Source organism: Stegodyphus dumicola, chromosome 7, assembly GCF_044657685.1.
Source record: "Stegodyphus dumicola isolate Sdum_Otavi_A_Nest chromosome 7, ASM4465768v1".
Taxonomy (NCBI): domain Eukaryota; kingdom Metazoa; phylum Arthropoda; class Arachnida; order Araneae; family Eresidae; genus Stegodyphus; species Stegodyphus dumicola.
Window position 1 is genome coordinate 67,318,743 of NC_140774.1, and position 1,153,433 is coordinate 68,472,175.

Genomic DNA, 1,153,433 nt, shown 5'->3' on the forward strand with positions numbered 1-1,153,433 from the left:
AATTAGGTACTTTTACCTTTCAAAGTGGAATTTTTGCGGTTTTCCCTGTGCATAATGTGGGCGCGAGTAAGTTTTTCTTAGAATGTCCTCCACGGAATCCTCCCTTTATGCAGATAGCTCTCGCGTGCTTTGAAGGAAAAATAAAGCAAACCAAAACAAAAGCTTCAAAATTGGTGTTTAACATTTTTTTGGGGGTTCAAATACGCAAATTACTTAGAGATCTCAATTCACATTATCAAATGTTATTATTTAAATAAATAAAAGCAAGCTGAGGATTTCTATTTAAATTGTTTGTTTTAAAATAAAAAATAAGAACAGTAAGTTTTGAATAAATCTTGTCAACATCAAGCAGGGATAGGAACATGCCAATGTAAAATTTAATATTAGGCCAAAAAGAAACGCTTTGACGTAGATTTTGGATAAAACTTAACCAAATTCGCAGGTAGTCAGAGACAGGCATTTCTTCAGTAGAGAGAAAAAAATGTTTGTGAAGTATTTGTGTATTTATTACATAAATGTTTTATGCTTCCATAGCACTGCTAATCGAAAAAAATTTATTTGATGAAAAGTAGGAAGTTTTCTTTTAAAATTCCGATTTTTCAACCGTTTTCAGTGCCATATGTGGCATCGAAAAACACGTCTGGCCAGGAGGCAGATTAATGGCTGAAAAATTCTTAGAATTTAAAGAGGCATCGAACAAGAAAATTTAGGAATGACGAAATTCTAAGAATTTGGAACTTGACAACAAAAATTTATTGGACGGCAAAAGTTTTAGAATGTAGAGAGCTACAGAATTAATGCAGGGCAAAATATTTTAAATTTATAGAACATCGGTCAATAGAATTTAAGATCCCACAGCGATTGCACTGAGAAGCAAAATGTCTAGCATCGACCTGCTTCTCGATTATGCGGATAGACGCAGATTAACTTGCGAAAGCTCAGTGAAACAAGAGCTATACATAATGCAGCTATTTACGATTTCTGCTATAATAAACTGAAATTTAATATAATAATTTAACACTATATATCAGTTTATGAAAACATGATGATACTTTTGAGAAATTTTCTTTAATTCCCCAGTAAACTAAAATATATATATATATATATTATATAATGATATTACTAAGAAAATGATGCCGATGACGCACTAAATAAATATGTCATTGAGTTTTCCATAACTTATAGTTTTGCAAATTAAAAATGTTCAATAATATAATATGTGATTATGGTATTATTGGTACGGTACTATTCAATTAAGGCAAAGCAAACGAGGGTTATCTGCCTAAAGGGAGGGATGCCTTCGTGGAGGACTTTCTAAGGGAAACTGGCTCGTATACATGTACACATGGGGAAAACCACGAAAAGGACCATGCAGCCAGCCCGTTCGCGGGATTCGAACCTCGGACCGAATTACCCGTGTTCAGCGTCTTTACCGCTCGGCCGCTGGTGGGTAATATGTGATTATGAAAGCTGTGTAAAAGAAGAAAAATTCTTGCACATTCGTCAGGCAGCATACGATGGGTACCTGTTGAGGAAAAGGATGCGTTTGTAGATGACTTTTTCAGGGAAACTGGTTTGGTATATTCAACTTAAAATTCACCAAAATACCAAGCAATGAACGCATTCGCCGGAATTCAAACTTAAGCAAAACTACCAGTGTTCAGTTGCAAAAGAGAATTGCATCCATACACAGGCAACATGTCTGAAATTAGAATTTATTGCATCCAACAGTGATATGATTTTCTGATATAATTTAATGGAATATCACTGTAAAAGAATGGGAATCTTTTTTTTTTCCTTTTGTAAGGAGATTTTTTTCCGCTTTGTTTTCAAAATTTGGTTGAAATGCAAATTAAATAAATATTTACAAATGCAGAATATTGGATAGCTATTGATGATTTCGAGATTCAGTTTCTGAAATCCATTTCATGTGTCATTTCCTTAAAAAGGTGATACTAAAACCAACTTTCGAGGAGTAAAATGATTACTAGAAAAGAGTTTCCGATTTCTTTCATTCTTTTATTCCCATTATAAATTTATCTCGTAATTCTTAGAACATTTTTCTATCCGTAAGTGATGATTTGCTTTCCGAGAAAATTTTCTGAAAGGAATAAATTACTTAGTCTTCAAACCATGGGAAAATCTTGCCATCGCCGGTACTTAATTCCCTTCATTTACTGAGATCGCCTGCTTTGTTATAAGTATGGTACTTGTTTTCTGATTTTTACTGAATTTGCATGCTCAAAGCTATCTAAATAAAGAAACGCTATTGTGAATATCAGGGTATGAGTACATAAATGAAAGGGTTATATATTTTTCAGAATTCCCCTATGAGCTGTTTATTCTTAGGGCAGAAAGAGGAAAAAGCTTGCATACATCGCCATTCCCGGAAACTAGACAGTACCGAAAACATTACTAGGCAGTCCGGTTTACCAAACAATAGAGTTTATCTGATTCCTAGTTGTAAAAGCTGGCATTTATAAATTGTTATGTTCACGGCGACCTTCAGAAGGCGTCAAATTACTTCAAAAGTTCCGTTGCTATACATTTTCAGACTGCAATTTTGTTCCTTTAAATTTTCGAAAATACCTATTTTTTAAGTATATTTCGTTACTTATATTAATATTGATAAACATAATATAGAAAGCACCAAATGTAGCTATGATGTGTTTCAATTTGTCCTTAGTATTTTCTCACATATAGTATTAACACTTTGTCTACACGTTTCTAATGTTTCACCATTGTAAGCCTTCTCTTTCCGAATGTATTCAGTTTCTTTTCGCTTTTGTTTTCTGCTTCTTCTTTTTCTAAAATTTTATTTATTTAATGTTACCATATCCTGAGTTTTACTCTAGCTACTAGCTAGCATTCATTATAGTACAAAAACTAATATAGCTTGTCAATATCAACACATTTTTATCTTCAATAAAATCCACTAATTCGATTGATGCTGTAAAAATTACAATTTAATACTTTAGCCAATTATTCTGATTATAGTGATTTAAATTCGATTTTAGGAAACATATGCATTCTTTCAGAAAACGCGATATATTGAGCACCGCTGTTACAAGTAAATACGGTACATTCAACCATTTCATAATACTTAAATGTAGCACAACTTCTTTTCGAGTGCTTGCACTGAGAGTCTCCTTCAAGTAAACCTTAATGGAACTTTATTTCATGAAAATTTAGAAGTATTATAAAAGCCTCAGAATTATTTCCATTGTAAACATTTAGGAATTATGCAGAAAAATATATAAGAAAAACATCAATGAGAAAATATTATCGAATATAAATTTCATGACAGTAGTAAAACATTTTTTCAGTACCGACGGTATTAAAAAGCTCAATATTGTGATAAGCTAAATAAAATAAAACGGTATTAAAAGTTTAATATTGTGATAAGTAAAAGTATACTAATCTATAACACTCATTTGATATTTTTGCCATTAGAACTATAATGTAATTCTAACCGTTAAAGTAACAGTGTATTTGTATTAAATAGAATTATAATTGTAATTTCAATTAAATTTATCAGTACTCGTTGTTTCCTGCACCTTGAGGGAGACGCATTATCTTTTTTTTCTATTATATAAAATACTGTCCTCGGAAAAAAATGTCTCTAGACATGATTCTGTCTCCAAAATTAATGGATGAGATGAACAGAAATAATCTTGGAACAGCCTTTGGGCAAGTGCTGCGAGTATGCGAAATGTAAGACTAATTAAACTTCGACCATCCTGGAGACTACACTTTCTTAGAATATTGCCATTCGACTAATTATAAGACCTTCCATTTATCTTTAAAGTTTAAGCTATCTGTTATTGACTGAGAAAAGCTGGTAATTCATTGTAGTTACTTTGTAGTTAAAACTACAACTAATGCAGTTATAATTGTAATTTTGCCGCCCAGATGGTATAGTGGTTAGGGAAGCCTGACTGCGATACCGAAGGGCCTGTGTTCGAATCTCAGAGAAGGCATGGTTATAACTGATCGTCCTTTCATAGGAGGCGATAGTAGCCCACATATTAGGTGCCTCCATAATAAAGAGACCACCCCATCTGGCCTTGTATAGACTGTAATGGACTGTGTTACACTGTAACTGTTCACAATCTGCCATTGGGAAAAAAATTTAAAAAAAAATTGTAATACAATGATTGTTCGAATTACAATATAACTTTAAAAGCAATTACATTTTTCGCTCAGCAGAGTAATAAGTCGGCTTTTGAATACTACTAGTTCAAATCGGATGCCAATTTTGGCAAACAATCTAAATGTTTAGGTAGCTCAGTGGATTTCCTTATGTGTAACATGAATACAAATCATTTTATTTTAGAAAGTTCTCTATGAGTACATCATTCTTCTTAAAAGTTTCGTTGCATTCAATTAAATAAAGATCTTTTCCTGCTTTTATTAACGCGTGATGTGAACATGAGCCAGTTTCTCTTAGAAAGTCCTCCACAGACGCATCTTTGCAGTCTTTACCGTAATCCAAATAATATAACAATCACAGGTGCATAAGAAAATTATACTTTTATTTGTTCTTATGTGAAACAATTATGAAAAATAGTTCATGCAAGCACTTGTAACTGAATAATGCATTTTAACTATTTATGGAAAATGTGCGTTATGTTGAATAAAAGACCAATTCGTAATTTTTTTTTCCAATGTCAGGTCGTAGCCGTTTATAGACATTGATCACTACTAAGGCCGGTCATGTTATTAAGGAGGGAACTATTACGTGGGCCACCGTTGCCACCTATGAAGAGAACGAAAAAATTGCATTCATGCCCTATCCGGGATTCGAACTCAGGCTCTTCGGAACGGCAACCAGAGTCACGAACCACTTTACTGTCTGGGCGGTAATTCATAATAAATGGATTTAGTAAAATGTCTAGTACACACAGCAATTAAGCATACTGATTGCCGATCAGAATCCCTTTTTACCAGCTAAAGCAATAGGTTGGATAAAATGAGACTTAGTTTAGTCCTTGATGATCTCCTTTTTGAAAAGAAAAGGATAAATGTAATTTTTATGATTTATTTCTTGTGTAATGTAAACAAGACAAGCGTCCCGTAACAAATCCTTTGCGAAAACATCCCTTTGCACTGGCATAAACTCTTTGCTTGCTTTCTCTTAATCTTGTAATTTAAGTTCACATGTACTATATCGAAGATCATAAGCATGCATATTTGCTTACTAATGTTATGTGCATTTCGGTCTATATAAAATATTTCCTTTAAATAAACTCCGGTACCACAAACTACAATATATGTAAGATGATTCAGAAGACATGACAGAAAATATTAATATTTTTCTTATAAGTGATTATCCCGTTGTATTATATAAAAACTCATTATCCAAAATGCAGAAACATTTCGAATATAATATTATTAACTGTAATTTTCAAATATTATCACGATTTCCTTACCCTATGTCACTGAAGTTATACAGTTTATTCAATTAGATTTCACAATTAAAATGCAATTATAATTAAAATGCATTTGCGTAAATTGTATATGTAATTAAAAATTGTTACATTGTAATTACAAGATAATTGCATAATATTATTCCAATTACTATGTGTTTTCAATTGCATTCTGCAATTACATTTGCAATTAAGATCATGATTTTTCTGGGCTACGTAACTGCTTTTATCAGAAACAATTGCTATCCTAATTACATCATTATAATTACTTACTGGAGTTACAATGACAGTGTAATTGAAATTAGATTATATGATTGCAGTTGCATTGAATATGAAATTGGATTTCACAAATATAGAGTAATTGTAATTTAAATGAAATTACGTAAATTGTAATTTTAATTAAAAAAACAGCTACTTTTTAACCATAACTACTTAGTAATTGCATAATTTTATTACAATTGCATACTACACTTAGAATTACAATTATCATCATAATTTCACTATGTTAAGTAATTCTAATTATCAGAGGCAATTACTTTCCTAATTACGTAGTTATAATTACCTACTGCAATTGCAGTTAAAATTACGTTGTAATTAGCTAATATTACCGTATTTGTGATTACAATTTGTAATTGTAATTAGATTATATAATTATAATGTTTGTGATTATCATTGCATTGTAATTGTAAGACTTAAGAATTAAAATGCAATTACATACATTATTGTTGCATTTAAAAAGTACTTACTTTCTAATTGTAATTGCAAAGTAATTGCGAAGCTAATTACGATTGCAATAGAATTGAAATCACATATTTCAAAATATTGTTGCAGTTTCTTGCAATTTTAATTTTAATTCCAATTACATTTTGCCAAACTACATCTAAAATTTGGAGAATAATTAGGCTGGAAAATGAAAATTCTCTTTACGAACATAAACATTTAAGTTTACTATAGCTGGTATAAGCACAGAACAGCTGGAAGTTTTGAACGAGCTATTTATTCCGAGTTGTTATTCAAAACCTAACGATAAAACCCATTTGCCCATAGCGAATAAATAGTTTCCTCTCCTCAGTTACCTCTCGCAGAGAAAAATTATCACCTGTCAGTTTACATTAAGAGCAGAGAGGGGAGGGCACTTTGAGACAGGCCGTATATATGCTGCTTTGCCGTTTCGTGCCAAAATTTAAGTTTACGTATATATGCTGCCTTGCCGCCATGAGGACCAAAATATTTGGACGCATATATGCTGCCTTGCCGCTATGAGAGCCATTATTTTCGAATGCATATATACGGCCTTGCCGCCTGGAGGGTTAAATATAGCTCGCTATTTTTCTGAAACTTATTATTTAAAAATTGTAAACGCTGTTTCGCGATTTCATATTTGTTATTTAAACCTTCAACACCCTCTTTCCACAATAATCGAGTTTCATACCTTTTATTCTTGTAAGTTGTATTTCGTTCAAATGACTCTAAAATTTCTTTATCTGATAGAGATATTTCTTTATCCGAACTTATCCCAATTGCTTCTAATTCCCATAATTTTTTAACTCTTTCATAATCTAAGTCCTCATTTACAACGGTTATATGATTAATTCTTGCGTCCTTATATACTTTGATCCTTCGTCCTTGCCTTGAATCACAAAACCGAAAGTGCTTTCTGTTGCGACTAATTTTTTACAAATCTTCACGTTTCGTTCTCCTAAAATTTCCCAAATATAATCCGAACCTATTAATACTTGAATTTCGTCACTCGTACCAACATCTGCTAATTCTATTCCCTTCTCAAACGCCATCTTTCGTATCCACCGAGAAGGAACTTTTACTTGCCCTAGTGTTATAGAATCAATGACTATTGCGTTAATTTTTATCTTTTTATTGGGATGGTTTACATTTTGCAATACGATTTCTACGATATCATACAAGCGCTCTTTTGCATCTTTGCATCCATATGTGAAAATAATAAGCGCTTCTTTATTAATAATTTTCAACCCCAGTGAATCCACCACTTCTCGTAAGATGAATGACTTTGTTGACCCTGAATCTAGCATACAACGTAATACCTTTTCGTTCCCCCCTTTACACCTAACTGTTGCCGAAAACGTCTGTAAAAGAACGGAAGTCGGTGGTTTAATTTTTTTATTATTTTCATTACATAAGAGCGAAAGAGAAGCTTCAGGGATTGGCGTTTGTTTTGTCTGATTGGAAGTATCCGTCTCTAAACCTTTCGATGCGGCGTCACTTATTAACGAATTATGTAAACCTTGGACATTCCATAGTCTGCATTTTTCATCTTTATGAGCACAGAAACGCCTTGGATGCCCTTTCGAAAAGCAAATAAAACATAAACCTCGATCCATTAATGCCTTTCTGCGAGCCTTTAAATCAAGTGCGCAATCATGATTCATATGACAAGCAGATAAACAAAATATGCAGACATTTTGATTCTCTTTCTTAGGCGGGGTAGAGAACTTTCGATTTGGATTAAAATGTGATTTTTGAAAGTATCTAGAGGGAGTTTCGCTTTGACTAGTTAATACTGAAGCACCTTGCTTATTCGTACTGTAAATATTTCTTTTAGAATGCATGTAAGATTTATTTTGATAACCTTGATGGGAACTTTTGTTTCGTATTGATGTTTCATTTACATCAAAATTCTTAGAACGCGCTAACATCATTGATGTTTCCCTACATTCCACTTCCGTTTTCGAGAACGTTAGTAGTTCATTAACATCGAAATTTTGTTTATCACTTCTTTTCCTAGTGAATTCTAGAGTTAAATTCTCGGGTATTAACTTTAACAAAATAGGGGATAATAAATGTCCATAAGAACCACTAGTAACATTTAAAGAATTTAAATTCCTTATTTGTATTTCTATATCGTCATAAAGCTTCCTCAAAGAAGCCGTATTTCCGGAATATTTTACAGGTTCTAAACTCAACAATTTATTCATATGCACATTAATTAGCAGGTCATCTCTGCCGAAACGGTTTTTTAGTATATCAACAGCCACCGTATAGTTTTCACTAGTAAATGTTAATCCACTAATAGCATTTAAAGCTAAACCTCCCAAAAGCGATTTTAAATAACAAAACTTGTCAACCGAACTGAGACTTTCATTTTGGTGAATGGAATTATTAAACTGATTCCAGAATTCAAGCCAAGAACAAGGATCACCGTAATATTTTGTAATCGTTAATTTTGGCAATTTTAAAGTATTAACTTCACAAGTTTTCAACTTCGGAGATATAGTTTCCTCACTAGAATTTCTAGATTCAACTTTACACGCGTTTTTTCTTAATTTTTCCTGAATTTTACATTTAAAACTTATAATTCTTTCCTGATATTCCTGCACTGAAATTACTTCTGTTTCCAACTCCTGTTCCGTAATTATAAGTTTTCAATCTCAGAATCGTATTGTTTCAACAACTGCGATTTTTCAAGTAACATTTCCAGTAATTCTTTTAATTTCTCATCCGCGGTTTCACCCTCTTCTAACAATGCAGAATCTATTTTACTCATCAACTTGGTAGTTAAGCTACGCGTCACCGTACGCAACTTCTTTGCCTTATTCATAGCCTCCATTTTACCATTAGATTCTATCAACTATAATAATCACCAAGATTTTTATTCAACAATTCTATTCAAAACTGGAAAATGAAAAAGGGCCTACCTCGAATTTCTTCGCGTTAAATCCTGGCTTTTCAGTCATGAACTCACTAATTTTCTTCGTCCATTCTTCATCTCCACAAATCAAGTCCGGTGTCACCAAAAAAAAATGTGTAGGTATCCAAATGATCAGAAGGTTGTTGATGCGTGTTCCTTGATCTATTGCACCAAGATATTTTACTGTACATTTATTTACAATTTATTTACAAGTCGTATGTCACCTGGCATATTTACAAGCGTTATGCCTCCTGGCATGTACATAATAGACATATTCTGCCACCTGGCATGTGAATTGATACATCATACTAGTTTTCTGCCACCTGACAGATACGATGCAATTACCTCAATTAGCGGTAATACGCCCGACATTTTGGCGTGTCCGCTTCCCTTACGTTCTGTAACACAACTAACTTTTTGTGCGGTGCGCCCTCTGGGCACAAATCACCGCAATCACCGAGGAGGCCAAAACAATATCATCAAAATAAACTTCCACACCCTCAATATCACCAAATAATTTTTGGTTTCTTTTCTGAAATATTTCTGGGGCGGAGGATATTCCAAATGGCATTTTATTAAATTTATATCTTCCATAAGGAGTATTAAATGTACATAGTTTAGAACTAGCTTCATCTAGTGGTACATGCCAAAATCCATCTTTTAAATCTACAACTGAAAATACTTTTTTACCTTCTAACCTACTAATTATGTCATCTGGAGAAGGAATTTGATAGTGTTCCCTTTTAATTACTTTATTTAGATCTGTAGGATCCAAGCATAATCTCAGACTCCCATTAGGTTTTTCAACTATAACCAAACTTTGAACCCAATCAGTTGGTTTATTTACTTTCGATACTATCCCTTCTCTTTCAAGTTTATCTAAAGTATCTTTTAATTTAGGCTGTAAAGCCTGAGGAACACGTCTTGGGGGGTGTATTACTGGTATTGCATCATCTTTAAGGGTTATATGATATGGTTCGTCAGGAAATTGCCCTGTGCCTGTAAATACATCTTTATACTGAGCAATTAAATCATTTTTATTAATGATATTGCACTTTAAAGAATCAATCCTTTCAATTAACTTTAATGCAGAACAAGCTGTTAACCCTAATATAGGCTTAGATCTTACATCAAAAACATAAAATTGTAAAGGTACATTCTTAAGCCTTTCAGTTGAACAATTAATTATAAGAGTACCTTCTGGTTTTAACTTAAAATTACCATATGCAGTTAAGAACAAATCAGTTTCATTAAGTTTAGGCTTAAGTTTAAGATTATTTAAAACATACAAAGGCAAAATATTTACTTCTGCACCAGTATCTAACTTAAAACCAACATTGAAATACTTATTATTTACATACATTGTAATACTTTTCACCCATGTTTCACTTACCTTGTGAATATCCTTATTTACTTCATCAGTATAATTATCATCTTTCATGTTCCGGAGTTGCTCTTTGCTTGTTTCAGCGGCACGGACTATTTCTATAGCTTTTTCTAATCCTAGGTTAGATTTTCGAAGCAAACGTTCGGTCAGACTCCTATCCCGAATGCCTAGTACAATATGGTCGCGAATCAATCCATTTTCTTGCTCAGCAAACTCACAAGTTGACGCTAAAATCTTTAACTGAATGACATAACATTCAATTGTTTGTACTTCTTGCTGGCTACAAGAAAAGAATTTGTAACGTTCATATACGACATTCTGCCGTGGTGAACAATAATCTTCAAAAGACTTCAAGACCTCTTCGTATTTCTCCTTATTCTCAGGTGGCTCAAATCGAAACGTGTTATAAATTTCGAGTTCTTCAGTACAGAGTAAATTCAAAAGGATTGCAATTTTAGTCTTATCTGGCTTGTCATCTTTTTCTGTTGCAATAAATAGTTTTCTAGCTCTTGCTTTCATTTTTTCCATTTTTCTTTAACATTTCCAACGGAGAATATTAGGGGAGCAGGTGGTCTGAAATCCATTTTGCTCCTGACACCATGTAACTTCTTGTGTAGTTTGTTGAATTTAATTACTTCTGTACTTTAAAAGAAGACTCAACTAATGAGTATATCTCAAGAATTCAAAACTTTTATTATTACAATTTTAAGCAGTTCACATGACATTCAGCTAGCACAGTAACACGTGCATCACAACAACGGAATCTCATAGCATGAGCGCCATTAAAGTTATTTTAAATATACAACACAGGAATTTCATATACAGAAGAAGATAAAGCTAAATCTTTTGCGGACTATATGGAAGATACATTCACTCTTAATCCCACTCCGTACGACAATAACCATATTCAACGGGTCAACCAGGAGGTCAATAACTTCCTTAATACCCCTGCTCTGTACAACTTCACTTTCCTGACTACCCCAACAATCGTTGCGAACACCATCAGTGCCTTACAAACGAAGAAAGCCCCAGGGCACGATGTCATCTCGACGAAAGCACTGAAGCATCTTCCGATCAATGCGCTTACCTGCCTAACTAAGATAATCAACAACCTTATCAAATTCGCTCATTTTCCTAACTCATGGAAGCAAGCTATAATAATTGTTTTTGCTAAACCGCAACAAAATCCAACGCTACCACAGAACTATTGCCCTATTAGTTTACTTAGCCATCTGTCTAAAGTTACTGAGAAAATCCTACTTTTCCACATCCAAAAAATTCATCCATCCATGAATTTTCTCACAGAAGAACAATTCGGTTTCCGTAATCATCATAGCACTTGCCACCAACTTCTTAGAGTTATCAACATTATCACTGAAGGCTACAACTGCAAGCTTCCGACCGGTGCTATATTCCTCGATATCGCGAAAGCTTTTGACAGGGTATGGCATCGAGGCCTTATTTACAAACTAATCACTCTCAATTTTCCAGATCATTTTATTCGCTTAATAGCCTCTTTTCTTTGCAATAGAACATTCAGAATCAAAATCGGTACTGCTTACTCTACCACCAGAGTAATCAATGCTGGTGCCCCACAGGGGTCGGCACTTTCGCCGTACCTTTTTAATATTTATACACAAGACATCCCTAAAGACCCTTCTGTTCATCTTGCACTCTTTGCCCATGGCACCGCCATACTTACTAAAGCCTGCACAGTTATCGCCGTAAGAAACCAACTCCAAAGCTATCTTATGAAATTGGAAAAATGGCTTACCCTTTGGAGGATTAAAATTAATACTGATAAAACTAAGGCAATAATTTTCCGTAAAGGAAACATGAAATACTATCCTCCACTCCCTGAAATATTTGACGAAGAAATAGACTGGATTAATGAAACCAAATACCTTGGAGTCACCCTTGACCAAAAACTTACCTTCAGAACCCATTTCCGGTCCGTAGTACAAAAATTTAAAATCACCACAGCTACTATGCGACCTCTTCTTGGTAGAAAAAGCAACTTATCTACTACAAACAAATTAATTCTATATCGCTCCATACTGCGTCCAGCTCTCTTTTATGCAGCACCGATCTGGGGACATGCAGCTAAAACCAATATTAAACAATTACAAATTCTACAAAATAAAATTCTACGAGAAATTATCAATGCTCCTTAGTAAAATCCCAGCATCTATATTCCCAGAGACCTTCGAATCGAACTTATTCAGGAGTATATTAAAAGATTAGCGGTCAACTTCTTTTATTCAGTACAAACCCACAGTAATAGCCTTATTAGCACTCTCAGACACTCCCCGCATCCTAGAGAAAAACATGGTTACCCATGTGACATCCTTCCCACATAAGAATCACAACCTTAATTGACTCATTCACGCTAAACTGACTCTGCGGTTTTACCACCCGCGGCTACATCTTACAACGACACTGAACATGACACCCCCTCCCTTGTTTCGCCGCCGCTACTGTGGACCTCACTCTATTTCATCCGCCTCCCACACTCCTTTCCTCCTACTCTTTCTGCCCCCACCCGATCCTTATCAGAAGTCGAGTAAAAAGATGTTTCTACATCTTGACACTCGAGAAGAAAATACGATCTCTCTGTGTGTGTGTGAAATGAGCTGGCCATGCCACTATTCCTGAGATAAAAATTATACAACATTTATTGACCACACCTCTCTCTTAAAATACTTGCTTAGGTAAATATTCATAGCACTAAACTTTAATTTAGAAGTAAAATATTCTTTATGGTTTTATTTCATTCATAACTGAATACATTTCTCAAAAGCTAGGAAACGCGGGTTGCGTTTCCTAGGGAGGAAATAAAAATACGCTTCGGGTGTGTTCGCGACGTGAGCGCCTTCTTTGTTAAGCTTTACAGAGGTTCTTTATTTCTTTGCGCGATAGTCCCTCGGTTGGAGACTGGCAGAAAGATCAGAAATTAAACTGCTCAACTTTTTCTTTCCCTTCAATGATGTTGACATATTCCAGTTAGAATATTAATCATTTCATTTGGAAACATTTATATTTACATAATGAACTTAAAATTCGTACACTTTTAATCATAATAATGTGAATTTTTTTATTGAATAGTAAACATGAAAATTTGGATGTATATGTTTTCTGATATTAATAATTCTCTTTTTCCCTAACTGTTCTGCTTCCTGAAGTTTTAATATAGTTGGGTTATAATATGTCAGAAAACAGCAGGAAATATGAATTACATGAATCCGTCTTTAAAAATGATGTTAGAAAAGTTGCATCTACTCTTAGGACGCATAATGTTGGCCAAAAGGATATGCATGGTGAGTTAGACACTAACATTTCAGAATTCGAGTCTGTACATATAGTTATGAACACGTTTTTCATAATTTAAGTGAATTTAATTTAGATAATAAATCTTGTTTCTACACGTATGATATAAATATTAATTTCTGAAAGAATATTAAAGTAATTGGAAGTATACATATGAAATTTTAAGACTTTCAAATTTTTAAATACAGTAAAATCCCAGTTTATGGCTGTTAGGTTTTTTTTTTTTTTTTTTTTTTTTTTTTTTAATGAGAATTAAGCAATGCAAAATATTAAAAGGATGTGTTTATGAGGCCCTTAGTGTTAATTATGTGGTACAGGTTACCTTAAAATACCTTTGAAAATCATATGTTACTAATTAGATTGTTTGTAAGACACCATTTGTCATCTGAGGCAATTTTCTTGTTTAGGTAATTTGTGATTTTAGATTCCACTGTAATATGCCATGGGCATTTATGTTCATATTACAGGATTCTTCACTGTTGTAACTTGCCCTATATTATTCTAAGTTTTCATGTTTGAGAAGAAAAAGCGTTTTTCTTCATGCTTCCTTATTATTATGGTGTCTGTTTTGTAAATAGCATCAAGATTATCAAGGATTCGCCAATGCAAATCATCTTCAAATGACCAGCAATCCTAATAATGATCATTTATAGCTTGCTCTTTATGAAAAGAGCACTAGCACACATAGTTTATTCAGTGCTCTTTATGAACAAAGCACTGAATAAACTATGTGTATTGTAATGTTTTCATCTAAATATTAACAGTTTATGATAGTTCATAATTCTCTAATTATGAGAAGAGTTGTGTGTATTCTATGTGCTAATGTATTTTCTTTCTCAAAAAATGTTAAAATATTTGATTTTTCAAGAAGATGGTAGATCTTTCTTCTAAGAAAAATGCATTTTACCTTCCCTCTAAATATTCAAAAATAGCCTTAAATAATATTAAACATCAATGAAAGCATTTGAAGATGCAATATGAAAAGTTGCAAGGGAAGGAAAAGAATATATTTTGACTACTGGTTCAATGGTTTCAACAGTTTGTAACAACAGAGTAATTTATTTAGTTTGGGGCCGGAAAACTGGTATCAGTTAAGTAATGAGAGCCTCAGGCTTTATGAATATATAACTACAGTACAAAGTCTGAAATCCAGAATCGTCAGGACTTTGGAGATTCTAGCAGTTTATATCTAGTAAGATGACCTGCAGATGGGGCAACACTGGGACTTATTATTTAGATCAAATAGGAGAATGCTACTTCTTACTCACAACAGAGATGGTGCCAGAACTGATTGGGTTACATTCTGTGGAAATTTTAATTTAGAGAAGCACCGAGCAGCAAAAATTAGAGGTGGCAAAATTTTTAGATTAATATTTAGTAGGAGAAGCATTGGGTGGCAAAATTTAGAAAGAAAAATGTTTTAACTTGGAGAGGTACTGGGTAGCAACATTTAGGACTCACAGAGATTGCAATGAGTGGGGAAAATGCATGGTGTTGTCCTATTTCTTTATCCTAAAAAAAACCATTCAAGTGCTGAAAGTGTGATCCTAGACAATAACAAATACAGTGTCAATCTGTATTTTTACTGGCCACGGTTGCCTCTTCTGCTTAGTTGTGGTTAGCGATGCTAACTGCCATACCAATAGGATTTGGTTTGAATCTCTAGAGAAGGCATGGATGTGTGTAAACATATTGTGTGTATGCTACAAGGTACTCAAAATACATGATGAATCAAAAGTTCTCTAGAGAGGTTGGTAATATGGTGGGAGACCCTCGAATATCCTACTGGTATTCTCCTTGGTTAAGCAATATATTAGAAACCCTCTCAATGGTATATGAGTGTTCTCTCTCAAAATTGTAGTGGAAACTTAACAGGCAGCTATGCTTGACAAGTTGCCTATGGTACTACAGGGGTACCGCCCTAACTTCTATCTGTACTTATTATTATTGGCCATTCTATGACTTCCTAGGAAGCAGCCATTTGAAAGTGACATGTAGGAATCTCAAGTCTGGAAAAAAATTGCATTTATAGCACAGCTGCTTCCTTTTGTTAATCTTTATATTCTCCATTCCGAGATTTTGTAAGAATGTGGAAATTTCTTTGTCATTTTAATTAATTAATTAATAAATTTTTTGCTGGTGGTGTGGAGGTTTGGATATAAGATAATTCCAGATATTGGATGTCTGGATTTCAAACTGTGTACTACATTGACTGGACAAATTTTGTAAGAAGATGTATTTTCTGTATCAAATTTGACAACCAATTGCAGAAACATGGCAGCCACGAAGTGTGTGCTAGATGTAGACATGAATGTGGTAATCCGAGTGCCAATATAATGTTTAAAAACCTGGTCATAATAATATGCACCTTTTTCTTTGGCTAACTATGCCCAAGTTTTAGAATTTATGATAATTATATTCTCCATTCCGAGGAAATATGAATTACATGAATCCGTCTTTAAAAATGATGTTAGAAAAGTTGCATCTACTCTTAGGACGTATGATGTTGGCCAAAAGGATATGCATGGTGAGTTAGACACTAACATTTCAGAATTCGAGTCTGTACATATAGTTATGAACACGTTTTTCATAATTTAAGTGAATTTAATTTAGATAATAAATCTTGTAATCTTCTTGAAAGGTATTTGTAAACATTTTAAACATTACCTATTAATTTTTTTTAACTTCTGTGAATTATATGCATAAAATTAATTTTAATATTTTAGGTAACACACCTCTTCATATAGCTGTGATGAAAGGGCACAAAGGTAAGAGAATTTTTTTATTTTAACTTTATAATTTGTATTCTGTGTTTTGAATCAGTTTTTTTATCTTTGTGTAGAATCATTAGGGTAATTCCTGGTCATAATTTTTTTTCCATACTAAAAAAAAAATAAAATCATTGCACTTTTTAAATGTCTTAAAGATGGCTCAGGACATTTATTCTACAATAAGTAGAATTTATCATGAAAAAAGATATGGGTTGTATCATTATTCGGTACTATTTGGTTTCGAAGGCCGTAAAAAATTGCCAAACTATTGTTGATGCCAGTGCTGCCAAAAGTAATTGCGGCAACCCTAACGCTAGAAAAGAAGTTAAATAGTAAATAACTATCTAAATATTGATGTTTTAATTTAGATGAAAGGTTAATTTCATATAATATTTCGCTACCGAGTTATCGCTAAAACATCTCGTTGGTTGTTCAAACATAGTTTTTTATAATGAATGATGCCTTTTCTTTGAAAGCATTTTCGGTAAATTGCAAAATCGCCCGCTTATTTCTTTGCCACTTTTTACAAGGGTAAAAACAATTGGAATTTTGTCAATTTTCTTTTACTTTTTAAGTTACAATAGGTCGATGTGTATATAGATAAAGTCAAGGGTTGTGCGCAGTGCCATTTTTGTGCAATTCTGGGATTTTTTTTTAAGTAAAAATAAGTCGATGTGTACATGGACACCGAGTATGTGCAATTCTTAAAAACGCATCAAGCAGTGGGTGATTCTGCACTTACCCAAAATTCTATCGCAGACTTTTCATCATAGGCAATTCCCAAATTGTTAAATCCATAGTATATCAAAAAAGAAATTAAAAATTAAAATAGTATTTCAATGGCGTCGTAAGAAACATAGAACTATATAAACTTACGCAATCTGAAATCAGCGCGTACGTGAGATTTGGAGCGCTGTTAAATGGGCGTGTTTGCTAGATCTGGTGCATTCGCGCATATATTTTCGCTGCAATTTTTTTTACGGCCCTTGAAACCGAATAGTCCCATTATTCTTATCTAGTTAATGAATTTTTTTTGTCTATATGTATATTAACTGGCTATTTAATCTATTTTGTCTTCTTATTTCTTATCTTCATGTGCAGTGTTCAAATTAAAACTACTCAATAATTACAGTATGCACTGATGCATTTAGAGTGATTAAATTAAATAAATGAAATGTGTTTTAAATTCAGTAACCATTTATACCAGAATATGCAGCATATTCTGGCATATAACATGCACCTGTAATTTCAAACTACATTAAAAAATGTTATCTATGTTCATTGTATAACGATCATCCTTTTCTTTATGAAGGAACCTGAAAGATACATGCATGATGCTGTCATCCTTAAAGTCTTTGATTCAAAGACTTTTCAGCCTTTCTAACAATGGTATACTGAATTGTCAAGCAATAAGGGGAACAATATGTGTGTGGGGGGGAAATGCTTGAGGGAGTAAATAATTCTGCAGAAAGGGTCAGTTGTATTCAATGCAGCTGTGCACGAGCCATTTGAAGCCATGTTTTTTAAGTCAACATCGAAGGCTATAGTAAATCCAATTTGCTTCAGTTGAAGTATGGCTTATCTAGTGTTCCTCTTAGTAGCAAATATGATTTCTGCCAAACGAAAAACCCGATGCTGGTTTCAAATGTTCATTCATTCAGTTTGTGAAAGAAAATGGAAATCGTGCTACTGCAAGGATGTTTGGTTCTATTGAAAGCTCCATACCTGAGTGGAATAATATACATAAAAAAAAGGTCACAAAAAATCTCACCTCAGTGTAATTTTTTCCTGCTTGGTGTGCAGTACAAAATTTAAACCCATGGTTTTAAAAGAAAGATGATGAAGTGTGATTTTCTGAATTGTGTTTTCATTCACGTTTGCAAAAAAGAATGGATGGATGAAAAATGTGTGAAATTATGGATAAGAAACATTTGGCGAAAGCGTCGTGTTGCCTTAAAGAATCCAGAAAGCATTTCGTGGTTTGGGACATGTTCAGATCTCATTTTGGGTAATATGAAGAAATTTTTTAAAGAGTTTAATACAGGCATGGCAGTTATTCCAGGCAGATTGACGTCATTAGTTCAACCGTTGGATGTGATGTGTGTATCAATAAATCATTAAAAAGAAAATTTAAAATGACAGTGGAATATGTGGATGTTAGAAGGTGAAAAACATTTACAAAAGGAGTCTGAATGCATATTATGCTAGTAGAGTGTGAATAATAAAAGCATGAAATGAATTAAACTCGATATAATTCAAAAGTCATTAAAATGCAGTATATTGAGCAATCTAAATGGAATGGAAGATGTTTAATTATTTATGGATCAGAGTATCAGTAACGGTGAAGATGAAATAGAATTTGATGGAGTGTCTGAAGATATAATGAATGGAACATGAATGAAATTTCATGTTACCTGATAATGAAAATTTTTAAGTTCATGAGGTATGTCATTTCTTTTAAATAAACACCATTTAGATACATGTAGAAATCTAATTTTTGTATGCTTATCTTTTAAAATATTTAAATCTATGATTTTTATATCTCGCGTATAACTTGCACCCGTAAATTTCGATCTTATTTTTTGCATTAAAAATGCATGTTATATGCTGGAATATATGGTGTACTGAGTAAGTATAAATTTTATGCTGTCATATAATTGAATATTTGAATTGTGATCGGTGGTAAAGGTGAGATTTTTATATTGTGCATATTTTGAGTCTTGGAATCAAATTGGATATAGCCTGTTTTTCACTGAATTTTCTCTTGATATTCCCCCCACCACCACCACAATAACTGCCAAAGAAACCAGGAAATCAGCATTTCATAACCATAAAGCTTCATTTGGACTCTTTATCTTGTAATGATATCTGGAAGTAAATTAGTTCCAGATAGAAATCCTGATTTATTTTTTACCTCAATATAGATTGAAGGAGGGAGAACTTTTACCATGATGTCAATAATTCAATATATTGTGTTGTGGTATTTCCATTATGAGTTATTATTTTTCAATGATTATGACATCATTATTTCGTAAGTATTTTTCTTCGATATTTCGTTCTTCGTGTTGCGGTTTCCAGAACTTATAAATTGAACGTATATACTATTTTGAGACGCAATGCGGATTTCAGGTCGCCGGATTTTTGGTATTTGACTGTACTACTACATGGCAAAATACCGAAACTGCATTAAAATATCTGTAATACTGTATACTGTCATAAAGCTTTCTTTTAGATTTGGAAGATCACTAAAGTAGAGGGCAGTAAAATTTGTACAAAATTTCTACGAGGAGGTAGCAGAAACTTGCACAGGCCTAAATGAGCCAGGACCTAGTAGTAGTTGAGTGGGGTTAAGATCTCTGAACACCGGGTATACTAAAAAGAAATCGTAGAACATTTTTCATAAGTTTGCATTCCCCCTTTTTTTTTTTTTAATTTTATTTTTTTATTTTTTAGGCAATTCCGTAAAAAAAATTATGCCTTTTCAATGCAAATCATAACTTCAGTTTTTTTTTTAATTAAAAAAATCTTAATATTTTAAAATTTTCCGAAAAATTAGTAGAGGTATATTTTCCATTCAATTAGCAGAGTAAAATAATAAGATTTTTACTTTTCATACCTGCCAGTTCTGCTAGTTTTATAGTAGTTCACTGAATCTACCAGTCTTTTATTTTTAGCTGAGGAAAATGTTTTTAAGCAATAAAAGAAATTTATTGAATTAATGAAACTTAAAATATACAAATTCTATTCCTTGACAGCTGTTGCTGCATAATTTTTAAAATTAAATTTTGTTTCACTTTCATTGTCTTTATCTACTATATTTACATAAATGGAACTATGGTTAGCCTATATTTAACTACTTAGACTAGAAGAGAAACACACCAATGCGACAATTAAAATTGCATTAACAACCTTGTTTTTAGCGTACATATGTTAAAACACTCAATCGATTTCAAGGGCAACTAAAGGTCCCTCTTCATCAGGAGAACGAAATTACTAGAAAGGGGAAAAAGAAGAAAAATAAAGCGTTGGCAAAAGAGTCTCAGAAACACGTGGTTGTTATCAGCAAACACGTGGTCGTAACCGGATTTTGAATCAGATTTACACTGGCCACCTACTTTTACTGAGCCAGGCTATCTGATCAAACATATAACACATAGACTAAAATGCAAAGAAATCAAGGAAGTCAAAAAATAGGGAGCGAGGGGCAACTGCACCTTCACGCACCAAGCCTGAACCTCGAATAAAGGCAACGGAACCTCTGTAACGGCTTTTTATACCCTCCAGTAGTACCACGTGTAACGCCATGGAGGTAGTGCCATCTATTGGCAACAATAATAAAGAATTATGATAATAGAAATTTAAAGGCATTAGGGAGGATTGGATTGGACTTAAAATCATTCACTAAACATGTTAAATCCTTGTGAATATGAAAAGCCTCAAGAAAATACAATTCACCAATGGAAGAAGCCCTTTAGATAATTTTTGTTAACCAAAAACAAAATTATGATTAAATTTCCGACTAACTTGTTAATTTTGCCTTTTTGGACATAGGATTCATGTTTCTTGATGTGAAACTTTAACACTCTTTTTTTTTCGCCAATATATCTCAATCCACCTGACACGATATACTTTAAATTCTCCAAGAATTAAAGTCAGAAACGCAATCTTTTAGAATCGAACCATGAATTTTATTGATAGGGGAGTATATGACTTGAAAATTTAATTTCGGGAGAATCCGTGCAACTTTATAACTAACAGAAGGATAAAATGGAAGCACAATAAGGTCATTAATATTATTCCTAACAGTAGAATGTCTTCTTTGATGGGAATCTGAAAATTTTTTAACAGCTTTATTAATGATCACGGGAGAAAATCCTCGGTCAATAGCAACTGCTCTAATAATTACGTTCATTGGTAAGCAAAGGTTCTGAAGAGCAAACTTTGAGTGCACAAAATACATAATATTAAAAAGAAGCCGCCTTTTTGCTTAACAGGGTGGCATGACTTAGCATGGGGCGGTAAACAAACTGCAAAGTGTTTACGGTACACAGTAGTGCTAAAAATCAATTTCGTTGCGGATTATAAGAATATCGAGGAAGGGGAGGGAATTCTTAAATTCAATTTCAAAAGTGAATTGGATGGCTGAATCAATTGAATTTATAATAGATAAAATCTCAGATAAATCATCTTTATTACCATCAAAAAGTGCGAAAGTGTCGTTTGCATACCGAATCCAGAGACGAAAAGATAGTTTATCAAATAATTTCACCTCAAAGTAGTGCATATTAATGTCAGCAAGTACAGGACTGAGAGGATTACCCATAGCCAATCCTTCAATTTGACGAAAATATTGATTTTGGAAAACAAAGTGGGTTTGACTCAGAGAGACTTAAGCGAAACCAACTCATCAATTTCAGTATGTGTGAAATGGAATTCTCGAAGCCTGGTATCAAGACATTTTAGTGCTCCTTTGACCGGAACATTAGTAAAGAGTGATTTGACATCAAATGAAACCATAATGGAACACAGTGGAGAAATATCTTTAAGTTTATCGATGACTTCAAAAGAATTTTTTATGGTGCGAGTATTGTTAGCGAGTAGAGGAGAAAATCTGGAAACTAAATATTTGGCCAAAGGATATGAAGCTGTACCTATGTTGGAAACAATTGGTCAAAAAGGAATACCAGTTTTGTCGACTTTTGGGAGAGCATAAAGGTAATGATCTCAGTCCATATTTCGCTGTCCATATTCGCCTCTCAGTCAGTATTTCACTATGGGTAATCCTCTCAGTCCTGTACTTGCTGACATTTATATGCATTATTTTGAAGTGAAATTATTTGATAAACTATCTTTTCATCTCTGGATTCGATATGTAGACGACACTTTCGTGCTTTTTGATGGTAACAAAGATGATTTATCCTAGATTTTATCTATTATAAATTCAATTGATTCAGCCATCCAATTCAATCTCTTGAAATTGAATTTAACAATTCCCTCCTCTTCCTTGATATTCTCATAATCCACAATGAAATTGATTTTAGCACTACTGTGTGCCGTAAACGCTTTGCAATTTGTTTACCACCCCATGCTAAGTCATGCCACCCTGTTAAGCAAAAAGTGTCTTCTTTTTAATATTATGTATTTCGTGCGCTCAAAGTTTGCTCTTCAGAATCTTTGCTTACCAGTGAACGTAATTATTTGAGAGCAGTTGCTATTGAACGAGGATTTTCTCCCATGATCATTGATAAAGCTGTTAAAAAATTTTCAGATTCCCATCAAAGAAGACATTCCACCGTTAGAAATAATATTAATGACCTTGTTGTGCTTCCATTTTATCCTTCTGTTAGTTATAAAGTTGCACGGATTCTCCCAAAATTCAATTTTCAAGTCATATACTCCCTTATCAATAAAATTCATGGTTCGATTCTAAAAGATTGCGTTTCTGACTTTAATTCTTGGAGAATATATAGTATATCATGTCAGTGTGGATTGAGATATATTGGCAAAAAAAAAAGAGTTTAAAAGTTTCATATCAAGGAACATGAATCCTATGTTTAAAATGACGAAATTAACAAGTCTTCAATAGCATATCATAGTTGGAAATTTAATCATAATTTTGACTTTATTTTTGGCAAAAATTATCCAAAGGGCTTCTTCCGTTGGTGAATTCTATTTTATTGAGGCTTTTCATATTCACAAGGATTTAACATGTTTAGTGAATGATTTTAAGTCCAATCCAGTCCTCCCTAATGCCTTTAAATTTCTATTATCATAATTCTTTTATTTTTGCCAATAGATGGCATTGCCTCCATGGTGTTGCATGTGGTACTACTGGAGGGTATAAAAAGCCGTTACAGAGGTTGCGTTGCCTTTTTTTCGATGTTCAGGCTTGGTGCGTGAAGGTGCAGTTGCCCCTCGCTCCCTATTTTTTGACTTCCTTGATTTGTTAGCATTTTAGTCTATGTGTTATATGTTTGATCAGATAGCCTGGCTCAGTAAAAGTAGGCGGCCAGTGTAAATCTGATTCAAAATCCGGTTACGACCACATGTTTGCTGATAACGACCACGTGTTTCTGAGATTCTTTTGCCAACGCTTTATTTTTCTTCTTTTTCCCCTTTCTAGTAATTTTGTTCTCCTGATGTAGAGGGACCTTTAGTTGCCTTCGAAATTGAGTGTTTTAACATATGTATGCTAAATACAAGGTTGTTATTGCGATTTTAATTTAACTACTTGCCTGATTATCCCGAGTTATCTCGGGTTCATATATATTGCAGTTAATTATTATTCCATGAAAACTCAGGCGAAGCAGAATTTGTTAGTACGATTTGTTTTATCATGGTTATACTCGGCTTGGTTTGTTGGTTGCGCTGTTCTTTTGGAGGGACTGGTCATGTGTTTCCGAATTGTATAGTATATTTCGGCTTGTGGATTAGTAATGTATAAAGAAGGATACATGCATTGAAAAAATAAAATAAAGGCAATGGTGCAAAATAGCGAAAGTGATGATTTCGAATAGTGATTATGAAGAAGTGGAAAAATTTTTTTTAAAAAAATCAAATCTAACAAGACAGTGTACTCTGTGCTCCGGTGCAAGAGATTCCAGTGGTAAGCCAGTAAGAAAAGACACCAGATACCAGTGTAGAATGTCAGGTATCACTTTGTATTGTCCCTTGTTTCAAAAACTATTATACAAAGATTAATATTTTACTTTTTGGGGGGGGCCCACTAGCGGCAATTTATATAGTATGGGCAATAGCATAAGAAAAAATGTCGTTTGCTCTGCAAAAATTATCCAAAAGGCTTCTTTCCATAAGTGAATTGGATTTTCTTGAGGCTTTTCATATTTGCAAAGATTTAGCAGGTTTAGTTAATGATTTGAAGTCCAATCCAGTCCTTCCTAATGCCTTTAAAATTCTACTATAATTCAGTTATTTTTGCCGATAGATGGCGTTACCTCCTCGTGTTTGGTACTACCAGAGAGTATAAAAAATCCGTTCAGTGGTTGATTTCCATTATTCGAAGTTCAGATTTTGAGCGTAAAGGAGCAGTTGCGCCTCGCTCCCTAATTTTAACTTCACTAATTTTTCTTCTCCTTTCTGTTACATGTTTGATCAGATAGCCTGGCTCAGTAAAAGTAGGCGGCCAGTGTAACTCTGATTAAAAATCTGGTTATAACCACGTGCAGTGCTGATAAGGACCATGTGTTTCTGAGACTTCTTCCCCTTTATTTTTCTTCTTTCTATGTATTTCTTTCTCCTGATGAGGAGGGACCTTTAGCTGCCCTCGAAATGGATTGAGTGTTTCGATATAATTACGCTAAATACAAGGTTGTTTTTACGATTTTGAATTCTCCTACAGTTGGAAATTAGAAATAAGAAGAGGGAGGAGGGGATGTTAAAGTCAGCTCAATGAAGCATCAAGAGAAAATTTTACTCTTGATATTTACAGAGGAAATTCCATTTCTTTATCCCAATGACTTTCAAATAATGTAACTTCATCAAGACAAAACAAAAAAATCATACTTTGAAAAGTACCACGGGATTTGTTGAAAAAGATTAATACTGACACAAGTGTTGCATGTATACCTTTCCAACGTCTTCCAACTGCAAAGTCCCCTGATATTTCACATGTGTACTACGGCTTTGGTGTCTTGAAAAGAGCTCTTTCTAAGTGGAAACCCACCATGAATGATGGACTGTTAATAAGTAGTGGAAGAGAAATAGAAATCAGTACTTCTGAAAATTTTACAAAAAGCCCTTTTATCATGAAAATCATGGTGCAGATGTACAGAATAAAAAAGCTGTTAGAAGTAACGTTTAAAATAAGTGCTCCTTACATTTTAGACATTAATGAAATGGGCCTGAAATTATTCTAAAAATGTGTAAACACACTTTTGTATGTTCATTAATTATTGAATTTTTTTATAGTATTTAAAAATTCTTTGATGAGCAAAAGGATTTGTTTCATATTCAGAATTTTCTCAGGATAAAAGTGTAAAAGAATGAAATTAGCCAAGGAACATAAAATTTAAAATATAAAAAATAATATATTTTACATCAGAATCATATTGTAAATAGTGAAATAACATAACTCTTGCATTATAAAGTAAATATTAAGTCAACTTGGAATTATTTTGAAATGGCATTTCCAAGCAGTGCAAAGCACCCTCAGAAGAAAATCTCAGTTTTCATTTGAGAGCCTCTGGGTCTTTCACATTTCAGTGTTGATAACTATGACTTTTCCTCACCCTGTTATATTGATTGCCTTTAAAAGCTGAGTTTTTTGCAAACATAAGATGAAAAAAAAAGCATCACCATTAAAAAGTACCTTTATCTCTGTAGCAAAAAATGTTTGCACACCATGAAATCACAATGGAACATAAATGTCATTTGACATGAAGCTTCCTCAAACGCAGTAGTATGCATGCACCTAATACGTGTACAGTGTGTTAGAATGAAGTAAGTCAAATGATACTGAAAGTCCAGTGCATGATGACCTTATAAATTTGGACCAGTTTCCATAGTAATTCTGTTGGCTGTAGTTAAGGATAATGCCTGAAAGACCCACCTAATGAAGTCACATGCAACTAAGTAAATTCCAGGGAGGATGCATCAGTGCCATCTGAGAAGCAAGGTGATCATGTCACTGAATTAGCTGACATGAAGGTTGGAATGACAAAACAGTGAGACATTATTATCAACGGTAGTTCCAGCATTCATTTATCAGTAAATGGAAGGCAACAGCAGACCGCAGATCTCAACTGTGTGTTGAGCCATCCAGTGTGGCGCCTTAAACTTATTAATGGCTGTAGTTTCCATTATTCAATGGAAGCTATTCACATAAAGAGGCAGTATTTTATTTGGTTATCTGGAAAGTTTGTGCCAATTTTGAAGGAATATTGAAAAGCAGGAGATTTAAATTTTAGTACACATTTATTAAATTATATAGGTGCCACTCTGTTCTACAACCTTTCTCAATCTTTCAGGCAGCTTGAAAATTCCATCCTGCCTGAATCTGTAAATTTTTTTCAGCGAAAACCTTTTGTATGGGATTTTTTTATCTTGACCAAAGAGTTGAAATTTTTTCCATTAACAGAATTTTTTAATGACCGAAATAGGTGGAAATCAAAATGTGCAAGGTCTAGTGAATATGGGAATAGGATAAATCATCCCAACTGTACTCCAACAGCTTTGCCAAGTTATCAAAGACACGTGAGGCTGCATGTTGTTCTGATAAATTAAGAAGCCTTTCCGAATCACTATTTCTATACTTTTTTGTTTGATTGCTGTCCTTAAATCATCTAATTGGGAATAATACTTCTCTGAATTTATGGTTGCGTTATTTAATAAAATCTTGTATTACAGGATCTGTTTCCAAATGCCATCAGAGTCAGAGCGTGACCTTCTTTGGATGAAGACCAGCTTTTTAGGTGACTAAATGTAGAATATTTCTTTTCCCCCAGGATCTTTTACACTCAGCAGTATTATAAATGGTTCATTTTTAATCTCCCATCTCTACCTTCTTAAAAATGGTGTCTCCTTATTTTGTTTGTAGAGTGAGTCACAAATGGAAATGTGATCCATCAAATTTTTCTCCATTAAATCATGGGGAACTTATACATCAAAGTGCTTTATAGCCAAGCATCACACAATGCTCCCGGATGGTGGATTTTGATGTGATGTAATCTGATATTTATTTGCATTTGAAGAGTTTACCTGAGCGTTCTTGGTCTTTAAGGTTGAAATCAACAGCTTTAAACCTAGCAAACTACTTCCGTATAGTTCTTTGAACTACAGCAACTTTTTACATATCTTGTTTGCCACTAGTGTGGCATTTTTGCCTTTCTGGGACAAGAAAAGTATTAAATACCTAAAATACACTTTATTTTCTTCCATATTCAAAGGCATATAAAACTGACATAAATTAACATATCGTAACCAAATTTTTGTTCAAATATACCTAACTTTTCAAACAACCCAATAGGATTACCCATACATCAGTATATACTTCAAGAAAACATTCATTCATAAGAAAGCAGTAGATAAAAGGGAGGACATATCATTGGCTGCAAGTAAGACGAAAGAGTTTTTCTCTGGTAAAACGCATTTATTGTTTGAGCATTGTCTTATCTCTGTTGGTTTTAGTAGGTTTTATATTAAGAAATGCTGAAGTGTTTTGAATCTTATTTGTATGTCTGTTATTGAGGAGTATTCAGGTTACTTTTTGACTCTCTCTTTATATATCATGTTGTTTTTTCATTAATTTTTTAATTTTATATTGCTTAAGTCTTTGTTATATACTAGTCTCAACATTTGCCTGTAGCTTTTTAATACTGTGATTTCACTTTAGCAGAAAAATTTTAAATTATATTTATTCTTTTAATTTTTTAATAGAATGCGTACAACTACTACTTGCACACAATGCACCAGTTAAAATAAAAAATAAGCTGGGATGGAGTCCTATAGCTGAAGCAATAAGTTATGGAGACAGACAAACTAGTAAGCAATTTTTTTTTAATTATAAGTAGTTATACAAGGTGAGGCTGTGAAAAAGTAACTCATCACTGAGAATAATATAACTGGAGGAATAAGCAGGTGGGTTGTTTACTTTGCCTATGAGTTACAACAGTTGCTGAAAGTAGTCACTGTTCATCTGTATGCACATTGGAGCATGATGGCTGATATTACTTGCATCTCTTAACAATGATACTGTGGTTATTCATCCATGGTGTGTGGATTATTGGCATACACATTTTCTTTTGAATTTCGCTACAGATAAAAATCAGTCAGGAAGATGGTGACAGTAACCTTTTCCTTACAATGCCGTCTACCATAAACAGTTTATGAACCCATGCCAGCAAGTCATGTGAGGTGTGTCATATTGCCCCATCTTGGTGGAAGAGCAGAACAGTTTTTTGTTGTTAGTAGGTCACAAAATTTGTTTACCAATATCGAGGTAAGCTATAGTATTCACAATTAATTCGATAAAAATTGGACCCACTATTTGTATTTCTGTCACCTTGTATCAAATGCCAGTTTCATGGTCCTGACGTGGGTTTTTCTAAGTAAGACCATAACTCTGTATTCTGAGAATTTTCATGACTTGACTAGTGAAACCCAGCCATATGAAATGAGGGAGGCCTGGATTTCTTTATGTTTGTGACAGAGTTGGTTTGATTCTATTTCTGAACCAGACTGATACAGCACTTAATTGGTTATTTTATTCCTGTGTACTTGATGCCAAAGTTGTCTTATGTTTCCTTAATCTATCCACTTCACTAATAACCTTGCAGACATATGCTATTTGTTATTCTAATGAGGAAATTGTCTATCTGAAGCAGTGTGCAAAAGAACTATTTATTTTTACACAGGAATTCTTCTTCACATAAATAAATGAGGGTGCGTAACTCTTTAATTGGGCTTAGAAGTTCAGCAGGCTTAGGTGCTTGTTGAGAATCACTGAGAACTTCAAGTTTATGCATATGTATATATAAAGAGTACTTCTTTATATATATATATAAAGAAGTACTCGTTTTTTTTTTTCGAAGAAAATTTGAGACTGAGTCTTATAATCATTTGCAGCTCATGTTAGATTGATGCCAAAATGTTATTTAGAACATATGCTAAGCATTGATTTACATTTTCTTAAAGTTACCATGCAGAACTGAATATAAAAGCAAAATAAAGCCAGAGCACAGCTTTATTTGGTAACTAAGTTGGCAAATAATTGCTAGAGAGCAAGGGTATGCAATCTTCTTGTAAGGGTGTGGCACTAGTACTAAAGGCAAGCTACGTTTTCATTGGCCAACCCTGTATAATGAAAGTATATACTAATACTTTTTAATTAAAATTTACATCTATTTTTAATATTTGGGTATTAGGTGTTACCTGCTAACACATCACCAACAATCTGTTGTTCAACAATCATTTAATATATTCCTGATGTCATCATATTGGTGAAACAAGTTTTTGATTTTCCATGATTATTGGTTACAATAAAATTTACAGAATCACATCAGACTGTTATTTACCACAGCTGTCTCTACCTGTGTATGAACTCTCTTAAGTGACTTCTCTTGAACTAGTTCCCAATTCTTATTGTAGGACTTGTTTGTTAGCTGTTGTTGACATCACATTTTATTACATTTCATCAGATACTTGCAGGATAACTGAAATGACTCACAATATTTTGGCAAAATACCACGTGCATGAAAATAATGACAGATTGCTTCTGCTTAATTTCTTGACAAATCTAGTAAACACTTAATACATGAGTAAAAAATAATGAGACAATCATCCCAGGAAATTTCATTATTAAAAAAAGTTACCAAGAAAAAGACTATGTGCTTGCTTGACCGTTTTGAAGTTTAAATAAATAAATTAATTAAAAAAAATAATAAATAAAAATGAAAAAAATCCCCACTTTCTCCTAACCTTAAAAAAAAAAAAAAAAAAAAAAAAAAAGAAAAAAGAAAGAAGAGAGAGAGAGTGAGAGAGAGAAGAAGAAGAAGAAAGAAAAATAAATGCAAAATTGTAACTTTCTTAAAAGGATTTGGAACCACTTCACTGGTTGCTGAATGACCAGAGGAATCAGAGTCGGGTGGTACTTCATGCAAGACATCGGCAGGTATTTTTTTTAGTTAATACTCTAGAACTATATTTACTTTTAACTGAAATTTTCAAAAATTATAATTAAATATGAAATAAGGAATATTTCAAATAACATACGTTACAAAAAATGTACTAAATTTATTGGTTATATATTCTATTTAATTGATATGTAAAAGGTGTGTAGAAGAAAAAATAGTAAAGTGCAATATTTATGATAAAGGTAGCCTTAGAATACTATTTCTTGACTTTTGCTTGTTATTCAAAAATGCTGTGTAGCAATAATGTAAAGGGGTTTAAGTCTTCTAATTAACTTGAACTTAATTAGTTAATAATCATAAAGTATTTCATAAAGTAATATGCAATGCACAGGAAAGCTATTGGTGTTCACGTCTTAAAATGAATTTTGCATTGGTAGCCAATAAATAATTAAAAATGTAATCATATAAATTTAACTAGTATGTTTGATATAGTTGGATGTATAGATAATCATTTAAGAGAAAACAAAAGTATTTTGTTTTCTCTTAAATTACATGAAAATTACAAAATTGTCTTACATGAAAATTACAAAAATTTTCATGCAAGACAATTTTTTTTAAAAAAAATTTCTTGTTTTTTCTTTTACCACTATTCATATTGAGCTTAACTAAGTGCAACACATAAAAAAAAAAAAAAAAAAAAAAAGATGAGGAAAAAAAGCCCTTAAATGTTTTAGCAATTCCAGAGTTTTTAAAGAAAATCGAGACATGTAAGTGTTATAATTCAGATAGTGTTTTATGACAAAGTATTGTAAAATAAGTACATATGTTTATCAAAGGAATTTCATGTAAATTGTATTGCAGTTTCTTCTCTTATACGAAAAATGAAGATGCAGTCCAGGGAATCCATGGAAGTAAGAAGGCCAGATCTAATTTTAGCTTTAAGTCAGATGGGTGACTTCTTCATGGAATTAAAATGGGATTTCCAAAGTTGGGGTATGGAAATGTATAAATTTTTTTGTGTTAAAATTGCTTAGATTATTAATTTAGTTTTTTGTGCTGTGGCATTGGTATTATAAAAGTGTTTGTTATTTAATAAATTAGTGTTATTATTGTTTTGTAGTTCCACTGGTGTCTAGAATACTGCCTTCAGATATTTGTCGTATTCATAAAAAGGGATCAAATATCCGGTAAATCTTTGTATAATCTTTTTATATTTTCTGAAATATTTGTTGTAAATGTAAGATTTTTAAACTTTAATTTTTCTAAATCTGAGTGTGAAATTGTGAGTACTGTTCAATTAGGAATGTCAGTAAAAATAGCTCATCAGTATTGTCATTACCCACATTATAGTAGTAGAGTAAAATATAATGTGAAATATTATATGCTGTATTGTTATTGAAATTTTATGCAAAGAATCTATAAATATCTTTAAATATCTGCCCCTTCCAAAATATAATAAATGTCCAATTATCTGGATTCTCTGTGTTTGGAAATCCATTTATCTGGACTATTTCCTTTTAAACAAGAAAAATTAAACTTGCTGTTAATTTATTAATGTGTTTTTACTGATTTTGACCTTTTTATAGCAAAGTTATTTTTACACATGACTATTTTTTCCTCCTTCTGTTTTACAGTGTGTTCAGATTATATGTGGTGCAAATGTAATTAAATAAGTTTTTTTTTTTTTTTTTTTAAGAGCAATGAGATGAATCATAATGCTAATGCAAATAAACATTGTGCCTTTAAAATTTTTAAAATGTTTTGATGTGCACTTATGTATTAATGTAACCACTTTGGTGCAATTCGGCGATTTTTTTACAGATGCAAAAGAATGGTATAAATCATCATTAATTTACTTATTACTTTCATAATTATTTATTGTGTGTCTATATATATATATATATTATATTTTAATAAGGTATTATTTTCAAAAGGTGTATCAAAAGCTGCTTGCAAACTGTTTATTTCTTTTGTTCTGGTGGAAATTTTATGGCAATGGCTTTAATATCAGATTCAAAGTAGTTCTCCCCATTAGTGATATTACAGCAAAACATCGTATTTCTGAAGAAATTTTGCTGCAGTTTCTGCCACTGCTGAGAAATTCCACAAGCGCATATTTTAAAATTGAATTAAAGGCAAAAAAATATGATGATTTGCTTTTAAAAACCATTTGAACTTTGAACATTACAAAAGTGGTGACGTTGCTTAACTGAAGAATTTTATGACTCTATGGTTGCATGAAAAACTGTTATATGCATGGTTGCCAGAGTTTGTCACATACTGAAAATTCACTGACATCTACTAAGGAGAGTGTGCTAATATGAAAGTACTGGGACATTTATGATCCATTGGTAGTGAAAGTATTAAATAATATACAATTAACTCTAAAAGTGTTTCTGAGAATATAAATAAATCTATTCCTACGCTGAAAATGTTTGCTGTAAATGCCTTTAGAGTTCTTTGAAATTTTAGAAAAAAATGCTATTTGAATTAAAGAAAAAAAAAAAAAAAAAAAAGAAAGAAAAAGAAAAGTCTCATCTTAAGCATAACATCCCTAATCTGCACTCCTGATATTATTAGATATACTGGTAGTTGTGATATCTGTCATACACTGGTCATTGCCTCATTTTCACTAGCTCAAATGGTGTGAAAATTTTGACCTTGTAAAAACATCTTGATAAGATATTATCAGAAATCAAACAAATGAACTGATTATTGCATGATAGAGATCTGCTCCTGATTAAAGACACTGAAGGCTAGTTGCTGAAAATGGAATAAGCACAATGCTGAGTGGTATAAAGATGTTTCAACTCTACGTGACACAAATACCTCTGTCTCAGACATTGTCACTTCATACTTTCCACAGTAACTTCCTTCATTATTAAATGACACTGACATTTATATGCTTTAGTAAAGTGTTTGCATATTAAGTTCCTCCTTGAGGCAACATGTAATGGTTAAAGTGGATTTGGATTCTGTCTTCATATCCTAACAGAGCAGCACTGAACATCAGTTTTTGCACATGGTGCTAGCTATCGCCAAGCAACATTCTGCAATAACAGTGTGTTCTTTTTAGCAAATGGCATTACAGCAAAACATAATTATTGCAAATTTCATGAAGGAACATGATTTTTATGTGAACTTTTTTAATAGAGAAGTGCAGGGCATAAAATAATGGTTGCCATCTTACCATTGGTGACTAAGAAATTGCAACTGGCAAGTGAGATGTGATAAACTTGGAAATACATGGTTAAAACTTCCCACAATTTATTTTCAAGATTTTATTTTATTTCTGTTTATTTTTTTGTAACAGATTATAATTTTTTTCATACTCAGGCCACACCTCCTATCCCAAATATAAAATATATTTCAATATGACAGAATTCATGTTTCATCACCACATAAAATATTTAAGCAACGAGTTCGTGGTTGAAGCTTTGCCTGCGAGATATTTAAAGTGCATTTAAATTGTGACTTCTCGCTGCAGGGAATTGTTGGAAACACGAGAAAAAAGGTCATTTTGCCATTTGCATTCGATTGCAAAATTGCCAGTTTTTTTATCTGATTTTGGTAGGAGACTTCCAATTTTCAACACGTTTCTTCCAACTCTCTTATTCTTAAAATTTCTCATGATTTTTATGTAGCTTGCCGTACCACTGTGTTATTTGCACCCAGAAAAGAGATTTTTATCTTCTAAAAGCAGTTGGTTTTTCTCTAGAAAGAAAAGAAAATCAAAGTCGTTTCATCGGTGAGATATGCTGTCCTTCTGCTTTGTGTGTGAGAGTCCAAAAATGTCATGTTCCAGTTCTCAATAGTTGTTATTTTGTTCGTCCTGCCAGTGAGCGCTGTGAGTTTCATGTGCTTCTGAGAAATAATTTTAAGAAATTTCGATCTTTTATTTTCGTTATGTCTGTAAAAAAGGTAATATGCACATTTATTTTTCAGAAATTATTCACAGATTACTTTTCTTTTATTAATTCACCAAAGAAATGTAATATATTTGCAATATATACCATTTGTCATTGCAATACTTTGATTTCGCACAGTGGAAGGGCCCGATGTTCTTAACCCTTTGAATTTTATGACCGGCTTTATCCGGTCAACAGAAGTTTTGCTACTTGGCATATATTAACTTATAATTTAAGATATTTTGTTTTCTTACTTTCTTTAATAATGTAATATCATCTTAATGAATGTAAGTTTATGAAAATGCAGACTAAAATAAGTAATTATACAAATTCAATTAATAAATCTTGTTTAAATACTGGTCTTCATGCTGGATCTAAAATCCTTTGCCACTCAGAAGGTTAAACATAGGCATGCACAAGGACAACGAGACTTGTACTGAAAAAGAAATCTGCAGAAGCAAAAGACCAAAAAATTATTTGTGCAGAATGCCTGTTCTCTGCCTTTGTGCTGGAGCACAACCACCACTGAATGCATTGGATCATGTTGCAGCTGTATATAGAAAAATGTTTCCATCAGTAAAATCACTAAGAGATACTCAAAAGTGCAGGCATAGAAGAAAATGGATTCAAGGAATAGGTATATATATATTAAAAAAAATCAGATATTGATTGCATTAAAACACCTTCATTCTGTCTCTCTACAGAAGCAATAATATTGATTCAAAACTGTACTCAGTTGTTTCTTTTTTCTTTTCTTTTTAAATCCAGATATTTAGAAATTGAATGTAGTTTACTTCCTGTCTCCATGTTAGAAGGAGATTCAACAGGGTTTAATATAAGCTAATTATTTAAACAGTTTTCAGCTAATTATGAAAACTTTAAAAGAAAATGCAATTCTTCAAGATAAGCAATGCACCAGGAATGGTAGGCTTGAAGACTGGTGTTGCAGGCATTTTAAGAAAAGAAATTTCAGATTTGCAAATTATGAGGTGCACCTCTCGCCTCTTAAATTTAGTAGTTGAAAAAGGTGGCAGCTGCTTTACTAATAAGTATAGATGAATACATTGTTGGTATTTATTATTTTCTTAAAAAGAGTTCTAAAAGGAAGGAAAAATTGAAACATTTCCAAAAGCTGCATAATACTAAAGAAAAAATTTGAAATATGGATGTACACACTGGTTATCTTTAAAGAAATGTTTATCTAGAATCTCCGACTAATGGAACTCATTCATACATTTTTAAGAACAAAGTAACTACCTCTAGAGTTAATATAAAAGGCTGTGTAGAAAAATTACAAAATGCCTAAAGTAAATGGTGATAGAGTTATGATTTCCACTATTAAAAATACGTGCGAGAAAACTTTATTTCTGCACCTGCACGCAATATAATTGACAATTCTCAAAAGACTGCTATAAAATATAAGCAGAAAGCTCTCCCAAAATTTAATAAATAAATAAATGCTCCACAAGGAACACATTTTCCAATTATTGTAAGTTTATTTTTTGAAGAACGAATATTTATGTTTAAGACCTTAACAAAGCTTTTTGCTCTCTCTGTGCTGCCATTGTTCAATGTTCTTAATGCAGTTCTACGTTACAGAATTCCATCAAGTCATTTTTGCAATTAATGATTAGTGATCTGGTTAAAGTATTATTTAATGATTAGTAAAACTGATTAAAGTATTTTTCTATTAAAAGGTACAAATAATAAAAATGTTTTTTTTTACATATAAGTATTTTTGTATTATTTGCATTTACAATTTAGTAATTGAAGTTTCAGATATTAATTAGTTACTATTTAAAGTTAATTCATTATTAAAAAAATATATATTTTTATTATATAAAAAAATCTTTTTTCATTGAGAAAATTCTTCTGATTTTTAAAAAAATTTCAGGAACTACTAAAATATCTTGCCAAATCTTGTGGTAGCCATTTATTGAAAATACGTTGTAGGATTCAAAAGTTCCCAGATTGAGTCTGTAATGTACAATTTTTTTGCAGTAGTGCAACTACGAGAACATTTTTGTGGTACTACGCTCTCTCCCTTTTCTAAAAGTGGTTTGTCCCAAATCACATGGTCAAAAGCTGGCGGTGGCAGCATGTTTTGTAGGCAGGTGCATTTAGTAACCGGCTGTAGAAAGAAATATTGTCAGTTCAGCAGAGAACAATATCAAATTTTGTGTTTGCTTGGGAAAGAGTGCTACGGAGACTTTTGAAATGTTGAAGCATGTGTATGGAAGAAAAATGTTACCAAGAACACAAGCTTTTGAGTGGCATCGTCAATTCAGAGAAGGCAGGGAAATTGCCGAAGACGCCAAACGCTGTTGCCGTCTTGTGGCTTCGCACACCGATGAAAACATCAAAAAAGTGTCTGCGGCGGTATGTGCGAACAGGCAGCAAACAATTTGCCAAATAGTAGAACCAGTTGGGATATCTGAGGCCACATGTCACAGTGGATACTGGCCAAGGTTTCTAAAATATCCTAAAGGTTTGTGCATTCGGGTAGCTCAGCAGTCATTGGCTGCCTGTTTGTGACGTAGCTCGTAGACCCGTCGTACTGTTGTTTATGTCATGTTTGCTATATATGCCAGTATCCTATTGATATTTTGGAATGTAGAATGCTTTATGAAACATTATTTTTTAATTATGTTATATGCTATTAAAACAAAACAACATTTTATTGTGTTTATACTTTCAAGTTGCGAAAAATATATGAAATAATCATTGTTCACGCAGTTGAATTAAACTAAACTGGCAAGTCATTAAATATACTATTTTTTACGAATGTATTTCAGTTACTGTGTAAAACAGTGTGTTTAAGTATGTTTATAATTTATTGAGCTTTGTTTCAGTTTTCGCCGCATCACATAAACTGTAACAAATTAGTAAAGAAATTTATAATGTTGCATATTTTAGTTTTGTAATTATTTAGGAGTGTGTTTTTTTTTTTTTTTTCCCCCAGAAAATTTCACCTTCTATCATAATTTTGGGTGAAATTTGTCGAATCCAGAGATGTTTGATTAGAATATTTTCTTTGTATACACTAAGTTATAATTTTCTGTAAAATATGATTATATAAAAGCAACAGGAATACCTTTGTTTTTAGTAAATTAAGGTACTTGAGAAAATTTTTGCTTCTTTTCAAATGTAGATTAGTTTATACTTGCCTTCAGTTCAAAACATATTCTTGTTTGTCTGAAATTTTCTTAAAAATTCCATTTCTCCAGGTGTCTTAAGAGAAATAAATACAATGTGAATGTGAATGTAAATTTAAATTCAGTATGTTTATTTCTTTTATGGAAATCAGAATTTTTATCCATAATTTGAAAGGCAAAACCTTACCTTCACAAGCAAAAGCATTTTTGATGGTTGATCAACCATTACCCTAAGATGGCCATTTCTAAAATTGATAAGTATTTCTGAGAATATAAGTATTGATACAGAGCATCACTTCTTTAAAATGACCATCTTCATATAAGAATCAATTAATCTGGAATTACAGGCTGTTACCTTAGAAGTTATTCACTATGATTATGCTTGACTGAAACACTATTCGATAAACTTCATGATTTATTTTGTAATGTGTGAGAAATATTTTAAGTGATGTTGAAATTGTGCATATTTAGACTAATAAGACTAATTTTACTAAACAGAATTTTTTTTATTTAATGACATGTTAGTGGAGTTTCCATTATTAAAGATAAGTAAAACATATGGGATAAAATATATGTCAATAATAATCAAAAGAATTAAGTTTCAAGGTACACTTAAGCCAAATCAAAATCTGTTTTGAAATAATTTTACTTTTCCCAATATAGCACACTATTTACATTTCCATTGATCAATTCTTAATGCAATATGGAACACTTTACATATTTATAGACAATTCTGTTATCTTAATACACACAGATGATATAAAGTGTGGTTACTATAACATTAAGTACAGAATTTAAGTATGCGAAATAAGTTTGCATTTATCACTACTAAAATAAGATACACATATAGAGGCAGATAGTAAATCTGTAAGCTAAAAATTTGTTAAGCATGCTAAAAATTTGAAATTTCGAAAGTTCTGCTTTCAAATTTCTCTCAAAATCATTGGCTGTAAAATGAATGGAACAAATATGTGCAGCATTTGGATTCCATTTCCCAGCTTGCCTACAGCATTGAATCCAAATACTTCTTGATTTGAGGGAAATTTATGATATGTTATATCCTTAGTATCTGGATTACATTTTGTTTTTATGTAACTATTATTGCACACAGCTACAGTACATCGTGTTCCAGGCATTTTTAATCACACATTTAAACCAACACCGCGCACATACAGCAGAACAGCATCGGCGGGAAGGAATTTGGGTCTACGAGTGACGTCATAGAGCATGCGCAGTAGCTATCGCTTTAAAAAATGCACCAACCTTATAAGAAAGTATTTTACTGATCTTGATACTGGCTAAGGATCTTACCATGCATTGGGTGCGTTAACACATTATTCCCTGCAGGTTAAAAATAGACCAAAAAGGAGTTCGAATGGAAATGGTGGGAGACTTAATCTCGGCTGTTGACAAAAATCCTTCTCTACTTGGCAGAATTGTTTTTGGAGATGAGAAATGGTGTTTTTTGTACGACCCACAAACCAAGAGAGCATTGGCAACGTTGAAATCATAACAATCTCCATGGAAGCAGAAATTCTGCCAAGGTCGCTCTAAAGGAAAGTTCGTGCTAGAGGTATTCTTCGATATCCAGGGCATTGTGCATCTGGAATTTATCCCTGAAGGATGCCCTGGGAACAAAACTCTATGTCAAAATCCTGCATGGTTTGCATGAGTCGATGCAGAAGAAAAGACCAAAAATGTGGGCTGACAAGTCATGGGGGCTGTTGCATGACAACGCTCCTGCTCACCGATCCTTACTCGTCAATGACTTTCTTGTGAAAACGAAACAACTGTTTTGCCTCATTCTCCTTACTCACCTGATTTCGCACCCTGTGGTTTCTATTTTCTAAACTGGCAAGATGCTTGCTGCAGAGTCATCGATTTCAATCTTCAGATAAAATTAAATGTGCATCGTAGTCTAAATTAAAAGGACATGGCCAAAAATTGGATTTCAGACATGCTTTGATGAACTTTATAGGCGCTGGTAAAAGTGTGTTGTTGCACAAGGGTCTTATTTTGAGGAGGATGTGTTTCTTCAATTTAATTCATAATATGTTTTACATTGTAGCCTCAACCCGAACTATTGAATCCTACCTCGTATGATTGTTTTATTTTGCTGCATGAAACAGATGCTGAAATATATATAAAAGTGTAATACTTTCGACATGGTCATTGTGACTAGCGTAAAATGTGGTACTTCACTGATTAAGTTGTGATAAATGTATGATTGAGCTGTGCAAAGCTGTGTTCATGCAAATTTTTTCTCTCAATGATCATGGCCTCAAGAAATCTAAAAAGTGTCTTTTTATTTTTCAAGAAAAGGGATTTGTGAGTCTTCTGTGCAGTGTGGCCATGAGCATTCTTAGCAGGCTATGCTAAGTGAACAAAGTGGTGGTATTGATTTGATGGTGATAAAAAGAGTGAATTCAAAAGACTGTTCAGGAAATGGTGGGGCACACTTGGTGCAGAGTGTATTCAAAGTATCCAGAAATTGCAGACAAAAACTTGTAGGTTGTGCAAGGCTTCATCGGGTCATTCAAATTACACAATCGATCAAAAAATGCACAGATTGCTTATTGAAAGTGATAGCTGTAAAAAAATCCTGAGTCCACATCATTAGCAGCATGCCAAAGAAAAATGGATGAAAGACTATTTCAGCACTTAGAAAAACTATTTAACACAGTTTATTATGGCAAAGCACAATAAGCCATTTCTGACTTTAAACATTTGGTTAAACTGCTTAATAAATTTGAAGTAGGGGATGCTATCAGTGAATACTGAGACAATATACATTGCAATGTAGAATTGTATTAAGAGTTTATTTTTCGTATATTTAGAGTTTATTTGCCATATTGCTGCTGTTATCCATAAGGAGGTAACTGCAAAAATTTTTTTTATCTCAGTTGTGTTCTTCTTTTAGATTTGCAACTGATATACAAAGGGAGAACTAATAATATTGTTATGTTTTTTTGTATTGATTTATTTCATTTTCTATTTTTAATAAAATTGTTATTAAATTGTTTCATTTCCCTGTGCAGTTCTGCACTGACTTATTTGAAGAGAAAGGTATGCCATAAAAATTAAAAATACTGGAGCACATACATTTAATAAATACATATCTCATAATTGCATGCTTTTGCTTTACGGAAAAAATCGAGAAAATACCAGAATGTACTTGTGCATGATTTAAAAAGCTTATGAAAGGAGGAAAAGAATTTAGAAAACTGTTGTTGTTTACTGTAGCGAATTTGTGGTGAAATTGGACTTTTTCTATTTTGAATTAGTTCTCTTGAGCGTTTTTAGTAGTTTAAAAGATAACTACTGTGAGATATCTGTATATTGGACACTTGAAAACATTAATTTCTTTTTTGAATTCAAACCTAGGCTCAATGATACGGTAGCCAGCATCGCTAAGTACTGTTCAAATTAGGGCCGTTGCAACAATCAGACATCACACATCTGTCCATTTTTACTATTTAAGGCATGAGGAAAGAGAATGTATTATTGGAACTAGAACATTAGTTTTCGTATGTTTCATATTATGAACAATATAGTTACATCACATGCCCTTTAGCAAATGACGCTTTTCCAGAGAAGATGTGAAAGAAGTGAACACAGAAAATCTTAATAATAAAAAGACAAAAATAAAAGTTTTGTAAAGCCATCTTACTAAGAAAACAGAACATTGATTTGATAAACTGAGAAAAGACTGGAAGACATATGCTAACACTTAATGCAGCATCAAGAATTCTAAATGCATACTGCTATGCTGCTTTTAAAATTTTTGTTGAACTGTATATGATATAGTTGCGAAGGAAATTATATATAATAGTAAAGCTAAAAAGGGGAGGGAAAAAAAAAAACTTAATAGGAGTGAGTGTAACAGCTGACTGGTGAATTGACTGCGAGGTCTGTGAGAGCGTAAAAAAACTTTTGGGTGACATCTGAAAACTTTCAGATTTTAAAAATTTTATTTAATTTTTTGAGTGGCAGTGGAGCCCCTAAGGCTCTGTGGAGAACAGTTTGGAAACGCTGGTCTGCTCTGTTTGCTCAATGTGTAGTGTATAAACATGCAAGATCAATTCCATTTTATATGCAGATTTAATTTTTGTTTTTAGTCTATAAATCATTGCTTAGTCATAAGCACTTCATTCCATAAAATAGATTAAATAAATATAATGACGTCTAAATTCATTTAGGTTTCAGAAAAATTTTTTTGCCTAGTATTACATGGGATGATTGCAATAAGTTGATTTTTTATTCAGTCTGTAGTTAAATACTTCCTCCCTTTTTTTTTAATTTTTTTTCTATGATGACTAGAAAATGAGACCCTTTTTTATTGTATTCATTAAATATAAAAATTGCAAGTATTAAGTGCAGATATTTAATGTTTTGTATTGTTAATTTTTTCCCCATTATTTTACATCTGTGGAAGTTCTCAGTTTTAGTTAAATATAATTAGCTATTTTATACAAATAGATAATTCCTTTTCTAAATTTTTAGTAAAAATAAAGACAGATTATATATTTAATTTTAAAGCTTACATGAGAAAAATCAGTTTCGTTTGTTTTAGAAGAAATAAGTATGGGTTGTATGTTCAGGCAAATAAAATAGAAATAATTTTATTGCTTAATTTTTGAGAGGGGAAAAAAAAAAGAGGAATTTTATTTTATGAAAACCAATATGTATAATTTTTTTAATCATATAATATATGTTAAAATCAAGCATGACAGGAAAGGGGTGTTTTTCATTTATGGTGCAACGAATATCTATTTGGCTACTAAAAAAGAAAAACATATATTTTACATGGATTTTTCAAATATCTGAATAGGGTGTAGTTTATTGCCAAGGTTCTAGGTGTTTATTAGCATTATAAGAATTTTGCTTCACATAAGGAAGAAAATGTGTAGAATTTATTATTCTTATTTGTAAACAGATTTTGTTTGCTAGTATTATAAAGAGTGTAAATAATTGTGAAAATTAAGTTTATGTGATGGATACACATTTATGTAAAAAAACTCTTGAAATGAATCTTGACAAATACTGAGTACAAGAGATATGTGTAGTTTGAAATTTAATCAATTTACACCTTAAAAGAATTCAGCTTAATTTTGTTATATAAAAGTTAGGGAAACAGATATGTGAGTTATAACAAAAGGTAAAAATATAAACATTGCCAGGTGAATAAAAACATATAAAAGTATTAAAACAAGAAACAAAAGTTGAAATAACATTTAAACATAGAATTTTTTTTAAAGCAGTCTTTGTTACTAAATTTTAGCATGCACAAAAAATATCTAGAAAAATCATTGGAAAATATTATTTATAATCTCACTATTACGTATTAATTCTCTTTGTTTCTACTAATCATTGTACTTGAGGATTTATTTTTTAAGTATATTAAGTTGCTTTATTACTTCTGCTTGCTTTCTAAGATAATTTAGTTTAAAATATTTGTTCTAGTGACAGTGTTTTGATCTGTATGTGCCACATATATTTACTTTTTTTTTTGTCCACCTATAATTATTTTATAAAATGGATTCTCTCTAATGTAAAGAATTATATAAATAATCTGTGATGATAGTCTTCTAAGCAGTACATATAATAGAAAGAACAAAATTCTATGTTTCATCTGGGGGGAGCATTTTTTTTTTAGATGAGAAAATATAAGCTGCTGCCTATTTTTATAATTTGTTATTCATAATTTTCTGCTTTTCTTCTTTTTTGAAGGTTAGATACAACTTTGGTAGACTTCAGTGATATGAAATGGGAGCGAGGAGATATCAGTTTTTTATTCATTGGTGATGCCAAACCATCACAATCATTAGTTGTCTTGGATAATAAACTCAAAGTTTTTCAAAAAATGCGTTATGAGGTAATCATCAAGCAATACTTTTTTACTTTTTATTTTCTTAATTCAATTTCATAATTTGTGTAAAATGCTGCTAACATATTTTTAAATATTAATTTGAATATAAATATTATTAACAATCTAGTTTATGTAAGGGTATGCTGAGGGTTTTTTTTTTTTTTTTTTTTTTTTTCATTTTATAATTTAAAATTTTCAAAGCAATTTCATAATATATGTAATGATGTACATTCATGTGCAAAATTAAGAGAAGTTGCAAATTATGTCTATTTTTATGTGAATTATTAAACAAAAGTATTAATTATGCAAATATTCAGAGTCAAATACTTAGGCATACATATGCATGTCTGCAGAGCTGTGATTGGGGAGAGGATATAAGCACATGAGGGGGTTTTAGCTGATTTATACGCTCGTATTCCATCATGTCATTTGCCATGCCTCTCACTAGAGTTGGATAAATTTTATAAGGTATTTAAAATGAGTATCCACAAATATATGGATGATGGAATAAGATGGAGAATAATCAATAGATTGGTGACAGGCCAGTCACAAGCACAGTGGTTACAGAGGTCAGTGTAATGCCCAGTACCATCTGCAATTTGCAGAAATTGTTTCAGGACCCTGCATCCATTTTGCAAAGGCGTGGACAAGCTTGACCAAAATCCTTAACGATGAATGAGGCTTGTTGTTTTGCACTTTTAGCGCATTGATGCAGGTCTGCTACAGCTTCACAGCTTTCACGTTGTAAGGATCCTAAGTTTTACTAACGTTTATTTTATTTTAAAATTGTACGATCACTTCTTATTTTGTACTTCTGGCCAGAATTAAACACTTTAACTTGTTTATGCAAATTGTCTTGCTAACGCCCAAGTACTTAAAGTTGTGGCTTTTTGCCAAGAGAGAGAGAGAGAAGGAGTTATAGGAAGCAAGCCGCTTGCCACTGTAGTTTTATGAGTTTTGACTCTGTTGCTGGTTGCCTTTAAGGCCAGAGGTTTAGCCCTCTTGATATTTGCAGACGTATCGTAGTTTTGGCAGCTCGGCGTACTACATGCGTACCTTTTTTAAATAAACGCCAGTCTTAGTGCTAGGCATTTGTATACTAATTCAAAGTTAGTTTTTAGTTATAGTTAGTATTTTTTTTATATTCTTACGTTCAGACCACAAGTGGTTGGTCTTTGTATTCCGAAGTTTGGAAATACCTGTAAAGCATTGAAATAAAGGGTTTCGTATACCCTTCCTGCTTGTGTTGTCTACTTCTCACCTTCTTGAACATAGCTTGAGTAAGCTCCCTGTTCCTATTCAGGACCATTCATGTTTCCAACGCAAATCAATAGAAACACAAGTCCTGACAACGTGAGCTCAGTTTTTCAAGCTAAATTCCGAATTAGCCAAGTTCCAAATTAACTATGTCATCATTGTTAAAGTCATATTGTATGGAAACGATGCAATGCAAAAAAATAAATAAATAAATAAATAAATAAATAAATAAAAAATAAAAAAAATAATTAAAATGAAGAATTAAGAAGCTATTGCTGCTTTAAGGTATAATTTTGATTTACACATATTTTGTCTTATATATCCCCCCTTTAAAGAGAAAAGTGTTTGTTTACAGAGAAACCTTTTTGAGAAGAAAAGCATTAGCAAATGAAGAGAAATGTAATCTGAAATATACAAATAGTAAAATTTTAACCCAAATTATTCAGGGTTGCCACGCTACCTGGAAAACCGGAAAATGTCAGGGAATTCGAAAATTGGCCAAAATAGTCAGGGAATTTTAGTCAAAATCTGGAAAAATCGGAAAATTTCATACAGCAATTAAAAAAAAAAAAAAAAAAAAAAAGCAAGTTTTGTGCCAATGTTAGAAGCAATCACTTTCTTGGGAAATTATGCATCGCGTGAGCATCATTCAGGCAGCTGGCATAGAGCCAATTTTCGCAGCTCAAATCAGATTGTCTTTTAGAAAGGGAAAGCAAGTTTATAGCAACTTTTGGTTTCCAGTAACCTCGAGAATCTAGAGACTCGCAATCGCACGTGCAGTGCATATTGAACTATAGAAAATATCTTCCCAGTCTCGTATAAAATAAAATTGGTTTAATCCTAGCATAGGATACTATGGAGGTTAGAATAGCCTCCATATACTACTCTGTTCTAACCTCCTTGTACGGTACACACAGGATTTGGCGACATCATGATGGTTGCTGACAATTTTCAAAATCCTGCCGTGGCCATAGCGTATACTAGGATTTTACTGCAAAATCTTTTGAACTTTTTTTTAATAAATCCCTTATTTGTCATTTTGCAGTAAAATAATAATAAAAAAATCAGTATCTAGGCTAACCATTTAATATAACTATATTTGCCAAATTTCCATTGATTATTGTAATTCAGTTTTTAAGTAATTAACTTTATATTAATGTTATTTGTAGCATGTAATTTTGCTTCTTCCCTCTAAATTTAGTTGTTATTAGTTAATAATACTTTCAAATTTCAGACAGTTTTCTCTAGCATAATCCTGGCATTAATTCTAGCAGTATGATGACATATTATCATGAAATTTAATGTACACTGCTCAAAAAAAAAAAAAAAAAAAAAGGACAGTCCTATATCTCCCGATCTACTGGGCCGATTGACAAAATTCAAATAGCGTTCTTCATGTCTCGAAAGCGCGACTTAGGATATATATTAGATTTATATACAGCGCTATTCTAACATAGGTATTTTGACACAAAATCGAACGTTTTCTGAAATAACATACCAATTTTTTTACATATTTCGATTCTACGACTCAAATTACGCCTAAATATGAAATTTTGTAAAATTTGGAGCGAAATTTACAGAGAAATTCACAAATTTATGTTGCCACTTTTTTGTCAGTTTGCACCAAGAATACTTCACTTGGCGAACTTCTTAATAAATGGCAACCTAGTTTCCTTTCCCGTGAGAGGAAAAAAAATCACCATCGTTCCTTTTTTCCAAATAATATTCTTTATATTATATTTTTAAATAATAACTTATTATTTTAAGTAATTTTTTCTTTTTTGAATTTCATTTTAATTGTTTAAGTTGCACTTTTTTTTTTCGAATAACTCTTTTAAAAATTTCTATTTACCTATTCGAACTGCGTAAATAAAGGCGCAGCGTTTATTTATTTATTTTTTTTTCAAATAGTTTTCTTTATATATATTTTTCGTCATAGTTATTATTTTAGGTAATTTTTAAATTTTTATACTTTTATTTTAATTGTTGTGTTGCATTGTCTCTTCAGATAATTGTTTTAAAATTTTCTATTTATTCCTTCGAACTGAGCATTTTAAATATATTTATTAATATCAATTTTCCAGAATTTGATTTTATTTATTTGAACTACGTTTCTTTCAGAAGAATACTTTGTAACCCAGACTACGATGAGTTTGAAAACTGCATACTATATTAAAAGAGAAACTACAGTAAAGCACAGTTTTACACGCCTTTCAATGTTCCGTTCAGAAAAGATATATATAAATAAGAGAGATGTATAACCGACATTTTAACTTAGGATGACTTGCATACACTGCTTTAAACAGTTTTATCATTGTGCCCATTGCTTTACACAGTTTTATCCTACATTTGGTTTCTTAAAATGTTATTCATATTTTAGTCAAATATTTTATTTTTGAAATAGCAAGAATCAAATATCATAACATTGAAAAGTTTTTAAATTAAAAAAAATACAAATACTGAATTTTACGAAAAAATTTATTTTTCTTCTCTTTTTCTTTAAGCATTCTGAAAGTATATTAAAAAGTATCCAACTTTTCGAAACATTTTGGTATTTCTGACAATCATTTTAAATAAAGTTATCGCCTTCCATTTCATAAAAGCCCACAAACGGCCGAGCGGTAAAGACGCTGATCACTGGTAGTTCAGTCCGAGGTTCGAATCCCGCGAACGGGCTGGTTGCATGGGTGTTTTCGTGGTTTTCCCGATGTGTAACGTGTATACGAGGCCAGTTTCCCTTAGAAAGTCCTCCACGAAGGCATCCATTTAGGCAGATAGCCCTCGTGTGCTTTGCCATAATTAAATAATCCAATCCAATCCTTAATTAAATATAATTGATTTGTAACTTCTACTAGAACTGACGTTAAGTATTGAAGTGCAAATAAATAATATCGTGTGCAATCTTGATTAATATAAAATTAAAAATATTTGCATTCAGACAGAAAGTTTTTTGAAATATTTGAAATTACTTTATAAGAAGGATTTATTAATAACCATAATAATTACTTATTATATTACTGATGATTAGGAATCAGTTCTTGACAATTACATTCTAAATTAGAATTTTTAGAATTTTAAATTAGAATAATGAAAATGTGCTACGCACAAAAATACATTTTAGGATAAAAAATGAGTTGATTTTTTATGTTTTAAAACTTCTTGAATTCATATAATAAACATCGTATCCTCGTTGTTAATTGAATTCAGAATGTTGGGTGTTGTTTATATAATTATTCTTACTTGTCCACAAAATCTGCTGACTTATCCAGCAATTAAGTAGCTGCAGATCATTTCTACATAACCATTGAACTTCCATTAATTCAGTCTCTAGAGGGTTGTATATTTATATCATAATTTGACTTTTATAAAAATGATTATTATAAATCTTATGTTTCTATAAAAATATACTGTGCTTTAAAAATATGGATGATAGTACCAGCCGCTCTTTCAGCCACTTCAAAAGCATCAGTTTGTTTAGAAATAAATTGTGCAGTTAATGTCATAAAATTCAAATAAACATCAAATGAAAATTCTCAGTTTTAGACAATTCGATTTAAACGAAGTAAAGTAGCAGACGATAAAACGCCGAAGGTAAAAATTTACTCTTATTTAAAAAAAAAAAAAATTAAAAAATTTATTTAAAAAATAGCTTTTCATATAGTATTAATAAATATTTATTACGCATCATTGAGGGAAAAAATGTCATATAATTAATTCTCCGTAAAATTTTACTTGAAATTTAGGGTTAAAAATAGCTGTGGCAATACAGTGTAACAAAAATCCATAGACCACATTTGGTGTTATTATCGCTCAAAAAAAAGATGCCAAATTTCAAAACGTGAAAATATGTAAATTCGTGTATATCTTAGAAAATTTTGAATAAAAAAGTCTAATTTTTTGCAGATATGCTTAAAAATATACCTACTTTAAGATGATGGTAAAAATTTTATAGGTTATAATTCAAAATTTTTTTCGAAAAATTTACAAAAATTATTTAAAAATAGAAATTTAAAAAATAAAACACAAAAAATGGGTAAATTTTATTTGGAATGAACCTAAATTTCGAAATGTGAGAGAAAAAATTGAAAAAGTTTAATAAAAAAAGAGATATAAATAAATATTTGCCAAATTCAATTAACATTGAGGAGCTAAAATTTTGAGAGCTAATATTTCAAAAACTACTCGTACGATTTTTACAAAACTTGGTATTCTGGCATAATTTGAGTCGTAGAATCGAAATATGTAAAAAAATTGCTATGTTATTTCAGAAAAAGTCCGATTTTGTGTCAAAATACCTATGTTAGAATAGTGCTATATATATATCTAATATATATCCTAAGTCGCGCTTTCGAGACATGAAGAACGCAATTTGCATTTCGTGAATCGCCCCAGTAGAACGGGAGATATAAGATTTCTTTCTTTCGTCTAGCTGCAAAATGTCTGAAAAAAAAAAAAAAAAAAGACATTTTTAAATCCAGGTTGGGAAGATTCTAATCTCAGTCCTAGTGGGAGGAAAGAACTCCTATTATTATAATAGTATATTGCTGATATGGAAAAAAAGAACACACAAAAAAGAAACTTAAACTGTCATTATAACTGCAATTTCACTCTTTGGCCATCTCATTCTCCAGATATTAATCCATGTGATTTTTGGCTGTGGGGTTACTTAAAAAAATCTTGTTTTTTTCCGACGTCTGGTAACTTTGGCAGATTTGAAAGACAGTACCACTCTGCATGTGAGAAGCATCTCAATTGACCAATTACGATCTGCAGTTGAACAAGCTGTCCACAGACTGGAGATTTTACATCTTGAAAAAGGGAACCATATTGAGCAGCTTCCCTTGCATCGATAAGGTCTTTGTGATAAGAATGTTTGGTATGTTCGAATAAAATGTGTTATAAAGTGTATTTTGTGTCTTTTCAGCATAAGTTCTACAGTGCCACCTATTGATACTTTTGAAACTAATTTTTTTTTTATGTAATCCATTTCCTTATGTCTTGAATAGTATGTTTACCAATTTTGGAGCCTTTACACTCAGTAGTTCGATGTATTGAGAACTCAGAGTAGGGGTGTTTTAATTTATATACAGTGGTGGCCAAAATTTGGAAATTTTTATGTTTTTGAAATTTGTATGCGTATGGAAAACGTTACGTTTCACAAAATGCAAACTTGTATATATCATTTTTAAAGAGAATTTATTACTGAATTCAATACAAAACACAAAATTCAATTATTTGCAATACAAAAAAAGTTAAACGATAATAGTTATCGATATACATTAGATAGGGATGATTGCAGTGAGTTATCAGTACTTAGTAGGGTACCCTTTATTTTTAATTACAGCTTCACATCAACGTTTCATTGAGCTGACAAGAGTTTTAAGCTCTTCTTTTGTTATTACATGATGCCAGGAAACAATTAGAGCCTCAATTAGTTCCTTTTTATTTGATGGGCGCCTCATTCAGACAAGAGTTTTCAAACGGTGCCACAAATTTTCGATAGGATTGAGGTCAGGACTGTTTCCTGGCCATGACAACAATTTAATGCTCTTTGTACGAAACCACTCTTTCGATATTTTGGCCGTGTGGCAAGGAGCAGAATCCTGCTGAAAAATAAACAAAGCATTGTTGGGAAAGAGATCTCTGATGGAAGGTAGAAGTTTTGGTTCTAGAATAGTGTCAATGTATTTTCTGGCATTCAGTGTCCCATCGATGACATGAAGGCGACCAATGCCATCTGCTGACATGCATGACCAAATCATAACACTAACTGGGTTCTTCACAGTTGCTTGAATGCAGTCAGGCTGTAGCTGTTTTCCTATTCTACGTCTTACATATTTTCGCTCATCACTACTGAATAACGATATCTTAATTTCAGCATTCCATATAACTTGTGACCACTGATTATTTGTCCAATTAATGTGTTCCTTTGCCCACTGTAGTCTTTTTTTTCGTTGCTGAAAATTAAGATAAGGCTTTTTTCGTGGAATTCTACCTCTCAGTCCAACATCTGTTAATCTTCTCCTGATTTTTCTTGAACTGACAGAAACACCAGCATCATTCAGATCACTTCTGATGGCCGCTGATGACTTTTTCTATCTTGGAGACATAGTCTTTCTATTCTTCTGTCATCAATAGATGTGGTGCACCTTTTTTGCCCTTTTCCTTCTTTGTTTTTTATTGAATTTGTCTCCTGATATCGTAAACAAAACTTTCGGTTTCCAGATGTAGTCAATGAACCACCGCCTGTCTTGCAATTTCAGCATAGGAAAGACCACTTTCTCGTAACACAATAATATTACACCTCTTTCTAGGTGTCCAATCAACTCTTTTATTTGATGTCATTGCTTCTTGACTAAATATTAAAAATTTTTACAAAAATTCCTACTTGTAATTGCAGTGTATAAGAAACAGGTCCTTCTTCTACAGAACAAAGCAAAATAATGAATTGTTTTCAAGTGCAAACATGATGTCAGCTTCTACTGGCAGTTACTAACATTTGATTGGTTCTCAGAACAAGAACTGTGATTGGCCAGGAAAGGTAGAGATTACAAACCACTTCATATCTGTGTTTTTTATTTATATTAAAGTATGTATAACTTTTTTTTTTTTTTTTTTTGTATTGCAAATAATTGAATTTTGTGTTTTGTATTGAATTCAGTAATAAATTCTCTTTAAAATGATATATACAAGTTTGCATTTTGCGAAACGTAACATTTTCTGTAAGCATACAAAGTTCAAAAACATAAAAATTTTCAAAAGTGTCCACAATTTTGGCCACCACTGTATATATATATATATATATACAGTTTATGAAATATATATATATATATATTTCATAAAAGTTTATAATAAGAAATCTTTTCATATACCATCTCCAAGGAACACAAATTAAATTTAAAGCCATGAATGATTTTTTTTTTTTTTTTGGTAATGTAAACAAATGTATTTCATTTTACAAGATTCTTATGGCTTATGGACTATGGACTAATGCCTTTATTTGAATTGAGTATTAGTATTAATTGACTTATGGTATTGAGTATGAGTTGTACTTATGGTTTGAATCTAGCAAATAATTTGATGCTTACATGGAAGTAAAATGAAACACTCTCTTAATTTAGTTGCTGTTAATTGATGGTAGATTGGTTTATCTCCTTGATAAGTCGATTAATCTGCGATCAATGACAATAGCTGCTTATTCAATATTTAAAATTTACTTTTGGTTTTGGATGTTTGCGGTTTAAGACTTTTCTTAGCTGATTTATAAACAAGAGTGGAAATTACTATTTAAAATGCTATCCCCCCCCAAATTTTTTGTTTGAGTGTACATAATCTTTTGCTAAGGAAACACTGAGGTAGACATGCCGTTATGCCGCCATTGAAGCCATTATCAGCAGCTGTTTGAGTTTGAGAGGAGAAGTATCATCGGGATGATGGAAGCTGGGTGGTCAACTCAGCGAGTAGCTTGACAGGTAAGCCATTCTGATTTTACTGTGAGGAGGTGTTGGAACCAGTGGACAGAAGAAATGCCATTTACATGGCGACCAGGCTTAGGATGCCCTTGACAGATCAGTCGTCGAGAAGACCTTCACATCATACGACATGCACGCGTAGAGCCAACTGCCTGATTGGACGCCATCCAAACACAGGAAGCAGCCTCATTACGGGCCCTTGTGTCTTCCCAAACCATTGTAAGGCACCTGGTTGAAAGACAACTGGTATCACGGCACGCATTACGTGTACTACCAATGACACCCACCCACCGATACCTCTGTTTGGAGTGATATTGCATATATACAGCAGGATTGGACTTTAACGGAAGGGAACGAGGTCATCTTCAGCGACGAATTTAAATCCAATTTGACCAGTGATGACAATCATGTTCGTGTATGGAGGCCCCGTGATGAATGTCTCAATCCTGCCTTCACTTTACAGCGACACACCGTTCACACAGTTGGTGTGATATGGGGTGCCATTGCTTACGATACATGGTCACCCCTAATAGAGATCCATGGCATAATGACAGGCCAGCGGTACGTCCATGACATCCTTCAGTCACATGTGTTGCCACTCATGGCAGGGCTCCCAAGAGCCAATTTTCAACAAGACTGCTTGGCCACACACAGCACGGATCACAGAAAACTGCCTCTGCCACATTAACACCCTTACCTGGTCTGCTTGATCCCCAGATTTGTCACAATCGAGATTATCTGGGATCATTTGGGACGGCAAGTTGGACAGCCTACAAGATTAGCAGAACTAGAGGCACGTTTACAGCAACTGTGGAACGAGATGTCTCAGGACACTATATGGAACTTCTATGCCTTAGTGCCCGCTCATATCGCATAGTGTATTTGCACTAGAGGTGGTCCAACAGAGTACTAAAACTTCCATTCATGTGTACTTTTTTCTGCAATAAATGATCCTTTTTTTACAATTTTCTAATTACTTACTTATATCAAAGTAGTACTTACATATGCAAAATTTCGTTTCATTCTGACAACTCTTTCTTGGTGCGCAAATTTTTATGGCAGTGAGTGTATCTTGTATTTAAAATTCAACTGGTTTGTATGTAATTATATGTGTGAATGTTTGTATAAAATTATTAATACAATATTAGTAATATGACATCCTTTTTTTCTTTGATTGATTTGATTTACTTCTAATGAAATTTTTTCATTATTGGATCCAGTAAGAGTGAAACAGGTGTCCAATCACAAAGATTACACTTTCTTTTTCTCTAATTTTTCTTTAAGGAAACATTTAAAAACTTTGATATATAACTGATACTAAGATAGGTTAAGGCTACTAAAACATTCTACAAAAAGCACGTTTGTTTTTTAATGCTGATTGAAAAAGGAAAGTGCAAGGGATAAACTCTGTAGAGAAAGTATCAGCCAAGAGACATTTTCTCTTTTCACCCAAGAAATTGGATATTGTTTTATATGCAGAACACCTGACAATTTCTTAGATTAAACTTACTGATGTCCAGTAAAAACATTTTACATGATCCTTTATTGCATTCAAATTAGTTTGACTGATTTATTTGTCCCCCCCCCCAAAAAAAAAATCAAGAAAGTGGTACTTAGGATCTTAGGATATTAATAATTTTACAGTTTTCTCAGGAAGGAAGAGTACATCAAAAACTAAGAATGATGAACAATAAAGAGAAAGGCATTTTGAATGCCAAGATGGATATTTGAACTTCATGTCAGCTGAGTTATGAATGCGAAAGAAATTGCCTTGGAAGAAATCAAAAATGCTACACTACTCCAGGAGACATACAAACCAAAAAAGATGGTGAAAGAGCCTTACTGCTATGCAGACTGCTATATACATAAACACATTTGTTGTATATCTTGGGAAACATATCATTGTGATATTTTCTTCTATAGTGGCATGGAAATGAATCCATAATAACTTCAAAGTTTAAAGTTCTTCTCAGGAAAGAGAGATTTTTTAGTTGTTTTACTAACTTTTTATTAACTATTACTAGTAGCTGTTTTTCAGAAGTCATTACTTAGATGCATTAGTATTTTCAAAGGGGGAGGTAATGGGAAAATTGCTCACCACTACAAAATCAAGTAAAACATATGTTCTGATGTTGAGACACATATAGTACATGTACTTTTATATACATACAATACTGTATTTTATAATCCACTGGTAAATCTCCTCGGTTAAGTTTATTCGTGTAATTATTTGTTTTCATTGTTTGGCCTCCCATTCCCCCTCCATTCTCCTGCCATACAAAGATATAAAATGACTGACTATTCACCTGTTACAGTGAATAAAATTTATATTTATTAGTGTACACGGGGCATAAATTAATTTGATGCATAATAATGGCATGTTGTGCCATATCTTATGATCATGGCTCTGCTTAATGCAGTACATTCTTACTCTAACATGTAAAATAATTTTACATGCTATTTTATTGATATTTTAATAGTACTGTTAAAAGAATATATTTTAACACATGAAATAGTAAAACAACATGTGATTTTTTTAATCAGAGGCGATACAGAATTAATACTTATTCTTTTCTTTGTAAATTTCCATTATTGCATCTTTTATGTTCTAAAATGATCTATGAAAATAGTTTTTTTCCTCCCATATCCCTTCTCTTTTTTTTTTTCTTTTTTTTTTTTCTTTCTTTTGTAGAATAATTTGCGTGTAAAGGGTATAGCAATTACAGGTGTCTTTAACTGCTTAATTACACTACTTCTACCTAACTGCTTGCCTTTAGAAAACACCTTTTCACTTTTCGGCAAGTTATTGTCCCTCTTTAATACTTACTGTGGCCACTAGATCTAATTCAAAAGGTAAAAATTAGCAAACTTTTTGCTCACCAATTGTGGGTCTTTCATTTAATATGAAACAAGTGTTTCAACTTTTTGTTGACGTGTACTCACTGGAGCTGTACTGTATATTAGCTGGGTTCAACTTCAGCAGCACTACATGAAGCCATAACTCTAATTAGGTCTGACAGAAAAGTGCAATTAACTTTCAACACTCTCAACTCTGACAAAGTCAGCCATTCTATTTTACTGGAATAAGTTGCTATCTGGACAAGCAGCAGCACAAGCGATCAAACTTCTGTTCAGAAACTGCCGATCATATTTCCTTTTCATTCTGATGTAGGCTGTTTGCCATAAAATTTGCATAGACCTCTGCACTGAATATGGGACAAAGCTAGTCATAAAGAAAAGAATTAACACAAAACTGTTAATGAAACTTAAATGTCACAGTGTGAAAAGATACAGTTGTTATATCAGCTCACATGATATTTTATCATGAAACATTCTTAGGTAAATTGTTCATGTATATTCATAATTTGTTTCCAGGAAACAGAAGCTGAAATTGAAGATGAAGTTGACATCCTGATGAGTAGTGATGTTGTAGCAGCTCAAATATCCACCAAGTTGATCACATTTTCCCGAGCTCAGTGTGGTTGGTTGTTCAGAGAAGATAGAACAGTAAGTTAAATTTTAATTTTTATCCTGTTATTTAATGGTTTATACTGCTAGATATTGCCTTCTAAAATAAATACAAATGCTGATATAAAATTTAAACAATGCATAAAAATGTTTTTAATTAAAAAGTTTACTTAAGTACTCTTAAGTATGTCATTCAAAATGAAGTGTTTGTTGTGAGAGAATGCATGCATTGGATATGTAAAAATTGCTTCCTTCTTTGTATTTTATCAAACCTATTTGTTTTTAAAGAATGTCATTTTCTAACATACAACCTGAGTGATCTATTAAATATTAAATTTGCAGAAATAAAAATAAAGGATCAGTCTTAAGGTGGTCTAATTCTATGCATTTCAGCTTTCATGTGCTTAGTTTCATTAGATTTTAAACTAAAGATTGGTAATTAGTTGTTTCTTTAAACAAAGAGATATATTATTTAGGTAGATGAAAAAAAAAAAAAAATTTGTCGAAATCATCAGTGGTGATAAGTTTGACATTGAAGTCTGTGTTACAGAAATTGATATGCCAGAGCAATCAAAGATGATACTAATCATTTTGATGGCATTTAATATTATATCAGTATTAAGAAAAGATTAAAATTTCTGTAATATAGTCATTCCGAAAGAGTACAGACAGATCTGTTAATAAATGAGAATTACATTCAGTAACTGGCATTTACAAAATTTATTGTTGTGAATAATGAAACAGTGCTGGAAAAAAATTGTCTTCAAGAGCCATTCATAATTTTTGTACTCAAGAAAAAATCAGGAGTGTGAAAAGTACAAGAATATACACTGTATGATCAGAAGCATCCAGACACCCGTTGCAACAGAGGATTCTGCCAGTGACTTTGAGCTTATGATTTCTAGGGAAGTTCGCAGTCATTATTTCAAAGCTAGGAAAGTACATTGGAAAGAAAATATGAACTAAATCATTTTGAATGCAGGGAAGTTATTGGTTGTCATTGCTGTGGAAACACTGCTCCAGAAATTTCTGCAATTTTAGGAGTGTCCCATTTTAGTTGGGATGTTATTGTGAGATGGAAATATGCAAGGGCTACAAATGTGCAACGAAAATCTGGTAGGATATGTTATCTTGTGGGCAGGGACCATGAGCGTTGTGAAAGTCAAACAAATGGATTAAGTAGAAAAAAATTTGTTGGGAATAACAAGAAATCTTTGGATGCAACATCAGCACAATGACAGTTCATCGTGAACTTCGAACTTTTGATTTCACACCAAAGCTGCTGCTTATAAACCAAACATTATCGCTACTAATGCCAAACATCACTTAACAGTGGTACAAACATTGATAACACTGGAACCTTTAGTAATGATGTCACATGTTATGAAGTGATGAATCAAAGCATACTATCTGGCAACTTGCTGGTTACCTTTGATTGACTAATTTCTTTCATAATTAATTCCTTTTTTTAATTAAACTTTATATTTTTTGTATTGTTGAGTAGTCATCAGTAATTCCTGTCTCATTGTTAAGTTTCATAATTATTTTTAGTGAAAATCAGTGTCATAAATTATATTTAGTTTAAACTGTGAAATTTTATTGGATTGTAATTTTAATAGGTCTTTTTTAACCCCAACTTGGTGTTATGTGAATGTTGGATTTTTTTTAACCCTCTGAGGAGCCTGGTTTTTTTTTTTTTTTTTTTTTTTTCCTGCCGTGAAGACCTGTATTTAAAGAGCCTGTATTAGCTAAATATGTATATTTATCTATTTTAGTTTTTATTTTCATAAACTTAATTCATCAAGATGGCATTTATATTATTAATAAAAGAAAGAAAGCAAAATATCTTAAATAATAAGCTAATATATAACAAATGTAAAAAAAATCAAAGACTTAGACAGTTTTTAAATTGAGGTTTTTGGAGTATAAGACAGAGTGTGTTTCTGACCTTCGCTTGCTAACTGCATTAGTTCCTACCAGCTCTGATAGTTTGTAATTATTTGTCTTTGCATGATCACTGATGATATTTGAATTTCTTATGATAGAGTTAGTGAGCCAGCTTTAAATTAAAATGAAATTGTGTAGTCTTTGACATTTTTAGTTAGAATTTGACACTACTTTTTTAATTACGTCAGTAGGAGCTTTAATTGATTCTGTAAGAACATAAGATTTGATAAGAACATACCTTTATGTTCTAAGTTCTTTTTAAATAAGGACTCATTTAAACCTTTGTCTGAGTTTGTAGTTACTTTTAGACATACCAGTAATTTACAGTCCATCCCCCCCCCAATCTGTCGAGGGGTGGGGGTAGACTATTTAACTTTTACCAGATCAAGTTAACCCTCATTAGTACATTGTGGAGAGGTTGACAAGTTAGGAGATAAAGTGCACAGAAACCAGTGAGAACACTGGTTTGCATATTGAGATAAATTTCTAATTGTTAAAAAAAGATTCTTAAAGAGAAGGAAATCAATATAAATTAACCGAATTATCTGGGTAGACTTCAAATAAAAAAGATACGTAAATATTTTGTTGTGTGTTGTTGCTATGAAACATAAATGTTTGGTAGCTTTTAATGTGTAATTATCCTAATATTGTTTAAGAATCAGTGTCATAAATTATATGTAGTTTAAACTGTGAAATTTTATTAGATTGTAAATTTAATAGGGCTTTTTTTAACAAATATTGCTAAAAAGTAAATAAAATTTCATAGTGGCCATGTAAATCCATAATGACTAAGGTTATCTAACTACCTAATTCAATTATTTATAACTAACTGCTTACCCTTAAAAATTATCTCTGCATATTAAAGCAAGTTATTGCTTTTCATTAATCCTTACAGTGGTCATCATGCTGATTGTGATTTTACTTCTCATTTTAACCTGTGCCACTTGACATAAAATCTACCTCCTATTTACTAAACCTCTAGACTGAGCAAGTATGTAACAAAACTAGACATAAAAAAATATTCAGCATGAAACTAACTGTTAGTAAAATGTAAAAATATATATATATATATATATATATATCACTTATCTTCTTTAAATATGTTCAACTATTACAAGTCTAAAATATTAATGCTACTTGATAAATTTCATAAATCTTATTTTATTCTCAAACTTATTAATAATTGTGTTTAGTAATAATGCATCTTGTTTACGAATCTATTTTATTTTTAGGATGATATTACAAAAGTGAAGTTCAGGTATAAATAATATTTTTAATTGAATTTCAATTCCCATTTGCTTATAGGTCATTAATTTTTTTTCATTCATGGCCTTAGAAGTCCTTAAAAGTGCTTAATTTCCATGTACAGAAATGTGTACAAACCCTGTCTGTTCTCTATGAGAAGAGACTTGACTGTGCTCATCATGTGCTGTTGGAAGATTCCAGTTTCTTGTTTTAGAGGACTAATAGCGCATGCTTTGTAACAATAAAATTTGGTTTCATCCTTTTGCAGCATTGAATGGGTTTTCTGCATCTCTCCTTGCAATGAAGTGAATCCCTATAATGCAGATGAAATGTGGTAATCCCTTTTGAAAATTGTTACATAGATTGCAGATATAAGTACCATTTCTATGGTTATATTTACTGTGAAAGTTTTTTTTTGGTTAATATGTATTTGCTTTTTATACTGAGAAAGGTCTGCTGCAGGGAGACTCACTTTTTTGTCTGTTTAACTTGGCAATGCGGGACTCTCAACTAAACACAAGTGGAACTATTCTACAAAGAGCAACTCAACTGTTCAACTGCTACCTTTTGCCAATGATATCATTGGACAATCTAAATGGGCTATTGTGGAGGCATGCAGCATGTAAGATGAGTCTAACCATCATTGAGGATAAAACAAAATTTATGATGGTAGCAAAAAAAAAAGTCATGGACCTTATCCCCTTTAAGGGTCAACAGTTATACTTTTGAGGCTTAAACAAATTAAATATCTGGGTACAATGATTTCAAGCTGCATGACATTAAAATTAAAATTAAGAACAGGATATCTATGACCAACAGATGTTTTTATAGACTTTTAAATCAAAATTAATTAGCATAAAAACCAAAATATGTTTGTATAAGACTTTGATAAGACTTATGGCCCTGTATGAAAGCAAATGCTGGATATTTAACGAGGCAGAGGAAGATCTACTGCTAATATTTGAAAGAAAAATTCTAAGAAAGATTTTTGGATCAGTGAAGCAAAATGAACTGTGGAGAATAGTATATAACCATGAAATCTAATGAAAATATATAGTGAACCTATAGCTTGTCAAAATTGTACAAGCATCTCATATTAAATGTCTATGCCATATTTATAGATATGATGATGCATTTCCTACTGAAAAGATAACCTGAAAAATAGATGCAAAGTGACAGAAAGGAAGACCACCCACTAAATGGCTGGATAGTGTGGAAAAGAATTTGGAATTGATAGGAGTAAACTGTTGGAAAGCTGTGTTGCTAGATAGGATCAGATGAAGAAAACTTGGAGAGTCACTCTTGGCCTGTAGCATGCTGTAGGTTCTCAAGAGGAATGTATATGTGTACGTAAGTTTATATTTAAGTTGTTGACTGTGCAGACCACTGATGCCAAAAAGCCAGAATCTGTTGCATTATAATTAATACCAGGTGTATCAATGTAAGCATTGCAGCTGTAAATCTTTTAGTGTACGAGACCAGTTGCCACGTACGGATAGAGCAGATGTTGAGGCAAAAGAATGCAATTATGAATCTTATAAGTTATCCATATTAGAATCAGATAATTCACTGCCACTGACATTTACTCAACTATTCAAATCTTCTCGTAATAAAGCTGTATACTTATAAGGTATTTCTCCCGCCTTCCTAGCTTGCCTTCGCGGTTTAGTGGTTCTGCACGCTGGGCCAGTATTCCAGAGGTCCGTAGTTTGATTCCCGGCGAAGACGATTGCTCATTTTTCATCTTGCCTTCTTCCAAAAAATACCTAATGTCTCTACATACTCAGTTTCCGATATATATCACTTTCATTTTTGATATCTTAATGGGGGGATGAAATTACGTTCACACATAAGAACGAACATCATACTCTACATACAAAAAGAAACTAAGTAAAACTGCACTAAGGCAAAATGGGCATCCCTAGAAAGAAAGAAAAAAACACATATTCCAGCACGCTTGTTTTTACATTACTGAATCCCATTCTCTATGCTTTCGAATCCAATAAAACAGTCCAAGGTCAAAGTTCAGCCATCATAATTCCCATTTATCTTGGTACCATGGACCTAGGAAGCCATGTGTTAGAATTAAAAATATTTACATTTCATTCCTGTGATTATCACATATACCACTGAAGTCTGAAATCTGTATGTCCATTATCTGGAATGATCTAAAAGCCTGAACTCAAAGCCACAAACATTTTTTTTTGGGGGGGGGGGTTATGCTTTATGCATGCACATTTGATTTTTCCTTCCATAATAAAACATGTGAAAATTTTCACTTAAAAATTCCGAATCTTAATTTCATTTAGGCACTTAATAAAATACCTCATTACAGAAAAACAGTTATGTTAGCATAAATTTGTGAGATTAATAATTTGGCTCCATAGCTGAGTATCTGCTTGGCATACATCTCAAACATTCCGTTCCATTTACCACTGTTCGCCCCGCTTACTGAAACATTCACCTATTTTATATCTCTGACGCCGACCTGGCGAGTCAATATTTATTATATTTTGCTTTCATCACTGCATGTTTGTCAATTCTTGACAGCTTCAGTAATAACTCATGCAGTGATGTCTAAACTTTTTTTTATGTATTAGTAATTGAATAACAAGAGTATGGCAAACTTTTATGCTAAAATTACGCTTGGCGATGATTATAGATTTTTAAATGCTCTAAGAAATGTTGACGAGGAAAAATTCAACAAAAATTTCTTTTCGTATGCTAAAAATAGATTTTGTTAATGAAACTCATAGGCCAAAAGATTACATTTAGTGCTATTTAAGAATAACTGATATGTTATTCTGCATAAACCCAGAAGCGGCAACAGAATATGTCGGCACTAGACGGCAGAATTTAGGGAAGACGAAATTTTTGGAATTTGGTTAAGCACCGAGTGGCAAAATTATGGGATGAGAAGTTTTTTAATGATTTAGGGAAAGCACCTGGGATCCAAAGTTTAAGCGCGGTGAAAATTTAGAACTTAGGAAGGCGTTTTGTAGCAGAATTTAGGACCCATAGAGACCGCACCATGTCGCATTTAGTGCCGGCCCTACATAAAGCATTAATTATATGTGGGAGTTTATTTATTCAGGACTCGGATTAGTTTTAAGTGCAAGAAATAAACGTAGGTATAGTAAATAATGAAACTAATACAATTCAGTCTTAATTCAATACGCAATAGGAGCAAGACAAAATTTAGCGAAACAATTTAGCTTTCGTCGCCAATCTTGTGATACACAGCCAATACTGTATCATGGACGCTATTAAGCTAAGCTAAAATTATCTTTACTGATTCTAAAGCATTTCAGTTAGTGTAGTGGATTGCACTGCTCCCTAATCTTTTAGTTTGATCCAGCTTATTATTTTTTGCAGACTGTTATTATTATGGCAATTTTATAAAAACTGAGCTTCAACTTTCGATTATGTCGAAAAGAGTTTCCAGTTCTGGAGTTGCCAAAGGATCTACAAAGTGAAACCATGTTTCAATGTCCATTAAACAAAAAGTGAATTTGCTGAAAAAAATGGATAAAGGCATATCCATCTCAAAATTATGTGAGGAGTATGGCATTGGAAAGTCAACTGTATATGACATAAGAAAAAGGAACTTTTTGAATTTTTTGTCGAAGCAACTTAAACAACTTACATTGAAAGAAATCTTTAATAAAGTAAACAAATAAATATTAAGCCTTTTTTTTTTTTTTTTTTTTTTTTGTAAATTTTGATACCCTTTAAATCATAATTGTTCTTTATTTCGTAAATTAAGATTTCATATTTTTAATTGTGTAAGTTCTACATGCCATCTTACCAGATTTAAATCGATGATCTAATATCCAAAAAAATCCCAAATCCGGAATCACCGAAGTCTCGATGAGTCTGGATTTCGGACTTTGTACTGTATATTACAACAGTGTTAACTAGGCGCTATGCTGTGACCTATATGACACACTGGTATGGAATGCGTTAATTTACACGTAAAAAATATATATTCTGTGTATAATCTAATTAGAGATTATATTATATAAAAAAATTTTAAAGCATAGGAAACATTTAATGTAGGAAAAAATTGATTTTAATGTTGAATATTTTTTTTTAAAAAAAAAACCAAGTCCACATGATTCTTTTACACATCTTATGATTCACATAAAGTGCCTGCATGGTAAAACAGGCAGATCTTGTTAGTTCATGATTCTAAATGGTTAGGCTGCCATTGTACCTGGCATTGTAAAATAGCTCAGTGTTTTTAGAATTTTCTTCATTTTTTAACATTTGCACATCCAGAAAAGAGGTATTTGCATATTAAATAGTGAAAAATTATATAATTTTCATCCCCATTTTTGTCACAATGTATTTCAGTAGTTTATTACAGAAATATGTTCTATGTTTTGGTTTTATGTTTTCATATGGAGTTACTATTGAACAATTTTGCAGACTCATCCTTTTCCTTACTTATCTTGATTTTATTTCAGAAATGTTTGCTACACTTTATTTTACGTTTCAGTTTCTTCAGAGAGCATTTTTAAAAACGTTTTTGTAAATATTAAATATTTCTCACAGAGGAGGGTAAATTAAAGTTGTTAAATGTTTGAAGTAAAAGGAAGGGAAATGTGTTACTTGTTCCACCGTGATATTATTTACTTTATTATAATAATAGCTTTGTGTTTTATTATCTTTCCATGTTTTTAATAGGAAATGATTGGCCATTTTCTTGCTGATGTATATGTGATTAATGGATTACTTTTGGAATCCAGAAAAAGGTAATTTCATTTCTATGGTATTTTCCGTTTCTTATTTTATTGAACTGAATACCTACAGCAGTGGTCGGCACCTTTTTTTTTAGTAAGGCCACAGAAAAATTTTAGAAGCTTCTGAAAGCACATAGTTTAATTTTTTTTTTTTTTTTTTTTTTGGTTAGGGGGGCAGAAAACTGAAAGCTTGCAGATTTTATGTTACGCCCAATGGGACTTATTTAACATTTCGTGTGTTACCTTTAGTTATTAAATGTCATGTTCTTTGCACTTAAACCACATAAAATTCAGTTCAAGAGAATTACCACAAAATACTTAAAACAGCATATTTTTAGAATTTCCTATAGCAGCGCTAAAAATAAATTTCCCCCTCCCTTCCATACAGTGTTGCTGTTGCTCGCTTTAAAATCATTGAGTTTATTAATTAATAATTCATTAAAGTTTTACAAAATGTGAAATAGATAATAAAACAAATTCAAAATTTGGGGTTCCAGGTGCTCATGTTTGGATGGATGATTATGTTATTCAAAATTTGATGGCTCTAGGTAGCATCGTTTTTTCAAAATGCGAGAAACATACATACACTCATGCCGATTCTTCATTATTTAATTTCTTTAAATGTAATACAGGGTGATAATATTTGGTGGCAACAATTTAAAAAGTGATTAACCGTTTATAGTGAAAGTGCGCAAAATGCTGTTTTTAGACTAATAGCCCTTCTGGACTACTGCCTCTTTGGGTTAAAATTTACTAAATTAATTTTATAATCACAATATTGTAATAATAAATAAATTATTGAATTTTAAAATATTTATATTTTTACAAAATAAAAATTATGCGTGCAAGTAGTAACTAAAAATTTGATTCTTTTGTGTTGATGCATTGCCACTTACACCAAGCTTAATATTAGCATGAAATCTAACTAGATGGTGGCAGTACTAATAATACATACAGATTCATGTAAAGAATAACAATTTTATATGTAATGAATAGTTTATATCTAATTTGATGTGTATGTACATTGCCAAATTTGTGCAGTTCTTCGTTTTTTTTTTTAAACGAAAATAGGTCTTACTGTGTACATGGGAAGAAAATTTGTTCTTCCCATGAACATAGCAATCGGTTTTTGCTTTAAAAAAATTATAATTTCATAAATTCAGCTTTGGACACTATTTTTTCAAAGAATATATATCTTTACTTTAGCACAAAAGTAGTTGAAAATATAGGGTAGAAAATTACAGGATTGATGTTCATTCTTCACACTTATTTGCAATAATGCTGTTACTGACACTGTATAAATAAGCTACCACAAATTCTGCTTTGATGCACAACAGGCAACTGCAACCACATTGACAGAAAAGCACCAAAAATTCAAAACTAAAATAATGTATGTGAAACAATATGGAATCAAATTACCATAATTTCGTGCGTATAGTCCGCGGACTATCTGTGTTTAAAATGCAAATTTTTGAAGCTGCGGACTATCCGCCAGTGCGTATAATACGCTGGTTGTTCACGGTTAAAATCGTTGAAATTTAAAAAATACGCTGTCGTGAACTGCCAATGATCAAATATAAAAAAAGCGCAAGATTCCAAGGAAACATTCGTATGTATCGTATCGATAGTAAACCATAGAGCATAGTGCAGAACGAATGAGTAGTAGCAAGTAGAGCTCCTAAAATCCAGGCTGGCACATCAAGTGATGCCGGATATGAGCACTCAGCGCAACCAGAGTCTTGTATCCCAGTATCCTTCGCACTGCTTTAGTGCAACTGCCGGGAGGGGGAAAAGTAGTTGATGCGTAAGCTCGATTTTTAGGAGCCTTAGTAGCAAGTACCTGGAGTACGAAAAAAAACTTGATTCGTTTACTTATAGCGTGGTTTGGCAACACCGAGTGAGTGGGGTCAAAGGTCACATTTCATTACCACTTATCACGAGGATACCACGTTGTGCAGTATTTTGTTTTCGTATTTTGTCTTTCATCTTCGAAGACGTTGATGAAACATCGCCGGAGTTTTACTGCCGAGTTAAACTCAAGGTAGTCGAGAAAGCTGAAAAAGATGGAAATAGAGAAGCGGGCCGTTATTTTGAAGTGGACGAGAAAGCGGTGAGAAATTGGTGCAAACAAAAGGATGTGTTAAAAAGCATGGGAAGAAAGCAATCCAATCGGCACGGAAAAGTAAAATAGACAGCTTTAGAGGAAAATTTACTGAGATGGGTTCTCGACCAAAGAAATGCCGGACGCTCCATTTCAACAGTTAAAATCTGTCTTCGAGCGAAGTCCATGGCAGAAGAGATGCAGATAACGGATTTCAAGGAAGGGATAAATTGGGTTTACCGCTTCATGCGTCGTAAAAACTTGAGAGTTCACAGCAGAACGACAATGTGTCAGGCTGTTTCAGACGACGTAGATGAAAAAAAAGCTTTTTTCCTTCAGTTTACAAGGAAAATTATTGCAGAAGGGAAGTATTCCCTAAAAAATATTATAAATATGGACAAAGTTCCATTAACATTTGATTGCCCACCGAATCGCACCGTCGATACTTGTGGAGTGAAAACAATATCAATAACAACAACTGGTCAAGAAAAGACCCAATTCACAGTGATGCTTGCCTGCTGTGCTGACGGCACAAAGTTGAAGCCGCTCTTAATCTTTAAGAGAAAAACAATTCCCAAGGAAAATTTTCCTCGAAGCGTCATAATACGGTGCAATAAAAAGGGTTGGTGCAACAAGGACATTTTGCTCGATTGGTTTCAAGAAGTTTGGAAGAAGAGAGAAGGTGCCTTTTTCAATTCCAAAGGAGTACTAATTATGGATTCCATGAGGGCGCACATAAAAGACAGTGTAAAGGCGGAAGCTAAAAAAAAAAAACATCGGTGCTGAACTTAGCGTTATTCCAGGAGGTTTAACAAAAATCCTGCAACCTCTGGATATTAGCGTGAACAAAAGTTTCAAGTCCCACGTACGTGCTTGCTGGGAGATCTGGATGTCGGAAAGTTTACATACTTTCACAAAAGGAGGAAATATGAGACGCGCTTCATACAGTGAAGTTGCCGAATGGGTCGATAAATCCTGGAAAAGTGTTAAAGTGTCAACCATCCGTTCGGGATTTATAAAAGCCAGGATTGTTAGTGAAAGCGAGGAAATTACTGACAGTGAAGATAGTGATACTGAAAGTGAACTTTCGGACACTCTTCCCGAAAATATATTAGAACTGTTTAATTCTGATACCGATGAATCGGACTTTGAAGGTTTTCCTGAATGTGGTAGAATGTGTGATTAATTAACATATGATTAATTAGTAAGCACTGTTTTTATTTGTATTTAGCGTTTTATTTCTGAAGGTATATTAGTAAGCAAGTACTTTTTTCTATTTATACTTAGTTCTTTGTTTCTAAAATACATTAATATCACCGTATTAAAAAAACGTAATTTCGGACATATAGTCCGCGGACTATCTGACGATTTTTGAAATTTTTTTATATAAAATCGTCTCTGGGGACTATACGTGTGAAATTACGGTAAATAAAATTACAAGTAATTGTTATTCTATGCATAAATTTAATGCAATATTTGACCTTATAAATCTGTTAATTTACTGTAATCATGTAGCATATCTCAATAAATTTCCTTTGTTTCTCCGAGGGCAAGAAAATTATAAACCTTTCATAATTTAACCATTAGAAGTCAGGGATTTGAGTCTTGTAAGATCATTAAAAGATGGGGATTTTCAATTTTCATACTGTATGTTTTCCCCCTTTTAAGAAGTCCCTTGCTATTGTCAATAATGGCACTTTCAGGTAGTTTGGTTCATTCTGAAAGAAAGGCTTTCTTTTACAAAAGGAAGGGAAGTGTATTGATTCTTATCTAAACTGTTTAGATGGTTTTTCATGTGAAGGGGTTAAAGGTGCAGTTTACAAATCAGGCTACTCAGTGATACCATAGAAGGGAATGTATTTGTATACATACACATGCATATATATATATAATAAGACTGCCATTATTGTAATAAGATGACTTCGTGAGAGAAAGTTGCAATGGATAGACGATGGTTCTCTGCATTATAACTTGAAGAAGATTCTCTGCATTATAACTTGAAGAAGATTCTCTGAATTGCAACTTGAAGAGGCTTTACTGAGTAATTAGAAAAATGACACTAGAAGACAGACATGTACTAGAAACAAATTTAATAAGCAGCAGGAATTTTGATGACGTAGAAATGTTGATCCATAATGAATAAGAGACTGGCAGCCGAGCCACATTATATCTTTATTTTATTTTCAGTAAACATATTGCAGCCATGAACAACTTGGCACATTATTTGTGCTGATTTTAAGAAGTTCACATTTTTTATAACCTTGCAGCAAGAAGGAAGCAGCAGACAGCAATCCAGGTAGGCTGAAGCATAGCAAGCTTGTTATGTTCAGGGTGAAATCTTAATTCAGACTGAATTAGTTTTGGTTCTCAATGCACTTTGATTAGATAATTAGTGCTGCTGTAAAATTATTATTGGCTGTTTGAGTTTTAGTTCAATTTACATAATCAGAATTATTTAAGAGTTGTATGACATGGATTAATCTCGAAATAATGCAGTGCAAATAGAGATTACTGTTTTTAGAATAAAGATGGGAAATTAATTTACATTGCTAATTTAAATCGTGATAATAAATATATAAACATATGTTAAAGTAAAAGTCATAAATTCGGTGATTATATAAAATTACCAGTGATTATACATAATCAACCACTAAATTTAGTAAATATGACAAATTATTTCATATTTATTAAATTTACCAGTTAGTTTATAAAATCACCAACTCATAATGGGGAACGTGATAAAAGTTTCTAACTTTATGAAAATTCTATTTCATATTTATCAAAATTACCGGTTAGTTTATAAAATCCCCAACTCATAATGGGGAATGTGATAAAAGTCCCTAACTTTATGAAAATTCGTTCAGTTTGCGCAATTGGTTGGCTTCTTTCAACACATGACAACCACGCGATTTCAGTAGTTCTCATTTCGTTGCATGTAGACGTTTTTTTGCTACCCTCTTGTCAAGAATAAAACATTGAATAATGGCTGGTATGCTTAAGCGTTTTAATTCCAAATTACTTAATATTATGGATACTAAGAAAACAAACAGTGGTTTTCTGACGAAAGAAAGATATGATGATTTGTTTAAAAAAAGTGAATGATAGTAAAAGCAAAAGTAGTGGGGAAAAACCGGAAGATTATCAGAGACTAGAAAGATATGATGTAATGAAAGTATTCAATGTTGAAAAACTTATCTTTCCCAGTGAAGACAGCTCCAGTGTTAGATTTTATGTGTACTTTGAAGAAATTTTTACCATAGTTCATGAGGTACACTTATCAATAGGCCATGGTGGTAGAAACAGGATGTTAAAAGAACTTCAAAAAAAGTACGAAAACATTACTACCAAAGTCATGATTTACTTAAACTTGTGGGAAAATTGTCGGGGGGGGGGAAACAATGTTCCTAAGAAAGGACTTGTTGTTAGGCCAGTGGTCTTTGAAGAGATGAACTCAAGATGCCAGGTGCTCCTAATTGACATGCAGTTGCAACCAGATAATGACTTTAAATTTGTATTTGTCTATCAAGACCACTTTACGAAGTTCGTACAGTTGCGTGCCCTAAAAAAGCAAACGTGTAGAAGAGGTTGCATGTCATCTAATTGATATTTTTACTATATTTGGAGCCCCAAGTGTACTGCAAAGTGACAGTGATGAGTTTACTGCAAAGTGACAACGGTCATGAGTTTAGTAACAAAATCGTAGAAGAAGCTTGTGCAATGTGGCCGGATCTGAAAATTGTGCACGAAAAACCTAGGCACAACCAGACTCAAGGTTCGGTTGAACCTGCAAACCAGGATGTTGAAAATATGCTAAGTTCTTGGTTGGAAAGCAATCACACCAGTAAATGGTCTGAAGGGTTATGTTTTGTGCAACTTATGAAAAATAGAGAATTTCATGGAGGCATCAAGTGTTTTCCTTATGAAGCAATGTTTGGGACGCCTGCAAAATTTGGCTTGAAAACGTCTTCATTCCCGAATGACTCTATCGAACACCTTAGCACTGAAGAAGAGCTTCAGGCATTAATCGAGACAGTTAATAATGCTTCTGAAAACACCAATAGCAAAATAGAAAATGTTTCTAATATGGACAATAACGATCTATCTCAAAATGACCCTCCATCTGAAATTAATTTTAAGACTCAGAGAATGAAGCAGCGGTTGCTCTAATCAGACAGATATTTTATGCAGGCAAGAGCAAGGAAGGAAACATAGAATGAGTGCTAAAGAAGGTTTAAAATTACAAGCAAAGAAAGTGTTGAAGGTTTCAAATCTTAAATTTCCTGCTGGTAAAGTTGGTGACACAGTGAAACTACGAATATCAGACGTTGACAGAGCAAGAAGTGATCCCCAAAATTTGTTAGTGGTGATATTAGAAGTTCAAAATGAAGAGTTTTATCAATTAGGAACGACATAAGGAAGCCTTTCACAATTGTATACCAGAAATAAATTCACAATTTGTGAAGAAAAATTTATTTTGCGTGACGATGTTCCAGATCTAGCAATATCACTTTGAGAATGCGTTAGGAAAGACATCTCTATCTGGAGGTCATTGATATCAGCAATATGTTTGTAAGGGACAATGCGAGTTTGATAAGTGCAAATGTAAAAAATCTGGCAAACTTTGTAATTCTAAATGTCATAATAGTCTAATATGCTTAAATAAGTAAACTTAAAATATTTAGTAATTTGCAGTAATAGCATTTAACATTATTTGAAAAAATGTTCCCCCTCCCCTCTAGAATGTGGGCTTAGTTTGTATTATTATATGTAACTGCAGGTTTTTTTATTTATTTATTTATTTTATTTTTTATTGTATATATATATGTGTGTATGTGCAGCTGTTTTGTACAAGCTCATGTAAATTGCATTTTTTCGTTTCACAACACCTGTCAGGCCCTTATTCAAATTTCGTTCAGGCTAAATAAATGTATGTGACCTAAAATAACCATTTATTGACTTTTTAATTGTAAAATATAAAATATTGTAATTTGTGGTCTCTTACGCCATATTGTCCAACCAAAAAATATCTTTCTGAGTAGTAACTACTAAAAAAAAAACCTGCACTCTATTCTGCTGGCCCAATAAGTCATGATATTTATCACATTTACCATTACGAGTTGGATATTTCCCAAATTTAGTGGTAATTATGATGATAAGTGCAAATGTAAAAAATCTGGCAAGCTTTGTAATTCTAAGACAGTCTAATACGTCTAAAGAAGTAAATTTACATGTAAATGCAAATAAATGATCCCCCCCCCATAGAATATGGGTTTGGTTTGTTTCCACAAAATAATCTGAGTTTATTACCTTCCCCATTACTAGTTGGGGATTTTATTAACTAACCAGTGAATTTCATAAATATGAAGTAATTTATCATAATTACCAAATTCAGTGGTGATTATGTATAATCATCAGTAATTTTATATAATCACCAATGTATCATTTTTACTGTAACTTATGTTTATACATACAAAATAAAGTAATTAAAAAGCATATGAATTGTGTTAAAGCTGCAAGATAATAAACCAATAATTCATAATAATTTATAAGAAAACTTTCCATATTCCAGCTTTAAGGAATATAAATTTAGCTTAAAACCATGAATAAAAAAAATTTTAGCCAGAATTTAAATTAGTATTTTAAATAGAAATTTCAATCTCCTTGTTTAAAACCATAAAAATCTGTTAAGAAAAATCTTTAATCTTAAAAATACCAAAAGTAAATATTTAAGTATTGAAAAAGAAGCTATTGTCATTGATTGCAGATTAATTTACTTAACAAGGGGATAAACCAACAACTAAATTCATAAAGAATGTTTCATCTTACTTCCAAGTAAGCATCAAATTATTTGCTTGATCCGAACCATAAGTCACAATTAATACTCAATCCAAATAAAGACATTAGTCCATTTAAGCCAAAAGAAGCCTGTTAAACAAAATAGCAAATAATCTTAAAATTAAAGTTTCTCATTAAGAACACAATTAATCTGAATGAAATGCTTACTTTAGAAGACATATCCCTACACTCTCATTTTCAAATTCAAAAACAGAAGTAAACATATTAGAACAGTAAAAGTTAATTCAAAATCATAAGAAGATCAAAAATGGGTCTCCATCTAATTCTTGAATGCAAACTTTATAAAGTGATAAAAAAATTAATTATAATATATTTTGAAGTTATATTGTAAAGTTACTCAATATCTGCTACTGTATAGATATTTTCTTTATTTATCATGCCTCCATCTAATTTTTTAATGCATCTAAATTTTTTCTATAGATTTCATAAACATATTTTCTTAAATTTATAAACAGTCTTGGTTTTGTAAGCAAAGAAACATCGTGCAAATGTTACAGTAAAATCTTATTTACTGTCATATTTCCTTGTACTGTTTAATTTTGTTTTCAGTATATTTTATTGAAATTATCAAAATTCTTTAAAATTTTGTCCATGGAAGAAATAGTTAAAAAAGTAAAAGGTCATTGCTACATAAATAATTGAAAACTTAAACTGTATGGAAATGTTTAAATTGCAGAAAAATTAAAATTTTAAGTCTAAATAAGTGTTAAACATTTGTGTGAAAGCGTAATGCTTAAGAGTGAAAACTCACAATTTAAAATATGCAGTGTTTTGTTCAGATATGGCTTGTACATATATTACATTGTTCATATATTTCGTACTGCAAATTTTTTTAGTAAAAAGCTTTCAAATTGGAAGGAGAAGTTTGTTCGGTGTATATAGTTTTCAAAAGAATGGAAAGAATTTACTAGGTAATTATAGATGGGGTTATCTTTGAATTCTGAAGTTGCAAGAATGAAAAGGGAATTTTAGGGAAAACTGGATCTTTAAAACAAAGGCCTTTGAAAGAGATTAGTGGTTAAGACTCCAGGGAGATCAAACTTGACTCCCACCATTGCATCTTGGTAAAAAGAGAAAAAGACGTCACCACTAAAGTGGGCATCCCTCTCCTCAATGAATACTAAGGCCAATATAATGGCCCTCTATCCCCAAAAGATTTAAAAAATGAATACAGTACAATAATATAATCGTTAGTATAATCGTTTCTCCTTGACTGTTTTGACAGCATTAACACTAGAATTACGGAAGGGTCATTTTAACACCTAGTGAACTTTTATCTCTGACAACTCTTCTTTTTTTTTTTTTTTTTTCCAAATATCTTAATCTTTTCTCGACTTTTCCTAAATCATTGTGATTTACGAAATAGTAAAGATTTCAAGAAAATCATATTTTTTATTTTAGCCCTAACAAATGATTATACCTAGAAATACGGCAGGTGTCATTTTGACCCCTTTGAGAGAAAAGAAATGTGAATACATTTAATTGTATTATCTGAACACTGTTACTTCTGTAAACTACTTTTATTTGCCCCTGCTAAACAAAATACAAACAAAGGAAAAGAATATGGTGGGTCTGCGTAGTTTCACATCTGCCAGTCACATGATATGAGCAATACTTTCCTTTGTGGAATGAAATCAGAAAAAAGAGATTATTACGAGCTGAACATTTGTAGATTTTCATAGATATTTTGTTTATTATTCATAACAAGTTTTAGTGAAAAATTTTATTCTATTTATATGAATTTATTATAGTGACATACTAATAGCGCGTAGAAAAGGACTACGCATGGAAGAAATCTTGAAACTGATGCAAGAACTATCTGATGCCGATTCCGGTTCTGAAATCGAAAATAATTCTGCAGATAAAGATGGAGATGAAACATCTTGTGATTCTGAATTTATTATAGAGAGTAATCAGGCAATATCATCCTCTAGCTCAAGTGAAAGTACAAATGGATTTGTTTCTACGAGTTCAAATTCTGCTGTACCTAAGAATGCCAAACCAGGAACTAGTAGGTGCTCAAAAGGGAATATGAAATTCAACGTAATTCAGACTAACACTTGCAAAGAAATTGCTAGTGATGGAACTGTATTGAAAGTAGAAAATATTTCAAATATTTTTGGTCCGTGACCCTGAAATTCAGGGTAGATGTTTTGGATCAAATGGCAAGAAAGTACTCCGTGAAAGCACCATCATGCTGTTGGCCAGTACATGTATTCTGCAATATGTTGGACTTAGCAGGCATAAATGCGTGGATTCTGTGTAAGGAAGTTACAAAAGAAAATATCAGCAGAAGGGATTTTCTATTGTGTTTGGCAGAACTAAGAGAAGAATATATATCTAGTAAAAACAAATTTGTTCTCTCTTCAAGTGGCTTTGTGGGTGGACAAGATTCAGTAAAATAAAAATTTAAAAAAAAAAAAAAATAATAAATAAATAAATAAATAAAGGAGAAATGTCAAGTAAGGAAATGCAAAGGTAACAAAACTTCTAATATTTGCGACAACTGTAATAAATATGTATGCGGATATTGTACGCAAAAAATCAGAAAGATAAACGTGCGTGCTAATTGCTGCGCTGACTAATATATTATCTGTGAATAAAATATCTTACGAGAAAATGCAGGACCAACATCCTATGCTAAACCTCACATTTGTTCTGGTAAAGCTCTTAGTGCATGTAAGTTAATAATAAATGAAAAAATTTTACGCGTCATAAAGAAGTGTACTGATGCTGAAGCCAAGCGTAAACTTCATAATGATTCTTTCACTATTTTATTAGCAGAACTGGAAGCATTCATAGTGTTGTTGTACGTAAGGCGGACATTAGCTGCCAAGGGCTTACCAATTCTTAGTTTGTGGTCCAAGACTTGGGAACCAAAGGTTTTTCATGAAACTATGAAAAACGAGAAATTCCCTCTAGTTTCAAAAATGTAAGAAACGGAGTTTTTTCTTCAGTTGTGATGAAACAGGACTATATAACACTTATATCATATCAAGGTAAAAGGAACAAAAACATAATTTTGTTAAGTACACTCCATTCATCAGTTGAATTTGAATCTAATGAAAAGAAAGTTCTTGATGTAATAAAGTTTTACAATTCTACAAAATTCAGGGTAGATGTTTTGGATCAAATGGCAAGAAAGTACTCCGTGAAAGCACCATCATGCTGTTGGCCAGTACATGTATTCTACAATATGTTGGACTTAGCAGGCATAAATGCGTGGATTCTGTATAAGGAAGTTACAAAAGAAAATATCAGCAGAAGGGATTTTCTATTGTGTTTGGCAGAACTAAGAGAAGAATATATATCTAGTAAAAACAAATTTGTTCTCTCTTCAAGTGGCTTTGTGGGTGGACAAGATTCAGTAAAATAAAAATTTAAAAAAATAATAAATAAATAAATAAATAAAGGAGAAATGTCAAGTAAGGAAATGCAAAGGTAACAAAACTTCTAATATTTGCGACAACTGTAATAAATATGTATGCGGATATTGTACGCAAAAAATCAGAAAGATAAACGTGCATGCTAATTGCTGCGCTGACTAATATATTATCTGTGAATAAAATATTTCTATTTCTATGTACTCTTTATAGCAAAATGTTTGTTTTAAAATACTTTAATATTTGGATTAAAGGCCACTTTTTTTGGAAAAATTTTCGTAAATGTTTATACATTTTATTTTCTGTGTTTCTGAAATGTAAGCTATCGGGGGGAGGGGGGAATACATTTTCCAATGGAAATATTTAAATGCTTGTTCATTATTTGACTACATACCTGCAAAGTCTCTATATTCTTTAAAAAAAAACTGTAGTTGTCATGATTTGCATTATTTTAATTTCTTTTTCACAAATATATTATATCATATAGAGAAATATGCAGATATCTTATCAAGGGATCAAAATGACACCCTCCGTAATTCTAGGTATGCGAAGACCACCGTAATTCTAGTGTTAAATAATGAGAAAAAATATTCTTTAAAATAGCAATGAAATGGAACCAATTTAATATAGATATAACTAAAAACATATAAATAGGAGCTTTCACAGCATTTTAATTAGAAAAATGCAGAAGTTTGGTAATGAACTGTTCATAGTTTTTCTGGAAGTTATTCGACTTATGCTGTTCATACTTAACATGCATTTATAGGAAATTCACTGATTTCATCTTTTTCTTAAAAAGTTTGCCACTGAATATGCATCAGAAAGTAACTGGCAAATTTCTTCTTCTGTCATTAGTACTGAAACTTTATATTTTTCATCAATATCTACTCAAGCATCATATTCCTTGAAATTCAGGCTCTGTGAAGACACTTTTTTTTTACCCTTCAGCTTCCTGTATTTCATCATTTAGTAAAAGGTTGGCATGCTAGTTCTTTAATGTCTTTTCCAAGATGCGGTTCCAAGACATGTTAAGTAAATGCAGCCCTCAAGAAGGTTAGTTTTCCTAATTCATTTGCATTTATATCCATATTATATTATAAAGTATTTAAATATGCATCTCATTGTGATCATATTCTTTCATCATTGTAATAACCGCATGATTAAATTATGACTGCAGTATTTCCTAGTAAATATATAATTTCAGTATGCTTAAGAGAGATATTTATGTTACACATTGTGTAATGTGTAACATAAATATCTCTCTTCAAAAGAGAAGAAAGATACCATTCTTCAGTTCATTATCCCACTTTAAAAAACATTCATTATAAATCACTGGCATTATCTGTGCCTTGAATTACATATGTTGTCAGTTGATAAAACTCTACTCTTTTGAAGCATTAGGTATTTTTTCTTGTATCAGTTACTAACAGTTTCCATTTTACCACTCATGGTAATGCATCCAAAAATGGTCAATCAAATCTTTCAATATTTTACGTATTTTTCAACTTTCAGTTTAAAATAAATCGGGGAAATGTACAATAAGACTTGTTTCATCTACTTTCTACAGCTTTCTGTCACATCTTTTTCAGGAACTTTTGTAAGCCAAACCTTGAGTACTTTTTTAATACTGTGACTTATCTAATATCTCCATACCATGTTTTCATTTTGCTTTGTATGTTTCCATGTTTCAGTTTGATTGGCAACAGCATCCTCACTATTATTTAAATCATACATAAGAGGGGTTGATAAATGTTTCATTTAAGAGGGCTACTCTGTTGTCTGATTTTTGGGAGCAGGTAATAACAGTTGACTTTAGACTGAAATCATTGCATCTGACTAAATCGTTACATTACAAGCAGTGCTTTTAGTGTGGATAATAATCACCACCCAAATCTATGATTTGCTCCCTATGTTTTGGTAGTTTTTCAAAGCCTTGGTAGCCACGAGTCCAAAAACAGGTCAACCTCATTTTATACGTCCTGTGCAGAATGGAAGATAGCACCAGCAAGATGTAACTGCAAGTGTGAAAAAAGTAGAAGTTCGAAGGAGCGATGTCGGGGATATATGGTGGGTGTTGCAAAAGATCCCATTCAAGACTGTACAGAGTCCAGTCTGTGAATGCAGTCACTTGAAGTCTTGCATTATCTTGATGGAACATTGCCTTTTTGTGCCGGAACTCAGTACAGCATTTTTCCTTGATAGCAGCATCAACATAGACTAACACAAAGACGTTGTCCACCTTACTGACAAGGATTTTACCTTTTTCCAGATACTCTTTGTGGATGATACCAAGGCAATCACACCAGATACAAAGCATGATCTTTTTGCCAGTCAAATTGCACTTTGTGATGCTGCTGACAGGCTCACTGGGCGCAGACCAACCCCATCTTCGGCCTGCATTGTTGAAGTATATCCACTTTTCATCGCAAGTGACAATCCTGTCCAGAATTTTATCCTTGTGTTGATATTCAAACAGATTAGTGTAGGCCCAGACAAATCTTCTTGAGTCAGCTCATAAGGCACCCAACGACTAAACTTGTACGTCAAGTTCATGTGATGCATAGCACGACTAATGGATGTGGCACTAATGTGTAAATCTTCAGCAAACTCTTGAGTGCTTGCATGCTGATCTTCTTCTATAAGTTCTTACTGGCGGACCTCATCAACATAAGTAGGCCAGCCAGAGCACTCTGCTTCTTGAATATCATAGTCCTTGTTTTTGTACTTTTGGTACTAAACCTTCACAGTGTCATATGATACAACATTAGTACCTAAAGCTGCACACATGATTTGGTAACATTCTGTAGCTGACCTTTTGCAACTGAAATGGAAGTAAATGATGGTCTAATCTGGCAATGTGATAGTTCCATTTCAGACGCCTTGTACCTAATGGTAACGATATATTTTTACAAATTTCACAACACAATGTCTAAAGCAAGCCTCTTTCAAATGCCAAAAATCGTTTGACCAAAATATGATTAAACACACCAACATGAACTCTTTGTGCAGATGATATTTGCGGTGACAGGGAAACTTTCTTTAAAACCCAATACATATATATATTGCAGTCGATATTTTGGCAGTGGAGCACGTGAGTGACAAAGCTTGCCATCAGAGTCCGGGCATTGTTTGGCTGAGTGGAATACAGCAGAAATGATGACACAGAAGGATTTCACTTTTTACTATTCCATATCTTTATTTCAATTTTCACCACAGATCATTTTTACTTTAGATGAAATTCTCCAAATTACATATTCAATAGTGATTTAAATTAAGTATGATTAATTTTAGACTTTCTGCATCATAACTATTCTAACAAAGGAAGGATGTGTTAAGCAGCAGCAAAGTGTTGTAGCACAGGAGGAGATCAGATTATCACAGTTTATTAAATATATATATATATATCTGAAGGATAAAACTGTTCCATTAGATGTAAAAAACTGCGATATCATAATAACACTGTGTTATTACTGTAATAAAATGACTTGGTGAGAGTTGGAACAGATTGGCGTTGGAGAGGACTTCATCATAACTTAAAGACTTTGCTGTGTAGTTAGAAAGGTGACACTTGAAGAACACACATAACGGTAAATTTTACACATAATTTTATTCTTGGATAATTCACATTATCACTGTGGGTGCACTATGCACCTCCCAATTTTTTAACAGCTTACATCTTAATTTAGAAAAATTAACTCTACGAGGCTAGTGGCAATGCAAAGCAGTGACACAAAGCAAGATTGGGAGTTGTGACGTAATTAACCTTTTCATACAAAATTCCATTTCAGATCACATGGCACTTTAATGTGCAGGATTTTGGGTTCAGATTTCATTGATAAGTGCACATCAGAACTGCAGGGAGACAAATTTATTGCTGTTATTTTTAGAATGAAATGGAAGTTAAAGTGCTATTAATTTATTATTTGAAAGCTAGATTTTATATTTTACATATTCCTCTTCTCCTTTTAAGAAGAAAAGCGCTGGGTGAGAGAAAAAGTTTTTTTAGAGAGAAAGCATGAAAGCATTAGCAAATAAAAAGAAATAATTTGAAAAATACATATCCTCAAATTTTGATCAAATAATTACTTACATAATTGCAAAATATAAACTTGGATAATATTTTAGAGTCCTATTAAATATTTTCAGTCCAAAAGTCTTTGCATTTTAGAGTCCACATAATTATATTTTTTCAGGGAAGGATTTGCAAAGCTTTGTATTGAAAATCACAGTTGTAAAAATTTTGCAAACACAGTACTTAGTTTGAATAATCACAATAAATTTCAGAATGTTCAAAACATAATTAATTTTCATTATTATAACTTATATTTTAACATCATTGCTAAAATTATGGTTTTTACTCTTATTGTTACATTTCTAATTTTCTTATTTTGAAAAATAAAAAATATGAAAGCAAACTTCTAAAATTTAATCGGCTATAACCTTTTTTATATTTAGTTAATTTGGGGACTTCCTCTCTCTATCTAAAAATAGTGCCATGAGTTTAAACTGCGTCATTCACATTAACATACTATCTTATGTAATGCTTAATGCAGATATCTCTTGCCCAATCATAATAATTGCAAACCAAGACTCCCTTCCTTCTTCCTCTGCATTACTACTGGGACATTCTTTCACTTTCGCTTACGCTTTTCATCCTATTAAAATGCTGCAGCAAACTTCTATGTTTGCTTCTATCACAATAGTATCAAATTGTAAATGTTCTGGAAATCGGCACAATTGCAGTGCCAAGTGAATTGTGGTCACAAATGAGAATTTAAATAAATATGGAATTTAATCCGGCTCGACTGCTTCTTCTTCAGAATGGATGGACGTTTTAAGCATCCTTCGCAGTCAGCATTTCTATGTATCTACATCTGAGTAGTCTTGCATTCAGTGCTTCCAAATTTGTGCTATTATTACATATATATATATATATATATATATATAATATTTAAAGATGAAAGAAAGTTTGAAACCTAGTAAAAGTCATTAAAAACATTTGTTGTTTCCTATCAGAATTTCAGAAACACCATGTAATATGAGTGATAAAGTAAATTTAAAAAAACCTATCCAAACTACAGAAAATGTGTACAAAAATTTTTTTGTTAATCCTCTCTGTTCAAAGTTTTAAACAGAATTTGTCAAGGGAATAGTATTTGAAGCCTCCAACCAAGTTGATTAACTAGATATGCAAACATGTTTTGTCTGACAAATCCATTGAGACTTCAAATGATATTAACCGAACTCCAATTTCTGTACAAATTTAAACTAACAAAAGTCTCACTAGATTTGCCCCTTTTCCCAACATGTTTGCATGTTACAAAGTATATATATGTGTGTGTGTGTGTGTAAAATATAAGAAATACAATGGCTTACATCAAAAACATCAAAAAGGTGTCCACAGCAATTTATGCGAACAGACAGCAAACAATTTGCCAAATAGCAGAATCAGTTTGGACATCAGAGGCCACATAGCAGTGAATAATGATTAAGGATCTTAACATGCATAGGGTGTGTCAACATATCGTTCCCCACATGTTAAACGTAGACCAAGAGGAAATTTGAATGGAAATGGCGAGAGACTTCAGCTGTTGACAAAGATAGATCCTTCTCTACTTGGCAGAATTGTTACTGGAGATGAGAAATGGTGCTTTTGGTATGACCCGCAAACCAAGAGAGCTTTGGCAACGTGGAAATCTCAACAGAAGCAGAAATTCCGCCATGATCGCTCTAAAGGAAAGGTCATGCTAGAGGTATTCTTCGATATCCAGGGCACTGTGCATCTGGAATTTATCCCTCAAGGATGCACCGTGAACAAAGCACTCTATGTCGAAATCCTGCGTCATTTGCGTGAATCGATGCAGAAGAAGAGACCAAACATTTGTGATGAGAAGTCATGGATGCTGTTGCATGACAACACTCTTGCTCACCAATTGTACTCGTCAATGAGTTTCTTGTAAAACCGAAAACTGTTTTGCTTCATCCTCCTTACTCACCTGATCTCGCATCTTGTGATTTCTTCCTATTTCCTGGAATGCCAAGACTCTTGCATAGTCATCGATTTCAATCTTCAGATGAAATTAAATGTGCATCGCAGGCTGAATTAAAAGGACACTGTCAAAAATGGATTCCAGACGTGCTTCAGTGGCATGCTGGCAAAAGTATGTTGTTGCACAGGGGTCTTATTTCAAAAGAGGATGTGTTTCTGCAATTTAATTCATAATTTTTTTTTTTTTTATGTTATAGAATCAGTCTGGAAACTTTTGAATCCTACCTCGTATGTATAAAGTGTTCAATAAACTCATAGAAAATTGTTTTACAGTTCTGTTTCAGATGTAAAAAAAAAAAAAAAAAAAAAAAAAAAAAAAAAAAAAAAAAAAAAAAAATTTTTTTTTTTAGTCACCTTGAAAGTAACATCAATTGGAGTACAAATGACTGTTCTAATTTTCTTGAGATTTCTAAATGCGCCAGTAAAACACTTTTTGAATCTGTGGAACTGGTCAATGTGTCATTTTGGACACTTTGAATAATTTGAAAAAACTGACCTTGTTGATAAAAGAACAATGGAGCTAGAGGATACATAATCAGTTAAAGTAAGGTTCTTGTAGCATGACACGGATCTACTCAAAATGTAACATTACATCCATTGGGGGGGGGAATCGTTAATTTTCCCTGCATTAGAAAAAAATATGCTATGCCACATGATATCATTTCATATTTTCTCTGATAGAGAGAGTTGCCTAAGAGCTAAATTCAAGCGTTGCGAGTTTCATGCATGTGACATGACTTTTCTGGAATCTTGCTTAATGTAGAGGTATCTCATGAGAGTATAAAATGGTTTTGGGAATTAAGTTCACTGTGCTTTATTTATATATCCCTTCATGCCTTACCTAAGTGCATGTAATATAATGTATTATAACATGTAACATATGATTTAGATTTTCTAATTGATTCATTCATAATTGGCACAGATTCAAAAATTACTGTTGTTCAACAGTATAAAATATGGGGTTGGGTATTAAATTTTATTACTTTTCTGAATTTTTTTTTCTAGAACTGTGTGTTAGTCATTTTTTTAATAAACTAATAACCTTTTATTATGTGAAATTCAATTTGATTAAATCATTAACTTTGATTCTATGTATTTCAGACGGGAACATTTAACAGATGAAGATCTGCACAAAAATAAAGCTATATTTGAAAGTTTCACAAAAAGTGGGAACTTTTTGCTTGACAATACTGAGGTAATACATTTTTCGCATCTGTCTCATTTAGGTATTTTTAGTGCATCCATAAAAGGTATTTGAGAGGAAATGCTAAATTCTGATTATCTAATTTTTATGATTATTTGGTATGGTTTAATGTCATCATTACTATTATTATCTGACCAAAGACATTGCAGTGTTCTGTATGTTTAAAGGGTGGAAAAAGGAAGTACTTCCTTTACTGACTTTATTTAATATCCATCTGTCCAGTTTGGTAAACACTTCACCATAAGTTGTGCGTATAGTTATGGCTACATGAGAATAATATTTACTTTAGCAGGTGACGAAAGATAGAAGCACCTAGCTACTAACAGCGGTAAGCAGGTCTATGTCCCTCATCCTACACTAGCCAGAGTTTATTGAAGAATTTAAATAAGTCATATGGCCATACATAGTTAGATGGTGATATAATAGGAACTTTTTTCGAGACAAAATACAAGAAACATATAATATGTAAGAATACCAGAACATATATATATAGGTAAGAATACCAGAATATGAAATAAGCAACATAAAACATGGAATGTAAATATAAATGTAAGTAAAATACATATAAAGTACATATAAAACATGAGTTATAAAATACATATACGATGCACGTAAGATACATAAACAATACTGAGCAACTGCATATGGAAGACCCAAGTTTGCTGATAATTCAATACAATTTCTGCATTAAACATATTTGTCAGAGTTCATCAGTTGTGCTTCGCTGAGTCATACACAGTGTGATACTGTGCACTGGGAAGATGGTAACTAGATGAGACATGCAAGTTTTATGCAGAGGAATGCCTAATTCATGTCTTGTCATAGACCTTATAGTGAATTCAGAACTTTGCAGATTTTAGTGATTGCTGCCCAATTGGTAACCAGGATATGTTTATATGCTGTTATGTCTTTTGGGTTTTGTGGAGGTGGCCATAGATGCAAAGATATGGTAAGAGAACTAGAGTACATGTAATGCTCAGCCTATCCTGTGGGCTGCCAACAGAGACATTATCAGTATTGATGATGCCATGCTTTTTGAAATAAGTTAGAAAAGGGCCATCGCTGGTGATAAAATGCGTGAGCTGTGGAATGGGAATTTGGCCTTCGTTGCAGACGTTTGGAATGAAGGAGTGAGTTTAACCCCCATGTCACTTATTTCATTCTTGCAGCCAGATTATTAATGCTTCGCAGTGGAGATGATGTTTAAGGTGGGATGAGGATGCTGAGATATGCCACTGTCGTGCATCAATGTCGTACGCTGCCACTTTGGCCAGATGATCAGCTGGTTCATTGCCTTGGGGTTTATCATGTGCTTTTACTTACACAAGTTTAAAGCTCATATGTCTGTTATTGTATAATTGCTCTTTGTCACTGAACATGAAATTATGTCTGTTTATAGAATTAAAGAGAAAGTATTAGCACAAAAAAAAAACAAAGCAACTTAAACAACTTACATTGAAAGAAATTTTTTTTAATAAGGTAAACGAATAAATGTTTTTTTTTCGGTAAATTTTGATACCATTAGATCATAAATACTTATTATTTCATAAGTTTTCAACCAGTTGGCATGGTAAGCTATCTCATTTAGTAGCACATAGCCACTTTACTAATACCTAGACACCAATTTTATGAATAAAATTCCGGGTGGTACCGGAATTCAGTGGGCACCCTGTATATACTGAGTTTGCAGTACTAAAAAAAGGAACAAATATGGTTTTTATAATACCTGGTCAGTATTCTTGACATGACCGTAGCCATGTTTCCACACAAACTTACTAGGTGGTAGGCATAAGATTTTACATGAAGATTTAGGGAAACAGAAACGTAATGCACGAATCATTCCTCACTCACTAAGGGAAGAACAGAAAGAGGGAAGATGAAGTATTTCTACTAAACTATTGGAAAGATTCAGATGTGATCCCACATTTGTGTCAAAGATTATTGCAATTTTTTCTTGTTTTCATGAGTGAAAAGGTAACTGAAAGCTTCATCAAGATTATTGCAGGCATCCAACAAGCTGTGACAAATGAGCTTGCAAGTATCACAGTTGGAAATTTCCCTGCTTGCTTCCAAGACCTTCAGAAATATTGACAGTTGTGTATAGATAGCCAAGGGGACAATTTTGATAGCAGCTAGTTTCATTACTTGGTAAATGCAATTTTCTATTTTTTACAACCTTTATCGTGGAACTTCTCTGACAAAGGATGTATATATATATATAGATATAGATATACGCACATATACTCATATTAATGATTCACTTACTAGTAATAACTTAAATCTAATATTTTAGCTAGAGATAAAATAGTTATTTAAAAAGTTTTGAACAAAGTTAATACCTAAAATATTACCTAATAAAAATACAAGCAACATTGCCTTTTGAACTCAAACTGTGTCTATATCAGTACAGTTTATGAAAATGTTTATCAGGCATATTGTTATAATGCATTACTAACTTTTCTGAAGGTTGTGTAAAGGTGTAAACTTTTCTGAAGGTTGATTTTGTTGGTGAGTTATATTTCATAAATGTAAATCCCAAGACTTGGAACATAGAGTGAAATATAGGTGTTCACTGGTATTGTATTATTTGGCTGTTGGTAGGTATTCTGTGAAGGTTAGATGCTTAAAAGTCAACCAAGAAGTAGACAACAGCTGCTTTTGGTCATTAGTTGAGACCACCTTTATTTAATATGTAATAAAACGCCTTTTATCTCTCATATAGTAAGAAACTACATTGAAAACATTTCATGTAATTCAAATATCTCATGTAAAGTAAGAAGTTTGTATAAGTAGGTTCTTTACAATTTATCATAGTTCAGCAAAATACAACAGTGCCAGGAACAAATGTTGGTATTTTATTTCTCAGTTTGTAAAGGTGTAGCATGCTGCTTTTGGAGTGGGAGGAACAGTGCTGTGCACCATAACTTGTTGGATTCATATTTCTATTCTTTTAATTAGATGATTAAGAAATTAAAAATGTTTCTATCTTGGCTCGATCCATTGAGTCACTCAAATAATTTCCTATTAAGTTTTTCTTCCTAAATTAATTTATTTACTGCAATTCTATTTTAATCTTATTATCTAATTCAAATTAGTGAACTGCAGATTTTCTTACCTTCAAATTTTGTGTATGATTTTTCTTACTATAATTTACTGATGAAAAACACCTTTTGTCATATTGCAACAGCAGCTTTCATTATTTCACTGTAAGAGACTGATTTGTCCAAAATGGCATGCAACCTACCATTAAAGTAAAACGTCCAAAATGGTGGTAAAAGTCCGAAATTCAGACGTCCAAAAAATAAAATAATCAACCCCCATTTTCCATGCTAGGAATAGAGAATATGATAACAAAAGGAAACAGGTCTGCTGTTAATATAATTTTTCTCCAAACTGAGATTCTGCAATGTTATTGTTAATGTTGAGATTCTGCAATTTCAAACACTTACTAGCTAGGGAGTGACAACATGGCAATTAACAATGCATTGATTGATGTAGGCAAGGATCATGCTTTTGCCCTTCAGTGGTTGTGACAAGTAAACAAAGTCAATCTAATTCTGACACCCGGTGCAACTACACCATTTGCACCTGCTTTGGGGTCAGGCCTCTGGTGATTTAACATTTTCCTGCCTGCCCTAAACAATAAATGATACTCCAATGTTGTCATGTTTGTATGCAATCTTACTACTGGTATAGTGGTTAGCAATACTGTCTGCCATACTGATAGATCTAGGTTTGAATCCCAGGAAAGGGATGGATCAGGGTTGCCACGCTACCTGGAAAACCGGGAGAACCGGGAAAAGTCAGGGAATTCGAAAATTGACCAAAATATTCAGGGAAAAGTCAGGGAAGTTCATACAATGATCCCGCCAAAAAAAGCGATTTTTGTGCCGACGTCGCAAGAGATAACTTTTTTGGCGAATTATGTATCACGTGAGTGTCATTCGGGTAGCTGGCATAGAGCCAATTTTCACAGCTCCAATTTGATTGTCTTTTAGAAAGGCAAAGCAACTTTCCCGCAACTTTTGGTTTCCAGTATTCTCAAGAATAGCATGTGCAGTGCATGAACTAAAGAAAGTACCTGTTCTTGTATAAAACAAAATGGGTTTAATCCTAGTATACAGTACCATGGAGGTTAGAATCAAAGAATATGTATTGTAAAGAAGGAAAACCTCTCTGCAACAGACGTGGCTCCATTCCATCATAGAGGGAAACACCTGTGCATGTCTGATATATCTGTCGCCAAAGCTCGAAACCAGTGTCGAAGTTCGAAGGTCACGTTATCAAGAGTTCATAAAATGAATATCGTTAAAAATTTCTTTAACCACTTGCGCTAAAAAGACGTGCCACGCACGTCAAGATGCTTTTGTCTCAAACTGCGAGCGACGTGAATACCACGTCGCTCACGTTCACATCGCATCGCTCACGTCGCACGCATTTTTGCAATAAGCATTTATCGCAAAAATTAAAATAACCTGGTGCACACGTCGCCTAACAACAACATTGTTTGTTTCTCGAGTTACAGCTCTGGATTGCACTCGCAGATGCGGAGCGGCGTAAATGAGACACTTTACCGCTTAGTGCACGGCACCGCAACCGTGAAGTTTAGTCTTAGCGCAAGTGGTTAAACTCTAAAGGAAAAGAAAATATTTTTTGGCTCAAGTAAATTAATTCATGGATTAGTTATTTTCAGGGAAAAAAAAAACTACGAAAATCCGTTTTTAAAATTATTGCGAAAATTCAAGAAAAAATGTCCTTTGATAAAACGTTTCTTCTTGGATTTTTCGCAATAATTTAAAAACGGATTTTCGTAGTTTTCTTTTTTTCAAAGAGCGTTTCTTCTTAACACGTGTTTCTCAATTTCCTGGAGAGGAAAATTCTGGCCGCCAGGTTCCATCGCCAAATCCCTTGGCAAATTTTCCCTCCGCATTCTAGCAGCATAATAGCATTTTACTTGTATGGAACCTTTTCTTCTTTACATAGACGTTCTTTGGTTAGAATAATAATGGGATTTGGCGACATCATGATACGCAGTAAATGGGTCATTTTGGTCTTGGCAACAATTTTCAAAATCGTGCCAAAGCCTTACCGTATACTAGAATTTTACCGCAAAATCTTTTTAAACCTTTTTTTTTTTTTTTTTTTTTTTTTCATAAATACCTTGACATTTTGCAGTAAAATAAAAAAATAGTAATCAGTCATCTAGGCTAGCCATGTAACTATATTTGCTAAAATATCGTTGATTATTCTAATTCAATTTTTAAGTAATTATCTTTATTTTTATGTTATTCATATAATTTAATGTTGCTTCTTCCCTCTAAATTTATTTATTATTAGTAAATAATATTTCCAAATTTCAGGAAATTTTCTCTGGCATAATCCTGAAATTAATTATAGCAGTATGATGACATACCATCACGAAATTTAATGCACATATTTTTTCCTTATGTATGCTGCGAAATAAATATAAAATACCTCAATTTATTAAAATAGATTTCTTTCTTTCGTTTAGCTGCAGAATGTCTGCAAAAAAAGCCTTATTTTATTCCAGATTGGGAAGATTCTAATCTCAATCTTCAGTGGAGAAAACAACAACTATTATAATTATATTTGTGTTTTCAAGTCTTAAGGTGCCTTTTAAGAACATACCTCACGCAAATTAAATTTACCTAAAATCTAGCCTAACTATTTAGCATTGCGTTGTGATTTATAAGGACCGGATTAGCCTCGTGTTGAACTGGTGATGATCATGAGTAATAATTAAATAAAACATACATTTGTTATCCAATGTATATATTTTAAATTTTATTAAGTTAAGTGGAAAACTAAACAAAATTATCAAACAAAGTATACCAAGAATAATTAAGAATAAATGTCCTCTGGGATTTATTGAATAATTAAGTGAATTTGCTACACAATACAAGTAATACCATAATTAATTTACCTCTTAGCACAGCCAACATACATTATGCGGATAGACTAGAATTTTCTTGAAACACACCTGGAAAACCTGGAAAAGTCAGGGAATTTCATTCTCCTGTTTGAGTGGCAAGCCTGATGGATGTTTCTAAGTGTATAATATCTGTTTGGCAAGAAGGCACTTGAAATACAGGGTAAGTTGAAAGTCTTGAAAAGTTGATGGTAGGTGAAACAGAATAGGAGATTTTCAGTCCTTTCCATGGGGTTGTCTTCTCAAAATTGTGACAGAACTCCACAGTTACTGCAAGAGGACTATACCTGTATGATCAATGGTGAAATTCTGGTGTTCCGCCCACCTCTACCTATAGAATTAAACTGATGATCTGAAATCCAGAATCTTATACATCTCAAACTTTGTACTGTATGGCTTTTAAAGACTTGCAAAGGAATTTGAACATTTTTAATTGTAAATAAGAGGGGGTGGGCTATATAGTGGTACTTTTTATGATATTAGAATATCAGCAAAATATGGATTGTAATCAAAGCTGTTTTCTTGAATTTTTTTTTTGGGGGGGGCACATAAGGTACCTATACAACTTTCTGATATAAATATGTGAAAAAAATTTCATGGCCTGATACTTTTAGTGACCACATTACTCCATGTTGTTTAAAAATCAAAAACAAACACATTGTCATTCTCACTCTTTTATCATGGTCCTCTTTATTGTATTTATTATTTTTTAAACTTATGTTTAGTGAAAGCAAAAATTAATTACTTTTATTAAAATTCATTCAAAAGTCTTAATTTTTAAATGTATTTTAAAATTTGGCAAACTTTATATTTTATTAGATCCAAAGAAGAAAGTCTTTACCACCACCTAAAGTGCGACAGATATCATGGGAAGAGTACATTAATTCTAATGACAAATATATTCATCTCGGGAGACCTATGGTGTATAAAGAAACTAAAAAACATTTTAAGGCTACTTTGGCCATGGTAATTATATAAATTCATTTCTATTTAATTTGCTTGCTTTTTTTAATATATTGTACTGGTAATAATTCAAAAACAAATTTCAACAAACCTTAAATCTTTATAACATCATTAAGACAACTAAGGTGAGACAATTTTTTAACTATGGTGAGACATTTGCATGCTAAAGCTTTTATTATTAGAATAAATAGAGCCTCAATTAAACTTGAATACAACCAAAAGTGGGTTTGAAAAATCAGTTTACTAAAGCAATCGATTTTTATATTAGAAATGTTTCAGTTAAATCATTTTTATTGGGTATTATTTATTTTAGTAGAGAGAAATTTATTTTCAAGTATTTTATTTATGCATTAAATTGCATTTTGATATGCATTGCTGCTTCATGCTTTTTATAAGCTAATGATTATTGTAAGCCAATTGTGTCAAGTCAATGCCCATAATTCTTTTACATTTAGTAGTCATAACAAAGAATAAGACTCTCATAAAACAGGTTTTCATTATTCAAGCTTCAAGAAGTGGAGCAATTTGAAAAAAAAGTCTACAATATGAGAGACTGAGTAAAAGTAGGACAAACGAATGTGAAAAGACCAACTACAAAATTATATTAGAAGGTTCAAAGACTAAATTATATAGTACTAGGACGAGAATGTCAATTCACTATACTTGTGTCTCATTTCCAAGCTTCTCCCAAAATCCTCAGGATCTGTTCAAACAAGTTTATTAAGTTCAGATTACTATTTTTACTGGTAATTAAAACTGTATTGCATGATCAACTAATAACTTTAAGATATTTTTGTGATACATCTCTGAAAAAAGTATTGTTTAGTAAAAATTTACTAATAATTTAATGTTTCAAAATTGTTTTTCCTTCTGTGCCATAAACAGTCACACATGTAAAGCAGTTTAAAAATTGAAACCTCTGCAGAACAATTAAGAAAAGTTGCATTCCTTCTACAGCATTATTGAAAAGTTTATTCCTAAAGTTAAAAGAGTTAAAAGAGTATCTAATAAACTAAAAAATTCTGAAAGGTTCTAAAAGACCTAATTCTAAAAGAAGTAAAGCTCATATATCTATCTAAGTAAATGTTGCTAAATATGTTATGATAATCTTGTATTAAGATTTGCCTAAAGCAGGGTTTCTTAAAATTTTTCAGTTGCAACCTTTTTTTATCATGGAGATTGTTTAGCGAGCTCAGGACCCCATAATATGTAAAAGTATTTTAATCAGTTAAATTTTATTTCTCTACATCATTTTGCAGTAAAAACTGTGCTGTCCAGAACAAACTGAAATAAAATAAAGTTTGGAAATATTTAACCAAAAGTTTATTTATTACTAATACTAAAGTCATTAGATTTACAAGATCAAATAAAAATTTATTTAAATGTTCGTAATTGTTGATAATAACTTAAAACGAATCTAATAAATCTGAATGCTAATAAAGTCATTGCAAATTCACTGGACCGAACCAAAATCTTTATATGTTAAAATTAGACAAGATGTATTTATAAATTTCAATTTAGCTGTTCTCATAAAGAGGTGATATTTAAAGATGGCTCTTGCACTAAAAATTAATCAACAAACTTCTTTGTGACTGAATAGCTCTTACCAGAGAAAAATGTAATCCTGAAAGGAGGAGTACTAGTTTAGATCAGTAGCAGGTTATCATGTAAACTCAGCTAGCATGCTTAGTTACTCTCTAGATAGCAAGAACAATGGACGAACAGTGACAAAGCAATTACCAATCATGTCAGCAATGTTTTCCAAGTTGTTTTTGATTTCTTGTTTTTGCAAAGCAAGGTTTCAATTGATTTCATATTTTCGCATTTCACATTGTTGAAAGAAAGCTCAAATTTGAGGGACAGGAATTATTTTAATGCTCATTTTTTATACAATATTGAAAATGACATTTTAACATTTAAAGAAAAGCTGAGCGTAGAATAACTGAAAGAGTAAAGTTTAATTGCTTGAAAATATTTTCATTTTGTCCATATAATGTCCTGTTTTTTTCATTTATGCTATAACTGATTTTTTTTTAAATCCAAAACTTACAAATAATCCTTTATTATACTACTTAAGTAGCAAGACTTTTTGAATCTGCTCATGAAGAGCTGTATTTAAACAGCATTAATTAGCTAGATCAGTGTGTTTGTATACTTTACTTTTCGTTTAAAGAACTTAATTAAGGTAAACTTAGTCATACCACTTATTTAAAATTTCTTTCATCCTTAAGTTCAGAATTTAACCCTCTGACAAAATTGCTTCAAAAACTGCATATTTTTTTATTGCAAATGTATGATTATGTAATAAGCAACAACAGTCCCATCTTTTGAACAAAATGCAATACTGATGCTTAAAAAAATTGAAACAGCATGATACACCTATAATAAGGTTATAGCCGAAAACATCGCGGACGAAAACGTTGTGGAGAAAACAATGCAAGGTGAAAACATCGCAAAGAGAAAACATCGTGGTACAAAATATCATCGTTGAAAATAAAGCGGTTAAAAAACTTTGCAGTTTAAAAACATCGCCGTCGAAAATATTGTGGTACAAAATAAAGTATCTACAAATCATTGCATGACGATAACGTCGCAGACACGCTTTTTTCAAGCTTTAATAATTGTAAATGGATACTCCCATAATGATTTGTGAGCGCAATTTTTACTTTCATATTTTTTGTTAACTAATAAAGTTTTGCTGATAAAGTAAGAAGGAAACTTAAGCATAGAAAATTAATGCAACTTACAGCACTTAATAGAATTTTAAACCGACATAGCTAACTAACAAAGGTCATTAATAAATCATTTTTTATAAAGTTTTTACTGGAATTTTTCATGAAAAATTTAATCTAAAAGGATTAGAAAAAGGAAGGTAAGTAACTGCATGACCTTATCTATAAAAAAAATTGCTAATTTAATTATGAGATTATTTTCTTCACGTTTGTTAATCTAATAATCTTATAGTGAAAATTATTTCTTATTTTGTTTCAGTTTGTTCTTAAAGTGTTATTTAAATTTGCATGCACAGCATGCAGTCAGTTCCTTGAATGTCGATTTGTTAGTTATGACGAAAGTCAGCTATATAATATTTCAGTAGAGTGTGGATTTATTAGATTATGCCAAAGCACACTATGGCTATCTGCTTTAGGGGTGGGATTCCTTTGTGGAGTATATTCTCAGGAACTGGTTCATATGCACATTATACTTTAGGAAAATCACGAAAATCTTCACGCAGCTTTTTTTTATTTATTTATTTATTTTATTATTATTATTTTAATTATCAAAAATAACATAAAGAATGCGATTAAGTTTCAGAATAATTCGGACCTGACCGAAAGCTAATGTATTTATCGGACGTGACAGAAAGCTATACTTCATTTTAACCAGTAAGAATGCGATTAGAAATATCTCAACAATTTTCATGCACAGTGTGCAGTCAGTTCCTTGGATGGATTATGGATTATTAAATTATGGCAAAGCACACGAGGGCTATATGCCTAAAGGGAGGGATGCCTTCGGGCAGGACTTTCTAAGGGAAACTGGCTCGTATACACGTTACACATGGGGAAAACCACGAAAACGCCCATGCAGCCAGCCCGTTCGCAGGATTCGAACCTCAGACTGAACTACCAGTGTTCAGCATCTTTTACCGCTCGGCTACTGGTGGGCTGTCAGTTCCTTGAATGTTGATTTGTTATGATAAAAGTCAGCTATATAGTATTTCAGTAGGGTTTGAATTTATTAGATTATGCCAAAGCACACTACAGCTATCTGCTTAAGGGGCGGGATTCCTCTGTGGAGTACATTCTCAGGAACTGGTTCATATGCACAGTATACTTTAGGAAAATCACGAAAATCTTCATGCACCTTTTTTTTGTATATTTGCAGTGAACCTTCTTGGTGACTATCTCCCTAAGACGAACAGTGTTTTTGAGCTCAATAAACATAGAGGTTTTGATCATTACACAAGTTCACCACATCCACACAAGATTAAAAAATATGGAATTTTGAGTGGTAGCTTTAAATTAGGTTGCTTACATTTACTTTTAGATTTAGTTATTTCTTATTAGCACTTTGAAAGTATTATTTAATTTTTCATATACATTTTATTCGAAAAATTTGTAGTTACTTATTGAACTTACAGTGACCAACATCTTAAGACAATTTTAGTGTTTTTCTTCGGTGTTTCTTAATTTTCAGAATATCTTAATTTGTGCGCTCCAGAAATCTGTAGCAAAATTAAAATTTATATTTCTGAGCGAGATTCTATTTTGCGGTGATTCTTTGTCATCCGAATTCTTTGCCTAGCAACTTTGAAGCGACTAATTTTTCTTGTAAATTTTTAATTAAAGATAAAATTTATGAAATAAAAATTTAATTAAATTTCCCTTAAATAATTTTCAAGGATAAAAACTGCACATATTTTACATTGACACTGATTTTCAATGACTGAAGCGTTTTAAGTACAATTTTTTTTTTTTTTTTTTTTTTTATTTAAATGACAAACTGTTTGAATGAGAAAATGTAATATTTTTAGGTATTATTTTAAATGCTGTAGAAACATATGATTTTGAATATCAATCAAAACTAAATTTTAAAATCCGGGTTTGCTTCGTTGCATGATTATTTTTTAATTAAAACCAGAAAAAGAATATTTTTTCGATAAAATGAAAGTATTTAGTGCTTCTATGCATTAAACTATTGGGAAAAGATATCTTAAAAGAAGGCATATTAATTTCCATGGTTTACGTTTTAAATCAAACAAAAGTATCTTTTCATTTTAATAATTTTACAAATCTTATAGTTCTCCCCCATCTGTAATTAACTGTAGTTTCGCAGTTCATAATAATAAACAAAGATACTGCAAATTAGCTAAATCAATGAGGGGTGTGTTATTAGTAAATATAGAATTCAGTGTATACATGTACACCACTGTAAATAACAAATATACTAATTGCTCATCTGATTTCTTTTGATGATTGAACTGGAAAAAAACCACAGAATTTTAAAGCATTATATCAATTTCATTTACTTGTAAAGCACTTATATTTTTTTATTTCTTTTTATTTATATTCTTCTCTTTATTTACATAAAGTTTTATGCCTTAAATACATTAAATCGTAAAAGCAAATTTTGTAATTTTTGCATGTAAAGACTGAACTATAAATTTTTAACATTATTTTGACAGATTAAAACATGTTTTGGGAAAATCCGTGTATTTTCTTATTGGTCTGAAGAAGTATTTAATAATAAAAAAATAATAAAAAGAGAAAGAAATACATATTGCACAGTTCTGAAAACACACTGCTTAAAATTTAAATGATTAAAAAAAATTTATTTTTGAAAATCTTGTTCAGCAACAAAATTTGAATTTATGATGATTTTATCATATGTATAATCAGGAAGTTTCGCCTCCTTAATCGAACTACATGAATAAGTAATTTTATTGGAAAAAGATTAAAGTGTTGTATTATTCATTATTCGTATTGCTGAAGTTTGGCCATGAAAGAAAGGAAGAGAAAAAATGTCAATTAAATCTATATTTTAATGTAATTCTTTGATGTAATTATATATTAATTAAATAAATCTGTATGTATGAATACATATATACAAAAGAGGCAAAGGGCTTTATCAAAAACAAAACTTTTTTGGGTTTTCTTTTTAAACTGCATGGCAGCTGTAAAACATACAAATACTAATAAGATAAGAAATGCTATTTCTGTATGTACATGGGGCATTATCAGTAATGACTGAAATTTTCAGCTGTCTTTTATTAACCAAATAGCCTTAAGTGCCCAGACGGGACAGATCCCCAGGAGTTAAGCTTGATCGAAACAGCCTTTCTAATGGTTGATTATTCCCCAACAGTATAAAAGCTGTAATTTGTCCCCCCCCCCCCCCGAGTTCAGATGCTTAGCTTGTTTCTCAACGCAATACTCAAAACTAAGAGCTTCAAGTGTTAGTTTCCCGAAAAGTTCCTAATTGCTTTCATCTTGCATACAGATTGCTACAGTTTCCAGCCAAACCCTGATTCTCACTTCTCTTTTGAAATAAATATATACTACTACTAATAAAAGAAAAAATTTCATTTTATGAATAAAATAACTAAATATAAAATGTGAAACTAAATCATTTATTAAAAAATGAATTTTTGTAAAAAACTCATAAATCAGTGTACTGAAATGTTTAAGTGTGGTGAAATACAACATTTAATTTATTCCCTTAACCCTTTCAGTCCCAATGGATTATAGAAGTCCCATTAGATGTTTAAAGAAATTACATGGATCAATTTACTAGTTGATGTCCCATTGGTAGTAAGCATCATTTCTAACATCCCCACTAAAAAATTGTTGAGCGCCTCTTATAGAGGAGGCTTAGTGACAGGCTGTCAGTTTCATTTGTGTCATTTGTGATAATTACCAAGAATACATAAAAAAAATCCAGTCAGTTGAAACAAACAAATAAATTGGGACTGAGAGGGTTAAACAATTTAAGATTTTTTTTTAAATTTTCAGTATTTAGTTATTCAGATTTCAAGCATCAAAATCATCTTCTCCAAATGCCATTTGTTAAATTTGTTTAACTCCTCAAAAAAGTATTTTTCCTTTCATTTAAAGATTTTATTATTTTGACAACTTGTACATCTTTGTTTTTGATATTCTGCACTATATCACTGGTAAAATTATAAATTTTTGCTCATCAAAATTCATAGATTCATGAGTAAATTTGATTTAATTGTGTTTAATATGTTGAAGACTTATATTAATAGAGATATATAATATATTTTCAGTGGGAAATATGCACTAACATATAGCATGCATTAAAATAATTGAGTTGCAGGATCAGTAAGAAACCATGGTTATTACCAAAACATATAAGCACAATGTACAATATAATAAAGACTACAAAAATTGATGAGGACAATATTTCACATAAATAAGGACTATATACAACTTCTCACACTCCCACACCATCGCCACTATATAAAAATGAAACATGTTGCAACAATAAAATTAACAAAAAAGAGCAAAGCAATACTCCCCCCCCCCAAAAAAAAATGATTCGAGTATATACAAGTATTAATATATAGTATGAACCACAACTAACATACTTTAAGCCTTGCATTAACCTATTAACCGCCAAAACTACAAGGAATGTTTCTTTTCTCATGAAAATAATAACAAATATTAAATTAAGCATTTATAACATAAATTTACATTAAAAATAAAAAAAAATAAAAATGCTCTTACCTGTGGAAAAAGAGAGTGTTGCGTTCGCGCAACGTCAGCGGAATAAGACTACAGATGTTTAGTGAGTAGGATTGTACTCGTGTGATGTTTCTTTTGAGTGGAGGGCAGGATAACTTTTTAGCTGTATAACATTTTATAAATCTACAAATCACTTTACTTGTAATTAATTTAATATTAAAATATACATTGTATTTCTTTTACAAATACAGATTATTTCATTTGAAAGATTCAAGCATGAAAAGCTTGATTACAATCATGATGTAAAACTACATTACATACTTTGCATCTGTAAACAGTCTGGCTATGGTACTCTTTACAACAGTCTTTTTTTATCAACGGACTTTTCGATAAAATGTCTACCATCTCCATGCAATGGTTTTTGAATGCTGAATTTACTAGGTCTTCCTGTTGCTGATCTATTTCTGGCTAATTCTACACTCTCAATAGGAGTTTGTAAAAGGAATAATGCATTCTCGCGTCTGAACTCTAAAAGAGACTTTATATTTCCAGTAGTAAAATGTGGTGATATTTAGTAAGTTTAGATACGATCTCACCTCGTATAATTTATCAGTATTGTCAATTTGACTATTGTCAAATGCAAATTCTGCTTCATATTCCTGTGCTGCAAACGTGATATCAATTCTCATACAACAGGAACAGATATGTCCTTATCAAAATACCAATAAATTTTTTTCTTGAGGTAAAGAATGATATCCTGTAAGCAATAATATTCCAATAAATCTTCTCATATAGGCTTCAGATGCAATAAAATCTGCCTTTTTTTTTTTTTTTTTTTTTTTTTTTTTTTTTTTTTTTTTTTTGTAACTGAGCATATATGTTTGTCTGTTCAATGAGAAGAGAGTAAATGTCTAAACCAAAAAGAAAATCGAAAATCTGTGCACTAGTTTTACCTTGTGTTTTGTCTTTTATAATTTCTCTTCTATCTCTTTCTTCATGTTCTTCCTGAGACATAACTAACAGTTCCTTTCTTATCCACTTCAAGATTTCAGTCTTCTGCTTTTGAAACTTTTTAGTATGACTATAACTGCTTTTAGAAGGCTGAAACTTACTTCTTACGTGAATTTCAACTTCCTTAGCAGTATCATTTGGTAAAATATCATTATTATTATTTAAAACTTTGCCATTCCTTTCTTCTTCGTCACTAGTCTCTGCAATTTCTGGGGGAACAACAACAATATCAGCTTCATTCTGGTCATTATTAACATTATCATCATCTGTTTCTTCATCAAAAAATCTTTGAAGGGCTTCTTCTAATGTAACATACCTCATTCTAGGCATTTTTAAACAACCAGAACATCGAAAGGAATGAGTGAAAAAGGAGATTGACTACCCGTTTCCTGCTGATGTTGCGTCAACGCAACACCTGTTTTTCCTTGCTTCCCAACACAAATATAAACATCTGACTGATGTAATGTTCTGATAAACGGTGACCTTGACTAAAAATAGATCACTCATAGAGATGGCGATTCTTTCGTTAAATATTTTTATCAAAAATATCCAATCGAAAATTTTGCTTAAAGTATGAGATTAATTATTATAAACAAAATGATTGTTGAAGGCAAATATTTTTTTTACAGAAATAATCTTCCTAATATTCCCTACACAAAATCATCTGCTGGTATATAATGGTAGTTATATTTATATACGCATTTATTTTGGCCGTTGCGTCAACGCAACACCAGTGGCTAATAGGGTTAATTAAAGAGAACGTATGTCAAAGTATAACAAATGGCTAACTATAAAGATGAAAAAGATATTTTTGTTTGATTTAAAACGTAAACTATGGAAAAAATGTCTTTAAAGATATCTTTTTCCAAAATGTGTTAGATGCTTTTAGTTTAATGTGAAGAATACTAAATGCTTTAATTTTATTTAAAAAATATTCTTTCTGATTAATTAAAAAATAATCATGCATGAAGTGAACTCAGATTTTAAAATTTAGTTATGGTTGCATTCAAAATCATATGTTTATAAAACATTTAAAATAATACATAAAAAAGTTACATTTTCTTATTCCAAACAATTTGTCATTTAAGTACAAAAAAATTGTACTTGAAATGTTTCAGTCACTAAAAATAAAAGTCAGTGTAAAATGTGTGCAATTTTTATCCTTGAAAACAATTTAAGGGAAATTTAATTAAGTTTCTGTTTCATTAAATTTGATCTTTAATTAAAAATTTACAAGAAAAATTGGTCACTTCAAAGTTGCTTGGTAAAGAATTCCGAGGACAAAGAATCGATGCAAAATAGAATCTCACTCAGAAACATTAATTTTAATTTCGCTACAGATTTCTGAAGGCAAAAATTAAGATATTCTGAAAAAATAAGAAACACAGAAAAAAAACATTAAAATTGTCTTAGGAAGTTGGTCACTGTAAGTTCAATGAGTAATTACAAAATTTTCGAGTAAAATGTATATGAAAAGTTAAACAAAATACTTTTAAGTTCTTATTAAGAAATGTCTAAATCTAAAAGTTTTTTTGTACCAATGGCGGGCCCTCAGCCGACTTCAGCTTGGCCACTAGTAAGGCCAGAAGTGATGATCACTTTGTTACGGAGGCACCAAATAGGTGGGTCACCTTTGCCTTCTATGAAGGGACAGACAGTTACAACCATGCCTCCTCCGAGATTCGAACCCGGGACCTATGGCATCGCAGCCTGGCTCCCCAAACCACTATACAGTCTAGGCGGCCTAAATCTAAAAATAATAGTAAGTAATCCAATTTAAAGCGACCACTCAAAATTCCATATCTTTTTAATCTTGTGTGGATGTGGTGAACTTGCATAATGATCAAAACCTATGTTTGTTGTTCTCAAAAACACTGTTCGTCTTAGGGAGATAGTCACCAAGAAGGTTCATTGAAAGTATACATTATTTTTAAGAAACAAAAAAGCTCAACAAATGAATCCCGCTCCTTAAGCAGATAGCCGTAGTGTGCTTTGGCATAATCTAACAAATCCAAACCCTACTGAATTATTATATAGCTGACTTTCTTCATAACTAACAAATCAACATTCAAGGAACTGACTGCATGCTGTGCATACAAATTTTAATAATACTTTAAGAATAAACTGAAACAAAACAAGAAATAATTTTCACTATAAGACTATTAGATTAACAAAAGTGAAGAAAATAATCTCAATTAAATTAGCAATTTTTTTTATAGATAAGGTCATGCAGTTACTTACCTTCCTTTTTCTAATCTGTTTTAGATTATACTTTTCATAAAAAATTACCAGTAAAAACTTTATAAAAAATTATTTATTAATGACCTTTCTTAGTTAGCTATGTAGGTTAAAAATTCTATTAAGTGCTATAAGTTGCATTAATTTTCTATGCTTAAGTTTCCTTCTTACTTTATCAGCAAAAATTTATTATTTGAAAAATATGTATATAAGGAAGAATTATCCTTTTTTCCATCTTGAGTTCACAAATCCTTATGGAAGTATCCATTTACAATTATTAAAGCCTGAAAAAAGCATGTCTGTGATATTATCGTCACGTGATGATTTGTAGGTACTTTATTTTTTACTACGATGTTTTGAAACTGCAAAGTTTTTTAACCGCTTTATTTTCGACGACGATATTTTGTACCACGATGTTTTAGAACTGCAATGTTTTCTCCTATGATGTTTTGTAGCACGTCATACGCCCTGTAATAGAGGTAACAAATGCACGCCCGTAGATACTGTGGATGGAGCAATATTGCCTGTGGAAATCATGCATTTAAGCAGTCAGAGGGTTAAGCTGAACAATATATTATTTGTATGGTTACAATTTTTATTTGTTTAATTACTGGAAATTTTAAATATTTCAGTCTGAAGATTTCCCATTGTCTGTAGAATCGTGAGTAAATTTTTATTTTTTCTTTATTCTTAAGAGCATTCATGTTCTAACTCATACTCTTGTATTTTGGAAATGCTTTGCTATGTAACTATTATTTTTCAAGTGTAATAGAATTTTAGAAAGCGTCACTATCTCACAAAAGAAAATTAAAACTTGTAATGATGCTTAATTTTTTTTTTCAAGAATAACACATATTTTCAAGTGCCAGAGTTCTCATTACCCCACCAGTGGTCAAATGAATGCTGATAGTTTGACCTGGGTTCGAACCTAGGCAAAAGGCTGACTGCGTGGTTGATTTTCACGGTTTTTCCCATGTTAAACATGAATACAACCCAATTTCCTTTAGCAAGTCTTAAATTAAGTCATCCCTTCTCTTAGGCAGAGAGCCGTGGCTATATTTGAATAGCCTAAATTAATCAATGTTCCAAATATCTGAAAATAATTGCTAATGTCATTTTGTCACTGGAATCAAATCTTTCCAAATCGTTATTATAAACTCTAAATAGTATAACTATTTTCCATATTAGTTAAATTATAAATTTTATGAAATGTTGGGAAATAAATGTTTTCATAAAAATATTTTAGATCATTATGTTTAATTGATACAATAGTAAGCATTGGCATTTTACAAAAGATGTGAAAATGTATTACTCATTTAGGGGAAAGGAATTATACAGGATGTATCAGTACAGTGGTGACAAAATTTCAGGAGAGATAGAGTACAACACATAGACGATGGGAAATCTCATAGCAATGCATGATCGGAAATGCTTTCCTAGCGCGTTAGTGATGACACAAAAATCAAGAAGAAAAGACACGAATGGAGTAAGTAAACATGTTTATTATTCAAAATACAACAAAAACAAGGAAAAAACAGCATAACGAGACATCGATCAAAGTTGGTGTTTGAAATTATGACCCCGGTCCATGATGCAGGCCTCACATCTCTGGTGCATTTACAAACGTTAGCATAAATACCTCACGTGTCTTGGTCATCCCCAGCAGCTGCCATGATGTGTGAAATAAGTTCTTCAGCACTGTTAATGGGAGTTTCGTACACCAGTGCCTTAAGATTCCCCAGAAGAAGTAATCAAGGCAAGTGAGGTCTGGAAATTGATGTGTGCACCATCCAACAGCTGGGGCAATACCTGCTGAAGGAAGAGTAGATAGTTTGCACCTGTCAGACTTTGGGGCAACAAATATGGCCCGACGAGGTGGTCTGTTACAATGCTGGCCCACACATTTACGGAAAATTATTTCTGGGCTGCATGGGTTCTTGTTGCATGTGCATTCTCCTCTGACCACACATGGGTGTTATGTGAATTGAAGATTCCTTTGTACATGAAGGTTACCTTATCGGTGAAAAAAACAGTGTCTGGGAAACAGATATCTCCTACAAGCATCTCAACATACCAGGGGGCAAAAGCCAATCAAGAAAGAAAATTGCGTTGGCCCAGTAACTGCACACGCTAGATGTGATAGGGCTTCATGTTAGTATGCAGGATCCACCAGACGATCATATGGGAAATCCCGACCTGACGAGCGATACTAGTACCAAGGTTGTTTTGTACCAGATTCAGCACTGTCTCATCATTGCTTGGCATCCTTACTCTTTGCTCATGTTGCTGTGTGTCCACAATGAAGAAGCATCTACTTTCGAAAAATCTCTGGTGCAAAAGTGCAAAGAAAGTGCAACTGGGAGTTTGCCTCCTTGGGTAACGTTAGACGTACAACCGCTGTGCAGCTCATCCATTGTAATCAGCTGCCCCATATGCATATTAGCAAGCTCAACAGTTGTGTAGCATTCCATCCTACTACAACTCTGTCGGCAGCCGAAATGAAGTTTCACAGTTAATGTGCCAGCAACAACCTTGTGTGTGCACCATCATCTGATACTTCAGTTTAAGTAGCAACATCTGTTGCATATGCCAGCCAAAGACTTAGCAGCATTGTTGCTGTACTCCAAATAAACATGTCTTCTCACCCTGTTTGTGTCCTTTCTTTCTTGATTTTTGTGTCATCACTACTATGCCAGGAACGTGTTTCCAACCATGCATTGCTATGTAATTTCACCATCATCTAGGTGTACTCTATCTCTCCTGAAAGTTTGTCACTGCTATACTGATAAACCCTGATAAAAATATGCTAATACAGTACAAAGTCCGAAATCCGAATGTCCATTATCCAGAATGATCTAAAATCCAACCCTCAAAGCCACAAATATCTTTTTTTTTTTTATTTTTATTTTATTTTATTTTATTTTATTTTTTTTTTGTGTGTGTGTGTGTGTGAGATTAACCCCATAAGGCACACATTAATTTCTAATTTTCGGTCAAAAAATCACCTATTTTTTTTCTTGCATAATCATGCCAGGGTTAGCTTCAAATCGAAATCTCGGTGGTGCAACGTTTGGTTGATTTATACTAATTTGATATCAATTCCTTGCTATATCCAAAATCTTGTTGTCATTATCTTCCGATTCACTTCCATCACTCAAGAAATCATCACTCTCATCGCTGAAACTGTCTGAGAAATTGGCATATTCAAAATTGTCATCGTCAGAGTCGCTCATTATCAGATAACTTTTTTTAAATTACAAAAACACTTAGTAATATAATTTGCAGTTAACTGCTTACTTTTATTATATTTACGTAATAAAAATGGATATATTACCTTTTCCGCACCAAACGACTACTTTATAGCAAAAAATTCCTAGCAAACTTATAGCTAATCATCAAAATGCGCCACGTGGTTTACACAAGAAAAATGCTGAATAGTGGTGCCATCTATGTCAAATAAGTTTAATTATAATCTAGCCTATTTATTTTTACTGGAACAGATCTCAGACAAGCATTAGAAATAAAATAACGCGAGATACAAGGGCGCCCGTGTGAGACACGGGCATGTGCAAATTTGCCGGAAACTTTCGCCCGTGTGAGACACTGGCAAATGCGTTAAGGGGTTAATAATTTGGCTCCGTAGCTGAGTGTCTGCTTGGCATACATCTCAAACTGAAACATTCATCTATTTTATATCCCTGATGCCAAATTGGCGAGTCATTATTTATTATATTTTGCTTTCATCACTGCATGTTTGTCAATACATGACAGCTTCAGTAATAACTCATGCAATGGTGTCTAAGCTTTTTTTATTGAATAACAAGAGTGTGGCAAACTTTTATGCTAACATTACGCTTGGCGATGATTATAGATTTTTAAATGCTCTAAGAAATGTTGGCAAGGAAAAATTCAACAAAAATTTCTTTTCATATGCTAAAAATAGATTTCGTTAATGAAACTCATAGGCCAAAAACTTACATTTAGTGCTATTTTAATTCAGAATAACTGATTTGTTATTCACCATAAACCCAGAAGCGGCGGCAGAAGTGGTCGCACTGGACGGCAGAATTTATTGAAGACAAAATTTGTGGAATTTAGAGAAGCACCAGTTAACTAAGAGATGAGAAGTTTTGTATAATTTAGCTAAAGCACTGAGATTCAAAGTTTAGGCGTGACGAAAATTTAGAACTTCGAAAGGTGCTTTGTAGCAGAATTTAGGACCCACAGAGACTGCACTGAGCGGTATCTAGCACCGGGCTTGGTAAAGCCTAAGTATATGTGGGAGTTTATATGTTTAGGACTCAGATTAGTTTTAAGCTTGTGCAAGAAGTAAACTTAGGTATAGTAAATAACTATTATAATTTAGGCTTAATACAGTATGCAGTAGGAGCAAGACAAATTTTAACGGAACAACTTGGCATTCATCTCCAATATTCTGTTACACAGTCAATAATATATAATGGATGCTATTAAGCTAGGCTAAAATTATCTTTACTGATTCTAAAGCATTTCAGTCTCACCATGCTCATTGTGGAATTATCTCATTTTTATAGGGAAGTGCTGCAAAATCAGTAGAAACCGTGTATAATTACTTGTGTATCAAAGTATAAAGAATTTCAGTTAATGCAGCAGACTGTGCTGCTCCTTAATCTTCTAATTTGATCCAGCTTATTATTTTTTGCAGACTGTTATTATTAGAAGAATTTTATTAAGCTTGAACTTTCGATTATGTCGAAAAGAGTTTCAGTTCTGGAGCTGCTAAAGAATCTACAAAGCGAAAGCATGTTTCGATGACCATTACACAAAAAGTGGAATTGCTGCAAAAAATTGATAAAGGCATATCCGTCTAAAAATTATGCGAGGAGTAGGGCATGAACTGTACATTGCATAAGAAAAAAGGAACTTTTTGAATTTTTTGTGGATTCCAACACACCACTTACAATGAATAACAGAAAAAGTTTTCGTTATGCTAAAAGTGACTATCATGTCAATGTAATGGTTGAGTGGATCAGACAGTGCTGCAGCAAGTGCATGCCATTGATGGGTCCAATACTAATGGTTCAAGCCAAAATATTTCATGAAGAAATGAACTTGAACACTGAGTGGACATATTCGGCAGGTTGGTTAACCAAATTTAAAAATCGCCATGGTATAAGACAATTCAAAATTTAAGGTGGAAAAGCTTCAGTTGATACTAAAGCTGCTGAACAATTTGCAGATGAATTCATTGGAATTCATTACTAGTGAACAATTATCTACAGAACAAATTTACAATGCTGGTGAAACTGGTCTTTTCTGGCAATATGTACCACGAAATACCTTGGCAACCTCTACGGAAAAGGCTCCAACTGGTGTCAAAGATTCTAAAGTGATACTAACAATTTTAGCATGTGCAAATGCTGCAGGAATACACAAGTATAAACTTTTCATAATCGGAAAACATGCACGACCTCGAGCATCTAAAGGAGTAACGATTTTCCCCGTTATATATCGCGCAGATAAAAGAGCATGGATGACACAAGCATTGATGAATGATTGGTTAGAAAATCATTTTATTTTCGAGGCTTGGCAACATTTGAATTCAGTTGGTTTACCTGACGACTCAAACATAGTCCTAATTGTTGACAACTGTTTGGCGTATACTTCACTTAAAGTTTTAGTGAAAGATAATGTATCCATATTATTCTTCCCTCCAAATTATACATCTATCATTCAGCCTATGGATATTGTAATAGTGTGCACACTGAAATGCAAATGTAAAGTAGCAGTTTTAAAATTTATGTTAATTTTCTTGAACAATGGCAAGATTATTCAAGAATTTTTGAAATATTTTAGCATAAAATCTGCCGTGTGGAGCATAGCAAGATCATGGGAGGATGTGTTTCCAGATACGTTAAAAAATGCTTGGCATAATTTATGGCTTGCTACCATATTTCATGGTGAGGACGATGAAGATGATAGCCGTGAACAGGGTTCGTAGCGGTCCTTACAAGTGCTTATAAGTCCTTATATTTGAAAATAAAATATAAGGGCCCTCCTTATAGGTGCTTACTTTTTCTTTAAAGCCCTTATTATTTTGTTTTTAGTGCTTTTTTTTTTTTTTTTTTTTTAATGAACGTGCATCCCCCCCCCCGGTACCAAAGCCGAAACTAAATAAACAACTTTTCTTCCTTATATGGAACGTCAGATGGTGAATCATACACCCGGAAATAGCTTTTCCCCCCTTCTCTGCATTAACGTAACCTATGTTGCGTGCCAGAGTACAGACAGGTGCACGTCGTTCTATAGGTCAAAGAATTGCGAAAACCGTAGAAAAGTCCGGTACATTCGGTATTCTTTTCCTTCCACCCAAATACTACACACGTTTGGATTTCTATCAAGATTTTAATAATTTGCATTCTCGTTCCGCGTGGTCAGTTCATATTCGTGTTTATTATGATCGTTATGCTTATATTATGAGCATATGTATGAATATTTATAATAATATAGTTGCAGTAGCTGCTGAAGTGTAAATAAACTTCCAAAAATGGTTGTACTTTTACACAGATTGGCTTTCTAAGGAATAATATTCGGAATGGCTTAAATAAAAGGAAAGTAATCGAATAGTCAATTTTTTCCCCCAATACATTATACAGTACGGAGGTTGGGGGTTCTTCCCTTTCTCTGCAAAATCTCGAATATTGGAACCATTAAAGTTCACAGCAAAGTAAGCACCGGACTTTTTATTTATTTATTTTATTTTTTGGTCGTTTTCCAAGCTGGATTGAATAGGACTAAATGTTCATCGGTCTACCAACCCAAGCGAAGAATGATTCTATTTCAGAAATTTAACAAAGTCTGTTCAAAATTAGAATGAAAAACATCCCAGATTGGTAAATCTCTTTATTAATCAATATGAGTAATATCCCCTTTCTCCGCAAAATCTCTAATATTGAAGCAGCGGACTTCTTCTTCTTCTTCTTCTTTTTTTTTTTTTTTTTTTTTTTTTTTTTTTTTTGTCATTGTCCAATCCGGATTGAATAAGACTAAAAATTTTGCGGTCTACCTAACCCAAGCGAAGAATGATTCTATTCTGGAAATTTAACGCAGTCTTTTCAAAATTAGAATCAAAATCACCCCCAGATTAGTAAGTCTCTTTCTTTTCCTGTATTTAGTTCTTTATTCTCCGAGTACCGGCAGCTGTTGATTCCGATTGCGTAATATCACGTATGGAAGAATTACGCCGCGCGTATTGCGCAATAACGTTTGCGGTATTTTGCAGAGATAATTAATTTTGATGTTCAGTCTGAGATTTATTTATGAACATTTTTTTCTGAGTTTTACTGTGCTTTCTAAGCAGAATATTTCTCAGTTCCGTTGGTCTATTTTTATATAATGCACATATCGAAATGTCAAAATCATTTATTTAGCCGAGAAATCTAAAGAACGGCTACAATCCCCCTCTCCTCTTTTTCCAGTTACGCTCGTCTATACGGAATATTCGGCAATTTCCGAATATGCGGCTTAGTTAAGCTTTTACTGTTAAAGGATGACTGCATGAAGCAATTTCCCATCTCCTGATTTCAGAAATGTTCCTCTTTTTTACTTAAATTACTTTGCTTGGAATATTTGTTAAGGGAAAATTGTTATGCAATGAAAATTTAGAAAATGTTCAGAATTTTGATTTAAATTATTTAAATATTATTATGAGTGGAAAAATAAATTGTATTTATTATTAGGTACCAAGCGAAATACAACTAATATAGATTATTATTATTTATTTTCTATATTTTGAACTGAAATTTCATCATTAGATCTTGTAATATAGTTTAGTTCTGCATAGTTTTTTTTTCCTCTCTCATTGTAAACTAATTCTGTAAATTGAAGTGTCATTTAAAATTAAAAAAAAAAAAAAAAAGTTAATTGTTTTCCATGGTTGAGGTAATGCTTATTCTCTTAATAAATATTGCATTGCTCATATTTTAAATTGCAAGTCTAATTTTACTTTTAAGGTTATGCAGTTGTGTATAATGACAGGTGCTTATTTTTTTCTTAAAATGTGCTTAAAAAGTGCTTATATGTGCTTATTTTTTTAACTAAAATGTGGCTACGAACCTTGGTGAATCATCGCAAACTAAAGGTGAAATTTTCCAGTTATTGGATTTTGTAAAGAAATGTGGAGAAGCGGGTATAAATGAAGATGATATAATAAAAGTTTTTCATTGTGACAAAAATGCCCCAATCATCAATCAGTTAATGGACGGAAAAATCTGTAGTATGGTTCTAGATCCGGAAAATATCGCTAGCGATAGTGAAGAAAGTGACAGATAGGTTACTGAAAACGAAAAAATTTTGATTGACAAGTTAGTCGGTATTCTCGACGCAGCAATTACAGTACTTGAACAGTGGAACTTTGTAACTGAACAAGAAATTATTTCTGGTTATAGAATTAAAGAGAAAGTATTAGCACACACACACACACAAAAAAAAAAAAAAAAAGAAAGAAAGAAAGAAAGAAAAAAGAAAAAAAAAAAGAAAGAAAGAAAAGAAAAGAAAAAGCAAGTTAAACAACTTAGATTGAAAGAAATGTTTAATAAAGTAAACAAATAAATATTAAGCTGCTTTTTTTTTTTTTTTTTTTTTTTTGTGTGTGTGTGTGTGTGTAAATTTCAATACCCTTTAGATCATAATTGCTCTTTATTTCATAAATTACGGTTTCAGATTTTTAATTGTATAATTTCTGCATTCTGTCTTACCAGATTTAAATTGATGATCTATAATCCGGAAAAATCCGGAATCGCTGAAGTCCCGACAAGTCCGGATTTCGGACTTTGTACTGTAGTAATTTATTGAATTTGTATAAATACTTTATGACCAGTGGTCTCAAAGTGGCAACCTATGAGCCCCATACGACCCCTGAAGCAATTTTATGCTGCCCACAAATACATTTTTCACTGAGTAATTACCATTATTGTGACATTATTTATTATGGTAAGAATCTGAAGAAAGGTTTAAAATTTTATTGATTTTATTGAAGCCGATTTCATTAATATTAAAAAAACGAGTAATGCCCATAAAAACCTACAAAAGTAGCTAATTAATTTATACTGTGACATAAACCTTATTCAAAGATTTTAACATTCAGACTTTTTCATACTTGTAAAACAATAAATACCCCTGAATGTTTGCAATAAGAATAATCACTTTGTTTGGGAATACATGTGAACAATTTTTACTATTTAGGTGTCAGTTTCTTTGAATTGCAAAGTGTAACCAACAAAAACTTTTTGTTCATTCAGAAAATATGTATAAATTGAAATTTTTATTTTGAACCATTATTATTATTGTTTACTCATGCTTTTTGATAAATATTTTGTAAGTAAAATTTTTAGTTAAAAAAAAAAAGTTTCATCTTTTTAAACACAAAAAATTGGCCTGTCAGCTGCTTCAGATCATGCATTTGGCGCACTTGTAGTTTGAGTTCACTGCCTTATAGGGCTTTTCCATCAATTCCTTGTACAATATGTGGATTAAATGTACCAAATAGAACAGAATTGTGTAATGTTTTTGTATAAAAATGCCACTAGAAATATTTAAATGTTGTTTAAACATACTCCATGAGAAATTTATGGTATGAGAAATGAGATATAGAGATACTGATGTAGATATGAGAGAGAAGCTTAAATAATTCAATGAAAGACAAATTAAGTTCAAAATCAAAATGTAAATTTTGTGTCATAGCCAACATTAAGTGGCCAAATTTATTAAACTCAAAAAGCATAAATTAAGCAAATTCCAATATCATAATCAGTTCTAGAATAATGAATTGGCACATTAAAAATATGCTAATGCTAAGATATATTTTAAATAATGTTCTAGAACTTAAGTATTTCAGTATCTCCAGACAAGCCAAGTAATGCCCATAAAGTCTGGACATTGCTACATCTTCACCAGGAAATTTATGTATACTTTATAAATTGCTACATCTTCATCAGGAAGTTTATGTATACTTTATACCTAGTTTTTTAAAATATTCTGTAGCAAATAGTATTCTAGAATACAAAATAGATGTTTTGTGTCAAAAAATAAATCTGAGAGATTTCAGATTTTAATGGTAGCCTAAAAGGGTTTGTTAATTTTTTTTACACTCTTGCTTGAGCTCGCAGTATACTTAATCAGTTGTTTTACTCACTCCTGCTAACCCAGTTGTTTTGTCTTTTAATTTCATTATTAAGCATCATTTTCTTCACACTTATGCCATATACAGTTCAACAGCAAAATCAAAAAATTTTTAATTAAACAAAACTTCGACTTTCCAATGCAGTGTTAAGTGTTGGTATACATTTTTATATTTGTTCTCAATTCATCATATCAGTTTTTGGTTTTCCTAGTAAGATGGTTAGAAAAGTGTTTTTTGTCTTTTTATTATTAATGTTTCAAGTGTTAACTTTATTAAATATCATGATTTTCACACTTATGCCACATAAAATTCAATTCAACAAACAGCAAAGTCACAATATGTTTAACATTTTTTCGATAGACAGTCTTGCACGCTAATAATAAAAAGGTTTTATTCTGTATAGTGTTGCCACAGCTTGCTTTTAAATCATCAAGTTTGTTAAGTAAAATTTGTTAAAGTTTTACAAAATGTGAAATAGATAATACAGTACAAAGTCTTTAATCCGGACGTCCATAATCCGGAATGATCTATAATTCGGACATCAAAGCTACAAACTTTCTGCGCATGCATAGCATTTATGCATGTGCATAATACCTTTACGCATGCGCATATGCATTTATGCATCCGTATAATATGTTTACGCATGCGTGTTTAATGTATAATGGATAGTATAAGCTAGGCTAAAATTATCTAATTATCTATTTCAGTTAATGTTAATGATTGCGTTGTTCCTTAATCTTCTAATTGGATCCAGCTTATTAATTTTTGCAGACTGTTAGAGCAATTTTATAAAAAGTAAGCTTGAACTTTCAATTATGTCAAAAAGAGTTTCCGATTCTGGAGCTGCCAAAGAAAGGATTTACAAAGCAAAAGCATGTTTCGATGACCATCAAACAAAAAGTGGAATTGCTGCAAAAAATGGATAAAGGCATGAAGAAAAGTGACAGAGAGGTTAGCGAAAATGAAAAAATTTCGATTGACGAGTTACTCGGTATTCTCGGCACAGCAATTACAGGACTTGAACAGCGGAACTTTGTAACTGAACAAGAAATTATGTCTGTTTATAGAATTAAAGAGAAAGTATTAGCACATAAAACGAAGTAACTTAAACAACTTACATAGAAAGAAATATTTAATAAAGTAAACAAATAAATATATAAGCTTTTTTTTGTTGAAAATTTTGATACCCTTTAGATCATAATTGCTCTTTATTTCATAAATTACGGTTTCATATTTTTAATTTTATAAGTTCTGCATGCCATCTTACCAGATTTAAATTGATGATCTATAATCCGGAATCGCCAAAGTCCCGACGAGTTCGGATTAAAGACTTTGTACTGTAAAACAAATTCAAAATTCAGACTTCCAGATGCCAATGTTTGGGTGGAGGATTGCATTATTTAAAATTTGATGGCTGTAGGTACCATCGTTTTTTCAAAATGCGAGAAGTATACATACATTCATGCAGATTCTTAAGTATTTAGTTTCCTCAAATATAATGTGTAATATTTGGTAGCATCATTTGAAAAATGAAACGCCATTTACAGTGATTCAACACAAAATCCCATTTCGAGACTAATAGCCCTTTTGGGCCTAATAAAGAGTCATATATATAGTTTTTCCTTTGTTTTAGCTTTTGTTATTGTACAATTACGAAAGTATTTAGCCATTTACTGTTCTGTTCCACTCATTGGATATTGGGGTTGGAAGCTAATTCTCAATTTAATTTAAGAATTTATTATTTAAATATTTTTAAATTATTTGGCCTTGTTCAATAATTCATCAATTAGTCAAAAACAGGCTATTATTTTTACATTTATTTCTCTGCATGAGAAATGGAAAATCCTTTTTCATGTGTTGGTTTTTATAAGTTTTCTGTAAATTATTACTTTCTCTGCAGTAGTTTATTCATTCTTTTTAAATCTTATTTTGCTGTGTTTATGTACTATGATTAAGAATGTTTCCTATTTATCATCTTTTTGTGTTGAAACGCCATTTACAGTGATTCAACACAAAATCACATTTCGAGACTAATTAGTTTATTTGTCCAAACAGGTAGTCCCTCAAGAACAAGGCCTGTTTGGTCTGTTAATAGTAAATATACTGATATGTCTAGACGACTTCTTGAAAAGTAGCAATATTTTACTTTGATTATGTTAATTGCAGATGCTGCACCTACCATATTCATCATTTACATTGTTTGAACTTTGTGCTTTTTACAAGTTAAATTTTATGCAAATTAAATTGTTTATCTTGCATGTTTTTTGCAGTCCCCTTTTTTTTCCCCACAGACTTTTGAATGTACTGGAAGTAATTGCTCCTTTTAAACATTTCAAGAAATTAAGAGATTTTGTAAAAATGAAGTTACCAGTTGGATTTCCTGTAAAAATAGGTAAGTTATTGTAAATTATTATGTCAAATATAAATAATTTAACACCTGTAATGAAAATGCTATTAATTTCATTTTTAAGTTAGAGAAATTTGAAAACTTATCAGTTGTTTTTAGGTACCTTTGAAAATTTCAACGATCTAAGCATCACAGCAGTATTCAAGAACCTTCGAAACAGATATAATAATCATTCAGTTTTGAATCTACTCTTTTTAAAGTTGGGAAGGCTGTGCATGTAAGACACATAATATATATGTGTGTGTGTCTTACAAATTTTGAGTCATACATAGATGATGATGAACATCTGGATGATTATAATGAAAGTGTAATATTGGATGAATAACACGCCTTTATTCTTAACACAGTTCAGTTGCCTTGGCCTGAACTGTTCTGCCTAAATGCTTAAGAGTTATTTAGGAGGGGTGTTAATTATAGAACGTCATAGATGAGGGCTTTCCATTGAAAAAACAATTTATTAACAGGTGGTTTATACTTCCTTTAGATACTTTTCACACTTTTAATTGATATTAATAGAAATAAAGGCTTAAGATTCATATTTGTCCACAACCAGGAGCATAGAATGTTGAAACAGTTTTACAAGAATAATATAATCAGGCTATAACAGCACACCAAACAAGTATTAATTTAGAAGTCCAACAACAAAAATCAGCGTTATAATTTTAAATTTTCACAGGACTATTTCGATGGTTTTACCGAATCATCATCCTCAGCTGCAAAAGCGCAAATGAACAAGATAAGATATAGTGATTAGATAAGATAAGAAAGACTGGACAGGTGTCAAGCTACTGGCACCATCTGTTGATGAAACCAGAACTAAAACATAATTTCTTTAAAGGCAAAGATGGGTTGGAATTAGAGTTGTTAACTAGAACAGAATTTTTTTTTTTTTTTTTTTTTTTTTTTTTTTTTTTTTTTTTTTTAGTTTTGGCTGCAGAAAAATTGAAAGTTTGATTTTCGGACCAACAATGCTGGGCAACAGAAGACTTCTGTGTTTCCATTTTTCTAAAATACACCTCATGTTCCTTGGTGTGAAATTTTAAGGCTCTCTTAGTTTGACCAATGTAAATTAAACCACACAGGCAAGGAATCCTGTGAATACCCCAAGAATTCATATCTGGAATGGGGTCCTTGAGTATAGAACTCGGAATTTTATTAATGGGAGAATAATACTCGAAAGTTAAATTTCTGTAAAATACCTGCAACTTTATAGCTAATTGATGGAAAGAAGGGAATGACAACATAGTTTTTATAATCTCCTGGGTGTGTTGAGATGAGAATTTTTTAACAGAGAATTTTTTAGCAGTTAAAAAATTCTCATCTCAACACACCCAGGAGATTATAAAAACTATGTTGTCATTCCCTTCTTTCCATCAATTAGCTATAAAGTTGCAGGTATTTTACAGAAATTTAACTTTCGAGTCAATTATTTTCCCATTAATAAAATTCCGAGTTAATAATAATGTTGGGTGAAAAACTCCTGTCAATAGCTACTGCTTTTAAATAATTTAGTTCTTCATCAAGAGATGATTTTTCATCAAGAGATGATTTGGAGAAACAAGCTTGAAGAGTACGGAAAACATAGGAATAAAATGAAGCTAACTTTTGTCGAGTAGGATGGCATGATTTGAAATGTGGTGGATGGCAAACTAATGAAGGTTTATAGTAAACCATAGTACTGAAGTTAGATGTGTTACATGTGACCATAATGCCAAGAAACAAAAGAGAATTGCAAGTCTCAAGTTCAAAAGTGAACTGAAAGCAGGATCAATTGAATTCATTGTTGAAAGAACTTTATTTAAATCATCTTTATTACCTTCAAACAGGGTAAAAGATCGTCTACGTAGCGGAACCATACTGGGAAATTAATAATGCATGTAGATATCAGCCAGGATGGGACTCAAGGGGCTTCCCATGGCTAATCCCTCAGTTTGCTGTAATATTTATTTTGGAAAACAAAATGCATTTGTTTCAAACAGAGTTGAGTGAGGGAAATCAGCTCATCAATTTCAATGCAAGAGAAATGAAATTCGCAAAGTCTGGTGTCTAGACATCTTAATGCACCCTCCACTGGAACATTGGTGAATAATGATTTTATATCAAAAGAAACCATGAGTAAATTTCTAGGAGAAATGCTTTAACTTTTTTTACGAACTCTGGTGAATTTTTTATGGTGTAAATGTTATCACCATAAAAATCTAATAGAGTTGAAAATCTAGAAACTAAATATTTAGCTAACAGATACGAGACAGTGTCTAAATTTGATACAATAGGGCAGAAAGGAATACAACTTTTATGGATTTGGGAAAGAGTGTATAATCTGGCACAAATCGCAACAGTTGGAATAGGCGACCGTTTTAAGTTGCTCGAAAGAGTATGTGAAGATTTGATCGCAGTTTTTATTTTTGAGAGATCCGAAGGTGAAGGGTCATTCGGGATCAGAATATATGGTCCTTCGTTTAAAAGTTTAGTGATACTATCAATGTAAGTGTTCTTATCCATGATGACTATCCGGCCACCTTTGTCTGCCTTTGAAATGATAATATCCGGGTTAGAATGAATTCCATGCATTGTAGCTCTTTCTCTCGCGTTTAGATTTGGTTTCAAAGCCTTATTATTGAATTTCACATTATGAGTGATAAGATGCCTAATCATTTCTTTCTGTAACTTTCTGAACTTGAAAGCTTTTTCGATAGGAGCCAGAATCTTTGGAATCGAGAGTTTAGAGGTTTGTGAGAAGTTAAAATTATATTTTAGAATTCTCTCTTGTTCTTCTGATAAACTAACACTAGAAATATTAACTATTAGCTTAATGTTTACAATGGGAAGATTTTTTTGAACTACTTAAATTGAAAGACTGTAAAAGATGTTTTTCGAATTTAACTGCAAGGGTGTTTTTATGATGGTTAACTGCATTCTCAGTTCTAGACCAAGACTTTTGTTCAATGACAGGGAATTCTGGATATGAATTAGAGAGTTCCAGATGAAGCTTATAGAGCTTATGTTCAATTTTGGATAACTGTTGACGTGTATCCTTTATGATGGACCAAAGTAAGGCTAGCTTGCAGTTTAACAGAATTCTTGAAACACGACAGGGCTGGCGCTAGGAATTTTCCGAGCTGGTGCAATCTCTTTGGATCCTGAATTCTGTTGCTTAGTGCCTTTCTAAATTCTGCTTCCAATGCCTGCTCTAAATTCTAAAAGTTTAACCATTTCTAGATTTTGTTGCTCAGTGTGTCACTAAATTCTAAAAATTCTGTCATTCTAGCTCTGTAACTGGCATATTTTTTCTGAATGTTCATATTACCAAAGAAATAAAATTAGCAGTTTTTTCTAAAACTAAATGCATTCAGTGTTTTAGAATAACAGAAATCTTTAATTAAATTCTAAAATGAAAAGGAAACCTGTTGAAGAAAGAAACTGAATATGTAAAGAGAAAGAAAATTATTCATCAAAGATATGTTCAGTTATTATTATATGAATTAACCAGTTGTTTATAATTTCAGCATTTACTATAATTTCCCATTTCTATTTCCTTACCAGAATGCAAATCACTTAGTTTTTAAACTGAGGTTTTTGGAGTGTAAGACAGAGTGTGTCACTGCGTTGGTTCCTGCCAGTTCTGATAATTTATAATTATTCATCTTTGCATTATCGCTGCTAACATTTGAATTTCTTATGATGATAGAGTTACTAAGCCAGCTTAAATAAAAATTAAATTAGATAGTCTTTGACCACTATTCCATATTATTAGTTTGAATTTGACTCTTCTTAATTACGTCACTAGGAGCTGTAATTAATTTTGTTAGCATAAAAACATGCCTTTATGTTCTAAGGTCTTTTTAAATAAGAGGCTTGTTTAAGTCTTAGTTACTTTCAGACATAGCGATAATTTGCTTCACGTCTGTCAGGGAGGAACTATTTAATTTTGATCAGATCAAGTAAAGCCTCATAAGTACATTGTGGAGAGGTTGTCAAGTTAGGAGATAAAGCAGAAACTAGTGAGAACATTGGTTGCATATTGAGACAAATTTCTAATGATTAGAAAGTATGCTTAAAGAGAAGGAAATCGATATAAATTAGCCAAAATGTTTGGGAAGGCTTCAAATTAAAAAGATGCATAAATATTTTGTTGTACAAAATATAAATATTTTATAGCTTTTAATGTGTAATTATTCTAATATTGGTAAAGAATCAGTGTTATAAATTACATGTATTTTACACTCTGAAATTTTATTAGATTGTGATTTAAATAGGGCTTCTTTAACAAATATTGTTAAAATTAAATAAAATGTAATAGTGGCCATGTAAATCCATAATGACTGAGGTTATCTAACTACTTAATTTAATTATTTATAACTAACTGTTTACCCTTAAAAATTATCTCTGCATATTAAAGCGAGTTATTGTCTTTCATTAATCCTTACTGTGGTCACAAGATAAAACACAAAAATATAAAAATTCATGTAAAGTGTATTCTTCGCATCTAGTGAGACTTAAAATAATACAAAACAACTTATCACTCTGATGCTTTAGTGGCTTATTAGAACCTTAAAGTATATTAGCTGGGTTACAACCTTAGAGCTTTCGAGATGCAGTTACCTATACTGAGCATGCAAAAAGGAAAACTGTCACTGCCATGGATGTCGTAAACTGTAGAAGCTGTCCACTTATTACTAAGGTATTTAATTTATATACAAATCTCATTGCGTCTAATAAAATATAGGTCCAAATCATAATTTTTTTATAACCATAAATTATGAGTTTGCAAAAAGGTTATATTTGACTTTTTTTTTTTTTTTTTTTTTCTTTAATCTTCCAGTCTGTGAAATGAAAATATGTAAGCCTTTTGTGCCCAAAAATCATTGCTGCTATAGAAAAAACTTTGAAGTTCCGCAAAATTTCAGAAACTGAGATAGGAATAATCTATCTTTTTCAATGTTATTCGAAAAGAATAAAGCTAATAAAATTAATTTTTTAATTTTTCGTAAAGAACTAAACTAATTACATTATTATATTTTTAAGCTGAGATACTCCTTTTCACTTTGTAATCGAGCTTATGTGATATTTTTTATTGACTTCTGCTCCTACTTTTATAAGTGTAAAATATTTAATTCTACTTGATAAATTTTATAAAGTTTATTTTATTCTCAAGCTTATTAATAATTATGTTAATTAAGTTAAGTTTAATAATAATGCATCCTACTTATGGATCTATTTTATTTTTAGGATGATATTACAAAAATGAGATTCAGGCATAGATAATATTTTTAATTGAATTTATTGTTCCCATTTGCTCATAGGTCCGTAATTTTTTTTTCATTAATTGTCCTTAAAAGTACTTAATTTCTGTGTCCAGAAATGTGTAAAAACGCAGTCTATTCTCCATGAGAAGAGACTTGGCCGTGCCCATCATGTGGTGTTGGAAGATTCTAGTTTCTTATTTTAGATAAAGCAGGACTAAATAAATAAACTTGTTTATATAACCTTAAACTTATTTAGACTTATTTTAGATAAAGCAAAAATGTGTGCAAACCTGGTATAATACCTATTTCAGTACTTGCTTTTAAAAATGAAACCACTAAAAATCCTGGAGCTATATTTTTTAACAAAAGTATTATTTTTATAGTAATAATAAATTTATTGTAATATAATTATATAGTAATAATAGAGTAATCAAATAATTATAATGATAAATATAAAAATTGGATGATATTGATATTATAATGACAATTAAATATATATTTACTATAATATAATGATAGTAATTTATTACACTTATGCATATATAGCAAAATTAAATTTGAAGGACATTAATTTGTTTACCAATGCATAAAATTAAACACAGTGTAATCAAACATTTAATTATAAATTATCATAATCAGCACATGATATTAGATTGCTATAAAAGAATTTTCTGTCCCCTTAACTTTTTGCTCTTTGAATGCTGGGTGAAAATAAATAGAAAAAAAAAAAAAAAGAATAGCAAATAGCCCTACTGCATGATTCATTCATATCCATCCATTTTATTTCATACTTGACTCAGTCCGAATTGCACATTTGTATTTGTACATACCTGTAATGTTCAAACTATGTAGAGCCAGTTTATTAAGTACTTTCAGCCTTCCTTTAAAATTGCATTTTCTATAGCATTGTTCAGCTTGTTTATTTAAAAAAAATTTAGGCAGAGTTAAGAAGTATATTTTGTCTACTAACAATTTTCAAATTTATACAGTTTATTTATACAGTACAGCCAAATAAAGTACAAGAGCAGTAAAAAAGTGTAATGCAGCATTTATATTACATTAATTAATATGTGTAATATTTTCTGTTATAAAATGATTTTACAGTGATTTGTAAAACAAATCTAAAATATCTAGCATATTTTCACTAAATGCAAAATTTCACTAAATGCAGTGCTTTACTAGTTTTTAAAATGTATAAAAAATAAGCATACTGTGGTTTATTATATTTTACAGCTACTTTTTTTTTACAGTACTGTGTCATAAACATTCACTTAAAAGTATATAGTTCAGATTTTTTTTAAATTATATTTATCATTTTTCATAAAAGTTGTTTTGTGTCCTTACGGTTTCATTTCGTTACATAAAAATAACACAATATTTTGTTTTACTTTTTGACTTTTGTAATTCTTTCCTCCATTACTCACTGAAATCTTCATATTTCTCCTTTTTTGTGCACTGACTACCCTAATTAATATGTGGCAGTACCCAGTGAGTGTCTCTCTTCTGTTAGAAGAATCTTATTCTTCATGCATTAGAAATTGTCAATAGCTTTTTATTAGGTTATAGAAGTTAGATAGTTAGCTGAGTTACGGGTGCTGACATCCACAAACAAATACTTAGTTCAACTGATATATATTTGGGAAAATATATCCCAGACTCACTACTTCTTAAGTATAGTGAAACACTGTTACCCAGCAGTTGATAATTTGTTGTAATCTGCAGAATGGAACTTTTCTGATGTGCATACATCTCCTGAATTGTATTTGGTATCCTTAGAGCATCTGCAGTTTTTTTACAATTGGTATTCAGATCTTTCTTACTTTTTAGGAAATTCTTAATATTTCAGATAGCACTGAATATATCCTGGCAATGATTTAATTTTTCAGATCTTCCTCTCGAGTGTACAAAGATTATAATATTGATAATAGATTAATAATTAAGAAGTGGTTGCACTTAATTAGAAAATAGATAAAATACAGTTAGTCTTAAATTACAAGAGGAATTGATTTAGAAATATCTATCTCCAAATGCTATATATTTTGCATTTTTTTAGGGTTTAAATTACCTCAGCATGATATTTCAGGGTGCTCATTATATAATCCCTGCTCAAAAATAAGCTTCAGTTAAGATATCAGCTAAATGGACACCAGACATAATGATCAGTCGGAGTACAGACACAACAGACATGCATACTTCATAAAGATAGGCATGGTTGTGAATAATTTTAATTTTTAATTCAATATGCTGTGTTAAAAACAGATATACTTATTGCACATATGAAGAAATGTTTTCTAAATTTTGCTTGTGTAGTTTTTGTCACTTTTTTATGAACCATTATTCTTAATATTTATTGTTGCCATGCATATCTCATTAATAAATATTCAGTTAGTACATGATATAATAAAAGATTTAAAAGGAATAATAAGGCCCACCAGCGGCCGAGCGGTAACGTCGCTGAACACTGTTAGTTCGGTCTGAGGTTCGGATTCCTCGAACGGGCTGGCTGCATGGGCATTTTCATGGTTTTCCCCATGTGTAACATGTATATGAGCCAGTTTTCCTCAGAAAGTCCTCCATGAAGGCATCCCTTCCCTTAGACAGATAGCCCTCAAGGCTTTGCCATAATGACACACACACACACATAACTGTTAAAAGGAATAATATTATGATATCTAAATAAGATAATGCAAAAGGATAATCTTTTCCACTGAATACAAGAATGGAATTAATTGTAAGACAAAAATCTTGTGTTTGTTTATGTTATTCGAAAGAGAAGTTGGATTCGTGAATGATCCAAAAATATAATTCGAAGTATAGTAACCCAAGTGTATGAAAGGAATGTCAAGAAGAAAAAGTGTGAATCAACTCAAATTAGTAACCGAATTGGATAATATCTTATGTGAGTAAATTGCTAACTAAAAAACAAAGGTTGTTTTTATATATATATATATATATATATATATATATATATATATTCAGATCATCAACAGAAAATACTGAAGTTATGAAATATGCATTTGCATTCAGTTTAGTTGATGGCATTGACTTTTCTGAATGCTAACTCTCCTATATATTTGCAGTGGAAAACGCTGTATATTCCTTAACAGTGTACTTTGCTTCCATAAGGTACAGAAGTGCATCTGTTACCTGTATTTTGAAAATTCTTCCAGATAAAAAGAATGTCCTGCTTCTAATCATCAGTAAAGGTGAGGTTCAAAAAAGGTTGAACATGTTTCAGGCATTTCTATTTCTGAAACCAAAATAGGCCTGGTGCAGACAAGCAGCTATAAGGAGGTGATTTGATTTAATGCTACTGCTTGCTTTGGGATGTGGTCTGATAATCTAGCAGTACTCACCACACCAAAGATATGAAAAAAATCCTTGTAGGAAGAAGAAAATAGATCAAATAATCATAACTGCAGGTGTGACTGCCTATGTCCAGACTCTTGGTGTTGAAATAAACAAGTCATTCAAGAATCGTTCATGCATGGAAATCAAAACTGAAGTGCCAAAATACTATAGTGAAAATAGAGCGGATAAAAGTCAGCATGAAAATTTGTGAAGCCTAAGCTTGAAAATGGTTATGACAATGATGAATTAATAATAGCTGTGTTGCCAATGCATTATGAGTAGGCTGCATGGACAAGATGTGCTCATTACTGAGAGATCTATTGCTGAACATGAGAGTGATTCTACAGGAAATGGACTCACAAAAAATTCACCCGGAATTGGAGCTTTATAACGATGTTCCTGAAGATGATGACATGAATATGTCAATAAATGTAGTTTGTTATAAATGGGTCAGTATTAAATACCCTGCATGAAAAAATAAGATAGCCTCTGAAAAAAAGCACTAGTGCATCATTTGAGCAAAAATTTGTATGACCAACTTCTATTTTAAGAGAAATGTGATATTTATGTATGTGTCCAAACCATTAAAGAGGTATTTTTAAAGAAAGAGATTAAGTACAAATTGGCAGAGGTATTTCTGAGTTATAATCAAGAAAGCACTTTCTCATGACTTTGGGAGGAAATTTAGGATTAAAAAGCCAATCTTCCATTGCTTTCAGGATTAATATATATGAGATTTTGTTCTTAAAAATAAAACACATAATAACAATAAGAATGTTCATAATATTAACTAGTAGCTCACATGGCTAGCCCCTGAAATAGTAATTACAGTAGGCTCCTCTCAGTATAGTATAATTGCTTGTGATAATGTGGTCCCATACCTATTTTAATAATATTAAGTGATGAAAAAATATAAATGAAATTTAGCTAATATTATTAGACTTTAACAGAATTTTAATTAGGGAAAATTGATTAACAGTTGATTATCTGGAACTCTTACTCAAAAGTTCATTTTTGAACTGTTCATACTGTCACTGGAAATACTTTTGTCTTAATAATTCATAGGGCATTCCTTACTTAGCATTTGTAGGATATGCAATTTCATCATCATCTTCAGAGAGTTTATCACATGATGTGTGGGATTATTTTCAAAAAGCTATAAGCAAATATCTTGTGTCATTAAAGCTGACAGAAGAAGATAACCTGCTACAGTTTAAGGTTTTTTTATCAGTGTCTATCCAAGGGCTGAATTCCTTGCAATCTATGTTAGTTGGAGACATTTTTAATTCATCTTTCATTTTATCATTTATTAAAAGACTGGCATGCTTTTCATTTATTAAAAGATTGGCATGCTTATCATCAGATCATTGTTGGTTATTCTAAGACAGGGATCCAAGGCTAATGTTGCCTTAAATTAAAATCAGAGTATAGCTGGTGACTTAATCCTTTACTTTGATATTACTTTAGTTTAAAAAATTCATTCTGTAATACTTTGATAACAATAACTGGCAGTTAATCTTTGGATTATGGTAACTTGGTGAACATTTGGCAACCAACCCTGCTACAGCAACCTGCTAGTTTTTGTTTGGATGCCATTTTGTTTTCACAAAGTAAAGGCATGTTCCTTTTTTTTTTTTTTTTTTTACTCATCATTTTTTTCCAACAATCTGCTAGCCGAATTACGTTTATGCTAGAACTTTTATGAAACAAAAGTGCTTAATCATGATGAAGATTAGTGCGAAATTGGGACAAAATGCAGAATCGCCCACTGCTTGCCGCGTTTTTAAGAATTACACATACACGGTATCATCCATGTACACATCGACCTATTTTCACTTAAAAAAACATCACAGAATTGCACAAAAATGACATTCCGCACACTCTTGACTTTATCCATGTACACTGCTAAAGTCCTAGCTAGTAACCTTTATCGCCTTACCAAAATGTCGCCAAACTACGTGTTACCATATTCCAAAGATTAGCCTAACTGACTTGTTGATTACAATAAATGTTTATCTCACATTTTGTATGCAAATGTGCAAGACTTAAGCAGTTCGATAAAAATATCCAAATGACAACATTAATCACTATCACATTAAGTAGCACCCATTGTATAAAAAAGAAAATATAGATATAGTAATTTTAGCAAGTCTTAAGTGTAATTCCTAAAAGATATTTAAAATTTGTAATTAGATATATCATGATTTAAAGGCCTTTTAACTTATGTGAACCATATTTAAAGAGTGAAAAAAATATTCCTAAAAACTGCATCTATTGCTTTTTAAATAGCTTGGTTTGTTAATAACAAACATATTAAATTTAAAAGTATCTTATGTGTTGCTGAATGGCAAACATAAGCACATGGAAGATAAAAGTATTTTATTTTAGGCAATGGCAACACATTGCTTTTAAATAGATTAGTGTATTGATTGAAAGTGAATGATAAATATCTTACATTTTCCTGAATGGAATCAATCTAGTTTGGTGGAGATAAAAATATTGTATTTTGCAATGTTGTCACTGCGTGCTTTTAAATTACTGTGCATGTAACAAAAATTCCTTAAATTCATATAAAATATGAAATAATTATTAAAAAAGAAATTCAAAATTTTTGCTGCAAGGTGCACATTCCACTTGCGAACTGATTCAAAAAAGGGATTTACTTTTGAGTGAACAAATGGTGATACCTCAAAAATTAAGCAATAGCTCTTCCTGGAAGCATGCCAGGAAAGTTTGATTCTTTTTTTAGAAAAGGAGGGAATGATTCTCCTGAAAAATGGGAATGAATTATTTTTTATAATTACCCAACTTTTTAACTCTTTTTATTTCAGAATTTTATAGTTAATTCTGTGTATGAAAAAAGGTTTCAGGAATTTTAAAACTATAATGCAAAGAAATCTATCCAGGGAGTTAGCAGTTTGATTGAGTTAATTCTTTTGATCCCACTCCTAATTCAATTCTTTTCACTCATCACTTCATTCTTGTATGCTACTCTTAATTCACTCCTCATTCCCCATCTAATTCATCAAGACTACTATTAGTGAGTGGTGAATAGTAAAAAAGAAGTGATTCAGTTCAATAGGTAAAGATTTTGATCTCATCCCATAAAGGAGCAGTTCTGCCCACTTTTAGTGCACTTGTTCATGTGGAGGACTATGCATATTCAGAATTTGATGACTTTAGGTACTTTTAATTTTCTACAGTGCAGGGAATACCCTTTTTATAGGAACTTATCTATTTCCTATTAAACACAGGGTACATTTACAAATAAGATTACCATAACAAATTTAAGCAATGATTCTTTACTTGGTAATGATAAAATGACAAAATATGCTCTAAATTTCATGCACTCAAATGACTATGACAATAGATTCTTTGTTATTTAATAATAAGGATTAAATAATGCTTAACATTTCACCAGGGAATATAAAAACATGAAAGGACATAGGACCTTTTCTACTTAGCATATTTTCATTTAACTGAACAATATTTTAACAAAATGCCACCCCCCCCCGTTTGTAATTTTAGGCATATTTAAGTCTTAAAATGTTTAAGTGTTCTTGAATAATTGTATAAAAGGTGTTTAAACTAGAATATCCAAACTGAAAGTGATAGATAGCACTAGTAATGTTATTGTATTATAGTTTTCACAGATAAAAATCTTATTTTTATTTACTTATTTATTCTTTTTTTTTTTTTTTTTTCTCTCTCTCTCTCTCTCTCTTCTAGATATCCCAATATTACCTACTGTGACTGCATGTATCACATTCCAGGATTTTCAGTTTAATGTGGAAATCCCCGATTCATATTTTGAAATCCCCTCAGATTATCAGGAAGACCCTATGCGTTTTCCAGATTTATGATTATCGTATTCACTGTCTTTTCCAGTCTGGTTTGAACTTGCACTAATGTTAATGTAAAAGAATTTTTTCTTTCTTTCATGATTTCTCTGTATTGTTTTTAAGCAGTACCTTTGCCTGATTGCAGTCAGGTTCTGCTCAGTCTTAAAAAAAAAGAAGAAGAAATGATTGTTTTTAAGCAGTATCTTCGGCTGATTGCAGTCAGGCTGTGCTCAATCTTAGGAGAAAGAAAAAAAAAAAAAAAAAAAAAAAGCTCAGAAACAATCTGTTTTATATTTAGGTCATCCTATGACTGAATCACTAAGTCATTTAACAAGTTTTAAGAATTTTATTTTTCAGTGATGTGGACTACTTGTGAAATAAATTGACAGTTTTAAAACTGTATATTTTCAGCAATAGCACAGTCTTTTTTAAGAATTGCTGAAGCAGTTCTATGCCATATATCAGCTGTAAAGAGTGAATGTCACCTGTAATCATATGCTTCCAATTGATATAAATTTTATATGTGTTTGAACCCACCAAGACAACCTGAATGCTTATTTTTTCTTGCTGTTGTTTCTATTCCAGTCCCACCACTTCTATAGAATGAATTGCACCTGCATAATATTCACTTTTAGACAGAGATCACTTCCAAGTTGTCTAAAGCAATTGTTGAGTCTATGTTTTTGTTAGTCATGTTGTAATCCCTGTAATTTGTGTATATAGAATGTGAGATCACAAATTGTTTGTTTAAGATTTGAGTAAAAAAGTGTATAATTTTATATTTGTGCAAGTTTTTAACTTAAATGTTGAAGATTGTTAAGAAATTCCCTAATGTGTTGCTTTTAAGTTCCTTATCTGCACGTTTTGAGCAGATATCTATTATAGTGTAAAAATTTTCTGTAGTTTTTATTACCTGATTTAAAGGATATGTTGAATAGTGTTAAAGTTTTGATTGAAAATATTTGCTTGAGATTGTGTTCAAATGTTGTCTTGCGTTATAAGTCTTAAGATTTAAATAAAGTATTTTAACTTTTTTTTTAATAAACCTCTTTTGATTGTTTAGTTTTTGTAATGAATTTAAAGCATACCCTGTACATATATATTTGAATTTAACAAACATTCTCTATTCGTAAAAAGCAAATTTAAAGTTAATTAAATTTTAATTAAATTTAATGCAAACAAATAAATGATTAATTATTCCTGCGAACTAATCTAAAATATCATTTAAATTCTGAGAGCATATGTAAATCAAGTGCAAGTATCAAAATCCATGAATAAATATAATATTTATCCTATTATTCACTTATGCATTTTTATAAATTTTTTAGGATTAATAAATTTTTGGAATTATATATTTGTATTGAATATAATATTTATATTGAATATAATGTTTATCCTACATAATGTTTACATGAATACATAATACATAATGTTATAATGTTTACATGAATAAATATAATATTTATCCTATTATTCACTTATGCATTTTTATAACTTTTTTAGGATTAATAAATTTTTGGAATTATATATTTATTCATAGAATTTGATACTTGCACTTGATTTGCATATGCTCTCAGAATTTAAATGATTTTGTAGATTAGTTTGCAGCAATAATTAATCATTTATTTGTTTGCATTAAATTTAATTTAAATTTAATTAACTTTAAATTTGCTTTTTACGAATAGAGAATGTTTATTAAATTCAAATTTCATTCCTTGCAGCAATGGTGCAATAGAATTATTTAAATTTAATTTAACTTTAGTATTTATTCTTTTGAAACCTTGTACATATATAAATTTTTTTCGTTTCACTTTTATGTGAATGTACATACGTGTGCTCAGACTTTGGGATGTTTACGGCTCTAAACTTTCATTATCAATTAACATGAGACGGTATTAATGCTCTAAAAATTTTTTTAACAAAAAATTACTATAATAATCGCTTTTAAATTCAGTCCTCTCCAGCAGAAGCGCAGGAATTAATTAATTAAATATTTCCATTTTCCTTAACTAATATGTGTAACGTATAAAGAAAAAAAGCTAATTTTTTTAACTTCTTCTATAAAAAAAGATATGAATTAAAAATAATATTTTATGGATTATGCATAAAATATAACTGCCCATAGTGCATTTTAACAAACAAGATTTCTAATAAATTGCCCAGCTATGACCCTGAAGTCAGCGGTATACAAGCATAACAAATTTTGTGTAAATATTGTGAACCTTTCTTTACAATTGTTCTGTATTTTTAAAGAACCAACTATTTTTTAATTCATTTTTTAACTTTTTTATTTTATTTATTTATTTTTTCAGTAACAGTGCATTTTAGTTTTAATAATATATATATTATTTCATTTGTATTTAAGGCTTCTAGAAATGCAAATAAATTTTTAAAATTTACTTCAGCTTCTATGCAATTAGTGATGTTTATAATATGCTTTATAATCTTACTTATCTAAAAATTGCTAGTGTACTTTACTTTCGCAGTTCATAAGCAGAAATAAAAATTTCCAGTAACATGGAATTTAGTAAACAAAACTTTTCTGCGTACTGCATCAGGATCCATATAAAACAAACAATACTCGCTTAAGCGGGAAAAATTCAGATGTTCAGCATCATAACTCGCGAATTGGTTGTTTGGTGCCAAAATATTACAGTGACACCTAGTGGCGGAAAATGAAAATAATCTACGTCTTCAACTGACACAACGCATTCGTACGCAGTAGTGGAAACGGGCCGTAGTACGTAGAATCCGTTTTTTTCGATTGGGTTCAAATGAGGGAATTTCACAACTCAATGCGCATGCGTGGTTAATGTTGGTGCAAATAGCTTAAGCGGCTAACCACACCACTGGTGCGAATAGCATTGGCCGTTTAAAGCAGGGTTTCTTAAATTGTGGGTCGCAGCAGTTTTGATATTTCATTAACTTACTATAATGGTTTTACAATTATCAAATACCTTTACACAATGTATCTGAAGACAGTACAGACCCCCCTCCCCCCCAAAAAAAATCGTTTGGACGTATTTTTTACTTCCTTGTACGAAGTGAAAAGGAAGTATTGTAATCGCGAAAAGCTTCAGGCAGCATATTTCATAAAATATCCATTTTGACCGCTATCAAATGCAATTTAACGATGTTTTTGCATGATATCTCTATGTAAGGAAAGAATAAAATACTCTTTTCCACCAAAAAAAAAATTATAAAACTGCTTTAAAATGAATTCTGAAGAGAATTTTTCGTGCCATCTGTACAAACGTATGTACGTATCTCACATAACTCAAAAACGAGTAGCCTCAGAACGTTGAAATTTTGTATATAGGACTGATATAACATGTAGATGTGCATCTCGTATTTTGGTTGCAATCGACCGCACCAAACGTATATAAATATATTTATATGTATACCCACTCTGTTACCCGGCTCAGTGATCTCAGTTTCTTTACTCTTATATGTTTGTAAATTGTACATTTTTTTCTTTAAAAATGATTGAATTATGTTGTTCTTATCTTCTGGTTAAGCATTTTATGCCTTTAGTAAATATGTATGCAATATTTTTAGAATTATCAACAATTTTAAAGTTGTTTAAGTGCCGCTAAGCCTAATAATTTTTTTGATGGCGGCCATTGCTTGTTTACATTTGAAATAGCAGGATAGTGGATTTGTTGCCACTTAGCTTCACAACAACAAAGATAACGCATTCATTTATTATTGCCAATTAAATCATGCTTAATCCTTTCTGGAATTTTTTCGAGGAAATAAGTGTTTAAGATTTAATTCGTAATTTTTAATACAGATATTTTGAGTTTTTATGTATTTTTGCCTTGTCGCGAAGTGAGAACTGAATTAATTGAATGAGAAATACTCAATCATCAATGAAAAACTGTTTCTTTTTTGTTTTGTTTGCTTAATTTCTTTTATACATTGTTCTAGCTTTATTATAGTATTTGAATAGAGCATGTGGCAACGATTAGATAATTCTTTAAATGATATCAATTTTGTGCATTCTGAGTTATAATATGAACGAAATTACTGTTAAGTGAACCTAGCGCCAGAGTGTCGCTTTGGTAAATAAACAGAGTGAATTTTAAAGAATGCATTTATTCTATTGTGGTTCATGCGCTATCGGCGAAGTAGATTTAATTGAATCCAATAAGTTTAAATGAAATGCAAGAAAAAATGCATATAATTTAATATTCCGTACAAGGAAGTCATGTGATGTACACATCAGATTTTTTTATAATAGTAAACGTTCATTTTCCTTGCTCTGCACGTCAAGCTGTCATTTCATCTGTTACTTATTTAAAATTATCACATTGTTCTATGTCTTAAAATTAGAAATTAAAGTTAATGACCTAAAACTGAAATAGTATATTACAGTACAAGTGAACAAATCGACAGTTTCACTGACGCATGTGTCGGATTTGCACAATACTTATGGCGTCGTGACTGAAAAAAGTTTAAGAAACCCTGGTTTAAAGCAACAATAAGCTTTAACAAGTTTTCAAAATTAGATCTGCATCGAAAGCAGCTTGTGTATATAATGAACATACGGCCTATCATTACATATGCTTCGCCTGCCTGGAATATGGCCAAAAAGTACCTGCACAAACTGCAAGTAATTCAGAATAGAATACTTAAAACGTTCATTACTACGTCAACAATGCCACTCTACACAGAGACTTGAAACTTAGTACAACTGAGCAGCATCAGCACAAACTTAATTTCTTAATGAAAGCTCTCAACTGTGCCCATTTCTCTAATTTAAATACACTAAATTATACAATTCTAGAAGCGGACTGTGAAATTCGACCACTAGCGGCCCACCTGGCAAATGAGTCTTACTTTCCTTCTTAACGATTAGTAGTGTGCAATATCTGGTATATATTTTTTCTCTTTCTGTGTTTGTACTGTATTGTAATTTTAAGACACTGCGCTTTTCCTCTGCTTACCGACCGCGCGATGCCTCGGTTCCCTTTTTTCCTCACCTCCTCCGCTTCCTCTAGAATACCACGGGCAGATAGTATCATGTGATGCGCCCATGTGCCAAATTTGATTGAGCCAGACAAACTGCACTCTATGTGGTAGTCCGGCAATAAATTAATCAGTCATTCTGTCACCAAGAATTAATTAAAGAATACAAAGATAGAAAATGTCTCGCTAAAGACTGTGTTATGATGAACTATGCTTAACAGTCGCCTTCTGGTGATGGATGCAATTGCGTCCTTAATTATAAAATACCGTGAATGTCCTAATATGCAAATTTAGAATGAATTGGTAAGAATTCTTTGAAATTGTATACCAGTAGAGATGTGAGGTAACTCCCACCTTCGTTGTGAACATACGCATATTCGAGAGGTCAGAGTCTCGGGGAGGGCATTGCTCAATTTTCATAACTCCTGCTTCCAATTAACCTCATGTCTCTACAACAGCAAATGGTGAAATAAAATTACATTTAAAAAGCAGGGCAGTTTAAAACGACAGTCTTTTGCCATCAACTGGTCCAAATTTAAAATTATTACAAAGTTTAAGACAAAATTTGAAAGATGGGTATTCAAATAAAATGTTACGAACTATTAAAAAAATATTGCATTTTGCAGAAAAGGTTTCACTCTCTGCTTAATGATAATAATCAGTCAGGCAACTGTGAGGAGTTCCGAAACGAGTTAAAAAAATTGATTTAAAGTTCACTCTCAACATTCTATTCAGGGTTTTACAGTTATTATTTAATTGCACACCCTAGAGTAACCAATATTTATTAAGAATTTTGTCCTCAATTACTGCTTCGATATTATAAATTGTTAAGTGGTAAGGTTAAGTCAAAGAAAATTTTGCCTTTGGATTATTTTTTTATTAAAAAAAAATGGGAGAGTGGTGAGTAAATACTAAATCAGCAAGCATGTGGGTGGTCATAATTATACAGTCAAAAGTCGTTAATTCGGACACCCATAATCCGGAATGATCTATAATCTGGACCTCAAAGCTACAAACTTTCTGCGCATGCGTCAATTCGACGCATGCGCAGAAAGGCGTTTACGTGTGCGCGTAAGACTTTCACGGCTGCGAATGTGCGTGTGTGCATGCGCATAAAACGCTTACGCATGCGCTTTTAATGTATAACGGACGGTATAAGCTAAGCTAAAATTATCTAATTCAGTTAATGTTGCAGATTGCGTTGTTCCTTAGTCTTCGAATTGGATCCGGCTTATTATTTTTTGCAGACTGTCAGAGCAATTTTATAAAAGTAAGCTTGAACTTTCGATTATATCAAATAGAATTTCCGATATATATTTGCTAATATGTAAAGGATCTAAAGCGAAAGTATGTTTCGAAATCCGAAATCTGTTTATCAATTTCACGCTGCTCGGGGAGAGGGCGCTGCAGCGTGCAATTAATTGGAAGTTGATCTGTCAGCACTATCCTTATCTTCAGGGCAGATGTTGTTATTTTATTTGGCTTATAATTCCTTACTAAATGTAGTATTTCATCTCGATGTGCTCCGTCTTCGATATGATTTAAAACAAGTTCCTCGTCATTATAATTCGCTTCCGGTAGTAAAGAAAGAGACACAGAGGTTATTGAAAATGAAAAAATTTCGATTGACAAATTAGTCGGTATTCTCGACACAGCAGTTATAGGACTTGAACAGAGGAACTTTGTAACTAAACAAGAAATTATGTCTGTTTAATAGAATTAAAGAGAAAATATTATCACATGAAACGAAGCAACTTAAACAACTTACATTGAAAGAAATGTTTAATAAAGTAAACAAATAAATATTAAGCTTTTTCTTTTTGTAAATTTTGATACCTTTTAGATCATAATTGTTCTTTATTTCATAAATTACGGTTTCATATTTTTAATTTTGTAATTTCTGCATGCCATCTTACCAGATTTAAACTGATGATCTATAATCCGGAAAAATCGATAATCCGGAATCGCCGAAGTCCCGACGAGTCCGGATTAATGACTTTTGACTGTACTTGTATGTCATTCTGAGGGTTATTTAAACTATCAAGTTATTGACTCGATTTTTCAGCTTTTTCTTTTTCATAAGCTTGTTTGATGTTGTCTCAAGTCAACTTTGAATACGTTTCCCAATTTTTAATTATGAATCTTGTGTAATTTCTTGTTATATAATAAATGAAAAAACAATAAGACAAAGAATTTTCATTTATAATGGGCATAACAATAAGAATCTTTAATGTATATTCAAAGCATGGCTGTTCACCATGATTCAGCAGCTCATAAATGGTAATAGGATTACTACACATAATGGCATACAATAAAATTTCTATATAAAAAAACAGCAGTATGAGATCACTTTTGTCGAATTGCAACATTGTTTAATTAGAAAACATCACAAATGATTAAAAAGGAATGCAGAATGTTTAAATAATTATTGAAGCTCCATGTAATGTCCTCATTCACGTTATTAAATAGACCCATTAATTGAATACATCACTTAAGTCTAGAATTTTCACTTGTTTTACTCACCTGGAATAACACCATATTCTCCTAAAATTGAATTATGCAATTTGCATTTTCATCTTTTTACACAGGTAGAGGATTTTATGAGCTGATACAATATTTATGTACGTATGTTTGAGATATGGTATATAGTCAAAAGATACTAAACACACACCAGGCACAATTAAATACATAAATGTGGGAAATCATACCGTCCAATGCTGAATGAGAATTGCCCGTTATGACGTCATCAGTATAGCATCACCCAGCGCAGTAAGAATCATCCCAGACAGCGCTGAGACCTGGTCGAGAGTGGAGGGCAGACGTGAGCAGACGGCTCACACGTCTTCAAGATTTTATGAACTTAGATTGTGCTTTCGATGTTATGCCTTTACATCATTATGTTAATCCTGCATACCGTTAACTTCATCTTTATATACTTTTCTTAATTACTTTTATTTCTTCCTATTAAATAAACCATTTAAATATTACTTTGTGCTCTCATGCTGTGAATCAAGTCAAATTCTACAAAAAAATATGGCGACCAACCGTGCGGCCTCGAATTCCAAAATGTGCGAGTAGTAGAACTGTCCTTTGAACTACTGAGTGAAAGTTATTCGATTTATTGGATTACTCGTATAAAGTGTGGATTACCCAATTGACGACGATCATCTGTCGGGTGAGTACAAAACTTTCTTTCCAATATGAAGTTAGTAGAAATTCCAGAATTGGAAGCAGCTTTAAAGAACCGTAAAAGTTCTGATATCAAAAGTTTGCATAAGCTTATTTTTAATACTGATGGAGATCGAAATAACCGAAAAAGATTATGTGAATTTTCTGGCTTTATATTTAAACCAGATTCTGAAGAATTTAATAAGAAAATAGGTACGGTGCAGAATAGTTTTACTTTGAATGAGTTAATTAAAGTTTGCAATGTATTGTGCATAAATTCAGAAGGTTCAAAAACGGAAGTCGTAACCCGAATTGTCTCTTTACTATGTGATTTATCTGTACTATTTGAAAATATTTTGCATGAAGAAAATAATGATATTGAAGATGAAACTATTAATAAAATGGTCTGGTTTTAACGAGTCTCAAGTAAATAACAGTATGCAGCTTCCAATTCAAGGTCATTTTAAACCTCATCTTAGTTTTTCTGATATTGAAAGTATTGTTAATCCTTTTTCTGGTAATGCATATGAAAATGTTGATAAATGGATTGATGAATTTGAAGACGTTATAAACTCTTTGAAATTGAGTGATTTGCATAAATTAGTTTTTGCTAAAAGATCATTAAAAGGTAAAGCGAAACTATTTATTCAGAGTGAACCTAAAGTTAATGACTGGTGTAAGTTAAAAAAGCTTTTGAAATCTGAATATGGTAAAGCTTTTAATTCTGCTGAATTGCATGAAATGTTATGTAAACGTAAATTAATGCCTAATGAATCTTTAGATGAGTATTTTTTGAAAATGAAAGAAATGTGTTCGCGAGGTAACATTGAAGATGCTTCATTAATTAAATATGTTATTGATGGTATTCCCGATTCTGTAGTGAGGAAAACTATACTATATGGTTGCGAAACAATATCTGAATTTAAACAAAGGCTTAAAATTTATGATAGAATGAGATCGGACAATGATAAGTTTAAAAATCCGAAACCGAAAGTAGACACTCAAATTAAAGATAGAAGTAAGCTTTCCTCATCTAACCGAAATCAATCTAACGTTAATAAGGTCAAATGTTTTAATTGCCAGGAATTTGGGCATTATTCTAAGCATTGTGTAAACAAATCAAAGGGTGTGAAATGTATAAAATCTAAGAAGTTCGGGCATTATTCAACGAACTGTCCAGAGCAGACCCCCGAGACACAACAAGCAGCTTTATTACAACGAATTTGTGACAAGGATAGAATTATGAAGACTGTAGAAATAAATAATCATTTAGTTGATAGTTTACTTGACACTGGTTCAGATGTAACGATATGCAGCGTAGAGTTACACAAGCAGATTGGTTCTCCTAATTTAAATTGTAGCGATATCACATTAAACGGAATTGAATCAAAGCAAACGTACCCCATCGGCTTTTTCATTTCTGATATTTCAAGTGATAGTTTTTCACTTCGTACGAAAATTTATGTTGTTAAGTCATTATGTAATCAAATTGTATTAGGTTTGGGTGTATTGAGTCAGTTTAACGTCTCTTATACCGAGAATGGTCTCATCGGAATAAAAGTAATGTAAACCTGATAACTGCTGAGTCATGTCGAAATTCTAACGTTCGTTGCGTTATGGGAAATTTGAATATTGCTGTCTCATTGAAGAATGCTCATGATCCTTCGCGATCGTCTGGGGTCTCTGTTAATGTAAACAAAAGTCCCGAAAGCGGAAGTGGATCGACGTTTAATTACCTTTCACATCTGGTGAATGCTATTTATGTCAACGAGATTGATTTATCGCATATTTCGAATGCAGAACATAAAGACTGTGTAATTTAATTAATTCGTACCAGCCTCGGAAAAATAGACAATCTGACTTCAAGATGCAAATAAATTTATGCGATGATATTCCTGTCTCTCAAAATAGAAGATACATGTCTTTCGCGGAACAAAAAGTTGTTGATGATCAAATTAAGGAATGGTTGAAAGAGGGCATAATAAAGTCTAGCAATTCTAATTATTCGGCGCTTATTGTTTTGTGTAACAAGCGTAATAATTCGAAACGTTTATGTATAGATTATCGGAAATTAAATAAGAAGATTATTAAAGACAAATTTCCACTGCCTTTAATTCCGGAAGTACTTGATCGCTTAGAACAATCAAAAGTTTTCACGACACTACATTTGAAAAATGGCTTTTTCCATGTAGACATAGATGAAAATTGCACCAAATATACCGCATTTGAAACACATAATGGTATCTACGAATTTCTTAAAGCTCCTTTTGGTTTATGTATTAGTCCAAATGTTTTTCAAAGATATATTTATTCAGTATTTCGTGACTTGCTAAATGAAGGTGTACTAATTATTTATATGGATGATATAGTCATACCGGCTATTGATGAAGTTGAATGTTTAGACAAATTAGAAAGAGTACTCAAAACTGCTTCGGAGTATGGGTTACAAATAAATTTCAAAAAGTGCCAATTCTTAAAACGTAAAATTGAATTTTTGGGACATGTAATTGAAAACGGAACTATTCGACCATCGCCTTCCAAAACTGTTGCTATTCGAAACTTTCCACAACCGCGTAACTGTAAACAACTACAAAGCTTTTTAGGACTAACGGGATATTTTCGTAAATTCATTCCTCAGTATGCTAAAATAGCTAAACCTCTTAGTGACTTGCTTAGAAGACGTATTGGTTTTAAGTTCGATTCCGAACAGGAAGCTTTTTGCAGATTAAAAGAAATTCTCTCTCAGGCACCTGTTCTACGCATATTTAGGCAAGGATATCCATTAGAACTCCATACTGATGCTAGTAGTCAAAGTTTTGGTGCGGTATTACTCCAATTGTCTGATGATGGTAATTATCACCCAATCCAGTATATGAGTAAGAAGACTTCACCGCAGCAAGAGAAACTCTGTAGTTACAAATTAGAAGCCCTTGCAGTAATAGAATCTCTGAAGAAGTTTAGAAACTATTTGTTAGGCTCTAAATTCAAAATTGTAACTGATTGTAGTGCTTTTCAGAAAACTTTAGATAAGAAAGATTTAACTTCTAAGAGTGCGAGATGGGCAATGTTTATAGAAGAATTCGATTACGAAATTGTACATCGTTCAGTAAGCCAAATGAAACATGCTGATGCTCTAAGTAGAAACGCTCTAATTTTAACATCATACACATCCGATGTAACTGAGAAGATTCGGTTAGTACAAGAACAGAGTGAAGATGAACATGTGAAATTAATCAAGAATTTAGTTGAGAAGGGAGAAGAAAATGGATTCTTCGTGAGAAGTGATATTTTGTACAAATTTGAAAATGGTAAAGATCTTCTAGTAGTGCCAGAATCCTTACAGAATGAAATCATACAGAAGGTACATAAAAAAGGTCACTTTGCTGTAGATAAAACTGTGAATGCTGTAGAGCAAGAATTCTATATTCCCAGACTGAAATGCAAAGTTGAAAAAGTAATTGCTAACTGTATAGAATGTATACTGTACAACAAGAAGCAAGGAAAAGCAGAAGGATTTCTTCATCCTGTACCGAAAGAAAACGTTTCCTTGAGTACGTATCATATCGACTTTATTGGACCTCTTCCATCGACGAACAAGAGATACCAACACATTCTAACTGTTGTCGACGCTTTTACGAAATTTACTTGGTTCTATCCAGTGAAATCACCAACTACACAAGAAGTTATTTCAAAATTGAAGCAACAACAGACTGTATTTGGAAATCCAGCCAGAATCATTTCAGATCGAGGTAGTGCCTTTACATCGAAAGAATTTTCAGCTTATTGTACTGAAGAAGGAATAGAACATGTCAAAATTACTACCGGTATTCCAAGAGGTAACGGACAAATTGAGCGAATTCATAGAATTTTGATTCCTGTTTTGTCAAAATTATCACATGAAGATTCAACGAAATGGTTTAAGTATGTTCCAGATGTTCAGAGAATAATCAACAGTACGACTACGAGAAGTACGAAATATTCACCGTTTGAGCTTCTCATAGGCACGAAAATGAAGAATAAAGAAGATTTGAGAATTAGTGAGATATTGAATGAAGAATATCTAAAACAATTGATGCAAGAACGTGATGAAATGAGAGAAGATGCGAAAAACAACATTTTGAAGATACAAGAAGAGAATCGAAAACAATTCAACAAGAAACGTAAAAAACCGAAACTATACAAGATTGGTGACTTGGTAGCCATTCAGAAAACTCAATATGGGACTGGTTTGAAACTACGACTTAAATTTACCGTATAAAATCATAGCTGTTCAATCAAATGACAGATATGAAGTCGAGAAAGTAGGATGCCATGAAGGACCAAATTTGACATCTACTGCGGCTGACCATATGAAGCCATGGTCAAATTGATTTGATGTGTGTATCAGCTCAAAACCTAAGGACCTGATACTCTTTTTTTTTTTTTTAATTTTATTATCTTTGCAGGTACATGATAGTGATGTCCATTCAACAGACATCGAGGACGATGCCTCTTCAGGCTGGCCGAAGCTGTGGGAAATCATACCGTCCAATGCTGAATGAGAATTGCCCGTTATGACGTCATCAGTATAGTATCACCCAGCGCAGTAAGAATCATCCCAGACAGCGCTGAGACCTGGTCGAGAGTATAGGGCAGACGTGAGCAGACGGCTCACACGTCTTCAAGATTTTATGAACTTAGATTGTGCTTTCGATGTTATGCCTTTACATCATTATGTTAATCCTGCATACCGTTAACTTCATCTTTATATACTTTTCTTAATTACTTTTATTTCTTCCTATTAAATAAACCATTTAAATATTACTTCGTGCTCTCATGCTGTGAATCAAGTCAAATTCTACATAAATAATGTAAATTTCAAACTGAAGAGTCCCCCCCAACTGTTTTGAAGCACTGTAATCAAGGCTTCTTTCTGCTACAATGTACACTGCTCAAAAAAAAAAAAAAAAAAAAAGTCATATCTCCCGTTTTACTGGGCCGATTGACAAAATTCAAATTGCGTTCTTCATGTCTCGAAAGCGCGACTTAGGATATATATTAGATTTATATATAGCTCTATTCTAACATAGGTATTTTGACACAAAATCGGACTTTTACTGAAATAACATACCAATGTTTTTACATATTTCGATTCTGCAACTCAAATTACGCCTAAATATGAAATTTTAGAAACGGAGAAATTCACAAATTTATGTAGCCATTTTTTTTTCAGTTTGCACCAAGTATAGTTCACTTGGCGAACTTCTTAATATATGGCAACCTAGTTTCCTTTCCCGTAAGAGGAAAAAAGTCACCATCCTTCCTTTTTCCAAATAATATTCTTTATATTATATTTTTAATTATAACTTATTATTTTAAGTAATTTTTCCTTTTTCGAATTTCATTTTAAGTGTTTAAGTTGCATGGTTTTTTTCAATTAACTGTTTTAAAAATTTCTATTTACCTATTCGAACTGCATAAATAAAAGTGCAGCATTTATTTTTTTTTCAAATATTTTTCTTTATATATATTTTTTGTCATGGTTATTATTTTAGGTAATTTTTAAATTTTTATACTTTTATTTTAATAGTTTGTGTTGCATTGTCTCTTCAGATAATTGTTTTAAAATTTTCTATTTATTCCTTCGAACTGAGCATTTTAAATATATTTATTAATATAAATTTTCCAGAATTTGATTTTATTTCTTTCGGAAGAATATTTTGTAACTCAGACTACAATGCGTTTGAAAACTGCATATATTAAAAGAGAAAATACAGTAAAGCACAGTTAACACGCCTTTCAATGTTCCGTTCAGAAAAGATATATATAAATAAGAGAGATGTATAACCGAAATTTTAACTTAGGATGACTTGCAACAGTTTTATCATTGTGCCCATTGCTTTACACTGTTTTATCGTACATTTGGTTTCTTAACATGTTATTCATATTTTATTCAAACATTTTATTTTTGAAATCGCAAGAATCAAATATCATAAGATTAAAAGGTTTTAAATAAAAAAAAAAAAATACAAATACTAAATTTTACCCCCAAATTTTTTTTTTTTTTTCTTCTCTTTTTCTTCAGACATTCTACTTTATTCTTGCTTTTTTTTTTCTTTAGGCATTCTGCAAGTAGATTAAAAAGCATCCAACTTTACGAAATATCTTGATATTTCTGACAATCATTTTAAATAAAGTTATCGCCTTCTTTTTCATAAAGGCCCACAAACGGCCGAGCGTTAAAGTCGCTGAACACTAGTTCACTCCGGGGTTCGAATCCCGGTAAACGGGCTGGTTGCATGGGTGTTTTCGTGGATTTTCTCATGTGTACCGTGTATGCCAGCTGGTTTACCTTAGAAAGTTCTTTACGAAGTATTTGGTCAGAGCCTTTATCAGTCTTTAGAGGCTAAACGTTTTGAAGCTATGAGATGAAAGGAAAGACTGGTTTCATCAAGAGGTTTTGATTTATTTAATTATGACAAAGTACACTAGGGCTATCTGTCTAAGGGGAGGGATGCCTTCGTGGAGGACTTTCTAAGGGAAACTGGCTCGCATACGTTACACATGGGGAAAACCACGAAAACGCCCATGCAGCCAGCCCGTGCGCAGGATTCGAACTTCGGACCGAACTACTAGTGTTCAGCGACTTAACCGCTCGGCCGCTCTTTCATCAGGAGGGAAAAAAAACATCTTTAGGTGACATCCACATACATCACTGGATAAACTCTTAAATCTTCAAATAATTCGACTGAGAAAATCATGTGATTCTCCATTTATGATATGATGTTCTACAGGGGTGTTTGTGCTCCGGGGATTTTGAACTTCGATACCCGGAAATTCCGGGGATCGTCGTTCAAAAGGAAGTAGGAATAATAATGAATTATTTATTTTGATCTGGGTAATTTTGTTTGCTTTGAAAGCAGAAAACGCAAGGTCAGTGTGTGTGGTGAAAACTTTTCCTTTCTTTCTCCAAAGGCAGTGATAATGCGTGAAAAGGGGGAAAAAACTTCTTTTTTGTTCTTTCCTTATTGCGAGTTATGACTCATTCCCCCGGTTCTCGGACATTCTCTTCTGGATTCTTTTCGGCAAGTAGGCGCGGCAGAAAAACAAGGAAGAGACTTCGTTCGACCAGATGTGCGATCACGTGACTCTGAGTTCGAAGGTCTTATCTCTCCTGGCGTGGCGCCAATAAGTAGAGAAGGGGGATTTTTCGCCGTATTAGCTATTTGTCATTGATCGCTTCTCAACTTTTTTTTTCTCCGCTGTGTAAAATTTTCGTTTCATTTATTGATGCACGTGTAAATTTTTCGTTTCGTTTATTGAAATATTTTTTTATTTATGTACGCAAGAAAATTTCACTATGAAATTTCTCGATATAAATAGTGATCTTATACAATTAGAAGAAGGTGTCCGGAATGCATTTAGGTGGAATTGGATTGAACGGAGAGATGGTAATGGGGATACCATCAGCACATGGTGCAAGAAAATAAATTGCTGAACAAGCAAGCATATTGTGTTTTTTGTAACTCACTGCTGAAGTATGGTGGGGAAGGATTCAAGGCTTTCACAAATCATTCTAAAACCGTGACGCACATAAAATATTCAAAGTGCATTAGACAACCATGACTTTAAGTGATTATGCTAATTCAAAAAATACTGATGATTTACTGGACTTGTGATGACTTCGTGGTTTAACAAGGCACCATTTAGCCAGACGAAACAAACAATTATTAAATATATGATTCAAAGCATAATATAATAGTTACTCAGAGCAGTACGTCGCTCCTACTGCATAGTACAATATACAACCTTCCTCTTCCGAGGCTAACATGCAACTCCTAATAAATACATTAACCCTTCTCGGAAAAGAGCTACCTGCGCCAAGCACGCTCTGTTGATCGCCAAACAGTCGCCATATATCACACCCCCGTCGTAAGATTGTTGTTGATATTATTTACAAATCAATCAGCAATCTGGAAACTAAAATTTAGCAACTGTTTGCGATCAACGTGAAAAAGAGAAAAAACTACATATACTTTTATACATTTTATCCTACTTTTCAAATCTCAATTACTATAGACATTTGCAATATAATACCTCCAATTGCACCTCAATTTACTACATAAACATATATAAACATAAATAACACATTTTTATATATAAACATAGATAACTCATTTTTAACTTCACTTGTTCCGAACCTTATTATCATTGTAACAATTTATCAATTCTTAATTCAAAGAAACCAAGTTCATATTTTCTTTTACAAACATGTTTAAATATACCCTAGTATTATTCCAATGATGACAGTAAAATTATTAAGTTTTATATATATATATATATATAATTATATTCTTAACATTCTTTTTAATTAATGATGCTGCAGCATAATTTAAATCCTTGGGAGACAATATCTAAATTTACCACTTACCTCGAATATTTGTTATCCAATAATTTCTCTATTTCAAATTACATAAACATCTTATTTGCACAAAATTGTGAAATGATTATGAAAAGCAAGGAAAATCTATCTAATTATTAACTATACAAAATGTTCGTGAAGATGAACAGTAAATTAATGTTCAAAGTTCACAAGTGGGAAGTCTGGATAATGCATCCGCGTTTGACAGTTTTTTTCCAGGGCAATGTTCTATTTCAAGATTATATTTCTGCAAAGCTATGGCCCATCGTTGTAATTTGGACGATTGCGGAGCATTTCTCACTACAAAGGCTAGAGGATTATGATCAGTCACAATTTTCACTGATGAACCGAATATCCAAGGTTCAAACTTCTTCAATGCCCATACTACAGCATAAGCTTCACGCTCTATAGTCGGCCAGCTCTGTTGGAGTTTCGATAATTTCTTGCTCGCGTAGCAGATGGGAAATTGCTTCTCTTCCCTTTGCTGTGATAAACATGCACCTATTCCGATTTGGGATGCATCAGAATGAATGACAAACGGATCCTGCAGTGTTGGGGTGATCAACTCCGTTGACATCGCTAATCGTTCCTTCAGTTGTTGAAATGTTGACTCATGAACTTCTTTCCATTCGAGTATTTCCGGTTGTTTATTTTTCGTGAGTTCTGTGAGTGGGTAGGCGATCTCTGCATACCTTGGGATATAATCGCGATAATAATTACATAATCCTAACAGACTTTTAAGATCTCTTTTCGTTTTCGGCGTTTCCAGCTTCTTGATTGCCTCTATTTTCTCGGGATCTGGTTGATGTTTTCCTGATCCAATAATGTGTCCTAAATATTTAATTTCAGGTTTAGCAAACGAACATTTCTTCGAATTGATAGTAAATCCAAGTGACTCTAATTTGGTGAAAACTTTATCCAGATGTTGGAGATGAGTGTCGAAATCCGTGGAAAATATAGCTATGTCATCAATATAGGCTCTTGAAAATTGTTGAAATTCTTTCAGCGTGTTATTCATTACTCTCTGAAAAGTTGCTGCTGCGTTCCTTAATCCAAAGGGTAGCACTTTAAACTGATATTGACCTCGATGAGTTTTGAAGGATGTGTACTCTTTACTTTGTTCCTCCATGGGAATTGCCCAATATCCTTTCAGCAAATCTAAAGTTGTTATGACGTTGGCTCTTCCTATACTGTACGTTAAATCAATGGCGTTTTGCATAGGAAAGTCATGGCGTTTTGCATAGGAGGCTTCGTTACTGCATTCAAAGCTCGATAATCTGAGCACAATCTGATATCTCCATTTTTTTTTTTTTTTTTTTTTTTTTTGCTTACACAAACTACTGGATGAGCTATATCTGCATTACTTTCTTCTATTAGTCCCGATTTCAACAACTCTTCTACTTCTTCATCGACCTTGGGTTTCAATGCTTCAGGAATCCTATAAATGTAAGGTTTCTTCCTCTCCATATTGGGTATTAATCTAATTTTATGAGCTTTAGCTATTTTCAGCTTTCCGGTGAATAGTGCTCGGTGTTTGTTGATAAGAGCTATCAATTTTCTTCTCTGCTGCGGATTCAAATTTTCTAAATTCAGATTTGCATCTATTTTAAAATCTTCCAGGGGGTTCGAGAGATCTTTTCCTGGTAAAGTTATAATTTCTCCAAATTCTTCTTCATTTTCAAATATCACTCCAACTGCATTGACACTAGCTTGGAATTTTCTAATTTTATTTGCATGAACATGTTTGATCTTTCCATCAGGTAGTTTTACTTTATAGGAATGAGGTGGGCAATGATTCACGATTTCTCCTGGACCAGTCCATCGTGCATAGAGTTTGTTATTTGAATCTGGTATGAGTAAATAAACTTGTTCTCCGATTTTGAAATTTTTTGGTATTGATCTCCGATTAAAGTAGTCAGCATATTTTTGTTGTTTATCACTTGCAATTAAATTGGCTTATTCGGCTGCTTGTTCTAACCTTATTTTTAAAAGCTGTAAGTAATCCACTGCCGATTCACTTAGATTAGGTGGTATAGGTATTTCTCCTGACCATGAAGACTTCAGTACTGCTAAAGGACCTCTTGGTTGTCTTCCATACATCAGCTGAAATGGTGAGACACCCGTGGTGCAGTTTGGTACTTATCTGTATGCAAAGAGCAGGTATGGGATGTGCTTATCCCAATTCGAAGGATCAGTCCTGATGACATGATGTAACATTTGCTTGAAGGACTTGTTCCATCTTTCTATTAATCCATTTGAAGCACTGTAAGCAGGTGTAGAGAACCTAGGGTGAGAACCTAGTCTTTTCTGGAATTCTTTAGTTAATTTTGAAACAAAGTTACTTCCGTTGTCACTAGCTATTGTATTAGGGATTCCTGTTCTCATGAAAATCTCTAAAAGCTCGTCACAAGTGGCTTTTGCTGTCAAACTTCTCATTGGAATGGCTTCTGGCCATCGGGAATGTTGATCTACCAGACATAACACATATTTATGTTTCCTAGCAGAGGGAGGTTCAATGGGTCCAATAATGTCGATGTTAACTGTTTCGAAAGGTAATCCTGGCCTACTGACCGGTGTGATGAGAATCTTGTCAGATCGCTTTTCTGGACTTTTCAACTGACAATCTTTGCACGTTTTACAAAAGGTTTCAACATCTTGTGCTAATCCAGGCCAATAAAATGAATATCGTATTCGCTCCTTTGTTTTTCTTATTCCAAGATGTGCACCGAAAATGGAACTTTGTGCTAATTCCAACACTTTCGCTCTTCTACTAAGTGGAAGCACTAACTGAAAAACAGTCTGTCCTAATATTTTTTCTTGGTGATGTAAAAGATGATCAATAAATAAATTTCCTTTTTTTTCTATTGCTAGCTTCCATGCTTCTCTCAGCGACGGACAGTTAGCTTGCTCTTCGCGAAGGCGTTCAGCAGACGATAAGTCTGTGTTTACATAAACACTCGCCTTCTCCCCTTCCTCCTCTTCGTTTTTCTCCTCCATAAGCGTTAGTGGGGGGGGAATCGACGCTGTCGTTTGACTGTGCATTGGCGAATAAACTTCGAGCGTTTTCGCTTCCGTAATTATTTCTTTCTGCGTTTGGTTCTTCTGCCGCAGGATTAATTAAGAGTTCGTATATTTCTGGAGTTATTAGGCAAGGTACATTTAGCTTATCAGTCACTGCAATTAATGTATCCACAAAATTAAATATATTGCTTCCATGATCTTTATGGTAAATAGGTACACGGCAAACTTTTGCTTCAATTGGTTGTCCGAAAGCAGGTGTTAGCAATATTTTACCTCCTTCTCTCTCCTCTAAATTTGGAATGAGCGATGAATGTACGATCGTTATCTGCGTTCCAGAGTCTACGATAGCTTCGATTTTCTCAGAGTTAATAAAAATATCTACTTTTTGCAGTGGTTGAACGATGCGTTCTGCGAATTCGGATCGTAGATGGGATGAGTCTACTTTAGCTACGATGAGTTCTTCTTTTGATGGTCTGTTTGAATTTTTTTTGAGTTTTGGAATCATCCTTTCCCTTCTTATTTACTGCAGCTTCGTTCTTTCTTCTTTTGTCTGGGCAATCTCTTGCGATGTGTTGATAATTTCCACAAATATAACATTCTTTTCTTCTCGCGTGAGATCTTTCGTGTTTTGGATATTCTTTTCTCATGGATGGCGGAATATATTTTTCTTGTGCACATGTTGTATCCAGGAATCTCGGTGATCGCTTAATTCCATTTCGAACTTCGTCGAAAGATTTTCCTTTGGCCGTGAAATAAATATCACATTCTGTAGCTAATTCTTGAGGCTTCAGCCATTTATTTCCTTGGCGTATTGCGACGTGTGCAGCTGTTTCTTCATCTAAAGCTTGGAATAATTTATCCGAAATAATTAACTCCTTGAGTGTTTCGAAATCCTTTACTTCTCTTGACTTGCAGTAATAGTCCCATGTAGCTGTTAGTCTTGAAGCGAACTGGATATGCGTTTCGCCGGAATAACGTTTAGTTCTTCTGAAGTTTTCTAAACAGGTTTGAGGAGTAGGTTGGTATTCCTTCAGAACAAGAGTTTTCACTTTTTCGTAATTTTGCAGATCTTCCTCCTTTATATAAACAAGAACATTTGAAGCTTTTTCTCCAATTAATTTCAATAATATTTCTGATTTGTATTCTTCGGGAACCTTCTTGTGCTTAAATGCTCTTTCGATAGAATCGAAAAATATATTCCATACTTCTGCTCTCTTCGGTACTGGTATAGTCAGTGTTTCTACTCCTTTGATCAGCTTGTCCAGGGAAATTTCGGTTTCTCGTTCTGTGTTTTGGATTAAAGGTGTTGGACTTCTACTTCCTTCATTTTGAGTTGCTCGAATCTTCGCTAGTTCTATTTCGTGTTCTCTTTCTGTTCTTATTCTTTCTTCTTCCATTTGCATTCTTTCCATTTCTACTTTTCTTTTTCTATTCTCCACTGTAGTAATCAGAATTTCTTTCACGAAATCAGCATCTTCGATGTATTCCTTGCTATTCTGGAGTTTGTGTTTCAGTTCCACCAGCTTCAAATCTGGGGATGCTTCTTCTCCAATTTCCAATAGAACTGTTACTAAATCCTCTTTCTTTGCGTTTTTGAACATTTTCTTCTATTTTCCTTTAGAATCAAGCCTTTCAAACTCTCGATTAAATAATTCTCACGTTTCTACTCCCTTTTGCAAATGCACACTTCTTTCGTTAGTTAGGCTTAACTTTACACCTCTTCCGTTTTCAACGCTCTAAGCTTCTAACCTCTCTGGTTATTCTCGTAAGAGAGCGTGTTGTGATGACTTCGTGGTTTAACAAGGCACCATTTAGCAAGACAAAACAAACATTTATTAAATATATGATTCAAAGCATAATATAATAGTTACTCAGAGCAGTACGTCGCTCCTACCGCATAGTACAATATACTACCTTCCTCTTCCGAGGCTAACATGCAACTCCTAATAAATACATTAACCCTTCTCGGAAAAGAGCTACCTGCGCCAAGCACGCTCTGTTGTTCGCCAAACAGTCGCCAGATATCACAAGACTGATGCTCGGCCATTGGATATAGTGACAAGAAAAGCACGCCAAGAAGTATTAATAACTTACTTTATCGCCTAGAATTCTCTTTCTTTCAATGTAGCTCCCAATTTAATTGAACTCTGCAAACAGTTGAGCCGCGATTAGACGGAACTAAACTCGTTGGAAATGTCCAGGACTACTGCATGTTATAAGATGAAATATGGGCTCGCAGAAACTATTAAGGAAAATATCATTAAAACTTCTAAAGGAGACTCCATTTTCTCTAAATTTGGATGAAAATACTAGCAATGCTCAAGAAAGTATACCGGCAATATTGGTGCAGTTTTATGACAACAATCAAAATGAAGTTGTAGTTCATCATTTTGCATCTCTAAAGATGGAATCTTGCAATTCAGAAGCTGTTTTTAAAGCAGTTGTTAATACTATTGAAGATAATAATATTCCATGGGCAAACTTAATTAGTGTATTAATGGACTCATGTAACACCATGCGTGGAAAAAAAAGGGTGTTGAAACCAGACTACGATCAAACAAAGCACCCCACTTATTAGATATTGATGGTGACACATGTCACACAGCTAATAACTGTGCAAAAAAATTTGCTTCATGTTTTGATAGATACTTAGAAGATTTGTTTGATGACATTGTAACGTCAGGACACCCGTGTCGGGTGAAAGAAAGACAGGTTTTCTTTTAAATTATTTATTTGATAAACTAAAATAGATTTCTTGATTAAAACATAAAAATAAACTGATCATTACAGCCCTAAATCATACAATATCCGCTAACGCAGATTGGACGCATAAGAGCGTCCTTTTTACTGTAGTTACAGCATAAAAAAACTATTGTTCTATAGAAACCACTGGCGTGGTTTAGAACGTAAAAGATGCGTCCTGTCACCTCAAAATCACATGAAGAACTCTTACACAAAGATTTCACTCGTTTTGTTATCTGCGAAGAGAAACATAATTAGTTCTTTGTGTCCGGAAACTCCCAGAGGGTTTCATCTGCAGTCCTGCTTTTTGCAGGTATGGTCCATTTCGTCCGCGAACAAAACAGGAAGTTATAATTCAGCACCTGTGCCCGCGGGGTTGCTAGTAGCTGTAACGTCACAACCCCTTTTCTCCCCGGGGGGCGGGGGTTTTCAGAACTCCAATTCCCGGTAGCTACCACAGCAAGTTTTCAAAGTAAACTAATTAGCAGTTATTAGCATTAATACATTTACAACAACACTGGGCGAAGTATCAAGGATAATATAACAAGAACTATATTGAGGCCAGTAAAAAAAAACATATAATCAACATAATACTGAGAAATAAATTTAATTATACACATACAAATAAAGAACGTATATTTTCTGAAAAATGTAATATACAACATGCAATATACATTCCAACTTTAACATTAATTATGTTTTTAGCCAGGCTGAAAAGGGAAACCTTGCAGATTTTTAATTTTCCGTTTGTGATAAACTATCAATGGTAACCCAACACCTGGATGAGAACTACTACATTTGACCTCAGAATAAACATGTACATTTAATTTGACTTTAAAATCAGGAAAAAGTACCTCATTACAAGTTGGATTTACATCATTCATGAAGTAGCTATATTTAATCCCCTATGACCGTTCAGTATCAGGCACTAGTATAGATAAATGATAAACTGGGGATTCTTCTACTTTCCTTGGTAAATTTACACTACTAGGTGTCTTGGGCAATTCTCCTACGGAATTTCTAAGCATTCGCAAACCTCCTGAGTCTGGTTGGTACGAAACGTCATTTAGCTTATCTACAGTTTCTTGTTCGTGCCGAACCGAAAAGGTAATTCTTAACTTGTACACCTTTCCCAAAGAGTTACTGTGATCGTTTAACGCGACTAAGTCACAAGATGGCTTTACAACGTCACTTTTCTTTTGTAAGTCCGCTATAAAAGAATATTTTATTGTAGGCAGTGATAGTTAATTCACTTTCGTTTCAGGCAGAAAGAAATTGGTTTTCTCTATCCTTTGTGTTTGAGACAAGACTTTACCCCTTTCTATAATGAGGGGAGAAACTTCGCTTGAGGGTTCGAAATCGCCGCGTTCAGACTCCAGTGGACAACTTTTCCCCATTTCATTCTTTGATTGACTCGGAGCTCGAATACCTGTTTTCACCTGAAAGAAAAGTTTATCGTGTTGATCTACTGCTAATTTTTCGGCGGTTTTGTTTCCTAACAGATAATGTTCCAATTCATTTCGAATGACCGCTGCTTTTGTTGTTACTTGGCCAAAAGTTCCTTCTATTGTAACGTTTGCTAAGGGTACACAAATTGGGGCCTCATCAAACGGGTGTTTTACCCAAACAGTCTCGCCCGTCAACATTGAAGGAGTGAGATATTTCTTGCAAATTACGTCAATGCATGACCCGGTATCTCTCAAAACTGGAAGATCAAAACCGTTCGCTTTAGCCATCGTTAGATACGGGGCTAAACAATCTTCTTCAATCTCCTGGACTCTATTTACAATAAACGGAGTTTTGAGATCCTTTTTAATTTCCGGACATTGAGGCCTTAAGTGTTGGGTTGAACCACAAGAATAACACTTAAGTGGTCTTCTCATATCAAATTGACGCTCATCCTGATTCCGGAGATGTTCCTTTCTGTCAGAGGCATATCTATCTTCCCCTCCAGACTGGTGATATTTTTGCGAATCTCTTGAATTTAAATGATTTTTATTTCCCCGTTGTGACTCAGAACTCTGAATAGGAGATATCTTCCGGGTTTCACGTACGTTTTCATACTCTTCTAGCATTTCCGCTAATTTCTCTGGAGTCCTTATCTTCGACCATTCGTCAATAAAATGTTGCCGCACTTCGGCATTTACACGACGCTTCATTTGGTCCGTTATCCTGAGATCCAAATGGATTGCAGGTTTGGAAGTTCAAAATCCGTAACTTCCAAATCTGCAATCCATTCTTCAAAATAATTCCTTAATTCAAGGGCAAAATCTCTCCAAGTGGTTTGGGGGTGTTTCTGAGATTGCACGAATTTGATGCGAAATTTTTCTGGACTAAGTTTGAACCTTTTAAGCAGTATCCCTTTTATATAAACGTAATCATAAACCTGCTGTTCTGGTTCTCGCATAATCAGCTGAACTATGTCAGTTGGCAAAATTGTCAATAAAACCGAAACCCATTCTGATTGGGGAAGATTCGCACGCTTTGCTTGGCGCTCAAACATGACTAGATACAAACTGATATCGTTCTCTTCACGATCAAATTTTGGCATCATTTTTTTTAGATCGTATCGGCTTTTTTTAGTCCATTTTCTTCATTCCCACCATTTCCAGAGTCATTTCCGTTAGCGGCTAGTAAACGTAACTTGGATAATTCAAATTCCATTTCTTCTCTTCTAATTCTATCCTGCCTTTCTTCTTCTTCTCTCCTAATTCTTCTTTGACCCTCTTCTTCTTCCTTCCTAATTCTCTCCTGCTCCTTTTTTTTTTCTCTCTCAAGCCTCGTTGAAGTGATATTTTCTAACAGGCCTTTCACTAGTTCCTTCTCATAGGATTCATTTCCCATAATCAGCTGTCTTAAATCCAATATCCTAAGTTCAGGGCTAAATTTTTTCCCCTAACTCTTCAGCCAAGGATTTAAGATCCTCTTTCCTAACTTTTGCTAAGAATGCCATGATATAACCAAAATTATGATCTTAACAATTTTAGCTCCCTCACACTACAGATACATACAATTGATTTAAACAGATATCATTTTCACAAGAGAGAGTAAAAATTAAACTTTTATAATTTTTTTCACAACCTATTTTACAGATGTTAGACAAAAACAAGACAGTTTAACACTATAATATGCACATTATGCATTTAAAAATAAAAACAAAAATTGTCTACTTGAGGACGTATGAAACTACAAATAATATTATCCTCTGAAAAGCTTTAAGTTCAGTTGCGTAAAACACACTTGCTTATGATAATACAATATACTTTCCTCAAAATTTGGGATATGTTAAAAATATGCATTCAGAAATACAATAAATTACACAATACCTATCCATATGCTAGTAATTAACATTAATATGACAACAGTTAAAAGGAAAGATACTGGGGGTTTTATCATTCCCTTTTTACTCCTTCAATAGAAAAAAAAAATTTCTCAGTTCTTGCACAAATAAAAGTTTGACACACCTTAACTGAAATTCTAATATTTATAACATTCAAAACGTCTTAGAAATGATATGTCAGAATGCCACCTAACATTAAAACCTTCAAGTTACAGTAATTCTACTCCTTTACACAATCCAATATATAAGTTTAATTTAAGCACAACACATTAACATTTCAGATATTAAAAAAAAAATCTATTAACACAGGTTTAAATTCTAAATTTTATACTTTCTTATTGTAACATAAAACCCAAAAAGCACATTTCTTTAAGCTTTACAGGAACAAGTTGACTTAAAACAGTTATGTGAACTTACATACTGATTTACAGAAATAAATTAAATTACTTTACTGCCTCAATATAAAAATCCAAGGTACTTACCCGTCTGGATTGGAGAGTTGAAATGGTTGCGATGCAAAACCGGATGCCGTCACAACTTCGCTTTCTCACAATTTAAGATTTTATGGACACTGATGATCCAGGCACCTATATCACACACACACAAGATCTGATGATCTAAATTTTCTCGATCACAAGGGTGATCACCCACATATCACTTTTTCAATACTCTACACATCACAATGATCTGATGATCTTCGGACAATGATTGTCCCACACGCTCACTGCGGTAAATTTTCTCGAACACAAAAGATGAACGCACAAGTAGCACCTTTATCACCGCGCTTAAAGATGAGCTTATGTCAGGAAACTGTCGTTCCTCTTTTTCTGGACTGATGTCTGTAACTTCTTCGTGGATTCTATTCCCCACTTCGAAGAGCTGTAAATCACTTTTCGAACGGATGTTCGTAAATTCGTGCTGCACTTCAGAGCCTGGCGATCTGTACTATCTGCAAACACTGATGATGTTCGGATCAAGCGTCAGTACGTCAGTACATTGCATTCAGGTGCCCGCGCGTGGTGCGCTACCCTAGATTATCATTCTAGACGATTTTCGAGCACATAAAGTTCCTAAGTTGGAGCAGGTACGAATAAATGCATGAAGTGGATGTGAAGTTCATGGTGATAATCCAATGTGATCCTAAGAGACTGAGCCACCGCAGTGGCTAACACGCCCCATCGGGCGAGGGCAAGAGCGGAGTAGAAAAAGAAATGCCAGTTGCAACCGAGTCCAAAAAAGTCCAGTGTAACACTCATAGATATTGATATACATACGGAGACAACACACAAATATACAAGCAATAATAGGAATTTGAGTAAATCAATGCAGAAGTGAAAAATTAATATAATATATTATACATGGGTGACAATTTGTGAGGTTACATAACAACAATTGCAAACCAGAGACATTACATTTAATAAGAAAACATATCAATAAGTTAATTGAGATGTATGAGCACGGCCCGAGGCCTTTTTTGAAGGCCTGGCTATTGTAATCGTAATCCTGTACAGGAATAGTAGGGTTACAGACTTTAGGAATTTTTTTGTAGAATCTGAGGGCCAGAGTGCCCATATATTCTTTCAGATATGGTATATTAAATTCGCGGTGGATTGCCGCGTTTCTAATAAACCACGGACAACCCGCCGCTTGCCTAAGCACAATATTTTGCAGAACTTGTAGTTTTTGTACATGGGTATCATAAGTATACCCCTAGACAGGGCAGGCATAGGTAATGATGGAACGTAACATGGCTTTATAAATGAGTAATTTGTTATCAATAGAGAGAACGCTGTTCCGGGCAATTAAGGGGGCAAGTGTAGCTTTACGAACCCGGAACTTTTTAATAAGTTTTGTAATGTGTGGGGTCCATGTGAGAGTTTGATCCAATCTAACACCTAAGTATTGGGCCTGCTTGGTCCAGGGGATGGGCGTGCCATACATTTTAATGTGGATTTCGTAGTCAATGTTCTTTTTTCTCGTGAAGAGGATGGCATCTGATTTTTCCACATTAATGCTAATTTTCCAAGCCGTTAGCCAGGACTCCAGTGTGTGGATGTGGTTTTGTAAGTGTTGTATGACTGAGCCGTGAGATGCATTTTGAGATAGAATTGCCGTATCATCCGCATGCATTGCTAGGGTGGTGTGTTGTGTGTGTGGGATATCGTTCGTGTAAATATTGAAGTAAAGCGGGCCCAAAATGGACCCTTGTGGGACCCCAGCCCTGATATGCCTGGGGGTAGAGATAGTGTTGTTAACACGAACGACAAAGTGTCGACCCATAAGGTAAGAATGTGTGATGTGTGAGATGTAATCTGGGAAGCCCAGGTTTATGATTTTGTATATGAGGCCCTCCAGCCAGACTCTGTCAAAGGCCTTGGAAACATCAAGAAAAATCGCTCCTGTGATGGACTTGTCCTGTAGGACTTGGGAGTTCTAGTTCAGTAACTCTGTAGTGTTGGTGGTTCGTCGAGTGTAACTTCCTGAAACCATGCTGTTCGTTAATGAGCAGACTGTTGTCATCCAGGTGCTGAAGTAGACGTTGCTGTATGAAAAATTCAGCTACTTTGCTTGTCGAGGATAGTAGACTGATTGGCCTGTATGACACAGGGTCTGTGATAGGTTTTCCAGGCTTGAGAATTGGTGATATTACAACAGTCTTCCATGGCGAAGGAAAGTGCCCCAGGTGCAGCATACTATTGATAATTTTTGTAAGGTTTAAGATCATGAGGATTCCCATATTTTTGAGCATCTTGTTACTTACAGAGTCGAGTCCAAGACTTTTCTTGGTCTTGAGCTTTGTAATGTATTCAAAGACCTCTGAAGGCTTGACAGGAGGAGTGTTGGTTGTGTGTGGTTTTGAGAGGAACTTTGTTAGTGTTTGTGAAACAAGGTGTTCTGTTTGAGAGTGGGATATGTTGTTAGTGCAGAACTGAGTAGCATAGTGATCAGCAAGTGACTCAGCTTTCTCAGTATCGGTGTAGGCAATTCCTTGAGGGCCGGTAAGGGGCGGAATGTTTGTGTGGCATCTCAGAAGCTGGTTAGGGGCTTTTCAAATAGTATCTTCATCAGAGGAGAGTGATGAAAGGTAAACGGCCCAGTCGTGGTCTGTTTGTTTACGTGTAATGCTGTTATCACATCTATAGACGCGCGCGCTTACCCGGGACAATTCTGAGAAACGAGATTCTAGTAGTACGGCTTTAAGCGGCAGGCTTCCGAGAAATGTTTCGTCTAGCTAGGAGGAACGTGTCCCGGCTACGAGCAACATTTTAAAACTTTTCCCAAAATGTTCCGGCTGGAGACGTGTTCCTCGAACGTTCAACCAATCAGACGAAAGGTCAGCTTCTGAAGGATCACGAGTAACTTTCAATATGGCGATGGCTCTCACTGTGAAGTGATGGACGGTGGAAATAGAGGCCGATTTAATTATTGCTGTTTTGTTGTAATACAACTGCCTGAGTCATTTTTTAAATGTGTATATATTCATTAAATATATAATCGTGCAAATTTCAGAGTTGACAGTATTTTACGACGTTTTTGCATTTCGGATTTGTTTACAAATTGTTCGTAGCCAAAAGTTCGCCAAATTTGTCGTATTTCGTGCTGATCGTGTATTATAACACTGTTATATAATAGAATTTTATTTCTTAAATTTGAATAATTTTTTAAAATCCGTTTGTATATGCGCGGCTTTTCTCCTAATTACTTATCTTTTAAATTGTTAACTGCATAATCAGTGACACATTTTAAACAGCATAAAAGATGCATAAAAAAAGAAAAGCATAGCTTATGTAATAATGAGAATACTCATTAAATTTGTCTATTATTTTCATGTTATTAATGAAATACTTTTTGAATTATAAATACATTAGAAACTATACTTTTATTGTAAATGCTACATATTGAAACATTGAAAATTTATGGATTTATTATTATGCATGATGAAAAACATTTGTATATACATTCATTAATATAAATCTTATTCATTACATTAATACTAATAAATATATACTAACAACTTCTAAAACATTGCATCTCTCTATCTGTATGTAAATATATGACTTATTAGATGTGTATATATATATGTATGTATGAATACAAAAATGAACATTGCCAAGAAGTTTATTTGAAGTTACTTTTAATTCAGATAACGATTATGTAATTGGCAGCAACTATAGTTATCAGCTCTTTGCAAATTATTATGGGTATGTAATAATCAGTTGAAAAATAATTGATGAGTATTTGAGTACTAAAGAGTGTACACATTTTGTTATTGGGTTAATTCATAATTATATCATACGTATGATCTACGTAATAAAAACATGACTAATAAATAATAAGAAATGTAACAGCTGTGCATTTATAACATTTGATTACTTAAAACAGCGCCCAACTGATTATCACCTTCATGTCTGTTTACATAATGAATTGCACTTTCCAATTAAGTGCACGGGCCTACTAGTGGCCGAAGCGTCGTTGAACACTGGTAGTTCTGTCTCAGGTTAGAATGCCGCGAACGGGCTGGCTACATGACGTTTCCTTGGTTTGCCCTATTTGTAACTGGTATACGAGCCAGTTTTAAAAAAATCTTCTACAAAGGGATCCTTCCTGTTGTTATCCCTCGAGGCTTTGTTTTAATCACATAAAACCAACTGAGCCCACCAGCGGCCGAGCGGTAAAGTCGCTGAACACTGGTAGTTCGGTCCGAGGTTCGAATCCCGCGAACGGGCTGGCTGCATGGACGCTTTCGTGGTTTTCCCCATGTGTAACGTGTATACGAGCCAGTTTCCCTTAGAAAGTCCTCCCCGAAGGCATCCCTTCTCTTAGGCAGATAGCCCTAGTATGCTTTGCTGTAATCTCAATAAACCAAACCATAAAACAAACTCATGATGTGAACACCTAATTTCTAGAGTTGGTATAATTAATGTGTTGTAGGTATATTACCGAGTGTTCTATCGGACAGTAAACAACTCGCACATGTTTGATTGCTCATGTATTCATATGCTTTATTTGATCTTCATTTTGCTGAATAGTATCTGCTGGCTGTGAGGAGGTAAATATCAGCCATATAGATTTGTGTCATTTGAATGGACAGAACAGTAATTATGAGCCATAAAGTTAGTCAGAAAATGCTTTCACCAGGTCACAAATTTTCCAGTGAGCCATCAAATTTTCATTGAAATGCAGACAACAGAAAATACACATAAGCGATGTGTGATAAATAGACTTATCCAGCACATGTTTTTAAACTATTCTTAGGTGTATACAGAATTTGGCTATTACTGATGTAATTGATTGCTATAACCAGAAGTGTGTTTATCTGTTACATGAAGTGCCAGAGTGGAGATCAAAGAGATTAACTTGATAGCAATCACCTTTCTATTATCTTCCATTACTAACAATAAAGTTTAAAACGAAAAGCGTGTGAGCGATTCAAAACAACACGAAGAAGCGAATGTCACTTGAAAGGAAACGTCACTTTCGCCAATCTGAGCGATAACTGATTCTTGTTTGGCTTTCAGCCTGTTTGCCAAGTGAAGATGGTAACCCTATTTCGCCAAAGGCCGTTTCTCAGAACTGTTGCTACAAACGTTTTGTCCCGGCAACAAACAGCTAATGTGATAACGGCTTAAGGGCCCTGACCTGGCGGTTAAGCTGGTTGAGTAGTGCTCTATCGGGAGGGTATCTTGATCGCTGCCATTCTCTCCTTCGTTAAATGAGTTGCTTGATTTCATTGTTGGTTTTGATTTTACCACTGTCACATGCAGGTTTGCTGTTGGCTTTCAGAGCATTCTGAAGCTGCAGGGTGAAGTCATTGACTATAGCATCTAACTCATCACCTGTTTGTGCTGTTGGAATGTGTATTGTGGTGTTGTTTAAGGCTTTGGTATATCCAGACCAGTTAGTAATAAAGGCCTTTTTGTGTGGTGTGTTACAGACGGTGAGGTCAAGATCTATCAGGACTGGATTATGGTCCGATGACAGTTTATTCAAACTGTCAACGGATTTATAAGTACAACCCTTGAGCAAGAAAAAGTCAAGGATTGAGGCAGACCTTTCGTCGTAACGTGTTGGGGTTTGTGGAGCTGCAATTGTGATACCGGCCTTAGTAACGAAGCGGTGTATCACGTTTCCAAGGAATGCGTTGTGGGTGCAGTTCCACGCGCGGTGTTTTGCATTAAGATTTCCGCCTATAATGACTTTACTGTTTAGTAAGTGCGTCAAAATCTTGCACAATGTTTACATGTGATCTGCTGTTTGATGGGACATAGGCAGAGATAAAAGTGACTGGTCGTGTGGTTAGTGGTGTGACTGTGATAGCTAGGGCCTCCAGGGCTAAAAGCTGTGGCAGTGTTGTTTGGTAATGGGCGATGGAGCGCTTAATTAGGATAATTAGCCCCCCTCCAGGGTGACGGTTGATTCTCCTGCGATCAAGACGATAGAGCACATAATTAGCAATTTCAAATGACACTGCAGGACCAAGCTTGTGTTCCTGTAGGAGTAGAATATCAGGGCTATACTCATTTATAAACAGACGTAATTCATCAATTTTGTGGGTTAAGCCATTTGCGTTCCATGTTATGACACGAAATCCACAGTCCATAATTATTTCAATTTGTTAACCCGTGAATTTCCTCAAAAATCATGTGTAGCACTTGCATTTTATCCAATAGGTTGGTATATTTTCTTAATTCGAGTAACTTATTTTTATATATGCTTATGATACGACCCAGGCTATAGCCAAAGAGGTCTTGAACTTCCTTCATGATTTTAAATAATTCTGAAATGTCAGAAGTATTGCTATTTACATAATTTTTAACATTATGACTACTTTGATTATAATTATTATTTACATGTTGTTTAATATTTTCATTAGCATTCTGACTTGCAACAGGTGCAGCAGCAGGCGGTTTTACAATGGTTGGGGTAACAGCATCATTAACAGTAGAAATTGGGGTCTTTGATACTTCCGTATTAACCACATTGCTTAGAGCCTGAGCATAGCTCTTGCCGGGTTTTGTGGTAGAATTACTGTTTCTCTTGATAGTAGGAAACTTAGGACAACCTCTATAAGAGGCGACATGAGGTCCTGGACAATTTGCACACTTAGGGTGTTCTATGCGGCCCTGATGGTCACAATTGCCAGTTCGATGATATCCTGCACATTTTACACAACGAGGTGCCACATGACAGTTTTCTGACGAATGATGCCACTTCTGGCAATTGTGACATTGGGGTACTTGATTTTTTGCAATATATTTAACTTTCAACTTTTACACCAAAATACATTAGATAGGTTACATTATAAATTTCGTCAATATTTTTATCTGGTATAATCTGGGCCTGGAAAAGAGGCATTGGTTGTTTAGTTTTCCATCTGGTTAATTGTACAACCCTATGAACATTAAAGTTGTACTTTGCAAGGGATTCTTTGATAGTTTCTACATCGGCATCAATTGGTAGACCCCTGATGACAACTTTAACCGGTTTTTTATTTGCCGGGTTAATAACATAGTGTTCAATACTATTATCAAGAAAGTACTGACTAATGATTCTATGGTCGTTATCCGTGGCCGGTTCAACTTTGAGATACTCGCCGCTGACGCGACCACAGAAGGTACAATCAGATAATACATGTTGCAAATTTTTAAGAAAATCATAATACTTCAAATTCTCCGGAGGCCGAACCATAATTGGTGGGGCTCGGGAGGGGGTTAACCGCTGCTGCTGCGGAATGCCTGTCTGGGGAGTATCAGTAGCAGTAACATTATCATTCAAAGAATTATCAGAAACAACATTCACAGAATTCAAAGTATCCATACTCATATCATTGCATATAGAAATATTATCACTACAAGTATCATCTACATTAAGGCTAGCAAATCTGTTGTGTAAATTAACATTCACATCATTATTAGGTTTAATTAACTTTGACTTTGCAGTCTTAGTTGGTTTCTTAAATTTATCAATTTCATTACAATCCATATCAGAAACATCATTTTTTCTTTTACTGCTTAAGTTACCTTTAATAGAAAATTTATTTCTAAGTTTAGAAAGAGTTCCGCACTTACCCTGTAAATTATCCGCAACCTGCTTGTACAATCCAATCGATTTGAATATCTCCTGGCGGGCACTTATATCATCTTGAAATCTGGTATACACACGCTTAGCGGCTTTTTGAATAGCATCCGCTTCGATATTAATTTTTTTCGCACACGAGGTAACACATTTGATCAACTGATCAACACTTGCACGATTCTTGAATGATAATTTATCCACGTCAAGATCAAATAAAATTTTAACACATTTTTCATCTTCGATATCCAGGTTGTCGATAAAATTAATCAATTCGGGCATATCCGGTAATACATGAACAGATGGAGTCTGATTATTTTCAACACTATGAGCACACACAACGCTGGCCGAGCACGAGGTAGGCGAACACGAGGTAGGCTTAGCATCACGATCAGCCCATGCGGTCGGGGTATCCACAGACGAGTTTTCACCGATCACCGTAGCTAAATCCTCCGATTTGCTGGAATTCATATTCAGAATAATGTTGGTAGCGGCCGAAGAACAAGAAACTTCACTCATCTCAAAAACACGAAAAGCAGCTAAAAAGGCGAACACCTCCGAATAAGCATAGCAGTTTATTCTGATGTTCGGACAATGGCTGTCCTACAAACTCGAGATGAATTTCAGACTCGGACGGTCTGCAATCTCTGCATGGATTTTATTATCTCACCGCCTCGGAGAGCTGTAATCACTTTTTCGAACTGATGTTCGTAATTTTCGTGTTGCACTTCAGAACCTGACGGTCTGTAATATCTGCAAAACACTGTTAATATCCGGACAATGACTGTCCCACAATCTTGAGATGAATTTTTAGAGCCTGACGGTCTGTAATTTCTGCATGGATTTTCTCATCCCACCGCTGCCACCATTTATTATAGCTGTAACGTCAGGACACCCGTGTCGGGTGAAAGAAAGACAGGTTGTCTTTTAAATTATTTATTTGATAAACTAAAATAGATTTCTTGATTAAAACATAAAAATAAACTGATCATTACAGCCCTAAATCATACAATATCCGCTAACGCAGATTGGACGCATAAGAGCGTCCTTTTTACTGTAGTTACAGCATAAAAAAAACTATTGTTCTATAGAAACCACTAGCGTGGTTTAGAACGTAAAAGATGCGTCCTGTCACCTCAAAATCACATGAAGAACTCTTACACAAAGATTTCACTCGTTTTGTTATCTGCGAAGAGAAACATAATTAGTTCCTTGTGTCCGGAAACTCCCAGAGGGTTTCATCTGCAGTCCTGCTTTTTGCAGGTATGGTCCATTTCGTCCGCGAACAAAACAGGAAGTTATAATTCAGCACCTGTGCCCGCGGGGGTGCTAGTAGCTGTAACGTCACAACACCTGTTTTGATATGAAAAGCTGCAGTAAAACAGAAAATTTTTTCAAAATCTGTGAATCCCTTGCCATTAAAAAACTTAAGCCCTTGAAGAGACCAGACCATAGGTGGGTGTACATTTTATGTGTTTTAGAAAGAATCAAAGATCTGTGGCATGCTCTTATTGCATTTTATTTTCACTACTTGGATAAAACTGATAAAGGGGATTATTTTTCTTATGTTGAAACTGTATACAATAAAAGAAATATTTCTACAGCTCAGAAAAAAATTGTTGAAGGGGTGTATTCTTGCTTGCATTCCCAACAACTCACAAAGGATGCTTTAGCTCGGAAAAAAAGAATACTAAATGGGTTATTTGTTATGCAAAACAAAACTTTATTGCATATGGCATTATATTCAGCAGTATTACCAGAGTTCAACACATATATTAAATTATTTGAAACAAAAAAACCAATGCTTCATTTAATACATTCCAGTATTTATAAATTGATGGTAAAATTTTTCTTTTTTTATGAAGCCAGAAAATATAGAGTGCACATCTTATAATGATTTCTTAAAGGTTGATGTCACAAATCCAGAATTCCATCTACCTAGCAAAGTAATATTTACTGGTGCAGAAGCTTCCACTTTCCTGAAGAAATTATCAAAAAATCATCCAATAGCAAAAGAATTCCAAATTTCTCTGATGAAAGCTTATACTAATACAGCACAGCATATGAAACAGAAATTACCCCTTAAAAATTCATATCTAATTAGTTTTACAGCATTAGATCCAGAGCTAAGAGGTAAAACCAGTACAATATTAGCTTTTGAAAAATTATCATCTTTTATGTCCCATATTTTTAGTGATAATGAAAAGTCAAAAGTAGAAGCTGAAATAAGGTTATACCAGAGTGATATTGATATCACCAAAGAAATGCTCTACACATCTGATGAAAGTGGAAATCAAGTCAAGTGTACAATTGATAAATATTGGTCTAAAGTTTTTAATTTAAAAGATGATTTCACAAATGATTATAAGTATCCTACATTGGCTAAATTGGTCAAAGCCTGCCTTAGCTGCTTCCATGGCCCATTAGTGGACAGTGCATTCAACTTAATGGATACACTTGTCACTGACTATAGAACCTCTCTTAAGATTGATTCCCTAGATGCAGTGCAGACTATTAAATATGATTTAATGGCTTCTAAAGAAACCTCATGTGAAAAATATGACTCAGAAAATCCAATGACTGATCCAATTCACAAAGATCTCTTACTGAATATGAACAGAAGTTGGAAAACATATCAAGAGAACTTTAAAACATGTATTTCAGATGAGTCACCTATAAAAGTCTCTGAAAAACCTTCTACATTAGCAGAAAAGCAAACTGCTTCTACCTCTGCAGTTCTCGAGGAAATTTCCTCAACTGTAAATGAGGAAAATAAAAGTCAACCTTCCTGCAATTATGAAGTTCACCACAAAAGAAACACAAGCCCACAAACATCAGAAAATAAAAAAGCAGCAGAAATTAGATAATTTTTTTAAAGAATTAATTCAGGTAATTTAAAATATTTACATAAAATGTAGTAGTTAATATGTTTGAAAATTTATGGTTATTAATTTTGCGAAAAAAGTAATTCATTGAACTTTTATAATTAGGTCATTCAATACTTCATAATTGTAATTTTTCATTTCTCTCCCCCCCCCTTCTCGAAACTCCAAAATGTCGGTAGTAAGTCCGTAAAAGTTTCAGGGGATTTTTTGAGGTCCCACAAACACACCTAGTTCTATAACGTAATTTAAATTTATACAACCATATAGTCTAAAACCAGTCGCTCTTCACTTTAATCTGCAATGATATCGTTTTTGTCTTTTCTGTTAACACAAGCTAAATTGATGGTATTTGCTGGTGTACACATCCAAGTGTTTTCTCTTTGAACACCTAAATTTTTTGAAGTATCCTGAAAGTATATTCAAAAGCGTCCAACATTTTGAAACATCTTCGTATGTCTGACAGCCAAATTTCCCTGCAAATTTTTGCTTACTTTTCTCCCTAATTTTCTTCTTTCCTTCTACAGTTATTTTCAGTGCTCACACAAGAAAATTAAGATTTTTTGATTGCTAGACTTCCATAAATTTTGCATTCTTGTCAATTTTTTAAATATCAATTATATGAATTGCGTTTCAGCTGAAGAAGACAGCTTTTCATTTTCTAGTCGTTTTAACTATAAATAAAGTTTAAAGCGAAGTCCAAAGGATAAATATTTTAATTAAAAGATTTTTGCTAAATGACAAAGAAATAAAACAGTCCAGCAGGGTTTATTCTGTACCACCGAACGACCCGATTCTTATATCGACTGAAACAATCTAAATCATATTAAAGATCATGTTTTTTTTTTTTTTTTTTTTTTTTATTATTATTATTTTATATACATATATATACACAATCTACAACGCGAGAGAAACATTAGCTTCTTAAAACATTCTTTCTAAGAGGATTAATATAAAAGATTATATTTATATATATTTTTTTAAAACTGGAACTTGAACCAAAAAATATACCATTATGGTGGTAGTTTTTTTTAGTACATTCAGATTCGTATAATTTTCGTAAAAATAACGTGTGGAAAATAACGATAAAGAGTCAACAGTAACTTCAGCCTTTTTCATTCGTATAAATTTCGTAAAAGTAATGTGCAAAAAAATACCATACCCTTATTTCACCAAAATTATACGTATATTTTTGGAGACGTGCTGCCTGGGTTATAGCCTTGTCATCTAATTTACCTCTGTTGACACTTGGTACATGTACAAATGCAGCTGATCCAAAAACTCGAATTCTGTTGATTGCCGGCTTGCGTCCAAACCATTCCTCAAACGGAGATTTTTCCGAAGTCTTACTTGGTCCAGTACGATTAAGAATGTAGACAGCTGTAGATGCTGCTTCTGCCCATAGGAACTGCGGCAAGCCTGAATCCTTCCTTGATCATAGTGCGAACTGCATTCATTATTGTACGATTCTCCCTTTCCACTAATCCGTTTTGTTCTGGTGTATATGTCATAAGCCCCGTTCACAATGGCAGATTCGACCGGTAGCGAAAACCGGTTCTTCCAACGTGTCCCATCAACACCTCCTAGAACTAACTCAAAACCACGGCGCGCAGTTCGTGACGTCACTGCAGTAGGGATACTTTCGTCCTCGCCAACTTTAAGGGTGCCTTCTTAAATATCCATTTGACAGGCTTATATAAAAACTGAAATTTTTATATTTAATTCTCATCGTTTATAAATCTGGAAAATACCTTGCTTTCATTAGAATGTGAAGAACCGAGATTTTTATTTTTAGAATGTTTTCGATACGAATAACTAGAATTTTTAATTCCATTAAAAGTTATTACTGATACTACTAAATTTAATCGCTGAGAAACTCTTGTTAACGAAAGAAACTTCACACTTAATGAATCGGAATTTTATTTGTACGCAATAATTAAACAGAAAGACAATTTAAGACATGAAGGCAGGATATAGATCCTAAAAAATTGAGATAAATTCTAACTGATTTAAATTATGAAGCTAATTTACCTGGAATCATGTAGCAACATAAAATCATTAGTTGAAAACAAATATAATTAATCAGAGATGTTTATTGGTCAAGGGTCGTATTAATTATACTTACAACAATTTATGCCTTGACTAATAAACATCTTTGATAAGTATAAGTAATATATCTTATTTTTGACATATGTTGGCGAATAATAATAAATACTCATGTTTGAAACAAATAACGCTAAGCTTGCAACGATTTAAATAAGTTTTTATAATTATTTGAGACATTAGGTGCACAGAGAGAATTGCATATTATTTTGCATTTTAAATGGCAGATCTAGCAGTATTGTGTGGAAGGCAAATGTAACAAATCCTAAACTGGGATATTGAACAACAACAAATGAAAAACACAATTATCATTGCATTATTACTGCCGAATTAAATTACTAACATATAATGCCCTTAGGATGCACTAAATTATACATTACAATTCGAAACAATTTATACAGAAATACTTTAGATAACATGTATATGCTTATTTTCAATCAGTCAACTAAAAAGAGGAAGGATTGTTCCAATAGAGGAAAAGAAGAAAATCATCGAAATTGTCTTTGCAGTCAATTCAGAATTATTCAAAACTGTCTGTAAACGGGGAACGATAAATATTGCTTTTTTTTTTTTTTTTTTTTTTTTTTTTTTTTTTTTTTTTTTATCACAGACTGCATTTCATCAAATAAAAATGTATGGCATAATATTTCATAAGGACTACATTTCTATCTTTAGAAAGAATTTAAATTGTAGTCTTTATGAAATATCATGTCATACATTTTTATTTCCATACGTATGTATATGCATGCGTATATATGTATGACAATATATTCGATTTCTTTGGAAAAAAAAAAAAATTGCTTCGACATACTGCTATACAAAATATACAATTTAAAATAATATATTTGGGGTGAAGAAAGAGAATTTTAGGATTTTTAACATATATATATATATATATATATATGAAGTAATTAAATTTAAAAATCAAAATACAAAAAAAAAATTTCATGAACTTTAACATATACACATATAAAAGTTGCATTGATATTGCACTATACAAGTAAATGAAGAGGGAATACATAATGAATACCTTTGACAAAAAATAAATGAAACTCAGAATTTCGTAAATTTTAATGCGTGCAAATATATAGAAATGCATACATTCCCTGTAGCAGGTAAAAATTCATATTTTGGTTTGAATAGTTTGTATTTTGCGCCTTTTAACTATAGGCTTAGGCAAATCATTCATTTTTTGCAATAATTATTCAATAAAGAATTTGCTGCTGCCATTACTAAATATTTTATTATAATATCAGCTGAATGACCGATTTCACATGCATCCATAAATACATCACAGTCTTTCAAATTTTGTAAAGTTGATTTGACTGTTATTTGTCTCTGAATTTTGCTTTTTAAAAATTTTTGTTCATTGTTCACTGATAGAAGTTTTTGAACTGTTACGTAATTATACATAATTACAGTAACAACATCCGCTCGAGGGCATAACAAACCTCCTCGGCTCATATTTTTAATTAAGGAATAATTTTGATTATTTTCCAATACTTTATCTGTAACTAAAAGTTTAAAACAGGAATTGCATTTAAGTTTTTTCAGAGCAGCTCTAGCACAATAACCTGACAGGTATGTTAATACTGGTAAAAAAGTTTCAGCATCTTCAAAATCCTTTTCTGTAATACTTATGTCAAATTCTGTAAACTCTTCTTCAATTTCATCCACTTCGATTCTGTTGTCAGTGCTGCTAATTTTTATTTTTCCATATGTGCTCGAATTGAGAGTAAGGGGTAAAACGTTCTGGAGACGTAATTCTGTTTCTGCTTCATAGACTTGTCTTACAGATATTAAATATTGTGATCCGGCTAAAGACCTGTATTTCCCAAATCTGGCTTCCAGGGTATCAGTTTGAATTTTTCCTGGAAGAAAGTACTTAAATTTCAGCTCATGAAGGCAATATTTTGACATCTCCATTATACCATGAGTTGTATGACTGATAGCCAATAGTGTATCCTTTGTAAGAGTGCCTGTTGAAGAATTTTTTTCCAGTAATCGAGCCAAAGGAGAAATTTTTCTAGAAACTCGGAATTTATATGACACTTATCAGAAATAGGTCTCTGAAATTCATCTAGGAAACGATCTCCTTTGAAAGGCGTTTTCACGTTCATGATGCACCACCATTTGTATATAATGTCAATAAAATTCGCTGTGGATTTATAATTTTTTAGTTGGTGTTCATTGCCTAATTTCAAAAGTGCTTGAATCACATATGGATTAAATATATCCAATACAAGTTTAACATTCTGTCTTTCAAAATTTGATGGACACAATGCTTTCAAATTCAATCCATAAGCATATTTGACTAAATTTATGCTTTCTATGCTATGAAGTTGTCTTAAAGTAGAAAAGGATGCCATTAAGAAATTTGAATTTAAAGTTTCGAAATCTGGATAATAAAATGTCTGATCTGCACTTTTTTGATTGAGCCAATTGTTCCGTATGCATTTAAATATATGAACAGAATCAATAATAAAGAATAGTGGCCGAGTGGCATCCGATGGACGTGGATACACTATGCTTAATTTTGGAGGAGATGTAAAAAAAGACATAGTTTTCCTATTAATGGCATTATTGTCACTGACAACACAGATAACTGAGAAACCAAGTTTTTCTAAACTTAAGATTGCTCTACGCACGAAATTAAAAAGAATTTCAGCAGTTATATTTTTTACAGGAATTATCTGAATGACTTCTTTAAAATTAGACAGCAGACTCTGAATCATGAAAACAAGTGCAGTTGTAGCTATGTTTTCAGAATTGTAAGCCATGCCTACAATGTTGCCAGCTTTATAGTCGACATATGGTTTTATGTGAATTTCATCGATCATCATTGTAACTATGCGATCGCATTCTTGAAGTAAAGGACTTTTTTGTTTTAAGTGTTTTAAAAAGTCCTCTTCGCATTGTTCATTCTGAGGATTAGCTACCAAAGATGAGCATAACCTTTGAATTGTCCGAGGGTGAGGAGCCAAAATACACCCAGAACTCCTTAAAAATTTATAAGCATGGGGTGAAATTGTACATAAAATACTGAATAGTATCATACTCTCTGGAGAATACCGTAAGTTTTCTTTGGATGTATTAATTAATGTTAATTGCTCCCTAATGAATTGTATGGCTTTCTGCTTATTTTCATCGTATTTGTTCTTAAATATTTTCTAAAGTTTCACAAACAGAATTTATTCTTAAATTCTGCACATCACTTTTAAATTCATACGACAACAAAGCGTTTAAAATAGAAATTACCTCATCTACATTGCCAACAGATGCTGGCAAAGTTAAATTATTAAATTTTTTAAGTTCAGTTTTCCCAATGTAAACTGAAATTTCAAGTTTTTCGTTTATTAATGCTGAAATATTTATTTCAGGGCACGGTGTTAGCTCAATAATTAAAAAGATAGCTTCCCGTGCTCTTTTAATACAGTTCCACGAGCCAGGTAGCTTTTCTTTTCCCATCTTATCTAAAAATTCAGAAAATGAAGAAAAGGATTTTTCTTTTTCATTCGTCTGAAACTGGGATATACTTTCAGTTACAGCCCACTGAAGATTTTTATTTTCTAGCCTTTGACGACGTTCATCTGGGCTTTCTCTCACGATAAATTCCCTTGAAATATATTTTGGGCAGTTTGGAAAAATACTAGGAATCGCAAAACGTTTTAATTTGTACCTCGATAAGGGAGCAGTCACCTTCCTTCCAGTCCTTTCATCAACGAATTCTGTACATTTTGAAATGTCCTCAGGGTGAAAATGAAGGGCACAAACCTATCAGCAAGAATTTTTTATACATTAAGTTTTCCGGCTTTAAACTGAGTATACATTATTAAATTTCATTAAAATTTGTAGCATAAAATAATACAGGTTAGGTTATTTTAATTATGGCAAAGCCTCGAGAGCTATCTGCCTAAGGGGAGGGATGCCTTCGTGGAGGACTTTCTAAGGGAAACTGGCTCGTATATACGTTACACATGGGGAAAACCCCAAAAACACCCATGCAGCCAGCCCGTTGGCGGGATTCGAACCTCGGACCGAACTACCAGTGTTCAGCGACTTAACCGCTCGGCCGCTGGTTGGCCACTAAAGTAATATAAGTTAATGTTTATTCACGATTAATAGAAAGAAAATCATACTTGTCTATTAATTGTATAAAGTGAAACAAGTACTAGTTTTGAAGAATAATGTCTAATTAGATAGAAAAATCTTTTGTAAAATAAAGTGTTGCATAAATTTAATTATTTACTTACAAAAAATACGAAACACTTGCATGCAAAGATTGTTATAATCGGATTTAATTATCTAAACTAGAATTAAATACAAGATTTTGTAAAACTTCATATTTAATGATTTATGTTATATTAAGTGAATTTTAAGAATATCAGGCATGAGCTCACAAAAATTTAAATAGCGTATTTTTTCGCATTAACATCAGAAACAAAATTGGTATTAGTTACAGAGATATTATCAAGATTTTTCAAGGTCTTCGGATTTTAATAAATACGCTGTTCCTGTGACAAATGTATCGAGATATTTAAATGCGAGCATTTTGCAACATACAAAATGTATTTACAATTTTGAATTTTTATTAATCCTACATTTAATCTAATCCTACTTTTAAGTCACACATTTGTTTAATTTACTTAACTTGGTAAATGAATGCTACTTACTACAAATTGACTAGCATGACGATAAAGAATGCCATCTGCTAGAGATTGAACGATTAGCATGATGATAAACAGTACTATCTGCTATAAATTAAATTAATAGTATGATTAAGTCATCATACTTATATAATCACTATTAGATTTACAATAAGATTAAATATGTTTACTTTCTATAAATGTATGTACTCGCTTTAGTTTATGATAATTATAACATGCTTAACACAGAAGCACTTTTTAAAGCACAGATAAGTATAAACTTATTCATTAGAAAAAAAAAAAAAAACGCAACTTACCTTCGAAAATTTTGTTGGCTTGAAATTGCTTCTATGAATCGCCTTTATCCATTTCTTTAAGAATTCTTTCTCTTTCGGAAAAGAGAAAACCTGTACTTTTGGACCATTTGGATAGTTCCCTTTACAGTTAGGTACACAGCATGTGTAAACCATATCAAAAATTTGAAAAACAAATAATAAAGTGGAATACTTATAATATAGAAATATCTGAAAAAAGAAAGAAAATGTCGACTGTTCTTATGGACGATTTCTGACCAAGTGACCGTCAAAACTCCGGAAATCCACCCACCACAGTCCTGGGTGGGGAGAGTTAAATGAAATACAATCCCTACTGACACTGACGTCACACCTCCTCCTGGCAAACGCGCCGTGGCCTTGAGTTAGTTCTAGGAGGTGTTGGTCCCATTCACATGGGACAAGCATTAACTACCTCGCCCAATTGGAGGTAGAACTTGGTTGAATGTTCCTTACCTCTTGGGAGCAGGGCAAATGGGAAGAATTCCCGTACTATACTGCGCGGTTCACTTAATTTTAGTTACTGCTCGCTGGACTGTCAGCGAAATAATCGCGCTGATAGATGTCTGGGGATGTGATAGCATCCCCCCAAAATTAGATAGAACTGTACAAGATACGGAAATTATAGACAAATACAGACAAGATTATCTGATGCTAGGTATTCCAGAAATATCGTTCAAATTAAAACTAAAGTTAAGACAAGTGCATATCGGCTTCAACGCGACAAGGGACTCGGTACCTTTTGAATGATTTTTTTTTTTTTAATTTAAGCATTTTCATCTACTTTTTATGAATATTATTAAATGGTTTTGTGAGACAAAATAATTTTAAGCTGAAAAAAGTTTTTGCTAGTAATTTTTTTAATTTAAATTTTTGAAGAAAAATTGTACAATTAAAATGTCTTTCTTCTCTTAAAATTTTCAATGTCTCCCCCCCCAGTTTTTTTATTGTATTTATTAGAGTGTTTTTAATAACTTCAAGGAATGATTTTTGCAATTAATGAATTAGTTTCTGAGAAAAAAAATAAAAATACACTTTTATCTAAGATCTTTAAAACAGATATGTACATTTTCATCTCAAATAATTTTTCCTTTCAGTATTTTGCAAAACCCATCCTTGTTTCTATAAAGTTTATAATTTTAAATAAGCAGTAAAAATAATAAAAAAAATTAGTCCATACCTGTACATGTTTTAGGACTTTAAGTAAAAGGATTTATTGAAAAAAATGCAAAAGGTTTCTCAGTTTGCATTTGCAGTTTAAAGAATACAGACTGTCTAAATAGACATTTAATCATTTCAAATCTTTAAAATTTTATTACTGAATTTCAATACACACACACACACACACACACACACACATATATATATATATATATCAAATCTAGTGCTATTTATTCAATTCGTAAATATAAACATAAATTACAAACCTATTTTTAAAACCTTATGTGGCCAGAAAAATTGCAAAAACTCATAAAACGCAAGCAGAATTTTTCTTTACCTGTTTTTGTTTTGTAAAACACGTTCAAAGCAATTTTAATGCATTAATTAATTATAATATTGTTGTGTGCGTACGGGTTTGTAATAGATTGATAATAGTTCGTAAATGATTGTCATTGCACTCAAATCCGATAATAGCTTAATTAAATTAATTTTATCAACAGAAACACTTCAATGTTCTGGAATTTTCCACAGAAATACTCGTGCAAGTGTTTAGAATATCACTAAAGCCGTTATCACATTAGCTGTTTGTTGCCGGGACAAAACGTTTGTAGCAACAGTTCTGAGAAACGGCCTTTGGCGAAATAGGGTTACAATCTTCACTTGGCAAACAGGCTGAAAGCCAAACAAGAATCAGTTATCGCTCAGATTGGTGAAAGTGACGTTTCCTTTCAAGTGACATTCGCTTCTTCGTGTTGTTTTGAATCGCTCACACGCTTTTCGTTTTAAACTTTATTGTTAGTAATGGAAGATAATAGAAAGGTGATTGCTATCAAGTTAATCACTTTGATCTCCACACTGGCACTTCATGTAACAGATAAACACACTTCTGGTTATAGCAATCAATTACATCAGTAATAGCCAAATTCTGTATACACTCTCAGAATAGTTTAAAAACATGTGCTGGATAAGTCTATTTATCACACATCGCTTATGTGTATTTTCTGTTGTCTGCATTTCAATGAAAATTTGATGGCTCACTGGAAAATTTGTGACCTGGTGAAAGCATTTTCTGACTAACTTTATGGCTCATAATTACTGTTCTGTCCATTCAAATGACACAAATCTATATGGCTGATATTTACCTCCTCACAGCCAGCAGATACTATTCAGCAAAATGAAGATCAAATAAAGCATATGAATACATGAGCAATCAAACATGTGCGAGTTGTTTACTGTCCCATAGAACACTCGGTAATATACCTAAAACACATTAATTATACCAACTCTAGAAATTAGGTGTTCACATCATGAGTTTGTTTTATGGTTTGATTTATTGAGATTACAGCAAAGCACACTAGGGCTATCTGCCTAAGGGAAGGGATGCCTTCGGGGAGGACTTTCTAAGGGAAACTGGCTCGTATACACGTTACACATGGGGAAAACCACGAAAGCGTCCATGCAGCCAGCCCGTTCGCGGGATTCGAACCTCGGACCGAACTACCAGTGTTCAGCGACTTTACCGCTCGGCCGCTGGTGGGCTCAGTTGGTTTTATGTGATTAAAGCAAAGCCTCGAGGGATAACAACAGGAAGGATCCCTTTGTAGAAGATTTTTTTTAAAACTGGCTCGTATACCAGTTACAAATAGGGCAAACCAAGGAAACGTCATGTAGCCAGCCCGTTCGCGGCATTCTAACCTGAGACAGAACTACCAGTGTTCAACGACGCTTCGGCCACTAGTAGGCCCGTGCACTTAATTGGAAAGTGCAATTCATTATGTAAACAGACATGAAGGTGATAATCAGTTGGGCGCTGTTTTAAGTAATCAAATGTTATAAATGCACAGCTGTTACATTTCTTATTATTTATTAGTCATGTTTTTATTACGTAGATCATACGTATGATATAATTATGAATTAACCCAATAACAAAATGTGTACACTCTTTAGTACTCAAATACTCATCAATTATTTTTCAACTGATTATTACATACCCATAATAATTTGCAAAGAACTGATAACTATAGTTGCTGCCAATTACATAATCGTTATCTGAATTAAAAGTAACTTCAAATAAACTTCTTGGCAATGTTCATTTTTGTATTCATACATACATATATATATATACACATCTAATAAGTCATATATTTACATACAGATAAAGAGATGCGATGTTTTAGAAGTTGTTAATATATATTTATTAGTATTAATGTAATGAATAAGATTTATATTAATGAATGTATATACAAATGTTTTTCATCATGCATAATAATAAATCCATAAATTTTCAATGTTTCAATATGTAGCATTTACAATAAAAGTATAGTTTCTAATGTATTTATAATTCAAAAAGTATTTCATTAATAACATGAAAATAATAGACAAATTTAATGAGTATTCTCATTATTACATAAGCTATGCTTTTCTTTTTTTATGCATCTTTTATGCTGTTTAAAATGTGTCACTGATTATGCAGTTAACAATTTAAAAGATAAGTAATTAGGAGAAAAGCCGCGCATATACAAACGGATTTTAAAAATTTATTCAACTTAAATTTAAAAAATAAAATTCTATTATATAAGAGTGTTATAATACACGATCAGCACGAAATACGACAAATTTGGCGAACTTTTGGCTACGAACAATTTGTAAACAAATCCGAAATGCAAGAACGTCGTAAAATAATGTCAACTCTGAAATTTCCACGATTATATATTTAATGAATATATACACATTTAAAAAATGGGTTTTCATCCGCAGAGAACCCGTTGGCGCCGTTGCATTTTTACTCGCCAAGCTCGCGGTTCATCGGCGATGAGCCGAGCCGCAAACGTGATATTTTGTAAACGTGATTTTTAGTGCATGTAAATTCAAGTTAGCAGACAAAACAATATATTAAGCATATGGTAGTAAAAATTCACAGATAATAAGCATGTAGATGTAAAACTAACCTGTTAAACGTGATATACGAAAATTATATTAAATTCAATTTAGCACAGAAAAGAATATATTAAGTACAAGACAATATATAAGCATTTATAACGGAAATAAAAATTCATTTGAAAAATATAAATTAGTATTAATGTGCTGAAATTAACCTGTTAAACGTGATAAACAAAAAAAAAAAAAAAAAAAATTGTCTTAAATTCCAGTTAACACAGAAAACAATATATTCCTTACACCAGCAGTGGTTTGCTAATTTTGATGACCATGGTGATGCATCAAACTATTCTGTCATGCTAGATAATGAATAATCTTTTTTATTTCAACTCAATCATCTATTTATGTCACACTTGCCATCCTCTGAAAGGTTATTGTTGGAAAAGCATAATTCAATGGGTTTTCATCCGCAGAGAACCCGTTGGCGCGTCGGGAAAGAACCCGTTGGCGCCGTTGCATTTTTACTCGCCAAGCTCGCGGTTCATCGGCGATGAGCCGATCCGTAAACGTGATATTTTGTAAACGTGATTTTTAGTGCATGTAAATTCAAATTAGGAGACAAAACAATATATTAAGCATATGGTAGTAAAAATTCACAGATAATAAGCATGTAGATGTAAAACTAACCGGTTAACGTGATATACGAAAATAAATGTGTATTAAACTCAAGTTAGCACAGAAAAGAATATATTAAGCATAAGACAATATATAAGGATTTATAACGGAAATAAAAATTTATTTAAAAAATATAAATTAGTATTAATATACTGAAATTAACCAGTTAACCGTGATATACGAAAAAAATTTGTCTTAAATTCCAGTTAACACAGAAAACAATATATTCCTTACACCAGCAGTGGTTTGCTAATTTTGATGACCATGGTGATGCATCGAACTATTCTGACATCTTAGATAATCAATATTTTTTATTTCAATTTAATCATCTATTTATGTCACACCTGCCATCCTCTGAAAGGTTATTGTTAGAAAAGCATTAACAATATGTTATGTTGTTGAAATTTTACGCCATAAAAATTGATTTATTCTCATAATTTTAGATGACAATAACCAATAATAAAAATAAAAGCATTACTTAATTATTTAAAATGCACATGCACATTTTTGCGGTCTACGAAATCAAATTATTTTAGACTTTGGAAACCTCATGGTTCTTAGAGCTGTTAATAATTAAGAACACAACGTGAACAGCCGTGTTACAAATTAGCTTCACCCCTCCCGCCGTATTTTCTTCCTTTCATCCCGAACCGAGAACCGGCATCTGTCTACGAAAATATTTCTATCTATTCGTTGTTAAAAAATTCAGAAAAAATAATAATAAGTAAGAGAAGAATAATATAAATCTGCAAATGCGAACAACGATAGTGATAATTCAACAAAATGAACGCAAGAGGAATGGTTGCAAACTTCGAACAAGCGAATAGGATAAATCCGCTGGGTTACCAGGTTTGAACTATTATCGCCAAAGTTGGCGATGTTTACATTTACCGGGTTCTCTGCGGAAGTGCTTCCTAAAAAATGACTCAGGCAGTTGTATTACAACAAAACAGCAATAATTAAATCGGCCTCTATTTCCACCGTCCATCACTTCACAGTGAGAGCCATCGCCATATTGAAAGTTACCTAGATCCTTCAGAAGCTGACCTTTCGTCTGATTGGTTGAACGTTCGAGGAACACGTCTCCAGCCGGAACATTTTGGGAAAAGTTTTAAAATGTTGCTCGTAGCCGGGACACGTTCTTCCTAGCTAGACGAAACATTTCTCGGAAGCCTGCCGCTGAAAGCCGTGCTACTAGAATCTCGTTTCTCGGAATTGTCCCGGGTAAGCGCGCGCGTCTATAGATGTGATAACAGCATAAGTATAATCAGTAATTATGCTTCAATCTAATAAGAACGTTAAACACAACGGAATGTAAAACGCATCTTAAGAGAAAGTTAACTCAGAAATATCTCCAATCTCCCGCTGAATTAACAACTGGCAGCAATAACAACTTATATAGCATAAATAATGTCATAAAAATAGTGTGGCATAATGAGATTATTACTTTGAAACCGATGTTTCGAATTGATGCCCAAGAAGAACCAATATTTCCGATTCTGCTTCATTGCATATCTTTCAAAAAAATAAAAAAAAATCATCCAATTAATTTCCTTTATCATTTTTTTATATGCGAAATGTTTGTTTTACAAGCAGTGAAAATGTCGAAGGTTTGTAACTGATATATTTTTAGGTATGGAATTTTAAAATTAATGGGCGTTAAAGTCTAAAAATATGAACGGTTTTCAAAAATTCTCACAAAATATTTTTTTTTTTTAAAAATTACGCTAAAAATTTCATTTAATTTTTTTCCCTTCACATGTTATGGTGCAAACTATAATATTATGAGACTCTCACTTTATTTGTTAATATTTGCAAAAAATTGTTTCAACTTTAAATTTGAAAAAAATCTAATCCTCTAAAAATCAAAAGCGTGACACCACATCCACAAGCAGTGTATGCACAAAGTTTGAGTTCTATATCTTATCGGGAAGCAGTTTAAAAATCCATGATCATCTTTTAACCATAGCGACAAGCTCCAAGTTTTGAAATAAATAACAGCTTATAAAATAATAATAATAATAATTAAAAAGCATATATTTTTCACAGGGTTCGTACACATTTCCTTACATGAAAATTAAGGACTTTTAAGGACCATCAAAGAAAAAATTAAGGACCTATCAGCAAACAAAACACACACACACACACACACACACAAAAAAAAAAAAAAAAAAAAAAAAAAAAAAAAAAAACGAACAGAATAAAGCAATTATCCATACAAATGACTTCATGCTTGTAATTTCACTTTAAGAAACTAACAGAAGTGTGTATTATGCACTATTATTAAATTCAATTTAATACTTACCATAAAACAATTTTGAAAATTAAACTAACTCCCTACAAGTTATGAAGTAGATAACATTAAATTAGGAACATAATTTCTTAAAAAACATGTATAAGTGTATTTTATACTAATAACAGTCACTATTTTAGAGATTTAATGATTATTATTTAACTTATTTGATATTTATTTAAACACGGTCAACTACTATTATAATCACAATGTAAGAATATTTTGCAAATTAAAATAACTGATTTGTAAACATACAATTTATTTCCTTGGTTTTTGAAAGATACTAGAATAATAAACTGTACAATAAAAGATACAAAACATTTGTGCTTTTTTTTAAATCTGAAATCTTTTCAGCTATTTTAACATCTAATTTATTTATGTCTATTTCCTTTTCTTTAACTATTCTTCTAAGTTTATTTGCTTTGATAAACAAATCAATGTTCCTGCTGGTCTCAGCTTCATCTGCTAAAGCATCTACTTCTTCATTAATGTCCCTATGAAGAAATTTTTTCTTCTGCTTCATATAATCAATTTCTTCCTCAATAATATTTCTTTTCCTCTTTGAATTTTCAGATTTAGTTAAAGATTTTTGTTCTTCTAAATACTGTATATATTTAGACCTTGCAGAAGCTGCTGCTGATCTCATTTCTTTATTAATTTCGATATTAAGAACACCTCCATAAAATTTTATGTAATCAAATACTGGGCATTGAAAAATGTATGATGAGTCACTTAAATTTTCAATTTCAATTGCTTTATTTACAGAGAAGCCCCTTTCCACAGAGGCCTGTCCATGTGACAAGATAAGAATCATTTTCACTATTTTCCATACTTTTGAATAGTGAAAATCATGAAAATAAGAATTGAGAAATGTGTCAAGAGAAAGATTTTGAGGATCAAAAGTAGAAAATTCATGTAAATTTGTCTTAACTACTTTGTCTCGAAACTCTCCAAACTGCAGCAGAATTTCATCACAATCATCTTGTAAAACAAGTTTATTCCGCATTAATACCGTTAGAACTATTTTCATTTTGTTCTGGGCTTTTTCTGGACTTTTAACCATTAATCGCGGGTCTATACAAGATGCATTTCGAATAAGAGAATAATTCATTGGACATTTAGACATTAAGTGTTGTACCATTGTTAAGACACATTGTTGACCTTCTTGTTTCAATGCAAAACTTTCACCTTCTTGCGGCATCTATCATTCATTAACTGCTTAGCAATGAATCCCAAATAAACTTTACTTTTATCATTATAACAATTTGGATCATTAAAATTAAATTTATAAAGATTTTCTGCTTTAGTTACTTTTGAATATTCTAGTTTCAAAATTTTAAAGTGCTGAAGGAAATCATTTACAAGTTTTAAGATATCTTCAGCAAAAAAGGGAATAAGTGGCTTATCACTTTGATAATATTCAAGGAAAGGCAATAATATTTTCAACAGAGAGAGAAAAAAATTTAATTTTATAAGAAATGTTTTATCTTTAGTTGCCTCCAAAATACTTGAGAAGGATTTCGATGAATTTTTTTTAAACTTCCCCATTTCAACTTTTTTAATGTACAGTAGCAAGTAATCCCATATTTCAATGGCTCTTTCAACTGCTGGGACATTTTGTAACCATCGGTAAAAGCAGAACTTCACAGGTAGCTTTTTTAAGCCAGATATACTTAAAAAATTTTCACGTCTTGCAGGAGAATCTTTAAAAATGCAATATAAGGAGGATAAGAATGATGGAATGTCTCAGCCAGTGGATGACATCCCATGCTTGAAAGCATTGTTAAGAATGTGTAAACCGCATGTCCCTAATGTCAAGCATTGAATATTATATTCCTTTGTCAAGTCCTGTTGCAATAAATCATAAAATTTCCAGTTTACTGCAGGACCATCCATCGATATTTGTGAGAGTTATGACAAGTCTAGTTTTTCAACACATTCATAATATTTGGATAAAATAATTTCACTTGTTGCATGCCCTATAAATGCAGAAGTAAGGTACTGAGTTTTGACCTTATTTTCGTGATGCCAGTACCTCACATGAATATCTAGTTGCTTATTTTGATTTGTCAGATTAAGAGTCTCATCAAATAGTAATGTAAAAAACTCAGCATTTTTACAATGCTTTAGTAACAAAGTTTTAAAATAAGGGCCAAGACCAAAATAACAGATATAAGCACATTTCTTTTCACCACATGAAAACTGTTTTGCAATGGAACTATCCGGGAACATTTTAGTGAATAACGGCCCAATATCATCGCACGATAAAGAATAGTGGCTTTTGATGCACTTAAAAGCCCACAATATTTCTACATTTGTAACTTCAGATTTGAAAAGAAAAGAATCGATTTTATTATTTTCTACACTTATTGATGTTGAATTAGCAGTTACATCTTTTCCTGAAGTAGATGGTTCTTCTAACTTGACAAAATTCATGATATTGTTTAGAAGAAACTCTGCAGTTGAGAAGGGAGAGATGTTTTGCACCTAAAAGGGGCATTACATGCAAGGCATTAGTAAAATTAAGTATCGTATATATATGTATATAATGTATGTATATATATATATGTAAGATAAAAATGTATGAATCAGAATTATAATATAACTATAAACATTAATTCTTCCTCTCTATTCTAAAATCGTAATAACTTATCTGCATTGCGTCATTCAAATTAATCATGCGATCTTATGTAACCGTTAATACCAGATGCCTCTTGACGACCAATCACCGAATTGTAAACCAAAACTTTTCTCTTCGCGTGCTTCCATCTTTCATAACGACGCACTTCAGCTTTTGCTCTCTACTGTGCTAAGATGTAATTTCGCTGGCTTGCTTTCTATCCCAACAATAACAAAAATGTAAATCTTCTGTGGAAAGGCATGACTAGAGTGCCAAGTGATTGTGGCCACAAATATCAGCTGGAAATAAAAATGGAATTAAAACAGCCTCGACCACCAAGCTTTTTAAATACTACGCAATCAAAATTCTTCTTCAGTATGAGTCTAATCACGCATCTACAGTGTTCCGTCTTTTCCTTTGCTTTCATTATGACAATTAAGCCGGTAGGATAGTTTCCTGCAGCCTGAAACCTCAATGGAAAATTTAATTCAGCTCTTCAAATCATCGTTTTGTAATAATCCAAGATAATGTGAAAGAAGTGAATAATCAAATTTGTTTTTTCAGTGTTTAAAAAATAGCAGATTATTCTTCTACTGTGGTGCAAGTGCTTCAAAAAAAAATAATCACGCGTAGTGTTTACAATTGAAAGTGATCTCTCGATAAATTGAGAAGTTCGAATACCTAGTGAAAAGGAAATCATCAGTGAATTACCGTTTAGGAATTAAGCATGACAGCGGGTTCAAGGTCGATCTGAGTTAGTGTTTGCAAGTATGTGCGACAGAAAATTATTTTCACTTCCGCTTTTTCAACAGCTCAAAAATTATTACATTCATGTGAATCCAGCTCAGGAACTAAATTATTTAATGTGCTGCGAATTCTATAGTTTTCATTTCAACATTGGTTAAAATTTCTGCAATTTGTTTTGAGAAAATCTCAAATTTTTGTTCATTAATTTTTCTAATTTTTCATAAGTATGTGTAAGCAAATTAAGTAAAGAATTTTCAGCTATTTAAATTATTCATAGGGAAGGATATTAAGATAAGTTATTACGATTTTAGAATAGAGAGGAAGAATTAATGTTTATAGTTATATTATAATTCTGATTCATACATTTTTATCTTACATATATATATAATAAGAAATGTATACTGAAAATATACATTTTTTACTATATATATATACTGTACAAAGTCCGAGATCCGGACATCCAATATCCAGAATGATCTAAAATCCGGACCTCAAAGCCACCACCAACCAAATTTTTAGGGCTTTTTTGGAGGGAAGGGGTATGCTTTACGCATGCGGATTAGATTTTTTCCCTCATCATAAAAAAACATGCCGGAAATCCCGATTCTTAATCTCAGTTTAGCGCTAAATAAAATATCTCATTATTGAAGAAATAATTATTTTAGCATAAATTTGTGTGATTAGTAACTTGGCTCCATAGCTGCGTATCTGCTTGGCATAATCTCAAACCGAAACATTTGTTTACACCAACTAATAATTAATTTAATTGACACCAACTAATATTTTATATCCTTGATGCCGAAATCGCGAATCATTATTTATTGTATTTTGCTTTCATCACCGCATGCTTATCAACGGATGACAACTTGAGTGATGACTCATGCAGCGACGCCAAATAATAGAGTATTATCCGATTACAGATTTAAGTTTAAAGCGCTAAAATGTTGACAAGGGGAGATTTAACAGAAATTTCTTTCCTTATGCTAAAAATAGATTTTGTTAATGATACTCATAGGACAAACGATTATATTTAGTGCTATTTGAATTAAGAATAACTGATTTGTTATTCACATAAAGCCAGAACCAGCGCCAGAGCTCGCATGGCCGCACCAGGCGGCAGAATTTAGGGAAGTTAAACAGAAGTTTTTCATTGCGATGACAATGCCCCAATCATCAATCAATTAACGGAGGGCGAAATCTGTAGTATGGTTCTAAATCCAGAAAATACAGCTACCGATAGTGAAGAAAGTAACAGAGAGGTTACTGAACGAGAAAAAATTTTGATTGACAAGTTATTCGGAATTCTCAACACAGCAATTACAGGACTTGAACAATGGAACTTAATAACTGAACAAGAAATTATATGTCTATAGTATTAGTCTAAAGTATTAGCAGAGAAAACAAATCAAACAACTCACATTGAAAGAAATGTTTAATAAAGTAAACATATAAATATTAAGCTCTTTTCTTTTGTAAATTTTGATACCCTTTAAATCATAAATGCTTCATTATTTCATAAATCACGATTTCATATTTTCAATTTTATAATTTCTACGTGCCATCTTAGTAGATTTAAAATGATCTAATATCCGGAAAAATCTCAAATCTGGGATCGCAAAGTCCCGATGAGTCCAGACCTCGGACTTTGTACTGTATAAATATATATATATATATATTCCGTATTATATACCGGGTGATCAAAAAGTCAGTATAAATTTGAAAACTTAATAAATCACGGAATAATGTAGATAGAGAGGTAAAAATTGACACACATACTTAGAATGACATGGGGTTTTATTAGAACCAAAAAAAAAAAAAAAGTTGAAAAAATGTCCGACAGATTACTGTTATCGGGCCTTTTTTCTTCAAGGAAATGCGTGATTCTGGTTTTGTAACTGCTACCGTGACGGGTGAGAGGTACGCCGATAGAGTTACAGAATCACATCGTCCCCAGCCTGGCTGATAAACACCTGCTGGAACGTACGTTTTTATGCAGGATGGCGCTCCACCCCATATTGCTAGACGCGTGAAAGATCTCTTGCGTGCGTCGTTTGGTGATGATCGTGTGCTCAGCCGCCACTTTCATCATGCTTGGCCTCCCAGGTCCCCAGACCTCAGCCCGTGCGATTATTAGCTTTGGGGTTACCTGAAGTCGCAAGTGTATCGTGATCGACCGACATCTCTAGGGATGCTGAAAGACAACATCCGATGCCAATGCCTCACCATAACTCCGGACATGCTTTACAGTGCTGTTCACAACATTATTCCTCGACTACAGCTATTGTTGAGGAATGATGTTGAACATATTGAGCATTTCCTGTAAAGAACATCATCTTTGCTTTGGCTTAATTTGTTATGCTAATTATTGCTTTTCTGATCAGATTATTGCTTTTCTAATAAAACCCCATGTCATTCTAAGTATGTGTGTCAATTTTTACCTCTCTATCTACATTATTCCGTGATTTATTAAGTTTTCAAATTTATACTGACTTTTTGATCACCCGGTATATATATATAATATATATAAAATACGGAATGTATATTTTCAGTTAAACTTCTACCCGATAACTTTAGTAATTCATGAAAGTTAATTTTGCGTCTAGTTAATTCAGGAAAATTAGTTTCAATTAGTTGTTTTCAGCTTTAAAAATATTAAAAATTTTTTAATTAGTTAGTTGTTTTCAACTAATAATTGTATCACCATTAGCAAAAATAATGCATTACTATTAACAACATAGGATTAAACCAAATGCTTAATTGTCTATTGATGGTGTTGGTGTATTTAATTATGGCAAAGCACACGAGAGCTATCTGCCTAAGAGGAGCGATGCCTTCGTGGAGGACTTTCTAAGGGAACTAGCTCGTATACACATTACACATGGGTAAAACCACGAAAACGCCCATGCAGCCAGCCCGTTCGCGGAATTCGAACCTCGGACTGAACTACCAGTGTTCAGCGACTTTACCGCTCGGCCGCTGGTGGGCCTAATTGTCTATTGAAGCTTCAAAACGTATTTCCAAACTTCACTTTTTCTCGGCTAGCGTTACCGAATTTGCCCTTGGCGACCTAAAATCGAAATGGAGCCAACAGATTTCCCGCGAAATACCATCTGCAGAAATAAACTCATAATCCCGATATCCCATACATATAGTATGTGCAAAAAGAGAATAAACTCCGTAGAAGGTGATAAAAAAATTATGGCTTAATTGAAACAAACACAGAAATTAAGCTAAGCAAAACCGTGTAAAAACAAATTGAAATGATAAAACGAAACTTAATTTTCATGTGAATTTTCAGCGCTGACTCCATTCTAGAAATTTCAATTTGTTTCAGACAAAGACCACATATAGCTTTATAAGGATTGTCATCCATCAATATCCAGTCTTTGTAGTCAGCTTGATGAGGCCACAGTTTATTGAAAATGCACTTTCCAGGCAGGACTTAAAAGAGAAGGGCTAGCTCATAGAGCTTTTTCCACTGAAACAGGCAGCGGGGAGTGATGACGTAGCCATAATGACACTGAACGCGGAGATGCAATTGAAAACATAGAAATTAGTGTTTTAAATTTGAAGAATCAGCGTTTAAAATGAGCTGTGTGTGAAAGACAGTTATCATTTAGAAGAGACAATGTTACTGTAGTATGCGTTTTACACTGAACATTAAAAAATTTTAATTTAACAAATTTTAAAATAACAAATAAAATACGCTACTCTTAACATAAAGTTCCTTTTTTTTTAATTTGCAGGGATTTTTTTTTTAAATGCCTGTTTATTTCTAATCATTTCTTTATCTGAGATTTAATTAAAAGAATACTACTGCTTCTAAGATAACTATAATAACAACTATTTAAAATTAATCAAAAAGCAACCTTAAATTGGCATAGTTTTCAAAATTTCTGCTAATCTGAGTTTCAGCCTAATTGTAAATTTTACATTGGTATATTTCCTGATTCAATATAATAACATATGTATTTTTAATAATTTTGTAACTTAGGCTTACATCAATATTACATTTAAATAAATACATGTAAGATTGTTATTTTAATTTAGACAAAACAACTTTACTCACAGTACCTAAAAAAAAATTACTTAATTTTTCAAAAGTGGGGGTTAAGGAGGCAGGTCTTCTTATGTCAATTACTTTAATTTTATATTATTATATTTTATCTAGAATGCTAAGCTAGCACAACATTTAATCAATAATAACATAGGATACAATAAAAACAACTTTAACAATAACTTAACAAAATTAGTTCTCATTTGAAATATGCTTTACGCTATTAACTTCTAAAATGTCATCTACAAATACTTCAAATCAAAACATATTATATATGCTTTCTTGTACAGTCAGAATGCTACTACAACTTTTTGAAATATTATTTATTGGCTACCACATTCGAAGCAATCCACTTTTTGTCTTTAGGGCTGCTTTTCTTTGAGAAAAATCATATGCATTTCTATTTAAGAAACTTATTCTAATAAAAGTTCGCAAAATAAACGAATTGCTTCTCTGTTAACTTCAGGATAATGTTTCTCCAGTTTATTAATTAAAGAGCCAATTACATGCTTCCCTTTATAGTAACCTGTACCATGAACTGCACAAAATATATTTTCGAACTCGTAAACTGTATTCATCTATGAATGGGAAGGTGTAGTCAAACCTCCAATCTATTAATAAGTCCAATATTTTAATTAAGAATGAATAATTTAATCCATTCTGAATTAAAATATTGGTTCATCAGCACTATTTTTAGATATTGTTCCCGTTCTTTGTTTCGCACACGGTAGGCAATATAACCTGCAACATATGTTAATGCTTCTTTTCGGCGGTCGAAAATTGTCTGGCGGAATTCAATTCAAATTCCCAAGATATAGGAGAAAGTTCCATAGGAAAAAGTGAAAGCCATAAGAAAAAGCGGTTTCTCAGTAATTTGAAGCAGTGCGCTAAATCTGCAAAAACCCATATTTTTTTTCGTTTGCAATACTGTATTTGGAAACTGAGAACTATTAATCGAAATCTGTAACTCTTTCCACAAAGTACTAGATCATCCTAATTCAGACACTATTGCTTTCCCTTCTACTCCAGATGATTGTCTTTGCGTGTGTGATTATGGCAAAGCCTCGAGGGCTATCTGCCTAAGGGGAGGGATGCCTTCGTGGAGGACTTTCTAAGGGAAACTGGCTCGTATACACGTTACACATGGGGAAAACCACGAAAACGCCCATGCAGCCAGCCCGTTCGCGGGATTCGAACCTCGGACCGAACTACCAGTGTTCAGCGACTTTTCCGCCCGGCCGCTGGTGAGCCCAGATGATTGAATATGTCTTTTTCATTCGAGTGTTAAAATCAAAAAATATTGGTTGTTTCCACTGCGAAATGAAACCTCTGATTAAACCAAACTGCATTTTTTGAAAAGGACCAAGAATTTGGTCCAGTTTAGAGTCATAGCTAAGTTTAGAATCTATATGCATTTCGTCGAAACCGAGAACGCATATTTTTTCTACAGAGTTTATAAATATTCGCATCGTTCCTTCATTACAGGAAGAACATCACTCTGAATTCTTGAACTACATGAAAATTTAGCGCACCATCTCCTTAATATGTTAGTGCTAGGTAAAGGAATTCCTATTTTTTCTTACCAAAAACGTTGCTTATCGATGACAGAGCTCTTATGACAATGCAACGTGAAATATCTTCACTAGTCCACCTGATTTTTTCCTTCTTTTCTAGCAATGCGTTAATCTGCGTCTTTGTAAAAATATGCTTTAGACCGTTTTTCCTAATTCTCCGATCCGTGCTATTTTTTCCTAAATTTCGCTGTTTGGGATTTTAATTTCTAAATTTCCGATACAAATTTCTTTCTAGATGTCGTCCACCTTCTTTGTCGCTGAGCAAACATTCTAAAATTTTTCTTTTCTCTATTTTTCAATATTTTATTACAATTTTCTAAGGATATTATTTTGTTCTTCAAATTATCAATACATTCTTGTTTATCTTTACACTTAGGGCATTCAGGGATATTGTCACTTAGGACATTGTCACTTGTGAATTTTATTTCAAAATCATTGACATTTGATTTATTATTGTCAGCTTCAATTTCGTTCTCAGCTTCAAAATAAATTTTCTTTGGTATTAATTCATGTAGTTTTTCAAAACCACTCTGCCACTTTCAAACTCACTACTTTTCTTTTCAAATGTCTCCGATTTCTTGGTGTTGTTTCGTTTATTGCATACGATAAATTTACTTTCGGCACAGTATTGCATTTCAACAGTTTCTTTTGCGGCAATCCAAGCAAGCGATTTCTTATGTCATCTTCATAATCACTGCACAGAAAATGTTCGCCATAAATTCTTGCGTTTTTCACATTAATAGAATCCTGTCTTCGACATTCATGCATCCATTCTTTCGTCAAAAGCAAATTGTCCTTTGGGGAAGCATGAAATACAATATCTCTTCCTTTCGTATTTCTATAAGCGTTACGGCACGTTGCTACAGCACAAGAAGCCATATTACATAAAGGATACTTTAAATATAGAATTTAAAAGGAAAGCTGACTAAAACTATATCTATATATATACAAATTATTAAATATTTGCATTATTAGAAAACAAATATGTATGATTAAAATTAATTTGGTATATGCGACCTCCAGAAAATAGTTTCGCAAGTGAATGAAAGTACAGTTTTAAACGCGCGAAATCAGAGCAGGTACAACACAGACACGTCAGATTACTTCCAATTGATCCCCTCCATGAGGCTCGCGTCGGCGAGGAGTCGAACAAAGAAATGACCTATCCGTTCTATTTATCCCTGCTTTCCAGGTATCTCGTTCCTATTGGCGTCGGAAGAGTTGTGGCCTTCAGAATCCCCCCCCCCTTTTTTTTATCGTTTGCTACGCAAATCCACCAACAGATTGGTTAAGAGCCGTGTAATTTTAATTCCATATTCATGAGAAATCGCAATTCACACTGAGAATAACAATCATTAGAAATGATAAGAAATGTCAAATGAACAAAATTAAGGACCGTTTATTCATTTTGGCCAAAATTAAGGACTTTTAAGGACCAAAAATCATTTTTGAAAAAATTAAGTACTTTTAAGGACTTTACGAACCCTGTTTTCAGGAACCATTACGAAAGTTCAGGAACTAGTTGCGAAAGTACAGATTACAAAATTAACAACAGTAAATGACGTTAAAAATGTGTAAACAGTATTAGAAATCTGCCAATTCGGAGACGGGATTGTTCACAGAGGCTTAGGTGTAAAGGGAAGGAAGACGGTGGTTTTCTGAACGGGTCCTAAAGACGAAACTCTTTCATGTCTCCTTTTTCTCCTCTTGCTAACGGCAGCTGTGCGAAGGAGCGTTGCATGTGAACGGGGCTATAGTGATTCGAAGCTTGATGCCTGTATCATCAGTCAGTTTCACCAATTTATCATTGTCAAACTCACGACCACCGTCTGTGACCAGTTCTTTTACATTTATACCATCTTTGTTGGTTCGAACAAGAAACTGATTTTATCCACAGCCTCATCTTTTATGTCTCAGAAATTCTACATGTCGAAACTTAGAGTAATCGTGCTTAATCACTAACATGTACTTCTTTCCACCTCTTGATAAGACTGGCGATTCGAGTAAGTCTGCATGTATTATCTCACCAGACTTTTGTGTTTTGAATCGTTTTGGTTTAAATGTTCGTCAACTTTGTTTACCATACGCATATGACTCACAAAAATAGCCCATCGTCGCAGTGGCGTAGCTAGCATAATTGGCGCCCGGGGCACGATACCTTTCTGGCGCCCCCCTTAAAAAAATATAGTAATGTAATATATAGAATATACTTATAATAAGAATATAAGATAAAAGTAAAAGGTTACAGTACCTAACTTAAAATATTCTATAATATATTACGAATAGTCACTGCAAGTACTCTTCTACAAAATACTGCTCTGTTTTTCGAGATATATAGGATTCACAGGCTCAGGTTAGGCTTGAGATAATTTAGCCAAAAGCAATTTAAATTTGAGGCAAAAGAATCTTGTTAAAAAACCAAGACTGGAATTGGATTCGGAAATCTGTCTGTCGGTAGAAAAATCGGACATACGGTCATCTAGAATAAGTTAAAGATGTTAATTACTTAACATACTTAATTAATTTTTAAAAAAAGTACAATTTTCAAACAATTTAAAAGTTAATATATATAAGGTCGCTATATTTAATAATAATATAGTGTTATATTATAATAATTGATACTACTAGCAATTGATACTGAAATAGTAAGGAGTATTTGCAGAGCGACTCTCAGGTTTGGAAAAACATCTTCTCCATACGATATTATAAAGGTAAGAAGCTGTAATGGAGTTTTTAGGTTAACTTTTTCTACTGGTGAGTAACATCTTGCAATCACATATTTCGACATAGAAGTTCTGTTCTATTAAAATCTGTATTATAAAATTCACCCAAATTTTTACAATTCTTTTCAAGACCGTTATCAACATTATCCTTGTTTAATAAATTTTCAACATCCAGTAAAAATCCAAATTTGGAGTTAAGATCACTTAGGTCGCTTATTTATTTCCTGCTGCAGACGATCAAGAACGCTTCTCTAAAATTCAATTTAGGATCTTGTAATCTTAAGCTGCACACGATCATTTCTCCTCATGATTTTATGCCAGAAATGGACTAAAGTTATGAAACTAAAATTCAGCATATTTTGCAATAAAAATGCAGCTTCACTTCTGGTGTCACTTGTAGTAGTAGAAGTATCCTCTGCTAATTTTTCTAATAATTCTACTAATTCTTCCAGTTCTCCAACAATAACGCTAACCGCTTCTGCTCTGGCGCTCTATCGTGCTTTAGATTTATGTTTAACAGTATTCTTTAAAGCATTTTTTAATAATTCCCATCGTAATGTTGAACGTGAGAAAAAGAGATATATGTTTTCAATTATTCCAAAGCATGTTATAACGATTGGATCTTACTTAGCTGCAGTGACTCCTACTAAATTTAATGAGTGGTTATCACAATTTACAAATAATGCTTTATTATTTTTTCCATAATTCTTTGTTGAACACCAGATATGTGACCTGACATCACTGCAGCATTATCATAACATTGTAATCTACAGTTTGTTAATGAAATCTGATCGGAATTTAATTTTTCTAAAATTGTATTTTCAATTGAGGCTGCATCTTTAGTATGTATTTCAATAAATCTTTGATTCAATCGAATAATCACTTCAGCGCGAAGATGGTTCGATATTATTGGAAGATTATTAGAGAATTTTAAAAAAGCAACGTCATTGAACTCCAGAATTTCCGGAATTGCAGTGAGTGTTTCTGTTGCATTTTCTGTACTTATTAGTAATGGACATGGATTTGGGACTTCTGATGTACTTGAGCCCCCAACTTCATCATCTTTAGAGTATTTTATTTGTTGTGATGTGTTATTGAATCTGATTTTAGTTCTTCATCCTTCTTAACTTCCCCCCCTTTTTTTTTTCTTTTTTTTTTTTTTTCGATTTGTTTATTAAATATAATTCCATTCTTATTCTGGAGTTCTGAGCTTCTTTTTCTTGCCCTAGTTTTCTTTTCCGATTCTGAGAACCGCTAAGTTTTTTCCTTGGCATTGATATGGTCTAAATAAAAAATAATTTGTGAAAGTTGCGGAAAGAGAAGTTATTGAAGAAATAAAAAGACATTAAAGGCAATTACATGCAATTAAAAATGGAAAATCTCTGCAACTATTAGTGATAGGTAGTGCTGGATTTAAACTTGATGAGACCCTAAGCTATTTGAAAACTGGGGCTCTTTATAAGTCTGTTATGCCATATTTTAAATTTTGGGGGGCCCTAAACTATAGCTTGTGTAGCTTATATGTAAATCCTGCACTGGTGATAGGGAAATGGAAGTTCCATTTTTGTATAAAGCTTGTAGGATTCTCTACTGCGTAATTGTAAGTTAACGTTGAAAGTGAAGAATCTTGCGGTTTTGCAGCTGAGGATGGTGGTTCGGTAAAACCATCGAAACTAGTCCTGGGAAAATTTTGAAAATTAACGCTGATTTTTGTTGTTTGACTTCTGAATTAATCCCTTATTATTCAAATAAGATTTAACAGAACTCCGTCTTGGAGTTGTACAATAAAGCCGACACTTGGTCGTGAACTTAAGAAACTAAGAATTAAACTAAACTTATCTTAACTAAAGAGATGTAGCCGAAGCTATTAAGATTGTAATTTAGTTGGCCCCTTAACGCTAATTGACTGCGAAGTTATCAAGGGCCTAAAGTACGGCCGAGCGTAACTATAGCTTAAGAGAGAGTAGCCTAAAAAGGCGGATGTGTGCTAACCAGAATCTCTGATATCTTTCTCCCTCAGACAGTAAAACTTCGCGGTTATATACCGGTCTTCCTCATTATTGTATTGAGACGTGATTCTAATACTACGTTCTGGCCGGAAGTGCTAAGTTGAAGTTAAGAAGCGATAGGAAAGGAAGTTTAACTCAAAATTTAACTATTAATAAAATTAACATAATCCTTACAAGTTAGCTACTGCGGAAATTTGGGGGCTCTAGACTTGAAATAGAAATTTCTCTAAGCCTACAGCTTCTTTTCTGACGCTGTGTGCGGCCATGGTTCACTCATTCCGCTCCTGCTCAAATGTCGAGGTATTCGCCGATAAGACCAACCGGCTTCTTTGCGCCCAACTACATGACCTCTCTCAAATTCTGACATCTGCGCATATAGTTCGCGCACCTCTATGCGAAGCATAGTTACTGTCTACCAGAGTACACGGAATGAAATTCGTCAAGAATTTATAACCTGGAATCGTAATTTCTCCTCTTAAATATCCTGTCAGTTGAGCAGATCAGATGCTCTGTAGCGACAACCGTTCATTCATTGGCAGCCAAAATGTAAAATTTTGCATTTCCCGTCGAAACCTGTATGCATATCAATTTGTGTCCAATTTGCTTTATATCTTCTCGGTGCGTCGTGGTACGTCGTTTTTTTTTTTTTTTGTCTAAGAATATAGTTCAAGGTCGAAGGGTTATAATATGAGACTGGACCGTTTGTTATCGTTTTAAAATAAAAAGCGAGAGCTATACATGCATTTCGTTTAAAAAAATAAAACATATCTCTATTTTAGAAAAATAAAGAGGTCAGAAAAAAAGTTTTGTATACGGAGATGTTTGATTGATGTACTGCAAGCATAAACATTTATTACACACTTTATCAGACAAATCAAGAAAATAAATGATTAGTTATATTACAATAATTATTAATTTTAAATACATTTTTCAGAAATTGATCAAAATATAAACTGAATTTTTTTGGAAAATCTTGTTTGGAGACAATTTGGCGCCCCTCTGCGAGCGGCGCCCGGGGTATCATACACCCCCTTGTCCCCTGTTGTATCTTATGATCTTTTTTCTTATTCTTATTATTTACATTTAACAACATCGATAAGTGAAATTTTGCTTACCTTTCTTAATGAATATCCACAGGAACGCTTGGAATTCCTTTTCATTTTTATCACACAGAAGCTTTATTTACATCTATGTACAAGAATTCTATGCTTACATTAGAACATTCATCATGTTTTTTTGGTTGCCACTACATCTATCTCAAAAATCCGCAATGCGGTAAGAAAAATATAACAAGCTAAAAGTAAAAAACGCTGCGCCCTCTCGTGGCCAGCTACATAAACTGTAACATCGTCCCCCTCGATGAACTCTTGGTTCATCAAAGGATTGGATTCTGAAGTTATCTTAAACACTAAATGTTTTTAATGTTCTACAAGTTTAAGTGTTCATAGATGCAGTGTTCGCAATTTAAGTTCATTGTATTGAGTTCAAAGAGTTCAAGTCATTTCTAATGGGTACAATAACTGCACAGGACGACGAAGATGAGTTCCATTAGCTAAACGGACAGTGCAAGCCCTTATTTTCCCATCTCGTCCTGGATGACACTCCTGCACAACTCCCATCTTCCATAATAATCTTGGTAATTTTTCTTCATGTACTAGAACTACAGAGCCTTTCAAAAGATCTGTTACGGCATTACCTCTCTGAATTTGTTTTACGTTTCTAATTTCAAGTAAGTATTCTCTTTTCCATCTTTTCCAAAACTCTTCTAATAACCTTAGCCGGTATTTATATCGCCTTTAGTTGAATCAGGTTCAAGAATTTTGCCAGATGGTAAGGATGTCAGTCTTCGTCCAACTAGAAAATGAGCTGGCGTCAGCGGTTCTGGTTCTCCAACTTCACTATAAACATACGTCAGTGGACGGGAATTCAATGTCGCCTCAATTTCAATTAAAACTGTTTCCAGTTCTTCAAATTTAAGTGAAGCCTTCATGAGTATTTTCTTCAAACATGACTTGATAGATCTAACAAGCCTTTCCCAGAAACCGCCCCACCAAGCCGCCTTCTCCACATCGAATTTCCACTCAATACGTTTATTATCAAAATAATTTTGAACTTTTGTGTCGTTGATGGTATTCCATAGTTTTTGTAAATCCTTGTCTGCTCTTTTGAAGGTTTTTGCATTGTCTGAATATATTATTCGACATACTCCTCTTCTTGAAATAAATCTTCTAAAGGATAGAAGAAAATTGTTTGCTGTTTGGCTAGATACAAGTTCCAAATGCACTGCTCTGGTTACAGCGCATGTATACAGAGCAATATAAGCTTTCCCAGTTTCATCCTTTGTACTCATAGGACCAGCAAAATCAAGTCCTACAACTTCGAAGGGATTTGCCTCTGTTATTCTTTCGATTGGTAAAGGAGCGATATCCTGACTTAGTGGCTTAGCTTTAAATCTGTAGCAAATCACACACTTGTTAATATTACTCTTTACACGCTGTCGAGCCTTAAGTGTCCAAAATTTTTCCCTAATTTGAGTTAAAGTTTCAGCTACACCAGCGTGTGCTTGCATTTCGTGACAATCTTTAATGATATGATCTGTGAAATGAGACTTCTCAGGTAGTATTGCTGGGTATGTTTGATTATAGCTTAACCCAGCATTTTGAAGCCTTCCTCCTACTCTGAGTATTCCATTTGAGTCTACAAATGGATTTAATGTAAATATTTTCGAACTATCTATGCTTTGTTTCATCTTTAATTTCCTTATTTCTTCTCTAAAATTTTCTTCCTGAGTTTTCTTGATACAGAAATTCTCTGCTTCATTCATCTCTTCAGCCTTAACAGGTCCAATGCTTCTTAGTTTTGGGTTTTTCAAATTATTGATAAATCTGAAAACATAAGATGTTATTCTATATACCTTTTTTATGTCACTAAAGTTCTCGATAGGAATGATATTTTCAACAATACAGTTTGCTGTTAAAATTTCTTGCTTCTTTCCTTTTCGTTTCTCAGAATTTGTTATTTTATCATCTTCCTTAAAATTTCTCGAAGATCTGGGCTAAACGCTGTTATCTTTGACAAGCCAAGGTGGGCCATACCACCACAGTTCATTTTTTTGAAAGGGTTTCTACCTTCTGTCCTCTCGTCAATAAGTCCGAAGGATTCTCATGGCTGGGACAATAATTCCACCAATCTGGATCAGTTTTCTCTTGGATTTCTAGACACCTATTTCGTACAAATTGTTTCCATTTTGTCGGATCAGCCTTGACCCAATGTAATACAATTTCTGAATCTGTCCACATATAAATCTTCATTTCTATGTTTTTCAACGAATGTCGGATGTATGTGATGAGTCGAGCTCCTATGACTGCTCCTAAAAGCTCCAGTCGAGGTAACGTAACCCTTTTTATAGGAGCAACTCTTGCTTTGGACATAACAAATGATGTTTTTGTTAACTCATTTTCATTGTATCTCAAATATACAACGGCACCATATCCCTTTTCGCTACTATCTGTAAAACAGTGCAATTGAATATTCCACAGATTTCCTTTTGACAGATTGTTGAAATAATGTCTTGGAATTTCAACATTTTTTAATTTAGGAATTTCATTATACCAGGTTTTAAATTGATTCTGCAATTCTTGATCAAGTGGTGCATCCCATTGGTAACCACTTTGCCAACATTCTTGCATCATCATTTTATTTGCAACAACAAAGGGAGATACCGATAGGATCGTAGAGTTCGCCCGCAACTTGAAGAATCTTCCGTTTTGTTATTTCCTCAGCCGAATCCTTGAGTAATTCATCTTTGATTCGAAATTTCAGTTTATCTGCTTCATGATTCCAAATATATCCTAACAAAGTGCTATTCATTCCGTCTCCATTAAACTTCGTATTTTCAGCTGCATTCCAAATCGCATGTAACTGGGCGTTATTGCTCCTCCATTTTCTCATATTGAAACTAGCAAGCATCATAATTCTTTTCACATCTTCATAAATTTCTGCAGCTTCTTCTTCATCATCTGTACCATGAATCAAATCATCTACGTAAAAATTTTCTTCAAGAAGCTGACAGATCTTCGAATATTGTGCTTTCAACTTTCTTGCGTGATGCTTTATAGTTGCTGCTAGTAAAAAGGGGCTGCAGTCCGAATATTACACGCGTCATTCTTAAAATCGTCGGTTCTCCTTTTCCTTTGAAGTCCAAAGAAATCTTACTGCATTTCTGTCCTCAGGCTTCAACAGAATTTGTAGAAAAGCAGCTTCGATATCTGCAGCAAATGCTATTTTGTGTTGACGAAATTTAATTAGCAAATCTAATAATTCAGGGTTTAAATTTGGTCCTGAATGTAAACAATCATTTAAAGATAGACTGTCATGAGTATGCGAGGAAGCATCAAATACGACCCTTAATTTCGAAGAATCGTGATCTTCTCTGATTACACAATGGTGTGGCAAATAATAGATGTTTTCTTCAGAATTCTTCGGAGCCTTTTCAGCTATTCCTTTATTTATTATTTAGATAATCTTCAATTACCCTTGAATACTTGTCATAAATTTCAGGATTTTTCTTAAACCTTCTAAGTAAACTGCTTCATCTGTTTAAGGCGATGTTATAATTACTACCCATTTTGTTTATATTGTCCTTCCAAGGTAATGAAACTTCATAACGATTGGTTTTATATTCAATAATTTCTTCAAATCTACGCATAACTTCAGTGTCATTTTCATTTGCTGAATAGTCATGTATTCCAATTGCATCTAAATCCCATATCCTTTTTAGAGCTGCACTAATTTCCAAATCATGTGCATGTTAAGTATTCTCAACAACATTCATTACCGTAATTCCGAAGTGTAGAAACATTACTTAATGCTTCAGTTCCGCTTATAGTGTAACCAAATAAGGTTTCAGAGGCAACAAGACCTTTGATAATCTTTTAACCTTCCCAGTAATAATCATTACCAATTAATACTAATATTTGAGAGTTATGGACACCTATATCTGTAGCATCAGCAAGTCTTATCGAATTTTCCTTACAATAATTAAGGATTTCCTTTCCTGGCATACCAATAACAGCTTGATTAATTTCTGGAGTTTCAAGAGCTTCAATTATTATTTTCCCAGGTCCACATATATCTTTAAGAATAACCTTAACCTTTTTTAGCCTTTTAACTGTAGGCTCAGTAGAGCCGAAGGTGTAAATCTGAAGTTCTTCCCCCACAACACTTAATTTTAATTGTTTTGATACTTCTGTCAGGATGAAAGATTTATGAGAGGCAGAATCGAAAATGAGTCTTACATTTTTTCTTCTATTCTGACCTAAAGCTATTGCATTTGCAGTTTGTAAATAAACCCTATTTTTGTTATCTCTTTCCGAAACTGACGCCACCACTGTGTCTGTTTTAAGATCACCTTTATTTTCCCGTTTATTTTCAAATTTATTATCATGTAAAATAGTATTATGCCTTAATGAACATAAATCACAGCGTATATCCGAGCTGCAACGGGCAGATGTATGAGACTTACGAAAGCATAAATAGCATCTGTTAGCCAATTTTATTTTTTTTCTTTTTTCCTCAATTGGAATTGCGCAATTTGAAGTAGAATGTTTCAAAGATTCATTTTCTATCTTCCCACAAAATATACAATCGGCTGTTGATGTATTCGTATTCAAAGACGCAACTGCTGGAACAAAATGTTTGATTTTGAAGGCAGTATGATATTTCTCACTTTTAATAAGGTCTCGCGATTAATGTTTATGTTGTTCGGTTCTAATGTTAAACTCGGAATAGTTTGGCGATGTTTGGAAAAACGTACGCTCTCTGCTTTCAACTTCCTTCTTCAGAAATTCCAAAATGTTAGTCACTGTGGTTTCTGTTTCAGGGGTTAAAGATCGATTAAACTCTAAAACCAATTCGCTAGGAAGTATCCTCATTAACAGTGGGCATAACAAATAGCTGTAAGAATTCGAAGTAACGTTAAGGGAATCAAGGCTTCTAATTTCAATTTCTAAGCTATCATATAAGTTACGTAATGTTTTAATATCATCTATTTTTTTAACTGGCTTTAAATTCAGCAGACGATTCATATGTGCATTTATTAAAATGTCCTTTCTACCAAACCTTTCTTTCAGAATATTTATTGCCTTAGCATAATTTTCGGCAACTAACGGTAATCCCTTTATTGACATTAAAGTTGTGTCCGTTAGTAAAGATGTGAGGTAATTAAATTTGTCTATATCCTTTAAAGCAGAGTTATTATGTATAGCAGATTCGTATTGAGCCCAAATCGGGGAATACTTTGAAATTCACATATTTCGCCTTTAAATTTATGGTACTTTTCCGTTTCGCCGGCGCAAATCTCGCCAAGCAGACGTTATTGGCGACAACATACAGTATACAAATAAAAAATGTTAACAAATGTTAGTTCTAAGAATTTTTTATTTTGAAGGCATAAATATTTTAATAGAGCTTAAAATTTTGTAAAAAGCCAATAAATAAAAACAATACATTTGTAAAAAAGACATTAATTTAAAAATTTACTATGCTTTCATTGTTCAACATCCTGATTCACCGGTTCGTATCACGTAACCCCAAAAGATCTCATCTCACGTAAACTATATTACCAAAATCTAATTCTCTCAATAATTATCTACATTAATTTCAAGTTAAATCTTGTTTACAAATCTTAGAATACAAGTTTAAATGCAAGAATTGTTTCAATTCGTACGAATAGCTTACTCAGAAATTATGTAAAACCGCAGTGCTTTACTTCGCTGGTGCATTAGAATTGCTGACTTTAATTCTTGACTTTGCCTTTACTATATTTTCGTCTTCGGTGAGCGGTGTGATTGCTTCCTAATTGACTTAATTACCGAGAATGGTCTTAGGTCATAAAATTGAAGTGTCTGGTAAATATTCTATGTAATTTTATGCCAGTATTGGAAAAAAAAATTAATCTGATAAGAAATGGCTGCGACTTGTTTTGAAAATGAGGCGTAAAAGGTTACCAGCGAGGATATTCCGTTTGGCATTAGTTGTACCATTACTGGCGACTTTATCGCCTGCGCCGGCAAAACGGAAAAGTACCAAATTTATTTATGGTTAGTTTCGGAAGTTTAGCGCCATTTGTATTTGTGTTCTCTACCGTATCTATAGTAGCAGAATTAGATGGCAACTCATTTAATTTAACACATTTTCTATTTCTAAATATTCTACTGATCTTCGATTTACACAAGGTAATTTTATTTTTATATTCCAAGCTATCCTGTATTTCAGTTTCGTACTCTTTTTCATTTGTTAGGATAGATTCGATTTCAGTGTTCAATATTAGTATATCGTTTTCATTTTCATTTAAGATGGATAAATCATCTTCTAATAAATCAAATTTAATATTATCCGATTCTATTTCCTTTTCCATTTTAGCTATCAGTCTTGTTACTGATGCTCTTAACATTCCTCGCTTCTTTTTTAGTGCTTTTAACTTATCCATCTTAATAATCAATATTCAATCACTAATCGAACAATAATAAATACTTAAATCACAATATATCTAAAGATCACTGTTATCTCGGAATTTCGGCACCATGTTGCAACTTATGATCTTTTTTCTTATTCTTATTATTTACATTTAACAACATCGATAAGTGAAATTTTGCTTACCTTTCTTAATGAATATCCACAGGAACGCTTGGAATTCCTTTTCATTTTTATAACACAGAAGCTTTATTTACATCTATGTACAAGAATTGTATGCTTACATTAGAACATTCATCATGTTTTTTTGGTTGCCACTACATCTATCTCAAAAATCCGCAATGCGGTAAGAAAAATATAACAAGCTAAAAGTAAAAAACGCTGCGCCCTCTCGTGGCCAGCTACATAAACTGTAACACCTCCCCGTCGCTACGCCACTGCATCGTCGATAAAATCTATACCATTTTGGCGGAAGTAATGTTTCACGTACTGTATTCCTTGATGCCCAAGTCGCCGATGCCAAAGTGATAATGGCAATTTTGTCGTCATCTTCATTGCCGTCTTAGGAAAAGGAGTCGTCATTTCGTTGTCAATCAAGTAGGCTGCAGGAGCAGAACCCCTTGTGCCTTGACTGGTTTTGCACGTAGTTCAAAGAGTCCATTTGATGAACATGGGGCTTCTAAAATTATATTATCTGGGGGTCTCCTTGAGAAAGAAACGACAAATCATATCGTCGTCTGAATCACCAAAGTTCGAGATTCCTCGCTTCATTGCCTTTGAGGCTGATAACAAATTTTTGCCAATTTCTGGTGCATACAGTACATCAGTCAGTTCAATAGATTTTTGTACGTTTCCATCCATCGAGCACATGTCAATGTCCCCACAGCCATATGATGTCAAGTCTTGAAATACTTGGCTGAATTTGTAATGTTTTAAAATTTGTAATAATTTGTAATGTAGCTCCATCGTCTTTAAGCCACACATTTCGGCCACAATCATCTTCTTGACAAGCAAACGCACTGCATTGAGTATTTGCAAAGAAGGTCTCCGTTTTGCTATTCGTCGTGGTTGGAATGTCAGGGAAAACTGGACAAAATTTACCAATGTGCGCGGGTTTATTACAACGAAAAAAGATGCCATTGAAACCTTTCACGCCATCACTGGTCTTACTAAGTTTGTTCATCGTTTTGGCATTATTTGTTGTCAATGGTTGGGATTGGCTGACCATCTGAGGTTTATTCCAGCCATTTGTATTCAGTATGTCTATATCAAAACCAAGTGGTAGTAAAATTAAACGAAAAATCGCTGACGAACATAGAATATTCCAAGTAAAATGGGAATTAGAATATTTTTGCTGTGAAATAAAAGATAAAATAATCTGCTTCATATATAATAATACTATTAATGTACCAAAGTTATATAATATTAAGCGTCATTACGAACAACACAAATCGAAATATAACAATTACGAAGGATTAATGAGAGAAGAAAAGTTGAAAGGGCTCAAGTTAGGAGTGAATATGCAACAGTCCATATTTAGTAAAGTATTGCAAGAAAGTGAAGCGGCGGTACATGCAAGCTACGTCTTGTCCTAGTTGATAGCTAAACATTCGAAGCCTTTTACTGACGGTGATTTCATCAAGGAATGCCTAATGAAAGCTGGAGAAATTGTTTGTCCTGGAAATGTGAAGGCTTTTCAATCAATTTCATTGTTTCGAAATACAGTTTCGGAAAGAGTTACTGATTTAGCCGCGAATTTAAGTGATCAGATCAAAGCAAAATCATCTAGTTTCGAAAGTTTCTCCATTGCCTGTGACAAGAGCATGGACATTAGTGGCAAAGCTCAATTAGCAGTGTTTCTTCGTTCTTGTGACAAGAATTTTAACATTTTTGAGGAATTACTGGAACTAATACCGATGCCTGGTACTACCACAGGAGAAGATATATTTACTTGTGTTTTTGGACTTCTGCAGAAATACAATCTACCTTTGGAATCTTTCTGTAGCTACAGATGGCGCTCCATCAATGACCGGGAAGAACAAGGGCTTCGTAGCATTACTAAGAAGAAAACTTAGTGAAATTCACGGTTCAAACATTCATCATATGCATTGTATTATACATCAAGAAGTTCTATGCACAAAAGTAATAAATATGGAGAATGTTTTGTCATATATAAAAAAAGTTATAAATTTTATAAGATCTCGAGGTTTAAATCAGCGTCAATTCACTGCTTTCTTAAGTGAATTAGATAGTGAATGTTCGGGTTTGTCCTACTATGCCGAGGTACGTTGGTTATCTTGCTTCAAGATTCTCAAACAATTCTGGGATTTGAAAGAAGAAATATGTCAGTTTTTAAAAACAAAAAATCAAAACGTAAGTTTGTTTTGCGATCCAATATGGATACAAGATTTATCTTTCTTGGTTGATATAACCAAACACTTAACCGATTTAAATTTATCGTTACAAGGAAAAGATCATATCATTACGAACATGTTTGACATAAAGCATTCAAATGTCAACTAGTTCTTTGGGAAAAGCAACTTAAAAATGAAGATTTGACGCACTTCCCAACGTGCAGCATGAACAAATCAAGTTTAGATGATATTTGTTCGTATCAAAAATACGCAGAAAAAATTGCAAATTTAACAACTGCATTTGAAACAAGGTTTAATGATTTTAGTTCCCTCGAAGACAAATTATTTTTGTTTTCTTCGATTTTCTCAATAAGTATTGACTCAGTACCCAGCCATATGCAAATGGAGGTTATCGAGATTCAATGCAACTCAAATTTGAAATCAAAATTCATTGAAGTGGCCGTGCCTGAATTTTACAAATATTTACCAGCCAGGTTTGAAAATACTCGAAAATTCGCATATGAAATTATTTCCATGTTTGGTAGCACTTATCGGTGCGAGCAGTTATTTTCAGTCATGAAAGGTATCAGTCATGAAAGGTATCTCCTATTAGAAACCGTATTAATGATGCTCAGCTTGGGTCAGCGTTGAAAGTTATCACTGCAAACAAAATTTCTGCCGAAATAGGAAAGATAATAGCAGAGAAGAGATGTCAAGTATCAGGACGTAAACATTAAATTTTTCTTGTTCTTTTCTATATAAATATATATATATGTTTATTATTGTATTATTCGAAATAAATCTAAGTTTCTATAAATATTGATTTTTTTTTTTTTTTTTTTTTTTTTTTTGCGGCCCGCCTAAAGTTAAACTTTGTTTGTTTGGCCCAAGTGTACCTATGAGTTTCACATCCCTGCTCTACAGTGTCGCCTGAACTAAAGGTGTTGAGCGATCATTCGTCACCAACATGATTTGGCGAACGGCTTCCCTAATCCCTAGATCGTCTTTAAAAGGGAAATATACAGTCAAAAGTCTTTAATCCGGACTTCGAAGAGTGCGGATTATAGATCATCCATTTAAATCTGGTAAGATGGCATGCAGAAATTATAAAATTAAAAATATGAAACCGTAATTTATGAAATAAAGAGCAATTATGATGTAAAGGGTATCAAAATTTACAAATATATATATATATATTTGTTTACTTTATTAAACATTTCTTTCAACGCGCGCATGCGTAAAGCATACATTACGCATAGTCGAAATTAGAAAATTTGCAACCAGAAAACTATTTGATGTGTATTCATGATATTTATAATGACGAGGAATTTGATTTAAATCATATCAAAAATGGAGTACATCAAGATAAAATACTACATTTAGTAAGGAATTATAAGCTGGATAAAATAAAAACATCTGCCCTGAAGATAAGGATAGTGCTGACAGATCAACTTCCAGTTCATTGTGCGCCGCGATGTTCCCCTCACCCCGCAGAACAGCGTGAAAATGATAAACAGATTTCGGAATGGTTAGAAAACAAAGGATATGCCTTTATCCATTTTTTTTTTTCTTTTTTTTTCAATAATTCCACTTTTTGCTTGATGGGCATCGAAACATGCTTTCGCTTAGTAGATCTTTTGGCAGCTACAGAATCGGAAATTCTTTTTGACATAATCGAAAGTTTAAGCTTACTTTTATAAAATTGCTTCAACAGTCTGCAAAAAATAATAAGCCGGATCCAATTCAAAGATTAAGGAACAACGTAATCTGCAACATTAACTGAAATAGATAACATATCAAAAGGATCAAAAAAGGGAAAGCATGTTTCGATGTCCATCAAACATAAAGTAGAATTCCTGCAAAAAATGGATAAAGGCTAATTTGTTTTCCTAACCATTCTGAAATCTGTTTATCAATTTCACGCTGCTATATGCGAGGGGGGAGGAACGTCGCGGCACGCAATGAACTGGAAGTTGATTGTCAGCACTATCCTTATCTTCAAGGCAGATGTTTTTATTTTATTCGGCTTACAATTTCTTACTAAATGTAGTATTTCATCTCGATGTACTCCGTCTTTGATATGATTTAAATCAAATTCCTCGTCATTATAAATATCACGAATACAAATCAAATAGTTTTCTGGTTGCAATTTTCTAATTTCGACTATGCGTAATGTATGCTTTACGCATGCGCGCGTTGAAAGAAATGTTTAATAAAGTAAACAAATAAATATTAAGCTTTTTTTTTTTGTAAATTTTGATACCCTTTAGATCATAATTACTCTTTATTTCATAAATTACGGTTTCATATTTTTAATTTTATAATTTCTGCAAGCCATCTTATCAGATTTAAACTGATGATCTATAATATGGAAAAATCGATAATCCGGAATCGCCGAAGTCCCGACGATTCCGGATTAAAGACTTTTGACTGTACTACATAAATAATTTCCGATAAATGGTAAAATGCAATTAATAAAAAAGTTGAGTACATCTCGATAAAATATGATGCATTGTTCCATTAAAATACACTTTTTTTTATTAAAATTTATGCCAAAGGAGGTTAAATTTGTCATTTTTTATACTGAATTTATAATATGTAACGATTTTTGATTAGCAGATTGTCCAAATATGAGCATTTCTGTGCATAAAGTTAACATGCCGACTGAAAATTAAATTAAGGAAAAAAATGAGTATGTGTGATGCCGCATTTTTAGAAAGCTTAATTAAATTAATAAATACTGCATATAAAATAATCTGCATACTTTCGTAGTTTATTCCACAAATAAATAATATGAACCGAATTTGAGAAAATTTCCCTTAAAAGGTACAAAACTTGATAGGTTTGGTTTTAAGTTACTAAATGAATTGACTGCATGCAGTTTTTTCAATTTTTTCCCTCCATTTTTTAACATAAATATAAATAAAATTTTCGTTAAAAAGAACTCCATGAAAGAATCTCTCTGCTTAGACAGATAGTCCTCCAAAGTGCTTTGCCATAATTATTGGTCAATCATCCTGCATAAATTATTTTCCTGCAGTTAATCCAAATCATTAATGACATTAAGTCATATAAAGATTTTGAATAACTTTGACAAACCAATGATAGCTAACAGGCAGATAACTGAATGGGGGGGAAAAAAAAAAAAATTCTGAAAGATTCAGATTTTAATGTCACACCAGCATATTTTGCAAGGTTTTCTATGCTCTTATTGAGCTCACAGTTTATCTATGTGCTCATGAATTCACTCCAACTGACATGCCTTTTTAACTTTATTTTTTCCCATTATGCCACATAAAATTCAACAGCAAAATCACAAAACTTTTTAAAAACAGCACATCTTTAGAATTCCCAATATTGTGACTACAATGTTAAATGATGTAATTCCTTTTTTAGCCCAAAAAGGCATTATTCTTGAACTTTACTTTTCTTGTCTTTTTCACTTTCCAAATAATTAGCTGCCAGTGTGGCCAAAAATAATTGCTATGAAAATGAAAAGAAATATACTTAATACTTTTATTAAACCAGTTATTGTCGTTTCACGGGCCCAGTGGGTAATTAATCAAAGAGATAAAGAACTGCGTTTGTTGCTTTTAAATTGCTTTGTTTATTCATCAGTAACATGCAGATTAAAATTAAAAGCAAAATTAAATAGCTTATGCATCATCAAATTGCAACAAATTGGTGCCCTAAAGTTAAAAATAATCTTTATTATAAATTTAATTCCCAACAAAGTGTTAAATATCACCATACTTTTTTTTCCCTTATATTCACTATATTATTTCTTTAAAAATAATACATGGCGGTAATATTTGGTGGCAACATCTTTTTATTTGTTTTGCCATACATTTTGTTTTCTATTCATTGCATTATTTCTTTAAAAATAATAGAGAAAGATAAGATTTGGTGGCAACATCCTTTTATTTATTTTGCTTATATTTGTTATAATATTTCTTTAAAAATAATACAGGACAATAGCATTTGATGGCAACCTGAAAAGTAATAGGAACACAAAAGTGCTGGAAAGCAAGAAACGGCTATGTTTCTTGAGGGAATTTCTGAAGCATTATTTATGCTGTAAGGGGGGAACAAACTAAAGAATATCAAATGCAGTAAGGTGATTTATCCATATGCTACTGAAAAATCAAATTTAACAAGGAACTATCACTGCCAAAGTTCTTATCCAATTAGCGGCTTAGTGATTTATATTTTTAATGTTACTGTGTTGCATATTTCAAATGTATAATATATAGTATATCATTATTACACACACACTCTCTCTATATAGGAAAGATGATAAAGGAGTGATATATAACAAAGCAAAGGTAGCAACTTCTGTAATACAATGCATGCCAAGTACTTTGCCACATTTAGGGTGTATGCCAATTATTCGGTCACTGCTGTGATGCATATATTAAAATGGGTTTATCATTCATTTGAACAGTTCATGAAAATATCAAAAATTATTTCTTGTGAATATCTAGGATTAAAATACTTTTCATTTTTTCAAGTTCTTCATACTTACTGTATTTCTGCATCCACATTCTATCGCACATTTATTATAAAAATTATTACTTTTACCTTATTCTAATATCCCTTAAAGTTGTTACCATCTTTCCTGTTTACATATATATTTTATATGTCTGGCACAAAATCTTTAAAGAAACTAAAGTGCCTTTTAAATTAATTTACAATTTAATGTAATTTTGATTTTAATAAAGCAAGTACCTTAAAATCTGAAAATAACATTTTACATCAACTCTTATTATAATTATGAGGCACATTATTTAATATATTTATGGTAAACACTGTAAAAACATTTTCTCAGTTATTAATTGTTTATTTAGAACAAATTTTGACTGTGAAACTCATGAACTGAAAAAACATTCAGAGCAATAAAAATGCAAATTATTTCACAAAATTTAATGAAAAATGTATGAATAAATGATGAAAAAGTTAAAAAAAATTATGAGGCAGGGAAAGCAAAATTAAAAATAAGTATGTGGTTTCCATTAATCAATTTTATGTAATTTTATTTACTGATTTTTAACGGACTTCTTTTAAATAGATACCTTTTCTTCACAATATGTTCAAAAATAATATTCATTTTATCATTGATTCTGATTCTATTGATACACATTATTACAGCAAATTTTATTCAACAATAATCAGAACAATAAATTTAACAAACATATTTTTAAAGTATGAACACAGATTTAGAAATTCATACATAAAATTTTTTTAAAAGCATTAGAACATTATTCAATATCTTTGCTTTATAATTGTTAAACAATAGAATATTGAATAAACAGATTTTGATATTTAGCAAGTGAGTCAGGCATAATATTCTAACATTAAAATTTACCATATAATAGTGATTTGAGTTATAAACACAGCTTATAAGGAAGGATGCCATATTCCTATTTAATACCAAATTAAAAATCTTATTATTATTTAATACAATGCTAGTTAGTCATTTAAAAATACCTTCAAGGACAAATAACTATTGCAAATGCAATAAATATTCATTAAAAAGAAGAAAATTTAATTATTTTTAAAAGGCTGCTCATATTCTAATTAAAAAAGAAAGGTATAATATATACTAGATGCAAAACTAGCAAATGCTTATGAAATAAGTGAGGCACTGGGTGGCAGAATTTAGGTAAACCACAAAGATTACACCGACTAGCAAAAAGCCTAGCGCTATTCCAGACCCTAAGCAACCTGTGTGCCTATATACAAGAAGCTTCATTAGTTGCTAATCTGTTATATAAATAACTCATTAATCGGCAATGCTAATATCACCACATTTTATGTGCATGCGCAAAGGCCTGAAGGAAACCTGATACTCAATCCAAGACCATGTTTTTCTAGCAAATCTTTTCATCTTTGTGACCAAAGTCTTGCCAAACACTTAAGAAGTGATTCAGTGGCTTTAAAAATAGATCTGCTAAGCACAATATCTGCATTAACCCTCCAAGCGTTACAGTTTCGGGGCTGAAGTTTCAATATTACCCAAAATATCATGAATAAATTTTACTTTCTTTATTATAATTCTAAAATGACCCCTCTTACTTTATGCCACAACTTCTTCCAATTATATATCCAACCCGAAATCAGATACATTAGAAGATGGCAAAAATACTTGTGTGAAACAAATTAGAAAACCATCCTTCTATATGGAATTTTATCTCCCTAACCCGTAGAAAGTTAACTGGTAAGTTTGAATGAATAGGTTCAGTAGCCAATGGAAAAATGGGCATGCAGACCAAACAAAAGGCAGCAAGAATGCCCCAAACTATCATCACTGCCAAAAAAAAAAAAAAAAAAAAAAAAAAAAAAAAAGAAGGAAGGGTTAGCAATATCTATTCGACACCTAGGTTAACGACTTGATGTCAGTCCAGCCGTAGCATGAATAATCTGCAAGGAATTTGACATTTTCCCTCACAAAATCCAGTCAAGAGAACCTCTCAAGCCTTATGCATCTGGAAAAACACTGGATTCTAGTGACATCATGTGCCATGATGAATACTGGTTTCAACCCTGGTAAATAATGCTCACAGTATAAATGCCCTTAGGAAAAAAGCCCACACAGAAAAAAGCTCACATGTAAAAATGCTCACTTAGAAATATGTTCACACGGAAAAAAGCTCACATAGATATATGCTCACATGGAAATAAGCCCACTGATAAATAAAATACGTAGAAATATCCTTACATTAATGAATCAATAATTAATCAATTTGAACATCGTATACCTACTTGAATTTTACCTACTTGAATTGAAAGAAAATTTTTATTACGAATTTAATTTTCATTAGGGATGATCCTTTCAATTTTACATTTTTACATTAATCCATATACTTTTATAGAACTTACTTTTAGTTCTTTCAGTGGCTTAAAACATTACATGCTTAAAAAGAGAGTGCAATATATACAAACTCTCTGAAATAATAATGAAAAAAATTATGAGCTATTTTTAATTTACATACATTCTGATTTAATATAAATCACTGACTTTTAAATTTAACTTAGTTTATATGGTAGTCCATATAGCCTTAGACTGACAGAGGTTTTTAGCAAAAACCCTTATCAATTTTGACAACAATATGACCTATACCAGTCTAAGGTTGTTTTTCTGCTTAAATTTTTCATTGCTGCATTTCTCTTCAAATTAGATATCTCAGATAAATTTTAACATAATGCCAAAGTTATTGCTTGGCATTATGTTAAAATTTATCTGAGAGAGAAATGAGAAAAAAGGACTATAAATTCTTCATGCTGAAAATGAGTACACATTGCAAAAGTGAAATAACAAGAAATGACTTTTACAAATATAAATTTTTTCATATATATTGATATTACTTATAGCTCTTGTGAAATTCTCTCTTAATATAAATATATTAAATGCATCCTATTAAACTGGTAAATGCTTCAGGAATGTTCAGTACCAGACTCAATAATATCACTCACTTACTATTAATCTATTTTATAAGGAAATATGCCAAATTGTCATTTTTTAAATGTGTATTTGGAATCTATAACAGCTAACATTCTTAGTATACACTTTTGATTATCCATATAGTGCAATTAAATTATTTCAAACAAAACTTATGAATCAAAGAATGTTGAGCAATTCATTTAACATCAACTGTTATTTAAAAAAAAAAATGGTCTTATATAGAATAGAAACTTTATTTCTTCTTTATTATCAGCAGCTACACATATGGTAGAGATGAGGAGAAGAAAGAGTTGGTTCTTTCAGCTGAGAAAAAATTACCAATTACACTTTTTCGTAGAGTTATTATAATAGCAAATTCTTATTTCATTTTTGGAAGAAAAATTACTCTTTTTTAACATGTAAAATATAATTATAAAGCATTATAAAATGAATTGAACATTATTAATAAGAGAGTTAAATCATCCAATAAACAGCTTCAATTTTATTTTTTATAATACAATTTACTAATAATACAGTTCGTTTTTATAATATATATATATATATAATACATATTGGCTCTTACCAAGTCCCATTAAATTTTCAAACTTGTAAATATAAACTTAAAAAAATCTATTTTTCAAAAATTTGAAAAGATATACAAAATTCAAATTAGTTAATAGTAATTTTCTCCACAAAAAGATTTTCAGTTTAGAAATTTTATTATTCTTTATTTAAATAATAATAAACTTCTTAGATACAAGACTGAGTATTTTCTTAGAGAATAAATGCAAGCCCGCTCTTAATAGAGAAAAATCTTAAACACAAAGCTTACTGCAACTGTACAGAACCATCAAATTTATTTTTTACAAGCAAACATTTAAGTGAAACATTAATACAAACAAATGATAAATGTCAGTATATCATTGAGCTTCATATATATACATATTTTCATTATAAAAAAAGGTAATATGATTCTAATTACATAATAATAATTGGAATTAGGTAATTCAAATTTTAATTTTTTAGACATACATCACAGAAGTACTGACATGCTTTTAAAATTAAAATGGCAGAAGATGGGATTAAAATACAAAAAGCTGATCTGAAGGCCAGGGAAATTCTACACATGCAATTTTTCAATACAAGAAAAAGTGTGAATATATATGTATATATAACATGCACATAAATTAATAACTTACTTGTGCAAAAGGAGGGGGATCAAATGCAATTCTGTATTTAAAATGATCTGATATCCACAGTGATCTGATAGCCAAATACATATGAAAATTATGAATAGGGCAGCCAGCTTAATTCATTTTAACTTAAATAACTAATTCCCTGCAGTTCAGAACACTAAAAACATTTTGATATACAGTAGAACCCCACTAATTCAATACACTATCCCAGAAAAACCAAGAAGCATAAAAAAATTAATTTTATTATTATATGCCGAATTTTTTAGTGAATATTGAACCAAATGTACAGAAGATCCATATGATTTCTCCTTCAAGCTAACTGACCATAAGATGTGCAAATATCACTGATAAAAACAGCTTCAATTTTACTTCAATTTTACAAATAGAATCCAGGATTAACTGGATTAGAAGATATAAAAAGTTATCTTCTAATCCAGTTAATCCTGGATTCTATTTGCGAGCATGAATGGTCCAGTTGCATGAGGTTATTTGTGTGATACAAATATGAGTCGGTTTATACTGCAGTATGCTTTGTAGTAATAAAAAAAAATCCAGCTGACTTTTGATTAAAGTGGTCTAATGTCACCGAAACAGCACTTTTTCAGATTGGATAGCTGCAAGATTATGCCTGCTCACATATCAATACCAACATGATTCTGAAGTATTTAGCTAAGACATAAAAGGACATTTTTGAGAAAGCTTAAAATGATAAAATGTATTAAAGAATGATTATTTAGTGTTTTTTACTGTCCCCCCCTTAAAGTACACCAAAGCACTCAAATTAAAATATAATTTGTGACAGGATTAATGCTCCATATCTTGGATGGCCTGAGGTTCTACAATATTTTATATTAATAGTTATCATTAAATAAAGCCTTTTCAGTAAAATGGAGCAGCAGAAAACTCGAATGCAATAAAGAATAACTTTTAACCTTAAAATTAGCAGTTATTCTGATGGGAAGAACTTATTAAAATAAACCTACGAATAATTTGCTTTGGTTCTTAAATACAAAAGCTTCTCAAATTATGTATGGAATGGAAAAGTTTAAATCAAATCATGAAAGTTTATAAACCCCCAAGAAAATTGCTTTCCGAGAGCTAGTTTATTGGCAAACTATATTGCCTTGATTATTTTTATTCTGTATATATAAATTGTATTTACATTTTTATATATGCATTTTGATCATTTTATTTTCCTTACATTTGTTATTTGGAACATATTTTGTGAAGATTCTTTGTTAAGCTACATGGCAGATATTTCACACTTAAGAAACTTTTCAAACATGTGATTTCACCCTACTTCTATTATTTATGTCCCAGCTCAAAATATGTTGACATGTTCGATCTTTTGAAATCCATGTCTTTTCTTTGCTCCTTTCTCCTTCATTCTCTGATGTTTCATGTGAGGTACCCCAGGCACTTTACGAGGTAAGTGAGCCAGACATATCGGATGTTGTGATGTTAATATTACTATGTATTCTTATTGGAATGTAGGTTTCTTTTAAAGAAATAATACTGTGATAGTTCTCAATAATTTATCCATGACTTTGTTATGTTCTTTGTTACATTCTTCAGATTTTAAATTAAAAATCATGAAAATCTCCGAGAAAAATAATGCACATACTGAATTTTATGTTAAGCTTTGTATAGCATATATTTAAGAAACAGAAATGTTTACAAATTCATTTTATTTACTATATCTGAATTTTAAAAGCAAGTATATACATGTGTCAATAAACAGGGACACATTTGCCTTGAAATTTTCCATTAATACTTTTGCATACATGCCCCCTTCCCCACTGTTGACTGGACAACTCACATGCTATTTGAATATATGCTTAAAAAACCGTGAAAATCTGAAGACTGAATAGGGACAATCTATCACAAAAAGTTCACTTGTTGGAAAAAAGAAATTTATGACTATCCCAAATTCTTTGGCTTAGTGTTTAAAACTTATCAAATACTCAAAAGTCATGTAGTTTACACATTATTTACATTTGTAATCATGTTGGTAAATTATGGGCACTATTTTTTTATACATACGTACATATATTTATTTAAATAAAATTAAAATGATGAAAACATATTCATTAAATTATTTGACAAAATGAGGATTCATTACACGACATACTATATGCTAAGAAAAAATAAAAAACACTGCTACCAGCATTGATATATACAAAGGCTGTACACTTAATTAATACTGAATGCATGACTTATAGCTGCTGTCATTTGAAATTATAAGAAATTTACCCTGGACATTTAGGGAAAAAAAAATAGTCTCACTTGGTGGGAGATTTCAGACTAGTCTTTATACCTTACAACAGCAAAGATACGGGATTGTCCCGGGTCTGTTAAATGCCATGGAATGCAGTCTTTAATACAACATGCTGTGAAACCTTACAAAATATTTCCAATTGATTGTTTATATATGTATATACACATATGTATTTTATCAGGTTCAAAATATTCTCTTTTGCACACATTTACAAAATATGTCTCAGCAACTTGCTGCTTTCTTTCTTCTAACACAAGAAAATAGTTTCATTGTTCCTTAAAGACTATTGTGCTAATGAGAATTTTTCCCATTTTTTGAATTTTTACACTTTAGGCTACGCTGACGTGTCAGCTGATTACTAGAACCATGTCTTATTCGTGAAGACCCTTCACTGACTAGTGAGCAATATTCTACAGCTGGTTCTTTTTCAGTTGGAGAACCTAATGTTAAGCTAGACATAGATGAGGATAAGTTCATGGTAGATGAAACACTCAATGTACTTGGATACTGAGATAGATCATGAAGTTCACCATCTTCAATAGGTAGGCATGTCTCAACCATTGCCTCCAGACAATTCACAAACAATTCTGCATTATCCAAATTGGTTGGCGACTAAAAGTAAAAAAATGTTAGAAAAATACATTTTTAGTATGATATTAATAAATTATTTGAAATTATAAGTTTACTTTATTTGGCTCAGCTTCAATATTTAAAAAGACATACAGTCAAAAGTCGTTAATCCGGACCTCAAATTTACAAACTTTCTGCTCATGCGTATATGCGTGTACGACTGCGCATAATACATTTACTCATGGTGCGTTTAATGTATAACGGACTAAAATTATCTAATTATCTATTTCAGTTAATGTTGCAGATTGTGTTGTTCCTTAATCTTCGAATTGGATCCGGCTTATTATTTTTTGCAGACTGTTACAGGAATTTTATAAAAGTAAGTTAGAACTTTCGATTATGTCAAATAGAATTTACGATGCTGGATGCTAAGGGAAAGCATGTTTTGAAGTCCATCAAACAAAAAGTGGAATTGCTGCAAAAAATGGATAAAGGCTCCTTTGTTTCTGTAACCATTCTGAAATCTGTTTATCAATTTCACGCTACTCTGTGCGGGGGAAGGGGGGGACGGCACGGTGCGCAATGAACTGGAAGTTGATCTGTCAACACTATCCTTATCTTCAGGGCAGATGTTTTTATTTTATTCAGCTTATAATTCCTTACTAAATGTAGTATTTCATCTCGATGTATTCTGTCTTTAATATGATTTAAATCGAATTCCTCGTCATTATAAATATCACGAATACAAATCAAATAGTTTTCTGGTTGCAATGTTCTAATTTCGACTATGCGTAATGTATGCTTTACGCATGCGCGCGTTGAAAGAAATGTTTAATAATTAATGTTTAATAATAATAATGCTTTATAATAAAAATAATTTTAATAATAATAAAAATGTTTAATAATAATAATGTTTAATAAAGTATTAAGCTAAGTAAGCTTAAGTAAATATTAAGCTTTTTTTTTTTTTTTTTTTTTTTTTTTTTGTAAATTTTGATACCCTTTAGATCATAATTGTTCTTTATTTCATAAATTACGTTTTGATATTTTTAATTTTATAATTTCTGCATGCCATCTTACCAGATTTAAACTGATGATCTATAATCCGGAAAAATCGATAATCCGGAATTGCTGAAGTCCCGACGAGTCCGGATAAAAGACTTTTGACTGTATAAAATTTTATCAACATAAATCACTTCACATACCAGGGTACATTAATGCAGCATTTCATGAATGGATCTAAATAAATGTTACACTCTGAGGAAAAATTTTAAAATGTTCATAAATGGCAATGGCAATAACGATTTGCCATTTATGATCATTTGATTATGAATCATTACTGCATTACAAAAATCAACAGACGAAAGGAAGGATAAATAATAGAAGCAAAGTCCTGATATAAATACACTCTGCTACATAAAAAGCAATGCACCAAGAAGAAATTATCAAAATGGGTTGAAACTGCGTATATCTATAACTTATGATAGAATATGCAAATGATTAACTTTCGTTGCTAATGACTGACTACCTGCAGCTCCAGTGCCTTGCAGTAGAGCATGTGGATGGTGAATGCAATAGGACATTCCAAAGCCAAGGCATAGCTTCCATGCGAAAGTGATTCCATTGATCCATGTGGACTGTACCACTGGTTTGCAAATGGGTTTGTGAAAGATATCAGCAAATGCCACCATCTGAGAGAGGATGTGCAATTGGACTGAAGGAAACAGGGTGGTCAAATCGCATGATTGCTAGGCATCTGGGTCGAAACAACTACTATTTGATGATATTGGCAGGAATAGGTGAACCATGGCTGTACAAAGCATCAAGAAGGTAGTAGTTAACTGAGAGCAACATCAGAACATGAGGACAGAGCAATTACCTGATGGGCATTCACAGCTCCAAAGTATTCTTATCAATGATCTAATGTGAAACCGGACACCAGTGACTTTAATGGACCTTGATATGCAACTTAGCATATGAGAGCTGAAGTCACAGAGGTTATTGTACCTACTGCCCCTCACCATTGCACAAGGCCAGGCACATTTCACTTGGATCATATGGAATGGAAAGGAACAGTTTTCAGTGATGATTCCAGCTTCAAATTGAGCTCTGATGACCAGAGAAAACATGCCTGCAGACATTCAGGACAATGGTGGGATACTTACCTGACTGTCATCCATCACACAACCTGACAACCTGGAGGAGTTACAGAGGAGATGCAATTTCATTTAACAGTCACACATCTTTGGTTGCCATAAGTAACACCCTTAAAGCATGTGGTAATTGATAAGATTCTAAAATATTGCCCTTTCTTTCACAGACTTTTGGGCTTATATTTCAACAAGTTAATGCCCAAAACAATCTGAAAAGGCCTTCGCTGTGAGTTGAGTGCCTCATTATGTTTTGTATACACAATCTATGCTCATGCCATTACCATTTCACAATCCTTTACGATTTTAAAAAGTGATGCATATACATGATGTATGCAACTTTATGATAAGCTTTATGATTTCAACTGACACAGGAATGCCTCAGACAGTCCATCTATGACTGGAAATATCACAAGCCTGAGCTCCATTTTTTACGCCTTATTCTGGGGGCTGTGAGTCATTGCAAAATGTCACATGTTGTACTTGTTTTGTTTACATGTTTGCATACCTTTGAAAGTTTCGTAGTGAACATTAATGGTAGATCCAATAGCGTCCCTTATTACAAGTTGTCCAACGTTAACACGCTCACTCAATCCACAAGGTCATAGATTTTAAGCTATTGAATAAACAGGTAGAAAAGCTCTTGCTATAAAAATAGTCTCAGTACATTCATAATTTCATTAAAGATGATAATGAATTAAAAGAACTCCATATGACGTCATGTTAAACTGATGTTCATTCTATACTTGGAAGGAGGAAGATAGCATTTATTTTTTTGGGGGGAGCGGGAACTTTCTTTTAATGAGGTTTTAATTAATATTACTTAAAACATTTATAAAAAAATCCAAGTAAAATCAACATTCAAGTTACAGTCACAGACTTTTTTCCAATGGATATAATTTTTTACTTCCTTGTACGAAGTAAAAAGGAAGTATTGTAATCGCGAAAAGTTTCAGGTAGCATATTTCAACGAAAATATCCATTTTGACCACTATCGAATGCAATTTAACGATGTTTTCGCTTGCTATTTGTACGTAAGGACAGAATAAAAGACTCGTTTCCTCCAAAAAAATTATAAAACTGCTTTAAAATTAATTCTGAAGAGAATTTTTCATGGCGTCTGTACGAACGTGCATATGTACGCACGTATCTTGCATAACTCAAAAACGAGTAGCCTCAGACCACCATCCTCAGCTGCAAAAGGCAGCTTTTATAGGATTCAGCAGCAGCTTTTATAGGATTCCTTGCCAGTATGGTTTAATTTACATTGTCCAAACTTAGAGAGCCTTAAAATTTCACGTCAAGGAACATGAGGAATATGTTACAAAAAAGGAAACACAGAAGTCTTCTGTTGCTCAACATTGTTGGTCCAAAAATCACACTTTCAATTTTTCTGCTGCCAAAATTATTCAAAAAACATCTTCCATTGGAGAACTGGATTTTCTAGATGCATTTCACATTCAAAAAAATGTTTCTGTTCTTGTTAACGATCCTAATTCCAATCCATCTTTGCCTTTGGCCTTTAAAGAAATGATGTTTTAGTTCTGGTTTCACCAACAGATGGCGCCACTTGCTTATTCTTGTCCAGGCTTTTTTATCTTATCTAATCATTTTCCTATCTTGTTCATTTGCGGTTTTGCAGCTGAGGATGGTGGTTCGGTAAAAGCATCGAAACTAGTCATGTGAAAATTTTGAAAATTAACGCTGATTTTTGTTGTTTGACTTCTGAATTAGTACTTATTCGGCATGTTATTGTGTCTTAATTTTAAAGTTGTTTAAGTGCCACTAAGCCCTTTTTTATGGTGGCCATTGATTGTTTACATTTGAAACAGCAGACTAGTGGATTTGTTGCCAATCTAGAGAAACTTAGCTTCGCAACAACAAAGATAATGCCTTCATTTATTATTGCCAATGAAATCATGCTTAATCCTTTCTGTAATTTTTTCGAAGAAATGAGTGTTTAAGATTACTTCGTAATTTTTAATATAGATCTTTTGAGTTTTTATGTATTTTTGCCTTCTTGTGAAGTGAGAACTGAATTAATTGAATGAGAAATACTCAATCGTCTATGAAAAACCGTTTCTTTTTTGTTTTATTTCTTTTATACATCATTCTAGCTTTATTATTTATTATAGTATTTGAATAGAACATGTGGCAATGATTAGATAATTCTGTTCTTTAAATGATATAAATTTTGTGCATTATGAGTTATAATATGAACAAAATATAATATTTTTAAGTGAATCTAGCGCCAGAGTGTCGCTATGGTAAACAAATAGTAGTGTGAATTTTAAAAATGCATTTATTCTATTGTGGGGTATGAGCTGTCGGCGAAGTAGATTTAATTCAATCCAATAAGTTTAAATGAAATGCAAGAAAAAATGCGTATAATTTAATATTCTGTACAAGGAAGTCATGTGGTGTACACATCAGATTTTTTTAAATGGATAATTAGACAGCTAGAGTTTTTTAATCAATAAAAATAATATTAGTTACTTATGAAATGGATGCATTTTGTGAAATTTTTTAAGATTATTCCCTAATTTTTTTAAAAGTTACTTTTTTATGTGCATGTAATTAGTGTAAAAAATGTTTTACAGTTTTGAGAAAAAAATCTTACCATATTGCAATTTAAAAAAATTACATTTCTGTGTATATGAGATGATCGCAAAAATTTTCATTTCATCGAAAGGACTCGTGAAAGAAAAAAGTTGCAAATTCTTATAAATATTTGATTCCTAACACTTATAACAAAAGAGATTTTTTTTTTTCACTTCAATCAGTAATAATTAGAATTTTCAATAAATGTACCACTCTTTAAATATACAGCCTTTCACACAGATATATTAAAATAATTTTAACCATTTACACCATAACTGAGAGAGAAAAACTATACATGAATACATGTTTCATGTTGCATGATATATCAATTAAATCTATGCAGATAATGACTTAAAAGATTTTTGTACTTACACAGAATGTTGAAGAAGCACAAGTAGTAGTTTGCTGAAAAATTTGAATATTTAAAATGAATGACAGTAATCTTCAAAAATAAAATTAATGAAACTAAAATATTCAAGTATTTGGAATTTTTGAACATATTTTAATTATATCTGTATCAAAAGACCAAAGGTTTTTTTTTAATTAAAAAATACAAGAAATTAAAGTAACCTTTTGAAATTTTCAACATTTGGTATTAAAATGATAAAAAGGAATAAAATTCTACATTAACGCTGTGAGCATTATATGTTTAGCCCCTGAAATTTCTAAGTTCCTCAAAATGTCGTGAATAAATGGTATTTTCTTGATTATAATTGAAAAATGACTCTAATTTTGCAATTTGATCCCTTTTCTTCCAAAATTCATCCAACCGGAAACTAGATACATTAAAAGCTTGTAGAAATTTTCATGTATAATGACTTACGAAAGCGACCCTTCCATATAGAATTTATGTTCATAACACTGGGAGAGTTAAAAAAATTCTCTTATTCTATTAAATAAGGAAAAATTTAGAAAATTTAAGTAAAACAAAAGTACAAAATTATTAGATAAACAGTCTACAAACATTTAAGTTAACTTTTATAATAATTAATTTTATACTACTGTTAAAAAAGGAGGGAATTACTTTTGTAAATGGCCCAGCAAATCTCCACAGACCTCCAAATCCAAAAGCTAAAAAAAAAAAAAAAAAAAAAAAAAAAATATATATATATATATATGTATTATATATATATATATATATATATACACACTCTATTTCAGCTGGGATTTTGCAAGCCAAAACAATGATTCAGTAAATATTTTGAGAAAAGTGCATTTAAAGTTTTAACAAAAGCTTGCTATCAAGAAAAATTAAGTTACAACTATAATAACTTCATAATCATTTTCAAATATAAATTATCTTACATAATACGCATTTCCCATTTTTAACATCGTAAAATTTTTTGAAAAAATATAGAAAATTCAAGTAAGTGAAAGCAGCAAAAAATGCAGAATTGTAGTTTTGGCCTATGCTGACAACATACGAATGCAGAAATTTAATTTAGCAATTGCTAGCTATGATTTGATTGATTTCTGTATTACCACATAATGTCAATGCATAAAGACTTATGGATAAAGCTTAACATAGTTCAACTCTATCCATTCTTAACCCTCTCGCTGTGCATCCCGCGATTTCCACGGGCAACATAGAAGTAGCACAATTTGCGCGACCCGCGTTTTTCGCGGGGATGAATTTTTGCCATCTATTTAACTGTGCAACCCGCTCTTTCCCCGTTCAAAGTTTCCTTTCAGCTTTTTTGTGATGTTTAATTGCTTATTTAGATGTGGGCTAACAGATGGCATTAGTTGTCCACATTTCTGCCAAACATACAAGAATATGTATTGTAGCATTTTGCACGCACTTTTCAGAGCTCAAAGACGTCTGGCAGGAAGGTTTCGCGAGTGATGTAACCTATATTCCTGTCGATATTTCCGACGCTGATAATAGTTTTGACTCTGATTTCAAGTATATTGAAGATAGCTATAGCAAAACTGATGAGAATTTCTCGGATTCCTCTGCAGAAAGTGATGAATCTGAAAATTCAGTTTCTATTGAAAATGTTCGACAGTGGTGCAAAATTGATATGCAAAATATTACATTGTGCAAATATTTTCATTAGCATATATGTTTTACCTTTGTATTTTTATAAAATAAATCATAATTTAACCAATATTAATTTTCAAATTTTCCTCTTATATCATTATTCTTCAATTTCAGTATTCTGACAACCTTTTTCTATGATCTAATTCTATATTGAAAAAAACTCTTTTACAAAAATCTTTTGTATATTTTAACTCTAAAAGATATGTAGGCTTGAAATATGTAATACAAAAATACACAATTTTTGAGCTTATTTTGATAAAAAAAAAGTACACAGTGAGAGGGTTAATCTGGTCATCAAAGGCCTAGCAAATCAGAACTGTCAATCACAGTTAATTCTCTCACTAATTAGAAAACTTAACAGGCACTGTAACTACATATCAGTAGAAATAAATGAGAAAAAGTGCACTGACTTAATACCGAGTAGAAAAAAGTGCAATAATAATGGCTTTCTGTTCCAGCTTGGCTTGAAATAAATAATTATGATGAAAATATTTATACATAAGACACTTCATATATACTAATAAAGTTCCATAATTAGATTGACTGACAAATATTTTATGCTTAGATTGCTTAAATATGTTTCTACGGCTGGACTGATTAATTATGGCCACAAGGCAAAGGGAAGAAAGCCTTTGTTTGTAGTACCTAACAGAAATCGAGCCATATTATACAAAAGAAAGACTGTTGAAACTAAATGCAAACATCCTAATTCTTATTATCAGCCAGATACCAATGTTTCTGAAATTTAGCCATTCAGCCACTGTTAGGTTCATGATCTCTCACACTAATCTACTAGTAAAAAGTACTATTACATGCAAATAAATAGATATGAATTGCATTTATTTGTTGCTGATCTACATGACTGCCTTTGATCAATCAGAAAACTCAAGAGAAATTAATTTATAAATTTTATATCTATACTGAACAGAAATTTAACCCTCCAAGCAGCCAAACTCCTAAATTTCCCCAAGAGACCACAAGTAAAATGCATTCCTTTTATTTTATAATTCCAAAAGAATGTTCACAATTTGTACATAGACTATTTGCCTTCCAATATATATGCTACTTTAATTGTCAGGACATGTTCCAAGATGCATGTCTGTGTACTTAAAAATATCAAGACTACTATTTTTGAATGTATGTATATGGCGTGGCTGCTAAGAGAATTAATAACCAGTATTAGTAGAAATTCATACTTTGCAAATAATGAAGTTGCTGTTGGCTACTATCTTCACAAGCAATCATATTCTGGATAATGCTCTGTACAGCTGACAAAATGACTTGGTCATGACATAGTGACAGCACACTAGTAATCTTTGAATCCAAAAGACTATGTCTATAATAATAATAACTATAATAAATGAATTTTCAAAACTAGATAATAATACTGACACTAAAATTGACAAAAACATAATTATTAGAATTAGATTATAACTGCATATTAAAAAGTTCAAGAATATTTTGAACAGATTAAAGTTACAGTTTAGTTTCAAATATACATAAAAAATTAAATCAGTTCATTTCAAATAATTATATGCTTACTGAGCAGTCAATAAGTAATAGTTTAGTAATGCAACACTGAAGCTTTCCTGAAATTATTGATAAGGCTACTTGCAAAGTTAAATTAATTAAATTGAAAAAGGATTCTAATTTAAAACTATGAACACTTAAATCTTGCAAATCGTTGCATTTTCAAATACACAATTATCTTCTGATATAACTTCAGTTGCATGAGAGAAAAAGAATTTCTAGTTAAAATGATTTCAAAATTTTCATTTGAGACAAATACTAAAGAGAAAACTATGCAAACACTTTTATAATTATTATGTATACTTAACAGTTTCAATCAAAAAATATTCTGACAATATTTTATGCAAATTGCAAATTACATAATGCAAAATTAAAAGTTTCACAGTGTAACAAAATGTATATAGTCTTAATAATGTTCATACATACATCACTGGGAAAACACGAGCAAACACAACAGAAGCTTCAGCTAAGTATTCATATAAAATCTGCATTTCATTTTCATCAGTGGTATTCCTGACTAATGTTGCCTATGGTACAAAACACACAAGGTTAATTTATTTTTAAATATATCAATTTTAAAAAGAAAAGGAATAATGACAAATTTAATCTACAATTTTAAAATTAAGTATTGTGAAAAAACTATTTTTAAATAATTTTAAATAAAATGACAGTAGATAAGGGAAAGAAAGGAAAAAAAATTAAAAGAGGAGCAGTCATACAAAACATAGTGCTGCCATTAAATGCAACGTGAAATAATAATAACAACTCTAACAATACATTCAAAATGCAGTGTGGTTAAAAAATATAATTAAATATAATTATATATGAATATGTGAGAAAAAATGTAAAGTGGATAATTCACAATCCTTTCTTTTCTTGATGGCAGTACTATTTTGGTTCTGTGTAAGCATTAAAACTTCTACTAATTGTTATTATGACAGTAGATAAGGGATAAGGTTATTATGACAGTAGACAGTTCCATTCTGTGATTATTTGAATAAAGATTTTCACTATGAATAATTCATTTCTCCTAATATAATTTAACAATATATTTTTCATTGTTTGGCAGGTGCCAAAATGAAAATTTATCAGTTCCTTTTCTAAAAACATCAATAATGAGGCAAAATCTTATATAAGAAACATGGCTTTTTCAGAAAAAAAAAAAAAAAAAAAAAAAAAAAAAGATTAGTTACAAAGTTTGATACAATTCCTTTGATAAGACTGGCATTATTGGTGTATCTGTATGCATTTTGCAAAAATTTAATTTTACAAAATAGTTTCATTACAGAATTTTGTAAAAACTCAATTTTAGACCAACACTGATTTTTATAGAATAACATTAAATTATAAAAATAATAAACAGTGCCAAATTCAGTTTTTAATTAACAGAAATTCCATTTTTAAACGAAACTGAAAAATCCAAAATAACTTGCACAAGAACACAGTAAAATTTTAATTTCATAAAGTAATTTTATTAAGGTTAGGTTATTTAATTACGGCAAAGCCTCCAGGGCTATCTGCCTAAGGGGAGAGATGCCTTCGTGGAGGACTTTCTAAGGGAAACTGGCTCGTATACACGTTAAACACCCATGCGGCCAGCCCGTTTGCGGGATTCGAACCTCGGACCGAAGTACCAGTGAATTTCATTAAGGAATTTTGAAAAATTAACTTCAGACTGGCACTGTTATTATGGAAGAATTCTAATTCTCTGCATTTTGAAAGCAATTTGAATAGAATCTCTCTTTTTTTTCCAAGGAGCAAAAATATTCAACAGAATATTTACAAGGAATACATATTTTAATACATTAATTTATGAAAATAATGAATACATTAATTTATAAAAATAATATTTGAAGAAAAGATATTCTTGGATATTTTTGCCCTTCAGAGGAAAGCTTAAGAAATTATATTGAAAATTTAAATTTCATAACATACCAAAACAGTGAGAACTAATGCTTGAGTTGGGAAATCAACAAGAACTTCTGGATCTAACAGAACATTGTCTTCATTGGAAACTCTGGATGCGTTTTCTTTGTGAGTTGTAGAGTTATCATCTTGGTCATCTAAGCCAGGAGATATTCTTCCTCCATCTTCACTCTTTTGAGCCTTAGGTGTCGGCATAGAACTACTACGTTGTGTTTTAAACCGAGGACGCATATTTTGTGCATCAATATCTAAGCTACGCCAGAACTTATTTTCTTTTGGTTGAGGCTATAATAAAGAGAAATATTTATGCTATATGTGCAGATTATTAAATAACATATGCAAGATCTGTTTCAAAAATTTACTTAACACAATCATAAAAAGGTTGCTATTCATACTTAATTCACAAGACAGCTATTTAACAGAGAAAATAATTCACACTTTCTGTGTATCCCAAAAGACCCTGCAATCCTAGTTCTATAGACTATGTTATAGAATATTCAAAAGTAAATAAACTACTTGATATAATTAATGAAAAATCCTTATTTTATTGAAGAACTTAACACAATTTATACAATGATTTAGTTATCATCTTATCAGTTCAGAGCTTAATTTTTTCGAAATCTTGTGTTCAAAATGACAATAACTATTTGCAGACCCATGGACAATCAATTTGGCGAGATCATCATGTTAAAGTGGTTTTTATATATAAAAATTCAATTTAGATATTAAGAAATATATTCAATTCAGCTCCCCCCTTTATTAAAATCATTTTCTCTATGTATGATATTATCAAAAAAGCATTTAAATATGCAGTTAATAAATTAGTTTTTTTCTATTAATAGGTATTATATAATAGACTACAGAATAAGATTTTTATGTGATATACTTTCTTCTTAATAATAATATTACATGATTTGTTCCTTTACTGTATTGTAATTTTGTAATGGTTTGTTTTTTATATTATATTTTTTATTTCTAATGTTATAAATTATAATTCTACTGCTCTTATTAATAATATTTGATTACAACATTTGTTCCTTTATTTTATATTTGTATATAACAAAATTGTTTATATTTTTATAGTTTGTGCATATTTTGTATGAAAATAATAAATACTGAACAGAAACAACTGTGTTTTTGTACATTTTTTGAAAAATTCCAAACACTGATACTCTGGTGCAATGTTTAAAAAAATACTGAATATTGATAATGTCTTTTTGGTCTGGTATTGCAATCAAACATTGTAAAAAAGGTGGAAACAAACCTCAAAAACACAGCAGCAGGTCATTCTTATATATACAATTGATCAACTTTTATTCGTCTTTTAAGGGACCATTCACAAACAACGTATGAATGAGAAAGATGTATATTTTAGCCTCACAATTTTAACACCAATAATATAAAATTAATATTTAAATAAATATTTAATTTATATTTTAAACAATTTAAACTTTTTATAATTAATATTTTAAACAATATTAATACAAATTTAGTATTTTTAATATCTTAAGAATGCAAATTTTTATAAATGAAATTATGGACACACAAAAGAAATTTTTTAAAATAAATATGACTAAATCGGAACTAAGATGAAATGACGTATAAATGCTAAAGATATATAAATGAGAAACATATAAATGGCACTCCACTGCATAGATTCATAAATATATATATTTTTTAATTCACATTTTCTGGAGACATTAAGAAAGTGCTTTTATGTTGTTTTTAAAATTGTGAAATTCATTTAAGAAAAACAAAACTGATTACTTAAACAATGTCATAACCAGAACATAACACATCTTGCAATTAAAGTAAAGACATTTGCTATTATAACACCAGATAAAAGATAGAACCAATAAATTATTCGTTTTATGTCTTTTTTTATTGTAGTTTTTATATGCAGTTTCTTCATAAAATTTTCATCATTGTATCCTTACTCATCATCAAAATGAACACTGTCTGCAATGCTATGTACCTACAGTCATATTTTTAATTTCACATCTTCCCACAATTTACCACTGCATGCTACTATTGCACGTTTTAGTGTCACCACATTTGATCTGATGAGCAAATCTACTTACAGCAGTCATTAATTTCTCATTTGATATAATTGCAAGTATGAAATGCATTTTTTGTAAACAGCTAAATGTATTAATTTGCTTGCAGAAATATTGAAGCCTATTTACAGTTTTGATATGACAGTCTAGTCACATTAATGTGACCACCTATCAAAGCCAGAATAACCATCTTTTGCAGAGTGAACCACTGCGAGACATGCAGGAAGAGATAAAAGATATAACTTTTATCTGGTTCTATCTTTCATCTGGTGTTAGGTTCTTGAAGGTGGTCACTGGGATGTTGAGCCATGCCGAATCCAGTACAGTGGCCAGCTGCACTAGGTTATGTGGATGAGGAACCCTCCCACGAACAACTGATCGAGGTGGTCCCACAGATTCTCGATTGGCTTTAAGTGATGGGAGTTTGCTTGCTAGGGGAGTGCGGTAAACTCATCCTGGTGCTCTTCAAACCAAGCATGAACACTGTGAGCTGTATGACACTTGGCATTGTCCTGCTAGTAGATGCTATCATTCTGAGGAAAAACAATTCGCATGTAGGGTTGGACATGGTCCGCAAAGACAGATGCATATTTATGTTGATCCATTATGCTTTCCACAATGATGAATGCCCCAAGCAAATGCCATGAAAACATTCCCCAGACCATAATGTTCCCTCCTCTAGCTTGGACCCTTATGACAATTGTTGTAGGGTGTTTCTCATGTTTCACATTGTATACACCATCAGACATCAGTCTAATGGAGCATAAAACACGATTCATTGGGAAAAGCCACCTATCACCACTCAGTGGACATCTAGTTGCGGTATTAGCATGCAAATTCAAGCCTTTGTCATTGATGAACTGCAGTAAGCATAGGCGCTTTCATTAGGCATCTGCTATGGAGGCCCATACGCAGTAACATTTACCGAACTCTTGTTGAGGAGAGACTGCTGAGTAATCTGGGCTGTTAGCTGCATGGCTATTCACCTGAACGCATCTCTGCAGCAGTCATTCGCTTTTGTTATCTATGTCCCGTGGTGCACAACATTTGCCACATCGCTGATTTTGGATAGTGCCATTTTGCCATGCGCAGTATACTTTTACAACAGTGATATATGAACAGTTTACAAAATTAGCCATTTTGGAAATGCTTCCAGCCTTGGCCCAAAAGCCAATAATCATGCCCTTTTTGGACATCAAATAAATTGCTCCATTTCTGCATTATGCCAACGCCTGCAATGTCTTGTGATTCTGTTGGGCAGCCTTTATATACGCACCACTGTATTGTGCTGCTGCATTCTGTGACTGGTTATTTCCTTTTGAAATCGAAAGGAGGTGGCATATTAATGCGACTGCACTGTATATATATATATATATATGTGTGGAGATCATCGATGACCGATGCTGACTTAGCGAATTACCAGCAATGAAATCATACCAGCATAGCTCAGTGCGATGCATTCCAGACAGTGCCAGATAGCGTCCAGATGTGGACGAGAGTGGAGCCAAGCAGATGGCTTGCTTTTCTTCAAGAGTTAAAGAAGACAGACGGTCTTCTTTGGTGCCTTTGTTACTTAATACAAGCTGATCATATTATTTAAAGCTAGCTGAGGAAGTTAAAATAATAATGTATTTTATCAACGCTGGAAGAACTAATATTGTCTGTGATTGTTCATCATTACATGAATCCTGCAACATTAATTTTTACTTAACCTTTATTATATTTATCTATTTCTTATTAGTAAAATAAAAGCATTTAAAATGCAATATTCGTGCTCTATTGTTTTGAAATTAAAACCTACAAACTTTGGTGACCAACCGTCAGGCAACGAGCTCATCAACGAACTTCAAATCGAAAGTACTGTGTATTCAATTGACTGAGTGAACTATTCTTACAAGTTATTGGATTTATTAGATTACTGTTTAAGTGTGTGGATTACCCCAATTGAAGACGATCATCTGTCGGGTGAGTACAAAACTTTCTTTCCAATATGAAGTTAGTAGAAATTCCACAATTGGAAGCAGCTTTAAAGAAGAGTAAAAGTTCTGAAATCAAAAGTTTGCATAAGCTTATTTTTAATACTTATGGAGATTGCAATAACCGGAAAAGATTACGTGAATTTTCTGGCTTTATATTTAAACCAGATTCTGAAGAATTTAATAAGAAAATAGATACAGTGCAGAATAGTTTTACTTTGAACTAGTTAATTAAAGTTTGCAATGTACTATGTATAAATTCAGAAGGTTTAAAATCAGAAGTAGTTACCCAAATTGTCTCTTTCCTATGTGATTTATCTGTATTATTTGAAAATATTTTGCATGAAGAAAATAGTGATATTGAAGATGAAACTGTTAATAAAATTTCTGAAATGATGCTTGATGATAATCAAAGAGACAATCCTGGTTTTAATGAGTCTCAAGTAAATAACAGTATGCAGCTTCCAATTCATGATCATTTTAAACCTCATCTTAGTTTTTCGGATATTGAAAGTATTAAGACACAATAACACGCCGAATAAATACTAATCTTCTGTGTTAATCCTTTTTCTGGTAATGCATATGAAAATGTTGATAAATGAATTGATGAATTTGAAGATGTTATAAATTCTTTGAAATTGAGTGATTTACATAAATTAGTTTTTGCTAAAAGATCATTAAAAGGTAAAGCCAAACTATTTATTCAGAGTGAACCTAAAGTTAATGACTGGTATAAGTTAAAAAAGCTTTTGAAATCTGAATTTAGTAAAGCTTTTAATTCAGCTGAATTGCATGAAATGTTATGTAAGCGTAAATTAATGCCTAATGAATCTTTAGATGAGTATTTTTTGAAAATGAAAGAAATGTGTTTGTGAGGTAACATTGAAGATGCTTCATTAATTAAATATGTTATTGATGGTATTCCCGATTCTGTGGTGAGGAAAACTATACTATATGGTTGCGAAACAGTATCTGAATTTAAACAAAGGCTAAAAAATGTATGATAGAATGAGATCGGACAATGATAAGTTTAAAAATCCGAAACCGAAAGTAGACACCCAAGTTAAAGATAGAAGTAAGCTTGCGTCATCAAACCGAAATCAATCTAACGTTAATAAGGTCAAATGTTTTAATTGCCAGAAATTTGGGCATAAGTCAAATCACTGTGTAAACAAATCGAAGGGTATAAAATGTTTTAATTGTAAAAGGTTTGGGCATAACTCAACTTATTGTCAAGATCAGCCCGAGAAACAAGCTTTAATACAACGAATTTCTGATAAGGATAGAATTATGAAGACTGTAGAAATAAATAATCATTTAGTTGATAGTCTAGTTGACACTGGTTCAGATGTCACGATATGCAGCATGGAGTTACACAAGCAGATTGGTTCTCCTAATTTAAATTGTAGCGATATCACATTAAACGGAATTGAATCAAAGCAAACGTATCCCATCGGCTTTTTCATTTCTGATATTTCAATTGATGGTTTTTCACTTCGTACGAAAATTTATGTGGTCAAGTCATTATGTAATCAAATTGTATTAGGTTTGGATGTAATGAATCAGTTTAACTTCTCTTTTACCGAGAATGGCCTTCAAATAATTTCTCATCGGATTAAAAGTAATGTAAACTTGATAACTGCTTAGTCATATCGAAATGCTAACGTTCGTTGCGTTATGCGAAATTTGAATATTGCTGTGTCATTGAAGAATTTTATGATCTTTCTCAATCGCCTGTCGTCTCTGTTAATGTAAACAAAAACCCTGAAAGCGGAAGTGGCTTGAAAATTAATTACCTTTCACATCTGGTGAATGCTATTTCTGTCAACGAGATTGATTTTTCGCACCTTTCATATGTGGAACATAAAGAAAGACTGTGTAATTTAATTAATTCGTACCAGCCTCGGAAAAATAGACAATCTAATTTTAAGATGCAAATAAATTTATGCGATGAAATTCCTGTCTGTCAAAATAGAAGATATATGTCTTTCGCGGAACAAAAAGTTGTTGATGATCAAATTAAGGAATGGTTGAAAGAGGGCATAATAAAGCCTAGCAATTCTAATTATTTGGCGCTTATTGTTTTGTGTAACAAGCGTAATAATTCGAAACATTTATGTATAGATTATCGGAAATTAAATAAGAAGATTATTAAAGACAAATTTCCACTGCCTTTAATTCCGGAAGTACTTGATCGCTTAGAACAATCAAAAGTTTTCACGACACTACATTTGAAAAATGGCTTTTTCCATGTAGACATAGATGAAAATTGCACCAAATATACCGCATTTGAAACACATAATGGTATCTACGAATTTCTTAAAGCTCCTTTTGGTTTATGTATTAGTCCAAATGTTTTTCAAAGATATATTTATTCAGTATTTCGTGACTTGCTAAATGAAGGTGTACTAATTATTTATATGGATGATATAGTCATACCGGCTATTGATGAAGTTGAATGTTTAGACAAATTAGAAAGAGTACTCAAAACTGCTTCGGAGTATGGGTTACAAATAAATTTCAAAAAGTGCCAATTCTTAAAACGTAAAATTGAATTTTTGGGACATGTAATTGAAAACGGAACTATTCGACCATCGCCTTCCAAAACTGTTGCTGTTCGAAACTTTCCACAACCGCGTAACTGTAAACAACTACAAAGCTTTTTAGGACTAACAGGTTATTTTCGTAAATTCATTCCTCATTATGCTAAAATAGCTAAACCTCTTAGTGACTTACTTAGAAAGGGTATTGGTTTTAAGTTCGATTCCGAACAACAAGAAGCTTTTGCAGATTAAAAAAAAATTCTTTCTCAAGCACCTGTTCTACACATATTTAGACAAGGATATCCATTAGAAGTTCATACTGATGCTAGTAGCCAAGGCTTTGGTGCGGTATTACTCCAATTATCTGACGATGATAATTATCACCCAATCCAGTATATGAATAAGAAGACTTCATTGCAGCAAGAGAAACTCTGTAGTTATGAATTAGAAGCCCTTGCAGTTATAGAAGCTCTGAAGAAGTTTAGAAACTATTTGTTAGGCTCTAAATTCAAAATTGTAACTGATTGTAGTGCTTTTCAGAAAACTTTAGATAAGAAAGATTTAACTTCTAAGAGTGCGAGATGGGCAATGTTTATAGAAGAATTCGATTACGAAATTGTACATCGTTCAGGAAGCCAAATGAAACATGCTGATGCTCTAAGTAGAAATGCTTTAATTTTAACATCATACACGTCCGATGTAACTGAGAAGATACGGTTAGCACAACAACAGAATGAAGATGAACATGTGAAATTGATAAAGAATTTAGTTCAGAAGGGAGAAGAAAATGGATTCTTCGTGAGAAATGATATTTTGTACAAATTTGAAAAAGGTAAAGATCTGCTAGTAGTGCCAGAGTCCTTACAGGATGAAGTCATACAGAAGGTACATAAAAAAGGTCACTTTGCTGTAGATAAAACCGTGAATGTTGTAGAGCAAGAATTCTATATTCCCAGACTGAAATGCAAAGTTGAAAAAGTAATTGCTAACTGTATAGAATGTATACTGTACAACAAGAAGCAAGGAAAAGCAGAAGGATTTCTTCATCCTGTACCGAAAGAAAACGTTCCCTTGAATACATATCATATCAACTTTATTGGACCTCTTCCATCGACGAACAAGAGATACCAACACATTCTAACTGTGGTCGATGCTTTTACGAAATTTACTTGGTTCTGTCCAGTAAAATCACCAACTACGCAAGAAGTCATTTCAAAATTGAAGCAACAACAGACTGTATTTGGAAATCCAGCCAGAATCATTTCAGATCGAGGTAGTGCCTTTACGTCGAAAGAATTTTCAGCTTATTGTACAGAAGAAGGCATAGAACATGTCAAAATTACTACCGGTATTCCAAGAGGTAACGGACAGATTGAGCGAGAATTTTGATTTCTGTTTTTTTGAAATTATCACATGAGGATTCAACGAAATGGTTTAAGTATGTTCCAGATGTCCAGAGAATAATCAACAGCACAACTACAAGAAATACAAAATATTCACCGTTTGAGCTTCTCATAGGCCCGAAAATGAAGAACGAGGAAGATCTGAGAATTAGTGAGATATTGAAAGAAGAATATCTAAAGCAATTGATGCAAGAACGTGATGAAATGAGAGAAGATGCGAAAAACAATATTTTGAAGATACAAGAAGAGAATCGTAAATAATTTAACAAAAGACGTAAGAAACCAAAACTGTATGAGATTAGCGTCTTGGTAGCCATTCAGAGAATTCAGTATGGGACTGGTTTGAAACTACGACCTAAGTTTCATGGACCATATAAAATCATAGTTGTTAGATCAAATGACAGATATGAAGTCGAAAAAGTAGGATGCCATGAAGGACCGAATTTGACATCTACTGCGGCTGACCATATGAAGCCATGGTCAAATTGATTGATGTTTATATCAGCTCAAAACCTAAGGACCTGATACTCTCTTTTCTTTTTTATTATCTTTGCAGGTAGATGATATCGACATCCATTCAACAGACATCGAGGACGATGCCCCTTCAGGCTGGCCGAAGCTGTGGAGACCATCGACGACCGATGCTGACTTAGTGAATTACCAGCATAGCTCAGTGCGAAGCATTCCAGACAGCGCCAGATAGCATCCAGACTTGGACGAGAGTGGAGCCAAGCAGATGGCTTGCTTTTCTTCAAGAGTTAAAGAAGACAGACGGTCTTCTTTGGTGCCTTTGTTACTTAATACAAGCTGATCATACTATTTAAAGCTAGCTGAGGAAGTTAAAATAATAATGTATTTTATCAACGCCGGAAGAACTAATATTGTCTGTGATTGTTCATCATTACATGAATCCTGCAACATTAATTTTTACTTAACCTTTATTATTTTTATCTATTTCTTATTAGTAAAATAAAAGCATTTAAAATGCAATATTCGTGCTCTATCGTTTTGAAATTAAAACCTATATATATATGTATGATTAAAAATTATAAAAATCATGAAACTAATCTGTGCTATGTGGTGCAACCTTCAAGTGTACATTTTTTATTCTGTTTTTGTAATTTTCTTTCATTTGCATTCTACCAGTTTATAATGTAACCCAGAGAAATGAGGTTGGACCTTCAAATTTTCAGTATGGAATTTTATTATTTTTTGTTCCGACATTTAAAAATTTTTTTGATCTACTAGTCCGAGATCCGGATGTTCAATATCCGAAATGATCTAAAATGTGGACCACAAAACTGCCATGAATTTTTTTGGTTTTGTTTTCTATACACCTTTACGCATGCGCATTTGATCCTCCCAATAGATAAAACATGTGGAGTGTCCTGATTCTTAATTTCTCTTTAGCACTAAATAAACACCTCATTATTGAAGAAACAATAATTTAACATAAATTTGTGTGAGCAATAATTTGGCTCCGTAGCTGCCATCTCAAACCAAAACATTCTACATAGAAATATCGTTAATTTTACTCCTTCTAATGTTTTATATCCCTGATGCCAACCTGGTGAATCATTAGTTATTATATTTTGCTATCATCACCACATGTCTATCAACACATGACAACTTGAGTTAATGACTCATGCTACGATGCCCAAACAATTGTTTTTATATTAGTACAAAGAATATGGTAAACTTTTTAGTTGACATTCTTATGCTTGGCAATGATTGCAGATTTAAGTTAAACGCGCTAAGAAATATTGACAAGGTGAAATTTTCTTTCCATATGGTAAAAGTTTCCATATGGTTTTGTTGATGATATTCATAGACCGAAAGATAACATCTAGTGCTATTTGAATTAATAATAACTGATTTGTTTTTCATGTAAACCCAGAACTGGCACCAGAGCTTGCATGGCCGCATCAGGCGGCAGAATTGACCGAAGACAAGATTTTTGGAATTTAGAGAAGCATGGAGCAACAAAATTAAAGGATAAAAATATTTTTAGAATTTAGGAAAGGCACTGTGATTTAAAATTTAAAGGCCGCAAAAATTTAGAAATTAAGGTGCTTGTTAGCAAAATTTAGGACCCGCAGAGAATGCATCAGGTGGTAAGATATCTAGTGCCAGCCCTCAAAAAGCCTTAAGTGCATGTGGGAATTTATTTATTCAAGATTCGGATAAGGCTTAAGCATGTGCAAGAAATAAACGCAAGTATAATAAATAACTAAACTAATATAATGTCTTAATTGCCTCATTGTGTGACAGAAGCAAGACAAAATTTAACGGAACAAGCTGTCTTTCATCCCCAATCTCTTGACACATAGCCAATAATGTATAGTGGGTGATATGAGCTAAAATATGAGCTAGGCTAAAATTATACTTTACCGATTCCAATTAATTTACTTTACCTGTTGCTAAAATTATACTTTACCTGTTCCTTAACTTTCTGATTTCATCCAGCTTAATTAATTTTTGCAGGCTGCTTTTATTACAAGAATTTTATGAAAACTAAAGTTTGAACTCTTATATCAATAAGAGTTTCTAATTCTGAAGTTAAAACAGGATCTACAAAGAAAGAGCATGTTTCGACGTCCATTATACAAAATAAGGAATTACTGCAAAAAATGGATGAACGTATGTCCATCTCAAAATTATGTGAGGAGTCTGCATATGACATATGATAACAGAAAAAGGAGCTTTCTGAATTCTTTGTGGATTCTGACACCCCACTCGCAATGAATAACAGAAAAATTATTCGTTATGCTATAAGTGATATATTAAGATCATGACAAAGTGATAATTGAATGGGTCAGACAGTGTTGCAGCGAGGTCGTACCATTGACAGGTCAAATACTAATGACGCAAGCTAAAATATTTCACTAAGAAATGAAATTAAAAAACTGAGTGCACATATTGGACCAAAGGTTGGTTAACCAAATTAAAAAATTGCCAAGTCAATTAAGAATTTCAGGGAAATGAGCTTCAGCTGATACTGAAGCTGCTGAATTATTTGCAGATGAATTCATTGAACTCATTAATAGTTTTAATAGTTAAAAGTTTTCTCCAGAACAAATTTACAACACTGATGAAACTGGTCTTTTAAGGCAATATGTACTGCAAAATACCTTGGTAACCTCTACAGAAAAGGGCCCAACTCGTGTCAAAGATTCCAAAGCAACATTAGCAATTTCAGCATGTGCAAATGCGGCAGGAAAGGTACATGTGTAAACGTTTCGTAATTGGAAAAAATGCACGACTTCGAGCATGTAAAGGAGTAAAAAGTTTCCCGTTATATATCATGCAAATAAAAGAACATGGATGACACAAACCTTAATGAATCATTGGTTTGAAAATCATTTCATACCCGAGGCTGGGCGGTATTTTGCTGGTTTACCCGATGACGCAAAAATTATCCTGATTGCAAATAACTGTTTGGCTCATACTTCACTTAAAGTTTTAGTCAAAGCTAATGTATGCGTATTATTCTTTCCTCTAAATTATGTTCATCATTCAGCCTATGGATATCGGAATAGTGCGCATGCTGAAATGCAAAAATAAAGTAAAATATTTAAAACCCATGCTAAATTTCTTGAATAATTAAGCAAGACTATTCAAGAATATTTGAAATATTTTAGTGTAAAATCTGCTTTGTGGAGCATCGCAAGATCGTGGGAAGAAATGTCTCCAGATACTTTAAAAAATGCTTGGCATAATTTATGGCCAGCTAGCATATTTCATGGTGAGGTTGATGAATATGATAGCTACGAATGTGAAGGTTTTTGGATATCACAATCCAAAATTTCCCAATTAATGGAATGTTTAAAGAAATGTTGAGAAGCGGTAATAAATGAAGATGATATAACAGAAGCTTTTCATTGCGATGACAATGCCCCAATCTTCAGTCAATTAACGGACTGTGAAATCTATAGTATGGTTCTAGATCCAGAAAATACCGCTGGAAAGAAACAGAGTAACAGAAAGGTTATTAAAAATGAAAAGATTTTGGTTGACAAGTTAGTCAGAATTTTTGACACATCAATTACAGGACTTGAAGAGTAGAACTTTCAACAAGAAATTATGTCTGCTTATAGAATTAAAGAGAAAGTATTAGCACAAAACACAAAGTAATTTAAACAACTTACATTGAAAGAAATGTTTAATAAAGTAAACAAATAAATATCAAGCTTTTTTTTTTTTGGAAATTTGGATAACCTTTAGATCATAAATGCTTCATTATTTCATAAATCACGATTTCATATTTTTAATTTTATAATTTCTACATGCCATCTTACAGTTCGTTTGATTGTAAATTGGTGATCTAATATACGGAAAAATCCCAAATCCGGAACCGCCGAAGTCTCGACGAGTCTGTATCTCAGACTTTGAACTGTATATACAAGGTGTGGCTATTAATTTCCAGGACTGCTCTAATAACACCAGAACAGATGATGCCAAAAATGTAACCTTTTAATATGTTTTGAAGTAATTCCCTTCTGCTGTAATACACTTCTGTGCTCAGGTGTATAAGTTGTGGAAACAACTTTTAAAGTCCTCTTTTGGAATGCTCTTTTATGTCGATGTCACATTCTTCTTGATGTCTTCAAGATCCACAAAGCGTGTTCCTTTGATCGCAGTTTTGAGTTTGGGAATGTTCGGTCATACACTCTTGACTTAGTCCCCGCAGACTTCTTTTTATTTCCCAAACTCAAAACTATGATCAAAGGAAAACGCTTTGTGGATGTTGAAGACATCAAGAAGAACGTGACATCGACATTGAAGAGCCTTCCAAATGAGGACTTTACAAGTTGTTTCCACAACTTATACACCCGAGCACAAGTGTGTTATGGCCAATGGGGATTACTTTGAAACATATTAAAAGGTTAAGTTTTTCTCATCATCTGTTCTGGTGTTATTAGAGCAGTCCTGAAAATTAATAGCCACACCTTGTATATATATATATATATATACAGACACACACACATAAAAGTTGCATTCATAAGAACTATTGCAATCTTTTTAAATTTTAAGCTTTGTCAGGTTTCACCAATAAAACATAAGGATTTTCAATTACATTATAATTCCCATTTGGCATTATTTTGAGACAGAAAAGTGTAAACATGTTTCAAGAAAGCTAGAGCAACTATACTAAGTTATATTTGCTCTTGGGGGGGACATCATAAATTGTGACTCAAAAAGGCAATTATATTATTCACTTAACCCCTTTGCGCCGGGTAGCGCAAACACGCGCTTATCGTGGAGGCCGGCAGTGTCTTACGTGAGTGTCTGTCCAGGGCCGGGGGGCTTTTTTGCTATTAAGCCTAAATCCATGAAATTTCCGAAGTATCAACGCATTGTTTAATAATGCTCTATAGAGTATTTAAATGGCTTATGCTTTATAGGTATTTTTATATATACTTTAATTACCTTATTTCTTGTTTAAATGCATATTTTACACATTTTATTTTCATTACTCACCATTTTATGACTTTTAACATTATACATCTGAAAACTAAATATATTACTACAATGCTACAATGTGCACATCGTCTACGCGTATCCTTCACTGGTATGTGTTCAACATTACTGTAGCGTTTTCCCCCGGAAACCTTTACTTTAAGCCTGGGAGTATCTTCAGGTCTTGAAGGAAGTCGCCTCTTCAAAATCATCTCTGACGCTTTCATGGCACAGAGGGAGCACAGCAAATTTAAACGGAAATCTTTGGGCTGTAATCCGAGGGTAATTCATGAAACACTTTTAGCGCTTCGGAAAGAGTTAGACCTCTCCTCGCCATTTATGGAAAATTAATAATAAAAAAATTAACTACGATTAATATTAACAATAAAGAAAAATAAGCCTATAATATATACATACACGAAAAATACCTACACAATTAATGAAAATAAAGGGGAATGAGACTAAAAAGCGACAGCAAAAAATTCGCGCAGGTCTAAGTAAAAATGTGTCAAGCTACTAATAAAATTCCCGCCTAAAAACAACTCCTAAAAAATTCGAGATGCCAATATTAGGGCTTTCATAACAGAAAACACACCTCACCCCTCAATACTGCTTTGTTTGAATTCATCCACCCCAAACAGAAAACGTAAACAATGGATGTTCTCTCCTAAGCACGTTCTGATTCGTAACAGCATGAGATTGCTTAAGGCACAGTATTCCCGCTAATTGGAACACCCGGTTTCATTCAATGATTCTGCGTATGGTTTTTGTGTGAAAGATTAAAAAAATATAGAACAAATAATTTGGAGTACAGCCAGAAAAATTATGCCTAATTCTTTTTCCAAATAAAATTTTTTACATCATTAAAAAATAGAGAAAATTGCTTGAAAAAAGTGGATTTTAATAACACATAATAAATGAAAATTCTGTGTCTCCTTGTGATATGCTGCTATCTACTGTTTAAAAAGAAAAGTTCAAAGTATATTATAAAGGCATTTTTATCTATTTACGGTTGAATCTAAAGGTTTCAGAAGCGATTCAATTTGGGTGTTCCATGTAGTAGAACACTGAGCCGCAAAGGGTTAAGCAAAGAAATATCAGTTCACAGTGCATATACACTGGTGTGCAAAAATTAAGGATGAAGTCGAAAAATTAGCATATCAGCTGAACGAAGAGGCAGAGCGGACAGAAAGACCAATCAGGAGATTAAGTAAGGTGATGTATGCTAACACATGCGCAGATATGCAGGTAGACATAATGGAGGAGTGTCTGAGTAGTATAAAGCATGTTGTCGGTGTAAGATCAGTATTTCTGGCAAAGAGATTGCACGCCGTATAGCAGTTAAAATCACACCGAGTTGCTGCCTCAGCGAGAAATGGCGAATAATCAATCTGTTAGACGACATCTGGATGCTTTTACCCGAGGTCGAATCATTGGGAAGTTGGAGGAAGGCCGCAGTATGACAAGTGTGGCTGCAGAGTTCGGAATTGCTCACAGCATCGTTTCACGACTTTGGAGACAATTTCAAACTACAGGAACAGCTATCCGGGGGTTTAGTAGTGGACGTCCACGAGGAACCACACCCGCAGATGATCAGTATATTGCCTTACAGGCCAGAAGAAACAGGCGGCAGACAGCGGGAGAAATCGCTAGACACACGACACAGGCGACTGGACGACCGATATCGCGTTTTACTGTGGCCAGAAGACTGCAGGGTGGTGGTCTGTTTGCACGACGCCCTGTATGGTGTGTACCTCTAATGCCTGCTCATCGGAGAAGACGTTCTCCGTGGTGCCGGGAACACTGGAATTGGAGAGACAATGAATGGGGACGAGTACTATTTACAGATGAGAGCAGATTCAGTCTGAGTAGCGATTCTCATCGCATACTCATCTGGAGAGAGCGGGGAAGCCGCAATCATCCCTCGAACATCATTGAAAGGGACAGGTATGGAGGTGGCGGTGTTCTCGTTTGGGGAGGCATCATGCTTGGTAGTCGTACAGACCTTCACATCTTCGACGCAGGTTCAGTCAACGGGACCCGTTATTGTAACGAGATTCTTCTTCCATATATGCGTCTTTTTAGAGGCGCTATGGGTCCGCAGTTCCTTTTCATGGACGACAATGCACCATGTCATCGCACAGTAGCTGCCGAACAGCTCTTAGAGAGTGAGGATATTGAACGTATGGATTGGCCGGTACGATCTCCGGATCTCAATCCCATCGAGCATGTGTGGGATTTTCTAGGCAGACGCTTGGCAGCTCGTACCTTACCACCAGTAACGATTCCGGAGCTTCGATTAGCGCTGCAAGACGAATGGGCAGCAATGTCTCAACAACTCATTGACACCCTCATTCTCAGCATGGGCAGACGCTGTGAAACCTGCCTAGCAGTCAGGGGAGATCATATCCCTTATTAAAGACCGGATGTTTCTTGCTGGACACCCATCACAGGGATGTTTCGGCCTTCAGTCGCATTGCGCTCCATGCTACTTTTTCAATAAAGCTTCTTTTTATCCCTCTGATTTCTCTTTTAGTAAGTGTTGCTTACATTACTCATGTCCTTACGTAGTGGGGATCTTACGGTATTAAATGTGTTGATTTGGAAAGCTTTTGTACAAAGTTATATTGAAAAAAACCATCTCGTCCTTAATTTTTGCACACCAGTGTATATATTCGCATTCATGATCTGAACTGTTGTGGAAAGCAGACACTGAGTGTGTTTGAATGCTGTTCACAATGGTTTTTGGTCAAACCTTAGTTTGGCATACATTTTTTAATTTTCTGAACTGTTTACCATTTTAATTGCAAAACTTTTTCTAAAAATACATTAACTGCTGACAACTAAATCAATTAAATAATAACTAATGGACACAGATCAAGACCATAAATCAAAAGTTAATTATAAATAACTGAAATCATGGTATACAGAACCAGTAAGTATAGGGACTTAATTACATACTAAAACAAAGCACATTTATCCATGGGATTTTTAATCAGTACATGCAGGAGCACAAATGTATACAAAAATTAACTGCACATAAAGTAGAATTATGCAATACAGAGTCAGTGGATATTGATTCATGACTCTATATCAAAAGAAGCAATTTTCGGAGAAATTTTCTATTTGGAATTTTTTGCAGTATTTTCTGTTAGAGAAATTATATCTTCCTTTGGAGAAGGTGAAGAAAGAGGAAGAAAAAATAATAAGCTTTACCTGTTTGTTTTGCTTTGCTTGAAACAAGGCATTCTGGTCCAGTGTGTCCCATGATTTATGCCTCCTATTTACTGGAGTTACAGGTAGTGTGCTCTGAATACCATTATTAGAAGGCTGACCATGAGGGGAAGTCTGTGCAGAATTAGAAGATGGGGATGGAGTTGGAGGACTGGGATTACTTGGAGACGTCGACACTTGAGGAGAAACAGCGGGATGGAGTTCCGTGACAAATGCTTCTGCACTTGGGGACTCAGACACAACTCGAGTGATTCTGTGTTTCAAATGGCACCTGCTACGCACTTCTTCAGATACAGAGACAAGTGCTATGTTTAGAGAAAAGATAATAAATCAGCAAAGCCAAAAATGACAGATAAACAAAAGACTCCAATTTTCTAGATTGTCTGCTCTTCTATCCAACTAATTAAGTTTCTCAATAATTTATTTCATGCTTTTGATTTCTTTCTTGATGAAGATAAGATTGAAGAATAATAAAAAAAGTACAGTACATAATTTTTTAATAAAATATTAAATTCATTAGTATGAATGAGCATTATTTATTACTTTTTTGTATGAAGCAAAGGAAATACTGCAACTGGGAAAAATTTCAAGTATCAACAGAAATATTCATTTTGAGCATTCCTGAATCCATCTGTGTGAAGAGAATAAAGGACTGTTTTTTCCCAGACTGTAAAATGGGCTTTTTCTGATGTTCGTACGTCTGCGTGTATGTATCTTGCATAATTCAAAAGTGATTAGCAGTAGAATTCCAAATTTTGTATATGGGACTGCTATAACACCTAGATATGTACTTCCCTTTTTTATTGCAATTCACAGAACCAAATGTGTGTGTATATATACATATCTTCAGAGTTAATCACAAAGTTTTTGGTTTTATGAGATCACTGCAAAAGCTCGTGGGCTATCTGACTAAGGGGAGAGATGCCTTCATGGAGGACTTTCAAAGAGAACTGGCTCATATACACATTACACATGGGGAAAATCAAGGAAAGGGCCACGCAGCCAGCCAGTTCACAGGATTTGAACCTCATCTGAACTACCATAATCGAGACTTTTACTACTCGGCCACTGGTGGGATGTAACTGAGTAGGTAAATGAGGGACTGCCCATTTTTAGAGTATTGTTTATATGACTACAGTAAAAAATCCAAGATCTGGACATCCAATATCCAGAATGATCTAAAATCCGAACCTCAAAGCCACCACCAATGCAGACTTTTATTCAGTAAAACTATTTTTAGTGATGCATCTTATCACGAAAATTTTAAAAGAGTACTTTTCTAATACTAAATTATCATATCCTAACCAGCCTATAAAACACAGCACTGTTCATTACATCATAACTATAGGTCCACCTGTGGTTGCTTAAATATAGGAAAACAAGAATTTAGAACGATGATGTAACTGGGGTATTTGAGACCTCCGAGAAGCAATTATGCATCCCCAATTCGCTTGGTTTAAAAAAAAAAGGAACTTTAGAATGGGGACCTGTAAGAGATTATCATGTGTTGAATGCCCAAACGATTTAAAAGATAAATACTTTACTCCATGCTTAGTTGATTTTACTGCTGCACTGTATGGTACTAAATTTTTCAGTCCTGTCAACCTGATTAAAGCTTACCATATACGAACTTTGCATAAATGTTTCAAAAGGCACCTTTGGTCAAACATCTATTGATTTCTTATGTTTTCACCTAAGTGAAAACGGAACTGAGCCTCTCCCTGACAAAGTCAAATGTATATTAGACTTCCCTCAACCTACCACTCTTACTCAGCTTTGCCGATGTTTAGGCACGTTTAACTTTTACAGATGTTTCATATAGCTAAAGCAGCACACATTCTTGCTCATTTAATTAAGTAGTTAGTAGGGCATATCAATAAAAAGAAAAGTAGTTCTCATGTGCAGGATTCATCCTCATTGTTAAATTGGAACGAGAATGCTGAACAAACCTTCATTGCTGCCAAAAATGCTATTGCTCAGGCTACCCTTTTGAGACACCCTATTCCCGAAACCCAGTTAAGCACCCGGGTAGATACTTCGGATGTCACAATAGGAGGTACTCTTATACAGTTGTCTCAACAAACATGGGAGTCCATAGCATTTTTCTCTATGAAACTGAACAAAAGTCAACAGAAATGGTCCTTGTAAGATATGGAATTATTTTCAATTTATTCTTCAATTAAGAAGTCCCCACACGTGCTAGAGGGCAGAAATTTTCAAATTTATATGGATCAGAAACAGTTAATGTATGCTTTTAAGCAGAAACCCCACAAATGTTCACCTTGGCAAGTATGACATTTAGATTTTATTTCTCAATATTCTACTGACATTAGGCATATGCAAGGTTCTAAAAATGTCGTTGCTGGCCCTCTTCTGAGAACTGAAATTGATTCCATTACAAAATCTCCATTTTGGGATTTAAAAAAAATTTCCAAAGTTCAAGTTTCCAAAGCTCTGCCAGCCATACTCTCTGCACAAGGTTCTCAACTGACAAAACTTTCACAAATGAAATAAATGGCCTTAAATCTACTGTGTCCATAGACCATGTAAAACCAGCTTATTTGCTTTCGGACTCCGATTTGCATCAACTGAAATGAAACAGAGACTTAAGGACAGTTCAACTAAATAAATCTGCTTCCAAACTCTCAAAAACACAAACTGTCATAAGATCAGGAAGGCATGTTCACTTCCTATTTTTTGACAAAATCAACAATAAAAGACTTGTTTACATCACATTTGCTACTATTAACGTTCTATTACAGATATTAAAATAATTGCTTGTTTTAGATACAATAAAACCACTGGTAATCATTTGCTGAACCACAACCAAGCTATAACAAAAAATTCCATTTCATACTTTCAAAATTGGATCCTTTTCACCAATACATAGTTACAGGTAATTTTGTAATTGCAGAAAAAAGTACATGGCTAAAGGCACCAAATTCAGTCCTGTTCATTGAATTTCCAAAGCTAACTGCAATAACAGAATCATCTGTAACACCAATGAATATATTATTAAAAATAGCAACTGAAACAGTTTGCCTGTTGAAATATATCTTGAAATGAAGGATAAATTCAAAAAATTAAAAATATCATCAATGAAATCAAAATTACTAAAAAACAGATTTTCGCAATCTGAAAAGCATAATTTAAGAATTAAAAGATTAGGGCAGTTTGACTTTTATTATTTGCCTTTCTTAAAAATCACATTCCCCCTCCCCATTTTTACCGTGTCTTGAACAATTTCAGAAATATTAACTTAATTATTAACAACTTAACACATTTTTCTCCTTTGAGAAAGCATGTTTAACACATTTCCTCCTTTGAGAAAGCGTGTTTAAAGCAATCTTTATCTATAATCTCATTACCTTTTAAAGTTATTTTGTTTGATTTATATTTATTAGTTTTTTTGGAAAAATTTGTAACAGTTTTTTTTTTTTTTTTTTTTTTTTAAGTTTCATATAATAATAAAATCTGAAAAGTTTCAGATTTTAACGGCCACCCAAAGGGTTTGTTAATGTTTTTTATGCTCTAAATAAGCTCACAGTCTACCAGTCTGCTGTTACACACACTCTTACTAACCCCACTTTTTTGTCTTTTTAGCTTTAATTTCTTATTTTCTTTGCACTTATGCCACACACAATTCAATGGCAAAATTACAAAAATTTTAAAAGTGGCATAGCGACACACATTTAGAATTCCGAATACAATGTTAAGTGTTGGCATACATTTTTCTATTTTTCAGTCTTCTGTCAGATCATCATATCAATGACACACAAAGCATTTTTTTTGTCTTTTTATTAATGTTTTGTGTGTTTACTTTATTTATTAAATATCACATTCTTGGCACTTATGCCACAGAAAATGCGATTCAGCAGCAAAATTACAAAATATTTAAAAATGGCATATCTTTAGAATTTCTTATAGACAGTCTAACATGCTGGAGATAAAATGCTTTTTCCTGTACAGTGTTGCCATTGCTCACTTCAAAATTATTGAGTTTGTTAATCAAAAATTAGTTAAAAATTTACGAAAACAAAATAGATAATAAAACAAATTCCAAATTTGGGCTATCAGGTACGCATGTTTGGGTGGAAGACTGCGTTACTCAAAATTTGATAGCTCTAGGAACTGTTGTTTTTTCACAATGAGAGAAACATGCATACATTCATGCAGATTCTTTATTAATTTCTTTAAATATAATATATGGCGATAACATTTGGTGACAACAATTTGAAAAGTGATATGCCATTCCCAGTGATCAACGCAAAATGCTGTTTTGAGACTAATATCCCATTTGGGACTAACATCCCTTTTCAGCTAATAATATAGAACAGCTGTTTGCATAAATGTTGATCCATACACAGTAATATTTGAATCCATGCAGATGCAATAAGAGGCAATTATAGTAGGCTTAATATTGCCTTTTATTTCTCACTGACACACATATGAAAGGCGACAAAATAACTTTTAAGAACTAAATCGGTACCTGTAATATGTGGTGATTGTTTGCTGATCAAAAAGGTGCACTTGCAGTGTTTTGCTTCTTCTCCTGAGAGGCTGCTAGATTTAAGTGAAATTAATATTTGCCCCAGAAAAGTCAGGTACTTATTATTAACTGTATGTTTTTGGAGTGATATTCTGCTCAGTAAAATTATATGCTTTGATTTTTATTTATATTCTTATTTTTATTTATATTTTTTTTATAAATATTCCGTTTTGTTTTGTCAAATGGTGCCTTTTTAACAACAAAGCCAATACAACACACTTTTAAAGATCGAACCACAGCTCAGAGCAGTGAAAATGGAAATAGGATCACACATTAGAAGAAGTTCGTATTTCTGAGTCGGAACAAGAAGCACAAGAATTATTAAATTCTGAAGTTGGATAAGTTTAAAAGAAAAGAAAATGTTTAGAAACATGAAGAAAGAGGATTTGGTAACTGTGTTATAGGAAACTAGTGAAGAAACAACCACAAATTTAAAACTTGCAGAACTGAAACACAAATTCCTGAATAGCAAGAATATATTGAAGATGCTGATTTGGTGAAAGAAATTCTGATTACTACATTGAAGAACAGAATAACAAAAGATGAAATCAAAAGAATACAAATGGAAGAAAAGAGATTTAGAATAGAAAGAGAACAAAAAATTGAATTAGCAAACATTTGAGCAACTCAAATAGAGGAAGTAGAAGTCTGACACCTTCAATTCCGAACACTGGTGGAGGAATAAAAATTTTCTTTGAGAAGCTAATCAAAGAAGTAGAAACATTGACTATACCAGTATCAAAGAGACTGTAAGTACATTTTGACTCTATTGAAAGAGCATGCACAAGAAAGTTCCAGAAAAATTCAAAGTAGAAATACTATTGAAACTAGAGAAAAAGATTCATAATGTCCTTGTCTACACAAAGGAAGAAGATCTGCAAAATTAAGAAGAGTGAAAACTCTCATCCTAAAGGAATATCAATCCACTCCTCAGGCCTGCTTAGGAAACTATAGAAGAGATAAATGCTGTTTCAATAAAATGCATATTAAACTTGCTTCATCAGCAGCCAAGTGGGACTATTATTGTAAATCAAGAAATGTAGTAGATTTCAAAACACTCAAGGAATTAATTCTTTCTGATAAATTAGACAGAGAAACAGCAGCACACATTGCAATACATCAAGGAAATAAATGGTTGAAGTCGCAAGAATTAACTGACGAATGTGATATCTATTTCACAGTTAAATGAAACTCTTTCGACGAAGTCTGAAATTAAACTAAACGATCGCCAAAATTCATGAATACAACATGTATACAAGATAAATACATTCCCCCACACATGAGAAGAGAATAAATACTCAGGAAGAAAAGAATGTTATATTTGCAGAAGCTACCAACACATTACAAGAGATTGTACAGACAAAAGAAGAGAGGAAGAAACTACGGTAAAGATAAATGAAAAGAATGATCCCAGAACTTATAGAAATTCATACAGAACACCAAGAGAAGAAGCCACAGTAGCTAAAGTAGACTCACCTATCTATGAACTGAATTCGAAGAAAGTGTTATCCAACCAAAAACTCTAAGAAAATCGAACCTTTTAGACTCTGGAACATAGATAATGATCACATATTCCTCACTCATTCCAGATTTAGAAAACAGAAAAGAGAGTGAAATCATACTAACACCTGCTTTCGGACAGCTGATTGAAGCAAAAGTGTGCTGTGTAGCTATATATTATAAGAATTATGGAAATAATTTATTTAATTTTGTGGACACATTAATTGCAGTGACTGATAAGCTAAATAAACCTTGTTTAATAACTCTATAAATACACAAACTACTGATTAATCCTGCAGAAGAATCAAATATCAACATTTTAGAAGGATAAATAATTCTGAAGAGGAAAACTTTGTTTGTCTGTTTGCTAAAATGCAAACAAAGGAGAAAAAAAGGATCCTTCTGCCAATGCTTTTGGAGGATAAAACCAAAGAGAAGAGAGGGAACAAGGCAAGCACCAATTGAATCACAGATTTATCAGCAGCTGAAAACCTACAAAGAGTGTAACGGAACTGTCCGTCACTCATATGGACATAGAAGTTAGTTGAAGAGGAAAAGGAGAGCTATTTATTTATTGATCACCTTTTACACAAGAAAAAATATTATGGCAGACTGTTTTTCAATTGGTAATTCCTATTAGTAGAAGAATATAGGTGTTGGAATTAGCCCTAATTCCATTTTTGGACCACATCTTAGAATCAGTAAACAGAGAAGAGGATCCAATATTGACTTTTTTTGGGTGGGAGCCCAGATTAGTGCAAGACTTCAAAACTTTTTCAAAACAGTTCAAAAATTGTCAGTTGAAGAGTTCCAAAAAAGCAATCAGACAAGATTCCTATCACACCTATTAGAAGACCAGAATTACCTTTCAAAGTTTTGAATATTGATATACTTGGACCTATTGAACCTCCTTCTGCTAGAAAACACAAATACATCTTATGCTTGGTAGATCAACATTCCCTATGGCTAGAAGCATCCCAATGAAAAGTTTGACAGCAAAAGCAGCTTGCAATGGAATTCTGAAGATATTTATAAGAACAGGAATTCCTAATACAATAACAAGTGACAACAGAAGCAGTTCTGTTTCAAAATTAACTACAGAATTTCAGAAAAGACTAGGTTCTCACCCTAGATTCTCCACACCTACTTACAGCATTTCAAATGGATTAGTGGAAAGATGGAACAAATTCCTCAAGCAAATGTTACAACATGTCATCAGAACTGAAGGCCCATTTCCATTACTGTGTATGCTTTGCGGTGTGTATGCATTTCTCCAATCAGTGAATGAATTCACTTTGATTGACATCTGCAATCTAGTTGATGTGCGGTGATGGATGGATGAAGTTCAACTATGTTGAACTTCTATCCGTATATCTGTGGATGCATTGGGATCACATGGTAAAAAAGGAGCAATCATGTTTGTCACTAAAAACTAATGGTGGCAGAAGTAGCAATCAACGCTGGCGGCTTAGTGAAAGAATGTTTTGTTAAAAATACTTATTTTTAATTAATATTATAGTGAGAAATCTGCATAGTGAAAAAGACAGCAATCAGCTGAAGTTAATTTTAAAAAAGGTAAGAAAAATAAGATAACTGCAACTACAGTACTAGTTTGCAGAGAGCAGTGATTGCTGTCAAGAAAACCAGGCACAAAAAATATCATTTCAAGTCTATGAAATAGTAAAATTTGTCCTGACAATTATTTTCTAGTTTTGCATACACATTTACCTTTAATAAAAATGAACGTCTGACTATATCAAACTGCTATAGCAAATCAGATGTGGCATTAAAAGATTTGTTACTTTTTTCTTTTGAAACAGGTAAAAACTAAAAATATTAATTATAAATTAAATTTGATAGCCTTTTAAATATTCTAATGCATTAAAGGGTATGTTAAATTTGTATTTCTCTATTTATAAATATTATCTTTTTGGATAACATATATTTGCAAGCATACGGAATATATTGTTAGAAAACCATTTAACTTCAATCAGAACTGCACTTTAAAAAATAATGTTTTTTGTAAGAAATTTCCTAGAAGCTGAAGAACAAACTCTGGTGAATTTTTTAGATGATAGCACACTGAAATAAGACCAAAAAATTTAGTTTTAGAATTCACTTACTCCATGATCTATATAAGCGAAAATTGCAAATCACATTAGTGTGGTTATAGCATAGTGGTAAAGCTGAAGGTAATGAAGTTTGACTTTTGGGATCATGAGTTTGGATCTCGCACTCTTTGCAACTTTCTTAGCTCCGTGTTCCAATTTGATTTATATTTGTGTTTTAAAATTTATTTCTACTATTACATATGCTTTATTTATGTGTATTAAATATGCTTTATTTATGCTCTTATTTATTTTAAATTTTCCCCTCAAGAATTTATTTTGAAAGTTATAATATGAATTTAAAGTATATTCCCTGTATATATATATATATATATATCAAGCAAAGCAGTAATAACAATTTTTGAAAAACCAATTTTGGTCAAGAAAACATCTTGCGCAATATGCTGCACAATAAGTAAAAAATAAAAATTGTAGAAAGCTCGCCTAAAAGTTACCAAGAGCTGCTGCTCCAAAAGGTTTAAGACGTTTTCAAAAATTAATACACATGAAAAGCAAATCATTAGACATGTAAAACATAAATACAATAAAATTAAAAAACAGAAAAAGTTAAAAAGTAAGCGGAAAATGGTAAATTAGCCCAATTCGACATCCAAACAGGCTTTTCAAGGGAAATTTCATTTATTTGAACGTCGAATCAAGCTAACCTCATTACGCGTGTCGCCGAAACAGACAATTGAAACTTTTTCGCTACAAATTTTTTTTGACAAAGTGTCTTGGAAATTTTAATAGTCTCAATTCTCTGTTCCAATTTCCTGACGCGTCCGCTCAGAATGACACATTAAGGTGTTAAAATATGTTAATCAAAATCAAACTTTCTAAATCTAGTCTAAAATTAAAATCAAAACGAAATAAATAGCGATGAGCTATTAGTCCTAAAAATACAAATACTTTCGGGCTGGGCCTGCAAGCTTAAAGATTAACAATTTTATTTTTAAAAAATAGATTTTATAAAACTGTAAGAAAACCTGTAGTTAATAATCAATATAAAATAAAAAATTGAGAAAAGAACAACTCAGTGAGTCTTGCTAAGACCAAGAAAAAGTTGTAACAAAAGAAACAAAAAACTGACCTTTGGCGATGTAAAGCTGTCCCTCTGAAAACATGCAGAAAAATGGCTGCTAACTTCTAGCGTCTTATTTTGGATGACGTACGTAGGGGGGAGCGAAGTGTTGTGGGCGTTTAGCCAATGTGAAGTGATTTTCGTTATCTGTAACTCGTCTCCTATTATCGGAGGGGGCCGGAAACCTCGGAACCTGTGTGAAGAGCTGAAAAAATGGCGCTGGGCTTGTAGTAGGATGGAAAAAATTTTTTCGAAGTGAAAATGGCAAATTCAGCTAAAACTATAAAAACTTGGCCATTAAAGCATGAGAAAAAGGAAAAAACAGTAATTTGTTAAAAAAGTCGTAATTCTTCAAGCTAGCGGGCGATCAAGCTACTATGAAAAATGAAAAAAGCCCGATTTGTTAATAAAAGCAGTAAAATTGGCCACTAAAGAAATTTAAATTTAAAAATATGTACATAATAGTATTTAAGATTAAAGTGCCAAAATTTTTTTGGAGGAAAGGGAATGAATAAACAAGAATTTTCTGTACATTTTTACAATAGATTCTCTGAATTAGTCATCCTTCTTAAACCGTCCGTAGCTTTAGGTATAAAAAATCATTATCTAACTCAAAAAATCTATAATTAGGTAAGGTTAATGCCAGCTTTGGTAAGGGAATTTTTAATTATTTTATGTGGTATTTGGTTACTTTTTAAAATAGTTATGAAGTATAGTATTTCTTCTTGTAAGTGTTCCGCAGTATTGCAAATTCTTTTCATTCTAAGTAGCTGTGAATAAATTGTGTTGATTATTACTCTTTTGGAAATATTTGAACTCCAGTTAGTGAGTTTAAGTGTGGAAAAATTAAATTCTCTTCTTTTATCGTAAACTTTAATAAAACAGTAATCAATAATATGTAAATCAAGGTAGACTACATCATGCTGTTCTGTATTGGTTTTATTAAGTTTTAAGCAAGCAGGGTAGATATTAGCATTTTCTATTTTGTTGTAGTTATTAAATGCTATGACATCATCAATATATCTATAGATGTGTTGGAAAAAGAGACTTTCTTCCGTTCTGAGTGAACGTACATAGGTTAGTTCTTTAGTGAACAGGAATAATTCACAAACTGAAGTTGAAAAATTCCCGCCCATAGGTATTCCCTGAACTTGTTTATAGATGTAATTGTCAAATTGAATAAAATTATTGAAGAGAACGCTGGTAAGGAATAGCTGCCATTTTTCGTTGCTGAGAATGGTAGAAATTTGTGGAAATAAATCTGGAAGAGCAAGTAAACTTGTAAAAATTTCTTCGAGTGGTAGAGATGTATAAAGGTTTTCAAAGTCGTAGCATTGGATATGTTCTATTTGAAGTGAATTCAGAGTTTTAAGAACTTGTTCATTACTAGAGATCATCCAGTTGCAATGCAAACCTTTAAAATCATAGTTATTGATTAGTTCACGAATCATACGAAGTTTTTGCGCAAAGAGATAATCTATTTCTTTGAGATAACTTTTAGTACTATTAGCTATGAACCTGAATTTAATTGGAGACTTATGAAATTTCGGTAAGGCATAGAGATTTGCAAACCTGTTGTTATATTTCTGGGGTTGTATTTTAAGTCTTTTATGTAGTGCTTTAAATTTATTTAGAAGAATCTGAGTACTGGAAGTTATTTTTTGGTAAGTGCAAGTGTTATTTAACTCTTTATGCAGAAGGTTGTAGTAGAAGTGTTGTCAAATAATACTAAAATTGTTGCTTGCTTTGTCAATCTTCGTGATGATAAAGTTATGTTGCAATTTTTGAATGAGATCCTCCAGGCGTTTTTTATTGTGTAAAGAGTTGAAATTAGGCGCCTTGAATAGCAAACATTGAAATTCTTTTATAAGTGCAGCTTTCCATTCAAGAAAAGTTGTAGTGGGTAAATTGGATATATATATATATATATTTTTCCATTTAACTTTTATGTGAATGTATGTACGTACATGTGATGAGACTTTGGGATGTTTCCAACTCTAAACTTTCAATACCAATCAACATGAGACAGTATTAATGCACTGAATATTTTTAATAAAACATTTTTTAAAAACTTATAATAATTGCTTTAAAATTCAGTCCTCTCCAGCTGAAGCACAGGAATTAATTAATTAAATAAATATTTCCATTTTATTTACCTTAGGTATGTATACATATATAAAGACAAAAAAGCTTATCTTTATTTCTATAAAAAGCTATGAATTTAAAATTTATAAATTAAAAATAATATTTTATGGATTATGCATAAAATATAACTGTGCACAGTGCATTTTAAAACAAACTTAGATTTCTAATAAATTATCCAGCTATGACACTGAAGAAATTGATGCTAAAATTTTATATACTATCTGTTTTGTCACCAAATTTGTGCATATTTTAAAAATATACAATCTCACAAAGCAGTCAACGGTATACAAGCATAGCAAATTTTGTTTAAATATTGTGAACCTTTCTTTACAGCTGCTCTGTATATTTTAGGTACCAGCTATTTTTAAATGTGTTTAATCTTTTTTTATTTGTTTTGCAGTAACAGTACATTTTAGTTTTAATTATATATTATTTCGTTAATATTTAAGGCTTCTAGAAACACTAAGAAATTTTTAAAATTTACTCCAGCTTCTATGCAATTAGAGATGTTCATAATAATATGCATTATAACATTACTTGTCTAAAAGTTGCTAACTTGCTTTACTTTCACAGCTTATAAACAGAACTAAAATTTTGCAATAACATTGAATTTAAGCATTTTAAGTGTCCGAATCTCATAAGTTAAATCAGACATCTGGTGGCAATGAATGCAACTGACCATCGAACTTTCATAAGTGTAATGCAATAGTGTAAACTGTTGTCCATTTGTGTAATGTGTTTCTCCCAATATGCTACATGTCGGTAACGCACTAATGGAAACGAGGCTTGACCCTTTGAAATCAGATAAGCATATCCCATACTTACTCTTAGCTTACTGGGAAGAACCAAACTTCACCACCAGAATTTTACCATTTCAGCTGATGTACAGAAGACAACTAAGAAGTCCTTTAGCAGCACTGAAGTCTTAATGGTCGGGAGAAATACCAATACCACTTAATTTAAGTGAACTGGTAGTGGATTACTTAGAGCAATGTTTCCCAACCTTTTCTGTGCTATGGCCCACCTAATCCTCTCTAAAATTTTTATGCTTTCCCTAGCATAATTTTTAATATTCAAAAACCAAAATGTTCATGAAAGAAACTTTGTAGAGACACTGGGAATTTTTTGGATGGAAGAAAGATGAAAACTCTGCAACGCCTTCGCCGCCTCGCTAAGAAGGTGGGAGAAATATCTTATATACCTCCCCTTTTAAAGGCAACTGGAGTTTTTTAGGGGACCCAATCGCCAAATCCTGAGTGAGGAGAATCATCATCCAACACTCTTTTAGTTCGGGCGCCACTGTACACTGTAGAGACACTAAGATTTTTTTGGAAGCAAGAAAAATGAAAATTTTGCAATGCCTTCACCAGAAATTGAACCATGGACCTCTCAATTATGTACAGACCACTATACCACGAAGCTTCGTTAAGAAGGCACGAGAAATACCTTATAACTTGAATCATAGATCTTAGGAAGAAGTAGCTAAGCATTTAAATGTCCATGACTACAGCGAAAACTCTTTATAAAATATTTAGAACACACTGCAATTTAAAAACTTTTTGGAGAAAAGATTTTCCAACCCCATAGAAGATTTAAAAATAGATAAGAATCTGAACTTTGAAAATTTAAATTCCCAGCAAAGAAGAAAATTAATTTCTCTTATTAATCAACATCAAGCATTATTCTGTGGAAAGCTGAAAATAGCCAAAGCTCACAGAATTAGTCTAATACCAAATATGGAGAGAGAGGGGGGGGAAACTTACAACCACAGGATTCCCGAAGACTTTTGTTAGCAAGAAAAATGGAAACACAAGACTGTGTGTAGACTATAGATCATTGAATGCAGTCATAAAGCCAGATAGTTTTCCGATGGAAAATGGCATTGTTTTGATGCACACTACAGAAAGAGCAAATGCCTCAACGACATTGGATTTACTCAAAGGATATTGGGCTATACTGGTGGAAGAACAAAGCAAAGACTACACATCCTTCAAAACTCATCAAGGTAAATATCAGTACCAACTTTTGTTCTTTGATGTGAAGCAGCAACATTCCAGAGAGAATGAATAAGTCACTGAAAGAATTTCAATAATTTTCAAGAGCCTGCATTGATGACATTGCTATAGTTTCTACCAATTTTAACACTCATCTCGAAGGTCTGGATAAAGTCTTCACTAATCGCTTGGATTAACTATCAATTAAAAAAAATAAATAAATAAATAAAATAAAATAATTTTTTTTTTTTTTTGCATAATTTTAACAAATATTTAGGACACAATATCAGGTCAGGGAAACATCAATCATATCCCAAGAAATTAAAGACAATCAAGAAACTGGAAATGCCGAAACAGAAGACCCATCTCGAAAGTCTTTTAGGATTGTGTAATTACTATCACAATTATATCTCAGGGTGTGCAGAGATTACTTACCCATTCATGGAACTCATGAAAAAGAAGCAACCAGAAATACTCAAATGGAGAGAAATTCATTAGTCAGAAAGGAGCGATGATCACTCCAGGATCTGTTTGTCATTCATTTGGATGCATCGCATGGTGGAGCAGGTGCACAGCAAAGGAGAAAAGAAAGAAAAAAAAAAAAAAAAAAAAAAAATTCCATGTGTTACGCGAGTAAAAAACTATCAAAATAAGGAGGCTGAATATAGAGCATGAAGTTTATGCTACAGTATAAGAATAGAAAAAGTTTGAACCATGGATATTTGGTTTAGTGTGAAAATTGTGAACGATCATAATCTAATAGCACTTATAGTGAGAAATGCTTCACACTCATCCGGACTGCAATGATGGGTCACAGCACTGCAGAAGTATAATTTATAAATGGAACACTGCTCCAGAAGAAATGTACCTAATGAAGATTCCAGCCAAAAAAATTTGAATGTTACTTACATCACCAAGCATTTAGTATAATTAGTTATTAAACAATTTATCTTTTTTTAATAATTTTACAATTTTGTGCAAATAAGGTATTTATATAATTTGAAATAAAAGGGAAATTTTTTTGTGTAGAATAAAATTATATACCTGTTTAAGTAGTGTGGAGAAAAATTTTGAAAACATTTTCATTAATGATCTTTATAGTAGCAAGCTCAATTTTATTTTCTTCATTGGTTAATATTTGCATGGGTATATTTTAACATATTTATAGAGGATATCAACTTGTTTTCTTTTGTTAAGAAGTAAGATATTGTTATAAGAAATTTGGAATCATTAGGTGAAGTGAAGGAAAAATGCGTGCATCTATGTTTACCTAGCAAAATGATGTACAACTGTAGGTATTTCATTGCAAATATTTATATTAACTGTGACAGGAATTTTAGAGTAAAATGTTTAAATGTATGTAGACTTTTTTTCCTTTTCTCATAGATCACAAACAGCTACTCGATTTTGGTTTCCAGATTGGTGTTTGATTTATGAATAGAATCAAGCTTGTGATGGAAGAGTTGTATCTGGCGATCAACAAGCCGTGCTTAGCATGTTTTGCCTCTTCTACTGCAAGGTCATTAGATTTAAGTTAGCTGAATGTTTGCTGCGGAAGGGTGAGGTGCTCACTAATTGTATTTGTAGGAGTGATATTCTGCTCTGAGTTAAATTATATGTTTTAATGTTATTAAATTAAATATGCTGTTTCATTTTGTCAAATGGAACCTTTTTAAATGCAAAGCCATTACCACTTAAAATATAATTTTGAAGAGAGCAGAAGTGAAATGTGTCCTCATCCAAGATGGATGCCTGTTTGAGAAGGAAAGAGGCTTTGGTTGCAAATTTAAACTTTCAGTTCTAAATTAACTGCATCTTTTAGCATTAGAAAAGGGGAACTATCCAAATGAAATTAAGGGACCATTACAGATTAAAATTAGAATTTTGATTTAGATACTTTTTATCTCTCTCTCACACATACTTTTACACATACTTCTCTCATACATATATTTAAGTACAATGATTTCAATGCAGAAGACACAGATAATTTCAATCACTACTGAGTTTAGGATGATGATGGCATAACTACGTAGTTACATACTCTTTATCTGGACTATACAACTCTTGAGAAGAACATCTTGATTATGAGTGCAATCTGTGCACTCATTTTAATCACATTTGTAACTTTTTTACATCTCATGGCAAATACTCTAGATGAAAGACGGAGGTGAATGGTAACAAGTTAGCTCGACAAGATGGCACAGCACAATGTAGGAGTGTGTAGGGATACTTTAAAAAAAAGTGGGAGAGAAATAAAGATGTTATGGTCCTCAGAATGGTTTTGGTTTGCCTTTTCATGACTGACTAAAGTGTTTAAGGTTTAAGTAGGTGCTTACATGAGTAGAAGTATGCAAGATCATATGACAAGGATTAATTTGGAAATCATGCAGTATAGAGAGATTCATGTACTAATTTTATGGCAGAAAAGAGAATTAGACATATTAAATTGGAGAGTCAAGGGCCAAATTAAAATTAGAATTTCATTTTACATTATAATTTTGCTCTTACATACTTACTCCTCCTCCCAAAAAGTGCTCAGTTAATTACTAGATTTTCTGAACGTCAGAATAATTGTGATTATAATCATTCAGGATGTTTGAAGTCCTACTATATGTACAAAATGTAACCTTAATATTTATAACATTATTACAATACACTACAAAAATATTTAATTGTAGCAACTACAAAATATAAAAGTACACTTTTCCCTTTTGTAAGCACAAAGTATACAATTATTAAAAAGTAACTGGATAATTAATTTGGAAGCTTTTTTGTCCTTATAAAAGAATGCTTCAACTAGTAAAATAATCTCTAGTGATACATGAACACCATTCAGAACTTCAACGAAATACATAATTTCATCTGTTAGTAATGGTTTAAATATGAAGATAGTTAATACATTACTAGTAAAATAAAATCTAATCTGATACATAAATAAAATGAAATGATCTTTATTTAAAAGTTTCATGGGAAAATGGCAATCACAACTAAATGTAGTGCAAAAATTCCAGATACAAACGTTCAGAATCTTTCTAACAGATTTGATGACTACAATTCAAGTAACGAAAATTGCAAAGCACTTCATAAATAAGATAAGCTAATTTGAATAACTGGTTTTGAATTTAAGCTAGAATGCTCATTTTAAGCAAAAAAGAAGAAAAGTGACTTTATCACTCTGTATATCATTTCTACTACTGCCAATAAATGTTTATTTTACATATATGAAAAAATAAATTTAGAAACAGAATAAAATATAAATAACATAGTTGATAATTGGATTTATAATATTCATTCATCATAAAAAATAATTAACCCATCACTCTAGAAATAGCACACAATTTAATTTAAATTATCACTAATAAGTTTAATAAGTATTCATTTCAGAGACAGCAAATAATGCAATTCATACTGTTAAATAGATTTAGGATAAAATATTCATTTTAAGTAAAAGAAGTTTAACCAAATGAGTTAAGTCTTGAATTCCAAGCAGAATCATTGAACAAATCAGATCTCAAGAAGAAAACAATTCCTCCCCCCAAAAAAAATCATACAGTTCAATTAATCAAAAATGCAATTAAATGAAAACAGATGTCAAAGTTAGAATTTTCTTGATTATTAGAACCAATAGCATAGCTCAAGCTTTTGCTGACCTTAAAACACACCAAAAGTTTTATAAAATGTCAAAACAACAAATAGGGAAATAAAGTTATGTATTAATTCTAAAAATAAAGTCTTGATTCCAATATTTAAAGACTCATTTGTTTGTTTTCTGTAAGCAAAATTGTTGATAACGTTTTAGAAGGGTTCTTTTTTATTAATCCAATGGCTATTCTGGAGAAAGTATAGTGAGATTTTTTAAACATAAGATTTTCATTCATTTTAAAGTTTTTAAATGCTTTTCAATAGATTTGTATCTACGAAAATTCCTCTCAGAAGAATTATCCCTCACAGTAATTGTGAGGAAATGCAATATTTGGAACTGCATATTTTAGAATAAATTGCGAAAACTCAAAGTTCTCTTTCATCTTTCACAGGAGTAATAGAAATAAAACTTAGAAGTATTCCTCTTTCAATGAGGAATTCTTCCTCATATACATCACTGTGCTCATAATTTAACTAACATTCATATTTTTCATCAAAAAAAAAAATTGGTGGAACAAGGAACTGTTGAAATCATATTGAGACTTCTTTAAATATTCTGCCTAGTAGTTAAAAAAAAAAAAAAAAAAATCAACTCAATTTTGTATGGGAATTCAGCATTTTGTAATTCTGAACCTTTCTCGGGGATTGAATGGATAAGACTATGAACATTGGTAATCTGACGCAGAATCAAATCCCAAAGAACAGGCTGGCCACACAAGCGTTTTCATGATTTACCTTACATGTGTAATGAGAATACAAATTAGTGTCCCTTTTGTAACACGAATATTGAGCAAGTTCTCCCTTTTGACCCCTTAATGCGGAACTTTAGTCATTCACAAAGGCCTCTCCACAGGTGGACAACCATAGTAAGTATTATCGTAACACAAAAAATTCCATTCCTTTATTCTGCTTTAGATGATTATTATAATATGTTTCACATGAAAAATAATGTCTCAAAATGTGCTGCTCTGGAAGCACTGCTCCTTCTAGCTAAGCCATTGACTAGAACTCTTGGAAAACAAGAAAATACCTCTTATGATAAAATAAGCCAAAGAAAGTATAGCAGATTTAGTTAATGCTCACAAATAAGGGGGAAAAAATCAGTGCATTATAGCTTATAACAAATCCCTTATATTAATATTTTGAAACTTTTTTACTATAACATGTTAATTAAAGAGATGAATCAATTATCATGACCTAAAATAAACATCCCATCATACATTAAATTCATTAAAATAATAACAAAAGTTCCACACAATTAGTGACATGTTATTTAAAAGGCAGTATACTGATTCAAGAGCTGCCACTGACTCTCTAGATACAGTTCCAACGTACAATCTCATTGATTATTAACTACAGGCCTAATCTTTAGTTTCTATTTTGCAGTTTGAAAGCTGTTTTATGGATTGAACATTACATTTTATAAAAATAAAAATACTTTACTTTTGAATTGCATAATTTATTGAAATAAGACATTGTAAAAGAAAATAGAAAATTCTGTCAACTGCATTATGATAAAAATATATATCATCACGTGCAAAAATATTATGTACCTACTCCTCCCCAAAAGTGCCCAATAGCATTGGATTTTTTGATTTTCAGAATATTTTGGGTTATAACCATTCAAGATGTCTAAAGTCCTACTATACATACAAAATGAAACCTTAATAATTATATCCCTTAAAATACATTAAAAATATTTAATACATATTTAATTTTAACAACTATAAAGTACAAAAATACACTTTTCTTTCCTGTAAGCAAAAAGTATACAATTATTATACAGTACTTGTTTGCCATACTTAATAACAATTTTTGTAAAATAAAAATTATTAAAATATGGTAGGAAATTAATTTATTCAATTTTCTTTGTTTTCAGCCTAAATGGGCACTAGCTTAGAAAGGCTGTTAGTCTCAAAACGGCACTTTGTGCTGAATCACTAAAAGCGTAGCATCACTTTTCAAATTGTTGCCACCATACATTATCACCCTGTATTATAATAAAAGAAATTAAATATGAAGAATCTACATGATGTATGTTTCTTGTACTGTGAAAAAACAACAGTACCTACAGCCATCAAATTTTGAATAATATACTTCTCCAAACGAATATGAGCACCTGGAATTCCAAATTTGTATTATTGGCCATTTCATATTTTTTAAAGCTTTAACAATTTTTTTATTAACAGACTCAACCATTTCTAAGCAAGCAATGACAACACTAAATTGGGGGGGGGGGATTTATCTCCAGCATACTAGACTGTCTAACGAAGATTCTGAAGACATGCTGTTTTTTTATTATTTTTAGTCCAAAAAGACATTAGCACAAATGCTCTCGAAATGCGTATGTAAATGGGGGATGGGGGAACCTTTGGGCATGATATAAAAATTTGAAGGCTTTTTTTTTTTTTTTTTAAACACTTTGCCAGCAAACGATGTAAATGTTTAAGGGGGGGGGAAATACCGCCTTCCGGGCATAATAATAAAATCTGAAAGCTTTCAGATTTTTTTTAAAACCATATGCAGCATATAATGTAAAAAATTTTTAAACTCACCTGCTAAATAAGCAACGCTTTCAGGGGTGACTTCAAATTTGTCCCTGAAATAAAAATGGAATATATATTAAAAATTAACAGATTAAAAAGGTTGTATGACATTCACTGGTTTATAATATTTCAGTCATAACAGCATGTTATATTAAAAAACTATTTAAAAACTTCTTAAATTTATGAATTTACAACTAAATAATTAATGAATGTTATTTGAATAAACATTAAAATATTATGAAACAAACTATTCTGACATAATAACTAGCACCTCTCACTAACATAAGATTCAGATTTTCTTTAATGACTGCTGGTTAAACTATTAATTTCTCAGAAGTTTTAAAAATATATCTTATTTTAAAACAAAATTATCCCATTACTACTTCCGTTCAATATGCTGCCAAAAAATTGATCAGTTACAGATAAAAAGTAAGCAATTTAGATGTGAAGCAAAAAGATGTGAAAGAAATGAAATTCAAAACTAGTAAAACCCAAAATTCCCTATAAATATGTAAAAAAATCTCGACCACTGTCTCCAAACCAGAAGAATTACTGTAAACTACAAATTCAAAATACAAAAAATATACAGAAAGAGGAATGCGATGAAATCTAATTCAACATTATCAAGAGGAGTAAGGTCAGATTTAACTGAATCTTTCCCTCCAAAGGACTACTGCACTTCTGTTCATCCAAAATTAGCTGATGAACCATCTTAAATTATTTAATTATAACAGTTCACCCGAAAATTCCGACTGCCTTCTCTATGCAGAGGAATTCCAAAAATGAAATAGAAATATACAAAAACAAGTCCATATATAAATTCAGTGTACAATAAAAAAGAAGAAGAAAAATAATCAGATACATTTTACTGAAATTAAAATGTAGTAATACAAAATAATTAACAGAGAACTTGATTTCAAAACTTAGCATTCAGCGAATAAAGACAAAAGACATACATTCAAAAATAGATGCCAATGCTGAAATCTCCAAAAAAGGTGAATTAAAAACAGGAAATTTTCAATTTTTTAGAATAGGAAAGCAACGTAAGGGGGGGGGAAAAGTAAGAAAAAGGGGTAAAAAAAAGTTAGAAAAGAATAAAGTCTTCACATTATGGGCTTGTCATGACGAATTAGAATAGAGTAGGCCCTCTACCAATAGCAGTGCAGTAAAAAAAAAAAAAAAAAAAAAAAAAAAAAATAGTGTGAAGTAATACAAATATATTATAAAAATAACTTAAAACATCCTTCTCTATTTAAGCTTTCAGATAAAAAGTTCATTACTTTAAGAAATTTCATAGGCTGTAGACTACACTAGCTTTTTTTAGAAGACTGTTTATGAAGTTAATTGGAATTTCATTTCCTTATAAAATTTTAGTAAAAAGTAATCCTTGTTGTTATTGTTTGATTTCTGTGCATACTTTTTTAATTCTGATAATTTGGTTAAAAATGTATTTGCTAAAACTTTCTAGAGATGTTGGTGTTCTGATTTATAAGTTTAATTGTTAAAAAATTGAATTCTCTTTCTTTTATCAAATAGTCTTACTTCTTTCAAACGCTAAAGATCCAGTTAATCTACAATTGATTGGTTTTTATTTAAACAGTTGGGGTAGATGTTGCTAATTTCAATAAGATTATTATTGTTGAACTTAACAATATCATCAATATATTTCAATGTGTGTTCAAATTTAGTGTAGAAACTTATATTCTTTAGAATATAGAGGTTACATAAGAGAGTTAAATAAGAACTTCTCACTGGAATACCTTTTGTTTGTAGGTAAAGAATGTTTGCATGGTTGATAAAGCTATTGATAAGTGAGAAATAGAGATAATCTTTTCATTTTTGCATATCCAGGAAAAAATTTGGTAGCTCAAGAAGACATTCACAAATTTCATTAAGAGGGAGAGACGTGTATGAATTTCCAAAGTCACAGCAGTTGATATTGTAAATTTTTAGATTTTTAATTTTTTTCAATTTTTTGCAAATTGCTTTTAAGATTCTAACATTAGTTTTTATAAGCTTTATCAAAAACAAAATTACATATTTATTTAAGCAGATTTGTTAAAATATAATCAAAATTCTTTTTGTATTTATTTGTACTATTTGCAATAAATTTAAATTTGAGAGGATTTTTGTGAAATTTTGGAAATGCATATAAATTGGCAAATCTATTGTTTGCATTTTTTGGGGAAAAGCATACATTTTGTTACTACAGACCTTTCTTTATTTTTTGAAATACAATATAGTATTGAATTAGCAGCCCTTTTCAATAACAGAATTGCTAAATTTTTTTCTTAAAATACAATTTTTTCATGCTTTTTTTAAATATTGGTAAATTGCTATTTTAATTGCAAAAATCTCTGAAGAAAATTTTAATCTGATTAATTAATAAGGGTTTTCAGTTATAGATACTCTGTTTTGGAATATACTTCTTAGTAGTTGGCCATGACAAAATTTGTCAAACAGGAAAAATACATTTGTAATTTATTGCAAAATATTTTCAATAATTAATGTCCTATATATAACTACAATGCCCAATATTTAAACCTTTGGCAGCTTTGCAATTTAATAGAAAGTAAAAAGTATTGTGCTATATTAAAAGTATTGTACTTTATTCTTAATTAATAAAAATTTCAGCTAACAGGAAAAAAAGTTTTATAATATAATATTATACAAAACAATTTTTTTAAACAAAATATAAACATGCCTAGTATTTTCCTGCTTTAAGCTGCTTAAAATTATCATTAAAGACATAAAGTAAGAAATTTAATATTTCACAAAGACCAAAAATTTTTGAAATTCATAATTAATAAATTTCAAATAATCTTATACATGCAACAACAAATTTAATAAATGTAAAAACCAAAAGTTTTAAACAACCAATACCCAAATTCAAAAATATTTTAATTAAATTTTAAGAAAAAAGAGCATAAAAGAAAAGGAATTTAATTAACTTCAATGCCAATGCATCAGGGATAAGGAACATTGAAATCAATTGAAATCTCTTTTCTACAGAAATCCTTTCTTTTCTGTATCCAGAATTAGCTGATGAACTATTTCAATGTATTTTAATTATAATAGTCCACCAAAAATTCTGGCCATTCCCCAAAGAAAAAAAAAACAAAGTAAATTCTAATTAGATTCTTGTACCTTAAATAAAGAGTAAAAATTAAAATACTTCAGGGAAAAATATAAATCAAAATTTTACCTTTAAACATATATTATATAATCCAAAGAATCTAAACTTTAGAGAAATTATAAAACTTAATTAAAACTCATAATAAGTAATTAAAAACCTTGAGCACTTTCATTAGATATCAATCGAAGCTAGGAATAGAATATCACGCCTGTAGTGACTTTCAGGCTTGCCATTGGCGAAAGTAAAAAACCTTGGCGAGAAAGTAAACGCTGAAAAGGCTAAAATTTGGAACAAAAGATGGAATTTTGAAACCAAAAGAAAAACTTTGAAATACTTCAATGAAAATTTTTTAATTTTGACAAAGAAAAAGATTAGTATATTAATTGAAAGAAATTAAAGTAAGTTCTGACTCTTTTAAAACAAAAATGGGAATAAAGAACATCATTCAGTTTAAAACTTTAATTAAATTTTAGAATCAATTACTCTTTAAAAATATCAGACTCAAAAAGGTGTTTAAAAAGTGGACAAAAAGTTTTTAATAATTGTTCTGTAGATTTGAGTAGAAAAATCCATAAAGTTAAATTTTAATATTGTAATTTAAAATTACAGGAAAAGGTACAAAAAGGAAGTAAAGGAACTACTGTTAGAAAAGTAAAAAGTCTTTACATCATGAGGTTATCATGACGACATTGAAAATACATAAGACCCTTGTTTAGTAACAGAATAGTAATTAAAAGAAAAAATAGAAACCTATAAACCCTTTAAAACATCCTTCTTTATCCCTCTTTTATGGAGCTTTCACATAAAAATTTCATACTTTTAAAAAGTATTATAGACAAAAATTTTAACTTTTGTTTTAAAATTGTGTAAAAGAAAACAAACATGTTTAAAAAAGAAATTTATTTTGAAACTTCAAAAAATCTTACAAGAACAAAATAAAAAATTTCTTAATTACTTTAACCTAAATTGTCACCTAAATAACCTAAATTGTCAATCTTTATCTGTTCATTTAAAAATGAAATCCATTCTTCTTGTTTTAATTTGTGCAAAAAAATCAATAATTTTCTATTTGATATCTGGATGACAACTGAAAAAAATTTTCTCTATTGAAAGCACTGCAAGCGCATTTAGTCTTTCCAAATTAATAGTGCTTCTTAGAAAAATTTTCATTCTTTTCAATGTTGAAGAGCAGCGTTCTGCCTCTGATGCAGTCATGGGAACTGTCAAGAGAGTTTTTATCAGTTTCGTAATTTCACTAAGAACATCATATAGATCAGGCGTTCTCAACCGGTTGTACGCGTACCACTGGTGGTATGCAAGAGAAAAATAGGTGGTACATAAAGAAGCAAAGTATTTTTAACTATTTAATTCAAAAATTAAAACCCCAACATCCTGATTAAGTTTCCTTTCTAACACTCGTAAATTTATGCGATCCGAGCTTTGTTCGAGGTCAATAGCTGCCTACGGACTTTAACAAGAGGCGAATGATCTGTCTGCATGGCAGTTATCATGGCTCTTCCATCTTGTACGCTTCACTTAAATATTCTTTTAGCCTAGGACATAACAAAATTTGCCATAAATGATGTTTTTAAAAAGAAGTTAAAATACCACATAGTGATAGAAATGGATGCTGTATTTAACAGGAAATAAGAATAAGTTCCTATAAAAAAGATAATAGTATCTCGTTAATTCTCTTAGAGTTTACCGATTTATTAGCATGTCAGTACTTTATGTCACCATTTCCAGGTCCATGTTGCTCCACTTTCAATGAGAAAAATTTTTTACATCTGTTTGCTGTTTCTAACAGCAGGTATTTTGTCTTCTTGTTGCTTTGTATTCCCTACTTTTCTACACGATTTGAGAATATCGTATCGTTGTCCGTTTCTGAAGAACTCGCAATATATTGTGCATTTAAATATTTGTGAAAAAATAATAAAACAAACCTAGATTTTCAAAATGGAAAAATGTCTAATAGTGACAAAGCGGAAAAGTGATGATTCCCAAGTCATGGATGCAGGACAATCTACTAGCACTAAGAATACACAGAAGAAAAATTGTTTATAGAAAATATAATGAAAGTTATTTATCATTTGAGTTTACTTAGAATAGAGATGAACGGACTCTCAACCTGAATGTGTGACGTGAACTGTTATCGAGTCAAAGTATGAAACTATCGTTTCTAAAAAGACATCTCGATTCATTCTAATTTAAAAGATAAATCTGTAGAATATTTTAAGAGGAAATTTTGGGAGTTCAAAAATAGACAAGTAATAAAAGGTTTTGTTACTTCAAGTGAAAAAGCTTTGGAAGCTAGTTATGTGGTAAGCCTAATAATTGATAAGACTGGGTAGGCCCATACTATTAAAGAACACCTTTCATTACCAGATAAAGATATCGTTTTAACATTATACAACGAAAAAGCGACTAATGAACTTAATAATATTTCATTATCAAATGATACAGTAAGTCGACGAATTCATGAAATGGCAAATTTCATAGAAGAGACACTTACTCAAAAAATAAAACACAGTGAGTATTTCGCATAATGAACTTTGTTCAATTCAGATTTTCTTTCTTTCTTTCTAGCTCAAAGGGCATTAGCCCAGAACATCTTAACTTCATCTTGGCATTTTGCGTTGAAAACTTAAATGACCTTTTCACTTTTCAAATTGTTGCCACCAAATATTATCACCCTGTGTTGTATTTAAAGTAACTAAATAGTGAACAAACTGCATAAATGTATGTATGTTTCTTGCACTGTGATAAAACAATGGTATCTATCAAATTTTGAATAACGTAGTCCTCCATAAGAATATGGGCACCTGGAAGCCCTAATTTGGAATTTGTTTTATTATCGATTTCATATTTTATAACCCTTTAACGTTTTTTTTTAATTAAGAAACTCAGCAATTTCAGAGCGAGAAACGGCAACATTGTATGGAAAAAAAATTAATTTCATCGTGCAAGAATGCGTATCAGAAATTCTAAAGATATGCTTTTTTAAATATTTTGTGATATTGCTGTTGAATTAAATTTTATGGTTTAAGTGAGAAGAACATGATATTTAACAAATAAAGGTAACACACAAAACCGCTGATCTAGATTATTTTCCAAGATAAATTTCAGTAGCTCTATTAATTTGCAGTACCTCTGAATATCAGACCTACACAGAATACTTCAGTTTCAAGTTTTTCTTTGACAATCATTGGATATGCTTCAGTGGTCAGTACTATTTCTTCTGTAGGATGTTCATTCCTAAACCTAGCGAAGCATTTCTTGTTGAACAATTTAGCAGCTGCTACGTGTTTAGTGGAAGAATATCTGCCTATTATATCAATATATATGAAGTCACATATTTCCTTAGCTTCTGCCATCAGTGTCTTTGAAGAATTCTCACAGTACTTTGAGTTTCTTAATTCTAAAATAGCAGTTTTGAAATTTGATATACATATTAATTAACTTTAAACACACTAATTACTCTGGATTGCATTTGGTTGTATATTATTTTAACAAGAGGCATAAATCTAATAAAAAAGCTCTAACCAAAACTTGAAATTATCATCATTTAGGTATTTTAAAATTCCTGTTGCTTCTGCAATAGTTTGATTTGTATTTAATGGTGACTGAATTTCAGTAAGATAATTTTTTAAAGGTTGTAAATTTTCATGAACTCTGTTATGGTTCGTATGTTGAAGTTCCACCTTGTGGAGGAAGGATGTGGAATGCTAATGTCCATATGCTTCTTTAGAATGGACATATGTTGCGGTGATCTTGAGAAAAATGTTGGAATAGTCAGAATGTTAGAAAAAAATATTTTCACATTTCGGGAAATATTTGCTGCATTTTTCATTATTAAATTAAGTTGATGTGCATAACAGTGAATGAAATGTGCATTAGTATAAACTGCTTTTATTTTTGCTTGAACTCCTGCTTTTTTTGCCTTACATGACATTTGCACCATCAAATGTCTGAGCTATCAATTTTTGTTGATTTCCTTGAAGGATTATGTCCAATTGTTCTAAAATACATTTTGATATGCCATCTGCAGTTTGGTTATCAGTAATAAAGAATCCCCTGAAACGCTCAAATATTTCTCCATTCAATACATACCATAGAATAGAACAGAGACCATTTGAGTGTGTTCCGAAACATCTGTTGTGTCATCAGCCTTTAAAACTACAGAAATTTTTCTAATTTCCGTCTTTATCTTCCCATGGTAGATTTGAAATAGCCAGTCAAGCATCTCATTTTGAATGGTATCAGAAACACATTTGAGGACTGCACTAGTTTCTAAGAGATTCTTCAAATCTGAATCTAATTTAGATTCAAAATTTACTGGTATTCTAAATACGCCTGGATTTACTGAATTGTCTTTTTCATCATGTCCATGTAAGGGAGTTTTAAAATTTTCACAAAAGAAAATGCAGTTTATTATTTTGCACAAAATTTCAGGGTTCTTTTTAACCTTTATGTTATGCTCATTGACTGAAATTCTGTATCCCTCACTAAGTTACTCCTTAATATTAATGGTTCCTAAAACTGACAGTGAAACTACATTATTAATGTGCTTCTTTGACTCCTCATGCTTTTCAGTTTATTCTTTCATTTTCTGAAACCATCTTTTGTCCACGTTACATCACCTCCAAACATAAAGCAAAACAGAGCATTTTTTTATCTCACAACCGCAAAGCCAACTTTTCTGTTGGTACTGTAGTTCAGGAGGAGTGGCACTGCAGTCACTCTTCCACACTCTCCTTCCCTAATTTTTGAAATACTTATGTTCGACTCTTTGCTCAGAAACTCCAGTATCCCACCCTTTATATTAGAAATAAGAACAAATTATAACCCATGAACCCATTCAAAAGATAATTATATTTGTCAGTGAATCACCAAAAATATCCCTCCAAAATGTTAATTCCCACTCAAAACAGCAGGCGTAAAAACAAGACAAATTTCAGATGATCAAAATTAAGAATGTTCTGATGATTTTGGACAAAATTAAGGACTTTTAAGGACCAGAAACTGATTCCAAAACACCTAAGGACTTTTAAGGAGTCTTAAGGACTGTATGAACCCTGCTTATAGGCTTTCACTGCATGTATGTAATGTGTAATTTTCATTGCTCATAAAATATTGAATAAAATTTAATTTTATATCTTTAAAATTTTGCATTATGATCAATCCTTAATAAAGTACATACATGCATGATTTTCCTCCATACAAATTTCAATGCATTTATTTTAGAGAGATGTAGAGAAGAATTAATTAGTACAGAAGGCATATATACACAATTAAAACCTACACTGGAATAAAAATTTTACGAATGCAAAATAGTTTAATCTGTGAAAGATCCCTATAAAATAATATTATTTTAGATCATAATTTACCTTTTATGGGGTTTAGCTACAATCCCTAACAAAGTGTTTAAAACTCTAGTTGTCCTAGAAACTGTAGTTGGAGTAGGATGTCGGAAACCTAGAATAAAAAGCTATAATATGACATATTTAAAAATTTCAACATATGTTAAAAAAATTATATTTCACATTGCTAGCTATCTAAAATGCAACACCATGAAAGAAATAAGGCTTGAAATAGCACCATGCATAGCTGTGTAAATTTGCATTGCAGTGCATGTGTAAATCATATGCAGTAGTAAAGTCATTTAGATGCACTGTGAAAAAGAAAAACAGCAGGCATTTTCAGCACTGGAGCTGAGTGTTGTCTCAATGCTTCTTTGTGTCAGAATCTTTAGTATGCACTATAAAAAAATGGCAGTTATTTGAGCTAGATCTAGAGTTTGACGGAGAAAAAACTGAGATTTATAAATACTGAGGATTATCTTTTCGATAAATCAGTGCTCATATTAGATGAAATCAAGCCACACTGATACAAATATTGAATTGGTGAATGCAAAAAGGATAGGCAGAGCAACAAAAGTGATAGCATCAGCTTCATTACATCATCAAATGATAGGACAGGTATGCTGTGCATATGACAAAGACATATCACATAGTAATATTAAGAACCCTAATGTAAGGATTTAAGGTCTGCTGTATAACAAACTATGTCAGTATGTACACTACGAAAAAAAACTGGGACAGATCTCTATTTCCAGTTCTACTGAGTTGATTAACGAAATTCAACTTGCGTTCTTCCCATCTCGAAAGTGCGACTTAAGATATGTATTAGATTTATATATAGCGTTGGTCCAATATAGGTATTTTAACACAAAAATCAGACTTTTTTGGAAATAACATGCCAGTTTTCTTCAATAAAGTACAAAGTCCGAAATCCGGACTCGTTGGGACTTCAACGATTCTGGGTTTTTCCGGATATTAGGTCATCAGTTTAAATCTAGTAAGAAAGCATGCAGAAATTATACAATTAAAAATATGATACCTTGATTTATGAAATATGATCTAAACCGTATTAAAATTTACAAAAAGGAAAGCTTAATATTTATTTGTTTACCTTATTAAACATTTCTTTCAATGTAAGTTGTTTAAGTTGCTTCGTTTTTGGTGCTTATGCTTTCTCTTTAATTCTGTAGACAGACATAATCTCTTGTTCAGTTACGTTATTGAAGTCCTGTAACTGCTCTTTGGAAAATTCCGACTAACTTGTCAATCGAAATTTTCTCGTTTTCAGTAACTTCTCTGTCACTTTTTTGTCTTCTATCAGTAGTGGTATTTTCTGAATCTAGAACCATACTACAGATCGCGATATTCATTACTTTGACTGATGATTGAAAAGCATTGTCATCACAGTGAAAAACTTCTTTTACATTTATTATTTATCTTTATTTATTACCGCTTTTCCACACTTCTTTTCAAAACCTGTGAACTGAAAATTTCACCTTTGTTTTGCAATATCCGAAAACTGTCAAAATTTGCGGTTATCATCATCAAATTTAGCTATCCTTCACTATATATATTTGGCTATGAATCGTGAGCTAGGCAACTAACGACAAGTTCTAATTTAGAAGTCAAACAACAAAAATCAGTGCTATATTTTCAAATTTTCACAGGACTAGTTTCTATGGTTTTACCAAACCATCATCATCAGCTGCAAAAGCGCAAATGAACAAAATAAGATATAGTGATTAGATAGGAAAGACTGGACATGTGTCAAGCTACTGGCGCCATCTGTTGATGAAACCAGAACTAAAACATAATTTCTTTAAAGGCAAAGATGGATTGGAATTAGGGTTGTTAACTAGAACAAAAAGTTTTTTTTTTTTCTTAGTTTGACCAATGTAAATTAAACCACACTGGCAAAGAATCCTGTAAACACCCCAGGAATTCCAATCCGGAGTGGGGTCCTTGAGTATGGAACTCGGAATTTGATTGATGAGAACAACCGACCCAAAAATTAAATTTCTGTACAATACGTGCAACTTTATAGCTAATTGATGGAAAGAAGGGAATGACAACAGAATTTTTATAATCTCCTAAAACAAGAGTGTGCCTTTTGGTGTGTTGAGATAAGAATTTTTTACCTGTTAAAAAGCAGTAACACAGTTTCTCCCCCTTCTCTTCTTTGATTTTGAAGTAATTTATCATAAAGTAATACAGTCAAAAGTCATTAATTTGGACACCAATAATCCGGAATGATCTATAATCCAGATCCTCAAAGCTACAAACTTTCTGCGCATGCGTCTCTTTGACGCATGCGCGTAAGACCTTTACGGCTGCGAATTTGCGTGCGTGCGTGTGCAAAATACGTTTACAAATGCGCATTTAATGTATAACGGATGGTATAAGCTAAGCTAAAATTATCTAATTATCTATTTCAGTTATTGTTGCAGATTGCGTTGTTCCTTAATCTTCGAATTGGATCTGGCTTATTATTTTTTGCAGACTGTTAGAGCAATTTTATAAAAGTAAGCTTGAACTTTCGATTATGTCGAATAGAATTTCCGATATATATTTACTAATATGTAAAGGATCTACAAAGCGAAAGTATGTTTCGGAGTCCATTAAAAAAAAAGTGTAATTGCTGCAAAAAATAGATAAAGGCATATCCTTTGTTTATCTTTAACGCCGCAGCGCGCAATGAATTGGAAGTTGATCTATCAGCACTATCCTTATCTTCAGGGCAGATGTTTTTATTTTATTTGGCTTATAATTGCTTGCTGAATGTATTATTTCATCTCGATATACTCCGTCTTTGATATGATTTAAATCAAACACCTCGTCATTATAATTCGCTTCCGATAGCGAAGAAAGTGACAGAGGTTATTGAAAACGAAAAAATTTCGATTGACAAATTAGTCGGTATTCTCGACACATCAATTATAGGACTTGAACAGCGGAACTTTGTAACTGAAAAAGAAATTATGTCTGTTTACAGAATTAAAGAGAATGTATTATCACATAAAAAATGAAGCAACTTAACTTACATTGAAAGAAATGTTTAATAAAGTAAACAAATAAATATTTTCTTTTTGTAAATTTTGATACACTTTAGATCATAATTGTTCTTTATTTCGTAAATTACGGTTTCATATTTTTAATTTTATAATTTCTGGCTGCCTTTTTACCAGATTTAAACTGATGATCTATAATCCGGAAAAATCGATAATCCGGAATCGCCGAAGTCCCGATGAGTCCGGATTAACGACTTTTGACTGTATATGCATTAAATAACGCAAAGTGTCATTCAGTAATATAATTTATTTTTACCGATATTTTTATATTTCTTGTCTGAGTTTTCTTTGGGTGTTAGCAAGAGGAGAAGATTGTAATGTTTTAATTAAGAAAATAATTAAAACATTACAGTTTTTTAACTAACACAATTACAGTAATGTTTATTGAAGCAATCAGTACTGTGTAATCACCAGTGATTGAATAATGTTAAAATACATTGTTTATACGGAAATTTGCTTTATCTTTGTGTTATAGTTTTTATTTTAACACAAACTGAAATTTGAATTATTTCCTGAATCATTAGTCAGGTGAATATTCTAACATACAAATTTTCATAGAAAATTATTTCTTCGAGTATATTATAAAGAGCTCATTTAAATTTATTATTTGTACAAATTTTAGTCAAATGTAGCATGTCTCAGCTAATGATTTATCAAAGCCTACTCGTTACCTGTGGTAATAAATAAGTGTGAAAGATATTGTCACATTAGCGAACATGACTATCATTGATGCTTAGTTCAGTAATTTCATAATATACTGAGAAATGCTGGGAACTTTCAGAAGTGGGCATCTTAAAAAATGATGGGCTTCATAAGAAATTTACATGGTTTTTATTATTTATTTATTTTTTAGTTAAGAATGAAAAATTGATTTTTAGATTTTCATGTGAAAGAATTCTGTTTAATTATAAAGTTAGACACTTAAAAAATCGAATCAATAGTATGCAATTATCTTTTTATTACACATATTACTATATATTTCTAATGCACTATGTAAATGTCAGTGTTAAACAATTGAGATACTATTGTTAGGGCAATCTTTTCTTGTACATGAAAAATTTTGATACTTTCTGATAATCCGTATCACAGCTTCAACTTATGCTAAAATTGCAAGAGTTATACACACGATAATAGCAAACTATAACTATGCATACTACACACATGCATTTACATGCTTTATATTTAATCTTCATTTCTGAATACTATTCTGTTGGATGAAAAATATGTGAATATTGACCCCATATACAGTCAAAAGTCGTTAATTCGGACACCCATAATCCGGAATGATCTATAATCCAGATCTCAAAGCTAAAAACTTTCTGCGCATGCGTGGCGTTCACGCATGCGTATAGGCATTTACGCGCGCGTAAGACCTTTACGGTTGCGAATATACATGTGCACATGCGCATAATATGTTTACGCATGTGCGTTTAATGTATAACGGACGGTATAAGCTAAAACTATCTAATTATTTATGTCGGTTAATGTTGCAGATTGCGTTGTTCCTTAATCTTCGAATTGGATCCAGCTTATTATTTTTTGCAGACTGTTAGAGCAATTTTATAAAAGTAAGCTTGAACTTCCGATATGTCAAATAGAATTTCCGATTTATATTTACTAATACGTAAAGGATCTACAAAGCGAAAGTATTTTTCGAAATCCATTAAACAGAAAGTTGAATTGCTGCAAAAAATGAATAAAGGCATATATCCTCTGATTATCTAATCATTTCGAAATATGTTTATCAATTTCACACTGCTTTGCGGGGGGAGAGAAACGACACGGCGCTCAATGAATTGGAGGTTGATCTGTCAGCACTATCCTTATCTTCAGAGCAGATGTTTTTATTTTATTTGGCTTATAATTCTTTACTAAATGTAGTATTTCATCTCGATGTATTCTGTCTTTGATATGATTTAAATCAAGTTCCTTGTCATTATAATTCGCTTCCGATAGTGAAGAAAGTGACTCAGAGGTTATTGAAAACGAAAAAATTTTGATTGACAAATTAGTCGGTACTCTCGACACAGCAATTATAGGACTTGAACAGCGGAACTTTGTAACTAAGCAAGAAATTATGTCTGTTTAATAGAATTAAAGCGAAAGTATTATCACATGAAATGGAGCAAATTAAACAACTTACATTGAAAGAAATGCTTAATAAAGTAAACAAATAAATATTTAGCTTTTTCTTTTTGTAAATTTTGATACCCTTTAGATCATAATTGCTCTTTATTTCATAAATCACGTTTTGATATTTTTAATTTTATAATTTCTGCATGCCATCTTACCAGATTTAAATTGATGATCTATAATCCAGAAAAATCGATTATCCGGAATCGCCGAAATCCTAACGAGTCCGGATTAACGACTTTTGACTGTATATATATATTTTGTGTGTGTCCTAAAATTTCTTGTTTCTTATAAAATGCTTATTTGAATTACTACTTGTGAACAGAGCAGTAAATCTGAACCATAAATTAACCAAACAAACATTTTGCCAATTTTCACAGGTTTGCAGAAAGCACCAATTTTTAATAATGTTAAGTTTAAATGATATTCTATATTTTTGTATTAATTTTTCTATTCTATTTTGTTATTTCTATTATTGTGCTATCAAATTTTTTTGTAGGGATTTCAACTGGTTAGTACGTTATCATCATGCAGAAAAGAAGCTTAAAAAACAATTTTTTTAAGCGTTTTCAAGCTTAAAAAAATTGCAGCTGAAGGATTTCATGGAAGGTCAGTCAAACTGGTTTTACTTAATTATAATTTAATTTTGGATGAAGAAGCCTCAAATTTATTTATCAGAAGTGTCTAAAAGTCTTCTAAATTAAACGTTGCTTGTTTTTGAAATATTTCATGACATTCATTCTTTGAATTTTTTTTTTTTTTTTTTAATTTACTAACTTACGTCCATGCACATAATTTTGCATTTAATGCCAAATCTTAAATATAGTAAAATGTTAAAATAGTACATTTCACTTAAAAATGTGGTTGTGGCAGTAAATTTTCTGTTACATTTAATCATATCTATAAACACTGGTATACATCATTTTTCAATGATCTATTTATTATTTTGCGTATTTCTTTTGCAACCAAGATCTGGCATAGGACTTGCTTTTCAAACTGATAACATAGTGTGATAACGAAATCTATCTAATAGTTAAAACTTACTATGAAACATGTCACATTTAATAAATTATTCTTTGATATAAATTTATTCATGTGTTCAGTATGTCTCATCTCTTAAAACTGCTAAAGTAAATTTTATGTACTTGCATTTAGGAATTTTGACTGTATCAGTGTAATTTTGTTAATCAGTTATTTTAACATGCAAGGGGAAAAATTCATACATAGCTCTATATTTAAAATTAGTGAATTAAATTCCCTAAGAAAGAGGGAAGTTTTGTTGTTATACAAGTCAATTGAGTTTAATTTTAAAATATGCCACATTAAGGTTACTTTTGGACCTAATTTAAAATTTTCATTTCTTTAACATTTCCAATAATTGTTATTCAGAAAGTTATTTTAATTCAGATATTGCGTACTTTTCCGTTTAAATAGCGCAAATCTCACCAAACAGACTTTATTGGCGACAACATACAGTATACACATAAAAAATGTTAGATCTAAGAATTTTTTATTTTGAAGGCATAAACATTTTAATATCATTTAAAATTTTATAAAAAGCCAGTAAATAAAGACCATAAATTTGTAAAAAGACATTAATTTAAGAATTTACTATGCTTTCATGGTTCAACATCCTGATTCGGAAGTTCACATCACGTGACTTTAAGTGATCTCATCTTGTGTAAACTACACTACAAAATCTAATTCTCTTCGTAATTATCTACATTAATTTGAAGTTAAATCTTAATTTGGAATGCAAGAATTATTTCAATTCGTACGAATAACTTACTCACAAATTATGTAAAACCATAGTGCTTTACTTTGCTAATGCATTCTCATTCTAATTGATGAATTTAACTTTTGACTTTGCCTTTTCTATATTTTCGCCTTCGGGTGAGCGGTGTGATTGCATCCTAATTGACTTAATTACCGCAAATAGCCTTAGAGCCTGTCTGATAAAAATTCTATGTAATTGTATGCCAGTATTGAAAGAAACAAACAATCTGAAAAGAAATGGCTGCGACTTGTTTTGAAAATTAGGCATAAAAGGTTATCAGCCAGGATATTCCGTTTGGCATCGGTTGTGCCATTTTTGGCGAATTTATCGCCTGCACCGGCAAAATGGAAAAGTACTGAAATTAGAAATTTACTTAAGGTTTAAAATATCTTTTACTAAAATTAAGAGATCTAACTAAATGGTAAATATTTGTGAGTGTTACTTTAGCTTTAATATAGGCAAATTAGTTAAGAACAATTAAACGTAAGCAAGATTTAGTACTTAAGAAAATTTTAAACATAAGGTTTAGCACAATTTTGATTTCAGTTAAATAAATACTGGATTAAAAATATGATTTTTAAAAGTTTCATCTTGTTATTGATTTCTTAAAATTACATTTTATGAATAATTCATTAAATATTTTATATAGAGTAGCACATTTTGCATAGTGTAACAAAGCCATAAATCTGAAAGTTTGATGCTTGAGTATTCTTAAACTGTATTTCTTGTTCTTGTCGCCATCCAAATTGTGCAATATTGAAATATTGAAATTCTTAATTTGTAAAATTGTAAAATCTTTGTTGACCTTTCTTATTCTTTCTCAGATTATCATCTCAATTTTTTTTTTTAAAAATGTTTGGATAAAATCACTAAATACTAATTTAGAATTCTCTGCTTTCAACCAAATGGACTGACCGGCTAGTTTTCTGGATTTTGGACTGTAAATGGTTACCTTGTTGCATTTAAAAAAAAATTTCAATGAAAATATCCACTCTAAAACAAATATTCATTTCGTAATTTGTTGAGCTTTACTGTCTAAATATCCTTAATAAATTTTCTGAACAAAGTTGCAGCATCATATGCTGATCTGTTTCCATAATAATAATTATATAACAATAGGAAAATTTCTAATTGATCCAAAACAATATTTGTACAAGGAGTACACTTATTCATTTCTTGAAAGAGAAAACTATTCTAGAAACTAGTCTAGAAAAATCTATTAAGTATACACAGTGAATCTCAGATACGAGGCTTTAGCTGTATTATGAACAAATTCGGCTTTTTAAATAAATAAATGAATAAACAATTAAAATTTATAATAAGACATACACAATTTTGTCAGTTTTGCTTAATAATCTTTTAGATAATCGCTCAGAACCAAAATACAGATAATTAAATCGAGATTAAACTTAAAACTCTTCTACACCTTCTCTTTTCAAAAATCTGAAGAAAATTTTTAAAAAATGCTATGTAATTGTATGCCAGTATTGAAAGAAACAATCAATCTGATAAGAAATGGCTGCAATTTGTTTTGATAATGACGCATAAAAGATTACCAGCAAGGATATTCCATTTGGTATCAGTTGCACCATTATTGGCGACTTTATCGCTTGTGCCGGCAAAACGGAAAAGTACCAAATATTGTAATGATATCAAAATTTCTTACTTTCTGAAAGGTAATCCAAACATGAAACAAGAAAGGAAAAAATTAAAATCTAGAAGTATATTTATTTGATAGCTCTACGAAATAAAAAATCTGATGTGTACACCACGACTTCCTTATACGGAATATTAAATTATACGCATTTTTATTGCATTTCATTTAAACTTACTGGATGAATTATATTTATTTTGTCGATAGTGCATAAACCACAATAGAATAAATACACTCTTTAACATTCACTATATTTGATTACCATAGTGACACTCTGGCCCTAGGTTCACTTGACAGCATTACATTTCATTCGTATTTTGCTCAGAATGCACAAAATTTATATCATCTTAAGAATTATCTAATCGTTGCTACATATTCTATTCAAATCTAAAACGATGTATAAAAGAAATTAAGCAAACAACAACAATAAAAAAGAAAAAGAAAGAAAGAAACAGTTTTTTACAGACAATTCAGTATTTCTCATTCAATTAATTCAGTTTTCACTTCACGACAAGGCAAAAATACATAAAAACTCAAAATATCTGTATTGAAAATTATGAAGTAAATCTTAAAAACTTATTTCCTTGAATAAATTCCAGAATGAATTAAGCATGATTTAAATCTTAATAATAAAAGAAGCCGTGATCTTTGTTTTTGCAAAGCTTACTTTCTCTAAATTGGCAACAAATCTACTATTCTGCTGTTTCAAACGTAAACAAATATTGCCGACTTTGTACTGTACTTCGAAACTACGACTCGAATTATTCCAAACTGCCAAGTTTTGTAAAAAATCGCACTAGTAGTATTTTAAAAATTAACTCTCAAAATTTTAGCCCCTCAATGTTAATTGAATTTTGAATATATATTCCTCTTTTTTTTATTAAACTTATTTGGTTCTTCCTGGCACATTTCGAAATTTAGAATCATTCCAAATAAAATTTGCCCATTTTTTATGATTTATTTTTTAAAATTTGTATTTTATGTAATTTTTTTGAAAAAATGTTGAATTATAATCTACAATATTTTTATATTCATCTTAAAATAGATCTATTTCTAAGCATACCTGCAAAAAATTAAGAGTTTTTTTATTCAAAATTTCCGAGGATATACGTGAATTAATATATTGGCGCATTTTGAAATTTGGCATATTTGAGGAAAGGGAAAATAACATCAGATGTGGTTTAGGCACTTTGTCAAAATGACTGAAAGTATGAACGATGTGTCTTTTTTTCCAATCATGCACAATGTAAAAAGGGAAAGGAAAATAGGTTGCCTTATATTAAGAAGTTTGCCAAGTGAATTATTCTTGTCGCAAACTTGAAAAAAATGCACCAAGCTAAATTTGAGTCATTGAATCTAAATATGGAAAAAATTGGCATGTCATGTCAGAAAGAATCCGACTTTGTATCAAAATACCTATATTAGAACAATGCTATATATTAAATCCTAAGTCGCGTTTTCGTCACCTCCAAAGCGTAATTTGAATTTCGGTAATTGGCCCAGTAGAATGGAAGATATAGAATTGTCCTCTCTTTTTTAGTCCAAACGAGCTTTTTGTCCCTGAAGGACTATTGTTTTCATTTTGTGAATTTGCGTTGGAACACTATAAATGGTATATCCCTTTTCAAATCATTGCCACCAAATACTATCATTCTGTATTATATTTGAAAACATTAAATAATGAAGAATCTGCATAAATGTATGTGTTTCTCACATTGTGATAAAACAATGGTACTTAGAAGAGCAAGCCAACTTTCATTGACGTAATTCTACTGCGAATATGGGCATCTGAAAGCCCCAATTTGAAATTTCGAATTTGTTTAATTATCGATTTCATATTTTGTAAAACTTGAACAAATTTTTGATTAACAAACTCAGCGATTTAAAAGCAAGCAACGGCAACAGTCTACGGAGAAAAGAAACCTTTTCATCTCCAGCGCGCGGAACTGTGTATCGGAAATTCTAAAGATATGCTCATTTTAAAATTATTCTGCGAAATTATTGTTGAACTGAATTTTATGGTTTAAATGCAAAAGAACATGATATTTAATATATAAAGGTAACACACAAAACGTTAAAGAAACGGCCCTTTGGACATAATTTAAAGTCTGAAACTTTTCAGAAATCTCCCCCCCCCCACACGCTGTGTTGTCTACAGAAGAGCAAGGCATACATTGTTATGATTCTTATTGTACAGGCATGCAGCTGCAGTGGTGCACTGAATGCCAGACATGGACAAGAAAAACCAACATTGTCTTTTCAAAAAGGACCAAAAAGGACCAACATTGTCTTTTCAGATGAATCTTGAGTCTTGAATAAGATAACATTGGTTTTTATCCAAGTTTGGTGGAATTACAGTAACCAGCATTATACACTGTCATACCAGTCCATCACTTGGAGTCAAGATTTGGGGTGCCATTGCAATTTACTCCTATACCAGCCTAAAATGCATCAACTATTATCTTTAATATTTGTTACCTACATTTCTAAAGTTTTAAAATCTATTGTCCTCAAGTCATTTAACTGGAAGACTTGCCTGTTGCCAAGTTTCAGCATGGTAAATGCACAATTTCACATGGCATGCAAAATATATTAATAACTCTTCATTGAGCATCAGGTCAATATTACAATCTTGTCTTTTTTCTCCTGACGACACCCACAGAGAATGTCTGAATAAGGACAGGCAAATGAAGGGCCTAGCATTCTCCAACTACATCTATGGCAGATAAACATTGGCAACATGTGAAATGATGTAACCCATGAATATATCCAAAGCCTTTTTCTTTTATTGTTACGGCATATCAAAAGTTATTGCTATCCATAGCAGTTACACAAATACTGATTTCTTTGCATTCTGTTAGTTGAATTATTTTAAACAACTAACCCTTATAGCATTTGGCTTGGACACCTCTTTTGCTCTTCATGGTGTTGCATGAAGTGGCAACATATTTCTAATTTTATTTCAATTATTAGTTCAAATTTATTTACAGTACTTTAGATGTCAAATGCTTCATGTATCAACAGATTAATTTTATATAAAAAAATTAGAAACATCATTGTATCTACCTTTGATCAAATGTCCAACTAGAGCAAAATGAAAGTTTGATTTGAAACTCAGCCCAACTGAGTGATCCAGCTGCTTAAAATGCCACTCTAAAGGTTCTCTGCTGGACATCATAATATATTCCAGTGTCTAAAAATTTAAAAATCAAACATTATATTCATAAATTTTATTCACAAAAATTGAAAACATTCATGAAATAATATACATAACTGGGCCATGGAAATCATCTCTTTTTATATGGATGATGATAGCGAATGAAATTTAAATTATGTATGAAAAAATAGTACACAAATCTATCTGGACTATGCAAATCAGCCCTTATTTATATAATAAAAATAGTGGCTCAGTTTTCAGATAATATAAATTTCCTGATATTTATGTTTCAGAAATTTTAAATACATGACTTAATACTGCAATTATATACTTTTTATTGATTTGAGTAGCATTATCAGCTGTCTTATATTATAAGGTATTTCTCCCACTTTCCTAGCGTGCCTTCGTGGTGTAGTGGTCAGCACACTGAACCGGTATTTCAGATATCTGTGGTTTGATTCCCGGGCAAAGATGATTACTATTTTTCCTCTTGCCGGTTTTTTCAAAAAATCCTAATGTCTCTACAATATATTTAACTGGTTTTAAGCAAATGTGTACACATTTGATTATGGAAAAAAACAAAACAAATTCTGTCTGAGGAAGATATCACTGCACAGAACTTAGAGAATAATTGTTTTTATTTAGTTTAATAAGTTTTTAATTTATGACAAGTAAAACCAGCCTTTTTATTGGAATCTTAATATTTTCATGGTGAATGTTTTTTCATTTGCCCCTCTCGCTGCATAATTTTTTGTTAATAGGTTCAACAATTGCATATTTTTATTACATATCTTAAACCTACATATATTTTAGAGCTAAAATATGCAAAAATTTTTTGTGAAAGAGATTTTTTTAATATATATAAAAAATAAAACAGACACACACACACACACACACACACACACAAAAAAAAAAAAAAAAAAAAAAAAAAGGAATTTCTGCGAAATCATGGGTTGCACAAATTTTGCTACTTCTTTGTTGCCTGTGGAAATTTGGATTTATGCAGCAAGAGAGTTAATCGTAAAGCTTTTAGTACATGTGAATATTTGATGTTTAAAGATTAAAAAAAAAAAATCTACTTTTTCTTCACTTTTCAAGCCTTCCTCTCACAAGAAAAACATTATTTACAGATGTGCCAACCAAACAAAATGAAGAATCAGAGATTTTTTTTTCCATGACAAAAATAATTTTAACACAGTAAAAATATACAAAAGGAAATTTTTTAATAAAAACTATAAATACTTTCAATTTGCACATGCAACTGAAATCAACATGTTCTAAAGGTAATATGAACAGAAATACTCATGTATTAAAAAGTACTTTTATTATTGGAAGTAGCATATTCTGTTTTCTTTGAGAATCATAATCATAATCTTATGGAAACTGCAACATAGGCCTGTTTCTGCTATAAAATGGTTTTCAAGTATGTCAGCATTCAGACTAGATCTAAATTTACTTTTAGTAATTCAAACTTAATTAGTTTGTTTTAATATTGTTACGAAATGTCCAGGCATGGTAAGATGGCTTCCCCGCAAAGCAGTTTTAGGGTTGCCAGATTTTCACATAATTACACACAATTATTACTATAATTTAATAATAAGACAAAACAAAGTTTAGTTTTACAAAATTTAGGGAAAAAAAAAGAAAGAGGTTAGTTTTACAAATTATGTCTTTAAACAAATTACTAACACTGAATGAAATACATAAAATAATGGAATTCTTTGTTTCAGAACTATACTAGGAATGAATCATGGCACAGTAGAAAGTATAAAAGATAGCAGTAAAAAGAAACAGAGAAAAGCAGCAAAAAGTAGTAAAAAGCTCTAGTTTGAAGATGGAAACATACATAATAATTCATGAGAAAAACTTATAATAACTGGCAATATGTTTCTCTTGTTGAATATTTAAAAAAAATATTTTAACTTTTAATTCTGAGAGACCTCTAAAGCAGCTCTATGTACTTTTTGTTGCATTTTTCTGAGACCTGCTAATTAAACTCTTTACTATTGACGAAGTTACTTTATTATTCTCAGACTTATTTTTAACAATAGAAGTAGGAGCCATATCTTAATTTACTTTAGGTATTTTATGAATTTCTATAGAACCTTTAACCCTAGAAACACTTCTTCTTCAAAAACTATAAGAAGTGGGCTTCATTACTAAATGAATAAATACTTCTGAAAAGATAACCAATTCATACATACGTTTCAAAATTTTCTTATTTCAGTATTATGAAGTTGTTAGAATTGTTTCAATCTTTTACTGATTTCAAAACTCTTTTGATCATAGTATTAAACAATCACAACAAATTCCTTTATATTTATTGGTTAAGGAGTTTCATCTGCAAATCTGAGACTTCTTTTCTCAAGACATTTGTAGCACAAGTCTTGGAGCCTTGTCTGCATCCAGAGATAAAACAGTTCAGTCAGAGAAATTTCATTTTGCATTAAAGTTTTAATAATCAGCTCTGTTAAAGGCTGTCAGATATCCTTCCAAAGTGGGGTCACGAAGTAAATAACACTTAACTGCTGAAGCCACAGAATTTAGGGCAACAGGCACTGGATACAGTTTTTTGCTTCTGTATCTAGTATCATTACATCCATCCACAAAAAGATGCTATTTTAATGCAATTAGCAAATGAAGAATTATTTGTTGATGAAACACTTTCACATCTGAAAATTTTTAAATAATGAAAATAGCCAAATATTAAGGCAAACTTTTAAAAATCACCAGAAATTATAGGATTAAGAGAAACCTGGGCGAAATAAATCAAGTTGGTGGGAGTGGTATTAAAAATCAGGAATCTTTTGCCTAAATCAGAACTGGCATGCCTGTATTAATAGTCCTTATCACAATCATTTTCATAGTTATTCAGTACAGATGCAAATTTATCCACAGAATTTGGCAAATTTAAGAAATGAATTAAATTACAAATTGATAACACCCCCACTCTCCCCCCAAAAAAGGCGTGAAGGACATTTAATAAAATTTTTTCTCCCTTCCCAACTTTCTTACAAAATGGAAAAATAACAGCAGAAAATGAAGCATATTTAAAATTATTTTTATTCTCTAGATTCATAATCAAAGTAAAAAGAAAAAGTTTTAGCTTTATTTAGCAAATCTGCCAAAAACAATAACTTACCTTATTTCATAATGATTTACTAAATTTCATAAATAAAAAAATAATTTGAGGAAAATTAATTCTTTCAATAAAGGCTAAAATATTTCAAATCCTGATGTTAGAAAACTCATGAAAACATTAAAAAAAACCCAAGAAATATTAATCTGGCTGTTTAAACCATTTGCCACTGGATAGTCAAATTTTCTTTTGGGGGAGGATCATAAGTACCATTCTTTAGACATAATTAATCAAGGTTGATAGAACTCAAAAATGCCTTTATTAACAACAAAAATTAACCCTCTGAGCGCCATGAATGGCTTTATCCAGTTATCAGTTTTTTTTTTTTTTTTGGCCACTTGGCATATATTAGTTTATACACTGGTCATAAAAATTAAAGGATAATGAAAAAAGTATGCTTTTTATGTTAATGTTGCAACCGATGGCCAAAACTTAATCATTTATGTTAATTAAATAGAATTGAACCCAAAACTGCAATTCCGTGTACACATTAGTGATGAAAATTCAGCAATTGACAATATGGTGCGCAATGGACGCATGTTGAAATTCCGGTCTGTAGTGTTATTTAAAAGGGATGTGGTTTCTGAGAGTAATCAGTATTCAGTAGTTATGGCTCAAAGTCTTCATTTAAGTGAAGGTCAAAAGTAGTGAATAATTGGTAGAATCGAGAGAGATTAAACATAAATGGAGGTGGCTCAAGATTTGAATATCCTTCAAGGTGTCATATCAAAAGCTGGAGCCACTTTTTAAGCACTGGATCAGTTGACAGATAGCTTGGTCAAGGGCAACAGCTACATCGGAAGATCATTTTCTGTCATTGCTGGTTTGAAGAAACCATTAAGTGATTACAAGAGATTTGCTTTTAGACCTTTAGGCAGCCATGGAACTCAAATTTGTTGTTCTAATGCTGTACAAAGGCTAAATGAGCAAGGAAACCAATGAATTTCAACCCACTCACTCCAGCTTCCAGAGGGGCCCGTTTACACTGGTGCCATTATCATATTCAATGGAGCCAAGACAAGTGGGCCTAAGTATTGTTTATTGATGAGCCCAGATATAGTCTTAACAGTGATTGTAGACGTGTTTCGATCTGGAGAGAGGAAGGAGCATGCAACTCACCTTCCCTTGTCCATGAAATATTCCATTTCTGTGACCACAGTTTAATGTTTTGGGGATAAATCATGACAAATGCTCACATCCAGCTGCATATCTTACAAAGAAGTTCTGTAACCACTTGGAGATATCTAGACAAAGTACTGGAACCCCAAGTTAGAATATTTAGAGGAGTTGTTAGCCCAGAGTATTTTGTAATGGCTGACAATGCTTTGCCTCATCAAGCATATGTGGAATTAGAATGCTTGCAAACAGAAGATACCACTAGAAAGGACTGGCCAGCTTACTCACCTGACTGAGCATGTGTGGAATACCTTAGGGTTCCGAATTTCAGCCAGCAAAATTCCTCCCTGGATCCTTCAGGAGCTGAAAAAGGCATTCTTAGAAGAATGGTGTGCAATGCCACAAGACTTGATTAACACTTTGATAAAATCTATGAAATCAACATGTGAGGTATACATATCTGTCCAAGGTGACCATACAACATATTAACCTTTTCGTCGTCCATAATGAGTCTAGTGCGTTCAAATGAAACTTCTGCAGGGCGGCCATAATGCACTTCAACCATTTTTCTACATTTTAAAAGTTTTAAACGTTTAAGACGCTTTGTAAATGTTTACTTGTTTGAGTTTTTATTTTTGTTTATTCTAATACCTCCTAGAGGGCAGCACTAATCAAGCATTCTATTTCAAATTTAATTTCCACCAGATTTTATGAATATTTGGTCAATTTTGCATAAGATACATGACAGTGGAAGACGGCTTCAATGTCTACTTGGCAGAAAAATAGAAGAAATGAGGAGTTATGTCTTTTAGATTATAATGATGGTGATTTATCAGATTCAGATAATGATGAATTTTCAATTACATCACCAGAAAATGAAAATGAACAATATAATCTAGCTGATGCTAGAACAGGGACTGGATTTTGAATACGATGTCTTCTCCACCTAGATTTTCCTTCCTTGGAAAATCCACAATAACTCAAAATGTTCTACAAAATGATCCTTCAATGCCTGGTTTTTTAAAATTATATTTCGATAAGAATCTGATAAATATTATCATCGAAGAAACAAATTATCACAATCAGCAGTTTATTAGCAGCAACATTCTAAAAGAAAATTCTCATGTACACAAGTGGAAGGATACAGATGGAGGAAGAAATAAGGGTATTTTTGAGTTTGATTTTATTACAAGGCATTGTACAAAAACCTGCAGTTAAAAGTGGTACTAGTCCAAAATACAATTTATTGAGACATCAGTTATCTCCAAATAGTACAGAGGAAACAACACTGTATGCAGCCAAAAAAAGAGGACCACTGGAGAGAAATTTTTGTGGACAAGAGAGGACAGCGAAAGGGTTAAAGAAAAAAAATTCAATGAGAGGTGACTTAGAGGGTTAAATGAAACCTTAGACCTCTTCAACCCTTTAAAATTTGCTAAATAACAAATGTTATACTTACATTATTCTCAAAAATTCCCTGAGAATCAAGGGTGTGTAAATTTTGTTCTAACAGTGCCAAACCTGCAGCATACAAAGCCATATCATCTAACTGCAATACAGATATAGATACCCAAAAGAGAGCTCTGTGTATGGGCGATTCCTTGGAGAGGAAAACATACATTAGTATATTTCAATTAAAATAAAATACAAGTGTTAAGATTCTTTATAAAATATCATAGAAATATTAAAATCATATAAACATAGAATGAATAACGAACACACTTCACAGTAATGTAAAAATCAATCTTCACTCTTATAATTCAACAACATAGCTAATGACTACTGTAAAATAATTACGTGTGATTGGAATTCTTTTCATATATTCTCAGTTACCACAAAGTTATCTCAATTTCAATTTAGGTATTTAATTACGGAAAAGATATATACAAGACATCAAATACAAACTAATTAAAAATTTTGCAATAGACCTTTTATTTCACACTTTAATTTGGGCCCTTCCCTTTTCTTCAATTTCTGTTCAAAAAATAATAACTACAGTCAAAAGTCGTTAATCCGGACTCGTTGGGACTTCGGCGATTCCGGATTATCGATTTTTCCGGATTATAGATCATCAGTTTAAATCTCGTAAGATGGCATGCAGAAATTCTAAAATTAAAAATATGAAACCGTAATTTAAGAAATAAAAAACAATTATGATCTAAAGAGTACCAAAATTTACAAAAAACAAAAAACAAAAAAAAAAAAAAAAAAAAAAAAAAAAAAAGCTTCATATTTATTTGTTCACTTTATTAAACATTTCTTTCAATGTAAGTTGTTTAAGTTGCTTCATTTTATGTGATAATACTTTCTCTTTAATTCTATAAACAGACATAATTTCTTGTTCAGTTACAAAGTTCAGCTGTTCAAGTCCCGTTAATTGCTGTGCCTAGAATACCGACTAACTTGTCAATCGAAATTTTTTCGTTTTCACTAACCTCTCTGTCACATTCTTCATGTCTTTATCCATTTTTTGCAGTAATTCCACTTTTTGTTTGTTGGACATTGAAACATACTTTCGTTTTGTAGATCCTTTGAAAGTTCCAGCATCGGAAATTCTATTTGACATAATCGAAAGTTCAAGTTTACTTTTATAAAATTGCTCTTATAGTCTGCAAAAAATAATAAGCAGGATCCAATTCGAAGATTAAGGAACAACGCAATCATTAACATTAACTGAAATAGATAATTAGATAATTCTAGCTTACACCGTCCGTTATACATTAAACGCGCAGGCGAAAACGTATTCTGCGCTTGCGCACACACATATGAGCAGTAGTCAAGGTCTTACGCACACGCGTAAAACGCCTGTGCGCATGTGCCAGAACGGCGCATGCGCAGAAAGTTTTTAGCTTTGAAGTCCGGATTATAGATCATTCCGGATTATGGGTGTCCGAATTAATGACTTTTGACTGTATTTATAACACATTAATCTAAACTGCGTCATTTCAAAAGTAACCCCTGCGATGCAGACACCTATTATCTAATCATAGATCAATCTTTATAACAGATCAATTTATTAAGAGCTAAAATGCTTTGACTCTCCCGTGCTTCTGCTGAATGTGCAGTCACTTTCCTTGCTAACAAGTTTCCTTCCTAGCTTCTGACTATCATCCACTGTCTTAAGATAAGCCTTCAAAGAATTACGGGGTGTATGTTGCATCCTTAATGATGTGCAAATAAGATTATCCGTCAAAAGAATAGTATTATCAAGAAATAAAATTATGTGTATTTACGGCTACATATGTCTACAAGTGCAATTATTCTGTCTATGCAATAAACCACCTCCAACGTATTACAGCTATCTACCAAGTCTATTACATACATGCCTTAAAAGCAAAGCTTTTAAGAAAGATTTTATAAAGTAGTCAATTAGCATTTATATCACATGCAGCGAAAACCATGAAAATATCTAGGCAAACAGTCCAGTAGACTGCCAGACATAAAAGCTAGGTTGATGTGGCCAATGTTCTGCAATTTTACTTCTTCTGCCCTAGGTGGAACCTTTATTCACCCAGGGCTCAATAACAGCGAAGCTTACAAGAGCATTATGCCTATGGGGAGTTTTACAAGCATTCTCTAAATGAAAGTTACCCCATACATGATAAGCAGCTCATACACTTAGCTTTTGTATCTACTACAGTCAAAAGTCGTTAATTCGGACACCCATAATTCGGAATGATCTATAATCCGGACATCAAAACTAAAAACTTTCTGCGCATAACGTGCGCGTAAGAACTTTTACGACTGTGCATATGAGTGTGCGCAAGTGCAGAATACATTTTCGCGTGTGTATTTTATGTATAATGGACGTATAAGCTAAAATGATCTAATTATCTATTTCAGGTAATGTTGATGATTGCGTTGTTCCTTAATTTTCGAATTGCATTCGGCTTATTATTTTTTGCAGACTGTAAGAGCAATTTTATAAAAGTAAGCTTAAACTTTCGATTATATCAAATAGAATTTCCGATATATATTTGTTAATATGTAAAGGATCTAAAGCGAAAGTATGTTTTGAAATCCGAAATCTGTTTATCAATTTCACGCTGCTCGGCGGCGGGCGCCTAATGAATTGGAAGTTGATTTGTCAGCACTATCCTTATCTTCAGCGCAGATGTTTTTATTTTATTTGGCTTATAATTCCTTACCAAATGTAGTATTTCATCTCGATATGCTCCGTCTTTGATATGATTTAAAACAAGTTCCTCGTCATTATAATTCGCTTCCAATAGCGAAGAAAAGTGACAGAGGTTATTGAAAACAAAAAAATTTCGATTCACAAATTAGTTGGTGTTCTTGACACAGCAATTATAGGACTTGAACGGCGGAACTTTGTAACTGAACAAGAAATTATGTCTGTTTAATAGAATTAAAGAGAAAGTATTATCACATGAAACGAAGCAAAACGTAAACAACTTACATTGAAAGAAATGTTTAATAAAGTAAACAAATAAATATTAAGCTTTTTCTTTTTGCAAATTTTGATACCCTTTAGATCATAATTGTTCTTTATTTCATAAATTACGGTTTCATATTTTTTATTTTAGAATTTCTGCATGCCATCTTACGAGATTTAAACTGATGATCTATAATCCGGAAAAATCGATAATCCGGAATCGCCGAAGTCCCGACGAGTCCGGATTAACGACTTTTGACTGTATATGGTAAATTACTATTGTTTTAAAGATCTAAACACTTAGGCGCAGGTTAGTCTCAACACCGTATAATAAAACTACTAGTACACTGTTTTTAATAATTTAGATGTGGCTGGGGTTATGTATGTTAAATAACGTATTAAATCTCAGTTATCCTCTGAAACATAAAGCATATATTTCCCCAGAGAAAACTGCTTATAAAGAGTGTTCAATTACTTTTATATCTCATTTATGTTAACATTTTAAATTGAACTAAAAGAAAGACCATGAATTCATTAACATTCACAGAGTACTTTTAAATCAAATATTCAAACCTTTGGAATTCATGAAGAAATGTTTTTAATCCAGACAAATATCAGATATAATCCAAACATATTTTTCTTGGCACATAAAATATGTATCATAATGCATCACCAATATCTGTATGTCTTTTGTCATAAAACTTGCAGCTTAAATAATAACCTAATAACCAAATCCAACTCATAACTTATCAGAATTCCCTAAGGACATCTGTACATCTTTTTTAAACTTCTGATATCATTTACACAAAGCACTACCACTTATACAGGCTCTTTTCCAAACATTAAAGTATTTGCAATAAATTTCAGCTGCATTCTGACAAATTTGAACAAATCTAATAACAGAATGAACATTGGAACTGGCTAAACTACTGATTTTAGTAGAAATCTTCACACACATGCTATACAAAACAGGAATGGGTGAAATGCAGAACTCCTATAACAAACAGCATTAAGGCAATACGTAACAGCCTTTTCTATATTAACTTTTCCTTCATTCCAATCGTTATTTACAAGTTCTTTGGAATTTTATTAAAACATACCCCTTCAACCTTTGAATTAAATCATAACAACATAATAAGTATTTTGACAGTGGTAAGCTGTAATTTCGGTGATACTTTGTAATGTCTTTTAGTTTTTAAATTAAAAAGTTTTTTTTTTTTCTTTTGAGAGGGGGGTTTATGCATTGTATTTTCTGCTTTTGCAAAAGTAAAATATTAAATTAGAATTTAATATTTTGTCTTTATAAAATTTTTATAAGATTGCACGAGCAATTTATTCTCCAAAATAAATGCATGTGGAGAAAAATTGACCCGTAATTCAAGCTTTATCAAATGAAACAGAGTGGTTATTTATAGGGGCAAAAATCTTTCTATGCATAAATATGATAGTAAATTCAAATTCAGGAAACATATATGTGTATATTCAGGAAACATATAGCTGGCTGTTATAATCTTTGACACGGATCAAAATTCTGGAGAAGATACGGATATTTGTATATATATATATTGTTTCTTTGTGGCATGACAGCACTTAATATTATCCACAACGGGATGCACATACGCATTCCCACTACAAACACACAGGCATTCTGTAAGCTCATGGTCAAACAGAAGCACCTCTGCCGGCAGCTCATCAAAATTATGGAGAAGCTAGCCAGTCTTGGCACGAACCTCTGCACAGCAGAATAAATGACCCTGGAGTGACCATTACAGCAGGAAGTATCCTCTTTTAATGGCAACAACTGGAATACTAATCGTTAGCACTTTACAGACTATCACTACATCTTTGTCTTTAACTTGTTATTTACGCAAATACAACAATTTTACTGCCAAGGTATACCACAATTGTTTGTAATCAATCATTCATTTTCAATAATATACTCACGTATTTGAATTAGTGTTGTCTTAAGGGTTCTCTAGATCATGGTGGACGTGGTGCTATACTAATTAACCGTATGATAGAGGCATAGTGCCCATGTCCCCCATTCCTTATCCTTATCCTTATCCTTAATATTATCCAGCCAAAAGTGCTCCTGAGAGGTTGGATGAAAAGAAGAGCGATAAGAGACAATGGGATGTCTAACCACAGAATTCTCTTTCAAAATTAGAATGGAACTGAGCAAATTTGTCCTGTCATCTTCCTTGGCTACAATAAAATTTGTGGACTTGATCTCATGTCACTTTCAAACAAATAAGATAGTCACAACACATAGAAATATGATTTAACATCTCAAATGCTCCTGCAGATTAATTTTCCTTCGATCTGATTAAAATTAAATCCTGTTCCTTTTTTACATAAGAAATAATCATGATATTAATATTACGTTGTAACACAAGTTTAAAATCAGGCTGTAATATCTCAATATCACCATTTCCTTACTTAGTTAAAAATTTTATAGATTAGGTCAATGATGGCTAGTTGGTATCCCAGGCCATATGTATCCAAATAGTTACTTTTCTGTAGCTTTTGCCAAGTCTAACAAAATTTATATTAACAATGGTTTTCTAAACGAGTTTACATTTTTCATATTTTTAATCACCTTAAAACATATTTATAATAATGCATCACTAATATCTACATATCTTTTGCCTGAAACTTGTTGCCTAAATAATGAACAACTAACCCACAACTTATAGGGAATCAACATGGATATTTTCCTCTTTCTTGAAACTCCTGGTATTATTTACACACAGCACTATCACTCATGTGAGCTTTCCCTCAAATATTATATTATCTGTAATAAATTTCAGCTGCATTTTGGCCAATTTAAGAGGGGGACTAATAAACAGAATGAACCTTGCACTTGACAAAAGCACACTAGAAAACAAATATTAATAATGTCACAGAAAACTTCCTACTATAAATTTCATATAAGAAAAACCCATTCATAACATTTTTATTAATTCATATTATATTTTCAACTTTAAGCTTTTTGAGTAAATATTTTTCCAGAAAAGTATATCCAAATGGCATTTTAAATTTCTTTGCACGATATGGTCTTAAGCATTTATGTTGTTTTATCTAAAAACTGGTTAAAAATATTATTGAAATTACAAAGAATTTAAAAATAATAACATTTACTTTTCCAACCCACATTCCTAAGTAACTTCCATAACAAAGCCAAAATCCAGACATCCAATATCCGGATCCTCACCAAATATATATATATATATATATATATATATATTTATTTATATTGTTAGCTTTAATCTCCGTTATTAATCTTGGGACAGCTAGGGGACAGCTAGGGCTTTCACTTTTCATTCAATCGGGAGAATTACATTTTATAAATGATTTATTATTACAGTAAATATATACATATCTACATATCATTACGGAACATTCTTAACCTTAATCACATTCTCTCACTTTCCGATTCTCAATTGCCATCGTGCATGCACCCTCTATTGCAGGCTTTTCTTACAATGCTATCTACCGGCTGATAACATTTGGTCTTTCTGATCTGACAATCATCCCGATTGTTCTGAGTACAAATCAATTTTATAATTAATACAATTTTCTACTTCAAATCGTATACACATTATTTAACATACATATTACTAATACGCAACGAAGAATACACATTATACTAAAATTTGATATGATAATAAACTTACTAAAATATTTTCACTTGCATAAATTCACATATTTTTTAATACATTAGTATAATAATCGAAAATTTTCTGTAAATCATAACTAAATATGTGATATATATGAAATAACTCAATTTTTTATCAGTGCTCAAATGATTCAAAACAAATGGACTAAAGTCTTTCAGCTAATGTTCAAAAGTTCAAAGTTTCTAAAGTTTTCTATCGGCAAACATACGTAGATAAACTCACACACACACATACAAAAGGAAAGATCTCACCTTAATCATAGGGGAGAGCACTTCCATCAGTCCTTACGAACAGATCTGATTAGATTCTGTCGAGGAATTAAGCTTGATAGCTGGTCAGTATCTTGATCGTCGCCGTCATCATCATCAGAACCGGGATCACACCTCCATTCAGCTGGCTCACATGAGCAGTGGTAGTGAAGTAGCGACCTCAATTCTTCACTTCTAGTTAAGTTATTCTGTAGGTATTGCTAGGTAATATTTCCGTTATTATAAAAGACCCTCGATATTTCGGCTGTGTTTTGGTAGGTTGACCTTTAGTCTTAGGAGCACATCTCATCACAACTATTTCTCCTTGCTCAAATATTAGTGTACGACACCTCTTCCCATCGAATCTCTCTTTCATTTTCACTTGCTGTTCCTCAATTCTTCCTCGCGGGTCTTTCCATGCATCTGAATCTTCATCTGCTAACTTCCTAAGTATTCCATCATTAAATCTGGAAGAATACTCATATAGCATTTCAAATGGAGTCTTATTTGCAGTTTTGTTTACCATGCTGTCAAGATTTCTTTCCATCTCTTTTATTTTTTAATCCCAATCTCTGTGTCGTTTATCCGTCAAACTTGTCATTATCGTTCCTAAAATTGTTCTGATGATGCGCTCTACCATACCATTGGCTTGAGGGTGTTTGGTAGAATTCAAAGTATGATGTATTCTGTTATCTGTACAATACTGCTTAAATTGGTGAGAAGTAAAACAAGATCCTCTATCACTTATTATTTTTTCCGGTAGTTCACAATCATTAACAAAATTTTCAAAAACTGTAAAACATTTTTTGCACTAGTATTCTTAACTGCAAAAATTCTCACGAACCTAGCCATGTTATCAATTACAGTTCTTGATTACCTCTTGAACTCTTTATGAAAGGACCCAAGTGATCCATGTGAACAATAGCAAACGGTCTTTTACCATTTTTTTTTTTTTCGTTTTATGGGATGTAACAGTTCTTGTTGCTTTCTACCTGTTGCTTTATTCATAAGGCACTCAATACATGCCGATATGTGTCTTCGTACGTATCGTTTCATGCTTGGGAACCCATATAATTCCTTAATTTTCTTAACTGTTCTGTCCACAGAAAAGTGACCAAATAAATCATGGAATTTCACCACTACACTCTTCCTTATGCTTTTAGGAATCACATAGAGTAGTCTCTCCTTTCCATCCACTATGGTTTCCCAAAACAGTCTATTATTCTTAAACACGTAATTCCTAATTATTTTTTTCTCCTCAGCAGTTCGTTCCTCGCATTTCTTGAAAATTTCAATAATTCTTTTCAGGTCTTGGTCAGCATTGTATCATTAGTATTTGCTCTTCTTCAGTTAGGGACTGGCAAACTTTAAAATTCAGCTATTCTCGTCATTGTATCATCAGCTTCTGATAAAGGACCTCTGCTCAAAGCATCAATATGAGACAGTCTTTTTCCTGACCTATGCTTTATCTCAAAATCGTATTCTTGAATCAAACTACACCAACGGGCTATTTGAGGATTTGTAGTCTTCTTCGCATTCATATATATAAGAGCTTGACAATCAGTAATAATTGTAAATCTTATGCCAATTAAGAACTGTCTTAATCTGTCCAACGTCCATACAATGGCCATTAATTCCAATTTGCTGGAATGATACTTTCTCTCTGCTTCTGTTGTTTTCTTGCTGACGCAATAAACAAGACGCCATTTTCCATCTTCATCATGTTGCATAAGCATTAAACTCAAACCTTCTGCACTTGCATCACAATGGCCTTCAGTATCTGCATGCGGTTGATAGTGAGCTAATATGGACTTATCAGTTGGTTGTTTCTTCAATAGTTCGAACGACTTCTTTTGTTCTTGCTTCCACTCGAAGTCTCAATTCTTCTAGTCAATGGTTCGCTTTTTAACGCATACTTCGGCACAAATCGCCTGAAAAATCCTGTCAGGCCCAAAAATCTTCACACTTCGTCCACATTTTTTGGTTCTGGAATTGTGCTCAGAATTATTGCAAAAAATGCAAATTTTCTGAAATGTGCTCAGTGCGGTAGTGTTAGGAATCGACTCTTGCTGCTTACATTTAAACTTCTGAAATCTTTCCTTTTTCCGAAAATTTATTAAGTGACAATTTATAGTCTACGCTTTTAACCGATTCATTATTTTCCCTTGTTTGTCCAAACAAAAATGTTCATTCTCGTGTTTCTATTTCTCTTCTAAGAAATTTTAATAATTCAGTTACATTCCAAGAATCGTCTTTTTCATGCTGTCTATGAAAATCTAGCACAATGGAATCTAGAATAAGTTTGGTTAGTAGTGGAAACAACAAACTTAAATATGAATTCAGTTCGACACCAAGAGTTTGTAAACCCCGCACTTGGATTTCTATCGTATCGTATAACTCCCTTCACTGTTTCAAATACGAAGCTGATTTTACTGCATTTAAATTTAACAAATAGTTAATATGAGATCTTACAATAATTTCTTTTTTCCTGTACCTTTCTTTAAGCAATTCAATTGCTAAATCATAATTATTTTCCGATACCAATAGTCCTTGAATACTAATTAAGGCTGGGTTTTTCAAAAAAGCTTTAAGATAATTATATTTATCTACTTTAGATAAGCATATGTTACTGTGAATCGCATTATCAAACTGTGACCAAAATTCCTGAAACTTTTCTAAATTACCCTTAAATGGTTCTACATGAAGTTTCGGCAAATTTATTCTCGGTTTTGTCTGGTTCACTATTCGAAATAAGTGAAGAGTTATTCTTGAACGACAAATCTGTCTTATTTCTATTTGAATTCTGAAGATAATTCTTAACTTTCGATTTCGCATAGATCATACGTTCTCTGTATTCCTGATTATTCTCGACTTCTGTTTCCAGATCAGATACTTCAGGAATTAAATTCTCAATCTCTAGATCTAACTTAAATATCTGATCTGCTTTTTCTTGTAGATTCATCTCACATTCTTCTAATGATTTTGCATCTACAATATCCTGTTCCAATAATTCAGATAGTCTGTTAATTACTTGGTTGTTAACCTTCTTAAAGTTTTATGTTTCATTTTTGCTTTATCTAAAGCTTTCTTTGTATTCTCATCCATAATATTATCTAATAATATAATTCTATACTTCTAAATTCAGTTAGAATTATTCTACAGTCCACATACATTCAAATCTTTAAAAACGAAACTTACCCCTTCTTCTACTTTCTTGGTACACGAGATATTCTATGCGTGCTTGCATCAATCATCCCGCTTCCGAAATGTTAGCTTTAATCTCCGTTATTAATCTCAGGATGGCTAGGGGTAAGTTGGGCTTTCTCTTTTGATTCAATTGCGATAACTCTTGCAATTTATAAATTCTTTATTATTACAGTAAATATATACATATATACAAATCATTACAGAACATTCTTAACCTTAATCATATTCTCTCGCTTTCCGATTCTCGATTGCCATCGTGTGCCCCTATCGGCAGCTTTTCTTACAATGCCATCTATCGGCTGATAACATTATATATATATATATATCTATATATTATGAAATTTTCTGAGAAAAGGGAGAAAGAATTAGATTCTGACAGTTGCATCTTGCTTCAGCCCATGCTTAATGCATGTGTAGTAAACATTTTTTCATAATAAAGTATGTGGATAAATAAGCTTGATTCTTAATTCCACATTGGCACTAAATAAATAGCTCCATGTTGAAGAAATATAGTCATTTATTAACATAAATCAATATGATCAATATTTTGCTCCATAGCTACCTTTTTCATTTGGCATATATCTCAAACCGAAACATTCTACCAAAACTTCATCGTTGATTTTATGTCTACTGAATTATAACCCTGATGCCAACTTTACAAATAATTTTATTATCATTTTTTGTTTATATCATCATGAATATCAACTCATGGTAGCTAGACAAAAACAAATGCAGCAATATCGAAAATGTTTTAAATTATTAATTAATAATTGAACAGCAAACAGCATGATAAATTTTTATGTGAACATTATGCTTGGTGACGATTACAGATATCAGCCAACTGTGCTGTGAAGTGTTGAATATGTTTGTGCCAGCTGTATTAAGAATAAATTATTTGTTGTTCACATACTCAGTATAAACAGGAATTTATTTATTGGAGACTTAGATAAGCCTTAAGCATATATGAGAAATAGATATAAGTATAAACTTCCTTTGCGTATAAACTTCCTCTGCATGTTATAAAAAGCAAAACAAAATTTAGCAGAAGAGCCCATTTTTAGTAGCCAATCTCATGATACATCTTCAATAGTGTACAGTGGATGATAGTTAAACTTTATGATAATGCAGCCGAATTTGAAGGTTTTTGGACATCGTAAACAATAGCAAAATTTTCACATTAATTGAATTTGTGAAGAAATATGGAGAAGTAACAATAAATGAAGATGATATAACAAAAATTTTCCATTGCAATGACAATGCTCCTATCATCAATTACCTCAAGGATAGCAAAATCTGTAGTATGGTTCTAAATTGAGAAAATATTGTACAGTCAAAAGTCTTTAATCCAGACTCATCGGGACTTCGGTGATTCCGGATTATAAATCATCAGTTTAAATCTGGTAACATGGCATGCAGAAATTATAAAATTAAAAATATGAAACCGTAATTTATAAAATAATGAGCAATTATGATCTAAAGGGTATCAAAATTTACAAAAAAATAAGCTTAATATTTATTTGTTTACTTTATTAAAAATTTTTTTCAACGCCTGAAATTAAAAAATTGCAACCAGAAAACTATTTGATTTATATTCGTGATATTTATAATGATGAGGAATTTGATTTAAATCATATCAAAGACGAAGTACATTTAGTAAGGAATTATAAGCCAAATAAAATAAAAACATCTGCTCTGAAGATAACGATAGTGCTGACAGATCAACTTCCAGTTCATTGCGCACCACGACGCCCCCCCCCTGCGCAGAGCAGCGTGAAATTGATAAACAGATTTTGGAACGGTTAGATAAACAAAGGATATGCCTTTATCCATTTTTTGTAGCAATTCCACTTTTTGTTTGATGGACATCGAAACATACTTTCGTTTTGTAGAACCTTTGGGAGCTCCTGCATCGGAAATTCTATTTTACATAATCGAAAGTTCAAGCTTACTTTTATAAAATTGCTCTTACAGTCTGCAAAAAATAATAAGCCAGATCCAATTCGAAGATTAAGGAACAACACAATCATCAACATTAACTGAAATAGATAAATAGATAATTTTAACTTATACCATCCGTTATACATTAAACGTGCACACGAAAACGTATTCTGCAGACGCATATGCGCAGTCGTAAAGGTCTTGCGCACACACGTAAACACCTATGCGCATGCGTCCCGCAGAAAGATTTTAGCTTTGAGGTTCGGATTATAGATCATTCCGGATTATGGGTGTCCGAATTAATGACTTTTGACTGTATTGAACAAAAAATCGAAATAATACTCATAGTGAAGAAAGTAACAGAGCATTTGCTAAGAACAAAGAAGTTTAGATTGATAATTTAGTGGGAATTCTTGACATGCCAATTACTAGAGGCCCTGAACAGTGGAACAACGTAACTGAATAAGAATTTATGTCTATGTACAAAATTAAAGAGATAGTATTAGCAAAAAAATGAAGTAACTTATAGTACATTATTATTATAAGAAAAGTTTGATAAATCAAATAAATAAATATTGAACTTTCTTTTGTAAACTTTGATTTTCTTAAGGTCATCAACGCTTCATTATTTCATACTTTTTATGTTATAATTTCTACATGTGATCTTACTAGATTTAAAATGATCATACTTTCTCTCGCACATGCACGCACATATCAAAAGTAAGCCTTATCCCCCCCCCAAAAAAAGAGAGAGGGTATTAAACATCTGCTCTGAAGATAACGATAGTGCTGACAGATCAACTTCCAGTTCATTGCGCACCACGACGCCCCCCCCCTGCGCAGAGCAGCGTGAAATTGATAAACAGATTTTGGAACGGTTAGATAAACAAAGGATATGCCTTTATCCATTTTTTGTAGCAATTCCACTTTTTGTTTGATGGACATCGAAACATACTTTCGTTTTGTAGAACCTTTGGGAGCTCCTGCATCGGAAATTCTATTTTACATAATCGAAAGTTCAAGCTTACTTTTATAAAATTGCTCTTACAGTCTGCAAAAAATAATAAGCCAGATCCAATTCGAAGATTAAGGAACAACACAATCATCAACATTAACTGAAATAGATAAATAGATAATTTTAACTTATACCATCCGTTATACATTAAACGTGCACACGAAAACGTATTCTGCAGACGCATATGCGCAGTCGTAAAGGTCTTGCGCACACACGTAAACACCTATGCGCATGCGTCCCGCAGAAAGATTTTAGCTTTGAGGTTCGGATTATAGATCATTCCGGATTATGGGTGTCCGAATTAATGACTTTTGACTGTATTGAACAAAAAATCGAAATAATACTCATAGTGAAGAAAGTAACAGAGCATTTGCTAAGAACAAAGAAGTTTAGATTGATAATTTAGTGGGAATTCTTGACATGCCAATTACTAGAGGCCCTGAACAGTGGAACAACGTAACTGAATAAGAATTTATGTCTATGTACAAAATTAAAGAGATAGTATTAGCAAAAAAATGAAGTAACTTATAGTACATTATTATTATAAGAAAAGTTTGATAAATCAAATAAATAAATATTGAACTTTCTTTTGTAAACTTTGATTTTCTTAAGGTCATCAACGCTTCATTATTTCATACTTTTTATGTTATAATTTCTACATGTGATCTTACTAGATTTAAAATGATCATACTTTCTCTCGCACATGCACGCACATATCAAAAGTAAGCCTTATCCCCCCCCCCCCAAAAAAAGAGAGAGGGTATTAAAAATGCAACAAGGTATTTTGCACTAAAAATTAATATTTTGCAAAATCCATATTGCTGTTGCATTGAATTATTAAAAAATACTAAAAGCATACTTACTTATGACGCAGAAATGACCTTTGCAAACTTTAAGCATAAATTATTGAAATTATAACTGTTGCTTATTTTGAAAGAGAAGTCAAAACTTACAGGCCTTAACAAAGGATGCAACCGTGTAAGACACATAATAATAGCTTCTATTAGCTGCAAATCTTGGAATGATTCTAATGCCCGCACAAGAATTCTGAGGAGCTGCTTAACATCTAAATCACGCACTGTTTTGCTAATGCAACCAAATACTATGAGTGCTCTTGGCTGGAGGGCAGGATTATATCGAAAAGCAAAGCTGAAAATAAATACAACCAATAATATATTTGAAAACAGTTTTTTCCCCTCAATCTATTGTTAAGTTTTACAAAGTACAATTGCAATTCTTTAAGGCTATCTTGTGGCAAAGTCATACAAAATAATAAAATAAAGAAGGGGTGAACACTATTTTCTTTATACCTTTTAATGTACATATGCTTTAGCACCAAGTTTCAAGTACAAAGCTTTCCATAAAAAATTCTAAATTTATAAATAACTAAATTTATAATATGAATGAAGAAAACAGAATCATCTTCTGTAGAGATGAAAGATGTATGCATGCAGAAACAGAAACTAGGAAATAAAAATCAATACTCTACATTAATTAGGCACTGCTATTCTATATAGCATTACAATAACATATTAGAGATATACCTTTTAGCAAGAGAAGTCCACTGTTGTAACCAATCACAATTATTTATATTTTTCATACATGCCTAGAATATAATAAAAACACAAATGAAACATTTATAATAAAATGCCAGACTTTATAATGCATACATTCCCATTTAATAATAAAAAAAATATACAAAAAAAGAATTTTTTACCTCCATTATTTCTAAAATAGCATCTGTGATTATTTCTAAAGAGGCTAATGGCATGGGTTCATTATCAGAAGTAGAGCAGCCAAACGATCGATCCACATGACGGCAATTAGAACGAAAAGCTGTCACTGCAGCTGACTTGACTTTGCTTATACCAAACAGCAAATAAAATTTTGGAAGAGAAAATTCATCCAAACTTAGCCTAAGAACTCGCTGTGTTTCTACATAAGAAGTAAAATAAAAGATGAAATATAACACAATAGTAAAATTGGATGCTGATTAATATACCAAATAAGTGACCTTAAATTACAATAGAGGATGAGCTAACAAAGGAAATTATGATTGGAATTAAAGATGGATATTCTTGCATTATTCACCATACAATTTTTCATTTAGAAAATATTTAAAACTAATTTTAAACCCATACTAAAGAAATAAATCTAAAAGTTAAATGTATAAATTTTTCACTCCTGTAAAAAATACTGATAGATTCTTTTCTGTATGTACCTTACTTCAAAACTATGAAAAAAGGTGAAATTATTTTACAGTACAGTCTTTAATCCTGACTCGTCGGGACTTCGGCGAGTTAGGATTAGGTTTTTTTCCGGATTATAGATCATCAATTTAAATCTGGTAAGATGGCATGTAGAAATTATAAAATTAAAAATATAAAACCGTAATTTATGAAATAAAGAGCAATTATGATCAAAAGGGTATCAAAATTTACGGAAAAAAAAAAAAAAAAAAAAGCTTAATATTTATTTCTTTACTTTATTAAACATTTCTTTTAATGTAAGTTGTTTATCTTGCTTCGTTTTATGTGCTAATACTTTCTCTTTAATTCTATAAACAGACATAATTTCTTGTTCAGTTACAAAGTTCCGCTGTTCAAGTCCTGTAATTGCTGTGCCGAGAATACTGACTAACTTGTCAATCGAAATTTTTTCGTTTTCACTAACCTCTCTTTCACTTTCTTCATGCCTTTATCCATTTTTTGCAGCAATTCCACTTTTTGTTTGATGGACATCGAAACATGCTTTTGCATTGTAGATCCTTTGGCAGCTCCAGAATTGGAAACTCTTTTTGACATAATCGAAATTTCAAGCTTACTTTTTATAAAATTGCTCTGTCTGCAAAAAATAATAAGCCGGATCCAATTTAAAAGATTAAGAAACAACGCAATCTGCAACATTAACTAAAATAGATAATTAGATAATTTTAGCCTAGCTTATACCATCAGTTATACATTAAACGTGCATGCGTAAAGGTATTATGCCTTTACGCACACGCAGAAAGTTTGTAGCTTTGAGGTCCGGATTGTAGATCATTCCGTGTTATGGACGTGCGGATTAAAGACTTTGTACCATATAAAATATCAATATAAGAATTTCTTAAAAGTTTGAAAAAAAGTTTCTTTACTAATGTACAAAAAATTAGCTAAACTTCAAGAATTTTAGCTGAGAGATGATTTTTTACAAACAAAAATAGCTGCACATGACTAAATTTCTATTTCTTAGATCAACCTATTAATTTTACATACTGTTGTGTTCTACAGGTTCATGGATTTGGAGTGACTGACGACAACACTTGACGAAGAATCATAACACGATTTACTAGCCAGTATTACACTGGAGAGTTCTAAAGACACGTTTACAATTGTCAAAAAACTACAATAAACATATTGAAATGATCAGCAACAGGCTACAATGGTGAAGCCAGCCTTACGGCAAAGCACTAAACTCTCGACTCAGTTCGGTCACTCTCAAGCTAATCTCTGAACTCAACATACTCTTGATATTCTCATAGATGACTATGCTTACAAGTCAGGTATATATAGCTTTTGACCTGCCTTCGAGAACATTCTTGGAGAAAATGGTAAGAATTTATTCTAGAATGTTCTTGCTCCATCTATGTAATATTGCCAATTTTGTCACCAAATAGCCAATTTCATAATAAATCTGGCTACCCTACCCAACTTTGCAGGGAAACTTATCTTAGAGCAGAAGGGCATTTCGTTACAATATTAATAAATAATTTTAATCAATAATTCTGTTCATTTTAGTTTTAAACATTTTTCTGTCAGTTGAAAATACCAACCACTCAATAAAATATTTTGAAAGAATCCTAGTTTCACACTTTTCATATTAAACTTCCTATTAATTATTAATTCACAATATCAAAGAAAATTTCATACCAGATTTGGCAATCATGAACACTACAATTCTTAAGCTAAAACAGTTTTTTGACTTAATTTAGTATAAAGATTGCAAAATGGCACAATATCACCCTATTTCTTTCTCTCCGTCTTCACCTAACTTAATAGTACTTATCAGTTACAACAAAGTATCCATACATTTCTTTCTTTATGGTGATTTTGAATAGAATGTTACTGTTGGTTTAAGGATATTGGTGCATCTCTGATGAGATGAGCTGAAATTGCATGTGTCAGTGAAAAAGTGATATCAGCAAGTTTTTTATAGGAAAATCATCATTAAAAAAAGAAAAAAATTGTCAAAGAAGAGGTTTCTTGCAAGAAAGGGGCTTCAAATATTAATGAATTCTTAGAAAGATAAAGTAAATAATTCTGTGAAATTTTTAATACCAGTCAAAAGAAATCGATTTCAATCAGACTTGGATATCTGAAAGCCTAAAAAATTAGGTTTTGGTCATTTTATAATGTATTTTTCCCACTTCTTAAAATGCCTTCATTATGTAGTAGTTGGCACACTCAGCGTGTATTCGGGAGGTCCAGGTTCGAGTCCTGCCAAGGGCATTGCTCGTTTTTATCTCTCCTGCTTCGAAATAACTTAATATTTCTACAGTGGCGCCTGAACTAAAAGGGGGTGGATGATGATTCTCCACCACCAGGATTTGGTGAGTGGGCTCCCTAATCCCCAGTCAGTATTTGAAAGGGACAATACATAAGGTATTTTTCCCGTTTCCTAGCATGCCTTCATGGTGTAATGGTTAGCATGCTCGGCACATATTTGAGAGGTCCAAGGTTCGAGTCCCGGGGAGGGCATTGCTCATTCTTCACATCTTCTGCTTAAAATAACCTAATGTCTCTACAACTTTAATCAACATATTTAGTTATGTCCAGTCGTAAAACTTCAGAGATCTATACAACAATCACTGGATATTTTATGATTCCATAAAATGCTGTCCATTCTTTTTGCCACAATATTTGAATATGTATATAGAAATAGAATGTCAGAGCATTTGTTTCCCACTATGAAAAACTTCAGATTTCTGATATTGCCTGGAATGATTTGATTTCATTAATTGAACTGGAAGGAAAGTACAAAGCTGCATGTTCTCTTTCGGTCATACTTCAGTATCATCATTGAATGCTGATACACCTTTTTTTTTTTTTTTTTTCCCCCCACCCAAATTATCTGAAAGGTACCATCATGAAATAATGTCATCTATATGGACATATTTTTCAAGTTTCACCAGATGTGGAAATGGGAAAGAGAGGGAAAAAAATGTTATGCTAAAGCTTTATTCAAATATTCACAATCCTGCATTTTATCAATTTTAGGATAGTTTGGAAGTTTTTCTACAGAGGCAAATTCAATTTTCTATTTGGTAAATGTTACATATTTATACTATCATTACATTTTGCAAATATCAGGGTCAATTCTTAGTTTTTTAATAAAATATTACTTTTAATAATACATTAAAGCTTATCTGGGTCTTGAATAAATAAATTCCCACATATACTTAAGGCTTATTGAGGGCCAGTGTTAGATGTGTTAATGCCTGATGCAGTCTTCTATGGGTCCTAAATTCTGCTACCAAGTGCCTCCATTTGTCTTCCCTAAATTCTGCCGCTTTCTGCGGCCATATGAGCTCTGGCTCTGGTTCTGGGTTTATGTGAATAACAAATCAGTTATTCTTAAATCAAATAGCACTAAATGTAATCTTTTGGCCTATGATATCATTAAGAAAATCTATATTTAGCATATGGAAATAAATTTTTATTAAATTTTTTCTCATCAACATTTCTTGCGCATTTAACTTAAATCTGTAATCATCGCTAAGCATAATGTCAACATAAAAGGTTACCATACTCTTTATTATTCAATTACTAACATAAAAAAATTTTTTAGACATCACTACGTGTGTCATTACTCAAATTGTCATGTGTTGATAAACATGTGGTGATGAAAGCAAAATATAATAAAAATAATGATTCACCAAGTTGGTGTCCAGGATATAAAATATTAGTAGGTGTAAAATCAATGACGTATCTATATAAAATGTTTCGGTTTCAGATGTATACCGAGCAGATACTGATTGGAGACAAATTCTCAATAATACAAATTTACACTAAAATGATTGTTTCTTTAATAACGAGGCATTTTATTTAGTGCCAAAGTGAAATTATGATTTGGAACTCTCCACCTGTTTTATTATGCATGGGGGAAGGAATCGAATGTGCATGCATAAAGCATACACACTCACACACACACACACACACAAAAAAAAAAAAAAAAAGGTTGGTGATGGAACCAAGGTCTAGATTTTAGATCATTCCAGATATTGGACATCTGAATCTGGGACTTGGTACTTATAATGATTTGAGTCACCTAAGCTCAATATCAAAAGCTGTAAGCCTGATCACAAAATAAAATTTAATTTAAGATGCATCACAGAAATTATTTCCTAAGAATATCGAGATTCTTATTTTCTTCATGTGCTAATATTAAGCATTTATTAAGGCATTCTATAGCAATTTATTAAGGCACTAAAACTTACTAAAGTATCTCAAAAACATTTTAATTTCTACAAAACAGAATGTAACACCATATTACTTATACATAATTCACAGAATACATGTTTAAAGAGAATTTACAGCAAACATGTAAAATATGGTAATACGTGACAAATTCACTTAAATAAAATACCAACCTCCAAAAGATGGCTTTGTACAGGTGCAAAGGGAATGAATAATGTTTATGACTAAACCATGAATAGAAGCTCGTAGGGACACGGGTCCAGTATGAACCAGTAAGGTTACAATGTGAAATAAATAAGGTAGATGGCTTGCAACTGTAAACAGAAAATATAAACTATGATGAAATAACAGATTACCATGACAAACAAAAAATATAAACTATGATGAAAGGACTATATCTTTCACTCAAAGATGAATTACAAGATGATTTACTGTGTTTTTTTACCTTCAACATTTTAATGTAATTGATACCAAAATGATTTATTAATTTCTACATGTTCATATGGACAAAAACAACATCACCTACAGCTGACGTTAAAATTACATTCATCTAAGAATACTAAATTTATCTAACAAATAAACAGTACCTCAAGTTAACTTCCACAATTATATTTCTCGCACAAAATCAATACAAACTGTTGTAGTGACAGAGTTTTAACTTCAAAATAATATAACAAATTAATTTGTTAGAATTTGAATTGATTTCTAAATGAGTTTTGTCTTCCCAGTTTCATTTTCTCTTCTATTCATAAATATCTTGAAACAATGGATATAAAAAATTTCTAGTTATAACATTACTTAATATGCTACAGTTTTGGATACTGTTTGAGTATAATTTTCAAATATATGCATATAATGAGACAATGAAATAACATGCTTAGTGACAAAACAAATCAAATTATTGTAAAGAAATTTTACACTGAAGTAAATTTTGAACAAGAACATGGGGTGGGGGGGGAGGAAGGGAGCTATTTTAGACGAATTAAAAATTGTAAAACACCTCAAAGCAATGGTTAATTCATTAAAATTTTTCAATTATTAAAAGTCAAAATTATAAATTTCTTATTAGAAAACACTGCTGTGAGAAAATTACAGGAAAAAAGCACAACATGTAAATATTTCTAGTAATAATTCAGAGTCCTTTCTAACATACGAATCAATGTGTCATTTTCCTTTACAATTTAATATAATAATTTTAGAATTTTTCCCCTCTACAAATATTTAATTTCTTAAGTCATAAATATTTCCCTAAGGGGGGAAGCATTTTTCAAAAACTGATTTTAAGCATGCTTATTTACAAATAAAAGTACACCCTGAGACTCAAAAATTGCTAATAATAAACACACAGAAGGGATTATAAGTGTATGAGATTAATGTTCGGGCTAAATGCAGCATCGACAATCTGGCAATGTAACATAGATGGACTATTCTAAGGAATGGAAGAGTTTCATGGATGATGTGTGAATAACAGGATCCGATGATGAGGCACATTTAAATACTTTAAAAAATTTCTTCGAGAAATGCAAAACTTGTGGACTGAAATTAAATTTAGAGAAAAGTAAATTTTTTCAGGATGAGATACAATTTTTATGACATAAAATTGATGCTAATGGTGTACATAAGACTGATGAAAAAATATCAGCGATTGCAAAGGCCCCAAAACCTAGAAATGTCCAGGAAATTCAAAATTTTTTTGGATTGGTTAACTTTTACGGAAAATTTTACTCTAAATTAGGGACAATCGCAAATCCCTTATACCAACTAACTAAGAAAAACTCAAAATGGGTTTGGATGAAGGATTGTCAGGAGGCTTTTCTAAACATTAAAAAAGAATTGTATTCACAAAATGTTTTGATGCATTATGATTCAAAATTGCCCTTAACGTTGGCTACTGATGCATCACCAGTGGGGTTAAGTGTTGTACTTTCTCACAAACTTCCAGATGGAACAGAAAATTCAAATGCATATGCTTCTAGAACACTGACTGAAACGGAGAAAAAATATACTCAAACCGATAAAGAAGCCTTGTCAATCATTTGGGGAACTAAAAGTTTTTTTCTGTACTTAAAAAAGGGAGGAAATTTACGTTAATTACAGACCATAAACCTCTTGTTGCAGTTTTCGGTTCAAAGAACGGCATGCCAGTTTTGGCAGCAACAAGACTCCTGCACTATGCTTTGGTTTACAGTCATTCCAATTTGATATTATTTACTGTAAAACAAACGAGCATGGTAACGCTGACTTTCTATCATGATTATTGACAAACTCAGACCAACTGTCTATACAGGATGATGTAACTATTTTTCAATAACAACAGATTGAAACTCTTCCAATCACTGGTCAAATATATTTTTTCAATTCTAAACTTTTGTTGCTGTAATATATTTTTTCATTTCAATAATTTTAAAGGTCTAATGTTACAGATTTTAAGAACTAACTCTTCTTTTTATTTATTTTTTATTTTTATTCTATCAAATTCTCATAAGTTGGATTACTTGAGTTTTACATGTTTTAGGACTCAGTTTGCTTACATTGAAAATTCTTAACCATTTTCTTTGCTTGTTTATGATTTTGGTGCTACAGCTTTTTAAAAAAGGATTTTAACCCAACCTTTGGGGGGTTTGAAAAAAATTTATATATATTTTTGTCTTTGTATATTATTATTATTTGCAGGTTTTGTTTTAGCATTCAGTTACTCAAAATGATATTTTTATGCTTACTTTAAATTTGTTTATATTTCTGAAATGTTTTTTTACATTGTTTACTTTGGGTTCTGCTTAGGGGTTAGACAAATAAAGACACAGATCACATTATTTTTTAAAGATTGACTATGTTTTAACCTTTAATTTGCATCGTTATTGGTTCCGAAACAGGCTGATTTATTTACTTTTTTCAGTGCACTAACTCCCTGATGACAACACAGCGAAAGACGTAAATTTCTCATTTTATTTCTGTTCTTTGCATGTTTTACTCCTTCTTCTTGCAGTTTACCACTCTCCTTCTAGTTTTTGGTTTTGTATTTTTTTTTTATATGTTTATTCCAACCTAAATATGGGATGTATCTTAAATGTATTATATTTAAATTTAATTCTATTATTACCATCATTTGTTGCTGCTTTCAGCATGCAAATGGATTTAGTTTGAACTTTGTATTTTTTCATTATATACGTATGTGTGAGTATATAATGAAGAGGTGTGTGTAAGGTAAAAGAAAAACTCAAAATTACTAATTTGAATTTGACTAAGTACTCTTCCTGAAATATAAACTGAATCGTATCTGAAACTAATCCACATGTTCTCATCCAATAGCACAGCTCAAAATTAAAAAAAGCAACTGAATATTTAAATATGACTGCTATTAACTGTAACCCTTTTTTTTAATTCCCATTTATCCTGCTGCTTAGATACATGCTTGCCACTCTGCTTTGTCCTCATTGTCTGAGAATATGAGCTTGAAAATTGTATGAATGCATATCACACCCATAGTAAAAAAATATGTGAACTGTGTCTCTGAAATGCTGCATCCAGCAATAAAATCATGCAAAATTCGGCCACAACTATCTCATCATGTCATTCTTGCCTCCACATTATCTTCAAGTCATTATCACACACACATATACAGAAACACATGCACATTTATGCCTTTTACATCTATGGTTCACAAGGAAACCTCACTAAAAATGCTGTTTAAGTATTAAAACAAAAGCCAGAGAGAATCAGTCATTGATTTCTTCCCACACCAACTATGACCATACACTGCATTCACATTCTTGACCAATGTAACCAAATATGGGAAGAAGATAAAAATAGCCTGTATGGAATTATGTATCCATTTCCCTATTACAAGTAACTCCACAGATATTCTGCTTAGGCTACAACTTTGTTGGACGAGTGAAATGTAACAAATAGTTGCCACATGACTATCCATGGAGAGACTATCACCTAACTCAACGTTTCCTTATACAGTACAAAGTTCGTAATCCCGACGTCCATTATCCGGAATGATCTATAATTCGAATCAATGCCACAAACTTTTTTTTGTGTGCTTTATGCATGCGTGTTTAATGTATAACGGACGGTATAAGCTAGGCTAAAATTATCTTTACTGATTCTAAGGCATTTCAATTAATGTTGCAGATTACGCTGTCCCTTAATCTTCTAATTGGATCCGACTTATTATTTTATGTAGACTGTCAGAGCAATTTTATAAAAATTAAGCTTGAACTTTCGATTATGTCAAAAAGAGTTCCCCATTCTCAAGCTGCCAAAGGATCAAAAAAGCGAAAGCATGTTTCGATGTGCATCAAACAAAAAGTGGAATTGCTGCATAAAATGGATAAAGGCATATCCATCTCAAAATTATATGAGGAGTATGACATTGGAAAGTCAACTGTATAGGACATAAGCAAAAAGAAAAAGGAGCATTTTGAATTTTTTGTGGATTCCAACACCCCACTTGCAATGAATAACAGAAAAAGGATTCGTTGTGCTAAAAGTGACGATTATGACAAAGTGATGATTGAATGGGTCAGAAAGCATCACAACGAAGGCGTGCCATTAATGGGTCCAATGCTAATGGCTCAAGCCAAAATATTTCATGAAAAAATGAACTTAAACACTGAGTGCACATATTCAACAGTTGGTTAACCAAATTAAAAAATCATCATGGAATGAAATTATTAAGAAAATTAAAAATTTCAGGTGAAAAAGCTTTAGCTAATACTGAAGCTGCTGAACAATTTACAGATGAATTCATTGAAATCATTACTAGTGAACAATTATCTCCAGAACAAATTTACAATGCTGATGAAACTGGTCTTTTCTGGCAATATGTACCGCGAAATACCTTGGCAACCTCTACAGAAAAGGTTGCAACTGGTGTCAAAGATTCCAAAGCGATACTAACAATTTTAGCATGTGCAAATGCTGCAGGAATGCACAAGTGCAAACTTTTCATAATAGGAAAACATGCAGGACTTCAAGCATATCAAGGAGTAATGATTTTCCCCGTAATATATCATGCAAATAAAAGAGCATGGATGACACAAGCATTGATGAATGATTGGTTTGAAAATCATTTTATACCTGAAGCTTGGCGACATTTGGATTCGTTTGGTTTATCTGATCACTCAAAAATAGTCCTGATTGTAGACAACTGTTCGGCTCATACTTCACTTAAAGTTTTAGTGAAAGATAATGTATCCATATTATTCTTCCCTCCAAATTGTATGTCTATCATTCAGCCTATGGGTATGGGAATAGCGCATGAGCTGAAATGCAAATATAAAGTAACATTTTTAAAATCTATGTTAAATTTCTTGAACAATGGCAAGACTATTCAAAACTTTTTGAAAATTTTAGCATAAAATCTGCTGTGTGGAGCATTGCAAGATCACTGGAGGATGTGTCTTCCAGATATGTTAAAAAGTGCTTGGCATAATTTATGGCCAGCCACCATATTTCATGGTGAGGACGATGAAGATCATAGCCATGAATTTGAAGGTTTTCGGACATCGCAAACTAAAGGTGAAACTTTCCAGTATTGGATTTTATAAAGAAATGTGGAGAAGCAGTAATAAATGAAGTTAACATACCATAAGTTTTTCGTAGCGACAACAATGCAACAATCATCAATCAATTAACGGACGGCAAAATTTGTAGTATGGTTCTAGATCCAGAAAATACCACTTCCAATAGTGAAGAAAATGACAGAGAGGTTATTGAAAACGAAAAAATTCTGATTGACAAGTTAATCAGTATTCTTGACACAGCAATTACAGGACTTGAACAGTAGAACTTTGTAACTTAACAAGACATTATGTCTGTTTATAGAATTAAAGAGAAAGTATTAGCACAAAAAATGAAGCAACTTAAACAAATAAATATTAAGTTTTTTTGTTTTTTTTTTTAATTTTGATACTTTTTAAATCATAATTGCTCTTTATTTCATAAATTACTGTTTCATATTTTTAATTGTATAATTCCTGCATGCCATCTTACCAGATTTAAATTGATGATCTATAACCTGGAAAACCCTCTAATCCGGCATCTCCGAAGTCCCGACGAGTCCGGATTACGGACTTTGTACTGTATATGCATATTGAATAAAGAACTGTCTTCATTTCTAGCATCCTTTGAAATGATATACAGTACAAAGTCTGTAATCCGGACTCGTCGGGACTTCGGCGATTCCAGATTAGGGGTTTTTCGGGTTATAGATCATCAATTTAAATCTGGTAAGATGGCATGCAGGAATTATACAATTAAAAATATAAAATCGTAATTTATGAAATAAAGAGCAATTATGATCTAAAGGGTATCAAATTTTACACACACACACACACCCAAAAAAAAAAAAAGCCTTATATTTATTTGTTTATTTTATTAAACACTTCTTTCAACGTGTCCTTGCATAATGTATGCGTGCACATTCTTTAGGCACATGCGTAAAGCATACAAAAAAAAAAGTTTGTGGCCTTTGAGGTCCAGATTATAGATCATTCCGGATTACAGACTTTGTACTGTATAACAGTGCTCCGCAACCGGTGTGCCGCGGCACACTGGTGTGCCATGAGTAGGATAAAGGTGTGCCGCAATCAAATACTTGTATTTGACATTTTGCAATTTTTTATCATGTATTTAATACACAATGACAATTTTTTTCCTTAATAATGTCTATTTTAAATGTTTTTATATATTTCACTGTTGTGTGGTTGTGTGTGTGATTGTAAGTGTGTCAGCATTTTAATTTTTTTGGCACTTCCTTGATAACTCAGAACTCTTTGGTGTGCCACGAAATTCCAGAAAGTTTTTTGTGCGTCGCAGGTGAGAAAAGGTTGCGGAGCACTGCTGTATAAGGAAGTATAGAAAGTTGATTTTTTCAATTGTTGAGGATTATGCTATAATGTGAAGAATCCTTTCCTTTCATATTACAAGACATGAAAAAAGAAAAAATGCATTATAAAGCTCAATATACTTTGCACTACTCAAATTCGTGATACAGTTTGTAATATCGGAGATGAAAACCCAGGGAAGAAATTTACACTATAAAAGCCAGAGGGAAAAAGGACAGGAATACCACAAACGAGGTGGGCAGACAATTAGGAAAAGTGGTTAAAAAAAGTTGGTGTAAATAGGTGGAGGACTGTGACGTTGGATGGGTCAAGATGGCAGAAGTTGACTGAGACAGCCATAGCCATAAAGAATAATAACAGGAAGAAGTTTGTAATGTAGTATATACAGCACTTTATCACTATTTTATTTTTACAATACTTAGCCCAATTTGCATTACTCTAGTTAATGTAAATATGTAACCTATTTTTACAGATGTCATAAAAATATCATGTTTAATATGTATAATAATGTTAGCTGCATAGTCTTCTATATCAGTAGCAGATGTTGAATGTATTTTTGACAAATTTAGTGCCTTTATTACAATATTTTTTCTATACACAACTTATCAATTTACAATATTTCAAATCACATGAAAATAATCTAGTAATTACATTCAGATGATTTAATGCCTTGATTTGCATATTAGAAACCACCTGATCACTTTTGATTGGGAAATGCTAGGATTGTCATTCATACATTCTCTGTGAAAATGGGTTAAATTGATTGGGTATTTTATGGAATATCATTACTTTTGTGTATGCAAAGATAAATTTATAAACAAATGTATTTAATTTTGTCTAATAAAACATTTTACACTGCTTTCTGTAGGGAGCTACTTCCAGTGTCTCTTTTTTAGTTCTTCCAGGCAACACTTCCAATCATGTTTTCTTATGTTAATATGGCTCTTATTGGTGTTTTCTACTTGTCTTCAAAGTTTGTTCACAAAGTTTTAAAACACTCTCTGTAATGTAAAACAAACCAGCCATGTTGTTAGATACTTCACCCCAACCATGAATTCCAAGTACTTCAAATTCAAAACATTAATAAAATGCTTTGCAAAATATTTCTAATGTTAGATTTGTCTATAATCAACTCTCACTTTTCCTATCTTACAATGCTTTTTATATTACACTGCTTTCTGCTACCATAATGTTAATCACTCCCAAAGTCTGGCCAATTCTTATAGATGTAATCAATCTATTTCATGGCAAAAGACCTTTAATCTAACTTTTCTAACTTTTTAATTAAAAAAAATATACTGCATACAGTGCATATGAATGTGTAATTTTAAAACAATATATATACATTTTAATACACTTTTACAATTATTTTTATTTTTAATAACATATTTACCCAATGTAATTTATAAAGTACTTATGTGATAAATTTTATACACACTGGCATAATTAATACAGAACACAAAAGAGGTTTCTGTTGCCACACTAAAAATTCAGAATAAATTTCTGCTCCTCCCAGATATAATAAACATAAAATCTCTTTCAGAGAGAAAGATTAAAAGAGATAAATTTAAATGTATTTAAATATATAACTAATACAGCAAGACCAAAAAATATAAATCTATCATATTTATGCTCTTAACAGACCATCCAAGGAATTGTTGAAAGATAACATAAGAAGATATCGAGCCAATATAGCAATGTCATCCCACATTAAATGCTGCTCTAAAGTTGGTGTTGGTGATGTGCAGGTTTTTTCAATAACCTAAGAGAAGCAAAAATATTTATCAGTGTTATTTTCCTAGTTGTTTTATCATAAACTAAAATAGTACACACAGCAGCTTAAGTATGTACTTACACGACACAATCTGCTAATGACTTTTAGAGCAACTAATTGAACATTTGATGAAGCCAAAGCAACTGCAGTATCAGCCATAATTTCAGATTGAGCTGATCCTAAACCACCTGTGACACTTCGCTAAGAAAAAAATAAAATTACATTTTGTAGCAGAAATACATAAAGATGATAAAACACATTTTAGCAGAAATATAAATTTACACAGATGATTCACAAGAGAATATTAAAAAAATGTTATTTATTGTTATATTAATCACTTAACCTGTTCACAACGGGCACCTCTATTACCGAAGCGTTCTCTTGGGATGGCACGTTAATCGGATACGTCATATTGTGGGGACGGGCAATTTGCGCTGCTAAGCCTAACTTTGGAAAAAAATTCGTATAAATTGAATTTGTCATCCAATTGTTCCAATTTTTGGTACATTATGAGAAGAACATTCAGGTAGTTGTCAGAATTAATTTTAAACCTTTATTGTTATATTTTCCTTAAAAATTTTATGAAATACTCATTCTGGAATAATATAATTTTTCCTTTATCCCACAATTAAATACATATGGAAAAATATTTAAACAATCACAGACTTAATTTAACACAACACATAATTAAAATTAAAAAATATTAAAACTGTCTTTCATAAAAATTCATTGTGCAAACAACGAATACGAAGCAATATTTCAAAAAAGAGTCAGTGTATGATATTTTTTGAAACATGGGTGTATGCAAAGTCCAACGTATCATGTTTAATATGTATAATAATGTTAGCTGCATAGTCTTCTATATCAGTAGCAGATGTTGAATGTATTTTTGACAAATTTAGTGCCTTTATTACAATATTTTTTCTATACACAACTTATCAATTTACAATATTTCAAATCACATGAAAATAATCTAGTAATTACATTCAGATGATTTAATGCCTTGATTTGCATATTAGAAACCACCTGATCACTTTTGATTGGGAAATGCTAGGATTGTCATTCCTACATTCTCTGTGAAAATGGGTTAAATTGATTGGGTATTTTATGGAATATCATTACTTTTGTGTATGCAAAGATAAATTTATAAACAAATGTATTTAATTTTGTCTAATAAAACATTTTACACTGCTTTCTGTAGGGAGCTACTTCCAGTGTCTCTTTTTTAGTTCTTCCAGGCAACACTTCCAATCATGTTTTCTTATGTTAATATGGCTCTTATTGGTGTTTTCTACTTGTCTTCAAAGTTTGTTCACAAAGTTTTAAAACACTCTCTGTAATGTAAAACAAACCAGCCATGTTGTTAGATACTTCACCCCAACCATGAATTCCAAGTACTTCAAATTCAAAACATTAATAAAATGCTTTGCAAAATATTTCTAATGTTAGATTTGTCTATAATCAACTCTCACTTTTCCTATCTCACTTTTCCTATGACAAATTTAGTTAATAAAATGTCACAGGAATAGAATATCAGCAAATTTGACTCATTTAGCATTTGTGTATGTTTTACGGTCAGATAGCGCTTTCATTTTTCCATTAAAAAAAAAAAAACACCAGCAATAGAACGTTAAAAAAAAAAAAAAAATCGCTAAGCCATACAAAATATTCGTCTCAATGCCGGAAAAATCTAAGAATAATAAAAAAGTCTCTAATGATAGAACACCTACTCCACTATGCGGTGATAAAAAAATAAAATAAAAACAAAATAAATAAATTAAATTAAGAAGTATTCCAGAGCATCAAGAACATGTTCATTTCTTTATATGAAATGATGCAGTAAGAGCTACAACACTAACGAATTAGCATTTGTGTATATTCTTCTAAACTCGGATACCTATATCGCAAAAATAAAAAGTACCTCAAAGAATCAAAAAGACGTGCATTTGTTTATATCAAATGAATGACGCAGTTAAAGAGACATTACATTGCTCGACACCAACCCACGAATCTCCCTCTCATTCCGAAATAAAATACCAAAAATAAAAAACGTTGCATAGGAATGAAGGTACACATACTTAACTTTCGATATATTTCCCCATAACAGACAAACAGCTACATCTAGCGGCAACAAAAAATATTAATTAAACGTTCTACCTAAAAAGTCAAATGTGGTACGCCCGCCCATGGAGTGAATTAAATGGCAATTCAAATATGACACACCCAGCCGTGAGCTAATGTTTGCTGTTGATGCACATATGACATGCCCATACCAAACGAGTTAAGACCATACAGTACCATACAGTTCCATTATAAGTAATTTAATATCAGTCTTCTGTAACTAATTGACATTTTAATTTGAAACTAAATAAAACTTAAATATATAGATAAAACCACAAATAAGTATGCATTAACAACAAATTACATCCTTTCTAATTATTGCACATGAAGATAAAATTAGAACAAAAATTCAGCATGTTTTGAAAAAACAGATTTCCCCATTTTTTCTACATTTTGTTTGTTAACAATTAATAGCTATGTTAATAACTTTGAATAAATTTTTCTAAACTAACTAAAAATTCAGGTGAAAGTATTGTGTCTTTTTTTCTACACTTAAAAGAAAAACAATTTGAAAACAAAACTGACAAAAATTTTTGAGCAAAGTCGTGAGTGGTTTTTTCACTTTATAAAAATGCTCAGAGATTCATAAGGTTTGCACTGTGTGTGAAAGTGTAAGTGCAGGTAAAGAAGCAGTATCAAAATTTCCAGAAGAAATAAAACAAGTTATTGATGAAGGAAGCTACCTTAATGGACACATTTTTAACATGGACAAAAGAAGGTTACACTGAAAGAAGCGGCCTTTTAGAATTAAGAATAACCAATTAACAGTGTAAAGTGAGGTATACCTGTACTGCCAAAAAGTCATAGATAACATTTCCCTCCCAAAAATGTATTAATACTACTGCTCATAATATAAACCGTTCATCCACAGGCCTGCTATTACATTATATAAGATCATATACTTTTACAATAAACCACAGAAAAGAAAATTCTACGAAGAAAGTAACGAAAGTAACGCATATGTATACTACTGAATCGCATCTACTGACAGCTAAGTTTACCTGTGTTTATCTTTCATGCCTTTCTTTCTATATCAGTATTGTCTCATGTAATATAAACTGACCAGTTGCTACATATAACATTACTATTCATAACAAATTCAATGTTTTTGGAATGGATATACTTATATTTTATGGTAGTTATTGACATCATATGTGTGGGAATCATGCCTCAACGAAGCACCAGATGTCGCTATCTATCTCTACTCTGTAGGAACTCTCCAGGTAAACACATCTTCTCTTGGTTCGAGAAGTCCGACAGAAGCGGTCTAACAGAATGCTAGCGAAGGAGCTACAACTAGACGCTTACTGGTCGTGCGTAGGCGATCAGCCTTGGAACTTATCTAAAGTGACCGCACGTAGGTGTGACTTTTACATCTCCATACTGGAACCAGTGTTGATTACTCTCCTAAACATATTTAATCCATTTGTACATAATCATTCCGTTTATCTTTTCTTCTATGAACCAAGAATAAAAAACCTGATACTTTGAATCGTGAGTGTGATCTCTGTTTGATGATAAGACATCACCCTCACAACTATGGGGTCTCCAAGCCAGCGAACTTCAAAAAAGGTACTGTGAAAACTTTTCCTTCTTTAAGATAGTGATACTTGTGCTTCGTTTTAAAATGAGTTTCTTAAATAATTCAAACAAGAGTGATTTAAAATTAATTGCCGAAAGAATTGGAGAGAATGTTCCAGAAAATTCTAAAAAAGCTGACATTAGAAAAATTATAGAAAATTCTGATGTCTTCAAAACGAACATTGAATTTGTTCGTGATGTCGTCAAATCGATCGTCGAGGATCAGACGCCTAAGACAAGTAATGAACACTATCTGTTAGAAATTGAATGTCTTAAATTAGCCCAAATTGAGCTAGAAAACTTAAAATCACAATCATTATCGGATGATAGAAGAAACGCACAGACTAGTGTTGAAAATTTACTGAAAAGTGTTAAAATGCTTACAATCTCTGTTCCTGAGTGGCCAGAGGCACTGCATCTGTTTTTCATTTCATTGGAAAAAGCTTTTGCCACCAAAGAAGTTCCCAAAGACTTACAAGCTGAGATACTAATTAATTTGCTAGGGGTTAAAGCGAATAATGTTTTAACATATGCAACTGAAGAAGAATTGTCGAATTACGAAAAACTAAAAGAGTTGTTTTTAGCTGAATTTCAGCCGACACCAAGAGAGATTCTGAACACCTTTAAACATGCTCAATGTGCAGCAAACGAGTCACATGTTCAATTTGCATCATGATTGACCGCAGCATTTGAATACTACTGTCAGGTTAGGGAGACACAAAAGGATTTTAAAAAGTCATTTAATTGTTGCAGATAAATTGTATGAAACTTTGGATTTCAAAACAAAAGAATACATAGGTGTTCGCTAGGGCAGAACATGGTTTAATCCAACACAGTTAGGACGAGAATGAGATTTATATTTTTCATCCCGAGGAAAATCATTGTCTGAAATACATAACCCTTAAGTTCAGTCTAATGAATCGAAAGTACCAAGTGTTCAAAACCAAAGTATTAAGAATGACTCATTCCGTCGTAGCAAACCTAAAAACAAACCGGATGTCATTTCGTCGACGCCAGAGAGATCATGTTACGTCTGCGGGGAAAAGGGTGAAAATTTTCATTTCACTAGGGATTGCGCAAAATGTAAACAAAGCGAATCGCATAAGGAAACAGAAAGAAAAACAAAACAAGTGTTAATAACGTCAGATTTATTCACGAGTTGCAATATGCTGATATTTTCGCAGAAAATAAAAAAATAAAAGCACTTAACGATTCAGGCGCTCAAGTTCTGGTCATAAATTCTTCATTCATTCAAATAAAGACACTGCTGGACGGTAAAATAATACTTAGCTCATGTTTTGACGAAAAAAAGAGGCAGATATCGCTAGAGTAGGATTACCTTTAAATAGCAATTCACCAAGGTTAGAAATCATTGTTGCAGCCGTAAATAAATTATCTGTTCCTTTAATTTTAACACCAAACATTTATTCTTAACTTCTAGAAGTAAGTTGGGAAGAAAAAAACGAAACATCTAATCCTGATACCGAAAATGATTTTAAAAGTGAATCATCATTACAAGTTTTTTATTAAATTTTGCAAATGTGATTGACGAATGTGATGTGGATTTCTTGCATGTTACTGATGTGAACATTTGTAAGGATTTATCATTATTGATTCATAATTATAAACCAAATAAAACTAAAGATACAAATTTAAAAATGAATATTGTGTTAAAAGATGATATTCCAGTATCGCAATGGTCTCGGAGATTACAGTTTGCTGAGCAAAAAATTGTTGATAAACAGATAGACGAGTGATTGCAAAAGGGGATAATTAAACCATCTTGTTCGGAATACGCATCTCCAATTCTGTTATGTAAGAAACGTGATAAAACACATAGATTATGCATAGACTTCAGACAGTTAAATAAAAAAGTAGAGAAAGATTCTTTTCCTATGGCCCAGGTAGAGGAAGTACTTGATCATTTGGGGAAAGCGAAAGTTTTTTCAACTTTGGATTTGAAAAATGGTTTTTTCCATGTTCCAGTCGATGAAAGATGTACCAAATATTTAGCATTCATTTGTCATGCAGGTTTATTTGAACTTTTAAGAGCACCGTTTGGTTTGATCACAAGTTTTAGTGTATTTTTAAGATTTATCTATAATGTATTCCAGGAATTAATAAGGGATAATACAGTTGTAATTTACATGGATGATTTTATCATACCTTCCCGTGATGAAAAAGAGGGATTAGAAAGACTTAACGAGTTTTAAAAGTACCTTCAGAATATGGACTAGAAATTAATTTTAAAAAATGGCAATTCTTAAAAGAAAAATTGAATTTCTCGGTTATTTAATCGAAGAAGGTACAATTCATCCATCTCCAAATAAGACCCTCACAGTTAAAAATTTTCCTCAACCTAAGAACGTTAAGCAATTGCAAAGCTTCCTAGGTCTCGCAGGCTATTTTAGAAAATTTGTACCTGGCTATTCGAAAATAGCCAAAACATTGAGTGATATGCTTCGCAATGGTGTAGAATTTGAATTTGGGCCAAGACAGAAGCAGGCATTTGACCACCTTAAAGGACTTTTGAGCAAAAGTCCTGTACTTAACATCTTTCAGCAGGGAAAACCTTTGGAATTACACAGGGATGCTAGTAGTCACGGTCTCGGTGCAGTTTTGCTTCAACGCTCAGATGATGGACAGCTGCATCCAATCCATTACATGAGCAAGAAAACATCACCTCAACAAGAAGCCCTGAAAAAATTTTGAAGTTATCTCATAGGCACAAAAATCAAAATAGTCACAGACTGCGATACATTTCAGAAGACAATGCAGAAAAAAGATCTGACACCAAAGATAGCTAGATGGGCACTGCTACTCGAAGAGTTCAAATATGAAGTTATCCACAGACTCAATCAACAGATGAGACATGTCAACGCATTAAGTGGGCATGCTGTGTGCATGGTCACTCGTTCGCAAAGTGAAATCACTACCAAGATCGCACAGCGCAACAGGCTGATGAGCGTCTTCAATTATTGAAAACTCTGGTCGAGAAAGCACTTAGAGATGACTATCTGCTAAAAGATAATGTGTTGTATCTGCAGGAGAGAGGTTGAGAACTCATCGTCGTACCGGAAGCGATGGAATTCGAGATCCGTGGCATACATAACAAAGGACACTTTGCTGTACAAAAGACAGAAGATCTGTTGATAAGAGATTTTCATATTTCGAATGCTACAAAGAAAATAGAGCGCGTTATAATGAGTGTCGAGTGCATCCTCTGTAATAAAAAGTGAGGCAAAGCAGAAGGTCTATTGAACCCAATCCCAAAGGACAATATTCCATTAAGCACATATCACATAGATTTTGTAGGACCCCTTACATCTACAGATAAGAGATACTGACATATATTTACAGTGATAGATGGTTTTACAAAATTTGTCTGGTTTTACTCAGTTAAGACAACATCAACGGCAGAAGCTGTACAGAAACTAAAAATCCATCAAGCTGTCTTCGGAAATCCTTCAAGAATTATCTGAAAAGGGATCTGCTTTCACTTCAAAGGACTTTGAGGAATACTGTAAAAATGAAGGAATTCAGCACATACAAATCACAACAGGCGTTCCAAGAGCCAATGGCCAGATCGAAAGAATTTATGGAACCCTTATCCCAGTGCTTGCAAAACTGTCAGTAGATGATCCTGCCAAATGGTTCAAATTTGTGCCTGACGTCCAAAGAATCATCAACAGCACCGTCAGTAGATCAGCGAAATTCACTCCTTTCGAGCTGATGACAGGCGTGAAAATGAGAAATAAGGCAGACCAAAGAATGAAAGAAATTCTCGATGAAGAATTCCTGAACTCCACCATCCAGGAGAAAGAGTCTATTCGTGAGGAGGCTAAAGCGAATATCTTAAAACTGCAGGAGGAGAACCGACGACAATACAATCGACGTCGTAGAACCGCTCCACTCTACAAAGTCAACGACCTAGTAGCCATTAAAAGAACCCAGTCAGAAGGTAGTCTCAAGCTCAGACCTAAATTCTTCGGACCTTATAAAGTGATCAAGATTAAGCCACATGATCGATACGATGTAGCCAAAGTAGGATCTCATGAAGGACTTGAAGACTCTTCCACTTCGGCAGACCACACGAAGCTTTGGTCTGATGACATCGCAACTTGAGATCATTTTGCAAACTATTTTTCAAATGCTTCTTTTTTTTTTCTTTTTCTTTTTTTTTTGTGTGTTTTACAGATGTATTCCAGTGTTCGGAGGTCCTCGCCTGTCGATGGCCGAGCATGTGGGAATCGTGCCTCAACGAAGCGCCAGATGTCGCTATCTATCTCTACTCTGTAGGAACTCTCCAGGTAAACACATCTTCTCTTGGTTCGAGAAGTCCGACAGAAGCGGTCTAACAGAATGCTAGCGAAGGAGCTACAACTAGACGCTTACTGGTCGTGCGTAGGCGATCAGCCTTGGAACTTATCTAAAGTGACCGCACGTAGGTGTGACTTTTACATCTCCATACTGGAACCAGTGTTGATTACTCTCCTAAACATATTTAATCCATTTGTACATAATCATTCCGTTTATCTTTTCTTCTATGAACCAAGAATAAAAAACCTGATACTTTGAATCGTGAGTGTGATCTCTGTTTGATGATAAGACGTCACCCTCACATATGCTAATATCTACATCTATTTCACAATTTTCATGAAATAACTGCTTCCTTTAAAGGCTTTATTTAAATTAACCAATTATTTTTATGTAATTCTGTTCTATCTTCCCTGTTTTGTATTAGCTGAGGAATGCTTGGCGCCAGAGCGGAATTTTGGCTAATGGCCCATGCGCCGTCGGAATCGGCACTGAAATGTATTCTGTGAAAAAACTTGATTTTTTAGTACATTGGAAGTTGTGATTAATATGTTATGCTGTAAGGTGAAACCTAGCGCCAGCGAGTAGCTATGGAAAATAAATGTATTGAAACTGTGTAATGTGTGTGGTCTTATTTTATTATGATATATAGCTATCGACGGAAAATAGAATAAGTCATTTTCAGGTTTTGTGGCCGATCAGAGCCGGAACAGCTAATGAAATTTATGACACTGTGAGTTTACTTTCGATTTTGTGAAATGAAGAATTACATAGGATACTTCAAGATTGAAGTTCTGTAGAAACAAAAGGGTAAGTACCCTCCTCCTTTTTGAAGCTCTTTATTTGTTTATTGACTTCTGCTAATTAAAATGTCACTAAAGGAGGTATTAGCGAAAAAACATACATTGAAAACACAGTTAACAAAGTTAAAACAAAAAATTGTGGACAAAAATGTCCAAGGAAGTGACTTGGAAGTACTAAAGGATAAATTTAAAGTGTTTGAGACAGAGATAAATTCTAATTTCGAATCTTTGTTCGGGTTATGAACGGAAGAAAGTATTGATGCTTATGTAAAAGAGAAAGAAGAGATTGACGATATTCTCTTAGATGTAGAAGTCTTAAATCGTAAATTAGCTAAACTTTCTAAAGAAATTAAATTGGAGCCTTCGGTTTGCACAAATACTGAGAACAATGTTAAATTACCCAAAATTAATTTGCCAACATTTTCAGGTAACTTACATGAGTGGCTTTCATTTAAAGATATCTTTTTAGTCAGTGTTGATTCAAATCCTAATTTAACAGATGCAGTCAAATTACAGTACTTAAAATCTGTGCTAAGAGGAGATGCTTATCGTATTGTGCAGTCAATATCCATAGTTGACTCGAATTATAAATTAGCCTTTTCATTATTAGAAGAAAGGTTTTCTAAACACTGTGAACAAGTGTATGCTCATCTGAGACGATTTATGAATATGCATCCTATGCAAAATGAGTCTGCGTCAGCAATATTAAACTTAATTGACATTACAAATGAATGCGTGAGATCATTAGAAGTTTTAAATCAGAGTGTTAACGGTTTTTCTTCCAATGTATTTGCATACATTTTAGGGCAAAAATTAGATCTTAACCCCAAAATATGATGGGAAAGAAAATTAGAGAAAAAGAATTTGCCTAATTTAACAGATCTTATAGAATTTCTTAAAGATCATGCAAGAACTCTCAACACTTCAAATAGTGTGACTAACACAAAAAAAGTTAGACATACAGTTACCGCTGTTGTTTCTAATGAGAATGAAAAACATATGCAGAATTCGTGTAGGTTATGTAATTTGAGCAACCACAAGCTTTTTAATTGTCCTAAATTTCAGAAATTAAGTGTAAAAGAAAGGGTAGAATTTGTGAAAAAACATAATTTATGTTTTTGTTGTTTTAATTTGCACAGTGTGAGAAATTGCCGTTCTAATTACTTGTGCAAGAAGTGTAAGAAAAAACATAGCTTGTGTTATCAAAACGAAAATAATTCCATTGGCACCACAGTAGAAAGAGCAGACACTTCAGATCAGGAGTTGGGTGATCAAAAGAGCAATGCGTTTAACGTACACGCACCTGCATTTCAAGCTAAAACTCAAAGCGAAACATTTACAGCCACTACGGGTACTAACAGTGGGAAAAACGTGATTTTATCTACTGCCTTTGTATTCATTGAGACTAATTATGGAACTTTAATCAAGGTGAAAGCGTTATGTGATAGTGGAAGTGTTTCTTGTTTTTGTACCACTGAATTAGTAGACATACTTAATTTAAAAAGGGAAAAGACAAATATTTTGGTTTGAAGTATATCAGGTATTTCAACTACGATAAAAAGAAAAGCAGTTGCCCTTATCTGTAATCAGGAACAAACGTATAAAAGGAAACAAGAGGTTTTGGTAATTCCAAAAATAGCAGGTTTAACTCTCGAAAAGTTTACCTATGTTAGTAACCTTGCGATTCCTGAGAAGGTGAAATTAGCAGATTCGGAATTTTATATACCAGACAAAGTAAACGTGTTGCTCGGTGCACAAGTTGTTTATGATATGTTATGAGCTGGTAAAATCCATGTTCCTAACACAGGCTTGATATTACAAAATAGTGTGTTTGGATATATAGTTAGTGGAAATGTAAATGATTCATGGAGAAATAATTTACCATATTGTGGGTTAATAAATGATAATTCAGAGAGTGAATTGAAAATGTTTTTCGAACTAGAATCATTAGGAATTAAAGATGATCCTTATTGTCATGAGGAAGACAAAGCATTGGAAATATTTAATAAGACAGTTTGTTTTAAAGCTGGTCGCTACGAGGTTACTTTACCTTGGAAAAGGGACTGGAGGGAATTAGCTGATAATTACCGAGTAGCGGAAATTAGATAAAAAACTTTTGCAAAGCAAATGAATTATGACAAAACACTGTTTTCTACATATAGTGAAATATTAGATGATTATCTCAAGCAAGGTATCATTGAAAGAGTGTCAGATGGAAATATACCTATCGGTAAACCAGTGTTTTACCTACCACAAAAAACCAGTATTTAGAGAAACCAGTGCTTCAAAGAAGACTAGAATAGTGTTTGATGGCAGTTCACATGAGTTTGGGCAGCTATCACTGAACGATTGTCTATGGACCGGGACAAATTTAAATCCTAATATGTTCCACCTGCTAATTAATTTTCGATTAAAGTTGCAATTTCAGCGGATGCAGAAAAAGCATTTTTGCAGATTGCTTTGGCAGAAAAGGATCAACACGCAGTGCAATTCCTGTTTGTGGAAAACACACAATTAAATGATCTAAAACTAACGACATATAGATTCAAGCGCGTAAATTTTTGGTTTAAGTCAAGTCCGTTTTTGTTGGCTGCAACAATTAAAGAACACATTAGATAATATCGAGATGAGCAGCTAGATGTATTTGAAATATTGAATTCTTGTGTTTATGTTGATGATTTTATTACTGCATAGGACAGTATAGACGAGGCTCTAAGCTTATCGCGTAAAGCTAAACAAATTATGAGTGCAGCAAATATGAACTTACGTAAATGGGTATCCAATGATCCTCAGCTGATGAGAAAATGGGAAAAAGAAGAGTTCAAGATCCATCCACAAAATCAATGACTCAAATGAGACACTTAAGATCTTGGGAATATTTTGGGATACTAATGAAGGCAGTCTGAGTATAGACACAAACAGTTTGATGAATTCCTTAAGAATAGGCGTAATACGAAACGGTTCATCTTGAAAACTGCAGGGAAGATTTTTGATCCCTTTGGGTTAATAACTCCATTTACTGTTAGATTTAAATTCTTGCTACAAGAACTTTGGGTTCGAAAATTTACATGGGATGATGAACTACCTACAGATATCTGTCAAGAGTGGGCAAAGTGGTGCTGTGAGTGTCATCATCTAAGTAAAATTGCAGTTCCAAGATTCATTTTGAAACCCGAAGCCGATTCCATAGAGATCCATTGCTTTTCAGATGCTATCAGAGGGCGTACGGCACTGTTGTCTACGTAAAACTGCGTAAACAAGAAGAAATTTCTGCGAGTTTCGTCGCATCAAAATGTCGTGTTGCACCTGTGAAAAGAATTACGTTAAATCGTCTTGAATTACTTGGTGCATTACTAACAGCGCGTTTAGGTTCTGGAGTGAAAAAATTGCTCGATCAAAAGAAATCCTCGAGAATATTTTATTGGACTGATGCCAAAATAGTGCTATGCTGGATTAAAGGTACCAGTACCAAATGGAAATCTTTCATCGCCAACACAGTTAACAAGATTAGGAAGTTAACACAGCCGACGGAGTGGTTCTATTGCTCAACAAAAGAGAACCCAGCAGATGTTATGATGCGTGGTTTCAAATTGACTTTCTTGTGAACCGTTCCAAATGGTGGTCATGCTGTGACTTTCTAACATGCTCACAGATTCCTCATCAGGACTTATCAATCGAGGTAGTTGAAGAAGTGTGTCCAAATGAACTTAAAAAGGACAATGAACTGCATAACGATTCTAACTTAGTTTTAATTGCATGTAATGAACCAAACCTCTTTAATGATATTCTTAATTTGTCTTCTAATTATACTAAACTTATTCGTATTGTAAGTTTCATTTTTAGGTTTATCCATAATCTTAAGAACCCTCAGGAAAGGAGGTACAGAGTACTTACTTTAGAAGAGATAAAGGAAGCTGAGGTGTATATTTTATTAGAGGCCCAAAAAAGTGAGTTTAAAGACAAAATAAATCAATTAAAAAGAGGTAAGTGTGTAAACCTCAAAAGTAAATTAGCATCGCTCAATGTATTTCTTGATAACATGGGGCTAATTACAGTGGGCGGACAATTGTCCTATTCAGACCTACCCACTAATAGTAAACACCCTATAGTTTTACCTAGTAAACATCGTTTAACTACTATTATTTAAAGCATTTTCATTTGAAGTACTTTCATTTAGGATCACAATCACTGTTACATCAGGTAAGACAAAGGTTCTGGCCACTCAATGGCAGAAATAATTGTAGAAAGATCATCTACAGATGTGTGACATGTTTTAATAACAAACCCATCACAGTTCAACAAATAATGGCCAAGTTGCCCAAAGAGAGTGTCACAACATCATACCCATTTAACATAACTGGTGTAGATTTCTGCGACCCATTTGCAATAAAGTTTAAGAATCAACGTAAGGGAGTTTTGAACAAAATTTATGTCGTAGTATATGTATGTATGAGTACAAAAGCCATACACTTAAGACTTTGTGACAGACCAAACTAGCCAATGTTTTATTTCGAGCTTAAAACATTTTTTCTCTAGAAGGGGAAAATGTACTGGAATAATGAGTGATAATTCTAAAACCTTTATTGGTATTAGTGTAGAACTAAAAAAAAAATGCAAAAATTGGTTGAGTGTCCAGATGAAAATTTAGTGAGTTTTTATACCACTGAAGGTATAGAGTGGAAATTTATTCCTCCAAAGTCGCCAAATTTTGTCGGAATTTGGGAGGCCGGAATTAAATCATTTAAGAGTCATTTGAAGAGAGTTATTGGTAATCAGTGTTTAACTTTAGAAGAATTTTTAACTGTTTTAACTGAAATTGAAGGAGTATTGAACTCAACACCTCTTACTCCAATTTCAGCTGATGACAATAATTTTGATACTTTGACCCCAGGTCACTTTTTGGTTGGTAGACCTATCACAACTCTAGCTGATCCAGATTTATCCAACATAAATGAAAACAGACTTTCTAAATGGCAAAGAATCACTAAGTATACACAAAAAATTTAGAAATTATGGAAACGTGATTATCTTAATAATTTACAAGAATGTCACAAGTGGAAATTTTTAAAGGATGACGTTCAGGTGGGAACTCTTGTATTAATAAAAGATGAAAATTTGCCTTCAACCAAATGGTTAGTGGGGAGAATAGCTGAGGTTTTTCATGGTAGGGATAAGAAAATAAGAGTAGTAACTGTAAGATTGCCTAATTAGCAGTTGCTGAAACGGAATGTTCGAGATATACGTATACTTCCTGTAGAATGATGGTTTATTTCTATTATAAACTAGTATTTGTTGTAATAATTTGAATGTATATTTTTCAATATTGTGATCTGTTATTGTGAAGTAATTTATTGTAGTGCCTTTATATTTACATTTATTGAAATAATAGTTTGAAATTGTTAATTTCAACACCGGGAGTGTTTTGTATTAGCTGAGGAATGCTTGGCGCCAGAGTGGAATTTTGGCTAATGGCGCATGCGCTGCTGGAATTGGCACTGAAATGTGTTCAGTGAAAAAACTTGATTTTTGTGGTACATTGGAAGTTGCGATTCATATGTTACACTGTACGGTGAAACCTAGCGCCAGAGAGTCACTATGGAAAATAAATGTATTGAAACTGGGTAATGTGTCTGGTCTTATTTTATTATGATATATAGCTATCAACGGGGAATAGAATAAGTCAATACATTCCTATTTTTCCATCAATCTCCATCAGAATTAAAAATATATATGTATATATGTGAGCTATTCAAAGCTGCATTTTTAGGTGGTCAACTGTGTATTTATATTTATAATCTGAAAAATTCACAAAACACGATATAAGAAGAAATAATTCCAATTATCAGAAATTAAATGAATATTTTTTACTTAGATGCTTATGGAAAAAAGTCACTAAAATATGTTGCATATGCTTTGATACTTCTAACTTGCCACAGCTGAGCTATGTTATGACTGGAGATAATGATAGGTGATGACATTCTTCACTGGAATCAATAATGAAATCCCATGTTGAGGGATGAAAGTTTTAAAGCTGACAATTTCAATAACAAAGAGCTTCTAAAATGCTAATGATAAAGCTCATGATTCAGATGTTGAACACCTTATCTATCATGCTGAGACTAGGACTTCTGCTGCAGATTGTTTTCTGCTTGGTTTTGGGATTCCCCAGTATTAGTATTGTTAAGGATGTTTTCTAACTTCAATTAGACTTTTTTAACAGAAATTCTACCTATTTTTGTTTCTCTGAATGTAACTCTTTCAAAGAGTTTATGTTTTCCCTTTCATATTTCAAATTGTTTTAATTCTTAAAGGATATCTCCTATGGATACAGTGTCATGAGATGTTCTTCATTTCTAAATAGAATCATTTGTCTTTTTTACTATTTTTTTCACACTTCACAGTTCAATGCATGCAAAAGCTCCAGACCTCTTATATACTGATCACAGCCACAATTACTTTGGTACTGTATCTTAGTCATCCACCTCCTTTCTATAGCCACACCAGTGGCCAAGTGGTTAAGACCGACGACAGTAATTTGATTTGGGTTCAAACCCAGGAGAACAGGTTGATTATATGATTGATTTTTGCTGTTTTCTCCCTAAGTAATGTAACTATGAGCCAGATTCCCTTAGAAAATCCTTCCTGAAGGCATCCCCCTTAGGCAGATAGTGCTCAGGTGTTTTGCTATATTTGAATACCTACTCTAATCTACTTTTTTATATATGGTATGAGGTGTTTAGTAAAGCCATTTAATATTTCACAAACAATGCCATTTAGAAATTACTTTCATAAATTAAATAGGGCTGAAAAAGCCATATGTCACATACTCACTGTTCCAAGTAATGTTTATTTTAAAAGAGATTGCTCTGATTGAGCATTCTTTCAGCTAATGAAAATAAAAATCTTTAATTTTGATCAAGACAGTATTTTTCATCTTTTCACAAAATGAAGAGAAAGGTATATCAGTACATACCTTTCTCTTCATTTTGTGAAAGAGATTCTCTCTATATATAGAGAGAAAGATGAAATAAAAAAGGAAATGCATGCCTCTCAATATTAAGAAACATCACATAATACTTACTTTTATAAAACTATCAAGAACAGTATCCAAAAGATCAGATACCTGTCCGATATTACCCCAAATCTTTGCTTGTATAGAAGGATACATCTAAAAACAACCAATCGTAAATAATAGGAAAGTAGAAAACACAATTAAAAAAATTTAATACCGAAATTTTTCATATAAAAACATAATTGTGTACACAATATGGATCTCATCCATGAAATCATACCTCAACTTCTTCTATTGTAAGAGTTATTAATTTATCCAAAATAGTAGCTACCCGCTGACGTTTACTGTCATCATTGTGCTTACAAAACCTAACAAAAAATCTAAATATGAGTATATGAATAACTGCTTTCATTTAGCATCATCAGCAGCATCAATAAAACAAAATAAATTAATATGATTATTTAGCATTTCACATATGAGGAAATAACATACAGTACAACTCCAATTATCCAAACTCTGACTATCCGAATCACTTTCAGACTTTAAGAAGAGAGAGGAAAGAGACAGAAAAAGATGAGGATGACGTGCCACTTGAGGAATTAAGAAACATTCCTTTGAAAATTCCTGAATGTTCAGAAAGTTAGCATTGAGAATACAGCAGAATGAATGGTATGTGATTCGTCAGTCTGTGGGTTTCAAATTCTAAATGATGATGAATTTATTGAAAGTGTGAGAGAAGAAAGTTTCGAGAAAGAAGATGACCTTAATGTCGAAGTTGAAGCAGACACGGGACCATTAACTAGTGCCACTAACTTCGCCAGCCTTGAAACTGCGTTGAAGTGGATAGAGCATCAGTCCGAATGTGACCACATGCAACTTCTCTTCCCCCCTCCAACTTTCAACATACAGTAATTAATTAAAATGTATGTAGACCTTTTCTTCGGAAAAAAATCCTATTAACCAAATGGGGTCCGGTCCTAATTGATTCGGATAATTGGAGTTCTACTGTACACTACTCACACTCATTTTAGATAAACTGTATCTTAACAATGCATCAGTAGTAAACTATTTGCAAGTAACTATTAAAAATTTGACACATTAGTCAATACAACTATACTATTATTAATCCAGACGGGGGCTATTAGTCTTGAAATGAGAGTATGCATTGGTTCACTATAAATGGTGTATCACTTTTCAAACTGTTGCCATAAAATATTAGTGCCCCATATTATTTTTAAAGAAATTAAATAATGAAGAATTTGCATGAATATATGCATATTCCTCGCACTGTAAAAAAATGACAGTACTTACAGCAATCAAATTTTGAATAATGTAGTCCTCCCCCATGACACATTTTCCCTGTGCACCTAGAAATCTGAATCTTGAGTTTGTTTTATTATTTACTTCATATTTTGTAAAACTTTAATGAATTTTAATTAACAAACTCAACACTTTGAAAGCGAGCAGTGCCACTTCAAAATAAAGCAATTTTAACTCCAGCATACGAGACTGTTGTTAGTAAAAAAGATGTGAGATCTTTCAGTTTTAATTAATAAACTCTGCTTTATGAAAGCAATGTGTTGCTATGGCCAGAAATAAAATACTTTACCTTCTACATGCTAATGTGTTGCCATTCAGTAAAGGCCTAAGATAATTTTAAATTTAATCTGGAATGTTACTGATTAATAAACGAAATAATTTAAAAGCAAGAAACACAGTTCTTAAGAAGAATTCCCCCCCCCCCATACTTTTTAATGTGATTGATTTAAATACACATGTATTACAATCATGAGACGTCTAATTAGAAATACTCAACATTTTTATGAAATTACACTAGATGAACTCATTAAAATCGTTACAAATTTTTTCTTTTTTATGATAACTATTTCAGGTGGCTGGTCACGAGAGGCTATTTTTTAAAGAAATATTATAGAGAATATAAAAATACGTATGCCAACCTCTAACGTTCTAACGGAAATTCTAAAGATATGCTGTTTTTAAATGTTTTGTGATACTGCTGTTGAATTAAATTTTATGTGGCATAAGTGCTAAGAATGTGATATTTAATAGTATAAAAAAGTTAATAATAAAAAGAGATACACACACACACACACACACACACACACAAAAAAAAAAAAAGTTTTATTTTTGTATTATTTATTCATTTATTTATTGTTAGCCATCTTATTAAGAAAACTGAGTACTGATATGATGAACTGAAAAAAGACTACGGAGGGGATGCATGGCACAACTTGATATTGCATTAGGAATTCTATACATATGCTGTTATGGAGCTTTTAAAAGTTCTGTGATTTTGTTGTTGAAGTGTTGATGTAAGTGTGAAGAAAACGATACTAATAAAGCTAAAAAGATTTTTTAAAAAAAGTTAGTAGGAGTCAGTGTAACAGCTGATTGGTAGACTGCGAGCTCAGCAATAGTGTATAAAACCTTAGCAAACTCTTTTAGGTGATATTTAAAAGCTGAAACCTTTCAGAGCCTTTTGCACTTTACATCATGTGAATAATTCATTAAATTCTAGCACTTCCAAAATCCTCAATCAGTTTATTGTAAATTTTTAATTTATAACATACTGATTGATAAACGAATGCATATTAAAACTGCATGGATATTAAAAAAGCATATCATATATTTTTTACATATTATTACAGTAATCTCTCTTAGTTTTGAGCAATGTTAGAGTACTTTAGAGAAAAGATACATTTATCTGTAATATACAGACAACTAAGTGATATATTTTAACCCACTTTTAAATTTTAGCAAAATGGGCTAGCCTTCTCAAATAATTTTCCTCACATATGTGCAATAATTCTACTTAAGCAATTCACCAAAAACAGTTATCACGTCTCCCATTAAAAAATAATGACTTTATCACTAAAATAAGTTAAATTATTTGAACAGTACAACAAAATAACTTACATCAACTTATATAAAACAAAATCATAATTGATGGGTATGATAATCAAAATATTGAAGTAAATTATTTACTATCTTAACAAGTTACTTACCGTGTCAAATTGGGTAACCATGGTGTCATATATTCTAAGCATAAATGTTTTAGCTCTATGGTTGAAGAACGGAACCCCTGAATACATTCTTCCAAAAATTCCAGAGTCAAGTGAGAGGCATTCTGTGCTAATTTCTCACTGATCTGTTTGATGAATATTGTGTTGTTGGATGGTATGCATAATCCTGTAGAATATAAATTAAATTTTACAAAAAGAGTAATCATGCAGTTAATTTTATAATAAAGAACATTAATACAATGCAATGAAGATATAGCAGACTTCTAATTTATTCCATCATTTGTAGCCTTTACAATGCAAGGAGAAATAAATGAAAAAAGAATATGTCCTCTGAAGATTTCAGATTTTCTTCAAAGATTATCAGTAACTTGTCTGTATCCTTGAAAAAAAAAAAAATTAGTTTTTGGATTTAATTCAGCATTATGATATTTTAAATATGACAAAGCATGACTACTTGCCTTTAGAAGAATGTTCTCACGTAAGATTCTCCAAAGGATAATCACTTATATTTACATAACCACAGCCAATTAGTTCAATTATGAAAGTTTGAATTACCAGTTTATGGGCTTATCCATTTGACTGGTGGTTCGGTTCTGTCATAAAGCAATAAGTGGTACTATAGTTGATTATTGGGTAAATTTTCGCTAATTTCAAATTCACTAAATGGACAAGATTACAGCTAAAAAATATATAGTGTGGGAATGAAGTTCCATTTTACAACGATCCCATTAATATAATTAATTATTGATCTGCTATACTGAAGTTTATAACAGACTAATTCTAATAAACATTGAATAAAATAGCTTAAATTTGCATTGTTTTAATAAACCAATGGAACCAACAAACCTGCAGTCTCTAAAAGCTGCCCTTCAATTTTAAGATCAAATGTACCAGTAAGAGCACATAGTAGGTTATAAGCAGTAGTCCTCAGATTTGGATCAGAACTACCAAGATTCAGCAAAGCCATATTTAGAAGCGTACCAGGTACATCCTTTGGCCTGATCTTTGTGTGGACAGTCACAGAATCCTTTCAATATATAAAGCAATGAAATGTTTCAGCAATTAAAAGTTTAGAAAATGAACATACATATACAAATATATAAACTCTTAAGAAAACTAAACATAGTAATGAACTGAAATATTTTTATAAATATAAAAAAGTAAAATGTTTATGAATGTTTGACATGCTGAATATTAGATGAATTTATCATGATTAAACAGCTAGGATAATATGAATGTCATATATAAAATATTAATCATATTATAAAGACCTTAAAGATAGATATTAATGAAGCTGACACACAAAAAATTTGCATTTGCATACAGCACAAGCCATTTTTCAACTGAAGAGAGTTAGCAGGTTTCTTTTGCATATGACCATGTAATCTGTGATTCCTTCAATTAATATTAATTTGTTTATTTGACAACTGTGATCTCAGTTCACAAATATTTAAGTCTTCAGCGGCATAATTAGAAATGGTAGAAATTAGTGGTATAATTAGAAATTATTAATAACTTGGGTAACAAAATTTTATTTTCTAAGTTTTATAAATTAACACAAGTACCATTTAAATTCATAATGAAACTCCACTTTCCGGGTGGTAATTATAACAATCTATTGCCAATACACTTAATCATATATACAAAAATGTAAAATGTGCTAAGGGCTAAATATTTCTGAAGCCACAACAATTCACTTTTTTTTTTTTTTTTTTTTTTTTTGTCATGTCTTCCTTACATGATTCTCTTTCAAAAAGGGAAATGGCTGCTACATTTGATCACTAAAAGAGATAATATTTATTTGTACTTCTGTATTTTTCTGTCAGCCAATTTTAGCAAACAAAAACTATCATAAAACAAAGTAATTTAATGCTAATAATGGGCAAAATACATTCATAAGTATTTTGCCCATTTTAGTATTTTGCCCTGAAGACTCAAAATACATTCATAAGATTGGTTTCATGTAACCTCATATAAGCCTCGATTAGTCACTTTATCTTATGATTATCTAACTGAATAAAGAAGATCTGTTACATCCAAAATTTTGCCAGAATGACTGCCGTAAGTCTAAGCTCATGTTTATTTAAGTTTTTTTTAAATATATATATATATTTATTTATACTATATCTGTAATTTGTAGCTATTGTTCAATCACTGTTTAATTATTAAACGGTGATCTGCTTCTGCAAACAGACTGAACCAGCAGCCAAATAGTAAAGTTGCTGAATATTGACAGTTCAGTCTAGGGTTTATATCTCATTGAATGGGCAGCCTGCATGGAAGTTTTTACAATTTTTCCCACGTGTAATGTAGATATGAGCCATTTTCCCTTAAAAAGTCCTCCCAGAAGGCATCCCCCTCCTTCCAAACAAAATTTCTTCAAACGTCCATCTTGCTGACTGGAATAAGTTTAGCGAGGCTTTCACCAATTTTGTGGTGAACAGGAAAATATGCAAATACATGCAATAAAATGAGATTGTTTTTTAAATTTTCTCTCTAGTTATTATTTTTTTGAGAAGGGGCAATTTTATTTAAAATACTAAAACACTACTTTCTTGGTTTAATTTTACTTCATATACGCAATTCTTTTAAACATGTCCACTTTACAAGATTTCCATAATAATGGATACATCTTCTCTCAAAATTTAGTCTGTTAATCAAGATATTACTGCACATTATTTTTCAGAACAATTTTTTTAAAATTAAAATAATAATAAAAAAATTAAACTTACAGGCTGTGATAATTCCCACCGAGTTCGGATATGAATAATTGCTTGAACAATGCTATCACAATCATTGTGGATAAAGGACAAAGGGCCACTTTCATTCGCAATAGTTAATGTAAATTGATTGTCATCTACAAGACAAACCTAGGAAGAACAAAAGTCCACTTTACTGTTATAAAAGTTGAACTTTAGAGAAAGGGAGGGGTGTCATTTAAATCTATACTTAAATCAGATTATAAAGTCTTAAAATTTAAGGGAGGATGAAAATCATAACTTGTAAATATATTTAAAAGAATTCACAATTTTGTAAAGGCAAAAAAACTCTATAGCTTAATTTATTAAGTATAATGATGTAAAAGAAAATGTTTGGTTTAGAAAATTATAACTAGTAAACACATTTGAGAACATCATTGACTTTGTGAATGTATAAAAATTCAATCTAATGATAGAACTATAACGCACATAAATAAGACAGCTATGTTTTAATTCTGTGAAATATAATCACAAATTTCCTTTAATATTTAAATGAAAATAATAAATGGAAAAAATAGATAAAGTTAATAGCTTTCGAACTAATATTTTTAATAAAGGAAAATTAATTTCCATTACTCGCTTAAGCTAAAATACACTATTTGAAATAGAAAACCATGAAAAATTATAACTGAAAAAATAATGGATTTCACACTATAACTGAAACTACTTAAAGTTATATTAAAGATATTCTGATGACAAAAATAAATCATATCCTTTACACTCTGAAAAGAAATAGGAGTTAAAATAAGTTACAAATTTACACTTCTCTGCCACAGCCTTTCAACTTGCAAAATCAAGTAAGTTAATACAATAATACTGAGGGGGGGGGCATGTTTCTTCTTACTAAATAAATTATTGATATGATCTTTCTCACTATTGACAAATTAGACAAACTTATATTTCCTTCTCAAAACTTTTAAACAATACCCAATATAGAAGATAAAATAGTTTAATTGCTACTATTACTATTTATTACTAATTTAATTTTGTAAAGTATTTGATATAAAATTTGTACCACAAATGGCTCTACTCCTTTACTTCTTAAATTACAATAATAATATTCTTAAATAAAAGATCTCCATTATCAAGTAGAAACAAAAATAATCTATCCTATATCGATATACTAAGGATAAAAGTAAACAAAATTTACTACAGATATTTTCATATTTGTCGTTTTTTTAAACTTAAAGAATTTCCATTACTTTCTTAAATCCAATACATAATAAATAAGCCCAACTAATCATAGTAATACTGGAAATAAAATCCACCATTAATTAAAAAAAATAGTTAACCTGATGGGAATTAAAAAACACAAGAAAGAAAATTAGCCCATATTACAATTAACTGAGAAACATTCATTATAAACAATTTAATTGGATTTTCAATCAATTAAGTCTTAAATTAAAATCTGGATTAAAATTCTAAACAAAAAGAACACAAAAACAACAAAGTAAATAGGGAAAATTAAACATGACTAGAAATGAAGAATCTAAATATAAATATGGTAATAAAGGTTATAAATGGTAATAAAGAACAGTATTTGCAAGAGAAGTTGACCTATGTTAAAGAGTTCAAACTCATATTAAAAAAAAAGGTCAGTGACAACTTTATACACTCATTCAGTGACAGACATAATCTACAATCACTGCTGTTATTCCTTGAATTCTGCTCTTCCTTTCTGTATTTTATATATACAATTTGCTCTATAGTATGGATGGTCAAACTATTTGCCGGTCTGAGGCAAATCAAAAGAAATATATATTTATATATTATATATCCCTCTCCTTCTCTACTTTGTCTAAATATTCCCCCCCCCCCAAAGACTGATGATAATTTTACTTTCTCTATTTTTGTTCTACAAAATGTAAATCGACGGAAAAAGCAAGCACAGACATCATTCAATCGGTAAAGTGTTAAAAGCGGAAGTTCTTTGTTATAGCTGTAGATTGGCATTAACAAGCATTATCTCTTTCTCGAGTAGCAGACATACGGGAATCCAAAATAGGTGAATTAGACCTCACATGTGGCAGACTGCACATTTTAAACTCCAGCCAGCGGCCTTTTTCTTTTGGCACAAGTTCTAATATCATTGATTGTGTATGGAAAGTTTGCAAACATATAGCATCATTGTGAATAGTGTTGAAATTACTAAAAGTATAGCATTTGTTTGGATTATTCAGAAAATATTTCAATCCCAAAATGGCTACTAAAAATGTAAAGTAATTGAGAGTGTCATGCTTTTAATGATGAATGGACCAAGAAATATTTTTTTAAAATTGTAAAAGATAAACCAATGTGTTTCATCCGCAATGAAGCTGTAGCAGTCTTCAAAGAATATAACATTTCCTGTCATTTCCCATCTAAGCATAAGAATTGCAATTACGAAGCAATGTCTGAAATGAAAACAAAATGCAGAAAGTCTGTAAAATATTATCAGGCCAACAAAATTTTTTCAAGAACGTAAACAGTATCCAAGAAGCAGCTACACATGTAAGTTACATTGTAGCATACAATATTGCTAAAAATAATAAAGCTCTCAGTGATGGGGAGTTCATGCTCCAAGTATGTGATGTTTTATGTCCAGACAAGAAAAATAATTTTGAGACTATAAGCTTATCTCGAAAAACGGTGACTTCCAGAATCGAAGACATCGATAAAAATTTGACATCACAATTAGAGTCAAAGATTGACCAGTTTAAATTTTGCTCCCTAGCTATGGATAAAGGACTGATATAAATGATACTGCTCAATTAGTATTATTTATAAGAGGTGTTGATGAGAACTTTGAAATTACTGAGGAACTGGCGTGCATGCGTTCTTTAATGGGAATTACAATGGGATGTGATATTTTTCATGAATTTCAGGAAGGGCTTTTAACTTTGAACGTGCCTATAACAAACATATGTAATATTACAACTGATGGAGCACCAAATATGACAGGGAAAAAAATCTGGATTTCTGGGATTCCTTAATCAAAATTACTCTGGAAACAAAGTTGTTTTTCTACACTGTGTTATACATCAAGATGTTCTGTGTAAATCTGCATTGAATATGAAACTAGGGCAGTTGTGAAACTTATAAATACTATTCGATATTGTGGACTTTCTCACGGCCAATTTCAAGATTTTTTTCAGTCCATGCAATCTGAATACTCTGACGTACTGCATTACACGAAAGTTAAATGGTTTGGTGCAGGGTGTGTTTTCGAGCGAGTTTGGCAGCTGAAAGATGACATTGTGTCATTCTTCCATGAGAAATGGTGTTATGTGGAGTGCAAAATGTTAGAAGATAAGGAATGGCTTTTGGACTTCGCATTTTTCACAGATCTTCTTTGCCATATGAGCAACTTCAATGTCAAGATGCAAAGGAAAAATCAATTTATCGACGACATCCGGGCTTATCTCAAAGTTTTAAACCAAAACTTAATCTGTTTGCTGGGCAACTAGCTAAGAATGACTTGCCTCATTTCCCAAGGTTAAATTCAATACTCTCAGCAAATGAAGAGAAGCTTAAGAATTATGAAAATGGCTTGAATAAACTGCATTTTTAGTTCGAATGCAGATTTCAAGATTATCAAACAGAATTGGATATTTTTACCATGCCTTTCAACGTAAATTGTGAAGCAGTGAGATCAGATTTGCAGCTTGAATTAATTGAGTTGCAATCTAATAATTATCACAAGCAGCTCTTTCTAAATATGTCAAAGTTAGAGTTTTACAAATAATTATCAAAAGTAAGTTTCCCGAATTTAATACCTCACGCCAAGAAAATGTGCTACATTTGTTTCAAATTATATATATATGAACAAGTGTTTTCACCTATGAACCTTAGAAAGAATTATATCAGAAGTAGACTGACAGATGAGTATTTAGCCTCATTCATTAGAATCGGTACATCTCACTTCGAACCTCAACACAGTCAAAAGTCGTTAATCCGGACTCGGCGGGACTTCAGCGATTCTGGATTATCGATTTTTCCGGATTATAGATCATCAGTTTAAATCTGGTAAGATGGCATGCAGAAATTATAAAATTAAAAATACGAAATCGTAATTTATGAAATAAAGAACAATTATGATCTAAGGGTATCAAAATTTACAAAAAAAAAAAAAAAAAAAAAAAAACGCTTAATATTTATTTGTTTACTTTCTTAAACATTTCTTTCAATGTAAGTTGTTTAAGTTGCTTCATTTTATGTGATAATACTTTCTCTTTAATTCTATAAACAGACATAATTTCTTCTTCAGTTACAAAGTTCCGCTGTTAAAGTCCTATAATTGCTGTGTCGAGAATACTGACTAATTTGTCAATTACCGACTAATTTGACTAATTTGATTTAAATCATATCAAAGATGGAAAACAACGAGATGAAATACTACATTTAGCAAGGAATTATAGGCCAAATAAAATAAAAATATCTGCCCTGAAGATAAGGATAGTGCTTACAGATCAATTCGTTGCGTGGCGCGGCGTTTTTGCCCCCCCCCCACCGCAGAGCAGCGTGAAATTGATAAACAGATTTTGGAATGGTTAGAGAAGCAAAGGATATGAATTATTCAAATCCATTTTTTGCAGGAATTCCACTTTTTGTTTAATGGACTTCGAAACATACTTTCGCTTTGTAGATCCTTTACATATTAGTAAATATATATCGGAAATTCTATTTGACATAATCAAAAGTTCAAGCTTACTTTTATAAAATTGCTCTAACAGTCTGCAAAAAATAATAAGCCAGATCTAATTCGAAGATTAAGGAACAACGCATTCTGCAACATTAACTGAATTAGATAATTTTAGCTTAGCTTATACCGTCCATTATACATTAAACTCGCATGCGTAAACTTATTATGCGCATGCGCACACGCATATTCGCAGCCGTAAAGGTCTTATACGCATGCGTCAACGCGACGCATGGGCAGAAAGTTTGTAGCTTTGAGGTCCGGATTATAGATCATTCTGGATTATGGGTGTCCGAATTAACGACTTTTGACTGTATAAGAAACTTTAAGAAAATAAATCGCAATTTCATTCACCTCATTAACATATTTAAATTGTAATACTTGTATATTGTTTTTAAAATTTTAGAAAAATTAATCTTGGCCGACCAAACTTTTTATTCTTTCGATTTTTGCCTGCGACCGAAAAAGTTTGCCCATCCTTGCTCTATAGGATATTTGTTTTATGGTTTGCAAAAACAATTTCCTCAACATTGTACAATAAGCAAACTTTTTCTCCCTTAAGGAGTGTTGGGACACCAAAATCTTCAAAAAATTGTGATTTCGGATTTTTGCATTTTCAAATTCTCTACACTTTTCTAAATCTTTATGAAAATTAGAACTGTAAAAAATCTAGTTTTAATTTGTCATCGACTTCTTTGATTAAAGAGGATTTTTGCATAAAAACGTGTTTTTCTTCAAACGTAATTTGTTTTTATACTCGATGTACCTTTTCTCAGGAACTACTGCTCACAGGTATCTAAAATTTTTATGTCTTATTTATTAAGTTTCCTAATATTTACTGAAATGAGCTTTTTGTGATAAACTTGGGAAAAAAATGTTTTTAATTTTTTTGTGTGGTAAAAGTGCTAAATTTTACTATGCCTAACAAAATATTCTGTAAATTACTCTAAAATTCAAAATGTTTCAAAAGCTCATTTCAGTAAAATCAGATAGGTATACTTTAATTACACAAAAAATTTCAAGGGTGTATCTAAAGCAGATTTTGAGAAAAGGTATATCGAAAATGGCCAATTTAACATTATCGGTATAGAGGTTACTGATACTCCTTAATCCTCTGACACGGCTTTCCAGATTTGCTTATAAAAACTTTATTTAAACATAATTTATTAGCTAAATTTGTATAATTAATTATTCTAATCACTGTTTTTATAAATTTTCCTTTATTAAGATAATATTTAAATCATTAAAGTAAATAAGGAAAAAAATATTTTAAATAATATGGTAATATATACCAAATGATAAAAAGTCTCATGACTCAATAGAGGCAATTATGCCACTCAAGGGATTATGAAAGGACTTGATTAACTCATCCTCAGTTAGTTGGAAGTTGACTACGTAACACAACATGCAAGAAAATTTTATATGTTAAAGATTTTGCAGTTTTATTTAAAGTTTAAAACATAAATTTCTGTTTACATTTAACATTTAAAATTAAAGTACATACTTCTTCAATTTCTGATGCATAATATACATCATTTAGAAGTACCGAATGACCAATAACTTTTGTTTTCTCAGCTGAAGTTACTTGAATAGCAGTGGGACCCACCTAACAAAAAAATTTAAAAAAAGCGTCTGTATAATCATAATTAATGACTAAGTATATTATATCCTTAATAAAATGCTCATCAAAATTAAAGGATAATCTGAACAAAAAAATTGCTCACAGGTCAGGTTTTCAGTTAATGTATTTATCAGACTTATTTTTTAAACAAAATAAAAAATGTTCAATAACAAAATAAAAAATATTTTAAATAAATTTTAAATTTCCCTAAATATTTACCAAAACACATGTATACAATAATAATACTGCAAAGAAACAAAAATTCAAATTTATAATTATTTTCTATCAGAAATCTATAGTTTGGTACATGCAAGATATCATTGTTGTTTATGTTTATTAATTAAAATATACTGACAGGTAAATATTTAATTTTCAGATTGACATTTATTTCAAGTAATATAGTTAATTAATAGTGATATCCTTGTCTTTTTTCTCTTAATTCAACTTTCTTTGACAAATAAATAAAAATACATATGTTTCTAAACAATTAAAAATTCCTTTATTTATTACTACAGCTTAACATTTTATAGCATTCAAATTCCGATAAAGTTTGTAACCTTAGACAGAAATTCCTAGAAATTATCTTCAGAATGCCTTCTAAACACTCATTGTTCAACTCAATTCTTTAGTTACTCTTTCAACTGTGTGCTTGGGGGAGGGGCAGGACTCTTCACATTACTGCACAAATTTGCAACTGAGTGCATTTACTTTTTGATAAGTAGAAATAAAAGTTAATAAAAATCTGTATCTTCAAATTTTTGAAAAAGTTATATCAGACTTGAAATCTTTGCACCACAACTGCAACAAATTGAAAAGTATTCGTGGACTACGTAAAATTGCTTCAGGTACAGCCAATCTGAGACCACTAAAGTGATTTAAGCTCTTAAGTGATTCGACCACTCCTAAGTGATTTAAGCAATAAATCACTTAGGAGACAGCTTGGTCAGGGGCACTCAAGAGCAACAAATGCATTCGAAGACCCTTATCTGGTATTGTCAGCTCAAAGAAACCATGAAGCAACTTAAAAAAAAAAGGTTAATTTTAGGGCTTCATGATGCCACAAGAACATGAATCAGATATTCTACTGCTGCATAAAGCTTTCACAAGGTTAGATTTTAAGCAAGAAAACAAACAGTTTACGTCCATCTTCCAAAGGAGCCCGTTTAAGATATGTCATGATCACTTTTAATGGCATCAAAAGGCATGGGATCAGAGTGTTTACTGACAAGTCTAAATACAGCCTGAAGTGTAAATATAAATTTCAGACTTATTTTGACATAAAGGGAGCAATGAATACTCAAATTTGTTCATAAAAGATCCTGTTTTCACAGAAGAAGTTTCATGCTTTGAGGTGAAATCATAAAAAATGGCTTCATTAACCTGCACATCTTTAATTAAGGTTCTGTAAAAGATCATAGACACATGTATGAAATCTTGAAACTTAACATAAGGCTTTTGCCGAAATTTGTGGCATGCTATTCCATAAGATTTGATACCAGTTAAGTAAATTTTATGAATTAAAGAAAGTATGGTTTGATGGAAAATCAAACTATATTATATACCATAGTAAAGAAAAATTTGTTATAAAACAAGGGATATATTTTTTTATTACCTTTAAAATTTTAATAAATTTGACTTTTCAAATTTTATATTTAATTTTTTTTACATTATATTTATTTTATTTTATAAAAAATAATAAATATATTTATATAAAATATAAATATTTATATTATTTTTTATAATTTAATTTAATTTATTTTATATTTAATTTGATTTTCAAATTTTAATTTAGTTTAATGGAAAATCAAACTATATTATATACCATAATAAAGAATTAATTAAAGGTGATAATATTCATCACCTTTAAAATTTTCATAAAATTGACTTTTCAAATTTTATATTTATAAATTCAATATCTATAGATTGATAAACATGGAAATTTATGGAAAACAATGCTTGCTTTTTTAACAGTTTTTAAATCATTTTCAATAAGTAAACATATAGTTCTATGTCTATCAATATCCTTTAGTTTTATTGAGCAGTACATATACATAATAAAAGACTAATATAACATATAACAAACAGTTCCATTGTTCAAAAGAAAACCTAATTCATAACTGAATTAAACACTTCACATCCTGAGTAAGAAAACAAATTTTTTCATCAGAGATCAAATTATACTTTTACCAATCTTTGGGGATTACCATTTTCTAAAATTATTTTTCACATCATCAATTAGTTAAAAATGTATTTTTCCAATTACTTATTTAAACTTCTTTCAACAGTTATAACATAACACTAACATTTGTGAAAACTGCAATACCATGAAGGAATTATGCAAATTGAACCAAACTTATATGAAATGTAAAGTGAGGTAAGACATGCAAATGATTAGAATTACAAATGAATTGTGCATGTGTGGAATGAGAACCAGCTGCTTGTTTCATGTATAAAAAACTTAAAGTTGTGTTGAAATCTGTTTATTTTCCTGTCTGTTGTGAACATTTTAATTAGTGGTCAATATGTCTCAACAAAAGAAGAGAGTGACACATCAATAAGTACAGAGTTTGAATAATGCTGCATCGTTAGTATGCGAGACGACAGACATTTGTATTGAGCATTTGCAGACTGAATGCAGCTTAATGCCACAACAGTGATGCGTGTTGGAAGAAATGGACAGAAGAGAACCAAACAAGGTGAAATCCTGGCAACGGGGCGCATAATGGCACTGGACGACAGACACCTCATATGCATGGCTATGATGGATCATACAGCATCCTCTCAAGTGTTAGCACAATGTTTGAGCAACGCTACAAGTGTTGTGTTGTCTAGCTTTACAGTTCGTCACCATCTGCTGCAGCATGAATTATGTGCAAGGGTTCCTGTATGCAGGTTTCCCCTGCCGCTGAATCACAGACTCTTTCAACTTCAATGGGCATGGCAAAACAGCGCGTGGTGTGGCGACAAGCTGTTTCCTCTGATCGATTTGGCTGAAATCTGAAGTACAATGATGTAAGAGTATGCGTCAGACATTATAGAGAATAATGTCTGCTCCTGCAGAGTATTATCCAACATTATACCACACAAATGCTTGCCATTACAGTATGAGGAGATATTGGGTATAATTAGTAATTACATCTAGTGCAGATTGCCGGGAACCTCAACAGCAATCGCTACATAAGGGAAATTCTGGAGCCACTTCATTCTTCGACGCCTTGCGGGCACTGGATTTTAGCAGGATAATGCCTGTGCATATGTTTCTCAGACTGCACAAGCCTTCTTTAGGGCACAGCAGGTTTCGCTTCTTCCCTGGATATGTTGTCCATTCAGCATCTCTTGGATTTGATTGGTCAGTGACTCACTAGTAAAGCTGGTGAAACACACACTAAGACTGAATTTTGGCATCAAGTTGAAGTCATATGAAATGCCATTCCCCAGGATTACATTCAGAACCTGTATGATTCAATGCCACAACATGTACAGGCTATTGCCACTCAGGATGCAGACACACAAAACTTCTGATGTTAGTTTTTTTTTCGGGAGGGGGAGGAAAGGGGTCTTGCAAATTTGATTATTTATTTGTACCACTCTCAGTAATATATGGAATAAATTTCATTCATTTCTGACAAATTCTTCATGGAGTTGCATTTTTCACAAACATTAGTGTATATTACTCACACTATCTCAAGAATTAAGACATCTAAAGAATCACTATTAAAAACGTAACATAATTAAATGCACATCATGGTCACAGGTAAGCACATAGACTCAAAAGCAATAACAGAAATGCCCATTATTTAACACAATCTTCTCAGATAAAAATCAAGTAACCAGCAAAGAATATCTGATGCACATGCTAATGAACTTCATAAAATTATCTACTTTATAATTTTACACAAAAATTTTATTAAATTAAATTATAATATAATAAAAGCAAAATTTTTTTTATGCACCACTTCCATAAAAATAATTTAAGATGAATCATCTTAAATTATTAAATCACTTTAGTATCTTAAATCACTTTAAGTATATGTGAATAATTATTTAGATAAATAAAAATAGACAAAAAGAAGTATTTTGAATCATTTGCTTAATTATTAATCATGACCACATAACTAAATTTAAATAAAATTTTTATTTAACAAAATGTTTTAATCAATTTACTGATGCTGAGGTAGGAATTTTAAAATAAATCAAAGCCCTTTCCTTGAAAAAGTTGGAAATGTTTTTAGGTATCGGAATAGTTAGTTCAGCATTTCTGCTGCAACATTTTTATACTTGATAGTCTTCATGCAAATCTTTCTCATTGCACTACCTTTTCTTAGGTTATTAAAAAACTATAAAACTTATACTGTTACACAGCTTCTAAAGAGCTGAAACAGTGTAATATCAATTTTGAAATTACACATCAAAATATACAGCCACATACCTAATGACTCAACTTTTTAGATAACTTTTACCTTTATAGCAACTTTAGTGTCTTTGTGAGATAACTTCAAAGCATTATTGAACACTTTTAAATCTTCATCTAAAGAAAGTGTTGCACCCGGAAGACGTTGATGCTCAACATCAATGTAATCATTAAGCCTCTGTGGTGTGTCCAAAAAAATAAGCTTTCGACAACCCTGAAATAAGATTTTAACCGATATTTGATTAACAGCTTCTACATAAATATATTGCTGAACAGATATACTTTCAAAATTACTAATATGACACCAGTGAAACACTAATTTTTATACATCTACTACAAATGTTTTTTAATGATTTTCAGTCTGATATATCTAAGATATGTATGGAAAAAGCAAGACAACAAACTGCTTACAGATAATGACATTTAGATCTAAGTATGTAAATTCCTTTTTATCATTTACAAAACACTCTGTTCCATAGGCTGGCATATAATGATAATACTGGGGAGAAGAAACATTGTCTTGCTATCACTATCTTGAAGCTCCTCTGCATAAAGATGTATTGGAGTATTATCTAGCAATAAATCAGCTTTTCTGAATACATTATTTTCTTTCAAAAACTTCTATGCAGAAAGAATGAATTCCTTAAAGAACCACTGCTCATACATTTGCTTTTCTGGCTACAGTATTTTACAGGAAGTACTTTTTTTTTTAACTGTTTTAAAGGCTCAAGAATTTTGGGACTTTCCAATCATTACAAGGTCCACTTTGATGTTTGCTGTACCACTACTGCATGTTAAAATTATCAGTCTTTCTTTACTGTTTACAGTATACAGTACAAGAGAAAACAAATGTAATAATTTCATATTCTCTCTGATAAAATTAAAATAATTTTATGAACACATAAAGCAATGATTTATTACTAAATGGTCATTATTAAGCAAAAATTAGTAATTCATCACCTTACAGTTACATACTGTACATGGCGCATAGCATTTAAACACTTTAATGACCAGAAATGTCAAACAGTGTTGAAAACTGTTGGGCTATTTGGAACGTTTTGCAGGTTTTCTAAATAAAAGCATGTATCTCTCTATTATTATTTTTTTTTTCCTTACTGCTGATAAGAAGTACTCCTCACTTGGCCTCTTTAAAAAGATTCCTGCTCATATACAGTTTTACATGTAACATTATTTCTGTTCACTGCAATGTTAAAATTAAAGGCTCAACACATTCATTTTCATTATATTATGCTCTTGTATTTTAAAAAGGAGTAAAATTCTAATCAGATAGATCATAAAATTTACAGTTTCCGATAATAGTTGGTTTAAGAAGTTTAATGATGGAAATTCAGCCTCAGAGTTTACAACCTTCTCTTAATGTTCTTTCTCTGTAAATAAGAAAGAATGCACAGTGCTAATAAACAGTCTCGCTAAATATCCTCAATATACAGGTAAAGAATTAGAGGATGGGCTAAATGTTCTGGAAGAAACACCATGCTATAGTTTAGAGATGCTTGATTAAATAAGATGCTGTGATGAGTGGGCACCCCAAACACAGACAGAGTTGTATTTTTTATGCTTGCTTGAATTTTGGCAAGTGATTTTTTTAAGCAAAATGAAAAATGGTTCATACATGGATGTGAGAAGTGGATCCTATACAATATGTTATCCCCTCTGAAAAAATTGTAAGATATGTCAAATGTTAGATTTTTAAGTGACCTCCCCAAAATAAATAAATAAAAAACAACCCCCCCCCAAGAAAACTGAAAAAAGATTGCATCATCCTTATACTAAAACAGCAATATTTTCTCTTATGGTGGGACTATAATTTATTGTTGCCACTTAATCAGATTACCAAGTCTGCAAATTGCAGATCTGCAAGCAGTATTTTGGAAATTGATATGAAACATACAGAACAGGCCAATCATCATAGCACTGTGTTTTATCATAGCAATGCTTCGTCCCATATTTTAATGAATGTTCTAAACAGAATTCTTGAGTATGGGCTAGTTTGCTTTGGTTCACCCCTTCCCAATATTTACTTAACCTTTCCTCATCAAATTTTCATTTCTTCAGATTTCAAAATTTCTTGAATGGGGGGGGGGATTTTGAAATTTCTAGGAAGGTAGTAAAAAAGATCTTGATAATTTTTTTACAAACAAAATTTGAGAACCACTTTGACAGGGAAACTTTGTAGCTAGTACAGAAATAGAGAAAGGTCATAAAACAAAATTGTACTTGAGTTACTCAAATTCGCTATTGTTTCCACACTGCTTCATAAACATTCACCATTAAAAGAAAGGGGAAAAAAAAAAAAAAAAAAAAAAAACTACTTTTCAGATGATCCACCATATTATTTGTTTAGAGTTAATATATATTTATCAGTAAGAAATTCACATGAAAAGGACATTAATTTTTTTTAAAGAATTTTTCTAACATCTATCAGTTTTGTAGTTATAATAAAGTATTTCCCGTACATATTTTTTCCTCAGTGAGATTTTTTTCACGTTCCCCAGGTTATGTCATATTTTCCTACAAAAATTTAAAGAATTCCATATTTGACAGATCCTAAGAATCCAGTTTCTCTTCCAGATATAAGTGATGATCAATAAATTAAGCCTTGTCAATTATTTTCTTTACACTATTCTTCGTTTATTAATTCATTAATAACAGGGATTTCAAAAAATAATGTTTCTAAATGGTTTAGTTTCTATAGTGCAAGTAAAAATGCACTAGTTTATCAACATTGTTCAAATATAGTATTTATTAATAGCTGGGATTTCAAAGAATAATGTTTCTAAATGCTTCATCTCTATAGTGCAAATAAAATATAGTGCAAATAAATATATAATAAATCTCTATAGTGCAAATAAAAATGCACTAGTTTAGTTTTGTTCAAACATAGTACAAAGTGACAAAGCAAGCACACGGAATGAATCCAAAAGCCTAAAAAGCTAGTTTTACTTGAATGAGAGGTTTGTGAGAAGTTGAATCATTTTTAATAAAAGGGGAGTTATATTGTTTTCTTTTGAAACATCCTGGTATGTTTCAATCAGCATGCATTATGATAAGGAATTCCATTTACTTCTTTTTATATCTTTCTAAACAATCATTGGTTGACCTAATCTTCTACTACCATCCCTGAAGCAGGACAGTCTCAATCATGAGCAATGTTAATAGGAGCTCTAGATGCCTCATGGAAATTCTTGTTTTAATTATGTGGCAGAATAAAGAGTTTTCAAGACATAATTTCTCAAATGTGAGCAGACGTACAACTACATCACAACCAAAAGATGTATCTAATTTCACCTAATTTTCAATTGCTCAGTCTGGGATTTAACAGAAAATGACCAGATTTGCTCCTTAGAAAATAAAATGGAATTATGTTGCTTCATACCAATTTTTCCCTGCCATTGGACACCTTGAAAAAAAGGTGACGCTTTTAAAGACATCTAGCAGTGATATGAATTCTTTCATTTAATACTTATCTGCAAAAATTTTAGATACAACAGAAAATGCATGCATATAAGGTATACATAACATATCTACAAAAATAAAGATAACAATAATTATGCTCCATAAACAATTTATGTAAAAATCAAACAATACAAATCCTAATCATTATGCAGAAGTATAATACTAACCAATGTATTAAACAAATCACATTCTCGAGTATTTTTAAATTGCTTAATACATTAAAAACATAGAAATGCAACATTCTGGTTAAACTTACTTTTAGAGGAGTCAAAACTCTATCATGAAATTTAGTATACTCTCTAACCCATGAATTACAATTATATATGTATGCTGCTTGTGTTTTCTCATAAGCAACTTCTGGCAGGACTACAAACCACTTCTGAAGGAACTCTGTCTGAAAATTACAGGAGCATTTCAAATATGGGAAAAACATTTTTAAGTTAAAATGCAGCTATAATCAAAACTTTCAAAATATAATCAATATTTATAATTCAACACATGTAACAGTACTAAACAAAATTAAAGTTACTTTTTAAAATCAAGTTTTGAAAAGCTAATTAGTTATTAAAAGCTGATTTCTATATTCAGTAACTGCTTTATTAAACATGCTAATCTAATATCATATCATAATAGCAAAATTCTACAAGTAAAACAAGTTGGATTTGTCAAGGTATGGATTCTGCAAGTTTTTGGAATCATTCTACAAATATGTTATGCAATCTACAACAGCACCATACAGATACTGCTTATTACTCTGGGCAAGAAGAAACTTTTTAACATAATCCCAAATATGTTTTATCCAGTTAAGGTTAAAGACTGCATCAAATTTAATCCTCTGAGTGGTACAACTGGTTTTTTTTTTTTTTTTTCCTTTTTAAATCTGATAATGAAATCTGTTACCCCTCTGTATACATATTTTATTGCTAACAATATTCATTAAAATATTTTGATTCTAGTTTTCTTTAAGATCTAAAAATTATGAAAATGAGCAATAAAATTATCATACAAAACATGATAATAAATGACACATATATTCAAATACACTAAAATGTACTGCTCAGAGAGTTTCTTGGTTTAGAGGGAAAATAATGCTCTTGAAAAGACATATCTGATCAGCAAATTATGATTCCATAAAAGAGTGTCATTAGATATTATTCTAGCAGAAATGTGTTAAAAATTTCCTATTTGACGTTCATATAAGACTAATCCATGTAATTCATTTTATGTTCTGACTCTTCTATCTGCATGATACAATCTGAACTGAGTTTTAGTTGATCATGCAACAATTTTTACATTCCATCAATAGCCCAAATCTAAGGACTAAACTCATTAAAAATGCAACTTGCTACAGCATAGCAAGTCCCACAAGTGATGCATTCAGAGATGCTTTTGCATCATATTTAATGCACTTTTATTCACTGATATATAAGAACAGTTTTGTTTATTTTTCATCAATGCCTGTAATTAATGAGCTATTTTAAGTCTCAGATCTGATTTCAAGCTGTTTGGATGTTCCTTATATGCTCACATGGGCACACATTCAATATTCCCACTTTAAGAATATTATACAAAGGATGATAAATCCTTTGATACTCAGGCAACAGCATTTCTAAAGCATTGTACCTTCCAAATCCTTGAATTTAATTATCCTGACAAAGACAGACAAATGAAAATAGGCTTGCCAAATAAATAATATCCAAATTGTACAATTTTACTTTATGTATAGGTATTAGAGAAATTCACTTTACAATAAATTGTGTAAATAAAGTGGAAATTAAAAATATATAACAAAGCAATAAAACTGCACAGCAAAAACAGAAAATATATTACATTCACATTTTTTACAGAACAGATATCTTACTCTGAATCTGTTTTCAGTACTGGTGTGAGTAAAGTCCACAACAAGTTCAAAAGGTTTATGACAGAAAGGTTTCAAAGTTAGAATCACATGATAAATTAGAAGATCACCATTTGTCTCTCCAATTCTAAAAATATGAAGAACTTTATTTAATTTCCTTTACTAAATTACAATAGTATTTAATATTAAATGTATATAAAAGAACAAAAAATAAATGGAACAAAATATATCACTTACTTATAACGCCTAGCTATAAAATAAAATACTGGATGACCACTTTTAGAAGTTCCAGCCTGATAAAATATATTAAGAGATTTTATCGATTTGAATTCATCTTTTTCATGCATATTGTGTTTGGACATGATTTCTTCAAACTTTGTGCTAGTCATGTCCATGCTACTCCACCTAAAAAAATACACACAATTCAAAAAAGGCTAGAATCATGATAAATAAAATAATTAAACATATATATACAAAGATTTCATAAAATTTGATGCTAGGCTATATATTTTATTGAATACTGATAATGCTGGTTATCAAATGCGAGGACAAAATTCCAATTAATGAGTTTCTCAAAATATTTTATAAGAAAGTTTGTAATTAAAAGTTTTTTTTATTAAAACAGTATCAACACTGGGTAGAGTTCTGCAAATATATAACATAAAATATTCATTATGTTCCAATAAGTTAATACTAAAAACTCTATACATTCACAGGCAAATTTCACACACATATTCAAGAATGAATTCACTAATTTATATCAGTTTTTAATGTTTCTTTGCAATCAAAAACATATTAAATTTACTCATTAATATGTAAAATATTTTATGAATATTATTTTTTGTAACTGAGGGTTTTAAAAATTAAACATTCTCCAAAAAATGATGCATTAAAAAAAACACAACAAGAATATTTTAATCATATGTCTAAATTCATAGTTTTAGTTCACTTCAAGAAGCAAAATAGTTTCTTTCTATGCAAAGCATGTTCCACAAAATATATTTTTATATGGATTGAAAAACTTTGATTGAAAAAGCACACACCGTACACATAAATATATGATTCAAAAAACAATAATTAATAAAACAGATTTTTATAGAACATGCATAAATATTACAAATTAAAATTTTAAAAAACTCGAGAAAATGCTGAAAATTGAAAGTTACATGCTGCAAGCAATTCCCATCCCCAATAAATGCATTTAAGTTAAAAAGAATGGGAAGGAGAGGTTTAAAGTTTAAAAGAATACCCCCTCAACCAATAGGGGGGAGAGTTTCTTACATTATTCGACAATACATTCTGCTGCTAAAAAATAAATGCACCCAGAAAAAATTGAACCACAATTACGAAACGTAGCATGCAAATGTGGTTTGGCAAGTTGTGTAAATGATTAAACCTGCAACATCAATTAGCATTGTGGAGCAATATAACATGCATCTGAAGTGAGCAGCTGGTAGAATGTAAAAGGGCAAGTGACAAACATTTAAAACCACACTGACAGCTTGGATACATGACATAGTAATGTAGGATACCTTTAAGAAGTACTTAATGGCATTACAAACAGTTTTCAGACTTTGAGAGAGGTTGTATCATACTGCTAAAAGATGCCAGTTGGTCAAACAGGCAGATCGACCAATATACTGGTCAAAGTAAATATGGTCATTGCCGTTGTTGGAATCAGTGACACAATGAAGGCATAGTGAGCCACCATAGTGGCTAGTGGACATACCAATGACATCAATGCATAAGATGATTGTGCAGTTGGAAGAATAGCTCCATTCTCACCAACAGTTATGCTATCACTGATTCAAAGCCATTTGACAATTCTCAGGAATCCCGGGATATCCAGAAATACAATTCACAGAAGACCAGGTGATGCTGGGATCAGATGTTGATGTTGATTAAGATGCTTGCCATTGTCACTCTGTGATAAGCAGTGTTGTCTTGCATGGTGCTGCTATCACTAAAGCTGAACAGTTTGGAGAAATGTGATCTTCAGCAAAGAATCATGCTTTTCTCTCAAAGCTGATGACCACTGTATACATGTCTGAAGACATAAAGGTGAGCAGTCCAACGTACCATTTGTTATTGAGTTGCTCACAGCCAGAACACAAGGTGCAATAGTTTAAAGAGCAATCAGATGGGACAGCCCTTTTTGATTAGTCATGCTGTGAGATAATGTTGACAACATTCTGTAGCCAATTGTACTGCCTATGCTATAGCAGGACATCCAGGTATTGTTTTCCAGCAGGAAAATGTTTGGCCACATATAGCACACAATGTATTCTCAACAATGTCTACAAGGTTTTAATGTTCTAAACTGGCCTGTGAAATCTCCAGACCTGTCACCTATCAAACATGTTTGGGACATCTCGGGCAGGCAAATTCAGCCCTGTTCGAAATTGTCTTAACTCAATTACCATTTGCTCCATTTATGGCACAGCCTACCACAAAGGGACATCGGCAGCTTAGCAGACTCAGTGCCCAATCAAGTATCGACCTGTATATCAGCCAGAGGTACCTTTACCATCTACTGATTCTCACATTCTTTGTATTGCTACTTGTAAATAAAATGCTTTCCCCCCAGTTTTTGATCATTTGTTAACAAACTTAAATACTTATATACTACTATCAAGTTTCAAAGTTGTAGCTTAATTCTTTCTGGGTGCATATATTTTTTTGCAACAGCGTGCATAATAAACATCAGATTATATCTGATTCTCTTAATGAATGACAATTTACTTCAATGAAAAAATATTTATAGTATTTAAAAACATTTATAATAATTATACAGATTACCTTTATATATTTTCAGAGCAAAGAATATTAATATTGAAAAGTTTTTTTTGTGTTTGTCAGTGTACATGAACTGAATACATACTGTGAATCGACAGGTTTATGTTCTGGAGGACCTAAATAAGCTAACAAAGTAGCCATTTTATCAAAAGGTCGACGTCCAACTGCTTTATGGTCACGTGAGCTGGAAAGATAATCTCCAATCTTTTCTTGGTGGTTCCACAGAAGTCGATGAAGAGCATGAACATTGGCATCACTAATGAAAGACATGCTGTGACTAGTTTGATCCATGGATTCCAAATCTGAAGTGATCTGTACCACCCACCTATTAAAAAAATTAATAAAAAATAAAAATATAATTATAACAGGGAGGGGAAAAACATGTTCTATTCTCTACTTACACTTGACACAAAACTGTATTTAAAACTTGGCAGTTTGTCTTACTAGCAAACAATCCCCTTAGCATATGCCATTTCTTAAATTTTATGAATTATGTGAATTATTATTTAAATTATATAGCTATATTTACCACTAAAAGTTGAGATACTTTTTGTTACTTTAAGAACATAAATATGAAAGAATGCATTGTAAATATTATATTCAAGAATGGATATTGTATCTAGGCTGGATTGGTAGAAAAATACTTTCTCACAAATTATTGGTTCATAATATTCGCTCAAATATATATATATATATTTCCTGTAAAAGAAAAATAACAAGAGATAAGAGTTTTCCATTTATCAGTAATAATGTTTTTAAAAGGGCAAACATCTTGAAAATTATTGATGAAGTTAAAAATCTTAAAATTTACAATATTAACTGCTATGACTTTGAAAACCTATGACTTGACTCTGAAAAACATCTGTACCACTCAAAGAAATCTATGAAAGTCTTTTGAAAACGACAAAATATTTTCTTTAAATACTTAATAGTCTAGATTTGCAAAAAAGGAAAAAAACTTTTATGTTTCTCGCTGTACAATAACTATAGTATACATCTCCAATTTCTTTACCTGCAAACATAAGGAATTCCAATGGGAAGATAATATTCAATTCATCTTTGTAATTCTAACTTCTAAAGAATTTAAATTCCTCAAAAGCCTTTCTGATATTGATTTCAGTAAATTTGAACACACTTTTAGATACACTGATGACATTATAACTTCCAACAACTATAATCTCATAGAAAATAGCAACATCTACCCAAGCTGTCAAAAACTTAGTATTTATAATCTTAAAGAAATTAGACTTTTTGATAAAAGAAAAGAATTAAATTTTTCTACAATTAAACTTAGCAACTGCAACTCCAAAATATCTAACAAGTTATTGCAAATACTATTATTAACCAAATTAGCAGAATTAAAAAAATTTACACTGAAATAGAAACACAAAAAGAAGAAATTCTAACTCTCGCCAAAATTTTAAAAGAAAATAAAATTTCTATAAAATTTATTAACAGTAATTGAAATCAAATGAAATCTCTCTTCTACAAAAATCCTTGCTTTTCTGTATCTAGAATCAGCCGATGAACCATTTCAATGTATTTTAATTAGAATAGTTCACTTAAAAATTCTGGGCCTTCCCCAAAGCAAGGGAAAAAATGAAGTAAATTATAATTAGAACAACCTTAAATAAAAAGAATTCTATTTTATAAAAAAAATTGAAAACAAATGTGAAAAAACAAAATATTTCAGTGAGATTTTTAAATCAAAATTTTTACCTTTAAACAGATAATCCAATAAATTAAGATGTGAATGAATTTATAAAACATAGTTGAAAAAAACCTAATTAGAACACACAAGAATTAATTAAGAACTTCGAGTACTCACATAATTTCTTTCAAGTAGACCATCCGCAAATTTCTCCTCTCCTTCAACTTTTTTTTTTTTTTTTTTGTCATAAATAACCATTTTTAGTGCTATCTCAGGCAAGGAGTTTCTTTGTTCTGCAGGGCTTAATGCTTTATGCATGCATAGTGATATGCTTCACTAGTGTAATAGACTGGCATCTGCTATACACTATTGGCAATGTATCATAAGATTGGCAATTAAAGACACATTGTTCCGCTAAATATTGTCACGCTACGAAATTAACCCTGACTTACCAGTTAACATGAGTCTTCTATATAGTGTGATTATTATTATGGAAGCAAATTTTTTAAGTTTGTCATGTCCGAAGTTTTATTCATTCGGACAAAATCTATGGGTGCATATTATTAAGTGCCATCCTTTGAAATTAGAGGAATTAGCTTCTACATTAAGAACTGCTCGCAAATTTACATGTGATGATTCTGAGGAAGTTTTTTCAAAACAAAACCTGCTTGGTGTACATGAAGGCAAAGGACATGGTAAAAATGATGCGCCTGAAAATATAAGTTTTATATTAGAAAATAATGGAACTATTAATATCAATATAACCCTACACGAATTTACAACCTTTTTGATTGACGTCTTTCTTATATTAAGCTATGGGAAAACAGTTTTGGTGAGGTCAGGTGTCTTTTATTTGAAAACAACAGTAAATTAAAATGGTCTGAATTTGATGCTTTAAATGAAAAAATTAATTACACTGTAAAAATTCTACAACATATACGGATCAAGTTTTTGATGAATTAATGATTTCAAAAGGTTTGGTCAGCTAATTATAAAATTTAGAAAAATTAAAATTGTAAAAAAAATGCATACGAAATTTAAGTCATTTCAAAGAAAAACACATTTTATTGCACCGTGCCATTTAAATGCTAGAATACATTTTCAAGCATGCGAGACACACTGGCAGCAATCAAAAAAATATTCCCAATTATAAGCATCATATAAAAATGGTTTGAAGAAAGAGGTAAACTGGCTGAATCGACAGTAAAAGCTTTACTAAGCAGCAAAATCAATAGTCAATTAAATTGCAGTGAATTTTTCGATACTATTAAAAATAACAAAGAATTTTTAAACAAAGTTCACACTAGTGATAAAAACACTACTGTGAACAATAGACACTAATGATAAATACTAATGAATAATATATTCAGTTACAAAAAACTTATTTTAACTCATTGTAGTTTTTTTTTAACAACTTCTTTGCCCACCAGCGGCCGAGCGGTAAAGTCGCTGAACACTGGTAGTTCGGTCCAAGGTTCGAATCCCGCGAACGGGCTGGCTGCATGGGTTTTTCATGGTTTTCCCCATGTGTAACATGTATACGAGCCAGTTTCCTTAGAAAGTCCCCCACAAAGGCATCCCTCCCCTTAGGCAGATAGCCCTAGTGTGCTTTGCCATAATTAAATACACACACACACTTAACATCTTCTTAGCTTTTAAATCCCTTTATTTTCATTTTTTTCTTAGTAGTTGCTTTTTTAGGTTTTATTTTCTGTGCAAGTATTTTTTGAAAATTCCTCCGGTTTCAGCCAAAAAAATACGGTAAGCCTAGTCATTAAAGGATCGATTACAAGATATATTATGACTGATTACGATTAGAGAGGACATTGGTTCACAGCACATCTTTGCTTTGATTCTGACTTTTATGGTTCTAGATGGTGTGTTCATTCAGGCCCTAAATGATCTGTACAGCAGACTTTATCCCTATGTACTGGAATTGGCTGCTTTGAGTGAGTTGTTACCTGACTAGCTCTAGGACACTTATAATTATCAAACGTACACAATGTTTATTCCTGCTGTGCTATTAAAGGCTATCCATGTTAATCAATAGTAACAGGAATACTTTAAGAACATATTCACAACAGAAAATTAATTAAGGTTACACATACTAAAATTTAGGTTAATTAAAAAAAACTTAAGAGTTATCTGCCTAGGGGAAAATATGCCTTCAAGAAGAGGTTTTTTTTTTTTTTTTTTTTTTTTTTTAAATGGAGAATTAGTTTATGTCCACTGAAAATAATCATGCACCCAGCCTGTTTGCTGGTATTTGAACCCATGTCAAACTACCAGCATTCAGACACTTGTAGCTGTGGGCATCCTACTACCTTTGTTTAAAAATCCAAATTAAAAAAAAGTTGTTAAAAAAAACAGAGAGAGAAAGAGAGAAAGAAAGAAAGAAAGAAATTTTTAATAACTCATCTGGACATACTTTACTATTAAAAAGTTCCAATTTAGAAGTTAAACAACAAAAATCAGCATTATATTTTCAAAGGACTAGTTTCGATGGTTTCATAGAAACATCATCCTCAGCTGCAAAAGAACAAGATAAGATATAGTGATTAGATAAGATAGGATAGGAGTTAAGCTACTGGTGCCATCTGTTGATGAAACCAGAACTAAAATAGAATTTCCTTAAAGGCTGGAGGAAAAGATGGATTGGAATTAGGGTCGTTAACTATAACAAAAATATTTTTTTTTTAAATGTGAAACACCTCTAGAAAATCTAATTCACCAACAGAAGATGATTTTAAAATAATTTTGGCTGCAGAAAAATTGAAACTGTAATTTTCGGACAAACAATGCTGGGCAACAGAAGACTTCTGTGTTTCCTTGTTTCTAACATATGTCTTATATGTTCCTAATGCAAAATTTTAAGTCTCTCTTACTTAGACCAATGCAAATCAAACCACACTGGCAAGGAATCCTGTAAATACCTCAGGAATTCATATCTGAGATGGGGTCCTTGAGTATGGAACCCGGAATTTTACTGATGGGAGAATAGACGACTCGAAAGTTAAATTTCTGTAAAATATGCACAATTTTATAGCTAAGTGATGGAAAGAGGGGAATGACAACAGAATTCTTATAATCTCTTAAAACAAGAGTGTTTCTTTTGGCGTGTTGAGATGAGAATTTTTTAACTGTTTGATTAATAATATTGGATGAAAAGCCCCTGTCAATAGCTACGGTTTTTAAATAATTTAGTTCTTCATCAACAGTTGTCCAGCACTGATGGTCCAAAAATCCCACTTTCAGTTTTTTTTTTTTTTTTTTTTTTAAGCCAAAACTATTCAAAAAACATCTTCCATTGGTGAATTAGATTTTCTAGAGGCATTTCACATTCAAAAAAATCTTTCTGTTCCAGTTAACGACTTTAATTCCAATCCATCTTTGCATTCAGCCTTTAAGAAAATTATGTTTTAATTCTCGTTTCATCAACAGATGTCACCAGTAGCTTAACTCCTTCCAGTCTTTCTTATCTTATCTTATCTAATCACTATATCTTATCTCATTCATTTGCGCTTTTGCAGCTGAGAATGATGTATCAGTAAAACCATTCAAAACTAGTCCTGTGAAAATTTGAAAATATAACGCTGACTTTTGTTGTTTAACTTTTAAATTGGTTATTGTATCTTAATTATTAAAATGTTATCAGCATTTATCAGTAATGTCAACTTTCTTTACAAAACTGTATTTTCAATGGCATAAAAAAAATTCACCGCAATTCAATTCACTGATAATTTTGCAACTTGCTACAGTGTAGTTTATTTAGCCATTCTATGTCTTTTTCAGAACATATGATATTCATTATTGAGAATATTCTTTCAACTAGCACATATATATATATATATAGAGATTTAACTTGATGAAAATGTATTCGATTTTTGGAACAATGTAGGGCAATGAATTTTCCTTTTTTTTTAAAAACACTGAAAAGTTATATCATTTTTTTTCACAACTTTTCATTTTGCAAATTTCATAACGACTGATCAAAAAGTTTTTGTAGTCACTACTTCATCAAAAGTTGATCCATGGTTATTGTATTATTTGTAACTGTTTCATTAATTTTTTTCACCTGAAGCTTCAATTTTTGAACCACGTAAATTCACTGTGGTTTACCCAAATAAAAGATTTTGCTCCACGAAAACTGTCTTCCCATAGCTCAGTGTAAGAAAGATACCTGACATAAAAAGATGTAAACAGTTGTAAGACTCCATTGATAGTTCCACCACTTCCTATTCTAAAACTCCCCCCCCCATCTTCTTAAGGCAGAAATTTATTATCACGGTTTTCCTCAAGGTTTGTTTTTAATTTTCTAATTTCACTGGCAATATCAGTTGCACTAACCTTTACACTTTCCATAATCCAGATAGCTTTCTTAAATAATAAGAGTTGGCCCTGTACAAATACAACAAATATTTAATTGCTAAATAAACATTTTACCCGAGATTGCACTATTTTTACTTCTTGTACATTCTGTACTTTTAAAATTTCACCAAATAACCAGACAAAATGACAAACTGACTGGAACATCATCAAATTGGAGAAATCCTGTCCAAAGCAGAAAGTCTGATAAACTTAATTAAATCTAAACATGTCTGTAATTATATGCATAGACATCAGAAGTTGGATTACCTCAACGAATGATAATCGAGTGGCAAATTCACACTCATAGAATGCTACTGTCAAATACTTGGAGTTCTTTTGAAATGGAGGATTTTTTGGACAAAGAAATTTGCAATGCTATGATTTGGTGAGCATTCTGATTCACAGTAAGAAGAACAAGTAATTAAAAAAAAAAAAAAAAAAAAAAAAAAACTATCAAAAATCATGTTTTGAATGTATGTTATGTGTTTTGCATGTTTTATCAGACTACCTAAGCTGTATCATAAGAATAAAAATTGTTTACATTCATTTCAGACCTGGATATAGTGACTGCACATCGATTTAAGTTGGCAAGCTAAGAATATAATTAATGTTTAAAATGAACATATTTAATTAATGTTCAAGTCAAATATGTTCACAGATTGTTTTCTCCCCCCCCCATTTGTGATAATTACAAGCTTTATTTTATAATATTAAACTATAAGGGATTTTAGACTACATCATATCCAGATAATTTATTAAATATACATATGTGGCTCGAAATAAAAATTGAGTATAGGGAAGTTAGAGGTTAAAGCAACATATTTAAATAAGACCTGGATTTTTCCTGTTAAATGACAGCACGGAAATAAAACTTTTATAAATATCTGAAATAGGTCTCTTAGGTTAATTATTTCAATAAACAACTAAAATAGAATGGATTACACATTTTAAAAACTTTTTATTGTCAATCCTTTCTTTCCAAACAGGTATATTACAAGAGATAAGAACAGTATATTAAATTTAAAGGTGGCTAATAGACAACACTTTTGCACTGACTAAGATATGTTCAAATGAGTTTTTGTCCTTTTTCCAGCATATTTACTTGAACTCACATTAGAAAATCAAATAAAGTACAACTAGTACAACAAAACATGCATCTTTCTGTAGAAAACTATTTAACATGAGCTGTTCTATGACGGAAAAAATTCTAAGTATGTAAAATTGCTAGTTTACTTTACAGAATCTAAAACTTCATAAGACAGATCTTTAATGATGCATTAAACTCACCTTCTTCCATGTTCAAAATTGGCACGTAAAAAGTCATTAAATGGAAGCATATGTTGTTCTTTGCTGAATTCTACATGATTTGCAATATTCTGCAATATTTTGGACATTAGCATCAATCCTCTTTTTGTGCGACCAGATGGCTGTTTGTCAACTATTCCCATTTCAAATGGAGAAACTAAATTCAAATGAGAAAGGAAAAACAAGTTCTAATCATATAATTTTTATTTTAAAAATACTTTTATAGGTACTATTTTAATTAAGCAGTCTACTGAATATTTATATTAAAAGTATTAAGTAGAGCAAACTTACCAATTGCAGGATTAATAAAACGAAGAAATATCACAGTTCCTACAGCACTGATATTATGAGGAAAATTCGGAAATCTTTTATTTAGCACTTGATATAAACAATGGCACATGCTCCTCAACTGTAATGGAAACCTGCAATGCCGATGAAAATTTACTTTTAAAAATCAGTCATTAAATTTACACAGTTAGTATTCGTTATCTCATATTCTTGAAACAAAAAAAATATCAAGTAGATTACACAAGTGATTTCAATACATAATTCAGTATAATGAACTCTATTCTAAATTACATTTATTAAACAAATTTTCATATCTTTAGAAATTATATTTTTGATGTCACTGCTTTTCTGATTCTTTACTTTATTCCTCCACTTTTTTGCTGGCTTCTACCAAGCACTGAAAAAATTAATATGTTTTTTTATAAATTCTTAAATATGTGCTTCTCTAAATTCTAAGCATACATACAGTGTCTCACAAAAGTGATGGGACACTTGTGCTTTACAAAAGGAAACTGTAGTAAAATAAATTTAAAAAACATGTAAAAATTTTTTGTGGGTGTGTTTCATATTTTAATTTAGTAACAATTATTACATAAAATGCATTTTCTAAAAATATTAATTTAATAAAAATACAATTGTTTAGAACTGAGCAAAAAATGACTCGCATAAGTGATGGGATACTTACTTTTTCATCAAATATTTATCCAAAAATTTTACTTTTTAAAAGGTTTTAATATTTTGTTGGATTTCCTTTTACTTTTAAAATATGATTTAATCTTCTTAGGATGGATTCGACTAATTTTTTCTGGAGTGGATAAGTGATTTCTGGAGTGATTTTACCCCATTCTTCTTGAAGCACCGATTTTAATTGTTGTTTTGAAGAAATGGTGTGTTTACGAATTCTTGATTCCAATTCTTGCCAAATATTCTCTATGGGATTTAAGTCTGGAGATTGTAGTGGTGTTTTTATTATTTCAGGACAGTTATACAGCAGCCAGAGTCTAACATTCAAAGTAGTGTGCTTGGGGTCATTGTTCTGGTAGAATTTAAAATCGTTATGAAGGGTCAATTTTTGTGCTGAAGATTTCAAATTTTGATTTAAAATGTCAATATACTTGTACTGATCCATTATACTGTCAATAAAAACAAGATTACCAACTCCAGCGGACGACATACACCCCCATACCATAACACCTCCTCCACCATGTTTTACTGTTGGCACCAAGTTCTGTTTGTAAAATTCTTCCCTGGGTTTTCTCCACGCCAAGATCCTACCGTCAGAACCAAATATATTAAATTTACTCTCATCAGCAAATATAACTTCATTCCAGTAATCAGAATTCTTATTTATGTTGGATTTTGCGAAAGCCAGTCTGAGTTTTCCATTCTTTTCACTTACGAAGATCGAATTACTCTTCTAATAGACTCAGGATGAACGATTACTCCATATAATACACGTCAATCAGCAGCAACTTTAGGAGCACTCATTCTTGGATTTATTTTAATATTTCGAACGATAATTCGCTTTATTCCATTGGATAGCTTTGATGGTCGGCCAGGTCTTCTTTTATCCTGAATCATATGATTCTTTTTATATTGTTTAATGATATTGAAAACTGTTGAATGACTCAAGTTAACTGTTTCAGCAGTTTCTCTAATAGATTTTCTACGTTCAATATGCAAATTAATAACTGATTTTCGAATTTCAGGCAGTTTCTTTTCGTTTAGCATTCATGGCTGCACAGAGCTAAAAAATACAAAAATTCCAAAACAAACTGGAGAGAAATACTGCAGACGATTTTATAAATTATTGTCCATTGCTTTTGAGTAAAAATAACAGCCCCCCCCCCAAATTTTTTTTTTTTATTGTAGTACGTAGTAGTATCTAATGGTGTCCCATCACTTATGTGAGCCATTTTTTCCTCCGTTCTAAACGACTGTATTTTTATTAAATTAATATTTTAATATTTTGAGAAAATGTATGCTATGTAATAATTGTTACTAAATTTAAGTATGAAGCACACCCACAAAAAAATTTTTACATGTTTTTTTAATTTATTTTATTACAGTTTCCTTTTGTAAAGCACATGTGTCCCATCACTTTTGTGAGACACTGTATGAAAACCAAATTATTAGTTTAATCAATTGCGCCTATCCTAAAAATAGGACTATGGTATAATCCACTGCTAATCATTCTTACTTAGGTGGAATGGGAGAAAGCATCTTAACACTTGCATAGACATTAGATATTTCTTTGGAAACTGGAAGGATGGAAAATTAGCAACCTCTTTGTCGGGAATCGAACCACGGACCTCTGGAATACCAGCTCAACGTGCAGAACTGCTACCATGAAGGCACACTAAGAAGGTGGGAGAAATACCTTATATACTCCCCACTTTTAAAGGGCGACTCGGGTTTTTTAGGGGACCCAATCTCCAAATCCTGGGTGTGGAGAATCCTCATCTAACACCCTTTTAGTTCAGGTGCCACTGTAGAGACATTTGGATTTTTGGTAGCAGACAAGATGAAAAATTAGCAATCGCCTTCACCGGGAATCGAACCACGGACCTCTGGAATACCGGCCCAGCGTGCAGAACCACTACACCACGAAGGCACACTAAGAAGGGGGGAGAAATACCTTATACACTTTACCAACCGATCGCCTATTAATCGCTTTTTTCTCAGGGCTACCTAAAAATAGCCTATCAATCAGTAGCCATGGCGATAAACAATTGCCAACAATTGCTATATCATCTGCATTTTATTATTAGTATTGAGGTACATTGCTCATTTGTGTTAAAAGCGTTGCTTCATAAACTCCCACATTTTCACATCATTAAAAAAAAAAAATTACCATTCACAATGAGCGGAAAAAGGTACTGGAGAGTTTTATTTAGACAATTTATCAAATTGTCCTGACAGTTATTCAGGACAGAGAGAATCTGCGGCTGAGTGGCTAGTAAGATGCGCATATGCTGTTGAACCATTAGCGGTTGGTAAAGTGTTACACATAGTCTACAGATATTTTTACAGATAGTTGTTGGTTTTGCTGCGCAGGTTTTTAGCTAGCATTTTCTTTGCCTATTTTTGGGGTTCTTCACAACATGTTCATTTTGAAGCTATAAAAAATCTTCATTAACCTGTTAAACAGCCCGTTTTCTGCAATATGGTTTTCATGGACAGGGTTCGTACACATTTCCTTACATGAAAATTAAGGACTTTTAAGTACTTTTAAGGACCATCAAAGAAAAAATTAAGGACCTATCAGGGAAAAAAAAAGAAAAAGAAAAAAACACGAATAGAATAAAGCAATTATCCATTTAAGAAACTAACAGAAATGTGTATTATGCACTATTATTAAATTCAATTTAATACTTAACATAAAAGAATTTTGAAAATTAAACTAACTCCCTACAAGTTATGAAGTAGATAACATTAAATTAAGAACATAATTTCTTGAAAAACTTGTATAAGTGTATTTCACACTAATAACAGCCTCAGATATTTTAGAGATTTACATTATTATTATTTAACTTATTTGATATTTATTTAAACACAGTCAACTACTATTATAATTGCAATAAAAGGATATTTTGCAGATTAAAATTACAGATTGTAAACATACAATTGATTTCTTTGGTTTTTTGAAAGATATTAGAATAATAAACTATGCAATAAAAGATACAAAACATTTATGCTTTTTTAAAATCTGAAATTTTTTCAGATATTTTAACATCTAATTTATTTATGTCTATTTCCTTTTCTTTACCTATTCTTCTAAGTTCATTTGTTTTGATAAACAAATCAAGGTTCCTGCTGGTCTCGGCTTCATCTGCTAAAAGCATCTATCGAAGCTGCTGCTGATCTTATTTCTTTATTAATTTCGATATTAAGAATACCTCCAGAAAATTTTATGTAATCAAATACTGTGCCTTGAGAAATGTATGATGAGTCACTTAAATTTTCAATTTCAACTGCTTTATTTACAGAGAAGCCCCTTTCCACAAAGGCCTGTCCATGTGGCGAGATAAGAATCATTTTCACTATTTTCCATACTTTAGAATAGTGAAAATCATGAAAATAAGAAGTGAGAAATGTGTCAAGAGAAAGATTTTGAGAACTAAAAGTAGAAAATTCATGTAAATTTGTCTTAACTACTTTGTCGAGAATCTCTCCAAACTGCAGCAGAATTTCATTACAATTATCTTGTAAAACACGTTTATTCCGCGTTAATACGGTTAGAACTACTTTCATTTTGTTCTGGGTTTTTTCTGGACTTTTAGCCATCAACTGTGGGTCTATATAAGAGGGATTTCGAATAAGAGAATAATTTATTGGACATTTAGCCATAAAGTGTAGTACCATTGTTAAGACACGTTGTTGACCTTGTTTCAATGCAAAACTTGCAGCTTGTGAAATGTCCTTCTTGCGGCATTTATCATTCATTAACTGCTCAGTAATGAATCCCAATTAAACTTTACTTTTATCATTATAACAATTTGGATCATTAAAATTAAATTTATAAAGATTTTCGGTACTATTTGGTTTCGAGGGCCGTAAAAAAATTGCAGCGAAAATGTACGCGCAAAAGCACCAAATCTAGCAAACGCGCCCATTTAACAGCGCGCCAAATCTAGCGTACGCGCTGATTTCAGATTGCGCAAGTTTATATAGTTCTATATTTCTTAAGACGCCATTGAAATACTAGTTTAATTTTTAAATTATTTTTTGATTTTAAATCCTTTTTTGATATCCTATGGATTTCACAATTTGGGAATTGCCCATGAAGAAAAGTCAACAATAGAATTTTGGGTAAAGTGCAGAATCACCCACTGCTTGACGCGTTTTTAAGAATTGCAAATACTCCGTATCCATGTGCACATCGACCTATTTTTACTTTAAAAAAATCCTAGAATTGCACAAAAATGGCACTGCGCACACCCTTGACTTTATCTATGTACACATCGACCTATTTTCACTTAAAAAGTAAAAAGAAAATTGACAAAAATCTAATTGTTAACTCCGGAATCGTTACTGGTGGTAAGGTACGAGCTGCCAAGCGTCTGCCTAGAAAATCCCATACATGCTCGATGGGATTGAGATCTGGAGATCGTGCCGGCCAATCCATACGTTCAATATCCTCACTTTCTAAGAGCTGTTCGGCAGCTACTATGCGATGACATGGTACATTGTCATCCATGAAAAAGAACTGCGGACCCATAGCGCCTCTAAAAAGATGCACATATGGAGGAATCTCGTTACAATAACGAGTCCCGTTGACTGAACCTGCGTCGAAGATGTGAAGGTCTGTACGACTACCAAGCATGATGCCTCCCCAAATAAGAACACCGCCACCTCCATACCTGTCCCTTTCAATGATGCTCGAGGGATGATTGCGGCCTCCCCGCTCTCTCCAGATGAGTATGCGATGAGAAACGCTACTCAGACTGAATCTGCTCTCATCTGTAAAGAGTACTCGTCCCCATCATTGTCTCTCCAATTCCGGTGTTCCTGGCACCACGGAGAACGTCTTCTCCGATGAGCAGGCATTAGAGGTACACACCGTACAGGGCGTCGTGCAAACAGACCACCACCCTGCAGTCTTCTGGCCACAGTAAAACGCGATATCGGTCGTCCAGTCGCCTGTGTCGTGTGTCTAGCGATTTCTCCCGCTGTCTGCCGCCTGTTTCTTCTGGCCTATAAGGCAATATACCGGTCATCTGCAGGTGTGGTTCCTCGTGGGCGACCACTACTAAGCCTCCGGATAGCTGTTCCTGTAGTTTGAAATTGTCTCCAAAGTCGTAAAACGATGCTGTGAGCAATTCCGAACTCTGCAGCCACACTTGTCACACTGCGGCCTTCCTCCAACTTCCCAATGATTTGACCTCGGGTAAAAGCATCCAGATGTCATCTAACAGATTGATTATTCACCATTTCTCGCTGAGGCAGCAACTCGGTGTGATTTTAACTGCTATACGGCGTGCAATCTCTTTGCCAGAAATACTGATCTTACACCGACAACATGCTTTATACTACTCAGACACTCCCCCATTACGTCTACCTGCATATCTGCGAATGTGTTACCGCACATTACCTTACTTAATCTCCTGATTGGTCTTTCTGTCCGCTCTGCCTCTTCATTCAGCTGATATGCTAATTTTTCGACTTCGTCCTTAATTTTTGCACACCAGTGTAGTTATTTACTCTTATGCTTCCATTCAATCATGGTTAACCTTTTTCATATAAATTATAATAATAAAAAAGTATTATATGAAATTAACCTTTCATCTGAATTAAAACATCAATCTTAAATAGTTACTTACTGTTATACTTCCTTTCTTGCCGCAATTATTTTTGGCAGCATTGGCATCAACGATAGTTTGGCGATTTTTTACGGCCCTCGAAACCGAATAGTACCAGATTTTCTGCTTTAGTTATTTTTGAATATTCTAGTTTCAAAATTTTAAAGTGCTAAAAGCAATCATTTACAAGTTTTCAGATATCTTCAGCAAAAATGGGAATAAGTGGTTTATTGCTTTGATAATATTCAAGGAAAGGCAATAATATTTTCGACAGAGAGAGAAAAGAATTTAATTTTATAAGAAATGTTTTATCCTTAGTTGCCTCCAAAATATTTGAGAAGGATTTCAATGAATTTTTTTTTAAACTGCTCCATTTCAACTTTTTTAACGTATAGTAGCAAGTCATCCAATATTTAAATGGCTCTTTCAACTGCTGGGACATTTTGCAACCATCGGTAACTGCAGAACTTCACAGAAGAAAATTTTAATTAAAACATTATTTCTTTATCTATCAGATGATGGAGCTAAGATAAAAATTCTGCAATAATTGGTTTTATTGTTAAACAAAAATGTATGAATTTTTCTTACGCATTATATTTTAACACTTAAAAAATGTACTATATCGATAAAAAATTGCGACATCGCGAAATATTCTAGGCAAGCATTCCTGCAGAGATTCCGTTACATCGCTAAAATTGCCATAAGAATGCTATATTGGCAATACCATGAACACATTTTCTCCGTGTAGCAGCCATTCCGTTTATCGGTCATTTTCTTTTAATTTATTAATCTTCCGTTTCTTTTATTTTTTCCTTATCATTTCAACACTGACTTTTTATTCAGGATTTAGCTTTTATTTTAATTTCTAGTTATAAATAAGTGAAATTAGCTTAATAACAAAAGATAATTTCAATCATTATCACAATGAAATTTTATATCGACCAACTATTTGGATAACTGATGCGATATTAAAATTCAATAACATTCTTCTGAAAGCAGTATTCCTTTTATAAAAATACTTAATAAAAATTCTAGTATACGGTGGAGCCTTGGTGCAATTTTGAAAATTATCGGCAGCACCAAACTGACCCGTTTAACTACTCATCGTATATGTCCCGTTTACTGCTCATCATAAAGTTGCCAAAAGTAGCCAAATCCCTTATGCAACGGATACCTTGTGCATAGGATTAAACCAAATATTTAATTGTCTATTGAAGCTTCAAAATGTATTTCCGAACTTCACTTTTTTTCGGCTAGAGTTACCGAATTTGCCCTTGGCGACCTAAAATCGAAATGGAGCCAATAGATTTCTCGCGAAATCGATAACAGACCCTCTGCAGAAATAAACTCATAATCCCGATATCCCCTACATACATATGCAAAAGAGAATAAACTCCGTAGAAGGTGATAAAAAATTAATTTATGGCTTAATTCAAACAAACACAGAAATTAAGGTAAGCAAAACCGTGTAAAAACAAATTGAAACAATAAAACAAAACTTAGCTTTCATTTGAATTTTCAGCGCTGACTGTCTCATTCTAGAAATTTCAATTTGTTTCAGACAAAGACCACATTTAGCTTTATAAGGATTGTCATCCATCAATATCCAGTCTTTGTAGTCAGCTTGATGAAGCCACAGTTTATTGAAAATGCATTTTCCAGGCATCTCGTTCTTATTGGGCGTCGAAGAGGTTGTGGCCTTCCAGGTTGGGATTGTTCTAATTTTGGCAAATATTTTCAGAATCCACACCCCCCTTTTTTTTTTTCCTCGAGCACCTTCATCATCACTTTCGCCTCTTAAAGAACTTCCGGTTTCACGCTTTCATCACAATCTGCATAAATTTATGGATAACACCTGTTTCGAAAGATTGAGTGAATAGCCAATCAGACACCCGATACTTTAGTCTTAGGGTAGCTAATTGTTTTTTTTATCGTTTGCAACGCAAATTCGCCAACACAGTGCTTAAGATTCGTGTAATTTTAATTCCATATTCACGAGAAATCGCATTTCACACTTATAATGGCAATCATTAGAAATGATAAGAAATGTCAAATGAGTAAAATTAAGGACCGTTTATTCATTTTGACCAAAATTAAGAACTTTTAAGGACCAAAAATCATTTTTGAAAAATTTAAGGACTTTTAAGGACCGTACGAACCTTGTTGGAATTGAAATTTCCGAACAGGCTACTGTTATGTGTCTTTGAAAATCAAGCAGACTCAGATTATCATCACTAAATAACCGACTGAGCTTCCATGAAGCAACAAATGCATTTCAAACACATTAACAAATAAAGGCCAGTACCATTTCTTTCCTTGAATTGAAGTAACATAAGCTGCTGCATTATTACAGATAGGTCATCTCCGTTTTTATACTCATTCTAGGATATACAGTCAAAAGTCGTTAATTCGGACACCCATAATCCGGACCTAAAAGCTACAAACTTTCGGCGCATGCGTCGCGTTCACGCATGCGCACAGGCGTTTACGAGTGCGCGTAAGACATTTACGGCTGCGAATATGTTTTTGCGCATGCACGTTTAATGTGTAACGAACGGTATAATCTAAGCAAAAATTATTTAATTCAGTTAATGTTGCAGATTGCGTTGTTCCTTAATCTTCGAATTGGATCCGGCTTATTATTTTTTGCGGACTGTTAGAGCAATTTCATAAAAGTAAGCTTGAACTTTCGATTATGTCAAATAGAATTTCCGATATATATTTACTAATATGTAATTTGTATCTACAAAGCGAAAGTATGTTTTGAAATCCGAAATCTGTTTATCAATTTCACGCTGCGGATTGGAAGTTGATCTGTCAGCACTATCCTTATCTTCAAGGCAGATGTTTCTATTTTATTTGGCTTATAATTCCTTACTAAGTGTAGTATTTCATCTTGATGTACTCCATCTTTGATATGATTTAAATCAAGTTTCTCATCATTATAATTCGCTTCCGATAGTGAAGAAAGTGACCCACAGGTTATTGAAAACGAAAACATTTCGATTGACAAATTAGTCGGTATTCTCAACACAGCAATTATAGGACTTGAACAGCGGAACTTTGTAACTAAACAAGAAATTATGTCTGTTTAATAGAATTAAAGAGAAAGTATTATCACATGAAACGAAGCAACTTACATTGAAAGAAATGTTTAATAAAGTAAACAAATAAATATTAAGCTTTTTCTTTTTGTAAATTTCGATACCCTTTAGATCATAATTGTTCTTTATTTCATAAATTACGGTTTCATATTTTTAATTTGGTAATTTCTGCATGCCATCTTACCAGATTTAAACTGATGATCTATAATCTGGAAAAATCGAAAATCCGGAATCGCCGAAGTCCCTACGAGTCGGGATTAACGACTTTTGACTGTAATGCACATTGGTATCTTTACCAGTTTTCTGCCACTTAATACTCTTCTTTCTACGGTTAATACATGCTTTATTCAAAGTTGGACATTACTGAAACAACACAATTGTCATTCCACTGAATTTCGGCAATTATTATTTTTTTTTTAAATCAAAACTGCTATCTGATGAGTCAGGTTCAATTTTTGACATTGTTTTAGAGGATCTAAGTGGGCATTTAGACATTCTATGTTCTCTAACAGTACCCACAGTAAAGAAGTTTTAATTTTCAAGAAAGGATAATAATTCACGAGGAGTAAAGAAATTATCGATATAAATTTTACGTACCTCAGGGTTTGTAATTATTGACAGCAAATTCTAGACAACTGTATGAGCTAATGGCTCTTTCTCGATTTTTCTAGTTGGTTTCTTCTTTTTGTGTCTTTGTCTCATTTTTATTCTTCTACATATTTGGAGTTCCTTGGTTTGGTTTTTAGATGCTGCTTTTAATGGCATGCTATCAATAGCCCCGGTTTCTGTTTTAGTTTGCTTTGCACCTCGGTAAGGTATAATAATGTTACAAAATACCCAGCCGTGGTAAGACAGCTTCCCTGCAAAGCGGGTTTGGGGTTGCCAGATTTAGAATGAAATTGCCCATTTGGCGACATGCCACAGACAGAGCGAAAATATTCTAGAATGAATTCTTACTGGTTTGCCCCAGAATTTCCTCGAAGGCATGCCAAAAGCTATATAAACCCTGCTTGTATGTGGAGTAGTAGAGCATTGTCGAGTGGCTCTTGAGTTTTATCTTGAAGAAAATGAATGTGTTGAGTTACGAGAGCGATCGACCAAGTTGGGAGGAGTTTTGCCGTGAAGCTGTCTTCACTGACAGTCTGAAGTCTGTGTTGCTGATTGTTTGAGCATGCTTGTCATAGTTTTTCGATGACTGTAACACGTCTTTGGAACTGTCTTCTTAATTTTGATGAATAAATCGTGTTTTGATTCTTCATCAAGTGCTGTCATCAATCACTCCAAATCCACAAACCTGCAGAATGCAAGAACTGGTTCTGAAGTGAGATTTGTGAGTGAATGCCAGTGACCCACTTGCAGGAGAAAGCCATGGCAGAAGAAATAAAGCTGACAGACTTTTTAGCAGCTGTAAAAGCTGGACTGGAAGAGATGAAAGTCAGAAAAAAAAAAAAAAAGAGTTGAAAGCTGGATATGAAGAGATGAAAGCAGGACTGCAGGAGATGAAAGCTGTATTGAGAGGAGATGACAGCCGAATATAAAGAAATGAAAGTTGGACAAGAAAAGTTAGTGAGAGAAATAAAAACAGGCCAAGAAAAGTTGTGACAGCTTCTCCAACAGATAAACACTGGCTTTTTTATTTACTGTATATACTGCTACTTTCTTTACATTTTAAAATTTAGAGTATGCATTTCCGAAGAAGTTAATTTTTAAACTTTCCAGCATTAAAAGTAATCTGGTAATCTGACTTGATTTAGCCTTACCTATAACAATTATTAATACTGAACCCCACTAGTGAAAAATTTTCAAGTGCTACATTTTACAATGTACTCCCAAACAACAACCAGTTTGCATGGTCTCCAGCTAAGTTTACAAATATGCCTTTCAATTATTAATATTTCTTTCTACAATTTTATTAATTGTAGAAATAAAATTTCTATAATTTTATTAATTTATAATTGTTACAGGCAAATTTTCTTGCTTTTACTTAAAAAAAGGGGCTTTTTAGTTACAAAGACATTTTGTACCCCAATTACGTGAAGACTTTTATGTTTTTTTAACACATTTTCCCTTTTCCTTAACTTTGAGCCAGTACTACTTTCACATTTTAAGATTTTACAGAAGACAGCATCTTTTAGATTTCTTAATGCCAATATTTTGAATGCTGACGATCATCCTTTCCTGTGGTAATAATTTTCAGGACCGCAGCACATTTGACACCCCCGCACACAAAGTTTAACAGGATAGGATTTTTTGAACAACTGTTTAAATACTTTGTTATGCTAGTGGACACTTTGAAACTTATCGAATACGTTTTCCAAGAACTACCATTTTCGACTTCTTCAGAGCCACTATGAATTTTACAAGAAACTCAGTTTGGTCATCTGAAGAATTAGGAAAACTTTCATTGTAAAAGATGTCATATGATTTCAGTAAGTTTGCGTTTTTCCAATTTTGTATTTCATAGGGTCTTTCAATTTTATACTTTATAGGTTCCTTTAATTTTGCATTTCATAGGTACTTTCAATTTTGTTTTGATTATACTTTAGCCGAAATAAGCTCTGTTTTGATTTTATTATTTAAGCAATCTCTATGAAAAGTTACTTGTTTTCTTGAAATGTATGTGTGTGTGTGTGTTATTATGGCAAAGCCTCGAGGGCTATCTGCCTAAAGGGAGGGATGCCTTTCGTGGAGGACTTTCTAAGGGAAACTGGCTCATATACACGTTACACATGGGGAAAACCACGAAAACGCCCATGCAGCCAGCCCGTTCGCGGGATTCGAACCTCGGACCGAACTACCAGTGTTCAGCGACTTTACCGCTCGGCCGCTGGTGGGCTTGTTTTCTTGAAATGAAAAGTTTACTTAAACATAATCGGGGAAAGCCCATTTTTAGAATATTGTTTAAATGGCTATTTGGTTTAAAGTATACTTATATTGTGATCTATCTTTATATTTAAATTCGAATTTCGGATTTACATATAATGTTTTTAGACCAATTTGGGTTTTTTTTTTTTTTTTCGAATGGTCATTTTACAATATGTAATGTTTTTTTTTTTTTTTTTTTTTTTTTTTTTTTGTAGTCAATTTGAAACAATGTTATATTTTATTCTTTTTACCAAGTGTTTCGAAGACGTGTAGGGTAACTCCTGGTATATTTGAGATTCAATTTTTTCAGTTTTTGATCTCAAATTTACCGGGAGAACGAAACATGTTTTGGAAGCATATTAATTACCGTAATTTCGCGCGTATAGTCCGCGGACTATCTGTGTTTAAAATGCGAATTTTTGAAGCTGCGGACTATCCACCAGTGCGGATAATATGCTGGTTGTTAAAATCGTTGAAATTTAAAAAACACGCTGTCGTGAACTGCCGATGATCAAATATAAAAAAAGCATGAGATTCCAAGAAAACATTCGTATGTATCGTATTGATAGTAAACCATAGAGCATAGTGCAGAACAAATCAGTAGTAGCAAGTAGAGCTCCTAAAATCCAGGTTGGCGCATCAAGCGATGCCGGGATATGAGCCAAAGAAAGTCTTGTATGAGCACTCATTTAGCGCAACAGAGTCTTGTATCCAGGGTTCATAGTCACATTTTAGTTAAAAAAATAAGCACCTATAAGCACTTTTCAAGCACATTTTAAGGAAAAAATAAGCACCTGTCTAATTACATTATACACAACTGCATAAACTTAAAAGAAAAATTAGACTTGTAATTTAAAATATGAGCAATGCAATATTTATGAAGAGAATGAGCATTACCTCAACAATGGAAAACAATTAACATTCTTTTTTTTTAATTTTAAATTACAGTTTAATTTTCAGAATTAGTTTACAATGAGAGGAAAAGAAACTATGCAGAACTAAACTATATTACAAGATTTAATGATGATATTTCAGTTGAAAATATAGAAAATAAATAATAATAAGCCATATTAATTGTATTTATTTGGCACCTAATAATAAATACAATTTATTTTTCCACTCATATTAATATTTAAATAATTTAACTTAAATGAAAATTCTGAACATTTTCTAAATTTTCATTGCTTAACAGTTTTCCCTTAACATATATTCCAAGCAAAGTAATTTAAGTAAAAAAGAGGCACATTTCTGAAATCAGAACACGGGAAATTGCTTCATTCAGTCATCCTTTAACAGTAAAAGCTTAAATAACCCGCATACTCGGAAATTCCCGAATATTCCGGATAGTAACTGGAAAAAGAGGAGCGGGGGAGATTGTAGCTGTTCTTTAGATTTAAATTTAGGCTATATAAATGATTTTGACATTTCGATATGTGCATCATATAAAAATAGACCAATGGAACTGAGAAATATTCTGCTTAGAAAGTACAGTAAAACTCATTTAAGTGTTCATAAACAAATCTCAGACTGAGCATCAAAATTAATTATCTCTGCAAAATACCGCAAACGTTATTGCGAAATACATGCGCCGTAATTCTTCCATATGTGATATTACACAATCGGAATCAACACCTGCCGGTATTTGGAGAATAAAGAACTAAATAAAGGAAAAGAAAAAGAATTTAATTTTCAACAGACTGTATTAAATTTCCGGAATAGAATCAATCTTCGCTTGAGTTGGGTAGACCGCAAAAACTTTTAGTCCTATTCAATCCAGATTGGACAGTGACAAAAAAAAAGTCCACTGCTTCAATATCAGAGATTTTGCGGAGAAACTCCCAACCTCCGTACTGTATAATGTATTAGCAAAGAAAATGAAATTATTTTGACTATTCAATTACTTTCCTTTTATTTAAGCCATTCCGAATATTATTCCTTAGAAAGCTAATCTGTGTAAAAACACACCCATTTTTGGAAATTTATCTATACTTTAGCAGTTACTGCAACTATATTATTACAAATTATTAAAATCATGAAGAAATTCAAACGTGTGTAGTATTTGGGTGGGAGGAAAAGAATACCGAATGTACCGGAATTTTCTACCATTTTCGCAATTCTTTGCGCCTGTCTGTACTCTCCCGCACACTATAGGTTACGTTAATGCAGAGGAAGGGGGGAATAAGAATTTCCGGGAGTATGATTCACCATCTGACTTTGCATATAAGGAAGAAAAGTTGTTTATTTAGTTTCGGCTTTGGTACGGGGAAAAATGCGCGTTCATTAAAAACAAAGGATTAAAAAAAAGCTTTAAAAATAAAAATATACGGGATTTAAAGAAAACGTAAGCACTTATAAGGGCCTTTATATTTTGTTTTCAAATATAAAGACTTATAAGCACTTGTAAGGACCGCTACGAACCCTGTGTATCCCAGTATCCTTCGCACTGCTTTATCGCAACTGCCGGGAGGGGGAAAAGTAATTCATGCGTCAGCTCGGTTTTTAGGAGCCATAGTAGCAAGTACCTGGAGTACGAAAAAAAAAAAAGCGTGTTTCGTTTACTTATAAAAGCGTGGTTTGGCAACACCGAGTGAGTGGGGTCGAAGGTCACATTTCATTACAACTTATCACGAGTATAGCACGTTGCACAGTATTTTGTTTTTGAATTTTGTTCTTCATCTTCGATAACGTTGATGAAACATTGCCGGGAAAAAGATGGAAATAGAGAAGCAGGCCGTTATTGGTTTAATCCTAGTATTCGGTGCACACGGGATTTGGCTACTTTTGGTGACTTTATGATGAGCAGTGAAAATGGGACATATACGATGAGTAGTTAACGGGTCATTCAAAGAAAATATATAGTTAAACATAGTATATATACTATGTGTGTATATACATATACTATGTGTGTATAGTATATATATATATATATATATATATATATATATATAGACGTTCTTTGGATCATTTTTGGTGTTGGTGATAATTTTCAAAGTCGCGCCAAGGCTGCACCGTATACTAGGATTTTACCCTGTTATTTTGAAGTGGACGAGAAAGCGGTGAGAAATTGGCGCAAACAAAGGAATTCATAATGGATATCGAGTATCTGCAAGTCCAGTGCTAACGTCAGTGAAAACGAAGTGTACAGCCATCTCTTAAATGTTCAGGAAAAAAAAAAAAAAAAAAAAAAAAAAAAAAGGCGTTTTACATCATTAAAGTGTGCCTGTGCTTCACAGAAATGAAATTGTGGCTACGATTGTGAAAGCAAATTAGTTAATTAATGCCTTCATGTTCTAATCTTCAATATATTTACGGCTCCCGTCAATCTGTGTGTGCAACCTGGTATCAGCATGTCAACTACACTGAATCGTTCCAAAACAAGTGTATTTAATGTCAAAATCCATTCTTCAAAATTTAATCTAGCATATACGTTGATTTAATAAGTGCAACGTCGTAATTGAACACCTATATGAAAATGTGGAAAAAAAAAAGAATCGAATCATAGACTTGCTAAGAGTGCTTAAAAATAAAATCTAGTGTCCGCCTTTCAAAATTAATTTGCCGTTTGTTTATAGTAAAATGACGAATGTTTTCTGAGTGCTAATGTTTCAAATCATTCCAGTTCTTTCAAGGTCATCGAACTGCATATCTTGATTCGGCTCTTATTCGAACAAATTAGGATGTTCTTTTGCAGTTATAGGATTAAATTTACAATTGAAGTAGGTGCCAGAACTTTTTTTTCACTTCTGCATTTGCTTAATTGAATCTACATTGGGAACTGATATTTTTTTCCTTAATAAATTGGATATTAAAAAATGCAACACTGTGATATGAAAAAAATATAATTTAATGATATTAGAAATTTGAATTCTTATAATTTAGGAAAATAATTCTTAGATTTTTAATTATTTTTAGGGAAGGCTATTAAGATATTTTTTTATATTTTTGAAATTTTGTTGAAAATTTTGAATATGAATTTTATAATTATTCTAAATATGAAGTGTATATAAAAATAAGTGAAATTATTATAGAAACATAATATGAAATTATGGCAAATGCATGTTAAACTTTATGGGTGACTGTATGTTAAGTATAGAGTATGTCGAAGGAGTACTGGGTTCCTAAACAGAAGCTTGTAATTACCTCTGTACAGTTGCCCTTTTTACCCTCTTCATGTAAGATGATGTTGGAGGCTCTCATTTTATGTGTGTAATTTTTTTTTATATTATACTTTTTTTTTATTGTGGAATGCATTAGTGCAGTTCTCAAAGGCCAGTTACCTTATGCAAGGAAAGGAGGCCTTTTTAAGTAACTGCCTTGGCACCCTGGGCCACCAGTACAGAGAACACACTGGTTAGCTCAAGAGGACAGCCCTATTGATGGATATGTTTGTTTAGAAGTACTGAAAGGCCTTCCAGTTTGGTAAAATCAGGAATTGTAAATGAGAGATAATAATGGTGAAACCATAATTTCTGAAACTGTTACTCCTATTATATTTATGGTGTTAAAATATAATTTATAAGTATAGAAATTAATATCAAAAATACTTATGTGCATTACATATAATTATAAGTAATGATTATATAAAAGTTTATTTTGTGATATTCTGTGATAACAAGAACCTTACCTGAAGAATTATGATTATGTGAAACCTCAAACAAAAAGACTTTTGGACTGAATTGCTGAAAAATTCAATGGGACTCTAAAAATTAAGATTTATTTAAAAAATTGATATTTTTAAATTATACTTTACAGAATCAAAATTTTATGATTCATGTTCTTTTTTTCCTTCTTTTCCCCCCCCCCATTTGCTAGTGCTTTAACGCTTTTTCTTTAAAAAGGCTTCTCTGTTGCTACACCTTTTGCTTCTTGAAAGGGGGTAAATGTAAGAAAAATAAAGAATATGCAAGAGATTAAATTAGCAGCATAAATTAATTTCCCTTCTCAGTTCTAAAAATAGTAACCCCTCTCTGCACTGCATCATTTCGATACTAGTCTATGTCCCATATGACTCTTACATAATTATGATGATGTAAATGGAACTAAACCAGCCAATAGTAATTTTACAGCAATATTAACTGTTCAATCAAAATGCTTTGAAAACCAAAACTAATTCTCTGACTTGAGATTTCATCCTGAACATTACGCACTTGTTTTCCAAGCTCTGGCCTAGGTACACTGCTGTCTATCTGTTGCTGCTTTCTTGCTACAAAGTTATCAAAAATTTAAGCCTTTTGGAACAGTCACATTTAATGTACTGACTTGTGTGTAGCTGCAATATGTTGCTGAAAATAAAACTGAAGATTTAATCTGTCTACGTCATCCAAATTCCTGCTCCTAGTCACTATGGATCAACATTTCTATGCCATCAAAAATTCCTGCTCCTGAATATATTACATATATATATATATATGCAATGGTTATCATAAATTAAGGAAAAATAACAAAAATAGCAATAACCCCTCAAAAATAAGCCAAACCGTTTAAAATTTGAATATGTTGCCAAGTAAGAGTAGCTGAGTAAAACTGCGATATGCAAATTAGTGGCGCTGCTTTCGGAATGCGTCATCTGCGAGGAGCATAAAAGTCCATGTTTGAGAGCAAGCCCACATATTTCACTGTGACAGTGACATCAGAAATCTGAGATAGCCAATTCGTAACAATGACCTCCAGGCAACATTTGCCTGCAGAACTACGATGGAGAGCCACTGGGAGACTAGAGGCAGGACAAAGTCAAATAGAAGTGGCCAGATGGCTAAATGTAAGTCCTTCTGTGGTTCATAGTCTTTGGAGGCAATTTCAAACCACAGATTCGGCATTGAGGAGGTTCAGCCAAGGACGGCCAACTGCTACGACAAGCACCGATGACCGATATTTGACATTATGTGCATGCAGGAATAGAACCGCTATTCCGACTCTTCTTAGATCCTCCCTTGCTGCAGCCATCGGAAAGTTCGTGATACCGTCAACTTTGCGTAGAAGGCTTCATGAAGGTGGTCTGTATGCGAGGTGCACGCCATAGGAGGGACCGTTTTCAGTGGGCACGACAACATGTCCACTGGATGCCTAATCAATGGAGGGTGGTTCTCTTTACGGATGAGTCCACGTTTAGTCTAGAAAGCGATAGTAGACGTTATTTGATATGGAGAGAACCTAGAACCCGTTATCATCTGTCAAACATATGTGAAAGAGATGCATACGGAAGGGCAGTGTCTGTGTTTGGGGTGGCATCTCTTTGGGTGGACGTACAGACCTTCATGTCTTTCCAAGGGGAACCGTGAATGCTCAGATTTATAGAGATGACATCCTTGATGTTTATGTGTGCCCATACGCCGGGGCGATAGGTGATGCTTTCCTGTTACAGGACGACAACGCAAGACCACACAGATGCGCATGGAGTGGCCAGCTCGATCCCTGGACTTGAATCCTATCGAGCACATTTGGGATGCTTTAGGGAGATGTCTAGCTGCTCTCAATCCGCCCCCTCAGACCCTTGTCATGCTTGCAACTGCTTTGCAAGAGCAATGGCTCTCGCTTCCTATGGAACTGATAGACCGCATAATTGAAAGCATCACATATCGCTGTATGTACTGTACTGTATTGAGGCAATCATAATCCATACTGAAGGTACTTTTCCTATAGCAAACTGACACCTTCAATTTGTTCATTTTATACATGTGCTAATTTCTATACTACTATATTTGTCTGGTAATTTCTTTTTATGTTATTCGTTACCTTACTATGTGTTGTATATTGTGGGTAAGTTTCATTAAATTCTACATGTAGCTTTTTCAGTAATTGTGATTTTTGTGATTTTTCCTTAATTTACGATAACCAATGTACACACAAACACTGAAGAGCCATTGCATTATGACCACCCTTCATCTATAACAATGGGCTCACTCAGGAACAAAACCGCTGTGCATGCGCGGCTGATGTTGGAGTATATAAAGTGGCTATACATAGTCTTTTCAAACACAGCATGATTAGTGACATAAAGCTGCTAATTTATCAGAACACCACTATCAGAAACGGTGCGTTTAGTGGGCTGTTCATGTGCAAGTGTTGTCAACACATATCAAAAGTGATGGATGATGAAACGACAAGTCGCCAGCCAACAGCGTGTTGTCGACGATGCACTGATTCCAGGGAAGAGCGGAAATTGCTAAGCATTGTTCGTCATGACTGAAGAGCTACAACAGCCAAAATAAACAGTGGCGACTCAGACAGTATTTCTATACACATTGTGCAGCATATATTACTACGTATGGGCCTACACAGCCAGAGGCTGAAGCACGTCCCTGCACTGATGGCACGTCATCGCCAGCTGCAGTTGCAACGGGCCAAGAAAAATCAGAATTGGACATTAGAAGAATGGAAGAAAGTTGCATGGTCCGATGAATAATGTTTTCCAGTCCATCACATCAATGGGCATGTGCTAATATGTCAATTTCAAAAAGAAACCCCCGACTCCTGGATGTACAGTTGGATGAAGACAAACCGTGGCAGAGGTATTATAGTGTGGCAATGTTTTCATGGAGCACATTAGGACCTATACTCCCCATAGAACAATCTCTGAGGTCTGTGTGCTACGTGAATATTGCTGCAGATCAGGTTCGCACATTCTATGACAACAGTAATTCCAGCAGGGGATGGCATTTACCAACAGGATAATGCACCATGTCATAAGGGTCGAATCGTCAAGGAGTGGTTCGAGGAATATTCCAATGACTTTCAAGTCACGTCTTAGCCTGCAAATTCACCTGACACTAATCCAATAGAGCATTCGTGGTCCTGCCTGGAAAATCAAATTTGTGCTGCCATGCAACCCTCTCACAATGTCCGGGAATTGCAGGATCAGTTCGCGAGCACATGGTACCAGATACCTCAGACTACCAATCAGCATCTTGTAGAGTCAATGCCACATTTGGTGCTGGCAGTTTTAAGGGCTAAAGGTGGTCCTACATGTTGTTAACAGGGTGGTCATAATGTAATGGTCATTCGGATTATTTATTTATTTAAAACTGGTTGTCACCCAGACAGTATAGTGAAGCCTACTATGGGTACTGAAGGGCCCGGGTTCGAATTCCAGAGAAGACATGGATGTTTGTACATGTATATTGTTGATGCGGCATAGGGGCACTCTAAATATGCAACTAGCCAAAAGTGGTTTTGTCGATTGGTGGGAGACCCCTGGATCCCCCTTGGGTGCTCTTCCTCAAAATTGGGAGTGGAAAATAAAAGTCCAAACTCTCTTCGGAGTAGGCACTGTCCATCTCAAACTGGTTTAACAAGTTTCAGATTTCCTACAGGAATACACACCATTAATTTTGATGTAAAATTAAGGCTATTCTTATGACTTTTAGTAACTGCACATGCATTAACACAAATCCAGCAAAGCTCCAGCACTATCTCAGATTCATGATTTGCTCTCTATGTTAAATCCTTGGACCTTGCACTGCAAGCAATCTCAATGAAATTAAACGTTAAAGTAGGTTAACAAGGGTCTCAGTCCACTGCGGTATATATGGAAACAAACTGGCTGATTTCTTGTTGAAAAAAAAAAAAATTGTTACCTTTCTTGACAGACAGCATGTTTTCTACCTTTATAATTCTGTCAGATTTCTAATTCATAGAAGGAGGTATAGTATGCTGAAAAGAAGAGATACAGGCCTGCTGCATAGTGAGAAACATATTTTTCCCTATTTTCCTCCTTCCGGAGCAGAAGTACATTTTACACTTTTGACAGGATATGACAGTACTTTATGAACTCTGCTGTAATGAACCCCTGGATATAATGAACTAAACTTTTGGTCCATCCAACTTCCAACTTTATATTATTTTATGCAGCTTTAGTTAACTTCCAAAAGTATGAAAAATCAGATTCAATGAACTACACAGACAAATTTAATTTTTTTTGTACTTTTTTCCATAATTTCTGTAGAGTTTTAAAGAAAAAAATTACTAAACCTTTAAAAATCATCCACATTTAGAATATTACAATCCACATTCCCTCTATGATGGAGAACACTGATATATTGCTTCTATGGTCAACCCCACTTTCCTCCACATTCTAAACAAAGACTACTGAAACACGTGTCACATCTCATTTAGAAGAACGAGGGACAATAAGCAAATCTTATGATACCATATGGTGATTTATGGATATGATGTATGTGACAATTAAGCAAAGCATATAAGAGGATTCTTTGATTCCATTCAAATTTTTTGACCAAGTTGTCAGACACAGGTCTATTCAAGTCTGATAATGTGATTAAAATTTTGAAATTTTCCCTATTCAAGTAAAAAGGAAGTTTTGAATCTTATGGCTTTGGGTTCTATTAAATTATTTGTCCTTTAGGGATTCAATTTTTTATCCTTATCATGTTTAGGGAGTATAAATGCTATCTTTATAAAAGTTACTGAATTTTTCCTTTGCAACCATACACATTTGAATCCTCCAAGTGTCCAGGCGTTTCATTATGCATTCCTAAATTTCCCCCCTCCCAAAGACCACAGATATATTTTCTTGATTATAATTCCAAAGTGACCCTCTCAGTTTCTACCTTAAGGTAGATAGGTCAATAGATATGCTACTTTACTTATCAGCATACATTTCAATTTGCATGTCTGTGTACTAAAAAATATAGACTCCCAATTTTTTAACATATATACGTGGTTTGAGTACTATAGGATTAAACACTTAAAGGTAAATTTCTCAAAATTTTTGTTATTAATTTTCATACAAATATAAAAATACCATTTTTATATATTTCTGATATAATTTTCTTTTATTGCTGGACCTACCAAACTAAACTTCCCGTCCTTTGAAGTTTCTTATATTGTGATTTGACTGTTATTCATTCTCCTCTCTGTAATTCATACATATCCAGACCAAATTTTAATGTTAAACATTTAATGTTAACATGTGCACTCCCTTCAGAATTAAAATGGCACTAATCAAAAGTTCAAAAAAATCTAAAAGCTAACTACATAATAATAAAAGGTTCAGCATTTGTAAACAACATATTAAACTGTCAAGAATTAAGATCTCTGTTTTGGCCTCCTCCGATTGCAGTGATTTTTACCAGAGGGTGCACTGCGCAAAGAGTTAGTTGCATACAACGTTAAGAAAGCGGACACGTGAAGATGTCGGGAGTCGGACTGCTAATGATATAATGTATTGTATCTACCAGGTGGCAGAAAACTAGTATGCTGTATCATGTACATGCCAGGTGGCAAAATGCCTGTAAATAAATGTACAGTAATTATCTCAGTGAAATTAATCAAGTAGAACGCAACAATAATTGAGAGCAGACTACTACATTTTTTCTTGTATACCCGAACGTTATGAATGGAAGTAAAGAATGGTGGTAGAAAGTAAGTGGAAGGCTCGGATTTAATGCGAAGGAATTTGGAATGCGAAGGAGGTAGGCCTTTTTTCATTTATCCAGTCAATAGAAATGAATTTTTGAATAAAAAATTTATTACTTATTGATCATTATAATTGACAGAATTTAATGGTAAAATGGAGGCTATGGATAAGGGAAAGAAGTTGCATACAATGTCCCGGTAGCTTAACTACTAAGTTGATCAGTAAAACACAATCTGCAATGTTAGAAGAGGGTAAATCCATAGATAAAAAGCTAAAGAAATTACTTTAAATATTACTTGAAAAATTGTAGTTGTTGAAACAACATGATTTTGAGATTGAAAAACTCAGAGTTACAGAACAGCAGTTAGAAACGGAAGTAATTTATGCGCAGGAATATCAGGAAAGAATTATAAGTTTTGAATGTAAAATTCAAGAAAAATTTAATGTAGTTAAATCTAAAAATTCTAGTGAGGAAAATGTATTAGCAAAGTTGAAATCTTCTGAAGTGAATACTTTAAAACTGCCAAAATTAATGATTACAAAACATTATGGTGATTCTTGTTCTTGGCTTGAATTCAGGAATCAGTTTATTAATTCCATACATCAAAACAAAAGTCTCAGCTCGATTGACGAATTTTGTTATTTAACCTTTTGAAGATGGGATGGCCATTATAGTGGCCATAGAGTCCTCTCTTTGAAAAGAAGGGGTTGTCCACTTTAGTGGCCATGTCTTTTCCCCTCATTTTCCAGGCTGAAAAGTGGGGTGAAATGTCAAATTTGACGTCCCTAGGGTTTTAACCACTTACCTCTTTCAAAGGTCTTCCTTTTGCAACATAGATGCACTCCTCTGAGAATCAATTAAACTACACACAAGAATCTTTGTTGCAAATAGGAGGTGATTTCTTAAAGGGAGGAATGCATTCAGTGCAAGATTTCCCGTCCTTTGGTAACTTTTACTGCTACCAAAGCACCGCCCTCAAAACGTTAAAATCGCATTTGGGAGATTTAGCTTTAAATGCTATCAGTGTATTACCATTTACTGATGAAAACTAGACAGAGGCTCTTGATATACTAAAAAACCGTTTTGGCAGAGATGACCTGCTAATTAATGCGTATATGAATACATTGTTTAGCTTAGAACCTGTAAAATGTTCTGGAAATACGGCTACTTTCAGGAAGCTTTATGACAATATAGAAATACAAACAAGAAATCTAAATTCTTTAAATGTTACTAGTGGTTCTTATGGACATTTATTATCCCCTATTTTGTTACAGTTAATACCTGAGAATTTAACTTTAGAATTCACTAGAAAAAGAAGTGACAAACAAAATTTCGATGTTAATGAGCTACTAACTTTCTTGAGAACAGAAGTAGAATGCAGTGAAGCATCAATGATGATGGCACGTTCTAGAAATTTTGATGTGAACGAGCCATCATTCTAAAAGAGAAGTTCCCATCAAGGTTATCAAAATTAATCTTATATGCATTCTAAGAGGAATGTTTACTCTACAAATAAGCAAGGTACTTTAGTTTTTACTAGTCAGAGTGAAATTCCCTCTAATTAATGGCAAAAATCGTATTTTAATCAAAACCGAAAGTTTTCTAAGCACGCCAAAGATGGAGAATCAAAATGTCAACATTTTTTTTTAATCTTCTTGTCACGACTCATGATCGCGCACTTGATGTAAAGGCTCGTCAAAAGGCATTAATAGATTGAGGTTCATATTTTATTTGCTTTTCAAAAGGCATTTAAGGCATTTCTGTGATCCTAAAGATGAAAAATGCAGGTTGTGCAATGTTCAAGGAATACATAATTTGTTAATATGTGATCCCACATTGAAAGACTTAAAGGAGGATACCTCCAATCAGACAAAATAAATGCCAATCTCTGAAGCTTTTCTTTCACTCTTATATATTGAAAATAATAACATTAAACCTCCGACTTCCATTCTTTTGCAGACGTTTTTGGTGACAGCTAGTTGTAAAGGGGGGAGAGAAATTACATTGTATGCTAGATTCAGGATCAACAAAGTCATTCGAGATGAGAAGTGGTTGATTCACTGGGGTTGAAAATTATTAATCCTCTGAGAGGCTTGGATATTTGGATCTGTCATGAAGACCTATATTTAAAGAGCCTTTATTAGCTAAATTTGTATATTTACTTACTTTATTTTTATAAACTTATATTCATTAAGATGACATTTATATTATTGAAGAAAGTAAGAAAGCAAAATATCGCAAATTATGAGCTAATATATACCAAATGACAAAGAATTTCATGACCGGATAAAGCTGGCCATGGCACTCAGACGGTTAATATGAAAGCACCGATTATTTTCACATTTGGATGCAAAGATGCACAAGAGTGCTTGTATGATATCATAGAAATAGTATTGCAGAATGTAAACAGTCCCCACAAAAGGATAAAAATTAATGCAACAGTTATCGATTCTATAACACTAGGGCAAGTAAAAATTCCCTCTTGATGGATACGAAAGATGGCCTTTGATAAGGGAATAGAATAAGCAGCTATTGGTGCAAATAATGCAATTCAAGTTTCAATAGGTGTGGATTATATACTGAAAACTTTAGTATAATGAAACGTGAAAATTTGTAAAAATTTAGTCACAACATAAAGCACGTTCAGTTGTGTATTTCAAGGCAAGGACAAAGGATCAAATTGTAAGAAGGCAAGAGTTAATCATATAATCGTTGTAAATGAGGACTTAGATTATGAACGAGTTAAAAAAATTGTGGGAAGTTTGGACAAAGAAATCTTTTGATCTGATAAAGAAATCTTAGAGTCATTCGAACAAAATATAACGTATGACAATAAAAGGTACGAGACTCGATTATTGTGGAAGGAGGGTCTTTCTTGAAGGTTTAAATAATAATTATGAAATTGCGAAATAGCATTTGCTAGGTTTAAATAACAAGTTTCAGAAAAATAGAGAGCTCTATTTAAAATACAATGATATAATTAATGAACATTTAAGAGATGGTACAGTGGAATGAGCAAATACGTATTTGAATGGTACCTCATCATGTTGTAGTTTGCAAGGAGAAGAATTCTACAAAAGTGTGAATAGTTTTTGATGCTTCTTATTAAAGGAAAGGTTATCACTTAATGGTTGTTTTAGTGGACCAAATTTAAATCCCAACTTGCTGAAGATTACCATTATATTCAGGATACATTCAATCATGTTTTGTGTTGAAATTCAACGCACATTTTTAGAGGTAGGCGTAGCTAAAGAAGATAGGGATTTTTTAAAGATTCTGTGGATAAATGAAGAAGGGTCAAATCTCACAGCAATCCCAACTTTAACATAATTGAGACCCTTTTGGGGTCAAGTGCTCACCTCATAAAAAAAGTATGAAGATCCCTACGAAAAGGCATGCAGTATGTTAAAAGAGCGTAGCAGAGGCTATTAAAAATAAAATGATCAGTCAGCGTGATTTGCAGTCATTTAAATTCTTTCCTGGCAGGTGTTGCAGTAACTGTTTATAAAAGAAATCTGTAGAATTCTGTAACGGATATTTTACTTACTAGGCTAGCTTATTATTTCCTTTTTCTAGGATTAATTACGCTTCGATTTTTTCAGTCTAATATGTTCTTGTATGTGATGTGAATAAAAATAAGAAAAGCTGGACAACATGTTCTTCATTTAAGAATCTCATTCAATTTTCTAGTGATATTATTTTTTCTCAAAAACCTTATATTGAAGTAAAGACATGATCTTCATTCAGTGAGGGCAGCATGAATTTACGTAGATGGGTTTCAAACTCATCTCGGCTGAATGAACTATGGAAACTTAATGAAGTTGACTGTTGTGAGATATCTGAAGACTCTTTAACACCATTGAAGATTTTAGGTCTTATCTGGGACAATGTCAAAGATAATTTAAAAATAAATATCTCTCAATTTGTGAAGTTACAAAATCATTTCCCAATAACTAAACGCACCATTTTAACAGCATGTGGTATGCTGTTTCATCCCTTAAGGACAATGAATCCGTTTATGGTTAACTCTTAATGCAAAACTATGTGGCAAAAGGGTATTCAATGGGACAAGAGTGTTCCTCTTGATACAGAATTTATATTTTAAGAATGGTTAAGAGAAGTTGAAAAAATTAAGTTTTTCGAAATTCCCAGGCAATACTTCAGTAATATGTGTTGGAAGTTTTTAGAAGTTCACATATTTTCTGATGTGTTATGACAAGTGTTATGGCACTTAGGCATATTTTTAGATCTGAGAAGAAAAACAAATGTTAAACATGTTTCATAATGTCAAAATCCCCTTTAGCTCCATTAAAAAAGGTAACATTTTCTAGGCTTGAACTTTTGAGAACATTAATTTCTACATGATTAGGTTCGTATCTGCAGTCGATATTTCCATTATTGGATAACGAAAATATATTTTACCGGATTGATTACCAACTTTGCATTGACTGGACACAGGGACCTGTCACTGAGGTGGAAACAATTTGTTAGAAATTGTGTGGTAGAGATCAAGGAGAAAACTAATTTAAACAACTGGTACTTTTGGAGTGGGAAAAACATCCCCGCTGACAAATTCATGAGGGGGGATGAATGCTAATTAATGACAGTGTTTGGTTTTCTGAGCCGCCTTGGCTTTCAGAAGTAGATATTCGATGTCACATAACCAAAATGAATACCGAAGCTGAATTTCAAAACATTAGTGAAGAACCAAAATGTATCACTTTGAAAACACTTTTGAAATCTACAAAACCATTACTAAACCTTGAACTGTACCAAAATGTAAACAAAGTTCTGGGAATAATGGCATACGTTCTGTGTTTCATGAACAATTGTATATCGGCTCGTTAAAAGAAATCTGGTATGTTTACCACCTATGAATTAAGGAAAGCTTCAGAATTTATTATAAAAAATATTCAGCTTAACAAATTTGAAGATGAAATCAAAGCTTTAAAGACAGGACAATCGATTAAAACTAAAAGTAAAATTATTTCACTTGATCCATTTCTAATTGAGAATGAAATTTTAAGAGTAGGTTAAGAAATGTAGAAATTACCAGTGAAAGCAAATATCCCATTACATTGTGAAGTAATATTCATTTTCCTAAATTAATAACATAACATTATCATGAAAAACATTTACACACAGGACTGCACTTATTGTTATCTGCAATAAAACAAAAATACTGGATAATAAATGCAAAATATGAAATTAAAAAACACATCTGGAAATGTATAAAATGCTGCAGAGTACGAGCAGAAACATCTACTCAGTTAGTGGGAGAACTGTCTGAAAGTAGAGGGATTCCAAGTAGAAGCTTTTCTAACGGTTGGTAGATATTATACCGCCCATTTGCTGTGCAAATGAAAAGGGGGAGAGGTATAACACCAATTAAGTGTTATGCCTGTATTTTCATTTGTTTAGCTACAAAGGCTACCATTTAAAGATTGTCAGTGACTTATATAGTAAAGCATTCGTAGCTGCTCTAAAAAGATTTGCTTCAAAGAGAGGAAAACTTCAAGAAATAAGAACTGACTATGGAATTAATTTTATAGGTTTGAATAAAATCCTCAAGGAAGCAGTTTCTTCTATCCAGTCAAATTCAGAATTTCAGAGGTGGCTATCAAATGAAAACATTAGGTCTATATTCAACCTGGCAGCTACTCCACATCATTGTAGTATACGGGAGGTAGCTGTTAGATCCATGAGGCTGCATTTACAGAAATGTGTTGGAATTCAAATTTTGACTTACAGATAGTTCCTAACTCTAATTGCACAAATTGAGGCATGTTTAAATTTGAGGCCAATAACACAAGTCTCCAGCAATCTCAATGACTTGATAGTTCTGACTCCTGGATACTTTATTATAAGGACTCCTTTGATAGCTATTTCAGAAGAAGATTTAACCGAACTACGAGTCTCTCCTTTGCAGAGATGGCCACTAACACAGCAGATGTTTCAAGGGTTTTAGAAGGGGTGGTCTAAAGACTACCTGTGCCAACTACAGCAGGGCAGCAAATGGAGACAGCTTAGCAAAAATATGCTCTAAAACATTTATTTCTCGTTAAAGAAGATAATATAGGTTCACTACATTGGAAACTCGGGCGAGTAATAGAAGTGTTTCCTGGAAGAGACAACATTATCTGAGTAGTAAGACTAAAAACTGTGCACGGGGACCTTAAAACATTCTATTACTAAATTATGTCTTTTGCCAATTAATGAAGAAGAACATTAGTTTTTAAAAGTGCCAGATTTATACTGAATATGTTTTATTATTTTTTATATTGCTTATTGTATTAATATTTTTATTTGTTAGTTTTAGCTTAACCCTTATAGTTAATTCTTCAATATAGTATGCTATAAAACGTTTAGTTGTTTTACTAGTAGACTGGTAAATGTAATATGTAATTTTCTACTTTTTGAGGATTTTTGTATACTCATTTCTATTTTTCATTCACTTCCTTGCATACACTGAAGACTGTATTGAGATGAAAGTAATTCATCGGGAGGTGGGGGGATTGGCCTAATCCGACTGCAGTGATTTTTACCAGAAGGCAAATTTTGCAAAGAGATAGTTGCATTACAGAATGTTAAGAAAGCAGACGCACAAAGATGTCGGGTGTCATACCGCTAACGAGATAATGTGTTGTATCTGCCAGGTGGTAGAAAACTAGTATGTTGTATCATGAATGTGCCAAGTGGCATTAGGCTTGTAAATAACTGTAAATAAATGTACAGTAAATAATCTCGGTAAAATTAATTAAAGGACATGCAACAATACAGATCAGTTGGATGCTACAGTCTCTTTTATGAAAATTGTCTTCCTAACTGACTCTCAGACCACTATTCTGCTTCTTTGTTCTTACCGGCAAAATGATTTCTTCCATTATCGAAGGTTGGATCATTTGTTATTGATACTATCCACTTTGACTGGAATATTGCTTATCAACTGAATCCAAACCACTGTAATATTCCTGTTACTGAAGGAAGTCGCCCCATAGCTGCACAAACATGAAAGCTCTGTTAGCCACCTCTTCCTGTTTCTTATGAGCTTGTCATCACCTTGTTACATGTACAAGTCCTACTAGCCGCCTTTTCATCTCTTTCATAATCTTATTAGATTTATGTGTTAAAAAATATTGTAGATTTATCAATTATTAACCAGATTGGGGGATGTGAACCAGATGCTTTCTGCCCCTATACTGAAGGATATGCCTAACCAAATCTTTAAAGTAAGTTTTAGATTTTTTACTTTACATTTAAAAAAATGCCTACCTACAGAGGTATTGCAGTTTCTCTAAAATCATTCTAATGTATCACTAAAGAGACTTCATCATTTTATTACAACTAGTTCAAAAAGGCTGATTATAAGAAGCATTTATCATGGAAAGTTTCAACTTGTAGGATAATGGGTACAGAAGAGATGATTATTATTTCACTGTGAAAATAAAATTCCATTACTTCATTAAGAATTTTAAATAATCATACAAACAAAAAGCCAAAAAAAAAAAAAAAAAGTGTTTATGCAGAGCATTTGAATACCACTCAGATAAACATTTCCTAAAGCGTATGCAATACATTTTTCTAAAAATATTTTATAAATAATACAAAGTATTTTTCAAAGTAAATCTTTCTAATGGAAAAGGATGAAACTCTAAGTAAATGGTTAATTAATAATATTGCACCAAAAATATTACATATTTTAACTAGAATACATAAGGTTCATAAAACAGCTTCTCTGAAAAATAATAATTAAAAAAATAATAGACAAAACTACAGAAAGAAAGTCTTTTAAGATAAATATAATATATTCACCTGTCAGCTGATGAGACTATGGCATTAAACACTTTTTGAGTGATTGATAATAAATTTCGTCTATTTTCTTCAACATCTTCACCTTCTTCAAGACTGTGTTGTAGAAGAAGAAAATACGTTTAAATTATGGTTATATAAATCATATTTTATGCAAAAAAGTAAAAGTTAATAAAAAATCTGGAGGATATTTTCAGTTTCAAGATTTTTGCAGATTAGTCTTACCATTTAAACCATTATCTCTAATTTATGAAAATGTCTGGAGGAGGGAAAATCTTTTACTCAACACAAGAAAATTACAAAAAATTCAATAAAATTATATATATTTTTGGTGTTAAAATTAATTTCTGCAATTGCAATTTTTTCCTTATAACATAAAACTTTAAAGTACCAAGAATTAAAAGAAAGAAGAATGTGGTGGTGGTGGATAACTGGATGCTACTAATGATAAAATCCAATAAAGTTGCATTCAGAACAATGTTGCTCTATAAACAGCATATCAAATACTTCATTCTTTTTGCATTTCAATTCCACCTCTCCAATAGTTCTCTTAGCACTAAATAAAGTTCTTAAGGCTTGGTATCAGCCAAAACAATATCCTACTACTTGTACAAAGAGAACATTTTAAAGAATTGTCATGAAGCTTAACATGCAATCACATATTTCTTACTTAACTACACGCATTTTCATGTCTAAAAAATGAATATGAAGCAGTTTTACCCAGGAGAATAAAAAAGCATAAAGTCAATCCTTATGCAAACTATTCATGTTCTTTATTTTAATAATACTACTTATATATCAATTGCCATCTACTGAAACACTACTGTAAAACTATATCATTATTCAGCTTTCAGCACTGTTGTTCGATACAATAACACTACATCACTTGATAACTCAATCAGCATTACATAAGCATAAACACTATCACTTGTGACTTTAATTTTTAAAAAACAGACTAAAAATCATTAGATGCTTACCGTGCGGGATCAACCTCGTAACTTATATTGGGTTGGTCCAGTAATGGACTTATCAATGGGTCCAGTAAACTTAACAAATAGCTTGCTCCATATATTTTAAAACAAAATGCCATAATTTTGCTTCCTAGACTATTTCCACGAAAGAGGGTTTGCATACAATCTGTAACTTCAACCTATAATAGTGAATTACTTTACCAAATATATAAAAAATATAAAATCAAATGCAAACAACGATTCAAACTAGAAGAAATATTAGAAAGTGTGTTAGGAAATAAAACTTCAGTTATGAAAAAAAAATTATGCAATATTATAAATATTCACTTGAATTATAACACCACAAGCTTTTAATTTTTTTCCCTTTTTAAACAAATGATATACCATTGAAGCCAGAAGAATATCAGTAATTTTTCAATCAGATGACTGAAACTGATTAAATAATGCTTCTAATTAATTTTTAAAAATGACTTATTATAATCAAAATGTACATTCAAAAATTGCCCATTTGGCATTGTTTAATAGCTAGTAAAGAGGACAATGTTACACAACTTTTAAAAATATATATGTATAAATTATTATTAGAAAAGGTATCATCTCCAAGGAAAAGAAATTTAATTAAAGTTATGAATTACTAGAAAAAACTTTAGTAAGTATTTTTAAGTAGCTTTTTAAGTCAGTATCCAAAGTTATATAGATCTACTACTGTAGTAAAAATGATTTAAAATCTGTATTAGTAAAAATTATTTAATATCTATAATGAAAAATCCTTTGACTAAAAATTCCAAATATTAAATTTAAAACCCAAAATACTGAAAAAGTAGCTATTGTTATTGATTACAGATTGACTTGCCAAGAGGGGGGTGGGGGAAATCAATCTACTATCATTTAACAATAGCCAAATTATGTGAGGGTGTTTCACCTTTTTTCAAGTAAGAACCAAATTAGTTATTTTGTTAGAGTTTATAAGCTAAGAACAATACTCAATTATTAAAAAGATACAGGTCTACTTAAGCCAGTTCTTTTTTATCATAAATAAAAACTAAAATACAAATGAGTAAGAAATGTTTCTTAATTTAAGGTACATGTTAAGAACCGAATTATACAAGATTCTTATTTTAGAAAAAATATTCCCCAACATCCTCACAGTATTGTAAAAATAATAAAAAAAATGATCAATATTTGTACAAATCAATATATAAGAAGACATTAATAGAAAAATTTATAAATGAATATATTATAATACATCAAAACTTTCTTTTATAATCAAATTCAAAATCAAAAGTAAAAATAAAATTTATATATTCCTTAATATTATAATGTTAACTTCAAAATCAAAAGTAAAATTAGTATATTATTTTAGATTAAAACAGTCTTTTATAATCAAACTCAAAATTGAAAGTAAAAATAAAATTTATTGTTTCTGATAGATTAAGATATAATTTCAAAATAAAAATTAATATATTCTTTTATATTAATAAATTAACTTAAAGTAGCTATTTACACACAAATTAAGAACAATGCCAGGAAGGAAATTAAAATTAACTTGCTTGTCTGCAAAATTTAAAATGCAATGGCTGGAAATGTAAATGTACTATTTAGTGCTGGAATGTAATAGGGTTGCCGTAATAAGTGGTTGGCGAAGTGTTGTTTTCTATGAAATATGATAGCATTAAATTGGCAAGAAAATCTTAATGTTAGTGAAGTTGTAATCAGAGAGTAGTTTTTTTGGCAAAAATTTATTTAATTAAACAGAAGTTAATTAATTCTTTTCTGGCATAGGTCTAAAAAAGGAAGGAAGTATCTTCACTGGGCTGTTTACCAGACTGAGAAAAACATGAAATAGGCTCATTAATTAGTAAGAGAATAGAATGACAGAAAAAGTTTTTGTAATTTAAATTATTTATAAAAATTATTTATGAAATTTACAAATCTTTAACTAAAAGATATCCAACTTATTCTGGCTTTTGAAGGTTCAGAATAAATTATCATAATCCTCTTAGTTAACAGTTATATTAGTTTTATATACATTTTAAAGTAAAGTATAAAGGACAAACGATAAAAGACTTATGTGGTCAAAAATTTTGCGCATTGTGCTGCAAAATTAAGGAAATTAGAAGATAAATTTTAGTACGCACGCTAAAAAGTTGCTAAAAAGCTGTTGCTCCGCTAAAACTTCAACATAAGCAAATTTAGTTGCAATGAATAGTGTTAAAAGAGAAATATACATTTGAATATTTACAAGTAAAAATTAACAAAAATAGTAAGCTATATAATCATTGGTTTTTATCTCATCATTGGTACAGGGCAGATAAAGAACTGTGTAAAAGTGTTAGAAAGTCTTTAGAAAGAACATAAAATATTCTGCAAAATGTCAAAAAATTCTGCCATCAGATACTCAACAAAATGTCAAGAAAGACATGGAGACACATATATACCACAATGGAACACATACAGAGCCACTGGATACATAGTTCCTATATACCAGGGTTTCCTATATTGTGGGTCGCGACTTGCAACAGGAGTTCGCCAAAAATTTTAACAGTTTTGATATTTCTTTAACTTATTACAATAATTTTACAATTACCAAATATTTTTACACAATATGTCTAAAAATAGATAAAGATAAGACAATACAGACAAAGAAAAAAACGAGAACGTTTTGACACATTATTCTTATAATATAAATGTTCATTTTCCATGCTTTGCACGAAACGCTGCCATTTCGTCTGTTACTTATTTAAATTTTCATATTGTTCTGTGTCTTAAAATTAGAAATTAAAGTTAATGACTTAAAACTGCAATAGCATATTACAGTACAAGTAAAAAAATTGACAGTTTCACTCACGCGCATGTTGGATTTGAGCAATACTTATGGGGGTCTCACAAAATTTTTGTAAATATTATGGGGTCCACTGTGGACGTTTTATCACTGTCCACAGTGATAAAAAGGGGTCGCGACTGAGAAAAGTTTAAGAAAACCTACTATATACTAAATAAAACAGCAATACTCAAACCTGGAGGTATAAGGTCTTCCCACACATTCTATACATGTCATATAAATTTTATATTATTTATTTTTTTATATTATTTGATTCACTGGGCAAAAGATAAATAAGTAAAAATACATAAGTAATTTAAAAAGCTTAATTTTACTTAAATACCAGAATAAGAGATAACAGAGTTTGAAACATGTGAAAAAAAAATAATTAAGTGTTCCACCACACTACACATTTAAAATATTGTTCTCTTAAAAAAAAGCGAAAGTTTTAGATTTTCTATTAAGCCCGAACGCCCCCCTCATTTAGACACATATACATTCTGACAGCATTTGGGCTAGTGACACTTTGGGTTAAAAATATTTAAACACAGCATATCTTTAGAATTTCTGATATACAGTCTCGTGCACTGGAAATAAAACTATTTTATTCTGTACAGTGTGTTGCCACTGCTCGCTTTGAAATCGTTGACTTTCTTTCTTAAAAATTCATTAAAGTTCAGGAAGTATAAAATAGATAATAAAACAAATTCAAAATTCAAGATTCGGGCTTCCAGGTGCCCATATTCGGGTGGAGGACTATATTATTTAAAAATTTGATGGCTCTAGGTATCGCTGTTTTTTCACAATGCAAGAAACATACATTCTTAATTTCTTTAAAGATATTTGATGGAAACAATTTGAAAACGGATTTGATGCAAAATGCCTTTTCGAGATTAATAACTTTTCTAGTCTAATGGCCCTATGGGCTAAAAAAAATCACCACATGACTTCCTTATACAGAATATTAAATTATACGCATTTTTGCTTGCATTTTATTTAAACTTATTAGATTGAATTAAACCTACTTCATCGACAGCGCAAAAACCACGATAGAATAAATGCATTCTTTAAAATTCACTTTGTTTACCATAGCGACACTCTGGCGCTAGGTTTACTTAACAGTATTATATTTCATTCATATTATAACTCAGAATGCACAAAACGTATATCATTTAAAGAATTATCTAATCGTTGCCACATGTTCTATTCAAATACTATAATAAAGTTAGAACTATGTATAAAAGAAATTAAGCAAACAAAACAAAACAGAAACAGTTTTTCACAGACGATTGAGTATTTCTCATTTAATTAATTCAGTTCTCACTTCGCGAGAAGGCAAAAATACATAAAAACTCAAAATATCTATATTAAAAATTACGAAGTAAATCTCAAACACTTATTTCCTCGAAAAAATTCCAGAAAGAATTAAGCATGATTTAATTGGCAATAATAAATGAATGCGTTATCTTCATCGTTGTGAAACTAAGCTTCTCTAGATTGGCACCAAATCCACTAGTCTCCTGTTTCAAATGTAAACATCAATGGCCGCCATTAAAAAAAGGCTTAGCGGCAATTAAACTACTTTAAAATTGCTGATAATTCTAAAAATATTGCACACAAATTTACTAAAGGCATAAAATCCTTAACCGGAAGATAAAAACAACATAATTTAATCATTTTTAGAGCAAAAAATGTACAATTTACAAACATATAAGAGTAAAGAAACTGAGATCACAGAGCCAGGTAATAGGGTGGATATATATATAAATATATTTATATACGTTTGGTGCGGCCGATTGTAAAAAAAATACGAGGTGCACATCTACATGTTATAGCAGTCCTATATACAAAATTTCAACGTTCTGACGTTACTCGTTTTTGAGTTATGCGAGGCACGAACGTACGTACATACGTTCGTACAGACGCCATGAAAATTTTCTTCAGAATTAAAGCAGTTTTATAATTTTTTTGAAGGAAAAGAGTATTTTATTCTGTCCTTACGTACAGATATGACGCAAAAACATCGTTAAATTGCATTCGATAGCGGTCAAAATGGATATTTTCGTTGAAATATGCTGCCTGAAACTTTTCGCGATTACAATACTTCCTTTTTACTTCGTACAAGGAAGTAAAAAGAAAGAAATTCAAGGAAATTTTTTTTTAAAAAAAAAAAGGTTTGTATTTTATTAAAGGAATTAAAAATGCTAAATAACGAGTTAACAAAAAAGATTTTCAAAATATTTTCATGGGAAAAAGGAGGACTCCCCCCCTTTTTTTTAATATATAAATCTAAAAGACATACATAAATTACAAGCAACAGATAATTTATAAAAATATTAAGACAAAATCACACAATTTTGTACGAAAAAATAGATCAATAGCAAAAGTACCTCTTTATAAAACATATTCCAAAGTAATGGAGCCAATAAATGCTTAGCATCAAAAAGTGTAACAAAAACCCTCGCTAGTTCATCCTGAAACATCAAGTTTATGAACTTAGAAACATTCTGCAGAAAAGGAAACATGCAAATGCATTTTTTTTAAAATTTTATACTTACGTTTATTATGGCTGTACAAACATAAAATGCTACATAAAAAAATACAGTATTAAACAATAGAACTAGAAATTATAATATCCATTTCAATTCATTAAAACCTTATTCATAACTTATTTCTGCTTAATTATTATTTTTATGTAAATTCCCTTAAAACTAATAAATGAATAAATATGAAATCTGACAAATTAAAAATAAGGAAGTTTTACATATTTCTCCCTAAACTTTATCTACACTTTACATATTTACCTATAATAAAGAAATCATTTCCTCATTTTTTAATTTCCATTCCCATTTTTTTAAGTTTCCCACCCCTGATGAAAGATAAAATACAATATCTATAATTATTAATAGAATAAAAATTAAATAATTTGAAAGTGTGCATTCTAAAAATGATACCAAATTCAAGTAATTAAATACAAAGCACATGTACCGTTTTGAAATTGAAAACCAGCGAAAAGTATAAATTTGATGTTAGTTTAATTTAGCCTACTGACAGTGAAGGCGTCTGAAAAATACAATAACTAAAAATGGCCTATTTGAAAGTTTTTAGGCATGACTACCATGAAGATGCGGAACAGTCTGCATAGAAAGAATATTTTATGGCAAATGGTAATATATGCATCTCCTTTAACATCATATTTCAGATAGAAACAGTTCTCACCATTAAAAAAAAAAAATGAAAATTATTTCCCACTTTGATGATTTAGACTGTTTGAATGATGACAGTCCCAAATTATTAAATTCAACACACTATATTTTAATCTGCAGGATACTTCTACGCAGATCATATTCAGTCTTAATCTCTTTTTGTTTTTCATCTAATTTCTATCCATTTAAAACTTCTCTTTGATATATTTCCTAAAATCAGATAACCTCAGAGTTTGTAACACAAATTAACGAATCAATCAATTTTAAAATCACAATTAATTTATCATTTTCCTTCTATATTACTGGCTAAATGAAAAACAATAATTAAATAAAAGGTATTAGATTTTTTTTTTTAAATATTAGATATTCAATATTATGCTACAAAAAATTTAAATACTGAAAATGCTAATAATTGCAATTCCCATATCTGAATAAACGTTACTAATAAAGAAAGAAAGTTAAGTAAATTCTATAAATAGGTATTAAAATTAGCACAGCATTAACTGATGAAATGAAATATTCATTATCAAATTACATGCTCAGTTTTTGGGCAACTACTTACCATGTATTTTTTATATAGAAATAATGTAATGTATGAACAATAGATTATGAATTTACATTTTATAATGCAGCCTATGATAAAAAAAGTACATTTCAGTTTATAAACTATGTGAAAATATACAGATAAAACTACAAAATAAAATCTGATACAATAAGTTGAACATTTAAATATCCTAAATTTCATTTAAATTCGCTTGGATAGGTGTCAATGAAGTTGAAAAAATTCTTCAAAATCTTCTAATAGCTCTTTCATAAGTAATTTAATTTTTGGATAGCTATGATTTGCATAATTCTTCTTCTTCTAGTAATTTACTCTATTTAACTTATTTCAGAATTTCTTTTATTCAGCTTGTTTGTATGAGAGTCTGGATAAACACATCTGCTTTGCAGATATATCATTCTTGTTAATTGTATCTATAATCAAAAGAACTGTGCTTTCAATAAGAGAAAAGTTAACAATTTTAAAAGAAGAGTAACAGCAAGTGCTATAGCTACAGATTAAAATGAGGGAAATTGATAATTAAAATCACTTGTTATATGTACTACATATTTTCTTCATCTTCGCTTTGATAAAAAATATGATTTAATATAAAAATACTTAATTTTTTAAAATAAATATAAATCAATTATTTGGTCCTCAACAGGTAGCTGAGGCTCCATTCTATAAAGATGAAAGCATATGTTTATTAGTTTAAACATAAAAAAGTAACATGTACCATTTGTGGACTCATAACAACACTAGCCAATGCCATTGCTATTGGTAGCTCTCCTTTATCCCCAATCATAGTAACAAGTTGAACCAACTGCTCATATCTGTCAGCTAATACAGTTTCAGCAAGCATATCAAATTCTGTACCTTGTTGGAGAATTTTTGTCAAAACTTCCATAAATGCTGCTCTTGTTTGAAGATCTTTATGATATCCTAAACCTAGAATAAAACATATTCAAAGATCTAAGCAGATAAAAAGTTAAACTATTTAACTAAAAGTTAAATAGAAGTTAAACTATTTGATGCACAAACAATCAAATGCTACTCTAAGACCAGCCTTAAATTCTTGATTTTTTATTATGATGTACGTCATTATACAACCCTTCGTCAATAACTTAAAACCCTATACTTCCTATACTTAAGAAAGTAAAAAATCATTATCTGTTGCTTTAAGAAAGTAAAAGACTGAATTCTGATAAACACTGCCAAAAAATCTAATTCTCAGAACAAAATCATTTTATTGTTTTCTCCAACTTTACACGCAGATCTATTGTTGACTGTTCTATAAATTAGTATATTTAACAAATATGTATTCAAGTCCTTAAAATACTTATTCCCAATTAATACTACTATGTGATATTAATTTTTAATATCTGGTTAAAAGCTCTGGTTATGCTCTAATTTATTAAAAAAATAAAACTTTACATGAAAATTGCAGGAGTTTTCTGCTGATGGCATTGTTGTGGCCTAAAATGGCCATTCTTGCAGTAATTTGTCATTCAGCCACAAAGAAAAAGATAATCACACATAGTGAAAAATTAATACTATCATCAAGAATTACTGGCATAATGAATCAGAGCAATGTAAACAAAAGCCATAAAATTATGTAACTAAGAAGTCAGGATCTCTGGATAAACACCACAATTAAGCCAAAAATAACAAAGATGTGAAGCATCATGTATCAGAAAGAACATAGTGTATTGCCAAGAAAAAGACAGGCATATTCTACACTTAATATTATTAAGCTATGATCCCTTATTAACCTCTCATTTAAGCTATTTGGTAGTTTAATTATTAAATAAAAAGAATAACAGCAGGACACTCTGCAAAACCCTTAAATGCACTGCTGACCTTTATAATTTCTACTCATGACGAAAGTGCATAACAAACCTGAAATCTGCAAGAAAGGTAGAATATGCTCAGATATACAAAATAATTAGCATTTCACTGCAAGTACACATTGTAGGCAAGAGTTACAGCAGCCTGAAGCAGTATTAAAAAAAAAGCAGTTGTCCATTTTCTTTTGAAAACTGCATCTACTCATTAATGTGTGTGTTGGAGGTTTCATTTTGCCTATGTAGGAGGGAGAAGAAACTCATCCTAGCACATCTCAGAAATCAATCATGTGAGATTTCTGAGAAACTAAACCTGTGAATTTCTGTATCATGCAAAAGGTATAGAACCACTAATATTGGTACAGAACAATATTAGTACAGAACTAACAATGCTATGGAACAAATGACTGTTACAAGTATTTCCAATCAAAGATTCCCAGCTGGCCACATAGAGCAATATTTCGGATGCCTGATATGACAGATATATTGTCAGTATTACTGTTAAAGATCCGGTAGCCACATCACATATCCTTGGCTAGGAAATTGTACATCTTGCACAGCACCATATACCCATATTTATAGTGCAAGGATGTATGTAACACAAAGTAAAGTCAATAAGGTGAGTCACTGCTTGATTTAGATGCTACAGCACACGAATCAGTGCTCTCAGTGATGCATTCTGTAATGCACATAGACACAAAAATGGAGTGATATGTTCTTTATTGACAAATCTCGCATTTACTTACCCCATCATAACTACTGCATCCCTATAAGAAGGCACCAAGGGGAACAAATATTGGAAGTCAACATTCCTCATCGCATACCTGCCAACCTCTAAAGATAAAAATTCAGAAGATTTCTAACCCAAATCCAGAAGATTTCTCCAAAATTCAGAAGAACACGAAGAATTAATATCATGCTTTGATATTAAAAAAATAACAATTTATACAAATAGAAAAAAGAAAATGGTACTTACATTAGTAAATCTCAATTAAGTAGGAACTAAAAAATTTATTAGGACACATAAAACAAGAACTTAATGTTACACAAAAAAATTATTGCAATGAATTTAGAGTGCATTTTTTGGCTTTAGCCAAAAATTCTTTGGAAAATTTCATGTCATAACAATTAGTTTCCTCGTAACATTTAGCAATTAAAATGTTTTCTAGAGTTTTTGGTGAAATTGAAGAACGAAACATAGTTTTGTTTTTCTTCACAACACTGAAGACTCTCTCGCACTCAGCATTACTGTGTGGAATTACGAGAATAGCACATAAAACTCTTGCTAGTCTATCATATTTTTGGTGTTCCATCAGCTCTTTTTATTCTTTTTAAGGTACCAACGAGGACATCAAGTCTATCTTCTCCAGAACTGGCAAAGTCTTCAAACTGTGCAGCTGAAAATTGGTTCTGTAGTTCATCTAAAGCATCATTATGGCATTCATTTTCTTTGTTAACAAAAATGGAAATTTATCAAAAAAAAAAAAAAAAAAAAAAAAAAAAAAAAAAAAAAAAAACGAATCTTTTCAAAAGATGAATTTTCAATTTGTTTCAAATTTGCCACTTCAGCATTTAAAAGAACTTCATTTTGCAAAGGAAACTTCCTTACTATGTAATCACAGGCTGAGGAAAAGTACTTTCTAACACATTGAAAAAATTCTTTTTTCTCATGATCTTTCAAAGAATTTACAAGTTCCCTGGTTTGATTTCCAATTATAAGATCATTGTCATCCTTTTGATTTGCCAAACTATTATAGGCAACACGAATCAACACACTGTTTTTCACAACGGACGGTTTTACAAACTTAGTATAAAGTTCTTTCAAAAGATCATTAAGAATTTGGATAAGCAGGGGAGATTTTGGTGAAGCTGACTGTAGAAGGGTATTTACACTTTCAAAAATCTTAATGGTACTTAACACAAAACTACAATATGCTTTGTTCAAATCCGAAGAAAGAAGATAGAAAATCCTTTCCTCCCGGCTAATAGAAGAATTTCTTCTTCCCTTCAACTTCTTTAACAAAGTTGACCTTTGAGGAGTCTTCTAAGCATTTTCTTTTTAAAGGGTTTGATTCTGTGTGTTGGCTTCTCCCTTTTAAAGCATTTTTATTAGAAGCAAAGTTGGTTTTCGGAATCTTATATGCCGACAAATTTGATGGGATCTGTGGTTTCGTTTTGGTCTCTTCGTGGAAATATTTTAGCAATGCATCCCACTGTTCAATAAACCTTCCTAGCGCTCTGCCTAAGGATAACCATCTCGTGCATACATGTTTCAGAATTTTTCTTGTTTTACCAGAGCACAGTTCTTGGAAATTCTTTAGAAATATGTTTCCATTTTACACTTTTTTCCAGATAGAAAAACACATCAATCAGAAGCTGGTCAATATTTAATGGTAAAGCAGCTGCAGCTTTTTCTGCTGCCAAATTAATTAAGTGGCATGGGCATCCAATAACAATTAACTCATTTTGTTCTTTTTTGAGGAAAGAGGCTACACCCTTTTTGTCACCCACCCTGACATGAGCATTATCTGCACCAAATGAAATGCAGTTTGATATTGGAATGTTGTTTCAACTCATTAATTACCAAGGAGGCAATATTTTCCCCCGTAGCGTCTCCATTTAACAATGGAAGATGCAAAAGATGAGTTTCCATTTCATTAGAAACATCACAGAAATATGTGACAACGATGGGGTAAAGCTTCCAATCGCTGTCGTTGCTGCCATCGATTGACACCGAAAATGCTGAATTCTGGAGTGCAGCTATCGTTTTACTTTGTGCATCGCAAGCAATTTCGTTCACAATAGAAGATGTTTTCGTGCGAGCACAAGCATATTTCTGAGCAATCTTGGAGTCCGGAAACATCCGTCTTGACCGGCGTGATTGGCAGCGCTTAGCGGCACATTGCGTTCGATGAGGAATGCAGTAAACAAACACTCTGCCAAAATGGCATCGGCATCCGAATTCGTAGCCGAATTTGAAAAAAAATCATCCACTTTCTTTGATGTTGTCGAAGCCGAAGCATTAACTTTATGCTTTTTAGACTTAACATGCTTCACAATGTCAGTGACTTATTATGAAGTCACACATGCACATGTTACAAAATGCATAGTTATTTCCTTTGAAGGATTCTTTAATTGTTGGAAATTCGGCTTTGTAGGCAGGCCGAAAATATTGAGAATACGGTTTCTTTTTAACTCATTTCGTAAATTCGCAGCACATGCAAACAAACAAAAAAAAAAAAAAAAAAAGAATGCGACAATCCACGCTCGCTGAGTCCGAGCTGAGTAATTCCCTTGCTGCTGAAGCGAACACGAAAAAAAAAAAATAATCTGGCACCCACAAAGAAAAGAGTGGGAGAAACAAGTTCAGCGCATTGGATTGACTGGTTATGCAGCGAGTTGGGAGAAACCGCAGGTTACTGGATTCGAAGTAGTCGGTAGTTGGCGGTAAAACACGATGCAACTGGCGAAAATTCTAAAATTTCGACAAAAATCACTAAAAACACTTGAAAAAGGAAAAAAATCGTAAAAAATGGATTACGATCATAAAATCGTAAGGACAAACGCATTTTCATAAAAATTACGAAAAATTCGTAAAAGTTGGCAGGTATGTCATCGTAATATCAGCCCAGTACATCTGCTGATGATATGAGGTGCCAGAGTACACATTCAGTTTATCTTTAGTTCTCATTTGTACATCCAGTACTTTGACCAGCCACAATTACATTACTGTGTTTTTAATTCCTATGTCTGTGCCATATTTTCAGTATTTCTGTTATAGCAGCTTATAGCAGAACAATTGAAAGACCATATGTTGCTCACATTGTCTTACATTTCTTCAATACTCAGAATGTTTGACTTCAAGCTTGAACGACACCTTTCCAAATTTCTCACTTATTAAAAACTGGTCAATGGCTGCAAAGTGAATGGCATTAACAACAATTGCCAGCCCGAATGACAGATGAACTCTACTATAGAACTGAAGTCACATGGACTGCAAAATCCCAAAATGTCATCCAAAGTCTTTTCAACACTATGGTCAGCAATATAACAATCGCAACTGCAGTTGGATGAGGATGTTCAGAGGACTGATTGCTGCATGTTCTGTGCCAAGAATTACCTGAAATTTTCATCATTTTATTCTTCTATAATAATGCATTTGTAAAATCAGTACGATTCTGCTCACTAAGGATGTAGCAATTTTAATATCTGGTAGTATAGTAATAATGGGAAGACACAAAACATGCATTCTTATATTTCATTAACAACTTAGGAAAAATAAAAAATAAATAAAAACATTTACTTATGGAATGCATCAATCCACTATCAACATTGGCACTCAAAAGATTAGACATTGCTTGAATAGTGCATGTTCTCAGCTCACTTAACCTGGACACATGGACCCTGTGGCGTGAAACATCTTTTTCTTCAGTTGAATCACCACATTCATTTAACAAGTTCATGAACAGAGAGAAATACCTAAAATGAATACAATATTATATATTTAAAAATAAAGCTGAAAGTTTCCATAAAGGTCAGGGATTTCTCAGCCTAAGCAGTTAACACGCTTTTATCAGTACAAGGTCTGGTAAGGTAAAGTCTGTATAAGGTAGTGTTCAATAACATTATATAAATAATGCTTTAAATAAATACCACCAATTTATTTAACTCACAGAAGAATTCCAGTTATTATGCAAACTGAAAACAGAAATGCAGAATTCAAAATTCAAGTTCATCTTGATATGTAAAATTAGAAGACAAAACAAAAGCTGGTTTTACAAACTTTCATAAAGTGCCCTTATGAAATCACTGATTCCAAAACATAAATTAATGTAAATCTACACTGTAGAATTGTGTTAAGAATATTGAATGATTGTAAAATGGAGCATACAAAAAAAAAAAAAAAAATAATAATAATAATAATAATAATAATAATAATAATAATAAAAAGTTAGGGTTCAAAGACATAAATATTCATTCTTCAAGAGATAAACTTACTGTAATCGGAAAATGTTTCACTTGTTAAACAATTTTTTATTTTAAGAGGACTTTGTAGCATCTTTATCCCTATATTTAGTAGCATTATTTTGAAAATTGCCAATTAATATGCTCACAGGTGCAAAAATTACTTTATTATTATTTTTTTTTTATATCTATTTCTAACAGTGAAAGTAGCAATTACATCTCCATTTACTTTATTTTATAACTTTCAATAAAGTCTTTACCTTAGCTTTAGAAGCATTTACCTCTTCCTTAACAAAGTAAAAAGTGAGCTCTATTGATTGAGTATTCTAGATAAACATTTCTTTAAAGATAACCACCATGTACATACAAGTTTCAAAATTTTGGTTATTTCAGTAATATGCAGCTGTTGGAATTGCTTCAAATTTTCCTTCCTTTTAGCAAGATAGTAATAAATATCAATAAGATGTTCATTCACACTTATTGGTAACTGCTGTTCTCAGCTGCTAAATTTTAGAGGTGACAGGTGCAATTCATAATTTGCAAATCTGAATTCCCCCCTTTCTTTTTAAGATGACTGTAATATCAGTCTTCATGCCTACCATTACTTTACATTATCATCACCAAATGCTAAGCAGTTACCCAGAAGAACTGCATTTCCTTTTGAAGTTTTAATAATTAGCTGTGCTATATCAAAGAGTGTTAAATCTCTTTTTAAAGTGAGGACAGAAAGTAACTACACTCAATTTCTGAAGACTCTGGATTAAGAAAAGAAACAATAATTGTATACAATTTTGAATTGGTATTATTACTTCCATTCGAAGAGAGACAGAGTGAAGCTGTTTTAATGCAATCAATAAGAAAAGATTTATTTTTTATACACATTTCTTTTAACAATTTCTGCCATTTTTGTCATTGCATTTAAGTATTTCTTAGCTATATCACTAATGGGAAACATTTTCAAAAGAAATCTGCAGCATGATCTGATGCAGCTTGTGCTCCACTAAAAAGGGTGGAGAAAAGAAATTCTGCATTAAAAACTTTTTGGTCCTTTGCTTCCCCAGTAAATTTAAGTGGGTTAAAAAAAAAAAAAAAAAAAAAAAAAAAAAAAATACAACTCACATTGTCCTAGTGTTTTTGTGTACACACATGTTTAAAAAAATTGGTCCTTCATCCATCGAAGTCCACAAATCAAGGTGACAAATGGTTCACACTGCAAATATATTGCATTTCCTTGATTAAATAATAGAACTCATCTGTATATGAATTTTGAAAAGTACATGAGTATTTTACCGTTTTAGCAGATATAACTAACACAAAAGATTTAAATTTCTTAAACTATATCTCATAAGTAAGAGAAACTCACAGCTCAGCAGGAGACCAACAAAGCAACAACCTTGACCTTGTTTGTGCTCATTGGCTAACATATGCCAGTTGACCCACAGTGATGCTTGAAGCTCACCGAAGAACTGGGAAATGATGCTTTCACACCTGTTCTCTCACACACAAAGCAAAAGTGTGCCATAGTTTCACTAATGAAATACTTCTGTTTTCTTTCATATGTAATCTAAACCCAAACTAAGCATTTTTCAAAAAGCCAAAAATCCCTTTCCTGGGTGCAACTAATGAAGTATAATACCAAACTACATAAAAATCGCGAGAAATTTAAAGAGTAAGAGAAATTTGAGAGAAATATTGTGTAAAACAGGTTGGCAGGAGTAAAGTCAGGAACCTGGAGTTTCCGAATTAAACTGGGAGACTTAGCAACTCTGTTGCATGTAAACAAGTTGTTGATAGAAAAATAAGTTTTAATGCTTTCCAAAGAAAAATATTTCTATTCCATGATTCAAAAATGTAGTGAAATCCACGGTATTAAACTTTTTTAACTCCAAAATAAGGAACATTTTTAACTGGAAAGGGGAAAAACTCAATAATTACTTTCACTTGGAAAGAAGACTATAAATGAATACCCAAAAAATGTGCATACTGTTTCTAAGTTAAATCAGTGGTAGCAAGAGAATATATGCAGAAGCAGAAATCAATTGCAAAGACTTTAAATGCATCTGTAGCAACAACAAATAAAAGAATAAACAGATGTTTACAACTTAAAAAAAAAAAAAAAAGCAATGTTCATCAAAATCCATTGAATGCACCTCAACAGAGAACAATTTGTAGGACTCTGTATGAAAACTACTTAGTAGGAGATAAACGGAAATGAAGCATGGGTTTACTATAATGACTGTAGTAAAAAAACAAAAAAAGGTCTTATAGCAAATAAAGAGGGGAAAAAATATACAAGCCTGGTTCCATGAAAGCAAAGAAAATTTCAATAAGCAGTGATTGTTGCAAGATTTTCTTACAATGAGAAATTACAAGTAACAGGAGTGGGAAAAAATATTAAAATTAACATATTATTAAAAGGAAATTTCATGTCTGATATTTACAAAAATTCTATTTGTTTATCCCAATGACTTTTAAAGAGTGAAACTTTATCACGATAAAGCAACAAGTCACTCTTCACAAAGTATCACTGCATTCTTTGAAAATTGAAAACTGATAAATGTTTTGCAAATACACATTTTCAACAAATTCCAGTGAAGTCACCTGTCATTATGAACTACTGCACCTTTGATCTCTTGAAAAGAGCTCATTATAAACACAAACCCACTATGACTGATGGATTTTGGAAAGCAGTGGCAGAGAAATGGGAATCAATATCCCTCAAAATTTTATGAAAAGCCTTTCTATCATGGACAATGATGCAGACTTATAGCCCAGAAGAAAGGACTTACATTTTAGACATTAATTACATAGCCCCGAAATCATTCTAAAAATGTGCCAACATTCTCTGTATATGTAGTCTATTCGGAAAGTTTGTGGACTAATCTTATTTCTCTATATTTGATAACACTTATCTGATGACATAAGGTGGAAGGCATGAATGGAGTGACCTTCGCTTTCTTAATATAGGATAAGGTTGCGTAAGGTCATACTCCCAAAGTAAAAAGGGTATAAATCATAGGATCTATGAATAAAATAAAAGTTATGTGAGATAATAATATATTGTATTGCCATTGATGATATCAATTACATTAAAATTCTATACAATCTACTCTCTTGGATGAAGTTAATAAAATTTATAACATGAACTTAATACAACTTATGCAGTTGACTTAGGCAACCAGTATTCTAAGTCGTACCACCTAAAATTATGATATAATTTTTATTTTCTCAATTAAGTTAAGTATACAATTAACTACAACAATGACCACAAAGATATTTTTTAACTTCTTGTCAACTCGAGTACATAAGTCATGTAACCATCCTTTGCATTTTAGGCACTGAATCATATTCTCTTCATGGTCTTCCTCACAAATATTACAGAGAGACAAAGATGATGTGAAACAACACGACTGACTAGGGAGCAATTTGTTTTGCCTGTTATATTATGTCTAATATTTAAAAGGTACGACTTGCTCAGCCTTACCCTACATGTTACAAGGGGAAACAACTTTATAATAAAATTGCATAGATAATTAATAGAAATGTTAATAAAATTGCATAGAATAGTCAATAAATAGGTTATAAATGGCTTCATAAATAAAAATGGAACATGTACCTGTATAATGATCAGTTTTATCTTTCCATGTAATCCATACCTATATTGAAACACTAATCATGTATAAAAGCCAAAATATTTGTTGTACAAATGTCTTAGGGTTGATGCTGCAGCTACAAAGGAAACTTTAGGCCCATATATATACGTATACATATATATATATATATATATCAAATATGAAACATACAAACCAAAGTGAGCTTTAAAGGGCCTAAAATGTCATTTACAGCTGAATTCAGACCATATGAAGGCTGTTAAAAAAAGCTGATATCTTCATGGCAGTGTCAAGACGCCCTATGCAGCTGAAACTATATGTAACAACTTGATAGGCTGATCTATTTTTATTGAACAGTAACCCAAAATTGCAACTATACATCATTGTATGACCCAGCAGTGATGTAATGTACTTTCACTCCTCAAATCTACTAATAAATAATGACGAATTTGCACATGCATACGTCTGTATGTTCCTCACATTGTGAAGCCTATAGCCATCAGAATTTGAAAACACACAGTCCTCCACCCAAACATGAACATCTCAAAGCTGGAATTAGAAATATGATTTCTATTTATTTCATATTTAGTGTGAATTTAAGTAATTTTTAATTAAAAACTCAGAGATTTTATAAGGTTTGTAATGCCATTTTGCAAAGTGTAAGATATTTATGTTTCAAATTTAATTAGAAAACTCAGTGACATAAAAGAAATGTGTTGCCCCTGAGCAAACTGGAATATATTAATATATTTGTCTTTTGAATTCAATCGCATTGTAGCACTTAGAACCACCAAATTTTGAATACACATAATCCTCCACCCAACCATGTACACTTTAAAGACCGAATTTTGAATTTATTTTATATCTTGTTCAAAATTTAATAGAAACTTTTGAATAAAAACTCAGTAATATAAAAGTTTTGTGCAGGCTGCAGGGCCAAGGTGTTTTATGTCTTGCTGTTTCTGAGCTTTCAGTGTTTTCAGCAAATTCTTACTTGTAGTGACATCTAGGGCTCAAACCAAAAGTGCAATGCAAGAGGCTGCTTCACCTTCAGGACAGAATCTGAACTTGTTTAATGCCAGTGTAATTCTTTACCTTGCCATGAAAGAACTTTTGTGATGAATTCAAGTAATTCAACTCTTTCAAATTTGTAAGCATAGGCTCGCTCTGCAGGTTGCTATAGCTTTATACCGTCAGTGGCAAAATGTACGATATTTATGTTTTAAATTTAACCAGAAAACTCAACAATATGAAAAAAGTGTCAGGCCACTCAGTAAAAGATACAATATTTGTCTTTCAAATTTGTTCTACTATAACACACTAAGCAATTTAAAAGCAATAAATACAGATTTGTTCAGTTATTATTAATTACTAGCTGGATCCATGAAACTGCATTAGCTTAATTTGTTAAAATCACTGCATTCCCCCCCCCCTGTGAAAAATAAGGATATTTAGCAAAGAAATACATCAAGTGACCATGTGAATGTTGACATTTATCAGAGAATGTAAACATTCTCCAGGTTTCGGTCTTTCATGGTAATATACATATTTCCCCCTTTACAGTGCAACAGATTATATTTTTCCCAATTTCCTATAAGTATTTCTCCATCACACACACACACACATATATATATATTTGGTCAATTAATAATACATAGACATCCGAGAAGAGTAATCGATTTATGTATGTAGTGTTGCTTCAGTTCCGTCAAGTTTCTAATTAAATTTAGTGAAAGCAGAATGGCAACACTTTCTAGTCTCCGCGACAAAGAAATTAAAGCAATAAGTGCGTCTGTCGCCAAGGTAAGCGTTAAAGTTCCTCCTTTTTGGAAGCCAGATCCTAAAATATGGTTTATTCAACTAGAAGCACAATTTAGAAATGCAAAAATTAGTGCAGATCAAGCAAAATATGATTATGTTATAAGTTCCATTGCACCCGATATTTTGTCACAGGTATCTGATATTTCGCTAAGTCCACCACAAGATAATAAATATGAGGCAATTAAAAATAGACTAATTTCATTATATGCTGATTCAGAGACTCAAAAAACCCAAAAATTACTGAGTGAAATAGAACTGGGTGACAAAAAGCCATCTCAATTGCTGTGTGAGATGCGTAATTTGGCGGGTGATAAAGTAACAGATACTTTCCTAAAAACATTATGGCTACAACGTTTATCCGTTAATTTGTGCAGCATTATATCTGTTAGTAGTGAAGATTTGTCAAAAGTGGCTACAATGGCTGATAAGATTTGGGAATTAAACCCTGTTACTCCCCAAATAGCTGCTGCTTCATCCATAACGGTAAAAATGGAAGCGATTGAAAGTTTACAAAAACAGGTTAGTGAACTTAGCTTACAAGTTTCTGCTTTAAACAAGCAACGCCACAGCCGTCCCTATCGCCGTAACCGATCCAAATCAAGAGATAGGAGTTACAGTGGTAACAGATCTAGTGATATTTGTTACTATAATAAAAAATTTGGTGATAAGTCATTTAAGTGTAAACAACCCTGCAACTACTCATCAAAATCACAGACAAATAGTCCGGAAAACCAGCTCCCCATCTCTCAGTGACGACGGAGGGACAAGGGGTGCAGATGAGTCGTCTTTTTATCAGTGACAAAGAATCGGCTACCCAATTTTTAATAGATACTGGGGCAGAAATTTCTGTCACTCCTCCCTTACCTGCAGATAAAAAAAAATCTCAAAATTAGAACTCTTTGCTGCAAATGACGAAAATTAAAACACATGGCCAAAAATTACTCAAGCTTGATCTTGGACTCAGATGATCATTCACATGGCCTTTTGTAATTGCGGAGGTAAACAAACTGACAATAGGCATGGATTTTCTTGCCAATTTTAACCTTTTGGTAGATTCTAAAAATCGCAAGTTGATTGATGGTACTACATTCTTAACAACCAATGGAACTCCTTGTTTTCAAAATAACAATAATAATATTTTAATTTTAAATGCCGTAAATGATCCATATAAATGTATCATTAACGATTTTCCAGATTTGTTAAAACTCAATGTAGTTAATAATAAAGTTAAAAATCATAACATCGAACATTATATCGAAACCAGAGGTCCACCAGTTTACGGTAAAGCCAGGAGACTATCAGCTGAGAAACTCAAAGCGGCTAAAAATGAGTTTGAATTTATGCAGGCCATCCAAAAGTAACTGGTCGAGGCCACTACATCTCGCTATGAAGAAATCAAGTGATTGGAGACCTTGTGGAGACTATCGAACGTTAAACAACGTCACTATTCCTGATAGATACCCTCTCCCATTTTTAACACATTGAAGTTCCATTTTAGCTGGAAAAAGAGTTTTCTCATCCATAGACCTCATTAGAGCGTACCAACAAATTCCAGTTCGCGAAGAAGATATACCGAAAACGGCCATTCTCACTCCCTTTGGCTTATTCTCACGTATTCCTATACAACATTAACTCTTTAACTGTCGAGTTATTTTGTTGATTTGGGTACACAAATTGTCAAATTTTTTCATTGGAAAAATCAAATGTTTAGTACAAAATAAAATATACTTAAGTAGTTAAAAATTGATATTTTGAAGTACATGGGTAAAATTTTTTAAGTTTTGTAGCCACTGCGTATTTTCTTGAGGCAGCTGCTACTCAATATGGCAGTTGTAAAGTTCGCTTTTAGCGGAGCATTATTTTCTAAAAATGAAACAAATTATTTTCTAAAAAACAAATAAATGAAAAAAAAAATAAAAGTGAATACCTATTCGAAGTTCAGTAATTCAGTCTTGTGTGGTACACTTTTCCAAGCACAAACCAACTCCACATTCACTACACCAGAATCATGTTTCCTTCCTTATCTTTTTCCCATTTTTATCCTTTTTCGAACAACACACTTTGCACTGTCTTGTAGGCTCATGTTTCACAGGAGTAGGAGGAATATAGAAAATAAAATGTCGTTCAGTAAGACGGGCAGGGTTATCTGCCAACATTCTTTTGTCTGTAGTCATTCATTTGTAGGTGGTCTGCCAACATTCTTTTGTCCAGAAGCTGCATCATCATATTTATGTAAAAGCTCTTCTACAACTTGGATTCGAAATTCTAAAAATGTAATACGTTTCCCAACTACATTTTTATAGAGTAAATATGACTTCCAAAGTATCTTGTCTAGTAAATGTAAAAATATCTTTTTATAATATTTTTATGACGTTTTCGGATTGTTGGATGAAAGGATATTTCCTAATCACAGCGATCTACACCACCCATAGTTAGACTGTAGTCAGAAACAATCTTCAGCTTGAGTATATCTTCATTTTTTTTTTTATTTTTTATTTTTGAGGCTGACCGTGGAAGTATCATGAATACTGCTCATCAGACACACATCCTTCATCTTCGGTTGAAGAATCTAAATCATCTATATAACGTTTCAAAGAGCTGGACGCCATTTTACAACAAAAAGATCCCGTGCACTTTGAACCAAAGAACTTATAACCTCTAACCTTTGAAATCTTCAGTAAAGTGCTGTTATCTATTGAATTGAGCGCACATTAACTTTTCCCGAGATACAGTCGGGTTTGACAAAGAAATGAAGCCAAAATAAACGTCTCCCGATATATATTCGGGTATAACAATACGATGCACTCAAAAAAAATTACCCCGAGTAATACTCGGGCGTGACATTTTCGAACACCAATGCTGTGCCTGAGATAATCTCGGGCATGACAGTTAAAAGGTTAATAATTCGTCACTACAGCCTGTCTATCTTAGACCGTATCCTGTAAGAGCAAGAAAGGATAAGTACTTCGATATTGAAATCCAAGGAAAAGTTAAAAGAGTTTCAATAGACAGACTAAAGCCATGTTTCCTAGTGCAAGATTCTGATACTCCTTTTCAAAACTACCATTCCAAGAAAGCGGAACTTGGGGAAACATCTGCACTCAAGAACACTGAAGAAAATTCAGAAACTCATCATGAAACCAAGACTACTAGAACCGGCAGACATGTAAAGTTTCCCAGTCACTTTAAAGACTATCTTCCATAATCGCTGTCATTAGGAAGGGGGTGTGTAGTGTCGCTTCAGTTCCGTCAAGTTTCTAATTAAATTTAGTTAAAGAGGAATGGCAACACTTTCCAGTCTCCGCGAAGAACGAAGTAAACAAACTTTGGTTTTCTGTAACGCGATTCTACGTGCATGTAAAATGTAAATAAATCTTATGAATAAGAATCTATAACTTCGTAAGGAATAAAATATTGGTTCCATTGGAGTCAGAGAAGTGTTATTTTCCTATATTTGCACACCAGACACTTCAATGTAAAAACAGATTAAGTTAATTTAAAAGTATAATAATGAAATACAGTCAAAAGTTGTTAATCTGGACTTGTCGGGACTTCGGCGATTCCGGATTATAGATCACCAGTTTAAATCTGGTAAGATGGCATGCAGAAATTATAAAATTAAAAATATGAAACCTTAATTTATGAAATAAAGAACAATTATGATCTATAGGGTATCAAAATTTACAAAAAAAAAAAAAAGCTTAATATTTATTTGTTTACTTAATTAAACATTTCTTTCAATGTAAGTTGTTTAAGTTGCTTCGTTTTTTATGTGATAATACATTCTCTTTAATTCTATAAACAGACATAATTTCTTGTTTAGTTACATAGTTCCGCTGTTCAAGTCCTATAATTGCTCTCTCGAGAATACCGACTAATTTGTTAATCAAAATTTTTTTGTTTTCAATAACCTCTGTCACTTTCTTCGCTTTCGGAAGCGAATTATAATGATGACGAACTTGATTTAAATCATATCAAAGACGGAGTACATCGAGATGAAATACTACATTTAATAAGGAATTATAAGCCAAATAAAATAAAAACATCTGCCCTGAAGATAAGGATAGTGCTGACAGATCAACTTCCAATTCATTGCGCACCGCCGCAGCGTTAAAGTTTAGATAAACAAAGGATATGCCTTTATCCATTTTTTGCAGCAGTTCCACTTTTTGTTTAATGGACTTCGAAACATACTTTCGCTTTGTAGATTCTTTACATATTAGTAAATATATATCAGAAATTCTATTTGACATAATCGAAAGTTCAAGCTTACTTTTATAAAATTGCTCTAACAGTCTGCAAAAAATAATAAGCGGAATCCAATTCGAAGATTAAGGAACAACGCAATCTGCAACATTAACTGAATTAGATAATTTTAGCTTAGCTTATACCATCCGTTATACATTAAACGCACATTCGTAAACGTATTTTGCGCACGTGCACACGCATATTCATAGCCGTTAAGGTCTTACGCATCTGCGTCAATGCGACGCATTCGCAGAAAGTTTGTAGCCTTGAGGTCCGGATTATGGGTATCCGAATTAACGACTTTTGACTGTACTTTACAAACAATACTACAAATCCAATAAGGAATATTTTTCATTATTAAGTGAAATTCACTAATGAAAAATAAAAAATTAAAAAAGAAGAAGAAGAATGGGGTATATAAAGCTGCAAAATATCAAATTTTTGTTATTATGATACTTTTACAAGTTATTCTTATTTGCATATTTTTGCTATGATTTAAAATTAATTACTGGCATTTAATATATTTTATTTTAAATAAAATTTGTATGTCACAAGTTTAAATTAAAGCTCTCTGTAATTTTTGTGGGGGGCGCCTTATTGGTTCACTATACAAATGAATTGTCACTGTGTCTTTGAAACACATTCATTATTTTAACAACAAAAATAATTAATGTATTAATAAATTACTAAATGATTAAAATTTTAAATGCTGAAAGAGGCATGAGTTTTTAAAACCTAATGTGATAATCTGGCATATAATAAATGAGATTTATTAATAATAATGAATCGTAATAGAATACATGTAAATTCCAAGCTTTCTGAATGAATCATTTGATTCAAATCATATCTGCCTACAAAATGTCCTTTATGTATAATTTATAACTGTGCAACTTACTGTTAGGTACTTAGATTTTTTGCAAGATAATATTGCATTACCATTATTATTACTACTATATTACATTATAGGCTATCAATATTATAAGACTGAGGATGTCTTAAAGAAGTAGTATTTTTTAATCTATTAGTATCAAAAAATAATAATTGCTTACCTGCAAACTTTACAAAAACTTAAGAATTAATTGTTTATAGCATAGTTACGTTTTACATTATAAAACAGGTGTTATTTGTTATTACAATTTCCTATTGTATTGTTAGATGTATACATATACAAAAATATATATATGACATTTTAATATGTCAAAATAATAAAATGCTAATTGCACATTTTATCCTTTTTTACAAGGTGCAGATTATCTCATATTTTTTATATAATATTAATTTGAATCACATGAATAAATGATATGTCAACTGATATGCTGATGTCTTTATAATTCATTTGCATAGCCTGAGAAAAATTTTAGTGGAATTCAGTAATTAATTATTGGTCGGCTAATATTTTTGTCTTGAAAATAATGTGGCCTAATTTTTCTTTTAGTGTTAATTTCATAAAGATTATTCAAAAACATAACTAACCATGTATATAAGTAACCATAAAAATATTTTAAGTACATATATCGGATAATAAAAATTAAAAATAAATATTCACATTAATTATACAGACAGTATCATGTGTGACTCTTAGCACTGTACATGCATGCATGCACACACACACATGCTTATTTACTATACAAGAACCATTTTTCAGACCAAGAAACAGGAAAATTCAACCATTACCTTGCCAGGACTTGAACCATAGATTTTCTAATCACTGTTATGTTAAATACTTACACACTGAGAGGATGCACAGGGAAATTTGGTAATTCTTTACACTCATTCTCTATTTTATGGGGTGACTGGGTAAAGCCATTAGCTCTATTCAACCAAACCGGACTTATATTTTAGTTCAGTTGGTACCATTAAATTATATATTTTTTTCATATATGTACTGAGAGGAATCAAAGGGCAGCTTAAGATGGGATTAACCCTTTGTGTCGAACAATAATGTATTGTAGAGACATTAGGTTAATTGGAAAACCTGGAGAGATGAAAAATGAGCAACCGCCTTCGCAGGAATTTGAACCATGGACTTCTGGAATACCGGACCAGCATGCAGAACCACGAAGGCTCGCCAAGAAGGTGGAAGAACTACCTTATAGTATCACTGTTTGCAATATTTGCAAAATGCGGCGACAACAATATATATCGTTGCATATTTGATGGCGTCTTACTATTTGCATTGCAAGAGAACTCTATCTAAAAATAAATTTATAAAATGTTATAGATATTCTAATTTCAGCAAAAGAATTAAAAAATTGTTTTGGTGTTTTTTAGAATGTTTTAAAATTGATATTACTTGTAGTATGATTTTCAATAAATATTGATATACAATTGGCATTACCTTATTCTTTCTTCATTTCGTAATATGCTGCTTTTTGAATTTTGTAAATATCATTCTTAGATTGGTTTTTATGAGCTTTTTCCCAAACCTTAGTGTATTTATCAAATCAATTTAGTATTTTTCACATAGGTACAACACTTTCGCTTGGCATTAAAAGGGGCACTTATCTTTCACTAAATACTTATCTTTTAGTTCCCAGCTGGATATGAAAACTGCTTATACCATGAATAGGAATATATCACACAAAAAAATTTCTTGAAGTAACTTATGTATAATAAGCCAGTTCCATATATTATCGACTTAAATTCATAGGGTTTATAAGATCCTTGATACTTTAAATACATCAAAAATGACAGATTAATGTCAGAATTTCTAATTTTATAAACCATTACATAAGTTATGAATAGGTGTCAATTTCATGTGCTTTGTGTTGTTTTCTGCTTATCACACAAGCAATCCTTAACAAATGAATTCTATTCAGCTAGCCCAGTGATCGGCAAACTGCGGCTCCAGAGCCGCATGTGGCTCTTTAGCTCCTTAAGTGCGGCTCTGGTACAAATATCCACGGAAGGTGCAATAATATTTTCATTAAAAAAAAAATTTACATCTTATTATGTAAGAAAAAAATTACATCTTATTATGATAAATTAAAATTCTTCTATAAATCGAGAACATGTATAATTTTTTGTTCGAGTCAAAAGATAGATAGGTAATTAAAATTTTATATTGTTGTAAAAATACGTAACGAACATCGAGTTTAATTTTATTAGTTTTCGTAAACGTAAACATAAACCATGTATAAGCTACCGGCATGTGCGTGCATACATTTTATAAAGTAGTTAAGGTACAAATTGGCATCACAGAGCAACAGTTGCAGTGTGAACAGTTTTGTCTTATCTACCTTGTCTGCCATTGTCCTGTCTTATTAAAAAGTTGTTGTACTTTTTAATCTAGCTGCACATCTTACCGGTATTTTTATACGATTTTATTACACCTGCTATGTATGTTTGTGGTTCCGGTACAAAATTTGTAATCGATTTTTCGATAACTTCTATTTGTCCAAATGTTGGAAGTTTTCTTCCATTTTCGATCATCTTAAAAGTTTTGTTATTCTGATGATGGAAAAAATTATTTTTTTCTTTTTATTGCAGTTACATATATTAATAAAATTGTATTATTTAAAAAGATTTTTTAAATTTTTATTTTCATTAATTTAATAATGATAATAATTTTGTACTGGTGTCTTTAGAAAAAATATATTTGGAATATTTTTATAGGCACCCCAATTAACTTGGCTACCAAAAAAAAGCAAAGAAAAACGGAAGATGAAAACTGCGAATTTAAAGTTGAGTGGACCGAGAATTTTGCGTTTATTCAAAACTTGAATGGACTTCCGACACGTCTTATTTGTAAGGAGAAATTCGCGCATAACAATAAGTCAAATTTAGAGAGACACCTTACAAGAAAGTACGCGTCATTTAGCACTAAATATCCTACCACCGGTGACACAAAGGAAGAAAGCAGTTGAGGAACTTCAGAGGAGTCGTCAACTTCTGTGTTTAATAACTGGATGCAATCTTCCAGCAATATTAATATGGCAAGTTTTGTTTGTAGCCAAGAGATTGCTAAGAGAGGAAAACTGTACATAGATGACAAATACATAAAAATTGTTTTATAAATGCATTCGAAAAGCTATTTCGGCATTTTAAGAAAAAAGCAGATATTCTGAAAAGAATTAAAGAGTTACCATTGTCTGAAAAAACCATTAAAGATAGAACAATTAAAATGTGTTCGAATATAACCACCCAGCATATCGAAGATCTGAAATTGGTTTCAGCTTTATCAATAGCAGATGACGAGTCTTGTGACATAAATGATACAGCGCAAGTTTCACTTTTTGTAAGATTTATGTCTCATTCAGGCCCTAAAGAAGAACTTTTAAGGATTATTGCCACTCAAAGGTCAGATGCGTGGAGAAGATATTGCCAATGCTGTAATTGAGTGTTATAAATAAGCACCATATTCCCCTCGAATTGTCGATTTCAATAGATGGGGCCAAAAGTATGAACGGCGTAAGAAAAGGGGTTGTTGCTATTTTGAAAGAAAAAAATTAATCACGAGATACTTGTTTACCATTGTATCATTCACCAAGAAGCGCTTTGTGCACAAACATTTCCGGAAGAAATTTGTAAAGTTATGGAATTAGTGATTACCATTATTAACTCCATTTTAGCTGAAGCTCTTAATCATCGTCTTAATAATCTCTCCATTTCAAATTTTTATTTGAAATGGAGAGTGAGTATGCTGATCTTCTGCTTCATAACAAAGTACGTTGGTTATCAAGAGGGAATGCTTTTAAACGTTTTGCGTCCATTTTTCCCGGAAATTAAAGCATTTCTCCTTGAGAAGGGCGTTTACTATCCAGAACTAACAGACGATCAGTGGATCCAAAACTTTTATTTCATGGTAGACATTACGTCTCATCTAAATCAGCTTAATTGTAAATGACAAGGGAAAGGAAACAATTTTTTTTTTTTTTTTTTTATGATAGAAGAAGTAATAACATTTGAAAAAAAATTATACATTTTTGCACAGGATTTTGAAAGGGAAACACTGTTTCACTTTCCGAGCCTGCTGAAGCATCGCCAATAAAATAATTCTTCTATTGATAAACATCATTTTAAAACAATAATTTTAAATATGAGGGAAGCATTTCTCAGCAGGTTTCAAGAATTTAAAAACAGCAGAGCAATTTTAGCATTTGTCAAAAATCCTCTTAATGTTACGATAATCGAGTTGAAATCTTCTCCTTTTGAAATTGACATTGGTAGCTTTGAAATACAATTGCTGAATTAAAAAAACAAGGAGATATGGTGCTCTAAATTCAAACATCTTTGTCTTGAACTGGAAATATTGGACAAGAAAAATGTGATCTTAGTTCACAACACAAGTGGTCTGCTTTGAATGACCTGGAGAAGGAAGACATGATCATTTTCAATGCTTGAAATAGTATTCCTGACTCTCACGATCAGCTGAAAAAGCTTGCATTTGTTGTTCTTTCCCTTTTCGGTTCTACATATATATGCGAACAATCTTTTTCAAGCATGAACATTATCAAGAGTAAACTGAGAAGTCGTCTTATTGATGATAACTTGGAATCATGCCTAAAATTAAAAACAACGTACAAACCTGACTTACTCAAACTTTCCAAGGAGATGCAAGCACATTGTTCGCATTAATAAATATTTATTAAGTATTAAATTTAGTTTTATTTAGTGTAGTAAAAAATTACTAAACAAGCAGATTTGGCTCCCAATTTTTTTAAAAAATTGTTGTAATGTTCATATTTGGCTCTTTGTCTAATAAGTTTGCCGACCACTGAGCTAGCCGAACAGTTGCTGGTATTAATAGAAAAAATGCATGTTTAACCAGCTGTATAATTTATAATAATACCATGCTCTATAGTTCAGGTTCTCTAAACTAACTATAACACTATTATCTTTTTTTCTCTAAATTTAATCTTTCAGTGTCAAATGAACAAGTTTCTAAAACACTGCCATTATTTGTGATAAAATAGATCAGCTGTATGGATTACATTTAAAGTTTTCTTCTTATAAATATGTGAATGTTAAAGCATTTTTCTCACTGCAGGATATTACAAAATAAAATAATATTAATTTCCTGTAAAAAGGAATTTTTAAAATTAACCCAAACTTCTTAATATACCATAAAATAATGTATTAAAAAAACTTTGAAATTTAAATTTTAAGGAGATGAGTCGTACTGCTTTTTTCCTTCACTTAATATTAGATATAATTAATATTAGGTTTTACGGATCAAAGTTGAATTTTCACGTCAGGTTCAGTATCAGTCTGAATATCAGTATGGTATTTATTTTTCTCAACAAATAAGCTGAGTGGTAAAAGTGTTGACATGGACCTGTGTGATAGTTGACGTTATTCATCTTTCAAACTGCACCAAAATTCCACTGACAGCACTAATTAAAATGTTCTTTCAAAGATGACAAATATTTCAAGAAAATATTGAATATGATTTTAAGGCCAAAAAAATACAGAGACAGCTACCTTTTAAAACCAAATAAAGTTCAAATGGTTATTTATGTTGGTCATATTGTTAACAGTTGAATATAAAACAAAAATTATGAATAAACTTTCTAGGTTTTTAAAATTTTAGCCTTTAAAACCTGCCTCCATCAGTCAGGATCACATGCTACTTAAAGTAAACGATGATTCATCAAGCGAATTTTAATATCTTTTGAGGATCATGTGATATGACAATACTTCAGTTGGCAGATGCACAGGATAGAATGCAGCATGAATTTTGATTCTCCTTGTATTTGTGTGTGTAATCTTCTAAAAATAAGTGCTTGTTATCTGGTTGGATTTCCTCATAATTTACAAGATAGCCCCAAGATGTGTGTTTTTATTTCTAATCTTGTAGAACAGTATGTGTGATGAGATGTTATAGGAATCAACAAAGTTCATCAATAAGTAAAAGCTTAACATCATAACATGACTTTAGGCTGTCGCATTTGCATTGATTATTAAGTGAAAGCAAAGGCTTATTCTTATTCCCCCCTTTTTTTTTAATTTCGTACAGGAGTTATTTACTTATTTTTTTAAATTTTGTACAGGAGTTACTTATTTATTCACTTATTTATGTTCAAGTTACTTTTTGAATGTTCTAAAGGTAAAAATGCATTCTCAGAACCCTTGAATGGTCTCTGTGAATCCCTTTCGTCAAACCATTGAATGATCTCCATGGAATCCCACAGTTTCATTGAATACTGTTTACGAAATATTGATCAAGAGTGAAAGGAAAACAAGAATTAGTGTCATCTACTGAGGAAACAGGAAAATTGAAAAAACTAATATTCTTTCTATCACAAGCATCAAAGGTATTGTCGACTTTTTAAAATATATATTCATCTTAGATTTCATTTATTACAAACACGGATGCAACAAAATTATTTCTTTTAATTCAAAATTTTCACTTTGAAAACAGTTTGTATTGTAAGTTAGTCATAAATTATTAGTTTCAATTTAAACACTATCCTCATCAATGATTTGAGGTATCTATTCACACAAAAAACCATCATGACTTGCAAAATAGCACTTACTTCAGGAATAATTGTGATTTAGCTTCCATTAAATCTCCTCTATCACTCTCCTCTGGCTGCAGTGGTAAGCCTCTCAATAAAGCTGCAACAGCTTGCATACAAGATTGATCTAGGTCTCTTGTTAAAGTCGTTACATCACCAGAATTCGGTGGAGCAAGCTGATGGCTATTACCCATTACCCAATCTGTCAAATATTCTACAAGTTTATTACGGAATTTCATTTCTTGACGGAAGGCTAAATCATCTCTTCGCACCATCATAGCTTCAACAAGTTGGCATAGTTTTGTTTTGATCTGAATGGCATGAACTGTGGTATCCAAGTGTCGTACATATCTGTGATGACATAAAAGGAAAAATATATATATATATATATATATATTTAATTACATGGTTTATAACTACTTAAGGAACAAAAATAAAATTAATATAAAAACAATACCTTACAATAGCTAACATCATTCCCTCAATACTGCTAACACCAAGATGTTCTGCAGTATGATCGACTTTATTCTCGAGTACACTTTTCAGAATAAAAATTATATGTTCTATAAATTGTGTGTTTGGTTCAGTAACAACAACCTAAAATAAATAAATAAGAGTTATGCTGTTTTATAGTTTATTAATAAAAATCACAATTTTTTTCTATATTAGATTCATTAGTATAAGAATTATTCTTCAAAACATTTGTTTGACAAGATACACTAAGACAGCCACGTTAAACTCAGCAATTCAAGTGGGCCAAACACTCATCAGTATACAAAAGAGTGAGTTGCAATGAAGAAAAGTCACTCTCATGCTTAATAATACATTTAAAAAGTATACATAATCTTAACTAATACAATAGTTCTTAACCCTCTGAGTGGCATGGGTTTTTGGATCTGTCATGAAGACATGTATTCAAAGATACTTTATTAGCTAAATTTGTATATTTACTTACTTTAGGCTCTATTTTCATAAACTTATGTTTATTAAGATGATATTTATATTATTAAAGAAAGTAAGAAAGCAAAATATCATGAATTATAAGCTAATATATAACAAATGACCAAAATCTCATGACTGGACAAAGCCGGCCATAACGCTTAGAGGGTTAAAGTAATAGAAGGAATATAAAGAAATTTGGGCATGATTATTTCTTCTCCGACATGTGGCATCTTTTTCCCGCAACCAGGTTTCAAATGGCTGGAGATATGTTGCTCACTCTAATAATTTTTCAGAACAAAGATTAGATGAATGACTGTTAATCTGGCAAGATCCAAGTTAACAGTCATTCATCTGTTCAGTCTGAAGATTTGTTCCTTTTAGTGAATGAAAAAACATGTTCGCAATGATACCTACTACCTAACATGGAATAACATATAATGCAAATTTTTGACTTTCTAAGAACCACACAGGCAAGTATTCACGAAATTTAGGTACACACAACTGAATTTTTGCTTTAAAGCCAAGTCACACAGAATTTCTATTAATTAGACCTGCGGGTTAGCACTTTTCTCAGCATTGGCTGAAAAGGGGGGTAGTTATCTTCAATACCTCTGACATCACGGAATCTTTCTTTGAATTTAGAGTTTAAACACTGATGCTTTTGGCACAAAATAGGCTCCAATTTGTTGTTTCATAACAGCCCCAACCTTTTCTATTTTCTCGAAGTCAACCTAGGACTACATACAGTATTTTAACTAATAATTTGGAATTAACTTCGAAGTTAATATATTTTATTAGCCCACATTATTATACATTATCAAATACACAGCTTAATAAGTGTTGAAATTCAACAAGAATCTTATGTTGAACTACCAAATGAATGAAAGAACAAATTTCATCTATAACATTACTTACAAGCATTTTATTATCATTTTTTATAATCATTATTATATTTAAGGAATTCAGTGGTACAAACATGATAAGACTCAAGCCATATAAGTTTAACTCAAAAAGGAAAGAGGAAAGTTCACTAAAAAATTTTATTGTTACAAAGAATGAATAAAGAATGTTCATAGAGTATAATTTAAAGATTCTACATATTTGTATACAAGTGCATGTATAACAAAGGATTATAAACACTATGAAGATTTCACTTTTTAACCTCGAGATTACTAATTCCTCAAAACCACTAATAACGAAAAATTTCTTCATTAAAGAGGTTTTTTCGAACCCAGAATCAAGTGAAATTGTTGACGAGGTTGATGATGAAACTGTGATTATGGGTGAGGAAAACTGGAAACTACTGGGGTTATGCGTAACAGTGGACAAATATGTAAACTGTGGTACCAATATAATGGTGTCAGACTTATGCACAGTTGAAGAACTGATTGAAAACAGTTTACCAAATGAACATTTAAGTAGCATGAATGAAGAAGAAAATGAAGAAATCATCCCACACAGAAAGCTGGTATTATTAACTTCTTTTCAAAGTGTTATCTACAGCACTAACTCTTCTGTGTGTAATAATACCAGCTCGAAACTATTTTGATTCACAGCACTTTGTTTAAGATTCAGAATCAAAAGACACGTCAGACAACAATGAAAATGAAATACTTTGAAAAATCATAGCTCCACAAAAAAATAAGATTAACGAGGATAGGCCTATTTAACATTGATGTAAATGGCTATCTTGCCAAAATGCCAGCTGGCCAAGACAGCGCCAAGTTGGCTATGATTTTGTTGAGTAGTTTTTCTTGCCAAATTTGGTAACATTTTGGTTTGATCCCTATACAACTGTACTCGGTCTGATTCTTATAGGTAACCGTAACTGCATCTGCCCCATGTGTAACTGTACATGTACTTCCAGTAATTTCAAGAAATGGAAGGTGCTGAAAATTTCTCATTCGCCGATGGCAAAATTATGCAAGACCTGAGCAGAGCATTAGTTCTCAGCTTTTAGTTCAGCATAGGCTTTAGAGTACTGAGAGATCTCCCTGTCAGATTTGTTTTTTGCATTGCATTTAACATTCTTATAGTTAGAAGCAATAACTACTGACTGTGCTCTGTCATACTGAGAAGAGGAGTAAAAGTACTTTGGAAAGTGTTGCACAAATGTAAAGTGTTTCTTTTTGGAAAATAAAATTTATAAAGCTATTATCAACTCTGCGTGCATTCTATCCATTACAAACCAGTACGCACATAACACTATCAATTCTGAAATAGTTTGGATTCTTCATTAAGTTTCACTTTACAGCCATTTTCTCATTAATGAGTAAATTTTTCATTCAATTTTTAAAGGTATCATCTTTGAGTTTAATTCTTGTGCAATTTTAGCCAGGTCTCAATCTTTAATTTTAATTCTTGTGTAATTTTAGCCAGGACTCATCTTCGATTTTAATTCTTCTGCAATTTTAGCCTATCATGGTAGTGTGGTTTGACATTTATCAGCTAAACTAAAACAGCACTGAAATTTCTCGTCAGGGAATATGAATCACGTTTGAAAGGAGAAATAAATAAATTTTTTATAGCTAATCACAACTGGATATTTAATCATATGTTTGATTTTTTATGTAAAAAACTATTGATACAGCTTCTTTACTTAATAAACCAGATTTCTTTGAATCTTTTTTACTTTAATAAAAAAACTTCTTTAAATAATGACATTAATTTTTCAATTATTTCATACTTCTAACATCTTATCTTTTCCACATTTCTTTATTATTTTCTTTGATAGATCAAATTGCATTTGTTTTTACTTTTCTGCACTGATTTCTTTCCACATAAATGATTCCACTTCTTCAACAGCTGAATTTTTTTTTTTTTTTTTTCAAAAGAGACACTTTATAAGATATTTCTCCCACCTTCCTAGCGTGCCTTCATGGTGTAGTGGTTCTGCACGGTGGGCCGGTATTTCAGAGGTACGTGGTTCGAATCTCGGCGAAGGCAATTGCTAATTTTTCCTCTTGTCTGCTTTCAAAAATCCTAATGTCTCTACAGTGGTGCCCAAACTAAAAGGCTGTTGGATGAGGATTCTCCACACCCAGGATTTGGAGACTGGGACCCCTATAAACCCCAGTCGCCCTCTAAATAGGTACTCCATTTTAGTCACAGCCCCATATGTAAAATGCGTATCCAAGTGTTACATGAGCATATCCGAAATCTGCATGGGGAATGAATATTTACATGAGCAAAACATTTTTACCTGAAACTCAACACAGTACCCTATACCATAATGAATTATTTTTGAACACATTCCATTACACAATCTACTTACTAAGATTCAGTCTTGCTCCTTTGGTAATATTTCTATCATATTTCTTTTATCTCCTTTCCTATGCATCTTGGCTGCTTTAGAGCTAGATTTTAGTTTTGACAGACCTAAATTTCATCTATAATTGCAATTTTATATTATACACACACACATACACACAAGGGTTATTCTAAAAGTAAGTTCAAGAATAAATTCCTGCACCTGAGAGATGTCACTAATCAACCTATGTGGTATTGCTTCTTCAAAGATTAAAGAATGCATCATAGTAGCAAGGCTGACATGGTGAAACGCTGACATGTGCTAAAGATGTTTAAGACTATAGAATGTCTTGTCAACAGTGAAATTCATTATGTAATTCGTTTTTTGAATGCAAGTAGTATGTGACTCTCCAAAGTCCATATGCAAAGACATATGTGGCGATATAACCAGGAATGAGGGAATGATTAGTAGGAGGGTTTGACTGATCAGTTCAGGCAGAATGAACATGCATGATAAAGCTAGAAATAGCTAACCATCTGCTGTGAATGATGAACTAGTTAATCAAGTTGATGTGAAAATTCATGCAAATAGATGTTTCACAAACTCCAGATTTTTGTTAGTGTTTCCTGAAGTCTCACCTACCGTTCTGTATGAAACTGAAAACTTGGGTTACCCATAAGTGTGTGCATGGTGAGTACCAAAACTGCTTATACAGAAGCATAAAAATATATGTTCTGCGGCTGTTTTCACCTTTCTCAACTAATACAAAGCCAGGGGGTTAACTATTAAACCCCACAGTCACTGTAATGAGAAATGAATTTGTCACATCATCCCGTCATTGAAACAAAGATCAATGGAAAGAAAACACGTAGTTTCATTAACTCGACAGAAGTTCAAATGGACCATTTCCAAACGCAAAATCATGTGCACCACTTTCTGGGACATAAAAGATGTCATATTGATGGATTTAACACACAAAAAACCTAGTGTTGCAACACTGAAAAACTTGTGATGTGCCTTTCAAAAGCAAGAGATGCAACTTATTTAGTTACGGTGCCATTTTATTGTAAGACAATGCCAGACCACATTTTGCCCATGTGATTCAAGTTCTTTGGTTAAGAACAAATGAATCATATGCTATATAGCCCTGACTTGACACCAAGTGACTTCACCTACTCTTGCACTTGAAGTGATTCCTCAGTGGCTAGCATTTTGATGACGATGATGAACATCTTGGCATAACATCTTGGCTAACCTCACAGGCAGTGACCTTCTATGATATTGGCATACAAAACTTTATTTATTGATAGAATAAATGGCTTAATGTGCTCGGTGACTATGTACAAAAGTAGCGTAATATTTCTGAATCATTATTAAATATGTATATTTGTCTACATCTATCTTCATTTCCTTTTATGCAGTAATGGAACTCACTTTCTGAAGAATTGTTGCATATATATCTAAAATATGTATATGCACCCACACTCATATGTACGTCATAATTTAATGCATAGAAGAAAGCAATGGAACTTTCAACAGCTTTCAATAGCCATCATGGCTGAGGGTTGAATGTGTATTGATGAAAAAAACAAAACAGGATTTCAACAAACCACCAGTCTTTATTTTTGCACATATCAAATCATTTTTAATAGATAAGATACTTCTATATCATAAGCAATTACAATAATTTTTATATACACAGGTAAAGGAATACGTCATTTTAAGCAAGTGGGCATAGCAGCGTGCAGATGTTGAAAGGCGGAAGCTAGAGAAAGAACAAAAGAATGGCATAGTTTAACTTATTAACATATTTATACTGAGTATATGCAGAAAGTACTCTTAAGCTATGATTGATTAATTTTTAGTTTTAGTTACTTTCTTCAAGCAGCATTATGCAACATGGAAAGATCTCGAATTTGGGAGAACAGATGAATTTAGGGGGGAGAGCATATAATATAGAATAGTTAATTTTGAGGTCGCCAATTATTCTTAAAGCAGCCATCGTACATATCTCCCTTCAAAAGGGAGATATGTACATCTACATACATCTTACATATCCCCCTTCAAAAGAAAGATTGAGAGCGCAGCATGAAAGAAAAAGGATTAGTGAATTAGCAAAGCAAGAAACTTTATCGTACGAGGAAGTATCAACAACATAGTCTGCAGGTTTTCCTATGAACCGTCATTGTTCATGACCTTTCTCATATATAGATATGAAATACTTGAGCATATAATTGGCAACTACTACAAAAACAATATAATCTCTAAATAAAACTAAATGATAAATTAACCCAAATATAATTTTTAAGTCTTGAAGTTGTTAAAATGTCCAATATAAATTTTGTAAAGTCTCTTGACAAAAATAGTTCCACATTGCAAATGTTCAAATGTCTTCACAAAGTAAATGTTCAACAATTATAAATGTTCAATAAATTTCGTTGATGAAAATATTTCCATTATAATACAGATTGAGCAGCCAACATTCATGTGGACATATAATATTCAAGTTATGATTAAATGAATAAGTTCTTATTGTGGATATGCACTTTTAATACAGTAAAAAATTCAGTATAAAAACATAATAAGATAATGAAATACTGAAAAACAGAATAATACTTAAATGATTAATTGGCATGACTACTCTAACAAAATCAGCATACCAGCTTCCTGATGGCTGGGGGATGCTTAAGTACAATATATTAAAAAAAAACCTCCGTTCCTTGCGAAAAGGTAAATGGTTTCAGGCATTGCATATTTGTCAGTTTTTTCTTTCAAAAATCTTTCATATTAATTAATAAAAATACAACATTATACAAAATTAAGATTGAAATTTAATAATTCATATAATCAAGTTGAAGTCTTTTAAATTTTGCAAAATATAATTGAAGGTTAACCCTACAATAAGAAGAAAGGAAAAAAATTGTTTTAAAATTATGTAAAATGTGTTTGTCTATGTGTGTGGTAGCATTTTTGCGATAAACTATGGTCAGAGGATCGCGACTGGTAAAGAAAATAGAAATAACCCAAGTCAGTTTTATAACCAGAATCTCCTAACAAATAAAACAATAAAATTTCGGAGGGTATTACAAGTGTTCCTAGGGGAACAGCACGCATGTGCTATCATTTCTTGTATCTTCCCTAAAGAGAGGATGGAAGGAGTAATAACACACATAGTGTGAAAACTCATGTTGGAAAAAAAATAAATAAAAACATATCGTCTTTGAATGAGAATCTGGTATTAAATCCAGATTTTCAAAATGTGGTATTAGAGTTTTCCTTTTCTCATCTTCTGGGCTATGAGGGACTTACACAAAAAATTTTGAATGGAAAAATTCTGGGAAGAAGGAAAGCAGGATAGGAAAGAAGCCAGACTGGAAAAGGTCAATATCAGGAAAAATAAACTGCCATAATTAGGTTTCAAAGTCTTAATCAGGTGTTAAAATGTCATAATTGGGGAAAAATATTTTTAATGCAGAATTTGGAAAACTAAAATTAATTTTGCACCGAAACAGGTATTCTACTAGCTAGATTAAAAGGTTTGAGTCAGGTGTTGAATGAACAACTTTTGATTTCTTTTTAGTTAGAGGATTAGGTTTATCAATTTCAAAAGTAACTTCAGAATATTGTTTTAAAATTTTGTATTGGTCTGAAAAAGGAGAAGAGAGTTCACAGGTATTGGGATATTGAAGTTCTTCCTACATTACTAAATCACCTATTTTAAAATTACTGGGTTTATAATACGTATCATATCTTTTTTGATTTACATTGCATTATGATAATCATCAGACCTTTTTTGAGTAATTTTTTTTTTTTTTAGCTTCTTCAATAGGCGCATATACTTCTTGATTTTCAAGTAGAGGATCATAAGGTAATTTTCCACACATTTAATACGAGGGCCATCCAGGAAGTAGATTACGTTTCCGTCTGTGTCCGCTAGGGGCGGGGCTAGCGCGGCCATCTTGGGGTCAGAGCGTTGCGCAGCTCAGTCTGCATCTAGCCGTGCTAGTGAGAGGTTCGTGCTGTGCTCCGTTCAGATACTGTGACGGTTTGAAATGTCTGCGTTAATTGAAAATCCCGCGAGCTGCGAGGTGCGCTCAGTAATAAGGTTTCTGACTGCAAAAAACTGTAAACCGATAGAAATCTATCGGCAGCTTCGTGAAGTGTATGGGGACAACATTATCACTGAAGGTGGAGTGCGTCAGTGGGTCATAAGATTTCAAAATGGCCGAACCAATGTTCACGACGAAGATCGAAGTGGGAGACCCAGCATAGTGACCGCCGAACTTCTCGAAAAAGTCGATGCTAAAGTCCGTGAAAATCGAAATTTCACAATAACGGAACTTTCTTTGAGTTTTCCACAAATTTCGCGAAGTTTGTTGCATGAAATCATCAGCGAAAAGCTTGGTTACCACAAGTTTTGTGCAAGATGGATTCCAAAAATCTTGACAGAGGACCACAAAAATCAGCGAATGGCTGCAGCGTTGAACTTTTTGGACGCTTACCATAAGGATGGTGACTCTTTACTCGATCGCATCGTTACTGGTGACGAAACATGGGTGAAACATGTGAACTGTGAAACGAAATTGCAATCAATGCAGTGGGGGCACACAAGTTCTTCCCAAAAACCCAAGAAATGCATGCAAACAATGTCGGCAAGGAAGATGATGGCGACTGTTTTTTGGGACAGAAAAGGTGTAATTTTGGTGGACTTCCTGGAAAGAGGCACTACAATAAACTCTCAAAGGTATTGCCAAACTCTCCAAAAACTCAGAAGAGCAATTCAAAACAAGCGCAGAGGAATGTTGAGCTCTAAGATCTTGTTGATTCACGACAACGCCCGGCCCCACACGGCAAATGTCACTCGTAAAGTTCTTGAATCTTTTAAGTGGGAGTTGTTTCCTCATCCGCCGTACAGTCCCGACCTGGCACCGAGCGACTTCCACCTATTCCCAGCAATGAAGAAGTGGCTGGCTATGCAGCGTTTTGATGACGACGCACAGCTGCAAGAAGAGGTAACGAAGTGGTTGAAGGCGCAGGCGGCCGAATTTTTCGACGAAGGAATTTCCAAGCTCGTACATCGCTACGATAAATGCCTTAATTTGTATAGTGACTATGTAGAAAAGTAGTATTTGAGTGTGGCTTTCATCTGTATATAATAAAATTTGTTTCCTATACTTTGTTTATTTTTTTATTCTAAAACGTAATCTACTTTCTGGATAGCCCTCGTATGATGGTGAGAATTTTGTTACAGAACGAGATGTATTATTATACTCTTCAGTAATCTGAGGTAACAATTTTGTCCATGCAATATTACCTTGATTAGAATTTAATTTACACTTTAGCCTAGTTATAATTGTCTGATTCGTTCAACTTTACCATTAGTTTGAGGTCTATTAGCAGTAGTTAAAAACTGTTTTACATTATGATTTCTCAAAAAGTGCTTATATTTTGAAGAAGCAGCATTTTTGTAACTAAAATTTTCTTTGGTCCTTGAATTTTAAAAATCTCTCTTAAACAATTTATATAAGTATCAGTAGTTACACTTTTACAAGCAAAAAAAGCATACATAATGAGTAGCATGATCAATAATTACGTGAATATATTTCTTAGAACAGGTTCATACACATTTCTGCACAGGGAAATTAAATACTTTTAAGGACTTTTAAGACCCCTTAATGAAAAAATTAAGGACCTATGAGCAAATTGGAACTGAATAAATTTTATTAAAAATATTATCTGTGTTTGATCTTCATTTTGTAATACCATCCTAAAATAACATAGATCCATAAGTAGGATGCATTATTATTAAACATGAATTAATTAACATAATTATTGATAAGTCTGAGAATAAAATAAACTTTATGAAATTTATCAAGTAGCATTTAATGATTTACACTTATAATAGCTGGACATATTTGAAAGAAGATAAGTAGCATTGTGCTTACGTTTTACCAACAGTTAGCTTTATGTTGTTGTTTTTTTATGTCTCATTTTGTCACATACTTGCTCAATCTAGAGGTTTAGTAAATAGCAGATAGATTTTATGTCAAGCAGTTAGATTAAAATGAGAAGTAAGGTTATAATCAGCATGATTCATAATAAAAGACTGGATGTTGTCATCACCACTGTTTACCTAAAATGGCTGTGTAGGCACGGTTGGCAAGTGTTGAAAGTGTTGAAAGTTGGGCTCTGTCTGATGCAGTTAGTGTCATAGCTGTGTGTAGAGTTCTAGAGGTTGTAACCCAGATAATACTGTTCCAATAAGCCACTAAAGCATCAGAGGTAATAAGTTGTTTTGTATTATTTGAAGTCTCACTAGACACAAAGAATAAGTTTTACATGAATTTTTAAATTTTTGTGTTTTATCTTGTGACCACGATAAGGATTAATGAAAGGCAATAACTGGCTTCAATATGCAGAGATAATTTTTAAGGGTAAACAGTTAGTTATAAATAATTAAGTAGTTAGATAATCTTAGTCATTATGGATTTACATGGCCACTATTACATTTTATTTAATTTTAACAATATTTGTTAAAAAAGCCCTATTTAAATCACAATCTAATAAAATTTCAGAGTTTAAAATACATGTAATTTATAACACTGATTCTTTACCAATATTAGAATAATTACACATTAAAAGCTATAAAATATTTATATTTTGTACAACAAAATATTTATGCATCTTTTTAATTTGAAGCCTTCCCAAACATTTTGGCTAATTTATATCGATTTCCTTCTCTTTAAGCATACTTTCTAATCGTTAGAAATTTGTCTCAATATGCAAACCAATGTTCTCACTAGTTTCTGCTTTATCTCCTAACTTGACAACCTCTCCACAATGTACTTATGAGGCTTTACTTGATCTGATCAAAATTAAATAGTTCCTCCCTGACAGACGTGAAGCAAATTATTGCTATGTCTGAAAGTAACTAAGACTTAAACAAGCCTCTTATTTAAAAAGACCTTAGAACATAAAGGCATGTTTTTATGCTAACAAAATTAATTACAGCTCCTAGTGATGTAATTAAGAAGAGTCAAATTCAAACTAATAATATGGAATAGTGGTCAAAGACTATCTAATTTAATTTTTATTTAAGCTGGCTCAGTAACTCTATCATCATAAGAAATTCAAATGTTGGCAGAGATAATGCAAAGATGAATAATTATAAATTATCAGAACTGGCAGGAACTAACGCAGTGAGCAAGCATAGGTCAGAACACACTCTGTCTTACACTCCAAAAACCTCAGTTTAAAAACTAAGTGATTTGCATTCTGGTAAGGAAATAGAAATGGGAAATTATAGTAAATGCTGAAATTATAAACAACTGGTTAATTCATATAATGATAACTGAACATATCTTTGATGAATAATTTTCTTTCTCTTTACAAATTCAGTTTCTTTCTTCAACAGGTTTCCTTTTCATTTTAGAATTTAATTAAAGATTTCTGTTATTCTAAAACACTGAATGCATTTAGTTTTAGAAAAAACTGCTAATTTTATTTCTTTGGTAATATGAACATTCAGAAAAAATATGCCAGTTACAGAGCTAGAATGACAGAATTTTTAGAATTTAGTGACACACTGAGCAACAAAATCTAGAAATGGTTAAACTTTTAGAATTTAGAGCAGGCATTGGAAGCAGAATTTAAAAAGGCACTAAGCAACAGAATTCAGGATCCAAAGAGATTGCACCAGATCGGAAAATTCCTAGCGCCAGCCCTGTCGCGTTTCAAGAATTCTGTTAAACTGCAAGCTAGCCTTACTTTGGTCCATCATAAAGGATACACGTCAACAGTTATCCAAAATTGAACATAAGCTCTATAAGCTTCATCTGGAACTCTCTAATTCATATCCAGAATTCACTGTCATTGAACAAAAGTCTTGGTCTAGAACTGAGAATGCAGTTAAATTCGAAAAACATCTTTTACAGTCTTTCAATTTAAGTAGTTCAAAAAAATCTTCCCATTGTAAACATTAAGCTAATAGTTAATATTTCTAGTGTTAGTTTATCATAAGAACAAGAGAGAATTCTAAAATATAATTTTAACTTCTCACAAACCTCTAAACTCTCGATTCCAAAGATTCTGGCTCCTATTGAAAAAGCTTTCAAGTTCAGAAAGTTACAGAAAGAAATGATTAGGCATCTTATCACTCATAATGTGAAATTCAATAACAAGGCTTTGAAACCAAATCTAAACGCGAGAGAAAGAGCTACAATGCATGGAATTCATTCTAACCCGGATATTATCATTTCAAAGGCAGACAAAGGTGGCCAGATAGTCATCATGGATAAGAACACTTACATTGATAGTATCACTAAACTTTTAAATGAAGGACCATATATTCTGATCCCGAAAGACCCTTCACCTTCGGATCTCTCAAAAATAAAAACTGCGATCTAATCTTCACAAACTCTTTCGAGCAACTTAAAACGGTCGCCTATTCCAACTGTTGCGATTTGTGCCAGATTATACACTCTTTCCCAAATCCATAAAAGTTGTATTCCTTTCTGCCCTATTGTATCAAATTTAGGCACTGTCTCGTATCCGTTAGCTAAATATTTAGTTTCTAGATTTTCAACTCTATTAGATTTTTATGGTGATAACATTTACACCATAAAAAATTCACCAGAGTTCGTAAAAAAAGTTAAAGCATTTCTCCTAGAAATTTACTCATGGTTTCTTTTGATATAAAATCATTATTCACAAATGTTCCAGTGGAGGGTGCATTAAGATGTCTAGACACCAGACTTTGCGAATTTCATTTCTCTTGCATTGAAATTGATGAGCTGATTTCCCTCACTCAACTCTGTTTGAAACTCTGTTCTGATTATTTGTCACATAATTCTGGAATCTTCTAGAATCGTGGGTTCAAATCCTTCTAAGCTTTCCAAGCTGCAATGTCTAAAATCCTAAGGAAAAATTATCCCAACCAACAGCAAAAAGCCAGACATATTTAAAAAGTAAAAAACAGCAAAACGTCAGAAATATTTAAAAAGTAAAAAATTAATTTTTTAAACAGAAAACTGTTGCATATTCTGAAAATTCTGCGAGACTATTTACATGGGAAAAACTCTTACTATGAAAAAATTTTAAAAAAGGCATTTTTATTTAATTACATAGTTAATTTTGCTTTTTCTAAGAACTGTTTTGTAAATTGTGCTTTATAGCATTACACCTTGTTTATTTTTCAGATTCAAAATATTGTATAATATGTTGTCAAAATGGAACTTTATAATATGACAGCGAAAAATAAAAATGTTTTATTTTAATGCTATTTTTTAAATATAATTTTAATGTATTACTTTTACTTTAATGAAATTTATCAGTGTTACAATGTTTTAAAAAAATATCGTCAAAACGTTTCCAGATCTCGGAATTAAAAATTTCCTGAATATATCACCAAATATATTAATAGTTTATATAATATACAAAATATATTATAGAAACTGATCTTAAAATCACCAAAAAAGTGATAAGTCGCCAAACTGAGAACCATTTAATAAAAGAATTCACATCCCCCAAAGCGAAAAGTTGCTTAATATAGCCTCATTAGAAAAAATGAATTTCGAAATGCTTAGGTTTCACTTTGCTTAGAAACTCGAGTATCCCACCATTTATATTAGAAATAGGAACAAATTATAACCCATTCATCCATTCAAAAAATAACCATATATGTCACTGAATCATGAAAAATATTCCTCCAAAATGCTAATTCACACTCAAAATGGCAATCGTAAAAACAGACAGAAATTTAAGATGATTAAAATTAAGGATCTTCTGCCCTTCTGGGCCAAAATTAAGGACTTTTTAGGACCAAAAACTGATTCCGAAAAACCTAAGGACTCTTAAGGATCGTACGAACCCTGTAGTAAAATTATAATAATTCAAACCACAAACAGTATCAATAGACAATATTTCAAAAGGTTCTATGCATTTAACCCTCAGCCATGACAGATATTGAAAGCTGTTAAAAGTTCCAGTGTTTTCGTCTACACATTAAATTACGACATCTTGATAGTCGACAAGATTCAAACCTGTGCGGGGAAAACCCCGATGGATTTTAACAAATTAATAACCCTTATTTTTGCACATATCAAATCATTTCTTAATAAGACAATTCTAGATGACAAGCAATTACAATAGTTTATATATACGCAGGTAAAGAAATACAATGACGTTTTAAGCAAGAGGACATAGAAGCGTGCAGATGTTAGAAAGTGGAAGCTAGGGAAAAGAAGAATAATGCAGTTAACTTGTGAGTGGTATTTATACCAAATATATGCAGAAAGCACTCTAAGCTATGATTGGTTAATTTTTAGTTTTAGTTACCTTTTTCAAACAGCATTATGTAACATGGTAAGGTCTTGAATTTAAGAGAACAGATGAATTTCGGGGAAGCGCATAAAATCTAGAATAGTTAATTTTGAAATCACCAAATATTCTTAAAGCACCCATTGTATTTTGTCATATCTTACATATATATACATACACACACACACATATATATATATATATGTGTGTAAGATAAGAAATATAAAACCAAACTTCTAATTTTTATTGGCTATAACCTCTTTTATATTTTATTAAATTTGGGGACTTTATCCTAAAAATAGTGCTAAAAGTCTAAACTGCATCATTCAAACTAATCATGTGATTCTATGCAATGCTTAATGGGGATACCTCTTGCTCAATGAAATAAATGTAAATGAAAACGTTTTAACTTAAAACTGAAACTTTCAACTCCTTCCTTTCTACCTCTGAACTGCTACATCCTTTTTTGCTTGGCAAGACGCTCTTCATCCATGCTGCTGCGTATTTGCCCAAGATCGCGTCATACTTTAAAACTGAAGTACACAGAAATTACTGTATTCAACTACGATTGAAAAATATCTTATCTACAGAAAGATGATATGATTTGAATTATCCCACAATAAAATCATGTTTCGAAATACTATATCTGGAACTTTTCGGTTTATACATTCATCCTTCCAACTATGTAATAAAGTGTCTTTGGAGGCCAGAAATTAAACTGCCGGTTTCCTTCGTCTACACATTATAAAATTAAATATATACATATACACGTAAAAGTAAAAAAGTATCAAATTACAAAAACGTAAGACATAGTCGGTCAAAATTGCACATTAAGCTGCATATTTTAAAATTGATTTATAAGAAAAAGAAAACCAAGCTAGGGCTGTAAAGAACATTTGAACATCCTATCTAATTTCTGATACTGCATGTAAAACAATGCCAATCATCTAAATCAAAGTTAAATAATAAAAAAAATGTATGCGAAAAAAACCTATCCAATCTACATAAAATAGAAAATTTGTACAATTAAATCAAAAAATGAATGAAAAAAATAACTATTCAATCTACATAAAATAGAAAAATTCTACATATAAAAACATGGTCAATCTTCTCTGTTCAAAGCTTCAAACAGAACTTATCAAGGGAAAGTGCTTGAAGCCCTCAACTAAGTTGATTAACCCACAAAAACATGCAAACACATTTTGTCGAACAAACATATCGAGACTGAAAACGGCTTTCCTTGTAATTAATTTTCTTATTCATCTACTACTAAGGAAGTCTCAATACATTTGCCTCTTTTCCAGACATGTTTGCGTGTCTTAAAACATCAAAGTAAAACTTTAAAACATCAACACAATAAATTTTAAAATCTAAAGAAGTACTTGCTTTCTTAAAAAGAAAAATAATTTAAAAGATGTAAGAAAAATCTTATACAAAGTGGCCTGGTAAGGCTAATGTACAATTGAATTATTCAGTGTTAATCCTGAAAGTTTCTATAAACATCAATTTAAGAGGCAGGCCCCTAAGCGTAAAAAATAGGAACTTTATTCTAATGAAAAAATCTTTACTAAGAGGAGTCCTGTTAAGACTAAAAGTAATCCATGAAGAAATGAAACTTAAAAAATCTGCAAACATAAATGCGTCCAACTCAAGTTCTTTCTAAAATTAAACTGAGTTAAAAACATGGAAAAAAGGTTGCCAGAAAGTGATGAAGACCTAATGAGTGTTACCAGAATTAAAAAGCAGTCAAATTCCACCTACTGGAGGACAGTATGAAACAGAAGCAAGTTAACGTATTGTTGTAGAAGCCAACGGTATTGTCTGGCATGAGGGGACAAAACTGCTAGGGAGGTGAGGAGTCGAGGAAGGAGGCAACTCATTCAAAATGGCATTGTGTTTAAGAAATTGCTGTTTCTAAAAGTGACAAACTAAACAAAATGGGGTAACAATGCAAATGCTAAACTGGCCAAAAGCAAGTTGAAATGGAAAAAAGAAGAAATATATTATTAAAAATTTCATTTTTCATAATAACGGGCTATTATAACACGTGCGCAGAAAAACACACATATATATATAGATCGATTCAAGGACAGGCAGATAGATGTGGGTGTTTATATATACATATTTTATTTGTGCATGAGCTGAGTGTATATAAACGTATTTAAACATATGTTAACCCTTTGACGTGCGGTGGTCGTGCTCTGAAACCACTAATTTTCAAATTTTTTTCTCCTCTTCTTTCCAAGAGCTTTGAAACCACAGAATTATTTTACTACTAAACAATACATGCACCTGCCCAATAAAAAGGTCTTTCTTTTCCAGAGACTCTTCTCTGACCTCAACGCACTTGCTCCCCAAGCTAGTATTGTGATTTTATAATTATTTCGTGTGGTTTAAATTTAATGTAAATTTACTTTGCTACAATCAAAAACGGAAATTGTGTAAAGTTTTATTTAAATTTAAAATATTTTCTGAATATTTTGGGATGAAATATGAATAAAATAAGTATGAATGGGAAACAAATGATACGTACCAAAGCCAAAAAGATTAAGCGCCCCCCCCCATTAACATATAAAAAACCCACAAATTTCTTGTGCCAGATGGAAAGAAACTAAATAACACTGGACATATACCAGTGAAATTTAGCTCCAGGCAGTGTACATTTTGTAGCACAAGGAAGAAACCTCATAGAATAAGATACATGTGTGAAACATGCAAAGTGGGTCTATACATGTACCAAAAAGACAAAACATGCTTTCAACAGTGTCACAAAAAAAAATTCTTCTTTGAAATAATAATAATAATTAATAATAATAATAATAAACCCATTGAGTTTTTTCAATCCTATTTTGCTGAGTTTTTTAATCCATTTATCTGAATGCCCTTATTATGTAGGTACTTATAATAGTTTCACTGCTATAGAAAAATTACATAAATGTTTATTTTTTAATTTTTTTCTGACTTTGTAAAATAATGTAAAAAAATTATATATAATGAAATCCTTACATACATTTTTCTTTTAATTCATAAATTTTGTCATTTAATGGAAATGCGCATGGAAAAAGGTAATTTTCCCCCCATACTACCTCAGTAAATTTCAAAGTCCTAAACACGCGGTAGTTTCACAGTGTCACCACCACCCACAGAACAATGGACATGAGATTTTTTTAATTCATATATTATTTGTCTCTAGGATCATAATATTCAATTTCTAAAGTTTTTAGTTACAGAAAGACATTATAAAAATAATATCGTGCACGTCAAAGGGTTAAATAATTTTCAAGAAATTACCAGTGAACATATTCGTAATTCTGCACATGTATTATATTCCAGCATCCTTTGGATACATAACGCCCTTAAGTCTAATTAATCACTCTCTGATCACCAAAAGAAAAAAAGTGACATTGCCAAAGTTTAACTACGAGTATCAGAACTTTGAAGTGCATGAGTGATGGTAAAATTTTTAAATGGGTACGACTGTTTACAAAAGATAAGAAGCACATTTATCATACTTAGATCAGCCTTCTGTAACTGGAAACAAATTTAAGTATTCAGTAGAAACAATTATTAGCAAAAAGAGATGTTTCACTAATTCCACATTAACAATGAATTTCTTCCAAGTTTTATGATACAAATTACACATTTTATTACAAACTGTGTCAAAAATTTTACAGTACAGATAGTCATGCAGTCAGTGGGTTTCAAGGATGGTTCCAAAGGATACAAAACACAGAGATTAGGTACAGGTTAGAACTACAGAGAGGGAGATGAGGAAGTGTTCAGTCACATTATCACATGGAATAAGACATAGATGTCTCCTTTGACCGTTGAATTTAAGCAGTGGAGTGGCAACACAAATAATTTCTGATAGTGAAATTTTAACAGATAATATAAATTTTCAGGGTTATGTTTAAAGATAGATGTTACTGCATATTATGAAATTCAGAAGAAACTTTGCAGGGAAATCAAGAATACATGCTATAGCATGCATACTTGTCAACCTACTATACTAAAAAATCAGGAGAATTTCCTCAACGACAAAAAGATTTTTTAAATAATAAAAATATATAGAAAGAAAATATATTTTTAATAATAAACTTTAAATAGTAACTAATCCATATCTGAAAGTTCAATTATTAGTTCTTAAATGCAAATAATACTTACACGTTAAAAAAACTATTTTATTACTTGTACCTTCTAATAATAGAAAAATAACCAGTTTCCTTAATCATTAAATAGTACTTTAACCAGATCACTAATCACTGATTGCAAAACATGAACTAATGTAATTCTGCACTATGGAATAGTGTTAATAACATCGAATGATGGCAAAATGGAGCACACAAAAAAAGCAAAAAGCTTTATTAAAGCCCAAAGATGAAAACATAAATATTCCTTTTTCACAAAAAAACTTACACTAATCAGAAAATGTGTTCCTTGTCAAGAGTTTTTTTTTTTTTTTTTTTTCTTTGGAGGGTGGGGAGAAGAGCTTTACACTTACATTTTGTAGTATTACTTTGAGAATAGCCAATTAAATTTCTCACAGATGCAGAAATCACTCAATTTTTCTGACACCTTTTTTTAAACAATGGAAGTAATAGCTGCATTTCCATTTACTTAAGGTATTTTATAACTTTCAACACAGCCTTTTATCTTAATTCTAAAAGCATTTACTTCTTCCTTAAAAAACATAAAAAGTGGTTTCCACTGGTCGAGGATTCTAGTTGAACATTCTCTAACGATAACCAGTGTGTGCATACATATTTCATATTTTACCTTATTTCAGTATTATGCAATTGTTTCAATTTTTCCTTCCTTTTAGCAATCTTTCAGACAATAATAAATATCAACAATGTGTTCAACCACACTTAAAATTCGATTTTCTTTTTTTTAAGGTGCTTGCAACATCAATCTTCAAGCCTACAATTCCTGTTGCATTCCTGGTACAGCACTAAGTGCTAAGCAATTATCATGAAGAATTGACTGAATTGAAAAACTTTCTTTTAAAATTTCAATAATTAACTGTGCTACATATCTGTTGAATCTCTTCTAAAGTGGGAACAGAAAGTAAACTACACTCAATTTTTGAAGAATCTGGATTAAAAAAAAGAAACAACATTTGGATACAGTTTTGCATCGGTATAATTGCTTCCATTTGTAAGGAGGCAGAATGGAGCTTTTAATGCAATCAACAACTAAAGATTTATATTTCATTCCAATTTCTTGAAAAATTACAGACGTTTTTGCCCATGCAGCTGAGTATTTCTTAGAAATTTTACTGCCGGGAAAACATTCTATTAAAAAATCTTCAGCATGATCCAATGCCTTCAGTAGTATGTTATGCTCCAATAAAAAGGCAGAGAATACAGAATCTGCATTAATAACTTTTTGGTCCTTTGTTTGAACAATTTCCCCCCCCCCAGTAAATTGCATGCTGTCCTTGCGCATGCCCATGTTTAAGAACATTGGCCCTTCCACCATACAAAATCAAAAAATTGCAATGACAAACAATACACATTTCCATATTACATTATTCTGTATACAATTTCTGAAAAAGTACATAAATATTTTATGTTTTTTACAGATATAACCAAGGCAAACGATTGCAGCTTCTTAAACTGTTTCTGGGAAGCACATGAAACTTATGCAAGACGAACAAAATAAACACCCTCGATCTTGTTTTGTTCTCATTAGCTAATGTATGCCAGATGACCTGCAGCAGCTCTTGATTCTCATTGGAGAACTGGAACATGACATTTTTGGACACATGTTTCAGACTCTCATGCACAAAGCAGAAGTGCACCATATCTCAGGGGTGAAAAAAAAATTTTTTTTTTTTTGTTTCTTTTTAATATGCATCTAGAACAAACAAGCGCTTTCACATGCCAAAAATCACTTTTTTGGGGGGGGGCAAATAACAAAGTAGCTACATAAAAGCCGTGAGAAATTTTAAGTATGAGAGAAAGTCTGGGAAAATAAGCTACAAATTGGGTTGGCGGGAGTATGGTCAGAAATCAGGAGAATTGGCAAGTCTAAACATGGTATCAGTTGGAGTTCTGAGTCTTCACAACAATGCATGGCCTCATACTTATACTCAAATACTAGCTCTAGTTGATTCTTTTGGCTTGTAGCATATGGGCTACCCTTCACACAACCTAGACCTAAAGCAAACAAACTACTTTTTTTTTTTCCTTCTCTCCTGTATTTAAGAAGTTTCCTCTCATCAGCAAGCATTTCAAACCAACAAAAAAGTGAAACAGTTCAGAAAGAGTTATCCTTGCACACAACACATTCCAACAACATGGGTGTACAAAAACTAGTTTTATACTTAAAAAAAATGCAAAAATGGTAAGGGATGGCAAGAAGAATCTCAAAAACAAAGTACCTTAAATATTTAGCAATTAATTTTTTACTGTATAAGAGTCGTTCTTTAAATAAAAAATATAATTATTGAAGGCAAATTAGAAATTTTGATAAACTCTTTTAAAAAATTTAGGATTAGAAACATATCTTCAATAAGAAACTGCAAAAATCACTTAATGAAAGAAGAGTATTAATATATATATATATATATATATATACTTTTAAGTCTGACAATTATTTCACTTGATTATGAAAGATGAATAAACGATATACAAAACTTACTTGTCCTTGAGAATCAAAGAATTTTTCCACAATAGCTTTTATTTGGTCAAATAAAATTGGATAAAGTGTAGGACTCATTTCGTGGGCTACTAATTCCTTAACATGTTTCTGAATCTGAGTACCAAATTTTTCATTGTGGCATACCAATAAACGTAGGAGCTGACCAACAAACCTGCATTAAATAATCTGTTTTACAGCAAAGAAATGATTTTAAAAATAAAAGATCAATTCAAAATTCTGTTTATAAAAACAAAGTTCACAAAATGTAACTTTTGATATAATAGAAAAAACTCAGCAACATTGATAAATCACAATTCTTTATTATCATCAGTTTCATTTCTCAGTTAAAGCACATAATGTCTTGTATTAGTTTCAAAAAGGAAATTCTATAAAATATTTTTAGATAGTTATGGTCATTTAATATTTTTCATAGTGCACATGAGACAAGTACTAACAAGAACAAGAATGCGTTAATTTTTTTTTAAAGATAAAACTATAATTTCTCTTTTTCTGATAGTAATAATGTATAAAAACTGATTTTTTATGTCATTAAATTATCAAAACCTAAAAACTGAAAAAAATTTATGTTCATACTTTAATCAAAACTGTTTTTTCAAAATGGTTTACATAATAGCAGCATTAAAATATGAATATGAACTTAAGTTGCAGCAAACCTAGCCTGAAAGTTATATGCTAAAGAAATATTTATTTAATCTCTCCTATACCACGCTAAATACCAAACATTATTTTAGGGTGTACCACCTAAGAGCAGTTGTAATTGTCCATTTAGAAGTGAATAACATATTTTTTTTAATATTTGAAAACTTTATTTCAAAAATCAAAATTTTTTCTTTGGGTGAGAAAGTTTTTCTAGCTTTCAAAATCCCCAAAAATTTCTTAAAAAGTTGCATGTTATTTGGCACTAAAATTACACAGATGGAGTGAAGAATGATTTTTAATATTAGAAAAGAGTTTTCTATACTAGAAAATAACCAGAATGTGCCTCAAAAAAGATTATTTTCCTCCTCTATTCTAAAATTTCATAAACATTCTTATATAATTTGTAATGAGGCAAACTTTTCTCTTATGTTTTCCAGTATCAAAACTAACATTTTGTAGAGCCATAAGGTTATTTTGAAGCAGGAGTGCAGTGGCCCTCACCGGGACTCGAACATTGAACCTCTCAATAGATGTGCAGTATGCTTCCAATTATACCACGAAGGCATACAGAAAGGGATGAGAAAATATCTTACATATTTCTCCATTGAAAGCGAGACTGCAGATTAGGGAACCCAGTCGTCAGATCCTGGTGGCAATGAATTATCATCTACCACATTTTAGTCTGGGCACCACTTGTAGAGGCATTATTTTATTTTGAAGCAGGGACATGAAAAATGTGCTGTGCCCTCCCTGGGACTCTGGAACTCTCGATACACATTGAGTATGCTTCTAATTACATCACAAAGGCATGCAAAAAGGGAGGAGAAGATACCTTATAACTGTTGACAAATTTCATTGTTAAATATATACCAAAATTAATGTTTTATCTTGAAAAGAAAAAGTTGTTAATTTAATTACAATACAAAAATAAATATTAAAAAATATGTATAATACAGTCAACTACCAATTAATCAAGATAATACTGGAGGTGACATACACAATTAACTCAAAACTGCATTTAATCTGAGGACAGATAAAAACACATGAAAGAAGAATAATCTACATTATGATCATGACGGGCAAGTTTCTTCCATAGTGGAAAAAATTGGAAAAGCTAGATTGGAAAAGCTAGATTTCCACTAAAATAGAAAAACTAATTATGGAACCTATATTGATTTATATTATTATATCTAACTTTCACTCACATGTAGCACTGTTATATCACTATTTTAAATACCTTCAATTTTTATGTAATTAAGCTAGTCTTATTTGTATGCTTGAAATATCTTTTTTGGTTCTAACTTTGTTAGTATATGTGTATATAAAAAGGCTCATTGCTATAAAAATTTGCCTTCAAGAAAGAGTTGTCAGAATCAAACAAAATTTTATATATGTTCACTACAGTATTGATATTAGTGATTACAAAATCAAAGCAAATGATAATTTATTAGAGGAAAAACTATGAATGGAGGTTCTACTACCCAATTTGGCTTCCTCTGGCATCAATACATGATACAATATAGGTGGGCACTGATGTATACAGGTCCAGTTTTCTGCTTTGCTTCATCTGTGATCGCTGATCACATTGTCTTTGATGGCCATGTACGTGCATCTCTAGTAAAATGTGTCCTCTGCATAAGTGCAGCAAAATGCCTCTGCATAACTTTTTTATGCACTAGGCAGAACAGAGTTCACTGCCCTCTGAAGGCATTATGCAATGCACAGTCATGTCACATTTTCAATCAGCTTCCCATCTAGTACAGTGGTTAGCGATGCTAACTTCCATTCCAGCGGGCCCAAGTTTGAATCCTGGAGAAGGCATGGATGCTTGTAAGCATATGATGCCTGTGTGACAATGGAGCACTGGCTGAGCTGGAAGTTTTCTTGAAAGATTGGTAGTAAGCAAGGAGGGGATATAGATCCTCAGACCACCACCTGGGGTGTTCTCCCTCAAAACTGGGCTGGAACTTCATAATTAGGGTGTGGCAGGACTACACTTGCATGACCAATGGAGAATTTCTGGTGTCCTACTTTGATTTGGACCTGTACCTATATTTCTAATCACCTGCATATCTGCCTGATACATACCTTCATGCCAAGTTTTGTTATGAACTGAAAATTACTTCTTGGCGCACAGATTTAAATGATGATGAGCACATGCATGGACAGACACACACACTAAAAATTTTTTAAAATTAAATAACAGTAATAAATTGAAATAAAACTTTAAACTAAACAGCAAGCTAAAATTTGCAGTAAATTTTACAGCAATGATAATTATCTCTTTGTGAAAGTGGTCCCATAAGATAATGTAATAGGATAACCATGTTTCTGAACTTACACAGTAAACAATTAAACAAAACCAAATATTTTTATTAATAAACTTTTTTTATAATTTAAGCAAAATAAAACAGTTAAATTGCTCTTTAAAACGCATAATTCATTAACGGGGTTGGACACCTCAATTATACAGAGGCTGTTCACACAATTTTTAGATGATGTATATTGTATTCACAAAACTAAATTACATAAAATTCTTGTGTTTTAAATGTTCTATTTGACATCCCTTATTCTGAACTATCTTTCTACACCGCAATTTCCAGGATAATAATGCCTTTTGAAGTGGCAGAAGAGGTATTCTATCCCATTCCTCCCAAACAGCTTTTCAGCGTCCTGTTAGGGTTTTGGAACAACGTCCGAAAGCACAAAAATCCATAGGTGACACATCAGGAGATTTAGTAGAGATATCAGTGAAGGGTATGGCCTTGATACCAGTTTTTTGTTCCATTTCTTTTAGGAAATTTACAGTGGATTTTGATATGTGACTGCTAGATTTGTCCTGATGGAGTCTCACAGATTGATGTCACTGTGGGTAAAGCGATGGTAATTCATTCAGAAAAATTGGGGATAAAATATGTTCCTGATAGTATTTGGAGTTAATCTGGACATTTTTTTGCACTCTTTATTTTTAACTTGCCATTATAAGAAAAACCAGCAACAATCATGAATCCCTTAGAAAAACTTTCTTTCGATTCTTTGAACCATGTACTTAAATTTTTTTCTCCCCTTTTATGATAATAAATGGCTCTTTTTTTTTTTTTTTTTTTGTTACAATCATTTAAATACACCCATGCTTCATCTATTGTGACAATTGTTTTCGATTTCTCTTTGGATTAAGTGTTTCTCATATAGAATTCTGCAGTGTGTCCTGTGTTGAGCGATATGCTTTAGAAGAAGACGATGCACATTGCGTTTTTCGCTTTCTTAAGAGTTAAATCAACGTTTATCATTTTTTTTACAGTGGACACCAAGCATTTTAATGATTTTGCAACTGTCCTTTGACTAGGGGATTTTCTTTTAACATTAAACAACGTACCTTTGCAATAGACGAAGATGTCCGTTTTTTCCTTGGATACTTGTTTGGAATTTTTGTCCCACTTGAGGCTCCAATTTGACGTTTTTTTTTTTCCTTTCTTGTTGATAATATTACCTATCAACACTTTAGATATCACAAAACCATGACTATCACATCGTTTTTGGATAACGGAGTATGCATATTTCTCTTCGGAAAGAGCGTAAATGTAACTTTCGAACCACTGCTTTGTTAAATTCACCATTTTGAATAAAAACAAAACTTTCAAGCCACAGACGATAATTTTGACTTTTAAAAGCATAATACAATTGCAATTACTTCTTTTGCAGCAAAGGATTTTTTATTACCGCTTACCAAAATCGTCTAAAAAATGTGCGAACAAACAGACTCTGTACAAATTTTAAATAACATTAAACATGTGGATTAAAATAATCAATATTTTAATATTAAATTGTAAGGATCATTTTCTTATTGGGTACACAAGTTTGAGAGCAAATAATTCAATGAAAATCAATTCATCCGTAAAGAAAAAATTCTACCACATTTTGATCCCCCCTTAAACAGGGGAGAAAATTTAATTACTTTGAAATTTATTGCAAAAATAATTTTTTTAAATTCTTTTTAAATAAATCAAACTGTTATTACTAAATTTGTTCTCTTTAGCAGCCCAATGGATGCATCATTATTCACACTTCCCTTTCTTTAATGGTCTTTTGCAATTTCTTCCATTATCCCAGAAGGTACCCTACCATGGTATCTTCTGGAACAGTGGACTAATAAATAACATACTTGCCAACCTATGACACTCAAAAATCAGGAGATTTTTTTAAGAAATCAGGAGATTTTTATAATGTTAAAAAGACTTTTTAAATGATAAAAATATAGTTTTTAATAATGAATGAACTTTAAGTAGTAACTAATTCTTAAATGCAAGCAACACAAAAATACCTTACACATAAAAAAATTTTTACTACACGCATCGTTTAAGAAAAGAAAAAAAAAAAAAAAAAAAGACACTTTAATCAGTTTTCGTACAAATGTTATAAACAGTGGCAGATTTTGCTTTCTTTAAGAAAGAAACCTCATCATTGTGTTCACAGCAATTGCCACGTAGGCCTGCTTTCGCTAATAAAAGTTTTTCTAATGTGCATCTCTAATACTAGATCTAAATTTAGTCCTTGTTTTCGCAACAACACTGAGGATCCTCTCACACTCAGCATTACTATAGGGAACTGTCAAGATGGCCAACACAATTCTAGACACTTCACTATATTTTAAAATTCCATCAGCACCTTTCAGTTTTGCAATTAAACTCCACTGGGTGTCAATCGTAGCTGATTTTATAACTTCATCCAAGTTTTCTAATTGTAAACCTGCTGTTATGCAGCTGTTGGAACTGTTTCAATTTTTCCTTCCTTTTAGAACTCCTTTCAAGATAATAATAAATATCAACAATGTGTTCATCCACATTTATTGGTAAAGAAGTTGCCCTTTTTTCAGCTGCTAAATTTAAGAGGTGACAGGTGCACCTCATAATCTGAATTTTCCTTTCTTAAGATGCCTGCAACACCAGCCTTCCAAGCCTACCAATACTGGTGCATTATCGGCACCAAGTGCTAAGCAATTATCCAGAGTGCCTGCAGTTTTCTTTTAAAGTTTTAATAATTAACTGTGCTATATTAAAGCCTGTCAAATGTCCTTCTAAAGTGGGAACATAAAGTAAACTGCACTCAATTTCTGAAGACTCTGGATCAAAAAAAGAAACAACAATTGGATACAGTTTTGAATCGGTATTATTGCTTCCATCAGTAGAGAGGCAGGCCGGAGCTGTTTTAATGCAATCAATAACTGAAGATTTATTTTTCAAACCCATTTCTTTAACAATTGCACCTGTTTTGATTCTTGCACCTTGAGTATTTCTTAGCGATTTCACTATCGAGAAACATTTTTCTAAATAAAGCTGCAGCGTGATCCGATGCATTCAGTGGCAGGTTGTGCTCCAGTAAAAAGGCAGAGAACAGACATTCTGCATTAATAACTTTTTGGTCCTTTGTTTCCGAAGGAAAATTTAATTTTTCGTTTTTTTCAAAACAACTCATGTTATCCTTGTGTTTTTGTGTACGCACATGTTTGAGAACATTCGCCCTTCCAACATACAAAATCGAAAAATCGCAACGACAGGCGGTACACATCGCAAATTTATTACATTTCCTTGAGGAAATAATGGAAGGAAAGTCAACTGTGTACGATTTTTGAAACGTACACAAGTATTTCACCTTTCTCGCAGACGTAACAAAAGATGAGAATTTCTAAAACTATTTCCCTAAGGCACGTGTACTCACACAACTCAGGACAAAATGAATGAAATAACTAAAAAGAACGTCCAAATAACAACTTGCTTTGTCCTCATTGGCTAATATATGCCAGCTGACACGCAGTGGAGCTCGAAGCCCATTGGAGAACTGGAGAATGACGTTTCTGGATACGTATAATGCTCTCACTCACAAAGCAGAAGCTATCTGATTCGCAAGGTTTTGTTTTGGATATAATGTAGAGAAAATTCAGTTGCTTTCAGACGTCCAAAAGCACTTTTTTTATACATATAACAAAGTATTAAGCCAAGTTGCATAAAAATCGTGAGAAATTTTAAGAAAAAGAAAAAGTCGGGAGAAATACATTGTAAATCGGGTTGGCGGGAGAGCGGTCGAAAATCGGAAGTCTCCTGCCTAAATCGGGAGAGTTGGCAACTCTGAAATAACATAAAATTTATCTGTATTTTCAGGTGATTTAATTAAGAGAAAAAATTAACTTGGTTCCATAATTAAGTTTTGAACTGATCCACTGAAAATGCACATTCTTTCTTCTACCTTTTCCTTCCTCCTTTAAACATGGTGCTTTTGTTTACATAACTATCATTATTTCAATAGAAGTCAGAAACAGATTGGCTGTATATTTGATTTATTTTTAAGACAAAGCAATTTAATTTTAACAGATGACATAACAATATATTTGCATATTTTCACAAACTACTACTTATGAACTACTGTTTGTCTACCAGAAGAAGCGCTCTAACCACTATATCTCATTTGTGGTGGTCGCTAAAGCAGCAGGGCTAGTATACTTTAAGTAGGGTTGACCTAAGTAAATGCTTTGTTTTTGGTGAATGCTGGCTGCACGAAAGAGAAAGTTTACATTTTATTTTCTTGGTTTCGCCAAAGTTGCATGCATCTTCTTTCTACACCTTTATATTACTTTTAATTATTTTTGCTCTCACCATTATTTCTTTTGTTATTGGTATATGTTTCTACTTATCCTTGCTTTTGCAGTGCTTTGACAATCATCAATTTTTAAAAATACCCTTTCAGTTTAAGAAAGCACAATTCTTAAAATCTTGTGATACTGATTTAAATGACTTTTTAAACAATTAAAGCTCTGTAAACACATATAATGCAACCCATTTTTGTATTTTTAAAGTGAATAATATTGCTAAACCTGAATTGCAATTCTATTTGGCTCAAATCCTAGCAAATGAGCTGGCTGCAAAGGCATTTTTGTGGTTTTTTTCCACGTGTAATGTGGATGTGAAACAGATTTCCTTAGAAAGTCCTCTATGAAGTTATAGTCCTCTTAAACTTTCTTTTATAGTCCTCTTTCTTTAAAAACTTATACTCCTCTTAAATTTATAGTCCTCACTATGCTTTATCATAATATATAAACCAAATCAAATCTCTGTTATTAGAAGACTTGAGAAAAGTATTCAGATTGAGGCTGCTGAAAACTTCACGGATAATATTTCTATGTTCAAAATTTCTTTCACCACAATATAAATGAAAGACTACCCAAAGTGGGCAACTGTGAGCCTTTGGCAGAAGTGCTATTTCCCTAATGGATAATAAATAAGAAACACTATATGGTTGTTTTATCTCCCGTTATTGTGTTCTTGGGGACCCACAAGCCAAAAAGGAATTTTTAATCTTTAGTGAAAATTAAAATGTTTCATTTCATTACAAAAATATTAACTCAAAAATATGTTAATGCAATAAAGCTAACTGTAACTATATAACCAAGTTTTATATAATCATACATCTCTAACACACATTTTTAAATAAAAAATCTGAAAATGAATGATTTTAAAAATCTTACTTTTTTTTTTTTTATTTTAACAGTTTATTACGTTGCTTGCTATTACAGTGTCTTTAAAAATGTGCATGATACTTAAAATGAAAATCTTGGTAATTAGAACGAAAGCAGTTTTGACTTTAGTTCAAATACACAGCGTAATCGTATGATACGAAATTGAATGATAAAGTGTATTAATACAGTGGATCAACAAAATACAGTGTGAAATGTTGTCTGTCACATTGACAGTACAAAAAAACATCCTTTGATTTCTTTTTACACTACTATTTTTTTAACACTGGAAATTCCTAAGTTTTTGCAAAATATTTCCTTTTCCCTGTTAAAAGCAAAATAATTATAATGCTGCTGGAAGAGATGATGAACAGATGAGCTACTGCAAACAAAAATAAGTACTTCCTGCTTCACAAAGTTCTTTTTATTTCACTTTCATGAAATATTTTACACTAGTACATACTTTTATTTAATTAAAGAAATCTAAAGTAGGTTTAAAAGTAGAAGAAGGAAGAAAATCAGAATAGTTCTCAGAGCTTGTTTAGAAAAATGACTGCATGAAAATATAACTTTAGTTTTAAACATACAGTAGATTTACTATGAAATCTTCAATGAAATTGTAAGATTCCAAGTTTCTATGAAGAACTGTATGTTACAAAAATATTTAAGTATAAACTATACTACAGTATCAAGCCATCCACATCAGCCAAAGTAAATGATAGTCGAGATATTAATTTAGAAGTCAAACAACAAAAAATCAGCGTTATGTTTTTAAATTTTCCACAGTAATTTCACAGTGACTGTGAAAATTTGAAAACATAATGCTGATTTTTGTTGTTTGACTTCTAAATTAATAAACGACAGTCCTTCATCTTCAACACAATGACAAAAGTTTTAGACATTAACGGCTTGTCAATCCTAACAGAATCAAATGATGATGGCAATCCTATTCTTCTCCTACAGCTCCATCTCGCATACTCCCCCCGACCCCAACCTCTGGGAATGGAGTTAATGGAGTCAATTGGAGTTACACAACACACTTATCACAACAAGTATTTCTGATCCTTTTATAAGGTATTTTCTCCCTCCCTTCTGCATGTCTTTGTGGTGTAATTGGAATCATATTTGAGAAGTCCAGGGTTGGAGTCCCAGTGAGAACACTGCATATTTTTCACATTGCCCGCTTCAAAATAACCTGATAACTTTACAATAAAACCCCCCAAGGCTTTTAAAAAATAAAAAAGGTAGTGGACTATAATTCGTCACCACTAGGATTTCACGATTGGGTCCATTAATCCAGTCACCCTTTAAAAGGGGGAGTATATAAGGTATTTACTCCCTCCTTTCCTCATGCCTTTACAGTGTGATTAGAAGCATATTCAATGTGTATTGTGAGATCCAGGATTCGAGTCCAAGTGAGGGAATTACACATTTTTCATGTTGCCAGCTTCAAAGTAACCTAATGACTCTATGACTTTAAATATAGCCATTTGTTCCTCATTTTGGAAATGTACATACCCAACATACACATTATTTGTACCTTAACAGCATGTTTACTGCACTGCCCTGAGTTTCTTTTGGCAATGATTTGGTAAGCTGTCTTGTAAATGAGCTTTGAAAAGTCAAAATCATTCTCCAAACAAATAAATGTTAACACCCTTTGACTACTAATGGGACATTACGTTCCATAAAAGTTTAAAAACTACTGCTGGGTTAAAAAGAAGTAAGAATGTCCTGAATGTTGGGGATCATCTTTCAATAGCTGGAAAATCAAGATGCCGTTGTACTCACTCTACACAAATGAACATAGAGAAAAGAAAGAATATAAGTTGGCCAATGTGTAACATTGGGTTATGCAAAGAACACTTTACTTTGTACCATACCATGTAAATCCATTTCATATAATAAAGTTTTCCAGAATAATAGGTGTACTTATAGTAAGTCGATTGCTACATGTGAGACATATGGATCCCACTATTGACTACGTCTGGATGAAAACCGTTTCTCAAATAAATAAATAAATAAAACTCAAATGCTAAATTTACCTTATTTATAACATATTTTGTTTACTTGGATAGAAAACTGGGTTGAAAAAAATTAAACTCATAGTCAAAGGGTTAAGTTGCTAACTGTAAAGCAGCACATGCAAACTGCAACTGCTTCTTTGCCTTATTCCATTTTGGCTACCTTGACAGAAACTAATCTGTTATGTTACTATTATCTTATATTCTATATTAGATTAATAAGCAATGACTGAAGTTTTTTAAAAAAAAGGGGGAACAAACATATGTTCTTACTGTGTAACAGGACAATACTGCATATCTTGTCCAGGGGTCAGCATACTACCTTTACGAGCATCTAAGGGTAATGAAGCAGTACAGCCTGGCATATTGGACAAACTACTAGAAAATACAAAAAATATACAGCTATGTCAATATAATTAATCTCTCTAAATTATTTCAGAAAAAAAAAAAAAAAAAAAAAAAAGAAATTATATAATTATATGCTACCACAGAGAGTTCTGCTGTTACAGTTTTTCAATATAAGAACTTTCAATTGTTATAGTAAACATAGAGTGAAAAGCTTAATAAATTCTGCAGCTCTGACATAATTGTGAATACACAAAAGTTACTATTCTACTAATGGGACACCAATTTTCAAATGTGCAGCCTGTTTATATTGTTTCATGAATAACTATGAAATTGCATTGTTATGAATAAGCTGAAAGAATGAACATCAATCCATAATTTTTTTCTTGCAGATTTTTAGTTGCTTAAGTAGTTGAAATGACAGCTGCCAGATATGAACACCTTCAAGTTAACGGCAAATACACTGTTACTGATCCTGATATGGGATGCTGTGTGCAAAATGATGAAATGATCATCAGCACAGCATTGGCTACTACCATCTTATATTCCTAACTCTTAGAAAACAGGTGGCAGAGACTGCACAAAGAGACATAAAGGTTCCTGGCAATGTTTTATGAAATAAGCAGTTTTATACTTTCTCTACTAATCAGAAAAATAACACTCAGAAATAATATATTAATCTGGTAAAATCTATTTTGTATTTTTTCATTTGTGTTTATTTTTTATATTTATTCTCGATTTAATAAAACACTTTTTTGCCCCCCCTATGAAGTTTTATAGTATATTATTAAGGTTATCTAGTTAAGATTTCACACCAACATTTATATTTTGCTATTAAGTAACCCACGTTAATGCACAAATACAATACCACGATACGTTCATTTTTGCACACTTATTTCCTTACATATAACTGTTAAAATATTAACAACATTTACTTGGCACAGAAGTAACAACTTAAGTTTTTTAATCTTCTACTAGAAAGAAACATTAATAAAATATAAGAAAATCTAGATCCTTAAAAAGAAAAATATGATGCCAACAGCTACTTTTACAGAAAATTTCATTTACAAAATTTATATAGCAAATTACATAAATGTATCAGAATTTTTCAGCATTCAAACACAATAAAATTAAAAGCAATAATAATTATTTTTATGAATTAAGAGATACAACAGAATAATTACTAATATAGCTTAATGTTAATGAAAGGATGTACAGTACAAAGTCTGAGATCTGGACGCCCAATATCCTGAATGGTCTAAAACCCAGACCTCAAATCTACAAATAAGTATGCTCTACGCATGTGCATTTGATTTTTTCACCCATAATAAAACGTGTGGAGAGGTCTTAATTTCACTTCGGTGTTACATAAAATAACTCGTTATTCAAGAAACATTCATTTTAGCATAAATTTGTGTGATCAATAATTTGGCTACGTAGCTGCGTATAGCTCGGTTGCTTGGAATATATCTCTAATGCAACATTCTACATACAAACATAATTGATTTTATGCTACTAATATTTTATATCCCTGACCTGTTAAATCATTATTATATTTTGCTTTCATCACTGCATGTTTATCAACACATGATAACTTGAGTAACAACTCATGCAGCATTGCCTAAATTATTTTTTTATATTAGTAATTGAATAGCAAAAAGTATGGTAATTTTCTATGTTGACATTACACTTGGCAATGATTACAGATTTAAGTTAAATGCGCTAAGAAATGTTGACGGGGGAAAATTTAACAAAACTTTCTTTCTATATGCAAAAAAAAGATTTTCTTAATGATACTCATAGCCCAAAAGATTACATTTAGTGCTACTTGAATTAAGAATAACTAACTGATTTATTATTCACATAAACAAGGAACTGGCACCAGAGTTTGTATGATCACACCGGGAGACAGAAATTAGGAAAGAAAAAATTTTGGGATTTTAGGGAAGCACGAAGCAGCACAATTAAGAGATGACAACATTTTCAGAATTTAGGGACATCACTGGGATCCAAAATTAAGGGGCGGCAAAAATTTAGAACTCAGGAAGGCACTGAGTTGCAGAATTTAGGACCCTTAGAGACTGCATCGGGGAGTAAGATATCTCGTGCCGGTCCTCGGCAAGTCTCAAGTACATGTGCAAATTTATTCACTCAGGACTCAGATAAGCTTAGGTATGTACAAAAATTAGACGTAAGTATAATAAATAACTAAATTAATATAATTCAAAGCTTAACTGCTCCAGTGCATGCTAGAAGCAAGGCAACATTTAGAGGAAGAACTCATATTTCGTCGACAATCTCATGACACATAGCCAATAATGTAAAGCAGACATTATTAAGCTAGGTTAAAACTATATTTTATTTAAAATTATAGTTATATTACAATTATACTGATTCCAAGGAATTTCAGTTGATATAGCAGATTACCCTGTTCCTTAACTTTCTGATTTGACCCAGCTTAATTATTTTCTGCAGGCTGTTATTATTGCAGCAGTTTTATGAAAATTAAAGTTTGAAATTTCAATTATGTTGAAAAAAGTGTCTAATTCTGGAGCTGCAAACAGATTTACAAAGCGAAAGTATGTTTCGATTTCCATTACACAAAAAGTGGAATTCCTACAAGAAATGGATAAAGTGTAGGCGTCTCAAAATTATGCGAGGAATATGACATTGGAAAGTCAACAACATAAGGAAACAGAAAAAGGAATTTTTTTTAATTTTTGGTTATTCCGACACCACATTTGCAATGAATAACAGGAAAATTATTCGTTATGCTATAATTTATGATCATGACAAAATAATGATTGAATGAGTCAGACAGCATCACAGCAACGACAGGGTTCGTAGCCACATTTTAGTTAAAAAAATAAGCACCTATACGCACTTTTGAAGCATATTTTAAGAAAAAAATAAACACCTGTCTAATTACATTATACACAACTACATAACCTTAAAAGAAAAATTTGACTTGTAATTTAAAATATGAGAAATTCAGTATTTATTAAGAGAGAATGAGCATTAATCAATCATGGAAAACAATTACACTCTTTTTTTTTTTTTTTAATTTTAAATAACAGTTCAATTTACAGAACTAGTTTACAATGAGAGTAAAAAAACTATGCAGAACTAAATTATATTACAAGATTTAATGATGAAATTTCAGTTCAAAATAGTGAAAATACACAATAATAAGCCATATTTATTATATTCACTTGGCACCTAAAAATAAGTATAATTTATTTTTCCACTCATATTAATATTTAAATAATTTAAATCAAAATTCTGAACATATTCTAAATTTTCACTGTATAACAGTTTTTCCACAACATATATTGCATGCAAAGTAATTTAAGTAAAAAAAGGAACTTTTCTGAAATCAGAAGATAGGAAATTGCTTCATGCAGTCATCCTTTAACAGTAAAGATTAACTAACTGGCATACTCGGAAATTGCCGAACATCTGAAAATTCCGGATAGTCGAGCGTAACTGGTAAAAGTGGAAGGGGGCAGATTGTAGCCGTTCTTTAGATTTTTCAGCTAAATATTGCTTTTGACATTTCGATATGTGCATCATATAAAAAATAGCCAATGGAACTGAAAAATAATCTGCTTAGCAAGCACAGTGATACTCTTATCTCTACGAAATATCGCAAACATTATTGTGCAATATGTGCGCCTTAATTCTTCCGCACGCAATATTACGGAATTGGAATCAACAGCTGTCGGTATTCAGAGAATAAATAACAAAATAAAGGAAAAGCACCTTTGCTTCATCCAGTTTTCACCGTCATGCACCCATGTGGCATATTTATCATTGAGCAGGACACATCGCGCTCTGCGTGATATCCCTCCCATACTCATATTGATTAATAAAGAGATTTACCAATCTGGGATGTTTTTCATTCTAATTTTGAACAGACTTTGTTAAATTTCTGAAATAGAATCATTCTTCGCTTGGGTTGGTAGACCGATGAACATTTAGTCCTATTCAATCCAGATTGGAAAACGACCAAAAAATAAAATAAATAAATAAAAAGTCCGGTGCTTACTTTGCTGTGAACTGTAATGGTTCTAATATTCGAGATTTTGCAGAGAAAGGGAAGAACCCCCAACTTCTGTACTCTATAATGCATTGGGAAAAAAACATTTTGACTATTTGATTACTTTCACTTTATTTATGCCATTCCGAATATTATTCCTTAGAAAACTAATCTGTGTTAAAACACACTTACCCATTTTTGAAGTTTATATATACTTCTGCAAATATATTATTATAAATATTCATACATATGCTCATAATATAAGCATAGCGATCATAATAAACACGAATATGAACTGACCACGCGGAACAAGAATGTAAATTATTAAAAAATCTTGATAGAAATTCAAACATGTTTAGTATTGGGTGTGAGCAAAAGAATATGGAAATGCATACTTGCCAACCTATGACACTCAAAAATCAGGAGATTTTTTAAAGAAATCAGGAGATTTTTCACAATGTTAAAAAGACTTTTTAAATGATAAAAATATAGTTTTTAACAATGAATTAACTTTAAATAGTTACTAAGTCTTAAATGCAAGCAAAACAAAAATACCTTAGACATAAAAAAACATTTTTATTACTTTCATCGTTTAAAAAAAAAAAAAAAAAAAAAAAAAAAAGGCACTTTAATCAGTTTTCATACAAATGTTATGGACAGTGGCAGATTTTGCTCTCGTTAAGAAAGAAACTTCATAATATTGTTCATAGCAATTGCCACATAGGCCTGCTTTCGCTAATAAAAGTTTTTCTAATGTGTCATCACTAATATTAGATCTAAATTTAGTCCTCGTTTTCGCAACAACACTGAAAATCCTCTCACACTCTGCATTACTATGGGGAACTGTCAAGATGGCCAACATAATTCTAGAGAGTTCACTATATTTTAAAATTCCATCAGCACCTTTCAATTTTCCAATTAACCTCCACTGGGTGTCAATCCTAGCTGATTTTATAACTTCATCCAAGTTTTCTAATTGTAAACTGCAAAATTGCGACTGCAGTATATCAGTAGCAACATAAATATCATCATCTTTCATGACTAAACGAAGTAACACAGGAAATCTGTTCAAAAAGTACCTTATATCAAAAAAAGATGCATTTGCTACAGCAGAAACATCAGCAACTTTAGCATGCAAACTCACTTCATCGTTGACTGGAAATTTATGTAGTGTGTAATCACATACTCGACAGAAGTAACTTCTAACATGAAGATAAAACTCATTTTTGTCTTCTTCTGAAAGTTCTTCCACTACTTTTGTAGTTACAGCTCCTATTACCAAATCTTCATCTTCCTTCTGATTTTCTGTTTCGCCATAAATCACATCATATATAGAATTACAAGACAAAACACAGACTGGTTTTACAAACTTTGATAAAATGTCTTTAAACAGATCATAAATCATTGATTGCAAAACATGAATTAATGGAATTCTGCTTTGTAGAATTTGTAGATTTGTGTTCAGAACATCGAATGATGGCAAAATGAATTGTAAAAAAAAAAAGCAAAAAGCTTTGTTAAGGTCCGAAGAAAAAAACATAAATATTCGTTCTTCACAAGATAAACTTACAGTAATCAAAAAATGTTTCGTGTGTTGAGCAAATTTTTTTTTTTTTTATTTTTTATTTTGAGAGAAATTTGTATCAGCTTTACGCTTATATTTTGCAGTATTATTTTGAGAACTGCCAGTTGAATTGCTGAATGATGCAGAAATTACAAAAAATCAAAATTTTTCTCATTTCAGTATTATGCAGCTGTTGGAACTGTTTCAATTTTTCCTTTCTTTGTTGGAACTGTTTCAATTTTTCATTTTTTTTCTTTTCTTTCAAGATAATAATAAATATCAACAATGTGTTCCTCCACATTTAATGGTAAAGAAGCTGCCCCTTTTTCAGCTGCTAAATTTAAGAGGTGACAGGTGCACCTCATAATCTGCAAATCTGAATTTGCCTTTCTTAAGATGCCTGCAACACCAGCCTTCAAGCCTACCATTACTGGTGCATTATCGGCACCAAGCGCTAAGCAATTATCCAGAGGGACTGCATTTTATTTTAAAGTTTTAATAATTAGCTGTGCTATATTAAAGCCTGTCAAATGTCCTTCTAAAGTGGGGACAGAAAGTAAACTGCACTTAATTTCTGAAGACTCTGGATCAAAAAAAGAAACAACAATTGGATACAGTTTTGAATTGGTATTATTGCTTCCATCCGTAGAAAGGCAGAATGGAGCTGTTTTAATGAAATCAATAACTTAAGATTTATTTTTCAAACCCATTTCTTTAACAATTGCACCTGTTTTGGTCCTTGCACTTGAGTATTTCTTAGCGATTTCACTATCGGGAAACATTTTTCTAAATAAAGCTGCAGCGTGATCCGATGCATTCAGTGGCAGGTTGTGCTCCAGTAAAAAGGCAGAGAACAGACATTCTGCATTAATCACTTTTTGGTCTTTTGTTTCCGAAGAAAAATTTAATTTTTCATTTTTTCAAAATAACTCATGTTGTCCTTGTGTTTTTGTGTACGCACGTGTTTGAGAACATCTGCCCTTCCACCAAGCGAAATCGAAAAATCGCAACGACAGATGGTACACCTCGCAAATTTATTACATTTCCTTGAAGAAATAATGGAAGGAAAGTCAACTGTGTACGATTTTTGAAACGTGCACGAGCATTTCACCTTTCTCGCAGACATATCAAAAGACGATAATTTCTAAAACTATTTCCTAAAGGCACGTGTACTCACACAACTCAGGACAAGATGAACGAAATAGCGAAAGAACATCCAAAGAACGGCCAATGGCCTAGAGCTTGCTTTGTGCTCATTGGCTAATATATGCCAGATGACACGCAGTGGAGCTCGATGCCCATTGGACAACTGGAGAACGAAGTTTCTGGATACGTATGCTGTCGATCACAAAGCAGAAATTCTCATCTGATTCGCAAGGTTTCATTTTAGATATAATCTAGAGAAAATTCAGTTGCTTTCAGACGTCCAAAATCAATTTTTTTTTTTTTTTTTTTTTGTTCATATAACGAAGTATTAAGCCGAGTTCCATAAAAATCATGAGAAATATTAAGAATAAGAAAAAGTTGGGAGAAATATATTGTAAATCGGGTTGGCGGGAGAGCGGTCGAAAATCGGGAGTCTCCCGCCTAAATCGGGAGAGTTGGCAACTCTGGAAATGTATAAGAATTTCCTACCGTTTTCGCAATTCTTTGACCTATAGAACAATGTGCACCTGTCAGTACTCGCACGAACCAAAGGTTATGTTAATGCAGAGAACTGCTATTTCTGGGAGTATGATTCACCATCTGACATTCCATATAAGGAATAAAAGTTGTTTTTCTAGTTTCAACTTTGGTACGGGGAAAAAATCTGCATTTGTTAAAAAAAAAAAAAAAAAAAAAAAAAAAAAGCCCTAAAAACAAAAAAATAAGCACTAAAAACAAACAAACAAACACACAAAAGTGCTTTAGAGAAAAAGTAAGCACTTATAAGAGCTTTTATATTTTATTTTCAAATATAAGAACTTGTAAGCACATTTTAGGACCGTTACGAACCCTGAAAGACATGCCATTGACGGATACAGTGCTAACGGCTAGTGAAAAGTTATCTCCAGAACGAATTTACAAAGCTGATGAAACTGGTTTTTTCTGGTAATATGTACCAGGAAATACCTTGCAACATCTACAGAAAAGTCATCAACTGGTGTCAAAGATTCCAAAGCAAGACTAACAATTTTAGCATGCAAACATACTGCAGGAACGCACAAGTATAAACTTTTGGTTATCGCAAAAAATACACAACCTCGAGCATTTAAAGGAGTAAAGATTTCCCCCATTATACATTGTGCAAATAAAAGGACATGGATGATACAAGTGTTAATGAATGATTGGTTTGAAAATCATTTCATACCCGAAGCTCAGCAACATTTGAATTTGGTTGGTTTACCTGATGACACAAAAATTGTCCTAACTGTAGACAACTGCTAGGCTCATACTTCACTTAAAGTTTCAGGGAAAGATAATGTATCTGTATTATTCTTTCCTCCAAATTCTACATCCATCATTCAGCCTATGTATATGGGAATGGTGTGCAGTCTGAATTGCAAATATAAAGTAGCATTTTAAAACACATGTTAAATTTAATAATTTTTTAAATATTTTTGCACAAAATCTGCTGTGTGGAGCATCGCAAGATTGTGAGAGGATGTGTTTCCAGATGTTTTAAAAACTGCTTGGCATAATTTATGGCCAGCTACCATATTTAATGGTAAGGATGATGATGATAGCCGCAAATTTGAAGGTTTTCAGATATTGCAAACCAAAGATGAAATTTTCCAGTTAATAGATTTTGTAAAGAAATGTGGAGAAGCAGTAACAAATGAAGATTATAGAACAGAAGTTTTTCATTACAATGACAATGCCCCAATCATCAATCAATTAACACAACGCAAAATCTATAGTATATTTCTAGATCCAAAAAATGCCATTGGCGTCTTCATAGTGAAAAAAGTTACTGAAAACAAAAACATTTCGATTGACAAGTTAGTCAGAATTCTTGACAGAGCAGTTACAGAATTTGAAGAATGGAACTTTATGACTGAACAAGAAATTATGTCTTTGTACTGAATGAAAGAGAAAGCATTAGCATACAAAGAAGCAACTTAAATAACTTACATTGAAAGAAATGTTTAATAAAGTAAAGAAATAAATATTAAGCTTTTTTTCGTAAATTTTGATTACTTTAGATCATAAATGCTTCATTATTTCACTTATCATAAATGCTTCATTATTTCATTGATCATAAACGCTTCATTATTTCATTGATCATAAATGCTTCATTATTTTAATTTTATAATTTCTACATGTCATCTTACTAGGTTTAAACTGATGATATAATATCCGGAAAAATCCCAAATCCGGAATCGCCAAAGTCCCGACGAGTCTGGATCTTGGACTTTGTACTGTATTACAATATACACTGACTGCAATATTGCAATATGATAGTTTAAAAATTTCAAACTCACATTACTGTAAAAAAGAATATTTAAAACATTTTGGTCTATTTTTTACACTAAAGACACTAATCTTTACCTCAAAAGACTCTCTAAGATAAATTAGTTAATATCTATGCTAAGTATTGGCGGGGGAACTAAGGAAAATATTTAGGCAATCAAACCAAGGAGGGAATGATCAGCATTAGGTGTTATTCGTTTAGCCAGTGATGGGGTATATGAATACTAAAATTGGAAGAAATTACTATTATGATAAACTATCACAAAGTAATTTATTAATTCAGATGATTATGACAATGCCTAAAGAATTAAAATATTATGAATAATAAAAATTCAGTTTTGAAGTAATTGAATATTTTAATAAATAAGTATATTCATTATTAAGAAGAGAGAAGAGCAATATCAACTTCTTAAAACAGCAGTTCTTGATATTGTAGTGAAAGACAAATCTTAAATAATGATACTTCTGGAACAGAAGAATGAAAACAATACCTTGTCCTCGATGGAGATTTTCTAAGTAAACACACACCACCCATTGCACAACAAAAGCCTGTCATATTTGCCCATTCATTGAGCTGATCCTAAATATTTTTAAAAACAATAAAAATTTACAATATATTTCATTGTTTTCTAGACAAACAGAATGGTAAATATTAATTTCTTACCTCTAACTCATGTTCTGTGCTTTGGTGAGAGGCTCTCCTCTTGCCAATAGTTCGGTGGAAACCTTCACAAATTTGAGCTTCTTCTAATTTTGTTTTAGGGTAACTAACAAGCAATTTTGTTGCTGCTTCCCAGTTCATGAAAGTGTCTTCCCATGCCTAAACATGAAGCATGGAGGGAAAAATAAATTAACAAGAAAATAAAAAAAAAAAAAAAAAAAAAAAAAAAAACGATTTTTACAAGTAACTATTAACTACTATGATAACAACCAAATAATTTGTATATATTAAATGGCCTGGCATATCTTTTACTATAATGTGTGTTATATATAATAGTATAAACACTCTTGGCATTAGTAAGAGACAGGAATAGTTTCAAATACATATTAAAGATCACAATTACTATTTAGATTTTAATGGAGGGATTTAAAAGCATTCATAAAGCTGATTGATTTATAAAATTAAATTCAAAAGCAGCATAAATATGCCAAGATAAATCCAGCATTACAAGAAAAATAAATAAAACAAATTTAAGAATGATAATGAAGTTTTCTCCCAATTTCCATTCTTTATTAAATCTAAATGCTAAAATAGGCACACAATGTATACTAAATGAAGTAAAAGTATTCATGATTATTACAAGTAAAAGTATTCATAAAGCAGTGCTATAGTAACTATACAGCTCATAGAGGAAAGTATAACAAACAGTACATTGAATGTAAGAACATTATTCATAAAGGATAGAAACAGTTCGGAATCTCTTTAACTATCTCATATATACTACTTTTCAAGGCACCTAATAGTTAAGAAGATAAAGTGCTAACAAAATGTTTTAGAAATTACAATACAGCAGTAGCCTTCAATGTTGACACAGAACACCCATCACTTTTTTTTTTTTTTTTTGCATGTGTACGTGTGAAATCCCATTCTCCAGAAATTTAAAAAAAAAAAAAAAAAGAGAGAGAGAGAGAGAGAGAGAGAAGACAGAGAGAGAATTAAAAATATCAAATTTGAGTCCACTTTGGGTGAAAAAACAAACAAAAAGAAAACTATTATTTCATTAAACACTTTATTCAAACTGAACACAAGTTTTGTAAGTATACTTATTTTTTTTTTTTTGCGAATCATTACTACATTATAAAAAATTAATGTGTGAGATGTGCTGCCTTTTTTTTTTTTTTTCCAAATATATCAAGGTCTACTCATGTTTCTGCAAATATGTTCCACACCGAGTGTTTAGCTTATTTCTGCATCTTGTTTCTGGTTTTACACGAGTTGAAAAGAATTGCTCACTGAAATACATTGTGATGAAAAATATTACAAATTTTGTGCCTTTATTAAAAAATTTGGGATATTCTACATGGATCAAAAAATCAAATTATTTTTATTCCTGAAATTTAATGTCAAGTCTGCAGTGATACAATTCAATTGCTTTCTTCATCTTCTTTTTCCCCCCCTCCCATTGATAATGATTTAGTGTAATTCTAAAACGGATTTTTTATCCAATCACATTGCTAATATTTTTCTGAGTAATATTTCATACTTTAACAATACTCACACAGTATTAAAAAAAAAAGCTGAGAAATATTTATTCATATTTAATTACTTTTCCATCTGAAAACTAGCCAGTTTTTAAAACACTAAACAAAACTTTTCTCTAGTTGGATGGCAGCTACACATTTTCAAGAAGCAGCTGCATTTATGTAAGAAAAAGTGGCATTTCAAATTTGCTTTAGTCGAAAGATTGTGATAATTTGAATTGCCAAGAATGTTGAGCAGTTGGTGCGCACACATCTTCTGTTCTGTAGAACCTACGAGTTACATGAAACTCCAGGGCTCTTTGAAACAAAATTTAAAGACTACTGCAATGGAGTTAAATTACACAGTAATACAAGTTAGAAGACGTATTTTTAACAAGTTACTTAAACATTAACTAGAATAAATTTTTTAGATATTTAAATCTCGATTCCTATATAAATTGAAAATTAGTGCTTACCTGAGAACAACCTTGTGTGCAATGTTCAATTTTTCTTAGCAAACCCATGATACGTTTTTGAAGTGCAGCACGCCCTGAAAAAAATAAATAATTTACCCCTAAAAAAATTCATAAAATAAGTACATCAGCTTTGAAATTCTTTATGTACAGATCTAGCCTGAAAATCTTTTAGCATATCTACTGAAAATAAAAATAAAAATATATTTTATCTTATAATGTATCCAAATTAAATCTTTTAGACATTATACCATGAACTACAAGACGAATCCAAACTCTTTGACCTTTTTTAAAATTAATAAATAAATAAATAAATAATAATGACCCCTATGACAGTAAATCATATTCTGCAAGTGTGTGATCATGCCTTCATCAATGCACTGAGCAAGATTGCAAATTTATATCACAGCAGAAAAAATATGTATGAAAAACCAACAGGAAGAATTAAGTTTTTTCCACTAAAATAAAAGAAACTAATTTTTGAATTTATTTCATCTTCATATTATTTTATCTATATTTTATTCAAATTAATATTTACACCAATAATATACTAAATATTTTCTTCTCCATATAATTTAAGATGCCCCATTTGTATGCTTAAGATAAGCCTTTTACATGTATGTTAATATTCGTTTTCGCATACTCACTACGAGATCGCTTCCATATCTATGAATTTAGACAAATTATGAAACCAAATTCCTATTCATATGAATAACAAAAGTAGAATAACTATTTAAATAGAATAGAAAACAAAAATTGAAATAAAAATGACAAAAGTGACTTTACAATATCATAAAAACAGTGTAACAAAACAGAACATTGTTCTGCTATCGCAATCAATAACCTATTTTGAAATTTTGAATAAATTCCATCCTTCGGAAAGTTTATCTCAATTACATTATACAATTAATGCAAAATTACATAAATGACACATTCCTTTCAATCATACAAGATTTTATGCACTGCAGATAGCATGAGGGTAATGTAAAATTTCTTAGCAATTTTAATGCCGGGAAACACTTTTCTAAAAAAAGCTGCAGCATGATCCGATGCCTTCAGTGGCAAGTTGTGCTCCAGTAAAAAGGCAGAGAACACGTATTATGCATTAATAACTTTTTGATCCTTTGTTTCGACAGAAAATTTTTATTTTTTCACAGTATTTTACGTTGTCCTTGTGCACACACATACTTAAGAACATCAGCCCTTCCACCAAACAAAATCGAAAAATTGCAATTACAAACATTACACATATTGCAGTTCCTTGAAGAAATTAATGGCAGGAAAGTCATCTGTGTACGATTTTTGAAAAGTACATGAGTATTATACATTTTTCATAGACATAAGTAAGACAAAAGATTGCAGCTTCTTTAACTGTTTCTGGAAAGCATGTGAAACTTATCCTGCTTACTGGCAAGATGAACAAAAAAAAAAAAAAAGAAAAAAAAAAAAAAAAAAAAAAGAAAGAAATTTAAATAAAAAAAAAAAAAAAAAACCTTGATCTTGCTTTGTGATCATTTATTAATATATGCCAGATGAGCTGCAGCAGTACTTGATTCTCATTGAACTGGAACATGATATTTTTGGACACATAGTTCGGACTTTCATATACAAAGTAGAAACACACCACTGATGAAACGACTTTGGTTCTTTTTATACGCATTCAGAGAAAAACAAGTGCTTTCAGATGCCAAAAATCACTTCTTTCAGAGGGAAATATCGAAGCATTCAGCCAAGCTACATAAAAATCATGAGAAATTTTAAGATGGTCAGAAATCAGGAGAGTTGGCAACTCTGTCAACACAAGGACAAAATTCTAGACCGGATCCTCGCATGTGATGAAAAGCGAATTCACTTCAATAATACAGGCTGAAAAGGGGTTGGTCTATGCTCGTTGGACCTATCAGCAGTGTCGCAAAGTGCAATTTGGCTAATAAAAAGATAATGCTTTGAATCATAGATTTGGGTGGTGATTACCACCTGCAATAAAGGTACTGCTTTCATGTCTCCCCTAACGTCATTAAGAACATTTTTTGGCAGAAAACTTCCATTGCAACCAGATATTATTCAAAGTTAAACAGTTATAAGTGAATTCCTTCTCCTAAAGAAGGCTAACATTTGGGCATGAGCAGCTCAGTTGCTAAATGCTAAATTCTCTTATGAGGAAATGCTTTGTAATAGGTACGAAGATAAACTACTTTGTTTAAATGGGGCACTCTCTAAAAGATTTTATTTTTGTAAAGATGGAACCTTTTACATGTTACATTTTTAAATAACAGTGTCCTGTTATAAACATATTTTGTCTGTTTCTTGTTACACATAGCTCTTAAAAATAAAAAAATGAACTATCAATATCAGATGTCACTAAACTATTGATAACAGATGTCACTACACCACATGATGACTTAATATTAATTCCTCTATGTATACATGAGAATTACCTTTTGACCATATTTGATAACTAGAGATATTAAAACTTTTATGACCCCCAAAAATGTGTTTCACCTATCCAATGGATCATTAAAATCTATAGGGTTTTAATGAAAGTTTCTCGTCACTGCAAATACCATCTGTGCAAACAGTTCGTGTTGTCGTGTTTAATTGTATAGCGCCAATTTTTTTTTTTTTTTATTTGAAAGAAAGAGACTTACTTTATAACACTGTCTGCAAAATTTGTTAAAAAATATTGTTATCATTAAGTACAAGGTCTCAGAAATGGAACTATCATGCTACCAGATTAGAACCATCATTTACTTCCAGTTCTGTTGCAAAAATTCAGCAAATCATGCATACAGCTTTAAGTACTAACGTTGTATTATATGACACAGTGAAGGTTTGGTACCGAAAATTTAAAAACAAAGACTATGACATTCAAGAAGCAGAGCGCTCTGGCCGGCCTACTGATATTAATAAGGTCTGCTTGCGAGAACTTGTGAAAGAAGATCAGTACACAACCACCTGAGAACTTGCTAAGGAGTTAGAAATCACTCCCATGTCCATTACTTGCATGGCATAAACTTCATGTAGAAGTTTATTTGCTAGGTATCAAATGAGCTGACTCAAGCAGATAAGGGCAGACGTGTTCGAACCTGGATTTAATCTGTTGAAATATCAAAGCAAGGACAAAATTTTGGACTGGGTCATCACTTGTGATGACAAATGGATTAACCTCAACAGCACATGCCGAAAAGAGGATTAGCGTGCGCCCGGTGTGCCCATCGGCAGCATCACAAAGTGCAATTTGACTAACGAAAAGATCATGCTTTGTATCAGGGAAAAGGTAAAACTCTCGGCTGTAAGGTACAATGAGATGTACAATGAGATGCTAGTCCTTGTTGGCATTGCTATTAAGGAAAAATGATGAACTGAGTTCCAGCACAAAAAAGTAATGCTGCATCAAGATAATGCAAGACCATGTGTGTCTGCATTTACCGGTTGGACTTTGTATGGACTTGAATGGGATCTTTTGCCACTCTCATCATATAGCCCCAATATCACTCCTTCGAATTCCTATCATTTTTGACACCTGCGGCTATATCTTGCTGGTGCTATCTTTCACTTTGTAGAGGACATCCAAAATGAAGTTAAGCTGTTTTTGGACTTGCGGCCACCAAGTTTCTAAGCTGAAGGCTTTGAAAAACTACCAAAATTGCTGCCAGAAAATCATAGATTTGGGTGGTGATTATTACCTGCACTAAGGTTACTGCTTTCTTTTCTTTCTTTCTTTTTTTTTTTTTTTTTCTTTTTTTTTTTTCTTTAAGAATGTTTTTTGGTGGAAAAACTTTTGTTACAATCAGATATTATGGATCACAAGAAAAGCTTTTAAATGCTTATTTTGCAAATTCTTTCTGTTTGTGGATATGACTTATTAGGAGCTGATGCAAAAATTGTTAATATACAGATATATTTGCAACACACCATGCAAGATCTATAATACCGACCAATTTGGTGAAGTCATGATTCTTCATATTTTCTGACCACTGTTACACCACTCCGACTATGCAACTAGTCTTCATTTCAGCAATCACATGGTTGCACAGAACTTTGTCAATGGCTAGGTCAAATTTCTAATTTCTTTGAAACATCACACAAGAATTTTTACTGCTTTTAGTGCTCTCGTAGTCACTAAATCTCAAAATGTCCCCATTTGTCTCTGAGTATGAAACTATACTAAATCTAAAAAAAGCTGATTTCAAGTTTAGGTGAAATTTTTTTACCAATAATGCTTTTATATACCAAATTCAACACTTACAAAAACTCATCATTAATCTGAACATAAATCTGGAAAAAAACTGAAGTTTTGCAGATGGACAGTTTCTTTCAGAGCTAATCTCATACCTAAGCTTTCTACAGCACAATGCCATCTAACTCTGCAATTTAAACTTTTTTTAATTGCCTGAAAAAAAAATCCAAATTTAAGGAATGAATGATGCTCATCACATCCTTTTACAATGAAATGATAAACATTTTATGAATTTTTAAATGCTCTAGTGACTTTTCACACTATCTATTAATTACATCTTAATTTAGATAAAATTCATGAAAATTTAAACTCACCAGTAGTTAATATAGTACTAGCTGCTGATAATTCCTGATATACATGATAATTTGGTAACATATATGTAACAGTGAGATCATCTTGCCCACATCTAATATCCGCTTCTTCACAGAGCAATGAGAAGCAAGACATAGATACTAAAACAGCATCAATATCTACACTCCATAAATACATGAAGAAAACAACCTATACAAATTTAAATTTTTTTAAAAAAATTAATTAAATAAATAAATAAAGTCTAAAAATTTTACAAATTAATTCACAAAAGAATTTACTCTCATAGCTTCTCATAATCATGTCAATACTAATATTTACAATAAAAATTCAGTAAAAAAAAAAAAAAACAAGATCACTTGATCCTGATAATTTTGGACAAATATGACTACAATTTCTTTTAATGACTTATTTCATATCATACTTCCTATTTTATACCATATTCTTCTTGGGATACTTAATCACTATATTTGAATCTTTTTTAATCATACATCTTAACGGAGATACCAGCTTATCAGATTTAAAAAAAAAAGGTGAAGGGAGATCATTTTTCAAGATACTAGGAAAATTTTCTCAGTGAGATAATTACAGAAAGTAATTACTTTTTTAAATAATCTTTAAAATATTATCAAATTAATATCTGAAAATGCGGTCACTAAATCTTAATTATAAATGATGCAAACAAACAAACAAAAAAAACATTAAAAAGTATTATTTGCACATTTTAATAAAACACTTTAATCAATTTCAATCACTAACAACAGTAGCAGATTTTACTTTCTTTAGAAAGTGAGAATTATAATTCTGTTTGTAGCAATTGCTACATAGGCATATTTTTTTTTTTTTTTTTCTTGTTTTGTTTATACATACACACATTTAAAAATGTCAGCCATTCCACTGAGTGAAATAAAAAAAAAGAAAGAAAAGAGAAGCATACACTACACATCGTAAATGTATTACATCTGCCAGAGGAAAATAATATATTAAAAACAAATCAGTGTACAGTTTTCATAAATTACATGAGCATTTTATTTATTTTTTCAGATATAACTATGAAAAAAAGTTTGCCATTTTTACACCATTTCTCTAAGTACACGAAAATCAAACCAGAGGGGTAATGAAAGAACACAAAGAATAACTCTGATCATTCCTCACATAATACATAAGACAAGCAATTACATAATGCACCAAAAGAAAGCTGATATTTTAAAACATTAGCTAGCTAGAGCTATGCAAATAATTTGCGTGGAAATGATTTAGCCCCTTTAAGCAGTCTGCCTAGTCTAACTTACAGCATTATGTTACCATTAAACTTCCTTTTTGTAATGTTGAAAGAGTAAAAGCAGAAAATTGTAATGATTGTTATTAATAATATTTAATCATAATTAAAATTTCTTTCAATATAAATACTTTAAAACTATTTCCGAGTTACTAGATATCTTTAAACATAAAACAATGGAAGTTGCAAACCAGCAACCAACATTTTTTGTAACTGACGTCAAATACCAACTTTTCCATCCTTAAAAAGACATTCAGTTAGTAGTGACCAGTGATTTTCAGTTAGTAGTGACCAGTGATTTAAAGTCTAGTCATAAAAAATGATTGAAACAGTTAATGTGTCTCCTCTCAAATGCCACTTGAAATGCAGCAATGCATTGAGAAATGACTGAACAATGACTTTAAAGTTCAAATGGTTAAAAATCCATTGATAAATGGAAAGCAAATAATTTTTCCATGCCAAATTAATATATGATGTCAGAAACATCTTTTACTGATTATAATTGTAGTGTAAATGCTTACAGATATCCATAATTAGATAGATTCATTAGATCATCATAACATTTCATTATGTAAATAAATTACAAATTACATCAATTATAAAGTTATATAAAAAGTATATACATTACCTTCAAATATCTCAACTCATTAAGAAATTAAAAGTTCCAATTGGAAACGAACTGTCTGGCCCCATGCCAGTTGATTTAGACTGCTATATAAATGCTGATTAATTGCTACTGCCATATTTAAATTTGAAATCTTCAATTATTATAAAATTGGACATTTTTATGCAATAGAATTAACAATCATGAGGTTTATCTATTTATTTTTATCATTTTAAGTTTCCTATTACTCTCTTTTCACCCATTCTTTTCATGCCAGAATGTAAATGAGATAGCGAGAGTTTATTCAGATTAAGGTAGAATGAAGTGCTATTTAAGCAAAAGCTTAATTGGTTTTAGAGTGTCTGCCTATTCCAGGACACGCTGTGCTATGATTATAACCAAACTTGCATTAGAAGCATTGATGTGTTCTCGCCTTTAGGCTTTTCTCACTGGTTACTACACACCAGAGCTCTTCCTGCATATCAAAGTATTCTGTGAGTCGTTCAGCTAACCTACCACACCTTGAAATTATTATTTGTTACATACTTCTGTAAAGCCAGAAATGTTGGCTTCCTGTAACCCAAGTTGGATCAGTTGTTAATTTTATGCTCAAATAACAAGTTTTTCAAAAGTCCTTTTACAAGTTTTTGTTCCCAAAGCGCCAAAAACTTTATACAGTCATCAGTCACCAATTAAAAAAGAAAGCTTTTTTAATGGTAACATGCTTAAATTTCATTGTGGAAACAAAGAGATAAAGGTATTTACATAAATATTTATGATGCTTAACACATCATCTTTTTTTTTTTTTTTTTTCATTGTAGCTTTTTACTACAAATAGAAAGGTAAAGCTACTTCAGTAACACTGATTTTTAGAAATTCTCTAATTTGGGTAATTCCATCTTCCAATGTTTCTTTGAGCAGGATTAAATAAAAATGACAACTGGAAGATATAATAGAACTCTGACTAAATGGAGTCACACTTCCATTATATCTTCACATTTATTTATTTTTCTTCTTAATTTCTTTAATAATTGATTATAAAGTATAGCTGAAGAACATAGCATGCTGAGACCTGATGATCTTCACATAATGTAATTTATCATGTTAATATATTGCTTCTAAGATACTAGGTTGGAAGCAAACAGAACTCATTTTTCTTCTGAGGTATACTATTAAAAGTTTCCCATTATATCCAAAACTTTAATCAAGATAAAGTCCCTTCAGAAACTTACTTTCTCTGCAGTACTATTTAGGAAATTCACCTTCTCTTTTTAACAATGGAAAAAGGCTTTTCCTTTTATAATTGGACAACTGAATCTACACTTCCCCTTACATAATTTTTCTATTTTTATAGTTGTGTGCAAAAGTTTAAGACTATTCATGGAAAAATCAGATTTATTGGAATTCCACACCAAAAACATATGTTATAAATGAAAAAATAGACTTACAGGTTTTTGAAGTATAGTTCTCCTTTACTTTTTATCATTGCTGCTATCCTTTTAAGCATGCTGTGAACAAGAGACTGACAGTAAGCTTGAGAAATCTCTGTACACCACACATGCTTTATTGCTTCAACAAGTTATGTAGCACTGGATGGTTGGTTTTCCGCAACTTTATTTTTCACAATAAACCACAGATTCTGTATGAGATTTGAATCTGGGCTGTTACATGGCCAATCAAGCACTTGAATTAGAGTAGCCCTCAGATAGTCCTTAACATTCCTTGCCCTGTGACATGGAGACTCATCACGGATGAAAATCGAACATCTGTGAACATCCAAATGAAGCTTCAACTTGTCACATAACAAATTAAGATGCCGACTGCCACTCATTGTGGTTTTAGGTAGCAGGAAATATACATCAGCAGTACCAGGTGCAGACACTGTGCCTATATCATCTTGCTTGGAGGGTGTCTCACTGTCGGAATCGTATATCTGTCATCATATCTTTTTCCAAATGGGTGGCGAATACATTTAGCATGTACAGAAAATTACTGCACACTTGACTCATCAGAAAATAACACTGTACTTCCCTGTTGTTTGGTCCAATTCTGATATTGTCTGCCAAAAGTCAGTTGTTCCTTTTTCATACTTAGTGTAAGTCAAGGTTTCCTTGCAGGTTTATAGGAAAATAAACCATAATCTTTAGTCAAACATCTTGAAATAGTACTTGGACAGACGTTGGTACCCTGTGCAGCCATAGCAGCTCTAATTTTATCGCAAGAGGTTGTTGGACATCAAGTGGACATGCTTCTTATCACACGTTCATCATGTATACATGTTTTTCTTGGGCGGCCGCTTCTCTTAAGATCCATATAATTTCCCGAAATTTTGAATTTACTCATAGATTGATGCACATCTGACTTGCCGACATTTACCTTCAAATTTATTTCACATTCAGAAAAACCAACGTCATGCAGGACCACTATTTTTGCCCATTTTTCAATAGCAAGTGAAGGCTTTTTACCCATTACAAACATTATACATGCTTTTTACCTATTACAAACATTGTACACAAAATCCAATAATGAACTAGTGATAAATGAGACCATGTTATACATTTAGCATTACAAAGAGTTTGATGCAATCATGAGGGAAAATGGTGCAATCTGTTAAAATACAGGAAAACAGCTACTTGGTCTTAAAATGACTGTAATAGCTCAAAATATTTTGAAAAATCATAAGTTTATCTTCTTTACAAGTCGGAGTATAGTTCTCTCATCATCATCAGCATCATCATAATAATAACAATAAAGAGCTTAGGAAGGTTATTTCAAAGAAAAAATTTTTACCATTTATTTTAAATAACTGTTTATATTTGTCATGTGCCTGTGCATCGAAACATTCTTTTTAACCCTCTGAACGGCTTGGGTTTTTGGACCTGTCATGAAGACCTGTATTTAGAGAGCCTTTATTAGCTAAGTTTGTATTTTACTTACTTTAGGCTCTATTTTCATAAATTTAGATTTATTAAGATTATATTTATATTATTAAAGAAAGTATGCAAAATATTGTAAATTATATATATATATATATTTTTTTGTCACTTGGTATATATATATATATATACCAAGTGACAAAAAAATCTCATGACCAGATAAAGCCGGGCATGGCGCTCAGAGGGTTAAGAGTCATCTGATGAACATTTCGAATGCTTACCTGATAAGACATCTTCCTTTAGAGTCAGTTTGATCATCTTTTTTCTTTTTAAACATGACAAGTTTGATTTTTTGGATGATGTCTCAAACGCAGAATTTATACACAATTTACATATGATGCAACTAAAATTAATTATCATATTAATAAAATAATTATTAAAATTATCAATTAAAATTTTATTTACTGATTTTATCATATCTTTGACAGTACATCTGATTTACATATGAAAAAGCTATACCAAGAAAAATTGAATGTTTTTTTAAAATACAAAATACTAGGAGGATACTAGCAGTCACATAAAATAAAAAAGCTTAGTTAAATTCATTATTACAAACATTAATGTTATAAGCCTTCAATATAATGCATTTTATTTTTACAGTGTGTATTTTTTGCCACACTTGTTATGTTATAAAACAATTAAAACTGAAAGAGAAACTTTCTTCATTATAAGTATTTTCCATGACTTAAGTCAATTAAAATAGGCTTCCCACTCTCGCTCCCATATTTATAAGATTAAATCCAATATAAAAGAAAGAGAAGAGCATTATTGCATAATAATAGCTTACAGAAAAAAGAATTTAAATGAAATGACATACATTAACCCCTTCGAGCCGGGTAGCGAAAACGCGCGCTTATCGCTGAGGCTGGCAGTGTCTTACGCGAGTGTCTCTCCAGGGCCGGAGGCTTTTTTGCTACTAAGCCTAAATCCATGAAATTTCCGAAGGATCAACGCATTGTTTAATAATGCTCTATAGAGTATTTAAACGGTTTATGCTTTATAAATATTTATATATATATACTTTAATTACCTTATTTCTTGTTTAAATGCATATTTTACACATTTTATTTTAATTACTCACCATTTTATGAATTTTAACATTATACATCTGAAAACTAAATATATTACTTAAAATTCTCTTTTCGTATGAAAAATTTGAAAACGGGGATCTACACACAGTCCTACGTTACATTTCTTGCACTCGTAATAACTCATTTGCCGTTTTGGAGGATTTTTCCGGGAATGTGAACAAACGAAGCATCGTCGTCTCATTTTCTTATCAGTCTCTTCTGAACAAAGTTTTGGAAAATGTCTTTCAGTTAATCTTTCAGAATCAATATCAGAATATCAGAATTTCAGAATCAATATCTGATATATTTTGCATTATTTCTTCTATTTCATGCTCTGTTAAACATTTTCGACGCTTCGACATTGCAACGGTAAAAACAAAGAATTCACGTCTAACAAGATCTAATTATTTTCTAAAAACTGAACTGCAAACCGAAATACCCAACGCTTTAGAGCAAATAAAACTTCTCTACTTACAGTAAACAACTACCACATGCGAATAAAGTGCGATTTAAAGAGATGTCATAAATCACGCCATTCGGAAACATTTATTTCCCCGTTTGTTTATATAATCAAAAACATGTGTATGTGAGTCATGCTTCTCTCATTTCAAGTAGAAGGTCTAATTTACATGTATCTGAAACCATATGGACATACAGTGCCATCTTGTGGCAGAAATTATAGTTTGAAAAACGTTCCAAAGTACTGGCACAAATACGTGACAGTCAGTAGAGAATGAAAGAATCCTCTGGCACGCCTGCGTGTCGGCCGGTAGGTAAGTGCGTTCGTTGCTGGCACGTATACGTGACAGGGGTTAAGCAAATCATCCCACAGCAACAAATCAGACATAGTTTACTTTTTATCTATCCTTTCCTAACCCGAAAACTGCAAAAAATAACACATATACAAAATTGCATTTTATGAACTACATGTGGATAACTAACTAACCTCAAGTTTGATGTGTGCTTGTTTGCAAATAGCAATGTGGCTTCCCAAGTTGGCGTACTCTTTATGTTTTTGCAGAAATGCATTTCGACACTTCAAAATCTCCCTAACCCATTTTAATATTTCTGTGTAATTCATAATCTGGTGCTGAATGAGTTTCTGAGAAATTGAAAACAGCACCTGGGAGCTGAAAAAAAAAAATATAATTACAGATATATGAAAAGAAATAGAAGCATAAGCTTTAAAAAATAGTTTAATTACAGTAAAAATTATGGTAAAGCATTACAAGAAATCCCCTGGTAAATCCCCCTCTACTCTGCAATAAAATTTCTTGCTTAATATAAAATATGCAATATATATCAGCAGAAATAAAAATGATTGGTAGCATTTTATTCTTCATGTGAATTTTCAAAAGAGTTTACTTTCAAATTTGAGTGAATATCATCTTAAACGAAATAAAATACCAAGTAATTTCAGACCTAAATTTTTTTATAACAAGAAAAACAACAGTTCCTTGATAAAAGCACATTGGATGAACGTGCATATGACAAAAGCACCCCCCCCAGGAAAGCACTATGATTGCCCATGCAACAAATATCTATATAAATAAAAGCTCCATTTTTAATCAATATAAATTGTACTTATGATTGCACTTACAATAAATGGATTATTTGAGTCTGATTTTTGATGTCTCTAATATATGTCAATATTTATCACTACTTTATTTATTTCATTAGCTCAAAAACAAACTTTTCAGCTTTCTGCTTAAGTAGTTATGTAATGATTTAACAATAAATCTGAAAATGTATTTATTTATGAATGTGTGAAAATGGAAACTATCACTGTGAATTTTCTCAAAAGCTATTTTTAAAATTATATGACTAATTACATATATGTTTCAGTATTAAAAATGGGGGAGATGTTAATAATCAAAGAAGAGAATATATTATTTGCATAATTATAATGGAATACTTTTTAATCTTCTTTTAGTTCTTGATTTTAAATGCAATGCAATATTACTGCGCTGAAAGAGAGTTTTCAAGAAACTGAGTCGGTACAAAATGGTTTTCTCGGTTTCTCGGGGCTAGAATCATTTACAGTAACACTAGTGTTTTCCAACAACCATTACAACTTTACTAGAAACACACAATCAATAACGTTAACCATATTTTTTTCCATATCTCAAGAGCGACTCACATTCGGATATTAGCTGAAAAATTTAGCTTTAGTAGCCAGCACTGGATTCCATCTTTCTAGAATTTCTTACCTACCTTTAATAAATAAGATAAAATAATAAATTAATAAATATTTTTTTTCCTTCTTTGAAGGAAGCTTATATATTAAGGATGTCTTTTTTTTTAATTATTTGCCAAGTATCAGAAAGTTACTTTCCAGAAATAGTCAATGTTTAAGTAATGCAATAAAAATGAGGCAGAATTATCAGCAGTAATATATGTCTTAAAGCGTAAAGTATTTTTTACATAAACAGTTTCTTTCAGTGTTAATTTAAATTTGTGGAAAATTATTCTGATATTAATTATAACTGAAAATAATTAACATAAAAAAAATTGAAGCACGGCAATATTGCATTAAAAACAAAGCAAAGAATATGAGACTTGTTCAATTTTAAATCATAGGCATTATTTTTAAATTACTAATGCAAATAGGAATTTTACATGCATCACAAGTGCGCAAAGTAAATTATTGAAGCATAAAAAATCACAATCTTAATGTTTTAACTGCTTTTATTATATTTATATGAGTAATAGTTTGTTTTGACCTTTGTATTTTGTTAGAACTGATGATAATTCAAAATTATATGTAATTTAAAATTATAATAAGAAATAAGTTGCAGAAGTTAGTCTAAATACATACTACCATTTTTTTATAATTTTAACCATAATTACACCCGTATTTTTTTCCTAATATTGTTAGATATTAATTTTAAAGTGTTTCTTTCCCTCACTAGATGGCTCTGGGGGTTTCACCAGTGACAGAAAATTTAACCTTGGTTTTATATGTATATATATATATTGTAATATCTTGTTATTTAATAAATAAATATAATTATTGTTGAAGTGGCAACGCCATATTTGTATTAAACCGTTACTCAGCATTGTGAAATATTGTTTTAAAAAAATTAGAATTCTGAAGATTTTACCAGCTAGGAGTAGTATGAAAATTTTGCCACTTAAGAAATGTATAAAATTTGTATATCACCATGAACTAGAAATAAAATTTATGTTCTACTAAGAAGATTGTCTGTTTTGTAAATTACTGCAAAATACATTACAGTCTTAATTAATTGGAGGTTCCACCGAGATACGGGAAATTAGGAGTGCGATTATCAATTTCGATGGTGCTTGTCTCCTAATCCCAGAAATTTACTGAATTTTTTTAGAACAAGTTTGCTAATACCAATTGCCAAGCTTGTTTATTTCAAGGAGAAATGGAAAGTCTGCCATTTTAAAGCCAGATTTGAAGCGGATCATTCAAAGGTTATCTTCTGTGCTTCTGTAACTTGCATCCGAGCAAAAACTGTCAAAAATAGGATATTGCTGATCTCTGAAGATAAGATTAACTTTTGGTTTTCTTAAAAAATATTTTATTGAATTTTAATACTTTGTTTCAGAATTATAGTTTATCGTTTAAGATTTTGTTTAAAATAACTGACACTAAAAATATTCAATTTATAAACTGATATTTGTGGTAAAGAAGTATTTTAAAATTATTATTTATGCTTTACTTTTATTTGTATTGAAATTTTATGTTGATAATTGATATGTGTAAGCCATCCCGGCATTTATAAAAAAAAGAACTGCTAGCTTAGTTTTGAATTTGTTGCCAAGCAGGCATGTGAAAAATAAGTAATAACGTCAAACTGACGTAGTGTGATTTGATTATACTGCTGAATTGGCAAAGATTTTTTCTTAGTTCTCGCCATCCAGGCGTGTGGTAGATAGTAACGTCATCCTGACGTATTACGTATAGACGTAAAGTCGTATAGATAGTAAAGTCGTCAAACTGACGTGGGTAAAATTCCATTGTATTGCCTAACTGGCAAAGGTGTTTATATAGTTATAGCTAACCAGACTTGTGAATAGTGAGTTAAAACGTCAACCCGATGTAGTATTTAGTATTTTGGGCCAACCTGGCAAAGTTGTTTGAATAATTCTCTCCAATTGGTTAGTGTGAATTTCGTATTTGAGAAATTAAGTCTTGCCACAAATTATACATTTTTAGTAAAAGTACAATCTTTTAGATTCAATTTCAAAAGGAAGCCTAATAAAGGTAACTTGTGTCAACATGTCGTTCTTAGCTAGGATTAAAAAACAGGATTTAAAAGTACTAGCAGAAGAGTTAGGTTTAACCGTGAAACCTGAATTTAAGATTGCTCAGTTGCATAAACTGATTACTGAAAGTCACGATTATGATGAGGAGTTTACTCGAGAACTACCGGCTGCAATTAGAGAAGAAAGGGAAAGAAAAGAAGAATGCGAAAGAGAAGAAAGAGAAAAAGAAAAGGAATGCGAAAGAGGAGAAAGAGGAAAAAGAGAAAGAGAAAAAGAATGCGAACGAGAAGAAAGAGAAAGAGAAAAAGAACGCGGAAGAGAAGAACGCGAAAGGTAAGAAAGAGAAAAGGAACACGAAAGAGAAGAAAGAGAAAGAAGAGAAGAGCGTGAAAGAGAAGAGCAAATTAGAGCCTTTGAGCTACAGAAACTTCAGTTGGAAGCAATGGCTGCAACAGCACAGCTGGTAGAAACTACGCAGTTACCTGAGCAGCCTTTAAAAATCAGAATTCACGATGTCATGCCACGTTTCAACCATAAAGAAGATGAAATAAGTTTATTTCTGGTGTTATTTGAGCGTCAAGCTAAAATAATGAATATACCTGCTGAAAATCAAGTGACTCAACTTATTTCATTGCTGCCTCCTGACATTGTTCAGCTTATTGCTAGAGAACCAGAAGAGGACGCGGAAAAGTATGAATATGTAAAAACTTTACTGTTACAACGATTTAAATTGAGTGCGGAAAAATTTCGACAACTATTTAATAAACACCAAAAATCTGCTGAAAGTACTTGGTATGATTTCTACTATGAATTAAAGAATTATTTAAAAGGATGGCTTAACGGATTAAACATTAAAACTTTTGAACAGCTAAAAGATCTCATGCTGGTTGATCAAATAAAAAAGCGTACTTCTCCTGATTTCAAAGAACATTTTATGGATCAATGGACAACCATCATTTCACCTACTGAAATGGTTAAGAAAATTGAAGATTTTGAAGATGTGAGAAAAACAATAAAATCGAAATTTTCTGCCAATCAGACTGAGAAAATTAACAAAGGATCATTTAAACCACGTTATGATAATTCTGTGAAAAAAATAGAGCATCCGCCTCATTTTAAGCATTCTGATAGATGGGATGATTCAAAATACAAGAAAGATCATCAGCAAAGGAATCAGTTCCAAAACAAAAACCAAAAAAAATTATATGACAAAAGATATCGACCACGTTGTTTTGAGTGTGGATCATACGAACATTTTAAGCCTCAGTGTCCTCGCTTAAAACCAAATGAAAAGGTAAATTGCGTATCTCCGAATGATGATTTGTTAGAGACATATGCAATTAACGGTTTAGTGAATGGGTATGAAATGCCTATTCTTCGAGACACAGGAGCCACTGTTGATGTTATTTCTCAAAAATACATTGATAACGCAAAAATGACTGGAGAACATGTCTGGGTACAATATCTTTTAAATGACCATTTAGTGTGTCTACCGTTAGCGGAAGTTGACTCACCTTATTTACCTGGTGATTCATCTACTATGGATAATGTGTGTGATTATTCCTCTACAAGTTTCCCAGTTCCTACTTCTCCAAAAAGCAAAGATGTGTTTGACAGTTTGTTAACAGCAGATCAAAGAACTTCTGATAAAAGAACTCATGAAGGTGCTTCTAAAGCTAAGAAATTAAAAATACGTTCAGGATCTATGCACGCATCAGAAAACTTAGCAAAGAGGCACAAACATGATGAAGGATACTCAAAGTTGCCACATTCAATGAGAGTGCAAGTAGCAGATAAGAACAAAGATTCATCTCGCAAAGAACAAAAATTATCTGAGAAGAAAGAATTGACAAAATTAAACGATTCTCGGTTACAAGTTCCAGATGAATTGCTAAGTTCTGGAGTTGAAATGCAAGTCAAGGAGAAGTTTTTAAAGAAACTAAACAGACAAGAGCGAGTTGTTGAAGAAGCAAAACTGCCACAAAAGCCTTTGGCACACTCACCTGATTTCAATAAAGAGTTTATTTTGCAAATTGATGTTTCAGACTCTGGTATGGGTGTCATTTTAGCTCAAAAAGATTAACGAGACAATGAACATCCAGTATTATACCACAGTAAGAAGTTTACAGAAACTGAAAAAAAGTATTCTACCACAGAAAAGGGATGCGCTGCCATAATATTTGCTATAAAGAAACTTCAATGTTATTTAGAGGGGCATACTAAATTCCTCATCATGACTGATCATAATCCCTTAGTTTGGCAAAAAAAATAATGTGAGTCTAAATCCATGACTTATGAGATAGGCACTAGTACTACAACCCTACAATTACACGATTGTTCATTGAAGTGGTAAAAATCATAAAGATGTAGACACATTAAGTTGTACTCCCTGGCCTGATTAAATAATTTGTTTCTCTATATAGATAAAAAAAATATATTTTGTTCCTTCCTCTCTTCCTCAGTGTATGTTATTATGTTATATCCTGTATTTCAATTCTGTATTGTGCTGATATTGTTGTTTTGGAAAAAAAAAAAAGAAAAAGAGAAAAAAACCGTAAACTTTAATTTATAAAAATATAAATTAAAGTTTATCTGAAGGGGGGAAAGGTTGTAATATCTTGTTATGTAATAAATAAATATAATTATTATTGAAGTGGCAACGCCATATTTGTATTAAACCGTTACTCAGCAACGTGAGATATTGTTTTAAAAAGATTAGAATTCTGAAGATTTTACCACTGTTTTGTAAATTACTGCAAAATACATTACAGTATATAGATAGATATATATATAGATAGATAGATAGGCAGATAGAAATATTGATTATATTACCTTTTAAGATTAATTTTAGTAAAATTATCTTAAAAGAGTGAATACATAGTAAGTTCAATTCCGAAAATTGTTTTAAAGTAATTTGAATGTAATTTGTTAAAAATGTTTAATGGGGACTTGAAATAAATCATGAATAAAAAAATTTCAATTGTAAAAGGAAATGAATTAAAAGCAAGTATCGTATTTGAAGGCATATAAGACGCACTCTTATTTAGAAGGCGACACCCAAGGGAAAAGTTTCAATAATACTCACGACAGCGCAGTACCACAATAACTTAAAATGTGGTTTCTTTTAGTTCTCACGTTTCGTAAAAGCCAAATAAACAATCACTGAATGCAATTACCAAACATAGTTTTTTAAGGAAAATTAACAAACGGCAAGCTATTTTGAACATGATATGTAAATTTCAATAATGAATAAATGTATGAACGGTAAGCAATCAAACATAATACAAAATAAAGCAGAAACAACAAAAAACACAGATTCAAGGAAAATGTTGCCTATCATGATGTAAGAACTTTGTTAAAGCTTCGAACTAAGCGTGACACACATCGTGAACAAACTTTAAATTTAGTAGAAAAAATAAACAAATATTTGAATGAATCGCATATCAACATAGATGTATGTGATTCATATTTAGAACAGTTGAATAGTAAAATTGAAATTATTAACATACTAAATAGATTGATGAATTGTTGAAAGAAGAACAAGAAATTAAGGATGAAATTAACACAGTAGATGAATATAACGAAAAAATAATACCAGTTAAAGTAAAGTTGCAAAACAAAATTAAATCAATTGGAAAGGTTCCATGTCAGTCAGGTGAACAAACAGTAAAGAAGAACAAGAAATTAAGGATGAAATTAACACAGTAGATGAATATAACAAAAAATAATACCAGTTAAAGTAAAGTTGCAAAACAAAATTAAATCAATTGGAAAGGTTCCATGTCAGTCAGGTAAACAAACGGTAAATCCAGAAAATGTTCACGTAGAAAATAAAACTTTGCATTTAGAAAACAGAACTAAACTTCCTAAACTTTCGCTTCCTCAGTTCTACGGTGAGCCTTCAGAATATTTAGATTTTTGGAATCAGTTTGAGAATTCTGTGCATAATAATTCTAATTTAACTGAAGTTGACAAATTTTGCTATTTAAAGTCATTATTAGATGGTAAAGCCCTAGCTAGCAGTAAAGGATTCTCAATTACTCCAGAGAACTATAAACAGGCTGTTAAATTAATTTCTGAAACATTTGGCCAAAGAGACATTTTAATAAATGCTCACTTGTCAAATTTATTAAATCTGGCACCTATAAAAAATGCTTCTAACATCCAGGCTCTTCGTCACCTTTATTTTGAAGCCCAAACTCAAATTAGATGTTTAGAGGAATTAAATGTCAAATCGGGAACATACACAAATATACTGACTAACATAATACTAAGAAATCTGCCAGGAGAATTGACTTTTGAATTTTCTAAGCAAAATATAAATAATTGTCATAATGTACAGGAATTGATGAAGTTTTAACATAATGCTTTTAGTGCAAGAGAAAAAGCATTCCGTATTAATTCTAATAATGTATCATCATATAATAATTAATTTTCATTCTAACCAACACAAACAAAACGATTTTCGAAATCAGAAACGAAACTTCCCTCCGAGTAATAATAATCAACATGCGTCAGTAACAGAATTTATGGCGAAAACTTCCCAAGTTTGTTTCTTCTGCGGTCAAGGTCACTGTAAGGCTGAATGCAAAAACATGACTGTACAACAAAAAAAGGGATAAATTAATTAAAGAAAGGAGATGTCTGTTGTGTTGTAACATAAACTGCTTTGTGAAAAAATGTAATGCTAAAAAGCGTTCATTCTGCTTTGGTAGACATGCCAAAGCTATTTGTTTTAAATTTGAAAATTCTAGCAAGTGTAAATCTAATTCAAAACCGGAAGAAGAAAAACCAAAGGAAATGGAAATTCAGCCTACTATTTTGAATTCAGTTGTAAATGATAGGAATGCGATTTTATTGCAGTGTGTTAGGTCAGAAATTGTTGGTTGTAAATCGTCAGGTATAGTTATTGCAATGTTTGATAACAGTAGTGAAAAGAGTTTTATTAAAAGAAATGTATCTTTGAAGTTGGGATTAAAATGTCTAGGGTCAGAAACATTAAAGATTTATTCATTTGCAGCAAAGGATCTTTGGTTGCAAACATGTCGCAGAGCTGAAGTGAGATTGCGAAACATTTTAGATGGAAAAGAAGTCGTAATACGGGCGTTGGAAACAGATGAAATTTTGAAGGCTGTGATTAATTTGCCAAATAAGAGTACAAGAGCTGAAATGGAAGCCAAGGGATTATCTTTAACGTGGGGATATAATCAAGCATCAGATGATAATGAAATTTCCTTGTTAATAGGTATAGATTTTTATTGGAATTTGACAAAAGGTTTTGAAAGGTTAAATACGTCTTTGGTAGCTGTAAACACAAAACTTGGATGGTCCTTGAATTGTGGTGATACAAGTAAAACAGCTGCTGTAAACTTAGTTTTGGGTGATCAAAGCACTGTGTCAGCTGAACTCAGGCGTTTCTGGGAACAGGAAAGTTTAGGTATTGAAAACAAGGAAGCGGAGTGTTTGACTTTAGTGGAACAGGAAATACTTGATGAATTTAATAATTCTGTTGGGTTCGTAGATGGAAGGTATTGTGTAAAGTTGCCGTGGAAACCAGGCATGCAGGAGAAATTAGTAAAAAATAGAGAAGTGGCTCCGAAACGTTTCGATGGTCTGCTTAGGAGATTTAGAAATAATACAGATTTTTTTTAGGATTATAAAAAGGTAATTGATGATTATCGTAAGGAAGGTATCATTGAGAATTCGTCCTCAGATATTGAAGTGTCATATTCTGAGCATTCATTCTACTTACCCCACCACACGGTCATTCGCAAGGACAAATCTGCTAGTTGACTTGTTTAATGGTTCTTGAATCATGTTTAATGGTTCTTCTCATGAAGGAGGACAACTTTCGATTAATGACTGTTTATTTAAAGGACTAAACTTGGATCCAAACCTATTTGAAATGATTTTAAAGTTTCGACAAAATACAATCGCCTTCACAGCGGATATAAAGCAAGCATATCTACAAATTTTGATCGATCCATGTGATAGAAAATTTACTAGATTCTTCTGGACTGATGATATCGGTTCCAATTCATATCAAGAAATGAACTTCAGTTTTATTTGGACTAAAACCAAGTCCATATTTATTAGCTGCAACTCTGAAATATCATTTTGATAAATATAAACAAGAATTTCCTGATACTTGCAAATTACTGTCAGAATGGTTTTATGTCGACGATTTGATTGGAGGCGAAGAAGACTTGCAAACGGCTTTGAAAATTACAACTGAAAGTGTAGAAATTCTTAAAAGAGGTAACATGATATTATGAAAATGGAAAACCAATTTCACGGAACTGTGGAAAGATGCTGAGTTCGACATCGATGAGGAAACGAGCTCAAGTATGGGACTTGACTCACCATCCAAGGTGTTGGGTCTAGTTTGGAATCCAGATGCGGACAGTCTATCTTTCAACGTGAAAGAACTATCAAAGTTTGTCAAGAATGGAACTGCTTTGAAAAGGTTTATTCTTCGAGATCCTATCGGATTTCTTGGACCTTTCATCATAAAGCTGAAGTGCATTCTACAAGAACTGTGGAGTCATGACATGGACTGGGATGACAAACTTCCATCGTCACTGGATCACAAGTGGCAGTTGTGGTGCACTGAAGTCGAACACTTAGAAGATCTCCAAATTCCTAGATGTTCTTTTTCAAATTTGAACTGTAAATTTATTTCATTTGAAATTCATTCTTTTACAGATTCACCTCTTTTAGCCTATGGAACTGTGTTGTATTTAAGAACTATATCTGAAGATGGAAGGATAAGTATTACTTTTATTTGTTCTAAAAGTCATGTAGCTCCTCTGAAAAGTCTTACATTACAAAGACTGGAATTAATGGGAGCTTTATTGCCTGCAAGATTAGTATATCAAGTAAGTAAATGTCTTAAATTTAATACTTCTAGTTATTTTTGGACCGACTCAGTGGTTACGTTATGTTGGATTAAGGGACAATCTTATAAATACAAAACTTTCATAAAAATTAGAATAGAAGAAATTCAATTTTTATCAGATACCAATAATTGGGCTCATTGCCCTAGTAAGGATAATCCTGCAGATATCTTGTCCAGAGGAATTTCTGCAGCAAATTTAGCTACAAACCAGTTTTGGTCCACCCTGGCTAAGGCAATCACATGAATACTGGCCTACTGAAAGAGAAAACTTAAAATCTACAGACATAGACTTAGAGCTAAAAAAAGAATTTGAAAGTACAGTGCAAAATAAGTGTTTGGTAGAAAATTCGAAATTTATTTTACATTTAAGGAAATATAGTTGTTTGTTAAAAATACTAAGAGTAACTGCACTAGTTAAATGGTTTGTTAATAAACTTCAAAAACAACAAACGACTGCAGGTCCCTTCACAGAAGAACAACTTCAAAATGCTGAAATAGTCTGGATAAAACATGAGCAAAACATAGAGTTCAACTTAGAATTACAGAACCTTAAAAATGAAAAGTCAATTCCTAAAAACTCTCCACTTTCAAATTTAGCCCCATTTCTTGACAGTTGTGGTGTATTGCGCATAAAAGGAAGATTAGAAGAAGGAGCATTTACAAAGGATGAAGCTTACCCTATGCTTCTTCCTAAGCAGTCTAAGTTTACATTTCAATTTAAAATTATCATTCAAGAACATAATAAATTTTTTTTTGGTGGAGTTACATTTACGCTAGCCAAAATTAGGTCTAGATTTTGGATTCCACGATGTAGACAAATTATAAAAAGAATATTAGGTAACTGCCTAATTTGTCAAAAGTATAAGTTGAAACCAGCTAAGCAAATAACTAGTCAACTACCTAAAAGTAGAATTACTGAAAAACCCTCCTTTTACTGTAACTGGCATAGATTTCACTAGCCTAGTTTTAATAAAATCAGGAAAGGATATGCCTCAAAAGGCTTATATAACATTATTTACATGCAGTGTTACTAGAGCTGTACACATAGAATTAATCACAAATATGTCAACAAAAAATTTTATTTTGTCATTAAGGAGATTTTTAGCTAGGAGAGGAAATTGTAAAGTTATCATTTCCGACAATGCTAAGAGCTTTAGAGCCACTAATGAAATTCTTAAAGAATTTGCAAAAATTATAATAGATTCAAAAATTGAAAGATTTCATATCATTGCGCCTCACACGCCTTGGTGGGGTGGTTTTTATCAAAGATTCTTTGAGAAAGATTCTCAGAAGGGCTCTTCTTAACTTTGAAGAAATGATGACTATTCTATCAGAAATTGAGTTAGTTCTAAATCATAGACCTCTTACTGATGTCCACAATGAAATAAAAGAGCCACAAGCTCTCACACCTGCTCATTTCTTGTTTCCAGGGCAAGAAAATATTTCTTATCCTATACATTTCGCCGACCTTTTCAGGAATGAACCATTGAACAGGCAGACTTTGACTAAAATAAAAGTGTATCAAACTAATCTTTTGAAACAAATTTGGAAAAAGTGGAAGGAGAATTATCTTCTCAAATTACAGTCTGCGCACACTTTTCTAAATCCATCTCCTGAAAAGAATCTTAAAAAGGGTGAGGTTGTATTGCTGGAGGGGTCGACGAAATAAAAATTTTTATGGCCTATTGGAATTATAGAAGAAGTTTATAAAGGTAGAAATGGGTATGTGCATCCATGTTTGATTCGTACTTTTCAAGGACTTTATCGAAGACCCGTCCAACTGATCTATCCTTTTGAATTAAAGTTATATATATGTTTGTGTCATGTATTGTGAATTAAAGTTATATATATGTTTGTGTCATGTATTGTATTAATTTGCAATGTAGTTTTCAGTATTGATTTGTGATTATATCTACATATATTATAGATGTGTACTCTTAACAGAGCACAGGTGGGGTGTGTAAAAACTTTTCATAGTATAGAGGGCGCTGTTGCACCGAAAGATTGCTTCTGTGTGTTTACATTATGTAACTGTAGGTTCGCCATTGCAATGTGTCTGTATTACTGTGATATTTTTTGGCATTTCATTAAATGTAAATGAAAGATATCATCATGTACTTTTGTATACCAAATAAAGATAAAATTTAGACTGATGCAAACTCGTTGAAACAAAAATAGTGTTCGAACAAAAATCGTCAATCGTTATACTCGCTTTTCGAACTTCGCATTCGTATCATTGATTGCTTTGTAATACATGAAATTAGACTTTAATCACTTTCAAAACCACAAAAATCCTTTTCACTATCATCATCATCGAAAACGAGAATATCGTCATCACTAATATCACCTTCTTAGAATAATGCGTCATCTTCTGTTCCGTCAAGAACATTACTGATTCCGCACTTCTGAAGGGACTTAACAATTACTTCAGCCTTTACATCCTCCCAAGATCTTTTTACTCACTCGCACACTTGTGAAATAAGAGTGCCGCTTCATTCTACCTGAGGGTGTGATGTGGCTCTCCTATCCACTTGTTCCATCGTTCTCACACTTTTTCCTTAAATGGCTTATTCACCGATACATCTAAAGGCTGCAATTGGCTAGTCAGTCCACCAGGAATGACAGCTATCTGGGTTTTTAATTCTCTCGCTTTATTCTTTATGGTCTCAGTTCTATGGGCACTAAACTGATCCAAAACCAAAAGAGAGGGTTTTCTTAAGAGTCCATCAGGTCGCCTCGTCCATACGTTCTGTAACCACAGTTTCATTCCAGCTTCGTCCATCCAGCCTTTCAGATGAACATGAACAATTACACATGTTGAAAGTTTTTCTTTCGGAGGTGTTTTTCTTTTGAATATGAAAAACGGTGGTAGTTTTGTGCCATCAGTACAACATGTTAGAACTACTGTATATCGGGTTTTTCATGACCTGTGGTTTTTATGATTATTGATTTAGAACCTATGATACTCACAGTCTTGTTGGATGGTACATCAAATGTGAGTGGAATTTCATCCATTTCCTATTTGACCGAGCTCAAAAGAAGTTTTCTTGCGTGCATTTTCTGTGCAATAGTTGTTTATGTGTGCATTGATAAGCCTTGCCTTTTCATGAACCTGAAGTACCAGTCCTCAGACCCTGAAAAGTTCTGATTCCTATGTTTTTCTGCAAATCCTTTGGCCTCATTGATTATCATTTTGGTTGAAACACTTATCCTAGATTTCCTCTTATCTATCACCCACATTTTTACGGCATTTTCAAGTTCAGGCCAAGATGGAGCTGAGCATCAAAGGTTATGTTTTTGTTTTTTAGAACTTAAGTTAGTTTTTAGCTTATTTGGATTAAATTTAAATCAATTGTATTTATATTGAAATGATCTGCAGATATTAAAACTTATTTTAATTATGGATTTAAAAATTACAAAGCCATCAAATATAAAGAGAATGACATAAAAGTAATGATCCTGATGGCACTGTGGGAAAACTAACTTTATACCTATCTTCAGACCAGGTAACGACCATCAGAACAAGTGCCTGTCTCTGCCATAAGGATATTCTATTCACATTACGTTTTCTACAGGTCTTCTGCTGTGCCACAATAATGCAGCATTGGAATTTTGAACATTATTGTGCCATCTACTGTGTATGCATTGCACAATGTTCATGCATGCATGTGTGTGTGTGAATATGCAATCTTGTAATTTCAACGGAAGATGGCAAAACCATCAGAATTAACAATGTCAATACTCCTCCTTTTATACAATTTGGAAACACTGCTAAATTTTCTTATTCAAAAAGTTTTTTAAAACTACATTGTTTATCAAAGAATATCAAATATTTGTTAATGGTACAATCTCTAGTTCCATCAAATACTGGACATGTAAACTTATCTTTATCTGAACAATATATGAAACATTTTCAGATTGGTACACCTTAGATTGAAATCGTGTTTCCATCTAAAATTTTGTCAAAATCAATAAATCCTTTACTTAAACCACATTAAAACATTACAAACAAATAAAAAACATTAGAATTACTTACTTTATTAATTACTTACTTTATAGAAATGTAAAAATTCTAAAAGCACATTATTAACAAAAACCTTTTTCAAGAAAATATTAGTAAGTTTTTCATTTCATTAATGAAAATTTTTATGTTTCTTAAAAAAAAAATAATAATAATTCCCGATGTACACTGTAACTTTTTTTTATTTTTTAATGCTGGGGGGGGGGAATAGAAACCAAATTTATTTCACTTTTTATCAAGCAAGTGATTTTTGAAAAAGATGAATACTTTTTATAACACACTGAAATCAACACATTTTATAATGCACTAAAATTAAACAATTGATACTTTTCAACTGGTGAAGTGGAGCACAGAACTCACTTTTTTTATCACTGAAGGAATTTTGATATCATACACTTACTGAAATCACTACACGGAAAAAATGAAATAGAGGACATGACTTTTAAAAGACACACTTTTGACAATATACTCGACCACAAATGCACTGCATAATTATTCATGCACTGACCTCGACCCATTTTCATAGCAGTACATTCACTGGATTGCTGATAGTAAATGCCAATTAAAGCTGCTGCTTCCTAATCAATCTATGAGTCATTCTTTTCTTTTGAAATCTTTTTATGGATCACTGAAATCAAAATATTTTAGATATTTACCATTTGTAATGTAATCTACGAGTCATTCTTTCCTTTTGAAATCTTTTTATGACACACTGAAATCAAAATATTTTAGATGATATTTACCATCTGTAACATTGTTGATTTTGAATTTCCATGATGAATTTTTCACTCGTATACCTGCATTTACAACATCCTGTTGACCTTCTGTGATATACTGTAGTTTTTGCAGAAGATGAAAGCAATTCACTTTTTAGTCTGGGCCAAAAAAAGTGCTCCATAGATCTGACTGCAGTGAAAAATCACAACTGGCTTGATGGTTACAATGGTTAAAACATCATTTCTATTTTGAACAGGAACTTATTCAGAAATACAGTTTTGCTTAATTTGGTACAATCCTATGGGTGCTAAATGTGCTCGACAATTTCTATATATGCAGTTTACACTTTAGACAACAGAAAAAGAAGCTTAGCAGAGTCATATGACCTTCCTTATCAGAGCAAGCAGCAAAAGAGTGATGTATCATAACTGAAGTAGTATTTATAAGCTCCGAACGTCTTTGTTTTAATCCTAAGCAGTGACTGGACAAAAGATTTTGCACTGTGATTACTGCAAGGTAAAGCATGATGTAAAATGGTGCAATATGGAACTATGAAGGGGATGTGTAAAATTAAGAATTTGATGTACCATTCCAATAGAGTTTAATATAGTAATACATTTTTCTTCATATTTTGATATCTTACACAGATATACATACATATATAGACATTAAGAAAACCAGTGCCAAATTTTCCAGTACCAAAGGGCATCAAAGCCAGGAAACAACTTTCCAATAAAGCAAAGTACAACAAATGCTGAAATCAAATGAAGGTTGATTTGCCTTTTTAACAGATAAGGGATATTCATTCTTTATGTCTCAAAGACAAACAACAAATGAACATTACTATCACAAGGTCCTCAAAGTGAACTTAGTTACTTAAAAACAAAGTAGGCATTTAGTAGTTCCACTACTTTTCTAATCTTTATATTGAGTCCACATGAAAAAAAATTCCACATATTTATAACTCATGAATGCACTCTATGCTTCATAAAACCAGTCTCATTACTTTTCTGCCATACATTGTAATTCATAGTCAACATTATGTTCCACAGTTGAAGTGTGTCTGCTACATATTTATTGCTAATTCTACAGAAAAATATTTTAATAAAATTTCTAGCTTCTGACTTATATAAGAAAAAGTTTCATTCCCAGTTAAAATTTTATTTATTTATAATAGCAAAATAATCTGTCTGCTTGTATCTCTAACATAATATGCAGCACAACATAACACAACATTATTGTGAAAGATCAAAGGAAAATCACAACAAAACAAACCTGACATCCCAGAAAGTATTAATAGGAGACTCTGGATTCCACATCTCAATATTTGATGGATCATGTAAAACAAGTAAAGCTTCCATTGCCTCTTGGGCTACATCAGGCATGGAGGGTTGATGAATCAAAGATACAAGACCATTTATCAACTCTAAGGTGCTGCTCTGGATTTCATGCCCAGCTTTCCCTTGATTCTGAAATTAAAATGCCATACGAGGAGCAAAAATATACACAAAATCTTATTAGCATTCTAAAATTTGATTGAGATTCACACTAATTCACAAATTATACAAGGAGATTCTGCTTGAACACTTTCATTTAAACTAAGATTGGATTCAGATGTAAAAGAAGAGTTAAAATAGTTAGCCTAACAATTAAACTCTTCCAAAAAATAGTTCAACTTTGCATAAATATTATCATTCTAAAAATCATAAACACAAATTTCATATGCTGCAAGTATAATAATTATATGTCAGCTATTTTATGCATAATTCATTTTATAAAATGATTAAAATACTACACAAACTCTGCCAAATGAACAAAACTCTAAATTCAAATTAAACTATATTTATTTCCATAATAAAATTATGAAAAAAAAATAGAAAAGAAAGAACGTAATTTAAAGGAAGGAATTTGAAGAATTATCTTTAAAATGCAGTGAAACCTCTCTATCAAGAAGACAACAGGTCAAGGTGAGTTTGGCCTTTTGTAAATGTGGTTGCCTTAGATACCTAACTACAGTAAAAGATCCGTAATCTGGACGTCCATTATCCAGAGTGATCTATAATCCGGACCTAAAAGCCACAAACCTTTTTCTTTGTATGCTTTACGCATGCGTGTAATGCATTTAAGCATGCGCATGCACACTGGGAGGATGTCTCCAGATACATTAAAAAATGCTTGGCATAATTTATGGCCAGCTACTATATTTCATGGTGAGGATGATGAAGATGATAGCCATGAATTTGAAGGTTTTCGGACATCGCAAACTAAAGGTGAAATTTTATAGTAATTAAATTTTGTAAAGAAATGTGAAGCGGTAATAAATGAAGATGATATAACAGAAGTTTTTCATTGCAAAAACAATGCCCCAATCATCAATCAATTAACGGACGGCAATATCTGTAGTATGGTTCTAGATCCAGAAAATACCGCTTCCAATAGGTGGAACTTTGTAACTGAACAAGAAATTATGTATGTTTATAGAATTAAAGAGAAAGTATTAGTACAAAAAACGAAGAAACTTAAACAACTTATATTGAAAGAAATGTTTAATACAGTGAACAAATTAATATTAAGCTTTTTTTTTTTTTTTTTTTTTTTGTAAATTTTGATACCCTTTAGGTCATAATTGCTCTTTATTTCATAAATTACGGTTTCATTTTTTTAATTGTATAATTTCTGCATGCCATCTCACCAGATTTAAAGTGATGATCTCTAATCCGGAAAAACCCCTAATCTGGAATTATTACTAATCTGGAATAATCCTAATCTGGAATCCAGATTACGGACTTTGTACTGTATTAATGACTTTAATGGTAAATATCTGAGACTATTAAATTGTTATTTTATGTAATGTTATAATGTTAGATATAGTTTTTATTTACTTGTTTATTTGATGTATTGGGTCATATAAAAAGTTGCCCGTGGATTTTTGCCACTAGATGATGTTGATGCCTATATATCCAGCAACACTCACCCAATTGTCTCAAACAAACATGTGCTTAAAAAGATGACATTCAGCTTCCACTGTTTGTGAAGACAGTTTTCTAAATCATTGCTTGTGTGAATAGTTATATTGATTTGAAAATGAGTGAAATATCTGAAGAAACGTGCTATGTGATGCTTTTTTACTATATATATATAAAAAAAAAAAAGGAAAAAAAGGAAAAAATAATACAAAAACATGCCAGAAAATTTGTGAAGCATGCGGTGAAAATGTTGTGAGTGAACGAAGGACCCAAGAGTGGTTTGTTCGATTCCATTCTGGAAACTTTGATGCCAAAGAATTTGGAATTGTTCATTGTGAGCTGCTGCAACCTGGCAAAACCATCAATTCGCCCCTGTACTGTGCACAACTCAACCATTTGAACAAAGCAATCCAAAAAGAGTAACAAGAATTGGTACCCAGAAAGGGAGTTGTGTTCCATCATGACAATGTGCGGCTACACATATCTTTGATGACTCTGAACAAATTGAAGGAACTTGGTTTGGGAGTTTTGATGCATCTACCGAATAGCTCGGACCTTGCACCGTCTGACTACCTTTTGTTTCGGTCTCTGCAAAATTCTGTTGATGGTAAAAAACTGGCTGACCGAAGCGCCACTGAAAATCACTTGGCCAAGTTTATCGACGATAAACCGCAGAAGTGCTATACCAATGGAATTATGAAGTTACCAGAAAAATGCCGAAAGGTCGTAGATAATAATGGTCAATATGTACTTGATTAAAACTGATTTTCAATAAAGAAAATTTTTATCCAAAAATGTACCATAAAACTGTGGAGACTATATGGCCTAATATTTTATCTAATAATAATTGAAGAAATTTCTTTAATTAAAAAGGGAGAAAAAGAAAATTTCAGAGAAAAAAAGTTCTATGGAAGTTCTGGATAATAAATAGATCATTCTCGTTACTGGATGTTCAAATTTTGGACTTAAGACAGTATCTAAATTTTAGAATACCTAAATAGAAAATCAGATACCCAGAAGACATGACAGACTAGTTTAGAAGTTTAGCAGTCTATCTAAAATTGGATATTGATATGTGAAGACATTTTTATGTCAATTATAAAAACTAAACGACTTTCATTAGAAAAAACAATTACATGACGCTTTATTACATAAAATAAAGAACAATTCATTTACCATAATCAACATTCAAGCATTTTATAATTTGGGACTTATTTACTTTCTCATTGATCATAAAAGTGGTAAAACTCCTACCAAATTTGTGCCAACTATTCCAGCAGAAGTTTGATGGAAGAGACTGCTCTTTATTCAATTACATAACCTACAGACACAAATCTCAAATCTATATATATATAAAGAAGAAAGTCTGTGTGTGTATGTTTGTTCGCTAATAACTCCATCACTACTATAGCTATCGTCACCAAACTTTTTACAATTCTATTCTGGGTCCTAGAAAAGGTCGACATCAACTTCTTCTTTTTTTCCTTTTAAAGCAGCTCTTTTCGAGTGCCAACAGTCTCGCAAGCTGGAGATGAAAATCCGCTTTATTTTGAAAATTGTTGCCATTGCTCATTTTCAAACCCTAGAGTTTGTTAATAAAAAACTTCTAAGTTTTAATGCATTGCCACACATTAAATACATTTTTCCCGATTCTAAAAATACATGGAAAGCCATTTTGACTATTCCCATCTTTGTACGACTTTAATCAGCCGAAATATTAATTAAAAACTCTGAAAATGCTAATTTTCGCACTCATTTTTCTGAGAGATAACAGTCTCACATGTTAGAGATTAAAAAAATGCTTTATTTCAAAAAGTGTTGCTACTGCTCACTTTCAAATTGTAGAGTTTGTTAAACAAAAATTTCTAAATTTTACAAAACCTCTAAAGAATGTCTGTGTGTATGTGTGTTTGTTCGTATTTTTGATTTTTGATCCATTATGCTAAATTTTTTGCCACATTCAATCGACTAAAATTGAATATAGGTGAAATATTGGATGGAACTTGAGCTTTTACGACCATTTGATTAGAAAGACGAAAATCACTAAAAACTGTGTGCCATTGTTGCTGATATAATGAGAGAGAATAAGCTTATTTTTCTATCAAATTTTTTTATGTGGGTTCCATATTGCATCAGACTGAAAAATGACTATGAATCGCATTTTTTGCATTGTTATTACAGAAGGATTACAGTAGCATCATTCTCTCTGCTGTTAGATGCATTACTCTCAATCTAACTTAACTGGCATCGGGTACTTCAGCTAGTATAGGATAATAAAAGCATAATTGAAAAAAATTGCACAAAAAAACATATATAAATAAAGAGCTTAAACTTGCACCAATTATATATATATATATAGCTCAGAGGAAGTTTGGAAGGAACAGCTTAATAGCTTACATCCTTTTCTACAAAAACTAAACTGCCTCATCTAGGATTAATTGAAGTTGCATAAAGGCGAGATGCAGCTTTTTTGAGTGTGTTGAGACATCATAATCATCTGCTACTAGTGTCAAACAAGTGTACTTAAGTACCTATAATTGTGTGCTTAAGTACCTATAAAGTACCTATAAATTCATTAAACTTACTTAGTGCTTAAGTACCTATAAATTAGTGCTTAAGTACCTATAAATTCATTAAACTTACATTCAGCATAAGAACTGGATCCGCATGAATGAGTCTGACCATCCACAAAAGAAGATTTTTATAACTAAGAGATTCTTCTGACTTTTCTTTAAATTTCAGAGTACTCACTTTTTCTTTAAGGGTTAAACTCTAAAAAGGAAAAAGGAAATAAATAAATAACTCATGCTAATTAAAAAGAAAGATGCACAATAATCCAGACCAGTCTTCTTCTGTATGGCTGAAAATATTTATTCAAAGAAAATTTAGCCTTTTTATTTGAAATTAATTTTAAACAATAGTATATATTTATTAAATCTACCGCTATATTATTCCAATTTAAACATACATCTTTCCTTGTTTGTATTTTGATGCACACTGCATTACTATATACTAGTATTTATTTACATATTTTTTTTCCTTTTCTGCATCATTTTGCTGTAATACTGAACACATTTATTGTAAATGTTTCATTACTTCTAATTTGCTAGTTATAATTTTATTTGCATTTGCTTAACTGCTTCATTATTTTCAAGAATTTGTAGCTTTCAAGAGACTAAAACAAATTTTTCTAGAATGCTTTGATAGTGCATCGCTCACCTTTAGTGTCAGTTTAAATATATAATTGAAGTTAATAAGATACATCTCAGAGTTTAGTCTAACTTATCTGCAGAAAGAAGTGTTATTTAGTTTATTATTTATAGAAGTTAGTTGTTCAATTTTTATCTATGCTGTGTGAATTTTTGATTGCAATGATATTGTATATCTAGGAATAACCAGCTAACATTCATTCCTGCATTAGGCTAATTTTAGATGTGTTCTCTCTTTTCTAAAAAAATTGTAAATAGCAACAAAACAACTTCAGCCAATTTAGGAGATCTCTACAAATCATTAACATACAACAATATACATTACAAACATGCATTTTTATATGTATGTTTGTGATGTCCTCATCAGTCAATCAGTGAAACTTCATATGACGTTTCATAGCATTACATCAAATGATGCTACAACTGAGTACAGTTGTAGCATCATAAGAATTGGTGTTAGAAGTGGGGAGTGGTAACCATTTTTGTTGTCATGATATGCAATGCACAGTTTCTTCAAAAATAACAATTGTTTTCAAACAATGACAATCCAATCAACATTTCCATGTTAGTCGTCATAGCTGTGTTCCTCCTCTCATAATAAGATTTTTTTCAGTTGATGGGGAATTTTGGAACATGATAAGATAAATACACTGCTGGTCATTAAAATTGCAACACCAGGAAGGAATGATATCACGAACATCAAAATCACATGAACAGAAGAAGAGGTTGGGATATGCAAATATATTTCAGCCCATTTAGATGATGCAGGAGGAAAAAACGTCATCTGAAGACCTGCATAAAAGAAAAGTTGTGCAATGGATTTTTCATTGGAAAGCACTTTGTAAGGTAGGAGTTTGCTCGGAATATTGTGTTATGTCTCAAATAAGATGAAGAACTGCTTACCAGCAAGTGTTGGAATGCATACTGCTTACTGAGCTGCTTACTGAGAGTGTGGATTATCGCTCCATGATATCACCCGTTGCACTGGTCAACATCTAACCACTGTCATGTGCATATAGAATCAATGGATTGTTCAGGGTCATATATTGAATAGCATGCAGGATCTCAATGCCCTCCCATGAATAATGCCAGAGAGGACAGACATATTGTGAGGTCAGCCCTGCAAAACCGTAGAACCACATCATATTAAGGAAATTACCATGTTTGCAGCACACCTAGTATCTGCTGTATGGTGCATCAATGTTTGCAGCCACGAGGACTATCAACACAATGACCATTACTTCGGCTTCACTTGACAATGCAGCATAGAGAGAGACAGCGACTCTGGTGCACTGAATGACAAAGCTGGATACAGGAGTGGCGCAACGTTGTCTTTTCAAACGAGTTCCAGTTCTTTGTGCAGTATTCCGATGGCTCTATGCATGTCTTGAGGCCCTGAAGAGACCACACGTTGTCTACTTGCATTCAATATCAGCATAGGGGCCCTGTACCTGGTGTAATGGTTTGAGAGGCCATTGGGTGCACAATACGTACATCTCTAGTTCAGACTGATGGTAATTTGAATGCAGGCTGGTACATTTCTGACATCTTACATACAGTGGTTGTGGCCTACCTTCAAGGCTTGGCAAACACCATCTTCCAATAACATAATGCAAGACCACATGTTCTGACCTTTCTTAATACACAGGGTATTTGATTGCTGCCCTGGCATATGGTTGATGAAGCATGGCATAGACTTAAAGCAACATGGAATGAGTTGCCAGTTTCTGTCATCCAAGCCCAGTTCGTATGCATACCTAACCTGGTAAGGGCTGTTTTACATGCCAAGGGTGGTAACTGCTTCTACTAATTTAGATCCTTGTAAACCCCCAAACTGCTTACAAATTTAATCATTTTATCTTCATGCCATACTGTTTACGTAGAATAATTATCTTTTTTTGCATTTGCTTTCCTTCATGGTTTTGCAATTTTAATGGCCAACACTGTACGCACACAAAAACCAGCAGAAATCAAACACTTGAGCATACTGAACAAGCAATGAAATCTAGTCCCTTCCTGTTCTACTACTCAACTTGCATTTTCACGACTTGAAAATTTTCGGCTGTGCACAAATTGACATCATGATTGGCAATCTTTACGTTAAAGCTTTTTACACATATGACAAAGAAAATCACAACCGTTAATACTGAAATTATCATGTGTAATGAAGTTCATTTCTATCTCTCAGAATTTGTCAATAAATAAAATTTTCAGTACTGTTCCAAAACAGCTTCATGGAGATTCATTAATAGTCCCAATGGGTTGTATTTTGATGCACCGTGTCAAAGTTTAGGGTGACCGACCCATATTTCTTTGAGGATAATGATCAGACAATAAGACTAAATGCAGAATGATACATTTTATTGATACAAAACTTCCTTACTCCAATATTTAGCTGAAGTCAAATCAGTCTGCGATTTCAAAAGATGTGGAAACTGCACACATGAAAGTGTTAATGACATTATTTCTAGAGCGTTTGCGATGTGGATATATTGTGGGGCAATTTTGAAAACATGATCTTTGAGATACAAATTCTACCTATAGAAATACTTAAAATTTAAAATGCAGATCAATAAAACTAAAGGCAGTCAGCTAAAATAAATTCCACAAAACAACATGAAATGTTTCACTTATCAACTTCTACGCTGTGCAGACAGAGGACGATGATGTTTGCAAGATTTCATTTTCAGAAGTTAATATTGGTGTCATTTTTATTTTTTCCAATAGCAGTTGTAAAGTTACTTAATTTTATCAAATTACAACATGAAGAAAAATGGGTGCGTTATATTTACCAAGTTATATAATTCCAAAAAATATCAAGTTTTTCTGCCGCACCCTTTAAATACATTTATACATTTTAAAGTTCCCACTACCATCTTTTGAAAATACTTTTAATTATTTTGTAGTTATATTACAAGTATTTTGTATAATACAATATAAAATATAATCTGATATGAAAAATGTGAGACAGATTATTTTAAAAACACTTATAACATTATTCATTAACATATACTTTAAATTCATTGCTTACATTTATCAAATATAATGGATAGGTGTAATACCACTTTCTATTTTCATATGAGTGATATTGCTTAGGGTACTTGCACACTGAATAGCACAAAACTCAGCTTCATAAATCATAGGATGCTTCACACCTTATTGGGAAAATTAACCCTCTGTGTACGGCGTCTGCGATTTCCACAGGATATGAAGTACGTCTAATACAGGTCGCGTGGAAATAGCTTGCTAAGTTTATTTCTGTTATTTTCAATACGGATCCCGCTTTTTCTCCGTGTAGACTAAGAATATTGTAATACAGTCAAAAGTCGTTAATTCGGACACCCATAATCCGGAATAATCTATAATCCGGGCCTCAAAGCTAAAAACTTTCTGCGCATGCGCCGCATTGACACATGCGCATAGGCGTTTACGCGTGCGCGTAAGACCTTTACGACTGCGCATATGCGTGTGCGCAGGCGCAGAATACGTTTTTTCGTGTTCGTTTAATCTATAACGGACGCTATAAGCTAAAATTATCTAATTATCTATTTCAGTTAATGTTGATGATTGTGTTGTTCCATAATCTTCGAATTGGATGCGGCTTATTACTTTTTGCAGACTGTAAAAGCAATTTTATAAAAGTAAACTTGAACTTTCGATTATGTCAAATAGAATTTCCGATGCTGGAGCTCCCAAAGTATCTACAAAACGAAAGTATGTTTCGATGTCCGTCAAACAAAAAGTGGAATTGCTGCAAAAAATGGATAAAGACATGAAGAAGGTGACAGAGAGGTTAGTGAAAATGAAAACATTTCGATTGACAAGTTAGTCGGTATTCTCGGCACAACAATTACGGGACTTGAACAGCGGAACTTTGTAACTGAACAAGAAATTATGTCTGTTTATAGAATTAAAGAGAAAGTATTATCACATAAAACGAAGCAACTTAAACAACTTACATTGAAAGAAATGTTTAATAAAGTAAACAAATAAATATTAAGCTTTTTTTTTTTTTTTTTTGTAAATTTTGATACCCTTTAGATCATAATTGTTCGTTATTTCATAAATTAAGGTTTCATATTTTTAATTTTAGAATTTCTTGTAAGATGCCATCTTACAAGATTTAAACTGATGATCTATAATCCAGAAAAATCGATAATCCGGAATCGCCGAAGTCCTGACGAGTCCGGATTAACGACTTTTGACTGTACAGTAGAAGTCCAGAAATCTGCAAAGCTTGGGACCAGAGGTTGTGTGGATTTTAGGATTTTGCAGATTTCAGGACAGAAAAGATAAATCATAATATTCAGACTAAAAGTGCAAAATAAATAAGGTGTATTAGATACATTTAATTAAATTATTACATACATTATTGCAATAACTTATTATATGCATTAAATTATTATTACATATATAAATTGGTTATATTATTCATTGCATTATATATACACAGCATTGAGGTTTGCCGATTCATGCAAAGATTTTCAGTATTTAAACAGCTTTTCTTTGTTTTTCCGTTTTTCAACATTGCAAGCAGTAAAATCATGAGTGCGTTTCTTATCTGTTATTGTATTGAAAAGGGCTGAAATTTAAAATATTCTTAATTTATTCACAAAATATATGGATTAAAAAAAAAGGCAGCACTAAATAATCTCGTGAAATAACAAAGCTCAGAAAATACAACAATGTGAATCGTGAACTTGAAGAGTTGATTGAACTGTCTGCTTTTTTACCTCGATGCAGATTAGAGGGGAAAAAACTTTTATCATGATGGCAATAATTTGGTATTTCCGTTATGACTCATTATTATTTGGTAATTATGACGACATTATTTGGTAAGTATTTTTTCTTCGATATTTCGTACTCAATGTTGCGGTTTAGGGAACCTATAAACTGAATGTTTATGTTTTGAGACACAACGCAGATTTCAGGAGTTGGCGGATTTCAGGTCGGCGGATTTTCGTTAATTGACTGTATTCATATTTTACGTTTTGTTTTGCATCTAGACAACACTACAGGTTTATAGCATAGTAAGGGAATACTATTGTTTGCATTTTTATATTTTTATTTCATGCATGCGCCGTAAATGTATGTTTTTTAAAATTAAAAAAAACTATTAAAATTTTTGCATTACTCTAATTTCTTATAAATATGTGAATTATGAAACATGTCTTCGTCATGAAAATAGAAAATTTATTAAAAAAAAAAAAAAAAAAAAAAAAAAACCACCATCCCATATTTCAGAAATAGAATATATCTAAATCACACCGTATAAGGAGGGTTGATAAACAGCTGGCACTAGCCTGTATATGATTTTAATTGCATATTCACTTAGAAATTGAATAACCGTTGAATTCCTTCAACAAAAAATTGGACTTTTTTATAATAGTCTCTGATAAACTAAACAATCTCATCAGAGTTAATGGTAATCTAAAGTGAAAGTATCATTACTGGGTTCTTGAATGAAAAGGTTATAAAAATTAGAGATAGCCTTCTAATTAAAATTTATTTCTTAGCACTAAACATAAAAATTAAAATATCAATTATATATAGAGCTAACAAAGAACAATGTTCAAACCATTGAATTCTCACTAACCTGACATAACTGAGATTGAAGAAGGAAGCATGAAAATAGATTTTAAATACATTTTAGCCACAGAGAATCAAAGACAGCATCATACTCTCAGGGGAATAAAGTAATTCACTGACATATAATATAAATTTTAAGTTGCACAGATATAAAAACACTACTTTAACGATAATGCATTAACTGATTTGAAAAGTATAGCTTTGTTCTTTTGCTACCTTAACACATCATAACTCAGTATTTTAGTAGAAACATTTAACCCTCCAAGGGTTACAGACATAAAATTCGATACACAAAGATGGCTTGCCAATTCATTACACAAGAAAATTTCTCCCAGCTCTTGATCTATGTTTTTCAGATTATGTGCATATTAGAAGAAAAGGAGTCAAGGTACAAAGTTCATGGGTCATTTTGGAATTAAAATCAAAAAAATATTAATTATTCATGATATTTTGAGGAATTTTGAAATTTCAGAAACAAACTTGTAATGCTTGGAGGGTTAAAAAAATATTTGCTTAATAAACTCACTTATTTTCCTATTCAACTAATTAATCCCATTTTTTCTAGTTAATTACTTAGATTTCGAACATATAATTTAATAACAGCTTTTCAAACTCTCAAAAATTTATACATATAATGATATTTTGATCTATAGTACAATATGGTGATATTCTTTTTTCTGCAATACAATGAAATCACATTCAGTAAATTGATATACTGATCTTCATATCAAAAGTATTAACTTTTTAGCAGACGAAGACAAGAATTTTATCAATAAATAGTCACAAAAATGTTAAATCTCCTAAAAATATTGCACTTCCCCCAAACTTACTTTTAGGCATCCCTTTTCATAAACCATTATTAATTATTATTATGTTACACCAAACTCCCAAATTTCAATCTGCCAATCTTAACTTATAGGCCTGCTTTGTCTCAAAACCAAAAAGATTTTAAACTTCGAAAATAAAAACTTTTGCTACATACATAAAACAAACGCAAAGTATGGTGTAGTTTCAAAAATTAATAGTTGTTTGCTCACTTGCATTTGCACACTCCACGCTATCAGCAGTAAAAACTGTCCATGTTTTTCATACAGTAATTACAGTTCACATCCCATACTTACACCCTAACTAGTTTTTCAAGGAAGGCATTGCAGCACAAGAAAACGTATTACTATGTTTTCCTTTCAGGTGATTATAATTCAGCATTAGCTTTGTGTAAGCTTTAAAAAGGCATAGCATGTATAAGAATAACATAACTAAGCAGTACCAATAATTTACACTATCAGGTGGTTTAGAAGGAAATTAGATCTTGCATAAAAATATGAGTCCTGATAAACTTTGTGTTTCTGATGCATGATTTCTTTGTGTTTCACTTAAAGCATACATGAATCATTTCAGCAAAATAAGTTAAAGGCTATAGCTTGGAAGGAATTACGGATTGCTAAATGGTCATGTTCACAGTTCATTTAGAAATGATGCTGTAGGATGTTTTGCATAAATAGCTGTGTTTTAAACCACATAAGAGACAACTGGTCCAGACAGATTAGCAGACAAACGTTGTACAGTCATTAGGAATTTTGATGCTGAAGATGTGAGAAATGAGCAATGCCCTCGCCAGGACTCGAACTTAGACCTCTCGAATATGTGCTGAGTGTGCTACCATTACACCATGAAGACAAGATGTTGGAAATGGAAGGAAAGATTATACAGAAGGACTCACCATCCCCCAAAAAGAAGACATTCCACAAAAGTGGTAAAGTAAACAGACACAATGTCTGCATGCAGAAAATCAACAATTGCATGCACATAGCCAGCATTTCTGTGCAACATTCTATGAGAAAGTCAGCGCATGCTGGAAAACTAGCTGTTGTCTCAGTTAAATACAATGATGATAATTAACACAACTGGATGAAGCTCCTCTCATTTTCACAAGAAGATGTATGATTTATCCTTAGTATCCAAGTAGATAGTTATCATCTCAACTTAGTAGCACTGGACTGGACATGTTGCAAATAAAAACAACTTTCTCCTTTGGCCAGCCTGTTCACCAGCCTTTACCTCAGGCAAATTTTTCCTCTCAGGATTCATAAAAGATTACACTTCATCGTACATATCCATTCAGAAACTGTAATTGGATAATGTATGAAATGAAAGCCATTACAACAGGTATGCTGGAAAATTTAATATGGATATGTATCAAGTTTACATTACATGTTACAAACATGTTATCATGTTTTCATGTACATTATGGATATGTATCATGCTTAGGTTAAGTTAGATTACTTGATTATAACAAAGCACATATAGGTGACTTTCTAAGGAAAATTGGCTTGTGTTATGGATACGGGGAAAAGCTAATCTGTTCATTGAGTTTGGACGCAAATCAAATTATCAGTTTTAGTTACTATGTGTTTCATATGTGCACACATTCTGAAGGATTATAATTAACAAATCAGAAAACTTGGCTATTTGCCACTGCTGACAGTGTACATACCCTACATGATGAGAAACAAATTTTTTCTTCACTTCTGAAATCCCACAATTCATTTTTGTACATCCTGTATTTCTATGTTAACTATTACAGTCAAAAGTCGTTAATTCGGACACCCCTAATCCGGAATGATCTATAATGCGGACCTCAAAGCTAAAATCTTTCTGCGCATGCGCCGCGAGGCGTTTACGCGTGCGCGCAAGACCTTTACGACTGCGCATATGCGTCTTCGCAAGCGCAGAATACTTTTTCGCGTGCGCGTTTATTGTATAACGGACGGTATAAGTTAACATTATCTAATTATCTATTTCAGTTAATGTTGATGATTGCATTGTTCCTTAATCTTTGAATTGGATCCGGCTTATTATTTTTTGCAGACTGTAAGAGCAATTTTATAAAAGTAAGCTTGAACTTTCGATTATGTCAAATAGAATTTCCGATGCAGGAGCTCCCAAAGGATCTACAAAACGAAAGTATGTTTCGATGTCCATCAAACAAAAAGTGGAATTGCTACAAAAAAAGGGATAAAGACATATCCTTTGTTTATCTAATCGTACCGAAATCTGTTTATCAATTTCATGCAGCTCTGCACGCGGGGGGGGGGGGGGCGTCGCGGCGCGCAATGAACTGGAAGTTGATCTGTCAGCACTATCGTTATCTTCAGGGCAGATGTTTTTATTTTATTCGGCTTATAATTCATTACTAAATGTAGTACTTTATCTCGATGTACTCCGTCTTTAATATGATTTAAATCAAATTCCTCATCATTATAAATATCACGAATACAAATCAAATAGTTTTCTGGTTGCAATTTTCTAATTTTGGCTATGCGTAATGTATGCTTTACGCATGCGCGCGTTGAAAGAAATGTTTAATAAAGTAAACAAATAAATATTAAGCTTCTTTTTTGTAAATTTTGATACCCTTTAGATCCTAATTGCTCATTATTTTATAAATTACGGTTTCATATTTTTAATTTTACAATTTCTGCATGCCATCTTACCAGATTTAAACTGATGATCTATAATCCGGAATCACCGAAGTCCCGACGAGTCCGGATTAAAGACTTTTGACTGTATTTTCTATTTTATAAGACACACCTTGATTTTGGGGCATGAAAATTTTAAAAATAATTAATTAATTGGTTAACAGACTGACTTTTATTAGTATGCTTCATTACAATTTCATTACAATTTGAAAATACTTCATCTCGACGAGTCTGGATTAAAGACTTTTGATTGTAATTATTATGTATTAATTATAAAGATTTAATTTATTAAAATAACAATGTGTTTAGTATTGTGTACCAACTGTATTTGCTGCTTTGCTACCTCTTAGAACTAAACAATTTTTTCTCAGAAATTTATCATTTTAATAATTACTTTCAATAGGAATTTCATGAACATTCAACACACATACAAAACACTGACTATAATTATTGATAAGTATTGAAACCTATATATATATATATAATAGATTCTGTAGTAGAACACAGGCAGATGAATCTATAATGAACAGTGAGAATTTTGATATCGTAGAATACTGAAATGCAGATCCACAATGAGTAAGAAATTTGGCAGTCAAGGAATATTTAATTCAACATTTATTTCAGCAAACATGTTGCAGCCACAAGCAAGTTGGCACAAGAATTGTGCCTATTCCAAGAGGTTTACATTTTTGAAAACTTTGCAGCAAGAAGGAAGCAGCAGACAGACAGCACTCCAGATAGGTCAAAGCGTTGAAAGCAAGTGTGTTATTTCAGGGTGAAATCTTAATTCAGACTGAGTTAGTTTTGCTTCACAATACATTTTGAGTGAATAGTTGATACTGCTGTAAAATTACTATTGGCTGCTTGAGTTTTAGTTCCATTTAGATCACCAGAATTACATAAGAGTCATTATGACATGGATTTATCTAGTTATGCAGTGCAGAGAGAGGTTACTATTTTTAGAATTGAGATGGGAAATTTACATTGCTAATTTAATCTTTTACATATTCTTTTTCCCCCTTTTTTCCCCTTACATATATATATATAAACCACAAACTCAGTTACAATTTGTTTTAACAAAATTAAAGTTAAAAGATTATTTTTTAAGAAAGAAAATTTTTTAATAAAAATTTCTAAAAAGGAAACACTACTACTATTTCACAACTGTTTAAAACAGACCAAAAAAAAAAAAAAAAAAAAAAAAAAAAAAAAAAAAAAACTCTAATTTAATAAATGTTGATTCCCAGTTTCAAAATCACAATTATATTAGTTCAAATTGATATTCAGAATTCACCAAAATGCTTGAATTAAATTACATTATTGAAAGCATAATAGTATTAACTTATTGCAAAATTTCCCTTTCAGCCTAAATCTTATTTATAACATTAAATTTACTTTACAAACACACACCTAGTTCTCAATATGTATGATGTATTTACATAGGAAACTGCATAATGGACATTACAACACAGATAAATCTTTATGAATAATATGAAAGTAAAAAAAATAAGTTGTAGCAATTTCCAAATTTTAAATTTAACTGCCACTTTCTGATTATCTGTATCTCCCCTTCTTGAAAAACTGCTAACCACTGGTGAAAATGCATGCACAATAGCGTATTTGCTAATGCTATAAATATTTTTTGGCATCACATAATACATAAAAGTCTAAAATAAGTTATCTGACAAAAAAATGTTTAACTTCACCATATGCATAATTTATATATTAAACAGACCTATATAAAATTACCAATTACATTAACAAGCTATTTGAAAATTTTCACAAACAAATAAATAAGTCAAAATGTGCCTGTGACATGGAATTACACAGTGATCATATTAAAACTTAGGCCACCTGCTCAGCCAACTGAAGGGAAATTTCAGTTATTGTTATTTCAAGGTATGCACTAAAGATTGTGATTATTTAAAATAAGAGAGCTCTCATGGTTATGGTTACAGAGAACAAATTTCAAAATTTTCTAATGCCTAATTTTCTAATTCTAGCATCCACTCTTTCCATGAGAAAATTGATCAGTATATTGGAAAACCATAAATCGTGCTGGAATGATACATGATAAAATACGTGGAATGATACATGATGGAACACGTATGACAAAAATTTCCAACATAAAACATTTGAAAAGAACAGCATTGTAAAGCACCAATGATAATGCACAGAGGAAGTGCACTGACACTCTTTGCATAATTCACAGGGATAGACAGTAGAAGTAAAAACCACAGAATACTATGTGCAAAGATTTGCTTGTGAAAAACCTTTAACAAGCAGTGTGGGAAGATTGTTTCTTCAATCAGGTGTTCGAACATGCTAATAAGGTGACACTTGCAAGGACACAACAAGGTGAATTCATAAAGGTATTTTTTTTGTGCAAGGAAAATGCTTCTGAAGCAATGCGAGTTTATTAGCCAAATCATAAGCGAAGATGAGTCCAATGTTCCATAAAAATTGTATGTGATCTGGAAAACAAATTGAAAGAAATTGGACACACATGTGATAGGCCTTAAACCTATTGGTTATTGTAGAAGTGGATAATATGATTACTGCAGATCCTTTAAATACTGCAAGAAGTGCTGCTTACAGTTTGGATTTACTGAAATCCACAGTCCTCAAGCTTCTGCACTTTGTCCTGCAGGTGCTTTCTTATTGATTCCAGCACGTTCAGATGTTGCAACATGAAAATGAGCATCAACATATCAACTTTGCAAATTTTTTTTTCTCAGCAGATGTAATGAAATTAGCAGATGGCTGCAACGGATATTATGGATACATAAGGTGTTTTTTTCCTCAACTGGGATTGCAATCTCCCCAAACTGCATTCACTGAGCTGAAGAAAATTTTCACAAAGTAGTATCAGCACTTTTACACAAAACTATCAGCACTAACACAAAACTGCACGGGGCAGCATTGCAAGCATATTTGTTCCGGACCATACTTCTTCAAAGAAGTCACTTCTACAGGTATCCATCACAAGTACTTGATAAACAACAATGTTGCAGAAATATGTAATTCCAGAATTGCAGCAGTGAAATATAATTAAGGACACTGTATGGATGAAAGTTAATGCTCCTCCACCCATCACCATATGTGTTCGTCAAGTGCTGCAACAGCATCATGGCCACCATGATAGCCGACCTCACTGCGATGCATTTCTAATTATAGGGTTATCTAAAATCTAAAAAGAAAGTTATACAGATTTTCTGCTGCGATGTTACGTTTATCAAAGTAGTCAATATCCTGTATGCAAGGCATAATCATCTGCGAAGGAAGGCACATTAAAAACGTCTAAAATTCCAATAAAATCCCCCCTGTGTTATCAGTGACCCTTTACAATGCTTTCTTTGCAAATGTTTTATGCCAGCAATTTTTGTCATACATGAATTGGTCCAAGCCACTTATGGTTTTTACTGATCTACGCTCATGTTCATAAATATGCAGATAATGCCAGCTCCAGCAAATAAAGGATCCAAAACAAAACAAACATGACTTATTCATAAAGTCCATTTATCAAACTAAACATAAAGAACAAAAAAGATGGTATAGATATGATATCATTCATACAAACTATGATTTTTGTTCCCGAGAGAAATTACAAAAAATATCTCCCTTACTAAAACTTAGCATTACATGATTGGTATGATGGTTAATACAGTGTATGCCTCCCAGACGATGAAATACAGTCCGTACAATGCCTAGGCATGCTGAGTATCAATTATTGAGCTGATTATTGCTGAGTGGGGAAGATTCTTACACTCAGCAAGCAATGCTTTCCGAAGTTCTGTAAATGTAAGAGGTGCTTGACGAGCTGCAATTCTTTGGCAAAGCATATCTAAAACATGCTCTATCGGATTCAAATCAGGTGAGAATGCTGGCCATTCAATACAAATGATATCCTCAAATTTAAGGCAATCCTTTACAATACGTGCATGGTGAGGATGGACGTTGTCATAAATAAACACAAATTCTGCACAAATGGCACCCCTAAACAAATGTACATGTTATTCCAGAATGATGTCCCATTAAATTTGGCTTGTCATGGTTCTGATCTGAACATGAAGAGCTGTTCTGGAACCCAGTATAATTCCACCCCAAACGAGCAATCCTGCACCAACATAACAGTGTCGTTCAATGATTTTATCTTGGTGGTAGCGGGTATCTGGAGTTCTCTATGTGAAAATCTGACTTGAATTAGAACGCGAGCTAAACTTGGACTCGTCGGAAAACATCACACAAGCTCACTGATGATGTTGGCATTGTATGTTCTATACTCCAGGCTAACTGCTGGCGACAGCGAGTTGCCGTGAGCAGAACAAATCTGACAGGCTTGTGAGCATATAGACCAACCTGTCCCAAACATCTGTACATGGTTCGTCTTAAAACTGCTGTACCCGTGAAAAAAGACAGCTGACAAGACAGGTCTGATGCTGTACTCCGTCTGCCTCTTTTGGCAGTTACTGCCAAATACTGGTCGTCAATTGGTGTTGCAACTCGAAGGCGAAATGTACTGTAACATCTACTGACATTTCTATCATTCTGGAATCATTGCCCAAATCTAGAGATGACACTTTGGGCTAATCCTACAAGTTCCTCAGATTCTTCCTTCCGAGTACGCCCACATTCCAGACGGCCGATAATTCTACCACGTAAAAAATTATCCACATTCATCCTCTCTATCATAACTATTCGGTTGCAGTACAGGGCGGCTTACAGAATGCTTGTGAACAATTTTACTTATTTGCTATCATTCTTTATATACACTTCTCTTATATTCTCATCATTGTGATGTACCATCATCATCATCTGATAGCTTCCTGTAATTTGCATATTATTCTTGAAGGTGTATGCGATAATTCTAAAGGTGAAATTTTCACTTTAGAGTTGATTTCCGTGTGATTCTGAATTATCCTTAATTTATAGACATGAGTGTTATTCCACGAGAAAAAAAGAAGGATTTTGCCTTTCAAAATGTTTTTCACTGTCATTCTATTGTTTTAAATCATCAAATAACAATATCTGAAAATTTATTTTGATTGGTTGAGTTGATATGGGGGGAGGGTTTTTTTTTTTTTATATAAGCCCCCTGTATAAAGCAAAAAATGGTTTATCAAAAAAATTTTGTGTTAACCATACAAATTTTAAAATATACATGGTGTATCGGCAAAATTTCAAGACTAATAAAAAAACTAAAACTCTTCAAATGTTTCAGTATTTTATGAATTCTGAAATTGATAATTGCAAAACAAACTTAATATCTCGACTTCTACTAATACTGTACATCTCTTGATATATTCTAAAAACTTCCAGAGGAATTTTGTAGAAGCTAACTTATTAGAATACTTTTTCACTCTTACTAACATTTTCATATTATCTAAAATGCTATCAAACTTACATCTTTTAATGTGAAGTTTAACTTCAAGGAACAGAAAGCACAAATAGCAAAAAGGAAAATGTTCATTCACATGACAATGGTTAATAAAAGCAATATTTTTATTTGCAATAAAATGCTTAATGATAACTATATTCTGCAAAAGGGCAACAAATTTCAGTATCTTGATCAAGCTTCTTGTGTACTAATCCAATGAATTCTTTTCAGAAATTATAATATTTATCGCAGAATAAGTTAATGACGAATTCTTTTCAGAAGACTTCTTTCCGGAAGGCATTATATGTTTTCATCATCTTTAAGCAAAAATGCCCCATAAATTACTCTCTACTAATTAAAGAAAAAGTCTTCACTTGAAGTTTCTAAATGAAAAGCTCTTTTGTTCAAAGCAAATTTTCTATACCCATGCAGATAGTTGTCATTTTGTTATGAATGAAACATCATCTTTCATCACTAGTAATAAAACATTGACAATAAAATCAGAGTTACCACCTGTCATTCTATTAAATCTTCACTACTTTTTGTTTTTCAGACTTTGGATAGGTTATTAGCTGAATAAACTCAAACAAAAAGTTTCAATTTAGCAGTCTTTCTGTAAAGAAATGATATTGTTAAGAAAAAGTAGACGTGTTAGTAACCACTGCCACTAGTTATTGTTTGGCAGATCCATAGAAATGAAAAATTCAATGTTAAAACCATGCAGATGCACTATGTATGTATAGTATGGACCAGAGAACTGTTTTAAGGAGGAAAACATAATTAACAAGATTAAAAACAATAAACTACAATGGGACCAACATATACCTGGATCATTCGAAGAGGAGCATGGCTGATACAGCCTTGAGTTACTTTTGTCAGTGTGTCTGTAAACATATTGCGCAGCTCATGAGCTTTGCTATACACAATATCTATCTGTGGCCACCATGGCAGTCTGGGTTGAGTGATGATGCGATAGAGAGAACACACTAAAACAAAGTGGTAAGTAGAAGGAGAATTGAGATTGAGGCACACCTTCAAAGCTTCATTATTATGAGGATTGATGCGAAAGCATGACACAAAACAGTCAATCATTAAGTCTATATCCTGATTGATGGTGGCCTGGCTACGACAAAATGGCTTGGATGGATTGAAGAGCAACAGCTAAAAATATATTTAAAAACTATGTCAAAAATGGTAGCTACATAGAATAGCTTACAAAATATGCATATATAAAATCATCAGTATACTTATTAAATAACATATTTTTCACTAAATTAATAAGCACATTTATACAGATGCAAAATAGCACATGCAGAAGTGAAGTCACCTAATATAGATTGGAAAAATATTACACAATATTCTAAAACGAACAAAACTTTAACGGTTCTCTTTCTAAAATTATGTACAAATTAAGAATGAATAAACATGTATAAAGCATTCAATATTTAGGTAGAGGTATATTCATATTTATTTTTTTAATTTTTCTGTGAGTGGTGAATTTTTAAGATATGTTTTTAAAGTGAATTATAAAGTGCAGCTTTTAATTAAATAATCATCAATTTAAATTAACTTTAGTTGAAGAATAGTTATTAAGATGCATATAAGTTTTTCAAGTAAGATTAAATATAATAAAACTTAAAAGTAATAATAGCATATTCCTCTAATTGCTTAACATATAATTTAACATAGCCTTTCTAAGTTGTCAGAATAAATTTGACATAACTTTTCCAAGTTGTAATGACAGAATAAATTCTGTAAGCATACAAAACTGATAATGTCGATGACTAACATTTTGCAGTTAGCCATCAAGATTCCCTGAAAATAGTCAACCTTTGTAAATATTAAGTAAAATTATTATTTTTCTCATATCCACAGATACCTTAGTGATTTCTGTCCTATAATCATTATTATTCTTTTCAAATTGCCATGCATGCAGGCATATGCAAGTTTTACTCTAAATAATTCCTCTAGCACACAGCTTTATCTTGATTTTTGAGTACTAACTAAACGAAAACATCAAAGTAAAAAAATTTCGGATCAACAGATTTTATTCCCTATGGACAGTTTAGTTAAAATAATTAATAATACAATAATAGAATTTGAATAGCAGTAGAATAAAATTATTAAAACTGCAATAAAAACTTTAATGCATACAATACCTTTAGGTCATTAATAACAGATTGTACCAAGGAGAAAACAACATTGTTGCTATCCAGAATATTTATATATGTTGATGTTTTACATAAACGGACACACGTCACAGCTGCAGCTTCACACAATTGTTTACTTGCAGCATGAGGAACAAGAGCTTTCTTGACACTATCAACAAACTGTCTCTAAAATAAAAAGACAGCACAGTTATTATAAATACTTATTACTTCAATTTATTTAAAATCTCCGCTAAATAAAATAAATAGTTTGATAATACACAACATACAACAAATTCTTCTTTCAAAATTAAGCATTACATAATCTTCAATTAAATGGAAAACAGTACATTTCATTTGGTTAGTCTCAGAATCAATGCCCAAGATTATATTAATCTATGTGTATTGTAATGCAGCAAATTTATAATGAGCATTTTATCATTAAATATCATAGCCGCTAACCTTGAAATATGAAAAACTGGAAGGTTCTCAAGCCCAAAAATTGTGTTTCTTGGAATGTGCTGTGCAGCAATACCATTTCAGAAGAATGCTAAATTGACGTAAATTCATGTGATATTAATATTTAATTAGGTTTCTAAATTTTGTTCTTTGGTACTGAAAAGATCCACAGTAAAGAAGGAAAGATTAATAAAAAATAAAATTAATAATTTATATATGCATTACTGTATGTATAAAAAAATGTAGTGATTAAAACATTAAATAGAAATAGTAGTACCACTGGTTGAATCTTCATAAAATTTTCAACTAATATCGACATTAGATTAAGACAACCAGATCATATAAAATTTCATAGCAAATTATGCTGAAAATGATTATGGTTGGAAGAATGAAATTTGCACAAGCTAAGTTTAATTAATTCATTAAATTTTGTTTATTACTGAAAAACCACTTCTCTTAGTAAAGGCTCTAAATTAAAACTGGGAGTCTTCCAGTAAAAACCATAAAAGTTCACAACTATGTAATAGAGAAACATAATGGCAATAATTAAAGACGTCTTAAAGCATTTACAACATGCCTAAAAACAGCATACACAGATTGAGTAAGAATAAAAAAAGTTATTTGGCACCCGAGCACCTTTCCCCCACCACCTTCATTTTTCACAGAAGCACATTTAGCAGTTGTTTTCTTTAGCCACATCTCAAGAAGATTAAGATAGATAATATACACAGGGAATATACAATGTGCCAAACAGAAAGCATGTATAGTCGTTCTATTCTACTCTCTATAAAATATAATTTCTCAAAATTGGCAAACAATAAGGTAAAAACATAGGTAACCCATAAGGTAAAAATCATGGTACTTTTGAAGGTCTAAATTAATACCTGAAATTTAGGACTATGAGATAAAAGATATGTAATGACTTACATAGTTCCCATTACATGGGAAATATTTGTATTATGTTTCTGCCATTCATCACAGCAAGCTTTATCTATCCAATGAAACAAGGAGTTATCCAGAATATAAACTACCGACTGTATTTCATGTGTTACTATGTGAACTTTGAAATTAGTGATTATGATTTTCAAAAACAATTCACACTGAGAGATGCCATATTTACTTTGTCTCTTGCTTGGAAAGGTGCAAAGTGATGTAAAGGTACTTTACATCACTTAAATTGTGACATATGACCTTATTTGGCGACAATTAATCAAGTGATGAAGATTCTCTTGGTTTTTAAAACATGAATGGCGCTAACTGTTGATATCCTGGATTTAGTTAGAGAGAAGAGATTCATAATATTTCGTTTAATTTGTAACTTTCATGTAATATATGATAATTTTAAAATGTTATTTAATTCTGCTTTTCTGAAATATAATATCATATGCACCTGCTTTAATTTTAAATAATCTGTTTAATTTTGAGTACCAATTATTTACTGACAAAACTTGAAAACACAACCAGATAAGTTCAAGAAATATATATACAAAGAATCAGGGAAAATCTCTTGTCCAGAATCAGTGAGGTCTCATTGCTGACAGTTAAGACAGATTCTACAGCATTATCATACTTTCTGTAGAAAACACTGGTTAATATACTGAGAATTTTGGCACATACCTGTAAAATTTTCATTAGATTACTGAGGGCTATAACTGCATTTGTATAGATTACACTGATTGGATTTCATTAGTCCGCAAATTCAGTAAATGTGTACATATCTATGACATTTACCTTAAATGTTTCAAGTCATACTTACAGCCACACTTTGGTTGGATATTTTAGGACATGAACAAAATTCGATGAAATTCATGAACATATCATATAGATTTTGAGCTAAATATGCTATATAACTTTTCAATTATTTGAATTTCCATCTTTCACTGCTAGGAAATAGTTAAATGGAGATCAGCATACTATGGGTACACTTTTTTAAATTTAGAGTGTTTTTTGGGGAAGGGGTTGTGTATATAGTCATTTGATTAGAAGTACACTATTGCACTTGGTCGGTTTAGCCACTCATGTGTTAGGTGATATTTAATCACTCAAAACACTTCTCCCAGAATAAAAAAAAATGACATAAAAAATCATGCTTTATTTACATTCAGTTTTACTAGATATAATATCATTTTTCCCCTCATGTACAAATGCTTGCCATAGTATTCAAAGTAATATGATATATTGAAAGAGCATGTTCTTTGCATGTACTGAATATCACTGAACACATGGCCAGTTTTTAAGCATTTTAGACAAATAATTTGTAATTTATGTACCAGTGGAATTAAAAAAAAAAGCACCTATGTGTAACTTGCATGTATATGTACGTGAAGGGTCAATAAAGAAGAAAACTGGGGGGAAACAATAATAAATTACTACATTCTGTTTTGAATACCTTTATGAACCCAAAATTATTTCCTCACATTTAATTTCTATATAAAGTCAGAGTAAATTTTGTAACTGACAATTTTTTAATAATGTTTACTACTTTTACTATTTTTACTACTATTTTTAATAATTTTTACCTATACTAATATCCCTATTTTTTCATAAAATGAGCTATTTTTATATAAAAAGAATTTCCGTTAGTATTCCTTCTTGAAAATGGAATATGGATTAGCATTATCATTAAAAGGGAAATATTATTAGAAGAAAAAATATAATAATGTTAATATTGCAATTGCTTGAATAAAGTTATTAAACATAGATGAAATAACTGATAATATTCAGAATAATCCGAAAAACTAAACACATTAAGATTATACAGAACACAGGAGGAATAACAATTTAATACATGTAGGCATGTATCCCACTAAACAGCTAATAAAAAATGAAAATTCTGTTTGAAGATTCTCACTCTCAATAACAGCTGCTGCACAAAACAGATACAAAGCTTTCTCACAGTATTTAAATGAGGACTAATGTTTATTAGAAAATTATTATTAAATAGAACCTCTTCCAAAAAGCTGTCCACTAACTAACAAAGGAAAAAATCCCATTAATGAATGATGAAGTACAGCTTACTTGCTTCTATAAAAATGTAAGAAACAGCCAAAAAAAAAAAAAAAAAAAAAAAAAAAAGCTGAAATTCAATTGTAAAACTATCAACTTTTCAAGCAAACAATTATTAACATTAGCAAGCTCATTGCTACAAATTAGAATTCTGCAACAACAGTATAAATATACTTACAAGCTATACTTCTTCTTTAATTCTCCTAAATATATACTTCATTTGTATATAAGGGTTTGTTTCATATTACAGATGGTTACTGTGGCTACTAAACAAGACTTACTTAAGTATACTTCATATATAAAAAAGCATGAATGCTTAAAATTGCAAATTCGAGTTAAGTTTATAATGAAAGCACCAACAGAAATTTAGGCAAATCATTCAACCAGTACATCTCAATCTTTAGATTGGCTGTGACTTAAAGAGATTTATTTTATGTGTGCAAAACTAGCATACACTTTGCTGATTCCATTCTTATGTGATAGGTTTTGCTGCTTGTTAACGGGTGATGATCACCACACCTAAAAGTTACATTTTAAATGGTGGCATATTGAGTAAATCTCCTGCCAGAACTACAACTGCAAATTTGCTTAATCCTTATCATACAGACAATTTTATGAAATATGGTATGAACTGGCTGCCATCTATTCAGAAACCAATACAAATAACAGTTGAACTTTTTTTTTTTTTTTTTTTTTTTTTTTAAATGAAACTACTCATAAATGATGTTTATATACTAAATCAGCACAGATGTATTACTTCATACTGCAAGCTAACTCCAAGAATCTTATCAAATCTTAGGAAGTTATTATGAAATAAAATTTTCTTTGCAGTTTAGCAAACTAATTTGAATTCTATCATACTTTGTAGTAAAATTAAAATAAACTTTGAAAACATACTTTTCTTATTTATAATTAAAATATCATTGTTTATTTTATACAAAAATACATGTCTGTAAAGTCTTTAAGATGTTCTGACGGTTTAGATTTCTGTAAACTGGAATAGAATCTTTTCCTAAACACAAAAGACATCACAAAATTTGCTATTTTGATATCTGCAAAGCTATGCAACATTACAAGAAAAAGAAAATATGTGAAGAAATTTATGCATCACATAGACTTCCTGCACACTTTACAAAAAGAACCCTATCATCCTGCATCCCCAATAAAAATAATTTTATGCTTCTGCGAAAATAACTCAAAACAATGTCTACTTTATGCTAACACCACATACCCAATTAGCAAAAAATCTGAATAAATTTAAATGGGAAGGGGAAAACTTTTGAAATTACCTTGCGAAAATGTTCTGGAGACAGAGGAGCACCAGAGTCGGCATTAACAATCTCTTCCAATATTTTCTACAGAAAAAATAGAAATTTTCAGTTTATTAAGTTTTGAAAAGTCATTTTAAACCCTTAAACATAGTATTGTAATTTTAAAAAAGTACTCACAGCACATAAAACAAGCAGCATCATTTGCAGTGGCCAAGTGGCCATTCTTCTTTTATTGTTATTTTCAGCAAAATTATCTAACAGATCAAATAGACGATCACAACAATCTAGAAATGAATAGTATTTCAATTTAACAGAAGCTTAAGATTATATTTTCTACACAATATACTATATGAAAAATATTAAATTTTATATTTCACATTTATTTACCTATCCTAATAAGAGTATATGCACACTAAATTACATTGCTATTTATCTAATAAACAGTCATATGTAATCCATGCCATAATGCCTAGTACAGTCCAAATAAGCAAAACAAAACTATAAGCACAAACATACATATGTGATTCACAGATTCATGAGAAAGAGTGTGGTGCATTTTGAAGAACGTTTTTACATCTGTTTTTCCTATGTTATGCAGTTTTTTCAGAACAAGAGATGAAAAATGCTGCTTTTTATTATTGTACATTGAAATGCTCATTATGTATATCATTTTACATAGCAGTACAATGTTCCATTACATTGCATTTTCTTAAATTTGTGCACATTTCACTGTTAAAAATGTGAATGCTCTCAATAAAATATGTTAGTCCTTCATATAATCTAAAATAATGAAAATAATAATAAAATGGAATGAGGTTTCCAAAATATTTCAAAACAGTTCATTAAGGTTAAAAATTTATTCTGAAATAGAATACCAATGAATTTTAACTGCAATAAATAAATATTCTTCTAATACTTCCTTTGAAAAAAATAATAATATTTCCATTTTGAACTGCTCTTTTCACCCTGTGATGATTATCTTACATCTGTTTTCTATTAGCAGTGAATTTTAATTGCTCTTCAAGACTATCCCATATACTTCAATAATTTACAGATGCAAATTTACAGTTTTTTCCCAATAATTTTAGAATGCTGGTTATAAGTTTCAGTTTCTACATTTAAAGTAAAGATACCAAATAATAAAATGTAACTGAAATTATAAGAAATTGCATGCATTTAATAGTCAATGCATTCAGTATCTTTCACAAGTCACAGAAACCAACCACTAACATCCATGGGTGGAGCCTACTTAAACATTGCATATTCATTCCTCCATACTTCAGCCATTTGCTTTCCAGCTGCCTGCAATAAAGGAAGCTTCCCCTACCAGCTCTTACTTTACTTCATTTATTTGCTCACAAGTGACTGCTTCTTACAACATATTGATATCGGCAACCTACTAGAAGAACTAGTCTACTCGAAGAAGGTTCGGATGAATTCTCTACTTTTCAACTGACTTTAAATGCTACATCAAATTGCTATGAACTCACACCATCAAATATATTTGCTTATCAATGCTACCACCTGATCAAAAATCAATCAACTACTACGCTGGGTGAGGGCCATGTCCAGGTACCTACATCTGAATGCCTGATTAATTGACACTTCGATACCTTACATTATTTTGAAAAGTAGTTTATAGCCATAATATATAAAAACAAAATCATTTTGTGAAATATATCATTAAAATTAACATTAATTAATAAAAGTATTCATAAATTAAAATACCATCATAGTGCTTAAAAAGTGAAATATATTATATATAGATTTTTTTATATAAAATAAAAATCATATACAAACTGACTGCACTACCTGATTTTTTTCACAGAAATCTGAGAAAAATGGTATCAGTAATGGTATTTAATTTAATTAATAATTTTATTTTAAGATAATATCCAATTCATGTGAAATATATTTTTCACTTTTAAATAATTACACAAAATAAATAAATTCAATTTAAACTGAAATAGAAAATGCAGGATGACAGACCAACACTGAATTAAATTTACAAGTACTTCTTTCAAAGATAATAAAAACAAATATAAATTATTTAAATTTTTACTGCTCATTAACCAGATTGAATATAAGGGACAGCAATGTGAGGTGTCTAAATGTAGTCAAAAAATGAGTTAAACAGGATGGTGATTGCATTTGAATAATTAAGTAAAAAACTGTGAGAGCTTTAACATGCTCTAAATTTTCAAGATAACCTTCTATTGTGTTTCTCCTAGTCAACAACTCTACAAAACAATTCTAAGTGTCTTACAGTATTGCACTTAAAATGGTTAAATTGAGAATCACTATAGAATTAAACATATTACCAGCTAATTCATCATTTGTTTTCCTTTGAAGTTCCATAAATTCATGGGGATAGGTATCCATCCAATTCCACACAGCCTAAAGAAACAAAAGTTTCACAGCTTGAACTTAACATTAAATAATAAAATAATAATAAAAAAAAGAAGACATGGTGCAAAGAAATTTTACATTACCTTCTCTAAACTGTTCATCAAAACTACATACACATTTTTCTTTAAACTTTTAAATTTTTGGTTAATTTCTGAAAAATATAAAATGTCAATATCCAGAAATAATAACAAACAATGCAAAATGCAAAAATGTCAGAAATACAGATTTTGACTAATTTTCAGAACACAATATATTAGCAAGCTGAGCATGGGCATAGCCAGGTACATTTGCAACCTCCTAAACAAGTACAATCCACCCCCCACCCCCCACTCAGATATTAAACAGGAAAAGCTTACAAAAAAATTATTCTCTTCCTTATTATTCTGTTAAATTTTTTCAGTGCAAAAAAATTCAAAGACCCATGGACCAAAAATCTTTCCTGAACTCGCAGTTTATCATGCAAACAACCAGCAGTCGGCCTGTCATTTGATACTGGGATAGCCTTTTAGCTATGCTCCTTTTAAAAAATACAAATGAGTAGCAGGTAATTAGTTGTTATTTCAAGACGTTCTTTCTGTAGACAGTAGTGGTTTTTTGTTATACTAATTCACAAATGAGCAAACCATTTCCTCGATGAGAACATTTGGGGGAGAGGCGTCAACAAAAGCTTTTCTTTGGAAAAAATTTGGGTCTATGCCATTTGAGAGTCTCAGATTTCTTTGTTGGGTTATTGGAAGGGGACAAGAAATTGTTACAATCTCATTTTTAATTTCATTTCTAATGACAATCTGATCGAGTGACAAAGCATTTAGCATTACTGTAGTGACAAAGCATTAAACAATCATAAAAAAAGCACATACTATAGAGCAGTGTTTCTCATAAATACACAAATTTAAAGAAATTACACAGGAGAGAATAAAGAGACATTTAAAGGAGATACATTACTTGATACTAATAAGATTAATCACCTGCCATATAAAAGTGTAAAAGAAATCTGTTGAGCTATGAACTTGAAACCTGAGTCTCCATTGTGGATTGAGCTAGAAGTAAAATTTCAAGTTTCTGCCAACAGCACCACATACTCACATGAAATCACTTTTTCAGCTTTAACATGATTAAATCTTAATGTCATTCAATGCTGAAAAACACTGAAGATGCTTTACATTATTAGGTATTTCTCCCACCTTCCTAGCATGGCTTCGTGGTGTAGTGGTCAACACGCTGAGCCGGTATTCCAGAGGTCCGTGGTTCGATTCAAGGCAAAGGCGGTTGCTCATTTTTCATCTCTCCAGCTTTTCCAATTAACCTAATGTCTCTACAGTGGCACCCGAACTAAAAGGGTGGTGGATGATGATTTCTCTCCACCCAGGATTTGCCAATTGGGTCCCCTAAGGCCCACATCACACAGCGTTTGTTTAACACTAACAACTGTTTCGGACAATTTTTCTACCTGGTTTACTATTGAAAAAAAGACGTGTGACTTTTTCCTTCCTTTCCAAAAAAATTGCAGGTTGTTCGTTTTCAACCAATGAGCTTTCAGCTTTGAATGCTATCAGCTTGTTTGTAATGGGAAGCCAGGTTCTCCTGTGTTAACCCCAAAGCGATCTATGGTGATTGGCTGTTGTGACAAAGCAGAAAAATTGTTCCAAACAGTTGTTCTTCCGAAACAAACCGACGTGTGATAGCAGCCTTAAAAAAAAAAAAAAAAAAAAACAGTCGCGCTTTAAAAGTGGGAGTATATGAGGTATTTCTCCCACCTTCCTAGCGTGCCTTCGTGGCGTAGTGGTCTGCACGCTGGGCCGGTATTCGAGAGATCCATGGTTCGATTCCCTGCGAAAGCGGTTGTTCATTTTTTATCTCTCCAGCTTTTCCAATTAACCTAATGTCTCTACAACATCAAGCAGCATCAAATATTGTACAAAGATCTAATTTGTTATGGAACAAATAACAAGCCCATTCATATCATTAAAACGTGATTTTCTTTCATTTATTTTTGTATATTTGAAACAAATCCTAAAACTACTATTTTTCGTATGTATACTATTTATCAAAGAAATATGTTATTTACCATAAAATATTTATTTTCACATTTTATTCCATATCTAATATGTGAAGCTACAAAAAATATGAATACTGAAAAGAGGTCAAGGAAAAAAATTTAAGAAGTGCTACAGTAGACTATAATAGCTCATTGAATCTATCAAAAAGCACTTCCGTGTAGAGCTCAAAGACTTTCATCAATGAATTGCAATATAAGAATGGTAGGAAATGCCATGCAAGTCACTGATCTAGCCATGATTCACAGCTCTCCATTCGTATTTTTTTTAAAATTTTTTAAAAATTTTCTTTGTCTCTAAGCCATCAGCTTTAACATTATGATGTCATTGAGATCATCAACAACCTTTTCAATTTGAATAGTTACTGAAAGTTTTAATGTATGCATCATAAATGTTCAGCGTTTCAAATTCTTCAAGCATGGGTCTGATACCAATGTTTTCTGTATCATGTTTATATTACAATCTGCTAATACTTTACTATCAAAAAATGTGAATATGGACTACATTAAATGATTTCTAATACTTGTGAGAGAACACGAGAAAGCAACATGTTTTATGTCAAGATATTCTGTCGTCTGCCAGTGTCAATGAACTGAAAATACTGAAGATTATAAGTGCAACGACATCTTTGAAATGCTCTAAAATCTAAAATTAAGGAATTTTAGAAAAAAATCTCCAATAATTTTATATCTGAATTTTTTATAATATCACTGCAGGGCAGAAGATTTTCCAGCATTAGTTTATAAGCACTTTTTAACTGTTAACTATGATCTACGTTAAAAACAACAGACAAAACATTTAACAAAAAGAGGCAGTTGTCCGTGCCTTATGTAAATTTTGATTTGCTCTCTGCAAGAGGGCGCGCCTGTGAGCACCTAACTACCTGTATATCTATCGTACGAACTTGTTCTTCTCTAGGCCGATAAACGCAATAACGAACGTTTGTGTCTACTTTCCATCCACTAACATGGTCCTTAGCAGCCGGAGTAAGATGGCCCGTCGTAAACCAGCGCAATTCTTTGGATGATGTGTCAAGACATTTTTAACGTTCTGATATAGAAGGATATTTCGTGCAAGGAAAACGGATTTATTTTTGTCTGGATTGTGAGAATAGCAGATGGAATATGGAGTCGATTTTAAAGCAAAAGCGAATCATTAACGGTAAGTTGACTCGTTTAATTTCACAAATAAATAGTTTACAAAATCAACAAAATTCTTTTTCTGCCATTGAAGTGTACGAAAATGATGCTGGTGCATTGAGTGTTGAAGTGAACTGTTTAAACGATAACATTCTTGGTACTCGTTCTGACATAGAGTTTAATAGGTATGAAATAGAAATGAATGTTTTCTAAATTGGCTGTATTAAAAATTACTTTAAAGGAAGAATCAAGAAAAGTTAGTAATTCAGGCAAAGATATAATGAATGCTAATGCAAACAGCTTGAAACTTCCTAGAAACTTTCGTAGAGCTACCAGTGTTTACTTACGTTGACTGGATATCATTTATGGATTTATTTCTTGCCAGTGTTGGAAATAATAGTACATTATATGAAAATCAGAAATTGCAATATCTTAAGCTTCCTGTAAAAGGTGAAGCTGCTGTTTTACTACCATCAGTTCAAATTTCAAACGCGAATTATGAAAAGCACTTACTGAACGTTATGAAAACAAAACAAAACAAAAACAAATAATAATAAACGCAGCGTTAAATAAATTAACTTCACAGCCTGTTCTAAAACAAGAATCAGCTTCAGGTTTGCGGAGATTAATTGATACAACACAACAGTGAATTGATACATTAAAAATCCTTACACAGCCAGTAGAGCATTGAAATACAAGATTATTTTTCTGTTAAAAGAAAAACTTGATCATGAAACACTAAAAGCATGGATGTTAGAGCATGAAAACAAAAAAATTTCTGCTTTCGCTGAATTCAAGCACTTTATTTTAAACAAAGCAATTGCTATTGCCTCTTTGGCGAGGTGCCAGAGGAAGAAGGCTGTTCTGAAACTAAAACTCGCAGTTCTCAAATGGTAAATACGCTTTTTCGTCCTAACTTGTGGCTAATGTGTGCGTTCATTGTAAGAGTAGTTCTCATTTTCAGTTATTTAAATGTGATAGCTTTTTAAAACTCCCTATCAAAGAAAAATGGGATATTATTAAAAATATCCCATTTTATAAATATCGTGCAGGCATGTGTAAATCTTGTTCAAAGCCACATAATACAGTGTTATGCTTGAAAAATTCAAATGATAAAAAATGTCATGCACCCATGGAACACGGAACTTCTGCTATTAGTAGCAATAACGCCACGGTGCCTGTCATGCAAGCAGTTTTGTTGCCTACTGCGGTTGTTTATGTTAAAGATATTAATGGCGATTTACAAAAATGCAGGATACTAATTGATTCAGGTAGCCAGGGCTCATTTATTCGGGAACACTGTGTAAATTTATTGCAGTTAAAGCATACTAGTGCAAACATAAGTGTGAATGGCCTCAGCTTGCAAAAAATTGGAAAGGTTTCAGGTTCAGTTCAATTACGAGTAACATCTCCATTTTATAAAAACGCAAGTATTTCAGTTAATGCATTAATTATACCCAAGATCACATGTGACCTTCCTCAATATCAAGTTGATAGGTCTGTTTTGACAGATTTCAAACTCTTCTGGTTGGCAGATACAAATTGCTTTCAGCCTGGCCCAATAGATCTTTTAGGCGCAGATGTATTTGGCGAGATAATGTTTCATGGACATTTAACTGTTCCGGGTCATTCGTTAACAGCCTTGGAATCAATATTTGGCTGGGTCATTATCGGCAAGACTAAAAGTGTATCACAAACAATTGTATCTAATCATGCTTGTTGTACCAATGTTCAGTTCCAGCTTGAAAAATTTTGGAAATTGGAAGAAATTTCAGAGATAAAGAAAGCATTACACAGAAGAAGAAATTAAATGAGAAAATCACTTCAAGTGGAATTTTTCTCGTGATTCGGCAGGTAGATTTGTTGTTAAGTTTCCATTTCGTAGATCTAGCAACAAACTTGGGTCATCAAGGGATGTTGCTATACATCGTTTACAAAGCCCTGAACGTCAATTTATTAAGAATAAATCTCTTTCCAGTCAATATCACAAATTTATGGAGGACTATCAACAACTTGGTCATATGGAATTGATTCCAGAAAATGAAATTGATGTTCCAGCTAATTCTAGTTTTTACCTTCCGCACTATTCAGTTCCAGATAAAAATGGTGATAAATTTCGAGTTGTATTTGATGGTTCTGCAAAATCTTCTAGCGGTATTTCTCTTAATGAGAAATTAATGGTTGGTCCACAGTTACAGACTGATCTGACAACATTAATTATTCGTTTTAGAATTCACAGAATAGCTATAACTGCAGACATAAAGAAAATATACAGACAAATTATACAAGATGCAGACTTTCAAGGAATAGTCTGGCACGATTCATCTTATAAACCAACTCAGGATTTTCGATTAACTAGGATTGCTTACAGTACTGCATTAGCACCGTACCTTGCAGTAAAATGTTTACAGCAGTTAGCAATAAATGAACCAACTAATTTTCCTTTGGCTTCCAAGACATGTCTTAGGGACGTCTACGTTATGATTTGATGTCCGGAGCCAGTTCAGTTACTGAAGCTACAGAATTACAAATGGAATTGAATCAGATGTTGTCACGTGCAGGATTTGTTCTAAGAAAATGGGCTTCTAATAGCAAAAGTCTTCAATTTAATTAATCCAGATTTGTGCTTATCAAATGTTTCTTTAAACATAGACAATGATGATACCGTAAAAACATTAGGTATCCTGTGGCATCCAACTTCAGATATGTTTTTATTCAAAGTCAATTCATCATATCCTGAAATCTTAACCAAACGAACATTACTTTCAATAATCGCAAAGACCTTTGACCCTCTTGGATGGTTGGCACCGATCATGGTTCGGTATCAATTGATCATGCAAAGATTGTGGAAACATCAGTTACAGTGGGATGAAAAGGTTCCTCCAGATACTGAATGTGAATGGAAACAACTTACAGAAGAGATGTTATTTATTAAAAGTATCAAAATTTCACGATTCTTGTTGGTTGAATCAGATAACCAGTTTCAACTGCACGGGTTTTGTGACACCTCAGAGAACGTGTACGCTGCTGCTATTTATTATCGTTCTGTGTTAGATACTGGACAAATTATGTTCAGTTGGTGACAAGAGTTGCTCCATTAAAAATCATATCACTTCCCCGATTGGAACTTTGTGGAGTATTCCTGTTGACTAAATGGATGGACTTCACCTGTAAAGCTTTGAATATTCCTATCTCATGCAAGCTGATGGAAGACTTTCATCGCCAACAGAGTAGCAAAAATTCAGACTTTATCTGCTCCTGTCCAGTGGCATTATGTGAGTGGAAATACTAATCCTGCTTGATCTTGCAACTGGTGGTGTGTCATCATCTTCATTGGTTACTTCATTGTGGCTACATGGTCCAGATTTATTGTATAATTTATTTCCCTTTCAGCCAGCATTATCCACATCACTACTGAATGATTCTGTGCCAGAGCAAAGAAGTGCTTTACAGTCAACAACTGCTGCCAGTCACCTGACAGACGCTCATGATTTATTTTATAAATATTCTTCTGTCACCAAACTTAAACGTGTTATAGTATTATGTCTGAAGTTTGTAAATAACTGTAGAAATTCAGAAGATCAGGTAAATGGATTTTTAAGAACTAGTGAATTAACTAATGTATTAATTAAATAAATGCAATATGTTGAATTTAAGAATGAAATTAACACTAAGCAGAAATCAATCATTATCTTGTACAAGCAAAATTTTATCTTTAAATCCATTTTTAGATAATTCAGGTATTCTTAGGGTGGGCGGTCGCTTGCGACATGCAAACCTTGCATTTGGCTTTAGGCATCCAATTTTGCTTCCAAAGAGGCACATTTTAACTCATCTCATTGTTAGACATTACCACGAAATACTTTTGCATGCAATCTTGCATTCAAGAACAATATTGGATCATAAGTGGTAGAGCTGTTATTAGAGATTTAGTTAGAAAATGTATAAAGCTTTGCAAAATTAGAGTACCTTTCACTAATCAATCGATGAGCGATTTGCCATCTAGTCGCGTTTCCCCTTGTCCTGCTTTTTTGAGCTGTGGAGTGGATTACGCAGGTCCTTTTCAAATTAAAGGAAATAAGGGTCGAGGTTCTAGGTCATTCAAGGGATATATAGCTCTATTTGTTTGTTTTACGACAAGCACTATTCACTTAGAATTGGTGACTGATCTTTCAACAGATGCTTTTATTGCAGCTCTTAAGAGGTTCATTTCCTGCAGAGGCAAAAGCAATGATATATGTAGTGATTGCGGTTCCAATTTTGTTGGAGCAAAACGCAAACTCATGGAATTTGAAAGGCTTGCTAGATCTGCAACTTATAACCAAAACGTTAGCAGATATTTGTTTGATAATGGCATTACATGGCATTTAAACATTCCAGGTGTGCCACATATGGGTGGACTCTGGGATAAAATCAACAAAATACCATTTAAAACGAGTAGTTGGCGAGGCGAGACTGACATATGAAGAATTTGAAACATTTCTCACTTAAATAGAAGCTTGTCTTAACTCGTGACCTTTAACAAGTTTATCTAATGATCCAAATGACTTATCAGCATCGACGCCTGGTCATTTTCTAATTGGTAGATCATTAACAAGCATTCCTGAACCAAATTACATTGAAGTTTCCCATTTCACTAGATGGCAACATATTCAAAAAATGGTTCAACAATTTTGGAAGCGTTGGCACAAAGAATATCTGTGTCGATTACAACAAAGACCAAAATGGCTTTTGCCAACTAAAAATCTTCAAGTTAATGATCTGTGTCTCCATAAAGGAGGATAACTTACCTCCAACTAAATGGAAAATGGGTAGAATTACTCAGTTACATCTTGGTCTTGATATTATTGTTAGGGTTGTGACTATTAAGACTTCAGATGGCATGGTCAAAAGAAATATTACAAAATTATGTCCATTACGAATTTGAGTTTTAATTCATGCATTATAAATTAAGTATTATATAATGATTTTAATATTGTATTGTGTTTTAAAATTTGTTGAATTTTTAACCACTGAATGTTGAAATAGTATGTCAAGGTGGGCGGCATGTTCGCGCCTTATGTAAATTTTGATTTGTTCTCTGCAAGAGGGCGCCTGAGAGCACCAAACTACCTGTATATCTATTGTACGAATTTGTTCTTCTCACGGCCAATAAACGCAATAACGAACATTTGTGTCTACTTTCCATCCACTAACATAAATATAAAGCAGCAGTTTATATGCTAAATATAAAGCAACAGTTTATAAGCACTTTTTAACTGTTAGCTATGATCTACGTTAAAAACAACGGACAAAACGTTTAACAAAAAGAGGCAGTGTTTCATGATTTTTATATTTTGGAAAATTTTGAAAGTAAGACAGAACACTGGCATAATTTTTGGATATGATAAGTAAAGGCCGAAAACATGAATATGCTAATACTTTTATGTTTTCAGTCAATAAGCGTTTTCAGAGACTTTCCTGGAAGACTGTAAAAAGCAATATAGTTTACAAAAACGCACACACACACAAAAAAAAAAAAAAAAAAAAAAAAAAAAAAAACTTCAGTTAACCGGGTCTAATCTAAAAAAAAATTTTCAGTATGTTTATTACAGAACAATGGGAAAATTCCTATCACAAAACATTAAAAATACATAAAACTATCTAATGAAACTACAAAAAGGAAAGCAAAAGGAACTGGAATAATAGTGGTAGTAAATGATTTCTGCTATGACATCTGGCCAAAATTTCTTTTGTAGACATTGTAAAGGAGCGACAACCGTTTTTCTTTCTCAAACAAAACATGTTGTTCTTATTTCTTTGTCTGAACCATGTACTATGGGTGTTGAATGCCTTGAACTGAATAAAAATTTGATTGCGTTTAACAGTGACGAATGATCATTTGGATAACTACATTTACATACATATATGTTCCATGTTTATCGAAAGCTAGGTCAAGAAAGAAAAATTGAAATATGGAAGAAGTCCTAAAGAGATTTATCTCATACAAAATTAAAATTATCGTAATATAAGTTAAAATATGAAAAAAAAGTTTAAGGACTCTCATTGTTCCCCTTTTCCAAACTTCAACAGTCTGCTTACTTGTGTATCCAAGGTCCATTACTCATTTACTCATTTATTCAGTTAGGGTAAAACATGCAATTATTCGATTACAGCTATCTGCCTAAGAGAAGGGAGGGTTCTATGGAGGATTTTCTAGTCGAAACTGTCTCGAATTCATCTTGCGTGGGTATTTTCAAAAAATCATGAAAATGCTCATGCAGCTAGCAATTCCACAATGAATCAAAATCTTGAGCCATATTACTGATGCTCAGCTATCTTTCTACTCGACCAGTGGCAGGTGTGTTCCAGTCTAATTTAATTTCGGAATCTAAAGTTATTTGCTTGCACCTTTCTGGGAAACTGGCTATGCACATGAAATTGAGGAATCCGCTACAAAACATATAAAACAATATTGGTTGCAAAATTAACATCACTTTTTTCTCATAGATCACAATAAGTATCTAGTATAAACCATACTTTTTACTGTTTTCTGGTATCAAACATTGAGATGCTCATGCACATAATATGAAAAAAAAACAGTTTAGGATATTAGTAAATGTATGTGATTTGGATAGCTTTACCAAATGTGGACATGCACTGATTAACTTTGCAGATTCTTCAAGACTGATGCTCTGAGAAATGTCATTATCTTTGAGTAAAAAAAAAATCTGATGTGTACACCACATGACTTCCTTGCACAGAATATTAAAATATACGCATTTTTTCTTGCATTTCATTAAAACATATTGGATTGAATTAAATCTACTTCGTCAAAATCGCATAAGTCACAATAGAATAAATGCACTCTTTAAAATTCACTATATTTCTTTACCACAGTGACACTGGCACTAGGTTCACTAAATAGCATTACATTTCGTTCATATTGCAAATCAGAATGCATATAAATTTATATCATTTGAAGAATTATCTAATCATTGCCACACTTCAATTCAAATACTTTAATAAATCTAAAATGATGCATAAAAGAAATTAAGCAAACAAAACAAAAAAGAAACACTTTTTTTACAAACAATTCAGTATTTCTCATTCAATTAATTCAGCTGTCACTTATTGACAAGGCAAAAATACATAAAGCATCTGTATTACAAATTACGAAGTAAATCTTAAATACTTATTTCCTCGACTAAATCCCAGAATGGATTAAACATGATTTAATTCGCAATAATAAAAGAAGGCATTATCTTTGTTGTTGTGAAGCTTAATTTCTCTAGATTGGTAACAAATCTACTATTTTGCCAAGTTTAAAATGTAACCAAACATGCTTGCCATCGCAAAATTCACTAGGCTTAGCTGCACTTAAACAACTTTTAAATTGCTGATAACTCCACAAATATTACATGCAGATTTACTAAAGGCATAAAAACCTTAACTGGAAGATAAGAACAACATAATTCAATAAATTTTAAAGCAAAAAATGCACAACTTACAAGAATATAAGAGTAAAGATACTGAGATCACTGAGCCGGTTAACAAAGTGGATATATACATACATATATTTATATATGTTTGGTGCGGCCGAATGCAACCAAAATATGATGTGCATATCTATATGTTATAGCAGCAATATATACAAAATTTCAACGTTCTGAGGCTACTCGTTTTTGAGTTATGCAAGATACGTACGTACGTATGCACGTGCGTACATACGTTCGTACAGACGCCACGAAAAATTCTCTTCAGAATTAATTTTAAATCAGTTTTGTAATTTTTTGGGGGGAAAAGAGTCTTTTATTCTGTCCTTACATACAGATGTCCCGCAAAAACATTGTTAAATTGCATTCGATAGAGGTCAAACTGGATATTTTCATTAAAATATAATGCCTGGAAATTTATTACAATACTTCCTTTTTACTTCGTACAAGGAAGTAAAAATAGAGGCATTTTTGAAAGAGAAATGCTGGAAAAAAAATTGATTAAATTATCTACTAATTTCAGTGGTACCAGCTAAAAAATAAATTATTAAGCAGGTTCATTGCATACATCAATAATAATTGCATCATGTATATTCTGCACAAAAATAAATGGGCAATGTTTCTATATCTCCTGTTTTGCTACGACAAATGATGATATTTAACTTGAGTTTTTTTATATCTTAAAAAAATGATTTAGGATATATATTACATATATATATAGCATTGTTCAAACTTAGGTATTCTGACGCAAAATCAAACTTTTCCTGAAATGTCATGCCAATTTTTTTACCATATTTCGATTCTATGACTCAAATTATGCCTAAATATTACTTTGGAAAATTAGATGAGAAATTTACTGAGAAATTTAAAAATTTATCTTCATGCATTTTTCCCCATAATTCGTTTCTAGAACTCAAACTATGCCAAAGCGCTAAATTTTGTAAAAATTGCACCAGTAGTTTTTAAAAATTAGCTGCAGTATGCCATCCCATTTTAGAAAGAACAAACATCACATTTTTCCATTCTCGCAGAAACAAGCCTCCTGTTAACTTTTCAGATTGTAGCTTTTTTGTAGCCATATAAAGTGTAGAAAGAATAGTTTCCAACTCTGCAAGATGATTCCACATACTTTCTGTTAGTGAAAAATTAGGAATCATTGGTAAGCGAATGAAATTATTGAGGTAGTAACTGGGGAAAAAGACAAAGGAGTACATTACTTGCCACAGACCTGTAATAAAGGAGTCTAGTTAAACTACAAAAATACGACTCGTTTTTAATGCATCTGCATGTTCTAAAAATTCACCCTCTCTCAATGACTACTTAAGTAAGGGACTAAATTTAATAGAAATTATCATAAGTATATTAAATCATTTTCAAAACTATTGCGTAGGAGTGTCATCTGACATCGAAAAGGCCTTATGTCAAATAAAAATAGAAAAAATGATAGAGATTTTTTACGATTTCTATGGTTCGATAATCAACATAATTTGAAAATTTACCGACATAAGCAAGTTGTTTATGGACTCAAATCAAGTCTGTTTCTACTAGCTGCAACACTTATGATGCAAAGAATAAGTTTTACTTGAATTTTTACATTTTTATGTTTTATCTGCTGACCACAAATACTGTTTAATACACAGAGAGTATTAATGAAAGGCAATAACTCGCTTTAATATGTAGAGATCATTTTCAAGGGTACACAGTTAGTTATAAATAATTAAATTAGGTAGTTAGATAACCTTAGTAATTATGGATTTACATGGCCAGTATTCAATTTTATTTTTTAACAATATTTGTTAAAAAAGTCCTATTAAAATCAAAATCTAATAAAATTTCCAGTTTAAAATACATATAATTTATGACATTGATTCTTAAGTGATATTAAGCTAATTAAAGCATTAAAAGCTACAAAACATTTATGTTTTGTAACAACAACACTCATTATTTATTCATCATTTTAATTTGAATCCTTCCCAAACATTTTGGCTAGTTTATATTTATTTCCTTCTCTTTAAGCATCTTTTCTAAAAATTAGAGATTTGTCTCAATAATGCAAACTAGTGCTCTCACTAGTTTCTGTGTGCTTTATCTCCTAACTTGTCAACCTCTCCACAATGTACCTATGAGGGTTTACTTGATGAAGCAAATTATCGCTATGTCTAATATCAGACAAAGGTTTAAATAAGCCTCTTAATTAAAAAGAACTTAAAACATAAAGGCATGTTTTGATGCTAACAAAATCAATTACAGCTCACAGTGACGTAATTAAACAAGAACAGTCAAATTCAAACTAAAAATGTAGACTAATGGTCAAAGATTATACAATTTAATTTTAATTTAATCTGGCTCAGTAACTCTATCATATGAGGAAATAGAAATGGGAAATTATAGTAAAGGCTGAAATCATAAACTTGGGTAATTTACATAATAATAACTGCACATATCTTTGAAGAATAATTTTCTTTATGAATTCAGTTTCTTTCTTCAACAAGTTTCCTTTTCATTTTAGAATTTTTAGATTTAGTTAACGATTTCTTTTATTCTAAAAAACACTATTTATTTAGTAATATGAACATTCAGAAGAAATATGAAATACACTCATGTCCATAAATTAAGGATAATGCAAAATCAGGCAAAGGAAGGGTTAGAAGCAAAACAAATTTGACTTATTTGTAAAGCTTATTTATTAAACAAAAGGTAAAGAGCAAAAAAAGATGCTATATGTTTGATATTATTAAAAAAATTAGCAATTTTTTCTCCCTGGAGCAAATTACAAAAAAAAAAAAAACTATTTACAAAAAACCAATATTACATGGTTGGTATGATTTTTAATACATTGTATGTCTCCCAGATGATGCAATACAGTCCGTACAATGCCTAAGCATGCTGAATATAAAATTATCGATCTGATCTTGGGGGATGTTACGACACTCAAAAAGCAATGCTATCCGAAGTTCCGGTAGACATGTAGGAGGAGGTTGATGGGCTGCAACTCGTCGGCCAAGCATGTTCCACATGTGCTCTGCTGGATGTTTGATATTATTAAGAAAATTAGCGATTTTTTTCTCCCTGGAGCAAATTAAAAATATATATATATATATATATATATATTTACAAAAAACCAATATTACGTGGTTGGTATGATTGTTAATACATTGTATGTCTCCCAGACGATGCAATACAGTCCGTACAACACCTAGGCATGCTGAGTATCAAATTGTCGGTCTGATCTTGGGGGATATTACACCACTCAAAAAGCAATGCTCTCTGAAGTTCCGGTAGACATGTAGGAGGAGGTTGACGGGCTGCAACTCATCGGCCAGGCATGTCCCACGTATGCTCTACTGGATTCAAGTCCCGTGAGAATGCTGGCCAGTCCATACGGGTGATATCTTCTGATTGAAGGCATTCGCTTACGATGTTTGCACGGTAAGGACGGGCGTTATCATCCATAAACAAAAATTGTGCGCCCATGGCGCCCTGAAACAAACGTACATGTTGTTCCAGAATGACGTCCCGTTAGATTTGGCTTGTCATGGTTCCGATTTGAACATGCAGGTCAGTTCTCAAACCCAGAATAATTCCACCCCAAACGAGCACTCTTGCACCACCGTAACGGTGTCGTTCAATGATGTTTTCTTGGTTGTAACGGGTACCTGGAGCTCTCCATATGAAAGTCCAGCGAGAATCAGACTGCAAGCTAAACCTAGACTCTTCGGAAAACATCACACAAGCCCACTGTTGCGGTGTCCACAGTGCATGCTCTCTACTCCAGGCGAACCGCAGGCAACAGTGAGTTGCAGTAAGTGGAACGCATCTGACAAGTCTACGAGCATATAGACCAATCTGCCCTAAGCGTCTATACACGGTCTGCCTTGAAATTGTCGTACCAGTGGCTGAAGAGAGCTGACAAGACAGGTCTGAGGCTGTGCTCCGCCTGTTTCTTTTGGCAGTAACTTCCAAATACCGGTCCTCATTTGGCGTTGTAACTCTGGGGCGACCTGTGCTGTAACATCTACTCACCATCATCTTGGAATCGTTAACAAAGCCTGGAGATGACACTCTGGGCAATTCCAAGTTCGTCTGACACTTCCAGTTGGGTACACCCACATTCCAGACGATCGATAATTCTACCACGTAAAAAATCATCCAAATGAGTCCTTTGTATCATAACTATTCGGTTATTGCACTGAAATGCTTATAAAGTGTCTGCGAGCAATTTTACTTCTTCACCTGTATTCCTTATATATCACTCTCTTACACTCTCGTCATTGGGACGTACCATCGGTGTCATCTGGTTACTTCCTGAAATTTGCATATGATTCTTGAAGATGTGTGTAGTGATTTTACAGGTGATATATTTATTTTAGAGTTTGATTTCCGCGTGACTCCGAATTATCCTTAATTTATAGACATGAGTGTATATATGGTACAGGCTGGTTACAGAGCTGGTGTGGCAGAATTTTTAGAATTTAGTAACACACCGAACAACAAAATCTAGAAATGGCAAGACTTTTAGAATTTAGAGCAGGGATTGGAAGCAGAATTTAGGACCCACAGAGATTGCATCATGTGGGAAAATGCCTAGTGCCAGCTCTGTGTATGATGCATTAAGATGAATCTTTTAAATTGTAAGTTTTCAATTTCTTTATTAATAAAAAAAATCCTTTTCTATTAATGCCTGCCCACGTGATAAGATTTGATATTTTTGATATTTAATATGCTTGTGTCTAGTGAAAAGTAGAGAAATTAAGGGAAGATAAATATGTTAAGACAAAGATTCTAGTATCAAAATAAACATTCAAATGCCGAAAACCCGCCGACCTGAAATCCGCGTTGCCTCTCAAAATATAAACATTCAGTTCATAGTCTCGGGAAACCGCAACATGGAGTATGAAATATCGAAGAAAAAATACTTACCAAATAATGACGTCATAATTACCGAATAATAATGAGTCATAATGGAAATATCAAATTATTGACATCATGATAAAAGTTTTTTCCTCTCCATTCTGCATCAAGGTAATAAAGCAGAAAATTCATTCAACTCTTCTTTCAAGTTCACGATTCACGTTCTTGTATTTTCTGAGCTTTGTTATTTCACAAGATTGTTTAGTGCTGCCCACCCTTTTCTAGATAATTTGTGGACAAATTATGAATATTTTAAATTTCAGCACTTTTAATACATTGACAGATAAGAAATGCACTCGTGGTTTTACTGCTTGAAACGTTGCAAAACGTAAACACGTTGCATTGACGGTACTGCAAAAAGTGGAAATTCTGCAAAAGATAGATGCAGGTGCTACTCCTCGGTTTATAGCAGAATCGTATGGAATTGCGACATGGACTGTGCATGATATATAGAAAAATAAAAAAAAAGCTGTTGAAATTTTACAGCAACAGTGATTCTAACACTGGAATCCGAAACCGGAAATCTTATCATGGGGCGAAATCAGCAAACCTTGATGCTGTCTTGTACGAGTGATTCTGGCAGCGGTGGAGTGATAGGGTACCAATTTCAGGACCGCTCCTAAGAGAAAATTTATTTTGCATTTTTAGTCTGAATATTATGATTTATCTTTTCTGTCCTGAAATCCACAAAATCCTAAAATCTGCACAACCTCTGGTCCCAAGCTTTGCGGATTTCTGGACTTTTACTGTATTATGTTTCCATTGTTCTTCCAGACATTCTCCAAAAAGTAAGAAATTCATTGCAAACTTTCTGTAAAATACTCCATTATGTGTTGATACTATGGAGACATTTTTCATTTTGTCACATAGTTCTCGAATGTTCTAGAATCATGGATCTATAAATCTTGCTTTCAAATCCTTCTAAACTTTCCAAACTGCAATGTCTAAAATCCTAAAGAAAAATTATCCCTACCAATTCTGTAACAACAAAAAGCCAGAAATATTTTGGAAACAAAAAAGGAGGGAAAAAGTGTAAAATTAATTTTATAGAGAAAACTGAAAACTCTTACTATGAAAAAATTAAAAAGGAAAACACTTTTAATTAATTACATAGCTAATTTTGCTTTTGATAACAGCTGTTTCATAAATTGTGCTTTATAGTATTATACCTTGTTTATTTTTCAGATTCAAAATATTGTATAAGTTGCCAAAATGAAACTTTATAATATGACAGCAAAATATCAAAATGTTTTATTTTAATGTTATTTTTTAAATATAATTTCAACGTATTACCATTACTTTAATGAAATTTATTAGTGTTACAATGTTTTAAAAAAAAATCGTCAAAAAGTTTCCAGATCTCGGAATTAAAAATTTCCTATAGAAACTGATCTTAAAATCATCAAAACAGTGATAAGTCGCCAAACTGAGAACTGTTTAATAAAAGAATTAACATCCCCAAAGCAAAAAGTTGTTTAATAGCTCTCTATTGGAAAAAATGAATTTCGAAATGCTCGTTTCACTTCTTGCTTAGAAACTTGAGTATCCCATCATTTATATTAGAAATAGAAACAAATTATAACTCATGAACCCATACGAAAAATAACATATATGTCAGTGAATCGCCAAAAATAGTCCTCCATAATGCTAATTCACACTCAAAACGGCAGTCGTATAAACAGACAGAAATTTCAGATGATTTAAATTAAGGACCTTCTGCTGATTTTGGCCAAAATTAAGGACTTAAGGACCAAAAATCGATTCCAAAAAATCTAAGGACTTTTAAGGACTCTTAAGAACCGTACAAACCCTGGATGTAAATTCAGCACCCAAAGACATACGTTATAAACTTGTTCAACAATTTTAACACTTAACAATGCACAATTGCTGAATACATCAAAATAACAACAAACACAAAACCAGAAATTCATTAACACAAATTATTATGTCCACACCTTACACATCAACTCAAAATAATGACCATTACACCATTAGTGGTGCCACCACACCGAAACTTTCAAAACCGTATACGTAAACAGCATGTATCAAATTGGTTACACTATGCAGTAAGCTACAATTTGTGTTTTGATTTGATTTGCATTACTTAATATGAGTTCGTTGCCAAATGGGAACTACATGCATTTATGTTATTTAATTTGAATTATTTATTACATTTATTTCTGTTAGCATAAATTTAGGTATTTTGCATAATGAAACTCGAAAACAATTTATGCGAATTTTGATCTGGTTGCAATAATACGTAAGTACCGTCTGTTTCATATTTTGTAAAATTTGTAGAGACATTAGGTATTTATTTGGAAGCAGGAAAGATGAATGTTAGCAAAAATTTAGGTATTTTGCATAATGAAACTCAAAAGGCATACGAAACGAACATGCGCCAAGATATATATTGGCGAGAAAAAGTAAAGTTTGTACAATGCAGTATATTCGATTTTCACCCTAGCTACTTGTACCTGGCCAAAGGTCTAATCCAGTAGTACTTTCTTCTCTTTCAGGTACGATGGCAAAGTATGTTCCTGTTTATTTTTCTTATTGCCTAATATAGGTAAGCCTGATGATATTTAGTACTGATGATGATTCTATGTAAGTCATTCTTTTGAATACTTCAATTTTAATATCTGTGAAGATTATTACTTTATTGTTATGCTTAAGTTAAGCAGAATTCTCCTATTTTATTAAATAAAGATTTCGTAGTTAAAATTTTTGACTTATGATTCTTTAATTCTGTGCTTGAGGAAACGTACTCATTATGCCTTCAGTGCTAATGCACAACCAACAAAAGATTATGAGACTGATAAATTGAAATTTTGTAATGTTGTAAGAATCCAGGGGCATAAAGTGTTAAAACTCTTTGTTGAAAAAAAAAAAACTAGTTACAAAGTTTATAAGAATAACTGTAACAAATAATAATGTCTATTCTAAAAGAATCAATTTGTATAGAAAAGTTAACAGATGAAAATTATTCAGTGTGGAAATTTAAAATAGAACAAATTCTAATAAAAGAAGGTTTAGATGATGTTGTATTCGAAGAAAAACCGGAAACTGTTACTGATATTTGGTTAAAGAATGATTGTAAAGCTAAAGCTTTAATATGTCTAAACATTTCGGATTCGCAATTTATCCATGTTTTGCATAGTAAATCTGCAAAAGAAGTTTGGCAGAAGTTAAAATGTGTCCATGAACGTGTAAATTTAACAAATAAGTTATTTCTTCTTAGAAAACTATATTCCATTAGATATAATGAAAGTTCTAAAATGCAGGAACATATCAAAGGAGTACTAGAATTGGCTGAAAAGCTGCGTAGTATAGGTGAAGAAATTAAAGAAAATAACTTAATAGCAGTATTATTATGTTCTTTACCAAATTCATACAACTCCTTAATAACTGCAATAGAAAGTAAATCGGAAGCTGAATTGTCGCTAGAATATGTTAAAAACAAACTTATAGATGAGTATTGTAGACGTGTGGAAACTAAGAAAGTTAAAAAATACGATTCAGTTGCTTTAAAAAGTAAAACCGAAAATAAATCACGATATTGTACTTATTGTAAGAGAAATAACCATACGATAAATGACTGTTTTCATTTAAAACGTAACGCTAGAACTTCCCCGAAAACAGATGTAAATAACAGTAAAGTAAGAAATTATTCTCAAAATTATAAAAGTAATGCATGCCAAATAGCAAATACGCAAAGTGTACAAAACATAACAAAACTTAAAGAAAATAAGTATCTTAAAAGTATTGAAACTGAAAATTCGCAGATTCAGTTTAATCAAGTTCTAAAAGTGGAAAATAAACATGAAAACACGCAAACACAAGAATGGGTTATTGACTCGGGAGCCTCAACTCATATGACGAGTGATAAGAATTTTTTTCCATCAGTTAAATGACTCTAATAAACAAATAGTAACTGTAGCCAATGGTACTAAATTAAATTCTTATGGTATTGGTGAAGGCTATTTTAAAGTTCGAAACTTAAAGGGTCAGGTTACACAAATAAAATTAGAAAATGTATTGTATGTACCAGGTTTAGATAGTAATTTACTTTCTGTTCAATCTGTTACGAATAAAGGTTGCATTGTTACATTTGATAGTAATAAGTGTTACATAAAGCATAACAATATACTCGTAGCCGACGGCAACGCTCAGCAAGGTTTATATAAATTGACCGTAAACTCAATTGACGAGAAAGCATACTTAGCTAATGATGTTTCATGTTCTAATACGAACTGTATACTAAAATGGCATCAAAGATTACGCCACAGAAATATAGATGCCATAAAAACACTTAAGAAAAATGATTTGGCAGACGGCATTAAACTTGGCAAATGCACTCATAGTGTGGAATGTTCTACTTGTGTAAAAGCGAAACTAACCGAAAAAACCTTATCTCAAAACTAGTTTTAGATCTAAAAATCCACTGGATTTAGTGTTAGATATTTCGTAACTTTCATTGATGACTATTCGCGTTATACTCAAATTTATTTTATTACTTCAAAAGATGAAGTATTCGACAAACTTAAACAGTATGTTGCATCGACAACAAATAAATTTAGAAAGAAAATAAAGGTTCTCAGATCCGACAACGGTACAGAATACCGTAACAAAATTACTGAAAATTATTTAAAGAAAATTGGTATTTTTCATGAAACTTCGGTTCCTTATTGTCCAGCACAGAACGGCGTCGCAGAAAGGAAAAATTGCTCTTTAATAGAAATGACAAAAGCTATGCTAATAAACTCTAAATTACCGAAAGGATTCTGGGCTGAAGCAGCAGCTACTGCCGCATATCTTCAAAATAGGTTACCAACTAAAGCCACAGATAGAACACCATATGAATTGTGGAATGGTAGGAAACCAAACTTAAGTCACGAGTATTTGGCTGTAAAGCATTTTACTACGTGAAAAAACAAAAACGGCGTAAATTCGACAACAGAGCTGAAGAAAGAATATTCGTAGGATACGATTTACGAAGTAAGGGATACAGGATTTATGTAGGTGGAAGGAAAATAATAGTAAGTAGAAATGTTAAATTTTCAGAAAACGCGTCTTTATCTGACAAACATGCAGAAAATAATGCTGAAGATTTAGAATTAATTCACTTCAATAACTCGCAAGAAGATGAAGAAAATAATGAAGAAACATCTCTGGGCGATGATTTTACAGAAAATTCAGAAAGTTTTGAAGAGTTAATTAAACGTGAAGAAAATGTAGAAAGAAGGGTTTCTAGCAGATCAACCAAAGGGGTCCCACCGGAAAGATTCTCTTATAAAGCAGAAGACGAAGAATCAATCTTACCTAAAAATAAAGATTCAGAAAGCCTTGAAGAAATTCTAAACTTACCAAAACGTGAACAAGAAGCTTGGATCAAGGCTATGCAAGAAGAAATACATTCTCTAAAAGAAAATGAAACCTATAAACTTACAGAATTACCACTAGGAAAGCATGCAGTAGGCAGCAAATGGGTGTTTAAGACAAAATATGATGAAACTGGTAAAAAATATAAAATACAAAGCATGCTTAGTAGCCAAAGGATTTACTCAAAAATACGGCAGTGATTATGATGAAACGTTTTCACCAGTAGTGAAACACACTATGATAAGAGTTTTCTTAGCATGGGCAGCGTATAATAATGCCAAGGTACATCAACTAGATGTTAAAACAGGTTTTTTGTATGGCAACTTAAATGAAGAAATATATATGGAACAACCAGAAGGATTCGTGGTTCCGGAAGAAAGACATGAAGTTTGTAAATTACAGAAGTTGATTTATGGTCTCAAACAAGCAGCTAGGTGCTGGAATGCAGAAATTGAAAATACATTGAAGAATCTTGGGTTCAGTCAAAGCAAAGCAGATCCGTGTCTTTTCACAAAAGTGGTTCGTGATAAAAGAATTAATTTAATAGTGTATGTTGATGACATCCTAATAAGTTCTACAGAAGAAGGACTAATTCTTCAAGCAATTAATGATTTAAAGAAACGTTACCAAATAACGCATCTTGGTGAAGCTAAATATTTCTTAGGCATGGAAATAAATCGCAAGCAAGATGGAAGTTATCTCTTATCACAGAAAAATAAAATAAATCAAGTTGTCAAGCAATTTCAACTTGAAGAAGCGAAACCCACTAGCACACCAATGGAAACAAACTATTATAACCTAAGCAAGGAAGAAAATCTCCTAACTTCAAATGATAAATTTCGCCAAGCTATTGGAAGTCTCTTGTATATATCGTCTATCACAAGACCAGATATCACAGCTTCAACTCACATACTCAGCAGAAGGTGTAATAATCCACGTCAAAAGGACTGGAATGCTGTTAAAAGAATCATTAGATACTTAAATATGACAAAGAATCTATCCTTAGAAATTTCGTCGAGTGAAGAACCTAATATTACAGTTTATTCAGATGCTCATTGGGGACAAGATATTGAAGATAGAAAATCTACATCAGGAAGTGTTATTTTATTAGGAAAAAACTGTATTTCGTGGTTTTCAAGAAAACAAACTTGTGTTTCTTTATCCTCAGCAGAAGCTGAATATGTTGCACTATCGCAAGCTTTGCAAGAACTATTATGGCTATTAAAATTAACAGAAGATTTCAATCTACCCCAAAATCTACCGATAAAGGTATTTGAAGATAATCAGTCTACTATAAGACTTGTAGAATCTGAAAAATTCAGTTCGTGCACAAAACATATTGATACAAAAGTTCATCATATACGCGACTTGAATAACAAAGCAATAGTAAAACTTGCTTATCTTTCAACAGAGCAAATGGTTGCTGATATTATGACTAAACCAATTCCTAAAGCTAAATTTCAGTTTTGCAGGAATGAATTACAATTGGTATGAGTTTCATTAGCAAAACAGGGTCAATGTTAGCATAAATTTAGGTATTTTGCATAATGAAACTCGAAAGGCATACAAAACGAACATGCACCAAGATATATATTGGCGAGAAAAAGTAAAGTTTGTGTGCAATGCAGTATATTTGATTTTCACCCTAGCTACTTGTACCTGGCCAAAGGTCTAATCCAGTAGTACTTTCTCTTTTCAGGTACGGTGTTAAAGTATGTTGCTGTTTCTTTTTCTTATTGCCTAAAATAGGTAAGCCTGATGATATTTAGGACTGATGATGATTCTATGTAAGTTATCTCCTTTTCGATAATTCAGTGTTTTAATGTCTGTGAAGATTATTACTTTTTGTTATGCTTAAGTTAAGCAAAATTATCCTATTTTATTAAATAAAGATTTTGTAGTTAATCTTTTTGACTTATGATTCTTTAATGAAAACTGTGCTTGAGGAAACGCTTCGCCTTCAGTGCTAATGCACAAATCCAACAATTTCTAATGTATTATTTTATTATTAATTATTTAATTTGAATTACATGTTAATTTAATTTGAACTACACCTAATACTCTTTTTGCATAGAAAGTTAATTTTGCAAAACGCAACTTTGTAGTGCTTGTAATGTATTAATGATATAGTCCTCATATTCGGCTACAGTTTACTGTACATTGACTCAAAAAAAGAAGGGAGGACAATTACATATTTCCTGTTCTACACAACCGATTAACAAAATTCAGCTTGTGTTTCAAATGTGTTTTCATATCTCGAAAGCATAGCTTAGGATATATATTAGATTTACAAAAAGTGTTCTTTCTAACTTATGTATTTTGACACAAAATTGACCTTTTTGTGAAAATGATGTCCCCACCCCTCATATTTTCATTCTACAACTCAAATTCTGCCTAAAAACCAAAATTTTTAAAATGTGGTGAGAAATATAACGATTAATTCCAAAATACAGTTTGGTGTACTTTTTTTACTTTCTGCCAAGAGCAATTCACTTAGCAAACTTCTAATCTTATGTTAAGCTTTCCCCTTCTCATTCTCATTCTGAACATGCAAAAAAAAAAAAGTGTCAGCATTGTTGTTCTTGTTATTGAAGATAGATCTTCACCTTTAACTTGTCCTATAGGGCCAGTCATTGAAGTTCATCCTGGCAAAGAGGGATTGGTTCACAAAGCAACAGTCAAAACTACGATAGGTTTCAAAAACCTATAACCAAACTTTCACTTCTGCCTTTGTATCAAGACTGAAGCTGATAAGGCAGGAATATGTTTATTTTCTTGCCTCTCATTATTAATTTACGTTTATTCACTTGCTCAGCATTGACAACATGATATAGCATTGTGATTTCCATGGATTTCAGAACATAGCTGACTTACAACTGTTTGGATGTGAACTTTTAAGTGGATTATTTATTGATTGGATTGTATTTAGCAGTAGTAGTTTAAATTTACTAAAGTTGTAAAAAAATAAATTTTTCAGTTATTTTTCAGGACTAAATAGGTAAGCAACCAATAAAAGCATAGTATTAATAAATATTATACATCATTAATAAAATAGAGTGAATAATTCCATATGATTAGTTCTCTATAAAAATTTATTTGGATATCTAAGATTCAAAATAACTGCTGCAATTCAATTAAAATTGGGGAAAAAAAGACATAAACAAGTTTTGCCATTATTATTGCTTATAACAAATATGCCAGATTTCAAAACGCACCAATACACTGATTCACTCACATATATTTTCGGAAATTTTGAATAAAAAAGCTCTAATTATTTGCAAGTTTGCTCAGAAATACATCTACTATGATGATAAAAATGTTACACGTATTAAAAATTTTTTTATAAAAAGTTATAAATATTATTTAAAAATACAAATTTTTAAGGTACTTTTCTGTTTCACCCTCGCAAATCTCGTCAAGCAGACTTTATTGGCAACAGCATACAGTAGTATATGCATAAAAACTGTTAACAAATGTTAGTTCTAAATAAGCATTTTAATATCATTTAAAATTTTGTAAAAAGCCAATGAGTAAAGAAAATAAATTTGTAAAAAGACATTAATTTAAGAGTTTACTATGCTTTCATGGTTCAACATTATAATTTGCCAGTTCATATCAGTGATCCCCAAGTGATCTCATCTCACGTAAACTACGCTGTTGACCCCAAGTGATCTCATCTACGTTTCGAATTAAATCTTAATTTGAAATACAAGGTTAAATGCAAGAATTATTTCAATTCGCACAATTAGCTTACTCAGTCAGAAGTTATGTAAAACTGCAGTGCTTTACTTAGCTATTGCATTCTCATTAGATTTGATCAATTTAACCCTTGACTTTGCCTTTTCTATATTTTCGCCCTAGGGTGAACGGTGTGAATTCATCCTAATTGACTTAATTACCGCGAATGGCCTTATGGCAGAAAACTGAACTATCTGGTAAAAAATTCTGTGTAATTAGTTGTATGCCAGTATTGAAAGAAACAATCAATCTGATAAGAAATGGCTGCGACTTGTTGTGAAAATGAAGCGTAAAAGGTTACCAGCGAGGATATCCCATTTGGCAACAGTTGTACCATCATTGGAGACTTTACCGCCTGCGCTGGCAAAACGAAAAAGTACCAGTTTTAAAATAAATCAGAAAAAAGGTATCAGTTTAATCAAAATTTCAAACTATGAAAGAAATTAAGTAAGTTTAATTTGACGGTCAATATATGGGCAATTTAATTAACACTGCATGATTAAAATGTTAATTGCTAATTTAAAAAAAATACTGGTGCAATTTTTACAAAATTTTGAACTTTGGCATAATCTGATACACAGAATTGAAATATAGGGGGGAAGTTGCATTTCAGAAACCAATTTTGTGTCAAAATACGTACAGCAAATCAGTTACAAACTTTCAGGAGAGTTAGAATACACCTAGACAATGGAAAATCATATAGCACTGCATAGTCAGAAATGCTTTTCTGAAACAGTAGTGAAGACACAAAACACAAGATCAGGCTGAGAAAATATGTTTATTATGGTTTCAGCATGAGGGGATCCCCTTACATTACAGCCTTGATGTGATTTTCCACTTGCAAGCAATGTATCCTCAATACTGGATCGGCAGAAATTGTTTGGTGCATTGGCCAGCAAGACTGCCAAACCTCATTTGCATTGACTATTTCCTCTTGGGGGAGGTGTCAAGACACTGGTGTACAAAATCCCCGTTAACAGTGCTGAAGAATTTGTTATATGCATTACGGCAGCTGCTATGGAAGTCTGTGACATGCCTGATGTTTTCCAAGAATATTAGATCTCCCTAACACCAGAGATGTCAGGCCTGCATCACGAGCCGGGGTTATAATGTCAAACACCTTCTTTGATGATGATTATTGTCTGTTTTTGTTCTTATTTCTTGGTTTCTGCTGTATTAAGCATAATAAACATATTTTTACTCCCTGTTTGTGCTCTTTGTTTCTTGTGTTTTGAGCTGTCCCTACTGCGCCAGGAAAGCATTTCCGACCATGCACCACTATGTGATTTTCCATCATATAGATGCCTTTTACCTTTTTATCTTTCCTGAAAGTTTGTAATCGATTTGCTGAAACACCCTGTATATTAGAATAATGCTATATATAAATCTAACATATATCTTAAGTTGTGCTTTCAAGACACAAAAAACAGAAGCTGAATTTTGGCAATCAGCCTAGAAGAATAGGAGAAATGGAGCTGTCCCTTCCCCCTTTTTTCCCCCTTGAGTCAATTTTAAAACTCAATTGCTTATAAAATTTTATAATTTAAAACATTTTTCTATGAAACTTTTGATGGATAATTAACCAGATATTCTGTATGAAACTCTTAACATATCACTAAAGATTAAATTATTTCTTAGACAGAAAAAACATAAAATACCATTTAATAATTTAATCAAACGATTAACATCCCAATTTATATGCTGAATAAGTTCAATGTCAATGAAGTCCGGATTTTCTTCATTGCTATTGGATAATTCTTGCATCCTAAAAAGAGAGAGAGAGAAAAGAAAAATATAAATAGCTTTCAAATGCATTTAAACTCTGCAAATGTGCATGGTTTCAATGCATGCAAGCAGTCATAAACACACAGAAAAATATATTTTCACATCAAATTAAAATATCTGTTGAATTTCAAGATTCTGGAAAGATAAATACGCATAAAAATAGCCCAGTTTTAATAACACAGCAGGATTTCATAATGTTTACAATTCTCTTAAAACCAATATTCTTTATAGCAATCATTCCATTATTTAATAACTGGTAAAAAAATCTTAAATGTTTTCACATTTGTAATATTGTTAATTTTTTGTAAACATTTGTAGCTGTTTACATTTTTTCTATATTTTTATTATAATGCACTTATTTTTCTATATTTTAGTAAATTTGGTGATTTTATGGTTGCTTATTGGATGATGCACACTAACTGCAAGTCACCTAGCACAGAAATGTATTTGATGAAAAGATGTCTTTTGAACTTTATCTAGTGACACTGCTCACATAAGTCTATTACAACAACACAACAAAGGGAGCCATCAGTCTATTAAATGGCCTGTACCTTTCATTTGCCAAACAAGACGAAATCAGAAAGCCGCTGAAGGAAATGAGTAAGAAACATATTACTGAAAGCTCTTCTCATCTTATTTCATAATATTTGTCTCCTATGTGACTTATTCTTCAGATGATCACTCAGCATGCCTTTTATGCATGAACAGTTCAATACTTAAAAGAATTGCAAAGTATTTAGAAGATGTCCACTAGGTTTGCTAAAGGAAAGATTAACTGAGAACTGTGTGTTAAATCCCAAATGTTACTGAGGAATGTCCCCTAAATGTAGAAACTATAGTAAGCAGCTGAGACCCTTTCTCTAGACCAGGGGACTCCAAACTACGGCCCGCCAGTGCCATCAATCTGATGCATGGCAGCTAATGGCTTATTGTTGCTTTGATAAGTTAGATAAAATAACACAGAATAATAACTCGGTTTTATTTACTTGCTAAGTAAAGTTTAACGACAAGTGTCCACTTGTAAAAAATACTAATGAGATTTAAGTAATTCTAATTTTCCACTGACAACAGTTTGTAGTTCGGAGAAAGTTTTCTCACACAAGTAAAGTAGTACCAAAAACAGAAAAGAGCTCACGAGCAAATTTATGCAAATTATGAAATTGTACGAGAGGAAGACTCTTATAAAATTCCAACAAAGATGAGTTTTGATATTTGTTCTTAATTATCAATGCACTTTAAATCAATAATTTCCATTTGAAGTTCCAGGCTAGGGTTTCAATGTCAGTATCAAAAGGATTTTGAAAAATCTTAATTTCATTCACAATGACATCAAAGTCTGAGAAACAAATATCACAATTTATCTTTACAGTAAATTCAGTCTTAGTAGTGTGCCTGAATATTTTGCATGCTTTTAAATCTGTGAAATATTTTTTATGTAATTGTGATTGAAAAAATTTTATTTTCTGCTGGAACAATTTGATATTAGTTATAAATCAGGAAGAAGCTGGTTTTTTCCTTATGGTCTCAAATTCAGTTCATTCATATGTTTTGTCAAATCAACATAGAATGCTAACTTAAACAGCCATTCACTATTTTGTAATTCAGTAAAAGGGCGATGCTTTTCATTCCAAAAATTTTTCATCACTACTCGAAGTTCAAAAAAGCACTGGAGGACTTTTCTGCAACTATGCCGGCGCACGACAGTAAAATATGGTAAGTCATTTTCTCCAATATCTCTAAAATCACGGAATTGTCGGTGACTCAGCCTGATGGATTTAATGAAATTAACAACTAATATGACTGGTTTTAGAACTTCAGACACATCCAAAAATTTCATGCATAAGGACTGTTGATGAATAATACAATGCAAGATGACTAAGGAATGAATAATACAATGCAAGACTGGTTTTAGAACTTCCGACACATCCAAAAATTTCACACATAAGGACTGTTAATGAATAATACAATGCACGACTAATGGTTTTGAACTACCATCATTTTCTACAGCTTTATTTACAAGAGCCATTATGTACAAGGGCAACCACACCTGTATTTTTTAATCACACATTTCTGCCTCCATCAGTTGTAATAGATTTCAAGTTTTTCCATGGAGGGTTCTTTTTGGTATGGCATTTTCAACTCCCTTCAAAATATCCTTCCCAGTAGTCACACCGTGGAATACTATCAATATCTATCTTCTGAGCCACAGTGTTTGCTGACAAACTGACAGTTTTGAATAAATTTACCTTTTCGGGGCACATTTCTTCAGTTACTGAAATCACACATTCTTTGATCGTTTCTCCATCGGTGAATGATTTTCCATGTTTTGCAATTTCAAGAGCCACACAAAAGCTGGTACAAGTGGCAGCCTCTTCTTTAGTATTGACTTTTGTAAACAAACATAGCTGTGATAGCAATCCACACTGGAAAGCTTCAAGATTTTCAGTCCACAAACTTCCTGTATATTTTGAATAATTTTGAAAAATGTTTCGTTTCATGATGACATTTAATGTTATATTCTTTGAGAACAGCCATGGTTTCAAATCAAACACAGCAACTTATTACTGAACTGAATCACGAAATATTGAAAGTTTCATTGATCTTTGAATGTTCTGCATTTAGTGTCTATTTTTCACTTCTTGTCCACACTGGATGTAAGATCTCAAAAATGTGCCCATCTGCATTCAAATTACCATTGATCCAAACTAGATATGTGCATCTTGTGTACCCAATGGCTGCCCAAACCATCACACCAGGTGCAGGGCCCCTATGCCGATATCGATTGCAAGCAGGTGGCGTGCGATTTCCTTAGACACTCCAGACACTTATATGGCCATCAGAATACTGCATGTAGAACCAAGACTCGTTTGAAAAAGTGACATAGTGCAACTCCTGTACCAAGCTTTGTCGTTTGGCGTACTACAGTTGCCGTCTCTCTCTATGCTGCATTGTTAAGGGAAGCCAAAGTAATGGTCACCCTGCTGATAGTGCACACTGCTGCAAACGTCGACACACCTTACGAGGTGATACTAGACATGCTGAAAACATGCCCATTTCCTGACTCATGGTCCATGATGTGGTCATACAGTTTTGCAGGTTGACCTCACAATATGCTTGTCCTTCCGAACGTTAGTCTTGGGAGGGCATTGAGATCCTGCATACCATTCAGTATGACCCTCAGCAATTCATTGATTCCATATTCGCATGACAGTGGTTGGATGTCAACCACTGCGATTGGCGAAATCAGAAAACAATAATCTACACTTTCGATAGGCATCGATCCTGTCTCCTTTGAATTTCGAAACTTGCTGATAAGTATTTCCTCTTCTTATTCGAGTCATAAAATGATATTCTGAGCAAACTTAACCCTACAAAGCACTTTCTGAGTGAAAAATCCACTACACAACTTTTCTTTTTATGCAATGCTTCAGATGTCGTTTCGACCGCTCATGTCATCTAAATACGCTGAAACACTAATCATTTGCATATCCCAACTTCTTTCTTTCTTTCATATGATTTTGACATTCGTCAGATCATTCCTTCCTGGTGTTGCAATTTTAAGGGCCAGCAGTGCATACCATGATGTGTGCTATAAAATGATCTTCTTTTATAAATTTAATAACATTCTTAACAAATAATTTTTTATAATAAATCCAAGTTGATGCTGCAGTATAAACTAATATATTTAATATTAATATATTTGTAGTACATAACAGATTTTTTAAATCAAAATAAGAAAACATGTAAGGTAACAAAACATGTAAGGTAACAAAACATATAAGGTAAATAAAGAAAATACTTTACTCTTACCTTGCTGAAATTCTACTGAAAACAGCATTGAAGTTATTTAAACTTAAAGAGAACAGAACTTTTGAAGCTAGATTTTTGAGTTGAACTACCATATGATTCTCACTTGGAACATCAATAAACTAAAAATAAGTACATAAAAATAAAATTCAAATAATGTATGATAACCAGAAAAAAAAAAAAAAAATTAACCAGCAATTAAAAAAGGAATAGAAAAACACTACCTGGCATAACTCCCGCAATAATGATTTTACATTCATAGCTTCATCATACCTGGATGTCTCTTTTGGTTGCTGCAGAAAAAATTTCATAACTGAATTAATGTAATTTATAACTAAATTAATGTAAGATGTCACTAATATATTTTGCTATAAGTTTTACAAAGCACATATGCATTTATAATTTGCATTTTGTATATCATTTTACAGAATGTAAAACAGAAGTCATACTATTTATTTTTTCTTTTAATTAATAGCTGCCAAAAAATGTAACTGGATATACCTTTAGAAAACGTTTTGCTGTTATATTTAGTATTTTTTACAAGCCAACAATCATATAGTATCAAATATAAAATTGTCAAGTTACCTCTGTATTACATTATATATAAAGCACATATGCATTTATAATTTGCATTTTGTATATCATTTTACAGAATGTAAAACAGAAGTCATACTATTTATTTTTTCTTTTAATTAATAGCTGCCAAAAAATGTAACTGGATATACCTTTAGAAAACGTTTTGCTGTTATATTTAGTATTTTTTACAAGCCAACAATCATATAGTATCAAATATAAAATTGTCAAGTTACCTCTGTATTACATTATATTTACTCTTAATTAAGATGACCACACGTCCCGATTTTGGCGGGACTGTCCCGCTTTTTGGAGGACTGTCCAGTGTCCCGCCAATTTTTAAAAATGTCCCACTTTTTAGAAAATATCTGCATTTTTTATTTTAAATGTACTGTAAAAATATATTACCTATTATTTATTAATTATTATAGCAAATATAAAGAAATAAAAAATACATAATTAAAAAACACATAAAATTGTTGCACAGTAAACTAAATTAGGCAACGTAACGAGTTAGATTTACTCGGTGGTGTCCTATCATTTTCTTTACGTCTCGTCAAGGAATATGTATTGTTAATGGAGGAACAGCTAGCCTTAGCTGAAGGGCTATTTGCTTTCCACACCATAAACGACAATCAAAGTTTCAGATCAAGTGACTGTACATCGCAAATGATCAAAACATTGTATGACAAAAATTTTGCATGTGCAAGGACAAAAGTTGAAGCAATTATTTGTAATGTTTTTCACTATATTCGTTTTCACAATTACTGAAAGAATTAGATAAATGCACATTTATATCCATATATTATGATGGTTTCAAGCACAAAGATTTAAAATTATTTCCCACAATTGTTACACTTTTTGATGCAGAAACAGGAATTAAAATTGGAATATTAGATTTTGTTTCATTGCTGGGTGAAACTTCATAAATAATTTTTGATTCAATAAGTTATATTTTATAAAAGAGTAATTTGAACAATAAACTTATTGCCTATTATGAGGATAACACTAACACAAATTTTGGTGGAAAAGCTAGAAGAGGCCTCAATAACGTTTTTACGAAACTTAACGAACATTTGAACAAAAAAATTATTGGAGTAGGTTGTGCAGCACATATTCTACACAGTATTATTCAAACAGCATCTGACTTACTTCCAGTGTATCTTGGAAAATATTATTGCAAAAATTTATTCCTATGTATATATATATATATATATATATATATATATATATATATATATATATATATATATACCTATTATGTTATACATAGGAATAATTTTTTGCAATACTGTGACTGTGCGTGTTGAAAGTTTGAAGGATTTTTGTGAAAGCGCAGAAATCGAATGTATGTGGTTGCTTGCTAAGTTCTTTTTATAATAATTTAAATAGCAAAAATCAAAAGCAAGAATCAATTTTTTTCCATATATAACATCTTTATTATTCTTTTAGCCCTCACTAACTCCCTACTGATTTCAAGCATGACAACACTTAGAAACTAAACTGAAACTCTAGGTGAAGTGAAAGTAGTAGTTATTATCTAGTAGAAGTAGTTGTAGTTATTATGACCAATAATAATTGTTGCCTACATCACTCCCCTACCAGTAACAAAGTTACGTTACTCTGAAAACATGGTGGGAGAGAAGATACAAATATCTATACAAATAACACTGATACAAATATATATATTGAAATTATGTACACAAAGAAAAACATAATTAAGTTTTAAATTAATATGAAAGAGTTATAAGTTCAAGAAGAGTCAATAACATCATTGAAACGAACTGGAAGTTTTACTTGTCTTCCACATCGTGTAAATTTTTTAGGTTGTTCTAGTTGCTGACTTGGCACTGATGTTTGCTTACTTGGCACAGATGTATGATCACTTTTTGAAGTTGGAGACAAAAGTTCATTAGGTTGTAACACATAAGCTGGTTTTAACCTATCCGCAGAGATACTAACTTGTTTATTTTTAATTGATAGAAGAAAATATTTTGGGGTTCTTTGCAGTACCAAAAAGTGTCCTTCATATGGGGGCTCCAAAGGTTTTCTCACTCTGTCAACCCGCAGAAACACATGCAAGCATGTGTACAAATCTTTTGGGATGAAAATCTTTTGTTTACATTTGGATTTGGATTGATAGGGCTTTAACCTCTCGAAGCCGGCTGGTACAGCAGTTGTACCAGGAAAATGACTTTCTCAGACGCCGGCATTGGTACAACTGTCGTACCATCCATGCCCTCCCCATTTTAGAGAATCGCCTATCTGTAGATCTTTGGGTGGTCCATTGTCGCTGCTCCAGAGTAGCCGCTGGCTACACATTATTTCCCTCTTCTTATCAGTTTGGCTACATTTTGGCAAAAACCGCAGGTTTCGTCTCGCGCCAATATACTTGAAAATTAAATAGAGACCATCTCTTTCTCAATCTGTCTCATAATTTTAATGCTAATTTTTTTAGTACTGACTTTCGCTATAATTAAAACGTCAGCAATTTTGCACGCTCTTTAAGCTTACCATATTTAATGTTTTTTAATCATAACAAATAAGAATAGATTAATATTTTAGATTTAATGCCTTTCTAGAAAATAGGTAAAACCGCTTTATCGTTTACTTCCTTTTCATACTTATGAATAATAAGATTTTATTTTGACATTTTTTTGTGGAGTGCATAAAACCCTTAAAAACTGTTAACTCTTTCAAAGTGCTTCTATTATGCAGGCAATTTTGTATGATTTATCAGGAGATAAATAAGAGACAATTGTATGCATAATAGTTTTTGTGATTTTCATTCATTCAGTGATTGCTTTCAATAATTTTCATTGATTGTAAATTAAATAAAATCAATTTATCTTTAGACCCTCTTTTAGGATGAGATCTGCCAAAAAGTATTTAAATATCAGTAAAGCTCGCATTACTTCTAAATTGAATCAAAACATCAGTTACATTTTATAAAATTTCGGCCAGTTTTATTTGCTGAAATTCTTATACTCAGGGAATTCAGACAAGTTGATAAAAAAATATCTTTAAAAAAGGTTGTTATTTTGTCTGTAATAAGGTGTATGTCAACTTACTATTAAATGTATGAAAATTAGGATTGGATTACGGAAAAGCACGTGAACGCTATCTGCTTAAGGGGATGGATGCTTTCGTGTAAACCTTTTTAAGAGAAAATTGCTCGCATTTACGTTCCTGGTGGAAAACCCGTTCTTCGGTATTGATTGGATTAATTTTCGCTTACTGAATTACATCAAAGCACACAACAATTACCTATATAAGGGGAGGGATGCCTTCGTGGAGGACTTTCTAAGAGAAGCTGGCTTGCATTTACGTTACACAAAAACCATGAATCCAACTATTTATCCGGGATTCAAACCCAAGCAAGCTACAAGTGTTCAGCCACCTTTACCGCTCTACTGAAGAGCCCATAAAAATATTGATAAAGGAAAAGTATTGAAATAAACGGTTTAATTTACTAACCTATATTTCTCAATCGACAGTACATAAATTACGCATATGAGGGGGATTATTTGTGAATAAATAAAACTGTATTGCACTTTTCTCCACTATTTCATATTACGATGGAATTATTGCATTTCAAAGTTATTTCTCATGAATTAATTTTGCTCTTCATGATTTTTGATATTTTCAAAGAGAAAATTCCACACTTTAAATAAAAAAATACACGTGAAGATACTTTATGCAAAATTTGGCGTAAACGGTTTTCTTAATTTTGCTTTGAAAATATTCCAGGGTAATCATTTTCATTACTGGAAGAAATATGAAAAACAGATTTACTACATTGTGTCAACACCCAATATTTCCTTATTCTTTTGAAAACGTGAAAGATTACTCTTTCTAAAATAAATTAGAAAATATATTATGTGCAAATAGAACATTCGTTGAAAATGAAATAGACTTCAACTTTTGGATATAATGATAGTTTTAGACGAAATTTCTACCTATGAAAAGAAATTGACATATAATTAATTCTTCATAAACATTTAAAACTGTTCTCAAAATTCTTTTGATGATTGCATGTATAAGTCATGGATTTTTTTCTCTTCTAACATAAACAAAAGCCAATTTTACAAAGAAAAATTCTCGTTAAGATATACTTTCTTTGCCTGATAGTCCAATGTAATATTTGTTAAAGTTAAATGATTAAACGCAACCAATGTATCTCGGATTTTTATTTTTATATTATAATAACAAAATTATCGAAAAAAGCAGATTTAAATCTCTGTTATTCTTATGTAAAGCTTTATTATTGCTGTAAGTTCATCTCAAAATCTAATTGTATTGAATCTCATTCTAATCATCTAATGGTAATAAATATTATTATTATTATTTCATTAAATTAGTCATTACCATTATTTTATTAATGAAAATATGTTATTAAAAATCGCATTCCAGCCTGCAGACTTACAAATCTAGTCCGTATTTACTATATTTTGTTAAATTTTGTTCTCGCTTTCTAATTTCTAATACGAAAATACGCGAATATAAATGAAGAGTGAAAACAAAGTTAAAAAATTCACAAATTATTTACGAGACTGATTTAGAAATAGTGAGTGAAATATAAACATTGCATACATTTTGTTCTAAATAAAGTGTGCACTGGATATGCATCCAGTACTACATATTTATTTATGCACTATTTATTTAGTACTTCATTTAAATGAAAGCAAAATAATCATCAAAAAAATTGCAAATCTATCAACCCCTCTACTATGGGACGTAAGTGTCCGACAAACATGTAAATTTTACTTCATCCATGGAGGGGAACTAACGACTTTTCTCATTAAGAAAATGTCAAAGAGGGGACAAAACTGTTTCGGATCGCGCCGGTCTGAAGGCTATATTATGAGAATTTCGGCTCAGTTTTAGAAGGTTAAGAGGGCCATCTGATTTCAAAGATTACTTACAAAATTATCATTAGATATTGGCATGTTTGATTCTTCAAAGAATTCGCCAGGTAATTTAATAGTTTTGCCATAAACCATTTCGGTTATTGTATACTTACAGTCCTCATGTAAAGCAGCTCGCAAACCCATAAGAACTGTTGGTAATGTTTCTGTCCAATGAAGAGAATTATGACATCTAATAGCTGTTTTTAAAGTATGGTGTAGACGCTCAATTTTCCCATTACTCTGAGGATGGTAAGAAGTTGTATGATTTACTTTTACTCCACATAGCGAAGAAAATTTCGAAACAGTTGTGAAATGAATGGAGTTCCTCTGTCAGTAATAACACAAGATGGTACACCAAAACGTGTTATCCAATGTTCTTAAAAGGCTCTTGCTATATTTTCTGCTGTGATATTTGATAACAGTACCACTTCCTTCCAAGAAGTAAACCGATCAATACACGTCAAACAATAAGTGTATCCATTAGAAGGTGAATAAGGCCCAATTAAATCAATGTGCACAACACTAAATCTGTCGTCTGGTGCTTGATATTGAGAATATTCTGATTTTGTATGTTTAGTTACTTTATTTTTCTGACAATCAATACAAGTTTGAGCCCACTGTTTAACATCTTTTTTTATATCCGGCCAAATGAATCTTTTAGTAATCTCTTTTACAGTACTTCGGATTCCAGGGTGAGCTAAACCATGAATTGCATTAAATATTTTCATCCGAAAAGTTTTAGGTATGAATGGTCTGATATTAGAAGTACAGGTATCGCAATATAAGAGTTTTCCTGATGGTAATTGGTGCTGTTTAATATGCAATGATTTGGAATGTAATTTCAACTGTTTCAGTTCATCATCATTAATTTGTGCATCTGCTATCAGGTCAAAATCAACAACAGGTGAATCAATGTCCTCAATTCTAGATAGGCTGTCTGCAACCACATTGTTTTGACCACTTATATGGCGTAGGTTAGTAGAGAATTGTGAGATACAGGGGTTGGACAAAAATATGGAAACACCTTTAAAAAAACATGTTTCTTTGCTTAATATGGTGTAGGAAACCCGTTGGCATCCAAAACAGCTTGCAGTCTTCTCGGAATGGATAAATACAGTTCCTGTATGTTTGCCAAGGGAATATTATACCATTCTTCCCGCAAAACGGTGGCAAGTTCAGATAACGATGTTGGCGGTGGATAACGAGAACGCACTTTCCGTTCCAATGTAGACCACAAAGGTTCGATAATATTCAGGTCTGGTGACTGTGGTGGCCAGGGGAGATGGGACAACTCATCCTCGTGCTCAGAAAACCAGTCCTGGACAATGTGAGCTGTGTGAACAGGGGCTTTATCGTCTTGGAAGACACCATCACCATCGGGGAACAAAGTTTGTACCATGGGATGAATTTGATCGGCCAAAAATGTTCACATAACTCTTGGCAGTCATGTGCCCTGACACAGTTATCATGGGGCTAGCAGAGAACTACTATCGTGGCTGCCCAAACCATAACAGAACCCCCGCCATGTTTCACTCTTGGCAACAAGCAGTCTGTATTATAAGGCTTGAGATGGCGTTCTCCAGACGTAAACTCGGCCAGAAGTGGGAAACAATGTGAAAGAAGACTCGTCAGACCATATTACTAGCTTCCACTGCTCTACAGTCTAGGCTTTATGACTTAAACACCACCTTTTCCTGTTACAGGCATTAGCATCACTGATGAGTGGCTTCTCAATTACAGCACGGCCAGCAATTCCCTGTTTATGAAGCTCCCTTCTAATTGTTTTTGTACTCACAGGGTTCGGTAACACAACATTCATTTCAGCAGTAACTTTTGCAGCTGTGGTCTTCTTATTTTTCGTAACAATTGCCCTTAATGATCGTCTGTCACGATCACTCAGTACACACTTTCGTCTGCGCTGTGATTTAGCAGATGATGTTTTTCCGCTTTTCAAATATGCGGAATAAATCTTCGATACAGTACCTCTTGAAACACTAAACATCTCGGCTACCTTGCTTACGGAAGCACCTACCATACGTGCTCCAACAATTTGCCCACGTTCAAAGTCTGTTAACTCTGACATGATGCAATGACAACCTCACATAACAGTACTCCGACAACAACTGAACTGTTTAGCACATTTACGAAGTTGTATAGGTGGCGTCAGTAGTCAAAAACGCCAGCGCTGTTTTCATTAAAATCAATCTTTATTTTCAAACATGCATTTCGCAAGGTGTTTCCATATTTTTGTTCATCCACTGTATATTGTAGCTGTCTTAGTTGTCTGGGAGATGCTTTGTTATTATTCTGCTTAAAAGCAAACGTTAAGGGCTTATGATCCGTATAAATAGTAAAATCGTGGTCTTCAAGTAAATGTTTAAAGTGTTTAATGGATAAATATATACCCAAAAGCTCGTGATCGTAAGCGCTATAATTTTTCTGGGCATCATTAAGCTTTTTTGAAAAAAATGCAATAGGTTTCCATCCATTTGGTTCTTTTTGTTGAATAACTGACCCAATAGCAAAATCGGATGCATCTGTGAGAAGTGCCAGAGGGTAATAAGAATTGGGGTAGGCCATCAACGCTACTTGAGCAATATCTTCTTTACATTTTTCAAAACTTTTCCTGGTTTTATTGGTCCATAGTATTTTGCGTCAATCTTTTTTTGTAGATCCTTTCAAAAGTCCATGAAGAGGAGCTTGAGTTTCTGCAGCATTTTTGATGTAATTACGATTGAAATTGATCATTCCTAAGAAGGAACGAAGTTGGTGTATAGTTTCCAGCAATGGATATTCTATGATAGCTTTAATTTTTTGTGGTAGAGGTTTTGAACCTTCAGCAGATATTTGATAGCCCAAAAAGTCCATTACAGGTACTCCCAAAACTGATTTGCTAATATTAATTCGGAGACCATACTTATCTAAACGCTGGAAAACTGTTTTAAGATGTAAACGATGTTCTTCCTCGCAAGAAGAGGCAATCAACACATCATCCAAATATGGAAACACAAAGTCTAGGCCATAAAAAACTTCATTGATGAACCTCTGAAAGGTCGCGGGGGCATTTTTGAGACCAAAACTCATGACATTGAATTGGTAAAGACCAAAAGGTGTGATGATGGCAGTTTTTTCTTTATCTTCATCTGCTACTGGAATGTGAAAATACACTTTAAAGAGATCAATTTTAGAAAATATAGTTTTATGAGTTAAAATATGTTGAAAATCTTGAATTCGAGGAATGGGATAACGATCAGGTGCAGTTAAATCATTCAGTCTTCTGTAATCCCCACATGGGCGGAAAGAACCGTCTTTCTTTGTCACTATGTGTAGGGGACTTGCCCATTCTGAACTGGATGGACTAATGATGTTATTGTCCAGCATATATTTGAATTCTCTTTTAGCTATTTCCAACCGTTTACGGTCTAATGGTCTTGCTTTACAACTTACAGGTTGTCCTTTAGTTAAAATATGATGTTTCACATTATGCTTTACAGTAGAAATAAGAAAATTTGGTTTTGTGATACTAGGATACATAGCAAATAAATCAGAATATTTACATAAGCTGCCCGTTGTATTTATAGTTGCATTAATAGAGATGGGTGCGATGTCACCATAAACTGCAAGGTTCATCACACCATCAATTAGCCTTTTATGCTTTATATCAATCAATAAATTGAACTTATTTAAAAAATCTGCATCTAATATGGGTTTACTAATTTTTGCTACAATAAATGGGAATTGAAATTCTCGGCGTAAACCAAGATCAAGAATTAAAACTTCTGTACCAAAAGTATCAATTTCTGTATTATTTGCAGCATATAATTTATAGTCACTAATAAGTTTGTGTTTAGAAGTAACAGGAATAAGGCTTACCTCTGCTTCACTGCCAACCAGAAAATGTAAACCTGTTTTTTTGTTCGTGAAAAATAAGCAGAATTTACGGCAATTTTCTTTATTTACAGCAGCAGAGTCTGCCGCTAATTCTACTGCTGATTTTCGTTTTCCGGGGAGTTGTTTTCTCATGCACAGGGTGGTTTGCATCTATCAGGAAAACACTTTTCTCGAAAACGAAAGTGGAAATAACAGTACTTGCCATTAGGGTTATAACGGCTCCGAGACTTACTTCAATTATTAGATGATCGACTGCTATTTCTTGAGCGAGGACGAGAATTCCTTGTCACAGTTAGTTTTTCGAATTTATTATCCAAAGCTGCAATTTGTTGTCGTAATTCAGCAATAGCATCTGTTCCTGGAGAAACAACACTGCTGGCACAGTATAGTTCTTGTTTTGGTTGCATTTCGATGATACGATCCGCCATCAGAGCTAGTTTTTCGATATCTTCATCACTAACGATTAAAATATTGCGCACAATATCTGGCATTTTCTGCAGAAATAGTGTTTTAAGAACTTTATCCGAAATGCCATCGGTAGCAAGATTTCGCATTTTTTGTAAAAGTTGACTAGGTTTACTGTCTCCCAAGTCTATGCCTGTTAGCAGTCGCTGTAAACGTTTATTTTCACTTTCTTTAAAAGTGTTCAAGAGACGTTCTTTAGCAGCAGTATATTTGGTTTTGCTATTGTCACTTATAATATCCCATAAACTTTCAACAAATTTTGCTTCCAATTGCGAAACTAAGTAGTTGAATTTAGTTTCCTCGGCAGTTATTCCACAAATAGAAAACTGTGCTTCTACTTGATAAAACCATATCCCATATATATATATATATTTTGGCTTTTCAGCCCAAAAGGGAGGTATTTTAATACTTACCCCTGCTATTTCTTCTTTAATCGCGGATTCTTCACTTTCTGACATCTTTATCAATAATTCCGAGGTCACCAAGTATGTGGTTGCTTGCTAAGTTCGGTAAAATCCTAGTATACAGTGCGGCCTTGGCGCGATTTTTAAAATTGTCGCCAACACTAAAATGATGCGTTTACGTTTGTCGCCAAATTTTTGGCAACCTCAAAGTAAAGCGTCACTACAAGTTTGAGTTGGCAAAAAAAGTAAACAAAATGATAATTATAATATAATAAGCATATGGTGAGACACAAGAAAAAAAGCAAGCATTTAGAAATTGAAAATAATTTTTAGCAGACTTTATAACAAATAAAAATATAATTTTGAACATGCATAGCAACAAATACAAAACATTCACATATCAAATATAATAAATTAAATACCATGACTCAGTGTCACATACGTTTTAGGGTCTATATCATAACTCAAATGCCATGGCCCTCAAACTCGGGTGGCGGATATATTGCTTTTATAGATAATATAAAGTCTTTCATTTTTTTGGATGACGATTTATTATTTTTCAGGCGCCGGCACATATATTCCACCAAATAAGAGTCAAACTCTTCGCTTACCTTTTTCGTCCCCTTCATCCCACGCTTAACAGCACTCCACGTTCCTTCCAAATCCTAGTATATGGCGCGGCCATGGTGCGATTTTTAAAATTCGGCAGCAATCCGGCATCTACTGCCCATTGAATTACAGCAAGCTTTCCTTCCAGTTCTAACTTCCAAAAAAATTTCGTGTTTAAATATTCGCAATTCATAGCACTGCACATCATAATCGAAAAGTAACGTTATCCAACTGTAGAACAAAATACGTTTGCAAATAGAACTGTAGAACAAAATACGTTAGCAACTCGAACTGTAGAATAAAAGACGTTATCAAACTAAAATCATATTCAGTATCTGACCAAAAACTGATTAATTAAAAAATATTAACCAATCAGAAACTCGGCAGAACCACTACTATTATTTTAAAAAATACAAAAAATAAAAGATAAATAAATTTTACCTGAACATACGTTATCCTTTCTCATTCAGTTCAGCCGAAGACCGAAGATTAACAGAACTTCAAACAATGGTTTGAAATAATTCTTCTCTTCCATCTGCACCAATCAAAACTTCTCAATTTAAAATATTTAATGAGCATGCACGAAAATGCTCCCAAATGCACTCTCCTCCAGAGTGTCCAAAATCGGCTTGGTTACCACAATTGGTGCGCTTATTAGTCTCTTAAACCCGAATTTCGCCAACTCTCATGTGCACCGTATACTAGGATTAAGCCCTAAGTTCTTTTTATAATAATTTAAATAGCAAAAATCAAAAGCAAGAATAAATTTTTTTCCATATATAACATCTTTATTATTCTTTTAGCCCTCACTAACTCCCTACTGATTTCAGGCATGACAACACCTAGACACTAAACTGAAACTCTAGGTGAAGTGAAAGTAGTAGTTATTATCTAGTAGAAGTAGTTGTAGTTATTATGACCAATAATAATTGTTGCCTACATGTAAAAGAATTATTGGTTACAGCAAAACACGATGACTAGCTCTTTTACCAGCTGTATAAAATATTTCAAACATATACGAACCATTAAAATCATACTCTTTATCACAAGATAAATGTCCAGGAATATTGCAGCTCTTTTTTGAAAATGACACATCACAAATTTGGCTTCAGTTCATCCACAACCAAGCTACATTATTTCACAATGCTGTGAAAATTATTGAAGGGGACAAAATTTCAATTACGGAAGTGTCAAATGAAATCAATAATTTAAAAAGAAAATTGCGAGAAAGAATTGTAGTTATTCAAAAGGACATCACTAGGTTGGAAGAACAAGGTGCATTAAACGACCTGATTTTCTGAAAAAAGTCAAAAATTTTTATAATAACTGTTTGGAATATCTTGAAGAACGGACAGTTCAATTCGAGGATATTAATAATTTTCATTGGGTGACATTAAAAAAGGAGATTTTATGGAAATATGTGGAAAAATATTTTTAATATATTAGTAGTCATCTTTCAAAAAATAATATTTGCAAAAATGACCTTTATGATGAGGTGTCATTGGTAAAAAGATACGGTGCTGAAGAAAAAATTTAATGTTGGTTGTCTGCAAATGTGGAAACACACAAAAAATGGACGGAGTTATTCCTTCATTTTAAAAAGAATAATATTCCTTATGAAATATTTTTTAAATTGTAGAACATGCACTCTCCCTTCCAGGAACAAATGCAGCAACAGAATGTGTTTTTTCTAGTATCAATGAAATATGGACTATAGAAAAAATGCAGTTGAACATTAAAACTTTAAAATCTGTATTAAGCGTAAAATATAATTTGACCAATTCATAAGAGAAATTTCACGCCATTTTAATAAATCATCCAAATCTATTGCAAAGTATTCACTTGGATAAAAAAATATGACCATGAAAGAAAATCATAATTTTTTAATAAAATTTTAAATTAATTAAAAAACATAATATTCAAATTACAGTTTTTACAAATATTTTTTTAGTTACCAATGGTTAATAAATAAATATATTTTGTATATTTATAGACAAATATATGAATGTATACAATAAAATATATTTTTTGAATTATTGGTTTGCTTTCATAACTAAATTACAATTTTCATTTCATTCCATTTGTCCTGCTTTGTCTCAAAAAAATTGGGTTACTACTCTTAATGCACTTTTCTAACATGCTGAGTTACTATTACTATCTTTTAAAAACAGAATGAGGAAGTTAACAAAATTTTGATATATGAAAGACAAACTTTAAATATTAACTACTTTAAAAAAAATTAGTTCCTTATTTACTTGTAATTTAATATTTCGCTTTGGAGAAGATAGTGTGGACTATTTAAAAGTACATTAAAAAAATGTACTACAGTTAAAAAATAAGAAGTAATTATCACTAAAAAAAATCAGTATCATTAAAAAAAAAATGTGCTACAATTCAAAAATAAGAAGTTATATATTTTCTTCAATATATAATGATTCATTGCTCTTGTCTTTTGCAATGACTTTGGCAAGAATGCTGACTTGCTATACTTCTGCAATGGCAAGAAACGAATGATTATCGATCAGCACACATGTGTTTCTTCTATTGTTACTTTTAAAACATAATGGTTTTCTATATGTGTTCATAATTCATGTTTTTCTGGCCAGTTAAAATTTTCACTTTTAAAATATAGCAGTTTACATTGCAAATATTTCTTATACTTACTGTTTTCAATCTTCCCAAGAAAAATTCATTTTACCAAAATATTTGGTGGCAACAGTTTGAAATGTAGAAAGAGGAGAATTTCTGAAAATAAGTACTGGGAAAGAAACTATTTAGTGATGTAATATTCAGGCTATAACCATGATAACGTATTTAAGGTACTGTTAGTAGCAACTGCTGAATTGTGGCCACCAGAATGAGTTTACAAAAAAGGAATTTTTTGTATGCTTAAGCACAGTATTTTTTTAATAAATAGCTAACAAAATTATATTAAATAAAATAAAAACAGAATTTTACAATTTATTTAATATTATAATAGATTATAAAATGATTATACTATAATAAATATGTTTACTGCAGTCAATTTCATTTTCACGCTTATAAAATTTGGTAACAAATTGCTCTTTCTGAAGTCTGAATTGCAACATTGCCATTACGTCTCAGTTCTGTAGCAGCCTTCATTACATAACAGAAGTACTGATTTATTTACTTAGAATATACTACTTTCCTTCACTTAGAATTGACTGGAAAAAAATGTGATTAATCTCAAGGGATACTTTGCAATATTGCAATAAAATTATGAATTAATGCTCTACCTCAGATGTCTGATGTATTAGAATTTTTATAATTTTAAAACTTACGATTTACATGTGCGAATGCTCAAGATAATGCCAATTTAAATTTTCAAATATGTAAGCATACACAATAAAAATTTAAAGGTTAAATCAGATTTAAATCTTTGCAAGTGCAAAAACTTTACAAAATGGTGACTACAAAGAAAAGTTTTTACAAATCAGTTCTGATTCTTATTCGTGAAAGTAAAATTTTTCTCATAGTTTTAAAGTTATAGAAGTCAGTTTAGTTATTATAAAATCATCTAGCACACATTTAAATGCCAACTTTGGGACAAAATAGAAGGAAAAAAGGTGTCATTAAAAAATGCTAAATTTCATATGAAAGGAAACTGTAGGTTTCATCTAAAAATGAAGTTTTTGCTTAATTCCCCAGATTTACATTAATTGTTGCATTAAAAAAACAAACTACTGTTCTGTGTGTATATGGGTTCGTAATGGATTGAATGGACACAAAATCAATAACAGCCTGATAGAATTTATTTTTCCAAAAGAAACACTTTAAAGCTCTGGAACTTTCAAAAGAAGTATTTGCAAAGTAGTTCTCAGTAATAAAGAACACAATCAGTAGTTAACACTTCAAACAACTATGTTAAACACATGCAATGTAAAGTGCATCTTAGAAATTTGTTACCAGTTAGAAACTGAATAGAAAAGGAATTAAGAATTTCTGTTTTAGAGTTATAATTAAGAAATAAAAAATTAAAAAGATTATTTATTTATTTTTATTTATAACTCATAAAATGGATTAATAAATTAAACAGATAAAAGTAATTTAGATACTATTCTGCTATTGGGAGAGATTCAAGAATGCATGTATACACATATGTATGTTTCTGTGTGCATATATGTGTAAACACATACATATGTTCGCACATATTTACACGCATACATGAACACATACATCTATATATACTACATGCATAGGTAAATACATTTTTAAATCCTTTTCCGATAACAAAAGAGTACCATAATTTATTAAGTAGATCAATATGAAAAAGCAATTAATTAATATTCTTTACTAAATTCATCTACAAATTTATATCATGAATAATAAAGGTGTTGGTGTATTTAATTATGGCAAAGCACACTACGGCTATCTGCCTAAGAGGCAGCCTCCGTGGAGGACTTTCTAAGGGAAACTTGCTCGTATACACATTACACATGGGGGAAAAAACGAAAACACCCATGCAGCCAGCCCGTTCGCGACATTCAAACCTCAGACCAAACTACCAGTGTTCAGCGACTTTACCGCTCAGCCGCTGGTGGGCCTTCATGAATAATAAAGAAGCTGGCGCCACTGATACATTTATAAAGGCTTATATTTCTGACACTGCTATTCGACTACTTTATTTCATTATGTAAGTGCCTACATTTTTATCATAAATTGTACAATAATATTGTAATGAGGCTTAATTAATATCTTGCTCCCAATAAAATATGTTATACTTTGCTTTCGCCTTATTAAGAATTTCATGAGTTTTGAATAAAAGCTTATTTTATATAAAGTTTAAAAAATTTTTATCTGTTAGTCTTAATAACAGATAAATGAAATTTTCAAGTTGAAAAATCAATGAAGCCAATTTCAATTTTAAGTGAAATGTAATTAAATGAAATATATATAAATTCAATGAAATTTTTAAGTTGAAAAATCATTTTTCAACAATGAGTAATCTTTTTTTTTTTTTTTTTTTTTTTTTTTTTTTTTTAACTTTCAATAATTCTCTCATCTCCAATAGTCGAAAACATTTTCTGACTTTAATAATTTGCCCTGAAATCAGAAGTTACTTAAAAAATTTCATACAAATTTTATTTAAAAGAGTGTTCTATGCTGGGAAAACATTAAAGTTTTAAGATTTTTGTACTTTGTATTGTAAACGAAAATATGTGCAAAAAATCATATTAACATTTTAAAAAACTTTAATGGAATTTCATAAACTCGATTTACCATATTGTAGTATCATCCGCAATCAATATATTTACAAAATTTGAACTCGATAGCTTATCAGGAAGTAGTTTAAAAATTTTTGACGACCTTCTATTCATAGCGACAAATACCATGAATGAACTAAATATGTGCTACTTGTATGCAGTATGCTACTTGTATTATTCCCTTTCAAACAGTTCATCAGAAGAACTTTCACATATTTTTAATTATTTGAGTTGTATATAACTACTTATACTCGCTTATCAGATTTACTGTCATTTTGTAAAATTGTCTTCTTCAAAATATTATTTCGCCACTCCCACACTTAATGATGTTATCACATTCTGATAAATAGAAGGTTGTGAAAGCCAAACATTGAGTAGGTACTCATAAATCTACTAATAAATGCTATGAAAATACAATTCTTCATATCCGAGAATTTTTTAGTTCCTGATGGAAAGAAATTTGTGTTAGATTGCTCTGGTAATCAGTAGAGTTTTATATCACTTTTTTTTCCAGTTGTTCATGTGTGCATTTAAAACTTTTGCTGCTTAAAATGTTAATAGCTTAAAAATATTCTCAGTCATACTTGACATTTTACATAAAAGATAGATAAAAACATAATAAAGAATAAAGATAAAAACATAACAAAGAATAAAGATAAAAACCTAACAAAGATAAGATAAAAAATCATTTACATGTTTTTACCTTAAGAATTCTTTAAAGAGATAGAATTATAATTGTATTCAATACAGATGGATTTAATGTACTTGAACTATGGCGAAGCATGTGATTGTTTATCTGCTCATGAGGAAGCAAGCTTTCTAAGAGGATCTGGCTAGCATTCATGTTGCACTTTTAAAAAAGCCAAAAAAAAAACCTATTCAACCAGCTAATTCGCAAGGATTTGAACATGCGTCGAGCTACCTGTGCTCAGCACTTTTAGCTGCTTGAAATCTTCTGTTCTGATTTAGTGTGACAAAAGTCTTACTATGAGAGTTACAATTATATGAATATAGTTTTTGGCACACAAGAGTTTTTGGCTTTCATGGGGGCCATTCTGTGGGAAATTGGGTCATGTTACACATGGAGGAAATCGCAAAAACCAAACAGGTAGGTATCCCGTTCGTTTGTTTGGTTTCGATCCAAGTCGAACTGACAGTATTCAACGGTCTTAACCATTTAACCACTGCTGAGACTGAAAGGGAAAAATAAATATTATCGCAACGTTCTGTATATCTAATTATCTACTTTCTATCCTGGCTTATGGTCACACACAGGCATTCACACACCTGCAACGCTACAACTAACAGCAGTTCACCGGAACAAAGCTTTACATACTTCAAGCTAATCGTCGGCATACAGCAGCATTTGGAACATGATGTCTAACTAATAAGTAAAAAATATTTCATTTCTGAAATAATCCTGAACTCATATTAAGGGTTTTTTATGCTAATTATTTATACAACTATGCATCAGTCTTCATTTTTTTCAAACAACTTTTTGCACTGAAACAAGCAAACGAACTTGAAATAAATTTAAATTGTATTTAGAACCTAAAAAGGGCAGTTAATTTAGGTTTTTGAAAAAAATTATTTATTTTCCGAAACTATTAACTATATTAATGTTTATTGCTTATTATTAATTCAAATATATAAAGAAGTTTCCTATTATTTTAGGTGTATCCTATGTATGTAACGATTACTAATCTCTAGGCTAATTGACGCATCCATATTTTAAAACACACTGCCTTATGTGTAGCGTGAATATAAGACCGTTTTCCTTAGAAATTTTTCCATGGAAATATCTCTTTCATTAGGAAGCGTTCCAAACATCAGTTTGCAGGATTTTACTATTTATTAATCACCTGACATTATTCGTAACACTATTCAGAGAAGAACTAAGAGCACCCGTAGTAGAATAATATAAAGCCTAACTCAGATGTACGGGGAATTTCTTAGCTGCATATCTACGATTTCAATTAATTTGAAAACATGACAATTCAGTGGCATCTAATCAACGCACCATAGACAATTTAATGATGATGAATTCAGTGAAAAGTGTTCCAGTATAGTAGAAAATAAATAAATGTTCAGCTTGTCCGGATATTGGTACTATTCCACAAATTGCGCAGTGCATTTTAATTTTTAAAGATAACTATACGGAACTGAAAACCGAATTTATGTGCAAATGGGTATTGCCTTTATAAGTACATTTCAAGTATATCGGTTAATGTTAATTCTTGTTTATACATATACTAGAAAGCCCGGCGGTCATACGAAATGACTGCCGTTCTAGATATTATAAATTGTAATTAAAATGATTTGTGCAAAGGCGTCTGCTAATTTAAACTGAATTACCCAGGGCAGGCAGCGAGGACGCCCCTTTGCTTACTGCCCCATGGGGTTTCCCCTTTCTACTTGCTTAATTGCTTAAAGTAGAGTGTAATGAAGGAAACCACTGGCGGTACATTTCTTAAGAGTCACCGCTAGCTCAATAAATAAAGGTGATTTAAATAATAAAATGTTAATTCACATGTCAAAGATCTCTTTGTACAAAAAATTTTTTGTGTAGATCTTTTCATCATTTTTAAGCTCGCCTTGCAGAGGACCCATCCATTATTTTTAATTTTACGTCTGTTCTTTCACAAAGTCTTGAGCAGACAACATAAAGTTGACCATGTCCAAATGCAGGCTCAGGTAAAAAAAATGCCAACATGCTTAAGCGTTTGGCCCTGAGACTTACTGATGGTCATAGCAAAGGCAAGTTTTACAGGAAATTGTCTACATCTCAATTCAAACGACAACCCTGTCCCATAGGAAATTCATCCCATTGGCTAGTACAGTCACGCAAGCAACCAATAAACTATCATCGACAAACAGACGCTTATACCGCATATATATATATATAGGGTGAAGTAACATCATCTCCTCCAAAACGGCTGGTTCCCGGGTTTAGCAAAGCACACTGTTGGATTGGGACTTGAATTAACTGAGATATTAATTAAAAACTAATTTTCCATAAATTTCCCACTTTCTTTCTTGGGTTTTCCCTATTAGAGGGATTTGGTTACGTGCCAATTTCTTTTTTTCTCGAATATCTGCGGAATGGCACTGAGTTAAAATTCAAAACGCATATCCTCGGATTCCAAAAAATTCTCCGAATCCATCGATACCGTTCTCATCTTTGTACTACTATAATCGACCGAGATATTAATTAAAAACTGTGGAAACGTTAATTTCTGCACTCACTTTTCGAATGGCAACAATAAACTATGGGCGACACACACTTTAGCCGCTTATATATATAAAGATATGTGTACACTGTTAATTGAATTGTGTTAGTGAGGTTTTATATATATATATATATATTTTTTTTTTATTTCTCTTGCATTCTAAAAATTGTATTAGTATACTTCTATTTTCAAAATTTAGATTAACAAATATTTTTTTAATATGATGAAGTGAAAATATTTAGTAATGCAGAAAAACTGATCTCTGGGGAATAAATAATAATTCCTCTTTGTGTCTCTATATTCATACTACTGTTTCCCTCAGATCTATGTTTATGACCTGAAGAAGGAAAAAAATGTTTTTATCAATATTAAGAAAACTAAACAAAGTACTTCAATGTTTGACATTTACAAACGACTTTGCTACCTTAAACTCTTAATTGCCACACAGACCAGCAGGCAGTTGTCTTCATATTTTTATTAGATTTCAAAAAGAAATGCAAAACGTAGGTCTTTTTAAGGGGGGGGGGGAAGCATGCAGATATTTTCTCGTTTGAATAGCATTTATGTAGTAATTTAAGAAACTAATTTGCGAAAACTTCTGAAACATTTCTTGAAATTAATTCCATTTGGATTTGCAAGCTATTTTATGCTAAAATTAGACTTCCTAGACCGTATTTTACTCAGTGGGAATAGAGGCTTTTTGGAGCCTGTGGATTCCGTTCGTCCTTTGCCGGCACTGACACCTAATCGTTCACTGAAAAGATCAACCTGCGGGCGACAAAAATCCTGAATGTAAATTCTTTAGTAATGGGCAAAAGCTTTGAATGAGGGAGAAAGTAAGTTTGTTTTCTTTCCCCCTATTTTTTTTGTGTGTATGAGTGCGTAAACATCTTGTCATTCTGTTTTTATGAAAATTCAAACGTTAAAAAGATACATTCACTGAGATATTAAATTTTATTACTCTTATTTACATATATACATATGTAATAAGATAATTAAAAAAAAAAACCTAGCAGCAAAAGGATGAAACAATTCAAATTATAATGCAAATACCCCATTTATTTAAAAAAAAAGGATTTCCTCTTTATCCCTTCTGTATTTGAAAGATTATTAGATTACAAGACAATAAGTAAATAAATAATTGGGATAAAAATAAAATATTTAAAAAAGTAAAGGAAAAGAATAGAAATAGTTAATATAATCAGTATAAAAGCAATTTCAAATGTAACATTACTTTTTCCTGCTAATTCCTAAGCTTAAGATGGTAGACAGATATAGGCATATTATTTCATCTGTCATCATGCAGTAATGAAGAAACAATGCCAGAAAAAGTAAGATTTAAAAATTTGCGAGAATAGGAATAATTTTGAAAGCTGCATAAATAGGAAGATACCATGCAAAAACATTAGGTTCCCCCCCCCGAACCAAAAAATGTGAAAATTCAGCGATACCCTCACTGTGATTCGAACCACTGGATCTTCCAAATGCTAGATGGATAGGCTTCCATTTATACCAATAGAGCACATATGTGGGAGTATCATAATTACTTTTATTCTCTTCCACTTTAAGGGCGATTGAGAAAAGGCATGATACCCAGGTGACCTAGTTCATATGAATTATCGACCACCACGCTTTAGCTTGGGTTCACTATAAACATTTAAGGTTTTTTTTAGCAGTAAATATATAAAAATAAGTTCTCCATGTAACTCAAACTTTTGATTGCCGGTTTGCAAACATTAGTGTTACTAGAGCACCCAAGGAGGAATTTTATAATTTGCTGTTATTAAAATATTGCATATTGAATGGATAATTCTAAACTTTCAATAGCTTATAAGCTATGTTAGTACTGGGAAGACGGTTCTGAGGGTCTCCCACTCCTCTTTCCCTACCACTAACCTCTCGAGAGGACTTTCGGCTCACTGCATATTAAGACACACACTATACATTTACAAACAGATATGCCTTCTCCGAGATTTGAATCCGGACCCACTTGTATCGCAATAGGCTTCCCTAACCACTATACCATCTCAACGAAAATTGAAAGCCTTTAGTACCATCACTACAAAGTACCACTACAACCACCACTCTTGTACAAAGCTCAGATCACATACATTTACGAATGTTAGAGGAAAACTCAATCAGGATATTGGGGTTTTCATTTTTGAATTTAACAGATGAAAATACTTTGCTTCTTTGCGTACCACCTTTTTCTCTTGCGTACCACCAGTGGTATGCATACCATCAGTTGAGAACCCCTGGTTTAGGCAGTTTAAGTGAGAATGTTTGTCAGTATATAAAAAGATTCAAGTATAAATGCTGTTAAGAAGGCACGGCTCACCCATTCTCAGTTAATATCATACATATCTGAACACTTGGATATGAAATCTTAAAGAGTTGCAATTAATTATGCTACAGTCAAAAGTCATTAATCCGGACTCGTCGGGACTTCGGCGATTCCGGATTATCGATCATCAGTTTAAATCTGGTAAGATGGCATGCAGAAATCACACAATTAAAAATATGAAACCGTAATTTATGAAATAAAGAAAAATTATGATCTAAAGGGTATCAAAATTTACAAAAAGAAAAAGCTTAATATTTATTTGTTTACTTTATTAAACATTTCTTTCAATGTAAGTTGCTTCGTTTCATGTCATAATACTTTCTCTTTAATTCTATTAAACAGACATAATTTCTTGTTTAGTTACAAAGTTCCGCTGTTCAAGTCCTATAATTGCTGTGTTGAGAATACCGACTAATTTGTCAATCGAAACGTTTTCATTTTCAATAACCTCTGGGTCACTTTCTTCAACTATCCGAAGCGAATTATAATGACGAGGAACTTGATTTAAATCATATCAAAGACCGAGTACATCGACATGAAATACTACACTTAGTGAGGAATTATAAGCCAAATAAAATAAAAACATCTGCCCTGAAGATAAGGATAGTGCTGACAGATCAACTTCCAATCCGCGGCGTGAAATTGATAAACAGATTTCAGATTCCAAAACATACTTTCGCTTTGTAGATACAAATTACATATTAGTAAATATACATCAGAAATTCTATTTGACATAATCAAAAGTTCAAGCTTACATTTATGAAATTGCTCTAACAGTCTGCAAAAAATAATAAGCCGGATCCAATTCGAAGATTAAGGAACAACGCAATCTGCAACATTAACTGAATTAGATAATTTTAGCTTAGCTTATACCTCTGTTACACATTAAACGTTCATGCGCACAAACATATTCGCAGCCGTAAAGGTTTTACGCGCACTCTTAAATGCCTGTGTGCATGCCTGAACGCGACGCATGCGCAGAAAGTTTGTAGCTTTGAGGTCCGGATTATAGATTATTCCGGATTATGGGTGTCCGAATTAACGACTTTTGACTAAGGTATTTCTCCCACCTTCTTGGCATGCCTTCATGGTGTGGTGGTCTGCACACTGAGCACGTATTTCAGAGGTCTGCGGTTCAATTTCCAGTGAAGGCGTTTGCTCATTTTTCATCTTGACTACTTCCAAAAAAATACCTAATATCTGCACAGTGGCGCCCGAACTAAAAGGGTGGTGGATGATGATTCTCCACACCCAGGATTTGGCGATTGGGTCCCCTAAAAACCCCAGTAGCCCTTTAAAAGAAAAGGTATATTAGGTATTTCTCCCGGCTTCTTGGCATGCCTTCATGGTGTGGTAGTCTGCACGCTGGGTGCATATTCCAGAGGTCCGTGGTTCGATTTCTGGCGAAGGCGTTTGCTCATTTTTCATCTTGTTTGAAAGGCGAAGGCGTTTGCTTATTTTTCATCTTCCAAAAAATACTTAATATCTTTACAATGCAAAGCATAGAAAATTTATTTAAATTGTCTTGGATAAGAGTTACCTTACCTAAAGAAAAATTCTTACCCTTTCAAGAATAATTCCTTTTTCTAGCACATCTCTCTGAAAGTATAACGAATTTGAGAGTATTTTTTCTCGTATGGAACTTAAAGTAGCTAAAATTTTAAATGAAAATTGGCAAAGAGAAATTTATTTAAATTGTCTCTAATCATTCTTATATTCTATGTCATTTGAGTATACTAATTTCAATTGTTCCTTGAGAGTAATGCCGTAATATGAATTGTGAGTTCTTTATTTTCAAACTGAGTCATGTACGAGCAGATATAATTCCTTTAACTGTAAGAATTAAAAAGGATTTTCATGTTTTATTTTATACATTTAATCTGTAAAACGTGGAAAAGGGAGAAAATTCTGTCTTTGAACACTGATAAATAGTTCTTTATAGTCCGGCTTAAGATTGCACCAAATTTTCATTTGATTTAGAAATGCAGTCTCAAATCAACTCAAATATTAATTTAAATTCCATATTGCTAGCAAATGCACAATAGCTGAAATTACGGATGTATTTTTGGAAAACCACCAAAATTCTACAAATTGCTTTAAAATTCAGAAAAATTTACGCTAGAAAAATTATTATTTGATCAGTTCCATTATCAAAAGATCAAGCATTTATGAGGATTAGTTTGACTATTAGCGAACAATATGTGAAAAAAAAATTCAGAGCTAAATATAAATAAATATAACACATTTTGAAAAATTTCTGATGCATATTGTATTATTGTTCCAAATACATATGAACTTATAAAAATGGGTCAGCAAAATGGGGTTAAAATTTAATTTCCCAAAATAAAATGGTTTCTCAATTAACAAATACAAAAATAAAACTAAATTAAAAAGTGAAAAAATAAATATGTAAAACACATCGACTAATAGAGAATTTACAAAAATGCAAGCTAAAATGCATCAGGAAGATTTTGGGATGCGAAACTAACAGAAAAAGTACTTGCTGCTATTCATTACCGGGGAGGTCTTTTATGGCTAATCTAGCACTCAGAGGGGAAGCAAACATACCGCTCTAGGCAATGACCAATCTTAACAGTGTCTTGTGAAAGCAAAACAGACCTTTCTGGAGGGAGTTGTTAGACAAAAATACAGCCGTTTTCAAAGCATTTTGTTCTGAAAGATCAGCTTGTTAAATGGGTTAATGTCAGAGTCTTGGCTTCTTGGCTCCATGGGTCTCGATCAGCCAATGTTGAATTGTAGCTTGACATGCAACCAGATTAACCAGTTCATATTTCATTTAGACACAGGAACAATATCAGCAGCTCCCTGAGCAGGGACTTCTAGACAAGGATTTAGCATTTCGATGCAATGATCTTTTCCGATGACAGATAGCAATGTTATATTCCTGGAGACTCTGCATCATTATAGCAATTAGGCTTCGGGACTCTTGAAATTTAATAGCAGGTCAATGATGTATGATCTATGTGGATAAGAAATTTTCTGCCACAGACATAATGATGGAAATGTTCTATAGGTTTAACTATAGTAAGCAACTCTTTTCTGGTGACATATTCCTCTCCAGATTAGATAGACACTTGCTCCAGTATCCCATACCATGTTCTTGGCAGTTTATTTCTCCAGACAAAACAGCACCGACAATCCATTCCTCACATCTGTGTCAAGAAGAAAACGGTTTGTCAAGTTGAGGACACATAAAGTTTGTTGCAGATGTTAAAGCCTCCTTCAGTTTACTAAATGCATCCTCACATTCTTTCGTTCTCAGGAAATTTTGCTTTCTCACTATCAGTTTGTGAAGGGGTCTTGCTACGGAAGAAAAGTCCTTCATAGATCTTCTATAGTAGATGCAAAAGACCAAGGCTGATAGACATTTTGGGGAATTTCTAATCATTAATTGCCAACACTTTTTCAGGATCCATATACACACTTTCGGCAGAGATGACTAATCCGAGCTAAATCACTTCCTGTCTGAACAATTTACATTTGTTAGGATTTATATTAGTTTCCTTAAATTTCTGAAACAACTTTCTAATATTTTCCAAATGTTCTGCAAAACTTGTCCCGTCAATGATGTCATCCAGTTATATCAGACAGGCTTTGTAGGAAAAAACCTCTCAGCGCAGTCTCTATGGGCATTTAAATGTTGCTGGCCCATTACATATTTCAAACATCATCACCTTGAACTGCCAAAGTCCTTCCAGTAGTAAAGTTGTCAATTCTAGAAAGTGGGTAGATGTCTTTCTTGATGTCAACAGGCGACAGTCAATGCATAATTTAGTTGAACCATCATTTATCTGACCAGGACAATAGCAGAGACCCAAGATCTTGCTGAAGGCTGAATAATGTAGCTTTCTTGCATGTCCTTTTAAAGTTTTCCTACCTCATCCTGTCAAGCAAATAGTAGATGATCCCCTGTATTAATTCTATGTTGTATCAAACTTGTTCGACCTACGTCAGAAGAAAAACAGGAGAAAATATAACATTTCACTTAATTCATAACTTAATTATGCATTCTGCAATTAATCCTATGTTAGGCTTTCCAAAGACACAGACTCTGGAGGACGACTGGTTCATTTAACACAAGTCACTTGAATGCATGCTATGTTAGGCTTTCCAAAGACACAGACTCTGGAGGACGACTGGTTCATTTAACACAAGTCACTTGAATGCATGCTGCAAACACTTTGCCTTTCCTAATGATTTTCTTCTTATTACCTATATTGGCAACTCTTAATCAGAACGATGGTCCTCAATACATCGATGAGCACCAAAGCTACTAGTACTCATTTCAGCTGTTACAGTTCTTGCGATACTCCATCCTGCCATACCAGAAATTTCTGTTTTTAGCTATGTATCCTGGAAGGGTTTTTTCCCCACCCTTCCACATCAATTGGCAGACATTTAGCTGGCTTAAGCTTGGCAACTACTGAAGCTGGAAATGATAGCCATTTTACATGTGGAAGCACCTAATGGGTGGGCCACCATTACCTGCTACGATGGGATGGACAATTACAGCCATACCTTCTCCGAGTTTCAAACCTGGGGGCCTTCGATACTGCAGTAGGCTCCCATAACCATCATAACGTCTAAGTGGAGGATCCTAGAAGTAGAAACCCTGTTCTCGCTGGTACTTTGACATCATCTTGAGGTAAAGATTTAATGGACAGATTTAGCTCCTTCATTTTTAATTCCAAGCAGAATTATGCCCTCAAATGCAGAATGCAGTTCATTATCTTTAAAGTCCATGGAAAAATAGTACTTCCGTAGAAATTCTGAGTATGCAAGGGACTATAATATTTGCTACATATGCCGTGTCATGGTACGTAGCATTTAGAAACATGATATTAATGTTTAATTTCCTGTTGAGGTCTATTTTATCCCTGGACACAGTCCACAGTATAATGCAGGGCAACATCCAGGTGAGTGTACCTTCCAAATGTAGAACCAAATCTTTTCAGATGATAGTAACATTAGCTCTTCTATCAATCTCATAGTCTATCAGTGGTCTCATAGACTATCAATGGTCATATTGCACGAACTTCACTGATACATCCCATGATGAAGAGTCCACTACTGCCTCCACTCATTGCAGAAATTGGAAATGTTTTAAAATAGGGCTTCTAATATATGGCAAACTCTGCTGCATGAGATGGCCATTAATTAGTTTTCCTTCCCCTTTGTTGGAAGCACTCTTAGCTCCCATGCCTAAGGGTACTCTGTGGTTCCTTCGCTCCCTCAATTCCAGCACTTTAGGGTCAGTTTGTTGCCAATCCTATTCTGCTTCCAAGCACTGACTTGCCTCGTTTAATCATATAGATGAGCAATCATTCAATCCATTGGCTACTTGACTTCAGCAGCTCTGATTGAGCAGCAGACTCGATGCAGGACTGAATCCTATCTAACAAGTACTGCAGGGACCACACTTCCATTGTTGTTGGGCAATTCAAAAAGACGAGAAAGCTATTAAATTGGCTAACATTGCAAACAAAATTAAATCAAATACGAAACAATGATCAGAGAGTTTAGAATGTGTTAAAAAATCGCTTTTGATTTGAATAGCTGAAAAACATTTCTGTACAGTATCACCTGTAGTGTTTCATTATATACAGCATGAACAGCATAAATTTCACCCACTGATTTTGTATTTTAGAATTAACAAATATCATAATAATGACAATATTTTTTAATAGGAGTAGATTAATTTTTTCTTTTATTTCTTACTGCATAAGTTTGATGTATTCCAGTTTAATACACTTCCAAAGATCAGGAAGGGATTAATGACATATACCAAGGTACCACTATACTTCAATCATTGTCCAAAAATTTAGTATACGAGCAAAACAATCGTATGATATAGGCTGAATTTTTTTTCTATTAATTTTCTTATTTTTGCACTATTGGCTACAAAACTACAAGCTTTGCATTTAATTTTTTTATTTTTAGAGTTTTTTAATGTCATCAACAAGAAGTAATGCTGAGATTCATTTGGGCTTTTGCGGCTGAGGATGATGGTTCAGTAAAATCATTGAAACTAGTCCTGTGAAATTTGAAAACATAACTCTGATTTTTGTTGTTTGACTTCTAAATTAATACTTGTTCGGCATTTTATTGTACAGTCAAAAGTCTTTAATCCAGACATCCATAATCCAGAATGATCTATAATCTGGACCTCAAAGCTACAAACCTTCTGCACATGCGTCAACACATGCGCATAATACCTTTACGCATGCGCATATGCATCTACGCATGCGCGTTTAATGTATAACGGACGGTATAAGCTAATCTAAAATTATCTAATTATGTATTTCAGTTAATGTCGCAGATTGCGTTGTTCCTTAATCTTCGAATTGGATCTGGCTTATTATTTTTTGCAGACTGTTAGAGCAATTTTATAAAAGCAAGCTTGAACTGTCAATTATGTCAAAAAGAATTTCCGATTCTGGAGCTAGCAAAGGATCTACAAAGCGAAAGCATGTTTCGATGTCCATCAAACAAAAAGTGGAATTGCTTCAAAAAATGGATAAAGGCATATCCTTTGATTCTCTAACCATTCCGAAATATGTTTATCAATTTCACGCTGCTCTGCACTGGGGGGGGGGGAGGGGGGCTATGAACTTGAAGTTGATCTGTCAGCACTATCCTTATCTTCGGGGCAGATGTTTATACCTTATTCGGCTTAGAATTTCTTACTAAATGTAGTATTTCATCTCGATGTGCTCCGTCTTTGATATGATTTTAATCAAATTCCTCGTCATTATAAATATCATGAATACACATCAAATAGTTTTCTGGTTGCAATTTTCTAATTTTGACTATGCGTAATGTATGCTTTACACATGTGCGCATTGAAAGAAGTGTTTAATAACGTAAACAAATAAATATTAAGCTTTTTTTTTTTTTTTTTTTTTTTTTTTTTTTGTAAATTTTGATACCCTTTAGATCATAATTGCTCTTTATTTCATAAATTACGGTTTCATATTTTTAATTCTATAATTTCTACATGCCATCTTACCAGATTTAAACTGATGATCTATAATCCGGAAAAACCGATAAACCGGAATCGTGGAAGTCCCGACGAGTCGGGATTAAAGACTTTTGACTGTATCTTAATTAAGAGGTAAATTTTCACATATGTGTTACATTAATGTCTCAATATTCCATTAAATGTAGTTCCATTTATTGTACAAACATTATACGTAAAATATTAGTTGAATGTAAATACTAGACCAACTATCTAGCACCTTATTTAATCAAACATTACTGCATTTTTCTACTTGTTTTACACATATATCATTTAACCCTTTTGTGCCGAGTGTCACATGTGTGCCAGCATAAAACAGTATTTCCTGGCTGGCACACCGGTGTGGCAGAGTTTTTCTTGTTTGCCCCTGCCCATCATGCATTTGTGTCAGAGGTTTGGAATGTTTACATACAATTAATATTTTACTTATTTAAAAAAAAAAAGTGTTATACGTCTACAAGATTTGAGATACATGTAGATTTGGCCTTCTACTCGAAATAAGACAAATATGACTCATACACACTTGGATTTTGATAAACATAAGGCAACAGGCATGTTTCTCAACTCGAAGGCTTCCTGACGGCTCTTAACATGCACATTTGATATTGACTGATAACTGTAATTTGTTTTTTCAATAGAACCTCTGTGCAAAAACTTTACATATACCAAATGTCACTATGACTGAAATAAAACTTATTATTTTTCTCAAATTTTAAGCATTCAGTCATGGGCAAGTTAAAGAACTTTTTAAAAGACTTTGAAAGTGAATATGGTGATGCAATTTATAACACATATATACTGGGTTGAGCAGAGGTGGTATGCTAAATAGCATCTATGCAGAAATGAAAGAATATCCATTTTCCCAATCCAACATTAAAAAATGGATGCGTGATTTTGCCTTTCTTGTCGATATAACTCAGTATCTGAATGGCTTAACTTCAAGGAAAAAGCCAGTTCATATATAGCATGGTTGATAAAATTAAAGCTTCCGAAAGCAAAATCAAAATTTCAAACATCTTTTGTAAAACAACACATCACATTTTCCATACTTCAGAAAGGAAACTAGTTCAAGAAGACAGAAATATACTCAGAAAATACAAATATTAAATAACAGAATTTGAATCAAAATTTTAAAAATTTATGTTGGAAAAAACTGTTCTTAGCTTTCATGTTTTGCACATTATCCCATTAAAGAATTCCATTGTACTTGCATATTATCCCACTGACTGTGAAAGAATTGCCAAGCAATGTGATTTAATGCCAATTACATGCAAGCATGAAAAAATAACACCTTTATAACATTCCACTCTTGTTCTTGGTTGATTCTTGATAAGCCACACTTTGTTTACATGAACAAGGATAGAGTCAATACTGCTGTATTTCTTCACTTGCATTTTGAAAGAAAATAAAAATTATGTTTTCAGACTTGTTTTCTACTATACAGCAAGCAGAGGATTATTTTTGGTTAAAAGAGCCTACAATCAAAAAAGTATGCTACTATCAAAAGTCTTTAATCCGGACTCGTCGGGACTTCAGCGATTCCGGATTATCGTTTTTTCCAGATTATCAATCACCAGTTTAAATCTGGTAAGATGGCATGCAGAAATTATAAAATTAAAAATATAAAACCATAATTTATGAAATAAAGAGCAATTATGATCTAAAGGGTATCAAAATTTACAAAAAAAAAGTTTAATATTTATTTGTTTACGTTATTAAACATTTCTTTTAACGCGCGCATATATTATGCGTAGTCGAAATTAGAAAATTGTAACCAGAAAACTATTTGATGTGTATTCGTGATATTTATAAACGACGATCATCAAATCAAAGACAGAGCACATCGAGATGAAATACTACATTTAGTAAGGAATTATAAGCCAAATAAAATAAAAACATCTGCCCTGAAGATAAGGATAGTGCTGACAGATCAACTTCCAGTTCATTGCGCATCCCGACTCTCCCCCCCCCTTCCTCGCAGAGCAGCGTGAAATTGATCAAAATTGTGATTTAAATCCCTGACACTCCACTATTCACAAAACCCACAAATGAGCTACTTTCTATAATATAAATTAATTCAATTTTTTAAAATTACTTGTATTCAAATATTTTTATTTTAAAGTACATGTTCAACTTATAAGCATATATACAAATAAGCTTTAAACTTACTCCACTTAGACATCTTTCCAATGTATCCAGTACAATAAGCTGAGATTCATAAAAATTCTTCTCAAATTCTAGTTGAAACTGACTATGCTGGCGCTGAAAGAAATAAATACTGAAATATAATAATCTCCCAAGTTTCCTCACTTACTGAAGCCAATATAACAAAAAGTACTTACTAGCTATATATTAATTATATCTGATACAAATTAGTAATATAGACATCCCTTGCTTTCTAGTGTTATTTTTCATATTTATTTAATATTATTTATAATTATAATACAATAATTATTTCATTTTATTTAATAAGCATTCCAGAGAGTTAAATAGTTAAATTTTTTAATTTGCTCACCAGTTTCAACCAATATATCTAGATCAGTATGAAATTGACTCAATGTTTAGGTTTTTTCCTAAAAGTTCTGAAAGGACAAAAGCTTGCAACATGATGTCATTTGTTACAGGTGAAATTCTGACTGAAACTGATTCAGCAAAGACTACCTTATGTTGCTCGAAAATCCATAGGGTAGAAAAAGGAGAGCTGCCAAAACTGTACAAGTTCCTACAAGTGCATAAAAATTGAAGAAAATGGAAATACCTATTTGGATTCTTTTCCAGCTAAATTAATGGACTTGAGAGCTAATCTCTCATGACTATTATTGATGTAGGGTTAGTATGAAAGATGATATATGTAATTATATATCATTATTATATTTGTGCTTCTCTGTGCATCATCTTACTCATCTCTTTTTAGATAACATATATGTAATAATTTAAATGAGAAAATTCAGATCCCTGCAATCACGATCAATTAAATACATTTTTCTTTATTCATGAGAAACATATCCTTAAAACTGAATTACATATCATAATGCGTGCGATAAGTGCCTGTTTTTGAAGAACAAAATCAGTAAAGTTCACAATTCTGAAATATGTCTGAAGCAGCAGCTCTAACTATCAACAGAAATAGCATGCAAGTGCAATGAGTTTAAAATGAAATCTTCAAAATGACAATACATATACAGTCAAAAGTCGTTAATCCGGACTCATCGGGACTTTGGCGATTCCGGATTATCGATTTTTCCGGATTATAGATCATCAGTTTAAATCTGGTAAGATGGCATGCAGAAATTACAAAATTAAAAATATGAAACCGTAATTTATGAAATAAAGAACAATTATGATCTAAAGGGTATCAAAATTTAAAAAAAGAAAAAGCTTAATATTTATTTGTTTACTTTATTAAACATTTCTTTCAATGTAAGTTGCTTCGTTTCATGTGATAATACTTTCTCTTTAATTCTATTAAACAGACATAATTTCTTGTTTAGTTACAAAGTTCCGCTGTTCAAGTCCTATAATTGCTGTGTTGAGAATACCGACTAATTTGTCAATCGAAATGTTTTCGTTTTCAATAACCTCTGGGTCACTTTCTTCACTATCGGAAGCAAATTATAATGACGAGGAACTTGATTTAAATCATATCAAACACGGAGTACATCGACATGAAATACTACACTTAGTAAGGAATTATAAGCCAAATAAAATAAAAACATCTGCCCTGAAGATAAGGATAGTGCTGACAGATCAACTTCCAATCCGCGGAGCTTACTTTTATAAAATTGCTCTAACAGTCTGCAAAAAATAATAAGCCGGATCCAATTCGAAGATTAAGGAACAATGTGATGTGCAACATTAATTGAATTAGATAATTTTAGCTTAACTTATACCTCTGTTACACATTAAACGCGCATGTGCACAAACATATTCGCAGCCGTAAAGGTCTTATGTGCACTCTTAAATGCCTGTGCGCATGCGTGAACGCGACGCATGTGCAGAAAGTTTGTAGCTTTGAGTTCCGGATTATAGATCATTCCGGATAATGGGTGTCCGAATTAATGACTTTTGACTGTATATATATATAGATAGATAGATAGATAGATAGATACATAATCTAAAAAGAGAGAAGTAAGAAAGGGCTAAGGAGAGTGGAGCAAATATATACCGACCTTACTATGTGAAAGACCAAAAGATGCAAAAATGCGATATGAAAAACATTTCTGTTACAGAGAGTTAAACACATCCTGCACAGCAATTATTAAAGTATGTTGCTAAAGTTTAGTTGGAGCACGGCTGGAATTACTAGAACAATACACACCAAATGGACGTAGTTAACAATGCTTATAAATAGGGCTTTGCAGCAGTTACGGGCATAGTATTTGTAAGCAAAATTTACCAATAAGGTAAAATATGTTGACTAATATATTGCACACAGTAGTACCACTGGAAAAATCTGCATGGAAAGAAAATAAAATAATTTTCTTGAGAAATCTGAGTATCTCTGGAACTAGGTACTGTTATTCTTAAGTTTTTTATTACAAAATAAATCTGGTAATTTTTTTGATAATACAGACAAAATAACAGAAGTTATTGGTCTTATCTGTAAAATTGTTAATTATTTTGCAATGTAACACAGAATTATTACACTCGCAAACATCTTAATATGATAATGACCTTGGGGTTTGATCCCGTGTCTGTTATGCGGCAGTCAAATATCATAAAGTGCAGCAGCACATGAGTTTCGCATGAACTTGAAGATGATAATGACCTTGGGATTCGATCCCAGGTCTCTTATGTGGCAGTCGAATATAACACCACTGTTGCAAAAGAGCTAATGTGCAACAGATTCTGATATTTAAACTGCTTTGCAATGTGAGTATTTTGATTAGCTCTCGAGATCACTACAGTAGTAACTTCATCAAATCACAGCCATTACCCATTAGACAGTTATCCAAAGATACTCTAGACACTAGTTATAAGAAATGTAAAAATATCAGCCTATGCCACACCAAGAAAACACTTTCCATGGGAGAAGATTGCCATGCTTGATATTCCATGCTTAATTTTTACTTAAAGTGTCCATAGACTGAACTGATGCACATATCAGAGGTACACGTCATGACAGTACAAGCAGTATTTTAAACCCTTTGTGACGGCATGTTGATGAACTAAGAAATCCCCTGCAGACAGGTGTGTCAAATATACATAGACCCAAATGACACTAGCAGCCAGATGGTGCACTGGTGCATCGATGCTTGCAATTGATCTTCCAGATGGGTGTGTCATATATGCACTTTCAAACATACACGTTCTTTGAGAATTTATTTTAATAATAGCAAATTAAGAAGCAATAAAATACACTCACGTTTGTGAAAATTGCAACACCAAGAAGGAATCGTCATAATTGAATGCAATTTAATACACAGTTGAGTGGTAGTGGTACAAATAAATGATTAAATGTTCAAAGCAAACAAACAAGAACAAGAGATCAGAATCAGTATTTTGTGTGGCCACCACGCGCCGCAATAAGTGCTGCTACACGACGTGGCATGGAGTCAAACAAAGTTTGAATGTCTGACTGAGGAAGAGCATTCCATATCGTTTGTACGCGTACCCAAAGTTCGTCTGCAGACGCAACAGGACGAGGATCACGAGCAAGACGCCGACCAATGACATCCCACACATGTTCAATTGGCGACATATCCGGGGAACACGCAGGCCAAGAAAGAAGCTGTACCTGCTGCGCTGCAAAGAAGGATTTAACAATCCGAGCAGTATGAGGGCGGGCATTGTCCTGTTGAAATACAGCGCCTGGCAAGCTTTGAAGGAAGGGAACAGCTTCGGGCTGTAGAACTTCACGGATATACCGGTTGCTGTTCAGATTGCCCACAATTCGTAGCAATTGAGATCGTCTATGATATGCTATGGCGCCCCAGACCATAACTCCGGGTGTTCGTCCACTGTGGCGTTCGATAATGCACTCCGGAAGGTGCCGTTCACCGGCATAGCGTCTGACATGAATGCGGCCACGATGGTACCACAAATTAAAGCGGGATTCGTCAGAAAACACGACATGCTGCCAATCAGCACGCCAGTCTCTATGCTGATTGGCCCATTGTAGCCGCAGGCGGCGATAGTCGTGCGTTAGGGGGATCCTGTATAAAGGAGTCCGTGCGCGCAGTCCACACTGCAGCAGACGTCTACGAATTGATGAAGCACACAATGAAACACCTGTAGCTATTGACCACAGTGCTGCCAATTGTCTAGAGGAAGCTGTACGGTCCGTCCGCGCCATGCGGACCAGGTGTCTATCATCGCGAGCTGACGTCACATTTCGGGGTCCACTCCCGGATTTCCGAGTTGTCCGACACTCGTCCATCCACTGCTTCCAAACGCGCATCACTGTGCTGCTGTTACGCTGCACACGAGAGGCTACTGCACGATACGACAATCCAGCTTCACGAAGGCCGATGATTCTCCCTCGTTCAAACTCTGTAAGTTGTTCAAATCTCGCTCTCTTTCGTCGACGAGGCATAAGTACAGATTGAGTTAACGTTTACCACTAGCAGATAACGACCGATAACCATACACGCCTCGCTACAGCCGTCTATTTATTCGGATCCATCAGCCATTCAGAGGGTGCTGCTCAGCATACGCATGCGCTACGGATTTGCAATTCTAATCATTTGCATATCATGCGCTACTTTGCATTTCCTGAAAATTTCAGCTCACTTGCGTAAGTCCTTCATGGTGTTGCAATTTTCACAAACGTGAGTGTAGTATTTCTTTAGAAGAAAGTGAAAATTTCTTCATTCTTGTGAAGAAAGAAAACATGACCTGAAAAATAGAATGATTTTCCTTTAATCTGAACTCTAAATCAAATACTCCAACTCAACAAAAGAGTGCTCTGCAGCGAAGCCTTATTCAGTATATGAAATTTATTTAAAATAAGCTGTCAGCTTTTAGTAGAGCTTTTGCACAAACAAATAATAATTTAGTTTTTGAAGGTTAGTTTCAAAATTTTCTCTCTATGCCAACCAGCATACAGAGCTTACCCTCAATCATTCTCAATTAATTCATTAAATGCAGATTGGAACATCAGATATGTTTTGCTTCTTCCATTAACTACTAGATGGAGTACAGCTATTCAATTTAAACTATATCATCAACATTATCTTTTGCTAATGTATTTGTCCTTTAAAGTTCTTTATCTGTTGTACAAACAGTACCACAGCAGTTGAAGAAATGATGTACAATCTGAAATTACTTAACATTTCTGTATATATAATTTTGAAAAGTAAAACTCTTTAAAATCCATATCGTTTAACGATTTCTGTTCCGTTTGGAATAATCTTTCAAAAATAAAACTCGTGTATGTTACAACCCAAGCTGTATTTAACGGGACAAAGAGCTGTAGTCTGGTAATGCACGCATTATACACATTGACTTTCCGCTACCTTAATAAAAACCATTAGGATACTTCATAATGGTCATTATAAACTGCCTTTACCTCTACGGAAATATGATTAATAACACAGAATATATGCTTGTAACGCCTTAACAATTTTATTAAGATGCCAATTTTTAGCTCATATACAAATCATGAATTCTCTAGCTAAATTCCATTTTTATACAGGGTGGGGCAAATAAAAATGGCTCGGTGAACAGAGATACAGATTACAAAGAAACACAGCACAGGAAAGTAAATAAAAGTGGCCCGGACAAGTGGATGCAATTGGACGTGAATGTATGCATATAATCACACCATGTGATGTACACATTATCCAAACCATCTTAGAGCGAGTTGAGCAGTGCAAAGATGGTACTCACAGTGCAGCAGAAGAAAGTCATGTTGCAACAAAATTGTGGAAAGAGTGTAGTCAGTTGTTTGCTCATAAGTTGAATGGCACCACAGTGCCAGCAAAGTGTGCTGTGCAATTATTAGCCAGAAAATGGCGTCAGACAGGATCTGCTTTCAACATGTCAAAAAATCTGATGCGTACACCGCACGACTTCCTTGTACGGAATATTAAATAATACACAATTTTCCTGCATTTTATTTAAACATTTTGAATTAACAGTTAATGAATTTTGAATTAAATCTACCTCCTTGCTAGCGAATAAACCATAATAGAATAAATGGACTCTTTAAAGTTCACAGCGACACTCTGGCACTAGGTTCACTTAACAGAGTTACATCTCTTTCATTTTATAACTCAGAGTGCACAAAAATTATATCATCTGAAGAATTACCACATGTTCTATTCAAATACTATAATAAATCTAAAACGATATATAAAAGCAATTAAACAAATAAAAATGAAACAGTTTTTCACAGATGATTCAGCCTCCGCTCACCTAATGCATATACGCATTGAAAGATATAAAAAAACATAAAACACCAAGTACAGTTAAAACAACTAAAAAAACAATTTTTAATATTAAAATTACAGTTTCTATGCAAAAACAAGTTAATAACTTAAATGATAATTCCAGAATGAATCAAGCATAGTTTAATTCGTATTAATGAAAGAAGACGTTACATTGTTGCTGTGAAGCTTAGTTTCTCAAGATTGGCAACAAATCAACTATTCTGCCAAGTTTCAAATGTAAACAAATATGGCTGCCATGTAAACCGAAATTAGGCATAGCCGCACTTAAAAGAACTTTCAAATTTTTGATAATTCCACAATTATTCCATGCATGTTAACTAAAAAGCATAAAAATCTTAACCAGAAAATAAGAACAACATAATTCAATCATTTTTAAAGCAAAAAAAAAAATCCACAATTTACAAACATATAACTATAAAGAAACTAAGCTCACTGAGCTGAGTAACAGAGTGGAGATATGTATATATATATTTATATAGTTTTGGTGTGGCCGATTGCAACCAAAATAGGAGGTGCACATCTACATGTTACAGCAACGAATACAAAATTTCAATGTTCTGAGTCTACTCGTTTTTTAGTTATGCGAGATACGTACAGATGCCACAAAAAAAATCTCATCAAAATTCATTTTGAATCAGTTTTATAATTTTTTTTGGGGGAAAAAAAAAGAGTCTTTTATTCTGTCCTTATCTACAGATGTCCCGCAAAAACATTGTTAAATTGTATTTGATAGTGGTCAAAATGGATATTTTCATTGAAATATGATACCTGAAATTTTTTGCTATTACAATACTTCCTTTTTACTTCGGACAAGGAAGTAAATATATTCCAAATACCAGAAAATGTGGCTGCAATTCAATAGAAAATGCTTCAGAGTCCTACCAAATTAATCAGATGCCTGTCACAAGAGAACGAAATATCAAGTCAATTATGTGAATGAATACTTTAGCTGGACCTAAAAATGCATCCCAGCAAAGTATCTGTTGTTATTCGGTCGCGGATACTTAACCGACAACCACTTAGCCGATGGGACACTTAACTGACACCAGTTAGCCGACAAGACATTTAGCCGACAAGGACACTTAGCCGACGTTGACACTTAGCAGACACAGACACTTAGTCGACAGAACGTTTAACCGACACGGACACTCAGCCGACAGGACATTTAGCCGACACAGACACTTAACCGACAGGTCATTTACCCGACACGGACACTTGACCGACAGGTCATTTAGCCGAACACGGATAGTTAGCCGACAAGGATGCGTGGCTGACAGGACATTTACCCGACACGGACAGTTAGCCGACAGGACATTTAGCCGACATGGAGAGTTAGCCGTCAGGACATTTAGCTACGGGACACTTAACTGTCAAGACATTTAGTCAACACTAAGCCGACAGTGAAGTTTAGCTGACACTTACCCAATAATTATTCAAACTTACTATGGATTACAAAATTTCTCGACTTCTCCATAAATTCAATACTTAAGTTATTTTTTTCACTATCAGTAAAATTCAGTTTTTGATTCTTAAAGATCTCATATGTCCTTTTAATTATTGTGTTAATTTAGCATTGCTTGATATGTATCGTGCTGTTTGGTGTATATTGGCCAAATTGAAAAAGCGCTGAAATTTCTCGTCAGGGAATATGAATTAAATTTCAAAAGGAAAAAAGAATTTTTTTAGCTAAGTACAACGGTCGCTTAATTACATTTTAATATAGGATCTTCAAAAATTATCCGTAATCCTTCTTCATTTAATCAACTGGTTTCTTTTGAACACTTTCACATGATTACTAATTTCCCTTGTTTAATTGTTCCTTGATAATAATTTTCCAATCTCGCTCTTTCAAATGCTTTCAAATTTCTAATATCTTTACGTTTCATTAATATTTTACTCATCACATCATGTTACATTCTTTCCCTTATAAAATCGTTTGGCTCCTCTCACTAATGAAATTTATTTTCCTTGTACTATGAAGCGACACAGTCGCAGTTCAAGGTATCCAAGCATTGCCTTATCCTGTATATAGCAAGTGAAACTGATTAAATATAGCAAGTGAAAAAGATTACTGAGCATAACTTTTTCTGTGCTAGCATTAAGTTCAGGAGATTTGAATGCGAAGCATTCAGATACCACTTTAGCAAAATAGGAGGTGATGAGCAATTATATTCGTAGGGAGCAATTATAGTTATTTATCAAATAGTGTTTAGGCATAACTTGGTTGTAGGAATATCGTGCCAGAATCCGCAATGAGGTGGGATCATTCATTTCTTGTTGCGAAGCGCAGTTACTCGAGACATCATAGGCTAGACTTAACTAGCTGCTGTCCTCAGCGTAGTAGGAGTAGACCGTTCTGAAAAATCTGAATAATGCAATAAAAATTATTGTTATTCTTGAATTATATTTTATACAGAAACATATGGTGGTGAGGGTTAGTTTAGCAAATATATTTTATTGTGTTATTAGAAACAATTACAAAAAGTGAATCTGTAAACAAGCAAAGGTATAAATTATTTGTGACTATAATCTGCAGTTCATGTTACCATTCTTGAAATAAAAATATTGTGACACTTTTTTAACATGCCTGTCACTTAAAATACTTAATTAGGTTAATGTTTATTGCCCTAAACTAGTGCATAATGTTTAATTTAGAAGTAAAATATTTTTTAAGGTTTTGTTTTATTCATAGCTGAAGCTGCAGAAGGAAGGGCCACAAAGTAGGGCGGAGCAAAGCGACACATCGTAAAAAGTCACCGTAATGTAGTGCCATCTAACGATGCTAGATTTAACTATATCTGTCATGTAAATAGATAATATTATTTACTATGTTTTGAAAGTCACAATGTATAATTGGCAATATGTTATATTAATGTTTTTCTTATAAAATATAAATTTTCTCAATATCTGATAAAAATGTATAAATTTTCATTTCATTTTTCATTCATTTTATTTTTTTTTCCTCATTCATTCCTTCTCTTTCTCGTTTTTGGTTTAGCGGCCACCTAACAGAAGTAAGTTTGGTTTATATAATTACGGCAAAGCCAGAGGGCTATTTGCCTAAGGGGAGGGATGCCTTCGTGGAGGACTTTATAAGGAAAACTACCTTGTATACATTTTACACATGGGAAAAACCACGAAAACAGCCTGTCTGTTAGCGGGATTCAAATTTGGACCGAACTGCCAGTGTTCAGTGACTTTACCGCTCGGCAGCTTCTTGAGTCTAACAGAAATAGAGTAACCGTTTTACTTAATATATAACCAGTTTCTTCCAATGAAAATTGTCTTTTCAGGCTAGAACTTTATTAATACATTCATGTCGGCTTAGTGTCCTGTTGACTAAATGTCTTGACAGTTAACTGTCCTGCAGCTAAATGCCCGGACGGCAAATTCTGTGTATCGGCTAAATGTCATGCCGGTTAAGTGTCCTGTCGGCTAAGTGTCCGTGTCGGCTTACTGTCCGTGTTGGCTAACTGTCCGTGTCGGCTAAATGACCTGTCGGCTAAGTGTCCTTGTCGGCTAAATGTCCTGTCGTCTAAGTGTCCGTGTCAGCTAAGTGTCCGTGTAGGCTAAATGTCCTGTTGGCTAACTGGTGTCGGTTAAGTGGTTGTCGGCTAAGTGTCACGGACCCGTTGTTATTATCATGCACTAAAACCAGCATATGCTCCTCAGCAACTCCAGTTTTGTGAGTGGCTGTTCCCTGAGATGAATGGCATGGACATGGTTAATTTCTTTATTTCTGATGAACACTGGTTTCACCTGTATGGTTATGTCAACTTACAGAATCACAGGTTCCGGTCAGTGGAGGATCCGCATACCTTCCACCCAACACCATATGATCAGAAGGTTGGGGTTTGTTGTGCAATGTCTGCACACCACATTATTAGTACCATCTTCTTTCATCAGACACTGAATTCAGAGCATTACATTTCCAACATTTTTAATCAATTTGTAGCAGCATTAACTGAGAAGGAAAAGGCCTACAGTTACTTCTAACAGGATGAAGCAACTGTCCATACAGACGACCGCAACTTGGATCACATTTACACAATCATCATGTCTGACAGAGCTGTTAGCAGAGGTCAGTCTGGTCTTGGTCTTAGCTGGCCACCCAGTTTACCTCACCTATCAGTGTGCAATTACTTTTTGTACAGAAATCCTCAAGTCTAAGGTATATCACAACTACTTTCATAGTCTTCTTGAACTGCAACAGACCATTTCAGATGAGATTGCAGTAATTCCTGCGACCCAGCTTCGATCTGCCTTCAGCAATTTGCTGACCAGGGCCCAAAAGATGAATGGTGGTCAGTTTCCACATCTGCTATAGTCAGTTAACTACTATATTTCCTTTCCTTTGCTGTGTTCCTTTGTAACCTGGAATTAAGTTCTACATGCTACATTTATTTCTCTCACCCTGTATAAACAGATGCCTAATGCATAAAATGAAACAGTTGAATTTAATGTTTATCTTTTTCCAAAATTTAATTCCTTTAAATATAATTTTTAGCACTAAACAATATTCTGATAAGTTATAATAGGTTATAAAAAATATTACAAATAATAATTTATATCCTAACATATGTCACTCGAAATAGAATTGGAAAACTCATTCAAATCAGTCATCATATCTAAATCAGAAAATGTCCAAATATATTTGGAAAATTAGTATTTATTTAACTGAATGGACAGAGGCTAAGGATACTTACATACTATCGCAACCATTTTGGAGCAATTTGGCGGTTTTTTAAGGATGAAAATACAGTCAAAAGTCTTTAATCCGGAAATGATCTATAATCCGGACCTCAAAGCTACAAACTTTCTGTGCATGCATCAACGCATGCACATAATACCTCTACGCATGCGCATTTAATGTACAATGGACGGTATAAGCTAAGCTAAAATTATCTAGTTATCTATTTCAGTTAATGTTGCAGATTGTGTTTTTCCTTAATCTTCTAACTGGATCCCGCTTATTATTTTTTGCAGACTGTTAGAGCAATTTTATAAAAGTAAGCTTAAACTTTTGATTATGTCAAAAAGAATTTCCAATTTTGGAACTGCCAAAGGACAAAGCAAAAACATGTTTTGATGTCCATCAAACAAAAAGTAAAATTGCTGCAAAAAATGGATAAAGGCATATCCTTTGTTTCTCTAACCATTCTGAAATATGTTCATCAATTTCACGCTGCTCTGCCGGGGGGGAGTCGCAACGACACACAATGAACTGGAAGTTGATCTGTCAGCACTATCCTTATCTTCAGGGCAGATGTTTTTATTTTATTCGGCTTATAATTCATTACTAAATGTAGTGTTTCATCTCAATGTACTCAGTCTTTGATATGATTTAAATCAAATTCCTCGTCATTTTAAATATCACGAATACAATCAAATAGTTTTCTGGTTGCAATTTGCTAATTTCGGCTATGCATAATGTATGCTTTATGCATGCGCACGTTGAAAAAAATTTTTAATAAAGTAAACAAATAAATATTAAGCTTTTTTTGTAAATTTTGATAGTCTTTAGATCATAATTGCTCTTTATTTTATAAATTACGGTTTCATATTTTTAATTTTATAATTTTTGCATGCCATCTTACCAGATTTAAACTGATGATCGATAATCCGGAATCGCCGAAGTCCCGACGAGTCCGGATTAAATACTTTTGACTGTGTAAAAGTTACTTAACATGTGCAAGTTTGTGGTTTTCACACCTTCTTTCTTTAGAAATATTCGCATACTATCAATATGTATAATAAGTGTGCTAAACAATAACAACACAGGAAAAGAAAGCATACTCTAGTAATTTAAAACACAAATCTGAGTTATTAATGAAGGATTATGTAATACATTAAAAAAATAAAACACATTCCTCTTCAAATCCCTCACACACACACACACACACACTTTTTTTTTTTTTTAAATTTTTTCCCAAAGTACACAGTGATTTGTTTTCACTTACAAAAATATAACAGAATTGCAGAGACTTGCCTTCGTGAAACCGTCAGCAACAGTGACTATCAAGAAAATACTTTCCCCCATTGTTCTCTTTAAAATATTTTCAGCAAAATTCTGCATTACTGCTGAAATTTTAATGTAGTTCTTTGCAGTGCTGGCAAATTCCACAAGCTCTTGTGGAAAAAAAAAATCACGATTTAGGGCCAAAAATATCACGATTTGTGCGTAAAAACTGTTGGATCTTGGAATAAAACAAAACAGAGCGCATATGAAAATGGTGGCATTGCTTGACTGAAAAGAATGTTATGAAAGAAGAATGGTTATGTGCATGATTGCCAGAGTTTGGCAAAATGTTTTCTGAAAATGTATCTATTTCTACTAAGATGACTGCGATAGTACATAAGTAACAGGTTAAGTATTTCGTTTAACATTATTATTATTATTTTTTTAAATGTTTAATATAGATAAAATTAAAACACAATCACAAGTTTACTTTTACAGATTACATAAAAATTAATTCAATATTTTAACTCAGATGAAAATAATTGCATATGTATCCAAATCCAAGAAAGAAAAAAAACATTGAGTATGTTTCGTATTTTGTTTGAAATATTTTTCTCCCCATTTGTATAATTTCTGCAGGGAAAAGCCTGCCTTTACTTACATTACAATAAACACTTAGGCAGGAGAGGGGGAAGCAGATTACAGATATCTGAATGATTTCTGATCTCATTTAGAACATACACTTGGAAATCTTTCCACAAGAATTTTTAATGAAACACCTACGGTATTTAGAACAGAAATCAAACATACCATTTCATTGACACTATGAAGAATTTTAGTAAGACCAGCGATGACCAATGAAAATCTATATTTGCTAATGTTTATAAGACTTTCTTTGTTTTGTTCCACATTGATTCTGGAATGAGTAGTCTGTGGGCCACTACGACAGGGCAACTAAAAGTAAATACAAAGAATATACAAAATGCAATACAATTTCACATTCACTTTTAAAATACAAATGCTTTATAATCAGATACTTAAGAAGCAACAAACTTGAATACATTAAATAACACATATATAAAATATGAGCTTAGTACAAAAAATGTGCAACATTAAATCTTTCATGCCTTTATCTTTCTACTGGTGCTATTAGAAAGCTAAGGAAAATTTGGTGTAGTATAAAGTTCGATGCTTTTAAAAAAGTTCAGAATATGACCAAAATTCTTGAAAAGGAACCATGAAAAGGAACTGCGGACCCATAGCGCCTCTAAAAAGACGCACATATGGAAGAAGAATCTCTTTACAATAACGGGTCCCGTTGACCGAACCTGCGTCGAAGATGTGAAGGTCTGTACGACTACCAAGCATGATGCCTCCCCAAACGAGAACACCGCCACCTCCATACCTGTCCCTTTCAATGATGTTCGAGGGATGATTGCGGCTTCCCCGCTCTCTCCAGATGAGTATGCGATGAGAATCGCAACTCAGACTGAATGTGCTCTCATCTGTAAGGAGTACTCGTCCCCATTCATTGTCTCTCCAATTCCGGTGTTCCCGGCACCACAGAGAACGCCTTCTCCAATGGGCAGGCGTTAGAGGTACACACCGTACAGGGCGTCGTGCAAACAGACCACCACCGTGCAGTCTTCTGGCCACGGTAAAACAAGATATCGGTCGTCCAGTCACCTGTGTCGTGTGTCTAGCGATTTCTCCCACTGTCTGCCGCCTGTTTCTCCTGGCCTGTAAGGCAATATAACGGTCATCTGCGGGTGTGGTTCCTCGTGGATGACCACTACTAAACCCCCAGATAGCTGTTCCTGTAGTTTGAAATTGTCTCCAAAGTCGTGAAACGATGCTGTGAGCAATTCCGAACCCTGCAGCCACACTTGTCACACTGCGGCCTTCCTCCAACTTCCCAATGATTCGACCTCGTGTAAAAGCATCCAGATGTCATCTAACAGATTGATTATTCGCCATTTCTCGCTGAGGCAGCAACTCGGTGTGATTTTAACTGCTATAACAGCGTGCAATCGCTTTGCCAGAAATACTGATCTTACACCGACAACATGCTTTATACTACTCAGACACTCCCCCATTACGTCTACTTGCGTATCTGCGCATGTGCTACCGTACATCACCTTACTTAATCTCCTGATTGGTCTTTCTGTCCGCTCTGGCTCTTCGTTCAGCTGATATGCTAATTTTTCGACTTCGTCCTTAATTTTTGCACACCAGTGTATATGGAACTAAAAGAAATTCACAGCTAATGAATGATGTCAGATTTTAATGTAAGACATTTCTAACAAATTTTAATACGAAAAAATTTGGTACTTACGTATTAACGCAACCAGACCAAAATTCGCATAAATCGCCAAATTTTGCGACCCTAAGTGTTATACGTAGTTTTATAAAAAGAATTTATTTGTAAAAAGAAAAAATAACACTGGGCGTGTACTACCATAGCAACGGGTTTTCGGCGGAATTTGCCAAGAAAAGAAAGAGACTTTTTTAGTTATTGTACCTAACAGAACCGCCGTTACCCTCATTGAAAAAATTTGCGAAAATATCAAGGAAGGAAGCATCATTTATTCGGATTGCTGGAAAGGATATAATACAAGTGATTTCAAAAATGCTGGATTTCTGCATGGAACTGTTAATCACAAATATAACTTTGTGAATCCCAACACGGGCGTTCACACAGAACATGTAGAGCGCACGTGGGGCTCAGCCAAATGGCGCAACAAAAAACAGAGAGGAACAGCCTGTCATCATCTTGACTCCTACCTTATCGAATTTATATGGCGCCAAGCTCAAGCTGTTAATGGCGAAGACGGTTTTCAATCAGTGCTAAAACCAATAGCCAAAAGATTTCCGCCGAAAAAATAATTCTGCAACTTATTCAAATTCGAAACCGGAAGGGTTTAATTGCTATTTTATATTTTAAAACAAAATAATATAAAAAACTGTATTAAAAATTATATTAATTAATAAATGTACATTTTCTTTCTATTCATACTTTTTTACTCAAACTTACAAATCGCGCCAACCTGGACGCCTATTCTATGATCACTGGATCTGTCTACAACTTGAGTGAACAATATTGACTCAAAAAAACCGGTATGGACAACCCATCACAACTTATCGGAGAAAGCAATTCTGTGGTCCTCAGTTAGTGGGCGGGTGGGTCCATTTGACTTTACTGAAAGGGGACAAGGCTTCAAGAAGCTTTAGACCAATCGCAGTACAGACGAGTGACGAAATTTATAGCGCGCGCTGGCTGAAGTTCTAGGAATATTCTCCTATTATTTCACTAACTCACACGCTGCATTTGTAGTTTGAAAAAAATGGCACAAAGCAGTATTATGACCAACACGCAGCAAAATATGCTGCTATGTTATCCGTTTTTTAAGGATCCCGTTTTTTAAGAGGAAAGTTATATATGCAGGAATTTAGGACTAAGAAATATAGAGTGATATGGTATACCATGAAAGCAACGGTAAATAGATAAGAGTAAATGAATTAAGTTTACTTCAAATCTTTTTAGAAATAAACAATTTTATTCATTTAAATTTATAATATGATTAACTTGCATTACAATCTAAATGCAAACTAAGTTCCTTTTTTTTTTTTTTTTTTTATATGCTTACATTAAGCTGTTTTCACGCATTTTATTTTACAGTTAATAGTAGAAAAATATTTCTTTAAGTAAGAAATTAAAAAGAAAATATTTCTTCCTTTTTTTCTTTTCTTTTCTATGAAAATTATTTCTTTTAGGAAAAGGACTAAAATTCATTCGCTATTACAGTACGACCGATTGCTGCTGCATTCAGCTATCACACACGCATCAAAATGTTTCATTTCAAATAATTTATTCTATAATTAACATGAAAGAAAATATTTTTCAATATAAAATATATACCAAAATTATACTAATCTATCCTGTATGTGTGATTAATTCGTATTTTAATTTTTGTCACACATATTAATTTCTTATATATATATATATATAAACTACTTATTTAAAATATTCTTCCTCCTCTAAAGATTTTATTCTGTGAAAATAATTAGAAGATAGTAATATTATTTTCACAATGCAAGTACCAAAGTAAAAGTAATCAATGTACGACGTATATAGGAAATTGAAGAACAGGGTTTAAGATGAATCGTTCTTTGACAAAATGTTTCTTTGACTTTTCGCGATAATTTAAACTCGGATTTTCGTGCTTTTTTTTTTTGCTCAAAATAAATAATCCATTAATTAATTTAGCGCGAAAAAATATTTTCTTTACCTTTACACAAAACGATATTCGCGTTAATAATATTGTAACTGAATGCACTTAGATAATTTCATATAAGAAAATCTTTTATATTAATTCAGATTATTTTATAAATTTATCAGTGTTTTTTAAATATACTGAAGATGATTTTTTTCCAGATTCGCACTGTTTCTTTAAATATTTTTCTGCAGTTGAAGTCCTTGTCATACCAGCGTTTCGACACATTAAATAGAAAACTAATAATAATCAATATCTCTTTTACAATACAAAAATGAGAACTCTGCTATGAACAGTATCTTTTTTTTAAGTTTGCAAAGAAATAATGATTTTTTAATACTAATGGATTACAAAAGTACTATTCCATGAACAAAAAAGAGGGGGAAAAAAACATTTTCGTCTCTAGCGCGCGAAACTTTGTATTGAAAATTCTAAAGGTATGCCTCAGTCTTATAGCATTGTTACTTTATAGCATAATAAAATAATAATACAGTATAATCCTGCTAATAAGCCAACCAGTGGCCGAGCGGTAGAGTCGCTGAACGCAGGTAGTTTGGTCCGAGGTTCGAATCCCACAAAGGAGCTGCCCGCATCGGCGTTTTCGTGGCTTTCCCCATATGTAATGTGTATACAAGCCAGTTTCCCTCAGAAAGTCCTCCCTTAGAAACCAATTTTAAAGCATAATAAAATTACACACACACACAAAAAAAAAAAAAAAAAATCTGAAAGCATTCAGATTTTATATTACTCACAAAAGGCCGGTTTTTTAAAATTTTTTGCGTGTTATCTTTATTTATTAAATATCATGTTCTTCGCATTTAAACCATAAAATTCAATTCAATAGCAAAATCATATGATTTAAAAAGCGCGTATCTTTAGAATTTCCGATACATAGTTTCGCGCGTTAGAGATGAAAATTTTTTTTCTGTACAATGTTGCCATTGCTCGCTTTTAAATCATTCAGTTTCTTAATCAAACACTCATAAATGCTTTACAAAATATGAAATAGATAATAAAACAAATTCCCAGTTCCAAATTTTGGCCTCCAAGATGCCTATATTAGGATGGAGGATTACGTTATTCAAAATTTCATGGCTCTAGGTACCGTTGTTTTATCACAGTGCGAGAAACATTCATACATTTATGCAGATTTCTCATTATTTAATTTCTTTAAATATAATACAGTGCGATGATATTTAGTGGCAACGATTTGAAAAGTGAAACGCTACAAAAATGGCAAATCGAAGTTAATAGCCCTTCTGAGCTAAAACTTATTTTTAAAACTATCGCACTAGTAGTAGTACTGCTACTGAAAATATATTATAAAGCTATTTTATAGTTTTATAATTGTTTTTTAAATTTTTATTTTACAGTAGTGTGAATTTCGCGTAATAATGAACGACATTCCTTTTTGTGTACAGTATTGTTCGTAAGGTATTCAACTGTTAGATTTTAAAATAAACATAATTCTTGCTGTACATAAATGGAGTAGAAGCTTATCGGATGTCTATATGTGCTTAATAAACTTATTATCTTCTACATTTTTAAAGCATATAATTACAATTTATATCTATAATTTCAGGAATAGTATAAATAACCTTTCTTTCAGTAGAAACTGCGTTCTTGTTTTCTGAATGTGGCTCCAAATACTCTATCAGTTCATCGCAAATTAAAATAACTATAAATTTTGGCAATCTGAAATACGCAATGAAAACATCTTCTGGCAAAGCAAAAGCATCAACATATTTTCTATAAATTCGCCACCAATTCAGAGATCTACGACCATATTCTTCGTTTAAATATGAAAAAAATCAGCGGCGAAAACATATACAAAGCCATTGTCTACTTAGTACGTCAATTGCACAACCCTGATTGACGACGCGGCAACACTTTTTTGCGCGCTTTCTACAACTTCCGTACTCAGAGAATATAGGATGTCAGGCAGACCTGTTTTTCACTAGCAGCGACATTTGGCGGCCCACAACTTGCTGTCGACTCTCGTAGCGTAGAATAACCGTCCTGGTTGCGATAATACGTAAGTACCAAAAATTTAAGTCTACACAATGTTTATTGCATCAAAAACTGAATGTAAAAGTCTAAAAGTATAAACAGATAGAAAATGTAACAGTGCAAAAATATTTTGAAAAATTGTGAAAACTTTTTTAAAAAATTCTTCATATCTGGTGGTCAACAGATTTTAACATAAAATGCATCATATCTTATGAATGCATTTATTTACAGATAGATTATAATCAGATAATAGCACTAAATAGAAAGGAGCAATAATTAACTAAATTTCCTACTGTACAGATAAGGATAAAAACAACTAAATTTCCTATTGTACAGATAAGAATAATCAGATGCTTTCTCTCTAAAAGAAAATTTTCAAACATAAAAAAAAATCAGCTCAACAAGCAACTTCTTCAGTATTAGAAAGGGCTAAAACTAAATCTTTAGAAAACTAAAGACAACAACATTTTTCAAAATGAAAAGGAAATCATCAAAATATTTAAAACAAGATACCAAGTAGTTATAAAGAATAATATGTTTCATGATTCTGCGGCAGAAATTAATGTGTAAAGCTGAATGGAATTAATTGTGGGTTGTATTTAATACTCGAACAATGCATGCATTATTATTGTGAACTATAATATGACGAAAATTTTAAAAATGACTCAGAACTTGGAAATTATATGTGCTGCGTGGATCTTCCATGTCAATCTTTCACCAAGTAAAACACCTAAGCATTTGACCAGCTTGGCCCATGGGACAAAAGTATCATACATTTTGATATTTAGGTCAATGACTTATCTATTAATTTGAATTTCCCATTTCTGAAACCAGTGCTGGACTTTTTGCAAGGATTGCAATATCATCTGCATTGATCGCAAGTGTGGTGTAAGGTGCTTGTGAGATGTCACATGGATAAATAAAATGTTCTTCAATAATTAGCAAAACTTCTGCAAGCATGTGAATATTACAATTTACTTTGCTCTTAGATATTAATCAATCAAATAAAATTATTTAATGAAGGGCAAATAGGACATTACATTGAGTCAATTAAATAAAATGTTGGTACAACTCTGATATACGCCCTAATTTCAACAAATGTGGCGATATGTGTTCTGCACTGGTTTATGACGCGATTGCGTGTTGTATGGCAACCCTGTGAAGTTGAAAAATCTTTTGCTGGAGCTCGTTGGTTCACGTCTGTGTCTTAGAAGATAGGTGGAAAGATAAAATGGTGGAAGTTATTGAATTGAAGTTCAGCAAAAGGAAATATCATTGTGGCCATCCTGTTGAGGGGCCGTGGGTATTTGAAGGGGAGGAAAGAGGGTTTGGGAGATTATTTTTAGTAGCTGTGCATGATAGAAGTAGGGATTTGTGATTATATTTATTTGTGAACCATAGTACGAATTTTCTGGATAGTGTGTCTGGCTGTCATATAAATACAATAGTGATACGTGGCGACATGTTAAAATCGGTATGAAATTGGTATTTCTGCTGTTCGAAAAAGCATTAATTGATGGTAAGTGCAGTTTATTTTATTCTTATTTTGTAGAATGCTATGTTCATTGTTTTTTTTAGTATGAATTTCTGTCGTTATTGTTGTTTTTTTTAACTGTTTGAAATTTATGTTAGTTAGTTTATTTTGTTGATTAGTGCGTAGTGTCTAGATTGTGCAATTCGTAGATGTTTTTTAAAGTTGAAACATAACACTGTGTACATTGTATTCTTTGAAATTTATTGTTCTTATGTTAATTTATTAAAGCGAGGTGCGAGTAGTTCATAGATTCATTTGTTGCCCAAATTGTGCAATTCATAGATTTTTTTTTAAAGTTTAAACAGGATGCTGTGTACATGGTATTCTTTGGAATTTATTGTTATGTTCATTTATTAAAGCGAGGTGTGCGTAGTTAGCAGATTCCTTCGCTGCCTATATTTTGCAATTCGTAGATTTTTTTTAAAGTTAAAACATATCCCTGTGTACATGGATTCTTGTCAAATAGTTTTGGTTAGAAACTTTACGTTTTTGCTATCTAAATTTTTTGTTTTCGTTTCGGATTTTTAGCTTAAATTAAGTGTTTAAAATGTGGTTTTTGCATTTGCAAAAACCGCGTTTTTGGAAACATTTTAGGCTTAACGTTTGAAATGTAGACAAAAAATTTAGATAGTAATATGGCAGTGTGGAGTTTCTCGCCAAAAGGAGACTTAAGGGCGCATATCAGAGTAGTTCCAAAATGTTCTTCAATAATTAGCAAAACTTCTGCAAGCATGTTTTATTACAATTTACTTTGCTCTTAGAAATTAATCAATCAAAATTATTTAATGAAAGACAAACAGAACATTACGTATTCAATTAAATTTCACTGCAGTCTGAAACACTAGATAAAATACTGACTGATGAGAAGATGCTAAAATTTTACAATGGACCCTGCTCCTTTTAAATGCAACAAGAATGTTCCAATTTAAACAGGGAACACAAATATAGCTTCTGGATGAATTTAAAAAAGACTCCAACAACAGTTTCATCGCATTTAAGTATTGTAGTAAATTTGATGCATATAAAATTATTAAGCACTCCTTCGAGTTCAAGCCTTTAGTACATGTAAACATTTTACGGAAAGGCATCATCTTGTAGTGGACACCAAATGTTTGAAATGTTTATTTGAAAATTTATTTTTAAGCATAAAAAAAAATCAGCTCAACAACAACTTCTTCAGTATTAGAAAGGGCTAAAACTAAATCTTTGGAAAACTTAAGACAACATGCTGACAAATTTGAAAAATTTTAGTGAATGCAATCTCATATTATTTAAGTTATTGTGAACTGTAAGGGATAATGTGTATTCTTGGGAAGGGGAGCAAACTGTTCATTGATTGCATATGTATTCTTCTGATTTGAACTCTAAAGTGGCGATTTCGTGAATCAAATTCACAATAGCACTAATTTTTTTAAACAAAATAAAGAACTCTAATTGAAATAAAAACTGTATTGATTAGCTGATTGATTACTGACATTAACTTAGCATATAAAGATGCATATAAAATATAAAGATACATATAAAATATTATAATTAGTCAAATATTTTTCAAAATCTATAGCTTAAGTTATTTCTTTTTGATATTTATATAAAATTCAAAAGAAATAAATAAAAACATCTGGAATATTAAATACTTAAAAGCAAAATTAATTTATTCATTCAGATTTCCCACACACACTTACAACTAGCACAATCAAAATATGGACATTATCACTATTACATGCATTGGCGTAGCTAGAGTTTCCAGCGCCCGGGGACAATTGAAGAATTTGTGCCCCTTTCTGTGTGCCAAGAATATAAAACGTTTCATTAAAAAATTTCGTAGCATGAATTCGGTGCCCCTTGGACGCTGCGCCCGGGGACAGATGTCCCCCCTTGCTCCACCCTAGCTACGCCACTGATTACATGACCCATATTAATATCTGCATATTCTTTTAAAATATACTAATTATTCCCAGAAATTAGAAGTAAATTTATTATATCAGAAAGCTTACTCAATATCTTGAAAATATTGAAGGTATTCAGATACAGAAGATATTTCTCCAGACAAGTACAAAATTTTTACGTAAAATGTGACATTTGCTCATGCTGCATCAATCAGCAATTTAATCGTTCAGGTAATCTACTTTCTTTATTATTCCTCATCTTCCTAGCGACAGATCTATACACTTGCAATTATTCAAAGACTTAACATACTTGTTTTAAAATCTGAACCAAGTCTGTAAGTAGACTCTCCAAATCTTCACCAATACAAATATACCATCTGAAATTGCTACCAGTTGTACATTCTCATATGATCAATATATATTAAAATAAAAAAAAATAAAAATCACTATCTGTCTTGTCTGTAGTATAAAAATTCTCTGGCATACTTTCTAATAATAATAATAATGTGAAACTTTTTTGAGTTTCAACTGTCAACAGCAAAAGTTGCATTGAAACTGATCACAAATGTTATATTAAAAAGAATTTTAAATATCAAAAATAAAGTGAACTATATGTACATAAATAAAATGTATATCTATCGAAAATAATAATTTTTGCTAATTAGAAAATATTAAATCACAATCTGAAAATCTTTATTTTCCTAATAATAACAGCCCTTCTTATTCATAAGATCAAGAAAGGAAATCAAACGAAAAATGTGTTTAACAATTTACAAAAATTTGTAATTTTATGTATATCTTAATGTTAAACTTTCAAAATGAATTTATTTATAGGTATCAGAGGTTTTCAAGTACGTGAAAATATAATATTATCACAGAACTGTAGAAATACTACAATTTCAGACAAAATTTAATTTGAAATGTAGTCTTCGGGCATTATATGTTTAATCCACCTGTTACTAAAACTGATGTTTGAATGCAACTTTAAGAGCTATGTGAAACATACAGAAGTTATTTAAATAAAATAATATTTTTTCAAATAAATGTAATACAAATTGTAGAGAAATGTAACAAACAAACATGATAAACATGATTTTATGTGTTTGACACTTCCCGGGCAGCCGGAATTAAAGACCGCCAAAATAAATTTTACAGGGTGGAAGTATAATTACTTGTTCCTCAAATCGTGTCATCAAGGAGTTAACCCATTCAACTGGCTTTTGGGTAGCCATTGTCTTTGTATTTATGTGACATACACATTAACGTTATTTAACTTTCGAGCACACCATCTTTTCGGCAACAGATCCTTACAGCCGCGCGTGCTCAGTACTATCTCCACAAGCATAGCTTTTGGGCTTATATTGCCACTTCTGTAAAACGTAAAGTGCCAGGGAAAAAAAAATATATATTTTTCTCATTATTATAATTTCTTTCTAATTTATTTAAGTGTAAAGCATACCTAATTAGTCTTAGACTTCTATATCAATAATTTTAAATTTCACTAATATAATTCTCAGTAGTTTAGCTTGAGCATCAAATATGAAAAATATATTTCATTATAAGAGCAAATTTGCAACATATCTATTAATAAACAGTAGTCCGTCACAATTATGTACAGACAAACGCCAAATGTGTAGTGTCATGGACCTTATAAGAAATACACTAACCCAGTGGGCATGGCGCGCGTCACCCACATGTCCGCAAGAAAGGGCGGATGCTATTCGCACCAGCGGTACGATTAGCCGCTTAAGCTATTCGCACCAGCGGTACGATTCAGGTTCCGTAGAAAGAACAGGTTAGCTCACTTGGAGTAAACAAACGAAAAGCCAGCGACTCGTTCGGCTGTGACGTCAGTTCGCTGTAGCATCTCCTAATAGTAGTTTCGTATTTCCTTTTGAAATATTTCCTGTTTTTCATCGGAAAAGTAAAAATTCTAATATTTGGAGTTGAAACTTAACTACCCCAAATATTGTTTACTGTATAGAATAAGTTTTAATTACGAAAAGTTCCCTCAGTAATTTATTGTTTCACCAAAAATCTTCCAAACTTCCTTACAGAATTTGCTATTCAAGATTCAGCTGTTTATACCGTTACTCATTTTAGCTTCAACAGACTGAAAACCCACATTTCACAAGAACTGGAAAATATGTAGTGTAGTCAGAGCTTAAATTGTGCCGGCTCCGGTACTTTTCAGTTCATGTCATAAATGATAATTCTAGCCGGAACGCATCGGAGCCCTACATAAGAAGGCTCCGGCACTTCTTTTATGTAATTAACGGAACTACAATTTCAGTAGAAATTTAATCTCAAAAATTTTATTTTTAGCAGCAATAAAATTATATTAAAAATCCCTTATTAAATGCTAATTTACCTCTTTGCATTTTATTGAATTATTTTAATAAATAATAATCAATTATTAATTAATGGTTAGATAATAATTGATAAATATTAATTGCTAATATTAATTAAATAATTATTTATTAATTTGATAATAATTAACTATTTAATTTTTAAATGATAAATGATTTTAATAGTCATTTTATTTATTTATTTACTCTTGTTCCTCTTTACTAACGGGCTTCCATAGGGTTCCGGCACTTCTAATTTTAGAAATTAAGCCCTGAGTGTAGCGATATAGAAGAAATTCAAATTAAGAATATTTATTCTATAAAGCTGTACAAACTTGTCCCTAATGTTTGGAATCTAATTTGGCTGAAATTTAAATTAATTTTTTGTTAAAGCCTACTTTCGGTCTAATTTTTCTGCAGTACTTGTTTCATTTAGAAATCTTAGTTTACTTGTGGCTTTTTTTTTTTTTTTTTTTTTTTTTTTTTTTTTTTTTTTTTTTTTAGATTCTAAAACTTGTTTGTAATTTCTTGATGTAAAGCAGCAACAAGAAACATAAACAAATGACCTATTCAAGCTATAACTGAAAGGAAGTGTAATACTTAATCAGCAGACTCTTTAAAATCAGCAGCAGCATTATGTAATTCTATATAAAAATTGAGACTTAATTTTAATTTAAATCTTAATTCTTTGAATTTTACTTTTTAGCAAAAATAAAAAATAAAAATTTCCAAAAGTATTCAGATAGAAGATGTTAACTTTTTATATAAAATAATGAGTAAAAGATATTAAAAGAATAGTTGCATATCCTCTATTATGTTTTGTTATTAATATTGTATATTTAGAATTTTATCTTTTAGGTTTCTATATTTATTTCACTTATGTATTGTTTAATTTATAAAAATTATAACGAAATGAAACATGAAGTCATTTTCCGGATTGTCATCATCATTTTTTATTTCAAAGAAGTAAATCCTAGATATTAATAGGTGTGGTGTGTGTGATTATGGCAAATCCTCGAGGGCTATGCGCCTGAAGGGAGGGATGCCTTCGTGAAGGAAACTGGCTCGTATACACGTCACACATGGGGAAAACCACGAAAACTCCCATGCAGCCAGCCCGTTCGCGGGATTTGAACCTCGGACCGAACTACCAGTGTTCAGCGACTTTACCGCTCGGCCGCTGGTGGGCGAATATTAATAGGACTGAATGCTGTATATGTTTGTTTTGGTATCAAAAAAGAAATATGTTTATATAATAACTCGAATATTACATTTCATTTAGCATATTCAGTTTAACCATTCTATGAATAAAAAAAAATTAGAGTTATGAGTTTAGTTGTGGAAAAATATTATTCATACACAGATAAATGCACTCATAAAAACATTATGCAGTTTATCTTAATGTCATTTGACTGTCATCGTACTTTCTGTGAACACATGGAAAAAGGGTGGATGTTTATTTAATATGATGACCTGTGTACAATATCCCCACAGACATAATGATTACATTCGTAGATACTAGCAAAATATAATTCTGCAGGTAAATTTATATAATTAAATGCAAAAGTCAAAATTGGTACTAAATGAAGATTAAAAGGATATTACTTTGATTCATCAATTGTAAAAGTATCTGAAAGGCGTGGCTTTAATTATAATAAATACTATAACATAGATGTATTAAAAATAATAAAACAATCTATTCTGCCCCATGCATCTCTTTCGCCATTGCTAGAAAATCCTTCCCCCCTCTCCAACTCAAAGTAACATATTTTTCAAATCAAGTTGAATGTTTACCTCACAAAAGCATTCAAAGGATGGCTGCTATGAAATATATACCTGGCTAAAGGGTTTTTTCTAAGGATTATTAATATGTATGTATGTTAATTTTTTTCACCACTGGGAAGTGAATGTTTTACCAAGTGAAGTATATTTTGAAAAATATTTTAGCTAATGGAGATCAATTTCATAAAATATTTAGAAAGTTTCAATTAGGCATTAGCAGTTGTTACCTGTTATATACAGTGATGAAATTATATTACCGGATATTCAATAATGATTATTAACTTGTTTAATTATGAGTACACTTTCAGTGTATGTGATACCATACCATAAATACTGGATCAAAGTATCACTAATAACAATCATGGTAATACAGTAAATTTTAACTTCTCTTGAAATCAATAACCTATATTTGTGACATGTAATACATTGTAGCATTTAATGGTGTTAAAATTAACCAGCTCTATTTTCTAAGTACTATAATGATGTTGGTACCGTTATAAAGGACTCGATTTAAAATATTGGAGGCCATCTGATGTTTTGAATGTGCCAGATGTCACTAATGCATTTTAATGATATTATTCGTGTAAATAATGTACAGTACATTTGCATATAAAGTATTTTGCGAAATAGCCTTATATTATTTAACAATTTTAATTTGTTGTTATTTAAGGAAAAAAATATGTTACCTTTTTGAATGTTTTGTTTTTATGGTTTCAGTTTATTATCTGCTGAATTAAATATACACTTACACATTTTTAACACAGTTTTTTTTTTTTTTTTTTTTTTTTTTTAATCTGAAATAAACAGAAAATGTGAAGTACTTTAAAATACATACAGAATTTGTGCTAAACTTTTATCAAGTTACAGATATGTGACAGTTTAATGCAATTAAATTGTTTATCAATTCAACAATGAAGTCTAGGAATAAAATATAAAATTAAAAAACTTTTTTTTTCAACTGTGAAAGAAACAATTTTGTCTAATGAATCTTTCATTGGTATTTATATATTAAAACCGTCTTAAAAATTAATTTTGAATTGCTTAAGAAATCATGTTATTTTGCTTTTCATAATTTATTATATAAAAGTTTAAATGAATGAGATGGCAGTTCTTTTTATATTTTATATCTCTATAATTAAATAGTCATCAATTAAAATTTTAAAAAATGCTTAAGTAAGTAGAATATTAAACAAAAATGGTCAGTTGAAAAAGGAACATTAATACAGTTTTGATTAGTCTTTATACAAAAATATCACTGGCCTGTAAGAGTATGAGATAAAAATACAAATTCTGATAAAAGGCTGAAATACAAATTTTGACTTTTCATATCTACTTCTTGTAGTTTTTCTAAGTAGCCCACCGGGGACCAAGTGAATAATAAAGCTGAATATTGTTAGTTTGACTCGTGTTCAAATCCCAATGAGCAGGCTGACTGCATGAGTGTTTGGATGGCTTTCCATATGAAACATAAATACAAACCAGTTTCCTCTAGAAAGTCTTCCATGAAGAGATATGTCTCGAGCAGATATTCTCATGTGATTTGCTTTAATAAATTAATCTGACCTAACCCTGATTATCAGTATATCAGTATACCCCTATAGAGACTGAAATCTCAAGCATGCCTGAATTCTGTAGATATTTGTGTCTTCCATACTATAAACAAACATCCACCAGTGGCGAAAACCCTAAATATGGATGCTTCAAATCCTTGTAAATGGGCTGGCAGCATAAGAGTTTTTGTGGTTTTAGACATGTTTAACGTAATACAAGCCAGCTCACCTTAAGAAAGTTCTCCACAAAAGTACCCCCTCCTCCTGCATATAACTCTCATGTGCTGTGCAATATAAATAATCTAACCTAATTTAGTAAAACAATATCTATTAACAACAGTTTTGCCATATAACTGTGGCTCAAGTCTATGGTATTAATAAGGAATTATCACCTTTTTTTTTTTTTTTTTTTTTTTTTTTTTTTTTTTTTTTTTTATTCAGAATTAAAACTTCTGCCTCCTTTAACTATTGCCTGTATGTGTGTGTGTGTCATGCCTTCAGACATAACATGAACATTTTTATTTTGTATCCTATCACATGCAGAATAACAAAGTTCTTTAATATTATCAAAATACATTGAAAATCTTGTGTCATTACCAAACTAAATTAGTGACAGTTTTCACACAAATTGAAAAATTTTTGTTATTACCAGGTAGATTCTTTAAACAATCTCTGAAAACAATACATTGTCACTTATGAAATGTGGTGTTACATAGTTTACTGCCATATGAATTTTTTTTCGGAATTTTGTATAATCTTTATTTTCTTATATAACAGCATTAGTGCTATGAATTGAACAATTTTTATTGCTTTCATATTGAAATCTTGCTTTCATGTTTGAAATCCTACACACTGGAAAGGAATGGAATATAGGGAACACACTGAGATGGCATAAAATCCATAAATGTGATTAACAACTGTATCTGTAATATATACAGTGTACCGTGGAATCTGGTGGGTAAGACTGCTGAACATTGATAGTTAGACAAACTCCAGATTATGGTGAACAAATTCGCTCCATGGATGCTTCTGTGGTTTTCCCTATATATAACATGAACAGAGGCAGTTCTTCCTAGAAAGTTATCCATGAAGGCATCTTTTTTCCTTCACAGCCCAGCAGGTAAGACAGCTGAACACTGATAGTTTAGTCCAAGTTCAATTCCCAGGGAACAGATTGGCTGCATGCATGTTTTCAAAGATTCTCCCTTAACATGAGTACATGACAGTTTCCGTCAGAAAGCCCTCCTTAACAGCATTATTCCATCAAGGAATATACATTAGCATACTTTTCCATAACTTAATAAATCCAAATCTCTGTAGGCAGACAGTTTGTGTCTGAAATCTGAACTATAGATATTAAAGTCTTTTTCTGCATATATATTTAAAAAATAGCTCAGAAAATAGAATATTAATTTTTTAATGTTTCTTGTATATTGTTAAGTGTATATCTAGAGATTGATAGATAAAAACTATGTAAATCAAGATTCTAATTTAAAATTTGTTTTGCCCTTAAATCATAATTTTAATTTAGGTATTTTCAGTTTCTGTACTAAAAATAGTAACTGCTTATAATAACCTCTCTGGACTGCGTCATTCCTCTATTAATCCATGTCAAGTGACTTCCTACATACACATTTCTAGTAATGTCTGTCTAGTCTGTCTATATAATGCTGGTGATGTTTTGTAATATGAAACTTAACCAGCCAATATTATTTTAAGAGCGCTATTTATCAATCAGTCAAACAACGTCGAAACTAATTCACTCGGAATTAAAATATATAAATCATTTTGGATTCTCTCCCCCCCCCACTGTACATTTATTTATGTTGCTCTTAATTTTTAGCTTTGAAAACTTCCTGTACTAACAGCATTTATAAGAATTTTTGGGAATACAGGAGAGGTTGTAAATAAATTTATGTATATCTCACTATATTTCCGTTAATAACCATTTTTAATATTATTTGAGGACTATTAAGTTTAAAAACACTTTAATTTTATGGAAATAAATCTTTTCACATATTCTATCATATAGAAGTTTCATTCATAACATCCCAACTGGAAAAGGCAGTTGTAGGTTAAGTGAATTGGTAAGCACCCGTGCATTCCCGAAAGTACATTGTGTATTGCTGAGTCTTGTTAACTAGTACGCTGCATCTCAGCTTTTAATGGAAGATGGCCCTGCGGGTGTTCCGAGGGTCTCCCAACTTTTATTCCTCTACTATCAGCTTCTCGGGAGAATTTCGGCTGGCCTTGTATTTTGAGTGCTCGCTTGCTTCACGCAAAAGCATGGATGATTGTAAATTTATAATAGCTTCATTATAAGCTGACAAACATCCATGCACATGGTGGCTTATAATGTGAAGATATTATAAGTTTACCAATAGCTACGCCTTCTTCGGGATTCGAACCCAGACCCTTCACTACGGCATTCAGCGTCATTAACCATTATACCGCCTGGGCAGCCCTATACATACCAACAGCATAGAAAACCAAATTCATATATAACCAAGTGTTTGGATTTTATTCCTTAAAATACACTATAGGTCGAACTAGGGATCTGGTGGCCTTTTTGCATGCACGCACTGCGCACTTAACAGAACTGGACCTGAATATGAGATAGATTCTGATATAAAGATGCAAATATCGACGGTTCAAAAAATTAGATTGTAGTACAGATTCATAAGAAGATAACAAATACGGTGCTGTTCATTAAAATTTCTATACCAGGAAGCAAAGCAAATAACAGAATCATATTTATCGAATGTATTGTATTTATTAATATAATGAGAGGAAGATATGATTAAATTAACAAGTGGTTTGGCGTTCATAACATGCGGAATTCAGTACACAAAGCTGGCACATCTGGCAGCCAGTAACATCTGTAATCCGGTTGAACATGTAATTAAACTAAGCTGATACAGGTACTTCATTCCATGCAGCTTTAGTTCTATTTTCTGGCGAGTGATGGCAAGGTAATCTTCAGGCAACCCATGATAAGATGCTCTCAATGAGTGAGAGGCCTGGAGAATGTGCTGATCAGGGCAACACTCGGAAACATTCTGTCTCAAAGAACTTCAGAGCAGCATAAGTTCGTGCATCATCTTATTGAAAAATGTCGTCAAGCAGGCCTTGAAGACAGGGCACGGGCATTAAGACATCGCAAATATAACGACATTTGCCCGCATTACCGGTTATGGGAACATGAGGTGACCAGGATGAGGTAGAATGGCACCTCATGCCAACAAGCCAGGTGCTGAGCCCGTATAAATTTCACGAATGCAAGCTGGCTACGTTCATTCTCCTCTATGCCTCCACACACGGATGCGTTCGTTCTCATGCTGTACGCAGAATAGGTTTCGTTTGAAACACGATATGGTGCACTCCTGTGCCCAGTGTCGTCGATGACGTCCATTGTAGGTGCACTTATCTCTGGTGTAGCGTCATGGGAAGCAGCAACAATGGTCACTGTCCGTGGTGCTGCAGACGTCGTATTTATTAATGTAAGTAAGTAAGAGAGGAAGTCGTATTTATTAATGTAAGTAAGTAAGAGAGGAAGTCGTATTTATTAATGTAACTAGTAAGAGAGGAAGATGTGATTAAATTAACAAATGGTATGGGTTTAATAACATGCGCAATTCAGTACATAAAGCTAACACCTCTGGCAGCAGCAACATTTTTAATCCGGCCGAGCATCTAATCGAACTGCCGCCCAACCGGTATCGTGGTTAGCGTTACTGACTGCCGTGCCGAAGGGTCCGGCTTCGAATCCCGGAGAAGGCATGGATGTTTGTAAATATTTAATAAAAAGTTATAAAAACGTTTGTTGTTAATTTCAATATTAACCCTCACGGATTGGAGGAAACGGCGTTCGCCAAAGTCCTCATCTTCTTTCTTCTTGCTTAAAAAGCAAGATTGATACAGATCTAATCGAACTAAGCTCGAACGGCAAACACAGGTACTTCATTCCATGCAGCTTCGATTCTATTTTCTGGCCAGTGATGGCATGGCAATCTCCTGGCAACCCATGATAAGATGAGTGAGAGATCTAGAAAATGTGCTGATCAGGCCAACACTCGAACACATTCTGTCTCAAGGAACTTCAGGACAGCACAGACAACATAAGGTCGTGTATCATCTTGTTGAAAGAGGGCGTCACGCAAGCCTTGAATACAGGGCACAGCTATGGGCATTAACACATCAAATGTAAAGACGTTTGCCCACATTACCGGTTATGGCAACAAGACGTAACCAGGATGAAGGCGGAATGGCACCTCATACCAGCACAACAGGTGCTGGGCTCGTGATTTTCACGAATAGAAGTTGGCAACGTCATTCTTCTCTGTGCCTCCGCAAACAAATGCATTCGTATCATGCTGTACGCAGAATGTGTTTCGTCTGAATCACGACATGGTGCGCTCCTGTTCCCAGTGTCGTCGATGACGTCCACTGTAGGTGCACCTGTTTCTGTTGTAGCGTCATGGGAAGCAGCAACAGTGGTCACCGTGCTGACTGTCCGTGGTGCTGCAGACGTCATCTCACTGCCCGTAACGTTCTCTCGGGTTTTAATGCCCCAAGGCCGCTGAGATTTTGCACGACCTTCAATATGGACCCATTAATCTCGTATTCGCCTTACAATTGTGGGATCCCGACCAACACGGGCAGCAATGTCGCGGAAGAAGGAATCGTAGTCCAAAGAGTCCACGACCTTGCCGTGGTCGAATTCCAACGCATACTATAAGAGTTTTTTCTTTTTATAGGGGGCGTAATATAATCTTAATCCGAGCAACTAACGCTTAAATACGATTTCTGAATGAAAAACCCGTTGTTCAATTTTTCCCCCATTTATATGCAATGCAGATGGTATTACTCATACATGCTTTGCGCACATGCGCTGAAATGCTAATTGTTCTTATATCCAGGATGCAGTACTTGAGGTTCATGCAAATTTGACCTTTATTGCATGTCGCCTTCATGATGTTGCAATTTTAATAGGCAGTAGCGTAATGTTATCAGCTGACAAATAAGTACTGCTGCAAATTAATTGAAATCTATCGTACGTACATACGGGTTTACATACAGCCTATATTATAGAAATCGACTCATTGAGAAGTTATCCAAATAGGTAGAAATTGCGTTTGGCTATAACTTACGACGAAATATGGAAGTGATTAACATTTAGTGTTGAATGATTGACAAGCTATGGAGCTCCAGCGGAGCATCCAGATGAAATGGATAGCTGTGTCAATACGCGTATTTCCAAACCCTACCCCACTTTTCGAATTTTTGACGTCACGGAAATATCGACTAGTTTTACCTGGAAAGACGCCTACCCCACTTTTGACTACTACGGCGCGCTTTCGAAAGAATTGTGCTGCTGAATAGTGTGTTTAGGTGCTAATTGTGAGATTTTGCAATTTAAATTATTATGAGTGGGAATTTACGCAAAATCTTTAGTGAATGGTTATTGTTTATTGCCGTAGTGTATTTGAGGAAAGAGGAGAATAATTCGAAAAGTCTGAAAGGTTATACTCGGCAATAAATGTGCTGCATTTCATCACAAAAATTCAGCGACGCCAGAAAAACAAACGAAAGTGTTCGAAAAACTTATCCACATCTGAAGCTACTATACAAAAATTGTATGTGTGCCAATACAGCAATTTGAATAATAATAAAAAAAATTGCAGAAAATCAAGGAATTGCAGCAGATCAAGGAATAAGAAAGAATTACAGTACCTCTATGTGCTTAAAAACTACGAAGCATTCTGCAGACTTTCGTGCCAAAATCAAGGTTGACAAATAGATTAATACATTTTATTGTTTCTTTTAGTGTATATATTTCAAAATTATTAAAATAACTTGAACAGTTGTTTAATTTCTTAAAACAGCAATAAAGTTCATTTATAAAGATATACAATTATTGTTGAACTGCGGTGCTTAACCACCAGGGTGCCTGGGCGCCATAGCCCTACCCCGCATCGAATAACATGATAAAAGTTTCGAATTATGAGAAATATAACTGAATGTGCTAAATAATTAAATGAGCAAGAGTTTAAATTCATAATTGCTAATAGTTAAATACATATTTTTTCCTTAAGTACCTAATTACTAATCCATACATAATTAACTATTTTTTAACAACTATTTCACAGAAGAATACGTGTACACACAAGAGAAACAAAATACGAAGTGCGACGCCTTAGTGCCACTAGTAAAACGAAAAGCAATCAGGAGGAAAAGAGAACAATATACAATAAGGAATCTGAGCAACAATTTGCATAACACATATACAAAATTACACATTACTAACATTTAGGATCGCCCTTGGGCGCTTACTGAAATTGGGGTCCTTAGTATCATAACAATAGTTAACAACCACAGGATTGTCCAGAAGTTCCTGTTTATCATAAAATGCCCTAGATAGGCGGCAATAAAAATCACAAAGATCCTCTATTCTTAACTCTTTACGAATTTGGCTATTCCAAATGTACCAGGGGGCATTACATATCATACGCAATACCCCGTTTTGGGCAGCTTGTAACTGCCTTCTCAAACTTTTGCACGAGCATGCCCAGACGGGGCATGCATAACTAAGAATTGGACGCAACATGGTTTTGTAAATGAGCAACTTATTATCAATAGATAGAACACTGTTTCGAGCAATTAAGGGGAAGAGTGAAGCTTTACTAGCTCGAAACTTCCTGAGAATATGTGTAACGTGTGGGTTCCATGTAAGAGATTTACTGAGGATCACCCCAAGATAAGGGACCTGCTTGACCCAGGGAATGTCCACACCATACATTTGCAGGTGAGTCGGGAAATTCTTCTTAGTAGTAAACAGTATGGCATGTGTCTTGTCGACATTCACTTTGACTTTCCATTTGGTCAGCCAAGTCTCCAGCAAATGGATGTGGTGCTGTAGCTGTTGTATTGCTGAACTAACAAATGCACTTTGCGTAAGGATCGCTGTGTCGTCTGCATACATGGCTAGTGTTGTGTTGTGTGTAGTGGGGATGTCGTTCACGTAAATATTGAATAGGGTAGGGCCCAGAAGGGATCCCTGTGGAACACCAGCCAGTATAGGCCTGTTTGTGGATAATGAACCAGAAACATGAACGACAAAGTGTCTACCGGTTAGGTAGGATTTAATTATGTTTGTGATGTAACCTGGGAGTCCCAGGTTGTGTAATTTGTATATGAGGGCATCCAGCCATACTCTATCGAAGGCTTTGGCGACATCTAAGAAAAGTCCACCAGTGACACGATGTTGTTGCATCCCACTGCTTATTAACTCAACACCTCTGTAGAGGGTATGAGGATCTTCTGCTCATCCAGGAAGATGTTTAGTCTATGTAGAATAACTGCTTCCACGATTTTGCTAATTGAGCTTAGCAAACTGATTGGTCGGTAACTCTCAGGAGCAGTCGCAGGCTTGTTGGGCTTTAGTAGAGGGACAATCTTGGCAGTTTTCCAACAAGTTGGGAAGTATTGCCATCGTAGTATGATATTCACTAACTTGGTGAAGTAGAGTATTATCTTGACAGGGAAGTGCTTGATCATCTCATTTGTGACACCGTCTACTCCAGGGCTCTTCCTTTTCGCAATTCGCATGATATAGAGACAGACCTCCGATGGCATGGCTGAGATAATGTTGTCTGTGCATGGCTGTGTTGTAAAATTGGAGTGGAAGTCAGCAATAAGCTGTTCAGTGTCTGAGTCTGAAATGTTGTTAATGCAGAACTGAGATTCCAGATGCTGAGCTAAAAGTTCTGCTTTCTCAGTTCCGGTGTAATGGATCCGTTGAGGGCCGTGAAGGGGCGGAATGGCGTTATAGCATTTTTTGTACCTCTTCACTGCTTTCCATAAGGAGTTATCCTCTGCAGAAAGAGATCTGAGGTAGTTAGTCCAGCGATCTTGTGAGAGTTTATTTGTGAGAAACTTGACCGCCTCGCACAGGCGATTGAAGTTCCTTTTATCATCACGGTGTCTGGTGTGTTGATACGCTCGTCTTGCAGCATTTCTCTCTTTAATCAATAATCTGAGCTCTTGAGGCTTGTGTTTCATACCAGGTTAACTTCAACTTGTGCTTTCGCATAAGCATTTTGTATATTTTCAGTGAGGTCCTTGACCAAACTATCAATGTCACTCCCCTTGTGTATCGTGGGTAAAGTGTACTGGGTGTTGGAGAGGGCTTTGGCAAAGACCTACCAGTCTGTACGAAAGGCCCTGGTGTCTGATGTAGCATATCTGCTGAGGTCCAGAATAATCCTAACAGGATTGTGATCACTTGAAAGTTCGTCCAGTACGGAAATATCCAGTGGAGAACTGGTGTTCCGCAACAAGAAAAAATCAATAATTGCGGTGGACCCAGCAGCATACCGTGTTGGGGTACTTGGAACTGCCAATTTAAACCGTGCCGACGCGGCCAAGGAATAAATCAGTCTGCCTGTTGCATTAGAAGTGTAGCAGTTCCATGCGCGGTGTCTTGCGTTCAAGTCTCCACCAATAATAACATGTGTACCAAGTGTGAGTAGAATTTCAAGGTCTGTCTGAACGACAGCCACAGGTCTCATGGGAGGAATGTAGGTGGAGACAAAAGTGTATGGAGTGTTAGTGTCTGTTGTGATGCAGATAGCTGTGGCCTCTACGGCTGAGAGCTGTGGAATGTTCACGTGATAATGGGGAATGCAGCGTTTGACAAGAAGTGCAGGGCCACCTCCACGTGGGCGAGGAGCGGTAGTACTTCTGTGCGACTTGTAGGTATAGTAATTTGCCACACACAATGGTATTTTAGGGTCAAGCTTGTGTTCTTGTAGGAAAAATAAGTCGGGACTGTGCTCACTTGCAAAATCCCGCAATTCATTAATCTTACGGAACAAACTATTTGCGTTCCAAGTAATAATACTTAAGTACCTATTGTTTACACTATACATAATTATTCAACATTGGAAAAAACACTGTCAAAAACATTAAATAATATAAACAACTTATCGATTGAATGCTCCGCAACCCGCAATTCAGGCATGGCTGCCGAGATTTTTTGAAAAACATTCATAACTGTGGTGCCTTTAAAAACATCACACACCTCTTTCATTATTTTGAGAAAGTCCATAAACATACCCGAACCAACAGTAGCACTAGCAGCACCACCACTGCTGACAGTCTGTTTATGCATATCAACATTAAAATTATTAACAGTATTTACAGATCTTTGAACGTCACCCTTGGCTACACTAGCATAACTGCGCCCGGAGGCAACAGCAGAATAACTCAAATTTGCATTAGAAGTACTAGGCATTTTAACACCATTATTTACATTTTCTGAGTTTGCACTATTATTCACAGTTTTATTTCCGACTATGCGTCGGGGGAATTTCGGACATCCGCGATAATTGGCGGTGTGTCCTTCTTGCAGACAATTACAACAAATAGGAGAGTCTAATTTTCAAAAAACATCACATTTATCAGTACGATGTGCACCCGCACATTTCACACATCTTGGTTGTAGTTTGCAATTTTCACTACTGTGGTGGAAGTGTTGGCAGTTGTGACACTGCACAACATTTCCACGCACTTTATAAGGATGTATTTCAACAAAGAAACATAGCAGTTTTTTAACATCATAAATAGATTGCACCCCTGGTACATTCTCTAAATGAACCTGAAACAAAGGCATAGGAGCCTTAGATTTGGTTCTGTGCATTTGGGTAACTTTTCGAGGTTTATACTTTAAATTAACCAGCTCCTCAAAAATGTCATCTGAGGGGCAATCGATAGGTAAACCCCTTATAACTATTTTGATGGGCCTATCCATCTTTCTGGTAATTAAATAATGATCTACACTTTTTTCATCCAAATATTTTGTTATCTGACGGTGATCATTTTCCGTTTTCGGAAAAACTTTTAAAAACTCATCAGTAACTTTAGCTGCAAAGTCTAAATTAGTTTCAGCCCTCAATTTTTTAGAGAAATCCGAAAATTTAATTGGAGGCTTCACCATTATCGGTTTCACCTTCGGTTGTTGCATTTCAATAACCTCATTCTCTTCACTAACTTCCATATCATTATTAGTGGCAGTATTATCTGCATTAGCATTTTCACCTAGCTTATCAAATTTATCGCTAACATTAATTTCTGCATTAGCTTTGACTAATTTAGCAGGCCGAGCCGTATTACGCGGCTGTGTAAAGCCCTCTGAATCCTGAATTTCGCTCACACATCTTTTTCCTTTCTTCGAAGGCCGTTTAAGCAAAATTTTTGTTTTTTCTCCGCTAGGAATTTATGCAATTGCACCAGATTTATCACTAACATTTTTTACACTTGATATAGTATCATTACAGTTAACAGAATTAACAGTAGATATAACCTGCATCTTAGGGACATGCTTAACAACATTCACATTCAACTTATCACAAGATAAATTTACAATACTAGGATTTTGGGCACTAAAAACGTCGCACTTACCCTGAAATAACAAAGCCAGTCTTTTGGCTATTCCACTCCTTTTTTGGTGTATATCCAGACGTTTTTGCTTACCCTCCTCACTGGATAATGTATTGAGATCTTCTTCCGTTAACTGCTCATCTACATGAACTGCAACATTCAGAAGCAGAACTTGCTGAAGCGCGAGTTGATAATCCTCCGCATCGTAACAATCCTTGTTTAATAGCTGACTCCAACCTTTTCCTAATACCTTGTCTGCAAACGCACATATCTCCTCGGGTAAACCAGAGAGATTTTCTTTACTAACGTTCACAATCTCGGGCGGAGGAAGCGGCGGGTAATCCTTCGGATCCATTGCTGACACTAGCACGTGTTAGGCTTAACACCCACAACGCACGCCATAGCACAAAACACGGTCAAAAACGTATTAATCCACAATAATTAAGACCAGAATTACAGTAGAAACACACTGAATAACACAAAACACTAATCGGATCCAGAATAATCCACTCTTCATAAGAAAAAAACAAGCTACATTCGCTCACAGGCTCGCAGCAGTAATCCTCATACAGAGACTCACGCCCTGGAGATAAAAAAAAATGAAAAAAGATATACAAGGAACTTCATAATTCTTTGGTGAACAACTGAAATTTACTAAATTACCTGACTTTATAACATTAAATATCTTCGTAACTGTGTTATTATGCTCTGTTTTATAAAAGCTTAACTACTTCTAAAATCTAACTACTCACTAAAAGCTTAGCTACTTACTATTCATTTGTTATACATTAAAATATTTTCTGATTTATTTACTAAATGCATAATCAATTATCAGGATTACTAAATGTATTAAGAATTTCCATACATGCTTGTGCAATGTGAATGCATGTTTGTGTAATGAACTTTGATTTTCATGAACGAAAAAGAAATACAATCTCCGAATAAGTACTTTTTGTTTTCCAGTTCTTGTGTTTAGCTGTAAAAGTAAATTCACTTCAAGTATGTGTCTGTGCAATTTTGACGATGTAAATGCTGAAATGTATGTATAGTAAAAACTCAACAAAAAAAAAAAAAAAAAAAAAAAAAAAAAAAAAAAAAAAAATATCCTTCTGGATATTTTTTTTGAAATTTGAAATTTTTAATAGCCGAGCATATAAAAAATGAAATATTGTAATAAGTGAATGGAAGAATAAACTACTAGTCTAAAATCATAAAAACAGTTCATCTTATTTGTATCAACTCGACTTATCAAAAGCCAATATTTAATATTATGCACGATTTTGAAAAAAAATGTATGCTGCTGATCTTTGGAATATGATAACAGGTGATTTTTACAATGGTTGTTATGTGGATTAAGACTGCAAGTTGAGACTTTAAATATGAACAATAGTAATCTGAAAATTTGAAGTAGTAATTTCATTCCCAACAATCTCTGCCAAATAACTTCCATGGGGTTTTCATCCGCAGAGAAACCGTTGGCGCTTCGGGAAAGAACGTCTTGGCGCCGTTGCATTTTTACTCGCCAAGAGCCGAGCCGTTAACGTTATATTTTGTAAACGTGATTTTTAGTGCATGTAAATTCAAGTTAGTAGACAAAACAATATATTAAGCATATGGTAGTAAAAATTCACAGATAATAAGCATGCGGATTTAAAACTAACCGGTTAAATGTGATATACGAAAATAAATTTGTATTAAAGTTAGCACAGAAAACAATATATTAAACATAACGGGAAGTAAAAATTCACTTAAAAAGTAAAAATTAGTATTCTTATACTTACGTTTACATTATATGTATTTTCTCTAATTCATATAGAATACTTATATTTCTATTACAAGTGTCTTTTTTTCATTTTTAAGTACTTTGCTTGTTTACATTGCAACAAATACCTGTCTTTTTCATAATATATTTCACAATACAAATAACCTTCAACAGTAATCGAATTTTCTTCAGTAGCATTGTTAATAAAACTAGAACTTTATACATTTTATTATTTTTCAAGAGTCATTTGAACTGTATTTCTTACACCAGCAGTGGTTTGCTAATTTTGATGACCATGGGGATGCATCAAACTATTCTGTTATCTTAGATAATCAATAATATTTTTTATTTCAATTTAATCAACTATTTATGTCACACCTGCCATCCTCTGAAAGGTTATTGTTAGTAAAGCATTAACAATATAGTATCTTGTTAAAATTTGATTTATTCTCATAATTTTACATGACAATAACCAATAATAAAAATGAAAGCATTACTTAATTATTTAAAATGCACATGCACATTTTTGCGGCCTACGAAAACAAATTATTTTAGGGGTTGGAAACCTCATTGTTCTGCGTGCATACGGCTGTTAATAATTAAGAAAACAACGTGAACAGAAGTGTTACAAATTAGCATTCACCCCTCCCGCCATATTTTCTTCCTTTCCGAGAACCGGCATCTATCGACGAAAACTTCTTCAATTATGCAAAAATATTTCTATCTTTTGGTTGTTAAAAAATTCAGAAAAAATAATAATAAATAAGAGAAGAACAATTCACCAGCTTCCAGAATCGAGACCATCAATCATCTTAGCGACCAGCTACATTCATTCTTAATGCAAACAAGAGACAGCCGCAAATTCAGCGTGAGCGAGAAAAAACTGCTTGGTTCATTAATTACCTCTATCCGCAATACTTTTGCAGAACAAGAAGTGTACTGTGCAAGTCTGCAAGGAAAAATTCAGCTGCCGCAACAGCAACTCAGCGTGAATGATAATCGTTCTTTAACAGTTCCGGCCACACCAGAAGACCTTCCAGAACAGACGGAAACAGAAGAAACCCCATTTACCGAAGTCAAAAAGAGAAAAAGAAAAGCACGAACTGCGCAACTTAACAAACAGTTATCAGACCACGTCCTCCTATTAAAAGCAAAAGAAACAGATAGAACTTCAGAACAAGTCAGAACACAACTGACTACTTAGCGCCAGGGAACTGGGCATTACTGTTGAAGAAGTGCGGCCCACACGCTCTAACGAACTTTTAATTAGGTGAAGCCACAGACAAAATATAGAAACACTCAGGAAAGCGATTGAGGAAAAGTCCTCACTATCAGCAGCAGTCACGCTCAGAGAGCCCTCTTTCAGAAAGTCCACAATAATCGTCTTTGGTACCCCCCATCCGCAACAGCAGACGACAAACATGAAGCTTTTGCGAGCCTGGTGCCCTCAGCAAGTGAAGAACAAATACATCCAAGAAATCCTATTCGCACAACTATTGGCCTCACCTGGATCGTCGACCTACAGCAGAATCTGTACGACGATATTAAGGACCTTAGAAGAATTCTTATAGGATTCAGCTCTTGTGCTTTCAGAAAATACTTTCAAGTTGCAAGGTGTTTTAATTGTCAGCGGCTGGGACACTTGAGTCATTCTTGTAAAGCAGCGTTGGCCTGTGTAAACTGTGGACAAGCTCATAGCCAGGATAACTGCAAAGCAAAGACTCCACACTGCGTCAATTGCGCAACTCACAATAAATCCAAAGACACTAGCTTCGACACCACACACCCGTCTAGTGCAAGACAAGCCTACAATGCAGAACTGTTCAGAATGAAATCAACGGCGCAGTGGCAGATGAACAGCAGGCTATTGCATATCCAAGAACAGTACATGGTTTTGCAGTTCTTCAAAGCAACTTGCAACGCAGCCAAGCCGCAACTGTCCATGCAGCCCAGGTTATTCTAGAAAACAATGTACAGTCGGTCACAAAAGTATTCGAACACCGGTACCCTATCAGAAAATGACAAGATGGCGTTTTTTTCTCTTTCTCTCTGTGTGTCGTGTTATTCCATCCTAGGTTTTCTTCTCCCCCCCATCTTGGAAAAAACTGGAAAAAATTGGTTACGATCTCTTTTTGAATGGGGAGATGCCATTTTGAGAAAAAGCTGACGACCCTATCTTGGAGAATGAACATGACCGCTCTACACACCCTTTTACTCTCTCTCTCTCTCTTTGAATTGGGAAGCCATTTTGGGAAAAAGCAGACGACCCTATCTTGGAGAATGGAAATGAACACCTCTCCCTCTCTCTTTGAAATGGGAAGCCATTTTGGGACCCTCTATTCTTGGGGAGGGAGAAAACTGAAGTCTGCATTTCGCTGTCTCTGAATGCGGAAAGCCCCTTTGGGAAAAGCGGACCCTCTTCTTCTGATCTTGGAGAACTGGAAATGAACGCTCTACACGATCTTTCTTTGAATTCAGAAGGTATTTTGGGACCTTCTAATGTTGGAAAACTGAAATGAACGCTCTACACCTTTTCTCTCTCTCTCTTTCTCTTTCTCTGAAATGGGTAGCCATTTGAAAACTCCCTAACTTTGGAAAAAAACAGAAATGAACGCTCTACACAATCTCTCTTTGAAAATGGGGGGGGGGTGTCATTTTGAGACCTCCCTCCCCTAAACTTGGAAAAAAAACTGAAATGAACGCTCTACACTTTCTCTCTTTGGACATGGGTAGCCCTTTGGGGACCCTCTCCTCTTGGTAGAAAAAAAAAAAGAACTGAAGTGAAGGCTCTACACAATCTCTCTTGGAATGGGATCCATATTTCGGTAAACGTGGATCACCTCATGCTGGAAAACTGAAGTGAACCACCAAGATTGGACTCTATATAATATTTTTTTTTTAAAAATTGACATCATGACCCTCCTCCAATTTGTTATTAAAAAAATTGTTTTTTTTTGTTTTGGTTTTTATCCCATTTCCGATGTGATTTCAGAAATGCAATTCCATAACAGTTCAATTTCATTCGAGGTTAAATGATCTAAACAGTCTTTGACCCACCCATCCGTATGATTATTTTCTTCTCCTTCCTGTTGCACCAAATTTTGTATGTCCATATAATCATTCCATACGGGAAGGGCTGGATCCTCACAAGGCTGTCTTGAAACACTTGGAGTCTCTTTGGGATGAGTGGAGGGATCTAGGATGTCTGGACCCGGCTGAAATTCTACCTCCATGATTTCTGGACCCGTTGGAACTTGTGAACCCGGCTGTGATTCTGCCTCCATGATTTCTGGACCTGTTGGAACTTGTGGACCCGGCTGACATTCTACCTCTACGATGTCGGGACTTTTTGAAGCTTGTGGACCCGTCTGACATTCTACCTCTACGATGTCGGGACAGGTTGGAGGAGAAGAAGAGGATACTGGAAGAGGTTCTGTCTGTGAGGAGTCCGAAAGAGGTTGCCTGTTTGAACAAGTCGGGGAAGAAGAAGAAGAAGAAGAAGCTTCTGGATTCTGAAGCGGATCTTGCACGCCAGGTAGGTTCCGGTAAGTCGACCGTTTTTTAAGAGGTAATTTTTTTTCTTCCTCCTCATCTTCAATTGTGATGACTTCAATTTCATTCCGTTGCCGGGTCGATTTTGTTTCGGGAAATAACGGTTTGGTCCAGCTCCTCTTATCATCTAAGGAAGGGATGGGTAAAGGTGGCGGAGGGTTTTCTTCTTCTTTTTCTTGAAACATCATCGGCGATTGGAAAGAAATCTCCTCTTTCAATTGTTTCCAAAGCGAGTACGAGCACCGATCGACGAGAAAGAGACTCTTCTGGGTTGTGACGATGAGATATTGCGTTTTCGGGGGAACGACATAGTTTTGAAAAGGTCTTAGAATATATTTCTTATATTTCATCCTGTCGCTGACTTTAAAACTTCTTTCCTTCAGATTGGGGGACGATGATTCGTAATAGGCGAGAGGAGCGGCTGTGGTTTGAACAATATGAACTTCGTCCTCAGCCGTCGTTCTCACTCCAAACGTAAAATATCGTTTCGTGAGAAAAATATTCTTCCACCGAAAACTCGTGCGCGGATCTGTATATCGCCGGTCTGTTTGAATGGGCCGTCTCAAAGCTCGATCCATCCGATTCCAAGGGAAGGGAGATTCCTCTTTCGTTTGTTGCGATTCGAATAAATTTCTGTATATATTCTGAACGAGCAGGTTGGAGGATTCGACATCTTGGTTGAAAGAAACGATCGCTTGATGAGGTGGTAAATGCGGAATAAATGTCGCACAATGACACGCCAAAAAAATTTTCAAGTTAGAGATTTGCTTTACCGTCTTCAAATCCTCCCCGTTCGAAATCCGTTGAGTTGGAAAAACGTCTAATAGCGACATGGCTCCCAATGGAAAAGAAATGATCTCGCCCAGTACTCTCGTCTTTTTATATATCTATATAGACACACACAGACACACATAGAGGCTCTATGACGTCCGTTTTATTTGTTTTTTTTTGTTTCTCTCTCTCTTCTTTCCAAGAAATCTTATCTCCATGACCTCTTTTTCTTTTCTTAAAAAGATGAATGTGTGTGGGAATGAGGAAGTGAAAGTAATAATTTAATAAACAAAAAATTATCCAACCATGACCTTCTTTTTTTTTTCAAAGTCACCCTTTCCAATCCAAGGACGTCCAGAGATAGAGGAAGCAGGGAGAGAGGAGGAGGAGGGAAGGGAAGGTCACACTCTCTTTCTCTCTATAAATAAAAGGGGAGAGCCCCAAAGTAGTATTTTTGTCCAAGTGGATCATGAGGAGGCATCCCCAGCTCACTACGTGTATTCCTTTCAAATATAAATATGTTGATCTTTCCTTTTATATCATCCAAGGAGTCGTTTACCTGAAAGCCTCCGATTTTTCAAAATGTGCGGGTTATTATACCGTGGGGAGTTATCAAAAGATGCGGGACTAATTTTTGTCCGACGAAAACGTGTTGATGGCTCGTGACATTCCACCTTTGGATGCACAAATTTTGTTAATGAAACGAGCCAAATATTTTTACACGTCCCACTTTCTAACCATCTAGCAAATGAATAGGATTATGGATCGTCTTGAGAAGACAAAAGGGATTCTCGTTCATTTTAGTGAATGGTTGCACAAATGTTTGCACGAACCTCTCTCGATCGAGAAGACTGGGAAGAATACCTATTATATTTTTCTCGAGGACTCTCCTCGTTCATCTCATCTTAGAGAGGCCACGACTTTTGAAAAAATCCTCGAGCAAGAAAAAATAGAATGGTGGAACAACTACCCCATCCCTCTCCCCGAGCATCAAGAGGAGCCTGTTCAGAAGAAAAAGAAAAAACCTTTCCAAAAGCCTATCCTCATCCTCCTCGATAATGATGGGGATAAGGAGAAACCTGTTCAGATTCCTCTCAGTTTGTCAAAACCCGTCGAGGATGAAAAACCTCTCCCTTCCTCAAAACCCCTTGAGGAAGAGAGACCCCTCGAGAAGGAGAGATCTCTCCCATTGTCAAACCTCCTCGAAAATGAAAAACCTCTCCATTTATCAAGACCCCTCGAGAAGGAGGGACCTCTTCCTTTATCAAACCCCCTCGAAGATGAAAAACCTCTCCATTTATCAAGACCCCTCGAAAATGAGGGACCTCTCGATTTGTCAAAACCCCTCGAGGATAAGGGAACCAAAACTTCTCTCTCTTTCGAAGAGGAGGGACCTCTGAATTTGTCAAGACCCCTCGAGAATAAGGGAACCAAAACTTCTCTCTCTTTCGAAGAGGAGGGACCTCTCAATTTGTCAAGACCCCTCAAGAATAAGGGAACCGAAAATCCTCTCCCTTTCTCAAGACTTCTCGAGGAGGAGGAGGAGAGACCGCTTCATGTCTCAAGACAGGACCCTCCTCTATCTCTTGAGCATCCGAGGGAAACGATTCCTATTGAAAAACCATCTATCGACGATCCCCAGAAAAGGTCTTCGGAGGAGATTAGACTTCCATGTAGAAAACGAATCTGCCACAATCATCATCATCATCATCATCATCATCATCATAATAATAATAATAATAATAATAATAATAATAATAATATACCCCCTTCTCAACAACAGAATCCTACAACATTTGCAGATAAATGCATTCAAATTCAAATTCAAATTCAATCCTTTTATAGTAACCCTTTTGATTGGAGAACCCGTGCATTAGCCTCGAAAAATAAAATGAGATTCTAGACTGTTTCTATGACCAGAATGTTAAGCCAATAGATAGGTCTAGCTCAGAATTTTTCTTTTTAAAAGAAAATAAATAAATAATCCAAAGACTATTCGTAAATATAAATGGTAAAGTCTCGAGTCGGCTGGAAAAAAATTTTCAGAGCTGAGAAAAATTCTACAACTCAAAAAAAAAAAAAAAAAAAAAAAAAAAAAACTTTTTGTTAATTTTTATCATGTCTTAGACATGATAAAAATTAACGACCCCCCTTTCCTTTTCTTCTGGGAATGTTGTCTCACTCTTTTGAAAAACAAATCGTGATTCATTCATGGAATGATTGCCATTAGCGAAAGAATGAGTCATGGTCTATTTTTAGAAAGGGTGAGACATCCTTCCCAGACAAAAAGGGAGGGTCATTAATTTTTTATCATGTCTAAGACATGATAAAAATTAACCAAAAGTTTTTTTTTTTTTTTTCATTAGAGAATTTTTATCTCAGCTCTGAGAAATTTTTTTTCTCCCAGCCGATTCGATACTTTACCATTTTATTAAGAATGATTTCTCCCTGATCTATTATTTCAAAATTCCAAGTTTCGCTTCAGAACCATCTGTGCTGTTGAAGAAGTAACATGATATATGTATTTTTTTAATGAGTTCTGTCAAGATTGAATTGTGCAGGATCGACCTTGCGAATTTCTTCTCTGTGTCTTTAAATAATAATGATACCGAACTGCTTTTTGTAGAGCGCAATGGAAAAAACCTTTTGTATGGTTAGGACAATTCATGTGTTCGATCCCATTGTATTTGAGAATCTCTTGCGTCGATCCCGAAATGCAATAAATGGATCTTTGCAACCATTTCTCTAAAAACTGCCGTTTCATTTCTCCTCGCACCCAAATCATGGAAAAAGGTTCCGTCAACATCGTTAACACCCATGGAAAATAACTGTACGGAATTTCTCCTTCGTACCACGACGAGCCGTGATAATAATCACTCGCCCACACAGCGGTTCGTTTTTCTTTTTCGGTGAGCATTTGCCATGGAAACGGGGGTTTAAAAATAAATACCCCTCGAGAAGTACCGTCCAATGTGACGTAAGCCAATTCTTTCACAATAAAGGCTCCTTGAGAATTGTAGAAACCTGCAAAGTCGAGCACGAGTTCCATGTTTTTTATTTCTTTTTCTCTCCAAGATGACCTTTATTATTATGATGATGGATGTGTATTGAGATACGCACGATATTATTCAAAAAACAAATATATATACGAATGTGACCTTTCCCAGAATTCATACGACCTGTCACGTGCAACCTTCTCTCTCTCTCTCTATAAAAGAGGAGACGGCGAGAGAACGCTATCCATTTTTTCCTTCAGGACACACAGCGAGAGAGAGATAGAATTTTGTTTTCTTTTTTTCCTCAATTGAAGAAGATGGACATTTTGAGTGCCAAACCTCTCAAAGATTCCTACATTGTTCTGGACATGGAATACTTTCACTGTTATGATCCAAAGACGGGAGATATATGTTTCATCTTGAAAGAACTGGGCTACATCACTTGCGATTTAACCTTATGCGGATCCATGATTTTTCTCCCTCCTGTCCATTACGATGACTTATCGTCCCGCAATCAAGCTGTGGTCAACCAGACTACAAATAACCGACACGGCCTGCAATGGACCGAGGGTCGTCTTTCCTACGAGCATCTTCCTACAATCCTGAAAATACTGACCGAAAATGTGGAGGTGATCTACGTCAATGGATACGATAAAGCCGAATTTTTCAGCAAGCTCTGCCAGCGATCCGTTTATGAGTTTTACATCCCAGGGAAAACCGAGTGGCGGAACAAGTCGAAATGCACGCGACACCAATATTTCCAAAAGATTATTCATTGTGCCGAGAACAAGGTGAGAAATTTTCGATACCATTTGATGGAGGGTAGTTACGCTTTCCGGAAATTACATTGTTACCCCTTCGAGAGCAAAGCTGTCGAAGACGAAGAGGAGGCGGAAGAATCTCCCCAGGAGAACTCGTGCGACGATGAGGAGGAGGAGAAGGAGGAGGATGAACTTTCTAATAATAATAATAAATGTCTAAGTTGGGATGCTTTAGAGACCCAAGAATATTGGTCTCAACCCTTATCTCACCTAGACCTGAAAGAGGATCCTCAAGTGTACTCTTTGTGGTCCTCTTCTAAAATTTGGTCTTGGAGAGAACCCTTGAATGTTCATGAACGAAATGGTATGTAAATCCCTAGAGAAAAAAAAATAGAAAAAAAAAGTTCCTTTTTTTTGTAATATGTTGATTTCTTTCCAATCCCATTTCTTTTCTATAACTCCAGCCCAATCGACGAGAAGAAGACGAATTTTCCAAGTTACACAAGACGAATCTTCCAAGTTACACAAGACGTAGAAAGATTTCACAAGGATTTATAAATCACACTCTCCCACATGATATATGTATAGAGAGAAAAAGACCCTCTGTTCTCTAGCCAATACGTCAAGACTTCCCTAAACTAAGAGAGACCATGAGTACCGAGGAAACCTTAGCAGAGCAAGTGGAAAGACTTTCAAAGAGATTAGAAGAGTTAAGACGGGATAGATTTACAGTTCCGCCGACTAAAGAGGGAACTATTATCGATTTCAACAAACCGCTGTACTTTCATCCGCTACCCCAAAGAATGAGACGAGTGGACTCGCCGTTGAACAGTTCCAATGAGAAACAAAATGTCACTTATTTGAATAGCCAATTTCAACACATGAATATTTCATAAGTATTTTTTTCCCTAAAGCGTAGGGAGATCGGATCAGTAGTTTTTCCCTTTTCATCGTCGAAAAAGATTGGGAGGAAAAATCTTTCTCAGCTCTCTCAGAAAAATTTTTCTGCCTTTAAAAAAAAAAAAAAAAAAAAAAAAAAAACTTTTTGTTAATTTTTATCATGTCTTAGCCATGATAAAAATTAACTCTACCCCCCCTTTTGTCTGGGAATGTTGTCTCACACTTTCTAAAAATAGATCATCACTCCTCCTTTCTTAAAGAATAGAATTCCAAGAATGGGATCTGGTCTATTTTTCGAAACGGTGAGACCCTATTCCCAGACAAAAGGCGGGTAGAGTTAATTTTTATCATGTCTAAAGTTCAGGGTCCATCCATCTTCTTATGTGAAACGGTGACCCTGACAAGATCGAGATAAACAAGTCCTGTGAGTTGTTTTGTAATCTTGACGCGATCCAAGAAAGACTTTTTATTATTTTTTTTTGAAATAGGCGGGGGGCGGGGAGAGAAAATGTTCTCACGACCCCCAGATATCTTTTCATAAATCTATTTTTTATCAAAGTGTTTCTTTCATTCCGATCCTTTTAAGAGGTGGGAATGACCCTGACATTTAGATGGGGTCGCGATCCCGACAGATGTCGCGCGAGTATAAAAGTGTGTGTCCTCCGCGAGATTTCTTCATAGAACAGAAGAAGACGTGAACTGAGCTGGTAAGTCCCTTTGGTCCTATGAATATGGTTATCTATAAACTCGATTTGATTCTTAGTTTTTTTTAATAATGATAATAATCATAACTTCATTTAAAAAGACCTTTGAAACTTCTTAACCCTTTGAAAAGAAAAATGTCTCTTTCAAGACGACGACTCTAAAACGTTTTATTGTTTTCCCCCCCCTTTCTAGATCTTATACATATATACCTTTTCGATTCTCTTTTTTGCTCCTGTTTGTGGAAGACATCACCGTATTCATCGCCATGGCGTGTTCAGAAAACTTTATGTTGCTCGATCTAGAGGGTTTCCAGTCCTACAACCACAAGAAGGGTGAATTTACCTACGTTTTAAAAGAATTGGGCTATGCGACAAAAGATTTTTTGACCGTGGGATCGTTGACGTTTACTCCTCCTCACCCCTTCCACCAACTGAGTGAAAAAAACCAAAAGACAAATGCCTGGCTGACAAGAAACCGGCACGGACTTCGTTGGAACGAGGGTCATATTCCCTACAACCATTTAGGACGCATTCTCCAATCGCTCACTCACAGCTTCTTCACGATTTATGTGGTGGGATGCCAGAAAGCTAAATTCTTTGCTAAAGCCTTGGATTATCAAAAACCCGTGACGGAAATTTATGTGCCAGATGGAATCATTTGGAAGTATCGGGAAAAATGTGGCCGACATCATCAAAGGATGAAATATTTCCATTGTGCCGAAAACAAAGTGCGCAACTATCGATGGCATATTATGGAAGGAGATTTTCATATCAATCACGTCTATCCAGACGGAACGGAGAAAGAGGAGAGGATTCAGGAGGAAGCAGACAATCCTCTGCAAGCTTTTGATAAGGCCTACGATCAGTTAGAGAAGGATCCGTCCCCAAAAGCGTACGATAACCTCATCCAGAAATGGGATAATCTGTCCTGTTTCCAAGTGATGGAACATCCGGATGAGCATACGCCTTTAAACTTGATGGGCTCTTCTTCTTTGTCGTCAACTTCCTCCAATAACTCGAGGAAGACGGAGGGTTGGGGAGACATACCTGAAAATATTCCCCATTACGATCCAGCAGCCTGTTGGGACGAACCTTCCAAAGAATCTCATGAGACCCCCAAAATATCTTCAGAGGATCCAAAGACAAAATCCACTGAGTGTTGGGACAATGAACGGACAACTCATGCTCTAAAATCCACTAAGACTATGTCCACTAAGTGTTGGGACAATGAACAGACGACTCATGCTCCAAAATCTATTGAGACTGTGTCCACTGAATGTTGGGACGATGAACAGACGACCCATGCTCCAAAATCTACTGAGACTATGTCCACTGAGTGTTGGGACGATGAAACCGAAAAGACGACAGAGAATTGGGATGACCGTTCTCAAAAGTATTTGAATTGATATATACATAAACTCAGGAGAAAAAAAAAATAGAGAAAAGATTTTTAGAAATAAGTAGAGAAAGGTTCTCCGCTTTCCCTATATTTATGGAAATGGACTGAGGAGAGAGAAAGAGAGACGAATCAGGAGACCGAAAAAAATGGGTCTCGGAAGGAATGAGAGCAAATGCATTCGATTCCTTCCAAGACCCATTTTTTTGGGTCCCTCTCTCATCCAATCTTGGAAAAGAACTTTGTCCCATTTTTCTAGGTCCATTCAAAAAGAAATGAATCTATCCATAAATTTTCTTAAAAGAAAAAAACAAAAAGATCCTTTACCTCTTGACGGTCCAAAGTCGAGAATCTTGGAAAAAGTTATCCACTCTCTCCATCCAGTCAAGCTTCTCTGTAGAAAATCTAGTAGGTGCATCTGCATTCTTGAACACCCGGCAGTTATTATTGGACGCGAAACGTCGAATGCTGAAATAGTTAACAGTGAGCCCATTCTTAAAGAAACGGGGATGTTTTATTCATCCAGTCGAGTGCGGAAAAATTTCTGAGAGCCGGAGAAAAATTTCTCTGGCTAAAAAAAAAAAAAAAAAACCCTTTTAGTCTGAAAATTGATGTCTTCAATTTTTCAAAAATTGAAGACATCAATTTTCAAATTTTCAGAGTAAAAGGGGGGGTATTTTTTTTTTTTTAATATCTAACTTTGAACCACAGAAATTTTTTCCGGCTCTCAGAAACTTTTCCTAACCGACTCGATGTGAATAAAACTTTACTGTTTGTTAAGAATGTTATTTAATGGATCGATTTCAACCTATCGAGTTTCGCTTGAGTTTCGGCCGTGCTGTGGGCCCACCTGGATACAGGTTTTCTCCTTTTGGAATAGAATAAAACTTTACTGTTTTTTAAGAATGTTATTTAATGGATCGATTTCAACCTATCGAGTTTCGCTTGAGTTCCGGCCGTGCTGTGGGCCCACCTGGATACAAGTTTTCCCCTTTTGGAATAGAATTTCCGTCAAGGTAGGCTACTTTTCCTCTTTTTGCATTTTTCATGTCATTTCATTTGTATTACAATATACTGAAAACGGGCGTTCGAACTGATTTCTAGGCTATTTCTATACAAATGGAGCTCGATCCAAGAAAGAAATGAAGTCTTTTTTTTTATTTTGTGGACTGCCAATTTGTATTGGAATATACTGAAAACGGGTGTTTGAGTCGGTTTTCAGTATATTTCAATACAAATACAGCTCGGTCCAAGAAAGAAATGATGTCTTTTTTTTATTTTGTGAACTGCCAATTTGTATTGGAATATACTGAAAACGGGTGTTTGAGTCGGTTTTCAGTATATTTCAATACAAATAGAGCTCGGTCCAAGAAAAAAATGATGTCTTTTTTTTATGTTGTGGACTGCCAATTTTGTATTCGAATATACTGAAAACGGGCATTCACGTCGGTTTTCAGTATATTTCAATACAAGTGGAGCTCGATCCAAGAAAAAAATGATGTCTTTTTTTTATTTTGTGGACTGCCAATTTGTATTGGAATGTACTGAAAACGGGTGTTTGAGTCGGTTTTCAGTATATTTCAATACAAATAGAGCTCGATCCAAGAAAAAAATGATGTCTTTTTTTTATTTTGTGGACTGCCAATTTTGTATTGGAATATACTGAAAACGGGCGTTCACGTCGGTTTTCAGTATATTTCAATACAAATGGAGCTGGATCCAAGAAAAAAATGATGTCTTTTTTTTATGTTGTGGACAGCTAATTTTGTATTGGAATATACTGAAAACGGGCATTCACGTCGGTTTTCAGTATATTTCAATACAAATGGAGCTGGATCCAAGAAAAAAATGATGTCTTTTTTTTATGTTGTGGACAGCCAATTTTGTATTGGAATAAACTGAAAATGGGCATTCACGTTGGTTTTCAGTATATTTCAATACAAATGGAGCTGGATCCAAGAAAAAAATGATGTCTTTTTTTTATTTTGTGGACAGCCAATTTTGTATTGGAATATACTGAAAACTGGCGTTCACGTTGGTTTTCAGTATATTCCAATACAAATGGAGCTCCATCCAAGAAAAAAAATGATGTCTTTTTTTTATGTTGTGGACAGCCAATTTTGTATTGGAATATACTAAAAACGGGCGTTCGAGTCGGTTTTCAGTATATTCTAATACAAATGGAGCTCCATCCAAGAAAAAAATGATGTCTTTTTTTATGTTGTGGACAATCAATTTTGTATTGGAATATACTGAAAACGGGCGTTCGAGTCCTTTTTCCGACTATTTCTATACACATTCCACTATATTAAAATGACGTCATGGTTGAGTCCAAACAGAGTCGTCCCCGGATAGAGTCGTCTCCGGACAAAGTCGTCCCCGGACAATTTTATACCGAATTTGTATAGAAATATACTTAAAATGGGCTTGGAGGGGGGGCGGAGTCCAAACAAAGTCGTCCCCGGACCATCTTGATGACCAGACATATTGCCTTTTCAACAGCCCGTATTATTCTGAACAAAAACGTGGAATACTTTTATAGAAAAGAGAAGAATTGAAAGTGAAAGTCAAAAAGCGAAATGGGATCGGCTGGAAAAAATTTCTGAGAGCCGAGAAAAAATTCTGAGTCAGAAAAAAAAAAGAAAAAATATATAATATATATATTATGTAATATATATATTATATAATATATATATTATATAATATATATTATATAATATATATATTATAAATACTTTTTATCATTTAATTTTTATCATGTCTTCTAGACATGATAAAAATTAACTCATCCCCCTTTTGTCTGGGTATGTTGTCTTACCGTTTCTAAAAATAGACCAGAACTCAGTCTTTTCTTGGAATTTAAAAGGATGAGTCATGGTCTATTTTTAGAAAGTGGGAGACAACATTCCCAGACAAAAATGGGGTGAGTTAATTTTTATCATGTCTTGAAGACATGATAAAAATTAACAAAAAGTTTTTTTTTTTTTTTTTTTTTTTTTTTTTTTTTTTTTTTTTTTTACATCTCAGAATTTTTTTCTGAGCTCTGAGAAATTTTTCCTAGCCGATCCCATTTCGTTTTTCGGCTTTCACTTTCAACTCTTCACTTTTCCTATCCACTGTCGTTGGAATTGTGTTCACTGGAGGCTATTTCTTTTTTTGCAATCTCGCTTTTAGTTTTCTCTGAGATTCTTTAGAAATGGCTATACAAATTTCACCATCTATATAGAGATGATGTCCAAACAAAGTCGTTCCCGGACCATCTTGATGACCGAATATGTATAGAAATAGTCTGAAAATGGGCTTGAGGGCCGGTTTCTGGACGATTCCTCTACAAATTCGGCCGCATCCAGAAAAACAAAAATACATAGTTTCTTTTTTGGGTGGACAGGAGATGATAAATTTCTTTTCTCTCTCTCTCTCCCAATATTGGAGGAGAGAGTGGCCCAAAAAAATGGGTCTTGGAAGGAATCGAATGCATTTTGAAATGCACTCATTCCTTCCAAGACCCATTTTTTTGGTCTCCTGATTCAACTCTCCAGTCTATGGAATAGGGAAAGCGGAGAACGTTTCCCCTTCTTTAAGCGACTGGAGACCATATCGCATCATCATCATCATCATCATCACCATCACCATCGTCCTCTTTCTGATACTTTTCAACGAAGGCTTGATGTCTCTGGATGATTTTGGGGAGATGATGGATCCCGAATTGAGTGATGAAAAAGAGAGGACTCTTTTTCCTTTCTTGTTCGTCTTGCACAGTCTCTCGGAGGGTGATATACGTTTTCCCGTCCTCCTCAATTTTCGTCAGAGGTCTCATGAATATTTTACACATCCAAGGGAAGAGCGACTTGTTATGCAGGGATTTCGAAGCGACGAAAGCCGCTTCATTCGAAGTGAGGACAATCTGGTTCGGTTGACCCCATTCTTTGGAGTAGTTGTCCAAATCGCCTAGTCGAAGAAAATCGTGTCGATTAGGAAAAAAGACTTGGAGAACACTCGTCGTATGCGAGACGTTCGTAGGTAAGAGAGTCAAGATATCTTTGGCATTCCAGTACAGGAATCCTAGATCCACATACGCGTGCACGTAATAATCATCGTTATATTCCAGTTTGAGCAGCATGGCTTTTGTATTTTTTTTTCCGTTCTCAAGGCGAAACACTCGTCTGATATGAACAAGAGCTCGCTGGCGATCCGTTTATATAGACTCCTCAGAGAGAGAGGGGGAGAGGGGAGGAGGAGGAACAAGGTTGATGAATTCTAAAATAAAAAAAATGATAAAACATGAGTGTTTGTGAAGGTCATAGAGAGATGATTATAGAGTTGTTTTATTTTTTATTTTCTCAAAAGAAAAAACCAAAAGGGTCCCATTCCGTACGACATGGCCTTTGAGAAGATGACGGGGTCATGTGTCTGCAAAGTTGATAAACTTTAGAATAAAAAAAAAGCTTTCATCACGTAGCTCTCGAGAAGAAAATGACAGGGGTCTCTAGGAGAAGGTCATAGGTAGTATACAAAGGATGGTTGTTTTTTTTTCTTTCGTTCCTCTCAATCCCATGACCTTTGAAAAGGTGACGGGGTGTTCTTTAGGAAAAAAATTGAAGGTCATAGAGAGAGAGAGATAGACAAAGTTGATTTTTTTTCTAGAAGTCAACCGTCACGTCGCCCATCACGTGGTCTTCTCGTATATATAGAGAGGCGAGTGGAAGACAGACTCTATTTCCCAGAGAGAGAGACTGCTGTGCGTATCCATATTTCTACTCAAGATGATGATCCGCGTCTTATATAATGAGTTTGTGAGCATTCGCTGTTATGTGGATGACGGAAGATTGTTTTGGAACGCTACGGACATTTTGCCTCTGATTCATACTTCCAGTAAAAGAACCTGGGACATTCTCTCCGTGTTTTTCGACGAACACCACGTCTTCAGGAAAATAAAAGATCTTGAGAGTCTCCGCAGTTCTCAAGAGGGATATGTCCTCTCCAGCGAAGAAATGTTACATCTGGCCGAAAATAATCCTAAAAATAATCAGCTTCTGGCCTGGGTGTATAGCATTTTAACTCAGCCGCTGGTTCGAGTTGTACCCAATCAACCCGTTTACCGACTGCTCTATCCGGGGGAGAAATTTCCCTTCATCACCCTCTTTAATCTGGGAGTGCGCTACATACCGCCTCATCCAGGCATGACGGATTCTTCTACTTACCCTAAACAATATGCCAGCGCTTATTGCCAGACAGACCCCCGTCAAGAAAAGGTCGTCGAGACTCAAACGGATCCTCTGGTGGTCTCTTTAAATGTCACTAAAGTTATCACCTTCTAAAAAAAACAACCACCACCACCCAAAAAAAATTTGCTCCTCCTCCAAATTTTTTTTATCTTCTCGAAAGAAAAAAAAAGAAACTTTTCCATCTAGCCTCTTTCTTTCAATCCCTCTTAAGAGAGAAAGGGAGGAGAAAAGAAAGAGAGTTCTGAGGAGGCAAAAGAAATGGGTCTGGAAGGAAACGGGTGCATTGCGAGAAAAAGAGGGTCCTCTTTTCTTTTCTCGAAATGCACCCTTTTCCTTCCAGACCCATTTTTTTTGATCACTTCTTCAAACCAATCTTGGAAAGGGGGGGATACAATAAATTGTGCGTGAAGTCCATTTCGATCAAGACTGGATTTTTTTTTTGAAAAGAAAACATAATGTTATATATAGATAGCTAAATCTTTATCATGATATTCTTTAAGAATTTCTTAGCCATTTGTCAAAGAAGGGGACTATAATTGAAGAATTTATGAATTTGGGAACATGTCACCCATGACAAATCTAAATTCTTGGAAGAGGATACTGGAAAGCCCCGCTCTGATTATAATTCTGAGTTCTAGCATGGGACATTTTTTAGATCAATAAGCTAAACTATTTTTCTAGTCTCATATTCTCTCGTGACTAGGGTTTCAGATTTGGGTAGAGAGAGACACTGTTCTGAACAGAAACGTGGAATGCTTTTATAGAAAAGTGAAGAGTTGAAAGTGAAAGTCGAAAAACGAAATGAGATCGGCTGTCAAAATATTTTCAGAGCTCAGGAAAAAATTCTGAGATGTAAAAAAAAAAAAAAAAACTTTTTGTTAATTTTTATCATGTCTTCTAGACATGATAAAAATTAACTCACCCCCTTTTTGTCTGGGAATGTTGGCTCCCACTTTCTAAAAATAGACCATGACTCATCCTTTTAAAGAATAGAATCTTTTGAGAAAATAAAAAATAAAACAACTCTATAATCATCTCTCTATGACCTTCACAAACACTCATGTTTTATCATTTTTTTTTATTTTAGAATTCATCAACCTTGTTCCTCCTCCTCCCCTCTCCCTCTCTCTCTCTGAGGAGTCTATATAAACGGATCGCCAGCGAGCTCTTGTTCATATCAGACGAGTGTTTCGCCTTGAGAACGGAAAAAAAAATACAAAAGCCATGCTGCTCAAACTGGAATATAACGATGACTATTACGTGCACGCGTATGTGGATCTAGGATTCCTGTACTGGAATGCCAAAGATATCTTGACTCTCTTACCTACGAACGTCTCGCATACGACGAGTGTTCTCCAAGTCTTTTTTCCTAATCGACACCATTGTCTTCGACTAGGCGATTTGGACAACTACTCCAAAGAATGGGGTCAACCGAACCAGATTGTCCTCACTTCGAATGAAGCGGCCTTCGTCGCTTCGAAATCCCTGCATAACAAGTCGCTCTTCCCTTGGATGTGTAAAATATTCATGAGACCTCTGACGAAAATTGAGGAGGACGGGGAAAAGTATATCACCCTCCGAGAGACTGTGCAAGACGAACAAGAAAGGAAAAAGGGTCCTCTCTTTTTCATCACTCAATTCGGGATCCATCATCTCCCCAAAATCATCCAGAGAGATCAAGCCTTCGTTGAAAAGTATCAGAAAGAGGACGATGGTGATGGTGGTGATGATGATGATGATGATGCGATATGGTCTCCAGTCGCTTAAAGAAGGGGAAACGTTCTCCGCTTTCACTATTCCATAGACTGGAGAGTTGAATCAGGAGACCAAAAAATGGGTCTTGGAAGGAATGAGTGCATTTCAAAATGCATTCGATTCCTTCCAAGACCCACTTTTTTGGGCCACTCTCTCCTCCAATATTGGGAGAGAGAGAGAGAAAAGAAATTTATCATCTCCTGTCCACCCAAAAAAGAAACTATGTATTTTTGTTTTTCTGGATGCGGCCGAATTTGTAGAGGAATCGTCCAGAAACCGGCCCTCAAGCCCATTTTCAGACTATTTCTATACATATTCGGTCATCAAGATGGTCCGGGGACGACTTTGTTTGGACATCATCTCTATATAGATGGTGAAATTTGTATAGCCATTTCTAAAGAATCTCAGAGAAAACTAAAAGCGAGATTGCAAAAAAAGAAATAGCCTCCAGTGAACACAATTCCAACGACAGTGGATAGGAAAAGTGAAGAGTTGAAAGTGAAAGTCGAAAAACGAAATGGGATCGGCTAGGAAAAATTTTTCAGAGCTCAGAAAAAAATTCTGAGATGTAAAAAAAAAAAAAAAACTTTTTGTTAATTTTTATCATGTCTTCAAGACATGATAAAAATTAACTCACCCCATTTTTGTCTGGGAATGTTGTCTCCCACTTTCTAAAAATAGACCATGACTCATCCTTTTAAATTCCAAGAAAAGACTGAGTTCTGGTCTATTTTTAGAAACGGTAAGACAACATACCCAGACAAAAGGGGGATGAGTTAATTTTTATCATGTCTAGAAGACATGATAAAAATTAAATGATAAAAAGTATTTATAATATATATATTATATAATATATATTATATAATATATATATTATATATTTTTCTTTTTTTTTTCTGACTCTTTTCTTTCTCGGCTCTCAGAAATTTTTTCCAGCCGATCCCATTTTGCTTTTTGACTTTCACTTTCAATTCTTCTCTTTTCTATAAAAGTATTCCACGTTTTTGTTCAGAATAATACGGGCTGTTGAAAAGGCAATATGTCTGGTCATCAAGATGGTCCGGGGACGACTTTGTTTGGACTCCGCCCCCCCCTCCAAGCCCATTTTAAGTATATTTCTATACAAATTCGGTATAAAATTGTCCGGGGACGACTTTGTCCGGAGACGACTTTATCCGGGGACGACTCTGTTTGGACTCAACCATGACGTCATTTTAATATAGTGGAATGTGTATAGAAATAGTCGGAAAAAGGACTCGAACGCCCGTTTTCAGTATATTCCAATACAAAATTGATTGTCCACAACATAAAAAAAAACATCATTTTTTTCTTGGATGGAGCTCCATTTGTATTAGAATATACTGAAAACCGACTCGAACGCCCGTTTTTAGTATATTCCAATACAAAATTGGCTGTCCACAACATAAAAAAAAAAGACATTTTTTTTCTTGGATGGAGCTCCATTTGTATTGGAATATACTGAAAACCAACGTGAATGCCCGTTTTCAGTTTATTCCAATACAAAATTCGCTGTCCACAAAATAAAAGAAAGACATCATTTTTTTCTTGGATCCAGCTCCATTTGTATTGAAATATACTGAAAACCAACGTGAATGCCCGTTTTCAGTATATTCCAATACAAAATTGGCTGTCCACAACATAAAAAAAAGACATCATTTTTTTCTTGGATCCAGCTCCATTTGTATTGGAATATACTGAAAACCGACGTGAATGCCCGATTTCAGTATATTCCAATACAAAATTGGCTGTCCACAACATAAAAAAAAGACATCATTTTTTTCTTGGATTCAGCTCCATTTGTATTGAAATATACTGAAAACCGACGTGAACGCCCGTTTTCAGTATATTCCAATACAAAATTGATTGTCCACAACATAAAAAAAAACATCATTTTTTTCTTGGATGGAGCTCCACTTGTATTGAAATATACTGAAAACAACGTGAATGCCCGTTTTCAGTATATTCCAATACAAAATTGGCTGTCGACAAAAAATAAAAAAAAAGACATCATTTTTTTCTTGGATCCAGCTCCATTTGTATTGGAATATACTGAAAACCAACGTGAACGCCCGTTTTCAGTTTATTCCAATACAAAATTCGCTGTCCACAAAATAAAAAAAAGACATCATTTTTTTCTTGGATCCAGCTCCACTTGTATTGAAATATACTGAAAACCGACGTGAATGCCCGTTTTCAGTATATTCGAATACAAAATTGGCAGTCCACAACATAAAAAAAGACATCATTTTTTTCTTGGATCCAGCTCCATTTGTATTGAAATATACTGAAAACCAACGTGAATGCCCGTTTTCAGTATATTCCAATACAAAATTGGCAGTCCACAACATAAAAAAAAGACATCATTTTTTTCTTGGATCCAGCTCCATTTGTATTGAAATATACTGAAAACCGACGTGAATGCCCGATTTCAGTATATTCCAATACAAAATTGGCTGTCCACAACATAAAAAAAAGACATCATTTTTTTCTTGGATCCAGCTCCATTTGTATTGAAATATACTGGAAACCGACGTGAACGCCCGTTTTCAGTATATTCCAATACAAAATTGGCAGTCCACAAAATAAAAAAAAGACATCATTTTTTTCTTGGATCGAGCTCTATTTGTATTGAAATATAGTGAAAACCGACTCAAACACCCGTTTTCAGTATATTCCAATACAAATTGGCAGTCCACAAAATAAAAAAAAGACATCATTTTTTTCTTGGATCGAGCTCCACTTGTATTGAAATATACTGAAAACCGACGTGAATGCCCGTTTTCAGTATATTCGAATACAAAATTGGCAGTCCATAACATAAAAAAAAAGACATCATTTTTTTCTTGGACCGAGCTCTATTTGTATTGAAATATACTGAAAACCGACTCAAACACCCGTTTTCAGTATATTCCAATACAAATTGGCAGTCCACAAAATAAAAAAAAAAGACATCATTTCTTTCTTGGACCGAGGTCTATTTGTATTGAAATATACTGAAAACCGACTCAAACACCCGTTTTCAGTATATTCCATTACAAATTGGCAGTCCACAAAATAAAAAAAAAGACATCATTTCTTTCTTGGATCGAGCTCTATTTGTATTGAAATATACTGAAAACCGACTCAAACACCCGTTTTCAGTATATTCCAATACAAATTGGCAGTTCACAAAATAAAAAAAAAGACATCATTTCTTTCTTGGACCGAGCTGTATTTGTATTGAAATATACTGAAAACCGACTCAAACACCCGTTTTCAGTATATTCCAATACAAATTGGCAGTCCACAAAATAAAAAAAAAGACTTCATTTCTTTCTTGGATCGAGCTCCATTTGTATAGAAATAGCCTAGAAATCAGTTCGAACGCCCGTTTTCAGTATATTGTAATACAAATGAAATGACATGAAAAATGCAAAAAGAGGAAAAGTAGCCTACCTTGACGGAAATTCTATTCCAAAAGGGGAAAACTTGTATCCAGGTGGGCCCACAGCACGGCCGAAACTCAAGCGAAACTCGATAGGTTGAAATCGATCCATTAAATAACATTCTTAACAAACAGTAAAGTTTTATTCACATCGAGTCGGTTGGGAAAAGTTTCTGAGAGCCGGAAAAAATTTCTGTGGTTCAAAGTTAGATATTAAAAAAAAAAAAAATAGCCCCCCTTTTACTCTGAAAATTTGAAAATTGATGTCTTCAATTTTTGAAAAATTGAAGACATCAATTTTCAGACTAAAAGGGGTTTTTTTTTTTTTTTTTTTTTTTTTTTTAGCCAGAGAAATTTTTCTCCGGCTCTCAGATATTTTTCCGCACTCGACTGGATGAATAAAACATCCCCGTTTCTTTAAGAATGGGCTCACTGTTAACTATTTCAGCATTCGACGTTTCGCGTCCAATAATAACTGCCGGGTGTTCAAGAATGCAGATGCACCTACTAGATTTTCTACAGAGAAGCTTGACTGGATGGAGAGAGTGGATAACTTTTTCCAAGATTCTCGACTTTGGACCGTCAAGAGGTAAAGGATCTTTTTGTTTATTTCTTTTAAGAAAATTTATGGATAGATTCATTTCTTTTTGAATGGACCTAGAAAAATGGGACAAAGTTCTTTTCCAAGATTGGATGAGAGAGGGACCCAAAAAAATGGGTCTTGGAAGGAATCGAATGCATTTGCACTCATTCCTTCCAAGACCCATTTTTTTCGGTCTCCTGATTCGTCTCTCTTTCTCTCTCCTCAGTCCATTTCCATAAATATAGGGAAAGCGGAGAACCTTTCTCTACTTATTTCTAAAAATCTTTTCTTTATTTTTTTTCTCCTGAGTTTATGTATATATCAATTCAAATACTTTTGAGAACGGTCATCCCAATTCTCTGTCGTCTTTTCGGTTTCATCGTCCCAACACTCAGTGGACATAGTCTCAGTAGATTTTGGAGCATGGGTCGTCTGTTCATCGTCCCAACATTCAGTGGACATAGTCTCAGTAGATTTTGGAGCATGAGTCGTCTGTTCATTGTCCCAACACTTAGTGGACATAGTCTTAGTGGATTTTAGAGCATGAGTTGTCCGTTCATTGTCCCAACACTCAGTGGATTTTGTCTTTGGATCCTCTGAAGATATTTTGGGGGTCTCATGAGATTCTTTGGAAGGTTCGTCCCAACAGGCTGCTGGATCGTAATGGGGAATATTTTCAGGTATGTCTCCCCAACCCTCCGTCTTCCTCGAGTTATTGGAGGAAGTTGACGACAAAGAAGAAGAGCCCATCAAGTTTAAAGGCGTATGCTCATCCGGATGTTCCATCACTTGGAAACAGGACAGATTATCCCATTTCTGGATGAGGTTATCGTACGCTTTTGGGGACGGATCCTTCTCTAACTGATCGTAGGCCTTATCAAAAGCTTGCAGAGGATTGTCTGCTTCCTCCTGAATCCTCTCCTCTTTCTCCGTTCCGTCTGGATAGACGTGATTGATATGAAAATCTCCTTCCATAATATGCCATCGATAGTTGCGCACTTTGTTTTCGGCACAATGGAAATATTTCATCCTTTGATGATGTCGGGCACATTTTTCCCGATACTTCCAAATGATTCCATCTGGCACATAAATTTCCGTCACGGGTTTTTGATAATCCAAGGCTTTAGCAAAGAATTTAGCTTTCTGGCATCCCACCACATAAATCGTGAAGAAGCTGTGAGTGAGCGATTGGAGAATGCGTCCTAAATGGTTGTAGGGAATATGACCCTCGTTCCAACGAAGTCCGTGCCGGTTTCTTGTCAGCCAGGCATTTGTCTTTTGGTTTTTTTCACTCAGTTGGTGGAAGGGGTGAGGAGGAGTAAACGTCAACGATCCCACGGTCAAAAAATCTTTTGTCGCATAGCCCAATTCTTTTAAAACGTAGGTAAATTCACCCTTCTTGTGGTTGTAGGACTGGAAACCCTCTAGATCGAGCACGATAAAGTTTTCTGAACACGCCATGGCGATGAATACGGTGATGTCTTCCACAAACAGGAGCAAAAAAGAGAATCGAAAAGGTATATATGTATAACAGGGAAGATCTAGTAAGGGGGGGGAAAACAATAAAACGTTTTAGAGTCGTCGTCTTGAAAGAGACATTTTTCTTTTCAAAGGGTTAAGAAGTTTCAAAGGTCTTTTTAAATGAAGTTATGATTATTATCATTATTAAAAAAAACTAAGAATCAAATCGAGTTTATAGATAACCATATTCATAGGACCAAAGGGACTTACCAGCTCAGTTCACGTCTTCTTCTGTTCTATGAAGAAATCTCGCGGAGGACACACACTTTTATACTCGCGCGACATCTGTCGGGATCGCGACCCCATCTAAATGTCAGGGTCATTCCCACCTCTTAAAAGGATCGGAATGAAAGAAACACTTTGATAAAAAATATATTTATGAAAAGATATCTGGGGGTCGTGAGAACATTTTCTCTCCCCGCCCCCCGCCTATTTCAAAAAAAAATAATAAAAAGTCTTTCTTGGATCGCGTCAAGATTACAAAACAACTCACAGGACTTGTTTATCTCGATCTTGTCAGGGTCACCGTTTCACATAAGAAGATGGATGGACCCTGAACTTTAGACATGATAAAAATTAACTCTACCCGCCTTTTGTCTGGGAATAGGGTCTCACCGTTTCGAAAAATAGACCAGATCCCATTCTTGGAATTCTATTCTTTAAGAAAGGAGGAGTGATGATCTATTTTTAGAAAGTGTGAGACAACATTCCCAGACAAAAGGGGGGTAGAGTTAATTTTTATCATGGCTAAGACATGATAAAAATTAACACAAAGTTTTTTTTTTTTTTTTTTTTTTTTTTTTTTTTAAAGGCAGAAAAATTTTTCTGAGAGAGCTGAGAAAGATTTTTCCTCCCAATCTTTTTCGACGATGAAAAGGGAAAAACTACTGATCCGATCTCCCTACGCTTTAGGGAAAAAAATACTTATGAAATATTCATGTGTTGAAATTGGCTATTCAAATAAGTGACATTTTGTTTCTCATTGGAACTGTTCAACGGCGAGTCCACTCGTCTCATTCTTTGGGGTAGGGGATGAAAGTACAGCGGTTTGTTGAAATCGATGATAGTTTCCTCTTTAGTCGGCGGTACTGTAAATCTATCCCGTCTTAACTCTTCTAATCTCTTTGAAAGTCTTTCCACTTGCTCTGCTAAGGTTTCCTCGGTACTCATGGTCTCTCTTAGTTTAGGGAAGTCTTGACGTATTGGCTAGAGAACAGAGGGTCTTTTTCTCTCTATACATATATCATGTGGGAGAGTGTGATTTATAAATCCTTGTGAAATCTTTCTACGTCTTGTGTAACTTGGAAGATTCGTCTTGTGTAACTTGGAAAATTCGTCTTCTTCTCGTCGATTGGGCTGGAGTTATAGAAAAGAAATGGGATTGGAAAGAAATCAACATATTACAAAAAACAGGAACTTTTTTTTCTATTTTTTTCTCTAGGGATTTACATACCATTTCATTCATGAACATTCAAGGGTTCTCTCCAAGACCAAATTTTAGAAGAGGACCACAAAGAGTACACTTGAGGATCCTCTTTCAGGTCTAGGTGAGATAAGGGTTGAGACCAATATTCTTGGGTCTCTAAAGCATCCCAACTTAGACATTTATTATTATTATTAGAAAGTTCATCCTCCTCCTCCTCCTCCTCCTCATCGTCGCACGAGTTCTCCTGGGGAGATTCTTCCGCCTCCTCTTCGTCTTCGACAGCTTTGCTCTCGAAGGGGTAACAATGTAATTTCCGGAAAGCGTAACTACCCTCCATCAAATGGTATCGAAAATTTCTCACCTTGTTCTCGGGACAATGAATCATCTTTTGGAAATATTGGTGTCGCGTGCATTTCGACTTGTTCCGCCACTCGGTTTTCCCTGGGATGTAAAACTCATAAACGGATCGCTGGCAGAGCTTGCTGAAAAATTCGGCTTTATCGTATCCATTGACGTAGATCACCTCCACATTTTCGGTCAGTATTTTCAGGATTGTAGGAAGATGCTCGTAGGAAAGACGACCCTCGGTCCATTGCAGGCCGTGTCGGTTATTTGTAGTCTGGTTGACCACAGCTTGATTGCGGGACGATAAGTCATCGTAATGGACAGGAGGGAGAAAAATCATGGATCCGCATAAGGTTAAATCGCAAGTGATGTAGCCCAGTTCTTTCAAGATGAAACATATATCTCCCGTCTTTGGATCATAACAGTGAAAGTATTCCATGTCCAGAACAATGTAGGAATCTTTGAGAGGTTTGGCACTCAAAATGTCCATCTTCTTCAATTGAGGAAAAAAAGAAAACAAAATTCTATCTCTCTCTCGCTGTGTGTCCTGAAGGAAAAAATGGATAGCGTTCTCTCACCGTCTCCTCTTTTATAGAGAGAGAGAGAGAGAGAAGATTGCACGTGACAGGTCGTATGAATTCTGGGAAAGGTCACATTCGTATATATATTTGTTTTTTGAATAATATCGTGCGTATCTGAATACACATCCATCATCATAATAATTAAGGTCATCTTGGAAAGAAAAAGAAATAAAAAACATGGAACTCGTGCTCGACTTTGAAGGTTTCTACAATTCTCAAGGAGCCTTTATTGTGAAAGAATTGGCTTACGTCACATTGGACGGTACTTCTCGAGGGGTATTTATTTTTAAACCCCCGTTTCCATGGCAAATGCTCACCGAAAAAGAAAAACGAACCGCTGTGTGGGCAAGTGATTATTATCACGGCTTGTCGTGGTACGAAGGAGAAATTCCGTACAGTTATTTTCCATGGGTGTTAACGATGTTGACGGAACCTTTTTCCATGATTTGGGTGCGAGGAGAAATGAAACGGCAGTTTTTAGAGAAATGGTTGCAAAGATCCATTTATTGCATTTCGGGATCGACGCAAGAGATTCTCAAATACAATGGGATCGAACACATGAATTGTCCTAACCATACAAAAGGTTTTTTCCATTGCGCTCTACAAAAAGCAGTTCGGTATCATTATTATTTAAAGACACAGAGAAGAAATTCGCAAGGTCGATCCTGCACAATTCAATCTTGACAGAACTCATTAAAAAAATGCATATATCATGTTACTTCTTCAACAGCACAGATGGTTCTGAAGCGAAACTTGGAATTTTGAAATAATAGATCAGGGAGAAATCATTCTTAATAAAATGGTAAAGTATCGAAACGGCTGGGAGAAAAAAAATTTCTCAGAGCTGAGATAAAAATTCTCTAATGAAAAAAAAAAAAACTTTTGGTTAATTTTTATCATGTCTTAGACATGATAAAAAATTAATGACCCTCCCTTTTTGTCTGGGAAGGATGTCTCACCCTTTCTAAAAATAGACCATGACTCATCCTTTCGCTAATGGCAATCATTCCATGAATGAATCACGATTTGTTTTTCAAAAGAGTGAGACAACATTCCCAGAAGAAAAGGAAAGGGGGGTCGTTAATTTTTATCATGTCTAAGACATGATAAAAATTAACAAAAAGTTTTTTTTTTTCCTGAGTTGGAGAATTTTTCTCAGCTCTGAAAATTTTTTTCCAGCCGACTCAAGACTTTACCATTTATATTTACGAATAGTCTTTGGATTATTTATTTATTTTCTTTTAAAAAGAAAAATTCTGAGCTAGACCTATCTATTGGCTTAACATTCTGGTCATAGAAACAGTCTAGAATCTCATTTTATTTTTCGAGGCTAATGCACGGGTTCTCCAATCAAAAGGGTTACTATAAAGGGATTGGTTTGAATGCATTTATCTCCAAATGTTGTAGGATTCTGTTGTTGAGAAGGGGGTATATTATTATTATTATTATTATTATTATTATTATTATGATGATGATGATGATGATGATGATGATTGTGGCAGATTCGTTTTCTACATGGAAGTCTAATCTCCTCCGAAGACCTTTTCTGGGGATCGTCGATAGATGGGTTTTCAATAGGAATCGTTTCCCTCGGATCCTCAAGAGATAGAGGAGGGTCCTGTCTTGAGACATGAAGCCGTCTCTCCTCCTCCTCCTCGAGAAGTCTTGAGAAAGGGAGAGGATTTTCGGTTCCCTTATTCTTGAGGGTTCTTGACAAATTGAGAGGTCCCTCCTCTTCGAAAGAGAGAGAAGTTTTGGTTCCCTTATTCTCGAGGGGTCTTGACAAATTAAGAGGTCCCTCCTCTTCGAAAGAGAGAGAAGTTTTGGTTCCCTTATCCTCGAGGGGTTTTGACAAATCGAGAGGTCCCTCATTTTCGAGGGGTCTTGATAAATGGAGAGGTTCTTCATCTTCGAGGGGGTTTGATAAAGGAAGAGGTCCCTCCTTCTCGAGGGGTCTTGATAAATGGAGAGGTTTTTCATCTTCGAGGAGGTTTGACAATGGGAGAGATCTCTCCTTCTCGAGGGGTCTCTCTTCCTCAAGGGGTTTTGAGGAAGGGAGAGGTTTTTCATCCTCGACGGGTTTTGACAAACTGAGAGGAATCTGAACAGGTTTCTCCTCATCCCCATCATTATCGCGGAGGACGAGGATAGGCTTTTGGAAAGGTTTTTTCTTTTTCTTCTGAACAGGCTCCTCTTGATGCTCGGGAAGAGGGATGGGGTAGTTGTTCCACCATTCTATTTTTTCTTGCTCGAGGATTTTTTCAAAAGTCGTGGCCTCTCTAAGATGAGACGAACGAGGAGAGTCCTCGAGAAGAATATAATAGGTATTCTTCCCAGTCTTCTCGATCGAGAGAGGTTCGTGCAAACATTTGTGCAACCATTCACTAAAATGAACGAGAATCCCTTTTGTCTTCTCAAGACGATCCATAATCCTATTCATTTGCGAGACGGTTAGAAAGTGGGACGTGTAAAAATATTTGGCTCGTTTCATTAACAAAATTTGTGCATCCAAAGGTGGAATGTCACGAGCCATCAACACGTTTTCGTCGGACAAAAATTCGTCCCGCATCTTTTGATAACTCCCCACGGTATAATAACCCGCACATTTTGAAAAATCGGAGGCTTTCAGGTAAACGACTCCTTGGATGATATAAAAGGAAAGATCAACATATTTATATTTGAAAGGAATACACGTAGTGAGCTGGGGATGCCTCCTCATGATCCACTTGGACAAAAATACTACTTTGGGGCTCTCCCCTTTTATTTATAGAGAGAAAGAGAGTGTGACCTTCCCTTCCCTCCTCCTCCTCTCTCCCTGCTTCCTCTATCTCCGGACGTCCTTGGATTGGAAAGGGTGACGTTGAAAAAAAAAGAAGGTCATGGTTGGATAATTTTTTGTTTATTAAATTATTACTTTCACTTCCTCATTCCCACACACATTCATCTTTTTAAGAAAAGAAAAAGAGGTCATGGAGATAAGATTTCTTGGAAAGAAGAGAGAGAGAAACAAAAAAAAAAACAAATGAAACGGACGTCATAGAGCCTCTATGTGTGTCTGTGTGTGTCTATATAGATATATAAAAAGACGAGAGTACTGGGCGAGATCATTTCTTTTCCATTGGGAGCCATGTCGCTATTAGACGTTTTTCCAACTCAACGGATTTCGAACGGGGAGGATTTGAAGACGGTAAAGCAAATCTCCAACTTGAAAATTTTTTTGGCGTGTCATTGCGCGACATTTATTCCGCATTTACCACCTCATCAAGCGATCGTTTCTTTCAACCAAGATGTCGAATCCTCCAACCTGCTCGTTCAGAATATATACAGAAATTTATTCGAATCGCAACAAACGAAAGAGGAATCTCCCTTCTCTTGGAATCGGATGGATCGAGCTTTGAGACGGCCCATTCAAACAGACCGGAGATATACAGATCCGCGCACGAGTTTTCGGTGGAAGAATATTTTTCTCACGAAACGATATTTTACGTTTGGAGTGAGAACGACGGCTGAGGACGAAGTTCATATTGTTCAAACCACAGCCGCTCCTCTCGCCTATTACGAATCATCGTCCCCCAATCTGAAGGAAAGAAGTTTTAAAGTCAGCGACAGGATGAAATATAAGAAATATATTCTAAGACCTTTTCAAAACTATGTCGTTCCCCCGAAAACGCAATATCTCATCGTCACAACCCAGAAGAGTCTCTTTCTCGTCGATCGGTGCTCGTACTCGCTTTGGAAACAATTGAAAGAGGAGATTTCTTTCCAATCGCCGATGATGTTTCAAGAAAAAGAAGAAGAAAACCCTCCGCCACCTTTACCCATCCCTTCCTTAGATGATAAGAGGAGCTGGACCAAACCGTTATTTCCCGAAACAAAATCGACCCGGCAACGGAATGAAATTGAAGTCATCACAATTGAAGATGAGGAGGAAGAAAAAAAATTACCTCTTAAAAAACGGTCGACTTACCGGAACCTACCTGGCGTGCAAGATCCGCTTCAGAATCCAGAAGCTTCTTCTTCTTCTTCTTCTTCCCCGACTTGTTCAAACAGGCAACCTCTTTCGGACTCCTCACAGACAGAACCTCTTCCAGTATCCTCTTCTTCTCCTCCAACCTGTCCCGACATCGTAGAGGTAGAATGTCAGACGGGTCCACAAGCTTCAAAAAGTCCCGACATCGTAGAGGTAGAATGTCAGCCGGGTCCACAAGTTCCAACAGGTCCAGAAATCATGGAGGCAGAATCACAGCCGGGTTCACAAGTTCCAACGGGTCCAGAAATCATGGAGGTAGAATTTCAGCCGGGTCCAGACATCCTAGATCCCTCCACTCATCCCAAAGAGACTCCAAGTGTTTCAAGACAGCCTTGTGAGGATCCAGCCCTTCCCGTATGGAATGATTATATGGACATACAAAATTTGGTGCAACAGGAAGGAGAAGAAAATAATCATACGGATGGGTGGGTCAAAGACTGTTTAGATCATTTAACCTCGAATGAAATTGAACTGTTATGGAATTGCATTTCTGAAATCACATCGGAAATGGGATAAAAACCAAAACAAAAAAAAAAAACAATTTTTTTAATAACAAATTGGAGGAGGGTCATGATGTCAATTTTTTAAAAAAAATATTATATAGAGTCCAATCTTGGTGGTTCACTTCAGTTTTCCAGCATGAGGTGATCCACGTTTCCCGAAATATGGATCCCATTCCAAGAGAGATTGTGTAGAGCCTTCACTTCAGTTCTTTTTTTCTTTTTCTTTTTTTTCTACCAAGAGGAGAGGGTCTCCAAAGGGCTACCCATGTCCAAAGAGAGAAAGTGTAGAGCGTTCATTTCAGTTTTTTTTTCCAAGTTTAGGGGAGGGAGGTCTCAAAATGACACCCCCCCATTTTCAAAGAGAGATGGTGTAGAGCGTTCATTTCTGTTTTTTTCCAAAGTTAGGGAGTTTTCAAATGGCTACCCATTTCAGAGAGAGAGAGAGAGAGAGAGAAGGTGTAGAGCGTTCATTTCAGTTTTCCAACATTAGAAGGTCCCAAAATACCTTCTGAATTCAAAGAAAGATCGTGTAGAGCGTTCATTTCCAGTTCTCCAAGATCAGAAGAAGAGGGTCCGCTTTTCCCAAAAGGGCTTTCCGCATTCAGAGACAGCGAAATGCAGACTTCAGTTTTCTCCCTCCCCAAGAATAGAGAGTCCCAAAATGGCTTCCCATTTCAAAGAGAGAGGGAGAGGCGTTCATTTCCATTCTCCAAGATAGGGTCGTCTGCTTTTTCCCAAAATGGCTTCCCAATTCAAAGAGAGAGTGAGAGAGAGAGAGTAAAAGTGTGTGTAGAGCGGTCATGTTCCTTCTCCAAGATAGGGTCGTCAGCTTTTTCTCAAAATGGCATCTCCCCATTCAAAAAGAGATCGTAACCAATTTTTTCCAGTTTTTTCGAAGATGGGGGGGAGAAGAAAACCTAGGATGGAATAACACGACACACAGAGAGAAAGAGAAAAAAAACGCCATCTTGTCATTTTCTGATAGGGTACCGGTGTTCGAATACTTTTGTGACCGACTGTCTGATTATACTGGGAGAACCATAAAATCGGAAAAGCGATGGGTTTCACAGTTAACGAGGCAATCGAAGACAGACTGGGAAAGAGAGATCCTTTTTTTTTTAGCTGAGAAGCAGATTGCCCTGGAAATCCGTGACTCTAACCATATAATTTCTCCATAGACTCTTTGAACGGTATTCAGGAGACATCCTCCATGAGGAAAAAAAACTCCCCTTCCCCTTCTAAATCGACTGGAAAGAGAATGAGGTGGAAGAGATCCATCCACGAGAGATCATACTCTTGAACGTCAGACAAATATGAAGTCGAATAGCGTAAACAAAAAATGCTTGAAAAGTCATCGAGTCTCGAAAATCTAGGCCTCTCTCTCTCTGAAGGAAATGAGAAAATGGGAATCTGCGTTTTTCTTCCTCAACGGCTAACATTCATCTGAAGTGACACTCGAAATGTTTAAATAGATAAACGAGAATCCATTCTTAAAAAAATGACGCTGTGTCGTCAATTGGAGAATCGAGTCGGCTGGGAAAATATTTTGAGAGCCAGGAAAAAAAATTTTCTAACTCTAAGAAAAAAAAAAAAAACTTTTTGTTAATTTTTATCATGTCTTTAGACATGATAAAAATTAACTACCTTCCCCTTTTGTCTGGGAATGTTGTCTCACCATTTCTAAAAATAGACCATCACTCATCCTTTCTAAAAAGAATAAAATTCCAAGAATGGGTTCTGGTCTATTTTTAGAAACGGAGAGACAACATTCCTAGACAAAAGGAGGGTAGAGTTAATTTTTATCATGTCTATAAGACATGATAAAAATTAACCAAAAGTTTTTTTTTTTTTTTTTTTTTTTTTTTTTAAGAGTTAGAGAATTTTTTTTTCCCGGCTCTCAAAATTTTTTCCCAGCCGACTCGATTCTCCATTGACAAGACAGCGCCATTTTTTTTAAGAATAAACTCTCGCTTATCTATTTAAGCATTCCCAGTTTGGCTTTAGATGAAGAATGAAGGCTTTAGAGTGTCAGCCGTTGAAGACGAAGCACCCTGTCACTTGGGAGAGGCATATTTTGAGGAGTCAACATGTTGTGTGGACCGTTGAGATCGATTTTTCTCTTCCCATTGTGTGGACATTGTTGAGCGTTTTGTGAAGCTTTGAAAGAATGGAGGGGTTTTGATAGAGAATATTTCTTTTTATTGAATTTTTTTTAAAAAAAAGATTTAAGATTCACATTTTATAACAGGTTTTACATGGAAAGAAGGTTTTTCTTCTAGTTTGACGACTTTTTTTTCTTGGGAGATGTTTCTATTGGAAAGATGGAAGGAAAGACGATTCCCACATTGAAGAAGGTTCATGAGAAACTCGTACGGATCTTGGTTCTCTTCTCGAGCCGAAATATCATACGGAATCCGGGACATGTTTTGCAATCGCTCCAGTTCCTCCTCGTATTTTTGCTTGCTCGCCAATTTCATGCGGGGACGAAACTGGTCCAGAATATACAATCCCTGGGGTTGAGTCACTCGAGAAAAAGCGACATATTGCTGAAATCGATTAAAAGGTCCGTGCATGTAAATTGCGATCGACGGAAAGGTGGCTCCTTGGGCTTTATGAGCCGTGATCGCTTCGGCTAACATCAAAGGAAATTGTTCGCGATAAAATGCGAGTGTTTTCGTCGAACAGGTGTCAATACGAATGGAGACGCGATCGATAGGAGCTAGACTATTCGAAAATTGCAGCCAGACACGCGTCACAACTCCGTCTTCATCGCGCTCCTCTTTGTAAATGGAGGACGGATTCGAGATTCGCCATCTGAGATCGATGTAAATGTTGACTCCGTTTCATCATCCTCTTCCGCAATTTTTCGCTCTCGGAATAAATCACGTCTCGAGCCAGACACGAACAGTACGTCCCTCGGGATTGGAGACGTTTCATATTATATTTCTCTGCATCCTTGCTCGAAAAACAGAGAATAATAGCTTCGCGAGGAATTTCGTCGAAACTGCGAACGCGGGACTGAAAAAATGCCACATCGTCCGGTTCTAAAAAGTGATTTCTCGTTAAACGATCGAGTCTCTCCTCGTAATCCAGAGAGAATCGCATACATTCGACTAGTTCATAGTAGAGCGTGGATTGAGGCGTCCACCACCCTTCAGAATAAAAAATGGGCATGTCGCGAATCGGTTGGAGCTGCTGCAAATCTCCGAATTTAATCATATGCACATTCCCAAACGGCTTATCCGGCACATGACACAATTGTCGAAGTTGCTGGTCGAGGCGCGAAAATAAATTGGATCCGATTGTGGAAACGTCATCCAAAATCACCATCCGTAAAGGAGCATACAGGGGTCTGTAATAGTCTAAAGTCTCTTGGGTCAGAGGTCGAACAAAAGTCCCGTTCATTTGAAGACGCAGGGCATGATGCAAAGTATCTCCCGTAATGTAAACCGCTCCTTGAGCACTGAGTGCGAGTTTGAGAACCGAGCACGCTTCGCTAAAAAGAGGCGTTCGAATCAGAGTTTGGTATAAAGCTTGGATCAGGAAAGATTTACCCGTTCCGGCAGATCCTTGCACAATAATATCCAGAGGAGGGGGACGTTTCGATTCAGGTAACGCGTAATAAGTGTACAAACGGACGAGAACGTAGATCAGGAAATTGTATTGCTCTTTATTACATTGTCGAATACATTTTTGATAGGCTTCTTCGGACCACATATCCTTATACTGCAAATTCGTATAGCTTTCCCACTGCTTGGGAGGAAGATATTTCTTTCGCGGTCGGGAGTTCTTTTTAAGAACAGCATAACGTTCCTTTTGAAGTATTCGTTCTCGCTCTCGATTAGCTGAATTGCTTCGCCAGCGTCGTTTCTGTTCACGCATTCTTTCCCTAAGACGTTCTCTACTGGATAGGCTCATCGTGACACCACTCAAAAAGGTGAAGTGTGTGTATAGAAAATCACTTCCTTTAATTTATATACATATACTTTTTGAGGAGGAGGAGGGGTGTGTGTGAAATGACCTCGTCTCGAAACGAACCAATAGCACTTCGAGAAGACTTGGAACGAGATAGGTTTCTTAGAAAGAGAGAGAGCGACACAAAAAAATATATAAAAAATCAGAATGATTTATCCGTCGACCTCTGGGCTAAAAGTAAACAAACAAAATTTGAAAAGGTCAAGGTGAACTCACTGAATTCATCTTAGAAATCAGATAAGAAAAAAAAATGAGGGTACCCATGTTTCCTCTTCAACAACATAGACTCATCTAAAACGAAACTCGGAATGCTTACACAAATAAACAAGAATCCATTCTTAAATAAAAAAATGGGGACGTCTTGTCGATTGAGTCGGCTGGAAAAAATTTCTGTTACTCAAAAAAAAAAAAAAAAAAAACTTTTGGTTAATTTTTATCATGTCTTGTAGACATGATAAAAATTAATGAACCCCCCTTTTTGTCTGGGAAGGATGTCTCACTCTTTCTAAAAATAGACCATCACTCACCCTTTCTAATAGCAACAATTCCAAGAATGAGTCATGGTTTGTTTTTTTCGAATGGGTGAGACATCCTTCCCAGACAAAAAGAGGGGACAGTTAATTTTTATCATGTCTATAAGACATGATAAAAATTAACCAAAAGTTTTTTTTTTTTTTTTTTTTTTTTCAGTCAACTTGGCTGGACAAGACATCTCCGGATTCTTTCTGGAATGGACTCTATGATCTATTTAAACATTTCGAGTTCCGAGTTTCGCTTCAGTTGAGTGTGAGCCGTTCAAGAAGAAGAAACCATCCTGTGACTGGAGAGAGAACTATTCCTTTTTCTATTCACCCATTGTGTTGAACCGTTCAGATATTTGCTTTTATTAATATTTTTTTTTCCTAACCCACCCGTCTTTAAACAATAGAATAGTTTGAAAGGGTCAACCCATTTTATAGATATCAACCTCATACCCTCATCTCAACGGGTCTCGAGTGGGAGGAAGGAAGGAGCAGGCGACGAGAACTAAGCATGTCTGTTTATCGAGTAGACGCATCGGGGAAAGAACGATACCCGACCGACCCCCAACATCCTCATTACGAATTATACGTTACGGATCCTGAAGGAAATCCTATCTTGGCTCGAGACGAAAACGGTCATGAGTATTACGCGGTAGATTTAAACGGAAACCAATACATTTTAGCTCCTCGACGGTATGCCCGAACGTCTTTTGGACGAGAATACTACCCGAAATTTCAAAATGGGGACGAGTATTCGCTTTATACGTCTGTTTTATTCCCTTATGCCAAAGACGAATCGGGGAATGAAATGTATCCTAAAAAGGCGGATGGAGTCGAATATTGTTTAACGGCCGGCGATCGAATTCGTTATGCTCGCGATGCTTGGGGAAACGAGTTTTATCCTCGAAGAGGGGATCAGCAAACGGAATACCTCTGTGAAGAAGTGGGGTATGCGAAAAGAGCCGACGGATCCGAAACGTATCCTAAATTTTATATCTACACTTCTGGTTAAGATCTCTCTCTCTCTCTCTCAAAAGAGAAGAAAATAATAAAGAGTGTGTTACTGCAATGGAGCATTCTGACGCGGAACCTATTTCTTATTCCATTTGGTGTGTGAAATGCCGAACCAAGACCGATACGGTCGACGTCCACTATCGCATGTCGAAAAATCGACGGCCGATGGTCATGGGAAAATGTCAGGCGTGTGGAACCAAGAAACAACAGTTTATTACAAATGCTTCCGTTCCACCTGGAATTCAGTTCCTGGATGAGGAGGAAGAAAAAGGAAAATGTTCCGAGTAAGAAGAAACAAGTATATTCAAATCAAAAATTGGAAAAAGATGGATCTTACTATTATCTGCTCTCCTAAAGCGGGTGGTTCACCTTTACAGTTTGGCATACAGACGGATTCGCATAATCCGGTTCCAAGACTCGTGAATTTTCCTCAACCGGCAACTCCACCCTTAGATACTTCTTTGAATGAGTTTTCTAGCATTCTGAAAGAATATCTAAACGTCGTGAGAGAATTGATTCTTCCCCTGCAACGAAATGTTGAAGAAAAGAGCTCTGAATGTGGAAGCAAGGACACGGATCCAAAGCCAAATTCGGAGGGTTGAAAGGAATAGGTGAAAGTCCATTATTAACTCTCTCTTCTTTTTTGTCTGAGAAGGATGTCTCACCCTTTCTAAAAATAGACCATCACTCACCCTTTTTCAAGGCAATTATTCCAAGAATGAGTCATGATCTATTTTTAGAAACGGTGAGACAACCTTCCTAGACAAAAAGGAGGGACAGTTAATTTTTATCATGTCTAGAAGACATGATAAAAATTAACCAAAAGTTTTTTTTTTTTTTTCATCACTCAGAAAATTTTTTTCAGAGCTCTGAGAATTTTTTTCCCAGTCGACTCGATGATCCAAACAACAAGACATCCAAAATTGTTTCTAGAAGAAACTCTCGCTTCTCTATTTAAACCCCTCGCGTTTCCAACTTCAGATCCGTGTGTGCTGTGCACTCAACCTAGAATTGCGCTTCTCCTCCCTCCTGGAAAGAGCCTTTTTTTTTCCTGAGCTCTTAGCATTTTTTCTCAGCTTCATTTCCATTCTCCAGGTTTCTGTCTCCTCCTTTCCGTTAACACTGCAAAATTTCTAAATTTCTAATCACCCAGAGCTTGAAAATCTGTCATCAAAAAAAAAAAAAAACATGACATAGCTCTGCTTTCAAGGAGTCGGTTTAGATTCGTCAGGATCATGGCTGATTTTCCATGACGGCTCTCCAACCTCAATATTAGAGTTTGAAAGGAATAAGGTAAAAAAGTTCGTCCTAGATATCCAACGAAACGTAAAAAGAGCGACGAGGATCTAAAAAAGCTACGACTCTTTCCAGAAGGGGGAGGGAGCAATGGATATTCAGGTGAGTCCACAGCATGGACTGCACGAAAATGAAACGACTTCCGCAGATAACAGAATGTTCGAGATGTCTCTCGTCGATCAAGTCAGCTGGTAAAATTTTTCTAAGAGCTGAGAAAAATGTTCGCATACCTTCACAGAAATTCTTTCCAGGAGGGAGAAGTGTGTATCCAGGTCGAATTCACAGCACAGACTGAACTAAAGTTAGAAACACGAGTGGTTTAAATAGAAAAGGGAGAGTTCCTTCTAGAAACAATTTGGATCTGTCTTGTTTGGATCATTGAGTCGGCTGGGAAAAAATTCTCAGAGCTTTGTAAAAAATTTCTGTGATTAAAAAAAAAAAAAAAACTTTTTGTTAATTTTTATCATGTCTTCTAGACATGATAAAAATTAACTCTCTCTTCTTTTTGTCTGGGAAGGATGTCTCACCGTTTCGAAAAACAAACCGTGACTCATTCTTGGAATAATTGCCATGAGAAGGATGAGTTATGGTTTCGTTTTCGAAACGGTGAGACATCCTTCCTTGACAAAAAGAGGGGACAGTTAATTTTTATCATGTCTATAAGACATGATAAAAATTAACAAAAAGTTTTTTTTTTTTTTTTTTTTACTCAGAAAATTTCCCCCCCCCAACCAACTCAATGGACTAGACGATGAGTTTTTTTTAAGAATGGTCGTTTTGTTATTTATGCAGATATTCCGAGTTTCGCGTCAGGTAAATGCGCATTCACCTTAGATTGGATTCTCTTCAGACAGGTCTAGAGATTGGATAACCCATCAAGAATTCTTCAACAGGTTTTTGGAAAAAAGAAATCGTCAAGAAGTGAGTATTGATTTTGATATTTTCTTTTCAATCTTGGGTCAGTTTCTAGTACATTCCTATACTAATTCCATTGTATTTAAAAAAAATAATGTCAGCACGGACTGATCTGACCCGAAACGCTTGCCCATCCAGTTGGCTGCTGGAGGGAGGGAAAAAAAAGAAATTTGTTGTGAAGGATATGTCAATTCTTTTCTAAAAATAGATTTCTAAGAAAAGAATGAACCTTTGTTGGAAATCTATTTTTAGAAACATGTCTAGACAACATGTTGACAAGAAAAAAAATTCTTTTTTTTTCCTGAGAGTGAAATGATTTTTTTCTTTCCACCCACTTTTCTTATTCTTTGGGAGGAAGGAAGAACTTATCTTCCCCCCGCCTTTTTTCCTCTAGTATTTATATAGATCCGAGTTTTTCTGCCTACAGGGTTCATTCTCGTTCTTCCTTCTTAACCGAGCAAAACTAAAATGTCGACCGATGCTGTTGCAGTTCTACCTACCCTGGTGGAAATCACGCCCGTCTGTCATCTCGAAGTAGCTGATCAATGGGAACCTCTCTCCCGTTTCGAAGAATGGTTTCGGGACCCGGAGCGTATGGAACAAATCTTCCAAGAAACCATGTGCTATTTATCCTGTTACGATGGAAAAATCCTGCATTATTTTTCGTCCATCGAAGTTTTCAAGCATTTTGCTTTTCAATCGATGATGGAGGCAGGAACCTTTCGCTTACACGCTTATCTGCGATGGGAAAATGTGATCGCCGTCGATGCTGGAACCTTTTTAAAACTGTTTTACGTTTCACCCGAGTGGGTTCATATTCTTCAAACCGGAGAAGCTTCTATCCGTCTTTATGGATGGGAAATGGAATCAGAAGCCGACGGGTATCGTATGATTCCCTATCGACTGCGAGCTCGCTCCGTGTATATTATTCACGGACCTCTTTACTACCAACTCCAATTTCATGACAAGACGGTGTTTGCCGTAGACGCCCTCTCCAGGAAGAAAACGGAGTCTTTACGAGCGTTGCATCCTGAACAGCATTTCCAATTCCCTGCTCGCGAGGAAGAGAGGAGAAGGAAAAGATCCAGAAGGAGGAGACACCTAAAGAGGTACTAAAAAAGAAGTCGGAAGGTAGAAGCATATTTGTTTTTTCATTAACGGAAAAAAAACAGTGGATCATTCTTTGTATATTTCTTGGGAAAAAAAAGAGAAAGACTAATAGTCATAATAGAGGGAGTTAGGAGGGACCCTATCTTTATATAGCTCTCTATATAAATCGGAAGCGTCCACAGGACGGTCCACCGAAAACAATCTACCTTATCTTTCTCAGAGCAGAGTGGAAGAAAGGCCAAGATGCGTGGACTCATTGGAAGCAAAAGAATTCGAGTGGTTTAAATAGATAAGTGAGAAAAGATTTTGAGAGGTGTTGTTTTATGGATGGAGCTGGCTGGGAAAAAAAATTGGCAAAGCTCAGAGAAAAATTTCCTGAATTGGAAAAAAAAAAAAAAAAAAAACTTTTTGTTAATTTTTATCATGTCTTATAGACATGATAAAAATTAACTCTCTCTTCTTTTTGTCTGGGAATGATGTCACCGTTTCGAAAAATAGACCATCACTCATCATCCTTTCTAAAATAATAGAATTTCAAGAATGGGATATGTTCTATTTTTCGAAACGGTGAGACATCATTCCCAGACAAAAAGAAGAGAGAGTTAATTTTTATCATGTCTTAAAATTAACCAAAAGTTTTTTTTTTTTTTTTTTTTTTTAAACTCAAAATTTTTTTCCACAGCGCTGAGAAATTTTTCCCAGTCGACTCACTCATCCAAACAAGACATCTAAAATTGTTTCTAGAAGGAGCTCTCATTTTTTTCTATTTAAGGAACTTGAGTTTCGGCTTCCCATCAGTCTGTACTCTGCATTCAACCTGGATACCCATTCTTTGGAGATAGGGGGGAAACTTTCGCAGTTTTTTTTTCCTGAAACCCTCTATGGATCAGAGAATCTCACACATATCCTCCTCCGTGGATCGAAATGGACTGACCGCCACATCTGTTTTAGATAATAGTTTTGAATTTTCCACCTCCTCCACAAGATTGGACTATCTCAATATTTTTTTAAAAGAAAAACAAAATTATTTTTTATGATTATTCTACAATTTTTAGTTTTCCCCCCGACTCTTTAAGAAGAATAAAAACATAAAGCACATTGAAACAGTTCCGATAAATTTTGAAAATGGAAGTTCATCACCTTGTTCTCCACGGGACTAAAATAAGTTTCCCCGGTCTGAGAATCTTCTTGGATTTGAAGAGGTTCTCTCATCACACTCTGAAACCAGGTCGAAAAGAGGAGAGCGTCTGGACCCAAATCGTTGAGCAGTCTTTCCAGGGAATCGAAGGTGATAAAAGGGGTATAGCGGAGAATCCGGCTGGGGCGGTCCGACGTATCGATCCAGAGATCCGTCGTTAAGGATCGGTAAGGGCGAAAAGGGGCTCGAGAGATCCATTGCTGAATAGTCCGTTGACTTTTCGGACTCATCCAAGTCCCTTGCTGGGAAAGGCAAGTCACGAGTTCCGATCCTCGAAAATAGAGCGTGCCCGACCCCAAGTAAAACGTGAGGGGAATTGTCTTGGCGAAACGGAAACGAATCGCAAGGGAAAAAGACTCTCGCCGTAACCACTCCATGGCATTTGGTTTTCTCTCTCCTGAGGACGAGATGGAAAAAAAAAGAAAAGACAACTTTTCTCTCGGTTTCTTTTATATATATAGGAAGAGAGAGGGGAAGGAGTGTTCTCGAAAAGACTCATGGGAAATTTCTTCTTCTTCTTTTTGGGGTAGGTGGGAGGAACTCGTTTTTTTTTGACGGAGAGAATGCGTCGGATGACATCCCGAGACATTAAAAAAAAAGAATAGATAGGATGGATTCTTCAAATGGGAAATGCGGGGTGGCTAAGGGATCTTATTCCATTTTTTTTACTTTTCTAAATAACAAATAGAATCGGGTGGATTCCATTTATCTCCTTCTAAAAATATAGCAACACTTGATCCTTCCCGTCCTTTTTCATTTCCTGTTGACGTGTTAGATACTTTAGAGCCTCTTCGATTTTAATTAAGTAACCCCGATAGACCATCCGATCATCAATACTCCCGATATTGCGTTCGAGAGCCATTCTATAAGCAGCTTGAGATTGGAAAGGAGAATAATTATCAAAGTAGGTATTACGGCGTAAATGTTTAGGATGTTCGACTATAAAAAAATATTGTGTATAAATGCATTGATCTAATCCCGTAAATTCTAGTTTGATTAAGGGATACTGAGCCACGTCCGAGGGTTGGTAGGCGAATCGGTAGCCGGACTCTTCTTCAAATTCCTGATACGCGACTCTGAACCATTTGAATCGAGGGTCGTCGTCTTTCTTGAAGCGTCTTTTATCCATTTGTCCATGCGGGAAATCCCATTCATCTTCATAAGCTAATTTAGCCTTGTACCGATCATAATCGTCTTGTAATTTGGGATGGAGAGTCGGATAAATATGGTTTTCAAATTCATCTTGAAGCACCGATATTTTTTCCAAATCGAAGGGTGGTTCGATACGTTTATTTTTTAAAAGCTGAATTAAATAATTTTGAAAACAGTATGGCATTTTTCGATGAATCATCACCACCTGTCCTGATGAGGTCTTTACCACTAAACCATATGAAGTAGAGTATTTGTTTCTCTGGATCATCTGAAAAAAGGAAAAAGAGAGAAAAATTCCTTGATTACCTATCCACTCAATGAATACATTTATGAACAGCAAATTTCACTAATTGTTGGAGCGCTAGCATAGCCATAAATCGATGACAAGATTTCGATCGACAAGATGGACATTGCTGTGGCTGACGATGTTGAGGTTTGTAAATAACAGTCCATAAAAACTTGAGATGTACCTTTTGATGAATTTTTTCTCGAGTGGGTTCATTCGCCACGTACAGTTTTTCAATATGAAGTCGTTCCAGATCCGCATTCAATTGCTGAATAAATTCCTTCGTATGTGTTTTCAGGTCTCTGGCTATAAACCGGACGCAGTTCGTAAGAGTATATCCATCAGAGGTGACAGCCAACACACCAACAATTTTTTGGTGGAGCTTGGTCTGTGAGGACTTCTTCTTTCTAGAGCACTCATGAGTGGATGACGAGGGAGGAGAAGACAGTATTTCCAAAGAATGAGTTGGAGAAGGAGAAGACTTTTTCGGTACTCTAAAAACGGGTGAAAATGGTCCATAAAAAGTGGGTTCCGTATCTGGAATATCCTCAAAGGGATCTTCTTCACATGAAATGACTAAGTTATCCGTTGCCATGTGTTCGCTATCTTTTTACGAAACAGAATGAACCCCGATTTCTTTTTCAACCATTTATATACTAAGAGAGGGGGGGAATAAAATAGGTAGAGGTATCGAGATATCGTTGAAAAATATTTTTAAGAACTAGGAGAAAAAATTCTCCTAGTAAAAAAAAAAAAAAAAAAAAAAAAGAAAAACTTTTTGTTAATTTTTATCATGTCTTTTAGACATGATAAAAATTAACTCTACCCTTCTTTTCGTTTTGAATGATTTCAACATGTTGTCTAGACATGTTTGTAAACAATAGACTTCCAAGAAAAACATGATCATTCTTAGAAATCTATTTTTAGGAAAGGTGAGACATCATTCAAAACAAAAAGGAGGGTAGAGTTAATTTTTATCATGTCTAAAGACATGATAAAAATTAACAAAAAGTTTTTTTTTTTTTTTTTTTTTTTTTTTTTTTTTAGCCAAGAATTTTTTCTACCCGATTCGATTGACAAGACATCCCAGTTTTTTTTAAGAATGGAATTTCTGTTCTATATATTTCAACATTTCAACTGTTGCTTCAGATCCCTCTGTGCTGTTGAAAAAGCCTGCACTTCAACTCTCCTGGAAACAGTTTAAGCCATGTCTTCTCTCAAGATTCTCTTTAGATCCAGCAAAGATGTGGATTGAGTCTCGTGAAAACAGTTCATTGTTCAAGAAATTCATGGAAAGATGGGGAGGTCTTTTTAAATGTACTATTTCTTTTTATTAACTCTTTTCTTATGTTTACGACCTTGACAACTTGTTGCTTTCTCAACTTCAGGTTCTTTGGTCGGCTGTCTAAAATCAGCTCTTACCTCAGTGGACGATGCATCAAATTCCATTGTACTGAATTCTCCATTTCCCGAAAAGACTTCTTTCAACATGTGAATGGCTTCTTTGGTCAATTCTAATGTTTTATCTATCGTTTTATTCTTTTCATTTTCTCTACGTTGGAGGATAGCGGGAGTTAAAAAAGGATTTTGACAACAGGGTTCAAATTCTTTCGTTTTGTCTTTGCGATCATGACGATGTATTTCTATAATCTTGTCATCCGTATCATCGGGGTTTATCCATATTTCCAAATCTAACTCTTTACCTTCAGAATTTTTGGGAGATAGATGAATAAGTACAGGATCCATCGCCATGGTTAAATTATTGCTTCTTCCTTTTTTATTACTCTTCTCCCTCTTCATTTTTTTTTCAAAGTTTTTTTTATATAATCCACTCTTCAAGTCCCATATTCAACGAATATATTTCTGGCTTTCTTTAAAAGCTTGCAATAGCCACTGAAATCGGTATCGTATCAAGTAGGCCAGAGCTCCAAAGTAAAATAATAGAATTAAACAGACGACATAATAATGAATCTTCAATACGTTGCCCAGTAAAGCGAAAAGAATCGTAGGACCTGCCGTTACCAGTAGTAAATGAATGGCGAACGTTTGTCTCTTCGACCATCCTTCCTCTTTGGGGCTTTCGTCTTCCTTTTCAAACCGACTCAATTCTTGGTCCGTTTGAAAATTTTTCTCGATTCGTTTGAAATGAGATGTCATTCTTGACCTCTCGAAATTTTAGGAACACTTGTTCCATGTACAATGACATAATCGTACGCTGTGTTGCCTCGCAAGACCCGTTTTGTGAACCGTAAAACCGACTGATTCTCTGGACAATAAATCGGTCGGAATTCAACAGATTGGTCGGTCATACATTCTCGCTTTCCCGTTAACCTATGCTTTTCGTCTATGTGTGTATATTCCAAAACACAGGGGGAAGATAGATCGCCCAGAACTCGATGCACGTAGGGTCCACATTCACAGACGTGTCGTTCGGCGTCCCATCCTAGTCCGGGCACGTTCCACAAATCTCGAACGCAGTAATCGACAGAACAGACCCACGGAGATGTTTGAATCATTCGATTACCTCGTCGATCTAAAGAATGGCATTGACATTGGTATCGGAACGATCCATCTTCTAACGTTTCGTAATAATCGGCTACTTCTTGAGCGGGTTGTTGGGTTCGATGATCTATTAAAACATTGAGAGAAGGATCACGGGCTTCTGGATGTTGACAGGGATGGGTGAAAGACGAACGAGGAGCACAGAGCCATCCCGAGGCCGAAAAAATAGGAATTTCCGAGGAAGAAAGACAAGCGGTCCGGATTCCTTGGGGAATACAATAAGTACCCGGTTCGAGATGATTCCATGTTTTATCAGAAAGAGTGAGTTTTTCGTAAAACGTGGGATTTGTTTCACAGAGCTGAGAACAATCGCAATGGCTATCAGGACACTGAAAGATTTGGAAAGGGCAATACGTCTCGGTTGAAATTTCTGGTAAGGCTAATGATGATGAGGGAGGAATAGAAGGCATCCGGAGATCGGGTTTATAAAAAAGATTCAAGAGAGTCACTAGAAATACAATGCATAGAATGATCGCGCTCGGGTGTATCATTTTTCTTTCTTTCCTCCTTTATAAATTAGAACCGGTTCCAATCCCTACGAGTTCTCATTATACTGTGATTCGACACTTTTCCAAGGACAAGTCGCTTCTGCAACTGTTTCCTCAAGACGTTTACGTGTTCGTCGATCAAGGTATTTGTTATTTGTACAAGAAAACCAACGAAGAAAAAACCTATATTTCAGCTATCCGGCTCGATACGCTGAAGCGGCACGATCTTTTACATTATAAATACATGCTAAAATGGCCTCATACGATTGAAATCGTGTCGTATCCGAATCATCTCACCCATCCGATGGATATTTTAAATTACAGAGCTTGAGGTTCGGTTTTGATGAAAGGAGCCGTATTCTTCACGGCAATATCGTTTTTATTCTCCGTAGTATACCAATGAGCATCGACCTCCCAAATATTTTGAATAGCCTTGCGTTGTGTTTCATAGACGGGATCGTCGAGCGATTTGAGAGGTAATAACGCGTTCGGTTGTAACCGTTGTTCGGCATTCAAACCTTGGTGAACGATCGGTTTCAACATAAACGTAAGAAACAAGCGACGTTTTCCAAAGAAGACCAGCGACTCTTCTGTATGGGTATCCATAGCCGGATGAAAAAGTGTGAAATGGCGTCCTTTTTGGGGATCCATCACGTATTGGATGACGATATGATGATACCAATCGCGTTGCCGCATTTGCGAGAGGAAGTGAAGCCGTTGCAATTGACGAAAATAACGTCGGGTTAGACGATACGAATCCATTCTGACTTACTTTTTTATCGCGCCAAGATTTTTCTTTTTTGTTGACAGGATAAACATTCACGATACAGAGCCGGCATTTCATCCAACGCGCGATCTTGTTTTAAAAAATGTCGATAATTCGGTTTGGAACAACACGCTGCTGCGTCCTTTTTCGGAATTTTTTGCTCTTTCCATAATTGGTACATCTCGTTTATGAATAAAGGCTGGATGCTCGCCATACTTTTATTCGTTTTGGGTTTATACTACTGCTACTTGTATTTCTATAATTTTTCGGTCCCGTCCCCGAAAGTTCCTTCTTCTCCTCCGACGACAACGACGCGTTTCCAATATCAGATCGAGACCTCAAACGACAACGAGGTTTCATTTCACACCTCCACGGGAAAAACATGGACGTTTCCTCTCCCACCCGAATATTATTTCGCGGAAGGACGGATTTGGGAAAAAGATGAATGTTTTGGACAGCCCGATGATACTCAGCTCCCCGCAACGGGGAAAAACCTCTACCTGTTTTTATTACGATCGCAGAGTTTTGTACCCCGCGAAAAGTCCATGATGTATTATTATTATCGATGTCGGCACGGTCGTGTTCTAGACGTGCTCATGTGTCAAGAAGAACATTCTCCTTCTACCTGCATTCCTGTCAATCCCTGCATCGATCAGCATGACGGATCGGTTTTACCTGATCCAACCAATCGACGTTTTTATTACGAATGCCAGAACGAACAACCGATTCGAATCGCCTGTCCGCCCAAGACATTTTTCTACTACGACGCTTGCACTTCACGAAAACATTTCGTATCTTACTGTGAAGACGGTCAACATTTTCCGATTGACGAGGTGACGTATATCGAGTGTCGTGGCCATCGACCGAAAATGATTCGATGTTCGCCCGGAGAAAAATATTCGACACATTATCGGAGATGCGTGTCTAATCTCTGCGACGGATTTCCGGATAATACGCAACGACCTCTCCCCATCGTCCAAAAAGGATCTTTTCTGTACTCTCCGGGTTACGCGATTTGTGAAAACGGAATGGTTCGCGACACTATATCCTGTCCTCTTTCCTGGGATACATGGATCGGCGATGCCTTATTCCATTTACCGATGGTGTACGACGAAACGTCCCAAACATGTCAACCGCCTCTTTTCTGTGAAAATGTTCAACCGACCTCAAAAGAAATTTTTGTTCCCGCTCACGAGTATACGAAACATCTCCCGTCCTATCCATTTTCAACATCTTTGGATCGAGCTGTAGCTTACACGTGTGATCCAACCCGAAAACGTACGGTTCTAGAACCAGGCTATCGAGTGTCGGATCAATATACAGTTGAATGGGCTTGTGAGGATAAGTCGTCGTCGTCAAAACTCGCGATAGGCGATACGAGCGATCGATATTTTGATTGCGCTAGGAGGGAAATTCAAACGTGTCCTCCTCAAACATTTTTTGACGGAAATGAATGTCGACCGCGCATCCCCGGCGCGTTTCAGTATCGGCATCTCGATGTGTTTAAATTCGATCATTTATCGATCGTTGCGAATTGGATTCGGCCCTGGACGACTCTTGATCATGAACCTCGTGCCTATTGTGACGAAACCAACGAAGAAGTTTATATTCCCGGCTATAATATTTGTTCTCATCCCGACTGCACGCCGTACCCATTCCTCAAACAATTGAAAACGGCTATTTATTTACCCACTTCTCCTCACATGTGTCTTTTCGAAAAGGGAAAAATTCGAAAAAAAACGCGTTCGACGGCAAGGTTTGAAATTTTGGTCGCAGCGATTCGTGAAACAGGCTTCGACTTATAGCGTTCCGGAAACGTGTCGTGAAGGCCATAGCATACGATCGGGACGATTTATTCCCGATTCCGTATTATACGCCACTTGTAATTGGCGTCAACCTTTTGTCTTTTGTCCTTCTTCCTCCACAGAAGGAATTCGAGCCACTCCGTACGGGTATCACGTATGCGTACCCAAAGAAGAAGCCTATGAAGGGATTTTACCGGCTGGATTAACCCTTCGACTTGAAGTTCAAGAGCTGAGTCGTATTATACCGGAACATGGAGCGCGATATAAAATAGATGGACGAGAAGCTGTTTTTGATGCGACGCAGCATCCCGAAGGTATCCCCCTCCTTACCTCAGTCTATGAAATTTGGACCGAGCGCGACATGAAATTGTTTTTTAGAATTCTCGTCACGCATCCTCGTTCAGCTTACTGGGAAGACCGAAAATTAAAAGCCCTCCCCGATCCTGACATGACGTTGTTGTACACAGGTGAAATGACCGAAAAGCCCGTCACGACCGATGACTATCCGGTCTCAGCCGACTCATTGATTCAAATGGAATAAAGTAGAAAAACAAATGGATCGTTATTTAGGTCAAGGCATATTGTTTTACTCTACGGTTTATATCAGCATCATCCTAGTCGCAGTCACCCTCTTAACGAACCGGCTCATCTTTTTATTTTTATTAGTCCTCACGTTTGGTCTAGCCGCTTACATGGCTTATTTGACCGTTCATAATTCCGAACATCTCAAAACGACGGGCCAATCGATTGAAGACTGGATTCGAAAGATGTATCAAAAGATAACTGGATAATCGGAGGTGACTCATGTAAATATCAAGATCGGTAAAGGAAAAAAACATGGTTTCGGTTTACACCATAGATGAATTTGGGAAAGAACGATATCCAAAAGATCCTAAAAAACCTAAACAGGAGCTGTATTATTTCGATAATGACAATCGACCTATTTTTGCCAAAGACGAGCATGGAAATAAATATTACGCTGTGGAATATCGGGGTCATGAATATATAGCGCTTCCTCGTCGGTACGCCAAATCCAATTCCGGAGACGAATTTTATCCTAAATTAAACAATGGAGGAGAATACCCGTTAAATTCATTGGATGTAAATGTGAAAACGTATGCTGTCAATGCGAGGGGAGGAGAGATTTATCCTAAATCCAGCATTGGAAAAGAATATTATATACAGGATAGAATTCAGGAAAAGCCAGAGACGAATTACATCCGATATGCACGAGACGAAAATGGAAATGAGTATTAACCGAAAGATCATAAAAATGAGGAATTTCTCTATATCTATCTAAGTTATGCTAAAAAAGCGAATGGTGATGAATTTTATCCGAGAAAGTGGTATTATTGAAAGATCTTCAGGAGAACAGTATTCGCAGCATGGACTCATCTGAAACGAAACTTGGAAAGCTTAAATAGATAAACGAGTCCATTCTTAAAAAATGGTATCTTGTCCATCGAGTCGGCTGGGAAAAAATTTTTCACAGCTGGAAAAAAAAAAAAAAAAAAAAAAAAATTTTGGTTAATTTTTATCATGTCTTATAGACATGATAAAATTTAACTGTCCCCTCTTTTTGTCTGGGAAGGATGTCTCACCCATTCGAAAAAACAAACCATGACTCATTCTTGGAATTCTATTCTTTAGAAAGGAGTAATGGTCTATTTTTAGAAAGTGTGAGATAACATTCCCAGACAAAAGGGGGAGGTAGTTAGTTTTTATCATGTCTAAAGACATGATAAAAATTAACAAAAAGTTTTTTTTTTTTTTTTTTTTTTTTTTTTTTTTTTTTTATCATCTAGAAATTTTTTTCAGCTCTTACAGTTTTTTCCCAGCCGACTTGATCCACAAAACCAGACATGTCAAAATTGTTTCTGGAAGGGATTCTTGCTTATCTATTTAAACTCCAAGTTTCACTTCAGATCACTCTGTGCTGTGAAAGAAGAAACATCTTATAATTTGTAAGTACTAACTGATTTTTTAGTTTATTCACTGGTTAGTTACTCCCCCTCCAAGTCATTCGTTTTTTTTCTCTCCAAAAATCTTCAGCTTTCATTTAGAATGACGATAAAAATAAAACACAAATAGGAAAAAGATGGTCACGCATAAGTAATGCATGTAGGGTTGAAATAGGAAGGTGAATCCTGTTAACAAATAAACAATTATCGTGAAATAAATCCAATTTTTCGGGGTTCTTTCGTCTGTTCGTGATTTTTGGAGAAATGACATTCGCGTTTGGGCTCGATCGGTCATGGGCACTTTATGGATAGCATCTAAATATTCTTGCACTTTCTCGGCAAAGAAGAGGTATCGATCGCTCGCATCTTCTTCTAACACGTCCCATAGAAGATCGGGTGTGATTTCTAGAACATGATCCGTTTCCGATTGATAAAACTGAACGTCTAATCGCCAGTCGATATCGTAAAGAGTTCGAGCGGTCAGCACTTTATTGAAATGAAACGGATCCAATATATCGAGTACGGCGGACAGAATACTTATACCCGTCAGCACATTGGAAGTAACCGAGAATCCTGTCGCGGCGATTCTGGAAAGTGTTGCGAGCGTACTTAATTGGGTCCGAACGACAGCTTGAAGGATGGCCGATTGAATGGGAAGAGACTGCATACTCAATTTGGTTAAGAGTTTAGGCATCCGTTTTTCAAGGATTTTTTGCGCGGCTTCTAATCCGATATCGATCCCTACATCAATCGCCAATTCATGAACCAAGGACCGTTTCACATGTTTCTTGGGCCAATTTTGTACAAAGTCGGGAAGATGAGGAGGATATGGTGGTAACGTATGATTTTTTTGCAGAGTGGAAATAGATCGATAGATACTGCTTCCCAAGAAAAATTCGCCAATATCTTGCCCCGTCGTCGTCACACAATCAGACCCGTTGAAAACAAGACCGTACGCTTCACAATAAGGCTGGTTAAGTCGTAAATGACCCTCGACGAGATTGAGGCCGGCATGATGACGAGGAAGAGAAGGATGATTTGATTGAAAGAAAACTTGTTCGGGCAAGAGAGCTAATAATTTCTTGGCGAGATTTACGGCTACACATTTTCCATTTCGATATTCCGTGTCCATACTCTGCTGCGTGTTGGAATATAAACGATCGCAGGCGGGTTGGCAAGCTAAACTGAAACCCGTTCCGAGTCGAATCCATCGCGGTTCATTTTCCGGGGAACACGATTCTAAATTTTCTTGAAAAGGGAAGCAGGCAATCATGTCACATCCCGTTTGCGTAAAAACAAATTTTTCGACGACGTGACATTGTTCCGGATCGAGAGTTTTAGGTATGTAGTAATCCCGTTTGGAGTCGGCTTTTCTTATTTGGAAGGTGGTATGTTTAAAAATAAAAGCGTACCGACTTTGAAGAGCTTGTTCGTAAATATAGAGTTGAGTCGCTTCTTGAGCATACCGAATAGCGTGATCGAGATCGTAAGAAGTGACAGTATATTCATTTCTATTTTGAAACGAATCCCATTTCATCTTGGAGGAGGGCTTTGTTCCTATATATTGAAAAAATGTTCGATGTTGTTGCTTTTTTTTAACAACAAAAATAAAAGGATTCTTTTTTTTATATAGTAACAAGTATAAAATGAGATTCAATTCAGTATTTACAGTTGCGTATGGAACATATACAAAAACCAGTTCCAAAAAAATTTTTTTTTAATTAAAAAATAAATTGTCTCAACTATAAAATCCTATAAATTTTAGTTTTTACAGTTGCGTATGGAATAGCGATAAAAACCAGTTCTCAAAAATTTTTTTAATGAACTGTCTTATCTATAAAATCTTGTCAAAATCAGATTTTACAGTTGAGGATGGAACCTGATGAAAAAATATTTTGGAAAGGATGCTATTCGAAAAACATTTTATCATGGTTAGTAGTTCTTCCTGTAAAGGACAAAAACAAGTTCATTTCGTCTAATATTTGTGCATCTAAAGTATTTAAATCTATTCCAAAAAAAATATATATAGTCTCCCACATACCTTCAATGTATTATTAGACTGTCCACTCTTTATATTCCATTAAAGAGCCATGGAAAAAATGTTCCGAGTCTCTAGGGGTTCATTTTGCCTTGTTCACTACTTGTAGTTTCTACATTTTCGTCTTCACACTCTAGTCTTTCGAAGGAAGCTTCTACAGGATCTTCTCCTCCCCTTTCCGATGGAGGTGGACTCTCGGGAGAAATAGGATCTTCTTCCCCCTTTTCCGATGGAGGTGGACTCTTGGGAGAAGGATAACGAACAGGTTGCAAATCGACAATCGAAGGGTCGAAATAATCACTCGAAGCTAAAGTAAGGTCCGACATATTATTTCTGTTTTTCTTCTTGATTCTAGGATCCTCTCTCACATTCTTTCTCTTTTGAGAATTATTTTCTTGTTGATTCTTTTTCGCCTGGTATTGTTCCAATTCTTTCGTCTTCCAGACTTTAATTTCGTAAAATATATTTGAAAATAGATCCTCTCCAAGATACTTTAAATACAATGCACCCCATTCGCTTACTTCATCACTGGTAGAAGGTGTAGTGTTTATTATTTCTTCTATAGTACGTCGAATCACATCCACGTAGAGAAGAGATTCCGATCGTTTGGAAACTTCGTGATATAAACAACGGACGATTCGAGCATGAACTGCTTTAAAATCTAGAGCTTCTTGTTCGTTTAAAGGTGTTTTTTCATCTCCTCCGTACTGTAGATTAAAAACATACTTTTGCAGATCCTCGCCCAGCAATCCGTCTACGGCAAATAATTTATACACTTCTATCTTAGGTATTTCCTGTCGTTTGAATAAGATGTTGGAAAGTCTTATTAGATCGGTCGATCTAGAATAGTCTTTAGATAAAACTTTCTCGATCATATTCCATTCATCTGGCGTGGAGATGGTTTTATTTTGTACCAACTGCTGTTGCACATCCATCCATAAACGCCAAATGGTATTTAAACAGTATCGATGGACGGGTACAAGAGGTTTCAAATCTTGAATCAAGGTCCACGGAAACATCATCATATTAGCTATTCTTTTTAAAACTCTCAACTGAACGGTGGTTTTAGTCGTAAACAAATTAGATTGATTAAATTCTTCCAGCACGACTTCATCCAACACGTACTTGAGACGATCCTTCAAGGGTAATGTCAAAGGTTCCAGGGTTACAGTGTTTTCCTGATCCATCTTGTCCTCAGTATGAAATGAGAAAATCGTCTCAGCTCCAGCTGTTTATATACTGTGAAACGAAAGGGGGGAGGTAGAAAGGAGAAGCAAAAGTTGGGTAGTAGGAAAAAATTTAGCTTTAAAAAAAAAAAAAAAAAAACTTTTTGTTAATTTTTATCATGTCTTTAGACATGATAAAAATTAACTCTCTCTTCTTTTTGTCTGGGAATGATGTCTCATCTTTTCGAACATATTTCTAAAAATAAATTTCCAAGAAAGAAATGAGTCATGTTCTATTTTTAGAAACATATTGAGACAACAGATTAACATCATTTGAACAAAAGGGGGATAGTTAATTTTTATCATGTCTGAAGACATGATAAAAATTAACAAAAAGTTTTTTTTTTTTTTTTTTTTTTTTTTTTTTTTTTAATACGGCTCTGGAAATTTTTCCCAGTTGGTTCGATCGATAAAACCAGAAAAAGGATTTCCACTTAACTATTTAAATTACTCGAGTTTCGGTTTCAGATCAGTTTGTGCTTTGGATACCAGCCTCGAAAGATCTTCAGTTAAAGTCTATTATATACACATTTTGGTAAGTGAACTTTATTATTTTGTTGAATTGTTTTTTGGCTTTTGTGAATTGCTTGGATATTGTTTCTTTTTCAACTCGTTGTGTTTAAGCTCTTTTCTTTCTCAAAACAATACGAGCTTGTCGTGGCAATCGATCTCGAGCTGTTGGATGCCGTCGTGAGCAATGACTTAATAGATATCGACAAGCTTTATTGGGAATTTTCTTATTTCGTATGTGGGCCCCACCTTCGGTCACAAACGTAATGGAATGGTTACCATATTTATGAAGCAATCGATTAGGACCCACACGAACGGTTCGAGATCCAAGAACGTATCCTCGACGTTTTCTCATAGGTCTTCTACGAATGGGTCTTTGTGTTCCTCTACGATTGATATTGGAAGGAGAAGAAGAAGATGCAGACGATGAAAAGGAAGCCGAACGACTTCTTCTTACAGGACTTCTTCTTCTAGAATGACGTATTTCTAAACTACGACTACGATTTCTCTGACTTTTTCTTCTTCTTGGACTTGGACTTCTGCTCCTGCTTAGACTTGGACTTCTGCTCCTTCTTGGACTCGGACTGCGTTTTCTTGGACTTCTTCTTGAACTTGGACTCGAACTTCGAGAAGAAGGAGAAACGGACGGTCGAATAATGTAAGGGCTAGTGGTTACATCGGATTTGGCATACGTGTGGAGAGGAAATTGAAGTTCGAAATCGTCGGGAAGGTCGACTTGGTTTTGAATTTGTGAAGGTAGAATATCGTCATAATAAATAACTTCGGGTGTTCCAAGAGGTGGAATTTCCTTCGAAACATCATCCTCGTTAGGATCATTCATTCTGACTTTATTTCAATCGAAACATGGATCCGACGACAGGATCTAAGTTATATCGCATAGAAGCTCGATACGCATCTTGAACCGATGTGCAAAGAATATATTCCAAAGGTCCGAATCGTTTCTTTTCTAAAATAATGGGAAGATCGACCGTCCCTGCTCGATAAAAAGGCGTGAGGGAGAGAATTTCATTTAATTGTAACACGTTCCCGTGCTGGAATTCCCTACAACAGAGATAATCGATCCATTTCTGAACGAGTTTCTTATAAGCACGAGCTTCCGCGGACGTTTTAAAACACAATTGCCAGCCTTCAATGCGATCGATATGATTCAGCATGTAATCAAAAGCTGTCCAAAAATGAAATAACAGTAACGACGTATTCCGGAAGGACGTGAGATCGATTAAAATCCATGACATGTTTTCTAAGGAAGTCGGATCGGGATTCTTGGGACTGATCCATCGATCCAGGGTAGGACTAGGACCGATCGAAAGAGCTTTCTTGGACTCTTTAACTTCGGGTAGATCCGTTTTGTAAAGGAACGTCTGTTCCAAATTCATCAGCTGTTTGGTTTTTCCCATATACCTTTCTAAACTTCCCGGGAAATGAAAATAGGATAAATAGGAACACGTATGGTATCGATCGATAAAAATCATGTGGCTCGTTAAAATGACGAGGTGTTGAGCCGTTTTAATGTCGTGGTGTAAAACGGCATGCGGAAAAGGTTCAATGTAGAATAATAAATCGCACGTGTTCGTGCTCAATTCTTCCGGTTTAATCACACGCACATGAGGGGAAGACGGGTACGTATAAAAGGGACAAATGACAAAAATGGTGAGGTGGGATAAATGTTTGGAAATGTAATCGTTAATCACATAGGGTAATCGACTCAGGTTCCCAAACACAATTGTTTTCTTGTGTTGGAGAAGGTACTGAAACAATTCGTCTAAATGATTCATTCTTTGCTCTTCTTTTTCTTTTTCTGAAATAAATGAAAAAAAAAATATTTAAAAATAAGGAACCATGAATTCAGAAACGATTATGAAACAAACTGTAGCTTGCATTTCTTGGTTTTTGAATGAAACGTTCGGTCCCTCAATTGCCGATCGGTTCAACCAAGAAATTCAATGTTGGCCCGAGACGTGGAACCGGTTATGCGAATGGTTAGTTCATACGCCGATGCAGAATCCCAAAGATTGTATTTTATCGTTTGCTCAAACTCTGCCTCAGTACGAAACGTTCCAGGCCTCTTTAGAAAATTCGCTCGCTATTCACGAAGAATTTTGGAATAAAGTATTTACTAACTTGAGAGTTGCCCAGTCGCTTTTAGGATCCCCATGAATATTTCGAAGCTAGAACCGTTCGGTATCTTTGCTTTAGCGAGCGGATTACTCTATTCCATTTGCGTGTTGATTGTGCATGAGGAAGAAACTCACTTTAAATTTCATTTCACAGTCTTAACGCTCGTCATTTTTCTAGCGCTCATGGCCATCACATCTTTCAAATATTTAAAATACCGTTATCAATGTGAGAGAATGGAAGATATAATGTCCGCTTTGAAAATTCAATAATAATAATAAGAAGAAAAAAGCACTTCCATCATGAATTTTGTCGAACAGTTATACGAAATGACGTTGGATGAAATGGCCACTTATTTAAGTGAGAAAGATCCTATTTTCCGGAAATTGTTCACTGAATATGTGGAGTATGCCAATTTATTACCCGAAGAACAAACTCAAGCCGAAACGCTTTACCGACAATATTTTCCAGAATCGGAGGATACTCTCGACGCGTTTATTGACAATTGGCGACGGTTTAAATTACAGTATCGTTCCGACAATGGCCGACAGGTCGAAGAAGATGTCGAACCGGACGAGGTGGAAGTTCGTTCTCAAAAAGGTGGACCTTGTCCGGGTTTCGTCTTTGATCCGAAGGGGAAACGACTTTACAGTCCGAGAGTCCTGAAACCGTTCAAATCAGATCGCCGGCCAAATGAATTTGATGTGTTCAAGTTTCTCATGGACAAAGAACGCAATCATGAAGTGTATCACCTAAATATTGAACCGAATGCCAATGAGCTGTATTTAGATATGTCTTATGAAGATAGACGCAACATGGACACTCGAGCAGATCAAGCGCTACGGAAAATGGCAAAAATGGTGACCATCTTAAATCAAAATTGCCATTATAAAATATTGGATCTCTATAGCGAAAGACGAATCACATAAACTAAACGCGAAAAGCCAAAGAAACAAAAAATATATTATTAACATACCTGAACAGAAGCTTGTATTCAAGCACAAACTGATTTGAAGTGAAACTGGGATGGTTTAAATAAATAAGTGAAAGTTCATTATTGTAAGAAAATGGTGATGTCTGGTCAATCGAGTTGGCTGGGAAAATTTCTGAGAGCTGAGAAAAATATTTTCTAGTAGTGAAAAAAAAAAAAAAAAAAAAAAAAAACTTTTTGTTAATTTTTATCATGGTATCTAGACATGATAAAAATTAACTCTAACCTCCTTTTCGTTTTGAATGATGTCAACATGTGTCTAAAAATAGATTTCCAAGAAAAGTATGATTCATTCTTAGAGATCTATTTTTAGAAACATGTTGACATCATTCAAAACGAAAAGGAGGGTAGAGTGAATTTTTATCATGTCTAGAAAACATGATAAAAATTAACAAAAAGTTTTTTTTTTTTTTTTCAGCTTTTGGGAAATTTTTCTAGCTGACTCTGATCATTCTTGTTCTTCCTTCTTGAGTGGGCAAGATGTCAATAAAAGCAGTTGTTGGTATATTTTTTCTTGGATTGAAGTTACGCCCGTCCATCACCTTGAACGTGTTTATGAATACGAGTGACTCATCGTTATCTATGAAAGTATTTCTCTGAAAGATTTTGGATTCATCTTGGGTAGGTCTTGTCATATTTTTTTGAATTAAATCATTACTTTTTCATAAAAATGCCTCCACCTAGCATCAGAGCAATAATATGTAGCATTATATTTCCGTAAAACATCCAGTTGCGTTGATTAAAATGTTCGGCTCCTGTTTTGGGTGTCGCATCACTGTAAATAGCTGTTGCCAGGTAGCCGAAATTGAGTAACGAGACAAATACAATTCCTAATAAGATAATTACCATGATAGCCTTTGTATCCATCGTGATGTATTTTTGAATCTAGTCTTTATTCTCTTTTCGGTTACACGTAAAGTAATAAACCGACCATTAGTATATTGATCACATTGACAACCGTTGGAGCAATGAGCAACATTTTATTGTTGGCCCAGAAATCGCTCGCTGTCGTTCCTTTAGTCGTGACTTTATTCGGATCGGCAGCATCGTAAACGAAAGCCACACTGCCGTAAGAGAGACGATATACGATGAGGGCCATGATGACCAGTGTTGTCACCAGACATATTAAAATGGTTATGGCGAGAGTCGAACGAAGATTAAAACCAAACATTGTTTTATCCACTAATGATTCCTTTATTATGTGATTTCTTGATGAACTTGTCGATACCATTGAAGAAGATTGAAATGTAAAGGGATCGATTGTCCCGAATAATAGACGAGTAAATTTCGGTACATGAAGCATTGGAATAGGTAAAGAAGGAAAAAACAGAGTAGATGAAATAATATCATGATGGAAACGATTCTTGATCGTTCATCAGCTTGGATTCCTTATCAGGAAGAATTTCTAAGAAGTCAATTGTTATTGACGTATCCCAAAAATATTATTTTTACAGCTCAACTCTTAGACGCGCATTTACGATATGTAACGGAACATGTTTATCCCAATTACCCCTCGGCAGAAAAATTCAACGTGGATTCTTTAAATGAGGTGGATTGGACTCATTCCGTGATTCTGGTGAATCAAGACAGACAATTATTAATCGCTCCTGAACCGGTTAAACAGCTTGTCAACCTTGATCGGCGTTTACGGTATCATGAAGCGGCCGAAACTATATTTCATGGATTTCATTTCTTTCCTAAACTCTTCTATATATTTCAGTTTCGATGGATCGTGTTTCTGGTGTTAGTTGCGTGGTTTATCGAATGGAGAATAGACATTCAAAAAAAGAAATTCTTTTAAGAATATGGACCCAAATAAGAAGGTTTTTTCCTATGATGGAGTATAAGCTTGGATCCAGTCCACAGCACTGACTGACGATTTAAATAGTTAAGTGAAAGTTTATTCTGGTTAAAAAAGGGTAACTTCTTGTCCACATCAAACTGGCCATTAAAAAAAAAAACTTTTTGTTAATTTTTATCATGTCTTTAGACATGATAAAAATTAACTTTACCACCCCTCACCCCTTATTTTGGTTTGAATCAGGTGTCAACATGTTTCTAAAATAAATTTTCAAGAACGATATGACTCATTCTTTTGCTTAGAAATCTAGTTTTAGAAAGTGTGAGACATCATTCACAACAAAAAAGAAAAAGGGGGTAGAGTTAATTTTTATCATGTCTAAAGACATGATAAAAATTAACAAAAAGTTTTTTTTTTTTTTTTTTTTTTTTTAACTCTTAGAAAATTTTTCCAACTGACATTGTCATGTTTTGTTACTAATGGACTTTCGTATTCCTAAGCTTTTTTTTTCATTGGTTATTTTTCTCCTTTTCTAGGTGTTCCGATTATTTCAAAGTCAGGCGTAGATGCAGTTGCATGATTCGCTGCGATCGCCATTAATATACTTGTCACGTATTTACTGATGGCATACATTTGCTGCGTGAAACGATTATACAAAGGGTTGGGGACTTTGAGAGGTTCCTTCTTTGACAATTCGTCTTGAATCAAAAACGAAACGCAATGAAGTTCCGTGGATACGTTCGTATCGTCTGCTTGCAGAGTTTCTTGGAATACGGCAAAAGCCCGATTCAAATCATGATCGGTGACGAGTTTCGTTAAATATGGAGCGATATATTTATCGTGAATGACTTTCCCGATCACGCCATTCAACATGTCAAAGATGGAATTAAACGCCATCAATTCTTTTAACTGAATTTCCGAATGGACGCATGTTTTAGCGATACTGTACATTTTTAAAAATCTTTCGTAGCCTTCTGGAATTTCGGTCGTTGAATCTAGAACGTGTTTACTCATGGGCAGTTTTTCAATGACTTTCCGTAGATAAGAAACGAGATATTTTTCGCGAGCCGTTTCCAATTCTCGATTCATTTGCTGACCGGTATCTGTGTGTTTATTTTGAAGCTCTAATAATAGAGACACGTCCGACTCTTTAATTCGTTTATGGGTAGGTTCTTCTTCCTCCTTCTCCCCCTCTTCATGGTCCATTTCCTTTTCGGATTCTTCATGAGCGCGTTTCATTTTTATTTTGATCATATGTCTCCCTTTCTTTTATTTTGATTTTCTCTCTCTTTCTCTTTAAAAGAAATGACCTTTTTCCAACGCTTTCGTGGGTTCTCCTTTAATATCGGGAAAGACGGCTGGATCTAACGTCGCCGCATATGTTTCTACATAAGGAGCTCGAGCGAACGTAACATGCCACATGCCTTCCTCATTCGGTTTCATCTGAATACCGTTCGATCGAAGAAGGTTTGGGAGGGTTTTCAACAGTAAATGGAAAGGATTGAGAACGACATGGCCTTGATAAATTTCGGGAACGCGTCGATCCTCCTCTGAAAAAAGACATACGGGATATCGATACAGGAGCGTGTAGGCGTTCGCGTGTTGACTTAATTTTCCATCCAGTTGTTGCTCGATCAACTGGCAACGCGTGAGCTGGTTTTGTCGAATAATGGTTTCGTAGCACGTTTTAACATGAAAAATAGGATCTTCGTGGCAGTGACGCGTATGCACCGTAAAGGGAAGATACTTAAAAACATATTGCATGTAGTCAAAAGGCCACGTTTCTTCGATTTGTAGATGGTGTTTCTTGGATTGGACCACGTAATAATTGAAAGGATAGGATAATTGAGTCGGGTCTAAATTCTCAAATTCGATGAACGCGACCGGCGAATAATCAAACATGTAGAAATAGGCAAACAGTTTCACATGATGGATCGGGAAATCGGGTTCGCTTTTAAAAATATTCGCGCAAGCATTATAGCCCTTATCGTTATTTTTCAAATAATAGGGATGATCGAGTTGCACCTCGATATTCCCATACCTCGGATCACACACACAACTTCCAAATTCTGCATGATAAAAAGTATGTTTTAAAGGCTGACCTGTAAAAGCATCGAAGGAACAGGGCTGCTGGAAGTAACCGGGTTTTTGGAAAGACGCGAGATACTTTTCGGAAAATACGGTCGGATCCCATACGTTGTTTTTTTCTTCTTCCTTCGAAAACGCTAATCGTTCGTGAGCGGTCATTTCTTCACACCCGAAACCTTGCAAAAGCGGTTTGTATCCAAAATCGCAAACACATTTACCTTCTTTCAAAGGATCTTTGTCTAAACTTTCTAATCGGCCGTGAGGTCCGCAAGCAATGTCTACGTCACAATTCCCCCCGCGTTCATTTTGCGTGACGAGATGAGGATATTTACAAAAACAGGTCGCGAATTTCAATCCTTTTTGATTCATCAGAACCCACTCTCCCGTAGCTGAAGAACAAGTAGCATGGGGAAGGAGTTTGGGAAGACATTCACCCCGAAAACATATTTGATCGTCGTCACAATCGGTTGCGTGAATACAAGTCGAATAAAGCGTAGTCCGCTGAGGAGGGTGGTAGGAAATGGATTGCCAAGGATGGGTTGTAGTCGTTTGGGACTCGTTTCGAAACAGGTAGATCATGATCAGGTAAAGATAAAAGACGAGAAGAAATATCCAAAGCGTCATCTTCTTTTTTTCAATAGAGGTTCATAACTTTTATTTTATCGCCTCGATCTTCATGCACCAGACCGGCATTATCTCGTTGAGCCCCTATTTGTTCAAAATATTGCAAAAGTTTATATTTGGTTTGTAGATTCTGGATCGATAATAAATACTTTCGAACACTGTAGACCATATCGTTTCGTTGAGCCTTCACCATTTTGACAGGGTCGTCCATTATTTTTTAAATTACTTGTTTACGCCAAACATTTGATTCAGTGCATCCTCCGTGGAGGTTCCTGAACCCCCCTTAATAACACTTACTTTCCTAGCGTTTGGATCCTCTATTGGGTCTTTAGGAAATCCTCTTGTGTCCATCGGTAATTCTTTCTGTTCCGTTTTCACCTTTTCCGCGATCGAGGTGGCTATTAACTGAAGGAGGAGAGGTTGATTAAAATTGCGGCAAGGAACGATTTTGTTCAAATATTGACTGTACTGAGGATCAATATTATCTTTTCGGTGTATAATGCTGGAAAGCATATGATCGGTAATCACAAAACTGTTACTCAACAGCGATTCCGATAAACCTCGATGAATAAACATATTATGAGGGGTGAGATAGGGAAGTTGATCCATTTCTTTTTGAGCCATCTTGGCAAAAAATCGGTAACGTCGTTTGGATAATAAATGTCGACGATGGATTTTCCATAAATCCATTTCTAAATGCTTTCTTCTTATTTAAAAATGAGTAACGGGTTTGAAGTAATTGGGAATGCCGATAATTTCGGGACACTTCTCTTCCCCTTCTTCCATCTCTTCGACTACAGGGAGGGAAAGAGGAGTTTCGATATCCAGATCGGTTGAGAACAGAACATATTCTTTAAATAAGATAAATTCGCGAACTAAACCTCCTATCTTGTACGAATTTTCTCCGAACGTGTACCGGTTAGAAATTTGAAGGTTTAGAATACCTAGAAAAGAAGTTGTCGTACCAAACATATTTTCAATCGAACACTGAAAAGTATTTTTTAAACCCTCTCCATTAAAGATCCGACTCTTTCGTATACACCACATATTTCTATGAATTTGAAATTTATCTTGGGCTCCTTTACAAGCAGAGCAGAACGCGGGATCGCACCGGTCCATGAAAAAACGACAATTCTCCGCAAATTTGTGTTACGGATTCTCTTTCATGCTTTCGCCAATTTTAGTTAAAGGAACACACAGTCGAGTCATGAACGAAGTTCCTGTTTTATTATTCTCCCCCGGTTTCAAATACCAATAACCAGCCACGAGAACATTATAGCAATTTTGTAAACCAATAATGTTTCGGATGTGAACAGTATCTTTTCGAGTTCCTTTGGAAAATTGAACTTTTTGTTGACAATGTGTCTCGTACAGCGGATCGTGATTTAAAACATCTTCCCAGTCGGGACATATTAAGTTGAGAGCACCTTGACGTTCTTTTAATTCGTCGATAGCTTTCTCAAGGATGGGAGAAGAAAGAATATTCTTGATAATCAACGAATAATCCATTCTTACTCAATAGATTTCTTCTTTTCGAACAAAGTAGAATGTAGTATCTTGGTTATTAGACTACTGGCCTTAGGAGATGTTACCTCTTCAGCAGCACAAACTGATTTGAAGCGAAAATGGGATGACTTAAATAGATAAGCGAGAATTCATTCTAGAAAGAATTTTGCAATGTCTTGTTTGGTTGATGAAGTCGAGTGGAAAAAAAAATTGTGAGAGCTGGAAAAAAAATATCTGGAGGGGAAAAAAAAAAAAAACTTTTTGTTAATTTTTATCATGTCTTAAGACATGATAAAAATTAACACTACCACCCTTTTGTCTCTGAATGATGTCTTACCATTTCTAAAAATAAACTATGACTCATTCTTTTCTTGGAATTTTATTTTTAGAAATGGTGAGTCATGGTGTATTTTAGAAACATGGTGCTGAGACATCATTGAAAACAAAAAAGGGGGGGTCATTAATTTTTATCATGTCTAGAAGACATGATAAAAAATTAACAAAAAGTTTTTTTTTTTTTTTTTTTTTTTCCTGACAGATTTTTTCCAGCCAGATTTTCAACCGACCTTTTCCCAATCATCATTTTTTAAAACTGGCTCGCTATTGGTTTGTTTAAAAATGACGTCATTGCTTCAAGAACTATATACACATAACTTTCTCGTACTCACTTCTCTATACGGAATGGGGTTCCCAGCTGACATAGCAAAAACCCTATCTCGCTTCATCTACAACTGTTGTTGATGATCTATACAAAATTGGGTAATTTTTTCCACGACTTTATACAGTTCTTGATCACGGGGATCTATCTGCTTGTACGGCTTCACGTGAATTCTTAAATCATAGCCCTCGTCCATATTTTCATTGACGTTATCATCGACCCCAGTTAAAAGAATGTCGTAATCGTACAAGACTCTGATATGTTCCGAACATTTTGAAATATTATACTTTCGGCACGACTTTTCACATTGTGTGCGGCCAAATATCCGATACGCATATCGTGCAATATCGTGCAATGAACTGTTGATCACTCGCTCGACATAATCATCCGAACCTTTACTCCACAAAATGATATCAATATTGCAAAGACGTAAAAACTGGATCAGGAAATTGGTTTTGGGTCGAATTTGAAATGTTTCTCCTTCAAAGTATCCAAGCGTCTCATCCATATCTAAGACACAGACCACCACCATCTTTCTTTTTTAAAGAAAGAAGAAGATGAGTCGATCCACCACTCATACTATTATTGAACACGTGAAAGAAATTGTTTATTATGCTCCTTCCAAATGTCCTTGGCATTTTGATTATGCCTGTTTCCTCATTTTAAATAATTTCAATCAAAGACGATTCCACTGCCTGTTTACTTCCCACTCGATGCAATGGAGATCTTACAGTGCCAGCAGCTCTTGTGACTTGCCCGAACATTTTTTCGATTTGATCCTTCTTCATCGACAATTGAGTTCGGAGTATGTGTTGCCTTTTGCGACGCATTTCCGAGAACGTTCGGGATATACAATAGGTCTCTTTGAAATGAATCCTGGACTTTATAGTGCTCGCATTCTTCAACCGGAATATTTAGCAGAAACGTTTTACACGTTCATTGTTTTCTTGTGTAGTATTTGTTATCGACTCGGAGGAACGGCTCCCGTTTTAAAATTATGTTCTTTTGTGTACACGGACCATCATCCCGTGCTCGTGGATATTAGAGCTCTGAATGTGGAAAAGAGAGAACGCATCGGTCATCGAGAATTTTTAAACGAGAAGAAATGGCATCGGTTCTTGAAACGACGAACGACTCGAGACATTATTCGGTACGTGAAACTCATGCATCCGGATTATTTTAAGAAGAAATGTCGTGGTCAATGCATTCTTTCCGAGAAAGTCGTCTTCAACGATGTAACGCATCAACTGATTTGTAAAAGTCGACAACGCAGTCTGGCCGAGGTTTTAGATACTTTTCAAGAACTCATGCCCCATGAGCCTATTCGTCAACTCATTCGAACGTGGCTTTCTGCGAGATAAACAAGAAGATGGATTATAAACAACTCGTCCTCGATTTATTGAAACAGAAAAAATATCCCATTTTATTGGGTTATGTGGTCATGGATATTTATTACAAAGAGGTTTATAAATCAGACGGGAAAGTAAAACGATTTGACTCCCCATGTTTCGAGTTGAATCAAAGATATTTAGAAGAACCCAATCCATATAAACTGGAATTTATCACTTCGGACGAGAGTAGTAAATTGGTTATTCGACGACAAATCGATCCTAAAGATTTTAATATAAATCAATATCCGGAAAAATGTTTTCGTGTTAAACTGTCCAGTCACCATCTTGCTGAATTTGATATGTTTAAATACAAGATGTTCGAAGAACAAATTTATGATTTCATAATGTATCTGAATAGTAACATTCCTGCCATTCGAGAATTTTTGAACTTAACTCACGACGAAAGTACTCGATATTTACCCCAGTCCATACGACTATGGGTGTATAACTATAAAACGGCCAAGATCACTCATCAAATTATGGATCCCGAATATTTTGGACCCCGTTCATCTCTTTTACTGGAAACACGCATGATTCAAGGTTTATTGTCACCGTGCACTTCTAAATCAGTATTATTGTCCCTTCGAGATGATTATGCTTGGAAGAATCATACCGATAAAGCCATTTTACCGTCTTATGTATATGATTACGATCCTTATAATTTATATTATTCGGATCACTGGAAGGCTCTTGTCCCGCTGGCTTTTAATCCGTTAGAAAATCCCATCATTTGTTAATATTCCAGTTGCAGCACGTACTCATCATCTTCACTCCCGTCACGAACAAAATTGATGTAACGTTTCGTTTGAGGATCCTTGTAGCGACAGACTTGGCGAATACCCCGACAAATAGATCCCGGCAAATTTAAATCTCGATCCATTCCTCGAGTCGGTTTTAGAATCAGACCCGATTCGTTTGTCTCGAGGGCTTTTATAAACTTTTGATCGTAGCCAACACGAGCTTTGAGTTTGGACTTTCTCTTTCTCCCTCTTTTTTTGGGTAGAGCAGCCACGTAATGCCGAATGGGTATATCTATACTCGAAGAGCGACTTCAGGATCGATTTCGGACTCTTGTTAGACTTGGAGATCGACTTCGGACTCTTGTTGGACTTTGAGATCGTGTTCGGACTCTCGTTGGACTTTGAGATCGACTTCTCGATCGACTTCTAGAACGTTGACGTTGAGATCGACGCCGCATATTTGGATTTATTTCTACTTTATTACGGTTTAAGAAACGTTTTACATAGTCTTGGACACGAGGTTCTTCACTCATAGCGTCATACCAGTAATTTCCCGGAATGATTATAAATTTATCGTCTCGAAACTTTATAAACTCTTCTGGACTATAGCGGGGAAAAAATTTTTGTAAATGAGACAAGTCGAATAAAACGTGCCCCAACGAACATGTCCCTGTCAATTCAGAACGATGCACGTTTCGATTTAATTTCTCTTCTAACACTTTTTGAACATACTCAATAGGAACTTTGGAAGGATAAGACATTTTTTTTTTGCTTTATATTCCCCAAATGACTTGTCCATAGAAATATAATCGGAAGAAAACTGAATCTCGAACGTGCTGGTGTGTATCATAGTAAGCGTGATCGTATAAATCAAACACATCTAAATGAGCCAAGGCATGTAAAGTAAAAATGAATAATAATTGCCATGTCGTTTCATTACGATAAAATCGAGTTTGATCTACATTGACCTGATTAGCATAATAGGTGTTCATATTGATCGTGCCCCTGTTTTGATCTACTAGCATCTTGTTCGAAGTGGAATAGTTTAAGCAGTAATTGCGATGAATTTTAATAAACTCGAAAAGATTAAAAATAACGTAGACGGGAATTTTTCCTTCCTCGGTTTCGGTTTCATTAATATATAACTGAATAACCTCTTTGGGTCCTCCTGGCTCTTCACAATAATACATGGACATTTCGTAACGGTCCAATCGACGAATTGGATTTTCCAAGATACGATTGAGAATCGAGACCCATCGTTCAAATATGAAATGGAATTTTTTAAAATCGATCGTGGCCCAATCATCCATGATTTTAAAGCATGCCGTACAAGCATCTCGCCAAGTATTAATTTTAGACTGAAGAGCCGTTTGACGACAAGATCGACGTTCTTCGTGTTGATCAACTCGTCTTTCCATATCCTTATCCTTTGTTTTTTTTCCAAAGAAAAAAAAAAGATGGCTGAAATGTATATATTCTTGATGATGTTTGGTCTCTTTCTATTTTTCTTTCCTACTTCTGTCATAGAATCGGATTCCATCCCCATGAACGAATCGATACCGCTTAAAGATTGTCGACGAGAAAAAGTCTGGTGTGTGGATACATGTGATTTTCTTTGCACAAACGGGGAAGAAATGCAATGTGTCCGAGGACTCTGTATGCCCAAACTGAATCCTTACCCGTGTCAAACTGAAAAAGGGGGTATGATTATTCTTACCGAAAAAAAATGGATTCTATCAGTGGTCGTGTTACTGTACGGATCCAGCTTTTTACAATGGACCGGATTGTGGAGAATTGGCGAAAGACGTTTGTCAAAATGGTACATTTATCTATAGGGGGTTCAATCAACATGAATGCATGTGTCAATTTCCACAAGTAAAGGCTATGATTCAAGGAAAACCTCAGTGTGTGCATAGGAATATAGCTCGGTTTTATCGGGATCCGTAATGAACTGGATCATTAAAAAATGTACGTCTGAAAATGTCTCAAATTTTTTGAAAAAACAAACCGTGACTCTATCTTACATTGGGTGCAATTAGAAATTACCCCTCTTTTCGACCGAAAATGATGTCTCACAATTTCGAAAAATTGAAGACATCAATTTCGGACGAAAAAAAGAGATTTTTTTTTTTTTTTTTTTTTTTTTACCAATTCAATCGATTTGATCCTTATGGTTTTTTAATTATCCAGACTCTCACTTATCTATTTAAACAATCCGACATTCCCTACAGATCAGTCTGTACTGCTGAAGAGGTAACATCTTTCAACGCAGCTTCTACGTTACGACAAATGCTTCAATAAAGGTAAGAGATTTTTCCTTCTTAATTATTTTTCGTTTTACTAGAAAGAAATGATTATCCTATTTTTTTTTGAACCTATCTAAGTGTTTTGAGTTCTACTTCAGATTACGAAGTGCTTTTGAAGATCCAATCTGGTTATCTTTTTCAATCCATAAAAGCAATGATCCCTATATTTTTTGAAAGTTTTTTAAAGAATAGACTCTTGTGTTACTGATTCTATCTCTTTTTTAGCTTCTTCTCGTATATATTTACGATATTTTGCAATTTTCATGGAACGTTTAATGATAGTATAGGAAGGACTAAAGGATCGATTCGGAAAATACTTTTGAAAGAATCGTTTTAATTTTCTTAAGCAACCATCTAATGATCGAGGGAAAAGTGGGCCGGCAATAACCCAAGCCAAAAATTCATACAAAAACCGATTACGTTGATCCCATATATTGGACGATGCCAATTTCTTTTCTGCATAATGTCGTCGAAGATCTGTTTCGTTCAGAAGTTTTAAAATTTCGTTTGCTTTTAAGTCAGGTTCAAGAATGACAAGAATAAATAAAGCCATCTCTTCATATTCATAGCGATCTATAACTATTTTTCTAAGTTTTTTGAGATCATTTAATGTAAGAAGAGGACCTTGACATCTTTTAATATGAATTTGTTTCGAGCGCTCCCTTTTTTCACCGAGCAAACGGTATAAAAACACGATTTTATTTTTTATTTTATTATACGATTTCCTCTTTTCCTCAGTCAGATACTTTTCATATATCTCTAGTGCTCTTTTATAATGATATTTTATACCGTCACCATGTTTTTGATACCAATCATAGAATTCATTAAAATAAAATTCATACTTAGCTCGTGTTCCTTCCGAAATATTCATACGTTTAATAATATTTTGACATTCCTCCATCGACGGACATTGTTTGAATACTGTATTGTCAGGCTTATGTCTATGTTTAGGGAGAGCGTTATCCCAACATTTCCATCGTCTCATTCGTTGGTATTCTTTTTCTTTGAATCGAACGTTTGGATCTTTTCGCCTTTCTCGTTTTCTCCATCGATTTGCTTCTTTTACTCGTTCCAGTGACCAATAATGTTTCAAATATGCTTTTCTTTTTCTTTTCCTTTCAGATAAAATTGTAGGTTCCTCAGTATCCATCTTGACTCCTACCCTTCATTATTAATTATTATCTATTATTTTTCACTTCGTCTTATATTTTTAAATCTAATCCTTTTTTGGTACCTAAAAAGTAAATTGATTAAAAAAATATAAGGATTCCATAAAACTTTTAAATTTTCCTTGACGGTAAAATAACAAAGATCCTAAAATCCTTACCTTTTAAATGTAGTGTGTCCCATAGGACAAACCGGTTTGTCCTATGGGACACACTAGATTTAAAAGGTAAGGATTTTAGGATCTTTTTTATTTTACTAAAAATTTGATAAAAAGGTTTATACTAGAAGGTTTCAAAATTTTATTAATGATATTAAATTATTATTAATGATTTTTTGAATGGATGCCAGGATCTGACGCTATTGATAAAGAAATAACTTAATCCATAATATATATGTCTGAAAAACAAATACCATGAAGGGGGAACATAGTTTTCCTAATGTTTATCTTGCTGTGTTTCATAAATCATGTAGATGGTCAGACAAATTACTAATGTAATGACAAATAAACAGTAAAGCTGAATAGTATGAATAAAAGGCATAAATGTCTTATAATTAGATCCAAAAACGGATCGGAGAAATGATTCATAACTCATTTTATCTTGTTCATTCCTTTCTCTCTATTTACATACAAGTTCTATCAATATCCTTAATGGATCCAAGATTCTACTTCAACCATAAAATTGACTCATCGTAAGATTTTTTACTTGCAGATACTCAAGGCAGTTTGGTCTGTTTATTAGAATTCCAAATACATTTCCCGCATCTGTTCTAACCAATGGATTCTGGATTTACAACAAGCGGTTCTTATCAGAAGCATAAAAGACTTTCCCATCTATTCTCTAGCCATGGATTTTAGATTTTATTAGACCCCTTAGCGAATGTCAGTTCGGATACTACGCCAACTATAAAATCGGCTCATCGTAAGCTTTTCCACTTGCGGATACTTTCTCAGATGTCTATTTTCTTCTTTTTTTAATCCGACCCTCTCAAAAACAAAGGATAATGAATATTCATAAATACGCTACACTTTACAGCCAATTTCATGGCTTGCATTTAGGAGGATTCAATGTGATTCAAGATACGATTTTTTTCCCTTAGCCCATATGCGGCTTCAACCTTCTGTGATTCGAAAACTCGTTCATTTCGATAAAGTCGTCCCGAGTCAGAAACCACTCGTTCTCGCCCTAGCCGCCTATTGTAAAATGTCGGACTTGTCGTGTACCGTTTTTCTTCAACGCAATGCGTCATGGATCCTTCTTTTAGAAAACCAACGGGTCATTTTCCCCACGATCCCGAATTCATCGGAATCCTCCCACAATCTTTTCAAACTTTTCGCCACACCATTTTTTGTGAAAGATCCTAAAACGATCGAACGGTATTTACAAAATCCCGTGTTCGAAAACGTGTACCGCTCCCAAAATAATCATACAATTCTATATTTAGACGAATGGGATATACCGTATCCAGGAGGACATTACTTTGATGATGATAACGGGCCCAGATTACATTTACCAGAAGATGACGGAGGGAAAAGGTATCGTCTTTGTTTTTTATCCAACCAGGTCCATCACGAGAATGACCTCGTCCATAATTTCATCAACGAATGGAAAGATCGACCGGACGTTTATTACGATCCTCTGAAAACGCGAACGGCTTTTCCGTCTTCCTTTACTGAATTTTTACCGTCCGTGAATCCTGAGAAACCCATCCCGTTTCCCATTGAGTACAATAAGAGTACGGCGCTCATTCAAAAACAATGGACGTATCAGCACCATCCTCAATATATTGTCCAAGATATTTTGAATACGTACGATCAGAGAAATTCGCTTGAGAAGGTCGGACTCTTGATCGAATACCCATTTCAAATCGGGTTCGAAAATGCTACTCGATCGAATCCTAACGGGAAATGCATTGGACTCGTCGTCAACGGTTCTGAACCGGAAACGATTTTATATGTTCGATCACCGTATCAGCGGTACATGGAATATCAAGCCATTCCCACGACCGTGCACTGGATTCCTATTCTTTACGAACCAGAAACCACGTATCCACTTCAACCGGTCGTACTCTGTTCGACGATCATCGGGTTTGAATACAAAAAGGCTTTCTTATGTTTAAGTTATGTCATGCTCGAATCTCATCCGAAACAACCTGCTAATAGAAACACGGCGTGTCTGTTCCATCCCGTCACAGATGTGAGCGAATTGACGTTTCTCGAGAGTTACGAATACGATTGTCAGTATGCGCTTCACCGAGTTCGATATGCTTCCATTCCTCATGATTTATGGTGTCTGACCAAAATCGAAGAAGAAAAACCAGTTCCACTTGCTAAACCCTATGCTCATCTACCTTACCTGGTTCAATCATGGCTGGAATTTTATCATCAGAATCGTTCCACGGATCCAGAAATCAGGTACGGCAATCTGAAACTCTTTCAATTGGCTCTAACTTTGGCTCGACATAAAATATGCTTTTCGGCCGAAACGGTCGAAACCGAAGAAGAAGAAGGTATCATTGTACCAAGAAATTCATCGTCCCCGATCGTCATTCGCCTAAGTCGGGAAGCTCGAAAATTTCTCGATATTGTCCGGTTAAGAATTGAATTTATGGAACGACCAGTTTCCTCTCCATGTGTTCTGTTGTAAAGAGAAAAAAAAAGAAACAAATATCTGTAGATTGAGAAATGGTGATTCCCTTAGCTCAGCTAGGAACTCAACTCACAAGAAGTGCGAAAGTTATCCACTGATATACACAATTCTTGAAACGATGACGTCATCTTGAAATGTCTTGTGAATCGAGTCGGCTGGAAAAAATTTCTAAGAGCTTTAAAAAAAAAAAAAAAAAAAAAAATCTGAAATGTTTCAGATTTTAAATTACGTCCAAAGGGGCGTTTTTTTAACGTTTTGAGTGTTACCTTTATTTATTAAATATCATGTTCTTTGCACTTAAACCATAAAATTCAGTTCAAGAGCAATATTGCAAAATAATGTTAAATTAAGCATATCTTTAGAATTTCCGATATACACAGTCTCGCGAGCTGGAGATAAAAGTATTTTTTTTCTATATAACGTTGCCATTTCTCGCTTTTAATTGAGTTTGTAAATCAAAAATTCGTTAAAATTTTACAAAATATAAAATCTATAATAAAACAAATTCTAAATTTGGGATTTCAGATGCCCATATTCGCAGTAGGATTTCGTCATTCAAAATTCGATGGCTCTATGTACCATTGTTTTATCACAATGCGAGAAATAGACAATCATTTATGCAGATTTTTCATTATTTAATTTCTTCAAATATAATGCAGGACTCTAACATTTTGTGGCAACAGTTTGAAAAGTGAACCGACGTTTATGAGTCCGACGCAAAATCGCAAAACGAAAACAATAGTCCTTCAGGGACAAAGCCCCTTTGGACTTTAAAAAAAAAAAAAAAAAAAAAAAAAAAAAAACTTTTTGTTAATTTTTATCATGTCTTTAAGACATGATAAAAATTAACTCTCTCTTCTTTTTGGCTGGGAAGGATGTCTCACCGTTTCGAAAAACAAACCGTGACTCATTCTTGCAATGATTGCCATTAGAAAGGATGAGTTATGGTTTGTTTTTTTCAAACGGTGAGACATCCTTCCCAGACAAAAAGAAGAGAGAGTTAATTTTTATCATGTCTTAAGACATGATAAAAATTAACAAAAAGTTTTTTTTTTTTTTTTTTTTTTTTTCATCTACAGAAATTTTTCTGGGCTCTCAGAAATTTTTCCTAGCCGACTCGATTGGCAAGACATCTCAAAATTCTTTCTAGAATGGACTCTCGCTTATCTATTTAAACATTTCAAGTTTTACTTCAGATCGCTCAGGAGGGTTGAAGAAGAAGCATTTCGTAACTTGGAGATCATATTGTATTCTTTTCCATTTCGGAATTGGTCAAGATTCGATTAGGAGCAGCAATCAAGTAATCATACATCTGATTACATCGTAGCAAATAATCGACCGTGATCCAATTGAGTTGAATATTCACAATCGACACTAAAAAATAGAGTATTTCAACGCGAGTTATTTCGTACGTCATATCTCCCCGTTGAGCGAACTGGTCGGCTATCTGATCTATTTCCGTAATGATAGTAAAAAAGTTCAATGGATCCACGACCAATTCTGTATTCCATTGAATTGTAAATGGAAGTACGAGGTTTTGTTCACTCAAAAAATACAAATAGCCGTATTTCTCTTTTTCTCGAAACAGCGTTTGAATATAGTCTCGCACCGCTTCCCGTACTTCTGGATCGCGCACCAGTTCGAGCGTGACGAGGCTCGTGAAGGGCGGAAATTTATAAAATTTGATATATTGAGGTACCACGGTATTCAGTCGAGGACGATATTTATGATGAAGAAGGTGATCGATAGGAGTTTTTAAGGATTGAAGTGTAACGATATCCATCTTTTCTTATACGAATTTCCAAATAATAAGGCCGATGATGACAAGAACGATTCCCAACAAGATTGGTTTTAGGTACGGTATATTAACCAAAACATCTAAAATACCACTCGTGATGGAACCCGTCACGTCTTGACTGAAATGCGTTAAAGCTTCTCCGATCGTGGGTCGACGGCATTTCAATTCTTGCGTCGGTGTACAATCGTGATATTGACAATCACATAATCGACAACACGTATCCTCTTTCTCGTTGTCGTACCCTTCACACGCATTCCATTGCTGAATAGGAAATCCCGTGCACGATTCGATCCCGTGAACAGGTTCGGGTTGACAACAACTCAATTCTTTAAGTTTACAAACCATGTCCCCTCCGTTGTAGAGAAAACAGCCCGAATTGTCCCGAATGTATTGGTTGACATATTGAGAACCGAGCGCGACGGCCGTCACCGCTCCTGCGGTCAGAAGAGCTTTCTTACTAAACACTTTATCAAAAGCTTTTTGAAGGGGTTTATTCTTCGCGACGACTTTAGCGACCTCCCCTGCTCGTTTGACAGGAATGTCGAATCGTTTAAATTGTTTAGCGACTTTGCCTCCAGACTTGTTAAAAAATCGCATGTCTCTTGACCCTTGCCAGATTTTCAGAAACCAAGACAATGAACGAATCCAATTGTATTTTTAGTAATCGAAAAATTCCTTGTGGCTCGGACAATATTTCGGCGTTTCGGAATATTCTCTGCCTGAACCATCTTCGAAATCCTTATGGATTGCAAATTTATTATCATCGAATGGAATCGGAATCGCATACCAAGGTCGTTGGACCTTTCCTGATTGTGAAGGAAAATTTCTCGTTTCCGAAAAATACTGTCATTTTACCGACGCGCGAGTTCCTGGATAAACATTTCCGACCCGATTTACACGACGTTGAGTTGGACGATCTCACATTTAAACTCAACCCGTGCATCGAGCACTATATCAACCACCTGTATTCTCAAGACCCGACCGACTTGAAACGCAATAACGCCATGGATGTGTTTGATCGGCGTTTCCATTACGAACTGCTACGGAATTAAAGTGTTGGCAACACGAACGAAATTGGTTTAGGCGTGAACAATACCACGAAGATGCAAGAAGAAATGATGGTTCATTTCAAGAGCACGCTTCAGCAACGTCTTTGCGGTTTATACCACTATATTAATAATTCAAATGTAGCGACGCTCTTCGACAAGATAAAGGTATGCGACATGGCGAATGGAGGTCTCTTTGTCGACCCTAAAACGGAATTCTCTCCTTTTTACAATTTCCTGCTGGCGCATTGTTTATTCGATTTTCATAAACTACCCAATTTAGACCTCGTTCCCGAAACCGTCATTTCGAATGTCGCGTACAAGAAAGGGGTTGGGTTTTATACGTTAGAAGATATTTGTCACCCTGAACCGATTGTTGTGATGGGAGAAGAAACAGGATCTTCGTATCTCTATCAATCCAAATGCATCACGTATCCCAAAGAAACGGCTTTAAATAAACAATTGACGAGAAAGGATTTGCCCGATAATCTCATTATGAAAAATGCCATGCAGTTTTCTGATACGCGGTTCCTAACTTGCTAAATGCGAAAAGGTTTGGAGAAAAAAATTGATTTGGTTGGGGGTTAAAAAGTCAGTACAGAAAAATTTCTATTATGTAAAAAGGAAAAAAAAAACAAAATGGTAATATAACTTGACACAGAATCTGTTTTCATCATGTAGAAGCTTGTACACAGGCCACAGCATCAAACGATCTGAAATGAAACTCGAATGGCTTAAATAGATAAGTGAGAACACATTCTTGAAAAAAAATGATGGTCTTGTTGATCGAGTCGGCTGGAAAAAATTTTTAAAATCTAAAAAAAAAAAAAAAAATACTTTTTGTTAATTTTTATCATGTCTTTAGACGTGATAAAAATTAACAATCCCCTTCCCTTTTTGTCTGGGAATGTTGTCTCACACTTTCTAAAAATAGACCATAACTCATCCTTTCTAATGGCAATCATTCCAAGAATGAGTCACGGTTTATTTTTCGAAAGAGTGAGACAACATTCCCAGACAAAAAGGGGAGGGTAGTTAATTTTTATCATGTCTAAAGACATGATAAAAATTAACAAAAAGTTTTTTTTTTTTTTTTTTTTTTTTTTTTTTTAAACTTCTAATCCAGATCATCCAGATCACGACGAGACCTGAGAGCGTACGGTTTATACGCAAATTTACTAAACTTGTTCTTCATAGAACTGGCAGAAACCTCACCTAAATAGACTGGATCCTCATTGCCTTTTACATCCTCAGCCTCCTTCTTAGACTTCTCTTTCTTGAATGGTTTGCACAAATCTGGATTGATCTTGCTTTTGATGGGAACCTGGTCTGGATCCACCTTTTCAGTTTTGATTTTCTCTTTATCGAAGGTAGTGGAAATTGTTTCGTTAATAATATTTCTCGAAGAAGGTTCTAAAATATTTAACTGAAACACGGGTTTTTCGATCATATTCAGAGCATCTTCTTGAAAGTGAATCATATCTCTACAAATGCCTCCTACTCTACAATACAAAGCGTCCGTTTCGTAAAAGTACCGCGAATTAATTTTAATATTTAAAATACCAATAAACATATCGTTATTCACAAATTCTTGGTCCAGGGTTTCTTGAAACACGTTTAAAAGGGTCGTTCCATCAAACACTTTGGTTTTGCGTAAACACCATTGATTTTGAGACATCTGAGAATTCAGATCATTTCGTTGACTCATTTGCCGACACGCTTTACAGAGAGAAGGTCTACATTTTTCAATGAAGAACCGACATTGTTCTGAAATCAGCATTTGGGAATGATCGGCGGCCACGGCTTTGGTAATGTCCACCAGAGGAGGACAGAGTTTACATATGAAAGAATGGGCATTCAGATTCCTCTTATAATTAGTAGCGCAGAGAACCCAATACTCCGCTACGAGAATATTATAATGATGATTGAAATCTTTAATATTTTCAATCTGAATATAACCTTTTTCTACGGGATGCTGGAACGGGATCGCTTTAGCTTGAAAATCTTGAAACTGAGGATTGTTGGCTAATATATTTTTCCATTCCCGGCTCACGAGGTTTAACGTTCTCGGGTTATTTTCAACGATTTCGTCAATCCCCGCTTTTAAAATCGGGTGCGCAAGAATACGATCGATTAACTCTGAATATTCCATAGTTTCCCTTTATTATTATTTTATGGACTTCTAAACATCTCGGTCTGTTTCCTCAATTCTTTCGCGTACCGGTCAATGATTTCAATCGTTTGATTCATGCAATAGGTTAAGAATTCATCTTTAATGTAGGCTGTATGCGACCCCTGCCAATCTAACCCTCCTGTCAGAGTTTGTACGTCCCATTTGATGTATTGCAATAAAACATCGGTCCATTCTTTCACCGTCATATTGGATCGAATGCTTCGATCCACGAAATCCAATTTATTCAGCACGGATCTAATATATTCCTCCGACGAAAAAACGGTTTTTCCGTACACGACATCAAATCGTAATCGAAAATAGGACACGTATAATTGATAAAACAGGTCGCTGAGCATTTTGAAATCGAACGATACGGAGGGAGAAGGGGTTAGTTCGGTTTTAATGTGTTCCAATTCCTTTTGCAAGTGGGCTTTTTCGTCCAGACATCGATCTAAAGCGTGTTTGGCATCTTGTAAATCCAATGACAGACCTCTTACATAGTCTTCGTCGACCGTCGATACGTGCTTTCGTTTATATTTCGAAGTATCGGACATTTCTACATCCTGCGGAGCTACGAGAGCTTTAGCCAGTTGGTTTTCTAAAGTTTGGTTTCGAGACCGAGACACTTCCAGTTGGTTTTGTAAATCTTTCACTTCCCGCTGTAATTCCTCCACTTGATCCGTAGGATACGTAATGGCCGGTACAGTAGTGGGTTCTTTCACTTCGGTAATGTGAGGACGTTCCTCTAACTGCCGTCGGTATAGGTCTCGTTCCTGCTCGAAATATAAAATCACCGAATTCGCCAATTCTTCAATGGGATCCGGTATGTTCGGAAACTGGGCTCGAAGCGTGACAATTTGTTTATAAACGAGATCTTGAAATTGTCGATGCTCGTGAATCACGTTTTGGAGTTGATGGACAACAGCTTGCGGCCAATCTTCCCTCTGATCACTAGGGTCATTCTGAAGGATCGTTTTTAGGAACGTGGTTAATTTCGTTTTGGCGTAGAGAAGGTACTCATTACATTTCGTATAATTACTTTCGACTTGATCGAGTTTCTGTTTCAATTCGAAAAGTTGTTCTTTGGTTTTACGGAGCTCGACTTCACAATCGTTGCGATTCTCGACCTGTCGAACCCATTCGATCATGCTCGACGCCAAATTATCGAATTGAACGACCAGTATTTCGGGAAAATGACCTTTCAGTTGCGCCAATTGCGTTTCGAGGGTCCTCTCTAGAATTTCTTTGAAATGGAATACTTTTTCGAGTTCCGCGAGAATCTGATCGTAATCCGTGGCCCCAAAATACGCATTCCATTTAGTCCGTATCAGAGTTACCAAATTCGTTTTCAGGACCTCCAGTTTCTTTTCCAAAGCGACGCGTTGCCGTTTTTCATGTTCTAGACTCTGCTGTAATTTTTTATGTTCTTGGCTACGATCCCGATGGAGTTGAGCTTGGATTTGTTGTAGGACCTCCTTCGCTTCGTTCTAGTTCTCAATCGATTGTTGAAGATCGTGCAGTCGTTGCAAGAGGGTTGTGTCTTCCATCATGCTTTTAGAGGAAGAAGGGAGACTGTGAAGAACGGAATGAGCTAAATTGTCGGGCGTTAGCGATTGATTTAAAGCATTCCCGAGAAGTGTTAATTGGTTCAAAAGCTGGGTTTGCCAATTTTGTAAATATTGGATATACGTTTGAATTTGCTGGAAGAAAAACGTTTTCCAATCTTGGTTCGCACCTAAAGGTTTCCAAAATGAGGGGGGAAGGATCGTCTGTAAAAACGTCATAAACTGCGTTTCGTGGAACTCCTTCATTTGTTTAGCCATTTCGTCTCGAAGAATCGTCTCAATATGAGGATTTTTCTTTTGCAGCGTGTCAAGAACGCGTTGAATACCTTCCTGGAAATGTGTTTCGGACTCAATTTTCCATTTTTGCAGGAGGTCGGTTCGTTCTTTCTGACCCTGCTCCAACTGCTTTTCCAACATCCGTTTTTCGTTTTGACAAAGGGTCAATTGTCCTTTCAGTTCCTCGTTCAATTGCTGGACGTGCTGTTTTTGTTCCGATTGATACGATGTTAAAAACTGGTCGAGAGTTTCTTGTAATTGCTCTAATTTAGATCGCGACGACTCGATCATGAGCTGCTGAGAAGGAGGCGATTCGAGCGGTAAAGTTTCAATGACCGTAGTCGTAGAAGAAGGAGGAAGTTTCAGTTGCTCGATCGTTTCTTGTAAAGCCATTTGCAAAGGGCGGATTAAACTTTCCGTTCGTTGCATCCATTCTTCAAGTCCCGTTTCGTAGCGTTGGTGGAGCATTTGCCATTCGTTCATCAAACGGTTTGGAAACTCGATATTATTATTATTATTATTATTATTCAATTGTTGTTGTTGTTGTTGTTGTTCTACTATTTGCCTCTGCCATTGTATTTTTTCAGACTCGTGCGTTCGAATTTGTGTCTGTAAGGTTTCGTGATCTCGTTTCAATTGCTCCCACTGAGTTTGTAAGGTTTCGTGATTCCGTTTCAGCTGCTCCAACTCAGTCTGCAGGGTTTCTTTCTCCCATGTAAGGCGTTCCAATTGTCGTTGCAAATCCACGACTGAATACTCTTTTCCGAATCGAGCGGTATTCACATATTGTTCTTTTTCCGCTAGAAAATAACGCATTTCGTTCCTGTGCTCTTGTTGGAGCGTCTCGATTTGTTTCTCAAAAGCTTTCCGATCTGCCTCCAATTGAGTTTCCAAAGAAGCGATTTTGTTTTCCAGGTCCTGCGATTCCATCGGAACAATCTCTTCCAAATGCAAGCCCGAAATGCGAAACAAGAAATCGATGATGCTCGAACTCTTTTTATACAGTTGAGGATAGAGATGGAGTAAAGGTCGACTCAGGAGAAAAGCATCGATCACGTCGTCTCGAAGATTTTGTTTGAGACCATCAACGACATTTAAAGATATAAAAGTGGGGTCGGACTGGTATTGAATAAGACATCGAACCAGTTCTCGTAACATTCTTTTCTTTTTGCTTTTTTTAAATCATTAAAAGGTAGGCTACTTTGTTCAAATCGAGCAACATATATTGATATTTTTCTTCGGAGCGGGACGATAACCAAATCATGACTTCTTTCAAGTAGCGACGATTCTTTCTAAAGTGGGAAACGTATATTTTAAATCCTTCTCGGGTCCATAATTCATTATTTCGGTAAAACGGTAGCCAATAATTACATTGTTCACGATTCACGTCGAGGAACGTTTCATGATGGAATGACGCAATCATAGGCGAAACATACATCACTAAAGACATATTCAAAACGACAAACCAAACACCGGTTAATTTCGTGTCGTCAAAAGTAATTTCACAAGTATAAAAGTCCGATGGAATAGAATCCGTATGCAGGTAAGGTGGAAGGGAGCGTTTAAACAATTTATGAAGTTTGGCAGCCAATTGAGCACTCGCAGCTTGTCCCGTTAAATGTATGAAGTGGAGGATGAGCATGGGATGTAAATAGTGATACCAGTTGGACCACGATTCCCAGACGTGCGTATTTCGTTTGAAAAATCGGAGGCGCATGCAATGCTCTAACTGGAAAGGTTCTCTTTTTATGTAGGTCATCGTCAGATCGCTTAAGGCGCGAAAAGCCATATTGCGAGGAAGTACTTTCCAGAACAAGGAAAACGGATTGATGGTCGAACAAACAAATAAGGTATTATTTTCATAGGAGACCTTGATAAAATCTCGAGAGGGAAGTAAACTTTGTAAAAACTGATCGGTCGTATCTCTAGAGACGTTAATCCAACGAGGATCCTCTTTTGTTCCATGCACGCAAAAGACTAAAGACCCACGAGGAAACGGATAGTCTTTGTCTAAATTTTCTCCTTGGAAAATGAGTCGATTTTCACTGACCACGAGAATGCAAGGTGCTCGAACGAGACCCGGGCTAAAATGTTTCAAAGTATCGACATGGAAGATGGGTAGTTTGAAACGAACAGCTATAAAATAATATTGTCTATAAACATTTCCATACACTTCCACATAATCCGAAACATTGTAATATTTTTCATTATCCATGACAGAGCTTACTTTATCTCGTCTTCTTCCTCGAAAGGAATAAGTCTACAGAGCCAACTTACACGCTTTATATATACATGAGAGATGACGTCATTCAAGGACATAAACAAGGACGTTTATGTCTAGAAAAGTAAAAGCTGGCTGGGAAAAATTTCTCAGATAATCTGAAATGTATATTAAAAAAAAAAAAAAAAAAAAAAAAAAAAAAAAAAAAACTTTTTGTTAATTTTTATCATGTCTTTTAGACATGATAAAAATTAACTGTCCCCTCTTTTTGTCAGGGAAGGATGTCTCACTCTCTAAAAAATATACCTTGACCCATTCTTTTATTGGAGTTCTATTTTTAGAAAGAATGAGTCATGTTCTCTTTTCCGAAAGTGTGAGACAACATTCCCAGACAAAAGGGGAAGGTAGTTAATTTTTATCATGTCTAAGGACATGATAAAAATTAACAAAAAGTTTTTTTTTTTTTAATATCTACTTTAGAATTTTTTTCTGAGTTCTGGCTAGAAAGAACTCTGGTTTATCTATTTAAGACGTGCGAAACGAATTTCACTTTAAATCATTCTGTGCCGTGAATTCAACAGTATATAGGAACAGACTTTATGAAGGTAAAAGTGCTCAGTTTATTTATTCTTTAGAGGAGCACGTGGAGATTTTATAGGATATTTACTTACAAAGCATTGCTTGTATTTTTTTAAGAAATATTAATCAAGTTAAAGATATATAATCATGTCGCAGAGCCTCCATTATTTAACAAGGATTAATTCGGTTGGAGATGCGCCCAACGATGCTTACATTTTCTACCAGATGTCGGGAGGAATCTTTTACTGTAACCGAAAAGACTACGCACAATTTTCTCGATTTTATACTCGAACGTTTGCCGAAAATCTTTTTTTAACGATGGATCTTTGCTCGACGACCCATCATTCCCTTATCCTAGATATTGATATTAAAACCGAATGCGATGCATTCCTTTCTTCATCTATGCTCTACGATTATGTAGATTCTGTTATTCTCTCAACCTTAAAATTTTACTTTTCATCTCTTAAGCATTTTACTTTTATTGTGGCTGTTCGTCCAGGAGGTGGTATTCATGTCCATTTGCCGGAAATCTCGATCGCTCATGATGATTATATTCAATTCTGCAGCCAACTTCAACCCCGGTTCTATCACGAAACATCTGAATTTATTTTCCAGTTGGACGTTTTAGCGAATGCGACGCTTGTGAATTCCTCCAAGCCCTATACGAATAAATACGAACCCATGCTGATTATTTATGTAGACGAACAAACCACCTGGCGTTTAGATTTGACCAATCCCAATGCTTTCAGCATGCGATTGTTAGGCATTCAATCAAAATTTAAACGTCGCAAGGATAATACCAATTCCTTTTTTCGTAAACTGCTCCACCTCCAGCCAATGGATATTCAAAAACAACTTTATGAATATATGATGCCTGTGGTGACACTGTACGATCCTTTGTATCGAGTATCGTATCCCACGCTTATTAGCAAAGATGAGGAAGCTGGACCCGACGATGAAAAAGTGGCTACGTTTGTGTATAAACTAAAAACCCCGATGTATATTTACAAAGGGAAGGATTTTGGAACCGAAGGTCATCATTGGTTAAAAACGTTTTACTTTATCAAGTTTAACGGGTTTGTGATTTCAGACTTTGAATCGAATAACCGGGCTCTAAAACAATGGTACCGGGAAAGTCAAAATTCTATCGTCATCGAAAACGATGTATTCCAGACGGTGAATCAAGCTCTCAAGTTAGACAATCCTAGTTTGCATTTCGATCCCAATCCCCTTCGTACGATTATGCAGTACAATCAAGGTTACTATTTTTTACCTGTCTTTTGTGCCTTGTGTCAACATTTACGAATGTCCTCCCATACACTCGAATCCCATTTGCGTACGATATTAGAATCTCACGAACTCATAGATTCTGTAGAAAAAATCAACAGTAAAATTATAGATATCATTTCCCAAGATTTTACTCTCGACACGATCCTCTTTTGTGGTTCGAATCTCAATCCTAAAATTTACAAATTTAAAGATAAACTGGAAGCTATTATCAAAACCATGAAAGGCGTTATTTTATATTCGGTGTCTGGAGATCAGCTCGTGGAACAAATTCATCGAATTCAAGAGCGATATTTTCCGATTCTCGTCATTACCATGCACAATTCCTGCAAGAAATCTCAACGCTATATGTGGAATAATATCCACGAGTACTGGCAAGAAGTGCCCCACCAGATAGAAATTCTAAACCTGATGAATGCCATCTGGTCCTCCATTCAGGCCTATGCTCGGAATCAGTTTGCCGATAAAACTAAAAACATGTGTCCTTTCACAGACATTATGAAACAGGTCAACATTAATTATGTGGTCTCGTCCATTCTGAGTCGAACCAACATTGATCGTAAAATCATTCAAATGGATCGACATAAATGGCATATTCGAACCCACGATGGGGTTCTGAATCTCTTGACGGGTCATGTAGGAGGGACGGTTCCGGAATTTTACCTATCGGATCGACGTCTGGGCATCAATTTTAGTCGACACGAGTTGATGCAATTTCGTCACGATCCGGATTTGATAGCCATCTATCGTTTATTAACCGACCGGAAATTTTTTCTACAATACCTGAAAAGCTGTTTTCTCGACCTCACGGACGATTTACTGGATACGCTGCGGGAAAAAGTGCGCGAGTTTCATGACAAACTAGAAACCAACCCGCTCATTCAAAGCATGCTTCATTTTTATGTGCACATGTGTAAATATACGTGTTTCGAATACGATCTGTTCATGTACCTTTTAGATGTCCTGGCCAGTCTTCTCATTGCGACCAATTACGGTCGCAAATTTTTTATTTTGAAAGGCAACACGTGCAATGGAAAAAGTAAATTCTTTCAAATGATTTCGAAGGTCTTTGGAGGCTATAGTCATGGTATTCGAGCCGTCAATTTACAAACGACGAGTGGTCAAGGACTATCAGCCCAACCCGAACTGGCCTCTTCGTTATTTTGTTGTCGGGTAGTGACTGTTGAAGAAATGTCGGGAAAATTAAACGAAAACCTCGTGAAAGAAATCACGGGTAATTCGACCACCAGTTTTCGGAATTTGTACGAGCAAAATGTAGGAGCGATTCCCAGTGCCAAACTCATGGCTTCTACCAATACGTTCCCAGTGTGTACGGCCACAGAGGCATTTAATGATCGCGTGGTAGCAATTCCTTTTGACGCCGTGTTTACTAAAAATGCTCCATCCCTCACCTCAGAACAAGTGATGCAGGATCAATATTTACTCGAAACCAAAGATTCTATCGTCGAAGATTCCTATAAAGGTTTCTTTTTAATGATTTATCTGCATCTGGCCCACAATATTAACATGGAGGACGGCATGATCCGTTACCGTTCCGAACCTGAAATATTAGTAGAATTCAAAAAAGAATTTCTATCTTCGACCGATATTTTTACACAATTCAAACAGTGTGCTGATGTACAAATCATTCCCGGTTCTGTTACGACCTTTAACGAACTGAAATCGGCCATTCGACAATTTTTGAAAACGATGCGCGACACCTCCATCCACGAAACGGAACTCATTATGCGTTTCAATGATGAATTTGGACATTTGAAACGGACCGAAATGGATTTCAGTTCCTTTTCAGCCGAAAATAATATTTCCTCGTCTTTGGATATAGTAGAACCCCTTCAGTTTGAAAATGCCGAATTGAATTCGTCTCTCAAACGAAAGCATGACGACGAAGAGGGAGAACACTCAACCACGAAACATTTAAAAGTGGACGATGAACCCATTGATCTGCCTCAGCATAAAAGACAAGTTATTTATTACGATAATGTTATCATCAAAAATCTGAAAAAAGACAAGAATTACTAACCTTTTTACATATGCATGAGGTAGGTTCTCAACATTTCATTGTGTAATGACTTGGAAAAAACAAAAGTTGACTGAAGAAAGCCAGATTTCAAGATGTTTCTTCTTCAAAAACACAGAATCATGTGAAGTGAAACTCGCAATGCTGAAATATATAAGTGAGAGTCCATTCTTAAAACATGGTGATGTCCGGTCGATCGAGTCGGGTTGGAAAAATTTCTTAACAGCTGAGAAAAAATTCTAGATTTAAAAAAAAAAAAAAAAAAAAAAAAAAAAAAAAAAAAAACCTTTTTGTTAATTTTTATCATGTCTTTAGACATGATAAAAATTAACTTTACCACCCCTCACCCCTATTTTGGTTTGAATCAGGTGTCAACATGTTTCTAAAATAAATTTCCAAGAACGATATGACTCATTCTTTTGTTTAGAAATCTAGTTTTAGAAAGGGTGAGACATCATTCACAACAAAAAGAAAAAAGGGGGGTAGAGTTAATTTTTATTATGTCTAAAGACATGATAAAAATGAACAAAAAGTTTTTTTTTTTTTTTTTTTTTTTTTTTTTTTAATAGAATTTTTTCTCAGCCAGCTTCGAGTCATTCTTTCTCTTCTCACTGACTATATATAAGAACGTTGTTCTTACAGTCCTGGTATTGACATTAACGTAGCTGCTAGAATAAAAGCCATTGTAGGTATTTCAGCTAAGCACAAACAGAGGCATGGAAACAACTTTTTAAGAATTTCTTCAACGGGTACCGTGGATTGATAAACGCAGTTTCCTGCAGCATCGCATGTGCGTTTATAATGTTCTGAGAGAAGATACTTGTACTGTTCAAAATAATACCAGGGAATGAGGACGTTTCCACTACATGTTTTAGCAAAGTAGATTTCACCTTGGGCATCTTTCAGGACGTAAGGTTCTTCATTTTTCACTAAATAATATTCGTTCCCTCTAAAATCCACCGGGTATCGTTCTTTTCCGTCCGCGTATTTGGCCAGAACGAATTCGTTTTGAATTTGAATAACGAGGGATTTTTTACATTGTAGAGGATATTTTTCATTTCCTTTCCGATCTTTGGCATAATATGGAAGGCCGTCTCGAGTTTTAGCGAAAGGATCACCTTTGTCGGGATAGATTTCCCCCTTTTGGGAGTGAATGGCATACCTTTCATGACCATATTCACTTTTCACAAAGACTGGATCTTTTTTTCGATATTTGTAATATTCGCTACCATATCGATTCGGATAAAATTCCATTATATTGCTTTATCTTTTCAAAAATAAATTTCTCGTCTAATGATTTTATTTTTACTTTTCTTCATGAGCATGTTTAGCTAATAAATATTGATGATATTTATTGCCGTGCATTAAATAATCCATTGTGATCCAAGTATATTTCGGATTCGCGAGTAGTGCGTAAAAATATAAGAGATAGATGCAAGTGACATGGTAATGAGCAGAATCTTTAGGAAAAAACTGACTGGCCATTTTGCGAATAGGGTCTAAGATTTCTTCATTCGATAAAATAAATTCTTCATCATTCCATTCCAGGGCATTAAACAGGGGCTGCTGATCGATTAAAAGATATAGGTGTCCATATTGCGACATATTATCTAACACGTGACGGATATGAGCAACGGCCTGTGATTGAAAATCTCGAACGAGTCGAGGCGTAATCTCAAAAAATAAATTCAGAAACCGGTACGTCGCTTGATAGTTTTCAAGTTGAGGATTTTGCCCAATCACGAATCGGATGAGTCGATCAATCGGTAATTGAATAGTTTTCAAAACAGAAATATCGTAATACTCTGCCATGCTTGTTTAATCCTTCGAACCGAAGAAGAAGAAAAAAAAATTAAATTAAATTGAAAAAAAAAATGAATCATTCAACCTTTCTTCCATGGCGAATCACCGAACGGTTCAATCGACAAATAGGTCCCTCCTTTCGATATATTGTTCTTATTTCCCATACTGCCACGTTTAATTTGGAAAGAGATTTAAAATCGACCTTGGGTCTTCAATCTTGGTCCTTAATACAATTTCTACAAAAGTTTCGTCAACATCGAGTGGGTATAGAATATATAACTCTGTTCACTCGCAAGGATAAGATACGTCTAGGACCTATTGCAGTACAAGTATCAGAGCGGATTTGTTTCCAACAATTAAAGAAAAAATATGGAACTCAATCCATCCACTTAGTTGGAGCCACCTATCTAAAAGGCAAATTGAGAGATTTTCATGTGATAACCGTAGAGGATTTTAGATTCAATGTTCTCCTGAAACAAGATGACCGATAAAAATAAAACATGGAATCCTATATCGTTCTCAATTTCGAAGGTTTCGAATTGAATGGTGATCCTCTCGCCAAAGAACTTAATCTTTCTTATAATGATGACTTTTCCGACTATATTATTAAAGAAGTGGCTTATATCACCCATGATCGTTCCCAAGGCATTATCTACGTGGAACCACCCATACCGTGGTCTGAATTATCCTATTCCGCCAAACAAAGTGTATCGAGTGTTCATTTACCGTTAGCGGATATAACGCATGGCTTTTCATGGAATGAGGGTCATTTGCCGTACGATCAATTAAAACCGTTTCTCGTAGCTCTAACGGCAGGATATAAAAACATTTACTGCCCTCATTATTGGAAAATTAATGTTTTGTACCAGATACTGGCCCGTCCTATTTATTTCAATTTCGTCTCCAAGAACAAGGAGGCGTTTCATACCGCGCCCATACCAATGAACTATGAATATTCATCGTTTTGTCCGAAACATATAGGTCGGACCAAATATTGTGCTTTCCAAGAAGCTTTGTTTTATTTTCATCGCCTTCAAGAGTACAAGAAAGAAACCTTTCCGTTTGTCATTCATAAATCTTTAGAAAAAAATGAAAAAGAAAGAGACTTACCTCCAACATTATCCAACACGTTATAGAATACTTTTTTTTTCCTTCCCCATGAATGAGTCAACTAGGATCTAGGTGGGTCCCTCTTCAACAGCACGTACACATTTGAAGCGAAACTCGAAATGCTTAAGTAGATAAGGAAGAGTTCATTCCTAAAAAAAATGGTGATGACTTGTGAATCCAGTCGGCTGGAAAAAATTTCTCAGAGCTAAGAAAAAATTCTGTAATGAAAAAAAAAAAAAAAAAAAAAAAAAAAAATTGTTAATTTTTATCATGTCTTCTAGACATGATAAAAATTAACTAACCCCTTTTGTTTTCAATGATGTCTCACCATGTTTCTAAAAATACACCATGACTCATTTATTTCTTGGAATTTTATTTTTAGAAAGGGTGAGTCATGGTCTAATTTTCGAAAGGGTGAGACATCATTCCTAGACAAAAAGAGTAGATAGTTAATTTTTATCATGTCTAGAAGACATGATAAAAATTAACAAAAAGTTTTTTTTTTTTTTTTTTTTTTTTTTTTTTCCAGCTCTGAAAATTTTTTTTCCAACCGACTGGATTGAAAAGACATCCCAATCTTTTTAAGAATGGATTGTTTCAGATATTTTTCTTTCTCTCACGACTTTAGTTTTTAAACAGTATATTAATGCAGATTAGGAACGCAAGTATGACCAAGATACCTATCATAGAAAGAATGATTTTAGTCCAGTTGGTGGTGGATTGATGATTATTTTCGTCAGACTGTATCGGGTTGGCATATATTTTCTTCTTTCTTTTCTTCTTTTTCTCTTCCTCTTCCACTGGATCTTCTTGTCCTGGAAGACCACTTTCCACTTTCTCGACCACTTTACCCTCCGAGTTATTATATATAACTTTATAGGGTTGGAACCCGTGTCGAGAAGCGCGTTTAGATCTCAAATTGGTCAAATAATCCATCGGTTTCGAATGCGATCGGTACAAGTAGCCTATCAAATTTTCGGGTTCAATTCTAGGGTCTCGTATAAACGCAGGTGTCCAGGGCTTGTCATTTAAATTGGGAACAATGATGATTTGATCACACGTGATGGGGTATCCACTCGCAAAGATTTGTTCCTCACTCACTTTCTTGAACTGAACAATGTACTCGTTATTGTATCGATCTACCGGGTAGTAATATTCACCCAATTTATTTTGAGCGTACCGGTTTCCTAAAGGTTTTTGGGTAATGCGCTTATCGGCATGAATAATTTCCGGATAGATTTCATTATTGTCTGCATCTTTGGCGTATCGTTTCACGGCAGGATCTTTCATCAATTGATCGTACGATCCTTTGTCCGTCACTAAATATCGTTCGTTGCCGTGTTGATCGACCGGGTAAATAATGACCCCGTTCTTATCATGAGCATAAAAGAATTCTTTCAGCCTCGTCATGGCGAATTGACCGCTATCCGGGTAAATTTCGCCTCCATCCGCTTTCCGCGCATACACTTGGTTCTGATCGGTATCTCTTCCAAAGATGACTTGCTGAGTGAAAGCGTGAAGGATTTGATAAAATTCATCGCCTGTAGCATTTTTAGGATAGATGGGTTTACCCTGAGAATTGATAGGATAGAACGGAATACCGTTTTTATCGAGGGCGTAAGACATGTATTCGGGCTTGTGTTCCGTATCGTCGGCGAACAAGGGATATTTTTCATTTCCTGTCTCATCTTTAGCATAATAATACCGCCCGTCGGCATCTCGAGCAATCATGTCGTTCCCAAACAAATCTTTGGGATACATCTCGGCCCCGGAATGCTCTTTGGCATAAATTTCTCGACCCTGGTACTTTAGAAAGACGGGCAAGTTATTGATTTTTCCATAATACTCCTCAAATTTTTTTTCTACACCGATATACACGGGTTTTTTAGCATAATGGGGAACTTTATATTTGTCTAGGGCATACAGTAGACTGGGATCGTCAGTGGTAATATATGTTTCAAATTCCCTTCGATCCTTTCTATATCGTTGATTTCCAAGATTGTCGACTGCATAATACTCATCTTTTGCCATCGAAGATCCTTTGGTAATCGTTTTGCTTTATTCGTCATTGTCGTTGTGGTAAATTCTCGGATAATATTCGTCCAAGTTTTCATCTTTCGCATAAATGCCTCCTCCTAAAGCATCTAAGGCCGGTTCGTCCCTATTTCCAATTCGAATATACGTTTCGAGACCGTTGAGTTGCTTGGGATAGTATTCGTCCCCACTCGCTCTCTTAGCGTAATAAGGGGTTCCATCGATGTTCCTAGCCGGCATTTCATTGTGCAAACGATCTCGAGCGTAAATTTCATCGTTGAATTCGTTGACGGGATAATATTCGCCTAGCGTATTGTTTCGGAAATACATTTCGTCCTGATCCGGAGAGAGTTCAAACAGCGGTCGTTTTGTGACGAGATTAAACGGGTATTGGAATTTATTGTTCTCTAAGGGAATATAGATCCGTTGACCGTTGGAATCGAGAGGGGCATATTCGATAGGGAATTGATTGACATCGAGTTTTCGAGCATAGTAAGGCTTTTGATGCTCGTCTTTGGCAAAATAGGGTCGATGGTGCTCGTCTAAAGCATAGATTTGTTCTTTGGTCTGAGGATTTTTCCGGATACCATTCTTTTCCTCCGTAGAACAGATACACCATTTTTCCGTTTTCCATGGGAAACATGGGTTCCCCATCACTATCAAATCCATACACGGGACGGTTTTGGGCGTCGACGGGTAAAATAGAACGGTTCAGATGATCGACGGCATAGACAGGGGTTATTTTACCGGTGATGGGAGAGATTTGTTTTGCAAACACAATATTTCCATCGGGATCCAGCATATAAAATTCATCTCCTTGTCGATTCTTAGCATAAATCTCATTTCCGTCAGCCAATTTGGCATAGCGCTTATCTGATTTCATTCGATCGGGGTAGTATTCTTCGTAATTGAGGAGATCTCGCCTATGCCGACGAATTATTTCCTCATCCACGTCCATGGGAATATTGCCTACATTATCATTATTAGGAGGATTGTCATAGATTGGAGGAGGATGGTTAGATGGGTTGCTTGGAGGGTGATTGTTAAGGGGGTTGTCATGATTAGGAGGTGGTCTCCTACATGATTAGGAGGAGCTGCTTCCATTCGAAGCAATTTTCGTTCCGCTTTATCAGATTTGGATTTATCCTTTCGAACCATTTTTTTAATTAATATGAGTTACTTTATTATTATCTCTTCTCTTCTGACTCAAAACAAAGAAAACAAAAATATGGTATCGATCCTCTTATGGATTTTATTATTTCTCTTTATCCACCATCCCGTTTATAATGCTTACCAGAATATTACGTATCGGACCCTTTATTACGAGACATTAGGTAAAGAATAGAGAAGAAGAAGAAAACAAAACAAATGGATTCCTTAACATTAGGAACGCTTTTAGTCGCTGGAGCGTATACGTCCTTCGTGATCCTGTTTTGTCTCATTTTAACACAAAGCTGGCTCTTTCTCCTTTTCCTCCTCATCAACGGACTCATTTTTCTCTTTCTGGCTTTTGGATACATTCGCAAGCTGACGATTTTTACAACTTTCGGGGAATTGCTCGGCAGTTTGGTGCAAAATAAAGACGTGGGAGATTGGTATTGCCGTTTTCGTCAATGGTGGTTTAAGTAAAGAGAATGGATGCTCAAACCTTTAAACGTTTAAAACGAACTTATTTAGAAGATGAACCGATCGTTTCGAACGAACTCCAAGAAAGCCAGGCTCGTGTTTCACCGTTCGTGGCTCATAAAATTCATGAACTTTTACACTTCAAAACCCCTTCTTCTTCACCTCCTCCGGGTATTGACGTCACCCACTTTACGACCCCTTTCCGAGAAGAAGAGCCTCAACAACGATTAGATGAAGTCGTCGTCACCTATTTATTATTCATGGCCAATTTAATGAACCAAGATAAATGGGGACGGACATTTCTACGACCTGGAGCTTGGGTAGGCGAATACAGTTGGATTCAACTCTTTAAATTGACTACGTACTGCGTCTTAACGCTCCTGTACCGTATTCGATGGAAGAGCGAATACTTTTTCTTTTTAGACGAAGCGGTGATTGAATTACTCCAGGGGAAAAGTCAGGCGATTCGAGACTTGATGACCCGGATCGGCATTTCCGTATCCCTTTTTTAGCCGAAGATTATTTTCATCACATCAATTACCACAACACGTTGGTCTTTGGTCCTTATTACTGGCGGCTTTTACATTGGATGGCCGAAGCGTTTTCAGTTCAGGACGAGCAGGACGAGGATATTCGTCTCGCGAAAACTCTTTGGAGAGACTTTGTGACAGAATCTTTATATCGAACTCTCCGATGCGGGATTTGTGTGTATCATTACTTATCCAAACTCAAAACGTATAAAGAACGGTTTTTAGGCGAACACTTTGCCCACGTCTGGTTTCAATTTCATAATGAAGTGAATGCCAGTCTTCAAAAGCCACCTTATCCTGAATCGGAATTCCAGAAAGATCAAGAATATATGCGAGCTGCGTTAAAAAATAAAGAAGCATGGGATCTTTTCTGACTCGTCTCGGGAATCAAGTATGCGGAACAACCAGCATGGGTTCCATTCAAGATCTTTTCAAGAAATGTCAAGATGCACCCGTGACCGTTGTATTAGGTAATTTAGGAAGGCATCCTTCCCTCTTATCCTATCATTTGGAAACCCTTTTTGTTCGACATCATAAAACGGTTCATATTCTTCTCGACGATTCCAACGATTGGTTCGTCAGCGGGTTAGATCCGTCTTACGAATGCGACGGCACGCATTGCGATCTTCTCATCTGGATCGAACCGAATTTTGGAGACTCGGTGGTCAAACCAGCCTATGCCGATCGTCTCATTGTTTTCACGAGCCATCTTCATCTCAATTTATCTAATTGTCAGTTACTGAATTATCATTTAGGCGATCCCTACGACCTTCCTTCCAGTACCATGAAACCGTGGATCGAAGATGAGGCTGAAATATATCCACACAATGAAGTGCTGTACCCAAGGAAATATCAAACTGGGAGATGGTGGAAGCAAGTCGAGAATGAAATGGATGTTGTCTTTCATTTGAAACTGTGTCGGACAGCTCAAGAATGCTATCTCAGCATGTTAAACGCTCTCGAGATTGTTGGAAAGTATCGTCCCAAAACCTGGCGATTCCTTCTTTCCGAATATATGAAAAAGTCATTGGCTTTAAATCTTCGGATGGGATTAAAGAAATGGGATGAATATCAGTCCCAATCCATTCCATCGGTTCGAGTCCAATCCCTACATCCGTCATCGGCTAATTTACTCAAACCCATCTATGGTCTCGATTCCTTTTTCCAGTCTCAATTAGTTTCCTCACTCTGGTTTTCTTCCTCAGGTTCGATTGATTCTGTTTCCTCCTCCTCTTCCTCATCAGAAGTTTCCCAAGGTCCCAATAATTCATACATGAGTAAATCATCTAAATCAGCCTCATCGTCTGAAAACCTGATGCGGTTTTCATAATCGTAAATTACATCATATAAAAAAGAACGTCGCAAAGGGAGAAACATAGAAATTAATTTCTGCAGGGCATCTTCAAACGGTTCTCGGCAGACAGGACACGTCAATGCTTTTTCTCTCCAAATGTCAATACATTTCGTGTGGAACTGATGTTGGCACGTTAAAGTAGAAATGGTTTCTACATCTTCGGCGATGAGTTCGTCTAAGCAAATTGGACAACATTCGGCCATTTTGTTTCTACTGTTTCTTCTTCTTATTATAAATATTTTTTTTTGATTCAAAACCTATTAAAAAAAATTATAAATAAGTAAGAGTTCTTCATTATACCAAAAATAAAAGAAGCATCATGTCTCCCTCAAAAACTAGTAAATTAGTCTACTCTATTTATGAAAATCAATATGAAACTTGGTGTTTACAAATGCATAAAGATCTAAATCATACCGAAACACTTCAAGAATATCACCAATATCTTATCGATCAAAAACAACGTTCCGCGAAATATATTTCAAATGCTTTAAATGCTATTCGACGAAAATGGTTCTTACCTTCTGCAGATGAGGTGGTGGTCAAGAAACCTCGTCGTCGAAAACACCAACTTTTTACAGCAGAGCAGATGAATCAAATCCGTAATCACTGTCTCTCCAATTATGAAACAGATGAACTGTCGCTGATAGTCTTATTACTATTAGAAACGGAATTGAGGAGGATTCACATCTTGGGCTATCTAAACGATGATCCAGAGAAACGAAAAGCGTTTGCGTCTAAATCTTTAGAAGTCTATAAGGATCCAAATCAGATAAAGTTATTCCAGTTTCTTTTCAATGCTCCTCCATCCAAACTATTTGGAAAAAATCATTACCAGTATTTATTTAATCTAAAGCGACGATTGAAGAAACAGTATAACATCAAAGGGGCTTCCTTCGAAATGCTGAAGCGGTCTCGATATCTCGTGAAAGCAAAGGCGAAAACGAATGAATCAGAACCCAGTGAGTGAAACTTATATATCGACTTATATATCGTTATCAACATCTCCAAAAAAAAAAGAAAGTAAAACCGACCGACTGGTGGAAAATATTTCTCAAAAAAATCTAATGTGGTATTTAAAAAAAAAAAAAAAAAAAAAAAAATTTGTTAATTTTTATCATGTCTTAGACATGATAAAAATTAACTCTACCCTCCTTTTTGTTTGGAATGATGTCAACATGTTGTCTAGACATGTTTCTAAGTATAAATTTCCAAGAAAAGCATGATTCATTCTTAGAAATCTATTTTTAGAAAAGGTGACATCATTCAAAATAAAAAAGAAGGTACAGTTAATTTTTATCATGTCTAAAAGACATGATAAAAATTAACAAAAAGTTTTTTTTTTTTTTTTTTTTTTTTTTTTTTTTTTTTTTTTTTTTACTATCAAATTTTTTTGAGAAATATTTTTCAACAGTCGGTCGGTTTTACTTTTCCATTTGGAAATAGATCTGTTGATATAACAATGTATAGGAGATGGATCTGTTGATAACAAAATATTATACACCAGTCGTGAGTCTTACTTTTCCATTTTTGCGTACTGTATTTATTTTTATTTTAAGAATCATCTATTTCCTTCTACTTCGTCTTTGTCGTCTCATTTCTCTCCAAAATGCATTCGGTCGACCAAAATAAGGGTTGACTTCCCGTTCTTCATCATCTGAGGTAGGTGAACTTTGTCTAGGTGTATCCATATAAGCATAATCTCCCACTAAATCTTCTCTTCTCTGTCTTCTGGGTCTCGTCTGACTGGTACTAGGCCCTGAAAAAATGAGACCATGGCCTCCCAGATCGACTAATTCTTCTTCGGGTCTTCGTCTTCGTCGTTGCCTTGGCGGTTCTTCCACCTCTGGTTCTTCCTTCTCTTCCTCTTCATCCGAATCTATTCTTAAATGTTCCATTTGCAATGTTCCGCTGGTAAAATAGAGCATATCATCCTGGCTGATACGAGTCCGACATGTCGGGCATTTCTTTTTACCATACTCTCGAATCCATTTCTTTATACATTTAATATGAAAGGAATGCTCACAATCGAGATTGTAGACTTTATGGCGTTTCGTTTCTTTGAAGGCCTTCAGGCAAATTCCACAGATTTCTTCCTCTGCGTCTGCCATTTTTCCCAATTATTTACTTGATTATGATATATCCATCTCTTCGCCATCTTCGTTTCTTCTTCCTCCTCCTCCTTGACATATTTCTTGACGAGAGGGAACTTGAGATTCCTTCGTCGCTACATTGAGTAACATTCTCAATTCTTTTTCCATATACCCGTCGGAACATAAGAACAGTTTCACCATTTCCATCGTCCAGAAAATTTCTTCGTCGGATTTTTCAAATTCGCGTATTTTCAAGGCCACTTTCTGTACAAGACGGTAAAATTTCTTACCCGTCGCGATCGAACCTTTCACTAATCCTTTACCTTTGAGCTTGGAAATAATAAACCCGGTCCCGAAAAGATATCCGAGGTACTCATCAATTTGGGTGGCTTTTTTCGTCGTCTCTTCGTCTTCTTTCGGAACAAACAGGACGTAGGGGAAATTTTGTTTGAACGCAAACTGCTTTATTCGATCATCCGCTTTTCCTAGGAACACTTTCGCTAAAAAGGTTTCGATTCGACTCATTTTTTCAATAAATTCTAGTGATAAGGCATCGCACGTGCCGCCTTGTTGAATCTCTCGAAGGAGGTAGTAGAATTCTGTATTCCGATGGTACGTAATTTGAGAAGTGACCAGTTTTCGCAATTGCTGGGTCAAGAACGATTCTTTGAAGAAGAAGGGGCGACGACAAATGCGAACTCCAAACTCAAACACGAAATTCGCCACCACGTTGAGTTCGTTCCGGCATAAATTGCAATAAATCATGACGTGCACAAGATCAAATAGGGTCGTGTAAGGAGAATAACGAGCCCGAATTTGATTCGAGGCTTTCATTTCCAAACATAATTGATAAGCGGGATCCTTTTCAACATCCTTGGAAGTAGGAGGTAGAAGGAACGAAGCATCGTCGCCGTCACATATTTTTACATAGGGAGCTAGGACTTTGTGATAATAACTTAAGAAATTGAAAGGTTGGTCCTCGTCTTGATGGACATTTTCCATGAGCGATTTCATGTTGGTGAAAAGAGCGTGCAGAGCCGCTTTATCGACTTGGGAGTGATTCTCTTCATTGGCGATTTTTTCAATATGCTGGGCGTATTCGTCCATGTATTCGATCATGAACCGTTCGAGCGATTCATACGATTCAAAAGGTTCGGCCTGGGATCGAAAAGGGCCATTCACGCATTGTAATAATCGAATCCCGTTTAATAAAATACGTAACGTGACGGAAACATTACGGATCGGTAAAATACCAGGAATCCCTATGAGAGGAAATGTGCAGGGTACGTTCAAATCTCCCGTCCAATTCGCATATTCTCGAGCTAGACGAGCTGATAAGAACGGATCACTGTCATCAGGAAAAGATGCTTGTAAAATAAAAGCATACGCATCTTGAATTTGATCACATTCCGTGCACTGCAATTGACCATTGACACCTGCTACGATTTTATCGGGACCGTGACACGTTGAAATGAAATCAAGGAACATGGTAACCAAGATCCTACTTGTATTATTCTTATTCTTATCATGCCGTATACACCTATTGAAATAAGACGGGAAATTCGTCGTTCGTATTATGAACGAGGGCAAACGGTTCGTCAAATTGCTCGACACTTGAATGTCGCTCCTTCCACAGTTCAATATTGGATCTCCCGCTCCTCGGAAAATGAGGAGAACTATCAAACCAAACACAAATCCGGCCGACCTCGAGCCACGACCCAAGAAATGGATCAACGTATTTTTGAAATGTCGACGGGTGATCCTTTTATACCCGCGACGGATATTGGTCGTCGATTACAAGTGCCTTGCACCGCTCAAACGGTTCGTCGACGATTAAAAGAAAAAGGATTAGTGTCGCGCATCCCCGTCCGAAAAGATTATTTGCGGGAGATTCATCATCAACGACGCTACGACTTTGCTTCTCAACGTGCGGAATGGACGGTTGACGATTGGTCCCGGATTATATTTTCCGATGAGAAAGTATTCAGTTCGATCGGGTACGGTCCTATTCGCGTATGGCGGCCTCGACAGGTCCTGCGTTATCAAGACGAACGTTATTTTTCTTCTGCGTTAGAAGGCCGTCAACGTTCCGGTCGTTTTAATCTCAGTGTCTGGATGTGCATGAGCGGAAAATTTCCCAACCAAATCCGTCGAATCGGGATCCAGCATTTAAATGCCGACTATTACCTCTCTAATATTTTAGAGCCGGTGCTTCTCGATCATAGTCAACCTCCCGATGTTTCTTTAAACCCTTTGATCACCGAACACCGTCTCTTGTTCATGCACGATCTCTCTCCGATCCATACGAGTTTACGCGTCACACAATGGATTCGAGAACATGAAATTCCTATGGTCGAAGACTGGCCTCCTAAAGGAGCTGATTTGAATCCCGTCGAAAATGTTTGGGCGGAATTAGAACGTCGATTAGCGAATCGGGTAGCTCGAAACCGATTGGAATTATGGGACTTGGTCCGCGATGCTTTTTATAGTTTGGAAGAAACTTATTTTGAAACATTAATCGCGTCCATGCCTCGACGAATTGCATCTGTCATAGAACACAGAGGAGGTTGGACAAAATACTAATCATCATCTATAAAAAAAAAGACACTTCATTTGGTTCTTCAATGAATATATTTATTGACACCATATTTCACTATTTGTTGCAGGGCGATCATAGCCATAAATCGATGACAATATTTCGTTCCACAATACTCACATTTCTGTGGACGACGAGAAGGTTTATAGCTTACTGTCCATACAGATTCAACACGGAGCAAATGATAAATTTTTTTTCGACAATGTTCATTCGCGACATACAGTCTTTGAATATGAAGTTTTCGCAGATCCTCATTCAATTGCTGAATCCATTTGGTATGCGGTCGATACGTTTTCATGTCTCTAGAGGCAAATCGGACACTGTTTGTCAGAGTGTATCCATCAGACGTGATGGCCAGCACACCTATGACACTCGGATGAATTTCAGTTCGATATTTCTTTTTTTTAGTAGAAGAAGTAGAATGAGATGAGGAGGGAAGATCTTCTTCGATTGTAGAACGCATGTGTGGTGGAAAGGATTGGTCCATTATTTCTGAATAATGAGAGGAAGAAGACGAAATGGGCGATAACGGCGGATTGAAATTCAGAGAAGGAGTATCACGAATTGGATTAGGTTTCTTCTTTTTGATCCTACGGCGGACAGGTGGAGGAGAAGGAGTTGGCGATATATCAGACCACGACGTGATATACTCATTCTCCGAAGAAACACATTCATATAAAGGCGAAGAAGGTTGCAAGTCCAAACAGGGTTCATTATCGTCTTCACACGTCATGATTAAGTCTCCCGTAGCCATCTGTTCTCGACCTATCTGCTCAAGAAAATGAGCCGCGATTCCTTCTGCAATCGTTTATATAGAGAAAGAGTGAGAGGGGGGGAATGAAAGTAGGTAGGAGTAAAAAAGATAAGTTGTTGGGAAAAATATTTCTCTCAGAAAAAATTTTCAACCTTTAAAAAAAAAAAAAAAAAAAAACTTTTTGTTAATTTTTATCATGTCTTTAGACATGATAAAAATTAACTATACCCTCTTTTTCAAATGATGTTGATAACCTGTTGTCTCGATATGCTTCTAAAAATAGAACATGACTCATTTCTTTCTTGGAAATTTATTTTTAGAAACATATTCGAAAGGATGAGACATCATTCTCAGACAAAAAGAAGAGAAAGTTAATTTTTATCATGTCTTAAGACATGATAAAAATTAACCAAAAGTTTTTTTTTTTTTTTTTTTTTTTTTTTTTTTTTTTTTCAAGGTTTAGAAATTTTTCCCAGCCAACTCGATGGACAAAACCATCCAATTTTTTAAGAACGGAATATCGCTCATCTATTTAAGCATTCCGAGTTTCGCTTTAGTTCAATCCGTGTTTCCTTTTAGAATGAGTGTGTGCTCTCCAACATGGTTCTACCCTCTCTTCTCAAGAACCCCGTCAAGTGAAGAATTTAAGGATATCTCCTACCTATCTATCAAAGAAGCTACGCGTAAATTTAATAGAATTGAATTCAATATGAGTTTTTCTAACATTTTTCATCAATGGATATTCACAAAATTAATAATAAACGCGGAACCACCCGTTTTTTATGAACACAGATTAACGAAAAGAAATGCTTTACATTTCGCTATTTTGTTCTCAATGGATGATATCGTTCGGCAACTGATTCTTCTTGGATGCGACATGAACAAACATGATATTTTTGGTTTTACCCCTTTACACTATGCCTGTCAATTACGATGCAAACTCATCGTGGATATGTTGTTGCTTGCTGGTGCGAATGTCCGGTGTTGCGATCCCAAAACCGTTTTAGAACGCTGGCGAAAAAATGGAAAATTGGAAGAGGAAAATATGCGGTTACTCAATTATGCTGTTGAACCACGTATTCTTAGCCTGGAAAATTTATGTTACATAACTATTAGAAAACATATGAGGCATGTCAAAAGGAATGCTCATCATCTCGGATTACCTGACTTAATGGTAAGACGTCTCACCCTCGAAGAATGGTAATAATATTCTTTAAATTAAGATCCCTTAACCACCCCGCATTTCCCACTTGAAGAATCCATCCTATCTATTCTTTTTTAAATGTCTCGGGATGTCATCCGACGCATTCTCTCCGCCAAAAAAAAAAACGAGTTCCTCCCACCTACCCCAAAAAGAAGAAGAAGAAGAAATTTCCCATGAGTCTTTTCGAGAACACTCCTTCCCCTCTCTCTTCCTATATATATAAAAGAAACCGAGAGAAAAGTTGTCTTTTCTTTTTTTTTCCATCTCGTCCTCAGGAGAGAGAAAACCAAATGCCATGGAGTGGTTACGGCGAGAGTCTTTTTCCCTTGCGATTCGTTTCCGTTTCGCCAAGACAATTCCCCTCACGTTTTACTTGGGGTCGGGCACGCTCTATTTTCGAGGATCGGAACTCGTGACTTGCCTTTCCCAGCAAGGGACTTGGATGAGTCCGAAAAGTCAACGGACTATTCAGCAATGGATCTCTCGAGCCCCTTTTCGCCCTTACCGATCCTTAACGACGGATCTCTGGATCGATACGTCGGACCGCCCCAGCCGGATTCTCCGCTATACCCCTTTTATCACCTTCGATTCCCTGGAAAGACTGCTCAACGATTTGGGTCCAGACGCTCTCCTCTTTTCGACCTGGTTTCAGAGTGTGATGAGAGAACCTCTTCAAATCCAAGAAGATTCTCAGACCGGGGAAACTTATTTTAGTCCCGTGGAGAACAAGGTGATGAACTTCCATTTTCAAAATTTATCGGAACTGTTTCAATTTGCTTTATGTTTTTATTCTTCTTAAAGAGTCGGGGGGAAAACTAAAAATTGTAGAATAATCATAAAAAATAATTTTGTTTTTCTTTAAAAAAAATATTGAGATAGTCCAATCTTGTGGAGGAGGTGGAAAATTCAAAACTATTATCTAAAACAGATGTGGCGGTCAGTCCATTTCGATCCACGGAGGAGGATATGTGTGAGATTCTCTGATCCATAGAGGGTTTCAGGAAAAAAAAACTGCGAAAGTTTCCCCCCTATCTCCAAAGAATGGGTATCCAGGTTGAATGCAGAGTACAGACTGATGGGAAGCCGAAACTCAAGTTCCTTAAATAGAAAAAAATGAGAGCTCCTTCTAGAAACAATTTTAGATGTCTTGTTTGGATGAGTGAGTCGACTGGGAAAAATTTCTCAGCGCTGTGGAAAAAAATTTTGAGTTAAAAAAAAAACTTTTGGTTAATTTTTATCATGTCTTATAGACATGATAAAAATTAACTCTCTCTTCTTTTTGTCTGGGAATGATGTCTCACCGTTTCGAAAAATAGAACATATCCCATTCTTGAAATTCTATTATTTTAGAAAGGATGATGAGTGATGGTCTATTTTTCGAAACGGTGAGACATCATTCCCAGACAAAAAGAAGAGAGAGTTAATTTTTATCATGTCTATAAGACATGATAAAAATTAACAAAAAGTTTTTTTTTTTTTTTTCAATTCAGGAAATTTTTCTCTGAGCTTTGCCAATTTTTTTTCCCAGCCAGCTCCATCCATAAAACAACACCTCTCAAAATCTTTTCTCACTTATCTATTTAAACCACTCGAATTTTTTTGCTTCCAATGAGTCCACGCATCTTGGCCTTTCTTCCACTCTGCTCTGAGAAAGATAAGGTAGATTGTTTTCGGTGGACCGTCCTGTGGACGCTTCCGATTTATATAGAGAGCTATATAAAGATAGGGTCCCTCCTAACTCCCTCTATTATGACTATTAGTCTTTTTCTTTTTTTTCCCAAGAAATATACAAAGAATGATCCACTGTTTTTTTTTCCGTTAATGAAAAAACAAATATGCTTCTACCTTCCGACTTCTTTTTTAGTACCTCTTTAGGTGTCTCCTCCTTCTGGATCTTTTCCTTCTCCTCTCTTCCTCGCGAGCAGGGAATTGAAAATGCTGTTCAGGATGCAACGCTCGTAAAGACTCCATTTTCTTCCTGGAGAGGGCGTCTACGGCAAACACCGTCTTGTCATGAAATTGGAGTTGGTAGTAAAGAGGTCCGTGAATAATATACACGGAGCGAGCTCGCAGTCGATAGGGAATCATGCGATACCCGTCGGCTTCTGATTCCATTTCCCATCCATAAAGACGGATAGAAGCTTCTCCGGTTTGAAGAATATGAACCCACTCGGGTGAAACGTAAAACAGTTTTAAAAAGGTTCCAGCATCGACGGCGATCACATTTTCCCATCGCAGATAAGCGTGTAAGCGAAAGGTTCCTGCCTCCATCATCGATTGGAAAGCAAAATGCTTGAAAACTTCGATGGACGAAAAATAATGCAGGATTTTTCCATCGTAACAGGATAAATAGCACATGGTTTCTTGGACGATTTGTTCCATACGCTCCGGGTCCCGAAACCATTCTTCGAAACGGAAGAGAGGTTCCCATTGATCAGCTACTTCGAGATGACAGACGGGCGTGATTTCCACCAGGGTAGGTAGAACTGCAACAGCATCGGTCGACATTTTAGTTTTGCTCGGTTGAGAAGGAAGAACGAGAATGAACCCTGTAGGCAGAAAAACTCGGATCTATATAAATACTAGAGGAAAAAAGGCGGGGGGAAGATAAGTTCTTCCTTCCTCCCAAAGAATAAGAAAAGTGGGTGGAAAGAAAAAAATCATTTCACTCTCAGGAAAAAAAAAGAATTTTTTTTCTTGTCAACATGTTGTCTAGACATGTTTCTAAAAATAGATTTCCAACAAAGGTTCATTCTTTTCTTAGAAATCTATTTTTAGAAAAGAATTGACATATCCTTCACAACAAATTTCTTTTTTTTCCCTCCCTCCAGCAGCCAACTGGATGGGCAAGCGTTTCGGGTCAGATCAGTCCGTGCTGACATTATTTTTTTTAAATACAATGGAATTAGTATAGGAATGTACTGACCCAAGGTTGAAAAGAAAATATCAAAATCAATACTCACTTCTTGACGATTTCTTTTTTCCAAAAACCTGTTGAAGAATTCTTGATGGGTTATCCAATCTCTAGACCTGTCTGAAGAGAATCCAATCTAAGGTGAATGCGCATTTACCTGACGCGAAACTCGGAATATCTGCATAAATAACAAAACGACCATTCTTAAAAAAAACTCATCGTCTAGTCCATTGAGTTGGTTGGGGGGGAAAAATTTTCTGAGTAAAAAAAAAAAAAAAACACTTTTTGTTAATTTTTATCATGTCTTATAGACATGATAAAAATTAACTGTCCCCTCTTTTTGTCAAGGAAGGATGTCTCACCGTTTCGAAAACGAAACCAAAACTCATCCTTCTCATGGCAATTATTCCAAGAATGAGTCACGGTTTGTTTTTCGAAACGGTGAGACATCCTTCCCAGACAAAAAGAAGAGAGAGTTAATTTTTATCATGTCTTCTAGAAATGATAAAAATTAACAAAAAGTGTTTTTTTTTTTTTTTTTTTTTTTTTTTTTTTTTTTTTAATCACAGAAATTTTTTACAAAGCTCTGAGAATTTTTTCCCAGCCGACTCAATGATCCAAACAAGACAAATCCAAATTGTTTCTAGAAGGAACTCTCCCTTCTCTATTTAAACCACTCGTGTTTCCAACTTTAGTTCAGTCTGTGCTGTGAATTCGACCTGGATACACACTTCTCCCTCCTGGAAAGAATTTCTGTGAAGGTATGCGAACATTTTTCTCAGCTCTTAGAAAAATTTTACCAGCTGACTTGATCGACGAGAGACATCTCGAACATTCTGTTATCTGCGGAAGCCGTTTCATTTTCGTGCAGTCCATGCTGTGGACTCACCTGAATATCCATTGCTCCCTCCCCCTTCTGGAAAGAGTCGTAGCTTTTTTAGATCCTCGTCGCTCTTTTTACGTTTCGTTGGATATCTAGGACGAACTTTTTTACCTTATTCCTTTCAAACTCTAATATTGAGGTTGGAGAGCCGTCATGGAAAATCAGCCATGATCCTGACGAATCTAAACCGACTCCTTGAAAGCAGAGCTATGTCATGTTTTTTTTTGATGACAGATTTCCAAGCTCCGAGTGATTAGAAATTTAGAAATTTTGCAGTGTTAACGGAAAGGAGGAGACAGAAACCTGGAGAATGGAAATGAAGCTGAGAAAAAATGCTAAGAGCTCAGGAAAAAAAAAGGCTCTTTCCAGGAGGGAGGAGAAGCGCAATTCTAGGTTGAGTGCACAGCACACACGGATCTGAAGTTGGAAACGCGAGGGGTTTAAATAGAGAAGCGAGAGTTTCTTCTAGAAACAATTTTGGATGTCTTGTTGTTTGGATCATCGAGTCGACTGGGAAAAAAATTCTCAGAGCTCTGAAAAAATTTTCTGAGTGATGAAAAAAAAAAAAACTTTTGGTTAATTTTTATCATGTCTTCTAGACATGATAAAAATTAACTGTCCCTCCTTTTTGTCTAGGAAGGTTGTCTCACCGTTTCTAAAAATAGATCATGACTCATTCTTGGAATAATTGCCTTGAAAAAGGGTGAGTGATGGTCTATTTTTAGAAAGGGTGAGACATCCTTCCCAGACAAAAAAGAAGAGAGAGGTTATTTTTATCATGTCTGTAAGACATGATAAAAATTAACCAAAAGTTTCTTTTTTTTTTTTCAATTTCATCTAGAGAATTTTTTCTAGCCGACTCGATCGACAAGACATGACATGACCATTGTTTCTTTTTTTTAATAATGGACTTTCACCTATTCCTTTCAACCCTCCGAATTTGGCTTTGGATCCGTGTCCTTGCTTCCACATTCAGAGCTCTTTTCTTCAACATTTCGTTGCAGGGGAAGAATCAATTCTCTCACGACGTTTAGATATTCTTTCAGAATGCTAGAAAACTCATTCAAAGAAGAAGTATCTAAGGGTGGAGTTGCCGGTTGAGGAAAATTCACGAGTCTTGGAACCGGAGTATGCGAATCCGTCTGTATGCCAAACTGTAAAGGTGAACCATCCGCTTTAGGAGAGCAGATAATAGTAAGATCCATCTTTTTCCAATTTTTGATTTGAATATACTTGTTTCTTCTTACTCGGAACATTTTCCTTTTTCTTCCTCCTCATCCAGGAACTGAATTCCAGGTGGAACGGAAGCATTTGTAATAAACTGTTGTTTCTTGGTTCCACACGCCTGACATTTTCCCGTGACCATCGGCCGTCGATTTTTCGACATGCGATAGTGGACGTCGACCGTATCGGTCTTGGTTCTGCATTTCACACACCAAATGGAATAAGAAATAGGTTCCGCGTCAGAATGCTCCATTGCAGTAACACACTCTTTATTATTTTCTTCTCTTTTGAGAGAGAGAGAGAGATCTTAACCAGAAGTGTAGATATAAAATTTAGGATACGTTTCGGATCCGTCGGCTCTTTTCGCATACCCCACTTCTTCACAGAGGTATTCCGTTTGCTGATCCGCTCTTCGAGGATAAAACTCGTTTCCCCAAGCATCGCGAGCATAACGAATTCGATCGCCGGCCGTTAAACAATATTCGACTCCATCCGCCTTTTTAGGATACATTTCATGCCCCGATTCGTCTTTGGCATAAGGGAATAAAACAGACGTATAAAGCGAATACTCGTCCCCATTTTGAAATTTCGGGTAGTATTCTCGTCCAAAAGACGTTCGGGCATACCGTCGAGGAGCTAAAATGTATTGGTTTCCGTTTAAATCTACCGCGTAATACTCATGACCGTTTTCGTCTCGAGCCAAGATAGGATTTCCTTCAGGATCCGTAACGTATAATTCGTAATGAGGATGTTGGGGGTCGGTCGGGTATCGTTCTTTCCCCGATGCGTCTACTCGATAAACAGACATGCTTAGTTCTCGTCGCCTGCTCCTTCCTTCCTCCCACTCGAGACCCGTTGAGATGAGGGTATGAGGTTGATATCTATAAAATGGGTTGACCCTTTCAAACTATTCTATTGTTTAAAGACGGGTGGGTTAGGAAAAAAAAATATTAATAAAAGCAAATATCTGAACGGTTCAACACAATGGGTGAATAGAAAAAGGAATAGTTCTCTCTCCAGTCACAGGATGGTTTCTTCTTCTTGAACGGCTCACACTCAACTGAAGCGAAACTCGGAACTCGAAATGTTTAAATAGATCATAGAGTCCATTCCAGAAAGAATCCGGAGATGTCTTGTCCAGCCAAGTTGACTGGGAAAAAAATTCTCAGAGCTCTGAAAAAAATTCTCAGAGTTTAAAAAAAAAAAAAAACTTTTGGTTAATTTTTATCATGTCTTATAGACATGATAAAAATTAACTGTCCCCTCTTTTTGTCTGGGAAGGATGTCTCAGCCATTCGAAAAAACAAACCATGACTCATTTTTGGAATTGTTGCTATTAGAAAGGGTGAGTGATGGTCTATTTTTAGAAAGAGTGAGACATCCTTCCCAGACAAAAAGGGGGGTTCATTAATTTTTATCATGTCTACAAGACATGATAAAAATTAACCAAAAGTTTTTTTTTTTTTGAGTAACAGAAATTTTTTCCAGCCGACTCGATCGATAAGACGTCCCCATTTTTTATTTAAGAATGGATTCTTGTTTATTTGTGTAAGCATTCCGAGTTTCGTTTTAGATGAGTCTATGTTGTTGAAGAGGAAACATGGGTACCCTCATTTTTTTTCCTATCTGATTTCTAAGATGAATTCAGTGAGTTCACCTTGACCTTTTCAAATTTTGTTTGTTTACTTTTAGCCCAGAGGTCGACGGATAAATCATTCTGATTTTTTATATATTTTTTTGTGTCGCTCTCTCTCTTTCTAAGAAACCTATCTCGTTCCAAGTCTTCTCGAAGTGCTATTGGTTCGTTTCGAGACGAGGTCATTTCACACACACCCCTCCTCCTCCTCAAAAAGTATATGTATATAAATTAAAGGAAGTGATTTTCTATACACACACTTCACCTTTTTGAGTGGTGTCACGATGAGCCTATCCAGTAGAGAACGTCTTAGGGAAAGAATGCGTGAACAGAAACGACGCTGGCGAAGCAATTCAGCTAATCGAGAGCGAGAACGAATACTTCAAAAGGAACGTTATGCTGTTCTTAAAAAGAACTCCCGACCGCGAAAGAAATATCTTCCTCCCAAGCAGTGGGAAAGCTATACGAATTTGCAGTATAAGGATATGTGGTCCGAAGAAGCCTATCAAAAATGTATTCGACAATGTAATAAAGAGCAATACAATTTCCTGATCTACGTTCTCGTCCGTTTGTACACTTATTACGCGTTACCTGAATCGAAACGTCCCCCTCCTCTGGATATTATTGTGCAAGGATCTGCCGGAACGGGTAAATCTTTCCTGATCCAAGCTTTATACCAAACTCTGATTCGAACGCCTCTTTTTAGCGAAGCGTGCTCGGTTCTCAAACTCGCACTCAGTGCTCAAGGAGCGGTTTACATTACGGGAGATACTTTGCATCATGCCCTGCGTCTTCAAATGAACGGGACTTTTGTTCGACCTCTGACCCAAGAGACTTTAGACTATTACAGACCCCTGTATGCTCCTTTACGGATGGTGATTTTGGATGACGTTTCCACAATCGGATCCAATTTATTTTCGCGCCTCGACCAGCAACTTCGACAATTGTGTCATGTGCCGGATAAGCCGTTTGGGAATGTGCATATGATTAAATTCGGAGATTTGCAGCAGCTCCAACCGATTCGCGACATGCCCATTTTTTATTCTGAAGGGTGGTGGACGCCTCAATCCACGCTCTACTATGAACTAGTCGAATGTATGCGATTCTCTCTGGATTACGAGGAGAGACTCGATCGTTTAACGAGAAATCACTTTTTAGAACCGGACGATGTGGCATTTTTTCAGTCCCGCGTTCGCAGTTTCGACGAAATTCCTCGCGAAGCTATTATTCTCTGTTTTTCGAGCAAGGATGCAGAGAAATATAATATGAAACGTCTCCAATCCCGAGGGACGTACTGTTCGTGTCTGGCTCGAGACGTGATTTATTCCGAGAGCGAAAAATTGCGGAAGAGGATGATGAAACGGAGTCAACATTTACATCGATCTCAGATGGCGAATCTCGAATCCGTCCTCCATTTACAAAGAGGAGCGCAATATCAATTGACTAAAACGCTCGACAGATCCAAAGGATGGATGAATGGAGCAATTGGAACACTACACCAAATAGACCAGGATGAAGACGGAGTTGTGACGCGTGTCTGGCTGCAATTTTCGAATAGTCTAGCTCCTATCGATCGCGTCTCCATTCGTATTGACACCTGTTCGACGAAAACACTCGCATTTTATCGCGAACAGTTTCCTTTGATGTTAGCCGAAGCGATCACGGCTCATAAAGCCCAAGGAGCCACCTTTCCGTCGATCGCAATTTACATGCACGGACCTTTTAATCGATTTCAGCAATATGTCGCTTTTTCTCGAGTGACTCAACCCCAGGGATTGTATATTCTGGACCAGTTTCGTCCCCGCATGAAATTGGCGAGCAAGCAAAAATACGAGGAGGAACTGGAGCGATTGCAAAACATGTCCCGGATTAAGTATGATATTTCGGCTCGAGAAGATAACCAAGATCCGTACGAGTTTCTCATGAACCTTCTTCAATGTGGGAATCGTCTTTCCTTCCATCTTTCCAATAGAAACATCTCCCAAGAAAAAGAAGTCGTCAAACTAGAAGAAAAACCTTCTTTCCATGTAAAACCTGTTATAAAATGTGAATCTTAAATCTTTTTTTTTAAAAAAAAAATCAATAAAAAGAAATATTCTCTATCAAAACCCCTCCATTCTTTCAAAGCTTCACAAAACGCTCAACAATGTCCACACAATGGGAAGAGAAAAATCGATCTCAACGGTCCACACAACATGTTGACTCCTCAAAATATGTCTCTCCCAAGTGACAGGATGATTCATCTTCAACGGCTGACACTCATCTAAAGCCAAACTGGGAATGCTTAAATAGATAAGCGAGAGTTTATTCTTAAAAAAAATGGCGCTGTCTTGTCAATGGAGAATCGAGTCGGCTTTGAAAAAATTTTGAGAGCCGGGAAAAAAAAACTCTCTAACTCTTAAAAAAAAAAAAAAAAAACTTTTGGTTAATTTTTATCATGTCTTATAGACATGATAAAAATTAACTCTACCCTCCTTTTGTCTAGGAATGTTGTCTCTCCGTTTCTAAAAATAGACCAGAACCTATTCTTGGAATTTTATTCTTTTTAGAAAGGATGAGTGATGGTCTATTTTTAGAAACGGTGAGACAACATTCCCAGACAAAAGGGGAAGGTAGTTAATTTTTATCATGTCTAAAGACATGATAAAAATTAACAAAAAGTTTTTTTTTTTTTTTTTAGAGTTAGAAAATTTTTTTTCCTGGCTCTCAAAATATTTTCCCAGCCGACTCGATTCTCCAATTGACGACACAGCGTCATTTTTTTAAGAATGGATTCTCGTTTATCTATTTAAACATTTCGAGTGTCACTTCAGATGAATGTTAGCCGTTGAGGAAGCAAAACGCAGATTCCCATTTTCTCATTTCCTTCAGAGAGAGAGAGGCCTTTCGAGACTCGATGACTTTTCAAGCATTTTTTGTTTAAGCTATTCGACTTCATATTTGTCTGACGTTCAAGAGTATGATCTCTCGTGGATGGATCTCTTCCACCTCATTCTCTTTCCAGTCGATTTAGAAGGGGAAGGGGAGATTTTTTTTTCCTCATGGAGGATGTCTCCTGAATACCGTTCAAAGAGTCTATGGAGAAATTATATGGTTAGAGTCACGGATTTCCAGGGCAATCTGCTTCTCAGCTAAAAAAAAAGGATCTCTCTTTCCCAGTCTGTCTTCGATTGCCTCGTTAACTGTGAAACCCATCGCTTTTTCGATTTTATGGTTCTCCCAGTATAATCAGACAGTCGGTCACAAAAGTATTCGAACACCGGTACCCTATCAGAAAATGACAAGATGGCGTTTTTTTTTCTCTTTCTCTCTGTGTGTCGTGTTATTCCATCCTAGGTTTTCGTCTCCCTCCCCATCTTGGAAAAAACTGGAAAAAATTGGTTACGATCTCTTTTTGAATGGGGAGATGCCATTTTGAGAAAAAGCTGACGACCCTATCTTGGAGAATGAACATGACCGCTCTACACACCCTTTTACTCTCTCTCTCTCTCTCTCTTTGAATTGGGAAGCCATTTTGGGAAAAAGCAGACGACCCTATCTTGGAGAATGGAAATGAACGCCTCTCCCTCTCTCTTTGAAATGGAAGCCATTTTGGGACCCTCTATTCTTGGGGAGGGAGAAAACGGAAGTCTGCATTTCGCTGTCTCTGAATGCGGAAAGCGCTTTTGGGAAAAGCGGACCCTCTTCTTCTGATCTTGGAGAACTGGAAATGAACGCTCTACACGATCTTTCTTTGAATTCAGAAGGTATTTTGGGAACTTCTAATGTTGGAAAACTGAAATGAACGCTCTACACCTTCTCTCTCTCTCTCTTTCTCTGAAATGGGTAGCCATTTGAAAACTCCCTAACTTTGGAAAAAAACAGAAATGAACGCTCTACACCATCTCTCTTTGAAAATGGGGGGTGTCATTTTGAGACCTCCCTCCCCTAAACTTGGAAAAAAACCTGAATTGAACGCTCTACACTTTCTCTCTTTGGACATGGGTAGCCCTTTGGGGACCCTCTCCCCTTTGTAGAAAAAAAAAAAAGAACTGATGTGAAGGCTCTAGACAATCTCTCTTGGAATGGGATCCATATTTCGGGAAACCTGGATCACCTCATTCTGGAAAACTGAAGTGAACCACCAAGATTGGACTCTATATAATATTTTTTTTTTAAAAATTGACATCATGACCCTCCTCCAATTTGTTATTAAAAAAATTGTTATTTTTTGTTTTGGTTTTTATCCCATTTCCGATGTGATTTCAGAAATGCAATTCCATAACAGTTCAATTTCATTCGAGGTTAAATGATCTAAACAGTCTTTGACCCACCCATCCGTATGATTATTTTCTTCTCCTTCCTGTTGCACCAAATTTTGTATGTCCATATAATCATTCCATACGGGAAGGGCTGGATCCTCACAAGGCTGTCTTGAAACACTTGGAGTCTCTTTGGGATGAGTGGAGGGATCTAGGATGTCTGGACCCGGCTGAAATTCTACCTCCATGATTTCTGGACCCGTTGGAACTTGTGAACCCGGCTGTGATTCTGCCTCCATGATTTCTGGACCTGTTGGAACTTGTGGACCCGGCTGACATTCTACCTCTACAATGTCGGGACTTTTTGAAGCTTGTGGACCCGTCTGACGTTCTACCTCTACGATGTCGGGACAGGTTGGAGGAGAAGAAGAGGATACTGGAAGAGGTTCTGTCTGTGAGGAGTCCGAAAGAGGTTGCCTGTTTGAACAAGTCGGGGAAGAAGAAGAAGAAGAAGAAGCTTCTGGATTCTGAAGCGGATCTTGCACGCCAGGTAGGTTCCGGTAAGTCGACCGTTTTTTAAGAGGTAATTTTTTTTCTTCCTCCTCATCTTCAATTGTGATGACTTCAATTTCATTCCGTTGCCGGGTCGATTTTGTTTCGGGAAATAACGGTTTGGTCCAGCTCCTCTTATCATCTAAGGAAGGGATGGGTAAAGGTGACGGAGGGTTTTCTTCTTCTTTTTCTTGAAACATCATCGGCGATTGGAAAGAAATCTCCTCTTTCAATTGTTTCCAAAGCGAGTAGGAGCACCGATCGACGAGAAAGAGACTCTTCTGGGTTGTGACGATGAGATATTGCGTTTTCGGGGGAACGACATAGTTTTGAAAAGGTCTTAGAATATATTTCTTATATTTCATCCTGTCGCTGACTTTAAAACTTCTTTCCTTCAGATTGGGGGACGATGATTCGTAATAGGCGAGAGGAGCGGCTGTGGTTTGAACAATATGAACTTCGTCCTCAGCCGTCGTTCTCACTCCAAACGTAAAATATCGTTTCGTGAGAAAAATATTCTTCCACCGAAAACTCGTGCGCGGATCTGTATATCGCCGGTCTGTTTGAATGGGCCGTCTCAAAGCTCGATCCATCCGATTCCAAGAGAAGGGAGATTCCTCTTTCGTTTGTTGCGATTCGAATAAATTTCTGTATATATTCTGAACGAGCAGGTTGGAGGATTCGACATCTTGGTTGAAAGAAACGATCGCTTGATGAGGTGGTAAATGCGGAATAAATGTCGCACAATGACACGCCAAAAAAATTTTCAAGTTGGAGATTTGCTTTAGCGTCTTCAAATCCTCCCCGTTCGAAATCCGTTGAGTTGGAAAAACGTCTAATAGCGACATGGCTCCCAATGGAAAAGAAATGATCTCGCCCAGTACTCTCGTCTTTTTATATATATATATAGATACACACAGACACACATAGAGGCTCTATGACGTCCGTTTTATTTGTTTTTTTTGTTTCTCTCTCTCTTCTTTCCAAGAAATCTTATCTCCATGACCTCTTTTTCTTTTCTTAAAAAGATGAATGTGTGTGGGAATGAGGAAGTGAAAGTAATAATTTAATAAACAAAAAATTATCCAACCATGACCTTCTTTTTTTTTTCAAAGTCACGCTTTCCAATCCAAGGACGTCCAGAGATAGAGGAAGCAGGGAGAGAGGAGGAGGAGGGAAGGGAAGGTCACACTCTCTTTCTCTCTATAAATAAAAGGGGAGAGCCCCAAAGTCGTATTTTTGTCCAAGTGGATCATGAGGAGGCATCCCCAGCTCACTACGTGTATTCCTTTCAAATATAAATATGTTGATCTTTCCTTTTATATCATCCAAGGAGTCGTTTACCTGAAAGCCTCCGATTTTTCAAAATGTGCGGGTTATTATACCGTGGGGAGTTATCAAAAGATGCGGGACGAATTTTTATCCGACGAAAACGTGTTGATGGCTCGTGACATTCCACCTTTGGATGCACAAATTTTGTTAATGAAACGAGCCAAATATTTTTACACGTCCCACTTTCTAACCGTCTCGCAAATGAATAGGATTATGGATCGTCTTGAGAAGACAAAAGGGATTCTCGTTCATTTTAGTGAATGGTTGCATAAATGTTTGCGCGAACCTCTCTCGATCGAGAAGACTGGGAAGAATACCTATTATATTCTTCTCGAGGACTCTCCTCGTTCGTCTCATCATAGAGAGGCTACGACTTTTGAAAAAATCCTCGAGCAAGAAAAAATAGAATGGTGGAACAACTACCCCATCCCTCTCCCCGAGCATCAAGAGGAGCCTGTTCAGAAGAAAAAGAAAAAACCTTTCCAAAAGCCTATCCTCATCCTCCTCGATAATGATGGGGATGAGGAGAAGCCTGTTCAGATTCCTCTCAGTTTGTCAAACCCGTCGAGGATGAAAAACCTCTCCCTTCCTCAAAACCCCTTGAGGAAGAGAGACCCCTCGAGAAGGAGAAATCTCTCCCATTGTCAAACCTCCTCGAAGATGAAAAACCTCTCCATTTATCAAGACCCCTCGAGAAGGAGGGACCTCTTCCTTTATCAAACCCCCTCGAAGATGAAAAACCTCTCCATTTATCAAGACCCCTCGAAAATGAGGGACCTCTCGATTTGTCAAAACCCCTCGAGGATAAGGGAACCAAAACTTCTCTCTCTTTCGAAGAGGAGGGACCTCTCAATTTGTCAAGACCCCTCAAGAATAAGGGAACCGAAAATCCTCTTCCTTTGTCAAGACTTCTCGAGGAAGAGGACGAGGAGGAGAGGCCGCTCCATGTCTCAAGACAGGACCCCCCTCTATCTCTTAAGGATCCGAGGGAAACGATTCCCATTGAAAAACCATCTATCGACGATCCCCAGAAAAGGTCTTCGGAGGAGATTAGACTTCCATGTAGAAAACGAATCTGCCACAATCATCATCATCATCATCATCATCATCATCATAATAATAATAATAATAATATAGCCCCTTCTCAACAACAGAATCCTACAACATTTGCAGATGAATGCATTCAAACCAATCCCTTTATAGTAACCCTTTTGATTGGAGAACCCGTGCATTAGCCTCGAAAAATAAAATGAGATTCTAGACTGTTTCTATGACCAGAATGTTAAGCCAATAGATAGGTCTAGCTCAGAATTTTTCTTTTTAAAAGAAAATAAATAAATAATCCAAAGACTATTCGTAAATATAAATGGTAAAGTCTCGAGTCGGCTGGAAAAAAATTTTCAGAGCTGAGAAAAATTCTACAACTCAAAAAAAAAAAAAAAAAAAAAAAATTTGTTAATTTTTATCATGTCTTAGACATGATAAAAATTAACGACCCTCTTCCCTTTTCGTCTGGGAATGTTGTCTCACTCTTTTGAAAAACAAATCGTGATTCATTCATGGAATGATTGCCATTAGAGAAAGGATGAGTCATGGTCTATTTTTAGAAAGGGTGAGACATCCTTCCCAGACAAAAAGGGAGGGTCATTAATTTTTATCATGTCTAAAACATGATAAAAATTAACCAAAAGTTTTTTTTTTTTTTTTTCATTAGAGAAATTTTATCTCACCTCTGAGAAATTTTTTTTCTCCCAGCCGATTCGAGAATTTACCATTTTATTAAGAATGATTTCTCCCTGATCTATTATTTCAAAATTCCAAGTTTCACTTCAGAACCATCTATGCTGTGGAAGAAGTAAGGTGATATATGTATTTTTTTTTAATGAGTTCTGTCAAGATTGAATTGTGCAGGATCGACCTTGCGAATTTCTTCTCTGTGTCTTTAAATAATAATGATACCGAACTGCTTTTTGTAGAGCGCAATGGAAAAAACCTTTTGTATAGTTAGGACAATTCATGTGTTCAATCCCATTGTATTTGAGAATCTCTTGCGTCGATCCCGAAATGCAATAAATGGATCTTTGCAACCATTTCTCTAAACACCGCCGTGTCATTTCTCCTCGCACCCAAATGATGGAAAAAGGTTCCGTCAACATCGTTAACACCCATGGAAAATAACTGTACGGAATTTCTCCTTCCTACCACGACAAACCGTGATAATAATCACTCGCCCACACAGCGGTTCGTTTTTCTTTCTCGGTGAGCATTTGCCATGGAAACGGGGGTTTGAAAACAAATACCCCTCGAGAAGTACCGTCCAATGTGACGTAAGCCAATTCTTTCACAATAAAGGCTCCTTGAGAATCGTAGAAACCTTCAAAGTCGAGCACGAGTTCCATGTTTTTATTTCTTTTTCTTTCCAAGGTGACCTTTATTATTATTATGATGATGGATGTGTATTGAGATACGCACGATATTATTCAAAAAACAAATATATATATACGAATGTGACCTTTCCCAGAATTCATACGACCTGTCACGTGCAACCTTCTCTCTATATATATATAAAAGAGGAGACGGCGAGAGTACGCTATCCATTTTTTCCTTCAGGACACACAGCGAGAGAGAGAATTTTGTTTTCTTTTTTTCCTCAATTGAAGAAGATGGACATTTTGAGTGCCAAACCTCTCAAAGATTCCTACATTGTTCTGGACATGGAATACTTTCACTGTTATGATCCAAAGACGGGAGATATATGTTTCATCTTGAAAGAACTGGGCTACATCACTTGCGATTTAACCTTATGCGGATCCATGATTTTTCTCCCTCCTGTCCATTACGATGACTTATCGTCCCGCAATCAAGCTGTGGTCAACCAGACTACAAATAACCGACACGGCCTGCAATGGACCGAGGGTCGTCTTTCCTACGAGCATCTTCCTACAATCCTGAAAATACTGACCGAAAATGTGGAGGTGATCTACGTCAATGGATACGATAAAGCCGAATTTTTCAGCAAGCTCTGCCAGCGATCCGTTTATGAGTTTTACATCCCAGGGAAAACCGAATGGCGGAACAAGTCGAAATGCACGCGACACCAATATTTCCAAAAGATGATTCATTGTGCCGAGAACAAGGTGAGAAATTTTCGATACCATTTGATGGAGGGTAGTTACGTTTTCCCGAAATTACATTGTTACCCCTTCGAGAGCAAAGCTGTCGAAGACGAAGAGGAGGCGGAAGAATCTCCCCAGGAGAACTCGTGCGACGACGAGGAGGAGGAGAAGGAGGAGGATGAACTTTCTAATAATAATAATAAATGTCTAAGTTGGGATGCTTTAGAGACCCAAGAATATTGGTCTCAACCCTTATCTCACCTAGACCTGAAAGAGGATCCTCAAGTGTACACTTTGTGGTCCTCTTCTAAAATTTGGTCTTCTAGATAACCCTCTAATGTTCATGAATGAAATGGTATGTAAATCCCTAGAGAAAAAAAATAGAAAAAAAAGTTCCTTTTTTTGTAATATGTTGATTTCTTTTCAATCCCATTTCTTTTCTATAACTCCACCCCAATCGACAAGAAGAAGACGAATTTTCCAAGTTACACAAGACGTAGAAATATTTCACAAGTATTTATGAATTACACGCTCCCACATGATATATGTATAGAGAGAAAAAAACCCTCTGTTCTCTAGCCAATACGTCAAGACTTCCCTAAACTAAGAGAGATCATGAGTACCGAGGAAACCTTAGCAGAGCAAGTGGAAAGACTTTCAAAGAGATTAGAAGAGTTAAGACGGGATAGATTTACAGTTCCGCCGACTAAAGAGGAAACTATCATCGATTTCAACAAACCGCTGTACTTTCATCCCCTACCCCAAAGAATGAGACGAATGGACTCGCCGTTGAACAGTTCCAATGAGAAACAAAATGTCACTTATTTGAATAGCCAATTTCAACACATGAATATTTCATATGTATTTTTTTGTTTTTTTTCCCTAAAGCGTAGGGAGATCGGATCAGTAGTTTTTCCCTTTTCATCGTCGAAAAAGATTGGGAGGAAAAATCTTTCTCAGCTCTCTCAGAAAATTTTTTCTGCGTTTAAAAAATAAAAAAAAAAAAAAAAAAAAATTGTTAATTTTTATCATGTCTTAGACATGATAAAAATTAACTCTACCCCCCCTTTTGTCTGGGAATGTTGTCTCACACTTTCTAAAAATAGACCATCACTCCTCCTTTCCTAAAGAATAGAATTCCAAGAATGGGATTTGGTCTCTTTTTAGAAACGGTGAGACCCTATTCCCAGACAAAAGGCGGGTAGAGTTAATTTTTATCATGTCTAAAGTTCAGGGTCCATCCATCTTCTTATGTGAAACGGTGACCCTGACAAGATCGAGATAAACAAGTCCTGTGAGTTGTTTTGTAATCTTGACGCGATCCAAGAAAGACTTTTTATTATTTTTTTTTGAAATAGGCGGGGGGTGGGGAGAGAAAATATTCTCACGACCCTCAGATATCTTTTCATAAATATATTTTTTATCAAAGTGTTTCTTTCATTCCGATCCTTTTAAGAGGTTGGAATGACCCTGACATTTAGATGGGGTCGCGATCCCGACAGATGTCGCGCGAGTATAAAAGTTTGTATCCTCCGCGAGATTTCTTCAGAGAACAGAAGAAGACGTGAACTGAGCTGGTAAGTCCCTTTGGTCCTATGAATATGGTTTAATCATAACTTCATTTAAAAAGACCTTTGAAACTTTGAAACTTCTTAACCCTTTGAAAAGAAAAATGTCTCTTTCAAGACGACGACTCTAAAACGTTTTATTGTTTTTTTTCCCTTTCTAGATCTTCCCTGTTATACATATATACCTTTTCGATTCTCTTTTTTGCTCCTGTTTGTGGAAGACATCACCGTATTCATCGCCATGGCGTGTTCAGAAAACTTTATCGTGCTCGATCTAGAGGGTTTCCAGTAGTACAACCACAAGAAGGGTGAATTTACCTACGTTTTAAAAGAATTGGGCTATGCGACAAAAGATTTTTTGACCGTGGGATCGTTGACGTTTGCTCCTCCTCACCCCTTCCACCAACTGAATGAAAAAAACCAAAAGACGAATGCCTGGCTGACGAGAAACCGGCACGGACTTCGTTGGAACGAGGGTCATATTCCCTACAACCATTTAGGACGCATTCTCCAATCGCTCACTCACAGGTTCTCCACGATTTATGTGGTGGGATGTCAGAAAGCTAAATTCTTTGCTAAAGCCTTGGATTATCAAAAACCCGTGACGGAAATTTATGTTCCAGATGGAATCATTTGGAAGTATCGGGAAAAATGTGCCCGACATCATCAAAGGATGAAATATTTCCATTGTGCCGAAAACAAAGTGCGCAACTATCGATGGCATATTATGGAAGGAGATTTTCATATCTATCACGTCTATCCAGACGGAACGGAGAAAGAGGAGAGGATTCAGGAGGAAGCAGACAATCCTCTGCAAGCTTTTAATAAAGCCTACGATCAGTTAGAGAAGGATCCGTCCCCAAAAGCGTACGATAACCTCATCCAGAAATGGGATAATCTGTCCTGTTTCCAAGTGATGGAACATCCGGATGAGCATACGCCTTTAAACTTGATGGGCTCTTCTTCTTTGTCGTCAACTTCCTCCAATAACTCGAGGAAGACGGAGGGTTGGGGAGACATACCTGAAAATATTCCCCATTACGATCCAGCAGCCTGTTGGGACGAACCTTCCAAAGAATCTCATGAGACCCCCAAAATATCTTCAGAGGATCCAAAGACAAAATCCACTGAGTGTTGGGACAATGAACGGACGACTCATGCTCCAAAATCCACTGAGACTATATCCACTGAGTGTTGGGACGATGAACGGACGACTCATGCTCCAAAATCCACTAAGACTATATCCACTGAGTGTTGGGACAATGAACGGACGACCCATGCTCCAAAATCCACTGAGACTATGTCCACTGAGTGTTGGGACGATGAAACCGAAAAGACGACAGAGAATTGGGATGACCGTTCTCAAAAGTATTTGAATTGATATATACATAAACTCAGGAGAAAAAAAAATAAAGAAAAGATTTTTAGAAATAAGTAGGGAAAGGTTCTCCGCTTTCCCTATATTTATGGAAATGGACTGAGAAGAGAGAGAGAGAGACGAATCAGGAGACCAAAAAAAAAATGGGTCTTGGAAGGAATGAGTGCAAATGCATTCGATTCCTTCCAAGACCCATTTTTTTGGGTCCCTCTCTCATCCAATCTTGGAAAAGAACCTTGTCCTATTTTTCTAGGTCCATTCAAAAAGAAATGAATCTATCCATAAATTTTCTTAAAAGAAAAAAAACAAAAAGATCCATTACCTCTTGACGGTCCAAAGTCAAGAATCTTGGAAAAAGTCATCCACTCTCTCCATCCAGTCAAGCTTCTCTGTAGAAAATCTAGTAGGTGCATCTGCATTCTTAAACACCCGGCAGTTATTATTGGACGCGAAACGTCGAATCCTGAAATAGTTAACAGTGAGCCCATTCTTAAAGAAACGGGGATGTTTTATTCATCCAGTCGAGTGCGGAAAAATTTCTGAGAGCCGGAGAAAAATTTCTCTAACTGAAAAAAAAAAAAAAAAAAAAAAATACCCCCTTTTTAGTCTGAAAATTGATGTCTTCAATTTTTCAAAAATTGAAGACATCACTTTTCAAATTTTCAGACTAAAAAGGGGGGTAATTTATTTTTCAGAAACTTTTCCCAGCCGACTCGATGTGATAAAAACATTACTGTTTGTTAAGAATGTTATTTAATGGATCGATTTCAACCTATCGAGTTTCGCTTGAGTTCCGGCCGTGCTGTAGGTAAACCTGGATACAAGTTTTCCCCTTTTGGAATAGAATTTCCGTCAAGGTAGGCTACTTTTCCTCTTTTTGCATTTTTCATGTCATTTCATTTGTATTACAATATACTGAAAACGGGCGTTCGAACTGATTTCTAGGCTATTTCTATACAAATGGAGCTCGATCCAAGAAAGAAATGATGTCTTTTTTTATTTTGTGGACTGCCAATTTGTATTGGAATATACTGAAAACGGGTGTTTGAGTCGGTTTTCAGTATATTTCAATACAAATAGAGCTCGATCCAACAAAGAAATGATGTCTTTTTTTATTTTGTGGACTGCCAATTTTGTATTGGAATATACTGAAAACGGGTGTTTGAGTCGGTTTTCAGTATATTTCAATACAAGTGGAGCTCGATCCAAGAAAAAAATGATGTCTTTTTTTTTATTTTGTCGACTGCCAATTTTGTATTGGAATATACTGAAAACGGGCGTTCACGTCGGTTTTCAGTATATTTCAATACAAATGGAGCTGGATCCAAGAAAAAAATGATGTCTTTTTTTTATGTTGTGGACAGCCAAATTTGTATTGGAATATACTGAAAACGGGCATTCACGTCGGTTTTCAGTATATTTCAATACAAATGGAGCTGGATCCAAGAAAAAAATGATGTCTTTTTTTATGTTGTGGACAGCCAATTTTGTATTGGAATATACAGAAAACGGGCGTTCACGTTGGTTTTCAGTATATTACAATACAAGTGGAGCTGGACCCAAGAAAAAAATGATGTCTTTTTTTTTATGTTGTGGACAGCCAATTTTGTATTCGAATATACTGAAAACGGGCGTTCACGTTGGTTTTCAGTATATTACAATACAAGTGGAGCTGGATCCAAGAAAAATGATGTCTTTTTTTTATTTTGTGGACAGCCAATTTTGTATTGGAATACACTGAAAACGGGCGTTCACGTTGGTTTTCAGTATATTCCAATACAAATGGAGCTCCATCCAAGAAAAAAAATGATGTCTTTTTTTTATGTTGTGGACAATCAATTTTGTATTGGAATATACTGAAAACGGGCGTTCGAGTCCTTTTTCCGACTATTTCTATACACATTCCACTATATTAAAATGACGTCATGGTTGAGTCCAAACAGAGTCGTCCGCGGATAGAGTCGTCTCCGGACAAAGTCGTCCCCGGACAATTTTATACCGAATTTGTATAGAAATATACTTAAAATGGGCTTGGAGGGGGGGGCGGAGTCCAAACAAAGTCGTCCCGGGACCATCTTGATGACCAGACATATTGCCTTTTCAACAGCCCGTATTATTCTGAACAAAAACGTGGAATACTTTTATAGAAAAGAGAAGAATTGAAAGTGAAAGTCAAAAAGCAAAATGGGATCGGCTGGGAAAAATTTCTGAGAGCCGAGAAAAAATTCTGAGTCAGAAAAAAAAAGAAAAAATATATAATATATATATTATATAATATATATATTATATAATATATATTATATAATATATATTATAAATACTTTTTGTTAATTTTTATCATGTCTTCTAGACATGATAAAAATTAACTCATCCCCCTTTTGTCTGGGTATGTTGTCTCACCGTTTCTAAAAATAGACCAGAACCCAGTCTTTTCTTGGAATTTAAAAGGATGAGTCATGGTCTATTTTTAGAAAGTGGGAGACAACATTCCCAGACAAAAGGGGGGGTGAGTTAATTTTTATCATGTCTAGAAGACATGATAAAAATTAACAAAAAGTTTTTTTTTATTTTTTTTACATCTCAGAATTTATTTCTGCGCTCTGAGAAATTTTTCCTAGCCGATCCCATTTCGTTTTTCGACTTTCACTTTCAACTCTTCACTTTTCCTATGCACTGTCGTTGGAATTGTGTTCACTGGAGGCTATTTCTTTTTTTCAATCTCGCTTTTAGTTTTCTCTGAGATTCTTTAGAAATGGCTATACAAATTTCACCATCTATATAGAGATGATGTCCAAACAAAGTCGTCCCCGGACCATCTTGATGACCGAATATGTATAGAAATAGTCTGAAAATGGGCTTGAGGGCCGGTTTCTGGACGATTCCTCTACAAATTCGGCCGCATCCAGAAAAACAAAAATACATAGTTTCTTTTTTGGGTGGACAGGAGATGATAAATTTCTTTTCTCTCTCTCTCTCCCAATATTGGAGGAGAGAGTGGCCCAAAAAAATGGGTCTTGGAAGGAATCGAATGCATTTTGAAATGCACTCATTCCTTCCAAGACCCATGTTTTTGGTCTCCTGATTCAACTCTCCAGTCTATGGAATAGGGAAAGCGGAGAACGTTTCCCCTTCTTTAAGCGACTGGAGACCATATCGCATCATCATCATCATCATCATCACCATCACCATCGTACTCTTTCTGATACTTTTCAACGAAGGCTTGATGTCTCTGGATGATTTTGGGGAGATGATGGATCCCGAATTGAGTGATGAAAAAGAGAGGACTCTTTTTCCTTTCTTGTTCGTCTTGCACAGTCTCTCGGAGGGTGATATACGTTTCCCCGTCCTCCTCAATTTTCGTCAGAGGTCTCATGAATATTTTACACATCCAAGGGAAGGGCGACTTGTTATGCAGGGATTTCGAAGCGACGAAAGCCGCTTCATTCGAAGTGAGGACAATCTGGTTCGGTTGACCCCATTCTTTGGAGTAGTTGTCCAAATCGCCTAGTCGAAGAAAATGGTGTCGATTAGGAAAAAAGACTTGGAGAACACTCGTCGTATGCGAGACGTTCGTAGGCAAGAGAGTCAAGATATCTTTGGCATTCCAGTACAGGAATCCTAGATCCACATACGCGTGCACGTAATAGTCATCGTTATATTCCAGTTTGAGCAGCATGGCTTTTGTATTTTTTTTTCCGTTCTCAAGGCGAAACACTCGTCTGATATGAACAAGAGCTCGCTGGCGATCCGTTTATATAGACTCCTCAGAGAGAGAGAGGGAGAGGGGAGGAGGAGGAACAAGGTTGATGAATTCTAAAATAAAAAAAAATGATAAAACATGAGTGTTTGTGAAGGTCATAGAGAGATGATTATAGACTTGTTTTATTTTTTATTTTCTCAAAAGAAAAAACCAAAAGGGTCCCATTCCATACGACATGGCCTTTGAGAAGGTGGCGGGGTCATGTGTCTACAAAGTTGATAAACTTTAGAATAAAAAAAAAAGCTTTCATCACGTAGCTCTCGAGAAGAAAATGACAGGGGTCTCTAGGAGAAGGTCATAGGTAGTATACAAAGGATGGTTGTTTTTTTTTTCTTTCCTTCCTCTTAATCCCATGACCTTTGAAAAGGTGACGGTGTGTTCTTTAGGAAAAAAATAGAAGGTCATAGAGAGAGAGAGATAGACAAAGTTGATTTTTTTTCTAGAAGTCAACCGTCACGTCGCCCATCACGTGGTCTTCTCGTATATATAGAGAGGCGAGTGGAAGACAGACTCTATTTCCCAGAGAGAGAGACTGCTGTGCTTATCCATATTTCTACTCAAGATGATGATCCGCGTCTTATATAATGAGTTTGTGAGCATTCGCTGTTATGTGGATGACGGAAGATTGTTTTGGAACGCTACGGACATTTTGCCTCTGATTCATACTTCCAGTAAAAGAACCTGGGACATTCTCTCCGTGTTTTTCGACGAACACCACGTCTTCAGGAAAATAAAAGATCTTGAGAGTCTCCGCAGTTCTCAAGAGGGATATGTCCTCTCCAGCGAAGAAATGTTACATCTGGCCGAAAATAATCCTAAAAATAATCAGCTTCTGGCCTGGGTGTATAGCATTTTAACTCAGCCGCTGGTTCGAGTTGTACCCAATCAACCCGTTTACCGACTGCTCTATCCGGGGGAGAAATTTCCCTTCATCACCCTCTTTAATCTGGGAGTGCGCTACATACCGCCTCATCCAGGCATGACGGATTCTTCTACTTACCCTAAACAATATGCCAGCGCTTATTGCCAGACAGACCCCCGTCAAGAAAAGGTCGTCGAGACTCAAACGGATCCTCTGGTGGTCTCTTTAAATGTCACTAAAGTTATCACCTTCTAAAAAAAACAACCACCACCACCCAAAAAAAAATTTGCTCCTCCTCCAAATTTTTTTTATCTTCTCGAAAGAAAAAAAAAAGAAACTTTTCCATCTAGCCTCTTTCTTTCAATCCCTCTTAAGAGAGAGTGGGAGGAGAAAAGAAAGAGAGTTCTGAGGAGGCAAAAGAAATGGGTCTGGAAGGAAACGGGTGCATTGCGAGAAAAAGAGGGTCCTCTTTTCTTTTCTCGAAATGCACCCTTTTCCTTCCAGACCCATTTTTTTTATCACTTCTTCAAACCAATCTTGGAAAGGTGGGGATACAATAAATTGTGCGTAAAGTCCATTTCGATCAAGACTGGATTTTTTTTTTTTTGAAAAGAAAACATAATGTTATATAAAGCTAGCTAAATCTTTATCATGGTATTCTTTAAGAATTTCTTAGCCATTTGTCAAAGAAGGGGACTATAATTGAAGAATTTATGAATTTGGGAACATGTCACCCATGACAAATCTAAAATCTTGGAAGTGGATACTGGAAAGCCCAGCTCTGATTATAATTCCGAGTTCTAGCATGGGACATTTTTTAGATCAATAAGCTAAACTATTTTTCTAGTCTCATATTCTCTCGTGACTAGGGTTTCAGATTTGGGTAGAGAGAGACACTGTTCTCAACAGAAACGTGGAATGCTTTTATAGAAAAGTGAAGAGTTGAAAGTGAAAGTCGAAAAACGAAATGAGATCGGCTGTCAAAATATTTTCAGAGCTCAGGAAAAAATTCTGAGATGTAAAAAAAAAAAAATAAAAAAAAACTTTTTGTTAATTTTTATCATGTCTTCTAGACATGATAAAAATTAACTCACCCCCCCCTTTTGTCTTGGAATGTTGTCTCCCACTTTCTAAAAATAGACCATGACTCATCCTTTTAAAGAATAGAATCCAAGAAAAGACTGGGTTCTGGTCTATTTTTAGAAACGGTGAGACAACATACCCAGACAAAAGGGGGATGAGTTAATTTTTATCAAGTCTAGAAGACATGATAAAAATTTTAAAAAAAATTTTTTTTTTTTTTTTTTACATCTCAGAATTTTTTTCTCAGGTCTGAAAATATTTTGCCAGCCGATCTCATTTCGTTATCATTTTTTTTATTTTAGAATTCATCAACCTTGTTCCTCCTCCTCCCCTCTCCCTCTCTCTCTCTCTCTCTCTCTGAGGAGTCTATATAAACGGATCGCCAGCGAGCTCTTGTTCATATCAGACGAGTGTTTCGCCTTGAGAACGGAAAAAAAAATACAAAAGCCAAACAACTACAAAACGATGACTATTACGTGCACGCGTATGTGGATCTAGGATTCCTGTACTGGAATGCCAAAGATATCTTGACTCTCTTACCTACGAACGTCTCGCATACGACGAGTGTTCTCCAAGTCTTTTTTCCTAATCGACACCATTTTCTTCGACTAGGCGATTTGGACAACTACTCCAAAGAATGGGGTCAACCGAACCAGATTGTCCTCACTTCGAATGAAGCGGCCTTCGTCGCTTCGAAATCCCTGCATAACAAGTCGCTCTTCCCTTGGATGTGTAAAATATTCATGAGACCTCTGACGAAAATTGAGGAGGACGGGGAAACGTATATCACCCTCCGAGAGACTGTGCAAGACGAACAAGAAAGGAAAAAGAGTCCTCTCTTTTTCATCACTCAATTCGGGATCCATCATCTCCCCAAAATCATCCAGAGACATCAAGCCTTCGTTGAAAAGTATCAGAAAGAGGACGATGGTGATGGTGATGGTGATGATGATGATGATGCGATATGGTCTCCAGTCGCTTAAAGAAGGGGAAACGTTCTCCGCTTTCCCTATTCCATAGACTGGAGAGTTGAATCAGGAGACCAAAAAATGGGTCTTGGAAGGAATGAGTGCATTTCAAAATGCATTCGATTCCTTCCAAGACCCATTTTTTTGGGCCACTCTCTCCTCCAATATTGGGAGAGAGAGAGAGAAAAGAAATTTATCATCTCCTGTCCACCCAAAAAAGAAACTATGTATTTTTGTTTTTCTGGATGCGGCCGAATTTGTAGAGGAATCGTCCAGAAACCGGCCCTCAAGCCCATTTTCAGACTATTTCTATACATATTCGGTCATCAAGATGGTCCGGGGACGACTTTGTTTGGACATCATCTCTATATAGATGGTGAAATTTGTATAGCCATTTCTAAAGAATCTCAGGGAAAACTAAAAGCGAGATTGCAAAAAAAGAAATAGCCTCCAGTGAACACAATTCCAACGACAGTGGATAGGAAAAGTGAAGAGTTGAAAGTGAAAGTCGAAAAACGAAATGGGATCGGCTAGGAAAAATTTCTCAGAGCTCAGAAAAAAATTCTGAGATGTAAAAAAAAAAAAAAAAAAAACTTTTTGTTAATTTTTATCATGTCTTCTAGACATGATAAAAATTTTTATCATGTCTTCTAGACATGATAAAAATTAACTCACCCCCCTTTTGTCTGGGAATGTTGTCTCCCACTTTCTAAAAATAGACCATGACTCATCCTTTTAAAGAATAGAATTCCAAGAAAAGACTGGGTTCTGGTCTATTTTTAGAAACAGTGAGACAACATACCCAGACAAAAGGGGGTGAGTTAATTTCACTTTCAACTCTTCTCTTTTCTATAAAAGCATTCCACGTTTCTGTTCAGAACACTGTGGGCTGTTGAAAAGGCAACACGCCTCCCTCTCTACCCTAATCGGGAATCCTGATCCAGGTGTCCCCCGCTTCACGCTACCCATCTTCACCCATTTCTAAAGAATCTCAGAGAAAACTAAAAGCGAGATTGCGAAAAAAAGAAATAGCCTCCAGTGAACACAAATACAACGACAGTGGATAGCTTTTTGGGGTCCTTCCAGATATATTACCGGTAACCGATAGGTTGTTCAGGGTCTACAGCACAGACTCAATGTACCCCCTTTTGTCTGGGAATGTTGTCTCACCGTTTCTAAAAATAGACCAGAACCCATTCTTTTCTTGGAATTCTATTCTTTAGAAAGAATGAGTCATGGTCTATTTTTTAGAAACGCTGAGACAACATTCCTAGACAAAAGGGATTAGTTAATTTTTATCATGTCTACAAGACATGATAAAAATTAACAAAAAGTATTTATAATATATATTATATAATATATATTATATAATATATATATTATATATTTTTTCTTTTTTTTTCTGACTCAGAATTTTTTCTCGGCTCTCAGAAATTTTTCCCAGCCGATCCCATTTTGCTTCTTGACTTTCACTTTCAATTCTTCTCTTTGCTATACTTTCCAACCCCATTTTAAGTATATCTCTATACAAATTCGGTATAAAATTGTCCGGGGACGACTTTCTCCGGAGACGACTCTGTCCGGGGACGACTCTGTGTGGACTCAACCATGACGTCATTTTAATATAGTGGAATGTGTGTAGAAATAGTCGGAAAAAGGACTCGAACGCCCGTTTTCAGTATATTCCAATACAAAATAGGGCAGTCCACAACATAAAAAAGACATCATTTTTTTCTTGGATAGAGCTCCATTTGTATTTGAATATACTGAAAACCAACTCGAATGCCCGTTTTCAGTATATTCCAATACAAAATAGGGCAGTCCACAACATAAAAAAAAGACATCATTTTTTTCTTGGATGGAGCTCCATTTGTATTGAAATATACTGAAAACCAACGTGAACGCCCGTTTTCAGTATATTCCAATACAAAATAGGGCAGTCCACAACATAAAAAAAAGACATCATTTTTTCTTGGATGGAGCTCCATTTGTACTGAAATATACTGAAAACCGACGTGAACGCCCGTTTTCAGTATATTCCAATACAAAATTGGTTGTCCACAAAATAAAAAAAAGACATCATTTTTTTCTTGGATAGAGCTCCATTTGTATTTGAATATACTGAAAACCAACTCGAACGCCCGTTTTCTGTATATTCCAATACAAAATTGGTTGTCCACAACATAAAAAAAAGACATCATTTTTTTCTTGGATCGAGCTCCATTTGTATTGTAATATACTGAAAACCGACGTGAACGCCCGTTTTCAGTATATTCCAATACAAAATTGGCTGTCCACAAAATAAAAAAAAGACATAATTTTTTTCTTGGATCCAGCTCCACTTGTATTGTTATATACTGAAAACCAACGTGAACGCCCGTTTTCAGTATATTCCAATACAAAATTGGCTGTCCACAAAATAAAAAAAAGACATCATTTTTTTCTTGGATCCAGCTCCACTTGTATTGTAATATACTGAAAACCAACGTGAACGCCCGTTTTCAGTATATTCCAATACAAAATTGTCTGTCCACAACATAAAAAAAAGACATCATTTTTTTCTTGGATCGAGCTCCATTTGTATTGAAATATACTGAAAACCGACGTGAATGCCCGTTTTCAGTATATTCCAATACAAAATTGGCTGTCCACAAAATAAAAAAAAGACATCATTTTTTTCTTGGATCCAGCTCCACTTGTATTGTAATATACTGAAAACCAACGTGAACGCCCGTTTTCAGTATATTCCAATACAAAATTGGCTGTCCACAAAATAAAAAAATGACATCATTTTTTTCTTGAATCCAGCTCCACTTGTATTGTAATATACTGAAAACCGACGTGAATGCCCGTTTTCAGTATATTCCAATACAAAATTGGTTGTCCACAACATAAAAAAAGACATCATTTCATTCTTGGATCGATCTCCATTTGTATTGAAATATACTGAAAACCGACGTGAACGCCCGTTTTCAGTATATTCCAATACAAAATTGGCAGTCCACAAAATAAAAAAAAGACATCATTTTTTTCTTGGATCGAGCTCCACTTGTATTGAAATATACTGAAAACCGACTCAAACACCCGTTTTCAGTATATTCCAATACAAATTGGCAGTCCACAAAATAAAAAAAAGACATCATTTTTTTCTTGGATCGAGCTCTATTTGTATTGAAATATACTGAAAACCGACACAAACACCCGTTTTCAATATATTCCAATACAAATTGGCAGTCCACAAAATAAAAAAAGACATCATTTCTTTCTTGGATCGAGCTCTATTTGTATTGAAATATACTGAAAACCGACACAAACACCCGTTTTCAATATATTCCAATACAAATTGGCAGTCCACAAAATAAAAAAAAAGACATCATTTCTTTCTTGGATCGAGCTCTATTTGTATTGAAATATACTGAAAACCGACTCAAACACCCGTTTTCAGTATATTCCAATACAAATTGGCAGTTCACAAAATAAAAAAAAAGACATCATTTCTTTCTTGGATCGAGCTCCATTTGTATAGAAATAGCCTAGAAATCAGTTCGAACGCCCGTTTTCAGTATATTGTAATACAAAAGAAATGACATGAAAAATGCAAAAAGAGGAAAAGTAGCCTGCCTACCTTGACGGAAATTCTATTCCAAAAGAGGAAAACCTGTATCCAGGTGGGCCCACAGCACGGCCGGAACTCAAGCGAAACTCGATAGGTTGAAATCGATCCATTAAATAACATTCTTAAAAAACAGTAAAGTTTTATTCTATTCCAAAAGGGCAAAACTTGTATCCAGGTGGGCCCACAGCACGGCCGGAATTCAAGTGAAACTCAATAGGTTGAAATCGATCCATTAAATAACATTCTTAACAAACAGTAAAGTTTTATTCACATCGAGTCGGCTGGGAAAAGTTTCTGAAAAATAAATTACCCCCCCTTTTACTCTGAAAATTTGAAAATTAATGTCTTCAATTTTTGAAAAATTGAAGACATCAATTTTCAGACTAAAAGGGGGGTATTTTTTTTTTTTTTTTCAGCTAGAGAAATTTTTCTTCGGCTCTCAGAAATTTTTCGGCACTCGACTGGATGAATAAAACATCCCCGTTTCTTTAAGAATGGGCTCACTGTTAACTATTTCAGCATTCGACGTTTCGCGTCCAATAATAACTGCCGGGTGTTCAAGAATGCAGATGCACGTATTAGATTTTCTACAGAGAAGCTTGACTGGATGGAGAGAGTGGATGACTTTTTCCAAGATTCTCGACTTTGGACCGTCAAGAGGTAATGGATCTTTTTGTTTTTTTTCTTTTAAGAAAATTTATGGATAGATTCATTTCTTTTTGAATGGACCTAGAAAAATAGGACAAGGTTCTTTTCCAAGATTGGATGAGAGAGGGACCCAAAAAAATGGGTCTTGGAAGGAATCGAATGCATTTGCACTCATTCCTTCCAAGACCCATTTTTTTTTTGGTCTCCTGATTCGTCTCTCTCTCTCTCTTCTCAGTCCATTTCCATAAATATAGGGAAAGCGGAGAACCTTTCCCTACTTATTTCTAAAATTCATTTCTTTATTTTTTTCTCCTGAGTTTATGTATATATCAATTCAAATACTTTTGAGAACGGTCATCCCAATTCTCTGTCGTCTTTTCGGTTTCATCGTCCCAACACTCAGTGGACATAGTCTCAGTGGATTTTGGAGCATGGGTCGTCCGTTCATTGTCCCAACACTCAGTGGATATAGTCTTAGTGGATTTTGGAGCATGAGTCGTCCGTTCATCGTCCCAACACTCAGTGGATTTTGTCTTTGGATCCTCTGAAGGTATTTTGGGGGTCTCATGAGATTCTTTGGAAGGTGCGTTCCAACAGGCTGCTGGATCGTAATGGGGAATATTTTCAGGTATGTCTCCCCAACCCTCCGTCTTCCTCGAGTTATTGGAGGAAGTTGACGACAAAGAAGAAGAAGAAGTAGAAGAGCCCATCAAGTTTAAAGGCGTATGCTCATCCGGATGTTCCATCACTTGGAAACAGGACAGATTATCCCATTTCTGGATGAGGTTATCGTACGCTTTTGGGGACGGATCCTTCTCTAACTGATCGTAGGCCTTATTAAAAGCTTGCAGAGGATTGTCTGCTTCCTCCTGAATCCTCTCCTCTTTCTCCGTTCCGTCTGGATAGACGTGATTGATATGAAAATCTCCTTCCATAATATGCCATCGATAGTTGCGCACTTTGTTTTCGGCACAATGGAAATATTTCATCCTTTGATGATGTCGGGCACATTTTTCCCGATACGTCCAAATGATTCCATCTGGCACATAAATTTCCGTCACGGGTTTTTGATAATCCAAGGCTTTAGCAAAGAATTTAGCTTTCTGGCATCCCACCACATAAATCGTGGAGAAGCTGTGAGTGAGCGATTGGAGAATGCGTCCTAAATGGTTGTAGGGAATATGACCCTCGTTCCAACGAAGTCCGTGCCGGTTTCTTGTCAGCCAGGCATTTGTCTTTTGGTTTTTTTCACTCAGTTGGTGGAAGGGGTGAGGAGGAGTAAATGTCAACGATCCCACGGTCAAAAAATCTTTTGTCGCATAGCCCAATTCTTTTAAAACGTAGGTAAATTCACCCTTCTTGTGGTTGTAGGACTGGAAACCCTCTAGATCGAGCACCATAAAGTTTTCTGAACACGCCATGGCGATGAATACGGTGATGTCTTCCACAAACAGGAGCAAAAAAGAGAATCGAAAAGGTATATATGTATAAGATCTAGAAAGGGGGGGGAAAACAATAAAACGTTTTAGAGTCGTCGTCTTGAAAGGGACATTTTTCTTTTCAAAGGGTTAAGAAGTTTCAAAGGTCTTTTTAAATGAAGTTATGATTATTATCATTATTAAAAAAAACTAAGAATCAAATCGAGTTTATAGATAACCATATTCATAGGACCAAAGGTACTTACCAGTTCAGTTCACGTCTTCTTCTGTTCTATGAAGAAATCTCGCGGAGGACACACACTTTTATACTCGCGCGACATCTGTCGGGATCGCGACCCCATCTAAATGTCAGGGTCATTCCCACCTCTTAAAAGGATCGGAATGAAAGAAACACATTGATAAAAAATATATTTATGAAAAGATATCTGAAGGTCGTGAGAACATTTTCTCTCCCCACCCCCCGCCTATTTCAAAAAAAAAATAATAAAAAGTCTTTCTTGGATCGCGTCAAGATTACAAAACAACTCACAGGACTTGTTTATCTCGATCTTGTCAGGGTCACCGTTTCACATAAGAAGATGGATGGACCCTGAACTTTAGACATGATAAAAATTAACTCTACCCGCCTTTTGTCTGGGAATAGGGTCTCACCGTTTCTAAAAATAGACCAGATCCCATTCTTGGAATTCTATTCTTTAAGAAAGGAGGAGTGATGGTCTATTTTTAGAAAGTGTGAGACAACATTCCCAGACAAAAGGGGGGGTAGAGTTAATTTTTATCATGTCTAAGACATGATAAAAATTAACAAATTTTTTTTTTTTTTCTTTTAATTTTTTAAAGGCAGAAAAAATTTTCTGAGAGAGCTGAGAAAGATTTTTCCTCCCAATCTTTTTCGACGATGAAAAGGGAAAAACTACTGATCCGATCTCCCTACGCTTTAGGGAAAAATATACTTATGAAATATTCATGTGTTGAAATTGGCTATTCAAATAAGTGACATTTTGTTTCTCATTGGAACTGTTCAACGGCGAGTCCACTCGTCTCATTCTTTGGGGTAGGGGATGAAAGTACAGCGGTTTGTTGAAATCGATGATAGTTTCCTCTTTAGTCGGCGGAACTGTAAATCTATCCCGTCTTAACTCTTCTAATCTCTTTGAAAGTCTTTCCACTTGCTCTGCTAAGGTTTCCTCGGTACTCATGGTCTCTCTTAGTTTAGGGAAGTCTTGACGTATTGGCTAGAGAACAGAGGGTCTTTTTCTCTCTATACATATATCATGTGGGAGAGTGTGATTTATAAATCCTTGTGAAATCTTTCTACGTCTTGTGTAACTTGGAAGATTCGTCTTGTGTAACTTGGAAAATTCGTCTTCTTCTCGTCGATTGGGCTGGAGTTATAGAAAAGAATTGGGATTGGAAAGAAATCAACATATTACAAAAAAAGGAACTTTTTTTTTCTATTTTTTTTCTCTAGGGATTTACATACCATTTCATTCATGAACATTCAAGGGTTCTCTCCAAGACCAAATTTTAGAAGAGGACCACAAAGAGTACACTTGAGGATCCTCTTTCAGGTCTAGGTGAGATAAGGGTTGAGACCAATATTCTTGGGTCTCTAAAGCATCCCAACTTAGACATTTATTATTATTATTAGAAAGTTCATCCTCCTCCTCCTCCTCCTCCTCATCGTCGGACGAGTTCTCCTGGGGAGATTCTTTCGCCTCCTCTTCGTCTTCGACAGCTTTGCTCTCGAAGGGGTAACAATGTAATTTCGGGAAAACGTAACTACCCTCCATCAAATGGTATCGAAAATTTCTCACCTTGTTCTCGGCACAATGAATCATCTTTTGGAAATATTGGTGTCGCGTGCATTTCGACTTGTTCCGCCACTCGGTTTTCCCTGGGATGTAAAACTCATAAACAGATCGCTGGCAGAGCTTGCTGAAAAATTCGGCTTTATCGTATCCATTGACGTAGATCACCTCCACATTTTCGGTCAGTATTTTCAGGATTGTAGGAAGATGCTCGTAGGAAAGACGACCCTCGGTCCATTGCAGGCCGTGTCGGTTATTTGTAGTCTGGTTGACCACAGCTTGATTGCGGGACGATAAGTCATCGTAATGGACAGGAGGGAGAAAAATCATGGATCCGCATAAGGTTAAATCGTAAGTGATGTAGCCCAGTTCTTTCAAGATGAAACATATATCTCCCGTCTTTGGATCATAACAGTGAAAGTATTCCATGTCCAGAACAATGTAGGAATCTTTGAGAGGTTTGGCACTCAAAATGTCCATCTTCTTCAATTGAGGAAAAAAAGAAAACAAAATTCTATCTCTCTCTCGCTGTGTGTCCTGAAGGAAAAAATGGATAGCGTTCTCTCGCCGTCTCCTCTTTTATAGAGAGAGAGAGAGAGAGAGAGAAGGTTGCACGTGACAGGTCGTATGAATTCTGGGAAAGGTCACATTCGTATATATATTTGTTTTTTGAATAATATCGTGCGTATCTCAATACACATCCATCATCATAATAATAAAGGTCACCTTGGAAAGAAAAAGAAATAAAAAACATGGAACTCGTGCTCGACTTTGAAGGTTTCTACAATTCTCAAGGAGCCTTTATTGTGAAAGAATTGGCTTACGTCACATTGGACGGTACTTCTCGAGGGGTATTTATTTTTAAACCCCCGTTTCCATGGCAAATGCTCACCGAAAAAGAAAAACGAACCCCTGTGTGGGCGAGTGATTATTATCACGGCTTGTCGTGGTACGAAGGAGAAATTCCGTACAGTTATTTTCCATGGGTGTTAACGATGTTGACAGAACCTTTTTCCATGATTTGGGTGCGAGGAGAAATGAAACGGCAGTTTATAGAGAAATGGTTGCAAAGATCCATTTATTGCATTTCGGGATCGACGCAAGAGATTCTCAAATACAATGGGATCGAACACATGAATTGTCCTAACCATACAAAAGGTTTTTTCCATTGCGCTCTACAAAAAGCAGTTCGGTATCATTATTATTTAAAGACACAGAGAAGAAATTCGCAAGGTCGATCCTGCACAATTCAATCTTGACAGAACTCATTAAAAAAAATACATATATCATGTTACTTCTTCAACAGCACAGATGGTTCTGAAGCGAAACTTGGAATTTTGAAATAATAGATCAGGGAGAAATCATTCTTAATAAAATGGTAAAGTATCGAATCGGCTGGGAGAAAAAAAATTTCTCAGAGCTGAGATAAAAATTCTCTAATGAAAAAAAAAAACTTTTGGTTAATTTTTATCATGATAAAAAATTAATGACCCTCCCTTTTTGTCTGGGAAGGATGTCTCACCCTTTCTAAAAATAGACCATGACTCATCCTTTCTCTAATGGCAATCATTCCATGAATGAATCACGATTTGTTTTTCAAAAGAGTGAGACAACATTCCCAGACGAAAACGCAAGAGGGTCGTTAATTTTTATCATGTCTAAGACATGATAAAAATTAACAAAAAAATTTTTTTTTTTTTTTTTTTTTTTTTTTTTTTTTTTTTGAGTTGTAGAATTTTTCTCAGCTCTGAAAATTTTTTTCCAGCCGACTCGAGACTTTACCATTTATATTTACGAATAGTCTTTGGATTATTTATTTATTTTCTTTTAAAAAGAAAAATTCTGAGCTAGACCTATCTATTGGCTTAACATTCTGGTCATAGAAACAGTCTAGAATCTCATTTTATTTTTCGAGGCTAATGCACGGGTTCTCCAATCAAAAGGGTTACTATAAAGGGATTGGTTTGAATGCATTTATCTGCAAATGTTGTAGGATTCTGTTGTTGAGAAGGGGCTATATTATTATTATTATTATTATTATTATTATTATGATGATGATGATGATGATGATGATGATGATGATTGTGGCAGATTCGTTTTCTACATGGAAGTCTAATCTCCTCCGAAGACCTTTTCTGGGGATCGTCGATAGATGGTTTTTCAATAGGAATCGTTTCCCTCGGATCCTTAAGAGATAGAGGGGGGTCCTGTCTTGAGACATGGAGCGGCCTCTCCTCCTCGTCCTCTTCCTCGAGAAGTCTTGACAAAGGGAGAGAATTTTCGGTTCCCTTATTCTTGAGGGGTCTTGACAAATTGAGAGGTCCCTCCTCTTCGAAAGAGAGAGAAGTTTTGGTTCCCTTATCCTCGAGGGGTTTTGACAAATCGAGAGGTCCCTCATTTTCGAGGGGTCTTGATAAATGGAGAGGTTTTTCATCTTCGAGGGGGTTTGATAAAGGAAGAGGTCCCTCCTTCTCGAGGGGTCTTGATAAATGGAGAGGTTTTTCATCTTCGAGGAGGTTTGACAATGGGAAAGATCTCTCCTTCTCGAGGGGTCTCTCTTCCTCAAGGGGTTTGGAGGAAGGGAGAGGTTTTTCATCCTCGACGGGTTTTGACAAACGGAGAGGAATCTGAACAGGTTTCTCCTCATCCCCATCATTATCGAGGAGGATGAGGATAGGCTTTTGGAAAAGTTTTTTCTTTTTCTTCTGAACAGGCTCCTCTTGATGCTCGGGGAGAGGGATGGGGTAGTTGTTCCACCATTCTATTTTTTCTTGCTCGAGGAATTTTTCAAAAGTCGTGGCCTCTCTAAGATGAGACGAACGAGGAGAGTCCTCGAGAAGAATATAATAGGTATTCTTCCCAGTCTTCTCGATCGAGAGAGGTTCGTGCAAACATTTGTGCAACCATTCACTAAAATGAACGAGAATCCCTTTTGTCTTCTCAAGACGATCCATAATCCTATTCATTTGCGAGACGGTTAGAAAGTGGGACGTGTAAAAATATTTGGCTCGTTTCATTAACAAAATTTGTGCATCCAAAGGTGGAATGTCACGAGCCATCAACACATTTTCGTCGGACAAAAATTCGTCCCGCATCTTTTGATAACTCCCCACGGTATAATAACCCGCACATTTTGAAAAATCGGAGGCTTTCAGGTAAACGACTCCTTGGATGATATAAAAGGAAAGATCAACATATTTATATTTGAAAGGAATACACGTAGTGAGCTGGGGATGCCTCCTCATGATCCACTTGGACAAAAATACTACTTTGGGGCTCTCCCCTTTTATTTATAGAGAGAAAGAGAGTGTGAGCTTCCCTTCCCTCCTCCTCCTCTCTCCCTGCTTCCTCTATCTCTGGACGTCCTTGGATTGGAAAGGGTGACTTTGAAAAAAAAAAGAAGGTCATGGTTGGATAATTTTTTGTTTATTAAATTATTACTTTCACTTCCTCATTCCCACACACATTCATCTTTTTAAGAAAAGAAAAAGAGGTCATGGAGATAAGATTTCTTGGAAAGAAGAGAGAGAGAAACAAACAAAAAACAAATAAAACGGACGTCATAGAGCCTCTATGTGTGTCTCTGTGTGTCTATATAGATATATAAAAAGACGAGAGTACTGGGCGAGATCATTTCTTTTCCATTGGGAGCCATGTCGCTATTAGACGTTTTTCCAACTCAACGGATTTCGAACGGGGAGGATTTGAAGACGGTAAAGCAAATCTCCAACTTGAAAATTTTTTTGGCGTGTCATTGCGCGACATTTATTCCGCATTTACCACCTCATCAAGCGATCGTTTCTTTCAACCAAGATGTCGAATCCTCCAACCTGCTCGTTCAGAATATATACAGAAATTTATTCGAATCGCAACAAACGAAAGAGGAATCTCCCTTCTCTTGGAATCGGATGGATCGAGCTTTGAGACGGCCCATTCAAACAGACCGGCGATATACAGATCCGCGCACGAGTTTTCGGTGGAAGAATATTTTTCTCACGAAACGATATTTTACGTTTGGAGTGAGAACGACGGCTGAGGACGAAGTTCATATTGTTCAAACCACAGCCGCTCCTCTCGCCTATTACGAATCATCGTCCCCCAATCTGAAGGAAAGAAGTTTTAAAGTCAGCGACAGGATGAAATATAAGAAATATATTCTAAGACCTTTTCAAAACTATGTCGTTCCCCCGAAAACGCAATATCTCATCGTCACAACCCAGAAGAGTCTCTTTCTCGTCGATCGGTGCTCCTACTCGCTTTGGAAACAATTGAAAGAGGAGATTTCTTTCCAATCGCCGATGATGTTTCAAGAAAAAGAAGAAGAAAACCCTCCGCCACCTTTACCCATCCCTTCCTTAGATGATAAGAGGAGCTGGACCAAACCGTTATTTTCCGAAACAAAATCGACCCGGCAACGGAATGAAATTGAAGTCATCACAATTGAAGATGAGGAGGAAGAAAAAAAATTACCTCTTAAAAAACAGTCGACTTACCGGAACCTACCTGGCGTGCAAGATCCGCTTCAGAATCCAGAAGCTTCTTCTTCTTCTTCTTCTTCCCCGACTTGTTCAAACAGGCAACCTCTTTCGGACTCCTCACAGACAGAACCTCTTCCAGTATCCTCTTCTTCTCCTCCAACCTGTCCCGACATCGTAGAGGTAGAATGTCAGACGGGTCCACAAGCTTCAAAAAGTCCCGACATCGTAGAGGTAGAATGTCAGCCCGGTCCACAAGTTCCAACAGGTCCAGAAATCATGGAAATAAGATAATCGCTGGGGACTTTAACGCTGCTAGCCCTCTATGGGGTGCGCCAGAGGAAAACAGGCGTGCTTGCCCTGTCCTTGACTTCATCACTTCTCATAACCTTGCAGTCGTCAACCCCACCGACAGCCCTCCTACATACTGGACTACCAGGGCTCAGGGGTGGCCTGATATCACTTTAGCCACCACTGGTATTCTTAATAATATTCACAATTGGAAGGTTAGCGAAACTCCCTCGTTCAGTGACCATCGCTACATTGAGTTCAGAATAGATTCGGAGCACCAATTTATAACAAAGAACAGATGGAAAACGAAGTATATAAACCTGAACAAATTTAAAGATGCACTTTCAACCCATATTGAAAGTCTCGTGGCACAATGTAACAATTGCAACAGTAGTAAAGACATCGACGCCATGCATGAAGATCTTATGCAAACACTGCTCTCAGTGTGCGAAAAAGTCTTAAAAAGGAAACATTACGCAGCCCCGAAATGCACTCCTTGGTGGAGCACCACGCTGACTGCTGAACGCAGCAAATTCCGTGCCCTAAGGCGCAAAATGCAAGCATGCAAGGATCCCTTAGAAAGAGAGACACACTTGCTAATTTTTCGAAAGCACAGAGCTGCTTACAAAAGACAGATTGCAAAAGCGAAGTTTTCATCCTGGAAAGAGTACTGTACCAACACTGCGAATAAGTTCGGAACTGTCTTCCGTATTGCACATGACAAGATGTTTACACCTACTAATCTTACTGCCACAATAAGCCACGGAGCAGCAACTAGCACAGAAGTAGTTGCGCACATTCTGGACAATATCTTTAGACCTGATAACGCAGACACAGATAATCCCGCACAAAGAAATATCAGAGTCAGCGTTGAGCAATATTACAATACCAAGAAAACAGATTTTGAACCACTGCCTAACGCCAAAGAAATAAGCGACATTGTTAAAGCGTTAAACACCAATAAAGCACCAGGTCCTGATGGGATAGATAATGGCATTCTGCAAGCCATTAGCAGTATGCATCCGGAGTTACTGCATGCCTACATCGTGATGGCGCAACAGATAATTCCCAGCCGGCACGAAACTTGGTGAGGTGGTGCTCTTCCTCAAAGCGAAAAAAGACCCTAATGTACCAACGTCTTACCGGCCTATTTGCCTTCTTCCTGCCTTGGGTAATGTACTAGAAAGAGTCGTCCTTCAAAGACTTAAACACTATATCCTGTCTGGACAAAGCATAAATGACAAACAATACGGCTTCATTCCTGGCAGATCGGTGGATCACGCGCTGCAGCACCTACGAAAATTAATAGCAAATAACAGAATAAATAACCAACATAGTCTCATTATCTCTGTGGATATACAGGGCGCTTTCGACTCGTTGTGGTGGCCCGATGTACTGAAGAGATTACAGGACATGGGTAGCCCTAAGATTCTCTTTGACCTTATTTACAGCTACCTAAGTGACCGCCGCTTACACGCCACTACGGACGCAGGAGTGCACTCACGTTCCATCAATAGAGGCTGTCCTCAAGGATCCTGTCTGGGTCCACTGCTCTGGAATCTTGTAGCGGACACAGCGCTGACTCTCTTTAACACAGATCCTCACACGGAAATACTGGCTTATGCCGATGACTTTTTGCTGGTAACCAAAGGGCACAGCCGCAACGCATATGAGACTAGGGCACAACAAGCAATGGACAAGATGGCCAAATGGGCCAATGACCATAAGTTAACTATTGCCAACTCAAAAACCCAGGGTATGCTTATCTGTCCAGGTAAGCGCCATCGAGGAACCCCGTGCATCAACCTTCATGGGAAAAATATTAAAATAGTCAGAAACTTGAGGTACCTTGGAGTTATAATTGACGACACATTGACTTGGATGCCACATTTAAAGGAGGTCAAGGCACGACTTCACAGGATATTTCATTCCATGCTCAGAACAGCAGCACCAACATGGGGAGTTTCTTCGAGGATGCTTAAGACGTGGTACTCTGTAGTTGCTGAACGTATTGCACTATATGGAGCCTCCATGTGGGGCATAACGATCACTACTAAAATGGAAAATCTGCTACGTTCAGCACAAAGACCATTCCTCCTGAGCATTACCCGAGGATATAAAACCTCGCCTACTAATGCTCTAAACGTGATTTCAGGACTACCGCCTCTGCATCTCTTAGCTCAGCGCGAGAGTGCAATAGTGCGAGTGCTCCGACTCAAAGAGACAATAAGTTTATGGGATAGGACTTATGTTTATACTGACTATGAGCAAAGCATTCCCGAGCCACCTTGCCACCCGGCCGAATTCAATATCTCGATTAACTGCAGGTCACCAACGTGGTTCAACGCCACTGCAATCTACACCGATGGTTCCAAAGGAGAATGTGGCACCGGTAGCGGATACTGTGTTCTACTTGGGAACCAGATCTTAAAGACCTGGGAAAGAAAGCTTAAGCACCACAACTCAGTTTTTCAGGCTGAACTGATTGCATTAAAAGCTGCACTTGTCTACGCACTGGAAAATAACTATTCCAGTATATATTCAGACTCAGCCTCTAACCTCCAGGCAATCCAAGGCAAATGTAGTAAAAATCCACTCGTCAGGGACATACAAGAATTCTTACTAAGAACACCTAAATACTATAGGCCTGAACTCCAGTGGGTACCTGCCCACACTGGAATACTGGGTAATGAAATTGCAGATGCAATAGCCAAAAGAGCAGCAACTGACCCCCACGTTCGCACACTTGACGTGCCTCTCCCGGGTTCGTTCTTAAAAGCTGAGCTCGAGAGAGAATTACTCAAACGTTGGCAACATCTGTGGGAGACAGAAACCACCGGCAGAAGAGTTTACGGATTTTTTCCAAAAGTCTCCCGGCTTCTAAAATCTGGCTCGTCTCACTTCACTCAGTATCTAACAGGACATGGTCCCTTCATGACTTACCTGCATCGCTTCAGACGACGCGAAAACGAGCATTGCTCATGGGGGATGGTAGGAGATCCGGACCACTATCTGTTCGCTTGCAGAGAGACCGCTAAATATCATCTTAGGCAACCAGTAGCAAACCACATCCATGCATGGGCCGAAGCTACTTCAAAAAATCGCAATGCATTGAAACGCATATGCGATTGCATAAACATTGCACGCATAATCTCAGACAGGCTGGAGTAATTCTCAGCCACCATCCTCGTCACCAGCACAGCCTCTGTATGCTCTGTACCTGTAGCGAACTAATTTTATCTTAAGTTAGCTTATTCGGCTTTTCTTATTCCCTGTATATATTTATCTTCTTGAACTGTAAACCTTGAATTATGAACCTTGAACTATGTATTTTGCCTTATTTTATGTATTGTTTCCACTGTTTTGCCTTTTTTTAATTTTATGCATTGTTTTACTTTCTAGTATTTTACTTCTTATTACTTTTAGTATTTGTAACCACCTATCCATTACTCTGTAAATATGTAACTGGAATTGTTCTTCACGCCCGCAATGCACCCTTCTTCCATCATGCACTATCGTCTTCGTCCAGCATTTGTTTGCACTGCCCCCAGCAGTCGTCTTGAGCACAATATGTATTTATAAGTTTGTCTTTTGTTCAAGTTATTTCCGTCAGCGGGGCTACCTGGCCGATATGCTAAGTACCCAGTGGACCGGCTGCCTCGCTGTCGGTGGACAGGAAAGAAAGTTCCATGCAGAAATCCAGCATTTTCGAACTCACTTGTATTGTATCCTTTCCAGCAATACGAATAAATGATGCTTCCTTCCTTGATATTTTTGCAAATTTTTTCCATGAGGGTAACGGCGCTTCTGTTAGGTACAGTAACCAAAAAAGTCTCCTTCTTTTCTCGGCAAATTCCGCCGAAAACCCATTGCTGTGGTAGTACACGCCCAGTGTTATTTTTAATTTTTACAAATAAATTCTTTTTACAAAACTACGTATAACACGTAGGGTCGCCAAATTTGGAGATTTATGCGAATTTTGGCCTGGTTGCGTTAATACGTAAGTACCAAATTTTTTCGTATTAAAACTTGTTAAAAATGTCTTACATTAAAATCTGACATCATTCATTAGCTGTGAATTTCTTTTAGTTCCATATACACTGGTGTGCAAAAATTAAGGACGAAGTCGAAAAATTAGCATATCAGCTGAACGAAGAGCCAGAGCGAACAGAAAGACCAATCAGGAGATTAAGTAGGGTGATGTACGGTAGCACATGTGCAGATATGCAGGTAGACTTAATGGGGGAGTGTCTGAGTAGTATAAAGCATGTTGTCGGTGTAAGATCAGTATTTTTCGGTAGATAGTAGTGATTTGCTGCTTGCTCGCGGTGGTGAGTTTTTCCTCGCTCTTGATTGCCGTTACTCTGCTAACTGCTCGCATATTTCTGCACTTGTTGGCACATACAGAAGGTTTGTTCCCGTTGAACATCGTGTTCTGGGGACTGTAAAAGGTCCTTGCGTGCCCTATTTCTTGCCTAGCTCTAATTTTCTTGACTTGGACTTGATCTGGAAAATGTCAATTATTCAGCAAATTGTGGATCGCATTCATGCACTGACTTCCAGAAATGATAGCCTGACCCCCTATGAGCAAGTTGAATTGGCATTCCGGAACAGATTTATGGATATAATACATAACACGGAAAGAGATTTGGCCTCTCAATCTGATTCTAACCATTCTAACGATGTGGATTCAAGCATGGAATGGATTACCCCCAGCCACAGTGTTAAACGGCCGCTCAGCCCTGAAAAGTCAGCCGAATTGGATTTGAAAAACAAATACAATGTGCTAACTCAGCTTCCTCCCGAGAAAGCTCATACCCATGGTACTGAACGGAGTACTCACTCAACTACCCAAGGCGATGTTGCAGTAAAACGCAGGATTAAACCGAGGGCTGCAAAAGCTGATGATTCATCCAAAAAGCCGTATGAAATCTCCTCCACAAACCCATCTAAAGTAGCGACCTGTAGCCAAGCTAAAGTGGCGCCATCTAGTGAATCCTCCGAGAAGCCGGCTGCAAGTACGTCCCTGACAGAAAGCATGGTGCGGCCTATCGGAAATACAGATGAGGTCACGTGCCAGGCTGGGCAAATAAGTGATGCTCATGTATCTGAAGAATTTAAGTTTCCGAAAAGAAGTTCGAAGCTTCCGCCGATTGTCATTAAGGATTCAACCTGGAGATGGAAGGATATTACTGATCTATTGGATAACTCCGGCTGCAGTGAATTTAATGCAAAGATGAAAGCCGTAGATGAATTTGAAATCAAAGTCAATTCCAGTGAGACTTATCGTAACATCACGGACCTCCTTGACGACAAAAAGATTAAATTTCATTCATATCAGCTTGCTGAAGACAAAAACATCAAAGTCGTTATTCGTAGCCTTCCGATTGACACCCCAGTTACGGATATCCAAGATGCTCTCATTGCAGAAGGATAGGCTGTTAAAAAGGTTGTACAAATGTCTCGCCGAAAAGGTCCTGAAATTGCCCCCATGCCTTTATTCCTGATCTTGCTAGAAAGGAATGAGAAAACCAAGGACATTTTTAATAATCTAAAGTATCTTATGAGGCTAAAGATAACAGTTGAAAGATACAGAGGTAGACGCGGTATCACGCAGTGCTTCCGATGCCAAGATTTTTATCACGCTCAAAGTCAATGCCGTCACGCACCACGGTGTGTCAAATGTGGTCAGGGGCATGAGTCTCGTGACTGCACCAAGCCCAAGGATGTGCCACCAAAGTGCTGTCATTGCGGACTTCCTCATACTGCCAGTTTTAAAGATTGTTCGTTCTACCCCAAGCCTCGCTCATCCTTTGTGCAAAAAGGCATATCATATGCAGATAGAGTAGTCAACAATAGTAATGCTACTCCCCCACAGATGGCGCCACAAGCAACCTTCCCACAACTCAGTGAGCTTCAAGCAAAGCTCGACGAAGCTAATGCGGTAATTCAAAAGCTCACAACAGCCATCTCTATGTTTGCTGATGTAGCGAAGGCACTTCCTACCGCCTCTATGATAGAGGACACAGTCAGGCCAGCTTCCCCCAACCATGGATAATCCCACCTCCCGGCAAAGTTCTCCTGTTAAGATCCTGCTCTGGAACGCACAGAACGTTACCTCCAAGATACCAGAACTTCATGAATTTATCCAGCAAAATGACGTAGACATCTGCTTAATTACAGAAACCCATGCTAACCCTTCGCACTCCTTAAGGATAGCCAATTATTTCAGCTACCGTAGTGACAGACTCCACCACCGTGGTGGCGGAGTGCTCATTTATGTTAAAAGGACATTTGATTCATATCTGGAAAGTGCAGAAAATTGTGATGGAATGGAAAGTGTTAAAGTGATGGTGAATCTACCCAACATTGGGGATGTCACTTTCTGTGCGGTGTATAACCGCCCTGGGAACAAGCTCAGTGCTGAAATTCTGGATAGACTTATTAACTCAGACTCCCCCACCTTTCTAGGTGGCGATTTAAACGCCAAGCATCTCAACTGGGGATGCCGCAACTCGAATTATAATGGACGCATAGTGCATGATTTTGTGTGTAATTACCCTGTCTTTCTGCATGTGCCGGATGAGCCTACCTATAGGCCAAATATACTCAACCATCGGCCTGACATTCTGGATATTTTTATTACGACGTTCAATATTCCTATTGCTATTACGGTAACATGTGACATGTCTTCTGATCATGTACCTGTGCTTGCTTATCTTGGAGTGGAAAATGCTAAGAACCTACCGCCAATTAAGCATACTGATTGGAATCTTTATCATAATACTTTGATGACCACTGATTTTAATTGTGACTCATTACAAAGCACTTCGGATATTGAACATGCTATAACAGACTTTACTTCGCACCTGCATTCTGCTAAGTCCCTAGCTACGACTGAGGTTGACCGTGTCAGACATGAGCACGCGCTTCCAACCAATATTCGCGAATTAATCTGCTTTCGAAATCATCTCCGAAAGGAATTTAATCTCACCTGGGATCCTGCTATCAAGACTCAAATTAACAGGCTTAATAGGAAAATCAAGCAAAAGATTCAGGACCATCGTTCTAGCTTATGGCAGGCTAAGATGGAAAAGATCAACGACGAATCTGGCGTCATACAAGGACACTAAAACGCCCCTGCTCTGTTAGAAAACCGCTTATATGCGATAACGGTTTTGCTTACTCCGATCAAGACAAAGCGGAACTTTTTACGGAACACCTTTCTAAACAGTTCATTCCAAATTCCTTCCCCTCAGATCATAGTTCGGACATTCAAGTTCATTACTTTAACGATCAATGGCTGCACTCCCCTTCTACGGAACCTTCTATCAAACTAACCACGCCGCACGAAGTGCAGAACATTATTAAGGGACTTAAATTAAAGAAAGCTCCAGGAAAGGACACGATCACGAACCAGATGCTGAAAAACATGCTTTTTAAGACCGTATGCAAATTAACAGGCATTCTTAATGCATGTTTATATCAAAATTATTTCCCGCTTTCCTGGAACCAAGCAAGCATCCTGATGATTCCTAAGCCAGGGAAAACACAGGATTACCCGGCAAACTTTAGACCCATCAGCCTGCTGTCCTCCATAAGCAAGATCCTGGAACGTATTATGTATCTCAGAATGCAAGAAAACTTGGACTTTCTCGTTGATCACCAGCACGGTTTCCGGAAAGGACTTTAGACTACAACGCAGTTAGTCAGGCTCACGGAGTTCATCGGCGCGGCTATGCACAACAGAATGAGTGTTGCTATCCTGATGCTAGACGTGGCAAAGGCTTTTGACTGCGTCTGGCATCCAGGGCTAATCTATAAGCTAATTCATCTCGGTTTCCCCAGAAATCTGATACTCATTATCAAGTCCTTCCTTGAAAATAGAACTTGCACCGTTGGAGTTGGAAATGCAACTTCATGTGTCAAAAATATTTACGCAGGTATTCCTCAAAGGTCAATTTTAGGCCCGATTTTTTGCATCATCTATACCAACGATTTCCCTTGCTTTTCCGAGGATACAAATGTTCTCGCAGCCAGCTACGCTGATGATACAGCGATAGCCACCAAGTCTCTAAACCCAGAGTATGCCTTGTCAAGAATTCAGGCGAAAATCCCTGCTATTGAGGGGTGGTGCAGTCGCTGGAAAACGTGCATTCAGCCAGAAAAGTCCAAGATTCTACTCATTCGAAATCGCAGACAGAGGAAACGGGTCAGAACTGAGGTTAAACGTTTTGGCAAAATCATCCCTACAGTTGATAAAGCTAATTACCTGGGAGTTACCCTTAACAAGAACTACAATTGGAAGGATCATATGTTTAGAGTAAGCGGAAAAGCACACGGGATCATTTTCAGGCTTTTCCCTCTCCTAAAGAATGAAAACCTCACCCTCAGACTGAAAAAGAGGATTTATGAAACTGTAATCCGACCCATTCTCACGTATGCTTCCCCAGCCTGGGCAAACTACAAAGCAAACGAAATTAGCAAACTCCAAGTGCTTCAAAATAAGGTGCTAAGAATCATCACAAAAGCTCCTTACTATGTTCGGAATAGGACTCTCCACTCCGACTTGAAAATAGATACTATTCAGGACTACCTCAGCAGAATAAACAACAACTTTTTTAATAATATTATCAATGTGAATCCCGCTAATTTCACGGACATTCTTATCTACGAAATCCTGGCTGAAGACAAAAACCTCCGCCCATTTGCCGCCCACCTCTTGAGTTCAGAATTCTAAGTTCCAGTTTTCTGGTTTTCAAGCAGCATCGATCGGGGTCAGTTTCTGGGAGGGTGCGTGACTGGCTCCGACGAATGAACATTTAGTATTCGGGCTATCCTACACAGGTCATCCGAAGTTTCTTTCTCCCAAGGAGGTTAGAATAGAAGGAGGGAAGGTTCAACTCAAACGGTGAAGCTTGGCGGCCATCTTCCTGTTATCACCGTGACTTGTGCAAGGAAGGCTGTCATTGCAACATTTTTTTCTTTTCTTTTTGAAGCATGTCAGCTTGTATTGCATATGGATGCACAAATAGATTCTCGAAAAAATTCCGGGCATTATTTTTCACACGTAAGTATTAATTTTCTTTTTTTATGTAATATGACAACTATGTCAAAAAATATCACAATGTCATGTGGTTTTCTTTCCAAATGTGAAAAAAAAGGACTTAAAATAGGTTATTTAATATAACTATAATCAAATTATATTAAATACATTTTAATGTTTCTGTTTATAGCTGGTATCTTCGTTCCTTAAGATACAATGCTATATGGTAGGATTTAAATTGTATAATTTGAACGTTTTAGTTAATTCGTTTTATAACTTTCATGAAAAGTAAGAAATCAATTGTTACTATTTTTATTAATTGTAAAGGAAGCAATGCTTTTCTTTATATATTAATTATTATTCATTTAAGTTAAGATAAACTGTTCTGTTGTTAAAAATTTTTTGCATAAACTTACAAATTTCTGGGCAGTATAGTGATAAAATTAAGTAAAATATTTACACAATTGAACATGTGGAAAGATGTATCCAAAAACTTATATAGGTGTATTTCTGTAATTCAACTTATTTAAAGGCAGTTTCTTTGAGATTAATAAATATGAAATGCGCATAAACTGAAATCAATGAATTCACATAAATCTGTTTTATTTTATTAAGATTTATTTTCTAACCTAAGCAAATCCGTGAAATATGCAGAAACATCATTTTTTAAAGGCTTTAATGTTATGCGCATGCATTTAGATTTCGAACTATTTCTTAATAATTTGCTGTACAGTCGGCCACAAAAGTATTCGAGCACCGGTACCCATTCAGAAAATTTACTTTTCCGTTGAGAAACAAAAATGTCTCCAGAGTCTATCTTGGTTCGATAGACAAAAAAAAAAAAAAAAAAAAGGATGGCTCATGTCCAAAATTGGCTAGGTGCATGAAACAAAATACAACATGACCTATCTGGGTGAGATGGGAAACAAAATGGCTGCTCACGTAATCCATTATTGCGCTCATAGAAAACGCAAAGTGTCGCTGCGGCTCGTCTCGGTTCGCGAAGAGTGAAAACCCAAAACGGTCTGCAGTGTCTATCTTTGTTGAATGAGAAAACAAAAGGATGGCTCATGTCCAGTTTATTTAGGTGTGGGAAAACATATAACGTGACCTATCTGGATGAGATGTCTCCAGCGATCCAGTATAGACTTTTTCCCCATCTGCAATAGATGACATCTATAAACAATTCCATTGAAATCTCCTCGAAATATAAGAAACAGCTAGCTCGTGAAATTGTAAAGTATTCCCAAAAAATTCCACTTCTTGAAGAAGGAAAAACACCCTAGCTGCAGATGAGGTAGAGAGAGAAAAAGCATGTTGCACCATGGAGAGCCCGCACGGTTCTGAACAGAAAACGTGGAATGCTTTTATAGAAAAGAGTTGAAAGTGAAAGTAAAAGCCGATCGGAAATTTTTCAATTGGTTGCCGACTGGGAAAAAATTTTCAGAGCTCAGAAAAAAAAATCTGAGATGTAAAAAAAAAAAAAAAAAAAACTTTTTGTTAATTTTTATCATGTCTTCTAGACATGATAAAAATTAACCCTACCCCCCTTTTGTGTGGGAATGTTGTCTCACTGTTTCTAAAAATAGACCATGACTCATTCTAGGAATTATACGTTTTAAAAAGGATGAGTTTAAAGTTTATAAGATATGATAAGTTTTTAAAAAGGATATGTTTTAAAAAGTCTTTGGGTTTCTCCATTCCAAAGTAAACAAAGTGAAGACATCAAATTAATAGAAAAAAAAGGACGAGTTTTTTTTTTTTTTTTTTATAGCTCTGGAAATATTTTTCCAATTCAACAGCCAAGAAATATTTCCAACCAATACAATTTCATTTTTACTTTCACTTTCAATTCATTTCTTATATCTATAAGAACATTTCATGTTTCTGTTCAGATCAGTGTGGGTTGTTCAAGATGCAGCAACTCTAATCCATCCCACAACCAGGAAAAAAAGATGTTCTTTCATGAGATGTTCTTTTGGCTTTCGAAATCAATGATGACATGATGATTGTAATACATTTCGGTTCTCATGTCCCATGCTTGAACTCAGAATTATTTCCAGAACTCTGAAAATTTTTCCTAGTCAGCTCGATAACCCAGCTTTCGTATATTTATTTTTTAAGCCACTCGAGTTTCGACTTCCCATCCGTGTGTGCTGTGCATTCAACCTGGAGACACATTCCCTGAGCTCTAAGAAAATGTTTCCCAGCCCACTCAATCCCTGAAATGGATTAAAAAAAATTCTTTCATACATTTTTAAAGCTCAAGAGTGTTAGGTATCAAGGAAAGAACCTTTTTTTTCCCTGAGCTCTAAGAAAATGTTTCCCAGCAGACTCAATCGCTGAAATGGATTAAAAATAAATTCTTTCATACATTTTTAAAGCTCAAGAGTGTTAGCTGTCATGGAAAGAGCCTTTTTTTCCCCTGAGCTCTGAGAAAATGTTTCCCAGCAGACTCAATCGCTGAAATGGATTAAAAATAAATTCTTTCATACATTTTTAAACCTCAAGCGTGTTAGCTGTCATGGAAAGAGCCTTTTTTTCCCCTGAGCTCTGAGAAAATGTTTCCCAGCAGACTCAATGGCTGAAATGGATTAAAAATAAATTCTTTCATACATTTTTAAACCTCAAGCGTGTTAGCTGTCATGGAAAGAGCCTTTTCTTCCTCTGAGCTCTGAGAAAATGTTTTCCAGCAGACTCAATCGCTGAAATGGATTAAAAATAAATTCTTTCATACATTTTTAAAGCTCAAGCGTGTTAGCTGTCATAGAAACTGAAATTTATGTCATGGTTTGTGTCTCACACGTCGTCAACGGTATGGTTTGAGGTGAAAATTGAAAACCCGGTATGAAAAATCTCTTTAAGTTCACTTTAGAAGAAGCTGTGGGATAGAGAGATTTCGTCATGGAAAAATGTCTTTCAATGTCAGTCATGGGAAAATGTCTTTCAATGTCCGTCATGGAAAATGTCTTTCAATATCATGACATCTCTTTTCAAATAGGATTGAAGGATTTTTCTTAAACTATGTTGAAATCTTGATCCATCCAAATTACAGATGGGAAATTCTGATCCATGGATGGATCATCCAATTTCGCTAGAACCTGATAAACGGTTGCTGATGAAATCCAAACGAAAACCCTAGCTTTTCAAACAGGAAACATTTTCCCCTAAACGTATTAATGATTTCTATTCTGTGAGACATTAAAAAGTGGAAAGAAACTTGTGTTCACAGAAGCTCTTTCTATAAGAGTGGTCCTAGGTCCAGATGAGATAGAGAAAGAGAAAAAGCATGCTGCACCTTGGATAGCCCGCACGGTTCTGAATAGAAAACGTGGAATACTTTTATAGAAAAGCGATGAAAGTGAAAGTAAAAACCAAATTGTCTTGGCTGTAGAATTTTCACTTGGTTGCCGACTGGGAAAAATTTTTCAAAGCTCAGAAAAAAAAATTTGAGATGTAAAAAAAAAAAAAAAAAAAAAAAAAAAAAACAATCTGTTTGTTAATTTTTATCATGTCTTCTAGACATGATAAAAATTAACCCTACCCCCCTTTTGTGTGGGAATGTTGTCTCCCTGTTTCTAAAAATTGACCATGACTCATTCTAGGAATTATATGTTTTAGAAAGGATGAGTCATAGTCTTTGGGTTTCTCCATTCCAAAGTAAACAAAGTGAAGACATCAATTTAATAGAAAAAAAGAAAGATTTTTTTTTTTTTTCAGCTTTGGAAATATTTTTCCCATTCAACAGCCAAGAAATATTTCCAGCCAATACAATTTCATTTTTACTTTCACTTTCAGTTCATTTCTTATATCTATAAAAACATTTCATATTTCTGTTCAGATCAGTGTGGGTTGTTCAAGATGCAGTAACTCTACTCCATCCCACAACCAGGAAAAAAAGATGTTCTTTCATGAGGAATTCTTTTGGCTTTCGAAAACAATGATGACATGATGACTGTAATACATTTCTGTTCTCATGTCCCATGCTTGAACTCAGAATTATTTCCAGAACTTAACGTATATTTATTTAAGCTACTCGAGTTTCGACTACCCATCCGTGTGTGCTGTGCATTCAACCTGGACACACATTCCCTGAGCTCTAAGAAAATTTTCCGAGCCCACTCAATCGCTGAAATGGATTTAAAATAATTTGTTTCATACATTTTTAAAGCTCAAGAGTTTTAGGTGTCATGGAAAGAGCCTTTTTTTTCCCTGAGCTCTAAGAAAATGTTTCCCAGCCCCCTCAATCGCTGAAATGGATTAAAAATAAATTCTTTCATACATTTTTAAAGCTCAAGAGTGTTAGGTATCATGGAAAGAGCTTTTTCTTTCCACAGCCCACTCAATCGCTGAAATGGATTAAAAACAAATTCTTTGATACATTTTTAAAACTCAAGCGTGTTAGCTGTCATAGAAAGGGCCTTTTTTTTCCCCAGCCCACTCAATCGTTGAAATGGATTAAAAATAAATTCTTTCATACATTTTTAAAGCTCAAGCGTGTTAGCTGTCATAGAAAGGGCCTTTTTCATCCCAGCCCACTCAATCGCTGAAATGGATTAAAAATAAATTCTTTCATACATGTTTAAAGCTCAAGCGTGTTAGCTGTCATGGAAACTGAAATTTATGTCACGGTTTGTGTGTCACACGTCGTCAACGGTATGATTTGAGGTGAAAATTGAAAACCCGGTATAAAAAATCTCTTTAACTTCACTTTAGAAGAAGGTGTGGGATAGAGAGATTTCGTCATGGGGAAATGTCTTTTAATGTCTTTCAATGTCCGTCATGGGAAAATGTCTTTCAATATCATGTCATCTCCTTTCAAATAGGATTGAAGGATTTTTCTTAAACTATGTTGAAATCTTGATGCATAAAAACCACGGATGGGAAATTCTCATTTATGGATGGATCATCCAATTTCGCTAGACCCTGATAAACGTTTGCTGATGAAATCCAAACGAGGGGTCCTAGCTTTTCAAATGGGAAACATTTTCCCCTAAAAGGAGAAATGATTTCTATTCTGTGAGACGTCAAAAATTGGAAAAAAGCTTGTGTTCACAGAAGCTCTTTCTAGAAGACTGGTCCTGGGTCCAGATGCAGTAGAGAGAGAAAAAGCATGCTGCACCTTGGACAGCCCGCACAGTTCTGAACAGAAAACGTAGAATACTTTTATAGAAAAGTGTTGAAAGTGAAAGTAAAAGGCCAATCGTCTTGGCTGTAGAATTTTCACTTGGTTGCCGACTGGGAAAAATTTTTCAAAGCTCAGAAAAAAAAATTTGAAATGTTAAAAAAAAAAAAAACTTTTTGTTAATTCTTATCATGTCTTCTAGACATAATAAAAATTAACCCTACCCCCCTTTTGTGTGGGAATGTTGTCTCACTGTTTCTAAAAATAGACCATGTATACCAATATACTACAAACGGACTTGAACGCCTGTTCTCAGTATGTAGCTATACAAGTTTGAAGGTAAAATTAAAAAAAAGACATCTTTTTGGGGAAAAGGGAGTAAATTTGTATAGGAATATACTACAAACGGACTTCAAGGCCTGTTTTCAGTATATAGCTATACAAATTGGAAGGTAAAAAAAATTAAAAAGAAGACATCTTTTTTTTTCGGGGGGGAAGGCAGTGAATTTGTATAGGAATATACTACAAACGGACTTTAAAGCCTGTTTTCAGCATATAGCTATACAAATTGGAAGGTAAAAAAAATAAAAAAAAGACATCTTTTTTTTTCGGGGGGGGAAGGCAGTGAATTTGTATAGGAATATACTACAAACGGACATTAAAGCCTGTTTTCAGCATATAGCTATACAAATTGGAAGGTAAAAAAAAAATTAAAAAAAAGACATCTTTTTTTTTCGGGGGGGAAGGCAGTGAATTTGTATAGGAATATACTACAAACGGACTTTAAAGCCTGTTTTCAGCATATAGCTATAGAAATTGGAAGGTAAAAAAAATAAAAAAAAAGACATCTTTTTTTTTTTCGGGGAAATAAGTGAATTTGTATAGGAATATACTACAAACGGACTTTAATGCCTGTTTTCAGTATATAGCTATACAAATTGGAAGGTAAAAAAAAATAAAAAAAAGACATCTTTTTTTTTTCGGGAAATTAAGTGAATTTGTATAGGAATATACTACAAACGGACTTTAATGCCTGTTTTCAGTATATAGCTATACAAATTGGAAGGTAAAAAAAATTAAAAAAAGATATCTTTTTTGGGGAAAAGGAGTGAATTTGTATAGAAATATACTACAAGAACATCAAGAAAAGAACATCATGGGTCCAAGAATTGAAAGTAAAAGTCCAAAAACGAAATGTTAACGACTGGGAAGAAAATTTTCAAAGCTGAAAAAAAGATTTTAAAAAAAAATTTTCTTTTCTTTTAATGTGTTAAAATTTTTCCAGAGCTCTGAGAATTTTTCCCAGTCGGTTTCTAGAAGCAACTCGTTAATGTATTTAAACCACTCGCGTTTCAGTTTCAGATCAGTCTGTGCTGTGCACTCAACGTGGATACACGCTTCTCACTCTCCTGGGAAGAGCTTCTGTGAAGGTATGTGAACATTTTTTTCTTACTCTTTTGTATTTCATAGACTACAAATATTTATTGAGTCACCCATTTTATAGAAATGTATTCTTATTTCCTTTCAATACTTTGAGGTAGGGTAATATTTTCCCCCGTGCTACTGTTTTTGCTTTTCAAGGCTAGAAATGTTTTACTCAATAGCTGTTTTTATAGAAAACATGCTATTATTTCGTATACTGATATATTTTGTGAAATTTTAACAAATTCCTTTCAAGAAGCCAAGATCATGTGATCCACAGCTCGCTAGACCCGTCAGTGTAATCGGATCACGATTGTTCCATCCTATACTGATATATTTTGTGAAACTTTAACAAATTCCTTTCAAGAAGCCAAGATCTCGTGATCCAGAGCTGGCTAGACTCGTCAGTGTAATCGGATCACGATTGTTCCATCCTATACTGATATATTTTGTGAAACTTTAACAAATTCCTTTCAAGAAGCCAAGATCTCGTGATCCACAGCTGGCTAGACCCGTCAGTGTAATCGGATCACGATTGTTCCATCCTATACTGATATATTTTGTGAAACTTTAACAAATTTCTTTCAAGAAGCCAAGATCTCGTGATCTACAGCTGACTCCATTAGTCAGGAAAAACGGATCAGGATTTTATCAATCGTATACTGATATATTTTGTGAAACTTTAACAAATCCCTTTCAACAGGGCAAGATCTCGTGATCCATAGCTGGCTAGAGCATTCAGGATCAATGGATCACGATTGTCCCATCGTATACTGATATATTTTGTGAAACTTTAACAAGGAAAGATCTCGTGATCCACAGCTGGCTAGACTAGTCAGTGTAATCGGATCACGATTGTTCCATCCTATACTGATATATTTTGTGAAACTTTAACAAATTCCTTTCAAGAAGGCAAGATCTCGTGATCCAGAACTGACTCAATCAGTCAGGATTAACGGATCACGATTGTTCCATTGTATACTGATATATTTTGTGAAACTTCTTTAACAAATGACTTTCAAGAAGGCAAGATCTCGTGATCCACAGCTGACTAGACCCGTCAGAATTAACGGATCACGATAGTTCTTTGTATACTAATATATTTTGTGGAACTTTAACAAATTCTTTTCAACAAGGCAAGATCTCGTGATCCAGAGCTGACTCAATCAGTCAGGATTAACGGATCACGATTATTCCATTGTATACTGATATATTTTGTGAAACTTCTTTAACAAATGACTTTCAAGAAGGCAAGATCTCCTGATCCACAGCTGACTAGACTTGTCAGAATTAACGGATCACGATTGTTCCATTGTATACTGATATATTTTGTGAAACTTCTTTAACAAATGACTTTCAAGAAGGCAAGATCCTGTGATCCACAGCTGACTCCATCAGTCAGGATAATGGATCATGATTTTTTTTCAATCGTATACTGATATATATTTTGTATATTTTGTGAAACTTTAACAAATCCTTTTCAAAAAAGGCAAGGTCTTGTGATCCACAGCTGACTCCATCAGTCAGGATAACGGATCATGATGGTTCCATCTCATACTGATATATATTTTGTCAAACGTTAACAAATGACTTTCAAGAAGGCAAGATCATGTTATTCAATAGAATTGTTCAATCGTATACCTGGCATATTCTGATAAAACAACAGAATGATCCAATTTTGAATACGATCCGAATATGTTTTTACAAAATCCATTTCATATTTTGTTAAACGTGAACGACTGACTTTCAAGCTGGCTGCATGGGTGTTTTTTCTCGTGGTTTTTCCCCATGTGTAACGTGAATACGAGCCAGTTTCCCTTCCAAAGTCCTCCACGAAGGCATTTCTTAAGGCAAATAGCCCTCAAATGCTTTACCGTCCTCCAAATCGACTAGACCTCTCTCCAACTTCCACGGTGTCATTTGAACGATCGAGTCGGCTGTTGGAAAAAAATGTCTGACAGCTGAAAACAATATCTCCACACACCTTCACAAAACCTCTTTCCAGGAGGAAGAAGCGTGTATTCAGCTCCAGTGCACAGTACAGACTGATTTAAAGCAGAAACGCGAGTGGTTTAAATAGATGAGAACCCTCTATAGAAATAATTTGAATATATCTGGTTTTGTGAATCAAGCCGACTGGGAAAAAATTCTCAGAGCTCAGAAAAAAAATTCTGAGATGTTAAAAAAAAAATAAAAAAAAAAAAACAATCTTTTTGTTAATTTTTATCATGTCTTCTAGACATGATAAAAATTAACTCCCTTCTCTTTTTGTCTGGGAATGTTATCTCACTCTTTCTAAAAATAGACAATGACTCATTCTTTCTAAAGAATAGAATTCCAAGAAAAGATTGGATGAGTCATGGTCTATTTTTAGAAAATGGGAGACAACATTCCCATACAAAAGGGGGTAAGTTAATTTTTATCATGTCTAGAAGACATGATAAAAATTAACAAAAAGATTTTTTTTTTTTTTTTACATCTCATAATTTTTTTCTGAGGTCTGAAAATATTTTCCCAGCCGATCTCATTTCGTTTTTAGACTTTCACTTTCAAATCTTCTCTTTTCTATAAAAGTATTTCGAGTTTTTGTTCAGAACACTGTGGGCTGTTGAAAAGGCAACGCGTCTCCCTCTCTACCCTAATCGGGAATCCAAGATGTTCTAAAGAAGAATTCTTTGAGAATCTCTTAACCTTTCTGAACTTTAGAAGAGCTAGTTGGATATTTCTTCATTTCTTTTTCAAGTATGGGTTCAAAGGATTCTTTTAAATAGTTGCAAGTAAGACGTTGTATTATTTTCTGTTGATCATGAATCTATTAAAAAAATTTCAATGCCTAATTTTAGGGCTACCTATACCCAACATGATTCATATGTTTTACTCTACGTTTTAGATGAGACCCTCTCTTAAAACATGATTTTCCTATTCAAAGTTGAAATGAGTTTCCAAAAGCTTGATCCTTTTAAAAAAAACATGTGTGTTTGTGTAGGTGTGGTGGGACGGTTAGCTTTCTTTCTTACGAGATAGTCATCTCCACGAGATGTGTTTTGGATATCTTCTCCAGTCTCTCTCTTTACCAAATCTCATGATATTCTTTAAGAATTTCTTAGCCATTTGTCAAAGAAGGGGACTATAATTGAAGAATTTATGAATTTGGGAACATGTCACCATGGCAAATCTAAAATCTTGGCACTGGATACTGGAAAGCCCCGCTCTGATTATAATTCTGAGTTCTAGCATGGGACATTTTTTAAATCAATAAGTTAAACTATTTTTTCTTGTCTCATATTCTCTCGTGACTATGGTTCCAGATTTGGGTAGAGAGAGACATGTTGCCTCATCAACAGCCCGCACTGTTCTGAACAGAAACGTGGAATGCTTTTATAGAAAAGTGAAGAGTTGAAAGTGAAAGTCGAAAAATGAAATGGGATCGGCTAGGAAAAATTTCTCAGAGCTCAGAAAAAAAAATTAAAAAAAAAAAAACAATCTTTTTGTTAATTTTTATCATGTCTTCTAGACATGATAAAAATTAACTCCCTTCTCTTTTTGTATGGGAATGTTGTCTCCCACTTTCTAAAAATAGACAATGACTGATTCTTTCTAAAGAATAGAATTCCAAGAAAAGATTGGATGAGTCATGGTCTATTTTTAGAAAGTGGGAGACAACATTCCTATACAAAAGGGTGGGTGAGTTAATTTTTATCATGTCTAGAAGACATGATAAAAATTAACAAAAAGATTGTTTTTTTTTTTTTTTTTTTTTTTTTTTTTTTTTTTTTTTTTACATCTGAGAATTTTTTTCTGAGCTCTGAAAATATTTTCCCAGCCGATCTCATTTCGTTTTTCGACTTTCACTTTCAACTCTTCTCTTTTCTATAAAAGTATTTCGAGTTTCTGTTCAGAACACTGTGTGGGCTGTTGAAAAGGCAACACGTCTCCCTCTCTACATTAATTGGGAATACAAGATGTTCTAAAGAAGAATTCTTTGAGAATCTCTAAACCTTTCTAAACTTTAGACGAGTTAGCTGGATATTTTTTCATTTCTTTTTCAAGTATGGGTTCAAAGGATTCTTTTAAATAGTTGAAAGTAAGACGTTGTATCATTTTCTGTTGATCATGAATCTATTAAAAAATTTCAATGCCTAATTTTAGGGCTACCTATACCCGGCATGATTCATATGTTTTACTCTACATTTTAGATGAGACCCTCTCTTAAAAACACTATTTTCCTATTCAGAGTTGAAATGAGTTTCTAAAAGCATGATTCTTTTAAAAAAACATGTGTGTTTGTGTAGGTGTGGTGGGACGGTTTGATTTCTACTCTTACGAGATAGTCATCTCCACCCTCTCGTGGTCGCTGAAATCTCGTGATGGCTCAAATGAAAAGAGTTCATTTATTTTGACTCACAACCACGTTATATTTTTTTGGATATCTCCTCCAACGACTCGTGGAACTCTTTTCCCTGAAATGAGGTATGTTTAGCAGTGCACGCCCTCTGAAGTGAAGCTCGGAATACTTTGACAAATCCTGTCGAGTGGATTATGAAACCATTTTTAAAGGACCTGAGAGAAACACCCATGAAGACGATACCAACGTGTCGTTTTTCAGAAAGCATGAAGGTGGTTCATGGTGAGAGATGAGATGGTAAAATAGTTTTTTTTCTTAGAAAGTTGAAAAAAATGGAGAGTAGTAAGACACAGTCTCTTTTTTTCGAAACTGAGTAGGAGGGTCATTTTGAGATGAGCTGGAAAATATTTTCTAAGAGATTTGAAAAAAAAATTTTAAAAATAAAAAATATATATATTATATAATATATATATTATATAATATATATTATAAATACTTTTTGTTCATTTTTATCATGTCTTCAGACATAATAAAAATGAACGACATCTCTCTTTTTCCTTTGAAACCTCTTTCAACCTATCTTGTCCTGTTTCTCAAGTAACATTTCTTTCCTGAAAAGCTAATTTCTTTAGAAACCTAAGACAACTCTTTTCCTGAAAAGCTAATTTCTTTAGACACGTAAGACAACAGGTAGAGACATCCTTCGAACCAAAAAGAGAGTAGATATCCTTTTGAATAATGTCGAATAGACAAAAGACGGCTAGCCATTTCAGTTCTATGCTTTTTTTTCCTAGGAACGATCCACGAAGGGTCCTCTTTTGTTCACGAAGCGTGGTTCACCCATGAATTAAACACGTAGACTCGAAACTTTCTAACATCTCTACCTCCACGGTGCAGTTTGAAAGGAAGGTGACCCACCCATCACCCCAGCTATGAAATGAAACGTCAAAACAGTGCACACGTTCTAGAATAAGAACCCTTGTAGACATTTGGGGGCTCTACAGCACAGACTCAACAGAAACAAAACGATAAAAACTTTCATAGATCCCAGAGAGTGGATGTGCTTAAAAATAAGGTGATGTCTCGTCGATCAAATCAGCTGTAAATAAATGTCTAAGAGCGGTGAAGAATGGATGGCCTACCTTCACAAAAGCTCTTTCTAGGAGGGAAAAGTATGTATCCAAGCAGAATACACAGCACAGACTGATGTTAAGTCGAAACTGGAGTGATTTCAATACACAAGTATGAATTCGTTCTAATAACACTTTAGATAGGTCTTGTTTGACTCATCGAGTCGAGGGGGAAAACATTGACGTGTTGCTTTTCCAACAGCCCACACTGTTCTGAACAGAAACGTAGAATACTTTGATAGATAGAAGAAGAATTGAAAGTGAAAGTAAAAAAACGAAATCGGATCGGCTGGGATTTTTTCGATCCTTCCAGAGATATCCCCGGTGACCGATAGGTTGTTCAGCCACATGGGTGTCACGAAAAGGCACACCATGCCTGTTTCCCTCCCTAAAATGTTTCTTCGGAAAAGGGAAAGATTTCTTTTCCCACCCCTTTGGAGATTCCTTTTCCGAATCGATACCCAAACCCATCGGCCAGAAAAATAAATTTTTTTAAGAACTTGCCGTTTCTGAAATATATTACAAATATACGTATTCATTCTAATATTGTTAACAAATTGGATGAACTAGTCTGTAAACTCTAAATTTCTTAACTGATTCCAACAACATGAGACTTTAGTGTTATTTCATCAATCTTTTAAATACTATTTGTGTCTCGTCAAATCCTTTTTATTTGAGATGGATCATTGCTAAACAAAATGGTTGAAATAGCATGATAAGAAGGAAACGAAACACGTGTTAGCAAATATTTACGTGACATAAATATTATCTAATTTTTTCCACAGATCCAGCTAACTCAAACTGCCTATATATTAATTGTTTTGGGGAGTTAAACTCATCTTGTCACAGGCTTTAGCTAAATACACAATGTATTAGAAATTCCTTAGAAACTTTAAACAATATAGTTGTAAGAGGTTAGAAGAAAGAAATAATAATACGGTTCTTCCAAGCTACTTTACGTAAGATTCACGAAGCATTGTAAGAAACAATAAATAACCTCGTAAAATACATGTATGCATAATTTATTAAAAATATTACAATGAATACGTATCTTATATTGGGTTTCAGGAGTAGAAAGGTTCTTAAAAAAATTTATTTTTCTGGCCGATGGGTTTGGGTATCGATTCGGAAAAGGAATCTCGAAAGGGGTGGGAAAAAAACTTTCCCTTTTCCGAAGAAACATTTTAGGGAGGGAAACAGGCATGGTGTGCCTTTTCGTGACACCCATGTGGCTGAACAACCTATCGGTCACCGGGGATATCTCTGGAAGGATCGAAAAAATCTATCCACTGTCGTTGGAACTGTGTTCACTGGAGGGTATTTCTTTTTCGCGATCTCCCTTTCAATTTTCTCTGAGATCCTTTAGGAATGGGTGAGGATGGGTAGCGTGAAGCGCGGGAAACCTGAATCAGCAGAACGAAAATCCCTTTGAACAATTATTTAAAAAGGAAATGTAAAAGAGGACCTAACTTTCGTTGAAAGTATTTCTGTGTAGACGAAAGTAGGAAGAGATTTCGAAAAAATATTCTATCCTAGAACGATGAAGTCATTCCATTGAAATCTTCTTTGATCCATCAATAGCTTCGAAATACGAAAAAGAAACATTCAGCTTGTCTAAGATTCAGGAATCGTAAGAAATTCTTAAAGAATTTTTCTTAAGATCATCATGGGTTCCAGATTTGGGTAAAGAGAGAGGGAGACATGTTAGCTTTTCAACAGCCCACACTGTTCTGAACAAAAACGTGGAATACTTTTATAGAAAAGAGAAGAATTGAAAATGAAAGTAAAAAAACGAAATCAGATCGGCTGGGAAAATTTCTGAGCCGAGAAAAAATTCTGAGTCAGAAAAAAAAAAAAAAACTCTTCCTTTTTCTTTATTAATTTGATGTCTTCACTCTTTTGACCTTGTAGAAAGTCAAAAAGTGAAGACATCAAATTAATAAAGAAAAAGCAAGAGTTTTTTTTTCTGACTCAGAATTTTTTCTCGGCTCAGAAATTTTCCCAGCCGATCCGATTTCGTTTTTTTACTTTCACTTTCAATTCTTCTTCTATCTATAAAAGTATTCTACGTTTCTGTTCAGAACAGTGTGGGCTGTTGGAAAAGCAACACGTCAATGTTTTCCCCCTCGACTCGATGAGTCAAACAAGACCTATCTAAAGTGTTATTAGAACGAATTCATACTTGTGTATTGAAATCACTCCAGTTTCGACTTAACATCAGTCTGTGCTGTGTATTCTGCTTGAATACATACTTTTCCCTCCTAGAAAGAGCTTTTGTGAAGGTAGGCCATCCATTCTTCACCGCTCTTAGACATTTATTTACAGCTGATTTGATCGACGAGACATCACCTTATTTTTAAGCACATCCACTCTCTGGGATCTATGAAAGTTTTTATCGTTTTGTTTCTGTTGAGTCTGTGCTGTAGAGCCCCCAAATGTCTACAAGGGTTCTTATTCTAGAACGTGTGCACTGTTTTGACGTTTCATTTCATAGCTGGGGTGATGGGTGGGTCACCTTCCTTTCAAACTGCACCGTGGAGGTAGAGATGTTAGAAAGTTTCGAGTCTACGTGTTTAATTCATGGGTGAACCACGCTTCGTGAACAAAAGAGGACCCTTCGTGGATCGTCCCTAGGAAAAAAAAGCATAGAACTGAAATGGCTAGCCGTCTTTTGTCTATTCGACATTATTCAAAAGGATATCTACTCTCTTTTTGGTTCGAAGGATGTCTCTACCTGTTGTCTTACGTGTCTAAAGAAATTAGCTTTTCAGGAAAAGAGTTGTCTTAGGTTTCTAAAGAAATTAGCTTTTCAGGAAAGAAATGTTACTTGAGAAACAGGACAAGATAGGTTGAAAGAGGTTTCAAAGGAAAAAGAGAGATGTCGTTCATTTTTATTATGTCTGAAGACATGATAAAAATGAACAAAAAGTATTTATAATATATATTATATAATATATATATTATATAATATATATATTTTTTATTTTTAAAATTTTTTTTTCAAATCTCTTAGAAAATATTTTCCAGCTCATCTCAAAATGACCCTCCTACTCAGTTTCGAAAAAAAGAGACTGTGTCTTACTACTCTCCATTTTTTTCAACTTTCTAAGAAAAAAAAACTATTTTACCATCTCATCTCTCACCATGAACCACCTTCATGCTTTCTGAAAAACGACACGTTGGTATCGTCTTCATGGGTGTTTCTCTGAGGTCCTTTAAAAATGGTTTCATAATCCACTCGACAGGATTTGTCAAAGTATTCCGAGCTTCACTTCAGAGGGCGTGCACTGCTAAACATACTTCATTTCAGGGAAAAGAGTTCCACGAGTCGTTGGAGGAGATATCCAAAAAAATATAACGTGGTTGTGAGTCAAAATAAATGAACTCTTTTCATTTGAGCCATCACGAGATTTCAGCGACCACGAGAGGGTGGAGATGACTATCTCGTAAGAGAAGAAATCTAACCGTCCCACCACACCTACACAAACACACATGTTTTTTTAAAAGAATCATGCTTTTAGAAACTCATTTCAACTCTGAATAGGAAAATAGTGTTTTTAAGAGAGGGTCTCATCTAAAATGTAGAGTAAAACATATGAATCATGCCGGGTATAGGTAGCCCTAAAATTAGGCATTGAAATTTTTTAATAGATTCATGATCAACAGAAAATGATACAACGTCTTACTTTCAACTATTTAAAAGAATCCTTTGAACCCATACTTGAAAAAGAAATGAAAAAATATCCAGCTAGCTCTTCTAAAGTTCAGAAAGGTTAAGAGATTCTCAAAGAATTCTTCTTTAGAACATCTTGGATTCCCGATTAGGGTAGAGAGGGAGACGTGTTGCCTTTTCAACAGCCCACAGTGTTCTGAACAAAAACTCGAAATACTTTTATAGAAAAGAGAAGATTTGAAAGTGAAAGTCGAAAAACGAAATGAGATCGGCTGGGAAAATATTTTCAGAGCTCAGAAAAAATTATGAGATGTAAAAAAAAAAAAAAAAAAATCTTTTTGTTAATTTTTATCATGTCTTCTAGACATGATAAAAATTAACTTACCCCCTTTTGTATGGGAATGTTGTCTCCCACTTTCTAAAAATAGACCATGACTCATGCAATCTTTTCTTGGAATTCTATTCTTTAGAAAGAATGAGTCATTGTCTATTTTTAGAAAGAGTGAGATAACATTCCCAGACAAAAAGAGAAGGGAGTTAATTTTTATCATGTCTAGAAGACATGATAAAAATTAACAAAAAGATTGTTTTTTTTTTTATTTTTTTTTTTAACATCTCAGAATTTTTTTTCTGAGCTCTGAGAATTCTTTCCCAGTCGGCTTGATTCACAAAACCAGATATATTCAAATTATTTCTATAGAGGGTTCTCATCTATTTAAACCACTCGCGTTTCTGCTTTAAATCAGTCTGTACTGTGCACTGGAGCTGAATACACGCTTCTTCCTCCTGGAAAGAGGTTTTGTGAAGGTGTGTGGAGATATTGTTTTCAGCTGTCAGACATTTTTTTCCAGCAGCCGACTCGATCGTTCAAATGACACCGTGGAAGTTGGAGAGAGGTCAAGTTGATTTGGAGGACGGTAAAGCATTTGAGGGCTGTTTGCCTTAAGAAATGCCTTCGTGGAGGACTTTGGAAGGGAAACTGGCTCTTATTCACGTTACACATGGGGAAAAACCACGAAAAAAAAACACCCATGCAGCCAGCTTGAAAGTCAGTCGTTCACGTTTAACAAAATATGAAATGGATTTTATAAAAACATATTCGGATCGTATTCAAAATTGGATCATTCTGTTGTTTTATCAGAATATGCCAGGTATACGATTGAACAATTCTATTGAATAAAATGATCTTGCCTTCTTGAAAGTCATTTGTTAACGTTTCACAAAATATATATCAGTATAAGATGGAACCATCATGATCCGTTATCCTGACTGATGGAGTCAGCTGTGGATCACAAGACCTTGCCTTTTTTGAAAAGGATTTGTTAAAGTTTCACAAAATATACAAAATATATATCAGTATACGATTGAAAAAAAATCATGATCCATTATCCTGACTGATGGAGTCAGCTGTGGATCACAGGATCTTGCCTTCTTGAAAGTCATTTGTTAAAGAAGTTTCACAAAATATATCGGTATACAATGGAACAATCGTGATCCGTTAATTCTGACAAGTCTAGTCAGCTGTGGATCATGAGATCTTGCCTTCTTGAAAGTCATTTGTTAAAGGAGTTTCACAAAATATATCAGTATACAATGGAATAATCGTGATCCGTTAATCCTGACTGATTGAGTCAGCTCTGGATCACGAGATCTTGCCTTGTTGAAAACAATTTGTTGAAGTTCCACAAAATATATTAGTATACAATGGAACTATCGTGATCCGTTAATTCTGATGGGTCTAGTCAGCTGTGGATCACGAGATCTTGCCTTCTTGAAAGTCATTTGTTAAAGAAGTTTCACAAAATATATCACTATACAATGGAACAATCGTGATCCGTTAATCCTGACTGATTGAGTCAGTTCTGGATCACGAGATCTTGCCTTCTTGAAAGGAATTTGTTAAAATTTCACAAAATATATCAGTATAGGATGGAACAATCGTGATCCAATTACACTGACGGGTCTAGCCAGCTGTGGATCACGAGATCTTGGCTCCTTGAAAGGAATTTGTTAAAGTTTCACAAAATATATCAGTATAGGATGGAACAATCGTGATCCGATTACACTGACTAGTCTAGCCAGCTGTGGATCACGAGATCTTGCCTTGTTAAAGTTTCACAAAATATATCAGTATACGATGGGACAATCGTGATCCATTGATCCTGACTGCTCTAGCCAGCTATGGATCACGAGATCTTGCCCTGTTGAAAGGGATTTGTTAAAGTTTCACAAAATATATCAGTATACGATTGATAAAATCCTGATCCGTTTTTCCTGACTAATGGAGTCAGCTGTGGATCACGAGATCTTGGCTTCTTGAAAGTCATTTGTTAAAGAAGTTTCACAAAATATATCAGTATACAATGGAACAATCGTGATGGGTTAATCCTGACTGATTGAGTCAGTTCTGGATCACGAGATCTTGCCTTCTTGAAAGGAATTTGTTAAAATTTCACAAAATATATCAGTATAGGATGGAACAATCGTGATCCGATTACACTGACGGGTCTAGCCAGCTGTGGATCACGAGATCTTGGCTTCTTGAAAGGAATTTGTTAAAGTTTCACAAAATATATCAGTATACGAAATAATAGCATGTTTTCTATAAAAACAGCTATTGAGTAAAACATTTCTAGCCTTGAAAAGCAAAAACAGTAGCACGGGGGAAAATATTACCTTACCTCAAAGTATTGAAAGGAAATAAGAATACATTTCTATAAAATGGGTGACTCAATAAATATTTGTAGTCTATGAAATACAAAAGAGTAAGAAAAAAATGTTCACATACCTTCACAGAAGCTCTTCCCAGGAGAGTGAGAAGCGTGTATCCACGTTGAGTGCACAGCACAGACTGATCTGAAACTGAAACGCGAGTGGTTTAAATACATTAACGAGTTGCTTCTAGAAACCGACTGGGAAAAATTCTCAGAGCTCTGAAAAAATTTTAACACATTAAAAGAAAAAAAAATTTTTTTTTTTTAAATCTTTTTTTCAGCTTTGAAAATTTTCTTCCCAGTCGTTAACATTTCGTTTTTGGACTTTTACTTTCAATTCTTGGACCCATGATGTTCTTTTCTTGATGTTCTTGTAGTATATTTCTATACAAATTCACTCCTTTTCCCCAAAAAAGATATCTTTTTTTTTATTTTTTTTTACCTTTCAATTTGTATAGCTATATACTGAAAACAGGCATTAAAGTCCGTTTGTAGTATATACCTATACAAATTCACTTATTTCCCCGAAAAAAAAAGATGTCTTTTCTTTATTTTTTTTACCTTCCAATTTCTATAGCTATATGCTGAAAACAGGCTTTAAAGTCCGTTTGTAGTATATTCCTATACAAATTCACTGCCTTCCCCCCCGAAAAAAAAAGGTGTCTTTTTTTTAATTTTTTTTTACCTTCCAATTTGTATAGCTATATGCTGAAAACAGGCTTTAAAGTCCGTTTGTAGTATATTCCTATACAAATTCACTGCCTTCCCCCCCCGAAAAAAAAAGATGTCTTTTTTTTATTTTTTTTACCTTCCAATTTGTATAGCTATATGCTGAAAACAGGCTTTAAAGTCCGTTTGTAGTATATTCCTATACAAATTCACTGCCTTCCCCCAGAAAAAAAAAAGATGTCTTTTTTTTAATTTTTTTTACATGCCAATTTGTATAGCTATATACTGAAAACAGGCCTTGAAGTCCGTTTGTAGTATATTCCTATACAAATTTACTCCCTTTTCCCAAAAAGATGTCTTTTTTTTTAATTTTACCTTCAAATTTGTATAGCTACATACTGAGAACAGGCGTTCAAGTCCGTTTGTAGTATATTGGTACACATGGTCTATTTTTAGAAACAGTGAGACAACATTCCCACACAAAAGGGGGTAGGGTTAATTTTTTTCATGTCTAGAAGACATGATAAAAATTAACAAAAAGTTTTTTTTTTTTTTTTTTTTTTTTTAACATTTCAAATTTTTTTTTTCTGAGCTTTGAAAAATTTTTCCCAGTCGGCAACCAAGTGAAAATTCTACAGCCAAGACGATTGGCCTTTTACTTTCACTTTCAACACTTTTCTATAAAAGTATTCTACGTTTTCTGTTCAGAACTGTGCGGGCTGTCCAAGGTGCAGCATGCTTTTTCTCTCTCTACTGCATCTGGACCCAGGACCAGTCTTCTAGAAAGAGCTTCTGTGAACACAAGCTTTTTTCCAATTTTTGACGTCTCACAGAATAGAAATCATTTCTCCTTTTAGGGGAAAATGTTTCCCATTTGAAAAGCTAGGATCCCTCGTTTGGATTTCATCAGCAACCGTTTATCAGGGTCTAGCGAAATTGGATGATCCATCCATAAATCAGAATTTCCCATCCGTGGTTTTTATGCATCAAGATTTCAACATAGTTTAAGAAAAATATTTCAATCCTATTTGAAAGGAGATGACATGATATTGAAAGACATTTTCCCATGACGGACATTGAAAGACATTGAAAGACATTTTCCCATGACGAAATCTCTCTATCCCATACTTTCTTCTAAAGTGAAGTTAAAGATATTTTTTATACCGGGTTTTCAATTTTCACCTCAAATCATACCGTTGACGACGCGTGACACACAAACCGTGACATAAATTTCAGTTTCCATGACAGCTAACACGCTTGAGCTTTAAACATGTATAAAAGAATTTATTTTTAATCCATTTCAGCGATTGAGTGGGCTGGGATGAAAAAGGCCCTTTCTATGACAGCTAACACGCTTGAGCTTTAAAAATGTATGAAAGAATTTATTTTTAATCCATTTCAACGATTGAGTGGGCTGGGGGAAAAAAAGGCCCTTTCTATGACAGCTCACACGCTTGAGCTTTAAAAATGCATCAAAGAATTTGTTTTTAATCCATTTCAGTGATTGAGTGGGCTGTGGAAAGAAAAAGCTCTTTCCATGATACCTAACACTCTTGAGCTTTAAAAATTTATGAAAGAATTTATTTTTAATCCATTTCAGCGATTGAGGGGGCTGGGAAACATTTTCTTAGAGCTCAGGGGAAAAAAAGGCTTTTTCCATGACACCTAACACTCTTGAGCTTTAAAAATGTATGAAACAAATTATTTTAAATCCATTTCAGCGATTGAGTGGGCTCGGAAAATTTTCTTAGAGCTCAGGGAATGTGTGTCCAGGTTGAATGCACAGCACACACGGATGGGTAGTCGAAACTCGAGTAGCTTAAATAAATATACGTTAAGTTCTGGAAATAATTCTGAGTTCAAGCAAAGGACATGAGAACAGAAATGTATTACAATCATCATGTCATCATTGTTTTCGAAAGCCAAAAGAATTCCTCATGAAAGAACATCTTTTTTTCCTGGTTGTGGGATGGAGTAGAGTTACTGCATCTTGAACAACCCACACTGATCTGAACAGAAATATGAAATGTTTTTATAGATATAAGAAATGAACTGAAAGTGAAAGTAAAAATGAAATTGTATTGGCTGGAAATATTTCTTGGCTGTTGAATGGGAAAAATATTTCCAAAGCTGAAAAAAAAAATCTTTCTTTTTTTCTATTAAATTGATGTCTTCACTTTGTTTACTTTGGAATGGAGAAACCCAAAGACTATGACTCATCCTTTCTAAAACATATAATTCCTAGAATGAGTCATGGTCTATTTTTAGAAACAGGGAGACAACATTCCCACACAAAAGGGGGGTAGGGTTAATTTTTATCATGTCTAGAAGACATGATAAAAATTAACAAAAAGATTTTTTTTTTTTTTTTTTTACATCTCAAATTTTTTTTTCTGAGCTTTGAAAAATTTTTCCCAGTCGGCAACCAAGTGAAAATTCTACAGCCAAGACAATTTGGCTTTTACTTTCACTTTCATCGCTTTTCTATAAAAGTATTCCACGTTTTCTATTCAGAACCGTGCGGGCTATCCAAGGTGCAGCATGCTTTTTCTCTTTCTCTATCTCATCTGGACCTAGGACCACTCTTATAGAAAGAGCTTCTGTGAACACAAGTTTCTTTCCACTTTTTAATGTCTCACAGAATAGAAATCATTAATACGTTTAGGGGAAAATGTTTCCTGTTTGAAAAGCTAGGGTTTTCGTTTGGATTTCATCAGCAACCGTTTATCAGGTTCTAGCGAAATTGGATGATCCATCCATGGATCAGAATTTCCCATCTGTAATTTGGATGGATCAAGATTTCGACATAGTTTAAGAAAAATCCTTCAATCCTATTTGAAAAGAGATGTCATGATATTGAAAGACATTTTTCCATGACGGACATTGAAAGACATTTTCCCATGACTGACATTGAAAGACATTGAAAGACATTTTTCCATGACGAAATCTCTCTATCCCACAGCTTCTTCTACAGTGAACTTAAAGAGATTTTTCATACCGGGTTTTCAATTTTCACCTCAAACCATACCGTTGACGACGTGTGAGACACAAACCATGACATAAATTCCAGTTTCTATGACAGCTAACACGCTTGAGCTTTAAAAATGTATAAAAGAAGTTATTTTTAATCCATTTCAGCGATTGAGTGGGCTGGGGAAAAAAAAGGCCCTTTCCATGACAGCTAACACGCTTGAGCTTTAGAAATGTATGAAAGAATTTGTTTTTAATCCATTTCAGCGATTGAGTCTGCTGGGAAACATTTTCTTAGAGCTCAGGGGAAAAAAGGCTCTTTCCATGAGAACTAACACTCTTGAGGTTTAAAAATGTATGAAAGAATTTCTTTTTAATTCATTTCAGCTATTGACTGGGCTGGGAAAAAAAAGGCCCTTTTCATGAGAGCTAAGATGCTTGACCTTTAAAAATATAGGAACGAATTTATTTTTAATCCATTTCAGCGATTGAGTGGGCTGGGAAACATTTTCTTAGAGCTCAGGGAAAAAAAAGGTTCTTTCCATGACAGCTAACACGCTTGAGCTTTAAAAATGTATGAAACAATTTGTTTTTAATGCATTTCAGCGATTGAGTGGGCTGGGAAAGATTTTCTTAGAGCTCAGGGAATGTGTGTCTAGGTTGAATGCACAGCACACACGGATGGGAAGTCGAAACTCGAGTGGCTTAAAATATAAATATACGAAATTTGGTTCATCGAGCTGACTAGGAAAAATTCTCAGAGTTCTGGAAATAATTCTGAGTTCAATCATGGGACATGAGAACAGAAATGTATTACAATCATCATGTCATCATTGTTTTCGAAAGCCAAAAAAATTCCTCATGAAAGAACATCTATTTTCGTGGTTGTGGGATGGAGTAGAGATGTTGCATCTTGAACAACCCACACTGATTTGAACAGAAACATGAAATGTTTTTATAGATATAAGAAATGAATTGAAAGTGAAAGTAAAAATGAAATTGTATTGGCTGTTGAATGGGAAAAATATTTCCATAGCTGAAAAAAAAAAAAAAAAGTCTTTCTTTTTTTCTATTAATTTGATGTCTTCACTTTGTTTACTTTGGAATGTCCTAGAATGAGTCATGGTCTATTTTTAGAAACAGGGAGAAAACATTCTCACACACAAGGGGGGTAGGGTTAATTTTTATCATGTCTAGAAGACATGATAAAAATTAACAAAAAGTTTTTTTTTTTTTTACATCTCAGATTTTTTTTTCTGAGCTCTGAAAATTTTTTCCCAGTCGGCAACCAAGTGAAAAATTTCCAATCGGCTTTTAGTTTCACTTTCAACTCTTTTCTATAAAAGTATTCCACGTTTTCTGTTCAGAACCGTGTGGGCTCTCCATGGTGCAACATGCTTGTTCTCTCTCTACCTCATCTGCAGCTCTATGACAGCTAACACGCTTGAGCTTTAAAAATGTATGAAAGAAGTTATTTTTAATCCATTTCAGCGATTGAGTGGGCTGGGGAAAAAAAAGGCCCTTTCCATGACAGTTAACAGGCTTGAGCTTTAAAAATGTATGAAAGAATTTATTTTTAATCCATTTCAGCGATTGAGTGGACTGGGAAACATTTTCTTAGAGCTCAGGGGAAAAAAAGGCCCTTTCTATGACAGTTAACACGCTTAAGCTTTAAAAATATATGAAAGAATTTATTTTTAATCCATTTCAGCGATTGAGTGGACTGGGAAACATTTTCTTAGAGCTCAGGGGAAAAAAGGCTCTTTCCATGAGAACTAACACGCTTAAGCTTTAAAAATATATGAAAGAATTTATTTTTAATCCATTTCAGCGATTGAGTGGACTGGGAAACATTTTCTTAGAGCTCAGGGGAAAAAAAGGCTCTTTCCATGAGAACTAAGACGCTTAAGCTTTAAAAATGTATGAAAGAATTTATTTTTAATCCATTTCAGCGATTGAGTCTGCTGGGAAACATTTTCTCAGAGCTCAGGGGAAAAAAAGGCTCTTTCCATGACAGCTAACACGCTTGAGGTTTAAAAATGTATGAAAGAATTTATTTTTAATCCATTTCAGCGATTGAGTCTGCTGGGAAACATTTTCTTAGAGCTCAGGGGAAAAAAAGGTTCTTTCCTTGACACCTAACACTCTTGAGCTTTAAAAATGTATGAAAGAATTTTTTTTTAATCCATTTCAGGGATTGAGTGGGCTGGGAAACATTTTCTTAGAGCTCAGGGAATGTGTCTCCAGGTTGAATGCACAGCACACTCGGATGGGAAGTCGAAACTCGAGTGGCTTAAAAAATAAATATACGAAAGCTGGGTTATCGAGCTGACTAGGAAAAATTTTCAGAGTTCTGGAAATAATTCTGAGTTCAAGCATGGGACATGAGAACCGAAATGTATTACAATCATCATGTCATCATTGTTTTCGAAAGCCAAAAGAACATCTCATGAAAGAACATCTTTTTTTCCTGGTTGTGGGATGGATTAGAGTTGCTGCATCTTGAACAACCCACACTGATCTGAACAGAAACATGAAATGTTCTTATAGATATAAGAAATGAATTGAAAGTGAAAGTAAAAATGAAATTGTATTGGTTGGAAATATTTCTTGGCTGTTGAATTGGAAAAATATTTCCAGAGCTATAAAAAAAAAAAAAAAAAAAAAAAAAAAAAAAAAAAAAAAAACTCTTCTTTTTTTTCTATTAATTTGATGTCTTCACTTTGTTTACTTTGGAATGGAGAAACCCAAAGACTTTTTAAAACATATCCTTTTTAAAAACTTATCATATCTTATAAACTTTAAAGTCATCCTTTTTAAAACATATAATTCCTAGAATGAGTCATGGTCTATTTTTAGAAACAGTGAGACAACATTCCCACACAAAAGGGGGGTAGGGTTAATTTTTATCATGTCTAGAAGACATGATAAAATTTAACAAAAAGTTTTTTTTTTTTTTTACATGTCAGATTTTTTTTTCTGAGCTCTGAAAATTTTTTCCCAGTCGGCAACCAATTGAAAAATTTCCAATCGGCTTTTACTTTCACTTTCAACTCTTTTCTATAAAAGCATTCCACGTTTTCTGTTCAGAACCGTGCGCGCTCTCCATGGTGCAACATGATTTTTCTCTCTCTACCTCATCTGCAGCTAGGGTGTTTTTCCTTCTTCAAGAAGTGGAATTTTTTGGGAATACTTTACAATTTCACGAGCTAGCTGTTTCTTATATTTCGAGGAGATTTCAATGGAATTGTTTATAGATGTCATCTATTGCAGATGGGGAAAAAGTCTATACTGGATCGCTGGAGACATCTCATCCAGATAGGTCACGTTATATGTTTTCCCACACCTAAATAAACTGGACATGAGCCATCCTTTTGTTTTCTCATTCAACAAAGATAGACACTGCAGACCGTTTTGGGTTTTCACTCTTCGCGAACCGAGACGAGCCGCAGCGACACTTTGCGTTTTCTATGAGCGCAATAATGTATTACGTGAGCAGCCATTTTGTTTCCCATCTCACCCAGATAGGTCATGTTGTATTTTGTTTCATGCACCTAGCCAATTTTGGACATGAGCCATCCTTTTGTTTTTTTTTTGTCTATCGAACCAAGATAGACTCTAGAGACAATATTGTTTCTCAACGGAAAAGTAAATTTTCTGAATGGGTACCGGTGTTCGAATTCTTTTGTGGCCGACTTTCTGATTATACTATTACAACCACGAAATCTCGAAATGGATGGGTTTTACAGTTGATTACGGTAAGACGCAGGGAGACCTGTCATCCCTAGCTCCTCCTAGGAATTCTGGAGATACTATTACAACCCCCAAATCTCAAAAATGATAGGATTTACAATTGACATCGAGTCCCGAAACCAATCGAGCTGACCCTAGAGAGATTGGAAAGTAAGATGGATTCGATGGGAGGGAGATTATTCTTCTTTCGGGATGGAAACAATATTCATACTACTTTTCTTTCAAGAGGGAAAGGGGCATCCAATCCCACAACCTGTTGAGTGGACCCTAGAGAGGTTGAAAAGGCAGACAGATTCGACTGGGGTCGGTTTCGGATTAAAAAGAAGAGCCGTTCCGCTTTTCTTCCAACATGGAAAAGGGTATCTAGTCTCACAACTTACAAACGCATCTTCTTTCAAAAAAGTTAGAAAGGATTTTAAAATAGGTTGGAAACTATTTTCTTCTTCAAAATTCGGAAAAAAACAACAACATACGCTTGGGTTCCAAAAAAACAGTTAAAGAAGGCTAAATGAACAGCCCGTCTAAAGTGAAATTCCGAAGAGAATAAATGGGTAAGGACTCATCCATCGAGTCGGCTGGGCAATGGTTTTTTTAGAAATTGAAACGGTCCACAAATAAAAAACGTGGTAAACAATATCAACAAAATGGTAAAGCAAATCTATTGAGCTGGTCTCTCAAATCTCACCCCGCAAAATATTTTAAACGTAAACAAGTCAACAACATAGTAAATATCATCAATAGAATAGGATAATAACATCGGCTAGAAGGGGAAAAACCTGTCAGAGAAGCAAAAACACAAAAGAGTGGAAGAAAAAACGTTAACATACCTTCACAGAAGCTTTTTCCAGGAGAGAGAGAAGCGTGTATCCACGTTGAGTGCCCCGCACAGACTGATTGGAAGCTGAAACACGAGTGGTTTAAATAGCTAAGTGAGAATTCTTTCTAGAAACAATTTGGAAGTCTTATTTTGATCATCGAGTCGACTGGGAAAAAATTCTCAGAGCTGAAAAAAAAAATTCTGAGATGAAAAAAAAAAAAAAAAAAAAACTTTTTGTTAATTTTTATCATGTCTTCTAGACATGATAAAAATTAACTCCCTTCTCTTTTTGTCTGGGAATGTTGTCTCCCACTTTCTAAAAATAGACCATGACTCATCCTTTCTTAAGAATACAATTCCAAGCAAAGAATGGGTTGGGATCTATTTTTAGAAACGGTGAGACAACATTCCCAGACAAAAAGAGAAGGGAGTTAATTTTTATCATGTCTAGAAGACATGATAAAAATTAACAAAAAGTTTTTTTTTTTTCTTTTTTTTTTTTACATCTCAGAATTTTTTTTTCAGCTCTGAGAATTGTTTTCCAGTCCACTCGATGATCAAAACAAGACTTCCAAATTGTTTCTACAAAGAACTCTCACTTAGCTATTTAAACCACTCCAGTTTCAGCTTCAGATCAGTCTGTGCTGGGCAGTTCACCTGGATATAGGCTGTTTCCAGCCGACTCGTTTTAACTTTCCCATTCAACTCGTCTCTGATCTATAAAAACATTCCGAGTTTCAGTTCAGTTCGGAACGGGCTGTTGGACACGCAATACAACAAGATGCTTCTCCTCCAGACCTGGAAAATACTTCCCTATTAGGAAAATAGAGATACGTAAAAGATCTCAAAAGATATTCTTTAAAGTGATATTGGAAAAAGGAGAACGTTATCATCAACAATTTTGTTTTGCTATTGAAATGGGAGAAAGAAAAATCACTTCTAAACATGCAAGGAGTTTATATGGAGAAGGCTAAATGTTTCCAGCCGACGTGTGTCACTACTAGTTTTTTTTTCAGAAAAAAAAACAATGGATTCATTGTTATCGATAGAAGTATTTAGATTTCCAATCTACAGTTCAAGGTGAAATATAATAGCCGGAATCTTTTCCACTTAAAGAAGATAACATATTCTATCCTTTTCAAATCTTCAAATTGAAAAGGGGTAAGTTTATGTCTTTCATTCATACTGCCCAGCTTTACTGTTTATTTGTCATTACATTAGTGATTTGTTTGACCATTTACATGATTTATCAAACACAACAAGCTAGATATTAGGAAAAATTATGTTTTTTTTCCTCCCTTCATGATATTCATTTTTCAAACATATATATTATTGATAAAGTTATTTCTTTTTCAATATCGTCAGATCCTGACACCCATTCAAAAAATCATTAATAATAATTTAATATCATTAATAAAATTTTGAAATCCTTTAGTATAAATCTTTTTTATCAATTTATAGTGAAATAAAAAGGATCCTAAAGTCCTAACCCTTCTATCACTATCCCATTACTTGATCAAGGTGCCTTGAGCGAGAAATGGGTTAATATGAAAGGGGTTAGGTTTTTATTCTATTTTCTATTTTACGGTTAAAGGATATTCAAAAGGTTTATAGAATCCCTATATTTTTTTTAATCAATTTAATTTTTAGGTACCAAAAAAGGACTAGATTAAAAAAAAATATAAGACGGAATCAAAAATAACATAGATAATAATGAATAATGAAGGGTTCGAATCAAGATGAATAATGAGGAATCCACAATTTTATCTGAAAGGAAAAGGAAAAAGAAGGCCTACATGAAACATTATTGGTCATTGGAAAGAGTAAAAGAAGCAAATCGATGGAGATTACGAGAAAGGAGAAGAGGTCCAAATGTTCGATTCAAAGAGAGGGAATACCAACGAATGAGACGGTTGAAATGTTTGGAAAACTCTCTTCCTAAACATAGACACAAGCATGACAGTACAGTATTCATACCAAATCCGACAATGGAGGAATGTCAAATTATTATTAAACGTATGAATATTTCGGAAGCAACAAGAACTAACTATGAATTTTATTTTAATGAATTCTATGACTGGTATCGAAAACATGGTGATGGCATTAAATATCATTATAAGAGAGCATTAGAGGAATATGAAAAGTATCTAACTGAAGTAAAGAAGAAATCGCGCAATCAAGCGAAGAATAAACTCTGGTTTTTGTATCGCTTGTTAAGTGAGAAATGGGAACATCCAAAACAATCCAATATTAAAAGATGTCAAGGTCCTCTGCTTACATTAGATGACCTCAAAAAACTTAGAAAAATAGTTATAGATTGCTATGAATATGAAGAGATGGCTTTATTTATTCTTGTCATTCTTGAAACTGACTTAAAAGCAACTGAAATTTTAAAACTTCTGAACGAAACAGATCTTCGACGACATTATGCAGAAAAGAAATTGGCTTCGTCCAATATATGGGATCAACGTAATCGATTTTTGTATGAATTTCTTGCTTGGGTTATTGCCGGCCCCCTTTTCCCTCGAAGATTAGATAGTTGCTCGAGAAGGATAAAACGATTCTTTCGAAAGTATTTCCCGTATCGATCTTTTAATCCTTCCTATACCATCATTAAACCTTCTATGAAAATTACAAAGTATCGTAAACACATACGAGAAGAAGCTAAAAAGGAGATGGAATCAATAATAACGTAACAGCTTATTCTTTTACGTATCTCTATTTTCCTAATAGGGAAGTATTTTCCAGGTCTGGAGGAGAAGCATCTTGTTGTATTGCGTGTCCAACAGCCCGTTCCGAACTGAACTGAAACTCGGAATGTTTTTATAGATCAGAGACGAGTTGAATGGGAAAGTTAAAACGAGTCGGCTGGAAACAGCCTATATCCAGGTGAACTGCCCAGCACAGACTGATCTGAAGCTGAAACTGGAGTGGTTTAAATAGCTAAGTGAGAGTTCTTTGTAGAAACAATTTGGAAGTCTTGTTTTGATCATCGAGTGGACTGGAAAACAATTCTCAGAGCTGAAAAAAAAAATTCTGAGATGTAAAAAAAAAAAAAGAAAAAAAAAACTTTTTGTTAATTTTTATCATGTCTTCTAGACATGATAAAATTTAACTCCCTTCTCTTTTTGTCTGGGAATGTTGTCTCACCGTTTCTAAAAATAGATCCCAACCCATTCTTTGCTTGGAATTGCATTCTTAAGAAAGGATGAGTCATGGTCTATTTTTAGAAAGTGGGAGACAACATTCCCAGACAAAAAGAGAAGGGAGTTAATTTTTATCATGTCTAGAAGACATGATAAAAATTAACAAAAAGTTTTTTTTTTTTTTTTTTTTTTTTCATCTCAGAATTTTTTTTTCAGCTCTGAGAATTTTTTCCCAGTCGACTCGATGATCAAAATAAGACTTCCAAATTGTTTCTAGAAAGAATTCTCACTTAGCTATTTAAACCACTCGTGTTTCAGCTTCCAATCAGTCTGTGCGGGGCACTCAACGTGGATACACGCTTCTCTCTCTCCTGGAAAAAGCTTCTGTGAAGGTATGTTAACGTTTTTTCTTCCACTCTTTTGTGTTTTTGCTTCTCTGACAGGTTTTTCCCCTTCTAGCCGATGTTATTATCCTATTCTATTGATGATATTTACTATGTTGTTGACTTGTTTACGTTTAAAATATTTTGCGGGGTGAGATTTGAGAGACCAGCTCAATAGATTTGCTTTACCATTTTGTTGATATTGTTTACCACGTTTTTTATTTGTGGACCGTTTCAATTTCTAAAAAAACCATTGCCCAGCCGACTCGATGGATGAGTCCTTACCCATTTATTCTCTTCGGAATTTCACTTTAGACGGGCTGTTCATTTAGCCTTCTTTAACTGTTTTTTGGAACCCAAGCGTATGTTGTTGTTTTTTTCCGAATTTTGAAGAAGAAAATAGTTTCCAACGTATTTTAAAATCCTTTCTAACTTTCTTGAAAGAAGATGCGTTTGTAAGTTGTGAGACTAGATACCCTATTCCATGTTGGAAGAAAAGCGGAACGGCTCTTCTTTTTAATCCGAAACCGACCCCAGTCGAATCTGTCTGCCTTTTCAACCTCTCTAGGGTCCACTCAACAGGTTGTGGGATTGGATGCCCCTTTCCCTCTTGAAAGAAAAGTAGTACGAATATTGTTTCCATCCCGAAAGAAGAATAATCTCCCTCCCATCGAATCCATCTTACTTTCCAATCTCTCTAGGGTCAGCTCGATTGGTTTCGGGACTCGATGTCAATTGTAAATCCTATCATTTTTGAGATTTGGGGGTTGTAATAGTATCTCCAGAATTCCTAGGAGGAGCTAGGGATGACAGGTCTCCCTGCGTCTTACCGTAGTCAACTGTAAAACCCATCCATTTCGAGATTTCGTGGTTGTAATAGTATAATCAGACAGTCGGCCACAAAAGAATTCGAACACCGGTACCCATTCAGAAAATTTACTTTTCCGTTGAGAAACAATATTGTCTCTAGAGTCTATCTTGGTTCGATAGACAAAAAAAAAAAAAACAAAAGGATGGCTCATGTCCAAAATTGGCTAGGTGCATGAAACAAAATACAACATGACCTATCTGGGTGAGATGGGAAACAAAATGGCTGCTCACGTAATCCATTATTGCGCTCATAGAAAACGCAAAGTGTCGCTGCGGCTCGTCTCGGTTCGCGAAGAGTGAAAACCCAAAACGGTCTGCAGTGTCTATCTTTGTTGAATGAGAAAACAAAAGGATGGCTCATGTCCAGTTTATTTAGGTGTGGGAAAACATATAACGTGACCTATCTGGATGAGATGTCTCCAGCGATCCAGTATAGACTTTTTCCCCATCTGCAATAGATGACATCTATAAACAATTCCATTGAAATCTCCTCGAAATATAAGAAACAGCTAGCTCGTGAAATTGTAAAGTATTCCCAAAAAATTTCACTTCTTGAAGAAGGAAAAACACCCTAGCTGCAGATGAGGTAGAGAGAGAAAAAGCATGTTGCACCATGGAGAGCCCGCACGGTTCTGAACAGAAAACGTGGAATGCTTTTATAGAAAAGAGTTGAAAGTGAAAGTAAAAGCCGATTGGAAATTTTTCAATTGGTTGCCGACTGGGAAAAAATTTTCAGAGCTCAGAAAAAAAAAATCTGACATGTAAAAAAAAAAAAAAAAAAAACTTTTTGTTAATTTTTATCATGTCTTCTAGACATGATAAAAATTAACCCTACCCCCCTTTTGTGTGGGAATGTTGTCTCACTGTTTCTAAAAATAGACCATGACTCATTCTAGGAATTATATGTTTTAAAAAGGATGAGTTTAAAGTTTATAAGATATGATAAGTTTTTAAAAAGGATATGTTTTAAAAAGTCTTTGGGTTTCTCCATTCCAAAGTAAACAAAGTGAAGACATCAAATTAATAGAAAAAAAGGAAGAGTTTTTTTTTTTTTTTATAGCTCTGGAAATATTTTTCCAATTCAACAGCCAAGAAATATTTCCAACCAATACAATTTCATTTTTACTTTCACTTTCAATTCATTTCTTATATCTATAAGAACATTTCATGTTTCTGTTCAGATCAGTGTGGGTTGTTCAAGATGCAGCAACTCTAATCCATCCCACAACCAGGAAAAAAAGATGTTCTTTCATGAGATGTTCTTTTGGCTTTCGAAAACAATGATGACATGATGATTGTAATACATTTCGGTTCTCATGTCCCATGCTTGAACTCAGAATTATTTCCAGAACTCTGAAAATTTTTCCTAGTCAGCTCGATAACCCAGCTTTCCTATATTTATTTTTTAAGCCACTCGAGTTTCGACTTCCCATCCGTGTGTGCTGTGCATTCAACCTGGAGACACATTCCCTGAGCTCTAAGAAAATGTTTCCCAGCCCACTCAATCCCTGAAATGGATTAAAAAAAATTCTTTCATACATTTTTAAAGCTCAAGAGTGTTAGGTGTCAAGGAAAGTACCTTTTTTTTCCCTGAGCTCTAAGAAAATGTTTCCCAGCAGACTCAATCGCTGAAATGGATTAAAAATAAATTCTTTCATACATTTTTAAAGCTCAAGAGTGTTAGCTGTCATGGAAAGAGCCTTTTTTTCCCCTGAGCTCTGAGAAAATGTTTCCCAGCAGACTCAATCGCTGAAATGGATTAAAAATAAATTCTTTCATACATTTTTAAACCTCAAGCGTGTTAGCTGTCATGGAAAGAGCCTTTTTTCCCCTGAGCTCTGAGAAAATGTTTCCCAGCAGACTCAATCGCTGAAATGGATTAAAAATAAATTCTTTCATACATTTTTAAACCTCAAGCGTGTTAGCTGTCATGGAAAGAGCCTTTTTTTCCCCTGAGCTCTAAGAAAATGTTTCCCAGTCCACTCAATCGCTGAAATGGATTAAAAATAAATTCTTTCATACATTTTTAAAGCTCAAGCGTGTTAGCTGTCATAGAGCTGCAGATGAGGTAGAGAGAGAACAAGCATGTTGCACCATGGAGACCCCACACGGTTCTGAACAGAAAACGTGGAATACTTTTATAGAAAAGAGTTGAAAGTGAAAGTAAAAGCCGATTGGAAATTTTTCACTTGGTTGCCGACTGGGAAAAAATTTTCAGAGCTCAGAAAAAAAAAATCTGAGATGTAAAAAAAAAAAAAAAACTTTTGTAAATTTTTATCATGTCTTCTAGACATGATAAAAATTTACCCTACCCCCTTGTGTGTGAGAATGTTTTCTCCCTGTTTCTAAAAATAGACCATGACTCATTCTAGGACATTCCAAAGTAAACAAAGTGAAGACATCAAATTAATAGAAAAAAAGAGAGTTTTTTTTTTTTTTTTTTTTTTTTTTTTTTGTTTTTCAGCTTTGGAAATATTTTTCCCATTGAACAGCCAATACAATTTCATTTTTACTTTCACTTTCAATTCATTTCTTATATCTATAAAAACATTTCATGTTTCTGTTCAAATCAGTGGGGGTTGTTCAAGATGCAACATCTCTACTCCATCCCACAACCACGAAAAAAAGATGTTCTTTCATGAGGAATTTTTTTGGCTTTCGAAAACAATGATGACATGATGATTGTAATACATTTCTGTTCTCATGTCCCATGATTGAACTCAGAATTATTTCCAGAACTCTGAGAATTTTTCCTAGTCAGCTCGATGAACCAAATTTCGTATATTTATTTTTTAAGCCACTCGAGTTTTGACTTCCCATCCGTGTGTGCTGTGCATTCAACCTAGACACACATTCCCTGAGCTCTAAGAAAATGTTTCCCAGCCCACACAATCGCTGAAATGGATTAAAACCAAATTGTTTCATACATTTTTAAAGCTCAAGCGTGTTAGCTGTCATGGAAAGAACCTTTTTTTTCCCTGAGCTCTAAGAAAATGTTTCCCAGCCCACTCAATCGCTGAAATGGATTAAAAATAAATTCGTTCCTATATTTTTAAAGGTCAAGCATGTTAGCTCTCATGAAAAGGGCCTTTTTTTTCCCAGCCCACTCAATAGCTGAAATGAATTAAAAAGAAATTCTTTCATACATTTTTAAACCTCAAGAGTGTTAGTTCTCATGGAAGGAGCCTTTTTTCCCCTGAGCTCTAAGAAAATGTTTCCCAGCAGACTCAATCGCTGAAATGGGTTAAAAACAAATTCTTTCATACATTTTTAAACCTCAAGCGTGTTAGCTGTCATGGAAAGGGCCTTTTTTCCCCAGCCCACTCAACGGCTGAAATGGATTAGAAGTAACTTCTTTTATACATTTTTAAAGCTCAAGCGTGTTAGCTGTCATAGAAACTGAAATTTATGTCATGGTTTGTGTCTCACACGTCGTCAACGGTATGGTTTGAGGTGAAAATTGAAAACCCGGTATGAAAAATCTCTTTAAGTTTACTTTAGAAGAAGCTGTGGGATAGAGAGATTTCGTCATGGAAAAATGTCTTTCAATGTGTTTCAATGTCAGTCATGGGAAAATGTCTTTCAATGTCCGTCATGGAAAAATGTCTTTCAATATCATGACATCTCTTTTCAAATAGGATTGAAGGATTTTTCTTAAACTATGTTGAATTCTTGATCCATCCAAATTACAGATGGGAAATTCTGATCCATGGATGGATCATCCAATTTCGCTAGAACCTGATAAACGGTTGCTGATGACATCCAAAAGAAAACCCTAGCTTTTCAAACAGGAAACATTTTCCCCTAAACGTATTAATGATTTCTATTCTGTGAGACATTAAAAAGTGGAAAGAAACTTGTGTTCACAGAAGCTCTTTCTATAAGAGTGGTCCTAGGTCCAGATGAGATAGAGAAAGAGAAAAAGCATGCTGCACCTTGGATAGCCCGCACGGTTCTGAATAGAAAACGTGGAATACATTTATAGAAAAGCAATGAAAGTGAAAGTAAAAGCCAAATTGTCTTGGCTGTAGAATTTTTCACTTGGTTGCCGACTGGGAAAAATTTTTCAAAGCTCAGAAAAAAAAATTTAAGATGTAAAAAAAAAAAAAAAAAAATCTTTTTGTTAATTTTTATCATGTCTTCTAGACATGATAAAAATTAACCCTACCCCCTTTTGTGTGGGAATGTTCTCTCCCTGTTTCTAAAAATAGACCATGACTCATTCTAGGAATTATATGTTTTAGAAAGGATGAGTCATAGTCTTTGGGTTTCTCCATTCCAAAGTAAACAAAGTGAAGACATCAATTTAATAGAAAAAAAGAAAGATTTTTTTTTTTCAGCTTTGGAAATATTTTTCCCATTCAGCAGCCAAGAAATATTTCCAGCCAATACAATTTCATTTTTACTTTCACTTTCAGTTCATTTCTTATATCTATAAAAACATTTCATATTTCTGTTCAGATCAGTGTGGGTTGTTCAAGGTGCAGTAAGTCTACTCCATCCCACAACCAGGAAAAAAAGATGTTCTTTCATGAGGAATTCTTTTGGCTTTCAAAAACAATGATGACATGATGATTGTAATACATTTCTGTTCTCATGTCCCATGCTTGAACTCAGAATTATTTCCAGAACTTAACGTATATTTATTTAAGCTACTCGAGTTTCGACTACCCATCCGTGTGTGCTGTGCATTCAACCTGGACACACATTCCCTGATCTCTAAGAAAATTTTCCGAGCCCACTCAATCGCTGAAATGGATTTAATAAATTTGTTTCATACATTTTTAAAGCTCAAGAGTGTAAGTGTCATGGAAAGAGCCTTTTTTTTCCCTGAGTTCTAAGAAAATGTTTCCCAGCCCCCTCAATCGCTGAAATGGATTAAAAATAAATTCTTTCATACATTTTTAAAGCTCAAGAGTGTTAGGTATCATGAAAAGAGTTTTTTCTTTCCACAGCCCACTCAATCGCTGAAATGGATTAAAAACAAATTCTTTGATACATTTTTAAAGCTCAAGCGTGTTAGCTGTCATAGAAAGGGCCTTTTTTTTCCCCAGCCCACTCAATCGTTGAAATGGATTAAAAATAAATTCTTTCATACATTTTTAAAGCTCAAGCGTGTTAGCTGTCATAGAAAGGGCCTTTTTCATCCCAGCCCACTCAATCGCTGAAATGGATTAAAAATAAATTCTTTCATACATGTTTAAAGCTCAAGCGTGTTAGCTGTCATGGAAACTGAAATTTATGTCACGGTTTGTGTGTCACACGTCGTCAACGGTATGATTTGAGGTGAAAATTGAAAACCCGGTATAAATAATCTCTTTAACTTCACTTTAGAAGAAGGTGTGGGATAGAGAGATTTCGTCATGGGAAAATGTCTTTCAATGTCTTTCAATGTCCCTCATGGGAAAATGTCTTTCAATATCATGTCATCTCCTTTCAAATAGGATTGAAGGATTTTTCTTAAACTATGTTGAAATCTTGATGCATAAAAACCACGGATCGGAAATTCTGATTTATGGATGGATCATCCAATTTCGCTAGACCCTGATAAACGGTTGCTGATGAAATCCAAACGAGGAGTCCTAGCTTTTCAAATGGGAAACATTTTCCCCTAAAAGGAGAAATGATTTCTATTCTATGAGACGTCAAAAATTGGAAAAAAGCTTGTGTTCACAGAAGCTCTTTCTAGAAGACTGGTCCTGGGTCCAGATGCAGTAGAGAGAGAAAAAGCATGCTGCACCTTGGACAGCCCGCACAGTTTTGAACAGAAAACGTAGAATACTTTTATAGAAAAGTGTTGAAAGTGAAAGTAAAAGGCCAATCGTCTTGGCTGTAGAATTTTCACTTGGTTGCCGACTGGGAAAAATTTTTCAAAGCTCAGAAAAAAAAATTTGAAATATTTAAAAAAAAAAAAAAGAAAAAAAGAAAAAAAACTTTTTGTTAATTTTTATCATGTCTTCTAGACATGATAAAAATTAACCCTACCCCCCTTTTGTGTGGGAATGTTGTCTCACTGTTTCTAAAAATAGACCATGTATACCAATATACTACAAACGGACTTGAACGTCTGTTCTCAGTATGTAGCTATACAAATTTGAAGGTAAAATTAAAAAAAAGACATCTTTTTGGGGAAAAGGGAGTAAATTTGTATAGGAATATACTACAAACGGCCTTCAAGGCCTGTTTTCAGTATATAGCTATACAAATTGGAAAGTAAAAAAAATTTAAAAAAAGACATCTTTTTTTTTCGGGGGGGAAGGCAGTGAATTTTTATAGGAATATACTACAAACGGACTTTAATGCCTGTTTTCAGTATATAGCTATACAAATTGGAAGGTAAAAAAAATAAAAAAAAAGACATCTTTTTTTTTTTCGGGAAATTAAGTGAATTTGTATAGGAATATACTACAAACGGACTTTAATGCCTGTTTTCAGTATATAGCTATACAAATTGGAAGGTAAAAAAAAAATAAAAAAAAGATATCTTTTTTGGGGAAAAGGAGTGAATTTGTATAGAAATATACTACAAGAACATCAAGGAAAGAACATCATGGGTCCAAGAATTGAAAGTAAAAGTCCAAAAACGAAATGTTAACGACTGGGAAAAAAATTTTCAAAGCTGAAAAAAAGATTTAAAAAAAAAAAATTCTTTTTTTTCTTTTAATGTGTTAAAATTTTTCCAGAGCTCTGAGAATTTTTCCCAGTCGGTTTCTAGAAGCAACTCGTTAATGTATTTAAACCACTCGCGTTTCAGTTTCAGATCAGTCTGTGCTGTGCACTCAACGTGGATACACGCTTCTCACTCTCCTGGGAAGAGCTTCAGTGAAGGTATAAGAAAGTGGGTATGTGAACATTTTTTTCTTACTCTTTTGTATTTCATAGACTACAAATATTTATTGAGTCACCCATTTTATAGAAATGTATTCTTATTTCCTTTCAATACTTTGAGGTAGGGTAATATTTTCCCATGTGCTACTGTTTTTGCTTTTCAAGGCTAGAAATGTTTTACTCAATAGCTGTTTTTATAGAAAACATGCTATTATTTCGTATACTGATATATTTTGTGAAATTTTAACAAATTCCTTTCAAGAAGCCAAGATCATGTGATCCACAGCTGGCTAGACCCGTCAGTGTAATCGGATCACGATTGTTCCATCCTATACTGATATATTTTGTGAAACTTTAACAAATTCCTTTCAAGAAGCCAAGATCTCGTGATCCACAGCTGGCTAGACTCGTCAGTGTAATCGGATCACGATTGTTCCATCCTATACTGATATATTTTGTGGAACTTTAACAAATTCCTTTGAAGAAGCCAAGATCTCGTGATCCACAGCTGGCTAGACTCGTCAGTGTAATCGGATCACGATTGTTCCATCCTATACTGATATATTTTGTGAAATTTTAACAAATTCCTTTCAAGAAGCCAAGATCTCCTGATCCACAGCTGGCTAGACTCATCAGTGTAATCGGATCACGATTGTTCCATCCTATACTGATATATTTTGTGAAACTTTAACAAATTCCTTTCAAGAAGCCAAGATCTCGTGATCCATAGCTGACTAGACCCGTCAGTGTAAGCGGATCACGATTGTTCCATCCTATACTGATATATTTTGTGAAACTTCAACAAATTTCTTTCAAGAAGTTAAGATCTCGTGATCCACAGCTGACTCCATTAGTCAGGAAAAACGGATCAGGATTTTATCAATCGTATACTGATATATTTTGTGAAACTTTAACAAATCCCTTTCAACAGGGCAAGATCTCGTGATCCATAGCTGGCAAGAGCAGTCAGGATCAATGGATCACGATTGTCCCATCGTATACTGATATATTTTGTGAAACTTTAACAAGGCAAGATCTCGTGATCCACAGCTGGCTAGACTAGTCACTGTAATCGGATCACGATTGTTCCATCCTATACTGATATATTTTGTGAAACTTTAACAAATTCCTTTCAAGAAGCCAAGATCTCGTGATCCACAGCTGGCTAGACCCGTCAGTGTAATTGGATCACGATTGTTCCATCCTATACTAATATATTTTGTGAAATTTTAACAAATTCCTTTCAAGAAGGCAAGATCTCGTGATCCAGAACTGACTCAATCAGTCAGGATTAACGGATCACGATTGTTCAATTGTATACTGATATATTTCGTGAAACTTCTTTAACAAATGCTTTTCAAGAAGGCAAGATCTCGTGATCCACAGCTGACTAGACCCGTCAGAATTAACGGATCACGATAGTTCCATTGTATACTAATATATTTTGTGGAACTTTAACAAATTGTTTTCAACAAGGCAAGATCTCGTGATCCAGAGCTGACTCAATCAGTCAGGATTAACGGATCACGATTATTCCATTGTATACTGATATATTTTGTGAAACTTCTTTAACAAATGACTTTCAAGAAGGCAATATCTCATGATCCACAGCTGACTAGACTTGTCAGAATTAACGGATCACGATTGTTCCATTGTATACTGATATATTTTGTGAAACTTCTTTAACAAATGACTTTCAAGAAGGCAAGATCCTGTGATCCACAGCTGACTCCATCAGTCAGGATAATGGATCATGATTTTTTTTCAATCGTATACTGATATATATTTTGTATATTTTGTGAAACTTTAACAAATCCTTTTCAAAAAAGGCAAGGTCTTGTGATCCACAGCTGACTCCATCAGTCAGGATAACGGATCATGATGGTTCCATCTTATACTGATATATATTTTGTGAAACGTTAACAAATGACTTTCAAGAAGGCAAGATCATGTTATTCAATAGAATTGTTCAATCGTATACCTGGCATATTCTGATAAAACAACAGAATGATCCAATTTTGAATACGATCCGAATATGTTTTTATAAAATCCATTTCATATTTTGTTAAACGTGAACGACTGACTTTCAAGCTGGCTGCATGGGTGTTTTTTTTTCGTGGATTTTCCCCATGTGTAACGTGAATACGAGCCAGTTTCCCTTCCAAAGTCCTCCACGAAGGCATTTCTTAAGGCAAATAGCCCTCAAATGCTTTACCGTCCTCCAAATCGACTAGACCTCTCTCCAACTTCCACGGTGTCATTTGAACGATCGAGTCGGCTGTTGGAAAAAAATGTCTGACAGCTGAAAACAATATCTCCACACACCTTCACAAAACCTCTTTCCAGGAGAAGAAGCGTGTATTCAGCTCCAGTGCACAGTACAGACTGATTTAAAGCAGAAACGCGAGTGGTTTAAATAGATGAGAACCCTCTATAGAAATAATTTGAATATATCTGGTTTTGTGAATCAAGCCGACTGGGAAAAAATTCTCAGAGCTCAGAAAAAAAATTCTGAGATGTTAAAGAAAAAAAAAAAAAAAAAGAAAAAAGAAAAAAAAAACTTTTTGTTAATTTTTATCATGTCTTCTAGACATGATAAAAATTAACTCCCTTCTCTTTTTGTCTGGGAATGTTATCTCACTCTTTCTAAAAATAGACAATGACTCATTCTTTCTAAAAAATAGAATTCCAAGAAAAGATTGGATGAGTCATGGTCTATTTTTAGAAAGTGGGAGACAACATTCCCATACAAAAGGGTGGGTGAGTTAATTTTTATCATGTCTAGAAGACATGATAAAAATTAACAAAAAGATTTTTTTTTTTTTTTACATCTCATAATTTTTTTCTGAGCTCTGAAAATATTTTCCCAGCCGATCTCATTTCGTTTTTCGACTTTCACTTTCAAATCTTCTCTTTTCTATAAAAGTATTTCGAGTTTTTGTTCAGAACACTGTGGGCTGTTGAAAAGGCAACACGTCTCCCTCTCTACCCTAATCGGGAATCCAAGATGTTCTAAAGAAGAATTCTTTGAGAATCTCTTAACCTTTCTAAACTTTAGAAGAGCTAGCTGGATATTTCTTCATTTCTTTTTCAAGTATGGGTTCAAAGGATTCTTTTAAATAGTTGCAAGTAAGACGTTGTATTATTTTCTGTTGATCATGAATCTATTAAAAAAATTTCAATGCCTAATTTTAGGGCTACCTATACCCAACATGATTCATATGTTTTACTCTACGTTTTAGATGAGACCCTCTCTTAAAAACATGATTTTCCTATTCAAAGTTGAAATGAGTTTCCAAAAGCTTGATCCTTTTAAAAAAAACATGTGTGTTTGTGTAGGTGTGGTGGGACGGTTAGCTTTCTTTCTTACGAGATAGTCATCACCACGAGATGTGCTTTGGATATCTTCTCCAGTCTCTCTCTTTACCCAATCTCATGATATTCTTTAAGAATTTCATAGCCATTTGTCAAAGAAGGGGACTATAATTGAAGAATTTATGAATTTGGGAACATGTCACCATGGCAAATCTAAAATCTTGGCACTGGATACTGGAAAGCCCCGCTCTGATTATAATTCTGAGTTCTAGCATGGGACATTTTTTAAACCAATAAGTTAAACTATTTTTTCTAGTCTCATATTCTCTCGTGACTATGGTTCCAGATTTGGGTAGAGAGAGACATGTTGCCTCATCAACAGCCCGCACTGTTCTGAACAGACACGTGGAATGCTTTTATAGAAAAGTGAAGAGTTGAAAGTGAAAGTCGAAAAATGAAATGGGATCGGCTAGGAAAAATTTCTCAGAGCTCAGAAAAAAAAAATTAAAAAAAAAAAAAACAATCTTTTTGTTAATTTTTATCATGTCTTCTAGACATGATAAAAATTAACTCCCTTCTCTTTTTGTATGGGAATGTTGTCTCCCACTTTCTAAAAATAGACCATGACTCATTCTTTCTAAAGAATAGTATTCCAAGAAAAGATTGGATGAGTCATGGTCTATTTTTAGAAAGTGGGAGACAACATTCCTATACAAAAGGGTGGGTGAGTTAATTTTTATCATGTCTAGAAGACATGATAAAAATTAACAAAAAGATTGCTTTTTTTTTTTTTTTTTTACATCTCAGAATATTTTTCTGAGCTCTGAAAATATTTTCCCAGCCGATCTCATTCCGTTTTTCGACTTTCACTTTCAAATCTTCTCTTTTCTATAAAAGTATTTCGAGTTTTTGTTCAGAACACTGTGGGCTGTTGAAAAGGCAACACGTCTCCCTCTCTACCCTAATCGGGAATCCAAGATGTTCTAAAGAAGAATTCTTTGAGAATCTCTTAACCTTTCTGAACTTTAGAAGAGCTAGCTGGATGTTTCTTCATTTCTTTTTCAAGTATGGATTCAAAGATTCTTTTAAATAGTTGCAAGTAAGACGTTGTATTATTTTCTGTTGATCATGAATCTATTAAAAAAATTTCAATGCCTAATTTTAGGGCTACCTATACCCAACATGATTCATATGTTTTACTCTACGTTTTAGATGAGACCCTCTCTTAAAAACATGATTTTCCTATTCAAAGTTGAAATGAGTTTCCAAAAGCTTGATCCTTTTAAAAAAAACATGTGTGTTTGTGTAGGTGTGGTGGGACGGTTAGCTTTCTTTCTTACGAGATAGTCATCACCACGGGATGTGCTTTGGATATCTTCTCCAGTCTCTCTCTTTACCCAATCTCATGATATTCTTTAAGAATTTCTTAGCCATTTGTCAAAGAAGGGGACTATAATTGAAGAATTTATGAATTTGGGAACATGTCACCATGGCAAATCTAAAATCTTGGCACTGGATACTGGAAAGCCCCGCTCTGATTATAATTCTGAGTTCTAGCATGGGACATTTTTTAAATCAATAAGTTAAACTATTTTTTCTAGTCTCATATTCTCTCGTGACTATGGTTCCAGATTTGGGTAGAGAGAGACATGTTGCCTCATCAACAGCCCGCACTGTTCTGAACAGACACGTGGAATGCTTTTATAGAAAAGTGAAGAGTTGAAAGTGAAAGTCGAAAAATGAAATGGGATCGGCTAGGAAAAATTTCTCAGAGCTCAGAAAAAAAAAATTAAAAAAAAAAAACAATCTTTTTGTTAATTTTTATCATGTCTTCTAGACATGATAAAAATTAACTCCCTTCTCTTTTTGTATGGGAATGTTGTCTCCCACTTTCTAAAAATAGACAATGACTCATTCTTTCTAAAGAATAGAATTCCAAGAAAAGATTGGATGAGTCATGGTCTATTTTTAGAAAGTGGGAGACAACATTCCTATACAAAAGGGTGGGTGAGTTAATTTTTATCATGTCTAGAAGACATGATAAAAATTAACAAAAAGATTGCTTTTTTTTTTTTTTTTACACCTCAGAATTTTTTTCTGAGCTCTGAAAATATTTTCCCAGCCGATCTCATTTCGTTTTTCGAAAAAAATTTATTTTTCTGGCCGATGGGTTTGGGTATCGATTGGGAAAAGGAATCTCGAAAGGGGTGGGAAAAAAACTTTCCCTTTTCCGAAGAAACATTTTAGGGAGGGAAACAGGCATGGTGTGCCTTTTCGTGACACCCATGTGGCTGAACAACCTATCGGTCACCGGGGATATCTCTGGAAGGATCGAAAAAATCTATCCACTGTCGTTGGAACTGTGTTCACTGGAGGGTATTTCTTTTTCGCGATCTCCCTTTCAATTTTCTCTGAGATCCTTTAGGAATGGGTGAGGATGGGTAGCGTGAAGCGCGGGAAACCTGAATCAGCAGAACGAAAATCCCTTTGAACAATTATTTAAAAAGGAAATGTAAAAGAGGACCTAACTTTCGTTGAAAGTATTTCTGTGTAGACGAAAGTAGGAAGAGATTTCGAAAAAATATTCTATCCTAGAACGATGAAGTCATTCCATTGAAATCTTCTTTGATCCATCAATAGCTTCGAAATACGAAAAAGAAACATTCAGCTTGTCTAAGATTCAGGAATCGTAAGAAATTCTTAAAGAATTTTTCTTAAGATCATCATGGGTTCCAGATTTGGGTAAAGAGAGAGGGAGACATGTTAGCTTTTCAACAGCCCACACTGTTCTGAACAAAAACGTGGAATACTTTTATAGAAAAGAGAAGAATTGAAAATGAAAGTAAAAAAACGAAATCGGATCGGCTGGGAAAATTTCTGAGCCGAGAAAAAATTCTGAGTCAGAAAAAAAAAAAACTCTTCCTTTTTCTTTATTAATTTGATGTCTTCACTCTTTTGACCTTGTAGAAAGTCAAAAAGTGAAGACATCAAGTTAATAAAGAAAAAGCAAGAGTTTTTTTTTTTCTGACTCAGAATTTTTTCTCGGCTCAGAAATTTTCCCAGCCGATCCGATTTCGTTTTTTTACTTTCACTTTCAATTCTTCTATCTATAAAAGTATTCTACGTTTCTGTTCAGAACAGTGTGGGCTGTTGGAAAAGCAACACGTCAATGTTTTCCCCCTCGACTCGATGAGTCAAACAAGACCTATCTAAAGTGTTATTAGAACGAATTCATACTTGTGTATTGAAATCACTCCAGTTTCGACTTAACATCAGTCTGTGCTGTGTATTCTGCTTGGATACATACTTTTCCCTCCTAGAAAGAGCTTTTGTGAAGGTAGGCCATCCATTCTTCACCGCTCTTAGACATTTATTTACAGCTGATTTGATCGACGAGACATCACCTTATTTTTAAGCACATCCACTCTCTGGGATCTATGAAAGTTTTTATCGTTTTGTTTCTGTTGAGTCTGTGCTGTAGAGCCCCCAAATGTCTACAAGGGTTCTTATTCTAGAACGTGTGCACTGTTTTGACGTTTCATTTCATAGCTGGGGTGATGGGTGGGTCACCTTCCTTTCAAACTGCACCGTGGAGGTAGAGATGTTAGAAAGTTTCGAGTCTACGTGTTTAATTCATGGGTGAACCACGCTTCGTGAACAAAAGAGGACCCTTCGTGGATCGTCCCTAGGAAAAAAAAGCATAGAACTGAAATGGCTAGCCGTCTTTTGTCTATTCGACATTATTCAAAAGGATATCTACTCTCTTTTTGGTTCGAAGGATGTCTCTACCTGTTGTCTTACGTGTCTAAAGAAATTAGCTTTTCAGGAAAAGAGTTGTCTTAGGTTTCTAAAGAAATTAGCTTTTCAGGAAAGAAATGTTACTTGAGAAACAGGACAAGATAGGTTGAAAGAGGTTTCAAAGGAAAAAGAGAGATGTCGTTCATTTTTATTATGTCTGAAGACATGATAAAAATGAACAAAAAGTATTTATAATATATATTATATAATATATATATTATATAATATATATATTTTTTATTTTTAAAATTTTTTTTTCAAATCTCTTAGAAAATATTTTCCAGCTCATCTCAAAATGACCCTCCTACTCAGTTTCGAAAAAAAGAGACTGTGTCTTACTACTCTCCATTTTTTTCAACTTTCTAAGAAAAAAAACTATTTTACCATCTCATCTCTCACCATGAACCACCTTCATGCTTTCTGAAAAACGACACGTTGGTATCGTCTTCATGGGTGTTTCTCTCAGGTCCTTTAAAAATGGTTTCATAATCCACTCGACAGGATTTGTCAAAGTATTCCGAGCTTCACTTCAGAGGGCGTGCACTGCTAAACATACCTCATTTCAGGGAAAAGAGTTCCACGAGTCGTTGGAGGAGATATCCAAAAAAATATAACGTGGTTGTGAGTCAAAATAAATGAACTCTTTTCATTTGAGCCATCACGAGATTTCAGCGACCACGAGAGGGTGGAGATGACTATCTCGTAAGAGTAGAAATCAAACCGTCCCACCACACCTACACAAACACACATGTTTTTTTAAAAGAATCATGCTTTTAGAAACTCATTTCAACTCTGAATAGGAAAATAGTGTTTTTAAGAGAGGGTCTCATCTAAAATGTAGAGTAAAACATATGAATCATGCCGGGTATAGGTAGCCCTAAAATTAGGCATTGAAATTTTTTAATAGATTCATGATCAACAGAAAATGATACAACGTCTTACTTTCAACTATTTAAAAGAATCCTTTGAACCCATACTTGAAAAAGAAATGAAAAAATATCCAGCTAACTCGTCTAAAGTTTAGAAAGGTTTAGAGATTCTCAAAGAAATCTTCTTTAGAACATCTTGTATTCCCAATTAATGTAGAGAGGGAGACGTGTTGCCTTTTCAACAGCCCACACAGTGTTCTGAACAGAAACTCGAAATACTTTTATAGAAAAGAGAAGAGTTGAAAGTGAAAGTCGAAAAACGAAATGAGATCGGCTGGGAAAATATTTTCAGAGCTCAGAAAAAAATTCTGAGGTGTAAAAAAAAAAAAAAAAAAAAAAAAAAAGCAATCTTTTTGTTAATTTTTATCATGTCTTCTAGACATGATAAAAATTAACTCACCCACCCTTTTGTATAGGAATGTTGTCTCCCACTTTCTAAAAATAGACCATGACTCATCCAATCTTTTCTTGGAATTCTATTCTTTAGAAAGAATGAGTCATTGTCTATTTTTAGAAAGTGGGAGACAACATTCCCATACAAAAAGAGAAGGGAGTTAATTTTTATCATGTCTAGAAGACATGATAAAAATTAACAAAAAGATTGTTTTTTTTTTTTTTAATTTTTTTTTTCTGAGCTCTGAGAAATTTTTCCTAGCCGATCCCATTTCATTTTTCGACTTTCACTTTCAACTCTTCACTTTTCTATAAAAGCATTCCACGTTTCTGTTCAGAACAGTGCGGGCTGTTGATGAGGCAACATGTCTCTCTCTACCCAAATCTGGAACCATAGTCACGAGAGAATATGAGACTAGAAAAAATAGTTTAACTTATTGATTTAAAAAATGTCCCATGCTAGAACTCAGAATTATAATCAGAGCGGGGCTTTCCAGTATCCAGTGCCAAGATTTTAGATTTGCCATGGTGACATGTTCCCAAATTCATAAATTCTTCAATTATAGTCCCCTTCTTTGACAAATGGCTAAGAAATTCTTAAAGAATATCATGAGATTGGGTAAAGAGAGAGACTGGAGAAGATATCCAAAACACATCTCGTGGAGATGACTATCTCGTAAGAAAGAAAGCTAACCATCCCACCACACCTACACAAACACACATGTTTTTTTAAAAGGATCAAGCTTTTGGAAACTCATTTCAACTTTGAATAGGAAAATCATGTTTTTAAGAGAGGGTCTCATCTAAAACGTAGAGTAAAACATATGAATCATGCTGGGTATAGGTAGCCCTAAAATTAGGCATTGAAATTTTTTTAATAGATTCATGATCAACAGAAAATAATACAACGTCTTACTTGCAACTATTTAAAAGAATCCTTTGAACCCATACTTGAAAAAGAAATGAAAAAATATCCACCTAGCTCGTCTAAAGTTTAGAAAGGTTAAGAGATTCTCAAAGAATTCTTATTTAGAACATCTTGTATTCCCAATTAATGTAGAGAGGGAGACGTGTTGCCTTTTCAACAGCCCACACAGTGTTCTGAACAGAAACTCGAAATACTTTTATAGAAAAGAGAAGAGTTGAAAGTCAAAGTCGAAAAACGAAATGAGATCGGCTGGAAAAATATTTTCAGAGCTCAGAAAAAAAATTATGAGATGTAAAAAAAAAAAAAATCTTTTTGTTAATTTTTATCATGTCTTCTAGACATGATAAAAATTAACTTACCCCCTTTTGTATGGGAATGTTGTCTCCCACTTTCTAAAAATAGACCATGACTCATCCAATCTTTTCTTGGAATTCTATTCTTTAGAAAGAATGAGTCATTGTCTATTTTTAGAAAGAGTGAGATAACATTCCCAGACAAAAAGAGAAGGGAGTTAATTTTTATCATGTCTAGAAGACATGATAAAAATTAACAAAAAGATTGTTTTTTTTTTTTATTTTTTTTTTTAACATCTCAGAATTTTTTCCCAGTCGGCTTGATTCACAAAACCAGATATATTCAAATTATTTCTATAGAGAGTTCTCATCTATTTAAACCACTCGCGTTTCTGCTTTAAATCAGTCTGTACTGTGCACTGGAGCTGAATACACGCTTCTTCCTCCTGGAAAGAGGTTTTGTGAAGGTGTGTGGAGATATTGTTTTCAGCTGTCAGACATTTTTTTCCAACAGCCGACTCGATCGTTCAAATTACACCGTGGAAGTTGGAGAGAGGTCAAGTCGATTTGGTGGACGGTAAAGCATTTGAGGGCTATTTGCCTTAAGAAATGCCTTCGTGGAGGACTTTGGGAGGGAAACTGGCTCGTATTCACGTTACACATGGGGAAAAACCACGAAAAAAAACATCCATGCAGCCAGCTTGAAAGTCAGTCGTTCACGTTTAACAAAATATGAAATGGATTTTATAAAAACATATTCGGATCGTATCCAAAATTGAATCATTCTGTTGTTTTATCAGAATATGCCAGGTATACGATTGAACAATTCTATTGAATAACATGATCTTGCCTTCTTGAAAGTCATTTGTTAACGTTTCACAAAATATATATCAGTATAAGATGGAACCATCATGATCCGTTATCCTGACTGATGGAGTCAGCTGTGGATCACAAGACCTTGCCTTTTTTGAAAAGGATTTGTTAAAGTTTCACAAAATATACAAAATATATATCAGTATACGATTGAAAAAAAATCATGATCCATTATCCTGACTGATGGAGTCAGCTGTGGATCACAGGATCTTGCCTTCATGAAAGTCATTTGTTAAAGAAGTTTCACAAAATATATCAGTATACAATGGAACAATCGTGATCCGTTAATTCTGACAAGTCTAGTCAGCTGTGGATCAGGAGATCTTGCCTTCTTGAAAGTCATTTGTTAAAGAAGTTTCACAAAATATATCAGTATACAATGGAATAATCGTGATCCGTTAATCCTGACTGATTGAGTCAGCTCTGGATCACGAGATCTTGCCTTGTTGAAAAGAATTTGTTAAAGTTCCACAAAATATATTAGTATACAAAGAACTATCGTGATCCGTTAATTCTGACGGGTCTAGTCAGCTGTGGATCACGAGATCTTGCCTTCTTGAAAGTCATTTGTTAAAGAAGTTTCACAAAATATATCAGTATACAATGGAACAATCGTGATCCGTTAATCCTGACTGATTGAGTCAGTTCTGGATCACGAGATCTTGCCTTCTTGAAAGGAATTTGTTAAAGTTTCACAAAATATATCAGTATAGGATGGTACAATCGTGATCCGATTACACTGACTAGTCTAGCCAGCTGTGGATCACGAGATCTTGCCTTGTTAATGTTTCACAAAATATATCAGTATACGATGGGACAATCGTGATCCATTGATCCTGACTGCTCTAGCCAGCTATGGATCACGAGATCTTGCCCTGTTGAAAGGGATTTGTTAAAGTTTCACAAAATATATCAGTATACGATTGATAAAATCCTGATCCGTTTTTCCTGACTAATGGAGTCAGCTGTGGATCACGAGATCTTGGCTTCTTGAAAGAAATTTGTTAAAGTTTCACAAAATATATCAGTATAGGATGGAACAATCGTGATCCGATTACACTGACGGGTCTAGCCAGCTGTGGATCACGAGATCTTGGCTTCTTCAAAGGAATTTGTTAAAGTTCCACAAAATATATCAGTATAGGATGGAACAATCGTGATCCGATTACACTGACGAGTCTAGCCAGCTGTGGATCACGAGATCTTGGCTTCTTGAAAGGAATTTGTTAAAGTTTCACAAAATATATCAGTATAGGATGGAACAATCGTGATCCGATTACACTGACGGGTCTAGCCAGCTGTGGATCACATGATCTTGGCTTCTTGAAAGGAATTTGTTAAAATTTCACAAAATATATCAGTATACGAAATAATAGCATGTTTTCTATAAAAACAGCTATTGAGTAAAACATTTCTAGCCTTGAAAAGCAAAAACAGTAGCACGGGGGAAAATATTACCCTACCTCAAAGTATTGAAAGGAAATAAGAATACATTTCTATAAAATGGGTGACTCAATAAATATTTGTAGTCTATGAAATACAAAAGAGTAAGAAAAATATGTTCACATACCTTCACAGAAGCTCTTCCCAGGAGAGTGAGAAGCGTGTATCCACGTTGAGTGCACAGCACAGACTGATCTGAAACTGAAACGCGAGTGGTTTAAATACATTAACGAGTTGCTTCTAGAAATCAACTGGGAAAAATTCTCAGAGCTCTGGAAAAATTTTAACACATTAAAAGAAAAAAAATTTTTTTTTTTTTAAATCTTTTTTTCAGCTTTGAAAATTTTTTTCCCAGTCGTTAACATTTCGTTTTTGGACTTTTACTTTCAATTCTTGGACCCATGATGTTCTTTTCTTGATGTTCTTGTAGTATATTTCTATACAAATTCACTCCTTTTCCCCAAAAAAGATATCTTTTTTTTATTTTTTTTTACCTTCCAATTTGTATAGCTATATACTGAAAACAGGCATTAAAGTCCGTTTGTAGTATATTCCTATACAAATTCACTTAATTTCCCGAAAAAAAAAAGATGTCTTTTTTTTTATTTTTTTTACCTTCCAATTTGTATAGCTATATACTGAAAACAGGCATTAAAGTCCGTTTGTAGTATATTCCTATACAAATTCACTTATTTCCCCGAAAAAAAAAAAGATGTCTTTTTTTTTATTTTTTTTACCTTCCAATTTCTATAGCTATATGCTGAAAACAGGCTTTAAAGTCCGTTTGTAGTATATTCCTATACAAATTCACTGCCTTCCCCCCCGAAAAAAAAAGATGTCTTTTTTTTAATTTTTTTTTTACCTTCCAATTTGTATAGCTATATGCTGAAAACAGGCTTTAATGTCCGTTTGTAGTATATTCCTATACAAATTCACTGCCTTCCCCCCCCGAAAAAAAAAGATGTCTTTTTTTTATTTTTTTTACCTTCCAATTTGTATAGCTATATGCTGAAAACAGGCTTTAAAGTCCGTTTGTAGTATATTCCTATACAAATTCACTGCCTTCCCCCAGAAAAAAAAAAGATGTCTTTTTTTTAATTTTTTTTACATTCCAATTTGTATAGCTATATACTGAAAACAGGCCTTGAAGTCCGTTTGTAGTATATTCCTATAAAAATTTACTCCCTTTTCCCAAAAAGATGTCTTTTTTTTAATTTTACCTTCAAATTTGTATAGCTACATACTGAGAACAGGCGTTCAAGTCCGTTTGTAGTATATTGGTACACATGGTCTATTTTTAGAAACAGTGAGACAACATTCCCACACAAAAGGGGGTAGGGTTAATTTTTTTCATGTCTAGAAGACATGATAAAAATTAACAAAAAGTTTTTTTTTTTTTTTTTTTTTTGAGCTTGAGCTTTAAAAATGTATGAAACAAATTATTTTAAATCCATTTCAGCGATTGAGTGGGCTCGGAAAATTTTCTTAGAGCTCAGGGAATGTGTGTCCAGGTTGTATGCACAGCACACACGGATGGGTAGTCGAAACTCGAGTAGCTTAAATAAATATACGTTATGTTCTGGAAATAATTCTGAGTTGAAGCATGGGACATGAGAACAGAAATGTATTACAATCATCATGTCATCATTGTTTTCGAAAGCCAAAAGAATTCCTCATGAAAGAACATCTTTTTTTCCTGGTTGTGGGATGGAGTAGAGTTACTGCATCTTGAACAACCCACACTGATCTGAACAGAAATATGAAATGTTTTTATAGATATAAGAAATGAACTGGAAGTGAAAGTAAAAATGAAATTGTATTGGCTGGAAATATTTCTTGGCTGTTGAATGGGAAAAATATTTCCAAAGCTGAAAAAAAAAAAAAAAAAAAAAAAACTCTCTTTTCTGCTATTAAATTGATGTCTTCACTTTGTTTACTTTGGAATGGAGAAACCCAAAGACTATGACTCATCCTTTCTAAAACATATAATTCCTACAATGAGTCATGGTCTATTTTTAAAAACAGGGAGACAACATTCCCACACAAAAGGGGGGTAGGGTTAATTTTTATCATGTCTAGAAGACATGATAAAAATTAACAAAAAGTTTTTTTTTTTTATATCTCAATTTTTTTTTTCTGAGCTTTGAAAAATTTTTCCCAGTCGGCAACCAAGTGAAAATTCTACAGCCAAGACAATTTGGCTTTTACTTTCACTTTCATCGCTTTTCTATAAAAGTATTCCACGTTTTCTATTCAGAACCGTGCGGGCTATCCAAGGTGCAGCATGCTTTTTCTCTTTCTCTATCTCATCTGGACCTAGGACCACTCTTATAGAAAGAGCTTCTGTGAACACAAGTTTCTTTCCACTTTTTAATGTCTCACAGAATAGAAATCATTAATACGTTTAGGGGAAAATGTTTCTTGTTTGAAAAGCTAGGGTTTTCGTTTGGATTTCACCAGCAACCGTTTATCAGGTTCTAGCGAAATTGGATGATCCATCCATGGATCAGAATTTCCCATCTGTAATTTGGATGGATCAAGATTTCAACATAGTTTAAGAAAAATCCTTCAATCCTATTTGAAAAGAGATGTCATGATATTGAAAGACATTTTTCCATGACGGACATTGAAAGACATTTTCCCATGACTGACATTGAAAGACATTTTTCCATGACGAAATCTCTCTATCCCACAGCTTCTTCTAAAGTGAACTTAAAGAGATTTTTCATACCGGGTTTTCAATTTTCACCTCAAACCATACCGTTGACGACGTGTGAGACACAAACCATGACATAAATTTCAGTTTCTATGACAGCTAACACGCTTGAGCTTTAAAAATGTATGAAAGAATTTGTTTTTAATCCATTTCAGCGATTGAGTCTGCTGGGAAACATTTTCTTAGAGCTCAGGGGAAAAAAAGGCTCTTTCCATGAGAACTAACACTCTTGAGGTTTAAAAATGTATGAAAGAATTTCTTTTTAATTCATTTCAGCTATTGAGTGGGCTGGGAAAAAACAGGCCCTTTTCATGAGAGCTAACATGCTTGACCTTTAAAAATATAGGAACGAATTTATTTTTAATCCATTTCCGCGATTGAGTGGGCTGGGAAACATTTTCTTAGAGCTCAGGGGAAACAAAGGTTCTTTCCATGACAGCTAACACGCTTGAGCTTTAAAAATGTATGAAACAATTTGTTTTTAATCCATTTCAGCGATTGAGTGGGCTGGGAAACATTTTCTTAGAGCTCAGGGAATGTGTGTCTAGGTTGAATGCACAGCACACACGGATGGGAAGTCGAAACTCGAGTGGCTTAAAAAATAAATATACGAAATTTGGTTCATCGAGCTGACTAGGAAAAATTCTCAGAGTTCTGGAAGTAATTCTGAGTTCAATGATGGGACATGAGAACAGAAATGTATTACAATCATCATGTCATCATTGTTTTCGAAAGCCAAAAAAATTCCTCATGAAAGAACATCTTTTTTTCGTGGTTGTGGGATGGAGTAGAGATGTTGCATCTTGAACAACCCCCACTGATTTGAACAGAAACATGAAATGTTTTTATAGATATAAGAAATGAATTGAAAGTGAAAGTAAAAATGAAATTGTATTGGCTGTTGAATGGGAAAAATATTTCCAAAGCTGAAAAAAAAAAAAAAACTCTTTCTTTTTTTCTATTAATTTGATGTCTTCACTTTGTTTACTTTGGAATGTCCTAGAATGAGTCATGGTCTATTTTTAGAAACAGGGAGAAAACATTCTCACACACAAGGGGGGTAGAGTTAATTTTTATCATGTCTAGAAGACATGATAAAAATTAACAAAAAGATTTTTTTTTTTTTTTTACATCTCAGATTTTTTTTTTCTGAGCTCTGAAAATTTTTTCCCAGTCGGCAACCTAGTGAAAAATTTCCAATCGGCTTTTACTTTCACTTTCAACTCTTTTCTTTAAAAGTATTCCACGTTTTCTTTTCAGAACCGTGTGGGCTCTCCATGGTGCAACATGCTTGTTCTCTCTCTACCTCATCTGCAGCTCTATGACAGCTAACACGCTTGAGCTTTAAAAATGTATGAAAGAAGTTATTTTTAATCCATTTCAGCGATTGAGTGGGCTGGGGAAAAAAAAGACCCTTTCCATGAGAGTTAACACGCTTGAGCTTTAAAAATGTATGAAAGAATTTATTTTTAATCCATTTCAGCGATTGAGTGGACTGGGAAACATTTTCTTAGAGCTCAGGGGAAAAAAGGCCCTTTCTATGACAGTTAACACGCTTAAGCTTTAAAAATATATGAAAGAATTTATTTTTAATCCATTTCAGCGATTGAGTGGACTGGGAAACGTTTTATTACAGCTCAGGGGAAAAAAAGGCTCTTTCCATGAGAACTAACACGCTTAAGCTTTAAAAATGTATGAATGAATTTATTTTTAATCCATTTCAGCGATTGAGTCTGTTGGGAAACATTTTCTCAGAGCTCAGGGGAAAGAAAGGCTCTTTCCATGACAGCTAACACGCTTAAGCTTTAAAAATGTATGAAAGAATTTATTTTTAATCCATTTCAGCGATTGAGTCTGCTGGGAAACATTTTCTCAGAGCTCAGGGGAAAAAAAGGCTCTTTCCATGACAGCTAACACGCTTGAGGTTTAAAACTGTATGAAAGAATTTATTTTTAATCCATTTCAGCGATTGAGTCTGCTGGGAAACATTTTCTCAGAGCTCAGGTGAAAAAAAGGCTCTTTCCATGACAGCTAACACTCTTGAGCTTTAAAAATGTATGAAAGAATTTATTTTTAATCCATTTCAGCGATTGAGTCTGCTGGGAAACATTTTCTTAGAGCTCAGGGAAAAAAAAGGTTCTTTTCTTGACACCTAACACTCTTGAGCTTTAAAAATGTATGAAAGAATTTTTTTTAATCCATTTCAGGGATTGAGTGGGCTGGGAAACTTTTTCTTAGAGCTCAGGGAATGTGTGTCTAGGTTGAATGCACAGCACACACGGATGGGAAGTCGAAACTCGAGTGGCTTAAAAAATAAATATACGAAATTTGGTTCATCGAGCTGACTAGGAAAAATTCTCAGAGTTCTGGAAGTAATTCTGAGTTCAATCATGGGACATGAGAACAGAAATGTATTACAATCATCATGTCATCATTGTTTTCGAAAGCCAAAAAAATTCCTCATGAAAGAACATCTTTTTTTCGTGGTTGTGGGATGGAGTAGAGATGTTGCATCTTGAACAACCCACACTGATTTGAACAGAAACATGAAATGTTTTTATAGATATAAGAAATGAATTGAAAGTGAAAGTAAAAATGAAATTGTATTGGCTGTTGAATGGGAAAAATATTTCCAAAGCTGAAAAAAAAAAAACTCTTTCTTTTTTTCTATTAATTTGATGTCTTCACTCTGTTTACTTTGGAATGTCCTAGAATGAGTCATGGTCTATTTTTAGAAACAGGGAGAAAACATTCTCACACACAAGGGGGGTAGAGTTAATTTTTATCATGTCTAGAAGACATGATAAAAATTAACAAAAAGATTTTTTTTTTTTTTTTACATCTCAGATTTTTTTTTTCTGAGCTCTGAAAATTTTTTCCCAGTCGGCAACCTAGTGAAAAATTTCCAATCGGCTTTTACTTTCACTTTCAACTCTTTTCTTTAAAAGTATTCCACGTTTTCTGTTCAGAACCGTGTGGGCTCTCCATGGTGCAACATGCTTCTTCTCTCTCTACCTCATCTGCAGCTCTATGACAGCTAACACGCTTGAGCTTTAAAAATGTATGAAAGAAGTTATTTTTAATCCATTTCAGCGATTGAGTGGGCTGGGGAAAAAAAAGACCCTTTCCATGACAGTTAACACGCTTGAGCTTTAAAAATGTATGAAAGAATTTATTTTTAATCCATTTCAGCGATTGAGTGGACTGGGAAACATTTTCTTAGAGCTCAGGGGAAAAAAAGGCCCTTTCTATGACAGTTAACACGCTTAAGCTTTAAAAATATATGAAAGAATTTATTTTTAATCCATTTCAGCGATTGAGTGGACTGGGAAACGTTTTATTAGAGCTCAGGGGAAAAAAAGGCTCTTTCCATGAGAACTAACACGCTTAAGCTTTAAAAATATATGAAAGAATTTATTTTTAATCCATTTCAGCGATTGAGTGGACTGGGAAACATTTTCTTAGAGCTCAGGGGAAAAAAAGGCTCTTTCCATGAGAACTAACACGCTTAAGCTTTAAAAATGTATGAATGAATTTATTTTTAATCCATTTCAGCGATTGAGTCTGTTGGGAAACATTTTCTCAGAGCTCAGGGGAAAAAAAGGCTCTTTCCATGACAGCTAACACGCTTAAGCTTTAAAAATGTATGAAAGAATTTATTTTTAATCCATTTCAGCGATTGAGTCTGCTGGGAAACATTTTCTCAGAGCTCAGGGGAGAAAAGGCTCTTTCCATGACAGCTAACACGCTTGAGGTTTAAAAATGTATGAAAGAATTTATTTTTAATCCATTTCAGCGATTGAGTCTGCTGGGAAACATTTTCTCAGAGCTCAGGGGAAAAAAAGGCTCTTTCCATGACAGCTAACACGCTTGAGGTTTAAAAATGTATGAAAGAATTTATTTTTAATCCATTTCAGCGATTGAGTCTGCTGGGAAACATTTTCTCAGAGCTCAGGGGAAAAAAAGGCTCTTTCCATGACAGCTAACACTCTTCAGCTTTAAAAATGTATGAAAGAATTTATTTTTAATCCATTTCAGCGATTGAGTCTGCTGGGAAACATTTTCTTAGAGCTCAGGGAAAAAAAAGGTTCTTTCCTTGACACCTAACACTCTTGAGCTTTAAAAATGTATGAAAGAATTTTTTTTAATCCATTTCAGGGATTGCGAGGGCTGGGAAAAATTTTCTTAGAGCTCAGGGAATGTGTCTCCAGGTTGAATGCACAGCACACACGGATGGGAAGTCGAAACTCGAGTGGCTTAAAAAATAAATATAGGAAAGCTGGGTTATCGAGCTGACTAGGAAAAATTTTCAGAGTTCTGGAAATAATTCTGAGTTCAAGCATGGGACATGAGAACCGTAATGTATTACAATCATCATGTCATCATTGTTTTCGAAAGCCAAAAGAACATCTCATGAAAGAACATCCTTTTTTCCTGGTTGTGGGATGGATTAGAGTTGCTGCATCTTGAACAACCCACACTGATCTGAACAGAAACATGAAATGTTCTTATAGATATAAGAAATGAATTGAAAGTGAAAGTAAAAATGAAATTGTATTGGTTGGAAATATTTCTTGGCTGTTGAATTGGAAAAATATTTCCAGAGCTATAAAAAAAAAAAAAACACTCTTACTTTTTTTCTATTAATTTGATGTCTTCACTTTGTTTACTTTGGAATGTCCTAGAATGAGTCATGGTCTATTTTTAGAAACAGGGAGAAAACATTCTCACACACAAGGGGGGTAGGGTTAATTTTTATCATGTCTAGAAGACATGATAAGAATTAACAAAAAGTTTTTTTTTTTTTTTACATCTCAGATTTTTTTTTTCTGAGCTCTGAAAATTTTTTCCCAGTCGGCAACCAAGTGAAAAATTTCCAATCGGCTTTTACTTTCACTTTCAACTCTTTTCTTTAAAAGTATTCCACGTTTTCTGTTCAGAACCGTGTGGGCTCTCCATGGTGCAACATGCTTGTTCTCTCTCTACCTCATTTGCAGCTCTATGACAGCTAACACGCTTGACCTTTAAAAATGTATGAAAGAAGTTATTTTTAATCCATTTCAGCGATTGAGTGGGCTGGGGAAAAAAAAAGACCCTTTCCATGACAGTTAACACGCTTGAGCTTTAAAAATGTATGAAAGAATTTATTTTTAATCCATTTCAGCGATTGAGTGGACTGGGAAACATTTTCTTAGAGCTCAGGGGAAAAAAAGGCCCTTTCTATGACAGTTAACACGCTTAAGCTTTAAAAATATATGAAAGAATTTATTTTTAATCCATTTCAGCGATTGAGTGGACTGGGAAACGTTTTATTAGAGCTCAGGGGAAAAAAAGGCTCTTTCCATGCGAACTAACACGCTTAAGCTTTAAAAATATATGAAAGAATTTATTTTTAATCCATTTCAGCGATTGAGTGGACTGGGAAACATTTTCTTAGAGCTCAGGGAAAAAAAAGGCTCTTTCCATGAGAACTAACACGCTTAAGCTTTAAAAATGTATGAATGAATTTATTTTTAATCCATTTCAGCGATTGAGTCTGTTGGGAAACATTTTCTCAGAGCTCAGGGGAAAAAAAGGCTCTTTCCATGACAGCTAACACGCTTAAGCTTTAAAAATGTATGAAAGAATTTATTTTTAATCCATTTCAGCGATTGAGTCTGCTGGGAAACATTTTCTCAGAGCTCAGGGGAAAAAAAGGCTCTTTCCATGACAGCTAACACGCTTGAGGTTTAAAAATGTATGAAAGAATTTATTTTTAATCCATTTCAGCGATTGAGTCTGCTGGGAAACATTTTCTCAGAGCTCAGGGGAAAAAAAGGCTCTTTCCATGACAGCTAACACGCTTGAGGTTTAAAAATGTATGAAAGAATTTATTTTTAATCCATTTCAGCGATTGAGTCTGCTGGGAAACATTTTCTCAGAGCTCAGGTGAAAAAAAGGCTCTTTCCATGACAGCTAACACTCTTGAGCTTTAAAAATGTATGAAAGAATTTATTTTTAATCCATTTCAGCGATTGAGTCTGCTGGGAAACATTTTCTTAGAGCTCAGGGAAAAAAAAGGTTCTTTCCTTGACACCTAACACTCTTGAGCTTTAAAAATGTATGAAAGAATTTTTTTTAATCCATTTCAGGGATTGAGTGGGCTGGGAAACATTTTCTTAGAGCTCAGGGAATGTGTCTCCAGGTTGAATGCACAGCACACACGGATGGGAAGTCGAAACTCGAGTGGCTTAAAAAATAAATATACGAAAGCTGGGTTATCGAGCTGACTAGGAAAAATTTTCAGAGTTCTGGAAATAATTCTGAGTTCAAGCATGGGACATGAGAACCGAAATGTATTACAATCATCATGTCATCATTGTTTTCGAAAGCCAAAAGAACATCTCATGAAAGAACATCTTTTTTTCCTGGTTGTGGGATGGATTAGAGTTGCTGCATCTTGAACAACCCACACTGATCTGAACAGAAACATGAAATGTTCTTATAGATATAAGAAATGAATTGAAAGTGAAAGTAAAAATGAAATTGTATTGGTTGGAAATATTTCTTGGCTGTTGAATTGGAAAAATATTTCCAGAGCTATAAAAAAAAAAAAAAAAGAACACTCTTCCTTTTTTTCTATTAATTTGTTGTCTTCACTTTGTTTACTTTGGAATGGAGAAACCCAAAGACTTTTTAAAACATATCCTTTTTAAAAACTTATCATATCTTATAAACTTTAAAGTCATCCTTTTTAAAACATATAATTCCTAGAATGAGTCATGGTCTATTTTTAGAAACAGTGAGACAACATTCCCACACAAAAGGGGGGTAGGGTTAATTTTTATCATGTCTAGAAGACATGATAAAAATTAACAAAAAGTGTTGTTTTTTTTTTACATCTCAGATTTTTTTTTCTGAGCTCTGAAAATTTTTTCCCAGTCGGCAACCAATTGAAAAATTCCAATCGGCTTTTACTTTCACTTTCAACTCTTTTCTATAAAAGCATTCCACGTTTACTGTTCAGAACCGTGCGCGCTCTCCATGGTGCAACATGCTTTTTCTCTCTCTACCTCATCTGCAGCTAGGGTGTTTTTCCTTCTTCAAGAAGTGGAATTTTTTGGGAATACTTTACAATTTCACGAGCTAGCTGTTTCTTATATTTCGAGGAGATTTCAATGGAATTGTTTATAGATGTCATCTATTGCAGATGGGGAAAAAGTCTATACTGGATCGCTGGAGACATCTCATCCAGATAGGTCACGTTATATGTTTTCCCACACCTAAATAAACTGGACATGAGCCATCCTTTTGTTTTCTCATTCAACAAAGATAGACACTGCAGACCGTTTTGGGTTTTCACTCTTCGCGAACCGAGACGAGCCGCAGCGACACTTTGCGTTTTCTATGAGCGCAATAATGTATTACGTGAGCAGCCATTTTGTTTCCCATCTCACCCAGATAGGTCATGTTGTATTTTGTTTCATGCACCTAGCCAATTTTGGACATGAGCCATCCTTTTTTTTTTTTTTTTGTCTATCGAACCAAGATAGACTCTGGAGACAATTTTGTTTCTCAACGGAAAAGTAAATTTTCTGAATGGGTACCGGTGTTCGAATACTTTTGTGGCCGACTGTACATAGTAAATTATGGATATCATCTTTGTTACTTTAAAACAAAAATTCAACAATAGCAAGGGATTTCATTATAAATTTAACATATTTTTACTGGAAAATAAATGCACGGAACAGCTTAGAAACACGTACATGTCACTGCCGTAATGCAATGTTTTGAAGTCACAAACATAGACGCCGCTTGTTCGGCGGAGTTTCATTCCCCGATAGTGGAGGAAACTGCGAACTCTCCCTCCTTCTATTCTAACCTCCTTGCTTTCTCCGGCCCCTGCTTGGCGGATTCCATCCAAGATGTAGCAGTACATGAGCAAAGTACTTCTTTTTCTCTCCCCAGCACACTTCTACCTCCACGAGAGAAAATTTCTTTCAGGTTTCTACTCTGTCAGGCCCCACATGGGATCACATCAGGAACTGGCAAGAGCAGGACTTTAATTTCCTGCTGAAAGTCAGTATAACCGCAAAGTTCCAAAGATCAGTATTTCTGGCAAAGAGATTGCACGCCGTTACAGCAGTTAAAATCACACCGAGTTGCTGCCTCAGCGAGAAATGGCGAATAATCAATCTGTTAGACGACATCTGTATGCTTTTACCCGAGGTCAAATCATTGGGAAGTTGGAGGAAGGTCGCAGTGTGACAAGTGTGGCTGCAGAGTTCGGACAAGTGTGGCACGCCCAGTGCTATTTTTTTCTTTTTACAAATAAATTATTTTTACAAAACTACGTATAACACGTAGGGTTGCCGTAAGTAGGGTCGCCAAATTTGGCGATTTATGCGAATTTTGGCCTGGTTGCGTTAATACGTAAGTACCAAATAAGTAATTAATCATATAATGCTGGTTATTAACAATTCTATTTACCAGTTTATTTTTTATGGAAATAGTTGACATTTTCAGGACACAAAAAGTACTTCAAAGAACTTTGAAATATTAGTGCAAACACATTAATAAATTAAATTGAAATAAATAATGCGATGTAATTTAAAAGACAGAAATAGTTTAATGTAAGAGATTTAGATTTAAAATTATGCACATACAAATGATTTATCAGATTTTATTTCATAAATAACTTTGATTTATATATTATGGCATTTGAACCTATAAACATGTGTGGATACTGAAAAAGTGATGAATATATAAGAATATTGTAATTTTCAGTAAGTTTTCTTATTGAATAATAAATTCTGACAGTCCTATGCTATAAGACTAGGGTCTAAGATTTCATAAAAATTCCTCTGTTAAGTAATTTCCGTAGCCTTTTTGTCAAGACATTAAAGATATTTTAACTAATTACACGTCCTTGCTTGCGATTAGAACCATTATTAAATCCCTATTTTATTTAATCATTTCCTGAACATTATCATGTATATAGATTGACCTCGTCTTTTTATCTGATAATTATTACTTGCAATTCATTCTTTTGCTGGTGAACTGTTAACAACCCTTTCTATTGCTGAGTTGGATGGATGTCTTTGTGAAGGAGTTTCTGAGGAAACCGGCTCTTATCGACATTAGAAACTACACTAATTTGAAATTAGCTTTCTATGAAAATACCTTGTCAGTTTCATTCATATTAAAATGTGTGTTTCACAGGATAAATATTATTCAAATTTAGTTAGGGAGTAATATATTTTTCAAAACTATTCAGAACAATCTTTTACACACATTACAAATAATGAACATTATGTCACGTGAACTCCCTGCGCGTTTGTGGATTTAGCGCCGCCAGAAAGTTTCCGCTTGCAGAAAGTTTCTGCTCCCTTGTTCCTCTTATTTGTTCCCCTCGAGAAGATCTTGAACAACAATTTTGATGGAAGATTGATGTCGTTCGTAAAGGATGTTATGAAATAAATTCTCATTTCTGATGAAACTTACATATTTCAAAAAATGCCTGCACATACCAATTTAGCATACTCTAGTGATGACGGCTTTGAAAATTGTGCTAGATTTGAGAACCGAGATCCTTTTCATAATTCAACATGTAGAAATGGAATGCCAGCTAGTTCTCAAGAAATGATTGTGTCATCTCGCTCGAAAAAGCGTTATGTGTCTGTAGCAATATTGTGTTTTATAAATTTGATTAATTATATGGACAGATTTACAATAGCAGGTAAAGTGATAAAAATATATACTTGAATATTGCATATGCAAAACATCTTGTTCTCTTTCTGCTATGTACGCTTTTTGCTTGATCTTTAATTCGAGATACCTTCGGCATTTATTCAGGAAAATGAAGTGGATATTATTAGTGGAACAAAAGGTTATTGCTGTTCACAAAAGCAAAATGCTTTAATTGGAATTTATCACTAGCACAATAGTAAAAAGCATGTTAAAAGTAATGTTAGCTGCTAATAATTTTAAGAAAAATTTTTTTATGCACTTTCAAAACTATTTTTGGGTTTTCATCCGCAGAGAACCCGTTGGCGCCGTTGCATTTACGATGAGCCGAGCCGCAAACGTGATATTTTGTAAACGTGATTTTTAGTGCATGTAAATTCAAGTTAGCAGACAAAGCAATATATTAAGCATATGGTTGTAAAAATTCACAGATAATAAGCATGTAGATGTAAATCTAACTGGTTAAACGTGATATACGAAAATAAATTTGTATTAAATTCAAGTTAGCACAGAAAAGAATATATTAAGTATAAGACAATATATAAGCATTTATAATGGAAATAAAAATTTATTTAAAAAATATAAATTAGTATTAATGTAATGAAATTAACTGGTTAAACATGATAAACGAAATAAATTTGTCTTAAATTCCAATTAACACAGAAAACAATATAGTCCTTACACCAGCAGTGGTTTGCTAATTTTGATGACCAAGGTGATGCATCAAACTATTCTGTCATCTTAGATAATCAATAATATTTTTATTTCAATTTAATCGTCTATTTATGTCACACCTGCCATCCTCTGAAAGGTTATTGTTAGAAAAGCATTAACAATGCATTCTCATTAGAATTGATGAATTTAACCCTTGTCTTTATCGTTTCTATATTTTCGGCTTCGGGTAAGCTGCTAAAGTAAATTAGTAAATGGCTGTGGTTGCATCCTAATTGACTTAATTACCGAAAATGGCCTTAGACATAAAACTAAACTAACTGATAAAAATTCTATGTAATTATATGCCAGTATTGAAAGAAACAATCAATCTGATAAGAAAAAGCTGCGACTTGTTTTGAAAATGAGGCGTAAAAGATTACCAGCGAGAATATTCCGTTTGGCATCGGTTGCACCATTATTGGCAACTTTATCGCTTGCGCCGGCAAAACGGAAAAGTACCTAATCGTCTATTTATGTCACACCTGCCATCCTCTGAAAGGTTATTGTTAGAAAAGCATTAACAATACATTATCTTGTTAAAATTTTACGCCAGAAAAATTGATTTATTCTCATAATTTTAGATGGCTATAACCAATAATAAAAGCATTTATTAATTATTTAAATTGCTGGTTCTTAGAGCTGTTAATAATTAAGAACACAACGTGAACAGCTGTGTTACAAATTAGCATTCACCCCTCCCGCCGTATTTTTTTCCTTTCATCCCGAACCGAGAACCGGCATCTATCTATGAAAATATTTCTATCTATTCGTTGTTAATAAATTCAGAAAAAATAATAATAAATAAGAGAAGAATAATATAAATCTGCAAATGCAAACAACGACAATAATAATTCAACAAAATGAATGCAAGAGGAATGGTTGCAAACTTCGAACAAGCGAATAGGATAAATCCGCTGGGTTACCAGGTTTGAACTATTATCGCCAAAGTTGGCAATGTTTACATTTACCGTGTTCTCTGCGGAAGTGCTTCCCTATTTTTAAATGTTTAAATTTAGAAATCGGTTAAAAAAAAAAAAAAATGCAAAAGGCAAAATGATTTTTTGATGATTTTAAATTTACCTTACAGTATGATATTTTAAATCTTCAATAATGATAATTTCTAGATTACAGTATACCTTTGATGCAGGTGTGCTGTTTTTTTAAACTCGTAAAAAATGTCGCTAAATTGGTACTTTTCTATTTTGCCGTGCCTGCCAGCGGCTGAGTGGTAAAATCGCTGAACACTAATGGTTCAGTCCGAGGTTCGAATCCTGCGAACGGGCTGGCTGCATAGGCGTTTTCAAGGTTTTCCTCATGTGTATTGTATATACGAACCAGTTTCCCTTAGAAAGTCCTCCATGAAGGCATCCCTTCCCTTAGGCAGACAGTCCTAGTGTGCTTTGCCATATTCTCAATACACACCACGATTTTGCTGGTGCAGGCAATAAAGTCGCCGAAAATGGTACAACCGATGCCAAACGGAATATCCTGTCTAATAAGCTTTTACGCATAATTTTCAAAACAAGTAGCAGCAATTTCTTATTGGATTGATTATCTCTTTCGTTGATCTTTACATTATGGTAACTTGGCGTTTTTTTGGCGAAAATTTGGCGACCAACTCTCCTACAGCAACCCTCTATTTTTTTTTCCCGCCGCCATTTTGTCTTCATGAAGTAAAGACATGTTTCTTTTTATCTACTGAACACTTCTTCCAACAATCTACTAGCCGAATTACACTTATGCTAGAAATTTTATCTAACAAAACTGCTTAATCATGACAAATATTCACTGCAAAATTGGGAAAAAAAGCACAATACCATACTCCTTACGCGTTTTTCAAAATAACACATACACATAAACCATGTACACGCCGACTTATTTTTACTTAAAAAAACATCCCAGAATTGCACAAAAATGGCATTGCGCACACTCTTCACTATATCCATGTACACTGCTTTTTTCTCATAAATTAGAAAAATTTCACGAAAATACATGACAATTTTCTCAATCTTTAAACCCGGTAAAAAGAACATATATAAAATTACCTGATCACGAAAAAGTATTTACCCTTTACAAATATGAACATTTCCACATATAAAATAAATAAAATATCCAAAAACTTTTACATCTAAATCATCTATTACATTATACACGTCACCAACGAATTCATACCGCAACCATTACAAATACTTAGTGTCAGATATTTAAATTATTTCCATGCACGTTTACTTCAACTAAAACGTATACCAAATTCCTACAAACATAAAATTCACAAAATAACTATCATTTCATTAAAATATAATTAAATTCAAAAACACTACTTAAAATATAAATGAGCACATACATTAAATTAATACATACATAAATACCCATTTCGAATTCACTTTAGTTTTGGCCATGGGATCCAAAAATTAACAAGCACTGTTTCACACAACACAGAATAAAGCCAAATACAAAATTTCCAGATTTTTTCCCGATTTCCCCCCTTTTCTGATTAAAGATAAATTCGTCCATTAATATCACATGACATATCCCATGATCTCTCATTTCCCTCACACAAAATAATGCGTAATCGGAACTGAGTACTGCTCACATTATTACCAAAGTGCCAGGTAGTAACCTTTATCGCCTCCAAAATGTCGCCAAACTACCAGTTACCATATTGTAAAGATCAACCATCTCCTTCAATATTGGCATGTAATGGCAGATATATTTTGAAAATATAGTAGAAAGAAATAAGCAAACCACAAATGCAAGTTACATGTTTAGTTAGCCAAGTAAATAAACATGTAAGAATAAACATTTGTGGTTTGCTTATTTCTTTCTACTATATTTTCAAAATACATCTGCTATTTAAGTAATTTCCATCACTAAGGGCTTTCATGGTAATTTAAGTCAATTACGATGAAATCACACTGCTCACCCGAAGGCGAAAATATAGAAAATGCGAAGTCAAGGGTTAAATTCATCAATTTTAATGTGAATGCTCTAGTGATTTTAAATAATTTCTGGGTAAGCTATTTGTACGAATCAAAATAATTCTTGCATTAAAATTTTTATTCCATAAGATTTAATTTAAGATTTAACTTGAAATTAATGTAGCTAATTACTGACAGAATTAGATTTTTGTAGCGTAGTTTACGTGAGAGGAGATCACTTGGGGTCATGTTATATGAACCGGTGAATCAGGATGTTGAACCAAAGAATATATAGGGGTCGATTCTCCCTATAGATTCTTTGGTTGAACCATGAGATCATAGTAAATTCTTAAATTGTCTTTTTACAAATTTATTGCCTTTATTTATTTTCTTTTTACAAAATTTTAAATGATGTTAAAATATTTATGCACTTCAAAATAAAAAATTCTTAGAACTGACATTTGTTATATATGTGTATACTGTGTGTTGTCACGAATAAAGTCTGCTTGGCAAGATTTGTGCCTGCCAAACGGAAAAGTACCGCTAAATTTAATTATGAATAACAGTGTTGCCATTTTTGAGGAAAAAATATTTTATCCTTAATTGGGTAAAAGTTTACAGTTGGGTGCCCCTTGTTTTTTGGCACCAAGAAGACACAATTTCAAGATGGCCGCTACACAAAACCAAAATAAGAAGTTAAAAGAATTGCACAAACTCTGTCCATGTACACATCGATCTGTTTTCATCGATCTGTTTATCCGACCTCGTTCGGGTACCATTTTTTAAGAAAATGTTTTTATTTTAACTATAAACGTATTAATTTGAAGATAAGCATACTAATGAGTGAAAACAGCTTAAAAATTAATGCTAAGTAATTTTAATTTTGAAAAATAATGAAAAAAAGGATAATTTTTGTCATTACGGCAACAACCACGGTGAACAATGTATACATAAATATACAGTTTTTTTAATTTGTATTTATGTTTACACTTATTTTGTATGCAATGAAGCAAAATAATTAAGAAATATTCATATATTCTTGAGATATGTTAAAATATATAGTATTAACTGCAAATTTTCCTATTATTGCATCAAAAATCTAAGAATAAAAAGTAACAATTCAACTTCTAATTAATATTTCTAAAATCTTCTGCTTCAGAGCATGCATCAGATTATATGAAACATGCATAGAAAGTATCATTTAGTTTTATTCATAAAATTGTGAGTTATGGCTGTTACCATTGGCAATATTTACTGAAAAACACATTTTTCAGAAAACAAGTTTAAAGTTTTCATAAAACAATTTCTTAGTGAAAAATGCATCCCTGATAATTAAAATCCCCTTCTTTTTAATTGACAACTTGTATTTTCACAAACATTGCGCTTTTTCTTTCGAACAAAGCGTAATTTTTTTCTTTGGGCTTTTGTAAAACTCGCGGAATGGCGCCAAGAGTCAGGATTTTGCACTTTATCAAGTTTTAGAATTCCCTGCTCAGTGTAAAATTCAGAACACACAGATAACTCTGAAAATGTTTCAAGCAAACCTATAAATCCATCATTAAATAACATTAAATAACAACACTTGTTATTTAATGTTATTTAATGATTGCTCCAAACAATGTTCGCGAGGAACAATTGCAATAAAATGCCGTTAAAACGTTCTTTGATATTTTGAGTTTTGCCATGTATGCACTTTTTTAATAACTCTTGTTTATGTTGTCAACTCCATATATGTAGGTTTAATTAAATTCAAAATATATGTTGATATACCAGAGGTTTTTGGCTGATTTTTTTTCTTTTCTGCAATCGCACATTGATAGTTGCACCAACTCATTGATTGAAGAGGGCATTGGCTTCGAAGAAGAGCTACAATGGAACAAGCAGCTAGTACAGCCTGCTGCATCTCAATTAAGTTTCCAACATTACTTCTAATTGCAATCCCTAATTCTGTAGTTTATCAATAAAAGAACCAATCAGTTTACCTTTCCCTTTCAATCCAGTTTTTTATTTTTCGTAGTGCACTACTAACCCTTTTCTGTACATGTCCAAAGCATTCCAGTTTCTTGACTGAATCTTTACCATATATATTTTCACAATTAAAAACCCCTTAGAATCTCCATCCTCATAATACTCTGTGTACTTCAGGGTTGATCTTTACATTATGGTAACTTGGCGATTTTTTGGCGAAAATTTGGCAACCAACTCTCCTACAGCAACCCTCTATTTGTTTTTCCCGCCGCCATTTTGTCTTCACGAAGTAAAGACATGTTTCTTTTCTTTTTATCTACTGAACACTTTAGTAGGCTAGTAGATTGTCTTTCTTTTAACAATCTACTAGCCGAATTACACTTATGCTAGAAATTTTATCAAACAAAACTGCTTAATCATGACAAATATTCACTGCAAAATTGGGAAAAAGTGCACAATACCATACTCCTTACGCGTTTTTCAAAATAACACATACACATAAACCATGTACACGCCGACTTATTTTTACTTAAAAAAAACATCCCAGAATTGCACAAAAATGGCATTGCGCACACTCTTCACTATATCCATGTGCACTGCTTTTTTCTCATAAATTAGAAAAATTTCACGAAAATACATGACAATTTTCTCAATCTTTAAACCCGGTAAAAAGAACATATATGAAATTACCTGATCACGAAAAAATATTTACCCTTTACAAATATGAACATTTCCACATATAAAATAAATAAAATATCGAAAAACTTTTACCTCTAAATCATCTATTACATTATACACGTCACCAACGAATTCATACCGCAAGCATTACAAATACTTAGTATCAAATATTTAAATTATTTCCATGCACGTTTACTTCAACTTAAACGTATACCAAATTCCTACAAACATAAAATTCACAAAATAACTATCATTTCATTAAAATATAATTAAATTCAAAAACACTACTTAAAATATAAATGAGCACATACATTAAATTAATAAAAATTACCTTACAATCCTAATTACTTTAAACTAAATCATTGCTAATAACAATTTACCCAATAATACCAAATTCCTTTCCACCTTACATTTAGAACAATGCATAAAAATAATATCCTCAAATAATTAAAAATACTAACTTACCTAATCTTCTTCAGAATCTTGATTACGTGGCGGATACATTTTTCTAATTCATTCAATAAAATTATTGAAAGATTTTTTCTGCGAATTTTTCCTCCGCTAAATAAAAAGCAAACTTCTCTTTATCACAATGCCTAAATACCCATTTCGAATAGTTAGTTAGGGCCATGGGATCCAAAAATTAACAAGCACTGTTTCACACAACACAGAATAAAGCTAAATACAAAATTTCCAGATTTTTTCCCGATTTCCCCCCTTTTCCGATTAAAGAACCGTAATTCGTCCATTAATATCACATGACATGTCCCATGATCTCTCATTTCCCTCACGCAAAATAATGCGTAATCGGAACTGAGTACTGCTCACATTATTACCAAAGTCCCAGGTAGTAACCTTTATCGCCTCCAAAAAGTCGCCAAACTACCAGTTACCATATTGTAAAGATCAACCTACTTCGGCTTTCATAATTTAATAGATCATTCAAAAAGCGAATAAACACCAACTGCTTCCATACCCGAAGCTGCTTCTTTATAATTTGCAGAATAATTATGTTACGCTATATATATTATGAACTATATGTCGTGCTGAAGATTGCATTCCATTTTGTTTAGTTTGTTGCAAATGATGCAAAAATGTGACATAACTTTCAAATCAAGACTGTCAACGCTAATCGACAAAGCAGTAACACATCCATTCAATGTCGAATACCCTCTACGCCAAACTAAATACGAAATTAAGGGAAAAAAACTATCACCAGATTCTTAAAATGTATTACAAAATATCTAAACTTAGTATTTTTATAAACTTTATTTATCATCAAGATTTTGTAAGTTATAAACTTTAAAGTTTATAACTTACAAAATCTTGATGATAAATAAAGTTTCTAAATAAGTATGTCTATTTAAATGCTCACTTCCGGTCCAGAATATTGGAACTTCCGGTTTATTCCGTTACAGAAAAATGCTTATAACTGCAGTTCTAATTAACATATCAACAAGCAAAAACTTGTATTTGATAGCTAAAGATGTATTCTTTAAGATAATGTAATAAAGTAAAAATCGAAATTTTATCCGAAAATCGTCTTTTGTACGAGGTCGGATACCTTAAAAAAAAAAAATCCTAGAATTGCACAAACTAGGCTTAAATTAGTCCATGTACACATCAATCTATTTTCATTTAAATAAAATCAGGAAGCTAAAACAAAGTTAAAACTATCATGGTAACTGGAAGTAAGGTTTTATCATTAAAATTAAAAAAAAAAAAAAAAAAAAAATGTTGTTAATCGAAGGGGCACCCAATTCTACACTAGAGCCCTTAATTGTTCTGTCAAATATAAGAATGTAGTTTTGAACGAATATTTCGGCAAATTTTGAGTTAACATTCATGGCAGTGAGAGAGTATACATTCTCGGTTAATCTTTGGATTATGGTAACTTGGCGAAAATTTGGCAACCAACCCTGCTACAGCAACCTTCTACTTTTTTTTCGGTGCCATTTTGTCTTCACGAAGTAAAGACAGGTTTCTTTTTTTTTTTATTTACTCAACATTTTTTCCAACAATCTGCTAGCCAAATTTCGCTTATGCTAGAAATTTTATGGAACAAAAGCGCTTAATCATGATGAATATTAACTGCAAAATTGGGAGAAAGTGCAGAATCGCAAACTCCTTCCCGCGTTTTTCAGAATGGCACATACACTGTAACTGTGTACACGTCGACCTACTTTTACTTAAAACAACATTCCAGAATTGCACAAAAATGGCATTGCGCACACTCTTTTTTGTGAATCTTTAAAGTCGGTAAAAAGGACATATATGAAATTACCTGATCGCGAAAAAGTATATACCCTTTCCAAGGATGAACATTCGCACGTATAAAATAAATAAAATATCCAAAAACTTTTCCCTCTAAATTATCTATTATAAACGTCACCTGTGAATTTATAAACACAAACATTAAAAATGGTTGCAAATACTTAGTGTCAAATATTTAAATTATTTCCGTGCACGTTTACTTCTACTGAAACATATTCCAAAATGCTACAAACGTATAATTCACAACATAACTATCATTTAATTAAAATATAATTAAATTAAAAGAAAGTGCAGAATCGCAAACTCCTTGCTGCATTTTTAAGAATGGCACATACCCGGTAACCATGTACACGTCGACCTATTTTCACTTAAAAAAAAAATCCCAGAATTGCACAAAAATGGCATTGCGCACACTCTTGACTTTATCCATATACACTACTTTTTTCTCATAAATTAGAAAAATTTGCACGAAAATGCAGGAAAATTTTGTGAATCTTTAAAGTCGGTAAAAAGGACATATATGAAATTACCTGATCGCGAAAAAGTATATACCCTTTCCAAGGATGAACATTTGCACGTATAAAATAAATAAAATATCCAAAAACTTTTCCCTCTAAATTATCTATTATAAACGTCACCTGCGAATTTATAAACACAAACATTAAAAATGGTTGCCAATACTCAGTGTCAAATATTTACATTATTGCCATACACGTTTACTTCTACTGAAATGTATTCCAAAATGCTACAAACATATAATTCACAAAATGACTATCATCTAATTAAAATATAAATTAAAAAACACTACTTAAAATATAAATAAACACATACATTAAATTAATAAAAATTAGCTTAAAATCTTAATTACTTTAAACTAATTCATTGCTAATAACAATTTTCCAATAATAGCATATTATTTATTCCTTATATTTAGAACAATGCATAAAAATAATATCCTCAAATGATTAAAAATACTAACTTACCTAATCTTCTTCAGAATCTCAATCCTATTCTTATGTGCGCCTGTTTCAGGATCTTTAAAATGGTACTTATGGTTAACAGCAAGATGTTGGAAAAACTTCATCCTCCAAACAGGCATATGACTTCCAGCAATCAGATATTATTATTGTACCAGGTAGAATATACTGCTTAATAAAACTTAATAAGCAATCTTTACTTCTATCTCGCACAACCTTAAAAAAACACTTATTACTACCTCTTTCAATTCCACTAAATACCCATTTCGAATTCACTTTACATAGGGCCATGGGATCCAAAAATTAACCAACACTGTTTCACACAACACAGAATGAAGCTAAATACAAAATGCTATAAAGTACTGCAGATATTTTCCAGATTTCCCCCCTTTTCCGATTAAAGAACTGTGATTTGTCCATATATGTCACATGACATATCTCATGATCTCTCATTTCTCTCAGACAAAATAATCCTTGGTAACTGGGTACTTCGCACATTATTGCCAAAGTCCTAGGTAGTAAACTTTATCGCCTACCAAAATGTCGACAAACTGCCTGTTACCATATTCCAAAGATTAGCCACATTTTCTTTCAAATTTCTAAGAGAATCATTTGTAATTTCCATGTGACAAATTTTTCTTTATAAATGTCCAACATTTTTCATCACATAACAAAAATCAGAATATCTGTAAAATTTTATTTTTAATTATTTGGTAATAAAACAGTTAAAATGTTGAAATTTTCATCTGCATTAGAGGCTAGGAAAAAGAGGACTACAGTCAAAAGTCGTTAATCTGGACTCGTCGGTGACTTCGATTCCGGATTATAGATCATCAGTTTAAATCTGGTAAGATGGCATGCAGAAATTATAAAATTAAAAATATGAAACTATAATTTATGAAATAAAGAGCAATTATGATCTAAAAGGTATCAAAATTTACAAAAAAAAAAAAAAAAAAAAAAGTTTAATATTTATTTGTTTACTTTATTAAACATTTCTTTCAATGCAAGTTGTTTAAGTTGCTTCATTCTATGTGATAATACTTACTCTTTAATTCTATAAACATACATAATTTCTTCTTTAGTTACAAAGTTCCACTGTTCAAGTCCTATAATTGCTGTGTCGAGAATACCGACTAATTTGTTAATCGAAATTTTTTCGTTTTGAATAACCTCTGTGTCACTTTCTTCACTATCGGAAGTGAATTATAATGATGAGGAATTTGATTTAAATCATATCAAAGACGGAGTACATTGAGGTGAAATACTACATTTAGTAAGGAATTATAAGGCAAATAAAATAAAAACATCTGCCCTGAAGATAAGGATAGTGCTGACAGATCAACTTTCAATTCATTGCACGCCATGGCGTTCGCTTTGTAGATCCTTTACATATTAGTAAATATATATCGGAAATGAAATTCTGTTTGACATAATCGAAAGTTCAAGCTTACTTTTATAAAATTGCTCTAACAGTCTGCAAAAAATAATAAGCCGGATCTAATTCGAAGATTAAGGAACAATGCAATCTGCAACATTAACTGAATTAGATAATTTTAGCTTAGCTTATACCGTCCGTTATACATTAAACGCGCATGTATAAACGTATTATGCGCATGTGCACGCACATATTCGCAGCCGTAAAGGTCTTATGCGCATGTGTCAATGCGACGCATATGCAGAAAGTTTGTAGCTTTGAAGTCCGAATTATGGGTGTCCAAATTAACGACTTTTGACTGTATTTGGTAAAAACAACGTAAGAATTAAGTATGTTTCTAATTTCTCTGTCTGTATTTTCTATTTTACATTTTTAAAACTTTAATTTTATTATATAAATTTCTTCTCTCAAAAATTAATACAAAGTAAAAAGTTCTGGCTTCTGTCTAATCGGATTTTAAATAAAACACATGGTGTTAAAATAATCCATATGCAATGTTTTGACATAAATTATGTCTTTATCAAGCTTTGGAATTAGATTAAGAAGATGCGTTCTTTTTCAAAATTCCTAAAAAATGTGCAGATTAGATTTCTTTAAATTAGATTAATATTAATAGTTAAAATAATGATATAAACTTCAAAAATATTTATTTAATAACTTTAATTTCATTTTTAGATAAAAATGAATAAGTCAGAAGTTTGGGATATTTTCAAAAAAGTAGCATTAACGACTTTTGACTGTAATAAGGGGAAAAAATATTTATAAGAATATACGATCTGTTTCCAGGAGATTTATGAAAAATTTACTTATATTTTATTTAAGGGATTTGTTTCTTGAAATGCTTGAATAAATTAAATAATTTTCTCTTTAGTTAGTGGATTTCTCATTAGTCCTGGAATAAAAATAATAACATGCACACCGAAAAAATTGCTTAAACAAGTTATTTTGAAACATATGCTAAATAAAAATAAATGTATGCATTATTTTTTAATGAATTTTGGTTTCTTTAATGTCTCATATTTCATTTGACTGCATTCCAAAATTACGAACACGAGGAGGCAGGCTGGGTACATACATCATACTCGAAAGCAAGTAGCACATTCTAAATTGCATTAATCGTATAAACATCAGTATAAATGTGGATTAACATAAAAAGCAATGGACTTTAGAATATTTTTAAGACTCTAATAAATGAAGTACTTTACCCACAATTAATTATTTTGCACATCTCTGACAGATTGAGCTCATATGCTCCATACAAATACTATTAGTACATTTCTTCCACAGAAACTATGTCTTTCTGACTTTGTTTTTAGAGTAATCAGTGCATTTTCTCTAAATATTTTTCATCTCTTTAGATCAGTGTTTCTCAAACTTATTTCTTCTACCGCTCCCTTTGAAAATCAATTATTTTTCATCGCCCCCCATTTTTTATACGCTCCTAAAACTTAAAAACCACAATTTCATTACTTTAATTAATTTAGTTATAGTGTGCTATATTAGTCAGTTTTGTTGTTTAAACTTACATTATAAACTAGAAATTTTTACCAGTGAGAGCAATTAAAACGCAACTTTATAATATTAATAATATATTGTAATCAAATTAAAAGAAACAATATAGATAGGTAATCAATTTTTAAACTAATCTAATCTGATGAATGAATTTGATGATTTTTAACAATTTGTTGATATCAGGTTCGATTTTACTCAAAAACAGTCGTAAGTCGGCGCGTTTGGTAACTTGCAAATGATTTCTCTTTTTAGTAAGCAGCGTTGTCACAGCGCTAAATCCACATTCACACAAATATGACGATGGGAATGATATCAAAAATTGTTGAACGATCGACCACAATCCAGGGTATAACTGTGGAATTGACTTTTGTAGCCAAAATTGTTGGTAGTCATTTTTAAATTTGCTTTTTATTTCCTCGTTCGTTGTCAGTTCTATAAGTTCTTCCAGCTGGGGTGATATTGCTATGTTGACTTTTGAAAAAGGATCTAACACCCAGTCTGGTATTTCCAATTTCAAAATGTCCCGGAATCTTTCAATGAAATCACTGTGAAGATTTTCCAAATGTTGGCCGTAGACGAGCAAGTCGTCGTTGTTGCAGGATACTGATAAATTGGGAAAATTATGGAACTCACGTCTGCCGATATTCTTCTTGTGTAAGAGCAGCTTGGCTACGAAAGCAGTGACGATATTTTTTTGTTTTTATTAAGTTCAAGTCATCGCCTTGAAGCTGGAGATTCATATCATTAAACAATGTATAAAGGTCTGTCAGGTATGAGATATCATTCGTTGATGTGATGAGGTTTTTGCACAATGCTGTGTCTTTGTTTTCCAAGAACTCTATGACAGAGTCAAACAGATTGTAAAAACGAGTCAGAAAATTTCCTTTTGATGGCTAAGGCACATCTGTGTGAAAGATCAATCTGTTGAAATCTTCATCATTTGCAACACAAAGCTGATTAAATTATCTGTCATTTAAAGGGTTGTTTCGGATTTTATTGACTGCTCTGATGACATTTTGCAATGATTGAAACAGTCGTTCACTTAAATTTCTAGCAACTAAATGCTGTTGATGTATAACACAGTGTACAGCTATCACATCAAGAATTTTGTTTTTTAAGTATGACATGAAGCCTTTTTGAGACCCTGTCATAACTGGAGCACCATCTGTAGCAGCTGATAAAATATTCTTCAAGGGAATTCCTTTTTCATCACAAAACTTTTCACATCACAAAACATTTCATCACAAAACTCTAAATTTCTAGCAAACAAAAGTTCTTGACATATTTTTTCATCTTTAATGAACCTCACGTAAGACAACAACAATGCTTCATTAATCAACAAGCAACCTTGTATTTAGCGTAAGTATATTGAAACACTCAATCGATTTCGAGGGAACTTCATTCGAAGTTCAGATTTTGAGCATGAAGGTGCAGTTGCCCCTCGCTCCCTATTTTTAACTTCGCTAATTTTTCTTGTCCTTTGTGTTACATGTTCAATCAGATAGCCTGGCTCAGTAAAAGTAGCTGGCCAGTGTAACTCTGATTAAAAATCCGGTTATAACCACGTGCAGTGCTGATAAGGACCATGTGTTTCTGAGACTCCTTCCCCTTTATTTTTCTTCTTTCTAGGTATTTCTTTCTCCTGATGAGGAGGGACCTTTAGCTGCCCTCGAAATCGATTGAGTATTTCAATATATTTACGCTAAATACAAGGTAAAGGTTGTTTTTACATTTTTGATTGTCACATTAGCGTGTTTTTCTTCTAGTCTAATGCTTCGTTAGTTGGTAAAGTGGACTCATTGAACTGAATTGAAAATTGACTAGTCTTCAGATGATTGCACAATGACTCTTAAATGTTTTCAGCCATTTCATCATGTTTTCAGCCGTATAAATAAAGTGATGAACTTAAATACTCGTTTAAAGATAGCGCACGAAACCACTAATGAAAATATAAGAAACATTACAAGCTTTTATATAGGATTTAAATACAGCAAGCATCGACAGGAATAAGACAAATATGCACAAACTCGTTTATCTCTTTCGACGCTCAATCGTACTGAGCAAGTTAGGACAAGTATCGATGAACCAGCCGATTGCTACCATGTACGGTCCGTTTTCGTATTGCAAAACTGCCACCTGTCGACGATTCTATTCTGAAAATGAGCGATACGCTTTGATGGACTTTTTCCTCAGACCGGTTTTTTGGAAGCCCGCATGTTAAATAAACATTTCTCTTTTGTCTCAACCCTATTTTGATGAACTCGAAGCAGACCTGACGCATGCGTAAAAGCGCTGAAGGTTTCTCCAAACGAAAACGGACAGTACGACATCATAAGTGCACTGGCTCCCGCAGTTAGTCTTTTTCCCCGAAATGTTTGCCACATTTGGCGATTCATGCATTTACACAGCTGTATGCTTTTTGTCAATTTACAACGTACGTGCATATGGCGTGCGGGCTATCCTACGAAATGTATGTTAAGTATTTTAAGTTTTTATACCATCATACAGGGTAGAAATATAAACTAAGTATTTGTTATTGTGTAGTAGGTAGGTTTTAATTCTAATGAAATTTAAAATATAAATTAAATCAAATTACAAATCTACCATTGCCCCCCTAACCCACGTCAACGTCCCCCATTTTTCTGGGCCCCTTAACGCCCCCCCTCTAGGTCTCAAATGCCCACTTTGGGAAAGACTGCTTTTGATGGTGGTTCCATGTTACAATCTTCTGAAGTAATTTTTTTTTTTTAGTTTCAAAACAATTATTATTTGCTTCTGCCTTTGATTTGTGTAATCTTCACTAACTTCAGGCCTAATGATTTGAGAAAAGAATGCCTGTTTCTAAACTGGTTTTGTGCATTAATTGCTGCAACATTTAAAATCTAGGAAAAAATAACCATAAGCCACTGTCTCAATAATTTAGTTCTAGAATGTGCTGCCGTCATTTCATTGGGGATGTTTCCGTAACCGGTACTTGGCAAAATTTTGGATTTATTTACATCAGAAGAGAGCATGTGTGCGCCAGAATATGGCAACCCTGATAAGAGGCATGTATTGCCTATATGCACATCGTGCCATGAATGGTTCTAATTTTTTATCTGTTGTTACATATTCACCTGTAGTGTAAGCTTTCTGTCAGTTCATAATGAATTTTTCAAAAAACTCTCTTATGGGAGCCAGTTTATCCACGTCTTCTACTCAGATGATGTTGGATATCATCAAACCGAAGACATCTTAATAAGAAAAGGAATGGCTTGCAGGACATTGTTTAGTGAAAATATCCATTTTACTTTCATCTGTTGCCCACGGATCTTTTCTGATTTCTGAACATTACATATGTACAAAAGTTCTGTGATTTCACATTCAGCCGTTTTCTTTGCATCTACTTTATGTACAAACCACTCTTGAATAAAATCTGTAAATATTTGTATATTGGGCTATCATTTCTATCATGTCTTTGTTGATGAACAGAGATCAGGAATCCAATGGTGTTGATGCATCGTTTGAATAACCTGTATTTCCTGAAGTTTTGAAGGTAATATTTTTAGAACTAGTCCTAACATTCACTCAGAATTTGTTTTTATTCTGTTATCAGGCCATTTTTACCAGCATAAATTTCGTCATTTGATTCATTTTTTAATTCACTATTTAGTTCAATGTCTGTGTCACTGTCTGTTTGTGTAGGTGCATGGAAAAAAAGTCACTCAAAGAAAATGGAAAGGAGGGCACCGGAAAAAAAGGCAACTCTTAAAATGTCGCCAAACCGAGTTGGGGAAAACAGCCGAATTCTCATTTAACCAGCAGAGTTATAGCGGGTTGTCTTGAGGGAGGCGTTAAGTGTAAGACGTTGAGCTAGATACACCTTACCAAGGTCATTTGGGAAAAAGGTTTTTTTTTTTTTAAATGTCTCTGGGAAAATCGAATTTCTTCCCCACTTGATCTAAAATAGATTTATTTCGCAGCATTGTAAAACAAGATCCAGGTTGAGGGCAGGTCCCCGGAAGAAAAGAGTGATTAGGGAGACAATTTTTCTTTGCTCTATTGTATTAATGATAACCGGCCATGTAACTAAATGATTTCATCAATCCCTGAATAAAAACTAACAGTTTGTTCACAGCCCACAGCTCGATTTAGTCCTTTATTTATGTTATCGGTAAAGCCTGGAATCCGCTGTTTCATAAAATAACTATATTTCATGAATTAAAGAGGATGAATAAATCAACCATTAAAGTGGAACCCATGAATTACGTTATTGAATCAGTTTAAGTGTATAAAAATGGATTCTATGATATAACTAGTTATTTATAGAATAACGATTACCTAATTGTTATAAAATATTAGTAAAGATCCTTCGTTAATGTATTAGAAAATGCCTGATCATTAGTAAAGTTGGTATGCGAAAGCTGCTTTATTGGCAGCAGGACTAAGTAGCCTAATAATATTTATAAGTTGTAATAATATAAGTAAACTAGTGGTGTGGTTTAGTCTGTTATTTTTTTATTACTTTTTAATAAATCTAGCAAGGTTATTATATCATGGATTCTGTTTCACTTTATTATTTATCAGTTAATCTAGCCCTAATACGAAATGTATTTTTCGAGAGACTAACGATTTATCATGAGTTATTTTATAAAACAAAGGATTTATTTAAATGCCAAATTGTTTATTTTTTTACTTTAAGTCTTTAGTTAATTTATAGAATAACTAGTTATTTTATAGAACAATTAATAAAGTGTGAAATTATTAATCCATTGTTGTTGTTGTCATGACTTACCTTCCTTATCTGACAGTAACATCAGAACAAACCCATGAAATTCATCGTGGCAAGGAGTGCAAGACTGTGTCTGCCATTGGCAATAGCCCTGAGCACTTTACAGTTGACAGCATGACTTTGCTCAGTTTCTCCCTCTATTTTGAAGGAGAGCATCCTGAGGAGCGTTTACCACAGCTCCCCCCCCCAGCAACCAACCTCTCAAGAGGACTTTCAGCTCGCCACAAATTTAAAGTGCTCCCATGCCGCACAGGCTTTGTTCATTTACAAACATCCATGCCTTCCCCAGGATTTGAACATGAGCGCTTCGATACAGCTGTCAGCTTCACTAACCACTATCCCGGTTGGGTTACTTATTAATCTATTATACACTTTAATTTACTTGGCATTTAATTCATGAAATACCTAGTTGCTCTAAGAAACAACTGAATTATATTAGTGTTACAAAATATACAGGTGCGGTGAGATAGCTTTCCTGCAAAGCAGGTTTAGGATTGCCATAAATTAGCAAGGAGAGGCAGAGTTGCCACATTTGGCAGAAATCGCCCATGCGGCGACATGCCATGGATGAATAGAAAAACTTCTGGAACTAATTCTTACTGGTTCAGCCCAGAATGTTCTCGAACACAAGCCGAAAGCTATATAAACCCTGCTGGTCTGCAGTCAGTCAGTGTGTGCCTCGTCTAGCGAGCTGATAGTCAGTCATTGAGCGAGTCTCTCAAAGTCTAGCGCCGAGTTGGTCGTCAAGTGCTCTTAGTGTATCGCAGTTAGTGCATCGTTGAGAGAGTGTGTTAAGCTCTGGAAATGACTGACCCGAAGAGTCGGGAGCTGTGCTCTGTGTGTCGAGTGCATTGCGAGTTCTAGCGTGGAGAGTCTTGAGAGTAAGTGGAGTTCCGAGAACGACCAAGCAGAGTCGGGAGCTGTAATGTGGTGCTTTGCAGTGAAGCTTGTCTCCACTGTTATTGCATGACAGTGTAAAGGCTGTGTCGCTGATTGTTCCAGCGTGTTTATAGTAGATCTTCGACGACTGTAAAAGTGTTTTGGAGCTGTCCTGATTAATATTGATAAATAAAGTGTGTTTTGATACTTTATCAAGTGTTGTCGTTATTCACTCCAAATCTATGAACCCTGTACGAATGTGAAGGAAGAAAATAATGTAACAACTGGTGTCAGGGAAAAAAAAAAAAAAAAAAAAAAAGCAACAGCTAGTTAATTCATGAAATACCTAGTTGTTCTAAGAAACAACTGAATTATATGCTTTAATGATAACATATATTACATCAGTAATAACGCCAACTGATAAGTCAGAATTCATGATACGAAACTTAGCTGAAAATATCTTGGTCATATTTTAAGATTTTAGCCATTTATGGTAGAATATTTTCATTTATAAAGCATTATTTGTGTCAATTCTTAATGATCGATGAAATAAGCACAGTCATAGCACTGACCTCATTTTTATATGAAGTAAATCAAATATGAATGTGTCACATTTTAGAGTCATTAGGTTTTTTTATGAAGCAGGAGACATGAAAAATTAGCAATGCTCTCGCCGGGACTTGAACCTGGACTTCTCGAATATGCGCCGAGTGTGCTACCGTAACACCACGAAGGAATGCAGAAAGGAGAAAGAAAATACCTTATAGCATTAGGTAATTATTTGACTAAAGATACAATTTACAACTGAGTGTGTATGCGCCCATAAATCAAAAGTATTAAATACTACATGTTGATTCATAGAAATTTTCAGTGGAAGAGAATGTTTAAAAAATCATTCAAATTTCAAATTATTTTGAAAATGTGTTCTACAACAATATATAGGGTGGTTCAAAACTATATGTCAGAAATTTAAAGGTAGGTAGCGGGACCTAAATAAGCAGATTTCGTATAGGAATGTGTGTGCGGTAATGCTGCATTTTGCTAGTAAAGAGCACTGATGAGTGCGGCGTATAAAAGCTAGCGCAGCTAGCTATATTCTTCATTTCCTGCATAGATCTTGAGTAACATGCATTCTTACACCACTGCAAAAGGAAATGGATTAACTGCTCAAAGGATGTACAGGAAGCAATTCCTAGAGAGGAATCAGCCGAATAGTAGGACATTCGAGAGTTAAGGACAGGTGAATCGTTTTATGCATCCAGACATGATACATTGGAAGATATTGCAGAATTCCTGCAGTGGAAGAAAGAATGCTAAACACTGTAGGAATAATCTTTCGTCAATCTCGAAAGCATTAGGACGTGCACTGGGTGTGAGCCATGCAACTGTTCTGAGAACTTTACATGAAGACGGAATACATGTGTATCATTTACAGAGAGTGCAAGCAATTACCTCTGAGGATTATCCTCCATGTCTCAACTTTGCTCATTGGTAGAAACAGCAGTAGATAAGCAATCAAACTTACCCAGCTGCAGATGATTTATTCATCGAAACCTTTATGCGTTCAGGTATGTTTAACATTCATAATTCTCATCTGTGTGTTCATGATAACCCAGTGGCACAATAACACACGCCTACCAAGAAAAGTTTTCCATTAATGTTTAGGCAGGCATTGTGCACAATAACGTAATAGGTCCGTGCCTTCTACCCAGTCATTTACCTGGCCACATATACATCATTTTCCTGCAGGAGGTCTTAACCTGAACTTTTGGTCGATGTTTCTCCAGCTGTTCGTGGATGAATATGGTTCCAGCACAATGAAGTCCCACTCACTTCAGCTGGAATGTCAGGAATCACCTGCACGTGTCTAAACCTAGCATTGGATAGGATGGGGCGGACCAGTTCCCTCATAATTTAACCTGCTTGGATTTCTTCTGGGATCATATTAAAAACCTCGTGTACGAGAGTCTAGTCATGTCTTCAGAAAATCTTGTTGCTGCTGGACATGTGCTGTACATGCCTGACGTCTTTTCTGATGTGCGCTGCCACTGTGAATATTGTATTGCTGTTAGTAGCTGCTCTTTCGAGCACCTATTATAAACTGTTAGTAAATTTTTTCTTTTGTCTTTACTTGACTTTTCAGTTGATTCATACTGCTTAAATGCGGCATTACTGCACACACATTCCTATAAGAAATCTGCTTATTGAGGTTCCCTCTACCTGCCTTTACATTTTTGACATATAGTTTTGAACCACCCTGTACATTAGATAGAGCCATCACATGAATGTTGCTTATTATTAATAAATCATCATTTTGAGAAAGTGGATTAAAATTTTACATTTCTTTTCCATTGATATCATTCTAGTGTTCAACTTATGTCATGTGGTGATCATAATAGTATTTAGTCTGAGGACATTGAAACAGTGTATTAGACCAAGCTGTTTAGAATTTTTTGTAGCTATGTAGAGACATTAGGAATTTTTTTAAAGCAGGAAAGATGAAAAAATGAACAATGCCCTCGCCATGACTCGAATCACAGACCTCTCGAATGCACACCGAGTGTGCTGACCACTACACCATGAAGGCATGCTAAGAAGGTGGGAGAAATACCTTATAGATATTCAGAGAATGTTATAAAACTTGGGCACGAGGACGAGAAATCACTAGAACAAAAAGAGAAGGGAAAAGGTCTTTTTTTGGTAAAAAAATATTTTAGAATACTTTGAACTATCTCTATGGTACCTCATTCTTCAATGTTCAACACTATAATTTTTTTTAATATGAAAGATGAAGCTCTTAAGGTGTAAATAGTTTTAAAAAAGCATTCTTGAATATTCCACTACTTGTGTAAGACGACTGTATTAATGAATTTATAGTGTAATTGTATTTTTTCATTTTATCTTTTAGCTAAGTCATAAATGGTTTTTTTTTTTAAGACATTCTACTTCAGCAGTAGTGATATTTTTAACCCTTAGAATAATTCGTAAAATAGATTCAAGCTCCCCTCCCCACCCGTAATTGGTGTTTCCCATATTTTATGTTCTTTTCTTCCTTTTTATTTTATTCTGCAGATACTGTGTTCTTTTACAATCCAGCTAAGAATAAATACATTGGCGATATTTTGCCAATACAACTGCTAGTTTCATATCTCTGACTTCCATCGCATTTGTGCTTGTTCATCCCTTATTGTTTTGAAAATATGTATGTAAGAGCATTCCATGCTCTTTTTATGATTATTATGAAATTGATTCAATTAATAATCTTATAAATATAATATTTAGCAATCATACATATAATTTGCAATTCTAATTTTCCATGAAATCGCAAAAGTCCAGAAGATTTTGTAAGAGAATATACGATTTAGAACTTTTCAACTCAGTCACTCTTGATCAAACAAATTATTGGCCTGTAAACAATTGTTCAGGAGTAATTTTAGTCAGGTATTTTTTTTAATATTAATATGCAAAATGTAGTAATATTGAAGTTAAATGTGCATAAATTTTAGACTTGATTTTATTTTAATTATGTAAGTAAAGAGGTATTTGACTTAATATACATTTACCTTTTTTTATCATATAAATTTTGCAGGGGAAAAGTATTACATTAAGCTGAATATAAGTTTTATATGTATTCTGCAGTAAAGATTTACATTCATTCCTTTAATGACTTATGTGTACTGAAAATTGTTTTTTCATTCTATGGAAAATTTATGTGGGAGAAATGAACTTCGAAATTTTCTGCATTGGTTACAATTTTCACCCTTCTGCAGAGATTGGTATATAAGTGATACACATTTTGTCGAATGGTGAATTACAGCATTAGTGTAGAACAGTGTACGTTTATTTAAATGGCGTTCTTATTATTAACTTTTGCTAACTTTTTTACGATCCTAATGTATTAAAAAATTTACTGTGCTATTACTAGGGTTTATACAAAAAACGATTTTTTTGAAAAACTGTTTTTCGAATTTTTGTCCCGCACCCAGAAAAGGAATAGGTAAAAATATTTTATTTAATTTATATAAAATAACAAAAAACAAAATCAAAGTCAAATTATTAAAAAAAAGGGGGGGATTGCATGTACATAGATAGTACTTACACAAAGTAACAAAATCAATATCACAATCAAAATATATTTTTTAAAAAATTAAGGATTACATCTACATATTACTTACATGAAATAATGGAAACTCAAATGAAAATTTCAAATAATAATTATATTATTTTCACTAATTTTAGTTTCTCCTAAGAAAATAGGATTTTAAAAAAACATAAAATATCCATTTGAACGATGGCTAAGTCTTGTTCTTATTTTGGAATTGAAAATACTCATTCACTAGCTACTGAGCTTTGTTTTATAGTTTTCAGGGCATCAAATAACAAAGCTAAGTTTTTTGTTCTTTTATTCATTGCCTCAAATAATGGAAATTCAGCTTTCAGTGTTGTTAGATTTGTAAGTTTTCTTCAGAGTCTTCAAGAAACTCTGAAGAATTGATTTTTTCATGGCTTAAAAAAGCATTACTCTGATGAATAGTTTCTTCGATTTGCTCTTCATCAAAATCAGTTCCCACATAAGAATTTGGAAGTATTCTAGACAATATCTTCCCAGATAACTTAAAAATGTGGTTTGTGTTAAATGTCTGAAAATTTAGGGGTTTTAGACATTTAATCTTAACTTAAACTCATGGTGCGGGACACACTAACTCAAAAAATCTATAATCCTATTCATCATTCATATATCATAGGAACATTCTTATAAACAGTCATATAGTGGTAGTACAAGTTAATACAATAAGGCGCGTTGTGAAGCACACTAGGGAACAATCAATAACCCCAATTCAATTAAACTCCATGTTTCTTAAAAAGCCTCCCGGCTCAAACAAATGGAGGGACATGACAGACCACAGTAAATTACACACAAGATAAATACACAAATGCAATTAAATTTTAAACACACATTTATTAAATTCTTGAATATATTATATTATTAGTAAATACTTGGGTAACTAATCAGTATTCCCTATCACATATTTTTACTATGAAAATATCGCATCTGTCACACAAAATTCCAGCTTACATAATTAAAACATTTAATTAATAATTAAAATTTTTTTTAGAAATTAAGAAGGTGTAACATATTTTAATTCTGTAAATAAATGGTTCTCATTCATTAAAAGTGAACATTTTTCTAACTCGCATATAAAGCAGGCGTAACAAATTTTTATCCTCCAAAATAACTGATCATTCCCTTAAAATTTCTAATCACTTCTCAATATTACCAGCTAACAATATTTAATTTATATAAGTAATAAAATTTATATATGGGGATAAATGGTTATTAACTAGTCCACCATGGCATTTGAGAAAACAGAGGAATAATCTTAAAATTTCACTCACAGATAGAAGACAGTTTTTCCGGATTGAAGGATCTTTAGTGTCCAATCCACTTGGAAATGAGCTAAGACAATTTTTTTTTCCTGTCAAAGCACTTTCGGAAGCGTCCATTGATTTCAGGAACAAGGGAAGCATGATACCTCCTCCTGGAACAAATCTGTATCTCATGACAAATTCCTTCAACTGGAATGTCTCGAGCATGACTATTCAAGTTCTCCAAAATACGCGATGAAGCGGCAAAACTAAATTTTGTGTAGAGCACTTTCGGCACAAACTTCTTAGCTGTAACAAATCTCTTCTGTCTGTAACGAACAATTCTAATTGGAAAGCCTCTAACATGACTATTCAAAGATCTCAAAATACACGATGAAACGGTGAAATCAAATTTTGCGTAGAGCACTTTCTCCGATCGAACAAATTCTCATCAGCGGGAAAGCCGTGAGAAACCTCACATCAGAACCGAGGTGCATGCCCCTTGCAGGAGGTCAATTCCCACCGAACTTTGTCTTTTACTGCTTTACATCTTTGCAACTCAAATCTGTTCCCAAATCTGACGCAATAGCCAGCGCTCGCGAAAGCAAGACCCGCAAGGGGTCAAGCCCCCACTTTTTTTTTTCCTTCTTCAAAAATCAGAAATCGAATGAATTCTAGCAAGGTGTTAACCACCCAGGAAATCTCGGTTTCTCCGCCTCTGTAAGTTCATAGGCTTACAAAAAATCATCAAATTAAAATCACACCAATGCTGGAATTTACTTTACCTAGACTGAGAAAATGACACCCCCATGACGAATCAAAAACAAGAAAAATCTGACAATGAGCCAACATCCGTACTCAGGAAAACGTGGAAACTAGAGTGGACCCCCCCCAACTAAGCTTACAGCCACCCCCACTGTCTTGAAGTAACAAAACTGCAACTACAACAAAGCGAAAGCAAGATGATTTTTTTTTCAAAAACGCCATTAGTAAAAGGCAACAACGCAACACCCTGCTGCCTCCATTGTTAGTAAAAAGGCCATAAACCAATAAACCAGATGTGTTTCTTCGCCTTTGTTACACTTCCTACTCAAGCATAACGAGTTAAATAAAGTTTTAACAACTTAAGAATACTTTTTCCCAGATTAAAATCTACATGAATACAAATAAAATATTAAAATAATAATAACTTAAAACACATATTAATAATTAAAATTCGCGACATAACATTTGTCTTCACAAAATTTTAAATTTCTTCTCTGAACTAGAAATGTTTTGTGGATTTTGTAAATATAGCAAAAGAGTTGCTAATTCTACTTGTGTTTGTTCTTAAACGAAATTTGTAGTTCATTTAACAGAAATTCAAATATACCGCCATCTGTTAGTAAATTGGCATCTCGTCGCCGTAAGCCTTCAGCTGCTAGACGAATCGGTTCCAAGACTTAATGAAGTTCAGGAAGTTTAGGATATTGAGCTTCATTCCACATACAAGAAGAACCAATATCGTTCAGTGCTAAAACAACACATTCTTTTACTGCCGGAAATCTTCCAATCATGTCATCCATACTATTCAACCTTGTTTTGCAGTCGAGAATTAAATTTAATTTCTTTCCTTTTTCTTTTTGATGTAATTTTAAAGAATGGTGTTTCTTACTGGAGATTTTCTAAAGAACTTACAAATTTTTTCTAATTTATGAAACTGATTGTTTGTAATTGTCAGTTAAAATAGGAATAAAATGTTCTTGGTTACAAACATAATAAAGAGAATCTTCATAATTGCTATATTTGTATTCATCTTCCGATTCCTCACTTGAAACATTTATTTCGGCTTCAGCCATTTCTGTATGTTTATATAACACATCAGTAACTGTTAAGTGGATGGCATGTGAATAGCATAGTTGATTGATTATAGATGATAATTTGCCAAATTCTTTCATAATAGCAGCATCATCATTTGTTGCTGCAACTATGTCTTCTAGATTCAAGTTGAAATTTTATAGCCTTTCAGATACCAATTCTAATGTTCTCTGAGCATCACAGGAACCAGCTGTTGTCACTAATCCCAAATTGAAATCTTTTGCCAAGTGTTGTATGTTAATCTTTAAGTATCTATGATTTCTTTTGCTAATCCTCTCTTCTAAAGCTCTAGAGAATTTTTTTCCTATTCTTTTCTTATTGAATCTAATTCAATAATAGTTTCACAATAATACACATGAATGATATCCATTACTCTTGATTTCTTTCTTGTTAATGAATATCTTTGTTGGTGAAGAGACTCTCGTATGAATGAACTATATGTAATGCTATTAATAGAAAATCCATCCACAGTTGTAAGTTTTGATATGATTTCTTCTAAATTACGCCTTTTCTTTTTCATAAAATTTAAAATATTATTCTTTTTTTTTTTTTTTTTTTTGAAGAAAAGGAATAGCCAGGCGTTTCTTCTTCGTCAATCGGTTCTGATTTCTTTCCAATGTTTATTTTATGAACTACTTTCAAATGATTATGTAGATTGCTCGTAGATGATCCTTTGCAGCTGAACATTTTAATACAGTGATTACAGATTGCCTTGTCTAACTTTTTGAAAATATCCCAAACTTCTGACTTATTCATTTTTATCTAAAAATGAAATTAAAGTTATTAAATAAATATTTTTGAAGTTTATATCATTATTTTATTTATTAATATTAATCTAATTTAAAGAAATCTAATCTGCACATTTTTTAGGAATTTTGAAAAAGCACACATCTTCTTAATCTAATTCCAAAGCTTGATGAAGACATAATTTATGTCGAAACATTGCATATGGATTATTTTAACACCATGTGTTTTATTTAAAATCCGATTAGACAGAAGCCAGAACTTTTTACTTTATATTAATTTTTGAGAGAAGAAATTTATGTAATAAAATTAAAGTTTTAAAAATGTAAAATAGAAAATACAGACAGAGAAATTAGAAACATACTTAATTCTTACGTTGTTTTTAACAAATATAGTCAAAAGTCGTTAATTTGGACACCCATAATTCGGACTTCAAAGCTACAAACTTTCTGCATATGCGTCGCATTGACACATGCGCATAAGACCTTTACGGCTGCTAATATGTGCATGCACATGCGCATAATACGTTTATACATGCGCGTTTAATGTATAACGGACGGTATAAGCTAAGCTAAAATTATCTAATTCAGTTAATGTTGCAGATTGCATTGTTCTTTAATCTTCGAATTAGATCCGGCTTATTATTTTTTGCAGACTGTTAGAGCAATTTTATAAAGTAAGCTTGAACTTTCGATTATGTCAAATAGAATTTCCGATATATATTTACTAATATGTAAAGGATCTACAAAGCGAAAGTATGTTTCGAAGTCCATTGAACAAAAAGTGGAATTGCTGCAAAAAATGGATAAAGGCATATCCTTTGTTTTTCTAACCATTCCGAAATCTGTTTATCAATTTCACGCTGCTCTGCGACGGCGGGGGGGGACGCCGCAGCACGCAACGAATTGGAAGTTGATCTGTCAGCACTATCCTTATCTTCAGGGCAGATGTTTTTATTTTATTTGGCTTATAATTCCTTACTAAATGTAGTATTTCATCTCGATGTACTCTGTCTTTGATATGATTTAAATCAAATTCCTCGTCATTATAATTCACTTCCAATAGTGAAGAAAGTGACACAGAGGTTATTGAAAACGAAAAAATTTCGATTGACAAATTAGTCGGTATTCTTGACATAGCAATTATAGGACTTGAACAGCGGAACTTTGTAACTGAACAAGAAATTATGTCTGTTTATAGAATTAAAGAGAAAGTATTATCACATAAAACGAAGCAATAAAACGAAACAACTTACATTGAAAGAAATGTTTAATAAAGTAAACAAATAAATCTTAAGCTTTTTTTTTGTAAATTTTGATACCCTAGATCATAATTGTTCTTTATTTCATAAATTATGGTTTCATATTTTTAATTTTATAATTTCTGCATGCCATCTTACCAGATTTAAACTGATTATCTATAATCCGGAAAAATCGATAATCCGGAATCGCCGAAGTCATGACGAGTCCGGATTAACGATTTTTGACTGTATAACAACTATATATTTTTGTTTCCTGTTTTTACTTTACAATATTAAGCGAGCCTATCTTAATTCGTGATGGATTGCACATATGTACTAGCATAAAATAAATCGGTTGCGCAGTGCACAATGCACAAGCACTGTCACACGTTGAAAAAATGTGTTTTCTGCCAGTTGCATAAAATGAATAGCAAATCAAATAAGTTTAAAATTAATTTTTACATAATAATATCAATTTTTAAAACCAGTTTTCTTAATTAAGAAAACCTGTTTTCGAATGTGATAAATTTACTTTAAAAAACTGAGTTTGAAAATTTTTCAAACCCTAGCTATTGCGTAAATTATATCGTTATATGTTAAGTGAAGGTGATAAAATTGAATACAAACGCGACCAAAATATTTACATGTATTTATACTCATATTTCTAGTAATTTTATTTTTATGAGAAATGGTACCAGACTTTGATGATATATGAGAACTGAAGGTCATTTGTGTTCTAAATTCATAAAGCATGATAAACAATGCAGCCCATTAGTGCTCCAGCGGTAAGATTGCTTAACACTTTACTGACCGATCGCCTATTAATTGGCTTTTTATCACTAACACCTACCAAACGATAGCCTATTAATCGACTTTTTGTCGTAAACACCTACCCACCGATCGCCTATTAATCAGCTTTTTTTCCCTAATGCCTACTGACCGATAGCCTATTAATCAGCTTTTTTCGCCAATGCCTACCGACCAATAGCCTGTTAATTGCTTTTTTCTCAGGGCTACCTAAAAATAGCCTATCAATTGGTAGCCATGGCGATAAACAATTGCCATTTGTTATATCAACTGCATTTTTTTATTAGTATTGAGGTACATTGCTTACTTCCGTTAAGTGCGTTGCTTCGTAAACTCCCACATTTTCACATCATTTAAAAAAAATTTACTGTTCACGATGAGCGAAAAAAATGGTACTGGAGAGTTTTATTTAGACAATTTATCAGATTGTCAGAACAGGGAGAATCTGCGGCTGAGCGGCCGGTCGGACGTACGTACGCTGTTGAACCGCTTGCGGTTGGTAAAGTGTTAACACTGATAGTTCGACTGGGACTCAAATCCCAGCGAACGAGTTAGTTCCAAGAAAATGTTCGTGATTTTCCTCATACCTAAAGTAAATGAGAGACAGTTTCCCTCAAAAGTCCTCCACGAAGACAACCCTCTTTTTAGACAGATAATCCATATATGTTTTATCATGATACAAGTAACCTAAGAAAAAATGAAGGGAAAATGCTGTAGATATTAGCTGGTTTAAAGGATAGAACAATTTTTGAAATCATTTCTTGAGTCCAGGAGTTCTAAATTGCTGAAAGTTCTTAAATGTTAAATAACTTCAGTGCCTTTATTGAATCTTAAAATTGGGTTGACTGAGTAGGATTTATTGAATCTTGCAATTTTGCTAAAAAAGACTAATCATCTACAGTAGTGCTTACAGCAATTCTGAAAATTCTATATTAGCTAATACATGTGTGACCTTGCATGATTAATTACATCAAATGCTTCTAATAAGTAACGATAAAACTCTGTAATTGGGGGGGGGGATTGTACAAGATTTGACGGTTGAGGAAAATTGAAATATATGCTAATTATCTTAGAAGATGAACAGAAAATAATTATAACATAAGAAAAAAAATTTTTTTCCTCCTTTTTATTTATTTTCACAAAGTATAAAAAATTATTTAAATCTGAAACTTAGTTACTTAGGGAAACTGCTATAAATTAAGCATATAATAAATCAGTGCAAGAATGGTTTTGCATACAAAACTGAGATTGCAACATGTTTCAACCACTTTTAACCAGCTTTAGCTGTTAAAAAGTTCTATAATTATGATCTTCTCATTGTAAATGCCCAAAGTTTAAATCTGTCATTAAATAATTCGGGAAATTACAGCCCAAAAATTGAAAATTATCATAATTAAAGATTTTAAATTTTTGCAATAAATTATGTACAAAAAATAATGATCAACAATTGATTCAAGGCTTTCATACGAATACTATACTCCAAATGTAATATAATATATATAATACTAATATACTGTATTAATTCATATTGAAAGAATACATCAGTCTTTTATTACAAGAACTTGGAAAAATTAGTGACCACCAAGGGTTTCAAGCGAATTCGGCCACTTATATAAATGTTTATTTATGTTGTAGGAAGTACATTCAGAGTTCGTTGTCATGAGATTCTCTGTGCTTTATATGTAAAACGGTTACAAATATTATGTTTTACTGAAACATATTTAAGCTTTTAAAATGATGTCAAAAATTTAAAAAAGAAAATTTAGCAGAAATGTTGCTGAAATGGTTAATTTAAAGCAGTTAACACAGTTTATGATAAACTAAAACATTAATTAAAGCATCACAGGCTTCAATATGAAAGTAGATTAACATTATCATCAAATCAGATTATTTAGGTTATGGCAAAGTACCCTATGATTATCTGCCGAAGGGGATATGGATGCCTTCATGGAGGACTCTTTATAGTGTGGAGTTGATACAAAATTTGTGGACTCTTTATAGTGTGGAGTTGATAAAAAATTATTTCGTACGTCTGATAGAAACTGATTTGTATTTGTGTTTTGATAAAAAATTATTTCGTACGTCTGATAGAAACTGATTTGTATTTGTGTTACACATGGCGAAAAACATAAAAATTTCCTTGTAAACAGCACATCTGCCATGGTTTGAATTCCAGTTGAACTACCAATATTCAACGATTTTTACCTCCTGGTTGCTAGTGGTCGAAGGTCATCAAAGTTATTCTCTGAATTTTTAAGTTATCGGTCTCTGTTTTATTACATGATTATTCATGCTGAAATTTTTAGAAACTAGGGATAAATTAAAAACTGAAATTTTGCATAATGAAGTTAAATTATTAAATTCATTTAATTTTCCGTTCTGATACATTTTAGCTCCTGAATACAAAAAGCTTCCACGCATAATTTATTTTATGTGCAATCCAGAGATCAAAATGAATAAGTTTCTTTAATTTGGTTTGGTTTACTTGATTATAGTAAAGCGCATGAAAGCTATTTGCCTAAGAGAAGGGTTGTCTTCATGTAAGGCTTTTTAAGGAAAACTTGCTTGTAACCGTGTTATATGTGGGAAAAACCACGAATAGCTGCTTTGTTAGGAATCAAACCTGGGTCTAACTACCAGTATTAAGCAACTTAACCACTCGGTTACTTATAAGTTTCCTTAAGTTTTACACATAATTGTAATGAATGTAACTACTGTCAGTAAAAATCCTAAGATATCCATCCATGTTTCTAGTGGATTTTGGTATTCTGTGGAGGTGATCATCTTAGAAAGATGATGTTCAGTGCAAGTGGTTGTTTATACCTTTAGAAATGCTGGTCACTTTTAGAAGTGATCGTCTTGGGAGGTGGTCCAGTTATTTAATGGTCTACTAGATGGTCCAGATCTGGGTTTATCATGCACTGGTGCACTGTAAAAGTACCGTAATTTCGCACGTATAGTCCGCACCATCATATGGTCTGCAGACACGATTTTATATAAAAAAATTTCAAAATAGTCCGCGGACTATACAGATAGTCCGCGGACTATACAGATAGTCCGCGGACTATACAGATAGTTTCAGATAGTCCGCGGACTATACGTCCGAAATTGCGTTTTTTTAATACGGCGATATTAATGTATTTTAGAAACAAAGAACTAAGTATAAATAGAAAAAAAGTACTTGCTTACTAATATACCTTCAGAAATAAAACGCTAAATACAAATAAAAACAGTGCTTACTAATTAATCATATATTAATTAATCACACATTCTACCACATTCAGGAAAACCTTCAAAGTCCGATTCATCGGTATCAGAATTAAACAGTTCTAATATATTTTCGGGAAGAGTGTCCGAAAGTTCATTTTCAGCATCACTATCTTCACTGTCAGTAATTTCCTCGCTTTCACTAACAATCCTGGCTTTTATAAATCCCGATCGGATGGTTGACACTTTAACACTTTTCCAGGATTTATCGACCCATTCGGCAACTTCACTGTATGAAGTGCGTCTCATATTTCCTCCTTTTGTGAAAGTATGTAAACCTTCCGACATCCAGATCTCCCAGCAAGCACGTACGTGGGACTTGAAACTTTTGTTCACGCTAATATCCAGAGGTTGCAGGATTTTTGTTAAACCTCCTGGAATAACGCTAAGTTCAGCACCGATGTTTTTTTTTTTTAGCTTCCGCCTTTACACTGTCTTTTATGTGCGCCCTCATGGAATCCATAATTAGTACTCCTTTGGAATTGAAAAAGGCACCTTTTCTCTTCTTCCAAACTTCTTGAAACCAATCGAGCATAATGTCCTCGTTGCACCAGCCTTTTTCATTGCACTGTATTACGACGCTTCGAGGAAAATTTCCTTGGGAATTGTTTTTCTCTTAAAGATTAAGAGCGGCTTCAACTTTGTGCCGTCAGCACAGCAGGCAAGCATCACTGTGAATTGGGTCTTTTCTTGACCAGTTGTTGTTATTGATATTGTTTTCACTCCACAAGTATCGACGGTGCGATCGGCAATCAAATGTTAATGGAACTTCGTCCATATTTATAATATTTTTTAGGGAATACTTCCTTTCTGCAATAACTTTCCTTGTAAACTGAAGGAAAGAAGCTTTTTTTTCATCTACGTCGTCCGGAACAGCCTGACACATTGTCGTTCTGGTGCGAACTCTCAAGTTTTTACGACGCATGAAGCGGTAAACCCAATTTATCCCTTTCTTGAAATCCATTATCTGCATCTCTTCTGCCATGGACTTCGCTCGGATACGGATTTTAACTGTTGAAATGGAGCGTTCGGCATTTCTTTGGTCGAGAACCCATCTCAGTAAATTTTCCTCTAAAGCTGTCCATTTTACTTTTCCGTGCCGATTGGATCGCTTTCTTCCCATGCTTTTTAACACATCCTTTTGTTTGCGCCAGTTTCTCACCGCTTTCTCGTCCACTTCAAAATAAAGGCCCGCTGCTCTATTTCCATCTTTTTCAGCTTTCTCAACTACCTTGAGTTTAAACTCGGCAGTAAAACTCCGGCGATGTTTCATCAATGTCATCGAAGATGAAAGACAAAATACGAAAACAAAATACTGTGCAACGTGGTATCCTCGTGATAAGTGGTAATGAAATGTGACCTTTGACCCCACTCACTCGGTGTTGCCAAACCACGCTATAAGTAAACGAATCACGTTTTTTTTTCGTACTCCAGGCCTCCAGGTACACAAGCACTAAGGCTCCTAAAAATCGAGCTGACGCATCAACTACTTTTCCCCCTTCCGGCAGTTGCGCTAAAGCAGTGCGAAGGATACTGGGATACAAGACTGTGGTTGCGCTGAGTGCTCATATCCGGCATCGCTTGATGCGCCAGGCTGGAGTTTAGGAGCTCTACTTGCTACTACTCATTCATTCTGCACTATGCTCTATGGTTTACTATTGATACGATACATACGAATGTTTTCTTGGAATCTCGCGCTTTTTTTATATTTGATCATCGGCAGTTCACGACAGCGTGTTTTTTAAATTTCAACGATTTTAACCGTGAACAACCAGCGTATTATCCGCACTGGTGGATAGTCCGCAGCTTCAAAAATTCGCATTTTAAACACAGATAGTCCGCGGACTATACGCGCAAAATTACGGTATATTAAATCCTCTGTTAGAAGATCATCCACGTTTCCATTTATTGTGCTCTTTGGTGGAAGTGGTCATCTTAGAGAGATAATACTCAGTACAAGTATTTATTTCTACTCTGAGAAATTCTTTTGGAAGAGGTTGCCACAAGAAGCTTCATGATGGGCCATCACATTTAACTTATAATACATGTGCCACTGGCGCTGTAGCGTATCTCATCATTTTGGTTATAGGATCCATTTTTATTTGATTTTAAAATTTTAATATAATTTTGAAATAAACCTCTTAATTTTTAATAACTGTGATTTTCTTGTTTTCCTGTTCAGACATAAATGCCAAATTAAACAGTTGTTCCCTGTGCAAATATGTTACTTTTAATTAAAATCAAATGCAAAAAAGAAAACTATCTGACAATTAATTAGCTAGAAAATTGAGTAATATTCTTATTGCAAACCGTGAAATTGCATTTGCAATGGTTTATTATAACACTGTTTTTATACCAAAGCTCAGATGAATTCGTTTTCAATTATGTGACAGTCAAATGTTTCACTGAACTGCAGCTTAGAGCTGTAACTACATACAAGGGGAGCAGTTACTAATGACCTGACAGACAATGACCCACTGGACACCCCTCTAATTTTTGACATAACGGAGAAACCATCAGCTCGCACTTCTTTTTGCAATTTTTGTCAGAAGTTTCCTCTGGTAATCCAAAAGCTATGGATGTTATTAAACTTTTATCACTCAGCTTATTGATATTTCTAAACATGCCTTATTTTTCCCATTGCAAAATTGACTTAGTTTTCCATTCCGGGTGACTTTTTTTCCTACAACCGTTGATGAATTGTAATTGTGCATTCTTCATGTATTAATTCTTCCTTCTTTTCGCTGAATGAATCATCACCTGTTGAAATGGTTTCTAACATATTTCTCAGCCTTTCCATTTCTTTATCATAACTTAAATGGGATGCCATGCTATCGTACTAAGTGAGGATGAAAATCTGAGGGATGCGAGAAAGCATAGGTGTCACATACCCCGACGGTGCTATTCCGAGAAAAGTATACCAAGAATCACTCCAGGTACTTCCCAGCTTCAAAAATATGACCTTGAATTCAGCTACAAACAGTTTCACCCATTTTTAGAAATGGGGTTTGGAGATGAGGAATAAAGAATATGCTCCTGGGTATGAAATACCCAGCTTGTATGACCGTGGGTTAAAAAGAAAATCATACTCTTAATTTTATAATTTCCACATGCGGTTTTAATATAGCTGTCTTATCAATGAAATTTCCAATGATTCAAGATCTCGGACTTTCTATTTAGTTATCTTTTATCATCGAATTGTGTATTTGACTGCATTCATATTGTGAATATGCTATAAATTAGGAATAAACAGCAAATATTTATTATAAAAAAGGACATTTTCTGTTATCTGACACCCCCCCCCCACCAGAGTGTTATAAAAAAGTATTCATGAGTCAATACAGTATGTGACTAAAATAAGTATGTGGCAACCCATAAATGCTGTGAAAAAGTATATGTATATGTATGGGAATTCAAGTATGAGGTAGCATATGCTTATATAAGTAGTAAAATGTTTCTTTTTGCATTGTGTATATTTCTTTTTCTCATAAAGAATTGTTAAGGTATTGTAAAGTTTTTTGACTAGTGAGAAAGAAAACATTGTATTTCTCAAGAAATATGGCATTTTGTCCAACAATGGATAAAGCGAAAATTTGCGTTCTATTAAATTCTTAAGCAATGGAATGTGAAAATTGCAAGCAGAGCATTAAAATGTGAGTTAAAAATTGCTTATAGATAGCTGTATCTTGTTTGCAGCAAATATTTGCTTTATTTATTTTTGTGAAATTTCCAATGTTGAAATTATGTGGCATGCATAATTTTTGCAATTGTGATGCTTTTTTAGAAAAAAAAAAAAAAAAAGGATTGTTATATACATAGGAAAAATAGTAGCTCCTAAAAAATCACAGAAGGATTACTGGAAAAAAAATAAGTGTTTTATAACTGATATTTCAGTACTCCTTTGTTATAGTGGACTCAAACTATAATTTTTTCTAAACTCGTGAAGCATGAAGCACGAGTGTAAAAATAAACAACACAATATATAATAACAGTAATACTCACATGTTGTTTCCTAAGAATATTTTTAAGCATCCTTATTATTTTATTGCATGTAATTATTCCAGTCAACTGCACCACTTTCACACATTTTAAGCTGTTTGTTACACCATTTCATGGATTTCATTTCCTTTGCGGAGGAACATATAAATCTAAGAGCAGTGATGAACGATATCCTGGAACCCCTGGACTAGTTTCCAACACAGAAGCCTTTCTTATTTTTGTAATTTTTAACATAACACCTCCAAATGGTTTTGTTATTAACATAAAAGTTTCATGTTTTTGCCATTTTCATGTACTTGTTTGTCAGGTAAAAGACCTCTTTCTTGAAAAAAATTATATGGCATCTACCTCAGTACTTGGTAAATTTAAAGATTGTTATGTCGTATTCATACATACAAAATTAAAAGGGGGAAAAAAAGGAAAAAAAAAAGCAATGACTGTATTTTTAAATAAACAATGTGAATTTGAAAACCTCATCAGAAATGAATAATATAAGAACAGGCAGTGAGAGCAAAAATGTAACACATTTCTAATATATGTTACATGTCGAGGTATAAAAACATGCAGCCTGTGCTAATGTATGATAATGTGATGAGGTATAAGAACATGCAGACAAATTTTGGCGAGATGTCTTGGTTGATTGGCGATTCAATCATGGGGGCTGCTATAACAAAGAAGTACCAAACTTAAGAAGTTATAACAAAGAAGTAGTAAGTTTTTTTACTTTTTTAACTTTTGTCTTTGTTGCACTGCCATTTTTAAAATGGTTGTTACCTTTTGTGTATTAGATTGGCGAAAATTTAAACACCCATGAGTTCGTGAATTTTTAGTAGGGGGGCAGATAATCTGAAAAGTAGCAAGGGGGGAATCAAATTGCAGCAATTATATCCAGTCAATTATACTAAAACATGAAATAAACCATTTATTAATCTACTAAACATAATTTCTGCTGTTGTATCACCAAATAGAACATATAGGCTGATTAGAAATAAATATATTACATTTTTAAAAGTATATTTTACATTTAAATAACTAAACATTGCATTGTAATCATATAAAGAACAATCCTGGTGATGTTGATGATAGTATTATTACTAAGAGGATTCTGTTATTCATACATTTAAAAAAATAGATGAGTTGTTAGGTTAGCTTACTTGAATATGTCAAATCGTGTTAGGCTTATTTGCTTGAGGGGAGGGATGCCTTCGTGGAGGTATTTCGTAGGAAAACTGGCTTGTACTCTCATTACACATAGGAAAAAAGACAAAACCATGCAGCCAGCTTCTTCACGCAGGATTAAACAGAGGCTGAATGCTTAGCATTCAGTGGTCTTAGCCATTTGGCCACTGTTGGGGCTTTAATCTGCTGTTAATTTTATAAATTTAAAGTTATGCAAATTTAGTCATAGATTGATATTGGCTTATATACAGCTACATATATTTTGAAAGATCTGTCTCTCTACATAAAGTTTTTCAATAAAGCTAATGCCTAAATTTAAATTGTGTCTTATAATTAATAAATATTAGTAGTGTTTTTTAATCCTTGGTATATTTAGGAATCTTGGATAATGTACAGAAATTCTATTCTATTGGAAACACTGAAGCAGGTCTTCTGCAGACATCATTCATAGTCAGCTACATGGTAATGGCACCTGTGTTTGGGTATTTAGGAGACAGGTATAGTCGTAAAATTATCATTGCAGCTGGTGTGACATTCTGGAGTATCACTACTTTACTGGGATCTTTCATTCCTTCACATGTGAGTTTTTCAATTTTATTACATATTTTTATGTACATATAAGTTCTGTCTATCATGCATATTAATTGGAAAAACAAATTTTAGTAAAAAGTAAGTAATGCTGTAATAGTAAGTAATGCTGCTTCACTCTGTTGAATAATTTTATTGGTTCATATATATAATTCATTGCTGTACTGTATTTGTTTGAAAATAAGACTCTATATTTTTAGTGTACTTTTGTTCGGTACTTCTTTATTATTACAGCCTCCATTTTCTAAATTCCAAATTAGCATCAGGATTATCACCAGTCTCATATTTCCATCTGAGATTCATTTTCCATGTTTCTATGATTGCTTTTAATTTAACAAGAGAAGCATATTTTAATTTAACATGAGCAAGGACTTTCACCTCATTAATTTCCCAAAATAAGACTCATAATGATTGCAAACTATGCCTTGTTGATTTTAATTGTAATTCTTAGAGGAGCACCATGGTTTTTAGTATTTTGCATGCAAGCAGCTGTTGTTGGATCAACAAATTTAATTTATGTTTCGCAGCAAAATGACTCGGATTTTTTTCAGTTCCTCATAAAACTGCTACAGTCAATAGTGTTTTTATAAAGGTTGCATTGCTTCTCTCACCTCTCAGTTGACATCGGTTTCTCTGCCCAATAGTAAATGACTGCTATGTTCTTACAAACAGTATTCTGAAATGTCAAAATATGTGCTTTTATTTCATGTTTTACTTCAAAATGCTTTCATTGTTATGTAGTTTCATTTAATGGCTTTCTTGGAAGAAAAATATAAAATCTTCCTCACCTCTCCATAAATCAAACATTTTAAACAGTTTTAAAGAAAAAAGAAAATGCATTAGTATGTACTGCCTCATGACAAACAACTCAGAGCTGTTGTTTGTCACGAGGCAGTTATAAGTGATCATGAATTATCAACATTTGTATGAAAAAAAAAAAAAAAAAAAGAAGATAGCACATGATGTACCTGGAAGTCTTTTTGTTACTAGCAAACTTTAAATGATCATGGTTATGACTGCCAGCTACTTAATGATGGGTTTGTGTTTATGACTTATCAATAATATAGGCATTGTTTATAGAAGGAGAGCTGTAATAATAAGGAACTAATTTCAGGTCTCTTAAATAGGTAAGAAGAACAGGTCTTTTTAAACAGGTTGATAGATGAAATTGCAGAATTAAAGGAAGAATTTTAATTATCATATATATTTTATTATTACAATAAAGTTCAGTGGATATGTTCATAAACAAACATTCTCTCCTAAGTCAGAAAAAACTATTTCACATTCCTTTGCAATAATGCCTGTCCTTTATAATGCACTACAATGATTGTACAATTCTTGAAAACTGAGGCAAAGACTTCTTTCACAATCACCTATAGAGCCCTTGTCACATGGCTTTACATTTTTGGAATATCCCCAAATCATTATCTTTTAGATCTTGTTTCAGATTTGGCAACAGAAAGAAGTCTACTGAAGCAAGATCAGGTTCATGGTAGATAAACAATATATACATAGCTATTCTGCACATTATTAGCTGTTTTCCCTAGGAGGTCAAATGTGGCAAGGTATTATCGTGGCGAAAGAACCAAGATTGTGGCTCAGCATTTTCTGGATATACCTGACAGATCTTTTTCAGTAAATTTGCTAGAACAGCTTTATATGTAGTAATATTCATTATTCTTCATTCTGTCTAACATCTTTCTCACTATAAGAAGCCACAGGCCTACTACTCCAAGCAGTGTCTTGAGTGGAATCCCATCCATCCTGAAAAAAGTTTAAACAGAGGCTGTTATCCATTCATAAATGCAGTTCAAATATACAGGAAACTTTATTTCTCTTATCTTGTTTTATCATGTGATGACTTTCTTTCACAAATACACCAAAATTGAAATAGAACTTCATATTCATCTGCTACTCCATTTTACAGCATTTTTCTACATCTTTGCATATTAGAGTGTTACAAACAGAAATTCATATTGCTTTTTACTGGTCCATGCTGAGACATATTCAAACACATTGTGAAGTATCTTTTCTGCATTTTGTCATTTGTTCTCTACCATGTGTACTATGACACAATTCACCAAACTTTATTATTATACTTTGCAGAGTGACTATGCTGTTTAAATATTAATTATCAAGTAATTACTATTAGATTCTCTTTCGTAGATTTACTGGAAGACAAAATAAATATCTATATTTGTTTCTTTTAATTTATCCTAATATGTTCAAATAATCTTATTTTCAAGTAAATACAGTCCGCTTTTCAATTAAATGTATAATTCATTCCAGATGAAATAATTATGAAATGAAATTATGTATGAAAAATGAATTTTACTACTACATTATATTGGGTTATCCAAAAAGTCTGGCACCATTTGTGCATATGCAAATTTCCGCAATCCAAGGTCATGAATAATGTGCCTATATTTCTGTGATGACTTCGTGGTTTAATAAGGCACCATTTAGCAAGACGAAACAAACATTTATTAAATATATAATTCAAAGCATAATATAATAGTTACTCAGAGCAGTACGTCGCTCCTACCGCATAGTACAATATACTACCTTCCTCTTCCGAGGCTAACATGCAACTCCTAATAAATACATTAACCCTTTTCGGAGAAGAGCTATCTGCGCCAAGCACGCTCTGTTGATCGCCAAACAGTTGCCAGATATCACACCCCCGTCGTAAGATTGTTGTTGATATTATTTACAAATCAATCAGCAATCTGGAAACTAAAATCTAGCAACTGTTTGCGATCAACGTGAAAAAGAAAAAAAAAAAAAAAACTACATATACTTTTATACATTCTATCCTAATTTTCAAATCTCAATTACTATAGACATTTGCAATATACCTACAATTGCACCTCAATTTACTGCATAAACATAAATAAACATAAATAACACATTTTTATATATAAACATAGATAAATCATTTTTAACTTCACTTGTTCCGAACCTTATTATTATTGTAACAATTTATCAATTCTTAACCCAAAGAAACCAAGTTGATATTTTCTTTTACAAACATGTTAAAATATATCCTAGTATTATTCCAATGATGACAGTAAAATTATTAAGTTTCTTATATATATATAAAATTATATTCTTAACATTCCTTTTAATTAATGATGCTGCAGCATGATTTAAATCCTTGGGAGACAAATATCTAAATTTACCACTTACCTCGAATATTTGTTATCCAATAATTTCTCTATCTATCTCAAATTACATAAACATCTTATTTGCACAAAATTGTAAAATGATTATGAAAAGCAAAGAAAAACTATCTAATTATTAACTATACAAAATGTTCGTGAAGATGAACAGTAAATTAATGTTCAAAGTTCACAGTTAGGAAGTCTGGATAATGCATCCGCGTTTGACAGTTTTTTTCCAGGGCAATGTTCTATTTCGAGATTATATTTCTGCAAAGCTATGGCCCATCGTTGTAATTTGGACGATTGCGGAGCATTCTTACTATAAAGGCTAGAGGATTATGATCAGTCACAATTTTCACCGATGAACCGAATATGCAAGGTTCAAACTTCTTCAATGCCCATACTATAGCATAAGCTTCACGCTCTATAATCGGCCAGCTCTGTTGAGGTTTCGATAATTTCTTGCTCGTGTAGCAGATGGGAAATTGCTTCTCTCCCCTTTGCTGTGATAAACATGCACCTGTTCCGATTTGGGATGCATCAGAATGAATGACAAACGGATCCTGCAGTATTGGGGTGATCAGCTCCGTTGACATCGCTAATCGTTCCTTCAGTTGTTGAAATGTTGACTCATGAATTTCTTTCCATTCAAGTATTTCCGGTTGTTTATTTTTCGTGAGTTCTGTGAGTGGGTAGGCGATCTCTGCATACCCTGGGATATAATCATGATAATAATTACATAGTCCTAACAGACTTTTAAGATCTCTTTTCGTTTTCGGCGTTTCCAGCTTCTTGATTGCCTCTATTTTCTTGGGATCTGGTTGATGTTTTCCTGATCTAATAATGTGTCCTAAATATTTAATTTGAGGTTTTGCAAACGAACATTTCTTCGAATTGATAGTAAATCCAAGTGACTCTAGTTCGGTGAAAACTTTATCCAGATGATGAGTGTCGAAATCCGTGGAAAATATAGCTATGTCATCAATATAGGCTCTTGAAAATTGTTGAAATTCTTTCAGCGTGTTATTCATTACTCTCTGAAAAGTTGCTGCTGCGTTCCTTAATCCAAAGGGTAGCACTTTAAACTGATATTGACCTCGATGAGTTTTGAAGGATGTGTACTCTTTACTTTGTTCCTCCATGGGAATTGCCCAATATCCTTTCAGCAAAACTAAAGTTGTTATGACGTTGACTCTTCCTATACTGTACATTAAATCAATGGCATTTTGCATAGGAAAGTCATCTGGCTTCGTCACTGCATTCAAAGCTCGATAATCTAAGCACAATCTGATATCTCCATTTTTTTTTGCTTACACAAACTACTGGATGACTATTTCTGCATTGCTTTCTTCTATTAGTCCCGATTTCAATAATTCTTCTACTTCTTCATCGACCTTGGGTTTCAATGCTTCAGGAATCCTATAAATGTAAGGTTTCTCCCTCTCCATATTGGGTATTAATCTAATTTTATGAGCTTCAACTTTAGCTATTTTCAGCTTTCCGGTGAATAGTGCTCGGTGTTTGTTGATAAGAGCTATCAATTTTCTTCTCTGCTGCATATTCAAATTTTCTAAATTCAGATTTGCATCTATTTTAAAATCTTCCAGGGGGGTCGAGAGATCTTTTCCTGGTAAAGTTATAATTTCTCCAAATTCTTCTTCATTTTCAAATATCACTCCAACTGCATTGACACTAGCTTGGAATTTTCTAATTTTATTTGCATGAACATGTTTGATCTTTCCATCAGGTAGTTTTACTTTATAGGAATGAGGTGGGCAATGATTCACGATTTCTCCTGGACCAGTCCATCGTGCATAGAGTTTGTTATTTGAATCTGGTATGAGTAAATAAACTTGTTCTCCGATTTTGAAATTTTTTGGTATTGATCTCCAATTAAAGTAGTCAGCATATTTTTGTTGTTTATCACTTGTAATTAAATTGGCTTGTTCGGCTGCTTGTTCTAACCTTATTTTTAAAAGCTGTAAGTAATCCACTGCCGATTCACTTAGATTAGGTGGTATAGGTATTTCTCCTGACCATGAAGACTTCAGTATTGCTAAAGGACCTCTTGGTTGTCTTCCATACATCAGCTGAAATGGTGAGACACCCGTGGTGCAGTTTGGTACTTCTCTGTATGCAAAGAGCAGGTATGGGATGTGCTTATCCCAATTCGAAGGATCAGTCCATGACATGATGTAACATTTGCTTGAAGGATTTGTTCCAACTTTCTATTAATCCATTTTAAGCACTGTAAGCAGGTGTAGAGAACCTAGGGTGAGAACCTAGTCTTTTCTGGAATTCTTTAGTTAATTTTGAAACAAAGTTACTTCCGTTGTCACTAGCTATTGTATTAGGGATTCCTGTTCTCATGAAAATCTCTAAAAGCTCGTCACAAGTGGCTTTTGCTGTCAAACTTCTCAGTGGAATGGCTTCTGGCCATCGGGAATGTTGATCTACCAGACATAACACATATTTATGTTTCCTAGCAGAGGGAGGTTCAATGGGTCCAATAATGTCGATGTTAACTGTTTCGAAAGGTAATCCTGGCCTACTGACCGGTGTGATGAGAATCTTGTCAGATCGCTTTTCTGGACTTTTCAACTGACAATTTGTGCTCTTCTACTAAGTGGAAGCACTAACTGAAATACAGTCTGTCCTAATATTTTTTCTTGGTGATGTAAAAGATGATCAATAAATAAATAACTTCCTTTTTTTTCTATTGCTAGCTTCCATGCTTCTCTCAGCGACGGACAGTTAGCTTGCTCTTCGCGAAGGCGTTCAGCAGACGATAAGTCTGTGTTTACATAAACACTCTCCTTCTCCCCTTCCTCCTCTTCGTTTTTCTCCTCCATAAGCGTTAGCGGGGGGGGGGGAATCGACGCTGTCGTTTGACTGTGCATTGGCGAATAAACTTCGAGCGTTTTTGCTTCCGTAATTATTTCTTTCTGCGTTTGGTTCTTCTGCCGCAGGATTAATTAACAGTTCGTATATTTCTGGAGTTATTAGGCAAGGGGTACGTTTAGCTTATCAGTCATTGCAATTAATGTATCCACAAAATTAAATATATTGCTTCCATGATCTTTATGGTAAATAGGTACACGGCAAACTTTTGCTTCAATTGGTTGTCCGAAAGCAGGTGTTAGCAATATTTTACCTCCTTCTCTCTCCTCTAAATTTGGAATGAGCGATGAATGTACGATCGTTATCTGCATTCCAGAGTCTACGATAGCTTCGATTTTCTCAGAGTTAATAAAAATATCTACTTTTTGCAGTGGTTGAACGATGCGTTCTGCGAATTCGGATCGTAGATGGGATGAGTCTACTTTAGCTACGATGGCTTTCTTCTTTTGATGTTCTGTTTGAATTTTTTTGAGGTTTGGAATCATCCTTTCCCTTTTTATTTACTGCAGTTTCGTTCTTTCTTCTTTTGTCTGGGCAATCTCTTGCGATGTATTGATAATTTCCACAAATATAACATTCTTTTCTTCTCGCGTGAGATCTTTCGTGTTTTGGATATTCTCTTCTCATGGGTGGCGGAATATTTGTCTTGTGCACATGTTGTATCCAGGAATCTCGGTGATCGCTTAATTCCATTTCGAACCTCGTTGAAAGATTTTCCTTTGGCCGTGAAATAAATATCACATTCTAAAGCTAATTCTTGAGGCTTCAGCCATTTATTCCTTGGCATATTGCGACGTGTGCAGCTGTTTCTTCATATAAAGCTTGGAATAATTTATCGGAAATAATTAGCTCCTTGAGTGTTTCGAAATCCTTTACTTCTCTTGACTTGCAGTAATAGTCCCATGTAGCTGTTAGTCTTGAAGCGAACTGGATATGCGTTTCGCCGGAATAACGTTTAGTTCTTCTGAAGTTTTCTAAGCAGGTTTGAGGAGTAGGTTGATATTCCTTCAGAACAAGAGTTTTCACTTTTTCGTAATTTTGCAGATCTTCCTCCTTTATATAAACAAGAACATTTGAAGCTTTTTCTCCAATTAATTTCAATAATATTTCTGATTTGTATTCTTCGGGAACCTTCTTGTGCTTAAATGCTCTTTCGATAGAATCGAAAAATATATTCCATTCTTCTGCTCTCTTCGGTACTGGTATAGTCAGTGTTTCAACTCCTTTGATCAACTTGTCCAGGGAAATTTCGGTTTCTCGTTCTGAGTTTTGGATTAAAGGTGTTGGACTTCTACTTCCTTCATTTTGAGTTGCTCGAATCTTCGCTAGTTCTATTTCGTGTTCTCTTTCTGTTCTTATTCTTTCTTCTTCCATTTGCATTCTTTCCATTTCTTCTTTTCTTTTTCTATTCTCTACTGTAGTAATCAGAATTTCTTTCACGAAATCAGCATCTTCGATGTATTCCTTGCTATTCTGGAGTTTGTGTTTCAGTTCTACCAGCTTCAAATCTGGGGATGCTTCTTCGCCAATTTCCAATAGAACTGTTACTAAATCCTCTTTCTTTGCGCTTTTGAACATTTTCTTCTATTTTCCTTTAGAATCAAGCCTTTCAAACTCTCGTCTAAATAATTCTCACGTTTCTACTCTCTTTTGCAAATGCACACTTCTTTCGTTAGTTAGGCTTAACTTTACGCCTCTTCCGTTTTCAATGCTCTAAGCTTCTAACCTCTCTGGTTTTCTCGAAAGAGAGCATGTTGTGATGACTTCGTGGTTTAATAAGGCACCATTTAGCAAGACGAAACAAACATTTATTAAATATATAATTCAAAGCATAATATAATAGTTACTCAGAGCAGTACGTCGCTCCTACCGCATAGTACAATATACTACCTTCCTCTTCCGAGGCTAACATGCAACTCCTAATAAATACATTAACCCTTTTCGGAGAAGAGCTATCTGCGCCAAGCATGCTCTGTTGATCGCCAAACAGTCGCCAGATATCACAATTTCTCCCATCTGTTTTTTACTATATAAGGAGAACCTCCTCTTCCCTACATGTTGCCACCTTGTTGTTTTAGCTTCATTAATTTCTTTGGAGAAGTGCTGAAAATGAATGATTTCAACAAGCACATGCAACAAACTGTACTACATTGTTTAAAAAAGAAAAAAAAATCAGCATTGCTGACATCGTAAAGGAGGTTTGCACTTTTTATGGGGTTAATGTTTCAATTTATATAATGAACCACTTGTTCTAAAAATACAGAGATCTAACTTTGAAAGACCAAGCAAGGTCCGAATTAACATCAACAGCAGATGACAGCAAAATAAAAGGTCACGTTGACCTGACTCCTGATGCACTGTTTGAAAGACTGCACAGACCCTCAGTCTTTCCAAACTCACGATGCACAATTACCTGAAGCAAATTTGGGTGTCCCATTGACGGGATCTTTGTATATGATCAAATGCTGTACAGAGGGAAAATTGTCCTCTTTCTCACAAGACTTATTACAAATGATGAATCCTTGGTATTATATGATGGTATGGTACCAAAGCAGACTTGGGGTAACTGCAGGAAGTAGGTCACAGGTGACAGTGAAGCCAGTTGTTGTCAGTCTGATCAGATTACAATTAAGTTACCTTTTAAAGCTATTTTTTTTCTTTTGGTTGTACAGTAACCTTTAGTGCACTGTCATCAGCTAGAGTCTATTACTTTTAACCTTCTAAATCTGATCTTTTAATCTTCTAAATCTGGCTTGAACTATTCTTATTTAGATTTCAGGGCGGCATGATTGCAAAAGTTCTCTCTTTGACACTATTTCCTAATGACAAGTCATTTCCAAGCAGTCTTTTGTTCCCATCATGAAAGTCGTAAAATTTGCATGGTTGTCAGATGCTATCTGTGCTCTTTCTTAGGTTGCAATATTTTAAATTTTTTCGACATTTATTTTCTTTACTCCCCTTCTATATATTTCATTATTATCAACTGCTTATTTAACTCAATTTTGTCTTTTCGGATAACATAAATTTTGGGAAACAATCTAATGTTTTCAGTTTTTCCCACTGGTAAACTATGCATTTATGAAAGTTTAATTGTTATTTACCCTCTTAATACCAAGTTGAGACATTTTAAAGTAAAAGTTAATTTTTGTAAAAGTTTCAATTATGGTGTCCCCTCCCCCAGACTTGATGTTAAGATCCAAATCATCCTGTAAATCTACCCATATGTAAAATGGCAATGCCTATTTTAAAGGCAACCAACATCATTCCCCTGTTGCATCCAGGTACTGAATTTGTTAAAATATCTTTCAAAAATTTTCGAGTAAACTTCCTTTTTGACTCTCCGTGTGCAATAAAAAATAAGTGAAAATTAAAATGCTTAGTACATTAGATTTTGAAAGTTAAATTTGAGACTCCTTTACTTAGAACAAAATGAGCAAGTAGTACAGATAAACAATAAATAGCAAAGCATAGAATGGATAAAAGTTCTTTCTTTTAAATTGTTTAGAATGATAAAAGTTGTATTTATATTCGCAAGTGTAATTTGGTCACTTAGTTTTAAATGAAGAAGAATCACTAATTTATATGTGTCATACGTTTCTTCTTGGGTAGGTTCTGGACATATATTACCTTCTTAATTAGATGTTATTGCATAAAACCAGACATTTAATGATGCCAATAATTTTCTAACACACACAGAAAACAAGAACAAATAGTTAACACAAAAATAGAACCATGTTTATCATTACGCTGGCATATAGCGGGTTCCCTTCATTACTTCGCTACTATCAGTCTCTTCTCTTCTAACTTAAATCACATGAGAGAGAGGTGTTGCAGTCCGTTCGGCTAAACTGCACATGCATGGTCAACATGTCATGACACCTTCCCTAAAGATTTGATTGCATCTTTCAGTGATGTGTCAAATCCACACATAAACATTTCTTAAAACAGAAAAAAAAAAAAAAAAAAAAAAAAAAAAAAATTAACATTTATGAAATTTTTAAACTTAATTAACAAATTCTTACCATTTTAAATTATACTTCAACACATATTCAGTAATCTTAATCATTTAAAAGACATAACATTCAATTAAATTTTAAAACTTAAATCTTTAAACCTAAATCTTTCACATCATCATAATCATATAAGCAGTTATCATATAAACAAGACAATACCAATCAATTATTAAAATTAAACATTATACTTTAGCAAACCCTGGCTAAATAATTAAACATATTACATAACATTAGGAAAAAAATCAAAAGCTTAGCATTTTAGTTCTAAAAAGATGTTTAAACTAAATAGTCAAAATATCTTATAGTTCATAACATCAGTCATGCTTCACTCGCTGGAAAATATAATCATGACAATTAAGTCATGTCATCAATAAACTCAGCATTATCTTTTAGTTTACACATAATGGTACTGTTTCATTTCGTTGACACACAAACTACTAGATGCACACATTCACTTTCTGATTCAACAATTAGCATTAGCTGTTATAGCTTATCTATTTGTCAATCAACTTTGTGTTTTAGAACTTCATATATCTGGTACGATTTCTGCTTCTTTGGCATACTTCCAGGCTTCAGTTCGATGTTATAATCTCCAACATTGGCAGTTTTTGGAATACCAGATATTAGGTTCTTATGCCTTCTTAAAATTTCCGTAAGTTCTTTCTTCTTATGCGATTTAAGATGCGTAAGATCACATTCTTCAGTAGAATAGTGTTCTTTTGCCTTCCATGGAACAATTCTTGGGATGCTTTCAACTTTGCTGAAATCAATGTCTGTATCATATATCACACCGACATTATTCATAGTAGTCTTGAACTCTTCGTATCTTGTTTGTGTGAACGTGCTTTGAAGAATTGTCAGGCAATTGTGCTAGGTAACTATAGTAAGTATGCTTTTTGATGATCCTAGCAGGTCCCGTCCATCTAGCATAAATTTTATTTTGATTATCAGGGATTAAGACTATAACCCTGTCACTTTCCTTAAATTCTTTATGACAAGTCTTCCGGTTATGGTAAAATGCATAAGCTTTCCAACTGCTATAAGTCCTGCTTTTCTTATTTTATCTTCAAATCATTCAGATAATCAGTCACTGAGCATTGTCCATGAGGAACAGGAGTTTCATGAGTCGATGACGTCTTCAAGATAGACAAAGGGCCATTAGGTCATCTTTCATAAAGCATCTGGAAAGGACTAACACCAGTCGTAGCATTAGGAACTTCTCAATAAGCCCAAAGTAAATATGGTAGGTGTTTTGCCCAATCTTTTGAATATTCTCTGATGGTATGGTGTATTATCCCCTTTAAAACAGCATTAAATCTTTCTACAAGGCCGTTTGAACTTTGATGATAAAGAGTTGAGAACCTTGGGGATGATCCGATCCTTCTCAAAAACTCTTGAGTCAACGAAGCAGTAAAATTAATTCCTTGATCCGAAGCAACAATTTCAGGAATTCCAGTGTGTGTAAGGATTTGCAACAAAGCATCACATGTTGATTTGGCATTCAAATTCTTCAATGGTACCACTTCGGGTCATCTTGTACATTGATCAACAGCACACAGAACATATTAATAAGCTCAACAGTTTGGTTCTAAAGGTCCGAGGATATTTACATAAATTACCTGGAATGGTTCGTTACGACGTGTTACTGGCATAATCAGAACTTGATCAAACTTTTCGTGCCTCTAAAACTTCATTTCGCAATCTTTTCTTGGTATTCCAGAGCACTTTCAACTTTGGATTCCATGTCATTAATATCAATTTAAAGTTTTAAATTTTTCATCTAACACTCCCAAAGAAATAGCTTTTAAAATTTCCAGTAATTCTTCTAGGTCTTCAATGTCACCGGTTGCAATTAAGGATTCATTAGAACTTGTTACTTTGGTAATGGCTGGACAAATAACTTTCCGTTCTTTCTTAGATTTCGTTAGCTCTTCAGCCATTTTGCTAGCCTTGAATTTCACTTTACAACAAAATGAATTGAACAAAGAACTTCTTGCCTTTCTGAAGACTCACTTATGCGTTTACTTGTGAACTTCACAGAATGATATATCCTCTGTTTCTGAGACCACTGTCATACGTTTCTTCTTGGGCGGGTTCTTGATATATACTTCCTTCTTAATGTAGATGTTATTGCATAAAACAAGACATTTAACAACACCAAAACTTTATTAACACACAAACAAAACAAGAACAAATAGTTAACACAAAAATAGAACCATGTTTATCATTATTCTGGCATACAAAGGGTTCCCTTCGTTACTTCGCTACTATCAGTCTCTTCTCTTCTAATTTAAATCACATGAGAGAGGGGCATTGCAGGCCGTTCGGCTAAACTGCGCATGTGTGGTCAACATGTCATGACAATATGCTTTCAAAATCTGCTTTATTTTAATGTTTATTTAATTTTCCACATTTCTCATTTTTTTCATACATACAGTATTAACTAGAATACAAGATCCCCTTCTTTGCTATACTTTTGTTCTGGAGTTTGGTAGAATCTTATAATTGAGATTACAGAATAATAGAAAGGAATTTAATTATTGGACTATATAGAATAATTGTACTGTTTAAATGCTAAATAAACCTCACACACAGGTATTATCTAACTGCCGCTAATTATGATAGCCTTACCTAGTTGAGTGATTTTAGTTTAAGTCTGCATCCACTATATTGCCTAATGTTAGGTTAATTGACAAAGGCATAGCAAATGGATGGCTATATGCCTATGTTGAAAGATGTCTTCATGGAGGACATTTTACTTGCTTGAAAAACTTATTATCAGATTTTTATGTAGGTGAAGAAAAACAATTTTTAAGTAGTATTCCATTCTTCTTTGGAGACTATTGAGAATTTGTGAAAACATATCAGAGAGAAATAGTAGACTATAAAAAATATCTTCTAGTAGTAAAGTGGTGTAAAGATTTTCGAAATTGTAGCAGTTAATTTTCTTAATTTCAGTATGTAGTGCTTCGCATTTCTATTCTTCTTTGGAGACTATAAGTATCTACGAAAACAATATCAGGGAGAGATAGTATACTATAAAAAATATCTTAAAGTGTTGGAAAGATTTTCGAAATCGTAGCAGTTAATCTTTTTAATTTCAAGAGTATGTAGTGCTTCCATAATCGGCTCGTGGTTATTAATAATCCAATTGAAGTTATTGTCTTGAAAAGTAATATTTTTTGATAATGTGAAGAACTTGTTTCAGTTTTTTTTTTTTTTTTTTTTTTTTTTTTTTTTTGGGTGGAAAGAAGATCGATTTAAAAAAAAGAAAAAATTTTGTGCCATTGGCAATGAATCTGAACTTACCGGTGTTTTATGAAATTTCGGAAGTGCATAAAGATTTGCTAATTACATAGTATTAGTTTTGCTAGAAATTTTAAATTTTCAATGCAACACCTGGAACCTCTTTTGGAGAACTTAAGCATTAGTATTTACTTGCAAATAAGTGGTTGTACTAAGGAGTTCTTGTTTAATTAAAATTTTTCATAAAATACTGACGTTAACTTTGCCAGTTTTAGTAATAATGAATTTGCTCCATAGTTGCTTGATTTTAAGTTGTAGTTCTTTCTTCTTGTGAATGTACAGAAATTTAGAAGATATGTAAATTCTCCAAATAAAGTCTTGAAGTAAAGCAGCTTTCCATTCAAGAAAAGAAAGGGTAGGAAAATTAGTTTGATAGCTAGCTTTGACAGTGAAAGTGTTCAAATCATTATCAAATTGTTGAATGCAAAATTTTTTGCTCACATGGTAGGTGAGATGAAACTTGGTGCCTAGCTTCTTTCTTGTTGTTGTTGTTGTCTTGTCCATATTACATGGAACAATGGTTGCCAGAGCCTACTCCAAAGAGAGGTTGGACTTCTGTTTTTCCACCCCCAATTTTGAGGAAGAGCTCTTGGGGGGAAATCCGGGGGTCTCCTTCACCATATATTTAGAGTGCTGCCATGCTGCACCAACACTATACATTTACAAATATCCATGTCTTTTTCGGGATTCAAACCCGGGTCCTTCTGTACCATTGTAGGCTCCCCAAACCACTATACCATCTGGGCGACACCTAGCTTCATTAAATGCCTTAAATTATAGTCCTTAACAATTTCCAGATTTCCTGTAATGATGTGTTGCTGAAAGGATCCATAAAATTATTTCACTGTGTCGTTGGCATTCTCAGGAACTAGAAGTATCGATTTCATGGAGGTTGGTGATCATAGTACCAAGCATCTTGTTGAATTTTAAGCAAAGCAATGCTTTGCACTGGTTCATACTTGCTTTCCAAGTGTTTTCAACGACTTAAGTGTAGGCATTTTCAACTGGATAATAAACTTAATCAGATATTGACCGGTCATGAGAATTTTGAAATTTACTTATTTCGTTTCTGTATTGCTACTAGAGCATTCTGTGCTTGCAGCGATGCTGTGGAAAATTTGAACATATTTGATTGCATTGTAGGTTGCATGTGAGTACCAGAAGTGTATGTAACCCACTCAGCGTTATGGATAGAAAATTCTGTGTAGAAGGGTGGCTGGGATAAGTGTGTCAATGATCTTACGTACGAGTTAAGGTCTCCAAACCATGACACAGCTGAGAAAATATCAGCAGAAATATTTTGGGGCAAGAAACTGATTATGCTGCTTACTAAACTGTTCTTTATAGATAGGAATGAAAAAAAAAAAAAAAATAAAAGACATACAGAAATTAGTTGATAGCAAATAGTAATTCGGATAAAGCCTGCATGAAGCAGAAACTGTATTACAGTAAAAAAAGGTGTGAGGAAAATTTGAAGTTAAAGGATAAAATGCTGAAAGTAAAACATTTATTATCTTCAGCATCATAGCTGGTAGAGTTAAAATTTTTGTGTCCAGATTTGAAGGTCATTTTGTGGTTGTGTGTATAAGAGCAGCAGCAGTTCATAGTTCCAAACTCACAGCAATTTGCTAACTAGTTGAAGCCCTTCTGTGAATGGGCAGACACCTGTTTATAAGAGAAGTTTTAAAGTCAACCTCTGAAGAAAGTCACTGAGTCCCACTGGTTGTTAATCAGATAAGGGAGAGGTCAGATCAAACAGCAAGCATGTCTAGGTCTAGTGCAGACATTTAAAAAAAAAAAAAAAAAACTGTCCAGTGCAGAGGAAAGTATAAACTAGCCTAGGATTGAACAAGCACCTAATGGAGACACTACAAAAAGGAGGTCCAAGGATTCAAGTTCAGGAGAAGCAGTAAAGACCAGTAGCCTAGTAGAAAAGAAAGCGGAGCATCTGCCATTAACCATCACTACCGAGCTCGGAGAGCAAGCCGCCCAAGTTCATTTTAAAGGGATAATACTAGATTTAAAAACAGTTTTCAGAATATTGTAACAATGTTTTACCTTATAAAATTTTATTTCAGTTTCCTTGTACATGTGAATGAATATATACTAATTTATGTATATACATGTTCAGATATTTTTTCTTTTCAAGCTTTTTGGAATATTTATTTTTTTGAGAGCCCTTGTTGGAACTGGTGAAGCAAGTTATTCCACTATAGCACCAACCATAATTGCAGATTTATTTTCAAAAGATAGACGATCAAAAATGTTGGCAGTATTTTATTTTGCTATTCCTGTTGGCAGGTATTTTAAGTTTTTTTGTTAATAATAATTTTGTGATGTGTTGATTCCATTTGGTTATTTTTTGAAGTCTTAATTAAAAATATCATTTTCTTCATATTTTAGTGGACTAGGTTACATAATTGGAGACCAGATTACTGCAGCAATGGGAGAATGGCAATGGGCTTTGCGTGTAAGTTAATTTGTTAAATTCTGAGTTATTTTAATATGATGCGATATTTTAATTTTTCAGGATGCAGGATGCACTAAAAGTTTGAAAATAAGCATGATTCATTCCAAAGCATTTTAATGAAAGCTATGGAAATTGCTAGATATGTTGTAGATAAAGTAAAATCAGTAAAAGTACCATTAACAAGGAATGTGACAAAAATTTTACAAGAGAACAAATATTATTTATTTATTTATTTATTTTTATTTTTAAATGACATGCCTGATGTACATAGTGGTCATAAAAAAAAAAAAAAAAAAAAAAAAAAAAAGTCATTGTCACTGGTAAAGAATCAATGAAAGCATATGGAGGAGGTGCATTGATGCATTTTGTATAACTCAAAGGTATATACAGAAGAAGCACCAATCGCTGAACACCATCTGCAAAGCATTACTTGTGAAAAACTTTTAATGAGCAGTGTGGGAAGCAAGTGTGTTCAATAGGGTGTTCGAAAGTGCTAACAAGGTGACACGTACAGGGAAACAACGAGGTGTATTGATAAAGCTGTTTTATCTGAATGGAGGAAAATCCTGCCGAAGCAATATGCATTTATCGGCAAAATCATTAGCTAAGACGAGGCCCGTGTCCCATAAAAGCTGTATGTGATTTGGTGGAAAAAAATTTGAAGAAAGTGAGATAGACCACGATCCAAACACAACCATGTGTTCCTTTTGAAGTTGTTGCAGAAGTGCATAATACAGTTACTGAAGGTGCATGGCATATTGCAAGAAGATTTGCCTGTAGTTTGATTGTGCCAAAAACCACAGTCGTCAAGTTTGTGCACTTTGTTCTCTGAATGTTTCTTTATTGATTTATAGTGCTAGAGATGTTTCAACCTGGAAGCGAACAACAGTCTATTAAATTTTTTCTTCATCAGATATGATAAAGATAGTAGATGGCTGCTGTAGATATTATGGATGGATGAGGCCCATTTCTTCTTAACTGGGAATATAAACTTCAAGAACTGTATTCACTGAGCTGATGATCTTGTACCAGTGCCTCTAAACAAAGCTAAAGCAAACTGTGTGATTCGGCATTGCAAGGGTATTCATTTTTGGTCCATACTGCTTTGAAGGGGTCACTTTCATGAGTGTGAAAAGGTGCTGCATCACATGTGCTTGCTGTTGTTCAAGTGCTTGCTGTTGCATCACAAGTGCTTGCATCAATGTTGCAGAATTACATAATTCTAGAATTGCAATAGCAAAATGTAATGATATTATATGGATGCCAGATTCTGCCCCTCCACACATTGCCACATGTAGTTGCCAAATGCTGCAACAACATTTTGGAGATAGAGTCATCTCCTGTAGTTTTGCAATTTCATTGCCACTGTGACCCCCTGACTTTGCATTGATGGATTTTCTGGTTCTGGTGTTATATGAAATCTAAGGTGTACACATCAAATCCATGAGATTTGTCAGTATTGAAAGATGTCATAAAATGTGAAGTTATACAGATTCCTTTTCCAATGTTATATTTATCATTGTTGTCAACAATCTTCTGGAAACAGTTTTTTATTCTCTTTGAAGGTCGGCTTGTTGAAAACTTGTAATTCCAATAAAGGCTTTTTTCTTTATCTTCTCTTGTGCTATCACTGGTCCTTTACAATGCTTTTTTATGCAGATGTTTTATGGCAGCAATTTTCATCATATGTGTGTTGTTCCAAAGCCATTTATGGTTTTTCAGTGCACTGAGCATTTAATGCAGATAAAAAGTGGGTAATCCCATTCGTAAATTTCAAAATTCTTTTACTGTAACTGTGAGAGCTGTTTTGTTTAAATCATCGCACTCTTAAGCACATACCTTCAAATAACAACATCTGAAATTTCATTTTGATTGGTTAAGCAGATGGGCCACTAGTGGCAATAGAGGAAGTTTTTTTATGACCAGTGTGTATATGTAAGTACATATGTATTTTTGTGTATTCACTGTGAGATCTAAATTTTGAACTGAATTACTGTTCATAATTTCCACACTTTTCATAAACTGTCTTGTTACTTGAATAACAATCCATTTTTAGTTATGTAAGTAATTATTTTTTAGAGGTCAACTTTGATAGTCTGAAGTTGCGTAATCAAAAAGTGGCTTTAAGTCATTGTTTTGTCTTTGTAAATAAGAAAAGCAGGAATTATTTATTTTAAGAAGGCGAAATTTTCCTTCCAAGTATCGACATGTCATTTTTTTTTTTTTTTTTTTTTTTAATTTTGTTCATTTCTAATTTGATTCACTTGCAAAATAATTAAAAATCAGAAAAAATAAACTAATATTATATCTACAATTAAGAAAATATAAACTATAAAATAAAATTAAATAAACATCTACAACTCAAACTATTAAAATGTAGAGCTAACAAAATTTCTTTCAATGAAAGCAAAAGAAAAAAAAATCTGATGTGTACACCACATGACTTCCTTGTACGGAATATTAAATTATACACATTTTTTTCTTGAATTTCATTTAAATTGATTGGATTGAATTAAATCTACTTCGTTGACAGCGCATAAACCACAATAGAATAAATGCACCCTTTAAATTTCACTATATTTGTTTACTATAACGACACTCTGATTGCACAAAATTTATGTTTGTTTACCATAATGACACTCTGAATGCACAAAATTTATATCATTTGAAGAATTATCATTGCCACATGTTCTATTCAAATACTATAATAAAGCTAAAACAATGTATGAAAGAAATTAAGCAAACAAAACAGAAAAGAAACAGTTTTTCATAGACGATGTAGTATTTCTCATTCAATTAATTCAGTTCTCACTTCGTGACAAGGCAAAAATACATAAAAACTCAAAATATCTGCATTAAAAATTACGAAGTAAATCTTACATGTTATAGCAGTCCTATATGCAAAATTTCAACATTCTGAGACTACTCGTTTTTGAGTTATGCGAGATACGTACGTACACATGTACGTACGAGGGTTGGAACTTTAATAGTGGCAACACAGCTGAAAAAACGCTATGCAACAAAACCAAAGAATATCGCATATACCACATGTGAACTACATACCTACCTTATCTCTCAGCAAAAGGACTCGTCCTGCCTACGTCACGTGCATGCGGAGTGACGCGAAGAACGGATCCTTGTATTAGCTCGCGGTCTAAAGTAAGTGTTGTTAGGATGTTTTCAAAACAAGAACAATGATGTTGGATAAAAATTGAATGTGCCAGAGGTCGTACAGCACGACAGTGTCATCAAGGGCTTCAACAGGCTTGCAGGGAATCTGCATTGCCTTACAGAACTGTAGCAAGATGTCTGAAAGCATTCAATGAAGGAAGCCAAAACATGGCAGACATGCTGTGGCCAGGTTGTCCTAGTGTCAGCGATGCAGACGTGCAAGCTGTTGCCGCACTAATGGACAGTGATCGCCACCAAACGATTCGTCAGCTGGCCGGACAAACAGGATTAGCGCATAAGACTGTGCTGCACATTCTGAAGGAACGCCTGTCCATGAGAAAAATTGTTTCACGATGGGTTCCACATCAATTGACGGAAATGCAGAAATGGCTACGATACGATGCTGCTCGAACCCACCTGGAGCGCTATGAGCGCGAAGATGTTTTTTTACACCGTATCATTACGCTGGATGAGACTTGGGCCCGATCGTACCAGCCAGAACTGAAACGCCAATCAAACGAATGGCATCATCACGGATCACCACGACGTTCGAAATTTAGTAAGAACCCCAGCAATGTGAAAGTTATGGTGATTCTTATGAATGACTGTGATGGTGTCATCCTAGCGCATACCCTTCCCCCACAGCAAACCGTCACTGCGCACTATTACTGCTCATTTTTGGAGCACAATCTCCGACCAGCTTTGAGAAAAAAATGGCGACACTTTCTGCAGAATGTTCCTCTCATTTTGCATGACAATGCTCGGCAGCAAGCAGCGCAAGCTGTGACTGATTTGTTCAAGCGATGGGGCTGGGAAGTGCTTTACCATCCACCATACTCTCCTGATATAAGCCCTTGTGACTATGACTTAATTCCTAAGATGAAGAAACCACTTCGTGGCACTCGCTTCCAAACTGTTCCTGAGATTCTTGCGGCAGTAGACCGGTCAATTCAAACTATCAACAAAACAGGCGCTGCTACAGGTATTCTGCGACTTCTACATCGTTGGAAACGGGTTGTACACAATGCTGGTGACTATATTGAAGGACTGTAAAACATGGTGACATGAATCACTTTTGTATTCCTTGTAAATAAATAGTTGCCACTATTAAAGTTCCAACCCTCATACATATGTTCATACAGACGCTATGAAAAATTCTCTTCAGAATTAATTTTAAAGCAGTTTTATAATTTTTTTGGAGGAAAAGACTCTTTTATTCTCTCCTTACGTACAGATATCATGCAAAAACATCATTAAATTGCGTTCGATAGCGGTCAAAATGGATATTTTCTTTGAAATATGTTACTTGAAACTTTTCGCGATTACAATACTTCCTTTTTACTTCATACAAGTAAGTAAAAAGAGAATTACCCTTGTGAAAAATCAAAGAGCTAACTAATAAAAATACATCTGACATTCAGAAAAACACCCCAACAATTTTTTAGTTGATAACCAAACCTCCCCTTCCCCCGAAAAAAAGCTGGGGGGGGGAAAGCAAAACAGAAAATGAAACACTCACCTTGAGCTCACAGAAGAAAATACTGCAGTGAAACAAAGATACAGTTGTTGATCTGGTCCTGGTGCTTTAGTGACTCCACTCTTGTCATGCCAGATATTCATAGTTTAATTTTAGGCAAGATTTCAGGGTAAAAATTAAAAAAAAATAAATAAATAAAATAAAAAATAAAGAATAATGAAAATAAAGAGATCAGCATATAGCCAAGAAAATAACATAGAAATTTCTTTTCAAACAATTCCTTTTATGTTCTAAAAATTCTGGAAGATTTCTTTGAGGGTCTTTAAAAACTAAACATGGCTAAAATATGTAGACTGGTTTGTGTTGTGCTGCCATGTGGTATAAATAAAGAAGGTTAAAAGATATCTTTAGTAACTTATAAAGCGTTTTCCATTCACGTTTTCTGTATGTACAGAGTGAATTTTTTGCGTGTGTCCAGGTTAGGCACACTGTGCCGGAGAGGGTTAATGCATAATTTTGTGGGATGAAGTTAAAAGTTTTTTAAGCTATAAGCCTTTTATGTAATTATAAGCACCATTTGTTCTTTTCATAATCAGACAAATTGTATGAGTTAGAAAAAGTGTCAATAAAACAAATTTATTCTGAGTGGTTTGTATTAGCACACTTAGCTTTGGTACTGAAATATAACAAGATACAGACTAATATTTCTCTCTTTGAGATTATCTTTTGGAAATCAAAACAAATTTTTTCTAGGCATGTCTTTTCACTCCTAAAGATTAACAGATAATTTCTTAAAAAAAAAAAAAAAAAAAAAAAAAAAAAAAAAAGCTCAGAAGGACTGGGTTGCTTCTACTTAAATGGAAGGAAGTAATTTTTAAATGCATTTCATTTTTATATTATTATAGCTGTATTTTATTTGTATTGCTGCATGCGTACAGGTTCTTAAAGGTTTCAATGCACACAGAACCCATGATAGCTTGATAAAATTTATTTCTCCAAAAGAAACAGTTTACAGTTCTGTTATTTTCCACAAAAGCATTTGTACAGCTCTGCTGAATATCCTAGAGCACAATTAATAGTTGCACTTCAAGATACTAAGAATTTTAAATACAACACAGAGCAAAGCACATCTAAAAGGCGGAGCTCTTGCAGAGATCTCAGTACTCCGAAGTCAGCTCTGAACCAACAACTGAGAGGTGATGCTTTTTCTGGTTATATGTAATTTTCTTGCTGGCCGCCAACAAATGTGTAGTACTATTAATTTCTTGAAATTACTAGAAGGCATGTATGGTTAAAGTTGCATATAAGGGCTGGATGTGGTATGGTTAGTGGCATGTAGGAATCAATTAAAGTTATTCAAGCACAGTTATATGTTGGCTGGACCAAAATGGTTGCCAATTTAGGCAACTTTTGGTGATTTCTCACCAAATCTGGTGACAAAAATTAGTTCAAAACCATCTCCAACTTGGTGATATCTCACTAATTTAGCAAAATAACCTCTGTTCCTGTAACCTTATTTTCCTGGCATAACTTCATTCTCTTTAGACTTTTCATATTACATTATACACATTCTCGATTAGCCAGGGCTTAATTTCTAAGATTAGAAGTGCCGGAGCCCTATGGAAGACCGTCAGCAGAGAGGAACAAGAGTAAATAAATAAATAAAATGACTATTAAACTCATTAATAATTTTAAAATTAAATGGTTAATTAATAGATATTTAATTAATGTTTATAAATTGTTATTTAATCAATAATTATTATACAACTAATTAATTATAATTTAATTGATAATTATTAGATAATTAATTATTATTTATTGAAATAATTAAGGATTGAAGTAATTAACTAATTAAAATTAAATAAAATGTAAAGTGATAAATTGAAATTTAATACGCAATTTTTAATATAATTTTATTGTTGAAATAAAGTTTTCGAGATAAAATTTCTACTGAAATTGTTATTCAATTACATAAAAGAAGTGCTGCAGCCTTCTTTCTTATTCAGGGCTCCGGTGTCCGGCCCAATTTAAGTTTTGATCGTAGGGGGGGGGGAATGTCTTTTAGCATCGGAAAAATTAAATATACTTAAAGTATAGCTGATAAAAATTCCAGGGAGAAACAGAGTGAGGGTATGAATGGGTGGAAACAAAAAAATGAGGGGAATCTTGGTGAGAGAGACAACGTTCTCTTTGACCGCGGCTCTCTGTTGATATAATTATAGTCATCAGGCAGATGGGTGTCAGGGGTAAATGAGTCCTGAATCGGACTCCTAAATGTAAAGTTGCTGGTTACGCTCCCCCTGTTAGTGGATACTGTGGGAAGACAATGTATAAGACGTGCATGAGCAGTTTATCTCAGTATTTCACTCTTATTGTATTCGCTGTCACTTAATGCACATTTAAGAACACAAATTTTCCTTCCTGCGAGGATAACTATCTGTAAGCATCGATAACAGTACACTAGATATAATGGCATGGCGAGAAATTCCCCCAAATTTATTGCTTTTCTTAAAGGGAAAGGTTTCTGCATGTGAGTGACGGAACTTTACTTCAACGTCTCATGTTCTCATGAGTTCGTATTTCTAGGATGATAGAGTTTTGCAAAGTCTGCTTATTGTTAAACTAAAATGTTACGAATTCTAATTTTTCTTAAAATTGGGGTTCAGTTTTATAAAAAGAAGTACCATAGCTCATCTTATTTAGGGCTCTGGTGTGCTACGGCTAAAATTGTAATTTATCTTAAAAATTGAAAAGCACCAGAGCCCGGCTCCGGCGCAATTTAAGCACTGCGATCATCTGTTGCTGAAGTTGTAACTTGACATGTGACTGAATTAACTAGCTTATATTCATTTCATTGGAACAATATCAGCAGCTTTCTGGGTGGGTTTTTCAAGATAGAGAATCAGTATTTCCATGTGATGCTCATTTCCGAGGAAGGATAGTGTGGTCATATTTCTGGAGTTGAGTATCATTATGGTTATTTTGTTTGGGGATTCATGAAATTTAATAGCCAAGTCAACAATGCATGATCTGTGCAAAAAGGAATTTTCTGCCTTAGAACTAATTTTGGAAGTGTTCCACGACTTTAACTGTGGTGAGCAACTCATTTCTGATGGCACAGTGATTCCTCTCTGGTTTAGATAGACACTTATTCCAGTATGCCATGACACGTTCTTGACCATTTATTTCTTGGGACAAAACAGTGCTGGTATTCTCATTGCTTGCAGCTTGAGCTGAGGATATCTCAGGATTCTCGCAGATGTTGAAGCCTCTTTCGGTTTGTTCAAATTCACATTCCTGTGTTCACAAGAATTTTTTTTTCTTTCTGTTAGTTTATTAAGTGGTCTTGCGATGGAAAAAATGTCTTTCACAAATACCCTATAATAGGTAAAAAGCCTCATAAAACTTCTCAGCTGATAAACATTTTCTGGGCATTTCCTGTCTATAACTGCCGATACTTTTTCTGGATTCGTATACACACCTTCGGAAGAGATGATATGTCCATGTGAGTCACTTCCTGTCTGAATCATTTACATTTGGCAGGACTGAACTTTAGATTGGCTTCTTTCAGTTTCTGAAACCTCTTTCTGAGGTCTTCAAAATAATGCTCTTCAAAACTTTCTCAATGTCATCCAAATATATCAGACAGGCTTAATAGAAAAGACCTCTTGTAATGGTCTCATTGCGGCATTTGAATAATGCTTGCTCATTACATAATCCAGAGGGCATCACCTTGAATTGCCAAAGTCGTTGTCTGTCTGTTGTAGTAAATGTTGTCTTTTCTCTTTTATCCGGATGTATCTCTAGTCTTTAACACGTTTATGCTGCCCTGACCCACTGGTGGGCCATACTTGTCTGTTCCGAGGGGCGGCATGACCCACTTTGATTGCTCTGCATGCTGGCATGACTCACCGATGGGTCACGCTGGTATATCAAAAAAATACCTAGTACAAAATTTTATTTTATTCTAATTATTCAACAGTATACATTAATATTTCAACATTCTAATCAAACATTCAATACAAAACAAATAGCTTAAAATGTAACTTATAACAGGGTTTGTAGCGGTCCTTACAAGTGCTTATAAGTCCTTATATTTGAAAATAAAATATAAAGGCCCTTATAAGTGCTTTCTTTTTCTTTAAACTCTTATTTTTTTGTTTTTAGTGCTTATTTTTTGCTTTTAGTGCTTATTTTTTAATCCTTTTTTTTAATGAACGCGCATTTTGTTCCTCGTACCAAAGCCGAAACTAAATAAACAACTTTTCTTCCTAATATGCAATGTCAGATGGTGAATCATACTCCCGGAAATTGCTTTTCCCCCCTTTCTGTGCATTAACGTAACCTATGGTGCACACGAGAGTACAGACAGGTGCACGTCATTCTATTGGTCAAAGAATTGCAAAAACGGTAGAAAATTCCGGTACATTCGGTATTATTTTCCTCCCACCCAAATACTTCACACATTACATAAATTAAGTATAGATAAACTTCCAAAAAATGGGTGTGTTTTTACACAGATTAGCTTTCTAAGGAATAATATTCGGAATGGCTTAAATAAAAGGAAAGTAATCGAATAGTCAAAATAAATTTTTTTTTCTGCCTATACATTATACAGTACGGAGGTTGGGAGTTCTTCCCTTTCTCTGCAAAATCTCTAATATTGAAGCAGCGGACTTTTTTTTTGTCACTGTCCAATCTGGATTGAATAGGACTAAAAGTTTTTGCGGTCTACCCAACCCAAGCGAAGATTGATTCTATTCCGGAAATTTAACGCAGTCTATTGAAAATTAGAATCGGAAACACCCTAGATTAAGTCTCTTTCTTTTCCTTTATTTAGTTCTTTATTCTCTGAATACTGGCAGCTGTTGATTCCAATTGTGTAATATCACATATGGAAGAATTACGCCGCACGTATTGCGCAATAACGTTTGCGGTATTTTGCAGAGATAATTAATTTTGATGTTCAGTTTGAGATTTGGTTTTGAACACTTAAAAGAGTTTTACTGTGCTTTCTAAGCAGAATATTTCTCAGTTCCGTTGGTCTATTTTTATATGATGCGCATATCGAAATGTCAAAATCATTTATTTAGCCGATAAATCTAAAGAATGGCTACAATCTCCCCCACTCCTCTTTTTTTCAGTTACTATCCGGAATATTTGGCAATTTCTGAGTATGCGGATTAGTTAAGCTTTTACTGCGGATTAGTTAAGCTTTTACTGTTAAATGATGACTGCATGAAGCAATTTCCCGTCTTCTCATTTCAGAAATGTGCCTCTTTTATACTTAAATTACTTTGCTTGGAATATATGTTAAGGGATGAAAATTTAGAAAATGTTCAGAATTTTGATTTAAGTTAAATTATTTAAATATTAATATGAGTGGAAAAATAAATTATATTTATTATTAGGTGCCAAATGAATACAATTAATATGGCTTAAACTGAAATTTCATCATTAAATCTTGTAATATAGTTTAGTTCTGCATAGTTTTTTTTACTCTCATTGTAAACTAATTTTGTAAATTGAACTGTCATTAAAAAAAAAAAAAAAAAAAAGTTAATTCTTTTCCATGATTGAGGTAATGCTCATTCTCTTAAGAAATATTTGCATTGCTCATATTTTAAATTACAAGTCTAATTTTTCTTTTAAGGTTATGCAATTGTGTATAATATAACTAATTCTGTACAATATAAACTAATTCTGTAAATTGAACTGTCATTTTAAATTAAAAAAAAGAAAAAGCTAATTCTTTTCCATGATTGAGGTAATGCTCATTCTCTTAATAAATATTTGCATTGCTCATATTTTAAATTACAAGTCTAATTTTTCTCTTAAGGTTATGCAATTGTGTATAATGTAATTAGACAGGTGCTTATTTTTTCCTTAAAATGTGCTTGAAAAGTGCTTATAGGTGCTTATTTTTTTTAACTAAAATGTGGCTACAAACCCTGTATAAATTAAATATAGTTATTAATTTTTTCTATGCAATTTTTTAAAATTGTTAATAAATATTACCAATTTTTAAAATAAGCTAAACAAATGGCTTGCTCATACAATTATCGCAATATGTCGTTACTTTCTTTGCTTTATTTGTGGCTTTGTTTCAAAGCTCTAATCACCCCATGAAACGGACCGCTAATTCAAGCGCCGCTGCACGAAAAGAACAATGTATATCAGCGCCGCCGTCAACGTGTTAAATCAAGTATCGAAAATCACTTGCTTCTAGAAAGTGTGTCCAGAATGTCATCCATTCTAGGAAGAGTTTAGCTGTCTATTTTCATGATGTTGTTCAAATGGTGATATTCAGTGCATAATCTAGGTGAACCATGGTCTTTTTGACTAAGATGATAAAAGATGCCCAACGACTTGCTGATGGTTTGATAATGTTGCTTTCTTTCATGTCCTTAACAAGTTTACTAACTTTTCTCTGCTTAACAATCAGCAGATGTCTCGGATATTGTTTGTTAATATGTCTCGGATATTGTTTGTTAATATGTCTCGGATATTGTTTGTTAATATGTCTCGGATATTGTTTGTTAATTGTGGATGCTGCTCATTATCAATTCTATGCTGTGTCAAACATGTTTGACCTACATCAGAAGATGAGCGGAAGAGAATATCATGATATTCTTGATTGGCATGTTCTGCAGCACTTCTCTTTTCATCATTTAGTTATGCATCCTGCAATAACTCTGATGTTAGGCTTTCCTAAGAGACAAATCCTGGAGGACTACTGGTTCCTTTAACAGAGTTCAGTGACGTACATGCTGCAACCATTTCCTTTCCCCTTATCACTTACATTTACTATTCTCACTGGAAGGGCAGCTTTCGATAGGCTGATAAGGGCCAAGGCTACTAGTACTTATTTCGAGCTGTTACACTTCTTATATTCCATCATGAACCCAGGCAGTAAAAATTATGTTCTTGCTGATACTGTGATATCGCTTTGAGCTATTATTTGATGGTCTGATTTAACTCCTTTAATTTGAAACAGAGTTATGGCCTCAGAGGCAGAATGCAATTCATTATTTTTAAAGTAAAAAAACAGTATTAATTCTTTCCTTATGACGATAGCATTAAGTCTTGTATCAATGGTTGTGTTGCATAGAACTCCACTGATACATCCCATGATGAAGAGTCCACTGCTGCCACCACTCATTGCAGAAATCGGAAATGTTTTAAAATTGCACCCTTTGCCTCACTAGATAGCCATTAATTAGTTTCGCTCCATTTTGTTGGGAGCGGTCTTAGCTCCCATGCCTTGGGGTTTTTGTGCTTTTTCTTTGTATGTAACTTTCATCCACAGTTCAAGCACTTTTGGGCCATTTTGTTGTCAGTCCTATTCTGACTCAAGACATTGACTTGCTTGGTTAAATTGTGTATACAAGCAGTCAGGTGATCCGCTGACGCCTGAATTTGAACTACCATGACTGGGGTGATGGTCTGTACGAGTTGCTTGCTGAGCTGCCTTGAATTTCATGGCATACACTAAAGTGCTTTTTAAATACTTGACGTCTGCCATTCTCAGGGCGTTCTTTATTTCAGGATCCTGGATACCATTGATGAAGTACCACAGGGACAAAATTTTCCTTGTTTCTGATGGGCAAGCAAGGGAAAAAGCAAGATCAAACATTTTTTCAACCTCTGTGGTGAGCTCCTGCAGTGTTCCTTCTGTTGGCGAGATTTTAACTGAAGCCTGCTATAGTCTTTTGAATACTTCTTGCCAAGGTATAGCTCATATTTTGCATATATGCATTGGATAGATCTTTGAAGTCTAGCCTCTGGTTTTCGGGCAGAGTTTGGAGGGATATCCACTACATCTGGTCTCAGAGAACTGGCGAGGTAGCAGTCCTTAGCTTGGGAATCCCATCCATTTGCATCTGCGACTAGAGAAAACTGAATCTTGTACACTTTCCAGGAGGTCTTTTCACGATGGGTGGATAGCTTTAGAGAGGGACGAGAAGACTTGGTTAGGGATTTAAAAGTGTCAGAATTGTTTTCTATAGATTTTTTTAAGCTCTCAACTTTCTTGGCAACTGCAACAGAAACTCGGCAATCAATTTGTTGTTCAACAGCAGAAACTCTTTCTCGAAATTTGTTTTTTGGAAGCAGAAACTTTTTTTTCATTTCTTTTGCTTTCAAGTATCGATTCTTCCATCTATAGCTTCAAATTTCTGTTCTATTATGGCAAAATTTCTGTTTTTATTTCCTTGACCTGCTTCAATCTTTTCTTGAGCTGACTTGACAATTCCTTCGATCTCTTCTTTACCCACTTTTATCTCCTCTTTAATGGACTTGTTAGCTGTTTCCATCTTTTTCCTGGTCCGCTTTCATTTTCTTCTTTAACAGGCTTCATCTCTTCTTTAATGGATTCTTGTCCGGCATTCATATCCTCTTGACCTGCTTCATCTCTTCTTTAAATGCAGCAGAGGCTGTCACCAGCTGTTTGCTCCTCCATCTTTCTTGTCACTGCCAGTCAACCTCACTTCTGACCCCAAAAGTTGTTGCATGTGTACGGGCTCATACTGGATTGCATGCACATTGAACCAATGATAGCTTTATGAAATTCATTTTTCCAAGAGAAACACCTAACAGTTCTGGAATTTTCCACAAAAGCACTGGTACAGCTTTTCTCCGTATTGCAGAGTACAATCAATAGTTACACTTCAAGCAATGCATGCATAAACCTGTATGCATGCAACAATATTTTATTCATGTAAGAATGTTAAATACAGCTGAATGGGAAGTCCATCTAAAAGGCAAAGCTTTCATGGAGATCTCAACACTCTGAAAGCAGCTCTGAATTAACAACTGAGAGCTGATGCTCTTTCTGGTCTTATATAGTTTTTCAATGGCTGAGAAATATCTAGTATCTTCCATTTCTCGAAATTACTAGAAGGCATATAAGATTAAAGTTACATATAAGGGCCATATATGGTTACAGCTAATTATAGGGATCTATTACAGTTATTCAGTTACAGTACCAATTAGAGTTTATACAGTGACAGGTCAAAACTTTCTCCAAATGATTCTCAAGTTTGGCCACTTTTGGTGATTTCTTGCCAAATTTGGCACGAAAATTAGTTGCGAAAAACATATTGGCAATATCTCACTAATTTAGCGAGATAGCCATTTACCGTAATATTAAATAGACTTTCTCCTGTAGTCTTAATTTTCTGGCAAAGCTTTGATCTCTTGAGACTTTTCATGTTACATTATGAAAAAGATGCTAAAATTTCACCTATATTTTTGCTAAAATTATTTACATATATACAAAATCCAGAACAATATATTAATATTTATCTTACTAATCTAACTTTCTTCTGTTTGTCTATAATTTAAGAAGCCTCATTTTTTATGCTTGCCATAAATTTAATTTAGATATATATGTTTAAATTATATGTTTGTATAATGTTTAAATTATATGTTAATAATAATATATGTTTATAATAATATATAATAATTATATGTTTAAATTATATGTTTGTATAATGTTTAAATTATATGTTAATAATAATATATGTTTATAATAATATATAATAATTATATGTTTAAATTATATGTTTGTATATGTTTAAATTATATGTTAAATTATATGTTTAGTATGTTAATTAAATATATATGTTTGTATTTTTTTTTGTATTTGCTTATAAGATTTTTTCCACATCTGTAAATTTAGTCAGATTCTGAAACTGAATTTCTGTTCATCTCAGTAACAAATTTAGCAAAATAGTTTAAGAAGAATAGAAAACAAAGCTGAAATAAAAAAGTAAAGTAAATTACAAAATTGAATCTACACCATAATGAAAATAGTGTTAAAAATTTGAAACTATTTGATATGAATGATAATGAATGTATTAATTCAAAGAAGAGAAAATTTCGTCTTATTCTATTGAACTTTAATCTCAATTTTATTATACATCTTATGTGAAATTTTGGCACACACACAATCCTTTTTACCATACAAGATTTTATATACTGCAAATACCATCAGGTACTTAATCTTAGGAAGTTCTTAGAAAGGTGTATTCGCAGTAAGTTTAACTAGTTTCTTCTATGACAGAGAAAATCATTTGGAAGAAATTGAATATTTTTACTTATTTAATAGTAATATATTAATATTGTTATGGATTTAATATGTATGTAAATAATTTTAGTGAAATTACATGCAAAGTTCTAGTATCTTTTGTATAATATAACATGAAAAGTCTGAAGAGACAAAGCTGTGCTGGAAAAATAAGATTACAGGACTATCACCAAACATCACCAAAATTGGCATTGGTGCAGTCCCTGTATAACTATAATTGGTACTGTAATTGATCCTTATTTGTAACTGTATCCGTAATCATGTATTCCTTTCAGTAATTTTGAGAAGTACCAGGTACTAAAGGAAAAGGAAAAAAGTTAGAAAAGTTTCTGAACTGTAAGGTGTTTCTTTTGGTAAAATAAATTTTAACACATCGGTTGTGTTTCGATTCAGTCCATCATAAACCTGTATGCATGCAACAATATTTTATTCATGTACAACAGTACCATATTACTAAGAATGAATTACTCATTATGAATGTTTTCAGTATATATATTTAACTCCATTTGTATGCCTGCTGTAACTTTCTTATGTATGTGTTATGTATATATGCATATAAGAATGTATGTGTTTATACTTGCTATGAGATTTGCTTTCAGAGTTTGAATAGGTTTTGAAACAGTTTTGGTTCCTAACAGCAATAAAAATAAAAACTTAACATGTTTATTCATAAAAAAAAGAGAAAATAAAATTAATTATTAAAGAAAGTGACCCTACATCATCAATACTGTAAAATGCACAAGAATTCTATCACACTTTTCACTGAATTTTTAGGAAGAGTTGCTTAATTCCTTTGCATTTTATTGCAGAAGTAATAAAACATTTATTTTTAAAATTTAAAGTTTTTATTAATAAATTTTTTCTCATCATGGTTGCAGCATTATAAATTTTTTCAAATTTCTTCCACTCTCCTGGAAAGAAACATAATTGGGGTGGAGACTAACTATATATAAATGTTATCTAAGAAGGTGAGGTATGGAAACTTTAGATTGCATTTCTTGATGTAATTTCAGCCAAAATATAAATGGAATTCAGACAGGCAGCCTCCTTTTATTTTTGACTAAAATTAAATTATCTGATTTAGTCCATTCCAGTTATATTTTAATTATAAAGTAGCCCATTTTGTGTGAATAATAAGTTGTAAGGTTTCATATTCTGTTAAACATTTTAAAGAATACTCTCTCCTTCTTTTCCACTTGCATTGTGATTATCCTGAAGATTTAAAGTCATATAAGCACTGGAAGGAGCTCTAGGATAATTGTAGTTTATAGTTGACTAAACCATTGATTTTTTTATGTTTGGTCACCTTCCTTAAGTCTTTGACTGTGACATGCTGAGAACTGAAATTAAACATGTTCAAAATTTGCCAGATTGTAAATGAATAGAGAAATTCCACGTAACCTTAAATTGGTCTAGCACATGGGTTTTTCAGCCAAAGGCCATTTTATACTTTCTCAAGTTGGGAAAAGGAAAGGAGAATGATCCAGCAATGGCAAAGTTATACTTTTGAACTAGGAAACTTGATTATTTATTTAGTTTTTAATAATGAAAATCACACAAGAGCTATCTTTCTAAGGGTAGAGAGGATATCTTGCGGAGCCCTGTTAAGGAAATTTTCTTGTATTACTACTGATTGAAAAACCTACGAAACACACATTGCTAACTAAGCTATGCTGCCTGTATTTAAACTTGGGTTAAGCTACCTGTATGTAATGGTGGCACTCAGGTTCTGGTGAGCTTAGGAAATTTGAATTTATTGCTATTTTAAATAACTGTTATAGTTTATCTATAACTGTTGAAGCAGTTTCTCATAATTTTCATTCATTGATAACAGAAGTTTAAGTTCTCAATTTTGATGTGCTAAATTTCTTTCTTATTTATTAATTTCTTCATTCAGATCACTGTCTTAGTATCTTAGTTTTTGCTTTAATGTAGTTCATATATTAATTTACTTCGTAGAATTCATGTCTTCTTGCTGATGAGTTAGATCAAACATTACTTCAAATAAAATTTAGCAGCATTTTGCACTAATTTATTACTTTTAGTACTACTTTCTTCTTATCTCAGTGACTACTTCTTTTCTCTTTAATTATAAATATACCAGTGATTGTTTATTTACCTGTGTATATATTTAGAAAATTTGAATTAAGTTTTGATGGCAGTGAGATGTCTGAAACAGTCAGACACTAATTATTTTACGTAAAGACTAGATTATTTAATTGCTATAAAGCATGCCAGATTTACCTGCCTGTAGGATGAGTTGTTTTCATGAAGGATTTAGAAGGATACTGCCCTTATTTGCACCACAGAAAGAAACCATGCATCCTCTTCATTTAACTGCCAGGAACAAAATCTAGAACAAACTACCAGTATTTCATGATTCTAATCACTTATATATTAGTGGGCTGAATGATAGAGAGAGAGAGAGAAGGAGAATTTGGGTCTAGACCTAATGTATAGTAGAAATTGATTATCTATATGCCTTAGTACTTGTCATTGTTATAGACAAGAGAATAAATGGATAATAGAAACTGTCTCATCACTACCACCAGACATGGACAACTGGTAGCAAAGATTTTATATTTAGCATTGTGCATTTTATATTTTGGATTAAAATCAGATCAGAAATTAATACTGGTCACATTAATTTGCTTATTATTATGTGAAATAAAAATATAATATTTATAATGAGTCCCAAATAGCTTCTAAGTGATAAATATCAAATATCTTTAATATGGCTAACTTTTACTACTTTAGCTCAATTTTCTTTTTTACTGTTATATATAGAGAAAATTTTCTGTTGAAATTTCATGTATTGGCTCCCAGACTGCCTGATAAGTTATTTGTAAAGAGATGATATACTATAATTATGGAATTTTCTTTGAAGTTTCTAATAGAAGGTCATCTGTATAATTTTATTTAACAGTACAATACCATATTTCTAAAGACAATATTTAAGTCTTTTATTCTAAGTATGATGACAGATCAACCATACTTGGTTGATCTGTCATCATACTTAGAATACAATATAACCTGTTTAAAATTAAAACACATCCTTGGTATTTATTTTTATTCCTTGCTTCCCGAGGGATTTTGTCCATCAAGATGTCTAAATGAATAATAGAGCTGATCTTATGAATAACAGAAACTGACCGTTAAAACGGTGATGGGTAATTGTAGTATTTGTATTCATAACATTTTTAATAGTATTTTATAAAAATATAATAAATAAAAATAAGGCAGTTGCTTGATATTGAAATTAATGTGTGCAAATGCTCAATTGAAAGTCTGAAGAATTATAAGAAATCATATAGTAGATCCAGTGAAATGTTATTTAAGTATAAAAAAGGATCAGATTGATTTTTTAAATTCTCTAAACATCAACCAAAAATTTAATTTTCATATTGCCCTCTTTCAAAAAAAAAAAAAAAAAAGTGCAGGCTTTGATATTTTTGTAGCTGTTTAAGATAAATTTACTTTAAACATTTCAGATGTAAAAAATATATTATTTCTTTTCTAAGTTAATAAAATTGTTGAATATTAATTTCCACCATCCTCCAGATTACTCCAGGATTAGGACTGCTTTCAGTTGTCCTTACATTACTGTATGTCAGAGATCCACCCAGAGGAGAGGCTGAAGGAGGATCCAATCTGAGATCAACTACACTTTACAGTGACTTGTCTGATTTATGTAAAACGTTAGTAATGTTTTCATCTTTTATTCTGCTAATGAAGAAAATTGTATGAAAACTTGAGCTTTACTTTTAATCATTATTCACAAAAGGAATTGTATTTAATTTTTTATTTTATAAATATTATATTTACTTACATATTTTACTTCTTTCCCACTTTTTAGCATATAATTTAGAAACTTCTTATTTATGTTAACACTATAAAAATGTATGCAAAATTAGAAAAAGATGTTGTGTAAGTAAGAAAGAGTATGAATGAAATTAATATCTATCTATAACTGACTTCTTTGAAGTACAGAATACAGTCTTATTAGTACATCTATTCTTATTTGATTTTATGATTTTTATTGAATTTAATTTTGCCTCTATATCAGAAATAATATGCACTGTATAAATTCCGTTCTGGATTTCTAAAACAGTAAAATTAGTGAGAAAAGGGAAGAAAAGTTAAATAAATATATTCATAAAAATAAGATTTTATCCTCCTTGTGTCTGCTTTATCTGTAAATAAGAACTGAAATTTATAATAATATTGGTATATTTTAAGTAATTAAGAAATGTCTAAATAAAAATCTTTCCCATTTTAAATCATTATTTTGTGCACTCTTATTTAGTAAAGTTCTTTCTAAAGGTGTAAGTTAACTGAAAAATAGTATTAGTTGATCAGTTCTAATTATATACTGATGTTAGAAGAATAGTCTATGAATTTTCTTTGTTTTGCAATGAAGGGAAATTTATACTTTTTTTTTAATATTAAAATATAGTAAATTATGTTCGTCTTCCTTGGTACAGGTTTTGTTACATAAATACTTGTATGTGGCATTCTTTAATTGAATTGTGGATCATGGAGCATATTTCTGCATTATTTTTAATTTTTCTTAATGCAAGACATTTATATTCATTTTCATGGTCTATTTGTAAATTGACTCATGTTTGTTAGACATATCTAAGATGACCAAATCTCTCATATTTATCTTCTTTTCCCCTCTAATTTTCTGCTTTTTGTATCTACATCTTAATTCTCTATATTTTGTTATTGATAAAAGTCATGAACATTAAAATAATTATTTATGCCAAAATAATAGTAAGATACATAGCATAGCGTACATATCAAAATCACTAATGTAAAAATATTGGTTTATATTTAATTGATAATATATATATGTTTTGATAAACCAACTTGGCAGATAACTGGCTTTGTTTTATGGCTTGACTTGCCATAAAGTTTGTTTTATGGCTTGACTTAGCCATAAAACAGACTTTTTCTGTTTTATGGCTAAGTTTTTATTCTTGTTGCATTCATTTTCTCCTGTCATTTATCAATTAAATGTTTTGCCATCAATTTTCATAATTGGCTATCAGTGCTACAACATATCTGAAACGTCAGAAAACATGTTAACATTAAAAAATAAAAAAAATAAAAAGAACAGAGAAAATAAAATTTTTTTTATGTAAATGTGCCAAAATTAAAAAAAAAAAAAAAAAAAAGATACACAACAACAACTTAAAAAGTGCACAAGAAACAAAAATTGCCTGTTTATAAAAAAAGACAAATGAAAAGATCTTATAATCTTTACTTTTGTGACAGAAAGTATTTTATCCACCTCCTATCTGATACTAGGATGTAGAAAGACAAGAGCTAATTCATAGAGCTTTTCCCCCTGAAACAGGAAGTGAGGAGCAATGACGCAGTCCTGTTGACACTGAGTGAATAAATAAATAAATAAATAAACATTTTAAATTTGAAGAAACAGCTTTAAAAAAAACTCTGTGTGAAAAAATAACTTCAATTTAGAAGAGAAGATGTTATTACTGTAAGCATTTATAACATTTAAAAAGTTAACAATACTTATTTATTAATTAAAACACAATAACACACCGAACAAATATTAATTCAGAAGTCAAACAACAAAAATCAGCGTTATATTTTCAAAATTTTCACAGGACTAGTTTCGATGGTTTTACCGAACCACCATCCTCAGCTGCAAAACCGCAAATGAACAAGATAGAAAATAATGATTAGATAAGATAAGAAAGCCTGGACAAGAATAAGCAAGTGGTGCCATCTGTTGGTGAAACCAGAACTAAAACATAATTTCTTTAAAGACCGAAGGCAAAGATGGATTGGAATTAGGATCGTTAACTAGAACAGAAAGATTTTTTTGAATGTGAAATGCCTCTAGAAAATCCAGTTCTCCAATGGAAGATTTTCTTTTGAATAATTTTGGCAGCAGAAAAATTGAAAGTGTGATTTTCGGACCAACAATGTTAAGCAACAGAAGAATTCTGTGTTTCCTTTTTTCTAACATATGCCTTATGTTCCTTTACACGAAATTTTAAGGCTCTCTTAGTTTGGCCAAATTAAACCACACTCGCAAAGAATCCTATAAATACTCCCTGAATTCATATCCGGAATGGGCTCTTTGAGTATGGAACGCGGAATTTTATTGATGGGAGAATAAACGACCCGAAAGTTAAATTTCTGCAAAATATGTGCAACTTTATAGCTAATTGATAGAGAGAAGGGAATGACAACAGAATTTTTATAATCTCCTAAAACAAGAGTGTGCCTTTTAGTGTGTTGAGATGAGAATTTTTCAACTGCTTGATTAATAATGTTGGGTGAAAAGTCCCTGTCAATAGCTATTGCTTTTAAATAACTTAGTTCTTCATCAAGGGATAGTTTGAAGGAGCAAACTTGAAGAGCACGGAAAACATAGGAATAAAATGAAGCTAACTTTTGTTTAGTCGATTTAAACAAAATTTGACATGATTTAAAGTGTGGTGGAAGGCAAACTGATGATGGTTTACAGTAAACTGTAGTACTGAAGTTGGATGTGTTACGTGTGACTAGAATGCCGAGAAACGGAAGAGAATTGCAAGTCTCAAGTTCAAAAGTGAACTGAATAGCAGGATCAATAGAATTCATTGTTGAAAGAACTTTATTTAAATCATCATTATTACTTTCAAACAGGGTAAAAGTATCGTGTACGTGGCGGAACCATACCGGGAAGTTTTAAAGTTTCAAACAATTTTGATTCATAATAATGCATGTAGATATCAGTCAGGATTGGACTGAGGGGGCTTTTCATGGCTAATCCCTCAGTTTGCTTGTAATATTTATTTTGGAAAACAAAATGTGTTTGTTTCAAACAGAGTTGAGTGACATCAATTTCGATGCAAGAGAAATGAAATTCGCAAAGTCTGGTTTCTAGACATCTTAATGCAAGTTCCACTGGAACATTGGTGAATAATGATTTTACATTAAAAGAAACCACAAGTAAATTTCTAGGAGAAATGTTTTTAACCTTTTTTAAAAACTCTATTGAGTTTTTTATGGTGTAAATGTTATTATCTAATAGAGTTAAAAATCTAGAAACTAAATATTTAGCTAATGGATATGAGGCAGTACCTAAATTTGATACAATAGGGAGGAAAGGAATACCACTTTTATGAATTTTGGGAAGAGCATATAATCTGGCACAATTTGCAACAGATGGGATAAGCAAATGCTTTAAGTTGCTTGAAATGATTTGTGAAGATTTGATCGCAGTTTTTATTTTTGACAGGTCCGAAGGTGAAGGATCTTTAGGGATCGGATTATATGGTCCTTCGTTCAAGAATTTAGTGACACCATCGATGTAAGTGTTCTTATCCATGACGACTATCTGGCCACCTTTGTCGGCCTTGGAAATGATAATATCCAGATTAGAATGAATTTCGCACATTGTAGCTCTTGCTTATTCTGTATTCTCTTGCTTATGCGCCACTTGCTTATTCTTGTCCAGGCTTTCTTATCTTATCTAATCATTATTTCCTATCTTGTTCATTTGCGGTTTTGCAGCTGAGGATGGTGGTTCAGTAAAACCATCAAAACTAGTCCTGTGAAAATTTTGAAAATATAATGCTGATTTTTGTTGTTTGCATGTTTCCCCCTATGCATTTATTATTAAATCATGGGAAAAAATATGGCATTCATTTATCTTTTTTTCATCTGCATATTAAATGGGAGAATTCTGTTACTCTTTCTAAAGTAACTATAATAACAGCCTTCTAAAGCTAGGGGAAAAAAAAGAAGCTTGACATAGCTTTAAATATTCATGTCATTTTCCCCCCTGCAACTAAAGAAGAGGAACTTATGTTTGACTGCCCCTAAAATCAATAATTTTATTCAAAATTTAATCTGATCTAAGATTGCTTTTTTTGACCTAATTATAAATTTTACAGTGACATGTTTCTCTTCCAATTTGATATAATAATAACAGGCATAGTAAAAATAATTGTTTAACTTACACTTATACACATACATTACATTACGTTTAAATAAATATAAAATCGTTGTCTTAAGTTTGACAAAACAACTTTTCTCATACTACCTAAAGAAAATTAATTAATCTTTCAAATGAGGGGCAAAGGAGGAAGATCTTTTTATGCGAAATTACTTTGATGTTTTATATGATCACACATTAGCTAAAATGCTGAGCTAGCTTTGTTTTTTACATATTATCAATGTATTCTTGTTTATTTATACAGTTAGAGCATTCGGCAATATTTACACAATCATTTGTGAATTCTATTTTAAAATCATTTGTATTTGATTTATTACTCCTATCATCGTTTTCGTAATCGGCATCAAAATTAATTTTCTTCAAATTTAATTTGTGTAGTCTTTCAAAAAGCACTCTGCATTATTCTTCTTTTCTTGGCATATAATTGGATTTTAACAGTTTCTTTTATGGCAATCCAGACAAGCGATTATTCATCTCATCTTCACAGTCACTGCATAGGAAATGTTTACTGCAAATTCTTGCTTCTTCACATTAATAGAATCCTGTCCCTAACACATGTATCCATTTTTTCGGCAAAAGCAAGTTGTCCTTTGGAAAAATATGAAATACAATATCACGCTATCTTTCTCATTTCCATGAATTGTATGGCACTTTGCTACAACGCAAGAAGACGTATTATTTACATAAACAACAGTTAACAACAATGTTCTCAAACTTACCTTCCACTTAGGCCAGTGCATGATTTGAAAGTAGCTGATGGGTAGCAGTTATAGAAAAAAAGGGGAGGGGGCAGGATTTTTCTTAACAAAACAAAATTTGTTAATTAAATTAAAAACTTATTACTAGATAGTTGTAAAAAGATACAAATAAAAATAATGCAATGAAGAATATCAAATTTATACCTATATTTTGCCTCAAATCTAAAACTTTGTAGCTGCAAGAAATTTCTGTTGGTCACAATTTGGAATTCAAACAGACAGTTAAATATTAAAATTTTCTGACTAGCATTTATTCAACTATTTGTAATTTATTGAACGACTAAGTAACTTACTTTTAATTTAAACTAAAAAGAAATAAACAAAAGCTTCTCAAGAGAGACAAAACTTGAAAATAAATAAAAACAACTTTTTCTTTTATTTATGAGATTTTTTTATGATGCCAAATAGAAAAAAATAATATTTGTATGTTAAATTATTTTAAATATCTTTGTCTTTTATAACACCTTTCTTCTACACCACCCAGTGAAGTTTCTATTTATGTGCAGTTATTAATCTTGGAGGGAAATTACCAGAAGGTATTACAAATTGTGGATACTCATGGCAGTATGGAGGCCCACCAGCGGCCGAGTGGTAAAGTCGCCGAACACTGGTAGTTCGGTCCGAGGTTCGAATCCCACGAACGGGCTGGCTGCATGGGCGTTTTCGTGGTTTTCCCCACGTGCAACGTGTATACGAGCCAGTTTCCGTTAGAAAGTCCTCCGCGAAGGCATCCCTCCTCTTAGGCAGATAGCCCTTGAGGCTTTGCCATAATCACACACACACACACACACACACATGGCAGTCTGGTTCTTTTTGTAGAATTATTAATTTACAATTATGAGGGGGGGGGAATATTCTCATGTAAATGTACACAAGAACAAAGCAAGTATTGTTACTGCAAAAATTTGTATCTTAAAGTCTTTGAGCAAGATGTATATCACAATGTAAATTAATTAGCTCTATTTCTAGATTTTCCAAAGAGTTACATTCATTTCTGGTAATGAATAATATAATGTAAAACTGTACTCCAAATCATTAAAATCCTAAACTTTTGCTTCAAATTTTTGTTATAATAATGCTACTTAATTTACAGGAAATGTATTCGCAGGCAGCATAAAATTAGTTTCAGAGTGCAATGCAGCCCATGGGCTGCCAGTTAGACTTTGAACGGCTTTGCTAGAAAACAATATATGTCATTAAAATTAGTTTGCAATGTCCACATTGATGGTTTTAAACAGGTGAAGTCGGAGCAAATGCAACATAATGATGTCAGACTACTTCCTGTTCACCCCCCTAGGAGTATCACATCAATGAGCAGTCACACAAAGAAATGAGCTAGGCCTTTTATTTAACCCTGATCTAATACAGTTTTATCAAATCGTAGCCTTCTTTTCCACTTGTTAATGATCTGTTCTCCACTTCAGAAATACAGCTGTTCTGTTACTTTAGAAGTGTAATTACCTTAAAAAATAAATAATGCAGTTAAGAAGTCATTGCATTGTATGATTATGTAGTGTAATAATTAACTATATTAATCTTTTTTTCCCCATTTGAGTTTAATTTAAAACTTCTCAGTTTTATTCTGAAATACTATAAGAATAGTGAAGGATGTATACAAGGTGACTTCATAAAGAAACCACACACAAAAAAAGAGATCAAACGATAAACTAAAAAAGTGAAGGAATAAATATAGGTTTAGAAAGAGTGACATCTGAGCTCATGTTAAAGCCAGTTTTAAATGTTTATTTTGTCATTTACATATTAAACACTGCAGTGATTCTCACCTACTGAGAAGATACTCAGTAGGTGATCGAAAAAAAAAATTGCTTCAAGATGGAACAGCGTTATAACATTAATATATTAGATTTTAGGAAAATCTGCTACCGGAACATTAGAGATGATTCACATAGTAAATGTTGATGCATCATTATGAAGACCACGAACGTACGAGTTTTAAAACTGTGTCAAATGTGGGCACGAAAGTGTTGATGATTAAACAAAGATAGTGCACATTTCAACTTCAAAGAATGAAGATGTGGAGAAAATTAATTCTTTGCTAAAAGCTGATAGATATGTAACAACTCAGCAACTTTCAAACATGATTGGGATAAGTAAAGAAAATTGTAGGTAAGTTTTAATGGAGAAAGTATATGTTCGATTTCTGCCTTGATTTTTACAGAATTACAAAAAGAAGACAGAAAAGCTTGCTGTGAAAATTTGATAACTATTGCAAGTTAGGACTATAGCTCACTGCTTTTTTTTTATTACAAACAACTTATTGATTGAAAATCAATCAATTAACTATTTTTACAAGGAAGTGCTTTTTCGATGAAGAAATAATGTAAGGCAAGTTAGGAAGGAACTTTGATTTTGGGCAATGGTTTCTTTTATATGATAATACTAGGCCCATAGATCATTGTCTAGATAACAGTATCTTGCTAAACATTAAATTGCAGTGATAAATTACCCACCATATTCTCCCAACTTATTGCCAGCTGATTTTTTTTCCAGTTTTTCAAAGTCTAATTTTTGGTCATGAAAAAGGGCAGAGATTTGAAAACATCTCGGATATTAAATCACATGTTACCTGTACTTTACGAATGGCTTGTACCAGTGGTTATAGATAGTGTTTCAATGATCTGAAGAAACACTGGAAAAATTGCATAGACTTCTCTGCCAATTATTTTGAAGGAGATAAATTTATTTGAGGCTAGTAATCTTGTTTTTTATTTATAAGAAATACTGTTTCAGAATTTCATACTTTTTAAACCACTTTTTTAATAGTTTAAATGCATATAACCTATATATATATATAATCATTTCATTGGTTGCTCAGTAATAAGCAAGATAAATTTTATGATGTTCCTACTGCATTTTATTTTGCAGTAAACATATATATTTATTCAGTTACACATTGAATTTGATAAAAATAATGATCTGTTAATTTAGAATAAAGTATTCAAGACTATCCATTTCCCAAATAGGGGAACTCATAACAATGGAAGCAACTGCAGCAAAAAAGTTCAATCCTCTAATTTCTTAAAATCTTTCTATTACTTTTCTGCAATGCATGTTACGATCGTTAGTTAATATGGATGACCATAGGATGGCCTCTAAGACCTTGAAATATGTATTTTAAATAGCAGTTAATTGTGCTTGGTCTGGAAAGTATAAAGTTTGAATTTTAATTGAAACAAGACAGTTATAATGAAACGGAGAATGTTATGTAAGGTGTTACATTTCAAACAATGGCTAGCTCAGAAAGGATTCATAAGTCATCTACCCTATGAATTAACAGCTATCTTATCATAAATTGAGCACTTCAAATCTTTTGAAAAAGGTTTATTTACACATTTGTACAAGTTAAATGAACAAGAAATATCTATTTATTTTACACAAACATCATCCTTAGCTATCTAAACCACAACTCCTCGTTTTTCTCTGGCGTCCCATGACATCAGTCTCTCTGGCCTTTTATTCATTGGTGTAGTGATGCCAGTCCCAACATTTTTTCCCTTTGAGTTGCTGGATAGCTACTCAAAACATTCAAGTCTATCATGTTCAATCTTAGTGGCATCTTTAAACAGTTCTATCAGATTGTGTCTTTGTACTCTTAGAACTGTCACATACATCAGAAACATCAGTGGGTTCTGGAGATCGGGATGGATCTGAAAAGAAAGGGAAAAAAGACAAACAAATAAAAAAAGGGAAAAAAATGCATTGTCCAGTTGGTGAATGTTAATTTTGTGCACCACCAGTTCATCTGATCAGCAGAGGTTGACAGGATAATGGTGCCTTCGTGGTGTATCTTTCGTACTTTATAACAATCAGAGAGATGAACTTTCATTGTCTCATAAGGATTGAAGAGTTTGGGATGAAGTCCAAGTTGGATTGGCATTTGGTCTCCAAGTTTGGATTTGAAGACTCTTCTCTGTCGTTTTTTTGGGTGTGAAGCGGCTAAAGAATATGAAACAGTAATTTTTCTTCCAGATATTTCAGCATTCTTTGTTGTCTCGAAAGCTTCAACTGCATCTTTTTCCTGTATGTAACTGATGATACATTTGGATATACAGGTGATAAATTTAGAGTTATCTGAGTTGCTTTTGGAAAAAGTTTGGTAATCTGAGAAATCGCAGTGTCAACTGGAATGACAGAGATAAGTATTTTCCTTGAATTATGTTTCTGTTCTTTGGGAGTTTCTGAACTTTTAGCAGGTGTTTTCTCGTTTGCTTATCAGCACATCCTTGTTTAAATTGATTCAGTTGATTTTGCACAGTTTCTTCATTATTCTTCACGATTGGATCATCATCATCTTCATGAGGTAAAAAATGCCTCGTGTCAATATTATCAAATATATTCAATTTTTCCCATTCCCGGGAGATCGTAGTGTATTCTTCTAAAAATCTTGTGCTCGCTGGCACATCCTTTTATGCCACTTCCAAGTTAAATCTTTATTTGTCAGTAAATCAGCCATGTCAAATTTAAAATGTAAACAAAGTTCATATCTACCATCCGAAAGAATTTTCACTTTATTTTTAAACTCTTCCAAAACTCTAGAATGTTCTAAATTATTTCTATTATTTTCAATGGTATCTGAAATACCTATGGATTCTAAAGACTATAAATCTTTTGTCAAATAATTACTTACATACAACGAAATTACATTCAAAACAGTATCACCATTGCTATCTCCAAATGACTCATGCTTCCCAATTAACACATGCCCCAAACAAGTCTCAGTCAAAAATAATTCTGACTCCAACCGAACAGATTTATTAGTAAATAAAGCACCGGCAATATCCGCTCCCAAAAGCAGACCTATCTCATGATCAGAGGAAGTCAAATCAGACAAACTGACACCTCTAGCTTTCAGTTCATGAAGAATTTTACTATAGTTCACTTTTGGCACTGTGCTATAAATTTTGCTCTCTGATAGTGCTTCAGTTTGAAAGCAGTAGCCCTGAAATACACAAATACACATGTAGCCCTGAAATACACAAATTATAAACATCATGAATCTGCATTTGCATTTCTCTGGCCTTGAATAACGAATGCTTCAATTTACTTTGCCGTAATGGTTTTAAATTTAAATTCTCTACTAATTTTTTACTGACATACAAATGCTGAGAGGCTGTATCAAGTATCGTGCATACTTTAAGCTCAATATTCTTAAATTTAATTTTAACAATTAGAGTCATTAAATAAACATTTTGTATTCTACAGTTATTAGTTAATGGACTGGTTTCAGTTACATCACTTCTAGATTTTTCATTTGCGCTTTTTTTTTTTGGCGATTGGGACACATTAAGGAATGGTGATTTTATTACAGTACATGCAAAAATTTTTTACTCGGTATGTTTTACAAGTGTTAAAAGAGACAGTTAAAATTGTGCTTACCTGGGCTCTCAGAATTTAATGTACTTACTAGTGCAGCTGTGGTGGCAGATTTTACATTTTATTTAGTGTATCCTTTTTCTTGGAAATATGATTAGAACCAAACCCAGTGTGGGCTAACATGGCCATTTCTTCTCCTTTCACTTCTTGTTTCAGAAAATTCATCAGATTTTCAAGGCATCGGTCATCAGGTTGAGCTGCTTCTTTTAAATTTCTGTCTCTCTCCCAAGCAATTAATACTTCGTGGAGGCAGGTTAAGAAATCCCCATACTTCTCTTGCATTCTTATAAGACTTTCTAATCTTAGTTTCTAAATCATCATAGAGAATTAAAAGATCCGTCTTCACACGTCCACTGCTTGCATTACGCATAACCATGCTTAGAAGATCTCTGACGTATAGCTGTACAAGTAAGTCTTCTCTTCCAAACCTCTCTCTCGAAGCTGGGCGATTGCTTTCATATAATTCGACGCCGTTTCCGGAAAACTCCTCACTACCTGTGCGGCTTGGGACTGAGGAACAACTGCTTGCAGAAGGTACTTGAATTTATCTTCATCTGTAATAGTCATGGATCTTCGAAAAGTGGCTCCAAAATGTCAAAAATTCTTTTGCTTCGTCGTTGAATTTCTTTATTTCGTTCTTCGGCAGTTTAAATTTGCGCTTTGGTAATTCAGTAGGTAAAGGATTCTTCAACAGCTTTTCGATTTGAGGACAGAGTTCAAAATATTTATTTCCATAAGGCTCAGACGAAATAAAATCTTCTTCATATAGCTTTTCAGCATCTTTAGATTGAAGAATTATCGACATTACTTCCGTTTGGCAAATTTTAAGTCAATTAAACTTGTCTTTAAGCTGTAGTTCCAGAACCGAAAGTAACTTCAAATCGTGAATATCTGATTTCAGTTCTGCATCGGTTTTGTTTGCACATGTGGTAAAGGAAGTTCTTAGACATTTCCATTCAGTTTCAGTTGTGTAAGCTCCATTTTCAATTTATTTTAGCTGTTATCGTGCTCCATGTTTTGGCGCCACAAATATTATGTTATGTAAGGTGTTATGTTTCAAACAATGGCTAGCTCAGAAAGGATTCACGAGTCGACTACCCGATGATTTAACAGTTATCTTATCATAAATGGAGCACTTTTGAGAAAGGTTTATTTACACATCTGTACAAGTTAAATGAACAAGAAATATCTATCTATTCCACACAAACATCGTCCTTAGCTAGCTAAACCGCAATTCCTCGTTTTTCTCTGCCGTCCCTTGACATCAGTCTCTATCTGGCCTTTTATTTGTTGGCGTAGTGATGCCATTCCCAACAGAGAAGTTTGAATTTTAACGGTAGTCCAAGCAATTACAGTGGAATGGAAAAGAAGTAAAAGTGATGCCAAATAAGAAATGTAAATATTTTTATGATTATTGAAAGATTTGTTAGAAACATGTTTATATCTATACTTTCCATTGTTTATAAAGCTTATTTAGTTTTTGAATGTGAATCCTGCATCTTTTATAAAGGGAATATTGGCTGCAAACAATATAGTTTCATTGAAGGGCATAAATATGAGAAGAATTATGAAGAATTAGTCCTCTTGTTAACAAAAATTTTTTAGGGGGGGGAATTATAAATGTTAATTTTACTTTCATGGAAGGTACCTTCAGTTTTACCTATACAGTTAAATATAGCAGTTCTATAAGAACTGGTTTAATATGAATATTTTATGAAACTGACTTAAGGTGATTAACACTTTCTGCGATCTAAAATTGAGGCTGGACAGAAAAAGTACAGTTATTATACTTTTTATTACAACTGTGTGCATTACAAAAATAAGATTTAATAAAGAAGATTAAATTTATAATTAAAATAAGATTTAATGCTTAATATCTATTATAATGTAGTTATCCTCTGAAATTATCCATATTATAATTATATTTAAATTATTATCATCCATCATAAAATAAAATGTATTTACATCAGTCCTTTTTGTTTTAGAAAATCCTTTGTGTTTTCAACATTAGGATTCACAAGTGTCACATTTGCAACTGGTGCATTAGCATGGTTTGGCCCTAAATATATGGAACTGGCTATAAAACAGAGAGCTGTAGGCTCCCCACCACAAAAGTAACTTTTTTTAAATGTTATTTTCGGATTTTGAAGGGGGGGATATTATTCTTTCAGTATATTAATAATATTTATTTTATAAAATAATATGAAGAGAATATTCATATATTTCAGAGCAGCCTTGATTTTTGGGTTTATTACATGTGTTGCTGGTATTGTTGGGGTATTAATAGGATCCATCAGTTCTCAGTATTTAAGACGTTTAAATGCAAGAGCTGATCCTTTAATATGTGCTTTTGGGGTCTTGGCAAGTGTACCTCTTGTGTATGCAGGAGTTGTTATAGCAGACAGTAATTTGACTCTCTCATGGGTATGTATATGTTTTCTTCTATCAAGCTTTGCATTTATCTCATTTTCCCTTTTCTGTATGTATCTTACATTAAATTTGAGCTTTATAAATTTTCTGAAGTCAGATGTATGTGTAACATTCATAATTTAAATATAAATATGTATTGTAAACATAGTACATACTAAACTAACAGTGTGAAAGAATAGAAAATCTTGTTTAATTGTTATTCATAATCAGTTGTTTTTATAGTATTTTATTTAATTAATAGTTATAATGATATATAATTTTATGAATTTTTAAGTCATAACTACATTAACTAGTGAGATTGTTTATCCATTGTATTCCTTATTTAATTTTTAATAGTCAAAATTTCGAAGATAATTTTTAATGTGGTTAAATATTTTGTTAATGTATTACAGAATTAAACTAAAGTTCTGTGATAATGTTTGCCGTATCAATACAATTTATAATATATGAATCATGCAACTTTTTTTTTTTTTTTTGATTAGATTCTCATTTTTCTTGGAGAAGTTTGCTTATGTGTCAATTGGACAATTGTAGCTGATATGCTGCTGGTAAGCTGGAAATTTCTTAAGAAATGATATGTATAATTTTGAACTGAAAATTATGTTGAAAAATGCTATAGTTTTGAAACGGGAACATTGTTTTTAATGCAATTTATGAAAAAATTGCTGACTGATTATATTGAAACTGGCTCTTAAAATTTAATTTTTATTTTTTGACTGTCAACTTATTTTTCCTGATTTTCAAACTGTTCTAATTATAAGAATCTACATTTTTAATTAAAAGATTACTATATATTTTACAATTTTTCTTATGGATTTTGAATTTATTTTATATGTTGAAACTGATATGTCCAAAATATTTTGGAACTGATTAAATATGTTCCTTAAAAAGTACTTTTTCATTATAATTTATTTCTGTGAATTTTGAATATCAAAATTGTGCTGTAATAATTTTCAAAAGGTAGAGAAAGCAATTGTTTGCTTTTTAAAAATAAACTTTAGTTTGATTATAATTTGCTTCAAAATACGTTAACACAGTTATTTTGAAATAAGTAATTTTAATAAACAGTTAAATATTTTTTAATATAATGAGGTCTATAACTATAAATTTTTTATTTAATTTTCCCCCCTTCAGTATGTAATTATCCCAACAAGGAGATCGATAGCAGAAGCTGTACAAATACTTGTTTCTCATGCACTTGGTGATGCTTCTAGTCCTTATGTCATAGGAATTGTAAGTCATTATTTAAAAAATTTCTTTAGTGCATTAATAGGTGCTTATTTAACTGAGTACATTTCTAAAAATTGTTTTACATGGTATTACCTTCCTAAGGTGCATGGTATTATTTTTACTTGATGAAAATATTTCCTAAAACAAGTTAAAAAAAAATATGTACTAATTTGTGATAGGTCGTCAGTAAAATTTTGTTCGTGTTAAAGGGAAATTTTTTGGCATGTAACATCATAACATATCATGTTTAGTTAAAAATTCATATTTTATATTTACGGTAGGTATTGCATAAAATAATGCAATACTGTCTAAAGTACATGCTACTGTTTTATAACTGATAATATTTATTAGCTATATATAGTTCATAAAGTTCACTGTAATTTTTAAAATTTGAGATTTCAAGGGGTATTTAAACAACTTATTTTTTTAAATCTCTGAAATTACCTATATTGTGTGCATAGGTGTTTTTTTCAAATAATAGTTCTAAAGTTAAAGAAGTTTTTATTTTCTAAAGTTAAAGAAGTTTTAGTTTCGAAAACTTCCTTGAAAGTAAAACCAAGAACTATCACTTTTATAGTAAAATACAAAGTTTTGATTTTACATTTTCAATAAAATAGGTAAAATTATTTTTAAGTAATAAAATCCTGGAAAACATAAAAACTTGGTTTCAGGGAAGTCATAAAATAAAATGAAACTACACATTTTTTGTGCAGTTTATAAAAATCGGCAAATTTTGGTTTGAGGTAAAAGATGAAACCCATCTGTACCTTTACTATTGCTAATTAATTTATAGTAAATATCATGTAGATATTATCCTTTGCTTTTCAAATTCAGGGAGTTCTTTACAGATACATAAATGGAGATTTTTTAATGTATATGCATATTAACTTTGCTAGTATTTTTAAATTTAATCAAAGCTAAAAAACTTGCATTATCTGTCATGAAGGATGATATTTTTCTAGCATTTTGTTTCTAAACATTGAATTTGATGAGTTTTTATTTGTAAAAATGTTTTTGTACTAAAAGGAAAGTTCTGTTTAAAGACTGAAATGTACAATAAATGTATCAAAATATTTTTTTTTTTATAAAAATAGAAAAAAAGTATCCTCGTTTCATTCAAGAAGAGAATATAAATCTTGCATTAATGTCAAATATTAAAATATATATAAAAATATAAGCTATTAAAAACAAAATCTTAACAATGTTAAAAATGTCCATAAATTAGGGTAAGGATAAAAGCCTCCTGTTAAAATTGAATTATTTGGTCGTTATATCTCTACTGCAAATGCATGAAACTTGGTACAATATGACATATATGGGAATGAGAATGGGAGAATTAAAAAGTAATGAATAAATCTTATTTTAAAGTTGCATATGCATTTTGAGTTTTGGCAAGATTAAAGGAATTAAGTAATCTCTACATATAATAATAATAAATAATAAACAATTAAATGAAGGTTAATCAATTATTTTATTGTATTATTTTACAGTATCCCTCAACTTTTTCAGAAAACTCTTCTTTGTTTTAACTAAAATGTAATAATAAATTGCAGCACAATCAATGCTGAACAACGAACTCCTTTCCTTGGATATAGAAAAAATTTGTCTGTGTTTTTGTGTTGCTGGAGGAAAGGGGGGGGGACAAGACCTTGATCAGCTGACTGCATCCACAGCACAAGCATTTTTTTTTTTCTTTTTTTTAATCTTTTGCCTTGTATAATATAAGATACTTTGGAAAACTGACTTGTTTTTATTTATTTGCTGTTCTTTCTTCTGCAGTTGTACAGCAATATATTTTTTAATATAAATAATATTTCAACAGTATTAGGCTGCATATAAGAATTGATCCTGTATAGAACTGTTTAAATATTTTGTTAAAATAAATAAAAAAAAATTTATGTATTTTCTACTAAGAATTCATTTCCAGCTATTGATATTGTTAATGAAGTTATTAGTGTAATTATGAAACAAAATAAAAATATAATTTTTTTTTTTTAAATTCTTTGGTACTTTCTAGTTATCCATCCAACCCTGAAAAGAATTTACCATGCAGTGCATTTTGTCACTAAAATAGGCAACCCCTGATGATGGCAAAATGTATTTATGTGGCAACCTAGGAGTTATGGTGCATATGCAGCAGATGAGCAGCATTTTTGACCTTCAAACTCATCAACAATTACTGTTTGTTTTTGTTGCATCAAATGCATTTTTTACATCTTTTAAGTAAGAATTTGGAGTTTGCTAATTGGTGAAAACAAAAGTTTTGCATATCTCAGAAATATGGTATTTTGCCTAACAATAAGAGAGGAATGTAATAATTTGGATTCTGTGAAGTTTACTTCGTAAACATTCAAATTTTATATATCAAACTTTGAAAATTCTCTAATTTTTTAAAAGTAAAAACAGATCACTGTATATTTGAGAAGAACAAAAGCTTGCATAGTGTCAAACTTGTACAATTCTGTGATTTTTTTTAATTGAAAAAAGATTGCTGCATACATTTAAAGAATGGTATTATGCATATTACCAAGTTTCTGTATGCAATTCTCTATGTTATGTTCTTTGAATCTAAAACAGATGCTATGTGCGTGGGGAGAACAGAAAAAAAAAAGGGGAGGAGGTACGTGTTTTATTATGGATATTTCTTGTGTTTTTAATTTTGTTAATTGGTTGCTGTGTAATGTAATTCTTAGTTCACTACCATTTTTGAAAACGGCTGTTGTCTTTGGCATCTTAGTTTGGCGAAAAATTAGTCACCAATGGTTGGCAACTCTTTTCAGGGCTGGTTAAATAATCAGAAATTACCAATTATTTGATAAAAATGACGAGGGGGAATTTATCTTAATAATTTCTTATTTAATAATATATACATAGATATGTTATTTGTATTATTTAAAATTTGTAGGTATCTGATGCAATCATTCACAGTAAAAATCCAAGTATTGATGAATTTTTAAGCCTTCAGTATGCATTGTATATACCGACAGGTGTTTTGATAATTGGTGGTTTTTTCTTTTTCTTAACTGCTGTGTACATCGAAAAGGATAAAGCAAAATGTAGTTTAGTGACTCATGGTAAGCAGTTTCACATTTTGTGATCTAAAATATTGTTCTAATGTAAGAATTAGTATCTACAAGTAAATTTCTCAAGTGAGTAAGTAGTATGTCTTCTTTAGTAAAAAAGTATATTTTTTATTGAAATAAGCAAATTTTTATTTATATAGCAGCTTGTGTTTTTTATATTAAAACTTTGTGTGTAATTTATTATGAAAATGTTGCTGAAAATCAGTTTTGAAATTAATTTTCTTTGTTATCAAAAAAACCTACATTATAAATATGTGCATTTTAATAAAAATAATTACTTATTGTTGAACTAAAAGCTAAAGCTACATATATTAATTTTAAACTAATGATTGTAATATTAATTATAATAATTTTTAAAGACCATATTTATATACAAGTACTTTTCTCTTCCTTATTATGAACTTAACAAATTTGTATTTTATGCTCACTACTTGTTATTGCTACCCTGTGTGTGTATTTTTCTTTTCCTTATTATGAACTTAAACAAATTTTGTATTTTATGCTTGCTACTTGTTATTGCTACCTGCGTGTGTGTGTGTGCATGTCTTCATCCTATATCTAAAGAATGCTTTTCCTTTGTTTGCAGTAAGGTAGATATTTACATCTAACAGTTCATAAATGAATATGGAATGCTTTATTTCTTGATACTAATTTATCCTAAGCTAAATTTTAGATATCCAAATATTCTTTGCAATGACTCTTAAACTAATATATTCCTCCTTAATTTATACAGTTGAGCACCGTAATTTATACAGTTGATCCCATTTTAGAAATCCTAAAAATTACTGTGGAGTAATTATATTAAAAAATAATAATTACTGTGGAGTATTTCTGTATAATATAACTGTTTATGCAAATATCTGGTGTTTTTCTTTAGTCTTTGAGAGTGTCACTGTCTTTGATAACACACACTGAATGAAAAACTCTGAAGACTTAAGCGACTTCTCAATATGTCTTGGAAGCAGGATGTAAAAGACCCTTTTATAAGCTCAGAAATAATTTAACAGAAGGCACAGTTTGTATTTACAGAACCATACAGCATTTATGTCCTAAATCAAAAGTAACGAATTGGACTTAACTGAGTAAACTGCAAATAGCCAAATGCTAAATAGACAGAAAATGTGCCAGTTGGCTCAAATCTAATATCAGCGTGACAAGCCTAATAATGAGAATAAATATTTGCAGTGCCACAGATAAACTGCCCTGAAGAGATTCGACTAGTAACATGGCCTTCAACAGGCTGAACATGCTCTGATTCTATCATGTAAAACCTTCCTTTCAATACTAATATCTACCTCATTTGAATACTTTGGACTAGAAATGGAAACCAAGAGAAACTGAAAGCTAATTAACATAAAATAACTCGTTAATAAAAATAAATCAATGCTCTACAACTTCCCTTGCCAGAATTTAAATATATTCAACAGAAATCTTTAACAACCTTGTCAAAAACTTAAATTATTATTAACCATGAGCCAACCTCTCACAACAACGTAGAACTTACACTAGCCTAACTTTAGCTTACTAAATGACAAAGAGCTGGATCTTGACATCTTCTTTTCCACTTACAATAAATCAGCTGATCTCGTTCCACTCATCTGGAAGGAAAAATATTTTAGCAGAAAAATTCAATGCTCATTACATTACTTCAATTTAAATTAGCTTTCTGACCCTTTTCTTATTTAACCCACTCAGTGCTATGGACAGAAAATTCTATATAGAAGGATAGCATTTTTATTCATTACACATGAAAATTGCAGCCAGCTTTTAATGTATCCAATTTCGGTTTGGATGTATATTAGAAGAAAAGGAATTATTTCTGCCAGATTTAGCCACTTCTGGTCCATATATGCTTCTTAGCATAAAAATGTCCTTCTTTTTTTATTTGAAGGCAATGATGTTCATGTTGTTTCGCTGCATTATTTCCAATTCATCCTTTTTTTAGTTTTTTTCCTGGAAAGTCTTTAGGCATTCTTTTTTGTGTTTGTAATACTGTTCCACAAACATTCATTTTTACGGAATGATAATATTCTGCAAGTGATGGGGAACTGAAGAAACAATCCAAAAACTTATATTTTATCCCATAACACATCAAACCCGTAATCCAAAAGATTGTGTTACTCCCATAACACAATATTTTAGATGGAACATACTGTTGAAAAAGGTATGCATTGATGCAAATATTTTCCTTGGGTATGCAGTTTCTTTTAAATTTGTTTTTTAGATTTTCCTAGATGTTTTAGATTTCGACTAGATCTAGTTTTAGCACTCTTGTCTGAGGTGAAATGCAAAAATTTTAAAATATTAAGGAGCGCATCTCTAGGCATAACTGTATTGAAGAACGGCATAGCAAATATTTCATTTGTAATGAAATACATTTTCAAATTAGGCTTCTTGATAATATTGCTTGATAGTATTATCATTGCAAAAAATACTTTTATATTCTCAGTATTTACATCTGAAAATCTGGCAGACTTAGAAGTTGACTGAGCACTTCTTTGAGCGTTTTGAACAAAACTGTTTGTTTCTTCAGCAGTCAAATTTAGTAGATCATCATCAAAGAAAATATTAAAAAAATCAATCTATACCATGGCTTGCAATTTGTTTGTGGCCTGAATGGCCATCAAACAAATTAGGAAACTGACTTTCTTTTTTGTCTGCCTCTAAAAGGCTTATCTTAGTCACTGCTGGCTGCATCTGTTCTTCCAGCTTCTTCATATTGAGCTGCAAAATAGATTCCTGAAAGTTTAATTCGCCATCTGCTATGTACAAGAAATCCAAGTCTAACAATATGGCAGCTTAAAGATTTTTCACAATAAGGAATACAGCTTTTTGCTGCTCATTTTTGATTTGCTTGTGCAAGGCTATCTTGTGCACTGCTTGCCTTGGATGGCATTAACTTTTACTCCTGCATGTTAGATAGTCTATACCTTCTAAAGTATATTTGTGAAAAAATGTTTCTGGGGGGGGGAGTACACTACTTTGAGCCCTATGAAACCTTTTCTTCTCCAAACATATTTCTACTTTCCATTTTCTGTTTCCCACTTGAGCACCCAACAGGAGTCAGGAAGCATTTTGATGTTTTATCTTCCTTGATAGCGTCTCTCGATATCATGGATATCCTGGTGAAATCTTTCACCATGCTCTTCACTGAAGCTCCCAAGTTTTCTAAAAAGCAGTCGAGACAGAAGTATAAAAAAGTAACTTTTAAGCTCATCTTGCATCTTTGAGCTTTATATGCAGGTAATATGCATCGTACAATGGTTTTATTGTTAGGGTCTTTTGTATTATCCAAAAACTTGTGCACTATGTCTTTAAAAGATTCCCATGCTTCTTTTTCTCTTATTGTTTCTGAAAAGAGGGGATCGGATAACGGTTTTCAAATGCCAGGGTGAATCTGCAGGAACAGTATTTAGTAATACCTAGACTATTAGCAATGCCAAATTTTTAACAATGATGGTATTCAATTAAATTTTAGAGTCATTTTCTTGTCTCTGAGGTAACTGTTATCCTCTTACCTCAGTACCACTGCCTAGTTTAAAGTTTTCATATTACTTTCCTCCTGTTTTCTATTTTGACCTTCACTTTGATGGCCATCACTCAAGGTTGAATCTCTTTTTCTATCATCAAACTGCCTCTTCTGGCCAAACTGTTGCCCATATGGCTTCTTGCCATGCCCTGCTATGCATGTTTCTCCCGCCATGCCATGCAGGCTAAATCCACAACTTGAAAACAACTGACGAGCCAGAAGTATTTTTGTTTTTTAATTTAAGTGAAAAAAATTAACAAAACTGACAAAACATACATAAACAATCATAATAATAATGATGCAAAGGGGGAAATCGAATTTGTTTTCTACCAAAAACGTAAAGTTTGGTATCTGCAAGACATTTTTTGTTGACTGATACTATCAAATAAACTCTCCAGTGTAACTAGGATTTCGTAGTTAAAAAAAAAAAAAAAAATCTTGCATTTGCAGCAGTAACCTAGGCAAGGTAATTCAAATAATTTCATCAGGCCTCTTGTGGTACAGCAAATTAAAAATTTGAATTTTTCATAAAATAAAGTCTATTAATTCTTCACCTTTAAACTGAAATTTACTAATGAGCTTTGACTTGAGCTTAGCCCTATCTTTCACAAGAGGGGAACCTTTAATGAGAGCATTCTTGAAAACTTTAAATGTGTAGGTATCCATTCTCTGGCTCACCCAACACAAATTTTCCAATGCATTTATACCAACTGGTGGCCTGCTATCTAAAGGTAGCAGTTGCAATAGTAACTATTTGTATATTGGCCTTTGGATGCAGTACCAAATGGGAATTTAGTTGTTCAACTATGTTAATTACTGACATTTTCCCATCAAAAGTTACTGCGGCTTTCATGGCAGCCCTTATGGTATCCACAATGAATCTAAATCCTTCAATGGGACTAACTGAAGCCAGTGGAACTTTCAACATTGAAGGGCCAGAATAAATGTAAAACTTTCCTGAGACATAGTCCTTATTGTAGCTTGGGGACCAGTATAGAATCTTGCACTCTATAGTAGCATAAAATTGAGTGAAATCCGTGAAAATTGAGTAACTTCTCTCTTTGTCTTCGAAATTACAACAGAGACTGAAAAGGGCGTAAAAGACCCTTTTTAATTCAGATAATTTAACAGAAGGCACAGCTTGTGCTTACAGAACCTATAAATCAAAACTTGCAGATTGAACTTGACTAAGTAAGTTGTAATTAGTCAAAGGCTACACACACAGAAAACTTACAAGTTGGTTCAGACTTAATATCGACGCAACAAGCCTAATGGCGAGAATAACGCAATACCACAAATAATCTGCCCTCAAGGGAATAAACTAATAACATGGCCTTCAACAGGCAGCACATGCTCTGATTCTACCATCTAAAAACCTTCTTTTAAATACTATTTCTTTCTACCACACATTTGAATACACATGAAATACAGATTATCATTCCGGCAGGAAAATGAAAAGCGAGAAAGACAGAACAGTTAATTAACCATCTAAAAGTGGGCCAAAATTCTCATAATATAGCCTTCAGGCCGGCACGATCCGAAACAGTTTTGCTCCCTCTTTGACATTTTCCTAATGAGAAAATTCGTTAGTTCCCCTCCATGGATGCAGTAAAATTTACATGTTTGTCCCATAGTAGATGGGTTGCTAGATTTGCGATTTTTTCAATGATTATTTTGCTTTCATTTAAATGAAGTTCTAAATAAATAGTGCATAAATAAATGCAGTACTGGATGCATATCCAGTGCACTATTTATTTAGAATAAAATGTATGCAATGTTTATATTTCATTCACTATTTCTGATCAATCTTGTAAATAATTTGTGAATTTTTTAACTTTGTTTTCACTCTTCATTTATATTTGCATATTTTCGTATTAGAAATTAGAAAACGAGAACAAAATTTTACAAAATATAATAAATACGAACTAGCTTTGAAAGTCTGCAGGCTGGAATGCCATTTTTAATAAAATATTTTCATTAACAAAATAATGGTAATGACTAATTTAATGAAATAATAATAATAATATTTATTACCATTAGATGATTAGAATGAGATTCAATACAATTAGATTTTGAGATGAACTTACAGCAATAATAAAGCTTTACATAACAATAACAGAGCTTTAAATTTGCTTTTTTCAATAATTTTGTTATTATAATATAAAAAAGAAAATCCGAGATACACTGGTAGCATTTCATCATTTAATTTTAACAAATATTACATTGGTCTATCAAGCAAAGGAGGTATATCTTTAACGAGAATTTTTCTTTGTAAAATTGGCTGTTCGAGAATAAACATACTCATGAAACACAAACACTAAGCTTTAATGGACTGTAGCTTTATTTCTTTTAACTTCTGTTTGGATGGACACTCTTGCCATCGCATAGGTGCACCTCCCAGCATGCAATCAAACACACTAATCATGGCCGCTAGCTAACCACGTTGTCGTTTTCTCCCATCGTGGTTGCCAGACCACTTCTGCCTTAACATACCGCCCGGGTTGGGCATTTGTTACATAGTTAACAATGACCAAAATTAAACAGTTTTAAATCACCATATAGTCCAAATCATATATCAGAAAATTTAAATTGATACACATGAACAAAAGCAATAAACATAATTAACCACAGAACATGAAATGCACAACATCTAAATTAAAATACAATGCATATATATAACAATTTTTTGAACTCAGGAAATATACATGAAATTATGTCACATCTACTGGTAGTACAGCTAATTTAGTTATTGGTCTTTTTAAAAAACCTGACTTGGTTCTTACAATACAAACTCTAACCTTTTTATCCTTACCATAAATTACCTCTTCCATTTTACCCAGTAACCAAGTCGAAGTGGGCAGGTTGTCTTCCTTTACTAAAACTATAGTGCCCTTTTTAACGTTATCCTTAGAGAAATACCACTTAAAACGTTGCTGTAAATGACTGATGTAATAATTTTGCCATCTTTTCCACAAATATTGCGTTACTTTAGTAGTGCGCTGCCAGCGCTTTAAAGAACTATCAGAAAAATCAGTTAAATCAGGCTCTGTTATTGATGTTAAAGGTCGCCCGACTAGAAAGTGTGCGGGCGTAAGAGCTTCTAAATCATTGGTGTCATTTGACAAAGGGGATATTGGACGTGAATTTAAAATTCCTTCAATCTGGTTCAAAATTGTAAGAAACTCCTCAAATGTAAAAATCAATCTCCCAACTGCACGCTTAGGATAAAACTTAAACGACTTAACACCTGCCTCCCAGATACCTCCAAAGTGAGGAGCCTTGGGAGGGATAAACTTCCAATGAATTCTTTCAGATGTCAGATATTTGGTTAAGAATTCATCAGGGTATTTCAACAAATTGTAGAGTCGCTTCAATTCATTGCTAGCCCCAACAAAATTTCGAGCGTTATCGCTAAATAAGGTTGCGCATTTACCCCTTCTAGAAATAAATCGCTTCAACGCAGCAATAAATGATTCTGTAGACAAATTTGAAACGATCTCGAGGTGGACTGCACGAGTCAAGAGGCAAACAAAAATTGCAACATAAATCTTGTGCACTACGCTCTTCTTCTAAGTGGTATACTTTATACCAAAAGGACCACAAAAGTCAACACCAGTATGGTTAAAGGGAAAGGTTGGATTCAGTCTCTCTAATGGTCTTTTGATCCAGCAATACTGGTTTTACTTTGGCACACGTAACACATTCTCTTACTATCTTTCTAGCAAGATTACGCCCACTTATCGGCCAAAATTTTTGTTTCACACTATGCAAGAGAGCTTGTGCTCCAGTATGAAAGTTTCGAATATGGTAGTGTAACATAATTAAATGAGTCAGTTTCTGATTTTTTGGCAGGACAGCAGGGTGCTTTGTGTTAAAGGGTAAGTTAGCTTCCTGCAGTCTACCACCTACTCTAATAACTTGAGATTCATCTAAAAAGGGACATAAAAATTTTAACTGACTATTTTTACATACTTCCCTTCTCTTACTTAAGTTCTTGAATTCTTCAGGAAAGTTTTGACGTTGGACTAAGGAAAGTAATTTATTTTCGCTTAACGAAACCTCATCTACTGTCAGATGACCTACTTGTTTTTCCTTGGATCTACAATTTCTTATAAATCTTAAAACATAAGCAAAAACATTAATTAATTTAGCATAACAATTAGTAATACTAAAAACATAATCCAAAAGAGAATTTTTAACAGTTACGGTCAAGTTTACATTAGAAATAAGTTTCAGTTCGCGCACATAGTTCTCATTTGAATTTTCAAAGTTATTATTAACACTATAATTGATGACCTGCTGATGCAGAAAATTTGGTCCTTGAAACCACAAAGAGTTGTCAGCAATAATTTCCGGTCTCAGACCGCGAGAAATTAGGTCAGCGGGATTGTCTGCTGTTCTGACATGTTGCCAGCAGAAATCCTTAGTTAGCTCTTGGATACGAGCTACTCTATTTGACACAAACACTTTTAGAAGATGAGGAGATATAGCAATCCAAGCTAACACAATTGTTGAATCTGTGTACAGAATAACTTTGTCAACATAAAAACTCAAAGATGTTATTACCTTACACACAAGTTTGGAAAGGAGCTCTGCTGCACACAACTCCAGACGAGGAATGGTTATTACCTTGATAGGCGATACTCGAGATTTGCTGTAAAGTAAAGTCACTTTGTGTTTTCTAAATCGTAGCAAGATAGCAAACAGGTCATCTTGAACTACACCTCCATTCATCAAACAGTCGTTTAATGAAAAACCAGACGATGAAGGAGCCGATGCGTCGAATACCACTCGTAACTTAGTTGTACTGCTGTCTGCCTTATAAACACCATGATGAGGCATTATGTATTTAGGAGTTTCCGTCATACTCTGCATTTTTTGCATATGCCCTAACGCTTCATATTCACTCATGAACTCACAATACATTCTAGACATGTCGGGTTTTGTCTAGTCTCTTCCACAAATTATTTAACCGTTGGGTGGCTAATTGCGAAGAATCACCCAAATGAACATCTTGCCTTAATGGTAGCTTCACTACATATCTACCCTCAATATCCCTCTGATGGGTTTTTCTAAAATGCTCCTCACATTCTACTTCTTCTTTATTTTTTATTTTGAGAGATTCTGTAACAGCCTCAGTGAATTTAAGTCTTCTTCGACTTTCATAAATCCGCACTGAATCGTATTGCCTGAATTTGAACCAACATTTACACCGGTAGCAATGTATCCAAATACGGAATTTTGAAGAGTTAAATTAGAATTTCGTGGATGAATTTGATCAGCCTTCAATAGTTCATAAAAGCATTCTGCACCTAACAAGGCATCTATTTTCTGGGGCTTGTTAAAATGAGGATCCGCTAGTTTGATCTTTTGCGGAAGCTGTGAAAATGAAAATTTAAAATAATTCATTGGCACCAAATCATTAATTTTAGGTACAACAAAGAATTCGAGAGCACGGTGGTAATCACGCTTGTTTGATATCACAGCAGTAAGCTTGGATTTTACCGATAGAGCTTTTCCATTTAAATATGAAATTGATATGTTAATTTTACTCCCTTTTATTCCAAGCCTATTAGCGAAATCATAGGTGAAACACGAACACTGACTTCCGCAGTCAAGTAAAGCTCGACAAGCAATAAAATTCCCGCAAGAATCTCTAACATAAATAATAGCAGTAGATAGTAATACCTCCTTCGAAATCACTTGTGAAGCAGTTACAGACGAACCAATAAATTCCGAATTGTTTATTTGGTTGCAATTAGATAACATTTCAAAACATCTGGCTTCAGCGTTCAGCTCCGAGTTGTCTACTAAAGGGGGGTCAGAATTATTAGCTAGTGCTTCCTCCTTCCCCACACAACTTGCTATAGTAGCAGGTGAATGCGAAATGTCTTGATTGGGAAAATGCAGTAAACTATGGTGTTTTTTCATGCATTTTGAACAGCTGAATTCTGAACAGTTCTTTGCAGTATGAGTCGGATTAAAACCCAAGCAATTAAAGCATAATTTATGTTTCTTAACAAATTCAAGACGTTCACTTACAGTCATTTTCAAGAAAAAATTACATTTATACAACTTGTGAAAATTGATACTTTTACAACAAATACATTTAAAATCTTGACCTTTAACATTTGACACTAAGGCAGTCACCTTTTGAATAGGTTGACCCTTTTTTGCATTAAACACATTAGATGACTTTGACGACTGCAAAGTTCTAGCATGATTTTTTAGAAATGTAATAAGCTCAGATAATTTAGGTAACTCACTTGTTTTTGAATCTCTTTCCCACCAAAGACGAGTGGAAACATCCAATTTTTGCAGCAAAATATATGCAAGAAATGTTTCTGAGAATCCCTCTATTTTTTGGTCTAATATTTCCAGAGACCTTACACTTTCATTCACTGTGTCTACTAATTTCAAAATAGAAGACGGGCTTTCATTTTGTATGGGAGAAATTGACATGAAACGCTTTATCTGAGCGAAAACCTGATCATGTTTATTGGAGTATCTCTCTTCTAAAAAATCCCAAGCAATTTTATAGTTATTGTCACAAATTGTGACTGACTGAATAATCCTAGCTGCTTCGCCATGAAGCGATAACTTCAAATACGAGAGCTTTTGGGAATCCGATAATACATTATTATTATGAATGCTTGAAATGAAAAGATCACGAAAGCTTAACCAATCTTGAATATTTCCACTAAAAGACGGCAAGTTTAATTTAGGTAATTTCATACCTTGTGCACTGGTATTTTCAATCTTTACATTACTTGCATCTTTAGCACTAAATTTTGACATTTGTCGTTTAACCTTAACCCACAAAGTATCGATACTGTCTTGAACAGTTTGTTGTTCAGTTACATATTTGTCAAACTCTTTTTCATCAACTATTACAAATAATTTATCAAAAATATCTGAACATTCATTATTAAATTTTGCACATTTATTTTCAAAAAGTTGTAACTGAAATTCATCACAAGTATATTTTTGGATGTCTGATGTCGCTTTCGTTATATTTGACTTTAAAATTCTTTTCTTAATTAAAAATGCTTCCATAATTAACGTTAATTAATAATATCGAACATATGAGCAAATTCACTTACCTCCGTTTGAGGTAATCCAAATGAAACCGAAATTTGTAAATCCAAACACACACTAATTTTTATGTCGAATGCGAAGTAACATATCACACTTTTTTTATCAATTTAACACTTCACCTTTAAGCTTTTTAACAAGCACTTTATCCATAAGCACTAATCTTCCTACCAGGTTGCACGGACCACAATATTATGTTCGAGAATAAACACACTCATGAAACACAAACACTAAGCTTTAATGGACTGTAGCTTTATTTCTTTTAACTTCTGTTTGGATGGACACTCTTGCCATCGCATAGGTGCACCTCCCAGCATGCAATCAAACACACTAATCATGGCCGCTAGCTAACCACGTTGTCGTTTTCTCCCATCATGGTTGCCAGATCACTTCTGCCTTAACATTGGCTTTTGTTTATGTTAGCAGAGAAAACAAATCTGTGACCTATACATGCAATCATGAAAAGTATTTTGCAGAACAGTTTTAAATGTTCATGAAGAATTAATTATACGTCAATTTCTTTTCATAGATAGAAATTTCGTCTAAAACCATCGTTATATCCAAAGGTTGAAGTGTATTTCATTTTCAACGAGTATTCTATTTGCACATAATATATTTTCCAATTTATTTTAGAAAGAGTAATCTTTCATGTTTTCAAAAGAATAAGGACATACTTGGTGTTGACACTTACAATGTAGTAAATCTGTTTTTCATATTTCTTCCAGTTATGAAAACGATTACCCTGGAATATTTTCAAAGCAAAATTAAGAAAACCGTTTACGCCAAATTTTGCATAAATTATCTTCCTGTGTATTTTTTTATTTAAAGTGTGAAATTTTCTCTTTGAAAATATAAAAAATCATGAACGAAGCAAAATTAATTCATGAGAAATAACTTTGAAATGCAATAATTCCATCGTAATATGAAATAGTGGAGAAAAGTGCAATACAGTTTATTTATTCACAAATAATCCCCTCATATGCGTAATTTATGTTCTGTTGATTGAGAAATATAGGTTAGTAAATTAAACCGGTTATTTCAATGCTTTTTCTTTATAAATTTTTTTACGGGCCCTTCAGTAGAGCGGTAAAGGTGGCTGAACACTTGTACCTCGCTCGGGTTTGAATCCCAGCTAAAGGGTTGGATTCATGGTTTTTGTGTAACGTAAATGCAAGCCAGCTTCCCTTAGAAAGTCCTCCGCGAAGGCATCCCTCCCCTTATATAGGTAATTGTTGTGTGCTTTGATGTAAGTCAGTAAGTGAACAAAATTAATGCAATCAAACCCGAAGAACGGGTTGATTACATGTGGTGTTTTCCACCAGGGACGTAAATGGGAGCAATTTTCTCTTAAAAAAGTTTACACGAAAGCATCCATCCCCCTTAGTGTTTGCGTGCTTTTCCGTAATCCAATCCTAATTCTCATACATTTAATAGTAAGTTGACATACACCTTATCACAGACAAAATAACAACCTTTTTGAAAGATATTTTCTTTTATTAACTTGTCTGAATTTCTTTTATCTTTTGAGGAGTATAAGAATTTCAGTAAATAAAACTGGCCGAAATTTTATACAATGTAACTGATGTTTCTTATTTGCTATGATTAAAAAGCATTAAATCTGATAAGCCTAAACAATGTGCAAAATTGCTGATGTTTTAATGATAGCAAAAGTCAGTACTAAAAAATTAGAGATGGACTCTATTTGATTTTGAAGTATATTGGCGCGACATGAAACCAGCGCTTTTTGCCAAAATGTAGCCAAACTGATAAGAAGAGGGAAATAATGCATAGCCAGCGGCTATTCTGAGCAGCGACAATGGACCACCCAGAGATCTACAGATAGGCAATTCTCTAAAATAGGGAGGGAATGGCTGGTACGACAGTTGTACCACAGCTGGCGTTAAAGAAAGTTAACATAACTGTACCAGCTGGCTTCAGAAAGTTAACACAACTGGTTAATAAAAATAAATGAGTACAGTCTTAAGAGTTTTCAAGTTATGTAATCTCTGAATTATATATTTTATGTTAAAAAATGAGAGATAATGAATAAACATTTCACAAATCTTGAAATTCCGAATTTAATAAAGTTGATTGTCCAGAAATATGGCTATATCCAAACCAGAATCACCTCTCGTTATAAATATGCTTACTTAATATTGTGTATTCCATGAATTTATAAACTTCCCTGTATACTGTTAAAAAGCAAAATTACTACTGGTATACTTTTGAATGTACATCCCTTCAAATGTTTTAAACTGTTTTTTAATACACATTGAATATCTTTTTTGTTTAATTATTGCTGTAATCTTTTCATTTAACATTAAAAATTATATCTGAGAATTTTATTTTCAATACATATGGAAATGGAATCATTGCAAGAATAGGCAAAATTAGAGAAAATGGTGCTACTTTATACAAAAGGAAAAGAACTATTGATCTCATAATTCCATATGTAGATTTATCATGTCTTTTGAACATATGCACTAATAAAGCATTTTATATTTTAATCTCATTGTCATACAGTTTATTAATTGAATTTAGGAAGACTACAGTATTTTTACAGTATACAGCAACAACAAATAAATATACATGGTAAACCACAGTAAAAATCAACAAATAAACATACTATTTATTTGTTGATTATAGTCAAACTAAAGGTAATATATGGAACAAATATTATATTGCTAGAAAATTCTAGGGAATTTAAAACTTTAATTTTCCACTTTTAAGTAGGATATTTCTTTCTGAGAAAGCTATTTACCATGAAGCGCAGGTATAGCGACAAAAACAAAATTAAATAGCACTTTTTAAGTATTGTATATATTTATTATTAATTTTTTTTTTGAAATTTTTTTCATATACGTAATATGCATATTTTTGTTGTTATTGTGAATTTACAAGTCAAAGTTGTAAAATATGTATATTTTTTTAATTAATAGCTATTAAAATATATTAAGCACAACTTTGAATTTAGTTGCAGTTATAGCGGCTTTTAACATACATAAAAATTTTAGTATGCTGATAAATAATTATTTGGGACGATTGTCTCACATATGCATCAGCTGCAAATGTTTATTTCACAACTGGGTCTGTCATGTATGAATTGCTCTTTGAATACAAATGAATTTTTAGATAGAGCATTTAATCTGAATTTTTTGTTGCCACTAGATCTAGCTCTATGTCTGCTATAGTGGAATTTATCAAGACTGGAGATTGTTGACCTTCACTTCACTGAAATATTTTTCATTTTGGTATTTTGTTTTCTGTGAAGGGATTGTAGGAATGAGTAATGTAAATAAATAGAGCTGACTATTAATTGCTTTAGATGATATAAACACATGCACATTTTCTTAGTGCTTGTAATATGCTTTTGTTTTTGGCAATATGGGGGTCAATATTCTATGCTTTTAGAGGTTTTATTCATTCCTTTTAGAGTTTGGCTAGTATTTTGTATATCATTTAGTGAAATATTTTTTATATTTGAAATGGCAAACTGAAAACTGTATTTAACAGAATAGTATAAACATATGACAAACGAGTCATTTTCTGGTGCAGTGATGATATTTTTAAAGAACATTTTTAAAGAAATGTAGTTATGGAAATTCTAATATGGGCACATTATCAGATACAATAATTACAATGCATGTGCTTTATGTATCTCATACCAGCACCTCAGTGGACACACGCTGTTGGACTAGGAACACTTCGATTTGAAACTACTGATGTTATAGGAACACCAAATATTAATACTGGAAGTGCTATCAAAGAAATTGATTTTTTTTTTTAATTTTGGATGGGAATGGTGATTTTATAAAATACATTTTGCACAAAATTATCTGAAAGATACCCATCTTTTTCAAAATTTGTAAAATTTTCAGACATGGCATTGCAGCAAATGAATGTATTCTTTGGTTTGATTATTTTTATGGGAATAATAAAAATGCTGGATTTAAAAATTTATTTTAGCACCAAAGAGATGCTACCTACTCTGTTTTTTGAGAGACATTTTGCGGCATGTTTTTCTTAACATCTTGAAATTTTTGCATTTCACTTTTGAAAACAGTTCCAGAAAAATTGGAATCACTTATCAAAATTCTGCAAAATAAATTTAAAGCCAAAATATATGTATAGATGAATTACTTTTTGCTTGGAAAGGGCAACTAGCATTTAGACAGCATGTGCCTTGCATGAGATCTTGCTATGGAATAAAAATTTATAATTTATGCAAATTGAGTTCTGAGTATGTGTGCAATTTTTTTTAATTTACTGTGAAAAAGAGACTATGAGCAGTGGTCCTGGTTCATAATGGTGATTTAGTGGTAAGAATACTCATTATTTAGTTACCTAAGAAAGTACAGAATTTGTGTGTTGACAGATTTGTTTTTAAAATTCCTCATCACCTGAATAATACTTAGAATCTATAAAGACAAATCTTTGTGAAACTGTTATGAAGAAGAAGGGTTTTCCAGACAAGACTAAAAAAGGAAGAGAGATATATATATACCTTGCAACATAAAAATATGAATGTGATTGTATTCAAGGAGGAAAAAAAGGATGTCAGATCTAGCTAAATGTGAAAAGAAAGAAACATCGAGGAAAGCTTTATTTTAGCAAATACATGGAAGGCATTGACATAAGAGATGCAGTTGTGATTCATTCTTCCAAAAATCTGTAAAATGATATAAAAAACTGTTTTTTGTAGATTCATATACATTGTACTGTGAATAGCAATGTTCTTTAAGGCAAAAATATGGACTAAAGACATCATTCATGGAAATTAAAATGAAGTTGTTGAACAGATATTTGAAAAAAACTGAAGATTACAGGGAAAGAAAAGTTCACTGAGAGATCATCACTCTCATCTTTAAGACCTTCAGGAGACACTTTCCTACTTTAAATTTAAATAAAAATAAGGGGAAATGCTGCAGATGATGTACAGTTTGCTCACAATCATAAAAAAATAGGAAACGGCAGAAGACATTCTCTATTCTTGTGAGAAATGCAATGTAGGACTCTTCATGCACCCACGTTTCAAAGAATATCATAGACTTTGTACTTTTTGAAATATTGTTTTTTTTTGGCCATTTTTATGCTGGTTTTCTTATGAAAGAGCATTTTAATAATTTTTCATTATGAAATTTGTGACTGTTTGGATACTTTTTCCATATATATATTTATTTGAGGAAAGTCAGAAATTTTACTGTTCTAGAATTTATTATTTTATATAATTTTTAAGGAAAATATAATGATAAAATTTTTTAATTATTTCTAATAACTGAATGTTCCTTTCATATATGCCAAAAATTTGAACAGTTAGACCACAATTTTAATTTGTATGAATTTTCTAAGTTAGGCTTAATAGCATAGTTTTCCTATTCCCACAAGACAATGCATCCAGTTAGTGTGTCGTTCAGAGAGAGATTGGTTCAATGACTGAGATGCTTGATGCAAAAGGGTTGAGATTGTAGGTATGAGACAAAAAATTAGGTTTTGTAGCAATGATCCTCCCCCCCCCTTGCTTGCACAATGCAAAAATAAGTAATTCTATATGATTTTTGTCATTTGAATTCATTAAATATAACATACTTAAAATTGTTTTTGTTTTACATTCATCATTGCTAATAAAAACATAGAATATAGAAATTGCTTAGATTATTCTGAATGTTTATTTGTCAGTCACCTGCATTCAGAAAGTTATACCAGAATTCAAAGTATTAGTGTAGCATCAAAAGATAACACTAAGTTGTAAAAGTTTGCCTTATAAATCAAATTGTATAGATTTCATAATATTTCTGTAGCTGAATTCAATTAAATGATTGTAGTTTTCCTATTAAGAGTTACGACGCTAGCTTCACAGATGATCTTTCCAAAGGAGACTGGCTTTTATTCACATTGTATATCAGAATAAACACAAAGATAACATGCTGCCATGTTGATTATCTCAGTTATAACAAAAAGAATTTTTTGAATTTACATTCATTTTAACCATTATGCCTTTTCTTAAACATTAAGTGTAAATACACTTATTCAATGAAGATTATATAAATAAGAATAAAAAATAACACAGGAGATAAGAAGTGCTAAAATTGACAATAAAAAATATGTTGTCAACCATATACACGAGATTCTGACTCTTCATATTTTGGCTTCTTTAAGCAAGCTTTATTTTTAATTCCAATTAACTGAAAACCATGAACAGAACTAAAGTATGAAAAGTTTTTTCAAATAAATATAACTAACACTTTTGATAATCCAAACTTTGATATACCAAAACTTCCTAGGAGGCATTTACATGGTTAAAGTGATGTTAATCAAAAATGTGGTTGTAGTAAAATCTAACAGTTTGTCCGGCATTTAACCTCTTAACACTTTACCGACCACTAGCAGTTCAACAGCATACCCACATCCAACCGGTCGCTCAGCTGCAGATTCTCCCTAATAATAAAATGCAGATGATATAGCAAATGGCAACTGTTTATCACCATGGCTACCGATTGATATTTTTAGGTAGCCCCGAGAAAAAAACGATTAATAGGCTATCAATTGGTAGGCATTGTCAAAAAAAAGCCAATTAATAGGCTATTGGTCAGTAGGCGTTGGTGATAAAAAGCATACCCACGTCCAACCTGTCAGTCAGCTGCAGATTCTCCCTAATAATAAAATGCAGATAATATAGCAAATGGCAACTGTTTATCGCCATGACTACTGATTGATATTTTTAGGTAGTCCCGAGAAAAAAGCAATTAATAGGCTATCAATAGATAGGCGTTGGCAAAAAAAGGCAATTAATAGGCTATTGGTTGGTAGGCGTTGGTGATAAAAAGCCAATTGGTCGGTAAAATGTTAAAGACCAGCGCACAGAGAACAAAGCACAGTCGCGGGACCAAATCCGCTGAAATGGATAGTCACCACCAGCCCACGCATTTTCAGCAGTTAAGCCTAATTTTACACACACAAAAAAAAAATCATATTAAATCGCCATTTTAATATAATGACTTCAATTTTTGAAGTTGTGTATTTAATGTACTTGTTTTAAATATGTATTAATATAAATAGTATCAGATTAATAGAAATAAATTAAACAGGCAAAATACTTAAATTATAACTATACATACAGAAATAAATACTATAAACATAAAAACAAAATTACAAATACAAAATTAAAAAAAGAAAACTAAGCAAGAATTACCTATAGGTAATTAAATTCCAATTAAAAATTCTGCTGTGTGTGGAATTCAAAACAAGAATCCGACACACAGTCCTATATTGCATATTTTGCACTTAATATGTTTGTTTTTCCTTGTTTTTAGCACACACAATGCATCTTCTACTTTTTTTACCTTTTCTGTCAACGTAAATTTTCAGAAAATGTCTTCCAGTCAGACGCTATCTCGGTCTCTTAGCCATGGCTAACGAAATGAAACTGAATATATGTTCCAAAACTTCTTTAAAAGAAACCCAGAAATATTTCATCCTCAAACCCTGTGTGACATCATGTTCATTTTAGAAAACTTCCTGTTTTTCTAGATCGAAAAACAGTGTCCACCGCTATGACCGAAAAGTAATCAAAGAAAGACCCCCTCCCATTGGTGGGATGTCTATTACTGATCAAGTCAATATATACATTATATATCATAATATAATGCCTGAATCATTATATATTATGACCTATTAAATCGAGTAAGAAAAACAAAAACGCTGGCTCTTTCCTGAGAAATGCGAGCGAGTAAGATGCATTACGTGTCGAGAATGCATCTGTAGTAATACTGTAATGTTAATTTTTAATTAACCAAGAAAGCTTATGTTAAGTTTTAAAATAAATAGAAAAAAGGACAACTGGTCTTGAGTTTTTCCATCATGGAAGTTCGGCGACATTACGCCTGCTATAGTCAGCTGAATGCACTTACCCACATTTTAATAATAAGCAAAAGCAAAGAACAAAAGAGAAAAAAATTCTAACGAAATAAACAATTACGCCTGTGCCCCTTTAATTCGCAGGTGCACTTATAAAGAGCCGTGATTCCCAGCTTGTTTATACCAATAAACCTATCGAAACCAGAAGCACAGAACAGAAACTATTTCCAGTACATGAAGGTCAAATGCCATATGAATCAACCCATGTGAAAACAGTTACCATTTAGCTCCATCTACTGACTTGTAAAAATTCAAATAAATCATTTCGTTTTAAAGTTACGTATATGCGACAATGGGGTGCAGAAATCGATTGAGCTGGTAGGAGTCGCGTATACGGAATGCTTATCTTGAACGGGTTAAGCGTACTAGGCACTGGTATATTAAATGTATGGGAATTTTGTCATTTTTTAAAACCCCTTAATATATATAATTTCAAGAAAATAATAGAGTCGAAAGTGCTTTTTTAAAAAAAAATGAAAAAACAAGACTAAAATTATCCCCTTGAGCTGCTGAATTTTTATAAAATTAATTCAAATAGGTAAGGAATTTAAAACCTAACAAAAGCTGCTTAAATATTTGAAGGTAGCATATTTTGTTTCCAGAAACACGCTATAAAAATGAAATACTTAAGAATAACACAATGTATGAACTAAAAATTTTACAACAGGAAAAATTGGAAAAAACAGTACAAAAGTGTGGCTCCAGAGCTGCATGTGGCTGTTTGGCTCCTTAAGTGCGGCTCCGGTACAAATATCCACGGAAGGCGCAACAATATTTTCATTTAAAAAAACTTGGTAAGAAAAAAATTATATCTTATTTTGATAAATTAAAATTCTTCCATAAATCGAGAACATGTATAACTTTTTGTTTGAGTAAAAAGATTAAAATTAATTATATTAGGTATATAGAATATAAGGTAATTAAAATTTTATATTGTTGTGTTGTAAAAATACGTAACGAACATCGAGTTTAATTTTATTAGTTTTCGTAAACGTAAACATAACCATGTACGAGTTACCGGCATGCGGATGCATGCTTTTTATAAAGTAGTGAAGGTACAAATTGGCATCACAGAGCAGCAGTTGCAGTGTAAACAGTTTTGTCTTATCTACCGTTGTCCTGTCTTATTAAAAAGTTGTATTTTTTAATGTGTCGATTTCAATAGATGGGGCCAAAAGTATGACCGGCGTAAGAAAAGGGGTTGTTGCTATTTTGAAAGAAAAAATGAATCACGAGATACTTGTTTACCATTGTATCATTCACCAAGAAGCGCTTTGTGCGCAAACATTTCTGGAAGAAATTTGTAAAGTTATGGAATTAGCGATTACCATTATGAACTCCATATTAGCTAAAGCTCTTAATCATCGCCAATTCAAAGAATTTTTATTTGAAATGGAGAGTGAGTACGCTGATCTTCTGCTTCATAACAAGTTACATTGGTTATCAATAGGGAACGTTTTAAAATGTTTCGTGTCCCTTTTTTCGGAAATTAAAGCATTTCTCCTTGAGAAAGGCGTTCACTATCCAGAACTAACAGACGATCAGTGGATCCAAAACTTTTATTTCATGGTAGACGTTACGTCTCATCTAAACAGCTTAATCGTAAACTACAAGGAAAATAAAACTTAATTTTTTCGATGTTAGAAAGTAATAACATTCGAAAACAAATTATCCATTTTTGCACAGGATTTTGAAAGGGAAACATTGTTTCACTTTCCGAGCCTGCTGAAGCATCGCCAAGAAAATAATTCCTCTGTTGATAAACACCATTTTAAAACAATAATTTTAAATATGAGGGAAGAAGTTCTCAGCAGGTTTCAGGAATTTAAAAACAGCAGAGCAACTGTAGCATTTGTCAAAACTCCTCTTAATGCTACGACAATCGAGTTGAAATTTTCTCCTTTTGAAACTGACATTGGTAGCTTTGAAATACAATTGCTGGATTTAAAAAAACAAGGAGATATGGTGCTCTAAATTCGAACGTCTTTGTGTTGAATTAGAAATATTGGAGAAGAAAAAATGTGATCTTAGTTCACAACACAAGTGGTCTGCTTTGAATGACCTGGAGAAGGAAGACATGATCATTTTTAATGCTTGGAATAGTATTCCTGACTCTCACGATCAGCTGAAAAAGCTCGTGTTTGTTGTTCTTTCCCTTTTCGGTTCTACATATATATGCGAACAATCTTTTTTAAGCATGAACATTATCAAGAGTAAACTGAGAAGTCGTCTTATTGATGAGAACTTGGAATCATGCCTAAAATTAAAAACAACATACAAACCTGACTTACTCAAACTTTCCAAGGAGATGCAAGCACATTGTTCTCATTAATAAATATTTATTAAGTATTAAATTTAGTTTTATTTAGTGTAATAAAAGTTTACTAAACAAACAGATTTGGCTCCCAATTTTTTTAAAAATTGTTGTAATGTTTATATTTGGCTAATAAGTTTGCCGACCACTGAACTAAACTAACGTAAACATGTTTCGGTCTAACAAATTCACTGAGACCTCAAACCATTTTACTTGGAACTCAATATTCTTTACAAACTTATTAAACATCTCATTAAAGTCTCTTTTCCTGACATATTTTCGTTTTCTAAGCCACATAAAGTACAAAAGTGCTTAAAGTAATTATTATAAAATTTTGAAAATATATATCCAAAAACTTATATGGCTTAGAAGGGCTAACGATTGAAAGACAAGGTAAATGCAAAAGAAAAAAAATAATCAAACAATTTTTAGATATGAAAATTAACTTGAAAGTCCTATGTAAAAGCAAAAAACAAGAGCTGACTCGACTGTGAAAATTAAAACACTTTTGTCTTTTAAAATCTTGTCAAAGTTAAGAACCTATATAAGTCAATAAAAGAAAGGAGCAATTTTACTCAAAAAGGATAAATGTTTAAAACATAAGATAGAACTAAATCTCATAACCTTCAGTTGACGCTAGCTGCGGCAGCAAATAACCTGTGAAAATTTTGGATGTGTAAAGGTTGCCAAATTTTGAACGAACCTAATGTGGGGGGCTACCAGAAATTGAGAACAGCCTACTCTAAGGAATAGCAAGGCATTTCAAAACCTGAAACAAGCCATTGTTATCTTGTTGCTATGCCAATGGAGGCTTCTTAAAAAGGGGGCACAGTCCCCAAACAACGGCAATGAAAAATAGCGTCATTTGGGGAAGCAGTTTGTTCTAAAAGAGAACTATACAAAATGGCTAAATGTCTTAAGTTTGAGTTCAATCTAGCCAAAAAATAGAAATAGAAAAGTCATCAATCTTCGCTCAGTCAAGCTATAAAAAGGTCTTAAAGAAAGGCCCTTTTTACTTCCTTGTATGAAGTAAAAAGGAAGTATTGTAATCGCAAAAAGATTCAGGCATCACGTTTCAACGTAAATATCCATTTTTATTGCTATCGAATGCAATTTAACGATGTTTTTGCATGACATCTGTACTTAAGGACAGAGTAAAGGACTCTTTTTCCCCCAAAAAATTTATGAAACTAATTTAAAATGAATTCTGAAAAGGATGTTTCGTGGCGTCTCTGTGAACGTACGTATTTCGCATAACTCAAAAACAAGTAGCCTCAGAACGTTGAAATTTTGTATATAGGGCTGCTATAACATATAGATGTGCACCTCGTATTTTGGTTGCAATCGGCCGCACCAAACATATATAAATATATGTATATATATACATATTCACTCTGTTAACCGGCTCAGTGATCTGTTTCTTTACTCTTATATGCTTGTAAGTTGCACATTTTTTGCTTTAAAATTGATTGAATTATGTTGTTCTTATCTTCCAGTTAAGGTTTTTATGCCTTTAGTAAATCTGCATGCAATATTTGTGGAATTATCAACAATTTAAAAGTTGTTTTAGTGCAGCTAAGCCTAATGAATTTTATAATAGCGAACATGTTTGCTTACATTTTAAACTTGGCAAAATAGCAGATTTGTTGCCAATCTAGAGAAACTAAGCTTTGCAACAACAAAGATAATGCCTTCTCTCGTTATTGCGAATTAAATCATGTTTAATCCATTCTGTAATTTATTTGAGGGAATAAGTATTTCAGACTTACTTCGTAATTTTTAATATATATATTTTGAGTTTTATGTCTTTTAGCCTTATAGAGAAGTGAGGACTGAATTAAATGAATCGTCTGTGAAAAACTGTTTCTTTTTGGTTTGTTTAATTTCTTTTATACGTCGTTTTAGATTTATTATAATGTTTGAATAGAACATGTGGCAACGATTATAAATTTTTTGCATTCTGAGTGATAAAATGAATGATACGTAACGCTGTTAAGGGAACTTAGTGTAGCGCCAGAGTGTCACTATGGTAAATAAATACAGTGAATTTTAAAGAGTGCATTTATTCTATTGTGGTTTATACGCTATTGACAAAGTAGATTTAATGAAATGCAAGAAAAAATGAGTATCATTTAATATTCCGTACAAGGAAGTCACATGGTGTACACATCAGAATTTTTTTTAACAGAATAGGTGGCCAGTAAATCATTACAATAAACAAATTAGCAAAAAGCAAGGGTTTTTTTTTTTTTTTTTTTTTTTTTTTAAGATGAGTTATGTACATTTCCATAACACATTATACTATTACAGTAATAGCATGATAGAATTTATGCCTGCAGTTTATATTTATTAAATATTTTGATAAAATAATTTCAATGAATTTAAATCACTTTCAAAAGCTTTTTTCACATATTTTAAAGTATGATCAACTGAGTGACATCATAAAAGTACCTAAAAATGTAAATTTTATTTCTAAAATTTTAAATTTCTATAGATTTTTGTTTCTAGACCTAAAAGAATCACATCCAAGCACCCTTTTCTATAGATACACATTAAAAGTATGCAAAAACAGACTAAGGGGGGGAATAGAATAACAATTGGCAGTTGGCAGCTGCATGGAAAAAGTGTCTTTGAGGGGGAGTGGTGTAAAATAATATACTGGACTTCAAAATTGATGATTAGATTCTAAGGTTTTTTAAGCTATAGTTTTATATTCTTAGAGTTTGTGAAGTTCATGCTCAATTTTACCATGATTTAAATTCTCTTAAGGGTTAAAGAAGCTAGATATAGAATTTTAGCGTCTAGATTATTAATGAGTGGAATTATAGCATCCAAATTTGTTATCAGCCAATGATATTATCAAGGAAATATTGAAATAGTTCTTTAATACTTCATAGACCATATTCAACGTTTTATTCAAAAGAAAGGTAAATTGCAATAAAAGAATGATAAATGTTTTAAAGTCTCTCTTTATATATATATATATATATATATACAGGGTGATTATAATTAAAGTTTAAGTTTCAAAACGCCATAAAAAAAGAACCACTGATGAAAATGATGTGAAATTTGAAAGGAATGTTATTGAAGAAGGCGGAAAGCGTATGGCAGAATAAAAAATTTAGTTTCAAAAGTTAGCAACAGATGGCACTGTAAGCGGCAGAATCACGACGAGAAACGAGAAGCGATTCGTAAAACAATGGCTAAGGTGGAAGTTACACATTAAAACGCATTGACAAATTAGAATTGTTGAATAATTTTATTTGCATGACTGTACATATCACATCGAAAGGGACAAATCGGTTTCAAGAGTTTTGCGGCGACATACCGCATAAGAACCATTCATCAAAGAAGTTCGAAACTGTCGCGAGACTGGCACAAAACATGTTCAATATGGTGTTGTGTGCAACAAGTTGAAAGCGACAAACAGCATGTTCCACAACGGATCGCAGTGTCTCCGGGGTGATGTTCAGAATGTGTTGCGAAATGCGTGCCTTTAATTCCGCTAAATTTGCAATTGGAGCACGGAACACAGCATCCTTCAGATATTCCCACAGCCAGAAATCACACGGAGTAAGATCAGGCGATCGGGACGGCCAGGCTGTAGGGAAATGACGGCTGATAATTCGAGCATTTCCGAAATGGCGCCTCAGCAGCTGCTTCACGGGATGTGCAATGTGCGGAGGAGCGCCATCTTGCATAAAAATGATTTCATCCACACATCCACGCTGTTGCAGAGCTGGAATCACGTGGTTGCGCAAAAGAGACGCATACCTCTGACCAGTGACGGTTGCAGTAACAGGACCGGAAGCACCCGTCTGTTCGAAAAAATATGGTTTTAGGATGAATGATGCCGTAAAGCCACACCATACCGTGACCTTTTCAGGATGAAGTGGTACGGGGTGCGTTGCCAGTGGATTTTCTGTTGCCCATATTCGACAATTCTGGGTATTCACGTATCCTGTCAGATGGAAATGGGCTTCATCTCTCCACAAAATTTTCCACGGCCATTCATTATCCACTTCCATGCGAGCCAGGAATTCTAACGCAAACGTCTCCCTAGCTGTCAGGTCAGGCGGAAGCAACTCCTGCACATAGCCAATTTTGTACGGATAGCATTGCAGGATGTTTCGTACAATTTTCAGCACCGTGCTCGTAGGCCTGTCCAATGTTCGGGCAATTCCTCGTGCACTGCACGGTTGCACACCACCGGCCGACCCCTCCTGTAATGCTGTGGCCACTTCTTCAACTACCATCGAATGCACTCGTTTTCTCCCTCTACCAGATTGCACATCAAACGAACCTGTCGTTTCAAATTTTTGCATCATTTTCTTTAGACCTACGACACTCATTGGACCAACGCTTTCTTTTATACCCTTCAGTGTCCTGAATTTTTGCAGAGCTACTCTTGCACAATCATCATTCTTGTAATACAGCTTTACCAGCAGAGCGCGGTCCTGCAGTGAAACACCCATGGCGAACGTCTGAGACGCGAAATGAGGAACAGCCTGGTATCTGACGGCTTTATAACACTGAAATTTAACTAACATTTTAATTTGTCTTCTTCCGCTTGCAGCGCCATCTGTTGCTAACTTTTGAAACTAAATTTTTTCTTCTGCCATACGCTTTCCGCCGCCTTCAATAACATTCCTTTCAAATTTGGCGTCATTTTCATGAGTGGTTCTTTTTCTATAGCGTTTTGAAACTTAAACTTTAATTATAATCACCCTGTATATATTTACACAAAAAAAAAAAAAAAAAAATGTGCCATATACTCAATTATTTTAGTATCAAGATCAGGTATTTCTTTTATTTCATATAGACTGCAAAGTAAATTTACTATTCCCTTCCTTTGGAATTTATACATTTTGACGGAAGTGTATATAAATTCATATATATGGTAATCAATTGTTATGTAAATCAGAAAGTGAATTATTTAACGTTAATACTATTAAGATTAAAAAATTTATATTAATCATGCATTTGCATTTCCTGCCAACTGATATACTCTGCCTTTCCTTTACTTGTAATTCTGTGTTTACCCTTACATGTGTTTGTTTGTCTGCCAGGTGTTTACCCACCACTTCATATTTTTACTGAAGATCTAATCCAAATATCGGCTGATGATATGTGGCCAAGTGATTCAAGACAGCTTATATAAGTGTTGTTTTAAAAGTTGTATATCTTTTTTTTATAGTGTAGCTTTTCTATGTATATACATATACATGTATTCTAGTCATTTTACTTGCATCCTATTAATCATGTATTTTGAGCATTATCATCAAACCAATTTCTTTTTATATATTTAAATATTATTTTATAGAAAAACATAAAATTTACAAATAAACTAGTGTGAAATGCATATCAGCACAACTGCATTTTAAGTATCAAATTATAATCAATATTAATTTTAATTTGTTTTGTTAAGTCTTTATTATTATAGAAAATAAGGGAGAAAACTAATAAAATTATAAACTGAAATGACAGATCAGAGATATTTTGCTGCTTTATAAATATTTCATTCAAAGGGGGGGGAGTTCTATATCTGCCATTCTACTGGGCCAACTGACGAAATTCAAGTCGCATTTTTATCTCTTGAAAGTGCAACTTAGGATATATATTAGATTTATATATAGTATTGTTCTAATACAGGTATTTTGACACAATCAGACTTTTTTATGAAATGAAATGCCAATTTTTTTTTCCATATTTCGATTCTATGACTCAAATTATATCTAAATGTTAAATTTGAAAAATTTGGTGTGAAATTTATGGAGAAATTAAAAAATTTATCTTGTTGCCTTTTTTCAGGGTGTCCAAGAATAATTCACTTGGCGAACTTCTTATATAGCACCAATATATGAATATATATATATATATACTATATACCAATATATACATTCTATATCTTAGGAAATTTTGAATAAAAATCTAATTTTTTGCAGCTGTGCTTAGAAATATATCTACTTTATAATGATGGTAAAATTTTTATAGACAATAATTCAAATTTTTTTTCTAAAAATTTATTAATAAAAATAAAAATTTTAAAATGGGTGAATTTTATTCGAAATTAACCTAAATTTCAAAATGTGAAAGAAGGAATCAAGTAAGTTTAATTAAAAAAAAAGAGAGATTAATAAATATATGTTGAGGAGCTAAAAATTTGAGAGCGAATTTTTTAAAAACTACTTGTGGTATTTTTGCAAAACTTGGCAATTTGGCATAATTTGAGTCGTAGAATTAAAATATGGAAAAAAATTATATGTTATTTCAGAAAATGTCCAATTTCATGTCAGAATACTTATGTTAGAACAATATATAAATCTAATACATATCCTAAGTCGCACTTTTGAGACATGAAAAACGCAAGTTGAATTTCATCAATCGGCTCAGTAGAACAGGAAATATAGAACTGTCCCCCCCTTTTTTTTGCACAGTGTCCTCTTTTCCATTTTGAGAAGTATAACTGGAGACGTAATTACAAATCGGCCATTTAGGTATAGAAATTTATAATAGCTTTTCTACTTTTGGAAGATTTTACATCTCAAAATGTTTAAAGTATATTAATTACACCTAAGATTGGCAATTAATCATCACATCTAGATTTTCAATAATGATTTATTGCCAACAAATGCCTGATTAAATATGTATATATTCACTTGTCAGGTTTCCCTCCTTCTCCATTTTAATCACAGTAACAGGGTACTTTGTTCTAAAATGAAAAATAAATAGCTAAAAAGCTTCTTCTGTAGTCCTTTAATTAGTTGCTTATCTAATGAAAAATAAATAGCTAAAAAGCTTCTTCTGGGTCCTTTAATTAGTCACTTATCTAATGAAATTCTGTTATACTTTCTTCAAAGATCTGCTTGTACAACCAGATCCTGTTAACCACTGCTTAGATTCCAAACACTCTATACAAAAATTTTGGCCATGTTTTTCAAACTTGATCTATATCTACTGCTGATGTTTCATGTTTTCATACAGCGATGTCAGTACTACTTAATATCTCAGTAAACCATGTTTCAATTTTGATTGATGCATTACACCTGAAGACACCAATAAACTGTAACAAACCAATAAACTATAACAAGCATTGTCCACACAAAAGCAGATATCTTAAATTTGCTCTATCTTAGAAATTTGAAATAAAATTAGAATGCTCACCATGTATTCATTGTAGAGTGAAAAGGTAAACCTTTGCTCAGATGAATCTATATCTTTGTCAGTGTTATGTGTTGATTAAAATCTTATGCCAGCTAATAAAATTGGTTACCATGCTTGGTAATGTAGATAGCTAGAAGTGCATTGTAATAGACTGCTCCATAGCAAGGTTAAACTGTTTGTAAAATTAATCCTAAAAATAACTGCATGTAAGTAGGAAGCATTTTCAGGAAGATGCTTTAAATTTGTTTGATAAAAAAAAATGTTTTGATCACTAAGATAAGATTACCATATTTGCTGGCATATAAGGCACACTTTTTTCCTTTGAAAATAGGTCTGAAAAAGGGGTGCGTTTTATACATAGATACTCAGTTTTTGATTACTTTCATTTTTGAAAATTTCCTCTATTCGGAATAAGGCGATTTTTGTCTTGTTTCCTTGCGGAGTGTGGGAATATACAGATATGTAGAGTTCAGTGAAGAAACCTGCCCTACTAGTAAGCGATCAGTTTCATTCTCACAGAACAGAAGATGTTAAAAATTAACTGTCTGGGTTTTGACGAGGAAGGTTAAAAGATGTTCTTTCCCAGATAGATTGGGTAATCTGCAGAAAGTATTATCTTGTATTTATATTAATTTATACTTAAAACACTGTAAATGCATTTCGATGATCAGTAATAAAGGTTTATCTTTCAAAAATGTTTATAAAAAGGAGTGCGTCTCATAAGCCGGCAAATACGGTAATTATAAGTGCTTGTAAGATTTTCTAATTTTCTCTTGTGTAAGTATATTGATACAAATCAAAGTTACTTTTTTTAAAAAAATTTAGCAAGAATTAAGATAAAAACTTAAAAAACAAAAAAATTACTTTGCAGCTGAAAACAATGTTGAAAAAAGTTACAATATTCCTGTGAAAAGTGCGATTAAGATGAAGGAAGAAACTGGCGGAAAAAGTGTAAATCTCTTACATATTCAAGAAATAAGATTGTAAATATTTTAACATTCCCCCCTGTAACTTAAATAAAGAATTTCATATTTGATTATCATGTTTTTTCTAAAAATAATTTTCTAAAGAAATATAACCTTTATCATTAAATGTATTTATTCAAGAATTATGAAGGATTGCCATACATATTTTAAAGAACATTTAAAGGAAGAAATAGTATTCTGCTAGAAATTGACTAAAAAAATTGCAATTGATAAATTGGTAAAATTTCACTTAAGAAAATGAGTATAATTATTATGAAATTATCAAAATCACAATACACGAAAATATCTTTGGTTAAAATGCATCATAAATAGTTTTGTAATTTATAACATTTTATAAATTAAAAGAACACAATTAGAACATTTCCTGTTATATGAAAAGAAGAAATGAATTGTTTTTGCATTTTTAAGTGTGATATGGGATGTCATATAATTGTTCAATTTTTGTTGAAAAAATTATTTATTCACACAAATGGAAAGTAAATCATTTTGCTCTGGATTTTTAAAATATAAAGTTATGGCACTAAGTTCACATTTTATGTGACAATGTTGCAAACATTCCAGATAGTATAGCAATGAAGTAATCAAACTTTGTTTATTAAAGTTTTTAGAAATATCTGTTCAGACAAATTTAAAAGTATGTGTAGTGTGTGAGAATTTTTCCTTTTATATTTTCTAGATGCACAGAAATGCATTTAGTAAATGATGGGAAAAATCGTATTTTAAAAAAAAGTACAAAAAGGTTTTTCGAAAGATACTCTGATATAAAGGTTTGATTTTAGTATTTAAAAACTTATACAATTCAGTATTTATAACAACAAGTAGTTCAAACTCTTATTTGTTAAATTGAATATATTTCCAAGTTAAATCATCTTATAAAAATTTTCTGATTATAAAATTTTACTTTAGGATCTAAAATCCCACATGAAAATAATAGTTAGAAAAAATAGTTAAAAACTTTTCTTTAAATAATTTTAGTCAAAATAAATGCTCTGAAAAAATTAACAATGCAAATGATACTTTTACAATACAGAAAATTTCACAAGTCAAATAAGTTTTTCTTTTAAATATCAGATCTATAAACAGGCATTCAAAATGTTATTTACATATTACACACTATATATATAATTATTTTAACTTTCTATTTACAAGTTCTTTTTCTTCTGTTGGAATCAAAGTTTTGACAATTTTCTCTGTTAACTTTTGATGAATGACTCTTGATGTTGTGAATGTATTTCCCAAAAACAAGATGAAAAATATGACAGCAGAAACAAATACCTATAGATTATATGTATTAAAATTATGTAATTTCAAATGACATTTGAAAAAAAAAGGAAGAGTTATGCTGAACATCCACAAAAGTCCTTTATATTTACAATCACTGGGTCACAGACGTATATTTCTAGTTCCAAAAATGTTTTAAATGGCATAGATATTCATGTGTTGGCTCTTCTACATTTTGTCAGTTTTCTAAAAATTACAAAATCTACTTTTTTTTTCAGTCTGCAGCCTCTATAATTAATTATATTAAAAAATTTATTATGCTTATTATACAAAAAATTCCCAAGAAGCAAACATTGAAAGCAAACTATCAAATTAATGAACATCTATGTGGTATGTATTTGCAGCTTATACACTGTCTTAACACTAAAGAAACTGTCTAACCAAACATTAGAAAACAGCCTCCATTTTCTACAGTGCCACTCTAGATATTTTTCTCCAATTTAGTTCAGGGTTAAAAGATATTTTTGCGTTGTCATACCTCAAAGATATAGTGTTATTAGAAACTTTTGATGAACATTATCACCTTTTAGAAAAATGTCTGAAAGACTTTCTTTGCAAATGCATTTCATTATTGATGGAGCAAAGTGTCTAGGTCACCAGCTTATAGAAAGTATAGAAGTAGATGCTGACAAAGTACCTTCCATTCAGAAAATTCTTGAACCAACATCTAGGCCACCAGCTTATAGAAAGTATAGAAGTAGATGCTGACAAAGTACCTTCCATCTAGAAAATTCTTGAACCAACATCCGTAAAGGAATTTCGTTCTTTTCTACAGACACGTTCCTGATTCCGAAGATATGTCCCTAATTTTTCAGAAATTAAAAGACGGGGGGGGGGGAAGACTCTTAATGACTTAACAAAAAGGAACAAACAGTGGGCATGGGGTGAAGCTTAACAAAAAACTCCTGAAGAGTTGAAGAGATGGTTGAACTTACCACCTATGTTATCTCAATTTGATGAAACTAAACCGCTCATTATTAGGACAAACGCCAGTAATTATGCTTTAGTAACAATCCTTATCCAATGCCCAGAAGAACATGTGACTGAGTATGCGAGTAAATTGCTAAACTCGACAAAAAGAAATAATTTAAATACTGAGAGAGAAGCTCTTGCTGTGATTTGGGCTCTAGAGAAGTTTCGTGCTATTCGGATAATCAAGCAGTAATAACTGCATCAGACCACCAACCTCCTAAGGTGTCTAAATATAAGTATTAAATAACCATCTGGTTGTTTGGCTTGATGTACTCTTCAGATCCAGTCACAATACCCAAAAATTTTCCGATACTCCAAGAAAATCGACTGTTAGAGCAGACTTTCTTTCTAGACCATTTTATGCAAATAATGACTTGATGATTTAAATGCTGTTTCCATAGATTTACCATCCCAGAAATCTGAAGACATTCAAGATGAGCAAATGAAAGTTGAAGCTATAAGGAAGATTACAGAATGTTCTGCCAACACAGACTCCGAAGAGACTCAAGTTAATGGTCCCTTGTCAAGAGCATGAACAAGCCTTAAAGCAGTATCACCATTCTTCCACTGCAGGACATTGTGAAGCCTACACCCACCTACTTTTATTTAAATTTTATGTGATTTTTATCTATTTGTGGAACCAGCAGACTGATAAGACATCCAAAAGCAGCTCTTGTTTTTTGAAGGTTTGTTTGCATAATTAATTCAATCAATTTACTACTTTATTTCTTTTATAAAGTTATACAGATTTGTTCATTTACTTATTTTACCTTCACCTATTCTGTATCGCTCCTAAGTGAAAATCTTTAAGCCTATATTATAGTCAGGGCTTAATTTCTAAAATTAGAAGTGCTTGGAGCTATATCGAGTATCAGCAGGAATGGAAACAAAAGTGAATAAATAAAGTAATAGATAAGGAATAAATAATGAATATTTAAAATAAAATATTAAACAAGTTAATGCAGTCAAATACCGAAAATCCACCAACTCCTAAAATATGGGTTTCCTCTCAAAATATAAACATTCAGTTTATAGGTTCCGGAAACCGCAACATTGAGTACGAAATATTGAAGAAAAAATACTTACCAAATAATAACGTCATAATTACCGCATAATAATGAGTAATAACGGAAATACCAAATTATTGACATCATGATAAGTTTTTTTCCCTCTATTCTACATTGAGGTAAAAAAGCAGACGATTCACTCAACTCTTCTTTCTAGTTCACGATTCACATTGTTGCATTTTCTGAGCTTTGTTATTTCACGAGATTATTTAATGCTGCCTTTTTTTCATCCGGATATTTTGTAGATAAATAAAGAATATTTTAAATTTCAGCCCTTTTTAATACAATGACAGATAAGAAACGCACTCATGATTTTACTGCTTGGAACCTTGAAAAACGTAAACACATTGCATTGACAATAATGCAAAAAGTGCAAATTCTGCAGAAGATAGAGGCAGGTTCCACTCCTCGGTTTATAGCAGAATCATATGGAATTGCGACACGATTGTGTATGATATACGGAAAAATAAAGAAAAGCTGTTGAAATTTTACAGCAAAAGTGATTCTAACACCGGAATCCGAAACCAGAAATCTTTGCACGAGGCGAAATCGGCAAACCTGGATGCTGTGTACATATAATACAATGAATAATATAATCAATTTATATATGTAATAATAATTTAATTAAATGTATCTAATACGCCTTATTTACTTTGCACTTTGAGTCTGAATATTAAGATTTATCTTTTCTGTCCTGAAATCCGCACAACCTCTGGTCCCAAGCTTTGCGGATTTCTGGACTTCTATTGTAATAAGTAAGTAAATGAATGAATTAAAAATGTCAGCATAAAAATTATATGAGCAAATTAATAGTAACTTAAAGTCAAAAACATTAAATGAAGTTATTAAACAAATGAAAGGTAAGTTCATAATAACAAGACATGATCCAGAAGATAAAGGTACATTTTCTTTCTTTCAAATAGCAGGAAACTTATATTTCTCCTGCATTTGTCTAGAACAGCTGAATCGATCGGTCATTTAGCCACCTCATCACTGAGAAAATTGTACTACTAGATGTGAAATGATATTAGGTTCATGAGAAAAAAAGGACAAATAAATAAATAAGTCTTACACAGGCTTCAAACCCTCATCCTGCAATTCAGAGTAGTAGTCAGCATCCTGGTTCATGTAAAACAGCTTCACCAACAAAAGCTTTTTCTTTTCCACTTTTTTCCACCATCCTTGTTCACTTATATGGGATGCAATGGAGAACTGGTTCTGGATCAGGAGTGTAAGTATTTACAATCGCCTGTCTCACTTGCATATTTCCAACTAAGTCGTTCATACCAGCACCGTCTGTTGATTGTTTTTTTAATTTTTCTTATCTTAAAAAAAAAAAAAATCCCGTGACCAATCAATGCTAAACCTGCAAACCATTTTTTATTTTGATTATTTTTTCTAGTTTTTAATTTTTAAAGTTTTTACAGATATTCTGCCCACTCTGTATTTCATAATTGTCACGTCTATTTCAAGGCATGTGTATTACGAAAAGTAATATTTACATTAGCATGTAGAAAACTGTAAAATTGTCAACTTTGACAATTTTTAGGAACGTTTTAAGTGGCCCCTTGAAAGCAACTTCACCCTACAGCTAAACTAAACTGAAATAGGCCAATAGGTAATTTTTTATGTTTATTGTAGGCATACTGTAGTTTTAGTTTGTCTACCATCAGACATTGTTCCAAAGTACTTTTGTGAAAGGTTAGCCCAACTTAAAAACAAGAGGAAATGTTTACGTTTTTTACTCATTAACGATTTTTTTAAATATTTTTTATATATTTTTTTTTCAATTTCAAATAAAATAGGTAATAGACCCTATTTTATTTATAAAATGGTTCAACAGCATACGCACGTCTGACCGGCCGCAGATTTTCCCTAATAATAAGAGCAATTGTTTATTGCTACAGCTCCGATTGATAGGATATTTTTAAGTAACCCCGGGAAAAAGCAATTAATAGGCTATTGGTCATTAGTCATTGGCGAAAAAAGCCGATTAATAGGCAATCAGTTGATAAAGTTTTAACAAAGAAGTTATCAATGAATCAGAGCATCAACGGTGTTCGTCATAGCCAGACAGCATTGGAAAAAACATTCTAATTGGAGGTAAAAAGAAAAAACTCAAAATAACAAGAAAATTTGATTCAATCTACTTAAAATTTGGATTTATTACAAAATCTGGTAGTGAGCTAGATCTACGGCCTGTTTGTATTATGAGTTTATCTAACGATGCTATGAAACCTTCAAAACTCGAAAGACACTTGAAATCCAAACACCCAGATTTAGTTAAGAAACCACCTTAATATTTTCAAAGGATGCATGAAAATATGCAAAAACAAGTAGTTGCTTTATAAAATGTGGTTTTTGAAGAGGTAACCCTTAAAAGGGCTGTTTTTATGAGTTCAGATATATATGAGGTGGTTTAAAACTGTATGTCAAAAATGTACAGGGAGCTCAAAAAGCAGATTTCGTATAGGAATATGTATGTGTGGTAATGCTGCATTTAAGCGCTAGCTTGTAAAGCAGTATGAATCACAGGAAACTGAAAAGACAAAAGAAGAAAATACAAACAGTTTACAACAGGTGTTGGAAAGAGCGGCCACTACAGCAATACAAGAATCATAGCGGCGGCGCATAGATCAGTGTGCATCAAAAAAGACGTCAGGCATATCAAACACATGTCCAGCAGTGATGAGACTCTCATGCATGAGGCTTTAATTTATGACCCCAAAAGAAGAAATCCAAGCAGGTCCAGGGAACTGGTCCACACCGTCCTATCAAATGCTGGCGATAGACAGCGTCCACGTGATTCTTGACATTCTGGCCAAAGTGAGCTGGGGCTCCATCATGCTGGAACCACATTTATCCACCAACAGGCAAAGTTGAAACATGGAATATAACCATCAGGGGCCATTGCTTGCACTCTCTGTAAATGATGCGGATGCATTCCGTCTTCATGTAAAGTCCTCAAAACAGTTTCATGGCTTATACCCACGCCATGTCCTACAGCTCTCGAACTTGACAACAGATTATCCCCTATTGTGTTTAGTATTCTTTCTTCCACTGCAAGAATTCTGCGATATCTTCCATTGCCAGTATCACATCTGGATGCATAAAATGATGCACTCGTGCTTAACTCTCGTCTATGATCCAGATGATTCCTATCTGGGAATCGATTACTGTACATCCTTTGAGCAGCTAATCTCTTCCCTTGTGCAGCCCCATACACGAAATGCATGTCAGCAAGCTCTGCATTGGTTTAATGATGCATGTTGCTCGAGATGTATAAAAAACATGTATAAAACCTTAACCAGAATATAAGAACAATATAATTCAATCACATTTAAAGCAAAAAATGCATAATTTACCAATATATAAAAATAAAAAAACTAAGCTCACCCAGCCAGGTAACAGAGTGGGAATATATATATACATATATATTTATATGTGACTGGTGCAGCTGATTGCAACCAAAAAGGAAGATGCACAACTACATGTTATAGTATTCTCATGTACAAAATTTCAACGTTCTTAGACTACTCGTTCTTGAGTTACGCGAGATAGGTACATAGGTATGTCACATTTCACAATCCATTTTTGGAAAAAAGAGTCCTTTATTCTCTCCATATGTACAGATGTAATACAAAAATATTCTTCAAATGGAATCAAAATGGATATTTTTGTTGAAATATGATACTTAACATTTTTGCGATTACAATACTTCCTTTACTTCGTACAAGGAATTAAAAAATCAGCTTCAAATTATTCTAATTTATTTACTAACCGGCCTAATGGAAACTCAAAATGATGTCAAATATAGGAAATTCCAATTTTTGTTATTTTGTGTTTTTATTTTTATTTATTTATTTATTTTGTAATGAGTACAAATTTTGCTAAATATAAGTAACGGGAGGGGAAGAATGTGTAAAAACTAGATTTCATATTTTATACATATTTATTAAATTAAAAAATATATCTTTTTATCATTTAAAACATTTTTTATAATGGGAAGTATATGTTTATGACTAATGGACATAAAAATAAAGGCCAGGTAAGGACTTTTGTGGACACAGTTATATGTAAGAATCTTAACATTTAAAAAATTAATTATTTGCTTATTTTTATGCACGAGATGATTTGAAAAAGCGAGAAAATCATTTATTCATTTATTCAAATTAAGTAAAATTATTTTCCAGATGTATACATAGTCAATCAGGATTTAGCAACTCATTCATATGTTATGAATTGTAAATAAAATATATTAAGATTCATGATGAATGTCAATCCCCATTAGTAAATGAAGATTTATGTCTTGATAATTATGAAAAAATTGATTTGCTATTTATTATGGCTCATAAAACTATATATATATATATTACTCGCAAATAAAAATGTATATTTAGAACAACAAAAGTGCAAATGCTTAAATTTTTAAATAAATCTGCTCTCATAATTGAATAAACAGAAGCATTTGTTAAAATCTTCCTCCCTCCCATTTTCTTCCATGTACAGAAGGTGATTTATTCATTCACGCTAAAAATAAAATACAGTCAAAAGTCGTTAATTCGGACACCCATAATTCGGAATGATCTATAATCCGGACATCAAAACTAAAAACTTTCTGCGCATGCGCCACGTTGACACATGCGCAGAGGCGTTCACGCGTGCGCGTAAGGCCTTTTACGACTGCGCATATGAGTGTGCGCAAGTGCAGAATACGTTTTCGCGTGCGCATTTTATGTATAATGGACGTATAAGCTAAAATTATCTAATTATCTATTTCAGTTAATGTTGATGATTGCGTTGTTCCTTAATTTTCGAATTGCATCCGGCTTATTATTTTTTGCAGACTGTAAGAGCAATTTTATAAAAGTAAGCTTAAACTTTCGATTATATCAAATAGAATTTCCGATATATATTTGTTAATATGTAAAGGATCTAAAGCGAAAGTATGCTTTGAAATCCGAAATCTGTTTATCAATTTCACGCTGCTCGGCGGCGGGCGCCTAATGAATTGGAAGTTGATTTGTCAGCACTATCCTTATCTTCAGCGCAGATGTTTTTATTTTATTTGGCTTATAATTCCTTACCAAATGTAGTATTTCATCTCGATATGCTCCGTCTTTGATATGATTTAAAACAAGTTCCTCGTCATTATAATTCGCTTCCGATAGCGAAGAAAAGTGACAGAGGTTATTGAAAACAAAAAAATTTCGATTGACAAATTAGTCGGTGTTCTTGACACAGCAATTATAGGACTTGAACGGCGGAACTTTGTAACTGAACAAGAAATTATGTCTGTTTAATAGAATTAAAGAGAAAGTATTATCACATGAAACGAAGCAAAACTTAAACAACTTTACATTGAAAGAAATGTTTAATAAAGTAAACAAATAAATATTAAGCTTTTTCTTTTTGCAAATTTTGATACCCTTTAGATCATAATTGTTCTTTATTTCATAAATTACGGTTTCATATTTTTAATTTTAGAATTTCTGCATGCCATCTTACGAGATTTAAACTGATGATCTATAATCCGGAATCGCCGAAGTCCCGACAAGTCCGGATTAACGACTTTTGACTGTATTCTATACAGCTCTAAATAAGTGAATGAATCAGGAAGTTGCAAGGTATTAATTTACCAGTAGAAACAAGTACAAGGGCCCAAACTGTTAGACATTTCATGAAGTGTAGTAAATAATCTGCGATATTTAATTATCGCACATGATCGATGCAGAATAAGCTAAATTTTGTGTGTCATGTGTGGCACCTGTAATAATAATAAATACATAAATCTCAGTCCACGAAACAGAAGATTAAAGTGAAGAGATCTCAAGCTGACAAAGTTTGACCTGGCTTTTCACACAATGTGGACAATGGCAGGTTCATATATTTTGACTCTGTTCGAAGCTATTGCATATCTAGGTGTTTAAATAGTGTAAATCCTTTTATGATGAAGAAACTGCTTGCAGGATTGAAACATGTCTAAAAGTGGGTATGCACCAAATGAAAGTCCTCCCTTAACCCATTAACTGCCAAAACTACAAGGAATGATTCTTTTCTCATGAAAATAATAACAAATATTAAATTAAGCATTTATAACATAAATTTACATTGATAATAAAAAAAATTGCTTTTACCTGTGGAAAAAGCGGGTGTTGCGTTCACGCAACATCAGCGGAATAAGAACCCGGATGTTTAGTGAGTAGGATTGTACTCATGCGATGTTTCCTTTGAGTGGAGCACTGGATTACTTTTTAGCTGTATAACGTTTTATAAATCTACAAATCACTTTACTTGTTATTAATTTAATATTAAAATATACATTATATTTCTTTTACAAATACAGGTTATTTCAATTGAAAGATTCAAGCATGAAAAGCTTCACTACAATCATGATGTAAAGCTACATTACATCCTTTGCATCTAGAAAACAGTCTGGCTATGGCACTCTTTACAACAAGTCTTTTGTTATCATCAGACTTTACGACAAAATGTCTACCATCTTCATGCAATGATTTTTGAATGCTGAATTTACTAGTTCTTCCTGTTGCTGTCTGGCTAAATCTACACTCTCAGTAAGAATTTGCAAAAGGAATAATGCAACCTCGCGTCCGAAATCTAAAAGAGACGTTTTATTTCCAGTAGTAGAAAGTCGTGATATTTTCCATGCATTTGTCAAGGCAACATCAATGTAATTAGTAAATATTGGCCACCACCATTTTTTGCCACGAACTCTTATTCTGTAATTGGCTGCTAAATTGTCACATAAATTGACTCCACCCATTTTGGCATTGTATTGTTCAATAAGATGAGGCTGAGATATAAAAACCTTTATCCTTTGCGTTTTTGAATAATGGGAAACATTTTTTATGGGTTGAATGTTTCCAAATGTTGAACCAACAGTTACAACCGAATTGTTGTTCCATCGGACAAAAATTATTTTGTTTTTCTCTTCATACTGGAAATCATAATAACTCCTATCTTTCTTACAGACATATTTCATAGTTTCTAGTGGGCACATTTGTATGCAGTTTTCCTGAATTGTTCCTGTAGCACTGAAACCTTTATTTTTTAGATGACAGAGAAGCTGAAATGATGTTAAAAAGTTATCAAAATAAATAGCATGATTGGCGGGAGTTTCAACAACACTGAGCAAATTTATCACCACATTTCCTCCAAGCCCAAATTCCTTATATTCTGGTAATTTTGGAGCTGTCGACTTACTTGAATAGATGTCGAAATGAAACACATATCCATCAGATGACTCCAAAGTCCATGCTTTGTATCCAAATCTTATAGGTTTCCCTTTTAAAAACATCTTTGCTGAATGTTTGCCTTGATAAGGAATCATTTGATTGTCAATACTCAGATCGAAGGAAAATATACCAAATTGTTGGAATTTCTTATTTAGTAAGTTTGATACGGTCTCACCTTATATAATTTATCAGTATTTTCAATTTGACTATTGTCATTCATATTCCTGTACTGCAAACGTTACATCGATTTTCGTACAATAGGAACAGAAATGTCCTTATCAAGAGACCAATACATTTCTTCTTGTGGTAAAGAATGATATCTTGTATATTCCAATAAATCTTCTCATATAGGCTTCAGATGCAATAAATTCTGGGCGATTTTTTTGCTGAGTGTATATATTTGTCTGTTCAATGAGAAGAGAGTAAATATCTGAACCAAAAAGAAAATCGAAAATCTCTCCACTAGTTTTACCTTGTATTTTGTCTTTTATAGTTTTTCTTCTATCTCTTTCTTCATTTTTTTCCTGAGACATAACTAATGGTTCCTTTTTTATCCATTTCAAGTTTCAGTTTTCTGCTTTTAAACTTTTTCGTATGATTACCACTGCTCTTAGAAGGCTGAAACTTACTTCTTACATGAATTTCAACTTCTCCAGCAGTATCATTTGGTAAAATATCGTTATCATTATTTAAAACATTGTCTTCTCTTTCTTCTTAATCACTAGCTTCTGTAATTTCTGGGGGAACAACAACAATATTAGTTTCATTCTGGTTATTATTAACATTATCATTATCTGTTTCTTCATCAAACAATCTTTGAAGGGCTTCTTCTAATGTAAGATACCTCGTTCTAGGCATTTTTTCAAGCAGCCAGAACATGAACCAGAACATCGAAAGGAATGCGTTTCCTGCTGACGTTGCGTCAGTGCAACACCTGTTTTCCCTTCCTTCCCAACACAAATATAAACATCTGATTGACATACTGTTCTGACAAACGGTAACTTTGACTAAAAATAGATCACTCATAAAGACGGCGATTCTTTCGTGAAATATTTTTGGCAAAAATACCCGGTCGAAAATTTTGCTTAAAGTATGAGATTAATTATTATAAACAAAATGATTGTTGAAGGCAAATATTTTTTTACAGAAATAATCTTCATAATATTCCCTATGCAAAATCATCTGCTGGTATAAAATATCTTGGGTAGTTAAATTTATATACGCATTTATTTTGACCATTGCGTCAACACAACACCAGCGGCTAATGGGTTAAGGTAGATGCAGTGCAGAACAGTTTTTTTGAATTATAATAAGCTTTACAATTATGTGACCCATTCCATTCATTTGGGTAACACTAAAATGCCCATATACTAACTGTAATTTTTTATAATTTAAACATGAAGGTATTTACAATGAATATATCAGTAATTTATATTTTACAATACTGTACCAAAAATAGCTTAGATTAGAAACAAAATATTTATTAATTTTTCATAACTTAAACATGAAGTATGTATTTTATAAATGCATATTTTCAATTTAGATTTTCTTCAACAAATTAAATAACTGATGGATTAATGTAGACTGCAGTAAAAGACGTCAGGCATATCAAGCACATATCATATAAGAATTTGTTAAGAGGAATGCACTTAAGGGGAGGAAAAACTGGGTAACACTGCACTAAGGGTTCCAATTCAATATACTTTTTTTTTTAAAATAGAAACTGCTTAGTAGTGCAGTTTTTAAGCCATAGAATTTTTTTTACTTATACAACAGAAAGATTCTGTTTATCAGAAAGTATTTTTTCCCTAAAATTTCTCAAAATGGAGAGTAACAATCATTTAGTGTTAATACAAATATTTCTCAATTGTTAAAATAAATAAATCATTAAACTTACCTGCCATTCAACACATTTTTCATCCTTACTCAAATTATATAGTGTATATGCATTATATAACTGGAAAATCTGACAAAACAAAAAAAAAAAAAATATATATACAATTAGTAAAATTACAAACAAAATCTTTGAAATCTAGAAAAACTTTTAATGTATGTTTGTAATAACAACATGCAATGAACATCATACATTTTTTCCCCATTAATCCTAATGACAGGGTTACAAGTAAGGCAAACAGGTTACTGCACAACTGATAAAATTCTTTTGAATTGCATAGAAATTAAGTAGAATTCTTTATATATGAATCATTTGAAATCAAATATATTTCTTTACACATGATATAGTAACTCTCACTTTCTACAATTTCCCTGCAAGCACATATTTTACAAGCTTGCAAATTCCTTCTTGATGGAAACCATATTTTTTCTGCAAAGAAAGTTGTAGAGTAGTTTTTGATGGCTTCTGAGGAATCAAATTTTCAGCTATTCAATCTGTACTAAAAACCAAAACAAAAAGAAATCTGAAGGAGGAAGATCTTCAAGATTTTTCTATTGTGTCATTCAGAAAGTTCTGAAGTCTTTTTATGATAAATACAAATGAAGCAGTGCAGAAGAACAAGAAAATTTCATTAAATCACAAAATTCAAAAATCATTTTGTTCAATGATTTTTTGCCATCTCTCTGGTAGCTGGTGAATTTCTTATTGGGTCATATAAAAAGTCTCCATGCTTTTTTGCCACTAGATGGTGTTGATGCCTATATATCTGGCAACAGACACCCGGTTGTCTCAAATGAACATGTGCTTAAAAGGTGATATTCAGCTTCCACTGTTTGTGAAGACGGTTTTTTAATTCGTTGCTTGTGGAAAAAGTTAAACTGATTTGAAAATGAGTGAAATATCTGAAGAAATACTCTATGTAATGCTTTTACTATAAAAAAGGTAAAAACACTGCAAAAACATGCCGAAAAATTTGTGAAATGGATGGTGAGAATGCTGTGAGTAAATGAAGGACCCAGGAGTAGTTTGCTCATTTCCGTTCCGGAAATTTCAATGTCAAAGATGCACCTTGCTCTGGTCGGCCAGTCAATGAAAAAGTCGACGAAATTTTGCAACTGGTGGAGCAAAACCAGCACACAAGCTGTCAGGAAATAGCAGAGTTACTAAACATCAACCACATGACAATTTGGAATCATTTGAAAAGAGCAGGCTACAAAAAAAAGCTTGATGTTTGGGTGCCACATGATATTTGATTGAACGAATTACCATCAGAAAAATGCTGCTGAAACACAACAAAATTGAACCATTTTTGAAGAGAACCATTACAGGTGATAAAAAATGATTGAAATATGAGAAAATTAAATGCAAGCGATCATGGTCAAAGGCCAACAACTTCAAAGCCTGGATTGTCATCAAATAAGGTTATGTTGAGTGTTTGGTGGGATTGGAAAGGAATTGTCTGTTATGAGCTGCTGCAACCTGGCGAAACCATCAATTCGGCCCTGTACCGTGCACAACTCGACCATTTGAATGAAGCAATTCAGAAAGAGCGACCAGAATTGGCCAACAGAAAGGGAGTTGTGTGGCCACAAACATCTTTGATAACTTGGAACTAATAGACAGAGCTTGGTTGGGACGTTTTGATGCATCCACCGTATAGCCCAGATCTTGCTTTGTCTGACTACCATTTCTTTCGGTCTCTGCAAAACTCTTTTGATGGTAAAAAATTGGCCAACTGAAGTGCTGCTGAAAATCACTCGGCCAAGTTTTTCGACGATAAACCACTGAAGTTCTATACCGGTGGAATTATGAAGCTAGCCGAAAAATGGCAAAAGGTCATAGATATTAATGGTCAATATGTAAAAGAAAATTTTTGTTCAAAAATGTACCAAAAAAGCACAGAGATTTTTTCTATGACCCAATATCATTAGGTTTATTCATAAAGAAATTATTAAGGTGTTGTTCAACAGTCTCAAAAGAAATGAACTCCAAGCTGTTAAGAGAATTTTAAAGTGGCCTGCAGAGATGACAGACCGAGAGGGCAAGGGTTCTCAAACCAGGGGCATGCAGTTAACCTTTTATTTAGTTATTTAGTTTTAGTTTATGAATTAAAAAAAAAAAAACTTTTATTCCAATTTTCCAATTTTGGTTTTTTTGTCCATATTCTCTATACTTTTTGTTCAATTTATAAAATATGTTAAAAAATAATCTAAATAAATGTATAAAGATTTTTTAAGTTTTGGAAGATTGGGGGGAGGAATGATTTAGCAGTGTGAAAGGGGTGTACATGGAAAACACGTTAGTCTAATCAATATGTGAGACAGTATAAAATGTCTAAGCCATACTCTAAAAGTTTTTAATCTGATGTTCATCAGAATGTGCAGCTGAGTCTGGTCATCATAGGAGACAATAAATCAAATTCTGGGGGTTTTTCTTCTACTTCTGCTTTTAAAACTATTGGAAACAGTTTTTTCCAAATTTATTGTCTGATTTGGTGGGAATAATTCATAACATGCAATTCCTTTGTATTCCCACCACACAACAGGCATTAATTTGTTGGCATGCAGTCCCTTCTTGATGTTACTAAAGGAGGTTCGTATGGCTTACCATACGAGTTTTTTCTTGTATTATTATAGTATCATCTACTTCTCATCTCCAGTAATGATCTATCCTAAAAACAAGTTCCTTCATTTCTTTTCGTCAAAAAAATGCAATCCAAAATTTAAGCAAGCATAATCTGCTCTTAAAGTATGAGGTATCTATACTACATAGCAGCTTACATACCCAATTTTCTTAAACCCTTTGACTGCTATGGGTGCATGTATACAGCCAGCAAAAACCATCGGTGTGGCCTACGGGTGCATATGTGCAAGCCATTGGTGTAGACTATGGATGCAAATGCACACTTAGCGACGGCCTTGGCTGTTTACTGTTGTCTTGTATATTTTCAGAAATTATTTCTATCATATGTCCAACACTTTAAAGGTTAATAACTGGTATCAAAACTTCTACAGCTTTTATCTAAAACTGTTTTACAGTTTTCATAAAAATTTTTAGAACTGTCTATAACTACTTGCAGTTTTGATAAAAGTTGAGTCATTACAGAAATTTCAAAGACCTTTTTAGCCTTTAAAGCCAACTGCAGGGCAATCAGTAAGAATGGTCAAATTCATTGGTCTTTTGACTACTTCATCATCTAACATTTCTTATGGTGTACCTACAAGGAGAAGGGGAGAACACAAACAACCAAGCCTTACATGAAAATGCAACCCTCACCATGGATTTCAGACCAGCAGTCAGTTTTTGCAAAACCACTGGGCTTTATGTCTTATTACAGTTCTGCTTAGCAAACTGTTTTGTTCATGTTGTAGAAATATGTAGCACTGCACTGTCTTGAAGCTATTTTATTCATAAAGAAGAACAGATGAAGTTCATTAACATAAAAATTCTACAAATATATATTTTAAAAATATATATTTGGAAAACCAAAAAGGGTTGCCTGACAACCCTTTTTGGAGGAACTATAATAAGGAAATTTCTAGGAATCTTAGCTCAAATTGAGCTGCTCAGAGAGAATCTGATGCTTTAGAGCTGAGCCGAGATTATCTAATTTTATCTCCTCCCCATTAGCCCTTGGCCTTTTTGAATTTGAATATAAATCTTGATCTTATTCAGAGAGTTGTAAAAAAATGAAATGAGCAATTCATGGTTAAGATATGTTGCAATGGAAACTATTGGGGTTTGCTTTCCTCAAAATGAGTGGTTGCATGTCTACACTGACGGCTCTATGTTAGAGAGAACACACAGTGCTGAAGCAGGTATCCATAGCAAGCTTTTCAGTTTCTACTTATACGAATGGGACCTTTGACGATGAAATAGAAGCTTGCTGTGGCTATTCAACAAATGTCGATTCGTAGCCACTCTTTTGTAAAGGCAGTCATAGTATATTCCAAAAGTGCATTTCAAGCTCTTCTGAATACTCAAAATAGTTGCCGAAGATTCTCAGACTGTACGCCTTTGCTTAAGGCAATGACACACAGAATTTCTTTCCAATGTATTCCAGCCACTGTGGAATTATGGGAAATGAAAAAGTTGATACTTTGGCTAAGAAAGGAACTTTCATGATGCAATGCATAAATTGACCACTTTCATTTCATATGACTAAATTGTTTGTTAACTTGACTCTTAAGAAAATTCTTAAGCAGGATATGATTCAATGTGCTATAGATAAGAGTTGGAGAATTTTGGGAGAAGAGACAACTTTTATTCACAGTTTTCCAAGAAAGACAGCGGTAGCTCTGTTTAGAGGTCTAACCGGACATGACTGTTTGTGAGACCACCTCTGGAAAATTTGAGTGGTGGATTCCCCAAACTGTATTTTGTGCAATTCAAATCAACGTATGATGTTTGAACATTTAAATAAATGTACTGCACTTTCTTGGTATAAGGACATTGTTAAAAACTACTGGAGAGCCCGTTAACTAATGGCTTAAGCTCTAATGTTTAGCATTTGTAAAATAAAATATATATATATATATATATATTTAAAATGTATATATATTTGAGAACTGCAAATAAGGAAAAAAGAATTTTGAAGCTAATTTGTATTTCACAATAGAGACATTCAAGACTGCAAAAAGACTAGTGTATTCTTAAAAGGATTATATAAAAAAAAGGTCACGCTGCAAATACCTTCTTTTTCAGGGCTTTTCTTAGCACATGCAAACCATATTTTTAAAAATTAGAATATAAAAATAAGTAATCTTGCACCATATTTTTTTTTCTTATATTTACGTGAACAGTTCTCCATAATCTTCTTTGGCCTACATGGATAAACTAGCTAATCTGCCTAAAACTGGTAATAAAAATAGAAATTTAACCAGTTCTGACTGGCTGAATATTTTTTATCACATGATCATTTTCTGCAGTTAAAGGTTGTGCAAAATATTCCTACAGCTTTCTATTACTTTATATTATATATTTTATTCAGTACCTCTATAGCCACAAATGGCTAAATGAACACACCTACCTCCTAACATTACATTACAACATCATTGAAAATCAAGTCTACTGTTAAATAAAAATGCATAAACATTCCAGATTAAATATGATTCTGCATCTATATTTCATGGCAGACTTCATAAACATTAAACAGAAGTGTATGTATTTACATGCACGTCTTAAAAATACAGAGTAAAGGATGATTTCCGTTGAACATTACAAATCTATGCAGTAATAATTCTAAATTTAGATTGTATTTTATTCTGTTTTAAGAATTTACTTACATAACCTATATAAAGGAATGGCAATAAAAAACTTAGTCCTTTCCACATCCAGGAATGAAAACCTTCTGAAATGAGGAGAAGGATTTAAAAAATAAATTATTCACATGAAAGACAAATAAATTTTTATTAGACTAAGAAATAATCCAAATATTTGCATAAAACAAGCAATATGCTGTAAAATTTATCAAACAAAATTTTTTTATTTTCAGTACAGCTTTTTATTACAAATATTTTAAATTATAAATCACCCAATTTGTGATTTCAATGAAATAAATACATAACATATGTCATTTACTGCATGTACGGTCAGAAATTCTTTACTTAGTGGTAGGTTATGAAGCTAAAGGCAAATTTAATGCTAAAATTTGACTAATCTGTTTATTTTAAAGATACTCTCTCCCCATGTTTTTTTTTTTTTTTTTTTTACTATCACTGTACTGAACTTAAAAAGTTATCTATTAATTATTTTTATAAATTATTGTTCGGCTATAATATGTATACTGCTCCTCAAAATCAAAGGATAATCTGAGAAAATATGCTCACTGATTAAATTTTCAACCATTGTCCAATGGTATAATTATTTATGTTAATTATCTGCAAGTGACTACAAAACTGAACTTTTGTCACAGGGTAATGCAAGACAATGTGTAGCCTAATGAATATGTTAGAACTGAGATGTGTAGTGTTGTTTAAAAATTAATATATTTCCTGCAAGTGATAGGAACTCATATATCACTTAAAGGCATCATATGCTTAAAACTTTTGCATTTGTTCTGCGACGCTAGCACATCGTCTGTGAGAATCGTCTGCAAGACTATCTGTGCAGTCGCAAAGCGTTACCATGGTCACCAGTTTTTTCTTTACCGTTGTTATTGTTAAATGAAGGCAATATGGGATCAGGAAACTAAATCTTCTTTGGAAGGAATGGAAATTGAGTGTAACTTGTGTAATACACAAGAAAGGAGATGTACTTGAATGTTCTAATTATAGAGGAATCAGCCTGTTTTGTACAAATTATAAAGTATTCTCAAACATTCTATTCAATAGACTATCTGTACATATAGAAAGAAAAATTGGAGATTATCAGAGCAGCTTTAGAAAGGGAAGATCTACTACAGAGTAAATGTTCAACATTCAATAGATTGAGAAGACAAAAGAATTTAGAATCGATTTCCAGCACCTCTTCATTGATTTCAAAACTGTCTATGACAGTATTAACAGAAAAGCCCTCATTGCAGCCTTAAGAGAGTTTAAAATACCTGAAAAATTATTGAAGCTAATCGTCCTGACACTTGAGGAAATTAAAATCATGGTAAAAATACAGAATGAACTATCAAAGCCAACTAAAATCAAAAATGGCATTCGACAGGGTGATGCGTTGGCATGCCTTCTCTTCAATTTGGCATTAGAAAAAGTAAGAAGAGATTCAAACATCAATACCACAGGAAACATCTTTAATAAACTGTTACAGTTATTGGCTTTTGCTGATGACATTGACATTATTGCTAGGACACCAGCTGCACTAAAACAGGCTTTTATATCTCTACAGAAGGAGGCTCTCAGAATGGGCCTGAGAATTAATGAAATTAAAACAAAATATATGCCATGCACTAAAACAGATTTCAAGGACACTTAGAAATTGGAGTATATAAATTTGAAACTGTTAACAGCTTCACATATTTAGACTCTGAAATTAACAACAAGAATAATATTACTACAGAAATACAAAATAAAATTACTACAACCAATAGATGTTTCAATGGAATATGAAAATATATAAAATCAAGTGTAATTCAAAGAAAAACAAAAGTTTTACGGTTTATAAGACAAATTTCGACATATGCATATGAAAGGTGGACCATTACGCACACATGAGGACATGTTGGGCATTTTTAAAAGGAAGGTTTTAAGAAGTACTTTTAGAGGAATACAAAAGATGGTATGTGGCTTAGAAGACAAAATTTGGAGCTATAACGCTCATATAATGAACCTGACATCATTAATTTCATTAAATGCTAAAGAATAAAATGGGCAGGCCATGTTATCAGAATGGATGAAGACTGTGCAACAAAAAAAGTGTTCAATGCCAGACTAATAGGCACACAGAAAAAAGGCAGACCAAATCTAAGATGGTAGACTGTCTAAAAAATGACTTACTGGTCTTAAAAACCAAAAACTGGAAAATGCTAACAGCGAGAAGACTGGCTCGGAAAAAGTTTCTTGAGAAGGCCAGGACACACCCTGGGCTGTCAGGCCATTGAGGAAGGAAGAACTTACAGCAGACTGCAGGTAATCTCTGCAGATGTTTTATTCAGTAATGAGGCTACCTTTATGCGATCGGGTATGCCTGACATCCATAATTCTCACTTGTGAGCTCATGATAACCCACATGACACAATAATACATGCCTACCAAGAAAGGTTTTCCGTCGATGTCTCTCCAGAAGAATGTGGTTTCAGCTCAATGGAGCCCTAGCTCACTTCAACCAGAACATCAGGAATCACCTCTATGCTGTCTGCGGTCAGCATTGGACAGGACACGGCAGACCAGTTTCCTGGCTACCAAGTTCTCCTGATTTAATCTGCTTGGATTTCTTCATTTGGGTTATATTTAAAGCCATGTGTACAACAGTCCTATCACAACTGCAGAAGATCGTGTTGCCTGCTTGTCTATTGCTGCTGAACATGTGCTAAACATGCCTGACATCTTTTTAATGTATGCTAATCCATGTGCCACATCTGTGAATCTTGTATTGCTGTTGGTGCTCTCTTTTGAGACCTATTCTAAATTGTTAATATTTTTTTTTCTTTTGTCTTTACTTTTCTTTTCAGTTTCCTGTGATTTATACTGCTTTACATGCTAGTGCTTTAATGTGGCATTACCACACACACATTCCTATATGAAATTTGCTTTTTCAGGTCCCCTTTACCTGCCTTTACATTTTTGACATTCAGTTTTGAACCACCCTGTATATACCAAATTCAATTAACATGAAGGAGCTAAAATATTTAGAGCTAAATTTTTAAAAAACTACTCACCTGATTTTTACAAAATTTGGCAATCTGGCAAAATTTGAGTCATAGAATCAAAATATGGGAAAAAATTGGCATGATATTTAAGAAAATGTCCAATTTTCCAAGATACGTCATTAGAACAATGGTATATATAAATCTAATACATATCCTAAGTCGCAATTTTGAGACATAAAAAACACACAAGTTGAATTTTGTCAAATGGCCCAGTAGCATGGGAGATATGGAACTGTCCCCCCTTTTTTTTTGCAGTGTATATGTTTTTTTAAAAAGTAAATGAGTATATAGAGAGATACCTTTTCAGAGAAATAGTTAAGACAATCAGAAACAGGGTTTGTACACATTTCTGCACATGGAAATTAAATACTTTTTTAAGGACCATTAATGAAAAATAATTAAGGACCTATCAGCAAATGAGAGCTGAAAAAATTATTTTAGAATAACAGAAATCTTTAACCTTCTCAACGTTATGGCCATAAAATTTCGTACAGAAGGCTGACTTCTTTTTTCATTACACATGAAAATTTCTGCTAGCTTTTAATACATCCGATTTCAATTTGGATGTTTATTGGAAGAAAAAAAATCAAGGTACAAAGTGAGAGAGTAATTTTTTAATTAAAATCAATAAAATAACACTTATTCATGACATTTTGCAGTACTTCAAAATTTCAGAGCTAAACCTGTAATGCTCGAAGGGTTAATTAATTCCAAAAATTCTAAAGTGAAGAGGAAACGTACTAAAGAAAGTAACTGAATACATAAAGAGGAAGAAAAATATTCTTCAAAGATATGTACACTTATTATTATGCAAATTAACCAGCTGTTTATAACTTTAGCCTTTACTTTCCTCACTATAATGCAAATCAGATAATTTTTAAATTGAGGTTTTGGGATAGTAAGACAGTGTTTTTGCCTTCCACTCACATGTTGCCTTTGTTCCTGCCAGCTCTGATAATTCGTAATTATTAATCTTTGCTTTATTGCTGCTAACATTTGAATTTGTTACGATGGTAGAGTTACTGAGACAGCTTAGTTTTCAGATTCAAAATACTGTATAATAAGTTGCCAAAATGGAAAGTAATGTCACTTTATAATATGACAGAAAAAAAAAAAATATAAATAAAAATGTTTTATTTTAATGTTATTCTTTAAATATAATTTCAATATATTACCATTACTTTAGTTAAATTTATCAATGTTATGTTTAAAAAAAAATCTTCGAAAAATTTCCAGATCTCCGAATTAAAAAAATTTTCTATAGAAACTGAACTTAAAATGGCCAAAATGAAGTTGCTAAATTTAGAGTAATTTAATAAAAGAATTCACATTCCCAAAAGCAGAAAGTTGTTTAAGAGCTCTTAGAAAAAAATGAAATAATTTTAAAATGCTTATGTTTGAATCCTTGCTCAGAAACTCCAATAACCCACCCTTTATATTAGAAATAAGAATGAATTATAACCCATTCAAAAGATAATCATATTTGCCAGTGAATCATCAAAAATATTACTCCAAAATGATAATTCACATTCAAAATAGCAGTTGTAAAAACAAGACCGAAATTTCAGATTATTAAAATTAAGGACCTTCAGCCAATTTTGGCTGAAATTAAGGACCAAAAATCGATTCCAAAAAACTTAAGGACTCTTAAGGACCACACAAACCCTGAGAAATCTTTAAACAACTTCAACAAGCACATGAAACTCGCACTGTTTAGCAACTTCAGAAATGCTGAGGACTGTTTCATACTTGCTTTGTGCTTGTCGCATATTAACAGTTAAATACATGTAAACTTTGAACTTTGCCAGATGGCACCACAAGATGTTAAAATAATTTTCATGTAGTGCATGCATGCATAGAAAATTTCCCTTGCTTGCATTCATCAGTCAACGTAGCATGGTTTGAATACTTTTCATCAAAATATTCTGTTCCTTTAGTGTCACTAGTCATCATGATGTGCATTTCCTTGACTGATTAATTTCTAATAGGTTAGGCTACATATGGATTAATTATTCATTTGTAAGATGTGATGATTTACAATCAACTATAGCAATGTATTCTAATGGGTTAAGCTATGTATGGATTAAATATTTATTTGTATGATGTTTTACAATTTACAGTCAACTATACTAGTGTATTCTGTTGACTGTAGCAGTGACACAAAGCAAAGCATATATCTTACAGCAATTTATTGCCAGCCATTTTCATCAACTGCCATAACTATATAATATCATATCTGATGCTGATTTCTCACAGGATGTCTTACAACTTACCCATGAAACAAACTATTTCAACTTTTGAAAATGAATTTTATGGGCTTAATTGTGTGATAACCATCACATGTATATTTTACCACTCAGTCAGTTTTAGGATTGCAACACTGTCACTATAATTTTCATTCGAATAACTAATTCAAGGTAACATCTCATTTATTACTTTAAATTTTTGTAAGAACTTTAATTTCCTCGTAACTTAATTAACTTTTCATTAATTTTATGCTTTGTTAATAATTTTGTTCAATATGCCAGACAATATTGTCTTATCTTATCCCTAAGATATTACAGATGCAATAAAATCTCCTCCTTTCTGCAAAACAATCTCGTTTTGTAGTTTGTGCAACTTCAGGCCTAATTTTTTTATTTCGAACATAACTGCTGAGAGCACCAAATTCAATCATATTTTTACAGCCAGAAATCATAAGCTCAGTTAATTATTATCCTTATTCCTGCAGCCACTGGTATATATGATGCTTTAAGAAACAAACTAATCAAAATTTATTCTGAAGTGAAAACATTAAATTCAGTAAACTGCAACAAGACCGGTGTCCATCTCATTTCTTAACACACATGTGAAAACTAGCAGGAAAACATTTTCGTGACGGTATTTTGAAATCTTTATACAGTCAAAAGTCGTTAATCCGGATTCGTCGGGACTTCGGCGATTCCGGATTATAGATCATCAGTTTAAATCTGGTAAGATGGCATGCAGAAATTATAAAATTAAAAATATGAAATGGAAATTTATGAAATAAAGAACAATTATGCTCTAAAGCAGTGCTCCGCAACCTTTTCTCACCTGCGACGCACAAAAAAGCTTTCTGGAATTTCGTGGCACACAAAAGAGTTCCAAGTTATCAAGGAAGTGCCGAAAAATTCAAATGCTGACACACTTACAATCACACACTCAACCACACAACAGTGAAATATATAAAAACATTTAAAATAGACATTATTAAGGAAAAAAAAATGTCATTGTGTATTAAACACATGATAAAAAATTGCAAAATGTCAAATACATGTATCTGATTGCGGCACACCTATATCCTACTCATGGCACACCAGTGTTCTGCGGCACACTGGTTGCGGAGCACTGCTCTAAAGAGTATCAAAATTTACAAAAAAAAAAAAAAAAAAAAAAACTTAATATTTATTTGTTTACTTTATTAAACATTTCTTTCAGTGTAACTTGCTTCGTTTTTTATGTGATAATACATTCTCTTTAATTCTATAAACAGACATAATTTCTTGTTCAGTTACAAAGTTCCGCTGTTCAAGTCCTATAATTGCTGTGTCGAGAATACCGACTAATTTATCAATCAAAATTTTTTCGTTTTCAATAACCTCTGTCACTTTCTTCGCTATCGGAAGCGAATTATAATGACGAGGAATTTGATTTAAATCACATCAAAGATGAAGTACATCGAGATGAAATACTACATTTAGCATGGAATTATAAGCCAAATAAAATAAAAACATCTGCCCTGAAGATAAGGATAGTGCTGACAGATCAACTTCCAATTCATTGGGCACCGCGGCGTTAAAGATAAACAAAGTTTAGATAAACAAATGTTAAAGTTTAGATAAACAAAGGATATGCCTTTATCCATTTTTTTGCAGCAATTCCACTTTTTGTTTAATAGACTTCGAAACATACGAGTACTTTCGCTTTGTAGATCCTTTGCATATTAGTAAATATATATCAGAAATTCTATTTGACATAATCGAAAGTTCAAGCTTACTTTTATAAAATTGCTCTAACAGTCTGCAAAAAATAATAAGCCGAATCCAATTCGAAGATTAAGGAACAACGCAATCTGCAACATTAACTGAATTAGATAATTTTAGCTTAGCTTATACCGTCCGTTATACATTAAACGCGCACCGTAAAGGTCTTACGCGTCGACACGACGCATGTGCAGAAAGTTTGTAGCTTTGAGGTCCGGATTATAGATCATTCCGGATTATGGGTGTCCGAATTAACGACTTTTGACTGTAGTTATCAAAGCACCCTCAAAATGTTCAGGCTATTCTCGTTGCTTTGAAAGAAAAGTTTTGCGGCTAATAAAATTATGAAGTTTGTTTCTCCTTTGCATATTTGGCACATTGAAATCACTTCTCACAATGTTTTGAAATGGTAAAATTTTGAACAGACCAAACTAGTCCAAGAACTGGCAGCTAAATTAAAAAACTCTTTCCAATCATGATCCAAGCTTGCATTATAATTCTGATGATAATGTATATTACCATCTCTCTCAATTTCAAAATAAAGACCGCCTCCAAAAAAAGTAGACACTCCATGTTTTTTTAAATTCTTTAAACTAGATGGATGGTAATTTCTGGTTGACATTTCTAAATTACTTGCACTAAGACAGCTGTTTTAGTGCAACCACTTTGAGCACTATGTTATGGACAGCAGGTATTTCAACTCGTGCAAAGCAGCTGAGGACATTGATTTTCATAGGTGTCATGTTAACAACGAATAGCATTATTAACAGCTCCAAGCTGCATAAAATGATTGACAAAATGGTATTGATTATCTAATATAGATGGCACCATCAGGTGGACAAGGTCATATAATTAGCAGTGGCACCAAACACCTTCCACATATTACTGCTAGAGGTTGACATGGTGCTAAAACAGAAAGTTGCAAAACAAACATCTTCCTCATTGGCTAATGCATACAAAATGACTTGATGCCCACTGGAGAACTGGATCATGACAACTGATGCAACTGATGTAAAATGAGCATTCACAAAAAAAAAGGGGGGGGAAGCACATGATTTCAGACACCAGAAATTATGTTTTTGATGAAAATAATGAAATAAAAAATCAAACTAATAGGAAACATATGAAATTTTAGGGATAAGAGAATATCAAGAGAAAAATACAGTACACTGGATTGGATAGAATGCAGCTGAAAACTGGAAGAGTTGGCAAGACTGAAAACATTTCATATATCCACGAGTACAAACATTTTCTGTATCCTTAGAAAATTAACTTAATATACTTGTCTTCGCTTCTTTTTTTTACAAACTCTCAGATTATGTGATCGACTAGAAACTGCAACAATTTATATAAATAAATGTGCATAATTTTATAACAAAATTTTCAAGACATTAAATTTTCTCTAGTGTAAATATATTTGATGCTGGATAGGTCTCTGGCTTTTTGGTGACAAATACAAATAAGACATTATAAAAACATAAAGAAATTTCATTGAATCACATACTACAATTTTGTTCTATGATTTGTTCTATGATCATCTCTCCAGCAGCTGGAAAATTTCCTTTTTTAAAGAAGTTATTAGGTTTATTTGTAAAGAAATTATAAAATTATAAAGGTGCTGTTTGACTGTCTGAAAAGAAGTTAATTTCAAGCCATTCAGAGTATTCTGAAGTGACAGTTTTGAAGATAAAAATCTGAGAGGGCAAGGTCTGCTGAATATTGCCATTTGGGAATATTTTTTTGAATTTAATGCTTGATTTGGCGGCCACAATCCATAATACACAATTCCTTTGTATTCCCACCACAGAAAAAGCATTACCTTCATGGCATGCAGTCCCCCTTGATGTTACTGAAAATGATTTTTTTTTTATGGCAACATTATTTGCATAGTATACACTTCTCGTTTCTAGTACTGAACTGTTTTTAAAAAGGAGCTTCTTTATTTTGCTTTAGAAAAGAAGTTATGTTGAAATTCCTTCAAGCATATTCTGTTTTGTTAAAATTTAAAATACCCATGCATTGTAACAGTTTACATATCCAGTCTTTTTTAAATGATCATGCACAGTACTTTTCAGAATAGTCAGTCTATATGATAGTTCCTGAACTGTATAACATAGATTTTTAGAAATAGTTCCTTTTAATACACCCTTGTTTACAAAGCATGGTCTTCCAAAGAAGGCATCATCTTTGAGGCATCTTTTTTGTGTTTTAACGAGTAGTTGGAATGACAATGTTTCTTTAAAAAAAAAAAAAAAAAAAAAAAAAAAAAAACATAATATGATGAAAATGAATATTTGGGTTTTCTATTCTTAGCAGAGCAATGAAACAAAAACTATGCCACAACATATGCTAGAATTATACAATGTGAGCAGAAAAGATAGTATTCACACATCTGTTTCGATAATGTTCATTCTTCAGCATCATGATCAGCAGTAACAAAATATTTAAAAGAAAATATGCCTTGATTTGAAAAAACTACAGAATTCTCTAGATGACCCAATATTTAGTGGTAAGATACAGTAGTGGATGTGTATATATTCCATGCTATTTAAATTAAATGATAAAATTTGGAATTAATACTGACGAATAACATTTTGGTTACTGAAACACTTTGTTCATTTATAACAGATAATATTTTCATTTTCTGTAAAGTACCTATAGTAATATCCATTTTATGTCTCTCGCCAAGAGCTCGTAATCTATACAAACAACCTTGCTGGTAGTTAAATTGTAGAAACTGGAGAATGCCTAATGAAATTAACAAGAAAAGTACATATAAGCAAATATAATTCAAACTCAACACATGATTAGTAAAACATAAAGTCAAAACAGATTATAACTTATAATTATAATTGTTTTTGTTATATGATTTATTATAAATCATTAACTGTCTTATAACACTTGATTTATAATAAATCATATAACAAAAACAGTAACGAGTAAGTAGGAACTTTAGAAAATTCTTCACTTGGTTGAAAATGTAACATTTAGTATATAATGCAACATAGTACATTAAAAAAAAAAAAGAGAGAGAGAAAACAGAGAAATTAAGTTAGTTTTAAAGGGATTTTATTGCACCATTTTTAACTCTTTTATTATTCTCAATCATCTGAAACTCTATAAGAATTAATACAAAATATTATGACATAAAAAATAAAAAATTCAACTGTTACTGGATGGCATAACTTTATCTCATTTGAATTATCTATGAACTGTCTTATAACACTTGTTAAATTAATACTGTTTCAACTTTGGTAAGTCACTTACTTCCCCTTCCCACATCAGCGATATAAAAAATATATTATTACACTTTTATTTCCAAAAAATTTCTTTATATAACAGTCAAAATTTTCAAAGATTATGAAAAAAGATACAATGGAGATAAAAAGATAAAATCCCTTCAGTTGGAAAATTTGAAAACTTAAATTACATCTAAATTATAATAAGAAATGAAGACCTGTGAAGATGCCCATTCTTGGTTAAAATTGAAGTAATAATGCCATATAGGGGCAACGCAGCTCATAAACATTTCTATACATTGAAATTAAATACTTTTAAGATCATTAATAAAAAAATGTGGACCTATCAGCATAGGGAACTGAATAAATTAAAGTATATATGAACTTCACTTCTGTAATACCACTCTAAGAATAAAATAAATCTGTAACATTATTATTAAACATAATCTAATAAAATGAGCAACAAAATATTCAAGAACAAAATCAACTTTGTAAAATATATCATGTAATTAATATTAAATTATAAAATTCCTCCAAAAATACACTTATATTATTTATATTTCACATTTATAATAGTCCCACATATTTTAAAGAAGATTTAATGATAGTGACAATAAGTTTCACTAAAAATTAGTTTTAATTCTTTCTTTTATGTCTTGTTTCATCAGTTACTCATTCAGTCCAGAGGTTTATGCAAATCTTATGTCAAGGGAGATAGATTTACATTAGAAGACACATCATAACCAGCAAGATTTGTAACAGAAGCTTGGCTGTTGCCACTGCTGCTGCCTGATAAGAGAGAGAAAGATGCTGATGCGAGCAGATATAAATACAGTCAAAAGTCTTTAATCCAGACCTCCATAATCCGGAATGATCTATAATCCAGACCTCCATAATCCGGAATGATCTATAATCCAGACCTCAAAGCTACAAACTTTCTGTGCATGCATCAACGCATGCGCATAATACCTTTACGCATGCGCATTTAATGTATAACGGACGGTATAAGTGAAGCTAAAATTATCTAGTTATCTATTTCAGTTAATGTTGCAGATTGTGTTTTTCCTAATCTTCTAACTGGATCTGGCTTATTATTTTTTGCAGATTGTTAGAGCAATTTTATAAAAGTAAGCTTGAACTTTCGATTTTGTCAAAAAGAATTTCCGATTTTGAAGCTGCAAAAGGATCTATCTACAAACCGAAAGCATGTTTTGATGTCCATCAAACAAAAAGTGGAATTGCTGCAAAAAATGGATAAAGGCATATCCTTTGTTTCTCTAACCATTCCAAAATCTTTTATCAATTTCACACTGCTCTGCGGGGGGAAAGGGAGGGAGTCGCAAAGACGCGCAATGAACTGGAAGTTGATTTGTCAGCATTATCCTTATCTTCAGGGCAGATGTTTTTATTTTATTCGGCTTATAATTCATTACTAAATGTAGTGTTTCATCTCGATGTACTCTGTCTTTGATATGATTTAAATCAAATTCCTCGTCATTATAAATATCACGAATACAATCAAATAGTTTTCTGGTTGCAATTTTCTAATTTTGACTATGCATAATGTATTGCACGCGTGCACTGAAAGAAATGTTTAATAAAGTAAACAAATAAATATTAAGCTTTTTTTTTTTTTTTTTTTGTTTTTTTTTTTGTAAATTTTGATACCCTTTAGATCATAATTGCTCTTTATTTCATAAATTACGGTTTCATATTTTTAATTTTATAATTTCTGCATGCCATCTTACCAGATTTAAACTGGATGATTTATAATCCAGAAAAACCGATAATCCAGAATCGCTGAAGTCCCGACGAGTCCGGATGAAAGACTTTTGACTGTACCTGATACTGGTGATATTGGTATGCATTGAAAGTTAGTTGTGCTTTGCCTGTCTGACCTACTTAGTGTTGTATCTTTGCATAGAGAGTCACTGAAGTTATAATACAGTTAATATACAGTATTAATACAAAGTTCCAATAAGCTGCTGAAACACCTGAGGTGGTAAGTTGTTTTATATTATTTTAAGTATCATTAGCTGTAATGAATAAACATTTATGTTAATTTTTATATTTTTGCATTGCATCCGACGTCCACAGCAAGGATTAAGGAAAGATGATAATTCACCTCAAAACGCAGAGATAAATTAAGGATGAACAATTAGTTACAAATATATATAGTTGGATACCCTGAATGTCATTACCAATTTACATGTTCACTATTAATATTTTCTTTTTTTTATTCCTAAAAATTCACTAGAACCAGTATGCAATGATTTTTAGAAGTCAGTGAAGCAACGATCAACAGAATTTAGGGATGCAATTTTTTTAAAATTTAGAATAGGCACTGGGCAGCAGAATATAAGAACTATAGAAATTGGACTGGGCAGCAGAATATAGGGCCTACAGAGATTACATCACATAAGGAATTTTAAAAGATCACAACAGAATGGAACATTTACAGAAATAAAATGTTAAAATATTCACTCTGAATTTATGCCACACCCCAATTTTTACATCTTAAAAATATAAAAAAGAGTGTGACTTAAAGTAATACAGTATAGTTTATGTATTCACACACAGTTTAAAACAGAAAAGATCTGCCTCAAAAAAATAACTTACTCGTATAGCAAGTGTATAAAGTGAATTGCTTCCGGAACTGATCATACATAAAACCATCTGGCCTATTAATTAAAAAAATATATATCAAAAACACATGAATTTTATGCCTACCAATAATAATGCTCATAATTCAAATAAAAATAAATAAATAAACAAGAATTTGCTTTTCTAAGAGTTCTGAGTTAGCTAAAATAAGTTTAATTCTTTATACTTTTCAATTAAAGTTTCAATTGTTAGATTTACATCAAGAGCTCAAGAACAGAACCAAAATGAATTCAGATAATAAATTCTCCTAATTTTAAAATTACACTGCATTTCATTTGTTAGCATCTTGACCCAGAATAAGCAGAAAAAGTAATTACAAACTACAAAGAAACTAAATAGCAAATGCTATTTATGCTAAATAAACTTCAATTTTAAAAAGCACAATAAAATTTCACTTACCATACAATTATAACCCCAGCTTGGATTGTAGCAATGAAATGGTTTATTCTCCACCAGCCTTTCATTCTGCATAAAATAATTCAAAGATAAAATGAAAATCTATCATATTACTAGCTTGAAAAGCTTTTCTTAATCCCAATAATACTTTAAAAAGGGGGAATGACAATTATATATATATATATATATATATATATATATATATAATGTTGTATGATCTTAAATCCATTTAGTGCGAATACTAGTTATTATTACTTGCGCAATTGCTGCAAAGTTAGTTAATAATAATTTATTTCCTAAACAGTATTGATTAATTGATTATATTATCTCCTAAGTTTAATTAAAGTAGAATTATTTTAAAAGTGTGCATCCATACTGGTAAGTTATATTTTGAAAAATGTTTTGAAGTAATTTGAAAGCAAAATGTTAATAATGTTTTAACGGGGACTGGAGTTAAATCATCACGAAGAATAATATTTCAATTGTAAAATGAAAAATTAAAACATGTAATCATTGTCATTGATCGGAAATTAGTTGACTTTTCAAGGGGAACAAACCAACTCCCGTTCAATGAACAATAATTGATAAAAATACGTAAATACGAAAGTGTTTCGTCTTTACTCGAGTTATAAGTTAAAGCCAAACCGGCAATTCTAGTCAATTTTTATCAATTATTGTTCATTGAACGGGAGTTGGTTTGTTCCCCTTGAAAAGTCAACTAATTTCCAATCAATGACAATGATTACATGTTTTAATTTTTCATTTTACAATTGAAATATTATTCTTCGTGATGATTTAACTCCAGTCCCCGTTAAAACATTATTACATTTTGCTTTCAAATTACTTCAAAACATCTTTCAAAATATAACTTACCAGTATGGATGCACACTTTTAAAATAATTCTACTTTAATTAAACTTAGGAGATAATATAATCAATTAATCAATACTGTTTACGAAATAAATTATTATATATATATATATATAAAATGAAATTTTTATCTTAAAAATGTAATCTTCATTCCAGCCTAAATGTCCCACTTAAATGCTTAATACATACGAGTCAAATCAATTTTTTAAAAATTCTTATATTTTATAAGAGTAGATTCAAATATGACCAAGATTACACTGCCCATGCACTGCATCACATGCATTTGAGTACAGCCACTATCCCCACCTTACTTCCCATGCAGATCAGAATTTGCTCAGTTATGTCTTACAATAGCAAGTAGTCCAATAGCAGCTGCCTTGGAACGTGGAACAATGCATTGGGATCACAGAAAGCAGTGTTTGTTAAAATGCATTTCAGTACTTCACTGAGGGATGAGAGCGAGTTCAGAACATCTGTCACCCTGATAAATATTCATCGTGTGAATATGGTTATTCAGAAGAATAGGCACATCACTATCAGAGAACTTGGGTCGATGAAGCATTTGCACTATCACAAGGTGTACGAGAAGAAAATGATGCACATGGAAACCATCACTTCTGTGGCAGCTTTAAGATTAAAGAGATGGATTTTGGAAATTCACAGTTACCATAATTGAATGTGGGTATAATATTTGAAGACTGAGTCCTAGACTTAAATCCCACTTTGCATGCAGTTAGTGGATAATGATACAGTCAACTGTCAATGTTCAGGAGTGGATACACAGCTAATTGAAAAACTTCTTGAAAAGGACATGAAAATGTTTCCAGAACATTGGCAAAAATGTATCAGCTGTGGAGGGAAATATGTTGAAAGGCGATCTACTCAGCTCTTCTGTATCTCTCCTCCCAATATTTAACACGTTGATGGCGGTGGGGATATTCATTTTTCTTTTCTTAGGGTGGAGAAGTGACAAATTATATAATTAAAATTATAAATTATAAAATTAAATTATTATATTATATAATTATATATTTTATAATAAAATAATTTTATTTTTTGATATACAAGCATATTATAGTATTTTTTTATATACAAGAATGACCATCGGTGAGTCATGCTGGCCCACGGAACAATCAAGCATGTGGAACAGACGAGTATTACCCACTGGTAGGTCAGGCCGCCACACGGAACAGACAAGCATGACCCACTGGTGGGTTAGACGGGCGTTAATGTTTTAAGGCACAATAATCCCATTTATCTGTAGTAACTGAGACAAAGCTATTTCAAATAGCATCTATCCCTCCTTCTGACAATCTAGTGTGAAGAAAAATCTCTCATAGAAGGTATTAATATAATAGCCCTAAACCAAGAAAACAAATATGATTTTTCAGCTAGAGTTCAATAGCCTTGGTAAGTACATGTTGAAATACAGTATTATGTAAAATAATTGTATAAAGATATGCAATAAATATGCACACAAGTAAGATGTAGAGTCATTTTGCTGAGATTACTTCATATATTCATGAGCTACTAGTCTGAGGAGTACAGTAGTAAGGAATATGATGTTACTGATAAATACTGTTATTGACAATAATAAATATATTCCAAACTAAAAGTTGTTAATTTTCAAGATTTGGTAAGGATAGAAAGTAATGTTTATTTTTCATATCATTATTTTTTATAATAATATGCAAATTATTTTGAAAATGTCCACATAAGCAAAGTTGAGGAAAAAAATGTTCTTAATAAAATACATGAAAAACAATACCTTTAGCGCAGATATTAATCACCACCTGAATCTATGATTTTCTGCCAACATTTTGGTACTGTTTCAAAGCCTTCGGCCCAGAAACTTGATGGCCACAAGTCCAAAAACAGATCAACCTCATTTCGGATGTCCAGCGCAGAATGGAAGATAGCACCAGCAAGATGTAGCTGAAGGTGCAGAAAAAGGTAGGTAGTCTGAAGGAGTGATGCCAGGGCTATATGGTGGGTGTGGCAAAAGAACCCATTCCAATCTGTGCAGAGTCTAGCCAATGAATGCAAACATATGTGGATTTACATTATTTTGATGGAAGATAATCTTTTTGGGCCAGTTCGACGTGTTTCCTTGACAGCAGCATCATCACAGACAAGCATATCACTGTATACCTTACAGATGAGGGTTTTACCTTTTCCAGATACTCTTTGTGGATTATCCTTTGGCAATCCCACCAGAAACAAAGCATGATCTTTTTGTTAGTCAAATTGCGCTTTGCAACGCTGTCGACAGGCTCACAGGGCACAAACCAACCCTCTTTTTGGCCTGTGTTGTTGAAGTAAATCTACTTTTCATTACAAGTGATGATCTGGTCCAGAATATTGTCATTGCATTGATATTCAAGCAGATTACTGCAGGCCCAAACACATCTGTCCTTATCTGCTTGAGTCAGCTCATGCGGCACACAGGAACTGAACTTATACGTCAAGCTTATGCGATGCATAGCGCGACTGATAAACATGGCAATAATGTCTAACTCCTTAGCAAGCTCTCATGTGATGTTCTTCCACAAGTTCTTGGAGGCGGGCCTCATCAACATCAGTAGGCAAGCCACAGCACTCTGCTTCTTGAATGTCAATGTTTTTTTAACTTTCTGTACCAAACCTTCACAGTGTCATATGATACGATATTAGTAACTAAAGCTATACACATGATTTGGTGATATTCTGCAGCTGACTTTTTGTAACATAACTGGAAGTAAATGACGGTTCTAATCTGGTAGCATGATAGTTCCATTTCAGACACCTTATACTTAATGATAACATTTTTTTTTTTTTACAAATTTCATAACACAGTGTTCTAAAGCAAGTCTCTTTCTTTCAAATGCCAAAAATTGTGTGACATAATGTGATTAAATATGCCAAGGTGAATGATTTGCATAGACGATATTTCCGATGGCAAGAAACATTTGTTAAAACCCAATATTACTTAAGATTTTAACAAGACAAGTGCAGCAAGTAAAATAAACTTCTGATAACAGTATTGTCTTTATGAAACAGTTTTATCAATTCATTTAAATTGACTGTACTTCTGATAACAGGTAAAATACCTGATAACAGGTAAAATACCTGTTATCAGAAGTACAGTCAATTTAAATGAATTGATAAAACTGTTTCATAAAGACAATACTTATTCTAAAAGCTGATTAGGACTGATAAAAACCTTCCATTAATTTATAGAATCCTATTTTACTGGAAAGGATTCTAAAAAAAGAATTGCACCAGAATTCAGTAAAACATATCTGAATAATAACTGGAATTTTAGAAATGTATTCACTTTTTAAAACAAAGGAAAACAGTCTATGAAAACAAACTATTCATTTAGTAGTAGATTTAAATGACTAATTTTAGTAGCAAATCAAAAATTTATTTCATAAAATTTAACACTAGAAATTTTAATACTAAATAGAATATATCAACTATGAGTTATGCTTTAAATGTTAAAAAGAATTATGCATTTTGTAAAAGTAAGAACCGTAAGTTTTGTATGTTCAAATGTATCATAGAAAGGGAAAATTAAAAAAAAAAAAAAAAGATAATTTTAGTGTTTGTCATGTTTCTGTTTGATGCATTTTTGTAAAATTAAACTCAGTCCTCATAGAATCTGCAAGAGTATGGTTTACCACCATTTGCAATGTAAAACTAACGATAAATCACCAGAAAATGAAATGGGAAAGGTGAATTCGAATGCACTTAACCAAAGCAATCTATCTGACTTTGAGTCAAGGAATAGCATTTTACTGCAGATTCGTACAATTATGAATTGATCAATGAAAATATGAACTATACTCAATACTAATAGTTAGTAGAAACGAGAAATCTTGGATTGTAAAATCCTTAACAAATGCCCTTGGTGTTAAAAGAACATTCCATGAGGAAATGTTAATGCTTTTGGATCGAGGAAAGTCATAAAATCTTATGCAAAAAAACTGACATTTGAAATGAGAAATGACCCTAAGAAATTTATAGAGATAGAAGTATTAGTTATAGAGATAGAAGTATTAGTTATTATTGCTACACCTGCAATTCCAAGCAAAAATATTAAGAATATTTTTAAACAGATTTCTGGGAAATGCATGTAAGTATTCATATCTTAATAAGAATAGATAATTTTTGGAATGCCATTTAACATTAAAAAGTAGAAACATTAAACAAAATACTGTCAGTTGCATATAAATTAATTCTGGCCCTTACATTCCAAAACATAGTAAAAAGAACAATTTACATTTTTGGAACTTTTCACAAAAGTACTTGTACAGCTATTCTCAATATAACAGAGCACAATCAGTAGTTAACATTTCAAACTACTATGAGTGTTAAACACAATGCAATGCAAAGAGCATCTAAAGAGTGAAGCTCGTATGAAGATCTTTCAATACTTTGAACTAACGTGATAATGGTGGAACAAATGCTCTCTACAGTCTCGTACAGTTTTTCCTCGGCCAACGAGAAATTTCCAGTACCTTTGATTTCTCGATTTGCTGGAAGGCTTATTAAGACATCGCAAGATGGCACCACTTTTGCATGTCAGCCTTTGCTTTACTCCATTAACAGTGCTCTCGAACTCTATGCAAAGTTTTCATTATATTAAAGTGACCTCCTATCGGACTGCTATATAGTTCTTTAAGGACATCCGAGATTTGGATGTATCAACTTACAGTTCCTCACTTTTATTCTGTTAAATTAAGTGTTAAGGAACCTAGCAAACTGCAAGCGAATTATTGCTTAGTTCAAAGAACAGAAAGCATAAACTTCAAAAGGGTTACTTACCCTTTATTCACTCAAAATAAGATTAACAATTGACCATTTTCCTTTGGGCTTAAACTTAAAAGTAAGAAATAAGAACTAACTAACAGCTTAAAGATTTAGCCAAAGCTAACACAATTCTAATGTAGTTGGCTCGTAAACTTAAACTAGCTAGTGAACTATCAAAAAGCACATAATAATATGGTCCAGTGTAACAACAGCTTAGATAGACATAGCCCAAAAGAAAATGTGTGCTACTCAGGATTCATAACTCTCTCTCTCACAGTCAGTTGAACTTTAATACTATTATTTCCTCATTTGCATTCAACACAATTCTAAAAACTCATTCTGGTAGGGAACTGTAAGTTGAAACGAGATAAGATAGGAAAGGTGAACTAAATTAAAATATATCTTACAAACTGCAATTGGAATGCATTTCCATCATCCAAATCGAGTTTTCAGTACAAGATCCCATTTCAAATATGGAGTGAGTCCCAGAGAGCCTGATATTGTTTTGTTGTAGGACTATAGATCGAAATGTCCTATCAGATAAGTTTTCAATTTGAAGACTCCTTTATATCAGTGTTGCGGTAAAGCCAGCGAACTATTAAAAATAACATTACCATTTTGTGAATGGCATCACTTACATTTTTGTATTCATAAAATGTTTTTGCTTGTTCTATACTTTATTTTTATGTTAGGAAATAAATAAGCATAAAATACTATCTCCTATTATCTGGTGCCGAAAACAACCATTTACAAAACAGGAACTTGAACTTATACTTCCTACTGTTGGATTATTCTTGCTGAATTATTTTACTTCCAACATTAAAACTTAGTTTTGTTTTTTGTTCTTTTCTACTACTCGGGCAATGGCAATGGCATCGACTGGTGAAGCAGTAGACACAATCACACAACTGAAACAAAAGCGGAAAGCCGTGCGAAGTAATGTTTCTTGCTTTTCTACAGTAGCAATGTTTTGGGAACAGTTTAAATCTTCTATAGATGCCAATCCACATCTTTCTGTTATTGATAAGCATGTTTTCCTCAGAGGTTATTTAGATGGTGAAGCTAAACGCCTTGTTGATGGAATTAGTGCAATAGGAGACACCTATGAAACAACAAAATATTGTTGGAGGAAAGATACGGAAATAAAGATCGATTTATCCAATCACACTTAGATTATTTAGAACAGTTAAATGTTATTCAAGACCCGTCTCTTAATGCATCTAAATGATCTTTACATAGAATGTAACAGAAGAATTCAAGCTTTAAGTGCTCTGGGTGAAAATATTGAACCATACGGTAGAATCCTAGTGCCAAAAATTATTCATGCGTTCCCCAATGATATTTGTTATCGCTGGATTATCTATGCCAAGCGTGAAAAACTAAACAAAGGTAATATTACTAGATTGATGCAGTTCTTGGCAGAAGAAGTGGAAGGTGTAGTTGGAGCACAAAGAGTTAAAGATATGTCTTTTTCTGATCACACCGTAAAACACACTGTAGAAAATTTTAATATCAATTCCAAAACAGTAAACAAACGTAACAAAATTTAGCCATTTTGTTCATTTTGTGATACTACAGGACACTGGCCTCAATATTGTGAAACTGTTACAGACTATGATACTCGCCTTCAGAAACTTAAAACTTCAAATCTCTGCTTTATACTAACCGTGGTCATAGAGTTTCAAACTGCCCAAGAAAAAATACTGCATGATGCACTAAATGCAAGAAAAGGCATTATGTTTCTATTTGTCCTCCTGTTGAAAACAATCAACTGCAGATAACTAATAGTGCTGTAAATCATATAACCTTTCCTAAAACAATTTTCACACATTTACAAACTGCGCGTGTGTATGTTACTGGCCCCACAGGCATTACTAAATTAACATGCTGCATTTTAGATGGTGGTAGCCAAGCAAGTTTTGTTCATACAAACCTCATTGAAAAACTTAAGCTTAAAGTTGTCAGTTCTGCCTCATTTTCAGTTCAAGCATTTGCATCTTTTACTTCACAAGAATAACGTAGATGTGTTCAACTGTCACTTTCAAGTTTGTGGAGCAACCAAGCATTTTCAATCTCCGCATTTGAAAGCTCCAATTCCTATACTACACATCCGACTGCTCCACCAGAAGTAGTTCACTTTGCTCAGAAGAAAAGATTGAGAATTGCTGATCCATTGGAGGACTCCGCTGTCCATAGAAATACTTATTGATGGTGATCATTATTGGCAAATTGTTTCTGCAGAAGCTCCAATCAAGCTTTCAGAATCTTTTGTTATGGTACCATCAGAGTTTGGATGGGTTCTTAGTGGAACAAGAACAAATACTACAATTGCTGAGAAGTCAAGTTCGTGTGTAAGTTAAAACTGATTGTTTAAATATCAGGTACATCGCTTGTGGGAATTAGACTCCATAGGGATACAAGATGCGCAGAAACGAAGAATGACTACCCGCAATGAAGAAATTTTATTAGAACTTCGCAAAACTTACAACTTTGAAGACAATCGAAGAACTGTGTCTCTGCCTAGAAAACCATTGGTCACACCTTTGCCTACAAACAATTATAGCGGAAAACAGATTTTATTCTCTTAAAAAAAGACTTGTATCTAGTGATGTGTTAAAGACACAATGTGACAAATGCATGCTGAATTACACTGAACAAAAGCATGTTGACGTTTGTTCCATAGATGAATCCAATGAGAAGCCAGTTACCTTCCTCAACATGCTGTAAGAAAGAAAACACAATCTGAAACCAAGTGGAGAATTGTGTTTGATGCTTCCTCGCATGCTCCAGGAATGACTTCACTGAACGATACCTCGGAAGCTGGCCCAAATCTTCTTCCTGAAACTACTGGTTCTCTACCAAGATTTCGATTGCATGAATTCACTGTTACATGTGATGGTAAGCAAGCTTTCTTACAGTTGTCACTACATAAAGAAGATAGGGACGTCACAAAGTTTTTGTGGTACAATTTAAAATCTGATTCATCTCAACGAACTACCTTTGCAGATTTACTTGTTTACCATCTGGCCTTACTTGCAGTCTGTTTTTACTCTGTGCTGCCACACGAGAATTGGCTGCAAAACATATCGCAGAATTTCTAATTGCTGCACCAGTGATAGATACACATCTCTATATGGATGACTTTCTTGCTAGTGTGGAAAGTGAATCATGCATTATAATGCTACATCATGAGATCAAGAATTAAATGGCTCTAATGAAATTGCCTATGGAAAAATGGGCTACAAGCTCTTTGAAACTCTAAGATGTATTACAAACACAGGAAGAATCTCACAAAACGGAAACAACTGTCTTAGGTATTGGCTGGAATACAAATTCTGATACTTTGAAGCATGCATTCAAGACTTCCATCTGTGTTTCTACAGACAAACCACTTACAAAGAGATGGTTAATCTGCTGCATAGCTAGTTTTTATGAGCCCTTAGGACGTTTTTCACCATTTACTGTCCTTGGGAAAATCTTATACCAAGATACATGGATTCTTGGAACCAAGTGGGATGAATTACTACCTGCTAATTTATCAACTTTATGCAGCTGTAAAAGAACTTGATGACATTTGCTCCTTTCAAATTCCTCGATGCATAGGCATTTCATCACATGTTCCTTTTGCTATTCATGTGTTTTGTGATGCATCTGAACATGCCTATGGTGCAGTTCTGTACATTGTTACCTTTAAAGATGACTAATTGAATGTGAATTTAGTGTGTAATCGCAACAAACTAGCTCCTATGAAGAAAGTTACCTTACCTCGTTTGGAGCTCTTGACAGCCCTGATGGAAGCACGATTGTTGCAATATTTCTGTGCTGAAACAAACATCTGTTCGTCAAATGCAACACTATGGAGTGATTCTCAAATTGTCTTCGGGTGGATACACAGTGACCCCAACAAGTGGAAAACTTTTGTTAGTAACAGAAATTATTTCCTATACTAATCCTTCACAATGGAGACATTGCCCTGGCAAACACAATCCAGCTGACAAACTTTCTCGAGGTGTTTCACCATCAACACTAAAAAACCTGGATATTTGGTGGAACGGCCCTCCATGGTTAGTCAAATCTCCAGAATATTGGCCTCATTCTGATACTATTTCTAAAGATTAAAGTCATAACTTAGAAGCAAAAAAGTTCAGACTCTTCACATCGTATCTACTCAACCAATCATAAAGGCTAGAAACTACAGTTCTTACTTTAAATTGTTACGTGTAACATCTTGGATTCTTCGCTTTATTCACAACTGTAGGAAACATGAAAAGTTAGTGGGTGAGTTACATGCCACAGAACTAAATCAAACTCATATTTATTGGATACAGACCATTCAGAAAGAATCCTTTTCTTCAGAATATGAAGCTCTGTTGACAGGAAAATCACTCCCTAAAAAATCAAGGATTAAAAAAATTAACCCTTTTTTCAAGAATAATGTTGGTGATCTTCTTGGTGGTCGACTACAATTTTCTGATTTATCTCATGCAGAAAAACATCCCATATTATTGGAAGGTTCTCATCATTTTACAAGCGTACTGATACGGCAAACACATTTAAGAATGCATCATCTCGGTGTTCGGATTGTGCTTTCTCAGCTTCGTTCAGAATATTGGATATTAAGAGCAAGGCAAGCCATTAAAAAGGTGATAAAGACTTGCCTTCCATGTAAAGTATTGAAACAAAAGAGAAGTGAACAGATAGAAGCTCCATTACCAGCTGAGCGAACTCAAAAGTCTTTTCCTTTCGAAACTACCGGAATTGATTTTGCTGGACCACTCTACGTAAAAAATAACTCCATTACAAAAGCTTACATTTTCATCTCTACATGTGCTAGAACTCGAGCTATCCACTTAGAATTAGTTTCCGATCTGCGTACTGACGTCTTCCTACTTACATTACAATGTTTTATCTAGACGTTCACTTCCTCATACGACGTACACTGATAATGCCACAACTTTCTGCACTGCAGACAAAGAGCTGAAATTATTCTGGGATACTATATCCTCTGCCAAGACACAACAGTTTTATGCCCACCACAACATCAAATGGAAATTCATCACCCCACGAACAGTTTGGTGGGGAGGATGATGGAAAAGACTGACAGGCTCAATTAAGCGATGCCTTCGGAAAGCATTAGGTAAGGCTCTTTTGGATGACGCTGGTTTGATCACTGTATTATGTGATATTGAAACCGCTCTTAACAGTAGACCAACTGTCCAGGAATACGGAACAAAAGATGACTCTGAGGAAGCTTTAACATCCATGCAATTCCTCATAGGAAAGAAATTAACTACTTCCAGCCCCACAAATCCTTAAACAAATTTAAATCGTATGTGGAAGACTCGTCAACATTTGATGGACTCCTTTTGGAAAAGATGGCAAAAGGAATATCTGATGGACATGCGTACATTTCATCAAGTGCGGAATCCATCTAATACAAATAAAATCCAGAAAGGGGACATTGCCTACTACAAGAAGATGTTAGACCTCGCCACACCTGGAAAAAGGCCCGTGTTGAGGAGCTAATCGTTGGCCGTGACAAGAAAGTCCGTACTTGTGTTCTGCGCACCAATTGACATACCATTACCCGACTTGTGCAGCTAGTCATCCCCCTGGAGGTTGACCAGGGTGGGGAGGATGTTGCGGCAAAGCCAGCGAACTATTAAAAATAACATTACTCTTTTGTGAATGGCATAACTTACGTTTTTGCATTTATAAAATGTTTTTGCTTGTTCTATACTTTAATTTTTTTGTTAGGAAATAAATAAACATAAAATACAATCTCCTAATATCCAGTTATGGGTTTAATGTCACCATCTCCCGCACAGACTTTCTTTCCCTCTTTCATTCAATGGGTCTGAGTTAGACAATGTTCAATTTGTAACATGATGGATAACCAGATTCAGCAGCTCATATTTTGTTTCTATACTGGAACAATATCAGCAGCTTTCTGGATAGGGTCTTCTAGAAAGGGTGTTGGCACTTCTGTGTGAAAATCCTTTATGATGAGGATAGTGACGTCAAATTTCTGGAGTCTCTTTATCCATATGGCTATTTCGCCTTCACTATTCTTGAAATTTAGAGCCAGGCCAATGATACATGATCTGTGTGGAATAAGAATTTTCTGCCATGGAGATAATGGTAGAAATGATCTACAGCTTTAACAACAGAATACTGTAGAGTAATTTCTTTCCAGTTTAGACAGAAACTTGCTCCAGTATGATACAACACATTCTTGACCATTTATTTCTATGGACAAAACAGTTCAAACACTCTCATTGCTTGTATCTGTGCCAAGAATAAATCGAGTTGAGAATATGTCAGGAATGTCTCCGATGTTAAAGCGTCCTTCAGTTTGTTAAATGCATCCTCATATTCTTTTGTCCATAAGAACTTCTGCTTGCTCATTGTCAGTTTTTGAAGGGGTCTTGCAATGGAAAAAAAGTTCTTCTGCTACAGTAGGTGCAAAGCCTTAGGAAACTTCTCAGCTGATGAACATTTTCGGGGTGTCTCAAATCTTTAACGACTGACTAATTCTCTGGATTCATACACACACCTTCAGCAGAGATAACATGTAAGAGGTAAGTCACTTCCTATCTGAACAACTTACTTTTGAAAGGACATAACTTTAGATCAACTTACTTCAATTTCCGAAGCACCTTTCTAGTATTTTCTAAATGTTCTTCAAAACGTTTCCTGATGATGATGTCATCCACGTATATCAGACAGGTCTCGTAGGAAAGACCTCTCAGCACGTCTCTGTGAGATGTTCAAATATTGCTGGCACATTACATAATCCAAGCAACATCAACTTGAACTGCCAAAGTCCTTGCCTTGTAGAAAATGCCATATTTTCTCACTCATCAAGGTGTATCTCTATCTGCCTATATTCTATCTTTAAATCAAGCATTGAAAATCACTTGCATCCAGAAAATGTGTTCAGAATGTCGTCAGTTCTACAAAGAAGGTAGCTGTCTTTCTTTGTGATTTCATTCAACTAGCAATAGTCAATGCAAAATCTAGCTGAACTGCCTTTCATGACGCTACCTGGAAAACCGAAAAAAGTCAGGGAATTTGAAAATTGACCAAAATAGTCAGGGAATTTAAATATTTTAGTCAAAATCTGGAAAAGTCAGGGGATGTCATACAGTGATCCTCCAAAAAGCGAGTTTTGCACCAATGTTGGAAGAGATGGCTTTATTGGCGAATTATGTATCAAATGAGCGTCATTTGGGCAGCTGGCATAGAGCCAATTTTCGCAGCTCCAATCAGATTGTCTTTTAGAAAGGCAAAGCAAGTTTGGTTTCCAGCAACCTCTAGAATCCTAAGACTCGCATGTGCAGGTTATGCAGAACTAAAGAAAATACCTTCCCATTTTCATATACAACAAAATTGGTTTAATCCTAATATACGGTACTATGGAGGCTAGAACAGCCCCCATGTACTCTGTTCTAATGTTAGAATGTCTATGTAAAGAAAGAAAGGTTCCATAGACATAATGTAAATCAGTTTTGCTAGAGTGCTGCTAGAAAGCGGAGGGGAAAACTTGCCAAGGGATTTGGCGACGGAACCTGACGTCGAGAATTTCCCCCTCCACGATGTGTATAGGAAATTGTGGAGCCTGTGTTAAGAAACGTTCTTTGACTTTAGCGATAACTTAAACTCGGATTTTCGTACTTTTTTTGCTCAAAATATCTAATCTATTAATTAATTTACACGCGCAAAATTTTAAAGTTTAAGAAAATTTAAAACGATATTCGCTTTATGTACTCTTGATAAACTTGACCTTCGAACTTCACGAGCTTCGGCGACAGATATTTCGTGCACGCAGCTGTTTCCCTCTACGTTGGGACGAAGCCATTCCTGTTTTTTTTTTTTGTTTTGTTTTGTTTTTAATCAAGCTTAGAAGTTTTTTTATCTTAATAAATATTTTTTTATTCTAACCTCCATGTACGGTACACATGGGATTTGGCGACATTATGATGAACAGTAACAACAGTTACCTCTTTCTGTCTCTTAGTCTCTGTTGACCAAGGTGTTGGGTAGTACCAACCAGTCATTTTGGTGTTAGCGGCAGTTTTCAAAATTGTACAAAGGCTGTAGCGAAGACTAGGATTTTATCGCAAAGTCTTTCACACTTTTTTTTTTAATTTTGCAGTAAAATAAAAAAATAGTAATCAGTCATCTAGGCTAACATTTAATATTCGCCAAAATAGCATTGATTATTGTAATTCAATTTTTAAGTAATTAACTTCATTTTAATGTTATTTATATAATTTAATATTGTTCTTTCCTCTAAATTTATTTATTATTATTTAATAATACTTTCAAATTTCAAGCAAATTTCTCTGGCATAATTCTGAAACTACATCTAGCAGTATGATGACATACTATCACGAAATTTAATGCACATATTTTTGTTTATGTATGCTGCTAAATAAATATAAAATACCCAAATTTATTTAAAAATATCATTAAATATATTTTCTTTCTTTCGTTTAGCAGCAAATTGTTTGAAAAAACATAAAACTCATAAAAAAAACTCATTTTTTAATCCAGACTGGGCAGATTCTAATCTCAATCTTCAGTGGAGAAAACAACACCTAATAGTAATGCTTTCAGGATTACATATATATATAATAAGTCATATGCAATTGGCAAATTTTTGTGTTTTCAAGTGGTACCATAATTAATTTACCTCTCCGGGCAGCCAACGAGCACTATGTGGGTAGATTGGAATTTTCTCAAAACACACCTGGAAAAGTCGGGGAATTTCATCCTCCTCTTTAAGTGACAACCCTGTCTTTCTGATCAGGATGATGAGAGAGGTCCAAGAACTTGCTGAAGGCTCGGTGACATCGCCTTCTATTGATAATTTATTGAAAATAAATCTTTACAATTCGGGGAGGCGCCTGGCAACAAAATTTCAGACTTGCAGAGATCGCACCAAGCTACAAAATGTCTAGCATCAGTCCCAGACAAGATACATGGAAATTTATTTATTGGAGACACAGATAAGCTTGAAGCATGTGCAGGAAATATTCGTAAGTATTAAAAAAAAGAAAAAGAGAAGAAGAAAAATTTCAAATTTTAATGACTGCCCCCCAAAATTTATTTTTTATTTTAATGCTCTCACTGAGTTTACCAGTCTGCTGTTACACTCACTCCTGCTAAACCCGTTTTTTCATCTTTTTAGCTTTATTACTTTTTTCTGGTCTATTATTAACATTTTGTGCATTAACTTTATTTATTAAATATCATGTTCTTTACATTTATGCCACATAAAGTTCAATTCAACATCAAAATCACAAAATATTTTTAAAAAAAAGCATATCTTTAGAATATTTGATAGACAGACTCCTGCATTGGAGATAAAAATGTTTTATTCCATAGTGTTGCCACTGCTGGCTTTCTAATTGTTAAGTTTGCTAAACGAAAATTCATTAAAATTTTACAAAATAGGAAATATAAAATTGAAAATTTGGACATCCAGGTGTGCATGTTCAGGTGGAGAGCTAAATCATTCAAAATTTGATGGGTCTAGGTATTGTTTTTACACAATGCAATTAACATACACGCTTTTGCAAAAAAAACTAAACGACTTCGAACGTGGTCGCATTGTAAGGTTGCGTGAAGCAGTGGTCATATCGAGCAATAGGCCGCCACCTGCAATGTATAGACACTGCTGTGCTGAGATGTTGGCAGCAATGGTTGCTACAAGGAAATTTGTGATGAAATGAAGGCTCTGGAACGCCAAGGATCACAAATGCGAGACAAGATAGGATGATTATTCGTCAGGCCCGAACCGCTCCAACAGTATCACTGGCGACTATTAAATGCACTACAGCCACGTCTATACCTCTACGTGGTACTATTCACCATCTCACGGCACTTGTCCGAGGTTGGGTTATGCTCACAGAGGCCTTTAAGACATTTGCCTTTGACCCCACAACATCGCCGGAGTCATCTGGAGTGGTGTTGCAGCCAATCATCAAGGCTGCCATGAGACTGGCATCGTATAGTGTTCAGCGATGAATCCTGCTTCACTCTTGAAGCAGATGATGAACGTGTTCATGTCTGGAGAGGACGGGGCCAGCAATCCCAATCAGTCTTTGTTTTACAAAGGCATACAGCCATAACCCCTGGTGTGATGGTGCGAGGTTTCTACCCCTGGTGTGATGGTGCAAGGTGCTATTTTTCTAAAGAACAGGTCATTTTTAGTCATCCTCCATACATCTTTAACAGCTTAACAATTTGTTGATACCTTCCTGTGGCCGGTTGCATTACTCTTCATGGCACGTCATCCTGGGGCCATTTTCCAACAAGATAATGCCAGGCCACATACTGCTTTCATATCTCTGGACTGTCTCTTCACAATTGGTACTCTTTCTTGGCTAGCAAGATCACCAGACCTTTCACCAATCGAGCATGTCTGGGACATAGTAAGCCACCAGATTCGGGCAGCACAAAATATCGCAGATCTGGAGCAACAACTGATGAATGCCTGGAAGAATGTTTCGCAGGATGACACTAGGAACCTCTACAACTCCTTACTTCAATGAATTCAAGCATGTATTGCCGTCAGGGGCGGTTCGACCAACTACTAATTTGAACACTCAATAGGTGATTGTGAGCTGTGAACAGGTATTATGACCTTGATTTTTAATCATTTTAAGATTTGTGTATGAGCTATTCAATTTCATCAAAAACAACCACTTCCTTCATGGTGCTTTGATTTTTTTTTTTCAAAAGAGTGTATACAAATTCAGATACTTCAATATTTAATTTCTTTGAAAATAATAATGGGCAATAATACTTGGTGGCAGTAATTTGAAAAGTCATACAGCCTTTTATAGTGAACAGTGCAAAATCCCATTTTGAGATCATGCGGGCTAATGCCCTTTTGAGCTAATAAAAAAGAATACTAATAAAATTCAAGTTTAAGTCTACCAGCGTGAGAAAGAAGCAAGACAGAATTTAGTGGAAGAACATGTCTTTACTCCCCAATGTCATGATACATCGCCAATAGGGTCTAGCAGACACTAGCTAAGCTTTAGGTCAGCGATTCTCAATTGGTGATATGCAAGAGAAAAATAGATGGTAAGCAAAGAAGCAAAGTATTTTAACTATTAAATTCAAAAATTAAATACCCCAACATTCTTTTAAGTTTTTTCTCTCATATTTGTAAATTTATGCGATCTGAGCTTTGTTCAAGTTCAATAGCTGCTTACAGATTGTAGTAAAATAATCTGTTTTTATTTTCACAAATGTTCTTTTAGCCATAGACACAATAAAATTCGTCAGAAATGATGTTTTAAAAGGAATAATACAAGTGAAAGTTGTGTTTAATAGGAAATAAAAATAAGTTCCTGTAAAAAGATAATAGTATCTCATTAATTCTTTTAGAGTCGATCGATTTATTAGCATGTGTACACTTTATGTTGCCACCATTTCCCGGCTCATATTGCTCTATTTTCAAAGATTTTTTTTTTTTTTTAACATCGATTTGATGTCTCTTAACAGCAGGTATTTTGTCTTCTTGTTGCTTTGTAATCCTTACTTTCCCAAGCCATTTGAGAATATTGTTGTTTGATTTTGAATAACTCGTAACATATTATGCATTTAAATATTTGTAAAAAACTAATAAAACAAACCTAGATTTTCAAAATGGAAAAATGGCTAGGATTGAATAAGTGGAAAAAAGATGATTTACAGCTGATGGAACCAGGACAGTCTACTACCAATAAGACTACTTACTGAATTGGATTTATTTGGAATAGAGATGAAATTGACCCTCAACCTCAATGTGTTGTTTGCAGTGAACTATTATTCAGTCGAAGTATGAAACCATCATTTCATAACAGTCATCTTGAATCTAAGCATGTCAATTTAAAGGATAAATCTGAAGAATATTTTAAGAGAAAATTATTGGAGTTAACAAATAGTAAACAAGTAATGAAAGGTTTTTGTTACTTCAAGTGAAAAAGCTTTGGAAGCTAATTACCTAGCAAGCCTAAGAATTGCCAAGACTGGGCAGTCTCACACTTTTGAAGAAAAAATTTTATTACCAGCAGCTAAAGATATTGTTTTAACGTTATTCAACAAAATTAAATTAGTAATATTCCATTATCAAATGATAGAGTTAAGTCGGGTAATTCATGAAATGGCAAATTCCATAACAGAGACACTTATTCAAAAAAAAAAAAAAATAAACATAGTGAGTATTTTGCAAAGCACTGTTATAACGAACTTTGTTCAATTATTAATTTACATATGCTTTAGAGAAGATAAATGAATTGCCAAAGAGTATTTATTTTGTAAGTCTCTTCATGGTAGAGATACTGCTAATAAATTTTCAAAGTAATTGACAATTTTACGTGTGATAATTAATTTCTTGGAATAAATGCATCACCGTATGCAGTGACGGAGTTTAGGCTTTAACAGGAAAGTATTCTGGTGTTATTTCTCAAATAAAGAAAGTCACAGCTGAAACTAAATTTACTCACTGCTCCATTCATTGTGAAGCTTTAGTAGCCAAAACAATCTCCGAAAACCTGAAATCATTTTGAATCAAGTTGTGAAAATTGTTAATTTTATTATAACCGAGCTCTAAATTTAAGAATATTCAAGATTTTATGCCAAGGGATGGGCAGTGAACATGAAAAGCTTCTGTTACATTCCGAAATCAGGTGGTCATCCAGAGGCAAAGTTTTAAATCATCTTTTTAAACTTCGATCATAAATTCAAATTTTCAGTGAATTATGGTTAGCGAGTTTAGCATATTTAGCTGATATTTTTGGAAAGTTAAATGAATTAAATTTAAGATTGAAGGGACACAGTATTAACTCATTTACCATTAGCGATAAAATAAATACAATGATAAAAACTCGAGCTAATAATAAAAAAAATTGGTTAATAATATTTTAAGCTTTTTTGCGGCTTTTAGAAAGTTTTCTAGAAGAAATAATTTGAAATTAAAAGAAGAATTAGCATCCGACATTAAAACTCATTGTTTTTTTTATTAATAAATAATTTCACAAAGTATTTTCTTGAGAATTATGAAAAAGAAAACTGGATTAGAAATCCATTTTGTTCAAATGTATCTGAAATTTTGTCTTGTGAAGAAAAAGAACAATTGGTAGAAATTCCGTGTGATCTAACTGAAGATTTAAAAAATAACACACTTGTTAACTTTTCGTTGAACCGGAAAAAAAAATTAAGGGCATTTCAAATAAAGCTATTAAAATTTTGCTACCATTCCGCACAACCTATTTGTGTACACAAGGATTTTCTTTCAGATTATATTTGAAAAATAAATACAGAACAAAATGAAAAGTGGATCCTAATTTATAGTTAACACTATGTAAAATATGACCAGACATAAAGACAATTTTCTCTCTTAAAAACAGGATCAAATTTCACACTTAATTTTAGAATTAAAGTATTATAAATTACATTTTGATAAATAAAATAGAAACCAATCTGTAATCTAATATTTTTAATGTGTGCATATTTAATACCAAAAGCCAATAGATTGTGCCAATGTCAAAATATATATTTTTTAATATTTCTATTGAGAAATTGAAAAATAATCATTGTGAAATGTAGTGGTGGTACTAAAGTTTTTCAGTTTTTGTTTAGATGGCATGCATTAGTGAAAATGTTGAGAACTGCTGCTTTATATGATAGCTGTGAATTTGAACATTTTCGGATAATGCAAAGAAAAAACAAAATTTTCCAGTTAATGGAATTTATGAAGAAATATGGATAAGTGGTAATAAACGAAGATGATATAACAATTCCCCTACCATCAATCAACAAATGGGCTGCAAAATCTGTAATATGGTTCTAAATACAGAAAATATTGCTACTGAAAGTGAAGGAAAAGGCTGTTGAGAAAGAAAAAATTTTCGTTGGCTATTTAGTGGAAATTCTCAACCCAGCAATTACAGGACTTGAATAATGAAACTTAGTCACTGAACAAAATGTTACCTCTATCTCCAGAACTAAACAGAAAGTGTTACCCCCCCCCCAAAAAAACAAAGCAAATTAAAGAACTTACATTGAAAGAAATGTTAACAATGCAAAAAAATGAACACCGAGCTTTTTTTTTTTTTTTTTTTTAATTTTTTTTTTAATTAACTTACTATACTTTTTTTACTATACTTTTTTTTAACTAAAAATTTGAAACATACTTGAACCGGATGATAACTGGGGATGAAAAGTGGATTACCTATGAAAACATCATAAGGAAAAGGCCATATTGTGAACCTGGAAAACCGAGCCTTCCACTTCTTAACCAAATTGACTCTGAATACGAGAATGTTTTGTATATGGAGAGACATTTGAGGACCAATACATTATGAGCTTTTAAAATCAAACAAAAAGCTCAATTCTGATAAGTATTGTCAGCAACTGGATAATTTAAAGACAGCAGTCCAAGAAAACAGGCCAATGATGTTTAATAGGAAGAACATCATACTACATAATGGCAAGCCACATGCTGCTTTGAGAACTCGTCAAAAAAATTGCAGAACCAGGCTGGGAAATTCTGTCGCATCCACCATATTCCCTGGACTTAACACCTTCTGACTATCACTTTTTTGTCCTTACAAATTTTTTTGAAGAGCAAAAAATTAAAAAATGAAGAAGATATCAAACAAGCACTGGTTCAATTTTCTGCATTAAAAGAAAGTTTTTCAAAAATGGGATATACAAATATCTCTCCTGCTGGCAAGAAGTCATTAATAATAATGGCAATTATATTATTTAATAAAGTTTATTTACAAGTAAGAAAAATTTGTATTTTGTTTTATTCCGAAAATTGGACACAACTTTTTGGTAGACCGAATATTTAAACTCTCTGACTTTTTAAGTTAATTTTTGAATTCCCTGACTTTCCCCGGGTTTTCAAGTTTTCCAGGTAGCGTGGCAACCCTGTGTTTGGTAATATTTTAATAACAGCACAGTACATTAGAATTATCTACTCATGAGAGAAAATGGTTTTGTAAGGACTTTTTAAGGGAAACTAGATAATATTTCCATTATGTATAAGGAAAATCTTATTTAACCTATTCAACCACTAGGAAAAGAACCAGTATAAACCTTTTCTATCTCATGTTTCTGACTACTTAGCTATAAATCAGCTTTTGCCTGAAGAAGCAGAGCTCAGCCATACAAAAAAAAAAAAAAAATAAATAAAAATTAAAAAAAAAAAACATTACTGATTACTATTAATTAATGTATTATTATAATCAGATTATTATTAATTAATGTTTAAAATCATAAAATTATAGTTGAACACTAAGTGATGCTTGTACGTACAAATAAATTATCATATCTACCTTCATTTTTGTTATAGTAAGCCTCTACTGATAAAATAGATTCATAAATTTTCTGAATCAGAAAAATATTTGCATAATACATAAATGCATTATTAAATTGAACCAGTGTATGCAAAATTTTATTGCTAGCTTCTTAAATTATATCATTTGTTGAAAAGGACAATCATAAAAGTTCATATTTAAAAGTATAAATAAATAAATAAAATTAAATTTAAAAAAAATTAATCATTTATGTCTTTCCCCTGAAAAATGTGACAGCCAATAATATATGAATTAATATATGGATTATTTCTGATCATAAATTAATATTGTTAAACTTACCTAGAACCATTAATCACTAATATACTTTCTCGTATAGTCAATGTGCAATAATACCACACTAACAGAAAATGCAGAATTGCATCAAGAACCCTGGGAAGAAAAAAAAAAAAAATGGATCTCAACAATATAAAAAAAGGTCAAAATTTAATAAAATTTTACTAAATAAAATGAGTTCCAAATATTATTCTAAAACATACCTATATGAAAAAAGGATGCTCTGGGCAGATAAAATTAATATAATAACTGTCACTGTTAACTTAAATCGTTCATATTCTTCTTTGTACTTCATGCTGCAAAATAAAATATTAAGCAAATAAATTAAGAAAAAATAAATACATACATAATAACCTATAACAGATCTTAACTTGATAGATTGGGCTTTTAATTACACTAACTTGTATTCAAGTTTATGACATAATTCTAAAAAATGGCATTAATCGGCAGCATGATAAAATGAGACAGAATTACTAAGCCTACTGATAGTTTTCTCTAAAATAATTAGTAATTAGACTGTTTTAAATATATATAGAATTTTTATGAATTCTGAAAATTACAATAAAACACAACATAAATACTTTGTTTGGATCTTTTATAATACAGCTTCAAAAAAGAATAGAAAGTATAATTAGATGATGCAATATTATTAATAAAATAATTTTAAAAAATAATAAAAAACTAATGTTGCAAAAATTGATTAGAAGATACACATATTTTCTAGTGTCTTCTTTAATTAATGGGAAAAAAATCTGTTTAGAAAAGTTAAGAAGAAATCATTATCATAATCACCAAGTAATCTAAGAAAAGGTAGCGGAGGAAGAAATCAGAGGTAGTAGTTTCATTCTATAATGAATAATTGATATTGTTGTGGTGAAATTTATTTTTTGTGTTATTTAACCTTTTTATTCTAGTGAAGTATGTTTCCACAAGTAGCTACAAGCAGTGGCGGCCCTGGAATGAACAGTAGTTCAGTTGAACCTCCTCCATAAAATAAAATAAAAAATATATAAAAAAAAGTATTAAAAGATGAAGATGTTGAAGAGTGTGAAAGGTAGTGTATTTGATGAAGCTGATGAAGAGCTTCAAAAATGACAGATGTTACATTCTGGAAAATCTGCAAAAACATGGCTGTCATAATATCAAAACAAAGCCTCCACATGTACACTGTGGGGAAAAAAAAAAAAAGAGAGAGAGAGAGAGAGGACAGTTCTATATCTTCTGTTCTACTGGGCTGATTGACGAAATTCAACTTGTGTTTTTCATCTTTCGAAAGCGTGACAGAGGATATGTATTAGATTTATACATATAGCATTGTTCGAACATAGATATTTTGACACAAAAATCGGACTTTTTCTGAAATGACATGCCAATTTTTTCTCATATTTCGATTCTATGACTCGAATTATGCCAAACTGCCAAGTTTTGTAAAAATCGCACGATTAGTTTTTAAAAAATTAACTCTTAAAAATTTTAGCTCCTCCATGTTAATTGAATTTGGTATATATTTATTAATTATTAATCTCTCTTTTTTATTAAACTTATTTGATTCAACTTTTTATATTTCGAAAATTAGGTTCATTCCAAGTAAAATTTGCCTATTTTTATGATTTATTTTAAAAATTTGTATTTTTAAATAATTTTTATTAATTTTTTGAAAAATATTTTGGATTAAAATCTATAAAATTTTTACCATCATTTTAACCCTTTGCGGCACAGTGTGCCCGATCTGGGTACACCTAAAAACTTCCTTCTGTATGCACAGAAAAATTGAATGAAAAAGGATTTGAAGGTTACTATAGGTTACTCTGAACCTTCTTTATTTATAGTAGATGGCAGCTCAACACAAACCAGTCCATATATTTTTGCCATGTTTAGTTTTTTAAGACAATCATTTTTCAAAAAAATCTTCCAGATTTTTTTTTAGGGTACAAAAGGAATTGTTTGAAAGGAAATTTCTATTTAATTTTTTTGGCTGTATGCTAATCTCCTTATTCTATATTAGTTTTAAATTTTTACCTTGAAATCTTGCCTAAAATCGAACAGCGAAACGAGGTGTTCTCAGACTGGGCTCACTGCGAGTCTAGGTCACTGAGAGGCAGCTGTATCTTTGTTTCTCTGTAGCTTATTAACATAGAAAGGTGGGTCCACATCTGTGTTTCATTTCCTGTTTTTCTCTTTCTTCTCAGGTTTGGTTATCAATTACAAAATTGTTGGGCTGATTTTCTGAAGGTCCGGGATAATTTTATCTATTAGCTGTTTGGTTTTTCACTAGAGTAGTTCTCTTTTGCTGTGGTTCAAAGAAGTTTTCTTAGCACTACGTTTAATAGTTTTGAGTTGCAGAAATTTATATTTTTATTTTATACAGTCAAAAGTCGTTAATTCGGACACCCATAATCCGGACCTCAAAGCTAAAATCTTTCTGCGCATGCGCCGCGTGGACGTATGCGCATAGGCGTTTTACGCGTGCACGCAAGACATTTACGACTGCGCATATGCGTTTGCGCAAGCGCAGAATACGTTTTCGCGTGAGCGTTTAATGTATAACAGACAGTACAAGCTAAAATTATCTAATTATCTATTTCAGTTAATGTTGATGATTGCGTTGTTCCTTAATCTTCGAATTGGATCCGGCTTATTATTTTTTGCAGACTGTAAGAGCAATTTTATAAAAGTACGCTTAAACTTTCGATTATGTCAAATAGAATTTCCGATGCTGGAGCTCCCAAAGGATCTAGAAAACGAAAGTATGTTTCGATGTCCATCAAACAAAAAACGAACTGCTACAAAAAAATGGATAAAGCCATATCCTTTGTTTATCTAACCGTTCCGAAATCTGTTTATCAATTTCACGCTGCTCTGCGCGGGGGAGACGTCGCGGCAGCAATAAACTGGAAGTTGATCTGTCAGCACTATCGATATCTTCAGGGCAGATGTTTTTATTTTATTCGGCTTATAATTCCTTACTAAATGTAGTATTTAATCTCGACTATATGTAGTATTTAATCTCGATGTACTCCGTCTTTGATATGATTTAAATGAAATCCCTCGTCATTATAAATATCACGAATACAAATCAAATAGTTTTCTGGTTGCAATTTTCTAATTTCGGCTATGCGTAAGGTATGCTTTACGCATGCGCGTGTTAAAAGAAATGTTTAATAAAGTAAACAAATAAATATTAAGCTTCTTTTTTTGTAAATTTTGATACCTTTTAGATCATAATTGCTCGTTATTTTATAAATTACGGTTTCATATTTTTAATTTTATAATTTCTGCATGCTATCTTACCAGATTTAAACTGATGATCTATAATCCGGAAAAATCGATAATCTGGAATCGCCGAAGTCCCGACGAGTCCAGATTAAAGACTTTTGACTGTAGTTTATAATTTCAAATTGTAGATATAATATTAGTTTATTTTTTTTCAGATTTTTAATTATTTTCCAAACACATCGGAGAGGGCTAAAGTGCTACACGAATTGCTTTCAGATAGTGAATCTGATACAGATCCCAGCACATGTGAAAAACATGCAATATTGGGTTGTACTATTTCAAAGGTGGTGTCACTTTCTTCGAAAAGTACCATGATGAAAAAATAGAATAAAGTGTAAATATGAAATGTAAATATTATATACTTAATTTACTTTTTTTTTTCCATTCATAAGCATGTAATCATCAGATAACCAAAAATGAGCTTTTTTGGGGGGTAGAGTAGTAGATCTTCCCGTGGCACACCCTGGGTAATGCTAAATCTGCTATGGTATTCAGAATCTAGTGTTTTTAAATAGTACGCAAAATCTCTTATTCTTTTATGCGCTTCCCAGCAATGCTCATTTCAGCATTCTTTTCGAAGCTCTATTCAATCAGAGTGCCCGAAGCGGGCACACTGATTGCTTCGGGCACACCCACAGAATTAAAACAATAAGTGCTATCTTTACAAAATTTTACTTGTGTACTCCTCTAGGCCTAATTAAACTGCCTACCTCATTTTTTTTATCGAAATTCCAGCTTTAAAAGGTAGCATGATGGAAAGGGTTAACATAGATGTATTTCTACGCATACCTGCAAAAAATTACAGTTTTTTTATTCAAAATTTTGGAAGATATACATGAATTTATATATTGTCGCAATTTGAAATTTGGCATATTTGTTGAAAGCAATACCACCAAATGTAGTTTAGGCCCTTTGCTACAATTATTTGAAAGTAGGAAAGATGGGACTTTTTCCCACTCATGCACAATATAAAAAGGGAAAGTAAAATATATTAAGAATATTATATATTAAGAAGTTAAGCGATATATTAACAAGTTCGCCAAGTGAATTATTCTTGATGCAAAATGGGAAAAAAAAAAAAAAAAAAGAGCTGCAAGATAAATTTTGGAATTTCTCATAAAATTTCGCACCAAGGTTCCAGGTAGCATGGTCCTCCAAATGTTCTCGAATAGCTTACTAGATTTTGAAAACGGTGTCAAGTTAACTAATAATTTAATAGTAGAATTAAATAGTTAAACCTTGCTTGTATCTTGTGAAACTTATAGTCCATTCAACAATAAACAATTTAAAACTTTAATTTATCTTCGTTTCATTCTTAAGAAACAAAACTCTTGCTTTACATATTAATATTATCTAATGAAAAGCATGAATATAAATGATTTATATATGAATATATAAAAAATAATTTAAACTCACCTATCTTCTTTGTTTACAATAGTCACATTTACACTTCCAAGAATAATTTTTAAATAAAGTCTGTAACAAAATGTGCATCAGATTACTTTTTAGATCAAAAATATATTCAATAAAATAAAAAAAATACAAAAATCAGAGGTACACCAACATAAATCTGAAATTATACATAAATAATTAACAAAATTATGAAAAGTATATCAAGTATCCATATCTGATATATTGGATATTCTAGATGTTAACAGTTAAAATTCTGAGCATTCAGGGCATTTTCATGTGACTATAAGAGACTCTTACTGAATTACATCATTGATGTTTAGTTTGCAACTTCTTATAATGTGCCTTTAATTTATGCACAACTAATAAACTCCCCAAATGTACATGTGATAGGAAATCTATTAGGAATCTATTAGGAGAAACACTAGTTTTCTAGAAGATGGTAATAGCACTGATAGATTAATTGATGATAACAGATCTGCATAGCCTGACAAAGAAAACACATCAGAGTGTATAGAGTATGATTAAAATTGGCAGACAGAGAAAGCAAATATAAACAAATAGTTTTAATTTCAAAAAGAAAATGCATTACGGTTATCAAATATACAAGGTGATCAGTAGGAATTAGAACCAGTTCTTGCACCAATACAAGAAGCACCCTCTTGAGGTGTAGATGAAATCAGTATGACAACTAGATGACTATATGATTTCAGTTATTTCTCATAGTTCCTTCTGCAACTGAGGTTGGAGCAAATTAAGCAAATGATGACATAACTACCAACCATGAAATATGTAAAACTGGAGTTTCTAGGAGGTTTTTTTCACTATGTAGCAATGCCATTTTAAAAGAACTTCAACCTGATTTAAATTTATTTTATAATGCATGATTCAACTTACTGAATATATAATGTAAAATATATTTATATTTAATTATTCTAAATTTTTTGTTCTTTGGCTAATTTCATTTTGTAATTTTCTTATACTTTTATTGCAGCGCTTGAACATACTTCTCCACAAAAAAATTAAGTACCTTTAAGGACCGTCAATGAATAAAAATAAGGACCTTAGAGAAAGAGATTTGCATATAAATAAAGACGATGCTAATTTGGTGCAACTGAAATAGAATTCTTCAAACAAAGCTCTATAGTTTACAAATAAATGACAATTACAGGCATTTTTAAGCTTATTAAATTTTTATAAGTTTTTCCCCCAATGATGCAATTTTATAGAGCCATTATATAGCTTGTTGGGGAAAAAATGCTCCATGGAAATGGACTGCTCAGCATTAAAAAGCATATGAAGCCATAAAAAATCTTTTATTTTCAGAAAGTGCATTAATAACTTTTGGCAAAAAATTGCTTATAATGTTTACTTATGAAGTTTCACCATAAGGAGCAAGTTCTATCATTAGACACAAACTTTCTGAGAGTCATGAAGTTCCAGTTGCTTTTGCATACTGAATTCTAACTTTCACAGGAAGAAATTATGGACAAATTGATAAGGAAACATTAAGTATTATAGCAAATGTTAAGAAATTCTATCATAAATTCACAATTGTGATCTCATCAAATCATAAATCTCATCAGCGACTTTTTTCTAAGTTGAAACCTATACCAGATATCATATCCCTGCATATGTTAAGCTGGACAATGTTCCTGAATGCTTATAATTTTATTAAGCTGATTAGGTATGAAAATTCAAAATATGAACACGTTCACTAGATTGCCAAACAACTATCATTCATATTTTGAAATTCCACCACCTCTTTAAATTATATTTTAAGATCTTGAAGATCCTTCAGTATACATTAATGAAACAGGAAACGCAGCACTGCAAAGTTATATACATATCTTGTGCAGTGAACATGAAATTAAAGGGATGACCCAAAGAAAATGATTCTTTAGAATTCTGGACAATACTATACAAAGCATAGATAAACATTTATCTGCTGCAGGAAACAAATTCACTATTCCATCTTTTCTTCAGTCTCACATTTTGAGGGAATTGCACTTAGTTCATCCAAGCATAGAACTTATTAAATACACTTGCATGTTCTTATTATGTATGATGGTCAAACATGGATTTCGACATTGCAAATACAGTTAAAAGTTGTACATGCCATAAACTAGACAAAATCCACCGAGAGCTTCAATTCATCCTTGGGAATTAGCAAGTTATCCACACTCTCTTTTGCATCTTAATTTCGCAGGACCATTTCATGATCAAAATTACTACAGGCTTCCTCTATTGAAGAAAAATCATTGATACATAATGCTAGTAGCTTGACTTCCTTCCTCTCATTTTTATTACCTGAGCACAGCTTCACTTAAAATCATTTGCATATCTGCAGCTGAAAAAGAAGGTTCAATATTTAAACCTTAGAAACTAGTCCTGTAAATTTATGAAAATCATACTGATTCTTTTTATCTTAACAACTTCAATAATCATTATTCAGCTTGTCATTTTAACTCGGAAGGATTACCTACAATAAGACATCAATCGTAAATAAAACCACTATGTATTAATTTTTTATTACAATCTCATATATAAGAAAAGTTGAATAAAAATTATCTAAAAAATTTGATTATTACACATTAATGCATTTTTAGCAAGTCATAATTTACTCTGTAATGTTTGCAAATTATTCAAATTTTGTAAGCTACTTATGCATATTTTTCTGAATGTCGGAATATGAGTATTTTGTTATGATTATTTCATTTTTTGCAAAGAGAGTTGTTTCTGAACTATGAAATGTTCATGACTAAATAAGGAAGAAAAAAAAATCTGAAAATTATTTGCATTAACTCAGATCATATTACAGTCAAAAGTCTTTCATCCGGACTCGTTGGGACTTCGGCGATTCCGGATTATCGGTTTTTCCGGCTTATAGATCCCCAGTTTAAACCTGGTAAGATGGCATGCAGAAATTATAAAATTAAAAATATGAAACCGTAATTTATAAAATAACGAGCAATTATGATCTAAAGGGTATCAAAATTTACAAAAAAAAAAAAGCTTAATATTTATTTGTTTACATTATTAAAGATTTCTTCTAACGCGCGCATGCGTAAAGCATACATTACGCATAGTCAAAATTAGAAAATTGCAACCAGACAACTATTTGATGTGTATTCGTGATATTTATAATGATGAGGAATTTGATTTAAATCATATCAAAGACAGAGTACATCGAGATGAAATACTACATTTACTAAGGACTTATAAGTCGAATAAAATAAAAACATCTGCTCCGAAAATAAGGATAGTGCTGAGAGATCAACTTCCAGTTCATTGTGCGCCACGACGTTTGCCCCCCCCTCCCGCAGAGCAGCGTGAAATTGATAAACAGACTTCGGAATGGTTAGAGAAACAAAGAATATGCCTTTAGCCATTTTTTGCAGCAATTCCACTTTTTGTTTAATGGACATCGAAACATGCTTTCACTTTGTAGATCCTTTGGCAGCTCAAGAATCGGAAATTCTTTTTGACATAATCGAAAGTTCATGCTTACTTTTATAAAACTGCTCTAACAGTCTGCAAAAAATAATAAAACGGATCCAATTAGAAGATTAAGGAACAATGCAATCTGCAACATTAACTGAAATAGATAATTAGATAATTTTAGATTGGCTTATACCATCCGTTATATGTTAAACACGCATGCGCAAACGTATTATGCGCGTGCGTAAACGCATATGTGTTGGCTTTAGTTTTCCACATGCAAATTTTGATCGAAGGTCGATCGGCGGTAAGCTAACGTGGTTGCCGCTGATTGGCCGATGACGTCAAGATCGGCGGGTTGGCCGAGTAGAATATATATGTATGCCGGTATCGGCGAAATTTTTTTGTTCATGTTCTCTTGTGTGATTATCAGTTAGCATTATGCTAGTTTGCTTTCAAATGATTTTAAATGTAAAGGCTACAGTGTTAGCTCTTTTATTTTATTTACGGAATAAAGCATGAATTTTATTTAGTTTAGTCTTAGCTTTATTGAAGGAAAGCAAAATATGCTTTGCCTTTATCACCACTGCCAACAGGGTTATGGGCCCAGCGCCAACAGCTAATCAGTCATCCACTTCAACTCAGCATTGAAGGTGATGTAGGTGAAGAGGGCCATTATCCACGAAAAGAAGCTGACCTGTCTTAAAAGTTTGTTCAAGTCGTAGTGCTCACACTTAATTGAAGATGTCATTACTACCTGAAGGTTTTGAGTTGTTAAACCATGACAACTGGGATCGATGGAAAGTCGACATGAAAATGCTGTTACTGGATAGAAATTGTTGGAGCTTCATAGAGGACAAAGAAGAAGAATTAGATAAAAGTGCAACAAGGTGTGAAAAGCAGGAGTTCACACTGAGAGAAAACAGAGCCTTCACTACATTATATTACGGAATTAAAGCTGAGTTCAGGCCGCTGATACAAGAATGTTCAAGTGGTAAAGAAGCGTGGGAAGTTCTACAGAAGCAATTCGAATTCAAAACAAGAGCAAGGATAATTCAGTTACTGGATGAATTTTTTAGTATTAGATATACGCCAAATGAAGAAATAGGATTATTCATCACAAGGATAAGAATGACTGCAAAGAAGTTGGCTGAAGCTGGTCACAACTTGGCAGATCTTTTTAAAGGATTTCAGGCAATAAGGAGATTACCCCAGGAATACTCCGGCATTGTACAGTTGATATATAGGTGGAAGGACGAAGATTTTACGCTGGAAAGAATTGCTGAAGAATTGGTAAGGGAAGAAAGCCGACTTCGCCAGGTAATTGCTGATTTAGAAGACAGCAAGGTAAGCGTGTTTAATACTATTAATTTAAACGCAGGGAAAAATAAAGTTGAAAATAAAACTAAACCTAAGAAAAAATGGGGAATATGAGAATAGGACCTTGTTTCAGATGTCATAAATTTGGGCACTTAATTGCTCAATGTAAAGAAAATGTAAGTAAAAATCAGAAGTTTAAAATAGATAATAAAAATGGACAGTTTAAAGATAAAGAATTAATGTTAGTAGAAAATTATGTAACAACTACAGATAAAGGAGGTAACGCAGATAAATTTAATTGGGTCGTAGATACTGCAGCTACAACTCATTTCTGTAATAATAGAAATTTAATGACAAATTTCGAAGAAATAAACGATATACGTATGTCTTTAGCTGTAGGAAATTGTGAAAGTAAAGTACTAGGAAAGGGTACTGTCAAATTTGCAGTAAAAGTAGGCAATCGAATAAATTGGATTGAGTTAGATAATGTGTTATATAATCCAAATCTAAGAAGAAATTTATTATCGGGAGCAAGGTTAGAAAAGGCTGGTGCTCATTTTGTGATTTCAAAAGGGAAGATGTGGATATACTTTAATAATTGGGATAGATTATGCTACGCTAAACGATATGACAGACTTTATCACGCAAAACCATTTAGATATGCAACAGGTAAAAAGGGAAGCTGGTTACGGTACAGAAATTGGAAAGTTAAATAAAGTAGACGATGCAATGCTATGGCATCGGAGATTTAGCCACGCAAATTTTGATTATATTAAGAAAACTAGTAAGAATCAAAGCGTGAAAGGGTTACCAGAAATTGAAAAACCAATAGAGAGGTGTAAATCGTGTATTATTGCTAAGTCTAGTAGAATAACTTTTAAATCTGTTCTGAAGAGATCGGATAAACCATTGCAGTTGGTTTATTTAGACATTTGTGGCCCACTACCAGTTCTATCTAAGGGTGACAGTAAATATTTTCTTGCTAGTGTAGATGATTAGTAACAGTAGATTAGTAACAGTGTATTGTATGAAAAATAAAAACGAATCGTTCTACAACTTTAAGAATTATCATAGGCAAATGGAAAGACTGACGAATAGAAAATTAATAAGTATACGCACCGATAATGGTGGGGAATTCTGTAACAGGAATTCAAAGGGTACTTAGCCGAAAATGGAATTAGTGTTGAATGCACGAACGCGTACACCCCAGAAGAGAATGGTGTGTGTGAACGTTTTAACCGAACGGCATTAGACGCAGTTAAAGCTATGCTTAATGATGGTAAAATGGGAAAAGAATGGTGGGCAGAAGCTCTTGGCTGTTTCGTACATACGTGGAACAGAGTATGTCGTAAAAGCAACCGAACCCCTTATGAAATGTTCCTAAATAGAAAACCCAGTGTTGTTTATTTTAAAGTATTTGGTTGTAAAGCCTATGTTGGCATGCCAAAACAGATTAGGAATAAATTAGAAATAAGGTGCAAAGAAGGAATCATGGTAGGATATGCGAAGGAAACTAGGGGTTATAGGATATGGCTGCCAGAAGAACGCAAATTAATAGAAACCCGTAATGTGAAGTTCGATGAAAAACTGTATGCAGCAAATGGCATCCTGGAACAGAAATCAAAACCTAAATTTAAAAGACTAGAGGAATCTGAGCTATTAGCAGAATCAGATGAAGAACAGGAAATTTCTAGAGAAGAAATAAAGTTGTCAGATGACAAATCTACTCCAAAAGAAGTATCAGACTTAAACTGGCAAAGAAAAGCAGTTAAAAGGCCAGATGGACCACGTACAGACATATATTATTATGTAGAGGGAACAGACACCCGTTTTAGATCCTATAATGATATTGAAAAGTATTGTGAGGCAAGAAATATTAAATATGAAAAAGATAAGTTCGATTTTAGTGGAAAAAATGAATACTCGGGGAAAGTTAATTTCGTAGAACAGGAGACTAGCTCTGTGTCTGAAGAGGCAAATTCCGTAGAAATAGTTATCCCACAAAATTTTAAAAAAGCACGAAAATCAGTAAATGCCGAATAATGGGATAAGGCAATGAAAGAAGAAATTGACACAATAAAGAAAAGAAAGGTTTGGGAATTAGTCGAAAAGCCAGAAAATAAAACTATAATAGGAAACAAATGGGTCTATACGCTAAAAAGAAATGAAAAGAATCAAGTGGTAAGATACAAAGCACGCTTAGTAGCACAGGGATTCAGGCAGAAAAGAGGTGAAGATTTTGATGACGTTTACAGTCCTGTAGTAAATTTTTCAATCATAAGAATATTTTTCACTATACTGGTATGTTTATATAAATGGACTAATTGTCAGTTAGATGTAAAGAACGCATATTTATATGCAAACCTAAATGAGAAAATATATATGACCCAACCAGAGGGATTTATCGAAGAGAAAAATAAAGTGTGTTTATTACACAAGGCCATTTACGGTCTACATCAAAGCGGCTGTGAATGGTTTTGTGAATTTGAAAGTACTTTAGAAAATCTACATTTTAAGAAAATACAATGGTGTAATTGTGTTTATAAGGGTTCAAATGTAATTCTCTTGTTATATGTAGATGATATTGTGATTTTTAGTAAAGATCAATATAGTATAGATAAAGTAATTTCACAACTGAGTAAGTTTTTTTATCTTAAAGTATTAGGCAAAACTAAAACGTTACTTGGAATTGAATTCTTAGAGAATGAGAATGGGGTTTTTATACATCAGCAGAAATATATCGAAGAAATTTTTGAAAAATTTAAACATTTCCAGATACCAATAACTTCACTTCCCATAGCTAAGGGCACTATTCTTACAAAATTAGATTGTCCATCTACAAGTGCAGAAGTTGCGGAAATGCATACATTACCCTTTAGAAATCTGTTAGGATGTTTAGTTTTTGTAGCTAACAGGACAAGGCCTGATATTACATATGCAGTGAATATCTTATCACAATTTCAGGAGAATCCTGGAATTAGGCATTGGGTAGCATTGTTGAAATTGCTTGGTTATCTCAATAGTACTAAATTATATAAGTTAAACTTATCGAAGATTAAACATCTAAATTTATATTGTTATTCAGATGCTGATTATGCAAGTAATAGAGATGACCGTGTGTCCATGGGAGGATTTATATTATATTTAGATGAAGTACCGGTAATCTGGAAATCTGTTAAACAAAAATGTGTAAGTTTATCAACTATGGAAGCGGAGTATATCGCCTTATCTGAAGCAGCAAAGGAATTAATGTGGACGAAAAATGTCTTAGAAGATGAAATTTTAAAGTTTAATTTAAGAGAGTATAAACTATTTTGTGATAACAAGTCTGCCATTGATTTTTCTAGATCGCCAATAGAAAATCACCGAACTAAGCACATAGACGTAAAATATCACTTTGTTAGAAGACTAGTAAATGATGGAGTGTATGACCTTGAATTTATCACCAGTAAATTAAATACTGCCGACTTATTTACAAAAGCAGCGACTGCTGTTAATTTAAGAAAGTTTTATTTAGATGTTTTCAGTGTTTAAAGACAATAAGTGTTTTCGTATAATAGAATTGAACTATGAACTTCTGTGAAAGTTTTGTTTTTGTCTTTGCATGGGGAAAAGAGGGCCTTTTGTTGGCTTTAGTTTTCCACATGCAAATTTTGATCGGAGGTTGATTGGCGGTAAGCTAACGTGGTTGCCGCTGATTGGCCGATGATGTCAAGATCGGCGAGTTGGCCGAGTAGAATACATATGTACGCCGGTATCGGCGAAATTTTTTTGTTCATGTTCTCTTGTGTGATTATGAGTTAGCATTATGCTAGTTTGCTTTCAATCAAATGATTTTAAATGTAAAGGCTACAGTGTTAGCTCTTTTATTTTATTTACGGAATAAAGCATGAATTTTATTTAGTTTAGTCTTAGCTTTATTTAAGGAAAGCAATATATGCTTTGCCTTTTTCACCACTGCCAACAATATGCACATGGGTATTATGTGCATGCGTAAATGTGTTGGAAAATATGACCTATTGTAACCCTTTTTCTGCATCATCTCTCCTCCTTGAAATAATTGTAACTTTTACATAAGGTTTAGTTCCTATTTTAAAGGGATATAGCAATTACGTCGTTTTTCACTGCCACTGTTTTTATTAAGAACGGACTGTTCAAGCCTAATTAAGATGCAAAAACAAAACTTGATGTTACGCCATCGGGCAAGCTGAGTCGTGCCGATCGCTGATTGGTTGCCATGAGATGACGTCATGTTTATTTCACGACATCGGGAAAGCTGAGTCATGCCGATAGCTGATTGGTTGCCGCGAGATGACGTCATGTCTACTTCAGGTATAAGTGCACGATGATTTACAAGTTGAATATATTGACAAAAACTTAACAGCAAGTTCTTTGACAAAGGTTTGAATTGCAGTAAAGGAAACTTTAATGCTGTACTGAACTATGTCTGCATTCCTGAGGACTACAATATCAGGCCTTTCACGGCTCACAGAATGAGGGATCACAATTTTGTCACTTAGCCCACTCGTTTTTAAATACGTAAATAACACATTTTTATGTGTACATTACTTCACTTTCATTTGTTTATTGCATGTTCAACACTGTATCCTATGCACATTTCATGTATTTTCATTTCTTTTGCATCTTCATAACTCCATACACGTGATTATTACTCTTGTCTCAGGGGTGAGAGTTAAGTTACTTTGATGATTGGACTTTGTCACTATGGCCGATGGGCCCTTTTTTCCTTACCCACTCCGATATCCCGGCTGGGAACTAGCTGATAGTTGACATTCTGATTATCCTTAGGGAATTAGATCAATAAAGCTTATTAAAGCCCAACTGGGCTAAGATAAGCATAAGCAATTAGCATTTAAGCATTTAAGGCTTATTCCTTCTGGTTCCTGTTTCATTGCTCCGTGGTGAGCCTTTCCAGCCCCCATAGGAAGACGATGTTGCGATGCGTGCCATCCAGCGATTAGCGCCGTGATTCTGGTCCAAAGATGACGAATCTGAAAAGCGGCTACGATGTGAGCGACTGCCAGGGGCGTAGCTAGAGGGGGGCAAGGGGGCATCTGTCCCCGGGCGCAGAATCCAAGGGGCGCCAAACTGATATTACGACATTTTAGAATTAAATGTTTTCCATCCTTGGCAACCAGTAGGGGGGCGAAATCTTCAGTTGTCCCTGGGTGCTGAAAACCATCCAATAAATAAAGCATGACTCTGGCGACTGCCGTGGGCGGCATCCTGTTTCTACGGTTCGGCGGCAATAGATTCCAACCTGTGATTTCCGGTGAGCAACTGCCATGGGCGGCATCCTGTTTCATGAAGGCGGCATCAATAAAAGGTTTTTTTTAAAAAAAAAAGACTAGCGGCGATGTTTTTCCAAGCTGTTATTTCTCGTGTGTAACTACAGTGAGCGGCTTTCTACGGTTTAAGTGCACTCAAGGATTTAGTTTAATTTTTCAGGTGCCTTCCTGATCACAAAGCATGGACTTATTACTGATAGTGAAGTGAGTTTCATAATAACCTCATAGTTTCTGTTCTGTGATATGTTTTTCGCATATTGAACGCCAGAATTCAAAGATCAGGTAAAATATTTACTGTATTATTAAAAGTGTCATATTCAAAAGTACTGTAGAATGAAAGGTAATCTTTCTAGATCACCCTCGCTTGATTCTTCTGTTTCCTCAGCTGTATCTAGTAGTAATAAAAACATCCCCCAAATGTAAGAATAAACCCAAATTATGTAAAGGTAAAAATAATTCCCATGCTCAGTCCCTTTTTATAGCTCAAGCTAATGTTAACAACTTGGAGGAAAATGATGATAGTTGGATTTTCGATACTGCTGCATCTCCTCATTTTTGTAAAAATCGTGAATTGTATTTTTTTTCTCCTGTGAAGAATGAGAACATGCTAGTAGCTGTTGATGGGGCAACTTTTCCAAGTCATGGGAAAGGTACTGTTAAAATGAAATTTGGGGATAGAATTATTTTGCTTAATGATGTTTTATATTCACCTGAACTGAGACGAAATTTAATATCTGGACCTAAGGTAAATATCAATGGAGCAAGATTTTATGGTAAAAATGGGCAAATTAAAATTACTAATGATGAAAATGAAACTATTTTCAAGTTGACAGGAAGTAACTACCATGTATTCCCGAAAATAGTGAAAAAGGGGGGCAAATCTGTGAAATTTGAAGCATCCATAGTTCAGCATAACAATAGTGAATTACGGCATGGTCGGTTTGGTCATATAAATTATGGTGCTATTGTCAGGACTAGTAAGAGACATTCAGTTCGAGATCTTCCTGTGTTAAAGAACTCACCTAATTTGTTTTGTGAACATCGCCAAATCAATAAGCAAAGAGGAATCTTCTATAGACCTTTATAAGGTATTCAAGTGAAGAGACCGCTTGAAAGGGTTTTTTCTGATGTATGGGGACCTATTAACATTCCAGGCAGGAATAGTGAACGTTATTTCGTTTCCTTTATTGATGAATATTCTCGTTATGTGGTAGTGTACCCCATTGTAGAGAAAAGTCAGGTGTTTGAAGTATTTGAAAGTATCATCTATATAGCACGTGCTGAAAGATCTCTGAACCTTAAGTTGAAATACTTTAAAACTGACAATGGGCGAGAATATGACAGTGAACAATTCAGGTCATATTGTAATAAAAATGGAGTAAAGCATGAATTTACAGATATATATATACTCCGGAACAAAATGGAGTTTGTGAGAGATTCGATCAGACAGCTCTCAACGATGTACGTGCAATTTTACATGATAGTGGTATGAGTCCTGAATTTTGGTCAGATGCAGTGATGTATTTTGCATATTCATTTAACAGAATTTGTCATAAATGTCAAGATAGAATGCCATTCAAATTGTATACGAAGCGGAAACCATCAGTACGTCACCTTAAGGCATTTGGAATGTTTGCCTATGTGAGAATTCCAAAAGCTAAAAGAAACTCTAAGCTTGATCCAAAGCAACAAAGGGCCAATTGATTGGATACAGTGTACAAACAAAAGGGTACAAGTTTGGTTGGAAAATGAACAAAAAGTAGTAGAAACCCTAAACGCTACTTTAAAAGAGTCAGTTGGAATGCAGAGAAGTTGCAGTGGAGCCGCACTGGGCACCCTTCTTGATTTGGAATCTGAAGAGAGGTTTGAGTACCAATCTACTGATACTCCAGTTGGCTACTTTCCTGAAATAGAGGAAAGAATTGATACCAGTGTATCCTCTTCTATACCCAGTACTGCCACTCAATTCATTGAGACAGGTAACTTGGCTTCATAAACCTGTTCCAAGGCCAGACGGCACTCGTACGGATGTGTACAATTTTGAGAAGGGGTCTAATCAAATCCACAGAAAAGTATAAATGGATAGAGGCGATGGAAGAGGAAACGACCAACATGCAAAAGCATCTTGTTCCACTTCCTAAAGACAAGACTCCACTAGGTTGCAGGTGGATTTTCAACATTAAACGTGACGAATTTGGAAACATTGTTCGTTTTAAAGCTCGTTTAGTGGCTCAGGGTTATCGGCAAATTAAATACGATACCTATGACGAAACCTACTCACCTGTAGTCAACTTTTCAGTAATAAGGCTCTTTTTCTCTCTCCTAGTTGCACACCTTGGATGGGCAAATATACGAGGGTTGGAACTTTAATAGTGGCAACACAGCTGAAAAAACGCTAGCAACAAAATCAAAGAATATCGCGTATACCACACGTGAACTACATACCTACCTTACCTCTCAGCAAAAAGCCTCGTCCTGCCTACGTCACGTGCATGCGGAGTGACGTGAAGAACGAATACTTGTATTAGCTCGCGGTCTAAAGTAAGTGTAGTCAGGATGTTTTGAAAACAAGAACGACGATGTTGGAAAAAAATTGAATGTGCCAGAGGTCGTACAGCACGACAGTGTCATCCAGGGCATCAAGAGGCTTGCGGGTAGTCTGCATTGCCTTACAGAACCGTAGCAAGATGGGTGAAAGCATTCAATGAAGGACGCCAAAACGTGGCAGACATGCTGTGGCCAGGTCGTCCGAGTGTCAGCGTTGCAGACGTTGCCGCAAGCTGTTGCCGCACTAATGGACAGTGATCGCCGCCAAACAATTCGTCAGCTGGCCGGACAAACAGGATTAGCGCATACGACTGTGCTGCACATTCTGAAGGAACGCCTGTCCATGAGAAAAATTCTTCACGATGGGTTCCACATCAATTGACGGAAATGCAGAAATGGCTACGATACGATGCTGCCCGAACCCACCTGGAGCGCTATGAGCGCGAAGGAGATGCTTTTATACGCCGTATCATTATGCTGGATGAGACTTGAGCCCGATCGTACCAGCCAGAACTGAAACGCCAATCAAACGAATTGCATCATCACGGGTCACCACGACGTTCGAAATTTCGTCAGAACCCCAGCAATGTGAAACTTATGGTGATTCTCGTGTACGACTGTGATGGTGTCATCCTAACGCATACCATTCCCCACAGAAGATTATTACTGCTCATTTTTGGAGCACAATCTCCGACCAGCTACGAGAAGAAAACGGTGACACTTTCTGCAGAATGCTCCTCTCATCTGAGAAGTGCTTTACCCTCCACCATACTCCCCAGATCTAAGCCCTTGTGACTATGACTTAATTCCTAAGGTGAAGGAACTACTTCGTGGCACTCACTTCCAAACTGTTCCTGAGATTCTTGCGGCAGTATACTGGTCCATTCAAACTATCAACAAAATAGAAACAATATAGACAACAATATAGAAATGTTTTAGGATGCCTCGTTTCTTTGCAATCGTACTCGTCCGGATATAGCCTATGCTGTTAATATATTTTCTCAGTTTGAAAGCAATCCTGGTAAGTTTCACTGGGAAGGACTACTTAAACTTTTAGGATATGTTTCCAATACCAGACATCACAAACTTAAACTGGTATGCAAGGAACTGAAGCTCGATATATATTCAGATTCGGATTTTGCTTAAAGCAGGGATGATATGGTGTCTATTGGCAGACAAATAGCTTTTTTGGGAGAATCACCTGTATCTTGGCGTACATTTAAAGAAAGGGGAGTGAGTTTGTCTACTATGGAGGCTGAATTTATTTCCATGACTGAATCAGCAAAAGAATGTTTGGTTTAAAAACATTTTAGATAAATGCATTCCGTTTCAAATTGCAAATAACTATGTTTCAAAACCTATGTTGTTTGCGGATAACATGGCTGCTATATGTTTTACAAAATCACTCATTGAAAACTCAAGGATGAAACATATAGATGTAAAGCTATTCTTCATTTGTGATCTACCGAACAGGGAAATTTTTTATCTAAAATATGTTCCAAGCAAAGATAACCTGGCTGATCCCATAACAAAATAGCACTCTATGCAGACGACACGGCCATCATTTCACAGCACTCAACATTACATGCCACTCTCAATCACCTACAGCTGTATTTAACAGACTTGGAGTCCTGGCTCATTACCTGGAAAATCAAAATTAATGTCGCAAAAAGTGCCGCCACAGTTTTCTTTTCCAGAAAGAGGAATGTCCATAGTCAACTCCCTCCACTCAGATTATTTGAAGAAAATGTACCCTGGGTGGAATCCTACAAATATCTGGGAGTATATCTAAATGCGAAGCTGCTCTGGAATACCCACATCAATTATGCCATTTCAAAAGCAAGAACAACAAGAACCCAACTGATGTCTCTCCTCAAAAGAACAAGCAACCTCTCCCTCAACAACAAGATCCTACTGTATAAAAGTACCATCCTTCCAATCCTGACCTATGCAGCTGTCGTATGGTCAACTGCTGCCAATAGCCATCTGAAGAAAATCCAAGTATTCCAGAGCGTCACGCTTCGTATCCTGACAAATGCTCATTATTTCGTCCGTAATGAAGTGCTTCATAACGATCTCAAAATTCTTTCCCTTGACGCCTTTTTCAGGCAAAATTCGGCCAAATTCTTTAATAGATTAACACAGATCGAAAACCCAGTCTTGCATTCACTTCCTGCTTATAATCCAGCTGAGCCCAGCTCAGCTAAGCGACCTAGGAGCGTTCTTGATAGAACTTATAACATCTTTCCTAGGAAGCCAAAGCGGAGGTGTCTGCTTGACTAGGACTTCTTTCTAAAAATTTTTTAAATTAACAAGCACTTCACGGGCCTAACCCGGCGACCCTTAACTATTTCTATACTTCCACATGCCCGCCGGACCTAATTCGGCCTCGTTTCTCGGTTTTATATCCGTGCTGCTATAGGTAACATGCTCCTCCACTTGCCAAGACCTCATCTTTTCCTAAAACACGGTCCAGACAATTAAAAGTCAGAATCACAATAGATTTAACGTTTCTATATTATTTTATCATTCAACTTAAGATACTTAATTATTCAAATTTAAATTAATATTCCAATCTTTAAAATCTAGCTCCCTCATATGCTACTCAAAACACTCTTACTATATGAATTTTTGTTCCAGCAATCTGCATATATACAAGCTTGCATATCTTCAGACATCATCTGCAATCAGGTAATTTTGTTTAATCCTGTCCCTATTTTTATTTCTTTCCCTTTTTTTAATCCACCTCTCCTCTTCAATTTAAAACACTTTTCCTCGCCTGCCTTCCTTTAACTATCCTAAACTTCTCCGTCTTTTTTACAGTTAACTTTCTTCACGGTTCTTTCCGCTTCAATAGTTGCTCCTATTCTTCCTTCGCCACGGGCGGTAGGAGAACTTTTTCGCCTCTTGAACTCTTTCCCCCCTTCTTTTCGTTCCTCCATCCCCTGCTCCGAGCTTTAGTCGCAAGACTCTCTCCCCCCCAGCCCATCCCCAAGGCATTAGCAATTACTGCGGTTTTCCGTATTACCTAATATACCTTTCCCAAGCCCTGGAAAATTATGTTTCCCGGCTGATTGTCTTTCAATCTTTCCGATTCCATTAATGCAATGCATTCAGGAATTCGCCTTTAATCATCTCCTCTCTCTCTTTCAATCTGGTAAAACAGGTTGAAAGCAGAAAGAATTTTTTCGTCCTTAGTGTGGACTCCTAATTCACTTCTTTCCCCGTAAACCCTTAATGGTCTCCTTCATTACCCTTTAGCCAGTGCTTTTTCTTAATCACTTCAGTTTTCTTAACGAAGTTGTGGAGGTAATTGCATTAAGTTGCAAAGGTACTCCGGAAAATATCGCCTTGGGCCTTGGGCCCATAACAAAACCGCTGACTAAACATAACTTGATAAGATTTTATGGAGCAATTTTCTTGCAAAATTTGTTTTTATGTGTATTTAACTTTAAATTAAGAGTTTTGTTTAGACGTTTCAATTTTTGACTGTATTATTGAAAATAATTTGTAAGTCATATTATGATGTGTATTAAATAATGTAAAATTGTATAGTGTAGAATGTTGTGTGATTGACCAGGGCCCTGGGTAAATGTATTGAATATATGATCATACATATGTCTTTGTATTGTTTTGTAACATGTTGGACTTCCTTGTTATGATAAAATTTTGAAAAATGGGATAACATGTCCCCAAAGGAAAATTTTTCTTAAAATTTCTGAATTGATTGGAGTTGTGTATTGTTATATTTATATTTATTTATTCTTGTTTTGAATTTTATAAAAAAATATTGGTGTTCAGTTTTTATTTCAGGTCGGAGATGATGATGTGGGGGGTATTTGTTGGAAAATATGACCTATTGTAACCCTTTTTCTGCATCATCTCTGCATACTTGAAATAATTCTAACTTTTACATAAGGTTTAGTTCTTATTTTAAAGGGATATAGCAATTACTTCGTTTTTCACTGCCACTGTTTGTATTAAGAACGGACTGTTCCAGCCTAATTAAGATGCAAAAACAAAACTTGATGTTACGTCATCGGGAAGGCTGAGTCGTGCCGATAACTGATCAGTTGCCATGAGATGATGTCATGTCTACTTCAGGTATAAGTATCTCGCATCGCTCTGGTTTATTCCTTCTGGTTCCTGTTTCATTGCTCTGTAGTGTGCCGTTCCAGCCCCCATTGGAAGATGATGTTGTGATGTGTGCCGTCCAACGATTAGTGCCGTGATTCCGGTCCAAAGATGACTTTTTCTGAATTCTGAAAAGCAGCTACGATGTGAGCGACTGCCGTGAGTGGCATCCTGTTTATACGGTTCGGCGGCAATAGATTCCAACCTGTGATTTCCGGTGAGCAACTGCCGTGGGCAGCATCAATACAAGTGTTTTTTTTTTTTTTTTTTTTTTTTTTTTTTTTTTTTTTTTTTTTAGGACTAGCGGCGATGTTTTTCCAAGCTGTGATTTCTCATGTGTAACTACAGAGAGCGGCTTTCACCGGTTTAAGTACACTGAAGGATTTAGTTTAATTTTTCAGGTGCCTTCCTGATTACAAAGTATGGACTTATTGATAGTGAAGTGAATTTCATAATAACCACATAGTTTCTGCTCTGTGATATGTTTTTCACATATTGAATGCCAGTATTCAAAGATCAGGTAAAATATTTACTGTATTGTTAATAGTGTAATATCCTTTAAAGGAAAAACCCTTGGGGTTAATGAATAGTCAGCTAAATGTAATTTTTGATAATGTTACACTCTTTAAGTTTCCGATATTGATTAAATTTATTTATTGTATTTTTATTTTTATACATATTGTTAGTAAATTGGTTAAGTTTAAAACTTTTGTCTTCAATGTCTGCACAGTATATAACCTTAGGGAGCTTCTATTGCTAATTCTGCTAAATGTTTTTATAACTTTAAACTTTGCTTTTGCATCAAAATGCATAATGCGTTTATGCATGCGCAGAAAGTTTGTAGCTTTGAGGTCCGGATTATGGACATCAGGATTAAAGACTTTTGACTGTATTTTAATCACAACACAGTCCATAAGGCCTACTTGTCTGAAATACTGTGAAATATAAGATATGAGAACTAATACAGGGTTCGTACACATTTCTGCGCACGGAAATTAAGTACTTTTAAGGACTATTAATGAAAAAAATTAAGGATCTATGAGAAAATGTGAACTGAATAAATTCAATTAAAAATATTATTCTATGCCTGAATTTCACTTTTGTAATACCACCCTAAAAAAAAAATAATAGATCCCTAAGTAGTATGCATTATTACTAAACATGAATCAACTAACATAATTATTAATAAGTTTGAGCATAAAATAAACTTGATGCAGTTTATCAAGTAGCATTAAATATTTTACACTTATAATAGTTGGACATATTTGAAAGAAGATAAGAGACATTTACGTTTTACTAATAGTTAGCTTTAAGCTTTTTTTTTTTTTTTACTGTCTTATTTTGTCACATACCTGGTCAGTCTAGAGGTTTAGCGAATAGTAAGGAGATTTTATGTCAAGCGGCATTGGTTAAAATGAGAAGTGAGATCATAATCAGCATGATTCATAACAAAAGACTGAACGTTGTCCCTCTGCAGGTTGTCTATAGAGAGACCTGCTGATTGGAACAAACCTGAAAGGCCTGATGTAAGCACGGTTGGCAAGTGTTGAAAGTTAGTCAAGCTCTGCTTAATGAAGTTAATGTCATGGCTTTGTGTAGAGTTCCAGGGGTTGTAACCCAGTTAATATATTTTAAGGTTCCAATAAGCCATTAAAGTGCTAGAGGTGATAAGTTGTTTTATATATAAGTCTCAGTAGATGCAAAGAAAATGTTTTACTTGATTGTGTTGATGGTTACTTGATGGGTGTTGGATGATGTAATCTCAGACAATAACATGGGAAAAATGCTTACTATGAAAAAATTAAAAAGAAGACATTTTAATTAATTACATAACTAATTTTGCTTTTACTAAGAGCTGTTTCGTAAATTATGCTGTATAGCTATATACCTTGTTTATTTTTCAGATTAAAAATATTGTATAATAAGTTGCCAAAATAAAACTTTATAATATGACAATGAAAAATAAAAATGTTTTATTCTAATGTTATTTTTTAAATATAATTCTAATATATTACCATTATTTTAATGAAATTTATCAATGTTACGATGTTTTAAAAAAATCGCCGGAAAATTCTCAGATCTCGGAATTAAAAATTTTCTATAGAAACTGATCTTAAAATCGCCAAAATGTTGACAAGTTGTCAAATTTAGAACCATTTAATAAAAGAATCCACAACCCCAAAAATCAAAAGTCATTTAAGAGCTCTTTATTAGAAAAAATGAATTTCGAAATACTTATGTTTCACTTCTTGCTTAGAAACTCGAGTATCCCATCATTTATATTAGAAACAAATTATAACCCATTCAAAAGATAACCATATACATCAGTGAATTGCCAAAAATATTCCTCCAAAATGCTAATTCACACTCAAAATGGCAGTCGTAAAAACAGAGAGAAATTTCAGATGATTAAAATTAAGGACCTTCTACTGATTTTGGCCAAATTTAGGACTTTTAAGGACCAAAAATCGATTTCAAAAAATTTAAGGACTCTTAAGGACCGTACGAACCTTGTAATAACAAAAGCAATCAAATGACTATAGCAAACCAAAAATATATTTTTACTATTTAATTACTATTATTATGATGATTTCTGAAATGCTACAGATAGATAGTTAATTTTTTTTAATAAAATAGTGATGCAATATAATTTCATTATTTTTTTTTATTTTACTTACAGCATTACTCAAGCTCCCCAGCAAAACAAACTAATGAATGAAAAGATTTATGTGAAATCCTAATTTGCATGTATCCACCTTTTAATTTCATTCATTATAATTATGCAGTTACCAACATAATTGTTTTCAGTCAAGGTTTGCTAATACTTAAAAACAATTCATGAAAAAGGATAAATGGTCTTAATTGTCAATATATATAAACTTAATCAGAGATATGTAAAAAGCTAAAAAGAAATTGAATTTAGTATTTGAATGAGGCCAGAATTAAGAAATCTTATTGTTACACATTATACTGCAATTATGTTCGCCCTGTGCAAATGTGGCAATCAGTATACCAGCTACAGATTACACATACAGCACTTAAAAAGTGTAGAGAAGGAATGATCAAAACCAGTGACCTTAACCTTTTTAAAGCTTCTGCCTAAGAAGCAAAAAATTTTTCAACATCCCCCTTTGTGAAAATCCTGTAATTTAGGGTATGGTAAAAGGGAGTTCCTGAATTATAAAAGGGAAAATTTTTAGGTAATTTTTTTCAGTAGAGTTACACACCACATTTTTGGATTTCACTCAATAGTTTTGCCCTGGAAGGTAATTACATTCCTTTTGCTAAAATCAAATGTCTAATGCTGGGGGGAAAAAAAAAAAAAAAAGGGTGAGAAATGCTTAAATATTCTTTTCTTAATTAAATAATTAATACGAAACAGCAAAAGAATACATTAAAAGAGTAATAGCAGTGAAACAATCAAATATGACTAGTGGGATGTTTGTGCTTGATGGTTCAGAGCCAGTTTCTGAACATTCAGTTCAATATTTTTAAAGAGCAAAGGCCCCCCTCTTTCCATGATTTGGAGTCACCTTCCCTTTTTTTGTAGTTAGATCAGTCACAGCACCGAGACCCACTCGACAAGATAGGAGCAAGGAAGGCATTTAACAATTTTTTGATGATAATCCACAATCCTGGGTAGAGGTGACTGATGTTACTTTGAAGCCAAAATCTGATGACAATCAGCATTCAGGAAGATGGCTTTCAAAGTTTCATTAGTTGAAACTTCGACCAATTCTGAACCTCTGTTATCTCAATATTCATAAAATGGTTCTTGACCCATTGAGAGACTTCCAGGAACAAAATATTCTCAGAACACTGAGAAATGTCCTTGTGCACAGACTCAAGGTGTTGACAGTAATTTGTGTTTCATTGAAGGAGATTTCACTGCTCTTATGCAGATATGATAAAACTCAAAACTGACTGAAGTTGTTGCAACCTAAATTCTGCTTCCAAAAAGTGACTTTTTTTTATAAAGGCAGAAATAATAGATTTTGTTGTGATCAAATTGTGCTCTTCGACTTGAAGCTGCAAAATACGTAAGCAACATCAATCTTAAATTGTAGCAATCTGTCTTTAAGAGCTACATCTTTCCCTTCCAGTCCAGTACAGAGTTGAAAAGATTCCAGAACCTATTGAGGGAGGCATCTTTCGACAGTCAGCAAACCTTGGTATGCAGAAGCGATTGAATTCTTCATCGCTGTCCTTACACAGCTGCCCGAATAATCAATCGTTGGGAGCATTACTGAGAAATTTGTTCACAGAAGAGATGACATATTGTAATGAATGCAAGCAATAGGTGATGTGTTTCGAAACTAAATGTTGTCTATGAATCATGCAGTGAATAGCTAAAATACTTGGTACCTCTTTCTTCAAAAGAGTGAGGAGCCCACGATGAAGACCCACCACTGCAGGACCTCCATTGGTGGCAACAAGCTTAGTGTTTGCAAGAGGATTATTTTCTCTTTCAAATAATCTTTGGCAGTATAAAAATAGATTTATCTTTAGTACCTGAAATCAAGTTTTTTAAAAAACGAATATCTGATAATTTTTTTTCTTCATTCACAATCCGGACGTATGCTAACAGTAAAGTCTCATTAGTACTTGGCAAGGTGATTTATTAACCTGAACAGATAATTTGGTGTTTATCAAAAGTATGCATAAGGAAATTTCAACATCTTCAGCCATCTCATCAATTTGTCGTTGCACTGTGTCATTGCTTAACCCCTTGACGCTCACGCTCTAAAACCACTAATTTTTTTAACTTTATCCCCCTCTTTCCAAAATTTTTGAGTGAAAACTGATTGATTACTTATCTTTTACTTCTAAATAACACAAAATCACTGCAGAACTATACATTTTTTAGGCCTTAGTACTTCAAATCATATGCCTTTTAAAATTCGTTTTCACTGAGACAAAATAACTTCCTTTTATTAATATAAACAACTTTAAATTGCAAAAGATATTGATTGCACATCATTTCTGTCATAAACAATAAAAATATAGCAATAATTAAATTGTACATATAAACAACCTGTGCATAGTTATCACATTTGCTTTGCGGTTTCAGGGCCCAACCTCTGAGCCATTAGAGCATTGTGTCACAATGCTTGAGGCTCAGTGGTTTGCACCCTGAAACCACAGCTCTTCACAACAGTGTTTACTGCTTTCAAATAGGAGTGCTTGTTTTTACCTGGACTATGAAACCACAGAGTACAGACAGGGCTATGAAACCACAGAGTTATTTTATTATTAAACAATACATGAACCTGCCCAGAGAAAATGTGTTTCATTTCCAGAGATTTTTCTCCAAGCTCAACATGCTTGCTTCCTATACCAGTATTGTGATTTTATAATGTTTAGTTTAAATATAATGTAAATATATTTTCCTATAATTAAAACCAGACATTGTGTAAAAGTTTTATTTAAATTTTAAATATTTTTGGATGAAATACGAATAAAATAAATATGAATGGGAAACGAAGGATCCATACAGAAGCCAAAAAGATCGCCCCCCCCCCATTAACATAAAAAAGCATGAACTTCATGTGCCAGATGAACGGAGACTAAAGAACGCTGGATATATGCCAGTAAAATGCAAATACCAGTGGTGTACATTTTGTAGCACAAGGGAGAAACCTCACAGAAACAAGATTCCATGTGCAAAACATGCAATGTGGGTCTATATGCATGTACCAAAAAGACAAAACATGCTTTGAACAGTTTTTTTTATCTTGACCCAGTTTTTTTAATCCATTTTTCTGAATGTCCTTATTATGTACATTCTTATATTTCACTGTTATAGAAAAATCGCATAAATGTTTATTTTTTTCATTTTTATGATGAATTACTTCATAAAATAATCTAAAAAATTTACATATAATGCAATTCTTAAATACATTTTTTTTTAATTTGCAAATTTCATCATTTATTGAAAATGCACACAGTAAAATGTTTTTTTTTTTTTAACCCCTGCTACTTCAGTAAGTTACAAAGTCCTAGCCGTGTGCTGGTTTCATAGTGCAACAACCAACCACAGATCGGTGAACAAGAGTATATATATTTTTTTCACTTCATATATAATTGGTTTTTCATAATATTCAATTTCTAGAATTTTTTAGTTAAAATATTATAATACTGCATTCATCAAAGGATTAATTTGACATTTTTTATAACACTGGATACAGCTGGATGGTGTAAAATCATTTCAAAACTTCCTTCGCAGCTGGCAGTATCAACTCTTCACCAATAGTATAAGCGATCCCTGATTTAGCAATTAATTTTGATATGCTATAAGAGGTTCCAAACCACTGTTACATTTTTTTCATGAGGTAGCTAGTAAGCCTGAGACTGATGGTACCTTCAGAAACTTGTCCCTGATGTTCGTGAAAAATGACAAATCTTTATTTTGTTTGTCAAAATGAATTTTTTTGGTAGATGCTCCTGCAAACAAGATGGTTTCCTTGTCTCATTAGGTAACACTTTGTTACAAAGTAAACATATGTGTAGCGTCAAGTTCGATGGTGAAAGAACAAACCCAAACTTCAAATACGTAGAACTGTATTGATGAGACTTCTTTTTATAAACTGGCATAGTTGGTGGCAGCAAAATATGATGAGGAAAATATAACTATTTTTCAAATTGTACAATTCACGATAAAGAATAAGTGCAATTACCTCAACTGGCCAAATAAACAATGAAAGTAAATCGAAAATGAGGGGAAAAAACAAAGCAGAAATGAAGTGAATGAAAATCAACACCAAGAAATATGGGTCAAATCAAACAGTGATACTGAAAGGATGCTCAGTGCATGTGTTGTAATTAATAGCGCACAGAAACAGCCCGCGCATGCACTGTGCTGGTTGGGATCAGAGAAAAACCATAGTGTTGAGTTCTTTACGGTTATCCTATCTAGAATGCAATTCGTCTCACCATTTTTAGAATTGTGTGAGAGGAGCCGTTGCATAAGTTTTTTTTTTTATTGCGAGTACAAATGGCATAAACTGGATAATTGATTTAATAAATTTTTTTGGGAGTTTTAAAATTAAGTTCAAAAGCCAAAATATGCTCATCACCCTCTACCCCCCAAAACAAGTTCACCATGCTCAGCTTCTTTCCACGAACCCTCAGGGAGTACGGACCACATTGAGAACCAATGATTAAAATAATTATATCTTTTACGATAGCTACATTTACCAAATTAAATCAATGTACAACACTAACAACTGTGAATAAATGTAGTTTGTTTTCAACATGCAAACAAATATATTTAAGAGTAAAAAGACATATTTCTAAATTTTAAAACCTCAGAATCTGAGTTATCTGAAAATACTGATACTAAATTATGATTTTTATGCCTTAGTAGTAAGCTAATGGCACCTGACAACAAAACTTTTACATGTCTAATTTTAATATTTGAAATATGTTTTGCAGCTTACCCATTGCTTCTAGGCAAAGTAGATTGAATATCTTCCAACTGCACTTTCCGTATTTCAATTTTCTGTTTAATAGACTGCACTATTTGTTTTTCATCTTCAGTATTAGTTGCACATCTGAAAATTAAAAATGTAATCAAATATATGTGCTGATATAAAAGCAATCTGAACATCAATTTATATCTAAAAATACATCTAGCTCTTGTTTCCCTTTTAATTCATTCTTTTCTTATTTCCATTAAAAATGTCGTGTGTGTACAAATACAAGAGATATAAATATTTCTTAAAAAGAATCATACTAAAAATAAATTAACACTAACATTACGGCATTTTCTGTATACCTATAACTATGACCAATGGTTGTAGTTACAGGTACAGGTTCCAAACAGAAGAAAAGACTCGTTTTTTGCTAACATTATGTAAAGTTAATGCTTATAACGATACATTTTGCTTGTTTAATAAGTAAATAAAGTAAATATTATCAACCAAAAGATAATTTAATATAACAAAGAGCAAAATAAAGTGAGTAAACATATTAATCAAAGCATAATTTAATATAACAAAGAGGGGAGAAAAAACTAGATATTTTAAAATTTTACCTGTACAGGCTCCACAAACATATTTTTTACAGTTTTCAAAGTTTTGTTGCCTCTGCATACATTTATTTGGCACTGTTTATGCTTATGGGAAGGGTTGATGTAAGAATCAATTCTCTTTTTGTTAAATACAGACAGTTTGTGAATTTTGGATGAAATGTACATCTTTTGAAGCTCCTCAGCCATATTCAAAATAAAATCACGATGGCTGATGTTCTTATATTCAGTTGTTTCCTTGTAAATTAATCATGCATTTATTGCGACCAAAGAAATTAATTAAGAATACAGTACAAAGTCTCTAATCTGGACTCGTCGAGACTTCGGCAATTCCGGATTAGGAGTTTTTCCGGATAATAGATCAACAATTTAAATCTGGTAAGATGGCATGCAGAAATTATAAAATTAAAAATATGAAACTGTAATTTATGAAATAAAGAGCAATTATGATTTAAAGGGTATAAAAATTTACAAAATAAAAAAGCTTAATATTTATTTGTTTACTTTATTAAACATTTCTTTCAATGTAAGTTGTCTAAGTTGCTTCGTTTCATGTGCTAATACTTTTTCTTTAATTCTATAAACAGACATAATTTCTTGTTCAGATACAAAGTTCCGCTGTTCAAGGTCCTGTAATTGCTGTGTCGAGAATACCGACTAATTTGTCAATTGAAATTTTTTCATTTTCACTAACCTCTCTGTCACTTTCTTCATGCCTTTATCCATTTTTTGCAGCAATTCCACTTTTTGTTTGATGGACATCGAAACATGCTTTCGCTTTGTAGATCCTTTGGCAGCTCCAGAATCGGAAACTCTTTTTGACATAATCGAAAGTTCAAGTTTACTTTTTATAAAATTGCTCTAACAGTCTGCAAAAAATAAGATCCAATTAGAAGATTAAAGAACAACGCAATCTACAACATTAACTGAAATAGATAATTTTACCCTAGCTTCTACCCTCCATTATACATTAAACGTGCATGTGTAAACACATATGCGCATGTGTAAAGGTATTATGCGCATGCGTAAATGCATAATGTGTTTACGCATGCGCAGAACGTTTGCAGCTTTGAGGTCCTGATTATAGATCATTCCGGATTATGGACATCCGGATTAAAGACTTTGTACTGTATTTAAAAAAACTTGAACTAGCCAACGTCCGGATGAGGACTTCATTGAGTATTTTCTCGCCATCTGGTCCAAAACATCAACTCCATATTTGGCTGAATTGTAAAAATTCACAACATCTGGTGTCTTTTTTCATCAGATGCGATTTCCAATGTTGGGTGCAGAGTACTCAAGAGCAGGACAATTTTTTTTTCTTTCCTTGATATGACATAAGCGTTATAGTGTCATGCTTAGCAATCTTACTAGAATAAAGTTAATCCCTCATATTTTTGAAAGAATAAGATATTTTTCTTTTTGAACAATTTATTGTGCCAATGCAGCTTACTTCTCAGTTCTTTTACATTTTCATGTCTTTCTAATTTCAGTGAAGTAAAAAAAAATTACCTGTTGCTAGGTTTCTTCCAGTATTGTAGTAAGGTTCCATCAAGCGAAAAGCTGCACATTCACCTACTGTTTCTCCAGCTGGTCTTGTTTCGTCTTTTCCCAAATAAGGAAATCCATTCAACAAATATTCTGCCTGCATATCAGTAGCAAACTAAAATTTAATGCTGAATTTGTCTGGCTTTTTAGGTACATACTAAATAAATTGGCATTGGGTCTTCATGGAAAATAATTATTCATCCACTGGTATATTTTCGCCTGGTTTATAACATTTCAAGCAGTTTTCTATAAAAGCATTCCAAAGATCCGAAACAAAGACAAATGGATCAGTTTTCAGTCTTTGATATCTAGTTGATTTCTTGTCAAAGTGCAAATACTTCATCATTTCCAGAAATCTGTCCCTAGCCATTGTCTCTGAAAAATGTCAGGCCCCAATATTTTGATCATAAAATCAAAATAGAAAGACCTTTTTGCAGCCAAAGCTTCACAAATGTACATTGAAATGAAGGCATCTAATTCATCAAGTGGAAAACTCCAATTTGGATTTTGGGATTTCTTACGTGCCTCTTCTTCAGTGCATTGCTGAATGTGATGCAACATTTTTTTCTTTGATAAACGATCTCCATGCACATCAATTATTTTTCTCTTTGTGCTCGAAGCTAACGTAGCTACTTCTCGTAAGACGTCACCCTGTAACACTTGTCGAAATATTTCATATTTTCCAAACTGAACCATCATTCGCTGTTCTGTTTGAATTTGTTTACTTTGGATATATCTTCCTCTTTTAATTCTGTTTCGTTGCCTTTCACTACTTTCTCGAGCTCAACTACTGCCATTAATTTCACTTCCGGAAACTATGCTAGTAGAAGGCAATGTAATAATTTTCTTGATCTAAATTTTTACTTTCTTTTTCTGTTTCATGAACCGATTCGCCATCAAATGAATTGGATTCACTTGTTTCAATAGGAACAATCTAGTCCTCATCAGATAAATTGGATGCAGTTTCGGTACAAAATTCTTCATCAGGCTCAGTTTCTGAAGCAGAATTATCATCAGAAAGACTTTCAAAAACTTTCAGCATCTCTCCCTTCGTTAGATATTTTCTACCAATGCTTCTATGCGACATGATAAACAGCTCAGGAAAACAAAACTATCCAAATGAAAGTACATTTGTGTCTACTGAAAAATAACCTTTCTAACATAAGGAAAATGCACAGACACGTGGCGTGGAAAAATTTGAAACAGGTGTTTTTATTCTCCCCTCACTTCTATGAAATATACAATCTTCCTTACCAAAAACATACTTATTTATCTATCAGCAGACCAGAAATAGACAATTATTAAATAAACAATTATTGGTTAAAATTTTACTCTACGGTACCCCTTGGCGAATTGTCCCTTTTTTCTTACACCAAGATCGGCACCAATTCCAAGATAGTGCCAATCCTTCCGACCGCTATACAAAATCAAAACATGTCAAAGACTTACACAAACTCGGTGTCCATGTACACATTGACCTATTTTAACTTTAATCAGAGAATTGCACACATTAGGCATTGCGCAATGCCTTACTTTTGTCCATGTACACATCAATCTATTTTCACTTAAACAACATCGGGAAGCTAAAACAAAGTTAAAACTACCATTGTTAACCAGAAAAAAATTCGCCGCTGTGTTAACAAATAACCAAAAATATACAATCAGATAATGACATGAAAACATTAAACAACAAATCTTTTAACAAAAATTAACACACAGAGATGAATAAATAAATGAAATGTCAATTTTTTAACATACCTTTTTCTCATGTGCATATGTTCATGCTTCCCAGCACCATCTCCTCCATCCTCCACATAAGCAATTCAATTAAATTTTTGGTCGCTTTGGCTCATCCGCTGTTAATCAACATTCATCCTCTTACCCATCTCAGACATACTCAAATGATGGTACCCACAGAAAAATAATAGCAAGTTCAAAATATCCAAGACTATACCATGCACATCCAAACTGAAAACCAAACCCAACCCCAATGTAAGTTGTTTCAGTTGCTTCGTTTTTTATGTGATAATACATTCTCTTTAATTCTATAAACAGACATAATTTCTTGTTCAGTTACAAAGTTCCGCTGTTCAAGTTCTATAATTGCTGTGTCGAGAATACTGACTAATTTGTCAGTCGAAATTTTTTCGTTTTCAATAACCTATGTCACTTTCTTCGCTATCGGAAGCGAATTATAATGACGAGGCATTTGATTTAAATCATATCAAAGATGGAGTACATCGAGATGAAATACTACATTGAGTAAGCAATTATAAGCCAAATAAAATAAAAACATCTACCCTTAAGATAAGGATAGTGCTGACAAATTAACTTCCAATTCATTGCACGCCGCCGCGGCGTTAAAGATAATGCAAAAGAAGTTTTTCAAACAAACAAAGTTTAGATAAACAAAAAATATGCCTTTATCCATTTTTTGCAGCAATTCCACTTTTTGTTTAATGGACTCCGAAAGATACTTTTGCTTTGTATATCCTTTACATATTAGTAAATATATATAGGAAATTCTATTTGACATAATCGAAAGTTCAAGCTTAATTTTATAAAATTGCTCTAACAGTCTGCAAAAAATAATAATCCGGATCCAATTCGAAGATTAAGAAACAACGCAATCTGCAACATTAACTGAAATAGATAATTAGATAATTTTAGCTTAGCTTATCCCGTCCGTTATACATTAAACGCGCATTCGTAAACGTATTTTGCGCACGCGCACACGCAAATTCGCAGCGGTAAAGGTCTTATGTGCATGCGTCGTTGACGCATGCACAGAAAGTTTGTAGCTTTGAGGTCCGGATTATAGATGTCCGAATTAACGACTTTTAACTGTATTAAATTTAAAAAGTATGTTTTTTTAATAAAAATAAAACCAAACATTTATTTCTTAAAGCCCAAATTAATACCACATTATTATTTCTTGCAAAAATAAAAACAAAATATAAATAACAAAACGAATATTCTTAAAAAAAAACAAATAAAATTCTAAGTCAGTCATATTTAGTTAGCCTTCCGCATTTTCAGTGTTCTGCCTTTTTGTGACAAAAGCATCTAATGTTGTTTGTTTTTTTTCTTTTGCATTGTTCTCTTAAAAGTTCTTCATAAACGGATAGAGCATCTCTAACACCACGCCTTATTTTTGAGCTCCTGTCAAAATTCGGATCATTTTCAATTAATTGATCCATTATTTCAGTTATGACAAACTCCTTTTTACAAACGCCATCGAAAGTTCTTTTTGCTCTTCTTCTGAATCACTGCTGTCAACATTTTTGTTTTCTTCTTGTTCAGTTAATTCCTTGAGCTCATCATTAGAAAGACTAGCCGCTGTTTCTTGAATTATTTCTTCGACATCTTCCACATTTACCCCTTCAAAATATGTCTGTACAATACCGCACCAAACAAGAAATACAAGTACACTCTTTCGGATATGTATTTGAAACCTATCGCTGCATAATATTTCGTGGAATCCCCGTATGCTGCGAGCGATTTCGTGGAATCCCCGGGTTGAAATAAAAGAGCGCTAAACCGAAACAGCGTTAAGCGGGGTCTTACTGTAGCTTAAAAACACATAAGTAGGTACATACTTACATGAACATATTTTATTGTTAATCTATAAATTAATTTCATTGTTATAAAGTAACTGTATTTTAAAAATTATTTAAATTTTAATCCTATATTTCTCTCTAGATGTAACATAAGTGTCACTTCAAAGGCCGGCGTTAGACTTTTTGCTGTCACTGTAAAATATAAATAATACGAGTACTGTCTGCTAAATTCATAAAAAATTATGTATTTATGAACTAAATAAATAAGTTACCTAATTATCAGAATAGCTGATTTGTTGGCATCACTTGTTCAACTAGCACTAGCACGCAGTATGATGTGTACCATATGAGAGACACTTACAATATGATTTTGTCGTTGCCAATGCCAATGAAATGCCATTGTTCTTTAAATCCAAACAATGGTGGTTAATTCTAATAACTGATCAAGAATGTGAACTTTGTTAAGCAGTTCTCAACAATAAATTGTTATTATTGAAGTTAGGCATTATAATATTAATAAAAATAATATAACTCATATCCTGGTGAAATATCCATATATTCCTATCCGTTCGCCCGCCATTCCCTAGCTTGTTGGGCATTCTTTCCAAAAATCGGGACTTTCTTAAAACGCCGCGGGACAAACTGTTAAAAATCGGGACAGTCCTGCCAAAACTGGGACGTCTGGTCACCTTATACTAAGCACAATAACTACTTTAACATATAACAATTTTTACTTTGTTTACAATTTTTAAGAACTTAGGTTAACTGAAACACATCAGCAATGTTTAATGACATGAGAAATTAAAAACCACCTCCCCCCCAATGACAAGGTACTTGGCATGAACAAGATAACATAACTAAGATATATATATAATGTTTTCAGTTATTCCAACACATCGTGGGCGAATGGTGAGGCTATTCCATTACACGTTCTGGCAGATGGTTGACGAAGCTGGGATGATTGAAACACGGAGAAAAATGACGACTCAGGACTTTTCACTTTTAACAGCAAGCATATCTTTATTTTAAGTTAGAGCAGATGACTTTTTCCAGATGAAGTTAATCAAATAACTTATTCAGTAATTGAACTACAGTCAAAAGTCGTTAATCCGGACTCGTTGGGACTTCGGCGATTCGGATTATAGATCATCAGTTTAAATCTGGTAAGATGGCATGCAGAAATTACAAAATTAAAAATATGAAACTGCAATTTATGAAATAAAGAACAATTATGATCTAAAGGGTATCAAAATTTACAAAAAGAAAAAGCTTAATATTTATTTGTTTACTTTATTAAACATTTCTTTCAATGTAAGTTGTTTAAGTTTTGCTTCGTTTCATGTGATAATACTTTCTCTTTAATTCTATTAAACAGACATAATTTCTTGTTTAGTTACGAAGTTCTGCTGTTCAAGTCCTATAATTGCTGTGTCGAGAATACCGACTAATTTGTCAATCGAAATGTTTTCGTTTTCAATAGCCTCTCTGTCACTTTCTTCATTGTCGGAAGCGAATTATAATGACGAGGAACTTGATTTAAATCATATCAAAGACGGAGTACATCGAGATGAAATACTACATTTAGTAAGGAATTATAAGCCAAATAAAATAAAACATCTGCCCTGAAGATAAGGATAGTGCTGACAGATCAACTTCCAATTCATTGCGTACCGCGGCGTTTCTCCCCCCCCCCCTGCCGAAGAGCAGCGTGAAATTGATAAACAGATTTCGGATTTCAAAACATACTTTCGCTTTGTAGATACTTTACATATTAGTAAATATATATCGGAAATTCTATTTGACATAATCGAAAGTTCAAGCTTACTTTTATAGAATTGCTCTAACAGTCTGCAAAAAATTATAAGCCGGATCCAATTCGAAGATTAAGGAACAACGCAATCTGCAACATTAACTGAATTAGATAATTTTAGCTTAGCTTATACCGTCAGTTATACATTAATCGCGCATGCGTAAACATATTATGCGCTTGCGCACACGCATATTCACAGCCGTAAAGGTCTTATGCGCAAGCGTAAATGCCTATGTGCATGCACCAACGCGACGCATGCGCAGAAAGTTTGTAGCTTTGAGGTCCGGATTATAGATCATTCAGGATTATGGGTGTCCGAATTAACGACTTTTGACTGTATTAGATACGACTGACTTTAAATTTTAATACGTCATAACGTTCTAGCAAAGAAAGACGAGCATAGCGGAAGCGTTAGCAGAACGAAGGCGAGAAGGCATCTGCGTAGGAGAACTTATGATGCAGCATTTATATGAAAGATTAGGTAACAGAGTAGCTTCTAGAAAAATGTAGAAAAACTTATGACGCAGCATTTATATGAGGAGGTTATGTAATAGGTGCGAATGTTCTAAAAGGTATTGGTTTAGGGGAAGATCCTGAATTGCAGAAAATTTATTAAAGATTGCTGGTTCGCAAAGAGCAAAGCCATCATATTTTTTTATTTATTTATTTATTTATTTTATTTTACATCTTTACAATAATTTGTCATAGTCAAGAAAATAACTTGTCATAGTTAGGGTTTAAGTCTAAATCAGGTATTAAAAGTCATAATCAGGAAGATTTTTAATAGAGAATTTTGAAAAAATTAATTTTGAGCAGAGATTGGAATTCTACTATTTCTGACAGTTAACTTAAACTCACTTGCTGGATTAAAAGGTCTTAATCTAGTTGAATGAACAATTTCTGATTTCTTTTTAGTTAAAGGATTAGGTTTATCTATTTCATAAGTAACTTCAGAATATTGTTTTAAAATTTTATAAGGTCCTGAGAATGGAGGAGATAATTTACGTGTATTAGGGTATTGAAATTCTTCATACATCACTAAATCACCAATTTTAAAATTACTAGGTTTAAAATGAATATCATATCTTTCTTTATTTGCATTATGATAATCATCAGATCTCTTTTGAGCTATTTTTCTAGCTTCTTCTATTGATGGATACAATTCTTGATTTTGAATTAAGGAATCATAAGGTAATTTTCCATACATTAAATATGATGGAGGGAATTTTGTTACAGAATGAGGGGTATTATTATACTCTTCAGTTACTTGGGATAATAACTTTGTCCATGCTATATTACCTTGGTAAGAATTTAGTTTACATTTTAATCTAGTTATAATAGTTTGGTTAACACGTTCAATTTTACCATCAGTTTAGGGTCTATTTGCAGTAGTTAGCAATTGTTTTACATTATGATTCCTTAAAAAGTGCTTAAATTTTGAAGATGTAAAAGCAGCGTTCCTATCACTTAAAATCTTTTTAGGGACCTGAATTTAGAAAATTTGTTTTAAGCAAGTTATATAAGTACCTGTAGTTACACTTTCAGAAGCAAAAGTCCAGATATATCTAGTTGCATGATCAATAATTATGTGAATATACTTTTTAGTAGAATTATAACAATTTAAACCACCTACAGTATCAATAGATAATATTTCAAAAGGTGCACTAACTGATGGTAAATTTTGTATTAAACCAAATTTCTTTTGTTTACTTTTCTTATTAAACTGACATACTTCACGTTTACAATAATTTCTAACATCTTGAACAATTCCTGGCCAATAATATTGTGGAGATAACAAATTTAGCATAGATGATACACCAATATGACCAAATTGTATATGGGCCTTTTCAGTAATTTCGTACGTAGAGACATGGGTATCACAATTTTGTACAATCCCTGTTTTTTTAATAGTTAAGACATCATTCATTTTCCTATACTTAGTATTACAAACATTATCTAAATTTTGATATTCTTTTATTTCTTCTAATGATAATAAATTAACTTGCAATTTTAAATGTTGACACATAGGATTTCTAGACAGCATGTCAGCTTCAACATTAGTAGATCCTTTTTCATATTTTATATCAAAATCATACATAGATAATTTTAAAGACCACCAGAGACGACCTGTAGGGTGTTTTATATTTTTAAGCCAAACTAAAGCAGCATGATCAGTATGTACAGTAAAATGGTTACCATGTAAATAATAATAAAATTTATCAATTGCATCAATAATAGATAAACATTCCAGTTCAGTAATGGCATAATTTTGTTCATAAGATCTTAATTTTCTAGAATGAAAAGCAATTGGATGTAAACTACCATCAGGATGTTCTTGTTTTAAAACAGCACCAACAGCTTCTTTGGACGCATCAACAAATACATGACAGGGATATTTAGGATTAAAGTTAAAATAGGTCTAGAAATCAATGCATCTTTTAATTTTTTAAAAGCTTTTTGACATTCATCAGTCCAATTATAAGGAGTATCTTTCTTAAGTAAATTAGTTAATGGGGCTCTAAATTTAGCATAATTTTGAATAAATTTATGATAAACATTAACACTTCCTAAAAATCTTTGTAGTTCTTTGATATTTTTAGGGGGTTGCAATTTCTTAATAACCTCTATATTTGCATTACTGGGCTCATATTTACCTGCTTGAATTTCATATCCTAGAAAATTTATTTTTTCTTTAGCAAAATTACATTTAGATTGTTTTAATTTTATATTCTCTTTCTCACATATATTAAATATTATTTTAAGATGATTTAAATGTTCACCAAAATTTGGAGAGAATACTATAATATCATCAAAATAATTTAAAGCAAATTGAATCTGATATTTGTTTAAAATTTGTCTAAGAGCTCGTTGGAAAACAGCTGGGGAATTTTTCCAACGAAAAGGTAATCTAGTAAACTCATACAGTCCAAAATTTGAAGTGAATGCCAATTTTTCAGTATTCTTTTCATTTAATTTTATATGCCAATAGCCTGATGCCAAATCCAATGTAGAAAAGATTTTTGCATTTGTTAATTGATCTAATACAGCATCAATTCTAGGAATAGGTTCAGAATCAGTTTTAGTAATTTGGTTAAGCTTTCTGAAATCAATACACAATCTGCTTCTGGACTGCTCATCTCGCTTATAAGCTAAAGTTACAGGAGCAGCATAAGGACTATAAGAAGGTTTAATAATTCCAGCTTTTAACAATTCATCTATTTGTTTTTTTAATTTCACTATTATCTTTAGGAGATGCTCTATATGGTCTATAGGCTATTGGTAATTCAGAAGTTAATATAACTCTGGGAGGTTCAACCCTTATACAACCAACATCATATTTACTTTTTGCAAATATATGATTATAATCATTCAATTCCAACACAATTTCTGTAATTTACTATCAGAATTTTTACTATTTTCAAAATAATTACCACAATTTTTAGTACTAAGATCATTTTTACATGCATAATTATTTTGGAAAAACTTGTCTACTTTAACATTTTTACTTACCTGTTTTCTAAGCTGATACACTTCATAATTATGAAAATTCAATTGTAATTTAAATAATGAAATACATGGTGATGAAAGCAATAAATAATTCAAATTTGAATCTACTACATAAAATATCACATTATTTTCTATTTTACCTACTTTACACTTTAGTTTGATTATTTTCTCTATATGAACTTGACTAGATATTGAAAATATTTTATCATAGGATTTCACTGAAATTTCTCTAAATTGATCACTAATTTTGTTAAAAATTTTTAACGGTAAAATGTTAATTTGCGATCCCGTATCAATAATACTGCGAATTTTTTCCTGTCCAATTTGGACATTCACTTTAAAGTAATATCATTTTTTAACTTCTCTTTTAGGAATCGTGTTATAATTAATAGCAGGTAATTGTGCATATCGAATTCGCCGATACGCATACTGTAGAGGTCGGTAATGCACTTGTTGATAATTAAAAGGTCTCACACTACGAAAACTTTGATAAGGAGTGGCGGCTGATCTTTGGAATATGGTAACAGGTAGTTTGGCGACATTTTGGAGACAATAAAGGTTACTACCTAGGACTTTGGTAATAATGTGAGAAGTATTCAGTTCCGATTACGCATTATTTTGTGTGAGGGAAATGAGAGATCATGAGATATGTCATGTGACATTAATGGACGAATTACAATTCTTTAATCGGAAAAGGGGGTAAATTTGGAAAAATATTTGTAGTACTATATTATTTTGTATTAAGCTTCATTGTGTGTTGTGTGAAATAGTGTTGATTAATTTTCAGATTGCTTGGTGCTATTTAAAGTGAATTCTAAATTTTTAATACGTTTATCTGATAATTCAAAAGAATTGGTTGAATGGTGTATGAGTGTAGGTTTAATTGCGGATAAGTATGAATGTCCAAAATGTGGGAATGAAATTAGATTGTGTGAAAGGAAGGATATTACAGATAAGTTTGAATGGTGGTGCAAGAAATCTGGTGAAAATGGACATTTTGTGAAACGGAATGTAAGGAAGGGTACGTGGTTTGCTGAAAGTAGTTTGAGTATGGGTGAAATTTTATTAATTTCTTATTACTGCGTGAATAGACTGCCAGTTGACTACTGGATTTCGGATTTAGAAATTAGCAGTAGTACTGCAGCCAATTGGAACTGTTTCTGTAGGGAAGTGTGCGTGCCACGTAATGAAGATTCTGAAGAGAATTAGGTAAGTTAGTATTTTTAATCATTTGAGGATATTATTTTTATGCATTGTTCTAAATGTAAGGAGTAAATAAATTAATATGGTATTATTGGAAAATTGTTATTAGCAATGATTTAGTTTAAAGTAATTAGGATTGTAATCTAATTTTTATTAATTTAATGTATGTGCTTATTTATATTTTAAGTAGTGTTTTTGAATTTAATTATATTTTAATTTAATGATCGTGATTTTGTGAGTTATATGTTTGTAGTATTTTGGAATACGTTTGAGTAGTATACGTTGAGTATTTTCATGCATTTTCGTGAAATTTTTCTAATTTATGAGAAAAAAGCAGTGTACATGGATATAGCGAAGAGTGTGTGCAATGCCATTTTGTGCAATTCTGGGATTTTTTTTTTAAGTAAAAATAAGCCGACATGTATATGGTTTAGTTATATTTTAATTAAATGATAGTTATTTTGTGAATTTTATGTTTGTAGCAATTTGGTATACGTTTCAGTTGAAGAAAACGTGCATGGAAATAATTTAAATATTTGACACTAAGTATTTGTAACCATTTTTAATGCTTGCGGTATAAATTCATTGGTGACGTTTATAATACAATAGATAATTTAGAGGTAAAAGTTTTTGGATATTTTATTTATTTTATATGTGGAAATGCTTCCTTGGAAAGGGTATATACTTTTTCGCGATCAGGTAATTTCATATATGTTCTTTTTACCGAGTTTAAAGATTCACAAAATTTTCCTGCATTTTCGTGCAAATTTTTGTAATTTACGAGAAAATAGCAGTGTAGATGGATAAAGTTAAGAGTGTCTGCAATGCCATTTTTGTGCAATTCTGGGATTTTTTTTTAAGTAAAAATAAGTCGACATGTAAATGGTTTATGTGTATGTGCTATTCTGAAAAACGCACAAGGAGTTTGCGATTGTGCACTTTTTCCCAATTTTGCAGTTAATATTTGTCATGATTAAGCAGTTTTGTTACATAAAATTTCTAGCATAAGTGTAATTCAGCTAGTAGATTGTTGGAAAAAGTGTTGAGTAAATAAAAAGAAAAGAAACATCTTTACTTCGTGAAGACAAAATGGCAGCGAAAAAAAATAGAGGTTTGCTGTAGCAGAGTTAGTCGCCAAATTTTCGCCAAAAAATCGCCAAGTTACCATAATTCAAAGATCAACCGGAGTGGCTTGCACTGGTCTGGGATAATAGCACCACGGAACAGTTTGCCTTGGAGAAACAAATTGGTAATTACTATTTCCTAGACCATCCAACGGCATCTGAACTGGAAACAGTTTCCTAGAAAGAGTAATCCAGTCTTTCGATGTGTCGATTTTTTGCACTATTAACAGCATTCTTTGAGACTCAGGAAGTCCTTCCGTAAGTGCTTCCACCATTGTGGAATCTGTTAGTTTCAAGCTGGCTCCTAATTTCATTTCAACTTATTACGAACATAAACATCAATATTATTAAATTTCTCGTATTTTAAAGACACAAAATCACTAAAAGTAACAGATTCCGATGTTGTGAAGTATGTCTCGAAAATATCCTTTATGTTGTTCCAGTCTTTATCTAAACAATCACGTAAATAGAGGGCTAAAGCCTCTCCTCTAATACACTCTGAAAAAACAAATTTCTTTTCCTTTTCTGGAATGTTCTTTGCAGTACATTTCTCTTCAAACAATAAAAGATATTTGTCTATTGGAAAATTTGTACTTGTGCCGTCAAAAATAGGGAATTGAAATTTCACTGTATCCACAATAGCTACGGATTCTTGCTTATCAGTTGACATTTTTGCCGTTTTTGAGCATGTTAGCATTCCAATCACAAAATCTTGAATTTAAGAGTTCGCATACACATCAATTTGAACACTAAAATCAATCACTTTAGAAGCACTTGATAAAATGCATAACTTTGGAGACAAGGGAAAGCACTTAAGAATCGCCGGAAAAGAAGCAAAAGCATCAGACGATCACACACTGTCCTTGACCCACTGTTGAATTTAGAAGTGCGTTATAAATAAATCCAGGAGCTTTTTTCCCACATAGAGGATAAATCCCACCGGCTAATTAATAACTGTAATGTTTTCAGTTATTCCAACACATCGTGGGCGAATGGTGAGGCTATTCCATTACCCGTTCTGGCAGATGGTTGACGAAGCTGGGATTATTGAAACACAGAGGAAAATGACGACTCAGGACTTTTCACTTTTAACAGCAAGCATATCTTTATTTTAATTTAGAGCAGATGACTTTTTCCAGATAAAGTTAATCAAATAACTTATTCAGTAATTGAACTATTAGATACGACTGACTTTAAACTTTAATACGTCATAACATTCTAACAAAGAAAGACGAGCATAACGGAAGCGTTAGCAGAACGAAGGCGAGAAGGCATCTGTGTAGGGGAACTTATGATGCAGCATTTATATGAAAGGTTATGTAACAGAGTAGCTTCTAGAAAAATGTAGAAAAACTTATGATGCAGCATTTATATGAGGAGGTTATGTAATAGGTGCGAATGTTCTAGAAGGTACTGGTTTAGAGGAATATCCTGAAGTGCAGAAAATTAATTAAAGGTTGCTGGTTCGCAAAGAGCAAAGCCATCGTTTTTTTTTTTTTTTTTTTTTTTTTTTTTTATTTTATTTTACATCCCCCCCCCGGTCAAAAAGAGAGGCCGGGGTGAGAAAAGCATTAGTACAGGAGTGAAGCAAAAGTATGAGAAACGACATGAAAACATCCAGAACATAGTGTTAACTTATGGCCTATCATAGTTCATGACTTTCTCATATAAAATTTTGACTTTATAGCATATGAAATTTTGAACATTAAAACTATGAGTTATAAATAAATATATAATATATGTCTAATTTTAAAACTATAACATAATAAATATGGAATACTGATAAATAAGCCATCTTTATATATATATATATATATATTTTACATATATATATGCAAAAGAATTCACAAACCATTATATTGCACAGTCTTAGATTTTATACAAATAGTAGTGCACTGCGTAAGTTGGTTTCTATCCATAATACAATTGTACATAGTGGGCAAGTTAGTCTGAGCAGGATAACAAAGAGAAACAAATGTGCCACCAAGCGGTATCTCCAGTAGTTAGTCTCAATGTCATCCCAGCTGTAGGGCAAGACCACTCAGTAATATTCTGCTGAATAGTCTTCAACTAATTCTTCACAGAATTTTGACGCTAGTCTTAATGGCAGTTAAAGGCTGATGTGTGTTTAATAATGTTTTGCAGTGTGATTGTAAGTGCATATATACATATAGGGTAGAGTAGACTTTAAGGTACCCCTTGTATTATGGAGAAGTTGTTGTTTGATTTATCACCAAGTTGCTGTGTCATTTATGGTAGCCTGAGTAGTTGAATGTTATGGAAACCCTATTGTGATGTAATCGGGTGCATGATTCTGGGAAATTTTGAAACATGGGATGTTTTGTAAGCGTTTTTGTGGTGTGTGTTGTTTTATTCTTTAAATGGTAGAATGGCCGAATGTAGTAAGATTAATTTGAAGTTTCTGTGGATTCGGAGAGAAAGGGGAAAAGAGCTTTAATTGACTGGTGTGTAAATGAAGGTTTACAAAGTAGCCATTATAAGTGTCCTGTATGTAGAAAGGATTATGCGTCTAGTCGAACGTAAAATCCGTTTAGATGGATTTGAATGGGTTTGTAGGAATAAAGGTTCAGATGATCACTATGTAAAGCGTTCGATCAGAAAGAGTACCTGGTTTGAAAAAAGTCATTTGAGTATGATTGATATTTTGATTTTTACGTAGCTCTGGGTTTACGAAGTGAACTCAAAAATCATGGTAAATGATATTTGCTTTTGGTAGTTTTCCTTTTTTATGTTATTTTATTGTTTGGTTTAAAATGTATTTGAGATTATGTATTTTTTGTTTGCCTATATTGTAGAATTTGGTGCTTCTTTGACTTTGTAAGTGAAAATATATCAATGTGTTCATGGACAAAGTAAAGGCTGTTAAGGAATATTCTTTGATATTGCCAAGAGATGGCATTAGGATTCCATCTATTGGCTTACTTAACCTTTCCCCTTCTGAACACGTGGCTTGAAAAAATATTCTTCTTCTTGAAGGTAGAATTTCGATGCACTACGCAATAGAATTCGATTTAGATTTTAGCTGGAACTATTCAGTTCTTGCCTTTTGAGGCTTAAATATTCAATTCAGGCATTATAGCCTACATTGTATATATCTAAATATTAAGTTTAATTAAAATTTATGGAAAACCCTCCAGGCCATGCATCTCATTTTTTGGATTATGAGTGGTTCGACTTTGATCTAGAACATTTCGTTATATAATGGTGCATTGGCCGGGAAAATAATCTGATTAATTTGAAAATTTGTGTTTTTTGTCTTTTGGATTACCTTTGTAAACAAAGACTTCTCACGGTAAGTCTCCTTTGATAATTTATTCAAATGGAACAGAAGACACTAATTAAGAATCGATCACATATACGTGCTTCTGTAACTCAAATTATTAAAAATGTAGATGAGTATTTAAAAGAAGAAAATCAAGAAGAGTTAGAAAATTGTTTGGAATTGTTAAATAGTAAAGAAACAGAACTACATGATTTAAATGAAAAAATACAAAATTTGATTGAAGATGAATCAAAATTAGATTCAGATATTAACACTTCTATGGAATATAACGATAAAATAATAATAGCGAAGTCTAAAATCAACCGTTATTTAAGGAAATACAATACTCAAAATATCAACACGAATTTAAATAATTCATCCACAGAAGTTGAAACCAAAAGACAGATTGAAGGCAATGTGAAATTGCCCAAACTGTTAATTCACAAATTTTCTGGAGGCTATAACGATTGGACGAATTTTTGAAATTCATTCAAGGTCACTATTCATGACAATGTTACACTTTCGAAGATAGAAAAATTTAATTATTTGAGAACTTATTTATGTGGAAACGCAGCATCAGCCATAGAAGGTCTCTCAATCTCAGAGGCTAATTATGACTCTGCTATAGACATTCTTAAAAATAGATTCGGTCAAAGTGACCTTATTATCAATACACACATTTCTAATCTCTTAAATTTAAATCCCGTTCAAAGTTCAAGTGAAGTGGCAAAATTGCGAAAACTTTATGATACAATTAACGTTCAAGGCAGAAGCCTTTTAGCATTCGGTGTGAAACCAGAAACATATTCCAACATGTTTATTCCAATTTTGATGAAAATTATCCCGAACGATATAACTTTAGAATTTCATCGTACAAATACTGAAAATCCTTCAACCTATGATTTAAACAAATTTCTAGACTTTCTCCGATTAGAAATAGAATCGCGAGAAAAGATTAATTCGTTATCCTTTCCACGCAAGTCAAAACTGGAAATGAAAGGTATTAACAGATATCCACCGACGCCGAAACATAAACAAACTGTCACCACACATGAATTTATGGTAGCCGCGTCATCAAATGGAAACTGCATTTTTTTGTTTTCAAAACCATGACTTAGAGTCCTGTTTATGCCTTACAGTTAATGAGAAGAGAGATATTTTGAAAAAACAAGCGCGTTGTTTTCTTTGTCTGGCCCCTAAACACCAAATCTCACAGTGCCGGCAACGCCAAACTAAAGTTTGTAAAATTTGCAAAGGTAAACATTCAGAATGTAAAAATCCAGTTCGATAATTAAAAATACACCAAGTGATAAAAAGGATAGTATATCAATTTCGAAAAATGATACACAAACTAAGGAACAAAAAGAAGAAATTGTTTCGGCCGTTTCACATAATGCAAATAACACAATTCTATTACAGACTTGCACGATAAAAGTTAAAACAGCTAAGGAAAAGGTGTTTGCCAGACTTCTCTTGGATAGTGGAAGTATGAAAAGTTTTTGTGCTCGCGAGTTAGCGGACAGGTTAAACCTCGAAGTCATAAGAAAAGAAAAATTGACTGTCTACACTTTTGGGAATACTTCTCCCATCCAAAAAAATTATGACGTAGTTAAATTAACTTTAGAACATAGAAGTTCTCCCGATTCTAGAATAGAAGTTGAATTATTAGTAACTGATCATATATCAGGTACAGATATTCCTCCTCCTAAATCAGAAGAAATTAAGCAAAACAGACAATTAAGAAATTTGATGCTCACAGATTTTCCCAATTGTAAAAAACCCATTGCCATTCTAATTGGTGCAGATTATTATTATAACATAGTAATGGGACACGTTAAATACTTAAGCAAAAATCTTGTTGCAGTGGAAACTATTTTCGGCTGGTGCCTACATGGACGAAAAGGTGATGATGATAGCTTTCAATGTAGTTGTAGGGGAAGATTTGATTTCCAAACAAATAACAAAATTTTGGGACTTATTGATAAGAGGGAAAACTTCAATTCAACTGAAAATGAAGTCGTCGAATATTTCGAATCGATATATATTCGAATATTCAATAATATAACATATGAAAATTCTCGCTATAAAGTTAGATTGCCTTGGAAACATGACACATCAAATCTAAATAATAATAGGGAAATCGCAGAACAAAGATTTCATCGACTTAGAAAATGATTTAAAAAAGATCCTAATTTATTTTCCGAATACAGGAACGTATTAAGAGATCAGTTAAAACAAAATATTATCGAACCAGTTACAGAAATTTCAATTGAAGAAGATGTCGTGTTTTACTTACCACATAGGGAAGTTATACGCAAGGATCGAGCTACAAGTAAATTACGTATTGTTTATGATGCATCATTGCATGCCCCAGGTTTCTGTTTTCCGAATTCCCTAATGATGAAACCATTTCTCCTGACATACATAGGTTCACTAGAGTTTTATTTGGAATAAATAGTAGTCCATTTCTATTAGCCGCTACCATTAAACATCATCTGAAAAAATATAATAAACTTTATCCTACAACGGTTAACTTTTTGAATGAGAACGTATATGTAGATGATGTGATTGGAAGCCAACCAACGATCAATGAAGCATTAACTACGAGTCTAGAATCGGTCCAAATATTTAAGGAAGCAAGCATGCAGCTTCACAAATGGCATAGTAACTCAATACAATTACATGAATTGTGGGTAAAACAGGGTATCGTTCCAGATGAAAATCCTGAAGATTTTATTAGAGAAAATTTCCCATTCAAAGTCTTAGGTAAGGCATGGGATAATTCAAAGGACTTACTGTATTTTGATGTTCGGAACTTATTGTCTTTCACATCTAAACCAATAGAAACAAAACGATTTCTTCTACAAGTGTTGGGTCGGATATTCGATCCGACTGGAATTTTAGGACCTTTCACTGTTAGAATAAAGTGCTTAATACAGAAGATTTGGTTGTCACAAATAGATTGGGATGAACCGTTACCTGAAGATTTGTCCTCTGAATGGAGAAAGTGGTGTGAAGAGCTACCTCAAATGGCTGAATTCTCCATCTCTCGTTACCTTTTCATGCACTCGAACATTAATGTCGAAAATCTCGAAATACATTGCTTTTCAGATGCAAGTGTCAAAGCCTATGGTACAGTCGCATATTTACGTTTCACGACAGAAAATAAAGAAATCAAAACGGCCTTTGTCTCTTCTAAAAATAGGGTAGCCCCACTAAAATCCCTTACTTTACCAAGGTTAGAATTAATGGGGGCATTGTTATCAGTTAAGTTAGTCAGCAATATTCTGAAAGCACTGAAATTGAGAATTCCGTGCTATTTTTGGACAGACTCAACGATTACTTATTTTTGGATCCAGAAACAACTTGAAGCCTTCAAACCCTTTGTCAGGAATCGTGTCGAAGAAATACGAAAATTGAGTTCACCTCAAAATTGGCATTATTGCCCAGGTGTCAACAACCTTCAGATCTCGTATCTTGGGGAACGAAAATGTCCAAGTTAATAAATGAGACATTTGGACGCAAGGTCCCCAATGGCTTCAACTCCCTCACGAACTTTGGCCAAGATTAGATATTAAAGAAACAATAGATGAAAACAAGCTGGAATACCAAAAGGGATCCGGTGATATACATCAACTTGAATGTACAATCGAAAAAAGTGCAGATGATCTTTTCGACATATCAAAATATAGCAAATTAGAGAAAGTGTTAAGAGTCACTGTTTAAACAACACGTTTCATTAGAAAATTAAGAAAAACTAGCAACATTCAAGGAACTCTCAGGGCTGAAGAGTTACAAGAAGCAGAAAATTTCTGGATAAGATCAGAGCAAAAGAAGTTTTTTGCCGAAGAATATAAATCCCTCAAAGAAGGTAATTCAGTTGGAAAAAATTGTTCTTTGTATAATTTTCTTCCTTACATTGATGAAAAGGAAATCATGAGGTTGAGAGGAAGATTGGAATTTTCTGACTTCTCACAAGATAATAAACATCCAATAATCTTACCTTAAAAATTCTCGACTAACGATTCTAATTGTATGCAAAGAACATGAGAAGATAATGCATGGAGAAATTGCTGCAACTTTAGCTAAAGTTAGATCACGCTTCTGGATTCCTAAAGGATGACAGTTAGTCAAAAAAGCATTAAAAGGTTGTATAATTTGCCAAAAATATTTAGCTAAACCAGCAGACCAGATGACAGCACCGTTACCAAAGGATAGAATCCAAGAATCGCCTCCATTTGCAGTCTGTGGAATTGATTTCGCCGGACCAGTTTACGTAAAGAATTCTAAAGACACTCGAAAATCCTATATTGTTTTGTTCGTTTGTGCAGTAACCCGAGCTGTACACTTAGAACTTGTATCAGATACGTCAACAGAATCCTTTTTACTTGCATTTCGTAGATTTTTGAGCAGAAGAGGAAACTGCGTAATCATCTACTCTGACAACGCCAAGACCTTTAAGAGGACAAAGAAAGAACTTGAGAATTTTTCAAAAGTTTTAAAAGATGACAAATTCAAGAATTTCATTGCCAAAGAAAGAATCCAATGGAAATTTATAATCAAACGAGCCCCATGGTGGGGAGGGTTTTATGAGAGACTTGTTAGATCTGTTAAAGAATGTTTAAGAAAAATCGTAGGAAAAGCATCGTTGACTTTCGAAGAAATGTCTACACTACTTGTCGAAGTGGAGTCAATTCTTAATTCACGACCTCTAAGTTACGTTTACAACGACAGTGAAGAGCCGCAATCGTTGACTCCAATGCACTTCTTAAACATTGGACAAACTGATTTGAAGTATCCTTTGACCTTTGCTAGAATCATCGGTCGCGAAACGACAAGAGAAACGCTGTTAAAAAGAAAGCGTTATCAAGAATTGCTGTTAAAACAGTTGTGGTGTAAATGGAAGCAACAATATTTATTAGATCTTAGAACAGCCCATTTCTTGAAGAATCCACAACTTCAACCAGAACTAAAAGTAGGAGATGTTGTTTTAGTTGAAGGAGATAATAAAAACAAACTGTTAAGGAAACTTGGTAGAATCATAAAAATTATTCCTGGACGTGATGGTAAAGTCCAATCATTCGAATTAAAAACTGGTAATGGGACTTTAAAACGTACTGTTCAACATCTATACCCTCTTGAACTTTAGCTATTTTGAACTTTAACGATTTAGTTATGCATTTTTTCTTTTTTTGTCTATTAATGATTAAACTGAATATTGTTAGTTAAGTTTGTTCAGTTAAGTGGAAAATATTTTAAAATTTAGTTCATTTATTAGTTATAACATTTATTATTTGATACATGAAGTGTATAACCTGTATTGGAACTGAAGTGTTTGACTAATTAGTATTTTTTAATATTTTCATAGAACAGTGATTTATGTACTTGATTGTATGTATAACTGAGTTAGATGAACTCTTGTCAGAGTTCAGGTGGGGAGTGTGGCAAGGAATATTCTTTGATATCGCCAAGAGATGGCGTTAGGATTCCATCTATTGGCTTACTTAACCTTTCCCCTTCTGAACACGTGACTTGAAAAAATATTCTTCTTCTTGAAGGTAGAATTTTGATGCACTACGCAATAGAATTCGATTTAGATTTTAGCTGGAACTATTCAGTTCTTGCCTTTTGAGGCTTAAATATTCGATTCAGGCATTATAGCCTACATTGTATATATGTAAATATTAAGTTTAATTAAAATTTATGGAAAACCCTCCAGGCCATGCATCTCATTTTTTGGATTATGAGTGATTCGACTTTGATCTAGAACATTTCGTTATAAGGGAGTGCACATTGCAAGTTTGTGCAATTCTGGGATCTTTTTTTAAGTGAAAATAGGTCGATGTGTACATGGATAAAGTCAAAGAAGTGCGCAATGCCATTATTGTGCAATTCTTGGATTTTTTTTTAAAGTGAAAATAAGTCTACGTGTACATGGATACCGAGGTTGTGCAATAATTTGTCTTGTTATTTTGGCTTTGTGTAGCGGCGATTTTTGGCCAAAAATCACCGCTACACAAAGGTAAAATAACTAGTCAAAGAACTGCACAAAATCGGTATCCATGTTCCGCCAAAAATCGCCAAGGGGTACCCTAAAATATACTTTTACCTACATATATGCACATACATACACATGCATTCATAGATTTCTAAATCTGGTCCCAATAACAAAACAATACCATCATTTTTAATCATCTGTGGAACCACAGATCTTTTTTAGCAAATAGATCGGCTTGTCCATTACCATCCACACTGCAGTGGGTCAAGATCCACTGGAGGGTAATGTGGATTTCATTCCTCTTGAGCTGTTGCAAATAAATTGTACATTGTAATACATCTACAAATGGAGCTGCAGCATCAAAAGCGATACCCTGAATAGCTGCCTTCGAGTCCGACAGTATTACAATCTTGACAGAAATCAGATTTCTAATCAGAAGTTGTTATAGAGCTACCTTAACAAAAGTTATCTCGCCATCAAAAGCAGTTCAAAAACATCAAATAGGAATACAAAATTGTAATAATTCAAAACGTATTCCAGCAATGACATTTGAAGAATCAAATGAATGTGATGCATCAATGTAAAATCTAAGCCAGCCAGATTCCCGATATCAAAGTTCTAGTTTCTCCAGCATAATACAATGCAAGATTTCTGAAGGGTATTTTTTTAATAGGCTGAACAATAAGGTTCCAAACAAGCATTTATAGCTATATATTCACAAACATTAGCTGGCAGCACTAGTTTTTGTATCTAACCATCTGACTGAAGGTAGGACAATGTCTCAGGACTCTCTGGACAAAGTCAAGTTGGGGCGATTAGTATTGTCTGAAAAAATTATCACCAGTTCTTATTAACTTTTCATATAAAATACCTGCCCTCTTGTTTATTATTTATCAGGGTCTCGGTAGATTTATTCTCTGTTAAAAGCAGTATCAAATAAATCAATGTGATCTTAACAGCAATGTTAATTAAACAAAGTGCCTTATTCTGGAAAGTCTCTAGTTTTCTTAAGGACTGCTTAGAAACAGTAATCAGTGATTCACAACAAAATATATGGATCGACAGGATAAAAGCTTTATTTAGAGTTAAGTGAGTGCATCCCCAGAGGCAAACAGTAAGACACTTAAGGACAGATGGTCTTTTAGAAAAATCGATGAAATATAAATTCAGTGCAACACTTACACTTCATCTTATTGTCAAGGAGAGCCACAAGATTGATGAATTTGTCAGATATATTGAAACAATCAAAATTCAAAAACCACCTTTGAAGAAAAAAGCTATGTGAATGCTTCATAAATATGTTACTTTGGTACTATTCCGTTTTGAGGACCGTAAAAAAATTGCAGCGAAAATGTATGTGCAAAAGTGCCAAATCTAGCAACCGTGCCCATTTAACAGAGCGCCAAATCTAGCCTATGCACCGATTTCAGATTGCGCAAGTTTATATAGTTCTATATTTCTATTATACCATTGAAATACCAGTTTCATTTTTAAATCCTTTTTTGATATCTTATGGATTTAACAATTTGGGAATTGCCCATGACGAAAAGTCTGCAATAGAATTTTGGGTAAAGTGCAGAATCACCCACTGCTTGACAAGTTTTTAAGAATTGCACATACTCGTTATCCATGTACACAGCAACCTATTTTCACTTAAAAAAATAATCAAAGAATTGCACAAAAATGGCACTGTGCACACCCTTGACTTTATCTATGTACACATCGAACTATTTTCGCTTAAAAAGTTAAAGAAAATTGACAAAAATCCAATTGTTTTTACCTTTGTAAAAAGAGCCAAACAAATCAGTCGGCTATTCTGTACTTGACCGAGAATTTTTTCAAAGAAAAAGCATCATTCATTATAGAAAATTATGTTTGAACCATCAACGAGATGAAATTATGATTTAACGATAACTCAGTAGCAAAATAGCGATGCAGGCATCCATTCAGTTATGTTTAGCAATTTTTATATAAATTATAAAAATGATCTGAAATAGTCATTTACTCTTATGCTTCCATTCAGTCATGTTTAGCCTTTTTTATACAAATTATAATAATAAAAAGTAATATATGAAATTAACCTTTCATCTAAATTAAAATATCAATCTTAGTTATTTACTATTATACTTAATTTCTTGAGTTAGGGTTGCCGCAATTTTTTTGGCAACAACAATAGTTTGGCAATTTTTTACAGCCCTCAAAACCGAATAATGAACGTTTAAAATAAAATAACTATAGATTTTTAGATTCAGAAATTAAATGAATTCAGGGAGTAAAGTCATGACTAGTAAATATTATTTTAATCTTAAAAGGGAAACATGGGATTATGCTTAATAAATCATGAAAAACTGGAAACTTGAGTAAAGTAAAGGTACTATTCGGTTTTGAGGGCCGTAAAAAATCGCTAAACTACTGTTTATGCCAGTGCTGCCAAAAATAATTGGGGCAACCCTAATGCAAGAAAGGAAGTATAATAGTAAATAACTATCTAAGATTGATGTTTTAATTTAGATGAAAGGTTAATTTCATATAATATTTTTTATTACTATAATTTATATAAAAAAGGCTAAACATGACTGAATGGAAGCATAAGAGTAAATAAGTATTTCAAATCATTATTATAATTTATATAAAAATTGCTAAACATAACTGAATGGATGCCTGCATCGCTATTTCGCTACCGAGTTATCGCTAAAGCATAATTTCATCTCGCTGGTTGTTCAAATATAATTTTCTATAAAGAATGATGTTTTTTTTTTTTTTTTTTTTTTTTTTTTTTTTTGCAAAATTCTTGATAAAGTGCAGAATCACTCACTTACTTGTTTGCTCTTTTTTACAAGGGTAAAAACAATTGGATTTTTGTCAATTTTCTTTTAATTTTTCAGATCGATGTGTACATAGATAAAGTCAAGAGTGTGCACAGTGCCATTTTTGTGCAATTCTGGGTTTTTTTTTTTTTTTTTTTTTTTTTTTTGTTTTTTTTAATGAAAATAGGTCAATGTGTACATGGATACTGAGTATGTGCAATTCTTAAAAACTTGTCAAGCAGTGGGTGATTCTGCACTTTACCCAAAATTCTATTGCAGACTTTTCGTCATGGGCATTTCCCAAATTGTTAAATCCATAAGATATCAAAAAAGGATTTAAAAATGAAACTGGTATTTCAATGGTATAATAGAAATATAGAACTATATAAACTTGCGCAATCTGAAATCGGTGCGTAGGCTAGATTTGGCACGCTGTTGCATGGGCACATTTGCTAGATTTGACCCTTTTGCGCATACATTTTCACTGCAATTTTTTTACGGTCTTTAAAATGGAATAGTGCCGACTTTTCTAATATTTACCAAGAAACACATTTTTACAATCAAACTTCATAAAATTATTGTTAAGCAAAAATGAAATACATTATTTACCTTCCCAAAGCATCAGCTATCTGTTTCAAACGATACCATTGGTGGGCAACAGATTTGCTGCAAAGACTTTGACATTTGCTCAGCTCTTCAACAGTTTTTGTATATTGTTTCTGATGTATCTAAAAATATCAAATTTTAAAAGATGAAATGCATAAATTAACAATTAAATTTGAAATCTGCAAATACACGAACTAAGCATAGAATGAAAAGACTATTAACCTCTAAATCTCCAAATTCGTTATCCAGAACATCCCATTCATCTCTTAAAGTCAGTACGTTTTCACAACTCATCTAATGAATAAACAAATAAGATTACAACTTATTCGAAAATAAAAGACGAATATAATGAAGCTGATAGTAACTGCTACCAATTCTTGATTACATTTAACAAATATGTAACGTAGAAAAAATAAAACACAGTAACTATAAAGCAGTAACCGGGAATAAGAAAATAAATACCTTCAAACACTTGTTCTCAAATTATTTCACCATATATGTCAAGTACATGAAATCTACACTAAAAATAAACATTTCAATAATATACATTTATGTTTTCCTTCTGATCAACCAAGGCCATAAGTTGGCCTTGGATCAACTTACTTAAATATACTCACTTTCATCCGGAATTCGTCGTTGACAGGTTCTCTTCACGAGAGAAAAGGGGGAAAAAATGGGAGGAGTTACGAGATTTTCTGGGTTGTATGAAGATCTACTAATAACTTTCTCGCCAAGTAATTTCGCGTCATCGGCTCTTTCTTATTTCTGGAACTGTGGTAGAAGAATGGCGTCTTTTTATCCGTAAATATGCTATATAATTTAGTATGCTATAATTTCATCGCCAGCTATGAAACCAAAAAACAGACAGATGTCTTCTTTTGCACCTGCTAGGCCTTTCTACCCACAGAAAGGAAAATCAGTAAGGAAAAGTGAACAGGAAAAAATCTTCAGCCGAATAGCAAACAAAGCAGCAGAAAATACCAAATAGCAAATAGAATAGCCAAAATCCATGTAACCGTGTAAGTTGTACCGTCATTTTTAATCATGTACCATCATGATCTTAAGTTTATTATTATTGTTCCTCTCACACATGAGTATCTAGTGTACAAGCTCGTGTTTGCAAAACATTTATACTTCATAAATAAATAGTAATTTAGATACCCGCGATTCAATGAGATACATTCCGCAAGAGAAGAAGAGGAAGAATTACCTTGCTTGTTTACATTAGCTGTGCATAAGTCACGTGATATCTGAGGTTATCTGCGTTGTTTGTTTACAAAAGGTATGCATAAGTCACGTGATCAATGAGGTCATCGGAATGTATCTTATTCACCTATAAGTGGCGCTTTCCTACATTAGTGTGGCGGATAAAAACCGGTATTTGGATTTTTGATCTGACTTCCTGCATTCAAACATGGAGTTGCTTAGCTTTTCCAAAATGTTTGATTTTGTTCAAGAAGGTGTGAATTCTCGCTGCATTACTGAAGCAGAGAGAATTAAAGCGGATCACTTTGTAATGCACGGAATTTTACTTGAAAAACCCAATGTACAAATTTTGTATACCTATTTAAGGATACGTCTATAGCGTCCTGATGACATGAAATCGAAGGACATTGCTGGCTGTTGTAGGAAATTTTGTCCCTGTTTTATTGTATTGCGAAAGGTAGCTGATTGTAAACAAATGATTTCATATGTGTTTTAACTGGGATTTCCAAAAATCTATGCAGTCAAAGGGTTTTTTTTTTTTTTTTTTTTTTTTTTTTTTTTTTTTACATAAAAATGATATTGAATCATAAAAATGATAATGATATACTGAAAGTATATTGATCTATTATATGAGTCTAATGTATTTATATCTAGTATATACATAGCAGCACTAATCATCAGATGCAATTTTGAGAATAACAACAAGCAAAGCACTTAAAAATGAAAAACACACTTTTAATAGAAATATTAGTATTCTAGGTACTTATGTATTAACGCAACCAGGCCAAAATTCGCATAAATCGCCAAATTTGGCGATCCTACTTACGGTAACCCTACGTGTTATACGTAGTTTTTCGTAAAGAAATTATTTTTCTTACTGGTTAGATTGAAGACCGATGCTATTCGCACCACCGGTGCGATTAGCCGCTTAAGCTATTCGCACCAACATTAATCACGCATGCGCATTGAGTTGTCAAAGGCGGGTTTCTACCTTGGCGTAGTTTATCATTTTTTAAGCGTTGGCGACTTTCAAAAGCTTAGAAAGGAAAATGAGTTCCTCTTCTTATAAAAAGAAGGAACACATTTCCTTTTATGGAACTACTCTGATATGCGCCCTCAAGTAGCCAAATTTCTCGCCAAATATTTTTGGCGAGAAACTTCACGCTGCCATATTACTATCTAAATTTTTTGTCTACATTTTGAACTTTTAGCCTAAAATGTCTTAAAAAACGCGGTTTTCGCACATGCAAAAACTACGTTTTGAACACACGATTTTGCTAAAAATTCGAAACAAAAACAAAAAAATTAAATAGCAAAAACGTAGTTTCTAACCAAAAATATTTGACAAGAATCCATGTACACAGCGACATGTTTTAACTTAAAAAAACATCTACGAATTGCACAATGTAGGCAACGAACGAATCTACAAACTACACAGACCTCGCTTTAATAAATTAACATAACAACAATAAATTTCAAAGAATGCCATGTACACAGCATCCTGTTTAAACTTAAAAAAAATTCTACGAATTGCACAATTTAGGCAAGGAAGGAATCTACGATCTACGCACTCCTGGCTTTAATAAAATAACGTAACAACAATAAATTTCAAATAATACCATGTACACAGCGTTCTGTTTCAACTTTAAAAAACATCTACGAATTGTAGTCTAGACACTAAACAACAAAATAAACTAAAATAAATTTCAAACAATTTTAAAAAACAACAATAACGACAGAAATTCATACTAAAGAACCAATGAACATAACATTCTACAAAATAAGAACAAGGGTAAAATAAAATGCACTTACCATGAATTAATACGTTTTCGAATAGCAGAAATATAAATTTCATACCGCCTTTAACATGCCGCCACGTAATCACTATCGTATTTACATGACAGCCAGACCCACTATCCAGAAAATTTATAATATGGTTCACAAATAAATAAAATCACAAATCCCTACTTCTATCATGCACTGCCATTAAAAATAATCTCTCAGATCCTCTTTCCACAGTTCCAAATACCCACTACCCCTCAACAGGATAGCCACAATCATATTTCCTTTTGCCGAACTTCAATTCAACAACTACCATTTTATCTTTTCCTCCCATCTTCTCAGACACAGAGGCGAACCAACGAGCTCCAGCGAAAGATTTTTCAACGTCAACAGGGTTGCCATAGAACACGCAATCGCGCCAAAAACCAGCGCAGAACACATATCGCCACATTTGGTGAAATTAAGACGTATATTAGAGTTGTACCCCTTTTATTAAAGTATATATAAAAAAGGGCAGATTTTTATGTTCGCAATGTTTATCCTTTTCCTGAACGGTTTGAATAGTTTAAATGACTGATTTGAAGGGGGGGCAAAATCGTGTTGACATTTTTTGTACTTCTTAGAATACATTTAGCTTTAAAGATGTGTTATGCTCAAATGTTAATTCATTCCTCTTTGAAAAATTTCGTCCGATAAAAAGCGGATTTCTGTGTAGAAAATTTAGACATGAAATCCGTTAAAAGCGATTATATGAACCATTAATGAATTATTCTGTATGCCTGCTTATTTTTTTTATAGAAATACTTGGCATTTTCAGGACACAAAAAGTGCTTGAAAGAACTTTGAAATATTAGTACAAACACATTAATCAATTGAATTGAAATAAATAATGGGATGTAATTTAAAAGACAGAAATAATTTAATGTAAGAGATAATATAATTAATTAATTAATTAATTAGATTTAAAAATTTGCACACACAAATGATATATCAGATTTTAAAAGGTTTTTATTTCATAAATAACTTTGATAATGAATATGCCATTTTAACCTATAAACATGAGTGGATACTGAAAAAGTGATGAATATATAAGAATATTATAATTTTCACTAAGTTTTCTTATTGAATAATAAATTCTGACAGTCCAATGCTATAAGACTAGGGTCTAAGTTTGCATAAAAATTCCTCTGTTAAATAAAAGAATTTAATTAATTTCTGTAGCCTTTTTGTCAATACACTAAAGTTTTTTTAAACTATTACTTGTCCTCGCTTGCAATTAGAACCATCATTAAATCCCTATTTTATCTAATCATTTCCTATCCCTTATCATGTATATAGATTTACTTCGTCTTTGTAACTGATAATTATTACTTGCAAATTATTCTCTTGCTGGTGAACTATTAACAACCTTTCTATTGCTGAGTTAGGGTTAACAACCTTCGCTCTCACTACCGCCTGCCTTGTACATGGGCTCCTTGTGCGCATGCGCGAATGTAGGTGGTGTGAATAGCCTGTTAGCTACGGTGCGATTAGCCACTGCGTAGATTGAAAACCCTGAAATACTTTAATTACTTTTTTGCAGAATTACTTTTTTGGTTACTGTACCTAACAGAAGCGCCGTTACCCTCATGGAAAAAATTTGTGAAAATATCAAGGAAGGAAACATCATTTATTCGGATTGCTGGAAAGGATACAATACAAGTGAGTTCGAAAATGCTGGATTTCTGCATGGAACTGTTAATCACAAATATAACTTTGTGGATCCTAACACGGGCGTTCACACACAACATGTAGAGCGCATGTGGGGCTCAGCCAAACGGCGCAACAAAATTCAGAGAGGAACAGCCCGTCATCATCTTGACTCATACCTTATCGAATTTATATGGCGCCAAGCTCAAGCTGTTAATGGCGAAGACGGTTTTCAATCAGTGCTAAAAGCAATAGCCAAAAGATTTCCGCCGAAAAAATAATTCTGCAACTTATTCAAATTCGAAACCGGAAGGGTTTAATTGCTGTTTTATATTTTAAAACAAAATCATATAAAAAACTGTATTAAAAAGTATCTGTAATTAATAAATGTACATTTTCTTTCTATTCATACTTTTTTACTCAAACTTACAAATCGCGCCAACCTGGTTGCGATAATACGTAAGTACCGTATTCTATATGTATTATAGAAAATAATACATGCAATGAATAATACCATGACCAAACATTTAAAAAAAAAGTAGATTAAGTATTACCTACCTCATTACTTGAAGAAGCAATCCCGGCATATAACATGTAGTTAACTTTTGATTACATGATATTACGAACATTTTCTTTACATTTCCACTACGAGCGGTTAAAACGACTGAATACTGGTAGTTCAATCTCAGCTCAAATCCTGGTGAACAAGCTGGCTGTGTAGTTTTTTTTTTTTTCATGTGGTTTGCATATATGTTGGAAACGGCTGCTGCAGACAGAAGATTACGTAACGGCTCGGCGAAGTCGACAGAAGGAGCGCTGCATTTGATTGGGCTATTTTTTTATTATTCTTATTTTTTCTTTAACTGCGAACTAAGCGGAGAAATTCCCTTTTCACTCAGTTACATGTATGCTCTTGATAGAGTAATGTAACGTTTTCCGCTTGTGTGAGATATCGGTATTAAAGTCTTTACATTAATATTCCCTGCTGTGATTATTAAATTTGTAACCTGCACGTTCTAGCACTGAGAGTTGCAACAGTATACCAAAAAGTTTTCCCTATAAAGTTCTTCATAAAGGCATTCTTCAGGCTGATAACTGTTGTAAAACATTTTATAGCCTCGAAGTTTCACAACAAATTACTAAAAATAAAGAGCAAAATCATTCTTCTTACCTTCTATCCAGCACAGCATCAAGCGAGATCATACCCAATTAACTTGTAATCCAAAATAGGTGTAGACGGAAATTGTAAGATCACAAAACACATTCTTTATTCATACATGAAAAATAGATAAAAATTCGTTAGTATTCCAAATACATATTGAAAAAAAAAGGAGTTATATTATAGAGAGTCTCATATCATTGTCCTTTTCTGAAGGAGTGAGAAAAGTAAAGTGTAAAGAATAAGAGAGTTACACAGTTTACTCTTTTGCAGAGTTTCCAGTTCATACAGTTTATCGTGCTATTGGTGACAGTCCATCACTATATGCATACCAAAACCCCTACTTGATGGGCAGGATCGCCATTTGCAGCGATTCTCGAAGTTTCTCGAACACAGGTTTGCCTAGTGCTTTGGTGGGCAGATCCGCAATCATGTCGGAGGTTCTGCAGTAGTCTAGGCACAGGATCCCGTTTTGTTGAAGTTCACACAGGTAGTGGTATTTTACGTCTATATGCTTTGTTCTGGAGCTATTTTTCTCCGTTTGCGATAGTTTGCTCCATGATTTGTTATCTTCATAAAGAGTAATCGGTAGATTTTGTTTTAGTCCTAGATCTTTAAGCAAATTTAACAGCCATTGCGCTTCTTGTGCTGTATTAGCTGCTGCAATATATTCTGCTTCAGTTGAGGATAGTGCAATGCAGTTTCGACGTTTGCTGCTCCATGAAATGCAGTTATTTCCTAGTTTGAATATGTATCCGCTAATGGATTTTCTTGTTGTTCTGTCATTTGCCCATTCTGCATCCGAATATGCAGTTAGTATAGGTTCTTGAATTCTGTTAAAAACCAACTTAAAGTCTTTAGTTGTGTGCAAGTATCGAATGACTTTCTAGATAGCATTCCAATCTGTGTTCCGAGGTTTTTCGTTTCTTCTACTCAGTAGATTGACAGCACATGCTATATCTGGTCATATAATAATGCCCCTACTGCTTGTCTATATTCTGTATTATCCTCTAGAAGATCATCTTCAGCTTCTAGTTTGCAGTAATTGGTTTCCACTGGCGTATATGTTGGTTTTCCGTTCTGAAGTCCAAACTTTTAAACTATTTCTTCGATTTTATTCTTTTGGTTTATGGCAAAAGTTCAATCTTTAAGTCTTTCAATGTTTATGCCGAGGTAGTAGGTCACTTCTCCTAGGTTTTTGATTTCGAATTTAGCGTTCAATTGTTGGATTGTTTCCATTACATCTTCTTCTCTTTCATTTCCTACAAGCATATCATCTACATATAATATTATATACGTGAATTTTGCATTGATGTTTTTGAAAAACAAGCATGGGTTTGCTTTACTTTGTTTAAATGACATGTTTAGAAGTATTTTGCCAATTTTCAGATTCCAAGCTCTAGCGGCTTGTTTTAAACCATATATAGATTTCTTCAGCTTGCAAACTTTATTTTCATTTCCAGCTTTTGAGTATCCTTCGGGTTGAGTCATGTTAATTTCTTCTTCTAGTTCTCAATGAAGGAAAGCTGTTTTGGCATCGATATGTCTGACAGACGTGTTCTTATACGAAGCTGCACATAGGAGGGCTCGTAGCGTTGTGTATTTTACTACAGGAGCAAAGGTTTCATCATAGTCAGATACAAACTTCTGGCTAAATCCTTTTGCGACTAATCTGACTTTGTATCTTTCAATTTTTCCTTCTGCATGGAGCTTTGTCTTGAAAGACCATTTGCATCCTATTGGTTTTCTTCCTTTTGGTAAATCAACTAATTCCCAAGTGTTGTTTTCTTCCAGCGAATTAATTTCTTCTCGAACAACTGTTAGCCATTTTCTTTTTTCACTTTCTTCCAAACTTTGAATTTCCTTCCAAGTTTTGGTTTCGGAGGAGATTAGATATTTGGCATGGAATCCGTAGCGATCAGGAGGTTTACCTTTTGTGAGTCTGTTCGATCGTCTGAGTTCCAAAGGTTCTTCTTCGGGTTCTTCTATTTTTATTTCTTCCCGTTCTGAGCTTTCTTCCTTGGGATTTTCTTCGTCCTGGTTTAAATAGATGCTTACAGGCTCATCAGTTCCAGTGTTTTCAATAAATCGTACAGATCGACTTATTATAATTTTGTCTCCAGGAATTAAAATTCTGTAGCCTTTACTTCTGCTGTCGTAGCCGACGAGTATTCCTTCTATAGCAGTATCATCCCATTTACCTCTTTTAGACTTATGGATGTAAGCAAAAGCCTTGCACCCGAAAGTCCTCAAATGAGAGAGGTTGTGTTTCTTGTTATTCCATAATTCGTATGGAGGTTTTGCATTTGGTTTTGTAGGCATACGATTCTTTAAATAATTTGCAGTATCTGTGAGGTTGATCTGAGTTAGCTAAAAGACATCTTGTCATCTCCATCAAAGACCTATTTTTGCGTTCACTGACTCCAATTTGTGCTGGACAATACGGTACAGTAAGCTGGTGATTTATACCATGTTTTGCAAGATATTCTTCAAGTTCCTTACTTGTGTACTTACCACCGTTATCACTTCTTAGCGTTTTTACCTTTCTCCCGAATTTATTGTTTGTAAGAGCAATAAATTGTTTTAGTTTAGAAATTACTTCATTTTTCTTTTTCATTAGGTAAATCATTGTGAACCTGCTGTAATCATCAATAAAAGTTACGAAGTATAGGTATCCACTGACAGACGGTGTTTGTACAGTCGGTCACAAAAGTATTCGAACACCGGCACCCATTCAGAAAATTTACTTTTCCGTTGAGAAACAAAATTGTCTCCAGAGTCCATCTTGGTTCGATGGAAAAAAAAACAAAGGATGGCTCATGTCCAAAATTGGCTAGGTGCATGAAACAAAATACAACATGACCTATCTGGGTGAGATGGGAAACAAAATGGGTGCTCGCGTGATCCATTATTGCGCTCAGAGAAAACGCAAAGGGTCGCTGCGGCTCGTCTCGGTTCGCGAAGAGTGAAAACCCAAAAGATTCTGCAGTGTCTATCTTTGTTGGATGAGAAAACAAAAGGATGGCTCATGTCTAATTTATTTAGGTGTGGGAAAAAATATAACGTGACCTATCTGGGTGAGATGTCTCCAGCGATCCAGTATAGACGTTTCCCTCATCTGCAATAGGTGACATCTATAAACAATTCCATTGAAAACTCCTCGAAATATAAGAAACAGCTAGCTCGTGAAATTGTAAGGTATTCTCAAAGAATTCCACTTCTTGAGGAAGGAAAAAACATCCTAGGTCTAGAGGAGGTAGAGTAAAAGAAAAAGCATGCTGCACCTTGGACAGCCCGCACAGTTCTGAACAAAAAACGTGGAATGATTTTATAGAAAACAGTTGAAAGTGAAAGTAGAAACCAAATCGTCTTGGGTGAAAAATTTTCTCTTGGCTGTCGACTGACAAAAATTTTTCAAACCTTAGAAAAAAATTCTGAGATGTAAAAAAAAAAAAGAAAAAAACCTTTTTGTTAATTTTCATCATGTCTTCTAGACATGATAAAAATTAACACTACCCCCTTTTGTCTGGAAATGTTGTCTCACTGTTTCTAAAAATAGACCATGACTCATTCTTGGAATTATATGTTTTAGAAAGGATGAGTCATGGTCTTTGGGTTTCTCCATTCCAAAGTAAACAAAGTGAAGACATCAATTTAATAGAAGAAAAGTAAGAGTGTTTTTTTCTTTTCTTTTAATTTCAAAATTTTTTTCTCAGCTCTGGAAATATTTTCCCCATTCAACAGCCAAGAAATATTTTCAGCCAATACAATTTCATTTTTACTTTCAATTTCAATTCATTTCTTATATCTATAAAAACATTTCATGTTTCTGTTCAGATCAGTGTGGGTTGTTCAAGATGCAATATCTCTACTCCATCCCACAACCACGAAGAAAAGATGTTCTTTCACGAGGAATTCTTTTGGCTTTTGAAAACAATGATGACATGATGATTGCAATATATTTCTGTTCTCATGTCCCATACTTGAACTCAGAATTATTTCCAGAGCTCTGAGAATTTTTCCTAGTCAGCTCGATGAACCAAATTTCGTATATTTATTTTTTAAGCCACTAGAGTTTCCACTTCCCATCCGTGTGTGCTGTGCATTCAACCTAGCGACACATTCCCTGAGCTCTAAGAAAATGTTTCCCAGCCCACTCAATCGCTGAAATGGATTAAAAATAAATTCGTTCCTACGTTTTTAAAGCTCAAGCATGTTAGCTCTCATGGAAAGACCCTTTTCTTTCCCCAGCACACTCAATAGCTGAAATGAATTAAAAACAAATTCTTTCATACATTTTTATACCTCAAGAGTGTTAGCTGTCTTGGAAAGAGCCTTTTTTTCCCCTGAGCTCTAAGAAAATGTTTCCCAGCCCACTCAATCGCTGAAAAGGATTAAAAACAAATTCTTTCATACATTTTTTAAAACTCAAGCGTGTTAGATGTCATGGAAAGGGCCTTTTTTTTCCCCAGCCCACTCAATAGCTGAAATGAATTAAAAACAAATTCTTTCATACATTTTTAAACCTCAAGAGTGTTAACTGTCATTGAAAGAGCCTTTTTTTCCCCTGAGCTCTAAGAAAATGTTTCCCAGTCCACTCAATCGCTGAAATGGATTAAAAACAAATTCTTTCATACATTTTTAAAGCTCAAGCGTGTTAGCTGTAATAGAAAGAGCCATTTTTTCCCAGCCCACTCAATCGCTGAAAGGGATCAAAAATAAATTCTTTCATACATTTGTTTAAACCTCAAGAGTGTTAGCTGTCATGGGAACTGAAATTTATGTCATGGTTTGTGTCTCACACGTCGTCAACGGTATGATTTGAGGTGAAAATTGAAAACCCGGTATGAAAAATCTCTTTAACTTCACTTTAGAAGAAGGTGTGGGATAGAGAGATTCCGTCATGGGAAAATGTCTTTCAATATCATGGAAAATGTCTTTCAATGTCCGTCATGGGAAAATGTCTTTCAATATCATGACATCTCCTTTCAAATAGGATTGAAGGATTTTTCTTAAACTATGTTGAAATCTTGATGCATCCAAACCACGGATGGGAAATTCTGATTCATGGATGAATCATCCAATTTCGCTAGAACCTGATAAACGGTTGCTGATGAAATTCAAACGAGGGGCCCTAGCTTTTCAAACGGGAAACATTTTCCCCTAAACGGAGGAAGGATTTCTATTCTGTGAGACATTAAAAAGTGGAAAGAAACTTGTGTTCACAGAAGCTCTTTCTAGAAGAGTGGTCCTGGGTTCAGATGAGATGGAGAAAGAGAAAAAGCATGTTGCACCTTGGATAGCCCGCACGGTTCTGAATAGAAAACGTGGAATACTTTTATAGAAAAGCGTTGAAAGTGAAAGTAAAAGCCCAATCGTCTTGGCTGGAAAATTTTCACTTGGTTGCCGACTGGGAAAAAATTTTCAGAGCACAGAAAAAATTCTTAGATGTAACAAAAAAAAAACCACTTTTTGTTAATTTTTATGCCTTCTAGACATGATAAAAATTAACCCTACCCCCCTTTTGTCTAGGAATGTTGTCTCACTGTTTCTAAAAATAGACCATGACACATTCTAGGAATTCTATGTTTTAGAAAGGATGAGTCATGGTCTTTGTGTTTCTCCATTCCAAAGTAAACAAAGTGAAGACATCAATTTAATAGAAAAAAAGGAAGAGTTTTTTTTTTTTTAAGTTAAAAATTTTTTTATAGCTCTGGAAAATTTTTTTCCCATTCGACAGCCAAGAAATATTTCCAGCCAATACGATTTCATTTTTACTTTCACTTTCAGTTAATTTCTTATATCTATAAAAACATTCCACATTTCTGTTCAGATCAGTGTGGGTTGTTGACGATGCAACATCTCTACCTCATCCCACAACCAGGAAGAAAAGATGTTGTTTCATGAGGAATTGTTTTGGCTTTCGAAAACCAGGATGGCGTGATGATTGTAATATATTTCTGTTCTAATCCGTGGGGTTTGTGGAAAATACATTCTCGGTACGCAATCCGACACCCAGGAAGAACAGAAAATGTTTTAAAAGGAATACTTTGGCCTGACATTCGAAAAAAAAAAAAAACAATGATCACAGGGCTGTTGGGATAAGATTGAGAACCCATAATGATGTTGCGCGATGGGGCTAATCTTTTTTACTTAAACGGAACTTCTTCTAAACATCCAAGGTATGATTGTTTCCCTAGATGAAAGCAAACAATACCCTTTTTTCTTTTTTACAAGAAAAGTATCCTCAATAATGTTGCTGAAAAGATTAAAGCGATATTTTCTCATGGAACTATTGGACCGCTCGTCTATGGTGTTGTCGGAAGGGATATCTTATTCAATCCCTTTTTACCGACTCACAAATCACGAAAGGAGTGGCCTTCCAGCATCCAGTGCACCCAGCTTCCCTTATAGAGTTCCGTGAAGGAGGCTCGTGGGTATTGAATTCTATTTCTGTGTGTTGTTTCTCAAAGACCCACAGGATGAAATCCATCTTCCTCCCTCGCGATTGACTAAAAGAATTCCTCTTCTTGAGAAAGAACATCCTAGGTCCAGAGGAGGTAGAGAGAGAGAAAAAGCATGTTGCACCTTGGACAGCCCTCACGGTTCTGAACAGAAAACGTGGAATACGTATATAGAAAAGAATTGAAAGTGAAAGTAAATCGCGTTGGCTGGAAACATTTCTGTTGGCTGTCGACTGGGAAAAAAATTCTCAGAACTCAGAAAAAAATTCTGAGTCGTGGAGGAAAAAAAAAGAAAAAAATTATATATTATATAATATATATATTATATATATTATAAATACTTTTTGTTAATTTTTATCATGTCTTCTAGACATGATAAAAATTAACTCTACCCCCTTTTGTCTGGGAATGTTGTCTCACCCTTTCTATAAATAGACCATGTATACTAATATACTACAAACGGACTTGAACGCCTGTTTTCAGTATGTAGCTATACAAATTTGAAGGTAAAATAAAATAAAAAAGACATCTTTTTGGAGGGAAAGGGAGTGAATTTGTATAGGAATATACTACATACGGAATTTAAGGCCTGTTTTCAGTATATAGCTATACAAATTGGAAGGTAAAAAAAATAAAAAAAGACATCTTTTTTTTCGGGGGGGGAAGGCAGTGAATTTGTATACGAATATACTACAAACGGACTTTAAAGCCTGTTTTCAGCATATAGCTATACAAATTGGAAGGTAAAAAATCAAAAAGACATCTTTTTGCTGGGAAATTAAGTGAATTTGTATCCCAATATGCAGTTATTTCCTAGTTTGAATATGTATGCGCTAATGGATTTTCTTGTTGTTCTGTCATTTGCCCATTCTGCATCCGAATATGCAGTTAGTATAGGTTCTTGAATTCTGTTAAAAACCAACTTAAAGTCTTTAGTTGTGTGCAAGTATCGAATGACTTTCTAGATAGCATTCCAATCTGTGTTCCGAGGTTTTTCGTTTCTTCTACTCAGTAGATTGACAGCACATGCTATATCTGGTCATATAATAATGCCCCTACTGCTTGTCTATATTCTGTATTATCCTCTAGAAGATCATCTTCAGCTTCTAGTTTGCAGTAATTGGTTTCCACTGGCGTATATGTTGGTTTTTCGTTCTGAAGTCCAAACTTTTGAACTATTTCTTCGATTTTATTCTTTTGGTTTATGGCAAAAGTTCAATCTTTAAGTCTTTCAATGTTTATGCCGAGGTAGTAGGTCACTTCTCCTAGGTTTTTGATTTCGAATTTAGCGTTCAATTTATCAGGTTCAATGTTCCTTCTTACCTTCTTCGGGAACATGCAAGGACCTGACTCGGAACAGAGAGCTTACTAAAGCTATGTTCAAAACTGTGGGAAGTAAACAGGATACACAAGAAGGGTATACAAAACCCTTTATTTTCTCTATTTACAATGACTTCCGTACTTCGGAATACACCGACCCGCTACTTGGGGTCAAAACGTAAAAGTATAAAAATAAAACTAAACTCTAATTTAACTTTAGAATAATAAACGTGCAAGATTGGCCTTATATTAACAGGAAGCGTATGTACAGTCGGTCACAAAAGTATTCGAGCACCGGTACCCTATCAGAAAATGACAAGATGGCGTTTTTTTTTCTCTTTCTCTCTGTGTGTCGTGTTATTCCATCCTAGGTTTTCTTCTCCCCCCCATCTTGGAAAAAACTGGAAAAAATTGGTCACGATCTCTTTTTGAATGGGGAGATGCCATTTTGAGAAAAAACTGACGACCCTATCTTGGAGAATGAACATGACCGCTCTACACACCCTTTCACTCTCTCTCTCTCTCTCTTTGAATTGGGAAGCCATTTTAAAAAAAAGCAGACGACCCTATCTTGGAGAATGGAAATGAACGCCTCTCCCTCTCTCTTTGAAATGGGAAGCCATTTTGGGACCCTCTATTCTTGGGGAGGGAGAAAACTGAAGTCTGCATTTCGCTGTCTCTGAATGCGGAAAGCCCTTTTGGGAAAAGCGGACCCTCTTCTTCTGATCTTGAAGAACTGGAAATGAACGCTCTACACGATCTCTCTTTGCATTCAGAAGGTATTTTGGAACCTTCTAATGTTGGAAAACTGAAATGAACGCTCTACGCATTTTCTCTCTCTCTCTCTTTGAGATGAGTAGCCATTTTGGAGGATTCTCCACCACCATCCTAACCTTGGAAAACTGAAATGAACGCTCTACACTTTCTCTTTCTCTCTCTCTCTTTCTCTGAAATGGGTAGCCATTTGAAAACTCCCTAACTTTGGAAAAAAACAGAAATGAACGCTCTACACCATCTCTCTTTGAAAATGGGGGTGTCATTTTGAGACCTCCCTCCCCTAAACTTGAAAAAAAAAACTGAAATGAATGCTCTACACTTTCTCTCTTTGGACATGGGTAGCCCTTTGGGGACCCTCTCCTCTTGGTAGAAAAGAAAGAACTGAAGTGAAGGCTCTACACAATCTCTCTTGGAATGGGATCCATATTTCGGGAAACGTGGATCACCTCATGCTGGAAAACTGAAGTGAACCACCAAGATTGGACTCTATATAACATTTTTTTTTAATTGACATCATGACGCTCCTCCAATTTGTTATTAAAAAAAATGTTTTTTTGTTTTGGTTTTTATCCCATTTCCGATGTGATTTCAGAAATGCAATTCCATAACAGTTCAATTTCATTCGAGGTTAACTGATCTAAACAGTCTTTGACCCACCCATCCGTATGATTATTTTCTTCTCCTTCCTGTTCCATCAAATTTTGTAAGTCCATATAATCATTCCATACGGGAAGGCCTGGATCCTCACAAGGCTGTCTTGAAACACTTGGAGTCTCTTTGGAATGAGTGCAGGGATCTAGGATGTCTGGACCCGGCTGAAATTCTACCTCCATGATTTCTGGACCCGTTGGAACTTGTGAACCCGGCTGTGATTCTGCCTCCATGATTTCTGGACCTGTTGGAACTTGTGGACCCGGCTGACATTCTACCTCTACGATGTCGGGACTTTTTGAAGCTTGTGGACCCGTCTGACATTCTACCTCTACGATGTCGGGACAGGTTGGAGGAGAAGAAGAGGATACTGGAAGAGGTTCTGTCTGTGAGAAGTCCGAAATAGGTTGCCTGTTTGAACAAGTCGGGGAAGAAGAAGAAGAAGAAGCTTCTGGATTCTGAAGCGGATCTTGCACGCCAGGTAGGTTCCGGTAAGTCGACCGTTTTTTAAGAGGTAATTTTTTTCTTCCTCCTCATCTTCAATTGTGATGACTTCAATTTCATTCCGTTGCCGGGTCGATTTTGTTTCGGGCCATGACGGTTTGGTCCAGCTCCTCTTATCATCTAAGGAAGGGATGGGTAAAGGTGGCGGGGGGTTCTCTTCTTCTTTTTCTTGAAACACCATCGGCGATTGGAAAGAAATCTCCTTTTTCAATTGTTTCCAAAGCGAGTACGAGCACCGATCGACGAGAAATAGAATCTTCTGGGTCGTGACGATGAGATATTGCGTTTTCGGGGGATCGACATAGTTTTGAAAAGGTCTTAGAATATATTTCTTATATTTCATCCTGTCGTTGACTTTAAAACTTCTTTCCTTCAGATTGGGGGACGATGATTCGTAATAGGCGAGAGGAGCGGCTGTGGTCTGAATAATATGAACTTCGTCCTCAGCCGTCGTTCTCACTCCAAACGTAAAATATCGTTTCGTGAGAAAAATATTCTTCCACCGAAAACTCGTGCGCGGATCCGTATATCGCCGGTCTGTTTGAATGGGCCGTCTCAAAGCTCGATCCATCCGATTCCAAAAGAAGGGAGATTCCTCTTTCGTTTGTTGCGATTCGAATAAATTTCTGTATATATTCTGAACGAGCAGGTTGGAGGATTCGACATCTTGGTTGAAAGAAACGATCGCTTGATGAGGTGGTAAATGCGGAATAAATGTCGCACAATGACACGCCAAGAAGATTTTCAAGTTGGAGATTTGCTTTAGCGTCTTCAAATCCTCCCCGTTCGAAATCCGTTGAGTTGGAAAAACGTCTAATAGCGACATGGCTCCCAATGGAAAAGAAATGATCTCGCCCAGTACTCTCGCCTTTTTATATATAGACAAACACAGACACACATAGAGGCTCTATGACGTCCGTTTTATTTGTTTTTTTTTGTTTCTCTCTCTTCTTTCCAAGAAATCTTATCTCCATGACCTCTTTTTCTTTTCTAAAAAGATGAATGTGTGTGGGAATGAGGAAGTGAAAGTAATAATTTAATAAACAAAAAATTATCCAACCATGACCTTCTTTTTTTTCAAAGTCACCCTTTCCAATCCAAGGACGTCCAGAGATAGAGGAAGCAGGGAGAGGAGGAGAGAAGGGAAGGTCACACTCTCTTTCTCTCTATAAATAAAAGGGGAGAGCCCCAAAGTCGTATTTTTGTCCAAGTGGATCATGAGGAGGCATCCCCAGCTCACTACGTGTATTCCTTTCAAATATAAATATGTTGATCTTTCCTTTTATATCATCCAAGGAGTCGTTTACCTGAAAGCCTGCGATTTTTCAAAATGCGCGGGTTATCATACCGTGGGGAGTTGTCAAAAGATGCGGGACGAATTTTTGTCCGACGAAAACGTGTTGATGGCTCGTGACATTCCACCTTTGGATGCACAAATTTTGTTAATGAAACGAGCCAAATATTTTTACACGTCCCACTTTCTAACCGTCTCGCAAATGAATAGGATTATGGATCGTCTTGAGAAGACAAAAGGGATTCTTGTTCATTTTAGTGAATGGTTGCACAAATGTCTGCACGAACCTCTCTCGATCGAGAAGACTGGGAAGAATACCTATTATATTCTTCTCGAGGACTCTCCTCCTTCGTCTCATCTTAAGGAGGCCACGACTTTTGAAAAAATTCTCGAGCAAGAAAAAATAGAATGGTGGAACAACTACCCCATCCCTCTCCCCGAGCATCAAGAGGAGCCTGTTCAGAAGAAAAAGAAAAAACCTTTCCAAAAGCCTATCCTCATCCTCCTCGATAATGATGGGGATCAGGAGAAGCCTGTTCAGATTCCTCTCCGTTTGTCAAAACCCGTCGAGGATGAAAAACCTCTCCCTTTCTCAAGACCCCTTGAGGAAGAGAGACCCCTCGAGAAGGAGAGATCTCTCCCATTGTCAAACCTCCTCGAAGATGAAAAACCTCTCCCTTTCTCAAGACCCCTCGAGATGGAGGGACCTCTTCCTTTATCAAACCTCCTCGAAGATGAAAAACCTCTCCATTTATCAAGACCCCTCGAAAATGAGGGACCGCTCGATTTGTCAAAACCCCTCGAGGATAAGGGAACCAAACTTCTCTCTCTTCCTCAAGACTCCTCGAAGAGCAGAGATCTCTCCCTTTCGAAGAGGAGGGACCTATCAATTTGTCAAGAACCCTCGAGAATAAGGGAACCGAAACTCCTCTCCCTTTCTCAAGACTTCTCGAGGAGGAGGAGGAGGAGAGACCGCTCCATGTCTCAAGACAGGAACCCCCTCTATCTCTTGAGGATCCGAGGGAAATGATTCCTATTGAAAAACCATCTATCGACGATCCTCAGAAAAGGTCTTCGGAGGAGACTAGACTTCCATGTAGAAAACGAATCTGCCACAATCATAATAATAATAATAATATACCCCCCTCTCAACAACAGAATCCTACAACATTTGCAGATAAATGCATTCAAACCAATCCCTTTATAGTAACCCTTTTGATTGGAGAACCTGTGCATTAGCCTCGAAAAAAAATGAGATTCTAGACTGTTTCTATGACCAGAATGTTAAGCCAATAGATAGGTCTAGCTCAGAATTTTTCTTTTTAAGAGAAAATAAATAAATAAATAAATAACCCAAAGACTATTCGTAAATATAAATGGTAAAGTCTTGAGTCGGCTGGAAAAAAATTTTCAGAGCTGAGAAAAATTCTCCAACTCAGGAAAAAAAAAAACTTTTTGTTAATTTTTATCATGTCTTAGACATGATAAAAATTAACGACCCCCTTCCCTTTTCGTCTGGGAATGTTGTCTCACTCTTTTGAAAAACAAATCGTGATTCATTCATGGAATGATTGCCATTAGAGAAAGGATGAGTCATGGTCTATTTTTAGAAAGGGTGAGACATCCTTCCCAGACAAAAAGGGAGGGTCATTAATTTTTATCATGCATAAAACATGATAAAAATTAACCAAAAGTTTTTTTTTTTTTTTTTTTTTCCATTAGAGAATTTTATCTCAGCTCTGAGAAATTTTTTTCTCCCAGCCGATTCGAGACTTTACCATTTTTTTAAGAATGATCTATTATTTCCCTGATCTATTATTTCAAATATTAATAAATCCTGATCTAATTTAATATCTAAAAATTAATCTAAAATTAATCTAAAAATTAATAAATCCTGATCTATTCATCTATTATTTCTCCCTGATCTATTATTTCAAAATTCCAAGTTTCGCCTCAGAACCATCTGTGCTGTTGAAGAAGTAACGTGATATATGTATTTTTTAATGAGTTCTGTCAAGATTGAATTGTGCAGGATCGACCTTGCGAATTTCTTCTCTGTGTCTTTAAATAATAATGATACCGAACCGCTTTTTGTAGAGCGCAATGGAAAAAACCTTTTGTATGGTTAGGACAATTCATGTGTTCGATCCCATTGTATTTGAGAATCTCTTGCGTCGATCCCGAAATGCAATAAATGGATCTGTAAAATGAAACCGCCGTTTCATTTCTCCTCGCACCCAAATCATGGAAAAGGGTTCCGTCAACATCGTTAACACCCATGGAAAATAACTGTACGGAATTTCTCCTTCGTACCACGACAAGCCGTGATAATAATCACTCGCCCACACAGCGGTTCGTTTTTCTTTTTCGGTGAGCATTTGCCATGGAAACGGGGGTTTAAAAACAAATACCCCTCGAGAAGTACCGTCCAATGTGACGTAAGCCAATTCTTTCACAATAAAGGCTCCTTGAGAATCGTAGAAACCTTCAAAGTCGAGCACTAGTTCCATGTTTTTTATTTCTTTTTCTTTCCAAGGTGACCTTTATTATTATTATGATGGATGTGTATTGAGATGCGCACGATATTATTCAAATATATATATATATACGAATGTGACCTTTCCCAGAATTCATACGACCTGTCACGTGCAATCTTCTCTCTTTGTAAAAGAGGAGATGGTGAGAGAACGCTATCTATTTTTTCCTTCAGGACACACACAGCGAGAGAGAGAGAATTTTGTCTTTTTTTTTCTCAATTGAAGAAGATGGACATTTTGAGTGCCAAACCTCTCAAAGATTCCTACATTGTTCTGGACATGGAATACTTTCACTGTTATGATCCAAAGACGGGAGATATATGTTTCATCTTGAAAGAACTGGGCTACATCACTTGCGATTTAACCTTACGCGGATCCATGATTTTTCTCCCTCCTGCCCATTACGATGACTTATCGTCCCGCAATCAAGCTGTGGTCAACCAGACTACAAATAACCGACACGGCCTGCAATGGACCGAGGGTCGTCTTTCCTACGAGCATCTTCCTACGATCCTGAAAATGCTGACCGAAAATGTGGAGGCGATCTACGTCAATGGATACGATAAAGCTGAATTTTTCAGCAAGCTCTGCCAGCGATCCGTTTACGAATTTTACATCCCAGGGAAAACCGAGTGTCGGAACAAGTCGAAATGCACGCGACACCAATATTTCCAAAAGATGATTCATTGTGCCGAGAACAAAGTGAGAAATTTTCGATACCATTTGATGGAGGGTAGTTACGTTTTCCGGAAATTACATTGTTAACCCTCCGAGAGCAAAGCTGTCGAAGACGAAGAGGAGGCGGAAGAATCTCCCCAGGAGAACTCGTGCGACGATGAGGAGGAGGAGGAGGAGGTGGATGAACTTTCTAATAATAATAAATGTCTAAGTTGGGATGCTTTAGAGACCCAAGAATATTGGTCTCAACCCTTATCTCACATAGACCTGAAAGAGGATCCTCAAGTGTACTCTTTGTGGTCCTCTTCTAAAATTTGGTCTTGGAGAGAACCCTTGAATGTTCATGAATGAAATTGTATGTAAATTCCTAGAGAAAAAAATAAAAAAAAAGTTCATTTTTCTGTAATGTGTTGATTTCTTTCCAATCCCATTTCTTTTCTATAACTCCAGCCCAATCGACGAGAAGAAGACGAATTTTCCAAGTTACACAAGACGAATCTTCCAACTTACACAAGACGTAGAAAGATTTCACAAGGATTTATAAATCACACTCTCCCACATGATATATGTATAGAGAGAAAAAGACCCTCTGTTCTCTAGCCAATACGTCAAGACTTCCCTAAACTAAGAGAGACCATGAGTACCGAGGAAACCTTAGCAGAATAAGTGGAAAGACTTTCAAAGAGATTAGAAGAGTTAAGACGGGATAGATTTACAGTTCCGCAGACTAAAGAGGAAATTATCATCGATTTCAACAAACCGCTGTACTTTCATCCCCTACCCCAAAGAATGAGACGAGTGGACTCGCCGTTGAACAGTTCCAATGAGAAACAAAACGTCACTTATTTGAATAGCCAATTTCAACACATGAATATTTCATAAGTATTTTTTAGTTTTTTCCCCTAAAGCGTAGGGAAATCGGATCAGTAGTTTTTCCCTTTCCATCGTCGAAAAAGATTGGGAGGAAAAATCTTTCTGGTCTCTTTCAGAAAAATTTTCCAGCCTTAAAAAAAAAAAAAAAAAAAAAAAAAAAAAAAAAAAAAAAAAAACTTTTTGTTAATTTTTATCATGTCCTAGACATGATAAAAATTAACTCTACCCCCCTTTTGTCTGGGAATGTTGTCTCACACTTTCTAAAAATAGACCATCACTCCTCCTTTCCTAAAGAATAGAATTCCAAGAATGGGATCTGGTCTATTTTTAGAAACGGTGAGACCCTATTCCCAGACAAAAGGCGGGTAGAGTTAATTTTTATCATGTCTAAAGTTCAGGGTCCATCCATCTTCTTACCTGAAACGGTGACCCTGACGAGATCGAGATAAACAAGTCCTGTGAGTTGTTTTGTAATCTTGACGCGATCCAAGAAAGAATTTTTATTTTTTTTTAAATAGGCGGGGGGGAGAGAAAATGTTCTCGCGACCCTCAGATATCTTTTCATAAATATATTTTTTATCAAAGTGTTTCTTTCATCCCGATCCTTTTAAGAGGTTAGAATGACCCTGACATTTAGATGGGGTCGCGATCCCGACAGATGTCGCGCGAGTATAAAAGTGTGTGTCCTCCGCGAGATTTCTTCAGAGAGCAGAAGAAGACGTGAACTGAGCTGGTAAGTCCCTTTGGTCCTATGAATATGGTTATCTATAAAATCGATTTGATTCTTTGTTTTTTTTAATAATCATAATAAACATAACTTCATTTAAAAAGACCATTGAAACTTTGAAACTTCTTAACCCTTTGGAAAGAAAATGTCTTTTTCAAGACGACGAATCTAAAACGTTTTATTATTTTTTTCTCCCTTTCTAGATCTTCCCTGTTATGCATATATACCTTTTCGATTCTTTTTTTTTTCCTGTTTGTGGGAGACATCACCGTATTCATCGCCATGGCGTGTTCAGAAAACTTTATCGTGCTCGATCTAGAGGGTTTTTATCATGTCCTAGACATGATAAAAATTAACTCTACCCCCCTTTTGTCTGGGAATGTTGTCTCACACTTTCTAAAAATAGACCATCACTCCTCCTTTCCTAAAGAATAGAATTCCAAGAATGGGATCTGGTCTATTTTTAGAAACGGTGAGACCCTATTCCCAGACAAAAGGCGGGTAGAGTTAATTTTTATCATGTCTAAAGTTCAGGGTCCATCCATCTTCTTACCTGAAACGGTGACCCTGACGAGATCGAGATAAACAAGTCCTGTGAGTTGTTTTGTAATCTTGACGCGATCCAAGAAAGAATTTTTATTTTTTTTTAAATAGGCGGGGGGGGGAGAGAAAATGTTCTCGCGACCCTCAGATATCTTTTCATAAATATATTTTTTATCAAAGTGTTTCTTTCATCCCGATCCTTTTAAGAGGTTGGAATGACCCTGACATTTAGATGGGGTCGCGATCCCGACAGATGTCGCGCGAGTATAAAAGTGTGTGTCCTCCGCGAGATTTCTTCAGAGAGCAGAAGAAGACGTGAACTGAGCTGGTAAGTCCCTTTGGTCCTATGAATATGGTTATCTATAAAATCGATTTGATTCTTTGTTTTTTTTTAATAATCATAATAATCATAACTTCATTTAAAAAGACCATTGAAACTTTGAAACTTCTTAACCCTTTGGAAAGAAAATGTCTTTTTCAAGACGACGAATCTAAAACGTTTTATTATTTTTTTCTCCCTTTCTAGATCTTCCCTATTATGCATATATACCTTTTCGATTCTTTTTTTTTTCCTGTTTGTGGGAGACATCACCGTATTCATCGCCATGGCGTGTTCAGAAAACTTTATCGTGCTCGATCTAGAGGGTTTCCAGTCCTACAACCACAAGAAGGGTGAATTTACCTACGTTTTAAAAGAATTGGGCTATGCGACAAAAGATTTTTTGATCGTGGGATCGTTGACGTTTGCTCCTCCTCAACCCTTCCACCAAATGAGTGAAAAAAACAAAAAGACGAATGCCTGGCTGACAAGAAACCGGCACGGACTTCGTTGCAACGAGGGCCATATTCCCTACAACCATTTAGGACGCATTCTCCAATCGCTCACTCACAGCTTCTCCACGATTTATGTGGTGGGATGCCAGAAAGCTAAATTCTTTGCTAAAGCCTTGGATTATCAAAAACCCGTGACGGAAATTTATGTGCAAGATGGAATCATTTGGAAGTATCGGGGAAAATGTGCCCGACATCATCAAAGGAGGAAATATTTCCATTGTGCCGAAAACAAAGTGCGCAACTATCGGTGGCATATTATGGAAGGAGAATTTTATATCAATCACGTCTATCCAGACGGAACGGAGAAAGAGGAGAGGATCCAGGAGGAAGCAGACAATCCTCTGCAAGCTTTTGATAAGGCCTACGATCAGTTAGAGAAGGATCCGTCCCCAAAAGCGTACGATGACCTCATCCAGAAATGGGATAATCTGTCCTGTTTCCAAGTGATGGAACATCCGGATGAGCATACGCCTTTCCACTTGATGGGCTCTTCTTTTTCTTCTTTGTCGTCAACTTCCTCCAATAACTCGAGGAAGATGGAGGGTTGGGGAGACATACCTGAAAATATTCCCCATTACGATCCAGCAGCCTGTTGGGACGAACCTTCCAAAGAATCTCCTGAGACCCCCAAAATATCTTCAGAGGATCCAAAGACAAAATCCACTGAGTGTTGGGACAATGAACGGACGACTCATGCTGCAAAATCCACTAAGACTATGTCCACTGAGTGTTGGGACAATGAACGGACGACTCATGCTCCAAAATCTATTGAGACTATGTCCACTGAATGTTGGGACAATGAACTGACGACCCATGCTCCAAAATCTACTGAGACTATGTCAGAGTGTTGGGACGATGAAACCCAAAAGACGACAGAGAATTGGGATGACCGTTCTCAAAAGTATTTGAATTGATATATACATAAACTCAGGAGAAAAAAAAGAAAAGATTTTTAGAAATAAGTAGGGAAAGGTTTTCCGCTTTCCCTATATTTATGGAAATGGACTGAGAAGAGAGAGAGACGAATCAGGAGACCAAAAAAAATGGGTCTTGGAAGGAATGAGTGCAAATGCATTCGATTCCTTCCGAGACCCATTTTTTTGGGACCCTCTCTCATCCAATCTTGGAAAAGAACTTTGTCCTATTTTTCTAGGTCCATTCAAAAAGAAATGAATCTATCCATAAATTTTCTTAAAAAAAACAAAAAGATCCTTTACCTCTTGACGGTCCAAAGTCGATATTCTTGGAAAAAGTCATCCACTCTCCATCCAGTCAAGCTTCTCTGTAGAAAATCTAGTAGGTGCATCTGCATTCTTGAACACCCGGCAGTTATTATTGGACGCGAAACGTCGAATGCTGAAATAGTTAACAGTGATCCCATTCTTAAAGAAACGGGGATGTTTTATTCATCCAGTCGAATGCGGAAAAATTTCTGAGAGCCGGAGAAAAATTTCTCTGGCTGAAAAAAAAAAAAAAAAAAAAACCATTTTAGTCTGAAAATTTTCAGACTAAAAGGGGGGTAATTTATTTTTCTAATTGCATCCAATGTAAGATCCAAGTCACGGTTTGTGTTTTCAAAAAATTGAAGACATCAATTTTTAGACTAACTTTCTTAGACTTTAATTTTTAGATCAATTTCATATCTAACTTTGAGCCACAGAAATTTTTTCCGGCTCTCAGAAACTTTTCCCAGCCGACTCGATGTGAATAAAACTTTACTTTTTTTTAAGAATGTTATTTAATGGATCGATTTCAACCTATCGAGTTTCGCTCGAGTTCCGGCCGTGCTGTGGGCCCACCTGGATACAAGTTTCCCCTTTTGCAATAGAATAAAACTTTACTGTTTTTTAAGAATGTTATTTAATGGATCGATTTCAACCTATCGAGTTTCGCTTGAGTTTTAGATGTGAATAAAACCTTACTGTTTTTTAAGAATGTTATTTAATGGATCGATTTCAACCTATCGAGTTTCGCTTGAGTTCCGGCCGTGCTGTGGGCCCACCTGGATACAAGTTTTCCCCTTTTGGAATAGAATTTCCGTCAAGGTAGGCTACTTTTCCTCTTTTTGCATTTTTCATGTCATTTCATTTGTATTACAATATACTGAAAACGGGCGTTCGAACTGATTTCTAGGCTATTTCTATACAAATGGAGCTCGATCCAAGAAAGAAATGATGTCTTTTTTTTATTTTGTGGACTGCCAATTTGTATTGGAATATACTGGAAACGGGTGTTTCAGTCGGTTTTCAGTATATTTCAATACAAATGGAGCTCGATCCAAGAAAGAAATGATGTCTTTTTTTATTTTGTGGACTGCCCTATTTGTATTGGAATATACTGAAAACGGGCGTTCACGTCGGTTTTCAGTATATTTCAATACGAATGGAGCTCGATCCAAGAAAGAAATTATGTCTTTTTTTATTTTGTGGACTGCCCTATTTGTATTGGAATATACTGAAAACGAGCGTTCACGTCGGTTTTCAGTATATTTCAATACAAATGGAGCTCGATCCAAGAAAGAAATGATGTCTTTTTTTATTTTGTGGACTGCCCTATTTGTATTGGAATATACTGAAAACGGGCGTTCGAACTGATTTCTAGGCTATTTCAATACAAATGAAGCTCAATCCAAGAAAAAAATGATGTCTTTTTTTTATTTTATGGACTGCCAATTTGTATTGGAATATACTGAAAACGGGTGTTTGAGTCGGTTTTCAGTATATTTGAATACAAATGGAGCTCGATCCAAGAAAGAAATGATGTCTTTTTTTTATTTTGTGAACTGCCCTATTTGTAGTCGAATATACTGAAAACGGGCGTTCACGTCGGTTTTCAGTATATTTTAATACAAATGAAGCTCGATCCAAGGAAAAAAAATGATGTCTTTTTTTATTTTGTGGAGTGCCCTATTTGTATTGGAATATACTGAAAACGGGCGTTCACGTCGGTTTTCAGTATATTTCAATACAAATGGAGCTCGATCCAAGGAAAAAAATGATGTCTTTTTTTTTATTTTGTGGACTGCCCTATTTGTATTGGAATATACTGAAAACGGGCGTTCACGTCGGTTTTCAGTATATTTCAATACAAATGAAGCTCGATCCAAGGAAAAAAATGATGTCTTTTTTTTATTTTGTGGACTGCCCTATTTGTATTGCAATATACTGAAAACGGGCGTTCACGTCGGTTTTCAGTATATTTCAATACAAATGGAGCTCGATCCAAGGAAAAAAATGATGTCTTTTTTTTTATTTTGTGGACAACCAATTTTTATTGGAATATACTGAAAACGGGCGTTCACGTCGGTTTTCAGTATATTTCAATACAAATGGAGCTCGATCCAAGAAAGAAATGATGTCATTTTTTATTTTGTGGAGTGCCCTATTTGTATTGGAATATACTGAAAACGGGCGTTCACGTCGGTTTTCAGTATATTTCAATACAAATGGAGCTCGATCCAAGGAAAAAAATGATGTCTTTTTTTTTATTTTGTGGACTGCCCTATTTGTATTGGAATATACTGAAAACGGGCGTTCACGTCGGTTTTCAGTATATTTCAATACAAATGAAGCTCGATCCAAGGAAAAAAATGATGTCTTTTTTTTATTTTGTGGACTGCCCTATTTGTATTGCAATATACTGAAAACGGGCGTTCACGTCGGTTTTCAGTATATTTCAATACAAATGGAGCTCGATCCAAGGAAAAAAATGATGTCTTTTTTTTTATTTTGTGGACAACCAATTTTTATTGGAATATACTGAAAACGGGCGTTCACGTCGGTTTTCAGTATATTTCAATACAAATGGAGCTCGATCCAAGAAAGAAATGATGTCATTTTTTATTTTGTGGAGTGCCCTATTTGTATTGGAATATACTGAAAACGGGCGTTCACGTCGGTTTTCAGTATATTTCAATACAAATGGAGCTCGATCCAAGGAAAAAAATGATGTCTTTTTTTTTATTTTGTGGACTGCCCTATTTGTATTGGAATATACTGAAAACGGGCGTTCACGTCGGTTTTCAGTATATTTCAATACAAATGAAGCTCGATCCAAGGAAAAAAATGATGTCTTTTTTTTATTTTGTGGACTGCCCTATTTGTATTGCAATATACTGAAAACGGGCGTTCACGTCGGTTTTCAGTATATTTCAATACAAATGGAGCTCGATCCAAGGAAAAAAATGATGTCTTTTTTTTTATTTTGTGGACAACCAATTTTTATTGGAATATACTGAAAACGGGCGTTCACGTCGGTTTTCAGTATATTCTAATACAAATGGAGCTCCATCCAAGAAAAAAATGGTGTCTTTTTTTTATGTTGTGGACTGCCCTATTTTGTATTGGAATATACTGAAAACGGGCGTTCGAGTCGGTTTTCAGTATATTCAAATACAAATGGAGCTCCATCCAAGAAAAAAATGATGTCTTTTTTTATGTTGTGGACAGCCAATTTTGTATGGGAATATACTGAAAACGGGCGTTCGAGTCCTTTTTCACACTATTTCTATACACATTCCCCTATATCAAAATGAAGTCATCGTTGAGTCCAAACAGAGTCGTCCCCGGACAGAGTCGTCTCCGGACAAAGTCGTCCCCGGACAATTTTATACCGAATTTGTATAGAAATATACTGAAAATGGGCTTGAGGGCCGCTTTCTAGTATATTCCTATATACATTCGGTTGCATTCAGAAACAAAAAGATTGTCTTTTTGAATGGACAGGATGACTATGGAAACCGGATCTCTCTCTCTCTCTCTTCCAAGTTTGGATGAGAGAGCGGCCCCTATTTGTATTGCAATATACTGAAAACGGGCTTTCGAGTCAGTTTCTAGACTATTTCTATAAAAATGGAGCTCTATTTACGATAAAAATGATGTCTTTTTTATTGTGTGGACAGCCCTATTTGTTTTGCAATATACTGAAAACAGACGTTCGAGTCGGTTTCTGGACTTTTCCTATACAAATTTCACCATCTATATAGAAATGATGTCCAAACAAAGTCGTCCCCAGACCATCTTGATGACCGAATATGTATAGAAATAGTCTGAAAATGGGCTTGAGGGCCGGTTTCTGGACGATTCATCTACAAATTCGGCCGCATCCAGAAAAACAAAAATACATAATTTCTTTTTGGGTGGACAGAAGATGATAAATTTCTTTTCTCTATCTCCCAATATTGGAGGAGAGAGTGGCCCAAAAAAATGGGTCTCGGAAGGAATCGAATGCATCTTGAAATGCACTCATTCCTTCCAAGACCCATTTTTTTGGTCTCCTGATTCAACTCTCCAGTCTATGGTATAGGGAAAGCGGAGAACGTTTCCCCTTCCTTAAGCGACTGGAGACCATAGACCACAGACCATTTTTTTTTCTAGAAGTCAACCGTCACGTCGCCCATCACGTGGTCTTCTCGTATATATAGAGAGGCGAGTGGAAGACAGACTCTATTTCCCAGAGAGAAAGACTGCTGTGCGTAGCTGTATTTCTACTCAAGATGATGATCCGCGTCTTATATAATGAGTTTGTGAGCATTCGCCGTTATGTGGATGACGAAAGATTGTTTTGGAACGCTACGGACATTTTGCCTCTGATTCATACTTCCAGTAAAAGAACCTGGGACATTCTCTCCGTGTTTTTCGACGAACACCACGTCTTCAGGAAAATAAAAGATCTTGAGAGTCTCGGCAGTTCTCAAGAGGGATATGTCCTCTCCAGCGAAGAAATGTTACATCTGGCCGAAAAGAATCCTAAAAATAATCAGCTTCTGGCCTGGGTGTATAGCATTTTAACTCAGCCGCTGGTTCGAGTTGTACCCAATCTACCCGTTTACCGACTGCTCTATCCGGGGGAGAGATTTCCCTTTATCACCCTCTTTAATCTGGGACTGCGCTACATACCGCCGCATCCAGGCATGACGGACTCTTCTACTTACCCTAAACAATATGCCAGCGCTTATTGCCAGACAGACCCCCGTCAAGAAAAGGTCGCCGAGACTCAAACGGATCCTCTGGTGGTCTCTTTAAATGTCACTAAAGTCATCACCTTCTAAAAAAAACAACCACTACCACCCAAAAAAAATTTGCTCCTCCTCCAAATTTTTTTTATATTCTCGAAAGAAAAAAAAAGAAACTTTTCCATCTAGCCTCTTTCTTTCAATCCCTCTTAAGAGAGAGAAGGAGGAGAAAAGAAAGAGAGTTCTGAGGAGGCAAAAGAAATGGGTTTGGAAGGAAACGGGTGCATTGCGAGAAAAAAGAGGGTCCTCTTTTCTTTCCTCGAAATGCACTCTTTTCCTTCCAGACCCATTTTTTTTTATCACTTCTTCAGGCCAATCTTGGAAAGGGGGGGACACAATAAATTGTGCGTAAAGCCCATTTCGATCAAGACTGGATTTTGTTTTTGAAAAGAAAACATGATATTATATATAGATAGCTAAATCTTTAAGAATCCAAATTTCCTACACAAAAACTTTTGAATAGATCCCCAACCCCCATAAAAAGCGAACTGAGGGGCAATGACTTTATTAATCAAGATATATATAACAAAAATATGGAATTGTATATTATTCTTAATTACGAAGGTTTTGAAATTGAAAATGAAAAAAGTCTCAAAGATTTGCACATGTCTTGCAGCAATGAGCTTCCCAAATACATAATAAAAGAACTGGCTTATATAACAAGTGACCAGTCGAAAGGAATCATTTATGTAGAACCACCTATACCATGGACACAATTATCTTCTTCTACTCAAAAATGTTTCACTTCCATTTACTTACCTTTAGCTGACAGCACGCATGGCTTTTCGTGGAACGAAGGACATTTACCATATGATGAAATACAAGCATTCCTTATTTCATTAACTAAAGGATATAAAACCATTTATTGTCCCGATTATTGGAAGATTAATCTTTTATCTGAGATTCTCGCTCGTCCAGTTATAGTGAATTTTCGATCAGAGAGGGAAAATTTATCTGATTCAAAGGAAAATTTATGCGATTTAACGAGTGTATCTTGTACAGATACATACACATCGTTTTGTTCTAAACATTTAGGCCGAACAAAATATTGTGCTTTTCAGGAAGCTTTGGTTTATTTTCATCGTTTACAAGAATATAAATCAGAAATTCCCGAGTTTGTAATAATAGATAAAGATAAGGATGGGAAGACAAACGAAAAAGATACAGAATAGTAAAGGAGTTGTTTAAAAATTGATGTTTCAGTGTTACTAATTAATAAAAACCCTTTTCGTCTGAAATTCATGTCTTCAATCACTCTCTCATCCAATCTTGGGAGAGAGAGAGAGAGAGATCCGGTTTCCATAGTCATCCTGTCCATTCAAAAAGACAATCTTTTTGTTTCTGAATGCAACCGAATGTATATAGGAATATACTAGAAAGCGACCCTCAAGCCCATTTTCAGTATATTTCTATACAAATTCGGTATAAAATTGTCCGGGGACGACTTTGTCCGGAGACGACTCTATCCGGGGACGACTCTGTTTGGACTCAACGATGACGTCATTTTGATATAGTGGAATGTGTATAGAAATAGTGTGAAAAAGGACTCGAACGCCCGTTTTCAGTATATTCCCATACAAAATTGGCTGTCCACAACATAAAAAAAGACATCATTTTTTTCTTGGATGGAGCTCCATTTGTATTTGAATATACTGAAAACCGACTCGAACGCCCGTTTTCAGTATATTCCAATACAAAATAGGGCAGTCCACAACATAAAAAAAAGACATCATTTTTTTCTTGGATGGAGCTCCATTTGTATTAGAATATACTGAAAACCGACGTGAACGTCCGTTTTCAGTATATTCCAATACAAATTGGGCAGTCCACAAAATAAAAAAAAGACATCATTTTTTTCCTTGGATCGAGCTTCATTTGTATTGAAATATACTGAAAACTGACGTGAACGCCCCTTTTCAGTATATTCCAATACAAATAGGGCAGTCCACAAAATAAAAAAAAGACATCATTTTTTTCTTGGATCGAGCTTCATTTGTATTGAAATAGCCTAGAAATCAGTTCGAACGCCCGTTTTCAGTATATCCCAATACAAATAGAGCAGTCCACAAAATAAAAAAAGACATCATTTCTTTCTTGGATCGAGCACCATTTGTATTTGAATATACTGAAAACCGACTCGAACGCCCGTTTTCAGTATTTTCCAATACAAAATAGGGCAGTCCACAACATAAAAAAAGACATCATTTTTTTCTTGGATGGAGCTCCATTTGTATTAGAATATACTGAAAACCGACGTGAACGACCGTTTTCAGTATAATCCAATAAAAATTGGTTGCCCACAAAATAAAAAAGACATCATTTTTTTCTTAGATCGAGCTCCACTTGTATTGGAATATACTGAAAACCGACGTGAACGTCCGTTTTCAGTATATTCCAATACAAATAGGGCAGTCCACAAAATAAAAAAAAGACATAAATTTTTTCCTTGGATCTAGCTTCATTTGTATTGAAATATACTGAAAACCGACGTAAACGCCCGTTTTCAGTATATTCCAGTACAAATAGGGCAGTCCACAAAATAAAAAAAGACATCATTTCTTTCTTGGATCGAGCTCCATTTGTATTGAAATATACTGAAAACCGACGTGAACGCTCGTTTTCAGTATATTCCAATACAAATAGGGCAGTCCACAAAATAAAAAAAAGACATAATTTCTTTCTTGGATCGAGCTCCATTTGTATTCAAATATACTGAAAACCGACTCAAACACCCGTTTTCAGTATATTCCAATATAAATAGGGCAGTTCACAAAATAAAAAAAAGACATCATTTTTTTCCTTGGATCGAGCTCCTTTTGTATTCAAATATACTGGAAACCGACGTGATCGCCCGTTTTCAGTACATTCCAATACAAATAGGGCAGTCCACAAAATAAAAAAAAGACATCATTTCTTTCTTGGATCGAGCTCCATTTGTATTCAAATATACTGAAAACCGACTCAAACACCCGTTTTCAGTATATTCCAATATAAATAGGGCAGTTCACAAAATAAAAAAAAGACATCATTTTTTTCCTTGGATCGAGCTCCTTTTGTATTCAAATATACTGGAAACCGACGTGATCGCCCGTTTTCAGTATATTCCAATACAAATAGGGCAGTCCACAAAATAAAAAAAAGACATCATTTCTTTCTTGGATCGAGCTCCATTTGTATTCAAATATACTGAAAACCGACTCAAACACCCGTTTTCAGTATATTCCAATACAAATTGGCAGTCCACAAAATAAAAAAAATACATCATTTTTTTCCTTGGATCGAGCTCCATTTGTATTCAAATATACTGGAAACCGACGTGAACGCCCGTTTTCAGTATATTCCAATACAAATTGGCAGTCCACAAAATAAAAAAAAGACATCATTTCTTTCTTGGATCGAGCTCCATTTGTATAGAAATAGCCTAGAAATCAGTTCGAACGCCCGTTTTCAGTATATTGTAATACAAATGAAATGACATGAAAAATGCAAAAAGAGGAAAAGTAGCCTACCTTGACGGAAATTCTATTCCAAAAGGGGAAACCTTGTATCCAGGTGGGCCCACAGCACGGCCGGAACTCAAGGGAAACTCGATAGGTTGAAAATGATCCATTAAATAACATTCTTAAAAAACAGTAAAGTTTTATTCACATCTAAAACTCAAGCGAAATTCTATAGGTTGAAATCGATCCATTAAATAACATTCTTAAAAAACAGTAAAGTTTTATTCTATTCCAAAAGGGGAAAACTTGTATCCAGGTGGGCCGACAGCACGGCCGGAACTCAAGCGAAACTCGATAGGTTGAAATCGATCCATTAAATAACATTCTTAAAAAAAAGTAAAGTTTTATTCACATCGAGTCGGCTGGGGAAAGTTTCTGAGAGCCGGAAAAAATTTCTGTGGCTCAAAGTTAGATATGGAAAAAAAAAAAAATACCCCACTTTTAGTGTAAAAATTGATGTCTTCAATTTTTTAAAAACACAAACCGTGACTTGGATCTTACATTGGATGCAATTAGAAAAATAAATTACCCCCGCCTTTTAGTCTGAAAATTTGAAAATTGATGTCTTCAATTTTTGAAAAATTGAAGACATCAATTTTCAGACTAAAAGGTTTTTTTTTTTTTTTTTTTTTTTTTTTTTTTTTCAGCCAGAGAAATTTTTCTCCGACTCTCAGAAATTTTTCCGCACTCGACTGGATGAATAAAACATCCCCGTTTCTTTAAGAATGGGATCACTGTTAACTATTTCAGCATTCGACGTTTCGCGTCCAATAATAACTGCCGGCTGTTCAAGAATGCAGATGCACCTACTAGATTTTCTACAGAGAAGCTTGACTGGATGGAGAGTGGATGACTTTTTCCAAGAATATCGACTTTGGACCGTCAAGAGGTAAAGGATCTTTTTGTTTTTTTTAAGAAAATTTATGGATAGATTCATTTCTTTTTGAATGGACCTAGAAAAATAGGACAAAGTTCTTTTCCAAGATTGGATGAGAGAGGGTCCCAAAAAAAATGGGTCTCGGAAGGAATCGAATGCATTTGCACTCATTCCTTCCAAGACCCATTTTTTTTGGTCTCCTGATTCGTCTCTCTCTCTTCTCAGTCCATTTCCATAAATATAGGGAAAGCGGAGAACCTTTCCCTACTTATTTCTAAAAATCTTTTCTTTTTTTTCTCCTGAGTTTATGTATATATCAATTCAAATACTTTTGAGAACGGTCATCCCAATTCTCTGTCGTCTTTTCGGTTTCATCGTCCCAACACTCTGACATAGTCTCAGTAGATTTTGGAGCATGGGTCGTCAGTTCATTGTCCCAACATTCAGTGGACATAGTCTCAATAGATTTTGGAGCATGAGTCGTCCGTTCATTGTCCCAACCCTCAGTGGACATAGTCTTAGTGGATTTTGGAGCATGAGTCGTCCGTTCATTGTCCCAACACTCAGTGGATTTTGTCTTTGGATCCTCTGAAGATATTTTGGGGGTCTCAGGAGATTCTTTGGAAGGTTCGTCCCAACAGGCTGCTGGATCGTAATGGGGAATATTTTCAGGTATGTCTCCCCAACCCTCCGTCTTCCTCGAGTTATTGGAGGAAGTTGACGACAAAGAAGAAAAAGAAGAGCCCATCAAGTGGAAAGGCGTATGCTCATCCGGATGTTCCATCACTTGGAAACAGGACAGATTATCCCATTTCTGGATGAGGTCATCGTACGCTTTTGGGGACGGATCCTTCTCTAACTGATCGTAGGCCTTATCAAAAGCTTGCAGAGGATTGTCTGCTTCCTCCTGGATCCTCTCCTCTTTCTCCGTTCCGTCTGGATAGACGTGATTGATATAAAATTCTCCTTCCATAATATGCCACCGATAGTTGCGCACTTTGTTTTCGGCACAATGGAAATATTTCCTCCTTTGATGATGTCGGGCACATTTTCCCCGATACTTCCAAATGATTCCATCTTGCACATAAATTTCCGTCACGGGTTTTTGATAATCCAAGGCTTTAGCAAAGAATTTAGCTTTCTGGCATCCCACCACATAAATCGTGGAGAAGCTGTGAGTGAGCGATTGGAAAATGCGTCCTAAATGGTTGTAGGGAATATGGCCCTCGTTGCAACGAAGTCCGTGCCGGTTTCTTGTCAGCCAGGCATTCGTCTTTTTGTTTTTTTCACTCATTTGGTGGAAGGGTTGAGGAGGAGCAAACGTCAACGATCCCACGATCAAAAAATCTTTTGTCGCATAGCCCAATTCTTTTAAAACGTAGGTAAATTCACCCTTCTTGTGGTTGTAGGACTGGAAACCCTCTAGATCGAGCACGATAAAGTTTTCTGAACACGCCATGGCGATGAATACGGTGATGTCTCCCACAAACAGGAAAAAAAAAAGAATCGAAAAGGTATATATGCATAACAGGGAAGATCTAGAAAGGGAGAAAAAAATATTAAAACGTTTTAGATTCGTCGTCTTGAAAAAGACATTTTCTTTCCAAAGGGTTAAGAAGTTTCAAAGTTTCAATGGTCTTTTTAAATGAAGTTATGATTATTATGATTATTAAAAAAAACAAAGAATCAAATCGATTTTATAGATAACCATATTCATAGGACCAAAGGGACTTACCAGCTCAGTTCACGTCTTCTTCTGCTCTCTGAAGAAATCTGGCGGAGGACACACACTTTTATACTCGCGCGACATCTGTCGGGATCGCGACCCCATCTAAATGTCAGGGTCATTCCAACCTCTTAAAAGGATCGGGATGAAAGAAACACTTTGATAAAAAATATATTTATGAAAAGATATCTGAGGGTCGCGAGAACATTTTCTCTCCCCCCCCCGCCTATTTAAAAAAAAATAAAAATTCTTTCTTGGATCGCGTCAAGATTACAAAACAACTCACAGGACTTGATTATCTCGATCTCGTCAGGGTCACCGTTTCAGGTAAGAAGATGGATGGACCCTGAACTTTAGACATGATAAAAATTAACTCTACCCGCCTTTTGTCTGGGAATAGGGTCTCACCGTTTCTAAAAATAGACCAGATCCCATTCTTGGAATTCTATTCTTTAGGAAAGGAGGAGTGATGGTCTATTTTTAGAAAGTGTGAGACAACATTCCCAGACAAAAGGGGGGTAGAGTTAATTTTTATCATGTCTAGGACATGATAAAAATTAACAAAAAGTTTTTTTTTTTTTTTAATGCTGGAAAATTTTTCTGAAAGAGACCAGAAAGATTTTTCCTCCCAATCTTTTTCGACGAGGGAAAGGGAAAAACTACTGATCCGATTTCCCTACGCTTTAGGCGAAAAAACAAAAAAATACTTATGAAATATTCATGTGTTGAAATTGGCTATTCAAATAAGTGACGTTTTGTTTCTCATTGGAACTGTTCAACGGCGAGTCCACTCGTCTCATTCTTTGGGGTAGGGGATGAAAGTACAGCGGTTTGTTGAAATCGATGATAATTTCCTCTTTAGTCGGCGGAACTGTAAATCTATCCCGTCTTAACTCTTCTAATCTCTTTGAAAGTCTTTCCACTTATTCTGCTAAGGTTTCCTCGGTACTCATGGTCTCTCTTAGTTTAGGGAAGTCTTGACGTATTGGCTAGAGAACAGAGGGTCTTTTTCTCTCTATACATATATCATGTGGGAGAGTGTGATTTATAAATCCTTGTGATATCTTTCTATGTCTTGTGTAACTTGGTAGATTCGTCTTGTGTAGCTTGGAAGATTCGTCTTGTGTAACTTGGAAGATTCTTCTTCTTCTCGTCGATTGGGGTGGAGTTATGGAAAAGAAATGGGATTGGTAAGAAATCAACACATTACAGAAAAAAGGAACTTTTTTTTTTTTTATTTTTTTCTCTAGGGATTTACATACCATTTCATTCATGAACATTCAAGGGTTCTCTCCAAGACCAAATTTTAGAAGAGGACCACAAAGAGTACACTTGAGGATCCTCTTTCAGGTCTAGGTGAGATAAGGGTTGAGACCAATATTCTTGGGTCTCTAAAGCATCCCAACTTAGACATTTATTATTATTAGAAAGTTCATCCTCCTCCTCCTCCTCCTCATCTTCGCACGAGTTCTCCTGGGGAGATTCTTCCGCCTCCTCTTCGTCTTCGACAGCTTTGCTCTCGGAGGGGTAACAATGTAATTTCCGGAAAACGTAACTACCCTCCATCAAATGGTATCGAAAATTTCTCACCTTGTTCTCGGCACAATGAATCATCTTTTGGAAATATTGGTGTCGCGTGCATTTCGACTTGTTCCGCCACTCGGGTTTCCCTGGGATGTAAAACTCGTAAACGGATCGCTGGCAGAGCTTGCTGAAAAATTCAGCTTTATCGTATCCATTGACGTAGATCGCCTCCACATTTTCGGTCAGCATTTTCAGGATAGTAGGAAGATGCTCGTAGGAAAGACGACCCTCGGTCCATTGCAGGCCGTGTCGGTTATTTGTAGTCTGGTTGACCACAGCTTGATTGCGGGACGATAAGTCATCGTAATGGACAGGAGGGAGAAAAATCATGGATCCGCATAAGGTTAAATCGCAAGTGATGTAGCCCAGTTCTTTCAAGATGAAACATATATCTCCCGTCTTTGGATCATAACAGTGAAATTATTCCATATCCAGAACAATGTAGGAATCTTTGAGAGGTTTGGCACTCAAAATGTCCATCTTCTTCAATTGAGGAAAAAAAGACAAAATTCTCTCTCTCTCGCTGTGTGTGTCCTGAAGGAAAAAATGGATAGCGTTCTCTCACCATCTCCTCTTTTATAGAGAGAGAAGGTTGCACGTGACAGGTCGTATGAATTCTGGGAAAGGTCACATTCGTATATATATATATATTTGAATAATATCGTGCGCATCTCAATACACATCCATCATAATAATAATAAAGGTCACCTTGGAAAGAAAAAGAAATAAAAAACATGGAACTCGTGCTCGACTTTGAAGGTTTCTACGATTCTCAAGGAGCCTTTATTGTGAAAGAATTGGCTTACGTCACATTGGACGGTACTTCTCGAGGGGTATTTGTTTTTAAACCCCCGTTTCCATGGCAAATGCTCACCGAAAAAGAAAAACGAACCGCTGTGTGGGCGAGTGATTATTATCACGGCTTGCCGTGGTACCAAGGAGAAATTCCGTACAGTTATTTTCCATGGGTGTTAACGATGTTGACGGAACACTTTTCCATGATTTGGGTGCGAGGAGAAAGGAAACGGCGGTTTTTAGAGAAATGGTTGCAAAGATCCATTTATTGCATTTCGGGATCGACGCAAGAGATTCTCAAATACAATGGGATCGAACACATGAATTGTCCTAACCATACAAAAGGTTTTTTCCATTGCGCTCTACAAAAAGCGGTTCGGTATCATTATTATTTAAAGACACAGAGAAGAAATTCGCAAGGTCGATCCTGCACAATGCAATCTTGACAGAACTTATTAAAAAAATACATATATCACGTTACTTCTTCAACAGCACAGATGGTTCTGAGGCGAAACTTGGACTTTTGAAATAATAGATCAGGGAGAAATCATTCTTAAAAAAAATGGTAAAGTCTCGAATCGGCTGGGAGAAAAAAATTTCTCAGAGCTGAGATAAAATTCTCTAATGAAAAAAAAAAAACTTTTGGTTAATTTTTATCATGTTTTATGCATGATAAAAATTAATGACCCTCCCTTTTTGTCTGGGAAGGATGTCTCACCCTTTCTAAAAATAGACCATGACTCATCCTTTCTCTAATGGCAATCATTCCATGAATGAATCACGATTTGTTTTTCAAAAGAGTGAGACAACATTCCCAGACGAAAAGGGAAGGGGGTCGTTAATTTTTATCATGTCTAAGACATGATAAAAATTAACAAAAAGTTTTTTTTTTCCTGAGTTGGAGAATTTTTCTCAGCTCTGAAAATTTTTTTCCAGCCGACTCAAGACTTTACCATTTATATTTACGAATAGTCTTTGGGTTATTTATTTATTTATTTATTTTCTTTTAAAAAGGAAAATTCTGAGCTAGACCTATCTATTGGCTTAACATTCTGGTCATAGAAACAGTCTAGAATCTCATTTTTTTTTCGAGGCTAATGCACGGGTTCTCCAATCAAAAGGGTTACTATAAAGGGATTGGTTTGAATGCATTTATCTGCAAATGTTGTAGGATTCTGTTGTTGAGAGGGGGGTATATTATTATTATTATGATGATGATGATGATTGTGGCAGATTCGTTTTCTACATGGAAGTCTAGTCTCCTCCGAAGACCCTTTCTGAGGATCGTCGATAGATGGTTTTTCAATAGGAATCATTTCTCTCGGATCCTCAAGAGATAGAGGGGGTCCTGTCTTGAGACATGGAGCGGTCTCTCCTCCTCCTCCTCCTCGAGGAGTCTTGAGAAAGAGAGAGAAGTTTTGGTTCCCTTATCCTCGAGGGGTTTTGACAAATCGAGAGGTCCCTCATTTTCGAGGGGTCTTGATAAATGGAGAGGTTTTTCATCTTCGAGGAGGTTTGATAAAGGAAGAGGTCCCTCCTTCTCGAGGGGTCTTGAGAAAGGGAGAGGTTTTTCATCTTCGAGGAGGTTTGACAATGGGAGAGATCTCTCCTTCTCGAGGGCTCTCTCTTCCTCAAGCGGTCTTGAGAAAGGGAGAGGTTTTTCATCCTCGACTTTTTTTGACAAACGGAGAGGAATCTGAACAGGCTTCTCCTCATCCCCATCATTATCGAGGAGGATGAGGATAGGCTTTTGGAAAGGTTTTTTCTTTTTCTTCTGAACAGGCTCCTCTTGATGCTCGGGGAGAGGGATGGGGTAGTTGTTCCACCATTCTATTTTTTCTTGCTCGAGGATTTTTTCAAAAGTCGTGGCCTCCTTAAGATGAGACGAAGGAGGAGAGTCCTCGAGAAGAATATAATAGGTATTCTTCCCAGTCTTCTCGATCGAGAGAGGTTCGTGCAGACATTTGTGCAACCATTCACTAAAATGAACAAGAATCCCTTTTGTCTTCTCAAGACGATCCATAATCCTATTCATTTGCGAGACGGTTAGAAAGTGGGACGTGTAAAAATATTTGGCTCGTTTCATTAACAAAATTTGTGCATCCAAAGGTGGAATGTCACGAGCCATCAACACGTTTTCGTCGGACAAAAATTCGTCCCGCATCTTTTGACAACTCCCCACGGTATGATAACCCGCGCATTTTGAAAAATCGCAGGCTTTCAGGTAAACGACTCCTTGGATGATATAAAAGGAAAGATCAACATATTTATATTTGAAAGGAATACACGTAGTGAGCTGGGGATGCCTCCTCATGATCCACTTGGACAAAAATACGACTTTGGGGCTCTCCCCTTTTATTTATAGAGAGAAAGAGAGTGTGACCTTCCCTTCCCTCCTCCTCCTCCTCTCCCTGCTTCCTCTATCTCTGGACGTCCTTGGATTGGAAAGGGTGACTTTGAAAAAAAAAAGGTCATAGTTGGATAATTTTTTGTTTATTAAATTTTTACTTTCACTTCCTCATTCCCACACACATTCATCTTTTAAGAAAAGAAAAAGAGGTCATGGAGATAAGATTTCTTGGAAAGAAGAGAGAGAAACAAAAAAAAACAAATAAAACGGACGTCATAGAGCCTCTATGTGTGTCTGTGTTTGTCTATATATAAAAAGGCGAGAGTACTGGGCGAGATCATTTCTTTTCCATTGGGAGCCATGTCGCTATTAGACGTTTTTCCAACTCAACGGATTTCGAACGGGGAGGATTTGAAGACGCTAAAGCAAATCTCCAACTTGAAAATCTTTTTGGCGTGTCATTGTGCGACATTTATTCCGCATTTACCACCTCATCAAGCGATCGTTTCTTTCAACCAAGATGTCGAATCCTCCAACCTGCTCGTTCAGAATATATACAGAAATTTATTCGAATCGCAACAAACGAAAGAGGAATCTCCTTTCTCTTGGAATCGGATGGATCGAGCTTTGAGACGGCCCATTCAAACAGACCGGCGATATACGGATCCGCGCACGAGTTTTCGGTGGAAGAATATTTTTCTCACGAAACGATATTTTACGTTTGGAGCGAGAACGACGGCTGAGGACGAAGTTCATATTGTTCAGACCACAGCCGCTCCTCTCGCCTATTACGAATCATCGTCCCCCAATCTGAAGGAAAGAAGTTTTAAAGTCAACGACAGGATGAAATATAAGAAATATATTCTAAGACCTTTTCAAAACTATGTCGTTCCCCCGAAAACGCAATATCTCATCGTCACGACCCAGAAGAGTCTCTTTCTCGTCGACAGGTGCTCGTACTCGCTTTGGAAACAATTGAAAAAGGAGATTTCTTTCCAATCGCCGATGGTGTTTCAAGAAGAAGAAGAAGAGAACCCCCCGCCACCTTTACCCATCCCTTCCTTAGATGATAAGAGGAGGTGGACCAAACCGTCATGGCCCGAAACAAAATCGACCCGTCAACGGAATGAAATTGAAGTCATCACGATTGAAGATGAGGAGGCAGAAAAAAAGATACCTCTTAAAAAACGGTCGACTTACCGGAACCTACCTGGCGTGCAAGATCCGCTTCAGAACCCAGAAGCTTCTTCTTCTTCCCCGACTTGTTTAAACAGGCAGCCTCTTTCGGACTCCTCACAGACAGAACCTCTTCCAGTATACTCTTCTTCTTCTTCTCCTCCAACCTGTCCCGACATCGTAGAGGTAGAATGCCAGACGGGTCCACAAGCTTCAACAAGTCCCGACATCGTAGAGGTAGAATGTCAGCCGGGTCCACAAGTTCCAACGGGTCCAGAAATCATGGAGGCAGAATCACAGCCGGGTTCACAAGTTCTAACGGGTCCAGAAATAATGGAGACAGAATCACAGCCGGGTTCACAAGTTCCAACGGGTCCAGAAATTATGGAGGTAGAATTTCAGCCGGGTTCACAAGTTCCAACGGGTCCAGAAATCATGGAGGTAGAATCGCAGCCGGGTCCAGACATCCTAGATCCCTCCACTCATCCCAAAGAGACTCCAAGTGTTTCAAGACAGCCTTGTGAGGATCCAGCCCTTCCCGTATGGAATGATTATATGGACTTACAAAATTTGATGGAACAGGAAGCAGAAGAAAATAATCATACGAATGGGTGGGTCAAAGACTGTTTAGATCAGTTAACCTCGAATGAAATTGAACTGTTATGGAATTGCATTTCTGAAATCACATCGGAAATGGGATAAAAACCAAAACAAAAAAACAATTTTTTAATAACAAATTGGAGGAGGGTCATGATGTCAATTAAAAAAAATATTATATAGAGTCCAATCTTGGTGGTTCACTTCAGTTTTCCAGCATAAGGTGATCCACGTTTCCCGAAATATGGATCCCATTCCAAGAGAGATTGTGTAGAGCCTTCACTTCAGTTCTTTTTTTTCTACCAAGAGGAGAGGGTCCCCAAAGGGCTACCCATGTCCAAAGAGAGAAAGTGTAGAGCATTCATTTCAGTTTTTTTTTTCAAGTTTAGGGGAGGGAGGTCTCAAAATGACACCCCCATTTTCAAAGAGAGATGGTGTAGAGCGTTCATTTCTGTTTTTTTTCAAAGTTAGTTTGTTTTCAAATGGCTACCCATTTCAGAGAAAGAGAGAGAGAGAGAGAGAGAAAGAGAAGGTGTAGAGCGTTCATTTCAGTTTTTCAAGGTTAGGATGGTGGTGGAGAATCCTCCAAAATGGCTACTCATCTCAAAGAGAGAGAGAGAGAGAAAATGCGTAGAGCGTTCATTTCAGTTTTCCAACATTAGAAGGTTCCAAAATACCTTCTGAATTCAAAGAGAGATCGTGTAGAGCGTTCATTTCCAGTTCTCCAAGATCAGAAGAAGAGGGTCCGCTTTTCCCAAAAGGGCTTTCCGCATTCAGAGACAGCGAAATGCAGACTTCAGTTTTCTCCCTCCCCAAGAATAGAGGGTCCCAAAATGGCTTCCCATTTCAAAGAGAGAGGGAGAGGCGTTCATTTCCATTCTCCAAGATAGGGTCGTCTGCTTTTTTTTAAAATGGCTTCCCAATTCAAAGAGAGAGAGAGTGAAAGGGTGTGTAGAGCGGTCATGTTCATTCTCCAAGATAGGGTCGTCAGTTTTTTCTCAAAATGGCATCTCCCCATTCAAAAAGAGATCGTGACCAATTTTTTCCAGTTTTTTCCAAGATGGGGGGGGGGGGGAGAAGAAAACCTAGGATGGAATAACACGACACACAGAGAGAAAGAGAAAAAAAACGCCATCTTGTCATTTTCTGATAGGGTACCGGTGTTCGAATACTTTTGTGACCGACTGTCTGATTATACTGGGAGAACCATGAAATCGGAAAAGCGATGGGTTTCATTGTTAACGAGGCAATTGAAGACAGACTAGGAAAGAGAGATCCTTTTTTTTAGCTGAGAAGCAGATTGCCCTGGAAATCCATGACTCTGACCATATAATTTCTCCATAGACTCTTTGAACGGTATTCAGGAGACATCCTCAATGAGGGAAAAAAATCTCCCCTCCCCCTTCTAAATCGACTGGAAAGAGAATGAGGTGGAAGAGATCCATCCACGAGAGATCATACTCTTGAACGTCAGACAAATATGAAGTCGAATAGCTTAAACAAAAAGTGCTTGAAAAGTCATCGAGTCTCGAAAATCTAGGTCTCTCTCTCTGAAGGAAATGAGAAAATGGGAATCTGCGTTTTTCTTCCTCAACGGCTGACATTCATCTGAAGTGACACTCGAAATGCTTAAATAGATAAACGAGAGTCCATTCTTAAAAAAATGGCGCTATGTCGTCAATTGGAGAATCGAGTCGGCTGGGAAAATATTTTGAGAGCTAGGAAAAAAATTTTTTTAACTAAAAAAAAAAAAAAAAAAAAAAAAAAAAAAAAACTTTTGGTTAATTTTTATCATGTCTAGACATGATAAAAATTAACTACCTTTCCCTTTTGTCTGGGAATGTTGTCTCACCGTTTCTAAAAATAGACCATCACTCATCCTTTCTAAAAAGAATAAAAATCCAAGAATGGGTTCTGGTCTATTTTTAGAAACGGAGAGACAACATTCCCATACAAAATGAGGGTAGAGTTAATTTTTATCATGTCTATAAGACATGATAAAAATTAACCAAAAGTTTTTTTTTTTTTTTTTTTTTTTTTTTTCAGATTTAGAAATTTTTTTCCAGGCTCTCAAAATTTTTTCCCAGCCGACTCGATTCTGCATTGACAAGACAGCGCCATTTTTTTTAAGAATAAACTCTCGCTTATCTATTTAAGCATTCCCAGTTTGGCTTTAGATGAGTGTCAGCCGTTGAAGAAGAAGCATCCTGTCACTTGGGAGAGACATATTTTGAGGAGTCAACATGTTGTGTGGACCGTTGAGATAGATTTTTCTCTCCCCATTGTGTGGACATTGTTGAGCGTTTTGTGAAACTTTGAAAGAATGGAGAGGTTTTCATAGAGAATATTTCTTTTTATTGAATTTTTAAAAAAAGATTTAAGAGTAACATTTTATAACAGGTTTTACATGGAAAGAAGGTTTTTCTTCTAGTTTGACGACTTCTTTTTCTTGGGAGATGTTTCTATTGGAAAGATGGAAGAAAAGACGATTCCCACATTGAAGAAGGTTCATGAGAAACTCGTACGGATCTTGGTTCTCTTTTCGAGCCGATATATCATACGGAATCCGGGACATGTTTTGCAATCGCTCCAGTTCCTCCTCGTATTTTTGCTTGATCGCCAATTTCATGCGGGGACGAAACTGGTCCAGAATATACAATCCCTGGGGTTGAGTCACTCGAGAAAAAGCGACATATTGCTGAAATCGATTAAAAGGTCCGTGCATGTAAATTGCGATCGACGGAAAGGTGGCTTCTTGGGCTTTATGAGCCGTGATCGCTTCGGCTAACATCAAAGGGAACTGTTCGCGATAAAATGCGAGTCTTTTCGTCGAACATGTGTCGATACGAATGGAGACGCGATCGATAGGAGCTAGACTATTGGAAAATTGCAGCCAGACACGCGTCACAACTCCGTCTTCATCGTGGTCTATTTGGTGTAGTGTTCCAATCGCTCCATTCATCCATCCTTTGGATCTGTCGAGCGTTTTAGTCAATTGATATCGCGCTCCTCTTTGTAAATGGAGGACGGATTCGAGATTCGCCATCTGAGATCGATGTAAATGTCTACTCCGTTTCATCATCCTCTTCCGCAATTTTTCGCTCTCGGAATAAATCACGTCTCGAGCCAAACACGAACAGTACGTCCCTCGGGATTGGAGACGTTTCATATTATATTTCTCTGCATCCTTGCTCGAAAAACAGAGAATAATAGCTTCGCGAGGAATTTCGTCGAAACTGCGAACGCGGGACTGGAAAAATACCACATCGTCCGGTTCTAAAAAGTGATTTCTCGTTAAACGATCGAGTCTCTCCTCGTAATGCAGAGAGAATCGCATACATTCGACTAGTTCATAGTAGAGCGTGGATTGAGGCGTCCACCACCCTTCAGAATAAAAAATGGGCGCGTCGCGAACCGGTTGGAGCTGCTGCAAATCTCCGAATTTAATCATATGCACATTCCCAAACGGCTTATCCGGCACATGACACAATTGTCGAAGTTGCTGGTCGAGGCGCGAAAATAAATTGGATCCGATCGTGGAAACGTCATCCAAAATCACCATCCGTAAAGGAGCATACAGGGGTCTGTAATAGTCTAAAGTCTCTTGGGTCAGAGGTCGAACAAAAGTCCCGTTCATTTGAAGACGCAGGGCATGATGCAAAGTATCTCCCGTAATGTAGACCGCTCCTTGAGCACTGAGTGCGAGTTTGAGAACCGAGCACGCCTCGCTAAAAAGAGGCGTTCGAATCAGAATTTGGTATAAGGCTTGGATCAGGAAAGATTTACCCGTTCCGGCAGATCCTTGCACAATAATATCCAGAGGAGGGGGACGTTTCGATTCAGGTAACGCGTAATAGGTGTACAAACGAACGAGAACGTAGATCAGGAAATTGTATTGCTCTTTATTACATTGTCGAATACATTTTTGATAGGCTTCTTCGGACCACATATCCTTATACTGCAAATTCGTATAGCTTTCCCTCTGCTTGGGAGGAAGATGTTTCTTTCGCGGTCGGAAGTTCTTTTTAAGAACAGTATAACGTTCCCTTTGAAGTATTCGTTCTCGCTCTCGATTAGCTAAATTGTTTCGCCAGCGTCGTTTCTGTTCACGCATTCTTTCCCTAAGACGTTCTCTACTGGATAGGCTCATCGTGACACCACTCAAAAAGGTGAAGTGTGTGTATGAAAATCACTTCCTTTAATTTATATATATACTTTTTGAGGAGTGGGGGTGTGAAATGACCTCGTCTCGAAACGAACCAATAGCACTTCGAGAAGACTTGGAACGAGATAGGTTTCTTAGAGAGAGAGGGACACAAAAAATATATAAAAAATCAGAATGATTTAACCGTCGACCTCTGGGCTAAAAGTAAACAAACAAAATTTTAAAAGGTCAAGGTGAACTCACTGAATTCATCTTAGAAATCAGATAGGAAAAAAATGAGGGTACCCATGTTTCCTCTTCAACAACATAGACTCATCTAAAACGAAACTCGGAATGCTTGCACAAATAAACAAGAATCCATTCTTAAATAAAAATGGGGACGTCTTGTCGATCGAGTCGGCTGGAAAAAATTTCTGTAACTCTGAAAAAAAAAAACTTTTGGTTAATTTTTATCATGTCTTCTAGACATGATAAAAATTAATGAACCCCCCTTTTTGTCTGGGAAGGATGTCTCACTCTTTCTAAAAATAGACCATCACTCACCCTTTCTAATGGCAACCATTCCAAGAATGAGTCATGGTTTGTTTTTTCGAATGGGTGAGACATCCTTCCCAGACAAAAAGAGGGAACAGTTAATTTTTATCATGTCTATAAGACATGATAAAAATTAACCAAAAGTTTTTTTTTTCTTTCTCAGAAATTTTTTCCAGAGCTCTGAGAATCTGAGAATTTTTTTCTAGCCGACTTGGATGGACAAGACATCTCCGGATTCTTTCTGGAATGGACTCTATGATCTATTTAAACATTTCGAGTTCCGAGTTTCGCTTCAGTTGAGTGTGAGCCGTTCAAGAAGAAGAAACCATCCTGTGAGTGGAGAGAGAGATCTATTCCTTTTTCCATTCACCCGTTGTTTTGAACCGTTCAGATATTTACTTTTATTATTATTTTTTTTCCTAACCCACCCGTCTTTAAACAATGGAATAGTTTGAAAGGGTCAACCCATTTTATAGATATCAACCTCATACCCTCATCTCAACGGGTCTCGAGTGGGAGGAGGAAGGAAGGAAGGAGCAGGCGACGAGAACTAAGCATGTCTGTTTATCGAGTAGACGCATCGGGGAAAGAACGATACCCGACCGACCCCCAACATCCTCATTACGAATTATACGTCACGGATCCTGAAGGAAATCCTATCTTGGCTCGAGACGAAAACGGTCATGAGTATTACCCGGTAGATTTAAACGGAAACCAATACATTTTAGCTCCTCGACGGTATGCCCGAACGGCTTTTGGACGAGAATACTACCCGAAATTTCAAAATGGGGACGAGTATTCGCTTTATACGTCTGTTTTATTCCCTTATGCCAAAGACGAATCGGGGCATGAAATGTGTCCTAGAAAGGCGAATGGAGTCGAATATTGTTTAACGGCCGGCGATCGAATTCGTTATGCTCGCGATGCTTGGGGAAACGAGTTTTATCCTCGAAGAGCGGATCAGCAAACGGAATACCTCTGTGAAGAAGTGGGGTATGCGAAAAGAGCCGACGGATCCGAAACGTATCCTAAATTTTATATCTACACTTCTGGTTAAGATCTCTCTCTCTCTCTATCGAAAGAGAAGAAAATAATAAAGAGTGTGTTACTGCAATGGAGCATTCTGACGCGGAACCTGTTTCGTATTCCATTTGGTGTGTGAAATGCCGAGCCAAGACCAATACGGTCGACGTCCACTATCGCATGTCGAAAAATCGACGGCCGATGGTCACGGGAAAATGTCAGGCGTGTGGAACCAAGAAACAACAGTTTATTACAAATGCTTCCGTTCCACCTGGAATTCAGTTCCTGGACGAGGAGGAAGAAAAAGGAAAATGTTCCGAGTAAGAAGAAACAAGTATATTCAAATCAAAAATTGGAAAAAGATGGATCTTACTATTATATGCTCTCCTAAAGCGGGTGGTTCTCTTTTACAGTTTGGCATACAGACGGATTCGCATAATCCGGTTCCAAGACTCGTGAATTTTCCTCAACCGGCAACTCCACCCTTAGATACTTCTTCTTTGAATGAGTTTTCTAGCATTCTGAAAGAATATCTAAACGTCGTGAAAGAATTGATTCTTCCCCTGCATCGAAATGTTGAAGAAAAGAGCTCTGAATGTGGAAGCACGGACACGGATCCAAAGCCAAACTCGGAGGGTTGAAAGGGATAGGTGAAAGTCCATTATTAAAAAAAAACAATGGTCATGTCATGTCTTGTCGATCAAGTCGGCTAGAAAAATTTCTCTAGATTAGATTGAAAAAAAAACTTTTGGTTAATTTTTATCATGTCTTACAGACATGATAAAAATTAACTCTCTCTTCTTTTTGTCTGGGAAGGATGTCTCACCATTTCTAAAAATAGACCATCACTCACCCTTTCTCAAGGCAATTATTCCAAGAATGAGTCATGATCTATTTTTAGAAACGGTGAGACAACCTTCCTAGAGGAGGGACAGTTAATTTTTATCATGTCTAGAAGACATGATAAAAATTAACCAAAAGTTTTTTTTTTTTCATCACTCAGAAAATTTTTTCCAGAGCTCTGAGAATTTTTTTTCCCAGTCGACTCGATTATCCAAACAACAAGACATCCAAAATTGTTTCTAAAAGAAACTCTCGCTTCTCTATTTAAACCCCTCGCGTTTTCAACTTCAGATCCGTGTGTGCTGTGCACTCAACCTAGATACGCGCTTCTCCTCCCTCCTGGAAAGAGCCTTTTTTTTCTGAGCTCTTAGCATTTTTCTCAGCTTCATTTCCATTCTCCAGGTTTCTCTCTCCTCCTTTCCGTTAACACTGCAAAATTTCTAAATTTCTCATCACTCGGAGCTTGGAAATCTGTCATCAAAAAAACATGACATAGCTCTGCTTTCAAGGAGTCGGTTTAGATTCGTCAGGATCATGGCTGATTTTTCATGACGGCTCTCCAACCGCAATATTAGAGTTTGAAAGGAATAAGGTAAAAAAGTTCGTCCTAGATATCCAACGAAACGTAAAAAGAGCGACGAGGATCTAAAAAAGCTACGACCCTTTCCAGAAGGGGAGGGAGCAATGGATATTCAGGTGAGTCCACAGCATGGACTGCACGAAAATGAAACGGCTTCCGCAGATAACAGAATGTTCGATGTCTCTCGTCGATCAAGTCAGCTGGTAAAATTTTCTAAGAGCTGAGAAAAATGTTCGCATACCTTCACAGAAATTCTTTCCAGGAGGGAGAAGTGTGTATCCAGGTCGAATTCACAGCACAGACTGAACTGAAGTTGGAAACACGAGTGGTTTAAATAGAGAAGGGAGAGTTCCTTCTAGAAACAATTTGGATCTGTCTTGTTTGGATCATCGAGTCGGCTGGGAAAAAATTCTCAGAGCTTTGGAAAAAATTTCTGAGTGATAAAAAAAAAAAAAACTTTTTGTTAATTTTTATCATGTCTTCTAGACATGATAAAAAATTAACTCTCTCTTCTTTTTGTCTGGGAAGGATGTCTCACCGTTTCGAAAAACAAACCGTGACTCATTCTTGGAATAATTGCCATGAGAAGGATGAGTTATGGTTTCGTTTTCGAAACGGTGAGACATCCTTCCTTGACAAAAAGAGGGGACAGTTAAATTTTATCATGTCTATCAGACATGATAAAAATTAACAAAAGGTTTTTTTTTTTTTCATTACTCAGAAATTTTTTCCAGAGCTCTGAGAATTTTTTCTCCCCCAACCAACTCAATGGACTAGACGATGAGTTTTTAAGAATGGACGTTTTGTTATTTATGCAGATATTCCGAGTTTCGCGTCAGGTAAATGCGCGCTCACCTTAGGGTGGATTCCCTTCAGACAGGTCTAGAGAGTCGATAACCCATCAAGAATTCTTCGACAGGTTTTTGGAAAAAGAAATCGTCAAGAAGTGAGTATTGATTTTGATATTTTCTTTTCAACCTTGAGTCAGTTTCTAGTACATTCCTATACTAATTCCATTGTATTTAAAAAAAATAATGTCAGCACGGACTGATCTGACCCGAAACGCTTGCCCATCCAGTTGGCTGGAGGGAGGAAAAAAAAAAGAAATTTGTTGTGAAGGATATGTCAATTCTTTTCTAAAAATAGATTTCTAAGAAAAGAATGAACCTTTGTTGGAAATCTATTTTTAGAAACATGTCTAGACAACATGTTGACAAGAAAAAAAATCTTTTTTTTTTCCTGAGAGCGAAATGATTTTTTTCTTTCCACCCACTTTTCTTTCTTTGGGAGGAAGGAAGAACTTCCCTTCCCCACCGCCTTTTTCCCACTAGTATTTATATAGATCCGAGTTTTTCTGCCTACAGGGTTCATTTTCGTTCTTCCTTCCCAACCGAGCAAAACTAAAATGTCGACCGATGGCGTTGCACCTACCCTGTTCTACCTACCCTGGTGGAAATCACGCCCGTCTGTCATCTCGAGCGAGCTCATCAATGGGAACCTCTCTCCCGTTTCGAGGAATGGTTTCGGGACCCGGAGCGTATGGAACAAATCGTCCAAGAAACCATGTGCTATTTATCCTGTTACGATGGAAAAACCCTGCTTTATTTTTCGTCCATCGAAGCTTTCAAGCATTTTGCTTTCCAATCGATGATGGGGGCAGGAACCTTTCGCTTACACGCTTATCTGCGATGGGAAAATGTGATCGCCATCGATGCTGGAACCTTTTTAAAACTGTTTTACGTTTCACCCGAGTGGGTTCATATTCTTCAAACCGGAGAAGCTTCTATCCGTCTTTATGGATGGGAAATGGAATCAGAAGCCGACGGGTATCGTATGATTCCCTATCGACTGCGAGCTCGCTCCGTGTACATTATTCACGGACCTCTTTACTACCAACTCCAATTTCATGACAAGACGGTGTTTACCGTAGACGCCCTCTCCAGGAAGAAAATGGAGCCTTTACGAGCGTTGCATCCTGAACAGCATTTTCAATTCCCTGCTCGCGAGGAAGAGAGGAGAAGGAAAAGATCCAGAAGGAGGAGACACCTAAAGAGGTACTAAAAAGAAGTCGGAAGGTGGAAGCATTTTTTTTTCATTAACGGAAAAAAAACTGTGGATCATTCTTTGTATATTTCTTGGAAAAAAACAGAAAAGACTAATAGTCATAATAGAGGGAGTTAGGAGGGACCCTATCTATATATAGCTCTCTATATGAATCGGAAGCGTCAACAGGACGGTCCACCCAAAACAATCTACCTTATCTTTCTCAGAGCAGAGTGGAAGAAAGGCCAAGATGCGTGGACTCATTGGAAGCAAAATTCGAGTGGTTTAAATAGATAAGTGAGAAAAGATTTTGAGAGGTGTTGTTTCATGGATGGAGCTGGCTGGGAAAAAATTGGCAAAGCTCAGAGAAAAATTTCTAAATTGAAAAAAAAAAAAAAACTTTTGGTTAATTTTTATCATGTCTTCAGACATGATAAAAATTAACTCTCTCTTCTTTTTGTCTGGGAATGATGTCTCACCGTTTCGAAAAATAGACCATCACTCATCATCCTTTCTAAAATAATAGAATTTCAAGAATGGGGTATGTTATATTTTTCGAAACGGTGAGACATCATTCCCAGACAAAAAGGAGAGAGAGTTAATTTTTATCATGTCTTAAGACATGATAAAAAGTAACCAAAAGATTTTTTTTTTTTTCATAACTCAAATTTTTTTCCAGAGCGCTGAGAAATTTTTCCCAGTCGACTCACTCATCCAAACAAGACATCTAAAATTGTTTCTAGAAGGAGCTCTCATTTTTTTCTATTTAAGGAACTCGAGTTTCGGCTTCCCATCAGTCTGTACTCTGCATTCAACCTGGATACCCATTCTTTGGAGGTAGGGGGATCTTTCGCAGTTTTTTTTCCTGAAACCCTCTATGGATCAGAGAATCTCACACATATCCTCCTCCGTGGATCGAAATGGACTGACCACCACATCTGTTTTAGATAATAGTTTTGAATTTTCCACCTCCTCCCCAAGATTGGACTATCTCAATATTTTTTTTAAATAAAACGAAATTATTTTTTATGATTATTCTACAATTTTTAGTTTCCCCCCCCCCACTCTTTAAGAAGAATAAAAACATAAAGCACATTGAAACAGTTCCGATAAATTTTGAAACTGAAAGTCCATCACCTTGTTCTCCACGGGACTAAAATAAGTTTCCCCGGTCTGAGGATCTTCCTGAATTTGAAGAGGTTCTCTCATCACACTCTGAAGCCAGGTCGAAAAGAGGAGAGCGTCTGGACCCAAATCGTTGAGCAGTCTTTCCAGGGAATCGAAGGTGATAAAAGGGGTATAGCGGAGAATCCGGCTGGGGCTGTCCGACGTATCGATCCAGAGATCCGTCGTTAAGGATCGGTAAGGGCGAAAAGGGGCTCGAGAGATCCATTGCTGAAGGGTCCGTTGACCTTTCGGACTCATCCAAGTCCCTTGCTGGGAAAGGCAAGTCACGAGTTCCGATCCTCGAAAATAGAGCGTGCCCGACCCCAAGTAAAACGTGAGGGGAATCGTCTTGGCGAACCGGAAACCAATCGCGAAGGAAAAAGACTCTCGCCGTAACCACTCCATGGCATTTGGTTTTCTCTCTCTCTCTCCTGAGGACGAGATGGAAAAAAAGAAAAGACAACTTTTCTCTCGGCTTATTTTATATATAGGAAGAGAGAGGGAGGGTTCTCGAAAAGACTCATGGGAAATTTCCTCTTCTTCTTCTTCTTCTTCTTCTTCTTTTTGAGGTAGGTGGGAGGAACTCGTTTTTTTTTGGCGGAGAGAATGCGTCGGATGACATCCCGAGACATTTAAAAAAAGAATAGATAGAATGGGTTCTTCAAGTGGGAAATGCGGGGTGGCTAAGGGGTCTTATTCCATTTTTTTTGTACTTTTCTAAATAACAAATAGAATCGGGTGGATTCCATTTATCTCCGTCTAAAAAATATAGCAACACTTGATCCTTCCCGTCCTTTTTCATTTCCTGTTGACGTGTTAGATACTTTAGAGCCTCTTCGATTTTAATTAAGTAACCCCGATAGACCATCCGATCATCAATACTCCCGATATTGCGTTCGAGAGCCATTCTATAAGCAGCTTGAGATTGGAAAGGAGAATAATTATCAAAGTAGGTATTACGGCGTAAATGTTTAGGATGTTCGACTATAAAAAATATTGTGTATAAATGCATTGATCTAATCCCGTAAATTCTAGTTTGATTAAGGGATACTGAGCCACGTCCGTTGGCGAATCGGAAGCCGGACTCTTCTTCAAATTCCTGATACGCGACTCTGAACCATTTGAATCGAGGGTCGTCGTCTTTCTTGAAGCGTCTTTTATCCATTTGTCCATGCGGGAAATCCCATTCATCTTCATAAGCTAATTTAGCCTTGTACCGATCATAATCGTCTTGTAAATTGGGATGGAGAGTCGGATAAATGTGGTTTTCAAATTCATCTTGAAGCACCGATATTTTTTCCAAATCGAAGGGTGGTTCGATACGTTTATTTTTTAAAAGCTGAATTAAATAATTTTGAAAACAGTATGGCATTTTTCGATGAATCATCACCACCTGTCCTGATGAGGTCTTTACCACTAAACCATATGAAGTAGAGTATTTGTTTCTCTGGATCATCTGAAAAAAGGAAAAAGAGAAAAAAATTCCTTGATTACCTATCCACTCAATGAATACATTTATGAACAGCAAATTTCACTAATTGTTGGAGCGCTAGCATGGCGATAAATCGATGACAAGATTTCGATCGACAAGATGGACATTGCTGTGGCTGACGATGTTGAGGTTTGTAAATAACAGTCCATAAAAACTTGAGATGTACCTTTTGATGAATTTTTTCTCGAGTGGGTTCATTCTCCACGTAGAGTTTTTCAATATGAAGTCGTTCCAGATCCGCATTCAATTGCCGAATAAATTCCTTCGTATGTGTTTTCAGGTCTCTGGCTATAAACCGGACGCAGTTCGTAAGAGTATATCCATCAGAGGTGACAGCCAACACACCAACAACTTTTTGGTGGAGCTTGGTCTGTGAGGACTTCTTCTTCTTTCTAGAGCGCTGATGAGTGGATGACGAGGGAGGAGAAGACAGTATTTCCAAAGAATGAGTTGGAGAAGGAGAAGACTTTTTCGGTACTCTAAAAACGGGTGAAAATGGTCCATAGAAAGTGGGTTCCGTATCTGGAATATCCTCAAAGGGATCTTCTTCACATGAAATGACTAAGTTATCCGTTGCCATGTGTTCGCTATCTTTTTACGAAACAGAATGAACCCCGATTTCTTTTTCAACCATTTATATACTAAGAGAGGGGGAGGGGGAAAATAAAAGTAGGTAGAGGTATCGAGACATCGTAAATATTTTTGAGAGCTGGGAGAAAAAATTCTTTAGCCTTTAAAAAAAAAAAAAAAAAAAAAAAAACTTTTGTTAATTTTTATCATGTCTAACTCTACCCTCCTTTTCGTTTTGAATGATGTCAATATGTTGTCTACACATGTTTGTAAACAATAGACTTCAAGGAAAGTATGATTCATTCTTAGAAATCTATTTTTAGGAAAGGTGAGACATCATTCAAAACAAAAAGGAGGGTAGAGTTAATTTTTATCATGTCTAAAAACATAATAAAAATTAACAAAAAGTGGTTTTTTTTTTTTTTTTTTTTTTAAGCATTTAGAATTTTTTCCACCTGATTCGATTGACAAGACATCCCAGTTTTTTTTTAAGAATGGAATTTCTCTTCTATATATTTCAGCATTTCAAGTTTTGATTCAGATCCCTCTGTGCTGTTGAAAAAGCCTGCACTTCAACTCTCCTGGAAACAGTTTAAGCCATGTCTCTCTCAAGATTCTCTTTAGATCCAGCAAAGATGTGGATTGAGTCTCGTGAAAACAGTTCATTGTTCAAGAAATTCATAGAAGGATGGGGAGGTCTTTTTAAATGTATTATTCCTTTTTATTAACTCTTTTCTTATGTTTACGACCATGACAACTTGTTGCTTTCTCAACTTCAGGTTCTTTGGTCGGCTGTCTAAAATCAGCTCTTACCTCAGTGGACGATGCATCAAATTCCATTGTACTGAATTCTCCATTTCTCGAAAAGACTTCTTTCAACATGTGGATGGCTTCTTTGGTCAATTCTAATGTTTTATCTATCGTCTTATTCTTTTCATTTTCTCTACGTTGGAGGATAACGGGAGTTAAAAAAGGATTTTGACAACAGGGTTCAAATTCTTTCGTTTTGTCTTTGCGATCATGACGATGTATTTCTATAATCTTGTCATCCGTATCATCGGGGTTTATCCATATTTCCAAATCTAACTCTTTACCTTCAGAATTTTTGGGAGATAGATGAATAAGTACAGGATCCATCGCCATGGTTAAATTATTGCTTCTTCCTTTTTTATTACTCTTCTCCCTCTTCATTTTTTCAAAGTTTTTTTATATAATCCACTCTTCAAGTCTCATATTCAACGAATATATTTCTGGCTTTCTTTAAAAGCTTGCAATAGCCACTGAAATCGGTATCGTATCTAATAGGCCAGAGCTCCAAAGTAAAATAATAGAATTAAACAGACGACATAATAATGAATCTTCAATACGTTGCCCAGTAAAGCGAAAAGAATCGTAGGACCCGCCGTTACCAGTAGTAAATGAATGACGAACGTTTGTCTCTTCGACCATCCTTCCTCTTTGGGGCTTTCGTCTTCCTTTTCAAACCGACTCAATTCTTGCTCCGTTTGAAAGTTTTTCTCGATTCGTTTGAAATGAGATGTCATTCTTGACCTCTCGAAATTTTAGGAACACTTGTTCCATGTACAATGACATAATCGTACGCTGTGTTGCCTCGCAAGACCCGTTTTGTGAACCGTAACACCGACTGATTCTCTGGACAATAAATCGGTCGGAATTCAACAGATTGGCCGGTCATACATTCTCGTTTTCCCGTTAACCTATGCTTTTCGTCTATGTGTGTATATTCCAAAACACAGGGGGAAGATAGATCGCCCAGGACTCGATGCACGTAGGGTCCACATTCACAGACGTGTCGTTCGGCGTCCCATCCTAGTCCGGGCACGTTCCACAAATCTCGAACGCAGTAATCGACAGAACAGACCCACGGAGACGTTTGAATCATTCGATTACCTCGTCGATCTAAAGAATGGCATTGACATTGGTATCGGAACGATCCATCTTCTAACGTTTCGTAATAATCGGCTACTTCTTGAGCGGGTTGTTGGGTTCGACGATCTATTAAAACATTGAGAGAAGGATCACGGGCTTCTGGATGCTGACAGGGATGGGTGAAAGAGGAACGAGGAGCACAGAGCCATCCCGAGGCCGAAAAAATAGGAATTTCCGAGGAAGAAAGACAAGCGGTCCGGATTCCTTGGGGAATACAATAAGTACCCGGTTCGAGATGATTCCATGTTTTATCAGAAAGAGTGAGTTTTTCGTAAAACGTGGGATTTGTTTCACAGAGCTGAGAACAATCGCAATGGCTATCGGGACACTGAAAGATTTGGAAGGGGCAATACGTCTCGGTTGAAATTTCTGGTAAGGCTAATGATGAGGGAGGAATAGAAGGCATCCGGAGATCGGGTTTATAAAAAAGATTCAAGAGAGTCACTAGAAATACAATGCATAGAATGATCGCGCTCGGGTGTATCATTTTCCTTTCTTTCCTCCTTTATAAATTAGAACCGGTTCCGATCCCTACGAGTTCTCATTATACTGTGATTCGACACTTTTCCAAGGACAAGTCGCTTCTGCAACTGTTTCCTCAAGACGTTTACGTGTTCGTCGATCAAGGTATTTGTTATTTGTACGAGAAAACCAAAGAAGAGAAAACCTATATTTCAGCTATCCGGCTCGATACGCTGAGACGGCACGATCTTTTACATTATAAATACATGCTAAAATGGCCTCATACGATTGAAATCGTGTCGTATCCGAATCATCTCACCCATCCGATGGATATTTTAAATTACAGAGCTTGAGGTTCGGTTTTGATGAAAGGAGCCGTATTCTTCACGGCAATATCGTTTTTATTCTCCGTAGTATACCAATGAGCATCGACCTCCCAAATATTTTGAATAGCCTTGCGTTGTGTTTCATAGACGGGATCGTCGAGCGATTTGAGAGGCAATAACACGTTCGGTTGTAACCGTTGTTCGGCATTCAAAACTTGGTGAACGATCCGTTTCAACATAAACGTAAGAAACAAGCGACGTTTTCCAAAGAAAACCAGCGACTCTTCTGTATGGGTATCCATAGCCGGATGAAAGAGTGTGAAATGGCGTCCTTTTTGGGGATCCATCACGTATTGGATGACGATATGATGATACCAATCGCGTTGCCGCATTTGCGAGAGGAAGTGAAGCCGTTGCAATTGACGAAAATAACGTCGGGTTAGACGATACGAATCCATTCTGACTTACTTTTTTATCGCGCCAAGATCTTTCTTTTTTTTGACAGGATAAACATTCACGATACAGAGCCGGCATTTCATCCAACGCGCGATCTTGTTTTAAAAAATGTCGATAATTCGGTTGGGAACAACACGCTGCTGCGTCCTTTTTCGGAATTCTTTGCTCTTTCCATAATTGGCACATCTCGTTCATGAATAAAGGCTGGATGCTCGCCATACTTTTATTCGTTTTGGGTTTATACTACTGCTACTTGTATTTCTATAATTTTTCGGTCCCGTCCCCGAAAGTTCCTTCTTCTCCTCCGACAACGACGCGTTTCCAATATCAGATCGAGACCTCAAACGACAACGAGGTTTCGTTTCACACCTCCACGGGAAAAACATGGACGTTTCCTCTCCCACTCGAATATTATTTCGCGGAAGGACGGATTTGGGAAAAAGATGAATGTTTTGGACAGCCCGATGATACTCAGCTCCCCGCAACGGGGAAAAACCTCTACCTGTTTTTATTACGATCGCAGAGTTTTGTACCCCGCGAAAAGTCCATGATGTATTATTATTATCGATGTCGGCACGGTCGTGTTCTAGACGTGCTCATGTGTCAAGAAGAACATTCTCCTTCTACCTGCATTCCCCTCAATCCCTGCATCGATCAGCATGACGGATCGGTTTTACACGATCCAACCAATCGACGTTTTTATTACGAATGCCAGAACGAACAACCGATTCGAATCACCTGTCCGCCCAAGACATTTTTCTACTACGACGCTTGCACTTCGCGAAAACATTTCGTATCTTACTGTGAAGACGGTCAACATTTTCCGATTGACGAGGTGACGTATATCGAGTGTCGTGGCCATCGACCGAAAATGATTCGATGTCCGCCCGGAGAAAAATATTCGACACATTATCGGAGATGCGTGTCTGATCTCTGCGACGGATTTCCGGATAATACGCAACAACCTCTCCCCCTCGTCCAAAAAGGAACTTTTCTGTACTCTCCGGGTTACGCGATTTGTGAAAACGGAATGGTTCGCGACACTGTATCCTGTCCTCTTTCCTGGGACACATGGACCGGCGATGCCTTATTCCATTTACCGATGGTGTACGACGAAACGTCCCAAACATGCCATCCGCCTCTTTTCTGTGAAAATGTTCAACCGACCTCGAAAGAAACTGTAGTTCCCGCTCACGAGTATACGAAACATCTCCCGTCCTATCCATTTTCAACATCCTTGGATCGAGCTGTAGCTTACACGTGTGATCCAACCCGAAAACGTACGGTTCTAGAACCAGGCTATCGAGTGTCGGATCAATATACAGTTGAATGGGCTTGTGAGGATAAGTCGTCGTCGTCGAAATTCGCGATAGGCGATACGAGCGATCAATATTTTGATTGCGCTCGGAGGGAAATTCAAACGTGTCCTCCTCAAACATTTTTTGACGGAAATGAATGTCGACCGCGCATCCCCGGCGCGTTTCAGTATCGGCATCTCGATGTGTTTAAATTCGATCATTTATCGATCGTTGCGAATTGGATTCGGCCCTGGACGACTCTTGATCATGAACCTCGTGCCTCTTGTGACGAAACCAACGAAGAAGTTTATATTCCCGGCTATAATATTTGTTCTCATCCCGACTGCACGCCGTACCCATTCCTCAAACAATTGAAAACGGCTATTTATTTACCCACTTCTCCTCACATGTGTCTTTTCGAAAAGGGAAAAATTCGAAAGAAACGCGTTCGACGGCAAGGTTTGAAATTTTGGTCGCAGCGATTCGTGAAACAGGCTTCGACTTATAGCGTTCCCGAAACGTGTCGTGAAGGCCATCGCATACGATCGGGACGATTTATTCCCGATTCCGTATTATACGCCACTTGTAATTGGCGTCAACCTTTTGTCTTTTGTCCTTCTTCCTCCACAGAAGGAATTCGAGCCACTCCGTACGGGTATCACGTATGCGTACCCAAAGAAGAAGCCTATGAAGGGATTTTACCGGCTGGATTAACCCTTCGATTTGAAGTTCAAGAGCTGAGTCGTATTGTACCGGAACATGGAGCGCGATATAAAATAGATGGACGAGAAGCTGTTTTTGATGCGACGCAGCATTCCGAAGGTATCCCCCTCCTCACCTCAGTCTATGAAATTTGGACCGAGCGTGACATGAAATTGTTTTTTAGAATTCTCGTCACGCATCCTCGTTCAGCTTACTGGGAAGACCGAAAATTAAAAGCCCTCCCCGATCCTGACATGACGTTGTTGTACACGGGTGAAATGACCGAAAAGCCCGTCACGACCGATGACTATCCGGTCTCGGCCGACTCATTGATTCAAATGGAATAAAGTAGAAAAAAAATGGATCGTTATTTAGGTCAAGGCATATTGTTTTACTCTACGGTTTATATCAGCATCAGCCTAGTCGCAGTCACCCTCTTAACGAACCGGCTCATCTTTTTATTTTTATTAGTCCTCACGTTTGGCCTAGCCGCTTACATGGCTTGTTTGACCGTTCATAATTCCGAACATCTCAAAACGACGGGCCAATCGATTGAAGACTGGATTCAAAAGATGTATCAAAAGATAACTGGATAATCGTTTTTTAGGGAGGTGACTCATGTAAATATCAAGATCGGTAAAGGAAAAAAACATGGTTTCGGTTTACACCATAGATGAATTTGGAAAAGAACGATATCCAAAAGATCCTAAAAAACCTAAACAGGAGCTGTATTATTTCAATAATGACAATCGACCTATTTTTGCCAAAGACGAGCATGGAAATGAATATTACGCTGTGGAATATCGGGGTCATGAATATATAGCGCTTCCTCGTCGGTACGCCAAATCCAATTCCGGAGACGAGTTTTATCCTAAATTAAACAATGGAGGAGAATACCCGTTAAATTCATTGGATGTAAATGTGAAAACGTATGCTGTCAATGCGAGGGGAGGAGAGATTTATCCTAAATCCAGCATTGGAAAAGAATATTATATACAGGATAGAATTCGGGAAAAGCCAGAGACGAATTACATCCGATATGCACGAGACGAAAATGGAAATGAGTATTACCCGAAAGATCATAAAAACGAGGAATTTCTCTATATCTATCTAAGTTATGCTAAAAAAGCGAATGGTGATGAATTTTATCCGAGAAAGTGGTATTATTGAAAGATCTTCAGGAAAACAGTATCCGCAGCACGGACTCATTTGAAACGAAACTTGGAAAGCTTAAATAGGTAAACGAGAGTCCATTCTTAAAAAACGGTATCTTGTCCATCGAGTCGGCTGGGAAAAAATTTCTCAAAATTTTTTTACAGCTGAAAAAAAAAAAAGGAAAAAAAAAAAAAAAACTTTTGGTTAATTTTTATCATGTCTTCTAGACATGATAAAAATTAACTAGTTCCCCCTTTTGTCTGGGAATGTTGTCTCACCGTTTCTAAAAATAGACCAGAACCCATTCTTGGAATTCTATTCTTTAGAAAGGATGAGACAACATTCCCAGACAAAAGGGGGAGGTAGTTAATTTTTATCATGTCTAAAGACATAATAAAAATTAACCAAAAGTTTTTTTTTTTTTTTTAGCTCTTAGAGTTTTTTCCCAGCCGACTTGATCCAGAAAACCAGACATGTTAAAATTGTTTCTGGAAGAGACTCTTGCTTATCTATTTAAACTCCAAGTTTCACTTCAGATCACTCTGTTCTGTGAAAGAAGAAACATCTTCTTGTAATTTGTAAGTACTAACTGTTTTTTAGTTTATTCACTGGTTATTTACTCCCCCCTCTCCAAGTCATTCGTTTTTTTTCCTCCAAAAATCTTCAGCTTTCATTTAGAATGACGATAAAAATAAAACACAAATAGGAAAAAGATGGTCACGCATAAGTAATGCATGTAGGGTTGAAATAGGAAGGTGAATCCTGTTAACAAATAAACAATTATCGTGAAATAAATCCAATTTTTCGGTGCTCTTTCGTCTGTTCGTGATTTTTGAAGAAATGACTTTCGCGTTTGGGGTCGATCGGTCATGGGCACTTTATGGATAGCATCTAAATATTCTTGCACTTTCTCGGCAAAGAAGAGGTATCGATCGCTCGCATCTTCTTCTAACACGTCCCATAGAAGATCGGGTGTGATTTCTAGAACATGGTCCGTTTCCGATTGATAAAACTGAACGTCTAATCGCCAGTCGATATCGTAAAGAGTTCGAGCGGTCAGCACATTATTGAAATGAAACGGATCCAATATATCGAGTACGGCGGACAGAATACTTATACCCGTCAGCACATTGGAAGTAACCGAGAATCCTGTCGCGGCGATTCTGGAAAGTGTTGCGAGCGTACTTAATTGGGTCCGAACGACGGCTTGAAGGATGGCCGATTGAATGGGAAGAGACTGCATACTCAATTTGGTGAAGAGTTTAGGCATCCGTTTTTCAAGGATTTTTTGCGCGGCTTCTAATCCGATATCGATCCCTACATCAATCGCCAATTCATGAACCAAGGACCGTTTCACATGTTTCTTGGGCCAGTTTTGTACAAAGTCGGGAAGATGAGGAGGATACGGTGGTAACGTATGATTTTTTTGAAGAGTGGAAATAGATCGATAGATACTGCTTCCCAAGAAAAATTCGCCAATATCTTGCCCCGTGGTCGTCACACAATCAGACCCGTTGAAAACAAGACCGTACGCTTCACAATAAGGCTGGTTGAGTCGTGCATGACCCTCGACGAGATTGAGGCCGGCATGATGACGAGGAGGAGAAGGATGATTCGATTGAAAGAAAACTTGTTCGGGCAAGAGAGCTAATAATTTCTTGGCGAGATTTACGGCTACACATTTTCCATTTCGATATTCCGTGTCCATACTCTGCTGCGTGTTGGAATATAAACGATCGCAGGCGGGTTGGCAGGCTAAACTGAAACCCGTTCCGAGTCGAATCCATCGCGGTTCATCTTCCGGGAAACACGATTCTAAATTTTCTTGAAAAGGGAAGCAGGCAATCATGTCACATCCCGTTTGCGTAAAAACAAATTTTTCGACGACGTGACATTGTTCCGGATCGAGGGTTTTAGGTATGTAGTAATCCCGTTTGGAGTCGGCTTTTCTTATTTGGAAGGTGGTATGTTTAAAAATAAAAGCGTAGCGACTTTGAAGAGCTTGTTCGTAAATATAGAGTTGAGTCGCTTCTTGAGCATACCGAATAGCGTGATCGAGATCGTAAGAAGTGACAGTATATTCATTTCTATTTTGAAACGAATCCCATTTCATCTTGAAGGAGGGCTTTGTTCCTATATATCGAAAAAATGTTCGATGTTGTTGTTTTTTTTTAACAACAAAAATAAAAGGATTCATTTTTTATATAGTAACAAGTATAAAATGAGATTCAATTCAGTATTTACAGTTGCGTATGGAACATATACAAAAACCAGTTCCAAAAAAAATTTTTTTAATTAAAAAATAAATTGTCTCAACTATAAAATCCTATAAATTTTAGTTTTTACAGTTGCGTATGGAATAGCGATAAAAACCAGATCCCAAAAAATTTTTTTAATGAACTATCTTATCTATAAAATCTTGTCAAAATCAGTTTTTACAGTTGAGGATGGAACCTGATGAAAAAATATTTTGGAAAGGATGCTATTCAAAAAACATTTTATCATGGTTAGTAGTTCTTCCTGTAAAGGACAAAAACAAGTTCATTTCGTCTAATATTTGTGCATCTAAAATATTTAAATCTATTCCAAAAAAATATATATATAGTCTCCCACATACCTTCAATGTATTATTGGACTGTCCACTCTTTATATTCCATTAAAGAGCCATGGAAAAAATGTTCCGAGTCTCTAGCGGTTCATTTTGCCTTGTTCACTACTTGTAGTTTCTACATTTTCGTCTTCACACTCTAGTCTTTCGAAGGAAGCTTCTACAGGATCTTCTCCTCCCCTTTCCGATGGAGGTGGACTCTCGGGAGAAATAGGATCTTCTTCCCCCTTTTCCGATGGAGGTGGACTCTTGGGAGAAGGATAACGAACAGGTTGCAAATCGACAATCGAAGGGTCGAAATAATCACTCGAAGCTAAAGTAGGGTCCGACATATTATTTTTGTTTTTCTTCTTGATTCTAGGATCCTCTCTCACATTCTCTCTCTTTTGAGAATTATTTTCTTGTTGATTATTTTTCGCCTAGTATTGTTCCAATTCTTTCGTCTTCCAGACTTTAATTTCGTAAAATATATTTGAAAATAGATCCTCTCCAAGATACTTTAAATACAATGCACCCCATTCGCTTACTTCATCACTGGTAGAAGGTGTAGTGTTTATTATTTCTTCTATAGTACGTCGAATCACATCCACGTAGAAAAGAGATTCCGATCATTTGGAAACTTCGTGATATAAACAACGGACGATTCGAGCATGAACTGCTTTAAAATCTAGAGCTTCTTGTTCGTTTAAAGGTGTTTTTTCATCTCCTCCGTACCGTAGATTAAAAACATACTTTTGCAGATCCTCGCCCAGCAATCCGTCTACGGCAAATAATTTATACACTTCTATCTTAGGTATTTCCTGTCGTTTGAATAAGATGTTGGAAAGTCTTATTAGATCGGTCGATCTAGAATAGTCTTTAGATAAAACGTTCTCGATCATATTCCATTCATCTGGCGTGGAGATGGTTTTATTTTGTACCAACTGCTGTTGCACATCCATCCATAAACGCCAAATGGTATCTAAACAGTATCGATGGACAGGTACAAGAGGCTTCAAATCTTGAATCAAGGTCCACGGAAACATCATCATATTAGCTATTCTTTTTAAAACTCTCAACTGAACGGTGGTTTTAGTCGTAAACAAATTAGATTGACTAAATTCTTCCAGCACGACTTCATCCAACACGTACTTGAGACGATCCTTCAAGGGTAATGTCAAAGGCTCCAGGGTTACAGTGTTTTCCTGCTCCATCTTGTCCTCAGTATCAAATGAGAAAATCGTCTCAGCTCCAGCTGTTTATATACTGTGAAACGAAAGGGAGGGAGGTAGAAAGGAGAAGCAAAAGTTGGGTAGTAGGAAAAAATTTCACTTAAAAAAAAAAAAATTGTTAATTTTTATCATGTCTTATAGACATGATAAAAATTAACTCTCTCTTCTTTTTGTCTGGGAATGATGTCTCATCCTTTCGAACATATTTCTAAAAACAAATTTCCAAGAAAGAAATGAGTCATGTTCTATTTTTAGAAACATATCGAAACAACAGATTAACATCATTTGAACAAAAGGGGGATAATTAATTTTAATCATGTCTGAAGACAAGATTAAAATTAACAAAAAGTTGTTTTTTTTTTTTTTTTTTAAGCTCTGGGAATTTTTCCCAGTTGGTTGGATCGATAAAACCAGAAAAAGGACTTTTACTTAACTATTTAAATTACTCGAGTTTCGGTTTCAGATCAGTCTGTGCTTTGGATACCAGCCTCGAAAGAGCTTCAGTTAAAGTCTATTATATACACATTTTGGTAAGTGAACTTTATTATTTTGTTGAATTGTTTTTTGGCTTTTGTGAATTGCTTGGATATTGTTTCTTTTTCAACTCGTAGTGTTTAAGCTCTTTTCTTTCTCAAAACAATACGAGCTTGTCGTGGCAATCGATCTCGAGCTGTTGGATGCCGTCGTGAGCAATGACTTAATAGATATCGACAAGCTTTATTGGGAATTTTCTTATTTCGTATGTGGGCCCCACCTTCGGTCACAAACGTAATGGAATGGTTACCATATTTATGAAGCAATCGATTAGGACCCACACGAACGGTTCGAGATCCAAGAACGTATCCTCGACGTCTTCTCATAGGTCTTCTACGAATGGGTCTTTGTGTTCCTCTACGATTCATATTGGAAGGAGAGGAAGAAGAAGATGCAGACGATGAAAAGGAAGCCGAACGACTTCTTCTTACAGGACTTCTTCTTCTAGGATGATGTATTTCTAATCTACGACTACGATTTCTCCGACTTTTTCTTCTTCTTGGACTTGGACTCCTGCTCCTGCTTAGACTTGGACTTCTGCTCCTTCTTGGACTCGGACTCCTGCTCCTTCTTGAACTCGGACTGCGTTTTCTTGGACTTCTTCTTGGACTTGGACTCGAACTTCGAGAAGAAGGAGAAACGGACGGTCGAATAATGTAAGGGCTAGTGGTTACATCGGATTTGGCATACGTGTGGAGAGGAAATTGAAGTTCGAAATCGTCGGGAAGGTCGACTTGGTTTTGAATTTGTGAAGGTAGAATATCGTCATAATAAATAACTTCGGGTGTTCCAAGAGGTGGAATTTCCTTCGAAACATCATCCTCGTTAGGATCATTCATTCTGACTTTATTTCAATCGAAACACGGATCCGACGACAGGATCTAAGTTATATCGCAGAGAAGCTCGATACGCATCTTGAACCGATGTGCAAAGAATATATTCCAAAGGTCCGAATCGTTTCTTTTCTAAAATAATGGGAAGATCGACCGTCCCCGCTCGATAAAAAGGCGTGAGGGAGAGAATTTCATTCAATTGTAACACGTTCCCGTGCTGGAATTCCCTACAACAGAGATAATCGATCCATTTCTGAACGAGTTTCTTATAAGCACGAGCTTCCGCGGACGTTTTAAAACACAATTGCCAGCCTTTAATGCGATCGATATGATTCAGCATGTAATGAAAGGCTGTCCAAAAATGAAATAACAATGACGACGTATTCCGGAAGGACGTGAGATCGATTAAAATCCATGACATGTTTTCTAAGGGAGTCGGATCGGGATTCTCGGGACTGATCCATCGATCCAGGGTAGGACTAGGACCGATCGAAAGAGCTTTCTTGAATTCTTTAACTTCGGGTAGATCCGTTTTGTAAAGGAACGTCTGTTCCAAATCCATCAGCTGTTTGGTTTTTTCCATATACCTTTCTAAACTTCCCGGGAAATGAAAATAGGATAAATAGGAACACGTATGGTATCGATCGATAAAAATCATGTGGCACGTTAAAATGACGAGGCGTTGAGCCGTTTTAATGTCGTGGTGTAAAACGGCATGCGGAAAAGGTTCAATGTAGAATAATAGATCGCACGTGTTCGTGCTCAATTCTTCCGGTTTAATCACACGCACATGAGGGGAAGACGGGTACGTATAAAAGGGACAAATGACAAAAATGGTGAGGTGGGATAAATGTTTGGAAATGTAATCGTTGATCACATAGGGCAATCGACTCAGGTTCCCAAACACAATCGTTTTCTTGTGTTGGAGAAGGTACTGAAACAATTCGTCTAAATGATTCATTCTTTGCTCTTCTTTTTCTTTTTCTGAAATAAATGAAAAAAAAATATTTAAAAATAAGGAACCATGAATTCAGAAACGATTATGAAACAAACTGTAGCTTGCATTTCTTGGTTTTTGAATGAAACGTTCGGTCCCTCGATTGCCGATCGGTTCAACCAAGAAATTCAATGTTGGCCCGAAACGTGGAACCGGTTACGCGAATGGTTAGTTCATACGCCGATAAATAACCCCAAAGACTGTATTTTATCGTTTTCTCAAACTCTGCCTCAGTACGAAACGTTCCAGGCCTCTTTAGAAAATTCGCTCGCTATTCACGAAGAATTTTGGAATAAAGTATTTACTAACTTGAGAGTTGCCCAGTCGCTTTTAGGATCACCATGAATATTTCGAAGCTAGAACCGTTCGGTATCTTTGCTTTAGCGGGCGGATTACTCTATTCCATTTGCGTGTTGATTGTGCATGAGGAAGAAACTCACTTTAAATTTCATTTCACGGTCTTAACACTCGTCATTTTTCTAGCGCTCATGGCCATCACATCTTTCAAATATTTAAAATACCGCTATCAATGTGAGAGAATGGAAGATATAATGTCCGCTTTGAAAATTCAATAATAATAAGAAGAAAAAAAGCACTTCCATCATGAATTTTGTCGAACAGTTATACGAAATGACGTTGGATGAAATGGCCACTTATTTAAGTGAGAAAGATCCTATTTTCCGGAAATTGTTCACTGAATATGTGGACTATGCCAATTTATTACCCGAAGAACAAACTCAAGCCGAAACGCTTTGCCGACAATATTTTCCAGAATCGGAGGATACTCTCGACGCGTTTATTGACAATTGGCGACGGTTTAAATTACAGTATCGTTCCGACAATGGCCGACAGGTCGAAGAAGATGTCGAACCGGACGAGGTGGAAGTTCGTTCTCAAAAAGGTGGACCTTGTCCGGGTTTCGTCTTTGATCCGAAGGGGAAACGACTTTACAGTCCGAGAGTCCTGAAACCGTTCAAATCCGATCGCCGGCCAAATGAATTTGATGTGTTCAAGTTTCTCATGGACAAAGAACGCAATCATGAAGTGTATCACCTAAATATTGAACCGAACGCCAATGAGCTGTATTTAGATATGTCTTATGAAGATAGACGCAACATGGACACTCGAGCAGATCAAGCGCTACGGAAAATGGCGAAAATGGTAACCATCTTAAATCAAAATTGCGATTATAAAATATTGGATCTCTATAGCGAAAGACGAATCACATAAACTAAACGCGAAAAGCCAAAGAAACAAAAAATATATTATTAACATACCTGAACAGAAGCTTGTATTCAGGTCATAGCACAGACTGATTTGAACTGGGATGGTTTAAATAGATAAGTGAAAGTTCATTATTGTAAAAAAATGGTGATGTCTGGTCAATCAAGTTGGCTGGAAAAATTTCTGAGAGCTAAAAAAAAAAAAAAAAAATTGTTAATTTTTATCATGTCTTTTAGACATGATAAAAATTAACTGTACCTTCTTTTTTATTTTGAATGATGTCACCTTTTCTAAAAATAGATTTCTAAGAATGAATCATGCTTTTCTTGGAAATTTATTCAGAGAAATACTTTCATAGATAACGATGAGTCACTCGTATTCATAAACACGTTCAAGGCGATGGACGGGCGTAACTTCAATCCAAGAAGAAATATACCAACAACTTCTTTTATTGACATCTTGCCCACTCAAGAAGGAAGAACAAGAATGATCAGAGTCGGCTAGAAAAATTTCCTAAGAGCTGAAAAAAAAAAAAAAAAAAAAAAAACTTTTTGTTAATTTTTATCTTGTTTTCTAAACATGATAAAAATTAACTCTACCCTCCTTTTTGTTTTGAATGATGTCAACATGTGTCTAAAAATAGATTTCCAAGAAAAGTATGATTCATTCTTAGAGATCTATTTTTAAAAACATGTTGACATCATTCAAAACGAAAAGGAGGGTAGAATTAATTTTTATCATGTCTAGAAGACAAGATAAAAATTAACAAAAAGTTTTTTTTTTCAGCTCTTAGGAAATTTTTCTAGCTGACTCTGATCATTCTTGTTCTTCCTTCTTGAGTGGGCAAGATGTCAATAAAAGCAGTTGTTGGTATATTTCTTCTTGGATTGAAGTTACGCCCGTCCATCGCCTTGAACGTGTTTATGAATACGAGTGACTCATCGTTATCTATGAAAGTATTTCTCTGAAAGATTTTGGATTCATCTTGGGTAGGTCTTGTCATATTTTTTTAATTAAATCATTACTTTTTCATAAAAATGCCTCCACCTAGCATCAGAGCTATAATATGTAGCATTATATTTCCGTAAAACATCCAGTTGCGTTGATTAAAATGTTCGGCTCCTGTTTTGGGTGTCGCATCACTGTAAATAGCTGTTGCCAGGTAGCCGAAATTGAGTAACGAGACAAATACAATTCCTAATAAGATAATCACCATGATAGCCTTTGTATCCATCGTGATGTATTTTTGAATCTAGTCTTTATTCTCTTTTCGGTTACACGTAAAGTAATAAACCGACCATTAGAATATTGATCACATTGACAACCGTTGGAGCAATGAGCAACATTTTATTGTTGGCCCAGAAATCGCTCGCTGTCGTTCCTTTGGTCGTGACTTTATTCGGATCGGCAGCATCGTAAACGAATGCCACACTGCCGTAAGAGAGACGATATACGATGAGGGCCATGATGACCAGTGTTGTCACCAGACATATTAAAATGGTTATGGCGAGAGTCGAACGAAGATTAAAACCAAACATTGTTTTATCCACTAATGATTCCTTTATTATGTGATTTCTTGATGGACTTGTCGATACCATTGAAGAAGATTGAAATGAAAAGGGATCGATTGTCCCGAATAATAGACGAGTAAATTTCGGTACATGAAACATTGGAATAGGTAAAGAAGAAAAAAACAGCGTAGATGAAATAATATCATGATGGAAAAGATTCTTGATCGTTCATCAGCTTGGATTCCTTATCAGGAAGAATTTCTAAGAAGTCAATTGTTATTGACGTATCCCAAAAATATTATTTTTACAGCTCAACTCTTAGACGCGCATTTACGATATGTAACGGAACATGTTTATCCCAATTACCCCTCGGCAGAAAAATTCAACGTGGATTCTTTAAATAAGGTGGATTGGGCTCATTTCGTGATTCTGGTGAATCAAGACAGACAATTATTAATCGCTCCTGAACCGGTTAAACAGCTCGTCAACCTTGATCGGCGTTTACGGTACCATGAAGCGGCCGAAACTATATTCCATGGATTTCATTTCTTTCCTAAACTCTTCTATATATTTCAGTTTCGATGGATCGTGTTTCTGGTGTTGGTTGCGTGGTTTATCGAATGGAGAATAGACATTCAAAAAAAGAAATTCTTTTAAGAATATGGACCCAAATAAGAAGGTTTTTCCTATGATGGAGTATAAGCTTGGATCCAGGCCACAGCACTGACTGACGATTTAAATAGTTAAGTGAAAGTTTATTCTGGTTAAAAAAGGGTAACTTCTTGTCCACATCGAACTGACTATTAAAAAAAAAAAAAAAAAAACTTTTTGTTAATTTTTATCATGTCTTTAGACATGATAAAAATTAACTTTACCACCCCTCACCGCTATTTTGGTTTGAATCAGGTGTCAACATGTTTCTAAAATGAATTTCCAAGAACGATATGACTCATTCTTTTGTTTAGAAATCTAGTTTTAGAAAGGGTGAGACATCATTCACAACAAAAAGAAAAAAAGGGGGGTAGATTTAATTTTTATTATGTCTAAAGACATGATAAAAATTAACAAAAAGTTTTTTTTTTTTTTTTTTTTTTTTTTAACTCTTAGAAAATTTTTCCAACTGACATTGTCATGTTTTGTTACTAATGGACTTTCGTATTCCTAAGCTTTTTTTTTCATTGGTTATTTTTCTCCTTTTCTAGGTGTTCCGATCATTTCAAAGTCAGGCGTAGATGCAGTTGCGTGATTCGCTGCGATCGCCATTAATATACTTGTCACGTATTTACTGACGGCATACATTTGCTGCGTGAAACGATTATACAAAGGATTGGGGACTTTGAGAGGTTCCTTCTTTGACAATTCGTCTTGAATCAAAAACGAAACGCAATGGAGTTCCGTGGATACATTCGTATCATCTGCTTGCAGAGTTTCTTGGAATACGGCAAAAGCCCGATTCAAATCATGATCGGTAACGAGTTTCGTTAAATATGGAGCGATATATTTATCGTGAATGACTTTCCCGATCACGCCATTCAACATGTCAAAGATGGAATTAAACGCCATCAATTTTTTTAACTGAATTTCCGAATGGACGCATGTTTTAGCGATACTGTACATTTTTAAAAATCCTTCGTAGCCTTCTGGAATTTCGGTCGTTGAATCTAGAACGTGTTTACTCATGGGCAGTTTTTCAATGACTTTCCGTAGATAAGAAACGAGATATTTTTCGCGAGCCGTTTCCAATTCTCGATTCATTTGCTGACCGGGATCTGTGTGTTTATTTTGAAGCTCTAATAATAGAGACACGTCCGACTCTTTAATTCGTTTATGGGTAGGTTCTTCTTCCTCCTTTTCCCCCTCTCCATGGTCCATCTCCTTTTCGGATTCTTCATGAGCGCGTTTCATTTTTATTTTGATTATATGTCTCCCTTTCTTTTATTTTGATTTTCTCTCTCTTTCTCTTTAAAAGAAATGACCTTTTTCCAACGCTTTCGTGGGTTCTCCTTTAATATCGGGAAAGACGGCTGGATCTAACGTCGCCGCATATGTTTCTACATAAGGAGCTCGAGCGAACGTGACATGCCACATGCCTTCCTCATTCGGTTTCATCTGAATACCGTTCGATCGAAGAAGGTTTGGGAGGGTTTTCAACAGTAAATGGAAAGGATTGAGAACGACATGGCCTTGATAAATTTCGGGAACGCGTCGATCCTCCTCTGAAAAAAGACATACGGGATATCGATACAGGAACGTGTAGGCGTTCGCGTGTTGACTTAATTTTCCATCCAGTTCTTGCTCGATCAACTGGCAACGCGTGAGCTGGTTTTGTCGAATAATGGTTTCGTAGCACGTTTTAACATGAAAAATAGGATCTTCGTGGCAGTGACGCGTATGCACCGTAAAGGGAAGGTACTTAAAAACATATTGCATGTAGTCAAAAGGCCACGTTTCTTTGATTTGTAGATGGTGTTTCTTGGATAGGACCACGTAATAATTGAAAGGATAGGATAATTGAGTCGGGTCTAAATTCTCAAATTCGATGAACGCGACCGGCGAATAATCAAACATGTAGAAATAGGCAAACAGTTTCACATGATGGATCGGGGAATCGGGTTCGCTTTTAAAAATATTCGCGCAAGCATTATAGCCCTTATCGTTATTTTTCAAATAATAGGGATGATCGAGTCGCACCCCAATATTCCCATACCTCGGATCACACACACAACTTCCAAATTCTGCATGATAAAAAGTATGTTTTAAAGGCTGACTTGTAAAAGCATCGAAGGAACAGGGCTGCTGGAAGTAACCGGGTTTTTGGAAAGACGCGAGATACTTTTCGGAAAATACGGTTGGATCCCATACGTTGTTTTTTTCTTCTTCCTTCGAAAACGCTAATCGTTCATGAGCGGTCATTTCTTCACACCCGAAACCTTGCAAAAGCGGCTTGTATCCAAAATCGCAAACACATTTACCTTCTTTCAAAGGATCTTTGTCTAAACTTTCTGTGCGCAAGCAGCCGTGAGGTGCGCAAGCAATGTCTACGTCACAATTCCCCCCACGTTCTTTTTGCGTGACGAGATGAGGGTATTTAAAAAAACAAGTCGCGAATTTCAATCCTTTTTGATTCACCAGAACCCACTCTCCCGTAGCTGAAGAACAAGTGGCATGGGGAAGGAGTTTGGGAAGACATTCACCCCGAAAACATATTTGATCGTCGTCACAATCGGTTGCGTGAATGCAAGTCGAATAAAGCGTCGTCCGCTGAGGAGGGTGGTAGGAAATGGATTGCCAAGGAGGGGTTGTAGTCGTTTGGGACTCGTTTCGAAACAGGTAGATCATGATCAGGTAAAGATAAAAGACGAGAAGAAATATCCAAAGCGTCATCTTCTTTTTTTCAATAGAGGTTCACAACTTTTATTTTATCGCCTCGATCTTCATGCACCAGACCGGCATTATCTCGTTGGGCCCCTATTTGTTCAAAATATTGCAAAAGTTTATATTTGGTTTGTAGATTCTGGATCGATAATAAATATTTTCGAACACTGTAGACCATATCGTTTCGTTGAACCTTCACCATTTTGACAGGGTCGTCCATTATTTTTTAAATTACTTGTTTACGCCAAACATTTGATTCAGTGCATCCTCCGTGGAGGTTCCTGGACCCCCCTTAATAACACTTACTTTTCTAGCATTTGGATCCTCTATTGGGTGTCTTTAGGAAGTCCTCTTGTGTCCATCGGTAATTCTTTGTGTTCCGTTTTCACCTTTTCCGCGATCGAGGTGGCTATTAACTGAAGGAGGAGAGGTTGATTAAAATTGCGGCAAGGAACGATTTTGTTCAAATATTGACTGTACTGAGGATCAATATTATCTTTTCGGTGTATAATGCTGGAAAGCATATGATCGGTAATCACAAAACTGTTACTCAACAGCGATTCCGATAAACCTCGATGAATAAACATATTATGAGGGGTGAGATAGGGAAGTTGATCCATTTCTTTTTGAGCCATCTTGGCAAAAAATCGGTAACGTCGTTTGGATAATAAATGTCGACGATGGATTTTCCATAAATCCATTTCTAAATGCTTTCTTCTTATTTAAAAATGAGTAACGGGTTTGAAGTAATTGGGAATGCCGATAATTTCGGGACACTTCTCTTCCCCTTCTTCCATCTCTTCGACTACAGGGAGGGAAAGAGGAGTTTCGATATCCAGATCGGTCGAGAACAGAACAGATTCTTTAAATAAGATAAATTCGCGAACTAAACCTCCTATCTTGTACGAATTTTCTCCGAACGTGTACCGGTTAGAAATTTGAAGGTTTAGAATACCTAGAAAAGAAGTCGTCGTACCAAACATATTTTCAATCGAACACTGAAAAGTATTTTTAAACCCTCTCCATTAAAGATCCGACTCTTTCGTATACACCACATATTTCTATGAATTTGAAATTTATCTTGGGCTCCTTTACAAGCAGAGCAAAACGCGGGATCGCACCGGTCCATGAAAAAACGACAATTCTCCGCAAATTTGTGTTGCGGATTCTCTATCATGCTTTCGCCAATTTTAGTTAAAGGAGCACACAGTCGAGTCATGAACGAAGTTCCTGTTTTATTGTTCTCCCCCGGTTTCAAATACCAATAACCAGCCACGAGAACATTATAGCAATTTTGTAAACCAATAATGTTTCGGATGTGAACAGTATCTTTTCGAGTTCCTTTGGAAAATTGAACTTTTTGTTGACAATGTGTCTCGTACAGCGGATCGTGATTTAAAACACCTTCCCAGTTGGGACATATTAAGTTGAGAGCACCTTGACGTTCTTTTAATTCGTCGATAGCTTTCTCAAGGATGGGAGAAGAAAGAATATTCTTGATAATCAACGAATAATCCATTCTTACTCAATAGATTTCTTTTTTTCGAACAAAGTAGAATGTAGTATCTTGGTTATTAGACTACAGGCCTTAGATGTTACCTCTTCAGCAGCACAAACTGATTTGAAGCGAAAATGGGATGACTTAAATAGATAAGCGAGAATTCATTCTAGAAAGAATTTTGCAATGTCTTGTTTGGTTGATGAAGTCGAGTGGAAAAAAAAATTTTGTGAGAGCTGGAAAAAAAAATATCTGGAGAGTAAAAAAAAAAAAAAAAATCTTAAGACATGATAAAAATTTTTATCATGTCTTAAGACATGATAAAAATTAACACTAAGACATGATAAAAATTAACACTACCACCCTTTTGTCTCTGAATGATGTCTTACCATTTCTAAAAACAAACTATGACTCATTCTTTTCTTGGAATTTTATTTTTAGAAATGGTGAGTCATGGTGTATTTTAGAAACATGGTGCTGAGACATCATTGAAAACAAAAAAGGGGGGGTCATTAATTTTTATCATGTCTAGAAGACATAATAAAAATTAACAAAAAGTTTTTTTTTTTTTTTTCGATAGTTGTAAATTTTTCTGACAGATTTTTTTCCAGCCAGATTTTGAACCGACCTTTTCCAATCATCATTTTTTAAAACTGGCTCGCTATTGGTTTGTTTAAAAATGACGTCATTGCTTCAAGAACTATATACACATAACTTTCTCGAACTCACTTCTCTATACGGAATGGGGTTCCCAGCTGACATAGCAGAAACCCTATCTCGCTTCATCTACAACTCTCGTTGATGATCTATACAAAATTGGGTAATTTTTTCCACGACTTTATACAGTTCTTCATCACGGAGATCTATCTGCTTGTACGGCTTCACGTGAATTCTTAAATCATAGCGCTCGTCCATATTTTCATTGACGTTATCATCGAACCCAATTAAAAGAATGTCGTAATCGTACAAGATTGATATGTTCCGAACATTTTGAAATATTATATTTTCGGCACGACTTTTCACATTGCGTGCGGCCAAATATCCGATACGCATATCGTTCAATATCGTGCAATGAACTATTGATCACTCGCTCGACATAATCATCCGAACCTTTACTCCACAAAATGATATCGATATTGCAAAGACGTAAAAACTGGATCAGGAAATTGGTTTTGAGTCGAATTTGAAATGTTTCTCCTTCAAAGTATCCAAGCGTCTCATCCATATCTAATACACAGACCACCACCATCTTTCTTTTTTAAAGAAAGAAGAAGATGAGTCGATCCACCACTCATACTATTATTGAACACGTGAAAGAAATTGTTTATTATGCTCCTTCCAAATGTCCTTGGCATTTTGATTATACCGGTTTTCTCATTTTAAATAATTTCAATCAAAGACGATTCCACTGCCTGTTTACTTCTCACTCGATGCAATGGAGATCTTAAGTGCCAGCAGCTCTTGTGACTTGCCCGAACATTTTTTCGATTTGATCCTTCTTCATCAACAATTGAGTTCGGAGTATGTGTTGCCTTTTGCGACGCATTTCCGAGAACGTTCGGGATATACAATAGGTCTCTTTGAAATGAATCCTGGACTTTATAGTGCTCGCATTCTTCAACCGGAATATTTAGCAGAAACGTTTTACACGTTCATTCTTTCTTGTGTAGTATTTGTTATCGACTCGGAGGAACGGCTCCCGTTTTAAAATTATGTTCTTTTGTGTACACGGACCATCATCCCGTGCTCGTGGATATTGGAGCTCTGAATATGGAAAAGAGAGAACGCATCGGTCATCGAGAATTTTTAAACGAGAAGAAATGGCATCGGTTCTTGAAACGACGAACGACTCGAGACATTATTCGGTACGTGAAACTCATGCATCCGGATTATTTTAACAAGAAATGTCGTGGTCAATGCATTCTCTCCGAGAAAGTCGTCTTCAACGATGTAACGCATCAACTGATTTGTAAAAGTCGATAACGCAGTCTGGCCGAGGTTTTAGATACTTTTCAAGAACTCATGCCCCATGAGCCAATTCGTCAACTCATTCGAACGTGGCTTTCTGTGAGATAAACAAGAAGATGGATTATAAACAACTCGTCCTCGATTTATTGAAACAGAAAAAATATCCCATTTTAGTGGATTATGTAGTTATGGATATTTATTATAAAATAGTTTATAAATCAGACGGGAAAGTAAAACGATTCGACTCTCCATGTTTCGAGCTGAATCAAAGATATTTAGAAGAACCCAATCCGTATAAACTGGAATTTATCACTTTGGATGATAGTAGTAAACTGATCATTCGACGAAAAATCGATCCTAAAGATTTTAATATAAATATGTATCGGGAAAAATGTTTTCGTGTTAAGCTGTCCTCCTCTTATCTTGCTGAATTCGATAAATTTAAATACAAGACATTTGAAGAAAAGATTTATAATTTTATAATGTACTTGAATAGTAACATTCCTGCCATTCGAGAATTTTTGAACTTAACTTATGATGAAAGCACTCGATTTTTACCCCAGTCCATACGACTGTGGGTCTATGACTATAAAACGGCCAAGATCACCCACCAAGCTATGGATCCAGAATATTTTGGACCGCGTTCATCTCTTTTATTGGAAACACGTATGATTCAGGGTTTATTGTCACCGTGCACTTCTCAATCAGTATTACTGTCCCTTCGAGATGATTATGCTTGGAAGAATCATACCAATAAAGCTATTTTACCGTCCTATGTATATGATTACGATCCTTATAATTTACATTATTCGGATCACTGGAAAGCTCTTGTCCCGCTGGCCTTTAACCCGTTAGAAAATCCCATCATTCATTAATATTCCAGTTGCAGCACATACTCATCGTCTTCACTCCCGTCACGAACAAAATTGATGTAACGTTTCGTTTGAGGATCCTTGTAGCGACAGACTTGGCGAATACCCCGACAAATAGATCCCGGCAAATTTAAATCTCGATCCATTCCTCGAGTCGGTTTTAGAATCAGACCCGATTCATTTGTCTCGAGGGCTTTTATAAACTTTTGATCGTAGCCAACACGAGCTTTGAGTTTGGACTTTCTTTTCCTCCCTCTTTTTTTGGGTAGAGGAGCCAAGTAATGCCGAATGGGTATATCTTTACTCGAAGAGCGAATTCGGGATCGACTTCGGACTCTTGTTGGACTTCGACTTCGGACTCTCTCTGGACTTCTCGATCGACTTCGAACTCTTGCTGGACTTCTCGATCGACTTCTAGAACGCTGACGCTGAGATCGACGCCGCATATTTGGATTTATTTCTACATTATTACGATTTAAGAAACGTTTTACATAGTCTTGGACACGAGGTTCTTCACTCATAGCGTCGTACCAGTAATTTCCCGGAATGATTATAAATTTATCGTCTCGAAACTTTATAAACTCTTCTGGACTATAGTGGGGAAAAAATTTTTGTAAATGAGACAAGTCGAATAAAACTTGCCCCAACGAACATGTCCCGGTCAATTCAGAACGACTCACGTTTCGATTTAATTCTTCTTCTAACACTTTTTGAACATAATCAATAGGAACCTTGGAAGGATAAGACATTTGTTTTTGGCTTTATCTTCCCCAAATGACTTGTCCATAGAAATACATTCGAAAGAAGACAGAATCTCGAATGTGCTGGTGTGTATCATAATAAGCATGATCGTATTGGTCAAATACATCTAAATGAGCCATGGCATGTAAAGTAAAAACGAATAATAATTGCCATGTCGTTTCATTACGATAAAATCGAATTTGATCTACATCAACCTGATTAGCATAATAGGTATTCATATTGATCGTGCCCCGATTTTGATCCACCAGCATCTTGTTCGAAGTTGAATAATTTAAGCAGTAATTGCGGTGAATTTTAATAAACTCGAAAAGGTTAAAAATGACGTAGACGGGAATTTTTCCATCTTCGGTTTCGGTTTCATTAATATATAACTGAATAATGTCTTTGGGTCCTCCTCGCTCTTCACAATAATACATGGACATTTCGTAACGGTCCAATCGACGAATTGGATTTTCCAAGATACGATTGAGAATCGAAACCCATCGCTCAAATATGAAATGGAATTTTTTAAAATCGATCGTGGCCCAATCATCCATGATTTTAAAACATGCCGTGCAAGCGTCTCGCCAAGTATTAATTTTAGACTGAAGAGCCGTTCGACGGCAAGATCGACGTTCTTCGTGTTGATCAACTCGTCTTTCCATATCCTTATCCTTTGTTGTTTTTCCAAAGAAAAAAAAGATGGCTGAAATGTATATATTCTTGATGATGTTTGGTCTCTTTCTATTTTTCTTTCCTACTTCTGTTATGGAATCGGATTCAATCCCCATGAACGAATCGATACCACTTAAAGATTGCCGACGAGAAAAAGTCTGGTGTGTGGATACATGTGATTTTCTTTGCACAAACGGGGAAGAAATGCAATGTGTTCGAGGACTCTGTATGCCCAAACTGAATCCTTACCCGTGTCAAACTGAAAAAGGTGGTATGATTATTCTTACGGAAAAAAATGGATTTTATCAGTGGTCGTGTTACTGCACGGATCCAGCTTTTTACAATGGACCAGATTGTGGAGAATTGGCGAAAGATGTTTTTCAAAATGGCACATTTATCTATAGAGGTTTCAATCAGCACGAATGCATTTGTCAATTTCCACAAGTAAAGGCTATGATTCAAGGAAAACCTCAATGTGTGCATAGAAATATAGCTCGGTTTTATCGGGATCCATAATCCATAATGAACTGGATCATTAAAAAAATGCAAGGACCAAATTGATTTAAAAAAAAAACTTTTTGTTAATTTTTATCATGTCTTTAGACATGATAAAAATTAACTATCTACCCTTTTTGTCTACGAATGATGTCTCACCCTTTCTAAATATAGATTTGTAGGAAAAGAATGAGTCATACCTTTCTTGGAATTCTGTTTTAGAAACATGTTGAGACCTGATTTAAACCAAAAAAGAGGAGGTAGAGTAAATTTTTATCATGTCTAAAAACATGATAAAAATTAAATTTTCCCAGCCAACTCAATGAACAAAACATGACAATTTTTTAAAAATGGACTCTCACTTATGTATTTAAGCAATCCGACGTTCGCTTCAGATCAGTCTGTACTCTTGAAGAGGTAACATCTTTCAACACAGCTTCTACGTTACTACAAGGGCTTCAGTAAAGGTAAGAGATCTTTTCTTTTTTAATTATTTTTCGATTTACTAGAGAAAGGAATGATCATCCTATTTTTTTTTTTTTTGAATCTATAACGTTGCGCGCCTCTAACTAGCACGCAACCAAGAGGTGACTGTGAAAGCTTGTATAAACCACAGAGTCTTATAAAGGGTTTAAGTCCCTTTTTATTCAACGTAATAAATTACAATGGCGTCCTCTTGACGCTTACAGACTGTGCCCACTAGGCAGTCAAATAAAAATAAAAACCTGAAAAGAAAGTAAAGACAATATTCTAACTACGAGGCTCTCTAAAATAACTAACTCACCGCGTTTTACAAATACCGCAGCTAATTCAGCAGACTTGAAGCTCACTGGAACAATTGCAACTACTTCCCGCCAAGCACATAGGCCGCAACGCGGGGTTCTTCAATTCTCGATTTCTACCTCCGCGCTCGCTAAGTAAGAATAACTCTATCACCGAACTTGTTTCCTTCTATTTAAATCAGAATACTTCCGCTGATAATTTGAATCCTTGCGCGTTCTACTAAAATTTACATATTCTGGCATTGGCAGTTCCAGGGGAAAGTAAGGCTTGACAGGAAAGATAGTTTAAACTTAAAATAAATATTAGTTAAAATAAATATAAACCCTACATTTGCCGCTGCCAGAATTTGGAAAACTTGGAAGCAGGTCCTACAAACGACCTGTTGTAAGTTTATCTAATTCTGAACTAACTGGCGAAAGCCTCGTTTACACACAAAAAAAAAATCTTATGTAACAATTATATACTAATTCTTTTGCTCGTTACAAAGCTTTCTTCTTACAGCAACTTTTCCTGGACTTCATCAATCAATCTTGGTCTTTCCTTCCAGCATCTGGAAGGAATAAGTATCAGTATCTTTCTACATACATTATAATTTACACTTTCTTGACACAATAAATTTTTGTTTTTAACGTTTCGTTTTTCTTAGTTATTGCTTACTTCACATTCATTCAATTTTTCAAGCATTAATTTAACTTTACCCTGGCTCTCCACCGTGTGTGGTGTCAAACGGGAATATTCGTGTTTTAGTCTTACAACACTTCCCCTAACCACCATGATTTGTTAGAATTCAACAACCAAATAGACACACCTTACTCGACATTCTACAACTCAATGAGCTACTTTAATATTCTTAAAAAATTCAAATGTAGGTGGAGAACCCTACAAAACACATTCATTCTAACTTCCCCCTCATTCATCTTTAAGCATGCAGGCTTTCGCTCTAAAGCATGACTTTACAGTTTAATACTTAAATTTTGACTTCATTGCTTTTAAGCATTCACTTTTAGCATCTACAATTTTATGCTTCTAGCCTAAATTCTACTTTTACATAACATGCAAGTATTTACATACATTTACAAAAGTTTAATACATATGATTTTTACAATTTACCATAAAATGAATAAGAGAAAATAAATTTTTACTTTACTCATTCTTCGCCAAGCTGGCGGTACTGAAACTAAAATTCTTATTAGTACAAGAATACGAAGTTATTTTTATCTCCGGCCAAATTTTGGCTTTAACATAACAGAATTAGTCTTTCGACCAACAGAAAATGCTTGTTTTTAGCTTTTACACTTCAAGAAAATAATACTTTTGCCTTAGCTAAATAAAGTAAAACAAAACTAAGTCTCAACCGAGACATATTGACTTTCGTCAAAACATAGAACTTCGTACTTATGCATAACATTTCGGAACAAAAGAGAAAAAAAAATTATAGAAGGTTTTAACTTATCTTTGAGTTTTCGATGCTTGAAACTCCGTCATCCGTTTTTGACAAAACTGATCCCAAGTTAGAGGTGTCATGGATGTCAATCTTCTCCTTATTGATCGCCGAGTGTCGTCCCCGTTGCTCTTTCTTTTGCGTCCTCTACATGCTGGCCTCTTGACGGAGTAATCGTCTGGTTGTTGGCCTTTGCGTTTCTGCCTGGGACGGCTGGTGTTGACGTCCTCCGGTCTGGAGTCCTTCTTGAATTTCTTCTGTTCGTCGTATTTTTGTGCCTCCTGTTGTCGTTTCAGTTTCCGGAACGGCGGCCTTGCTGGCACCTGACTCTGTGGCCGTGTGCGCGTTCTCCTTGATGTGTAATTTCTCCTGCCATCTTTTGTAGGTGGTGTTTTCGTCTTTACCACTGTTTCTTTACCCGGTTCATCTGTATTTTTGTTTTTCTTAAACGCCGGAGTTTGAAACTCATTTTTTCTTTTTGATACCGACGTCCGGGTTGTAGAAGTGCTAGGTCTCTCTTCAGTTCTCCGTTTCTTGGGTGGTGGAATAGTTGTTGCAGTCTCTGGCCCTTCTATTTCGTTTAGACTTGAGTCCTGCAAGAAACTTTTAAGGATTTCAAAATCATTTGGATTATAGTATTTTTTCACCTGGTCGGGACTTGCTTTACAGATTTCCCCTCTCTCGTTTTTAAGATATAAGACTACTCCTTTGATTTCCTGAATTACATAGGGGCCTTCAAACTTTGGAGCTAGCTTTGCCATAAAATTGTCTGGGGCACTTGATAAAGAAAATTTCCGTTTCAATACTTTATCCCGAACTTTAAAATCTGCTTCACAGCGTTTTCTATCATAATATAACTTCTGCCTATTTCTTGCTGTATCCGAGGTTTTAAGCGTCTGATCAATTAGCTTTTGCACGTCCTTTTGTCTAAATTCCTGCTCTCTTTGTTGCACAAAGAATAATTTATCTAAAGGCGTAATTAACTTTCTGCCTAAAAATAATTCTGCTGGAGTTTTTCCCGTAGTATCATGATGTGCCGTTCTTAAAGCATAAGCTAATTCATTTATATAGCCATCCCAGCGCTTGTGATGTGTGCTAACGTAACTGCGAATTATTTTTACAATGTTTTTATTAACTCTTTCTGCTATGTTAGCCTGTGGTCTATACGGAACCATTTTGATATGGCGTATATCAAGTCCATTGCATATGTTTTCAAATATTTGACTAATGAATTGTTTTCCGTTATCGCTAATGACTTTTATCGGTGCACCGTATTTTAAAATGTATCTGTGTAAGAATGCATCTGCGACTGTTTTGGCTGACGCGCGTTTAAGTGGAACAATTTCTATCCATTTTGAAAAATGATCTACTATTACTAAAAGAAAACGATTTTTATTTAACTCGCTCTGGGGAAAGGAACCAAGGAGATCTATGCCTAAAATTTCATTCGGAAATGTAGCGCGAATGCTATTTAAGTACCCGGCCGGGCTGTAATTAATATCATTTATTAACTGACATTGATTGCAGGACCTGACATACGCCGTTACTATTTTGTATAATTGCGGGTAATATACCGCCTCGCGTACCCTTTTTAAAGTCTTTCTGACCCCGAGGTGGCCCGCTGTTTTTTTTTCGTGCAACTCCTTCAAAATGCTTAATCGAAGCGAGGCTGGGATGACTGGTTTATACTCAAGATTTTCGTTTGTTGTTTTCGTATAGAATAATAAATTATCTATTATTTCATAGTTTTTTGCTCTATTTCTTATCGCATCGATATCTGTATGCTCAAAGCTTTCGGGGTCTTTCAAATAAGCATAGATATTTCCAAATTCAGGATCAGCTTTCAGTTCAGTAATAACCGTATCTCTAGAATCTAAAATTTTTGAAGTCAACACAGCGCATTTAAGTTCATTACCTTCATCGTCCAGTTTTATACGAGAAAGTGCGTCAGCTACATTGTTTTCCTTACCCGGTTTATATTTTATTGTGATATTATATTCTTGGAGTTTTAAAGCCCATCTTATTAACCTGGGCGTTAGGTTTTTTCCCGAGTAAAGTCTACCAACAGCCGCATGATCCGAAAAGACTGTTACTGGCGATTTGCCGAAATGAACTCGAAATTTGTGTACAGCCATTAATACGGCTAATGTTTCTCTTTCTGTAGCTGTATAATTCCTTTGTGTCTGATTCAATGTTTTACTAAAAAATGCCAGCGGATGGTTATTTTGCATAAGAATCGCACCCACCGCATAGTCTGACGCATCTGCCGCAATTTCCAGGTTTTCGTCCCCCTCAGGGAATTTTAAAACAGGGGCATTAATAAGCGCTTCTTTTAATCTTTCAAAAGCTGTGTTAGCTTCCGCTGTCCATGTAAATTACTAAGAGTGGTTCAACAATATTAGCGAAATCTTTTATGAAAGATCGATAGTAAGAACATAATCCAAGGAAAGACGAAAGTTTCTTGGCGGTGTTGGGCAGTGGGAAATTCTTAATAGCTTTTATTTTTGAATCTTGCGTTTCTATACCCTTTTGCGAAATTTTATAACCGAGATATTAAAGTTCTTTAGTTGCGAACTTGCATTTTGAGGCGTTAATTGTAAGACCGGCCTCTTTTAATAATTTAAAAACTTGTTCGAGGTCATTAACGTGTTGTTCCAACGTACTACTCGTTATAATTATATCATCTAGATAAATTAAAGTTGATTTTCCTAGGACAGGCTTTAGAACAATGTCCATAGCTCTCTGGAATGATGATGGGGCCCCACACAACCCAAAGGGCATGCGTAAAAATGCATAAGTGCCCTATTTTGTTATAAACGCGGTTTTATGTATGTCTTCGGGTCTCATAGCTATTTGATAGTAGCCAGACGTTAAGTCCAAAGTAGACATGTATCTTGTAGATTTGATCTTTCTAATAATTTCCTCTATAATCGGCAAAGGGTAAACTGGGAATTTAGTAATACTATTTAGTTTTCTGTAATCGATAGCAAACCTCCAAGCCCTTTTATCCGAAGGAGGAAACTCGTTCTTTTTCCTACATAGTACGACTGGACTCGCGTATTCACTATTTATGGGCGTTATTATTTTATTCTTTAACATCTCCTGAATATGTTCTTCGATGATTAAGTCTTTTTGTTTATCATACCGATACGGTTTAGTCCTACAAGGTTTTTCATCATTTAATTGAATCTTGTGAGTCACGATCTGACAGTTTCCCGGTTTTTCTGAAAACAAATGAGAAAAATTACTCACCACTTGCTGTATTGCTTTACTTTCCTGGTCATTCAGATGGCTAAGGTCCAATTCAGGTGTCTCCGCAGGTTCCACCACCCTCTGGTCCATCTCCAGCACCACGGAACTATCTTGAAAATTTAATTTGGCCCTCGCGGCCCTTAAAAAGTCCATACCTAAAATAAGAGAGTGTTGGAGGTCTTTCACCACAAAAATTAATACTTTGAGATTTTCCTCTTTTATCTGTAAGTTTAATGATACTTTCCCGATGCAGTGACATGTTTTTCCTTGCGCCGCTATAATTTCCGTATTTCTGGTTTTGAATAGTCGTATCCTATAAAAATTCTTTTTGAAGAACTTTTCACTCATGAAATTTCCTTCTGCCCCTGTATCGATGAGGGCTTCTACTGGTACATCGCCAACCAGGACTTGTATAATTGGTAGCTGTGAGTTTTTTACGATGACTGTATTTAGATGTCTATTTGAGGGTTTTTCTAAAACTTCCGGGGTCTGGACCCTCCCTTTCACAGGCCCCTCTAGTCGTTTAAAGCTTTCCTTTCAATCTGTGTCTTCTGGGTACGCGGATGCTTATTTTCAAATTTTCTTTTTGGGCCTTGACCTTCGAGTTTCGATGCGTTAGCTTGATTGTTCTTTCCCCCATATGAGCGATTTCCATTTCTGGTTTCCTCCTTCCTTCGGGTACTTTGAGAATATGTTTCCCCTCTCGCTCTTTCCGCGATTCTGCGATTTTGAAACTTCACCGCCAATTCGAAGAGTTCCTGCAATGTTCTTGGGTTTCTAATTTCAAAGTAGTCTTGGACAGCGGGTAACAATCTTGGTAATATTATTTCAATGATCTCCGCATCGGGTTTCTTGCCATACAGCATATCCGTTAGCTTGATTTTTCGTAAAATAAAGTCCGTCAATTCTGCTGTATCCCGTTGATAGAAACTATATAGCTCGGCTTCCAGCCGTGCGCGATCTTTCACTATGGGGAAGGCCTTTACTAACGATTTTTTGAAATTTTCAAAAGTATACGTCGGGCTTCCAAATTCACCTAGAAGAAATTTGCCTATATTTTTCCACCATAGCGCGGCCTGTCCTCTTAGTGCTGATGTGGCGATGGCAACTTTTTGTCTTTCAGGCACAGGGTAGAGCTGAAAGTGGTTTTCTATACCTTCTAAAAATACGGACACCGAATTTTTTCCGTCGAAATAGACGTTTGGCTTGACTGATGCTCTCAAAGTCTGGACCAGGTATCCAAATCCTTCTAACTGAGTTGTCATTTCTTGGTGTTGTCCAGCGGCTTCCATCCAGTTTTCGGCCATTTCAGTTCGATAAGTGTTCGGGCGCCAATATAACGTTGCGCGCCTCTAACTAGCACGCAACCAAGAGGTGACTGTGAAAGCTTGTATAAACCACAGAGTCTTATAAAGGGTTTAAGTCCCTTTTTATTCAACGTAATAAATTACAATGGCGTCCTCTTGACGCTTACAGACTGTGCCCACTAGGCAGTCAAATAAAAATAAAAACCTGAAAAGAAAGTAAAGACAATATTCTAACTACGAGGCTCTCTAAAATAACTAACTCACCGCGTTTTACAAATACCGCAGCTAATTCAGCAGACTTGAAGCTCACTGGAACAATTGCAACTACTTCCCGCCAAGCACATAGGCCGCAACGCGGGGTTCTTCAATTCTCGATTTCTACCTCCGCGCTCGCTAAGTAAGAATAACTCTATCACCGAACTTGTTTCCTTCTATTTAAATCAGAATACTTCCGCTGATAATTTGAATCCTTGCGCGTTCTACTAAAATTTACATATTCTGGCATTGGCAGTTCCAGGGAAAAGTAAGGCTTGACAGGAAAGATAGTTTAAACTTAAAATAAATATTAGTTAAAATAAATATAAACCCTACAAATCTATCTAAGCATTTTGAGTTCCACTTCAAATCACGAAGTGCCTTTGAAAATTCAATCCATAAAAGCGATGATCACTATATTTGTTTAAAGAATGAACTCTTATACTACTAATTTCATCTCTTTTTTAGCTTCTTCTCGCATATGTTTACGATACTTTGCAATTTTCATAGAACGTTTAATGATGGTATAGGAAGGATTAAAGGATCGATTCGGAAAATATTTTCGAAAGAATCGTTTTAATTTTAATGAGCAACTATCTAATCTTCGTGGAAAAAGTGGGCCGGCAATTACCCAAGCAAGAAATTCATACAAAAAACGATTGCGTTGATCCAGTATATTGGACGATGCTAATTTTTTTTCTGCATAATGCCGTCGAAGATTTGTTTCGTTCAGAATTTTTAAAATTTCTTTTGCTTTTAAATCAGTTTCAAGAAGGACGAGAATGAATAATGCCATTTCTTCATATTCGTAGCGATCTATAACTATTCTTCTAAGTTTTTTGAGGTCACCTAATGTAAGAAGAGGACTTTGACACCTTTTTATATTAGTTTGTTTAGGACGCTCCCTTTTCTCACCTAGCAAACGATATAAAAACACGATTTTATTCTTTACTTGAAAACGTGATTTTTTCTTTTCCTCAGTCAGATATTTTTCATATTCCTCTAACGTTCTCTTATAATGATAGGGTATACCGTCACCATGTTTTTGATACCAATCATAAAATTCATTAAAATAAAATGTATAGTTAGTTCGTGTTTTCTCTGAAATATTCATACGTTTAATAATATTTTGACATTCTTCCATTGACGGACATGGTTTGAATACTGTATTGTCAGGCTTATTACTTGGACGAACTAGTCCGACCAAGTAATTTCGTCTTATTTAAAGGGTTCGGACTTTATTATTCGTTTTATTTTATAAAATTTTAAGAAAAAGGTTTATACTAGAAGGTTTCAAAATTGTATTAATGATATTAAATTATCATCAATGATATTTTGAATGGGTGCCAAGATCTGATGATATTGATAAAGAAATAATTTTATCAATAATATATATGTCTGAAAAATAAATACCGTGAAGGGGGGGAAACATAATTTTCCTAATGTCTATCTTGCTGTGTTTGATAAATCATGTAGATGGTCAGACAAATCACTAATGTAATGACAAATAAACAGTAAAGCTGGATAGTATGAATAAAAGGCATAAATGTCTTATAATTAGATAAAAAAACGGATCTGAGAAATGATTCATAACTCATTTTATATATATCTTGTTCATTCCTTTCTCTCTATCAATATCCTTAACAGATCCAAGACTCTATTTCAACTATAAAATTGACTCATCGCAAGATTTTTTACTTGCAGATACTCGAGGCAGTTTGGTCTGTTTATTAGAATTTCAAATACATCTCCCGCATCTGTTCTATCCAATGGATTCTGGATTTACAAAGAGCGATTTTTATCAAAAACACAAATCACTCTCGCATCTATTCTAGCCAGTGGATTTTAGGTTTTATTGGACCCCTTAGCGAATATCAGTTCGGATACTACGCCAACTATAAAATCGGCCCATCGTAAGCTTTTCTACTTGCGGATACTTACTCAGATGTCTATTTTCTTCTATTTTTTTAATTCGACCCTCTCAAAAACAAAGGATAATGAATATTCATAAATACGCTACACTTTACAGCCAATTTCATGGCTTGCATTTAGGAGGATTCAATGTGATTCAAGATACGATTTTTTTTCCCTTAGCCCATATGCGACTTCAACCTTCTGTGATTCGAAAACTCGTTCATTTCGATAAAGTCGTCCCGAGTCAGAAACCACTCGTTCTCGCCCTAGCCGCCTATTGTAAAATGTCGGACTTGTCGTGTATCGTTTTTCTTCAACGCAATGCGTCGTGGATCCTTCTTTTAGAAAACGAACGGGTCATTTTCCCCACGATCCCGAATTCATCGGAATCCTCCCACAATCTTTTCAAACTTTTCGCCACACCATTTTTTGTGAAAGATCCTAAAACGATCGAACGGTATTTACAAAATCCAGTGTTCGAAAACGTGTACCGCTCCCAAAATAATCATACAATTCTATATTTAGACGAATGGGATATACCGTATCCAGGAGGACATTACTTTGATGATGATAACGGGCCCAGATTACATTTACCAGAAGATGACGGAGGGAAAAGGTATCGTCTTTGTTTTTTGTCCAACAAGGTCCATCACGAGAATGACCTCGTCCATAATTTCATCAACGAATGGAAAGATCGACCGGACGTTTATTACGATCCTCTGAAAACGCGAACGGCTTTTCCGTCTTCCTTTACTGAATTTTTACCGTCCGTGAATCCTGAGAAACCCATCCCGTTTCCCATTGAGTACAATAAGAGTACGGCGCTCATTCAAAAACAATGGACGTATCAGCACCATCCTCAATATATTGTCCAAGATATTTTGAATACGTACGATCAGAGAAATTCGCTTGAGAAGGTCGGACTCTTGATCGAATAAACGTTTCAAATCGGGTTCGAAAATGCTACTCGATCGAATCCTAACGGGAAATGCATTGGACTCGTCGTCAACGGTTCTGAACCGGAAACGATTTTATATGTTCGATCACCGTATCAGCGGTACATGGAATATCAAGCCATTCCCACGACCGTGCACTGGATTCCTATTCTTTACGAACCAGAAACCACGTATCCACTTCAACCGGTCGTACTCTGTTCGACGATCATCGGGTTTGAATACAAAAAGGCTTTCTTATGTTTAAGTTATGTCATGCTCGAATCTCATCCGAAACAACCTGCTAATAGAGACACGGCGTGTCTGTTCCATCCCGTCACAGATGTGAGCGAATTGACGTTTCTCGAGAGTTACGAATACGATTGTCAGTATGCGCTTCACCGAGTTCGATATGCTTCCATTCCTCATGATTTATGGTGTCTGACCAAAATCGAAGAAGAAAAACCAGTTCCACTTGCTAAACCCTATGCTCATCTACCTTACCTGGTTCAATCATGGCTGGAATTTTATCATCAGAATCGTTCCACGGATCCAGAAATCAGGTACGGCAATCTGAAACTCTTTCAATTGGCTCTAACTTTGGCTCGACATAAAATATGCTTTTCGGCCGAAACGGTCGAAACCGAAGAAGAAGAAGGTATCATTGTACCAAGAAATTCATCGTCCCCGATCGTCATTCGCCTAAGTCGGGAAGCTCGAAAATTTCTCGATATTGTCCGGTTAAGAATTGAATTTATGGAACGACCAGTTTCCTCTCCATGTGTTCTGTTGTAAAGAGGAAAAAAAACGAAACAAATATCTGTAGATTGAGAAATGGTGATTCCCTTAGCTCAGCTAGGAACTCAACTCACAAGAAGTGCGAAAGTTATCCACTGATATACACAATTCTTGAAACGATGACGTCATCTTGAAATGTCTTGTGAATCGAGTCGGCTGGAAAAAATTTCTAAGAGCCCAGGAAAAAAAAAAAAAAAAAAAGCTTTTTGTTAATTTTTATCATGTCTTTTAGACATGATAAAAATTAACTCTTTCTTCTTTTTGTCTGGGAAGGATGTCTTACCATTTCGAAAAACAAACCGTGACTCATTCTTGCAATGATTGCCATGAGAAAGGATGAGTTATGATTTGTTTTTTTCAAACGGTGAGACATCCTTCCCAGACAAAAAGAAGAGAGAGTTAATTTTTATCATGTCTTAAGACATGATAAAAATTAACAAAAAGTTTTTTTTTTTTTTTTTTTCTGGGCTCTCAGAAATTTTTCCCAGCCGACTCGATTGGCAAGACATCTCAAAATTCTTTCTAGAATGGACTCTCGCTTATCTATTTAAACATTTCAAGTTTTACTTCAGATCGCTCAGGAGGGTTGAAGAAGAAGCATTTCGTCACTTGGAGATCATATTGTATTCTTTTCCATTTCGGAATTTGTCAAGATTCGATTAGGAGCAGCAATCAAGTAATCATACATCTGATTACATCGTAGCAAATAATCGACCGTGATCCAATTGAGTTGAATATTCACAATCAACACTAAAAAATAGAGTATTTCAAGGCGAGTTATTTCGTACGTCATATCTCCCCGTTGAGCGAACTGGTCGGCTATCTGATCTATTTCCGTAATGATAGTAAAAAAGTTCAATGGATCCACGACCAATTCTGTATTCCATTGAATTGTAAATGGAAGTACGAGGTTTTGTTCACTCAAAAAATACAAATAGCCGTATTTCTCTTTTTCTCGAAACAGCGTTTGAATATAGTCTCGCACCGCTTCCCGTACTTCTGGATCGTGCACCAGTTCGAGCGTGACGAGGCTCGTGAAGGGCGGAAATTTATGAAATTTGATATATTGAGGCACCACGGTATTCAGTCGAGGACGATATTTATGATGAAGAAGGTGATCGATAGGAGTCTTTAAGGATTGAAGTGTAACGATATCCATCTTTTCTTATACGAATTTTTAAATAATAAGGCCGATGATGACAAGAACGATTCCCAACAAGATTGGTTTTAGGTACGGTATATTACCCAAAACATCCAAAATACCACTCGTGATGGAACCCGTCACGTCTTGACTGAAATACGTTAAAGCTTCTCCGATCGTGGGTCGACGGCATTTCAATTCTTGCGTTGGTGTACAATCGTGATATTGACAATCACATAATCGACAACACGTATCCTCTTTCTCGTTGTCGTACCCTTCACACGCATTCCATTGCTGAATAGGAAATCCCGTGCACGATTCGATCCCGTGAACAGGTTCGGGTTGACAACAATTCAATTCTTTAAGTTTACAAACCATGTCCCCTCCGTTCTAGAGAAAACAGCCCGAATTGTCCCGAATGTATTGGTTGACATATTGAGAACCGAGCGCGACGGCCGTCACCCCTCCTGCGGTCAGAAGAGCTTTCTTACTAAACACTTTATCAAAAGCTTTTTGAAGGGGTTTATTCTTCGCGACGACTTTAGCGACCTCCCCTGCTCGTTTGACAGGAATGTCGAATCGTTTAAATTGTTTAGCGACTTTGCCTCCAGACTTGTTAAAAAATCGCATGTCTCTTGACCCTTGCCGGATTTTCAGAAACCAAGACAATGAACGAATCCAATTGTATTTTTAGTAATCGAAAAATTCCTTGTGGGTCGGACAATATTTCGGCGTTTCGGAATATTCTCTGCCTGAACCATCTTCAAAATCCTTATGGATTGCAAATTTATTATCATCGAATGGAATCGGAATCGCATACCAAGGTCGTTGGACCTTTCCTGATTGTGAAGGAAAATTTCTCGTTTCCGAAAAATACTGTCATTTTACCGACGCGCGAGTTCCTGGATAAACATTTCCGACCCGATTTACACGACGTCCAGTTGGACGATCTCACGTTTAAACTCAACCCGTGCATCGAGCACTATATCAACCACCTGTATTCTCAAGACCCGACCGACTTGAAACGCAATAACGCCATGGATGTGTTTGATCGGCGTTTCCATTACGAACTGCTACGGAATTTAAGTGTTGGCAACACGAACGAAATTGGTTTAGGCGTGAACAATACCACGAAGATGCAAGAAGAAATGATGGTTCATTTCAAGAGCACGCTTCAGCAACGTCTTTGCGGTTTGTACCACTATATTAATAATTCAAATGTAGCGACGCTTTTCGACAAGATAAAGGTATGCGACATGGCGAATGGAGGTCTTTTTGTCGACCCTAAAACGGAATTCTCTCCATTTTACAATTTCCAGCTGGCGCATTGTTTATTCGATTTTCATAAACTACCCAATTTAGACCTCGTTCCCGAAACCGTCATTTCGAATGTCGCGTACAAGAAAGGGATTGGGTTTTATACGTTAGAAGATATTTGTTACCCTGAACCGATTGTTGTGATGGGAGAAGAAACAGCATCTTCGTATCTCTATCAATCCAAATGCATCACGTATCCCAAAGAAACGGCTTTAAATAAACAATTGACGAGAAAGGATTTGCCCGATAATCTCATTATGAAAAATGCCATGCAGTTTTCTGATACGCGGTTCCTAACTTGCTAAATGCGAAAAGGTTTGGAGAAAAAAATTTATTTGGTTGGAGGTTAAAAAGTCAGTACAGAAAAATTTCTATTATGTAAAAAGGAAAAAAAAAACAAAATGGTAATACACCTTGACACAGAATCTATTTTCATCATGTAGAAGCTTGTACACAGACCATAGCATCAAACGATCTGAAATGAAACTCGAATGGCTTAAATAGATAAGTGAGAACACATTCTTGAAAAAAATGATGGTCTTGTTGATCGAGTCGGCTGGAAAAAATTTTTGAGATCTACAAAAAAAAAAAAAAAAACTTTTTGTTAATTTTTATTATGTCTTTAGACATGATAAAAATTAACAACCCCCTTCCCTTTTTGTCTGGGAACTTTCTAAAAATAGACCATAACTCATCCTTTCTAATGGCAATCATTCCAAGAATGAGTCACGGTTTGTTTTTCGAAAGAGTGAGACAACATTCCCAGACAAAAAGGGGAGGGTAGTTAATTTTTATCATGTCTTAAGACATGATAAAAATTAACAAAAAGTTTTTTTTTTTTTTTAAACTTCTAATCTAGATCATCCAGATCACGACGAGCCTGAGAGCGTACGGTTTATACGCAAATTTACTAAACTTGTTCTTCATAGAACTGGCAGAAACCTCACCTAAATAGACTGGATCCTCATTGCCTTTTACATCCTCAGCCTCCTTCTTAGGCTTCTCTTTCTTGAATGGTTTGCACAGATCTGGATTGATCTTGCTTTTGATGGGAACCTGGTTTGGATCCACCTTTTCAGTTTTTATTTTCTCTTTATCGAAGGTAGTGGAAATGGTTTCGTTAATAATATTTCTCGAAGAAGGTTCTAAAATATTTAACTGAAACACGGGTTTTTCGATCATATTCAGAGCATCTTCTTGAAAGAGAATCATATCTCTACAAATGCCTCCTACTTTACAATACAAAGCGTCCGTTTCGTAAAAGTACCGCGAATTAATTTTAATATTTAAAATACCAATAAACATATCGTTATTCACAAATTCTTGGTCCAGGGTTTCTTGAAACACGTTTAAAAGGGTCGTTCCATCAAACACTTTGGTTTTGCGTAAACACCATTGATTTTGAGACATCTGAGAATTCAGGTCATTTCGTTGACTCATTTGCCGACACGCTTTACAGAGAGAAGGTCTACATTTTTCAATGAAGAACCGACATTGTTCTGAAATCAGCATTTGGGAATGATCGGCGGCCACGGCTTTGGTAATGTCCACCAGAGGAGGACAGAGTTTACATATGAAAGAATGGCCATTCAGATTCCTCTTATAATTAGTAGCGCAGAGAACCCAATACCCCGCTACGAGAATATTATAATGATGATTGAATCTTTAATATTTTCAATCTGAATATAACCTTTTTCTACGGGATGCTGGAACGGGATCGCTTTAGCTTGAAAATCTTGAAACTGAGGATTGTTGGCTAATATATTTTTCCATTCTCGGCTCACGAGGTTTAACGTTCTCGGGTTATTTTCAACGATTTCGTCAATCCCCGCTTTTAAAATCGGGTGCGCAAGAATACGATCAATTAACTCTGAATACTCCATAGTTCCCCTTTATTATTATTTTATGGATTTCTAAACATCTCGGTCTGTTTCCTCAATTCTTTCGCGTACCGGTCAACGATTTCAATCGTTTGATTCATGCAATATGTTAAGAATTCATCTTTAATGTAGGCTGTATGCGACCCCTGCCAATCTAATCCTCCTGTCAGAGTTTGTACGTCCCACTTGATGTATTGCAATAAAACATCGGTCCATTCTTTCACAGTCATATTGGATCGAATGCTTCGATCCACGAAATCCAATTTATTCAGCACGGATCTAATATATTCCTCCGACGAAAAAACGGCTTTTCCGTACACGACATCAAATCGTAATCGAAAATAGGACACGTATAATTGATAAAACAGGTCGCTAAGCATTTTGAAATCGGACGATACGGAGGGAGAAGGGGTTGATTCGGTTTTAATGTGTTCCAATTCCTTTTGCAAGTGGGCTTTTTCGTCCAGACATCGATCTAAAGCGTGTTTGGCCTCTTGTAAATCCAATGACAGACCTCTTACACAGTCTTCGTCGACCGTCGATACGTGCTTTCGTTTATATTTCGAAGTATCGGACATTTCTACATCCTGCGGAGCTACGAGAGCTTTAGCCAGTTGGCTTTCTAAAGTTTGGTTTCGAAACCGAGACACTTCCAGTTGGTTTTGTAAATCTTTCACTTCCCGCTGTAATTCCTCCACTTGATCCGTAGGATACGTAATGGCCGGTACAGTAGTGGGTTCTTTCACTTCGGTGATGTGAGGACGTTCCTCCAACTGCCGTCGATACAGGTCTCGTTCCTGCTCGAAATATAAAATCACCGAATTCGCCAATTCTTCAATGGCATCTGGTATGTTCGGAAACTGGGCTCGAAGCGTGACAATTTGTTTATAAACGAGATCTTGAAATTGTCGATGCTCGTGAATCACGTTTTGGAGTTGATGGACAACGGCTTGCGGCCAATCTTCCCTCTGATCACTAAGGTCATTCTGAAGGATCGTTTTTAGGAACGTGGTCAGTTTCGCTTTGGCGTAGAGGAGGTACTCATTACATTTCGCATAATTACTTTCGACTTGATCGAGTTTCTGTTTCAATTCGAAAAGTTGTTCTTTGGTTTTACGGAGCTCGACTTCACAATCGTTGCGATTCTCGACCTGTCGAGCCCTTTCGATCATGCTCGACGCCAAATTATCGAATTGAACGACCGGTATTTCGGGAAAGTGACCTTTCAGTTGCGCCAATTGCGTTTCGAGGGTCCTCTCTAGATTTTCTTTGAAATGGAATACTTTTTCGAGTTCCGCGAGAATCTGATCGTAATCCGTGGCCCCAAAATACGCATTCCATTTAGTCCGTATCAGAGTTACCAAATTCGTTTTCAGGACCTCCAGTTTCTTTTCCAAAGCGACGCGTTGCCGTTTTTCATGTTCTAGACTCTGCTGTAATTTTTTATGTTCTTGGCTACGATCCCGATGGAGTTGAGCTTGGATTTGTTGTAGGACCTCCTTCGCTTCGTTCTGGTTCTCAATCGATTGTTGAAGATCGTGCAATCGTTGCAAGAGGGTCGTGTCTTCCATCATGCTTTTAGAGGAAGAAGGGAGACTGTGAAGAACGGTATGAGCTAAATTGTCGGGCGTTAGCGATTGATTTAAAGCATTCCTGAGAAGTGTTAATTGGTTCAAAAGCTGGGTTTGCCAATTTTGTAAATACTGGATATACGTTTGAATTTGCTGGAAGAAAAACGTTTTCCAATCTTGGTTCGCGCCTAAAGGTTTCCAAAATGAGGGGGGAAGGATCGTCTGTAAAAACGTCATAAACTGCGTTTCATGGAACTCCTTCATTTGTTTAGCCATTTCGTCTCGAAGAATCGTCTCGATATGAGGATTTTTTCTTTTGCAGCGTGTCAAGGACGCGTTGAATACCTTCCTGGAAATGTGTTTCGGACTCGATTTTCCATTTTTGCAGGAGGTCGGTTCGTTCTTTCTGGCCCTGCTCCAACTGCTTTTCCAATATCCGTTTTTCGTTTTGACAAAGGGTCAATTGTCCTTTCAGTTCCTCGTTCAATTGCTGGACGTGCTGTTTTTGTTCCGATTGATATGATGTTAAAAACTGGTCGAGGGTTTCTTGTAATTGCTCTAATTTAGATCGCGACGACTCGATCATGAGCTGCTGAGAAGGAGGCGATTCGAGCGGTAAAGTTTCAATGACCGTAGTCGTAGAAGAAGGAGGAAGTTTCAGTTGCTCGATCGTTTCTTGTAAAGCCATTTGCAAAGGGCGGATTAAACGTTCCGTTCGTTGCATCCATTCTTCAAGTCCCGTTTCGTAGCGTTGGTGGAGCATTTGCCATTCGTTCATCAAACGGTTTGGAAACTCGATATTATTATTATTCAATTGTTGTTGTTGTTGTTGTTGTTGTTGTTGTTCTACTATTTGCCTCTGCCATTGTATTTTTTCAGACTCATGCGTTCGAATTTGTGTCTGTAAGGTTTCGTGATCTCGTTTCAATTGCTCCCACTGAGTTTGTAAGGTTTCGTGATTCCGTTTCAGCTGCTCCAACTCAGTCTGCAGGGTTTCTTTCTCCCATGTAAGGCGTTCCAATTGTCGTTGCAAATCCACGACTTGATGCTCTTTTCCGAATCGAGCGGTATTCACATATTGTTCTTTTTCCGCTAGAAAATAACGCATTTCGTTCCGGTGCTCTTGTTGGAGCGTCTCGATTTGTTTCTCGAAAGCTTTCCGATCTGCCTCCAATTGAGTTTCCAAAGAAGCGATTTTGTTTTCCAGGTCCTGCGATTCCATCGGAACAATCTCTTCCAAATGCAAGCCCGAAATGCGAAACAAGAAATCGATGATGCTCGAACTCTTTTTATACAGTTGAGGATAGAGATGGAGTAAAGGTCGACTCAGGAGAAAAGCATCGATCACGTCGTCTCGAAGATTTTGTTTGAGACCATCGACAACATTTAAAGATATAAAAGTGGGGTCGGACTGGTATTGAATAAGACATCGAACCAGTTCTCATAACATTCTTTTCTTTTTGCTTTTTTTAAATCATTAAAAGGTAGGCTACTTTGTTCAAATCGAGCAACATATATTGATATTTTTCTTCGGAGCGGAACGATAACCAAATCATGACTTCTTTCAAGTAGCGACGATTCTTTTTAAAGTGGGAAACGTATATTTTAAATCCTTCTCGGGTCCATAATTCATTATTTCGGTAAAACGGTAGCCAATAATTACATTGTTCACGATTCACGTCGAGGAACGTTTCATGATGGAATGACGCAATCATGCGCGAAACATACATCACTAAAGACATATTCAAAACGACAAACCAAACACCGGTTAATTTCGTGTCCTCAAAAGTAATTTCACAAGTATAAAAGTCCGATGGAATAGAATCCGTATGCAGGTAAGGTGGAAGGGAGCGTTTCCACAATTTATGAAGTTTGGTAGCCAATTGAGCACTCGCAGCTTGTCCCGTTAAATGTATGAAGGGAAGGATGAGCATGGGATGTAAATAATGATACCAGTTGGACCACGATTCCCAGACGTGCGTATTTCGTTTGAAAAATCGGAGGCGCATGCAATGCTCTAACTGGAAAGGTTCTCTTTTTATGTAGGTCATCGTCAGATCGCTTAAGGCGCGAAAAGCCATATTGCGAGGAAGTACTTTCCAGAACAAGGAAAACGGATTGATGGTCGAACAAACAAATAAGGTATTATTTTCATAGTAGACCTTGATAAAATCTCGAGAGGGAAATAAACTTTGCAAAAACTGATCGGTCGTATCTCTAGAGACGTTAATCCAACGAGGATCCTCTTTTGTTCCATGCACGCAAAAGACTAAAGACCCATGAGGAAACGGATAGTCTTTGTCTAAATTTTCTCCTTGGAAAATGAGTCGATTTTCACTGACCATGAGAATGCAAGGTGCTCGAACGAGACCCGGGCTAAAATGTTTCAAAGTATCGACATGGAAGATGGGTAGTTTGAAACGAACAGCCATAAAATAATATTGTCTATAGACATTTCCATACGCTTCCACATAATCCGAAACATTGTAATACTTTTCATTATCCATGACAGAGCTTACTTTATCTCGCCTTCTTCCTCGAAAGGAATAAGGCTACAGAGCCAACTTACGCGCTTTATATATACATGAGAGATGACGTCATTTAAGGACATAAACAAGGACGTTTATGTCTAGAAAAGTAAAAGCTGGCTGGGAAAAATTTCTCAGATAATCTTAAATGTAAAAAAAAAAAAAAAAAAAAAAAAAAAAAAAACTTTTTGTTAATTTTTATCATGTCTAAAAGACATGATAAAAATTAACTGTCCCCTCTTTTTGTCAGGGAAGGATGTCTCACTCTCTAAAAAATAGACCTTGACCCATTCTTTTATTGGAGTTCTATTTTTAGAAAGGATGAGTCATGTTCTATTTTCCGAAAGTGTGAGACAACATTCCCAGACAAAAGGGGAAGTTAGTTAATTTTTATCATGTCTAAAGACATGATAAAAATTAACAAAAAGTTTTTTTTTTTTTTTTTTTTTTTTTTTTTTTTTTTTTTTTTTTAAATATCTACTTTGGAATTTTTTCTGAGCTTTGGCTAGAAAGAACTCTGGTTTATCTATTTAAGACGTGCGAAACGAATTTCACTTTAAATCATTCTGTGCCGTGAATACAACATTATATAGGAACAGACTTTATGAAGGTAAAAGTGCTCAATTTATTTATTCTTTAGAGGATCACGTGGAGATTTTATAGGATATTTACTTACAAAGCATTGCTTGTATTTTTTTAAGAATTATTAATCAAGTTAAAGATATATAAT

At 33.9% G+C, this 1,153,433-nt stretch overlaps 4 protein-coding genes and 1 pseudogene across 25 annotated transcripts; 2 read left to right on the forward strand and 3 right to left on the reverse strand.

Moving 5' to 3' along the window:
- Positions 1-13,490: 13,490 nt before the first annotated feature.
- Positions 13,491-229,100, forward strand: LOC118203970 (ankyrin repeat domain-containing protein 13C). Of its 11 annotated transcripts, none has more exons than XM_085820396.1 (13): positions 13,494-13,797; positions 16,534-16,575; positions 27,973-28,077; positions 31,029-31,160; positions 31,288-31,354; positions 42,961-43,105; positions 55,204-55,335; positions 63,178-63,245; positions 81,724-81,817; positions 88,596-88,742; positions 99,829-99,857; positions 111,647-111,747; positions 209,692-209,827. In XM_085820396.1, the coding sequence occupies exons 1-13, from the start codon at positions 13,686-13,688 to the stop codon at positions 209,718-209,720; spliced, it is 1,203 nt and encodes a 400-aa protein (XP_085676522.1). In that variant the 5' UTR covers positions 13,494-13,685; the 3' UTR covers positions 209,721-209,827. The 11 variants fall into 11 exon arrangements, 6 of the variants coding, with proteins under 6 accessions (XP_085676522.1, XP_085676523.1, XP_085676525.1 ...); XM_085820397.1 differs by lacking the exon at positions 209,692-209,827 and adding an exon at positions 202,732-202,957; XM_085820399.1 differs by lacking the exon at positions 209,692-209,827 and adding an exon at positions 228,715-229,092 and having other exon boundaries at positions 13,495-13,797.
- LOC146996219 (uncharacterized) lies at positions 174,999-191,185 on the reverse strand (annotated as a pseudogene).
- On the reverse strand, positions 203,579-604,539 carry Nf1 (neurofibromin 1). Of its 3 annotated transcripts, none has more exons than XM_085820392.1 (58): positions 604,384-604,539; positions 594,318-594,461; positions 581,325-581,417; positions 550,690-550,758; positions 550,469-550,587; positions 546,532-546,638; positions 520,258-520,325; positions 520,087-520,162; positions 517,943-518,049; positions 517,784-517,849; positions 513,042-513,218; positions 511,708-512,043; positions 495,872-496,000; positions 491,538-491,731; positions 475,337-475,520; positions 468,507-468,693; positions 463,956-464,029; positions 461,963-462,118; positions 461,790-461,878; positions 452,171-452,272; positions 441,710-441,881; positions 421,013-421,152; positions 420,574-420,906; positions 402,754-402,929; positions 397,343-397,554; positions 395,250-395,333; positions 390,045-390,217; positions 389,071-389,163; positions 358,618-358,748; positions 358,309-358,483; positions 351,088-351,327; positions 348,444-348,611; positions 348,210-348,333; positions 346,605-346,742; positions 342,921-343,085; positions 338,344-338,445; positions 332,135-332,272; positions 330,249-330,429; positions 329,385-329,568; positions 326,639-326,726; positions 326,428-326,514; positions 310,606-310,725; positions 310,395-310,512; positions 302,070-302,210; positions 297,159-297,376; positions 296,986-297,047; positions 296,395-296,590; positions 282,417-282,557; positions 276,612-276,738; positions 264,941-265,028; positions 256,427-256,470; positions 236,835-237,157; positions 220,189-220,464; positions 218,680-218,780; positions 217,920-218,059; positions 215,704-215,750; positions 215,052-215,084; positions 203,579-209,970 (listed from the first exon to the last, which is right to left on the reverse strand). In XM_085820392.1, the coding sequence occupies exons 1-58, from the start codon at positions 604,441-604,443 to the stop codon at positions 209,650-209,652; spliced, it is 8,337 nt and encodes a 2,778-aa protein (XP_085676518.1). In that variant the 5' UTR covers positions 604,444-604,539; the 3' UTR covers positions 203,579-209,649. The 3 variants fall into 3 exon arrangements, with proteins under 3 accessions (XP_085676518.1, XP_085676517.1, XP_085676519.1); XM_085820391.1 differs by having other exon boundaries at positions 452,171-452,275; XM_085820393.1 differs by lacking the exon at positions 215,704-215,750 and having other exon boundaries at positions 209,832-209,970; positions 452,171-452,275.
- A 224,713-nt stretch (positions 604,540-829,252) lies between these two features.
- Positions 829,253-947,349, forward strand: LOC118204845 (protein spinster homolog 1-like). 5 transcript variants are annotated; one of them, XM_035377135.2, is made up of 13 exons: positions 829,253-829,644; positions 866,618-866,820; positions 882,363-882,514; positions 882,617-882,683; positions 900,983-901,119; positions 913,540-913,668; positions 913,783-913,978; positions 914,467-914,532; positions 915,119-915,217; positions 918,120-918,288; positions 937,503-937,629; positions 944,219-944,324; positions 947,185-947,349. In XM_035377135.2, the coding sequence occupies exons 1-12, from the start codon at positions 829,422-829,424 to the stop codon at positions 944,247-944,249; spliced, it is 1,599 nt and encodes a 532-aa protein (XP_035233026.1). In that variant the 5' UTR covers positions 829,253-829,421; the 3' UTR covers positions 944,250-944,324; positions 947,185-947,349. The 5 variants fall into 5 exon arrangements, with proteins under 5 accessions (XP_035233026.1, XP_035233027.1, XP_035233029.1 ...); XM_035377136.2 differs by having other exon boundaries at positions 944,219-944,310; XM_035377138.2 differs by lacking the exon at positions 937,503-937,629 and having other exon boundaries at positions 829,255-829,644.
- Positions 947,350-948,241: 892 nt separating this feature from the next.
- LOC118204846 (transmembrane protein 120A-like) lies at positions 948,242-1,055,512 on the reverse strand. Of its 6 annotated transcripts, XR_015042108.1 has the most exons (14): positions 1,055,238-1,055,512; positions 1,054,843-1,054,914; positions 1,054,624-1,054,742; positions 1,028,585-1,028,698; positions 1,004,401-1,004,460; positions 999,912-1,000,004; positions 999,715-999,804; positions 978,390-978,455; positions 977,946-978,007; positions 974,743-974,835; positions 965,055-965,119; positions 959,773-959,841; positions 951,692-951,944; positions 948,435-948,574 (listed from the first exon to the last, which is right to left on the reverse strand). XR_015042108.1 is itself a non-coding variant. In XM_085820402.1 (13 exons), exons 2-13 carry the CDS (start codon positions 1,054,912-1,054,914, stop codon positions 948,425-948,427), a joined length of 1,053 nt encoding a protein of 350 aa, XP_085676528.1. In that variant the 5' UTR covers positions 1,055,224-1,055,511; the 3' UTR covers positions 948,242-948,424. The 6 variants fall into 6 exon arrangements, 5 of the variants coding, with proteins under 5 accessions (XP_085676528.1, XP_085676526.1, XP_085676527.1 ...); XM_085820402.1 differs by lacking the exon at positions 951,692-951,944 and having other exon boundaries at positions 948,242-948,574; positions 1,055,224-1,055,511; XM_085820400.1 differs by lacking the exon at positions 951,692-951,944 and having other exon boundaries at positions 948,242-948,574; positions 1,055,238-1,055,510.
- Between the last annotated feature and the right edge of the window lie 97,921 nt (positions 1,055,513-1,153,433).

Excerpts from the sequence above, each read along its gene's own strand:
- LOC118204845 (XM_035377135.2), top strand. The coding sequence starts at position 829,422 with ATGCCTGCACATACCAATTTAGCATACTCTAGTGATGACGGCTTTGAA. Across the intron at positions 882,684-900,982 it reads AATGGCAATGGGCTTTGCGT|ATTACTCCAGGATTAGGACT; the intron begins GTAAGTTAATTT and ends ACCATCCTCCAG. Across the intron at positions 901,120-913,539 it reads TTGTCTGATTTATGTAAAAC|AAAATCCTTTGTGTTTTCAA; the intron begins GTTAGTAATGTT and ends TTTTTGTTTTAG.
- Nf1 (XM_085820391.1), bottom strand. The coding sequence starts at position 604,443 with ATGGCTACCCAAAAGCCAGTTGAATGGGTTAACTCCTTGATGACACGA. Across the intron at positions 397,555-402,753 it reads TGGATTGATGCATTCCATAA|GTTTAGGATATCATAAAGAT; the intron begins GTAAATGTTTTT and ends GTTTTATTCTAG. Across the intron at positions 338,446-342,920 it reads ACACTAAAGTTGCTATAAAG|GTGGGTCCCACTGCTATTCA; the intron begins GTAAAAGTTATC and ends TTTTTTTGTTAG.
- LOC118204846 (XM_085820400.1), bottom strand. Across the intron at positions 1,054,743-1,054,842 it reads ACGAATTTGGAGATTTAGAG|ATACATCAGAAACAATATAC; the intron begins GTTAATAGTCTT and ends TGATATTTTTAG. Across the intron at positions 999,805-999,911 it reads AGCATCCTTTTTTCATATAG|GGTTCTTGATGCAATTCTGC; the intron begins GTATGTTTTAGA and ends TTTTCTTCCCAG.
- LOC118203970 (XM_085820394.1), top strand. The coding sequence starts at position 13,686 with ATGTCAGAAAACAGCAGGAAATATGAATTACATGAATCCGTCTTTAAA. Across the intron at positions 43,106-55,203 it reads TTCAAAAAATGCGTTATGAG|GAAACAGAAGCTGAAATTGA; the intron begins GTAATCATCAAG and ends ATTTGTTTCCAG. Across the intron at positions 99,858-111,646 it reads TTCCCATTGTCTGTAGAATC|ACTTTTGAATGTACTGGAAG; the intron begins GTGAGTAAATTT and ends TTTTCCCCACAG.